This window comes from Rhinatrema bivittatum, chromosome 5 (genome assembly GCF_901001135.1).
Source record: "Rhinatrema bivittatum chromosome 5, aRhiBiv1.1, whole genome shotgun sequence".
NCBI lineage: Eukaryota > Metazoa > Chordata > Amphibia > Gymnophiona > Rhinatrematidae > Rhinatrema > Rhinatrema bivittatum.
The window spans coordinates 337,983,663-339,116,856 of NC_042619.1; the positions used below are offsets into that span (position 1 = coordinate 337,983,663).

Genomic DNA, 1,133,194 nt, shown 5'->3' on the forward strand with positions numbered 1-1,133,194 from the left:
ACGTCCAACTTCTGCAGATCTCGAGAAAGAGGATCTGACCTATCCAGACTGGAAAAAAGACGGAAGCAGGTAAGAACCAATTTTCCTTTCCCTGTACGTACCCAGATCAGTCCAGACCGCTGGGATGTACCCAAGCTGCCCTAAATGGGATGGGAGAGAGTCTCACTCACTCATTCGATCAGATCTCAAGCGGCATCTTGGGCAGAAAACCAGTGTGTTTTGCCGCAGGAGATTTGCCGAGCAGCTACTTGGAAATCTTTACACACTTTTGCTAAGCATTACCATTTGGACGTCCGAGCCCTGGATGTCGATTGTTTTGGCAGCAGTGTGCTTCGAGCGGGACTCTCTCTCACCTTATTTAGGGCAGCTTGGGTACATCCCAGCGGTCTGGACTGATCTGGGTACGTACAGGGAAAGGAAAGTTGGTTCATACCTGCTAATTTTTGTTCCTGTAGTACCGCGGATCAGTCCAGATGGCCACCCGGGGTATTCTGTTCTGGAGAGTCTGCTCGGTTGTTGTTGATTATATTCTGCTGGATGTATCAAAGAATACGAAGATATTGAAAATATGCAACGTGAAATGTTCAAGTCAGCATAGTTCTCAGTTTTCAGAGTTTATTGTTCCAATAAGTTTTTGGTCTAGCCATTGGTTGTTAAATTTTCTTCATTCTGCTTTGATACTGATTATACTGAAGGATCGCAGGTGGCACACCCGGCTAAGAGGAGGTGCCTTTCAGCTTTTTATCTGACTCCAACTGCTGGAAGGAAGGCACAACCCAGTGGTCTGGACTGATCCGTGATACTACAGGAATGAAAATTAGCAAGTAAGAACCAATTTTCCTATGTAGGACTGCCACCTCTTTGGCATGGTACAAGCTAAGTGTTTCTATTTTTTGGACAATACTAACCGTTGCTGCTCACCAGTTTTCAGTTAAGATATTATGAACATGGTGTATAAAAAGTTCTAAGTGATACAATTTGAGTATTGCTTATTTTATGTGCATTTCACAAAAAGGACTATTTATAGTCAGCCTAACATGATTGGTATTAGCTGACTTGCCGGCGGTTCTACATCTGTTTTTATAGTTTGTTTTTTTTTTGATTGACAATTTTTATTGGTCTTCACATGTAAAATATACAAACAGTGAGACACTAGACACAAGTTATCAATGCAATATTAAACCCCCCCAGCCCCCCCCCCCAACTGAGAGTACTGCAATCAAAAATATATAAACTGGAGTACATATAATACAGTCTTATTCTTAGACCACTGTAGCGAGCAGGTTATACATTAACAAGTCGTCTCATATAAAATACATGCACATAGACTCTATGACAGTTGATTCCTCCATGTCAGATAAGGATCCCATATTCTATAATATTTAGGCAAAGTATGATTTTTAATTGCAGTTAGCTTATAAAGATAGCAGTTATGGTCAAGTCGGGCTACCACTGCTTCCCTAGTAGGGAGGTCTGGTCGCTTCCAAAACAGAGCTAGCTCACACCTGGCTGCAAGGATGATTTGGTGTGTGAGTAACCATTGATAGTGAGGGACTGGTGGAGACACATTCAGTAAAACATGCTCAGGAGCTAGGGGAACCTCTAAGCCTAGAATACCTGCAACCAATTTTTGGGTGTCCTTCCAAAACATGTTCACCTTTCGACAAGTCCACCACATATGGAAGTAAGTCCCAGTCCCCCCACACTTTTTCCAACAATCGGCACTAAACATTGGTACAATCTTCTGTATCCGAACAGGCGTCAAGTACCATCGCATTAATACTTTATACCCATTTTCTGTTAATGTGGCCGAAATCGAGCTGCGTTTTGTGTTTTGAAAGAATAATTCCCAGGTCTCTGGTGAGATATGTTTGCCCAAGTCACGTTCCCAAGCCTTCTCATATGGGGCCGGGAGCCTCACAGCATTATCCAGGAAGCCATAAAGATTAGAAATAATGCCAGACTGACTGTCTGCTTTATTACACCAATGTTCCAGTATTGTTTTCCCCTTCCGAAGCTCAACCCCCACATTCTCTGACAGTAGAAAATGTCGGAGTTGCAAATACAACAATATTTATTTATGCATTTCTTATATACCGTGGGTCAGAACACATGATTCTATCTTTACGGTTTACAATGTAGCTAAAAACAAGTAAGAAACATGAGATACAATAAAATTGATAAAACAATAAGAATAATTAGTTAAGTTAAACATAGTACTAAAAGCCTAAAAACTAAAGAAAGGATAAAATAGAAATATATCTTGCTCACGTAACTGCCACTTCTCCCGAAGCTCTGGAAAGGTGAGAAATCCCTGAGAGCCACAGACATGCTCAAATTGAGCAATTCCCCTACTGAGCAATGAGTGATAGTGTGAAAGTGCTTGTCCCGCAGCAAATTTTATATTATAGTTAAGGGCAGTACTATATAAAGGGCGGTACTATAGAAGGTACTATAGTTAAGGGCGGTACTATAGAAATAACTGCGAGTGCCATTTCTCCTATGTATTTAAAGTCGTCTTTGTGGTAGGGGCAATTTCACCATCTCTCAGCCAGGTGTCCCTAGGCTGCCAAAGCATGGCCCACAATGGCATACGCCCCACTATATCCTGTTCAAGATTTACCCAAAGCGGCTGGTCGTACATTTTATGCCAGATAATTATGGCCCTTAACTGAGCGACTGCCCAATACCACTGTAGGTTGGGGACTCCCAAGCTCCCCCCCTACTAGTAGGTTGAAACATTACTGCCCTTCGAATCCGAGGTGGCTTCCGCTTCCAAATATAGTTAAAAACACGTCTTTGCCAACACTTCAGCATGTTATTGGGGCTAGATATAGGAAGTGACTGGAATAGATACAAAAGCCGTGGTAAGAGATTCATTTTTACCGCAGCTATCCGCCCCAACCATGAGAGGGAGAGGCCAGACCAAATGTCCAATTCCTTAGAGAGTGTTTGCCAGAGGGGTTTATAGTTCAATTCCAGGAGGTCCCCATAATTCTTGCCAATACGTATACCCAAGTATTTAATGTGATGTGCCGCCCACTTAAAGGGAAGTTTGGACTGCAAACGCGCCCTCTGTTCGTCTCCTAAAGTTAAATTGAGCACTTCATATTTTTTGAGGTTTAATCTGAACCCGGAGACTTTACTAAAGTCTTGCAGCACTGCAATTGTCCCCGGGAGTGAAAGATCTGGTTTAGTGAGGGTAAATAGGACATCATCCGCAAACATAGCTATTTTGTGCTCTGACGATCCCAAGTGAACCCCATAAATATCACCTGAGGCATATATATTATGAGCTAAGGGTTCTAAAAAAAGGGCAAAAAGAAGTGGCGAAAGGGGACACCCCTGCCGTGTACCTCGCTGGATGGGCAGAGGTTCCGAGTATATACCATTAACCTTTACCCTCACTTGGGGTTGGGCATATAAATTGTGCAACCATGCCAAAAAAGAATCACCAAAGTTCATTTTCCTCAAGACACTGAAAAGATATGGCCAGTGGACCATATCAAAGGCCTTCTCAGCATCTATAGACAATAATACTGCTGGGGTCCCCTGCCTCTGTACCGACCAGATGAGGTTCACTACCTTCCTGACATTGTCTGCCGTCATGTGGCCCGGTATGAACCACGTCTGGTCCAGATGTACTAGTTTGGTCATGACCCTCTTTAGTCTATTTGCAAGGATCTTAGCAAAAATCTTTAGGTCAATATTGATCAAGGAGATAGGTCTGTATGATCCACACACAGTCGGGTCCCGTCCCGGCTTGGCCAGTATAGAAATCCCAGCTACATTGGCACTAATTGTAAGAGGATTTCCAGACTTCAATGAGTTGAACCATTCCTGCAATAAGGGAATGATTAGGGTGGCAAATTTTTTGTAGAATAGGGCTGTGTACCCGTCAAGCCTGGGTGCCTTGTTGACTTTTAACCCCTTAATCACCTGTACTATTTCCTGTTCCGTAATATCTTTATCAAAAAACTGCCTTTCAAGATCAGATATTCCAGGGAGAGTTATGTCCTGCAGATACTGGTCAATATGATCAGTTAGAATCAGGGGATCTGCGGTATAAAGGGCCCTGTAGAATTCCACGAATCTTTGCCACATATGCTCCGGCTTAGCGAGCAAAGTGCCCCTTTCTGATTTAATTTGTGTAATTTGCCGCTGGGCTACTCATTTGTGCAAGTATCGAGCCAAACAGCGACACGCCTTATTCCCACCTTCAAATCGTTCCTGTTGTAGCCTCTGCAGTGGGAAGCTATAGTTCAGGGGTTGGGAACCCATGGCTCGCGAGCCAGATATGGCTCTTGAGGGCTGCATCTGGCTCGCAGACAAGTGTCGCCACACTTTCCCGCTGACCCAGCTGCTCTCCGGTCCTCCTCCGCCCGGGCTTAAAATGCTGTCAGCCCGGGCGGAACGCGGCAGGACAGCTGGAGTCAGCGGCACCGGCGTGCTCTCTTCTTCCCGCCACCGCCCCCCCCCCCCGCGGCCCGGAAGAGGAAGTGGAGAGTATCGGGTGCCTGCGCGGCAAGAAGAGGCCACGCTAGTGCGCTCTGCATCGGCCCGAAGAAAAGAAGACTGCAGCGCGGCTCGGAGGAAAATGAAGAGGTTCAACCGCGGCCGATGGGACTCCGCCTCCGCGAGGGCTGAAAATGAAGAAGTTAGCGTTGGGAGGAGGCTGCTGCTGCCGCGAGTTCCCGGGGTGGGGGAGAGAGAGAGTGAATGTTTGCTCGCTCATTCACTCTCCCCCACCCCGGGAACTCGCGGCAGCAGCATCCTCCTCCCCCCAACGCTAACCTCTTCATTTTCAGCCCTCGCGGAGGTGGAGTCCCATCGGCCGCGGTTGAACCTCTTCATTTTCCTCCGAGCCGCGCTGCAGTCTTCTTTTCTTCGGGCCGATGCCGAGCGCACTAGCGTGGCCTGTGGGTGTGTGAGAGTGAGAGATTGCATGTATGTGAATGATTGAGAGCCTGTACATGTGAAAGAGAGTATGTCTGTGATTGAGAGCCTGCCTGTGAGAGAGAGAGAGAGCATGAATGTAAGTTTACCATTGGGAACCTGTATGTGTAAGTTTGTGATTGAAACCTGTTTGTGTGAAAGAGTATGTGTGTATGATTGAGATCCTTTGTGTGTGAGAGAAATCATGTGTATGTATGATTAAGAGCCTGTGTGTATAAGTAAGAGAGAGATCATGTGTGTCTGTGTGTGATTGAGAGCTGATTTAGGTGAGGGAGCATGCGAGTATGTGATTGAGAGCCTGTGTGTAAATGAGAGAAAGAGAGGACATGTTTGTAAGCATGTGAATGAGAGTCTGTGTGTGAGAGAAAAAGACAGCATGTATTTATGTGATTGAAAGCCTGTGTGTGTGTGTAAGCGTGAAAAGATAGACAGCATGTGTGTAAATGTGTAATTAAGAGCCTATATAAGTGAGAGAGAAAAAACATGTGTATATATGGGTATTGAGAGCATGTGTGTATAGGTGTGTCATTGAGAGCCAGTGTGAGAGAGAGTGATGGTATGTGACAGAGAGGAGAAAGTTCCAAGCAAACCACCCCACCTCCTGCTAATTCAGAACAATCTCAGGACACCTGGATATCAAACGTTCCCGGTATGCAGAGCAAAAAAATTTTTGTATCCTTATTATTTTTCATTACTGGGTCTTTGTGTCTGCTATTTTGAAATATTTTGTTGGTATCTGGAAATGTTTTATATGAGTTTTTAATTATTGGATATTCCACTCATCAGCTGTTTCGAAATATGTTCTTTTTGTTAGTACAGTTTTACTGCTGATAATTTTATATTTCTTGATTTGTTTTATAAGGATGGGTGATGTTTCTTTTTTCCTTTGTTACACTGCATACAGAGACTCTGGCTTGTTGCAGTTTCCAATTCAGTTTTTTCTGCATGCTTCTTGTTATGTGTTTTGGTCACTTTATTCTATGTTAGGTGAGGGACAGCACGTGATTCAGGTGAGGTTTTCTGCTGGTGTGTAGTTTCTTTGTAGGACTCTATAGCAGCCTGACTTGGTCCGTTTTCCTAATAGGAGATGTATTGGTGTCTTAAGGCCTGTAATATTTTCAGAGACTTATTGTACTTTAAAAGTGTGATCTTACATAAAATGCACACATTTACTTGTATTTAGTTTTAAACATATTGTATGGCTCTCATGGAATTACATTTTAAAATATGTGGCGTTTATGGCTCTCTCAGCCAAAAAGGTTCCTGACCCCTGCTATAGTTTCTAACTCAAGAGACGAGAGTTCAGATCTAGCCCGCAGGAGCTTAGCATAACAGACCTTATTCAAGGTTTATGGATTCGTTCCAGATCCAGGATCTCTCACCAGAGCTGCTGTTGTTTGTGTAGCCTAATATTTTTCCACATAGGACGCCCTTGCTATTAATCGACCCCTAATTATTTATTTATTTATTTAAGGTTTTTTTATACCGGCATTCATGAACTCGTTCACATCATGTCGGTTTACAGAAAACAGGGGTGCGGATAATAATTATTGCTTTAAGGCCTTCCCAAACCATTGAAGGGTTAATGTCATCCTGTACATTAAAATTAATATATTCTTTAATTTCCCCTTCCAGTTGCGAACAGTAATGTTTGTCCCCCAATAACGAGTTGAGAGTCCAGAAGCGCCCCCCCCCCCTCGTTTGGTAGAACCATACAAGATAAGCTCGACTGGGGCATGATCCGACCATGTGATCGGATGAATATCAGCCTTGCAATATTGTGGTAACAAACATTTATCTAAAAGGAAAAAGTCCAACCTAGAATAGGACTGGTGGGGTTTAGAAAAAAAGGTATAATTTCGGCTATGGGGGTACTGGAATCTCCAGACATCTATAAGATTCCATTTTTTCATTAGTTTCTTTACCCGCGCTCTGGCTGTACCTGCGCCCGAGCTACTACCCTTAGTGTTGTCTACCCTGGGATCCAGCGTCAAATTAAAGTCACCAAATAATACCAAATGGCCTTCAACTGCCTGCTGTAGGTAGTGACCCAATGCAGTGTAAAAGATAGGTTGACCCTGCACTGGTGCATAGACATTAACCAGGGTATACGTAACACCTTCAAGCTGAAATTGTACCATGACATATCGCCCCTCTGGATCAGAAAAATGTTGTTTTATAACACCCTGAAAATCCTTGTGCAGCAGAATAGCCACACCTGTATATTTATCCAGACTGGTGGCCACTGCAAAATATTGTGTAGGGTACAGGGACCACTGTAGAAGGGATTCATAGCGTTTCCGCAAATGCATCTCTTGTAATAATATAATAGCTGCCCCTGAACGGAGAATGTCAGCGTGCAGAAACTGGCGTTTCCTCGGGCTATTAAGCCCTTTAACATTCAGGGACAGCATAGATAATTGCTCAATCATAATTTAAACATAAATTAAAAAGGGATCGAAAGAAGGTCAAAAATACATGGAGACTTTTCATAAAAGCACCTGCCAGCTCGCATATTCTGTGGAGCAAAATTAGTTAGTATTGATCTCAGTCCATTTCCCCAAACCCTAATATGTGCGCTATGTTGCCATAGCCAAGTTGCCCACGCAGCCAGAGGGGAGAGCTATGAAAGCACTGAAACATGTCCCCCTCCCCCCCCCCCTCCAGCCTCACAACCACTCTTAATGCATATGAAAAACATTTTACAACCCCTAGTAGAACTGCAAAACAAGTGCTGTTCCCATGGAAACCAAGTTCTGTGACCTGAAACAAAAAGAACTGTCACAGCACAAAAAACATCCTCCCTGCAGACAAAGAGGTCACCAGCACAATGTGCTACCAATCTCAGTCCTGAAAAACAAATTAAGGACTTCACATATCCTCAGCTGTTGGCTTTGCCCATTGTAAAGTCACCGGATTGACGCTGAAGCCGTTAGTTGTTTTTCCCCACTCAATGCCATCGTGGCGTCACCAGCCGTCCCGCAGTAGGTGCCCTGATCGGCTGTCTAGGCTTCTGGATCATAAAGCCGGCTTCTATCAATATATGTTCTGCTTCCTCTGCCTTTTGAACCGTGGATGTAACTCCCTGTATGGTCAGCGCCAGACCAAAAGGAAACGGCCATCTATATCTGATCCCCTCCTTCTGCATTACAGCAGTAGCGTCTTTAAATTCTGCTCTTTTTTCCAGTGTCATGGGGGAAAGATCTGATAATATGGAGATGGAGTGATTTTCCCACAACCAGCTTTGTTGCTTACGGGCAATTGCAAGCACTTGCTCCTTAACTGGAAATCTATGAAAACAGGCTAATATATCCCGAGGGTGATCACCGATTCTGGGGCCCAAGGTGCGGTGTGCCCTCTCCAGCAAAATTTCCTGTGAACTCTGTCCTGGACTAGTTGTATCCACTTGATCAAATTTAGCGTCCTGTGCATCCTGTCTCATATTGTAACCGTCTCTTTTTAGTCAGTAAGGAGGCCCAGACAACTGATCCGTAAAGATAGACTTTTATTGCCAGCAAGATGCAGCTAAGACAAAGGCTCAGTACAACTGCATGCCACGCCCCCTTAGGAGCAAACTTTTATGCACTTTACAACTCTTATCTTTCACACATGCGTTCTGGTTTTTGCTGAACAAACAATTTACAAACTGCTGAACAAGCATTAGCTAGCGTGGTCCTCTAGTAGGTGTAGCTTATGATCAGACTATTGTTTCGTCATTTAATTGACGTGTTAGACATTTTACAGCGGCGTTCGTATTAATACAATACAAATTATTATTCCAAAATGGAGTCACGTTACACTAAATGTTAGTGCGTAACTGCGTCACTACGCATTGTGTGCCGTTTGCGTTGCAAATATTAGTACATTAAAAATGGCTGTGCGTTTCACTGCTGGCATGATTAGACGAGAGGCTTTTCAGTTGTTCAGTCTTCAGAGGTTCACGAAATTGAACTCCTTCATTCCCCCCTTTGATACTTCAACTTCGGCGGAAGGCGGAAGTATCACCCTTATCCGGGAAGTAACTGAAACGACAGACAAGAATTAATACTGGTAACATTCAAGGTGGGCCCTAAGATGTTGCCAGGTGGTCGGTTTCTTCACGGGTTTGAGACGGGTGGACCCTATTGGTGTCACACCCCTTTGTAGCCCGGCTTACCCTAGCTAACAATGTGGCCCAGATTGGTTAGGTACTTAGGTTGCATTAGAGGTTAGTATCAAGGTATTCATCATCAGAATCGACATCGGAGTCAGATGAATCAGATGAGGGGAATGTGGAAACTGACACATACTTATTCATCATCATAACATGAGCAGCTGCTCTTCGATCAGCAATGTTTTCAATCATGGAACGTAAATTTCTGAAAATAAGAGGTAGACACAGAGGAAATAGAATACAGGTTAGGATGAGAAACAACAAAGGAATGAAGAGTTCTTTCAGCCCTGGAATCGAGGTAAGCCAATTTGGTAACGATGCCGTCCAGTCAAGAACTCCAGTCCACGTCTGTACAGGAACATGGGCTAAGCGTACCATTCGATCAGTGATCTCTTCGATGACCTTACTCTTGTCATCCACCTGTAAACAACAATTAGAGAGATTAAATTTCCCACACACACCTCCTTCCTGAGCTAGGAGGTAGTCCAGGGCTAAACGATTTTGGTAAACAGCTGTGATAATTTTTGTATTTTGTTTGGCAAGGATGTTGAGAGCCAAGGCAGAATCATTGGTCAGGAGTTTCAATACTGCTTGTAATCGGATAATACGATTTAGCATATAAATAGGGGTTCTATATCCATTAGAACCATCTTCAGCCCAAGTGGCAGGGCCATAATATTGTACTATTCTTTCTGGAGGCCACTCCTGATCCTTCCAGTCTCCAATAGAAACTTTATTATTTCTACGACGTTTGTTCGGTTTCATGGGACTGTACACCGGGACTCCTAACGTTTCTCCAGCAGTAATTGGTAAGAGAAAGAAGCTTGGTCGGATTGTTGCCAAGAAGCAGGTGCCATACCAGTGTGTGGGTAACTGTTCATAAGCCCTTCGCCCGCAAACAAAATAATATCCATCTGGAGCGGCGAAGGTGATAGTGGGCATTCCTGCAGCAGCCCATGTTTTGTTTAAAGTTAATTCAGTCCAAAAGGAAGTGGGCATGGTAGAATTTTCAGTCTGCCACCATGTGTGGTTGGTTAGGTTAGCAGTGAGAACCCCTGTACATGGGGAATTTCCAACAGATATAGTATATATACGTGAATGTTGTCGAGATATACATCGTCTGCCAATCACGTCAGTCTGGAGAGCCCACTCATATGGATTAGTTTTCTGTTTATACGTTACAGTTGTATTCAGGATATCGAGGTCAGATTGGAATATCTCCTTGGCTTCCCAAGGCCATTGCTCTCCTGTCTTTGTACCTCCACATACAAAGCAATTTTTTACTTCTAGAGAGAGAGCTATGTTTTCAGCCAAATTTACGAACATATTCTTTGCTTGATGTGAAATTGTGTGCTTTTTCAATTCTTCGGTCACATGAGATATTTCATCAAAGAAGGATTGATAACCAACCACAGTGGTTTGGTGGATGATTGGACGGGGTTTGTCTCTCCGCTGTGTGATGGGTAATGTAAGTCATTGGGTCCTTTCCAGTTCCGTCGATACCAAATCCCCAAGTATCTTGCCAGGGGGATCCTTCACTTCTTATTGGCCATTGCAATGACACGATGTTACCAGTTACTTCAGTTAATCTGCCTATTCCGTGGCAGCCATGGTAACCTCCTCCGGTGTAGTCGCAGACCAGGGCCCAACCGGACAGAGTCAGGTCCCCCCCACATGGTATCCAGCTGGATGGATTGGCTGCTCGATTGTAGGAACAAAGGTATTTATGGTTGTAAACATAGGAATCTTTCCAGGATCGAGATCCACAATGGAGTGCGTTTGGATGTTTATCAATTGCGTCACATGCATCGAAGGTGATTGTAACGCTAGATCCTCCTCCCATAAGGATCTCAGTGGAGTTGATATAGTACAAGATCCCTTTTCCTTCTGGGATAATGCTGGAAGTATAGCTCTTTGGCAACCCGGCAGTGAGGGTAATGTTATAGTACTTAGGAGTGGTTGGTGTATGACAAATGACTTTGTCACCCTCTAGACATCGATGAAACGACTGATATCCTTGAGTAGTATTCAATGCACAAGCAGGTTGTGTTGCACACGAAGGAGGAGGTTGAGATTGGTGTATGATTGTAGAGACAATTTGAAAGCCATCTTGAGTTGTAGTACGTATTAGTTTGATACGTTCTGTACAATTCTTGCTCAGAGGCAGAATAAGAGATGTAGTTGATGTGCAGGAGATCAGTAGTAAAATCTGTAGAAGTCTTGCCAGCTGAGGGTACAAGTTAGAGGCTGCGTAGGTCTGGAAGTGTAGGCTGAGGCGACTCCCCATTTTCAGAATCTGTGAAGTAGGTGTCTGGCACATTGCCTTGTATTAGGACAGTTGATTTCATAAGGTAACGAGTCTGAAAGGAAGGAAAGAAATATACACGTTAATATTCTTTAGCAAGTTACTGAAGTCTTCTACCCAGGACTAACTCTGTGCCTGCCTTGAGTGAATTTTAATTTGTGGTCCCCAATCCTGGAGACTTGCCAATTGGAGGCAGCTGGTTTTAGTCGAGTCCAGTGAATCCATGAAGGGCATCCAGCGACTTTCACAGCTGTGGGAGTGGTTAATAACACGGTATATGGCCCCTTCCATCGTGGTTTGAGGAAGTCTGATTCATCCCAGTCCTTCATCCACACAGAATTTCCGATTTGGAATGGATGAATCGGTGTCAGCAAGACTAGTGGTTCAATGTCGCATGTATAGTTCTGGATGGCGATGACTGTGTTATGTAGTCCTTTGAGTTGGTTACTAAGAGACATTTCTCCTTGTATCTGCAGCGACTCAGGAAAAGATGGAAGGGGCGGAGGTCTCGCATACATCATTTCATAAGGTGTTAGACCAGACTTTCTTGGACTACATCGGACATGTAGTAAAGCTAATGGTAGGATGTCTGGCCATTTAGTCTTTGTTTCTTGGCACAGTTTAGCCATCTGATTTTTCAGAGTTCTGTTAGCTCGTTCAACAGCTCCGCTACTCTGGGGTCTCCACGCACAGTGCAGATGCCATCTAACACCCAGAATTCGGCTCAATTGTGTAATTTCGCTGGTGAAAGCTGGTCCATTGTCTGAATTTATTTGCCTTGGTAATCCGTATCGTGGTAAGATTTGATGAAGAAGCAAAGACACTACCTCTTTGGCAGTTTCAGTTCGTGTTGGTATGGCTTCGATCCATCCAGTATAAGTACAGATAGCCACCAGCATTGCTTTGTATCCTTTTGAGGGAGTCATGTGGGTGAAGTCGATTTGACAAACTTGAAATGGTGTAGTCCCTCGTAGGATATGTCCGGGGGCAGGACCAGGTCCATTTCTGGGATTGTTTCTTGCACAAGTGACACATTGATTAATTGCATGTTTAGTCAACTGAGTGATTCTGTTGATGTAATACGTTTTCCCCAATAGTTTCGTTAAGGCATCTCGACCAAGATGGGTTTTGTTGTGGGCTTCCTTGACAATAGTCCAAGCTAATGCTTCAGGTATCCATACTCGATCATCTTGCATAATCCACCAACCATTTTGCTGGTGAAATTGCTCAGTCTGTGCCCAATCATTTTCTTCCATGGAATAGGCAGGGATTTCAGTTGGGAATTGTAAAAGTGGACACGTTGTAGCTGGGGTGTGTGATAAATGTGCACGTGCTGCTTCTTTCGCTGTTTTGTCTGCCCATTGGTTTCCTTTTGCGATGGGATCTGATTTCCCTGTGTGGGCTTTACAATGCATAACAGCTACCTTTTTCGGTGCCCATATGGCATTTAACAATTGGTGTATCTCGGATGCATTAGTTAGTTGCTTCCCTTCAGCAGTTAGAAATCCTCGTTCCTTGTATAAGGCTCCATGTACTTGGATGGTAAGGAAAGCATATTTAGAATCAGTATAGATGTTTACAATTTTTCCCCCTGCTAACTGGAGAGCTCGAGTGAGAGCGATTAGCTCAGCCTTTTGCGCTGATGTCCCCAGGGGTAGAGGCTCAGCTTCGATGATGTCATCTTCAGAAACCACGGCGTAGCCAGCGACCCGAAGTCCATTTATAACCTGGCTACTCCCATCAGTGAATAAAGTCCATGCTCCCTGCCAGGGCTGGTCGCGTAGATCAGGTCGGCTGGAATGTACTGTAGCCATGATTTCCTCACATTTATGAGTAACTGGAGTGGGAGTTGGGAGTAAGGTTGCAGGATTCAAATTCTTACTGTCTTGTATTTGAATTTCGGGAGTTTCACACAACAGAGCTTGATATTTTACAAGACGTGAATTAGTCATCCATTTTGGTCCATGGGTCTCTAGCAGTCCTTGAATGGTGTGGGGAGTTGTTACGTTCAAAGTTTGACCAAAAGTTAATTTGACTGCTTCTGGAACTAGTAAGCATGCAGCCGCAATGCTTCGAAGACAACCTGGCCATCCTTTTGCAACATTGTCCATTCCTTTTGACAGATATGCAACAGGTCGTTCCCACGAGCCTAGAGTTTGAGTCAATACCCCAATGGCCATTCCTTTCTTCTCATCGACGTATAGATGAAATGGTTTCATTACATCTGGCAACCCTAGAGCAGGGGGTTCAATCAAGGCGTCTTTCAGTTGATGTAAGCTTGCTAGCTCGTGTCCTTCCCATTGAAAAGTTTGAGACTCTGATTCTTTACCCCGCAACTTGTCGTACAGGGGTTGGGCAATAACTGCATAGTTAGCTATCCACAGTCTACAGTATCCTGCAGCTCCAAGGAACGCTCGGAGCTCTTTCTTGCAAGTGGGTACAGGTTGACCTCGTATTGAACTAGTACGAGAGATTCCAAGACAACGAGTGCCTTCACGGATTTGGAAGCCCAAATATTCCACTTCCAATTCACAAATTTGCGCCTTCTTTTTACTTGCACGGTATCCTTTGGAGTACAACGTCTTTAGCAAGTGGAGGGTGGCTACTGCACATTCAAGATACGTTTCTCGAAACAACAGAAGGTCATCCACATACTGTATCACTGGCCCATACATGACTTGGTACATCTTCAAGTCTTTTGCCAGTTGCTCACCAAACAACGTAGGTGAGTGCTTGAACCCTTGAGGCAAGCGAGTCCATGTGTACTGCTGCTTTATTCCAATGTGCGCATTTTCCCATGTGAAGGCAAAAATCTTCTGACATTCCTCCGCTACTGGGACGGAGAAGAAAGCATCTTTGAGATCAATGACACTGTACCACTTTGATGCAGGGGAAACTTGAGCCAAGATTGAATATGGATTTGGTACGAGGGCTACTAGATCTGCTACTTGATTATTCACCTTCCGTAAATCCTGTACCGGTCGGTAATCAGTAGAACCAGGTTTCTTTACGGGCAACAAAGGGGTGTTCCAAGCAGATTGGATTCGCCGGAGAATGCCCAAATCATACAGTCTCTGCAAGTGTATCTGGATTCCTTGCCTGGCCATATATGGAATGGGGTATTGAGGTTGATTAATCACCTGTGCATTCTGTTTCATCTCGATCCAAATAGGGGTAGCATTGACGGCCATTCCCCCCGGGTTCTGTTCGGACCACACTTTAGGCACGCTATCCATTAGCTGTCTTCGTTTTTCATTGAGAAGGGTGTTATCTTCATACCGATGTTCAGTGATTTGCTCAACTATGGGGAGATGTAGTCTCCATTCCTCCTGGAGTGGACAAATGAGAGAGACTGGATTGTCAGCGAAAGATGCCTTGATTTCACCAGTGGACTCGAATTGTAAATTAGCTCTTAATTTACAAAGAAGGTCTCTCCCTATGAGTGGTACTGGGCATCCCGGGACAAAGGAATTGGTGGGACACTAATTGTCCTCCTACTCGAACCTGTCGTTTCTGGAGAAAGGGAGCAATTAGTGGCTTTCCAGAGGCCCCAACTATAGAGATGTTCTTTGAAGTGGGCCTGGTGATGGCGGTGGTCATTACAGATCTTTGCGCCCCCGTGTCTAGCAATCCTTTGACTGTTTCAGTCCCTACTTTTATTTCCACCAAAGGATCAAGGGGAAGGTTTCCCTTGTCTATTCATGCTTCACTGTCTTCGCCGGAAGTTTCACCTACGGCCATCTGCCATTCCGCTTCCTTAGTTTTGGACGGAGTATATCCTTCCTGTTTCACTTGCAGGGACTCCGGGCACTCAGACTTCCAGTGTCCTTCTTGTCTACAGAATGCACATTGATTAGTTCCTAACGGCATTCTTCCTCCGCTAAACGATCCTCCTCTATTTGCTCGTCCTCTTGGCGGCCCTCTAGAGGGCGATCTGCCTCTTCCTCGGGGTCCAGGATATCCTTGATAGTGCCTGGACGGATTCCCGAAATTAGTTTCTTCCAACGCTGCGGCTAACAGACTGACACTTTCTCTTAACTTTCTTTCTTTTCCTTCTTGTCTCCGTCCGGTTCTCGATTTACATAGACTTTATCGGCCATGGCTTTTAATTGGCTGATAGTCATTCCCTCAAACCCTTCCGATTTCTGTAACTTCCGGCGAATGTCTGGACAGGATTGTCCGACGAAGCTCATCACTATGATGGATTGATTTTTGGAGTCCTCTGGATCAAATGGACTGTATTGTCGGTATGCATCCATCAACCGCTCCAAAATGTTTCCGAGGGTCTCATCTCTCCTTTGCACCACGTCTTGGATTTTTCCCATGTTCACAACTTTCTTCTTCCCTTTCTTTAAAGCTTCAAGAAACGCAGTTTGATAAGCAGCAATGCGCTCACGCCCTGCTGCGGTCTGGAAATCCCAGTTGGGATCTGCAACCGGGGCTTGTTCTTTCACTGCTTCATCAGGATTACCATCTGACCCAGCTCCTAATCGAGCTGCCTCTTCCAGATTTAATTGTATTTGTCGACGTTCTTCAGTGGTGAAAAGAATGGAGGCTAGATGCCGAATGTCAGCCCAGTTGGGGTTATGGGCTGCAAAAATTCCTCGTAAAAAATCTATCATCTGATCTGGTTTATCAGCGTAAGAAGGGCCAAGTTGTTTCCAGTTAAAGAGATCACTGGATGTAAAAAGGTATGTAGGTAAATAACTTTGTTTGCGTAGTGCGATATTCGTTTTCTTCGGTCGGAACCACGGGAACTACAGTGGATGTTTCCCTGATTGGTAGTTGCAAACTTGCGGCTTGGGTTTTACTGCGAGTGCCGTCTGCCACGGACGACTCGCCGCCGTCTTCAACTTTTGCTGCCGCCGCTTCAAGCCGTACTTCGGGAGTCGGTGCTATTCTAGGATCAGCTTGTGCATTGGCGGGGGCTGAGGGACCAGGTGGCGCAGGATACAATTAAGGACAACTAGGGGCATATGGTGGCGGCAAGAGATGTTCCGCATCGGACAGTACTGCGGGCGGCAGGGGTTTAACTTTTTTTTTCTTGAGTCTGTGAATTCCCTTGCACTACAAATATGGCCGCCGCAGATGACGCCTGATCTTTGATTCCCAATATGGCCGCCTGTCCCTTTCTCTTCCGGTTTGGGGACTTCCGGTCACCCATTTTGTGCACCTGAGCTACCATTACGAGGGCGGCTCCCTCCACTAACTTCTTTGCCCATGACGGAGGATTCTCAATGACTGCAATCCAAGCAGTTATGTACGGTATATCCTTAGGGCAACCCGGATTCCCTTCTTTCAGAGCTATATTCAGGACCCTTGTGGCTGTTTGGAAATTGAAAGTTCCTGCCGGAGGCCAATTTACACACAAACTAGGCCACCTATGGGTACATCGCTGAATCATTCCGGGTTTCGTGCATTTTCGTCTGTCGAACACTTCACTATAGTGCTTCGTCATGACTTTTAGCGGAGTTGAATAGCCCCCTCCCATTAGGATAGAATCACAGACAAAGGAGGGAAGGGAAGACGGATAGGTAAGGGGTCCGTATCCGTCAGACACAAAAGGGTCACACTTGCCCCGACTAGAACGCGGTCGCCCGGTCTAGAACTGCGAGGCCATTCACTCTCTTTCACACAACAAGAAACCTATTCCCGCTATTATATACTTCACTTATAATTTTTCCTCTTATGTGCGTGGTCTTCGGAACAGAATTCCTACTAAAACACTGCGCGGGGTGTGATCAAAGCCCCCTCGGTCCGCTCGGGGATGGACCGGTTATTTCCTTATCTATTCTTCACTCCTTCCACTGTTCCCATAATACTCGCCTGCAGGGGTCTTCCGATCGTCACGAAAGCCTTCTTCCCGGATCACCAGCCCAGAGGTCTCAGAAGAATTTCTGTGGAACGGTCCCCTCAGAAACCTGATCGCTGAACTCAGCGGTGGCCACTCACCAGGTACGTCTGGGGGATCGCTCCGCCACCAAACTACCGGACCCACTGGGGGGCTAAAATAGCGTCCCCGGTACCTCCTGGCTGGCTCGCCAAATGTAACCGTCTCTTTTTAGTCAGTAAGGAGGCCCAGACAACTGATCCGTAAAGATAGACTTTTATTGCCAGCAAGATGCAGCTAAGACAAAGGCTCAGTACAACTGCATGCCACGCCCCCTTAGGAGCAAACTTTTATGCACTTTACAACTCTTATCTTTCACACATGCGTTCTGGTTTTTGCTGAACAAAATTTACAAACTGCTGAACAAGCATTAGCTAGCGTGGTCCTCTAGTAGGTGTAGCTTATGATCAGACTATTGTTTCGTCATTTAATTGACGTGTTAGACATTTTACAGCGGCGTTCGTATTAATACAATACAAATTATTATTCCAAAATGGAGTCACGTTACACTAAATGTTAGTGCGTAACTGCGTCACTACGCATTGTGTGCCGTTTGCGTTGCAAATATTAGTACATTAAAAATGGCTGTGCGTTTCACTGCTGGCATGATTAGACGAGAGGCTTTTCAGTTGTTCAGTCTTCAGAGGTTCACGAAATTGAACTCCTTCAATATCACACTCATCCACTCTCCTGCCAAGGCTAGAGATTTCTTCTTTCATGTTATTAATTCTCTCATTTCTTGTTTAAAAGCAGACATTTCAGTTCTTATTTCTCTAAACCATGTTATAAACTCCTCCCGAGAGGGAATGCCACCCACCTCCAACTCCGGGGCCTCCACAGCTGCACCAGATGCCATGTGCTCCACTCCCCGGCTCACTGCTGCACTAGGCCCTGGATCGTCCTCCCCAGGTTTGTAGGAGAACTGCCTGAGATCGGGAGTCTTTTTTTTAGCGATCTGAGACATGATGGCATCCGAATTACAGATCACTATTTTTTGTGGAGTTTTGCGGGGTTAGCAATCTGTCTGTCTTAATTGCAGCTCGGGGGAGAACGGAGCTCCACGTTCAAGCAGTCATCTTCCGCGGTGGCCACGCCCCTCCTGTTTTTATAGTTTTAAGAGAGATTTCCTAAGCATAGGAAATATGACCAAGATCTATTTTTTGTCTTTTGATGTCAGTAATGTGTCATATCCACAGTAGCAAGCCTGACCGACATGATTAGGCCCAATAATTTTCTGGATAATATTATACTAACGCTGACCCCTAAATCAGGATTTCCTGATCAGAGGTGCCATGGAAAAGTTGTCATTAGCTGATACTCAGATCCAGACCAGCACCTGGGCTCTGCTCTCAGCATCTTGCAGCAACAGGGGACATCAGCAGTGGCTCTTAAACTTGTAGGAACTAGTTTGAGAGAATGTGTAATCATGCGTGTATTTTGTTCCTAGCTACAGCATAAGCTCTGGAGAGTGGTTATTAATGGGCAGCATGCAGGGCATGGATAGCTGCCACCTGCTTTGTGCAGCACACACAAATCACACAGCAGCTCATCTTTCCCAGCTTTCTGAGTCCTTCAAGTCTGTCTTATCCTAAGGCAGAGTGAGATGGGGAGAGGGTTCACCGAGCATGGGATTTAGAAGCAGAGGAGTAGTTCTGGTGATAGCAAAGATAACTAACCAAGGGCCTGATTCATGAAAGTTTTTCTTCCATTCTGTGTCTATGGAAAAACTCAGACCCCAAGTCGGCTGCCCAGGCCACATGGACTTTTCCCTTCTGCTGGAGCTGGTGCACTGTGATGGGTTCATGTGCATCTTCGCTTCCCTTAGAAGAAAGACTGCTGGAGCTTTCAGTGCTTCCTTAGCTCTTCTTTTGGCCCTCTCCACATCTGCACACAATATTTTTGTTAATGTAGATGTGCCTTGGGTATAAAAAGGTTGTGAAACATTGCTCTAAATTATCAGACACACTGACTCCCATCACTTTTTTAAACAACAAAGGGACAGTTTGACCCCTTCCATTCTGGAAATCGCACTTGGGTACGAGGACCAAAAGATCTTCACTTCAAAGTATCAGGCCATGGGAAAGAGGAAAATGCAGTCTCCAAATAAAACATTGTTTTAAGGGACTTTATTGCAGCAGAAACAAACATTCTACAAACAAACTGCACAGCTCATCAGTATGAATATAAAACTCAATGTACAAAGGGAGTCCTAGGTGGTCCTGGTCTACTACGCATATTAAACCTACAAAGCTGAGAATACCATATCTGCTCACAATAACTTTCAGAAAAGTGTTTTAGCATGTACACACAATTTGTATCTATGTAGAACTATGATGGAGAGAAAAGTGAGATTACAGGGGAGAGGTTTACAGAGCTGCGGTGAAACCTAGGTTCTGGAGGGCAACTTCAAGCCAGTAGACACCCCCTCCTAATACATTCTGGAACCTGTAATGCTAATTTCATATGCAGAAAGCAGAATTAGAAATCCAAAATGCACTTGGTTGTAACACAGCAATTCTGTGGTTGTTACAGGGACATGAAAGTAAAGACTGGGAACCTTCAGCTCTGGATTCTATAACTGCCAGCATTGAAGCCCACTTCAGTTCACTGAACATTCATATGGTTGAGACACAAATTGGGAGCTTCTTTGCCAAATAAAGTGATAAAAATCCTGCAATCAAATGCAGATTCCACTCTTTCTTTTTGTCCCCAGAACTAAGGGAAACAAGAGGGAACTCTGGACCATAACTGACATTTACATAAATTTGGCTCTCCATCATAGGCAGCATGCCCTTCCCAAGTTCAGCCCCTGGGTCAGAAGGGGCTAGAACAAACAATGTTCTCCCTCAACCCATCCCCTGGGGCTGGAACAGGTGGCATGTCCTTCCCCAGCAATCGATCAAGAGAAGCTGGAGCAGGTGGCAGGTCAGCCACTCCTGACCCAAGCCACACCTTGGGTCAGGAGTGGCTGAAACCAATGGCATATTCTCCCCCAGACCAGCTCATCCCCCACTTCAGGAGGAGCTGGAAAAGGTAGTGTGTTCTCCCCCCAACCCAGTCCCCCAGGGCAGGAGCTTTGGTTGTACACAGTGGATTCCCTCGGCTCATGTCTAGTCTGAATCGCTGTCGCTCTCTGCTTCCTTCACGTCCACACTGAACTTGTATTCCTGGTCGCAGCCCATGTACGCATCACTCATGAAGTACAGCGTGTAGTTATGGACCCCAGTGGCTGGGGCCACAAAATCCAGTTTTACCTGAATAAGGAAAAGGGGCATAAACCATTAAAAAATAAAGTATTGGAGAAATTACTTACCTGATAATTTCGTTTTCCTTAGTGTAGACAGATGACTCCAACTGTCTCCAACTGACAGCAGTTGGAGACGGATCAGATTTCAATCTGACGTCAGCCCTAGTACATATACCCCTGCGAGACGCCATGCTCTTCAGTATTCTCTTCGAAAAGCAATTGTGGATATATGTGTAACTGAATAACCTGATTAACTTGGTTAACTTGATTAACTTGAACTGGTTGATGTGGTTATAGCTGGAGACCGCCAGTGCACTCAACCGAAAAACGCCGACACTCGGTAGGTATGGTGTCCTAATTAGAGGAAAGCTTGGCTTACCCATGTTTGTCTTGCTCTTGGGGATTGTCCCCCGAGGTTTCCGTGATTGTCAGCAGCCGTGGGCAGGATGCTGAGTGCATCTGTCTACACTAAGGAAAACAAAATTATCAGATAAGTAATTTCTCCATTTCCTAGCATGTAGCAGATGGACTCAGGACCAATGGGATGTACAAAAGCTACTCCCGAGCTTGGTGGGAGGCTGCCCGTGGCCCACTTAGTACTGCCCTTGTGAATGCTGTGTCCTCCCGAGCCTGAACATCCAGGCGATAGAACCTAGAGAAGGTATGAATGGAGGACCATGTCGCCCCCGACAGATCTCGGTGGGTGACAGCATCTTGATTTCTGCCCAAGACACTGCCTGGGCTCTAGTGGAATGGGCCTTGACTTGTAAAGATGGAGGCTTGCCTGCCTCCATGCCTTGATAACTTCTTTGATCCAGCGGGCTAGGTTGCCCGTGAGGTTGCTTCCCCTTGTTTCTTCCTGCTGTGAAGGACGAAGAGGTCTTTCGTATGGATTCCAACTTTTCCAGGTATCGGATTAGGAATCTGCCGACGTTAAGATGGCGAAGGCGGTGAGATTCCTCAGAGTCCTTATGCTCGTCTGGCGATGGTAGCGAGATGGTTTGGTTTAGATGGACGTGAGAAACCACTTTTGGTAGGAAGGAGGGGACCATACGTAGCTGTATGGATCCCGGTGTGAACTTGAGGAATGGTTCTCGACAGGACAGTGCTTGGAGCTTGGAGATGCGACGGGCCGAACAGACTGCCACTAGAAATGCTGTCTTCAAAGTTAGTAGCCGGAGGGACAGGCCGCGGGTGGGTCTGAAGGAAGCTCCTGCTAGGAAATCTAAGACTAGATTGAGATTCCATAAGGGTACCGGCCACTTTAGGGGTGGTCGGATCTGCTTGACCCCTTTCAGGAAGCTGGAGACATCCGGGTGAGAGGCTAGGCTTCCGCCCTCCACCTTGGCTCTGTAGCAGGCCAACGCGGCCACCTGTACCTTTGATGGAGTTGAGGGACAACCACTTATGTAGGCCGTTCTGCAGGAATTCCAGAATCGTGGGGATTTTGACTGTCCGCGGGAGGATGCCGCGGTCTTTACACCAGGCTTCGAATATTCTCCATATTCGTATGTAGGTTAGAGATGTGGAAAACTTGTGTGCTCGGAGCAGAGTGTCAATCACCGCCCCGAGTATCCGCTCTTCTTCAGGCGTGTCCTCTCATTGGTCAGGCCGTAAGAGAATTGAGTTGGGTCTTCGTGGAGGATCGGGCCTTGTTGGAGCAGATCCCTGTGTGGAGGTAGAGGGCAAGGGCTCCCTGTCAGTAGTCTTCGCATGTCTGCGTACCATGGCCTTCTTGGCCAGTCCGGGGCCACTAGAGGTACTGGTCCCTTGTGGTGTTCTATCCTGCAGATGATCCCGCCCAGTAGCGGCTACCGAGGGAAGGCGTATAGCCGGACTTCCTGTAGCCAGATCTGGACGAGGGCAACGATCCCTTGGGATTGTGGATCCCGTCTGCGACTGAAGAAGTTGGGAACTTGGGCGTTGGATCCGGTTGCCAGGAGGTCCATGGCTAGTGTTCCCCAGCGGTTTACTATCAACTGGAAGGCTGTGGCCGACAGCCTCCATTTCCCTGGGTCTAGACTTTCTCTGCTGAGGTAATCCGAGGAAGGAGAGCCCGCTCTCCTTCCTCGGTGAGCCGTGCAGAGGAGACGAAAGCGGGAGCTCCAAAACAAATAATTAAATTGAAACTTAAAAAGGAATAAGGAAGGCCTAACGCCAGGAAGGAAAACCGCCGCCTCCTCCGACGCCACGCGGTGAGTAAACCGCGCCCCCAGAGAGCTTGCAGGCCTATCAGAAGGCACTTGGAAGCCCTTTAAATTTAGGAGCCACACGGCGGCGTCCCCTTTGCGCTGCTCCTTCTCCTGACTTCACCAGCTCCTCGACCCTCCTCTGCCGGGGCTCGCGCGATCGGTGCAGCCCACTCGGGGCAAGAGCCCGCTCTCCTTCCTCGGTGAGCCGTGCAGAGGAGACGAAAGTGGGAGCTCCAAAACAAATAATTAAATTGAAACTTAAAAGGGAATAAGGAAGGCCTAACGCCGGGAAGGAAAACCGCCGCCTCCTCCGACGCCACGCGGTGAGTTAACCGCGCCCCCAGAGAGCTTGCAGGCCTATCAGAAGGCACTTGGAAGCCCTTTAAATTTAAGAGCCACATGGCGGCGTTGCGCGCCCGAAGGAGCGCGACCTAAGGGGCCAGCCCCTTAGCGCGCCCCTTGGAGTGCCCCAGGTCCAGGGCCAATCCATCTCACAGTAAGATAATTGCCTGGGTGTGCCATTAGTACAGCCGTGCAGACGCAGGCCCTATACTGACCTTCAGAACGTTAGTAGCTCTATTTCCTACTTCTAACTGCTGCTGGGAGTCACCGGTCGGTACTTCATCCCTTGAGGCAACCAGACGCGCTCCAGCCTTGCCCTCAGAGAGCTCATACCTCATACCACTGCACCCATTAATACAACCTCCGGTACTCTTCCAACCTACATCAAACATCCAGCCAACCAGTATCCAGCACTCATCCAACCTTCATCAAACATCCAGCCAACCAGTATCCAGCACTCATCCAACCTTCATCAAACATCCAGCCAACCAGTATCCAGCACTCATCCAACCTTCATCAAACATCCAGCCAACCAGTATCCAGCACTCATCCAACCTTCATCAAACATCCAGCCAACCAGTATCCAGCACTCATCCAGCCTTCATCAAACATCCAGCCAACCAGTATCCAGCACTCATCCAGCCAACCAGTATCCAGCACTCATCCAGCCAACCAGTATCCAGCACTCATCCAACCAACCAGTATCCAGCACTCATCCAACCAACCAGTATCCAGCACTCATCCAATCTTCATCCAGCACTCATCCCAACTAACCTCCAACCTTCATCAAACCAACCTACAACACTCTTTCTACCACTCCTCTCTACCACCCATACACTCATCAACCCCATCCCAGAAATTCAATCAACCAGATCACCGGCTACATCAGGCCTCAATGCCTATCAGTCTCCCAATACCAATTCTCCATCATAGGACCGTACTCACTGGAAAACCTATCTTGACCTCCCGTCCACTCACCTACAAATCCCTCATCCCAATCATGATTTCCCCTCTTACACAGACGCTAGGCTTAGCTCTATTCTCCCTGATTCTATTCAACGCCCAATCACTCACCAAGAAAACGCTAATACTAAATGACCTTCTTCTTGACTCAAACCCGGACCTATGCGCCATAACGGAAACATGGCTTAAACAGACGGACACTGCACTAATAAACCAACTACCAACTCAAACATATGATTTCTACTCCATTCCCCAACAGAAAAGAAGGGGTGGGGGTATTCTCCTTGCAGCAAAGAAAAAGCTGAGACTCACACAATACCCAATTAACTCTCCTACAAAAATTGAAACAGGCCTTTTCAAATCAGACCTTCTACAAATCCTTCTAGTCTATGCCCCCCCAGGCCTTCTGGACTCCGATGCCTCTCCTATCCTAGAACTAATAGCGACACACCTAAATCTGGAGTCCCCAGCTATAATACTAGGAGACTTTAATCTACATGTCGATGACCCCAACCTATCAACCAACTGCGAAACATTCCTAAACGCAATGTCCGCCATGGGATTCAAGCAGATAATTAACAAACCTACCCACAAAGCAGAGCACACTCTAGATCTCATTTTTGTAAACTCAGCCATCTCTCAAACAGCACTACCAATATGCAAACCAGTCCCCTGGTCAGACCATGCTTTAATCTCTACCACATTCTCGCTAGCAAAAACAAGCAACATACATGTCCTACAACCTCAATTTACTTACAGGAAAGTTTGCTCATCAGATGAACTACACAAACACCTTAACCTAGAACTCCCTCTTATAAACTTATCGACCCCGAACTCAGCCCTCCTCTCCTGGGCCAACATTACAGAATCGGCTGCAAGCAAACTCTGCCCACTGGCAACAAAAAAACTCAAACTGAATGCCTCAAAAAGACAACCTTGGTTTAACGAAGACCTTCAAAAACTCAAACACACTCTTCGACAGAATGAAAACAAATGGCGTAAAGCACCATCACCGACTTCCCTCTCTGCGTACAAACTCGCCCTCCACCAATACAAGAGCACGACATTAAAAACAAAAAGGGATTTCTATGCACACAAGATTCATCACCTTATTTTCGATTCAAAAGCCTCTTTTCTTACGTTTCAAATTTAACACAAATCAACACACCTGACATTCCACTCTACCAAGCCCTTTTCTTTAGTAAAAAAATCTCCAACCTCCTAACACTGCTGAAGGTCAATACTGTGGTGCCTCCTAACACATATCTACATCCAAATAAAGACATCTCTCTATTATTTATTTATTATTTATTTTATTTATTATTTTTATATACCGACATTCATCTCAATTGAGATATCACACCAGTTTGCATTCAGGTACCATAGGTATTTCCCTATCCCCAGAGGGCTTACAATCTAAGTTTGTACCTGAGGCAATGTAGGGTAAAGTGACTTGCCCAAGGTCACAAGGAGCGATAGCGGGACTTGAACCTTGGTCTCCTGGTCCATAGTCCAGTGCTCTAACCACTAGGCTATTCCTCCCCTACAATTTTTATTTATTTTATTTATTTAGAGTTTTTATATACCGGCAATCATGAAAACATATCTTGCTGGTTTACATAGAATGGGGGTGCAATAAAATACATAGAACTTAAGAACAAAGAACTAGAACTGTGGTGACAGAAGGTACAGTTACATTTAACAAGGTGGCCAAACTTGGAGTAGGAAAAATAGAAAAGAGGATAGAAAATGGTTAAACAATATACAATTTAAATGTAGTATACAAAATAGATAAATGTTATAAATCCATGGAACCCTTCACAACCTCAGAGATCCAAACAGTATTGAAGAAAATGAAACCCTCGGCACATCCATTTGACCATATCCCATCTAACTCAATTAGCAAACACTGGAATAACAGGCATGGCACTAGCCTGGTTCAAATCTTTCCTGGGGAACAGAGGCTACAAAGTCAAAATACACAACAAAGAATCTCAGCATTACCCTTCCTCTCTAGGAGTTCCACAGGGCTCATCCCTTTCACCCACGCTCTTTAACATTTACCTGCTCCCCCTCTGCCAACTACTAACCAACCTGAACCTCAAACACTTTTTATATGCAGATGACGTTCAGATTGTCATCCCCATCACAGAATCCTGCACTAAAACCCTAGAACACTGGGAAAAATGCCTACTAGAAATCGACAGCCTCCTCTCTAGCCTGAACCTAATCCTAAACTCTTCTAAAACCGAACTCCTTCTAATTTCCCCTGAAAACAGTAACATCTCCAATACTCCATCAGCCAGCCTTCAAACATCACAAGTAAGAGACCTAGGAGCTATCATCGATAAACGACTAAACCTAAAATCATTTATCAGTCAAACTACCAAGGATTGCTTCTACAAACTTCACGTCCTAAAAAGAATAAAACCTCTTTTCCACTTTCACGACTACAGAACAGTCCTGCAATCAATAATCTTCTCTAAATTAGATTATTGCAACGCGATTCTATTAGGTCTCCCATCAGCACACACCAAACCCCTACAAATGGTGCAAAACACGGCAGCCAGAATTTTGACAAACACTAGAAAAAGAGATCACATATCCCCAATTCTCAAAGATCTCCACTGGCTGCCCATTCACTTTAGAATCCTATATAAATCGATCACCACTATCTACAAATCTATACATCAACACTCTCCGCTTAACTTGCAAATCCCATTCAAAAAATACTCCTCCACCGACCCATCAGAGAGTCATACAGAGAAACCCTGCAGGTTCCACACTCCAAAACCTCTCTCCACATAACCTTCAGAGACAGAGCTTTCTCCACTGCAGGACCTACATTATGGAACTCCATTCCACCTGATCTGAGACAAGAACCATGCCTTCTAACTTTCAGGAAAAGACTCAAAACATGGTTATTTAGGAAAGCCTTCCCAGACTACAGCTGAACTTTAACTCACCTTGAATCGAAAAAGCAGATCTTAACATTACCTGGTAAATGTTAAATGGGATTGATAATTCCCAGTGCCTTTGCTCTGCAACAAGTTTTTGTCTTTCCCCTTCGCCTCTTCTTTGTTCCAAGTTCTTGTGTTATCCCTGTTTTATTGTAACTGCAACTATTTCTCTCAGCACTTGTTAATGTTCTTATGTATTCATTTTTATCTCCTGTTCCACCCCTTGTTAATTGTAAACCGGCATGATACGATTCCTATCGTGAATGCCGGTATAGAAAAACTTGAAATAAATAAATAAATAAATAAAATAAATCCACAGTGAAATTGTCTTTTCCCACAATGTGGGCGGCTGAGATCTCTTGTAGGTTTGATTCCGCCCACTCCATTAGGGGTTCTATTTCCAGGGACACCTGTTGGCTTCTGGTTCCTCCCTGGCAGTTGATGTAGGCCACTGTTGTGGCGTTGTCCGACATGACTCTGACCGATTCGCGCCGGAGTCTGTGACTGAACTGCAGGCAGGCTAGCCCGACTGCCCGTGCTTCCAGGCGGTTGATGTTCCATCCCAACTCTTCCTTGTCTCATTGCCCCTGGGTAGTCAGTTCTTGGCAGTGAGCTCCCCACCCTCATAGACTCGCATCCGTGGTGAGCAGGATCCAGGTCGGTGGCGATAGCCTTACTCCCTTGGATGCTGGGCTTGATGGACCCTTGGTCTGACCCAGTATGGCATTTTTCTTATGTTCTTATCCCATGTTATAATTACACAATTTTGGGTTCCATACTAGGTGCTACAACCCAAGAAAGAGATCTAGGTGTCATAGTGGATAACACATTGAAATAGTCGGTTCAGTGTGCTGCGGCAGTCAAAAAAGCAAACAGAATGTTGGGAATTATTAGAAAGGGAATGGTGAATAAAACGGAAAATGTCATAATGCCTCTGTAGCGCTCCATGGTGAGCCCGCACCTTGAATACTGTGTACAATTCTGGGCGCCGCATCTCAAAGAAATAATTGCGATGGAGAAGGTACAGAGAAGGGCTTCCAAAATGATAAGGGGAATGGAACAACTCCCCTATGAGGAAAGACTAAAGAGGTTAGGACTTTTCAGCTTGGAGAAGAGATGGATGAGGGGGGATATGATAGAGATGTTTAAAATCATGAGAGGTCTAGAACGGGTAGATGTGAATCGGTTATTTACTCTTTCAGATAGTAGAAAGACTAGGGGGCACTCCATGAAGTTAGCATGGGGCACATTTAAAACTAATCGGAGAAAGTTCTTTTTTATTCAATGCACAATTAAACTCTGGAATTTGTTGCCAGAGGATGTGGTTAGTGCAGTTAGTATAGCTGTGTTTAAAAAAAGGATTGGATAAGTTCTTGGAGGAGAAGTCCATTACCTGCTATTAAGTTCACTTAGAGAATAGCCACTGCCATTAGCAACAGTAACATGGAATAGACTTAGTTTTTGGTTACTTGCCAGGTTCTTATGGCCTGGATTAGCCACTGTTGGAAACAGGATGCTGGGCTTGATGGACCCTTGGTCTGACCCAGTATGGCATTTTCTTATGTTCTTACTCAGGTGGTCTTCTTGTAACCACCATTGTAGCTGGGTTCGAACCTCCTCCGGGAGCTGTAGTCGAATGGAGTAGTTCTGGGACATCGGATTCCATCGTGACAGCAGGGAAAACTGTAGGGGCCGCATGTACGCTCTTGCCCATGGGACCACTTCCAGTGTGGATGACATGAACATAAGAACATAAGAAAATGCCATAGAAAACGCTGATGCTCGTAGTGGACCAGGATGTGCAGGTAGGCTTCTGATCCAGGGATGTGAGGAATTCTCCCGGCTGTATCGCTCTTATGACCGAGTGTAGGGCTTCCATGCGGAAGCGAGGGACCTTCAGGTGACACTTGACAGACTTGAGATCCAGGATGGGTCGGAACGTACCCTCTTTCTTGGGAATGATAAAATAGTTGGAATAGTGCCCTGTATTTTGTTGTTGTGTTACGGCCTTTAAGGCGAGCAATTTGGTCAGCGTGGTTTCCACTGCCCTCCTTTTCGAGAGGTCGTGGCAGGGAGATTTCACAAATTTGTCTGGAGGAATGTTGTGAAGTCCAGATAATATCCCTCTCAAATGATGGTTAGGACCCACTTGTCCGAAGTTATCTCGACCCATCTTTGGTAGAATAGGGCAAGCCTGCCCTATTCTACCATAGTGAGCTTCTTTCTGTGGATGGGCTGGCTGATTTTCATTGTGGGGTGTGGCTAGGGCTTGGGCTAGAGCTGGCTCCCCCTTCTGCTGTGTTTGTTCCAAAGGACTGGCCCCTGCCTGCGGGGCGAGATGCTCGATATGTATTTTTGTATGGTTTGAAGCGCTGTGATCCCCTGCCCTTAGATGTTCTGGGGGAGGGGCGCTGGCTTCTCTTGTTCTTGTCCTCCGGTAGCCGCGGTACTGGGGATTCGCCCCATTTGTCGGCTAACTTTTCCAGTTTGCTTCTGAACAGGAGGTATCTCTTAAAGGGTATTTTCGTGAGTCTCGTATTGGAAGTCGCGTCGGCTGACCAGCTTCGGAGCTAGAGTTGCCTTCTGGCTGCCACCATGGATGAGACGCCTCTGGCTGCAGTGCGCACCAGGTCAGAGGTCGCATCCATGAGGAATGATACTCCTGGTTCTAGTGCTTCGACAGGTGTAGTGGCGTTCCTGATCTTTGATAAACAGGCGCGTGTCACCAAGGCGCAGCAGGCCGCGATCTGTAGCAACATAGCTGATACGTCGAATGACTGTTTGAGTATGGATTCCAGATGTCTGTCCTGGGCATCCTTGAGTGCTGCTCCTCCCTCGACTGGGATGGTAGTGTGCTTAGTGACCGTGCAGACCATGGCATCCACTTTGGGGAATTCCAGGAGATCTTTTGCCGCTGGGTGCAGGGGTTTCGTGGCTGTCAGGGTCCGCCCCCTTTGAACGTGGCCTCCGGAGAGTCCCATTCCAGGTCAATCAGCTGTTGGACAGCTTGCAGCTAAGGGAAATGGCAGGAGGCCTGATGGAGTCCCTCGAGAAGGGGGTTTGTCTTCGGTTCCCCTGTAGCACTTGTGCCTGGGATAGCGAGCTCTTTCAAGCTGTCTGCCACGAGGTCTGAAAGCTCTTCTTTGGCGAAGAACCGCCTCATGGTTCGGTAGGGTTCCGTTCCTGGAGGGATTTCTCCTTCCTCCAGGGAATCTTGACCCTCATCCGAGGTGTCCGTGTCCCCGAAGCTGGGGCTTTTGGGCGGGTGAGGCACTTCTCTGGGTTTAGAGGGTCCCAGGATGTTAGGGTCCTCTGGGGGAGGCTGTGGCTGTGTCATTGTAGGCACCGGTTGCATGTGGACGAAGGTATGTAGGCCTTTGAAGAATTCTACCCAGGAGAAAGATGCTGGGACTAAATTGAGAGGCACTGCGTCCCCAGGAAGCCCCGTTTGAAGGAGGCTCCTGCTGGGAGTAGAGAGGTCCGGTGTACTGTCGATAGAATCAGATCCCCGTATTGGCCAGGGAGGACCTTGGGCTGAATCACCCAGGGCCTCCTCGCACTGTATACACAAGGCCCTGGCCTCTTCGTGCCACGCCGCTCTAATGTGGCATGCTGGGCAGAGGCCCTGGGCCTTAAGCTTCTTGTCCGGTGGTGCCATGGTTTGTGTGTGCCGAAAAACTCCTGTTTGTGCGTTCAAGCGTACACCGGGAGGCTGAGATAAGCACTCTGGGTGTGCCGAAGTTGTGCGCGTAGGTCAGATGCGAGCGCCGCTCTGTGCATGGGGTTTTACTTATGCACCCGACACAGTTGAGCGCATGGCTGTGCGCCCGGCACCCTTGTGTGCGTCGCTGAACTTATGCGCGCCGGTGTGCGCACAAGTGATTTTGTACGCACTGCGCATAGGACGAATCAGTGGACAGGGCGGCGATCAAATGGAAATGGTGACAGCGACCTTGCGGGCAATATGGCGACCTCCTCGGAGGGCCCTCATAACGAACCGGGGTCTAGCCCTGGTAGGGCTGATCAACCCAGTAGCACTTACGCCGGCTGGCTACCTGTGCGGCTATTCAAGCCTCGGAGACCGGAGACTTATAAGAAGTTTTCTATTTTACCTTGTCTCGGCGTTTCCCGGTCTCGTTCCGGGCGGTCTCCAGCTGCGGGGGGAGAGGGAAAAATATCTTCACCGCCGCGCTCGAATTTGCACCCGCTGCCTCTCAGCCGCACCTGATGCCGGGGGCTAAGTCCACCCCGGGAACCAGCTACTGGACCGAGGCCTACCTATGAGGGATTGCGGAAATCGCCTCAGGAATCTCGACTGGGGGAAGGACCTGTAGGTATCATCGCAGGAGAGCGGAGCTCGTCTGTAGAGGTACGTTTTCTTCTTTGTTTTGGATTTCTTTGGTTAGAATATTCTAACGCTGTGCAAGCGTGTATACAGTCCCGAACTGCTATGGAGATGGAAAATACTGAAGAGCTTGGCGTCTCGCAGGGGTATATGTATTAGGGCTGACATCAGATTGAAATCTGATCAGTCTCCAACTACTATCAGAAGCACACTATACCCATTGGTCCTGAGTCCATCTGCTACACGCTAGGAAATGTGGTATTACTGCTAAACAAATCTGGATTCTTTGTAGGTTCATCAACCTTTATTGGATCAGCGTAAGCATAATCCAAAGATGATGTACTTGAGCTGTCGAGAGAATAGGGCCTCTTCTTCAGATATGTGTACAGAGAAGTAGGAGTGTGTGTGTTTATAAGTAGGGGAACAGAATGGAGTGGTTGAAGGGAGGTGGAATGAAAGTTAAAGGACACAGAATACACACAGTCCCATGCTCTGAAGCACTGATACTTTGCACTTTGGGGGCATGGAAGAATTCTTGGGACTAAACACATACTTTTTTTTTTTTTTTAATCAGAGCATGAGGGTTAAAGTATTGCTAGGCACTTCCTGTTTCAGTACCAGCTCCTTTCCCAGGAACCACATCACAACTATCACAAAGAGAATGCCTTTTATATACCACATGCTTCAGGTACAGTGCATCCACTTTAAATGGATGGCCTAGATATATTATCTCTGGTCCCTGTGCTGTATGGCAGCTTTCAAATGGGAGTAGAGAAGGAAAAATATGCTTAACATTTTTTATAGCTGGCTAAACTATAGGTCAAAATGTCAGTGAGACTGCAAATTAATTTGTGCTAATCTTCAAGAATTCTCTGCCGTATCCCACTTCAGGGCACAACAGAGCATAGCATACCACTTCAAGTGATTCATCAGATCCTCTGCAATACCTTATCCCAGGGGTGGGCAATTCCGGTCCTTGAAGGCTGCAAACCAGTCGGGTTTTCAGGATATCCTTAATGAATATGCATGAGAGAGACCTGCATACACACACTGCCTCAGTTGTATGCAAATCTATTTCATGCATATTCATTAGGGGTATCCTGAAAACCCGACTGGTTTGCAGCCCTCGAGGACCGGACTTGCCCACCCCTGCCTTATCCTATGGCTTCAAGACCATCCTCCCACAAAGGAGCAATAGGACTTCCCCATCTCCCATTGCACAGCTCACCTTGGCTTTTTGCTGTAGTGTCAGCCTCTTGATGGAGATCAGACTGTTGGATTTTGAGTCTCCGATCACAACCCACCAGCCTTCCTCACGTTTCTGCAAATTAACAAGGAGAAAAAAAAATGTAATTCTCTCTTGGAAGAAAAGTTGGGAACTTGCCGTTAGGTAGTATTTCCTGGCCATGCTAAAATTCTTCTCTACTGTTTCCTAGTTAAGACTCATCCCATAACCATCACTCCTCTGAAGGATAGAACCTTGTTGTACTTCCTCTGTCTTAATGTAAATTATAATTCCCTTAAGAACATAAGATATGCCATACTGGGTCAGACCAAGGGTCCATCAAGCCTACTTTCCTGTTTCCAACAGTGGCCAATCCAAGTCACAAGTACCTGGCAAGTATCCTGAATATATGGTTCTATCTGCCAAGCTCCCTTATGTTCTTAAGATACCACAAAGACATTCTTCGTAGAGTAATTAGCATATATTTTGTTAGGAATTTGTCAGTTTCAGCAGAGTTAGAATTGCAACAGCACAGCGAGGGAGAGAGAGGAAATCTTTTCTGTGTTACAGAATATGTAGGAGATAAATGACAAAGTTACATGTCTACTCATTATTCTAAATATCCATTTCCCAGTATGTACCCGGATCAGTCCAGACTCCTGGGTTTTGCCCCCCCTCTAGCAGATGGGGACAGAAGTTTACCAACAAAACTCTGCCTTACCTAGGATGGTGCCACCTACAATCTGGCAGTATTCTTGTGTCTCCAGCAGACGGCAGGGGTGCAAAACCTACAGTCTATGTTAGGGCCTAAGATAGGTTGTGTCTTTAATGGCAGTGTTGGTTAGATATTTAAAAAAAAAAAAAAAAAAAAAAAAAAGGGGAATTAATAGCAGTGACTCCTGGAGAGGGAATGCAGTGAATGCCTGCAGGTCGGAGTCTCCCGCCTCCCAGGGGGTTGTGAGGTCCTGAGGGGACCATCCTCCCTGGTTGTCAAGAGGCAGCTGAGGTCCTGGGTGGAAGGCCCTTTTTTCCAGCTCATCGTCTACTGGGGGTGATACCGGGGAGCCCGGCTCACTCCCCCCAGTAGGGCCAGGACCCAGAGGCTAGCGGCAAGTATTTGTTAAAAAAAAACAAAAAACCCCCCAAAAAATAGATTGCTATTTTTTCGTTGCGGCTTCACTCTTCCTTCCGATCGCGGGGTGCGTGTGTGGGTGTGTTTTATTGCCGTTTCGCCACGTTTCGGGGGGTGAACTTAGATTTTAAATTTTGTTCTTAGCATGCCGCGTGTCGGGCTTGTGGCGCCGCATGAGCGCACTTGTCGCGGGATGGACTGTGTAGTAATTGCCTTTCAGGGGGAGAGGGAGCTTCCACGACCCCGCAGAGGGTCGTTGTGAGGGTGCAGTCAGTAACAGGAGCATTTGGGGAGCTGCCCCCTTCGATTTCAGGCCCGTTCCCGCAAAACACGGGAATGGCCGCCATCTTAGGTCTGCGGCCGCCGAAGTGGGCGCCACTTTGGGCCCGCTGCTGTCAGCGGCATCGGTAGCGCAGAAAGGGGAGAATCTCCCGCCAAGTCTCTGGTCGCAGCGGTCCCTGAGGGGTACCGGCCCGCAGGTCCCAACAGCCATGGCGCTGGGGATGTCCCTGCAGAGGATGAGGATGATGTGTCCTCAGATTCATCATTTTCTTCTGAATTTGTCCTAATGCATAAGGCCTTTAAGGCCCAGAAGGCGGGCAAAAAAAAGAGACCCCTTAGTCTGGAATTCCAACCCTGGGGCTCCGAAGTGGACCAAGACCGTACAGGACCCAGGTCCTCCGTCGGGCCCGAGGCCCCTCAACTGGCCGCTGGCAGATCTGGATACCTCCACGGATTCAGAAGACCAGGATGACCGGGAATTCCCTTCCCAGCCCCTGAGGGGGATGGAGGGGGAGGTGGAGCAATTTCAGAGCAGTATCTGGGAATCTTATGGGGCCGACAGAGACGACCCAAAGGTGGTCCGTCTATTTCCGAAAGATGAACTGGGTCCGCTCATTCCTGCTATTTTGGGGGAATTGGTTATCCCACTTCATCAGGAAGAGTCTCGTTTGGGGGACTACGGATCCTGTGGTATTGGACCTACGGGGTCCTCCTTCGTCCTTCCCATTTCATTTCTCGGCTACAGATTTGCTCTTCAAGGAATGGGACACCCCGGACTTGGGCCTTAAGGTGGCTAAAGCTATGGATAAACTATCTACTTCCTGAGGAGGCCTTGGAGCTTTTACGAGTTCCTAATGTGGATGCTGCGGTGGCTGCGGTCACGAAGACGACCACCATTCCGGTCACTGGGGGGATGGCCCTTAAGGATTTGCAGGATCGCAAACTGGAGGTTCAACTCAAGACGATTTTTTAGGTTTCCGTGCTGGGAATCCGTGCGGCGATGTGTAGCAATTTTTCGTTGAGGGCAGGCCTGCGTTGGGTGCAGCAGCTCCTGGCTAATGAATCACTCTCTCAAGAGGAATCTCTCCAAGTGGGTCGTTTAGAGGCGGTGATAGCCTATAGTGCGGATGCCTTCTACGATTTGCTTTGCACTTCGGCCAGAACCATGGTGTCGGCCGTGTCTGCAAGGCGTCTGCTGTGGTTATGCAACTGGGCGGTGGATGTGTCTTCTAAATCTTAGCTGGGCTCGTTGCCGTTTAAGGGAAAGCTGCTCTTTGGGAAAGAGCTGGAAGACCTGATTCAGTCCTTGGGTGAGAATAAGGTGCATCGCTTGCCGGAGGATAGACCGAAGTCGAGAGGTTCCTTTGCTTCCAGGTCTCGATTTCGAGGAGGCCGGAGGCCTAGGACTTCTCGGGGGTTGGTTCTTCCTTTCGGCACAACGCCACCAGACAGCAGACATACTTCTCAGTCCTTTCGGGGGCGGCATTTCGGTAGACCTAGCTCTGGCCAGAGCGTTTTGGGCGGAAAGCCTTCACAATGATGTGCGGCCGGTCCATTCCTTGGTCCCTGTGGTGGGGGGCAGACTGTCTCTATTTCACAAGGAATGGGCCAAAATCACATCGGATCAGTGGGTACCGTCAGTGATAAAACATGGTTACGCGTTAGATTTTGCACGCCGGCCCCGCCAGACTTTTCTTGTCTCTCCATGCGGCATGCAACAAACGCCGGGTGGTAAAGGAAACCCTACAGCGCCTTCTTGACCTTGGCGCTGTTGTTCCGGTTCGTCCGGCGGAACTTCGAAAGGGTCGTTATTCCATTTACTTCATGGTGCCCAAAAAAGAAGGGACCTTTCGACCCATCTTCGACCTCAAGCGGGTCAACAGATGTCGTCGAATCCCTCGCTTCCGAATGGAAACGTTAAGGTCCGTCATTGCATCAGTTCGACAAGGGGAGTTTCTTGCATCTCTGGATCTAACAGAGGCATATTTGCACATAGGGATTCGGGCTGATCATCAGAGTTTTCTGAGGTTCTCAGTTTTGGGTCGGCACTACCAGTTTCAAGCCCCGCCGTTCAGTCTGGCTACAGCATCTCAGACTTTCATCAAGGTTATGGTGGTAGTGGCAGCGCAGCTCCAGAAGGAGGGATTTTTAGTACACCCATACCTGGACGATTGGCTAATTCGGGCGAAATCAGAGGTGCTTTGCCAGGAGGCAATACACAGAGTACTTCAATTGTTGAGAGCTCCCGGCTGGATAATCAACATGTCCAAAAGTCGTCTAGTACCGTCTCAGTCGGAGTTTTTGGGAGCTCTGTTCCACACTCGTCAGGGAAGGGTGTCCCTCATGGAGGAATGGATGGTCAAACTTCAAGGACAGGTGCGAGCCTTGTTGTCCAAGCGAATTCCGAAGGTATGGGATTACTTGCAAGTCCTAGGTTCCATGACTTCGACACTGGAATTATTCCCATGGGCCTTTGCGCATATGTGGCCTTTACAATCAGCGTTGCTCTCCTGATGGAACCCTGTTTCGGAACAATTTCATCTCCCTTTACCGCTGACGGAGTATGCACGGTCCAGCCTGGATTGGTAGCTGCTTCTGGACAATTTGTGACGTGGGGTTCCTTTAGTAGTTCCCGTCTGGATTGTGGTCACTACGGATGCCAGCCTGTATGGTTGGGGAGCGGTGTGCCTGCGGAAATTGGTGCAGGGGCATTGGTCCCAGGAGGAAGCGTAATGGTCCATCAATTGCCTGGAGACCAGAGCGGTGAGATTGGCACTACAAGCATTTCTACCGATTCTCCGCAGCAAGTCGGTCAGAGTTCTCTCCGACAATACAACCACAGTGGCTTACATCAATTGTTAGGGTGGAACTTGGAGTCAACCGGTAGTGTTGGAAGCTCGTCTGTTGATCTCGTGGATGGAGCAGAACTTGGTCAGCATAGTGGCATCTCACCTAGCCGGGGTGGAAAACATCCAAGCAGATTTTCTCAGTCGACATTCTCTAGATCCCGGAGATTGGGAGTTCTCAGAGGAAGCCTTTCAGATTCTCTGTGCTCAGTGGGGCACGCCCAGCATGGATCTGATGGCGACGTTCAAGAATTCCAAGGCTCCTCGCTTCTTCGCTTGTTGGCGGGACACAGGAGTGGAGGGCGTGGACACACTTGTTCTTCCCTGGCCGACAGATGTTCTGCTAAATGTGTTTCCACCTTGGCCCCTCATAGGTCAGACTTCGCCAAATAGAATTACATCTGTCGGAGGTAATTCTGATAGCTCCAGAGTGGCAGACACGCCCTTGGTTTGCGGATCTGCTCAATCTGAGCACAGAAGGCCCCTTACGGTTTCCGAACCTGCTTCATCAGGGGCTCGTTTGTTTCGACCAGGTCGAGCACTTTTGTCTAGCGGCATGGCTTTTGAGAGGAAGCGGCTGAAGTCCCAGTACTCAGATACTGTTGTGACTATGTTACTGAGGTCACGTAAGACTTCAACCCTGACGACTGATGTAAGCCACTGTGGTTGCATTGTCTGAGAGAACTCTGACCGACTTGCTGCGGAGAATCGGTAGAAACACCTGTAGTGCAATCTTATGTATGAGTGAGGTGTGGTGTCTAGACAGGGGTATCCCACCTACTTGTGCGGGGGTACCAGACATTTTGAGTTTCCTTCAGGCTGGTTTAGCAAAGGGCTTGTCTTGGTTGCACTTTGAGAGTGCAAGTGGCCAGTCTTGGTTCTTTACCAGGTAATATTCAAGGAGCGTGTTTGGCGGCACATCCAGATGTCGCTCGTTTTCTGCGAGGCGCAAAACATTTGCGTCCTCCGGTAAGGCAGCCGTGCCCATCTTGGAATCTAAATCTACTTATTAAAGCCTTGTGTGCAGCACCTTTTGAACCTTTGCGTAGAGCAACCTTGAAGGACCTCACTTTGAAAGTGGTATTCCTGGTAACGATTGTGTCTGCACGCCGGCTGTCGGAGATTCAGGCCTTGTCATGTAGAGAGCCCTTTTTGAGAATTTCGGACTCTGGCGTTTCTCTGCATACAGTGCCTTCTCTTCTTCCCAAGGTGGTGTCTTCTTTTCATTTAGTTGGTGGAGCTTCCATCCTATTCGGATTTGGATAGAGCGGATCCCTTGTCTAAGGACCTATGGAAGCTGGATATTCGTAGGGCTTTGATACGCTACCTGTGGCTTTTGGGTTTCGGATCACCTCTTTGTGCTCTGGAGTGGGCCAAGGAGGGGCAACATGGCTTCTAAGACTACAATAGCTCAGTGGCTGAAGGAGACCATAAATTCAGCTTATATATTGAGCGGTCGGTCCTTGCCCAATGGTCTTCGGGTTCATTCGACTCGTGCCCAAGCCGCCTCCTGGGAGGAATGTCAATAGATTTCTCCTGAGGAAATTTGTAGAGCAGCTACTTGGAAGTCATTACATACTTTTGCCAGGCATTATCGGCTGGATGTCCGGGCTTCAGGGGCAGCTGGCTTTGGAGATGTGCTGAGAGCGGGCCTCTCTGGATCCTATCCCAAGTAAGTGAAAGCTCTGGTACATCCCAGGAGTCTGGACTGATCTGGGTAAGTACGGGGAAAAGAAAATTGGTTCTTACCTGATAATTTTCATTCCTGTAGTACCACGGATCAGTCCAGAGACCCACTCATTTGACAATTGAAGGTAATGGAGAGTCTGCACTGTTTTTCAATCTTTGTTTTTCTTGTATTGACAGATCATTCGAGTTATTTTCCGAATAGCACGGGTTCTGTACCCATGTGGGGGTTAATGAGCCGGTTTAAGGTTGTTAGGTTACTGTACATAGTTAGAGTTAGTTTTGGATCAATTCTAATTCCCATCAAAAACTCCATTGACGAAACATACAAAGAAACATCTATTCTACTTGACTCAAACAACTCCTAACAAAATTAAAACTCATAATCAACATTGACAAAACCGAAATAATCATCATGGACAGAAAACCCAATCCAACATCACCACCCCAACTCACAGCTAACAATCAAATGAACCCAATAACCCCTGTCACTCACACCATAAACCTTGAAGTAATCATTGACAAAAACCTATCCTACAAAAACCACATAAGAACCAAAATCAAAGAAGTATATCACAAACTTCTAACCCTAAGATGTATAAAACCTTTCCTAAACTCGTACGACTTCAGAACTGTAATGCAACTACTAATTTTCTCAACTATAGACTATTGCAATTCCCTACTGATTGGCTTTCCATACAACAAAATCAAACCTCTTCAGATTCTACAGAACTCAGCAGCCAGAATCCTAACTGGAAAAAAAAAGAACGATCACATCACCCCCATACTAATTTCACTACACTGGCTTCCTATTAAATCCCGAATTGAACACAAGACCATGACCATCATACATAAATTAGTACACACCGATCATCAAAAACAAACAGGTTTAAAAATTACCCCACAAAATCCACATAGGAACCTGCAATCAAACAACACATTTTGTCTAAATATTCCTCCCATCAGAGATGCTCACCTATCAACCACAAGAGATAGAGCATTCTCCATTGCCTGCCCGAAAATATGGAACTCCCTACCACCTGATTTGAGAACATAAACCAACATCAAAACATTCAAGAAAGATCTAAAAACATTGCTTTTCCACAAAGTCTACATTGACAATCAGTTAAATCAACGATCTAACAACAATCAGTACCACCAACCAACTCCACGCAAGAAACAGCAACTAACATCAACCATTGTCATACCACTATGAACTTATAAGAAACAACACAAAGAGACTGCCTCTAAGATGAATAAATCTCAATACCGTTACTATCCTCCTTTCCCTTTCTTTCCATTTCTTCCCCAGTTTTCCCCCCTCCCTCTCCCACTGTTACTTTTGCAATGATCAGCAATGTTTAATTATCTGTATTCTGTTTGAAACTTGTAAACCGTTGTGAAGGCTGCACAGAATGACAGTATATAAAACTCAACAAATAAATAAATAAATTCTGCTTTCACATTAAGTAATACTGCCAGACTGTAGGTGGCACCATCCTAGATAAGGCGGAGTTTTGTTGGTAAACGTCTGTCTCCATCTGCTAGAGGGGGTGCAAAACCCAGGAGTGTGGACTGATCCGTGGTACTATAGGAACGAAAATTATCAGGTAAGAACATTTTCTTATATAGTTGAAACTATCTGGTGATATCTCTGCATTGATCTGATATTGATTGGAAACTGGTATAATCATAGTAGAATTAACTAGTCTTTAATGCCATCCAGCAGATATTTACCCCACCCGGCGAACCCACAATCTCCACCTAAGATCACATCCTGATTAAACCACCTAAAGATGCCACCACCACATGAAATCTCAACGTAAGATCACCACCTAATTTAACAGACACCAAAATGAAGTCTCAACCTGTTCAAAGACACCACCCAAGGACACCATTACAAAAAGACCCCTTAAAATACCCAACCATTAGAAACCATCTAATATCATCCGCTACATGTTCCTCCACCGTCTATCCCCTATTGGTTGACTTCCCTAAGGTTACCACCACTTTGCTGGGTGGTAATAACCTTACCCCCCTCCCCCCCCGAAGACACTACTTCGTTCCCTGTATGTACCCGGATCAGTCCAGACAGTGGGTTGAGCCTCCTGTCCAGCAGATGGAGACAGAGAAAAACTGAAAGGGTATCCTATATCAGGACAGTGCTCACCCTGCGTCCCTTCAGTATTTCTCTATCTCCAGCAGATGCAAATAGCAGAACCTGCGGTTCCCCTCTAGACAGCTATATTGTTTGGGAAAGCCTATTTTCTCCCCCTTTCTGTCTTATTTCGGACCAAGCAAGTACTTATTGTTTTTAATTTCTTACTTAGGTTTAAAAAAAAAAAAAGCTTAAAGTTTTCTTTACTGTTGGGGAGCAACAGTTTTGCCCCTTGCTCTTACTGGGTACCTAGGGGGGCTTTGCCCCTTGAGTCCTTCAGCCTAGGACCCTACCCGGTGACCTGCCTGGCTAGGGATGACACCAGTAGTCCAGTCCCTCCCGTGCGCAGACCCAGAGAAGAAGCATGCCTCGGGTCTGCTGATAGAGACGTTTCATTCTTCTGCTTCTTGAAATTTAAAAAAAAAAAAAGGTGAGACTTAAAAGGATCTCAATCGGGGGACAGAGCGGGAAGCTGATTTTTCTCTTCCCTGCTCTCAGCCAGGCACCGGCGATTCCTGCAGTTTCACACGCAGCGGTTCTGCCCCCCCCCCCCATCACGCCATCGGCTTTTTGCATCGTGTGTGGGGAGCCTGCCTTGAGGCTCTCCCGCGAGGGAGTATGCTCACGTTGCTTAACCGTCGTGGAAGGCTCCTCTGCGCCGGAGAAATTAGCTGATTGTCCTCGGCCCGGCAAACGCGCTGCAAGGACTGCCCCGTTCGTGCAAACCGCGGGAATGGCGGCTATTTTGTCACCAGACCTCGCTGAGGAAACTGAGCCGGATGGGAGAAGGGACACGAATTTTCCACTCTCTCTCCCCCCGATTTAAGCCCTGTGGACCCTCTGGATGCCAGCTCTGACCCCCAGCCCGATGAACCCACTTCCCCCACTGCCAGGGAAATCGCCGGGACATTTTTCAGCCAATTTTGTTATTCTTCTGCATAAGGCTTATGGGGCCAGCCTCTTACAGCAGGATGACCCACCAGATCCCAAACTTCCTGCATGCTCTCCTCCTGCTAAGGTCCCTAGAATATCTGCAGCGCAGGGGACCAGGACCCCTGATTCTCAACCGGGTTCAGGTGGTTCCGGGAGTCCCAGTTCCTCCGGCTCCCGCTGATCCACCCCCTCAGGTACCGGACCCCGATCCGGATGCAGATGTCCTTGCTCTGAATCCACCGATTGAGGGGGTCGACCCCAGGGTGTTACGCCTGTTCCAGCGTAAAGAGCTGGACCACTTATACCCCATATTTTGGCAGAGTTGGGCTTAGATACGCCCCCGGAGGACAACACGACTGCTGCAACGCCTAGCAACGTCGACCCAGTCCTCGCTGGCCTGAGAGCGCCCCCGTGCACTTCTCTTTCCATCCAATGCTAATGCAGTTACTGCTCCGGGAATGGGAGACACAGGAGGCCGGGCTACGCGTGAGCAGGGCCATGGATAAGCTCTATCCTATCCCAGACCCATGTCTGGATATGCTCCGGATTCCCAAGGTAGACGCCTCAGTCTCCGCTGCCACGAAGAGAAGTACTATTTTGGTAGTGGAGCTTTGAAGTACATTCAGGATCGCAAGTTGGAGGTCTACCTCAAAAGAATATTTGAAGTTTTGGTGCTCGGGGTCTGGGCGACAGCCTGTAGCAGTCTCATGCAGCGGGCAAGCCTCAGGTGGGTTCAACAACTACTCAGCACCCAGGACGTCCCATCTGCATAGGCGGAACAGGTAGAACGGCTGGAAGCCGCAGTGGCTTATGGAGCTAATGCTCTTTATAACCTCCTCCGGGTGCAGGCCAGAGCGATGGTTTAGGCGGTGCTGGCTAGACGCCTCCTCTGGCTTTGTAATTGGGCGGCGGACTCCTCTTTTAAGTCACAGTTGACACTCTTCCCTTCAAGGGTAAGTTGCTTTTCGAGGAGGACCTGGATCAGCTTTTTAAATATTTAGGAGACAATAAGATTCATAAGCTGCTGGAGGCCCGTCCTCGACAATCCAAGTCTTTTTTCCCCTCACACTCTCGGTTCAGAGGTCAGCGCAGGTACAAAGGCCGAGAGGGGCTCCTCAAAGAACCACCCCCACTAGATTCCAATCTTGGTCTCATTCCTTTCCGAGATGCTAACCCTCAAGGCTCCACCTCAGTCCTCTCAATGAGATGCGGCCGGCCCATTCCTCCGTTCCCAACTTAGGTCTGTCCCTTTTTCTCAAGGAATGGGTCAAAATTACATCGGATCAGTGGGCCCTCGAGATGATCATAAAAGGCTGCCCTTTAAAGTTTGCTCGGGACCTCCTCGACCGCTAATTAATCTCCTCCTGCGGGTGCCGGAAGCGTCCAGCGGTTCGCCGGACTCTCGACAGGCTGCAACAGCTCGGTGCCATAGTCCCTGTCCCCTTGGAAGAAGAGGGGTCCGGCCAGTATTCCATCTACTTCGTTGTTCCCAAAAAGGATGGATCCTTTTGGCCAATCCTGGACATCAAGAGAGTCAACCGAGCCCTCAGGGTTCCCCATTTTCGGATGGAGACCCTGCGGGCGGTCATAGCAGCGATTCACTCAGGCGAGTTTCTTGCCTCTCTCGACTTGACGGAGGCCCACCTGCACATCCCAATCTGCCACGAGCATCAGATGTATCTCCGCTTCAACATCCTGGGACAACACTTCCAGTTTTGGGCGCTCCCCTTCGGCCTAGCCACCGCACTGTGCACATTTACCAAGGTTGTGGTGGCGGACTCCCTCCACCGGGAGGGAGTCCTGGTCCACCCTTACCTGGATGACTGGCTCATTCGGGCCAAGACGGAGAAACTCTGCGCTACAGCAGTCAACAGGGTTTCGGTGTTTCTCACCTCCCTCGGGTGGATAGTCAACTTCTCCAAGAGCAATCTCAAGCCCTTCCAGGTCCTGGAATTCTTGGGAGCCTGCTTAGACACCTGCGTGGACAAAGTGTTGTTGCCCGAGGCCAGAGCGCTAAAGCTCATGGATCAGGTAAAATGGAGAAATTACTTACCTGATAATTTCATTTTCCTTAGTGTAGACAGATGGACTCAGGACCAATGGGTATAGTTTATTACTCCTGATAGCAGTTGGAGACGGATCAGATTTCAATCTGACGTCAGCCCTAGTACATATACCCCTGCAGGAAGTGCAGCTCTTCAGTATTCTCCTCGAAAAGTATTGTGGATAAATGTATGACTGAATAATTTGAATAACTTGATTAACTTTATAACTTGGATAACTTGATTAACTTTATAAATTGGTTAACTTGATTCATTTGAACTGGTTGAATTGGCTATAGCTGGAGACTGCCAGTGCCCTCAACCGAGAAACGTAGGCACCTGGTAGGGTGGGTGCCCTAGATGAAGGAAAGCATGGCTTACCCGTGAATCCCTCGCTCCCGGGGATGTCCCCCGAGAATTCCATGAGTAACGGCAGCCATGGCTGGGGTGCTGAGTCCATCTGTCTACGCTAAGGAAAACGAAATTATCAGGTAAGTAATTTCTCCATTTCCTAGCGTGTAGCAGATGGACTCAGGACCAATGGGATGTATAAAAGCTACTCCCGAACTGGGTGGGAAGCTGCCCGTGACCCAATTAGTACTGCCCTTGAAAATGCTGTGTCCTCCCGAGCCTGAACATCCAAGCGGTAAAACCTGGAGAAGGTGTGGATGGAGGACCATGTCGCCACCCTGCAGATCTCGGCAGGTGACAGCATCTTGGTTTCCGCCCAGGACACTGCCTGGGCTCTAGTAGAATGGGCCTTGACTTGTAAAGGCGGTGGTTTGCCTGCTTCTATGTAGGCTGCCTTGATGACTTCTTTGATCCAGCGGGCTATGGTTGCTCGCGAGGCCGCTTCCCCTTGCTTCTTCCCGCTGTGAAGGACGAATAGATGGTCCGTCTTTTGTACGGATTCTGATTTTTCCAGGTATCGGACTAGGAATATGCCGACGTTGAGATGGCATAGAGTTTGAGTCTCATCCGAATACTTATGCTCATCTGGCGATGGTAGCGAGATGGTTTGGTTGAGATGGAAGTGAGAAACCACTTTGGGGAGGAATGATGAAACTGTGCGTAACTGGATGGTTCCTGGGGTGAGTCTGAGGAACGGCTCCCGGCAGGACAGTGCTTGTAGCTCGGATATACGACGGGCTGAACAGATTGCCAGCAGGTAGGCTGTCTTCAATGTTAATAGTCGGAGAGACAGGCCGCGGAGAGGTCTGAAGGAGGTTCCTGCTAGGAAATCTAGGACCAGGTTGAGATTCCAAAGAGGCACCGACCACTTTAGGAGTGGTCGGATGTGCTTGACTCCTTTCAGGAAGTGGGAGACATTCGGGTGAGAGGCTATGCTGCCGTTGTCGCTCTTGGTTCCGTAGCATGACAATGCGGCCACCTGTACCCTTGATGGAGTTGAGAGACAATCCCTTCTGTAGGCCATTTTGTAGGAATTCCAAAATTGCAGGAATTATGACTGAGTGTGGTATGATGTCGTGGTCCTCCCACCAGGCTTCGAAAACTCTCCAAATCCTTATGTATGTTAGGGATGTGGAGAACTTGCGTGCTCGGAGTAGGGTGTCAATTACTGCCCCGGAGTATCCTCTCAATGGCCAGACCGTAAGACAGAATTGAACAGGATCCTCATGGAGGATAGGTCCCTGTGTGGAGGTAGCGGCAGGGGGTTCCCCTCCAGCAGTCTTCGCATGTCTGCATACCACGGTCTTCTTGGCCAGTCTGGGGCCACTAGAAGTACTGGTCCCCTTTGGTGTTCTATCTTGTGGATGATCGCGCCCAATAGGGGCCACGGCGGGAAGGCGTACAATAGAGTCTCCTGTGCCCAGGTCTGTACCAGGTTATCGATTCCCTGGGACTGGGGTTCTTGCCTGCCGCTGAAGAAACTGGGTACTTGGGCATTGGATCGGTTTGTCAGGAGGTCCATGGTTGGTGTTCCCCAATGGTTTACTATCAATTGGATCTAGACTTTCTCTGCTGAGGTAGTCCGCCGTGACACTGTCTTTCCCGGCAATGTGGACGGAAGATTCACTTCCGCCCATGACATTAGGAGGTTTATTTCCAGAGACACCTGTTGGCTTCTGGTTCCTCCCTGACGGTTGATGTAGGCCACTGTTGTGGCGTTGTTCGACATTACAGACCGCTTTGTCTTGGAGTCTGTGACCAAACCTTAGGCAGGCTAGCCTGACTGCCTGGGCTTCTAGGCGATTGATGTTCCATCCCGACTTTTCTTCGTTCCAATGCCCTTGTGCGGTTAGCTCCTGGCAGTGTGCTCCCCATCCTTGTAGGCTGGCATCCGTGGTGAGTAGGGTCCAGGTTGGGGAGGATAGTCTCGTTCCCTGGCTCAGATGGGATTCTTGTAGCCATCTTAGTTGGACCCGAACTCTGTCCGGGAGCTGAAACCGTACGGTGTAGTTCTGGGACAGTGGATTCCATCGTGATAGTAGTGAGCGTTGTAGGGGTCTCATGTGAGCTCGTACCCATGGGACTACTTCCAGTGTGGATGCCATGAGGCCAAGAACTTGTAGGTAATCCCATGCTATGGGCCGAAGTTCGCTCAACAGGGCCATCAGTTTATTTATTTATTTATTTTTTATTTATTAGTTTTTCAAAACTATTACAAAGTAAGAATCAACTTTGCAAAATGAAATATTAAAGTTTTGAACATACATTTTAATTACACATTTTTGGGTCACCAGTTTTGATCTCCTTGTCAGTGTCAGGATGACCGTGTCGTGTTTGGTGTCAAACCGGACTCCCAAGTATTCTAGAGATTGGGAAGGCTGCAGGCAGCTCTTGTTTGTGTTGACCACCCACCCGAGGCTCTCCAGTAGAGTTTTGATTCTGTTGGTTGCCAGGTGGCTTTCCTCTGGGGATTTCACTCTGATCAGCCAATCGTCTAGATAAGGGTGCACTTGGATTCCTTCCTTCCTCAGTGTTGCTGCCACCACCACTATGATCTTGGTGAACGTCAGTGGTGCAGTGGCTAACCCGAAAAGTAGTGCCCGAAACTGGTAGTGACGGTCCAGGATAGAGAAGCGTAGAAAACGCTGATGCTCTTGATGGATCGGAATGTGTAGGTAGGCTTCCGACAGATCCAGGGAGGTAGGAAACTCTCCCGGTTGTATCGCCCTTATTACCGAGCGTAGGGTTTCCATGCGGAAGCGAGGAATCTTCAGGTGGCGGTTGACTGCCTTGAGGTCCAGGATAGGTCTGAATGTTCCTTCTTTCTTGGGAACGATAAAATAGATGGAATAATGGCCAGTATTTATTTGTTGTGGAGGCACCGGTGTTATAGCCTCTAAGGCTAGTAATCTGGTTGGCGTAGCTTCCACTGCCATTCCCTTGGAAAGGTTGTGGTAGGAAGATTCCACAAACTTGTCTGGAGGGAAGTGGTGGAAATCCAGGTAATATCCCTCTCGAATGATGGATAGGACCCACTTGTCCGAAGTTATCTCGACCCTTCTTTGGTAGATTAGGGCCAGTCTGCCCCCTATGGCTTCTTTCTTTGGATGGATCAACCGATTTTCATTGTGGGGTGCGGCTGGGGCCTGGGCCCGAGCTGGCTCCCTTTTTATTATGCTTGTTCCGAAAGGACTGGCTCCGGCCTGTGGGGCGGGCCGCTTGATATGAGCTTCTATATGGGTTGAAGTGCTGTGATCCTGTGCCCCTGGAGGTCCGGGGGAAGGATCGCTTGTTTCTCTTATTCCTGTCCTCCAGTAGCTGTGGCAGTGGGGACTCGCCCCATTTGTTGGCTAGTTTCTCTAGTTCGCTTCTGAACAGGAGTGTTCCCTTGAAAGGCATCCTTGTGAGTCTCGTTTTGGAGGATGCGTCGGCTGACCAGTTTCAGAGCCAGATTTGTCTTCTGGCTGCCACAGCGGATGAGACTCCTCTAGCTGCTGTACGAACTAGATCCGAAGCGGCATCCGCGAGGAATGATACAGCTGGTTCCAGGGCTTCCCCAGGAGTGTTGTTCCTGGTCTGTGCTAAGCAGGCGCGTGTCACCACGGCACAGCAGGCCGCGATCTGTTAAGACATAGCGGAGACGTCAAAGGATTGTTTGAGAATAGATTCCAGACGTCTGACTTGAGCATCCTTGAGTGCTGCTCCTCCCTCCACCGGGATTAGTGGTGCGCTTCGAGACTGCACAGACCATGACATCCACTTTCGGACATGCCAGGAGATCTTTGGCGGCTGGGTCCAGAGGGTACTTGGCTGCCAGAGCCCGGCCCCCTTTGAACGTGGTTTCTGGGGCATCCCATTCCAGGTCAATTAGTTGCTGGATGGCTTGTAATAGTGGGACATGGTGAGAGGTCTGATGGAGTCCCTCAAAAAAGTGGGTTCGTCTTAGGTTCCCCCGAGACACTTGTGCCCGGGATGGCAAGCTCTTTTAAGCTGTGTGTGACCAGGTCTGGAAGCTTGCCCTTGGTGAATAAGCATCTCATGGTTCGATGGGGTTCTGTCCCCGGAGGGAGTTCCCCTTCCTCCAGGGGATCTGACTCCTCATCTGAGATGTCCGGGTCCCCGAAGGTGGGGCTTCTGGGTGGTGGGATCACTTCCCTGGGCATAGAGGGTCCCGGCATGTTGAGGTCCTTTGGTGGAGCCTGTGGCCGCATTATAGGAGGCCCCGGTTGCATGTGGACGAAGGTATGCAGACCTTTGAAGAATTCCACCCAGGAGATAGATGCTGGGTCTAGATTAGGGGGCGCTGTGTCCCTGGGGAGCCCCGTTTGAGGGGGGGTCCCCCTGTGTAATGCTAGGTCCGGCGAACAGCTCGAGAGGCTGGGGGGTCCAGTACCAGTTGGGGAGGGCCATGAGTTGGGTCCCCTAGGGCCTCTTCACACTGTATACACAGGGCCGTGGCCTCCTCATGCTGTGCAGCTCTAATGTGGCATGCTGGGCAAAGGCCCTGAGCTTTGAGTTTATTTTCCGGTGGTGCCATGGCTTGTGCGCTTACAAATACAGTTGTGCGCGTAGGTTTGGTGCGCGCGTGCAGGGAGATTTGAGCACTGTTGTGCGCACAGTTTAAAATTATGCGCCCGGCACAGTAAGCGCGTCTCTTGTGCGCCCGGTACTTGTGCGCCCGGCTCGCCTCTGTGTGCATGGATCGAAATGGCAGACAGGGCGGCGAACAGAGCCAAAATGGTGACGGCGACCACGCGAACAATATGGCGACCACCTCAAAGGGTATCCACATGGGAGGGCCCTCGGATCTGACCGGGGTCTAGCCCTGCTAGGGCCAATCAACCCGGTGGCACTGGTCCCGGACCTGTGCATCTCCTCGAGCTTCGGAGACCGGAGACTTTTACATAGATTTCTACCTTACCTTGTCTCGGCACTTCCCGGTTTCGTTCCAGGCGGTTTCCGGCTGCGGGGGTAGAGGGAAAATACCTTCACCGTCATGCTCGAGGTTGCACCCGCTGCCTCTCAGCCTCACCTGATGTCGGGGGCTAGCTCCCTGCCAAGGGTCGGCCGCCGGACCGAGGCTTACTTCAGAGGGATCGCGGAAATCACCTCGGGAAATCTCAACTGGGGGAGGGACCCAACGGGTGTCACCGCAGGAGAGCGGGGCTCGTCTGTAGAGGTAAGATTTTCTTCTTAATTTGGTTTTCTTTGGTAAGATTACTCTAATGCTGTGCTAGCGTGCATAGAGTCCCTAACTGCTAAGGAAACAGAAAATACTGAAGAGCTGCACTTCCTGCAGGGGTATATATTCTAGGGCTGACGTCAGATTGAAATCTGATCCGTCTCCAACTACTATCAGGAGTACACTATACCCATTGGTCCTGAGTCCATCTGCTACACGCTAGGAAACATCTCTTATCTCTATGCCTACGGCCTGGGACTATCTCCAGGTCCTGGGCTCTATGGCTTCCACCATAGATCTAGTTCCTTGGGCTTTTGCACATGTGTCCTCTACAGAAAGCTTTGTTGTCCCCTGGAAGCCGGTCTTGTAGGAGTTCCAAACTCCCCTCCGACTCTACCGTTGCCAGCATGCAGTGGTCGCTCACCTCTTGAAGGGAATGCCCCTGGAGACACACCCCAGTGGATTACTGTGACAACAGATGCCAGCCTCACCGGCTGGGGAGCAGTATGTCAGACTCAATCTACACAAGGACTCTGGTCTCCAGTTCAATCTCAGTGGCACATCAATTATCTGGAAGCAAGAGCAGTCCGTCTGGCGCTCAAGACTTTCCTTCCCCTGCTCCGTTGCAAAGCGGTGTGGGTCCTCTCCGACAATGCCACCACAATAGCTTACATCAATCGTCAGGGTGGCACCAGGAGTTGCCTGGTAGCTTTGGAGGCCAGCAAGCTGTTCGCCTGGGCAGAGAGGCCTCTGAGTCATCTGGCAGCCTCCCACATTGCGGGGAAGGAGAATGTTCAGGCTGACTTTTTCAGTCGACAGCACCTAGATCCCGGAGAGTGGGAATTGTCCGAAGAGGCGATGGATCTGATCGTAAGCAAGTGGGGAGCTCCACACTTAGACCTGATGGCTACTTTCAGCAACGCAAAGGCTCCCAGGTTCTTTAGCCGCAGAAGGGAGCATTGCTCAGAAGGGGTGGATGCCCTGGGTTCTGCCCTGGCCTCATGACGTTCTCCTCTACGCATTCCTACCTTAGCCTCTGGTGGGAAAGGTATTCAGAAGGACAGAGCTTCACAGGGGGCAGGTCATTCTCGTCGCGCCAGAGTGGCCTCAAAGACCGTGGTTCATGGATGTGGTGAATCTCGCAATGGCCGGTCCTCTTCGCCTCGGACACCTCCCAAGCCTGCTTCGCCAAGGTCCAGTATTTTTCGATCAGGAGGATCACTTTTGTCTAGTGGCATGGCTTTCGAGCGGCGCCGACTGAGGAAGAAAGGGTATAAGGAGGAAGTTATATCCACTCTTTTGCAGGCCCGTAAGACTTCTACTTCTCTCGCTTACATTCGGGCATGGAGAGTTTCTGAGACAGTGTGTGCAGAGTCCAGAGTGTCGGCGCGCAAGGCTTCGGTATCTCAGGTCCTCTCCTTCCTTCAGAATGGCCTCTCCAAAGGTTTGTCTTTCAATTCCTTACATGTACAGGTCTTGGCTCTCGGTTCCCTCTTTGGGCGTATTGATGGTTACGCGGTTGCAGCTCATCCGGATGTCGTTCGTTTCCTCAGAGGGGCCAAGCATTTGAAACCGCCTGTCCAGGCTATTTGTTCATCGTGGAGCCTTAATTTGGTGCTTTGAGTCCTTTGTGAAGCGCCTTTCGAACCCCTCCGGTGGGCCATGCTTAAGGACCTATCCCTTAAGACAGTATTCCTAGTTTCCATTTGCTCTGCCAGGAGGGTGTCCGAGCTCCAAGCCTTGTCTTGTAGAGAGCCCTTTCTACGCTTCTCAGATTCAGGTGTTTCCCTTAAAACAGTTCCATCCTTTTTGCCAAAAGTTGTGTCCTCTTTCCACGTCAATCAGTCAGTGGAGCTTCCTGCCTTTTCTCCTGAAGATATTGCGAGCACGCCTGGTGGTGACCTCCGGCGTCTTGATGCAAGGAGAGTACTGCTGCAATACTTACAGGTTACAAATGAATTTCGAGTCTCTGATCATCTCTTTGTCTTATGGAGTGGCCCAAACAGGGGAAGTATGGCTTCTAAGACTACTATTGCTCGCTGGCTTAAGGAGGCGATTGCATTGGCATATATTTGTCTGGGCCGGACAGCTTAAAGGCCCATTCCTTGCGTTCACAGGCTACTTCTTGGGCAGAAAGCCAGTCTGTTTCTCTGCAAGAGATCTGCAGAGCGGCTACTTGGAAGTCTCTGCATACTTTTGCTCGTCATTATCGCCTTGATGTCCAGGTGCCAGTTTTTGGTTCCTTCGGAAGGCAGGTGCTTCGAACGGGACTGCTCGGTCCCACCCTAGTTAGGGAAGCTTTGGTACATCCCACTGTCTGGACTGATCTGGGTACGAACAGGGAAAAGAAAATTGGTTCTTACCTGCTAATTTTCGTTCCTGTAGTACCACGGATCAGTCCAGACTCCCACCCTGGCTGGGTTTCTTTCTGAGACGTCCACTCAAAGTCTTCTTTTGTTCTTCACAGCATTTGGATATCTTTTCTTAAGGCACCGGAAGTATCTACCACAGGGGCCGGGAACCTTTTTGGCTGAGAGAGCCATGAACGCCACATATTTTAAAATGTAATTCCATGAGAGCCATACTAACTACAACCCCCCACTCTCCTAACCCCCCCCAAGACCTACCAAATTAATTTACTACAACCCCCTACTCTCCTGATGCCCCCCAAGACCTGCCAAATTAATTTACTACAACCCCCCACCCTCCTGACCCCCCCCCCCAAGACCTGCCAAAAGTCCCTGGTGGTCCAGCGGGGGTCCAGGGCTCGCAGACAAATCTTTAATAAAGTAAAAATCTAACAAAACCCCCCCCACCCTCCTGACGCCCCCCAAGACCTGCCAAATTAATTTACTACAATCCCCCACCCTCCTGACCCCCCCAAGACCTGCCAAAAGTCCCTGGTGGTCCAGCGGGGGTCCAGGAGCGGTCCGGTAGCGATCTCCTGGACTTGGGCTGTCGGCTACCAGTAGTCAAAATGGCGCCGACGGCCCTTTGTCCTCACTATGTCACTGGGGTCGCCGTCGGCGCCATTTTGATTACTGGCAGCCGACAGCCCAAGTCCAGGAGATCGCTACCGGACCGCTCCTGGACCCCCGCTGGACCACCAGGGACTTTTGGCAGGTCTTGGGGGGGTCAGGAGGGTGGGGGGTTGTAGTAAATTAATTTTGGAGGTCTTGGGGGGGCGTCAGGAGGGTGGGGGGTTTTGTTAGATTTTTACTTTTTTATTAAAGATTTGTCTGCGAGCCAGATGCAGCCATCAAAAGAGCCACATCTGGCTCGCGAGCCATAGGTTCCAGACCCCTGATCTTCCAGTTAGATATATAGTAAGAGCAGTTCTTTACAGTGTTTGAAGTTACAATTTACAAATTTATGGTTACTTGCTTGATCTTTTCCTGGTTAACCTTACATTTCTCTGCTTTGATAATGTTTATACTGAAGGGACGCAGGGTGAGCACTGTCCTGATATAGGATACCCTTTCAGTTTTTCTCTGTCTCCATCTGCTGGACAGGAGGCTCAACCCACTGTCTGGACTGATCCGTGGTACTACAGGAACGAAAATTAGCAGGTAAGAACCAATTTTCCTCTTTTATCTCAGAGTCATCTCTGGCTATCAAGGATTCAAAAATCAAAATAGATCCAACAACAGAAAGAACAGTGACCTAATGAACAACAAACCAAAAACCTTAACAAGGTTGATAAATTTCTACATCACACAACAATCTCCAAAAACGAAGATATCAAAACTTGCTTACTGTTCACCTTACTACTACTAAATGCTCAATCAATTAAAAAAAAAACCAAACAAACACACACTTATCAAGGATATTGTAGATGAACTTACAATTTTTTGCATAACCGAATCCTGGCTAAACGACAAGGACAATGTTTTTTTAAACCAATTATCTCATCCTAACTACAATCTATTTCATATTCCTCGACAAAAAAGGAAAGGTGGAGGCCCATTAATAATCTGCAAAAAAGAAGTCAAATTAACACTAAAGAAAACTAAAATTTACCCTACATAGGAAGCAGTTATCTTAAAATCAAAACAAATGAATATTGGATTGGTATACTGCCCACTCCAAAAAGAATGTTCACCCATTATTGAACTGTTCTCAAAAGAATTCCATACTTCAGAAACAACAATAATCTTAGGAGACTTTAATCTACAAGTAAACGTTTCACCAAGATCTCCTGCTTGTGACTTGTTCTTTGATGCAATGGAAGCCTTAGGCTGGACTCAACACATCTCTGAAGCCACACACAAAGCTGGCAACACACTTGATATAATATTTGCAAATCCTAATTACTAAACACAAGGCAATTCCATGGTCTGACCACCATCTAATAAAGGCTGATCTAAAATATAAAAATACACCATAACATTTAGAAAGAAAATAAAAACAGAAACACTAACTAAAGCATTAGAGATCAAAATTAATAATTTAAAACTAAACAGCTGCTATGATGCATTTAATTCATGGGAAGATATGATCAAAGAAACTGCAGATAAACATAGCCCCATACAAACAAAAACTATAAAGAAAAATAAAGAAAATCAGAAAAAATTAAACTCCTGGTATAATGTAAAACTGAAAGTGTCCAAAAAGCTATTAAGAAAACTAGAAAAAAAGATGGCAAAAACACCCCTACTAATGAATCACTTAGAAGATACAAATCTCAACTATCCCATTAAAGAACACTAACGAACAAATCAAAAAAGAATATTATGCAAAACAGATACATGGAATTATTTTCGACTCAAAACTTCTGAGACAGTTAAGAATGTAATTAAAGACATCACATCACATCATACAATGAACATCAATTTACAAAAACTTCATTTAATCATTATGCAAAAGCAAGATGCTGAATCAGCAAAAGAAGATCTATCTGCACAAGATAAATGGTCATCAATTGACAGAGTATTGAAAATGGAGATAAGCAAAATTATAGCCAAACTAAAACCTGCTACACATCCCCCCTTGACCTGATACCAGCCAACCAACAAGTAAACCAGAAAATAACCTCCACAATCACAATGCTGGTCAACCTCAACCTTGAGGAAGGTTATATGCCCAAAGGTCTAAAACAGGCAGTTCTAAAACGAATTTTAAAAAATAAATCTGGAAGACCTGATGATTGGAATATCTATTGTCTGATCTCCAACTTAACCTTCATTGTGAAAATACTTGAAAAAGCAGTCCTTACCCAACTGAAAAATCATCCTGATGACACTTTATCCTAACCAATTTGGATTACGGAAAAACCACTCAACCAAAATTCTTCTTCAGTCTTAACTGATCCTTTTTTACGAGGTTTTGACTCAAACAAATCATACTGCCTTGTCCTAACTGATCTAACAGCTGCCTTCAAAACTGTTGACTTTAATCTGCTATGCCAAAAGTGAAAAAACATCGGGATAGATGGAAATGTGCTAAAATGGTTCACCTATTTCCTCGCAGATAGATCATTCCAAGTAAAATTTGACAATTACTTGTCCAACACCTTCCAAAGCACAACTGGCGATCCACAAAGATCAGCGCTATCAGCAAGATTTAATATCTACATGCTGCCCATTGGAGAAATTACTTACCTGATAATTTTTTTTTCCTTAATGTAGACAGATATACTCAGGTCCAAAGGGTTATATGCTCCCTTGCTAGCAGATGGAGAGGGAATCAGGTTTCAAAGCTGATATACCTTAGATATACCCCTGCAGTGATCTCAGCCCTTCAGTATCTCTCTGTCTCCTAGCAGATGTGGACATGCTTTTCCTACACCAGCACTGGTGGTATAGCAAGATTGCAATACTTGTTAGAAGAGGAAAATTTACTTTTAAATTGGAGAAAGAAACATAGAAACATAGAAATGACGGCAGAAGAAGACCAATCGGCCCATCCAGTCTGCCCAGCAAGCCTCACACTTCTTTTTTTCTCATACTTATCTGTTTCTCTTGGCTCCTAGTAACCTTTGGTTCTATTTCCCTTTCACCCCCACCATTAAAGATTGAGCCCCGCTCTCCTGCGGCGATACTAAAGGTCCCTCCCCCCAGTCAAGAATTCCTGAGATGATTTCAGAGATCCCTCAGAGGTGTGCCTTGGTCCGTTAGCCGGTTCCCGGTGTGGAATTTGCTGCTGAAGCAGCTGAAAGGCAGCGGGTGCAGGAAGCTGAGCGCGGCAGTGACAGCCAAAGCCCTCCCCCCCCCCCCAGCAGCCGGCGACCGTCTCTGTAATCATCTGATAAGCACTGAGCCCAGGTAAGTAAAGAGAGAAGAGGATTCCTTCTGATTCAAAGACGTGGAAGGCCTTCAGTAAGACCTTCCTCCGGACTCCTTGCACGGCGCGCCATACCAATGAGGTTCCTGATCCCGTTGGGGTAAGAGAAGGGGGTTTCTGAGCGTGTTGAGTCCCCTCGATGGGTTAGGTCCTGCTTCAGGCTTGGTGGGCACACTATGTGGCAGGTCGTGGCAGCAACATCCTGCGTGCGTTTTTGTGCATCTCCATTGCCCTCCAAAGCCATCGGTATACGCAGTACATGCCGGCTCTGCGCACGCGCTGTGTGCCTAATGTTGTGCATACATGTGCGCATACACACACGTTCGCACATATGAGCGCTTCTACTTACGTGCATCAGTAGAGGATCTGTGCGCACTCGATTTCAGGCTCTAGCCGGCTTAGCGCACAGTTACCGTTTATTATGGCCCCGGCAGCAAAGAAGCATAAGTGGCACTTTCTTTGTGCTGCCTGCCATATTAAGGTTACACAGTCCGATCTGGAGTCTTTCCTATGTCAACACTGTGAGGAGGTCCAAGGAGGGTTGGACTCCCAGAACTTTTCCATACTGGCTTCTCCTATTCAGAAGATGGGTCAGCCACGACCTTATCCAGTAGCACCCTGGATCTGAGTAATCCCAGGGCTGAGTCTATCTCAGGAGAGGGAAATTCAGCTGCACCTACCCCAGTTCCTCCTGGGCTAGGTATAGACACAAGCAGCTTTTTCTTGGGTGGAATTTTTTCGAGGCCTTCAAGCTTTCATACAGGCACAGTCAGTCTCTCCTGCCCCTGTCCAGACCAAACCCCAGCTGGGAAGGCCTCGCTCTCCCAGCCCTATCACCAGGCCTCAAGACATGCCTCACCTTACCAAGGGTATCCCTGACAGGGACCCAGACACCACAGACGATGAAGGGGAGGCAGATTCATTGGAGGAAGGGGAAATCCCGCCAGGCTTGGAGCCATATCGGACCATGTTACGGTTTTTCCATAGAGATGAATTGCCGGCCATGGTTTCCCAGACTCTGAAGACTGGGAGTTCCTGGCACGGACCCTATGATGGAACCTAAGAAAAATCCCATCCTGGTGTCCCTACGAAAACCCTCTTGCTATTTCTGATGCTGGAAGTCCACCAGAAGTTGATTGACCTGGAATGGGACACCCTGGAATGTAGAGATTACTTACCTGATAATCTCGTTTTCCTTAGTGTATGCAGATGGACTCAAAACAAGTGGGTATAGCGTGCTCGTGCTAGCAGTTGGAGACGGATCTGACGTCAGCACGGGTACATATACCCCCACAGGAAGTGAAGCAATTCAGTAATCTTCCTTGCAAAGCTGTCATAGCTCTATGAGTACTGACCGATCGATTAATTAAACGGGATTACCCTGACCGGTTGATAGTAGCTGGAGACCGCCAGGATGCTCAACCGGAAGGCGTCGACACCCGGCAGGGTGGATGCCCTATGTAGTAAAACATGGCTTACCTTGAGCATGTGAAATCCCATGAATATTGGCAGCTGGGCGGGATGCTGAGTCCATCTGCATACACTAAGGAAAACGAGATTATCAGGTAAGTAATCTCTACATTTCCTAGCGTGTAGCAGATGGACTCAAAACAAGTGGGATGTACAAAAGCTACTCCTGGACTGGGCGGGAGGCTGCCCGCGGTCCGTGCAGGATTGCCCTCGCGAATGCGGTGTCCTCCCTGGCCTGGACATCCAGACGGTAGAATCTGGAGAAGGTATGGAGGGAGGACCACGTCGCCGCCTTACAGATCTCAGCAGGCGACAGCATCCGAGTTTCTGCCCAAGAGGCCGCTTGCGCTCTGGTAGAGTGAGCCTTGACCTGTAGAGGTGGTGATTTTCCCGCGTCTACGTAGGCTGCCTTGATAACTTCTTTGACCCAGCGGGAGATAGTTGCCCGTGAGGCCGCTTCCCCTTGCTTCTTCCCGCTGTGTAGAACGAACAGATGGTCCGTCTTTCGTATCGCTTCGGACACTTCCAGGTATCTGGACAGTAGCCTGCCGATGTCGAGATGTCGTAGAATTCGACCTTCTTCTGACTTCTTCAAACCTTCTGTGGTAGGTAAAGAGATGGTTTGGTTGAGGTGGAAGTGCGAGACTACTTTGGGTAAGAAGGAAGGGACTGTGCGAAGATGGATGGCTTCTGGCGTGATTCGGAGAAACGGATCACGGCAAGACAGTGCTTGTAGCTCTGAGATGCATCGTGCGGAGCAAACAGCCAGCAGGAACACCATCTTCAAGGTTAACAAATGGAGGGACAGGCCTCGAAGTGGACGGAAGGTGTGTCCCGCTAGAAAGTCCAAAACTAGGTTGAAGTTCCACAGAGGTATGGGCCACTTCAGTGGCGGACGAATGTGTTTGACTCCTTTCAGGAAGCGCGAAATGTCTGGGTGTGTGGCGATGCTATTGCCGTCACTCCGGGGACCGTAGCAGGAAAGTGCTGCCACTTGGACCTTGATGGAATTGAGGGACAGACCCTTCTGAAGACCATCTTGTAGGAAGTCCAAAATGATAGGAATCTCAGCGGCATGTGGATTGGTGCTATTAGCTGCGCACCAAGCTTCAAATACTCTCCAGATCCTTATATACGTTGGTGATGTGGAGAACTTGCGTGCTCTGAGGAGTGTATCTATTACCGGTCCTGAATATCCTCGTGTCTTCAGTCTAGTCCTTTCAATGGCCAAACCGTAAGAGAGAATTGAGCCGGATCCTCGTGGAGTATGGGACCTTGTCGCAGCAGGTCCCTGTGCGGCGGCAGGGGTAGTGGATTCCCTGCCAGTAGTCTTCTCATGTCTGCGTACCAGGGTCTTCTTGGCCAGTCCGGGGCCACTAGAAGAACTAGGTCTCTGTGCCGCTGAATCCTGTGTATAATGGCGCCCAGCAGGGGCCATGGCGGAAAAGCGTACAGCAGGATCTCCTGGGGCCATGGTTGTACCAGTGCATCGATCCCCTGAGACAGAGGATCCCGCCTGCAGCTGAAATATCTGGGTACTTGAGCGTTGGACCTGTCCGCTAGTAGGTCCATGCCCGGGGTCCCCCACTGATTCACAATCATCTGGAACGCCGTGGGTGACAGTTGCCAATCCCCGGGATGTAGACCTCTGCTGAGGAAGTCCGCCGCGGTGTTGTCCTTCCCGGCGATGTGGATGGCGGAGATGTCCTGGAGATTTGCTTCTGCCCAAGTCATCAGAGGAGCTATTTCTAGTGATACCTGTTGGCTTCTGGTTCCGCCCTGTCGGTTGATGTATGCCACCGTGGTGGCGTTGTCTGACATCACTCTGACTGCTCTGTGTCGCAGTCTGTGGGCAAATCGCAGGCATGCTAGCCTGACTGCCTGTGCCTCTAGTCGGTTGTTGTTCCATCCCGACTCTTCTCTGCTCCACCTCCCTTGGGCGGTGAGTCCTTCGCAATGTGCGCCCCAGCCACTCAGGCTGGCGTCTGTTGTGAGCAGGGTCCAGGTCGGAGAGGACATCCTGGACCCCCGGCTCCTGTGGCTTTGCTGCAGCCACCATCGCAGCTGATTCCGTACCCTGGCTGGGAGAGGTAGGTATACGGTGTAAGTTTGTGATCGCGGGCTCCACCAGGATAGGAGGGCGCGTTGTAACGGCCTCATATGCGCCCGTGCCCATGGTATCACCTCCAGAGTGGATGCCATCAGGCCGAGGACTTGTAGGTAATCCCAAGCTGTGGGCCGGACGACGTGCAGCAGGGCCTGCAGACGATTCTTGAGCTTTTCTCTTCTTTTGGGAGTCAAGCTGACTCTGTCTGCCTGAGTGTCGAATAGGACTCCTAGGTATTCCTTCGACTGAGACGGCTGTAGGGAACTCTTGTTTAAGTTTACTACCCAGCCCAGGCTCTCTAGAAGAGCAATCACTCGGCTGGTTGCCCGATGACTCTCTTCTGGCGATTTTGCCCTGATCAACCAATCGTCCAGGTAGGGATGGACGAGAATTCCCTCCTTCCTGAGGGCCGCCGCCACTACTACTATGACCTTGGTAAAGATCCGCGGCGCTGTGGCTAACCTGAAGGGTAACGCTCGAAACTGAAAGTGTTGGTCCAAGACTTTGAAACGTAGGTAGCGCTGATGATCCCGATGGATTGGGATATGCAGGTAGGCTTCTGACAGATCTAGGGATGTGAGAAACTCCCCTGGCTGTACTGAATTTTTGACAGATCGCAGGGTTTCCATGCGAAAGCTGGGTACCCGTAGGTAGCGGTTGACTGACTTGAGGTCCAGGACGGGCCGGAAAGTGCCCTCCTTCTTGGGCACTATGAAATAAATGGAATAATGCCCAGAATTTATCTCCCCTGCAGGCACTGGAATTATGGCCTTGAGGGAGAGAAGCCTCTGTAAGGTAACATCTAGTGCCGCCCTCTTGAGGGGTGAACAAGGAGATTCCACAAACTTGTCTGGCAGGAGCCGAAGAAAGTCCAGGTAGTACCCCTCTTGGATGATGGTGAGGACTCACTGGTCCGAGGTAATCTCGGCCCACCTGCGGTAAAAGAGGGACAGCCTGCCCCCTATAGCTACTACCCCCGGATGGGCTGGCTGATTGTCATTGTGGGGTATGGCCGGGGCCGGGACCCGAGCCGGCTCCCCTCTTACTGTGCTTAGGCCGAAAGGACTGGTTCCTGGCCTGCGACCGAGGTGCCTGGTAGCGAGTCCCGTAAGGGTTGAAGCGCTGAGAGGTTCTACCTCTGGGTGGTCTAGAAGACGGGCGCTGCCTCCTGTGTGGTCTGTCTTCTGGTAGACGAGGTAAAGGAGAGGCGCCCCATTTATTGGCCAGCTTCTCCAGGTCGCTGCCGAACAGGAGAGATCCCTTAAAGGGCATTCTCGTGAGACATGTCTTGGAAGAGCAGTCGGCCGACCAGTTACGTAGCCAGAGCTGCCTCCTGGCTGCCACTGAGGATGACACTCCGTTGGCTGCCGTACGGATGAGGTCGGAGGCTACATCAGTAAGGAATGAGAGCGCTGATTCCATCCCTTCTCCCGGGGCGTTGTTCCGAGCCTGAGATAAGCAGGAACGCGTCACCACTGTGCAGCAAGTCGCAATTCGTAGGGACATGGCTGCCACCTCAAAGGCCTGCTTCAGGATGGCGTCCATACGCCGGTCATGTGTATCCTTGAGGGCCGTCCCACCTTCAACCGGGATGGTGGTGCGCTTCACAATTGCGCTATGGCGTCTACCTGAGGGCACGCCAACATGTCCTTCGTTGCCGGGGCTAAGGGGTACATGCCAGCCAAGGCCCGACCCCCCTTGAATGGAGCCTCCGGTGCAGCCCATTCCAGATTGACTAGCTGCTGTGCCACTTGTAGGAGGGGAAAGTGGTGAGAAGTTTGGCGCAGGCCCTCTAACAGGGGGTTCACTCTAGGTTCCCCTGGGGTGTCATGGCCCGGAAGGGCCAGGTCCGACAGGCATTGCGAGATCAAGTCTGGAAGATCCGCTCTGGTAAAGAAGCGCCGTATGGTCCGATAAGGTTCTACCCCCGAGGGAAGCTCTCCCTCCTCGGGGGGGCTCATCTTCTTCTGCCGGGTAGTCTGAATCCCCATAATTGGGGCTATCAGGTGGCGAGTGGCCGCGCCTAGGCCACGAGGGTCCAGGGGCCGGGTCATTCTGGAGCTGACTGCATCGTGACAAAGGTATGAATCCCTTTGAATAACTCCACCCAGGAGATTGAAGCCATATCTGGTCGCATGGGAACCAGGCCCCCCTGGTTCACTGGCTGCTCCCCGCTGCTTGCTGGCTCCGGGGTGTTCCCTGAGGAACCGGCAAGATCGCTGGGCTGTGACCGGCCCTGGCCCAGTACTCCCAGGGCCTCTTCACATTGGGCACATAGGGAGTCTGCATCCTCATTTTGTGTGGCCCTGAGGTTGCATGCAGAGCAGAGATTGATGCCTGATTCTGGAGGTGCCGGCACTGCCGAAGCCTGGTCACTCTTACTCTCCATGCCGCCCGTGAACTCAATAAGAGTCTGCGCTGTGCGCGAAAAGTAGGTGCCTAAAACCAGCGCTCAGCAACGTGCGCTTAACAATGTGCACCTATAGCAGTGCGCCTATAACGTGCGCCTATAAACGGGCGCCTATAACGGGCGCCTAAGAACTTGCGCCTAGCAACGTGTGCCTAACAATGTGCGCCTATAATCGGGCGCCTAAGAACTTGCGCCTAGCAACGTGCGCCTAACAATGTGCGCCTATAATCGGGCGCCTAAGAACTTGCGCCTAGCAATGTGCGCCTATGAACGGGCGCCTAGCAATGTGCGCCTATGAACGGGCATCTATAGACGGGCCTATCTATGAGCGTGTGCCGATCGCCGTGCGCGTAGCAACGGACGCCTATCGCCGTGAGACGCTTCAGGTAGAAGATGATGGCGAGCAGGCAGACGAAATGGCGGCCTACTGACCTGGCCACCCCAGAGGCACACTCTGCTTCTCCTTGGAGACCAACAAATAAATATATACGCCTTACCTTGTCTTCAGCGCTTCCCGGCTGCAACCCGGGCGGTCTCCGGCTGCAGGGGGAGAGGGTGAGTACCTTCACTGCCACGCTCGAGGAGGTGCACCCGCTGCCTCTAGGCCACGCCCGAACTCGTCTCGCTCGGGGGCCAAGTCCACGCCGGGACAGAGGCTGCCTCTAGGCAGCGCCCGAGCCCTTCTCGCTCGGGGGCAGGTCCCTGCCGCGAGTCGGCCACCGGACCGAGGCACTTACCTCCGAGGGACCACGGAAAGCCCCTCGGGAAACTCAACTGGGGGAGGGACCGACTGGTATCACCGCAGGAGTGCGGGGCTCGTCGTTAAGAGATATCGTCTAGGAATTTAGTCATTAGATTTTGGAAGAACGCTCAGCGAGCGTGAAGGAGCTCCAAACTGCTTTGGAGACGGAAATTACTGAATTGCTTCACTTCCTGTGGGGGTAATATGTACCCGTGCTGACGTCAGATCCGTCTCCAACTGCTAGCACGAGCACGCTATACCCACTTGTTTTGAGTCCATCTGCTACACGCTAGGAAATCTAGTTTTAAAGGAGATCAGGCATTGGAAGCTCTGTACCCACTGGATCTGGCGGCCAGAGAACGCCTGCATTTCCCCAAAGTGGACACCCTGGTCTGCACCGTTTTGAAGCCAACAATTATCCCAGTGGAGGGAGGAGCAGCCTTAAAGGATGTGCATGATAGGCGGTTAGAGTCCGTCCTTAAACAAGCCTTTGATACGACAGCAGTGACATCACAGATTTCTTCCTGTTATGCCCTGGTGGCTCACTTGTGCCTACTTCTCTCGAGAGAGGCAGATAACTCAGGAGCGCCTTCCTAAGAAGCTATGGAGCCTGCTGCTGCCTTTTTAGCGGACATGGGCTTTGACCTAGTCCGTACATCAGCTAGAGGAGTGGCCTCAGTGGTGGTGGCCAGAAGATAGCTATGGCTGTAGAATTGGTCAACGGATGCGACCTCTACGGTAAACCTTACAAAGATGCCCTTTAAAGGATCCTTTCTATTCAGTAGCGAATTGGAAAAGCTGGCCAGTAGTGGGGAGAATCTTCAGTGCCTTCGCTACCAAAGATCAGAGGAGGTTGCAGCGCCCCTCACCTTTGAGGGGTCGGGCCAGGGGCTCCCAGTACTTCTGGCCCTACAGGAACTCATCATTTCAGACATTGCGGTCCTCGGGAAGGTCTCAGTCCTTTCAGAGTCGAAAACCAAAAAGAGGGGATGGTTCGGGTTCAGGTTTGGCCCGAACTTCCCAATGAGGTTTTACTGACCCATCCACGAGAGATGGGGATCGACTATCCCTCTTCTACCAGCAGGGTCGAGATTACATTGGATAATATACGAGGTTACGTGCTGGAGTTTCACAGCATCCCTCGGGACATATTCATGATGTCTCTGTGCCATTCCCAACACAAGAAGTTGGCAGTGGAATCTACCTTGACAAGACTCCTCAATTTGAGGGCTATAATTCCAGTACCCACGCCCCAGGAAAATATGGGGTGCTATTCTATCTATTTCATTGTACCCAAGGAGGGTTCCTTTCACCCCATCCTGGACCCCTCAAAAGCATCAACTGTCATCTACGAGTAATTCATTTCTGCATGGAAAGTCTATGCTCTGTCATAATGGCCGTACAACCGGGGGAGTTCTTAACTTCCCTGGACCTCTCGGAGGCCTACCTTCACATTCCAATCTGACAAGATCACCAGCATTTCCTATACTTTGCAGTGCTAGGCTGCCATTAACAGTTCTGGGCGCTGCCCTTCGGACTGGCCACTGCTCCCAGAACATTTTCCAAAATTATGGTGGTCATGGAAGGGGCACTGAGGAAAGAAGGAATCCTGGTGCACCCATACTTGGATGACTGGTTGATCTGGGCAAAGTCGTTAGAAGAGAGCCTCCAGGTGACCAACAGGGTGATGTCCCTGCTTCAGGAGCTTGGTTGGGTCGTGAACATGGACAAGAGCTGTCTCAAGCCTTCCCAGTCCTTAGAGTATCTGGTTCAACACCAAACAGGACAAGGTCTTCCTTCCACCCTTGAGGATAATGAAGATGTGTCAGGTTTGGAGCTATCTTCAGGTCCTCTGTCTGATGGCATCAACCCTAGAGGTAGTTCCATGGACAAGGGCACACATGCATCCACTCCAATGCTCCCTGCTGTCACATTGGAACCCGCTGTCCCAGGACTATTCAATTCGCCTACACCTACCGATGGAAGTATGTTCTCGGCTTCAGTGGTGGCTGCAGTAAGCTCACCTGAGCAAGGGTATAAGCCTGTCCCCACCAGACTGGCTAGTTCTCAAGACAGATATGAGCCTCTGAGGGTGGGGAGCTCACTATCAGGAACTGGTGACCCAGGGGCATTGGACCAAGGAAGAGGCGCATTGGAACATAAATCGCCTGGAAGCCCGGGCAGTCAGATTAGCGTGTCTACATTTCAGCCACAGGCTTCAGGGTCAGACAACACAACAACAGTAGCCTACATCAACTGCCAGGGAGGAACCAAGAGCCAGCAAGCATCCCTGGAGATAGATCCCCTTATGGAATGGGTGGAATTGAACCTACAGATGATCTCGGCCTCCCTCATCGCAGGAAAAGACAATGTCAGAGCAGACTTTCTAAGCAGAGAGTGTCTCGCTCTAGGAGAATGGACGTTGTCGGCCAGAGCCTTTCAGTTGCTGGTAGATTGCCTGGTAGATTCATCAACATGGGAGGAATCAGTGAGACGTGCCTCTCGGGAGATAGGAAGGCAAAAGGACAGCGAAGGGAACCCTAACTGAGACCAGGGGGCCTAGAGAGCTGAGAAACATCTAACCTCTTGCCGACCCTGCTGACATCTAGTGGCGATGGGACTCTCGATAAAACCAGAAGGGTGGCGGTGTGCAGCCGCCGGTGCGCGGCCAAAGCCGCGCGCCCCTTCTAAAGTTTTTCTTTTTGTCTTAAGCCTACCCTAATTTATGGGCAGGAAAAGAAAGACAAAGTTTACAACTTCTTCTCCGGGAGTAGTATCAACAAGAGGTCCCATGGACTCCCATGTGTTAAGGCGATTAGGACAGTTTGAAAGACATTCTATCCCAGAGATTTCTTTCTCATCAGGTTCACCAGAGAGTCCTGCCACGCTACAATCACCCCAGGCGTCGATGGAGATTTTGAGGTCTAACCAGCAATCTATGGTACAGGGGACTGGGGGGACAGTTAGTAATGTTTTGCCCGGGAGTATAGAAAATGCTGATATACAAGTTGGGCCGGGTGTATTACCACCTCAGGAAATAATGTTAAAGGGAGATATGAATATGGAGTTATTAGATCCACAAAATGTTACCTTAAGTGATATTTGGAAGGTACTTATTGATGTTAAGAAAACCTTAACTACTTCTACATCGCAATTTAAGGAAGATATTGTAAAAATGAATAGTAAGATAGAACAGCATACGAGTAGACTAAATACTCTAGATGAAAATATTAAGGTTATAAATGCTCAGTCAGCAACTTTTCAAGTAGCTAGTAATTCTTTTATTAAAGATAGTTTAGTAATTCATCGTCATTTAGAAACCTTAGAGAATGAAAATCGCTCTAGAAATTTAAGATTTCTTAATTTCCCGATAACCAGACTGTTATCCGCATTCGAATTACTTAAGAAATATTTAACTGAAATTTTGTCTATTTCAAATTTTGACGTTGCTCGTAACACACAGTTACGTCACAAATAATGTTTGGTATTAAAAGCAAGGGTTCTGGCGTTAGGAGCATCTTTTTATCTTAAATTCCCGTGCAAGTGTCTAGTTGTTCTTCAAAAAAATAAATTTATTTTTTTGGAACCTACCCACCTTGAGGTATTTTTGACTGATAAAGAGCAGGGGTGAGAATTGTAGGAAAAGAATGGAATTTGTCTCTGAATGTATATTAATATACTATTTCCTGTAATTAACTTAGGTTAAATATCTTTGTATATCCTCCCATTATTGGGGACTTTATTGCTGAGGTACAGACAATTTTGTTAAGATTTTCTTTTTTCAATGTACTAAAGTCATTTTCTTGATTTTTTGCAAATGTGAAAAAATTTGTTAAAAATCTGAATAAAGTATAAATCTGAATAAAGTATAAATGAAAAAAAAAAAAAAGATTCATCAACATGCTGGCCACATCTCACAATGTGAAGGTTCCCTGATTCTTCAGTTGCAGAAGAGATCAGCGATCCGTGGGGATCAACACCTGGCCAGAGGAAGATTTACTGTACGCCTTTCCTTCATGGCCTCTGCTGGGCAAGGTCATTCGCAAGATTGAGCACCAGAGGGGACTAGTCCTTCTAGTGGCTCCGGATTGGCCCAGATGCCCATGGTATGCAGACATGTAAAGGCTTTTGGTGGAGACCCCCCCATGCCATCCTCCGCACAGGAACCTGCTCCAACAAGGTCTGATCCTTCATGAGGACCCGACTCTGTTTTGTCTTAAGGTCTGGCCCTTAAGAGGGCTCGCTTGATAAAACGTGGATATTCGGTGGCAGTAATTTCCACCTTGCTCCGCGCGCAGAAGTTCTCGATGTCCTTAGCATGTGTGGTTCTGGAAAATATTTGAGGCCTGGTGCGAGGAACATGGGATTGTCCCTTGGATGGCCAAAATCCCTCTGGTTCTGCAATTTATACAGGATGGCCTGAATAAAGGGTTATCCCTTAACTCCTTGAAGGTCCAAGTAGCAGCTCTCTCCTGTTTCAGAGGCGAGGTGAACAGAACCCGCCTGTCGGTGTATCCAGACTGGCCTGTTTCCTAAAAGGGGTTAAACACCTCTAACCACCCTTACGGTGGCCGGTTTCCCTGGGGAATCTTAATCTAGTTTTAGCAGGGCCTTCTTTTTGGCTGCTATGCAGTGTATCCCTGCACCTGGTAACGTTGAAGACCATGGTCTTGGTGGCGATATGCTCGGCTTGTCGTATTTCTGAACTACACCTTGAAAGCATTAGACATGTGTCCCACCCAGGCAAGAGGCTGTCAAATACTTCAACGTATGTATAAGTAACTAAACCCAATTCCTTCCCATCCCTGTTTTCAGCAGCTCATGGGCTCTTCTCAGTACAGCTTAACTGACATTTACACACAAGTGATGCAAGGCAAACTCAGCCCACCACAGGTGCTTCTTTTGTGGCTGTACGTACCTGAGGAAAGAGGGGAGCTATAACAGGTCCAGTCACTTCCTCTTCTCGTTCCAACTGTACCAGCACCACTACTGGACCCCCGCTGAAAGGAATAGGTGCACACAAGAGTCAGCTTGACCAATATAATCCCAATCCTACTGCTGAACAGCACACATCAGCACATCTGCTCCCACTAAGATACACACAGAGGTCATCTCCCCTCACATTACCACATTCCCAATCCTCAATGCTGTACTGCCCACACTTGCACATCTGTCTCCACTGGAACACATACATCACCTCTGCTCTTCACTGAGAAAGAGAAGCACATACAGAAGTATCCTCACACATCTCATATCAGACTCATCCCTTAACTCTACCCTAACTCATCAGAAATAGCCATTTTCCTACCTTTAGCAAGGCCCTGTCCCTCTATCACCTGGCTCTTCTTACCCCCTAGCACTGAGCCCGCTACAGTTCTTGTGCTGTATATCCCTGCCATCCTACCTCTGTTCAGAAACTGTTACTCCTTCAGCTCTTGAGTATCTATGCCTGCTCCCCACTGGCTTTAAAGCACCTTCCCCTAGCTCTTGAACTCCTAAAACCTCCCCCACTGCTATTTCTGTCAACCCTGCCCCTTGCTTTTGTCCCAGCCTCTGCAGCACTCACCAGGATAAACTCATTGCTCTCCACCATTTACCTGCAGATGGCATCCTTTTCTACCACCTCATAGGACAGCTCAATATTGGGATAACGGTTACAGAATCGTGCTACATCCACAATCTGTGCATCAGATAGCTGGAGTAGGGCACTGCGATCCTCATCTTCCATCTCCATGATGTCAAAGACACTCTCAACGCCCTGCACAAAGAATCAATGCACAGAGAGTGAGCACTGTACACTGACAGCAGCTCCAACAAAGAGGATAACAAGGACCAGAGAGCACTAGATCATCAACACCATCTCAAACTAAGAAAATAGCACAAAAAAAGCATTGACAGTCACACAATACCCTTTCCCAAATAAGAGAACAGCAGTGAGCGAGAAAGCTGCAAAGAGAAGACACATCCTTCAAGAAAACAGCACCAAGAATACACAGAGTGAAAGCATTTGCGCAGAGAGACTGTACCCTTTACATGAGAGCTAGAATTAGCTTTTGGGTCATTTATAGCCCTGGGGTGGGAGGGCATAGTCTAGGTGAAGTTACCATTTCTTACCTTGTCTGTGCAACGCTTAATGTGCTCAGAAGTGAAGTGTGGCAGCTGTTTCAGATACGAATCCTTCGACCACATGGCCTGAGTGACCATCTGTGCCAACTCCATGGCTGCTAAAGCAGGACTGAGCCAACCATTACTAGACAGCACATCAACGCAGGCCTGAATCAGTCGAATTGCCTGTGGAAAAAAAAAATAAATGAAGGTAAGCTGGGACAAGACTGAAATTGGAGTAGAGTTGAGATGCAACTTCTGTGAAATGTAGTACTATTAAAAGCAATATAGGTTTCCATGGCCAAGACTTGTCAAAGAGTGCAATGTGACAACAATATCTCAAGCACTTTTCAAATCTAGCCTGTTTGGTAGGGTGGCAAGAAGAAAGCCATTACTCAAGAAAGCTCACCTTGAATTTCATTTGAAGTATGCAAACACCACATCTCCAACCTGGTGAAAAATGGTTTCTTTAAGCTACAAACACTGAAAAAGCTTAAACCCCTTCTACACACCCATGATTATCGAACTGTCCTTCAAACAATAATCTTCTCCAAACTTGATTACTGTAATACAGTACTCCTCGGACTCCCCGAATCCTCCATCAGACCCCTGCAGGTATTGCAAAATGTCGCCGCCAGATCCATCATGAACATAAAGAAATGCAACCACATCTCCCCCACACTCAAAGCACTACACTGGCTTCCCATTAACCAAAGAATCCAATATAAAACCCTCACCCTCATCCACAAAAAAATAAACAACAATGAGATGAACTGGCTAAATGCTGCCATTCGACCGTACACCCCACAAAGATCTCTCAGATCCTCGGACACCGGTCTCCTCATTGTTCCCAACTCCAAAGCAGCGCACCTCTCCTCCACCCGAAAGCGAGCCATATCTGTTGCCAGCCCCTCTCTATGGAACTCCCTCCCACCCCACCTCAGAAATGAACCTTCCACGCAAATCTTCAAGAAATTTCTGCTTCCTTATCAACCTGCTATACCAGTCCAGTCACATGGGAACTACCCAAGCTCATTCTAATGTGGGCAGAATACAGAGCTACTCTGAAAATGCCTGTCCCATAGCTGCCTCTTCCTTGGGTTGTCCATCAATCCAACCTGTAGTTTTCCATGAGAGAATGTAAGGAAGACCAAGTGGCTACCTTACAAACAAATTCTCAGCACAAGAAAATAACTTACACCATCATAGAATGAGCACAAAGGGCTTCTGGAACCTGCTAACCCTTCAGAAATAAGCTGACAAGACAACTTGGAAGCTACCTCACACTTTTCTGAGGTCCCCAGATAGAAAAAATAATCTGTCAGACTTACGAAATTGAATTAACGACTTAGATATCTAAAAAGGACTCAATCTTTACCAAAATAAAGTAAAGAAGTTGATGGCCTTAGAATTCTTGTGAGTCACCAAAGCATCCATGTAGGGAAGGTTCACTGATCTATCTTCTTGAAAGCTACATAAAATTTTAGCACAGAAACAATATAAAATGGCTCGTTTCTTCTCCACAAGATTGTGAAAAAACAATGTTTAGAAACTTAAAACCGGATTCGCCATGCATGGGGCAGTAACAAGTAATAAAGACAACACTGGCAACAAAGTCATTTGTCATTTCCCCTTAAGGAGTCTGGCAGCTGCATTTTGTACTGACTGTAATACAGAGATGATAGAAACAGGTAAACAAATATAAATAGGATTACAATAGGTCCATACCAATCGAAACCAACACCTGCAGATCAGATGAAGTATGTTCTAAATAAGGTGTCAGCCTATGGAGGTTCTGTAATTTATGGAAAGCATTAACTGTAGACTTCACTTGCAGTAGAGAAGTGAGAGAACACCTAAACTATAGACTTGTTTCAAATAGGAATGATCCATTCGTCTAATGAAACAACAGATTTGCCTCTCTAGCCACCACTGGCCTATCGGTTGCCCCTTGCCTATTCACAGAAGTTACTACTTTGGCATCTGAGAGCACCTGAACTGCTGTCTCTTTCAATAAGGAGAGAAACTGCAGCAGGGCTAACCTGATATCCCTGGTTTGCAGCAGAGACATTGAGCTACTTTATCTTGATAGTGGGTTCCCTAGCCCATCAAGCTTGCATCCAACATGAGCACAGTTCACGGAGGCGGTTCTACACTCATTCCCTTTGAAAGATTCGGGAGGGGGCTCCCATCAAGATAGGTTCTCCTTTATGATCATGGAAAGGAGAAGACAAACTTCATAGTCCTACAATTGCAGAAACCAGCAACACAACAGTGAGGTCTGCAGAGGCCACTATAAGTCCTGCCCCATGGAAAGAAAGCTAATCTGGCTGCCATGGAACCCTGAATATAATTCCAAGCCTTGGGGGCTCTCTGGGGAAAAACAATCCTGTACCTGAACCATGAAAATGGCCAGTCTACTCTGAAACAGGAAAAATGTGGCTGACTCTGGAACCAAAATGAGTTCCTAGATATTCGAGTCCTAGAATAAAATAGGTTGCTCCTTGCTAAGTTAACTAACCATCTGAAGTCTTCTAGGACTTTGCATCACCCTGATGGAGACCAACTGGCATTCCTGTAAGGACAGTCAGAAGTTTAGAGGTATGGAAGAACTGAAATATCCTCCTATTGCAAGAAGGCTGTGACCATAACCATTATCTGTTGGCCTTTGACAGCACCATCCTATATATTGATGATGTCACAGAAAAAAGTGTGTCCTCTGTTTCCATCTGCTAGAGGAGTCTCAATGCGTGGATGAGATGATGATGCAAGGAAGAGAGATTCAGTTTTGTAAGGAACTGGGGAACTTTGGAAGGGGAGACTTTTCTGATAGGATGGGCTCCACCTTAACCACAGTGGAACCAGGCTGCTGGAGCTAACTTTTAAAAAGGACATAGAGCAACTTTTAAACTAGAACATGGGGGAAAGCCAATAGTCACTCAGCAGTGCATGATTCACAGGAATGTATCTTTGAAGGATACTAATGAAACAAGAGAGTTAAGGCATAGAGGTTCCAATAAAAGCAACGTGCCTATAAGTAAAGAATCATCTGAGCTAAAAAAATTCCAAATTATCCCTATCAACTGAAAAGCAGGTTGTTAATACAAACAAAAAACACACTTTGAAATGTCTGTATGCCAAAGCCAGAAGTCTAAGAAGTAAGATAGGAGAGAGAGTATTTAGCAGTGAATGATGAGATAGACATAATTGGCATCTCAAAGACTTGGTGGAAAGAGGATAACCAATGGGTTACATATTATATAGCAATGATAGGGAGGATCAACTTGGTGGGGGTGTGGCACTTTATGACCAGGAAGGTATAGAGTCCAACAGGATAAGGATCATACAAGAGACTAAATGCTCAGTAGAATCTATATGGGTAGAAATTCCATGTGTGTTGGGTAAGAGTATAGCAATAGGAGTATACTATTGTCCACCTGGCTAAAATAGACAGACAGAAGATGAAATGCTAAGAGAAAACAGGGAAGTTAACCAATTGGGCAGTGCAGTAATAACTGGTGATTTCAATTACTCCAATATTGACTGGGTAAATATAACATCAGAACATGCTAGAGACAAAGTTCCTGGATGGAATAAAAGACTTCTTCATGATGCAATTGGCTCAGGAACCAACGAGAAAAGGAGCTATTTTAGATTTAATTCTTAGTGGAATGCAGGATTTGGTGAGATAGGTAACAGAAGTGGGGCAACATGGCAATAGCAATCATAACATGATCAAATTTGAACTAATGACTGGAAGGGGGACAATATGTAAATCTACAGCTCTAACACTAAATTTTCAAAAGGGAAACTTTGATAAAATGAGGAAAATAGTTAGAAAAAAATGAAAAGTGCAGCTGCAAAGGTTAAAAGCGTACAACAGGTGCGGACATTGTTTAAAAATACAATCTTAGAAGCGCAGTCCAGATGTATTCTACGCATTAATAAAGGTGGAAGGAAGGCAAAATGATTACCGGCATGGTTAAAAGCTGAGGTGAAAAGGCTATTTTAGCCAAAAAAAATCCTTCAAAAATTGGGAGGATCCATCTGAATAAAACAGGAAAAAGCATAAGCATTGTAAAGTTAAGTGTAAAACATTGATAAAGCAGGCTAAGAGAGAATTTTAAATGAAGTTAGCCATAGAGGCAAACACTTATACATATATTTTTTTTAAACATATATCCGATGCAAGAAACCTGAGAGGGAGTTGGTTGGACCATTAGATGACCGAGGGGGTTAAAGAGACTCTTAGGGAAGATAAGGCCATTGCAGAAAGACTAAATGAATCTTTGCTTCTATGTTTACTAATTAGTATGTTGGGGAGATACCAGTTCTGGAGATGGTTTTCAAGGGTGATGAGCCAGATGAACTGAACAAAATCACTGTGAACCTGGAAGATGTAGTAGGCCAGATTGACAAACTAAAGAGTAGCTAATCACCTGGACCAGATTGAATGCACCCTAGGGTTCTGAAGGAACTAACAAATGAAATTTCTGATCTATTTGTTAAAATTTATAACCTATCCTTAAAATCATCCATTGTACCTTAAGACTGGAGAATGGCCAATGTAACACAAATATTTAAAAAGGCTTCAGGGGCGATCTGGCTAACTATAGACTAGTGAGCCTGACTTCAGTGCCGGGAAAAATAGTGGAAACTATTCTAAAGATCAAAACCACAGAGCATATAATGGAAAACAGACAGCATGGATTTACCCAAGGCAAGTTGTGCCTCACAAATCTGCTTCACTTTTTTTTGAAGGGGTTAATAAACATGTGGATAAAGGTGAACCGGTAGATGTAGTGTATTTGGATTTTCAGAAGGCGTTTGACAAAGTCCCTCATGAGAGGCTTCTAATAAAGCTAAAAAGTCATGGGATAGGAGGTAATGTCCTTTCGTGGATCACAAATTGGTTAAAAGACAGTAAAAGGAGTAGGATTAAATGGTCAATTTTCTCAGTGGAAAAGGGTAAACAGTGGAGTGCTTCAGGGATCTGTACTTGGACTGGTGCTTTTCAATATATTTATAAATGATATGGAAAGGAATTAGACGAGTGAGTTGATCAAATTTGCAGATAATACAAAATTATTCAGAGCAGTTAAATCACAAGCGGATTGTGAAAAATTGCAGCAGGAGGACCTTGCGAGGCTGGAAGACTGGGCATCCAAATGGCAGATGAAATTTAATGTGGACAAATGCAAGGTGTTGCATATAGAGAAAATAACCCATGCTGTAGTTTCACAACGTTAGGTTCCATATTAGGCATTACCACCCAGGAAAAAGATCTGGGCATCATAGTGAATAATACATTGAAAAGCATTAGTGACCTCAAGGTAACACATGAGAACTTGTTTCATATCCAGAAGCTGCAATTCTCTAGCGTGAGGGGAATCTCGCTCTAAATCTGTAATAGCGCCTATACAGTAAAATGGATTGCGCTTCATGGACGCGCGTTGGACGCGGCTTGCATTTGCATGCCATTTAAATACAGTATCGAGCAGTAGGTGATCCGAACTGTGCGTGCGGCAAACGCGGGTGCGCCGGGCACTAACGCACCTCTTTCTACCGCCCCTTACTGTATCGGCCCGTAAGTCAGCAATGTCTAGACCCAGGAGAGTGGGAGTTGTCTTTGGAAGCAATGACGCTCATTTCTCTTCGGTGGGGCATTCCTCATTTGGACTTGATGACGACTCTGAGGAATGCAAAGGCACCGCGTGTCTTCAGTCGGAGAAGGGAGCATGGGGCGGAAAGAGTAGATGCCCTGGTCCTTCCTTGACCCCGCAACGTTCTGCTTTACATGTTTCTTCCATGGCCTCTCATGGGCAAGATTCTGAGAAGAATAGAGACTCACCCAGGGACAGTTATCTTTGTGGCTCCTCAGTGGCCCCGAAGGCCATGGTTTGCGGACCTAGTCAACCTGGCTGTGGATGGACCTCTGTGCCTAGGTCACCTTCCAAACCTGTTGTGTCAGGGTCTGGAATTTTTCGATCAGGCGAATCGCTTTTGTCTAGCAGCCTGGCTTATGAGAGAAGGCAATTGAGAAAAAGAGTATCCTGAGGATGTCATATCTACTCTGTTGCAGGCATGGAAGTCCTCTACTTCTCTAACTTGTGTCTGGGTTACCAATCCCTAAGCTCAGCCTGCAACCAGGAGTGATGGTCCCCCTAGGACCTGCCTACCCCTCTGGGAGCCACAGCACTTCAAAAACTCCTTCCTCTTTTTTTTTTTTTTTTTTAAACTTGCTTGATCACACCTGATGTGCAGTAGGGAAAAATTTCTATCTTTTTTTAATTTTATTTCTATTATGCTTTTTAATTTTACATATCAAGATAATATTCCTGACATTGGATCATATGAAGTATTAAAGAAAAACAATTTGCATCATTTAAGATCAAAACTCTTTAACCGTTTGTCATACTTCATAAAAGTTGAGATCCTCTATACTAAAAGAAGATCCAATACATAACAATCACCCTTCTTCTTACACAAAGTTTTTAAAGAAAATCATGACATATAAGAACATAAGAAATTGCCATGCTGGGTCAGACCAAGGGTCAATCAAGCCCATCATCCTGTTTCCAATAGAGGCCAAACCAGGCCACAAGAACCTGGCAATTACCCTAACACTAAGAAGATCCCATGCTACTGATGCAATTAATAGCAGTGGCTATTCCCTAAGTAAACTTGATTAATAGCCGTTAATGGACTTCTCCTCCAAGAACTTATCCAAACCTTTATGTTCCAACTGAAGGGAGGAATATTTCCTGAGGAGGGATAGTCACAGCCAATTAGGGGACCTGAATGGTTCTGGACATTAGACTTTTTCAACTTCCTGTATTATATCCTTAACAGAAAGAAATTGGGTTAATTGAGATGGTAAGAAAAAAAGATAAGTTGACCCTTTATATTTCAAATGACATTTACAAGGGAACTTCAGTAGAAAACTGGCCCCTATTCGTTGGGCCTGTGATCTCAAAAACAGAAATTGTTCTCTTTTTTTGTGTCGTTCTAGACACATCAGGAAATATCCTCACCTGTAAATTCAGGAAAGTATTCAAACGATATTTGAAATACAATTTAAATATCCATTCTCTATCCATCTCTAGAGCAAACATAACAATTAACATACTTTTTTCAGCTATACTAGAATCTGACAATTCTCTGTTACATTTAAATCTGATAATATTCTTTCAGATTTTTGACCTTCCCCTATCTCTTCTATATCCTTTTTCTTTGTGGTAAATAAAAAATTCTCACCACCAGAACACCTTATTTGGGTACCTTAAGAATCTCAATCAAATACTTTCTATACATCTCTTTTGGGGAGATGTGTGGAAGTTTGGGAAAGTTGACAAATCTAAGGTTCCTTGTCTTTAACGTATTTTACATATTCTCCAATTTATTTAATAATTTCGTATTATCTTTCATTAAGGATTCTTGAGATATCCTATTTGCATTAACAGAATATTTCATTTCTGTATTCTGATGTAAAACACTTTTAATAGAATTCTCCATTACCTGAATTCTTGTTTCATGATCTTTACTCACATCATTTACATAGAAACAGAGAAATGACAGCAGAAGATGACCAAACGGCCCATCCAGTCTGTCCAGCAAGTTTCGCAGTTTTTTTTTTTCTCTCATACTTATCTGTTACTCCTGGCTCTTAGCAACCTTTTGGTTCTATTTCCCTTCCACCCCCACCATCAATACAGAGAGCAGTGTTGGAACTGCATCTAAGTGAAATATCTAGACTAATTAGTTAGGGGTATTTATTTTATTTATTTGCTTTTATATACCGAAGTTTAGCTAGATGCCTTCACTCCGGTTTACAGGAAAAACAACATATTACAATTAAGGAAGCAACTGATATCCATAGTAAATTACAAGGTTAAGGAAAAACAAGATATGGATCAACTTAAATAACTTATATCAACTTATATAACATCGTGAGGCAAGTTATGGCGCATATTCCGAATTAAGTAATAGTTGGAATAAAACAGTGTAACAGTGAAGGTAAAAGCTATAGTTGGATTATGACATCGGTACTGAGTTGCTTATAGCCAACTTCAAATATCAACGCCTATTAGGCTTGCAATTAAATATTGAATATCATCATTATAAATAATAGGGGGTTAAACGTTATCTGTAATGGAGTTGTCAGAGTAATTATTTAACAGATGGTGGTTAGTTGTTGGTTATGTTGTGTGTGATTAGGTTTGTGATAGTAACCGCCGCAATAAGCAAGCTACACCCATGCTTATTTGTTTACCCAGACTATGTAATTCAGTCCTTGTTGGTTGTTGTCTGTATATAGATCCACTTTTCTTCATTCCCCCTGCCGTTGAAGGAGAGAGCTATGCTGGAAATGTGTGAAGTATCAGTCTTTCTTCCCTGCCGTTGAAGCAAAGAGCTATGCTGGATATGCATTGAAAGTGAAGTATCAGGCTTATTTGGTTTGGAGTAGTAACTGCCGTAACAAGCAAGCTCCTCCCCACTTTTTTGTGAATGCAAATCCTTTTTTCCACATTTCCTCTTGCTGTTGAAGCTTAGAGCAATGTTGGAGTCTTAGAGCAATGTTGGAGTCGCATTAACCGTGTGTATGTTTATTGAATAAGGGTATTATCTCCAGGTAATAGCCGTCATTCCTACGAGCCACCCACTCTTCATTCACGTCCTCTAGACTTTATGGATCCACAGTGTTTATCCCACGCCCCTTTGAAGTCCTTCACAGTTCTGGTCTTCACCACTTCCTCTGGAAGGGCATTCCAGGCATCCACCACCCTCTCCGTGAAGAAATACTTCCTGACATTGGTTCTGAGTCTTCCTCCCTGGAGCTTCAAATCGTGACCCCTGGTTCTGCTGATTTTTTTCTGACGGAAAAGATTTATATATATTTTTCTGATGGAAAAAAATCTTTTTCTGATGGGAAAAATTTATAGGAAAGATTTTATTTTCTATAAAATTCCCCAAACCTTCTATTGCTAGCCATAAAGATTCCAAAGTTATTTCTACCGGCCTTTGTAATGAATATCTTAATGTGGTGATAACAGGAGTCGAAGAGTCATGTCCAATAACCCATTCTTGTTCACCCCTAGTTGGACTGCTGGCAAACTTAGACTTCTGGCTTTGGCATACAGACATTTCATATCCCCCCTCAGCCGTCTCTTCTCCAAGCTGAACAGCCCTAACCTCTTCAGCCTATCCTCATAAGTGTAGCAGGGTTTGCCGGCGCTTCTCTCATGAACGGGGAAAGCATGATGTCAGAGTCAGGCACAGGAGTCTGAGTTATATCCCAAACTCTCTGGCCTCAGCGACTGCACTCCCGATTCCTTTCCTCCTCATACAATGTGGGCATCCATAGGTCCTGATACTTCAGAGGTAAGGGAGGTTTCAGGGCTAGCCTTCTCTTTTGCCCTGCGTTTCCTGACACTATGAGGCATAATTTTCCCTTATAGAAAGTCTTTTAGGAAAGTATAAATTCCACTATGTATCTCAGTATATGTACCATATAAAAGCTTGGGTCTTCTTATAACAGAGGCAGATAGTGGACAAAGAAATTCAATAGTATTAACTATATAACTTTAATTATAACTTCTAACTTACCAGAGGTGGAGGAATTTCTTTATGTTCCAAACTTTTTTTCCCCAGTTCTTAAAACTAAGCTGCATGCCCCTTAGGCGCGTGCCGCTGTGTGGCCGATTTTATTCGCCTCACGCCTGCCGCGCCTCACTGATGTCACTTCCGGTTTCAGCGTCAGAGGCCCCCGTATGGGCTGGGATTGAGTCCTTCACCCCCGGGGATATCTCAGCAGGTAATGGAAATGTTCTCTCCTCCACATCCGAAAAGCTTCTCTCTGATCTATTTATTTTATTTTTTCTTTTAATATCAGATCAGGACCGCAGGTTCTGCCACCTTCATCTGCTGGAGACAGAAATACTGTAGGGGATGCAGGTAGCACACCGTACTAAGAGGGGGTGCTCTTCAAGTTTTTCTCTGTTTCCATCTGCTGGAAGGGAGGCAAAACCCAGCAGTCTGGACTGATCCGGGTATGGTCCCAGAAAACAAGAGGTAGGCGATCTATAATGGCCGTCAGTTAAACACAAAAGAATAGATGCCTTGATCTTTTTCAAATGTTTATTAAAGTAGAGGACGTATTCATAAAACTGCCCGACTCAAGCCGAGTTTCGCAGCTCAACAGCCGCTGCCTCAGGGGCTATAAACAAAACCATATAATAAAACAATCAATAAACCCATAATTCCTATTGCCTAGTAAAAAATTATAAGCAAATAAGGTGACTACCAAAAAACTTGTGTACCAATTGTACATAAAATGTTAGTAATTATTGTAAATTATTATGAATATTATAAAAAGGTGACATCACATTTAACCAAACAAAATGATTGCATCCCATTAAGTGTACAGAAAATACAGATCACATCATTCTGTAACAGTTATTTACCTTAGACAATTCAAGGTCTTGAATGAAACACAATGATGTAGTGTCATCAAGCAACAAGTAATTGTATGTCAGCAATGCAAAACAACTATAAAAAATACAAAACATTAATTATAAACCTTTATAATCTCTTATTAAATGATAACCTATATCCTTATTTCCCATGTGACAATGAACCTTCCAAAAATACCAACTGTGTTAATGGTTTAACTCATTTTGTTGCAATATTACTCAGCATTCTAATGTAAGCATGAAACTAATAGTATATTAGACCAGCATGATATTAAAAATGAACTTCAAATATTAATTTATGCTTTGTAAAATGTGTAAACCAACTATACTGTGAAATATAATGGATGCGGTCTGGAAAAACTGGTTTCAAAAAAAGGACAAAGTGGCTTAAAAAATGGGTATTGAGCAAATAGTTGTAAGAAGGCTTATAAATGAAAAACTTATAAGTAAAAAAAAACACCAAATCATTATCAACTTAAATGTAAACCCATCCGATCATTTAATTAAAATCTAAAACAATTTATGAGTTTATAAAAACCAAAAAATGCAAATATCATTGTGTTTACTATGGTTAAACATTGAAAAAAAGCCCATAAATAGGACTGCTGAGCACGGCTGTACGCCTGACCGTAAGCACTTTGATTCCCAGTCTAAAAAGTGCAGGGAAAATTATGTGTTAATATAATGCTTTGACTCAAAATCTTATCAGCAAACCGCGGGGTTTCATGCAAAACTATTGCTTATGTACCGCGGCATGAGAGCGAAAGCATATCAGCGCACTGAATGTTAGTCTCAAAACGATGTGGCAAAGGCATATATACAGCGCTTAAACTCAAAGAACCTTATTTAGAAAACGCAAGGAGACAAACAACTAGCTTACTGTAAATTACAAAGTCTACTACAAACCAATTTTTGTCGCATATTGCATGCATCAAACATTCCTTAAAAAATCATAGAATGGAAAGATTCTTTACCTTGCGATTCATCGTTAGGAATACAGTCTCTACTGTTATCTATCTAAACGCTATTGGTCCGCCATTTTGAAAGGGCTATTTTGGCACCAAAAAGATAAAAATATGGAAAATTAAAAATTGTTTAAATGTTATCAAAAATGTATAGAATAATCTGACGCTTAAAAAAGATAAAATTTTAATGTTATTAAGAACCTATCTTTTACTAAACAAATTTATCTCCATTCTGTCAATCAACTGGGTGGGCGTGGTTAAAGGTAAAACGACCAAGCAGAAGACCAACAAGAACAGAACTACTAACTAAACCCGCTCGGAAGAAACACCCTCTCCAAAGGCTGCCACGCTTGGAGCCTGGACATACCAAACGGTAATGCCGAGGGAAAGTGTGCAGTGACTTTCAAGTCGCCGCCCTACAAATCTCCTGTGGAAGAAACCTGCTGACACTCCGCCCATGAGGTAGCTGGCGATCGAGTGGAATGAGCCCTCAAACCCGCCAGAAGGCTCTCAACGAGCCAGAAGAATAGGCTGACCTGATGGTCTCCTTCAACCATCGAGCAATCATAGCCCGGGAGACCTATGCCTTTGTGAGGACCACTCCACAGCACAAACAAATGATCGACATTCGAAAACTGTTAGTAACCTCGAGATAACGCAATAGGAGGAGGAGGGATCCACACGATCCAAATCTGGAAAGGCCGGAAGCTCCACCGACTGATTCAGATGAAATGAGGAAACGACTTTGGGCAAGAAGGAAGGCACAGTTTTGCAAGGAAACTCCCGCTTCGGAAATCCTAAGAAAGGGTTCTCTGCAAGATAAAGCTTGTAGCTCTCCGAAATCCTACGAGCCGAAGAAATGTCCACAAGAAATAACCACCTCCAACGTAAGATCTTTCAAAGTCACATGTTTGAGGGGTTCAAAGGCGTGGTGCACAGAGCCCTGAGCACCAAATTTAAACTCCACGCAGGACAAGGGTTCGAAATGGAGGACACAGATGCTTTGCCGCCCCAGAGAAAACGTGCCACAATCCAGATGCGCCGCCAATGACACTCTACGTACCTTACCACTCGAAAACCAGCCAAGAGCCGCGACTTGCACTCATAAGGAATTACAGGACAAACCTTTTGTCAAGCCTGCTTACAAAAAAGACAAAATGGTCTGATATCGAAGAGCCTGCACCGGATCTATAATTGGAGGTCTACGCACCAAGACTGAAAAACTCTCCACAGTCTCACATATGCCAAGGAGTGGAGGGCTTACGAGAATGCAGAAGAGTATTTACCACTGCGCCGGAATAACCCTTGCTCTTCAACAGATGCTTCTCAAAAGCCATGCCGCTAGACAAAAGCGATCAACCTCTTCCAAACAAACGGGAAAGGTTGATCTGCTGTACCTTCTGTGATGTCCTGACCACAGAAGGTACAGCAGATCCCGAAACCATAGAGGACCTTCCACCCGCCAGACTCACCAAATCCGCGAACCACAGGCGACGGGGCCACTCCGGCGCTACCAGAATGACCTCCGCCTGCTGCACCTCTATCCATCTCAGGACCATGCCGATCAGCGGCCAGGGTGCAAACACGTACAGAAGAACATCTTGCGGCCAGGGCACCACCAGAGCATCTACTCCTTCCGCTCCCCGTTCTCTCCGGCAGCTGAAGAACCGAGGGGGCCTTGGTATTCTGAAATGTTGCCATGAGATCCATCGCTGGTCTGGACCACCTGTCACATATCTGCTGAAAAGCTTCTTTGCACAGTTCCCACTCCCCCGGGTCGAGATGACGACTGAGGAAGTTGGCTTGAACATTCTCTATCCCGACAATGTGAGAAGCTGTGATGCTGAGCAGATGATGTTCCGCCCAGCTGATCAACTGCTGTGGTTCCAGGGTTACTGGTCGGCTCAGAGTTCCTCCCTGGCGGTTGATGTATACCACCGCGGTCGCATTGTCGAAGAGAATCTGTAGAGACTTTCCCCGAAGGAGGGGCTGAAGAACCTGCAACGACAAGCGCACCGCTCTAGTCTCCAACCGATTGATCGACCACTGCACCTCTTTACTGGACCACTGCCCCTGGATTGTCTGCTGACCCGCTGCTCCCCAGCCTGAAAGACTGGCATCCGTGGTGACCACTGTCCACTGCGGAACTTCCAGAGGTACCCCACGCTGCAGATTGTCCGCCAGTTACCACCAATCCAGGCTGGATCGAGCCTCCTCCGTAAGAGAGAGGGGAAGCCGGTATTGTTCCTAAACCGGGCTCCAGCAGGAAAGCAATGCGGACTGTAGTGGTCTCATATGCGCAAAGGCTCAGGGAACAAATTCCAGAGTGGATGTCATCGAGCCGAGGACTCGTAAATAATCCCGTACACGTGGTATAGGAATGAACAATAAGTCTCGGATCTGCTCTTGCAGCTTGAGAAGGCGATGTTCTGGAAGGAACACTCTTCCCTGAAGAGTGTTGAAGAAGGCGCCCAGAAATTCTAGCGACAGAGGGAGTTAGGTGGCTCTTGTCCTCGATCACCCAACCTAGGGGCTGTAAGAGGTCGATGACTCTGCAGACCGTTGAGCGACAGAGACTCAGACTTCGCTTGGATCAACCAGTCCAGATACGGGTGGACTAAGACCTTCCTTCCTGAGTTGCGTTGCCACCATAGCCATCACCTTGGTAAATGTTCTGGGAGCCGTGGCTAACCCGAACGGGAGAGCTCGGAATTGATAATGCTGTCCCAGAATGCAAAATCTGAGAAACCTCTGATGATCGGAACGGATGCCGATATGAAGGTAGGCCTCGTCAAGTCCAGAGATGCCAGAAAACTCCCCTTTGTGTACCGAGGCGATGACCGACCTGAGGGTCTCCATGTGGAACTTAGGAATTAGCAGACAATGGTTGACTCTTTTGAGGTCGAGAATGGGCCGAAACGTGCCCTCCATTTTTGGCACGACAAAATTAATTGAGTAATGACCTCTCCTTTGTTCTGCCGGAGGAACTGGAACAATAGCTCTGAGGTTGTTCAAATCGCTGCAGTGTCCCTTACTGTCTGACGTTTTTTTGCGGTAGCTTCACAGAGACTAGAAATCGGTGTCGAAGCCACTGAACAAAATCTAAAGAGTAACCTTGAATTATCATCTTGAGAACCCACTGATCGGATGTCAATTTGACCCATTCTCTGTAAAACAGGGACAGTCTGCTGCCTACAACTGGAACCGGAGAATGGGCCAGCCCCATCTCATTGGGTGGATTTCGCTCCCCCCTGTAGTTTGTGGGTTGCCTGTTCTTCTGAAACGGCAGCCATTGAAAGGATTGAGACCGAGTCTGCTGTCTGCCCAACGATCGCTTCGCCGGAGGACCTGATGGACGAGAAGAACGGAATCTTCGACCTGATAGAAAATGAGCACGAGAAGAGAAGGAACTGCGAGCTCTGGGTCGATCCTCCAGTAGTTTATGAATCTTATTCTCCCTTAAGGACTGTATCATAATTTCCAAGTCGTTACCAAAAAGCAATTTTCCTTTAAAAGGGAGAACTCCCAAACTGAGCCTTTGAGGTGACATCTGCCGACCAGAGGAGTCTGCGAGCAGACACAGCCTACACCATGGAACGAGCAGAAGTCCTCAGAAGGTCATATCAAGCATCCGTTCTGTAGGCTACGTTAACCTCTAAGCGGCCGGCTTGTGCCAGCTCTTTGTCAGAGAGAGAATTGTTCTGTATGGATTGAACTCAACGCAGCCCTGCTCGCAAGGCCAATCTGCTGCACATAGCCACCTGCACCTCTAGTGTGGACACCTCAAAGATGTGCTTAAGCTGAACCTCCAATTTACGGTCCTGTAGATCCTTAAGGGCTGTGGCTCCAATCACCGGAATAGTCGTCTTCTTAGTGACCACTGTCATGTCCTTGGCCTTGCCCACCTTCAGGCCCAATTCAGGGGTGTCCCATTCATGGTGCAAGAGGTTGGTGAGAGAAAGATGGAAGGGAAAAAGACGTTGTCGGTCCTCGGAGTCCCTGAAACCTCCTCGAGGCCGTCCTCGTCGGAGCCTTCTACTCCTTCCTGTGGCCTGTCCCCCCCCCCCCCCCCCGAGGACTGCCTGCTGCAGAGACAAGGGAAGGGGCTCCGATGCTCCCTGCACGGCCTGCTGTCTAGCTGCACGCATATTATTTAGCAAAGCCTCCGTTCCTGTGCTGCAGTGAAATGGGTCCTGGGGAGGAGAGCTGCCACTCTGGGGCTTGGGAGCCGTGCAAGCTGGCCGACTTGCGACCTTCGAGGTTAAAATAGACAGGCCCTCTCCTCCGGGGAGGCATGCAGAGCAAAGGCTCTCCCTCGAAATTTGTGCGCGCATCTCCATACGCGCGGCAGGCCGTGCCACACGGCATGAAGAAAAAAAGCAAACGGCGCGAGCAAAAAGAAAAATTAATAAGCGTTCTGTCCTGCTTCCTACGGAAAACTAAAAATAAACAGACGGCGCGGCCGACCACTGTCTTCGCGGGAAAATTGCAAATGCCATCCAAAATGAAAAAATGTAGAGAGATCACGTGATGCCGTAGTGAGAGCAGATGTGTTTCCCTTCCTCTCCGCTCTCCAGCTCCTCATTTTGGGCTGATCGCCAGCCCTAACTGCAAATCTGCGCTTTTATCAGGGGCTCTCCATTTCACCACAGATCTCTAACTTTAAGTAAGTTTTTGCTGCCGCTGATGGCTGCCTGCAACGCAAAGCGAGAGAGGGATAAGGAGAAGGCCCGGCCGCCCGATGCCGCAATGGGGGAGGAGGAGGCAGGACTCGCCAAACCACAAGCGAGCGTCGCACTAGCTAACAAAGGCTGCTGTGCAGGAAGCTCTGCGCCCCGACTTACAGTCTATTTCAGCCCATCTTTCTGAGCTATCCATGAAAATCGCAGTCTTTGAACCGCGGCTCACAACTTTAGAACAGCGCGTTTCTGATCAGCAAGATGGCCTCCGGGAGCATGAGGAAACACTGGAGGGCCTAAAGAAACAGCTAGCAAAACAACAAGACTGCCTTGAGGACCTAGAAAATAGGTCTCTGAGGTCTAACCTTCGGTTCATAGGCCTACCAGAGTCCATCTCAGATAGGGACCTGGCACCTTTTCTTGAGAAATGGTTGGTTCAGGAATTGCAGCTTCCCATGGCCTTGGGCCCCCTGAGGATAGAATGCGCTCACCGCTTGTGTCCTAGGCAGGAAGATAGCGGTCAGCAGCATGTGGTGATAGCCAAGATTCTCAACTTCTCCCATAAAAGTGAGATATTGCGTGCCCTGCGGTCGGGCAAGTCTCTCACATAAAAACAAGAAAATCTTAGTATTCCAGGACTATTCCTCGTATCTATCTGCTAAGCGTCGGGCTTATGCTCCCATTGCTCCAAACTCTACACACTAGGCCTCAGACCTGCTCTGATGTATCCAGCAAGACTGCGGGTGACAACAGAGCAACGTATATAGTGGCTGACCACAGTAGAGGCTGCACAACACTTTCTACAACAAGAAGATCAGCGCTCTGGCAGTGCACAGGCGCAGCGCTGATTCCCTGAGAGGACAACATTGCCTAGGGACTTAGTGTCCGTCAGTCCCAACCTGCAAACTGTAAGTAATTGCCGTGCGGTGGAGGCTTTAGGGCTTGCTATGTTCAGTCTCCTGTCCCTGCTGACGGCCGATCCAATTATCTGGTGAATGCCTGACCACTGAGCAGACTCCTTGCCCCTGATGTGGCTCATTCTAGTGCACATTCCTTGAGCGGAACTGATTAATAGCAGTGCATGGTCATTTTTTTTTAAGGAACTTTTCAGGTTTTTGGGGGGGAACTTGGCTACATTGTGTACCTTGAATTCATCTTTTGGAGCCGATGCTCAGAGATGGGATATGTCTCAGAAGAAGCAGCTCTTTCTGCCCAGTCTTGGATGTGTTATCTACTAACTTCATGGAATAATCTCTGACCCCAGCCCTGGGAACAAGGATTTGGCCCTGGCCTTTGGCAGATGTGGTGCTGCTGGGCCATCGTTTCTCTCTTTATGCCCCATGGCACCTTGACTGGCTTGTAAGGCGGCAGCCCTACTCTTTGGAGCTCGATGGATTGGAACAGGCTTGCTGAGGAGGAGCTTGAATGGTTGCATATTTGTTTGGTTGTTACATCCACTAATTCATTTTATAGTTGTTTCAATTCTGGTGGAAATTGAATGTTTCTCGAGGGAGACTGAGGGGGAACAGTTGGTGTCAGTGTTCGCCATTATTGTTAATACAGTTATATATAATGGGGAGGGGATACTGGGGGGTTGGGGGGAAAGGGAATTTGAGGGTAGGGGGAGGGAATGTTTTCCGAGCCGTAATCCGAATTTCGATACTTCTACTGTTTTCCAGGGCTAAGCAGTCATATTTTTACTCTCTTCCTTTAAGAGAAGGTGGCCACTTAAGGCGGATGGGTGCCCTAGCTGGGGGGGGGGGCCCATCAGGAATACGTACTTTCTGCTTTATTACATCTTAATCTCATTCGTTTACCATTAAGGTGAATGGCTAACACTGGTCTGAGATTGTACTCCTGGTACGTATGTGAAATAAACTCCCCAATTAAGAGATCTAAAATACTGACTACTTTACAGAGGAAACATACAGATGTTGCGTTTCTACAGGAAACACATTTAACTGACAGCGAGCATGCAAAATTATGTAGAAATTGGGTGGGGGAGGCCCATTACACCTCAGCGACGTCCAAGTCTGCTGGAGTTGCGATCCTTATTGGTAAACATATGCCCATCACAGTTAACCAAACAATTAAGGATCCTGAAGGACGTTATCTTATTCTCATCACAGATGTTCGGCAGCAGACATATATATTCTGTAACATATATGCTCCAAATAACCCTGGGTTACATTTCTTCCGCAAGGTGTACAGGCTGCTGGCCACTTATACAGATCAGGTCATTATTCTAGGGGGTGATCTTAATACGCTATGAGATCCGCATTTAGATAAAGATTAGGCCGGGGGGGGGGGGGGGGGGGGGGGGGGACGACGGGGATGGGGACACGCCCTCCGTCAGACAATGGGGTTCTTTTACTAGAGAGATCTCTACAATTAGTGGATGTGTGGCGCACGTTACACCCCACAGAAAGGGAATACACTCATATTTCTCAAGCCCATAATACGCAAACACGTTTGGATTACATTTTAGTTAGTCACCACCATTTCTCAACAGTACAAGATGCTCACATAGACGAGCTCATTATCTCAGACCATGCCCCCGTGGGGATAACTCTCTCAGGCTTTCAGATGTGGGCCTCTATATTCTCTTGGCGTTCCCATATTTTCTGTCCGAGGATCATCAGTTCCTTGACTATCTTCGTGACCGATGGGTGGACTATGCACGCTTCAATCAGGAACATAGTGAAGATCCGGAATTGTTTTGGTACACGGCCAAAGTGGTTACCAGGGGGGATGTCATTTCCTATATGGCCAGACAACGGAAAATGAAGGATAAGCAAATTTTAACTAAGTCCACAGCTTCAACGGGCGCGGGCTGCCCTCTCTAGCGTTAATTCTCAAATTAACAGGGATAATTTCCGATCCCTACAGGATCAGCGAGCTAAAAAGAACCTTCTATATTATCAGCACAAGTTGTTTCAATATGGCAATAAGCCAGGTAAGCTTATGGCTAACCTTGCAAAGTCCCATCAGGGAACTCGGTACATAACAGCGGTGAGGAATGGGGCGGGTCAAAACACCTCCAACACGGCCGAAATTATGAAAACATTTCAAGGTTTTTACGCTAACCTCTATAAAGCTGGACAGTGGAACCCCGAATGCTGTGAAAATTTCCTTTCCACTCTCACTCTGCCCCGATTAACAAGAGAACAGGTCACAGGTTTAAACTGACCTATCACTGAAAATTCGCAAACATTACAGCACTGAAACCTTACTTCTCTCATTGACTGACAACATAATGAGAGGCTTTGACAACGGAAAACACTATATCCTTCTAATGCTTGACCTATCCTCTGCCTTTGACACAGTAAATCATGACATATTGTTAAAAAGACTTGACGAAATTGGATTAATGGAAAAAACTAAAGCATGGTTCAGATCATACCTAAGTAACAGATATTATCAAGTTCAAATAAAAAACACACTGTCAGAAAAAATTAATCTAGTCACTGGAGTACCACAAGGATCAGCACTCTCCGCCACACTCTTTAATATCTACCTTCTTCCACTGTGCCATCTGCTAGCAGGCATGGGTATCATACACGACATATACGCTGATGATATTCAGATATTACTTCCAATCGAAGACTCACTGGAAAAAACACTAAACTTAGCAATAATGTACCTTGACATCATTAAACAACTACTAAATCAAATGGAACTAGTCATTAACATAGAAAAAACCGAATTCCTCCATCTTGAACGAAAAAACATAACAGTCATCCAATCTCCAATACTACTAAAAAGAACAATCAGAAAATTGAAATAGCCGAGAAAGTACGGAACCTCGGGGTAATAATAGACACTGAACTCAGCCTCAAACAACACATATCATTAAAAGTCAAAGAAGGATATGCCAAACTAATGGTCCTCAGAAAACTTAAACCGCTACTAAATCAAACTAACTTCCGAACTGTCCTGCAAGCGCTAATATTTGCCAGCACTGACTACTGTAATGCACTATTAGGATTACCATACACGACAATAAGACCACTCCAAATTCTACAAAACTCAGCCGCGTGAATTTTAACAGGAAAAAGAAAAAGAGATCACATCACTCCAACACTGGCTGAACTATACTGGCTCCCAATTGAACACAGGATAAAATATAAAACCCTTTGCACTATACATAAGCTAATCCACGACGAGAAAGCGGAATGGTTAAACACAGCTCTCCGAGTCCATGTCCCACACAGGAACCTCAGATCTGCCAACAAAGCCCTCCTAACTATACCCTCAGTAAAAACTGCAAAACTAACACAAGTCAGAGAAAGAGCACTAACATTGGCTGGGCCGATTCTATGGAACACCGTGCCCACAGAGGTAAGATTACAGAGAGACTTCAAGGCTTTCAAAAAGAGCTTAAAAACATGGCTCTTTAGAGAAGCCTTTTCACAAGGAGAGCGAGAATGAGAGAAATGCTGAAAGCTGTACACATATAATCTTTATACAGCACTAGCACAATATATGTATGTACGTCATGGTTCGTTTACCACACCCTTAATTGAAATGTTTAAATAAGTATTTTATTGTAGTCACAGGACATATTAAACAACACTGAACATATAGCCTTTTTATGAAACTTTGTTACCGAACTTATAAGGCACCACCCTAATATTAGGAACAGAAACATGTACAATTTACTATATGTGCCTCTATGTAAACCGTTATGACGGTAATATACTGAATGACGGTATAGAAAAGATTTTAAATAAATAAATAAAATGAGGTGCGGCAAATCATACGTGCGACCAAGCATTTTAAAGCCCCAGGTCCGGACGGCTATACTACCAAATTTTACAGAGCCCTCATAGATTCAGTTACTACTCCCCTGACAAAGACTTTCAATGCTCTAATTGCAAAAGGCGCTTACCCGCCACATACCAATCTGGCCCACATTACCCTTATCCAGAAGCCAGGGAAAGACCCCATGGATGCCACGTCCTACAGGCCTATCTCTCTTTTGAACCAGGACCAAAAACTATTAGCTAAAATACTTGCAGATCGTCTGGCCCCATTATTTCCCACTTTGGTACAGCCCGGCCAGGTGGGCATTGTTCGACGCTGATATGCTCTTACTAACATCCAGAAAATATTGGTGGCTATGGCTTTGTGTCAGCGGACAGATAAGCCCTATCTGGCGGTTAGCTTTGATGCGGAAAAAGCATTTGATAGGGTGGACTGGGAGTATCTGTCCTGGATACTAGAGCACCTGGGGTTTGACGGTTACTTTTTAGAGCCATCCATCTTTTCTACAAGAACCCCGTAGCTAAGATTGTAGCCAATGGTATGCCCTCGGAGGAGTTTCAAGTGGGCGGGGACACTAGACAAGGCTGTCCCCTTTCCCCTTTATTGTTTCTCCTACAATTAGAGCCTCTTTTGCTAGCTATTCAGGGATGGTCCAAGAAAACAAACCGGTAACCGATCCAAGATGGCTGACAGCAAACACACAACAAGGTGGAATCGGTAAAATGGACTTTATTGAATCTTGCCCGACTCTGGCCGAGTTTCGCTATATGAGCTGTTTCAGGGGCTTTTGAGCCACTCGAATTGGCTCAAGTTAGCACGGACTTCACATGCACTGTGATCCCAAAATCATCAATCAGCGAACTGACATTAGTAGAAAACGGCATTCGCAGCGTTCGCCTTACAGTCGCTGTGCAGAACTCGCTCCCCCCACTACTCAGACTTTTGAGGACTTTGGCTCCTTTTCAGGGCTGAAAGCTCAACAAGGATAAATCAGAGGCCTTGGCGTTCCCAGCGGCGGTGCGGGAGGGCTGGACAGGTTCCTTCCCCTTACTGTGGCCCTGGATAGCATCAAGTACTTGGGGATGGTTCTGCCATCCCGACTCTCCCAGCTGTATCAAGTAAATATCACGCACCTGCTCTCCCACACGCAAGAAAAGTTGAAGCTTTGGACGCCACTGCCTTTGTCGTTGAGTGGGCGGATAAACTTATTTAAAATGACTATTTTACCTAAATGGCTTTATCTTTTCCAAAACATACCCCTAGTTTTAAGATGTGAGGATCTTTATCACTTGGAGCGGACTATGTGGTGCTTCCTGTGGAGAGGGAAAAGGGTGAGGATACCGCTTAGTTCTCTAAAAGTTAAATGGGGAAAAGGAGGCATGGGGGTTCCAGACCTTGGCATGTATAATGTGGCCAGCAATCTCAGACTAGTGCGGGACTGGGTCCTGGGGAGCTCTGTTTGGGTGGATCTAGCAGCGGAACAAACTCTTTTGGCCCCGCTTGATTTACATTAGTACTGCAAGTAGGTCAATGACAGCTGTCTGTTTCCGGAGATTGTGGTCTGTTAGTGGCCCCCATCCGACACGCCTGGGTGTCCCTTACTTGTTTTCTGGACATTCCACGACATTGTGCATACTTGCTGCCACTGCAAGGGAACCCTGAGTTTCTGCCCGGCTCCCAGTCAATGGGGTTTAAACAATGGACTCTGAAGGGGGTTTCACAATTGGGTCATGTACTGGATATGCAGGGAACATTACTCCCGTGGCCAGAATTACAGGACATTTATGTTATGCTCCCCGACGGCGGTAAGCCGCCGCCGGGGCTGCCCACTCACCGGGGCGGTGGACCGCGCCGCTCCCGGTAACCTCCGTCCTGGCCTCATGGTCCCGCGGCGTTCTGCTCCGGCTCCAACATGGCCGCGGCGTCTGCAGCCCCAACGCGCGCCTGACTCCGCCCCCTGCTGGTTCCCTAGAGCCGCGCGCAGCTGAAGAATTCTTAAAGGAGCCACTACAGGAAATTGAGTGGCTCCTTCCTGTCAGCTCCTACCGGCTAGGGTATTTAAGGCAAGGTCTGCACCTCAGACCTTGCCTTGGCTTCTTGGCTCCCAGTGGTTCCTGTTCTTGTTTCCTGCGCTCCTGTGATCGACTCCTGGACTGGTTTTGGTGTGGTATCTGGCTCTTGACTCCTGGACTGGCATCGGCGTATTCTGGCTCTCGATCCCTGGACCGGCTGAGGTGTGTTCTGGCTCTCGATCCCTGGACCGGCTGAGGTGTGTTCTGGCTCTCGATCCCTGGACCGGCTGTGGTCTTCTCTGGCTCCGATCCCTGGACTGGCTGCGAGTTTCCCGGAAATCCTCTTGTTTTGGACGGCATCTATTCTTCTCCTTCTCACGACCTGCTGGAGGCGCCAGCCATCTGGACTACACGACCTGCTGGAGGCGCCAGCCATCTGAACCACACGACCTGCTGGAGGCGCCAGCCATCTGGACTACACGACCTGCAGGAGGCGCCTGCATCCAGATCTTCTTCTGTTTCCACATAAGGACTCGACAAGGCCTCGCCTTCCAGTGTTTGAACACCCGTTCTTCGCTGGACCAAGGGTTCACACTCCGCAGCATAACAGGAAGCCAAGGCCATGGACCCGGCAGAGGCTTCAGCAATACGAGCGATTCCTGGTCTAGCACAGAGACTTGTGGAACAGCAGAACATGCTAGAATCCATGGCCGCCTCCATTGAACGGCTTAGTGCTCGATTAGATGCGGTGGTGGCGACGCACTCTAATCCACCTGTAGGCAGTTCTGTGGCCACACCTGCTCCGCCAAGTCCACAAAATCTCCCTCGACCAGTCGTACCATTACCTGTTCCACCGCGGTATGCAGGAGATCCGCGTCTATGTCTAGGATTTCTGGACCAATGCAACATGCATTTTCGCTTACAGTCTACACTTTTTCCGGATGATATGACCAGAACTACTTATATACTGTCCTTGTTGGATGGCAAAGCACTCGCCTGGGGGTCGGCCTTATGGCAACACTCTGATCCGATATTACAGGACTTGCCCCGTTTTTTGGAGTTGTTTCGATCAGCGTTTGAAGAACCTGGGAAAAAAGAAGCCGCGGGATCTACTCTTCTGCATCTCAGACAGGGAGGGTCGACCTCTCATGGATTACAATATTGAGTTTCGGACTCTGGCTATGGAACTTCGGTGGGAAGAATCTACCCTCCGAACAATTTACCTGGAAGGACTGTCTGGCAAAATTAAGGATGAATTGGCTGCGCGGGAGCTTCCTATCTCTTTAAACTCCATGATCGACTTAGCCAGCAGGATTGACCGACGACTTCAAGAAAGAGCTCGGGAGAATCCAGGAGGTAGACGACGCCTGACTAATTTTCCGGCCTCATCATCCCTTCCTGTGCACAACCGCGAAGGACCCGCCCCTGAAACAACCACCGAGGAACCTATGCAACTTGGCAGAGGTCCTTTATCACCTGCTGAACGGCAGAGACGGCGCAGAGAAGGACTTTGTTTGTATTGCGCTGGTTCTGGCCATCGTATTGCTAGCTGTCCTATCCGTCCGGGAAACTTCAGAGCCTAGGGTCCATGGGGGGAGTAACCCTAGGTTTGACATCTCCAGCTCCTCCACTCACGATACCGGTTACGCTCTTGATCAATGAACAAGAATTCAACACCTTGGCCCTGGTGGACTCCGGTGCCGGGGGAGAATTTATTCTGCAAGAAATAGTTGAACAATTACAGATCCCTATTCGACCCTGTCCTACACCATTAGTCGTTTCCTCCATCCATGGGGATCCACTACCTGGGACCATTACTCACCAGACGGAGCTTCTGGACTGTCATATTGCTCCTAACCACTCTGAACGGATTACCTTCTATGTACTTAAAAAAAGCCATTCATCCGGTGGTTCTTGGCATTCCGTGGCTTCAACGTCACAACCCTCAAATTGACTGGACACTATTAAGACTCACGAAGTGGGGACCCCATTGTTCGGGAGCATGTTTAAATCAAACTCCTCTATCTCAAAACTTACTTTGCACCTCGGGCCTAGGGGGATTACCCCCTCAATATAAACAATTTGCAGATGTATTTTCCAAAGAGGCCGCGGACATATTACCTCCACACCGGGAGTTCGATTGTACTATTAATCTGATTCCAGGTTCTACACCTCCGCGGGGGAGGACATATCCATTATCCGCTTCAGAGACTATGGCCATATCAGAATACATACAGGACAATTTACAGAAAGGCTTCATTCGAAGATCCACCTCTCCGGCTGGAGCTGGATTTTTTTTTTGTCAAAAAAAAAGATGGTACCCTACGACCTTGTATTGATTTTAGGGGACTCAACGCTATAACTATCAAGGATCGATACCCCGCTACCACCCCTTATTGGCGGAACTATTTGATCGTTTACAAGGAGCCCGAATTTTTTCTAAACTTGACCTCCGTGGAGCTTATAATCTAGTGAGGATTCATGAGGGGGACGAGTGGAAGACGGCTTTTAACACGAGAGACGGACACTACGAATATTTAGTCATGCCGTTCGGATTAACCAATGCTCCAGCCGTCTTCCAACATTTTATTAACGAGATCTTCAGGGATCTGCTCTATATTTGTGTGGTGGTTTACTTAGACGATATATTAATTTTTCTAAGGATCTTCAAACTAATCGTCAACATGTTACGCAGATTTTGCAACGTCTACGAGACAATCATCTATTTGCTAAATTGGAGAAGTGTGTTTTTGAGACTGAATCATTACCTTTTCTGGGGTACATTATCTCCAAACAGGGGTTTCAGATGGACCCTGTTAAGTTAAAATCCATCCAGAACTGGGCCTCAGCCCACGGGTCTACGTGCACTTCAGAGATTTCTCGGATTCGCTAATTACTACCGTAGTTTCATCAAAGACTTTTCCAAGCTTGCCGCTCCCCTGACGGCACTTACACGCAAAGGAGCCAATACTAAGACATGGCCCAAGAGAGGCCATAGAAGCATTTCAAACCCTTAGGAATCTTTTCTACGACAACCTTGTCTGCATCACCCAGATCCTAGACGACCCTTCATAGTCGAAGTCGATGCTTCTACTATTGGAGTTGGCGCAGTATTAAGTCAAAGGACTGCTACTGGTACGTCCCATCCTTGCTCTTATTTTTCCAAGAAATTCTCATCTCTGCAGAACGCAATTATTCGATTGGTGATCGGGAGCTGCTTGCCATTAAGCTCGCCTTGGAGGAATGGCGTCAGTGGTTGGAGGGGGCCCAGCATACGATTACCATTTTTACAGATCATAAAAACTTAATCTACTTACAACAGGCCCAACGTTTGAACCCACGCCAGGCCCGCTGGGCACTTTTTTTTACTCGCTTTGATTTTGAGATTCGCTATCGACCTGCTACAAAAAACATTAAAGCCGACGCATTGTCACGATCTTTCGTCAGCGAAGATGTCATAGAGCCTATACAGAATATCATCGATCCTGCCCGCATTATCCTTTCTGCTACCTTCACGGTGCCTGTCGGCAAGACGGTTGTACCTCGAAGACTTCGCAACAAAGTATTACAGTGGGGACACGACTCTAAAGTAGCTGGGCATTCTGGACAAAAACGTACGCTTACCCTTTTACAAAGGCACTATTGGTGGCCAGGAATGCGCAAAGACATCCGCGCTTACATAGAATCGTGCCCTGTATGCGCTCAACATAAAGGTTCTACAGGGAAGACTTGGGGGTTATTACAGCCACTTCCGGTACCCACTTCACCTTGGTCACACATTTCAACGGATTTTATTGTCGACCTACCGTCTTCTGAAGGACATACTGTCATATGGGTGGTAGTGGATCGATTCTCCAAGATGGCACATTTTATACCATTGCCCTCCCTTCCTTCTGCTCCCCGTTTGGCTCAACTCTTTATGTCACACATTTTTCGTCTCCATGGGGTTCCGCAACACATTACCTCTGACCGCGGTCCACAGTTCACTGCTAAGTACTGGCGGAGTCTTTGCACTAAGTTTCATATTGCTCTCGATTTCACCACGGCTTTTCACCCCCAGGCCAATGGGCAGGCAGAGAGGACCAACCGGTCTCTTAAGCAATTTTTGCGTACTTACGTGAACTCCCGACAAGATGATTGGGCAGCCTTATTGCCCTGGGCGGAGTTTTCCCACAACTTTCACTCCTGCACCTCTACGGGAACGTTTCCGTTCCGGATCGTTTATGGCCGGCAACCCGCTCCGCCTATCCCACTACCAGTCCCGGTCGCCTCCCCGGCGGCGCACCTTACGGCTCTCCAGCTTAAGAGGCTATGGACGCAGACCCATCAGATGCTTCGAAAGGCGGCGAGTTCTGCTAAGAGATTCACGGATCGCCATAGACGACCTGCTCCACGATTTTTGCCGGGTGACAGAGTGTGGTTGAGCACCAAATACATTCGTTTAAAGGTTCCTTCGCTGAGATTGGCTCCGCGGTACATTGGCCCATTTCCAGTGCTGAGACGTTTGGGCCCTGTGACGTATCGATTACGTTTACCTTCTACTCTTCGAATTCATAACTCCTTTCATGTATCTCTCTTAAAACCGGTTTTCCTCACCTGGTCGTCCCGTAAGATGCCTGTTTCCCCAGCGGTTACGACTGCGGAGGATTCTATCTATCAAGTGCACGACGTTTTGGATGTCCGCCGCCGTGGTCGTACATGGGAGTATCTTCTTGCCTGGGAGGGGTTTGGACCTGAGGAGAATTCTTGGGAGCCGGCCACGAACATCCTCGACAAAGATCTTCTCAAGAACTTTCATACTAGTCATCCGGATAAGCCCAGGCCTTCTAGGGGGAGGCCTAAGGGAGGGGGTACTGTTATGCTCCCCGACGGCGGTAAGCCGCCGCCGGGGCTGCCCACTCACTGGGGCGGTGGACTGCGCCGCTCCCGGTAACCTCCGTCCTGGCCTCATGGTCCCGCGGCGTTCTGCTCCGGCTCCAACATGGCCGCGGCGTCTGCAGCCCCAACGCGCGCCTGACTCCGCCCCCTGCTGGTTCCCTAGAGCCGCGCGCAGCTGAAGAATTCTTAAAGGAGCCACTACAGGAAATTGAGTGGCTCCTTCCTGTCAGCTCCTACCGGCTAGGGTATTTAAGGCAAGGTCTGCACCTCAGACCTTGCCTTGGCTTCTTGGCTCCCAGTGGTTCCTGTTCTTGTTTCCTGCGCTCCTGTGATCGACTCCTGGACTGGTTTTGGTGTGGTATCTGGCTCTTGACTCCTGGACTGGCATCGGCGTATTCTGGCTCTTGACTCCTGGACTGGCATCGGCGTATTCTGGCTCTTGATCCCTGGACCGGCTGAGGTGTGTTCTGGCTCTCGATCCCTGGACCGGCTGAGGTGTGTTCTGGCTCTCGATCCCTGGACCGGCTGAGGTGTGTTCTGGCTCTCGATCCCTGGACCGGCTGAGGTGTGTTCTGGCTCTCGATCCCTGGACCGGCTGTGGTCTTCTCTGGCTCCGATCCCTGGACTGGCTGCGAGTTTCCCGGAAATCCTCTTGTTTTGGACGGCATCTATTCTTCTCCTTCTCACGACCTGCTGGAGGCGCCAGCCATCTGGACTACACGACCTGCTGGAGGCGCCAGCCATCTGAACCACACGACCTGCTGGAGGCGCCAGCCATCTGAACCACACGACCTGCTGGCGGCGCCAGCCATCTGGACTACATGACCTGCTGAAGGCGCCAGCCATCTGGACTACACGACCTGCAGGAGGCGCCTGCATCCAGATCTTCTTCTGTTTCCACATAAGGACTCGACAAGGCCTCGCCTTCCAGTGTTTGAACACCCGTTCTTCGCTGGACCAAGGGTTCACACTCCGCAGCATAACATTTATGGTCTGCCCGGCGTACATGTGTTTTCATACTTGCAACTCCAACACTACGTCAAATCTCTGCCTATTGAGAGCATACAGTCTGCCATATTTAATAAGCTAGAAGCATTCTTGTCATTGGGTCAAAATCATCCTCCCTCCCTCTCTAGCCATTATAAACAACTGAGTGTACGAATGGGCAAGACCTCTGTCAGTTGTTACAGGACCGCTGGGAGAATGAACGTCACCTTCAATTAATTGGCGATATGATCAAAGCAGGGTTCCACTCCTTGGTGGCTGTGATGCCTAACCTGTACTATCTCGAAATGCAATATAAATTCTTGTGGCGAGCTTATGTTTCCAACGTGCAGCCTGTCGCTCTAAAGTTGACATCGTCGATGTGTGGGAAATGTCATGTACAAGAGGGGTCACTGTCACACTTATTTTGGGACTGTAAATACATTAGATCCTTTTGGATGCGGGTGTTACAGTACTTAAATGTTCTGTTAGGTATCTCTGTTCCATTCTCTCCCCGTGCTTTATTTGACTTTCTCCCTCAAAATCGTCCAGACCATTCACAATCGTCTGCTTTTTTGGAAAGCGTACTATAGATTTTACTACAATGGAAGGAGACGACTCCCCCGTCCTTCTGGCAGTGGTGGAATCACTTTCATCACCTGCTGCATATGGAATCTCTTACTCCGCGATTGTCTACGACCTACAAACGAACCTTCTAAAGGTCTGGGAGCCTTACTTGCAATCCCTACCTCACAGAGCTCGCAGTTTGATTGTCAATGATGTCTGACTTTCTCCACTTACCACTCGCCGTGTAGGATGCGATAACTGCTTTGTCAAATTTGGATTACTGACTGTTGCCTTTGTTTTGCATTTCTCAGAGGGGATGGGGGGAAGGGGAGGGAGATATGATATGGAAGGAGGGGGGGAAGGGACCTTTTTGTTTGGCCATGTTTAACTTTCACCTGGTGGGGATTGTAGAGTTCCTACCACCAGGGAGTTGGTATTTGTTTTTCTGAAATCAATAAAAAGCATTTATATAAAAATGAAAAAAATGTATTTATTTATTTATTTTACCTGACATATCGCCACGGGACCCGGGAGCTGCTCCAAATAGGGTGAGTGAACTGGGCTCCCCGGTATCACCCTAGCCAGGAGTGGTTGCTTGGCAAAAAACCTCCCCAACTCCGGCGGCCTCAGCACCAGGAGGGATAGTCCCCTCAGGACCTCCCTACCTCCTGGGAGGCAGTGAAGCAGCTGGTAATTAAAGCTAGACCCCCTTTTCTTTTTTTTTTTAAAACTTAAATGTTAAAGGACCAGTCACAATTACAAAAAAAACTTAGACCAAACCTGACTGAGAATTCCTGACTAACCAGACTACAACTACCACAGACTGCAGAGTTTTGCACCTCCACCATCTGCTGGAGACAGAGAAATACTGACAGACTGCAGGTGGCACCTCAAGGTATAGGGCAGAGTCAGTCGAAGCTTTCTCTGTCTCCATCTGCTGGAGGGGAGGCAAAACCCAGGGTCTGGACTGATCCGGGTACGTACAGGGAAATTGTTATCCGCACAACTTTACTTCTGGTCCTGATGAGGTGCAAGTCTGGAGATCTCAAGTTTTAGGGCATTTAGCACAGGGTGAGAGTTCAGAAGCAAGTGGGGGGCTTGCAGGATGAAGAACCAGAGGGGTCTTGAAGACCTTGATATTAACTGGACAAACTAGTGGACTACTTGGGAAAACTGTTTTTTCCCCTCATAAGCATGTTTTAAAATCTACCCACGTTTACACGTAAAAGCCACTAAATCCCTAAGTGAAATACGCGTGTGTTTATGAGAACAATTTAAAACTGCAGATTCATTCCAGTGGAAACACTGAGAGGAGAGGATCACCTTGCTGGTGGCTGAAAGGAATCAGTAAGTTTTTGCTTGGGACATTGTCTTTTTTAAAAGTATTGGGGCAAAGTTAACTATTTGGGAATACTATTTAGTGTGTTTGTGCCTTTAATAGTCAGAAAGGCAGTGAATAAACAAGTTAGACTGTTTGTATTTTTAGTCAGTCAATAAGGTAGCAGTAGGTAGTGTGTTTATTTTTAAAAGTCTGCAGAACTGAGTGTTCTCCAGACTTTAAAGAGCTGAGTGTTTGTATTTAATATTAACTGAGTGCCTTGTATTGAAAAAAAAAACAAAACCACAAAAACAACCCACAAAAAGTAGCCAGAAGCTAGAAATAGCTAGGAGCAGTATAGACCAAAGTAAAAAAGTTGAATAGTTTCAGCTCTGTTACTCCACCTTGGAAAGGTGTTGAGGTAGTGTGATTGGGTTTGAATAGAGAACAACATTTGTTAATCAAGGGAGCAGTGAGTTACTCAGGCTGACTAACTGAAGTTAGACTGTTTGTATTTCCCAACCCTCCCACCCCTCAATTTATAGGCAGGTGCCACTTTCACAAAAAAAAAAAAAAAAAAAATCAACAAAAACTACCAGACACAAAAAAACTACCAGACACAAAACTACCAGACACATAGTGAATTCACTAATACATTTAAAGGAAGTTAGACACATTCCTACTCCCATAGCAACCTAAAACTTAACTAGGAACTGATCAAAACTGAGATGAAGGCAGCAGTCCAGCAGCAAGAGGGGGGCTTCCCAGTCTTTTGCATCGAGTGTCACATGTACGATTTTTTACCCACCGGTGAGAAGTTGCACATGTGCATGCGATGCAAAGAGCTCCTGGCTCTCAGAGAACGAGTCCGATCTCTGGAGGCTAGAGTGGCAGACCTGGAGGAGCTGAGGCAGACAGAGAGGTATATAGATGAGACCTTCAGGGACATAGTAGTCAAGTCCCAACTTCAGACTGGCAGCCCTGGTGCTGCCTTGGAGAAAGAAGGTCTCATAATGGGAGAGCACCAACCAGGTGTAGCAGGAAAGGATCCTGTAGCAAGGACCTGCTCTCTAGGTGATGCATTGTCCTTTCGCACTGAGGATATCTCCCCAAGGCCTACTGCCCAGGAGGGAAGGGTTAGGTCGGCCGTCATAGTTGGTGATTCGATTATTAGGAATGTAGATAGCTGGGTGGCTGGTGGGCGTGAGGATCGCCTGGTAACATGCCCACCTGGTGCGAAGGTGGCGGACCTCACGCGTCACCTAGATAGGATTTTAGACAGTGCTGGGGAGGAGCCGGCTGTCGTGGTACATGTGGGCACCAACGACATAGGAAAATGTGGGAGGGAGATTCTGGAAGCCAAATTTAGGCTCTTAGGTAGAAAGATTAAATCCAGAACCTCCAGGGTAGCATTCTCTGAAATGCTCCCTGTTCCACGTGCAGGTCACCAGAGGCAGGCAGAGCTCCGGAGTCTCAATGCGTGGATGAGACGATGGTGCAAGGAAGAGTGATTCAGTTTTGTTAGGAACTGGGGAACCTTTTGGGGAAGGGGGAGTCTCTTCCGAAGGGATGGGCTCCACCTTAACCAGGGTGGAACCAGACTGCTGGCGCTAACCTTTAAAAAGGAGATAGAGCAGCTTTTAAACTAGAACAAAGGGGAAAGTAGACAGTAGCTCAGCAGCGCATGGTTCGGAGAGAGGTATCTTTAAAGGATACTAATGATGCATTAGAATTAGGGCATCCCGACAGTGAGGTTCCAATAATTAGAAAAGTAGTCCAAGTGCCTGTAACTAAAAACTCACCTGAGCTAAAAAATTCTAACTTATCCCTATCAATTAAAAAGCAGAATGAAAATACAAACAAAAAACAAACTTTGAAATGTTTGTATGCTAATGCCAGAAGTCTAAGAAGTAAGATGGGAGAATTAGAATGTGTAGCAGTAAATGATGACAGACTTAATTGGCATCTCAGAGACATGGTGGAAAGAGGATAACCAATGGGACAGTGCTATACCAGGGTACAAATTATATCGCAATGACAGAGAGGAGCACTCGGGAGGAGGTGTGGCACTTTATGTCCGGGATGGCATAGAGTCCAACAGGATAAACATCCTGCATGAGACCAAATACAAAATTGAATCTTTATGGGTAGAAATCCCTTGTGTGTCAGGGAAGACTATAGTGATAGGAATATACTACCGTCCACCTGGTCAAGATGGTGAGATGGACAGTGAAATGCTAAGAGAAATTAGGGAAGCTAACCAAATTGGTAGTGCAGTAATAATGGGAGACTTCAATTACCCCAATATAAACTGGGTAAATGTATAATCGGGTCATGCTAGAGAGATAATGTTCCTGGATGGAATAAATGATAGCTTTATGGAGCAATTGGTTCAGGAACCGACGAGAGAGGGAGGAATTTTAGATCTAATTCTCAGTGGAGCACAGGACTTGGTGAGAGAGGTAACGGTGGTGGGGCCGCTTGGCAATAGTGATCATAATATGATCAAATTTGATTTAATGACTGGAAAAGGAACAGTGTGCAAATCCAAGGCTCTCGTGCTAACTTTCAAAATGGAAACTTTGATAAATGGAGAAAAATTGTTAGAAAAAAAACTGAAAGGAGCAGCTACAAAAGTAAAAAATGTCCAAGAGGCATGGTCATTGTTAAAAAATACCATTCTAGAAGCACAGTCCAGATGTATTCCACACATTAAGACAGGTGGAAAGGCGGCAAAACAATTACCGGCATGGTTAAAAGGGGAGGTGAAAGAAGCTATTTTAGCCAAAAGATCTTCATTCAAAAATTGGAAGAAGGATCCAACAGAAGAAAATAGGATAAAGCATAAACATTGGCAAGTTAAATGTAAGACATTGATAAGACAGGCTAAGAGAGAATTTGAAAAGAAGTTGGCTGTAGAGGCAAAAACTCACAGTAAAAACATTTTTAAATATATCCGAAGCAGAAAGCCTGTGAGGGAGTCAGTTGGACAGTTAGATGATCGAGGGGTTAAAGGGGCACTTAGAGAAGATAAGGCCATCGCTGAAAGATTAAATGATTTCTTTGCTTCGGTGTTTACTGAAGAGGATGTTGGGGAGGTACCCGTAATGGAGAAGGTTTTCATGGGTAATGATTCAGATGGACTGAATCAAATCACGGTGAACCTAGAAGATGTGGTAGGCCTGATTGACAAACTGAAGAGTAGTAAATCACCTGGACCGGATGGTATACACCCCAGAGTTCTGAAGGAACTAAAAAATGAAATTTCAGACTTATTAGTAAAAATTTGTAACTTATCATTAAAATCATCCATTGTACCTGAAGACTGGAGGATAGCAAATGTAACCCCAATATTTAAAAAGGGCTCCAGGGGCGATCCGGGAAACTACAGACCGGTTAGCCTGACTTCAGTGCCAGGAAAAATAATGGAAAGTGTTCTAAACATCAAAATCATAGAACATATAGAAAGACATGGTTTAATGGAACAAAGTCAGCATGGCTTTACCCAGGGCAAGTCTTGCCTCACAAATCTGCTTCACTTTTTTGAAGGAGTTAATAAACATGTGGATAAAGGTGAACCGGTAGATATAGTATACTTGGATTTTCAGAAGGCGTTTGACAAAGTTCCTCATGAGAGGCTTCTAGGAAAAGTAAAAAGTCATGGGATAGGTGGTGATGTCCTTTCGTGGATTGCAAACTGGCTAAAAGACAGGAAACAGAGTATAGGATTAAATGGGCAATTTTCTCAGTGGAAGGGAGTGGACAGTGGAGTGCCTCAGGGATCTGTATTGGGACCCTTACTTTTCAATATATTTATAAATGATCTGGAAAGAAATACGACAAGTGAGATAATCAAATTTGCAGATGACACAAAATTGTTCAGAGTAGTTAAATCACAAGCAGATTGTGATAAATTGCAGGAAGACCTTGTGAGACTGGAAAATTGGGCATCAAAATGGCAGATGAAATTTAATGTGGATAAGTGCAAGGTGATGCATATAGGGAAAAATAACCCATGCTATAATTACACAATGTTGGGTTCCATATTAGGTGCTACAATCCAAGAAAAAGATCTCTGTGTCATAGTGGATAACACATTGAAATAGTCAGTACAGTGTGCTGCGGCAGTCAAAAAAGCAAACAGAATGTTGGGAATTATTAGAAAGGGAATGGTGAATAAAACGGAAAATGTCATAATGCCTCTGTATCGCTCCATGGTGAGACCACACCTTGAATACTGTGTACAATTCTGGTCGCTGCATCTCAAAAAAGATATAATTGCGATGGAGAAGGTACAGAGAAGGGCTACCAAAATGATAAGGGGAATGGAACAACTCCCCTATGAGGAAAGACTTTTCAGCTTGGAGAAGAGACGACTGAGGGGGGATATGATAGAGGTGTTTAAAATCATGAGAGGTCTAGAACGGGTAGATGTGAATTGGTTATTTACTCTTTCGGATAGTAGAAAGACTAGGGGGCACTCCATGAAGTTAGCATGGGCACATTTAAAACTAATCGGAGAAAGTTCTTTTTTACTCAACGCACAATTAAACTCTGGAATTTGTTGCCAGAGGATGTGGTTAGTGCAGTTAATATAGCTCTGTTTAAAAAAGGATTGGATAAGTTCTTGGAGGAGAAGTCCATTACCTGCTATTAAGTTCACTTAGAGAATAGCCACTGCCATTAGCAATGGTTACATGGAATAGACTTAGTTTTTGGGTACTTGCCAGGTTCTTATGGCCTGGATTGGCCACTGTTGGAAACAGGATGCTGGGCTTGATGGACCCTTGGTCTGACCCAGTATGGCATTTTCTTATGTTCTCTTCACTCATGCGCCAATATGTGTATTTATGGGTGCATGTGCATTCCTTTTAAAATTACCCTGTTAGAACTGAAGAAGCCCTGCAACTGAAGATAGCTGCGCACTGTACAAATATCCCGTTCAGGCTATAGAAAAGAGACTGAGGAGAGCCTGTACAGTGCCTACTGCATGCACAGAAAAAGCCTTATAGGTTTTTCCACCCAATGATGGAATATCTATACATGTTGCTGTGTGATGACATCTCCCACGTATGGAACTGTTCATCCTGCTTGTCCAAGGAGAAAGTCTCTCTCTGAGAACGAGGAGAGGTAACATATCCACAGAAGGCTGCTATGTGGATAAGTACAGTACATGCCTGGAAAAGCCTCGACAAGATTTTCCAGAACTCTGAGACCTTTTATGTCGGTGCTGTCAGATATCATCGCCCACTTTCTGCAATGTTTCAATAATGATATAATGCAATAATGATATAATTTCTTATTAGTCCCTACTGCAATCTGTATAATATCTGTAATGTGTATAATGTCACAGTTCAATGTATATAGTTCACTTCACACCCTGTTGTAGTTATGATGTTTATTTACCCTTGCCTGTTTCTATGTCAAACGCATCATTTGCGCAAGTTAGTGTTATACTGTAAACCAATGTGCTATCTTTGATGAATGTCGGTATATAAAAACCAATAAATAGATAAATAAACTTGTGTGATTGATATATCCTGCTTGTCCTCATAGAAATGGACATACTGAAGGTCACATACAAAGTCAGTGGCAGAGATAGGGATTAGAACTAAGGCAGAAGACAGGAGGTAAATGGAGTAGACCAAGGTCACTCAGTGGCACCGAGAAATTATTACTTACCTGATAATTTCCTTTTCTTTAATCTAGAAAAATGGGTTCAGGACCAGTGAGTTACGTACCTCTACGAGCAGATAGAGATGGAGAAAACTGACATCACAGTACATATATACTCCTGCAGCGACATCAGACAGACTAGCAAAAACTTGATTAAAAACAGATAACCATTTCAATACTCAGCCAACATGAAATACTGAGCTCAGACAAAAAGTACATTAACAGTCTAGGGACTGCAGTAACACTTACCAGTAACCCCTGGAACACATAGCCACACAAGAGAACTATAACACAATCATATAGCAGCCAAGGGCGGGAAGCTAGGCCCCGCTCTGAGGCATTTCTCTTGTGCACCATGTGGCAGACTGCTCAACCTGCCAGGCTGCCCATGTCCCTTAAACCTCCCTCAGATCGGGACAAACATCGGAATGGCGCACCGAGCACGGAGATCAGGTAAGAAGAAAGCCCTACACAAAAATCCCTCCTTATGTGTCTCTGTATTTATATTATATATATTATTTTTAAAATCTTACCTGACCTCAGCCTTTCCAGGTTGAGTACAGAGACTGTCTCCATCTGTGGTGGAAGAGGGCATATGCCATCACTGCCGCGCTCGGTTTCCTGTACTCACTGCCTTTCAGCTATCCAAAGTGCTAAGTCCACGCCAACTGAAAAATCAGCTACCGGCCCCAAGGCATTCATCTGAGGGACCATGGAAATCACCTCAGGAATTCTCAACTGGGGGAGGGTCCATCTGGTATCACCACAGGAGAATGGGGCAAATTAATCTCCTTATTTCTCCTTCCAAGATCTAAAGCTATCCCCATCATTTGCTGGAGATGGAGGATATTGGCAGGCTGTCACTGCAGGAGTATATATACTGTGACGTCAGTTTGCTCCATCTCTTGGTAGAGGTGCATAACCCACTGGTCCTGAACCCATCTGTCTAGGTGCTAGGAAATGCTGGATTTATAACTGTTAAACTCTTCCACCTACTAAGCCAGTTCTGTTTCATGGCCTGTTATTGATTTATCACCCATAAATTTGTATAGTCACTTTTGAACCAGTTTTTCCCTTTTGGATGTCTTATGAGAATGAGATCTGCCAGTCAGTTATGCAGTTTGAAATACTTCCTTTTGTTTGAAACCTACATTGGGAAAATGGATATAGATAGGAGATGGACATTTATGGGCAGGGAGGGATACAGATTCAGGTTTTTGTTCCTAGCATTGGAAATAGGGAAGAAGAAGAGAACGTGGGAGAGAGAACATCATTAAGAGAAAGAGAGGAACACAGAAAAAATGAAGGGAAAATGAAAATGAAACGAGAAATGGAGGAAGGGGAGAAGCAAAACGTGATTTCAGTAGTTTGTGTAGTATATTATTCAAAATAAGCAGGAACAGTTTATACCAGTTTGGCTGGGAGATGCTGTGCATGGGAGAGAAAAGGAAAGATAAAATGGATAGGAGAACAAGGAAAAATTCAGAAAAAGGTTAAATGAAAGCAGAGAGGAGACTGAGAACAATAAGCACAATTACTTACCTGTAACAGGTGTTCTCCTAGGACAGCAGGATGTTAGTCCTCACATGTGGGTGACATCATCAGATGGAGCCCGGCACGGAAAACTTGTGTCAAAGTTTCTAGAAACTGTCAGATATCAACTTTGACTGGCAGACTGAGCATGCCCAGCCTGCTGCAATCCATGCGTCCACGCGAGCTCCCCCTTCGGTCTCGTAAGATAGCAAAATACGAGCGAAAAAATAACACGACAAAACGAAGATGAACCCAACATCGTGGGGAGGCGGGTGGGATTCCTGAGGACTAACTTCCTGCTGTCCTAGGAGAACACCTGTTACAGGTAAGCAACTCTGCTTTCTCCTAGGACAAGTAGGATGGTAATCCTCACATGTGGGTGATTACAGAGCTCCAGACTGCCTCACTCGACCAGAGAGACCCCACAGTAGCCGAACAAGGTGCCAACGGGCATAACACAACTGCGGTGCTGTGGGGAACAGAAGTGGTCTGGTCCCAGAGAGAGGACTGGAATAGGTTGGAGGAGGACAGATTGGCCAAAAGCGCTGTCCTGGCGACTATCCCTGTCAAGGCAGTAGTGAGCCTCGAAAGTGTGGAGAGAACTCCAGGTTTGCAGATTTTGGCGACAGGGACAACACGCAGATGGGCCACTGACGCCGCCATAAGCCCGCACAGAGTGAGCCTTCATCCTGTCAGCCAGCTGGAGGCCTGCCTGCTCGTAATAGAAGGCAATGCAATCCGCTAGCCAGTTCGATAGGATCTGCTTCCCCAATGCAGCTCCCAGTCTACTGGTGTCAAAAGACACAGAGCTGGGTGGACTGTCTATGGCTCGCTGTATGATCCAAGTAGAAAGCGAGCGCCTGCTTGCAGTCCAGTGTGTGAAGAGCACGTTCCCTCGGGTGAGAATGAGGCCATGGGAAGAACGTGGGAAGGATGATTGACTGATGTGGAAAGCAGTCACCACCTTCAGCAGAAATTTTGGATGCATGCGCAGCACCACACGATCATGGAAGAATTTCCTGTAGGGAGCGTATGTGACCAGGTCCTGCATCTCACTGACCCTGCGAGCGGAAGTGATCCCCACCAGGAACATAACCTTTCAGGTGAGGAACTTCAGGTCACAGGATTTAAGAGGCTCAAACGGATGCCGCACGAGCCTCGTCAGAACAACGTTGAGATCCCACGGGGTCACTGGTGGGGTGAAGCGGGGGTTTCAGTTGAACCAGGCCCTGCATGAAATGCCCGACCAGTGGCTGGACTGAAATGGGCACCCTGGTGACACCCTGGTGATAGGCACTGAGGTGTACTTGGACCAAGCTGGTTTGGATGCCAGATTTGGACAGGTGCCAAAGGTAATCCAGCAGGCAGGGGAGCGGATAGGATAAAGGGTCCAGTCCGTGGCCATCGTACCAGGTGGAGAAATGCTTCCACTTCGAGCTGTAAGATTTCTGGGTAGAAGGTTTCCGGGATTCAATCAAGACACTGGAGACACCATCCGAGAGCTTAAGGGCCGGAGGATCATGCGCTCAACATCCATGCAATGAGGGCCAGGACCCAGAGGTTTGGGTGGCACAAGGTGCCCTGGTTTTACGATAGGAGGTTGGGAGCCGTCCCCAGCAGAACCTGAGCACTCATGGACAGGTCCTGGAGAAGAGGAAACCACACCTGCCTTGGCCAGGAGGGTGCCCCCTTCCTCTTGCAGCTTCATCAGAGTTTGAGAGGAGCAGGATAGGGGGAGTACGCGTATATGAGACCTTGTCCCCAGTGAAGGGAGAATGTGTTGCAGGCCGGATGGTCCTTCCCTGGAATCAGGGAGCAAAACATGCTCACCTTTTGATTGTGGGGAGAGACGAACAGGTCCATGTCCGGGGTACCTCAGCAACGGAATAAGTCTGCTGTCACCACTGGGTTCAGGGACCACTCGTGTGGCTGAAAGGACTGGCTGAGGCGGTCCGCCAGCATGTTCAGGTGGCCCAGCAGGTAGGTGGCCCATGGATACATCCCAATCCCAATTGGTGGTGAGGGTCATCTGGGGGTGGTGCGGGCTAAAATGGGAGCCCGGTTTCCAGATTGGGCAGGGCCTCCCCACCAGGTCAGGGAGAGGAGAAGAAAGTCCGTGACAGTCACCGGCGCATCTAGATTCTGGGATGCCTGCCGCCACTGGGACCACAAGGCCCATTGAGGGTCCGTCGTGCAGAGGCGGGCCAAGGAGGTCATGTGGACCGAGGCCGCCATATGGCCCAGCAGGTGGAGCAGCAGATGGGCTGGCACCCTCTTTCTGTTGTGAACGAGGGTGGCCAGCAAGGACAGGGCAACTGCTCGATTCTTGGGCAGAAAAGCCTTTGCTTGTGCCGTATCCAACCTGGTGCCGAAGTCCAGCCGTGGAGACGGACTGAGGTGTGACTTGGAGAAGTTGAATACAAATCCCAAAGTCTGTAAGGTCCGAACCGTCAAGGCCAGTGCATTCAGGGCCCCGGAGTGGGAGTCACTCCGGATCAGCCAATCGTCCAGGTAAAAAAAGACAGACAGAGCGACGCCTGAGGTAGGCAGCCACCACCGCCAAGCATTTCATGAAAACGCGTGGGGTTGAAGCCAGCCCAAAGGGCAGCACTTTGTATTGAAAATGTGCCGCACCTACCAGAAAGCGGAGGTACTTCCTGTTGTTGGGGATAATTGCAATATGGGCATAAGCCTCCTTTAAGTCGAGGGAGCAGAGCCAGTCTCCTCTTCGGAGGACTGGGAACAGCATGCCCAGAGACCATTTTGAATTTTTCTCTTACGAGAAATCGGTTTAATGCCCTGAGGTAGAGGATAGGGCGCAAGCCGCCATTCCTCTTCAGAATGAGGAAGTACCTAGAGTAGAAGCAGTGGCCCCACTGCTCATGGGGGACAGGTTTTACCACGTCTGCACTAGAAGGGTGAAAAGTTCCGATTGAAGGATGACCTGATGGGCGGGCGTGCCCCACGATGGACATGGGGAAACGATCCCTGGGATTCTGCTGAAGTTCAGGTGGATGCCTGGTGGACAATGGAGAGGATCCAACAGTCTGAAGTGATTGATTCCCAATGGCGGGCGAAGCAAAGAAGCCTGCCACCGACTGGAGGATTGATCACCAGGGGAACCAGTGTTTGGCTCGTGTCCCTTCACCGCCAGTCAAAGGTCAGCAGATGGGGCCTGTTGGGGAGCTGGTCGGGTCCTTGGAATTCGTGCTGCCGGCCACAAACTCGGGTTGGATTGAGATGGACAGGCCTGGGCTGGAAGAAGGGCTTGCGAGAGCCCGGCCTGGATGACTTCCTCGCAGCGGAGGGGCCTTCAGAGGGGCTGACGGAGAGTTGTTGAAGAGTATCATGTTGATCTTTCAGCTGTGCCATGACCTGCTTCACCTTATCCCCAAACAGGTTCTCGCCTGTACAGGGAGGTCTGCAAACCTGTCCTGAACCTCTAGTCAGAGACCGGAGGACCGGAGCCCCGGAGCCAAGCTAACCATCTGGCACAGACGCCACTGGTGGCTAGGCGGGCTGCAGTCTCAAAAACGTCACAGGTAGATCAGACTTCATGTCTACTCGCCTCAAGCCCCAGCGTGGCAATGGCTGCAAGGGACTCCCTGCTGTTGCTGGGGAAGGCCTTCCGCAAACTCCTGGTCCTGTTTCCATAGATTGTGGTTGTATTGGGTCATGTATAGCTGGTAGGCCACAATACGGGCAACCAGCAACGCTCCCTGGAATATTTTCCTCCCTATGCCATTACGCTCCCTGTGTTCACACCACGGAGGGGCAGAAGCATGTGTCCTGGAGCATCTTGTCTTTTTAAGAGTGGACTCCACCACCACCGACTGGTGGAGTAGGTGCCGCCGTTCAAAGCCCATGGCTTGCTGAACCAGATAAGTCGCATCAGCCTTCCTGTTTACCAGAGAAACAGACATCGCATGTTCCTACATACGGAGAAGGAACTCCTTAAAGATATCGTGGACTGGAATTGTCACGATCTCCTTTGGAGCATCGATTAACTGGAGGACCTCCAGCATCTTGTGACGGGTATCCTCCTCTGACAGGAGCTGGAAGGGGATGGCCTCTGCCATGGCCCTTACAAAGCTGGCAAATGACAAGTCTTCGGGTGGAGATAGATGCCCGCTGCTCTGGAGGCGAAGGCTCCGAGAGGGGATCGTCTGAGAACTTGGAGGGTGAGTCAGAGGAGTCATCGCCCCATGGGTCATAGGGACCCTCCTCCTTGCTAGGGCCCAGATGCCGAGGGCGGGGACTGGGAGGGATGGTAGGCCTGGGCTCCAAGGGCACCGAAGGCCATGAGGGCACCGGCCGCATTGATGGACCCCTGTGTATAGAGGGGGGGCATCGCCTGCGGTACTCCAGGAAGAAGCGGCAGCAGCCCGGGGAAATGTGGGCATGGACGCCCTTTCCCCGAGGCTTCGGGAATCGGAATCGTTTGGTGGAGGGCATCGGTGGCCTCTTGGGCACTGGTTCAATTGGTAGGGCACCCAGGACGTCCAGATGCTCCAGCAGGGGCACGAACATTGAGGGCGGAGGCTCGGGCACTGGTATAGGGGCTGGTGGCGCCAGAAGCTCAACGCTCTGTAGTGCATTGAGCACTGCTGACTGCACCCTGCACTCCTCCTGAAAATCCTGGGAAGTAAGGACTGAGAGAGGATGAGACGTTGCCGGCACATCCTCGGAAGGTTCACGAGGAGGCACGGAACCTAGCACCAGGGGCACCGGAGGATGGGACCTCTGGTGTTGGTGCCGCTTTGATGGTGGCTCAGCAGCCGCCGATGCTGCTCTGGAAACGAACCCAAGGCGGGACTGTGACCGGTGTCTATGCTTCCTGGATTTCTGGTGCTCGGCCTGGACTTTCCCCTTCGTCGAGGAAGACTATGACCCCGAGGTTAGGGGGAGGGAGCGAGACCACTGAGGATCGATCTCCATCTTCCCGGTCCTTAGGGGTACTGGAGAGCGGGACTGCCAGGGGAAGAGACGGGGACGGTTCCCCACGGTCCTCCGTGGAGGATATCGAAGCCGAAGTGAAGGGTTTTGGAGAGCCGAAGAGCTTCTCCATTTTATCCAGGCGTGCACGATGCCCTTTGAGGTTATTTGGTCACCCAAACGATACCCCCAGACGTCATGCGAGGCCCCCAGGCAAAGTATACACACCTCATGCAGATTTGTGATGGACATGGTCCGCGGGCACTGGGGGCACAGTCGAAAACCTGACACCATCGACTAAGAGGCCGGCACTTGGTCTATGACCGACGGGCACAATGGTGCGGTAGTCGGGAATCGACCGCAAATAATGAAGGCAAAAGCCAAGGGTACCTACCGAACGGAGGAACCGAACGCGAAGAGGGACCAGATGCAGAACCCCCCTCCCCCCCGAAAAGACAGAAAACACTTTTGAGGATTTGGAGCTCCACCAACTGCGAGGCTACTGCACCGCGGAAAAGAAGAGACTGAAGGGGGACCTTGGATGGACGCGTGGTTTTCTGTGCTGGGCTCCATTGGATGATGTCATCCACATGTGGGGACTACCATCCTGCTTGTCCTAGGAGAATGATAAAGAAAAAATTTGTTCCAGTTCAAATTACTGCATGTACATGTGTGTGAAATTTTTTAATTTTAATATGGGGGGGCATTTGTGTGGACCATGGCCAAAAACAGAACTGTTAACCCAAAGGTTTTATATATATATATTTTTTTTTTTTAACTCAACTCCTGTTTATTGCTCCCATACATCCTGAATTTAACCCCCATCTCTTAATCCCCCCTGCATTCCCTCCTGGGCTGCTCCCACGTCTGCTGTTTTAATCCCATCGTTGTTAATTCCTCCTAGGCTGCACACATACCTATTAACTTTAAATCCATCCCTAATCTCCCCTCATACCCCCATTCCTGTTGCCTTTAATTCCATCTTCAGTGTTCCCTTTCTCTCTCCTGGGCTGCACACATGCCTTTCCTGTTCATACCCAGATCATTCCAGACAAGTGGGTTTATACAACCCTACCAGCAGATGGAGGCAGAGAACAAATACTTTGAGGCACTGCTACATAACCGAGAGTGCCACTCTCTGTCTCCAGCATATGCTAGTGGTACAAACCTGCAGGGAAAAGAATATCTGGAGGTACCAGAGGTGTTAAGTACCTTCGTGGGCCATCCCTCTAGTTCAGCAGGGCGAGCGAGGGGTTGAATGTCTCCGCCAAGGCTCGACACTTAATTCCAGGAGGAGGGAAAGCCAAGGGTCCTTTTTCTCTCGCTCCCCCTGGGGGCCTACCATTGAAGCCGGCCTGTGGAAGCGTCCTGGAGCCCCAGAAGCAGGAGAATATCTCTTTTTGTCCCCTTTCTGTCCTTCATTGATGGGCTGGGGCCTTTCAGGGATGTCGGTGCAGTTAATTGTTTCCCTTGCACGGCTAGGTTGGCTCAACATCGGGGGGAGGACAGACTCGTGTGGCTTGTGCTGTCTGTTCAGCACCCAGAGCCCGGACAGCGGCAGGGCTGTGGCAGCTTTATTTTTTCTCCTGCTTGATTTATTTATAGCCGTGAGCCACTCTGCTCGCACCATGCTGACTTCCACTGAGTGTGGGAAATCCTGTCAGGCCTGCAGAGGGAGACTTTCTCGCCTCAACGCGGCCCTTCTCTGCCTGATTTGTGCCTCTGGAGATAAGGGGGCCTCAACATAGATTCCCAGGGGCAGACGCTCACTCATCCAATTCTTCATAGAAGCAGGGTTCAGAATGGCAGCAGTCCTTTCGGGGGACCTGTAGACCAGCCAGAGAGGATTTCTGGACAGGGGTCCAGAGGTGCCAAGCCTGCCCAATGAAGGCGGGCTGGTCGACTCCTTCCTCGTGGCTGTCGGAGGAAGGTTGTCCTGTTTTTACGAGGCGTGGATCAGAATTACCTCAGATCAGTGGGTGCAGGAATTAATAAGAGACGGCTACGCGTTAGAATTTTCTCAACCCCTCAAGGAGGTCTTCGGAGTGTCGCCCTGCAAGCGAGCAGCAGTGCGGGACACTCTGCTACACCTGCGATTGGAAGCCATCCTCCTGGTGCCGCTCAAGGAGCATGGTCAGGGAAGGCATTCTGTGTACTTTGTGGTTCCTAAGGACGAGGGCTAGTTTTGGCCCATTCTGGTTCTGAAAAGGGTCAATGCTACATTGTGGGTTCCACGTTTTTGAATGGAAATGTTGCAAAAAGTGATTGCAGTGGTGCGCAAACGTGAGTTCCTGGCCTCTCTTGATCAGACAGAGGCATATTTCCATATTCCCATCACGGCAGATCGCCAAGAGATTTCTGCGATTCACTTTGCTAGGAGAGCATTTTCAGTTTCGAGCCCTGCCCTTCGGACTGGCTACGGCGCCGAGAACGCTCACGAAGGTGATAGTAGTGGTGGCAGCCCTCAGAAGAGAGGGATACTGGTTCATCCTTATCTCGATGATTCGGGCAAAGTCGAAAGCGGAGTGTTTCACCTCCATTCGGCGAGTGACAGAGCACCTGGAATCCCTAGGCTGAGTGATAAACCAGGTAAAGAGTCAGCTGGTCCCGTCTCAGTCCTTGGACTATCTGGGAGTGAGATTCAACATCCTGGTGGGCAAGGTAATCCTCACCCTGGAAAGGATTCTCAAGTTGCAGTCACAAGTGGTTTGTCTGAGGGACCTGCCGGTTCCCAAGGTCTGGGATTATTTACAGGTACTAGGGTCCATGGCTTCTGTGCTAGATCCGGTGCCATGGTGCTTTGCGCACATGCGTCCCCAACAGAAAGCTCTCATAGCCTGTTGCAATCCGATGTCTGAGGAGTTTCAAGTGCCGCTTCTGCTCCAGGAAGAGGCAAGATCCAGTCTCTCATGGTGGCTATCGCGGTCCAATTTGGAGAAGGGAGGATCTGGAGGTTCCGGACTGGGTGGTGGTGACCACAGATGCCAGTCTGAGCGGTTGGGGAGCGATGTGTCAAGGATTGGTGGCCCAAGGGCAGTGGTCCCTGGTGGAAGCGTCCTGGTCTATCAACTGTCTGGAGACAAAGGCGGTTCGGAGGACGCTGTTCTTTCTCCTTCGGATTCAGGGCCGGGCAGTTTGAGTGTTCTTGGACAATACAACGACGGTGGCCTATATCAATCAGCAGAGCGGAACAAAGAGTCATTTGATGGCTCAGGTGGTTCAAGTGCTCTTCGCCTGGGCGGAGCATAATCTAGAGGTCTAGCAGCATTTCACGTAGCAGGTGTAGACAATGTGCAGGCGGACTATCTCAGCAGGCAACAACTAGACCCAGGAGAATGAGAGTTGTCGGAGGAGGCATTTGCGCTCCTTCGGCGCAGGTGGGGCGAACCCCAATTCAATCTCATGGCAACAAGGAAGAACGCCAAGGAAAACAAGTTTTTCAGCCACTGGAGGGAATTCGGCTCTGCAGGGATAGACATCTTAGTTCAGCCATGGCCAGAGAGGCTACTGCTTTCTTCCATGGCCACTTGTAGGTTGAGTGGTGCGTCGAATCGAGCAGCATCAGGGACGAGTGATACTGGTAGCACTGGAGTGGCCGCAATGTCCGTGGTTTGTAGATCTGGTGCAGCTGGCAGTGTACGGGTCCGTTCGCTTAAGCCATCTGAAGGTTCTGCTGTGTCAGGGACCCATCTTGTCAGAACAGACGAATTGCTTCTGTCTAGTGGCTTGGCTTGGCTTTTGAAAGGCGATGTTTCCACCAAAGGGGTATTCCGAGCGGGTGATTACTACTCTGCTTCAGGCTAGAAGATCCTCCACTTCTTTGGTGCATATCAGTTTGGAGAGTGTTTTTGAGGCCTGGTGTGGGGCCCAGGACACTGATCCCTTGCAGGTAAATGTGGCCCAGGTTTTGGCTTTTTGCAGGAGGGGCTGTCAAAAGGTTTGGCCTATAATTCTCTCAGAGTCCAGGTGGCAGCCTTAGGCTGTATTAGAGGAAGGCTACAGGGGAGACCTTTAGCTTCGCATCCGGATGTAGTGCATTTTTGGAAAGGAGCAAAACATTTGCGCCCCCCCAGTTCAAAGACTTTATCCATCCTAGAATCTCAATTTGGTTCTGCAAGCTTTGTGTGACCCTCCTTTCGAGTCTTTACGCAGGGCTTCTTTGAAGGATCTTACGCTAAAGGACGTCTTTCTAGTGGTGATTTGCTCGGCAAGACAGATTTCTGAGCTCCAAGCCTTATCATGCAGGGAGCCCTTTTTGCGGATTTCCGATGAGATCTCGTTGCGGGCGGTTCCTTCCTTTTTGCCCAAAGTGGCGTTGGCCTTTCATCTTAGCCAGGCCGTGGAGTTGCTGGGGTTTTTGCATTTGACACCTGATTCTCCCTATCTTTTGGATGTGCGTCGGATTCTCCTAAGATATCTCAAGGTTACTAATGAATTTCGGACCTCAGACCACCTTTTTGTGATATTCAGTGGACCAAGGAAGGGTGGTAAGGCAACTAAGAATACTATTTCCTGTTGGTTGAAGGAAGCGATTGTTTCGGCCTATATTTGTAAAGGCCAGCCGATCCCTGAGGGTTTGTGGGCGTATTCCACTAGGCTCAGGCGGCCTCCTGGGCGGAGTGTCAGTTGGTGTTGCCTCAGGAGATTTGTTGGGCAGCAACATGGTCCTCTTTGCACACTTTCACTAAACATTACTGTTTGGATGTTAAGGCCCCAGAGAAGGGCACCTTTGGGGGAAGAGTGCTACCTGCAGGTCTTTCGGGATCCCACCCTGTGTAAAGGGGCTTGGGTACATCCCACTTGTCTGGACTGATCTGGGTATGAGCAGGAAAGAAAAAATGGTTCTTACCAGCTAATTTTCATTCCTGTAATACCACAGATCAGTCCAGACTCCCGGCCCATTATGATTATGATTATTTTTCGAAAGACCTCGCCTGATTCTGGATGCTGCTGGTGATGCAGAGTTTAATTTTGTTCTGCAGAAGATAATTGTATATAGTTCTCTCAGTTTGGAGACAAACATTTTTTCTTTCTTGACCACAGTTCAGGGGTCAGTTTGGCTGGGAGTTCCAACTTGTTCCCCAACTCTTTAGAGGAAGAGATCCTAGTGGTTGGGAGTTACACATCTTGGCTTGGGTACAGGTCAGTACTGAAGGACTGCAGGTGGCACTCTCAGATATGTAGCAGTGCTCAAAATGTTTGTTTTGTCTCCATCTGCTGGTAGGGATGCATAAATCCACTTGTCTGGACTGATCTGTAGTATTCCAGGAATGAAAATTAGCAGGTGAGAACCAATTATCTTATTGCCTTCAACCCTATCCTTATTCCCTGCATCTCCTCCCTCAGGTATTTTCTATGCTGCTTGTCTAACTCCCGAGTCCCCACCAGGACTGCGCACAAACCTCCTGTCTTTAACCTCATCCTAAGCCCTTACCAGGGATGTACCTATACCTCCTGTCTTTAACCCTATATATACTTTCTGAGCCCTCTCCTGGAATATTTCCATGCCACCTGTTTTTAACCCCAAATCTAATACCCCTGGGCTGCCCCCACACCATCTGCCCTTTACTCCTATCCCTATCCCCCCCCTGCGTTTGCTTCTACAGAGCTCCCACTCCTATCTTTAACCCCATCCTTAGTCCCCTCACCCTTATGGGCTGCTTCCTTGTCATCTGTCTTTATCCACATCTCTACCCCTAATGCCTCCTTGCCAGGCTGCTCCCAGTACCTTGCCGAGGATGTCCTCTGTGTCAGATTGCAGTTCTGCACTCAGCTGCATGCGGGTCAGATGTGCCTGCAGCAACAGATTTGTCTTCACATGAGGGTCGTTGAACTTGGGGTTGTTCAGTTTATGCGGAACTTTCTGGGCAAGCTGAAAAAGTGGGGAAAAAGCAAATGTTGCTTACCTGTAACAGGTGTTCTCACAGGACAGCAGGCTGTTAGTCCTCACATATGGGTGACATCATCAGGATGAAGCCCAATCATGGAAAACTTCTGTCAAAGTTTCCAGAACTTTGACTGGCCCCTACTGGGCATGCCCAGCATGGCACTAACCCTGCAGCCAGCAGGGGTCCCCCTTCAGTCTTATTTAAAAGCTACAGGCAGTGCCGAAAAATAAAACAATCAAATGTTACGAACCCAACACCGCGGTGCGGCGGGTGGGTTTCGTGAGGAATAACATCCTGCTGTCCTGTGAGAACACCTGTTACAGGTAAGCAACATTTGCTTTCTCACAGGACAAGCAGGATGGTAGCCCTCACATATGGGTGAGTACCTAACTGAGGATGTCCGAGCATGCACCAAATGTACCCAAAGGCATGCAACAGGCACAACAATTGGGGTGGAATTTGGTAAAGGGCATCCTGAACCCCACCAGGCAGGCGGAAGGGTGTTGGTACGTCACGTTGTAAAGAGGTTATGAAGGACAGACTGGCCGAAGATGGAATCTTGTCTTCCGGCTTTGTCCAAGCAATAGTGGGCTGCAAAGGTGTGGAGAGAACTCCAGGTGGCAGCCCTGCAAATGTCAGGAAGCGGCACCGATCGTAGGTGTGCTACTGAAGTCGCCATGGCCCTCACAGAGTGTGCTTTAACATGGTCTTGAAATGGAATGCCCGCTTGCTGATAGCAGAAGGATATGCAGTCCGCCAACCAGGAGGAGAGAGTCTGCTTACCCACAGGCTTCCCCAATTTGTTAGGGTTGAAAGAGACGAACAATTGAGTGCTTTCCCTGTGGGCAGCTGTACGGTCTAGGTAGAATGCTAGAGCCCGTTTACAGTCAAGGGTATGCAGAGCCTGTTCTCCTGGATAGGCATGGGACCTGGGAAAAAAGGTAGGTAGTATGATGGATTGATTGAGATAAAAATCCGAAACTACCTTAGGTAAGAATTTCGGGTGAGAGCAGAGTACCGCCCGGTCCTGCAGAAGTTTAGTGTAAGGCGGATAGGTAACTAGAGCCTGCAATTCACTAACTCTGCGAGCTGAAGTGATTGCCAAAAGGAGATATCGAAGTTCACAAGAGTGAAGAGGCTCGAATGGTGGTTTCATGAGCTGACCCAGAACCAGATTAAGGTCCCAAGAAGGGGCCGGAGGACGTAGTGGAGGCTTGATGTGGAGCAAGCCCTTCATAAAACATGTTACAAGGGGTTGTACTGATATAGGAACATCCCCGACACCTTTATGGAAGGCGGCTACCGCACTGACATGCATTCTGATGGAAGAAGTCTTAAGACCTGACTCTGATAGATGCCAGAGATAGTCCAGAAACTTCGGGATTGGACAGGTAAAGGGGTCAAGGGACTAAGAAGAGCACCATGACGTGAACCGTTTCCATTTGTAAGAGTAAGCTTTTCTCGTGGAAGGCTTCCATGAAGCAATCAAGACACTGGAAACTGTTTCAGAAAGGTTAAGTGGCTGAAGGATTAACCTTTCAACATGTCAGGGACAAGGCTTGAAGATTGGGATGGCGGAGGCATCAGTCTTGAGTGATCAGAAGCGGGTCCTTTCCCAAGGGAATGTGCCTGCGGATAGAGAGATCCTGAAGTACTGTAAACCACACTTGGCGTGGCCAGTGAGGTGCTATCAGGATCATGGTTCCCTTGTCCTGACGTAACTTCACGAGAGTCTTCAAGAGAAGAGGAAGTGGAGGGAATGCGTAGAGCAGACCGGTTGCCCATGAGAGGGAGAATGCGTCTCTGGGCTGAGATAGTTTGCTGCGAATGAGAGAGCAGTAGTTCTCCACTTTGCGGTTTTGTGGGGACGCAAAGAGGTCTATTCGAGGATATCCCCATTGTTGGAAGATGGAGTTTGCCACCGAGGGGTTGAGAGACCATTCGTGCGGTTGAAAGATGCGATTCAGCTTGTCTGCCAGCACATTGTCCACTCCCGGCAACCAGGTGGCCTTGAGGTACATCGAATGGGAAAGAGCTTCCTCCCAAATCTGCGCAGCTTCCTGACACAGAAGGAAGGAGCCCGTGCCTCCCTGCTTGTTGATGTACCACATTGCCACCTGATTGTCCATTTGAATCAGGATGACTTGATTTGAGAGGCGATCCTGAAATGCCCTGAGAGCATATCGGATTGCTCGAAGTTCCAGGAAATTTATTTGGTGTTTGACTTCCTCTGGACACCAAGATCCTTGTGTCTGCAAATTGGCCATGTGGGCTCCCCAACCAAGGTTGGAAGCGTTGGTGATGAGAATGATTTGAGGGTCTGGAGCCTGGAAGGGCAAGCCCTGGAGGAGATTGATCTGATTTTTCCACCAGGCGAGAGACAGATGGAGTGAGTCGGTGACGTGGACAACAGTAGACAAGGGCTGAATGGATTGAGTCCTCAGAGTCCAGTGCATGAGTCTCATGGCCAAGCGAGCCATTGGTGTGACATGGACTGAGGACGCCATGTATCTCAAGAGGACGAGAAATTGGCGTGCAGTCGAGGAGTGCTGAGACTGCAGCTGGTGAGCAAGAGATGCAAGAGTCAGTGCTCGTTATCGAGGCAGGAAAGCCTTTGCCTGTAAGGTGTCCAAGTCTGCCCCAATGAACGACAAGGTTTGAGATGGGACTAAGTAGGATTTGTTGTAGTTGACAAGAAAGCCTAATGAAATTAGAGTGTGTAAGGTTAGATTGAGGGATAACAGAGCAGCTTGCTGAGTGGGAGCCCTGATTAACCAATTGTTCAGGTAGGGGTAGACGTGAACACCTTGGGTTCTGAGGAAGGCTGCGACGACTACGAGGCATTTTGTAAAGACTTGAGGTGCAGACGCTAGGCCGAATGGAAGCACTCAATATTGATAGTGCTTGGGGCCTACTAGAAACTTCAGGTATTTGCGATGAGCTGGAGTTATCGCAATATGAGTGTATGCGTCCTGGAGGTCCAGAGAGCAGAGCCGGTCTCCTCTTTGTAGAGGAGATAGTAGCGAGCCCAAGGTGACCATCTTGAACTTTTCTCACTGGAGGTACTTGTTGAGGGCACGTAGGTCCAGAATAGGATGGACGCCTCCCGAATTTTTGGGGATTAGAAAGTACCAGGAATAGAACCCTAGGCCGTGCTGAGAGTATGGTAGGGTTCTATTGCTTTGGACTGGAGGAGGAGGGAGACCTCTTGATCCAGAAGAATGGAGAGATCGGATGTTCTCCACATCGGTAGAGGTGGGGAGTCCGGTGGTATGGAGAGAAAGTTCAGATGGTAACCCTGATCAATTATTACCAATACCCATTGGTCGGAGGTGATTGAGTGCCATATGTTGTAGAAGTGGCTCAATCAACCTCCCACTGGTATGTGAGGCAGAGGGATCTGGCTGCTGCTCTCTAGGTGAAAGTCAAAAACCTGAAGCAGGCCTTGGTTGAGGCTGCTTGTGGCTTTTGTTTACGTGTTTGACGAGACTGTGGTGTTTGATAAGGTCTCGTGGCACGGGATCTGGTTGGTGGCAGGTAAGACTTCTTCGGGCAGAAGAAGGACTTCTTAGAGTCCTTTCTGAAGGGCTGTTTTGAAGAGAGGTCGGAAGGCATCAGGGAGAGCTGTCTTAGGGTCTCATGATGGTCCTTTAGTTCCGCCACCGTCCACTGAATCTGTTCGCCGAACAGATTATCTCCGACACAGGCAGGTCGGATAACTTGTCTTGTACTTCCGGGTGAAGGTCAGAAGACTTGAGCCAGGCCCACCGTCTCGCCGAAATAGCAGCTGCAGATACTCTAGTAGAAGTATCAAAGATGTCCTAAGATGTTCTGATCTCATGTTTGCCTGCCTCAAAACCCTTGTTTACTAGGGTTTGTAATTGTTCTTGAAATTGCTGAGGCAGGGAGTCCGAGAAGTCCTATATCTGTTTAAAAATGACCCTGTTATATTGGGTCATATAAAGCTGATAGGCAGCAACTCGGGAGATGAGCATTGACCCTTGGAAGACTCGGCGACCAATGGTATCTAGGAACTTCTGTTCCTTGCCAGGGGGAACAAAAGAGTGAGGCTTTGACCTCTTCGCTCTCTTCTGTGCAGACTCCACCACGGCAGAGTGGTGATCCAGTTGTGATTTCTGAAAACCTGGAGCTGACTGCGCCAAATAGGTAGTGTCAGCTTTCCTGTGTACTGGAGCAATGGAGCCAGGATGTTCCCAGTTCTTCTTAAGGAGATCCAGAAGGACCTGATGGATGGGAATAGAGGTGATTACCTTGGGAGCATCGAGGAACTGGAGCAACTCCATCATCTGGTGCCTATCGTCCTGTTCAGTCTGTAATTGGAAAGGAACCAATTCAGACATTTCCTTCACAAAGTTTATAAAGGAGAGGTCCTCTGGAGGAGAATGCTTCCTACTTTCAGTGGGTGAAGGTGGCGAAAGTAAATCATTGGTGTCTGTCGAGAAATTATCAGCCCAGGTATCATAAGGATCAGCATGTGTCCCTCTAGGAACTAGAGGGGGACAGGGTGGTGGAATACCTGAAGGTCCCGGTCTAGGCTCCGAAGGAATCGGAGGAACTATCGGAGGCATCGATGACGGCATCGAGGGATGGCTCGGTGGCGCTAATGGACGTTATCAGCAGCGATGGCTGGATCGGTGGCGAGGGACGTATCGGCAGCGATGGCTGGGTCGGTGGCAAGGGACGTATCGGCATTGATGGCTGAGGCAGAACTCCCGATGGAGGGATGCGGAACGGTGTTTCTCCTCCAGATGATACTGTCAGTGGGGAGGGCACCGGAGCCATGGGAGACCCAGAATCCATCTGTGGAAAAGCAGCCATAAGCGCTTCCATCCTGGAGAGCAGAAGTGCCAGCGCTGCAGGAATCAGGTCGATGATTGGTTCCGCAAGCAGTGCCGGTGTCGGAGGAACCTGAAGTCGTTGCATCGCCTTGTCGATGGCCTCCTGAACCATCCAGTCCAGTTCTTCTCGGAGATCTGGAGCAAGCAGCCCCGGCTCCGGAACAGAAGAGGGAGGCAAAGGCATAGCCGGAGGGACCACCGTTAAAGGTGGAGTCGCAGCTCCCGATCCCTGTCAGGTGAAGGTTGCCTCGGTGACCCGGTCGCAGAAACGGTCGGTGCCTTTTCTGGACGGGGTTTCTTCGACGGTGGCTCAGACGATGGCGAGGTCGATGATTTCACTTCTACGATGGTCCGAGACTTACGGTGTCAATGACGATGTCTGTCCCTGCGATCCCCTCGGTCCTGAGGGGGAGTAGAGGGTGTCAATGGCCGAGAAGTCGTCAATGCCGGGCGGTCACCGGCCGGTGGTCGATGCTGGCGCATAGTTGATAGTGCCGGCTCTGACTATGTTGATGCAATGGACGGAGTCGGGGGTTGAGCAAAGAAGAGAAGTTCCATCTTCTCCATTCTGGCCTTGCAACACTTTGGTGTCATTAGGGCACATTTGGTGCAGGTCAAGACATCGTGCTCGCGTCCTAGACATATTATACAGACTTTATGGGGGTCTGTGATAGACATGGTGCGGGTACAGTCCAGGCACCGACGGAACAATGACACCATGGCCATGGAAAAAAAATCGAGCCGTGGTACGGTCGACGGCTAGTAGGCCGCAAGGGCCAAAGACGGTAATCGATGGAAAAAGGGTAAAAACTTACCGGAGTACCGCGGTCTGAAAAAAGTTAGAGGAAGGACCCCTGTGGGGCAAAAGGAAAATTGGTTCTTACCTGCTAATTTTCGTTCCTGTAGTACCATGGATCAGTCCAGACCCTGGGTTATGTCACCAATCCAGCAGAGGGAGGCAGAGAAAACATTCTAATGACTCTGACGTATACCCTGGAACACCACCTGCAGTCAATCAGTATTGAGCAGTATCAAAGCAGAAATTTAACTACTAACATTAACTAGCTATCTAAATAAGAGAACGAATTTCCAACTCACAAATCCTAAATGGAAGCAGAATCCCAAAAAACAATCTTGGGAATAAACAAGAAAATATTAAGAAAAATAGACAGCATGAAAGGCGGTTAAATCACCCAAACAGTGAACGAGCGGACTCTCCGAAAAGACAAATATAATACACAGACATAAAGGGTGGGCGTCTGGACTGATCCATGGTACTACAGGAACGAAAATTAGCAGGTAAGAACCAATTTTCCTTTCCCTGTACGTACCTGGATCAGTCCAGACCCTGGGATGTACCAGAGCTGATTCAATTAGGGTGGGACCCAGAGAGTCCCGCTCGGAGAACACTCTCTCCGAAGGCTGCCGAGCTTGGGGCGTGAACATCCAAGCGGTAATGACGAGCAAAAGTATGCAACAACTTCCAAGTCGCTGCTTTACAAATTTCCTGAGGAGAAACTAACTGACATTCTGCCCAAGAGGTAGCCTGTGACCTAGTAGAATGAGCTCTCAACCCATCAGGAACGTCATGACGAGCTAAAAGATAAGCTGAACGAATTGTCTCTTTTAACCAACGAGCAATCGTAGCCTTCGAAACCTTATGACCTTTGCGAGGGCCACTCCACAAAACAAACAAATGATCAGACAATCGAAAATTGCAACTTCAAGATAACGCAATTGAGCTAGTCGTACATCCAATTTTTTAAGGTCCCTAGAGGAAGGATCCAAACGATCTAAAGCCGGAAAAGCCGGAAGCTCTATGGACTGATTTAAATGGAAAGAAGATACTACCTTAGGTAAAAAAGATGGTACAGTCCGTAATGAAATTCCTGTATCAGAAATTCTAAGAAAAGGCTCTCTGCAAGACAAGGCCTGCAACCCTGAAATTCTACGAGCTGAAGAAATGGCCACATGAAACACCACCTTCAAAGTCGCATGATTGAGGGGTTCAAAGGAAGCCGAACACAGAGCCCTAAGAACCAAATTCAAACTCCAAGCAGAACAAGGATTCCGAAATGGAGGACGTAGATGTTGCGCACCTTTGAGAAAACTCGCTACATCCGGATGCGCAGCCAAGGATAATCCCTGAACCTTACCACGAAAACATCCAAGCGCTGCTACTTGTACTCGTAAGGAACTACAGGACAAACCTTGGCTAAACAGTCTTGTAAAAAAGATAAAATATCGGATACCGAAGAGTGAACTGGATCTACTTGATGCTCATTACACCAAGATTCAAAAACCTTCCACACCCTTTCTAGAACGCAATAAAGTAGTCACTACAGCATCTGAATAATCTTTATTCTTTAACCGACACCTCTCAAAAGCCATGCCGCTAGAGAGAAGCGTTCGACCTCTTCCAAACAAACCAGACCCTGAGACAGAAGGCAGGGAAGATCTCGAAATCGAAGGGGACCATCCAGTGCTAGTCTGACCAGGTCCGCGAACCATGGACTGCGTGGCCACTCCGGAGGCACTAAGACAACGTCGACTCATTAAACTTCTATCCGATGCAGAACCTTGCCGATTAGAGGCCAGGGAGGGAATACGTAGAGAAGAACATCCCTTGGCCAAGGAAGTACCAGAGCATCTACTCCTTCTGCTCCTCTTTCCCTCCTGCGGCTGAAGAACAGAGGGGCTTTGGCATCCTGAAATGTGGCCATGAGATCCATTGCCGGAGTGGACCATCTGTTGCATATCATTTGATAGGCTTCCTCGCACAGTTCCCACTCGCCTGGGTCGAGATGATACCGACTGAGAAAGTCAGCTTGAATGTTGTCCACCCCGGCAAATGTGTGAGGCTGCGATGCTGAGCAGATGTTGCTCCGCCCAGGCGATCAGCTGTTGTGCTTCCTGAGCTACCAGGAAGCTTCGGGTTCCTCCCTGACGGATGATGTACGCTACCGTGGTCGCATTGCCGGAAAGAACCCGAACCGACTTCCTGCAAAGGAGAGGTTGAAGAGCGATTAAGGCTAAACGAATCGCTCTGGTCTCTAAAAGATTGATCGACCACTGTGCTTCCTCTTCGGACCACTGACCCTGAACAGATGTATTCTGACATACCGCTCCCCAGCCTGAAAGACTGGCGTCGGTAGTGACCACAGTCCATTCCGGAATCTCTAGTGGTACACCTCGTTGCAGATTCGCTGTCTGTAACCACCAATCTAGGCTGGAACGAGCTGTCTCTGTAAGAGGAAGGGGAAGGTGGTATAGTTCCGAAACCGGATTCCAGCGTGATAGCAATGCAGACCGAAGTGGTCTCATGTGCGCAAAGGCCCAGGGAACCAACTCCAGAGTAGAGGTCATTGAACCTAAAACTATCAAGTAATCCCGCACACAAGGAATAGGAATAGACTGTAAGTCTCAAATTTGTGAATGAATCTTGAGAAGGCGATGCTCCGGAAGGAACACTATCCCTTGACGAGTGTCGAACCGTGCACCCAAAAACTCCAGATATTGGGAAAGTAATAGGTGACTCTTGTCTTCGTTGATCACCCAGCCTAGAGACTGCAAAAGGCTGATTACCCTGTTGATTGTATAACAACAAAGAGATTCCGACTTCGCTCGAATCAACCAGTCATCCAGGTACGGATGTACCAACAGGCCCTCCTTCCTGAGTTGAGCGGCCACCACAACCATTATTTTGGTAAATGTTCTGGGAGCTGTGGCTAATCCGAACGGGAGAGCCCTGAATTGATAATGTTGCCCTAGAATGCAAAACCTGAGAAACTTCTGATGATCGGATCGAATGCCGATATGAAGATAAGCTTCGGTGAGGTTGAGAGATGCTAGAAATTCTCCTCTGTGAACTGAAGCTATGACAGACCGAAGAGTCTCCATCCGGAACTTTGGAATCCTTAGACAACGGTTGACCCTCTTGAGATCGAGAATGGGACGAAAGGTTCCTTCCTTTTTGGGAACGACGAAGAAAACTGAATAACGATCCTTCCGATGTTCTGATGTTGGAACTGGAATTATAGCTCCTAGGTCGCTTAAACGCTGTAGCGAGTCTTGGATTATGAGACGCTTTGGTAGGGAAGAACATGGTGAAATTAGGCACAGGTGGTGAAGTCGCCGAACAAAACCTAAAGCGTAACCTTGATTTATCACTGATAGAACCCATTGATTCGACGTACATCTGGCCCATTCTCTGTAAAACAGAGACAGTCTGGCCCCTATGACGGGAACCGGAGAAAGGACCGGCCTTATCTCATTGGACAGACTTTGTGCCTCCTGAGACTTGAGAAGTTCCAGGTCTACCAAAGCGGCGGCCACGAAAGGACTGAGACCAATTCTGTTGTCTACCTGAAGACTGTTTAGCTGGAAGAGCTGACGGACGAGAAGAACGAAATCTTCTGTTAGACCGAAAACGAGAGCGAGATGAAAAAGAGCTTCTAGGCCTAGGATGGTCCTCTGGCAATTTGTGAATCTTATTTTCCCCTAGGGACAAAATTAAATCTTCCAATTCCTTACCAAATAATAATTTACCCTTAAAGGGTAAAGCCCCTAATTGAGCTTTGGAGGATGCGTCTGCAGACCAATTCCTCAACCAGAGAAGTCTGCGAGCCGATACAGAAGCAACGATAGAGCGAGCGGAGGTCCTAATGAAATCATATAAAGCATCTGCACTATAAGCAACTGTAGCTTCCAGTCTACCAGCCTGAGCAACTTCTTCTTCAGAGAGGGAAGAATTGTTTTGTAAAGCCTGGACACATCTTAGTCCAGCTCGCAAAGCCAAGCTACTACACATGGCCACCTGCACACCAAGAGCAGAAACCTCAAAAATTCGCTTAAGCTGAACCTCCAGCTTACAATCTTGGAGATCTTTAAGAGCCATAGCCCTAGTTACTGGAATAGTTGTTTTCTTAGTGACGGCTGAAACAGCAGCATCCACCTTAGGAAATTTTAAAATTTCCAAAGCTTCCTCAGGTAATGGATACAATTTTTCCATGGCTCGTGCTACCTTAAGCCCCAACTCAGGAGTATCCCACTCCCGGTACATAAGGTCAGTGAGAGAAAGATGAAAAGGAAATGATTTCGTGGGACCTCTAAGGCCAAGCAACACTGGGTCAACGTCACCCATCCGAGAATCCTTTACTGGACCTTCGAGACCCAATTCCAGTAAAATAGCTGGAATTAAGGGACTAAATTCCTCTCTTCTAAACAGGTGGACTTACTTTGGGGTCATCCCCATCCGCATCATGAGGGTCTGAACTAATACTCAAAGCAGGATCTTCATTTAAATCCCCCTCTGGCAAGGACTTGTCTGGGATAGGTAAAGAGCCATGCTCAGAATCATCTGAAAAAGAAAAAATTGTCTGATCCGGACCCTGACGAAGGGGACGCTTCAGAGCTGGCCCCACTCCCAAATCCGTGGGACTAGCCCTTTTTGAGGAACGTGGCCTTAACCTCTGTTAAGATGAGAGACCTCTTATGTCTCTTATGAAATTTCTTAGATGTGTAAGCTTTGCGAAGAAAACGAAGAAAATCCCCTGAAAAAGCAGAAGAAGAGGAAGAAGAATCTGAAATCTCCTCCAGGCTTTCAGCTGATAAATATGGCCCTGTTTCGCGCGGCTTGTCCCCCCCAGGGACCGCCGGCTATGGCGACAGCGGAGGTGGGTCAGAAGCAGCCTGAATAGCTTGTTGTGTCGCCACCCTCAGAGTAGACAGGAGTGCCTCAGTTCCTGCACTGCAGCTAAAAGAGTCCGGGGCAGGAGAGCAGCTGGGCTGAGGTTTTGGGGCTGCGCGAAGTGGCCGAGTCCCCTTACTTGATGAGCCTTCCCCCCGGGGAGACAGGATGAACAGACTCTCCCTGTAGAGACGCGCACGCGCATCTCCACAAGCGCGGCAGGCCGCGCCTCTCAGCATTATAAAGAAAAAACGGCGTGAAATAAAAAGTATGAAATAACTAAAAAACTAAAAGAAACCGCGGCGAAAAACAAAGGCACGGGCCCACCGAACACGAAAATGTAAGTAAACAACAATTCAGCTGTCAAGAATTATTTTTATTTATTTTTTTTACCTGACCGAAATGCCGGGGCCCCCAGGAGCTGCTCCAAGTAGGGTGAGTGAGCTGGGCCCCCCGGTATCACCTCTGCCAGGAGTGGTTGCTGGGTACAAAACCTCCCCAACTCCGGCAGCCTCAAAAACCAGGAGGGATAGTCCTCCCAGGACTTGGCAACCTCCCGGGAGACAGTGAAACGGCTGTGAAGAAAAAATAAAACCTCTTTTTCCCTGTACGTACCTGGATCAGTCCAGACCGTGGGTTATGTCCCCAATCCAGCAGATGGAGTCAGCACAAACTTTGAGGGGGCGTCACCCTATATACCACTACCCCCTCTGCAGGAGTTCAGTATCTTCTGACTCCAGCAGATGCGAGTAGGGTATCCTGGGATTCTCCCATTGCTATAGGTTTCCCTGTGATTTTCTTACTTGTTTTTCACTTTGGCCTCTGCCTTTTTGTATTTCTTTGGATCAAGTTTTGGTATTTAAAAAAAAAAAAAAAAAGAAAGTTTCAATTTTTAGGGAGCTGCTTTTTCCTTACCCTCTGTGTCTCTCTCTTGCCTGTGCTGCTTGAACGGGGTAAGTTTGGTTTTGGGTCTGTTGCCTTTCTCTTTGCAGCTCTCTCACCTTCTGTGCCGAGCGGATGCCGGTGGAGCCGGCCTCTCCGCGCTGATTTTTGCTTGCCGGCGGCCATTTTGCAGCTCCTCAGGGGCTGCTGTGGCAGGCAGGGAGGACGTTTTCGGCGGGTCGTGTGGCCAGGAGGGCCCCCCCGTGGCACTTGGATCCTCACCCGGCGGGCAGTGCAGGCCGACAGGGCCCCCCCGCGGCGCAGTTTTCCTTCACTTGCGGCCCCCCCCGAGGCTCAGGTAATTAGTTACCGCGGTTTTCGCTGCCGTTCTTTGCTGCCACGTGATCTCGATGCCGCGGCCATCTCGCTGTTCGGCCTGCGGGGAGCTGGGGTCACGCATCTCTCGGGAGGGCATCTGCGCTCGGTGCCTCCCCGGGGGGGAGGGCACCTCGCAGTCCCTCACCGATTTTGCCTTCTTTCCCAGTTTGCCCGGGCAGCGTGGGCCGGCCCCTCCCCCATTCCTGGCGGGAACGGCGGCCATTTTACACACCCAGCGCCCTGAGGGGACTCAGGGACCGCTGGAGGATAGGGAGGCGGTTGCGGTTTCGCCCCCGACCCTGGTACCGGAGCCGGGCCTGCAGGGACAGTGTACCACGGCCTCTCCTCCGTCCGGAGCCCCCTCGGGCAGACCGGGTTTTTCTCCAGAATTTATTCTGCTTATGCATACGGCATATCTGCAGGGGCTGGACACGCCGGCGGAACCTCCCCCGGCTAAGGTACCTCGCACGTCGACGTCTGCGCCGGCCCCCCCCGTCTTGACGGGAGTGGGGGCCCCCAACCCCCCCGTTCGGGTTCGGCCTCCCCCAGGACCGGTGGGAGCGGCGACCGGATCAGCGGCTCCCGACCCGGATGTTACGGACTTGGGCCTAGCGGACTCCACGCCGGACGGGGAAGATCCGCGCACGCTGCGTCTCTTCCAGAGGGACGAACTGGATGACCTGATCCCGCTGATTATTCAGGAGTTGGACCTGGACCCTCCACCGGAACCGCCCGCGCCGGTAGCGCCCGTGGTTGTCACCTCGTCGAAGAAGGGGGATCCGGTCCTGGCGGCTCTTCGTCCGAGGGCCCGGGCTTTTCCCATCCACGAATCTTTCCTCCAGCTTCTCACTAGGGAGTGGGACACCCCGGAGGCTTCCCTGAAGGTCGGACGTACCATGGAAAAGCTGTATCCTCTGCCTGAAGATTTCCTAGATCTCATAAAGGTGCCAAAGGTGGACTCCGCAGTGTCGGCAGTCACGAAGAGGACGACGATCCCAGTGACGGGAGGAGTGGCCCTGCGGGACACGCAGGATCGCAAGTTGGACGTGTTCCTTAAAAGGGTCTTTGAGGTCTCCGCGCTGGGGATGCGAGCAGCGATGTGCAGTTCCCTTGCCCAGCGGGCAAGCCTCCTCTGGGTACAACAACTTCTCACGTCCCAGGTCCTGCCTCCTGAGGAGGCCGCCCAGGCGGATAGACTGGAGGCGGCGGTGGCGTACGGGGCGGATGCCTCGTACGACCTGTTCAGGGTGCTGGCACGATCCATGGCTTCGGTTGTGGCGGCTCGGCGTTTGCTGTGGCTTCGCAATTGGGCGGCGGATACGTCCTCCAAGTCGAGTCTAGGTTCCCTGCCTTTCAGGGGTAAGTTCCTCTTCGGGGAGGATTTGGATCAGATCATCAAGTCCCTGGGGGAAAATGCGGTGCATCGGCTCCCAGAGGACAGATATCGGTCTTCTAGGGCGTTTTCGTCATCTCGGACCAGAGCCAGAGCACAACGCCGCTACAGGAACTACGGACCGACGGGCTCCAGATCCTCTGCTCCCAGGTCTCAGCCCTGGTCGCGCTCCTTTCGCGGGCGCCGGCCCGCGCGCCCTGCCCTCGGGGCGGGACACCCCGCTCCCAAGTCCTCGCAATGATGTCAGGCTCGCCCACTCCGCCGTCCCCAGGATTGGGGGCCGGCTGGCGTGGTTCTACCAGGAGTGGGCGCAAATTACATCAGACCAGTGGGTCTTGGACACCATAGAACACGGCTACGCATTGGAGTTTGTCCGCGCTCCGCAGGGAAGGTTCATCTTCTCCCCCTGCGGATCGGGACCCAAGCGCAGGGCGGTGCAGCTGACGCTCGACAGGCTTCAGGAGATCGGCGCTATTGCGCCCGTGCCCTTAGGAGAGGTGGGCTCGGGCCATTATTCCATCTACTTCGTGGTGCCAAAGAAGGACGGCTCCTACCGACCCATCCTGGACCTCAAGGAGGTCAACAAGTCCCTCCGGGTGGTCCGGTTCCGCATGGAAACGCTGCGGTCTGTGATCGCGGCGGTGCATCGGGGGGAGTTCCTCGCCTCCTTGGACCTGACGGAGGCCTACCTGCACATCCCCATCCGCCAGGAGCATCATCGCCTTCTCCGGTTCAAGATTCTGGACCAGCATTTTCAATTCATAGCCCTCCCATTCGGGTTAGCGACGGTTCCGCGCACTTTCACCAAGATCATGGTGGTGGTGGCGGCTGCCCTGCGGAAGGAGGGCGTCCTAGTTCATCCTTATCTGGACGATTGGCTCGTTCGAGCGAAATCTTTCCACCACGGGCAGGCAGCGGTAGCCCGGGTGGTACAGTTCCTGCAGTCCCTGGGATGGGTGGTGAATTTCTCCAAGAGCTCCCTCGTGCCCTCGCAGCGTTTGGATTTTTTGGGGGCGACCTTCGACACCCGTCTGGGCAAGGTTTTTCTACGGACGGACAAAGCGCACTCCTTGCGGGATCACATACGGCGGTTCTCTGCGTTACCAGAACCCACCTCCTGGGACTACCTGCAGCTCCTGGGGGTGATGGGCTCCACCATCGACATGGTCCCTTGGGCGTTTGCGCACCTCCGGCCCCTACAGAGGGCTCTCCTCTCTCGTTTGAAACCGCTCTCGCAGGACTACCAGGTGATTCTCCCGTTGCCGAAGTTGGCCAGGAACAGCCTGAGCTGGTGGATGGATCCAGCGAGTCTGGCTCGCGACGTGTCCCTCGATCTGCCGGATTGGGTGGTGGTCACCACCGATGCCAGTCTCGTTGGCTGGGGAGCAGTGTGCGACCGCAGCGCCACGCAGGGGACGTGGTCCGAGGAAGAGTCGAAGTGGTCCATCAATCGCCTGGAGACCAGAGCGGTCAGACTAGCTCTGCGACACTTCCTGCCCCTTCTTCGGAACCGGGAGGTCAGGGTCTTGTCCGACAACGCGACCACCGTGGCCTATATCAACCGCCAAGGCGGCACTCGCAGCCCGCAGGTCGCGCTCGAAGCAGCGATGTTAATGCAGTGGGCAGAGCGACATCTGGTCCGCTTAGCGGCCTCGCACATCGCAGGAGTAGACAACGTCCAGGCGGATTTCCTCAGTCGTCAACTACTGGATCCCGGAGAATGGGCTCTATCCGACGAGGCGATGCAGCTGCTCGTCCATCGGTGGGGGCCCCCCCACCTGGATCTGATGGCGTCCGCTCGAAACACCAAGGCTCCCCGCTTCTTCAGTCGCCGCAGAGAGCGAGGCGCGGAAGGAGTCGATGCCCTGGTGCTTCCGTGGCCGTCCCACCTTCTTCTCTACGCATTCCCGCCGTGGCCGCTGGTGGGCAGAATACTCCGCCGAATAGAGGCTCATCCGGGGACTGTGATCTTCGTCGCGCCAGAATGGCCCAGGCGTCCCTGGTTTGCAGACCTGCTACAGCTGGTTATCGACGGACCCATCCGGCTGGGACATCTTCCCCACCTCTTGCACCAGGGTCCGGTATTTTTCGATCAGGCAGAACTCTTTTGTCTTGCGGCCTGGCTTTTGAAAGGCGCCGCCTCCGACGACGGGGCTACCAGGAGGCGGTAGTGTCAACGCTGTTGCGCTCACGGAAGACGTCGACGTCGGTAGCCTACGTTCGAGTCTGGAAGGTGTTCGAGTCCTGGTGTTCCAGCCAGAACACGGGACCCACTGCGGCTTCTGTTCCTCAGATCCTGCAGTTTCTACAAGCGGGGGTGGACAAGGGGCTCGCCTATAATTCCCTGCGGGTTCAGGTGGCCGCCCTTGGCTCGCTCTTGCGCGATGGGGGCTCTCTGCTACAGCACCCGGACATTGTGCGTTTTCTCAAGGGTGTTAAACACTTGCGGCCTCCGTTGCGAGATCCCTGTCCATCCTGGAGTCTCAACCTCGTCCTTCGCTCCCTGTCGGGACCTCCGTTCGAGCCCCTGCGGAGTGCAACGCTTAAGGATCTCACCCTTAAGACAGTGTTTCTGGTGGCGATCTGTTCCGCTCGCCGCATATCGGAACTGCAGGCTCTTTCGTGTAGAGAGCCTTATCTACGTTTCTCAGACTCTGGAGTTTCCATCCGAACCGTTCCATCATTTCTCCCGAAGGTGGTGTCTGCGTTTCACGTGAATCAAACGGTGGAACTGCCGTCCTTCTCTTCGTCTGAGCCGAAGTCTCTCCGTCTCTTGGACGTCAAGCGCACTCTGCGTCTCTATCTGGAGGCTACGAATGATTTCCGGACGTCTGACCATCTCTTCGTGCTTTGGTCCGGCCCTAAGAAGGGGGCCCAGGCCTCGAAGACGACCATTGCCAGATGGCTGAAGGCTGGCATTGCAGCTTCCTATATTGGGATGGGGCGGACTCCCCCACCCGGAATTGTCGCGCACTCTACACGTTCTCAGGCGGCCTCCTGGGCGGAGGCTCGCTCGGTTTCTTCTCAGGAAATCTATAGAGCAGCCACCTGGAAATCGTTACATACGTTCTCGAGGCACTATCGCCTACATCTCGCCTCTCCAGTCTCTGGGCATTTTGGCGAGCAGGTTCTCCGAGCAGGCCTCGCAGGACCCCACCTGATTTAGGGAAGGTTGGGTACATCCCACGGTCTGGACTGATCCAGGTACGTACAAGGAAAAGAAAATTATTACTTACCTGCTAATTTTCGTTCCTGTAGTACCATGGATCAGTCCAGACGCCCACCGCGTATGGGTTTTCTCAGCCTGCTCGGATCTTCTCTGAGTCTGGATCTTCTCTGAGCCTGTCCTTCATGGCTCTTTCAGATTCTACTGTTTTTCGCAGTTCCCTACAGGTTGTATAGCTGCGTTCAATGTTTCCTACCCGTTGGTAGGGACTTGCAGTTTTTGCGTTCGTTATTATAGTTGCACGGCTTTTGGTGCCGGTTATTTGGAAACTTGATCCAATAAGGGGTTCTGTTTTTCTACTCGGGCTTTGATATACTCGATACTGAACTCCTGCAGAGTAGGTAGTGGTATATAGGGTGACGCCCCCTCAAAGTTTGTGCTGACTCCATCTGCTGGATTGGGGACATAACCCACAGTCTGGACTGATCCATGGTACTACAGGAACGAAAATTAGCAGGTAAGTAATAATTTTCTTTTTTTTTTTATTTAAATAACTTAAATGAAAAGAACAGGCTCTCTTCAAAAGAAATAGAAAGCCTGCAAAAAAATTAACTCCTAAACTACCTGACTAAAAATAACAAACTACCACAGACTGCAGGGATTAGGGATGTCCACCTCTGCTGGGAGACAGAGAAATACTGATTGACTGCAGGTGGTGCTCCAGGGTATACGTCAGAGTCATTCGAATGTTTTCTCTGCCTCCCTCTGCTGGATTGGTGACATAACCTAGGGTCTGGACTGATCCAGGTACGTACAGGGAATTAACTTTTAGTAATTCCGTGAGGAAAATTCCTGTCAGGAATCTCTTCAGAGCTCCTTTACCGCGAGGCTACTGCTGCGTGGAAAAAAGAAGACTGAAGGGGGACCCCTGCTGGCTGCAGGGTTAGTGCCATGCTGGGCATGCCCAGTAGGGGCCAGTCAAAGTTCTGGAAACTTTGACAGAAGTGTTCCGTGATTGGGCTCCATCCTGATGATGTCACCCATATGTGAGGACTACCATCCTGCTTGTCCTGTGAGAATGAGTCTAACCAATCAATTCAATATGACCTCTGACAAAACATGAACCCACTTTAACACTCAGATAATTGAACTTTAAAAAAACATTCACAGAAAAAAATCTATGAATAATCCACTGGGCTGGTCCCAGCACATGCATGGCTTCCCTTGATTTATATACCTGTCGCAGGAGATTGTCCTCATGGTGGCGGATAGGGATATTTTCATATTCTGCAGCATTGGAGATAATTTCTATCAATCCGCGTACTTTGGTCTTGGCATTTAATGACATGCTGAACAATTCTATGGAAAACAAAACAGAGCCACAGAAAGAAAAAGCAAGTCACGCTGTATTAGTGAGGATAGTGATAGGGACAAGTATGCTCAAGACATCTCAAGGGAAACATGGTTCAGGAAATAGTTTTAGCCCCTATGTGAGAGAATAAACCACAGGACAAATCAGCGGGGATTTTGAATTCTGAGGCAGTTGCAGGCTGTGCAAATCAGATAAGTGTTGTGCTGAACCCACAGCTTGGAAGGGAAACAGGTGGCAGTTTGTGTAACAGAAACTAAGAGCCTTGCCACAGTTTGTGTGACAGGAACTGGGGCTCATTGCCAGTTTTAGACAGTGGTCTGAGTGCTGTTAGCTGGCAATTTGGTACAACCAGAGAACTGACCCGGATTCCTGCTCTCTGACCACTGAACTTCAGCTCTGTGTCCTCCCACAGATTACCCACAATTAACACTGCTATTGTACATACTTGTAATTATTATTGCATTGCTGATATACTCATACATTATTATATACTCATTTCTATTAGTTGTGTTACAGCCGTACTGTATTGTATAAGAAAAAGATGAGTGGTTGCTAAGCATCGAAGAAAATAAAGGATTTTGGTAAGCCTCACACGAGTGCCTCGGCTCAGTTTCATGACACATGCACATATAAAAATGGAGTCAGGGACAGAGAATGGTACAGAATGAAGTGTAGGAGAGGGTCAGAGCAGGACAAAGGCAGAGAAAAAGAAAGCCAGGAACAGAAAAACAGAAAGAAATGGAAGGGAAGTCAGGGAGAGAGAAAAAGAAAAGGTGAAAACAATAATGAAAAAACAAGAGACAAAAACAGACTGGAGAAGGTGAAAAGTGAAAAAAACAAAACAGAAATACACAAGGAAGCCAGAGTTAAATAGAAGGAACTGAGGATCCTTTAGAAGGAGCTCTGCCTTATATCCAAGCAAGCAGTGACAGACATGCATTTCTCCTATCAGCAAGTAGTTATGATGTTAGTATATTTGGTATGGCCCTTTCATCTCTTGCTCACCCCCCCCCCCCCAAAATGACCTAAAGTAGAGCTCAGACTTTGTCAGTGTTATTGTCACATCAGTGACACATCTCTCAGGTACTGAGTGTGTGTGCAATTAATGTGACCTGTTCCCAGTTATTGTCCTTACCTATAGTGGTGTAGTTGATATAGTAATAAGCCGCAATCATTCCCAGGTTCAGGGGGGCCACATCCATCTCATCCTCAATGCTAATGCATTTTGATTGCTCCAGGTCACTCAGGGTCTGCTCCACAAGTTCTGACAGGTGGTCTGAGAGATGCCGATGGGATACACCTAGAGAAAACAAAGCCATAGTATGATCACGAGTAGACGTACATTTGTGCAGGGGAAGGGATATATAATAAAAACACATGCATTATCATTCTTGCTTGTATTATCTGTGATGGACAAAATTCAAGGAGAAATGTCGTCATCTTACCTGTTAATTCTGTTTCCTTGAACCCTACTAGTCCAGACACATTGGTTTATTCCACCCTTTCAGCAGATACAAACACACTTTCCCAGTAACATTATAACTGCTCTTAAAGGTGATGTAGACTAAGCACTTGCCAGTATATTTTTGTCAAAGCAATGGGATGGAACAAAGAAGAAAAACAAACCCCAACAATTAATTGTAAAGAATAATAATAAAAAAACAAAACAGGAGGAAACCTCTAACAATTCTCCTATGGAAATAGCAGGGAGGATTAGAAGTAGATTCAACAGATCGGAAGACAGAGTGACCTCAGTTCTCTCCCTAAGGAAGGTGAAAGTTACTTATTCATTAATTTCCTTACCCTGAATCCTGCTAGACACTCCAGAACTCTCCTGGGAAGACAGTGGCAATCTGTATTTCTTATACTTGCCTGCGCTTCCTTGGGGTTGCTATTGGATCTATGAAAGGAAGACCCCACTGATCTACTATCAGCTGAAAGTTCTCCCGGCTGAGTTCCCACTCCCAGGGATCCCCCATGTCTATGCTGAGAAAGTCAGACTGAATGTTCTCTACTCCTGCGATGTGAGCCATGGAGCGCTGCCTACTGAAACAGACTTATCTCCTATGCCATCATGGGACTTCAATTTTCCCCTTGTCTGTTCACATATGCTACTGCTGTGGTATTGTCCGAGAGCACCCGAACTGCTACCCCTTCATTAAGGGAAGGAACTATATAGTAGACTTAGTCTGAAAGTCTTGATCTCCAGTTTGTTTATAGACACATGGTCATTACAGTAACCTCCCCAGCTTAATTAAACTTGCGTCCATAAGGTTACTACAATCCAGTTAGGAGGCGCCAGATCCATTCCCTATAATAGATTTGTGGGCATCATCCACCAAGCCAAGCTTTCCCTTATGTGGCGTGGAACAGGCAGACAAATTTTGTAATCCTGAGATCAGGGAGACTAACAATTCAACAAGGGTGTTTGTAGAGGATGCATGGAGTTCTGGCTCATGGAATCAGATCCAAACTGCTACCACATAACATAAAAGGTGGAGATAATCCCTCACTGTGGGTGCCCTTCGAGACAGACCCTCACTTGCGCCACAAGTTTGTTGATCTATTCCTGGGTTAAAATGACTTTCCCAGTTCTCATACTGAAATATGCTCCCAGATATTCCAAGAACTGGGAGGGATTCAATCTGCTCTCTGCATAATTTATCACCCATGCCAAACCATCCAGAAGCTGGACAATGGTGACTGCCTCTCCAGGATCAATCTGGTCCCAGTAAGCCAATTGTCCAGATATGGATGCGCCATGAGGCCTTCCCTGTGTAGGGCTGCTGCAAACATGGAAAACGTCCTTGGTACTGTAGCAAGCCTGAAAGGGAGAGCCTTGAAAGGAGAGTGCAGACCCAGGACACAAAACCAGAGAAACTTCTGGTGATCTTCCTGGATGGGAATATCAAAATAGGTTTCTGCTAGGCCCAAGGAGAAAAGAACTTCACCTTCTTCACTGCCACTAGGATGGAATGAAGAGTTACCATCCTGATGCTGGGAATGCGGAGACCCCTGTGGACCCCTTTTATGTCCAGGATGGGATGAAAGGAATTGTTCTTCTTCAAAACAACATAAATAGAACATCTTCTTAGGGCTGCAAAAGAAACCAGATCCACACATTTCAATGTTGAAGGCTTTTCAGAGTAGCCCTTACCAATTTTCCCTTAGAGACTGACGTGCATCAGGAATGGGAGTCACACACTCTAAAAGCAGTGGTTCTCAACCTTTTTTCAGTCATGACACACCTGACAGATGCTACTCACGTACAAGACACATTGCACACTACATTTAACAGCTATACTAAAAAAAAAATAAAATAAATCCTAGCGGAAAATGTGGGAGAGAGGTTCTGGAAGCCAAATTTAGGATTTTAGGTAGGAAGCTGAAATCCAGAACCTCTAGGGTGGCATTCTCTGAAATGCTTCCTGTTCCACGTGCAGGTCCCCAGAGGCAGGCAGAGCTCCAGAGTTTCAATGCGTGGATGAGACGATGGTGCAGGGAAGAGGGATTCAGCTTTATTAGGAACTGGGGAAACTTTTGGGGAAAGGGGAGACTTTTCCGAAAGGATGGGCTCCACCTTAACCATAGTGGAACCAAGCTGCTGGCACTAACTTTCAAAAAGGAGATAGAGCAGCTTTTAAACTAGAACAAGGGGGAAAAGCGACAGTCACTCAGCAGTGCATGGTTCGGAGAAATGTATCATTGAAGGATACTAATGAAACAGGAGAGTTAGGGCATCCCAACAGAAAGGTTTCATTAAAAGCAAACATAGTCCATGTGCCTATATGTAAAAAATCACCGAAGCTAATGATTTCTGAATTATCCCTAACAACTGAAAAGCAGGTTGTTAAATACAAACAAAAAAAACACTTTGAAATGTCTGTATGCCAATGCCAGAAGTCTAAGAAATAAGATGGGAGAGTTGGAGTGTATAGCAGCAAATGATGAGATTGACATAATTGGCATCACAGAGACTTGGTGGAAGGAGGATAACCAATGGGACAGTGCTATATCAGAGTACAAATTATATTGCAATGATAGGGAGGATCAACTTGGTGGGGGTGTGGCACTTTATGTTCAGGAGGGTATAGAGTCCAACAGGATAAAGATCATACAAGAGACTAAATGCTCAGTAGAATCCATATGGGTAGAAATCCCATGTGTGTTGGGTAAGAGTATAATGATAGGAGTATACTACCATCCACCTGGACAAAATGGTCAGACAGATGATGAAATGCTAAGAGAAATCAGGGAAGCTAACCAATTTGGCAGTGCAATAATAATGGGAGATTTCAATTACCCCAATATTGACTGGGTAAATGTAACATCAGGAATTGCTAGAGACAAAGTTCCTGGATGTAATAAATGACTGCTTCATGGAGCAATTGGTTCAGGAACCAACAAGAGAGAGGGAGCTATTTTAGATTTAATTCTTAGTGGAATGCAGGATTTGGTGAGAGAGGTAACGGTGGTGGGGTCACTTGGCAACAGTGATCATAACATGATCAAATTTAAACTAATAACTGGAAGAGGGACAATAAGTAAATCTGCAGCTCTAACACTAAACTTTCAAAAGGGAAACTTTGATAAAATGAGGAAATTAGTTCGAAAAAAACTGAAAGGTGCAGATGCAAAGGTTAAAAGTGTTCAACAGGCAAAATACAATCCTAGAGGCACAGTCCATATGTATTTCATAATTTGAGAAAGGTGGAAAGAAGGCAAAACGATGAGGTTAAAAGGTGAGGTGAAAGAGGCTATTTTAGCCAAAATTGGAAGAAGGATCCATCTGAAGAAAATAGGATAAAACATAAGCATTGTCAAGTTAAGTGTAAAACATTGATAAGACAGGCGAAGAGAGAATTTGAAATGAAGTTGGCCATAGAGGCAAAAACTCATAATAAAAACTTTTAAAAATATATCCGAAGCAAGAAACATGTGAGGGAGTCGGTTGGACCATTAGATGACAGAGGGGTTAAAGGGGCTCTTAGGGAAGATAAGGGCATTTCAGAAAGACTAAATTAATTCTTTACTTCCGTGTTTACAAATGAGGATGTTGGGGAGATACCAGTTCCGGAGATGGTTTTCAGGGGTGATGAGTCAGACGAACTGAACGAAATCACTGTGAACCTGGAAGATGTAGTAGGCCAGATTGACAAACTAAAGAGTAGCAAATCACCTGGACCGGATGGTATGCATCCTAGGGTACTGAAGGAACTAAAAAATGAAAGTTCTGATCTATTAGTTAAAATTTGTAACCTATCATTAAAATCATCCATTGTACTGAAGACTGGAGGGTGGCCAATGTAACCCCAATATTTATAAAAGGCTCCAGGGACGATCTGAGTAACTATAGACCAGTGAGCCTGACTTCAGTGCCGGGAAAAATAGTGAAAACTATTCTCAAGATCAAAGTCATAGAGCATATAGAAAGACATGGTTTAATGGAACACAATCAACATGGATTTACCCAAGGGAAGTCTTGCCTAACAAATTTGCTTCATTTTTTTTTGAAGGGGTTAATAAACATGTGGATAAAGGTGAACCGGTAGATGTAGTGTATTTGGATTTTCAGAAGGCGTTTGACAAAGTCCCTCATGAGAGGCTTCTACGAAAACTAAAAAGTCATGGGATAGGAGGCGATGTCCTTTCTTGGATTACAAACTGGTTAAAAGACAGGAAACAGAGAGTAGGATTAAATGGTCAATTTTCTCAGTGGAAAAGGGTAAACAGTGGAGTGCCTCAGGGATCTGTACTTGGACTGGTGCTTTTCAATATATATATATATATATATATATATATATATATATATATATAAATGATCTGGAAAGGAGTACGATGAGTGAGGTTATCAATTTTGTGGATGATACAAAATTATTCAGAGTAGTTAAATCTCATGCGGATTGTGATACATTACAGGAAGACCTTGCAAGACTGGAAAATTGGGCATCCAAATGGCAGATGAAATTTAATGTGGACAAGTGCAAGGTGTTGCATATAGGGAAAAATAACCCTTGCTGTAGTTACACGATGTTAGGTTCCATATAAGGAGCTACCACCCAGGAAAAAGATCTAGGCATCATAGTGGATAATACTTTAAAATTGTGGGCTCAGTGTGCTGCAGCAGTCAAAAAAGCAAACAGAATGTTAGTAATTATTAGGAAGGGAATGGTTAATAAAATGGAAAATATCATAATGCCTCTATATCGCTCCATGGTGAGACCGCACCTGAAATATTGTGTACAATTCTGGTCACCGCATCTCAGAAAAGAAATAGTTGCGATAGAGAAGGTACAAAGAAGGGCAACCAAAATGATAAAGGGGATGGAACAGCTCCCCTATGGGGAAAGGCTGAAGAGGTTAGGGCTGTTCAGCTTGGAGAAGAGACGGCTGAGGGGGGATATGATAGAGGTCTTTAAGATCATGAGAGTTCTTGAACGAGTAGATGTGAATCAGTTATTTACACTTTCAAATAATAGAAGGACTATGGGGCATTCCAAGAAGTTAGCAAGTAGCACATTTAAGACTAATCGGAGAAAATATTTTTCACTGAACGCACAATAAAGCTCTGGAATTTGTTGCCAGAGGATGTGTGGTTAGTGCAGTTAGTGTAGCTGGGTTCAAAAAAGGTTTGGATAAGTTCTTGGAGGAGAAGTCCATTAACGGCTATTAATCAAATTTACTTAGGGAGTAGCCACTGCTATTAATTGCATCAGTGGTATGGTATCTTCTTAGTGTTTGGATAATTGCCTGGTTCTTGTGGCCTGGTTTGGCCTCTGTTGGCAACAGGATGCTGGGCTTAATGGACCCTTGGTCTGACCCAGCATGGTAATTTCTTATGTTCTTATTTATTGTTGAAAATGATGCAGGAGAAAGATAAAATATTCTTTAATTTCAGTAACTGTTTATAAAATATTATAAAATATTTTTCACAAAAGTTTAATCTTTGCTTATTGTATTAGTGAGAAATACAAGACTGATAAGCATATCCAGCACACAGTTTTTCATTACAAACTCTGATGCATTTCACTGACAGCCTCAGGAAGTTCTGACTTCTTCTGGAGTTTATACAGAGCAAAGTTAGGAAATTTCCCCTTTCAACAGACCATATAAAAAATATATTCAAATTCTGGTATTCCCTCAGTGATAGTATTTCAAAATCCCTTCCCTACCATCCACTTTGTGAAATAACATGAAAACCTGATAAAAAGATATTTAGAAATTATATAGCATACCAGCCATACCAGAAGAGTACTAATGCCCAGGACTTGAACAGCAACAACCTTACCTATGAAAAAGCAAGATTGCAAATATAGAACACAGTGCACTTACTACTGGAAAACAAAGCAAGTCAGACTGCTCTAGATCTCTACACAGAATCTACATCCTAGATAGCAGAATCCCTCACCTCTGTCAAACATGCAGAATGTAAACTGATTCTTATCTAATATAGAATAAAAGACTATAAATTATATTAAAAAAGCATACAGAGAAAACCTGGAACGCCAATAAGGCGGGGGTGGGGGGGGGGAGAACAATGGTGGGAAGGCGGGAGCGAAAAACAGCATGCTTGCAACATTTCTGGCTTGGATTGTGGTGACACATAAGAACATAAGAAAATGCCATACTGGGTCAGACCAAGGGTCCATCAAACCCAGCATCCTGTTTCCAACAGTGGCCAATCCAGGCCATAAGAACCTGGCAAGTACCCAAAAACTAAGTCTAATCCATGTTACCATTGCTAATGGCAGTGGCTATTCTCTAAGTGAACTTAATAGCAGGTAATGGACTTCTCCTCCAAGAACTTATCCAATCCTTTTTTAAACACCGCTATACTAACTGCACTAACCACATCCTCTGGCAACAAATTCCAGAGTTTAATTGTGCGTTGAGTAAAAAAACTTTCTCCGATTAGTTTTAAATGTGCCCCATGCTAACTTCATGGAGTGCCCCCTAGTCTTTCTACTAGAACCAGAAGGTCTTGATTGGACCTTCTGGTTCTCCCCAGTAGGTCCAATCAAGACCTACTAGAACCAGAAGGTCTTGTAGGTCCAATTGGACCTACAAGATTGGACCTACTAGAACCAGAAAGTTCTAGTAGGTCAAATCAAGACCTACTAGAACCAGAAGGTCTTGATTGGACCTTCTGGTTCTCCCCAGAACTTAAACAGATGAAACTAGACCTCAGACATAAGGAAGGCGCATGGCGTAAGAACCCCAACACCACAACACTATCCGATTATAAACGCACCCTCCATCTCTACAAGAACTCTCTTCTACAGACAAAAAAAGATTTTTATGCAAGCAGAATCCACGATATACAATATGATGCCAGGGCTTTGTTCTCCTACGAATCCCAACTCACAAAACCCTCTGCTCCAACCATCCCAGACGAATAGGCTCAATCCAAAGCCAATGAACTAGCACGTTTCTTTCAGGATAAAATTGCAAACACACTAGCACTTCTCCCCACCAACCCAATACCCCCTGCCCTAAACCCCAACTCTACCCATTGCCTTGGAGCCACCCTCAACTCCTTCGAGCCCACGACCCCCTTGGAGATAGAATCCACCCTCAAGAAATTGAAACCTTCCAGCCATCCGACGGACCACGTTCCAACTAAACTTCTGCTCCTCATCCCAAGCACTATCTCCAGATCACTATCTAACATCATAAACTGCTCCCTAGCCCATGGAATCTACCCAGATCCGCGAACCACTGTCGTCGGGGCCATTCCGGAGCCACTAGAATCACGGTCCCTGGGTGAACTTCTATCCTGCACAGAACTTTGCCCACTAGTGGCCAAGGAGGAAACACGTACAGGAGAACTGAGGTTGGCCAGGGGAGTAACAGCACATCTACTACTCCTGCGCCGTGATCTCTTCTGCGACTGAAGAACTGAGGGGCCTTGGCATTGTCTTGCATCGCCATCAAGTCCATGTGGGGTGTCCCCCACCTAGGGAAATTAGACCCATGACCTGGTCCGAAAGTTCCCACTCCTCCTGGATCTATGCGCTTCCGACTCAGAAAATCCGCCTGTATTTTGACTTTCCCGGCGATGCGGGATGCCGCTAGCAGCGCAAGATTTTCTTCCACCCAAGCCATGAATTGCTCCGCCTCGTCTGCTACGGCTTGACTCTTGGTGCCTCCTTGACAGTTGATGTAGGCTACTGTCGTTGCATTGTTGGACAGAACCCGGACTGCTTGTTTGCGGAGGCACGGGAGAAAGTGTTGCAAAGCCAGTCGAACTGCTTTGGTTTCCAGACGATTGATCGACCAGCTGGAGTCCACCGGGGACCAGCGGCCCTGGACTGAGTGGGACTGACAGACAGCTCCCCAGCCGGAAAGACTGGCATCTGTGGTCATAACTATCCACTTCGAGGCTTCGAAGTCCACCCCTCGAGATAGGTTGTACGGGCACATCCACCACCCAAGACTGGACCTGGCGTGATCGGTGAGTGGCAAAGGGAACTGGAACTCCTCCGACTTAGGGTCCCAATGGGAAAGCAACGTTCGCTGTAATGGCTGCATATGAGCAAAAGCCCAGGGGATCATCTCCAGAGTGGATGCCATGTAGCTGAGGACCTGCAAATAGTCCAAGGCTTTGGGAGGATGCAGCGACAGCAGGCACCGAATTTGCTCCATCAACTTGCTTTGTCTGTCCAGGGGGAGGAAAACCCTCCCCACGCTGGTATCGAAGTGGGCGCCCAGGAAGTCCATCGTTTGAGAAGGGACAAAATTGCTTTTGGTCTGATTGATCACCCAACCGAGCGATTCCAGGAGCCCGACGACCTTGCTGATAGCTTCTATACAGAGAACCTTGGACTTCACCCTGATGAGCCAGTCATCGAGGTAGGGATGAATTAGAAGGCCTTGCTTCCTCATGGCCGCTGCCACAACCACCATAACCTTGGTGAATGTGCGAGGGACTGTAGCCAGGCTGAACAGCTGTGTGCAGAACTGGAAATGCATACTTGTATCATAAATCGAAGAAATTTGTGATGAGCCTCGCGAATGGGTATGTGTAAGTAAGCTTCCATCAGATCCAGGGATACCAGGAATTCGCCCTTGCGAACCGCAGCTATCACAGAACGTAGGGGCTCCGTGCAGATACAGTGGAGGACATGGTGCGGGAGGATGTACGAAGGAAATCATATAGCGCATCGCCTCCAATAAGCCACCGCCGCTTCCAAATGCTCCGCTTGCTCTGCCTCTCCGGGAGGAAGCTCTCTTGAAGTCAGTAACTTCGGAGGCTCGCCCGCAGCATGTAGGTACTGCACACCACTGCACGAATACCCAGGGCGGAAACTTCAAAGATTCGCTTAAGAAGAACCTCAAGTTTTCTATCCTGAAGATCCTTGAAGGCTACCGCCCCCGCGACAGGAATGGTGGTCTGCTTTGTGACCGCGGACACAGAAGCGTCCACTTTAGGGGACCGCAAAGGGTCCAAAGAAACCTCTGGCAAGGGGTAAAACCTATACATAGCCCTTCCTACCCTCAAACCGGCATCTGGGACTTTCCACTCCCGAGTCATCAGCTGGTGCAGCATGGGATGCAAGGGAAAGGCTTTTGTGGAGACCACAGCCCCACTAAGACAGGATCCACAGAACCTTGTGGTAATGAAACTTGGGGGATATCCATCCCTAATTCGGATAAGACTGAGGGAATAAGGGGCTCCAACTCCTCCTTATGAAATAGGTGGACTACCTTCGGGTCATCACCATCCAGAGGGTAGTGTTTTATCAGAGCCTCTTCGGAGCCTGTGCCGGGAGGGGGCAAGGAAGGGGTTGGCGCATCCGGAACCCCACCATCTGCTGCATCTGCTCCGGCAGCAGGCAAAGCACACAACTTAGCGACTCGAAGGGCTGCTTGGGTATCTGAGCGCTTAGGAATTTTATTTGGAGGCTCAGATGAACAACTCAATTGTGAAGCACCACTTTGCTGACTCTGGGAAGTAGTCTGAGATGCCAAAAAAGCCTTAGGCATCAGAAGCACAAAGTCTAGGGTGAAGGCATTTGAACCAACCCCTTCCCCCACCAGGGGATCGGGCTCACCCTCAAACATCCTGGTTCTGTTCAACATCCTGGTCCTGGCCAAAAAAATCCCCAGGACTGGTAGGGACTGTAGATAAATCGGGAGGTAACTCCTTGCTCCCAAAGCCCTGGCTTTTGCCTCTTTAAAAGCTTCTAAGATGGCCGCCGTTCCTGCACTGAGGGAAAATGGATCTGCCCTGAAGTCCCAAGGTGCTGATCTTTTTAAGGCACCTCAGAGCTGCAACGAGCTGCCTGTGCCTTGATAAGAACTTCCCTCCCTGCCTGAGAGGAGCCTGCATGGGAGAGTATGGAGACAGACTCCCCGCAGGCAGTACAAGAAGATGGCCGCGGCATCGTGGCAGCGCAGAGGGAGCTGAAAAATCGCGGCAGAAAAAAAGAAACGGCAGGAGACCGAGGGAAGCGTGGTTAGCAAAAAAAAAATGTGCCCTGACTTGAATCGTACGGCCAGAATACTAAAAAAGTAACGGCAGGCTGCTCTCTTAGTTTTTTTGTTTTTTCCTATAATCGGTTCAGGGCAGCGAGAAGGGAGAAGAGGGACCGGACCACCGGTATCTTCCTCTGAGCCTTACTTTACAGGAGCCCGCATGGTAACCTACTCCAGCTCCTGAGCCTCCTACCAGGGGGGAAAGGATTGCTGGCACACCCTGGGAGGCTGTACATTTTTTTTTCCAAAGTCCTGTTTTGTTTTTTTGTAAAAAAGTTTGTTTCATTGTCAGTTTCAATTTCTCCTTTTTTTTTTTTTTTTAAAAAAGGGAACTAGTCTCAATCCTAAAATCAGGTCAAGACTGCAAGGTTTGCACCACCCCCATATGCTGGAGACAGAGAAATACTGAAGGGATGTAGGTGGCACACCAGGTTAAGAAAGGGTGCCCTTCAAGTTTTTCTCTGTCTCCATCTGCTGGAAGGGAGGCATAACCCACAGTCTGGACTGATCCGGGTACATAAAGGGAAGAGATTTTGCCATAATTAAGGCTCATCGGAATCTCAGAGGCAGGGCTCAGGAAGAGCATCGGCCTGGGGACAACCCATTCTAGGTGGGCACAAGCCATCCCTAGATAACTCCAGCCCAAGAACTGGTGGTACAAGGTTCTCACAAAGAGAAACACCCTGCTCTGCTCCATATTGAAACTTAAGCCGAGATACTCTAACACCCGAGATGGCTGTAGAGTGTTCTTGGCCAAGTTCACCACCCAGCTCCTAAAACAAAGGAAACAACCTTGCCAAATACCAAGTGAATTTCTTCTGCACTTTTGACTAGCAACAACTAGTCTACAGATGCAGATAGACCAGAATGCCTACCTTGTGCAGACAGACCACAACATGATTTTGAAGAAGGTCCTGTACGCCCGAAGGGCAGGGTCTGAACTTAAAAATAACATCTCAGGAAACAATGATGTTCCTGGCAGAGGCTTGTCTACATACAAGCCTCTGCCAGGACTAGAGTCGTGAAAAATTTCCCTGCTTGTACTGACACTACTACAGAATGTAAAATTTCCATTCTGAAAAGAGCCACAGGCAAAAGTTGATTGAACTCTTTCAGATATGCCTTATACATAAATAAAACAAAGACAGTGGGAAAAGGTCTGGGAGTCATCAAAGTCCCTATTCAGAAGGAAATCCTCCCCATCACCTTGATCCAGAGGGAAATCCCCATATTCAGAGTTTCCCCGATGCTAACAAATGCCAGTAACAAACACGGTGGAGATCTTACTGCCTCCTGCACTTATGCCAACGGCCCCATGCAAGGATTAAAAATGGCATCTGCTCCCGTGCTGATCATGGCACCATTTGCTGCAGGCCCGGGCACCCATGTTGACTGGAAAGCTGCAGAAGACACCTCCGGCCTTCCTGAAGAGCCTTCACCCCTGGTATACAGCCTGAACACAGGTCTGCCCCTGTTAAGCTGCAAACACGACGTTCAACAAGCACGGCAAGACTTGTCATTCCATTGCCACGTGGCTTCCTGGGCAGCGCTTTGGGGAAAACTACTGCTCCACCGCACTCACAAGGGGGAAATTAAATCACGTCCTGCTCTGCCCTGCTGCTCCAATTGCTGACCCCCATCTCACAGGGCTCTGCCGCTAAAGGAGCCATGAGGCACTCCCCTTTCTTGTTTTGTTAACAATAAACTTTAATAATAAAGTTCAAAGACTCAGCCCAGACTAAAGTAAAAAAAAAAAAAAAAAAAAAAAGGGCTACTTCCCTGCACCTCCGGGCTTGTAGTGCAGATCTGCCAGCGGAATCCAATTCTACCTCATGGGGGATGAGGGATCTGGACCACCAGATGTCCATCCCCCACGGAATTAGGAGCGAGCTAAAGAAAGGGTCACCAACCCCTGCTCATCCACCTCACACTAGGGGGGATAGTCCCATCAGGACCTCCTAGCTCCCTGGTAGGATCTAGTAATCTTTTTATTGAAAACAATTTTTCTCTTTTTTCTCCAGACATCAGGTTTTGAGACAGAGAAATACTGAGCGATTGCAAGAGGTACACTAGGTTATATAGAAGTGTCAGTAAAACTTTGTTTCCATCTGCTGGCAGGAAGGTAAAACCCAGGAGTCTGGACTGATCTAGGTACATACAGGAATGGAAATATAGGGAGGAGTAGATAATGAGTTATAAAAGAATACTGTCCAAGAGAAGTAAGCGGAAACAAAACAGAACGTCCTTTGAAAGACTGTGTATATGTGACAAAGTTACTTTTGCATATTCTAATTAGGGCTCTTTGTAATGCTGAAGAGCAGAAATTATCAGAACACCCAATTTAAATAAAATAAATAGATAGGAATGTACATCCTGAAGTGGTACAGTAATTCTTAGTATGGGAAGGACAGGCAGTAGTTCCCTTACCTTGCAGGTTATAGTAGTTAGGATTCTGCGTCATGCGACGGTACAGGAAGGTCCAGGTTAGGTAATCTACTGCATCCTGCTTGTTTTCTATGGTTTTGGTTACAATCTCAGCATTGAAATGGTCATGCATACAGTGGTCAAGGTGCGATTCTACTGGCAATGGTTCATAAAGGAACTTCTTAAAGAAATCCTGAGAGGGAAGGCAGAAAGAGAATATAAAAACTGAGCAAGGTAGAAAATCCAAGGAATGGCCTAGGCAAAGCTCCTCAGTTAGGTGTCTAGATCTGAACATCAGTGCTACACCTCCAGGGCCAGTGCTTCCATTAGGCAATCTAGACAGTTACCAAGAGTGTCAAAATGTGTGTGCGTATGGTGGTGGTGGGGGGGGGGGGCCCGAAATATTCTGCTAGCACGAGGCTGAGAGGGGTTCTGTACCAGAGCCAATATCGCCAAGGAAGAAAGCACTGTGCTGGAGCCACTGTCACTGGTAGGAGAGAGCATAATGCTGGAGCTGCCACTAACAGTTAAGATGGAGGAAGGGACGCATGACCAAAGGTTTGCCTTCAGCACCAAATACTCTTGCAACAGCCCTGTAAGCTCTTAACTGTTTCCTCGCCCTAACTCTGCTCTTCTAGTAATTCTCTTTTTAGGCTTCTAAATATAGGCGCTTAGTGAAACTAGGTGCCTAAATTTAGGTACTAAGCTAAGTAAATTTTCAAGAGGACCAATTTAGGAACCTAACTCAAAATGTTAGGAGCCTAAATACTTTGAAAATTGGCCCCAATGAATGTGCATGAAATAGTGCATACAAATCTAACTCCACTGTACACAAATATACCTCATGCATATTCATTGTGAATGTCCTGAAAATTAGGCCTGTTTGGGACTCTTAAGGATCAGAGTTGGTCACTCCTGGCTTAGTGTGCAATGAATTCCTTAGAACTGCTCTCCCAGCACAGCATCAGCTCTCTGTCTTATGCTGTTTTCCCAGTAAAAGCTTGTTCTCTGCTTTCGCCTTCTCCCAAAATGCAGCTCTGTTTTCTGCCTCTTCTCATGCTTACCTTCTTGGATCCCTGGCACATGATGACACAACGCCCTTCATCATCCAGAAGAGGTCGGTTCGCATGTCCCACCATCTGCAGCACATCGTATATGGGATAATCCACGTAACTAAGAAGGGAACAAAACAGCAGTTATACCTTTACTCCAAGAATCCTTGTAATAGAAGTCATGTAGACTAGAGCTATTGGTCAAACTCTGCTAACACATTGGTTCCATAAAGCTGTTAACATAAACAAAAAAAGCAAAGGCATCTTGAAAGCAAAAACTGCTCAGGCAGCTTCAGTCAGCCTTAGAAAATTTCTGATAGCAGAGAGACAATTATAGGAAGAACTGGGCCAGCATCTAACAAGAGAATTGGAGAAATTACTTACCTGATAATTTCGTTTTCCTTAGTGTAGACAGATGGACTCAGGACCAATGGGTATAGTGTACTCGTGCTAGCAGTTGGAGACGGATCAGATTTCAATCTGACGTCAGCACCTAGTACATATACCCCTGCAGGAAGTGCAGAATCTCAGTATTCTTCCTTGCAAAGCATTATGGATATATGTGTGACTGACCGATTGATTAACTTAATGTGTTTACTCTGATTAGATTGAATTGGTTGATCGACTATAGCTGGAGACCGCCAGTGTCCTCAACTGGAAAGCGTTGACACCCGGCAGGGTGGATGCCCTATGTTAAGTAAAACATGGCTTACCTTGATTCGATGAACGACCATGTATAATGGCAGTCGAGGGTGGGCTGCTGAGTCCATCTGTCTACACTAAGGAAAACGAAATTATCAGGTAAGTAATTTCTCCATTTCCTAGCATGTAGCAGATGGACTCAGGACCAATGGGATGTATAAAAGCTACTCCCGAACTGGGTGGGAGGCTGCCCGTGGTCCAATAAGGATTGCTCTTGCAAATGCTGTGTCCTCCCGAGCCTGGACATCCAGACATCCAGAATCTGGAGAAGGTATGGATGGAGGACCACGTTGCTGCCCTGCAGATCTCGGCAGGTGACAGCATTCTGGTTTCTGCCCAGGAAACCGCCTGGGCTCTGGTGGAATGGGCCTTGACCTGTACAGGTGGTGGTTTTCCCGCTTCTACGTAGGCTGCCTTGATGACTTCTTTGATCCAGTGAGCAATGGTTGCCCGTGAGGCCGCTTCCCCTTGCTTCTTCCCGCTGTGCAGGATGAACAGGTGGTCCGTCTTTAATACCGGTTCTGACATTTCCAGGTATCTGGATAGTAGTCTGCCGATGTCGAGATGGCGTAGAGACCGGCCTTCTTCCGACTTCTTCAAACATTCCATCGTTGGTAATGAAATGGTTTGGTTGAGGTGGAAGTGTGAGACCACTTTGGGGAGGAAGGAGGGGACCGTGCGTAGATGGATGGTCCCCGGGGTGATTCTGAGAAATGGATCACGGCAGGACAGTGCTTGTAGCTCTGAAATGCGACGGGCTGAGCATACGGCCAGCCAGAACACCATCTTTAGGGTTAGTAGACGGAGAGACAGGCCTCAGAGGGGACTGAAGGCGGGTCCCGCTAGGAATTCCAGGATGAGGTTGAGGTTCCACAGGGGCACTGGCCACTTTAGTGGTGGGCGAATGTGTTTGACCCTTTTCAAGAATCTTGAGATGTCTGGGTGCGCGGCGCTGCCACCTGTACCTTGATTGAGTTGAGGGACAGGCCCTTCTGGAGTCCATTCTGTAAGAATTCCAAAATTATGGGGACTTTAGAGGAGTGTGGTTCGATGTTGTGATCTTCGCACCAGGCCTCAAATACTCTCCAGATCCTTATATATGTTAGCGATGTGGAGAACTTGCGTGCTTGGAGAAGGGTATCTATTACTGCCCCCAAGTATCCCCTCTTCCTCAGTCGGGCCCTCTCAATGGCCAGACCGTAAAGAGAGAATTGAGCTGGATCCTCGTGAAGGATGGGACCTTGTTGTAGTAGGTCCCTGTGTGGGGGCAGGGGTAGGTGTTCCCCTGCCAGTAGTCTTCTCATGTCTGCGTACCAGGGTCTTCTTGGCCAGTCCGGGGCCACCAGAAGAACTAGACCTCTGTGTCGCTGAGCCTTGTGAATGATTGCGCCCAGCAGGGGCCATGGGGGAAAGGCGTATAGGAGGGTCCCCGGTGGCCAGGTCTGTACCAGGGCGTCGATCCCTTGTGTCTGCGGATCTCGCCTGCGACTGAAGTATGTGGGTACTTGGGCGTTGGATCTGTTTGCCAGAAGATCCATGTCTGGGGTCCCCCACCGATCCACTATCATCTTGAAGGCTGTGGTTGACAGCTTCCATTCTCCCGGGTTTAGGCTTTCCCTGCTGAGGAAGTCTGCCGTGGTGTTGTCCTTCCCGGCGATGTGGATGGCGGAGATGTCCTGGAGATTTGCTTCTGCCCAGGTCATCAGGGGGGCTATTTCTAAGGATACCTGTTGGCTTCTGGTTCCGCCCTGCCTGTTGATGTAGGCCACCGTGGTGACGTTGTCCGACATCATTCTGACCGCTTTGTTTCGAAGTCTGTGGGCAAACCGCAGGCAGGCTAGCCGGACTGCCCATGCCTCTAATTGGTTGATGTTCCACCCCGACTAGACTTCGTTCCACCGCCCTTGGGCGGTTAGCTCTTCGCAGTGTGCTCCCCATCAGTGTAGGCTGTCGTCTGTGGTTAGCAGGGTCCAGATTGGGGAGGATATTCTTGATCCCTGGCTCATGTGGTTGGACTGCAGCCACCATCTTAGCTGGGTCCGAACTCTGGTCGGTAGAGGTAGATGCACGGTGTAGTTCTGGGATCGCGGACTCCACCGTGATAGGAGTGAGCGCTGCTAGGGTCTCATGTGGGCTCGCGCCCATGGTACCACTTCCAGTGTGGATGCCATTAGACAGAGGACTTGTAGGTAATCCCATGCTGTGGGCCGGGTGGTGCTCAGCAGGGTCTGGAGTCTGTCCCGCAGCTTTGATCTCCTTGTGCAGTGGCTAACCCGAAGGGTAGTGCCCAGAATTGATAGTGGTGATTCAGGACCTTGAAGCGTAGGTAGCGCTGGTGTTCCTGATGGATTGGGATGTGCAAGTAGGCTTCCGACAGATCCAGGGATGTGAGATATTCTCCTGGCTGTATTGCACGTATGACTGACCGCAGGGTTTCCATTCGAAATCTTGGGACCTTTAGGTGTCGGTTGACCGACTTGAGGTCCAGGATGGGTCTGAACATACCCTCTTTCTTGGGTACGATGAAGTAAATGGAGTAATGCCCGGAATTTATTTCCCGTGCTGGTACCAGGGTTATGGCCTCTAGGGTCAGGAGTCTGGTCAGAGTAGCTTCCACTGACGCCCTCTTGAGGGGGTCGTGGCAGGGAGATTCCACGAACTTGTCCGGAGGGGTTCGAAGGAAGTCCAGTTAGTACCCTTCTCTGATGATGGCTAGGACCCACTTGTCTGAAGTTATCTCGACCCATCTGCGGTAGAATAGGGTTAGTCTGCCCCCTATGGCGTCTTCCCTTGAATGGGTCGGCTGAATCTCATTGTGGGGTGCGGCTGGGGCCTGGACCCGAGCTGGTTCCCCTCTTGCTGTGTTTGTTCCGAAAGGACTGGTTCCTGCCCGTAGGGCGGGGCGCTTGGTAGTTGTTCCTGTAAGGGTTGAAGCGCTGTGAGCTTCTGCCTCTTGAGGGCCTGGGAAAGGAACGCTGGTTTCTCTTCGTCTTGTCTTCTGGTAGACGAGGTACTGGAGAGTCGCCCCATCTGTTAGCCAGCTTCTCTAGTTCGCTGCCGAACAGGAGAGATCCCCTGAAGGGCATTCTTGTGAGGCGTGTCTTGGAGGAGGCGTTAGCCGACCAATTTCGCAGCCAGAGTTGTCTCCTGGCTGCCGTGCGTACTAGGTCGGAGGTAGCGTCAGTGAGGAACGAAAGTGCCGGTTCCATGTCTTCCCCTGGTGTGTTGTTCCTGGCTTGGGATAAACAGGAATGTGTCACCACGGTACAGCAGGTCGCAATTTGAAGAGACATGGCTGCCACCTCAAAGGCCTGTTTCAGTATGGCTTCCAGGCGTCTGTCGTGTGCATCCTAGAGGGCTGCTCCTCCCTCCACTGGTATGGTGGTGCGCTTAGCAACCGCGCAAACTATGGCGTCCACCTTGGGGCACGCCAGAAGCTCCTTGGTTGCTGGGTCCAGGGGGTACATGGCCGATAAGGCTCGACCCCCTTTGAATGAGGATTCCGGCACATTCCACTCCAGGTCAATTAGCTGCTGTGCCGCCTGTAAGAGGGGAAAATGGTGGGACGTCTGTCGAAGGCCCTCCAGCAGGGGGTTCACTCTAGGTTCCCCCGGGGTGCCTTGGCCCGGGATAGCGAGTTCCGACAGGCATTGAGATACCAAGTCCGGAAGCTCATCCTTTGAGAAGAATTGTCTCATGGTTCGATGCGGCTCCGTCCCCGAGGGGAGTTCTCCCTCCGCGAGGGGCTCAACTTCTTCCTCGGAGAAATCCGTGTCCCCGTAGGTGGGGCTTCTGGATGGTGGGAGCCTGTGCCTAGGCCTCGAGGGTCCTGGGGCATGAGGGTCTTCCGGTGCATATGGATGGCCGGCCTGGGGTTCAGTCTACATCTTGACAAAGGCGTGAATCCCTTTAAATAACTCCACCCAGGAGATCGATGCTGGGTCTAAGTTGAGGCACGCCGGTTCCCTGGGGGTCCCCCCATCTGTGGGCCAGCTAGGTCCGGGGTGCCCCCTGAGGAGCTAGCACTGGGAACCGGGTGGGACTGGCCCTGGCCTGGGTCTCCCAGGGCCTCCTCACAGTGTGCGCATAGGGCGTCCGCTTCCTCGCTCTGTGCGGCTCTGATGTGGCATGCAGGGCAGAGGCCTTGGGCTTTTATGCCTATTTCTGGAGGTGCCGCTTCTGTGGCACCATTGCGCTCCATTGCGTTTGGTATATGCGCGCCGGTTTTGCTCCGAGCCGTAGGTATGCGCCTTGTACTGTGCGTGAAGCTTAGGCGTGGAAGTTTCAATGTGTGCCTAAGAATGTGCGCCCAAATTTTGTGCGCCTATAATGCGCGCCCAAAAACTGGCGCCTATAATACGCGCCCAATTATTGGGCGCCTAGCTTAAAATATGCGCCCAGCTAATTTCGGGCGCCTATAATATGTGCTTAGCTTAATTTGTGCGCTCGATCGGGCGGCGAAGAAGGCCAAGATGGCGACGGCGAGCGTGCGGGCAATATGGCGACCTCCTTGGAGGGTCTCCACGTGGGCAGACTCTGCTCCTCCTCGATCTTCGGAGACCGGTTAAATAGAAGATGTACGCCTTACCTTGTCTTCGGCGCTTCCTGGTTTCGTCTCGGGCGGTCTCCGGCTGCGGGGGGAGAGGGTAAATACCTTCACCGCCGCGCTCGAGGGGATGCACCCGCTGCCTCTCAGCCGCGCCCGAACTCCTCTCGCTCGGGGGCTAAGTCCTCGCAGCGATTCGGCTCCAGACCGAGGCTGCCTCTATGCCGCGCCCGAACCCTTCTCGCTCGGGGGCTAGGTCCTTGCCGTGATTTGGCCACCGGACCGAGGCTCTTACCTCCGAGGGACCACGGAAATCACCTCGGGAAACTCAACTGGGGGAGGGACCCGAGGGTATCACCACAGGAGTGCGGGGCTTGTCTTCAGGTAGGGTTTTGTTCTTTAAATTTGTTCTAACGCTCGGCGAGCGTGAATATAGCTCCTAACTGCTTTGGAGACGGAAAAATACTGAGATTCTGCACTTCCTGCAGGGGTATATGTACTAGGTGCTGACATCAGATTGAAATCTGATCCGTCTCCAACTGCTAGCACGAGTACACTATACCCATTGGTCCTGAGTCCATCTGCTACACGCTAGGAAATGAGAAATTTATAAATTTATAATTTTCTTTCCTTGAATTCTACTACACTAGTCCAGATATGTGGGTTATCTCCCCCTATTAACAGCAAAAAGCCAGTATTCTTATGCCAAAGCCATGGAAGAAAAATCCAACAGATTTAAACTCTTAAATAAACTGTACACAAACAAATCCTCCAAAGAAATGACCCTTCCAAACTTTTCTTGGATAAATGAAAAAAAAGGAAAAGAAGCAGCAAAAAGTAAACCTTTGGTTGCCTCAGTCTCCGTAAATTGAGGCATTCCACTTCAAAGACTGCGAAGGCCCAACTTCCCAGGAGAATCCTGGCCAGGTGTAGCAGGACTCAAGGAAAGGAAATTATAAGGCAGGGGTGGGCAATTCCAGTCCTCGAGGGCCGAGAACCAGTCGGGTTTTCAGGATATCCCTAATGAATATGCATGAAATAGATCTGCATACACCTGAGGTAGAGTGCATGCAAATCTCGCTCATGCATATTCATTAGGGATATCCTGACAACCCGACTGGTTCGCAGCCCTCGAGGACTGGAATTGCCCATCCCTGTTATAAGGTGAGACTAAATTTCTCTTTCCTTATCATTCAGTTACACCAATCCAGATGTATGGGAAGTACCCAAGCCCAATTAATCTGGGAGGGAGAAAGTTAGGGCTGCCCTGAGAACATCAGCTCCAAAGCCTGCATCCTCTTTTTGTATGAATATTCAGATTGAAATGTTTAGAGAAAAAATTTAGGATGACCAAGTGACCATATTACAAATATCCTCCAGGGCAAGAGTAGAAGCTCCACCCAAGAAGAAATCTGAGCTCTCATTGAGTTTGCCCGAAGGACCTTAAAAGGCTGCCAACCATTTGATAAATAAGTTGAATCAATTGATGTGTTTTTGTTTTTTTAACCAAAGCTCTGCAATTAAAACAAGCTAAAAAAATGATACTATTAAATGCGTAAGAACCATCCAATAGACCTCCAATAACTGCAGTGACCTCTCTTTACCATGACAGTCCCCTCTTGTGAACACCAGTAAGATAGTGTTTGTTTTAAGTGGAACACAGAAACTTTAGGTAAAAAGGACTAAGCTGCAAGACACTGAAAATAATAGACCAGAAAAAGATTTCTGCAAGAGAAGGCTTGAAATACAAAAATGTCTCTAGCTGAACAAATGGCCATCAGAAAAATCATCTTCAGTGATAAACGGTACAGAAAAGCACTGTTAAGAGGCTCATATGACAAGCTCACTAAAGCTCTATGAACTAAATTAAGGTCCCACCAAGGAACTAAGGTCTTAAAAGAAGGTCAAAGAAAATAAGAAAAAAAATCTGTGAAAAACGATCTGAAATGTACCTCTATAGAGGGAGATAGCAGTCTCTTGAAACTTCAGAGAAATTTGGGATCAAACCTGAATGCAACCCTCTCTGAAAGAAGGCCAAAATGTTGGATATAACTGATCGTCAGAGCAAATCAAACCAGTCCCTGCAGCATGCTTCTCAAATGCTAGTCTCAAAGTTAAATAAGTGAAATAGCATTCTTATAGGCCTTCAACAAAGTAAATGTTACAGACAGGAAATATTACTTACTATGCAATCACGACATTTCAAGAACCAGGCTCTGGTCTCTAAACGATTGATAGAACAGGAAGATTCTTTCATGGACCAGTAGCCCTGAGCCAACTGCTCCCCATCCAGACTGGCATCGGTTTGAGCTCTACAGCCCGAACCAGACTGGAACTTAGAAGCCACCAGGACAGACTCTCCCATGTGATGCCCTCGAGCAGCAAAAGAATATGAACTCCTCTGAGACCGGGTTCCACTGTGCCAAAAGAGCCCTCTGTAAAGGTCTCATATGAGTGAACGCCCATGGCACCAATTCCAGGGCTGAAGCCATAGAGCCCAGAACTTGCAAATAATCCCAGACCTTGGGCACTGGCAACCCTAACAAGCGCCGAATCTGCCCCTTCAGTTTCTGAACATGCTCCTCTGTGAGAAACACTTTGCCTTCTAGAGTATCAAACCGAGCTCCCAGATACTCCAGGGACTGCGAAGGTACCAGGTGACTCTTCGCAAAATTCAACACCCAGTTGAGCGACTCGAGCATTCCGATCACTTTCTGAACCTATTGGCACCAAAGTACCTCTGACTTTGTCCTGATAAGCCAGTTGTCCAGATAAGAATGTACCAGAACACCTTCCTGATGTAAAGCTGCCACCGCCACCACCTCCATCACCTTGGTGAAGGTGCGTGGCACTGTGGCCAAACCAAAAGGAAGGGCCTGAAACTGAAAATGCTGACCCAGAACCATAAACCACAGAAAATGCTGAGAGTCTGAGCAAAAGGGGATGTGCATATACACGTCCATTAGATCCAGAGACGCCAGAAACTCGCCCTTGCGAACCGCTATCACCGACCTTAGGGTTGGTGCATTTACCTTCTTTAAGTCGAGAATTGGCCAGAAAGTGCCTTCCTTCTTTGGAACCATGAAGTAAATGGAATACCTTCCCATGCCTTGCTCCAAGTAAGGGTGCACCAGGACCCCTTCCTTCTGAAAGGCCGCTGCCACCACCACTATCACCTTGGTAAAGGTCCTGGGTGCCGTTGCTAGACCAAACGGCAGGGCGCAAAACTGAAAATGCTCCCCTAGGATCATAAAGCGGAGGAACTTTTGGTGGTCGGAACGAATCCCTATGTGCAGGTAAGCCTCCGTGAAGTCCAGGGATGCAAGGAACTCGCCCTTGCGGACTACCGCAATCACCGACCTCGAGGTCTCCATGCGAAAACGCAGCACCTGAAACTTTCTGTTCACCTTCTTTAAGTTGAAGATGGGTCTGAAGGTGCCGTCCTTCTTGGGTACTACGAAGTAGATGGAATACCTGCCTTCTTCCTTGCTCTTCAGGAGGCACCGGCACTATGGACCCCAAGTCCCGGAGGCAATGGACTTGGGGTCCATAGCTCGCATTGTCGCCTTCTTTTGCTGATAAGAACATGGGGAGCTGAAGAAACTATCCTTGAGAGGCCGAGCAAGTTCTAAAGCGTAACCTTGACCGACTACATCCAGAACCCATCGGTCGGAGGTAATTTTGGCCCACTCCCCTGTCGGGCCGGCGGCCACAAAAGGACTGACCCCACGACTGCTGCCTGCTCGGGGATTGTCGGGCAGAAGAGTCAAAGGATCTAGATGCCTGAAACCTATGGTTTCCCCGAAAGCACATGCGAGGGGGAAAAGGGTTCCTTGGCTTCGGCTTGTCCTCGGGCAATATGTGAACCTTATTTTCTCCCAAGCACTTGATCATCTCCTCCAACTCCTTGCCAAACAGCAGCTAGAACCCAGCTGCGCCGTGGAAGAGATGTCCCCCAACCAATTCCTCAACCAAAAGAGCCTGCGAGCGGAAACCACAGAAATCATAGTTCTCACCAAGGTCCTCAACGGGTCATGCAACGTATCGGCACTGTAGACGACCACGGCCTCCAGCCGCTTCGCCTGGATAGCCTCGCGGCCGACAAGGACTTATCCATCTGAAGCTGCTGTGCCCAGTGAAGGCCTGCTCACAACATAAAACTGCTGCACATAGCGGCCCGAACCCCAAGGGCAGGGACCTAAAAAAATCTTCTTGAAGTGAACCTCCAGCTTCCTATCCTGAAGATCCTTGAGCGCCGCAGCACCAGTCACAGAAATGGTTGTCTTCTTGGTGACAGCGGACACAGCTGCATCCACCCTAGGAATCCTGAGAAAGCAGAGTTGCTTACCTGTAACAGGTGTTCTCACAGGACAGCAGGATGTTAGTCCTCACATATGGGTGACATCATCAGGATGGAGCCCACTCACGGAAAAAGTTTGTCAAAGTTTCTAGAACTTTGACTGGCACCACTGAGCATGCCTAGGATGCCACCAACCCTGCATCCAGTTTATAGTAAAAAGTACGTGCGAAAAATATTAACATTTTTATATACCGAAATTCATGAGGCAAAGTTACATATCACTTCGGTTTACATTATAACAATAACAAGCATGTAAGAATGCGATTACATTAAACAGGGGAATAGACTTGGATTAGAGTGAACAGGGTAATAAAACCAAATGTATAAATAATAATAATAATAATACGATTCTTTTGCTAGCCTGGCTATAGATCTGGGTGTGTATTAGATTAATTTAATACACGGAATATGGAGCATATATTTGGGAATGTTAATCTACTATATAATCTGATCGGTAATCTGATGGAGAGTCTGAAGAATGGTAAGGTGAGGTAAGAGAGTAAGTAATTGGCATTAATTAAATGCTTGTTCGAATAGCCAAGTTTTGAGTCTCTTTTTAAAGGTGATCGGGAATTGTTCTTGCCGGAGTTCTGGAGGTAGAGAGTTCCATTCCGCAGGGCCCGCTGTGGATAGAGCTCATTTATTTAGAGAGGTTTTGATGGGTGGAGCGAGGAGAGAATCTCTATAAGCTGCTCTTACCGGTCTGGATGGTATGTGTAGTCGAAAAGGTATGTTGAGGTCCAGTGGGATGAGGTTGTGAATGGATTTGTGTATGATAGTCAGAACTTTGTAAGTGATTCTAAACTTAATTGGGAGCCAGTGTAGGTTTTTCAAGACAGGTAATATGATCTCTTTTGTTGGTCTTGGTCAGAATCCTAGCTGAAGCGTTTTGGAGCATTTGTAAGGGTTTAATGGTGTTAGTCGGGAGGCTGAGTAGAAGAGAATTACAGTAGTCAATTTTTGAGAAAATAATTGCCTGGAGAACTGAGCAGTAGTCTTGGAAGTGGAAGAGCAGTCTGATCCGTTTTAGGATTTGCAATTTAAAGAAGCCATCCTTGGTGGTATTATTAATGAATCTCTTTAGGTTTAATTAATTGATTGTCTTTCCCTGTACGTACCAGGATCAGTCCAGGACACCTGGGTTGTGACTCCGCACCAGTAGATGGAGACAGACTAAAACTTGTGGGCGGAGCCATATATGCCCCTGTGCCAGTCACAGCCCCTCAGTCTTACTCTGTCTCCAGTAGATGGTGCAGGTCCAGTCACAGCCCTGCCTGACCTGATTTTGGTGGTTAGTCAGTTTTGGTTTTTAGGGGCTGATTTTGTTAGGCCTGATTGTTTTTGCGAGGTATTCGTGGCAAATTGGGTTTTGTTTTTAATTTTAGTCCCGGGTGCCCTGCCTCCCGGGGGGGTTGAGAGGTCCTGAGGGGACTACCCTCCCCCGGTTGAGGCCGCTGCCAGGGTTGAGGACCCGGCTGAGCTAGTGGCAGCGTCAGGGGTGACACCGGGGAGCCCGGTTCACTCACCCTTGCAGGAAAAGGGCTCCAGAACCAAGGACAGCTGCAAGCTTTGTTAAAAAAGAAAAAAAAAAAAAAAAGGGTTTTTGTTTTCGTTGTGCGGCTCTCCGTTCCCTCGCGTCTTCGCTCCGTTTTGAGGGGAGGGCGCCGGTAGGAGGGAGGTCGCCGATTTTGAATTCTTAATTTTACTTCGCATTTCGCCGCGTTTCCCGCCCATTTTTTCGTCGCGCTCGCCGGCAGGCCACGAGGGTCGGCCTGCCGGGCCTGCGGCTCGGCTCGCGCACGCTTTTCGTGGCAGGGCCTCTGCAGCTACGGTCGCACGGGCAGAGAGGGAGTGTCCGGAGCGCCTCGGGGGGCCCAGTCCAGAACCGCGCAATCGCCGCTGCGCGGGGGGGCTCGACTGATAGGCCCCAAGATGTTTGTTTTTCTCCTGCACTGTGCGCGCGCGGCGGCCATTTTAGTTCCGGCCGCGAAATCGCTCGGTTCACAACAGGGGATACAGCCCTGCCCCCCCGCGCTTTCCCCGCAGCGGGATCCGGCGGGGGGGTTCTCACGGAGGGGCCTCGTTCCCCGTTGGCTCCCGCGGATGGTTCAGATTTTTATCTTTTTTGTGCTTCTGTTGCGCGGGGTTTTTTAAATATAAGCGTATTTAGCGCTGCCGGAGGGGCGTCGCGCGGGGGGGGGGGCCACCCGCAGGTCTGTTCCGAAGGCTAGAACACTATGGATGTTGCGGGGGGCTCTCGGGAGCCCTCGCGGGGGAAGCGTCCGCCGCGTGGCGTACCTCAGGAGTCTGAGACGGATTCTTCATCGGCAGTTGACTCAGAGTCTCCAGAGGAGTCCCTGATGGGGGCCGGGGAAGGCGGCTGCGGACGGTCCTCGGCTGCGGATGGTCCTGTCCAGCCCAGCGCGGGCAAAGGGGCACTCGCCATGGAAGGGGATGACCCCCAGGTGGTACGACTATTTTCGCAGGGAGGAACTGTACCTACTAACTCCAGCAATGCTTCAGGAACTGGCAATGGAGGTTCCGCTGGGGGGGGGGCCCGTCGAGAGACAAACATGGATCTGCCAAGAGGCAATCCTGGATCCGATGCTCTCCGAGGAAGAGGAGCATAGGTCTCTCGGGGCCGACAGTAGGATTTTCCTTTTCAATTTTCATCGACAGTTTTCCTGTTCAATGAATGGGATACGCCTTTAAGGTCGGTACGGCCATAGACAAGATTTACCCGCTACCGAAGGATGTGCTGGCACTCCTTCGCCGGCCCAAGGTGGATTCCGCAGTCTCTGCGGTGACGAAGAGGTCGGCCATTCCGGTTACGGGAGCCACGGCTCTCCGGGATATACAGGATAGGAAGCTGGACGTGTAACTCAAGAAGATTTTGAGGTGTCTGCCCTGGGTGTGCGGGCTGCTTTCTGTACCAACTTCGCTATGTGAGCGAGTCTGCGCTGGGCCCATATTCTTCAGGCGAATGCAGGTCTGTCGGCGGAAGAGGCATCACAGGCAGATAGGTTGGAGGCAGCAATAGCGTATGGGGCAGATACTCTCCACGATTTGCTGCGTACGTCCGCTAGGTCTGGGGTGGCGGCTGTTTCGGCGCGTTGCCTGCTGTGGCTGCGCAACCTGGCTGCAGATGGTTCGTTCACAGCAGCTGCCCGAGGACAGATTCAGGGCGCGCTCCGTCTGCTCGGCCAGATCCCGGTTCCGAGGGCCCAGGAAGTCGCGTCATCACAGGTCTACCGGTTCTTCTTATAGGTCGGCTTCTTCCCGTAACCATCAATGGCAGCAGTCTTTTCGGGGTACACGCTCCGATAGACAGGGTGGAGCCCCGTCAGCGAGGGTGCCTGGATACCATCGGGCCAGGGGGTCCGCAACGTGATGAAGCACGGCTACGCATTAGATTTTGTTCGTTCCCCAGCACACTAATTCCTGGTCTCGCCGTGCAAGGCTCCCGAAGCGAAGGCAGCAGTGCTAATCACCATCCGGCGCATGGAACATTTGGGAGCCATTTCCTCCGTTCCGATCAGTCCGCACGGCGAAGGACGTCACTCTATTTGCTTCATTGTTCCAAAGAACGACGGCACTTCAAGACCAATCCTGGATCTAACAGGGGTGAATAGATGCCTGCGGGTGCCTCACTTCCAAATGGAGACTATTCGGTCGGTGATCGCCTCGGTGCGTCCAGGAGGGTTCCTGGCCTCACTAGGTTCCACGGAGGTGTACCTTCACGTAGGCATTCCACCGTCTCTTCAGCGATGCCTAAGAATCAATTCACGGCTCTCCCGTTTGGGGCTCGCAACGGCGCCTCTTACTTTCACGAAGGTGATGGTCGTGGTGGTGGCGCAACTTCGCCGGGAGGATTTCTGGTTCATCCTTACCTGGACGATTGGTTGATTCGGGCGAAGTCCGAGGATCAGTGTCGACTGTCAGTGGCCAGGGGCCTACAACTCTTGCAGTCTCTAGGCTGGCTAGTCGAGTTCAACAAGAAGTCCATTGGTACCCACGCCGGTATCCACGCAGACCCTGCAATGCCTTGGAGCCGTATTCGATGAAACGGGGCAGGGCGTTCCTATCGCAGGAAGGAAGGTGCAAACTACAGGCTCAAGTGAGGCGCTTGCTGTCGCTCCGGCTACCGCGGGTCGGCGATTACTTCATGGTCCTGGGTACTATGGCCTCCACTCTCGTGTTGGTCCACTGGCCGTTTGCTCATCTACGGCCATTGCGGGCGTCCTTACCATCCCGCTGGCAGCCGGTTTCGGAAGCATTCTACCGTCCATTTCCACTCGTAGGCCGGGCAAGATCCGGCCAGTCCTGGTGGCTCGATTCCAGTCTTTTGACCTCTCCAGGGTCACTCCTATTGGCCAACCGGACAGTGGTGCCCACGGATGCCAGTCTCTCCGGATGGGGAGCAGTCTGCCTAGGGACGTCAGTTCAAGGCCTACGGTCAGCGTCTCAAGCCCGATGGGCTACCAACCGACTGGAGACCAGAGTGGTCCGTCTGGCGCTGCAATCGTTCCTACCTCTGCTGAGGGGACGGGCAGTCTGTGTTTTGTCGGACAACGCAACCGCAGTGGCCTACATCACTCGCCAAGGAGGGACGAGAAGTCCACAGGTGGCAGACGAGGCACGGCTCTTGATGGCTTGGTCGGAGCAAAATCTCACGTCCATTGCAGCTTCACATACATTGCAGTCTCTCACATCGTCGGGGTCGACAACGTCCAGGCGGATTTTCTGCCGTCATCATCTGGATCCTGGGGCATGGGAGCTGGCGGTCGAAGTTTCACCTCATCTGCAAGACGTGGAGTATTCCCCACATGGACTGGAGGGCCACAGGCCATGTGGACTGGTTGGCCACAGGCCACAATGCGAAGGCTCCGCGATTCTTCAGTCGGCGCCAAGGAAGAGGAGCAGAAGGAGTCGACGCCTTGGTGCTTCCCTGGCCGACGGATGTCCGGCTGTACGTCTTTCCTCCGTGGCCGATGTTCGGCACGATTATGCGCCGCATAGATTTGCACCCGTTCAACGTGTTCAACATGATCATGGGGGCTCCGGCATGGTCTCACGGTCCGTGGTTCGCGGACCTTGTTCAGTTTGTCGGTGGCGGCTCCCATGCGTCCCATCCGTCTCCAGGGATTCGCGGGGCTCCTCCGTCAGGGCCCCGTCTGTTGGGACGATGAGAATCCCTTCTGTCTCGCGGCCTGGCGTTTTGAGAGGACTCGGCTAAACGGGGAAGGTTACTCTGCCGCGCTGGTGGCTATGCTGCTGAGGTTCCAGGCAGCAGTCTCCATCCTTGGCGTACGTCCGGGCCTGGGTAGTCTTTGCGGTAAGGTGCATGCAGCGGGGTGTGGATTCCACTGCCGCTTCGGTATCTGATGTTCTGGCTTCTCCAGGCTGGTCTGGCCAAAGGCTTGGCATGCAGTTCCCGGCGGGTCCGCGCTTGGTTGCTTGCGGGTCCGGATGTTTTCCCGTTTTCTCTGGGGGGCTAAGCTTCTCCGTCCGCCATTGCGTTTTCCAATTCGGTTCTTTCCACCTGGTGCTCGGCACCGTTTGCACCCTTGAAGCGCACAACTCTTCCGGATCTCTCTTTGACGACGGTATTTTGGTGACGCTTGCCTTGGCGCGGCGCTTTTCTGAGTTGCAGGCTCTCTCCTGTAGAGTACCGTTTTGTGTCTTTCTGATTCGGGGGTATTCTTGTGTCCGATCCCTACCTTTCTCCTTCAGGTCTTCGTCTTTTCATCGGCATCAGTCAGTGGGGCTGCCCGCTTTGCGGACGGGAGCTCCTCTGGTCCTCCAGCGAGGGACTTCAAGGGACTTGTTGTGCAGAGTTCCCTTCCACGCTACCAATGACAGATCTTTTGTTTTCCTTTTCGGGTCCAAAGAAAGGGGCTGCGGCATCCCGCAAGACGATTGTCTGTTGGCAAACAAGGAACCATTGGTTCGGCATACCTTGTGCGGGAGGAAAACCTATTCCTGGGGGCCTTAGGGCTCACTCGACACGGTCTCAAGCGGCGCCTTGGGCGGAATTTTCACAGGTGTCGCCTCAAGCGATTTGCAGGGCTGCTACCTGGAAGTTGTTACATACCTTCATTACACATTGCCGATCGGATGTTCGGGCTACTGATTGCGGGGGTTTTGGAGAGAGGGTACTCCGAGCGGGACTCTCTGCTTCCCACCCTCGGTAATTTAGCTCTGGTACATCCCAGGTGTCCTGGACTGATCCTGGTACGTACAGGGAAAGGAAAATTAGTTTCTTACCTGATAATTTTCGTTCCTGTAGTACCAAGGATCAGTCCAGGATCCCGCCCGCAGTGCTGCGCTGTTGTAACGGAGAGTCCGCTCATTGTTGTCTTCAGTACACTGACCCCTTGTTCTTCGCTCTCTCGGTTTGGAGAGTCTGGTTCCTGTGGGGGTGTTGGAGTTATTTTCGTTTACCTGACGAGTTTGTATGGTTAGCTATGTTGTATTATGGCTTTTCTACTTTGACATTCGTATGACTGAGGGGCTGTGACTGGCACAGGGGCATATATGGCTCCGCCCACAAGTTTTAGTCTGTCTCCATCTACTGGTGCGGAGTCACAACCCAGGTGTCCTGGACTGATCCTTGGTACTATGGGAACGAAAATTATCAGGTAAGAAACTAATTTTCCTATGATGACTCCGAGGTTTCTAACTTGAGAGGAAAAGGATGGTTGACTGAGGTGCAAGTTGGACATTGCATATTTATCGTCTTGTGAGATGAGGAGTATTTCAGTCTTATTGATATTAAGAATTAAGTTAAGGCTCATGAGCAGGTTGTTGATGGATTGAAGGCAGTTGTTCCAGAATTCTAGGGTTTTTTGTAGAGAAACGGTGACCGGTATGAATATTTGCACATCGTCTGCGTAGATGTAGTGCGTTAATTTTAGCTTGGAGAGGAGCTGGCAGAGCGGTAGAAGATAAATGTTGAAGAGGGTGGGGGATAAGGATGAGCCTTGAGGGATTCATTATTGTTGACTCTGACCTTGTAGAATCTGTTGTGTAAGAAAGACTTGAATTAGCTAAGAGCAGTGCCTTTGATTCTGATGTCAGCTAGTCGGTCCATGGGAATTGCGTGGTTCACCGTGTCAAACGTGGCTGATAGCTCAAGGAGGATGAGTAAGCCGGGTTGTTTTTTATCAAGGTTCAAAAGTATGGTGTCTGTTAAAGAGATTAATAGAGCTTCAGTGTTTCGGACTTTTCGAAAGCCGAACTGAGAGGGGGCTAGTATATTGTTATCGTCCAGGTACTCCGAGAGTTGCTTATTAATTATTTTTTCTAGAATTTTGGAGATGAAGGGGAGTTTGGCGATCGGGCGATAGTTGGCTGGGTCGTCTGGCGACAGGTTGGGTTTTTTCAGCAGTGGTTTTAGAATTGCGAGTTTCAAGGGGTCAGGAACTAAGCCTTGCATTAGTGAACAATTAATGATATCTGCGATAGGGTTGGCGATGGTTTTTGAGATGGTGATGAGTAAGTTGGAGGAGATTGCATCTGTGGGGTGCAAGGCCGGTTTGATCTTCTTTAGGACTGTTTCAATCTCTAATGTTGACGTCAGCTCGAAAGTTTCCAGGCTTGTGTTCTGTAGAGTATATGGAGAGTGAGAGGGTGGAGGAAGAGGAATGTTGTTGGCTTTTAAAGGTCTGATCAGATCGGAGATTTTTTTCTTGAAGTTGCTAGCTCTGAGGCTTTGCTAGCCACTTGATCGTCTGGGATGGTCGTGGGGGAAGGTTTGGTGAGAGACGAGACGAGAGAGAATAGTGCTTTAGGGTCGAATATGAAATGGTGGATTTTCTGTGTGAAAAAATCCCTCTTTGTTTGGAGGATGGATATCCGGTATCGGTGCATGAGAGATTTGTGAGCCTCCAGGTTTGATGGGGAAGGATTTTTTCACCATGCATGTTCCATTCTTCTAAGCTCTTGTTTCAGGGTTCTTAGCTGTGGGGTGTGTACCAGGGTTTCCTGTTGTTCGTGTTAGAGTGGAGGGCTTTAGTAGTTAGCGGGCACATCAGGTCTGCAATCTTCTTAGTTATTTTGATCCAGGAGGATGTGGCTGAATTAGCATCTGAGAGGTCTAATTTGTCTAATGCTGTGGATAGGTGCGAGCTAAGGGTTTCTGGGTTGCATAATTTCCTGAATTGGACCGTGGTTTTTTGTATCTGTTGGTGGATGGGTTGGATGAATTTCAGCGTTGTAGAGATCAACCGGTGGTCCGACCAGGGGATTGGAGAGCAATTCGTAGATGATGCAGAGGTAAGGCTTTCATTTATGAATATTAAATCTAGAGTGTGTCCCGCTTTGTGTGTCGGATCTTTAATGATTTGTTTGAAACCCATATACTTGAGCGTGGTAAGGAAGGTTTCACAGCTGGAGGATTGAGGTGTTTTATCCATGTGGAGGTTGAAATCTCCCATTATTATAGAGGGGGTGTCTGTGTTGATGTGCTTGGCTAATAGTTCAATTAAAGGGGATGGGTCAGATTCTAGGCTTCCTGGTGGGGCATAAGTGAGGCAGATTTGAAGGTGTTTGGATTTGAATACCGCGAATTCGAGGGAGGCTGAAGAATTTGTTAGCTGTAGAGATAGGCCTAGTTCTTTTTTCACGGCTAATAGCAGGCCGCCACCTCTTTTTTTAGGTCTGGGGATAGTCGTAAGTATGTGTAGGGAGTTGGTTAATTAGTGCCGTGTCTTCAGGTTTCAGCCATGTTTCGGTAATTGCGCAGCAGTCCGGTTTTGTTTCTATTAGATAATCGTAAAGGAGATGTGACTTTTTCGAGAGTGATTGTGCATTAAGCAGGGTTAAAGATAGTAGCGAAAGTCCCAGTAGTTGGTTCAGTGGTGATGTCATGATTGGAATAATTATTTTTTGAAGGAGGTTGGGAGTATTGAGGTTTTTTATGAGGTTTCTTCGTTGGTTGTAAATGATTGGGATAGCGAACGTGTGCATGAAGAATAGTGTCTGGATGAGTGATGGGGAGGTATGAAAGAATGCTGGGGAGTTCTGGATGAAATACTGTAGAAGTTTGGATGAGTGTTGAAGAAGTCCGGAGTGGTGCTGGGGCGTCTGGCTGGGCGCTGGGGCGTCTGGATGAATGCTGGAGGCGTCTGTCTGAGTGTAAGGGGAAGTCAGGATCTGGATGTATGCTTGGGCATCTGGACGAGTGCTGGAGTCTTCTGGATGGAGTGTTGGGATTGTCTGGAAGAATGCTGGGGGTGTCTGGATGTCTGCTAGAGAGGTCTCGGTGATGAAGGGTGAATGCTGGGAAAGGCTGGCTGAAAAATTGGAGGTGGCAGTAAGGATATTAGAAGTGCTTACTGATGTAATCGAGCTCTTCTGAGGGGGTTGTGCAGGGGTTCCGGTAGCTGTTGCAACTGTCTTGGAGGGAGGGAAGTTGATGTGGTGAACTGTAATGGAAATTAAGCGATGTCCTTCAGTGATGTCCTTCAGGGCTGCACGAAGGGGCGGGCTCCTTTGTCACGCACCTTTGGCGAGCGACGCCGGAGTAGCTCCTAGTTTAAAGGTCCCTCTGCGCGACGCAATTGGTCGGCTGGGCTGCTGGGGGGGGGGGGGGGGTTTTGAAGGGCCGTGCGGAGGGACGGTGCGGCAAACCTGCCTCGTGTTCAGCGTCTGGGCTCGCCGAGGGTAAGGGGGATTTAAAAGGCCTTACTCCGGTGGGTCTGGGCGCCGATCGCGCAGGCCTTCCTTCTTCCTAGCAGCGGTAGCGTGGAGTTGAGCAAGAGCGGCGCCGGAGTAGCTCCTGGTTTAAAGGTCCCTCTGTGCGACATGATTGGTCGGCCGGGCTGCCGGGGGGGTCGAAGGGCCGTGCGGAGGGACGGCGCGGTGAACCTGCCTCGTGGTCAGGGTCTGGGCTCGCCGAGGGTACGCTTGCAACAAATTGCAAGCGAACCCAACTCCGCAGGGTGGCAGGTGGGTTTCGTGAGGACTAACATCCTGCTGTCCTGTGAGAACACCTGTTACAGGTAAGCAACTCTGCTTTCTCACAGGACAAGCAGGATGGCCAAACAGAGTCTTGCCTGCCAGCCTTGTCCAGGCAATAATGAGCTGCAAAGGTATGGAGAGAACTCCCTGTAGCAGCCCTGCAGATGTCAGCAAGAGGTACAGAATGAAGGTGTGCTACCGATGTTGCCATTGCTCTAATGGAGCGAGCTTTAACGCATCCGTGGAGCAGAAGGCCTGCTTGCTGGTAGCAGAAAGAAATACAGTCCGCCAGCCAGGAGGACAGCGTCTGCTTGCCCACCAGGATGCCCAGTTTAATTTTATCAAAGGAGACAAATAGCTGGGTGGACTTCCTATGGCCTGCAGTACGTTCCAAATAAAAGGCTAGTGCACACTTGCAGTCCAAGGAATGCAGAACCCGCTCACCTGGATGTGAATGGGGTTTGGAAAGAAAGTAGGCAAAACTATGGATTGATTTAAATGGAATTCAGAGACTACTTTTGGTAAAAATTTAGGATGAGTGCGAAGGACCACCCGATCATGAAGGAATTTTGTGTAAGTGGGGTAAGTAACCAGCGCCTGTAGCTCACTGATCCGGCGAGCGGACATCAAAGCAAGAAGGAAGAGCACCTTCCAAGTGAGATGCCGTAACTCGCAGGAGTGCAGAGGCTCAAACGGAGGTTTCATGAGTCGCGCTAATACCACATTAAGGTCCCAAGCAGGGACTGGGGGAGGAGAGGAGGCTTGAGGTACAGCAAGCCCTTCAATAAAGCACTGTACTAAGGGTTTTGTCGAAATAGAGACATCCCCTGTACCCTTATGGAAGGCGGCCACCACATTGACATGCACTCTATATCTTGGCCTACCCCTCTCTAGAATTGTTGAGATTACTTACCTGATAATCTAGTTTTCCTTAGTGTAGACAGATTGACTCAGAACAAGTGGGTATAGTGTGCTCGTGCTAGCAGTTGGAGACGGATCTGACGTCAGCACGGGTACATATACCCCCACAGGAAGTGAGGCAATTCAGTAATCTTCCTTGCAAAAGCTATTATGGATATATGTGTACTGACGATCAATGAAATAGTGAAACAGGATTCCCCTGACCAATTGATAGTAGCTGGAGACCGCCAGCATTCCCAACCGGAAGGCGTCGACACCTGGCAAAGGGGACGCTCTTATGTAAGAAAGTGACATGGCTTACCTTGAATCGGTGAAACCCATGTATACCGGCAGCCGGGCGGGATGCTGAGTCCATCTGTCTACACTAAGGAAAACGAGATTATCAGGTAAGTAATCTCAACATTTCCTAGCGTGTAGCCAGATGGACTCAGAACAAGTGGGATGTACAAAAGCTTTACTCCCGGACTGGGCGGGAGGCTGTCTGAGGACCGCGTAAGACCGCCCTCGCAAATGCTGTGTCCTCCCTGGCCTGGACATCCAGACGGTAAAACCTGGAGAAGGTATGGAGGGAGGACCATGTCGCCGCTTTACATATTTCTGCGGGCGACAGCATCCTAGATTCTGCCCAAGATGCTGCTTGGGCTCTGGTAGAATGAGCCTTGACTTGTAGAGGCGGTGACTTCCCGGCCTCTACGTAGGCCGCTCTGATAACTTCTTTAATCCAGCGGGCGATGGTGGGCCGAGAGGCCGCTTCTCCTTGTTTCTTCCCGCTGTGCAGGACGAACAGATGGTCTGTCTTTCGTACGGCTTTCCAGATATCTGGGCAGCAATCTGCCGATGTCAAGATGGCGTAGGAAACGCCCTTCTTCTGATTTCTTCAAACCCGCCGTGGTTGGCAAGGATATGGTTTGGTTGAGGTGAAATTGTGAGACTACCTTAGGCAAGAAGGATGGAACCGTGCGAAGATGGATAGCCTCTGGAATGATTCTGAGAAAGGGATCACGGCAGGACAGTGCTTGTAGCTCCAAGATGCAGCGTGCTGAACACACAGCCAGCAAGAACACCATCTTCAAAGTTAGAGAACGGAGAGACAGGCCCCGAAGGGGTCTGAAAGTGGATCCCGCGAGGAAATCCAAAACTATGTTGAGGTTCCACAGGGGCACTGGCCACTTCAGTGGCGGACGAATGTGCTTGACTCCTTTCAGGAAGCGGAAACATCTGGGTGCGTGACAATAGTCCTGCCGTCCCTCCGGGGACCGTAGCAAGACAGTGCAGCCACCTGGACCTTGACGGAGCTGAGGGAGAGACCCTTCTGAAGCCCATCCTGCAGGAAATCCAAAACAATAGGGATTGTGGTTGCATGTAGATTGGTGCCATGAGTGTCGTACCAAGCTTCAAACACTCTCCAGATCTTTTCGTAGGTGAGGGATGTGGAAAACTTGCGAGCTCGGAGGAGTGTATCTATCACCAGCTCCGAGTAACCTCTTTTCTTCAGCCTAGCCCTCTCAATGGCCAGACCGTAAGAGAGAATTGAGCCGGATCCTCGTGGAGGATGGGACCCTGACATAGCAGGTCCCTGAGAGGAGGCAGGGGAAGGGGATCCCCTGCCAGCAGTCTTCTCATGTCCGCGTACCAGGGTCTTCTTGGCCAGTCTGGTGCCACTAGAAGAACTAGGCCCTGGTGCTTCTGAATCTTGTGGATAAGGGTGCCCAGCAGGGGCCACGGAGGAAAAGCGTATAGCAGGGTCCCTGGAGGCCATGGCTGAACCAGGGCGTCGATCCCGTGAGAGAACGGATTTTGCTTGTGGCTGAAGTATCTGGGTACTTGAGCATTGGACCTGTCCGCTAGTAGGTCCATGTCCGGAATCCCCCACTGATCCACAATCATCTGGAAAGCTGTGGGTGACAGCTGCCATTCCCCTGGATTTAGGCTCTCTCTGCTGAGGAAGTCTGCCGTGGTGTTGTCCTTTCCGGCAATGTGGACGGCGGAGATGTCCTGTAGATTTGCTTCTGCCCAAGACATCAGGGGGGGCTATTTCTAGGGACACCTGGCGGCTTCTGGTTCCGCCCTGACGTTTGATGTATGCCACCGTGGTGGCGTTGTCGGACATCACTCTGACTGCCCGGTTCTGCAGTCTGTGAGCAAATTGCAGGCAGGCTAACCGGACTGCCCGTGCCTCTAGACGGTTGATGTTCCACCTTGACTCTTCTCTGTTCCACCACCCTTGGGCGGTGAGGTCTTCGCAGTGTGCTCCCCATCCACTCAGACTGGCATCTGTGGTGAGCAGAATCCACTTGGGGGAGGACATCTTCGACCCCCTGCTCGTGTGGTTGGACTGCAACCACCATCATAGCTGGGTCCGCACTCTGGCTGGTAGAGGGAGATGCACGGAGTAATTCCGGAAGCGGGGGCTCCATCGAGAGAGCAGGGAGCGTTGTAGAGGCCTCATGTGGGCTCTTGCCCAAGGTACCACTTCCAGGGTGGATGCCATGAGGCCGAGAACCTGCAGATAATCCCAAGCTATGGGCCGGCTGGCTCCATCAAGGACCGGAGACGCGTCTGAAGTTTTAACCTTCTCTTGGTGGTGAGACTGACTTTGTCTGCCTGGGTGTCGAACTGGACTCCCCAGGTATTCCAGTGATTGGGAAGGCTGTAGGCAACTCTTGTTTAGGTTGACTACCCATCCCAGGCTTTCCAGAAGGGCGATCACTCTGGTGGTTGCCCGATGGCTCTCTTCTCGTGATTTCGCCCTGATCAGCCAATCGTCTAGGTAGGGATGGACAAAGATTCCTTCCCGTCTGAGCGCCGCTGCTACCGCTACGATCACCTTGGTGAAGGTCCGCGGCGCCGTGGCTAACCCGAAGGGCAAAACCCGGAATTGGAAGTGGCCTCCCAGAACCTTGAAGCGTAGATAGCGCTGATGATCTGGATGGATCGGGATATGCAGGTAGGCTTCTGACAAGTCTAAGGCCGTGAGGAATTCTTCAGGCTGTACTGCGGTCTTGACTGAGCGCAGAGTTTCCATGCGAAACCTCGGGACCCTTAAGTATCGGTTGACTGACTTGAGGTCCAATACGGGCGGGAAAGTGCCCTCTTTCTTGGGTACCATGAAATAAATGGAATAATGCCCAGAATCCATTTCCCATGCAGGTACTGGGATTATGGCTTTCAAGGACAGGAACCTCGCTAGGGTAGCTTCCAATGCTGCCTTCTTGTGGATTGGACACGGAGATTCCACAAACCTGTCCGGAGGAAGATGATGGAAGTCCAGAAAATACCCCTCTCGGATGATGGCGAGGACCCACTGATCCGACGTAATCTCGACCCATCTGGGGTAGAAGAGGGTTAACCTGCCCCCTATGGCTCCGACCCCCGGATGGATCGGCTGATTCTCATTGGGAGGCGCGGCCGGGCCCTGAACCCGAGCCGGCTCCCCTCTTATGCTGCTTGGTCCAAAAGGACTGGTTCCTGGCCCGAGGACGAGGTGCCTGGTAGCGACTCCTATAGGGAACCGTAGGGAACTCCTACCTCTGGAGGGCCTCGGAAAGGCGCACTGGTTCCTTTTGAACCTGTCTTCCGGCAGTCGAGGTACTGGAGAGGCGCCCCATGTGCTGGCCAGTTTATCAAGGTCGCTGCCGAACAGGAGAGAACCCCTAAAGGGCATTTTGGTGAGGCGTGTCTTCGAAGGAGCATAGGCTGACCAATTCCGTATCCAGAGCTGCCTCCTGGCAGCTACAGAGGTGACGCGTTCCTGTTTGTCACAGGAGGCTGTTGTACGGACTAGGTCGGATGCGGCATCCGTGAGGAACGAGAGAGCTGACTCCATGTCTGCTGCCGGAGCATTGTTCCTGACCTGTGACAAACAGGAACGCGTCACCACTGTGCAGCAGGTTGCGATCCGCAAAGATAGAGCTGCCACCTCAGAGGTCTGTTTCAGGATGGCGTCCAGTCGCCGGTCATGAGGCTCCTTGAGGGCCGCCCCCCCTCTCAACTGGAATGGTAGTGCGCTTGACCACAGCGCTAACCAAGGCGTCCACCTGAGGGCACGCCAGCATCTCCTTGATTGCCGGGTCCAGGGGGTACATGCCCGTCAGGGCCCGACCCCCTTTGAATGAGGCCGCTGGTGCAGCCCATTCCAAATCTATCAGTTGCTGTGCTGCTTGCAAGAAGGGAAAATGGCGGGCTGTAGGACGAAGACCTTCCAGCAGAGGGTTCTGCGTAGATGGCACCGTAGTGCTGGGGCCTGTAATAGCCAACTCCGCCAGGCACTGAGATACCAGGTCGGAGAGATCTTCCTTGGGAAAGAACCGCCTCATGGTACGATATAGCTCAATCCCCGAGGGAAGTTCCCCCTCCTCGGGGGGTTCGGACTCGTCCTCCGAGACATCAGGGTCCGCCTGAGCCGGACTGCCCGGAGGCGGGTGCCCACGATAAGGGCGCGAAGGTCCAGGGGCAGGATCAGCTGGAGCAGCAGCAGCAGGGCCTGGACGGGAAGCTGATTGCATCTGTACAAAGGCATGGATCCCCTTAAAGAGATCCACCCAGGAAATGGAAGCGGTCTCTAGTCGTCGGGGTACCAGGTCCCCCGGGATCCCAGGTTATTCGAGACTGCCCGCTAGATCCGGGGTGGCCCCTGGGGAACTGTCAGCAAACCTCGGTTGAGACTGGTCATGGCCCGAGGCTCCCACTGCCTCCTCACATTGGGCACAAAGGGAGTCTGGCTCCTCGCTGTGCGTGGCTCTAAGCTGGCATGCTGAGCAGAGGCCGAGAGCTTTCACGCCGGTATCAGGAGGCGCCGCCGCAGGAGACGCTGGGGCGTTCGAATGTTCCATCACGGCTTGTGAACACAGCGCTGAAGAATATGCACTTAATATAATATGCGGCAGCTATATACGCTTAATATTATATGCGCTCAATAATATGCAGCAGCAATATACGCTCAATGATATACAATATGCGCTCAATAATATGCGGTCAGCAATATACGCTCAATAATATACAGGCGCCTATCATGGGCGCTCAATACCTGAACAACCCTGAACAAGCCTGAACAAGGCCGACAAAATGGCGACCTCCACGGCGTGCCGCATACAGGCAACACCGCCGATCCTCGTACCTCGGAGACCAAAAGTAAGAGATGTACGCCTTACCTGATCCTCTGCGCTTCCCGGCTGGAACCCGGGCGGTCTCCGGCTGCGGGGGGAGAGGGGAAATACCTTCACCGCCACGCTTGAGGAAATGCACCTAGTGCCTCTAGGTCCACGCCGGGACCGAGGCGCCTCTCAGCCCGGCCAAGCCCTTCTCGCTCGGGGGCTAGTCCCTGCCGCGATTCGGCCACCGGACCGAGGCCTAGACCTCCGAGGGATCGCGGAAATCACCTTGGGAAACTCAACTGGGGGAGGGACCCGAGGGTATCACCGCAGGAGTGCGGGGCTCGATGTTCCTGTAGAAGTTTTAGTAAGTAGAATATAGAAAGTAGAAAATAGAAAGTAGTATTGGAAAACACGCTCAGCGAGCGTGCAGGCTCTCCAAACTGCTTTGGAGACGGAACTTACTGAATTGCCTCACTTCCTGTTGGGGTATATGTACCCGTGCTGACGTCAGATTCGTCTCCAACTGCTAGCACGAGCACACTATACCCACTTGTTCTGAGTCCATCTGGCTACACGCTAGGAAAACAACCATTACAACTTGTGCAAAACGCCACAGCTCGAATGCTATGCAATGCATCACACAGAGACCATATTACAGCAACAACATTGGCTTCCAATACTGTTATGTATGACACACAAAATTCTGTCCATTATCCACAACTTATTATATAATTCTAACTCAATCTGGCTGTGGTCATTACTGAGAATATACAAACTTACCAGACAGCTCCGTTCCTTGGATAAATGTACCCTGGAAATCCCTTCAATAAGATCTGCCAGCTTAGCACTAACTAGAAAACGAGCCTTTTCAGTTGCAGGCCCAATATTATGGAACTCACTTCCAGAATATATTCGCCTAACAGCAAATCGTAATGAATTTTAAAAAGTACTGAAAACCTACCTTTTCACACGTGCCTACAATGACGAATTTTCTATTCCGAACTTTATATTACTAGCACAAGTTAGCATTTTATTGCAAATGTAATGTATTTTAAATGAAGTAAGTTATGATATTGTGTATGTTCTATTTGTAAACCGCCTAGACGGATAGACTCCTACCCCATGGTGCGGTATATAAAAACTTTTAAATAAATAAATAAAAATAAATAAAATAATGGAGGAAGTTTGTAGACCCGTCTCCGAGAGGTGCCAGAGATAGTCTAGAAACGTCATTGTGGGGCAGGTAAAGGGATCTAAGTCCTTTGAAGTGCACCATAATGAAAATCTTTTCCATTTAGAATGATAAGATCTTCTAGTAGAAGGCTTTCGTGAAGCTACCAGGACCTGGGATCAGAGTCCGAGAGGCCATAAGATCAGCCTTTCAACATTCAAGCTGTCAGCGACAAGACCTTGATGTTGGGATGGCGCAGTTGTCCGTTGTTCTGAGATATCAAAGACGGATCCGTGCCTAGGCGAATTTGTTGACGGACTGAGAGATCACGAAGGATGGGAAACCACAACTGACGCGGCCAGTAAGGGGCTATGAGAATCATGAGGCCCTTGTCCCGGTGTAGCTTCACGAGAGTCTTGCTGATGAGTGGAAGTGGCGGGTAGGCATATAGGAGAGAGAGGGTGAAGGCATCCCTTGGTGGAGTTCTGTGACTGCAATGTAGGGAACAGAAGTTCTCCACTTTGCGGTTGAGAATCGATGCAAAGATGTCTATACTCGGATACCCCCACTTCTGGAATGTGTTCTCCGCCACCGTGGGGTTCAGGAACCACTCGTGGGGATGAAATATGCGATTGAGTTTGTCCACTAGAACTTTGTCCACGCCTGCCAGGTAGGTTGCTTTCAGTAGCATGGAATGAGAGAGAGCTGAAGCCCAGATTTGCGCTACTTCCTGACGCAGCAGGTAGGAGCCAGTTCTACCCTGCTTGTTGATATACCACATCGCTACTTGATTGCCTGTTTGGATTAGGATTAGGAATTCATAATGCCTCTGTATCACTCCATGGTGAGACTGCACCTTGAATACTGTGTACAATTCTGGTCACCGAATCTCAAAAAAGATATAATTGCAATGGAGAAGGTAACGAGAAGGGCTACCAAAATAAGGGGAATGGAACAGCTCCACTATGAGGAAAGACTAAAGAGGTTAGGACTTTTCAGCTTGGAGAAAAGACAGCTGAGGGGGGATATGATAGAGGTGTTTAAAATCATGAGAGGTCTAGAACGGGTAGATGTGAATCGGTTATTTACTCTTTCGGATAATAGAAAGACTAGGGGCACTCCATGAAGTTAGCGTGTGGTACATTTAAAACTAATCAAAGAAAGTTCTTTTTCACTCAACGCACAATGAAACTCTGGAATTTATTGCCAGAGGATGTGGTTAGTGCAGTTAGTATAGCTGTGTTTAAAAAAGGATTGGATACGTTCTTGGAAGAGAAGTCCATTACCTGCTATTAATTGAGTTGACTTAGAAAATAGCCATTGCTATTACTAGCAATGGTAACATGGAATAGATTTAGTTTTTGGGTACTTGCCAGGTTCTTATGGCCTGGATTGGCCACTGTTGGAAACAGGATGCTGGGCTTGATGGACCCTTGGTCTGACCCAGTATGGCATGTTCTTATGTTGTTGGATAAGCAATCTTTGAAGGCTAGAAGGGCATATCTGATCGCCCTGAGCTCCAGAAAATGTATCTGATGTTGTGCTTCTAGCTACAGACCAGGTTCCCTGAGTTTGCAGGTTGTTGACATGTGCTCCCCATCCTAGAGTGGAAGCATCTGTTGTCAGAATTATCGGAGGTCCTGGAGCTTGGAAAGGTAGCCCTCTGAGCAGATTGGACTCTTGGATCCACCAGGCCAGTGACAGACGAAGCTGCCTGGTGACATGGACAATGTTGGACATTGGATGGTGGGCCTGAGACCACTGGGATTTTAATGTCCACTGTGTTACTCACATGGCAAGTCGAGCCATCAGTGTAACATGGACCGAGGACGCCATGTGGCCCAACAAGACGAGAACATGATGAGCAGTCGTGGTTCGGCGAGACTGTACAGTGTGTGCAAGCACTGCAAGCGTATGAGATCGGTCTCTGGGAAGAAAGGTTTTTGCTTGGATAGTGTCAAGATCCGCTCCAATGAAGGAGAGGGATTGGGACGGAGTCAGATTGTATTTCTGATAACTGACTAGAAAGCCCAAGGACAGTAGTAGTCGCAAGGTGAGATGGAGGGATAGAAGAATCGCCTCCGCAGACTGAGCCCTCTGTAACCAGTCATCTAGACAAGAGTAGACGTGAGTGCCCAGTCACCTTAAGTATGTGGCTACTACTGCCAGGCATTTCATGAAGACACGAGGGGCCGATGCCAGGCTAAACAGAAGCACTCTGTTTCCGACGAGGAACTGGAGGTATTTTCTGTGAGATGGGGTAATTGCTATGTGCATGATAGCGTCTTTTAGATCTAGAGAGCAAAGCCAATCTCCCTGTTGGAGAAGAGGGAGTAGAGATCCTAAGGTTACCATTCTGAACTTCTCTTTCCGAAGATGTTTGTTTAGGGCACGAAGGTCTAATATGGGCGAATGCCTCCTGTCTTTTTTGGTATTAAAAAATGGCAGGAGTAGAAGCCCTGACCCCTTTGAAAGGAGGTACTTGGTTCTATGGCATTGGCATGTAAGAGAGAAGCTATTTCCTCCTGTAGAACTTGAGAATGGTCGGTGGAACTCCACCCCGGCCGAGGTGGAGAGTCCGAAGGTATGGAGAGGAAGTTTAGATGGTAACCTTGAGCTACGACCGATCGGACCCACTGATCTGTGGTGACCTTGTGCCACATGGTGGTGAAGTGGCAAAGCCGGCAGCCGACTGGCAGGGAAGGCAGAGGTGGAAGACGACAATCGCTCTCTAGCAGGGAGTCAAAACCCCGAGGCAGGGCCAGGTTGCGCAGGTGGCTGTCTCTTCTGAGGCCTGGGCTGCCGAGGTGGAGGCTTTTGATAGGGTATAGGTGGACAAGACCAAGCTGGTGGAGGGTAGTATCTTCGTGCCTTATGACTCTTTTTGCCTCTCTTCTGAACGGCCATTGAGAAGATGCAGAGAAATCGGCGTGCACAGCCGAAAGCTGTTGTAGCGTCTCATTGTGATCTTTGAGTTGTGCGACAATTTCCTGGATCTTCTCGCCAAACAGATTGTTCCAGGTGCAGGGGAGGTCTGCTAAGCAGTCCTGTACCTCTGGGCACAGATCTGAGGATTTTAGCCATGCCCACCTCCTTGCACTTATTCCGGCTGCTGATAACCTGGAAGCCGTGTCAAAGATGTTGTAAGCAGACCTTACCTCATGCTTACCAGCATTAAGGCCCTTTTTTATAATGGAATTAAGTTGGTCTTGGAACTGGTCCAGGAGGGAATCAGAAAACTCCTGCAACTGTTTGAATAGATTTCTGTTATATTGCATCATATAAAGTTGATAGGCCGCAATACGAGAGATTAACATAAAGCCATGAAAAACTCTATGCTCAAAAGCATCAAGGAATTTCTGCTCCTTCCCCGGAGGTGCGGAAGAATGAGGCCATGTTCTTCTGACCTTCTTCTGAGCAGATTTGACCACCACTGAATGATGGGACAACTGAGTTTTTTGGAAGCCAGGCGTCGACTGGACCAAATAGGTAGCATCAGTCTTACGGTTGACTGATGGGATTGTACCTGGGTGCTCCCAGTTGCGCTGCAGAAGATCAAGCAGTACGTCATAAACCGGGATGGACATTATTTCTTTAGGTGCATCGACGAACTGAAGGACATTCAGCATCTTGTGTCTGGAGTCTTCTTCAGTTTGAAGGGCAAATGGTATAGCCTCCGACATTTCCTTGATAAAGTTTATGAAGGAGAGGTCCTCTGGTGGGGATCTGCGTCTTTCTTCAGGTGGAGAAGGTTCAGACAGGATATCACCAGTGTCCTGGGAATCTGAAGAGTCCTCGGACCAAGGTTGGTAAGGTTGATCCCCAGCATCCAACGGTGGCCCAGATGGCAGTAAAGGACCTTCTCCGGCCGGTCAGGGCACTGAAGGTATCTGTGTCGGCACCGGTGGCATCGGGGCTGGTATCAGCAAAGGACAAAGGGGCACCGAAGGAGTCTGTGACCTCGGTGGACGCCTCGGTGGAAATGCCCCTGGAACCGGGCCTTCTGCAGGAGAGATGGACGGGCGTCGATGGACCGAGCGGTATTAGTGTTTTTCCCAGTGCCAATGGCAGAGCACCGATGAGGACATCCAGTCTGTCGAGGAATCGGAGCAAGCATCGGTGGCATCCGTTCCGGAGTTGTCACTGGAACCGGCATCGGTGGTGTTGGAGGACCATGAAGGGCCTACACCACTGCCTCTTGAACCATCTGGTTCAATTCCTCAAGGAATGCTGGTGTGGTTAATACCAGGTCCGGAGTCGGAGGCTGGGATGGCGTCGCTGGAGGGTCCACCGGTCCATGTGGAGTCTCGGCTGCTGCGCCCACGGAAGGCAGGGAACGCCTCGGTGTACCCGGCTCAGAGGAGGTTGGGGGCTCCTCAGCACGGGCCTTTTTCTTCAGTGGCTTGGTGGACTTTGAAGACTAGGCCACTGGTGAACCTGGCGCAAACGGCGCTGATTTTCGATGCCTATGCCGATGCTTCTCTCGATGCTCGACTTTACCCGTGGCCGGCGCCGAGGACGTAGACACTGAAGTCCTGGACGTTGACCTAGAGTTATCGGTGTCCGACCGATGACGTGACTTGGCTGGTGACAGTGTCGATGATGTGGAGGCCTGAGATGGCGGTTGCTGCTTTGTATGAAATAAAGCCATTTTCTCTAACCCTAGCCCGACGTCCCTTAGGGGGTCATTTGGGCACAGTTGGTACATATGTCCACGTCGTGGGTAAGGCCCAAACAAAGTACACAAACCTGGTCAGGGTCTGTGATAGACATTGTCCTAGGACAGTCAGGGCACTGACGAAAACCTTGTCTTCGTTGAAAATTTAGGCCGCGTGAGGGTTGGTGCCAGTCAGGACTGCAACTGGCAAACAGACGGGAACCGACCGAAAAACGAGGTGAAACTTACCGTACGGTCGCGGTTATCAATGGTGAAGAGGGGGACCCCAGATGGGGTGAAGGCCTTTGCAAATTTTTGAACTAATTCCTGAAGAAAAATTCCTGCCAGGAATGTGTGAGAGCGCTCCTCACTCAGCTTGGTTAAAGCTGCACAGAAAAGAGAGACTGAAGGGGGACCCCTGCTGGATGCAGGGTTGGTGGCATGCTGGACATGCTCAATGGTGCCAAGTTCTAGAAACTTTGACAAAAGTGTTCCGTGTTTGGGCTCCATCCTGATGATGTCACCCATATGTGAGGACTACCACCCTGCTTGTCCTGTGAGAAGGTCCACCGCTTCCTCAGGGAGGGGATACAATTTGTCCATGGCATTGCTATCCTTCAATCCAACATCTGGAGTGTCCCACTCCTGGAAGAGCAGGGCTGTGACAGAGGAGTGAAAAGAAAAAGTCCGAGTCGGGCCCCTAATGCCCAACATCACAGGATCCACCGCACCCAGGGTCTCACTGTCAGGTGGGACCTCAATGCCCAGTTCCTCTAAAACGGCGGGAATCAGTGGTGCCAGTTCCTCTTTACGAAACAGTGCACCACCCTCAGGTCATCTCCGACCGCTGGAAGATCCTCCAGAATCGGATCTGGGTTGTCACCCACCAGACCTGGATCCTGGTCCACAGGCACATCCATTGTCCCAGAGGGACCCAAGGGTTGCACATTGTTCGGGGGCACCGAGGGCGGCGACAACCTCAAAGGGCGACCAACCCGTGAGGCCCCGAGAGGATCAGGGGGCCCCACATCCTGTGTGCCCTTAAAACTCTTGGTGGCACGGGAGGGGGTCCCCCTTTCCGGCCGCTGCGCCTGACCGATTTCATGGCCTTGAAAAGTTTGTGCAGGAGCCGCACAAACTCTGCTGAATCGGAGGAAGAGGAATCAGAAGTATCATCGGGTTTCCCAGTCGAAGAAAAATCTTCCAATGCCGCTTTCCGGCCCCCCAACCCGGTGGCCTCAGGGCATGATGACAGCGAAGGAGGGAATTCCCCCCATCCCCCCTCAGTGGGCCGCGCAAGTGTGGCCAAAATGGCCTCCATTCCCGCACTTAGCAGGAACGGGTCCTCCGGGGGTTTGTGAACTGAAGGCAGCCTCACCTGCTCAAGGCAGGCAGGAATTTTCCCCTGTGCTCCAGAATGGGAGGTCCCTTCCCCCCCGGGGAGGCATTTCCGCACATAGGCCGGTGTGCAAAAGGCACGCACGCGTGGTGCCACAAGCTGAGCAGGCCGCACTATACAGCATGGCAGCCAAGGGAAGATCGCGGGTAAAGCGCCGGGACGGCTAAAAAAAGAAAACCTTCTGAAGCGAAAACAACAGCGACGGGGCAGGCTGCTACCCCAAGAGAGCCTACCTCAGTATCACGATTGTCAGCCCTGGCCGCCAAGCCCCTGTGTTTGGTTTTTTTTTTTTTTTTTTAAACACAGCAAGCTTTGGGGACAGGCTCCTTACTTCCCTCGCAGGGTGAGTGAACTAGGCTCCCCTGTGTCAACCCTGGTGGCTGCAAGCAGTGAGCTCCAAGGTCTTAGACCCTCATCTCAGATGCCTCGATACAGGGGGGGATGTAGAGTCTAAAGATTTATTTATTTTTTTAAAGTTTCTGTCAGACTGCAGGATTTTGCACCTCCACCATCTGCTAGAGACAGAGAAAATACTGATGGACTGCAGGTGGCACCTCATCTTAAGGGCAGAGTCAGTCAAAAACGTCTCTATCTCCATCTGCTGGGGGGAGGCAAAACCCAGCTGTCTGGACTGATCTGGGTACGTATAGGTAAAGGCCCATTTCACTTTTGAACATAGACTTGAAATTACTTGCAAAAATACTAGCGGGAAGGTTCAATAGGGTTCTGTCTGAGCTGATACATGTGGACCAGTGCGTGTTCATACCTGGCAGACAAGCTGCAGACAACATATGTAAAATTAACTATCTGGCTTGGGCTGCTAAGGTTGGGTAGATTCCTGCAGTCCTTTTAGCTATCGATGCCGAAAAAGAATTTGACCGGGTCCACTGGCGTTTTATGTTTAAAGTTTTAGAGAAAACAGGATTTGGTAAAAACTTCTTAACATGGACACGAGCATTGTATTCTGCCCCAAAAGTGTGCATTAAAATTAATGGCTTTTATTCGGAAACTTTTACCCTGAGCCATGGAACTCAGCAAGGATGCCCGCTCTCGCCATTACTCTTTGCCCTGGTGATGGAACCCTTAGCAGAGACTATTAGGCAAATGAGGACATTAAAGGGATACCTTTTGGACAGGGGTCAATTTAAAGATCTCATTGTTCACAGATGATGTAATGCTTACGGTAGCTAACCCGCAACTTTCTATACCTATCTTGATACAAGAATTACTTAGATATGGAAAGTCGCCTGGGTTTAAAGTTAATATGAGTAAATAGGAAATTTTGAACTTAACTTGAGATGTGGTACCAATGGATCACATAAGCAGTAATTTTCCATTTAAAAGGGCAAAACCGTGCATTCGCTATTTGGGTGTACAATTGTCAGCAGATTTGAAACTATTGTTTTTCATTAATTACGTCCCACTGTTAGAATGTACTATTAGAGATATGGATATATATGGTCTACCTATAATCTTTCCTGGTTTGGTCGCATAGTGGCAGTTAAAATGAACATTCTGCTGAGATGGCATTATTTCCAAACTCTTCCTATTCCTGTCCCAAACAAGTTCTTGTGCAACCTCCAAGCTCGAGTCTTTAGATTTATCTGGAAACGTCGACCTCCCCAGGTGGCTAAACGGGTTCTTTATCTCCCCAAAACAAAAGGGGCCTAGCAGTCCCTGATTTCACAAGTTATTATGTAGCCGTGCAGCTGAGAGCTGTCTATGAGTGGTTCTTTCAGGATTTTGTTAAGCCTTGGTTACGTATAGAACAATCGTGCTTGATAGGAAGCCCATTATACTTTCAAGTTTGGGGGATGCCTTCATTAAACAAAAGCATGAGGAGAGGGAATCCGTTTACGTGTCATTCACTCAAACTTTGGATTTGGTGGAGGAAATATTTAACAAGGCATTTCTCACTATCTCCACTACTGCCTCTGGGTCTATATAAGGGGGACTTATATGTTCCCCAGTCTCTGGCATTTTATCGTAGGTGGGCACAGAATGGACTATGGTGCTGTGGTCAAATATTTGTAGATTCCAAGATGCTTTCTTTTGAAGAGTTAAAATTGCAATATAATTTAGAGGCTCTTGATTATCATCATTATATACAACTGACACACTGCTTATTCCTACTCTTAACATTCATAATCAAGTGGCCCGTGACCATTTAGAGTTTGAAGGAATGTGCTTTTTTCAAAATACCCGTAAGAGTTTAATTTTAGGATACATCATTTGCTTCTCCCCTTGGATAGTTTCCAGAGTGCACATGTGCGGGGGTGGGAGAAAGACTGGGGTAATGTGTGGCATACAGAACAATGGGATTATTGTTATGCCATTATATCTTGGAGCTCTGTAGTGAGAGAAACCAATTATAAAATCTTATATTGGTGGCATCTCACTTCTCACCGACTAAACAAACTATACCCCCACTATTCAAATAAATGCCGGAGGCAGTGTGGATCAGTGGGGACTTTCCTACACACTTGGTGGACGTGCCCTAAACTTATTCCATTTTGGAAATGGGTAGAATCTAACATCTGGGAAATAACATCTATGAAATGTGACCGACTCCTGACTCTACCTCTTATCATTTTACCCTTCTAATTGGACCTATGCTCATGCTCGCTTGATAAATCATATTTTGTGTGTGGATAGGTGAGAAGTGGCCTTACATTGGAAAAGACCAATCCTTCCTTCCCCATCTACAGTCTTATGTAGGTTGTGGGATATACATAATTTTTCCTTTATGTCTGCTGTGGAATGTGACAAAGTCTCTATTCATGTGATAATTTGGGAACCATTCCTACGGTGGTTCAAGCAACCCCCCTAACTGGTCTATTGTTTTTGACCTGTACTTTGCATTGAATATTAAAAGTCAATGTAATGACAGTTCTTTCAGTTGGCTATGTATTTCATTTAGTATACAAAATATTTATGCTCCTTTTCATTGATTTAAGTCTCGCTGGTCAGGGACGGTGGGGGGAATGGGGGTATATAGTATTAAAAATTGTATTAACGGATTGACACATACTGTGTTGAGATTGATTTACATTGCGTTCTTATTTTGTGTATGCTGTAACTGTTGATACTGCAAATAAAACTTAAATATATAAAAAAAAGAGCATAGAATAAATACAAGGGTTCTTTGAGGGAGTGATGGGAATTGTAAGGCTAGATAAACTGGCTGGATGAGCAGATTAGATGGGTGATATGGTCTTTTTCTGTTATCATGTTTCTATGAAAAAGGAAAAAGTCCCCAAAGTACATGCAAGTTCTTTTTTTCAAAGTAAATATTGAACAAATGATTAAAGATATAAAAAGAAGTTGAATTTGTGATAATTCTACCTCTTTCTGTATCTTTTATCAAAGACAAACAAACTGTGATCTAAAAAATGTAAATACATACAAAGGGAAAATAATGTATTTCAAGCTGGCTCCTGCAGAGGTAAAGGAGGAACTATGCTGTGTACAGGACCAGCTGAAGTTTTCCACTCTAGTGGTGCCCCTGGTCTATTACACTCCTCAAACAGAACCAATACCACCAACAGTGCTGACTGATGAAGTGTAACAGAATGAACCAATATGAAGGCAGCTGACATCCCCCTCAACTAGGGAGTTTTACAACAATTTCCGATTCCTGATGATTTAAAGTTAAATTGATTTATCTGTTAGTATATATTTACTAACTTCTCTTTATGCTGCACCTGTCCCTTCCATCACCCATGATTTAGGATACTCACGAGTGGATTTTCCCATTGTAGTACTGCGTGTCCATGATGATCACTAAGTGGGAGGCAACATTTATGCCCCAGCAGAGACTCCGGGAAGCAACCACCACCTGCACAGCACCTAAGAGAGAAAAGAACAAAAAGAGAAAGGTAGGAACATGGGGGAAAGGGGAAATTGATAAAGGGAGAAAGAAAGAACAAAGTGAGAGAGAGAGGGAAAACAAAGTAGAAAGAAAATTAAATTAAGAGGCAAATGCAGTGAAGGGAGGTGAAAGGGAAAGACAAAAAGAAAGGACGATTAGCAAGAGAGGACAAAATGTGAAAGAGGTGAGAGTCAAACTGAAATATTGATGCAGTGGTGGATTTGCAAGTAAATACTGGCCCGGGGGATTTTTTCAAAACTGGCCCATAGGGTATCTAATGCCCTCATGTACTTTCCCTGCAGCACATTTACCTTCTGGCTGCAGTGGCGTACAGAACTGATTTTTTGGGGGGACCCAAAGTTAACATGGGTGGGCAGTAGGCTTACAGGTCTGAGCCCTACTAATTGTACCCTTATCCATAATGCTTAGAGGGCACCTGACGAATTTCTAGGGTCAACAACTAAAATATTTTAACTTATTTCAAGCACTTACCAACATTAAAAATTCCTTATTAACTGTATGAATTTTATATTTATTACAGTTTATAAGAATATCATGTAAAACAAAGAAATTAAATATCAGATCCAATCAATCATGTACTAAAACAAATAATGTATTTTCATGAATCCTCTTTCTAGAAAGGCAGAGATGGCAAAATTGCTTACCTTGTAATAGGTGTTATCCCAGGACCGCAGGATATAATCCTCACATATGAGTGACGTCACTGACTGAGCCCTATCCCGGAAAACTTTGTCAAAATTTCTAGAAACTTTTGACTGGCATCCTGAGCATGCCCAGCATGACATGATCCTTCGAGCCACAGGGGTCTCCCTTCAGTCTCATTTGTAGCAATTAGCGTTAACCAAAAATAAAATAATAAAACATATCGGATCCAACTCCGCGGGGTGGCGGGTGGGTTTCGTGAGGACTACTGAGAAATTTGGAAAGTAGAAAGTAGTATTGGAAAACACGCTCAGCGAGCGTGCAGGCGCTCCAAACTGCTTTGGAGACGGAAATTACTGAGTTGCTTCACTTCCTGTGGGGGTATATGTACCCGTGCTGACGTCAGATCCGTCTCCAACTGCTAGCACGAGCACACTATACCCACTTGTTCTGAGTCCATCTGCTACACGCTAGGAAACTGTAGTTAATGTCACTTGCGTAACAGGTTGATGGAAAGGTAGGCCTGTGAGCAAGTTGTCCTCGTTCGTCCATCATAGGAGCGAGGACTGTAGCTATTGAGTTACTTGAATTGGATAAGACAGTGGTTGAATGGCTTGAATCCACTGCCTTCTGAGTATCCATTGAGTGACTCTCATGGCTAATCTGGCCATAGGAGTGACGTGAACTATGGAGGCCATGTGACCCAGAAGAGTGAGGCATTGATGAGCTATTATTTGAGTGCGTGCGCGAAGAGAGCCTGCTAACGAGGCGAGTGTGTGTGATTTTTTGGAAGGAAAGCTTTTGACGTTATGGTGTTTAATTCTGCTCTGATGAATTGTAACAGGTGAGATGGTGTGATGTGGGATTTCTGGTAGTTGATGAGGAATCCCAACGAATGGAGTAGAGTTATTGTGAGCTTGAGAGAGTTGAGAGCTCCTTGTCTTGTTTGGCTTCTGATGAGCCAATCGTCCAGGTAAGGAAACATGTGCAAGTGGGCAGCTGCCACTGCTAGGCACTTTGTGAACACTCGATGTGCTGAGGCAAGACCGAATGGGTAGCACCCTGTACTGGAAATGTTGACTTCCTACCAGGAATCACAGATACTTGCAAAGAGGAGGGAATATCGGAATGTGAGCGTAAGCGTCTTGAAGATCCAGAGAACATAGCCAATCTCCTTTCTGAAGAGATTGGCTATGTTCTCTGTTGGCACCTTCCTGCATTTTTCTTTTTTCAGGTATTTGTTGAGTTTCCGGAGGTCCAATATGGGACGTAGGCCTCCTGTTTTCTTTGGAATGAGGAAATAACGGGAGTAGAATCCTCTGCCCTGCTGAGGCCGGGGAACTGGTTCCACGGCCCTGGCTCTCAGAAGGGTGGATAATTCTTTTTGTAAGAGTATGGATTGATTGTTTACTGTCCAAGACGACGTGGGTGGAGTATCGTTTGGTACATTGAAAAGGTCCAGGTGGTACCCTTGAGATGTTATGGAGATGTTATGGTCACACATCTGTGGTGATGTGTGACCAAGTGTGTTGGAAGAAAGTGATCCGACCTCCTACTGGCAAACTTGGGGTCGGAATGGTAGACAGGATTCTGTTCCCTGGTGTGATTTCAAAATCCTGAAGTTGACCCTGTTTGCGGAGGGGGTTGAGCTTTAGATGCTCTTGGTTGTCAGGTCTGCGGTCTTTGAGCTGGCCTAGATGACCTTCCACGGGCAGGAGGTGGATAGTACCGCCGTGGCCTATAATAAGGCCGTTTTGAATCTTTCCTTGGGATTCTTCGTGACTATGTTTGAGACTCCTGAGGAGCAGAAGAAAGCTGTCTCAAGGTTTCCAAATGTTCCTTTAGCTGAGAAACTGCCTCCTTTACTTTATCTCCAAAGAGATTGTCCCCTGCGCAAGGGAGATCAGCAAGTTTCTCCTGCACTTCTGGCCTCAGGTCGGAGGCCTTGAGCCAGGCCCATCTGCGGACACTTATACCTGTGGCAGACATTCTTGATGAAGTCTTGAAGCTATTGTAAGCTGCACGAACTTCGTGTTTCCCAGCCTCCAGGCCCTTATAGATGGTAGAAGTGAAGGAATCTTGGAATTGCTGGGGGAGAGATTCAGAGAGTTCTTGAATTTGTTTCCTCAAATTATGCTGATATTGCATCATATATAGCTGGTAGGACGCAATTCTGGAAACTAACATGGACCCCTGAAACATTTTCCTGCCTATGGTATCCAAAAATCTGTTGTCTTTCCCAGTAGGATTAGATGAATGAGGCTTTATTCTTTTTTACTTCTTTTGAGCCTACTTAACTACTACTGATTGATGAGGTGAGTTTTTTGGAAGCCTGGGATGTGTTGGACTAGATATATAGCATCAGTTCTTTTATTCACCGGTGGTATGGTGCAGGGATGCTCCCATAGCCTGTGTTGCAAATCAATCAGGACTTCGTGAACTGGAATTGCCAGGACTTCTTTAGGTGGGTCCACGAACTGTAACACTTCCAGAGTTTTTTGTCTGGTGTCCTCATCAGATTCAAGCTGAAAGAGGATGGTGTCAGCCATATCCTTGATAAAATTTGAGAAGGAAAGATCCTCTGGAGGGGATTTCCTTCTTTCCTCTGAAGGAGAAGGTTCTGAGAGGACTTCCTCTGAAGAAGAATCAGTGTTGGGATCCTCCCAAGTGTCTGGTGAACGTGGACGAGGAGTCGTTTATGGAATGGGAAGAGATGGCATCGACGGTTTCTCCAGTGGCTTCGACGGAAATAGTGGAGAAAACGATGGACGTGGGCGTGTGATTCCCGATGGACCTGGGAGAGGTTCAGGCATCGGTACTTCCTTCACTATTTCTTCTTCCCTCGGTGTTGGCATCGGTACATCTGGTGATTTTATCGGAATGGCACTGATGAGAGTGTCCAATTTTGCTAAAATTGGCGCGAAGAAGGACATATCGAGCATTGGCATTGGTGTGGGTTGGAGTGGAACTGGCGATGGGAGTCAGCGATGGCATCGGAATGGGCACCGGTGACTGGAGTGGAACCGGTACCGGCGATGGTGCTGGCATCGATGGCGGAATCGTGCTCGGTGCTGGCATCGGAGGCATGTCAAGGAGCGTGTCTCTAACTGCCTGGCGGATGTAACCGTCCAGTTCCGCCCACATAACTAGTGAAACCAGAGCAGCTATGGGGGGAGGCAGCAAAGGCAATACTGGTACCTCCGCCCTGTGGAGGTACAGTTCCCGGCACGGATATCGGTGGGGATCGCCTAGGAGTGGAAGGCCTCCATGGACATGGAACATCCTTTCTCAGAGGTTTCTTTGGCGCTGATTCGAGACCTGTCGATGGAATGCCGGTTATCGGATCGATTTCGGGATCATAAGGCCTCTGATGCCGATGACTATGCTTCTGCTTGTGCTCGACGCCCTTCTTGATGACAGACATAGATTTTATCGAAGATTTTGAAGGGGTTGGTGACGCCCGATCCCCTGCTTCATCCGGTCTACTTTTTTTTTTTTTTTTTTTTTTTAAGGGCGACCTTCCTGATCGCTCCAGCCGGAGACGACTGTGTAGACGTTGATGGCATTAATTGGAGATGAAACAAATGCTCCATTTTCTCCATCCGCACTCTTCTGCCTTTCGGCGTCATCTCGCCGCATCTTGGGCACGTCGAAACATCGTGTCCCTCACCGAGGCAGACTACACACTTGATGTGTGGGTCCGTGATGGACATGGTGCGGCAACAATTCAGGCACTTTTTGAAACCCGTAGCCATAATAAGAGTTGGACAACCGTTGATGACTTTCGAACACGGTTTGACAGTAGCGGAACCGACCGGAAAAAGTTGAAAGACTCACCGCAATGGAAAAAAGGGAGACCCCTACGGTGTTCTAAGTTTTTCCGAGTTTTTTCGATTTTTTCTCTGTAGTGAAAATTCACCACATAGGTCTCCTAGAACCGAGAGGCTAACGGCTTCGCGGAAAAAAGAAGACTGAAGGGAGACCCCTGTGGTTCGAGGGATCATGGCATGCTGGGCTCAGTAGGCTCAGAATGCCAGTCAAAAGTTTCTAGAAACTTTGACAGAAATTTTTCTGGGATAGGGCTCAGTCAGTGACATCACCCATATGTGAGGACTAGCCATCCCTGCCTTGTCCTGAGATAACATCATAACTATAATCATAACCACTATGAACGAGAGTGCAGAGGCTGAAATGGTGACAGTTCACACTACAAACAAACATGCAAAAAAAAATAAAAAAATAAAAAAAAATATATATATATATATATGTTTATTTCGAATTCTAGTGTCACCTCAGCAAAAACAAAATCCTTCCATTTGCTCTTCACACCTTTGTGAAGTGACAAATCCCCTGAAAAAAAACCCCAAAATGAAACAAAAAACACCTAGAACAGGTGGTGGGCGAACTCCCGTTCTCGAAGGGGCCACAACAGGCCCAGTTTTCAGGGATAACCACAATGAATATGCATGAGCTAGTTTTGTATACATTGGGAAGCAGAGAATGCAGATCTATCTCAGTAGAAGAGGACAAGAAGACTCATAAGAAACATGCCATACTGGGTCAGACAAGGGTCCCATCAAGCCCAGCATCTGTTTCCAACAGTGGCCAATCCAGGCCATAAGAACCTGGCAAGTACCCAAAAAACTAGTCTATTCCATGTTACTGTTCCAGGTAATAGCAGTGGTTATTATCTAAGTCAACTTAATTAATAGCAGATAATGGGACTTCTCCTCCAAGAACTTACCCATCCTTTTTAAACACAGCTATACTAACTGCACATAACCATATTTCTGGCAACAAATTCCAGAGTTTAATTGTGCGTTGAGTGAAAAAAGGACTTTCTCCGATTAGTTTTAAATGTGCCACATGCTAACTTTCATGGAGTGCCCCGTAGTCTATTATCCGAAAAGAGTAAAAAACAATTCACATCTACCCATTCTAGACCTCTCATGATTTTAACACCTCCATCATATTCCCCCTCAGCTGGTCGCTTCTCCAAGGCTGAAATGTCCTAACCTCTTTAGAGTCTTTCCTCATAGGGGAGCTGTTCCATTCCCCTTATCATTTTGGTAGCCCTTCTCTGTACCTTCTCCATCGCAATTATATCCTTTTTGAAGATGCGGCGACCAGAATTGTACACAGTATTCATGGTGCGGTCTCACCATGGAGCGATACAGAGGCATTATGACATTTTCCGTTTATTCATCATTCCTTTTCTAATAATTCCCAACATTCAGTTTGCTTTTTTGACTGCCGCAGTACACTGAACCGACAATTTCAATGTGTTATCCACTATGACGCCTAGATCTCTTTCTTGGGTAGTAGCATCTAATATGGAACCTAACATTGTGTAACTATAGCATGAGTTATTTTCCCTATATGCATCGCCTTGCACTTGTCCACATTAAATTTCATCTGTCATTTGGATGCCCAATTTTCCAGCCTCACAAGGTCTTCCTGCAATTTATCACAATCTGCTTGTGATTTAACTACTCTGAACAATTTTGTATCTGCAAATTTGATTACCTCACTTGTCGTATTTCTTTCCAGATCATTTATAAATATATTGAAAAGTAAGGGTCCCAATACAGATCCCTGAGGCACTCCACTGTCTACTCCCTTCCACTGAGAAAGTTGTCCATTTAATCCTACTCTCTGTTTCCTGTCTTTTAGCCAGTTTGTAATCCACGAAAGGACATCGCCACCTATCCCATGGCTTTTTATTTTTCCTAGAAGCCTATTCCATTTCTCTCCCCCCTTGAATTAGACATATAAGACTTTGTTGTGCCATGTATATTTTGTTCTTATGTTTAGCCATGTATTTTTTGCTCTTATGTTTAAATGTTACTCAAAAAGTTATACAATATGTTACTCAAAAAAGTTCTTTGTTATATGTAATTGCCCACAAGCAAGCTTATTCAACTGTTCTCTGTAAACCGATTTGATTTACATATTATGTAAGAAGATCGTATATAAAAACCATAAATTAAATAAATAAAATAAATAAGCCTCTCATGAGGAGCTTTGTCAAATGCCTTCTGAAAATCCAAGTACACTACATCTACCGGTTCACCTTTATCCACATGTTTATTAACTCCTTCAAAAAAAAGTGAAGCAGATTGTGAGGCAAGACTTGCCTTGGGTAAAAGCCATGCTGACTTTGTTCCATTAAACCATGTCTTTCTATATGTTTCTGTGATTTTGATGTTTAGAACACTTTCCACTATTTTTCCTGGCACTGAAGTCATGCTAACCTGGAGCCCTTTTTAAATATGGGGGTTACATTAGCTATCCTCCAGTCTTCAGGTACAATGGATGATTTTAATGATAGATTACAAATCTTTACTAATAGGTCTGAAATTTCATTTTTAGTTCCTTCAGAACTCTGGGGTGTATACCATCTGGTCCAGGTGATTTACTACTCTTAAGTTTGTCATCAGGTCTACCACATCTTCTAGGTTCACCGTGATTTGGTTCAGTCCATCTGAATCATTACCCATGAAAACTTTCTCCAGTACGGGTACCTCCCCAACATCCTCTTCAGTAAACACCAAAGCAAAGAAATCATTTAATCTTTCCACGATGGCCTTATCTTCTCTAAGTGCCCCTTTAACACCTCGATCATCTAATGGTCCAACTGACTCCCTCACAGGCTTTTCTGCTTCAGATATATTTTTAAAAGTTTTTACTGTGAGTTTTGCCTCTACGGGCCAACTTCTTTTCCAAATTCTCTCTTAGCCTGTCTTATCAATGTCTTACATTTAACTTGCCAACGTTTATGGCATTATCCTGTTTTCTTCTGTTGGATCCTTCTTCCAATTTTGAATGAAGATCTTTTGGCTAAAATAGCTTCTTTCACCTACCCTTTTAACCATGCCGGTAATCGTTTTGCCTTCTTTTCACCTTTCCTAATGTGTGGAATACATCTGGATTGTGCTTCTAAGATTTTTTTTTTTTTTAACAATGACCACGCCTCTTGCACACTTTTTACTTTTGTAGCTGCTCCTTTCAGTTTTTTTCTAACTATTTTTCTCAGTTTATCAAAGTTTCCCTTTTGAAAGTTTAGCACGAGAGCCGTGGATTTGCTTACTGTCCCCCTTCCAGTCATTAAATCAAATTTGATCATATGATCACTATTGCCAAGCAGCCCACCACCGTTACCCTCTCTCACCAAATCATGTTCTCCACTGAGAATTAGATCTAAAAGTGCTCCCTCTCTCATCGGTTCCTGACCAATTGTTCCATAAAGCTATCATTTATTCCATCCAGGAACTTTACCTCTCTAGCGTGTCCCGATGATACATTTACCCAGTCAATATTGGGGTAATTGAAGTCTCCCATTATTACCGCACTACCAATTTGGTTAGCTTCCCTAATTTCTCTTAGCATTTCACCGTCACTCTCACCATTTGGAACAGAAATGCTTCCTGTTCCACGTGCAGGTCCCCAGAGGCAGGCAGAGCTCCAGAGTTTCAATGTGTGGATGAGACAATTGTGCAGGCAAGAGGGATTCAGTTTTGTAAGGAACTGGGGAAACTTTTGGGGAAGGGGGAGACTTTTCCGAAAGGATGGGCTCCACCTTAACCAGAGTGGAACCAAGTTGTGACACTAAGTTTCAAAAAGGAGATAGAGCTGCTTTTAAACTAGAACAAGGGGGAAAGCTGACAGTCACTCAGCAGTGCATGGTTCAGAGAAATGTATCCTTGAAGGATACTAATGAAACAGGAGATTTAGGGCCTCCCAACAGAGAGGTTCCAATAAAAGCAAACATAGTCCATGTGCTTATATGTAAAAAATTACCAAAGCTAATTATTTCCAAATTATCCCTAAGAACTGAAAAGCAGGTTGTTAATACAAATAAAAAACACACTTTGCCAATGCCAGAAGTCTAAGAAGTAAGATGGGAGAGCTAGAGTGTACAGCAGTAATTGATGAGATTGGCATAATTGGCATCAGAGAGACTTGGTGGAAGGAGGATAACCAATGGGACAGTGCTATATCAGGGTACAAATTATATCGCAATGATAGGGAGGATCTACTTGGTGGGGTGTGTGGACTTTATATCCAGGAGGGTATAGAGTCCAACAGGATAAAGATCATACAAGAGACAAAATGCTCAGTAGAATCTATATAGGTAGAAATCCATGTGTGTTGGGTAAGAGTAGAGTGATAGGAGTATACTACCGTCCACCTGGACGAAATGGTCAGACAGATGATGAAATGCTAAGAGAAATCAGGGAAACTAACCATTTTGGCAGTACAATAATAATGGGAGATTTCAATTACCGTCAAATATGTGGATAAGTGCAAGGTGATGCATATAGGGAAAAATAACCCATGCTATAATTACACGATGTTGGGTTCCATATTAGGTGCTACAACCCAAGAAAGAGATCTAGGTGTCATAGTGGATAACACATTGAAATCGTCGGTTCAGTGTGCTGCGGCAGTCAAAAAAGCAAACAGAATGTTGGGAATTATTAGAAAAGGAATGATGAATAAAACGGAAAATGTCATAATGCCTCTGTATCGCTCCATGGTGAGACCGCACCTTGAATACTGTGTACAATTCTGGTCGCCGCATCTCAAAAAAGATATAATTGCGATGGAGAAGGTACAGAGAAGGGCTACCAAAATGATAAGGGGAATGGAACAACTCCCCTATGAGGAAAGACTAAAGAGGTTAGGACTTTTCAGCTTGGAGAAGAGACGACTGAGGGGGGATATGATAGAGGTGTTTAAATCATGAGAGGTCTAGAACGGGTAGATGTGAATCGGTTATTTACTCTTTCGGATAGTAGAAGGACTAGGGGACACTCCATGAAGTTAGCATGGGGCACATTTAAAACTAATCGGAGAAAGTTCTTTTTTACTCAACGCACAATTAAACTCTGGAATTTGTTGCCAGAGAATGTGGTTCGTGCAGTTTAGTATAGCTGTGTTTAAAAAAGGATTGGATAAGTTCTTGGAGGAGAAGTCCATTACCTGCTATTAAGTTCACTTAGAGAATAGCCACTGCCATTAGCAATGGTTACATGGAATAGACTTAGTTTTGGGTACTTGCCAGGTTCCTATGGCCTGGATTGGCCACTGTTGGAAACAGGATGCTGGGCTTGATGGACCCTTGGTCTGACCCAGTATGGCATTTTCTTATGTTCTTATGTTCTTAAGGTGAGACCAAATCAATTTCTTAGTAATAGCTATAAAAGGTGTCAGCAAGCCTGACGTTGTGTGACTTTAACCAGGCACCAACCGGTCTTCTCAATCATTCACCTTCTTATAATTTTTATTTTGAAAAATATTTTTGTTGAATTTTTTCTTTTTCTTAAAAATAGTCCTCCATTAATCAAAGGTAGACTCTTAATTAATTTTACTTCAACATATAATAGCCCAACACGGCCAGTGCTTCACCCTTAATCTTCTTCGGGGGCAAATGAAAGACGTCTATATCAGAGTCTTTATCCTATAAAGACAATTAGTATGACATGTATAAAATATTGTCACATAGAAGGTAGAAAAGGCAGTACTTATCTTAGTTCAAATGTGCTACCTGTTCATCAGGACATTATGTCTCAGCGTTTGTAAATGAAACAAGGAGGAGGAATCGAAACCGAGTCTCGCGTCTCTTTAAATAACCTGCAATAGCATGACGTCAATAATTACGCCGAATTATTCATGACGTATCTTCTTACGTGATCCTATCAAGGTAGACAGTGGTAGTAAACAAGTTTCTGTAATAACAAATAAATTTCTTATTTATCCTAAAAATGAATGTAAATCTAATTCAACATTGAGTCCCATAGGGGTGACTGTGTTTAGACGGAATATCCAACGCTGTTCTGATTGTAAAAGCAGACGTTCACGGTCACCCCCGCGCCAATGTGGAGGAACAGAATCTATTGCACAAAAAAATAAATCTGAAAAAGAATGTCCAAATTCGGTACAATGTGTTACAAGAGGTTCATCTTCTCTTCTATTTTTAATGTTGGATCGATGTTCGATCATTCTGGTTTTGAGCATTCTTTTTGTCTTCCCTATGTAGAGGCGCTGACATGGACATTTTATTAGATAGACCACCATGGAGGAGTTGCAAGTTGTGGTATATCTCAAAGAAATTTTGTATCCAGAGTTTACAGTCAAACTCTGCTGAATATTCATTGAAGAACTGCAAACAGAACAATTTTGACAAGGTTGATGTGAGCCAATAGAAGGTTCGGAGCGTATCGAGTCAATTGAGCTGTCAGACCTAACTAAGGCATGTCTTAGATTTGTTGCCCGGGAAAAAGTAATTCGAGGAGGGGTTTTAAAAATCTCTTGTAATTGTAGAACATGCCAATTCCTCAAAATAGATCAACGTATTTCCAAGGCAAATGTAGAGAAGGGAAGTACACAAGTATGACTAGATTCAATGTCTGTAGACCGTGGTAAAAATAGCCATTCGTGGTGGCAAAACTTAGCTCGATGATAAGCTCTACAGATACATTTCCGAGGGTAGCCGCGGGCCAGGAAACGATCTTGTAGAATTTGAGACTGAACTTCAAAGTCAGCTATAGTTGTACAAAGACGTCTGGCTCTTATAAATTGGCTCATAGGTAAATTGGTCTTCAAATTCATTGGATGGGCACTTGTATAATGCAGATAAGTATTAGAGCTCACAGTTTTACGATAGAGTGACGTCACAAACCTTCCTTCAATTAAAGTGACTTGTATATCTAAAAAAGTGATGGAGAGCGATTCAATGTTAGAAGTAAACTTCAAATGTGAATTACATGAATTCAACCTTACCATGAAGGCTTTGAAAGAATCTTCATCTCCTCTCCATAAAACGAAGACGTCATCAATATAACGCTTCCACGTCACAAGTTGTTGTTGAAAAGGATGATGACTCAACCATTTGGTTTCAAAAAAATCCATATATAAATTAGCCAAGTCGGGGGCCATGGTGGCCCCCATGGCAGTGCCACATATTTGTTGAAAAAACTGATGGCTGAAAAAACTGATGGTTGACAGCTCAATTGACTCGATACGCTCCGAACCTTCTATTGGCTCACATCAACCTTGTCAAAATTGTTCTGTTTGCAGTTCTTCAATGAATATTCAGCACAGTTTGACTGTAAACTCTGGATACAAAATTTCTTTGAGATATACCACAACTTGCAACTCCTCCATGGTGGTCTATCTAATAAAATGTCCATGTCAGCTCCTCTACATAGGGAAGACAAAAAGAATGCTCAAAACCAGAATGATCGAACATCGATCCAACATTAAAAATAGAAGAGAAGATGAACCTCTTGTGACACATTGTACCGAATTTGGACATTCTTTTTCAGATTTATTTTTTTGTGCAATAGATTCTGTTCCTCCACATTGGCGCGGGGGTGACCGTGAACGTCTGCTTTTACAATCAGAACAGCGTTGGATATTCCGTCTAAACACCGTCACCCCTATGGGACTCAATGTTGAATTAGATTTACATTCATTTTTAGGATAAATAAGAAATTTATTTGTTATTACAGAAACTTGTTTACTACCACTGTCTACCTTGATAGGATCACGTAAGAAGATACGTCATGAATAATTCGGCGTAATTATTGACGTCATGCTATTGCAGGTTATTTAAAGAGACGCGAGACTCGGTTTCGATTCCTCCTCCTTGTTTCATTTACAAACGCTGAGACATGATGTCCTGATGAACAGGTAGCACATTTGAACTAAGATAAGTACTGCCTTTTCTACCTTCTATGTGACAATATTTTATACATGTCATACTAATTGTCTTTATAGGATAAAGACTCTGATATAGACGTCTTTCATTTGCCCCCGAAGAAGATTAAGGGTGAAGCACTGGCCGTGTTGGGCTATTATATGTTGAAGTAAAATTAATTAAGAGTCTACCTTTGATTAATGGAGGACTATTTTTAAGAAAAAGAAAAAATTCAACAAAAAATATTTTTCAAAATAAAAATATAAGAAGGTGAATGATTGAGAAGACCGGTTGGTGCCTGGTTAAAGTCACACAACGTCAGGCTTGCTGACACCTTTTATAGCTATTACTAAGAAATTGATTTGGTCTCACCTTGATATTTGACAGAATTTGGTTATGGTGGACAGTATTGACTCTCTTTGTTATTAGTTTTAGATTTCAATTACCCCAATATTGACTGACACTAAACTTTCAAAAGGGAAACTTTGATAAAATGAGGAATATAGTTAGAAAAAAATTGAAAGGTGCAGCTGCAAAGGTTAAAAGCGTTCAACAGGCATGGACACTGTTTAAAAATACAATCAGAGGCGCAGTCCATATGTATTCCATGCATTAAGAAAGGTGTAAGGAAGGCAAAACGATTACCGTCATGGTTAAAAGGTGAGGTGAAAGAGGCTATTTTAGCCAAAAAAAATCCTTAAAAAATTGGAAGAAGGATCCATCTGAAGAAAATAGGATAAAACATAAGCATTGCGGCCTACCTGACCGGGCTCTGAGTCTCTTGCTCCTCGTGCCCCATGTCTTCCGCCACCACCGCATTGAGGCCTCCACCTAAGCCTAAGCCGCCTAAGCCAACCCGAGCTGACCCGAGCCGACCCGAGGCCTTCCCCCGTCGGCATTTGCTGCGGACCCAACCCGGAGCCGTCCCACCAGAAAGAGAGCGAGAGATGCACCGGAAGTCTAAGAAAGAGAGAGACACCAGGAGAGAGAAAGAGAAAGAGACCACCCCGAGAAATACAAAAAGAAACGCCGCCCCCGGAACCACTAAGAGAGAGAGAGAAAGAAAAGTAAGACCCACGCCGCCACAGACGCCCTGTGCCGCCCACTTACCCTCCTTGAGCTCCCGAGCCACCAATCAAGGGCTGGGAGCCGCGTTCACGTTGACGCCTGGGAGGACGGCCTTTCAGCCCTTTAAATTTGGGCTCGCTACAGTGGCACATCCTTTACTCGCGGCCTACCTGACCGGGCTTTGAGCATCCTGCTCCTCGTGCCCCTTGTCTGCCGCCAACACCACATTGAGGCCTCCATCGCTCATCGCTGCTGCCCCCGCCGACCCTAAGCCGACCCGTGGCCTTCCCCCGTCGGCATTCGCTGCGGACCCGACCCAGAGCCGTCCCGGCCCACCAGAAAGAGAGAGAGAGACGCCGGGAGAGAGAAAAAGAAAGACCATCCTGAGAAATACGAAAAGAAATGCCGCCCCCGGAACCACTAAGAGAGAGAGAAAGAAAAGTAAGACCCACGCCGCCACAGACGCCCCACGCCGCCCACTTACCCTCCCTGAGCTCTCGAGCCACCAATCAAGGGCTGGGAGCCGCGTCCACGTTGACGCCTGGGAGAACAGCCTTTCAGCCCTTTAAATTTTGGCTCGCTACAGCAGCGCCGCACGCTGGGCGTCACGTGCACAAAGGTGCGCAACCTATGGGGCCTGCCCCTTAGTGCACCCCTTCGTGCGTCCCCTTTTGGGCCACCTCAACGCTATCTCAGACGCCTCCAACGTAACGACTCCACTCACTGCAAGACATCGAAGTCCAACCCGGACTAGAAACGACTATCCACCACCATCTTCAGCTCATGACTCCCCAGGGATCACCAATCTCTTAATTCTCCCCCGAGAAGGACTCTTACAACAACAATTCGCCTTATACCTTCTAGGAGTACTCCTATTCCTGTATCCCTGGAGGTATTCCTACCTCCCGCCACCTCCCACTACCGCATACATACTGAACCCCCCCTTCCTTCTAAAGCGATTCCCTTCCCATCCCAACCTACCGTTAATCACCCCCCCGCCCCCCCTGCAATGTCTTCCTCACCCTTTGGGTCTTTCTTCATCACCCACTGTGCAACTACTATGCACACGTTCTTCATACTCTCTATCAAACATTATCCCGTGGCTCACCACTACCCCCTCCCCAAATTCCCCAATTTCCCACGAGAGCGTCACAGAAACCTTCTTCCCATCATGACCACTCCTTTTACACAAATAATTGGCCTCACTACCTTCATAATCCTCCTCCTAAATGCACAATCCATCTCCAAAAAACCCGCCTTAATCAACGACATACTTACAGACGACAAACCTGACATACTAGCCATTACTGAAACATGGCTAAAGGATACAGACACCACCCTTATCAACCAATTTCCAGTTGAAACATATCTTCTCTATCCCCAGGCCCAAAAACAAAAAGGAGGCGGTCTCCTCCTAGCAGCTAAAAAGGCCTTTAAAATCTCACAAAAACCATTCCCCCACCTCACAAACTAGAAATCAACATATTCACTGCATCTGACCTGCAAATCTGCCTAGCCTTCGCCCCCCCCCCCCCCCCCTGGGGCTTCTTGAAAAGAACCCCTCCCTCCTAATCGAATACATTTCCAAACACATAAATTGTCAGTCACCTGTTATTATCCTAGGAGACTTTAACATCCATGTTGATACTCCTCCTATCACACCTCCCTGTGATGCCATCCTAACTGCTCTAGACGCTCTAGGATTCAAGCAGCTTATCTCTAACCCTACACACCGAGCAGGTCACACCCTAGACCTCATTTTCACCAATACCCAAATTCAAACCAATTTACCCATATCCCTATCCCCTGGTCTGATCACTTCTGCATTGACATTACCTGCACTATAAATATCACCTCTACACCCACACAATCCAATAAAAAAAACATAGGCGTAATTGCAAACAAGAAGACCTAGTAGCAGCCCTCACCATGGAACTCAACAAGCTTGACTTAACTGACACAGAAACTGCTCTTGACTCCTGGAGCCACTGAACTGACTCTATAGCTAACAAGCTCTGCCCCATGCAAACTCGTGTGATTGACCCAGCTAAAAAGAAAAAACAACCATGGTAAAATGAGCTAAAATCTATGAAACACAACCTCAGAAAACTAGAACGAAACTGTCGCAAAAATCCCACCCCTGCACAACTAACTACCTTCAGATCCTTCCTCCACACATACAGAACAGCTATCGATAAAACTAAAAGAGACTTCTACACTGACAGAATCCACAACCTCCAATTCAATCCTCGAGTCCTATTTGAACTAGTAAACAGCCTAACATAATCCAGCCCAAATTTCACACGAGACACAGACGATCAAGGCAAGTGTGAGGACCTAGCTACATTCTTCCACAGGAAAATTGACATTAATTCACGTTTCCCCTCCACACAGGCATCCACTGAATTCCTTTTCGACATCACCAATGCAAGGCTATCTACACTCGAAACTACTTCCTCGTTGGAAATTGAATCCATCATAAAGAAAATGAGGCCATGCACACACCATTAGACACCATCCCTACTAAAACCCTCCTCACCATTCCTGACATCATTGCCAAGCCTATCTCAAATATCATCAACAGATTCATCACACTTGGCATCGTCTCTAAAAATCTTAAACATGCCATTATCAAATCCATTTTGAAAAAACCTACACTTGATCCATCTGACCTCGCCATCTTTCGCCCCATCTCGAACCTGCCCCTAATAGCCAAAATCCTAGAAAAGTCAGTCAATCAACAATTAACCGAATACCTTGACGAAAACAATATTCTCTCGCAGTCACAATACGGCTTCCGGCGACATCACAGCACAGAGACCTTACTCATCTCTCTGTCTGATTACATCCTCAAAAGCCTTGACAAAGGTCTTTCACATATCCTGATCCTTCTTGATATTTCCTCTGTCTTTGACACGGTCAACCACAAAATATTAGCAGAACGCCTCACTCTCATTGGCATTACAGGCTCAGCCCTCCAATTGTTTCAATCCTACTTACAGGTCAGGCAATACAGTGTCCAAATAGGCAATTGTACGTCCAAACCAATCCCCCTTCCACAAGGTGTTCCACAAGGCTCTACTCTCTCTTCCACTTTATTCAACATTTATCTCCTCCTCCTCTGTAATCTTCTATCCAAGCTAGGCCTCCCACACTTCATCTATGCTGACGATGTGCAAATCCTTATACCTGTAAATGACACACTTCACAAAGCCACAGAGACCTGGAACTCCACCCTAGCGTTCATTAACACTCTCCTGACAAGCAACTTCCTTGCACTCAACACTGCCAAAACAGAGCTTCTCTACATTGCACTCCAAAGCATTTCCCCAACCCTTCAGTCAAACTCCCCCTTCTTCGCCACTGCCTCCAACCAACATGTGTGCAGCCTTGGCATCACTATCTATAACCACTTCACCTTCAAAAAATTAATTAATAACACAATCAAAGCCTGATACTTCAAACTTCACTCACTCAAAAAACCGAAACCCCTTCTACACCTCAGTGACTTCCGCACCATTCTACAGGCCTTCATTCTATCAATGAAGGCCTGTAGAATGGTGCGGAATCAACCGGGTGGCACTGGTCCTGGCCGGTGACCTGTGCTCCTCCTCGATCCTCGGAGACCGGATTCAAGCAGAAGATTTCTACCTTACCTTGTCTTCGGCGCTTCCCGGTTTCGTCCCGGGCGGTCTCCGGCTGCGGGCGGAGATGGCAAATACCTTCACTGCCGCGCTCGAGGGTGCACCCGCTGCCTCTTAGCCGCGCCCGAGGATCAGGGGCTAGGTCCTCGCTGCGATTCGGCCGCCGGACCGAGGCTTACCTCAGAGGGACCATGGAAATCACCTCGGGAATCTCAACTGGGGGAGGGACCCAAGGGTATCACAGCAGGAGAGTGGGGTTCGTTTTCAGGTAGGTTTCTTCTTTAAAATTTGGATTTTCTTCTTTGAATTTGTTCAAACGCTGTGAGAGCGTGCAGATAGTTGCTATGGAGACAGAAAATAGTGAAGAGCTGCACTTCCTGCAGGGGTATATGTACTAGGGGCTGATGTCAGATTGAAATCTGATCCGTCTCCAACTGCTAGCAGGAGTACACTATACCCATTGGTCCTGAGTCCATCTGCTACACACTAGGAAATGGAGAAATTACTTACCTGATAATTTCGTTCTCCTTAGTGTAGACATATGGACTCAGGACCAATGAGTATAGTGTACTCCTGCTAGCAGTTGGAGCCGGATCAGATTTCAATCTGACGTCAGCCCCTAGTACATATACCCCTGCAGGAAGTGCAGCTCTTCAGTATTCTCCTCGAAAAGCATTGTGGATATATGTGTGACTGACTGATTAACTCAATAATTTGGTTAACTTGAATAACTTCATAACTTGGTTAAACGTTAAAACTTGATTAACTTGATCTGGTTGATTGACTATAGCTGGAGACAGCCAGTGTACTCAACCGGAAAGCGTCGACACCCGGCAGGGTAGATGCCCTAGGTAAATGAAAACATGACTTACGCTTGAATCATTTGAAAGACCATGCGTGACGGCAGCCAAAGGTGGGATGCTGAGTCCATCTGTAGTTAAAGAAGAAACCTACCTGAAGACGAGCCCTGCTCTCCTGCGGTGATACCCTCGTGTCCCTCCCCCAGGTGTGCTGTTCAGAGTATGCTTGTTTGAAGAGGCATGTTTTCAGGTTCTGTTTAAATTTTTTTGGGCATGATTCTTGACATAGTGGGGGGGGGGGGGGGGGGGGAGTTTGCTCCAAAGGGCGGGCGCAGCTAAAGAGAATGCCCGAGCTTTAGTGGAGCTGAGCTTAGAGTCTTTGGGTGATGGAATGTGCAGTGTTGCTCTGTGTTGCTGTCTTGTAGGTCTGTTTGTGTTGTGAAAAGTAAGGTGTTCTTATCCCAGGACAAGCAGGATGTAGTCTTCACATATGGGTGACGTCACTGACGGAGCCCTATTGCGGGAAAACTTTCTGTCAAAGTTTCTAGAAACTTTTGACTGGCCCTGTGAGACCACGGAGCATGCCCAGCAAGCCATGATATTCTCTGCCACAGGGGTCTCTCTCTAGTCTCGTATGAAGCAATAAGCGTTAGCAAAAATAAAATAAAATGTATCGGACCCAACTCCGCGGGGATGGCGGGTGGGTTTTGTGAGGACTACATCCTGCTGTCCTGGGATAACACCTATTACAAGGTAAGCAATTTTGCTTTATCCCAGGACAAACAGGATGCTAATCCTCACATATGGGTAGTTAGCAAGCTAGAGGCTGTGTCATTTTGTAATGAATCAACAGTGAAGTATTGTTGTTGAAAATGAGGCAGCCAAAGATCACAGCAGGTTGGATGTAGAAGGAGTTGGGATTATACTGGAAACAAGTTCTTTAAGACAAATTGTCCGTAGGCTGAATCTTGTCGTCCTTCTTTGTCTAAGCAGTAATGAGCTGCAAAGGTGTGAAGAACACTCCATGTTTCTGCTTTACATATGTCAAGAATTGGTACCGAACGATAGTGTGCTACTGAGGTTGACATCGCTCTTACTGAATGTGCCTTTACTCGCCCTTGGAGAGGAAGGCCTGCTTTTTCATAGCAAAACTGTATGCAATCTGCTAACCAGTTGGATAGAGTATGTTTAACCACTGCTTTACCCGGTTTGTTTGGATCATAAGATACAAAGAGTTGAGTGGATTTCCTGTGGACTGCCGTGCGGTCTAAGTAAAAGGCTAGCGCACGTTTACAGTCCAAGGTATGTAAGGCTCGTCTCCTTGGTGTGAATGAGAAAGAATGTGGGTAAAACTATGGATTTGTTTAAGTGGAATTCCGTAACTACCTTGGGAAGGAATTTTGGATATGTACGGAGAACCACTCTGTCATGTAGGAATTTTGTGTACGGTGAGTACGTGACAAGTGCTTGTAACTCACTAACCCTTCTAGCTGACATTTATTTATTTATTTAAAATTTTTATATACCGACATTCATTATGAGGAAGATAGTCTTCCATGTGAGAAATTTAAGCTCACAGGAATTCATGGGTTCAAAGGGAGAACGCTTGAGTCTCGTTAAGACCAGATTCAGGTCCCATTCTGTGACAGGTGGCCGAATTGGTGGCTTAAGTTGAGTTAAACCTCTCATAAACCTGCTGACAAGAGGTTGTATGGATATTGGTGCATCTCCCATCTTGTTATGGTAAGCTGAGATTGCACTTAAATGGACTCTTACAGATGAGGTCTGGAGACCAGAGTCTGAAAGATGGCATAAGTAGTCTAGAAGAGAAGTTGTGGGGCAGGTGAAAGGATCCATACTCTTTTGGCTGCACCACAAAGTAAACCTTTTCCATTTTGAAGAATAGTTCTTTCGTATTGAAGGTTTACATGAAGCTAAAAGCACTTGAGATACATTGTTTGAAAGATTGAGTGGTTTTAAGATCAAGCTTTCAAAATCCATGCTGTCAGGGATAGGGATTGAAGGTTGGGATGGCACAACCGACCCTGATCCTGAGTTATGAGAGTGGGAGCTACACCCAGGCGAATGGGATCCCTGATTGAGGGGTCTAGAAGTGTGGGAAACCATACTTGTCGAGGCCAATACGGGGTTATAAGTTTCATGGACCCCTTGTCCTGTTGTAGCTTCGCTAGAATTTTGGTTATGAGCGGTATTGGAGGATACGCGTATAGAAGGCCTGGGTTCCAAGGGTGAGCAAAGGCGTCCTTGGCTGGCTGGTGCTTCTGTTTGTATAGAAAACAGAATCTGTCCACTTTGTGATTCAGATGTGACGCAAAGAGGTCTATTGTTGGTTGTCCCCAACGTTGAAATATCCTGGTCGCTATTAAGGGATCCAGGGACCACCCGTGTGGTTGGAACTGACGACTGATTCGATCCGCCAGTACATTGTGAATGCCTGCCAGATAAGTGGCCCGGAGAAACATTTAGTGTGTTAGGGCCCAGTCCCAAATCTGTGCAGCTTCTTGACAAAGGAGATACGAGCCCGTACCTCCCTGTTTGTTGATGTACCACATGGCTACTGTGTTGTCCTTTTGGATGTGAACAATCTTGTGTGAAAGGCAGTTCTTGAACGCATGCAGTGCATAATGTATAGCTCGAAGTTCCAGGAAATTGATTTGAAATGTTGCTTCGAGTTTTGTCCAAGTACCCTGGGTTTGGAGATTGTGAATGTGAGCTCCCCAACCCAAGGTGGACGCATCTGTAGTTAAAGTTATCTGTGGGACTGGTTGTTGGAAGGGTAGACCCTTGCGCAAATTGACCATGTTCGCCCACCAAAGTAGAGATGAACGTAGCTGGTGGGTTACTTGAATTGGAGAGTATAGTGGTTGAATGGCTTGGATCCATTGTGATCTTCAAGTCCATTGTGTTACTCTCATGGCTAGTCTTGCCATAGGAGTGACATGAACTGTGGAGGCCATGTGGCCTAATAAGGTTAGAAACTGATGAGCTGTTGCTTGTTTCGTTGAATAAATGGAGTTTGCCAAGAAGGAAAGTGTCTGTGCCCGATCTCCGGGTAGAAATGCCTTTGAGAGGATGGTGTTCAATTCTGCTGCTATGAATTGAAGCAGGTGAGATGGAGTGAGATGGGACTTTTGATAATTGATGAGAAAGCCCATGGAGTGAAATAGAGTAATTGTTTGTCTGAGAGAAGCCAGAGCTCCTTGTTGAGATTGACTTCTGATGAGCCAGTCGTCTAAATATGGAAATACATGGATACTTTCCTTGTGTAAGTGTGCTGCTATTAGTGTCAGACATTTGGTGAATTCTCTGGGAGCAGAGGCAAGTACGAATGGTAGTACTCTGTACTGGAAATGTCGATGACCCACCATGAAGTGCAGATATTTGCGATGAGGAGGGAATATTGGAATGTGAGCGTAAGCGTCTTGAAGATCCAGAGAACAAAGCCAATCTCCTGTTTGAAGAAATGGAAGCATGGTGCCTAGAGACACCATCCTGAATTTTTCTCTTTAGAAATTTGTTGAGATTTCTGAGGTCTAGGATGGGACGAAGGTCTCTGGTTTTCTTTGGAATGAGGAAGTAACGAGAATAGAATCCTCTGCCCTGATGAGGCCGGGGCACTGGCTCTACAGCCCTGGCTTTCAGAAGGATGGATAATTCTACTTGCAATTGGATTATGTGATTTTTACTGAGAGAAAGAGGTCTCAGAGGAGAATCTGTTGGAATTGAGAGGAAATTGAGTTGGTAACCTCGAGATATTATTGCAAGTACCTATTGGTCTGTTGTTATTTGAACCCAATGGGTGTAAAAAGAAAGATACTCGACCTCCTACCGGAAGCTCTGGATGAGGATTGGAGAGATGGCTGTGTTCCCTGGAAATGGCCTCAAAAGCCAGCAGCCGGACCAGTCTGTGGTGGAGGTTGAGGCCTAGTTGGTCTCGGCTGTCTGGGTTGAGCCCTTTGCTGTGGCCTAGAAGACCTGCTCCTAGATGTAGGGGGGTAATATCGCCTCTGTTTATATAAAGGTATTCTAGAATCCTTCCTTTGAGGCCTACGAATTGGCTGCGTAGGTGGATCCTGCGGGATCAATGAAAGCTGTCTCAGGGTCTCTGTATGCTCTTGTAATTGAGCAACTGCATCCTGTACCTTAGATCCGAAAAGGTTATCACCAAGACATGGGAGATCTACTAACTTGTCCTGGACTTCAGGCCTGAGGTCCAAGACTAAGCCATGCCCAACGTCTGGCACTAATACCCGATGCAGCCACTCTGGAAGCTGTCTCGAAACCATCATAAGCCGCACGGACCTCGTGTTTGCCTGCTTCTAGCCCTTTATGAATGATCATTTGGGCTGCTTCCTGATGTTGTGATAGAAGTGATGGAATAAAGTCCTGCATTTGCTTCCACAAATTTCTTTGGTACTGGGTCATGTATAATTGCTATGAAGATATCCTAGAATTCAACATGGCCCCTTGACAGACTTTCCATCCCAGGGAATCTAAAAATCTTTGCTCTTTTCCTGAGGGATTTGAGGAATGTGGTCTAATCCTCTTGGACTTCTTCTGCGCAGACTCTACCACTACTAACTGGTGAGGAAGCTGTGATTTTTGGTAGCCAGGAGCAGACTGCACCAAATATGTAGTGTCCATTCTTTTGTTAACAGCTGGCACTGAGCATGGATGTTCCCAAATCCTATGTTGTAATTGCAGAAGGACATCATGGACTGGTATAGCTACCACTTGTTTTGGAGGGTCCACAAATTGAAAAACCTCCAGTGTTTGCTTCCTTACGTCCTGCTCTGTGACCAAGGTGAACGGGATTGGTGTCATCCATTTCCTGGATAAAAGTTGTGAATGAGAAATCTTCCGGTGGATATTTTTTCCTTGGATCCAGTGGTGAAAGATCTGACATGAAAGCTTCAGATAAGGTATCTGAGTGTGTATCACTCCAAGTATCATATGGATCCTGACCAGGTGGAGAAATTGTGGAAGTTCTAGGCGGTCTAGGAATCCCTGAAGGACCTGGTTATGGATCTTCCAAGTGTGAGTCCTCCAGGTGTTCTTTCCCAGGTTTGGGAGGAAGAGCACAGACCATCTCATCGAATCTCTTCATTAGAAGTTGGTAGAGTGCCAGTTCTGGATGTCCCGGGTCCCCGGGTGAGATAGGCATCAATGGTGACGGCACCGGAATAGATGATGGCGTCTGTATCTTCGGTGGTCGTGCCGGCGTCACCTTAACTGGAATCGCTGTAGGTAAAGGCATCGACGGAATCGTTGGCATCGGTATAGGTACCGGCATCGACGGGGTCGTCGCCATCGGTATAGGTACCGGCTTCGGTGCAATCACCGGCATCGGTAAAGGTACTGGCATCGGTGACGGCACCGGCGAAGTCGCTGGAGTAGGTGTGTGTTCTTTAAGGGCCTGGAGCACCGCTTGTCTGATAAAATCTGACAACTCCTGCGATACAGCTGGTGTAGTCAGAGCAGCTGTACGCGGTGGCGGTGTAGGCGTCGATATCACGTCCGCAGGTCCCTGTGGAGGTTCGATCGATGTAGATATAGGCCCCGGCGGCGAAGGTAGCGGAGTTTCCTGAGGTTTTTGCTGTTTAGCGGTCGGTTCCTCCGGGGTGAGGGGCGTCGCTGGAGTCTATGTGTGTCGATGTTTTGGTCGATGTTCGACTATCGACCTTATTGATGCCGAAGTCAATGGTGATGGATGATCTCCCGATCCCTCCAGACGACGTTTTTTCAATAAAATTCGCTTTATAACCGCCACTGGGGATGACTTCGTTGATGTTGAAGAAGAAGGAAGGAGCTGAAGGTGAAAGATGTTCCATCTTCTCCTGTCGAAGTTTTCTTCCTTTAGGAATCATCTCTGCACATTGAGGGCAGGATGAAACATCGTGTTTATCTCCCAGAGACCACACTCTAGGTGTGGATCTGTTATGGACATTGTCCTATTACAAACGGGACATTTTTTCAATCCAGAAGCCATTTTCTGTCGACAGCCGTCGATGAAAAAGGGGAAAAGAAAATGAGAAAGTTTTTACTAAAAGTAAAAATGAGAGCGTGTTTACTCACCGGCCGGTGGAAAACTGAGAGAGATCCCTTATGGGAGAAAAGTTTTTGAGAAATTGTTGGCTTTTCAGTCAGATACATTGTGAGGAAAAACTCACAAGGCTCCTTGCTCCGCGATGCTTACAACAGCGCGGAAAAATGAAGTCTAGAGAGAGACCCTGTGGCAGAGAATATCATGGCATGCTGGGCATGCTCAGTGGCCTCACAGGGCCAGTCAAAAGTTTCTAGAAACTTTGACAGAAAGTTTTCCCGCAATAGGGCTCAGTCAGTGACGTCACCCATATGTGAGGACTAGCATCCTGCTTGTCCTGGGATAAGAACACCTTACTTTTCACAACACAAACAGACCTACAAGACAGCAACACAGAGCAACACTGCACATTCCATCACCCAAAGACTCTAAAGCTCAGCTCCACTAAAGCTCGGGCACTCTCTTTAGCTGCGCCCGCCCTTTGGAACAAACTCTCCCCCTCACTACGTCAAGAATCATGCCCAAAAAAATTTAAACAGAACCTGAAAACATGCCTCTTCCAACAAGCATACTCTGAACAGCACACCTCCCTCCCCATGACGCCTATTCCCCCTTCTGACCTCCACGGCGTTCTTGTAAATAGTCATATTTTTAAGCTACATATTTTATACTTTATAATTTGTAAATCGTTCAGTTCTACTCTGTCTGTATTTTCGCATGTTCACTGTTTCACTGTAAAGCGATTGTTAGCTGAGTTTCGTTTAATATGAACTGATAAGATGTTCCCAACGTTCATAAAAAACTTCTAAATAAATAAATACATTTATTTATTTATTTAACACTTTTAATATACTGACATTCGTGGAGCACATCAGGCCGGTTTACAAAAAACTTAGAAAGGCAGAAAATACAATGAAAACGGTTAAGTGTAAAACATTGATAAGACAGGCGAAGAGAGAATTTGAAATGAAGTTGGCCATATAGGCAAAATCTCATAAAATCTTTTTAAAATATATCTGAAGCAAGAATCCTGAGAGGGAGTCTTGCATCATTAGATGACCAAATGGTTAAGGGGCTCTTAGGGAAGATAAGGCCATTGCAGAAAGACTAAATGAGTTCTTTGCTTCCGTGTTTACTAATGAGGATGTTGGGGAGATACCAGTTTCGGAGATGGTTTTGAAGGGTGATGAGTCAGAAGAACTGAACCAAATCACTGTGAACCGGAAAGATGTAGTAGGCCAGACTGACAAACTAAAGAGTAGCAAATCACCTGGATCGGATGGTATGCATCCTAGGGTACTGAAGGAACTCAAAAATGAAATTTCTGATCTATTAGTTAAAATTTGTAACCTATCATTAAAATCATCCATTGTACCTGAAGACTGGAGGGTGGCCAATGTAACCCCAATATTTAAAAAAGGCTCCAGGGGCGATCCGGATAACTGTAGACCAGTGAGCCTGACTTCAGTGCCGGGAAAAATAGTGGAAAAGCAAGTTTGCTTACCGTAAACGGTGTTTCTGTAGATAGCAGGATGAATTAGCCATGCTGTCATGGCAACTGCTAATCAGGGCCAGGGAGGCAGAGCTTAACAAGCAGAGTGTAGATTTTTTCAGTCTCTGCGGCTGCATGTGTGTTCCCGCACAGGAAAGTAACAGATTCTCCTCAGTCTGTATTTAAGCTTGAGCATAGCTGATGATAGTGCGGCTACCAGGGAGGCGGGAGGGTCCGCATGGCTAATTCATCCTGCTATCTATGGAAACACCGTTTACGGTAAGCAAACTTGCTTTTTCCTGTTGATAGCAGGGCTGAATTAGCCTTGCTGTCATGGGAGTCCCAAGCAACCAGTGACGCTTAATTAATTGTCCAGTGCGTGATGTCTACCTGTGGTAGTCGCTTGTTTTAATTAGGCAATGTGTGCAGAATCGCCTGTCCAAGTGTCGCATCACCTGCTGACTGCTTGTCTATGCAGTAATGAGAAGTGAAAGTATGAAGTGACGACCATGTGACCGCCTTGCAGATGTCCACTGGTTGCACGTTTCTAAGATGTGCTATAGAGGTAGCCATGGCTCGAACTTGATGAGCTCGTGGGAGTGAGGGGAGTCGTAAGTTTTGCTTGCTGTAACAAAACACTGTACAATCCAGCTTGAGATGGTTCTTTTAGCAACCGGTAATCCCGGGGAATTTGGGTTGAAGGAGACAAACAACTGAGATACACGATTCGTAGAGTGTGTTCTTCTCTTGTAATAAGCCAAGCTTACAGTCTAGGGTGTGCAACAAACGTTCCCTGTCATTTGAATGAGGTTTTGGAAAAAATGTGGGCAACTTTATTGCTTGGTTGAGGTGAAATGCCGAAATTACCTTTGGAAGGAAGGTTGGATGAGGGCGGAGGATCACTTTATTGTGATGGAACTGTAGATACAGGTCATAATGGACTAGTGCTTGTAGTTCACTAACCCTACGTGCGGATGTTACTGCTACCAAAAACTCCACCTTCCAGGTGAGGCATTTTATATGTGCTGAATCCATGGGTTCGAAGGGTGGTAGCATTAGTTCAAGTAGAACGTTAAGGTTCCACGGAACCGGCGGTTTAGCTATCGGTGGGCGAAGATGCATTAAACCCCTGATGAACCTGGATAATAAGGGGTGTTCAGCAATACAGCGGTTATTAATCGGCCTGTGATATGCCGAGATCACGCTGAGATGAAGTCTTATAGATGATGTTGCTAACCCAGCCCGATACAGGGAATGGAGATAATCCAGTAAGAGGGTTGCCGAACAGTCTATGGGTGGAATACCTTTCTCTATACACCAGTTGGAATAGCATTTCCATTTAAATTTATAACTTCGTCTAGTAGATGGCTTCCTGGATTCTAGAAGTATTGCTTGTGCAACTGCAGAAACCCCTTGTGCCGTTAGTAGTGCCCGCTCAATCTCCATGCAGTCAGATGGAGGGAGGAATGGAGTGGGTGAATGAGTACTCTCCCTTCCTGAAGTAGAAGATCTGGACAGTCTGGTAATTGAATTGGGGATGCGATCGACAGACTGTACCATGGATTGTCTGGGCCAGGCTGGAGCATTGTGGACCAGTTGGCTGTTGTTCAATATGCATTTTTTTATTGTCCTGGTGATGAGTGGAATCGGTGGAAAGGCATATAGAAGATTGGACGTCCATGGAATAAGAAATGCATCCTGAGCGAGTTGTGAGATGCTCGGTTGAATCGAGCAATACTGCGGAAGCTGTATGTTCGCTTCTGTGGCAAAGAGATCTATTGTCTGAGTTCCCCAATGAGCGAAGATAGTCTGTACCACTTCTGGGTTGAGCGACCATTCGTGCGGGTGAAATATGCGACAAACCTGTCCGCTCTGGTGTTTGCTATTCCCGGCAGGTAAGTTGCTTGTAGATGGATGGAGTGTGTGCGTGCATGGTGAAAGATATGTAGGGCTTCTCTGCAGAGGGGCCACGAACCAGACCCGCCTTGCTTGTTTATGTAAAACATTGCACTTGGTTGTCCATATATATCATGACTCGTCGACCTTGAAGGTACTTCTGAAAGGTTTTTAGGGCATTGGGTGTCGTTCTGAGTTCCAGTAGATTGATCTGCAGAGTCTGTTCGGCTAGTGACCATAGGCCTTGCGTCTCCCATAGGTCGAAGTGAGCTCCCCAACCTTTCCGGGATGCATCTGTGGTGAGGAGTGCATTGTGTTGCGGAGGACTGAACAAGGCTCCCTTGTCCATTGTGGGTGCAAGGAGCCACCAGTCGATGTCCTTTTTCATCTGAGCCGTCAATGCTATACGGTTTTGTAATAGATAACAATGTTGTTTCCACTGACGTTTCAGACCCCATTGTATGAGTCTCATATGAAGTTTGGTGTTCGGCACCGTAAAATTCGCTGCCGCCAATTGACCCAAGACAATCAGAATGTTTCGAGCCGTTGGACGCTGCGTTTCCCGCAGCGATCGAAGCAGCGAACATATTGTTAGCTTCCTGTCTTCCGGAAGGAATGCTCTGGTGCGAATGGTGTCCAGATGAGATCCTATGAATTGCAGAACTTGTGTAGGTTGCAGGGTTGATTTTGGATAGTTGATGAGCAACCCCAGTTTTTGATGGCAACTGATTGCTCTGTTGAGATGATCCTTCAATAAGATTGGATCCGAAGCTACTATTAGCCAATCGTCCAGGTACGGAAAGATCGTTATACCTTGACGATGAAGATGGGCCACCGCCACCATTACCACCATACATTTGGGTGAACACCCTGGGTGCTGCCGAAAGGCCAAAGGGAAGGACCTTGTATTGGTAATGTTGTTGTTGGTATTGAAAACACAGATATTGCCAAGAGGACTGGTGGATTGGAATGTGTGTATACGCATCCTTCAGATCTATGGAGCACATCCAGTCCCTGGCTTGTAACAATGGAAGAATGGACTTTAGGGAAACCATCTTGAATTTTTCCTGAACTATCCATTTGTTCAAGTCCCGGAGGTATAGAATGAGTCGATAACCCCCTGATTTCTTTGGAATTAGGAAATATGGGGAGTAGAAGCCCTTGTAACGGTTCGCCTGAGGAATGTATCTGATAGACCTTTGATGGCGAAGTAGGGCAATCTCTTGGGTGAGCTGGGGGTGTGATGTTTTTGATCTCCGAGGTACTAGATGTGGAATCTTGGGCTTGGTTATAAACTGAAGTTGATATCCATTCTTTACTATTTCTAGAACCCATTGATCTGATGTTATGGACTCCCAGGCGGTGAAGCAAGCTGTAATTTGTCCTAGAGAGGCTTCCGTCGGGGGAGGTGGTGGCCTGGTCCTTAAAAAGACTGAGGCCTTTACTGGGGCTGCTGCTTGCTGCGGTTGTTGTCTTTGCGGCCGTGGTTTTCCCCTCCTTTGCTGTTGTTGCTGAGGGGGGTGTGTCTGCTGCCTTTGAAATGTATAAGATTGCGTTCTGAATGGCTGATAGTTCCGATACGGTCTGCGAGAAAATGGTTGTCTGCGAGACGTCTGGTAATATCTTTTGGAAGATGTTGGCGTTGCTAGTGATTGTACTGCGAGCGCCTGATCCTTTAATTGACTAACTGTATTGTGAAATCGCTCGCTGAACAGGTTGTCTCCCCTACATGAGAGATTAGCCAGCTTATCATGCAATTCTTCTCGTATGGCACTGGCCTTCAGCCAAGCTAGCCTGCGTGCCGCTATCGCTGTTGCTGATGCTCGAGAGGAGTTTTCGAATCCTTCGTATACTACCCGGAGCAGATGATGGGAGCATTCTTCCATATCTAAGATAGGAGAAGGGATGTTATCTCCTGTCGAGGTAAACATTCCTTTGGTTGCCTGTATGCATTCATACATATACTGTACCATATAGAATTGGGGGTGATGAATGCATGCTGTGAGCATTGCGTTTTGGTAGACTCGTTTAGCAAAATCATCCAGGCATTTATTATTCTTGCCAGGGGGATTGAACGCATGTGTATTTGACTTTCTGGATCTTTGTAAAGCTGATTCCACTACTATGGACTCATGTGGTAATTGTGGAATATGCGGAAGGCTTTTGTAGTTTAAATTTTAAGTCAGTTTTCTTAGACACCGCTGACAATGTGAACGGTGTTTCCCATGATTTTTGAAGAACACTGTAACACATTGTGTGGTGGAAGCGATGTAGGTTCCCCTGGCGCATCGAAGATCTTCAGCAGGCCCAATGTTTTAGCTCTGGGTTCTGGTAGCTTCTGTACCTCCAACCGTAAAATAGCTCCCATCTTATCTACGAACTTTGGATAAGAAAGATCCTCCAGGGGAGAATACGGTTCAGGTGGCTGCTCCGGCGGATCCGAAGGATAGCGGGTGGAGGAAGGTGGCGAAGAGTGCGATGAAACCGAATCCCTCTGAGAACAGTTTGAGCAAGCTGGTGACGAGGGCTGTGGGGGTACTGGAAAAGGTGATGGTTCCACCGGGAACAACTGTGGCTGCTTTGTCGGTTCTTTAGGACTAGATGGAGATTCCGGCAGTAAAGTAAAGGATAACTGGAGCGTATCAAAAAATCCCACTAGGGATTGTGAGAGTTCCCAAAACGCCTTCCTCGTCTGTGGTGGCATTGGAGTGCGTTCATGAGGTGCACCTAACTGTGGCGGTTCATCCGGGTAAATATCTGGTTGATCTGACTTTGGGGTAAGAGCCCTTGAACTTTTGTCCCCTTCTGAGGGGTTATCATGCCCTGACTGTTGTCTGGATGATTCTCTTGTGTCACTTGACCTGGAGATAGAACGAAAGGTCAGGCCTCTCAGAGAGGCCTGACCTTTCCGATAGTCCCATATGATGGGAGGAGGATGAGGCCGATGACCTGCCCTCAAATTGGGAAGGATTGTAATGTGTGGAATGTCGACGTTTATGTCTGTGAACTTGCCTACATCTTGACGAGGAAGAGGAACTTCTACTTTGGTGCTTAGACCCCTTATATCAGTCTAAATGCTTACTACGCCTTGGAGAGTTTCTCCCGGACATGGATCTTTTTGAAGACGAATGGCTTCTTACTGGAGAAGTCCATCTTTTGTGTCTCTTATCTCTCGGCACTACTGGATTCGATAAGGGCTCCAATTGTTCTATCAAATCTCGCCGCACCTGCACCAGTTCTGTATCTGTCCCGGCTTCGGGTGTGATGTGCTCGGCGCCGGCTCCGGCCTCCCCGGCCGAGCGGTGCTTTTTTTAATCGGCGCCACATGCTTCGAATGGGTCGTCGATCCTGTCTGGGAAGCTGTTGGCTCGATATTCAATATAGGCCATGGCGCCGTGGATCCCTGTGCGCTGTTTATATTGATCAGACGACCGACGGCGCCGTTTTTCCAAGGATGGCGGTATTGCCATCTCAAAGTTCTCCATTTTGACACGGGGAATCGAGCAGTATCGGCGCTTTATGTCTCAGGTGCCTGGGATCTACTCTGGACTCTGGGACGCCTGTCCTCCTTACCTCCAAAGTCCTGGAGGCCTGTGGGACCCACGATGAGGCTCGTTTCTTCGGGGGTGGTGCCAGTGATGCTGGCCCCGGCGAAGAGTGTGTTGTCGACTGCCTGTCTCCTACTTTTAGTTCTAGCATTTTGTAGGCCCTATGACGCCAGGCTCGAAGGGACATCCGTCCACAAAAATCACAATCCGATTGATTGTGGTCTGGCCCCAAACAGCGGTAGCAACGATCATGTCCGTCTGAGACAGTCATGATCTTACCGCAGGGACACGGCTTGAAGCCCAAAGGCTTCTTTGACATTTTGTCGGTTGGAAAAATAAGTATGAGGAGAAACCAGCTCCGTGTGCGCTCCTGCGCGTGGAAAAAACAGACTGAGGAGAATCTGTTACTTTCCTGCGCGGGAACACACGCGCAGTCGCAGAGACTGAAAAAATCTCCACTCTACTTGTTAAGCTCCGCCTCTTGGGCCCTGATTGGCAGTTCCCATGATACCATGGCCAATTCAGCCCTGCTATCAATGGGAAAACTATTCTCAAGATCAAAATCGTAGAGCATATAGAAAGACATGATTTAATGGAACACAGTCAACACGGATTTACCCAAGGGAAGTCTTGCCTAACAAATTTGCTTCATTTTTTTTGAAGGGGTTAATAAACATGTGGATTAAAGGTGAACCGATAGATGTAGTGTATTTGGATTTTCAGACGGCGTTTGACAAAGTCCCTCATGAGAGGCTTCTAAGAAAACTAAAAAGTCATGGGATAGGAGGCGATGTCCTTTCATGGATTACTAACTGGTTAAAAGACAGGAAACAGAGAGTAGGATTAAATGGTCAATTTTTTCAGTGGAAAAGGGTAAACAGTGGAGTGCGTCAGGGATCTGTACTTGGACCGGTGCTTTTCAATATATATATAAATGATCTGGAAAGGAATACGATTAGTGAGGTTATCAAATTTGCTGATGATACAAAATTATTCAGAATAGTTAAATCACAAGCAAATTGTGATACATTACAGGAGGACCTTGTAAGACTGGAAGATTGGGCATCCAAGTGGCAGATGAAATTTAATGTGGACAAGTGCAAAGTGTTGCATATAGGAAAAAATAACCCTTGCTGTAATAAACAAGATGTTAGGTTCCATATTAGGAGCTACCACCCAGGAAAAAGGTCTAGGCATCATAGTGGATAATACTTTGAAATTTTCAGCTCAGTGTGCTGCAGCAGTCAAAAAAGCAAACAGAATGTTAGGAATTATTAGTAAGGGAATGATTAATAAAACGGAAAATGTCATAATGCCTCTGTATCGCTCCATGGTGAGACCACACCTTGAATACTAGGGTAGATTTTCAAAGGGATACACGCGTACCCCCCGAAAGCCTACCCCCCAAACCCCCCCTGCGTGCGCTGTGCCTGTTTTGCATAGGCTCAGCGGCACGGGCAAGCCCCGGGGCGCACGTAATTCCCGGGGCTTGCATGGAGGGGCGTGCCGGGAGTGACGTGGCGTTTCGGGGGCGTGTCGGGAGTGATGCAGCGTTTCGGGGGCGTGACAGCGGCCCCTGGACCAGCCCCCGGACAGGAACATGGAGCGAGGCAGCCAGCCCGGCGCGTGTAAAGTTACGCCTGCTGGAAGCAGGCGAAACTTCTGGGATAGAGGTAGGGGGGAGGGAGAGGAAGGAGAGGGGAGGGCGAAGGAAAGTTCCCTCCAAGGCCGCTCTGATTTCGGAGCTGCCTCGGAGGGAACGGAGACAAGCTGCGCGGCTCGGCGCGTGCAGGCTGCCGATTTTGGGCAGCCTTGTGTGCACCGACCCGGGAATTTAATGGATACGTGCGTATCTATTGAAATCCCCCGTACTTTTGTTCGCGCCTGGTGCGCGAACAAAAGTACGCGTGTGCGCAGATTTATAAAATCTGCCCAACTGTGTACAATTCTGGTCGCCGCATCTCAAAAAAGATATAGTTGCGATGGAGAAGGTACAGAGAAGGGCAACCAAAATGATAAATGGGATGGAACAACTTCCCTATGAGGAAAGGCTGAAGAGGTTAGGGCTGTTCAGCCTGGAGAAGAGATGGCTGAGGAGGGATATGATAGAGGTCTTTAAGATCATGAGAGTTCTTGAACTAGTAGATGTTAATCGGTTATTTACACTTTCGAATATTAGAAGGACTAGGGGGCATTCCATGAAGTTAGCAAGTAGCACATTTAAGACTAATCGGAGAAAATTCTTTTTCACTCAACGCACAATAAAGCTCTGGAATTTGTTGCCAGAGGATGTGGTTAGTATAGTTAGTGTAGCTGGGTTCAAAAAAGGTTTGTATAAGTTCTTGGAGGAGAAGTCCATTAACTGCTATTAAATTTTACTTTAATAAAAGTAGGCATTAATTTTAGACATGTTTATTAAAGGAGAAAGTGGGAATGATATAGGATTTGAATGAAGCTATGTTTTAGAATTTTAGATATGTTTTACACACTGGAGGAGAATTTGGAGTGTCGTAGGACATGATAGGAGCTACATTTTTAATAATATTTTAATAGTAATTTTAGCTGGAGAAGATTAGTTATAAGTTTTATACTGTATGTTAATTTTATAATATATGATATGTTAATTTTTACTTGTTGTGAACCGTTTCGATAGATTCTGAGCGACGGTATATAAAAGATGTTAAATAAAATAAATAAATAATCAAGTTTACTTAGGGAATAGCTACTGCTATTAATTGCATCAATAGCATGGGATCCTCTTGGAGTTTGGGTAATTGCCAGGTTCTTGTTTATTTATTTATTTATCACATTTTTCCCGTGTATGGACCAAACCTTCACATCGGTTTACAATATCCAAATAAAATACATTGTTTCATCAAAAATAAAATATACATACATCATTAATTTAAAATTAGTTAACTTATTACAATTTATAATACATATACTAAAATCTTGTGGCCTGGTTTGGCCTCTGTTGGAAACAGGATGCTGGGCTTGATGGATCCTTGGTCTGACCCAGCATAGCAATTTCTTATGTTCTTATGTATATTAATTGTGGATATCCTGAAAACCTGCCCTGTTTGTGGCCCTCGAAGACTGGAGTTTACCACCTGTGACCTTGCCATAATATACAATCACATTACTAACTCTAAGGAATCAAACAGTACCATTATTTATTTATATTACATCAGGCCCTAGAATAATAATACTCCACATACTGGGCAAAAAGTACAAACCAGACTGCTATAAATCCCTACAAAGAAAATACACACTAGCAGAAATACTGCACCTCAATCAATCACACACAGGCAGAACACAGACCCACCCTTAACTAATACAGATATAAGGGGTTATAAATTAGAAACAAACATGCAGATAAAGCCAAAATAGAAAGCCCAAAAAAACAGACTGAATAGTGGAACTCTAAAGAGAGAGCAAAACACAAAAATATAAGAAATATTTGCACATTCCCAAAGATAACATTCAAATCACTAAAATCTTTTTTTTTTTTTTTACCTTTGTCATCTAATCTTTTTATTTTTTAATCAGTTGTTCCTGGTCTCTTTTTTCCACTTTCCCCTTGTCTGTCTTTTCCTAATTCTTTTTTCAGGGTCTCTTTTCTCTGTTTCTTCTATCTCCTCCTATCTTCTTCTCTTCCTCCTTCATACACAAATACATGCTCTTGCTCTCACATACTCTCTTTTCTCACACACAAGCTCCCATTTTCTCCCTTTTCTCTCACACAGGCTATCATTCTCACAGGCTCCCAAACACAGTCTTTTACTCTCTCAAGTCTCGTATCCTGTTTTCAACAGCGGCCAATTCACGTCAGAAGTACGTGGCAAGAACCCAAGGCGTAAATAGATCCCATAGAAACATAGAAACATAGAAATGACGGCAGAAGAAGACCAACTGGCCCATCCAGTCTGCCCAGCAAGCTTCACACACTTTTTTCTCTCATACTTATCTGTTTCTCTTAGCTCTTGGTTCTATTTCCCTTCCACCCCCACCATTAATGTAGAAAGCAGTGATGGAGCTGCATCCAAGTGAATATCTAGCTGATAAGTTAGGGGTAGTAGGGGTAGTAACCGCTGCAATAAGCAAGCTACACCAATGCTTATTTGTTTTACACAGACTATGTTATACAGCCCTTATTGGTTGTTTTTCTTCTCCCCTGCCGTTGAAGCAGGGAGCTATGCTGGATATGCATCGAAAGTGAAGTATCAGGCACATTTGGTTTGGGGTAGTAACCGCCGTAACAAGCCAGCTACTCCCCGCTTTGTGAGTGTGAACCCTTTTTTCTTCTCCCCTGCCGTTGAAGCAGAGAGCTCTGCTGTATTTGCATAGAAATTGAAGTAACAGGCTTATTTGTTTTGGGGTAGTAACCGCCGTAACAAGCCAGCTACTCCCCCTTTGTGAGTGCAGATCCTTTATTCCACTTTTCCTCTTGCTGTTGAAGCTAGAATGATGTTGGAGTCACAGTAAGCATGTGTACGTTTATTGAATAAGGGTATTGTCTCCAGGCAGTAGCCATCATTCTGGCGAGTCACCCACTCTTCATTGGCGGCCTCTTGACTTTATGGATCCACAGTGTTTATCCCACGCCCCTTTGAAGTCCTTCACAGTTCTGGTCTTCACCACATCCTCCGGAAGGGCATTCCAGGCATCCACCACCCTCTCCGTGAAGAAATACTTCCTAACATTGGTTCTGAATCTTTCTCCCTGGAGCTTCAAATCGTGACCCCTGGTTCTGCTGATTTTTTTCCTACGGAAAAGGTTTGTCGTTGTCTTTGGATCATTAAAACCTTTCAAGTATCTGAAGGTCTGTATCATATCACCTCTGCTCCTCCTTTCCTCCAGGGTGTACATATTTAGATTCTTCAATCTCTCCTCGTACGTCATCCGATGAAGATCCTCCACCTTCCTGGTCGCCCTTCTCTGTACCGCTTCCATCTTGTCTTTGTCTTTTTGTAGATACGGTCTCCAGAACTGAACACAGTATTCCAGGTGAGGCCTCACCAAGGACCTGTACAAGGGAATAATCACTTCCCTTTTCTTACTCGATATTCCTCTCTCTATGCAGCCCAGCATTCTTCTGGCTTTTGCTATCGCCTTGTCGCATTGTTTCGCAGACTTCATATCATTAGACACTATCACCCCAAGGTCCCTCTCCTGCTCCGTGCACATCAGCGTTTCCCCCCCCATCGAATACAGTTCATTCGGGTTTCCACTCCCCATATGCATGACTTTGCACTTCTTGGCATTGAATCTCAGCTGCCATATCTTCGACCACTCTTCCAGTTTCCTTAGATCCCGTCTCATTCTCTCCACTCCTTCCGGCGTGTCCACTCTGTTGCAGATCTTAGTGTCATCCGCGAAAAGACAAACCTTGCCTTCTATCCCGTCCGCAATGTCGCTCACAAAGATATTGAACAGGACCGGTCCCAACACCGATCCTTGCGGTACACCACTTAAAACCGCTCTCTCTTCAGAGAAGGATCCATTTACCATCACACATTGTCTTCTGTCCGTCAACCAATTTGCAATCCAGGTCACCACCTCGGCACTCACTCCCAAGCTTCTCGTTTTATTCACCAGTCTCCTGTGCGGAACCGTGTCAAAAGCTTTGCTGAAATCCAAGTATATGATATCGAGCGCTCTTCCTTGATCCAATTCCTTGGTTACCCAGTCAAAAAAGTCAATCAGATTTGTCTGACAGGATCTTCCCCTGGTGAATCCATGTTGCCTCTGGTCCATCAATTCTCCGGACTGTAGATAGTTCACTATTCTCTCTTTCAGCAGTGACTCCATTACTTTTCCCACCACCGAAGTGAGGCTGACTGGTCTGTAGTTGCCAGCCTCCTCCCTGTTCCCACTCTTGTGAAGCGGGACCACCACCGCTCTTCTCCAATCACTCGGCACCACTCCCGTTTCTAGGGATCTATTGAACAGGTCACACAGCGGAGCCGCCAGAACATCTCTGAGCTCCCTCAATATCCTTGGATGAATCCCATCAGGCCCCATGGCTTTGTCCACTTTCAGGTTCTTTAGCTCTTCCCACACATTTTCTACTGTAAAAGGAGTTTCATCTATTCCATGCTGCTATCCTGCAGTGATAAGGAATGGCCATTTCTTAAGTCTACTTTGTTAATAACAGTTTACTGACTTCTCCTCCAGGAATTTGTCCAAACCTTTTTTAAACCCAGCTACACTAACTGCCTTAACCACATCCTCTGGTAATGAATTCCAGAGCTTAATTGTACACTGAGTAAAGAATTTTCTCAGATTTGTTTTAAATATGCTGCTCACTAACTTCATGGGGTGCCCTATAGTCTTTGTAATTTTTGAAAAAAGTAAAACAACCAATTTACATTTATCCATTCTATTCTACTCATGATTTTACAGATCTCTATCAAATCCCCCCTCTGATATCTGTTCTCAAAGCTAAACAGACTCAACCTCTTTAGCCTTTGCTCATAGGGGAGCCATTCCATCCTCTTTATCATTTTTGTCTCCTTTCTCTGTACTTTTTCCCAATGCAACTATATCTTTTTTGAGATATGGTGACCAGAAATGTACAAAGTACTCTAAGGGGGTCATTTTCAAAAGTCTTTACACATTTAAAATTGGGTTTTACATGTGTAAAGCAAAATTGCTTACCTTGTAATAGGTGTTATCCCAGGACAGCAGGATGTAGTCCTCACATATGGGTGACATCGGTAATGGAGCCCTATGTACGGAAAAACTTCTCTAAAAGTTTCCATGAAACATTTGAATGGCACCGGAGTGCCTACTGAGCATGTCCCAGCATGCCATGATATTCCCTGCCACAGGGGTCTCCCTTCAGTCTTGTTTTGTAGCAATAAGCGTTAGCAAAAATAAAATAATAAACGTATCAGGCCCAACTCCGCAGGGTGGCGGGTGGGTTTCGTGAAGACTACATCCTGCTGTCCTGGGATAACACCTATTACAAGGTAAGCAATTTTGCTTTATCCCAGGACAAGCAGGATGCTAGTCCTCACATATGGGGGATTAGCAAGCTAGAGGCCGAGTCATTTTGTCATGAAGCAACAGTGAAGTATTGTTGATGAAATGAATCAGCCGAAGATCACAGCAGGTTGGTTGTAGAAGGAGTTGGGATTAAACTGGAAACAAGTTCTTTAAGACAGATTGTCCATATGCTGAATCTTGTCTTCCTTCTTTGTCTAAACAGTAGTGAGCTGCAAAGGTGTGAAGAGAACTCCTTGTTGCTGCTTTACAAATGTCCAGAATAGGTACAGAGCGAAGGTGTGCTACTGAGGTTGACATTGCTCTGACTGAGTGTGCTTTTACTCGCCCTGGAAGAGTAAGGCCTGCTTTTTCATAACAAAATTGTATGCAATCTGCTAGCCAGTTTGACAGAGTATGTTTGCCCACTGCTTTACCTGGCTTGTTTGGATCATAGGAAACAAACAGCTGATTGGATTTCCTTAGGGCTGTTGTGCGGTTTAAATAGAAGGATAACGCACGCTTACAGTCCAAAGTGTGTAAGGCTCTTTCACCCTGGTGGGAATGAGGCCTAGGAAAGAATGTAGGTAAAACTATTGATTGGTTTAAGTGAAATTCCGTAACAACCTTAGGAAGGAATTTTGGATGTGTACGGGGAGAAGAAAAACTGATACTTCACGCATATCCAGCATAGCTCCCTGCTTCAACAGCAGGGGAGAAGAAAAACTGATACTTCACTCATATACAGCATAGCTCTCTGCTTCAACAGCAGGGGAGAAGAAAAAAGGATTCGCACTCACAAAGCGGGGAGTAGCTGGCTTGTTACGGCGGTTACTACCCCAAACCAAATAAGCCTGATACTTCACTTTCAATGCATATCTGCTTCAACGGCAGGGGAGAAGAAAAACTGATACTTCACGCATATCCAGCATAGCTCTCTGCTTCAACGGCAGGGGAGAAGAAAAACAACCAATAAGGGCTGAATAACACAGTCTGGGTAAAACAAATAAGCATGGGTGTAGCTTGCTTATTGCGGCGGTTACTTCCCCTACTACCCATAACTAATCAAGCTTGATATTTCACTTGGTTGCAGCTCCATCACTGCTCTCTACATTAATGGTGGGGGTGGAAGGGAAATAGAACCAAAGAGCTAAGAGAAACAGATAAGTATGAGAAAAAAATGTGAAGCTTGCTGGGCAGACTGGATGGGCCGTTTGGTCTTCTTCTGCAGTCATTTCTATGTTTCTATGTTACTCTGTCATGTAGGAACTTTGTAAAAGGTTCGTATGTGACTAGCGCTTGTAGTTCGCTGACCCTTCTAGCTGATGTAATGGCTATGAGAAATACCGTTTTCCCAAGTAAGGTATTTAAGGTCACAGGTATTTATGGGTTCAAATGGAGAACGCATAAGCCTAGTTAATACTACTTTCAGGTCCCATGGTATGCTTGGGGAATGAATTGGAGGGTGAATATGAGTTAGGCCTCTCATGAATTTACTGACGAGAGGCTGTGTGGAGATAGATGCATCTCCCAGCTTGTTATGGTAAGCTGAGATTGCACTTTAGTGTACCCTTACAGATGACGTCTTAAGACCAGAGTCTAAGAGAGATGGTAAAGGTAATCTAGTAGTGAGGTTGTGGGGCAAGTGAAAGGATCTAAATCTTTCTGAATGCACCACAATGTAAACCGTTTCCATTTGTAGGAATAATTCTTTCTAGTGGAAGGTTTACGTGCAGCACTTGAGATATAGAGGATGGGAAGGTTTGAGAGGTTGTAAGATCAAGCTTTCAACATCCATGCTGTCAGGGACAGGGATTGGAGGTTGGGATGTCGCAACTGACCCTGTTCCTGAGTTATGAGATTGGGAGCTACTCCCAGGCGAATTGGATCCCTGACTGAAGAGATCTAGCAGTGTGGGGAACCATACCTGTCGAGGCCAATATGGGGCTATGAGTATCATAGTTCCCTTGTCCTGTTGTAGCTTCACTAGTATTTTGGTTATGAGTGGTATCGGTGGATACGCGTATAACAGGCCTGAATTCCAATGGCGAGCAAATGTGTCCTTTGGTAGGTTGTTCTGCTGTCGGAGTAGAGAGCAGTAATTGTTCACTTTGAGCTGGGATGCAAAGAGATCTATCGTCGGTTGACCCCAGCGTTGGAAGATCTTGGATGCTATTGCTGGATCCAAGGACCATTCGTGCGGTTGGAACTGACGACTGAGGCGATCCGCTACTATGTTGTGGATGCCCGCTAGGTAAGTGGCCCCGTAGAAGAATTGAGTGTGTCAGGGCCCAGTCCCAAATTTGTGCTGCTTCTTGACAAAGGAGATAAGAACCTGTCCCCCCTTGTTTGTTGATGTACCACATGGCTACTGTATTGTCCGTTTGTATCAGAACAGTCTTGTATGAAAGGCAGTCCTTGAATGCATGTAGCGCATAGCGTATAGCTCGAAGCTCCAGGAAGTTTATTTGAAAAGAGGCCTCGAGCTTTGTCCACTTGCCCTGTTGTCTTTAGTTGACCTATGTGTGCTCCCCACCCTAAGGTGGATGCATCTGTAGTTAAAGTCACTTGTGGAACTGGTTGCTGGAAAGGTAGGCCTTTGAGCAGGTTGTTCATTGATGTCCACCAGCTGAGTGCAGATCTGAGCTCTGGTGTGATATGAATGGGCGTGGACATTGGTTGAGTGGCTTGTATCCACTGTGCTTTGAGTGTCCATTGCAGTAGTCGCATGGTTAATCTGGCCATGGGAGTTACGTGAACTGTGGAAGCCATGTGCCCTAGAAGAATTAGGCACTGGTGAGCAGTTACCTGGAATTGGTTGCGAAGATTGTGAGTCAAAAGGATAAGTGTTTAAGCCCGATCTCTTGGAAGAAAAGCTTTTGCTATCGTAGTGTTTAGTTCTGCACCTATGAACTGTATAAGATGATTTGGTGACAGATTGGATTTCTGGTAGTTGATGAGAAATCCCAAGGAGTGAAGCACATGGATAGTGAGCTTGAGAGAAGTGAGAGCTCCTTCTTTTGATTGACTTTTGATGAGCCAATCGTCCAGGTAAGGGAACACGTGCACTCTTTGTTTGTGGAGGTGTGCCACTGCTGCAGCCATGCACTTTGTGAATACTCGTGGTGCTGATGGCAAGGCCAAATGGCAGCACCTTGTATTGAAAGTGTTGATCCAGTACCCGAAATCGCAGGTATTGGCGATGAGGAGGAAAGATGGGGATGTGAGCGTAGGCATCTTGAAGATCCAGAGAGCAGAGCCAATCTCCCCTTTGAAGAAGAGGTAGAATGGTGCCTAGGGACACCATTCTGAATTTTTCTTTTTTGAGAAATTTGTTGAGATTTCTGAGGTCTAGAATGGGACGAAGGCCCCCTGTTTTCTTTGGAATGAGGAAATATCTGGAGTAGAATCCTCTGCCCTTTTGAGGTCCAGGAACTGGTTCTATGGCCCTGGCTTTCAGAAGGGTGGATAATTCTGTTTGAAGAATTATGGAATGTTGATTTACTGTCCAAGATGGAAGTGGTGGGTTTTCTTTTGGAACAGTAAGAAAATCCAGTTTGTAACCGTGGGCTGTGATGGATAACACCCACTGGTCGGTGGTGATGGAGGTCCAAATGCTGTGGAAGTATTTTATCCGACCCCCTACTGGCATATTTGGGAATGGGTTGATCTGGCTGCTGCTCTCTGGGGTTTTTCAAAAACCAGATGTAGTGGCAGTTTGTGGAGGTGGTTGAGGTCTTGCAGGCCTTTGTCTAGGCTGCTGGCGTTGAGATGGCCGGCCAGTTCTGGGCCTACTTGCTGGGGGGTAATATCGACGTGGGCAGTAATAAGGCCGTCGAGTGTCACACCTTGGAAGCTTCCTTGTAGAAGGCCGAGTATCTTGTGGTAGAGAAGATAACTGCTTTAATGTTTCAGTGTGGTCCTTCAGGGTTGCCACAGCTTCTTTTATCTTCTCTCCAAAAAGATTATCCCCTACGCAAGGCAGATCTGCTAAATGTTCTTGTACCTCTGGGCGTAGATCAGAGGCCTTGAGCCATGCCCACCTCCTTGCAGCTATACCAGATGCTGATAGTCTTGCTGCAGTCTCGAAACAGTCATAGGTGGCTCGGACCTCATGTTTACCTGATTCGAGGCCTTTGTGAATAATATCTTGTAATGGTTCCTGATATTGTTCAGGAAGAGAGAGAGACAGTTCTTGAACCTGCTTCCAAAGGTTCCTTTGGTACTGGTTCATATATAATTGATAAGATGAAATCTTAGACACCAGCATAGAACCTTGAAATATTTTCCTTCCCAGGTTGTCCAGAAACCTACTCTCTTTCCCAGGTGGTACAGAGGAGTGGGACTTTTGCCTTTTCGCCTTCTTTTGGGCGGATTCGTCGACCACTGACTGGTGAGGCAACTGAGTTTTCTGGAACCCTGGGATAGGTTGCACCAGGTAAGTTGACTCTGCTCTCTTGTTCACTGCCGACACCGACCCTGGATGCTCCCAAATCCTGTATTGCAACTCCTGGAAAACTTCATGTATAGGGACTGCAAGCATTTCCTTGGGAGGGTCCACAAACTGTAGGACCTCTAAGGTCTTTTGACGTGCATCCACCTCTGTTTGAATGGGAAAGGGGATGGGGTTTCAGCCATTTCTTTAATGAAATTTGTGAAGGAGAGGTCCTCAGGAGGGGGACTTCCTGTGGTCATCAGGTGGAGAAGGTTCTGAAAATATTTCTTCATCCGAAGAATAATCAGAACTGGTGTCCACAGGCAGCCCACGTGGTGTGTGGTGAGTGACTGGCTCCTTAGGTCGTGGTGGTAAGACAGGAGAACGAGGCCTTGAGGGTCTTGGTACTCCAGATGGGCCTGGAATAGGTTCCTCTGGTAATGTATTAGAGAGGATGTCCAGGAGTGTGTCCAGTTTAGTAATCACTGGATGTAGCATGGAGACATCTTCTTTGGGAACCGGTTCTGGCATCGATGGCACCGGTGTGGGCACCGATGTAGGTATTGGGTGGCACCGGTGAAGGCACCTGCGGCATCGGTGAAGTTACCGTAACAGGCATCGGGATCGGTTCCCGGGACCTCGTCGGTGTTAGCGGCATCGATGGGGTTGGATCCCTCGGTGATGGAATCGGCATCGATGGAGGTGTCGATGGCTGAGTGCGGAATGGCATCGCGCAGAGCCTGTTGCACAGACCGCTTGACGTATGAACGTGTCAAGTTCCACTTTCATAGCTGGTGATATCAGAGCAGCTATGGAGGGAGGCGGTGTTGGTGATGCCGATACCTCCTCAGAGCACGAGGAGGTTCGGAGCCCGGCACCGATATCGGTGGGGATCGCCCTTCAGTAGGCCTTAGAGCCTCAGTCCCCGTCCGGGGTTTCTTTGCAGGTGAGGCCGTACCTGATGATGGATCCTCGGTCATTGGTGCCTGGCGTCTGCGATGGCGGTGGCGATGTTTCTCTTTTTGCTTCTCGCTACCCGAGGTCGATGCCTTTGATGATACGGAAGGGGATGGCGTTGAGGCATCTCCCGCCTCCGGACGTTTTTGCTTCAGCATTAGTTGCCGGACTGAAGCGGATGGCGATGATTGTGCTGACGTCGAAGGCCTTGGAAGCAACTGAATGTTGAATAACTGCTCCATTTTTTCGGCTCTAAGACGACGACCCTTAGTAGTCATTTCAGCACAAGATTTACAGGACTGAATATTGTGGTCTTTGCCTAGGCAAAGAACACACTCAAAGTGAGGGTCGGTTATCGACATTGTCCTCACACAATTTGGGCATTTTTTAAAGTCGGAGGCCATGGCGCCGGACAGCCGTCGACGGCGATGACCCAAAAATTATCGTTCCCGGCCGGGAATCAAAAACGGAAAAAGTTATACGGAGGGAAACCCCTGCGGTGGAAGTAATTTTTCCTGAAAATATTAATTTTTTTTAGATAGGTGAAAATCACCTCAGGACTCCAATTAGCCCGCGATGCTAACGGCTTCGCGGAAAAAAGAAGACTGAAGGGAGACCCCTGTGGCAGGGAATATCATGGCATGCTGGGCATGCTCAGTAGGCACTCCGGTGCCATTCAAAAGTTTCATGGAAACCTTTAGAGAAGTTTTTCCGTACATAGGGCTCCATTACCGATGTCACCCATATGTGAGGACTAGCATCCTGCTTGTCCTGGGATAAATGTACTTTACGCATGTAAATGGGCTTTTGCAAATTGACACACTATATGCCATTGAATTTGTCAATAGGGTCTTACATGTGTAAGTAGCACTTTACCATGAGTAAATGGCTTTTGAAACTGTTAACAATAGCACATTATGTTTACTCACATAACTTTCTTTGAAAATTATCTCCTTAGTACAGGTTCACCATGGAGCATTAGTTGCATTATGGCATTCGCTGTTTTACGCTCCATGCCTTTCCTAATAATTCCAACATATAGAAAGAGAAACATGCTGTTTGCTTTTGACTGCCACCACAAACTGAACAGAGGATTTCAAAGTATTTTCCACTATGACACCCTGGTCCTTTTCTTGGTATAACTCCTCATATAGAACCTAACATCTCTCTTTCTCTTACACATAGGCTCTCGCACTTTCACAAACGCACACACTCTCACATGCCTCCCTCTCAAGCTCCCTCCCACACACAGGTTCTCGTTCTCAGGGTCCCCCACACACACAACAGGCCCCCCCCATGCTCTCTCTCACACACGAGATGAGGACTCACACACTCACCCTTCAATGCTCCTGTCCCAGCAGTTCCACAATCACCCCTCACTGCCTGCCCATCCCCAGCAGTCTTAAGTCATTTTCATTGCCAGCATTGTTCCTACTCTTTCCCTTGCTCCCTTCCCTCTTACTCACTCACCCCCTTTTTCTTCTCACTAACTTTCCCCTTTCCTTCCACTCACTCTCCTACCTTCAAATACTCTTTTCCTCTTGTACCCTCCTCCATTCCTTTCCTCTTGTACCTCCTCCATTCCTTTTCCTCTTGTACCTCCTCCATTCCTTTTCCTCTCACTCACAGCCCCCTCCATACCCTTTCACTTATTCAGTTCAGTTCCCTTTTCCTCCCCTCCATTCTCAGAAATAGGAAGACAAGGAAAGAAAGGGGAGCTGAGCGCCGAGGCAGATGGAAACGGAAGGGATGAGGAGAGGAGGCCGAGGAAGTGAGACCTTCCCACTCCTCTACCTTCGCTTTCACAGCCTGCCTCACGCACCTCCTGAGGCCTGTCAATTCACTGTGGTCTTCAGCTCGCGGGAGATGGCACCTTTGTGGGCCACTCTTCACCAGGCTGCCATGGTCCTCTTCAGTGTCCGCAGGGGTGGAACCCTTGCGGGCAGGTCTTTACTTAGCCGCGGCCGGCGCTTATGTGCTTGGGGGGGTAGGATTGTCAGCATGCTGCCATGGTCAGGATACTCATCACCATGTCGCTGCAGTAACTTCTGCTCACATGCCCACAGGGGGATCCCTGTGGGCATATCATCATGCTGCTGCGACATCAGTGGACTCTGTTTGGGCTTTCTTCTAGCTGTGGCAGGATGGACTCTGCTGCAGCCTTGCAGGCCTCCCAGCCTCGCAATGGCTGTCTGATGCAAGCCCCACCAGCTTCTCTTGGTGCCGGCAGCAGCCCCTCTTCTTCTCTTTGGCCGAGAAGTTAAAAAAAAAAAAAAATCACATGATGGGAGCGACCAGGGGAAGCCCGATCCCCTGATAAGGCAATCTTTCCCATATATATTCAATTTATTTATTTAATGCTTTTATAGACAGACATTCATTGGGAAAATCAAAATCGGTTTTACATGTAACAAAAACTGCAGCTCAAAAGGTTTTACAATAAAAATGAATTCAAACCAGGATCAGGGAAAAAAGACTATATTAAACAAACCAAAACAAATAAATGTGAAGAATTACAGGGTTGAAATTATACACTGAATATAGAGGATAATAAAAAGCACTAGGGTTAAGAGTATGGAGAGCTATAGCGGGATGGTTTAAAATTGGATCCGGGAGGAGATAGGGAGCCAGTGAAGTTGTTTGAGAATTGGGGTAATATGCTCTTTTATTGCAGGTGCCGGTTAGAATGCGTGCGGCGGTGTTTTGGAAGAAGTTGGAGGGGGGGCGATGGTGTTTTTGGGAAGGCCCAGGAGGATGACGTTGAAGCTTGGGTTCATCCCACTTGTCTGATCTGGGGTGTGAACAGGAAAGGAAAATTGGTTCTTACCTGCTAATTTTCATTCCTGGAATTAAATACACTGTATTGATATAGAATACACCGTATTGATGTAGAAAGTGGACAAACTATAAACTGATCTGGTGTATGAGCAACCACTAGCAAACAGAGACAGTACATGACATATCAGGGTTTGTGGTTTGTTTTTAACCAAACAAAGTCATGCCCATTCCAGAAAAGGAAAATTGGTTCTTACCTGCTAGTTTTCATTCCTGGACTAGCACATATAGTCCAGACAAGTGGGGTTTTGCATCCCTATCAGCAGATGGAGTCAGAGAACAAAAACTTTTCTAAAACTGCTACATAAGCTTGACTGCCACCTATATTCCCTCAATATTGACCTGTACTCAAGCCAAGATGTAGGCAAACTCAAAACTAACCTCATTCCCTCCTCTACGTGAGCAGGGGAATTAAGGTTGAGTCCTTCAACAAGAGCCCTTATATGTCCACAGCATGAATTGAAACCCCTGACAGTTAAACAATAAGACTTTTCAGTCTTCGCTATGATACACATATCCAAGATATCGGGCTTTCAACAGGGTGAGGCTCTCGACTGATCTGTGTAATTCCAGGAATGAAAATTAGCAGATAAGAATCAATTTCCTTTCCGGTTCACACCCCAGATCAGTCCAGACAAGTGGGATGTACCCAAGCTTCCCTAAACTGGGGGGGGGGGGAACAAAGATCAATTCGCTCCCCAAAAAGTACTTCATCGGGCACCCAAACATCTAGTATCTAGTGAAACTGTGAAGTGATGACCAAGTCGCTGCACAGCAGATCTCCTCTGGAGAAACCAACACACACTCTGCCCAGAAAGATGCCTATACTCTGGCCCCTTCAGGAAGCACCTTTCCCTTTCAAATATAATCTGAAATTAGAGCCTCGTTCAGCCACTGCACAACTGTAACTTACAAAGCCTTGCATCTATTCTTTGCTCCAATGAACAGCACAAAGAGGTGATCAGACTTTCGAAATCCATTGGTAACCTTCAGACATCGAAGTAACACAGATGGACATCAAAAAACATAATTCTTTGGAAACCGCTGCATCCAGATGCCGGAATGCAGTAAGTTCAACAAACTGACTCAGATAGAACGACAAAAAAACGACGTGCAGGCAAAATGATGGAGCCATCTACCATGAAACCCCATTCACTGAAATTTGAAGAAAGAAAATGGTCCCTACAAAGCAAGGCCTGAATTTCCGAAATTCGCCTGGCTGAACAGATAGTCACTAGAAAACACCCCATTCAGAGAAAGATCCTTCAGGGTTGTCCCCCGTAACGGCTCAAAAGGTGAACTACAAAGAGCCTTAAGCACCAAATAGAGGGTTCAAGAGGGGTACACCCAACTAAAAGGAGGTTGTAAACGCTTAGCACCTGTCAGAAAAGCACATCCGGATGGACAGCCAAAGAAATCCCATCCACCTTACCTTGACAAAAAACAGCTTAAGACTGCTAAATATGAAGAGAGTTATATGCCAACCCCTTTCACAAGCCCTTTCTGCAGAAAGGCCCAATTTTGAAGACCGAGACCCACGTCGGGTCAAGCCCTTCTTCAACATACCAGACCTCAAATGTCTTCTACACTCTGACATAAGCCCAGGAAGTGAATGATCGTCTGGCCTGAAGAAAGGCAGTAATAACTGCTTCTGAGAACCCCTTCAATCGCAACCACCTCCTATCAAAGGTCATACCACGAGACAAAAAGCGATCTGACCGATCTGAAAAGATAGGACCCTCTGGATCAGTCCTTGAAGATTACCTAACTTCAGAGGACCACCAACTGCAAGATTTACCAAGTCTGGTGCCACTAGTATATAACAGAACTCTCACAGTCCACAGAAGAACCAACACTTTGATGCCTTCCGATCTGTACTCTCGACTGTTCGCCTTGGCATTCTTCCTTGTCAACATGAGATTCCACTGAGGAACTCCCCACCTAGCCTGAATTAGCTCTATTGCTTCTGGTAATAATTCCCATTTTCTGAGTCCAACTGCTGCCGGCTGAGATAGTCCACTTGCACATCATCCACCCTGGCTACATGGGACACTGCCCAAGCCGCCAAGTACGTTTCTGCTCAAACAGCCGCTGAGCCCACTGTTGCCGCATTGTTTGACAAAACTCAAACTGCATGAATGATAGCCCATAATGCTTGTATGAATAACCACCGACCTTGAACCGTCTTGTCCTTGTCAGGCTGATGTTGGTGGTCACCACTCCCCTATCCAGAATCCTCAACTCCACTCCTCGCTCTAAACTAGCCCAAGAAAGCTAGAGCGAAGGACTGGATCTGGCTATCCCTTGAAGTGGTGTTGGGAGCTGAAATTCCTCAGAGGGCGAATTCGGGAAAGTCTGTATATGTGCAAATGCCCACAGAACTAAATTCAGTGAGAAAACATAGTACCCAGGACTTGCAAATAACCCCACACTTTGGATACCAAAGCCACAACAGACGATGGACCTGAGCCTGCAACTTTGTCACCCTCTCCGCCATGAGGAACATACTTCCCAACCAGGTATCGACCTTTGCCCTCAGATACTCCAGAGATTGGAAGGGAATACGGCTGCTCTGTTAGGTTCACCACCCAGCCCAGAGACCGCAACTTCTGCATCACCCGTGGCATGGAATGTTGTCTTCTGACTTTGCCTCAAGAAGCTGTACCAAGAACCTTTCTCTTTGCAGGGTCTCAGCTACAACCATGGCTTCCACCACCATCACCTTGGTGAAGGTCCGAAGAGCAGTTGCCAGTCCTAACTGTAAAGCTCCTGGAACTACAAAATGTCCGCCTAGGGCCAACCGCAGAAGCTTCTGATGTCCTGAGAAGGCTTTGTCAGTCCAATGCCAGAAACTCTCCTTTGCAAACTGACGCGCTTACTGATTTCAATGTTTCCATGTAATAATGAGGTACCCGGAATGCCGCACTGATCTTCTTCAGATCCAGAATGGACCATAAAGTGTCTTCTTTATTTGACACTCCAAAATTGATTGAATATATGAAAATTGGTTCTTACCTGCTAATTTTCATTCCTGCAATACCACAGATCAGTCCAGAAAAGTGGGGTGTGTATCCCTACCAGCAGGTGGAGTCAGAAAACAATTAGAACTTTGGGCACTGCTACATAACTAGAGTGCCACCTGCAGTCACTCAGTATTGACCTGTACACAAGCCCATGCTAACAGAACTAAACAACGAAGGGTAGCACCCAACCAAATTTCCGGACTACCCCTTCGCCGGTGGAAAAAAAAACCAGACCGAACAACTGCTAGAAACTGCTCCATGAATCATGTCTGCAAAAAAGGAGCTTCAACAATAATAAACTTAAGCAGGTTCTGACCAAGACAGTCTTTCGGTATCTGAAGAAAGGGGTGGGCCTCTGGACTGAGCTGTGGTATTACAGGAACAACAATTAGCAGATGGAAAACCAATTTTCATTTCCTGAACATACCCAGATCAGTCCAGAAAAGTGGGATGTACCCAAGCCACCCTACACTGGGTGGGAACCCGAAAGACCCGCACAAAGCACACTCTCCCCGAAGGACGGTTCATCAGAAGCCTTAACGTCCAATCGGTAATGTTTCGTAAAAGTGTGAATAGACCACACCGCCACGCTACAGATCTCCTGAGGCTACAGTAACTGACACTCTGCCTAGGAAGTAGCCTGAGCCCTAGTAGAATGAGCTCTGAGACCCAAAGACACCTGACGCCCTTGGGCTACGTATGCCGCGCAAATGGCTTCCTTAATCCAAGATATGGTCGCCTTTGATGCTTTGTCCCCCTTCTTTGGGCCACCAAAGAGAAAGCCCTCTAGAGCCAAGCATACCAGATCCACGAACCACAGACGACGTGGCCACTCCGGCGCCACCAAAATCACCCTTCCTGGGTGCCGCTCTATGCGATGGAGAAGCCGACCTATGAGGGGCCAGGGCGGGAAGGCATACAGCAGAATCCCTATGGGCCAAGGACACACGAGAGCATCTATGCCCACCAAGCCCTTTTCTCAGCAATGGCTGAAAATACTGTTTTTGCGTTCGCCTGCGTTGCCATCAGATCCAGCTGAGGAGTTCCCCATCTGGCGCAAATGAGATTCCACGCCTTGAGAGATAGTTCCCATTCCCCTGGGTCTAGTTGCTGACGGCTGAGATAATCGGCTTGCACATTCTCTATTCCCGCAACATGGGATGCTGCAATGCCCTCGAGATGGTACTCCGCCCAGGTGAACAGAAGACGTGCCTCCAATGCTACGCGGGACTTCAAGTCCTGCCTTGCCGGTTGATGTAGGCCACCGTTGTCGCATTGTACGAGAAGACTCGCACCATTCTGGGAAGAAACGCCTGCAGGGCCAGACATACAGCCCTGGTCTCGAGCCAGTTTATGGACCAGGATCTTTCCATCGCCGACCAGAGCCCTTGGGCGGACCTGACTGCACACACTGCTCCCCAACCTGAGAGGCTGGCATCGGTGGAGATTATCAGCCAATTCGGAGTGTCCAAATCCACCCCCCATTTCAGATTGTCCAGTGACAGCCACCATGACAGACTGGCTCTGGATTCCGGAAGTAGAGGCATTGGTAGATGGAATTGCTACAACATCGGGCTCCAGCGAGACAAAAGCGCACTCTGTAAAGGTCTTAAGTGAGCGAACGCCCAAGGAACCAAGTCCAAGGTTGAAGCCATGGAGCCCAGGACCTGAAGATGATTCCACACTGTGGGATTGTTTCTTCGAAGAAGGGAATGTATTTGTTCCTGAAACTTTCCTATTCGGTCCGCCGCTAGAAACACTTTGCCCAGCAAGGTATCGAATTGTGCTCAGAGATAAATCAACTTCTGAGCGGGTTCCAAGTGATTCTTCTGCACATTGATTACCCAACCTAGGGATCGCATTGTGAATATCACCATATGCACTGATCTCTCGCAGTCCTCCCGAGACTTTGGGCGAATCAACCAGTCGTCCAGGTACGGGTGGGACCAAGATTCCCTCCTGAAGAAGGAAGGCCGCCACCACCACCATCACCTTGTTGAACGTGCGAGGAAGCTGTTGCGAGACCAAATGGGAGGGCTCAAAATTGGAAGTGTCGTCCCAAGACCTTGAACCGCAGAAACCTCTGGTGATTCAGCCGGATCAGAATGTGTAGATATGCCTCCGTGAGGTCCAGAGAAGCGAGAAACTCACCTTTTCGAACCGTGGCCAACACTGTCCTCAGGGTTTCCATATGAAAGTGAGGTACCCGAAGGCAAGGGTTCACCTTCTGCAGATCGAGAATGGGCTGAAACGTGCCCTCCTTCTTGGGGACCACAAAGTACCAACCTCGTCCCTGTTGAGCCTCCAGAACTGGGACAATAGCTTTGAGCTCGAAAAGTTGTTGTAGAGTAACCCAGACCACCTCTCACTTGACATTTGAGGCCACTCGGGACTCCACAAAAACCTCCCGGACCGGGCGCGAGAACTCCAGTGCATATCCATCTTTGATCACTTCTAAGACCCAGCGGTCTGATGTAATTCTTGCTCATTTCATGTAAAAGTTGGATAATCTGCCTCAGACAGCTTCGACGATGGAATGAGTTCTCGTGGCTTCATTGGGGGTTTTTATTACTTCCTGCATCAAGATGTCCCAAATTGCTTCCGGGCCGGCGACTCCCTTGAAAGGACTGCTGGCGCCCCGAAGCAGGTTTAGAAGCAGGAGGTGCGGAGTATGTACCCGCTCTGAAGCAGCAAGAGTCCCGAAACCTAGCTCGAGGAGGGAAGACTTTCTTAGAAGATCTTTCATCTTCCGGCAACTGATTGCCCTTGGATTCGGCAAGAAGCTTTACTAGCTGATCCAGATCCTCCCCAAACAAGAGCTTGCCCTTAAAGGGTAGATTACAAAGCTGGGACTTGGGAAGACAAATCCACCCCCAATTTCGCAGCCAGAGGAGATGCCGCGCTGACACCAAGGACACCATACCTCTCGCAGAGGTCCTCACCAGATCATACAAAGCATCTGCAACATAAGCGATGCCTGCTTCTAGGTGGGTGGACTGCAGAGCCCCACTGTCGCCTATACCGGCCCCGGCAGCCATCTTCTGGACCCAACACAGACAGGCCCCCTAAATGAGGCTAGCGCAAACTGCTGCCCGAAGGCTTAGCGCGGCAACCTCGAATGCTCGCTTCAACTGGATCTCCAGCTTGCGGTCCTGCATATCCTTAAGGGAAGCCGCCCCAGCAACCAGGATAGTTGTCTTTTTCGTGATTGCAGAGACCGCAGCGTCCACCTTTGGAATCTTCAGTAAATCCAAAACAGACGATAATGGGTACAGTTTCACCATAGCTCTGCCCACCTTCAAGCTGGAATCAGGAGTCTTCCACTCCTGGGTCACTAGTTTGCGAACCTTCTTAGGCAGAGGAAAGCAAAATTGCTTACCTTGTAATAGGTGTTATCCCAGGACAGCAGGATGTAGTCCTCACATATGGGTGACATCAGTAACGGAGCCCTAGTGCGGGAAAAACTTCTGTCAAAGTTTCTAGAAACTTTTGACTGGCAGCCTGAGGCTACTGAGCATGCCCGGCATGCCATGTTATTCTCTGCCACAGGGGTCTCACTTCAGTCTCGTGTGTAGCAATAAGCTTTAGCAAAAATAAGATAATAATAAAAGGTATGAGGCCCAACTCCTGATTGAACTAGGGAATATTTTGTATTACAGTTAATAATATGCAATTTTATGCAAAATTAAATTTCAATTTAATTTTACGTTTAATTCAAGTTTAACATGCTAATTGGCTTAATTTTAATTTAATTTATGAAAATATTTAAAGATTTATTGTTATTGTTCAATGTTCTTTGTAAAAAATGTTCATGTTATGAATGTATTATATGTTATTGTTCAATGTTCTTTGTAAAAAAACCTCGGTCTGACCTCCCAGACCAGGGCAATCTTTTCGTTACATGTAAACCGGACTGATTTGTATTGTATACAGGAATTCCGGTATATAAAAATAAATAAATAAATAAATAAACTCCGCGGGGCGGCGGGTGGGTTTTATGAGGACTACATCCTGCTGTCCTGGGATAACACCTATTACAAGGTAAGCAATTTTGCTTTATCCCAGGACAAGCAGGATGCTAGTCCTCACATATGGGTGATTAGCAAGCTAGAGGCTGAGTCTTTTTTTATGAAGGCAACAGTGATGTGTTGTTGTGGAAATGAGTCAGCCGAAGATCACAGCAGATTGGTTGTAGAAGGAGTTGGGATTAAACTGGAAACAAGTTCTTTAAGACAGATTGTCCATAGGCTGAATCTGGTCGTCCTTGTTTGTCCAGACAGTAATGAGCTGCAAAGGTGTGAAGAGAACTCCATGTTGCTGCTTTACATATGTCAAGGATTGGCACTGAACGATAGTGTGCTACTGAGGCTGACATTGCTCTTACTGAGTGTGCCTTTATTCGCCCTTGGAGAGGAAGGCCTGCTTTTTCACAGCAAAACTGTATGCAATCTGCTAGCCAGTTGGATAGAGTATGTTTTCCCACTGCTTTACCCGGTTTGTTTGGATCATAGGAAACAAAGAGTTGATTGGATTTCCTGTGGGCTGAAGTGCGGTTTAAATAAAAGGACAATGCACGTTTACAGTCCAAGGTGTGTAAGGCCCTTTCTCCTTGGTGAGAATGAGGCCTTGGAAAGAATGTGGGTAAAACTATGGATTGGTTCAAGTGGAATTCCGTAACTACCTTGGGGAGGAATTTTGGATGAGTACCACTCTGTCATGTAGGAACTTTGTATAAGGTTTGAATGTGACAAGTGCTTGTAACTCACTCACTCTCCAAGCTGATGTAATGGCTATGAGGAAGATAGTCTTCCATGTGAGAAATTTAAGGTCACAGGAATCTATGGGTTCGAAAGGAGAACGCATTAGTCCTGTTAAAACCAGATTCAGGTCCCATTCTGTGACTGGAGGCCTAATTGGTGGTTTAAGGTGAGTTAAACCTCTCATAAACCTACTGACAAGAGGTTGTGTGGATATAGGTGCATCTCCCATCTTGTCATGGTAAGCTGAGATTGCACTCAAATGTACTCTTATGGATGAAGTCTGAAGACCAGAGTCTGAAAGATGGTATAGGTAATCTAGTAGAGACGTAGTGGGGCAAGTGAAAGGATCAATAGATTTCTGGCTGCACCACAAAGTAAATCTCTTCCATTTGGAGGAATAATTCTTTCTAGTGGAAGGTTTTCGTGAAGCTATAAGCACTTGAGATATATGGGTTGAAAGATTGAGTGGTTGTAAGATTAAGCTTTCAACATCCAAGCTGTCAGGGATAGGGATTGAAGGTTGGGATGGCGCAACCGACCCTGATTTTGAGTTAAGAGAGTGGGAGCTATTCCCAGGCAAATGGAATCCCTGACCAAGAGATCTAGAAGTGTGGGAAACCATACTTGTCGAGGCCAATATGGGGCTATGAGTATCAAGGTTCCGTTGTCCTGTTGTAGCTTCACTAGGGTTTTGGTTATGAGCGGTATTGGAGGATACGCGTATAAAAGGCCTGAGTTCCAAGGGTGAGCAAAGGCGTCCTTGGCTGGCTGGTTTTTCTGTTTGTGTAGGAAACAGAAGTTGTCCACTTTGTGATTCAGATGTGACGCAAAGAGGTCTATTGTTGGTTGTCCCCAACGTTGGAATATCATGGGCGCTACTGAGGGATCCAGGGCCCATTCGTGTGGTTGGAACTGATGACTGAGTCGGTCTGCCACTATGTTGTGAATGCCTGCCAGATAAGTGGCCTGGAGGAACATTGAGTGTGTCAGGGCCCAGGCCCAAATTTGTGCGGCTTCTTGACAAAGGAGATATGAGCCTGTACCTCCCTGCTTGTTGATTCACCACATGGCTACTATGTTATCCGTTTGGATGAGAACAGTCTTGTGTGAAAGGCAGTCCTTGAACGCATGCAGCGCATAACGTATAGCTTGAAGTTCCAGAAAATTGATTTGAAATACGCTTCGAGTTTTGTCCAAGTACCTTGGGTTTGGAGAGTGTCTGTGTGAGCTCCCCAACCGAAGGTGGATGCATCTGTAGTTAAGTTATCTGTGGGACTGGTTTTTGGAAGGGTAGGCCCTTTTAAATTGTCCTTGTTTGCCCTCCATGGTAGGGATGAACGTAGTTGGTGAGTTACTTGAATTGGATAATGTAATGGTTGAATGGCTTGGATCCATTGTGATCTTAGAGTCCATTGGGTTACTTGCATGGCGAGCCTTGCCATAGGAGTGACATGAACTGTGGAGGCCATGTGGTCTAGTAAGGTGAGAAACTGATGCGCTGTTGCTTGTTTTTGTGAGTAAATTGAGTTTGCCAACAGGGACAGTGTTTCTGCTCGATCTTCGGGTAGAAAGGCCTTTGCAGTGATGGCGTTCAATTATGCTCCTATGAATTGGAGTAAATGAGAAGGAGTAGTGTGGGATTTTTGATAATTGATCAGAAACCCCATTTTGTGAAGTACAGCAATTGTGTGATTTAGAGAAGTTACAGCTCCTTGCTGAGATTGACTTCTGATGAGCCAATCGTCTAGATAAGGGAAGACATGAACACCTTGCTTGTGCAAGTGTCCTGCTATTACTGCCAGACATTTGGTGAATACTCTGGGAGCGGAAGCGAGGCCGAATGGCAGCACTCCGTATTGGAAATGCTGATAGCCTACTGTGAAGCACAGGTACTTGCGATGAGGAGGAAATATTGGAATGTGTGTATAAGCATCTTGATGATCCAGAGAACAAAGCTAATCTCCTTTTTGCAGAAGTGGAAGCATGGTTCCTAGAGAAACCATCCTGAACTTTTCTTTTTTTAAGAATTTGTTGAGATTTCTGAGGTCTAGGATGGGGCGTAGACCTCCGGTTTTCTTTGGAATGAGGAAATACCGGGAATAGAATCCTCTGCCCTTCTGACTCTGTGGCACCAGCTCCACAGCCCTGGCTTTCAGAAGAGCGGATAATTCTGTTTGTAAATGGAGTATGTGATTTTCGGTGAGATGAGAGTACCTCAGTGGAAAATCCTGAGGGAGTGATGTGAAATTGAGGCGATATTCTTGATCTATTATTGAGAGGACCCATTGATCGGATGTTATTGACATCCAATCGTTGTAAAAATTGGATATTCTTCCACCTACTGGTAAGGTGGATTGGGGATTGGAGTATAGGCCCTGTTCCCTGGATTGAATTTCAAAAACCAGAGGCAGGTCCTGTTTGAGGAGCTGGTTGGGGCCTAGCTGACCTTTGCTGTCTCTGTTGAGGTCTTTGTTGAGACCTAGGAGGCCTTGGTCTAGATGTAGGAGGATAGTATCTCCTTGGCCTGTAGAATGGACGTTTTGTCTCCCTACGTGGGGGTCTGCGGCTTTTATGTGTTGCAGAATCATGAGGGAGAGTTCATAGTTGCTTCAGGGTTTCTGAGTGCTCTCGTAACTGAGCAACAGCGTCCTGCACTTTGGTACCAAACAAATTATCTCCCTGGCAGAGAAGGTCAACAAGTTTGTCCTGGATCTCTGGCCTTAAATCAGAGGCCTTGAGCCAGGCCCACCTCCTGGCATTAATGCCCGATGCAGCTATTCTTTAAGATGTTTCAAAGGCATCGTAGGCAGCTCTGACCTCGTGCTTCCCTGCTTCTAAACCTTTCTGAATAATATTTTTTTTTTTTCAATTTAAGTTTTATTGAACTTGAATACATAAAGAAGAACAGCATGGAACCATACATCAACAACAAGATTCAAGTCATTTTACGAAGAGCCCCCAATCCCAATCCCCAACCCCCCTCCCTACTCCCCCCCCAAAACGACAGCTGTAATCGAAAGTGCACTATCATAGAAAGACCACCAAGACATACAATAGAACAGTGAGGTGTAAAATAGCTAGTACTGTGGAATACAATAGTTAACAGGTGAATACAAATAGTACATCAAGCAAAGGAAGCAATGAGGCAAACAACAGTTCGCTACACTCTAAAAATCAGGTATAGTGGTGTATGCAAGTCGCTGAGGTCTTAAAATCCCGTAAGTCCCACAAATCTAAAGAGAAGGCCAGGAGCCAGGAGTTAAAGTTGTGAGATATAGGCCAGAAAAGGTTGCCATATCTTCCGGTAAGTGGTAGGTCTGTGATATCTGTCTGCGGTAAGGGCTGCCAAAGTACAAATGGAATGTAGTTTCGTCGTTACCTCAGAAACCAGGGGTAAAATTGGCGATTTCCACCGAAAAGCTATAGATAGGCGTGCCGCTATGAAAAACTGCGAGCTAAATTTTTTCTGAAATTTGTTTAGGGTGGGTGGCAACATATTCAGTAGCGCAGCTTCAGCTAGTAAGGGCACCTGTACCCCTTGTATATCTGCTAGTAAAGCAAACATCGCTGCCCAGAATGGTTGAATCTGTGGACAGGACCACCAGATATGTATATAAGTACCTGTATCTACACCACATCTCCAACACAAGGCTGAAACCCCCGTATACATTTTATGGAGTCTTGTGGGAGGGAGGTACCAGCGGAAGATCATTTTGTAACAGTTCTCCTGTAGCCGAGCAGAGATAGAGCAGTGACGAGCAAGAAGGAGAGCTTCCTCCCAACCCTTCTGGCTAAACCGTTGACCCAGATCTCGTTCCCAGTGTTGACGATAGGCACAAGTAGCCTGTTCAGGGGGAAAAAAGAGTTGGTATAATTTAGATATAGCCCCTGTTAAGGCCTCCCCTTTAAGAATATAAGCTTCCATTAAGGATCTGCCCGGTCTAAGAGAACCGCCACGCAGAATACTTCGTATAAAATGAGATATTTGTTCATATAGGAGGAAATCACGGTGGTCCAAATTGTACAGAGCAAAGAAGCGGTCCCTTGGAATAAGGGCACCCTGTTGGAGGAAATGACCCACAGTAGTGATTCCTCGCCCAGACCAATGGTTCATGCGAGGAGATTGGAATCCAGCTACTAGCTGTTGGTTATGACAAAGCGAAGTGAGATAAAAATACTGATGATTGCCCACTATCATTGACTTAGTTTGGGCCCAAATTCTTAAGGTAACCCCCAACGAGGAAGGTATGTGGGCTAAAGGTCGCCAGGTACCTCTAGGCTGCCAGAACAATGTCGCAATAGCTACCGAACCCACAAATCCCTGCTCCACCTGGACCCATTGTTTAGGGGTCCCCATTTGAGAAAGGTCAAGCATCGCCCGTAACTGAGCGGCAGAGTAATACCATTTTAAATTTGGGACCGCCAAGCCCCCCTGATTCTTTGGCAAGAACAAAACCGACCTAGCAACCCGAGGGGGCCTGCGCCGCCAAATAAAGTCAAAGACTTTCTTTTGCCAATTTCGGAGCGTGATGGACGAAATAAACACCGGTAGTGCCGCAAAAAAATATAAAAATTTGGGCAGGACATTCATTTTGATAACAGCAATCCTACCCAGCCAAGAGAAAGGAGCCTTATTCCAGCGGCTTAAGTCAATGGTCAACTTAGTAATCAAGGGCGTATAGTTAAGAGAAAACAATTCAGATAGATTGGAGGATATTAGAATGCCCAGATATTTAATATGGGATTTGGCCCAGCGAAAGGGAAATTGTGATTGTATGGTACCCTGATCTAGGGCAGAAAGATTAATATTTAGTAATTCAGATTTCTCTAAATTGACCCGCAGACCTGCCACCTGGCCAAAGGCAGTGAGTTCTCTCATGACGCCCTCAAGAGAGGTAAGAGGGTGAGTGAGAGTCATCAGTATATCGTCCGCAAATAAGGACAACTTAAATTGTGTATCTCCCACTACCACACCTCTAATGTCTGTGGCGTTGCGGATGTAAGTTGTAAGGGGTTCCAAGTAGAGGGCGAAAAGTAGAGGGGATAGCGGACAGCCCTGTCTTGTGCCTCTACCAATGGCGAAAGGGTTCCCATATCCATTATTAACTTTGACCCTTGCCTGAGGACAGTCGTATAGTCGTTTTATCCAATTAAGAAAATAGGGACCAAAATTCAATTTTTGTAAAGTAGAAAATAAAAAGGGCCAGTGCACCAAATCAAAGGCTTTTTCTGCATCAATAGATAGCAGAACAGCCGGCTCCCCGGAATCCTGTACCCACCACATAAGGTCCAAGACCTTTCTAATATTGTCGGCCGCCATCCTTCGGGGAACAAAACCGACCTGGTCGGAGTGGACTAACTGAGGAAGGTATTTATTAAGCCGAAGTGCTAAGATACGGGCTAAAATCTTTAAATCCACATTTATAAGGGAGATAGGGCGATAGGAGCTACATTGCAAGGGGTCCCTGCCAGGTTTGGCCAATACCGTGATGCCGGCAACATTAGCCTGTGGGTCAATAACTCCACCTTCGCGGAGCGCATTGAAGTATTCGGTTAAGGGCGCTACTAGTGCAGGTAAACACTTTTTATAATAGGCCCCGGTAAGGCCATCTAGCCCTGGAGATTTGCCCGATTTCAGGGATTTAATTACTTCCTCCACCTCCATCTCGGAAATAGGCAGGTCTAAAAGTTGTTGGGATTCCTCCGATAAACCAGGGAGATGGATTTCTGCCAGGTAGCAGGCAATATCATTGGAAGAGATAGCCCCAGCCGTACTATAGAGCCCTTCATAGAAACGAGAGAAGGCCTCCCTAATTCCTGCGGTGTCTGTATGAAAAACGCCATCCGCAGCGGCAATCTTTGAAATATGATTTTGGGTCACCTTTACTTTCAACTGCCGTGCTAACAATTTGCCCGCTTTGTCCCCCCCCTCGTAGTAGGATTGTTTGGTGATATCCAGAGCATGTAATACTTGCTTATTATCCAATCGCTGGAGCTTAGATTTAAGTCCCAGCAATTTCTGATAACAAGGCTGGGATTGGGTACGCATATGTTCCCCAGAAAGCACGCCAATCCGTTGCATAAGATCCTCCCTTTCTTGCAATCGTTGTCTCTTACACTCAGCAGCCCTACCGATAAAGAGGCCTCGGGCCACCGCCTTAGAACAATCCCACAAGACCCCGGATGAGATATCCGGGGTCGCGTTATTGGCAAAATATTCTTGAAGCTGCGAGTCTAAGTACTTAACAAAGGTAGCATCCGACAACAGGGATTCATTTAATTTCCAGAAGCGGGCTCCAGTATCCCTCTGGCCCAGGTCCACAATTAGGCTAATAGGGGCGTGATCTGACCAAGTAATTGGCTCTATATCAGCGCTGCGCACCTGATTGCTCACTCCCCTGTCCACCAAAAAATAATCAATACGGGAGTAGCTGGTATGCGGGTGTGAATAAAAAGTATATGTGCGGGAGTGTGGGTACCTTTCCCTCCAAACATCTATTAATTGCCAATCCTCCCGTAAACCCTGAAGTTGTACCTTGGTGGATCTCGGAGGCCTATGTTGGGGTAAAGAATTATCTAATGCCCCGTTTAGAGTAAAATTAAAATCCCCCCCCAAGATTAAGGCACCGTCAGCATGAGACAAAAGCAAAGCCCTCAAGGACTGAAAAAATGTGGATTGTTCCTTGTTCGGAGCATATAGGGACAGCAGAGTATAGATCTGGTCCTTTATCCGTATTTTCAGGAGAACATATCGTCCCCCAGGATCTTCCACCCTGTCAAGTAAATCAAATACCAAGAGGGAAGAGAATAAAATTCCTGTCCCTGTGTATTTGTATTGAGAACTACTAGCGGCGGCATACACACAAGGAAACTCCCTACAACCCAGTAAATGGGTGTGGCTGCGCTTTAAATGAGTTTCCTGTATGAAGGCAATGTCCGCCTTCAGGCGAATCAGTTCTTTCCTAAGTAAAAACCGTTTCCTATAGGTATTTAGGCCCTTCACATTTAGCGATACTATGACAGCCATGTTGGTGTTAAGGGAAAAGCCTCATGAGAGCGACCGAGTCCGCGCCCACAGGGCATCAGGACGCACAGGACATACCAAAAGACCCTTCTTGCATAGAGGCCTGCCCCAGTGCCCACAAGTATGAGATTGATTTTTGCACCACTTACAGTCAATGGTAGGTGATCAGAGTATTGCTGTCGAAAATCCCCCTGACCGTCTAAGAGATTCGCCATGGCAATACGAATCCCGATAGTGGGGTAACCAGGAGTACAGCTCACAGCCCCAACCCTCCCCCCCCCCCCCAAGCAAAAATAACCACAATGATAGCATTAGAACAGCAAATAACCAAACTTTATAATTAGAAGATAATGCAAACTAGAGTCCCCAGCAGCCTCATCAGTCTGTGAAGAAACAGGTAGATCAATCAACTGAACAAACAACTGATACCCATCAGGAGTGCAGCCCCTCTCAGCCCAGTCCTTCAGGCACAGTAGCAGATTGAGAGCGCTGTCTGCGCAATCTACCTTTGCCCTGTCCCGGGCGCTGCCATCTTGGAACTGGCGCTGGTGTGGCTCTAGAAGGGTGTATTTTGGGTGCAGAAAATGGCGTCTCAAGGCCTGCTTGTTGAAAACAATCCACGGCGTCAGCCATCGTCTTTATCCTGTAGGAGATTCCTTTCCTCTGGAAAATGAGGGCGAAAGGAAACGCCCACCGGTATCTGATTTCCTCCGAGCGTAAGGCTGCAGTAACTTCTCTCAACTGGAACCGTTTTTGAAGTGTAGAGGAGGCTAAATCATTATAAATGCTGAATTCTAAGTTCTGCCATTTTAGCTGCGGTTGCTCCCTAGCCGCTTTGAGAATTTCTTCTTTGACACGGTAGTGATGGAATTTGACTATAATGTCCCGGCTTTGATTGTCTTTGCGGGGCCCCAGGGCCCTATGCGCTCTTTCAAGATCTATGACTGCGGGAGAGCTATTATTCCTCTCCAAGGAACCAGGCGAAGAGGCTAAAATATGCTGGCAAAGCGCTTTAGTAGTGGCCATGCAGTCCTGAAAAGCTTCCGTTTCCGGGATGCCGCGAATGCGGAGGTTGGCTCTTCTTGAGCGGTTTTCAAGATCCTCTAACTTTTCGGAGAGGATCTCGACATCCGTGGATAGCTGGGTTTGGTGTTTAGCAAGTTTATCGATATGTATACTCTGCCCCTCCACTCGGATATCGAGGTCATCGACCCGGTGGCCAAGCGTGTTTAAATCGTCCCGCACGTTGGTAATAGATTCGAGGATTTCAGCTTTGTGGGTCTTAAGGTCCTCCCTGAGCGCGATAAACCAATTTCGCATCTCAGAACGTGTTGCTAAATCTAGCTGACCCGTGTCTCCCGGGATTGCTTCAGACCGCGCGTCCAGCTCCGGCTCCATCAAAATGGCCGCAGACTCCGGTGCCGACTCGGCCTGGTCGTCACCATCCGGCAGCAAGTCCCCAGCGACTTTACTAAAAGCAAACTGTTTTAAGTCCAAAGTTTTTTTGCGGGTCGTCATCCCGGGGGAATCCCACACCGGAATCACTAAAAATTGCTCGCAGTGGGGCAGGTTGCGCAATGCTATTTGCCGTATGAAGCTTGAGGGGAGGGAGAGCGAAGCGATCAGGCGGCCATTTCGCTGCGCCGCTCTCTAGCGCCCCCTGAATAATATTTTGTGCTGCCTCTTGATGTTGTGCAGGCAGGGATGGTACAAATTCCTCAATCTGTTTCCAGAGATTTCTTTGGTGTTGGGTCATGTAAAGGTGGTATGCTGAAATTTTAGAGTTCAGCATTGCTCCTTGATATATTTTTCGACCCATCTGATCTAAGAACCTATTATCCCTTTCCTAGAGGAATTGATGCATGGGTCCTTGTCCTCCGAGACCTCTTTTGTGCAGATTCAACTACAACTGAATGGTGAGGTAGTTGAGTCTTCTGATATCCTGGTGCAGGTTGTACGAGATACGTAGAATCTACCCTTTTGTTTACTGCAGGAGTTGTGCAGGGATGCTCCCAGATACGCTGTTGGAGCTGCAGAAGCACTCCATGGATGGGAATAGCCAGATTGTGCTTAGGGGGATCTACAAACTGTAGTATTTCCAGGGTCTGTTGTGTCTCATCCTTTTCAGCTTGTAATTGGAATGGTATAGACTCTGCCATTTCCTGTTTAAATGATGAAAAAGAGAGGTCTTCTGGAGGTCACTGCTTTCTGGACTGAGGTGGTGAAGGATCGGACATAAAGTCCTCTGATGAGGGCTCAGATGCAGTGTCAGACCAAGTATCATAAGTTGGAGTTTGGTATGGAGCAGGTGTAGTCTTTTGAGGTGGGGGTACACCAGAAGGTCCCTGCAGTGGGTCAGGTGAAATTTCCTGTTCATTCTCCTCCTGCAATGGATTGGTAGGCAAGGAAGCCAACAGCCCCTGGTATCTCTTAGTGAGGAGGCAATGCAGTGCTGCTTCTGAACTATCAGTTTCAGGGACTGCAGTTGAAGGTTTTGGCATTGAATGCTTAAACTTTCCCGATGACATGTGCATCAATGTGGATGGTTTTTGGAGAGGAGGTATGGATGGTGCCATTGTGAAAAGAGACATCGACTGTGTAGTAGATGGCATGGTCGATGTAAGAAAAGAAAACATCGAGATAGGAATTGTCGATGCAACGATGAATGGTATCGATGATATTGGTCCCGATGGAATCGGGAGCATCGAGAGAGGCGTAGGCACCGATGGTTCTGATGAGATTAATGCCTGAGAAGGCTCTGTCATCGATGGCATCGGCGATACCACCGGCATCAGCGATACCACAGGCATCGGCGTAACTGTCGGCATCGGCTGTGAAGCCGGTATCGATGAAACCTCCATCATCGGCGTTGCGGCCGGCATCGACATAGGTGTCGGCATTGGCGATTGTGCCGGAACTTGTTCCTTTAAGGCCTCAGTGACAATTTGTCTAATAAGTGTAGTCAAATCCGGTATCGATGTCTATGACGCTATTGATGGAACCGAGGAGACAGAAGTTGATGGAACCAAGGTCGATTTTTGTCGTTTAGCTAGCGGTTCCTCTGGCGGAGGAAGCGACGGGGACACCGTGGAACGGTACCGTCGATGCTTATGCTTGGGTCTCGACTCAGTTACTGACCTTGTCAATGATGTGGAGGGTGCTGGTGAAGAGGCATCGCCGGAACCCTCCGGGCGTCGTTTTTTGATAAGAATTTTCTTTGTGACTCCCACTGGTGATGATTTTGTGGAAGTCGAGGGAGAAGGCACCGATTGAATTTGAAAAAGTTGTGCCATTTTTTCTTGCCTGAGTTTTCTGCCTTTCGGAGTCATCTCTTGGCATTTTTGACAAGAAGAGATTTCATGTTGTTCTCCGAGGCACCGAACACATTCCAAATGGGGATCTGTTATGGACATTGTGCGGTTACAGGCTGGGCATTTTTTGAAGCCCGAGGCCATGTTTGCATCGACGGCCATCGATGGAAAGTTGAGAGAAACATATGAAAATGTAAAGTCAAAAAAAGACTTTTTCTGTCACTGTCCGGTGACAATCAAAGTTAGACCCCAAATGGGGAAAAAAATTTGAGAATATCAGTGACTTTTTTAGTCAAAGTTGTGAGAGAACTCACAGGGCTCCTATGTCCGCGATGTCGATGGCAGCGCGTAAAAATGAAGACTGAAGTGAGACCCCTGAGGCAGAGAATATCATGGCATGCCGGGCATTCTCAGTAGCCTCAGGCTGCCAGTCAAAAGTTTCTAGAAACTTTGACAGAAGTTTTTCCCGCACTAAGGCTCCGTTACTGACGTCACCCATATGTGAGGACTAGCATCCTGCTTGTCCTGGGATGAAAGATGTTGTGGGACCCCTAATGCCGTAGAGGACTGGATTGACGCCCTCATTGTCAGACTCTTCTTGAGAAACCTTAAGTCCCAGAACTTCAAGGACCTGGAGAATAAGGGGTCTTAACTCATCCCGCTTGAATGCACCACGCTGGGGTCATGCCCCTCCGCAGGAGAGTCATCGGGCTCATCAGGATCATTAGTATCCACATCAGCCGGATCCGCGGCCTGCAGCCCCCTACTACCCCAGAAGCCGGCGTCGCCCCAGACCCCGGGATCGGATCTCGCGTACCCTGGGGAGAATCCCCTGTGGGGTGAGCCTGATCAGGGAGGCGCTGACGAGGGTCCGTACCACAACCTCTTTTCTCAGGTGGGTCCGAACCTGCCTCCAGGAGACCGAGCCGCTTTACCGTCGAGCGTTTCCTTGCCAGGAAAGCCTGGTGCATAAGGAGGACAAATTCTGGGGAAAACCCCTCCAGGTCACCCTCTCCAACTGGAGAGTCGGCTGGTGTGATATCATCAGTTCCCCCGGTGAGGTCTTCCCTCACCGGGGCTAGAAAAGGCAGAGAATCCTCTTCCCATGAAGCCGAAGGCGAGACGTTCCCTCCCCGAGTGAGGCAAGAAGTCCTGAAGAGCCCTCTAACCCCAGGGAACACGCTGTGCATAAGGAGGCTGCATCTAATGCCTGGCCGCATGGCCCACACGCACGACAGGCCTGCAATTCTGTTTTCGGTCCCATCCGCAGCAGCGCGCCGATAGTATGAAGTGAAATGTAAAAGGGCACGAATAAAAAAAGAAACGCTCAGAGCCGCGACGGAGAAAATTTCAGTGAGGCAGGATCAGAAAAAAACCAAACTTTTCATGCTGCGGGCTAAAAGACTACCGTGCCGCGGAAAAGCAGCCTGTCTATAGTGAAAATGCAAGGCCCCCCAGTAGGGAAGCGGTGAGTAAACAAGGCACACGGAGAAAAACTCACCCTTGCCCTCAGCAAATGACCTAGAGGCCCAGGAGCTGAGGGGAACACTGCTGACAGCTTTCCTGGTTGGCCTTAAAAGACCCGGTCCCTCCTGCACCTATCCTTACCTCAGCACTGAAGACTGTCAGTCAGCCACAGTGAAAACATTTTTTTTTTTTTAATTAAACTTTACCAAGACACAGAGAAAAGCTGTTGCAGGAGACAAGGGAGCAGCTGTAGCAGAGACGGTGGTGAGTAGCCAGGAGCCCCTGGTCTTCAGACACCGAACTGTGGCGGGCGAAACCCTGACAGGAATATCCAATTCCCCAGACGCCCGGCTTCTACTGAGGGATGGCCCACGAAGGCGCCTAACACCTCAGGAAGCGACTGTAAACCAAAAAATTAAATTCAAACTAAATAAAAAAGATAACTAAAGACTGCAGGTGTGCATCTGTACCACCCACTGGAGTCAGAGAAATACAAGAAAATTATTACTTACCTGCTAATTTTCGTTCCTGTAGTACCATGGATCAGTCCAGACAGTGGGTTATGTCCCCAGTCCAGCAGATGGAGTCAGCACAAGCTTTGAGGGGGCGTATCCATATATACTACTACCCCCCTCTGCAGGAGTTCAGTATCGAGTATATCAAAGCCAGAGTAGAAACCCCCGAAGGATCAAGTTTGTGGAAACAGATAATGAAAACAATTGTAACCGCAACAAGTAACTGCAAACATCCTACCAACTTGTAGGGAGCTGTGAAAAACAGCGAAAAGAAACGACTGTGAAGACAGAACACTGCGAGCAAGAAGTAGCACAGAGCTGAGCAGGATCAAGAACCCAAACGCGGTGGGCGTCTGGACTGATCCATGGTACTACAGGAACGAAAATTAGCAGGTAAGTAATAATTTTCTTTTCCCTGTACGTACCTGGATCAGTCCAGACAGTGGGATGTACCCAAGCTTCCCTAAATCGGGTGGGGTCCTGCGAGGCCTGCTCGGAGAACCTGCTCGCCAAAGTGTCCAGAGACCGAAGAGGCGAGGTGCAGACGATAGTGCCTCGAGAACATGTGTAACGATTTCCAGGTGGCTGCCCTACAAATTTCCTGCGAGGATACCGAGCGAACCTCCGCCCAGGAAGCCGCCTGAGAACGTGTAGAATGCGCTACGATTCCGGGTGGGGGAGTCCGACCCGCCCCAATGTAGGAAGCAGCAAAGCCGGCCTTCAGCCATCTGGCAATGGTAGTCTTCGAGGCCTGAGACCCCTTCTTAGGACCGGCCCAGAGTACGAAGAGATGGTCAGAGGTCCGGAACTCATTTGTAGCCTCCAGATAGAGGCGCAGAGTGCGCTTGACATTCAAGAGACGGAGAGACTTCGGCTCTGAGGAAGAGAAGGACGGCAACTCCACCGTCTGGTTCACATGGAATGCAGAAGCCACCTTCGGAAGGAAGGAGGGAACGGTGCGAAGCGAAACTCCAGAGTCGGAGAAACGGAGATAGGGCTATCTACACGACAGAGCCTGCAGCTCCGAGATGCGTCGAGCGGAACAGATGGCCACAAGAAATACAGTCTTGAGAGTGAGATCCTTTATCGTTGCGCTGCGCAGCGGCTCGAACGGTGGTCCCGACAGGGAGCGAAGCACAAGGTTAAGACTCCAGGAGGGACAAGGGTCCCGTAACGGAGGACGCATATGCTTGACACCCTTGAGAAAACGAGCAATGTCAGGATACTGTAGAAGAGAGACCCCATCGCTCAACAGCGAACCAAGGGCGGCCACCTGAACCCGTAGTGAATTATAGGCGAGCCCTTTTTCCACCCCCGCCTGTAGAAACTGAAGGATCTGAGGTACAGAAGTCTTAGCGGGTCTCGTGGCCTGGCTGGTACACCACAGCTTGAACACCTTCCAGACTCGAACATAGGCCGCCGACGTCGATGTCTTTCGTGCCCGCAATAGCGTGGATACTACCGCCTCCGGGTAGCCCCGACGCCGGAGGCGGCACCTCTCAAAAGCCAGGCCGCAAGACAGAAGAGTTCTGCCTGCTCGAAAAATACCGGGCCCTGATGTAGGAGCTGGGGGAGGTGCCCCAGCCTGATTGGCCCGTCGATCACCAGCTGTAGCAGGTCCGCAAACCAGGGTCGCCTGGGCCATTCTGGGGCGACGAAAACCACGGTCCCCTGATGGCTTTCTATTCTGCGGAGCATCCTGCCCACCAGGGGCCATGGTGGAAAAGCGTAGAGCAGAAGATGTGGCGGCCACGGGAGGACCAGGGCATCCACTCCCTCCGCGCCGCGCTCTCTCCGGCGACTGAAGAAGCGTGGAGCCTTGGCGTTGAGAGCGGACGCCATCAGATCCAAGTGGGGGGCCCCCCACCGATGGACGAGAAGTTGCATCGCTTTGTCGGAGAGAGACCACTCTCCGGGGTCCAGCAGTTGACGACTGAGGAAGTCCGCCTGGACGTTGTCCACACCGGTGATGTGCGAGGCCGCTAGCCGGACGAGATGACGCTCCGCCCATTGCATCAGCAGCGCCGCCTCGAGCGCGACCTGCGGGCTGCGCGTGCCTCCTTGTCGGTTGATGTAGGCCACGGTGGTAGCGTTGTCCGATAGGATTCTGACTTCCCGGTTCCGAAGAAGCGGGAGGAAATGTCACAGAGCTAGCCGGACCGCTCTGGTATCCAGACGGTTGATTGACCACTTCGCCTCCACCGTGGACCACGTCCCCTGCGTGGCGCTTCGATCGCAGACTGCACCCCAGCCTGCTAGACTGGCATCGGTGGTCACCACCACCCAATTTGGCAGATCGAGGGACACGCCACGGGCCAGGTTCGGCGGATCCAACCACCAGCCCAGACTGTCCCAGGCATTCTGCGGGAGCGGGAGAATCATCTGGTAGTCCTGCGATACTGGTTTCCAACGGGAGAGGAGCGCCCACTGTAAGGTCCTGAGGTGCGCGGTGGACCCCATCACTCCCAGGAGTTGCAGGTAGTCCCAGGAGGTGGGCTCTGGTAACGCAGAGAACCGTCGTGTGTGATCCCGCAAGGATTGAGCTTTGTCCTGGCGCAGAAAAACTTTGCCCAGTAGGGTGTCGAAGGTCGCCCCCAAAAAAACCCAAGCGTTGCGAGGGCATGAGGGAGCTCTTGGAGAAGTTCACTACCCATCCCAGGGAATGTAGAAACCGTACTACTCGAGTCACCGCTGAGCGTCCATGATCGAATGACTTCGCCCGGAGGAGCCAATCGTCCAGATAAGGATCAACCAGGATGCCCTCCTTCCGGAGAGCTGCCGCCATGACTACCATGATCTTGGTGAAGGTGCGCGACGCCGTCGCCAATCCGAACGGGAGAGCCGTGAACTGAAAATGCTGGTCCAGAATTTTGAAACGAAGGAAACGGTGGTGGTCCGGGCGGATGGGAATGTGCAGGTAGGCCTCCGTTAAGTCCAGGGAGGCGAGGAACTCCCCCCGCTGCACCGCCGCAATCACTGACCGGAGCGTTTCCATGCGGAACCGAACGACTCGAAGGGATTTGTTGACTTCCTTGAGGTCTAGGATAGGCCGGAAGGAACCGTCCTTCTTTGGTACGACGAAATAGATGGAATAGTGGCCCGAGCCCACCTCTCCGAAGGGCACGGGCGCAACAGCGCCTATCTCCCGGAGTCTGTCCAGAGTCAGCTGCACCGCTCCTCTCTTGAGGTCCGAGCCACAGGGGGAAAAGATGAACCTTCCCTGCGGGGGGCGGACAAATTCCAATGCGTAGCCGTGTTTTATGGTATCCAGAACCCACTGGTCCGAGGTGATCTGTGCCCACTCCGCGTAGAAATACGTTAGTCGGTCCCCAATCCTGGGGACAGGGGAGTGGGCGAGACTGGCATCATTGTGAAGACTTGGTATAGGGGTTCCCGGTTCCGGGAGTAGTGCGTGCGGGCCGACGCCCGCGAAAGGAGCGCGACCAGGGCTGAGACCTGGGGGCGGATGACCGGAAGCCCGCCAGTCTGTATCCCCTGTAGAGCCGTTGCGCTCTGGCTCTGGTCCGAGAAGAAGAAAATGCTCTGGATGGTCGAAACCTATCCTCCGGCAGCCGATGAACAGCGTTCTCCCCCAGGGACTTGATGATCTGGTCCAAATCCTCCCCGAAGAGGAACTTGCCCCTGAAGGGAAGAGAGCCCAGACTCGACTTAGAGGACGTATCAGCCGCCCAATTGCGTAGCCACAGTAGTCGTCGTGCTGCCACTACCGAAACCATGGATCTTGCGAGGACCCGAAAAAGGTCGTACGAGGCGTCCGCCCCATACGCCACTGCGGCTTCTAGCTGATCTGCCTGGGCAGCCTCATCGGACGGCAGGTTCTGAGACGTGAGGAGTTGTTGCACCCAAAGGAGACTAGCCCGCTGGGCAAGCGAACTGCACATCACCGCCCGCATACCCAGAGCGGAGACCTCGAAAACCCGCTTAAGGAAAACTTCCTGTGTGTCCGCAACGCCGCACCTCCCGTCACTGGGATAGTCGTCCTCTTCGTGACCACCGACACTGCGGAGTCCACCTTTGGGACCTTGATGAGGTCCAGAAAATCTTCGGGGAGCGGGTACAGCTTTTCCATAGCCCGGCTGCTCTTCAGGGAGGCCTCCGGGGTGTCCCATTCCCTGGTGAGAAGTTGTAAAAACAAGTCATGAATGGGAAAAGCCCGAGCCCTCGGCCGGAGTGCCGCCAGGAGAGGATCTCCCTTCCTTGAAGAAGTGACGACAGCGGGAGCTACTGGGGCAGGCGGGTCTGGTGGCGGGTCCAAATCTAATTCTTGGATGATCTGCGGGATGAGGTCGTCCAGCTCTTCCCTCTGGAAGAGGCGTAGGGTACGCGGATCATCCCCCTCCTGCGTGCCGTCCCCTTGTCCCCCGTCCGGGAGGTCAAGTCCATGTCCCGCTGGGTCTGGCACCGCCCCCACTGCCGCGGGCGTGGATCGGACCCGGGTAGGAAGGCGGGAGGCCCCCACTCCCGGAGGGTCGGGGGGGGGGGGGCCGGCGTCGAGGGTGACATCCGAGGGATCTTAGGAGGGGGGGGGTCCCACAGGTGCTTCCAGCCCCTGCAGATAAGCGGTATGCATGAGCAGGATAAACTCCGGAGAGAACCCCGGCCTGCTCGGGTGCGCTTCGGGGGCGGCGTGGTTCCTGCTCCCTGGCTCTGGGTGCTTGGTTCCTGCACCAAAATCGGGGGAACACCCCCGCTGGTAGAGTCCTCCAGGGATCCGTTCTCCCTCGTGGCCTCCAGGGATCCGTTCCCCCTCGTGGCCTGCGCCTCAGGGCGCTCAGAATGTAAAATGGCCGCCGTTCCCGCCAAAAATGGCGGAGTGGCCGGCCCGCGCCGCCCGGGCAAAAAAGAGAAATCAGTCAGGGACTGTGAGGTACCTTCCCCCCCCGGGAAGGCATTGTGCACAGATGCCCTCCCGGGAAATCTGGGACCCCGGGTCTCCGCAGGCCGCACAGCGGGACGGCCGCGGCATCGGGATCGCTGTAGGAGAAAAGAAAAAGCCACGGGGGGGGGGGGGGGGGGGGGGGGCCACACGCACAAAAGCGCCGCTGCGGGGGGGCCCGGTCGGCCCGCACTGCCCGCTGTCCGAAAATAGAGGAGGGTGCCGCGGGGGGGCCTTCCCGGCCACACGACCCGCCCCAGACATCTTTCCCTAAATGGCTCAGCAGCCCATGAGGAGCTGTAAAATGGCCGCGGGTGAGGGAGTAAAGAGCGAAGAGGCCGGGTCCACCGGCTTTCGCGGGCACCGGGGGCTGAGCTGTGAAGGAAAAAAAAAAACTACAAAGGAAAACCAAACTTACCCCTGGCTGCAACGAGAAATAAACAGCAAGGCCGCAGAGAAGAGACAAGGAAGATAAGCCACTCCCCAGAAGTTGAAAGAACTCTGCCTTAAGTTTAAAAAAAAAAAAAAAAAAAAAAAAAAGTAATACAAACTTGATACAAACTTGATCCACAGAAAAAGACAACAACATGCCATAATCAAGCAAGAAAGTGAAGAAAAAGGAAAAGGAGGGGAAGCCTGATTCCCCTACTCGCATCTGCTGGAGTCAGAAGATACTGAACTCCTGCAGAGGGGGGTAGTAGTATATATGGATACGCCCCCTCAAAGCTTGTGCTGACTCCATCTGCTGGACTGGGGACATAACCCACTGTCTGGACTGATCCAGGTACGTACAGGGAATGAGTAATTGCAGGTGGCACTCTTGATATGTAGCAGTGCCCAAATTTCTAATTGTTCTCTGACTCCACCTGCTGGTAAGGATACACAACCCACTTTTCTGGACTGATCTGGGTATGTTCAGGAAGATAGAGGTGTTTAAAATCATGAGAGGTCTAGAATGGGTAGATGTGAATCGGTTATTTACTCTTTCAGATAATAGAAAGACTAAGGGGCATTTCATGAAGTTAGCATGGCACATGTAAAACTAATCAGAGAAAGTTCTTTTTCACTCAATGCACAATTAAACTCTGGAATTTGTTGCCAGAGGATGTGATTAGTGCAGTTAGTATAGCTGTGTTTAAAAAAGGATTGGATAATTCTTAGAGGAGAAGTCCATTACCTGCTATTAAGTTCACTTAGAGAATAGCCACTGCTATTAGCAATGGTAACATGGAATAGACTTAGTTTTTGGGTACTTGCCAGGTTCTTATGGCCTGGATTGGCCACTGTTGGAAAAAGGATGCTGGGCTTGATGGACCCTTGGTCTGACCCAGCATGGCATGTTCTTATGATTCTTCTCTTTTTCTGCCAAACACAACTCAAAAATTGTTCCAAATATATACCACTAAGATACACGAGCTCATCCCTTTTTCCTGCCACCCCAGTTACCAGAATTGAAAAGCTGCTCCACAACACGTCTCTCCAGTGATGTAAGCCCCTCATGGAGATATCCCACTCCATTCAGCAGAGTCTCCTTCAGTGTGTTGTCATTCAGCTTATCCAGGTATGGAGCCAAGTCTTTTTCAGTGCAGTGCAGGAACCTGTGTAAGAATAAGATTGTAAACCCAGCAGTATCACAGCACAGTCCCTCTTGCCTCTAACTACCCCACTGAGAGTGGACCATTATCATAGTAGGAGCAAACTCTCATATCCCCATTAGATTATTTATATTGCGCCAATCTGAATAACTTGCCTTTGGCAGATTACAAAAGGGGACAGATATATAGCCTAATTGTACCATAGCATTATCAGAACTGTTGCCTCATTATCACCAGACAGGGCCAGATAACCCCATTAAAGTGTAGCATGACCCAAATTCTTATTACCCCATAATACTGTCACACAGAGAGAACCCCAGTATATCTTATAGCCATTACATTATGCCATCCCCTTAACAGCCTTACACAGGGACTTATCCCAAATTACAGGGAGAATACTAAAGCTCTTAGCGCATCAACTGCTGATAGGGGTGGTCTGTGACATTCAGAAGTGCCGACTTTCCAGACAGAAGCTTCTTCTCTGCTCTGATTTACACCTCACATTACTGAGGCACTTCAGAAACACAGGTGGTCAGCAGAGAAAACAACCCTCTGCCCATTGGCTCAAGAAGCTTTCCAGAGCATTAATACAGACATTCAATGCCAGATGCTGAAGTAGTGTACAACAGAGGCAAAGGTAGGCAGACAGGAAGATTTCCTTTTCTTCTTGACTTCCTCTACTCCACAAGGGCTATCATAGGAGGAATAGATTATTACAGTGAGAGATCCCTAGACAATCAAAGCAGCAAATTATCAGGATGAGAGCAAACCCTCACTTCTCCAGCATTATTATTATTATTGCTGGAAATCAGAGTTGACATGCAGACTATTAAAAAGAGAGATTCCTTCGGCTTTACCGGTGTCGCTGGACATCAGAGGCAGAAGTAGTCAGAATGTCTATAGCAGTCAGGCGTGTCTGTTTACGAGACGGAACAAAGACGATGGTCGGTTTCTTAGGAGAGTGTTTCATTATGGCATGGTACACAGGCTTAGCCATAGAAAGCAGGCGGGTCTGGGTGTGACTAATGTTGAAACCCTGCAACCAGAGAAAGAGGATCAACAATAAGCAATGAAAAAACAGATTCCTGCCGTCCTGAAAAGAAATGGCATGCAGGACACAGCAGAAGACACATCCCCCTCCTGTCCCTAAATAGTTACAAAACTGGTTAGGTTGAGAGGACAGACATTTATCAAGTTCGACCTTCTTACTGCATTACAGTTCTCTATGTGATGACTCAGGGGAAAGTGAATGCATCCCAGGTAATTCTGCATCACACAGATGAATTTTAAACTTACCTGTTAAATTCCTTTCCAGACTAATCCAGACAAGTGGGCATATCTCCCTGCCAGAAGATGGAAACAGAGAAAAAATGACTCAAAGATGACTCACTGTCCTTTTAGAAGTCTGCTGCTGCCTTCAGCTCTTCAGTATCCTATGTCAAAGCTAAGACAACCAAAGGCAATTATGTTTTGGTTCCCAAAACTGATACAACCAAGCAATTTCCATGGTCATTAATCCAGGAATTAGATAATCCCTACAACAAGGTCATGATTAGGCCAACTATTTTCAGAATGGACAATAATGTACTCACAGCTAGTTTTCTGAACTTGTCAGACTGACAGCACTTGATTGTGCTGATTGAGTGGCAAGAGCAGTCACAGCTTCCCTGGGCTGTTTCTGGACTGGTCTGGCAGAATTAAGGGAAAGGAAATTAAGAGGTACATTTAAATTTCACCTTCCTTATAGTCCATGCCAGACCGGTCCAGACAAGTGGGACATACTCAAGTTCCATCAAGATCGGATGGGAGCAAAGCCAAGGCATAGCCTCTCCTGGCTTGGCAAACAGAATAAGGTACTTAGAGCAGGGGGTACAGTAGAGACAAGGGTGCTGCCCTGCTATTATCCTCTGGAAAGAGATTCTGACTCTGCTTAGGATGACTCTTATGCCCTTATCAAGGGGGCTCGCTGGTCCTCTAGGACCTGCAATCTTTTGCTGGAGTGGGCTAAAGTATCTCTTTGATGCCTCCTGAAATCAATGCCTTAGAAACCACTGTGCTTTAACAGGACACATCAACAGACAAAAGACATAAGCAGAAAATGGTCACCTATAAACTTCTCAAAAGTGAACTAGATTGGACTTGAGAATGGTCATCCCTACCCTGGCTTACATCACCCAATTTTCTCAGTGTCATAGATGAGAAAAGAGACCAGACTAACAACAAGACTCAAAGAGAAGCTACCCTACATGGCTCAAGAGGAAGGGAAGCCAGATCCTTTCCAAATTTAGCTCAGGTTACAAGATGAGACTTCTTACTACACAGGACATGCACTGATGCCTCAGCAGACAGTGAAAGAGCTTCCATTACTGTGTTCCTTGCAGCTAACCAGAGCCAGTTTCTGCCCTCTGTGAGATTTGCATATTATACCTTCTCTCAATCTTTTCTGGTGGAAGGACAATATTGAAGAGATTAATTCCTTCAAGGGAAGTACTGTACTCTTTAGTCCTGGGGAAATTCTGTGCTACTGCAGAGCGCAGAATTTGTGTTGAATTCCCCTCCTGCGCAGTTGCTGTCCCACTCATGGTGAAGATGGAACAGGCCCTGGTGAGCCACGAACGGAGGCCATCCCACTCGTACCAAACATGAAGTAAGCCCAGACATACCACGAGTGGAGGCCATCCCACTCGAGGCGAAGTCGAAGCAAGCCCAGGCATGCAGCCCGCGGAGGCCATCACGCTCACGGTGAAGATGAAGTAGGCCCTGATGAGAGTGAGTGTGTGTAAGACTGTGAGCCGGGGGGGGGGGGGAAGTGAGGGGGTGTGGGTGCAAGATAAAGGGAGGGAGCCTATGTGAGGAAATGTATGTGTGTGTGAGAGAGAGGGAACCTATGTGTAGGGGAGTGTGAGTGAGAGAGAGACATATGTAGCCTGTGTGATGGTGAATGCATGAGAAAGGGAGCCTTTGTGAGGGTGTGTGCACCCAGGAGAGGGAGCCTGTAGAGGGTGTATGCATGTGTGTGTGCGTGAGAGAAAAAGGGAACCTGTATGAAGGGAATTGTGTGTGCGAGAGAGAGGGAGCCTGTATGGGGGGTTGTATGTGTGACAAGAGATAGAGGGAGCCTGTGTGTGTTTGTGTACGAGAGAAAATGTGTGTGTGTGTGTGTGTGTGAGGGAGAAAGTCAAAGAGAGAGATAGAGAGAGAGAGAGAGAAAGTGAGAGAGACAGTGTCACATAGGGAACCTGTGTGAGGGGCAGTACTGAAAGAGAGGTCAAACCTTGGGAGTGGAGAAAGACTGGACGAGGTTGCGCCAGAGGGGTAGGGGAGAGATAGTGGCATGTGAAGGGATTAGGGGCCTGAGAGGGCAAAAGTGAAAGGAGACTGGCCCAGGAGTAACTTAAAAAACTGGACAGAGTTACACCTGAAAGAGGAAATGACAACCTTCAAGTGACTGCAACAAGAGTGGGGAACTTCTTTTGTGAGATCCTCCATCCCGTAACACATGCAGCAATGGATAAGGTGAATTGTGTGAAGGTACATAAGCCATTCAGGATGCAGAGGGCTAGAATCCTCCTCCCAAAGGCACACCACCACCCAAACATGAGAGAGTGGCAAGAGCAGTCACAAAGTGAAAACATGCACATTGCACCTAGCAGGTATCAAAAGGTACTCCTACACATGGAAGAAAAACATATTCCTTGCTGGGGAGCGGATTCCCAAAAGAGGGAAAGCCCAACACTGTGCTGAGTCCGAGTATGCAATAGCTCCCCACCCACTACGAGGCAGCTCTACTGTGCAGTAGTGCCACAATGGAGTGAGTGCTCCTGCCCGACAGGCTCTTGGATCCAGCAAGGAACCAGCAGTGAGAAACAAAGCCTACTCGGAGAATGGGGAGTGAAAAAAACCCCTTCCTGGAAAACAAAATAGCCATATCACCCTTCTTTGAAGGAGAGAGCACAATATGAACGAGTCGTCCTGATCCTTGAAATCTATGTATGGGAGTGGGGCATAGTCGCCAACCCATGAGGTTCCTTTGATGACAATCAGCCGCTGGTGGCCGCCTAGTTGGACAGTAACGTCACCATGGCAATCAAGCATAGGGACATCAGTGAAAGCGGTCCAGTCGATCCCCGCTACCTTTCACCCCCCAGCTCCCCTAAGGGGACCTGCAAGAAAATGTAGATTCATAGGAATCTAAGCTCCTGCCCGAGCAATGAACTTGCAAGGGACTGTGCCCTGGAGGTTTCCCCAGGAAGGGGATCCCGAGCTAAGCCAAAATGGGAGGAGGGCTGTGAAGGTCTACCCCTTCCCAATGGGGCAGGGGGGAGAGGGGCTTCAATACTAATGCTCCAGCATCCACCCTAAATGTGAAGTGAATAGGAGTGCATTATCTGCAAAGACATCCCAGTGCACCGGCAACTGTGGTGCAAAAGCATGGGATGTCTTCCAAAAGGAAACACACCAGTGGGGACGAGTAATTGTTTCGCCACTGCACCTATCCTGTCGCCATCCGATAGCACCCTGGTGCCTGATGGAATCAACAGCGCTCATCTCGACAGTGTCAATGGCGTGCAATGATATCAAAATTGCCCCGGGCCATGTTGGCGCCTCATGGCGCCCCGGCGCACCACACTGCTCATGGCACTTGATGGCACCCATGATGCTTGACGGCGTTAATAGTGTATGATGGCCCCGAGGGCACCTTGGCACCTGACAGCATCCATGGCGCTCAATGGTGCTCAACAGCATCCATGGCACTCAATGACACCAAGTAGCCATGGTATTTCAATAGTGTCAAAGGTGTCTATGGTGCTCGACAGAATTCATGACGCTCCAGTGTCTGACCATTAGTGCTATGGCACGGATGTGCACAAGCAAGCGATTGCCCAACATCATGCTCACCCTCTCCCAAGAAGACTGAACTGTCAGGGCAAGCTGGCAAGCAGGAAGAGAGGCTACATCATTCAGGGCATCAGAGGTGTAGATTAACTTGGCACATGGAGACTAGTTCCCAGAAGTGCGGGGAGGATGAGCTCCCTTCCCCATACTCCGGTAATGCCTAGCAGTCGGATGAAACTTCATGGAACTCCTGCCTGAATGGGAACTCAGAGGCATACCATGGAATACACTGCCAGTCTCGCAAGGCACCTGATAGACTCAAAAAAATATTAAAGGAGAGGACAACACAACTAAGCTGCAGGTGCAGCTTTATTTATTTAAAACCTTTTTTATACCGGTGTTAGTGTGAACATCACATCGGTTTACAATATAACAAAATGAATAGAAAATACAATTAACAAGGGAATAAAACAGGTGGGCGAAGAGAATCGCGGGAAAGCAGAATAGAAAGTACAACTGGTGTAGAATTCTTAACATAGGTAACTAGTGGAACATATCCTAACTCCAACACTATGTAACTCCCATCAATCATCACGCTCCGCTAGTAATAGCGTTAATAGCCACCTCTTACAATGTTATTTATACATATATATAATTATCTGATCTTCATTTTCCTTCTCACTCCAAGTTATTGATTTCCTTGTTATATGTAACTGCTTTTCTGCACCATTGTTCTAATTGTAAAGTTTGTTATAATTGCACCCCTGTTTCTTGTGAACCAGCATGATGGGACTACCGTCTTGAATGTTGGTATATAAAAAACTTAAATAAATAAATAAATAAATATCATGTTGGATAATATCATGAATGCTAGTTATTATATACATTATATACATTAATAGAACAAAGATCACAGTATACGATGGTAGAAGAAGATGATTGATGGTTATAGCAGGGGGGGTTTGCTAGTCAGGAAATGCCTGTTTAAATTACCATGTTTTTATAGTTTCTTCCTAAATTTGAGAGAACATGATTAGAGACGGAGTGCTGAGGGCAGGAGTGCTGAGGCAGCTTTATTTATTAAGAAGAAAAACTCTGCAGGGTTGTACAGCGCATTATTTATTTATTTTTATTTATTTGGGGTTTCTTATATACCGATAGCCATTTGCACATCGTATCGGTTTACATACAACTAATAACTTGTGGGCGTAGCCCTTACAACGAACAGTAAAAAGAATGTGGAAAACAAATATACAAGAGATATATGTGTAATTAATCGCTCTATGCAACAATATACAAGGGATAAATATGTATATATAACAGGGAGTATGAAAGAGGGATTCTTAGACAACTATAATTATAAATATATCTTAAAGAGAACAATTATGATGTAGGGGTCATGATACTAGCAAAACAATAACCTTAAACTATACAAGGTTGTCATGAGAAAGTGTAAAAACAGCGGTGTTGAACTGAGTAAATCAGAGATTCAAAGGGTGGATCGGGGAGAAAATAGCATAACGGAGGTAAAAGTGTGTGGGAGAGAGAAGGGGGTGAGGGAAAATACAAAGGAGGGCGTACAAGGGGTAGGAGAGAGGGGTGGGTCATGAGTTACAAGGGGGTGGCCATTGGGTTAGGGGAGTAGCAGAAAACGCTAAGGGGGGGTGAGAGTCAGAAGCATGGGTTATCCTATCGATATCCTGTTGTAGGGTGCTCTTCAGTGGGATATCCTGTTGTAGGGTCTTCTTCATTGGGAGTGGGGAGCATGTGGGTAGGCCTGTATGAACAACCAGGTTTTTCGTTTTTTTTTTAAATTTAGGAGTTGAGGTCTCAGTGCGTATATCAGGGGGTAGGGAGTTCCATAGGGTAGGGCCAGCAAGCGAGAATGCTCTGTTCATGGTAGAGGTAAGTTTGATAGTTTTGATAGTCGGAGTGCGGAGGGTTCCTTGGAGGGCGGGGCGGGTGGGTCTGATGGAGGTGCGCGGATGTAGGGGAGGGGTGATCCAGTTGAGGTTTTCATTAGTCAGACTTTTATGTATAAGGGAGAGGGCTTTGTACAATATACGTGATTGTATAGGGAGCCAGTGAAGTTCAATAAGTGTTGGTGTTATGTGGTCCCTTTTTTTGGAGTTGGTGAGGATACGTGGAGCGGCGTTTTGTAAGAGTTGTAAAGGTTTGGTATGTGTTGAAGGGAGTCCAAGGAGGAGGGCGTTACAGTAGTCTATTTTAGAAAAGATAATAGACTGTAGAACAGTGCGAAAATCAGAGAAGTGTAGTAGTGGTCTGAGTTTTTTAATCGTTTGTAGTTTGAAATAGCAGTCTCTGATGACAGCGTTGATAAAGGGTTTGAAAGAGAGTTGGTTATCAATGATGACACCAAGGTTGCGAGTGTGTGATGAGAATGATGTCGATGCGTGTGAGAGAGGGATTGCTGGTGGTGGCTGCTTGTTGGAAATGATAAGTACTCTGATGATGGACCACCTCCACAACCCCCACCCCATGGTCCGACCACAGCCTCATCCAAGCCAAGCTTCAACTCCAATCGAACCCACAAAAAACAGACAACCGAATCATCAAATTCACCAAACCATGCTCCAGTGAAGATATCGCCGAACTGTTACCGGACGCACTAAAAACAATCAACCTAAATGACGTCAACACCGCCACAAACTCCTGGATATCTATCAACGCAGACATAGCCAACACATTATGTCCCACGATAAAAAAGGAAATCAAACAATCTACAAAGCAAAAAGCCCCATGGTACACCCCAGAACTGAAAACCTCAAAGCGAACACTGAGACAAACTGAAAAACAGTGGAGACGAATCCCCACCTCAAACCTGAAAGACAAATACAGAACGCTACTAAACAACTATACAACAGATCTCAACACAGCAAAGTGCAATTTCTACACGTCAAGAATTCATGATTACCAATTTAACCCGAGGACCCTCTTCGCCTATGTCAAAGACTTAACCAACCCCATCCAAAATGACACAACTCCTAACTCCAGCAACATCTCCAGCGAAAAACTAGCACAATTCTTCAAGGACAAAGTCGACAACATCATTGCCAAGATTCCCCAAACCCACAACGACCCTACTGCCATCCCCCCTACCATCCACATATGGTCACAATTCGCACCCGTTGCTTCTACAGAAATTGAACCCATCATCAAAAAAACAAACCCTGCATCCCACCCCTTAGACCCCATCCCCATCAAAACCCAAAAACTCATCAGAGAGATCATTGTCAAACCAATAACTTACATCATCAACTTATCCCTCGAACAAGGAATTTTCCCAGAAAAACTCAAAAACGCCATCAAACCAATCATCAAAAAACCTCAACTCGACAAATCAGACCCAGCAAACTACAGACCAGTCTCTAACCTCCCATTCTTAGCAAAAATCATAGAAAAAACAGTCAACAATCAACTTACAGACCACCTTGAAACCCATAATGTTCTTCAGCCAGCACAGCATGGTTTCAGAAAATTCCTCAGCACTGAAACCCTCCTCCTCTCCCTCACTGATACCATCCTCAGAGGCCGTGACAAAGGCAAATCGTTCCTCCTGATACTCCTTGACATATCAGCCGCCTTTGACACCATCAATCACAGAACACTCCTCACCAGACTTAAAGAAATTGGTCTTCAAGACACCACAATCAAATGGTTCAAATCCTACCTCTCAAACAGATCTTACATTGTCAAGACGAACTCATCTGAATCCTCTCAAGTGCCCCTCACACATGGGGTCCCACAAGGTTCTTCCCTATCCTCAACCCTCTTTAACATTTACCTCCTCCCACTATGCAAATACCTTTCAGATGCAAACCTCACCTACTTCGTCTATGCAGACTACATACAAATACTACTCCCCATAAACAAGTCCATTCAACTCACCATGGAAAAATGGAACAACCTCAGCTCAAATCTATCCCAATTACTATCCCAAGTATCACTATGCCTCAACCAAGCCAAAACAGAAATCCTTCACATCCACGATGACCGTCCCTCTTCTCCCCTCAAGTGCACCCCCTCCAACCACCCAGGAAACTCAATCAACCCGGGAGTGCCACAGATCTCACAAATCTCACTCACTCCATCCACAAGAAACCTAGGTGTAACAATTGACAGCCAACTCAACTTTAAACGACACATCTCCAATACAATGAAGGATGGATTCTTCAAACTTCAAACCCTGAAAAAACTCAAACCCCTTCTCCAAGCGCACGACTTCCGAACAGTCCTTCAATCAATTATCCTCTCAAAACTCGACTACTGCAACTCCCTTCTCATCGGCCTACCAGAAATCCACATCAAACCCCTCCAAGTTCTACAAAATGCCGCCGCCAGAATCATCACTAACAACAAAAAATCCTTCCACATCACACCTACCCTCAAAGAACTCCACTGGCTACCCATCACACAAAGAATCCATTATAAAACACTCACCCTCATGCACAAAAAAATACACAACAACAAAATGAACTGGCTAAACAACGCAATACATCCACACCCCACACAAAGAACTCTCAGATCCACCAACACTGGCCTTCTAGCCGTCCCCAATCTCAAATCTGCACACCTCAACGCAACCCGCAAACGAGCCATAACAATAGCGGGACCTACCCTATGGAACACCCTCCCCACCTGTCTCAGAAATGAACCTTCATTGCAAGTCTTCAAAAAACACCTTAAAACATGGCTGTTTTTAAAAGCCTTCCCACCCGACCCTTAACCTGCCCGAACGCAACACACCACACCCCCTACACAGTCTTCTCACCCCCCTGCATCCCTCCCTGACACTACTTCCTCCCACCCCACCGTCCCGCCTCCCTCCCCTCACCCCCCCACCATTATTCCTAAATTATTTTTATCAACAAGTCATTCATGTACATATGTTATATCCTATAACCTATTGTTATATCCTATAACCTATTGTTCCATGTACTACTGTTATAATATGTTATAATTGTTTTTTTGGTTACCATGTTATAATGTAAAATAGGGCTGATATCGCCCTATTCTCTTGGTTATCTGGAAACCGATGTGATATCTCGATTGAATGTCGGTATATTTATTTATTTATTTATTTTATTTATTTATTATTTTTATATACCGACATTCATCTCAATCGAGATATCACACCGGTTTTACATTCAGGTACTGTAGGTATTTCCCTATCCCCAGAGGGCTCACAATCTAAGTTTTTGTACCTGAGGCAATGGAGGGTAAAGTGACTTGCCCAAGGTCACAAGGAGTGACAGCTGGACTTGAACCTTGGTCTCCTGGTTCACAGTCCACTGCTCTAACCACTAGGCTATTCCTCCTCCCTATATAAAATAAATAAATAAATAAATAAATAAATGATAAGTATGGAGTTTCTATACTTGTGCGGCTGGCAAGGAGACTTGAAAAAGACAAAAGGGAGAAAATACAAAATAAATACCGTAAAATAAAGAAGGAAACAACAAAACAAAGGCTCTGCTAGAAAAACAGCTGCTGCAGCTCAAAAATGTCACAGCTGGGAGAGAGAGCAAGCTGATACCGTGACCACATGACTGTGGGGGGGGGGAAAAAAAAAAAGACAGAAGGGTTCTGCCTAGGGGGCATGGGATAAACACTGTGGATCTCTAAAGTCTAAAGAATGGAAATGAAGAAGAGTACATGAAGTAACTTGCTGGCGCAGTGGTTACTACCCTTAACCCATAAGTAGTGATACTGTTGATGCAATTCCATCATTGCTCTATGCTTCAACAGCAGGGGAAAAAGTGGAATTGGATTTGTACAGCAACCAATGAGGGCCTCGACTTTTACGGTCTGGGGAAACAAGAATGGGGGTAACATGTTGATTCGGCAGTTACTACACTTAATCAATAAGACTGATACTTTATGCAACTCAAATACTGCTCTCTACTTCAATGGCAAGACATAACAGGGAATTGGATTCAAACAGCAACCAACGAAGGCCTTGACTTTTACTGTGTGGGAAACTGATAAGCATGGGGTAACCTAGACGGCACAGTAGACACTACCATAAGCTTGCTGGGCAGACTGGACTGCCCATTTGGTCCTTTCCTGCTGTTATTTCTATGAGATGTCGACAGCTGCACATGCTCAGTAGAAGAGCATGTTAATAGCTCTAAAATCTTTGAGATCAAAGTTCAGTGACTGGCTCCATTGGAATATATCACCCATATGTGAGGACCGCCATCCTGTCTGTCCTCTGAGAAAGCAAACTGGCTTCACATAAACTGTGTTTTACATAGATAGCAGGATGGCTTAGCCATTACATGTGAGTGATGACATCTGGTGGAGCAGAAAGCAGAGTTGCTTACCTGTACCAGGTGTTTTCCCAAGAGAGCTGGATGTTGGTCCTCACATATGGGTGACATCATCAGATGGAGCCCTGTCACGGAATACTTTTGTCAAAGTTTCTAGAACTTTGACTGGCACACTGAGCATACCCAGCATGCCACTAACCGTGTGGCCACATGGGATCTTCCTTCAGACTCGTTTGTAGCAAAAAGTATGAGCGAAAAATAAAATAAGAAAACAGTATCGAACCCAACTCCACGGGGTGGCGGGTGGATTTTGTGAGGACTAACATCCTGCTGTCCTGGGGGACAGCAGGATGTTAGTCCTCACAACTCTGTTTTCTCCCAGGACAAGCAGGATGGTAGTCCTCACATATGGGTGAATAGCAAGCTATAGGCTGACTCAGAACAAAGCAGGCCAACCAGCACACACCATGTGCAATAGCCACAACAACTGGGGTGCTGCTGGCAATGATGAGGCAGCCTGAAATTCACAGCGGGTCGAGGTAGGATAAGTTGGGTTTTTACACTGGGAATAAGTTCCATAGGACAGACTGGCCAAAGACGGAGTCTTGTTGTCCAGACTTGTCGAGACAGTAGTGGGCTGCGAAAGTATGGAGAGAACTACACATTGCGGCCCTGCAGATGTTGGCAATCGGTACCGAATGGTAGTGTGTTACCGAAGTTACCATGGCCCTGACTGAGTGCACCTTCACTCGTCCCTCAAGTGGAAGGCATGCTTGCTGGTAGCAGAACACAATGCAGTCTGTCAACCAGCTGGAGAGAGTCTGTTTGCCCACCGCAACTCCAGGCTTGTTTTTATCAAAAGAATCAAGAGTTGGGTGGACTTTCTATGGACTGCCGTGCGGTCTAAGTAAAATGCAAGTGCACGTTTACAGTCCAAGGTATGCAGAGCTCACTCACCTGGGTGAGTGTGAGGCCTTGAAAAGAAAGTGGAAATCAGTTACCACCTTAGGAAGGAATTTAGTGAGAGTGCGGAGAAACACCCGGTCATGGAAGAACCTTGTATAGGGCGAGTAGGTCACAAGGGCCTGCAACTCACTGACCCTGCGAGCAGATGTGATAGCTACCAGGAAAATTACTTTCCATGTAAGATATCCGAGTTTGCAAGAGTGCAGGGGCTCAAAAGGAGGACTCATGAGCCTTGCAAGCACCACATTGAGGTCCCATGCCACGACCAGTGGTAGAAGAGGAGGCTTAAGCTGTAGTAAGCCTCTCAAGAAGCGACCCACAAGGGGATGAGCCATTATAGGGGCGTCCCCTATTCCTTGATGGTAAGCAGAGATGGCACTTAGGTGTACTCATATGGAGGAAGTCTGGAGACCAGATTCCGAGAGGTGCCAGAGATGGTCTAAGAGTTTCGGTGTGGGGCAAGAAAGAAATCTAAGCCTTTCTGTGTGCACCACAAGGTAAACCTCTTCCACTTAGAGAGGTAAGACTTCCACATGGAAGGCATTCGTGAAGCTACAAGGACTCGAGTGATGTTATTAGAAATGTTGAGGGGCTATATCATTAAACTTTCAACATCCAGGATGTCAAGGACAGGGTTTGGAGGTTGGGTGGCACAACTAGCCCGTGATTCTGAGTTATGAGGTTGGACGCCTTGCCTAGGCGAATGGGTTCCTGGACAGAAAGGTCGAGAAGAATGGGAAACCAGACTTGGCAAGGCCAATAAGGGGTTATGAGTATTACTGAGCCTCGGGCCTGCTGTAGTTTCATGAGAGTCTTCCTTATTAGCGGAATCAGAGGGTACGCATATAGGAGACCTGTGGTCCAGGGGTGAGCAAAGGCATCTCTGGCTGGATCTGTCTGGTCCTTGTGTAGTGAGCAGAACCGGTCCACTTTGCGGTTGTGCTTCAACATAAAGAGATCATTGTCCAGCTGACCTCACTGGTGGAAGATTCTGCTCGCTACAAAGGGATCCAGCGAGCACTCGTGAGGCTGGAATGTCCGGCTGAGGCAGTCCGCTACCACATTCTGCATGCCTGCTAGGTAAGTGGCACGAAGTAGTATTGAGTGCAACAGGGCCCAGGCCCAAATCTGCGCTGCCTCTTGACAGAGCAGGTAAGAGCTCGTGCCTCCCTGTTTGTTCAGGTACCACATTGCTATTTGATTGTCTGTTTGAATCAAGACAACCTTCCTGGACAGGCAGTCCCGGAATGCATAAAGGGCATACCGCATCACTCAAAGCTCTAGGAAGTTGATCTGACATGTTGCTTCGGCCTTTGTCCAAACTCCTTAGGTTTGAAGGTCTTCGATATGGGTTCCCCAACCTAGGTTGGAGGCATCCGTGGTTAAGGTCACCTGAAGAGCTGGTTGCTGGAAGGGAAGACCTGCTTGTAGGTTGGCCTTGTGCTTGAGTGGCTTGGTTCCACTGACCTCTTAGGGTCCATTGTGTCACTCATGGCTAAGCGTGCCATTGGGGTGATGTGGACTGTAGACTCCAAATGGCCGAGTAACGTGGGTAGTTGGCGAGCTGAGGCTACGTGCCGAGATGGTGAGGTTGGCGAGGCTACGTGCCGAGCTGGCGAGGTTGGCGAGCTGAGGCTACGTATCGAGCTGGTGAGGTTGGACAGCGTGGTTACGTGGTCGTTGGGTAGGAACCCTCTGGCCAATCTGGTGTACAGGTCTGCTCCTATAAAGGAGAGATGGTGAGACTGTGTCAAATGGGATTTCGAGTAGTTTATCAGAAATCCCAAAGACTGTAGAAGTCGTATGGTGAGACTGAGGGAGTCTAGAGCTCCTTGCCTGGACTGGCTTTTTGTGAGCCAGTCGTCTAGATACGGAAAGACATAAGAACATAAGAAAATGCCATACTGGGTCAGACCAAGGGTCCATCAAGCCCAGCATCCTGTTTCCAACAGTGGCCAATCCAGGCCATAAGAACCTGGCAAGTACCCAAAAACTAAGTCTATTCCATGTTACCATTGTTAATGGCAGTGGCTATTCTCTAAGTGAACTTAATAGCAGGTAATGGACTTCTCCTCCAAGAACTTATCCAATCCTTTTTTAAACACCGCTATACTAACTGCACTAACCACATCCTCTGGCAACAAATTCCAGAGTTTAATTGTGCGTTGAGTAAAAAAGAACTTTCTCCGATTAGTTTTAAATGTGCCCCATGCTAACTTCATGGAGTGCCCCCTAGTCTTTCTACTATCCAAAAGAGTAAATAACCGATTCACATCTACCTGTTCTAGACCTCTCATAATTTTAAACATCTCTATCATATCCCCCCTCAGCTGTCTCTTCTCCAAGCTGAAAAGGCCTAACCTCTTTAGTCTTTCCTCATAGGGGAGCTGTTCCATTCCCCTTATCATTTCGGTAGCCCTTCTCTGTATCTTCTCCATCACAATTATATCTTTTTTGAGATGCGGCGACCAGAATTGTACACAGTATTCAAGGTGCGGTCTCACCATGGAGCGATACAGAGGCATTATGACATTTTCCGTTTTATTCACCATTCCCTTTCTAATAATTCCCAACATTGTTTGCTTTTTTGACTGCCGCAGCACACTGAACTGACGATTTCAATGTGTTATCCACTATGACGCCTAGATCTCTTTCTTGGGTTGTAGCACCTAATATGGAACCCAACATTGTGTAATTATAGCATGGGTTATTTTTCCCTATATGCATCACCTTGCACTTATCCACATTAAATTTCATCTGCCATTTGGATGCCAATTTTCCAGTCTCACAAGGTCTTCCTGCAATTTATCACAATCTGCTTGTGATTTAACTACTCCGAACAATTTTGTGTCATCTACAAATTTGATTACCTCACTTGTCGTATTTCTTTCCAGATCATTTATAAATATATTGAAAAGTAAGGGTCCCAATACAGATCCCTGAGGCACTCCACTGCCCACTCCCTTCCACTGAGAAAATTGTCCATTTAATCCTACTCTCTGTTTCCTGTCTTTTAGCCAGTTTGCAATCCACGAAAGGACATCGCCACCTATCCCATGACTTTTTACTTTTCCTAGAAGCCTCTCATGAGGAACTTTGTCAAACGCCTTCTGAAAATCCAAGTACACTACATCTACCTGTTCACCTTTATCCACGTGTTTATTAACTCCTTCAAAAAAGTGAAGTAGATTTGTGAGGCAAGACTTGCCCTGGGTAAAGCCATGCTGACTTTGTTCCATTATTTATTTATTTTATTTAGTGATTTTTTATATACTGCGGCACGTTAATAACATCACCTCGGTTTGCAATAAACAATAATTAGCAACAAGCTTTACAGACAATATGAAATAATGTGAACATATGATATATCATAACATATCATATATAAATTAAGCACAAGTTAAGAACAAAAAACAATTAAACTAAAGATAATAATATTCTAATGTTAATGGCAATTTTAAATAATAAATGGAAGTAAGAGACCGATAAAGTAAAATTTAGCAGTCGTATAAAATCAATGGGCAGTGATAACTAGGCGAGTGAAAATGGATCAGAGAAACATGGTTAAGTAATAGGCATTTCAGAAACGGATGCTCATTGGGAGAAAGCTTGTTCGAACAGCCAAGTTTTGAGATTCTGCTTGAATTTCTTATGGCAGGGTTCTAGACGCAGGTCTGTGGGCATTTTGTTCCAGATGTTGGTTCCGGCAATTGTGAATGAGCGGTCTCTAGTAGCAACGTGTTTGATGTGTTTAAGTGAAGGGGTGGCGAGTTTGGCTTGGTGCATTTTTCTTATTGGTCTCTTTGATGTGCAGAAGATAAACTGATCGGAGAACCATTGCATATCTTGGTTATAAATCAACTTATGAATGAGTGTAAGGGCTTTGAATAAAATCCTAGATGCTACCGGAAGCCAGTGAAGGAACATGAGAGCAGGAGTAATGTGTTTATGGCGGTGCGTGTTAGTAAGCGTGCTGCAGCATTTTGTAGCATCTGTAGTGGTTGTATGGTGTTTTTAGGGAGACCAAGTAGTATGGCGTTGCAGTAATCCAGTTTTGACAATATTGTGGCTTGTAAAACTGTCCGGAAGTCATGGGGATGCAGAAGCGGTTTGATTCTTTTTAGAGTATGTAGCTTGAAAAATCCGTTCTTGATTGTAGCCGTGATGAATTTCTTTAATGAAAACTGATTGTCGATGATAACGCCAAGGCTGCGGACTTGCTGTAACTTGAGAATGTCCGAAGGTGGGTGTTGGGTAGGGTTGGCGGACATGTTATTGTGAGATGTGATGAGGAGCTCTGTCTTGTTAGTGTTTATTGCCAGGAAGTTTTCAGTAAGTAGTTTTTTTATTTCCACCAGAGCAGAGTCCCAGATTTTCTGAGCATTAGATAGCGAATCGTTGATGGGGATGAGGATCTGTACATCATCTGCGTATATAAAATGTGGGAGATTCAGTTTTACCAGAAGTTGACAGAGTGGAGATAGGCATATGTTAAAAAGTGTAGATGAAAGAGCAGATCCTTGTGGAACACCTTGTGCTAGTTTTCTGGGTTTTGATACATGGCAGTCTATTTTAACACTGTATGTCCTTTCCTTTAGAAAAGATTGGATCCAGGATAGAGCAGTGCCTGCAACGCCAATCTGTGAAAGGCGGGAAAGGAGGGTATCGTGATTTACAGTGTCAAATGCCGCAGAGATATCAAGAAGAGCCAGTAAGTAGGAATGACCAGTATCGAGGGTTTTTAGAATAGCATCGGAGAGTGACACTAGAAGTGTTTCTGTACTATGGTTCTTCCGGAAGCCATATTGTGATGGGAAGAGTAATCGATTTTCATCTAGAAAGTCTGTGAGTTGTTTGTTGATGACTTTCTCCATAATTTTAGACAAGAAAGGGAGGTTCGAGACTGGATGATAGTTGGCAGGTTCTGAGGGATCCAGGTCAGCTTTTTTGAGCGTTGGCTTTATAATTGCATGCTTGAGTTGCGTTGGAAAAATACCAGACGATATAGATTTGTTTATAATGTTAGCAATGGGAGATGCAATTCTTGTAGGAATGGAGAGTAGTGTTTTTGTTGGCATAATATCAATCGGGTGCATGGCTGGTTTGATTTTTTTGAGGGTCGCTTCAATTTCTGATGCTGTTGTTGTTTCGAAGTTAGAGAGAGTAGCTGAGGTGATCATGGTGTTAGTGGTCAGTAAGGGTACTGGTGGAGAGGGCATAGTGAAGCGTGTCATGATATTAGCAACCTTGTTGTAGAAGTAGGTAGCTAGCTTCTCACATTTGTTTTCATCCTCGTTGTCTGAGTTGATGTTTATAGGTGGGGTGATTATACTAGAGACATATTGGAATAGGGCACGCGGGTTGAACTGGTATTGATGGATTCTTGCTGTACAATAGTTTTTCTTAGCTTCATCAGTAGTTTTACGATATTGGTGGAGTAGAGATTTGTATTTTTGTAGTTGTGCTGTATCTTGGTTTCTATGCCATTTCTTTTCCAGTTTGCGGAGTTCTAGTTTCATTATTCTAAGGTCTGTGGTGTACCAGGGTTTTTTATCTTTCTTCTCAGAGCCGATCTCCTTCATTAGTAGTGGACAGAGTCGGTTTGCAATGTTGCTTGTAATTTGATGCCAAGAGGAACAAGCGGAGTTGGCGTCATAGAGGTCTAGTTTATGGAGATCCTCTGTAAGCGCATCAATGATGTCTTCAGTTTTGCATTTCTTTCTGAAATGTATGGTTCTTTTCTTAGGGGGTGGCGTGTGGGGGTTGCAGTTGAATGTGCAGCGAGTGTTGATTCGGTGGTGGTCTGACCAGGGTATGGGGGTGCATTTGGGGAGTTCAGTGCGTAAGAGAGAGTTCGTGAAAATAACATCCAAGGTGTGTCCTGCCTTGTGTGTGGGACCCGAGACCAATTGTTTAAATCCGAGTGCATTTAGTGTAGAAAGTGTGGCTTCACATGCTGGAGTAAGTGGGGAACGGTCAAAATGGAGGTTTAGATCTCCTAGGATGATGGCAGGTATGTTGATGTCAATGTGTTTGGTAATATATTCAGTGAGAGGTGAAGGATTTTTTTCTAATAAGCCGGGGGGGGGGGGGGGGGCATAGATTAAACAAATTTGTAGGTCTTTTGATTTAAATAGACCAATTTCAATCTTGTTAACAGGTGAGGTGGATTGCTGAGTGATATTGTATTTCTTTTTTGCAGCCAGTAGAAGTCCACCTCCTTTCTTTTTTGGTCTCGGAATAGAGAAAATATTGTATAAGTCTGTTGGTAGTTGATTTATTATGGAGACATCTGAGCTTTTTAACCAGGTCTCAGTGATTGCACATATGTCGGGGGAATCATCAATAAGTATATCACCTAATAGGGTGGCCTTTTTTAGTAGGGATTGTGTGTTCAGAAGTAGGATTGAGAATGTCATTAATCCTAAGATTTGGGTGATAGGAGAAGTCATAATTGGAATGAGAGAATTGTAGTATGCGGTGTTAAGCTTAGTTCTCATTATTTTAGTGGAGAAGTTTGAATATTTGAGAATTGGAATGTGGGATGTGGTCATGGTGAATGTGGTTGGCCTAGTTAAGATTAGTTGCTGTGGCATGAAATTCCGTAAGAGGAATTCAGGTAAGGAATGAATATTGGTGAGAAGAAGAATTCAATCAAGGAATTGCCTATGTACAGATATTCTATTCACTCCTTATTCAAGGTCTGTACTTCTTATATCAGGTGTGTTGGTCGAATGAAGTCAGCAGCTAAGTGCTAGGCAGATGAAGTCAGAATGAAGTCAGAGGCTGGTTGGTTGCTAAGTGCTGAGCGTATGAAATGTGATCGAGGAAATGAGACTAGAGAATGGAGATGGGGTCCTGAAGGTATCTGTAGAGGACTCAGTTCGTTAGGAATTTGTTTAGTGAGATGGTTGGATGTAAGAGATGAGGGTGCTGTAGGATGAAGGAACCGCAACCGTGACGCTGCCGTGAAGTCAGAGGTGGCCGTGCTCGTTTGTATCTTTGAAAAGTTGAGGGAATGGACTCCGTGCGGAGGGTGTATCGTGCTAGGGGACTTCCGCTATTCTCTCTCCAGTTTCGTGTTCCTGCTTTTTCTTGTTGGAAGCTCGAGTGTCCTTAAGAGGTTGCCGTATCCCTGTCTCGCATTCATTGGAGTTCGTTGAAGTAAATAGGTTGAGCCGCAAACGTGCAGGGTAGGAAGGGTGAAGGGCTGCTCAGGGGCTGCACGAAGGGGCGCATAAAGGAGCAGGCCCCTTTGTCGCGCACCTTCGGCACGCGACGCACAGCGCCGGACTGTGATAAATTTAAAAGGCCTCAGGGCCTTTCCGGATTGGCTGCCGGGTTGCGGGCGTGACCAGCGGCTGTGGCGGCGAAACGGAGCAGGGATGCCGCGCGATCGGCTGCGGACCCTCCGTGGGCAAAACGTTAAAGACATTAAACCATGTCTTTCAATATGTTCTGTGATTTTGATGTTCAGAACACTTTCCACTATTTTTCCTGGCACTGAAGTAAGGCTAACCGGTCTGTAATTTCCAGGATCGCCCCTGGAGCCCTTTTTAAATATTGGGGTTACATTTGCTATCCTCCAGTCTTCAGGTACAATGGATGATTTTAATGAGAGGTTACAAATTTTTACTAATAGGTCTGAAATTTCATATTTTAGTTCCTTCAGAACTCTGGGGTGTATACCATCCGGTCCAGGTGATTTACTACTCTTCAGTTTGTCAATCAGGCCTACCACATCTTCTAGGTTCACCGTGATTTGATTCAGTCCATCTGAATCATTACCCATGAAAACCTTCTCCATTACGGGTACCTCCCCAACATCCTCTTCAGTAAACACCGAAGCAAAGAAGTCATTTAATCTTTCTGCGATGGCCTTATCTTCTCTAAGTGCCCCTTTAACCCCTTGATCATCTAACAGTCCAACTGACTCCCTCACAGGCTTTCTGCTTCGGATATATTTTTAAAAGTTTTTACTGTGAGTTTTTGCCTCTACAGCCAACTTCTTTTCAAATTCTCTCTTAGCCTATCTTACATTTAACTTGCCAACGTTTATGCTATATCCTATTTTTTTCTGTTGGATCCTTCTTCCAATTTTTGAATGAAGATCTTTTGGCTAAAATAGCTTCTTTCACCTCCCCTTTTAACCATGCCGGTAATCGTTTTGCCTTCTTTCCACCTTTTTTAATGTGTGGAATACATCTAGACTGTGCTTCTAGAATGGTATTTTTTAACAATGACCACGCCTCTTGGACATTTTTTACTTTTGTAGCTGCTCCTTTCAGTTTTTTTCTAACAATTTTTCTCATTTTATCAAAGTCTCCCTTTTGAAAGTTTAGCACGAGAGCCTTGGATTTGCACACTGTTCCTCTTCCAGTCATTAAATCAAATTTGATCAAAATATGATCACTATTGCCAAGCGGCCCCACCACCATTACCTCTCTCACCAAGTCCTGTGCTCCACTGAGAATTAGATCTAAAATTGCTCCCTCTCTCGTCGGTTGCTGAACCAATTGCTCCATAAAGCTATCATTTATTCCATCCAGCAACATTCTCTCTAGCGTGTCCCGATGATACATTTATCCAGTCAATATTGGGGTAATTGAAGTCTCCCATTATTACTGCACTACCAATTTGGTTAGCTTCCTTAATTTCTCTTAGCATTTCACTGTCCATCTCACCATCTTGACCAGGTGGACGGTAGTATACCCCTATCACCATAGTCTTCCCCGACACACAAGAGATTTCTACCCACAAAGATTCAATTTTGTATTTAGTCTCATGCAGGATGTTTATCCTGTTGGAATCTATGCCATCCCGGACATAAAGCGCCACACCTTGCGGCATAACTGTGCATCCATGACTGCCAGGCATTTCGTGAATACTCGGGGCACCAAGGCAAGGCCGAATGGCAGTACCTTGTATTAATAATGCCTGTGTCCCATTACAAATCGCAGGTATTTGCAATGAGGAGGGAAGATTGCAATATGGGCGTAAGGGTCTTGAAGGTCCAGAGAGCAGAGCCAATCCCCCTGTTGTAGGAGAGGGAGCATGGTGCTCAGGGACACCATTCTGAACCATTCCTTGTGAAGAAATCTGTTTAAGGCATGGAGATCCAGAATAGGCCGGAGGCCAGCGGTCTTTTTGGGGATTAGAAAATATTGGGAGTAGAACCCTCTCCCTTGCTGAGTCGCGGGAACCGGTTCTACGGCCCTGGCATGCAGACGTTTTGAAAGCTCTGACTCGAGAAGTGCTGTGTGAGCATCCCGGCTCCACGCTGGAATGGGTGGGGAGTCTGTGGGTACAACTGAAAAATTTAGACGGTAACTGTGGGTTACGATGAACAATACCCATTGGTCCATGGTGATTGGGCGCCAATTGGTTGCAAAATGGCAGAGGCGGCCTCCCACTGGTGAACCTGGAAAGGAGTCAAAATCCAGTTGCAGGACCAGATTCTGGAGTTGGCTGCACTCTAGGAATTCTCGGTTGAACTGCGTGTCCTCTCTGAGAAGCCTGAGTACGGGACGCAGGAGGATAATAGCTGCGTGACCTGTAGAATTGCTTCCTGGTGTCCCTACGTGTGCCCCTGTGGGCTACAGTTGACAGCTGATGCAGGGTCTCATGATGATCTTTTAACTGACAATGGTATGGGTAGGGGCGGTCGTGGTTGTTTCCCGTAGACAATGGAAAAGTGCAACATACCTGTGGCAGCGGCAATGTGGGAGTTGTGGGAGAACTCCGCCCAAGGAAGAAGCTCCGACCAATTGTCCTGACGATCGTTTATATATGCGGAGGAAGGACTTCAAGAAGCAGTTTGTACGCTCGGCTTGTCTATTGGCTTGAAGATGGTATGCTGTTGTTAAACTGATGTTAATGCCAAACATTTTAAAAAGAGTGCGCCAATATCTGGCGATGAATTGTGGGCCACTGTCAGAAACAATGTCCTTGGCACATTTAAAACTAATCTGAGAAAGTTCTTTTTCACTCACGCACAATTAAACTCTGGAATTTGTTGCCAGAGGATGTGGTTAGTGCAGTTAATATAGCTGTGTTTAAAAAAGGATTGGATAAGTTCTTGGAGGAGAAGTCCATTACCTGCTATTAATTAAGTTGACTTAGAAAATAGCCACTGCTATTACCAGCAACAGTAATATGGAATAGACTTAGTTTTTGGGTACTTGCCAGGTTCTTATGGCCTGGATTGGCCACTGTTGGAAACAGGATGCTGGGCTTGATGGACCCTTGGTCTGACCCAGTATAGCATGTTCTTATGTTCTTAACTGGGCCACTGCGTCCTGGATCTTGTCCCCAAACAGGTTTTCTCCTGTACAGGGGAGATCTGCTAGTTTGTCCTGCACTTCCGGGCGCAGGTCTGAGGCCTTGAGCCAGGCCCAGCGTCTAGTACTAATGCCCGCTACCGAGACTATGGATGCTATTTCAAGAGAGTCATAAGCAGCTCTGACCTCATGTTTACCTACTTCCAATCCTTTTCATTGGATGGAGGACAAGGTCTCTTGATGTTGCTGTGGTAAGGTCTCTGCGAAGTCCTGGACTTGCTTCCAGAGATTCCTATTATATTGGGTCATGTATAATTGGTATGCTGCTATTTGCGCTATTAACATGGACCATTGAAAGACTCTGCGCCCCAATGCATCCAACGCCTTCTGTTCCTTGCCAGGAGGAGCAGAGGAGTGTGGACGGGATCTTGTAGCCTTCTTTTGGGCTAATTACACCACTAGTGGCCTGAGACTCTGGAACTGACTCCCAGTGGAATTGAGATTGCAAGCAGATGTAAAATTGTTCAGAAAAAATGAAAAAACATGGCTGTTTGGTATTGCTTTTAAGAATCTGGAAGCAAAATAGGCAAAGAACCTTTTATTCAATCCTTTTATTATATCTTATTCTAATTTCTTTTAAATAATTTTAGTATATTGTTTTACTCTATTTTATGTAGGATGTTGTATTTTATGCTATTATGTTTTAAATTAGGCTGTATTTATGTTTCTACTTTGTAATCTTTTAAATAAGATGTAAACCGCTATGACTGCTCAGCTGAATAGCGGTATAAAAATGTTAACAAATAAAAAAATAAAAAAATAGTGAATGGTGGGGCAATTGGCTTTTTTGAAATCCAGGGGCTTGTTGGATCAGGTATATAGCATCTGTCTTCTTGTTTACTAGAGGTACAGTACCCGGATGGTCCCACAGGTGATGCAAGAGGTCAAACAGAACTTTGTGCACTGGTATCGCCACTACCTCTTTTGCAGCATCTACGAATTGTAAGACCTCCAACATTTTGTGGCGAGCGTCCTCCTCCGTTACCAGTGGAAATGGGATGGTTTCAGACATCTCTTTGACAAAGCTGGCAAAGGAGAGGTCCTCCAAGGGAGAACAATGCCTTTCTTCTGGAGGTGAAGGCTCTGAGAGCAATTCATCGGAAGCTTGTGAGGAATGGTCCGAGGATGCATCATCCCATGGATCATAGGGAGTTTCTTCTTCTCCCACCGGGCTTCCTGAGGAAGGATGCCAGAGCCAAGAGGGCGTGAAGGCATCGATGGATGTTGAGATGGCATCAATGGATACGGTGCTGGCATTGAGGGCACAGAGGTAGATGAGGTGCGCTTAGGCACAGACAGTCCCGATGGCCCTGGAGCAGGTACTGGCATTAGTGGATCCCATGCCGGGATTGGGCCGGAAGTCACCTCCCTCCTCCTCCAAGGAAGTACCGTATTTTTCGCTCCATAAGACGCACCTGACCATAAGACGCACCTAGGATTCAGAGGGGAAAAATTTAAAAAAAAAAAAATTGTGCTAAACCGGCTCTGCGTCTGGGTGTCTTATGGAGCAAATTAGGGGAGTGCATAGTTTTTTTTTTCTCCCCATTTTGTTTTCGGGTCTGGGGAGGGCCATTTCGGTCCACTCCCCAGATCAGAAAATTTTTCTTTCTGTGGGAACCCCCAAACCCCCCCCCCATCCCCATCCCAACCCTTTAAATTAACAACCTCCACCCCCCTGACCCCCCCAAGACCTGCCGAATTAATTTCCTGCAACCCCCCCCCCTCCTGACCCCCCCCCCAAGACCTGCCGAATTAATTTCCTGCAACCCCCCACCCTCCTGACCCCCCAAAGACCTGCCAAACGTCCCTGGGGGTCCAGGAGCGGTCCGGGAACGATCTCCTGGGCGTGAGCCGTCGGCTGCCAGTAAACAAAATGGCGCCGACGGCCCTATGCCCTCCCTATGTCACTGAGACCGACCGCTGCTATTGGTCGGTCTCAGTGACATAGTGAGGGCATAGGGCCGTCGGCGCCATTTTGTTTACTGGCAGCCGACGGCCCTATGCCCTCACTATGTCACTGAGACCGATCGCTGCTATTGGTCGGTCTCAGTGACATAGTGAGGGCATAGGGCCGTCGGCGCCATTTTGTTTACTGGCAGCCGACGGCCCACGCCCAGGAGATCATTCCCGGACCCCCGCTGGACCACCAGGGACGTTTGGCAGGTCTTGGGGGGGTCAGGAGGGTGGGGGGTTGCAGGAAATTAATTTGTCAGGTCTTGGGGGGGGGGGGGGGGGGTTGTAGGAAATTAAGTCGGCAGGTCTTGGGGGAGTCGGGGGGGGGGGGGTGTTTGTTAGATTTTTGTTTGGTTTTTTTTTTATATTCGCTCCATAAGACGCACATACATTTTCCTCCCACCTTTGGGGGAAAAAAAGTGCGTCTTATGGAGCGAAAAATACGGTAATTTTTCCATTTCCTAGTGTGTAGCCAGATGGACTCAGGATCAGTGGTATGTACAAAAGCTACTCCCGGACAGTGTGAGAGGTTGCCCGTAGCCCACTTAGTACTGCCCTTGCGAAGGCTGTGTCTTCTCAGGCCTGAACATCCAGCTGTAGAACCTGGAGAAGGTGTGTAGGGAGGACCATGTCGCCGCCTGACAGATCTTGGCAGACGACAGCAACTTGATTTCTGCCCAAGAAACTGCCTGGGCCCTAGTAGAATGAGCTTTTAACCTGTAGTGGTAAGGGATTTCCTGCCTCTATGTAGGCTGCCTTGGTTACTTATTTGATACAGCGGGCAATGGTTGCCCGCGAGGCCGCTTCTCCTTGCTTCTTCCCGCTGTGAAGGACGAACAAGTGATCCGTTTTGCGCACCGGTTCTGATCATTCCAGGTATTGTACCAGGAGTATTCAGACATTGAGATGGCGAAGAAGGTGTGAGTCTTCAGAGTCCTTATGTTCATCCTGAGATGGTAGGGAGATGGTATGGTTCAGATGAAACTCGGAAATCACTTTTGGTAGGAAGGAGGGAACGGTGCGCAGCTGTATAGTTCCAGGAGTGAACCTAAGGAACGGTTCCTGACAGAATAGTGCCTGTAGTTCGGAGATGGGACGAGCTGAACATATTGCCACCAGGAATACCGTCTTCAATGTTAAGAGGCATAGTGACAGACCACGTGTTGCTCTGAAGGAAGCCTCTGCTAGGAAGTCTAATATCAGATTGAGGTTCCATAGGGGGACTGGCCACTTTAGGAGTGGTCGGAGTTGTTTAACCCCTTTCAAGGAAGCGGGATAAATCCAGATGGGTTGATAGCCGGATACCGTCCACTTCGGCTCTGAAGTAGTACAGTGCGGCTACTTGGACCTTGAGGGAGTTGAGTGACAACCCCTTCTTCATACCGTCCTGTAGGAACTCCAGAATCATGGGGATCTTGGCTGTCCGCAGGAATATCCCGCAGTCCTCTCACCAGGCTTTGAATACTCTCCAGATCCTTATGTATGACAGGGATGTTGAGAACTTGTGCGCGCGGAGTAGGGTGTCAATAACGGCCTTCGAGTAACCTGAGTTCATCTGGCTCCACGTTAGGAAAAACCCCATTTTATCAAAAGCTAATATATCCAGATCTCTTTCTTCTTAATGAAAGAAAGAATTGCCATGTTAGTAGATTGTACCTGCCTATTTTTGTGCCCAGACCACATTGCCTTACACTTGGTTCATATTAAATCTAGTCCCTCACTTCACAGTCATTTGCTCATGGTCTGTTACAACAGCAAATCTTGCCAATATTTACAGTGTGATTCCTTAGAGCCAAGGTAACCAAGGTAGCAGCCATGCATAACAGAACACTAAGAACATAAGAACATGCCATACTGGGTCAGACCAAGGGTCCATCAAGCCCAGCATCCTGTTTCCAACAGTGGCCAATCCAGGCCATAAGAACCTGGCAAGTACCCAAAAACTAAGTCTATTCCATGTTACCGTTACACTTCTTATCAATTCCATTAAGACCTGTTTGGCATTTCATCCCAATCTAGTGTCACCTCGCATGACATCAGGTCTCTCTCCCAGCCACAGGCACTCGTGCCACCTCACATGCACATCAAGTCTCATCTCTTCCCTTTCTTTGGGAATATGGGAAAATTAGTTCTTACCTGATAAATTTCGTTCCTGTAGTACCAAGGATCAGTCCAGACCGTGGGTAAAGCCCCCGTTCCAGCAGGTGGAGACAGACCAGAGTTCTGAGGCTTGCCTATATAAGGACGGAACCCACCCAGGAACCCTCAGTATAACCATTGTCTAAGCAGAAAGGTATAAGATCAAGCAAGTAACAGAATAACTATAAATGTAATTTAAACCAACAAATAACAGTACAATTGAATGAACTGTGTAAACTAAACGCTCTTGTATAACTACCCCTGATCATCGTAACGATGCTTCCGGTGCCTATAAGCAAAATCCAGGAAGACGATGCAGGAATCAAAGAAATCCTATAAGAAGGAAAAAGACAAAAAATACCTGGAAAAAGATTTGAGCGGACAGAAAAGAACGGGCGGGTGTCTGAACTGATCCTTGGTACTACAGGAACGAAAATTATCAGGTAAGAACTAATTTTCCTTTCCCTGTACGTACCAGGATCAGTCCAGACCATGGGATGTCCCAAAGCTTCCCTACAAAGGGTGGGACCCAGATAGTGCCGGTCGAAGAACCTGCCGACCAAAGGAACCAAAGACTGGAGCCTGAACATCGAGGCGGTTGTGATGAGCAAAAATATGAAGGGATTTCCATGTAGCCGCCCTACAAATTTCCTGCGGCGACACAGATTGAGACTCCGCCCTAGAGGTCGCTTGAGAACGCAAAGAATGAGGTTTTAGGCCTTCAGGAACTGCTCGGCCCTTGTAAATGTAAGCAGAGGAAATTGCATCGTTCAACCAGCGAGCGATAGTAGCTTTAGAAGCTTGCTTCCCCCTGTTGGGTCCACTCTACAGGACAAAAAGATGATCAGAGACATGAAAATCATTGGTGACCTCAAGATAACGCAATAAGACTCGCTTAAGATCTACATGACGAAGATCACCACCACCAGAGGCTGCGATATCCTCTGGAGAAAAAGCGGGAATTTCAACGGACCGGTTAATATGAAAAGACGAAACAACCTTAGGTAAGAAAGAAGGTACGGTCTTGAAAGAGACGCCCGAGTCCGAAAAACACAAGAAAGGGTCTCTACAAGATAGAGCTTGAAGTTCGGACACTCTCCTGGCTGAACAGATAGCAACCAGGAAAACAGTCTTGAGAGTCAAGTCTTCGAGAAAGGCACGATGAAGAGGTTCGAACGGAGCTGTACAAAGAGCTCGAAGAACCAAATTTAAACTCCACGAAGGACAAATAGACCGGATAGGCGGCTTTAGATGCTTAGCGCCTCTGAGAAAACGAACAACATCCGGATGAGAGGCTACCGGCCGGCCTTCAATGGAACCCAGGAGTGAACCAAGCGCCGAGACCTGAACATGCAGGGAGCTGACCGAAAGACCCTTGGAGAAACCTCGCCTAAGAAAAGAGAGTATCACCGCAACAGAAGGGGAACAAGTGGAAAAGCCCAAATCCTCGCAGACGTTTTCAAAAACCTTCCAGACCCGGACATAGGTAAGCGAAGTTGACTGCTTACGAGCCCTAAGGAGGGTAGCAATGACCTCTTCCTTATATCCTCTGCGTCTCAAACGTCTCCGTTCAAAAGCCATGCCGCTAGACAAAAGCGATCCACCTGGTTGAAAAATACGGGACCCTGACGCAGCAGATGGGGCAGATGACCGAGACGAAGAGGGCCGTCCGCAGTGAGATTCACTAGGTCTTCGAACCACGGCCGCTGTGGCCATTCGGGGGCCACGAGAATGACTGGCCCGCGATGGAGCTCTATTCTCCGAAGAACCTTCCCCACTAACGGCCACGGTGGGAACACGTAAAGAAGAACATCGGAGGGCCAGGGAAGAACCAGTGCATCCATTCCCTCTGAGCAATGCTCCCTCCACCGGCTGAAGAACTGGGGAGCCTTGGCGTTGGCTAGCGTCGCCATGAGGTCTAGGTGAGGGGGACCCCACCTGCGCACGATTAGATCCATCGCTACGTCTGACAACTCCCACTCGCCAGGATCAAGATGTTGTCGACTGAGGAAGTCGGCTTGGACATTCTCCTTGCCTGCTATGTGGGAAGCCGCTAGGCGATCCAAGTGCCTCTCTGCCCAGAGAGGAAGCTTGCTGGCCTCTAGCGCTATTAGACAACTTCGAGTCCCCCCTTGTCGATTTATGTAAGCCATCGTGGTGGAATTGTCTGATAGCACTTGGACCGCTTTGTGGCGAATCAGAGGAAGAAAAATCTTGAGGGCCAGGCGAACCGCTAGACAATTGATGTGCCACCGAGACTGGGCCAGGGACCAGAAACCTTATGTCACATGGGATTGGCAGACAGCCCCCCATCCGGAGAGGCTGGCATCCGTCGTTACTATCACACAGGAGGGAGTCAAAAGAGGCATCCCCTTGAGAAGGTGAGCCGGGGAGAACCACCATTGTATATTGGCGATGGTAGAGTCGGAGAGAGGGAGAATCTCCTGATACTGTTCTGACTTCGGCTTCCAACGGGACAACAATGCTCTCTGTAAGGGACACATATGAGCAAACGCCCAGGGGACGAAATCGATCGTGGAAGCCATGGTCCCTAGAACCTGCAGGGAAGAGTGGAAGAGTGACGAAAGTGTTCAACTGATCAATCAAGTTGAGTGTTCACGAGTCCGAAAGAAAAACTTTCCCGACCCGAGTGTTGAAAAGAGCGCCCAGGAATTCTAGCTCTTGTGAGGGCCGAAGAGTGCTTGTGGAGTAGTTGACTATGCAGCCGAAAGATGTGAGAAGGGCTAAAACTCTGTCTACCGCGAGCATGCAGAGAGCTGCTGATTTGGCCCTTATCAACCAATCGTCCAGGTAAGGATGGACTAAGATCCCTACCCGACGGAGAGCTGCAACGACTACCATGGTCTTGGTGAAAGTGCGGGGGGCGGTGGCAAGACCGAATGGGAGAGCCCGAAACTGGAAGTGCTGGCCTAGGATCTGAAAACGAAGAAACTTTTGATGTCCCTGACGAATGGGAATGTGAAAATAAGCCTCCATGAGATCTAGGGAAGCAAAGAACTCGCCGGGACGGACCGCCGCAATTACTGCCCGTAGAGTTTCCATCTTGAAACGGGGAACCTTGAGGGCCTGACTGACCCTTTTGAGATCCAGAATGGGGCGAAAGGAATCGTCCTTTTTGGGAACAATGAAGTAAATTGAATACTGGCCGGCGCCTTGTTCTTGCACCGGAACCGGAAGGATCGCTCCCAAATCCTGAAGTCTCAAAAGGGTGTGACAGACCGCAGGCCTTGGAAAGGCCGCAAGGGGACACAATATATAGATCTGGCAGGTCCCGGCAAACTAATGCGTAGCCGTGTTCTATCACATCGAAGACCCAGAGATCGGAAGTGATTTTGGCTCACTCCTCGAGAAACAGAGAAAGACGCTCACCTAAGTTTCGTGCGGAGGACTGGACCGGCTGAATTTCATTGGGGAGCTGATTTAGTGGTAGTGAGCTGCTGATGGCCATCTCGGAAACCCCGACGGCCACAAAAGGAATGGGACCAAGACTGGGACCTGGACACGCCTCCCCTGGGAAAGGAGCCACGGGCTCTGCTAGTGTAACGGCGGTTCCCCCTGAAGCGAGAGCGAGTCGGGAAAAAAGACTTCGACTGTTTGGGACGGTCCTCTGGCAGCTTATGGACTTTGTTTTCACCCAAGGACTTAATAAGCTTTTCCAGGTCCTCACCAAAAAGCAACTTGCCCCTAAAAGGAAGAGTGCCCAATTGAGCCTTGGAAGAAGCATCAGCGGACCAACTGCGTAACCAGAGAAGACGCCTGGCCGAAAACGCAGAAACCATAGCCTTAGCTTGGACCCGAAGCAAGTCATAAAGGGCATCGGCACCATAGGCTATAGCACCCTCTAAACGCTCAGCCTCCGCAGACGGGAGGTCCTGGGTGCTGAGTAACTGTTGCATCCACCTAAGGCTTGCCCGCTGCATGAGACTGCTGCAAATAGTAGACTCCGAGTGCTAAGACCTCAAAAATGCGTTTCAAATAAAATTCAAGCTTACGGTCTTGCACATCTCGCAATGCAGTAGCGCCCACCATGGGAATGGTAGTACGTTTTGTAACAGCAGTGACAGAAGAATCTACTTTAGGGATTTTTAACATGTCCAGGCAGTCCTCAGGGAGCGGGTATAGCTTATCCATAGCCCTATCAACTCGGAGGCCAGCCTCTGGGGACTCCCATTCGCTGAGGAGAAGCAGGCGGTGCATAGGGTGAAATGGGAAAGTACGCAGTAACACCCTGAGTATCGCCAGGACCGGTTCTGCATTTGGTGTCATTGCAGCTGCCACAGAGTCATCTGGTGGGGCATCAATTCCCAACTCTTGGAGAACGAAGGGAATAAGGGGCTCCAATTCTTCCCGCTGAAATAAGAGCAGGGACACGAGCGTCGTCGCCCTCCAGCGGGGGGGCTTGGGTCCTAGTATCAATATCCCCTAAATCAAGCGGGTCAGAGGGAGGGGGGGGGGGTGTCTGCTGGGGGAGGGGGAACACCCGGAACCACCCGAACCCTAACCGGACCCTGTGGGTCCGGAACCATATCAGAAGACCACACAGGGGGGAGGGAAACCACTGAGGGGGGTCTACCTCCCTTTGTAAACTTGCTAAATAAGACTCATGTAATAAAAGCACAAAATCTGATGAAAAATGGGTCTGTGCTGATTTTTTTTTTTGTGTAAGGGGGGGGGGGGAGGGGGCGGGAGAGGTGAGGGGGGTCCAAGCCACACCCCCCCCCAGAGCAAACCGGGCTCAAATCGGGGGGGGGGGGGGGGGGGAAATCGGATCCCCAGCCCCCGGAGAAGCAGGAAGTGTTTCATCTGAAACACCCAAAATGGCCGCCGCTGACGTGCGTTCCCGGGATGGGAACAGCTTTGAAATTCGTCGGGGAGTCCTTCCCTGAGGTCTAAAAGGTGGCGGTTCAATAGAGGAGCCCTCACCCCCTGAAATGCACCCTGAACATACCACTTCGCGGGAGAGTCGGGAGGCCGACTCTCCACAGGCTAAACAGCAAGATGGCCGCGGCATAGAGCAGGGAAGCAGCCGCTAAGGTAATTAAAAACAGCTGAGCAGGGAGCCCCTGAGGAGCTGGGCGGGAGATTGAACCCCGCTCCCTCCTCACAAAATAAACTGCTGCCTTTTATTTATTTGATTAAATAAAGTATATAAAATATATATTCTGTGAAAGTGAGTTTTCTTTTCTTTTTTTTTGTAAATAATTCACAGAAGCAGGGGCATGAAAGTCATCCCTGAAGGCTCAACCGAGGCATGTGCATCTCGGGGCATGGCAGCAGTAAACGTGGGGAGAGGGACTGGCACCACCAGTATCACCCACACTAGGTCACCGGGAAGGGAACCTAGGCTGATAAATATCAAGGGGCAAAGCCCCCCTAGGAACCCCAAGAGCGAGGGAGACAGAACTGTCTGCCCTGACACAGTCAGAGAAAACTGACAAAAAGAAATTTTTTTTATTATAATAATTAAGAAATAAACTAAACATGTACTTGCGTGAGCTTGCCCCAGAGAAACAAGAAGAAAGACTACAGAGGGCAAGCTAAACAGGGAACCAAAAGGGTGAGCTGTTCCACCTGCTGGAGACAGACAAATACTGAGGGTTCCTGGGTGGGTTCCGTCCTTATATAGGCAAGCCTCAGAACTCTGGTCTGTCTCCACCTGCTGGAACGGGGGCTTTACCCACGGTCTGGACTGATCCTGGTACGTACAGGGAAGAGCTGTGTATTTTGTCAGAACTCATAGCATGCTTCCTCTTCATTGGATGGCTGAGGCCATCTCCCTCCCTTACTCTTATAACTGCAGTTGCCGCCATACAATGACTCCTGCTTCCCTAGAAAGACCCCTGCCTTCCCCCAGGAACTTGTGCCATAACTCTACTCTCCCCAGATACACCTTACCTGGATATGCAGCTCCAGTGGAACAGGGCGGACGTTAGGATGAAAGTTGAAGGTGGCTGTAGCACTGCAGCCCAGCCAATGAGCCACATCCTTCGCATTGGAAAGGGAAGAGCTCAAAGCCACAATCCTGATTGGCCGCTCAATCTGAGAGGAGATGTAGCGCATACGGGAGCAAATCACTTCCAGGACAGGCTGTGGAAAGAGCAGAGGTGGTTGTCACAGATGCTTTGCTTCATTTAGTCTGCTCAGTCAGGGTTAGCATGAGAAGATCTAGGAGCTCAGCTTCACATTTTTCTTTTGTAAGAATACTGGATAAAACTCCAAAACGGCTAACCCACAATCTTCTTTCCTTCTCATGAGTACAATCCCTGAAAAATGCTTTAGATATTAATTACAGTAAAATCCAGTCTGACTTCTACTGTGCCCTCAGTTCTTTAATTCGATGGAAAACTTTGGTTCTAACCTGGCAATTTTCTTTTCTCAGGTTCTACCAGACCAGTCCAGATGAGTGAGTTTTGCTCCCCTACCAGCAAATAGAAAAAAGCTGTTTTCTGATGTCATAGGAGCTGCAGATGGCACATTTCCCTAAGTATTTCTATATCAAAGACACCAACATATTAAAATATAAACTTCACCCTAACAAGCAAGGAGGTTCAAACAAGTGGACCCAACTAAGCCTAGATCCCACAAAGTAAAAGATTGATACATTTGCTGAGCTGGAGAACCAACATGGAGAAAGGCAACTGATCCAGAATCCTCTGCTATCTTAGCCTGACTTGGCTGTATGAACTCCAGGTGAGTTATTGAGCCTGACCTGGAGGAATTCTAAAGACACCTGGACAGCAGTTAAAGCTGGTGCCATACTGTGATGCCTAATTATAGGGTCACAAAGAGGAGAAGGCAACGGAGGGAACTTCAGGCTATACAGTCACCATTGAGGCACTATTCTCAGGAGCATCTGTAAACACAACATTAGATGTGTTAATTGCCCTGACCAGCAAGGTTCTAACAGAACAAAGGACTATGTAAAGAGTGATGGTAAATGGGCCCCACCTTGGAGAAATACTCAGGGTAGCTTAGGGATGATCTTATCATGCTGGTGACATGACAACCAATGTAAATTATTCTCTGGGTAGTCATGCATGTCTAGAATTTTCTAACTTAGTCCTATATTGTATTTTACCTATAAAAGAAGGATCAGTTCATATACACGATGAGATGCTGGTAGTCAGTTTGTTAGAGACATGGCATCAGCATCTCCCAAGAATACTTATATTGTTCAATAAAAAATACTTTCTGGAGACCGGTGACGTCACCTGCTAAGATGGCCGCTTAAGACCTCGGCTCCCCTCTCCTCCACCGCTAATCCACCTCCATCGGTGCATAGCCGGGTCTGCGGACTCTGAATTTCGCTGCTTCGGGGTCCCCGATTACTGCAAATGGCTACCCCCCGGAAAAAAACAGATTTGAATCGCTTTTCATTTGCGGCGGCGAGCACAGTGGCAGCGCTCGAGGATGGAGGCAAGATGGCGACGATCCCAGAGCCTGTGGGGGAGGTGGAGCCGGCGATAGTGATCGCGGACGCGGAGGTCCCGACCCGGGGTGAATTTCGCACCTGGTTTCAAGAATTGCGGGGGGACATGGCTCGCTTCCGACAGGAACTTGGCGCCATGATCGAGAGCACCAAGAAAGATGTACGAGAACTGGAACGGAGAGCGGACGAAAATGAGCAGGGCCTGCAGGACACGCAAACAGAGCTGGATTCTGTCCGGGAGGAGCTGGGGCAGTTTCGGGAGGCTCATGAGGAGCTCCATTCACATGTTGAAGATTTGGAAAACAGAACCAGGCGAGTAAATCTCAGATTTCGTGGGGTACCAGAAGGGGAAGCCTTTAAAGATTGTACACAAGTGGTGCAAGACATATGCGCTTACTTGCTGGACCCGGAGGGCATTAAGGAGAAGCCGCGTGAAGTGGTCCTAGAGAAAGCATATAGAGCTTTTGGTAACCCGAAGAATAAGCAGCTGAGGGACATAATAGCATGCTTTCACAGCTTCCTTGTTAAGGAAGCGGTAGCACGAGCAGCGTGAGCCCTGGGCTCTATCACATGGAAGGCATGTAAAATCGAGGTGTTCCAGGACCTGGCAATCTCTACTATCCGGAAAAGGCGAGAATTTAAGGATGTTATCACCATACTTCGTGCCCAAAATATCAAATACAGATGGCTCTTCCCCTTCGGCCTACTTTTCACGATAAACTGTGTACAGTCCCGCGTACAGCGTGTGATGGAAGCGGAAGACATACTGCGAGCCGCCGGATTACCAGCAGTTGGTTCCGAGGGGCTCTCTGCATCTACTGAAGCGAGTAATAGCAGGAAAAGTGACCGCCCACGCTGGAAAAGAGTGGACAATGGGGGCAGAAGATTACGCCGCAGATCCGCGGGCACATCAGGACTCGAGGAACCAGGATGAGCCAGCCCGGGACTTTGCTTTGGCGTACTGGTGAGCTGGCGGTAATAGCCAGGGTATGGTGGACATAGACTGAGTTTGAGTTTTGATGATATTGCAGGACCTGTGGTATACAGTGGATTAACAGGTGGTATGCTAAGCCACGAGGGAACATGTTTTTGCACTCACAGATACCACAGGGGGTTAACTGTTATAATTGTTCTTTGTGTTTATTAATATGGAGGAGAGGGGACCATGTTTAGGTCATGCGGTGACGTTAGGTCTCACATGGAAGAGATCCACTCGGGACAGAGTGGCTGGCAGTGGGGAAGGGGGGAGAGGGCTGGGGGGGTGGGGGAGGGAGGGGGGAACAGGGATAGGAGTATTTGCGGGATTAGATTACATCCACCGGGCGAGTGGCGGATAGTTCTGAGTCCGATCTTTGGAGGGCCAAGCCTCAGAGGCCATGCAGCGATTTTACTGTGGCTTTGGTCGAGCTTTAACACAGAACCATGAAGCCTCTAAAACTACTTTCCATTAATGTAAAGGGCCTGAACACATATCATAAACGATAAATGTTTCTGCGAGATATGGCCCATCACAAGGCGGATATTATTCTCTGCCAGGAAACCCACATTAGAAAACGCTATGAGCGTTTGTTGGCTTCTAAAGGGTACCCCAAGTTTTTCATGCAGCAGCTACTGTTCACAATAAGTACGCAGGGGTAGGGATATTGTTTGCTAATCAGGTAGTGGCGGATGTTTTCTCTGAAGTCCGTGATGTGGAGGGTCGCTATATTTTAGTAAAAGCGACAATTAACGAAGAAAAGTATACTTTCTTGAATGTGTATGCCCCCAATGTGGATCAATCTGAGTTTTATACGAAACTATCGACTGTCATTAGCGATTGGGCGGAAGGGCGTCTCATTGTGGGGGGAGATTTTAATATCACGAGATACCCTTATCTTGACAATTCCCACAGTGGGGGAGTGGGGGGGAAAAACTGCACGAAAGATGCTTAAACATTTAATAGCAGATCGTGGGCTTCTGGACATTTGGAGACTGCGCAATCCCACATCTAGGAACTACACATTTTTCTCCCACCCTCATAAATCCTATTCCAGGATTGATTACTTTCTGATAGATAAGGATTTAGTGGGGAAGGTCCTGGAAGCGGAGGTGGGCAACATTACATGGTCCGACCATGCCCCAGTTTGGCTAACATTACAGACCAAAGACTCCCAGGCTGGCACAAAATTTTGGCGATTGAATGACAGATTGCTTGAGGACAAGGGGTTTGTGTCCCAACTCCGGCAGCACATCAGCGATTATTTAGATATCAACGAGAATGGCAAAGTTACACCTGGGGTTGTCTGGATAGCTTAAAGGCCTAGGTGCGGGGTCTGTGTATAGCCCGAGCGGCTTTTGTTAAGAAGGAGAAGGACCGGGAGCGGCTCTCTCTCCTGGAGAGGGTAGCTAGATTAGAAGTGAGGCATAAGCGTACTCTAGACCCTGATATATTACAACCCCTACTGGCTGCTCGGCAGGCGCTACAAGCTCTTGAAGGGGATAGGATAGCGTATCAGCTACAGTTGCTGAAACAGCACCATTTTGAATGGGGAAACAGGGCTGGGAGGCAGCTTGCCCGTAAATTAAAGGAAAACACAGCGCAATCCCAAATCACTAAAATTAAGGGTGACCATGGGCAATATGTGTACTCTCAGCACGAAATTGGGCAATGTTTCAATCAATTTTACCGGAAATTATACGATTCAGAGACCCTCTGCACGGTGGAGGAGATAGACCAATCTTTACAGGATGTTGTTTTGCCGGCATTGTCTCCAGAGCAGAGTACTATGCTCAATGAGGAATTGAGGGAGGGGGAGATATCTCTTATCATTAAAGGTCTCAAATTGGGAAAAGCTCCTGGGTTGGACGGGTTCACCGGAAAATTTTATAAAGTTTTTAGTGTAGAATTGCTATCGCCGCTAGTGGCTATGTATAACGATATTAGGGGAGGAGGAATAATCTCTAAGGAATCCAATACCGCGGGAATTACGGTGCTGGCCAAGCCCGGCAGAGACCATACTCTATGCGGGTCGTATAGGCCAATATCCCTGATTAACATAGACCTGAAAATTCTGGCGAGGGCGCTGGCTCTTCGCCTCGGTAGAGTAGCCCCTAGGTTGGTGGATAGGGACCAATCGGGATTTATTCCTGGCCGGCTCGCCTCGGATAATGTATGTAGGGTAGTGGAACTGATGTGGTGGGCACAGACGAATGAGATCCCGTCGGTGCTCCTAATGGTGGATGCCGAAAAAGCGTTCGACCGGGTGCATTGGCCGTATTTATTTAAGGTTATGGAAGTTATGGGAATAGGGGAATCTTTCATTAATTGGGTTAAAAAACTTTACAGTGGTCCGCACGCTCGGATAAAAATTAATGGGGCTTATTCAGATCCTTTTGAAGCGGGGCATGCGTCAGGGCTGCCCACTGTTTCCCTTGTTGTTTGCCCTTTCGTTAGAACCCCTTGCCGAGAAAATACGGCGTCATACGGGTATACACGGCATACCGGTACGGGATTTAGAATTCAAGATCTCGCTTTTTGCCGATGATCTTTTATTTACCCTTACCAAGCCAGAGCTCTCCTTACCCGTATTATTAGAGGAGATTCGGGAGTTTGGGAGACTGTCTGGCTTCAAGATCAATGCTGATAAGTCTGAGTTGTTAAACGTATCAATGAATGAGGACCAATATGTGACAGTGGGGAAGACATTGCCATTTCGCCAAGCTAAGGAATCTATAAAATATCTGGGGGTCAAACTGGGGGCCCATCTAGATTCCCTCTACAAGCTCAATTATGAGTCTTTGTGGTCTCAGATACAACAAGATATGGATAGGTGGGACAGAACTGATATCTCTTGGCTTGGCAGGATAGCGGCCATTAAGATGAACATACTGCCCCGGCTTTGCTATGTCTTTCAGACATTGCCTGTGGCGGTGCCGGATGGGGCTATAAGGATATGGCAGAGAAAACTGTTCCGCTTTATTTGGAAGCATAAGCCACCCAGGGTCTCTCGGTCCATTTTATACAGGGATAGAACAAGGGGAGGCCTTAATGTCCCCAATCTTAGTTGGTAGTACACTGCAATCATATTAGGTGTGATATCAGCTGGCACGTGACGGGCATACCTAAACCCTGGATCGCTATAGAGCAGGCAGCGTCCGGAGACTTCCCCTTAGACACCAGGGTTTGGAGTAAAGATATAGGGAGAGACACTGTCCCCTCTCTGACACCATTCACCCAGGCTGTGCTGAGGCTTTGGGCAGTCTGGAGGCCCAGGATGGCGGGGTCCAAAAGGATTTACCATTTGACCTCCTTTTTGTGTAACATTGGGTTTCCACCGGGATTGGATAAAGCCTTTTCAGAGAGGTGGACAAACATGGGGTTGACAAAGGCTGGACAAATGTTTAAGGGGTCTGCTGTGTTGGACATGGCGGAGATGCGGGAAAAGTACGGGGGAACACAAAGGGATTGGTATGCATACCTGCAAGTCACCCACTTTCTACGTTCGGAAGGAGCGCCTGGGGAGCTTTCCAGAGGTAAATCCCTATTTGAATCCTTTTGTGAACAGCGAGGCCCTTTGTCAAAACCGATTTCTCGGATCTACTTACTCCTTAATAGTGAGGATAAAACCAAAGGGTCTTATCAATTACAATGGGAATCCGATTTGGGTCACGCATTAGAGGATTCCGAGTGGGATCGATGTCATATGCTCGTGGGAAGGAGCTCTATAACCGCAAACATCAAAGAAAACGGATATAAATTGCTGTATCGCTGGTATTTGTCACCGGACAAATTACATCGTATGAACTCCCAAGTCAGTGATACATGCTGGAGATTATGCGGCGGTAAGGGAACCTTTAATCACATGTGGTGGGCATGTCCTAAGATACAAGCTTTTTGGGCTATACTTGCGGCGTTTGCAACCAAGGTCCTGGGAGTTTCGGTACAACCGGATCCCAAGGGTTGTCTCTTAAGCCTGGTGAACGGGGATCTCAGTGATAAGCATAACACGTTGCTAATACAGATATATATCGCTGCTAGGAGTGAAATAGCGCTCAGATGGAAATCTGATGATGCTCCTACAATGCCGCATATCCATTCAAGATTGGATAGGATATATCAGATAGGCTACCTCACAGCACTTCGACTTGATCGGGTAGCTAAATTTCAGGATGTGTGGGCACCTTACCTGGCATGGCTGCAACAGTAGGCTGGTTTTAGATGTACTCGTCTGTGGTGATTGCATAGAGGAAACGTGGGGGAGGGGGAGGGGGGAAAACATTGAGAGGCTATTGCTTAAGACTGTGTATGGAAATGTAATCAGGCATCCAAAATGAGATGCGACATTGGTTGTTTATGTTTATGATTGTTTTATTGATAATGATCCAAGCTTGTATCTTATACCTGTTTCTGATCTGGATATCATGTTATTTTGTACGTTATGCCTTTCATGCATAAATAAAAATTTGCAAAAAAAAAACCAAAAAAAACTTTCTACAAAATCTAAGTGTTCTTGTATTCATGGATATATAAGCGTAATAAAAAATGGCATGGCGCTTAACAAGATCTAACCATATAACTTTAAAAACTTCCAAAACTAACTCAGGTCTGCAAGAGAATAAGATATATGCACACAGTAAGGCAAGCTGGACTAGTCTAAAAGACTCTAGAAATGAAGAGATTACTTACCTGATAATCCCCTTTTCCTTAGTGTAGACAGATGGACTCATTACAAATGGGTATAGTGTGCTCGTGCTAGCAGTTGGAGACGGATCTGACGTCAGCACGTGGTACATATACCCCTGTAGGAAGTGCAGCAACTCAGTATCTTCTTTGCAAAAGCTTTATGGATATATGTGTGACTGACCGATTGATTACAGGAATCATGATTAACCTGACCGATTGACAGTAGCTGGAGACCGCCAGTGTTCTCAACCGGAAGGCGTCGACACCCGGCAGGGTGGATGCCCTATGTAATAAAACATGGCTTACCTTGAATCGGTGAATCCCCATGCATATCGGCAGCTGGGCGGGATGCTGAGCCCATCTGTCTACACTAAGGAAAACGAGATTATCAGGTAAGTAATCTCTCCATTTCCTAGCGTGTAGCAGATAAACTCATTACAAATGGGATGTACAAAAGCTACTCCCGGACTGGGTGGGAGGCTGCCCGAGGTCCGTTTAGGATTGCCCTTGCAAATGCTGTATCCTCCCTGGCCTGGACGTCCAGACGGTAGAATCTGGAGAAGGTATGGAGGGAGGACCACGTTGCTGCCCTGCATATCTCTGCAGGCGACAGCATCCTAGTTTCTGCCCAGGAGGCCGCTTGGGCTCTGGTAGAGTGAGCCTTGACCCGTAGAGGTGGTGGCTTTCCCGCCTCTACGTAGGCTGCCTTGATAACGTCTTTGATCCAGCGGGCAATGGTTGCCTGTGAGGCCGCTTCCCCTTGCTTCTTCCCGCTGTGAAGGACGAACAGGTGGTCCGTCTTTTGTACTGCTTCCGACATTTCCAGGTATCTGGACAGCAGCCTGCTGATGTCGAGATGGCGCAGTATTCGACCTTCTTCTGACTTCTTCAAACCTTCCGTGGTTGGCAAGGATATGGTTTGGTTGAGGTGGAAGTGCGAGACTACTTTGGGTAAGAAGGAAGGAACCGTGCGAAGATGGATAGCCCCCTGGGGTGATCCTGAGAAACGGATCGCGGCAAGACAGTGCTTGTAGCTCTGAGATGCGGCGTGCGGAACACACGGCCAGCAAGAACACCATCTTCAAGGTTAACAAACGGAGGAACAGGCCTCGGAGGGGTCTGAAGGCAGGTCCCGCTAGGAAGTCCAAAACTAGGTTGAGGTTCCACAGGGGCACTGGCCACTTCAGTGGCGGGCGAATGTGTTTGACTCCTTTCAGGAAACGTGAAACGTCTGGGTGTGTGGCAATGCTGTTGCCGTCACTCCTGGGGCCCGTAGCAGGATAGCGCTGCCACCTGAACCTTGATTGAATTGAGGGACAGACCCTTCTGGAGCCCATCTTGCAGGAAATCCAAAATGATGGGGATTTTAGCGGCATGTGGATTGGTGCTGCGAGTTTCGCACCAGGCTTCAAATACTCTCCAGATCCTTATATAAGTTAGCGATGTGGAGAACTTGCGTGCTCTGAGGAGTGTATCTATTACCGGCCCCGAGTATCCCCTTTTCTTCAGTCTAGCCCTCTCAATGCCCAGACCCTAAGAGAGAAATGAGCTGGATCCTCGTGGAGGATGGGACCTTGCCGCAGCAGGTCCCTGTGAGGAGGCAGGGGTAGAGGATCCCCTGCCAGTAGTCTTCTCATGTCTGCGTACCAGGGTCTTCTTGGCCAGTCCGGGCCACCAGAAGAACTAGGCCTCTGTGCCGCTGAATCTTGTGTATAATGGCCCCCAGCAGGGGCCATGGGGGAAAGGCATATAGCAGGATCCCCTGAGGCCATGGCTGTACCAGGGCGTCGATCCCCTGGGATAGAGGATCTCGCCTGCAACTGAAATATCTGGGTACTTGGGCGTTGGACCTGTCTGCTAGTAGGTCCATGCCCGGCGTCCCCCACTGATCCGTGATCATCTGGAAGGCCGTGGATGACAGCTGCCATTCCCCCGGGTTTAGGCTTTCTTTGCTGAGGAAGTCTGCCATGGCGTTGTCCTTCCCGGCGATGTGAACGGCAGAGAGGTCCTGGAGATTCGCTTCCGCCCAAGCCATCAGGGGGGCTATTTCTAAGGATACCTGTCGGCTTCTGGTTCCGCCCTGTCGGTTGATGTAGGCCACCGTGGTGGCATTGTCCAACATCACTCTGACTGCTCTGTTGCGAAGTCTGTGGGCGAATCGCAGGCATGACAACCTGACTGCCCATGCCTCTAGTCGGTTGATGTTCCACCCCGACTCTACTCTGTTCCACCGCCCTTGGGCGGTTAGTTCTTCGCAGTGGGCTCCCCAGCCGCTCAGGCTGGCATCTGTAACGAGTAGGGTCCAGGTTGGAGAGGACATTTTGACCCCCGGCTCATGTGGCCGGGCTGCAGCCACCATCATAACTGATGCCGTACTCTGGCCGGTAGAGGTAGATGCACGGTGTAGTTCTGTAATCGTGGGCTCCACCGAGATAGAAGGGCGCGTTATAATGGTCTCATATGAGCCCGCCGCCCATGGTACCACTTCCAGAGTGGAGGCCATTAGGCCGAGAACCTGTAGGTAATCCCAAGCTGTGGGCCGGGTGGTGCTCAGCAAAGTCTGCAAACGATTCCGGAGTTTTGATTTCCTCTTGGAAGTCAGGCTGACTTTGTCTCCTTGGGTGTCGAATTGGACTCAGAGGTATTCCAGCGACTGCAAAGGCTGTAGGGAACTCTTGTTTGTGTTGACTACCCATCCCAGGCTTTCCAGAAGAGATATGATTCTGTTGGTTGCCCGGTGGTTCTCCTCCGGCGACTTTGCCCTGATCAGCCAATCGTTTAGGTAGGGATGGACGAGAATTCCTTCCTTCCTGAGTGACGCCGCTACCACTACTATGACCTTGGTAAAGGTCCGTGGCGCGGTGGCTAACCCGAAGGGTAGAGCCTGGAACTGAAAGTGTTGTCCCAGGACTTTGAAGCGTAAGTAGCGCTGATGATCCCGATGGATTGGGATATGCAAGTAAGCTTCTGACAGATCCAGGGATGTGAGATACTCCCCTGGCTATATGGCACTTCGGACTGACCACAGAGTTTCCATGCGAAATCCTGGGACCCTTAAGTGCCGGTTGACCGACTTGAGGTCCAGGACAGGTCTGAAGGTGCCCCCCCCCCCTTCTTGGGCACAATAAAATAAATGGAGTAATGCCCAGAATTTCTCCCCCATGCAGGCACTGGGATTATGGCTTTTAGGGACAGGAGCCTTCCCAAGGTAGCTTCCAGCGCCGCCCTCTTGAGGGGCGGACAAGGAGATTCCACAAACTTGTCCGGAGGGAGGTGAAGGAAGTCCAGGTAATACCCTTCCCGGACAATGGCGAGGACCCACTGGTCCGAAGTAATCTCGACCACCTGCGGTTAGAATAGGGTTAGCCTGCCCCCTATGGCTTCTTCCCCCAGGTGGGTCGGCTGATTCTCATTGTGGGGTGCGGTCAGGACCCGAACCCGAGCTGGTTCCCTGCTTGCTGTGCCTGGTCCGAAAGGACTGGTTCCTGGTCTGAGAACGAGGTGCCTGGTAGCGAGTCCTGTAAGGTTTGAAGCGTTGAGAGCTTCTACCTCTGGATGGCCTAGGAAAGGGGCGCCGGTTCCTCCTGGACTTGTCTTCTGGTAGACGGGGCAATGGAGAGGCGCCCCATTTGTTAGCCAGGTTCTCGAGGTCACTGCCGAATAGGAGGGATCCCTTAAAGGGCATTCTCGTAAGGCACGTCTTGGAGGAGGAGTCGGCTGACCAATTTCGTAGCCAGAGCTGTCTCCTGGCTGCCACTGAGGATGACACTCCCTTGGCTGCCGTACGGACTAGGTCGGAGGCCGTGTCAGTGAGGAACGAGAGGGCCGATTCCATTTCTTCTCCCAGGGTGTTGTTCCTGGCTTGTGATAAACAGGAACGTGTCACCACGGTGCAGCAGGTCGCAATTCGTAGGGACATGGCTGCCACCTCAAAGGCTTGTTTCAGAATGGCGTCCATGCGCCGGTCATGTGCATCTTTGAGGGCCGCCCCTCCCTCCACCGGAATGGTGGTGCACTTCACAATTGCGCAAACTATGGCGTCTACCTTGGGGCACGCCAGCAGCTCCTTGGTTGCCGGGTCCAGGGGGTACATGCCAGATAAGGCCCGACCCCATTTGAATGAGGCCTCCGGCGCATTCCACTCGAGATCGATTAGCTGCTGTGCTGCTTGTAGGAGGGGGAAGTGGTGGGCCGTTTGACGAAGGCCTTTCCAGCAGGGGGTTCATTCTAGGTTCCCCTGGGGTGCCGTGGCCCGGGATAGCCAGCTCCGACAGGCATTGAGAGGCCAGGTCTGGGAGATCCTCCTTAGGAAAGAAGCGTCTCATGGTTCGATACGGCTCTATCCCCGAGGGAAGTTCTCCCTCCTCGGGGAGCTCGTCTTCCTCCACAGAGCAATCTGAATCCCCATAAGTGGGGCTTCCGGGTGGTGGGTGGCCGTGCCTAGGTCTTGAGGGTCCAGGGGTAGGGTCATCCGGTACGTACGCCGTTCGGGGATCAGACTGCATCTGGACAAAGGCGTGAATCCCTTTGAACAATTCCACCCAGGAGAGCGAAGCAGGTTCTAGCCTTAGGGGCACCAGGTCTCTAGGGTTCCCTGGCTGCTCACCGCGGCCTGCTAGGTCCGGGGTGTTCCCTGAGGAACTGGCAAGTATGCTGGGCTGGGACCGGCCCTGGAACTCCCAGGGCCTCCTCACATTGGGCACATAGGGAGTCTGCTTCCTCGCTCTGTGTGGCTCTGAGGTGGCATGCTGAGCAGAGGCCTAGAGCTCTTATGCCTGATTCTGGAGGTGCCGGCTCTGCGGCCGCATGGGCTCTCATACGCTCCATCGAGTCTGTTATCTCTATGCGCTTTACAATATACGCGAAGATGTGCACCTATCAACGCGCGCCCATCAACGTGCTCTCATCAACATGCGCCTATGAACGTGCGCCTATGAACATGCGCTTAGCAAGATGCGCCTATCAATGTGCGCTTATCAGCGTGCGCCTATGAACGTGCGCTGAGCAACGTGCGCCTATCAACGTGCACTTAACACCGTGCGCTGAATCAATGTGTATCCAGGTGCCCTTCAATGTGTGCCTCTATCAAATATTTATTTATTTATTTACTTAAGGCTTTTTTATACCGAATTTCTTGATACAGATCAAATCAACTCGGTTTACATCGAACAAACGTTTTAACAATAACATAGCCAATAAACATATTAATACGAGGCAGATAGCGGCAGAGTCAAAAGTTACATTATAACAAGGGCGAGCAACTGGGGATAGGGAAAAGAAATGGGGGAAAACAAGAGTATACAAACAATAGGATACTTTATACAGAGAGTGGGGGTGGCATATGTTAGGCGCCCAACTATTTTCGGGCGCCTAACATATGCGCCCGTCGCCTGTGTGCTTAGTCCGGACTGAGCGCTACAGCGAGGCGGTGAACCAGGGCAGATGGCGACAAGAGAGCAGGCAGGCAAAATGGCGACCTCCTGGGCGGGCTGCCACGTAGGCAGACCCCGCTAATCCTCGCTTCCTCGGAGACCAGCAAAAGTAAAAGATGTACGCCTTACCTGGTCTTCGGCGCTTCCCGGCTTGCGACCCGGGCGGGTCCTCCGGCTGCGGGGGGAGAGGGTGATTACCGTCACCCGCCGCGCTCGAGGATGTGCACTCGCTGCCTCTAGGGCCGCGCCCGAACTCGTCTCGCTCGCGCCCGAGCCCTTCTCACTTGGGGGCTAGGTCCCTGCCGCGAGTTGGCCACCGGACCGAGGCTCGAACCTCCGAGGGACCACGGAAATCGCCTCGGGAAACTCAACTGGGGGAGGGACCCGAGGGTATCACCGCAGGAGTGGCGGGGCTCGTCTTCAGGTAGGATTCTTCTAAGAATTTAATCGGTTAGAATTTGGAAAAAAAACGCTCAGCGAGCGTGAGGTAGCTCCAAACTGCTTTGGAGACGGAAATTACTGAGTTGCTGCACTTCCTGCAGGGGTATATGTACCACGTGCTGATGTCAGATCAGTCTCCAACTGCTAGCATGAGCACACTATACCCATTTGTAATGAGTCCATCTGCTACACGCTAGGAAAACAAAATTAGCAGGTAAGAACCAAATATTTCATTCATCATCCCACCAGACCAGTCCAGACAAGTGGAATATACCTAAGCCAACCTTATACTGGGAGGGAACCTGATAAGCCTGCTCTCAGAATGCCTGTCCCAAAGGAGGCAGAATTTTGGGCCTGAACATTCACTCTGTCATCTCTGGAAAAAGTATTAAGGAAACTCAAGTGACTGCTTTGCAAATATTCTCTGGAGGAACTAAATTAATCTTGGGGGAATTCTGCGCCTCTTTGGTGAAGAGGAAGATCCTGGAGCGTCATTCGTGGTGAAGAGAAAGCACCGTGAACGGAGCACGCATCGTTCACGGTGAAAAGGAAGGCCGCCACGGGATGTGCTCTGCTCGTGGCGAAGAGGAAGGCCCTGGCGTAACGCGAACGGAGCACATGTTGTTCATGGTGAAGGGGAAGGCCCCTGCGTGCCACGCTCCGCTTGCAGTGAAGAGGAAGGCCCCAGTGAGATTGAATGTGTATAGAGAGGTGTGCGTGAGGGGACGTGGGAAGGGTTGAGACAGAGAGAGAGCAGGGGGGGGGGGGTATGTGAGAAAGACCAGGGAGGGTAAAGCAGGGGGGTGTGACAGAGAGCAGGGGAGGTACTTGAGTGTGGGTGCCAGAGAGAGGGAGCCAATATGAGGAGAATGTGAAGGAGTGTGTGTGTGTGTGTGACATTGGAAGCTGGTGTGTATGAAAAAGGAATCGTGTGAATGCGAGGGTGCTAGCCTATGTGAAGGGATTCTGTATGTGTGAGAGAGAGCCTGTGTGAAGGGGTGCGTGAGAGAGTGACATAGGTAGCTTTTGTGAGGATGTATGTGTGAGAGAGAAAGGGAACTTGTGTGGGTGTGTATGTGAGAGGGCCCCTTTATGAGGGGATGTGTATGCATGAGAGAGTGAGGGAGCCTGTATGAGGATGTGTGTATGTGCACTAGAGAGAGAGTATGTGTGTGAGAGAGGGAGGAACAGAGGGAGCCTGTGTGAGGGGCAGTACTGAGAATGGGGTCAAAATCTTGGAGTGGCGATAGAGTGGAAGGGGTTGAGCCTAGAGGTGAAGGTGAGATACTGGCAGGTGGAGGAGTTGGGGCCTGAGAGAGAAAAGTGGCCAGGGGAATAGGGAGAGTGAGTGGAAGGAAGGAACACTCTTAATTTCTAGGGAAATTCTGCTCAAAATGTTTAAAATTCTGCATCTAAGTAATAATTTTTTCAGTATTAATATAAAATGTAATTACTTAAAAACTGTCATGTAAATTGTGTTATTTTGACCAATATAAAGTTTTCAGAATTTTAAATTTTTTTGTGCAGAATTTCCCCAGGAGTACTAAATGAAGTTCGGCCCAAGAGTAGCTTGCATCCTATTAGAATTCACCTTAAGCCTCTCTGGTGCTATCAGGCCCTTCAGAAGATATATTGATATAATGGCTTCTTTCAACCAAAGAGATCACTACCAAAAATGCTGATTTAAAAGTCAATTCCTTCACTGACCGTGAGGAATGGTCACCAACAACAGCACTAGACTTCAAACACCTTCCACACTCGAGCGTAAGCCATAGACATTGAGGGCCGCCTGGACCGAAGCAGGGTGGAAATCACCTGTTCTGAATAACCTTTCATCCGTAACCACTGCCTCTCAAACACCAGGCTGCGAGAGAGAAGTGATCCCCCCGATCCGAAAAAATAGGCCCTTGTCGCAGGAGGTTCGGCAGATGAACTAGGCGTAGCGGGCCGTCTATCGTCAACCGTACCAGGTCTGCAAACCACGGCCGCAGCAGCCACTATGGTGCCACCAGAATTATCGAACCGGTATGGTCCTCTATGCACTGGAGAACACACCCGATCAGGGGCCATGGAGGAAAGGCATACAGGAGGATTCCAGTTAGCCACTTGCACACTACTGCGTCTACTCCTACTGCCCCGATTTCCTTCTTTCAGCTGAAGAATCGGTCTATCTTGGCGTGGACACGGGTCGCCATGAGCTCCAGTTGGGGAACTCCCCATCGGGCACAAATATGATTCCAACCCTCCCGGGATAGTTCCCACTCTCCGGGATTCAGCTGTTGATGACTGAGGAGGTCCGCCTGCACGTTGTCCATGCTGCCACGTGAGAAGCTACAATGCCTTCCAGATGAAGCTTGGCCCAAGTGAATAGGAGGTGTGTTTCCTGTGCCATGGCCAGACTCCTGGTTCCTCCCTGGTGATTGAGATATGCCACCATGGTGTCGTTGTCCGAGAAGACTCGAACCATTCTCCCCTGCACCAGGGTCTGGAATGCCAACAACGCCTTGCGTACTGCCCTGGTCTCTAGGCGATTGAGAGACCACGACCCTTCGGGTAAGGACCAGGTTCCCTGCACCGCATGACCACGGCACACTGCTCCCCAGCCTTGAAGGCTCACATCCATTGTCATGATCACCCAATCCGGGACTTAGAGGGGCATCCCCTTCTGTAAGTTGTCTTTCGACAGCCAACATTGCAGGCCGGACCTGATTTGCTGCGACAAGGCAGGGGCAACTAATATTGCTCCAACACTGGGTCCCACTGCGACAGTAGATGTCTCTGCAACGGTCTTAAGTGAGCGAAGGCCCAAGGCACGAATTCCAACGTCGAACTTGTAGGTAATCCCACACTCTAGGGATTGGAAGCTGTAACAAGAGACACACTTGCTTCAATTTGTACATCCTGTCGTTCATGAGAAACACCCTGCCCTGGAGGGTGTCCAAACGAGCTCCCAAATACTCCAGACACTGTGACGGAATCAGATGACTTTTCGCTTCATTGATTACCCAGCCTAGGGACTGAAGACAATGGATCACACGAAGAACCGTCCACTCGCCTTCCTCTTCCAACTTGGCTAGAATCAGCCAATCGTTACTCCTGGGGGAATTCTGTGCTACTGCGGAGAGCAGAATTTGCACAGAATTCGCGAATGTTGCGCCGGACCTTCATCTTTGCTGCGAATGGAGCGTTTCCTGCAGCATGCCGGTGAGAGAGAATGTGTGTCAGAGAGGGGAGGGGTGAGAAAGCAGGAGGGTGTGAGAGAGCATGGGGGGGATGCCGGTGAGAGAGAATGTGTGTGTGGGAGAGGGTAGGGTGAGAAAGAGCAGGAGGGTGAGAGAGAGCATGGGAGGTAAGAGAGGGGGGCTGGGGGGATGCTTGAGTGTGGGTTTCAGAGAGAGGGAGCCTATATGAGGAGATTGTGAAGGAGTGAGTATGTGTGTGAGAGATTGGGAGCTCGTGTGTATGAAAAAGGGATTGTGTGTATGTGAGGGTGCTAGCCTGTGTGAAGGGATTGTGAATGTGTGAGACAGAGCCTGTGTGAAGGGCTGCGTGAGAGAGAGACTTAGGGGGTCATTTTGTAAGTGTATCCCTTTTCGCGTGAGATACCTAGATCAGAGGGGAGTCAGGCGGTGTCAGCACCAGAAGGAGGAGGAGTTGGGTGGCGTTGGAGTGGACACCACGGAAACGTCGCTGACGGCAAAAAGGTAAGGCCGCCAGTAGTGCTACTGGCGCCCAATAGCACCACCATTTACGATGGCGCTATTGGGTGCGAAAGCCGGCAGCGATAACACCATGGTGGTGTGATCGCTGCCGGCTTTTGCAAGCCCGCCCCCCCCCCCCCCCATTCCCCATTACCACAAAATTCAGAGAGCTCTGCGTCATTAGAAAATCTTAGCTCATAGGTAGCCTGTGTGAGGATGTATGTGTGAAAGAGAAAGGGAGCTTGTGTGGGTGTGTATGCAAGAGAGGGGGCTCTGTATGAGGGGATTTGTGTGTGTGTGTGCATGAGAGAGTGAGGAAGCCTGTATGAGGGTGTGTGTATGTGGAAGGGACACAGTGAATTTCTAGGGAAATTCTGCTCAAAATATTTAAAATTCTGCAACTTTAAGTAATAACTTTTTCTGTAATAATTTAAAATGTAATTACTTAAAGACTCATGTAAATTGTGTTATTTTGACCAATATAAAGTTTCCAGAATTTTCAGTTTTTGTGCGCAGAATTTTAAATTTTTTAGCGCAGAATTCCCCCCAGGAGTAAATCGTCGAGGTAAGGATGGACCCATTATCCCTTCCTTCCGGAGGGTCACTGCCATGACCATCACCTTGGTAAAGGTGTGCAGAGCCGTCGCCAATCCGAACGGCAGTGCTCGGAACAGAAAATGCTGACCCAGGATCTTGAATCAGAGAAATCTCTGGTGAGTGCTACGAATCGGGATGTGTAGATAAGCCTCGGTGAGATCCAAGGAGGAGAGGAACTCTCCCTTTCGAACTGCTGCGATGACTGTTCAAAATGTTTCCATTTGAAAATGGGGCACCTTCAAGCAGCAATTCACCTTCTGTAGGTCCAGGATGGGTCGGAAAGTGCCCTCCTTTTTGGGAACCACGAAATAAATGGAGTACCATCCCATCCCCCATTCCTTGTACGGCACGGGGACAATCGCCTTCAGGGCCAGCAATCTTTGTAGAGTGTCTTCTACCATGGCTTGCTTGTTGCGGGAAACGCATCGCGATTCCACAAAGGCCAGCATGAGAGGCCAAGAAAATTCTAAGGCGTAAGCTTCTTTTACCACCTCCAACACCCAATCAGAGTGATCCTGGCCCACTCCTCGTTAAATTGGGACAACCTGCCCCCGATCATCCCGTCCGAGGAGTGGACAGGCCTGATTTCATTGGGCAGGCTTCGCAGTTCCGGTTCCCTGACCGAAACCACCTCTGGCAGGACGACTGGAGCTGCGAAAGGACTGTGTATGGAAAGAGGTCTGTCTGGAACCAGAGGGTGGAACACTCCTCACCGACCTGCTTTTTCGGAAATCCCGAAAACGGGATCAGGGACCGAATGATTTCCTGTAGGGCTTTCTATCTTCTGGCAGTTTATTTCCTTTGGAATCCCCCAGAGATTTCATCAGCTGATCAAAAATACTCTCCAAACAGCAACTTCCCTCGAAAAGGCAGTCTGCACAGTTGCGACTTGGAGGAAGCATCCCCTGCCCAATTGCGGAGCCATAGGAGTCGCTGAGTCGCCACCAAATGCACCAAGTCATATAAGGCATCCGCCACATATGCTACCGCCTCCTCCAGACAAGCTGCCTGAGAAGCTGACAAAGTCCCAGAAGACGATGGGTCCTGAGGTATTTTAATCCAACATAAACACGCTCTCTGCATCATGCTGGCATACACCGCCGCCTGAAGTGCTGAGGAGACCTCGAACACCCGCTCAGATGCAGCTCCAGCTTGTGGTCCTGCACATCTCTGAGAGCAGCTGCTCCCGCCACTGGAATGGTAGTCTTCTTGGTCAACACCTTAGGTACCCTGAGGCGTTCTAAATGTTCCTCCATTAGAAGGTAGTTTTTGCATCGCTCAGCCAACCTTAAGCCCCATCTCCAGGGATTCCGACTCCCGGCTGATGAGCTTTTGAATCTTCTTCGGGATGGGAAAAGCACTAGGTGGACCCGGAGACCGTCCAGGACTGGGTTCATTCCCTCGCTGTTGGAATCTTCCAGCAAGGGTCTCACCCCCACAATTCCTCCACAGCACCTGGAGAATAAGGGGGCGCAATTTCTCCCAGACAACATGGGGGTCGTCCCCCTCTGCACTAGGTTCTACCAGATCCTGATCATTGTCGCCTATATCTACGTCTGGAGGGACCTCACCTTGACCTGCAGCGGTGTCCCTCAGGGGTGGGGTGGAGTCGTTCCCCTGCTGGTCGACTGCACCAGCTAGATCTTCCCGAGCCAAAGTTGCCCAGGACGGATGACCATCAGTTCGCAGATGGGGACACTTGGGAACTCCCATGCTCTCAAGTGCATGAGCAGCACAAATTCCGGTGAAAATCCCCCTGGTCCCATCTAGTCACTGCTAGAATCAGTGGTCTGTGTCTCTCGATTCCTCTGGTCTCGGAGTCCACGCAGTGGGGAAGGGTCATCCTGGGAGACCTTTTCCACAGGGTGCGCAGTGGGGATTGGGCTCCTTCTGTCAGACCTAGGCGCCGAGCCTGACCTGAGTGCAGACTTTTTAGGTTTGGTCCTCTTGTCTGAGGCCCCTTCCCCACCCAGTGCACAGTCCGTGCACAGTGACAGGGGGTCTAAATAAGCTGACCATACCCTGCAAGCCTTACAGGGTTCCACCAGAGGAGTTTCTGCCATGTTCCTCCTGCAACAAGGGGCATATAACTCCCTACCGGAAGAAAACAGGTGCTGCCACTCAGCCCTGGTGAGCCCCACAAAAAACGCCGCGAAACTCGGCCCCAGGAACGCTGGGGAGCCGCGTGGGACGTTGAAAAAGAAAAAGCAAAGTGGCCGCTGCGGTAAAAATAGCTCCGGAGCCAGTGGTAAAAATGAGGCAGGGAGCCTAAAAACGTCCTCTGAGGTTCTTACTAGGGCTGAAACACTCTCCCCGGCTTTGCACCACCGGGCAGACTGATTTGCCCTGGAAGCTGTGGTGAACAGGGAACTTGGAGCTGTTTGTTTTTTTTTACACAAACTTCTTTCTAGTAACAGAAAAAAATAAAGCCTAAGCTAAGTCAGTGAAGAGGCTGGAAGGTTTTTCTCCTTGTGGAACTGGAATTTGCATTGTGATTTTGCATTGTGGCTAAGTATTCTGCTTATTACTTTCAAGTTTTGTGGAAAGCTTCTGTGAATAATTCCTGTCTGTGTTTCATTTTCTTTATAGTCTGTGTTTCATTTCTTGATAGTAAGATATTATTCTAGTAAGTTAATTTGCTGTTTGGTTGCTCTGCCATAAAGTTAAGAAAAAAAAACAAAACACACAAAAAAGCACTCCAGCTTTTAGTCTGTTAAAATCTCTCTCTTTTGGAGTTAGCTGGCACAAATAATCTGTTCAAATCTTTATATTGGGGCATAAAGTCTGTTTTAAAGCAATTGATCAAAAAGGACAGAAACTTCCAGAAGTGACCTGATCTAACTGGATTGGGTGTGTCTCAGACCTTGGGGGAGGTAAAGTTAGTGAGAAGGAGAGCCATTGTGGTCAGTGAAGAGGCTGGAGTATATTTTTGGTCTGGTTCTTTGCTAATTCGTTTGCTTTAAGATTCAGTATACCTGCATTTCTCTTATTGTAGAGCTATCTTTATAATCTGTTTAACATTGGCACATAAGTACTGAGAGATCATTTAATAGATAGAGGACTATTAATGTTCCAGGAAGTGCCCTGCTTTACCCAGCTTGTCCCAGGTTAAACTGTTTGACTCCCTCCCACCCTACCCCTCTACCCACCCACCCCTGGGGCTTGTTTTCTAATAAAAACTGCCTAACTTAACATTAGCAGCAAGATAAATTAGTACATTGATAAGTCAAGGAAATACAAATCAAATATTACCAAAATGAGGACTATCCAATGTAACTGCTGTGGAGCCTGTATTCTGAGGGAAAGCATCTGGAAACTTAGAGCTTGCCCAATTTGTGCACAACTCTCTTCCTTGAAAAAGGAGCTGACTGAGGTTAAAGCTCAATTAAGCTTCAATTACAAGTATTACACCCACATTGCATTACTCAGAAAATAATTCCCCAATATCACAGAAAAACCAAGAGTCAAGAAAAGGAGATTCATTAGGCTCAGGTAGGACCCTCAGTCACCCATTCTTGACAGATGGGCAGGCAACAGGTATACCCCCCCACTCAAACAGGTCATTAAGAAATTCTTTAAAATTCAGGATTACAGTGGGCTCTGGAAGAATTAGACCTGTGATGAGGAGACACACAATGTACCAAATGCAAAAAGAACAAAAAGCCTTCTCTATATTAAAAACTGAAGAAGTTCTTGAGAAAAACATTGAAGTGTTACCAGAAAAGAGAAAAAAAACACAATGCATGCAGAATTTCAAGATCCATAACCAAAAGAAAAATCTAATTGAGATGGATAACTCTGTCAACAGTGGCACAACTGCAAAAGGAAAGAGTGAAGTGAATAACAAATCTCAACTAAAGTCTCATAAGGAGTCCAGGAAAAGCAATAACTTTAAAGAGAGTACCTGGAAGGCTATGACCACAAATGCTCATAGTCTGGGAAATAAAATCCCAGATCTGCAGGCCCTAATGACTGAGGCAGAATTGGACATTGTTGCTATCACAGAAACATGGTTCACAGAATCTCATGAATGGGATACAACAATACCAGGCTATAACTTGTTAAGGAAAGACAGAGAGGATAGAAAAGGGGGAGGTGTGGCTCTTTATGTCAGAAACAACATCCAAGCATCTGAGCTGCAAGGAAGTTGGGGTAAGGAAGAAGCTCTATGGGTCGACCTAAAAAAAGATGATGGCGCGTCCATTTATATTGGAGTGGTTTACAGGCCTCCAAACCAAAAGGAAGAGCTGGACAGAGATCTGGTTGAAGACATCCATAAGATAGGTAAGAAGGGAGAAGTGGTGATCGTTGGTGACTTTAATATGCCAGATGTAGACTGGAAAATCCCATCTGCAGAAACTAAAAATAGTAGAGCGATAGTGGATGCCATGCAAGTATCTTTGTTCAAACAAATGGTATTGGAACCCACGAGAGAAGGAACTATACTCGACTTAGTGCTCACTAATGCAGATAATGTCTCTGATGTCCAGGTGGGTGCCCACCTCAGCACCAGTGATCAAACGGTATGGTTTAATATCACTAAAAGAATATGGAAAAGAACCACAAAGACCCGAGTTTTACAGTTCAAAAACACAGACTTTGAGGAAATGGGGAAGTACCTGGAAGAAGAACTAAAAGGATGGGAGAAAGAGAGATGTGGATCAGCAGTGGACCAATCTAAAAGGAGCAATCACCAAGGCAACTGCTCTATATGTTAGAAATGTAAAGAAAAGCAAAAGAAAATTGAAACCTATCTGGTTCTCAAAGGAGGTGGCTGACAAAATTAAAGCTAAAAGAACAGCATTCAAGAAATATAAAAGATCCCAAAGGGAGGAGCACAAAGAAGAATATTTGTTTCAACTGAGGGAGACAAAGAAATTAATCAAGTTGGCAAAAAGTCAAGCGGAAGAGAGGATTGTCAAGGAGATAAAAAATGGTGACAAAACATTTTTCAGATACATCAGCGAAAAGAGAAAGGTCCAAAGTGGTATAGTGAAATTGAAAGGTGGTAATGATCAATGTGTGGAGAGAGACGAAGAAATGGCAGAAATATTAAACGAATACTTCAGCTCTGTGTTCACTAAAGAAGACCCTGGAGAAGGACCATCTCTACACAACAAGAAACTGGAGGGAAGTGGAATAGATGAAAATCCTTTTACAGTAGGAAATGTATGGGAAGAGCTAAAGAATCTGAAAGTGGACAAAGCCATGGGGCCTGATGGGATTCATCCAAGGATACTGAGGGAGCTCAGAGATGTTCTGGCGGGTCCGCTGTGTGACCTGTTCAATAGATCCTTAGAAATAGGAGTGGTACCAAGAGATTGGAGAAGAGCGGTGGTGGTCCCGCTTCACAAGAGTGGGAAAGCAAATGTTGCTTACCTGATGTAACAGGTGTTCTCAAAGGACAGCAGGATGTTAGTCCTCACAAATGGGTGACATCGAGGATGGAGCCCAACTACGGAAAACTTCTGTCAAAGTTTCAGGAACTTTGACTGGCCCCTACTGGGCATGCCCAGCACGGCACCAACCCTGCAGCCAGCAGGGGTCTCCCTTCAGTCTTGTTTCAAAGCTACAGGCAGTGCCGAAAAATAAAATAAAAACAAACCCAACACCGCGGTGTGGCGGGCGGGTTTCGTGAGGACTAACATCCTGCTGTCCTGTGAGAACACCTGTTACATCAGGTAAGCAACATTTGCTTTCTCACAGGACAAGCAGGATGGTTGTCCTCACAAATGGGTGAGTACCGAGCTGAGGATGTCCTAACATGCACCAAATGTACCCAACGGCATGCAACAGGCACAACAACTGGGGTGGAATTTAGGAGAGGGCATCCGCACCCTACCGGGAAGGTGGAAGGGTGTTGGTACCTCATGTTGGAAAAAGGTTATGCAAGACAGATTGGCCGAAGATGGAATCCTGTCTTCCAGCTTTGTCCAAACAATAGTGGGCTGCAAATGTATGGAGGGAACTCCAGGTTGCAGCCTTGCAGATGTCAGGAAGCGGCACCGATCGAAGGTGTGCTACTGAAGTCGCCATGGCCCTCACAGAGTGTGCTTTGACACTGTCTTGGAAAGGAATGCCAGCTTGCTGATAGCAGAAGGAGATGCAATCCACCAACCAGGAGGAAAGAGCCTGCTTACCCACAGGTTGCCCTAACTTGTTAGGATGGAAAGAGACGAATAATTGAGTGCTCTTCCTGTGGGCAACTGTACGGTCTAGATAGAAAGCTAGAGCTCAGGTCAAGGGTATGCAGAGTCTGTTCCCCGGAGTTGGAGGGGCCTGGGAAAGAAGATAGGTAGTATGATGGATTGATTGATGTGAAACTCCGAAACTACCTTAGGCAAAAACTTAGGGTGAGTGCGGAGTACCGCCCGGTCCTGCAGGAGTTTAGTGTAAGGCGGATAGGTGACTAAGGCCTGTAGTTCACTAACCCTGCGAGCCGAAGTGATAGCCAAAAGGAATAACACTTTCCATGTGAGATATTTCAGGTCACAGGAGTGAAGAGGTTCGAAAGGTGGTTTCATAAGGCGACCAAGAACCAGATTAAGGTCCCAAGATGGGGCCGGAGGACGTAAAGGTGGCTTCAGATGGAGCAAGCCTTTAAGAAAACGTGTAACAAGGGGTTGTACTGAAATAGGGACACCCCCAATGCCTTTGTGGAAGGTGGCTACCGCACTAACATGCATTCTAATGGAAGAGGTCTTTAGACCTGATTCTGATAGATGCCAGAGATAGTCCAAGAATTTAGAAATTGGACAGGAAAGAGGATCAAGGGACTGAGAAGTGCCCCATGATGTATACCTTTTCCATTTGTATGAATAAGATTTCCTTGTGGAAGGCTTTCGTGAAGCGATCAGGACACGAGAAACTGAATCTGAAAGGTTAAAGGGCTGAAGGACTAACCTTTCAACATCCATGCCGTCAGGGACAAGGCTTGGAGGTTGGGATGGAGGAGGCATCCATCGTTTTGAGTGATCAGATGCGGGTCCTTTCCCAGAGGAATGTGTCTGCGGAAGGAGAGATCCTGGAGTATGGGAAACCACACTTGGCGTGGCCAGTGCGGTGCTATCAGGATCATAGTTCCCCTGTCCTGACGTAGCTTCACGAGAGTCTTCGACAGAAGAGGAAGTGGAGGGAATGCATAAAGCAGACCGGTTGTCCACGTGAGGGAGAATGCATCCCTCGGCCGAGAGTGCTGGCTCCAAAAGAGAGAGCAGTAATTGTCTACTTTGTGGTTCTGAGGGGACGCAAAGAGGTATATATGGGGATAACCCCATTTGTGAAACAGAGAGGTCGCTACCAAGGGGTCGAGTGACCACTCGTGTGGTTGGAAGACACGGCTCAGCTGGTCTGCCAATACATTGTCTGCTCCCGGCAAGTAGGTGGCTCTGAGGTACATGGTGTGGGAGAGGGCTTCTGCCCAAATCTGCGCAGCTTCCTGACACAGAAGGAAGGAGCCTGTGCCTCCCTGCTTGTTTATGTACCACATGGCCACCTGGTTGTCCGTCTGAATTAAGATTGTGTGATTTGATATGCTCTCAGGACCTTTCAAGATTGCCTATCGGATTGCTCTCAGTTCCAGGAAATTTATCTGGTGTTTGGCTTCCTCTGGTGACCAGAACCCTTGAGTTTGTAAATTGTTTACATGGGCTCCCCAACCGATGTTGGAAGCGTCGGTGGTGAGGATTATCTGGGGAGCTGGTGGAAGAAAAGGCAAGCCCTGCAGGAGGTTGGATTGATTTGTCCACCAGGCAAGAGACAGACGGAGTGCATCGGTGATGCGAACAATGGAGGACAGAAGCTGAACAGCTTGTGTCCATTGGAGTCTCAGAGTCCATTGCGTGATTCTCATGGCTAGACGGGCCATGGGAGTCACAAACTGAGGAGGCCATGTGTCCCAGTAGAATGAGAAATTGGCGAGCTGTAGCTGTGGGTTGAGACTGCAGCTGGCGAGCTAGGGACACAAGGGTTTGAACCCGTGGATGAGGAAGGAAGGCTTTTGCTTGTAAGGTGTCCAAGTCTGCCCCAATGAAGGATAAGGTCTGAGATGGGATTAAGTAGGATTTGTCGTAATTGACAAGAAACCCTAGAGAAAGCAGAGTTTGAATTGTTAGGGTCAGGGAGGACAGAGCTATCTGCTGGGTTGGGGGCCCTGATTAACCAATCGTCCAGGTAGGGGTAGACGTGGACACCTGCCTTCATCAGAAAAGCTGCCACTACCACGAGGCATTTGGTGAAAACTCGTGGTGCGGATGCCAGGCCGAAAGGTAGCACTCGATATTGGTAGTGATTTCGGCCTACTAGAAAACGCAGATATTTGCGATGAGATTGCGTGATCGCAATGTGGGTATATGCGTCTTTGAGGTCTAGAGAGCATAGCCAATCCCCTCTTTGCAGCAGAGGGAGAAGCGAGCCCATCTTGAACTTCTCCTTGTGAAGGTACTTGTTGAAGGCCCGTAGGTCCAAGATCGGACGAAGTCCCCCTGACTTTTTTGGGATCAGGAAGTACCTGGAGTAGAACCCTAGTCCTTGTTGTAAGGGAGGAACGGGTTCTATAGCGTTTGACTGGAGGAGAAGGGATACTTCCTGCTCTAGAAGAACAGAGTGATCGGTGAGTCTCCACGCCTGCCGGGGTGGGGAGTCGGAAGGTAGAGTCAGGAAGTTGAGATGGTAACCCTGTGCAATTATTGCTATCACCCACTGATCTGTGGTGATATGACGCCACCTTTCTAGAAAATGGCACAGCCGACCTCCTACTGGTATGGCTGGAAGAGGGATTTGGCAAGTGCTCTCTAAATGAGAGTCAAAAACCCGCCGCAGAGCCAGGTTGTGGAGCTGGTGCGGGCTTTTGTTTACGAGACTGGCGAGGTTGAGTTTTATGGTAAGACCTCGCAGGCCTAGCCTTGGCTAGTGGGGGATAATACTTCCGAGGCCGGAAAAAAGACTTTTTGGAGTCTTTTCTAAACGGCTGTTTAGAAGGCAAGTCAGGAGGAATGGATGAGAGCTGTTTAAGGGTCTCATGATGATCTTTTAGTTCAGCAACAATTTGCTGAATCTGCTCACCAAACAAGTTATCCCCTAGGCAAGGCAAGTCAGAGAGCCTGTCCTGAACCTCCGGACGAAGGTCAGATGACTTGAGCCAAGCCCAGCGTCTAGCAGAGATAGCCGTAGCAGAAAGTCTAGAGGAAGCATCAAAGATGTCATAAGCTGTTCTTATTTCATGCTTCCCAGCTTCAAAACCTTTATTTAGAAGGGATTGAAGCTGTGGCTGGAACTGTTCTGGTAAGGCATCTGAGAACTCCTGCATTTGTTTAAGGATGACCCTATTATATTGAGTCATATATAGCTGATAAGAAGCTATCCTAGAAATCAGCATGGCTCCTTGGTATATCTTCCTACCTATACTAAGGAATTTGTTTTCCTTAGTAGGAGGTATGGAAGAATGTGGCTTTATTCGTTTAGCTTTCTTTTGAGCTGATTCTACCACAACAGAATGATGGTCCAATTGTGGTTTCTGAAAGCCAGGTGCTGACTGTACAAGGTAGGTAGAGTCAGCTTTTTTGTTTACTGGAGCAACAGATCCAGGAGATTCCCAATTCTTTTTGAGAAGGTCTAGAAAAACCTGATGAATTGGAATAGAGGTGATGACCTTAGGGGCATCCAGGAATTGGAGCAATTCCATCATCTGGTGCCTGTCATCTTGTTCAGATTAGAGCTGGAAAGGGACCAACTCAGACATGTCCTTCACAAAATTTATGAAAGAGGTCCTCAGGGGGAGAACGCTTTCTACTCTCCGGAGGAGAGGGTGGTGAAGGCAAATCATCGGTGTCAGTGGAGGTATCATCACCCCAAGTGTCATAAGGATCAGGTTGTTGACCCTTAGGACCATGAGCGGGCTGAATACCTGAAGGCCCCAGTTGAGGCTCCGAGAAACTCAAAGGAATCACTGGGGGCATCGAGAACGTCCTCGATGGAATCGATGTCGGCATCGGAATCCTCGGTGGAGCTGATGTGCGTATCGCCCCCGAGGAATGTATCGGTGGCGAGGGACGACAAGGCACCGATGGAACTATCCCCAAAGGGGGAATTCGATACGGTGTTTCTCCACCTGATGAGAAGGCTGTCGGTGATCCGGGTATTGCCGGTGGAAGGGCATTCATAAGCGCCTCCATCTGGGCAAGCAGCGGCGCCAGTGCTGCTGGAATCGGATCGGTGACCGGTTCCACTCTCGGTGCCGGAGTCGGTGCCGGAGGAGTCTGGAACCGTAGTATCGCCTTGTCGATGGCCTCCTGGACCAGCCGGTCCAGTTCTGCCCGGAGACCTGGGGTAACTAGACCCGGCTCGACGGGAGAGGGAGGCTGAGGCTGAGCCGGAGGGACCACTGTCACCGGTGGAATTGCGGCTCCCAAACCCCGGAGGAGTGAGGGTTGCCTCGGTGTCTGCGAGACAGGAGTGGACGGTGCCACTTCTGGTCGAGACTTCTTTGGCGGAGGCTCCGTCGGTACGGAGGTCGATGACATCGATTCCTCGAAGGGCCGAGACTTATGACGTTGATGGCGATGTTTCTCCTTCCGATCCCCTCGATGATCAGGGGAAGGGACAGGAGTCGATGGCCGTGAAGTCGTCGATGGCGGACGGTCACCGGAGGGTTGTCGATGATGATGAGACTTCGACGGTGCCGGTTCCGATGACGTCGGGGTACGAGCATGGAAAAGGAGTCCCATCTTTTCCATTCTGGCTTTGCGACCTTTTGGTGTCATTAGGGCACATTTGGTGCAAGTCAGGACATCATGCTCACTTCCTAAGCACAAAACACAGACTCTATGTGGGTCTGTGATTGACATAGTTTGGGTACAATCCGGACACCGACGGAACCCCGACGCCATGGCCATAGGCCAAAAATTTAGCTGCGGGACTGTCGACTGCCAACGGGCCTCAAGGGCCAAACTCGACGGTAGTCGACCAAACGACGGCAAAAACTTACCGAAGTTCCACGGATGAAAAAATTTGAAGAAGGGAGACCCCTGAGGGGCAAATTTTCTTCAGAAATTTTTAATTGAAGAATTCCTGTCAGGAACGTGGTTTAGAACTCTTTGACCGCGTGGCTACTGCTGCGCGGAAAAAAGAAGACTGAAGGGAGACCCCTGCTGGCTGCAGGGTTGGTGCCGTGCTGGGCATGCCCAGTAGGGGCCAGTCAAAGTTCCTGAAACTTTGACAGAAGTTTTCCGTGGTTGGGCTCCATCCTCCATGTCACCCATTTGTGAGGACAACCATCCTGCTTGTCCTGTGAGAACAGGGAGGAGGCTGGCAACTACAGACCAGTTAGCCTCACTTCGGTGGTGGGAAAAGTAATGGAGTCACTGCTGAAAGAAAGAATAGTGAACTATCTACAGTCAGGAGAATTGATGGACCAGAGGCAACATGGATTCACCAGGGGAAGATCCTGTCAGACAAATCTGATTGACTTTTTTGACTGGGTAACCGAGGAATTGGATCAAGGAAGAGCGCTCGATGTCATCTACTTGGATTTCAGCAAAGCTTTTGATACGGTTTCGCACAGGAGACTGGTGAATAAAACGAGAAGCTTAGGAGTGAGTGCAGAGGTGGTGACCTGGATTGCAAATTGGTTGACGGACAGAAGACAATGTGTGATGGTAAACGGAACTTTCTCTGAAGAGAGAGCGGTTTTAAGTGGTGTATCGCAAGGATCGGTTTTGGGACCGGTCCTGTTCAATATCTTTGTGAGCGACATTGCGGACGGGATAGAAGGTAAGGTTTGTCTTTTTGCGGATGACACTAAGATCTGCAACAGAGTGGACACGCCGGAAGGAGTGGAGAGAATGAGATGGGATTTAAGGAAAATGGAAGAGTGGTCAAAGATATGGCAGCTGAGATTCAATGCCAAGAAGTGCAAAGTCATGCATATGGGGAGTGGAAATCCGAATGAACTGTATTCGATGGGGGGGGGGGGGGGGGGGAAGGCTGATGTGCACGGAGCAGGAGAGGGACCTTGGGGTGATAGTGTCTAATGATATGAAGTCTGCGAAACAATGCGACAGCAAAAGCCAGAAGAATGCTGGGCTGCATAGAGAGAGGTATATCGAGTGATTATTCCCTTGTACAGGTCCTTGGTGAGGCCTCACCTGGAGTACTGTGTTCAGTTCTGGAGACTGTATCTACAAAGAGACAAAGACAAGGTGGAAGCGGTACAGAGAAGGGCGACCAGGAAGGTGGAGGGTCTTCATCGGATCACATACGAGGAGAGATTGAAGAATCTAAATATGTACACCCTGGAGGAAAGGAGGAGCAGGGGTGATATGATTCAGACTTTCAGATACTTGAAAGGTTTTAATGATCCAAAGACAACGACAAACCTTTTCTGTCGGAAAAAAATCAGCAGAACCAGAGGTCACGAGCTGAGGCTCCAGGGAGGAAGACTAAGAACCAATGTCAGGAAGTATTTCTTCACGGAAAGGGTGGTGGATGCCTGGAATGCCCTTCCGGAGGAAGTGAAGTCTAAAACTGTGAAAGACTTCAAAGGGGCGTGGGATAAACACTGTGGATCCATCAAGTCTAGTGGGCGTAAATATAGAGGAGGCGGTAAAACACTGCACGGAGCGGCAGTAGCCACAGAGGCATTCACGGAGCGGGATGCCAGTGGCCAGTAGTTGGTGTTCCACCTTCAGGCAGCAAAACACTGCACGGAGCGGCAGTAGCCACAGAGGCATTCATGGAGCGGGATGCCAGTGGTTTGTGTTCCACCTTCACGGAGCGGAAGGATGGAGGGCTGCCATCTCCAAAAAAACAAAACAACAAACAAACAAAACAGAGGTGGGTAAGAGTATGGGGCAGGGGTGTGGCCGCTTGTTGTGGCGGTTGCTACCCCTGATTGAGCTGGATGTTCACTGGGATGCGGATACGGCGCTGCTCTCTGCATTGGTGGAAGGGTGGAAGGGAATTGGGGCCGGAGGGTGCTGGAAGCCAATAGTGACGGGTGGGAGGGAGAAAAAAAGGGGGGGGGGAGATTAAAAAAAAAATGGATAAACTGCGTAGCTTGCTGGGCAGACTGGATGGGCCGTTTGGTCTTCTTCTGCCGTCATTTCTATGTTTCTATGTTTCTAAGAATAGAAAAAAAATCCCTAAAGGGGCTACTTCCCTGTACCGCAGACACTGAGGGGGTGCCTTCAGGTCGCTGAGGGAGCCAGTCCCTTGGCTATCAAGGGGACCCGGAACCACCCAGACTAGCACCTGAGGGATGGCCCAGACACTGAACCTAGCACCTCAGGGAGCAAGAAAACTCCGTCTCACACAGAGCTGCAGGTATACACGACCAACATCTACTGGAGTCAGAGAAATATTGATGAGCTGCAGGTGGCACACTTGGGATACCAGTGCCTCGAAGCTTTGCTCTGACTCCATCTGCTGGTGGGCGTGCATAACCATACCGGTCTAGACTGATCTGGGTACGTACAGGAACACTACGGGGAAGCACTGAGATGGATAAGGCGCCAACACTGCAAAGAAAATCTGTAAAACGCAAGAAAAAGATAGTATTCCAAAAGGACAAAACACATCCAAAGTGAGCTGACTCACACCGCGATGCTTACAGCTCCGCAGAAAGAAAGACTGGAAGGGGACTTCACATGGATGCATAGTATAGAGCATGCTAGATGTACCAAGTCAAAGTTCTAAAAACTTTGACATAAGTTTTCCATGTCTGGGCTCCATCTGATGTCACCCATGTGTGAGAACTACCATACTGCTTGTCCTCTGAGATTTCCCTTAGCAGGATCCAGCTGTTGCATCCATTCCTAGGAACTGACAACTGACCCCCGGAGAGAATAGGCAACCTTGGGGGAAGTTGTTTTGGAGGGAAGAAAGAAGGAACCATTGCCACTGGCTTTCAGACTCCCCTCATCCAAGGGATAAAGCCAGACAGGGGTCACCAACCCTCCTGCTCATCCTTACTCCACCAGAACATGAGAGGCAAAACTCATACCTTCCTAGTAGAAAATTTATCCAGAAACACTTTCAGCTGCAGGTTTGCACTTCTACCATCTTCTGGAGAAAGAGAAATACTGAAGAGCTGCAGGCGGCAATCTTCCCTCTAAAGTGATGACAGTTTTTTTTTTTGCCTCCATCTGCTGGTAGGGGAACAAAACCCACTTATCTGGAAGAACATGTGGAACATGAGTACTTTTACCCTCACTGAATTCCCAGGGAAGGTAAAGGAAAATTGGTTCTTACCTGCTAATTTTCATTCCTGTAGTACCACAGATCAGTCCAGTCAATGGATTGAGCCTCCTTTCCAGCAGATGGAGACAGAGAAAAACTCAAAAGGTATCCTATATCAGGATAGTGCTCCCCCTGTGTCCCTTTAGTATAATCGTTATGAAAGCAGGAAAAAATTGTAAACTATAATCTTAACCAGAGAAAGATCAAACAAGTAAAACCTGTAACCAGATACTTCCAGTGCCTTATAGCTCAGATATGCGTTGCTCTGATAAGCTTAGGAGATACTCCCAAAATCTGTAAATGAAAGAAACTTCGAGTGGACATTTCCAAGAAAAGTCAGAATGCAAGAAGGGCGGACGTCTGGACTGATCCATGGTACTACAGGAACAAAAATTAGCAGGTAAGAACCAATTTTCCTTTCCCTCTACGTACCCGGATCAGTCCAGACAATGGGATGTACCAAAGCTTCCCTAAGTAGGGTGGGACCGAGATAGCGCTGCTCGAATCACCTGTCTGCCGAAGGAACCAAAAACTGGCACCTGTACATCGAGGCGATGACGAGCAAAGGTATGAATAGATTTCCAAGTAGCTGCTCTGCATATTTCATGCGGGGAGACCAACTGGCTCACCGCCCAAGAGGTAGCCTGTGAATGCAACAAATGGGCCTTTAAGCCCTCCGGAACCGGCCGCCCCCGACAGATATACGCCAACGCAATCGCCTCCTTTAGCCAACGAGCGATGGTAGCCTTAGAAGCCTTGTTCCCCTTATTGGGTCCACCTTAGGTCTCCGCCAGGAGTGCTCGCAATGTCATCTGGAGAAAAGGCAGGTAGCTCCACTGACTAAGTGAAAAGAGGACACAACCTTTGGTAAAAAGGATGGTATTGTCTTTATTTATTTATTTATTTAAAATCTTTTTCTATACCGTTGTTTAGTAAAGCACCATCACAACGGTTTACAATGAGGCACGTAAATATATATTTGGTGAAATTCTTACTAACAATGTGCCATAATATTTATCAGTAACAAGTATTCATAATATAAGGTAAATGTTGTGTGATCTGGATCTTGTCCTTTTTAATGGTAAATAGGAAAAAACCATACAATCATTGCACTTTGTACTACAGTTTTCTTAAGTTATTCTATTATAATGTTAAGTAAAAATGATAATGTATAGGTATGGGTGTGGTATTTGGTGACTTTAGCTTGTTCATTTAGACTTCAGAATCTCCATTCTCATTGTAGAATGCTTTCTTGAAAAGCCATGTTTTCAAACTTTTTTTTAAAGAGTTTTAGATCTCTCTAATCTTGTTTCCAGTGGCAATGAATTCCATAGTGCTGGTCCGGCTAATGATAGGGCTCGTTCTCTGACTTGGGTCAGTTTTGCTGTTTTGATTGATGGGATGGGTAGTAGAACTTTATTAGCTGATCTGAGATTTCTCTGTGGGATGTGTAGGCGTAATGCTGTGTTTAACCAGTCTGATTTTTCTTCGTTTATCAGTTTGTGGATTGTGCAGAGTGTTTTATAGTGCACTCTTTGTTCTATTGGCAGCCAGTGCAATTCGGCAAGTGTTTGGGTGATATGGTCTCTTGCTTTTTCTTGAGGGAAACACCTGAATCAGAAAAACGAAGAAATGGTTCCCTACAAGACAAGGCTTGGAGCTTGGACACTCTCCTGGATGAGCAGATAGAGACCAGAAATACTATCTTAAGAGTCAGGTCTTTGAGTGTGGCCCGCCTGAGGGGTTCGAAAGGCACCCCGCAGAGAACTCAAAGTATCAGATCACGACCGACAAGTAGCCTGGACAGGCGGGGTCAAATGCTTAACCCCGTTGAGGAACCGCACAACATCCAGGTGGGCCGCCACCACGTAACCATAGACCCGCCCTAAGAGGGAATCGAAAGCCGAAACTTGAAACCACAGGGAATTGAAAGACAAACCCTTGGAGAGGCCATTCTGTAGGAAAGATAGGACCTGGGACGCCGGGGCCTTGCGAGCCGGTACTCCTGAGTCAGCACACATCGTCTCAAACACTCTCCATACCTGAACGTAAGCAAGAGAGGTTGAAGTCTTACGCACACGCAACAAGGTGGAAATAACCTCCTCCTCATAAACCACATTCTTCAGTCTGCGCCTCTCAAAAGCCAGGCCGCTAGACAAAAGCGATCCGCCTGATCGAAAAATACAGGACCCTGCCCAGTAGGTTTGGGAGGTGATCGAGGCGAAGAGGATCGTCCGTTGTGAGATTCACCAGATCCGCGAACCATGGTCTCCGGGGCCATTCTGGTGCTACGAGAATGACCGGTCCCTTGTGAAGCTCTATTCTTCTGAGTACTTTTCCCACCAGTGGCCAGGGTGGGAAAACGTAGAGGAAGATGTTGCGAGGTCAAGGTAGCACCAGGGCATCCACCCCTTCCGAGCAGTGCTCCCGTCTGCAGCTGAAGAATCTGGGAGCCTTCACATTTGTCATACTGGCCATCAGGTCTAAGTGGGAGGTTCCCCACTTGTGCACAACAAGATCCATCACCTCTTCAGACAACTCCCACTTTCCAGGGTCTAGGTGTTGACGGCTTAGGAAGTTGCCTGAATATTCTCCTTCCCCAAAATGTGGGAGGCTGCCAGTCAAGCCAGATGATGCTCTGCCCAGGAGAACAGCTTACTGGCTTCCAGGGCTACCAGCCGACTCCTGGTGCCACCCTGGCAATTGATGTAAGCTACTGTGGTAGTATTGTCAGAGAACTCACACTGCTTTGCGATGGAGCAAGGGCAGGAACGTCTTGAGCGTCAGGCGAACCGCTCTGGCCTCCAGACGATTTATGTGCCATTGAGATTGGACTGGGGACCATTGCCCTTGGGTAGACTGATTCTGGCACACCGCTCCCCAGCCGGAGAGGCTGGCGTCCGTCATAATGATCAACTGAGGTGTTTCCAGGCGCATCCCCTTCAACAGGTGAGCGAGTGAGAGCCACCACTGCATGCTGGCGATAGTAAAGTCGGAGAGCGGTAGAGGTGTCAAACTCCTCTGAGACTGGCTTCCAGTGGGACAGCAAAGCTTTCCATAAAGACCGCATATGTGTGAAGGCCCATAGAACCAAATCTATAGTTGAAGCCATAGAGCCCATGACCTGGAGATAGTCCCAGGCTGTGGGCACAGAGAGAGATAACAGATGTACCTGATTCATGAACTTGAGCGCCCGGGCCTCGGGAAGCAAGACTTTGCCTATGCGAGTGTCGAAGCATGCCCCTAAAAATTCCAGGACTTGAGAGGGCTTCAGGTTGCTCTTGGGGAAACTGACTATCCAACCAAGGGAGGTAAGAAATGACAAGACTCTGTTGACTGCAATCATGCATAATTTCTCCGATTTTGCCCGAATGAGCCAGTCGTCCAGGTAAGGATGGACCAGTATATCCTCTCGGCGAAGGAAGGCCGCAACTACCACCATGACCTTGGTAAATGTGCGTGGAGCAATGGCGAGACAGAATGGGAGTGCTCAAAACTGGTAATGCCATCCCAGGATGTTGAAACAGAGATACTTCTGATGTTCCTGGCTGATTGGGATATGAAAATAGGCCTCCGTCAAATCTAGAGAAGCAAGGAATTCGCCTGTGCAAACCACTGCGATGACCGCCCTCAGCGTCTCCATCCGAAAATGAGGGATCTTAAGCGCCTTGATGATTCTCTTGAGGTCCAGGATTGGTTGAAAAGAGCCATCTTTTCTGGGAACCACAAAGTAGATGGAATACTGGCCTGACCCCTGTTCCTCCAGGGGGACAGGGACTATGGCTCCAAGCTGTTGAAGCCTGTCAAGAGTCTGGCGCACAGCTGGACGCTTCCGAAGTCCGCAGGGAAAAATTAAATAGCGGTCCGGAAGATCCCAAGCAAATTCTAAAGTGTACCTCGTTCGATTACTTCGAGGACCCACCGATCTAAAGTAATTTTGACCCATTCCTCGTAAAATAGGGACAGACGACCACCTAAATTGGGAACGGAGAAATGGGCCGGCCGCATCTCATTGCGAGGACTTTGGGGTGGATCCTTGAGGGTTACCATCCCGGAATGGCCGTCGTACACGAAAGTAATGAGACCATGATTGAGATCTAGTGGAGGGACTTCTTTGAGAAGCCCCCCACGGCTTGCTGTATCTGCGCTGTCCCCTGAAACGAGAGCACGAAGGAAAAAAAGGGCTTGGACTGTTTAGGGCTTCCCCAAAAAGTAACTTACCCTTGAATGGGAGAATGCCCAACTGCGATTTAGAAGAGGAGTCTGCCGCCCAACTTTGCAGCCAGTCTGGCCTATACCGCTGAAACCATGGCTCTGGCTTGCACCCTGAGGAGATCATAGAGGGCATCAGCCCCATACGCAACCGCGGCCTCCATCTGCTCCACCTGTTCCACCTCTGCAGATGGGAGGTCCTTGGTGCTGAGTAGTTGTTGAACCACCTGAGACTTGCCTGCTGCATGAGACTGCTGTAGACTGTCGCCCAAACACCAAGCGCTAGAACTACAAAGATCCTTTTGAGGTGTACCTCCAACTTCCGATCCTGAAGGTCCTTCAAAGCAGTCTCTCCAACTACCAGGATTGATGGTTCTCTTTGTGACAGCAGAAACCGAAGCATCCACCTTAGGGACCTTGAGCATCTCTAGGCAATGGTCCGGGAGGGGATACAGCTTGTCCATTGCTCTGCCCACCCGTAAGCCGGATTCTGGAGCTTCCCATTCCCGGAGAAGTAACTGCATTAGCATAGGATGAAAAGGGAAGGTACGTGGAGGGGCTCTCAGTCCTGCCAGGACAGGGTCCACGTTACTGCAAACCGGGATACTAGCAGCTTCTGCCGGAGGGGCATCTATGCCCAACTCAGCTAGAACAAAAAGGGATTAGCAGGTCCAGCTCCTCCCATTGGAAAAAGCGTAAGACCCGCAGGTCGTCCCCTTCGACCGGTGGAATCTGAGTTAAAGGATCTGCATCCAGATTAGGCTCCAGGAGCTGAGGAGGTGGGGTAGGAAGATCCAGCAGGTTTTGCGCCACTAGTATGGTCTGAACGCAATTAGTCCCCTGGGAATCTGGTAGATTGGGTCCCTGGTCTGTAGATACCCTAGGCACCTTTGCAGGTGGAGGGCCTATAGGAACCTTCACAGGTGGGGGGGGTCTTTGGGGGGATTCTCCTGCTGCAGCAAGCTAGCAACATAAGCTCTGTGTAATAAAAGTACAAAATCAGTAGTAAAATGAGAAGGGGCTTTCCCTGGAATTGGAGGATGATCAAATCCAGAGTGTCCACGGGGCTTAAATCCGGAGGGGATTGATGAACTACAGAATCCGTTCCCCCGACCGGCAAAGAAACAGGCTCGATATGTGCAGCAGGCTGGCTCTCCACATGTCGATACAAAATGGCGATCGAGGCATCGGGAGGGGGGGGGGGGGGTGAGGAGTTGCCGTGGGAACGGCAAAGTCCTTCTGTGCCTGGCTGCTGTGAGCGGGAGAGAGAGAAAACTGCTCTCCGCTCCTTCCCCTATAAGCTGCCGCTCCTTGTCCAGGGTACTGATTAATAAAAAGTAAAAACCTTTCCTCTTTTTTTTTTTTTAAACAGCTTAAAGTGAGAGGAATTTTACTTCTCTGACAACAAGAGACCCGAGGCATGAAACTTCTCAGGGGTCTCAATGGAGGAGGGACTGGATCACCAGTATCACCCCAGAGCCAGGCAAGAAGCCACAGGGAAAAGGGTCCTAGGCTGAATAAAACAAGGTGACAGGAACCCCCCTAGGCCCAAGCAAGAGCGAGGAGTCAGAACAAAACTAAATTAAAAAATTTTTTTTTTTTTTACTTTTTAAACACTGGGAATTAAACCAATACTTGCTTGATCCTTTATAACTAGAGAAGGAGGAAGAAGAACCTCCGCAAACCAAAAACTACTACAAAGAAAGGGAACCACAGGAAAATTGGTTACCTGCTAATTTTTGTTCCTGTAGTACCACGGATCAGTCCAGACAGTGGGTTGAGCCTCCTGTCCAGCAGACTGAGACAGAGAAAAACTAAAAGGGTATCCTATATCAGGACAGTGCTCACCCTGTGCCCCTCAGTATAAATGTTATCAAAGCAGAGAAACAGAATCGAAAATGAATCCGAATAAGATCAAGCAAGTAACCAAGCAAACATGAATATAATGAAAAACCTGAAAACAGTCAAGAACAGCTTTATATATATATATCTCCATTTAGTAAGTACATCCAGTGCCTCAAAGTACTGCCATATCATAGTTCTGCAATGAAGAAGACATTTCCCATGTATCTGTGAAGAGAAAGCATGGGGCACATTTAAAACTAATCGGAGAAAGTTCTTTTTTACTCAACTCTGGAATTTGTTGCCAGAGAATGTGGTTCGTGCAGTTAGTATAGCTGTGTTTAAAAAAGGATTGGATAAGTTCTTGGAGGAGAAATCCATTACCTGCTATTAAGTTCACTTAGAGAATAGCCACTGCCATTAGCAATGGTTACATGGAATAGACTTAGTTTTTGGGTACTTGCCAGGTTCTTGTGGCCTGGATTGGCCACTGTTGGAGACAGGATGCTGGGCTTGATGGACCCTTGGTCTGACCCAGTATGGCATTTTCTTATGTTCTTATGAGCGAGCTGAAAAGTAAATTTAGACAGGGCGGGAGCCTGGACTGATCTGTAGTACTACAGGAACGAAAATTAGCAGGTAAAAACCAAATTTTCCTTTTCCTGTACATACCTAGATCAGTCCAGACAATGGGATGTACCAAAGCTTCCCTAACTAGGGTGGGACCGAGCCAGCCCCGCTTGAAGCACCTGCCTGCCGAAGGAACCAAAGACTGGTGCCAGTACGTCAAGATGATAATGCCGAGCAAAAGTATACAGAGATTTCCAAGTAGCTGCTCTGCAAATTTCCTCTGGAGAGACCAGCTGGCTCTCCGCCCACGAGGTAGCCTGCGAACGCAAAGAATGGGCTTTAAAACCCTCTGGAACCAGCCGGCCCCGACAAAGATATGCGGACGCAATCGCCTCCTTTAGCCAGCGAGCAATGTTAACTTTAGAGGCCTTGCTTGGCCCGCTCCATAAAACAAAGATGATCAGAGACACGGAACTCATTTGTAAACTGTAAGTATTGCAGCAGAGCTCTTTTAACATCCAAGCCTGCAGGTCACCGCCGGATGTGTTCGCAACATCGTTCGGAGAAAAAGCAGGAATCTCCACTGACTGATTTACGTGAAAGGAGGACACTACCTTTGGCAAGAAGGAAGGAACAGTCTTTAGGGAAACCACTGAATCAGAAAAACGGAGAAAGGGCTCCCTACAAGATAAAGCCTGCAGCTCGGAAACCCTCCTGGCCGAGCAAATAGAGACTAGAAAGACTGTTTTGAGAGTCAGGTCCTTGAGTGTGGCCCACCGAAGGGGTTCGAAAGGTGCCTCGCAAAGAACGCGAAGTACCAGGTTGAGACTCCAGGACGGACAAGTAGCCCGAACAGGCAGATTCAAGTGTTTAGCCCCCTTAAGGAAATGGATGACATCCGGATGGGCCGCCACCATATACCCATGTACTCGCAAGGAATTGAAAGACAAACCCTTAGTGAGGCCATTCTGAAGAAGGGAGAGCACCAGGGACACAGAGGCCTTGTGCTCCGAAACACCGGACTCGGCACACATATTGTCGAACACTCTCCAAACCCGAATGTAAGCCAGAGAAGTATTTTTATTTATTTATTTTTAATTTTTATATACCGGAATTCCTGTATACAATACAAATCAGTCCGGTTTACATGAAACGAAAAGATTGCCCTGGTCTGGGAGGTCAGACCGGGGTTTTTTTACAAAGATGTTTTATGGGCTCGCAACAGCGTGGATATCACTTCCTTCTTATAACCCTTCTTTCTCAGTCACCGCCACTCAAAAGCCAGGCTGCTAGACAAAAGCGATCCGCCTGATCGTAAAATACGGGACCTTGTCACAGTAGGTTTGGGAGGTGACCGAGACGAAGAGGGCCATCCGACATGAGGTTCACCAAGTCCGCGAACCACTGTCTCCAAGGCCACTCTGGCGCCACAAGAATGACCGGACCCTTATGGAGTTCTATCCTTCTGAGTACCTTTCCCACCGGAGGCCATTGTGGGAACACGTAATGCAGGACGTTGCTGGGCCAGGGCAGGACTAGGGCATCCACGCCTTCCGAGCAGTGCTGACCTTCTGCAACTGAAGAATCTGGGAGCCTTCGAATTCTTCAAGATGGCCATCAGGTCCAAGTGGGGAGCTCCCCATTTTTGCACAACTAGAGCCATCGCCTCCTTCCCCGTGATGTGGGAGGCCATCAGTCGTTCCAAATGTTGCTCCGCCCAGGAGAGCAGTTTGCTGGCTTCCAGGGCTACCAGACGACTCCTGGTGCCCCCTGGCAGTTGATGTAAGCTACCGTGGTGGCATTGTCCGAGAGAACCCTTACCGCCTTGTGACGGACCAAGGTTAAGAAAGCCTTGAGTGCCAGCCAGACCGATTGGGCCTCCAGCCGATTGATGTGCCACTTGGACTAAATTGAGGTCCATTGGCCCTGGGTCGACTGATTCTGACACACCGCTCCCCAGCCTAAGAGGCTGGTGTCTGTCATTACAATAATCCACTAGGGAGTCTCCAGAGGCATGCCCTTCAACAGGTGAGCGAGCGAGAACCACCACTGCATGCTGACTATGGTAGAATCAGAGAGCGGTAGAGGCGTCCGAAACTCCTCCGAGACTGGTTTCCACCGAGACCGGTTTCCACCGAGACAGCAAAGCTTTCTGTAAGGGACGCATATGTGCAAACGCCCATGAAACTAAATCTATAGTTGAAGCCATGGAGCCCAGAACTTGGAGGTAGTCCTAGGCCGTGGGCACAGAGAGAGATAAGAGATGTGGTACCTGATTCATCAGCTTGAGCACTCGGGCCTCAGGCAGCAAAACCTTGGTCACTCGGGTGTCGAAGCGTGCTCCTAGGAATTCCAGGACCTGTGATGGTTCGAGGTTGCTCTTGGAGAAACTGACTATCCACCCGAGGGAAGCGAGTACCGACAGGACTCTATTGATGGCTGTCACACAGAGCTTCTCCGACTTCGCCCAGATGAGCCAGTCGTCCAGATAGGGGTGGACTAGGACTCCCTCTCATCGGAGAAAAGCCACCACCACCACCATTACTTTGGTGAACGTGCAAGGAATGGTGGCGAGCCCGAATGGGAGTGCCTGAAACTGATAGTGCTAGCCCAGGATGTTGAAGCAAAGATACTTCTGGTGTTCCTTGCGGATCTGGATGCGAAGGTAGGCCTCTGGGAGGTCTAGGGAGGCAAGGAATTCGCCTGTGCAAACCGCTGCTATGACCGCCCGCAGGGTCTTCATCTGAAAATGGAGCACCTTGAGTGCCCTGTTGACTCTCTTGAGATCCAGGATTGGTCGAAAGGAGCCGTCCTTCTGGGAACGACGAAGTAGATGGAATACTGGCCGGATCCCTGTTCCTCCGGCGGAACCTGGACTATGGCCCCGAGCTCTAGAAGCCAGAGGAGAGTCTGGCACACCGATGGAAGCTTCCGACTTCCACAGGGAGAGATCAAGTAGCAGTCCGGGAGATCCTGAGCAAATTCTAACGCGTAACCTCCTTCAATCACATCGAGGACCCACCGATCTGTACTATTTTTGACCCATTCCTCGAGAAAGAGGGACAGATGTCCACCTAATACGGGAACGAAGGAATGGGCCGGCTGCATTTCATTGTGAGGACTTCATGGTGGATCCTTGAGAGTTACGATCTCGGAAAGGTCGCCTTCCTCAAAAGGAATGAGACCATGCTTGCGATATAGAGGAGGTAGCCTGTTGGCTTGTTGTACCTGTGCTGCCCCCTGAAGCGAGAGCACGAAGGAAAAAATGGTCTGGATGGTCCTCAGGCAGCTTATGAATCTTGTTGTCGCCTAAGGATTTCATAAGCTATTCCAGGTCCTCGCCAAAAAGCAACTTGCTCTTGAAGGGGAGAGTTCCCAACTGTGATTAAGGAGGAGGAGTCTGCCGCCCAATTCCACAGCCAGAGGCGGCGTCTGGCTGACACCGCTGAGCCCATGGCTCTGGCCTGCACCCGGAGGAGATCGTAGAGGGCATCAGCCCCATTCGCAATAGCGCCTTCCAGCCGCTCTGCCTGTTCCACCTCTGCAGCCGGAAGATCCTGGGTGCTGAGTAATTGTTGTACCCACCTGAGGCTTGCCCGCTGCATGAGACTGCTACAGACTGTTGCCTGGACACCTAGAGCCAGTACTTCAAAGATGCCCTTGAGATGCAGCTCCAACTTACGATCTTGAAGATCTTTTAACACCGTGGATCCCACCACCGGGATGGTGGTGCATTTAGTAACTGTGGACACCGAAGCATCTACTTTGGGGACCTTAAGCATCTTGAGAGATTGTTTGGGCAGGGGATAAAGCTTATCCATTGCTCTACCCACTCGGAGTCCAGATTTGGGGGATTCCCATTCCCGAAGCAGGAGCTGCATGAGCATGGGATGGAATGGGAAAGTACGAGGTGGAGCCTTAAGTCCCACTAGGACCGGGTCCACGGAGCGTGAAGTGGAGGCACTGGTGGGATCCTCCAGAGGCACCTCTATCCCCAGCTCCTCCAGGACGAAAGGAATCAGCGGGTCAAGCTCCTCCTGTTTAAACAATCTCAGAACCCGTGGGTCATCACCCTCGACGGGCGGATTGAAGAGCGACAAATCAGGATCCTGGTCTGGCAGCGGGGAGGAATGAGGAGGGTCAGGCGGGTCCGGCATGGTCCTGACCCTAGTGGTGCCCTGAGAATCTGGGAACCCAGGGCTCTGACTGATGGCTATCCAAGGGATCTTGGCTGGAGGGGGGACCCGGGGAAAGATCCCCCTGCTCCTCTAAGCTTGCCAAATAGGACCTATGAAGCAAGAGCACAAACTCAGTGGAGAAATGGTGTTGTGCTTTCCCGGGCATCGGGGGAGGAGGAACCCCATGGGATAATTTGGGGGCTGCCCCCAAAGAGCCCACGGGGCTTAAATCAGGCGGTGGATGATTCAAATCTGGCTCTCTTCCCCCCTGAGGCTCCGAACCAGCAGCGAGCACTCAAAATGTCCGCCGTTCCCACGGATTTTTCTGAGGGAATTGGCCTGGCCCCATGTTTGATGGCCTGACCTTGGGCTGTAGATTTTCCCACCGCCGCAGAGGGTCCCTCCCCTCCGGGTAAGAAAACAGAGCATAGCCTGTCGCGGGAGAACCGCAAAGCAGGATCCCCAAAGGCTATGCAGAAAACTTAGTGTGGCATCAGCAGCAGCGAAAATTGCCGCGGAGGGCGAGAAATCAGCTGTGCCTGCTTGAAAAACACTCGGGAGCTGGCGAAAACAGCCCTGTTCCGTTCCTTCCCCTGCCTGCAGGACATAACAATCGCGGTAATTGCCTGCTGTCGGTCAGTAAAGAATTTTCTTTCTTTTTTAATTTTTTACTTTACCAGAGCAGAGGGAACCCAAGGCATTGCCATCTCTGGGTCAGCTAGTCACGGCAAGGGGGAGTGACTGAACCATCAGTATCACCCCTAGGCAGGGAGAGGGGGTCACCGGGAAGGTCCTAGGCTGAATATTCAAGGGGAAAAATTCCCCCTAGGACTGATAAGAGCTAGGAGACAGAGCTATCTCCAAAGGAGTTAAAACATTGTTTTCCAAAAAGTTCGTTTTTTTTTTTTTTAAAACGGATAATAGTTGCTTGATCCTGGGAGAATAGAGGCAAGAAAAGAAAAACCTCAGAGCTAGAGAAAACAAGCCAAAACAGCTAAGAGAGGGGAGCCGCAGGTTCAACTCTCTGCATCTGCTGGAGACAGAGAAATACAGAGGGGCACAGATGAGCTCTGTCCTGATATAGGACACCCTTTCAGTTTTTCTCAGTCTCCATCTGCTGGAAAGGAGGCTCAACCCACTGTCTGGACTGATCCGGGTACATACAGGGAATGCAATAATGTTCATAGTTTGACATTTTCAAAACCATGCACATAGTTTTAAAGGGAAAAAGGATCCATAGAAAAAGCAGTTGTAAAACTCTGTGGCTACTTTTCCTTATGCAATTAAAGGAAAAATGTGTGTGTACTTACCTGTAGGGCATACACCTCACCCTATGTTCTTGCACTCAATTCCAGTCTAGGTCTCAACCCAGGGTCTCTGCACCTTGTTCGAAGTTCCCACCTCACCCTGGTGTTTTGCATCCCAGTCTAGCATTATCCTATGTCTCTCTGCAGCCTGTTCTGGCTCTAAGATTTACTTCATATATCCCTGTCTCGGCCTTTTCCAGCACTACACCTTCCCATTTCTGCCCACACTATTTCTCTGTGCCCCTCTTCCTACCTTATTGTTCCTTCCATATCTTTGCTCACCACTTGTACACACAGGTCAATATCCAAAAGATATAGGCACCTAACTCATGGAGTTATGCACCTAGATCTGCGTAAATGAAAATGTTCCACTGCTAGGCACCTAAATTTCAGAGACTTTTATACTAGGTCCCTAAATGTAGGAGCTTAAAAAGTAGGCGGGGAAAAAAGTTAGGGGCTCAGTGTTAGAAGCTTAACTTAAGCACCTATACTTAGGGAAGTGAATAGCAAGCCTAAAATTAGAAGTCCGTAATGGAAGTGCTTAAGTTACACTAATTTTCAGCCCAAAACTTGGGAGCCTAATTCTGGCTGAATATGCACTAAACTTTAGGTACCTAACATGGAGATGCCCAGGTCAGGTGTTCAGCATCCTTTCAATATTGGACTCCAAGCTCTCTGCTAGCCCCATATCCACATGTACCTTTACTTCCAGGATCCTCCTCCTTTATGTGTGTGTACACCAAGTTACCTGCCGAGAACACTAGGTTCTGCTCCCTCTAATTGTTGCATATATTCTGTTCTCATCCCAAGTGCACAATTGCCCCAGTGATCCCCCTCCTGTCTACGTGGATATGTGATGTTCCTTCGTCCAAGATACAAGTTCTGCTTTCCCACATACATTGTTCTTGCATATGTATCATTCTCAACCCATGTCCATTCTACATGTACACTTAGCCTCCTGTGTGCATGTACTGTGCCCCCACTCAAAACACAAGATTTGTTCCCCCTTCTGCAGGCACACATACCCCATTCTCGCCTCCAATAAGGTGGGTCTCATCCACAATGAAGAGATTGACATTCTGGACGTTTTTTCGTTGCTTCCAGCGTCGGGACAGGATGTCCCACTTCTCGGGTGTGCTTATGATGATATTCCCCTTCCCCAGCAGTTTCAGGTCTGTGCTGGTTTCTCCTGTCAGTAGCACCACCTTCTTATACAGCCGGCCCTGGAACTTCTCAAACCAGTTTGCATACACCTGCCATAAAGAATCCAGGAGCAGTCATAAATGCCAGGATTACTCCTGAAGTAAGCGAGAGTGGCATTTCATTTGTGGGGGGAGGAAGAATTGGATCTGGTCATGGATAGGGAAGGATGAAGCTGGAATGGCTCCCTAGAGGGGAGCTATGATGAGATCTGGGGTTGAAAGGAGGCAGAATGAAGTTATGATGGGACACAGGAGCAATGGAAATGAGATGAGATTCAGTGGTATGTGATTAGGCTGTGTGGGTGAGGAATGAAGGGGCTGTGTGAAGGGACCCCAGTGAGAAAGGAGAATGGAGGTGAAATGGTTCTCCAGAGGGAAGGAGGATGAAGATTTATTTATTTATTAAATTTCTATACCGATATTAGTGGGGACATCATATCTGTTTACATCAAATAGAAAACATATAGAATGGAAAGTACATAAAACAGGGAGGTGGGGAGAGAGAGATAGAACTATGAGAACGTAGATTGAAATACATAGGAATCAGGCTACTCTGAAACATGAGATAGCCAAAAGAACTATGTACAAGGGTTTAGGGTGGGTTTGCATGGAGAGTTCAGGTGTGTTAGCATGGTTCGAGGGTTTAGGGTGGGTTTGCATGGAGGGTTCGGGTGTGTTTGCATCATTCAGGTGTATGCATGGAGGAGAGTAGGGTATTATTGATGATAGGCTTGAAGAGCCAGGTTTTTAAGTTGGCTCTGAATTTAGCGGTACAAGTCTCAAGCCTGAGATAGGGGGGTAAGTAATTCCAGAGCGTGGGTCCGGCAATAGAAAGGGCTCGTTCCCTTGTGGAAGAAAGGTGTGCTTTTTTTTTTTTTTTTTTTTTTAGAGAGGGAACGTGGAGGGTTCCATTATTGGAGGCTCTGGTGGATTTGTTAGATCGTACGGGACAGAATGGCTCAACGAGCCAGTTTGAATTGTGTGTGTGTATAGCTTTGTGGGTCAGTGTTAGGGTTTTGTATACGATGCGAGAGGGGATTGGAAGCCAGTGCAAATTCTTGAGGAGGGGTGTAATATGGTCATATTTACGGGCGTTAGAGATGGTTCTTGCTACTGCATTCTGCAGCATTTGGAGCGGTTTTATTGTAGAGTAGGGGAGGCCTAGGAAGAGGGAATTGCAGTAGTCCATTTTTGTTGAGAGTGGCTTGAATGACGGTGCAAAAATCACTGGCATGAAGTAAGGGTTTCAGTTTCTTTATGACATTAAGTTTGAAAAAACCTTCCTTGAGGATCAGATTGATATGTTTTTTTAGGTTCAGTTGTTGGTCTATCTGAACCCCAAGATTTCGTGCATCGGGCTGCCTAATGAAGGTATCATAGGTGGGATAATTTGCAATGGCTGGTTTGGGGGGGTGAATGTTGAGAGATGAGGAGCAGTTCGGTTTTTGATGCATTTAGGGCAAGGTGAAGGTCAGAGAGCAGAGCATTGATGGAAGCAAGACAGTTTCTCCAATGGTCCAGTGCGTTTGTAAGGGTATCCTGAATGGGTATGATGATTTGCACATCATCAGTGTATAAGAAGAATTTGAGGCTGAGGTTGGATAGGTGTTGGCAGAGGGGGGTAAGTAAATGTTAAAGAGGGTGGAGGAGAGGGAGGAGCCCTGGGGGACTCCCTGGGAGAGCACGTGGTGGGTGGATTCTGCGTTGCCTATTTTAACTGAGAATTTTCTATTGGTGAGATATGATGTGAACCAGTGAAATGCTGTGCCTTTGAGGCCAATATGGGCTAGACGGGTGAGGAGATGTGATGGAACCCAGAAGTTGGGAGGAGGATACATCCTGGGGTGAGGTGGAAGAAAGGAAGAATGGAGAAACAGTGAAAGTCCCTTTACCTGTTCTGCAAGAGCCTCCATAGGAGTAATATACACACAGCGTCCTTCAGAGTTTTGCAAAAGCATTCTCAGGATGGCAAACTCTGCACAGATTGTTTTTCCACTACCCGTGGGGGCACCAACAAACACATTGTCATCGCTGTTATACACAGTGTTAAACACTAAAAGCAAAGAGAAAGACACATGAGAACATGAGAGAAGACAAGTTATCACTTTTATATATCAAAGCAAATATTCAAAGAGATGATTGCCTAAATGTAGGCACCCAACTTAGATGTCTTTTTCAATCAAGATTAGGAGCCTAAATGTTCAGCTGAAACCAACTAAATTTAGAACCCTAAATTTATCCCTGTAGGTTATTTGCGTTAAATTAGTTAAGTAAGGAAAAGCTGGCGTTACAAATCAGCACTAAACAACTAGTTACACTTGCCACTGGCAACTATTTTTAAACTCTCACTGATAAAAGTAGATTTAACCTGAAAGTACAAGAACGAATTACATGTAAGCTAACTACGAGACATGTATTCAATGGACATTATATGACATGATTCAAATAGATATTGTATGAAATTATATGTTACCGGTTATCTATTGACACCTCTGTTAAAGTACTAACATTTGTTTTGCCGATTTGTGCCATCCTGTAAACAGTTATGATGGTAAATTACTTAATGACGGTATAGAAAAGATCTTAAATAAATAAAAGTTAAGTACCTAGTGTTGAACTTTACTTCCCACCCTAACTTCATTTCCATAGCCATCCATTTTTTAGCCTCCTACATTTAGGAGCCTACTGAAACTAGAAGGCTAAATTTAGAAATTCAGCCAAAATAAATTTTCAAAATGACCAATTTAGAAGCCTTACTTCCAAAATTAGGCACCTAAACCTTTTGAAAATTTACCTCACTGTGCTTAAGAGAGTGTTAAACACGAAACAGTCTATATTGAGTAAGCCAGGGAATGAGAAAGTTATTTGGGTAAGTTTACCCAGATACTCAGTGTAAAAATCCAGTAGAGATGCACGCAGACAATTTTTTTAGTTTTGGTTCATTCATTCATTTTGTATGCCCCCAAGATTTGTTTTGTTTGTTTCAAATGAAAAATAATGTTCATTTGTTTTCCATTAAAGCCAATTGGGGAAACAATGAATACTATTCTGGGCTCCAAAATAGGAAGATTGGTTCTTACCTGCTAAATTTTGTTCCTGTAGTACCACAGATCAGTCCAGACTCCTGTGTTTATGCATCCCTGCCAGCAGATGGAGAAAGTTTCACTGACACTGCTTGATAAACCTTAGTGCTACCTGTATTGATCTGTACCCAAGCAATAAAAAACAGTTACAAAATCAAACTAATGAAAACCTTCTTAAACTGTATGAAACTTCCTAAGCTATACCAACAAAATGGCCTTCCATAATAAAAAGAACAGCTGAGCGGGTGACTCTCCACCTCCTTAAATCAGGCGGGTTCTGGAATGATCTGTGGTATTATAGGAACGAAAATTAGCAGGTAAGAACCAATTTCTCTTTCCCTGTATGTACCCGGATCAGTCCAGACTCCTGGGATGTACCAAAGCCCCCTACTTAGGGTGGGACTTGGAGAGTCCTGCTCTCAGAACTCTCTTGCCAAAGGAAGGAAAACCTGTGTCTCCCACATCCAAATGATAGTGTCATGCAAAGGTATGTAGCGATTTCCAAGTCGTTGCCCTGCAAATCTCCTTAGGAGACACCAGCTTCACTTCTGCCCAGGCGGCCACCTGCGAATGCGTAGAATGAGCCGTAAGCCCTCTGGAATTTTACGACCTCCTATAATGTAAGTGGACCCAATCGCCTCTTTCAACCAAAGCGCAATAGTAGCCTTAGAAGCTTTGAAATCTCGCTTCGCGCCGTTCCACAAAACAAAAAGGTGGTCAGACCTCCTGAAATTATTTGTCACCTCGCGAGTGCAATAGAACTCGCGAAACATATAACCGCTTAAGCTCCTTCGCACGTGGAGCGGATGCATCTACCGATGGAAAGGCTGGAAGCTCACTGTCTGGTTGTTCCACTGTTTGGTTCACATGAAATGTGGAAAGTACTTTCGGCAAAAAAGAAGGCACTGTCCTCAATGAAACCCCTGACCTCAAAATTTGAAAGAAGGGGTCTCGACAGGACAAAGCTTGCAACTCCGAAATTCTTCTAGCCGAGCATATAGCAACAAGAAACCCCACTTTGAAAGTCAAGTCCTTCAGTGATGCTCTCCACAAGGGCTCAAAAGGCACTGCACATAAACCTCATAGGACCAGATTAAGGTTACAGGATGGACAAACTCTTCTAACTGGAGGCCGCAAATTCTTTGCTCCTCTCAGGAACTTAACAACATCCAGATGAGCGGAAATAGCGGAACTCTCCATCTTACCATGAAGGCAGCCCAAGGCCACCACCTGCACTCTAAGAGAGCTAGGAGACAAGCCTATAGCGAAACTATCTTGAAGAAAGATAAAATGTCCAGGTCAGAGGATTTGAGAAGTCGTACTCAATGAGCAATGCACCAGGAATCAAACACCTTCCTTACTCTAACATAAGCCATATTCGTAGACTTTCTTCTGGCTTGCAATAAGGTGGTTATGACAGTTTCGGGATAACCTCTACTCCTTAACCTTCACCTCTCAAAAGCCATGCTGCTAGACAAAAGTGAGCAGCATGGTCAGAAAATATGGAGCCCTGACGAAGGAGACCCTCCAGATGCCCAAATTGAATCGGTCCATCCACTGCCATGTTGATCAGATCCACAAACGACAGATACCGCAGCCACTCAGGAGCAACCAATACCCCCTCTCCGTGACGCAACACCTTGCCCAATGACGGCCGGGGGGGGGGGGGGGGGGGGGGGGGGGAAGACATAGAGAAGGACCCCTTGCGGCCAAGGCAGAACTAGCACGTCGACTCCTTCGGCCCCCGTACTGACATCTCCAACTGAAGAAACGAAATGCTTTGGCATTTTGACAAGTCACCATGAGAACCACATGAGGAGATCCCCCCCACTGATCTCGAATGAGTCGCATCACGGAATCAGATAATTCCTACTCTGTTCACAACCTGTTCACAAGCTATGGAACCGTACTACTCCTCGATTTACTTCATATTTTAGTACCTTCGCTAATAATCTAACCTGCCCTAGCCCGGTTTCCATTATGACTTCTTGTGTTTAAGTTATTGCCCTACTCGGGCCTTTATTTTTCAGCTGTAAAGCTTCCAAGTTTATAGTCCTTGTTTTATGTAACTTTGTTCTCCTTCTGATTATAAATTGCTGTTCCGTTTGTTACAGTTCTCTATCCCCGTTCGATGTAAACCGATCTGATATGGTATTTAACCATGAAGGTCGGTATAGAAAAATGCTAAATAAATAAATAAAATAAAATACTCGCCCTGGTCTGTGTGAGACTCAGGAAGTCCGCCTGAACGTTTTCGACCCAGCTATGTGGGACGCAGCTATGCATTCCAGGTGCCTTTCCACCCAAAGAATCAACTGCTGTGCCTCATGAGTTACTGCTTGGCTCTTAGTTCTGCCCTGCCAATTGATATGTCACTGTGGTCGCATTGTCTGAAAGAATCCTGACTGACTTGACCTTGGTCTAATGGCAGAAATTCCCACAAAGCTAAACAGACCTCCCTGGTCTCTAACCGGTTGATAGACCAAGCAGATTCTCTCACAGACCAAGTACCCTTGTCAGAGTGCTGCTGACAAACTGCTCCCCATCCACAAAGACTGGCATCAGTAGTAGCTATCACCCAATCCGGAACCTCGAAGTCCACCCTCGAAGTGGAAGTCTGAAGCCACTAGGAAAGGCTCTCTCTCACTTCATTCTTGAGGGGCAATGGTATTTGAAATTCCTCGGATATCGGCTGCCAACAAGCCAAAAGCACCTTCTGCAAGGGTCTCAGATGGGAAAAACGCCCACGGCACCAACTCCAGGGTGGAAGTCATTGAGCCCAGGACTTCCAAATAATCCCAGACCTTGGGAACACGTAACTGCAACAACCGGCAAACCTGACACTGCAGTTTCAATACTCTCTCCTCCAAAAGAATCACTTTGTCGACCAAGGTGTCAAACTGAACACCCAGATACTCCAAAGATTATGTCGGGATCAAACAACTCTTTGCTATGTTCACTACCCAACCGAGGGCCTGGAGAAGATCGAGAACCTTGTGAACTGATTGGTGACAAAGAACCTCCGACTTCGCTCTAATTTGCCAGTCGTCCAGATATGGGTACACCAGAACACCTTCCCGCCACAGCGCCGCTGCTACCGCCGCTATCACCGTGGTGAAAGTGCACGGGGCCATGTCCAAATCGAAAGGAAGGGCCTGAAACCGAAAATGCTGTCCCACAATCATGAAGCGGAGAAAATGCTGTAAGTCTGGATGGATGGGAATGTAGAGACAGGCCTCGGTGAGATCCAGTGAAGCCAGAAACTCTCCCTTGTGAACCGCCGCTATCACTGATTGCAAGGTCTCCATCCGGAAACGCAGCACCTTGAGCACTGCATTTACCTTTTTTCAAATTGAGAATCTGGCAAAACATGCCCTCCTTCTTCGGGACCACAAAACAGATGGAATATCTTTCCTTGCGAAGTTCCACCAAGGGAACTGGAATTACCATCCCCAGGCATTGTAGATGATCTAGGGTCTCCCGTACCGCTGACTGCTTGCTCATGGGACCGCAAGGAGAAATTAGAAAAGTTTGTGAATGGGCTGAGCAAATTCTAAAGCATAGGCGTCTCTGACCACACTGAGAACTCACTGGTCCTGTGTAACTCTGGTCCACTCGTCGTAGAACTGAGTCAGGCGAACTCCAATAGGAACGACTGAGTGGACCAGCCTCGCCTCACTGCAAGGACTTACCTCTGGCCGTAGACCCTCCAGCAGCTCCTCGGAATGGCCTCCGGGCACCTCAAAAGTACTGCCCCCAGGACAGAACTGCCTCTGAGAACTGGGCGTGGCCCTCAAGGGTCTATATTGCCTATGGGAGTGAAACAGAGACTGCACCTGAAAAAACCTTTTGGCTTTAGGCTTATCCTCGGGTAACCAGAGGCCCTTATTCTCTCCAAGAGACTGCATTAACTACTCAAGATCCTCCTCAAATAAGAGGTGACCTTTGAAGGGAAGTGATCCACATGTGCTTTGGAGGAGACATCCGAGGCCCAGTTACACAACCAAAGTAATCTTCTGGCCACCACAGCCAAAGCCATTACCCTAGAGGTGCACCAAATCATAAATCGCATCCGCCCCATAAGCCACAGCTGCCTCAATCCGTTCAGCTTTGTCTGCGTCCTCCCCTGACTTGGGCAGGCTTTCAAGCAACTGTTGCACACAGCGGAGGTACGCACGCTGCAAAAAACTATAAACCAATAGCAGCTCTCAAGCCCAAGGCCGAGACCTCAAAAATCTACTTGAGAGGGATCTCCAATTTGCGATCCTCAATATCTTTCAAAGCCGTGGAACCTATCACCGGGACAGTCGTTCGCTTGGTGACCGCGAAAACTGCAGCGTCCACCTTAGGGAAAGCAAAAAATTCCAATGCCTGCTTTGGCACCGGATAAATCATTGACATGGCTCTCTCCACCTTGAGACCAGAATCAGGAAAACTCCATTCTGCCTCCACCAACTTCTTCACTGATATATGTGCTATGGAAAAGCTGTAGGAGGGCTGCGTATACCATCCAAAATGGGGTAATCCCCCTCCAAATCGGACTCCTGCTGAGGGATTTTAACCCCCAGGACCTGGTAGGCCAAAGGCAATAAAGCCTCAAATTTGTCCTTACGAAAAAGATGAACCACCTTTGGGTCATCCCCCTCAGGGACTGAGGCAAGCAAATTGTCCCCATGGGACTGGCCCTCCAGTCCTTGGATCCACCGGGATATCCTGATCAGGGTTTCCCCAGGGTTCCCAGGAACCTCAAGCGTAATGTCTGACTCCTCCAGACTGGTACCCAAAGGAGGAGGAGGACCGAGCAGCCACTGGACCTGGGAGGTTCGACTGAGCCTGAAGCCATGCTGCCTGGGAATCCCCGAAGGGGTTTTGGAAAACTGAGCCCTGTATTCTGCTTGCTGCCTTGCCAAATAGGCATCAAGCAGCAGCAGGACAAAATCCAGAGAAAAAGGCCTCAGTAGGTCTTCCCCCCGCTGCAGAGGGCTGGGAACCAGCAACCTATGGCTTACTTCCTCCTCTCCATCCTCTGATCGAAGCTGGAGTCAGAACAGACCAGGGACAGGGCGTGGGGAAGTGTCCCCCTCCCCCCCCCCATGACGTGGAAAACTGCTGATGAAGAAAACAAAATGGCTGCGAAAAGCCCTGTCCGCTGGAGCACCCTGCACGAAGGCCCTGCCAATTGAGCCGCGCAAAAGTAGAGCCACAGGCCCTGCATGCCGACCCACAGGTCATCGCCAAAGAAGAGGGGGACTGCCTTGCCAGAAATAGAAGAAGAAGGAATAGCCTAGTGGTTAGAGCAGTGGGCTATGAACCAGGATACCAGGGTTCGAGTCCTGCTGTCACTCCTTGTGACTTGGGCAAGTCATTTTACCCTCCATTGCCTCAGATACAAAAACTTAGATTTTAGCTCTTTGGGGATAGGGAAAATACCTACAGTACCTGAATGTAAACCGATGTGATATCTCAGATTGAATGTCGGTACATAAAACAAATAAATAAATAGACCTACCTTGCTCCCAAGATCAGACCCCCCCCTCCCCAATACCGAAGCCTGAAAGGAAGATGAAGCTACTCGCACAGCAAGCCTTGCTGTGCTCAAAACTTCTGCTTCTGGCATTTTTTTTTAAAACAAGAACTTTATGGAGGCACCATAAAGTTAAAAGAATAGAGTGCCTCTTCTAGAGAAAGAAAAGGGGTATCAGAGCCTGCAGCCGCTAGAGTGGCTTCATGAAGGGGAGGGATCTGGACCACCCAATTTACACCCCATGGGTGCACAGGTCAAGCACACAAAGAGGTCCCCAACCCCTGGCTCGCCTGGTCAGGGTAGAATCCCTTAGGATTCCAAAAAGCAAAAAAGACCCCCGGGAAGAAGGCTCAGAAACAAAAACTGCCCAAACCACAGAACAGCAGGTTTAGCACCATCTACCATCTGCTGGAGGCAGAGAAATACTGAGGAACTGCAGGTGGCACTAGGGTTTATCAAGCAGTGTCAGTGAAACTTTCTCAGTCTCCATATGCTGGCAGGGATGCATAAACCCAGAAGTCTGGACTGATCCAGGTATGTATAGGAATGGGGTTTTCTAATGAATTCCAATGAAACTTGCAGGCAGACATTATCAGAGGGGAGAAGAGCACTCCAAGACACTAAGACTGTGACAAAATGGCAGCAACGCATTATGACAGGGCAAAGCAGCCCAGAGGCGGTCATACCCCAAGGTACCATAAAAGGAGCAAAAACAGGAGCAAGATTGGCAAGAATATTCCAAGACTCCAAAAAGAGGGGTAAAGAGCACAAAAAACAGTGGAATGAAGACCCCAGTGCATTGTAAGAGCTGCAAAGTAGCATAAAGAGTGGCATAAACAGCCCAAGTCATCTTAAGAGGAAAAATGAAATATCAAAAGTGGCATGAAAAACCCCAAAGCACCAAAGGGTCAAAGCAGCACAGTGACAAAAAGACCCCATAACCCCAGGAGAATCGCATCACCCACAGTAGCAAGTGCATCCCAAGGCTCCAAATGAGGGGGTAAAGGGCACAAATAAGTGTTATGAAGATCTCAAGGCACCTACAGAGGCACAAAGGGCACGGTCAATAGTGGCATGTGTACCACAAGGTACCTATAGAACAAAGGCACAGACAGTAGTGGCATGAAAACCAAAGGCACCTAAAGAGCAATAGAATCACCAGCAACAGTGGCATGAACATTCTGAGGCTCAGAGTGTAGGTTATGGGAAACAGCAGAATGGCATCAAAATTCCTAAGAGGAAGAGCGTGGATCATGACAAACAGCAGAATGGCATCAAAATTCCCAAAGCGTAGAGTGCAGAATATGGCAAATGGGTGTTCTCTTTTCACATGATGCAGCTTGCACTGTTTATAAGATACCCCAATCCTTTTTCTCTACTGATCCACTAACAGTAAGTTCACTCTATAAAGCGCAGAATCTTTCTTCGCTCTAATTGTGCCCCCACATCTTGGATTTATTACAGGACTCCCTCTCTGCAGGCTTGTATGTTGTTGCTGGGGCTGAGGGCAGATCAAGAAGCAAAAGGCCAGGGGCATCACTCAAGCCCTCCACTAACCCCTCTTTCTGGGGGGGTGCTCTTTACCACATCGTATTGCTTTCTGCATCTCTCAATGGAAGACAGCATGCTAGTAACTAGAATCCCCAACTTCTCAACAATTACTAGCTGTTTTTTCACCTCTGATTCTGAGAAGCCCTGAAGATTCCTCTGAATGAGTACTTTATTGCAGGACCTGCTGCTGATACTACTTAGGAACTGCCATGGAGGAGAGTGCTGTGCTGCTTTTGGCTGCTCACTCTTGGTACTTGCCTTACCCTAGCTCCTCCACTGTCAATACCAATGCCACCCTCCACTGACTATGCCTTTTGCTGTCGCTGCACCTTAGGAAAGCAGGGTTGCTTAACTGTAACAGGTGCTTACCTGTAACAGGTGTCCACCTGGACAAAATGGTCAGACAGATGATGAAATGCTAAGAGAAATCAGGGAAGCAAACCAATTTGGCAGTGCAATAATAATGGGAGATTTCAATTACCCCAATATTGACGGGGTAAATGTAACATCAGGACTTGCTAGAGACAAAGTTCCTGGATGTAATAAATGATTGCTTCATGGAGCAATTGGTTCAGGAACCAACAAGAGAGGGAGCTATTTTAGATTTAATTCTTAGTGGAACACAAGATTTGGTGAGAGACGTAACGATGGTGGGGCCACTTGGCAACAGTGGTTGCCAAGTGGCCCCACCACATGATCAAATTTAAACTAATAACTGGAAGGGGGACAAAAAGTAAATCTGCAGCTCTAACACTAAATTTTCAAAAGGGAAACTTTGATAAAATGAGGAAAATAGTTAGAAAAAACTGAAAGGTGCAGCTGCAAAGGTTAAAAGTGTTCAACAGGCTTGGACATTGTTTAAAAGTACAATCCTAGAGGCGCAGTCTATATGTATTCCGCGCATTAAGAAAGGTGGAAAGAAAGCAAAACGATTACCATCATGGTTAAAAGGTGAGGTGAAAGAGGCTATTTTAGCCAAAAAAAACATCCTTCAAAAATTGGAAGAAGGATCCATCTGAAGAAAATAGGATAAAACATAAGCATTGTCAAGTTAAGTGTAAAACATTGATAAGACAGGCGAAGAGAGAATTTGAAATTAAGTTGGCCATAGAGGCAAAAACTCATAATAAAAACTTTAAAAAATATATTCAAAGCAAGAAACCTGTGAGGGAGTCGGTTGGACCATTAGATGACAGAGGGGTTAAAGGGGCTCTTAGGGAAGATAAGGCCATTGCAGAAAGACTAAATGAATTCTTTGCCTCCGTGTTTTACTAATGAGGATGTTAGGGAGATATCAGTTCCGGAGATCGTTTTCAGGGGTGATGAGCTAGACGAATTGAACGAAATCACTGTGAACCTGGAAGATGTAAGTAGGCCAGATTGACAAACTAAAGAGTAGCAAATCACCTGGACCAGATGGTATGCATCCTAGGGTTCTGAAGGAACTCAAAAAATGAAATTTCTGATCTATTAGTTAAAATTTGTAACCTATCATTAAAATCATCCATTGTACCTGAAGACTGGAGGGTGGCCAATGTAACCCCAATATTTAAAAAAGGCTCCAGGGGCGATCCGGGTAACTATAGACCAGTGAGCCTGACTTCGGTGCCAGGAAAAATAGTAGAAACTATTCTCAAGATCAAAATCGTAGAGCATATAGAAAGACATGATTTAATGGGATACAGTCAACATGGATTTACCCAAGGAAAGTCTTGCCTAACAAATCTGCTTCATTTTTTTTGAAGGGGTTAATAAACATGTGGATAAAGGTGAACCGGTGGATGTAGTGTATTTGGATTTTCAGAAGGTGTTTGACAAAGTCCCTCATGAGAGGCTTCTACGAAAACTAAAAAGTCATGGGATAGAAGGTGATGTCCTTTCGTGGATTACAAACTGGTTAAAAGACAGGAAACAGAGAGTAGGATTAAATGTTCAATTTTCTCAGTGGAAAAGGGTAAATAGTGGAGTGCCTCAGGGATCTGTACTTGGACCGGTGCTTTTTTCAATACATATATATATATATATATATAAAAATGATCTGGAAAGGAATAAGACGAGTGAAGTTATCAAATTTGCGGATGATACAAAATTATTCAGAGTAGTTAAATCACAAGCAGACTGTGATACATTACAGGAGGACCTTGCAAGACTGGAAGACTGGGCATCCAAATGGCAGATGAAATTTAATGTGGACAAGTGCAAGGTGTTGCATATAGGGAAAAATAACCCTTGCTGTAGTTACACGATGTTAGGTTCCATATTAGGAGCTACCACCCAGGAAAAGGATCTAGGCATCATAGTGGATAATACTTTAAAATCATCGGCTCAGTGTGCTGCAGCAGTCAAAAAAGCAAATAGAATGTTAGGAATTATTAGGAAGGGAATGGTGAATAAAACGGAAAATGTCATAATGCCTCTGTATCGCTCCATGGTGAGACCGCACTTTGAATACTGTGTACAATTCTGGTTGCCACATCTCAAAAAAAGATATAGTTGCGATGGAGAAGTTACAGAGAAGGGCAACCAAAATGATAAAGGGGGTGGAACAGCTCCCCTATGAGGAAAGGCTGAAGAGGTTAGGGCTGTTCAGCTTGGAGAAGAGGCGGCTGAGGGGGGATATGATAGCAGTCTTTAAGATCATGGGAGGTCTTGAACTAGTAGATGTGACTCTGTTATTTACAGTTTCAAATAATAGAAGGACTGGGGGCATTCCATGAAGTTAGCAAGTAGCACATTTAAGACTAATCGTAGAAAATTCTTTTTCAATCAACGCACAATAAAGCTCTGGAATTTGTTGCCAGAGGATGTGGTTAGTGCAGTTAGTGTAGCTGGGTTCAAAAAAGGTTTGGATAAGTTCTTGGAGGAGAAATCCATTAATGGCTATTAATCAATTTTACTTAGGGAATAGCCACTGCTATTAATTGCATCAGTAGCATGGGATCTTCTTAGTGTTTGGGTAATTGCCAGGTTCTTGTGGCCTGGTTTTGGCCTCTGTTGGAAACAGGATGCTGGGCTTGATGGACCCTTGGTCTGACCCAGCATGGCAATTTCTTATGTTCTTATGTTCTCTCATAGGACAGCAGGATGTTAGTCCTCACATAGAGGTGACAGCATCAGGATGGAGCCCTCATGGAACACTTTTGTCAAAGTTTCTAGAACTTTGACTTGGCACACTGAGCATGCCCAGCATGCCATCAACCCTGCATCCAGTAGAGGTCCCCCCTTCAGTCTCGTTTATATTAAAAGTACGAGCGAAAAATAAAATAAAGCGAAAGCGACCCCAACTCCGCGAGGTGGCGGGCGGGTTTCGTGTGGACTAACATTCTGCTGTCCTGTGAGAACACCTGTTTACAGGTAAGCAACTTTGCTTTCTCACAGGACAAGCAGGATGGTAGTCCTCACATATGGGTGAATAGCGAGCTGAGGATGCCTGAGTAAATGTACCAAAAGCACCCAAAGACGTGCAACAGGCACAACAACAGGGGTGGGTTTGGTTAGGCGGGCATCCTGAAATTCAAATGGGCTGCTGGAAGGAAGTTGGGTTATTAAACCGAGAACAGATTGCGTAGAACAGACTAGCCAAAAATGCAATCTTGCTTGCCAACCTTGTCAGGAAATAATGAGCTGCAAAGGTATGGAGAGAACTCCACATAGCAGCTCTGCAGATGTCAGTAAGAGGCACTGAACAGAGGTGTGCTACTGATGTTGCCATGGCCCTTATAGAGTGTGCTTTCACGCGTTCCTGCAGTGGAAGGCCTGCTTGCTGGTAGCAGAAGGAAATACAGTCCGCTAGCCAGAAGGATAAGGTCTGTTTGCCCACCGGAACCCCCAGTTTAGTTTTATGGAAGGAGACAAACAGCTGGGTGGACATCCTATGGGCTGCAGTGTGCTCCAAATAAAATGCTAGGGCACGTTTGCAGTCCAAGGAATGCAGCGCTCTCTCACCTGGATGTGAGTGGGGTTTTGAAAAGAAAGTAGGTAGTATAATGGATTGATTCAAGAGAAATTCAGATACTACCTTCGGTAAAATTTTAGGATGAGTGTGAATTTAGGATGAGTGTAAAATTTTAGGATGAGTGTGAATTTTAGGATGAGGTGGGTATGCCACTAGTGCCTGTAGCTCACTAACTCTGCGAGCTGACGTTAAAGATAGGAGAAAAAGCATTTTCCAAGTGAAATAACGCAGCTCGCAGGAGTGTAGAGGCTCAAACAGAGATTTCATGAGCCTTGCTAAGACTACATTGAGGTCCCAGGCAGGGGATGTAGTAAGCCCCTTATGAAGCACGCTACTAACCCTGTGACCACGAAAGGGCGAAAGCTTCCCTTGGTGGTATCCCGTGACTGCGATGTAGCGAGCAAATTTTTCACTTTGCAGTTGTGAATGGACGCAAAGAGATCTATGTGCGCATAGCCCCACTGCTGGAAGATATAGGAAAATTAGTTTCTTACCTGATAATTTTCATTTCTGTAGTACCTAGGATCAGTCCAGACTACTGGGTTATGCCTCCCCTCCAGCAGATGGAGTCAGAGAAAAGCTGAAAAGCACCCCTTAGATATACCGGAGTGCCACCTGCGATCCCTCAGTATAAGAATATCAAAGCAGAATGAAATATATGTCTCTCACTCATGCTGAACAGCAACCCCCCCCCCCCCTTTTTTTTTTTTTTTGAACCACCAATGACTAGACTAAATAGTACAGTGCACTGAAAATACAATAATCTAACTTCCTGAGAACAGATAACGTCACATAACTTGTGAGCTTGACCATACTCTGCAGCATCAGGAACTGGAAAGAAACAAAGGAACAGAAAGAATACGAGCGGACTCTCCCATAATAAAAAGACTTGGGCGGGCGTCTGGACTGATCCTAGGTACTACAGGAACGAAAATGATCAGGTAAGAAACTAATTTTCCTTTCCCTGTATGTACCAGGATCAGTCCAGACTGCTGGGATGTACCCGAGCTGCCTTAAATGGGGTGGGACCCGGAGAGTCCCGCTCGAAGCACACTGCTGCCAAAGGAATCCGCCGGATCCCTGACATCCAACCGATAATGTCTAGCAAACGAGTGCAATGACTTCCAAGTAGCCGCCCTGTGAATCTCCTGGGGTGACATAAACTGACTTTCAGCCCAGGATGCCGCCTGAGCCCTGAGAGAGTGAGCTTTAAGACCATCCGGCACAGGACGACCGTCACAGATGTATGCAAAAGCAATTGCGCCCTTCAACCAACGGGCAATAGAAGTCTTAGAAGCCTGAAGTCCCTTCTTGGGACCATGCCACAAAATCATTAGTCACCTCCAAATACCTCAAAAGTGTCCTGCGGACATCCAAACGTCTCAGGTCTCAAGCAGATCGGAGATCCTCCTCTGAGAAGGTAGGCAATTCCACCGACTGATTTACGTGGAAGGCCGTAACCACTTTAGGCAAAAAGGAAGGAACCATCCGCAAAGACACTCCGGACTCAGAGATATGCAAGAACGGCTCTCTGCACGACAACGCCTGGAGTTCCGAAACACAATGCGCTGAAGCAATAGCCACCAGAAAGATCGCTTTGAGGGTTAAGTCCTTCAAAGTAGCTCGTTTGATAGGTTCAAATGGTGAAGCGCAGAGACCACGAAGAACCAAATTCAAGCTCCAGGATGGACAAGGTGCTCTTACCGGAGGACGCAAATTCCGAACCCCGCATAAAAATCGAGCAACATCCGGGTGACAGGCCACCGAAGAACAGTCAATTTTGCCCCGTAGACAGCTCAGGGCCGCTACCTGTACCCGAAGCGAACTGTAAGCTAGTCCTTTCTGTAGGCCGCCTTGTAAAAACGCGAGAATATGGCCTATGGAGGCTCTCCGTGGGGACACCCCCAACTCACTGCACCAGGAATCAAAAACCTTCCAAACCCTAGAATAGGCGAGGGACGACGAAGTCTTGCGCACTCTAAGAAGAGTGGAAATCACAGCTTTTGGATAACCTCTCTTTCTTAGTTGTTTCCTCTCATAAGCCAAGCCGCCAGACAAAAGCGATTCGCTAGATCGAAAAATACTGGACCCTTGTCGCAGAAGATTCGAGAAATGCCCAAGATGTAAAGGACCGTCCATCGCTAGGTTGATGAGATCCGCAAACCATGGCCTTCTTGGCCACTCCGGAGCCAATAGGTCCCAATGGTCCCACTGGAATAGTTGTCTGCAATCGATCAACAGCCTTCTCACCAGCCTAAACCTGATCCTCAATACAAATAAGACAGAGATCCTCATCATATCACCAGACGAAAACATCCTCCTCAACTCCCCAAGCTCTTCACAATTCACAAAAACAGCTATCAATCACTCACCTTCCATCAGAGATATAGGGGTTCTGCTCGACAACCAATTTAATCTTAAAACATTTGTCCAAAATACCACTAAAGAATGCTTCTTTAAATTGCAAGTACTTAAAAAACTGAAACCTCTCCTGCATTTCCGAGACTTCCATCTGGTGCTGCAATCCATCATCCTCTCTAAAATTGACTATTGCAACTCCCTCCTTCTAGGTCTTCCCGCGATCACCTTCAAACATCTGCAGATGGTCCAGAATGCCGCCGCTAGGATACTCACCAACTCAAATAAAAGAGATCACATCACTCCCATCCTTCAGTCACTTCACTGGTTACCCATCAAATTTAGGATCTCTTTCAAAGTTCTCATGATGATCCACAAGGACATCCATAAAATCTCCCCTCTCAAGCTCAGCAGCCAATTCCGTCCGCACACCTCAGACAGACCAGTCAGAAGAGCGTACAAAGGCTCTCTGTATGCCCCCCCCCCACTGCTAAAACTTCTCTAAGAAAGCGAGCGCTATCAACAGCAGGGCCCACTCTATGGAACACTCTTCCACCAGATCTCCGTCAAGAACTTTGCCCTCAGACTTTCAAGAAATATCTAAAAACTTGGCTTTTCAGTCAAGCTTTCCCTGGAAACTGAAGCTCACACTGACGCCATTCTAAGGTCATGGATTAGGGCTCGTGGACAATGGGCACGCCGCACTCTCAACCCAGTCCTCCCAGGTCTTATCTGGGGTTTCTTCTTCCTTAGTTATTGCCTCTGCTCTTTCTCTCCTATTTTCTCCTGCCCCCCCCCAGCCCTGCCTCTCCCCTTTCAGTTTCCCAGTTATTATTCATCTTAGACCCATTGGACCTAAGCATTATATTTTATGTTTTATATGCTCTTACTCAGTATTGAAGTCTTTTATTCATCCTGTATTGAAGCATCTTATGGTTTGTAAATGTTCCTTTGTTTTTCTAAACGTTCAAATGCATCGCCCTCTCGCGACGGTTCTGTTTTACTGTAAACCGGTGTGATCTGTATACTTTACAGGAATGTCGGTATATAAGAATTCAAAATAAATAAATAGATAGATAAATAAATAAATAAATAAGATAGCCAGACCCCGGTGGGACTCTATGCGCCTTAGAATCTTTCCCACCAGAGGCCATGGGGAAAACACATAAAGGAGTATGTGCCGAGGCCACGGAAGCACCAGAGCATCTACCCCTTCTGAACCGTGTTCTCTCCTTCGACTGAAGAAATGAGCCGCTTTGGCGTTCGACTGAGTCGCCATGAGATCCAAGCGCGGGGTTCCCCACCGGTGAGCTATGAGATGCATCGCCTCGGAGGACAGTTCCCATTCTCCTGGATCCAGGTGCTGTCGACTGAGAAAATCCGCCTGGGATGTGAGAAAATCCACCTGGGATATGAAAAAATCCGCCTGGGATGTGAGAAAATCCACGCCTGCGATGTGAGAAGCCACGATGCGGGTCAAAAAGCATTCCACCCAGGCCATCAATAGATTTGCTTCTGCGGCGACCGGACAACTTCTCGTGCCCCTTTGCCTGTTTATATACGCCCACGGTTGTCGCATTGTCTGATAGAATCCGCCACCGCCTTGCCATGCACCAATGGGAGAAATCGACGCAAGGCTAGACGGACTACCCTGGTCTCTAACCGATTGATTGACCATGTGGCTTGTCGATGGGACCATTGACCCTGTACTGCTCTGGATTGTTATACCGCTCCCCAGCTGGTCAAACTGGCATCTGTCGTAGCAATGACCCAAGGTGGAGGTTCCAAGTCCACCCCTTGGAGGAGGTGGTCCAGGAGTAACACCAACTGAAAACTGGACCATGCCGGCTGCCAGCAATGGCAAAAGCAGTTGATAGTCCTCCGACTTGGGATCCCAACAGGAAAGCAGCACTCCCTGCAAAGGGTGCATATGAGCAAAGGCCCAAGGAACCATTTCCAGAGTATGAAGCCTATGTCCAAGCACCTGCAAATAATCCCAGGCCATAGGCGAGGGTAGCTCCAAACAGGCTCCGCACCTTGAAGTCCTTAAATTGACCATCCGCTGTCGGGGTTAGAAAAGACTTTGCCCCGCCGGAGTATCTAATCGGGCTCCCAGAAATTCCAACTGCTGAGTTGGGATTAGTTGACTCTTCACAAAAGTAGATTACCCAACTGAGCGCTGTAGCTGATCCAACACGATTGATCCGCTAACTTGCAAAGAGCCCTCGACTTTGCCCATATGAGCCCAATCGTCCCAAATAGGGATGAACCAGAATCCCCTGGCGGCGAAGGGACGCCGCGACGACCACCAACACCTTGGTGAATATTCTGGGGGCCGTTGCCAGTCCAAACAGCAGGCCACAAAACTGATAATGCTTCCCCCAGAACCATGAACTTCAGAAATCTCTGATGATGCTCCTGAATTCCTATATGGAGATACGCTTCGGTTTAGATCTAAAGAAGCCAAATATTCTCCCTTGTGGACAACCGCAATGACTGACCTCAGCGTCTCCATCCGAAAAAACGGAACGCACAGGGCTCTGTTGACCTGTTTCAAATCCAAGATTGGTCAGAATGTATCTTCCTTCTTGGAACCATGAAGTAAATTGAATATCGACCGGTTATGACGTTCTGCAGGAGGAACTGGGACCACCGCCCGTAATCGATCCAACGTCTGCGCAATCACCTGCTGCTTCGCAGGAGGACTGCAGGGAGATATCAGGAACAGGTCGCAGAGCGGACAAGCAAAATCCAAAACGTAACCGTGTCTTATAACGTCGAGGACCCACTGGTCTGATATTATCTTGACCATTCCTTCCCGAAACAGGGACAGACGATCCTGAAGTGCGGAATGGGTTGGCGCTTCTTCATCGCGCAGCCTTGTTGGGGGTAAAGGCATGCTATGTCCCCAACCGTTGAGGCTGTCTGCCACAAAAGGAATGTGTCCAAGCTTGTGACCGAGACGCCTACTGACTGAGGGAAGAAAACACCTCTCCCCACACAGAAACGACGTTGGCCCCGAAACCAGCCCCTGGAAGCGCCGAAGGGGCGAGACTGCCTGGGTTTGTCTTCGGGTAACTTATAAACATTGTTGTCCCCTAAGTCCTTAATGAGCTGCTCCAGCTTGTCCCCAAACAACCATTTCCCTCTGAAGGGAAAGGAACCTAAACGGGACTTAGAGGAAACATCCGCCGCCCAGTGAAGAAGCCAGAGCAGTCACTTTGCGGATACTGCTGAGGACATAGTGCGTGCAGAAGTCCGAAGAAGATCATATAAGGCGTCCGCTGTGTAGGCGACCGCAGCCTCCATGCGGTTAGCCTGCTCCGCTTCTTCCGGCGGGAGGTCCTGGGGCATAAGCAATTGTTGAACCCAGCGAAGCGTGGCCCGCTGCATGAGGCTACTACAGACTGCTGCCCGGACGCCTAGTGCAGAAACTTCAAAAATACGCTTCAATAAAATCTCCAGCTTCCGATCCTGGAGATGCTTAAGCGCTGTTCCCCCCCATCATGGGAATGGTAGTATGTTTTATCACGGCCGTGACCGCTGAGTCCACTTTGGGAAGCTTGAGGAGATGTAAGGACTCAGTCGGCAGGGGGTACAACTTATCCATAAGCCCTGCCGACCCGTAAGGAAACCTCTGGAAATTACCATTCCTTAGACACAATCTGAAACAATTTAGGATGAAATGGGAAGGTTTGTGGGGGTCCACGGAGCCCCGCCAAAACAGAATCCCCTGGGGAATTATCCACCTCCAGCTGGGGTGCCGGAATTTCCAGCTCCTTCAACACCTGCGGGATCAAGTGATTCAGCTCGTCCTTACTAAATAAGCGAATGATCTGGGGATCATCCCCTTCCACTGACACCTGTCCGTCAAAATCCCCTCCTCCGAGGGCTCTGGAAACTCAGCATCTACCTGTGGACAGGGACAACGAGCCTCCACCCTCCCCTGGTCCGGGACTGACCTTGGAATCTAAAGGGGGGGGGGGAGGGACCCGAATCCTCCCAGCCAGTTTCTGCCTCTAAGAAGGCCTTGTGCATTAAAAGCACAAAACGCGATGAAAACGGGGCTGGCCTCTTGAAAGTATCCTCCACGGGTCGGGAGGGCGCCCCGAAATCACTACGCTGCGGGCTTAGGGCCGGAGGAGAGAGAGGAGGAAAGTCCCCTCCTCCGACGCTGTTTCCTCTAAGTTCGGCGTGGCCAAGATGGCCACTGCTCCCTCCTCGATTGGAGGCAGGACCGGCCTCTGCCCCCGAATCGCTGTAACTCTCCGTGGCCGCGAGGAATAAGACCCGCGGGCAGTGCTCGGCCCCCGAGAGAGTCCCTCGTCCCCGGGAAGACATCGGGAGCAGAGACCCTCTCAGGAGAGTCGCGCCCCCGCCCCCCCCCCCGCAGGCAGAAGACCGTGGCATTTAGGCACGGGATCTGCCAAGAAAAAAAGCACGCCAAAATCGGAAGGTGCTGCCACAAGAGCAGAATCGCGTCGGGTGACCAAGCCACCCCCTCCGGAGTCCCGGGACCCTAAAACGGCAGGCCGAGGCTGAGTAAAACTTGTGCCACAGCCTGTCACCAACAGGACTTACTTGCACCTTCTCTTGTGATTTATATATATATATATATATATATATATATTTTTTTTTTTTTTTTTTTTTTTTTTCAGCGCTCACAAGAACCAAGCAGCTTCCCTGCTACTTTCTATGGATGAGCCCCCTTCAGAGGTAAGGCCTCTGGTACATGCAAACTGGGGGGAGAGTGACTGGCCCACCGGTAAATACTCCCCCTGGTCACCTAGGGACTAATTAGCTCCGGGTATGAGGCTTTAGGGCACTGCCCTGACAAGCCTGCCCTTAATCAGACCCCCACACAGTGCGTGAGACAATAAAGGAAAAGCGAATAGTAAACTTAATTGTTTTTTGTTTTTTTTTACACTGTCTAAATGAACTAAATTGATCTAGTCAAGGATCACCGTACACTCAAACCTGTACAACCAATGTAGAATTTTGAAAGGATCAGGACCGCAAGGTTATGCCTCTCAATCTGCTGGAGTCAGAGAAGATACTGAGGGATCGCAGGTGGCACTCAGGTATATCTAGGGGGTGCTTTTCAGCTTTTCTCTGACTCCATCTGCTGGAGGGGAGGCATAACCCAGCAGTCTGGACTGATCCTAGTATGTACAGGGAACCTTTGCTACAGAGGGGTTCAGAGACCATTCGTGGGGGTGAAAGGTCTGACTCAATTTGTCCGCAAGTACATTGTCCACGCCAGATAGGAAGTTTGCTCTCAGGAACATGGAGTGAGAGAGAGACCAGGCCCATATCTGTGCTACTTCCTGACATGGCAGGTATTAACCCGTCCCGCCTTGTTTGTTGATGTACCACATCGCTACCTGGTTGTCTGTCTGGACCAGGATTGTCTTGCTGGATAGGCAATCCTTGAAAGCTATTAGGGCATACTTATTGCCCTGAACTCCAGAAAATGTAATTGATGTTGTGATTCTGCCGCAGACCAAGTTCCCTGAGTTTACAGGCTGTTGACATGGGCTCCTCAACAGAGGTTGGAAGCATCTGTTGTCAGTGTTATTTGAGGTTCTGGAGCCTGAAAAGGAATCCTCTGAGAAGATTGGACTCTTGTATCCACCAAGGTAGCGAGAGCCAGAGCTGCCTGGTGACCTGGACAATGCCGGACATTGGATGGTGGGCCTGAGACCACTAGGACTTCAGTGTCCATTGTGCCACCCTCATGGCTAGACGAGCCATTGGAGTAACATGAACCGAGGATGCCATGTGACCCAACAGTGTTAGTAAGTGACGAGCCGTTGTGGATCGGCGAGCCAGCACTAGTTTCACAAGGGTTGCAAGAGTGTGGACACGATCCCTTGGGAGAAAAGCTTTTGCCTGGTTGGTATCTAAGTCTGCTCCAATGAAGGAGAGGATCTGTGACGGAACCAGATTGGATTTTGGGTAGTTTACTAGAAATCCCAGTAACAGTAGTAGCTGTAGGGTTAGACGGAGGAAGGTTAGGACCCCCTTCTCGGATGGAGCCCTTATTTATTTAAAAGTATTTATATACCGTTTTTCCAAAGCAAGGTTATTTGTCAAAATGGTTTACAAAGGTAAAAATAAAATTTAAAAATAAAATAGGATTGAAAATAAAATTAAAAAATACAAAAACTGGTATATACCTAGTAGGTAATGGTATTAACAAAAATCTAGTAATAATGGAGCTGGGCCTTAGGTAAGGGTAGACATGGATGCTTTGTCGCCTTAGGCATTATTGCTATATGCGTGTATGCATCTTGTAGGTCTAGAGAGCAAAGCAAATCTCCCTTTTGGAGAAGAGGGAGCAGGGAGCCCAATGTTACCATTCTGAACTTTTCCTTTTGTAGATGCTTGTTTAAGGCACGAAGATCTAAAATTGGACGAATGCCTCCTGATTTTTTTTGGTATTAGGAAATATCGAGAATAGAACCCTTTTCCTCGTTGTAGAGGGGGCACTGGTTCTATGGCATTAGATTTGAGGAGGGTTGTTATTTCCTCCTCCAGGAGTGGTGAGTGGTTGGAGATACCCCACCCCAGCCGAGGTGGGGAGTCCGATAGCACTGAAAGGAAGTTGTAATGGTAACCTTGAGACACTACCGTGAGGTCCCATTGATCTGTAGTGATTGTCTGCCAGATGGCGGTGAAGTGGCACAAGCGGCCACCCACTGGCAGAGATGGCAGTGGAGGTTGACACTTGCTCTCTAGCCGGGAGTCAAAACTCCGAAGCAGGGCCAGCCTGCGGAGCTGGTTGGGCTTTCTGAGGCCTGGACTGATGAGCTTGACCCTTTTGATATGGCTTGGTTGGGCGGCTGTGAGATGGGGGAGGATAATACCTACGAGTCTTATAGGTTGTCCTCTTAGCCTCTCTTCTGAAGGGACGTTTTGAAGTAGAGGGAAAGTCAGATGGTACAGACGAGAGCTGGCACAATGTCTTGTGGTCGTCCTTGAGCTGCACGACAGTCTCCTAAATCTTATCTCCGAAGAGATTATCACCTATATAGGGGAGGTCTGCCAACCTCTCTTGCACTTCCGGCTGTAAATCCGTAAATTTCAGCCATGCCCATCTTCTTGCACTTATCCTGGCTGCAGACACACTAGAAGCTGTGTCAAAGATGTCGTATGCAGCATGGACCTCGTGCTTTCCAGCATAGAGGCCCTTCTTGAGTATAGAGTTGAGTTGCTCTTGGAATTCATCTGGAAGGGACTCCAAGAAGTATTGAAGAAGTTTAAAAAGGTTCCTTGTGTATTGTGTCATGTAAAGCTGGTAAACTGCAATACATGAAATTAACATGGATCCATGGAATACCCTGCGTCCCAGGGCATCAAGAAACCTGTTCCTTCCAGAAGAATGTATAAGAATGTGGTCTAGGTCGTCTTGCCTTCTTCTGAACAGACTCTACCACCACAGAATGGTGAGACAGTTGGGTCTTTTGGAACCCAGGAGCTGCCTGTATCAAGTAGGTGACATCCGTCTTATGGTTTATTGGTGGCACCGTACCTGGATGTTCCCATGTTCATTGTAGAAGTTCACGGAGGACTTCATGAACAGGTATAGACATAATGTCCTTGGGGGCATCCACAATTGGAGGACTTCCAGCATCTTGTGTCTGAAGTCTTCCTCTGTTTGTAGCTTAAAGGGAATGGTTTCTGACATTTCCTTTATAAAGCTAATGAAGGACAGTTCCTCTGGAGGTGAACGTCTTCTCTCATCAGGAGGGGAAGGGAATGTCATCAGTATCCTGGATATCTGAGGTATCAGACCAGGGCGGGTATGGCTGATCTCCAGCATCGGGTGGGCCTCCTGATGGTAGGAAAAGGCCTATTCCAGCTGGATCCGGTCATGGCATCGAGGGAATCTGAAGAGGCACCGATAAGGGCTGATGCGGCACCGAAGACGGGATGGGCACCAATGTAACCGATGACCTTGATGGATGCTTCGGTGGAAGAACCCCCGATGGGCCTGGAACCAGATCTGGCATTGATGATTCCTCATCTTTCGATGACAGGGGAATCGGCATCGATGAAAATATAGGTGTCTTCGGGGGCACCAGTGGAAGTGCCCCGATAAGGTGTCCAACCTGTCCAGTAATGAAGCCAGCACCGTAGGCATCAGATCAGTGACCAAGATCGGAGCCAGAAGACCTTGCAGTGCTTGGATGACTGACTTTAACCATCCAGTTCAATTCCTCGCGGAAATCTGGTGTTTGGAATACCAGCTCTGGAGTTGGAGGCTGCACAGGCATCGCCGGAGGGTCCACCGGTGAAAGTGGAATCGCAGCTCCCGGCACCACTGATGGTGGGGAACGCCTCAGTGACACGGGCATGGAGGAGGATAGGGCTCCTCAGTGCAGGCCTTCTTCCTCGGTGGCTCCATCGATGCAGACGTCGAGGCCTGCCCTAGATCAGCAGACGAAGCCTTTCGATGCCGGTGTTTTTCCCAGTGCTTGGCCCGGCCCTTCACCGGCGCAGAGGACAAAGAGGTGGACATCTTTGGAAGAGAAATCGCCAGTGGCCGGTTGGTGAGGCGACGGCGTCTATGAGGTCGAGGTTTTAGATGGAGTTGGCTGTTTAGTTTGAAACAGAAAATTCCTTTTTTCTAAGCGGGCCCGGCTACCCTTAGGTGTCATTTGGGCGCATTTGTACAAGTCGCGATGTCATGGGTAACCCCCAATTACAGGACACATACCTGATGCGGGTCCGTGATGGACATCATCCTCAGACAGTTTGGGGCACCGTCGAAAACCTGCAGCCATGCTTACTAAGGAAAATATTAACCGCGATGTGGTCGGTGGCCATCGGGCCTGAAAAGGGAACCTTCGGTAATCGACCGCAAAAACAAGGTAAAGCCTTACCTAACGCTAGCGGGTATCGATATTCGAAAGGGGGACCCCGGATGGGGTGAAGTTTTACAATTTTTTGGAAAAAATTTCCGTTAGGAAAATTCCTGTCAGGAATAGGTGTGACAGCTCCTCAACCCACGTGGCTACTGCTGCATGGAAAAAAAGAGACTGCAGGGGGACCCCTGCTGGATGCAGGGTTGGTGGCATGCTCAGTGTGCCAAGTCAAAGTTCTAGAAACTTTGACAAAAGTGTTCCGAGAGGGCTCCATCCTGATGATGTCACCCATAAGTGAGTAATTCCATCCTGCTTGTCCTGTGAGAAAAGACCTAACAGCATATCATCTTAAAGCTCAGCTTCTTCTTACTCGATGCTGCCTGTGATTCCCCCCTAAGAAAAAAAATCTCTTTAGCTTAAGGCAGGGCAGTGCTGGTATTGGTACTACTACTACTACTACCAGATTTACTTCACTTGAGGTTGATCTTCCAGGAGAAGGAAAAGTTTATCTGCTCTCTTTGCACCTTCCTCTGATTCCCTAGGCATGATGGAAATTTGACAGAGTCTGAGAGTGCTCAATGTCCACTGCCTATGGAAAGAGTTCTGTCACACACACTGCCTGTACCTGGAAGTATGATTTGATATCTTTGTTTGTACCTGGAAGTATGATTTGATATCTTTGTTCAAGAATGTCGGTATAGAAATTCGAAATAAGTAGTGGTGCTGTTTTATTCCACCACTATATACAAAGAGTTTACACACTTTCCCCACTACAAGAGGACGACTCAGGAGCAAATATTAATGCCTGGCTCCTCTGCTCTGTTCCCGAGTTGATATACAAATACTGCAGTGTACTTTTCTAGTTTAAAAATCTGTGTGTCAATACACAGACTTGCTCCCACTACAGAGAACTTATACTAAGTTTTCCTTTTCTCTTTGCAGTTGTTACAGTTAATGCAAAACAGATAAAAGTTTAGGAAAACAGAAAAAAGACTAGGAAAACAGATAAAAGACTAGGAAAACAGATAAAAGACTAGGAAAACAGTAACTGTGTTTTTGACAAGAAACAAGGCAGAGATAAAGCCCACCTCACTTTTCATTTCTCCTTTTCCCAATCTTTTCTTAATTTTTCTTCAGGTCTAAGAGCTCAAAATCCAACTATCCTCTTCTCTTACCCAGAGACTAGCAGGCATTAATTTAGGGTTGGAAGAAAAGAGGAAATCACCGTCAATCCATGCAGATGTCAACTAGGATAGGCTGTTTGAAAAGAATGCTTGACCTTGATCGGTCCTGCTTCCTAACTTGCTCCTGCTCCCTTCTGAATAAGGCAGCTCCAATCAGCTTTCGGAAAAGCATTATTATCCATCCCGCCACCAAAATAAGTGCACCTGAATACGGTTCGAGATAGAGCTCTTTCTCTAGCTGGTCCCAAAATATGGAACACATTACCTCTAGACATAAGGCTAGATTCCCACACACAATCATTTAAGAAAAAATTGAAGACATGGCTATTTGAGCAAGCTTCAGCCTAAACAGACCCAGCCCCTGGTTTCTTCTTTTTCATATTTCTGATTTCTTGAGTTCTTTTTATTTTACCTTGTTTTACATTATTTATGTTTTAACTGAGTTATTCACTTATTTTACTACATTTTATTTTGCTCTTATCTATACTTTTAGCTAATATGAGTTAATTTTTTACATAGATGTAGTATAATTTTAATGATTTATATATTTTACGAATGTTTGTTAATTTATGTTACGTTTTTATTGTATTGATGTAAACAGTTATGATGTTCCCACGAATACCGGTATACAAAAGTGAATAAATAAATGTGATATCACTGGTTGCTAAGCACTATGCTAGCTGCCTTGAAAGGGAAAACACCCCTAAAACTTTACTTATTCCATAGACTTTAATGGGAAATGAAAATGGATGCAAACAAAAATTTGTTTTGGGTATTGTTCATTTTTATTCATTGTCAACAACCAAAACAAATCTGCCTGATTTGGTTTGGATTCCGTATTAGTTTTAAACAAATGCAAATTCCTAATTCTCAGATAAGAGTCCCGCTTAATATGGTCCGCTAAAGGCAAGTAACTTTGGGATAGCATTTTCTCTTACTAGATTTATCTGGCTAAGTTTATCTAGCTAGTATTGAATATTGGTGCTAGTTAGATAAATGCTAGCCACGCTCCTGGAATGCCCTCTGCCCTGCCTTTTTAATCTGATTAAATGTTAGTCGGGTAATGACCTATATGGCAAAAATTCACCCAATTGATGGGGTGGGAAGTTTAAAACTCAGGTCAGTCTAGATTAAAACCCTTTGAATATTGACCTTTAAAAGGAACTGTTGCCAGCATATACATGTTGTATTACACTGTACAAGGAAGAGTAAAAAGGAGTGCCCAGACCGCTAATTGACTTTATCACAAAGGACCTGGGTATATTTCATTTCATTTGATTTATTCGTTTATAGCCTGCTTATGCTATTAAGCAGGGAACATCAAACATACAATCATTAAAAAAACCCACAATAAGTAATAAAAGTGTTTATGTTCAGAAACAATAATGATCTAATGCATAATTACAATGAATATAAATAAATATAAAACACTTCGTACAATTTACTTTGAAATGTGCAGGTTAAAAGTTAAAACAAACTGTTTAGCTGAAAATAAGATGATAAAATTCAATAAAAAGCTTGCCTGAATAAGGCAAACGTAACAAGATTCTTAAATGTATTACTAGCTCATGTATTACTCATGTTTTTTGCTCATCAACACTGTTCTCAGTTACCTGTATATCCCTATTTAGCCTACCCTCTTTTTTAGCTATTCCCTACATTTATTCACGTTATTTTGACGAGTTATTGTTGTCTATTTAATATTTAATAATTATGTTCTTATGTTCAGAAACTCTGTTTAATGTAATGCCTTAACCGCGACAGTTTTGTTCTATGTAAACCGACCTGATTTGATATTTGTATTGAGAATGTCGGTATATAAAAAGCCTAAATAAATAAATAAATGTCTTAGGGCAACTTTCTAATCACATATCTTGTGTCAATGTGCCCACAGTCGGGGGTCCCACTATCAAAAATAATCGCTCCTTTGTAATACACAAATGAGCATGTTTATTTATTTATCGAGTTTTATATACAGTCGTTCGGTTTCGCCATCACAACGGTTTACAAAGTTTCGATGTTTAACAGAGTTTCCAAAAGGTTCATGTGATTGTTAACATAGATATTGTTGGTTTTATAAATGTAGTTCGTAGGTCAAGCTATACAGGTTTCGGTTATGTGTTATCTTACTTTCTTGCATTGGTTCCACATGTTTGCATAGTGTCATTAGGAGGGAAGTGGTGTTTTAGAGTCATTGAGTGAGTTGGTAGGCTTTGGTAAACATCCAGGTTTTTAGATCTTTTTTCAAAGTTTTTAAGTTTTGTTGTGTTCTGAGTTTGATTGGGAGGGTGTTCTAGAGTTTAGGGCTTCCTAGTGAAATTGCTCTCTTTTGAGTTGAGGTGAGTTTTGTCTTGCATGTCTTGCAGATGGCACTTCCAAAAGGCCACAATCTTTAGATAGAGGGAGCCTATTTGGTTTATAAATTGTCAGAGGTGTATTAATCCCTGGACTCATGGACAGCAATTTGTATCACACAGAAGAGCTTGGGCTTCTAAGCTTCAGAGAAACAGATTACCACCACCAGGACTGATTCAGAAGCAGGCTGGAAGGTTGGCCTGTCTCAGGACATGGTAAGCTTGCTGCAGGAAGAACCCATATGGATGCTCTAAGGCCTGGATGATCGACTTACCTTGGGTCTGGATAGGGTTGAAAAATGGGAACTTGTCTTGGTAAAGACTTTCAAAGGCACTGTTCCGCAGGGCAGAAACGGGCAGTGGCTGCAAATCCAGTAGCTCTGTGGGTGGAGGGTATTTCTCGGGTAAGATCAGGTGGCGGAAAGACACAGGCAACTGAGTTTCACATGCTGTGAAAAGGAACAGCAGCACAGAAAAGATACACTAGTATAATTACACTTCAGAGTATACAGCACAAACAAATTCATATACATCATGAAAGTATAAGCAAAATGCAAAATATCAAATTAGCAAAAAAAATGCAATCCAGTTTAAACATTTTGATTTCCACTAACATTCAAGATATTGGCACCTAAAAGACTCATTGACAAACTTCATTATAAAGGCCAGGCCAGTGAGTCACTGACCCTCACACTAGTAATAGATCTTAACTGACTTTCTAGATTTCAGATGATGTTTCTTTTGCACTCAACCAGTTCTGTTTCACATTACCTTTTAGGAGGAAATATTATGCCTTACCACAATAATGCAAATATGAAGCTGAAGGTCTACATTCTGGCCTCTTAGCTCCTACTTATAACATGTGCGCCAGATGCTGTCATCAAAGTAAAGCCCAAACCTAAAGTGCCATAAGTTTTCATGCGCAGCACTTGCTATGTTACTCTGTAATTCCTCCTGACCTCACCCCACCCACTTCAAGCACCTCAGGCTCAGCACAGATATCCTCTCTCAGCACCCTTCCCCCCCCCCCTCCAGCCACAGCCTAGTTCATAGAGGATGGAGAGACTCTATACAGTGCTAATGCTCAGCATATAAAGGAGGGACTCACAGAGCCAGCGGTCTGACACCACCCTAATGAAATACTGTGGGGGCAAAGGCTCGAAGACTGGCACAAAGAAAGTGACAAGGTGCTCATCCTGTGCGTATTTAGCTTTCAGCAGGAAATATTCATTGTGCAGTATCACTTCACTGTCCACATCCTCCACCAAGATCCAAAAGGCTTCCGAGGAGCCGTGCACCTAAGAAGAAAAAATTGTAAAGCGGTCAGCAGGGCATGAGATTGCCGCCACACACACATGTAAAGATAAGAGCAAGGCATGAGATCACTGGCAGGCATTTGGGATATTCAGTTTGTCTAGACTCTGGGATATCAAAACAAAGAGTGAGGGAAAGAAAGAGTCTCAGAAACTTTAAGTGGCAGAACCTCACTTACTCTGTTAAGCTCCCCAAGCAACAAGGCACACTGTGCTTCCATTATAGAACCACTCTAATTCTGCAAGGATAGAAACTACAGTATTCATAAGATCCTTTGTTTTCAGTTTAAACTGATTTTTACCAATAAATTCTACGATTTTTCAAAAAATGACAATCGTTTTAAACTGATTTTCATCCTGACTTTAGGGTGATTATTAAAGAGCAGCCCCAGAACTACAGATGCAGTGTGTCCAGGCCTCTAGCAACTGCTGGAGTGTGGGCCAAAGCACCTGCAGCATTTCAAGTTCCACCCACCACCAGCAAAAGCACTTGCCTTCCAGTGCCACTGATGTGATGTTTCAAGTCCCACAGCGCCGCCTCCTCGGCAGGCAAAGTACCTGTTGCTTGGTGCTGCCAATGCAGCATTTGAAGCAGGCCATGACCACCTGAAGCACTTCCCGGCAGGCTCTCTGGTACGACACAAAAGCAGAAGTGCAGTGCTGCAGAATGTTGGAACCTCAGTAAGCATGCTGTTGAAGAAGAAAGGAGAAGCCTGGAGCCCCTACCATAAGCATGAATGCTGTTGAAATGGGGGGTGGGTGAAGGAGAGAGGGAGATTCTCATTGGGGTTGTAGGGAGACAAAGGGTCATACTAGGCAGAGGATGGGATGCTGCTGCATGGGTGAGTGGGAGATTCTGCTCCTTCCTCTTCATCTAGCTAGATCAGTGAAGACAGATGTTCCCAAGCTTCATCTGAAATGGGCGAGATCCTGCCAAACTTGTTCATAAGACCTCCAAGCCAAAGGAAGCCTCTTCTGAGGCTCAAACATCTAGTAAATAATGCTTCAAAATGAATGCAAAAAAGACCAGGTTGCCACTTTTCAAATGTCTACTGGCGACATCAACCAAAGTTCCGCTCACAAAACCTTCTGTGCTCTCATTGAAAGGAAAATTAGTTTCTTACTTGATAATTTTCATTCCTGTAGTACCACGGATCGGTCCAGACTCCTGGGTTTTGCCCCCCCATCTAGCAGATGGAGACAGAGCAGTTATCAAAACAAACTCCGCCTATAAATAGGCTGGTGCCACCTACAGTCCGGCAGTATTACTCAATGTCAAAGCAGAATGGAACTCTCAAAACCATCTTAACTATATATAATAAAAGAAACAAACTGGTCCACTGAACCCTCCTGTGCCCTGAACCTTGAGAACCACTTGAGGACAAAAAATTTCAAATCTTTGCCAATCTGAAATAACAAAATACAGAAGAAAAGAGTGGACTCTCCCTTTCTTCCATGTCTCTGACGGGCGGGATTCTGGACTGATCCGTGGTACTACAGGAACGAAAATTATCAGGTAAGAAACTAATTTTCCTTTCCCTGTACGTACCCGGATCAGTCCAGACTCCTGGGATGTACCAGAGCTTTCTTACCTGGGATGGGATCAGGAGACGCCTGCTCGAAGCACTCCCTCTCCAATCCTCCTGGAACCTAGACATCCAGTCTGTAATCTCTCGCAAAAGTATGCAGGGATTTCCACGTAGCCGCCCTGCAAATTTCTTGCGGTGATACCATCTGACACTCTGCCCAAGACGCCGCTTGCGAACGAGTAGAGTGGGCACGCAGACCAGTAGGAAGGGATCTATCACGAAGGAGATAGGCCAAACTAATAGCCTCCTTTAGCCAACGAGCTACAGTAGCTTTGGACGCCTGCTGTCCTTGTTTAGGACCGCTCCACAGCAAAAAAAGATGGTCAGTCACAATAAACTCATTGGTGACCTCTAGGTAACGCAGCAAGGATCTGTGAACGTCGAGCTTCTGCAAGTCGCCAGCCAAAGGATCCAAACAGTTTAACGCCATGAAGGCCAGCAGCTCCACCGGTTGGTTGACATGGAATGAGGAAACCACTTTCAGCAAGAAAGACAGAACCGTCCTTAAAGAAACGCCTGAATCCGAAATCTGCAAAAAGGGTTCCCTACAGGAAAGCGCCTGGAGTTCAGACACCCTACGAGCAGATGTAATGGCCACCAGAAAAATCACCTTTAAGGTAAGATCTTTTAGAGTCTATCTCTCCAAAGGCTCAGAAGGCGCCGAGCAAAGGGCAGTGAGGACTAAATTCAGACTCCACGATGGATAAGGATGCCGAATTGGAGGACGCAAGGGTTTTGCTCCCTTAAGGAAACAAACTACATCTGGGTGTGCCGCTAATACTACAACCTGGGTGAAGCCACGCAAACAACCAAGCGCCGCCACCTGCACTCTGATGGAACTACATGACAAACCCTTAGAAAGACCAGATTGTAGAAAACACATAATATCCGACACAGAGGCCCAGGTAGGCGCAACCTCTCAGTCCAAGACTCAAAAACTTTCCATACTCTAACATATGTGAGATTGGTAGAAGTCTTACGCGATCGGAGAAGCGTAACTACTACAGCCGGTGAATAGCCTTTGCGACTTAACCTCTGCCTTTCAAAAGCCATGCCGCTAGACAGAAGCAATAGACTTCCTCCAAACAAACAGGCCCTTGATGCAGTAGGTCTGGTAGAACTGGAAACCGCAGCAGACGGTCCACCGCGAGATTGAGAAGGTCCGCAAACCAGGGACGTTTCTGCCATTCTGGAGCTATCAGAATGACCTCCGTTAGATGGATCTCCATCCGTCTGAGCACTTTGCCGATAAATGGCCAGGGCAGGAAGACGTACAGCAGAACCCCGGTGGGTCAAGGCAATACTAGGGCATCTACCCCTTCTGCTCCCATCTCTCTGCGACTAGTGTAGAACCGCAGCGCTTTGCCATTCTGAAAAGTTGCCATTAGGTCCATGCAGGGCGTGCCCCATGCATCGCATATGAGTTGAAAGGCTGTCTCCGCTAGCGGCCATTCTCCAGGATCTAGGCGCTGAAGACTGAGAATGTCTGCCTATACACTGTCCACGCTGATGATGTGAGACGCTGCTATGCTCACCAAGTTTTGTTCTGCCCAGCTGATCAATTCGCGAGCTTCCATCGCCACCGGTTGACTTCGGGTTCCAACTTGGCGATTGATGTAAGCCACCGTGGTCGCATTGTCTGAGAGAATTCTGACTGACTTGCCTTGGAGGAGAGGATGGAACGCTTGCAACACCAACCATACCGCTCTGGTTTCCAGTTGATTGATCGACCAGAGTGATTCGACGGGAGACCATTGTGAAGGCTTGCTGAGACAACGGTATATAAATAATAATAAACCTTAAACCAAAGTCCTTGCACCGATTGCCCTCGGCATACTGCACCCCAACCAGAGGGACTGGCAACCCTGGTGACCACTATGCAGTCAAGCACCTCCAGGGAAACTCCTCGGGTTAAATTATCTGTCACCAACCACCAATCGAGACTGGATCGCACTTGCCTCCATAAGCGGCAAAGGTAGATGAAAAAGCTCGGAGACTGGGTTCCATCAGGAAAGCAAGGCGGACTGTAAATGCCTCATATGAGCAAAGGCCCAGGGTACCAGTTCTATGGTTGAAGTCATCGACCCGAGAACCTGTAATCTCTGACTGGGTGGGTGCTTGAGCATTAAACCTCTTACTTGGACTTGCAGCTTGGAGATGTGTTCTGTGGTAAGAAAAACTCTGCCCTGCTGAGTGTTGAATAGAGCACCCAAATAATCCAACGACTGAGTGGGCTCCAGTCGGCTCTTGGCGAAATTGACCACCCAGCCCAGTGATTGCAGGAGCTGAAGCACTCTCTGAATCACCTCCTGGGCAAGCGCCTTCGATTTTGCACGAATCAGCCAATCTTCCAAGTAAGGATGCACCAGTAACCATTCCCTGCGGAGATGAGCTGCCACCACCACCATCACCTTGGTGAATGTCCTGGGCGCTGTGGCTAGACCGAAGGGCAGAGCCCGAAACTGAAAATGCTGATCCAGTACCGAAAACCGACGAAACCTCTGGTAGTCTGACCGAATGCCTATATGAAGATCCGCTTCCGTGGGGTCTAAGGATGCTAGAACATCTCCCTTGTGCATAGAGGCAATGACTGACCAGAGCGTCTCCATGTGAAACCAGGGGACCCGGAGACATCCGTTTACTCTTTTCAGATCCAGAATGGGCCGAAAGGATACCTCTTTTTTTTTTTGGCACTATGAAGTAAATGGAGTAATGGCCTTTCTTTCTTGCCTCCGGAGGCACTGAGACAATGGCCCCTAGTTGCAGAAGTCGTTGCAAAGTGTCCTGCACCGCTCTTCGCTTGGTTTCGTAACCGCAGGGAGAAATTAGGAATCTTATTCTCCCCCAGAGATTGGACTTATTTATTATTTATTTAAAGTTTTTGTATACCGACATTCGTTAAGAAAACATCACATTGGTTTCCATGTAACAAAAAATGGCCAACGGGGGAAGGGGGGGGGGGGGAAACAATGGTAATGCAGTACAGATAGAGAAACGCAATAAAATGGTTAAACGCAATAAAAAATAATTATATACAAGTATATTATTTACAATAAAAATGTTAGGGGGAGAGGGTTAAGAGGGGGGAGATCGGTAATGTGCTTGGGGGGCGAGGGGAGAGGCGGGGAGGGGCAGGGAGTGGGGGAAAGGAGTGAAGAGCAGGGGGGTTCATATCTTCCAGGTCTTTACCGAAAAGTAGTTTGTCTTTGAAGGGCAAGGACCCAAGCTGTGACTTGGAGAAGACATCCGCCGACCAGTTTCTCAATCTGAGACAGCTGAAACCATGGATCTGGCCAATGTGCGCAAAAAATCATGTAGTGTATCCACGCTGAACGCCACCGAAGCTTCCAGATGACCTGCCTGGGCAGCCTCTTCATCCAATAAGATGGCGCTAGCTTGCAACTGCTGAATCCAGGCGAAATTGCTGCAAATAGCCACACGCACTCCCAGTGCTGAAACCTCAAAAATCCTTTTACGTTGCACCTCCAACTTCCTGTCTTGCAGGTCCTTCAGTGCTGTAGCTCCAGTAACCGGTATCGTGGTCTTCTTGGTAACAGAGGACACTGCCGCATCTACCCTGGGTACTCTAAGCAGCTCTAAAGCATCCTCTGGCACAGGATATAGCGTGTCCATGGCTTTACTCACTTTCAATCCCAGGTCTGGGGTATCCCATTCATGGAAGAGCAAATCTTAAGCGAGAATGAAAGGGAAATGAAGAGGCAGGGCCTCTCAGACCCAGCAACACCGGATCCATAGTACCCAGTTTAGATTCCTCAGGGGGACCTTCAATGCCAAGTTCAGCTAAAATAGAAGGAAAAAGGGGACCCAACTCCTCCTTTCTAAAGAGGCGCACCACTTTAGAGTCATCCCCTTCCGCAGCATGCGCCCCATGCATTGTGCCTTGGTGCTGTAAATCAGGGTCTACATCCACCCTCTATGGGGGCTTGGGCTGGAGGTCTGGGTCATCTGGGTCAGAATCCTGACTAGAAGTATCCGTAGTAATCTGGGTAACCCCTGACCAGCCCAGGGGCAATGAGACAAGGAAGCGTTGGGATGGAACATCAACCAACTGGAAGCCCGGGCAGTCAGACTGGCCTGCCTACGATTCAGTCATAGACTCTGGGGCGAATCTGTCAGTCATGTCAGACAACGCCACAACAGTGACCTACATCAACCGCCAGGGAGGAACCAGAAGCCAACAGGTGTCCCTGGAAATAGACCCCCTAATGGCGTGGGCAGAGGCAAACCGCGGGAAAAGACATCACTGCGGATTACCTCAGCAGAGAAAGTCTAGACCCAGGGGAATGGATGCTGTCGACCACAGTCTTCCAGTTGATAGTAAACTGCTGGGGAACACCAGCCATGGATCTTCTGGCAACCTGGTCCAATGCCCAAGTTCCCAACTTCTTCAGCCGCAGACGAGAACAACAATCCCAGGGGATCAATGCCCTCGTTCAGACCTGGCCACATGAGGACCTGCTGTACGCCTTTCCCCCATGGCCACTATTGGCTGGAATCATCCACAAGATAGAACATCACAAAGGGCTAGTACTTCTAGTGGCCCAGGACTGGACAAGAAGGCCATGGAATGCAGACATGCAAAGACTTCTGGCGGGGAACCCCCTGTGTCTACCTCCACACAGGGACCTGCTCCAGCAAGGACCGATCCTCCACTCGATTCTCTCTTACGGTCTGGCCATTGAGAGGACTTGCCTGAAGAAGAGAGGATACTCGGGGGCAGTGACTGACATCTTGCTCCGAGCACGCACGTTTTCCACATCTCTAACCTACATACAAATATAGAGAATATTTGAAGCCTGGTGTGAAGACCGCGACATCCTTCCGCAGACAGTCAAAATCCCCATGATCCTGGATGTTCTGCAGGACGGCTTAAAGAAGAGACTGTCTCTCAACTCCATCAAGGTCCTCCTCTACTGCAAAGGGTGCGGAGCCTCTGGAAGCTGGGGGCTGTGGAAGTCAATCCCTGGATCGCTTGCGGTGACCTCTGGACTCCTCTCCCGGGGGATGCTGGGAGCAGTATGCAGATGAGCCTTCCGGTCCTCCTCTACTGCCTCCCAGGTTGTCGTTAGGTTCTGAGAGAACCATCCCTCACTGGTCTGAGCCAGCTGCTTCACAGGATCGAGGGCCCTACTTATCTATTTAGCAGTTGGTGCGGACACCGGGGAGCCCGGTTCACTCCACCCGAAGGAATCAGCATCTTGGACCACTGCCGGGCAAGTTATATAATTTAAGGAAAGTTTTTGCTTTTGTTTTTCTCTGCACCGGCTCTCTCGCCTTCACTCCCTGTCGCAGCACGTTTATGTGCCTTTCGTTTTGCTGTTCATTCATTGAATTTTATTTTAGCTTTATTTTCCTGTCACGACTCGATGCTGCGTTTGTCCGTTTGCCGCACGTGCGGGTTGGTCTGTGCGCGGCTCTCTAGGGAGGGTTTTGCTTGGCTTGCATCCCGGGGGGGGGGGGGGGGGGGGGGGGGGGGATCGTCGGAGCCAAAAAAACTTAAATGGCCAAAACTATTGTATTTTTCGCTCCATACAATGCACCTGACCATTAAATGCACTAGGATTTAGACAGGGAATATAAAAAAAAAAAAAAAAAAAAAAAAAGTGTGCTAAACCGGCTCTGTTCCGGGCGTTGGTGCGTCTTATGGAGCAAATTAGGGGAATGCATAACATTTTTTTTTGTCCCCATTACGTTTACAGGGTCTGGGGAGGATCATCTCGGTCCATCCCCAGATCAGAAAAACTTTTATCGTTCTCTCTTCTGGGGGAAAAATTAAACAAAGCCTCCCCCCCAAATTTAATTAACTACAACCCCCCCACCCTCCTGACCCCCCCCCCCCCAGACCTGCCAAAAGTCCCTGGTGGTTCGGTGGGGGTCCGGGAGCGATCTCCTGCACTTGGGCCGTCGGCACATTTTTGGCGCCGACGGCCCAAGTGCAAGAGATAGCTCCCGGACCCCGCTGGACCATCAGGGACTTTTGGCAGGTCTTGGGGGGGAGGGGGGGGGTTGTAGTTAGTTTGTTGTGTTTTTTTTTTTTTATATTTGCTCCATAAGATGCACAGACAGTTTCCCCCCACTTTTGGGGAAAAAAAAGTATGCCTTATTGAGCGAAAAATACAGTAGTTAAATCAAAGTCTGCCCGGGTCCTGGTTGGGATAAAATGAGGAAAATAGAAAAAAAACTGAAAGTTGCAGCTGCAAAGGTTAAAAGTGTTCAACAGGCACAGACATTGTTTGAAAATACAATCCTAGAGGCACAGTCCATATGTATTCCACACATTAAGAAAGGTGGAAAGAAGGCAAAACGATTACCGTCATGGTTAAAAGGTGAGGTGAAAGAGGCTATTTTAGCCAAAAAAATCCTTAAAAAATTGGAAGAAGGATCCATCTGAAGAAAATAGGATAAAACATAAGCATTTTCAAGTTAAGTGTAAAACACTGATAAGACAGGTGAAGAGAGAATTTGAAATGAAATTGGCCATAGAGGCAAAAACTCAAAAACTTTTTAAAATATATCCAAAGCAAGAAACCCGTGAGGGAGTTGGATGGACCATTAGATGACAGAGGGGTTAAAAGGGCTCTTAGGGAAGACAAGGCCATTGCAGAAAGACTAAATGAATTCTTTGCTTCCATTTTTACCAATGAGGATGTTGGGGAGATACCAGTTCCGGAGTAGTAAATCACCTGGACCGGATGGTATGCATCCAAGGGTACTGAAGGAACTCAAAAATGAAATTTCTGATCTATTAGTTAAAATTTGTAACCTATCATTTAAATCATCCATTGTACCTGAAGACTGGAGGGTGGCTAATGTAACCCCAATATTTAAAAAAGGCTCCAGGGGTGATCCGGGTAACTATAGACCAGTGAGACTGACTTCAGTGCCAGGAAAAATAGTGGAAACTATTCTCAAGATCAAAATCGTAGAGCATATAGAAAGACATGGTTTAATGGAACACAGTCAACATGAATTTATCCCAAGGGAAGTCTTGCCTAACAAATCTGCTTCATTTTTGTGAAGGGGTTAATAAACATGTGGATAAAGGTGAACTGGTAGATATAGTGTATTTGGATTTTGAAAAGGCGTTTGACAAAGTCCTTCATGAGAGGCTTCTACGAAAACTAAAAAGTCATGGGCTAGGAGGCGATGTCCTTTCGTGGATTACAAACTGGTTAAAAGACAGGAAACAGAGAGTAGGATTAAATGGTCAATTTTCTCAGTGGAAAAGGGTAAATAGTGGAGTGCCTCAGGGATCTGTACTTGGACCGGTGCTTTTCAATATATATATATAAATGATCTGGAAAGGAATACGACGAGTGAGGTTATCAAATTTTCAGATGATACAAAATTATTCAGAGTAGCTAAATCACAAGCAGACTGTGATACATTCCTGGAGGACCTTGCAAGACTGGAAGATTGGGCATCCAAATGGCAGATGAAATTTAATGTGGACAAGTGCAAGGTGTTGCATATAGGGAAAAATAACCCTTGCTGTAGTTACATGATGTTAGGCTCCATATTAGGAGCTACCACTCAGGAAAAGGATCTAGGCATCATAGTGGATAATACTTTAAAATCGTCAGCTCAGTGTGCTGCAGCAGTCAAAATAGCAAACAGAATGTTAGGAATTATTAGGAAGGGAATGGTTAATAAAACGGAAAATGTCATAATGCCTCTATAATCGCTCCATGGTGAGACCGCACCTTGAATACTGTGTACAATTCTGGTCGCCACATCTCAAAAAAGATATAGTTGCGATGGAGGGCAACCAATATGATAAAGGGGATGGATCAGCTCCCCTATGAGGAAAGGCTGAAGAGGTTAGGGCTGTTCAGCTGGGAGAAGAGACTGCTGAGGGGGGATATGATAGAGGTCTTTAAGATCATGAGAGGTCTTGAACGAGTAGATGTGACTCGGTTATTTACACTTTCGAATAATAGAAAGACTAGGGGGCATTCCATGAAGTTAGCAAGTAGCACATTTAAGACTAATCGTAGAAAATTCTCTCTCACTCAACGCACAATAAAGCTCTGGAATTTGTTGCCAGATTATGTGGTTAGTGCAGTTAGTGTAGCTGGGTTCAAAAAAGGTTTGGATAAGTTCTTGGAGGAGAAGTCCATTAACGGCTATTAATCAAGTTTGCTTAGGGAATAGCCACTGCTATTAATGGCATCAGTAGTGTGGGATCTTCTTAGTGTTTGGGTAAGTGTCAGGTTCTTGTGGCCTGGTTTGGCCTCTGTTGGAAACAGGATGCTGGGCTTGATGGACCCTTGGTCTGACCCAGCATGGCAATTTCTTATGTTCTTATGTTCCATCCAGACTCTTCCTTGTCCCATTGCCCCTGGGCCATCAGTTTCTGGCAGTGGGCTCCCCACCCTCATAGGCTCGCATCCGTGGTGAGCAAGACCCAGGTTGGTGGGGATAGCCTTACTCCCTTGCTCAGATGGTCTTCTTGTAGCCACCATTGGAGCTGGGTCCATGCCTCTGCCAGTAGTTGGAGGCAAATGGTGTAGTCCTGGGACATCGGGTTCCAGCGTGACAGTAGGGAATGTTGAAGTGGTCGCATGTGGGCTTTTGCCCATGAGATGACTTCTAGGGTCGATAACATGAGGCTGAGGACTTGGAGGTAGTCCCATATCTTGGACCGAGCATAGTTCAACAGTTTTTGCAACTGGTCCATCAATTTCCTTCTCCTTATGAGGCGAAGAACAACCTTGTCTTGGTTTTGGTGTTGAACCGGACTCCCAGGTATTCTAGTGATTGGGAGGGCTGCAGGCAAATTTTGGTTGTGTTGAAGACCCACTCGAGAGTCTGCAGTAGATTCTGGACTCTGGTGGTCGCCTGGTGACTTTCCTCTGGCGATTTTGCCCTGATCAGCCAATCGTCCAGATACGGGTTGTACGAGGATTCCTTCTTTTCTCAGTGTCGCCGCCACTACAATCATGATTTGGCGAACATCAGAGGGGCCATGGCCAGTCCGAAGGGCAGTTCCCTGAACTGGTAATGATGGTCCAAGATTGCGAAGCATAGAAAGCACTTGTGGTCGTAATAGACCAGGATGTGGAGATAGGCTTCTGACAGATCCAGAGAGGTCAGAAATTCTCCCGGCTGTACTGCCCTTATGACCGAGCCTAGGGTTTCCATGTGGGAAATGTGGTACCCTAAGGTAGCAGTTGACGGACTTGAGGTCCGGGATGGGCAGGAACGTTCCCTCTTTCTTGGGGGCGATAAAATAGATGGAATAGTGTTCAGTATTTTGTAGTGCGTGGGCACCAGTGTTACAGCCTTTAGGGCGAGCAATTTTGTCAGTGTGGTTTCCACTGCCATCCTCTTGGAGAGGGAGTGGCAAGGGGATTTCACAAATTTGTCTGGAGGGATGCTGTGGAAGACCAGGTAGTATCCCTCTCGAATGATGGTTAGAACCCACTTGTCTGACGGTTATCTCGACCCATTTTGGTAGAATAAGGCAAGCCTGCCCCCTGTGGCTTCTTCCTCTGGATGGGTCTGTTGATTCTCATTGCGGGGTGTAGCTGGGGCCTGTACCTGAGCTGGCTCCCTTCTTGTTGTGTCTGTTCCAAAAGGACTGGCCCCTGCCTGCGGGGTGAGGTGCTTGGTATTTGTTTTTGTATGGTCTAAAACGCTGCGTTCCTCTGCCCTTGGGTGTTCGGGGAGAGGGGCATTGGCTTCTTTTGTTCCTGTCCTCTGGTAGCCAAGGTACTGGGAATTCGCCCCATCTGTCGGCTAACTTCTCCAGTTCGCTGCCGAACAGGAGGGCTCCTTTGAAGGGCATTCTCGTGAGTTTCGTCTTGGAAGTCGTGTCGGCTGACCAACTTCGGAGCCAGAGTTGCCTTCTGGCTGCCACTATGGATGAGACGCCCTTGGCTAAGGTGCGCATCAGGTTGGAGGTCGCATCTGTGAGGAAAGATATCGCCGGTTCTAATGTTTCTATGGACGTGGTTGCATTCCTGGAAAGTGACAAGCAGGCACATTTCACCACGGCGCAGCAGGCAGTGATCTGAAGGGACATAGCTGTGATATCAAATGACTGTTTAAGGATGGATTCCTGACGTCTGTCCTGGGTATCCTTGAGTGAAGCTCCTCCTTCGATTGGGATGGTAGTGCACTTTGCGACAGTGCAGACCATGGCGTTCACTTTGGGGAATCCCAGGAGTTCTTTCGCTAAGGGTTCCAGGGGATATAGGTCTTCTAGGGCCTGTCCTTCTTTGAAATTGGCCTCCGGCGTATTCCATTCCAGGTCAATCAGTTGTTGTACGGCCCTGTAGCACTGGGAAATAGCATGAGGCCTGACAAAGCCCGACCAAAACAGGGTTAGTCTTTGACTTCCGCTGTGGTGCTTGTGCCTGGGATGTCCCAGCGTCTTCAGACTCACACGAGATCTGATAACTCATCTTTGGAGAAGAAATGCATCATGGTTCAGTATGGTTCCGTTCCTGGAGGGATTTCTCCTCATCCCAGGGAGTCTGGCTCTTTTTCCGAGGTGTTTGTGTCCCCTAAAGGGAGGCTTTTGTCCGGAGGGGACATGTCTCGTGGAGGCCAAGAGGGGGCCTGGAAGATTTTGGTCTTTTGGTGGAAGCTGTGGCTGTGTCACCGATGGCACAGATTGTGCCTGGACAAAGGTTTGCAGCCCTTTGAAGATTTCGACCCAGGAAAAAGTTCCTGGGTCCATATTGAACCCAGCGGCATTCCCCAAGGGGCCAAGCCGAGGATAGAGAGATCCGGGGTACTATCGCTGGTGAAGCCAGAATTCCTCTACTGGGGGGGGACTTGTCCTGATTCCCCCAGGTCCTTCGTGTTGCGCAGCTCTCACGTGGCAGGCTCGGCAGAGGGCTTATCCCTTGGCTTTCTTGGCCGGTGGCTGCGTAGGGTGGCCGCGTAGGGGTCATTCAAAACTCGTCTGTGCGCCTAAATGTGCACATCGAGAGGCTTAGATACACGCGCCAGGTGCGCTGAAGATGTGTGTGCAAGCTGTGGAAGATGTGCATGCAGACCGCTATGTGCGCCTAGAGAGATGCGCACACAGGCTTAATTTGTGCACCCGGCGCCGTTGAGCGTGCCGCTGTGCGCACGGCACAGATGCGCGCACCGCTGTGTGCACAAGTAGTTTATGTGCCCGGCTCGCTGCTGTGCGCACGGCTCAGTTGTGCGGACAATACAGCGATCAAGGGGGGGAAATGGCGCCGGCGACCCCGCGGGCAAGATGGTGGCCCCCCCCGGAGGGTCCCCACGTGGGAGAACCCTAGTACCGAATCGGGGTCTAGCCCGGACGGGGCTGTTCAACCCAATAGGACAGATGCCGGAGGGCAATCTGTGCGGCTATCCGAGCCTTGGAGACTGGAGACTTTAAGAAATGTTTTCTATCTTACCTTGTCTTGGTGCTTCCCGGTCTCGTGCCGGGCGGTCTCCGGCTGCGAGGGGAGAGGGAAATACCTTCACCGCCGTGCTCGGTTTTGCACCCGCTGCCACTCAGCCACTCCCGTTCCTGGGGGCTAAGTCCACACCGGGAACCAGCTACTGGACCGAGGCTTACCTCGGAGGGATCTCGGAAATCACGTCAGGAATTCTCGACTGGGGGAGGGACCCTTAGGTATCACTGCAGGAGAGCAGGGCTTGTCTTGTAGAGGTAAGATTTTGGAATTTTCTTTCTTCTTTGGTTTGGATTTTCTAACGCTGTGCAAGCATGTGTAGAGTCCCAAACTGCTAAGGAGACTGAGAAATACTAAAGAACAGAGCTTCCTGCACGGGTATATGTAGTGCTGACGTCAGAATGAAATCTGACTCCGTCTCCAACTGCTATCAGGATTACACTAAACCCATTGGTCCTGAGTCCATCTGCTACATGCTAGGAAAATGCAATTTCTCCCTCTTCTAGAAGTGAGAAAACCAAATCCCCATTGGAATCCTCCGATGTCTTATGATCCACACTCCTTTTAACATTACCATGGACAGTCTCCCTGCGACATTTGCCTGTTGAGACTGACAAATGGGAGGCCCAAGCACATGATCCCTCCATAGTAGGCTGCTTCGACTGCGGGCCCTGGAAACATTTCACCCAGGAGGAGGATAGATCTATACCAGAGTCCATAGGCCCAACGTTGCTCTCTCCAACCTCTCTCGGGGAGGCGTCTGCCTTCAGGAACACTGACTCACCTCCCACTCCACTCCCCTTCCAGAGACACGATAGGACAAGGGGGATGTCTCAACATGGGCAAAAGTTGTAATAGTCAATTCGCTTTGAGCATCAAAACAGCACTGACACAAATGGAGAAAGAATGAGGACTGAATTGCTATCAGACTGCAAGCCTCACAGATAGCATGGCACTTGGATCTGTTTGTCCCTGGCGCCTAACTCTCCTGAACTTTGGCTCTAGGCCGCCTCCTGTGTGCACACCAATGCAACCTGGGCTTACACGCACACCCCTCCAGGACACATGCATATGTGCACTCAACGCTAAGTCGCAGTTGTACATGCACAAGTACCTGTGCAAATGCACGCTCAAGTTTAGGTTGCAGCCTTAGGCGCACAAGTACTCGTTCAAGACCTCTCATGATTTTAAACACCTCTATCATATCCCGCCTCAGCCGTCTCCTCTCCAAGCTGAACAGCCCTAACCTCTTTAGTCTTTTCTCATAGGGGAGTCGTTCCATCCCTTTATCATTTTGGTCACCCTTCTCTGTACCTTCTCTATCGCAACTATATCTTTTTTGAGATGCGGTGACCAGAATTGTACACAATATTCAAGGTGCACTCTCACCATGATGCAATACAGAGGCATAATTCACAAATATAAAAGAGAGGGAAAAGGATCAATGTCCAATATCAATCTCCCATCCACTTAATTGACAAATGACAATATCATAAATCAGTCTTTGCTTTAAAGAATTTACATCTGCAGCCTCTCGCCTCGCAATGGGCCGCAAGCTTTAATCAGCTTACAAAGCAAAGTGTAACTCCTTTTTAATCATTTATTGTCATATAGTCAGTCCCTATTCAAAACTTTATTCCAAATAATTTATCCATAAACTACATTCTAAACACCCTTAAAAAAGGTATACCAATATGCAAAAACCTAATTTATCGCCTCTCACTCATAATTTTTCACTCTATTATTTCTAAATCTTCTATAAAAGAATACTTAGCCGAGTCAATGTGAAATGTAATCAAATCGTTCCCGACATGAATCATGTTTCGATTGTGAAACAATCTTCTTCAGGGGATCATCTCGCAGTACTCGTTATTTCATACAGCCAATATTCTTCAATGTCCTGGACAAATAATGTCTCACCATACTTGTTCAAAAAAATGGCGCCTCAGCGCCATTTTTCTTTCACCTCACCTAACCATGCCAGTAATCTATTTGCCTTCCTTCATGTGTGGAATACATCTGGACTGTGTTTCTAGGATGGTATTTTTTTGTAACAATGTCCACACCTCTTGCACACTTTTTACCTTTGTAGCTGCTCATTTCAGTTTTTTTCTAACTATTTTTCTCATTTTATAAGTTTCACTTTTGAAAGTTTAGCACTAGAGCTGTGGATTTGTTTACTGATCACCTTCCAGTCATTAATTCAAATTTGATCATATTATGATCATTACTGACAAGCAGTCCCACCAAACCCTGTGCTCCACTGAGAATTAGATCTAAAATTGCTCCCTCTCTCATCAGCTCCTGAACCAATTGTTCCATAAAACTGTCATTTATTCCATCCAGGAACTTTCCCTCTCTAGCATGTCCTAATGTTACCTTTACCCAGTCAATACTGGGGTAATTGAAATCTCCCATTATTACTGCACTACCAATTTGGTTAGCTTCCCTAATTTCTCTTAGCATTTCACTGTCCATCTCACCATTTTGGCCAGGTGGACAGTAATATACTTGTATCACTATACTCTTCCCCAACACACAAGGGATTTCTACCCATAAAGATTTGATTGTGCATTTAGTTTCATGTAAGATCTTTATCCTGTTGGACTCTATGCCATCCTGGTGGTACTTTATGCCATCCTGGACATAAAGTACCACCCCACCTCCCAGATGCTCCTCTCTTGTCATTGCGATATAATTTGTATCCCGGTATAGCACTGTCCCATTGAGAGAAGATAAGACCATTGTGGAAAGATTAAATGATTTCTTTGCTTCGGTGTTTACTGAAGAGGATGTTGGGGAGGTACCCATACTGGAGAAGGTTTTCATGGGTAATGATTCAGATGGACTGAACCAAATCACAGTGAATCTAGAAGACCTGATTGACAAACTGAAGAGTAGTAAATCACCTAGACCGGATGGTATACACCCCAGAGTTCTGAAGGAACTCAAAAATTATATTTCAGACCTATTAGTAAAAATTTGTAACCTATCATTAAAAATCATCCATTGTACCTGAAGACTGGAGGATAGCTAATGTAACCCCAATATTTAAAAAGGGCTCCAGGGGCGATCCGGGAAACTACAGACCAGTTAGCCTGACTTCAGTGCCAGGAAAAATAGTGGAAAGTGTTCTAAACATCAAAATCACAGAACATATAGAAAGACATGGTTTAATGGAACAAAGTCAGCATGGCTTTACCCAGGGCAAGTCTTGCCTCACAAATCTGCTTCACTTTTTTGAAGGAGTTAATAAACACGTGGATAAAGGTGAACAGGTAGATGTAGTGTACTTGGATTTTCAGAAGGCGTTTGACAAAGTTCCTCATGAGAGGCTTCTAGGAAAAGTAAAAGTCATGGGATAGGTGGCGATGTCCTTTCGTAAACTGGAAACTGGCTAAAAGACAGGAAACAGAGAGTAGGATTAAATGGACAATTTTCTCAGTGGAAGGGAGTGGGCAGTGGAGTGCCTCAGGGATCTGTATTGGGACCCTTACTTTTCAATATATTTATAAATGATCTGGAAAGAAATACGACAAGTGAGGTGATCAAATTTGCAGATGACACAAAATTGTTCAGAGTAGTTAAATCACAAGCAGATTGTGATAAATTGCAGGAAGACCTTGTGAGACTGGAAAATTGGGCATCCAAATGGCAGATGAAATTTAATATGGATAAGTGCAAGGTGATGCATATAGGGAAAAATAACCCATGCTATAATTACACAATGTTGGGTTCCATATTAGGTGCTACTACCCAAGAAAAGAAAGATCTAGGCGTCAGTGGATAACACATTGAAATAGTCTGTTCAGTGTGCTGCGGCAGTCAAAAAAGCAAACAGAATGTTGGGATGTATTAGAAAGGGAATGGTGAATAAAATGGAAAATGTCATAATGCTGGAGTCTCCATGGTGAGACTGCACCTTGAATAGTGTACAATTCTGGTCGCCGCATTGCAAAAAAGATATAATTGCGAAGGAGAAGGTACAGAGAACGGCTATGAGGAAAGACTAAAGAGGTAAGGACTTTTCAGCTTGGAGAAGAGACGGCTAAGGGGGGATATGATAGAGCTGTTTAAAATCATGAGAGGTCTAGAACAGGTAGATGTAAATCTGTTATTTACTCTTTTGGGTAATAGAAAGACTAGGAGGCACTCCATGAAGTTAGCATGTGGCACATTTAAAACTAATCGGAGAAACTTCTTTTTCACTCAACACACAATTAAACTCTGGAATTTGTTGCCAGAGGATGTGGTTAATGCAGTTAGTATAGCTGTGTTTAAAAAAGGATTGGATAAGTTCTTGGAGGAGAAGTCCATTACCTGCTAATAAGTTGACTTAGAAAATAGCCACTGCTATTAATAGCAACGGTAACATGGAATAGACTTAGGTTTTGGGTACTTGCCAGGTTCTTATGGCCTGGATTGGCCACTGTTGGAAACAGGATGCTGGGCTTGATGGACCCTTGGTCTGACCCAGTATGGCATGTTCTTATGAGGGCTCCTGAGACATTGGCGCAGGTTTTGTCGGCAGTGCACAGAGAAGCCTATCCAAGCACTCAAGCAACGGTGCCAGCATGGATCGTACAGGGTCCGATAGTGGCAGAGGCCCCGAAGGGGCCAGCAGCTCAATGCCCTGCAGGGCTCGTCCCACCGCCAACCACATTCTTCGCTCCAACTCCTCCTCAAATGCTGTCGATGATAGTGCATCTTGAGGAGGAGGAGGCACAACCTGGTTTCCCTTGGAGTCCCGAGGGGAACCAGTGCCCTGCAACCAATACCGGTGGGGACTGCCTTGGGCCCTTGGCCTCAATGGGCATCAATGCCTCATCGACACAGGGTCATTTCGGTGGCATCGTGGACGATGCCGGTACCTTTTCGAGCTTCGAGCCATGGGAGGAAGGTTATCAATGATGGGGCCTCCTCGATTTTCCCTGATGCTCGGGCCCGGTCTTCCCCAGTGCCGAGGATGGCGGCAATCTAGACCTAGAGAAGGAAGAGATATACAGGGGCTGATGCCCAGTAACTACTTTTAGCTTGGAAATCAGCAGAGGAGAGGACAAGACGGTGCACCCGACACCTATGTTGAGGGTTCGGACTTCCTGGCCCCCAAAAGCTTGTCCATCTTGTCCAGACATGATCAGTGACCCTTGGAGGTCATCTAAGAACAAAACGAGCAGCCACATACATCATGCGAGGCCTCCAGGCACAGAATGGAGACATTGTGGGGGTCTGTGATGGACATGGTCCAGGGTCACTGGGGGCAGCGGCAGAAACTGGAGGACGCCATGGAAAAAAGCAACCGCTGAGCAGTCGATGGCCAGCGGCCACTGGAAGATGGCACCATCAGTAACTGACCGCAAAGAATGTATTTACCGAGACGCCTCTAGCTAAGACTGGGAAAGGAGCGAGGGACCCAGCATGGGAGAAAAAGAGCCATGAACTCGAAATGGAGAAATTATTTACCTGATAATTTCATTTTCCTTAGTGTGGACAGATGGTCTCAGGATCAATGGGTTATGCTTCCCTGCCAGCAGATGGAGATGAAGTCAGGTTTCAAAGTTGACATCACCCTACATACACCCCTGCAGGGACCTCAGCCCTTCAGTATTCTCTTCAAAAGCCACTGTGGACATACTATTGAAAAAACGTGATTAAAAATTTGATTAAAAATAGATAACCATAACTGTACTCAACCAAACACTGAACCCCAGTAAAATTAGATCTAGGGAATGGATTACAGATAACTTGTAATGTCTTGGAACCAATATTCACTCCGCGGGCGAATCCTTGGCATCGTTCTTGGACAGCCGTGGGCAGATTGTTGAATCCATCTGTCTACACTAAGGAAAACAAAATTATTAGGTAAGTAATTCCTCCATTTCCTAGCTTGTAGCCAGATGGACTCAGGACCAATGGGATGTACAAAAGCTACTCCCAATCGGGGCGGGAGACTGCCTGCAGTCCGGTTAACACCACCCATAGGCTGCATCCTCTCGGGCCTGAACGTCCAGGTAATAGAACCTGGAGAAGGTGTGCAAGGAGGACCACATCACTACTCGGCAAATGTCGACTGGAGCAGCAGTCTAGCTTCCATTCAGGAGACAGCCTGAGCCCTAGTGAAATGAGTTTAAACCTGAAAAGGTAATGGTTTTCCTGCCTCCAAATAGGATCCTGTGACCACCTCCTTAATACAGCAATCTATGGTAGCCCGCGAAGCTGGTTCACCCTGCTTCTTTCCACCGTGAAGGCTAATCAGTGGGTCCATCTTTCGGATTGGTTCTGAAACTTCTAGATATCACATCAAAAGCCTACTGACATTCAAATGACGGAGGAGGTGGTATTTTTCCATGACCATGTGCTTATCTAGGGATGGTAATGAAATGGACTGATTCAAATGAAAATCTGAAACTACCTTGAGCAAGAAGGATGGAACGGTATGAAGCTGTAACGCTCCTGGAGTCATCTGGAGGAACAGTTCTCGACACGACAAGGTCTGTAATTCAGAGATGCAATGTGCCAAGCACATAGCCACCAGGAACACCGTTTTTAAGGTTAATGAACGCAAGGAAAGCTGAGTAGCAGCCGAAAGGAGAGCCCTACCAAAACTCCAATACTAGATTAACACTCCACAAGGGAACCAGTCAACATAAAGGTGGCAGGAGATGCTTCACCCCTTTCAGAAAACAGGCCACATCCAGATGAGCCAACAGGTGGGTTCCATGCATCTCATCCCTAAAACAGGAGAGCGCCACTACCTGAACCTTCAAGCAGTTATTCAAGCCGTCCTGCAAAAATTCCAGAATTAATGGGATTTTGACCATCCGAGGAGGAAACAGTGTTCCTCGCACCAGGCCTCAAATACTCCCCAGACCTGCACATATGCTAGGGACGTAGAGAACTTCTGCGCGTGGAGTAAGGTGGCAACTACTTCTGCCAAATATCCTCGTTTCATCAGGCGAGCCCTCTTAAGCTCCAGACCATAAGACAGAATAGAGTCAGATCCTCGTAAAGGACTGTGTCCCTGCTGTAGCAGGTCCCTGTGTGGTGGGAGGCACAAAAAGGTCTCCACCAGGAGTCTCCGCATGTCTGCATACCACAGACACTTGGGCGAATCTAGAGCAACTAGTAGAACTAATCCTCCGTGGTGCTCAACTCTGCGAATGACCCTGCCCAGCAGGGGCCACGGAGGAAGCCACTACAGCCAGCAAGAGTCCCTCATCATCGCATTCCCCAGGTTCTATACTTCTACTCGACTCTGTATCCAATCTCTTGCTGCAGGTCTCATGTGACTTTTCTGTTGTGCTTTTTGTTTTGTTTTTTTGTTCTTGTTTATACTGCTAAATGAGGCTTGTTAGCCAATATGTTTACATTACAATGTTAATTTTGATCTAGTTACCCTTTTCCAAGTTCCATAACCTTGTTTTATGTAATGCCTCCAGGCAAAAATTTATGTTCTGTTTCAATGTAAACCGATGTGATCTGTATTCTATACAGGAACACCGGTATAAAAAAAAAAATCTAAAAATCTAAAATAAATAAATAAATAAATATATATAGCAACTCCTCTTCTGGCCAGGTCTGAACGAGAGTGTCGATCCCCAAGGACCACTGCTCTCTTCTGCTACTGAAGTATCAGGGAACCTTCGAGTTGTGAGATGAGGCCAGCAGGTCGATGGACAGGAGATCCTAGCAAAAGCTGAAAGGCTTTGGCCGACAACGCCCACTCTTCTGGATCCAGACTTTCCTGCTTAGAAAGTCTGCTCTGACGTTGTCTTTTCCTGGGATGTGGGAGGCTGAGATCATCTGAAGCTGTATTTCTGCCCATTCCATAAGGAGGTCTATCTCCTGTGACACTTGCTGGCTTTTGGTTCCACCCTGGCAGTTGATGTAGGCTACCATTGTTGTGTTGTCAGACATTACGCAGACTGCTTGACCCTGGAGTCTGTGGCTGAATTGTAGACATGCCAATCTGACTGCCTGGGCTTCCAGGCAGTTAATGTTCCAGAGGGCCTCTTCCTTGGACCAATGTCCCTAGACCATCAGTTCCTAAAAGTGAGCTCCCCAGCCCTAGAGCCTGCATCTGTCGTGAGGACCAGCCAGTTTGGAGAGGACAGGGGCACACCCCTGCCCAGATGAGCTTCCTGCAGCCACCACTGGAGGAAAGAGCATACTTCCATTGGTAAGTGGAGGTGAATCGAATAGTCTTGAGACTGCAAGTTCCAACGTGACAACATGGAGCGTTGAAGTGGTCGCATGTGTGACCTCGCCCACGGCACTACCTCACGAGTTGCCGCCATCAAACCGAGAACTTGAAGATAGGGCCACACCGTCGGGCATATCGTGCTTATCAACCAACGCATTTGGGACATCAACCGTAGTTGGAAGGAAGACCTTGCCCTGCTTGTTGTCGAATCAGACTCCCAGATATTCCAAGGACTGGTAGGGTTTGAGACTGCTTTTGTCCAAGTTTACGACCCAAGCAAGTTCCTGAAGCAAGGTGGTCAACCCTTTTGGTCATCTGGAGACTCTCTTCCACAGACTTTGCCCGGATCAACCAGTCATTGAAGTATGGGTGCACTAGGATTCCCTCTTTTCTCAATGCTGCCGGTATGACCACCATAATCTTGGAAAATGTTCTGGGGGCAATGGCCAGGCCAAAGGGCAGCGCCCGAATGGATAATGCAACCCAGTACTGCAAAGCATAGGAAATGTTCTTGATGGATTGGAATACGTAGGTAGGCTTCGGATAGGTCTGGGGAAGTTAAGACTTCTCCTGATTTTACATCCATTATCACGAAGCATAGGGTTTTAATGCAGAAATGAATCACTCATAGATGTTGGTTGACACTCGAGGTCCAGGATGGGGCGAAAGGAACCTTCCTTCTTGGGTACAATGAAATGGATAGAATAAAGCCCCGTATTTTCCTGCAACACAGGTACTGGGAATATAGTCTTTATCCTGAGGAGCCTTAACAGGGTCTTCTCCACTGCTTACTTATGCTAGGAGTGGCAAGGAGATGATATGAATATGTCCCAAGGAGTACTGCGAAATTCCAGCGCATATCTTTCTAATATGACCTCCAGTACCCATTTGTCCGAAGTGATCTCGGCCCACTGTTGGTAGAAGAGGGACAATTGACCCCTATCTCCTCATTCCAAGGGTGGGTTGGCAAATTTTCACTGGGGGGCTCAGGACAAAACTGAACCCGAACCTGCCCCTATCTTGGGCAGTCAGTTCCGAAAGGACTGAGACCTCCAAAAAGACCAAGACCTCTGAAACATTGCTTCTGTAGTGGCAAAAGCGCTGGAAGCCCTTGGATCGCCTCAAAGGCAAGGAGTGCTGTAACTGCTTTCTTTTATCTTTTGGCAGCCAGGGAACTGACGAATCAGGCCAGCTTTTCCAATTTGTTTCTGAAGAAAAGTGATCTTTTAAAAGGGTATCTTTGTGAGATTTGCCTTGGAGGTTGCGTCTGCTGACCAATTCCACAGCCATAGTTGTCTTCTTGCCGCCACCACAGAGGCCACTCCTCTGGCTGAGGTACGGACTAAGTCTGTGCTTGTGTCAGCTAAAAAGGCAACGGCTGATTCCATAATAACTCTGGAATTTGCCCCCGAGTCATCCACCTTCCAAGAGAGGAGTAGGCACGAATGAGCTATCAGGGCACAAAGAAGCATTCCCTGTATGTACCTGGATCAGTCCAGACCCTGGGTTATGTCACCAATCTAGCAGAGGGAGGCAGAGAAAACATTCTAATGACTCTGACATATACCCACCCTGGAGCACCACTTGCAGTCAATCAGTATTTCTCTGTCTCCCAGCAGAAGTGGACATGCCTAACCCCTGCAGTCTGTGGTAGTTTGTTATTTTTTAGTCAGGTAGTTTAGGAGGTAATTTTTTGCAGGCTTTCTTTTTCTTTTGAAGAGAGCCTGTTCTTTTCATTTAAGTTATTTAAAAAAAAAAAAAAAAAAGTTTTATTTTTTCTTCACATCCGTTTCACTGACTCCCGGGAGGTTGCCAAGTCCAGGGAGGACTATCCCTCTTGGTTTTTGAGGCTGCCGGAGTTGGCGAGGTTTTGTGCCCAGCAACCCTCCTGGCAGGGGTGTTACCGGGGGGCCCGGCTCACTCACCCTACCTGGAGCAGCTCCTGGGGGCTGCGGCGTTTTGGTCAGGTAAAAAATAAATAAATAAATAATCAGTCACAGCTGAATTGTTGTTTACTTACCTTTTGGTGTTCGGTGGGCCCGTGCCTTTGTTTTTCGCCGGGGTTTCATTTAGTTTATTTCATACTTTTTTTTCGCGCCGTTTTTTCTGTATAATGCCGAGAGGCGCGCACGCATCTCTCCAGGGAGAGTCTATGTTCATCCTGTCTCCCCGGGGGAGAAGGCTCATCAAGTTTGCCGATAAAAAAAAGGGACTCTGCCACTTCGCGTGGCCCCAAAACCTCGGCCCAGCTGCTCTCCTGCCCCGGACTGTTTTCGCTGCAGTGCGGCAACTGAGGCACTCCTGTCTACTCTGAGGGTGGCGACACAACAAGCTGTTCAGGGTGCTTCTGACCCACCTCCGCTGTCGCCACAGCCGGCGGTCCCTGGGGGGGACAAGCCGCACAAAACAGGGCCATATTTATCGGCTCTTTACCTATCCCGGACAAGTCCTTGCCAGAGGGGGATTTAAATTAAGACCCTGCTTTGAGTATTAGTTCAGGCCCTCATGTTGCGGATGGGAATGACCCCAAAGTAGTCCGCCTGTTTAGAAGAGAGGAACTTAGACCCTTAATTCCAGCTGTTTTATTGGAATTGGGTCTCGAGGTTCCATGGTGAGACTCCATCGAGGTTCCTGCTGTGCTGCACCACCCCTAAGTAGTGGCGATGATTTCACAAGAGGAAATTAGTGTTCTCTGCCGCCATCTGCTGGTAGGGGGAACAACCCACCTGTTTAAGACTGCACTGGTGTAGCAGGATGAGATGGAAGGTTGCATTTACCAGTGAATGAAAAGAACAAGGACAAATTGTCATTATATGAAGCTGAAGAGAGAGAAGCTCAAAAGGACTGTGAGAAAACCGGGTTCACTGAAGGTGGGGAGAGAGGAAAAGATTTCCAGCAGACATGGTAGGAGACAAAACAGTGGAAGAATTCAAGCACATAAGACAGACACATAGAGAACTTAATAGGGGGAGAAAAAAAGACCACAAATTGAGAAAGTCCTATGACAGCACAATATGCAAGATGCAATATGTCCTTATCTACTGTAATCTTTCTTCAGGCCATATTCCTTCTATAAATCTACTGGCTAGCTCAACATCTCACCTTCTCATCCCACTGGAAGTCGGGGGTGACTGTAAGCTCCACCTTCAGTGTGGATCTGGTGATGGGCTGCAGATGTACAGACAGATCCAGCTTTGGAAACAGGTGCACATATTTATGAATAGTCTTTCCCATCTTAGGCATCCGGATTAACTCTCCTGCAGCAAGACATGAAGCAGCCCATGAGATACCAGGTGCCATAAGACAAAAAAAGGCAGATGACACATTATACCCTCACATGAAGTCCATGACCTTGGAAACAGACAGATGAAAACATCAACATTAAAAAACATAAGTACAATAATGAAATCTGGGTATTCCAAACTCAAAATCTTACACTGTCAAACCATTCCTTACCTTCCAAGATGACCGCAGTGTCGTACAAACTAATATTTTCGAACCTGGACTACTGCAACTCACTTCTATTGGGTCTTCCAGCAAGCACTATTAAACCACTACAACTTCTCCAAAATGCTTCAGCAAGACTCCTTACAGGAACTAGAAAATGTGATCATATTATCCCTTCTCTAATCAATCTTCACTGGCTTCCAATAAAGATATTTTTTTTATAATTCATATTTTATGGTAAATCTGTTTATATATATATATATATTTTTTTTTTTTTAAAAACCATATAACCATGAACATCACAAACTGTATAACTGATTACATACAAGTTTTTTTGTAAAACTCTTATGTTCACTCTTTCTTCCCCTAGTCCATTTAACTCTTATCCCTCCTCCCCAAACCTTCCCTCCATCCCATCCCTCCCTTCTTCCCCCCCTCCCCCCCCTGCACCAATGGGGATCTTAAATTTATCTAATTCCAAACAAAAAAAACCAACTTAGATATCTATTCGATTAAGAAAAAGACTTTGAGTCATGTGGTAATGTTAGTATAAAGGGTAGCCAAATTGCATTTATTGCTCTTCTAGTCTTGATTGGCAGATTAGCATTAGCCAGAGTTTCCAAGGTTAATAGATTTATTATAGAAGAACGCCAATATAATAAAGAAGGTCCCTCTGATTTCATCCAGGTTGTTAATATATGTAAAACGTATAACATATGTAATTTCACCTTAACATACAGGATAACAATTACTGATTACAAACTTTTCAGTGAGGTATATCACAAATTAGGAAACAGAAAGGCCCTGATATTTAAAGGGAGTATTTAAAGAAACAAATACAAAAGATAAACTGGCTTAACGGGTTTGGTGGGTTTCATTTTTTTTTTTTTTGACTATCATAGGAGATCTGTTACACAGGATTTCTGTTTAAATCCCTAGCAACCAAGAAGGATCTTAGTTGTTCAGTTACAGTGAATACAAAACTTTCATCCTTTCCTCTTATTATACATCTGCAAGGATATTTTAAAACAAACGTATAACCTAAATTTAATACTTGTAATCTCATATTTAGTAACTCCCTTCTCCTTAATTGGGTGGCCCTAGCAAAATCTGGGAATATTTTAACAGTTTGACCAAAGAAAATACTAGGAAAATTTTGAAAATATTTTCTCAGAACATCATTTATATCTCTCTCGTCACAAATGACACCAGGAGTACTCCTTGATCTATTATCTCTACCAATGAGCTGTCCAAAAATTGCGTCAAATTATCGAGGACTTCCATCTGGTTAACTCCATTATTTCTTCTCACTTTTGACAAAAAATAAGCTTTATTCACCAAAGGAAGTTTAGACTCATATAATTAAATTTTCCACAAAGAACTTTTTTAATGTGCTATGGATATCCTCTCCCAAAGCACGAGGAAAATTTAAGAACCTTAAATTAAGATGTCTCACATGATTTTCCAAGGATTCCAGTCTTTTTGACTGGATTCCATGATCTTTTATCAATTTCAAATTCAGTTTGAGCTTGTAGTGGGCTTTGTTCCACCATTTCAACTCTATTATTAAGGTCCTTAATCTGGCCTCCCAAATTAAGATTTAGAGAATGCATCTCTGATTCCATTTTCAAGTATTTGTTCTCACAGTCTCTCACTAGCCCGCCAAGGCTAGCAACAAGATCCCACAACTTAACCAGAGTTATTATAGCTGGTTTCGGGAGTAATTGAAAAAACTCACACCCTTCACGAATATTCAGAGTCTCTGGAGAAACCACCGCCTATGTCGCCACTATCCTCCTTTCTTCCTCCAAAGGATCAACCGGTGAGAGAGATGTTTCAACCTCCTCTGGGATCCTTATCGATGCTGACTCCAACAAGCTGGAGGAAAACTGGGGTTGCCCCTCCCATCGAGTGGATGATAAAACTGGGGTTGCCCCTCCCATCGAGTGGATGATATCATCTTTGTGTGCTGCATCTAGTAGGTTCACTCGTGGCGCTGGAGGCGGTGGGGGTTGATAGTGCGGGGGACTCAGGGTGGTTTCCCCATACAGCGACGGAGCTCCCTCTCCTGTCGCTGAAGTGGGGAGAATTTCACCTGATTCTACCGAAACGGTTGCAAAAGCAATCCGCTGCTGGCCATCAGGTAAGGGGGTTTCCAGGGGAAAAACCCACACCTTTCCTTTCCTTTTTGGAGGCATTTTCAAAAACAGGAAATTTCAACCTCAGAGCAGCTACTCTTGTGACCGTTCACGCCGCCATCTTGGGCCTCCACTTCCAATAAAGTTCTGAATTCATTACATAGTATTACCCCTCATCTTTAATATTATAAACAACTGATCTACCTCCTCCAGGAAGAACAATAAAAAGCTACAACCCGCAAAGAGATTACATATCTCAAAACAAAAATCTTCTTAAAGTTCCTTCAAATCTGAACACTCATCTAACCCAAGTAAAAGAACGAATGTTCACAATAGCAGGACCCAAACTATGGAATGAACTACCTGAATCAATAAGACTTAACAGAAAAAAAGAAATTCAGACAAGAACTTAAAACCTGGCTCTTCAGAAAAGCCTATGAACTTATGTAAAGAAATATCAAATAAACCACTTAATGGAGAAATTACTTACCTGATAATTTCGTTTTCCTTAGTGTAGACAGATGGACTCAGGACCAATGGGTATAGTGTACTCCTGCTAGCAGTTGGAGATGGATCAGATTTCAATCTGACGTCAGCCCCTAGTACATATACCTCTTCAGGAAGTGCAGCTCTTCAGTATTCTCCTCGAAAAGCATTGTGGATATATGTGTGACTGACTGATTAACTTAATACTTTGGTTAACTTGGATAACTTCATAACTAGGTTAAACGTTAAAACTTGATTAACTTGAACTGGTTGATTGACTATAGTTGGAGACCGCCAGTGTACTCAACCGGAAAGCGTCGACACCCGGCAGGGTGGATGCCCTAGGTAAATGAAAACATGGCTTACCCTTGAATCATTTGAAACACCATGCGTGACGGCAGCCAAGGGTGGGATGCTGAGTCCATCTGTCTACACTAAGGAAAACAAAATTATCAGGTAAGTAATTTCTCCATTTCCTAGCGTGTAGCAGATGGACTCAGGACCAATGGGATGTATAAAAGCTACTCCCGAACAGGGTGGGAGGCTGCCCGTGACCCACTTAGTATTGCCCTTGCAGATGCCGTGTCCTCCCGAGCCTGAACGTCCAGACGGTAGAATCTGGAGAAGGTATGGATGGAGGACCATGTAGCTGCTCTGCAGATCTCGGCAGGTGACAGCATTCTAGTTTCTGCCCAGGATACTGCCTGGGCTCTGGTAGAATGGGCCTTGACCTGAAGAGGTGGTGGCTTGCCAGCTTCTACGTAGGCCGCCTTGATGACTTCCTTGATCCAGCGGGCGATGGTTGCCCGCAAGGCCGCTTCCCCTTGTCTCTTTCCGCTGTGAAGGACGAAAAGGTGGTCCGTTTTTCGTACGGGTTCGGATATTTCCAGGTATCTGGATAGGAGTCTGCCGATGTTGAGGTGGTGCAGACTACGGGCTTCTTCCAAATTCTTCAAGCCATCCGTTGTTGGTAGCGAGATGGTCTGGTTAAGGTGGAAGTGAGAGACCACTTTGGGGAGGAAGGAGGGAACCGTGCGTAGTTGGATGGACCCCGAGGTGAGCCTGAGGAATGGCTCACGGCAGGACAGTGCTTGTAGTTCCGATATGCGGCGGGCTGAACACACCGCCAGCAAAAACACCGTCTTTAAGGTTAATAGGCGGAGGGACAGGCCTTGGAGGGTTCTGAAGGCGGTTCCCGCTAGGAAGTCCAAAGCAAGATTGAGATTCCACTGAGGTACCGGCCACTTTAGTGGTGGGCGAATGTGTTTGACTCCTTTCAGGAAGCGTGACATGTCCAGGTGAGAAGCTATGCTGTCGCCCTCGCTCTTGGAGCCATAGCATGACAACGCGGCCACCTGTACCTTGATGGAGTTGAGGGACAGACCCTTCTGTAGTCCATTCTGTAAGAATTCAAGGATAAAGGGAACTTTAAATGAGCGTGGCCTGATGTTGTGGTCTTCGCACCAGGCTTCAAATACTCTCCAGATCCTTATGTACGTTAGCGATGTGGAGAACTTGCGTGCTTGAAGGAGAGTGTCGATTACCGCCCCCAAGTATCCGCTCTTTCTCAGGCGAGCCCTCTCAATGGCCAAACCGTAAGAGAGAATTGAGCTGGGTCCTCGTGGAGGATCGGACCTTGTTGTAGCAGGTCCCTGTGTGGGGGCAGGGGTAGGGGGTTCCCTGCCAGCAGTCTTCTCATGTCTGCGTACCAGGGTCTTCTTGGCCAATCCGGAGCCACCAGAAGAACTAGTCCCCTGTGTAGTTGTATCTTGTGAATGATTGCACCCAGTAGGGGCCACGGCGGGAAGACATATAGTAGAGTCCCCGGTGGCCAGGTCTGTACAAGGACATCAATACCTTGGGAATGCGGTTCCTGCCTGCGGCTGAAGTATCTGGATACTTTGGCGTTGGATCTGTTTGCCAGAAGGTCCATGTCCGGTGTCCCCCACAGATTCACTATCATTTTGAAGGTTGCGGACAACAGCCTACATTCTCCTGGCTCTAGACTTTCCCTGCTGAGGAAGTCTGCCTTGATGTTGTCTTTCCCGGTGATGTGGACGGTGGATATCTCCTGGAGGTTTGCTTCCACTCACGCCATCAGGGGGGTCTATTTCTAGGGACACCTGTTGGCTCCTGGTTCCCCCCTGCCGGTTGATGTAGGCCACTGTCGTGGCGTTGTCCGACATTACTCTGACCGCTTTGTTTCAAAGTCAGTGAGTGAACCGCAGACAGGCTAGTCTGATTGCCCGCGCTTCTAGGCGGTTGATGTTCCATCCCGCCTCTTCTGCGTTCCCCTGCTTTGGGAGGTTAACTCCTCGCAGTGTGCTCCCCATCCTCGTAGACTGGCATATGTGGTGAGTAGGGTCCTGGTTGCGGAGGATAGTCTTCATCCCCGGCTCATGTGGCTGGCCTGCAGCCACCACCGTAGCTGGGTCCGAACTCTGCCCGGGAATGATAGACGTACGGTGTAGTTCTGGGACTGTGGGCTCCACAGTGATAGAAGTGAGCGCTGTAGGGGCCTCATGTGGGCTTGCGCCCATGGCACAACTTCCAGTGTGGATGCCATCAGCCCGAGGACTTGCAGGTAATCCCATGCTGTGGGACGAGGATCGTTCAAGTAAGGTTGGCAGCCGGTTCCACAATTTTGATCTCCTTGTGGGGGTCAGGCTGACCTTGTCCTTTTTGGTGTCGAATCGGACTCCTAGGTATTCCAGCGACTTTGAGGGCTGTAGGGAGCTTTTGTTTGTGTTGACCACCCATCCTAGGCTCTCCAGTAGGGTTATGACTCTGCTGGTTGCTTGGCGTCTTTCCTCCGGTGACTTTGCCCTGATCAGCCAATCGTCCAGGTAAGGGTGAACGAGGATTCCTTCCTTCCTCACTCAGTGTTCCCGCCACCACCACTATTACCTTGGTGAACGTCCGGGGTGCTGTGGCTAACCCAAAGGGTAGTGCCCGGAACTGGTAGTGACGGTTCAGGACTTTGAAGCGTAGGTAGCGCTGGTGTTCCTGATGAATTGGGATGTGAGGTAGGCCTCCGAAAGATCTAGGGATGTGAGAAACTCTCCCAGTTGTATCGCCCTTATTACGGATCGTAGGGTTTTCCCGTTGATAGCAGGGCTGAATTAGCCATGCTGTCACGGGATCTGTTCATCAGGTCCGGGAGGCGGAGCTTGATAAAGCAGAGGTTGAGTTTTTGTCCCTCTGCGGCTGCGCGTGGGTTCCTGCGCAGGAAGTACAAGATCTCCTCAGTCTGTTCTTTCCGCGCGCGGGAACGCACGCGGAGCTTCATTCCTCATGTCTAAATCCGGTTTCAAAAGATGCCTCTGTGGCAGGGTAATGTCGGTTACAGACGGACACGACCGATGTTACCGCTGCCTCGGCGTACAGCACAATGTCAAAAATTGTGAATTTTGCGCTCGAATGTCTCCAAGAGCGCAGCGGCAGCGGGCCTATCGTCTTCAAGAGCTCGTAAGTACTTCGGAGCCCTCAGAAGCCCATTCTTCACCGGGAATGGCGAAGAAAGGCCCGCAGCCAAAGAAAAGAGCGACTTCATGCGACGACTTACGCAAAAAGAATCAGGGCCCTGATTCCTCAGACCGGGACCGGTCGTCTATGCGTGCGCCGCAGCCTCCAGAGGATTCTGGAGCAGCCGCTCCACCCTTGAAGAAGATTCATAGTGGGCCTAAGCACAGCGCAGATAGACATTCTCGTAGAAAGTCAGCGCATATGGGATCAAACTTCGGGCCTACCGCGCCGGACCGTGGCGCCGTCACCGTTGCCTCCAAAGAAGACGACACCGCCGTCCAAACATCATATGGCGTCATCTGGAGACCACACGACGCCGTCCTCCTTGGCGCGGGACAGATTGAGTCTCCCATCGGCGCCCACGGCGCCATGCCGGGGTTCGGCGCATACGGCGCCGCAGCATGGATCGGCGCCGAGATCCTCGAGACACGGACCGGCGCCATCATCGGAGATCCGTTCGGCGCCGAAACCTGTACAACATGTAACTGCGCCATCTTCTTCGACGCATACCACGGCACCGACTTTAATACACAAAGTGACGCGAGAACACTCGAACTCAAGGGACCACTTAAAAGACTCGTCCCCCTCGGCGACTCACGAGAAAGAAAGCACACCCTCCAGGATAAAGGTGATGGAGCACACTCAGCGCCGGCGGGAGTGGTACAGCCTATCCGGAAAGGCGGACCTCAACATAACAGGACAAGGTATTCAGTCCATGGTCTTGCAGCGGAAAAGGAAACATCACTCCCCTCAGTCGGCCACGACTTCCACTAGCTCGCAGCAATGATCCGTAGCTTCCTCCAAGATACGGAAACGGGACCATAGCCGTACGCGGCATAGCCAACATGGCCACAGACACAGCCATCGACATCACTCCAACAATGGACCCTCGGCAAAGAGGGATGGTGGTCCACGAGCTAGCTCATCAGCATCTTCTTCATCCAGATCGAGACAATTGACACAATCGCCTATCTGTCTCTCTACCTCTCACACTTCTAGATCACCAAGTAAATCCCCTTCACCGGTTGATCGTCCTCTGTCACCTCAGCTTGTATCTGGGTCACATGCTATCAATAGACCGACCATGCCGGCCCACGCCAAGGAAGCGTTTATGCAACTCTCTCAATCCCTTGCAGGATTCTATGAAACATTGGAGTCAGCATTTGTGATGACTACTCAGCATAACTCACCAATTACAGACCCTAAAACTCCACCGGCTACTACCACGAAGCAAGACATGCCTCTTTCCCCTCCCTCAGTCCATGCGCTACTGCTCCCAGCCAGCCCCCAGGACTCCAGAGACTCTCGGTCTCCTTCTCTATCGCCTTCGTCTTCCACGGGGTTCCCCTCTGACCCGCAGGAGCAGCCTCAGGAGCCTTATTCGCCACCGGAGGATCTCTCCTATCCTAGATGTCTTGAGAAAATAGGCAACATCTTACAGTTACAACTCCAGAAAGAAATCGACCCCCGAGCGGAGACTTTAGGCCTCCTTAAAATTTTTGATACACCGGGAGAACCTATGGCGTTACCACCACACGACTTGCTGCATCAAGTGCTCTTGAAGTCTTGGGAAAGACCCCAATCTATTTACGCTGTATCTAGAAAGTCTGATCTAAAATTTAGAATGAAGAAGGATCCGCCCTACTCACTCCCACAACTGCCACAAGAGTCTATTGTGGTCGAGTCTGCAATGCAGCGCTTCAAAAAAGCAAGGACTCATTCCTCTTACCCCCCTAATAGAGATCATAGATATCTGGATGAGGTGGGACACAAAATGTTTCAAAATGCAATGCTTACCACAAGAATTATGCACCACCAGTTTTACATGGTGCAGTACCTTTATGAATGTATTCAAGCAACTAAAGGACTGTTAACTTCAGCGGAAGCCCCACCGCAAACACTTCATGACATGGAAGAGTGCACTAGACATTTAATTAGATCCATTTATGAAGGACTAGAAACTTCATCCAGGGCATCTGCCGTCTCAATTGCGGCTCGCCGCACAGCGTGGTTACGTTCCAGCTCTATTCAGGAGGATGTGCACCATAAGCTGGCTAACCTCCCGTGCACTGGGGATAATCTGTTTGGAGCCAAACTCCAAGAAACTGTAGGGAAACTCAAGGATGAGGCCATAGCGGTACAATCGCTACAATCCACTTCTTCCTCTCAATTTCCAAGGCGAAGTTATGCTTCCAATAGGCGTTCCACATTCGGTCGTAGACCGTTCCGTTCGTACCAGTCTTACAGGCCATCTTCATACTCCACGTATCAAAGGCCTCAACAACAATCTCATCAAACGCAGTTGCCGAGAAGGGGGAAACCCCGTGCCCAGCGTCCTCAACAACAACATTCGGCTACAACATCCAAACCGACGCAGTCTTTTTGATTATACAGCCACCACCTCACTCCCTTGCTCCACCAGGGAGAATACAGGCACGCATTCCGGTATGGGCACGGATTACATCCGATCACTGGGTATTGCAGATTGTTCATCAAGGCTACCAGCTACAGTTCCTAAGCAAACGGACCCTACCTCACCCTCCCATACTACAATTTCAAAGGGCGCAGGATCAGCTACAACAGGAGATCTCCACTCTGCTCCAACATCGAGCCATCAAGATACTTTCCACTTCACAGAGAAACAAAGGATTTTATTCCCCATATTTCCTTGTACCAAAAAAATCGGGGGGTCAGTGTCCAATCCTAGATCTCCGGGAACTCAACAAATTCCTGATAAAGGAGAAATTCAAGATGGTATCCTTGAAAACCATTCTCCCTCTTCTACAACCCAACGACTGGATGTGCTCCATCGACCTGAAGGATGCCTATACTCATATTCCTATCCACCCAGCCTCGTGGACATACCTGTGCTTCAGTTACCAGAATCAACACTATCAGTACAAGGTACTTCCCTTTGGGTTGTCAGCTGCCCCCAGGGTCTTCACCAAGTGCATGGTGGTGGTGGTGGCTTATCTCAGACAACAAGGCATGACAATTTTTCCATACCTGGACGACTGGCTCGTTGTAGCCCAAACGAAGGACCTGTTACTCAGTCATCTCCAGAAAATTATTCTCTGTCTACAGCAGTTGGGGCTGGTGATCAACTTTCCAAAGTCAAATCTGCAACCAACCCAACAATTGACGTTCATAGGGGCGCATCTGGATACTACACGATGCAGAGCTTTCCTTCCGGTGGACAGACGACTCCTTTTACGGTCTCTTCTTCTCAAATTGTGGGACACCCCATCACCAACAGCGAGGCAACTGTTAGTAGTCTTGGGCCACATGGCAGCGGCCAATTTCACAGTTCCCAACACCAGGCTACATATGAGACGTCTACAATGGGGTTTGAAACGGCAATGGCGACAACACACTCAACCGTTGACGCACACGGTTACACTTACTGCCGAAATGAAAAAAGACATCACATGGTGGCTGCAACACAGCGCACTATCCAAGGGAGCGTTGTTCCGCACCCCCAGCCACGACGTAGTCCTCACCACGGATGCTTCACGAACGGGTTGGGGAGCGCACCTGGACGTTTACGAGACGCAAGGTCTATGGACCGTGTTCGAACAGAACCTACAAATCAACTTACTGGAACTCAGAGCGATCCGCAAAGCTCTTCTAGTGTTTCAGGTCTACCTGAGAGGCCGCAGAGTAATGATCTATACGGACAATCAGGTAGCTATGTTCTACATCAACAAGCAAGGGGGATCCGGGTCATAGCCCCTCTGCAAGGAAACTCTGCTAATTTATCAACATGCACATCGACATTGCATCCATCTTCAAGCAACCTACTTTCCAGGGGTAGCCAACACGAGAGCGGACAGGTTAAGTCGAATCTTCCATCCCCACGAATGGGCACTCCATTCGGACATCGCCCAACATGTATTCGAACAGTGGGGAACCCCAACGATCGACCTCTTCGCGACAGAACTCAACGCGCAGGTTCCTCGTTTCTGTTCCATACGACCCAGCCTTCGCAGAATAGCTCAGGATGCCTTCCTGATTTCTTGGTCTTGAGACCTCCTTTACACTTTTCCTCCCATTCCTCTCATAACGAGAACCATTCAGAAGTGCATGGAGGACAAAGCTCAACTAATCCTCATAGCTCCAGCTTGGCCATGCCAACCATGGTACAGTTTCCTGCTCCGATTGTCGCAGGAGCCACCCATACGACTTCCACAACGTCCCGACCTTCTAGCCCAGGATCAGGGGACTCTATTACATCCATTACATGCCTCTCTTCATTTGACAGCATGGCTATTGAACAGCGCCTTTTGACAGAGCAAAAGATATCACGACAGGCTCAACTTATACTACTAGAATCCAGGAAGTTGTCCACGAGACGCAACTACAAGTATAAGTGGAAACGTTATTCCCTGTGGTGTGTAACCAATGGCATACAACCTATAGATTGTCCTCCAGAACGGCTGATCGATTACCTATGCACCCTGTATGACACGCGGTTAGCCACATCCTCCATTCGAGTACATCTCAGTGCCATTGGAGCTTATCATAGGCCTTTCAACAATGCCGCTATCTCTACCCATCCACAACATTCGCGTTTCATCAAAGGACTGTCTCATCTGCATCCTGCCATTACCAAGCCCCCCGTGCCATGGAGCATCAACACGGTCTTGGAGCAAGTCATGCTTCCACCGTTTGAACCTTTGGAGTCGGCTCATCTCAAATACCTCACGTGGAAAGTGGTGTTCCTTATTGCAATAACTTCGGCAAGAAGGGTTAGCGAATTACAAGCATTGGTGCATTACTCCCCATATTTACAGTTTTTTCCTCAGAAGATGGTGCTCAGAACGCACCCATCTTTCTTACCAAAGGTGGTCTCGACCTTTCACATCAATCAAAGTATTAAACTACCAACCTTTTTTCCAAAACCTCACAAGAATGACAGAGAGACTCCTTCACACGCTCGACTGTAAACGAACGCTAAAGTGTTATGTCTCTAGAACACAGTCCGTTTCTAGACCTTCTCAATTGTTTGTCTCCTTTGATCCGAAAGCACTGGGACTGCCAGTTTCCAAACGAACCATTTCCAGTTGGATTGTTCAGTGTATTCAATTTTGTTATGTAAAACAGAAGATACCTCTCTCTTCCACGCCTACGGCTCACCAGGTACGAGCTTTGTCAACTTCATGGGCTCATCTTCGAAACGTACAGCCCATAGACATTTGCAAAGCAGCTACTTGGTCTTCCCTCCACACATTCACTTCACATTACTGCCTGGATCAACAAGCCACTGCGGATGCAAAGATAGGGCAAGCAGTTTTGCACTCTCTATCCTCTGCTCTTCCGTGACTGCCACTCCACTGAGATCACGTGGTGCTTTCGCACATACAATATACCGTGATCGGGAGCTTGGGACTCCCATGACAGCATGGCTAATTCAGCCCTGCTATCGACGGGAAAAGCAAGTTTGCTTACCGTAAACAGTGTTTCCGTAGATAGCAGGATGAATTAGCCATGCTGACCCACCCACCTCCCTGGCAGTCATCCAACTATTTGCAATTACGCTTAATCACAGACTGAGGAGATCTTGTACTTCCTGCGCAGGAACCCACGCGCAGCCGCAGAGGGACAAAAACTCAACCTCTGCTTTATCAAGCTCCGCCTCCCGGACCTGATGGACAGATCCCATGACAGCATGGCTAATTCATCCTGCTATCTACGGAAACACCGTTTACGGTAAGCAAACTTGCTTTCCATGCGGAAGCGGGGAATCCTGAGGTGGCGGTTGACCGACTTGAGGTCCAGGATGGGCCTGAATGCTCCCTCTTTCTTGGGGACGATAAAATAAATGGAATAATGTCCAGTATTTATTTCCTGTGAAGGCACTGGGGTTATGGCCTCGAGGGCCAGTAGTCTGGACAGTGTAGCTTCCACTGTCGTCCTCTTGAAGGGGTCGTGGCAGGGGGACTCCACGAACTTGTCCGAAGGGGTTCGTAGAAAATCCAGGTAGTACCCCTCCCGAATGATGGCTAGGACCCACTTGTCCGAAGTTATCTCGACCCATCTGCGGTAGAATAGGGCTAGTTTGCCCCCTATGGCTTCTTCCCTTGGATGGGTCGGCTGAATCTCATTGTGGGGTGCGGCTGGGGCCTGTACCCGAGCTGGTTCCCCTCTTGTTGTGCTTGGTCTGAAAGGACTGGTTCCTGCCCGTAGGGTGGGGGGGGGGAGGGGGCTTGATAGTTGCCCCTGTAAGGATTGAAGCACTATGAACCTCTGCCCCTGGAGGACCTGGGGAAGGGTTGCTGGTTTTTCTTCGTCTTATCCTCTGGCAGGCGCGGCAATGGGGACTCGCCCCATTTGTCGGCCAGTTTCTCTAGTTCACTGCCGAACAGGAGGGATCCTTTGAAGGGCATCCTTGTGAGGTGCGTTTTGGAAGATGCGACGGCCGACCAGCTTCGGAGCCAGAGTTGCCTCCTGGCCGCCACCGCAGATGACACTCCTCTGGCAGCTGTGTGCACTAGGTCGGAAGCAGCGTCCACCTAGAATGATACTGCTGGTTCCATGTCTCCTCCCGGGGTGTTGTTCCTGGTTTGTGATAAGCAGGCACGTGTCACCATGGTGCAGCAGGCCGCAATTTGTAGAGACATAGCGGCTACATCAAATGACTGTTTGAGGATGGACTCCAGACGCCGGTCATGTGCATCCTTGAGCGCAGCTCCTCCCTCCACTGGGATAGTGGTACGTTTAGAGACCGCGCAGACCATGGCATCAACTCTTGGGCATGCAAGAAGATCTTTGGTTGCCAGGTCCAGGGGGTACAGGGCTGCTAAGGCTTGTCCCCCTTTGAATGTGGACTCCGGAGCACTCCAATCCAGGTCAATCAGCTGTTGTGCTGCTTGTAACAGAGGGAAATGGCGAGAAGTCTGTCGAAGACCCTCCAGCAGGGGGTTCGCTTTAGGTTCCCCCGAAGTCCCTGGGCCCGGGATAGCGAGTCCATCAGGCATTGGTTGACCAGGTCCGGGAGTTCGTCCTTTGTGAAGAAGCGTCTCATGGTTCGGTGAGGCTCTGTCCCTGGGGGGAGCTCCCCCTCTTCTAGGGATTCGGCTTCCTCCTCAGAGATGTCCGAGTCCCCATAGGTGGGGCTTCTGGGTAGTGGAAGCCTGTGCCTAGGTCTTGAAGGGCCTGGGGCATGAGGGTCCTCCTGTGGAGCATGTGGCTGGACAGCCAGAAGTTCAGTTTCTATTTGAACAAAGGTGTGAATCCCCTTGAAGAACTCCACCCATGAGATCGATGCTGGGTCAAAGCTGAGGGGCGCTGGTTCCTTGGGGGTCCCCGTCGTTGGGGAGGTCCCCCCTGGCTAGGTCCAGGGTACCCCCTTCAGGAGCTAGAACTCGGCCCTGGATGGGACTGGCCCTGAGCTGGATCTCCCAGGGCCTCCTTGCACTGGGTGCACAGAGCATCTGTCTCCTCGCTTTGTGCGGCTCTGATGTGGCATATTGGGCAGAGGCCTTGAGCTTTTATCTCTATTTCTGGAGGTGCCATGGCTATTGGCGCGTTAGCTGTTATGCGTACCGGTGCGCTTAAGGTAAGTGTGTAAGTAGTGCGCGTAGCTGTGCGCCCAGCTGTAGATATGCGCCCGGCTCTGCACGTGCAAGTTATGCGCGCAAGACCTGATGTGCGTGTAAGACTATGCGCACGTGCTTTGTGCGCCTAGGTTGGGGTTGTGCGCTCGGGCCGAACGGCAAGGCGAATAGGGCCAAGATGGCGACGGCGAGCACGCGGGCAATATGGCGACCCCCTCGGAGGGTCTCCATGTGGGTAGACCCTTGGAAATAACAGGGGCCTGGCCCTGCTAGGGTGGATCAACCTGGTGGCACTGGTCCCGGCCGGCGACCTGTGCTCCTCTTCAATCCTCGGAGACCGGATTCAAGCAGAAGATTTCTACCTTACCTTGTCTTCGGCGCTTCCCGGTTTTGTCCAGGGCGGTCTCCAGCTGCGGGGGAAGAGGGCAAATACCTTCACCGCCACGCTCAAGGGTGCACCCGCTGCCTCTCAGCCGCACCAGAGGATCGGGAGCTAGGTCCTCGCTGCGATTCGGCCGCCGGACCGAGGCTTACCTCCGAGGGACCACGGAAATCACCTCGGGAATCTCAACTGGGGGAGGGACCAGAGGGTATCACCGCAGGAGAGCGGGGCTCGTCTTCAGGTAGGTTTCTTCTTTAAAATTTTGATTTTCTTCTTTGAATTTATTCAAACGCTGTGAGACGGAAAATACTGAAGAGCTGCACTTCCTGCAGGGGTATATATACTAGGGGCTGACGTCAGATTGAAATCTGATCCGTCGCCAACTGCTAGCAGGAGTACACTATACCCATTGGTCCTGAGTCCATCTGCTACACGCTAGGAAATGAATATTATTCCAGAAATATTACTTCTCAGCACAGAAAATAATTGACTAAAATCTATTCAAAACTGAAACAGTAAATATCAATATTAGATTGCTAACTTTGAATGTTTTGATTATTCAATAGTATTAAAATAGATACAAATACTTTAAAAAAAGACCATGTTAATACATTATACAATGTAACTGAATGCAATTTATGTGAACCGTTGTGATGTTCTGTTGGAACAACGGCATATAAAAAGCATAAATAAATAAATAAAATGACATTATACAATGCTGATTGTCCCAAGTCCAAGTCATGTATAATCAAAGCCTCCAGTCTCGTATGGCAGCTCAGAAACAGATTCTGAAGCAAGGGTTGGAAAATTCTATGGCACATTTGCTTAAATTTGCATAGAACTGTATATGCAAAAGATGACTTACTGAAAATAAACTATAAAAACCTTCTTTAAAATGGAGAAATTAATTAACTGATAATTTCGTTTTCCTTGGTGTAGACAGATGGACTCAAGACCAATGGGGTTATATGCTCCCCTGCTAGCAGATGGAGACGGATTCAGGTTTCAAAGCTGATGTCACCTTAGATACACCCCTGCAGTGAATTCAGCCTTACGGTACTTTTCAAAAGCCATTGTGGACATACTATTGAAAAAACTTGATTAACAACGGATAACTGTAACTGTACGTAACCAAACAAATGCTGAATCTCAGCAAGATTACTGATGCCCTGATCTAGGGATTGGGTTTTCAGCTTACCCGTAGCCAACTTGAATTGATATTCATTTCTTGGATGATTCCTTGGCATCATTCTTGGGCAACCATGGGCGGGATGCTGAGTACATCTGTCTACACTAGAAATTATCAAGTAAGTAATTTCTACATTTCCTAGTATGTAGCCAGATGGACTCAGGACCAATGTGATGTTCAAAAGCTACTCCCGATCGCGCGGGGAGGCTGCCCGCAGTCCTGTTAGCGCAGCCTTTGCAAAGGCTGCGTCCTCTCGGGCCTGAACATCCAGGCAATAGATCCTGGAGAAGGTGTGTAAGGAGGATTATGTTGCTGCTCAGTGAATGTAGAGGGGAGAAAGCAGTCTAGCTTCCGTCCAGGATACTGCCTGAGCCCTAGTGGAATGAACTTTAACCTGAAAGGGTAATAGCTTTCCTGCCTCTACCTAGGCTCTCGTGACCACTTCCTTGATCCAGTAAGCCTGTGCAGTTGGTTCGCCCTGTCTCCTTCCACCGTGAAGAACAAGCAAGCAGTCCGCTTGCGCACCAGTTGTGAAACTTCCAGATACTGCATCAAAAGCCTACTGACGTTTAAATAGCGGAGGAGGCAGTATTCTTCCGTGTCCTTGTGCCTATCTAGGGATGGTAACAAAATGGACTGATTCAACTCCAATACTACCTTGCAACTGTGGCCTCAGAGGCCTTCCTTCCTTTCCTTGTACCACTAAACAAGTTGAAAAGATGATCCAATCTGCTAAAACTGTTAGTGACTTTAATATACTGCAACAAAGTCCAGCGAACATCCAATAAGTGAAGCTCCTTTGCATGTGGCGTGACCACAATCAAATTTATTTTATTTATTTATACAGTTTTTATATACCGTTGTACAGAAACAAGTTCTCTCTCTACGGTTTACAATAATCACATTTTAAGAACATGATAAAAAGAGAAAATAATATATCTTAAAATATTCAGAAATAAAATTCTATCAAAACTTTCTAAAATAGAACTAAAATTAATATTAAAATAGATAAGAACAGACTAAAAAGGGGAAGAATGGATCATGTAAAAATCTGGATTATGCTTCAGTGACCATTTCAAAAGCTTGTTTAAAAAGCCATGCTTTTAGATGCCGAAATGTGGGAATCTCCACCATTTGGCTAAGATGAAAGGAAGAGACAAGCTTCGAGAAAAAGAAAGGCACTGTATGCAATGAGATCCTGTCATCAGAAATTCGAAGGAAAGGATCCCTGATACGACAATGCCTGAAGTTCAGAAATTCGTTTGGCGGAACAAATCATCACCAAGAAAACTGATTTCAAGTTAACATCCTTCAAAGAAGACTGTCTCAAAGGCTCAAATTGAGGTCCACATAGCACCTGAAGGACTAAATAGCAGAGTTGCTTACCTGTAACAGGTGTTCTCACAGGACAACAGGATGTAGTCCTCACATATGGGTGACGTCATTATGCGGAGCCCTATTACGGAACACTTTTGTCAGTTTCTAGAAACTTTGACTGGCACACACAACATGCCCAGCATGCCATGATTCCTGTGTCCACAGGGGTCTCCCTTCAGTCTTGTTTGTAGCAAAAAAGTGCGAGTGAAAAATAAAATAAAACGTAAGCAGACCCAACTCCGCAGGGTGGCAGGTGGGTTTCATGAGGACTACATCCTGCTGTCCTGGGAGAACACCTGTTACAAGTAAGCAACTCTGCTTTCTCCCAGGACAAGCAGGATGGTAGTCCTCACATATGGGTGATTAGCAAGCTACAGGCTGACTCATATTATAATAGGCCAATAGCAGACAACTCGTACGACAGGCACAATAATTGGGGTGCTATTGGCAATGCTGAGGCAGCCTGAAATCACAGCAGGTGGTTGTGGAAGGAGTTGGGCATTATATTGGAAAAAACATTTTCAAGACAGATTGTCCAAAGGCAGTGTCTTGACGGCCTTCCTTATCTAAGCAGTAGTGGGCTGCGAATATGTGAAGAGAGCTCCATGTCGCAGCCTAGCAGATGTTGGCAATTGGTACTGAACGATAGTGTGCTACTGTTGTTGCCATGGCCCTTACAAAATGTGCCTTCACTCACCCCTGGAGAGGAAGGCCTGCTTCCTCATAGCAGAATTCGATACAGTCTGCTAGCCAGTTGGAGAGAGTTTGTTTGCCCACTGCAACTCCCAGCTTGTTTTTGTCAAAAGAAACAGAGTTGGGTGGATTTCCTATGGACTGCAGTGGGTCTAGATAGAATGCAAGTGCACACTTACAGTCCAAGGTGTGCAAAAACCTCTTGCTCTGGTGAGAGTGAGGCCTTGGGAAAAGAGTGGGCAGACTATAGACTGAGTAAGGGGAGAGACCATGTCCACCTTAGGAAGAAATTTAGGGTGGAGTACGGGAGGACCACTCTGTCACGGAGGAACCTAGTGTAAGGCGAGTATGCAACAAGGGCTTGTAACACTCTGACCCTTTTAGCAGATGTAATGGCTACAAGGAAAAGAATTTTCCATGTTAGAAATTTAATGTCATAGGAATGCAACGGCTCAAACGGGGAACGCATGAGCCTTGTCAGCACTACATTTAGGTCCCATTCCGTAACCGGTATTCGTAGAGGAGGCTTAAGTTGTAGAAAGCCCATGATAAGCCGACTCATAAGGGGTTGAGCCGTTCAGGGCATACCCTACTCACTGGTGGTATGCTGAAATGGCACTGAGGTGTACCTGTGCAGAGGATGTCTGGAGACCAGAATCCGAAAGGTATCCTATATAGCCTAAATAGAGATGGAGTGGGGCAGGAAAAGGGGCCAAAACCTTTTTGTGTACACCATTTGGTAAATCCTGTCCATTTCGAATGTAAGATTTACGTGTGGAAGGTTTTCGTGAAGCTACAAGTACCTGAAAAAACATTAGTGAAAAGATGTGAAGGTTCGGATGGTATAAATTCCCGTGATTTTGTGTTATGAGATTGAGCTGTGGACAGGCGAATTGGTTCCTGGATTGATAGATTGAGAAGTATGGGGAAGCATACTTGTCTAGGCCAGTACGGGGTATGAGAATCATTTAAACCCCTGTCTTGCTGTAGCTTCACAAGAGTTTTTTTGGCTATGAGCGGTATCGGAGGAGACGTATATAGGAGGCCTTTGTTCCAGGGGCGAGCAAAGGCGTCCATGGCTAACATGTGTCGTTGCCTGTGTACAGAGCAGAATCTGTCCACTTTGTGATTCAATTCGGACACAAAGAGGTCGATGGTTGGTTGACCTCCGCGCTAGAAGATTTTGCTCGCTACACATGGGTTCAGAGACCACTCATAGGGATGGAGACATCGATTGAGATGGTTTGCTAGTACGTTCGGTATGCCTGTGAAATAAGTGGCCCAGAGATGCATGGAATATGTAAGGGCCCAGGCCCATATCTGTGCAGCTTGACAGTAGAGCCGATAAGAGCCTGTGCGACCCTGTTTATTCGAGTATCACATTGCCACTATGTCTGTATCCACACAGTTTTGTGTGAGAGGCAGTGTTTGAAGGCATAAAGGGCATAACGTATGGCTCGAAGTTCCAGGAAGCTGATCTGAGACTGTTCATTGAGCGGAGTCTACACATCTTGGGTTTGGAGGTTGTTAATACGAGCTCCCCAACCCAAGATGGATGCGATCGAGGCCAAGGTCACCTGAGGAATAGGTTACTGGATCGGTGACATGGATCAGGGACGAAATCGGTTTAACGGCTTCGAGCCACTGAAATTTTAAAGTCCACTAAGTTTTTCTCATGGCTAATCTGGCCATAGGAGTGACGTGGACCATGGAAGCCATGTCGCCCAGTAATGGGGCTATGTTGCATGCGCAGAGATGTGGACAGTTTGATAGGATGTCTGTGCAGTTGTTGGGCAGGAAGGCCTTTTGGACTGTAGTGCACAGATTGATCCGATGGAGGCAAGGAGATGAGACGGATCCATATGGGATTTATGGTAGTTGATCAGAAATGCAAACAAGTTGTATCAAAGTCTTATTATTTTATATCGTTGCTAATGTTTACATTAGCACTTAGAATTTTTACAGGCTCGAGGAACTCTGATTACAGCAGAGTTCCTCGAGCCTGCCTGAAGACTTGTGCTGAGACCTTCGCAAATACAGCACAACCACCAGGCAGCTTGAAGATGGAAGCAACAGTGAAGTGCAGCATATTACTACTGCACTATCTGTGAGAAAGAGAAGAGATAAGATGGACCTCCCAATTGAACTGAAATGTCGATGAATATCCAGAGATTTCCTGTAACAGTGCTTAGTGAGTTAAGCTGAAGAGTCCGAGGCAGCAGCTCATAAAATGTGTTCACATCGGACTCGGACTCTGGAATTTGGTCTGCTCAAGTAAAGGGAAGTACCGTTCTCTGCAATTTTACAAAAAGTGTAAAGAAAAAATGAAAAAAGCAAAATATGTATTTTCTCCAGAAGGATTAGTGGATGGATGATTAAAAAAGACCCGTAGCGGTGAAAATACAAGTTAATTCTTGCAAACCGTGGGTGGTATGAAGGTCCAAAAAATCACAATATAACATCATAAAAAATTATGAGTGTTAATGTAAACATTAGCAACGATATAAAATAAGACTTTGATACGTGTTTGTTGCATGCTACTTTTAGTCGTTGATCATTGGACAAATCAATACGTTTAGATTAGTTGATCAGAAATCCCAGCAAATTTAGTAGATTTATCTTGAGTCTTAGAGAATTTAGAGCTCCTTGTTTGGATTGACTCCTAATCTGGCAGTCGTCCAGGTAAGGAAACACGTGAATGCTGTTTTTTCGTAGATGAGTGGCAATCACTGCTAGGCATTTGGTCTACTACATGAGGTGTCAAAGCTAGTTCGAATGGCAGAACTTGGTATTGAAAATGCTGTTGACTCACTATAAAGCGTATTGAAGGTCCAGAGAATAGAGTCAACCTCCTTGTTGTAGTAAGAGAAGCATGGTGCCGAGAGACACCATACTGAACTTTTCTGTCTGAAGAAATATGTTGAGATTTCTGAGGTCCAGGATGGGCAGAGGTCGCCTGTTTTCCTTGGAAGTAGGAAATAGCGGGATTAAGATCCTCTGCCTTGCTGTGTCCAGGGAACGGTGTCCTGAGCCTGGTCCTCAGTAGGATGGACTGTTCTGTTCTCTGGCAAGGTTTCACAAAATCCAGAAGCCTGCCTGACTGGCGGAGCTGGTGTGATTTGGATATCAGTTGTTGACGTGTACGTGCTTTTTGAAGTGGATTGGTAGGTCTCACATGGGAGCTGGATAATACAAGTGTGAGCGGTAAAAGGTCCTTCTAGCATCCCTCTTCGCTGGTTTTCTAGCCAAGGAGGGAGGATTTGCAAGAAACGTAGACAGCTGTCGCAGGCTCTTGTGGTGGTCTTGCAATTGAGGCACTGTCTGCTAGACCTCGTGCACGAAGAGATGATCTGCGGTGCATGGCAGATCAGCTAGTTTATCTTGGACTTCGGGCCATAAATCAGGGGCTGTAAGCCAGGTTCACCATCTAGCACTGAGTCCTGTTGCTGGCAACGGGGAGGGCGTTTCGAAGCAATCACATGTTGTTCGAACTCATGTCGATAGCAGTGAGGTTCCCTCGGTGTTGTGATAAACATAGGTGGTAAAACAGCAATACGTGACACCAACATGGATCCCCAGAAGATTTTTACGACCTAGACCCTCTCAAATTTCTGGTCCTCTCTTTAGTGACCAGGTCGAAAGGGATAGTTTCAGACATTTCCTTTACAAAAGTGGCAAAGGAGATGTCATTTGGAGGGATCGTCTCCACGTTTCTGGTGTAGAAGGCTCCGAGAGGAGGTTGGTTTAGGTCTTGACAGGGATCGGTTGCCGAAGTGGGATTAGAGTCCCCATCGCCCTTTGAGGATCCTGGGTTAGATATAGGGGCCCGTGGAGGTTCAGAAGGACGAGTCGGGTGTTGATGACTTAAGCTGTTGTTGGTAGGGTACCGATGAGGGCAGTGAGGCGGTGTCGCAATAGTGCGAATATTGATGGCACAGGTGTTGGTGCCAGTATGGGGCCGGCACTGATTGAGGTCGTGCACTCCGGTAGACATCGAGGACAGCCTGGCAGACAAGGACGTCCAGATCCTTGTACCCGGGCCCGCTTCACAACTGGCTCGATGGACAACAATGCCAATGCGGTATCTGTGCCGGCACCGAAAGCGGAACCCTGTCAGTGCCGGCAACGATGTTTCCCTCGATGCTCGACCCGGTCATTCTCCAGCCACGAGGAAGCTGCCACCGATGTCCAGGATGAAGTCAGTGACGGACAGTCACCATGTGGTGATGATTCCCACGGTGCTTGGCCTGGTCATTCTCCAGCACAGAGGAAGATGCCACCGCTGTCCTGGATGGCATCGGTGACAGACTGTCACCGTGCCTCTACTGCTCCTGGCGTTGTTTTTCACCCAAGGATTATACGGGGGTTCTGGTAGAGATCACGAAGTATGGAGCGTTTTCGTTAGTCGAGGGCACTGAAGCATCGACGGCACCATCGACCTCGACGGCATCGACGAGGGCCACGATGGGGTTGATGGCGGCCTCCACGGCATCAATGGGAACAGTGGATGCCCCAATCCCGCTAGCCTCAATAGACCCGGTGGAAGATCGCAGCAAGGACACCCGCGGGCATTGTGGGGCAGAGTGTGATAGACAGAGAGAGAAAAACAAAGGCAGCAAACAGTTGGTAACCTGGGGGAACAGACAGTGAGGCGACAGGAACCGACCGGAGAACACAGAATAGTACTCACTGAGCGTTGATGAAAATGTATGCTAAGGGAGACCCATGTAAGGAAATTATTTGTGAAGTAAAACTTCAAGTTTGTCCGTGAGGAAAAGTTGTGAGAAAAAAAAATCTCACAGAGCACCTTAATACGAGGCAAACTGCAGCGCGGAAAGAAAGAGACTGAAGGGAAACCCCTGTGGACACAGGGATCATGGCATGCTTGGCATGCTCAGTGTGGCAGTCAAAGTTTCTAGAAACTTTGACAAAAGTGTTCCGTAATAGGGCTCCGCCTAATGACGTCACCCATATGTGAGGATTACCATCCTACTTGTCCTGGGATAATAAGGTTCAATGGACATATTTTGCGGACCAGGGGACACAAATGTCACAGACTATCGCTATCCATGACCAAAGTTTATGGTTACTTAGTTACAGTACATTCTTCCCCTTCCTCCCTCCATTAGTTAACTTCCCTCCTTTTTTAGCTTGTTAACCTTTTTCTCCAATTTGTTGTAAGCACACACTTTGTTCGTTGCCTAGTTATGTTCTCCAAGTTGTTCATCTCCTTGTTCATTGTAAGACACAGTTGTCATTATCTTCTACTTGTTGTAATGTAAACAGGAATGATACGTAACTCTGTCACTTGAACTTCGGTATAAAAAAAGTTATAAATAAATAAATAAATAAATAAATAAATAAATGCTTCACAATCTTCAGAAAACGAGTCACGTCCATATGCGAAGCCAATGGCACCCTTTGAACCTTACCCCAAAGACAGCCTAAAGCTGCTACCTGCATTCGGAACGAGTTATAAGCCAGACCTTTGACTAGACCCCTTTTTAAAAAGATAGATCTGAGACCACCTCCACACGCAGAGTTCAAGACCTTCCTCCAGACACCATGTCTCAAATACTCTCCACACTCTGAAATAAAGTTGGAAAAGTGGAATGGTTTCCTTGCTTGAAGCAATGTAGCAATAAACTGTTTCAGAGTATCCTTTCAACACACGATCGCCTCCTCTCAAATGCCAAGCCGTGAGACAAAAGCGATCCATCTGAGAAGATGGGCCCTTGACAAAGCAACTCCTGGTAATCTAACCTTAGGCGTCCGCCTACTGCGAAATGAACTAGATTCGCAAATCGTGGTCAAAGCAGCCACTCCAGAGCCACTAGAACCACTCTTCCAGGTGCCTCTTTATACATTGCAATATTCTGCCTACAGAGGCCATGGGGGAACCATGTATAACAATTCCCAATGGCTAAGGAAGGAATAGAGCTTCGAGTCCTTTGGATCCGACCTCTCTCCTGTAACTGAAGAACAACCGCCTTGGCACTGCACTGCGAAGCCATCAAGTCCAGCTGGGGGACCGCCCCCATCTGGCTCGAATGAGATCCATGGCCTCTGAGGACAACTCCCACTCTCCCAGATCTAAATGCTGCCTGCTGAGGACAGTCCACCTGCACAGTATCCAATCCAGCAACAGGAGACGCCACCAGTCCCACTAGGTGCTGCTCTAACCCAGATAAAAGCTCCTGGGTTCATCATGCAACTCTTTGTCCCACCCTAGCGATGATATACGCCACTTAGCTTGCATTGTCTGAGAAGACTTGTTTCTGTCCACCCTTGCACCTTGCGAAAGAAAAGAAAGTAATGCCCTGCAAACCGCTCTCGTTTCCAACTGATTGACAGACCAGGACGCTTCCATTGTCGATCACCTTGAGTCATCCCTCCTTGACAAGTGGCCCCATCAATTCTTGAGGCTGGCATCTGAAGTTACCACCACCCAGTCTGGAATCTCTAACTCTACTACCACCCCTTCTCCAAATTGGGAAAAGAAAGCCACCACAAGAGAGTGGACCTGGAGCATCCCTTAATGGCAGAGGAAGGTGAAAGTCCTCCGACAGCAATGGGACAAAAGTGCTCTCTGGAGAGGCCGCATGTAGGCAAACACCCACGGAACCAATTCCAGTGTAAATACCATAGAACCCAGGACCTGCGTATCAGAAGCCTTAGTAGCCAAAGAACCTGAGCCTGCAACTTTGTCACCCTGTCCAAGGTAAGGAACACCTTTGTCCGTGAGGGTATTGAACCGTGCCCCCAGGTATTCAAACGATTGGACGGAACCAGATTGCTCTTCGTTGGGTTTAGTACCCAGCCCAAAGACTGCATCATCATGACCCACAGTACAGACTGACAAAGCTCCAACTCTGACTTTGCTCAAATGAGCCAGTCTTCCAAGTACAGTGAACTAGTAACCCCTTCTTTTCTCTGCGCCATTGCCACCATGCCATCACCTTGGTGAAAGTCCGTGGTGCTGTCGCCAAGCTGAATGAAAGAGCCCGAAATTGAAAATGCTCTCCCAGCACCATAAACCACAGAAATGTCTGATGGTCTAGTTGGATGGGAATATGCAGATAAGCTTATGTTAACTCCAACAATGCCAGGAACTCCACTTTGCAAACTGCAGCTATCACAGCCACAACGTTTCCATGGGAAAACACGGCACCCAAAGTGCCGCACTGACCTTCTTCAGATCCAGAACAGACTGGAAGGTACATTCCTTTTTTGGAACCACGAAGTAAACCAAATACCTTCCCTGGCCCCGTCCCTACAATGGAACTAGCACTATTGCCTCTAGGTTTCTTAGCCGTTGCAACATATCCCGCACTACCTCTCTTTTGACACAGGATGTACGATGAGACCACTATAAGAAAATTGGTTCTTACCTGCTAATTTTCATTCTTGTAGTACCATGGATCAGTCCAGACTCCTGGGGTTATGCATCTTTGCCAGCAGATGGAGACAGAGAAAGTTTAACTGACACTGCCTCAAACACCAGTGCACCTGCAATTCCTCAGTATAGATCTGTACCAAAGCATAAAGTACAAATTTAAATGCCCTAAACAAAGAGGCAAAAATTTATTGAAAAAACTTTGAAAACAGCTTGAAACAAATTTGTAATCGTCCGGTGATGTCCTGCAGCTGTGAAGTTGGGAATTTGAAGAGCTTTGCTCGGGCTGCCCCTTACCACCTCAATTTTGTCATTTTTTGTGAAAATATATCATGCCACAGAACACAAACGACAAGTGACCACCAGCGGTGCGACTAATGAGAGGTTTTAGAAGGAATGACAGCGAGACTGCAACGACAAATGCGGGATAAGGTAAAGGCTGAAGATTTACAAATGGCGTTTCAGTTTGAAAAATCGATTCAAGAGCTTAAAGCTGATTTAATTAAAGAAACTTCCAAAAATGGATCAGCACTCTTGGAAGACAAGTTAATCAAATTGCAGTCATCAACAGACGAAATAAAAGAATCTTTTGAGACACAGAATCGTCGAATTTGAGTCCCGGATGGTGACGCAAGAAACAAATACGGACTGCGTGGAGACAGAATTGCAGGCCTTAAAGAAAGAAAATGCTGTCTTGAAAGATCGAATCGAAGATCAAGAGAAGAGAGGGCGGCGAAACAATTTACGTTTCATCGGCGTCCCGGAATCGGTGAAAGATCCCGATCTGTACCGGAAACTTGGGCCTATCTTTCATGACAGAGCCGGGTGGTAGTGGAAAGTGCCCACCGACTGGGGGGCAGCTAACCAAGATACTACTAAACACGAGGCCAGTGATAGCAAGGATATTGAATTCTGCCAACAAACAAAAACTTTTCCTGACTTATAAGAAAAGAGGAGCAGCACAGCCCCTAAAATATGAAGATTCCCGGATCCCTCTTGTTCAATGACTATTCAGCAAAAATCTCCAAGGACAGATGGGCATTCTCAGGGATATGCGCAAAACTTTATAAGAAAGGAATCAGGTTCACCTTGCAATATCCCGCCAAACTGAAAATTACCCATGACTATATGTTTATCTAAAGAATCAGCACAAAAATTCATGGCATCATTACATTCCGAGAACAATGATCAACAGAACTCCTAAACTCCCTGCGTCATTTGAATCTAAGGAAACAAAAACGAGTGGACAGATCTATTTGTTCCATTAAAGGCCTACCTTCCTGCCACTCATGTTAGGCATCACAGGAACGTCTTAACAGAAAGAAGGTGCTATAGATAACGGTGTACCCGAAGGCAGCTCAAAATATCTAAGAATAGCATTTGGATCGATTGACTGTTATGCTTGCAGATACCCCCATTGAAAAGTGCCAAGTCTCCCTACTACTCCAGTATCTATTGAGGGTCAACACTGACCGGATGACCAATGGAGATGGCTACTGCACAGCAATTCAAAGCCGGACGGTTCTTTTTATACCTCATGAAACGATAGGACTTCAGCGTACAACAGCGAATCTTCCAGTCTATACCTGATTACAAACTACTCGTCTACAACAGATGGCTTTACAAAGGGCAAGCGGAGCAGAACCCAAATGGGGAGGATGTGTCCATTAGGAGCAACGTTTTTGGTGTGGATGTGCTGTGTGATTGTAATGATTAGGATTGTGAATATGTCTGACGGAATGAATGTCGCAAAATGTAAAACAAGAAATAATCGAGAGTATGAGTGTTGCTTTACTAGCTGGGATGTTTTACTCTAGGGAAAATCATTTGAATGTACTTGATATTGTATTTAGAATTTGGACTTCGAGGCTAGGCGAGGTTTCAAGACTATCAATTCCTGTCATATTGGAGAAATTACTTACCTGATAATTTCATTTTCCTTAGTGTAGACAGATGGACTCAGGACCAATGGGTATAGAGGACTCCTGATAGCAGTTGGAGACGGATCAGATTTCAATCTGACGTCAGTCCTAGTACATATACCCCTGCAGGAAGTGCAGCTCTTCAGTATTCTTCTCGAAAAGCATTGTGGATATATGCATGACTGAATAATTTGAATAACTTGATTAACTTTATAACTTGGATAACAATTAATTTGCACCGGTTGAATTAGCTATAGCTGGAGACCGCCAGTGCCCTCAACCGAGAAACGTCGACACCCGGTAGGATGGGTGTCCTAGATGAAGGAAAGCATGGCTTACCCGTGAATCACTCGCTCCCGGCGTTGTCCCCCGAGAATTCCATGAGTAACGGCAGCCGTGGGTGGGATGCTGAGTCCATCTGTCTACACTAGGAAAAACGAAATTATCAGGGAAGTAATTTCTCCATTTCTTAGCGTGTAGCAGATGGACTCAGGATCAATGGGATGTATAAAAGCTACTCCCGAACCGGGTGGGAGGTTGCCCGTGAAACACTTAGTACTGCCCTTGGAAATGCTGTGTCCTCCCGAGCCTGAACATCCAGGTGGTAAAACCTGGAGAAGGTGTGTATAGAGGACCATGTCGCCGCCTTGCAGATCTCGGCGGGTGACAGCATCTTGGCTTCCGCCCAGGACACTGCCTGGGCAGTAGTAGAATGGGCCTTGACTTGTAAAGACGGTGGCTTGCCTGCTTCTACATAGGCCGCCTTGATGACTTCTTTGATCCAGCGGACTATGGTTGCTCACGAGGCCGCTTCCCCTTGCTTCTTCCCACTGTGAAGGATGAATAGATGGTCCGTCTTTCGTACGGATTCTGACCTTTCCAGTTATCGGACTAGGAGCCTGCCGATGTTGAGATGGCATAGGCTTCGAGCCTCTTCCGAATTCTTATGCTCATCTGGCAATGGTAGCAAGATGGTTTGGTTGAGATGGAAGTGAGACATGTGAGACACCACTTTGGGGAGGAACGACGGAACTGTACGTAACTGGATGGTTCCCGCGGTGAGTCTGAGGAACGGCTCTTGGCAGGACAGTGCTTGTAGCTCGGAAATACGATGGGCCGAATAGACTGCCAGCAGGAAGGGTGTCTTCAGTGTTAATAGTCGGAGAGACCAGGCCGCGGAGAGATCTGAAGGAGGTTCTTGCTAGGAAAATCTAGGACCAAGTTGAGGTTCCAAAGAGGCACCGGCCACTTCAGGGGTGGTCAGATCTGCTTGACTCCTTTCATAAAGCGGGAGACATCCGGTTGAGAGCTATGCTGCTGCTCTCGCTCTGGTTCTGTAGCAGTGACAATGCGGCCACCTGTACCTTGATAGAGTTGACAGACAATCCCTTCTGTAGGCCATTCTGCAGGAATTCCAAAATCACAGGAATTTTGACTGAGAGTGGTATGATGTCGCAGTCCTCACACCAAGCTTCGAATACTCTCCAAATCCTTATGTATGTTAGGAATGTGGAGAACTTGCATGCTCGGAGTAGAGTGTCAATTACTGCCCTGGAGTATCCGCTCTTCCTTACGCGAGTCCTCTCAATGGCCAGACCATAAGAGAGAATAGAGCTGGACCTTCGTGAAGGATTGGTCCCTGTTGGAGCAGGTCTCTGTGTGGAGGTAACAGAAGGGGGCTCCCTGTCAGCAGTCTTCGCATGTCTGAGTACCACGGTCGTCTTGGCCAGTCCGGGGCCACTAGAAGTACTGGTCCCCTGTGGTGCTCTATCTTGTGGATGATTGCGCCCAATAGGGGCCACGGCGAGAAAGCGTATAACAGAGTCTCCTGTGGCCAGGTCTGTACCAGGGTATTGATTCCCTGGGACTGAGGTTCCTGCCTGCAGATGAAGAAACTGGGTGCTTGGGTGTTGGACTGGTTCACCAGGAGGTCCATGGTTGGTGTTCCCCAATGGTTTACTATCAATTGGAATGCTGTGATCGACAGCCTCCATTCTCCTGGATCTAGACATTTCTCTGCTGAGGTAGTCCGCAGCGATGTGGACGGCCGAGATCTCTTGCAGATTCACTTCTGCCCATGACATTAGGAGGTTTTTTTCCAGAGACACCTGTTGGCTTCTGTTCCCCCCTGACGGTTGAGGTAGGCCACTGTTGTGGCGTTGTCCAACATTACTCTGACCGCTTTGTCTCGGAGTCTGTGACCGAACCATAGGCAGGCTAGTCTGACTGCCCGGGCTTCTAGGCGATATATGTTCCATTGCCCTTGGGTGGTTAGCTCCTTCCTGGCAGTGTGCTCCCCATCCTTGTAGGCTGGTATCCGTGGTGAGTAGGATCCAGGTTGGTGAGGATAGTCTCCTTCCCTGGCTCAGATGGGCTTCTTGCAGCCACCATCATAGTTGGGCCCGAACTCTGTCCGGCAGCTGAAGACATACAGTGTAATTCTGGGACAATGGATTCCATCGTGATAGCAGTGAGCGTTGTAGGGGTCTCATGAGCTCGTGCCCATTGCACTACTTCCCAGTGTGGATGCCATGAGGCCAAGGACTTGTAAGTAATCCCATGCTGTGGGGCAAAGTTCGCTCAACAGGGTTCGTAACTGGGTCATCATTTTTTATCTCCTTGTCGGGGTCAGGATGACCTTGTCTTGTTTGGTGTCAAACCGCACTCCCAAATATTCTAGTGATTGGGAGGCTGCAGGCAGCTCTTGTTTGTGTTGACCACCCACCGAGGCTCTCCAGTAGAGTTTTGACTCTGTTGGTTGCCTGGTGGCTTTCCTCTGGGGATTTTGCTCTGATCAATCATCTAGATAAGGGTGCACGCGGATTCCTTCCTTCCTCAGTGTTGCTGCCACCACCACTATGATCTTGGTGAACATCTGGGGTGCAATGGGCTAACTCGAAAGGTAGTGCCCGGAACTGGTAGTGACGGCCCAGGATCGAGAAGCGTAGAAAACGCTGATGCTCTTGATGGATCTGAATGTGTAGGTAGGCTTCTGACAGATCCAGGGATGTAAGGAACTCTCCCGGTTGTATCACCCTTATTACCGAGCGTAGGGTTTCCATGCGGAAGCGAGGAATCTTCAAGGTGACGGTTGACCGCCTTGAGGTCCAGGATGGGTCTGAACGTATCTTCTTTCTTGGGGACGATAAATAGATGGAATAGTGTCCAGTATTTATTTGTTGTGGGGGCGCTAGCGATCTGGTCAGTGCAGCTTCCACTGCCCACTGCCATCCTCTTGGAAGGGTTGTGGCAGGGAGATTCCACAAACTTGTCCTGAGGGAAGTGGTGGAAATCCAGGTAAAATCCCTCTCGAATGATGGATAGGACCCACTTGTCCGAAGTTATCTCGACCCATCTTTGGTAGAATAGGGCAAGTCTGCCCCCTATGGCTTCTTCCTTTGGATGGGTCAGCTGATTTTCATTGTGGTGTGCGGCTGGGGCCTGAGCCCGAGCTGGCTCCCCTTTTGTTATGCTTGTTCCGAAAGGATTGGCTCCGGCCTGCGGGGTGGGCCGCTTGATATGAGCTTCTATATGGGTTGAAGTGCTGTGATTCTCTGCCCCTGGAGGTTCGGGGGAAGGATCGCTGGTTTCTCTTATTCTTGTCCTCAGGTAGCCGCGGCAGTGGGGACTCGCCCCATTTGTTGACTAGTTTCTCTAGTTCGCTTCCAAACAGGAGTATTCCCTTGAAAGGCATCCATGTGAGTCTCGTTTTGGAGGATGCGTCGGCCGACCAGTTTCGGAGCAAAATTTGTCTTCTGGCTGCCACGGTGGATGACACTCCTCTACCTGCGGTGCGTACCAGATCAGAAGCGGCGTCCGCGAGGAATGATACTGCTGGTTCCAGGGCCTCCCCAGGAATGTTGGTTCCCGGTCTGTGCTAGGCAGGCGCGTGTCACCACGGCACAGCAGGCCGCGATCTGTAAAGACAGCAGAGTCGTCAAAGGACTGTTTGAGGATAGATTCCAGACATCTGTCTTGAGCATCCTTAAGTGCTGCTCCTCCCTCCACCGGGATAGTAGTGCGCTTCGAGACCGTGCAGACCATGGCATCCACTTTTGGACATGCCAGGAGATCTTTGGCGGCTGGGTCCAGAGGGTACATGGCTGCCAGAGCCCGGTCCCTTTTGAACGTAGTTACTGGGGCATCCCATTCCAGGTTAATTAGTTGCTGGACGGCTTGTAATAGTGGGAAATGGCGGGAGGTCTGACGGAGTCCCTCTAGTAGTTGGTTCATCTTAGGTTCCCCCAAGGCACTTGTGCCCGGGATAGCAAGCTCTTTTAAGCTGTGTGTGACCAGGTCTGGAAGCTCGTCCTTGGTGAAGAAGCGTCTCATGGTTCGGTGGGGCTCTGTCCCTGGAGGGAGTTCCCCTTCCTCCAGGGGTTCCGAATCCTCATCCAAGTTGTCCGTGTCCTCAAAGGTGGAGCTTCTGGGGGGTGGGGATCACTTCCCTGGGCATAGAGGGACCTGGGATGTTGAGGTCCTCTGGTGGAGCCTGTGGCCGTATTATAGGTGGCCCTGGTTGCATGTGTATGAAGGTATGCAGGCCTCTGAAAAATTCCACCCAGGAGATAGACCCTGGGTCTAGACTAAGGGGCACCGTGTCCCTGAGAAGCCCCGTTTGAGGGGGCGTCGCGCTGTGCAGTGCTAGGTCTGGCATACTGCTCGAGAGGCTGGAACCTGGTACCGGCTGGGGAGGGCCATGAGATGGATCCCCCTAGGGCCTCTTTGCACTGTGTACACAGGGCCGTGGCCTCCTCATGCTGTGCAGCTCTAATGTGGCTTGCTGGGCAAAGGCCCTGAGCTCTGAGTTTCTTTTCCGATGGTGCCATGGCTTGTGCGCGTAAGATACAGTTGTGCGCTCCGGTGCGAAGTTGTGCGCTTAGGTTTGGTGCGCGCTCAGTGAGATGTGCATGTTGTTATGCGCACGGCACAGTAAGCGTGTGGCTATGCGCGTCGCTTGTGCACATGGTACTTGGGCGTGCGATGATATGTGCACAAGGTATTTGTGCGCATGGCTCGCCTCTGTGCGCACAGATCGGAACAGCAGACAGGGCGGCGAACAGCTCAAAATGGTGACGGCGAGCACGCGGACAATATGGCGACCACCTCAGAGGGTCTCCACATGGGAGAACCCTGTGATCTGATCGGGGTCTAGCCCTGCTAGGGCAGATCAACCTGGTGGCACTGGTGCCGGCTGGCGACCTGTGCGATTCCTCGAGCTTTGGAGACCGGAGACTTTTAAATAGATTTCTATCTTACCTTGTCTCAGCACTTCCCGGTCTCGTTCCGGGCGGTCTCCGGCTGCGGGGGGAGAGGGAAAATACCTTCACCACCACGCTCAAAGTTGCACCCGCTGCCTCTCAGCCTCACCCGATGTCGGGGGGGTAGGTCCTCGCCGAGGGTCGGCCGCCAGACCAAGGCTTACCTCCGAGGGATTGCGGAAATCACTTCGGAAATTCTCAACTGGGGGAGGGACCCAATGGGTGTCACCACAGGAGAGCGGGGTTCGTCTATAGAGGTAAGATTTCTTCTTATTTTGGTTTTCTTTGGTAAAATTACTCTAACGCTGTGCATAGAGTCCCTAACTGCTATGGAGACGGAAAATACTGAAGAGCCGCATGACGTCACGTCAGAAGTATGTAACCCAGCTAGCCTATGCTTCCTACGAGTTAGTAAGGACTTCCTTCCTTCTTATTCCACTCCATTCGGAGATGCTTCACTTCATTACGTGAACTGCTTCCTGAACTAGAACGCCTTAGGCACCCGCTCCTCGGGGGCCTTGTCATGTTCTGGCTATATGCTCCTCGGAGGGCCTTCCTGTCTGGAGATTCCTGTCATACATATCCAGGACACCGCTAGTTCAGCCTTGGGAAGTCTACCTTGCTTCAACCATCTAGCTGACGGGACCACCGGTGTACCCCGTGCCTCCGGCCACTACCATGCTCATCCCACCAACCCTTCTACATTCCAGATTAAGTACCATCTTCTACTTCGCTCTGCTGACCCTCTGCACCTCTCTGGAATATTACGCACTGATCCTCGGCATACCCTGCGCTGCGGGCCCCTACCAGGGATATCTACATTGAGCTGTCTTACTATTCTGGACTGTCTTCTCTCCATGCTGGTTACCAAAATAAAACTATCTCTGGATATTCAGGGCTTCCATCTAGGGTCAAAAGAGTATAAAATGTATTTGCTGATGACATGCTACTCTTTTTAAGGAATCCTCACACTGGCTTACCAGTGTGACGATCATTAGCCTTATCGAGCAATTTGGGCAGTTCGCTGGTTTGAAGATAAACTTCTCTAAATCTGAAGCACTGCCTATATCATCCTCAGTACAAGCGACATGGCCAGGTGTTTTTCTACTATCATCGTCCAAAGGGTCTTTCAAATATTTGGGGCTGCAGATCCCGCGAGATCTATCTAAATTATATGACATGAATATCTCTACTCTGATAGAAAGCATACGAGAGCAATTGATAGTCTGGAAAGACCTACCCCTGTCATTGTTTGGTAGAGGCACCCTATTCAAGATGGCCCTCTTGCTGAAATTGCTCTATAAGCTGCAAATGCTTCCAGTCTGGCTTAGGCGCTCCGATTACTTGCAGTTATGTAAAGCGCTGATAATGTTTCTGTGGCGAGGAAAGAAAGCTTGATTGAACTATAAAGTACTTATCTTGTCAAAAAAGTATGGAGGCTTGAAACTACCACACTTATTTTTATAACATGGCATGCCAGTTGTGCTTTTGTTGGGAATGGTATCATGCACAGTATAAGTTTGAAGTCCCAGAATTAATAATAGATATTATGAGCCCCCTGAAACCCATAAATGTGCTACATAGTCGAAGGGCTGATCTTACTGCGAGTATTAAAAATCATATTTTGATAAAACCGGTTAGACTGGCTTGGCAATATTTTTGCTGTGAGTTCAAGGTAACTCCCTTTAGTATAAATTACTGAGTCTGACTGGAAATCCGGCGTTTTTGCCAGGAATGAACAACCAGATATTTATAAAATGGGAATCAACTGGCATTTCATCTCTGGAGAACCTGTACTGCGCAACTAGCCAAACTGTAATTTCTTTCGACCAAGTGAGTTCTCCATTTCAAATATCGTCTAGACAATTCTATATGTTTTTGCAAGCGAGACACTATCTGATGCGCCTGTCTTGAACCCAAATCTTTTTGACCCAGATTCTGTAATTAGCGTATTTGCTAAAGTTAAAAAAGATTGTAACATTGTCTTTTTGGTATAAATTGCGCTTTAGCAAAGAGGCTGAATATCTCTGTGCGCCGATAGCCAATTCATGGTCGAACTTAATGGGACATTCGGTATCACAAAAGGACATGTTAAAGTATTTTGGATATGCCTTTTCCATAACAGTGGATGTCAAGATTCAGGAAATGTAATTTAAGCTGATACATAAAATATATATAGATAATGTACTGCCTGCAAGTTGCACATTTCTGCTACAGACATGTTTAAAAAGTGCCACAGAGACAGGGGCACAATTTTGTGTTTTGCCCTTCTGTATTCCCCTTTTGTAGTGCAGTGTTCCAAGTCATAGAAGGATCCATCCAGCAGAAACCACCACTTACTGGGGATTTTATATTGCTGGGCTCAACACAATGGCTATCTGTCATTACGAAAGCCACTGTGAAATATGTGCATATTGTGACCTGTTTGGTCAAAGCGTGTATCCTAATTAACTGGATTAAGCCTCTGTGCCCCACACCCATTATGTGGTTCCGGATGCAAATAGAGAGATTGGATGTCAAATTTACTAATCGTAAGGTCTCGCGGGAGTACTTAAAGCTTTGGGAATTGATGTATGCCCAATTACCAGAAACCATCCGCCAGTCACTTTTAATCAGTCACTGCTCCAGTGATTAGTAACTTGTGTATGCCTAAGAAGTATGCTCCAACCATAACTCTCCATGTGACTTGTCATATTCGCTAATGAATAACAAATGTTTTTGCATGCATTGTCTGGAGAAGACATCACAGCTCAGCTGGTTGAATGAAAGAGTGATTGAAGTGCGGATGTGAGACTTAGGGTATGAATGGTTAGTGTGAATGTGTTAAAACTAAAATATGTACACACAGGAGTGATATATTAAAAGCATATATTATAACCTGTCACCATAAGTGCAATCTGTTGCTGTTAATTATGTTTACAGTTAATGTACCAAACATCATAGCATTATACTTTTGAAAGATATGCTACATTGTACATCAAGCGTTCTTTATGAATGTATCTCTCGTGTTAAAGATTAAAAAAAACCCCAAAAACAAATTTGTAATCATCTGTATTTAAAAGACATTAGAGCTGAGCGGGCGACTCTCTACCTCTAGACAAAAACGTGCAGGTTCTGGAATGATCTGTGGTACTACAGGAACAAAAATTAGCAGGTAAGAACCAATTTTCTTTTCCCTGTACGTACCTGGATCAGTCCAGACTCCTAGGATGTATCAAAGCCCCCTATTTAAGGATGGGACCTGGAGAGTCCCGCTCGCAGAACACTCTTGCCAAAGGAAAGAGAACCTGAAGCTCCCACATCCAAACAATAGTGTCGCTCAAAAGTATGCAGCGATTTCTAAGTCGCTGCCCTGTAAATCTCTTGAGGAGACACCAGCTGCGCCTCCACTCAGGAAGTCGCCTGTGACAGTGTAGAATGAGCACTCAAGCCCTCTGGAATCTCTCGACTGGCAGAAATATAGGTGGAACCAATGGCCTCTTTCAACCAAAGTGCAAAAGTAGTCTTAGAAGCCTTGAAACCTCGCTTTGCGCCACTCCACAAAACAAAAAGATGGTCAGACCTTCTGAAATCATTTGTCACCTCGCGCAATAGAGCCCGAACATCTAACCATTTGAGCTCTTTCGCATGTGGAACAGATGTATCCACTGCTGGGAACGCTGGAAGTTCTACTCTTTGGTTGACATGAAAAGTGGAAACCACTTTAGGCAGAAAGGAAGGCACTGTCCTCAAAGAAATCCCCAAATCCGAAATTTGGAGGAAAGGATCCCAACAGGACAAAGCTTGCAACTCCGAAAAATGCCGAGCAGAGCAAATCACTACTAAAAAAACTACCTTGAGAGTCAAGTTTTATCAGCATCGCTCTCCAGAGAGGCTCAAAAGGAGCTGCCCACAAACTGCGGAGGACTACATTAAGGTTCCAGGATGGACAAATTCTCCTAACCGCAGGCTGCAAATTCCTAGTTCCTCTGAGGAACCTGACAACATCCGGATGAGCTGAAATAACAGAATCCTCGATCCTGCCTCAATTGGTGGCCTTGGGCTGCCTTTCAATTCTAAGGGAGCTAGAAGCTAAGCCTTTCTCAAACCCAGCCTGCAGAAATGACAAAATATCAGGAATGGAGGACTGTAGGGCGCAAATTCCATGAGTAGAAAACCAGGACTCAAACACTTTCCATACCCTAACGTAAGCCAGATTAGTAGACTTTCTCCTGGCTTGCAATAAGGTGGTGATGACAGACCAGATAACCTTTCCACCTTAATCTCCTCCTCTCAAAAGCCAAGCCGCTAGACAAAAGTGATTGGCCTTGTCTGAAAATATGGGACCCTGACGAAGAAGGCCCCTGACGAAGATGACCAAAATGAAGCAGGCCATCCACTGTCATGTTGACGACATCCGCAAATCAAGGACGCCTCGGCCACTCCAGAGCTACCAAAATCACCTCTCCGCGATATTTCTCAATGTGATGCAACACCTTGCCCACCAATGGCCACGGAGGGAACACATAAAGCAGAACCCCCTGTGGCCAAGGTAGGACTAGAGCGTTGACACCGACTGAAGAAGCAAAATGCTTTGGCATTCTGATGAGTTGCCATCAGATACTCATGAGGGGAGCCCCAACGATCTCTGATGAGCTGCATCGCGGCTTCCAACAATTCCTACTCGCCTGGATCTAACAGAATCCAACTTAGGAAATCCGCTTGAACATAGTCAATCCTGGCTGTGTGTGATGCAGCTATTCCCTCTAGGTGAGACTCCGCCCAATGAATCAATGAATCAGGCTTGCGCCTCCCGAGCTACCGGTGACTCTTGATACCACCCTGCCGGTTGATGTACCCCTGTCGCATTGAAAGAATCCACACAGAGTGCCCTTTTATCAAACAGTAAGAAACTCCTTCAAAGCTAGCCTGACCGCCCTGGTCTCCAAACGGTTGATAGACCGTGCAGATTCTCTCACAGACCAAATGTCCTGGACTGAACGATGTTGACAAAACGCACCCCAGCCAGAGAGACTGGCGTCAGTAATAACTATCACCCAGTCCGGCACTTCGAAGTCTATTCTGAGAAGAAGATTGGGGGTCTGAAGCCACCACGACAGTCTCTGGCCATGTCCTCGAGAAGTAATGGTAAGTGAAACTTCTGAAATTGGCTTCCACCATGCCAAAAGAACCCTTTGCAATAGCCCCATATGGAAGATGCCCACGGAACCAATTCCAACGTTGAAGTCATGGAGCCTAGAAACCTGTAAATAATCCCACACTTTGGGGAATCCGTAAGTATCAACAACCCGGCGGATTCAATTCTGCAACTTGAGCACTCACTCTTCCGAAACATACACTTTGCTGAGCGTCGAACAGAGCCCCCAAGTACTCCAAGAACTGAGTTGGAGACAAATGACTCTTTGCCAGGTTCACTACCCAGCCAAGAGACTGAACATCATCAAGAACTCTGCTGACTGATTGAAGACAGAGAGCTTCCGATTTTGCCCTGATAAGCCTGTGGCACCAGGACTTCCAAAGCGCCAACGCTACCACCATCACCTTGGTGAAGGTGCGTGGGGCTGTGGCAAGTTCGAAAGGAAGGGTCTGAAACTGAAAAATGCTGGCCCAGCACCATGAAGCAGAGAAAGCACTGGGAGTCTAGGTGGATTGGAATATGCAGATAGGCCTCCGTGAAATACAAGGATGCGAGAAACTGCCCCTTGTGCACAGCCGCTATCACTGACTGCAAGGTCTCCATCTGGAAGCGGGGAACTTTGAGGGAGGCATTCACTTTCGTCAAATCCAGAATAGGCTGGAAAATGCCCTCCTTCTTTGGAACCACAAAATAGATGGAGTAGTGGCCTGTGCAAAGTTCTGAGGGGGGGAACCGGTATCACCGCTCCCAGGCTTTGGAAATGCGCTAAGGTCTCCCGCACTGCCACCTGCTTGCTGACTGGACCGCAGGGGGAAATTAGAAATAACTTGCAAATGGGCCGAGAAAAATCTAAAACATAGCCCGTCTTTTACCACACTGAGAACCCACTGGTCCTGCGTAAGCTTGGCCCATTAGCCATAAAATTGAGTCAAGCGACCTCCTATAACAGGAACGACGGAGTGGACTGGCCTCGCTTCATTGTGAGGACTTACCTCCGGATGTGGATCCTCCTGTGGCACCCCCAAAAGGACTGCCCCAAGGCTGCAATCAAGTAAGGAATGATGTCCGAGAGGCAAGAGGAAACCTCGCTGGTCTTGATCTCCTATCGAAGCGAAACAGAGACCGAACCTGAAAGAATCTCTTAGCTTTGGGCTTGTTCTCAGGTAAACGGAGAGGCTTGTTATCCCCGAGAGACTAAATCAGTTGCTCAAGGTCTTCCCCAAACAAGAGGTGACCTTTGAAAGGCAAGGAGCCTAATTACATCTTTGAGGAGACATCCGCCGACCAGTTACGCAGCCAGAGCAACCTGCTAGCCGCTACCACCGAAGCCTTAGCCCTAGAAGACACTCGCACAAAATCATAAAGAGCATCCACCCCAAAAGTCAGAGCCGCCTTAACACGCTCAGCTGTGTCCATGAACATCCACGTCGTCGGAAGGTGCACCTGAATCTGTTGCACCCAGCAGAGGCATGCACGCTGCAAGAAACCTGAACAAATTGCTGCCCGAAACCCCAAAGCAGAAACCTCAAAAATCCGCTTGAGGTGTACCCCTAATTTGCGATCTTGCATATCTTTCAATGCCGCGGAACCAATCACGGGAATAGTGGTTCTCTTAGTCACCGCAGACACCTTCGCATAGACCTTAGGGAGAGCAAAACATTCCAAGTCCTCCTCAGGAAGCGAATAAAGCTCTCCAATGGTCCTAGCAGCATTCAGACCAGCATCTGGAGTCCTCCATTCTGCATCAACCAACTTCCTAACCGACTTATAGAATGGAAAATGAAGCTATGGAAGTAAGGCCTCATTGCGAGGCCTTACTTCCTCTGGCCCCTTGACCGGAACTTTCCTGGGGAGTTCTACGTGTCCAGTGAAAGGACTGCTCCTTCCCGATGCTTGCTTTTGCGAGGAAGCAGAACTACTCTGTTGGACCGATATCTCTTTGCATCTTGAAAATGAAAGCGAGGTGGGAAACTCTTGCTGCCCTTCAGCTTATTCTCGGGCAACTTATTCCCCTTTGACTCTCCCACATGCTCCACCAACTGTTCCAGGTCTTCCCCAAATAACAGTTTTCCTTTAAAAGGGAACTTGCATAGCTGTGACTTGGACCATACATCCGCCAACCAATTACGCAATCACAGGAGCCTCCTTGCTGCCATCGTTGAGCTCCTATTCCTGGTGGATGTCCTGACCAAATCATATACTGCATCTACCACATAGGCCTCTCCGGCTTTCAAACGGGCTTGCCTGCTTGGAGTTGGTCGAGGAAACCGAACCTTTCCCCTGTGCCTTCTGAACCCAGCGCAAACAAGGTTCCTCTTCATTGTAATCAATCCTCCAAGTTCACTCTTCAGTGTCTTCCCCTCCCCCCTAACTAGCTTTTATGCCCCACCCCCAATACTTTCAGTTACATTTGTGAGTTCCTTGTTCATTGTAAAGCCTGTTGCTGCTTTTTGTTTCTTGTTAACCAATGAGATGTTCACAATGACCATCGGTATATAAAAACAGTTAAATAAATAAATAAAATAAATAAATAAAGCTACTACAGATCGTTTGAAGGCTCAAGGCCGAAACCTCAAACATTCTCTTCAAATGGATCTCCAACTTTCGATCTTGAGTATCATCCTTTAACAAGGCTGAACTTGCCATGGGGATGGTCATCTTCTTGTGTCACCTTGGAGTCCAAAGCATTCACCTTCAGGAACATCTGGAGCTCCAAGGTCTCCCCTGGCAGGGAATATAGCTTCACCATTGCCTATTTACTTTAAGACCAGCCTCTAGAGTATCCCACTCCCAGATCATCAGCTTCTTCACCTTCTTACGTAAACGAAAAGCCTTTAGTGGACCACGCAGCCCATCCAGGATAGGGATAGCAAATGTTGCTTACCTGATGTAACAGGTGTTCTCACAGGACAGCAGGATGTTAGTCCTCACAAATGGGTGACATCGAGGATGGAGCCCACCACGGAAAACTTCTGTCAAAGTTTAAACAGAACTTTGACTGGCCCCTACTGGGCATGCCCAGCAAGGCACTGACCCTGCAGCCAGCAGGGGTCTCCCTCCAGTCTGATTTTCAAAGCTACAGGCAGTGCCTAAAAAGTAAAAACAAAACGAACCCAACACCGCGGGGTGGCGGGCGGGTTTCGTGAGGACTAACATCCTGCTGTCCTGTGAGAACACCTGTTACATCAGGTAAGCAACATTTGCTTTCTCACAGGACAAGCAGGATGGTTGTCCTCACAAATGGGTGAGTACCGAGCTGAGGATGTCCTGACTTGCACCAAATGCACCCAACGACGTGCAACAGGCACAACAACTGGGGTGGAATTTGGTAAGGGCATCCGCACCCTACCGGGAAGGTGAAAGGGTGTTGGTACATCATGTTGGAAAAAGGTTACGCAAGACAGATTGGCCGAAGATGGAGTCCTGTCTTCCAGCTTTGTCCAAACAATAGTGGGCTGCAAAGGTATGGAGAGAACTCCAGGTTGCAGCTTTACAGATGTCAGGAAGCGGCACCGATCGAAGGTGTGCCACCGAAGTCGCCATGGCCCTCACAGAGTGTGCTTTTACACGGTCTTGAAAAGGAATGCCAGCTTGCCGATAGCAAAAAGAAATGCAGTCCGCCAACCAGGAGGAAAGAGCCTGCTTACCCACAGGTTGTCCTAACTTGTTAGGATGGAAAGAGACAAACAATTGAGTGCTCTTCCTGTGAGTAACTGTACGGTCTAGATAAAAAGCTAGAGCTCGTTTGCAGTCTAGGGTATGCAGAGTCTGTTCCCCGGAGTTGGAGTGGGGCCTGGGAAAAAAAGATAGGTAGTATGATGGATTGATTAATATGAAACTCAGAAACTACCTTAGGTAAAAATTTAGGGTGAGTGCGGAGTACCGCCCGGTCCTGCAGGAGCTTAGTGTAAGGCGGATAGGTAACTAGGGCCTGTAGTTCACTAACCCTGCGAGCTGAAGTGATAGCCAAAAGGAATAACACTTTCCATGTGAGATACTTTAATTCACAGGAGTGCAGAGGTTCGAAAGGTGGTTTCATTAGACGACCAAGAACCAGATTAAGGTCCCAAGATGGGGCCGGAGGACGTAAGGGTGGCTTCAGATGGAGCAAGCCTTTAAGAAAGCGTGTTACCAGGGGTTGTACTGAAATAGGGACACCCTCTATACCTTTATGGAAAGCGGCTACCGCACTGACATGCATCCTAATGGAAGAGGTTTTAAGACCTGATTCCGATAGATGCCATAAATAGTCCAAGAACTTAGAGATTGGACAGGAAAGGGGATCAAGGGACTGAGAAGTGACCATGATGTGTACCTTTTCCATTTATACGAATAGGATTTTCTGGTGGAGGGCTTTCGTGAAGCTATCAGGACACGAGAAACCGAATCCGAAAGGTTAAAAGGCTGAAGGACTAACCTTTCAACATCCATGCCGTCAGGGACAAGGCTTGGAGGTTGGGATGGAGGAGGCATCCGTCGTTCTGAGTGAGCAGATGCGGATCCGTTCCCAGAGGGATGTGCCTGCGGATGGAGAGATCCTGGAGTATGGGAAACCACACCTGGCGTGGCCAGTGGGGTGCTATCAGGATCATGGTTCCTCCGTCCTGGCGAAGCTTCACGAGAGTCCTTGACAGAAGAGGAAGTGGAGGGAATGCATAGAGCAGACCTGATGTCCACTTGAGGGAGAAGGCATCCCTCGGCCGAGAGTGCTGGCTCCGAATGAGAGAGCAGTAATTGTCTACTTTGTGGTTCTGAGGGGACGCAAAGAGATCTATGCGGGGAAAACCCCACTTGTGAAACAGAGAGGTCGCTACCAGAGGATCGAGTGACCACTCGTGTGGTTGGAAGACCCGGCTCAGCTGATCTGCCAATACATTGTCTACTCCCGGCAGGTAAGTGGCCCTGAGGTACATGGAGTGGGAGAGGGCCTCTGCCCAAATCTGCGCAGCTTCCTGACACATAAGGAAAGAGCCTGTGCCTCCCTGCTTGTTTATGTACCACATGGCCACTTGGTTGTCTGTCTGGATTAAGATTATCTGATTCGAGAGACGATCTTTGAACGTTCTGAGCGCGTAGCGGATTGCTCGAAGTTCCAAAAAATTTATCTGGTGTTTGGCTTCCTCTGGTGACCATAACCCTTGGGTTTGGAAATCGTCTACATGAGCCCCCCCAACCGATGTGGGAAGCGTCGGTGGTCAGGATTACTTGTGGATCTGGTAGAGAAAGGGTAAGCCCTGAAGGAGATTGACTTGAGTCGTCCACCAGGTTAAAGACAGGCGAAGCGCTTGTGTAACTGCGACTATGGAGGACAGGCGCTGAGAAGCTTGAATCCATTGGTGTCGCAGAGTCCATTGTGCCACTCTCATGGCTAGTCGGGTCATGGGAGTGACTTGAACTGAGGATGCCATGTGTCCTAGGAGAATGAGGAATTGGCGAGCCGTGGCCGTGTCTTGAGACTGGAGCTGGCGAGCTAGGGACATGAGAGTTTGGACCCGTTGAAGCGGAAGGTAGGCCTTTGCCTGTAAGGTGTCCAAGTCTGCCCCAATGAAAGATAAGGTTTGAGATGGGACTAAGCAAGATTTCTCGTAATTGACAAGAAACCCTAAGGAAAGGAGTGTGTTGATTGTCAATTGTAGGGAGGACTGGGCAATCTGAGGGGTGGAGGCCCTGATTAGCCAATCGTCCAGATAGGGGTAGACGTGGACACCTTCCTTCCTGAGGAATGCTGCTACCACTACGAGGCATTTGGTGAAGACTCGTGGAGCAGATGCCACACCGAAAGGTAGTACTCGGTATTGATAATGGTCGCGGCCTACCAGAAACCGCAGATACTTGCGATGGGAGTGTGTTATCGCAATGTGGGTATAAGCATCCTTTAGGTCGAGGGAGCACAGCCAATCCCCCCTTTGCAGCAGAGGGAGTAGCGCGCCCAGGGTTACCATCTTGAACTTTTCTTTTTGAAGGTACTTGTTGAGGGCCCGAAGGTCCAAAATGGGACGTAGCCCCCCTGACTTCTTTGGAATTAGGAAATACCTGGAGTAGAATCCCTTGCCTCGTTGAGAGGGAGGGACAGGTTCTATAGCATTTGATTGCAAAAGAAGGGATACTTCCTGTTGTAATTGAGTCAAGTGGCTGGATAGACTCCATGCTTGTAGAGGCGGGGAGTCTGCCGGAAGAGTTATGAAGTTGAGGTGGTAACCCTGTGCGATAATTGCCAGCACCCACTGATCTGAGGTAATCTGTATCCAATGCTGTAAAAAGTGGCACAGACGACCCCCCACAGGGATGTCGGGAAGTGGGATGTGGCATGTGCTCCGTACCGGGAAGTCAAAGGCCTGCCGCAGGGCCAGGAGGTGGGGCTACAGCAGGTCTTTGTTTCCGAGGTTGGCGTGGCTGAGGTCTGGTGGAGGATCGAGCCGGACGAGGCCTAGCCGACGGAGGGTAATAATGACGTGGCCGAAAGAAAGACTTTTTAGAGTCCTTCTTAGGTGGTGGTTTGGAGGATACCTCAGATGGAACAGACGAAAGTTGTTTCAACGTCTCGTGGTGATCCTTCAATTCTGCCACAATTTGTTGAATCTGTTCTCCAAACAGATTGTCCCCTAAGCAGGGTAAATCGGCTAGACGATCCTGGACCTCTGGGCGAAGGTTGGATGACTTTAACCAAGCCCAATGTCTGGCTGAGATGGCAGTAGCTGAGACTTTTGTGGAAGCATCGAAGATATCGTAGGCCGTTCTGATCTCGTGCTTCCCAGCCTCAAATCCTTTGTGAAGGAGGGCTTGAAGCTGTGGCTGGTATTGGTCCGGTAACGTGTCAGCGTAGTCCTGCATCTGTTTAAGGATGGCTCTGTTGTATTGAGCATTGTAAAGTTGGTATGAAGCTATGCGAGATATCAACATAGCCCCATGATACACTTTCCTTCCCACACTATCAAGGAATTTGTTGTCCTTGATAGGGGGAGTGGAAGAGTATGGTTTTAGGCGCTTGGCCTTCTTTTGTGCAGACTCAACTACAACAGAGCGATGATCCAGTTGAGGCTTTTGAAATCCTGGTGCTGACTGAATGAGGTATGTGGAGTCAGCTTTCTTATTAACTGGTGACACAGATGAAGGAGATTCCCAGTTTTTCTTTAAAAGATCCAGAAATACCTGGTGAATGGGGATGGAAGCGATGATTTTTGGGGCATCCAGAAATTGGAGCAGTTCCATCATTTGGTGCCTGTCATCGGTCTCAGATTGCAGTTGAAAAGGCACAATTTCTGACATCTCCTTTACAAAATTAATAAAGGAGAGATCTTCAGGAGGAGATCATTTTCTACTCTCTGTAGGAGATGGTGGGGATGGTAAATCTGTATCAGAAGATGTATCATCACCCCAGGTATCATAAGGATCATGTGGGGCTTGCAGTCCTGAAGGACCTGGTTGAGGATCCAAAGGCATCGATGGAAATCTGGATGGAATCGGTGCTGCAAGCGGAACTGTGAACGGCATCGAGGGCTTCGGGGCTGCCGATGGAATCGGTGCCGGTCTTGGAATCGATGGAGCCGAGGGATAAATCGGTGGAGAGGTATGCGAAGGCACCGATGGGACTACACCGGACGGGGGAATCCGAAACGGTGTTTCTCCTGCCGATGAGAATCCTGCCGGAGATGACGGTGTAGTCTGTGCTACTGGAATCACCGATGGAAGGGCCCGCATGAGTGCCTCCATACGATTCAGTAGCGGTGCCAGCGCTTCCACTAGAGGCTCGGTGGTCGGTTCTCTCCTCGGTGGCGGAGTCGGTGCCGAGGTCGGTGCCTGAGGCGGTGCCGGAATCGGTGCCGGAGACGGTGCCGGTGGAGGCTGGAACCTTCGCATCGCTTTCTCGATGGCCTCCTGGACCAGCCGGTCCAGTTCTGCCCGGAGACCAGGGGTAACGATACCCGGCTCAACGGGAGAGGGAGGCTGAGGCAGAGCCGGAGGGACCACCGTAACCGGTGGGATCACGGCTCCCACACCCCGAGAGGGTGAGGGTTTCCTCGGTGCCTGCGAACGAGACGTGGACGGTGCCAGGTCTGACCGAGGCTTTTTTGTCGGTGGCTCGGCCTGTTCAGAGGTCGATGGCTGTGGATCCTCGACGGGCCGAGACTTGTGCCACCGATGGCGATGCTTGTCCTTCCGATCTCCTCGCCCATCCGGGGAGGGGACAGGAGTCGACGGCCGAGAAGTCATCGGTGGTGGACGGTCACCGGAGGGTTGACGGTGGTGGTGCAACTTCGACGGTGCCGGTTCCGATGACGTCGATGCTATCGATGGTGTTGGGGTGGGTGCATGGAAGAGGAGCCCCATCTTCTCCATCCTGGCTTTTCGACCCTTAGGTGTCATTAGGGCACATTTAGTGCAAGTCAGGACATCATGCTCACTTCCCAAACACAGAACACAGACCCTATGGGGGTCTGTGATTGACATAGTCCGGGTACAATCCGGACAACGACGGAACCCCGTCGCCATGGCCTAGGGCCAAATTTAGCCGCGGGATCGGTAAGTGCCAACAGGCCTCGAGGGCTAAAATAGACGGCAGTCGAAAATCGGCAAAAAACTTACCGATTCCGCGAAGGTGACAAAAATTTGTCGAAGGGAGACCCCTGAGGGGCAAATTTTCTTCGGAAAGAAAAAACCAAATTCCTGTCAGGAACGTGGTAAGAGAGCTCCTTTCACCGCGTGGCAGCTGCTGCGCGGAAAAAAGAAGACTGGAGGGAGACCCCTGCTGGCTGCAGCATCAGTGCCTTGCTGGGCATGCCCAGTAGGGGCCAGTCAAAGTTCTGTTTAAACTTTGACAGAAGTTTTCCGTGGTGGGCTCCATCCTCGATGTCACCCATTTGTGAGGACAACCATCCTGCTTGTCCTGTGAGAAAGGTAGCGATATACTTTCGTAGATTACAAACTGGCTAAAAGACAGGAAACAGAGTAGGATTAAATGGACAATTTTCTCAGTGGAGGGAAATGGGCAGTGGAGTGTCTCAAGGATCTGTTTTGGGACCTGTGCTTTTCAATATATTTATAAATGATCTGGAAAGGAATACGATGAGTGAGGTAATCAAATTTGCAGATGATACAAAATTATTCAGAGTAGTTAAATCACAAGTGGATTGTGATAAATTGCAGGAAGACCTTGTGAGACTGGAAAATTGGGCATCCAAATGGCAGATGAAATTTAATGTGGATAAGTGCAAGGAAAAATAACCCATGCTATAGTTACACAAAATTAGGTTCCATATTGGGAGCTACCACCCAAGAAAGAGATCTAGGTGTCATAGTGGATAACACATTGAAATCTTCGGTTCAGTGTGCTGCGGCAGTCAGAAAAGCAAACAATGCTGGGAATTATGAGAAAGGGAATGGTGAATAAAATGGAAAATGTCATAATGCCTCTATCGCTCCATGGTGAGACCGCACACCTTGAATACTATGTACAATTCTGGTCGCCGCATCTCAAAAAAAGATATAGTTGCGATGGAGAAGGTACAGAGAAGGGCGACCAAAATGATAAAGGGAATGGAACAGCTCCCCTATGAGGAAAGACTAAAGAATTTAGGACTGTTCAGCTTCTAGAAGAGACGGCTGAGGAGGGGATATGATAGAGGTGTTTAAAATCATGAGAGGTCTAGAATGGGTAAATGTGAATCGGTTATTTACTCTTTCGGATAACAGAAGGACTAGGGGGAACTCCATGAACTTAGCATGTGGCACATTTAAAACTAATTCGACAAAGTTCTTTTTCACTCAACGTACAATTTAACTCTGGAATTTGTTGCCAGGGGATGTGATTAGTGCAGTTAATGTAGCTGGGTTTAAAAAAGGATTGGATAAGTTCTTGGAGAAGTCCATTACCTATTAGTTATGCTGACTTAGAAAATAGCCACTGCTATTACTAGCAACAGTAACATGGGATAGACAATTTTTAGGTACTTGGCCAGGTTCTTATGGCCTGAATTGGCCACTGTTGGAGACAGAATGCTGGGCTTGATGGACCTTTGGTCTGACCCAGTATGGCATGTTCTTATGTTCATTGTCAGACTCTTCCTGCATGACCTTTATCCCCAGTTTCTCCAGAACATGTGGAATGAGGTCATAATTCCTCCTTCCTGAACAATCAGACTACCCTATGGTCATTCCCTGCGGTCAATGGAACCTCCTCCAGATCCATGTGATCCTTGTCCACTTAAGAAGCGCAATCTTCAGTATCATCTCCATGTACCCCTAGAGCAGAGCTTTCCAAACTTTTCATGTTGGTGACCCACTTTTTAGACAAACATAATTTCACGACAAGGTAATTCAGTCTACTAGTAAACCAGAGGTTAAACGAACGAAACATATTTCGACAATTTATGTATGTTTCCTTAAATATATACATAAATAAAATGTTTCACGACACAACCTATCTCATGAAAACCTTAAATTTATATTAAAAATATATATTCCAAGATTCATGTTATTGTTATAATTTATGAGAAACAATAATAAAACAAATTGTCTGTCCCCCACACACTCATCTCTCTCCTCCCCCCAGCACATGTCTGGCCCCCACACACTCATATCTCTCCCCTTCAAGCACATGTCTGTCCCCCCAGCACGTTTTCCCCCCACTCACTTATCTCTCTCCCCCCAGCACATGTCTGGCCCCCACACTCATGTACCTCGTCTTTTTTATTGTTGCCAGTTAAGTGCTTCACTCCCTTCCATGATCACCAGACACTGCTGCTTGCAGTCAGTACTCCTCATGGCCAGGCCTCATCGGCAGCAGCAGCCAATGCAAGGATGGCTGGGCTCGTTCCACCCACCAAGCCCCCCAAAAAAACGCGATTGACAGCAAAAATCACCCAATAATAAGCAACCCATAAACCAAAAAAAAAAAGTGAATCTCTAGAAAAAAAAAAAGCCCAAACTCGCATCAGAGTTGACCGGGCTTGCGCGACACACCTGCACACTGCAGGCGACACACTAACGTGTCCCGACACACAGTTTGGAAAGCTCTGCCCTAGAGGGTCCCCCGATGTGGCCAAATCTGTCGAGGACCCTGTGTCATCTCCTAACCTTTACGATCCAGGAGACAAAGAAGTCTCCTAGACTGGCAGGTCCACTTTTCTCACCTTAGCTGGATATTGGGAACTCTGCACCTGTGGCCATTTGCCCCCTGCCCCTCTCTTGGATAGGTACACCTTATGGAGGAACAGAACAAAGGTTTAGGGGTACAAGGATCTGTCTGCTACAAGACACTGCCAGCTGCCCTCCCACCTTACTTGCGATCCTAAGTCAGGGAAAAGACAACGTGTATTCTCCTCAGAAATAGACTTATTTATTCAGATTTGGCAGGACATAGCATTTAGAAAAGAATAGCTATCTCTAACATCCTGGCCATGTTAAGCGCTAAATCACGCTTAAGGCGCTTCTCCACAGACACAAGGATACCAAACCAAAGTTTTGGGTAACCAAATATTAATTTTTTTATTGTATATCAATAAGCTCTGCAGGCACCCTTGGGAGGAACAGAGGGACAGGACCTCTCCCAGCCAGACACTCAGGAGAAGCTCTACCTTCTGTTTCTCTCCGTATATTAGTAAAGTCTTCTTTTTATAGATACAGACAGTCTCAATCCCTAAATTGCATGAACCTATGGAAGTATCACGTACACAGTTTCTTATGTCAAAACGAGATGAATTAAACCTATGTTAGCCTGACCCTCCTCCCAAATTGGGGCCCACTTGCCTGATATTTACATCAATCTTCTGTTAGTCCTTTGTCCTGCCAGGTTTTCACCCTCAGGGAGGTTTTCAAGACACTGATTTCACTGGTGCCACCGTAGTTGAAACGTTAGCCTGTGAGATTCTGACCTTTTCCTACTGCTTTTTTGTAACCCCATGACCCTCCATAGTAAGTTTTTGACAGCTCCTGCTGCTGTCCAGATGTCTCCTGAAATTTCTCCAAATTAGGGTCAATAGGGCATTTAATGTTCCCATGGCCAAAATTGCAAGCAGGCCAAGGCAGCAGAGAATTCAGGGTCAGTCATAGTCTCCATGTTGGTTTCAAACTCAGGCACACATATCAGCCACTAAGCACCAGTTTTCCCTAGAGAAAGTTCTGTATCTTGGGTAGTTTCACACGTCATAAATCTTAGCTGGCTTAAGATATTAATACTTATGGCTAACTTACTTATCCCTGATTCCAACTTCAGGTAATACCTCTGTTCACCTCTGAAGCAGATTCCAGCTGAAGAACTGGAGAATGTGGGCAGGGGAGAGGCTTGCTTCCTGGGCTTGGTGCTGGCAGAGCAGGCAGGCTGTGCAGAAAGGAGGCTAGCTTCTAGCTCTGTTGCTTGCCGGCTGTCTGGGCTGGTTCTTATCCTTCACCGTCTATGACTCCGTGTCACTCTCCACACTTGACCCGGGGATCTCCTCTCTCAGATCACCTGGCCCCACCTCTTCTTCTCCCTGCTCGATAGCAGGGAGGGCTGATTTGCTTCTAGCCCCCCTTTGCTTTCAGGGATACCTCAGTACAGGCTCTCGCTCTCCGGGTTTGTGCTCTCTTCCTCTTTTCTTCAGAGGGTTCCCCGCTTCAGCCTCTCTCCTCCTTTTGGTTTCAGGGCCTCTCTCCCCAGGGGTTACGTTCTTTGCCTTCTCTCCCAAGGTTTGCATTTAGGGTTTGCGCCCCCCTCTTCTTCTTTGCCCCCATCTTATACTTCCCAGCTGATGAATATGCATAACCTCGTGGTGGATGGAGGGTCTTTTGCAGCATTGCAGGTCTTTTTCCCCCCTCCCCATTACTTCGGGACAGGCACTGCCATGTTGCAGGTCCTTTTTCCTAATTCCTTCAGGGTGAGAATTACCATGTCTGTATGCCAAGCTGCGTGTCAGAGTGTTTCTCTCCATCTCAGGCTGCCCCCCCCCCCCTTCTAAATGTGAGGGTCTTTCTGACCTCTGCTTGCCTGGCCATCCCTGACACTTGCTTAGAATCTTAAGTTGTCTCTCTCTCTGTTTTATATTTGAACTGGAACGGACAAACAGGCACATCTGATAAGGTATCCTTCAGTGATTCAGGACAAGGGCCTCTTCATTTTTCACAGAAACAAGATTTTAAAGTTCACCTGGGCAAAGTTCCTTCTCTTGCTGTGACAGTGCCTTTTTTGGGGCCTGTCAGAATTTACATAGAAACATAGAAATGACGGCAGTCTGCCCAGCAAGCCTTACACTTATTTTTTCTCATACTTAACTGTTTCTCTTGGCTCTTAGTAACCTTATGTTCTAATTCCCTTTTCACCCCCACTATTAATGTAGAGAGCAGTGATGGAGCTGCTTCCAAGTGAAATATTAAGTTTGATTAGTTGGGTAAGCGGCAGCATAGCTCTCTGCCATGAAGCAGAGGGCAATGCTGGAAATGTGTGAAGTATCAGTTTTTCTTTTCCCCTGTCATTGAAGCAGGGAGTCATGCCGGACATGCAGCGAAAGTGAAGCATGCCTTGAAAGTCACATTAACTATCATCAAATATTGAAAAGCCTAATAATTGGTAATACCTATAGCCCATGAACCCATCCCTGTTTTTTTCTTTTTTTTATTTTTTTTTAATTGGGAGATGGATGCCCTTCATCCTTCTACTCTGAAGGTGGACACCTACCACTGGCATCCCGCTCCGTTAATGCCTCTGTGGCTACTGCCGCTCCATGCAGTGTTTTACTACCTGCTCTTTATATGCGTCCTCTAGAACTGATGGATCCCATCCCTGGTTTTTTTATTTATTTATTTAATTGGGAGATGACAGCCCTCCATCCTTCCGCTCCGTGAAGGTGGACACCTATCACTGGCCACTGGCATCCCGCTCCGTGAATGCCTCTGTGGCTACTGCCGCTCTGTGCAGTATTTTACTACCTGCTCTTTATATGGACACCTACCACTGGCCACTGGCATCCCGCTCCGTGAATGCCTCTGTGGCTACTGCCGCTCCGTGCAGTATTTTACTACCTGCTCTTTATATGTGTCCTCTAGACCTGATGGATCCCATCCCTGTTTTGTTTTCTGTTTTTTTTTTATTTAATTGGGAGATGACAGCCCTCCATCCTTCCGCTCCGTGAAGGTGGACACCTACCACTGGCCACTGGCATCCCACTCCGTGAATGCCTCTGTGGCTACTGCCGCTCCGTGCAGTGTTTTGCTACCTGCTCTTTTATACGTGTCCTCTGGACCTGATGGATCCACAATGTTTATCCCATGCCCCTTTGAAGTGCTTCACAGTTTTGGACTTCACCACTTCCTCCGGAAGGGCATTCCAGGCATCCACCACTCTCTCCGTGAAGAAATTCTTCCTGACATTGGTTCTTAGTCTTCCTCCTAGGAGCCTCAGCTCGTGACCTCTGGTTCTGCTGATTTTTTTCTGTTGGAAAAGGTTTGTTGTTGTCTTTGGATCGTTAAAGTTTTTCAAGTATCTGAAAGTTTGAATCATATCACCCCTGCTCCTCCTTTCCTCCAGGGTGTACATATTTAGATTCTTCAATCTCTCCTCGTATGTCAACCGATGAAGACCCTCCACCTTCCTGGTCGCCCTTCTCTGTACCGCTTCCAACTTGTCCTTGTCTCTTTGTAGATATGGTCTCCAGAATTGAACACAGTACTCCAGGTGAGGCCTCACCAAGGACCTGTACAAGGGGATTATCACTTCCCTTTTCTTACTCGATATTCCTCTCTCTATGCATCCCAGCATTCTTCTGGCTTTTGCAATCGCCTTGTCGCATTGTTTCGCCGACTTCATATCATTAGACACTATCACCCCAAGGTCTCTCTCCTGCTCAGTGCACATCAGCCTTTCCCCCCCCATCGAATACAGTTCATTCGGATTTCCACTCCCCAAATGCATGACTTTGCACTTCTTGGCATTGAATTTCAGCTGCCATATCTTCGACCACTCTTCCAGCTTCCTTAAATCCCGTCTCATTCTCTCCACTCCTTCCGGCGTGTCCACTCTGTTGCAGATCTTAGTGTCGTCCGCAAAAAGACAAACCTTACCTTCTATCCCGTCTGCAATGTCGCTCACAAAGATATTGAACAGGACCGGTCCCAACACCGATCCTTGCGGTACACCACTTAAAACCGCTCTCTCTTCAGAGAAAGTTCCATTTACCATCACGCATTGTCTTCTGTCCGTCAACCAGTTTGCAATCCAGGTCACCACTTCGGCACTCACTCCCAAGCTTTTTGTTTTATTCACCAGTCTCCTGTGCGGAACCGTATCAAAAGCTTTGCTGAAATCCAAGTAGATGACATCTAGCGCTCTTCCTTGATCCAATTCCTTGGTTACCCAGTCGAAAAAGTCAATCAGATTTGTCTGACAGGATCTTCCCCTGGTGAATCCATGCTGCCTCTGGTCCATCAATTCTCCGGACTGTAGATAGTTCACTATTCTCTCTTTCAACAGTGACTCCATTACTTTTCCCACCACCGAAGTGAGGCTAACCGGTCTGTAGTTACCAGCCTCTTCTCTGTTCCCACTCTTGTGAAGCGGGACCACCACCGCTCTTCTCCAATCACTCGGCACCACTCCCGTTTCTAGGGATCTATTGAACAGGTCACACAGCGGACCCGCCAGCACATCTCTGAGCTCCCTCAGAATCCTTGGATGAATCCCATCAGGCCCCATGGCTTTGTCCACTTTCAGATTCTTTAGCTCTTCCCATACATTTTCTACTGTAAAATGATTTTCATCTATTCCACTACCCTCCAGCTTCTTGTGTAGAAATGGTCCTTCTCCAGGGTCTTCTTTAGTGAACACAGAGCTGAAGTATTCATTTAATATTTCTGCCATTTCTTCGTCTCTCTCCACACATTGATCATTTCCACCTTTCAATTTCACTATACCACTATGGACTTTTCTCTTTTCGCTGATGTATCTGAAAAATGTTTTGTCACATTTTTTATCTCCTTGGCAATCCTCTCTTCCACTTGACTTTTTGCCAACTTGATTAATTTCTTCGTCTCCCTCAGTTGAATCAAATATTCTTCTTTGTGCTCCTCCCTTTGGGATCTTTTATATTTCTTAAATGCTGTTCTTTTAGCTTTAATTTTGTCAGCCACCTCGTTTGAGAACCAGATAGGTTTCATTTTTCTTTTGCTTTTCTTTACATTTCTAACATAAAGAGTAGTTGCCTTGGTGATTGCTCCTTTTAGATTGATCCACTGCTGATCCACATCTCTCTCATTCTCCCATCCATTTAGTTCTTCCTCTAGGTACTTCCCCATTTCGTCAAAGTCCGTGTTTTTGAACTGTAAAACTCTGGTCTTTATACTTCTTTTCCATATTCTTTTAGTGATATTAAACCATACCGTTTGATGATCACTGGTGCTGAGGTGGGCGCCCACCTGGAAATCAGAGACATTATCTCCATTAGTGAGCACTAAGTCGAGTATATTTCCTTCTCTCGTGGGTTCTAATACCATTTGTTTGAACAAAGTTACTTGCATGGCATCCACTATTGCTCTACTATTTTTAGATTCTGCAGATGGGATTTTCCAGTCTACATCTGGCATATTAAAGTCACCAACGATCACCACTTCTCCCTTCTTACCTATCTTATGGATGTCTTCAACCAGGTCTCTGTCCAGCTCTTCCTTTTGGTTCGGGGGCCTGTAAACCACTCCAATATAAATGGATGCTCCGTCATCTTTTTTTAGGTCGACCCATAGTGCTTCTTCCTTGCCCCAACTTCCTTGCAGCTCAGATGCTTGGATATTGTTTCTGACATAAAGAGCCACACCACCCCCTTTCTATCCACTCTGTCCTTCCTTAACAAGTTATAGCCTGGTATTGCCGTATCCCAATCATGAGATTCTGTGAACCATGTCTCTGTGATAGCAACAATGTCCACTTCTGCCTCTGTCATTAGGGCCTGCAGATCTGGTATTTTATTTCCCAAACTATGAGCATTTGTGGTCATAGCTTTCCAGGTGCTCTCTTTAAGATTATTGCTTTTCCTGTACTCCTTATGAGACTTTAGTTGAGATTTGTTATTCACTTCACTCTTTCCTTTTGCAGTTGTGCCACTGATGCCAGAGTTATCCATCTCAATTTGCTTTTTCTTTTGGTTATGTATCTTGAAATTCTGCATGCATTGGTTTTCTCTCTTTTCTGGTAACACTTCAATGTTTTTCTCTAGGACTTCAGTTTTTAATATAGGGAAGGCTTTTTGTTCTTGTTGCATTTGATACTGTGTGTGTCTCCTAGTAACTGGTCCAATTCTACCAGAGCCCACTGTAATCCTGGTTTTTAATGATTTATTTAATGACCTGCTTGAGTGGGGGGGTATACTTGTTGGCTGCAAATCTGTCACGAATGGGTGACTATGGGACACATGTGTAATCCTACCTGAGCCTACTGTATTTCTTTTTCTTGACTCCTGGTTATTCTTTGGTATTGGGGAATTATTTTCTGAGTAATGCAATGTGGGTGTATTTCTTGTAATTAAAGCTAATTGAGCTTTAACGTCAGTCAGCACCTTTTTCATAGAAGAGAGTTGTGCACAGATTGGGCAAGTTCTAAGTTTCCAGATGCTTTCCCTCAGAATAAAGGCTCCACAACAGTTGCAACGGATAGGTCTCATATTGGTAAAGTTTTGGATTGGTGATTCTTAGATGGTAACAATTTACTAATATATCTTGTTGCTAATGCTAATTTAGTCAGTCTATATTAGAATCTAAGGCCAGGGGTGGGTGGGTAGAGGGGTAGGGTGGGAGGGAAACAAACAAACAGTTGAACCTGGGACAAGCTGAGTAGAGCAGGACACTTTCTGGAACTTTATTCGTGCTTAAGCTATTAAAGATCCCTCAGCACCTCTGTGCCAATATTAAGCAGATTATTAAAGAACAGCTATACAAAACAGAAATGCAGTTATACTGGATCTTAAAAAACAAACAGTTTGCAAGGAACCAATTATAATTATTATATAATAACAGACCTAGAGAAAGGTATAAACTGAGCAGTTCTACTTCACAGAGAACACAGATATTAATGGAGCACAGAGCAATGATCAGAAGGAAAAGTGAAAGTAAACCAGCAGGGTTTTGGGGGTTTTTTTTGTTTTTTTGGTTTGTTTTTTTCCCCCAGAAAGAGCACCACCAAAATTAAGAGTAAGAGCACTTGAAAGAAGGGAGATAATATTTTATTTATTTAGATTTACATTCCACTTTTTCAGTGCTTCAAAGTGAATTACATTCAGGTACTTCTCTATCCCCAGAGAGCTTACAATTGAAGTTTCTACCTGAGGCAATGGAGGGTAAAGTGACTTGCCCAAGGTCACAAGGAGTAACAGTGGGACTCAAACCTGGTCTCCTGGTTTATAGCCTGCTGCTCTAACCACTAGGCTACTCCTCCACTCCATTTGACCTGTACATGGCTATTATCACTGCAGCTGTCATCCACTAAATTAGTAGTAGGTTCCATAATACTCTCCAGGTACTCAGCTAAGCCTTGGACCATCGACAATAATGGGGACAGTGAATCCCTGTCCTCCCTTGAAACTGCTTGCTTCTTGCCATGTGGAGGCAACATGGCTGCCGCTCCTTCAGCACTAGAATAGGCCTCATTGCTGGCCCCCGCCAATCAGGTGAACTGCCTGCTCTCTACAGTCTCCATGGAGCTTCCTTCTCCTCCGGAGACACACCCGGCACATAGTGCTGGCATACTGAAATGTGATCGATTCTCTCCGCAGGCCCAACAGGATTTCCCATGCTCCGCAGCTGGAGTCATGCTGCAGACCACTCCTGCACGAACCACCACACTACTGCAAAATCACCACCTGGTTAAGCTGCTCCGGACCCCAGGGCTGCTACTACGCCATTGCCGCTACCTCTCATCCCTGCCCCGGCTCTATGGATGCTGCATGGTCACCAATGCCAACTTGCGCAGTAACTGACTTCTGCTTTTTTTTTTTTTTTTTTTTTTTTTTTTTTTTTTAAATAGATGGCTCCCCTGCCCGCCCCCCCCAAAAAAAAAATAAAGTAAAGGGATACTTTCCTATGTTCAGTAAGAATCCAGTGGCAGGGAATTGAAGAGAGGACATCAGAGGAGTCTAGTATTTTTTTTTTAAACTCCAGACTGCAGGTTTTATACCTCTACCATCTGCTGGAGACAGAAATACTGAGGGACTATAGGTAGCACTCAGTTATGTAGCAGTGCCTGATAAATTTTTATTTTCTGCCTCCATCTGCTGGTAGGGATGCAAAACCCAGTTATCTGGACTGGTCTGGGGAATGAACAGGAAAGACTTTAATTTACTAAAAGGTCTTAATCTCTGGCTCCTTGAATGACCTGACAATTCTCTTCGAGTCCTGGAACCTGTTCCTGGAAAAAGTCTGCAGTGAAGACCCTTTTGGCTTACCTTCAGAAAGACTGGGCACTAGACACATCCTATGCCCTGGCAAATTTCTCCTGATCTTCACCAAACAACTTTCTCTTAAAGGAAAGTTTAGTTAAATTACTCTTTGAAATTGAATCTACTGACTAATTTTAAAGCCACAGCAAGCACTCGACTGCCACGATAGAGACCATGCTCCTAGCTGAAATGCATATCAAATTAAAAGAGGCATCCTTCAGAAAGGCTGGTCCCAGTTCCATCTAAGCTGTCTCCAGAAGAACTGATTTAGAGAATTCCATAGCACATTCAAGAAAATTAGGTCTTACCTTCGATAATTTTCGCTCCTGTAATACCAAGGATCAGTCCAGACTCCTGGGTTTTGCCTCCGCACCAGCAGATGGAGACAGAGCAAGATTTGACAGGGACTGCCATAAATAGCAGGGTGCCACCCACAGCCTGTCAATATTACACAATGTCAAAGCAGAATGACCCCTAACTGAAACTAACTATATATATGAAGCTCAACCGGGGAACCATTGGGTCACTGCCCCCAACAAGAAACCTGACCCAGAAAGAATATCAATGAACTTAAGAACTTCACAGATTAAATAAAACCAGAGCAGAAGGAAAGCAGCGGACTCTCCGAGCATTAAATGCATACTGCAGGTGGGTCTCTGGACTGATCCTTGGTACTACAGGAACAAAAATTATTGAAGGTAAGACCTAATTTTCTTTTCCCTGTACGTACTAGATCAGTCCAGACTCCTGGGATGTACCAGAGCTGAGACTACTTGGGCTGGGATCTGGAGAGGCCCGCTCTCAGTATGCCTGCTCCGAAATTGCCCTCCCTCGAGCCCTGGACATAGAGCCGATAATGACGCGTGAAAGTATGCAGAGATTTCCAAGTGGCTGCTCTACAGATCTCTTGTGGAGAAATCTGGTGACAGTCTGCCCAGGAAGCCGCCTGGGAACGTGTAGAATGTGCCTTTAGCCCCACAGGTAGGGACCTACCACTTAGCAAATAAGCGGACTTTATGGCCCCCTTCAACCATCGCGAGATGGTGGCTTTCAACACCATATTACTCCTTTTTGGACCCTTGCAAAGAACAAAGAGGTGATCCGACAAACGAAAAGTCATTAGTAGCTTCCAAATAGCGTAGGAGTGCCCTACGCACATCCAGCTTCTTCATGTCCCTTGAAACGGGATCAGATTTGTCCATATCAGAAAATGATGGGAGCTCCACCAACTGGTTCAAGTGAAACGACGAAATGACTTTCGGTAGGAAAGATGGAACCGTCCGCAAATTAACTCCCAACTCAGAGATCCTCAAGAAAGGCTCCCTGCAGAACAAAGCCTGAAGTTCAGAAACCCTTCGTGCCGAAGCAATAGCCACCAAAAACACGACCTTCAAGGTAAGGTCCTTCAAGGTCGCCCTCCTTAGAGGCTCAAAAGGTGGCGCGCACAGGGCCTTGAGGACCACGGAGCATTCAACAGCGGGCGCAGATACTTTGCCCCCCTCCAGAACAGAGCAACATCAGGATTCGCCACCAAAGTCCTTCCTTCCACAGAGCCACGGAAGCAACCGAGAGCTGCCACCTGTACGCGCAATGAACTACAGGACAGACCCTTAGCCAGACCGTCCTGTAGAAAGGCTAAAATAGTGGAAACGGACGCCCGAGTGGATATAATCGCACAAGAAACACACCATGAATCAAAAGCCTTCCAAACTCGCACATACGCTAAGGAAGTCGATGTCTTGCACGACCTCAGAAGGGTGGCAACCACCAGATCAGAATAACCTTTGCCTTTCAGACATCGCCTCTCAAACGGCATGCCGCGAGACAAAAGTGATCTACCTGATCGAAACAAACAGGCCCTTGATGAAGCAGGTTCGGCAGAAGCGGGAAACGAAGTGGTTCCTCCACCGCGAGACTGATGAGGTCCGCAAACCATGGTCGTCGAGGCCACTTGGGGGCCACCAGAATTACCTCTGAGGGATGGTTCTCTATTCAGCGGCCAGGGGGGGGAAGACATACAGAAGCACTGTCGTCGGCCAGGTTAATGCCAAGGCATCCACGCCCTCTGTCCCCATGTCCCTTCAACGAGCAAAGAAGCACGGGGCTTTGGAATTCTTGAAGGTTGCCATCAGGTCCATGGCCGACGTGCCCCATCTGTCGCAGATGAGTTGGAACGCCCTGTCCGCAAGTTCCCATTCTACGGGATCTAGCTGATTTCGACTCAAGAAGTCTGCATGAATGTTGTCGACCCCTATGTGGGACGCAACTATGCTGACAAGGTGCTGTTCCGCCCACTGAATCAACAGTCGAGCTTCGAACGCCACCGGACTCCTGGTCCCCCCCTGACGATTGATGTAGGCCACTGTGGTCGCATTGTCGGACAGAACTCTGACCAACTTTCCCTGAATCAGAGGGAGGAAGGCCAGTAACGCCAGGCGCTCCACCCTGGTTTCCAAGCGATTGATCGACCAGCAAGACTCGGTGGGGGACCAGCACCCCTGCAGTGACTTCCGCAAGCACACCGCTCCCCAACCTAAGAGGCTCACATCCATGGTGACCACCGTCCACTCTGGTGTCACAAGCTGGACTACCTGAAGATTGTACGAACACAGCCACCACCCTACAATGGAATGGGCCAGGCTCGTCAATGGCAATGGGAGGTCGAATTGCTCAGACACCGGGCTCCAGCGGGAAAGCAACGCCGATTGTAAGGGCCGCATGTGTGCGAAAGACCAAGGGACCAACTCCAGCGTCGAAACCATGGAACCTAACATCTGTAGGTAATCCCAAACAGTCGGCAGTTGTTTCTGTAATAAGGATCGGACCTGTCCCTGCAATTTGAGACTGTGATCGGAGGAGAGAAAAACCATCCCCTGATGCGTGTCGAGTAAAGCTCCCAAAAATTCCAGCGACTGTGAGGGGGTGAGCTGACTTTTGGAGGTGTTTACTACCCAACCGAGAGACCTCAATAGTTGGAGCACTTGACTGATCGCCGAACGAGACAGTCTCGGATTTTGCCCGAATCAACCAATTGTCCAGATACGGATGCACCAACAACCCCTCCCGCAGAAGTTGCGCTGCTACAACCACCATGATCTTGGTGAAAGGTCTGGGAGCTGTCGCCAGCCCGAATGGTAACACCTGAAACTGGTAATGGTTCCCTAACACATAGAATCTGAGATATTTCTGATGATCCTGCCTGATCCCTATGTGCAAGTATGCCTCCATGAGATCCAGTGACGCCAGGAATTCTCCCGGGCGAACGGATGCAATGACGGAATGCAACATTTCCATGTGAAAACGAGGAATCCGGAGACATCTGTTGACGCACTTCAGGTCTAGAATGGGACGGAAGGACCCTTCCTTCTTTGGAACGACGAAGTATAGGGAGTAATGTCCTTTTCATTGTTCCCAGGGCGGTACTGGGATGATCGCTCCCAGATCCAACAGTCGAACCAAGGTCTGTTGGACTGCTAGACGTTTGTCGGCGTATCCGCATGGGAATGGGAAAAACCGCGGATTGGGATGGCGTGCAAAATCTAAAACGTAGCTGTGTTTTATCACCGAAAGCACCCATTGGTCCATCGTGACCATGATCCACTCCTCGTAAAAGAGAGACAATCTGCCCCCTACTCTCTGTACGAAGGAGTGAACCAGTTGGGCATCATTGTGCGGTCTTCCCACCTGGGGCCGACTGGGAGGAAGCGGGTCTATCAAAACGCCTTCCCCGAAAGGACTGAGACTGCTGCCTACCCCTCCCCCCCCGAACGAAAAGGGGAAGAGGTACTAGGATGAGGGGTACGGGACTTCCGATTTCCCCGGAACCGGGATCTAGTCGCAAAGGACTCTTTTGGACGTGCCCAGTCCTCTGGAAGCCTATAACCCTTGTTCTCGCCCAGTAACTGGATCATGTCCTCCAAATCCTTTCCAAATAGAAGCTTACCCTTAAAGGGTAAGGATCCCAAGCGGGATTTGGAGGCTCCATCCGTGAACCAGTTCCTTAACCACAAGAGCCTCCTTGCCGATACGGCCGAAACCATAGAACGTGCTGAAGTTCTCAGGAGATCATACAGTGCATCCACACTATAAGCCACGACCGCTTTGAGGCGGCCGGCTTGTCGGGCTTCCTCTTCCTTAAGTCCCTCATTGGCGAGAAGCTGCTGAACCCAATGCAGTCCGGCCTGTAGCACAAAATTACTACAAATTGCTGCTCGAGCTCCTAGGGCGGATACTTCAAAAATCTTCTTGAGCTGGACCTCCAGTTTCTGATCCTGGAGGTCCTTCAGTGCCATGGCCCCCATGACTGGAACAGTAGTTCTCTTCATCACCGCTGCGTCCATTTTCGGAACTCGCAGAACTTCCAGGGCGTCTTCAGGCAAAGGATAGAGCCTATCCATAGCCTTCGTGACCTTCAACCCCAAATCCGGGGTATCCCACTCGCGAAATAGCAAGTCCGTAGCAGAAAAGTGAAAAGGAAATGTTGTGGGGGGGCCCACTCAGGCCCAACAACACAGGATCCATCGAGCCAAGACGAGACTCCTCGGGAGGTGTAGCGATCCCTAACTCCTCCAGAATAGCGGGAATGAGAGGTCCCAGCTCGTCCCTACGAAAAAGGCGGATCACCCTAGGATCGTTGCCCTCTGAGGCCTCTGCCTCGTCGCGCGACGCGGTGCCAATCCTTCTAAACCCCCCCCCCCCCCCCCCGAGGGGGTGGGGACGGCCCCTCCCGATCCTCATGGTCCGTAGAATTGGAAGGGGAGTCAGTATCCTCCTGGGGAGGAAGAGCCCAGAACGGGTGCTTGGACCTGGAAGGTCCATCCGTGTCCCGCACCCGGGAGCAGTCCCTGCCCACAGGCTGTGGTCCTTCGTGTCCACCGGGGTTGGGAGAATGTCGCTTCCTGGCCTTACGGGCCTTAAAGGCCCTATGCATAGCCAAAATAAACCCCGAAGAAAATGAGGAGCAGGTGACATCGGAATCTGTCCCTGCATCTTCCCCGTCCCTGCTCCGGTAGCCCCTGCTGGCGAAACGGACCGTGGGACCGGTCTTTGTGGAGAGAAGGAGGGAGGGGAATTCCTGGCCACCTCCGCGATTGGCACCGTGTTTGCCGCTAAGGGAGCCGGGCCCAAGATGGCGGATTTTTCCACGCTGGTCGGCCGGTGCCTGGGGGCGGATGAGGAGGGCTCCCCTACCACGATCGCCATGGCGCCCCATCTCCCTAATGCCCCCTGGGCTGACTCAGACGTCCCTTCTCCGGGAACGCAGGCTGACCACAGCCCGTCCCTGGAGAGACGCGCACGTGCGCCGAGCCGCAGGCTGCCATGGAACGTGCTGAGCAGGCCGAGCCTCATGGCACGGCGAAACGGGCAGGCGCAAGAAAACAAGAAAATGGCTAAGCGCAAGAAAAGTCACAATCGAGGGGCCGGGGGGGGGGGGGGGGGGGGGGGGGGGGGGAGAGAAGAGAGAAAGAGAGAGAGACGTCCGACGACTGCCGCCGCTCGAACCCCAAAAACCATCGGGAGACGCGCTACTGATTTTATTGTTACCTGTCGCTGTCCCTCGGCGGGTTCTGAAGCAGTCCGGCTGGGGTGAGTGAGCCAGGCTCCCCGGTATCACCCCCTCCCCCCCTGGGCTGAAAATAACTAGCAGGGTCCTCGACCCTTAGCCTCAGCAGCCTACAAAACCAGGAGGGATGGCCCCCTTGGGACCTGCCAACCCCCTGGGAGGCTCAGACCGGCGTTGCATTCAGTCTTCGGAAACTTCTTCCTAATTAGTCTTTTTTTTTTAAACTTAATAAGAAACAAGAAAGCGAAAACACACTGACTAGCTTTTTTTTTTTTTTTTAAATCAGTGTAGACTGTGGGCCATGCACCCGGACCATCTGCTGGAGACAGAGTAATACTGACAGGCTGTGGGTGGCACCCTGGTATTTATGGCAGAGTCTGTCAAATCTTGCTCTGTCTTCATCTGCTGGTGCGGAGGCAAAACCCAAGAGCCTGGACTGATCCGGTACGTACAGGGAACTACATTTGTTAGGATAAGCGCAGACCTGCTCCTGTTACAATACAGCTACAAGCTGAAATCTCGCAGAAACCGTGCTGGAAGCTTCAAAAGTTTACTTGAGCACAGATTCCACCTTCCCATCCTGCAAATCCTTTAAAGCAGCACTGCCCTCTTGGAATAGTAGCTCTTTTGGTGACTGCACACACCAGTGCATCCACCTTAGGAAACCTCAACTTGTCTTTTTCCTGTAAGACAATGGAGAACAATTTGACTAGGAACCGATCTCACCTTAAATTAAGCCTCTGGTGTATTCCAGGTCAATCAAATCCTTGATTGAATTATGCAAGGGAAAAGATTTGGAGGGGTTCTTTAAGCTAATCATAATAGGATCCTCAAAAGCTTTAGGACCCTCCTGCACCTTATACTTCATAATTGTAATAATTTTTAATGAATATCACACCAGCCGGCTCATCCCTGTGAAAGCCTAACCACAACCTATCTTCCTCACCAGAAGGGTATTCTCCCTCCTATCCAGCATAGCTCCCTGCTTCAACGGCAGGGGAGAAGAAAAACAACCAATAAGGGCTGAATAACAGTCTGGGTAAGACAAATAAGCATGGGTGTAGCTTGCTTATTGCGGCGGTTACTACCCCTACTACCCCTAACTAATCAAGCTTGATATTTCACTTGGATGCAGCTCCATCACTGCTCTCTACATTAATGGTGGGGGTGGAAAGGAAATAGAACCAAAGAGCTAAGAGAAACAGATAAGTATGAGAAAAAAAATGTGTGAAGCTTGCTGGGCAGACTGGATGGGCCGTTTGGTCTTCTTCTGCCGTCATTTCTATGAATCACTGATCCCCAGGCCTTTGAAATTCACTACAGAGCTTTCAGATTTGGAGGATCTGTCATTGCCAGCTTCCTCCTCTTGCTCTTTTCACATCCTCTTATGACCAGTTTCCTCAGAATTCTCCATTTAGGAACAGAAACTGCAGAGGAGTGTCCTGGAGTTGAGCTCTGTCCTCAACAAAATGCCTGATAGAGTTGCTTACCTGTAACAGGTGTTCTCACAGGACAGCAGGATGTTATTCCTCACATATGGGTGACATCATCAGGGTGGAGCCCAATCACAGAACACTTGTCAAAGTTTCTAGAACTTTGACTGGCACCACTGAGCATGCCCAGCATGGCACCAACCCTGCATCCAGCAGGGCTCTCCCCTAGTCTCGTGTATAGTAAAAAGTACGTGCGAAAAATAAAATAAATCACAAGTGTACCCAACTCCGCAGGGTGGCAGGTGGGGTTCGTGAGGACTTCCTATGGCCTGCAGTGCGTTCCAAATAAAAGGCTAGCGCACACAGTCCAAGGAATGCAGAGCCTGCTCACCTGGATGTGAATGGGGTTTTGGAAAGAAAGTAGGCAAAACTATGGATTGATTTAAATGGAACTCAGAGACTTTCGGTAGAAATTTAGGATGAGTGCAAAGGACCAACCGATCATGAAGACATTTTGTGTAAGGGGAGTAAGTAACTAGCGCCTATAGCTCACTGATCTTGTGAGCGGACGTCAAAGCAAGAAGGAAGAGCACCTTCCAAGTGAGATGCTGTAACTAGGAGTACAGAGACGCAAACGGAGGTTTCATGAGTTGCGCTAACACCACATTAAGGTCCCAAGCAGGGGCTGGAGGACGGAGAGGGGGCTTAAGGTGCAGTAAGCCCTTCATAAAGCGCACTAAGGGTTGTGTCAAAATAGAGACATCCCCTGTACCCTTATGGAAGGCAGCCACCACCTTCCACAAGGGTACAGGGGATGTCTTATGGAGGAAGTTTGCAGACCCGACAGAGGTGCCAGAGATACTCTAGAAACTGTTGTGGGACAGGTAAAAGGATCTAACTTCTTTGAAGTACACCACAACGAAACTTTTCCATTTAGAATGATAAGATCTTATAGTAGAAGGCTTTCATGAAGCTACCAGGACCTGAGATACAGAGTCGAGAGGCCGCAAGATTAGCCTTTCAACATCCAAGCTGTCAGCAACAAGGCCTGAAGGTTGGGATGGCGCAGTTGTCTGTTCTTCTGAGATATCAGAAACGAATCTGTGCCCAGGCGAATTTGTGGACAGACAGAGGTCACGAAGGATGGGAAACCAAACCTGACGCAGCCAATAGGGGGTTATGAGAATCATGAGGCCCTTGTCCCGATGTAGCTTCACGAGAGTCTTGCTGATGAGAGGAAGTGGGGGGTAGGCATACTGGAGACCTGTGGCCCAGGAGAGGGTGAAGGCGTCCCTTGGTAGAGAGTCTTGTGACTGCGATATAGGGAGCAGAAGTTCTCCACCTTGCGGTTGTGAATCGATGCAAAGAGGTCGATGGTCTGATACCCCCACTTCTAAAAATGTGCTCTGCCACCGCGGGGGTTCAGGAACCACTCGTGGAGCTGAAATATACAACCCGGATCAGACCACCTAAGCTGGGAATGGAGGAATGGGCCGGCCGTAATTGTGAGGACTTTGCGGAGGAGCCCTGCAATGAAGGGGCATCGGCAATGAGACCACGGCTAGGATCTAGCAGAAGCACCTCTTTGGAAGGATTCCCGCGCTCTGTTATACTTGCGCTGACCTCGGAAACGAGAGCGCGAAGGAAAGAAGGACTTAGTCTGTTTAGAGCGGTCCTCAGCCAACTTATGAATCTTGTCACCACCCAAAGATTTAATAAGCTGTTCAAGGTCCTCACTAAAAAGCAACTTACCCTTGAAGGGAAGCGTGTCCAGCTGTGCCTTGGAGGAGGGATCTGAGGACCAATTTTGCAGCCAAAGAAGCTGTCTGGCCGATACTGCTGACACCATGGCCCTGGCCTGCAACCAGAGCAAGTTGTAGAGGGTATCAGCCCCATACGCCACCGCAGCTTCCAGCCGATCCACCTGTTCCGCCTCTGCTGAGTAATTCCGCCTAGGTGCTGAGTAATTGTTGAACCCCCCTGAGACTTGCCTGCTGCATGAGACTGCTACTGTTTTGACCGTCGCTGCTCGATGTCTCCACTCCGCCCTCCTTACCTCCTCGGCGACTCCCTCTTGCTCAAGTGGAAGGTTGGCTGCCGCGGCGTCATTCTGCCAATTCCCTCCAGCGTCCCCCGGAGCGGCTCGACGCTGCAATCCACCATGATTCACAAGAGCTTAAGGGTGCATGTGCGGCCCCGACTGATGTACCAGCAATGGCGCGAACCTCAGAAGCGTCCCCCTGAGATGACGTCATCCGTACTGGATATGTAAGGTCTCAGAAATCGCTAACTAATCGAGTTAGCAAGGGGTTACTCTACCTAAGCTGCTCGGCCTCCTCGGACTTACCAGGGGTACCCGCTCCTCGCTCTCTCTTTGTTTTTCAGGTCACAGTCAGGAACTGGTACTCGCTCCTCGAGGGCCCATGCTTCCGGACTGGTTACTGAATACTTATTCTGCCTGGAAGTCATCACTGCCTACTACACCAGTGAGACACCATCTCTCTCAGAGCTTTCCCTGGAACCAGGTACTCGCTCCTCGAGGGCCTAACTCATTCCAACACCTGGACTACTTCTAGAGACTATTGTGTGAGTGTTACCATCAAGGTTCTGTTCCTGAACTCTGCATACCCTATCTATTCACTATATTCAGTTTCTCTACAGCTCAGTTATCCAGGATCGCTGTTCCAGTATCTGAGGGACTACAGCCTTGCCGGGCACTTCCAGCTCACTACTGGCCACCTCTGGTGGTTCAATATACTGTCTAATAAAAGAACTAGTGTGTGTGTCTGAGCCTGACCGGTGGGTCCCTCTCGGGATCTTCCCCCGGGGGCATGGTCATCTGCCACCGGCCCAAGGATCCACCCACAACTACCTCAAACACCAACAGCTACAGACTGTTGCCGGAACTCCTAAAGCTAGGACTTCAAAAATCGCTTGAGAAGCAGTTCCAGTTTGCGATCCTGAACATCCTTTAATGCCGTGGCTCCAACCACCGGGATGGTGGTCCGTTTGGTGACTGCAGAAACCGAAGCGCCCACCTTTGGAACCTTAAAGCATCTCCAGGCATTGGTCGGGTAGGGGATAGAGCTTGTCCATTGCCCTACCCACCCAAAGACCCGAATCGAGAGACTCCCATTCCCGTAGGAGGTGGTGTATGAGCATGGGATGGAAAGGAAAAGTACGTGGAGGAGTCCTGAGTCCCGCCAGGACCGGGTCCACGTTCCCTGGGGCAGAGGTACTAGTGGATTCCTCAGGTGGGTTGTCGATCCCCAGCTCGTCCAGTACAAAAGGAATGAGCGGGTCCAGCTCTTCCCTCTGGAAGAATCTTAAAACCCACAGGTTGTCACCCTCTAATGGCGGATTTGGAAGCAAATCTGTGTCCGGATCCGGATCTGGAGGAGAGGGCTGGGGAGGGTCTGGGATGGTTGGTACGCCCGGAACGGTCCTGACTCGGACGGAGCCCTGTGAATCTGGGGACTTAGGAGGCTGGGCAATGGACACCCGAGGGATCTTTGCCGGGGGGGGGGGGGGGGGGGGGGGGGGGGATCTGGAGAGGGTTCATCCTGTTTCTGAAGGCTGGCTAAATTGGATCTGTGCAGTAAAAGCACAAAATCCGTAGAAAAACAATGCTGGACTTTGGGGGAGGAGGGACCAGGACAGAGATGTCAGGAAACACACCCCCCCCCCCCCTCCTCCCCGTGGAGGTTACGGGGCTTAAATCGGGCAGCGAATTGGAAAAATCTGGCTCCCCTCCCCCGAGGCACAGAATCCGCTGCAAACTCTGCCCAAAATGGCCGCCGTTCTCGCGGTTTTTCGTGGGGGAGCCGGCCTGGGAGCCCAACCCCAAACCGCCGACATCGCTGGTGCCCCGGAGGGTCCCTCACCCCCAGGTAAACAATCCGAGCATAGCCCATCACGGGAGAGCCGCAAAGCAGGCTCCCCGTAAGCTAAACAGGCAGCTGATCGCAGCATGAGCAGGAGAAAACTGCCATGGAGAAAATGAAACTAATTGAAAACAGCTGAGCCTTTGCTGCAATAGCGAGCAGAAGCAGGACAATGAACCCTGCTATGCTCGTTCCCCTTATCCTCAGAGCCACTGAATGCGGGTGAGGCAAAAGTGCTCCTTCTGGCTTCCTTGGACTTTATTTTAATTTTTTTTTTTTTTTTAAATCGGTAGCAGCATTAAATTGTCAGTGCTACAGGACCAGAGGCATTATACATCTCCAGGGTCAGAAAAGTCAAGAGGGGGGCTGACTAGACCACCAGTATCGCCCCAAGCCAGGCAAGGGTTACAGGGCAAGGAATCCTAGGCTGAATAATCAAGGGGCAAGCCCCCCTAGGACCCTAATAAGAGCCAGGAGACAGAAATGTCTCCCTGAGAAACAACAGGTTTTGAACCCTGAATAATTTCAACTTTTTATTTGTTTATTTATTTTTTAAAATAAGAATTAGGTAGGCAATATTCGCTTGATCCTGAAAGTAATAGTGAGGAAGAAAGAACCCCACAGAAGGAAAGAAATAGCTAAAGAGAGGGAGCTGCAGGTTCAACTGTCTGGATCTGCTGGAGACAAAGAAATACTGAAGGGACGCAGGCAGGGCTCTGTCCTGATATAGGATACCCTTTCAGTTTTTCTTTCTCTCTCCATCTGCTGGACAGGAGGCTCAACCCACTGTCTGGACTGATCCGGGTACATACAGGGAACTGAGCTTGCGTTCGTCAGGAAGGCTGCTGCAGGTTCCATCGTCTCACCAATATACGTTCCGGAGTTATTTGCCTCGCTCGAGAGGAGCAAGCAGGAACGTGCCACCAGTGCACAGCAGGAAGCAATCTGCAGTGTCATTGCTGTTGTATCGAAGGCCTGCTTAAGAATGGATTCCAATCGTCTATCCTGAGTATCCTTCAATGCAACCCCTCCCTCAATGGGAATGGTTGTTCACTTTGAGACTGCACAGACCATGGCATCCACTTTCGGGAAATGCAGGTGTTCCTTGGTCGCTGGTTCCAGAGGGTATAGGGCTTCCAAGGCCTGACCCCCTTTGAAGTTGGCCTCCGGGGCATCCCACTCCAGGTCAATCAGTTCCTGGATGACTTCCATCATTGGCAAGTAGCATGAGGCTTGATGAAGGGACACCAGGATGGGGTTCTTCTTTGGTTCCGCCATAGGGTCCCGTCTTCAGAGTCTGGGAAATAAAGGCTGGTAATTCATCCTTGTGGAAGAAGCGAAGCATGGTTCGGTATGGTTCCAGGCCTGGAGGGATTTCTCCTTCTTCCAGGGAGCCGCCATCATCTGAGGTGTCTGGGTCCCTGTCAGGGAAATTCTTGGTTAGGCAAGGCATATCTTGAGGCATCTCAGCGGGGCCGGGAGGATCTTGTGCTTCCGGCAGGGGTTGAGCTCGGGATCCAGCCGGGGCTGATTGCGCCTGAACGAAGGCTTGCAGCCCTCGGAAAAATTCTAACCACGAGAAGGTCCCTGGGTCCATGTTAATCCCAGGGGGGAGTCTGAGTAGGGGCCCCCTTGTGAAGAAGCCAGCTCAGAGATGCATAGGTCCGGGAAGCTATCATCTGTAACAGTTCCGGACTTGTCCCCAGACAGTGAGGGACCAAGCTTTGGTTCCCCCTGGGCTTCTTCGCAATGCTGACACAGGCAGGACTCCAGTTCAGGCTGTGTGGCTCTTATGTGGCAGACTGTGCAAAGAGAGTGACTTCTGACCTTCTTGGATGCCGGTGCCATAGCCTCTATGTCTAGGCGCACAGGTAATGTGCTTCAATGCGCAAGTGTAGTTGTAAACGCGGCTGTGCATGTGTCAGTATTGGACGAGCACAAATTAGGCACATCAGCTGCCCGGCCTGCCCTGCGCGTACTGCCGGTCGAGACGGGAAGATGGCACCAACGCCCCCCATATGCAAAATGGCTCCTCCGGAGGTCTCCATGTGGATCCCTACACCGGATTGGGGCCTAGCCCCAACCAGGGCTGCTCAACCCGATCGGTGTTCCCTTTTAACCTCGCCAGAAAAGAGAGAGAATCGGTATGGCAATCCGAGCCTTGGAGACCTGAATTTAGTTTTCTGCTTACCTGGTCTCGGCGCTTAATAATCGAGTGCCGGGACGGTCTCCAGCTGCAGGGGGGGAGACTGCTTTACCTTCACTGCCGCGCTTGGTTTTTGACCCACTGCCTTTCAGCCACTCTGGGGGCAAAGTGCACACCGGGAACCAGCTACCGGACCAAGGCACACCTCTGAGGGATATCTGAAATCGCTTCAGGAGTTCTCAGCTTTGGGAGAGACTCTTAGGTTTCACCGCAGGAGAGCAGGGCTCGATCTTCTTTAAGGTAAAATTTTCTTTTTTTTTTCTTTGCAGTAATTCTTAACATTATTCTAGTGTGTGGGATAGTGTCCGCATCTGCTAGGAGACAGAGATACTGAAGAGCCGAGGTTACTGCAGGGGTATATCTAGAGTGACGTCAGCTTTGAAATCTGACTCCATCTCCCATCTGCTAGCAGAAGAGCACATAATCCACTGGTCCTGAATCCATCTGGCTACACGCTAGGAAAGTGAGGTTAATAGTGCTGAGGCCAACATGTGTGTGTAGGGGAGGGTTATAGGATTGAGGTTCATATATGTACGCATGGGAAGGATGTAGGGTTTGAGAACATAGCATGTGTGTGGATTATATTATGGATGATGGCATACTTGGGGGAGGAGGAGCATTACAGAGTTGAGGATGAAGCATTTGACTGTGTATTTATAAGATGGAGTGCGTGTGTGGGTTAAAGGGTTAAGGCTGTATATAACAGAGATTGACCAACCTTGGGGGTGTTCTTACCTATCTCATTATGGTTCAGGTCATACAAACGCTCAAATGGAAAGTTTTTCTTCTCTATTTTCTTCACCACTTCCTCAGGAAGTTTCCGGAACTGACGTAAGGGACACATGGACTGCCACCTATGGAGACAAGAGAAAGTGACAAACAGAAAAAGAGCAGTATCAGGATGAGAACATGACAGGAAGCTTGCTTAAAAATCAAATCAGGTAATGGGTGATATATTACCTAGTGGGAAAGAAATGATTGCTGGAAAGGCTGGCACTGTGGCCAGGGCAGTGGTTAACACAAAGGATAAAGCAGAAGCTAGTTCAAGGATGGGTAGGAGTTGCTGCAGAAGCCAGCAGTAAAGTCAGCACAGATATGCACCTAAGACGGTGCAGAGGCTGGGGCAGGCAGAAAATAATAAAAAAAAAAAATAGCTGACACCAGGAATTTTTCAGACAGTTTCTCTTACATTCTTTTGTCAATCATCTTGCACAAGTTCAAGGTTTTGTCTGTTAGCTGTGCCCATCCCCGGTTGAGGACAATCTCAAAGATAGCTCGCATAAGGCGCCCTGCAGACTGAAAGGCAAAAAGTAAAGAGAAATTAGTTCTTACCTGATACTTTCCTTTCCTTAAGTACAGCCAAGATCAATCCAAACACAGATTATATACACCAACCAAAAGATGGAGGCAAAGATTAACAGGCTTGCTGATGTCACCTTACATAGGCTCCCAGGCTGCCCTCAGCCTACCTGTATTCTATATCAAGCTAATAACATACTAAAAGCAAACTCCCCCAAACCAGGGGATTTCCAAAGAAGAACAAACGAACATACCAATACAAACAACACAATTAGGATAAGCCAAATAGATATCCCCTTAACTTATCCATTAAAGGTTTGATTAAAATTATATATACACTTTCTGAAAATAAATAACTGTAGAATACCACATTTGGCAGTTAAGGGAGGGTCTTGGACTAGTCTAGCTAGACTCAAGGAAAGGAAATTATCAGGTAAAAACTAATTTCTCCTTCATCTTCATCCAGCCACACCAATTCAAACACTTGGGATGTACCCAAGCTATATACTGAGTAGGCAGGACACTGCCAAACCTGTTCTCAAGACCTCTGAACCAAAGGATGCTTCTTCCCTGGTTTGAATGTCAAGAAGATAAAACAGGCTTCCCAAATCCATTCTGAGGATCCCACAGCCAGTCAGGTTTTCGGGATATCCACAATGAATATGCATGAGATAAATTTACATATACAGAGTCTCCATGATATGCAAAGGAAAATTGGTTCTTACCTGCTAATTTTCATTCCTGTAGTACCAAGGTTCAGTCCAGACACCTGGGTTCATCTCCCCCTATCAGCAAATGGAGGCAGAGAAAAAAACACCGTACCTAAGATATATACTGCCACCTGCAGTTCGTCAGTATATATCTATATCAAAGCAGATAATAGCAAAAATTATGGAACCATTAAACAACAATTAACAAGAACATGAAATGCAATAGAGAACAATCTTACAGCTGAGCGGACGACTCTCCCCTTAATATAACCCCCTTCTAATTGGGCAGGCTCTGGACTGATCCTTGATACTACAGCAACGAAAATTAGCAGGTAAGAACCAATTTTCCTTTCCCTGTACGTACCAGGATCAGTCCAGACATTGGACCCTTACCCAGAGTGGGACCTGGAGAGTCCCGCTTGCAAAACCCTCTCACCAAAGGACGGGTTTGCCAGAGCCCCGACATCTAAGCGATAGTGCCTTGCAAAAGTATGCAGCGACTTCCAAGTCGCCATTCTGTAAATTTCCTGTGGGGAAACAAGTTGAGATTCCGCCCACGAGGCCACTTGCGAACGTGTGGAGTGAGCACACAAGCCTTCCGGAACTGGACGACCCCATGTAATATACGCGGAATAAATAGCCTCCTTCAACCATCGTGCAATAGAGGCTTTAGAAGCCTTGGAGCCTCTATTAGGACCATTCTACAGCATGAAGAGGTGATCGGACATCCTAAAGTCATTGGTAATCTCGAGGTAACGCAATAAAGTTCTCCGAACATCTAGACGTTTGAGCTCCCTCTCATTAGGATCAGACGCCGGTAAGTTAGGAAAAGCCGGAAGTTCCACTGACTGATTGACATGGAACGCTGAAACCACCTTTGGTAAAAAGGAAGGTACTGTGTGTATAGAAACTCCGCATTCCGAAATCTGAAGGAAAGCATCTTGACAAGATAACGCCTGTAACTCAGAAATTCTTCTAGCCGAACAAATAGCGATGAGAAAAATTACCTTTAGTGTCAAATCCTTTAACGTAGCCCTTCGGAGGGGCTAGAAGGGAGGTTCACAAAGAGCTTTAAGAACTAGATTAAGTTTCCAGAATGGACAAGATTTCCAAACTGGAGGATGAAAATTCATCGTACCTCTAAGAAAACGAACCACCTCCGGATGAGACGAAATAGAGGAACCTTCAATTTTGCCACGGAGAGAGCCCAGTGCTGCTACCTGCACTTTAAGAGAACTAAGAGATAAGCCCTTGGTGAAGCCATCCTGTAAGAAAGATAATATTTCAGGAATTAAGGCCTTAGGGCGAATTCCCTCGACGGAACACCAGGACTCAAAAATCTTCCATACCCGAACATGAGAGGTTAGTAGACTTCCTTCTAGACTGTAACAATGTGGTGACTACCGAGTCCGGGTAACCTTTCCTTTTCAAACGCCTCTTCTCAAAAGCCATGCCGCTAGACAAAAGCGAGCAGCCTGGTGGAAAAATATAGGACCCTGTCGAAGAAGACGCATCAGGTGGCCGAAGCGGGCTGACCACCGCCAGGTTAACCAGATCCACAAACCACAGACGCCGAGGCCACTCCGGAGCCACCAGAATCACCTTTCAGCAATGCTTTTCTATGCAACGTAGAACCTTGCCCACTAGTGGCCACAGAGGAAAAACATATAGTAGAACTCCCTGAGGCCATGGTAGAACCAGAGCGTCAACCCCTTTGGCCCCGTACTGTCTTCGGCGACTGAAGAATCGGAAGGCCTTGGCATTCCGAGAAGTCACCATAAGGTCGACTTTGGGTAGACCCCAACGATCTCAAATTAACTGCATGGCTGCATCTGAGAGTTCCCACTCGCCTGGATACAAGTGTGTGCGACTCAAGAAATCCGCCTTAACATTCTCTGTTCCTGCGATGTGGGATGCCGCTAATCTCTCTAGATGTCGTTCCGCCCAGAGAACCAACCTCTGCACCTTTAGAGCCACTGCCTTGCTTTTGGTTCCACCCTGCCGATTTATATACGCTACTGTTGTCGTGTTGTCCGACAGAGCTCGAACTGGACGATTACGTAGTAACAGCAGAAACTCCTTCGAAACCAAGCGAATCACCCTGGTCTCTAGACGGTTGGATAAACCACGCAGAATCTCTCATGGACCAGGATCCCTGAACCGAATGGGACTGAAACTGCTCCCCATCCAGAGAGACTGGCATCGGTAGTAACCACCATCCAATCGGAAACTTCAAGGTCCACTGCCCGACAGATTGGAAGTCTGAAGCCACCATGACAGATTGTCTCTCGGCAAACCCTCGAGAGGTAAGCGGATATGATATTCTTCCGATACTGGCTTCCAGCGGGACAATAATGCCATCTGTAGTGGTCTCATGGGAAAACGTCCAGGGAACCAAGTCCAGCGTGGAGGCCATCGAGCCGAGTACCTGTAAGTATTCCAGACCTTGGGTACCTGCAACCCGCAAAAAACCGGCGGATATGGGCATGAAGTTTCAAGATTCAATCTTAAGAGAGAAAGACTCTGCCTATAAGAGTATCAATCCGAGCTCCTAAATAATCCAAAGTTTGTGTTGGTGATCGCTGACTTTTGTCATGATTCACTACCCAACCTAGGGACTTGTAGGACTTTGAGAACTCGATGATCTGACTTGCAGCATAGAGACACTGACTTGGCTCTGATCAACTAGAATACCCTCCTTTCGAAGGAAAGCTGCCAGCACCACCATCACCTTGGTGAAAGTCCGCACAGCCATGGCGAGACCAAACGGAAGACCCTGAAACTGAAAATGCTGACCCAGAATCATGAAGCGGAGAAAATGCTGAGAGTCCTGATGGATGGGAATATGTAGATAAGCCTCCATGAGATCCAAGGAGGCCAGGAATTCTCCTTTGCATACAGCTGCTATGACCGACCTGAGGGTTTCCATCCTGAATCATGGTACCTTGGTTTTGCATTGACCTTCTTTAAATACAGTACCGGCCGAAATGAGCCCTCCTTTTTGGGGACCAGAAAATAAATTGAGTATCTCCCTTGACGGAGCTCGACTCTGGGAAATGGTACTCCACACTTAACCGACATAACTGGTCTAGAGTCAGTTGTACCGCCGCCCGCTTGACCGGATAGCTGCATGGGGAAATTAGAAAAAGTTCCTCTGTATGGGATGAGCAAATTCTAAAACATAACAGTTTCTCATCACATTGATCTTGGGCCACTCATCGTAAAAGTGCCATAAGTGACCTCCTATAATAGGAACGACAGGGTGGACCAGCCTGTCGTTCCTATTATATACCTCCCGAGAAGCCAGAGGATCCCCTAAAGGAACTTCTGGCTCCACGAAAGGATTGTCCCCATGCTTGCCCCTGTGAAAAATACTGTCTCTGCGGTCCCGGCATATCATGGGAAGGCCACGATCTTCTGTCGGACCGAAAACAAGACCGTGAATGAAAAAATCTTTTACCCTTAGGTTTATCCTCGGGTAACCTGAGGACTTTATTGTCTCCAAGAGACTGGATCAGCTGCTCTAGATCCTCGCCAAACAAGAACTTACCTTTGAAAGGCAAGGATGCCAATTGTGCCTTAGAGGAAACATCCGCCGCCCAATTACAAAGGCAAAGCAACCTTTGGGCGGCCACAGCTGATGCCATTACTATGGAGGAAGTACGCACCAAATCATAGAGGGCATCCACATCATAGGCTACAGCTGCTTCCACACACTCAGCCGTATCTGCGTCCACAGCTGATTGAGACAAATTGCCTTGAAGCTATTGTACCCACTGGAGACAAGCATGCTGCAAGAAACTTGAACAAAGAGCTGCACACAAACCAGGGACGCCACCTCAAAAATCTTTTAAAGTGTAACTTCATCTTATGATCTTGTACATCTTTTAAAGCGGCCGAACCAATAACCGGAATCATGGTGCGCTTAGTCACAGCAGACACAGTCGCATCTACTTTCGGGAGAGAAAAAATTCTAAATTCTGTTCTGGTAGAGGGTAAAACTTTCCCCATGGCTCTGCCAACCTTTAAACCAGAATCAGGATCTCCCCCATTCCTCTTCTACTAACTTCATAACCGACTTGTGGTAAGGGAAAGAAGTTGGATGATCTCAGATGACACATAGTACCGGGTCCTTGCCGTCCAATGGAGAAATTACTTACCTGATAATTTCGTTTTCCTTAGTGTAGACAGATGGACTCAGGACCAATGGTATAGTGTACTCCTGTTAGCAGTTGTGAGACGGATCAGATTTCAATCTGACGTCAGCCTCTAAGTACATATACCCCTGCAGGAAGGTGCAGCTCTTCAGTATTCTCCTTGCAAAGCATTGTGGATATATGTTTTATGTGACTGACTGATTAACTTAATATGGATAACTTAGATAACTTTGTTAGAACGTTAAAACTTGAATAACTTGATTAACTTGAACTGGTTGATTGACTATAGCTGGAGACCTCCAGTGAGCTCAACCGGAAAGCGTCGACACCTGGCCCAGTGGATGCCCTAGGTAAATGAAGCATGGCTTACCCTTGATTCGTTGAAGGACCATGTGTCACAGCAGCCGAGGGTGGGGCTGAGTCCATATGTCTACACTAAGGAAAACGATATTATCAGGTAAGTAATTTCTCCCATTTCCTAGCGTTGTAGCAGATGGACTCAGGACCAATGGGATGTATAAAAGCTACTTCCGGAACTAGGTGGGGAGGCTGCCCGTGGTCCACTTAGGATTGCCCTTGCAAATGCTGTGTTCCTCCCGAGTATGAACATCCAGCACGGTAGAATCTGGAGAAGGTATGGATGGAGGACCACGTTGCCGCCCTGCAGATCTCGGCAGGTGACAGCATTCTAGTTTCTGCCCAGGAAACCCGCCTGGGCCTTGGGTAGAATGGGCCTTGACCTGTAGAGGTGGTGGTTTTTCCCGCTTCTACGTAGGCTGCCTTTGATGACTTCCTTGATCCAGAGGGCGATGGTTGCCCGCGAGGCCGCTTCCCCTTGCTTCTTCCTGCTGTGAAGGACAAGTCTTCGTACTGGTTCCGACATTTCCAGGTATCTGGATAGGAGTCTGCCGAATTGTCGAGTTGGCGTAGACTGCGGGCTTCTTCTGACTTCAAGCCATCCATAATAGGTTAGTGAGATGGTTTGGTTTAAGGTGGAAGTGTGAGACCACTCTTGGGGAGGAAGGAGGGAACCGTGTGTAGCTGAATGGTCCCCCGGGGTGAGTCTGAGGAATGGCTCACAGCAGGACAGTGCCTGTAGTTCTGAGATGCGGAGGGCTGAACACACGGCCAGCAAGAACACAGTCTTTAAAGTCAACAGACGGAGAGTGACAGGCCTTGGAGGGGTCTGAAGGCGGATCCCGCTAGGAACTCCAAGACGAGGTTGAGGTTCCACAGAGGGTTACCGGCCACTTTAGTGGTGGGCGAATGTGTTTGACTCCTTTCAGGAAGCGTGATACATCTGGGTGCGAGGCTATGTTGTCGCCTCGCTCCTGGAGCCCATAGCCAAGACAATGTGGCCACTTTGTACCTTGATGGAGCTGAGGGACAGACCCTTCTGCAGTCCATTCTGTAGGAATTCCAGGATCACGGGAACTTTAGAGGAGCGTGGTTTGACGTTTGTGGTCTTCGCACCCCAGGCCTCAAGACTCTCCAGATCCTTATGTATGCTAGGGATGTGGAGAACTTGCGTGCTCGGAGGAGGGTATCTATTACTGCCCGAGTATCCCCTCTTTCTCAGGCAGGCCCCCTCAATGGCCAGACTGCAAGAGAGAATTGAGCTGGATCCTCGTGGAGGATGGGACCTTGTTGTAGCAGGTCTCTGTGTGGAGGCAGGGGTAGTGGATTCCCTGCCAGTAGTCTTCTCATGTCTGCGTACCAGGTTCTTCTTGGCCAGTCTGGGGCCACCAGAAGGACTAGCCCCCCTGGCCACTGCATCTTGTGAATGATTGCGCCTAGCAAGGGCCTCGGCGGAAAGGCGAATAGCAGGGTCCCCGGTGGCCAGGTCTGTACCAGGGCGTCGATCCCCTGGGACTGCGGATCCCACCTGCGGCTGAAGTATCTGGGTACTTGAGTGTTGGATCTGTTTGCTAGAAGATCCATGTCTGGAGTCCCCCACCGATTCACTATCATCTTGAAGGCTGTGGGTGACTTCTTCCATTCTCCTGGGTTTAGACTTTCCCTGCTGAGGAAGTCTGCCGTGGTGTTGTCCTTCCCGGCGATGTGGACGGCGGAGATGTCCTGGAGATTTGTTTCCGCCCAAGCCATCAGAGGGTCTATTTCTAAGGATACCTGTTGGCTTCTGGTTCCGCCCTGCCGGTTGATGTAGGCCACAGTCGTGGCGTTGTCAGACATCACTCTGACCGCTTTGTCTCGAAGTCTGTGGGCGAACCGCAGGCAGGCTAATCTGACCGCCCATGCTTCTAGGCGGTTGATGTTCCACCGCACCTCTTCTTCGTTCCACCGCCCTTGGGCGGTTAACTCTTCGCAGTGCGCTCCCCACCCGTGTAGACTGGCATCTGTGGTGAGCAGGGTCCAGGTTGGGGAGGATAGTCTTGATCCCCGGCTCATGTGGCTGGTCTGTAGCCACCACCGTAGCTGGGTCCGGATTCTGCCCGGTAGTGGTAGATGTACGGTGTAGTTCTGGGATCGTGGACTCCACCGTGATAGAAGTGATTGTTGCAGGGGCCTCATGTGGGCTCGTGCCCATGGCACCACTTCCAGTGTGGATGCCATTAGGCAGAGGACTTGCAGGTAATCCCATGCTGTGGGACGAGAGGCACTCAGCAAGGTCTGGAGCCGGTCCCACAGCTTTGATCTCCTCGTGGGGGTCAGGCTGACCTTGTCTTCCTTGGTGTCGAATCGGACTCCTAGGTATTCCAGCGACTGCGAGGGCTGTAGGGAGCTCTTGTTTGTGTTGACTACCCATCCTAGGCTTTCCAGTAGGGATATGACTCTGCTGGTTGCTTGGTGGCTTTTCCTCCGGTGATTTTTGCTCGGATCAGCCAATCGTCCAGGTAAGGGATGAACAAGGATTCCTTCCTTCCTGAGTGTTGCCGCCACCACTACTATTACCTTGGTGAACGTCCGGGGTGCCGTGGCTAACCCGAAGAGTAGTGCCCGGAGCTGGTAGTGACGATTCAGGACCTTGAAGCATAGGTAGCGCTGGTGTTCCTGATGAATTGGGATGTGTAAGTAGGCCTCCGACAGGTCCAGGGATGTGAGGAACTCTCCTGGCTGTATTGCGCGTATGACCGATCGTAGGGTTTCCATGCGGAAGCGTGGGATCCTTAGGTGTCTGTTGACCGACTTGAGGTCCAGAATGGGCCTGAATGTACCCTCTTTCTTGGGCACGATAAAGTAAATGGAGTAATGTCCAGTATTTATTTCCCGTGTATGTACCGGGGTTATGGCCTCGAGGGCCAGAAGTCTGGTCAGTGTAGCTTCCACTGCCGCCCCTCTTGCGGGGGTCGTGGCAGGGAGATTCTACGAACTTGTCCGGAGGGGTTCGAATGAAGTCCAGGTAGTACCCTTCTCGGATGATGGCTAGGACCCACTTTTCCGACGTTATCTCGACCCATCTGTGGTAGAATAGGGTTAGCCTGCCCCCTATGGCTTCTTCCCTTGGATGGGTTGGCTGAATCTCATTGTGGGGTGCGGCTGGGGCCTGGACCCGAGCTGGTTCCCCTCTTGTTGTGCTTGTTCCGAAAGGACTGGTTCCTGCCCGTAGGGCGGGGCACTTGATAGTTGCTCTTGTAAGAGTTGAAGCGCTGTGAGCTTCTGCCTCTGGCGGACCTGGGGAAGGGACGCTGGTTTCTCTGTCTTGTCTTCCGGCAGGCGGGGTAATGGGGAGTCACCCCATTTTTTGGCCAGTTTCTCTAGTTCGCTGCCGAAGAGGAGGGATCCTTTGAAGGGCATTCTCGTGAGGCGTGTCTTGGAGGCGTCAGCCGACCAATTTCAAAGCCAGAGTTGTCTCCTGGCTGCCACTGTGGACGACACTCCTCTGGCTGCTGTGCGCACTAGATCGGAAGCCGCATCAGTGAGGAATGATAGTGCTGATTCCATGTCTTCTCTCGGGGTGTTGATCCTGGCTTGGGATAAACAGGAACGTGTCACCATGGTGCAGCAGGCCGCAATCTGCAGGGACATGGCTGCCACCTCAAATGATTGTTTTAGTATGGCTTCCAGGCGCCGGTCGTGTGCATCCTTGAACGCCGCTCCTCCCTCCACTGGGATGGAAGTGCGCATAGCGACCGCGCAGACTATGGCGTCCACTCTAGGGCACGCCAGAAGCTCCTTGGTTGCTGGGTCCAGGGGGTACATGGCCGATAAGGCTCGACCCCCTTTGAATGAGGACTCCGGTGCATTCCACTCCAGGTCAATTAGCTGTTGTGCCGCCTGTAAGAGAGGAAAATGGCGAGACGTCTGTCGAAGGCCCTCCAGCAGGGGGTTCATTCTAGGTTCCCCCGAGGTGCCTTGGCCCGGGAAAGTGAGCTCCGATAGGCATTGGGATACAAGGTCCGGAAGCTCATCCTTTGAGAAGAAGCATCTCATGGTTAGGTGTGGCTCTGTCTCAGAGGGAAGTTCCCCCTCCTCAAGGGGCTCGGCTTCCTCTTCGGAGAAATCCGTGTCCCCATAGGTGGGGCTTCTGGGTGGTGGGAGCCTGTGCCTAGGCCTCGAGGGTCCTGGGGCATGAGGGTCTTCCGGTGGCGCATATGGCTGGTCCACCCGGGGTTCAGTTTGCATTTTGACAAAGGCGTGAATCCCCTTAAACAACTCTACCAAAGAGATCGACGCTGGGTCTAGGTTGAGGGGCACCGGTTCCCTGGGAGTCCCCGTCTGTAGGATGGACTCACTGGGGCCTGCTAGGTCCGGGGTGCCCCCTGAGGAGCTCGCACTGGGCCCTGGGTGGGACTGGCCCTGACCTGGATCTCCCAGGGCCTCCTCACAGTGTGCGCATAGGGTGTCGGCTTCCTCGCTCTGTGCAGCTCTGATGTGGCATGCTGGGCAGAGGCCTTGAGCTTTTATTCCTGTTTCTGGAGGTGCCCTTTCTGTGGACGCGTAAGCTCTTATGCGCTCCAGTGTGTGTCTGACATGTGCGCGCAGATGTGCGCCTAGCCGTAGATGTGCGCCTTGGCTGTGCGTGTAACTTATGCGCGTAAGGTTTTATGTGCGCCTAAGGTTATGCGCACAAATAATTTTGTGTGCTTAGCTTAATTTGTGCGCTCGGATCAGACGGCGGGCGGCGCGGCGAACAAGGCCAAGATGGCGACAGCGAGCATGCGGGCAATATGGCAACCTTCTTGGAGGGTCTCCTCGTGGGCAGACCCTGGAACAGCCGGGGCCTAGCCCTGCTTGGGCGGATCAACCCGGTGGCACAGATTCCGATCGCCGATCTGTGCTCCTCCTCGATTTTGAGAGACCGGGCTAAAGTAGAAGCTTTCTACCTTACCTTGTCTTCGGCGCTTCCCGGTTTCGCTCCGGGCAGTCTCCGGCTGCGGGGGGGAGAGGGCAATTACCTTCACCGCCGCGCTCAAGGGGGTGCACCCGCTGCCTCTCAGCCGCGCCCGAGATCGGGGGCTAAGTCCTCGCCGCGATTCGGCCGCCGGACCGAGGCTGCCTCTATGCCGCGCCCGAGGATTCGGGGGCTACGTCCCTGCCGCGAATCAGCCACCGGACAGAGGCTCACCTCCGAGGGACCACGGAAATCACCTCGGGAAACTCAACTGGGGGAGGGACCCGAGGGTATTACTGCATGAGTGCGGGGCTCGTCTTCAGGTAGGTTTCTTCTTTAAATTTCGGGTTTTGTTCTTCAATTTTGGTCTAACGCTCTGAGAGCGTGCAGATAGACCCTAACTGCTATGGAGATGGAAAATACTGGAGAGCTGCACTTCCTGCAGGGGTATATGTACTAGGGGCTGACGTCAGATTGAAATCTGATCCGTCTCCAACTGCTAACAGGAGTACACTATACTATTGGTCCTGAGTCCATCTGCTACACGCTAGGAAAATCCTGGTTCTCCTGAGGAATTTTAACCCCAAGAACCTGGTAAGCCAAGGGAAGCAAAACCTCAGCTCTTCCCTTTTAAAAAGGCAGACCACTTTAGGATCCTCCAGCTCATGAATAAAAGACTGGGTCATCCCCTTGACCCGCATCCTCCATAACTGGAATAACTGGAGCCACCAAGGGAGCTTGGCCAGACCCCGAACCAGTACTACCAGGAGCTATGATAGCGTCCTCTGGATCAACTGCCCCAGTTGCATCACCCTGTGGGCGAAAAATCAAGCCCTGTACTGAGGGAACCCTATTACCGGGCATAGGAGGCCACCTGGGGACCCCCCCCCCCCCGAAGGATCCTCAGGGGGCTGGACTGGGGGAATCTGCAGCTGTGTAATCCCCCAAGCCCCCAATCAGTCCCAGATTTCTCGCTGATGCAGTAAGTAAAGATTAAAAAGTTTTATGAAAAAAGTGATATTTTATAAGCTGTATCCTCCCTGGCCTGGACATCCAGATGGTAAAACCTGGAGAAGGTAAGGAGGGAGGACCACGTCGCCGCTTTACATATTTCTGCAGGCGACAGCATCCTAGATTCCGCCCAAGATGCTGCTTGGGCTCTGGTAGAATGAGCCTTAACTTGTAGAGGCGGTGACTTCCCAGCCTCTACGTAGGCCGCTCTGATGACTTCTTTAATCCAGCGGGCGATGGTGGGCCGAGAGGCCGCTTCTCCTTGGTTCTTCCCGTTGTGCAGGACGAACAGATGGTCCGTCTTTCGTACTGTTTCTGTCATTTCCAGATATCTGGGCAGCAATCTGCCGATGTCGAGATGGCGTAGCAAACGCCCCTCTTCAGATTTCTTCAAACCTGCCATAGTTGGCAAGGATATGGTCTGGTTGAGGTGAAATTGTGAGACTACCTTAATTTAGTAAGTAGAAAGTAGAAAATAGAAAATAGAAAGTAGATTGGAAACACGCTCAGCGAGCGTGCAGGCTCTCCAAACTGCTTTGGAGACGGAAATTACTGAAGAGTTTCACTTCCTGTGGGGGTATATGTACCCGTGCTGACGTCAGGATCCGTCTCCAACTGCTAGCACGAGCACACTATACCCACTTGTTCTGAGTCCATCTGGCTACATGACAGGAAATGCACGTTTACAGTCCAATGTATGCAAAGCGCGTTCTCCTTGGTGAGAATGAGGCCTTGGGAAGAATGTGGGTAAAACTATGGATTGGTTCAAGTGTAACTGGTGGGTTACTTGAATTGGAGAATGAAGTGGCTGAATGGCTTGGATCCATTGTGATCGCAATGTCCATTGAGTTATTCTCATGGCTAGTCTTGCCATGGGGGTAATGAACTGTAGAGGCCATGTGGCCTAGCAAAGTTAGAAATTGATGAGCAGTGGCTTGTTGCTTTGAGCAAATTGAGTTGGCCCACAGAGAAAGAGTTTGTGCTCGATCTTCGGGTAGGAAGGCCTTGGCCAGAGTGCTGTCCAATTCTGCTCCTATGAACTGGAGTAGATGAGAAGGAACAAGATGGGATTTTTGATAATTTATTAGGAATCCCATTTGTTGAATAACAGTAATTGTGTGATGTAGAGAAGTTAGAGCTCCTTGTTGAGATTGACTTCTGATGAGCCAGTCGTCTAGATAAAGGAAAACGTGAATCCCTTGGTTTGTGCAAGTGTCCTGCAATGACTGCCAAACATTTGGTGAAAACTCTGGGAGCAGAGGCAAGGCCGAATGGCAGCACTCTGTATTGGAAATGCTGATGGCCTATTGTGAAGCGCAGGTATTTGCGATGAGGCGGGAATATTGGGATGTGAGCATAAGCATCTTGAAGATCCAGAGAACAAAGCCAATCTCCTTTTTGAAGAAGTGAAAGCATGGTTCCTAGAGAGACCATCCTGAACTTTTCTTTTTTCAAAAATTTGTTGAGCTTTCTGAGATCTAGGATGGGACGTAGGCCTCCGGTTTTCTTTGGAATGAGGAAATACCGGGAATAGAATCCTCTGCCCTGCTGAAGCCGGGGCACTTGTTCCACAGCTCTGGCTTTCAGAAGGGTGGATAATTCTGTTTGTAACTGCTGAATGTGATTTTCGCTGAAATGAGAACTTGGTGGAAGATCTTGAGGGAGTGATGTGAAATTTAGGCGATATCCCTGATCTATTATTGAAAGGACCAATTGATCGGAGGTTATTGAGGTCCAATTGTTGTAAAAGATGGACAGTCTTCCCCCTACTGGTACGGTGGATTGGGGATTGGAGTATAGGCTTTGATCCCTGGACGAAATTTCAAAATCCAGAGGCAGGTCCTGTTTGAGGAGCTGGTTGGGGCCTAGTTGCTCTTTGTTGCCTTTGCTGAGGTCTTTGTTGAGACCTAGGAGGATGTAGGAGGATAGTACCTCCGTGGCCTGTAGAATGGATGTTTTATCTCCCTACGTGGAGGTCTGCGGCTGGTATGTGTTGCAGAGTCATGAGGGAGAGCTGATAGTTGCTTCAAGGTTTCAGAGTGCTCTCGTAACTGAGCAACAGCGTCTTGTACCTTAGTACCAAACAAATTATCTTCCAAGCAGGGTAGGTCAACAAGCTTATCTTGGACCTCTGGTTGCAGATCAGAGGCCTTGAGCCAGGCCCATCTCCTGGCACTAATGCCTGATGTAGATATTCTCGAAGATGTCTCGAAGGCATCGTAGGCAGCTCTGACCTAGTGTTTTCCTGTTTCTAATCCCTTTTGAATGATGGTTTGTGCTGCCTCCTGGTCTTGTGCAGGCAGGGATGGTACCAAGTCCTCAATTTGTTTCCAGAGATTCCTCTGGTGTTGGGTCATGTAGAGGTGATATGCTGCAATTTTAGAGTTCAGCATTGCTCCTTGATATATTTTTCACCCCATTTGATCCAAGAACCTATTATCCTTTCCTGGACGAATAGATGCATGGGTCCTTGTTCTACGAGACCTCTTTTGTGCAGATTCAACTACAACTGAATTGTGAGGTAGTTGAGTCTTTTGATATCCTGGTGCAGGTTGTACGAGATATGTAGATTCTACCCTTTTGTTTATTGCAGGAATTGTACAAGGATGCTCCCAGATACGCTGTTGGAGCTGCAAGAGCACTTCATGGATGGGAATAGCCAGGCTGTGCTTAGGGGGATCTACAAACTGTAATATTTCCAGGGTTTGTTGCCTGTCATCCTTTTCAGCTTGTAACTGAAATGGTATGGAATCTGCCATCTCTTGTATAAATGATGAAAAAGAGAGGTCTTCTGGAGGTGACTGCTTTCTGGACTGAGATGGCGAAGGGTCTGACAGGAAGTCCTCTGATGAGGCTTCAGATGCAGTATCAGACCAAGTGTCATAAGATGGAGTTTGGTATGGAGCAGACGTAGTTTTTGGAGGTGGTAATATACCAGAAGGTCCCTGCAGCGGATCAGGTGACATTTCTTCTTCATCCTCCTTCTGAACCGGATTTGAGGGTAAGGAAGCCAACAGCTCATGGTACCTCTTAGTGAGGAGGCTATGCAGTGCTGCTTCAGTAGTAGAAGTTTCAGGGACTGCACTTGGAGGTTTTATGATGGAATGTTTGAATTTCCCCGATGACTTGTGCATCGATGTGGATGGTTTATGGAGAGGAGGTATTGACGGTGCCATTGTATAAACAGACATCAACTGTGTAGTAGATACCATGTTCGAAGAAAAGAGAACATGGAGATAGGAATAGTCGATGGAACGATGGAAGGCATCGATATTGGTCCTGATGGAACCGGTAACATCGAAGGAGGTGTAGGCACCGATTGTTCCGATGACATCAACGCTTGCGTTGGCTCCGTCATCGATGCAGTTACCGATATCGGTGTGGACATCAGCGGAATCGCTGGCATCTGCGATACCGCCGGCATCGGCATAACCGCCGGCATTGACATGATCGTCGGCATCGGCTGTGAAGCCGGTATCGATGAAACCTCCAGCATCGGCACTGTGGTCGGCATCGACATAGGTGTCGGCATCGGCAGTTGTGCCGGAATTTGTTCCTTTAAGGCATCGGTGACAATCTGCCTAATGAGTGCAGTCAAATCCGGGATCGATGTCGATGATGTCATCGACGACGGTGTCGATGATGGAATCGAGGAGGCGGACGTCGATGGTACAATGGCCGATTTGTGTCGTTTTGGTAACGGTTCCTCTGGCGGAGGAAGAGACGGGGGAACCGCGGATCGATGCCGTCGATGCTTATGCTTGGGTTTGGATTCGGCTACTGACCTAGTCGATGAAGTGGAGGGGGCTGGTGAGGAGGCATCGCCGGAACCCTCCAGACGTCGTTTTTTTGATAAGAATCTACTTTGTAACTCCCACCGGTGAAGATTGTGTGGAAGTTGAAGGAGAAGGCACAGATTGAATTTGAAAAAGTTGAACCATTTTTTCTTCTCTGAGCTTTCATGATGTTTTCTTCTCTGAACTTTCATGATGTTGTCCAAGGCACCGAACACATTCCAAATGAGGATCCATTATGGACATGGTGCGGTTGCAGGCTGGGCATTTTTTGAAGCCGGAGGCCATGTTTGCATCAATGGCAGTCGATGAAAGCTGAGAGAAATTGTGACAATTGTAAAGTCAAAATGACTGTCACCGTCAGGTGACAATGAGACCCGAATGGGAAAGAGAAAAATGAGAATATCACTGACTTTTCAGTCAAAAATGTGAGTGAACTCACAGGGCTCCTATGTCCGCGATGTGGGAAGCAGCGTGGAAAAACGAAGACTGAAGTGAGACCCCTGTGGCAGAGAATATCATGGCATGCCGGGCATGCTCAGTAGCCTCAGGCTGCCAGTCAAAAGTTTCTAGAAACTTTGACAGAAGTTTTTCCCGCGCTAGGGCTCCGTCAGTGACGTCACCCATATGTGAGGACTAGCATCCTGCTTGTCCTGGGATAAAAGAGATTACAATCAATTATAAAAGATTAAAACAGCTAAAAATTAAAAAAAGGAAATTAAGAAGTATTAGCTGTTTGGGATAAGATCATAAATATTAAACAAATAAAATCATAAAATATTAAAATACATTACCAGAATTAATAAAAATAAAAACAAAATCACCTATAGGTGTTAGAAAAACTTAAACACCTGACTGTTTCTCAACTTCCTTATATGCCGCATTAAACATCCATGTTTTGAGATCTGCTTTGAATTTACTATTTTCTTGCTGCATCCTTAATGTAACTGGGAGAGAGTTCCAAAGTTTTGAGCCTGCAATTGACAGCGCCCTCTCTCTGACTTGGCTGAGATGAGCTGACTTGATTGTAGGAATTGATAATAGTCCTTTATTAGCCGACCTCAAATTTCTCTGCGGGGCGTGCAATCGCAGTGCTGCATTCAACCATTCTGTTCTTTCCCCATAAATTATATTATGTATTATGCAGGCAGCTTTGTAAAGTATTCTAAAATGTATTGGTAACCAATGTAGTGCTATTAGTGTTGGGGTGATATGATCAAACCTCTTTTTACCTGACAAGATTCGAGCCGCTGTATTCTGGAAAACCTGTAAAGGTCTGATAGTAGACTGAGGCAGTCCAAGCATCAGAGTGTTAAAATAATCTAAATTAGCAAATAAAAGGCTTGAAGAACGGATCTAAAATCAGAAGGTTCCAGTACTGGTTTCAGTCTTCTTAAAGTAAGTAATTTAAAATAACCATCTTTTAATTTAGTGGCGATGTGTTTTTTCATATTCAACTCAGAATCTATTATCACTCCTAAGTCTCTAGCAAATGTTGATGGCATCAGAGTAGTATTCTCAAACTTAAATGTTGGGATTTTTGATTGAGATTGTTTTCGTTCTAACAATACTATTTCAGTTTTCTCTGTATTTAAAATTAATTTCATTTTTGATAACAATGTTTTTATGGCATTGAGATAGATAATTATTAGTTTATAGGTGAAATCAATATCATTTTCTATAGGTACTAAAAACTGAATATCATCTGCATAAATATAAAATTTTAAACCTAAACCTGTGAGGAGATGACAGATAGGTAGTAAATAAATATTAAAAAGGGTAGCTGAAAGTGTTGACCCCTGTGGAACCCCTGTTTGAAGTGGGATTTTTTCGGACAAAGAATTCTTTACCTTAACTTGAAAAGAGCGATCCTTGAGAAATGATGTAAACCATTTTAAAACAATATCTGAGATTCCTATTTCTTGTAGACGAATAATTAAAATATCGTGTTGGACAGTATTATTGAAATTAAAGAATGTGTAATATTTTTCCTGCATCATTTTCAACAATAAAATATCTAGTATTTTTTTTTTTTTTTTTGAGTACAGCTGTTAAATGTAGGGGACAATGTGTCACACACGTGAGCATCATCTGTCAGGTGTGCCAAGACAGAAAAAAGATTGAGAACCACTGGTTTAATGGGACAAAGCCAACATGGATTTAGCCAAGGGAAGTCTTGCCTCACAAATTTGCTACTTTTTTTTTGAGGGTGTAAACAAACATGTGGATAAAGGTGAGCCAGTTGATATAGTGTATCTGGATTTCCAGTAAACATCTGACAAAGTCCCTCATGAGAGACTTCTTAGGAAATTAGAAAGTCATTGGATAGGTGGCAGAGTCCTATTGTGGATTGCGAATAGAGTAGAGCTAAATGGTAAAATTTGCCAATGGAAAAAGATGAACAGCGGAATGCCCCAGAGATCTGTTCTGGGACCACTTTTTTATATATTTATAAATGACCTGGAAATGGGAACAATAAAATAAAATTATTCCTTACCTGCTAATTTTCGTTCCTGTAGTACCACGGATCAGTCCAGACAGTGGGTTATATGCTCCTTCCAGCAGGCGGAGTCAGAGCAAAACTCAAAGGCTGGCCTCTTATAGGCTGGAGCGCCCTCTCTGTCCCTTCAGTATTAAGAATATCAAAGCAAGAGAACACGTTTGGATGGATCAAGGAATCTGTATAAAATACTCAACTTATGAACCGCAACAAAATTTTGGAAGAAACATGCCAAAAGGCAAAAAACTTGCAACGTGAACCAACTGGTAATAACAGTAATAACAGCAGAGAGCAGATAGGAAAACAGATGCTGGTAAGGAGAGCTGCTATCCCAAACCCATGAATCTGAGGGTGGGAGTCTGGATTGATTCGTGGTACTACAGGAACGAAAATTAGCAGGTAAGGAATAATTTTCTTTTCCCTGAACGTACCCAGATCAGTCCAGACAGTAGACTGTACCAAAGCTTCCCTACATAGAGTGGGCCCCGTATAGCCCGGCGTGAAGGACCTGGGCTCCAAAGGAGCCAAACCCAGGAGTTTGCAGATTCAAGTGATAGTGCCGTGCAAAGGTATGCAACGATTTCCATGTAGCAGCTCTACATATCTCCTGCGGCGAGAGATCGACTCTCAGCCCAGGAGGTTGCTTGAGGATGGAGCGAATGAGCCTTGATGCCTTCCGGAGGGCGACGGCCGACACCAATATACGCTGAGGCAATGGCATCCTACAACCAGCGTGCGATTGAGGTTTTGGACACCTGATGGCTGCGCCTGGGACCGCTCCGGAGAACAAACAGGTGGTACGATAAGCGAAACTCATTGGTGACCACCAATGACCTATTAGTAAAAATTTGTAACTTATCATTAAAATCATCCATTGTACCTGAAGACTGGAGGATAGCAAATGTAACCCCAATATTTAAAAAGGGCTCCAGGGGCGATCCGGGAAACTACAGACCGGTTAGCCTGACTTCAGTGCCAGGAAAAATAGTGGAAAGTGTTCTAAACATCAAAATCACAGAACATATAGAAAGACATGGTTTAATGGAACAAAGTCAGCATGGCTTTACCCAGGGCAAGTCTTGCCTCACAAATCTGCTTCACTTTTTTGAAGGAGTTAATAAACATGTGGATAAAGGTGAACCGGTAGATATAGTATACTTGGATTTTCAGAAGGCGTTTGACAAAGTTCCTCATGAGAGGCTTCTAGGAAAAGTAAAAAGTCATGGGATAGGTGGCGATGTCCTTTCGTGGATTGCAAACTGGCTAAAAGACAGGAAACAGAGAGTAGGATTAAATGGGCAATTTTCTCAGTGGAAGGGAGTGGACAGTGGAGTGCCTCAGGGATCTGTATTGGGACCCTTACTGTTCAATATATTTATAAATGATCTGGAAAGAAATACGACGAGTGAGATAATCAAATTTGCAGATGACACAAAATTGTGCAGAGTAGTTAAATCACAAGCAGATTGTGATAAATTGCAGGAAGACCTTGTGAGACTGGAAAATTGGGCATCCAAATGGCAGATGAAATTTAATGTGGAAAAGTGCAAGGTGATGCATATAGGGAAAAATAACCCATGCTATAATTACACGATGTTGGGTTCCATATTAGGTGCTACAACCCAAGAAAGAGATCTAGGTGTCATAGTGGATAACACATTGAAATCGTCGGTTCAGTGTGCTGCGGCAGTCAAAAAAGCAAACAGAATGTTGGGAATTATTAGAAAAGGAATGATGAATAAAACGGAAAATGTCATAATGCCTCTGTATCGCTCCATGGTGAGACCGCACCTTGAATACTGTGTACAATTCTGGTCGCCGCATCTCAAAAAAGATATAATTGCGATGGAGAAGGTACAGAGAAGGGCTACCAAAATGATAAGGGGAATGGAACAACTCCCCTATGAGGAAAGACTAAAGAGATTAGGACTTTTCAGCTTGGAGAAGAGACGACTGAGGGGGGATATGATAGAGGTGTTTAAAATCATGAGAGGTCTAGAACGGGTAGATGTGAATTGGTTATTTACTCTTTCAGATAGTAGAAGGACTAGGGGACACTCCATGAAGTTAGCATGGGGCACATTTAAAACTAATCGGAGAAAGTTCTTTTTTACTCAACGCACAATTAAACTCTGGAATTTGTTGCCAGAGAATGTGGTTCGTGCAGGTAGTATAGCTGTGTTTAAAAAAGGATTGGATAAGTTCTTGGAGGAGAAGTCCATTACCTGCTATTAGGTTCACTTAGAGAATAGCCACTGCCATTAGCAATGGTTACATGGAATAGACTTAGTTTTTGGGTACTTGCCAGGTTCTTATGGCCTGGATTGGCCACTGTTGGAAACAGGATGCTGGGCTTGATGGACCCTTGGTCTGACCCAGTATGGCATTTTCTTATGTTCTTATGTAAGAACCCATTTCACATCCAGTCTCTGAAGGTCCAGCCAATCCTCGGCAGCGAAGGAAGGAAGTTCCACCGACTGATTCAGATGAAAAGGTGAAACCACCTTAGGCAAGAGGGAGGGCACTGTGGATAGGGTCACCCCGGAGTCCGTAAAATGGAGAAAAGGTTCTCTGCAGGATAGAACCTGCAACTCTGAGATCCGGCGCGCAGAACAAATGGACACAAGGAAGGCTGCTTTGAGGGCGAGATCCTTGACAGATGCACTCCGCAAAGGCTCAAATGGCGGGCCGATGAGCACCCGAAGGACCAAGTTGAGACTTCACGAAGGACAAAGGAGGTGAATCGGTGGCCTGACATGCTTTACACATTTCAAAAATCGGACAATATCCAGATGTGCAGAAAGAGGAGCTGTCTCCTGATGACGAACCAGAGCTCCAAGTGCTGCGACCTGAACCCGTAAGGAATTGTAGCCCAGCCCTTTTCCAGGCCACGCTGTAGGAAAGACAAAACATGTGCAATGGAAGCCCGGCGCAGAGAGATGTCCATGGAAGCGCACCAAGCCTCAAACACTTTCCAGATCTGGACATAGGAAATGGAGGTGGATGTCTTTCGCACCTTGAGGAGCGCAGAGATGACTGCTTCTGGATAGCCACATCTCCTCAACCTCCGCTGTTCAAAAGCCATGCCGCAAGACAGAAGCGATCTGCCCGGTCTAAAAATACTGGCCCTTGGCACAGAAGGTTCGGTAGGTGTCCGAGGCAGAGAGGACATTCGACCGCTAGGTTGACGAGGTCTGCAAACTATGGTCTTCGAGGCCATTCCGGGACCACCAGAATGGCAGGCCCCTGATGAAGCTCTATTCTACCAAGCACCTTACCCACCAGGGGCCATGGCGGGAATACCAGAGGAGGAGATTTTGTGGCCAGGGAAGGATGAGAGCATTCACGCCCTCTGCGCCGTATTCTCTTCGGCAGCTGAAGAAGCGGGGAGCCTTCGCTTTCCGGAGAGTCGCCATCAAGTCCAGGTGTGGGGGCTCCCCATCTGCTGAAGAGAAGCTACACCGCTTCCTGGGAGAGCTCCCACTCACCTAGATCTATGCGTTGTCGGCTTAGGTAGTCCACCTGAACGTTGTCGACCCGGGCTATGTGGGACACAGTGAGGCGAATAAGGTGCAGCTCCATCCAAACCATCAGCTTGTCCGCTTCCCGCGCAACATGATGGCTCCTCGTCCCTCCTTGGTGATTGATGTATGCCACCGTTGTTGCACTGTCAGAGAGGATCCGCACCGCTTGACGATGAACCAAAGGGAGGAATCGCTGCAGGGTGAGACGGACCGCTCTGGTCTCCAGTTGGTTGATTGGCCATGAGGCCTGGAGTGACGTCCAAAGTCCCTGAGCCGACTGCCACTGGCACACTGCTTCCCAACTGGAAAGGCTCGCATCCGTTGTGACGATCACCCACTGTTGGACCTCCAGATCCACTCCCTTCAGCAAGTGGTCGAGGCTGAGCCACCAGCACAGGCTTTGGCTGGCTATATCTGGCAACGGAAGTAGGGCTTGAAAATCCTGAGATACCGGCTTCCAGCGGGAGATTAACACCCTTTGTAAGGGGCGCATATGCGCAAAAGCCCACGGCACTAAATCTATAGTAGAAGCCATAGTGCCTAGGACTTGGAGGTAATCCCACGCGGTGGGAAGATGGAGGCTCCGGAAGTGCTGGACCTGCATTAGAAGAGACTGAGCCCGATCTTGGCACAGGAAGACTTTCCCGGCGTTGGTATCGAAGCATGCTCCTAAGAAGTCTAGGGTCTGAGAAGGAGTAAGGTTGCTTTTGGCGAAATTGACGACCCAGCCAGCCTTGCTGCGAGATGCACCTGCGAGCACAAATGAAGCCGCCCAGCCGCTCATGAGGAACCCTCCACGCCCGGGAGACATCTCACACAAATACTCTCCCTGGAGAGCCACGAACCCGGCTCTCCACAGGCGCAATGAGACAGGCGCAGCAAGGCTGCTCGGCAGAGCCGCCGACTGCATGCTGACTGGAGGGGGAAGCAGGCGTCCGCTAGCAGAGCAACGACAAGGCTTAGAAGCCTGAAAAACCTGAGGAATAATGCTTCTCTGGAAACACTGCCCCGAAGCAACAACCTCCCAGGGCAGGGCACTAAGTCACTGAGAGGGGGGGGGGGGAGAGGCTGGACCACCAGCGTGCACCCCTGAGCCCTTGAACTCACTCCAGAAGAAAACACTGGACCTGAAAGTAATAAAAAAGGAACAGCACTTACCCCCAGAAAGAAAAGGAACCACTGGCTCCGCTTGCAAGTTGGAGCCTAAAGCTGAGGGAGTGAATGCCTGAGAATTTGCTGAGAGTAAAATTTGTTATAAAGTTCTCTTTTTTTTTTTTTTTTTAAATTAAAGAGATCCATCCAAGAAAGAAATACTTCAAGAGAAATAAGGAAAAAGAAAAGTTCCCCTTTGTAAGCTAAATGGAGGACCGAAGGGACTGCTACCTTTCACTTGCTGGAGTCAGAGAAATACTGAAGGGACAGAGAGGGCGCTCCAGCTTATAAGAGGCCAGAATTTGAGTTTTGCTCTGACACCACCTGCTGGAAGGGGGACATAACCCACTGTCTGGACTGATCAGGGTACGTACAAGGAAGTGAGGTGATCAAATTTGCCAATGACACAAAATTATTCAAAGTTGTGAAATCACAAGAGGATTGTGACAAATTGCAAGAGGACACTGGAAAACTGGGAGAATGGGCATGTAAACTGAAAATGAAATTTAATGTAGACAAGTGCAAAATGATGCACTTAGGGAAGAGTAACCCAAATTATAGCTACAAAATGCAAGGTTCCACTTTAGGAGTCACCACTCAGGAAAAGGATCTAGGTTTCATTGTTGAAAATATGCTGAAATCTTCTGTTCAGTATGCATCAGCAGCCAAGAAAGCAAATAGAACGCTAGGGATTATTAGGAAAGGAATGAAGAATAAAGCAGAGAATATTATAATGCCTCTATATCGCTACACGGTGCCACCTCATCTTGACTATTGTGTTCAGTTTTGGTCACATCTCAAGAAAGATGTAGCAGAATTAGAAAAGGTACAGAGAAGGGTGACCAAGATGATAAAGGGGATGGAACAATTCCCCTTTGAAGAAAGGCTAAAGAGGTTAGGATTCTTCAGTTTGGAGAAGGGATGATAAGGAGAAATATGATAGAGGTCTATAAAATGAGTGGACTGGAACTAATAAACGATAATCAGTTGTTTACTCTTTCGAAAAGTACAAAAACCAGGGGACACATAATGAAGTTGCTAGGTAATATATTTAAAACTAATAAGAGAACATTTTTTTATTCAATGCATACTTAAGCTCTGGAATTTGTTGCCAGATGTGGTGAAAACTATTAATATAGCTGCGTTTAAAAAAAAAACCAAACAAATGTTTGGACAAGTTCATTAACAATTATTAAGAGACGGTTGCAGAAATCCACTGCTTATTCTTGGGATAAGCAGCTTAGAATCTATATATCCCTTGGGTTCCTGCCAGGTACTTGTGATCTGGCTTGGCCACTGTTGGAAACAGGATACTGGGTTTGATGGACCCTTGGTCCGACCCAGTATGGCAAACCTTATGTTCTTTTGTCCTTTACCCAATTATAGCTGGTTCATTTCTAACCAGGCCCCTGGAGCCATATTACCATACAAAGAACTTGTCCCAGCACACCCAAAGCCACTCACCTGCGTTACATAAACCATGTCTGCCATCAGAGCAAAGCCCTCCAGCTTCAATTGAGAGATGAAGGCCTGAAGTAGCACATTAATCTACGAGAGACAGACAAATCAACTAGTGCAATGAGACCTGAAGGACATGGTAGGATTAGGGAGCAGTATTGGAGAAGCAGATGTTAAGAGGAACTAGAGGGAAACAATACAATGAGGTAGATGTCAGACTACTATAATATAATGGAGGCAATGAATGGAGTGACTAGGGAGTTGTTATAGCACTCCCACGTCTCAGGGAAATTGAAGAACAAAGTCACTGGCAGGTCAGAGGGAGATACACTAGTAATGGACTCCTCCATGCTACCTCAGGGAAACATGGAAGGGAGGACTCCTCCAGGCTGTCTCAGAGAGACAGAATGAGGACAACTTTCTTCAGGCAGACAGAAAGAGGAGGGCTTCTTCAAACTAGCTCAGGGAGACAGGAAGGGGAGGGCTGCTAGAGTTACCTTGGCACTGGGCTCCTCAATGCTCTCTTTCACAGGTATTGGTACTCTCTCCAGCAGTTTCTGCAGTTCCAGCTTCTCCTCCTGTTACAAAAATGGTTAGAGAATATTCTGTCTAGTAATGCTTTGTGTGATATCACTAGATATTATGAAGAGATGATTTCATGGTATTATGAAGTATTAATCGATAAGAGGAAGTAGTATGTCTGAGTAGGATCCAGTGCATAAATAAACAGACAGTAGCTGAATACTATCGACATATTTCTTCTTGGCTTCTAAAAACAACAGACCTACCACCTGATAAGCCATTCTCATCCCTCCCATACCCGCATATGCTCCCCCTTCCAGCAGCTCACCTCTCGGACAGTGATGTTCTTAAACTCAGAGGAAAGAGAGAAGACACGGAAGAGCTCAATCTCACTTAGCGTGGGCTTCAGCAGTTGATTGTAGGTCTGTACCGTTTCATTGGTAATGTAATAATGGCTAGCGATGCGACCCAACTCTGTCACCTAGGAAAGGCAGGATGACACCAACTTATAAAAATAGCAACAAAAGGACATCCCATTTTTGTCTCCTATCTGCTGCTATTATCAGCATAGAGCTGTCTCAGATATTACTTCTTGTTATTAGAAAGAAAAAGTTCTTATTGTAACCAACAGGTTTTTATCCTGGTAATGATATGCAAGTTTCAAAAGTGTAGGAAAATAACCATTAAGATTCATTATGGGTGATGCAGCTCATGAGAGTATTTATAGAGAAACATCACAGTATAAGACTACAGCTATGACATAGAACATGTTTTCACCATACAACCAACATACACACACCAATCTCATGCTAGCCAAAGAAAAATTGTTTAACTGCTAATTTTCGGTCCTATAGTACCCCAAATCAGTAAAAAAAATCCTGGGTTCTGTATCCCTGCCAGCAGATGGAGACAAAGTTTTACTGACATGGCTTATAACCAAGCATGCCACCTGCAGTCCCTCAGTATTGACCTAAATCCAAGCCAAGATGTAAAACCTACAACTTTAACAGCCCACCCCCTTCCCAAGGAACAGAAGGATGGTGATGCTGTAGCATATTGTCCCAGAATAGAAGTAAAAATTAAAACAGCCTAGAGAACTAGTAACAACTCTGCATTACATAAAAGCCAACAGAATGAGCGATCGACTCTTCCCTGCTTCCCATGGGCAGGTCTGTGGACTGATCTGTGATGATACAGAAACAAAAATTAGAAAGTAAGAACCAATTTTCCTTTCCAGTATGTATTCAGATCAGTCCAGACTCCTGGGATGTACCTAAGCCCACTATTTTATTTTTTTATTTATTTAAAAGTATTTTTATACCGTCTTTACAAACAGTGTTTAGTCAAAACGGTTTACATATATCAAAATAATAAAATGAAAAATAAAAACAGATTAAAATTAAAGTAAAAGTTAAAAGTAAGAATAATAATGATTGAAAGTGGGTTGACAAAAATATAAATTACAAAAATTTTCATTAATATAAAATAACAAATTGTTTAAAATTAAATAGGTAGCAAAAAGAAATCAATACACAGAACAAGAGAGTGTTGGGTGCCTAACTGGAGATATGTATTCTGGAAGTGTGAGATGATTATTTAGTGGGTGGTATCTGAAATGCGGTTCGAAATAGGTGAGTTTTTAAAGATTTTTTGAAATGCTTAGGATTGGATATGGATCTGATAGGATCTGGTAGAGCATTCCATAGAATGGGACCTATGACTGAGAAAGCTCTTTTTCTGGTGATATCAAGACGAGCTTGTCGAGGTGAGGGAATGTCAAGAAGGTTTTTTTCCAATGATCTTAGGTGTCTAGTTGGTTTGTAAATTCGGAGGATGGAGCATAAAGTAACCGAGTTGGGAGTGTAGATAAGAGAATGTATAATGGACAAAATTTTGAATTGTATTCTATGTTTAACTGGTAACCAATGTAAAGACTGAAGTATTGGAGTAATGTGGGTTTTTTTTGATGAATTTGTTAGGATACGTGCTGCTGCATTTTGGATTAGTTGGAGTGAGTGAAGTGTGTTTCTGGGAGGCCTATATATAGAGAATTACAGTAATCCAGTCCAGAGAAAATGAGTGATTGAAGAATAGTCCGGAAGTCATGAAAAAAAGTAGAGGACGTAGCCGTTTTAAGAGTTGAAGTTTATAGAAGGAGTTCCTAGTTAACATGGATATGTGTTGTTTTAGTGAAAGATCTGTATTGATAGTTATGCCTAGATTTTTTGCAGATTTTGAAATGGGGATGGTTGTTCCGTTGAATATAAGTTGAGAAGGGGGGCCTATAGATGAGTCAGTGATTGATGAGAGGTGAACTATTTCTGTTTTTTTTGGATTTAGTTTCAGACGATTATGAGATAACCATGTATCGATGGTTGTAAGATATAGTGATACTAATGATAGTGTATGGGTCCAGGAGATATTATATGGTACCATAAACTGTATATCGTCAGCATAGATTTTGAAGTTTATATTTAAAGAGGCTAATATGCGGCAAAGAGGTAGCAGATAGATATTGAAAAGAATAGGAGATAGAGAAGAACCTTGTGGAACACCTGATGCAATGGAATATGGATCGGAGGAGTAATTGTTTATGTTGACTTGTTGGATGCGGTCTGATAAGAATGAAATGAACCATTGTAGTACAGTACCTGTGATGCCTATAGATTTAAGAATGGAAATAAGTATTTGGTGATCAATGGTATCGAAAGCTGCTGATATATCCAAGAAAACAATAATGTGGTCCGTGTAAGAGTCAAAAGCCCGAAATATAGAATCAAAGGAAGTTAGGAGAAGGGTTTCAGTGGAGTGACCTTTGCGAAATCCATGTTGGTTTGTATGTAATATGTCATTTTCTGATAGGTAGTCTGATAGTTGAGATAGTACTGCTGATTCAATTAACTTGGCTAAGGATGTTAATGTGGCAATGGGTCTAAAGTTACTGAGATCGAATTCTTCTTTGGATTTGTTTTTTAAGATAGGTAGAATTGAGGTTTTTTTTGAGAGAAGATGGAAAGAAACCGGTTTCTAAGGATTGGTTTACTAACTGTGCTAAGAAATTGCTAGCGTGTGGGCCCAATGCTTTGAAAAAAGCGCCTGAGCAGGGGTTGTCAGGTGAGTTGGAAGGATTTTGTTTTCTGATGATAATTTGTATAGTATTTTCTGTGACCAGGGTAAATTCTGACCATGTAAAGATGGGTTCAACATCTTTATATGCAGGTAATGGGAATTTGGAAAGTTGATTTGATATATCTGTAACTTTTGTTTTAAAATAATTAGCCATTTTATTACATAAGACAGTATCGAATTTGATGGGATGTTCTTTCTGAGTGGTTGTCAATGTTTTTACTATGTTGAATAGTATATTGGGATTTCCATTTGCTTTGGATATTTGGTTTGCATAGTAAGATTTTTTTGCTAGATTTATTTTTTTTATTATACTGACGTAAGGTGGAGTAGTAAGCATTTTTTGTTTCAGGGGTTTTTTTCTTTCTCCATTTGCGTTCGAGTTTTCTAAGTGAAGATTTTAGTGAGTGTAATGCTTTTGTGTACCAAGGGGCATTGGGTTTGGTTTTGTTTAAATGCATATTTATTGTTTTTTTTGGAGCGATTGTATCTAGTGACGTGGAAATAGCTGAATTCCATTTGTCAATGGTTTCTTGAGTGCTGGGGGCTATAGTATTTGGTAGGTTAGGTACTACTGTATCAAGGAATAAATCTGTAGTGATGAATTTGCGTTTTATTATAGATTGTGTTGCAGTTTTATTAACATTTTTTGGATAGGGACCTGGAAAGTCCAGCTCGCAGAACGCTTTCACCATGCTGCAGCTGGACATGCTGCAGCTGGAGCCCGACATCCAAGCGATAGTGTCTGGCGAAAGTATGCAGTGACTCAAGTTGCTGCTCTGCAAATTTCCTACAATTACACCAGCTGCGCTCCAGCTCAAATCGCTACCTGGATCGCTACCTGTCAAAATGAGCTCTCAAACCTTCCGGAACCAACAGACCCTTAAAGATACAAGCCGAACCAATTGCCTGTTTGAGCCAATGCGCAATAGTAGCTTTGGAAATTTGATGTCCCTTCCTCGGACCATTCCAGAGTATGAAAAGGTGATCCGACATACGAAAATCATTACTGAATTTCAAATATCTTAACAACAACATCCGTCAGACATCCAAAAGCAGGAGAAGTGGAGGAATCCAAGTCCAGAAAAGCCGGAAGCGCCACTGTTTGGTTAACATGGAACGCTGATATCACTTTCGGGAGAAAGGAGGGCACCAGGTGCAAAGAGAAATCTGCATAAACATATCCTGTCAAGACAAAGCCTGAAGCTCTGGAATTCTTGCCGAATAAATGGCTACCAGAAAAACCACCTTAAGAATCAAATCCTTCAGAGGTGCTTTCCTCAGAGGCTCAAACGGAGCCGCACACAAGTTGTAAGCACCAGATTAAGATTCCAAGACGGACATGCTTTACACATCGGCGACCTCAAATTCTTTGCTCTGCAAAGAAAACATATGACATCCGGATGCGCAGTCAGGGAACAACCCAGCACCTTGCTGTGAAGACAGCCCAGGGCAGCCATTTGGACCTTCAAAGAATTATAGGCCAGACTTTTGACCAGCCCCTCCTGAAGGAAGGTCAAAATATGTGACACCCCTGAACATCCCTATCCAGACACCAGGACTCGAAAACCTTCTACACTTGCACATAAGACAACGACATTGACATCTGCCTGGCCTGCAGCAAGGTGGTGATAACCGGCTCGGGATAACCTCTTTGCCATAGCTGTCTCCTCTCAAAAGCCAGGCCGTGAGACAGAAGTGAGCCATCTGATCTGAAAATATGGGGCCCTAGTGGAAAAGATTCTCCAAATGGCTGAACCTCAGGAACCAGTCTATGATCCTGTTGACCAGCTCCACGAACTAAGGATGGTGTGGCCACTCCAAAGCCGCCAGAATAATATCTCTTAGATGCCTTTCTATCCGCTGTATCACCGTGCCCAAAGGGGAAAAGACATACAATTACATGTTGCGAGGCCACGGAAGAACCAGAGTGTCGACATCCTCTGCCCATGCTCCCTTCTGCAGCTGAAGAACCGAGGGGCCTTTGTGTTCTTTCAGGTTGCCATCAGATCTAAATGAGGCTATCCCCACTGCTTGCGAATGAGACACATCGCGATCTCGGACAGATCCTACTCTATGGGGTCCAAATCTTTCTGACTCAGGACGATTAGATGACCGAGAGGTTAAAGGGCTCTTAGGGAAGATAAGGCCATTGCAGAAAGACTAAATGAATTCTTTGCTTCCGTGTTTACTAATGAGCATGTTGGGAAGATACCAGTTCTGGAGATGGTTTTCAGGGGTGATGAGTCAGACGAACTGAACGAAATCACTGTGAACCTGAAAGATGAAGTAGGCCAGATTGACAAACTAAAGAGTAGCAAATCACCTGGACCAGATGGTATGCATCCTAGGGTACTGATGGAGCTCAAAAATGAAATTTATGATCTATTAGTTAAAATTTGTAACCTACCATTAAAATCATCCATTGTACCTGAAGACTGGAGGGTGGCCAATGTAACCCCAATATTTCAAAAAGGCTCCAGGGGCAATCCGGGTAACTATAGACCAGTGAGCCTAACTTCAGTGCTGGGAAAAATAGTGGAAACTATTCTCAAATCAAAATCGTAGAGCATACAGAAAGACATGATTTAATGGAACACAGTGAACACAGATTTACCCAAGGGAAGTCTTGCCTAACAAATCTGCTTCATTTTTTGAAGGGGTTAATAAACATGTGGATAAAGATGAACCGATAGATGTAGTGTATTTGAATTTTCAGACGGCGTATGACAAAGTCCCTCATGAGAGGCTTCTACGAAAACTAAAAAGTCATGGGATAGGAGGCGATGTCCTTTTGTGGATTACAAACTGGTTAAAAGACAGGAAACAGAGAGTAGGATTAAATGGTCAATTTTCTCAGCGGAAAAGAGTAAACCGTGGAGTGCCTCAGGGATCTGTACTTGGACCGGTGCTTTTATATATATATGATCTGGAAAGGAATACGACGAGTGAGGTTATCAAATTTGCGGATGATACAAAATTATTCAGAGTAGCTAAATCACAAGCAGACTGTGATACATTACAGGAGGACCTTGCAAGACTGAAAGATTGGGCATCCAAATGGCAGATGAAATTTAATGTGGATAAGTGCAAGGTGTTGCATATAGGGAAAAATAACTTGCTGTAGTTACACGATGTTAGGTTCCATATTAGGAGCTACCACCCAGGAAAAGGATCTAGGCATCATAGTGGATAATACTTTAAAATCATTGGCTCGGTGTGCTGCAGCAGCCAAATTGCAAACAGAATGTTAGGAATTCTTAGGAAGGGAATGGTTAATAGAACGGAAAATGTTATAATGCCTCTGTACCGCTCCATGGTGAGACCGCACCTTGAATACTGTGTACAATTCTGGTCGCCGCATCTCAAAAAAGATATAGTTGCGATGGAGAAGGTACAGAGAAGGGCAACCAAAATGATAAAGGGGATGGAACAGCTCCCCTATGAGGAAAGGCTGAAGAGGTTAGGGCTGTTCAGCTTGGAGAAGAGAAGGCTGAGGGGGGATATGATAGAGGTCTTTAAGATCATGAGAGCTCTTGAACGAGTAGATGTGAATCGGTTATTTACATTTTTGAATAATAGAAGGACTAGGGGGCATTCCATGAAGTTAGCAAGTAGCACATTTAAGACTAATCGGAGAAAATTCTTTTTCACTCAATGCACAATAAAGCTGTGGAATTTGTTGCCAGAGGATGTGGTTAGTGCAGTTAGTGTTGCTGGGTTCAAAAAAGGTTTGGATAGGTTCTTAGAGGAGAAGTCCATTAACTGCTATTAATCAAGTTTACTTAGGGAATAGCCACTGCTATTAATTGCATCAGTAGCATGGGATCTTCTTAGTGTTTGGGAAATTGCCAGGTTCTTGTGGCCTGGTTCGGCCTCTGTTGGAAAACAGGATGCTGGGCTTGATGGACCCTTGGTCTGACCCAGCATGGCAATTTATGTTCTTATGCCCTCGTCCACGGCATTACTTCCAGGGTTGCCGCCATCAACCTGAGAAATGGAGAGCTCCACACTTGGGACATCAACTTCCTTATCCAGGTGGTCGGAAGGAAGACCTTGCCATGCTTGGTGATGAACCAGACTCCCAGATTTCCAAGAACAGGGAGGGCTCAAAACTGCTTTTGTCCATGTTTACTACCCAGCCGAGTTCCTGAAGCAAGGAGGTCACCTTGCTGGTCACCCAGAGACTTTCTTCCATGGACTTGGCCCGGATCAACCAGGTGAGCCAGGATTCCTTTTATCCCTCAATGCTGCCGCTACGACCACCATAATCTTGGAAAATGTTCTGGGGATGGTGGCTAGGCAAAGGGCAGTGCCCGGAACAGATAATTTTATTTATTTGGTGCTTTTTTATACCAGCATTCATGACAATGTCATATCATGTCGGTTTACAGGAAACTGGGGTACAAAAAACCTTTAAATAATAACATAGTAAAGAAGTAAAAAAGTTACAATAAAACAGGGAGAAAATAAACTGGGGGAAGAAGAAGACAGAGCATAGGTAACACAGAAATAATGCCAGTTATTTGGCGAGTTCTGAGAGCTCAAGAAAATATTCGTTGTGGTGCATCAGCGACCTTAGCTTTAGGGAATCAGTGAATTTATGTAAAGGCTTGTTTAAATAGCCAAGTCTTAAGCCTTTTTCTGAAAGTCTGTGGGCAGGGTTCTTGTCTGAGTTCGGGGGGAATCATATTCCAATTGGTTGGACCCGCTGTAGAAAAGGCCCGTTCTCTTGTGGTTATGTGGCGAGTTGCTTTGGTTGCAGGGGCATGTAGGGATCCTCTGTAGGCTTCTCTGATCGGTCTGTGTGAGGTGTGTAGTCTAAGTGGGATTTGGATAAAGAGGTGCTTGATTGTAGATTGTTTTATGGATAATTGTGAGGGATTTGTGTAGAATTCTGTAACATATTGGTAGCCAGTGAAGATTTTTTTAGGATGGGGAGATGTGTTCTCTTCTGCCAGAGTTTGTCAGTATTCTGGCTGCCGCATTTTGAAGCATCTGGAGCGGTTTAGTTGATGAGGTAGGTAGACCTAGCAAAATGGCATTGCAGTACTCTATCTTGGAGAATAGGACGGCTTGAAGGACTGTTCTGAAGTCATGAAAGTGTAGGAGGGGTTTAATTCTTTTTAGTACTTGCAGTTTATCGAAGCAGTTCTTAGTTGTGTTGTTGATGAATGTTTTTAGATTCAGATGGTTGTGTATTAATACTCCCAAGTCTCTTGTTTGAGTGACAAAGGTATTTTTGAGTGACTTTTGAGGTGTGTTGCTGTCGTCCGGTGAAATGAGGAGGATTTCAGTCTTGGCTGAGTATAAGATTTAGGCTAGAGAGAAGGAGGTTGATCTCTTGGAGGCAATTTTCCCAGTATTTGAGTGTTTTTGTGATGGATTCTGTTATTGGGATCAGGATTTGTATGTCGTCAGCGTATAGGAAATGTTTTAGTTTTAGATTGGTTAGCAGTTGGCACAAGGGTAGTAGGTATATATTGAAAAGGGTAGGGGACAAGGAGGAGCCCTGATGAACTCCTAGGGAGGAGTTGATACGAGGGGACTCTCTGTTGTGGATTCTGACTTTGTAGCCTCTGTTACTGAGAAAAGATTTGAACCAGCTAAAGGCAGTTCCTGTTATTCCGATGTCTGTTAGTCGGTCGAGGAGGATGGAATGGTTTACAGTATCGAAGGCAGCAGAGAGGTCAAGAAGGATTAGTAAGAAGGACTGTCCTTTGTCCAAACCCATAATGAGGTGGTCAGTCAGCGAGATGAGAAGGGTTTCGGTGCTTAGTGCCTTACGGAACACATATTGGGTAGAGTGGAGTATTTTATGATCTTCGAGATAGTCCGAGAGTTGAGAGTTGACTAATTTCTCCATAATCTTGGCTACAAAAGGTAATTTGTTCCTAACAATCAGGTTTAATTTACACACCTAATTTATTATTTTACATTGTTACCGTACTATGATGGCACACGAGTAATTTGTAATCTATACCACCCATATTTCTCTTTATCGTGCCCTTCTGTAAACCGTTGTGATGGTATTTAACTTAACGACGGTATAGAAAAAGTTTTAAATAAATAAATAAAAGTTAGAGATCAGGCGGAAGTTATTGGGTTCATTAGGATCTAAGGTGGGTTTTTTTTAGAAGAGGTTTAAGAGAGGCGAGTTTAAGGGCGTCTGGGAAGATTCCTTGTGAAAAGGAGCAGTTAATGATATCCGCCAGAGGTTTGGAGATGGTGTCAGGTATCAGCAAGAGTAGTTTGGAAGGAATTTGGTCGTTGGGGTGAGTAGAGGGTTTCATTTTCTTCAGCAGAGTTTGAATCTCCAGAGCGGTAGTGGGTTCAAACGATTCGAGCGAAATCTCATTGTTTGGAAGATGGTAGGAGCTAGGAGTGGAGGATGGGCATGGAGGTACAAGAATTAAGAGGTTCGAAATTTTGCTTTGGAAGAAGAGTGCCAATTCGTCAGCTTTGGATTGTGCTTGGTCGATGGGAATGGGTGGGAGGCTGGTTTGTGTTAGATTGGATACGTAGGAGAATAGTGCTTTAGCGAAGGCGAGGTTGTGGATCCTTTGTGCATAGAAATCTCCTTTTGATCGTATGGTTGAATTCCTGTAGAGATGGAGGGCAGATTTGTAAGCAAATAGTGTGCTAGGGGATGGGGCCTTATGCCATTTATTTTCTGTCTGAGATTTTGTTTGAGGATTCGTAGTTCGTTTGTAAATCACGGTTGTTTTCTGTGCAAGGTAGTATTGATTTTTTTGGTTGATAGTGGACATAATGCATTTGCTACTGTCTCTGTGATATTGCTCCAGGAAAGGAGAGCTGAGTTGGGATTTGTGAGGTCTAAGTGAGGAAGTTCTTTGGCTAGGTGATTGCTGAGGACATCGGAAGGCAACCCAGTACCGCAAGGCATAGGAAACAATGTTCTTGATGGATTGGAATATGTAGGTAGGCCTTGGACAGGTCCAGGAAGGTTAAGAACTCTCCTGATTGTATGGCCATTATCACAGTGCTTCCGTGTGAAAATTATTCACTCATAGATGTTGATTGACTCTCGAGGTCCAGGATGGGGCAAAAGGAACTTTCCTTCTTGGGTATGATGAAATAGATGGAATAATGCCCTGTATTTTCCTGGGGTGCAGGTACTGGGGTTATAGCCTTCATCCTGAGCAGCCTTAAAAGAGTAGTTTCCACTGCCTGCTTCTTGTGCTGTGAGTGGCAAGGAGACATCATGAATATGTCCAGAGGAGTGCTGTGAAATTCCAGTGCCTATTCTTCTCATATGACCTCCAGTACTCATTTGTCCGAAGTGATCTTGATCCACCGCTGGTAGATGAGGGACAGTCAACCCCCTATCTCCTGGGGGGTTCAAGATGAATATGAACCCGAGCCTGTCCCTCTCTTGGGCTGTCGACTACAAAAGGACTGAGACCTCCCCCAAAGGGCTGAGACCTCTGAAATATTGGGTTTCTGTAAAGGAGAAAGCACTGGGAACCCCTGGATTGACCCCTCATATGCGAGGGGCACTGTAACTGCTCTCTCATCTTCTGGTAGCCGGGGAACTGGAGATTCACCCCATTTACTGGCCAGCTTTTCCAGTTTGCTTCCGAAAAGGAGTGATCCTTTAAAGGGCATCTTTGTAAGATTTGCCTTGGAGGTTGCGACTGCTGACCAATTCCACAGCCATAGCTGTCTTCTGGCCGCCCGCCACCACTGAGGCCACTCCTCTGGCCGAAGGAAGGACTAGATCCGAGCCTGTGTCAGCTAAAAATGCAGCGGCGGGTTCCATAATCACTCTGGCATTCACTTCACACACACACACCCCCCCCCCCCCCCCCGAGTGATCCACCTTCTGAGAGAGGAGTAGGCACGAACGAGCACCCAGGGTAAAACAAGAAGCAATCTGTAAGGTCATTGCTACTGCATTAAAGACTTATAAGAAAATTATTCCTTACCTGCTAATTTTCGTTCCTGTAGTACCAAGGATCAGTCCAGACGGTGGGTTATGTCCCCCGTCCAGCAGATGGAGTCAGAACAGACGTCGAGGGATGTCACCAGTATAAGCCAGTGCTCCCTCTGCTGGAGCTCAGTATCCCGTATAGCAAAGCCCAAAGGACCCGAAATGGATTGAATCAAGTTACTCAACATACCTGAAAACAGGCACGCAAATGCAATAACAATGAACCGCCAACGAGCGGTAAGAACCCAACTTGTAGGGAGCTGTGCAAAACAGAAACAAGGCACAAACAGCAGGTAACAGAAGATATCGACAGGCATCAGACCCGAGCAGAAGCAAAAAGATCCCCAAGTGGTGGGCGTCTGGACTGATCCTTGGTACTACAGGAACGAAAATTAGCAGGTAAGGAATAATTTTCTTTTCCCTGTACGTACCAGGAGCAGTCCAGACGGTGGGATGTACCAAAGCTTCCCTAAACCGGGTGGGCCCCTGAAAGCCCTGCTCGGAGGACCTGGGCACCAAGATGTCCCATGGAGGACGACGCCAGGTGCAGTCGATAATGTCGTGAAAAGGTATGCAGCGACTTCCACGTCGCTGCTCGGCAGATCTCCTGGGAGGAGACGGAGCGAGATTCCGCCCAGGACGCCGCTTGTGAGCGGGTGGAGTGAGCGATAACCCCGCTAGGCGGAATTCGGCTAGCTCCAATGTAGGATAGCGAGATAGCTTCCTTAAGCCATCTCGCAATCGTTGTCTTCGAGGCCTGGTGTCCCTTCTTTGGACCGGACCAGAGAACGAAGAGATGATCGGAGAGCCGGAAATCATTGGTCACCTCCAGATAGTGACGCAAGGTGCGCTTAACATCCAAAAGACGAAGAGACCGGGGCTCGCTGGATCCAAAGGACGGAAGTTCCACCGTCTGATTCAAGTGAAAGGCCGAGACTACCTTCGGAAGAAAGGAAGGTACTGTGCGCAGGGAGACTCCGGAATCCGTGAACCTGAGATAAGGCTCCCTGCAGGACAACGCTTGTAGCTCCGAGACCCGACGCGCGGAGCAGATGGCCACAAGGAAGACCGCCTTTAGAGTCAGATCCTTAAGGGTCGCTCCACGTATCGGTTCAAAAGGCACCCCTGACAAAGCCCGAAGCACCAGGTTGAGGCTCCAGGAGGGACAAGGATCCCGTACAGGAGGGCGTTCATGCTTGACCCCCTTGAGAAAACGGGCAACGTCCGGTTGCAGAAGAGAGCCTTCCGCTCGCACGAAGGAACTCAGGGCCGACACCTGGACTCGTAGGGAATTATAGGCGAGTCCCTTATCCAGACCATCTTGAAGGAACTGCAGAATCGCCGGAACCGACGCCTCCGTGGGTCGGATCCCCCTGGAAGAGCACCAGACGTCGAAAGTTCTCCAAACTCGCACATAAGCAACAGAAGTAGAAGACTTCCGGGCCCGCAGCATAGTAGAAACTACCGCCTCAGGGTAGCCCCTGCGTCGAAGGCGGCGCCGTTCAAAGCCATGCCGCAAGACAGAAGAGTTCTGCCTGGTCGAAATATACTGGACCCTGGCCCAGTAGCCGAGGAAGATGACCGAGCCGAAGTGGGCCGTCCACCGCCAGCTGGAGAAGGTCCGCAAACCACGGCCTGCGGGGCCACTCTGGAGCGACGAGTACCACAGGACCTTGATGATTTTCTATCCTGCGGAGCGTTTTGCCCACCAAGGGCCACGGAGGAAAGACGTAGAGCAGCCGACGGGTCGGCCAAGGGAGGGCTAGGGCATCCACCCCCTCCGCGCTGCGTTCCCTCCGGCGACTGAAAAACAGAGGTGCCTTGGCGTTGGCGGCCGTGGCCATCAGATCGAAATGCGGTGCGCCCCACCGCCGAATCACCAACGGCATCGCCTCGGAGAGCTCCCATTCGCCGGGGTCCAGTTGTTGACGACTGAGAAAGTCCGCCTGGATATTGTCCACTCCGGCGATGTGAGAAGCTGCAATCCTGACTAGATGCCTTTCCGCCCACTCCATTAGGGGAGTCGACTCTAGGGAGACATGTTTGCTTCTTGTGCCTCCCTGTCGGTTGATATAGGCCACCGTGGTGGCGTTGTCGGAGAGGATTCGTACTTCTTTGTTCCGCACCAGGGGGAGGAACCGCTGTAACGCCAGCCGCACCGCCCTGGTCTCCAGACGGTTGATCGGCCAGGTCGCCTCTGTTGGGGACCACGTCCCCTGCGTTGCGCTTCGGTCGCAGACTGCGCCCCAGCCCACTAGGCTGGCATCGGTGGTGACTACCACCCAATTGGGAACATCGAGAGAGACTCCCTGAGCCAGATTCGTCGGGACCAGCCACCAGTCCAGACTGTCCCTGGTGACAGAGGGGAGAGGAAGGATCACCTGATAATCCTGGGACACCGGTTTCCACCTGGAGAGGAGGGACGCCTGCAGAGGACGCAGGGCGCAAAAGCCCAGGGCACCATATCGATGGTGGACGCCATCACTCCCAGCAACTGCAGATAATTCCAGGAAGTGGGCTCCTGCAAAGCTGAAAAACGACAGACATGCTCCCGCAACGACTGAGCCTTGTCCGGGCGCAAGAACACCTTGCCCTGCAGCGTGTCGAAGCTGGCACCCAGGAAGTCCAGGCGCTGAGAAGGAACCAGAGAACTCTTGGCAAAGTTCACGACCCATCCCAGGGATTGCAGGACCTGGACCACCCTGGCCACCGATTCCTGTCCGTGGGCGAAGGACTTCGCTCGAATCAGCCAGTCATCCAGATAGGGATGGACTAGAATTCCGTCCCTGCGGAGGGCCGCGGCGACGACAACCATTATCTTGGTGAAGGTGCGAGGTGCTGTCGCCAGACCGAACGGGAGAGCCGTGAACTGGAAGTGCTGACCCAGAACCTTGAAGCGGAGAAAACGACGATGCGCCGGCAGGATGGGAATGTGCAAATAGGCCTCCGTCAGATCCAAGGAGGCCAGAAATTCCCCTCGATGAACCGCCGCAATCACTGAGCGCAGCGTCTCCATGCGGAACCTGTTGACACGCAGAGACTTGTTGACTTCCTTGAGATCGAGAATGGGCCGGAAGGAACCGTCCTTCTTTGGCACGACGAAGTAGATAGAATAATGGCCCGAGCCCACCTCGCCGAAGGGGACGGGGGCAATGGCTCCTATGCTCTATAACCGATCCAGAGTCTGCTGTATCGCCGCCCGCTTGAGGTCTGAGCCGCAGGGGGAGAAGAGGAACCGGTCTCTGGGAGGACGGGCAAACTCCAAAGCGTAGCCGTCCCTTATAGTGTCCAGAACCCACTGGTCTGCCGATATCTTTACCCACTCCCCGTAGAAATCCGCCAGGCGACCCCCTATCCTGGGCGTGGGGGAGTGGTGGCATCTGGCATCATTGGGATGACTTTGGCGGAGGAGTACCCCGTCCGGAGCCGTCACGCGTGGGGCACCTACCCCGAAAGGACCGGGACCAGGTCTGGGGTCTGGAGGAGGCAGCACGGGCCCCCGGCTGCCTGTACGACCTATAGCGCCTCTGCGCTCTGGTTCTAGTCCGGGTAGACGCAAAAGCCCTGGAGGGTCGATGTCTGTCTTCAGGGAGTCGGTGGACCGCATTCTCCCCGAGAGATTTGATGATCTGATCCAAGTCATCTCCAAACAAGAATTTTCCGCGGAAGGGCAAAGACCCTAAGCTCGACTTAGAAGAAGCATCCGCCGCCCAGTTGCGGAGCCAAAGGAGCCTCCTAGCCGCCACCACCGATACCATGGAACGCGCCTGTACTCGGAAGAGATCATATAGGGCATCCGCCCCATAGGCTATCGCGGACTCCAGGCGGTCAGCCTGCGCGGCTTCGTCCGGTGGTAACGATTGAGAAGTCAGCAACTGTTGCACCCACCGGAGACTGGCCCACTGAGCCAGCAAGGTACACATGACAGCCCGCATGCCCAAGGCGGAGACTTCAAAAACCTTCTTCAAGAATACTTCCAACTTGCGGTCCTGGGTATCACGGAGCGCTGTGCCGCTCGTGACCGGGATCGTCGTCCTCTTGGTGACCGCCGAGACGGCCAAATCCACCTTGGGAACCCTAATAAGATCCAAGAAGTCTTCTGGCAGCGGGTACAACTTCTCCATGGCACGAGTGACCTTAAACGAGGCTTCCGGGGTATCCCACTCCCTGGTGAGAAGCTGCAGGAAGGACTCATGGATGGGAAATGCCCGAGGCCTAGGACGCAGGGCAGCGAGCACCGGGTCCCCCTTCCTGGCCGAAGTGGTGACGGCGGGCGCCACCGGGAGCGGCGGATCCGGAGGAGGATCAAGATCCAGTTCCACAAGGATCTGCTGTATCAGATCATTCAGCTCGTCCCGCTGGAAAATCCGTAGTGCCAGCGGATCATCCCCTTCAGAAGGCAGCTCCGAGAGCGCAGGGTCCGCGGGATCCGGTGAGGGTGGCGAAATCGGTGCCGCAGCTCCTGTGGCAGCCCGAGGACGCGGAAGAGGAGCTGGGGCCCCGGACACCGACCCAACCAGGTCGGGGGGCGTCCCAGGAGGAACCACAGGCACCCGAGGAGTCTTCGCCGGCGGGGGGTGAGGGCCCAGATCCCCGGGAGCCCCCAAACCCTGCAGGTACGCACTATGCATCAGTAAAATGAACTCGGGTGAAAAACGAGGCAAGCTGGGAGGGGGGTCCGAGGAAAGAGTCTCTGATGACCCAGGGTCGGCCAAGCCCCCCTCCGGGGATAAATTCGGGGGGAAAACCTCCCGAAAATCCCTCCGCTCAGACACAGCTTCCACAGCAGCAAGATGCCGCGAAAGTAAAATGGCTGCCGTTCCCGCCAACGGCGGCGAAGTGGCCGGCCCGCACCGCCCCTGCCGGGGGGAGGGGAGAGAGGAAAAAGCATCTGCCGGCTGCGAGGTGCCTTCCCCACCCTGGAGACACCTCGCGCAGATCCCCTCCCTTGAGATCCGGGACCCCGGCTCGCCGCAGGCCGCGCATCGAGACGGCCGCGGCATAATAAAGAAACAGCGGAAGCAGGCAACAAAACCTGGGGGGGGGGGCCAGGGGCACTAAGAAGGTGCCGCGGGGGGGCCGGAGGGCCTACACAACCCGCCAAAGAGATCCCTGCAGCGCCGACAAAAAAGATACCAAACGGGCCAAAGACTGCGAAAAAAAGGCCGCAAAGCCGCGGGATCGCCTGCCCCCACGTGGCAAGCCGACCTCACCGGCGGCCACGGGGCACCAACACCCTGTGAAGAAAAATACCTGAAAAGGAAAAATAACACAGGGGAACAAAAACCAAACTTACCCCACAAACGGAGGGAGGAACAGAGAAGGCAGAAAGACACGCCTCCAAACAAGAGAACTTTTTTTTTTTTTTTTCAAAGAATTTAAACTTTAACTTGATTCAAAAGAGCTCAATACCAAGAAAACATGACAGTAAGACAGAGAAAGAAATAAAGAGAAATTCTGATAAAGGATCCTGTCAGCCTGGGGAGACCGTGGATCCCCCAACTCTCATCTGCTGGAGTCAGAAAGATACTGAGCTCCAGCAGAGGGAGCACTGGCTTATACTGGTGACGTCCCTCGGTCTGTTCTGACTCCATCTGCTGGACAGGGGACATAACCCACCGTCTGGACTGATCCTGGTACGTACAGGGAATTAAGGATGGACTCCACCCATTTATCATGTGTATTCTTTAAGGCCGCTCCTACCTCCACTGTGAAAGGTGTTCAATTTGAGATGGCACAGACCAGCACATCCACTTTAGGGAAACGCAAACACCCTCTCACTGCCAGATCCAGTGGGTATAGAGCTTCTAATACTCGTCCCCCTTTAAAACTTGCTTCTGGGGCATCCCATTCCAGGTCAATCAACTCCTGGATGGCTTCCAGTACTGGAAAGTAGCAAGAGGCTTTCCGTAGGGAAATCAGAATGGAATTCTTCTTTGGTTCTGTCAGAGTTCACTCCAGGAACTCCCAGCATCTTCAGGGTCTGGGAACCAGGGCCGGCAATTTGTCTCTATGGAAAAACTGTAACATGGTCCGATACGGTTCTAAGCCAGGGGGGGAATTTCCCCATCTTCTAAGGAATCCGTATCCTCCTCTTCGTCTGTGGTGTCCGGGTCCCTTGGTGAGGCAAGGCATGCCTCAAGGATGGCCCATAGGATTGGGAGAGGGGGGGCTTACCGACTGAAGTTCTGTCCGGACAAGGGCAACTGAGGTAGCAGATTGCACCTGTACGAAGGCTTGAAGGCCCTGGGAAAATTCCACCCAAAAGAAGGCAGCCGGGTCCATTCCTAGCCCAGGAGGTACTGGGGAAAGCGCTGCTGAATTTCCCTCTCCCATGGAAGAACCAGTCACAGGGGTACTCAGATCCAGTGTACTTCCAGTTAAGGCTGTGGCTAACCCATCCTCTGAATGCAGGGGCGGATTGAGGGAAAATAGTGGCCCGGGGGACTTTTCTCCATACTGGCCCATGGGTACCCAATTACATTTACATATATAATTTACATATATATGTACACACCACTATATTTCGGCATGGTCCTCCCGTATCAACACAGTACTATTTGCCAAAACTCAAAGAATAACAACCTCACCTATGAAAAAGAATACCACAAATTTTACAACTGAATCTAAAATATCAATACACCTCCTAGCAGGAAAACAGAACAGGCCAAGCTACTACAGATCCCTACAGAGAAACCACATGCTAAAAGAATGCTTCATCTCAGTCTCACATGCAGAACACAGACCCTCATCAAATACAGAATAAAGCCACATAAAGTATAAATAGAAATGTGCAGACAAAAACTAAACTGTAAAACATATCATACCAGACTCTATACAGTGCAACAATGGAAAAACAAAAATGTCACTATTCCTCATGAAACAATCAATAAAATCAAGATAAATAAATCATGAATCAAAATTAAAAAATCATACTAATAAAATAATTTCAAAACAGCTGATGAATAGAATATCCATTAAAGACTCAAGCAAATTTTGAAACCTTTACCAAACACCAATAAAATATTTCAAACAGCAGATACATCACATACTACCCAATAATTAAAATGGTAGTCAATCAAGAAAAATGAACTTAAAAAGCCACCTTTACTTACCCTCTTCTCCAGCAGTTCTCCTACTCCTTTCCCTTGCAGGCCACACCAGAAGCAGTAGTAGCTGCTGAAGCTGTCCTCACGGTCCTCTTTCTTAGGGACCACAACCAATCTCTTCTCTCTCACACACAAACACACCAGTCATACCCTCAAGACCAGTTTCTGACTCTCACACACCAATCATCTCCCCAACCAGTCTCTCTCTTTCACACACACACACACACACATACATACCAGTCATCTCCCTGATCAGTCTCACACATACACACGTCATCTCTCTGGCCAATCTCTCTCAATCACACAATGCTCTCACTCTCTCTTACTTACACAAAGGCTTTCACTCACACACATGCTCTCTCTCACAGCCACAAGCCAGCCAAAAACATGCTCCATCTCTCTTGCGCACACACATTGACACACAGAAGCACCCTACCTGTCTCTCACTGAAGCACCTTGCTTTCAGACTTGCAGCATTTTTCACTTTTACTAAAAGTGAAAGTGATGATCCCAACCATTAAATAAGAAAACCACATTCCTATCAGAAGGCGAAATGACACCCTTCCTTCAGGTTCTGTCCTCCCAAGGGACAGCCACCCACACCCTACAGCTTCTCTTGTTTTGTGCTTTCAGGCAATAAAACAAGTGTCTTTCTTCAAACTATCAGTCATATGATTATTCATGTGGGAGATATGGAACCGAAAGACATCCTTAGTCAACTTCCCTTTTAAATAGGAAGATTCCAGTCTTAGTCATTTAAAAATATACATTTTCTAAAGGCTTAAAAAGAATAGCAAAACAGTTTCAGATTGGAACTATTCTAGTCTTCATGCTTAAATTATGCTTAAAAAAAAAACCCACCAGGCATCAGTATCTTAAATTTGTGATTTTGCTGAGAGGAACATTTTAAATAGTTTAATTTTTTTTGCTTTAGTATTTGTTTCTACCCACTTTGCTAAATTTTATTTTCCAGAAGAGGGATGCTTAACATTCAGTAATTTAATCTTTCATCCAACTTTTCAAAAGTTGCACTACCAGCACAAACGTTGAGGTATATGTACTATCACATTTCTTTTTTTTTTAAACTGGCAGATTCCTTTCTCACATACATACTGCATACACACACACAGAAGCACCATCCCTTTTCACATTCACAAACACATATACACACACACAAGCACCGTTCCTTTCTCACATACACACAGAAGCACCCTTCCGATCCAAGGCCCCCACTTAACAGCTGGTCTCAGCGGCGGTTAGCAGCACCGGTGTTCACTTCTTCGGCCCCCGCCGGCCTCGATTTTACTTTCTTCGGCCCTCTTGGTCTCCGGCGGGGGCCAAAGAAATTAAAATTGAGGCTGGCGGGGGCCGAAGAAGTGAACACCAGTGCTGTTAACCGCCGGCGATCAGCTGTTCAGTGGGGGCCTCGATTTTAATTTCTTCAGTCTCCGCCGGCCTCAATTTTAATTTCTTCGGCCCCCCGGCTGGTCTCCAGCGGGGGCCGAAGAAATTAAAATTGAGGCCGGTGAAGGGCGAAGAAAAGAAGATAGGCGCTGCCCAGCCAGCCCCCGCTTGAGGCTGGCTGAGAGGCACCCATCTTCTTTTCTTCGGCTGCCGCCCGCCGGCCTCGATTTTAATTTAGTCGGCCCCCATCTTCATTTCTTTGGCCGCCGGCCTCGATTTTAATTTAGTCGGCCCCCATCTTCATGTCTTCGGCCGCCGGCCTCGATTTTAATTTAGTCGGCCCCCATCTTCATTTCTTCGGCCGCCGCCGGCCTCGATTTTAATTTAATCGGCCCCCTGCCAGCTTGGTCTTCCGCGGGGGCTGGCTAATCTTTTCTTCGGCCCACGCTGGTTTGGTCTAATGGCGGGGGCTGGCCGGGAGACGCTGAGGAAGAGCCACGCGGTCGAGACCACGTGACCAGCTAGACCGGCCCACCGGGGGATGCCTGATCCCTTGATAGGTCAATCCGCCCCTGTCTGAATGTGAGGAGCCGGGCTTAGCAAAGTCCAGGGAGGCCAACACTCGCTGGGCTTCCTCACAGTGCCGAGATAAGTTGGAATCCAGGTCAGACTGTGGAGGCCTAATATGACAAGCAGCACAGAGAGAAAGGCACTTGTGTTTCTTGGCTGTGCCAAGCAAGGAAACCGGAGGAAGTCTTACCAAAAACCCCTCCAAACGTCTCTGAATTGAGTGGTAAATCTTCTCTCTCTCTTTTTTTTTTTTTTTTTTTTTTTTTTTTTTTAACTTACCTGGGCTCAGCACTTACTGGCTGAGCAAGGAGACTGTCTCCTGTTGCGGGGGGAGTGTGCTTTGGCCTTCATGCACCCACTGCCTTTCAGCTGCTTGAGCAGCAAATTCCATGCTGGGAACAGGCTACCGGAACAAGGCACGCTTCTGAGGGATCTCAGAAATTGCCTCAGGAATTTTCAATGGGGGGAGGGTCCATTAGGTATCACAGCTGGAGAGTGGGTCTCAATTTTTTCTCCAATTTAAATGTAGAATTTCTCCTTCCAAAAAGTACAGCAATCCCCATAGTGAGAGGTATGTCCACCATCTGCTAGAGATGGAGAAATACTGAAGGGCTAAGGTCACTGCAGTGGTGTATCTAGGGTGATATCAGCTTTGAAATCTGACTCAGCCTCCATTTGCTGGCGGGAGAGCATAACCCAATGGTCCTGAGTTCATCTGGCTACATGCTAGGAAAGCAGCTTCCCCTTGAAAGGAAGAGCTCCAAGTTGCGACTTGGACCACATGTCCACCGACCAATTCTGTAGCCTCAGCAAGCTTCTAGCAGACCCAGCCATCATCATAATTCGGGAAGAGGTCCTGACCAGGTTGTATAAGGCATCTGCTCCCTAAGCCACCACTGCCTCGAGACAGTCAGCCCGCTGTGCTGTAGCTCCTGTTGAAGCTTGAGAATCCTGCAACTGCTGGATCCAACACAGCATGCCCTCTGCAGACTGCTGCACACCACAGCCCTTATGGCTTGGGCCGAAACTTCAAAAATTCTTTTGAGATAAAGCTCCAACTTGCGATCTTGCACATCACTTAATGCAGCCAATCCCGCTATTGGAATAGATGTCTTCTTGGTTACTACCGCCACCGAAGAATCCATCTTGGGAAGAGCCAACAACTCCAAGGTCTCCTCCGATAAGGGATAGAGCTTAGACATAGCTCTGCCAACTCACAGGCCAGATTCTGGTGTATCCCACTCCTGAACTACCAGCTTTATACCGACTTATGAAAGGGAAAAGTCTTTACTGATCCAGGCAGGCCATCCAGGATTGGATCTGCTCCTTCCAAGTCAGAGTCTTCCTGTGTCACCTTGACACAGAGTTCCTGAAGAACCTGTGGAATCAGTCGCCAGAGCTCCTCTCTACAAAAGAAACGTACCATCTTGGGATCATCCCCTTCAGCCATGGAAACCTCCTCCAGATCCAGCATGCCCCACAGCGGATCAGCCCAAAGATCCTCTCCCAGGGAACTTCTGCAAATCCTTGGATTAGTCAGTATCCCCCTGAAGGCCAATAGACACCAAAGACAGGACTACCAAACGCCGAACCCCGTTGGTCTGTTTATGCTTTGCGGGACCCGGCTTGACACGCGACTTGGGTCCCTCTAAGGATTGAGAGCATGACCTACCAGATCCCCTGATGCCTTCTGGGCCAAAAAGTCATTATGCATCAAAACAACAAACTTGGATGAAAAGGCCCGAGAGTCCTCAGAGCAAAACCCCCATTTACAGAGTCAGCACAGAGGGGGAATCCCCCCCCCCTGCAAATTCCTCTCGATCCATCTCCACATTAGACTCCGCTGGAGACAAATGCGGTGGGGAAACATCAAGCTCTCCAAAGGCCGTTGGGAACCGTGTGGCTGAATTAAAGATGGCCACTGCTGCGCTGTCAGACACAAGTGAAGGCCTGACCCAGCTCTAGTGTGAGAGCAGGGACCTGCAAACACACCCTCCCCACTAACCAAGCACCTAAAAAGCAAAGGTTATCCCTGTTAAGGCGCAAATGCAACTCCCTGCAGGCCCGACATGAAGCGCTGCGTGGCATAGCCCAGACTGCGTGCTCAGCGCTTCATGCCTTTATTCACTCCCGGAGAGCTGAAAGTTGCCTGTAGCATCTGCTGCCTTGCCTCTAAAATCCCCCGGACACCAGCGCTGGCCCCAGCACTGTGAGATAGCAAGAAAAATAAAGGAAAATTAGTTTCTTACCTGATAATTTTCGTTCCTGTAGTACCTAGGATCAGTCCAGACTGCTGGGTTGTGCCTCCCCTCCAGCAGATGGAGTCAGAGAAAAGCTGAAAGGCACCCCCTAGATATACTGGTGTGCCTCCTGCGATCCCTCAGTATAATTGATATCAAAGCAGAAGGAAATAATTAAATACCTCCGCTGAATAAGTAACCAATTCAACCCAACCACTGACCAGATCAAGTAGAAACAGTGCCCCTATGTGTCTAAACAGAACGGATGCCTCGAACCAGAGACGAAACTTAGAACAACTTACCGTATAAGATGCATTCATACTTATTATCCAACATGGCAATGTAAAACACTGTGAATAAAGTAAGCAGACACAGAACAAGGTACGAGCGGACTCTCCTGAAAAAGACTTGGGCGGGCGTCTGGACTGATCCTTGGTACTACAGGAACGAAAATTATCAGGTAAGAAACTAATTTTCCTTTCCCTGTTCGTACCAGGATCAGTCCAGACTGCTGAGATGTACCCAACCCGCCTTAAATGGGGTGGGACCCCGAGAGTCCCGCTCGAATGACCGTGCTTCCAAAGTACTCTCTGGCGGACCACGAACATCCTAGCAAGCAAACGTATGCAAGGACTTCCATGTGGCCTCCCTGCAAATCTCCTGTCTAGACACGAACTGGCTATCAGACCAGGAAGTTGCCTTAGATCTCAGAGAGTGAGCTTTAAGCCCATCAGGGACAGACTTACTGCAACCAATGTAAGTGGACGTGATTGCGGCCTTCGACCAGCGTGCGATAGTTGTCCTGGAGACCGGAAGACCCTTCTTGGGCCCATGCCACAACAGAAACCGGTGATCCGATGGTCGAAACTCATTAGTTACCTCCAAATATCGCAGGAGAACCCGACGGACATCCAACCGCCTCAAGTCCCGACCTTGCGAGGACTGTTACTCTTCCTCGGAAAAGGAGGGCAAATCCACTGTCTGATTAACGTGAAAAGGCTGACACCACCTTAGGCAAGTATGAAGGTACGGTACACAAGGACACTCCAGACTGAGAAATACGCACGAATGGTTCCCTGCATGAAAGAGCCTGAAACCCCAAGACACGATGCGCCGACGAAATGGCCACTAGAAACACCGTCATGAGCGTCAATCCTTCAAGGTAGCCCTCTTAACCTTCTCAAAAGGGGCCGAACAGAGACCCCGGAGCACCAAGTTCAAGTTCCAGGAAGGGCAAGGGCTTCTCACCGGCGGACGCAAATTCCGAACTCCACGCAAAAAAACCAAGCCACATCCTTTAACCTTGCCCCTCAGGCAGCCTAGAGCCGCCACTTGAACACGAGAACTGTAGGCCAATCCCTTTTTCAAACCATCTTGAAAAGGAGGTAAGGATATGGCCCACTGAAGCCTGCCGTGGCGCAATATGTAAGTCACGACACCCTGAGTCAAAAACCTTCCCTACCCTCGCATAAATCAAAATGGTGGAGGATCTACGCGTCCGAAGGAGGATAGATATCACCGCTTCCGAATAACCTTTCTTCCGCGACTGTCGCCTCGCATAAGCCAAGCCGCTAGACAAAAGCGATCCGCTTGATCGAAAAACACTGGACCCTGGTGAGGTAGATTTGGGAGATGACCTAGACGCAACGGCCCGTCCACCACTAGAGTGACGAGATCCGCGAGCCACGGGAGTCGTGCCCACTCCGGTGCCACGAGAATCACCGGACCGCAATGGGACTCTGCGCCTCAACACCTTTCCCACTAGAGGCCATGGAGGAAACACATAATCCGTGCTCTCGTCTTCGGCAGAAGAAACACGCCGCCTTGGCATTTAAACGAGTCGCCATCAAATCCAAGTGCGGAGTTCCCCATTGCTGAGTTATGAGATACAGCGCCTCGGCCGACATCTCCCACTCTCCCAGGTCTAGTTGCTGTTGACTGAGATAATCTGCCTGAAGGTTGTCCACTCCTGCAACGTGGGTGGCCGCGATACGGGATAAATAGCGTCCCGCCCAGGCCATTAACAATGACGCTTCGGCCGTCACCGGACGACTCTTCATGCCTCCCTGTCGGTTTATATATGCAACAGTCGTCGCGTTGTCCGACAGAACTCGCACCGCTTGACCGTGAATCATCGGAAGAAGGTGATGCAAGGCCAGACGGACCGCCCTGGTCTCCAGACGGTTGATGGACCAGGAGGTCTGGTGAGGAGACCACTTCCCCTCACCGCTCGGGAGTGACACCCAGCCCCTCCAGCCGGACAGAGTGGCATCCGTCGTCCCGACTATCCAAGGTGGAGGTTCCAAGTCCACCTCCTTCAAAAGATGGTCCGGGATCAGCCACCACGCGAGGCTGGACCGGGCCGGCTCCAGCAATGGTAACAACATGTCGTCCGCCTCGGACTTAGTGTCCCAGCGAGAAAGCAGCGCTGTTTGGAAAAGCCGCATATGCGCCAAGGCCCATGGTATCATCTCCAGAGTAGACATCATATGACCAATGACCTGTAAATAAACCCAGGCCGTAGGCAGCTGCAGATCCAACAGAGATTGAACTTGAGCCATCAGATCGACCAGCCGCTGATGGGGCAGGGAAACTTTGCCCAGCGCAGTATCGAATCGGGCTCCGAGAAACTTCAAGTGCTGAGTTGGTTTCAACTGGCTCTTCACAAAGTTGACTACCCAACCTAGTGACTGAAGCTGCTCTACCACTAACCGAACCGCTTGCTTGCACCACACTTCCGATTTTGCTCAGATGAGCCAATCGTCGAGATAGGGATGAACCAGTATCCCTTGACGGCGCAGAAAAGCCGCGACGATCACCAGAACCCTTGGTGAAACCCTTGGGGGCAGTCGCTAACCCGAATGGAAGGGCTCAAAACCCAGCCCCATGAACCTCAGGAGCCTCTGGTGGCATTCCTGGATGCCAATATGGAGATACGCTTCGGTTAGATCCAAAGAAGCCCAAATTCTGCCTTGTGGATGGCCGCAATGACAGACCGCAGCGTTTCCATACGAAAACGGGGAACCCGTAAGGCCTTGTTGATCTGTTTTAACTCCAAAATCGGCCTTTAACGCGCCTTCCTTCTTTGGAACTATGAAGGAAATCGAATACAGGCCAGTGCGACGCTCGGCTGGCAGGACTGGGACCACTGCCCCTAGCGCCCGTAATCAGTTCAAGGTTTGTGCCACAGCTACCCTCTTTTCCGGAGGGCCGCAGGGGAACACCAGGAAAGGATCCCGGAGCGGACAAGTAAAATCCAACGCGTAACCTTGACTTCCCACGTCGAGGACCCAGAGGTCCGAGGTTATCTTGACCCATTCCTCCCAAAATAGGTACAACTGACCCCCGATTCGCGGAAGCGAGGAATGGGTCTGCACGCCTTCATTGAGTAGCCTTGGTAGGGGTGAAAGCCTGTGAGGATCCCGCTCGCTGCTGTCTCTGGGGAAAGGTCCCGCTCCTCCCCAGGCGGAACCGGCGCTGGCTACGAGCTCGATCCCTGGAATTCCCGAAGGAGAACCGGCGCTGGCTACGAGATCGACCCCTGGAATTCCTGAAGGATCGAGACTGCCGGGGCTTGTCTTCAGGTAGCTGATACACCTTGTTGTCCCCCAAGGTTTTGATGAGTTGATCCAGCTCGTCCCCAAACCACAACTTTCCCTGGAAGGGAAAGGAACCCAGATGGGACTTAGGGGAAGGATCTGCTGCCCATCGACAGAGCCACAGCTACCGCCTGGTGGCTACAGCAGAAGACATAGTACGAGCTGAAGTCCGGAGAAGATCATATAAGGCATCCGCCGTGTAGGCCACCGCAGCCTTCCTGCAATTGGCCTGCTCCGCCTCATCCGGCGTAAGATCCTGGACTGTAAGCATCTGCTGAATCCAGCGAAGCGTGGCCTGCGGCATGAGGATACTACAGGCCGCCGCCCGGACACCTAAGGCCGGCACCTCAAAGATACGTTACAATAAGACCTCCAACTTTTGGACTTGGAGACCTTTCAAAGCTATCCCCCCTGTCACGGGGATGGTAGTATGCTTTATTACGGCCGTGACCGCCAAATCCACGAATTTTGAGAAGGTCCAAGGACTCAGGCGGCAATGGGTACAGCTTATCCAGGACTCAGGCGGCAATGGGTACAGCTTATCCATAGCCCTGCCTGCAAAGAGGCTTCAGGAATGTCCCATTCCTTATATACAATCTGCAGCAACTTGGGGTGAAAGGGAAAAGTTCACAGGGGTCCCCTCTTCAAAACATGCTGTATTAAAAAAAATTCAATTCGTCCTTCCCAATAAAGGAAGGACCTGGGGGGGTCAGCCCCTTCTACAGCCCCCTGACTGTAGGAATCCGGTACCTCCGGAACTGCCGCAGCCCCCTGCGTGTGAGGACTTTGAGCCCCCTTTCCCCCCAGCTCTGGTACGGACCTGGGAATCCTAGGGGGGCCCCCTCTCCCCCCAGCTCCGGTGCCGACCTGGGAATCTTTGGGGGAGAGGGTCCAGCTGCCTCCCAACCCGCCTCTGCCTCCAAAAAGGGCTTGTGCCTTAAAGGCACCAACGTCGAAGAAAATGCCCTTACCAGTTTTTTTTTTTGGGGGGGGGGTTTCGCGGGTCGGGGGGGGGGGCGTGGAGGAACCTCAAACCCGGTTGTGCTCTGCGGGCTAACCGCCGGCGGGGAGAGAGGAGGGGAATCCTCCTCCTCCTCCGACGCTGTACCTACTGATTTCAACGTGTTCAAAATGGCCGCCGCCTCCTCCTCTATGGGAGGCGGGGGCTGCCGACCTTGATCCAGCAACCCTCCGGGGCCGCGCCGAAGAAGCAGGGGAAGAAGACCTGCGGGCAGCGCTCAGCTCCGGAGAGGGTCCCTCGCCCCCGGGAAGGCATCGGGAGCAGAGACCCTCTCGGGAGAGTCACGCCTCCGCCCCCCCACACCGGCCGTGCAGGCCGAAGAACGCGGCATGGCGACGCGGGGAGAGAAGCTGCCACAAAAAGCGCGCCAAAAAGGTAAGCACTACACAGTTGCAGAATCGCGCCGGGTGAACCAGCCACCCCCTCCGGAGTCCCGGGACTGATCGATGGCAGGCTGGGGCTGAAATGAAAAGGCTCACTGCCTGCCTCCAGCAGGACTCACGCGGCTGCAGAGCACAAAGATTTTTTTTTTTTTTTTTTTTTTTAAAGATTAATTAAATCTGAGTACAAGCCCCCTTCAGAGGAATTCTCTGGAAGATGTGCACTGTGGGGGGAGGGTGACCGGCCCACCGGTAAGCTCTCCCCCTGTCCCCTGGGACTATCCTAGCTCCGGGTAACTAGTTAGAGGGCAGTGCCCTACAAGCCTGCCCGGCAAGATTGCTACCTCGCTGCGCGAATACCCCAACAAACAAGACCAGCTTCCCCTAATCCAAAATCAATTTTTTTTTTAAACTAGACAGACAAGGAAGGAAGAACAAACTACTTGATCTAGTCAGGGTTAATTCCAACAAACAAAACCTGTAAGTAATGTAGAAAACCGTGAGATCAGGACCACAGGTTATGCCTCTCAATCTGCTAGTCAGAGAAAATACTGAGGGATCGCAGGAGGCACACCGGTATATCTAGGGGGTGCCTTTCAGCTTTTCTCTGACTCCATCTGCTGGAGGGGAGGCACAACCCAGCAGTCTGGACTGATCCTGGTATGTACAGGGAAAAAGCCTGTTTTTTTTTTTAAAGAACTTTAGCAAAGCTCAACAAATATACTTTCCTGCTCCTTCCAAGGCTCGTAGGCAGAACTGCAGCAGGTCACCAGGTTGTCTCATGCAGGCTGAGGGATCTGGGCCACCAGATATCTGCCCCACGGATTCCCGGACAGAAGGATCACCAATCCCCTTGCTCGTCCACCTAAACCAGGGAGGATAGCCCCCACCAGGACCTCACAACTACCTAAGAGGAACCTCGAACAAGAAATCTTCTTTTCCTTCTTAATTCCTTTTTTTTTTTTTCAGACTGCAGGTTTTGCACTATCTGCTAGAGTCAGAAAAATACTTTGTTTTACAGCAGTGTCAGTAGAATTGTCTGTCTCTATCTGCTAGCAGAGGTACAGAGCCCAGGAGTCTGGACTGAATCTGGGTATATACTGGAAGATTGAAGTTTCTATAATGCTCCACTGTCCATTTTTTTCAAATGGGGACCTTAGTGTTTGAACCCACAGCCTTCTGGTACTTTGCAGGGGACTCTAGGCCATAAATAAAGGAGCATCTTCACTAGCTCAGCTAATAAAAGAATGCTGCATTTTAATATTCCCTCTGTTACTTTGCCCTGTCACATGACATGACAAGTAGGGAGATTCTGACACTCTCCAGGTCCTACTACACTGCAAGATATTAAGCCAAATTCCCACCCCACCAATCCTCACTCCCCCCAAAAAACCTCAAAAATATGGAGATGCTAACTCCTATCCCCCAGTACTGTAGCTTCTCCATGACTCCTGAATCTGTGTTATATAAAGGCACCCCAGGGGTATTCAGAATTGCCTCAGTTGCTACTTTGAGTGTTTCTTACTGCACCAATGCTGCTTTGTATCTTCCTCGTACTTTTGTGGATACATAAAACAGGGTATGTGATGAGATTCAGATATTTCCCTGCTCTCTGTGCCTTACCTATAGAATTTTAGGAGTATTACTATAATGTCAACTTATATACTAAGTGATGGGACATATATTTGCACCATTTTCAGCATTCTTCATCCTAGGGGGAAGCACCTCGTCACACAGCTTTTTAGAGGTAATCTCTCTTTTTCCAGAAACACAGGACCCTCTCTCCGCACAATAACCAGCCTTTGTCTCTGACCTGGAAGATGCCAGTCTTCTTCTCGTACTTGATGAGGTTGTTCTTATCCAACATTAACGCTGCAGTGTGGATCAGATCAAGACGGCGTTGTTCCAGTAGAGGGTCTCCTTTCAAATCATCATGAGAAATCCCATACAGTGTGGGAGAGCGCAGCATCCGGATATACAGATAAGTATAACCCAGCCAGTTCACAGCATCCTAAAGACAGATATGAAGGGAGTATGAATAAGCATAAGGGAACAGAGATTTTTTAGGAGAAAAACAGATTTCAGACTTAAACAGACTATCTTAATAATCTGGCTTGTAACAGCACCTCTCATTCAAAGATAGAAAGATGACCAAACGACTGCCAACATGATTAAATGGTGAGGTGAAAAGTTATTCAAGCCAAAACAATGTCCTTCAAAAACTAGAAAGTGGATTCAAATAAAGAAAATGGAAAAGGGCATAAGCATTGACAAGTTAGATTTAAGGCATTAATAAGGCAGACAAAGAGAATTTGTACAGGAACCTGTCAGAGGTAAAACTTCTATATTTGAACAAACAGCACAGAGGGAGTTGGATGAACCGCTAGATGATCGAGGTTTTAAAGGGTCGCTTATTTCGGATTTATATACCGGCATTCTCAATACAAGTATCGAATCAGGTCGGTTTACATAGAACATAGGGAAGACAAGATCATAGCAGAAAGCAGAGTAGCTTACCTGTAAAAGATGTTCTCCGAGGACAGCAGGATGTTAGTCCTCACAGATGGGTGACATCAACAGATGGAGCCCCGACACAGAAAACTTGTCTCGAAGTTTCTAGAACTTTGACTTGGACGCAGAGTATAGGGCATGCTGTGGATGCTCAGTGTGCCATGAGGGGACCCTAACCACTCTTATAACATAGAAAGACAAATTATAAAAAAAACCAGGAGAAACCCAAATCTACGGGGCGGCAGGCGGGCTTCCTGAGGAATAACATCCTGCTGTCCTCATAGAACACCTGTTACAGGTAAGAAACTCTGCTTTCTCTGAGGACAAGCAGGATGGTAGTCTTCATACATGGGTGAATCCCTAGCAACAGGCTGCTCCCCAACATAAAAGGTGACCAACAGACACCCAACCAGGTGCCAACGAGCACAACAATGGTGCTGTTAGTAACAAGAAGGGAAGTCAGCCTGAACACAAACAAGGGGCCCTAGGTGGGAGAGTTGGGTTCTACACCTCAAACAGGTTTTGAACTCACTGGCCAAACCAGTCTCGTTGGCCATCCCTATCCAAGCAATAGTGAGATGTGAATGTGAGATGTGAATGAGAGAACTTCACTTCGTAGCTTTGCAGATCTCCTCCAGGGGAACTGCTTGCAAATGGGCCACTAATGCTGCCATTGGTTCCGACAGAATGAGCCTTGACATGACCCCCAAGATGCAATCCCGCCTAGGCGTAACAGAAGGAGATGCAATCTGCTAGCCAACTGAATAGTGTCCGTTTGGCAACAGCAATGCTCAACCTATTCCTATTAAAAAAAAAAAATTAAAAAGTTGAGTGGACTGCTATAGGCTTCTGTCCACTCCAGACAGAAAGTTAAGGTTTGCTTGCAGTCCAAACTATACAGTGTTCGTTCGTTCGCCTTGGTATGAATGGGGCCTGGGAAAGAATGATGGCAGGGTGATGGATTGGTTAAGAAGGAAGTCCATCACCACCTTAAGCAAGAACTTAGGGTGCGTATGCATGATAAAACTTAGTGTAAGGTGCATAAGTCACTAAGACCTGGAGTGATTGCCCCCAAAAATATGACCTTCCAGGTCAGGTACTTCAGGTCACAAGTGTGCAGTGGCTCAAAAGAAGCTTTCATCAGCTGAGATAACACCATGTTGACATCCCAAGACACAGCAGACGACCTTAAGAGAGGTTTCAACTGAAGAAGGCCTTGCATGAATCATACAACTATAGGCTGTACAGAGAAGGGCGTACCATGTGCCAACTGCACTGAGATGAACCCTAATGGAGTTGGATTTTAAGCCAGCTTCCAATAGGTGTAGAATGTAATCAAGCAGTCTTTGTATGGAACAGGAGAATGGATCTAGGGCCTTCTGCTCATACAACATGAAAAACCTCTTCCAATTCATTCCATAGGATTTTCCACTGGAAGGCCTTCTATAAGCCACCAGGACCCGGGACACAACCTCTGAGAGATCAAGTGGTTTCAGAATTAACTTAACATTCAGGCTTTGCAAGGGCGGTTTTAACCAGGCTGTGAATGACAGGGCATGGAGATTGGGATGTTGCAACCTGCCTCGCTCTTGCATTATGAGATCTGGGGAAGTCCCCAGACTGATTGGTCTCCGGTTGGACAACTCCCATAGAAGTGGAAACCAGACCAGTCTTGGCCAATAAGAGGCTATGAGGATCATAGTCCCCTTGTCCTCATGAAGCTTCAAGAAAGTCTTTGCCACTAAGGGAATCGGAGGATACGCATAAAGAATACCCTTGCCTCAATGATGGGTCAAGGCATCAGAGACTGGTTTTCCGTCTGTCCCGTCAGGGAGAAAATCAGTCACCTTTCTGTTGCAAGGAAACGCAAAGAGATCCACTTTCGTGCTCCCCAAAAGGTGGAATATTCAATTTGCAAACCCCTGGGTCCAGGGACCATTCGTGTGGTCTGAAGACATGACTCAGTCTGTCCACTAACACATTCTCCGTCCCAGTCATGTACATGGCCCCTAAGCACCATCCCGTGGACAGGGTCCATGACAAGATCTGAACTGCTTCCTGACACGATGCCATACCGCATCGGTACCTGGTTGTTGGTTTGGTTCAGGACAGATCTCTGAAAGCTCATAGCGCGTAATGATCGCCCAGAGTTCCAGGAAATTGATTTGGCAACAGTTTTCCTAAGTAGACCAAAGACCCTGGGTGCTGAGCCCATCTACATGAGCTCACAATCCCAGGATGGATGCATCCATGTTTAGGACAATTTGGGTAGGACAACTTCAGAATGAAATCCCCCCGTTCCAGATCTGGAAGTACTAGCCACCAGGACAAAGAGTCCCGGAGGGGCGAGGTGATTCAGATGCGATCCTGGAGGTTCTGTGTGGCCTGGCGCCTCAAGGTCCATTGGGCCCTGAACATGTGTAATCATGCCAAGTAAATGACATGGATGGTTGCGGTCATATGGCCCAATAACCTCAACATGTGTCAGACTGACACCTGCTGGCTCTGCTGAAACTCGGCCATGATAGACATCAAAGTAACGGCCCTTTGATGAGACAGAAAGGCCTTGGCTTGAGCTGTGTCTAGGCAGGGTTCCTATGAAGTCCAGTTAGAGAGACAGACTAAGATAGGCCTTCGGCTAGTTGATGATGAACCCTAGTGACTCCAACACCCAGATGGTCAAGCACATGGACCTGACGGCCCCTGTCTGAGATGTGCACTTTATCAGACAATCATTCAGATAAGGGAAAACATACACCCCAGCCTGCAAAGGTGCGTTGCGACCATGCCAGACATTTTTTCTAAGACCTGTGGGCTGATGCTAGCCCAAAAAGCAACACCCGACACTGGAAGTGATGTTTTCCCACCATGAATCAGATATTTCCTATGACCTGGGAAGATCTTGATGTGAGTGTATGCATCCATCAGACTGAGGGAGCAAGGTGCCCAGGGAAACCATCTTGAACTTTTCTATCTTGATAAATCTGTTCAAGACCCTTAGGTTTAGGATGAAACTGAGTCCTCCTGTTTTCTTTGGAATCATGAATAACCTGGAGGATCAGGCTTGACCACTCTGGCCGTTAAGAGGGAGTGAGTTCCACTAGTAGTATCTCCTGAAGAACTACTGGCCCCAAATCAGACTCGGAGGGCAATTTGGAGGGCACCCAATAGGTTCAATCAGGACCTTTGACGGACAATGGAAAGAACCCACTGATCTGAGATTACAATGGGCCACTGGTTCGCAAAGAACCGCAGACTTCCCCTGACTGGCGGATCCTTCATCCCAGGTACAGGCAAACTGAACAACGCTCCCTACAACACAGTCAAATCCCCATCCCTGGAGTTGACTGAGGTGCCGGTTGGGCCTTGGGGGCTCTCTGATCCTGATGACAGGAGCAAGGGGGCGGACATTGTACTTCCACTAGCAGAAATAAAGACTTCTGCCCCAATCTTGCCAACCTCCTAGAAGAGGATGACAATTCCGGAGTGCTGGTGGAGAGGTGTTGGAGGGTTTCATGGTGGTCCCTAAAAGCTAGGCCACTGCATCCCTCACCCTCTCTCTGAGGAGATTCTCCCCAATACACAGCATGACCACAAGTCTTTCCTGTACCTCCGGTCGGAGATCAGAGACCCACAGCCACCAAATTCTACGAGCAAAGACCATCAATGCCATTTCGAAAACATTGTAGGTCGCATGGACTTAGTGTTTTCCTCACTCCAGGCCATTATGCACCTGCCCCTGCTTTCAGATGTCCCGCGAGTACTGGCTTATGTAGAGCTGGTGGGAAGCTATATGGGCAATAAACATAGCCCCCGAAATACCTTCCTTCCAAGAGCATCCATCGCCCTGTGATTCTTTCCCGGGGCCATCAAGCAATGTGTCCAAAATCGGTAGTGAAACTGATGCTTATTGAATCCAGGAGTCTTCTGGACGAGGTAAATCCCGTCCATCTTCGTGTGTACAGGAGAAACTGGGGGGGGTTGCCACAACCTCATCAGTAAGTCCTTAAAGATTTCGTGCACTGGGACTGCCATGATCTTCTCAGGAGGATTCATGAACAGGAGGATTTCAAGAATTTTGTGCCTGGCATCCTCCTCAGTCAGTAATTGAAATGGGATGGCTTCTGCCATCATCTGTACAAAACCTGCAAAGATCAAGTCTCAGGCAGAGACTTCCTTCGCTCTCTGGAGGAAAGAGATGTGAGGAGAGACCCTCAGAGTCATCGGTAGAGGACTCCATGGTGTCATCCCCCCAGAAGTCATAAGGGCCCTCATCCTCACTGAAAGGAACAGGAGATGGGAACATCGGCGCTCAGCCTTTTCCACAAGTGCAGGCACCAATGGAGCTGGACCGGGGCTGCAGGCCTCAGTCTCTCTGCCAGCCTTCGTGGAACTTCCTCCTTGGAGGAACTGGCCACGACCACTGAATCGGTAGAGGGAGGTTTCTGTGCCCTAATAGGCACAGACATCAGGTGGGTCGGTAACGTGCAGATGAACGCATGGAGATTCTCCAAAAGTGATTCCAAGTTCAATGATGCCGGCTCCTGTGCCATTGGTGCCACTGGACCGATGTCCACAATGCCAGCTCGACCTCCAGTAGGACTTGCCGCTCGAGCACCTCCTCAAACACAGCTGATGCCAACACAGACTGGGAGGAAGGTGGGGCGGCCAGATCCTTTCTGGAACAGAGAGGAGGATCGGTAACTGGCACCAGAACCGTGGAGACCATTGTGGTCCCCCAGCACCAATGGATGATTGGCTCTCCTCACCACAGAATCACTTTGGGGGCATCACAGCATGAGATGGCACATCCCTGTGCCCGGTAACTTGCATTGACAGAGACCGATGCTGATGCTCCTTCGGCTTCCTTTGATGCTCCGCACAGTGTTTCCCCAGTGCCAAGGCCAAAGATGAGGAACCCAAGGGTAGCCGGTTCCAACGACCCTATCCACTGATGGTCCCACTGATGTCGATGGATTGGTGTCCATCGGTGCGGCTCCATGTTTCTTTGGTGCCGATACCGCTGATGGCTTGGTCTTCTTCGACCCGAAGATGCGCTCCATCTTGATGAGATGAAGATGACATCCTTCAGGGGTCATCAAGGTAAATTCATGGCAACCCCGGACATCTTGCGATGCCTCCAGGCAGAAAACATTTATCATGGGGGTCCGTGATGGACATGGTTTTCGGGTAGTGAGGGCATCGCTTAAACCTGGACATGGCCATGATGGGATGAAATTAAAAGGAAAAGATCAAATCTGATGGCGATGGGCCTCAATGGCCGGCGGGCACCAAAGCGCCGCCGCCACAGGAAATCGGCTGCAAAAGGAAACTTATCAGAAGCGTCGAAAACCCTGACAATGAACACTATGGGGAAGCACCGAGAGGGTCCCAGTGTCAAACACTGTGAAGAAAACCCACAAAAACTCGAGAAAAGAGAAAAAGTATTTTTCCACAAAGGCCAAAAAAGCCAAAGTGATGCTTGCAGCTCCCCAGAAAAAAAAGAGAGACTGGAGAGAGACCCCACGTGGCTGTGTGGTATAGGACATGCTGGGCATGCTCAGTATGCCAAGTCAAAGTTCTAGAAACTGACGCACATTTTCTGTGTCGGGGCTCCATCTGATTATGTTCACCCATGTGTGAGGATTACCATCCTGCTTGTCCTCTGAGAAAAACTAAATGAATTCTTCACTTCAGTCTTTACTCTGGAAGGTGTTGGGGAGATACTTACACTGATAAACTTCTTTGAAGGTGATGATTCAGAGGAACTGAATCAAATCACAGTGAACTGTTAGGGCACTTTGAAAAGGTTTTCCTATGAAGCTATCATTACTGCCCTGTGAAATTGCATTGATTAGACTAGTAAAGCTATTCAAGATTGTTAGAACATAAGAACATAAGAATTGCCATACTGGATCAGACCAAGGGTCCATCAAGCCCAACAGGGCCAATCCAAGTCACAAGTACCCAGCAAGTTCCCAAACATTAAATAAATCTCAAGCTACTATTGCTTAATAATTAATAGCAGAATATGCCAGAATATGTTGAAATGCTAGAATATAGTCTAGAAGTTAAAAATGTATTTCAAAGTTCAGTCTCATGTTTCGTTCCTGCCTTTTACTTAAAATTTACAAGAAATCACATGATTTACAAGAATCCCAGCCCTGTTAACATATGAGATAAAATTATAATGCCAACCAATTAGGAAAATATTACACAAACAAACTAGTTCATTGGTGTGTAACTTGGGGTACATAAGAACATGCCATACTGGGTCAGACCAAGGGTCCATCAAGCCCAGCATCCTGTTTCCAACAGTGGCCAATCCAGGCCATAAGAACCTGGCAAGTACCCAAAAACAGTCTATTCCATGTAACCATTGCTAATGGCAGTGGCAATTCTCTAAGTGAACTTAATAGCAGGTAATGGACTTCTCCTCCAAGAACTTATCCAATCCTTTTTTAAACACAGCTATACTAACTGCACTAACCACATTCTCTGGCAACAAATTCCAGAGTTTAATTGTGCGTTGAGTAAAAAAGAACTTTCTCCGATTAGTTTTAAAAGTGCCCCATGCTAACTTCATGGAGTGCCCCCTAGTCTTTCTACTATCCGAAAGAGTAAATAACCGATTCACATCTACCCGTTCTAGACCTCTCATGATTTTAAACACCTCTATCATATCCCCCCTCAGTTGTCTCTTCTCCAAGCTGAAAAGTCCTAACCTCTTTAGTCTTTCCTCATAGGGGAGTTGTTCCATTCCCCTTATCATTTTGGTAGCCCTTCTCTGTACCTTCTCCATCGCAATTATATCTTTTTTGAGATGCGGCGACCAGAATTTTACACAGTATTCAAGGTGCGGTCTCACCATGGAGCGATACAGAGGCATTATGACATTTTCCGTTTTATTCACCATTCCTTTTCTAATAATTCCCAACATTCTGTTTGCTTTTTTGACTGCCGCAGCACACTGCACCGACGATTTCAGTGTGTTATCTACTATGACACCTAGATCTCTTTCTTGGGTTGTAGCACCTAATATGGAACCCAACATTGTGTAATTATAGCATGGGTTATTTTTCCCTATATGCATCACCTTGCACTTATCCACATTAAATTTCATCTGCCATTTGGATGCCCAATTTTCCAGTCTCACAAGGTCTTCCTGCAATTTATCACAATCTGCTTGTGATTTAACTACTCTGAACAATTTTGTGTCATCTGCAAATTTGATTATCTCACTCGTCGTATTTCTTTCCAGATCATTTATAAATATATTGAACAGTAAGGGTCCCAATACAGATCCCTGAGGCACTCCACTGTCCACTCCCTTCCACTGAGAAAATTGCCCATTTAATCCTACTCTCTGTTTCCTGTCTTTTAGCCAGTTTGCAATCCACGAAAGGACATCACCACTATCCCATGACTTTTTACTTTTCCTAGAAGCCTCTCATGAGGAACTTTGTCAAACGCCTTCTGAAAATCCAAGTATACTATATCTACCGGTTCACCTTTATCCACATGTTTATTAACTCCTTCAAAAAAGTGAAGCAGATTTGTGAGGCAAGACTTGCCCTGGGTAAAGCCATGCTGACTTTGTTCCATTAAACCATGTCTTTCTATATGTTCTGTGATTTTGATGTTTAGAACACTTTCCACTATTTTTCCTGGCACTGAAGTCAGGCTAACCGGTCTGTAGTTTCCAGGATCGCCCCTGGAGCCCTTTTTAAATATTGGGGTTACATTTGCTATCCTCCAGTCTTCAGGTACAATGGATGATTTTAATGATAAGTTACAAATTTTTACTAATAGGTCTGAAATTTCATTTTTTAGTTCCTTCAGAACTCTGGGGTGTATACCATCCGGTCCAGGTGATTTACTACTCTTCAGTTTGTCAATCAGGCCTTCTAGGTTCACCGTGATTTGATTCAGTCCATCTGAATCATTACCCATGAAAACCTTCTCCATTACGGGTACCTCCCCAACATCCTCTTCAGTAAACACCGAAGCAAAGAAATCATTTAATCTTTCCGCGATGGCCTTATCTTCTCTAAGTGCCCCTTTAACCCCTCGATCATCTAACGGTCCAACTGACTCCCTCACAGGCTTTCTGCTTCGGATATATTTTTAAAAGTTTTTACTGTGAGTTTTTGCCTCTACAGCCAACTTCTTTTCAAATTCTCTCTTAGCCTGTCTTATCAATGTCTTACATTTAACTTGCCAATGTTTATGCTTTATCCTATTTTCTTCTGTTGGATCCTTCTTCCAATTTTTGAATGAAGATCTTTTGGCTAAAATAGCTTCTTTCACCTCCCCTTTTAACCATGCCGGTAATCGTTTTGCCTTCTTTCCACCTTTCTTAATGTGTGGAATACATCTGGACTGTGCTTCTAGAATGGTATTTTTTTAACAATGACCACGCCTCTTGGACATTTTCTACTTTTGTAGCTGCTCCTTTCAGTTTTTTTCTAACAATTTTTCTCATTTTATCAAAGTTTCCCTTTTGGTAATTAATTTGTGTCAACAATGCTCTGAGAGGCTGCTTTTGAATTGCTTGCATTCTTCTGGAATATTCTGCACTTTATCTAAATAAAGATCTATCTTTAAACTGCCATTATTCAGTGTTTATTTTGGTGGTCCACAAAAGAACCAGGAAGATGTAAGACAGGAAATTGACAGACTAGAGGGTAATAAATCACTAGAGTTCTGAAAACTCAAAAATAAAATTGCAGACTTACTAGTAATCTCTAACTTCTCATTCAAATTGGCTACAGTAATTGAGGATTGAAGCATGGCCAATGTAACGTCCATTTTTAAAAAGGACTCCAGAGGTAATCCAAAGGACTCCAGAGGTACCAGACAGAATGGTAGCTATTCTGAAAAACAAAATTGACCATCTAGATATACACAGACTAATGGGGCCGAGCCTACATGGATTTAGAAAAGGAAAGGTGAAATTAGTTCTTACCCAATAATTTCCATTCCTGTAGTCCATCCAGACCAATCCAGTTGAATAGGGTATTGCCACTGACCAGCAGATGGAGACAGATCAACAGATTTACTGATGCCATGCCATATATGCATCTATGCTGACATCAACCTGCCAGTATTCTCTCTAACAACTAACTGTGGACAAGTTGAATTCAAACTAATGACATTACCAGAGAAACTTTTTTTTTTTTTAACCAACAGACTTCCAGGAGAACAAGGAAGTTGAGACAAAGTAATGCACAAACAATGAAAGAGAAACATTCATCACCTTAGAGGTACAACCAATTTTTCTGCCAACCAATTCCTTAGCCAGAGGAGCCTCCTTGCTGCTACATACAATAGAGGCAACACCCCTAGCTGAAGAACACACAAAATCAAAACAGGCATTGACTAAGTACATTGCTCCAGGTTCCAAGTGAAAGTTATCTTCCAATGAACCATCCTGCACCAGACACAAACCAGATCTCACCACAAAACAGGTACAGGCCGCAAACTATAGGCCATGCTCACCGCATCAAAGGCCTGCTTAAGGACAAACTATCTTCCTGTCTTGAAAATCTTTAAGGGCAATACCCCCTTCCATAGGGAAGATAGATCCTGAGCAAAGTGAGAAATTTTGTTGGTCTGCTCAGTGCCTAAGCGAACCAAGGGATATAATTTAGTTAGCGTATGACCTCCTTTAAAATTGGTCTGAGGAGAGACACTCTCCACATAAATTAAATCCTGAACTGCCTTATGAAGTGCAAAAATTCTAGATGACTTCCTAATACTGACCATAATGGGAAAGCCTCCTCCCTTTTTTCCTCTCCAATACCCAGAGTAAGCAGGGAACTGAAATAAGGTTCACCACTTCCTCTTTGTGAAAAAGGTAGAACACCACTGAGATATCAGCTACAACCTCTGAAGGACATTCTCCTTCCTCCAACTCTTTATCACTATTTTTATGTGACTACCTATGAAGGTCCTTAAGAGAATCCTCTGAAAGACAGAAATGCTCTTTTATTCTTCTTCTGCCCTGGGTCTCTTTTTGCCTTAGCTCCCGCAGGAGCTAAAGGTGATGGAGCTCAGAGCAGACCTTTGTCCTGTTCCCTGACCTATATAGAAGGCTTGTAAATCCTTTAAAAGATTCTCTGGAAATGGTAGTCCAAGGCAAAAAGGCACATCGACCCTAAAAGCTTGCTATGCAGCAGCACCAGTTGCGCAGCATCATCTGCTGCAGCCAACTGTGATGCTACCACAGCAGTTCTCACATGTTTCACAGAGCTTTGAGACAGAGGACCAAACTCCCTCTCCTCACTGCACCACAATTCTAAAATGTCTGTTGGGGCTCCTTCTAAGCCCTAAGCCTCAGTGGGAAAAATCTGTGAGGTCATATCTCCATTGACCCTGCCTACTGTTGCAAATTTGCCACTCTAGAGCTCCCCTTGAACCTTCTGGACATTTGCAATACCACTTTTCATTTCCCTCAGCCTGTACCTTGTACAGGTTACAGGCCTAACACAACGTGGCATGCTTCACATACCACCCAGCCATGATTCTTGTGTGTTACTCGCGATCAGCCAGAAAGTAACATTTTTTAAATCCTCCCCAAACTAACACTCACCCAGGTTCTCCTCCAGTCTAGAGCTCCAGTAATCATCACCGCTGTGGTCCCACAGATGCCATATCAATTTCCCTTGCTTGGTACTTTATTGTGGCAAACAGTCGCAAATTAAAGGAGCAGGACAAGAAATTGAAAAAAAGAGCCTAGGTGACTGCAAGGGAAGAGTGGGAGAAACAGAATAGATGAAGAAACAAAGAGCAGGAAAAAAGTAGGGGTAAAGAATTTCTCTAAATTGTATCTGCTTTGGCAGAGCAACACGCAATATTTATTTTGGATGCGCCGAGTAGATGCACTGGTCTCAGCTGTTACCAGAAGGACAACTATCCCAGTGGAGGGAGCTACATCTCTTAAGGATCCTCAAGACAGGAAGATTGAGCTTACTCAAACATTTTTCCCTAGCTTGTAGCCACATGGACTCATGACTTATGGGTTATATGCTCCCCTGCTAGCAGATGGAGACAGAGTCTCCTCTGCAGTAACCTCAGCCATTCAGTATGCTCTTCAAAAGCCATTGTGGACATACTATTGAGAAACTTGAATAAAATATGATTACAACTTGATAAAAAACTTGATTAAAAAGTGGATGAGTAACTATACTCAACCAAACCTAAGCGCTGAATCCCAGCAATATTATAGATGCCCTGATCTAGGGACAGGGCAATGTCTTACCAGTAACCTCTTGGAATAGAGATTCACCTTATGGGCGATTCCTTAGCACCATTCATGGGCAGCCGTGGGCAAGATGCTGAGTCCATCTGTCTACACTAAGGAAAACAAAGTTATCAGGTAAATAATTTCTTCATTTCCTAGCATGTAGCCTGATGAACTCAGGACTAACAAGATGTACAAAAGCTACTACCGAACAGGACGGGAGGCTGCCCACGATCAGTTAGCACCACCCTCGCAAAAGGCTGTGTCCACTCGGGCCCGAACGTCCAGGTGATAGAACCTGGAGAAGGTGTGCAAGGAAGACCAAGTCGCCGCTCGGCAGATGTCAACAGGAGCTAAGCTTCCACCTAGGATACTGCCTGGGCTCTAGTGGAATGAGCTTTAACCTGAAAGGGTAATGGCTTCCCTGCCTCTAACATAAGCCCCCATGATCACTTCCTTGATCCAGCAAGATGTGGTAGCTCGCGAAGCTGCTTCGCCTTGTTTCCTTCCACCGTGAAGACCAAAAAGCAGTCCGTCTTGCGCACCAGTTCCGAGATTTCCAGATACTGTACCTAAAAGCCTACTGACGTTTAAGTGGCATAGGAGGCGGTAGTCTTCCATGTCCTTGTGTATCTAGGGACGGTAAGAAAATGGACTGATTCAATTGAAACTCCAAGACTACCGTTGGCAAAAAGTAAGGAACTGTACGAAGCTGTAATGTTCCTGGAGTCTACTGGAGGAATGGCTCCTGACACGACAACACCTGTAGTTCAGAGATGCGGCGAGCCAAGCATATCACCACCAAGAATACAGTCTTTAGCGTTAACAGGCGTTGGGACAGACTGCGCAGCGGCCGAAAGGAAGATCATGCTAAAAAGTCCAATATTAGATTGAGATTCCATAGGGGGACCAGCAACCAAAAGGGTGGTCGGAGGTGTGTAACTCTTTTTATGAAACTGGCCATGAGCACATGTGCTGACAGGAAGGCTCCGTTCACCTCGCCTCTGAAACAGGAGAGAGCTGATACCTGGACCTTCAAGGAGTTGAGAGACAACCACTGCTCAGGCCATTCTGTAACAATTCCAGAACCGTGGGGATTTTGGTCGTCCAAGGGGCCACTCCGCATTCCTTGCACCAGGCCTCAAATATTCTCCAGATCCCACATATACTAAGGACGCTGAGAACTTTCATGCGTGGAGCAAGGTGGAAATTACTGCCGCTGAATATCCACGCTTCCTTAGGTGAGCCCTCTCAAGGGCCAGACTGTTGAAAAAGCCTCATTTAGACGTTACTGACGTTGGAAATTACAGGCCTATTTCTTCCCTTCCTTTTGCTGTGAAAATTATCGAAGGCGCTGTTTTGCAACAACTTACAGACTTCTGGGAAAAAAATGAAATTCTTAATTCCCATCAGTTCGGTTTTCGCCGGTCTATGAATACAGAATTGCTTTTCATCTCACTTATAAATACCTTGAAATGTAGAGATTACTTACCTGATAATTTTGTTTTCCTCAAAACTCAAAACAAGTGGGTATAGTGTGCTCGTGCTAGCAGTTGGAGACGGATCTGACGTCAGCACGGGTACATATACCCCCGCAGAAAGTGCAGCAACTCAGTAATCTTCCTTGCAAGAGCTTTATGGATATATGTGTAACTGACCGATCGATTAAATGAACAGGATTACCCTGACCAATTGATAGTAGCTGGAGACCGCCAGTGTTCTCAACCGGAAAGCGTCGACACCCGGCAGGGTGGATGCCCTATATAAGAAAACATGGCTTACCGTGAGTCGGTGAATCCCCATGTATACCGGCAGCCGGGCGGGATGCTGAGTACATCTGCATACTCTAAGGAAAACGAGATTATCAGGTAAGTAATCTCTACATCTCCTAGCATGTAGCAGATGGACTCAAAACAAGTGGGATGTACAAAAGCTACTCCCGGACTGGGTGGGAGGCTGCCCGAGGTCCGTTCAGGATTGCCCTCGCAAATGCTGTGTCCTCCCTGGCCTGGACGTCCAGACGGTAGAATCTGGAGAAGGTATGGAGGGAGGACCACGTTGCCCGCTTTACATATCTCTGCAGGCGACAGCATCCTAGTTTCTGCCCAAGAGGCCGCTTGAGCTCTGGTAGAGTGAGCCTTGACCCATAGAGGTGGTGGTTTTCCCGCTTCTACGTAGGCTGCCTTGATAACTTCTTTGATCCAGCGGGCGATGGTTGCCCATGAGGCCGCTTCCCCTTGCTTCTTCCCGCTGTGAAGGACGAACAGGTGGTCCATCTTTCGTACTGCTTCTGACATTTCCAGGTATCTGGACAGCAGCCTGCAGATATAGAGATGGCGTAGTATTCGACCTTCTTCCGACTTCTTCAAACCTTCCGTGGTAGGCAAGGATATGGTTTGGTTGAGGTGGAAGTGTGAGACTACTTTGGGTAAGAAGGAAGGAACCGTGCGAAGATGGATAGCCTCTGGAGTGATTCTGAGAAACGGATCACGGCAGGACAGCGCTTGTAGCTCCGAGATGCGGCGTGCTGAGCATACGGCCAGCAGGAACACCACTTCAAGGTTAACAAACGGAGGGACAGGCCTCGAAGGGGTCTGAAAGCAGGTCCCGCTAGAAATTGCAAAACTAGGTTGAGGTTCCACAGGGGCACTGGCCACGTCAGTGGCGGGCGAATGTGTTTGACTCCTTTCAGGAAACGTGAAACGGCTGTGTGTGTGGCAATGCTGTTGCCTTCACTCCGGGGACCGTAGCAGGATAGCGCTGCCACCTGAACCTTGATGGAACTGAGGGACAGACCCTTCTGAAGTCCATCTTGCAGGAAATCCAAAATGATAGGGATCTTAGCAGCATGTGGATTGGTGCCGTGAGTTTCGCACCAGGCTTCAAATACTCTCCAAATCCTTATATATGTTAGTGATGTGGAGAACTTGCATGCTCAGAGGAGTGTATCTATTACCGGCCCCGAATATCCTCTTTTCTTCAGTCTAGCCCTCTCAATGGGCAGACCGTAAGAGAGAATTGAGCTGGATCCTCGTGGAGGATGGGACCTTGCCGCAGCAGGTCCCTGTGTGGAGGCAGGGGAAATGGATTCCCTGCCAGTAGTCTTCTCATGTCTGCGTACCAGGGTCTTCTTGGCCAGTCCGGGGCCACTAGAAGAACTAGGCCTCTGTGCCGCTGAATCTTGTGTGTAATGGCGCCCAGCAGGGGCCATGGAGGAAAGGCATATAGCAGGATCCCCTGAGGCCATGGCTGTACCAGGACATCGATCCCCTGGGATAGCGGATCCCGCCTGCAGCTGAAATATCTGGGTACTTGAGCGTTGGACCTGTCCGCTAGTAGGTCCATGCCCGGCATCCCCCACTGATCCACAATCATCTGGAAAGCTGTGGGCGACAGCTGCCATTCCCCTGGATTTAGGCTTTCTCTGCTGAGGAAGTCTGCCGTGGTGTTGTCCTTCCCGGCGATGTGGACGGCCGAGATGTCCTGGAGATTCGCTTCCGCCCAAGTCATCAGGGGGGCTATTTCTAGGGATACCTGTTGGCTTCTGGTTCCGCCCTGTCGGTTGATGTATGCCACCGTGGTGGCGTTGTCCGACATCACTCTGACCACTCTGTTTCGAAGTCTGTGGGCAAATCGCAGGCACGCTAGCCTGACTGCCCGTGCCTCTAGTCGGTTGATGTTCCACCCCGACTCTTCTCAGTTCCACCGTCCTTGGGCGGCGAGTTCTTCGCAGTGTGCTCCCCATCCATTCAGTCTGGCATCTGTCGTGAGCAGGGTCCAGGTAGGGGAGGACATTCTTGACCCCCGGCTCATGTGGCCAGGCTGCAACCACCACCGTATCTGATTCCGCACTCTGGCTGGTAGAGGTAGGTGTACGGTGTAGTTCTGTGATCGTGGGCTCCACCGAGATAGGAGGGCGCGTTGTAATGATCTCATATGAGCCCGCGCCCATGGTATTACCTCCAGCGTGGATGCCATAAGGCCGAGGACCTGTAGGTAATCCCAAGCTGTGGGCCGGGTGGCGCTCAGCAGGGCCTGCAGACAATTCCGGAGCTTTGCTCTCCTCTTGGCGGTCAGACTGACCTTGTCTTCCTGGGTGTCGAATCGGACTCCTAGGTATTCCAGCGACTGTAGGGAACTCTTGTTCAAGTTTACTACCCATCCTAGGCTTTCCAGAAGAGATATAACTGTTGGTTGCCTGGTGGCTCTCTTCCGGGGACTTTACCCTGATCAGCCAATCGTCCAGGTAGGGATGGACGAGGATTCCTTCCTTCCTGAGTGACGCCGCCACTACTACTATGACCTTGGTAAAGGTTCGCGGCGCGGTGGCTAACCCGAAGGGTAAAGCTCGGAACTGGAAGTGTTGATTCAGGACTTTGAAGCGTAAATAGCGCTGGTGATCCCGATGGATTGGGATATGCAAGTAGGCTTCCGACAGATCTAGGGATGTGAGAAACTCCCCTGGCTGTACTGCATTCTTGACAGACCGCAGGGTTTCCATGCGAAAGCTGGGGACCCGTAGGTGTAGGTTGACTGACTTGAGGTCCAGTACTGGCCTGAAAGTGCCCTCCTTTTGGGTACTATGAAATAAATGGAATAATGCCCAGAATTTTCCTCCCATGCAGGCACTGGGATTATGACTTTTAGGGATAGGAGCCTCCGCAAGGTAACTTCTAGTACCGCCCTCTTGAGAGGTGAACACGGAGATTCCACAAACTTGTCCGGCGGGAGCCGAAGACAGTCCAGGTAATACCCTTCTCGGATGATGGCGAGGACCCCACTGGTCCGAGGTAATCTCGACCCACCTGCGGTAGAAGAGGGTTAGCCTGCCCCCTACGGCTGCTACCCCTGGATGGGTCGGCTGATTGTCATTGTGGGGTGCGGCCGGGACTAGAGCCCGAGCCGGTTCTCCTCTTGTTGTGCTTAGTCCGAAAGGACTGGTTCCTGGCCTGAGAACGAGGTGCTTGGTAGCGAGCCCTGTAACGGTTGAGGCGCTGAGAGTTTCTACCTCTGGATGGTCTAGGAAAAGGGCGCTGGCTCCTCCTTGGCCTGTCCTCTGGTAGACGGGGTAATGGAGAGGCGCCCCATTTATTGGCCAGTTTTTCGAGGTCGCTGCCAAACAGGAGGGATCCCTTAAGGGGCATTCTCGTGAGGCGAGCCTTGGAGAAGGAGTCGGCCGACCAATTACGTAGCCAGAGGTGTCTTCTGGCTGCCACTGAGGATGATACTCCTTTGGCTGCTGTACGAACTAGGTCGGAGGCAGCGTCAGTGAGGAACAAGAGGGCTGCTTCCATGTCTTCTCCCGGAATGTTGTTCCTGGCTTGTGATAAGCAGGAGCACGTCACCACGGTGCAGCAGGTCGCAATTCGTAGGGACACGGCTGCCACCTCAAAGCTTGTTTCAGAATGGCGTCCATGCGCCGGTCATGTGCATCCTTGAGGGCCGCCCCTCCCTCCACCGGAATGGTGGTGCGCTTCACAATTGCGCTAACTATGGCGTCTACCATCGGGCACGCCAGCAGCTCCTTGGTTGCCGGGTCTAGGGGGTACATGCTAGACAAAGCCCGACCCCCTTTGAAGGAAGCGTCTGGCACATTCCACTCCAGATCGATTAACTGCTGTGCTGCTTGTAGGAGGGGAAAATGGTGAGCCGTTGGACACAGGCCCTCTAGCAGGGGGTTCATTCTGGGTTCCCCTTGGGTGCCCTGGCCCGGTATAGCCAGCTCCGACAGGCATTGAGAGACCAGGCCTGGGAGATCCTCTCAGAAACAAGCGCCTCATGGTCCGATATGGTTCAATCCCCGAGGGCAGTTCACCCTCCTCGGGGAGCTCGTCTTCCTCAGAACCATCTGAATCCCCATAAGTGGGGCTTCCGGGTGGCGAGTGGCCGTGCCTAGGCCTTGAGGGTCCAGGGGCCGGGTCATCCGGTATGTATGGACCCGTTCAGGGAGCAGACTGCATTGTGACAAAGGCATGAATCCCCTTGAACAATTCCACCCAGGAGAGCGAAGCAGGATCTGGCCTTAGGGGCACCAGGTCTCTCGGGTTCCCTGGCTGCTCACCGTGGCCTGCTAGGTCCGGGGTGTTCCCTGAGGAACTGGCAAGTACGCTGGGCTGCGACCGGTCCTGGCCTGGAACTCCCAGGGCCTCTTCACATTGGGCACATAGGGAGTCTGCTTCCTCGCTCTGTGTAGCTCTGAGGTTGCATGCTGAGCAGAGGCTTAGAGCTCTTATGCCTGAGTCTGGAGGTGCCGGCTCTGCTGACGCATGGGCTCTCTTACGCTCCATCGCGTCTGAGCTCCTATCAATGAGCTCCTATAAGTGTGCGCTTATCAACGTGCGCCTACACGTATTAATGTGCGCCTATGAGCGTGCGCGTCTCAATGTGCGCCTATGCTATCAGCGTGCGCCTATCAGCAGCAATGGGCGCCCAAATGGTTTCGGGCGCCTAACATAAGCACCCGTCGTCCCGCTTAGATCGAGGCGGCGAACCAGGGCTGGCAAGCAGGCAAAATGGCGACCTCCTTGGCGGGCTGCCACGTAGGCAGACCCTGCTAATCCTCGCTCTTCGGAGACCAGAAAAGTAAAGATGTACACCTTACCTGATCTTCGGTGCTTCCCGGCTGCGACCCGGGCGGTCTCCGGCTGCAGGGGGAGAGGGTGATTACCGTCACCGCCGCGCTCGAGGAAGTGCACCCGCTGCCTCTAGGCCGCGCCCGAACGTCGTCTCGCTCGGGGGCCAAGTCCTCACCGGGACCAAGGCTGCCTCTATGCCGCGCCCGAGCCCTTCACACTCGGGGGCTAGGTCCCTGCCGCTATCCAGCCACCGGACTGAGGCACTCACCTCAGAGGGACCATGGAAATCACCTCGGGAAATTCAAATGGGGGAGGGACCCGAGGGTATCACTGCAGGAGTGCGGGGCTTGTCTTCAGGTAGGATTTCTTCTAAGAATTTAGTCGTTATAATTTGGAAAAATGCTCAGAGAGCGTAAGGTAGCTCCAAACTGCTTTGGAGACAGAAATTACTGAGTTGCTGCACTTCCTGCGGGGGTATATGTACCCGTGCTGACGTCAGATCAGTCTCCAACTGCTAGCACGAGCACACTATACCCACTTGTTTTGAGTCCATCTGCTACACGCTAGGAAATGTGGGTTTGATAACGGACAGCAATTTCTTTTGGTTTCTTTAGACATCTCGTCTGCTTTTGACACTGTTGACCATAAGATTCGTCTCTTCCGATTGCGTGAGTGTGGTATTTCTGGCTCTGTTCTTGCATGGTTTGCTAACTACCTTGAAGGTCGTTTGCAATCCATTAGCTTCAATCAGCAGTTGGCAACCTCCCTTTTAAAATCTGGAGTGCCGCAAGGTTTGGCGTTGTCTGCTTTGCTCTTTAATATCTATCTTGCGCCCATCACTAAGTTGCTGACCAATGTTACAGATGGTTTCAAAATACATGCAGACGACATACAGTATTTTATTAAAATCAGACCTTCTTGGCAAGAAACACCTGATCATCTGCATTTATGTTTAACAGCCATTAAACAATAGCTATATCCGAATAAATTGTCACAACACAAAAAGAGAGTTTTTACTTTTACATCGTCCTCACTCTACACCTCATACAGATACCATTATGATGGATAATTCATCTTTTGCTCTGAACAAATCCATCAAAAAAGTCTTGGCATCCTTGTCGCCACGCTATCGTTTAAACCCCAGATCAAAGCCATTGTTAAATCTGGGTTTTTCAAATTACGTTTGATGTCTGGTTTACGCCATTTGTTGTTCAATTCGGATTTCCATACCGTAGTGCGAGCATGTAGACTACTGCAACAGTCCATTGATAGGTCTTCCTAAATCTGACCTACAGCCATTACAATTATTACTTAACTCTGCTGCTAGATTAGTGTCTAACACCAAACGATTTTAACATATTTCACCTTTTCTGCTTCACTTAAAATGGTTATCAATCGCAGAACATATTCGTTACAAAATTGCGATGACTGTGTATAAATTTTTTAAGGCAATCAGGCAGCACACCCTTGCTAAGTGATGAGTTAACAATACATGAAAGAGATACTTAAAGTGTCAATGATGGCTTTGAAAACTAACACAGGGACATTAGTTAAAGGACAAAACACCTTATTCATCTTTGAAAAAAGGTTGGAAATTTCCAAAGAGGAGACAACTTCAAAGGTTGACCAAATTGACGGATTATCTAAAGTGGAATTATGAAACCAGGGATTAGTGTCCTTAAAAATTAAGGCTTTCAACTTTCAGAGAAAGGTATTTAGCAAAAGTGTCGGCTGATAAGGATTCAACAGAGCTCGTATTAGAATTATGATCCTGAACAAGCCTATGAACTAAATGAAATAAGGCCTTAGGATGATTTTCTAGTTCTTTAATTTTTACCGCGTAATATTCTTTTTCTGCCTTAAGTGATTCAATCTGATAATTTCTAAGCAGAGTTCTGAATTCAGCTGCATTAGAAGCAGAGGGTTTCTTAACCCAAATTCGCTCGCTTCTTCACAACAATTTGCGTAAAGAAAGCAGTGAGGGAGTAAACCACAGTTGGGACTTTTTATTTATTCTATAAACAAACTGTTTCACAGGAGTAATGTATCAAGGGCAGAAATCAGATGTTTCGTCTAATCATCAAAGTAGGCGTCCAGATCATTGAAAATAAGAGTCAAGAAAAGGAATCAGAGTCTCTTTAAGTTTCGGAATGTCTATGAATGAACACTTTGTATACGTTAATGGCTTACTAGATTTCCTTGCATCAATTAAAATTTTTCAAAGAGAAATTAATTAAAGAATGGTCATACCAAGGTACATCTCTAATGTCAAGTGTATTACAAGATCTAATGTATTCCCCTTACGATGTGTAGAAAAATGAACAATTTGAGACTACCCTAAAGATGATAAAATTTCAAGAAACAACTGCACCTGACTATCCTGAGTGGCATGGTTAATTGGTAGATTGAAATCACCAAGTATCAGCATGTTATTTAAATCGGCCTTTGCTAACAATAAATGTTCAAAAAACAAAGAAAGATTTGACTGTAGAAGTTTAGGAGGGCAGTAGACAAGACAGAGAGAAAAACCTGAGGTATAAACCACTAAGATTTTGAGATTTATTATTCCATGCATTTTTAAAGATTATAGTGTGCTCCTGATTGCAGTTGGAGACTGAGTCAGATTTCAATCTGACGTCAGCACTACATATACCCCTGCAGGAAGCTCTGCTCTTCAGTATTCCCCTCGAAAAGCAATTGTGGATATGTGTGTGTTTGAATAACTTCATTACCTTGACGTGAATTTTAGCTGGAGACAGCCAGTTCACGCAACCAAGAAACGTCGACACCCATAACTATGGGTGTCCTAACTAGGGGTAAAGCGTGGCTTACTCTCAGGGATTGTCTTGCTCTCAGGGATTGTCACCCGAGGTTTCCGTATTCTGAGGCAGCCGTGGGCGGGATACTGAGTCCATCTGTCTACACTAAGAAAAACGAAATTATCCGGTAAGTAATTTCTCCATTTCCTAGCGTGTAGCAGATGGACTCAGGACCAATGGGATGGACAAAAGCTACTCCCGAACCGGGTGGGAGGCTGCCCGTGGCCCACTTAGTACTGCCCTTGTGAATGCTGTGTCCTCCAGGGCCTGAACATCCAGGTGGTAGAACCTCGAGAAGGTGTGAATGGAGGACCATGTCGCCGCCCTACAGATCTCTGCGAGTGACAGCATCTTGGCTTCTGCCCACGACACTGCCTGGGCTCTAGTGGAATGGGCCTTGACTTTTAGAGGTGGAGGCTTGCCTGCCTCTACGTAGGCTGCCTTGATTACTTCTTTGATCCAGCGGGCTATGGTTACCCGCGAGGCTGCTTCCCCTTGTTTCTTCCCACTGTGAAGGACGAATAGGTGGTCCGTCTTTTGTACGGATTCCGATCTTTCCAGGTATCGGACTAGGAGTCTGCTGATATAAGATGGCGAAGGCGGCGTGAGTCTTCCGAGTCCTTATGCTCGCCTGGAGATGGCAGCGAGATGGTTTGGTTTAGATGGAAATGAGAAACCACCTTTGGAAGGAAGGAGGGGACAATGTGTAGCTGTATGGATCCCAGTGTGAATCTGAGGAATGGTTCCCGACAGGATAGTGCTTGAAGTTCGGAGATGTGACGGGCTGAACATATTGCTACTAGGAATGCAAGGTCAGGAGCCGTAGGGACAGACCGCATGAAGGTCTGAAAGAAGCTCCCGCTAGGAAGTCTAGTACTAGATTGAGATTCCATAGGGGTATCGGCCACTTTAGTGGTGGTGGTCGGATTTGCTTGACCCCTCTCAGGAAGCGGGAGACGTCTGGGATGGGAAGATAGACTGATGCCATCCACTTTGGCTCTGAAGCAGGCCAGCGCAGCCATTTGAAACTTGGAGTTGAGAGACATCCCCTTCTTTAAGCTGTCCTGCAGAAATTCCAGGATCATGGGAATTTTGACTATCCGCGGAAGGATGTTGCGGTCTTCCCACCAGGCTTCAAATATTCTCCATATTTGTATGTAAGTTAAGGATGTGGAAAACTTGCATGCTCAGAGCAAGATGTCAATCACTGCCCCCGAGTATCTGCTCTTCTTCAGGCGACTTCTCTCAATGGCCAGACCATAAGCAAGAATCAAGTTGGGTCTTCGTGGAGGATCGGTCTTTTTGCTGGAGCAGGTCCCTATGTGGAGGTAGACACAGCGGGTTCCCCGCCAGAAGTCTTCGCATGTCTGCATACCATGGCCTTCTTGGCCAGTCCGGGGCCACTAGAAGTACTAGCCCCCTATGGTGTTCTATCTTGCAGATGATCCCGCCCAGTAGAGGCCATGGAGGAAAGGCGTACAGTAGGTCTTCCTGTGGCCAGGTCTGGATGAGGGCGTCGATCCCCTGGGATTGTGGTTCTCGTCTGCGGCTGAAGAACTTGGGAACTTGGTCGTTGGACCGAGTTGCCAGAAAATCCATGGCTGGTGTTCCCCAGCGGTTTACTATCAACTGGAAGGCTGTGGTTGACAGCATCCATTCCCCTGGGTCTAGACTTTCTCTGCTGAGGTAATCCGCAGTAACGTTGTCTTTTCCCACGATGTGTGTTGCTCTGCCAAAGCAGATACAATTTACAGAAATTCTTTACCCCAACTCTGGGGGACTGCCATTCTGTTAGCAACATTTCTTCCACCTCTGAGTGGAGGGGAAAAGCTCTGGAAGACTTACAGGCACCTTTGATAATGGGATTCCATTCAGGAATCTCTCCTCTGCCTTTGATTCTGATATTCTCAGCATAAGAGGCCACATCATCTTTGTTAAAAAAAAACAACCCAAAAACAAACCCCCCCCCCCCCCCAAAAAAAAAACCAAATAATAGAATCATCTTCCCTTTATGAGGGAACTTTGCCCTCCTTCAAGGAAGTGCAGCTGCCTGCATTTATAGCTTCCTCAGAATCCTCAAAATGCAGCTCTCTGGAACAAGGAGGAGATGCCTCTTCCATTTCTGTGGTCAATCTGGCTCTTTTATGGGGCTCCAGGACTCTGTGAAAAAACCTGGAGTGCATTCCTTAAACTGCAGATTCCAAAAGTCTCATTCTGTCACCAGGCACATGTATAGCACAGAAGCCAGGTGAAGAATTCTTAAAAAAAACAAAAAAAACCCTGCAAATAAATCACCCAAGACAGACATGCTGGCACTAACTTCATCCCCAACAGGATAAAACACTGGGGGATGCCCAAAAGAACTAGGTTGTGCCACAGCCGCCTTCTGCCTAGTGCAAGCCAAACTTAAAATGGCAGTCATTCCCACTGAAACTAAAGAATCTGAGGTGCACATTGCTCTATGCTCTTGGCGGGCCATAGGCACAGGATCTGTCCTGCAGCAGCTAACCCTTCCTTAAGCAACTTGGGAGCATTACAGGACAATCTGGGCACCTCCCTGGTCTTTATACATGCCATGTAGTGCGGCAGAGAGAATGCCTGCAACCATATGCCTCACATTAGTGTCTCAGCTCTTATCCATGGGACTGCTGAAGAAGCGCCAGACGCAGCCCAGAGTTGGCAAAAAGTACCACTTACTTCTGTGTACTCACAGAAAAGTCTCACCATGCAGAAGTTAAAGAGCTGACCTGATTTGCTAACATGTACACTTTAAAAAAAAAAAAAAAGTTTGGTTAACTTTAAGCAGAGGATTGCAGTCATCCTTCTCCAAGGGAGAGGAAGAAGAGAAGATAAGGGGAAGGGGAAGACAGATTCAGAGGATCCTTTTTTTTTTTCCAACCTGCCAAGTAAACCCCTGTGGCTCTATCCCTCTGGTGTTAGGAACCTATACAACACGGTACGCAACACTGGCCTTCCAACTACTGGGAAAGAAGCCTTGGTCTGAACTCCCGAAGGGTAGGAAGGCACAAAAGAAAAATCCTGCCACACCTTCATGTGTCTTACCATCTGCTGGAGGTAGCAAATACTGGAATTTCTCTGGGCTGCACCACATATGAGTAAAGTGATAATGACAGAGAAAACTGTGTTCTCTGTCTCCATTCTCCTGGCAGTGGGGGAACAACCCACTTGACTGTGCTGGTGTAGGAAGACAAGGAAGGAGAACATTTTCTTACTTTTTAACTTCCTTTCCATTAGTCCTCCTTCACTAGTCCAGCCATAACAAGAGTTATTTCACCCTACCATAAGATGAAGGCAAACAACACTGATTTTTCCTGTGACAACACAGCCACTACTTAGGAGGTAGTGCTAGCAGTGAGAATCCAATATCCTTCTGACAAAGCTTCGGATCAGACCCAAACACTGAGAAGAAGTTTCCCTGCAACGTAATACAAAGAAAGAAGAAAGGAACAAACATAAGGAACAAGAAAGACCAAGGTCCTCAACCAAATGTCAAAACTAGAACATTCTGAAATACAGTCTCACTTTCTGGGTGGGTCCTGAACTTGTGTAGCAGAACTAATGGAAAGGAAATTCACTCAAAAAAATTTCTCTTTCCATCTCTTCCTGCTACGTCAGTCCAGCTGTGACAAGTGGGAAGTACCATAGCTTCATCTACCTGGGCAGAAGGAAGCAAAAGCCGCCTGAAAGGGGTGGGGGCTGGGATGGGGGGGCAGGGGAGGGGAGAAGGGGTAAGGCTAGCTCATTCAAGGGTATTTCACTTGCAGTGCAGAAGGAATTGGGATTGGCGCACTGGGGGGGGGTTCTTAGTTTATAGTTGGAGGCCCGGGGAGAAACTGTATGGAGGTACAGGGGAGAGAGATCTGTCAATTGTGATCTATGGCTGGGCTTAAAGTTTTCTCATGGAATGTGAAGGGGCTTAACATATCTTAAGAGGAAAAAACTGGTGTCTGACGCTATCAGTCAGCATGCGAATATCATCCTCTGCCAAGAAACCCATGTCAGAAAACGGCTTGAGCGTTTATTGATGTCCTCACAATTTCCATGTCAATTTTTTGCAGCAGCCAATAAGCTAAATAAATACTGTGGGGTGGGAATAATGTTTGCAAAGTCACTGGTGGTGGAGGTACTATCAGTTATTAGAGATATCAATGGTAGGTATATAATAGTGAAGTTTAAGTTGGACAACCAGCTCTATATGTTAAAGGGCAGGGGAAGTTTTTGGAAACATTCTCTGGTGTTTTACATCAGTGGGCAGAAGGCTCTTTAATTGTAGGGGGTGATTTCAATTTGACCCGCTACCCATTTTTAGATCATAGTGGACGGGGTGGGGGGGGGGGGGGGAAGACTCCTCCTAAGTTAACAAAGCAGGCCTTAAGAATTTAATAACTGACTGGGGATTAATTGATATATGGAGGTTATTGCACCCCACAGAAAGGAATTATACTTTTTTTTTTTTTTTTTAAACAAAGCTCATCAAGTTTACACTCTTATTGATTTTATACTGGTAGATAAAGCATTGGTTAGCAAAGTGCTGCTCGCCGATATTGACCCGATAACATGGTCGGACCATGCTTCGGTATGGATTAAGTTAAAAAGGGAGTCTCGCTTTGAAACTAAAGGGCCATGGAGGCTTAATGAAAGCATATTAGAAGATATTCACTTTTGTACTCAGTTGAAAGACGAGATGGGTCACCATTTGGAGGAAAATGATACCGGAGAGGTCTCCAAGTGTACGATCTGGGATTGTTTTAAATCTGTAGCTAGAGGGCATATGATTTCCCGTGCCTCATACTTACATAAAGAACGTGAAAACAGAAGGGAGATTCTATTGTATAAGATTGGGAAATTAGAATTGCGGCATAAAAGGAATTTAAACCATGATTTGGCAGGCAATTAGAAGTGCTGCGCCAGAAGCTTCATGCTCTGGATGCTCAAAAAATTGCGCTTCAGTTAGATAAGCTTCGATAGGAACATTTTGAAGGTGATAAGGCGGCGAGTAAACTACTGGCGCGGTCCCTTAAGGCTAGGGCACAACAAAATCGGATTTTGAAAATTAAAGATCGACAGGGACACAGTAATGGAAAATGAGCTGATTCGAGCTCGCTTTTCTCAATTTTATGAAGAATTGTATGCGCCTCAACAAGATATCTCTCAAACTAAAAGTGATGCTTACCTGGAGGGGGTCAGATTCCCAATATAGATGAGCGTAGTCAGAACAGTTTAAATAAAAGCATAACAGTAGAGGAGGTCATCCACGTGATACGGGAATTAAAGCCTGGAAAATCGCCAGGGCTGGATGGGTTCACGGCCGGTTTTTACAAACAGATGGCCAATGTGGTAGCCCTCCCATTGGCAGACGCATTCAATGAATTGATTAAAGAGGGCAACATAGCTAACAACTTCAATAGTGCAGGAATAACAGTGTTGCTTAAACCTGGGAGGGATGCCACACTATGCAGGTCCTATAGGCCTATTTCCCTCCTAAATTTAGATTTAAAACTTCTCGCAAAGATCCTGGCTCAGCGACTGAGTAGACTAGCTGGACAGCTGATTCATCCGGATCAAACAGGGTTCATACCAGGGAGATTGGTTGCGGACAATGTGAGACGAGTAGTGGATTTGGTGTGGTGGGCTAGGGAATCAGATTCCAATGGGGCTTCTCACGATAGACACTGAGAAGGCGTTTGACCTCGTTCATTGGGAATATCTGTTTTCAGTGTTATAGAGGTTTGGCTTGGGGAGAATTTCATTACTTGGATCAAAAAGCTCTATGCTCAGCCAAGTGCCTGCATTAAGGTTAACAGGGGGTACTTGCCAGTCTTCCCAATCAGCCAAGGGACCAGACAGGGGTGTCTGCTATCGTCACTCTTGTTCGCACTATATTTCAAACCCCTGGTGATTAAACTGCGAGCTAATAGTGACATTCATGGTTTATGTGTCAAGCAAGAAGAGTATAAGTTGTCGATGTTCGCAGACGATATTCTATTTAAGGTGGCGAACCCTGTTGACTCCTTCCATTTCTAATGGCTGAACTTACCCAATTTGGGAATGTATCAGGCTATCGGCTTAATGCGGAGAAATCCAAATTTTTGAATATTAATTTACTACCCAACCAGATGAAAATCGTTAGCAGTAAATTCCCCTTTAAGACTGTTTCCAAAGGAGTTAAATATTTGGGAGTAATGGTGATGACCGCTTAGATGACTTGTTCTGCTTAAATTATGAGAAAGTCTGGGGGGGCTATACAGAAAGATTTACAAGCATGGGCTAGAAAGCCACTGTCCTGGCTGGAGTGAATATCTGTGGTGAAAATGAATATTCTACCCTATCATTGGCAGCGGCGATTGTTTCATTACATATGGAGGAGGCAGCCACCCAGGGTAAATAGAAGGATTATGCTACTACCCAAGGACAGAGGAGGTATGAGGGTCCCCTGTCTACAGCGATACTATCTAGGGGCACAGTTACAGGAAGTTATTAGTTGGCATCTTAGTGGACATGAGAAGAGATGGGTAGGACTCTTAGGAGACGGATCTCCGGCTAATCGCTCGCTACCGGGATTTGTTCCACCGACAGTGGCCTTTACTTTGAAGTTATGGGACAAATGGAAGGACATACTGGCAGGTCAGCGAAGCTATTTCTACCGATCCCCTATCTTTTACAACTCTGGCTTTACCCCAGGCTGTTCCCTCATTAGGGAAAAGATTTATTTATTTTTATATGCCGACATTCAATCAAGATATTACATCGGTTTACATTCAGGTACTGTAGGTATTTCTCTATCCCCAGTGGGCTTTCAATCTAAGTTTTTGTACCTGAGGCAATGAAGGGTAAAGTGACTTGGTAAAGTGACTTGCTCAAGGTCACAAGGAGCGACAGTGGGACTTGAACCCTGGTCTCCTGGTTCGTAGTCCACTGCTCTAACCACTAGGCTATTCCTCCTCCCAGCACTGGAAAGAGATGGGATGTGTACGGCTGAACAGGTGTGGGATGGCACTAGTCCCAAACAATTTTCAGACCTGGTGGTTGAGTTTTCTTTTGATAGGCCCGATTTCTACTTTTATCTGCAATTAAGACAATTTATTTATGGTAAAGAGGTGTGATCGGGCTTAAGTATGGGCAAACTTTTAAAAACTGTATGGGCAACTTTAAGTATGGGCAAAACAAAAAAAAAAAAAATGAGAAGAGACGACTGAGGGGGGATATGATAGAGGTGTTTAAAATCATGAGAGGTCTAGAACGGGTAGATGTGAATCGGTTATTTACTCTTTCGGATAGTAGAAAGACTAGGGGGCACTCCATGAAGTTAGCATGGGGCACATTTAAGACTAATCGGAGAAAGTTCTTTTTTACTCAACGCACAATTAAACTCTGGAATTTGTTGCCAGAGGATGTGGTTAGTGCAGATTAAAAGGGGATTGGATAAGTTCTTGGAGGAGAAGTCCATTACCTGATATTAAGTTCACTTAGAGATTAGCCACTGCCATTAGCAATGGTTACATGGAATAGACTTAGTTTTTGGGTACTTGCCAGGTTCTTGTGGCCTGGATTGGCCACTGTTGGAAACAGGATGCTGGGCTTGATGGACCCTTGGTCTGACCCAGTATGGCATTTTCTTATGTTCTTATGAAAGTCACCACTGTAGATGCTCTAGTTCATTAGCTCTCGTTATGCTCAGGTCTTACCATTCAACTTTGTACACTGTTACCTGCTACACTCAATTTATTTTACTATTTATTGTAGATATTTTTTTACGGCTTTTGAACATTGTTTGACATGTTATTGATATCTATTTAATAGTCACATTCTTATGTTCAGAAACTCTGTTTAATATTTACGTTCTTATGTTCTAAAAAACTCTGTTCAATGTAACGCCTTAACAGCGACTGTTTTGTTCAATGGAAACCGACCTGATTTGATATGTGTATCGAGAATGTCGGTATATAAAAATTCTAAATAAATAAATAAATAAAAAAACCCGCTGTTTGAGGGTTACTATGAAAAAGCACATTTTGTAACAAAAGTCATCTCCAAAATTTACAATTTGTTAATTACGACCCCATGGGATCCTTTTTCCATACATGATAGCTTGGGAACGGGATCTGCAATGTCCAATAGTGACAAGTGACCAGGAAAACTGTTATGTAGCCATTCAGAAAAGTTCCATCTCTGCCGCTATTATTGAACAAGGCTATAAACTCCTCTTTCGGTGGCATCTACCTCCCACTCGACTTGCAAAATTTTCTGGCTCAGGGAATGGGAAATGGTGGAGAGGCTGTGGTCTTGCTGGCTCCTATTTCCATATGTGGTGGGAGTGTCCCAAAGTTGTGGAATTCTGGGATAAGGTCAAGAAGTTAATTACGGTAATGGTGGGGGCTCCTTCGTAACTGGATCCTGCAGATGTGCTCCTGGGTATCCCTCTTTTGGGAGCTGGATTTCCTGTCCCATTTATAGGACGATAGGTGCTGATAGCGGCCAAGAGAGCTTTGGCTTACTCGTAGAAGGAGCCACAGCTCCCGCGGCTACATAAGGTTACTCAACGATTACAGAATGTATATTATTTGAACCGCCTAACCGTGGTAAGACATAAATGGTTACAAAAATTTGACAGATTGTGGCAACCCTATGTACAGTGGCAGAACCTCGGAACCCAGGGTACAGATGTCAATGGGGCCCCATTGGAGAGTACTGCTTTGAAATGAATGATCTAGAATTGTTTGTTTTCCTTTCATTCGTGTTCCTATACATATTTTCTTAGAGATGCAGCTAAAAGGGGTGGGTGGGAGGGAGGGGAGAAGCAGGAGGGGGGATTTCAACCATTTAAACAGTGAACGGGTGCTAGACCAGCTACTTTCCTTTTTGTACAGTAGATTATTGTAACTTGTTTTGTAGTGCAGTTATTTTTCTGATCCTTTGTCGCCTTGTGCAATATGTTCTGATTTTTTCATAAATATGTTATGTTGAATTTTAATACCTGTTTAATAATAAAATCATTTATTACAAAAACAAAAAAAAAAGCCATCTGAAAGACCGCTGCACTGTAACCCTCATCCTCCCGCACCAGCATGTCAGCCAATTATGCCTCACAAAAGTGTATAGGGAAAACCAAGTTGCCACCCTGCAAATACTGGCTGGTGCAAGAGCATGCATCACCACTGAAGACGCTGATTGGGCCCTAATGAAGTGCATGTGCACCAATTCCAGAGGCTTCTTGCCCTTCAGCAATTAAGTCTAATCAATTGTCTCCTCTATCCAGTGAGCCAAGGTGGCCTTAAAGAACTCATCATCTTTACGCAGACCCCCAAAAACGACAAACAACCTGACCGATTTGCAGAAGGCATTAGTGACCTCCAAGTACCTTAAGAGAACCCTCCACACATCCAAAAATCTGAGGGACTAAGTCTCCAGTCCACATTCCTCTCAAGAGAAAGACGGCAGTAAAATCGGCTGATAAATATGAAAGGCGGAATTCACCTTCGGAAGAAAGGACCACACTAGCCAAAAAAACCCGCCTCTATTGAAATCACATCAAAAAGGAATCCTGGCAAGATAAGGCTTGAAGCTCCGAGACCCACCACAAAGAAAACACCGCAATCAGAAAGACAGTCTTCAGTGACAAATCCTTCAAGGAACTCTGTTTCAAAGGTTAAAAAGAGAGCCCCCTTGAGGGCTCTCAGCACCAGACTGAGGTCCCAACGGGGAACAATGGGCCGGAAAGGTGGCCGCAACTGTTTTACGCCCCTCAAGAAGCAGGACACATCAGGGTAACCACTAAAGAGACATCCACTATGGGCCCCTGGTAGCAAGAAATAGTTGACACCTGCACCTTTAAAGAATATAGGGCCAGTCCTTTATCCAGACCACCATGAAGAAAAGCCAAAATATATAAAATAACCCACCAGGGGCCCATCAACCTGGAAGCAGAACTGCCCAAACGACACGAGACTAATATAAGCCAAAGAAGTGGACCATTTCTGAGATTTCAATAGCATAGTTATTACTGTAAAATACATTTTCTTGCAGAGTTGTCTCAGCTCAAGAGCCAGCTTACGTGAAGCTAAAGTAGATTGACATAGCAAGGTCTGCACAGTCAGTCCAGTGCAACTAGAATGACTTGGTTTCTCTCCAGCTCTACGCGTTGTAGCAGTCTGCCTACAAGCACCCATGGAAGAAAGACATACAAAAGCACCCCCCTCCAGCCAGAGCTGTACTAGGGCGTCGATATCCATCAACCCCTGCTCCCTTCGATGACTGAAGAAATGGACTGCCTTCATGTTCCATCGGATCTCAATCAAACCCACCTGGGGATGACCCCACCTGCAACAAATCCTGTGAAAGGCCTCAGAGCTCAGCTCCCAATCTCCAGGATCTAGTAGATTTCGACTGAGAAAAATTGGCCTGTTCATTATACTTGCTGGCTTTGTGAGCTGCTGAAAGTAGCTGGAGGTTCTTTTCTACCCATGGAAATGTTAACATCTCCACCACCAAAACTCTGCAACTCCTGGTTCCCCCATTGACTCACATATACCACCACAGTGGCATTGTCCGAGAGGACCCAAATGGCCCTCCCCTGAAGCAGTTGGAAAAGTTGGAAGAGTGCTAGGCAAACAGCCCTGGTTTCCAGCCAGTTGCTGGATCACAAGGCCTCCTCCAGAGATCACCTCCCTGGGCTACTTGATCCTGACAATGAACCACCCAACCTGAGAGGCTCATGTCCATTGTGACCAAAACCCAGGGCAGAGTGACTGGGCTAACTCCTTTCAATGAATTTGAGGGGACCATTCACCAGCCAAGCAACTGGCGCACCAATGAATCAGAAGCGGTCGAACCCAGTAGAGTCCTGTGACTGCAGGAAGCAATGCCTGGTGGGACCCATGTGGGCTCTGGCCCACTGCACCAAATCCAGGATTGCCGCCATCAGACCAACCTCCTCCAGTTAAACTTACACTGTCGGGACTGGTGACTCCAGAAAGAACTGGACCCAACTGAGAATCTTGCGCACCCTCTCATCCGTGAGAAACACTTTTCCCACCTGTGTATCGAACTGCGTCCCCACATACTCCAGGGACTGTGTGGGCTGTAGCATACTTTTGGTAAAATTAATTACCCAGCCCAAGCTTTCTAACAGCTGAACCACTTGACAAGTGGCCTCTTGCCACCGAAGAGCTGCCACCCCTACCCCCCTCCTTGACCTTTGAAATAGTGTGTAATGCAGTCGCCAGACCAAACAGAAGCACCTGAAACTGGAAGTAACCCCCAGTATTGCAAATCTAAGAAATCTTTGATAATCCCTCCAGATCAGTACATGCAGATAAGATTCCAAAATGTCCAAGATGCCAGAAACTCCCCCTTTCTGACCTCTGCAATCACTGAATGGAGGATTTCCATGTAGAAGTGGGTCACCCTTAAAGACATTCACTTCCTTCAAATCTAAAATAGGCTAGAAGGTGCCCTTTTTCTTTGGCACTACAAAATAAATGGAACAACGACCTAGACCCTTTAGCACTGGTACCACTGCTGCCAACTGGAGAAGATAGTCCAGAATGGACTTTACTGCCTCCTGGTGTTTTTTTTTTCTTTCAGGAAGAACATGAGGAAACCATGCATGCGTTGACTACTGGGCACACAAATTCTAAAGCATAACCATCCTTTACTATGGCTATGACCAATGCTATCTCAAATTTTTGAAATGCTAACATGCAGAAAAATAAAAATGACTAATTATAAAAAACTAAATAAATGTTCTTTTGTGCAATTTTTTTATAAAGCTGAGTTCAAATTTGTGCGTTTCTAACCAGTATAATACAAATACCTGGTTTTCTTGTGTGCACTATGTTCTGCTGTGAGCTTAGGTTTCACGGCTTAGAGAGAACAGTGGTTGGGACCCATTGGTCCACTGTAATTCGGGTCCACTCTCCATAAAACTGAGACAAATGATCCCCGATCTTGATGATGGGAGAGTGGACCCTTTGGAGCTCAGGATGAGCCCTTAAGGCCTCCTGAGCTGATGACAGCACTGTCCCTAGCCCCTCTTCTACCCAATCGAAAGGAAAGATCTATTAGCAAACTGCCTCTGGGACATCAAACTCTTCCCTAGCCGGTAACATCTTGATTCCTGAAATTTTGGTCTGTTGGGAAAGCTCTTACAAGCTCCCTTGGGTTTTTCCTCAGGCAACTTGACTCACTTAGATGCTTGACTAGCCTCTCCAGGTATTAAAGAGAGCAGGTTTCCAAGATGCAATTTGGACCAAACATCCGCTGCCCAATTGTGCAGCCACAATAAATGCCTAGCTGAAACTGACAAAACCATACTTCTGGCCAAGGTCCAAATTAAATCATATAAGGCATCCGAGATGATAGCTAGACCAGCCTCTCTGCCTCCTGTCAGACATGAGATGGCTACTGGAATATGTTGCGCCCAGCATAAGCACATCTGAGCCATATAACTACTACAAAAGGCACCCTAACAGCTAAGGCCGCAATTTCAAAGGCCCTCTTGAGGTGCACCTCAATCTTCCTATCTTGCGCATCCTTTAGTGCCACACTATCCTCAACTGGGATCACTGTCTTTTTTGAAACCATGGATAGTGAAGCATCTACCTTGGGCAGCTCCAACTGCTCAAAGGCCTCCCTCTTCAAGAAGGGGAAACAACTTTACCATAGCCCCGCCCACCTTTAGTCCAGCCTCCAGTGTCCCATTCCTTACAGACTAGGGCTTTAACTGTCCAATAAAAAGGAAAGGCTTTAGCAAGACCCCGGAGACCCTTTAAAATGGGATCTTTCCCTTCTTGCTTTGATTCCACTTTCTTCTCTTTAATACCTAACTCAGCCAGCATCTGAGTAATCATGATTGTCACTTCTCTTAACTAGCCAGATTATTCTTGGATCAGCTCCCTCTGCCATAGGGAGTTCACAGTCCTCCAAACAGTCCTTGTGTGGTTCACTGAAGCTTTTCCTCAGAGAACTCTCTCAAGAGGCTGAGCCTAAATCTAGGTCCCCTTCAAGTCTAGGATGCTTAGGAGGGACTCATGGGGCTCCCCAAAGAAGTCATAGCTTGAGTACCAGATTTCTTAATTAAAAATGCATTATGCATAAGTACAACAAATTCAGGGTTCCTCCAAAGAAAGCCCCAAAAAATCCTTAATCGCAGGACTCCCTTATGCTTTATCCCGTGGTGCTCTGGATGCCCCTTCCATAGAGAAAAAAATCGAAGGGTCTGCAAATAGCTCAGAACCCCATCCCACATGATTGAGAGAAGGACTTAAAAAGGCCGCTGATTCCGCTCTATCCAGACCTCCTCCGGCAGAGCAAGGCATTGAAACCGCTTCCTGTTTACTGTCCACAGCTCGGCTGCCTTCGCATCTACATAGGTTCCCCTGAACAGCCCCCTTCACCTCCGGAGGCTAGGACTGCCCTGCACCAACTTGCACACATAGGGCACTTTTTCCCACTCTCTGCAGAAATGGCCATAATAGTGCCATGTGGCCGTGCAAGAAAAATAATTAACCCTACCGTTTACCCTCTCCTCTATGCGGCAAACACCAAGACTGTCACAGGCCTGTACCCACAAGAGAGGCTGATGCTTGAACTCTAACTCACTTCCTCTGCTCCGGCCGATGATCACTTTACTTTTTTTGGGGGGGAAACTTTACTTAACCAAGCCATCCATTTAAAACAGCAAGTAAAAATACTTCCCTGAATGTTGTCTTCAAAAGCCAGGGTGGGAGAAACAACAGAGGGTAGCAGAGAGAGGAGAGGAAGGAGAATAAGGGAACCAGTACCGCTGGCTTTCAGAACTCCCTCACTTAAATGGCACCATCGCACCACCTTCTGCTCACCCTTACTTGACTAGGATAGCTGTTGCTGACCTGCCCACTCTTGGAGCAATTTGCCCACCAGATCACATGAATGTAAGTTGGTACCTCTATCATCTGATGGGAGACAAATACGGAGGACTGCAGGTGGCACAATGCCTTTGTGGTAGAGTAGAAAAACTCATTCGTATGGACTGGTCTGGTGAAAAATAAGGAAGGTATCTGCTGTAAAATGTAGTGCTCATCATGAAGTGAAGCCTGTTTCAGGGCTAGGGAGGTAAGGCAATTGCCCAGGACCCCTGGGCCACAATGTGCCCCTTGATGAAGTTAATTGATGTCCCTGAGTCAGAGCTTCAGTACTTCTTTCCTACCCTGGGCTCCAGTGTATCTAATGCCAACCCTGGACAGCAGTCCAGCTCTGTAATCTGCTTTCAGGAAAAAATGTCTAGACTAGATCGGTCAACATATTTTAAAAGGTAAGATTGTAAACAAAATCCACTAAGGAGTGCAAGAAGACTCTAGGTCCAATAATTTCATTTTCAATATTATTTATTTCAAGTTTTAAATGTTCCAAGGAGCCACTCCTGTTTTAAAGTAATGCACAAATGAATGACTGCTTCAGGGTCCCCTGAAGCAGTCATTCATTTGTGCATTACTTTAAAACAGGAGTGGCTCCTTGGAACATTTAAAACTTGAAATAAATAATATTGAAAATGAAATTATTGGACCTAGAGTCTTCTTGCACTCCTTAGTGGATTTTGTTTACGATTTGTGGAGTGCAGTATTGCTCCTTCTTTATAAAAGGTAAGATTGACCAGAGTAGTAAAAGATCAGTAGGCATGATTATATGATTACATTTTAGAGACCCAAAGAAATGCTGTTTTTCTGAATCATGTCTACCAATGAAATATCAAACATGTCATCAGGGTAGGTGCTTGCTTTTTTTCTGCCCTGTGCGAACAATTATTGTGCTGCACCCCATTCCCCCTGTTCATTCAATCTCTGTCCTGGGCCCACAAAAAACGCCCAGCTCCCTCCAGCGATACAAACTCTAAAAACTGACACCTCCCCCAACACCTGGGTTTTGTCAGTGCCCCAGGCAAAGCTTATAGACTTGCACATCGTACCCCCAACCTGCTACACACACACAGTTAAGTGTTATGCATGTATAACATTTTACATGAAAAATATCAAAGTACAGTATTCTAAGGTAAAAATATCACTAACATATTTACATGCATTGCTGAGATGCCAAACAGAAATCCCTCTAAAAAAAATCCCACCTAGAACCCATATAGTATTATGCATATTGTAATGTGTGTTGTGTGGGCGTGACCCTCCGAAAGCCCCATATCACTAATACACTTCCTATTAGGAGAATACATCACCGTGACACATGTACAACATATACAAACTCTCACCAAATACAGAATAGAGCAACCATAAAGTAGAAATAAATGTGACAAAACCTGAACTGGAAACCAGACTCTATGCAGTACAACAGTAAAAAAAAAACAAAAACAAAAACAACCAGAACCCTCAGATATCAAACAAAAAGAAATATAATACATAATCATAATAGTAAAGACATACTACTAATAATATTTAAAAAACAAATGAAAAATAAAAGATCAAATAATTAAAAACTCAAACAATTTTTTTAAAAATGTCCCAAACACCAATAAAATATTTGACGTGTCTCCTGTTTTGAAATACTTGAAAAATAAAACTAAAAAGGATTTTAAAAATTCAAGTTCTCCATACCTGGATTTCTAGTCACCCTGAGATTGTCATGCATTAGTGGGAGCAGGGTGCACAATCTTTCTCCTCTCTGTCTTCCATATAGCAGAACTGCTTATCCGTAACAGGTGTTCTCCTAGGACAGCACATGGGTGACATCATCGGATGGAGCCCAGCATGGAAAACTTATGTCAAAGAACTTTGACTATGCACACTGAGCAAGACCAGCATGCCCTAATACATGCGTCCATGCAATGTCCCTCTTCAGTCTCGTAATATAGAATTACGATAAAAATTAAATCAAAAACAGGAGAACCCCAACTCCAGATAGTCCAACGACTGGGACGGCTCCAGATGGCTCTTCACTAGATTCGTCAACCAGCCCAATGATTCCAGAAGCTACATGACTCGGCGAACTGAATGATGACACTCCGCCTTCAGCTTCACTGTGACGAGCCAATCGTCCAGATACGGATGCACCAGAATCCCTTCTCTCCTGAGGGCAGCCGCCACCACCACCACCATTACCTTGTTGAACGTGTGCGACACTGTTGCCAACCCAAAGAAGGGCTCGAAACTGAAAATGTTCTCCCAGAACCATGAATCTCAGGAACCTCTGGTGATCGTCCCTTATGGGAATATGGAGATAGGCCTCTGTCAAATTCAAAGAGGCCAGAATCTCTCCTCTGTGTTCTGCTGCTATCACTGTCCACAACATTTCCAGCCGAAAACGGGGCGCCTTGAGGGCAACATTGACCTTTTGCAGATTGAGAAAGGGCCAAAAACTCTCTTTCTTGGGAATCAGAAATACACCGAGTACCTCCCTTGCCCCTCTCCTGAAGGGGTACCAGAACAATGGCTCATAGAAGAAGAAAACGTTGCACCATATCCCACAACGTCTCCCACTTGGAACAGGAGATGCAGCAAGACACCACAAAGGCATCAGAGTGGCCGAGAAAAATCTAACGCATAGCCATCCCTGATCACCTCCAGCACCCACTGGTCTGACGTGATTCTGGTCCACTCCTCATAAAAGGACAACCTCCCTCCAACCGCCTCCAGAGAGGAGTGGACCAGCCCACCTTCACTGGCCACTTTCCACCTGGGAACCACTGTCCCAAGGAGGTCTACACTATATCCAAAAGGACTGCTGCCTGCCCGATTTCTGCTTTTGCACCACAAGAAAGGAGGATGTGCTCAGGTGAAATCTTCGTGTGTCTTGAAAACGAGCACAAGGAGGAAAGGACTTTTTGGAGGATTTCTTGTACTTGGGTAACTTATTGCCCTTAAGACTCCAACTGCTTCATGAGTTGCTCCAGATCCTCCATGAACAGCAACTTACATTTGAAGGGGAAGTGAGACAGCTGGACTTTAAACCACATATCTGCTGACGAATTTCGCAACGACAAGTCTTCGCGCTGCCACCACAGAGACCATATTCCTGGCAGAAGTCCAAATCATTGAGGGCATCTGCTACATCTTCAAACAGGCAGCCTGAGTGGACTCCACCGTCATCCCTGAGACCTTCTTGTGCGTCTTCTGCACCCAGCATAAGCAGGCTCCCTGCAACAAACTCCCACAGACTGCCACTCGAAGGCTCAAGGCCAAAATCAGCCTTTTCAACTGAATTTTCAGCTTCCAATCCTGGATATCCTTTAAAGCGGCCGAAACTGCTGCCGGGATGGTTATCTTGGTCACATCTACCTTGGAAATCTTCCAAGACTCCAAGTTTGCTCCGGCAAGAAATATAGCTTAGCCATACCTCTGGTTACCTTCAGGCCCACTTCTGGAGACTCCCACTTCCAATCCACCTACTTCATCTTCTTGGGCAAAGGAAACACCTTAGGAGGTCCCCGCAGTCCCCTCTAGGAGTGGATTCACCCCTTCATTGTCCAAACCTTCCTGCGTGACCTTAATCCCCAATTCCTCCAACACCTGGGGAATCAGCAGATCTAGCTCCTCCCTGCGGAACAATCGGACCACACGAGGGTTGTCACCTTCCACAATCGGGATGTATGCACATCCTGCATAGGATCCACTAAATCGTTGACTGGGTCCTTTGTCTGGGTCCACTGGATTACCCTGACGCTGATCGGGCACATCCGATTCCTCCATGTCCCCCATCCTCAGCTGTGGGCCGACCCGGCCCAAGGAGATGCAGGATCCGTCCAGAGCCCGCCGGCTTCCCCCACATCCCTCTGAAGGCTTCTTTGTCACAGGGTGCTTCCTAGGAAGCGGCCGCCAGGATCCTGCCTCCTCCTTATCCAAATAGGCCCTTGCGAAGAAGGACAAAATCCGGTGAAATTTGCTCCAAATCTGACAAGGACCAATCCTGCCCCAGTAGGACTTAAATCAATGGGTAAAAGCAAGGGAGTGAAGTCCCGAGGCTCTGACCAGCCTCCTGGCTCCTGCCATGTGCTCTCAAAATGGTTGCCGGTGCCTGCAGCACTGGCCCAGCCGATCTCATGGTCCGACATCACCAACCCCCCTCCCCCCGATGGGCCCGCAGAGGCCCAGCCCCTCCCGAGGCACATTCTATGCAAAACACTGTTGTACTGAGACGAACACCTCGCAAACTGCAGCCGTGGCAACTTTTCCAGCGCTAAACAAGTACTGGTTTGAATCGCAGTCGGGCCTGAAAATAGTCCCTGCCGCTGAACAAACAGCCCCGGCGGCACATCCCTAATGCTAAGCAAGCACCCGGCCATTGGGAAGTTTTTGCTCACTCACCCTGCCCTGTCTCCCGGCAACCTGGCCAATCAGCACTTGAGCAGCTGCCTTAGAGGGATCTTTTTTTTTTTTTTTTTAAAGCAATGCACCGAACAAAAAATCAACTAGCAAGCAAGGAAAGCACAAAGAAAAGGACTATTTCCCTGGTTCTGGATGTCCGGAGGGAGCAGACTCTGGAGGTGAGGACCCAGAGGGGGTGAGGGAACCAGGACCCCTGGCTTTCACGCCCCCTCCCCCCCCCCAACTAATAAGGGCTGAGCTAGCTCAGGGATAACCAACCCCCCCCCCCCTTGCCCTGCTCAACCCAAGGGATGACCCTCGAAGGAACCTCACACATGGATGAATCATAGCTACAGGCTGCTCCCCAACACAAAAGGGGATCAACAAGTACCAACCAGGTGCCAACATGCACAACCACAGTGATGTTGGTAACAGATGGGGAGACAGCCTGAATCCGAACAATGGGCCCTAGCAGGGAGAGTTGGGTTCTACACCTCAAAAAAATTCCGAAGGACAGACTAGCCAAACCTACTATCATATTGGCCATCTCTATCCAGACAGTAGTGAGATGCGAATGTATGGCGAAAACTCCATGTTGCAGCCCTGCAGACCTCCCCCACGGGAACTGCTTGGAAGTGGGCCACTGGTGCTGCCATGACAGAATGAGCCTTGACATGACCCCCAAGATACAGTCTCACCTGGGCATTACAGAAGGAGAAGCAGTCTGCTAGCCAATTAGTGTCATTCTGGCAACGGCAACTCCCAAACTATTCCTGTCAAAACAAATCCTGTCTATGGGCTTCTGTCCGCTAGATAGAAGGCTAAGGTTCTCTTGCAATCCAAACTGTGCAGTACTCGTTCGCCTTGGTGCGACTAGGGCCTGGGAAAGAATGTTGGCAGGACAATTGACTGGTTAAGATGGAAATCCGTCACCACCTTAGGCTGGAACTTAGGGTGCATATGCAAGACCAACCTATCATGATAAAATTTGGTATAAGGTGGATAAGTCACTAAGGCTTGGAGCTCGCTGAAGTGACCTTCCAGGTCAGTTACTTCAGGTCACAAGTGCACAGCAGCTCAAAAGGATCTTTCATCAGCTGAGCTAGCACCACATTAAGATCTCGAGACACAGCGGAGGCCATAGGGGAGGCTTCAATTGAAGCCCGTATGAAGCATACGACTATTGGCTGTACAGAAATGGGCACATCATCTACACCTCAGTAGTATGTGCCAATTGCACTGAGATAAACTCTAACGGAGTTGGTCTTCAAGCCAGTCTCCGATAAGTGTAGAAGGTCATCAAGCAGTTTTTGTGGGGGGCAGGAGAACGGATTTAGTGCCTTCGACTCGCTCCACTTCAGTCCATAGGACTTTCTAATGGAAGGCTTTCTGGAAGCCACCAGAACCTGAGACATCTTCAGAAAGATCAAGTCTCTCAACATCCAGGCTGTGAGCGACAGGGCCTGGAGGTTGGGATGCCACAGCCTGTTCTGATCTTGCGTGATGAGATCTGGGGAAGTCCCCAGACTGATCGGTCTCCGGATGGACAACTCCCGAAGGAGTGAAAACCAGATCTGTCTCAGCCAATGAGTGGCTATGAGAATCATAGTTTCTCGGTCCTTGCAAAATTTCAAGAGTCTTTGTGACTAGAGAAATCTGAGGATACGCATATAGAAGACCCCTGCCCCAATGTCTGGCAAATGCATCCGAGGCTGGTTTGCCGTCTGACCTGTACAGGGACCAGAACTGAGTCACTTTCCTCCTGTTCAGGGGGTTGCAAACATCCACTTCCGGGTTTCCTGAGAGGCGTAAGATTCGGTTCGCTAACTCCTGGTCCACAGACCACTCATGAAGTCTGAAGGCACAACTCAGTCTGTCCGCTATCAAGTTCTCCGTTCCAGCCAGATACATGGCCCTGAGTACCATCCCGTGGGACAAGCCCCAGGACCAGATCTGGACCGCTTCCCAACACAGTAGGTACAACCTTGTGCCTCCCTGCTTGTTGACATACCACTTGTCTGTATGTTTGTATCAGGACAATTTTGTTGGACAGCCAATTTCTAAAAGCCCATAGCACATACCTGATCACCCAGGGCTCCAGGAAGTCGATCTGACACTGTGCTTCCTGGGTGCACCATAGGCCTTGGGGGTGGAACCCCTCTACATGAGTTCCCCACCCCAAGGCAGACACCTCTGTGGTTAGGATAATTTGGGTGGGGGGATTTTGGATAGATATTCCCCATTTCAAATTTGAGAGAACCCACCACCAGGACAAAGAGTACTGGAGTGATTCGGATGCGAGCCCAGAGGCTCTGAGTGGCTTGGCACCACTGCGACCTCAGGGTCCATTGGGCTCTGCACATATGTAAGTGTGCTAAGGGAGTAACGTGAACGGTTGCAGCCACGTGGGTTCAACAGCCTCAACATGCGCAGAGCTAAAACCACTGGCTCTGATGAATCACTGCCAAGGATGCCAAGGTGACTGCCCTGGAATGTGGCAGGAAGGCTCTTACTTGAGCTTTATCTAGCAGGGCTCCTATGAAGTCCAATCGAGGTGAAGGGCTGAGATGGGACTTTGGGTAGTTGATGATGAACCCAAGCGCAAGGACCGACCAGTCCCTATCTGAGAGGTGCTCTTGACCAGCTAAATCATCCAAGTATGGGAAAAGATGCACTCCCAGTCTGCGGAGGTGCACCCCCACCACAGCCAGACATTTTGTGAAGACATGTGGGGCTGACGCTAGTCCAAATGGCAACACTCTGTACTGTGTTTTCCCACGACAAATCTGAGATACATCGAGATCTTCCTAGGTCACAGGAAGTAAGTATATGTGTCCTTTAAATTGAGGGAACATAGCCAGTCCCCTTTTTACAGGAGGGGAATCAGGGTGCCCAGGGAAACCATCTTGAACTTTTCTTTTCTTGAGTGATCTGTTCAAGGCCCTCAGATCTAGGATGGGATGGAATCCCACTGTTCTCTTTGGAATCAGAAGTACCAGGAATAGAATTATTGTCCACTTTGCCTTGGTGGGACAGGTTTGATTGCTCTGGCCCCCAAAATAGGTACTGGGGGCAATTTAGTGGGACACCCAAATAGGTTTAACTGGTACCCTTGACAGACGATGGACAGAGTCCACTGGTCCAAGGTTATACTGGGCCACCGATCTGCAAAGAACCCTACCCCCGACTGAGGGGTCCAGCGTCTCAGGTACAGGTGGCTGGTTTATGTTCCCTACGATCTGTCAAAACCCTGTCCCAGGGTTTGGCTGGGGAGCCGGCTAAGGCTTGGGAGCTCTCTGTTGCCTGGGACAGCTATGGGAACTCACTCTCTATGAATGCAAGCGAGGGGCTAGAAAGCAGAACTTCCTCTGGTGGTAGAAAGACATCCTCTGACAGGGTAGATGTGAATCGGTTATTTACTCTTTTGGATAGTAGAAAGACTAGGGGGCACTTCATGAAGTTAGCATGGGGCACATTTAAAACTAATCAGAGAAAGTTCTTTTTTACTCAACGCACAATTAAACTCTGGAATTTGTTGCCAGAGGATGTGGTTAGTGCAGTTAGTATAGCTGTGTTTAAAAAAGGATTGGATAAGTTCTTGGAGGAGAAGTCTATTACCTGCTATTAAGTTCACTTAGAGAATAGCCACTGCCATTAGCAATGGTAACATGGAATAGACTTAGTTTTTGGGTACTTGCCAGATTCTTATGGCCTGGATTGGCCACTGTTGGAAACAGGATGCTGGGCTTGATGGACCCTTGGTCTGACCCAGTATGGCATTTTCTTATGTTCTGTCTCACATACCTCCTGGCCGAGGAGAGAGGGTATGAAGTGCTAGCAGAGAGCTGCAGGAAGGTCTCATGGTGATCCTGCATCTGTGCTACTGCATCCGTCACCTTCTCTCCGAAGAGACTCTCTCCTGTGCATGGCAAGTCAGCAAGTTTTTTCTAACTTATGGTCGGAGATCCGAGGCCCGTAGACATGGCATTCTGTGGGCGCCGATTCCCGCTGCAGAGACTCTTGATGCTGTCTCGAAAACATCATAGATTGAACCTACCTCTTGTTTTCCACACTCCAGACCCTGTCGCACCAGCGAGAAGGGGGTCTTGCTGCTGTTGAGCAGTTGCTCGGCCACCTCTTGTACCTGCTTCCAGAGGTTGTGCGAGCATTGGCCCATACAGAGCTGGTAAGAGGCAACGTGGGCAATGAGCATGGCTCCTTAGAACACTTTCCTCCCAAGAGTGTCCATCGCTCCTTGCCCAGGGGCACTGAGGCATAGGTTCGAGAGCGCTTGGCCTTCTTGAGAGCGGATTCGACCACTACCGATTGCTACTGACACTTCTCAAATTCGGTAGCCTGTTGGACGAGGTAAGCCCCATCTGCCTTCCTCCTGACAGGAGGTACTGTAAGGGGGTGCTCCCAGATAATCAGCAGCAACTCCTTAAAGATCTTATGCACCGGGACCGCCACGATCGTTTTAGGAGCCTCCACAAATTGGAGGATTTCCAGCATCTTATGCATGGCATCCTCTACCGTCATTAACTGAAACGGGATGGCCTCTGCATTAGCCTTCGTAGGATTGGATCACAGGTTTTCCTGTGAAGATCAAATCCTACGAAGGAGACTGTTCTGAAGGGAGACCCTCCGAGTCCTTGGAGGAGGATTCCACAGTGTCGACACTCAAGAGGTCATACAGGGCCTCATACTCACTGTAGACCATAGGGGATGGAGCCCTGGGTGCTTGGCCTTTGTCCAGAGGCACGGGCATCAGTGGCACCTGCTCAAAGCAGCAAAGCTGGAGGGGGGTGGAGGGCTGCAGGCCCTCGTGTCCTCAGAAGAACTGGCAACAAGCACCATATCTGTCGGGGTATGTATGTTTTATGATGTAAACCGCTAAGCTGGATAGTTCACTACCCCTAGTGCGGTATATAAAAACTTTTAAATAAAATAAATTAAATAAATCTTGGACCTCGAGTGTCAGCCATCACCTAGAAGTGAGTGATTTCCACATGTAAACAATATGCTCCATGATGATAGCCATACAATCTGGAAAGTTCCTAACCTCCCTGGACCTATCAGAGGCCTACCTACATATTCCAATCCGTCAAGAAAAGCAACGCTTCCTACACTTTGCCGTACTTGGTCGCCATTATCAGTTCTGGGCACTGTTCTTTGGCTTAGCCACCACCCCAAGAGCATTTTCCAAGATTATGGTGGTCTTAGCAGCAGCATTAAGAAGAGAATGAATCCTGGTACACCCGTACTTGTATGACTGGACAATCCGAGCCAAGTCCATGGAAGAAAGTCTCCGGGTGACCACCTTGCCTCAGGAACTCGATTGGGTAGTAAACCTGGACAAGAGTAGTCTCAAGCCTTATCAGTCGGAGTACCTGGGAGTCCGATTTGACACCAATCAGGGCAAGGTCTTCCTCCTAACCACACGGATACAGAAGTTGACGTCCCAGGTGCATCAGTTGATGAACATAATAAGCCCGATAGTGTGGACCTATCTCCAAGTTCTTGGATTGATGGCGGCAACCTTTGAAGTAGTTCCACGGGCGAGAGCACACATGCGCTTACTTCAACACTCGCTGCTGTCATGTTGGAACCCGCAATCTAAAGACCATGCGATTCGGCTCCACTTACCAATCTGAGTCTGCTCTTGCCTTAAGTTGTGGTTGCAGGAGGCTCATCTGAGCAGGGGTTGTCCCTGTGCTCCCCGAACTGGCTGGTTCTTACAATGGACGCAAGTCTCTGGGGCGCTCACTATCAGGAACTTATAGCCCAGGGATGTTGGACGGAGGAAGAGGACCTCTGGAACATCAATCGCCTGGAAACCGAGGCAGTGAGGCTGGTGGGCTTACACTTCAGCCACAGACTCCAGGGTCAAGCAGCCCACATAATGTCTGACAACCACCAGGAAGGAACCAAGAGCCAACAGGTGTCTCAGGAGATAGACCTCCTTATGGAATTGGCGGAATTACAGTGTCGACACTCAAGAGGTCATAGAGGGCCTCATCCTCACTGTAGACCATAGGGGATGGAGCCCTGGGTGCTTGGCCTTTGTCCAGAGGCACGGGCATCAGTGGCACCTGCTCAAAGCAGCAAAGCTGGAGGGGGGTGGAGGGCTGCAGGCCCCAGTGTCCTCCTCAGAAGAACTGGCAACAAGCACCATATTAGTCGGGGTAAGCATCAGTGCCAGACAGATACGAGGGGTGGTCACATCTTCCTCAGATTCCTGAAGTTGATCAGCAACTGGCACCAGTACTGGTGAAGACTGTTGCAGACCCCCGATATTGATGGAGGATGGGCACTCCTTGCCACGGGGTTACTTTGGGAGCATCATGGTATGAGCCGGCGCATTCCCAAGCCCGGCACTCATACTCACTGTAGACCAGTGCCAATGCTTCCTTGGCTTCCCCTCAGTGCTCGGCTTGGTCTTTCCCCCATGCCGAGGTCGATGACAATTAACCAGACATCACCAACCTGGAAGAGACAGACAGGGGCACCAGAGAACGGCCACTATCAGCCAACGGCATCAATGGAACTGATGGCCCCTCCAATGTCGATAGCTCGGTGTCCATCGGTGCCAATGCCGATGTCAAGCCCTGCTAGATACGGCTCAGGCATCTTGTCGAGTCAAGCGGAACGTCCCTCAAGGCTCATCTGGGTGCATCATGCGATGCCCCCAGAGGACACAAATCTCATGGGGGTCCATGATGGACATGGTGCTTGGACACTGGGGGCACCAACAAAAAATAGACAGACTTGAGATACGTCACTTGAAAGGTTGAGTGGTTGTAGCATCAGCCTTTCAATATCCAGGCTGTCAAGAGAGAGGGGGCCTGGAGGTTCGGGTGACTTTACTTGCCGTGATTCTGTGATATGAGGTTGGGCGACGTGTCCAGGCGAATGAGGTCCTGGACAGAAAGGTCAAGAAGTATGAGAAACCAAATTTGGCGCAGCCAGTACAGGGCTATGAGAATCATTAAGCCCCGGTCCTGTTGTAGCTTCATGAGAGTCTTGCTTATTAGTAGAATTGGAGGATACGCATAAAGCAGGCCTTTGTTCCAGGGACGGGTGAAGGCATCCCTGGCTGGTGCATGCCGTTCCCTGTGCAGGGAGCAGAAGCTTTCCACTTTGTGGTTCTGACTGGACGCAAAGAGGTCGATGGTCAGATGACCCCACCGGAGGAAGATTCTGCTCGCAACTGAGGGATCCAGAGACCATTCATGGGGCTGGAAACGTCGGCTGAGGTGGTCATCCAGTGCATTCTGTGTGCCCGCTAGATAAGTGGCACGCAGAAGAATGGGAATGCAACTGGGCCCAGGCCCAAATCTGTGCTGCCTCCTGGCAAAGCAGATAAGAGCCCATGCCCCCCTGTTTGTTCAGGTACCACATTGCAACTTGATTGTCTGTTTGAATCAGGACAACTTTGTTGGAGAGGTAATCCTGAAATGCATAAAGGGCGTACCACATCGCTCGAAGCTCTAGAAAGTTGATTTGATGGGTTGCTTCGGCTTTTGTCCAAGTCCCTTGAGTTTGAAAGCCTTGGACGAGGGCTCCCCAACCTAGGTTGGAGGCATCCGTAGTTAAGGTCACCTGAGGAGCTGGTTGCTGGAAAGGAAGACCCACTTGTAAGTTGGCTTTGTGTGGCCACCAGGCAACGGACAGACGAAGCTGGCTGGTTGTGTACCATGGACGATAGCGGCTGAGTAGCTTGTCGCCACTGGGATTTCAGAGTCCACTGGGTCAATCTCATGGCAAGACGTGCCATAGGGGTGACATGGACAGTGTATGCCATGTGGCCGAGCAACCTGAGTAGCTGGCCAGCTGAGGCTCTTTTTCGACAGTAGATAAAGCTGGAAAGGTTGGACAGCGTAATCGCACAGTCGTTGGGTAAGAATGCTCTGGACAGTGTTGTGTCTAGGTCTGCTCCTATAAAGAAGAGAAGATGAGACATGTCAATTGGGATTTGGGGTAATTTATCAGAAATCCCAATGAGTTTAGAAGCCTTATGGTGAGACCGAGAGAGTTGAGGGCTCCTTGTTTTGTCTGGCTTTTTATGAGCCAGTCATCCAGGTATGGAAAAACGTATACGCCTCTACTGTGTAACTGCGCAGTCACGACAGCCAGGCACTTCGTAAAGACTTGAGGCGCTGAGGCTAGACTGAAATGTAGTACCTTGTATTGATGGTGACTGCGGCCCACCACAAATCGCAGATATTTTCAATGAGGAGGGGAGGTCATAATATGGGCGTAACATCTTGAAGGTCCGGAGAGCAGAGCCAATCCCCTTGTTGAAGTAGTGGAAACATGGTGCCCAGGGATACCATCCTGAATCGTTCCTTGCAAAGAAATGTATTCAAGGCACAGAGGTCCAGAATAGGCTGGAGTCCGCTAGTCTTTTTTGAAATTAGGAAACATCTGGAGTAGAACCCTTTTCCCTGCTGATTTGGTGAAACTGGTTCCACGGCTCTGACCGACAGAAGGGTTGAGAGCTCTGACTCGAGTTTTCCTGTGTTGTCGTCCCAACTCCAAGATGGATTGGGTGGGAAGTCCAGGGGTATTTTTGAAAAATTTAGACAGTAACCGTGAGTTATGATGGACATTACCCCACTGGTCCGTGGTGATTGGATGGCAATTTGTTGCAAAATGTCACAGGCGGTTCCCCACTGGAATATGGCTGCTGCTCTCTGGAAGTGAGTCAAAATCCAGATGCGGGAACAGCTTGTGGAGCTGGCTGTGGTCTAGATATTCTAGTTTGGTGTGCATGCCCCCTCTGAGGTGCCCGAGCCGGTTGTGCACGGGATGCAGAAGGGTAATATCTTCGTGGCCTGTAGAATTGTTTCTTGGGTTCTCTATGCGTGGCCCTGCGAGCTACGGAGGGAACATCTGGGGAGACAGTTGACCACTGGCGCAGGGTCTCATGATGGTCCTTTAACTGGGCCACTGCGTCCTGGATCTTATCCCCGAACAGGTTGTCTCCGGTACAGGGTAGATCTGCCAGTTTGTCCTGCACTTCCGGGTGTAGATCTAAGGCCTTAAGCCAGGCCAGCGTCTAGCACTGATGCCCGCTGCCGAGACTCTGGATGCTGTTTCAAAAGAATCTTAGGCAGCTCTGACTTTGTTTACCTGCTTCCATTCCTTTTGTAGGATGGAGGACAAGGCTTCTTGCTGTTGCTGTAGTAGTGTCTCCACAATCTCTTGGACTTGTTTCCAGATATTTCTATAATATTGGGTCATGAATAGTTGATATGCTGCAATTCGCAATATCAACATGAACCCTTGGAAAATCCTCAATCCCAACGCATCCAATGCTTTCTGTTCCTTACCAGGAGGGGCAGAAGAATGTGGACGTGATTGTTTAGCCTTTTCTGAGCTGATTCCACAACTACAGAGTGGTGAGGCAGCTGACTCTTGAAAACCTGGGGCTTACTGAACCAGGTAGGTAGCATCTATATTTTTATTGACTGGGGGTACTGTATCTGGATGTTCCACAGGCGGTGCATGAGGTCCAAAAAAAACCTCATGTACCGGTATTGCCATTATTTCTTTTGGAGCATCTACAAATTGTAAGACCTCCAACATTTTATGGCGAGCATCTTCCTCCTTGACCAGTGTAAAAGGTATAGTATCAGACATCTCTTTGACAAAACTGGCAAAGGAGAGGTCTTCTGAAGGAGATGTTGTCTTTCCTCCGGCGGTGAAGGCTCTGAGAGTAGGTCCTCGGATGTCCGTGATGAATCATCTGAGGATGCATCGCCCCATGGATTATAGGGACTTTCGCCTTCTCCCGTTGGAGCTCCCGATGGAGGAAGCATGTCAAAGCCGAGAGGGCGGGAAGGCATCAATGGAATCAGCATCAAGGGCATCGGGGCAGATTAGGTGCACTTGGGTACCGGTAGCCCCGATGACCCTGGCATGGGCTCCGGCATAGACTGTTCCCGTGGAGGGATGTGGCCGGGAATCGACCCTTCCTCCTCCGAGGAACCCGGTACTGGAATCGGGACCTGCGGAGGCCTAGATGGATGACTCGATGCCAGCATGTCCGGTGGCAGAGGAGTCGATAAGGCACCGATGAATGTATCGAGGCGCTCGAGGAGCGGTGCCACCATCGAGGGAGCCGGTTCCGGGGCCAGTATGAGGCCAGCATTGGCGGCAATTGGAAGCCTCGTAAGGCTTTAAGCACTGCCTCTTGGACCATGTGGTCCAATTACATCCGGGAAGCCGGCTTGGGTGGCACGGTGATCAGGGGTAGGAGGCAGGCTAGGCATCACCGGAGCCTCCACTGGTATCTGTGGGGACGCCTAGGGGTCCCGGGTCTAGAGGAGTATGGGGGCTCCTCTCCCTGGGCCCTCTTCGCAGGTAGCTTGATGGAAATCGATGGCCGCTGCGGTATCTGTGCCAGGCACCGGTCATGGGACGCCCGGTGCCGGTGTTTCCCCTCAGTGCTAGGTCCAGTCTTTCCCCAGCACAGAGTACGATGACGCCGATGTCCTGGATGGAGTCGGTGACAGACGGTCACCCTGTCCACGGTGCTCCTGGCGAATTGTCTCCGAGGACGATGGACCCTCCACAGTCGGCGGCGATTGAACTGGTGTCAATGGAGCAGTCTGATTTGAAGCAAACAACTGCGCCATTTTGTCCAGGCGAGCGTGACGGCCTTTGGAGGTCATTTGTGCACAACTAGGGCATCAACAGGCCTAAGCACAAAACACATACTTCATGCGGGTCCCGTTATGGGCATGGTCCTCGGACACTCGGGATATTTTCTAAACCCGGTCACCATGTTAAAATTTTGGTGGGCGCACAGTCGGCGACCATCGGACACCGACCGCAAGTACCAGAAAAATCACTTGCCGAGCATCAGAGGGAACGGAGTGCGTTAGGAGACCCTGCTGACTGATATTTTGAGAAGATAAACTTCAAATAGTTCCGTGAGGAAAGATGTGAGAAATTTCTCAGAGCTCCTAAACTGTGAGGCAACTGCTGTGCAGAAAAAGAGAGTCTGAAGGGGGACCCCCTGCTGGCTGCAGGGTTAGTGGCATGCTGGGCATGCTCAGTGTGCCAGTCAAAGTTCTAGAAACTTTGACAAAAGTGTTCCGTGACAGGGACCACAAAGAGAATGGAGCATAGAATCCAGGGAAATGTAGGATGCGGTCAGTAGAACTCCCACACACACACACACCTTTTTTTATGTGTTTTCTCATTTTTTTGTTTTTTCTTTTTTTTTCTTTCAACAACAAAGTACTAGAGTTAAGTATTAATCTTATAGCGAATACAGATAGACTTATAACACACACCAATTAATATTTATTAAGAAACTATGTTACAGTATTTTGATGGCACCTGTTTAGTTAATATAATTTAAGACATTTTTCATGCAACATGAAGTTATGTGCCTTATTGAGAACCATTGTGACGGCATCTAGCTTAACGACGGCACAGAAAAGATTTTAAATAAATAAATAAATGTCACCCGTATGTGAGGACTACCATCCTGCTTGTCCTAGGAGAACATTATTGTGGCATGCCGAGCAAGGAGACCAAAGGAAGTCTTACCAAAACCCCTCTTCTCTAAAGGTAAATCTTCCTTTTTTTTTTTTTTTTTTAAACTTACCTGGGCTCAGCCAGAGACTTACCTGGGCTCAGCCAGAGACAGTCTCTGGCTGCGGGGGGGGAGAGGGATTTATCCATCACCATTGCACTTGGCTTCCTGCACCCGCTGCCTTTCAGCTGTTTAAGCACCAAAGTCCACACCAAGAACTGGCTCCTGGACCCAAGGCACACCTCTGAGTGATCTCGGAAATCAATTCAGGAATTCTCAACTGGGGGATAGACCTTTAGGTATCACCGCAGGAGAGTGAGGATAAGAAAATTAGGTCTTACCTCTGTTAATTTTCGTTCCTGTAGTACCAAGGATCAGTCCAGACTCCTGGGTTATGCCCCCGCACCAGCAGGTGGAAACAGAGCAAAACTTGTCAAGCTCCACTATATATACCAGGGTGCCGCCCACAGCCTGCCAGTATTACTCAATGTCAAAGCAGTGGATATTCCCCATATATCTAACTATATACACGAAAAACAACCGGGGAACCCTCGGGTCACTTCCCCCATGAAGAACCAGACCCGACAACAGATTGAATTGACAGAGACTTGCAACAGCAAAAAAACCTTTCATCCAACACAGCGAACTCTCTGAACCTACTGTTGGAAAAACACGGGTGGGACTCTGGACTGATACTTGGTACTACAGGAGAGAAAATTAACAGAGTTGAGACCTAATTTTCTTTTCCCTGTACGTACCGGATCAGTCCAGACTCCTGGGATGTACCAGAGCTCGCTATCTAGGGTGGGAAACGGAGAGGCCCGCTCGCAAGACGCCTGCTCCGGAATCTTGCACGTCTAAACGATATTGACGTGCAAACGGGTGCAGGGACTTCCAAGTCGCTGCCCGGCAGATCTCTGAAGGTGAGATCTGTTGACGCTCCGCCCAGGATGCCGCCTGAGCCCGAGTGGAGTGGGCTTTTAGACGCAACGGTAGAAGACGACCCGCCAGAAGGTAAGCCGAATCAATTGCCTCCTTCAGCCATCGCGATATGGATGTCTTGGACGCCATATTACCCTTCTTAGAACCATTCCAAAGAACGAAAAGATGATCCGACACTCTGAAGGCATTCGTAACCTCAAGGTAGCGCAATAGGACCCTGCGCACATCCAACTTCTTCAGCTCCTGGGAGGATGCATCCGAGGGATCAAGATGAGAAAAAGCCGGTTCAGATGAAATGCCAAAACCACCTTAGGAAGGAAGGACGGAACGGTCCGTAGTGAGATCCCAGACTCAGAGATCCGTAGGAAGGGTTCCCTGCACGAGAGGGCCTGCAGTTCCGAAACACGTCTGGCAGAGGTGATCGCGACAAGAAAAAACGCTTTTAACGTAAGATCCTTCAAAGTGGCCCTCTTCAAGGGTTCAAAGGGAGGCTTACACAAGGCAATGAGAACCACATTTAGATTCCAAGAAGGACAAGGAGACACAATTGGAGGACGCAGACGTGTAGCTCCCTTTAGGAACCGAACCAAATCGGGGTGGGAAGCCAATGTCCGACCTTCCACGGAACCTCGAAGACAACCCAGTGCTGCGACCTGGACCCGCAACGAGCCACAGGACAGACCCTTTTTGCCAGACCATTCTGCAGAAAAGACAAAATATCGGGAATGGTAGCCCAGGTCGGACGGAGCGACCTGGCGACACACCAAGATTCAAAGACTTCCAGACGCACATGTAGGACAGAGACGTCGACACCTTGCGGGAACGCAGCAGGGTGGCCACAACCGCATCCGAGTAACCTTTCCGTTTCAGCCGGCGCCTTTCAAAAGCCATACCGATAGGCAAAAGCGATCCGCCTGGTCGAAACAGACGGGACCCTGATGTAGAAGATTCAGCAACGGCGGGAGCCGGATAGGCACTTCCGCGGACAGGTTGACTAGGTCTGCGAACCATGGCCTTCTTGGCCACTCCGGGGCCACCAGGATCACTTCCGTGGGATGATTTTCTATGCGACGCAGAACTTTGGCTGCGTCGCATAGAAAATCTGAGGGGCCACGGAGGGAAGACGTAAAGGAGGATCGACGTTGGCCAGGGCGTCCACCCCCTCTGCCCCTGGTTCTCTGCAGCGGGCGAAGAAGTGCGGTGCCTTGGCATTCCAAAAAGTCGCCAGATCCATGGCCGGTCTCCCCCATCTGGCGCAGATGAGCTGAAACGCGATGTCCGCCAGTTCCCACTCGCCCGGGTCGAGTTGGTGACGGCTCAGAAAATCCGCCTGAATGTTGTCCACCCCTGAGATGTGGGACGTGGCAATGTGGAGAAGATGCCTCTCCGCCCACTGGATTAGTAGCTCCAGGCGGCTCCGGGTTCCCCCTTGCCGATTGATATAGGCCACCGTGGTCGCATTGTCCAACAGGATTCTGACCGACCTCCCCGAGACCAGAGGAAGGAACGCCCGTAATGCCAGTCGCACCGCCCGGGTCTCCAGACGATTGATCGACCAGCATGACTGTCACGGACCAGCGTCCCTGCACCGAGTGCCGCAGACAGACTGCTCCCCAACCGAAGAGACTCGCGTCTGTAGTGACCACTGTCCACTCCGGGGCCACCAGCGAGACTCCCCGAAGAAGCTTGTCCTTCCGTAGCCACCACTGCAGGCTGGAGCGCACTACCGCTATCAGGGGTAACGGCAGTTCGAACTGTTCGGAGAGTGGGCTCCAACGGGAGAGTAACGCTGACTGCAATGGACGCATGTGCGCAAAAGCCCACGGAACCAATTCCAGCGTCGAGGGCATGGAGCCAATCAATTGTAAGTAGTCCCAGGCCATCGGAGGTCGCATCTGCCAAAAGGCCTGGACCTGACCTTGTAACTTGCGACAGCGGTCCAGGGAGAGGAAGACCCTGCCTTGACGTGTGTCGAATAACGCTCCCAAAAATTCCAGAGATTGTGAGGGTTGGAGAAGACTCTTGACCGTGTTGACCACCCAGCCGAGGGAGTGCAAAAGGTGCAGGACTCGTTGAACTGCGGCCCGACAGAGCTCCTCTGACTTGGCACGGATCAACCAATCGTCCAGGTATGGGTGGACGAAGAGGCCCTCCTGACATAGGTGGGCCGCTACCACCACCAGAATCTTGGTTAATGTCCTGGGGGCCGTCGCAAGGCCGAAAGGCAACGCTTGGAACTGATAGTGCTTACCCAGCACGCAGAACCGGAGATATTCCTGATGTTCGTTCCTGATCCTGATGTGCAAGTAGGCCTCTGTGAGGCCCAGGGACGCCAGGAACTCCCCTGGGCACACGGACGCGATCATGGATCTCAGGGTCTCCATGCGAAACCGTGGGTTCCAGAGACAACGATTGACCTCCTTGAGATCGAGAATGGGACGGGAGGAGCCTTCTTTCTTTGGCACGACGAAATATATGGAGTAGTGTCCTCTTCGTTGCTCCGAGACAGGGACTGGAACAATGGCCCCCAATTCTTCTAACCTGAGCAACGTCTGAAGGACTGCCAGCCTCTTGTCTGGGTGACCGCAAGGAGAGGGGAAAAACCTTGGTTGGGGAAGGCAAGCAAAATCTAAAGCGTAGCCATGTTTTATCACGGAAAGAATCCACTGGTCCGTCGTGATTGTGGTCCAAGCCTCGTAAAATAGGGACAGCCTGCCCCCTACCTGTGGAACCGAGGGATGGACCGGCCGGACATCATTGGCCCGACTTACCGCTCGGCACGGAAGAGGAGGAAGCGGGTCTGCCAAAACGTCTCCCACAAAAGGACTGAGGCTGCTGTCTACTGCCGCCAGACCGAAAAGAGGGAGAAGCCGAAGAGCCAGAGCAGGAAGGCCGGGGTTTCCGGCTGTTCCGATACCGGGAGCAAGAAGAGTAGGTTCCCTTGGAGTGTGCCCTGTCCTCCTGCAGTCGGTACCCTCGCTTCTCGCCCACCAGCTGAATCATGTCGTCCAGTTCCTTACCGAACAATAGCCGGCCCTTGAAGGGGAGAGAGCCCAGGCGAGCCTTGGAGGTGCCGTCCGCTACCCAATTCCTCAAACACAGGAGACGTCTGGCCGAGACAGCGGACACCATGGACCGGGCCGAGGTTCTGAGGAAATCATGCAGGGCGTCCGCACTATAAGCCACTACCGCCTCAAGCCGCCCAGCCTGTCTGGCTTCTTCCTCAGAGAGGCCCTCGTTGGCCATGAGCTGTTGAACCCAATGGAGTCCGGCCCTCAGAGCGAAATTACTGCAGATAGCTGCTCGAGCCCCCAGCACAGAGACTTCAAATATCTTCTTCAACTGGATCTCCAACCTCCGATCCTGAAGATCCTTCAGTGCCGTGGTACCCGTGACCGGAATGGTCGTCTGCTTTGTCACCGTCAAGACCAATGCATCCACCTTTGACACCCTCAGCACCTCCAAAGCTTCTTCCGGTAAGGGATATAGTTTGTCCATGGCCTTTATGACCTTCAAACCCAGGTCTGGGGTATCCCATTCTCTATAGAGCAGATCCGTGGAGGAGAAATGAAACGGGAAGGTATAGGGGGACCACTCAGGCCCAACAAGACTGGATCCATAGAGCCACCCCGGAACTCCCCCTGGGGATCCAGTATCCCCAGTTCCCCCAAGATGGCGGGAATTAGGGGGGCCAACTCGTCCCTGCGAAAGAGGCGAATCACCCTCGGGTCATCGCCCTCCGAAGCCTGCCCCTGCGCGGGCATACCGTCACCCTCTGCCCCCTCGGGGGCGGGGACGGGGACTCCTGATCCTCCAGGTCCTCTGAAGTGTCCGACGTGAAGATGTCATCCCTGGGTGGGACGGCCCGCAGTGGCCGTTTAGCCTTAGAAGGGCCCGGGATGTCCTCCGTCTGTGGGCGTACCGTGGGTTCCGCTGGGGGGGGGTCCCCCGGGGCTCCTGCGGAGCTGGGCACCTTTTAAGGGCCTTGCGGGCCTTAAACGCCCTATGCATGGCCAGGATAAAATCCGATGAGAATGAGGTGCCTGACTCCTCGGAGTCTGTGTCCATATCCTGACCCCGCCCCACCCCGCGGTCCCCTCGGGAGAGACTGGTCTGGTCGCGAGTCGTTGCGGAGAAAGAGAGGGGTGAGAGTCCCTGGATCCCTCCCCGATAGGCCCGGACACCGCGGGGGCCAAGGGCAAAATGGTGGCGGTGCCCACGTTCCCCTTGGAGACCTTCTGAACCCCCGAGGAGCGCGTCCCCACCGCGATTGCGACTGAGGTCTGCCGCACGAAGAGCCCCCGGAGCGTCCCCGACAATCCCTCACCCCCCGGGATGCAGGCCGAACACAGCCCATCTCGCGCGCTGCTGGAGCCACAGGCTGTGCAGGCCACGCACAGCCTGTGCTAACCTGATCAAGCGTGAGAAACAGAAAAAAAAATAACCTGCGAACCGCCTGGTGCAAGGAGAACAAAGGTGCAGGCGGATCGGGGAGCCGCCGCGAGGAAGAAAAAGTTCTTTTTTTTTTTTTTGAAAACCACTCACCGGCGCTGTCCCCCGATGAGTCCTGAAACGGTCCGGCTGGGGTGAGTGAGACGGGCTCCCCAGTATCAGCCCGGCTTGGCTATGGATGGTGGGATCCTCGACCCCCAAGCACCAGCAAAGGGCTCTACCAGGAGGGATGGCCCTCTCAGGGCCTGACAACCTCCTTGGAGCACTAACTGGCACTTCGCAAACTGAAGAAACAAAAAACCTTTTTTTTTTTAAAACTTAATTGCAAAACAAGCAAGAGGAAACAGCAAGAACAAAGATCCTGCCTGACTGGCCTCCCAAACTTCAAAAAAACTTAAACTCTTTCTAACTTCTCTAACCAGGCTGTGAGTTATGCACCCGAACCACCTGCTGGAAACAGAGAAATATTGGCAGGCTGTGGGCGGCACCCTGGTATATATAGTGGAGCTTGACAAGTTTTGCTCTGTTTCCACCTGCTGGTGCGGGGGCATAACCCAGGAGTCTGGACTGATCCGGTACGTACAGGGAACAATCTTATCTCCAATTTAAAAGTAGAATTTCTTCTTACAAAAGGTACAGCGATCCCCATAGCGAAAGCATGGACTGAATCAAATCACGGTAAACCTAGAAGATGTGGTAGGCCTGATTGACAAACTGAAGAGTAGTAAATCACCTGGACCGGATGGCATACACCCCAGAGTTCTGAAGGAACTAAAAAATGAAATTTCAGACCTATTAGTAAAAATTTGTAACCTCTCATTAAAATCATCCATTGTACCTGAAGACTGGAGGATAGCTAATGTAACCCCAATATTTAAAAAGGGCTCCAGGGGCGATCCGGGAAACTACAGACCGGTTAGCCTGACTTCAGTGCCAGGAAAAATAGTGGAAAGTGTTCTAAACATCAAAATCATAGAACATATAGAAAGACATGGTTTAATGGAACAAAGTCAGCATGGCTTTACCCAGGGCAAGTCTTGCCTCACAAATCTGCTTCACTTTTTTGAAGGAGTTAATAAACATGTGGATAAAGGTGAACCGGTAGATATAGTATACTTGGATTTTCAGAAGGCGTTTGACAAAGTTCCTCATGAGAAATTTCTAGGAAAAGTAAAAAGTCATGGGATATTTGGCGATGTCCTTTCATGGATTGCAAACTGGCTAAAAGACAGGAAACAATTTTCTCAATGGAAGGGAGTGGACAGTGGAGTGCCTCAGGGATCTGTATTGGGACCCTTACTTTTCAATATACTTATGAATGATCTGGAAAGAAATACGATGAGTGAGATAATCAAATTTGCAGATGACACAAAATTGTTCAGAGTAGTTAAATCACAAGCAGATTGTGATAAATTGCAGGAAGACCTTGAGAGACTGGAAAATTGGGCATCCAAATGGCAGATGAAATTTAATGTGGATAAGTGCAAGGTGATGCATATAGGGAAAAATAACCCATGCTATAATTACACAATGTTGGGTTCCATATTAGGTGCTACAACCCAAGAAAGATCTAGGCGTCATAGTGGATAACACATTGAAATCGTCGGTTCAGGGTGCTGCGGCAGTCAAAAAAGCAAACAGAATGTTGGGAATTATTAGAAAGGGAATGGTGAATAAAACGGAAAATGTCATAATGCCTCTGTATCGCTCCATGGTGAGACCGCACCTTGAATACTGTGTACAATTCTGGTCGCCGCATCTCAAAAAAGATATAATTGCGATGGAGAAGGGACGGAGAAGGGCTACCAAAATGATAAGGGGAATGGAACAATTCCCCTATGAGGAAAGACTAAAGAGGTTAGGACTTTTCAGCTTGGAGAAGAGAAGACTGAGGGGGGATATGATAGAGATGTTTAAAATCATGAGAGGTCTAGAACGGGTAGATGTGAATCGGTTATTTACTCTTTTGGATAGTAGAAAGACTAGGGGGCACTCCATGAAGTTAGCATGGGGCACATTTAAAACTAATCGGAGAAAGTTCTTTTTTACTCAACGCACAATTAAACTCTGGAATTTGTTGCCAGAGGATGTGGTTAGTGCAGTTAGTATAGCTGTGTTTAAAAAAGGATTGGATAAGTTCTTGGAGGAGAAGTCCATTACCTGCTATTAAGTTCACTTAGAGAATAGCCACTGCCATTAGCAATGGTAACATGGAATAGACTTAGTTTTTGGATTGGCCTGGATTGGCCACTGTTGGAAACAGGATGCTGGGCTTGATGGACCCTTGGTCTGACCCAGTATGGCATTTTATGTTCTTACATCTGCTAGAGACAGAGAAATACTCGAGGGCTGAGGCCACTGCAAGGATGTACCTAGGGTAATGTCAGCTTTGGAACATTACTCCATCTTCATCTGTTAGCAGGGGAGCACAACCCAATGGTCCTGAGTCCATCTGGCTACATGCTAGGAAATTCCCCTATAGGAAGTGTCTCACAAGATAGCACCTGCTCTTTGGGGTGGGGGGGTCTTTCCCAAATAAGTACCACGAAGGTCAGCTTCTCACACGATGCAGGCACATAGTGTGACCTCCATCCCCTAAAGGGCATCTAACATGGCACTGGCATACAATATGACTCCTCAACCCACTGGAGGTATCTGACATAAAACAGACAGCATGACTTCTCACATGGGGGAAGCACATGACCACCTCAACCCCAAAAGCATGTTTCAAGGCAGAAACCCACAGTATGACCTCTCACATGGCAGAGATACACAGCGTCGCCTCTCACCTTGGCATTCTGGATGTTCCCTAGCACCACTTCTGCATTTAGCATGTCTGGAAGTTTCCACACCATTTGGCTCTCAATGGGCAGCTGCTGGTTGAGCAATGAAAGGTAGTACTGCAACTCTCCATGTGATGTGATCAGGATTCCTTCACCCTTTGTGTCATACTGTGGCCGTCCAGCCCTCCCAAGCATCTGAAATTAGAAACCCACATGTGCATCAACACATGGGAAATCCCAAGAAATAAAAATCACAGGAAAAAAATACTGAAATCACATTGATGAGCAAGTCAGTATTCGGCACTGGGGATCAGGAGACATCACAAAAACATCTCAGATCAGGACCTGGGTGTGACACCATGAGCAGTCTCTGGCTTACCAGAGGACAGATTCGTCTGGACTGTAGCTATCCTTTTGCAGTTTTTATTAATTACAAATAAAACTTAACATAACACAAGCCTTCTTAGCTTAGCAGTGCTAGAAACAAATATGCAGCAGTTTACTCCAAATTGTTTAGGAGGAAGTAGAAACTTTGCTAATCTCATCAGGGGCCTCTCTTGCCCTCTGGTCTATGGCATCGTATCCCTTTCCCCAGAGGAAATGCCCTGCAACCAGGATTCCCTTGTGGCTGTCTTAATGTGGACCAGGCTAAATGTCTAACGTACACTCCTTTACACTGGACAGAGAAGTAAGATATAGGAAAATTGGTTCTTACCTGCTAATTTTCGTTCCTAGTATACCCCAGATCAGTCCAGACAAGTGAGTTTATGCATCCCTACTTGCCAATGGAGGCAGAGAACAAAAACTTTGAGGCACTACTACTTAACAGAGTGCCACCTGCAGTCCCTCAGTATTGACCTGTACCCAAGCCATGATAGAGAATACCCAAACACCAGAAAATAACTACTCTCCTAAACAAACCTGGGTAATAAGTTGGAATGCCCAACCGAACTGACCCTTGAACTATGGTCAATATAACAAATTTTGAATCTCAACAAATTGGGAACTATATACAATTGCCTGCTGCAGAAAACAAAATTCTACTTTACTTAACCAGCAGCATCCAGAATCAAGAGAGGTCTTTCGAAAAATAATCAAAAAGGGACAGGCATCTGGACTGATCTGGGGTATTCCAGGAACGAAAATTAGCAGGTAAGAACAAATTATCCTTTCCTGTTCATACCCCAAATCAGTCCAGACAAGCCCCATTACACTGGGTGGGATCCCGAAAGACCTGCATGCAGCACACTTTCCCCAAAGGCGCCCTCCTCTGGGCCTCTGACATCCAAAGGGTAATGTTTAGTGAAAGTGTGCAAAGAGGACCATATTGCTGCCCAACAAATCTTCTGAGGTGACACCAACTGACACTCCACCCAGGAGGCTGCCTGTGCCCTAGTGGAATGTGCTCGCAACCCTTTGGGAATCAGCCAACCTTTACAAATATAGACCGAAACGATAGTCTCCTTCAACCAACGAGAAATTGTACTCAGATGCCTTGCCACCTTTCTTTGGGCCGTTGCATAACACAAAAAGATGGTCAGAGGTCCAAAATGCATTAGTGACCTTGAGATATGTCAGCAGAACCCAACGCACATCCAAAAGATGAAGTTCTCTTGCATGAGGCAAATCGGACATCAGATGAGAAAATCCTGGAAACTCGACCATCTGGCTAAGATGAAAAGTGGAGACCACCTTGGGCAAAAAGAAAGGAACCGCTCACAAGGAGACTCCGTCATCAGAAATCTGCAGAAAATGTTCCCTGCATGATAATGCTTGGAGCTCAAAAATCCATTTTGTCGAACAAATTGCCACCAGAAAGACTGTCTTCAGCGTAAGATCCTTCAGAGAATCCCTGCGCAAAGGTTCAAAGGGAGGACCACACAGAACCCCACAGAACCAAGTTAAAAATTCTAGGACAGACACAGCCAACGGACTGGAAGATGCAAATGTTTTACTCCCTTTAAGAATCCCTGTACATCTGGATGCGAAGCTAAAGGTTTAACCTGCAACCTTCCTCTGAAGCAGCCCAAGGCTGCAACTTGGACTCTGTGCAATTTATAGGCTAGACCTTTAGACAAGCCATCCTGTAAGACTTAGGCCACACTAGTCTGTAAGGGTTCAGCGTTATGGTCCTCACACCAGGTCTCAAACACTCTCCAAAACCTTGTATAAACCATGGAAGTGCAGGACCTTCTATAGCCTGAAGCAGAGTAGAAATCACAGGCTTGGAATACCCTTTCAAGCGGAAGCGTCGCCTTTCAAAAGCCAAGCCGCTAGACAAAAGCGATCTGCTTGTTCCGACAAGATGGGTCCCTGAAGCAGCAGACTCCCCATGTGGCTTAGTCACACAGGCCCGTCCACCACCAGATGGACCAGATCCACAAACCACGGACAAGGCCACTCCAGTGCCATGTTGTTCAATGTGACATAGCACTTGACTTATAAATGGCCACGGAGGGAAGACATACAACAGAATCCTCTCTGGCCAAGGCTGAACTAGAGCATCGATCCCTGCGGAGCCGAACACACTTCAGCGACTGAAGAACTTGGTCGCCTTGGCATTCTGTCCTGTTGCCATGAGGTCGAACTGGGGCTCTCCACACTTGCGCCGAAGAAGGGCAAAGGCTTCCGCTGACAATTCCCATTCTCCTGGATCAAGCCACTGCCTGCTGAGATAATCCACCTGCACATTGTCCACTTCCCACTACACGAGACACTGAGAGGGCTGTGAGATGAATCTCTGCCGAGGCAAAGAGCTCGTGAACTTCCTGGACTACCAGGCGAGACTTCATAGCACCCTGTCGATTGATATATGCCACCATTGATGCATTGTTCAAGAACACCCGTACTATCTGTCCCCGAAGCCGAGGGAGGAAGAACAGCAGTGCCTCCGAACCGCTTTCCTCTGGGGACCATTGGCCCTGAGCAGCTGAACCCTGACACATCACTCCCCAACCACTGAGACTGGCATCTGTAGTGACTACCACCCAGTCCGGAACCTCCAGAGGAGTTCCCTTCTCCAAACTGGACTGCGAATGCCACCAGAAGAGACTGGACCTGGCTTCCTCCTGGAGCGGTAATGGTAGCTGAAATTCCTCCGATACCGGGTTCCAATGGGACAGGAGAGCTTTCTGCAAGGGACACAGGTGCACAAAGGCCCATGTCCAGTGAAGAAGCCATGGACCCTAGGACTTGCATATAATCCCAGACCTTGGGAATCCATAGGTCCCGCAACCGGACTTGCAACTGCAACTTCAGGATCCTTTCCGGGGTGAGACCTACCCTGCCAATCCGGGTATCGAATTGCGGCCCCCAGACAATCCAAGGACTGGGATGGGTTTCAGCTGACTCTTCACCCGGTTTATCACCCAGCCCAGGGACTCCAAGCGCTGCAATCAATCATCGAATGGAGGGCAAGGCACTGCACTTCCGAACTTCGCCCGTATGAGCAATCGTCGAGATACGGGTGGACAAGAATCCACTCTTTCTGAGGGCTGCCGCACTACGACCATCAACTTCGTGAATGTTCTCGGCACTGTAGCCAGCCCGAAGGGCATAGCTTGAAACTGAAAATGCTTTCCCAGTACAGAAAAGCGCAGGAACCTGTGATGATCGACTCTGATATAAATGTGGAAATAGGCTTCAGTCAAATCGAGAGATGCCAGGAACTCTCCCTTGCGCACAGCCGCAATCATTGTCCTCAATGTTCATTCGAAAATGTGGAACCAGCAACACCGCATTGACATTTTGCAGATCCAGGATGGGCCAGAAGGAAGGCCCTCCTTCTTGGGAACCACAAAGTACATGGAATACCTTCCTTGACTGAGTTCCCCTTACGGTACCGGCAAAATGGCCTCCAATTGTTGCAAGCACAAGAGGTATCCCGCACCGCTAAACATTTGGCAGGCGAGGTGCAACGGGACACCACGAAGGCATCTTTGAGGGGCCGAGAAAATACTAACGCAAAGTCATCTCTTATGACTTCCAGTACCCACTGATCTGAAGTAATCCTGGTCCACTCCTCGTAGAAGTGGGATAATCTTCCTCCTACCGCCACGAGAGAGGAGTGGATCAGTCTCTTCATTGGGCGGATTTAACAGCTCCAGAGCCCTGTCCGGAACCTTCTCTGGATGGTCTGTGGGTTCCTCGAAAGGACCTGCTAACCATCCTGACACTGCTTTTGTGAAGAACCGGATGAGGTTCTGCTGGCTCGAAACCTCATCTCACGGAAGCAAGACTGCAGTGGAAAGGTCTTGTTAGCGCCCTTCTTATCCTCCGGCAACCTATTTCCCTTGGAGTCGGCCAGATGCTTCATCAGCTTCTCCAGGTCTTCACCAAACAGTAACTGGCCCTTAAAAGGGGAGATTAGCCAGTTGCGCCTTTGACCAAACATCTGCCAACCAGTTGCGGAACCATAAAAATGTCTCACAGCTACTGCAGAAAACCATATTCCTAGCGGAACTACAGAGGATATCAGAGAGCATCTGCCACATAAGCGAGCACCCTGATCCGCCCTCGGAGGAGCACTGGGTGTTGTCCTGTGCCTTCTACACCCAGCACAGACAAGCTCGCTGCATAAGGCTAGCGCAGACAGCAGCTCTAAAGCTCAGAGCAGAAACCTAAAAAAGCCTCCCCAACAGGATTTCCAGCTTTTGATCAGAACATCCTTCAAAGCTGCTGACCCTGCCACTGGAATGTTCGTCTTCTTAGTGACCGCAGACACCCCTGCATCCACCTTCGGTAATTTCCACCGCTACAAGATATTTTAGGGCAGGAGGTATAATCTGGCCATAGCCCTGGCCAAGCGCAAGCCAGCCTCTGGGGAATCCCACCCCCGGTCAATCAATTTCTGCATCTGCTTCGGCAAGGGGAAAATCATCGGCGGTCCACGCAGCTCCTCCAACAGAGGGTTTCCCCCCTCCATATCAGAGTCTTCTGGGGTCACTTTAACCCAGAGCTCTTCCAGAACCTGAGGGGCTGCAATTCATCCTTGTGAAATAACCAGACCACCCTAGGGTCATCTCCTTTGGCTAGAGAAACCTCATCCACATCCTGGTCCCCCAGCACTCCAGCACCCAAGTCTGCGCCTTGTCCAGCAGCCTCGTGTATGGAAGAACCCTGCGGATCATGGCTCAATGGATCATGCGAGTTAGGCGTTGTTGGATCCATGCCCTCAATCATCTGAGGAGACATCATCCCCCTAGCCCCAAAAGGCACAAGATGCCTCCATTCCGTGGAGGTGTCATAGCCCAAGGCTTCCTAAACCCACCTCAGGCCAACTAGAAGGCTGGACACTTAGCTGCCAGCTCCTGTCTGGCAAAATAGGTCTCATGCATATGCAGAACAAATCTGAAGAAAAACTACGGCGGTCCACCAGCTCACAGGCACTGAACTTCCATCCGCGCCCATAGGTACCTCCCTCACCCTCCCCTGTTGCCTGCAGTGCAGGACAAAGCGGGAGAGGGGAGTCCCTGCCTTCCCCATCCAAGATAGGGCTCCTGCCACATGGAGCTAAAATGGCTGCCGACTTCACCCCACCCCCACTCCTCGGGGCCTCCAGGCTGGGGCCTGTGGCACAAGTACAAGACCTGCTCCTATGGTGGCTACTACCTGGTGATTACTGCCCTTACTCAATAAGCCTTCACACAGTTAATGCAACTCCAACATTGCTCTCTGCTTCAACGGCAAGGAGAAATGTGGAAAAGAGGATTTGCATTCAGACAACAACCAACAAGGACTGAACCTCACAGTCTGGGTAAACAAATAAGCGTGGGGGTAGCTTGCTTAGTGCGGCGATTACTACCTTAAACCAATTAAGCCTGATACTTCACTTTGAATGCATATACAGCATTGCTCTCTGCTTCAAAGGCAGAGAGAAATGTGGAAAAGAGGATTTACATTCAGACAACATCCAACAAGGCATTGATCTGTGCAGTCTGGGTAAACAAGCATCAGGGTAACTTGCTTGATGCGGCGGTTATTACCCTTAACCATTAAGCCTTACGATTCACCTCTGATGCAACTCCAACATTACTCTGCATTAATGGCAGGCAGTGGCAGGAAATTTGAATCAAGCAATTACCAACAAGGACCCTGAACTTAGTGGTTGGTGAAACAGATAAGTATGGGAAAATAAGTGTGGGAGCTTGCTTGGCAGACTAGATGGGCCATTTGGTCTTTTTCTGCCATCATTTCTATGTATCTATGTAGTCTGTGAGGAGGTTCCCACACCTTCACTCACACAGGCCAGGCAAAGAAGGGCCACATTTAGGTGAGAGCGCCTCTGCCCACAGGCCCGACAGGATTTCCCACATACAGGAGTCTGCATGGCATTCAGCAGCAAGGCTGAGAGCTAAAAATAAACAGGAGAGCAGAAGAAAAACAACAGTTGCAGCTGTCGTTGTCCGGGTTCCTGGTTCTGAAAGAACAGGATGAGCCTCTCCTCCCCCGATACTAAACATGCACAGCTGCTGGGATGGAAAGAAACAAATAACTCGAAGGCCCTGACCATCTCCCAGACTCCCCAGCCCCCAAATGACACACAGAAAAGAATACTCTCCTGCTTCTGGGGCTCCAGGAAGCTGCAGCAGGCCAGTCAAGTAGGAAGGCCCTAAGGGAGAGCGAGGGAACTAGGGACCCCTGGCTTTCCCTCCCCCTGGAATCAAAGGTCGAGCCTAACAGGGATATCTAACCCCCTGCTCAAACAGAGCGAAGCCCCACAAAGGTGCCTAACACATCTGGAAGCTCCAGTCTTCTGTCTTCAAGTTCCTACACTAATCTAAGTTGTTGGGGTTTTTTTTTTTTTTTTTGTATCTAACAGACTTTAGATTAGCACCTCTACCATCTGCTGGAGACAGATAAATACTGAGTGACTGCAGGTGGCACTCTCGGTTAAGTAGCAGTGCCTCAAAGTTTTGTTCTCTGCCTCCATCTGCTGGTAGGGATGCATAAACCCACTTGTCTGGACAGATCTGGGGTATGAACAGGAACTGTTGGGAAGTCAAGAGGGATAACCATGACAACTTGAAAGGATGAAATCTCAATGCAGAGGTTAACAACAATGAGTCTTACAAGAGTTTTCAACCAGAGATCTATGCAGAAATATTCACATAGCAATGTTTTCTTCAAAATGCTTGACCAATTGAGCAGTGATACTGGAGAACTTACTTACCTGATAATTTCGTTTTCCTTAGTGTAGACAGATGGACCAATGGGTATAGTGTACTCCTGTTAGCAGTTGGAGACGGATCAGATTTCAATCTGACGTCAGCCCCTAGTACATATACCCCTGCAGGAAAGTGCAGCTCTTCAGTATTCTCCTTGAAAAGCATTGTGGATATATGTGTGACTGACTGATTGATGAACTTAATAATTTGATTAACTTGATTAACTTGAACTGGTTGATTGACTATAGCTGGAGACCGCCAGTGTACTCAACCAGAAAGCGTCGACACCCGGCAGGGTGGATGCCCTAGGTAAATGAAAACATGGCTTGCCCTCGAATTATTTGAAGACCATGCGTAACGGCAGCCAAGGGAGGGATGCTGAGTCCATCTGTCTACACCAGTGATGGCTAACCTATGACACGCGTGTCAGAAGTGACACGCCGAGCCGTTTTTGCTGACACGCGTAGTGTTTCGGGACGATCGAATTTTTTTTTTTAATTGGCTGCGCCGAGTCTTTTTTTTTTTTTTTTTATCGGCTGCGCCAACCCTTTAAAATTAGTTTTTTAGTATCCCCCCCCCAATGCCCCCGGGCGCATGCGGCGCAGCGACAGGCCCACGTCACCACAGCCCAAAGAAAAAGATCGCGTTTAAACGCGCTGATGCTCCTCCTCCTTCCTGTGCGGCCCCGGAAGTAAACTTTGCCGGAGCCGCGTGGGCAGGAAGGAGAGAAGCATCAGCGCGTGCAGAAGAGGAGCATCGCTTGCGCTTACGGGCCGCCGCGAATCCCAAGTCGCAGTGGCCCGAGAAGAGGAAGAAGCCCGGTAGCAGGGCCGCTGCAGAGCCCATCCTGCGGCGACCCGCGAAGAGGAGGCCGAGAGGTGAAAGAGAGGCTGAGGGTCTGTAGAGGGTGGGTGGGTGTGTGTGTGCGCGCGTGTATGAGATGAGTTGAGAGATTGTGTGTGAGGACCTGAATGTTTGCAGAGACTGCATGTGTTTGAGTAAGACAGCATGTGGGAGTGAGAGAGAGCCTGTGTGTGTGAGTCAGACAGCATGTGCCAGTGAGAGCCTGTGTGTATGAATGATTGTATGAGAGAGAGCGTGTGCCAGTGAGAGCCTGTGTGTATGAATGATTGTATGAGAGAGAGCGTGTGCCAGTGAGAGCCTGTGTGTATGAATGATTGTATGAGAGAGAGCATGTGACAGTGAGAGCCTGTGTGTGAGAGAGAGAAATGCATGTGAGAATGAGAACCTGACTGTGTGTTTGAGGGAAGAAGATGAAGAGAAAGGAAACAGAAAAAAAGACAATATAAAAGGAATTGGCAAAAAAAAAAAAAATAAGAAAGGGAAGGTGGAAAAAAAAAGTCTGTGACCAACCAATTAGAAAACAAAGATCAGACAGCAAAGGTAAAAAAAAAATTCTTTTTAGTGATTGGCACATGTAATCTTTGGGAATGTGCAAGAATAGCAACATCCACAGTAGTCATGTGGCAGCAGTGACAGTGGCAGCAGAGGAATGAGAGAGGTTCTGAGGTTGCTGGCAAAAGAGAGGGGGGGGTCTGCCTTCAGTGTGTGCATGTGTATGAATGGGACTCTGCCTGGGGGTGTATGTGTGTGAATGCATGGGTGCCTGCCTGGGGTCTGTGTGTGTGAGAATGAATTGGTGCCTGCCTGGAGGATGGAGCGGGAGTGGTGTGAAAATGACTGGGAGCCTGCTTGGGTGTGTGTGTATGTGAGGGAGCCAGTGAGTGTGAGAGCATGAGTGTGTATGAGAAAATCCAGGGGAGTAAGAGTTTGGGTGGAGGGGGAGAGAGTGTTTTAATTGAAGATTTAGCCGATGAAATTCAGCAACAAAAAAGTCACTAAGCAGGTAAGGTAAAGAATTATTTGTTTTTTGCTTTATTAATAAATACAGTACATATTAAAATTATAACTTTGTTATTAATTAGAGCTACAAATATCACAATTATGGATTTTTCTAGAAGTGACACACCACCCGAGTTATGCTCGGTTTTTTTATGAATTTTGACACACTGAGCTCAAAAGGTTGGCCATCACTGGGCTAGTCTGACTGCCCGCGCTTCTAGGACGTTGATGTTCCATCCCGCCTCTTCTGCGTTCCACTGCCCTTGGGCGGTTAACTCCTCGCAGTGTGCTCCCCATCCTCGTAGACTGGCATCTGTGGTGAGTAGGGTCCAGGTTGGGGAGGATAGTCTTGATCCCCGGCTCATGTGGCTGGCCTGCAGCCCCACCGTAGCTGGGTCCAAACTCTGCCCAGGAGTAATAGACGTATGGTGTAGTTCTGGGACCGTGGGCTCCACCGTGATAGGAGGGAGCGCTGTAGGGGCCTCATGTGGGCTCGCGCCCATGGCACAACTTCCAGGGTGGATGCCATCAGCCCAAGGACTTGCAGGTAATCCCATGCTGTGGGACGAGGATCGTTCAAGCAAGGTTTGCAGCCGGTTCCACAATTTTGATCTCCTTGTGGGGGTGAGGCTGACCTTGTCCTCTTTGGTGTCTAATTGGACTCCTAGGTATTCCAGCGACTGTGAGGGCTGTAGGGAGCTTTTGTTTGTGTTGACCACCCATCCTAGGCTCTCCAGTAGAGTTATGACTCTGCTGGTTGTTTGGCGGCTTTCCTCTGGTGACTTTGCCCTGATCAGCCAGTCGTCCAGGTAAGGGTGCACGAGGATTCCTTCCTTCCTCAGTGTTGCCGCCACCACTACTATTACCTTGGTGAACGTCTGGGGTGCTGTGGCTAACCCGAAGGGTAGTGCCCGGAACTGGTAGTGACGGTTCAGGACTTTGAAGCGTAGGTAACGATGGTGTTCCTGATGAATTGGGATGTGTAGGTAGGCCTCCGAAAGATCCAGGAATGTGAGAAACTCTCCGTGTTGTATCGCCCTTATTACGGATCGTAGGGTTTCCATGTGGAAGCAGGGAATCCTCAGGTGGCGGTTGACCAATTTGAGGTCCAGGATGGGCCTGAATGTTCCCTCTTTCTTGGGGACGATAAAATAAATGGAATAATGCCCAGTATTTAATTCTTGTGGAGGCACTGGGGTTATGGCCTCGAGGGCCAAGCCTGAACAGTGTAGCTTCCACTGCCGCCCTCTTGGAGAGGTCGTGGCAGGGGGACTCCACGAACTTGTCTGGAGGGATTCGTAGAAAATCCAGGTAGTACCCCTCCCGAATAATGGCTAGGACCCACTTGTCCGAAGTTATCTCGACCCATCTGCGGTAGAATAGGGCTAGTCTGCCCCCTATGGCTTCTTCCCTTGGATGGGATTGCATCAGTAGCATGGGTCCTTCTTAGTGTTTGGGTAATTGCCAGGTTCTTGTGGCCTGGTTTTGGCCTCTGTTGGAAACAGGATGCTGAGCTCGATGGACCCTTGGTCTGACCCAGCATGGCAATTTCTTATGTTCTTATAGGTCGGCTGAATCTCATTGAGGGTGCGGCTGGGGCCTGTACCCGAGTTGGTTCCCCTCTTGTTGTGCTTGGTCCGAAAGGACTGGTTCCTGCCCGTAGGGCGGGGGGCTTGATAGTTGCTCCTGTAAGGAATGAAGCGCTGTGAATTTCTGCCCCGGAGGACCTGGGGAAGGGTCACTGGTTTCTCTTCATCTTATCCTCCGGTAGGTGCGGCAATGGGGACTCGCCCCATTTGTCGGCTAGTTTCTCTATTTCGCTGCCGAACAAGAGGGATCCTTTGAAGGGCATCCTCTTGAGGCACGTTTTGGAAGATGCGTCGGCCGACCAGCTTCGGAGCCAGAGTTGCCTCCTGGCCGCCACCGCAGAGGACACCCCTCTGGCCGCGGTGCGCACTAGGTCGGAGGCAGCGTCCGCAAGGAATGATACTGCTAGTTCCATGTCTTCTTCCGGGGTGTTGTTCCTGGTTTGTGATAAGCAAGGCACGTGTCACCATGGTGCAGTAGGCCGCAATTTGTAGAGACATAGCGGCTACGTCAAATGACTGTTTGAGGATGGACTCCAGCCGCCGGTCATGTGCATCCTTGAGCGCAGCTCCTCCCTCCACTGGGATGGTAGTGCGCTTGGAGACTGCATAGACCATGGCATCAACTCTTGGGCATGCAAGATTTTTGGTTGCCGGGTACAGGGCTGACAAAGCTCGTCCCCCCTTGAATGTGGACTCCAGAGCATTCCATTCCAGGTCAATCAGCTGCTGTGCTGCTTGTAACCGAGGGAAATGGTGAGAAGTCTGTCGAAGACCCTCCAGCAGGGGGTTCGGTTTAGGTTCCCCCGAAGTACCTGGGCCTGGGATAGCGAGCTCCGTCAGGCATTGGTTGACCAGGTCCGGGAGCTCGTCCATTGTGAAGAAGCGTCTCATGGTTCGGTGAGGCTCTGTCCCCGGGGGAAGCTCCCCCTCCTCTAAGGGTTCGGCTTCCTCCTAAGTGATATCCGAGTACCCATAGGTGGGGCTTCTGGGTAGTAGAAGCCTGTGCCTAGGTCTTGAAGGGCCTGGGGCATGAGGGTCCTCCTGTGGAGCATGTGGCTGGTCAGCCTGAGATTCAGTTTGCATTTGAACAAAGGTGTGAATCCCCTTGAAGAACTCCACCCATGAGATCGACGCTGGGTGAAAGCTGGGGGGCGCTGGTTCCTTGGGGGTCCCCGTCTGTAGGGAAGTCCCCCTGGCTAGGTCCGGGGTACCCCCTGAGGAGCTAGAACTGAGCTCTGGGTGGGACTGGCCCTGGACTGGGTCTCCCAGGGCCTCTTCACACTGCGTGCACAGGGCGTCAGCCTCCTTGCTTTGTGCGGCTCTGATGTGGCATGCTGGGCAGAGGCCTTGAGCCTTTATCCCTGTTTCTGGAGGTGCCATGGCTATCGGCGCGTAAACTCTTATGCGCTCCGGTGCGCTTAAGATGAGCGTGTAGTTGTGCACGCAGCTGTGCGTTCAGCCGTAGATATGCGCCCGGCTCTGTGCGCGCAAGGTTTTATGTGCGTGTAAGTTTATGCGCACAAGTGCTTTGTGCGCCTAGCTCGATTGTGCGCTCTCGAACGGCGAGGTGAATAGGGCCAAGATGGCGACGGCGAGCACGCGGGCAATATGGTGACCCCCTCGGAGGGTCTCCATGTGGGTAGACCCTCGGAAATAGCCGGGGCCTGGCCCTGTTAGGGCGGATCAACCCGGTGGCACTGGTCCCGGCCGGTGACCTGTGCTCCTCCTCGATCCTCGGAGACCGGACTCAAGCAGAAGATTTCTACCTTACCTTGTCTTTGGCACTTCCTGGTTTCGTCCCGGGCGGTCTCCGGCTGCGGGGGGAGAGGGCAAATACCTTCACCGCCGCGCTTGAGGGTGCACCCGCTGCCTCTCAGCTGCGCCCGAGTATCAGGGGCTAGGTCCTCACCGCAATTCGGCCGCAGGACCGAGGCTTACCTCTGATGGACCACGGAAATCACCTCGAGAATCTCAACTTGGGGAGGGACCCGAGGGTATCACCGCAGGAGAGTGGGGCTCGTCTTCAGGTAGGTTTCTTCTTTAAATTTGGATTTTTCTTCTTTGAATTTGGTTCTAACACTGTGAGACTGTGCAGATAATCCCTAACTGCTATGGAGACGGAAAATACTGAAGAGCTGCACTTCCTGCAAGGGTATATGTACTAGGGGCTGGCGTCAGATTGAAATCTGATCCGTCTCCAACTGCTAACAGGAGTACACTATACCCATTGGTCCTGAGTCCATCTGCTACACGCTTGGAAATTCTTATTACCGAGAGAACCCACTGATCCTATGCAATCTTGATCTACTCCCAGTAGAATTCCGCCAGCCGGCCCGGCCTTGCTTCATTGGGAGGACTTGACTACAGCTGCTTCCCCTGTGGAGTGAACCCTGAAAGGCCTTCGTGCGCCGCGAAAGCACTGACCCCAATTCGAGTCCCGCGGTTGAAAAGCCTTCTGCGACTGCGAAGCAATAGGACCTCTGGAAGGACGCTATCGCCTGCTGTCCCAGAAACGGGACCGGGCCTGAAACCCCTGGCAATTTCTAGGCTTATCCTCCGGTAATTTATGTACCTTTGTTTCACTCAACTGTTTGATAAGCTGTTCCCCAAACAAGAGACGACCCTTAAAAGGCAAGAAACCTAAACGATCCTTACAGAAAACTTCCGCAGACCAGTGACGTACCCACAGCAAGCGACGTGCTGTGACCGAACTCATCACCCGAGAAAAGGAACGCACTAAGTCATACAGCGCATCCGCCACATTTGCAACTGACGATTCCTCCGTGGTCAGCCTCCGTGTCGGAACCAGCTGGGCCATGCTGGAAATTCTGCACCCAGGGTAAAAATGTCCTTTGCATAAAACCTGAGCAAATGGCAGCCAGGAGTCCTAACGCCACCCCCTCAAAAATTCTCTTGAGGTGGAGCTCCAATTTTCGATTCTGGACATCTTTGAGTGCCATGGCTCCCTCCCACCGGGATCGTAGTCTTCTTAGTGACCACGGAAACCACCACATCCACTTGCGGCAGCGCAAACAGTTCCAATGTTTGTTCTGGTAAGAGGTAAAGCTTAGCCATAGCTCCACCCACTCTCAAACTGGAGTCAGAGGAATCCCACTCATGTTCCACTAAGTGCCGCACCGACCTGTGATAGGGAAACGTGGAAGGAGGGGCCCGAAGGCTGTCGAGGACAGGATAAGAAAATTATTCCTTACCTGCTAATTTTCGTTCCTGTAGTACCACGGATCAGTCCAGACAGTGGGTTATGTCTCCCTTCCAGCAGGTGGAGTCAGAGCAAAACTCGAAAGCTGGCCTCTTATAAACTGGAGCGCCCTCTGTCCCCGAAGTAATATATAGAAACATGGAAATGACAGCAGAAGAAGACCAAACGGCCCATCCAGTCTGCCCAGCAAGCTCTGCACTTTTTTTTTTTTTTCATGCTTATCTGTTTCTCTTGGCTCTTAGTAACCTTTTGGTTCTTTTTCCCTTCCACCCCCACCATTAATGTAGAGAGCAGTGTTGGAGCTGCATCTAAGTGAAATATCTAGCTTAATTAGTTAGGGGTAAGTAACCGCCGCAATAAGCAAGCTACACCCATGCTTATTTGTTTACCCATACTATGTAATTCAGTGCTTGTTGGTTGTCCGTATATAGATCCACTTTTCTTCATTCCCCCTGCCGTTGAAGCAGAGAGCTATGCTGGATATGCTTGAAGTGTCAGACTTTCTCCCCTGCCGTTGAAGCAGAGAGCTATGCTGGATATGCTTGAAGTGTCAGACTTTCTCCCATGCCGTTGAAGCAGAGAGCTATGCTGGATATGCATTGCAAGTGAAGTATCAGGCTTGTTTGGTTTGGGGTAGTAACTGCCATAAAAAGCAAGCTACTCCCTGCTTTTTTTTTTTAATGCAAATCTTTTTTTTTCCCACATTCATTTACGTCCTGTAGACTTTATGGATCCACAGTGTTTATCCCAAGCCCCTTTGAAGTCTTTCACACTTCTGATCTTCACCACTTCCTCCAGAAGGGCATTCCAGGCATCCACCACCCTCTCCGTGAAGAAATACTTCCTGACATTGGTTCTGAGTCTTCCTCCCTGGAGCTTCAAATCGTGACCCCTGGTTCTGCTGATTTTTTTCTGACGGAAAAGGTTTGTCATTGTCTTTGGATCATTAAAACCTTTCAAGTATCTGAAAGTCTGTATCATATAACCTCTGCTCCTCCTTTCCTCCAGGGTATACATATTTAGATTCTTCAATCTCGCCTCATAAGTCATTCGATGAAGACCATCCACCTTTTTGGTCGCCCTTCTCTGGACCGCCTCCATCTTGTCTCTGTCTCTTTGGAGATACGGTCTCCAGAACTGAACACAGTATTCCAGGTGAGGCCTCACCAAGGACCTGTACAAGGGGATAATCTCTTCCCTTTTCCTTCTCGATATTCCTCTCTCTATGCAGCCCAGCATTCTTCTGGCTTTAGCTATCGCCTTGTCACATTGTTTCGCCAACTTCAGATCATTAGACACTATCACCCCAAGGTCTCTCTCCTGCTCCGTGCACATCAGCCCTTCTCCCCCCATCAAATACAGTTCATTCGGATTTCCACTCCCCATATGCATGACTCTGCATTTCTTGGCATTGAATCTCAGCTGCCATATCTTCGACCACTCTTCCAGCTTCCTTAAATCCCGTCTCATTCTTTCCACTCCTTCCGGCGTGCCCACTCTGTTGCAGATCTTAGTGTCATCCGCAAAAAGACAAACCTTACCTTCTATCCCGTCCGCAATGTCGCTCACAAAGATATTGAACAGGACCGGTCCCAACACAGATCCTTGCGGTACACTGCTTAAAACTGCTCTCTCTTCAGAGAGAGTTCCAGTTACCATCACACATTGTCTTCTGTCCGTCAACCAGTTTGCAATCCAGGCCACCACCTCGGCACTCACTCCTAAGCTTCTCATTTTATTCACCAGTCTCCTGTGCGGGACTGCATAAAAAATAAGAATATCAAAGCCAGAGAAAAACGTTTGGATTGATCAAGGAATCATAAAATACTCAATGTATGAACCGCATCAAAATTTTGGAAGAAACATGCCAACAGGCAAAAAACTTGCAACGTGAACCAACTGGTAAGAACAGTAATAACAGCAGAGAGCAGATAGGAAAACAGATGCTGGTAAGGAGTACTGCTATCCCAAACCCATGAATCTGAGGGTGGCAGTCTGGACTGATCCGTGGTACTACAGGAACGAAAATTAGCAGGTAAGGAATAATTTTCTTTTCCCTATACGTATACGGATCAGTCCAGACAGTGGGATGTACCAAAGCTTCCCTACGTAGGGTGGGCCCCGGATAACCCGGCTCGAAGGACCTGGTCGCCAAAGGAGCCAAACCCAGGTGCAAAGGTATGCAACGATTTCCATGCAGCAGTTCTACATATCTCCTGCCGCAAGACAGATCGACTCTCGGCCCAGGAGGTTGCTTGAGCATGGAGCGAATGAGCCTTGATGCCAACCAGAGGGTGACGGCCGACACCAATATAAGCTGAGGCAATGGCATCCTTCAACTAGCACGCGATTGTGGTTTTGGATTGTGGTTCCAGAGAACAGGTGGTCCGATAAGTGAAACTCATTGGTGACCTCCAGATAACGAATAAGAACCCGCTTGACATCCAGTTTCCAAAGTTCCAGCCGAACCTCAGCGGCGAAGGAAGGAAGTTCCACCGACTGATTCAGATGAAAAGGCGAAACCACCTTAGGCAAGAAAGAGGACACTGTAGACAGGGACACCCTGGAGTCCGTAAAACAAAGAAAAAGTTTCTCTGCAGGATAGAGCCTGCAACTCCGAGATCCGCCACACAGAACAAATGGACACAAGGAAGGCTGCCTTGAGGGTGAGCTCCTTGAGAGATGCGCTCCGCAAAGGTTCAAATGGCGGGCCGGTGAGCACCCAAAGGACCAAGTTGAGACTCCACGAATGACAGAGGAGGTGAATCTGTGGCCTGACATGCTTTACTCCTTTCAAGAATCGGACGATATCCGGATGAGCAGAAAGAGGAGCTGCCTCCTGATGACGAGCCAGAGCCCCAATTGCTGCGACTTGAACCCGCAGGGAATTGTATGCCAAGCCCTTGTCCAGGCCACGCTATAGGAAAGACAAAACATGTGCAATGGAAGCCCGGCGCGGAGCGACGTCCATGGAAGCGCACCAAGCCTCAAACACTTTCCAGATCCAAACATAGGAAATGGAGGTGGACGTCTTTCGTGCCTTGAGGAGTGCAGAGATGACTGCTTCTGGATAGCAGTGTCTCCTCAACCTCCGCCGTTCAAAAGCCATGCCGCGAGACAGAAGCGATCTGCCCAGTCTAAAAATACTGGCCCTTGGCACAGAAGGTTTGGTAGAAGTCCGGGGCGGAAAGGACCGTCAACCACTAGGTTGACATGGTCTGCAAACCATGGTCTTCGAGGCCATTCCAGGGCCACCAGAATGACAGGCCTCTGATGAAGCTCTATTCTGTGCAGCACCTTGCCCACCAGGGACCATGGCGGGAATACATAGAGGAGGAGATTTTGCGGCCAGGGAAGGACAAGAGCATCCACGCCCTCTGCACCATGTTCTTGGTGGCGGCTAAAGGAGCGGGGAGCCTTCGCGTTCCGGAGCATCGCAATCAAGTCCAGGTGTGGGGCTCCCCATCTGCTGAAGAGGAGCGACACCGCTTCCTTGGAGAGCTCCCACTCCCCTGGATCTATGTGTTGTCTGCTTAGGAAGTCCGCCTGAATGTTGTCGACCCCGGCTATGTGGGACACGGCGAGGCGAGAAAGGTGCAGCTCCGCCCACACCATCAGCTTGTCCGCTTCCCGCGCAACATGTTGGCTCCTCGTCCCTCCTTGGTGATTGATGTATGCCACCGTGGTTGCATTGTCAGAGAGGATCCGCACCGCTTGACGATGAACCAAAGAGAGGAATTGCTGCGGGGCGAGACGGACCGCTCTGGTCTCCAGTCGGTTGATCGGCCATGAGGCCTGGAGTGACGTCCAAAGTCCCTGAGCCGACTGTCGCTGGCACACTGCTCCCCAACTGGAAAGGCTTGCATCCGTTGTGACAATCACCCACTGTGGGACCTCCAGATCCACTCCCTTCAGCAAGTGGTCGAGGCTGAGCCACCAGCCCAGGCTTTGGCTGGCTATATCGGGCAACGAAAGTAGGGCTTGAAAATCCTGAGATACCAGCTTCCAGCGGGAGAGTAACGCTCTCTGTAGGGGGCGCATATGCGCAAAAGCCCATGGCACTAAATCTATAGTAGAAGCCATAATGCCTAGGACTTGGAGGTAATCCCATGCTGTGGGAAGTTGGAGGCTCCGGAAGCGCTGGACCTGCATTACAAGAGACTGAACCCGATCCTGGAGCAGGAAGACTTTCCCGGCGATGGTATCAAAGCGTGCTCCTAAGAAGTCTAGGGTCTGACCCAGCCCAGGGAGCTGAGAAGGTGCAAGACTCCTTCCACCGCTTGAAGACAATTCTTTAGACTTCGCCTGAACGAGCCAGTCGTCCAGTTAGGGATGGACTAAGATTCCTTCCCGACGTAGAGCAGCTGCCACCACTACCATGATCTTGGTGAAGGTGTGGGGAGCCTTCGCCAACCCGAACGGTAAGGCCTGGAACTGGAAATGTTGGCCGAGGACCTTGAAACGCAGGAAGCGTTGATATGCTTTGAAGATAGGGATGTGGAGATACGCCTCCGTCAGGTCCAAGGAGGCCAAGAATTTCCTGCGGTGCACCACAGCCACGACTGACCGCAAGGTCTCCATATGATGTCACTTCGAACTCAGTCTAAGGAATGAGATAATTACCAATCTCATAACCAGTTATATTTTATTTATTTGTTGCTTTTCCGCTCTACCTTTCTTCCTGGCTACTCTAGCCCCCAAGTTCAATGCCCTTGTTTTATGTAACTTTGCTTGATTCAGCCTTCTCGTTTTTTGTTACACTTGTTCATCCCCTAAGTTCCATGTAAACCGGCCTGATGTGAATTCTATTCGTGAAGTCCGGCATAGAAATATATATTAAATAAATAAATAAATAAATAAATATGAAAGTGAGGCACCTTGAGAGCCTTGTTGATTAGCTTGAGGTCCTGGATGGGACGAAAGGAGCCTTCTTTCTTGGGAACCACGAAGTAGACAGAATAATGGCCTAATCCTTGTTCCCTCGATGGCACCGGGAGGATGGCCCCGAGGGCCAAGAGGCGGTCGAGCGTCTGTTGGACCATGGCCTGCTTCTGAAGGCTTCCACAGGGGGAGAAGAGGAACCTGTCCCTTAGGGGTCGAGCAAACTCCAAAGCGTAGCCGTGTCGTAGAATGTCTAAGACCCATTGATCTGAGGTGATCTTGACCCACTCCTTATAGAAGAAAGATAGGCGGCTGCCTATCCTGGGAATGGAAGATTGGGTCGGCAAGCCTTCATTGGGAAGACTTGGCAAGAGCCCCATGGGGGAGGTTGTCTCGAACTGTTCTCTGGCCATGAAAGGGTTGAGACCAGGACAGAGAGCGTGAGGAAGGTGGCCTTTGTGCTGGAGGCCTGGTCTGACGAAACAGTCGTTGCCCACAGAAGCAAGATCTGGAAGACCTGAAGGCCAGAAAGGTCCTTGGCCGATCTTCTGGCAGCTTATGGACTTTGTTCTCCCCGAGTGACTTGATGAGCTGTTCCAAGTCCTCCCCAAAAAGCAAATTTTAAAAGGAAGTGATCCCAATTGTGCCTTGGAAGACGAATCCGCCGACCAGTTGTGAAGCCAAAGGAGCCGCCTAGATGAGACCACTGAAACCATGGACTTGGCAAGGAGGAGGTCATAAAGAGCATCCGCCCCATATGCCATGAGTGCTTCCAGGCGCTCAGCCTGATGAGCTTCCTCGGGCGGCAAATCCTAGGCACTGAGCAGTTGCTGTAGCCAACGGAGTCCTGCTCGCTGCATGAGAGAGCTGCAGACACAGCACGGACCCCCAGAGCAGACACCTCAAAAATCCGTTTGAGGTAGACTTCCAACTTACAGTGCTGCAGATCCTTTAGGGCCGTTCTGCCAGTAACCGGAATCGTGGTGCGTTTAAGTAACCACCGACACTGACGTGTCCACTTTAGGGACCCTCAGGAGCTCCAGGTACTCTTCAGGTAGAGGGTAGAGCTTATCCATAGCTCTGCCCACCTTGAGAAGACTCCGGCAAATCCCATTCTCTAGTCAACAGTTGCAGTAGCATCGGACGGAAAGGGAAAGTTCGAGAAGAAGGGCGTAGACCGGCAAGGAGCAGGTCGCCCTTCTGGGATGATGCAGTAAGAGCAGGAGGGTCCAGTGGGGTATCTATGTCCGGCTCGGCTAGGATGTGAGGAATCAGGGGGTCCAACCCGTCCCTTTGAAAGAGACGCAGAACCCTTGGATCATCCCCTTCCATCTGCACAGGAGAAGAAAGGTCATCCATGTCTGGATCATCCAGAGCGAATACAGGTGGTACTACCCGTATCCGGGAGCTGGCTGCTGTCCCCCTGCTCCAGGGGGGGCCCGACTGGCTCCTACAGTACCCCCGGGTTGGGAGATCCATATGTCATCCTGGGATCCAGAAAGCTGACCACTGCCTGGATCTGACCAACCAATTACTTTAGGAGGTAGAGGCCTCGCAGCAGAGCCCTGCTGGTGGCTCATGCTGGCCAAATATGCACTGTGTAACAATAAAATGAAATCAGTGGAGAAAGGACCAGGGGAAGGGCCCGACGGAGCAAACACCGGAAGGGGGGGGGGCCCACGGGCTGAGCTGAAGGAGGCTGCTGCTCCAAGTCCAGGGGAGTCACTAGAGAGGTCTGGAGGAAAATAGAGGTCTGAGTCACTACGGAGCCTTACCAGCAGCCGACATCTTTCTTCACTGTTGAAACTTTTTTTTTTTTTTTTTTTTTAACTTTAACAAATTAACAAAACACTAAGAGGGAAGTTTCTCTCCTGCAGCTGCGAGGAGCTGTCCAGCGCAACTCAGTTCCTGAATACCAGGAGAGAAACAAAACCCTGAGAAAAAAGAAGGGCTGAAAGCCGCACGGCCAGCCTTGTGAAAGGAGGGATCTGGACCACCAGATTTACACTCCACGGAACAAATGGACCTCAACTGATCCACCTCAACCGAACAGGGAATGGTTCCCCAAGAACCAGTCCCCTGGGAGGAAGGCTCACCCAAAATACTATAAAAATAATCTTAAAAAAAAAAAAAAAAAAGCAAGGGTAGAGAAGAACTGCAGGTTTATGCACCCACCATCTGCTGGAGACAGAGAAATACTGAGCTACTGCAGGTGGCACCAGGACTTTTAAGCAGTGTCAGCTAGGCTTTTCTCTGTCTCCATCTGCTGGCAGGGTTGAATAAACCCAGGAGTCTGGACTGATTCGGGTACACACAGAGAACCATGTTTATCCCTTGGGGAGCCGGAGCAGGGGTTACTGAAGTGCCCTCTCACGCTGAGAAAGCCATCTCGGAATTTCTCAGTTCCGGGGAGCTGTCGGATAAGATCATCGTCGAACCATCCTCTGACTAGGATGGACCAGACTTGGAAAATGTTTGAGAATCCAGTCCTCCCTGGGCTTCCTCACAGTGTTGAGACAGGCAGGACTCCAGGTCGGGCTGTGCTGCTCTGATGTGGCAGGCCGCACAAACGGAGTGTCATCTGAGTTTCTTTGCTGCTGGGCCATTGCCTCTGCGTTTGGTGCACGGCGTGCACAGGTAATGCGCCTGGATAAGCATGTGCTCAGCTATGCGTATAGTTATGTGCGCATGGCTATGTGCTTGTAAAAGCGCCCGTTGTGCGCCCAAGAGGCTAGCCAAAGGGGGGGGGGGAAGAGATGGCATCATAGCCTACCGCACGCAAGATGGCGCCGAGGGTCACCATGTGGCTGACTCACCAAACTGAAAAAGGGCCTAGCCCATGGAAGGCTGCTCAACCAGTTCGGAGTCCGTCCCCCCCTATTACCTCGCCGGGATCGAGAACGGAGTCGGTACGCGCACAGAGCAAGAAGACCAGAGAAGCAAGAAGGAGCCCTCCGACTTCTCTGGATTCAAGTTTTTCTAAAACTTACCTAGTCTCAGCACTTACTGGCCGAGTGCAGATTGTCTCCAGCTGTGGGGGGGGGGGGGGGGGGAGAGAGGGCTTTGGCCTTCACTGCCGTGCTCAGCTTTACACCCGCTGCCTTTCAGCCGCTTCAGCGGCTAAGTCCACGGTGGGAGCCAGCTACCCAACCAAGGCACACATTAGGAAAATTAGGTCTTACCTTCGATAATTTTCGTTCCTGTAGTACCAAGGATCAGTACAGACTGCTGGGTTATGCCTCCCTTCCAGCAGATGGAGTCAGAGAGAAATTGAAAAGCACCTCCCACATAACCCGGGGTGCCACCTGCAATCCCTCAGTATCATTGATATCAAAGCAGAATGAAAGAATGACCCTTACTACCATTTCCATATATGAACTACTACCATTTCCATGTATTAACGATGCGTAAAAACACGCTATAACAGAACAATGACTAGATCAAGTTAAAAACTGAACTGGAGAACCAGGTAGAATTTGTAAGAACGTACTTTAGAAAGCTCTGCAAAAAAAACCCTGACTGGCATCAAAAATCTGTAAAGAGAACAGTTGATTGGACTCTCCTGTATACGGGCGGGCGTCTGGACTGATCCTTGGTACTACAGGAAGGAAAATTATCGAAGGTAAGACCTAATTTTCCTTTCCCTGTACGTACCAGGATCAGTCCAGACTGCTGGGATGTATCCAAGCTGCCCTAAACAGGGTGGAACCTGGAGAGTCCCGCGCGAAGCACACTACTGCCAAATGAATCTACCTTGGGATCCCGAACGTCCAAACGGTAGTGTTTAGCAAACGTGTGCAAGGATTTCCACGTAGCCGCCCGACAAATCTCCTGCGGTGAGACACACTTGGCTTTCCACCCATGAAGCCGCCTGAGATCTAAGAGAATGCGCCTTAAGACCATCTGGCACAGGGCGACCGTTACAAATGTATGCGGAGGCAATAGCATCCTTCAACCATCGGACGATAGTTTTAGAAGGCTTAGCCCCTCTCTTAGGACCGCTCCACAAAACGAAGAGGTGGTCGGACAAAAGAAATGGATTAATGACCTCCAGGTAGCGCAAGAGGACCCTACGGACATCCAACCTCCTCAGATCCCTATCCTCCACCGAGAAGGAAGGCAACTCAACCGATTGACCGATTGTCATGGTTGACATGAAAGGCCGACACTACCTTGGGCAGAAAGGAGGGAACTGTGCGAAGCGAAATACCGGAATCAGAAATATGCAAAAAAGGCTCACGACAGGACAAGGCTTGTAACTCGGAAACCTGCCTAGCTGAGCAGATAGCTACGAGGAAAACAGCTTTGAGCGTCAAGCCCTTAACCGTCGCTCGCTTCAAAGGCTCAAAAGGGGGCCCGCAAAGACAATGGAGCACTAGATTCAAACTCCAGGACGGACAGACCGCACGTACCGGCGGTTTCAAGTGTTTGGCCCCTTTCAAAAGTCTGACCACATCCGGGTGCCACGATAGAAATACCATTAACCTTACCACGAAAGTTGCCCAAGGCCGAAACCTGAACGAACTATAAGAAAGGCCCTTCTGAAGACTGTCCTGTAAGGAGGACAGAATGTGAACAATAGAAGCCCTGCGAGGTGACAAGCTTGCCGCACCACACCACGAATCAAAAGCTTTCCATACCCGAACATAGGTAAGAAAAGTAGAAGTCTTGCAGGAACGCAGAAGAGTAGAAATAACTGCCTCCGAGTACCCCTTTTTTTCTTAACCTCCGCCTTTCATAAGCCAGGCCGCTAGACAGAATCCATCGGCCTGCTCTAAAAATACTGGACCCTGTCGAAGCAGACAGTGCAGGTGGCTGAAGCGTAGTGGGCCGCCCACCGCCAGGTTGACCAGATCTGCGAACCACGGTCTTCAAGGCCACTCGGGAGCCACTAGAATTACCGGTCCCGGGTGAGACTCTATGTGTCGCAGTATCTTTCAGACGAGTGGCCATGGAGGAAACACATAAAGCAGGATGTGTGGTGGCCAGGGTAGAACTAGAGCATCCACCCCTTCGGAACCGCGTTCTCTCCGGCAACTGAAGAAACGAGCGGCCTTTGCATTCAGACGAGTCACCATCAGGTCCAGGCGGGGAACTCCCCAATGTCCCACGATCGATCTCATCGCGTCCTCCGACAGCTCCCATTCCCCAGGATCCAATTGCTGTCGACTGAGGAAGTCCGCTTGAACGTTGTCGACCCCCGCTATGTGAGACGCTGCAATCCTGTCCAGAGCATCAGCTTGTCGGCCACGGACACTAGTCGACTTCGGGTGCCTCCTTGTCTGTTTATGTAGGCCACCGTGGTCGCATTGTCGGACAGAATCCGCACAGCTGTGCCACGTAACATCGGTAAGAAGCGCTGCAGTGCCAGGCGAACTGCCCTGGTCTCCAATCTGTTGATAGACCACCTGACTTGCAACGGCGTCCAAAGACCTTGAGCCGACCTTGACCAGCATACCGCCCCCCCCCCCCCCCCCCCCCCCAGCCGGAGAGGCTGGCATCAGTCGTAACAACTACCCACTGGGGACTCTCGAGATTCACTCCCTGTAGCAAGTGAACCGGATTGAGCCACCAGTCCAAACTGGATCTGGCCAGCTCGAGCAGCGGCAAAGGAATCTGGTACTCTTCTGACTTGGGTTCCCAACGAGATAGCAGCGCTCTCTGTAAGGGCCTCAGATGTGCGAAGGCCCAAGGTACTAGTTCCAGGGTGGATGCCATATACCCAAGAACCTGCAAATAATCCCATACCACCGGGGAGGGAAGCGATAGTAGCCGACGCACTTGAACCATCAACCGGTCCATGCGGGAAACTGGCAGTGAAATTTTGCCTAACAAGGTATCAAATCGAGCCCCCAAAAACTATTACCTGGGAGGGGATCAATTGACTCTTGGCATAACTGACCACCCAACCCAAGGAATGAAGACTAGCTACAACCGTACGCACTGCCGCCTTGCAGAGTTCTTCCGACTTCGCCCGGATGAGCCAGTCGTCCAAGTAGGGATGAACTAGTACCCCCTAGTGTCTCAAGCTCGCCGCCACCACCACCAGCACACCTTGGTGAACATTCGGGGAGCGGTCGCTAGACCGAACGGCAGAGCACAAAACTGGTAGTGTTGGCCCATTATCATGAACCTCAGAAACCGCTGGTGGTGCTTGTGGATTCTGATGTGAAGATAAGCTTCTGTCAGATCCAAAGAAGCCAAAAACTCTCCTTTGTGGACCGCCGCAATGACCGATCTCAACGTTTCCATACGAAAACGAGGCACCCGCAAGGCCTTGTTGACCTGCTTGAGATCCAGAATTGGCCAGAAGGAACAGTCTTTCTTGGGCACCACGAAATATATGGAGTAACGACCGGTCCGACGTTCTGACAGAGGGACCGGCACGACCTGCTCCCAGCGCCCTCAAACGTGACAGAGTCTGCAGAACCACCTGCTGCTTGTGTGGTGGTCCGCAAGGGGACACCAGAAAAAGATCCCGAGGGGATAAGCAAAATCCAAAACGTAACCACGACTGAATGTCTAGCACCCACTGGTCCGAAGCAATTTTAACCCATTCCTCTAAAAACAGGGACAGCCGACCCCCGATTTTGGGAAGGGAGGAATGGGCCGGCATCTCTTCATTGAGCTGGTTTGCCGCTGGGAGCGAACGTATGGATTCCGGCACGCTGAGGCCGTCTGTCTCGAAAGGAATAAGACCAGGCCTGTGCTCTAGACGCCGGTTGTCTAGCGGTATAGCCGGAAGCACCCCGACCAGGCCTAAAACGGCGCTGTCCCCGAAAACGGTCCCTGTAGCCCCCCTGCGAGTGGGCCGTCCTGGGCTTATCCTCCGGCAACTTATAAACCTTGCTGTCACCCAAGGCCTTAATGAGCTGCTCTAGCTCATCCCCAAACAACAACTTACCCAGAAAAGGAAAGGATCCCAGTTGAGACTTCGACGAGGCATCCGCCGACCAGTTCCAGAGCCACAACAGACGCCGTGCGGACAGCGCTGAGGACATAGTGCGTGCTGAAGTACGTAAAAGGTCATTCAGTGCATCCGCCATATAAGCAACTGCTGATTCCATACGGGCCGCCTGCTCCGCCTCCCCAGGAGGAAGGTCCTGGGCTGTCAACATCTGTTGCACCCAACGCAGCAAGGCCCGCTGCATCATGCTACTGCAGGACGCCACCTCAAAAATGCGCTTGAGTAACACCTCCAGTTTCCTATCCTGGAGGTCCTTAAGAGCAGTGCCGCCAGTCACTGGAATAGTAGTATGCTTGGCAATGGCCGTGACCGCCGAGTCCACCTTAGGGACTTTAAGAAGATCAATCGACTCAAGAGGGAGGGGATATAACTTTTCCATGGCTCTAGTGACCCTCAATGAGGCCCCCGGGGACTCCCATTCTCGGAACACAATCTGGGAAAGTTTCGGGTGAAAAGGAAATGTCTGCAGCAGAGCGCGTAGACCCGCTAAAGCCAAGTCTCCCGTCGATAACTCTGAAGGCTCCTGAGAAAGGGGAAGCTCAAGCTCCTGGAGTACGTGCAAAATTAAAGGGTCCAGCTCCTCTCGTCTGAACAGGCGGAGGACTTGGGGGTCATCTCCTTCCACATGTGTGGGAACGTCCCCCTTGTCACTCAAATCTGGAGCCAAAGGGTCCTGTGAACCTGGATCCACCAGGTCAACCGGGTCCGACAAGTCATCACCCGGGGAAGAAGGAGGGAAATGTGTATGCACCTTACCCTGACCCCTAGAAAGCTTAGGGATCTTAACGGGGCTGGGAGACTGGGTATCCCACCCAGTCTCCGCCTCCAGAAATGCCTTGTGCATTAAAAGTATAAATTTTGATGAAAAAGATTTCTGCCCCTTTAAGGCCCCCCCCCCCCCCCCCGAGGGAGGAACCGGAGGAGGAGTTGGGTCTCCGGGCAATTCGCGCAGTCTATGCGGCAGGGACAGCGGAGGAGGGGGATCCTCTCCCACCTCAGAGTCTTCTGCATCCCCCTCCGATGCCAACAAAATGGCTACCGCTCCCGCGCGAATCGGGAGCGGCCCAGGCCTAGATCCCTCGGCCTCTTGCGCGCCGCATGACTTTTTTCGCCGCGTTGTGACCGCCCCCCCACGCTGGATCAGGCCGTTGCGAAGGCCCCTCGCCCCTGGCGAGGCACCGGGAGCAGAGGCCCTCGCGAGAGAGCCGAAGCCCCGGCTCTCCACAAGACTGACAGGCCATTCCTCTGGTCATTCTGTAGTAGCAGCTGGGTGGAAAATCCATCCCTTCCGGAGGCCCGGGAGACGGACAGGCACAGCTGAGGTAAGAACAGCGTGAAATTAAATAAAAAAACCTGACGTTGCCGTTCAGTAACTTTTTTTTTTTTTTGAAAACTCAGCCTCAAGGAGGAAGGCACTGACAAAGAAATAGGAGACTCAGAGGAATTAGTACCTCTCTGAGGGAGGAGGAGAGTGACCGGCCCACCGGTAAATCCTCCCCCTCTGCTCACCGGGCTAGGGCAGAGAAAAGCTCCAGGGATGGGCTATAGGGCAATGCCCTGCCTTGCCTGTCCCAATCTAGCTGCACTAGAGAGAAGTAAAAAAAAAAAATAGCAAACTTTTTTTTTTTTTTTTTTTTTTTAATGATCTAGCCAAAAGTTCTAAATCTCCTAACTTTATTATTATTATTATTTTTTTTTCAAACCTGGTGGGGCAAGGCCCCAGAAAATTAGAGATCAGGACCGCAGGTTATGCCTCTCAATCTGCTGGAGTCAGAGAAGATACTGAGGGATCACAGGTGGCACCTCGGGTTATGTGGGAGGTGCTTTTCAATTTCTCTCTGACTCCACCTGCTGGAAGGGAGGCATAACCCAGCAGTCTGGACTGATCCTGGTACGTACAGGGAACTGAGGGATCGTAAATCGCTTCAGGAATTCTCGACTAGGGAAGTGACCCTTCGATATCACTGCAGGAGAGTGGGGCTAATTCTTAAAGATAAATGCTTCTCTTTCCTTTTTGTGTTTTTTTTTTGTAATCCCGCTAGCACCATGCTAGCAAGGGGATAGTATCCACATCTGCTAGGGAGACGGAGAGATACTGAGGATCTGAGATCACGGCAGGGGTATATCTAGGACGACGTCAGCTTTGAAATCTGACTCCGCCTCCCATCTGCTAGCAGAGGAGCACATAACCCACTGGTCCTGAGTCCATCTGGCTACACGCTAGGAAATATCCAGTTATAATATATTGTCCTAATTCTATTCATTCAGTCAATCCTGTTAGTACTTGAATTGTGAACCAGATGTTTACACAGATGCCTTAGACAACAGAGTTATTGTTTTGGAGCTTTCATTTCCCAGAGTTTTATGTACCTGCAGAATATCAAGGGCACCGAGCTCGGTCCAGCGGCCCTTCTCTGGACTGTACACCTGGGTCCCTTTGATGATGACAGTGTGAGCAGGGAGATTAACACCCCAGGCCAGCGTTGCCGTTGAGACGAGAACCTGCAGATATGGCATAAAGTAGTTACTCATCAAAAAACAAAGCAAATGCTGACAGTGTGTGTGGGGGGGTGTAGAAGGTGATGCCCAAATGCTAACTTGTCCCCAGGACTGTAAGAAGCCAGGAATTGTTTGTGTGACAAGCTCCATTCTGACAGCACCTCAGAAGCACAGAAGAAAGGTGGATACTATTAGATAGGAAAATTGGTTCTTACCTGCTAATTTTCATTCCTGTAGTACCACGGATCAGTCCAGACAGTGAACTGAACCTCCTGTCCAGCAGATGGAGCCAGAGAAAAACTGAAAGGGCATACCATATAAGGACAGTGCTCACCCTGCACCCCTCAATATAAGCTTTATCAAAGCAGAAAAAACAAATGCAAATCGAATGAGCATAAGATCAAGCAAGTAACAAAACAAACAAGGCTAATATAATGAGAACATTGAACAGTGCAAGAAAAAATCAGCTCTTGTCTATGTATTAGATACATCAGGTGCCAAATCATGTTACATCAAAGCTCTGCAAGGAAGAAGGCATTCTCTACAGCTGAAAAGGAAAAAACTACGAGCGGACTGACAAAAGAAATACGGGAGGGAGTCTGGACTGATCCGTGGTACTACAGGAACGAAAATTAGCAGGTAAGAACCAATTTTCCTTTCTCTGTACGTACCCGGATCAGTCCAGATCATGGGATGTACCAAAGCTTCCCTAAATAGGGTGGGACCGAGACAGTCCCGCTCAGAGCACGTCTGCCAAAAGAACCAAAAACTGGCGCTTGAATGTCAAGACGATAATGCCGAGCAAAAGTATGCATAGATTTCCAAGTACCATCACCATACCACGGCAAAAGATGCTGTAGCCTGAATTATTGCGAACAAAGAGACCTCATACAAATGTGGCTGGGTTACCATTTGCAGTGCCCAAAACGCCACTCAGGTTGTGCGGTGATAACTTTTCAGAGTGCACCGTCATCAAAGTTCAAATCATCGGTCTCTTTGTTGAAGGATGAAAGTAAGGACAACTTGTGTCGGTTTACTAGCAAAAAGTTAGGCAGTGAGAAATTATCATCATTATTATCATAACATTTTACTTATCGTAGCGTTGGTAGCGTTGTAGCGGAGTGTGCAGTAAGGATATAAATGTTGGCACTGGCCCGACACGGCTCGTGTTTCTTGCACCAGCTTCCTCAGGGGCCTCACAATGCCACTACTGAAAATAGAAATGCACAGTTAACAATTCCTTACTAAACTGCAAAAAGTAGAGTCCGCAACGCTTAATACCTACGATTCCAAGCACTGCCGCTCTGCTCTGCTACTAGGCTGCAGCTATTATTCGGGCAGCCGGATCCGCCATTTTACTCAATGATTATATACCTACCGCGATAGGAGGAACTCATTAATTATGACGTCAGAGGGAATTAAATCGAAACGGACGGAGTTACTAGATAAGCGATGTCCATTCAACAGAGTCGTTCAGACCATTAGGTGATGTAGATGCCAAGGTGAAAATCCACCACTGCTCACGCATATTGAGAATTTGATTGATATCGCCACCCCGGGTATTGGGTACAATATGTTCAAGGATCGTCCAGCGGAGTTGGTCGAACGAGTGGTTCAAAGTGGTACAGTGCGTTACTATAGGTGCTTCCATACTGAGTGTGTTCAAACGACTCCGGTGTTCAAAGAGCCGAGTTTTGATTTTTCTGCTGGTTCTACCCACATAGGCTAATTTACAGGGGCACTGTATAAGATATATCACAAACGTGGAGTTGCAAGTTGTAACTGATCGTTTGTAAAAGATGTAACCCGTTTTGGGATGTTGCCATGACGGTCCCTCCATAGTAATGGAGCACATATCGCAGTTGCCACAGGCAGTGTGCAATCCTTGCGAGCGGTCAGTATCACATGGGGTGACAGCCGCATGTACTATACATTCTTTGAGGTTTTTACTCCGCTGATACGCAAAAATTGGCAGGTCAGTAAATACATGATGCAGCTGAAGGATGTGCCAATGTTGTTGAATGCTTTTGACGATTAAGTAGGATTTTTCCGTATGTGTAAGGACACATATATCCGAAGTCACCGGGTCTTGTGCTTTGTATTCCAATAGAGCTGTCCGTGGGGAGTGCCATGCTCTCTTAAAGGCTTTGTAGACAGCGCCATACGGATATCCTCTGGAAAAGAATCTTTCTGCCAATTTGCCTGCTTGTAGTTTAAAATCACCATCCGATGAACATAGGCGTCTGAGCCTAAAAAATTGGCTCACAGGTAAACCTTGTTTAAACGCTCTGGGATGGAAGCTGTGATATCTGAGCAGGTTGTTCCTTTCTGTTTGTTTGCGGTGAATGGACGTATGGAGATGCTGATTATCAATAGAGATGGCAATATCTAAAAACGCTAAGTTTGTAGCACTGTACTGTGTAGTGAATTGTAAATCCTTGTCTATTGTGTTGACCCAAAGAAAAAACAATTGTAAAGAGGCAACATCTTTGGTGACAATGGATGTTGTCTCATTGTATACCAATGTGTCCCATGTTACTGCTTTATTGACCATTGAAGAGACACTCAAAAATAATATGGTAGGTTCCAGGATCCCATTCTGGTTCATCTTTGAGGTAGCCAAACTAGTTATTCAAAAAAATTACTTTTCTTTCAACTCTCAATTCTACTTGCAAATCCATGGTATAGCAATGGGGTCGTCCGCAGCCCCCTCTATTGCTAACCTTGTCATGGATAGATTAGAAAGACTCCATATCTACAATTCAAGATGGTTTGATGCTGTCTCCTTGTGGGTCCGTTACATTGACGATCTCCTTATTTTTTGGAAACAAGATGTTGCCTCTTTACAATTGTTTTTTCTTTGGGTCAACACAATAGACAAGGATTTACAATTCACTACACAGTACAGTGCTACAAACTTAGCGTTTTTAGATATTGCCATCTCTATTGATAATCAGCATCTCCATACGTCCATTCACCGCAAACAAACAGAAAGGAACAGCCTGCTCAGATATCACAGCTTCCATCCCAGAGCGTTTAAACAAGGTTTACCTGTGAGCCAATTTTTTAGGCTCAGACGCCTATGTTCATCGGATGGTGATTTTAAACTACAAGCAGGCAAATTGGCAGAAAGATTCTTTTCCAGAGGATATCCGTATGGCGCTGTCTACAAAGCCTTTAAGAGAGCATGGCACTCCCCACGGACAGCTCTATTGGAATACAAAGCACAAGACCCGGTGACTTCGGATATATGTGTCCTTACACATACGGAAAAATCCTACTTAATCGTCAAAAGCATTCAACAACATTGGCACATCCTTCAGCTGCATCATGTATTTACTGACCTGCCAATTTTTGCGTATCAGCGGAGTAAAAACCTCAAAGAATGTATAGTACATGCGGCTGTCACCCCATGTGATACTGACCGCTCGCAAGGATTGCACACTGCCTGTGGCAACTGCGATATGTGCTCCATTACTATGGAGGGACCGTCATGGCAACATCCCAAAACGGGTTACATCTTTTACAAACGATCAGTTACAACTTGCAACTCCACGTTTGTGATATATCTTATACAGTGCCCCTGTAAATTAGTCTATGTGGGTAGAACCAGCAGAAAAATCAAAACTCGGCTCTTTGAACACCGGAGTCGTTTGAACACACTCAGTATGGAAGCACCTATAGTAACGCACTGTACCACTTTGAACCACTCGTTCGACCAATTCCGCTGGACGATCCTTGAACATATTGTACCTAATACCCGGGGTGGCGATATCAATCAAATTCTCAATATGCGTGAGCAGTGGTGGATTTTCACCTTGGCATCTACATCACCTAATGGTCTGAACGACTCTGTTGAATGGACATCGCTTATCTAGTAACTCCGTCCGTTTCGATTTAATTCCCTCTGACGTCATAATTAATGAGTTCCTCCTATCGCGGTAGGTATATAATCATTGAGTAAAATGGCGGATCCGGCTGCCCGAATAATAGCTGCAGCCTAGTAGCAGAGCAGAGCGGCAGTGCTTGGAATCATAGGTATTAAGCGTTGCGGACTCTACTTTTTGCAGTTTAGTAAGGAATTGTTAACTGTGCATTTCTATTTTCAGTAGTGGCATTGTGAGGCCCCTGAGGAAGCTGGTGCAAGAAACACGAGCCGTGTCGGGCCAGTGCCAACATTTATATCCTTACTGCACACTCCGCTACAACGCTACCAACGCTACGATAAGTAAAATGTTATGATAATAATGATAATAATTTCTCACTGCCTAACTTTTTGCTAGTAAACCGACACAAGTTGTCCTTACTTTCATCCTTCAACAAAGAGACCGATGATTTGAACTTTGATGACGGTGCACTCTGAAAAGTTATCACCGCACAACCTGAGTGGCGTTTTGGGCACTGCAAATGGTAACCCAGCCACATTTGTATGAGGTCTCTTTGTTCGCAATAATTCAGGCTACAGCATCTTTTGCCGTGGTATGGTGATGGTATTTAGAAATTGGTCAGTTTAAGATTCCATCTCTTTGACAGTTTTTTGTTTTTTCTAGATTTCCAAGTAGCCACTCTGCAAATTTCCTGAGGAGAAACCAACTGGCTCTCTGCCCAAGAAGTAGCCTGCGAATGCAGAGAATGAGCTTTTAGTCCCTCCGGAACTGGCCGGCCCTGACAAAGATACGCCGATGCGATCACTTCCTTTAGCCAGCGAGCAATGGTGGCTTTAGAGGCCTTCTGACCTTTATGAGGACCCACTCCATAAAACAAAGAGAGAATGAGAGGCTCTGAAATCATTAGTAACCTGCAAGTACTGAAGGAGAACATGCTTAATATCCAAGCGTCTGAGATCAGCACCCGACGTGCCAGCAATATCCTCCGGAGAAAAGGCAGGGAGCTCCTTCGATTGACATGAAAGGAGGAAACTACCTTTAGTAGAAAAGAATGGACTGTCTTTAGAGAAACCCCCGAATCAGAGAATTGCAGGAAGGGCTCCCGGCAGGTAAAGCTTGCAGCTCGGAAACCCTCCTGGCTGAGCACATAGCCACGAAGAGCACCAAATTAAGCATGAGGTCCTTGAGCGTGGCCCGATGGAGGGGTTCAAAAGGTGCCGCAAAGAGAACCCGTAAGACCAGGTTAAGATTCCAAGATGGGCAAGTAGCCCTGACCAGCGGATTCAAATGCTTAGCCCCCTTAAGAAATCGAACGACATCTGGATGGGAGGCCACCGAGTAACTGTCAAGCCTGCCCAAGAGGGAGCCGAGAGCCGAAACCTGAACCCGCAAGGAGTTGAAAAACAACCCTTTAGAGAGCCCATTCTGAAGGAAGGAAAGAACCAGAGAGGCAGGGCCCTGCGCGTCGATACCCCAGCCTCCACGCACGTATTAAAAACCCTCCAAACCCGAACATAAGAAAGAGATGTTGAAGTTTTACGGGTCCACAACAGCGTGGAAATCACTTCCTCCTTGTAGCCCCCTCTTCCTCAGCCGCCGCCGCTCAAAAGCCAGGCGGCAAGACAAAAGCGATCGGACTGATCTAAAAATACTGGAACTTGTCGCAGGAGGTTGTGGAGGTGAGCGAGACGAAGAGGGCCGTTCGACACGAGATTCACGAGGTCCGCAAACCACGGTCTCAGAGGCCACTCCGGTGCTATGAAAATGACCGGCCCGTGGTGAAGTTCTATCCTTCTGAGAACTTTTCCCACCAGAGGCCAAGGAGGGAATACGTAAAGGAGGACATCGCTGGGGCAGGGCAAGACCAGAGCATCCACGCCCTCCAAGCAGTGTTCTCTCCTGCGGCTGAAGAACCGAGGAGCCTTCGCATTCTTCAGGGTGGCCATCAAGTCCAAGTGGGGGACCCCCCACCTGCGGACGACTAGATCCATCACCTCGTCTGACAACTCCCACTCTTCGGGGTCGAGATGCTGACGACTGAGGAAGTCAGCTTGAACATTCACTTTTCCTGCAATGTGGGAAGCCGCCAGGCGGTCCAAATGGCGCTCCGTCCAAGCGAACAATAGGCTGGTCTCCAGGGCTACCAGGCGACTCCTGGTGCCCTCCTAGCGATTAATGTAAGCTACCATGGCGGCATTGTCGGAGAGGACTCTCACCGCTTTATGACGGACCAAGGAAAGGAAGAACTTGAGTGCCAGTCGAACCTCCCAGGCCTCCAGACGATTGATGTGCCATTTGGATTGGATCGGAGACCAAGAGTCCTGTGTCGATTGAGACTGACAAAGCGCTCCCCAGCCGAGAGGCTGGCATCCGTAGTCACGACAATCCACTGGGGAGTCTCCAGTGGCATGCCCCGACAGGTGGTCGAGAGAGAGCCACCACTGCATGCTGATGATGGTAGACTCGGGAAATGGTAGGGGCACCCGAAACTCCTCAGAGACCGGCTTCCAACGGGCCAGTAAAGCTTTCTGCAAAGGACGCATATGCGCAAACGCCCAGGGCACCAGATTGATAATGGAAGCCATAGAGCCCAGAACTTGAAGGTAATCCCAGGCCGTGGGTATCGAAAGAGACAAGAGACGCTGTACCTGCTGCATGAGCTTGAGTGCACGGACCTCGGGCAGGGAGACCTTGGACACGCAAGTGTCAAAGCGAGCTCCCAGAAATTCCAGAACTTGAGAGGGCAAGAGGTTGCTCTTGGAGGAGTTGACTATCCACCCGAGGGAGGTGAGCAGAGACACCACCCAACTGAGCGCCATCACACAGAGCTGCTCCAACTTCACCTGGATGAGCCAATTGTCCAGGTAGAGATGGACCAAGACCCCCTCCCTCCAGAGAAAGGCCACCACCACCACCATCAACTTAGTGAACGTGCGAGGGGCAGAGGTGAGCCCGAATGGGAGAGCTTGGAACTGAAAATGCTGGCCCAGTATGTCAAAGCGAAGATACTTCTGGTGTTCCTTGAGAATCGGGATGTGAAAGTAAGCTTCTGTGAGGTCGAGCGAAGCCAGGAACTTGCCGGAGCGAACTGCGGCAATGACCGCCCTCAGGGTTTCCATCCGAAAATGGGGTACCTTGAGCGCCCAGTTGACTCTCTTGAGGTCCAGAATTGGTCGGAAGGAACCATCCGTTTTGGGGACGATGAAGTACATAGAAAGTGGCCGGATCCCTGTTCCTCTGGAGGAACAGGGAGTATGGCCCAGAGTTTCAGGAGCCTGTCTAGAGTCTGGCGCACCGCTGGCCGTTTTCGACTGCCGCATGGAGAGATCAGGTGGCTGTCGGGAAGATCCCGAGCAAATTCTAATGTGTAACCTTTGTCAATCACGTCGAGGACCCACTGATCATGGTGATTTTGGCCCATTCCCCAAGAAAAAGGGACAGACGTCCACCTAAGGTGGGAGCGAAGGAATGAGCCTGCCTCATCTCATTGCAAGGACTTGGCGGCAGATCCATGGGGATTGCCATCCCGGAACGGTAGACGTCCTGTTTACTAAACTACAGTAAAAATAACACTGCAGACTAACAGGCCCAATGTGTGTGCCATAAGGTCTGCTAATGTGACAGCACTGACAAATATAAATATCATGGAAATGAGTCCTTCCGGAGGATGTGGTGAAGACCAGAACTGTGAAGGACTTCAAAGGGGCGTGGGATAAACACTGTGGATCCATAAAGTCAAGAGGCCGCCAATGAAGAGTGGGTGACTCGCCAGAATGATGGCTACTGCCTGGAGACAATACCCTTATTCAATAAACATACACATGCTTACTGTGACTCCAACATCGCTCTAAGCTTCAACAGCAAGAGGAAATGTGGAAAAAAGGATTTACACTCACAAAGAGGGGAGTAGCTGGCTTGTTACGGCGGTTACTACCCCAAACCAAATAAGCCTGATACTTCACTTTCAATGCATATACAGCATAGTTCTCTGCTTCAACAGCAGGGGAGAAGAAAAAAGGGTTCGCACTCACAAAGCGGGGAGTAGCTGGCTTGTTACGGCGGTTACTACCCCAAACCAAATGTGTCTGATACTTCACTTTCGATGCATATCCAGCATAGCTCCCTGCTTCAACGGCAGGGGAGAAGAAAAACAACCAATAAGGACTGTATAACATAGTCGGGGTAAAACAAATAAGCATGGGTGTAGCTTGCTTATTGCGGCGGTTACTACCTCTACTACCCCTAACTAATCAAGCTAGATATTTCACTTGGATGCAGCTCCATCACTGCTCTCTACATTAATGGTGGGGGTGGAAGGGAAATAGAACCAAGAGCTAAAAGAAACAGATAAGTATGAGAGAAAAAATGTGTGAAGCTTGCTGGGCAGACTGGATGGGCCGTTTGGTCTTCTTCTGCCGTCATTTCTATGTTTCTATGTTTCTATGAATGAAATCATGCCTGCGATCTGGAAGAGGCAGGACGCTGAGAGGACACCCTCGTTCTGTTGTACCTGCGCTGACCCCGGAATCGAGAGCATGAAGGAAAAAAGGATTTTGACTGTTTAGGGCAGTCCTCAGGCAGCTTATGAACCTTGTCACCACCTAAGGATTTAATAAGCTGTTCCAGGTACTCCCCAAAAAGCAACTTACCCTTGAAGGGGAGAGTGCCTAACAACTTTGGAAGAGGAGTCCGCTGCCCAGTTACGCAGCCAGAGGAGCCATCTGGCGGAGACCGCTAAGACCACAGCCCTGGCCTGCACCTGGAGGAGATCATAAAGGGCATCACCCCCATTTGCAACCGCACCTTCAAACCGCTCCGCTTGTTCGGCCTCTGCAGACGGGAGAGTCCTGGGTGCTGAGTAGTTGTTGAATCCACCGAGGCTTGCCCGCTGCATGAGACTGCTAGAAACCGTCGCCCGGACATCTAAAGCCAGCACCTCAAAAATCCTTTTGAGATGTACTTCCAACTGTTGATCTTGAAGATCCTTTAAGGCTGTGGCTCCTACAACCAGGATGTTGGTGCATTTGGTGACAGCCGACACCGAAGCATCAACCTTGGGGACTTTGAGCATCTCAAGAGCTGTATATCTGGGAGGGGATAACACTTATCCATTGCCCTGCCCACGCGGAGACCAGTCTCGGGAGCCTCCCATTCCCTGAGCAGAAGCTGCATAAGCATAGGATGGAAGGGAAAAGTACAGGAAGGAGCCCTCAGACACGCCAGGACTGGGTCAATGGTACGGGAGGAGGAGGCAGAGGCGGGATCTTCTGCGGGCACATCAATTCCAAGTTCATCCAGAACAAAAGGAATAAGCGGGTCCAGCTCCTCCCGCTTAAACAACCTCAAAATCCGTGGGTCATCTCCCTCCACGGGGGGGATTATCGAGAGAAAGATCCGGGTCAGCATCTGGATCGGGCAGTGGAGTGGGAGGAGAAGGGTCAGGTGGGTCCGACCCACCAGGTACAGTCCTGACCCTAGTAGTACCCTGCGAGTCTGGGACGCCAGAGCCCTGGCTAACAACCAAACGAGGGATTTTTGCCGGTGGAGGGCCCGGAGTGGGATCCTCCTGCACCTCCAAGCTTGCTAAAAAAGACTTACGTAAAAGGAGCACAAAATCTGGTGAAAAAGGAGTATGTGCTCTGCCGGACCCCTGGGGGGGGAGGGCCCCTTGGGGAGGGTCAGAATCAGCATCAGGAGATCCCACAGGGCTTAAGTCAGGTGGTAAATGACAAAAATCCGGCTCCCCTTCCCCCCTGAGGATCCAAGTCTGCTGCTGCGAGGTCCACGCACAAAATGGCCGCCGCTCCCGTGTTTTTTTTTTTTTGTGTGGAGGACAGCCCAGGTCATCAATTTCAAAGGAGCCACGGAGGGTCTCTCCCCTCTGGGCAAGCAGAGCCCGTCGCGGGAGAGCCGCAAGGCAGGCTCCCCACAGGCAAGACAAAACATTGACCTCAGTATCAGGAAGTCAACTGTGTATGAAACAGCTGAGCCTGATTGCTGCGAAGCAGGGAAGCCGACTGAAGGGCCTTGAGTCGCTGCTTTCCCTGCCAGACAGCCCAGAGCCGTGAAGAACTGCCTTATTCCAACTTTTACACCGAAAGTAAAAAATATTCTGCTGTGTGTATCCTTTTCTTTTTTTTTATGAGAAACAGCTAAACAGGCTGAAGGGTTTGTGCCACAGCAGAGGAATTAAAACATCTCTGCAAAGGACCAGAGGAATAATCACATCTCAGGGTCACCAGTGCAAAAGAGGGGGAGTGACTGGACCACCAGTATCACCCCTAGGCAGGGAATTAGGCTACTGGGAAAGATACCTAGGCTGAATTATTCAAGGGGAAAAAAATCCCCCTAGGTCTCTACAAGAGCCTGGAGACAGAACTGTGTCCAGTGAAAAGAAAATGAACTGTTCCTGTATATTTTAGAAATACTTGCTTGACCCAGCGAAGAGAAAACAGAAGACTTCGCAAGAAGAAATAAAGAAATATCACTAAGAGCAGGGAACTGTAGGTTAAGAACATAAGAACATAAGAAAATGCCATACTGGGTCAGACCAAGGGTCCATCAAGCCCAGCATCCTGTTTCCAACAGTGGACAATCCAGGCCATAAGAACCTGGCAAGTACCCAAAAACTAAGTCTATTCCATGTTACCATTGCTAATGGCAGTGGCTATTCTCTAAGTGAACTTAATAGCAGGTAAGGGACTTCTCCTCCAAGAACTTATCCAATCCTTTTTTAAACACAGCTATACTAACTGCATTAACCACATCCTCTGGCAACAAATTCCAGAGTTTAATTGTGCGTTGAGTAAAAAAGAACTTTCTCCAATTAGTTTTAAATGTGCCCCATGCTAACTTCATGGAGTGCCCCCTAGTCTTTCTACTATCCGAAAGAGTAAATAACTGATTCACATCTACCCGTTCTAGATCTCTCATGATTTTAAACACCTCTATCATATCCCCCCCTCAGTAGTCTCTTCTCCAAGCTGAAAAGTCCTAACCTCTTTAGTCTTTCCTCATAGGGGAGTTGTTCCATTCCCCTTATTTTGGTAGCCCTTCTCTGTCCCTTCTCCATCGCAATTATATCTTTTTTGAGATGCGGCGACCAGAATTGTACACAGTATTCAAGGTGCGGTCTCACCATGGAGTGATACAGAGGCATTATGACATTTTCAACCGTCTGAATCTGCTGGAACCAGAGAAATACTGAGGGGTGCAGGGTTAGCGCTGTCCTTATATGGCATGCCCTTTCAGTTTTTCTCTGGCTCCATCTGCTGGACAGGAGCACAACCCACTGTCTGAACTGATCCAGGTACGTACAGGAAAAAACCAATATATGCACATCATCCACAAATTGCTCTCCCCCCAGTAGTGTTCAATAGTAGGCAGCTTTAACACTGTAGATTAGTACCGTGATAGTCAGGGTTGGCTTTATACATACTGGAACCCAGGGCAGAAACTAAAGAATGGGTCATGCCAGTGCCAGGACTTGAAGTTCTAGCTCTCAGCTTCACCATGGGAGCCCTAAGCAACTGTCCTGTTTGCCAACCTTGATGACAATGCATGTAAGGAAATGCATTTGCAAATTGGTCTAAAATAATACTAACATAAGCCTAACCAACTCCGCAAGTAACTTCCACTGTCTGAAACAAAAGAAGCTGCTAGGATGCTACATATCCTATGAGTCTCTATTACACAATGAATAACCAATCTGTTTGCTACCAAGCAGAAGCTCTAGTCCTGAACTTGCACCTCCCTGGGAACATTACAGAAATAGCACTTGCAGACCTATGGGGAGGACTTTGAAGGACAGTTCTCCACAGTAATATCTGACTAGGCAGCTCAAGCTAAGGGGCTCAAGGAGCTGGTAGCTGAGTTAGGATCCCTATGAAGGCCCCAGTTCGCAACCCATGATCAGAGTAATAAAGAATCAAGGTGAAAACCCACAGGTGCCATGAGGGATAACTGTAATGCTCTTGCCTAAGAGCCAGATATTTCTGGCAGTGATGTGACATGGCGTTCAGATCTTAGCTGGGGGGGAGGGGGGAGGAGAAAGGATGTGGAGGTGATGGAAGTCAGTACTGTATCAGAATTTAAACATGCTTGGAATAGCTACAAAGGTATAAAATATGGCTGAGGGAGAGAGGTCATTCTAATGTTGGTTTAAGTACAGGAATTTATATACTCATCCACCTAAAATGGTAGACAATTAGCAAAGAGGATAACTGAACAAAATGGACAGGCCATTTAATATGTTCTATTTTTCTCAGTTTGTTAATAGTGAAGCTTTCACAACCTAGATCCTCACTGCAGATCAAACTAGTAGCAAGGGTGATTGTGGCTTATAATGTCCCTAAGCATGTGCTGACAAGAACAAGCAGCCTTTCCTGAGGATCATCCTATCACATCACTTCATTCAGGTTTCCATTCCTTCTGTGTACTATAAACTAAAGGTAAAATTCCTTCTTACCTGATAATTTCCTTTTCTCTAAAGAAGGCAGGCCAATTCACACTGGTGGATTATGCACTCCTACCAGTAGATGGAGACGGAGTCAACTGACTCGCTGACATATAACCTTGCCTCAATATCAGCCTGCCAGTGTCTCTAGAAAAGCCAAACTGTGGACAACTGACTATGCTTGAAACATGACTATAACAGTAAACAACTCGTTACTTCCAGCCAACTCAGAAGTACTGAGCTCAGTAAAAACATTAACATCAATTGATCTTAGGGACTGGTTCTTCACTTACCAGTCCGTCAAATGACTCAGAACAAAGAACACCCTGCATCGTCCCCAAATAAAAGATGAACTGAAAACAAACCCAAGTAGGCAGTCCGGGGTAGGATCTTGGATTGGCCTGCCTTCCCTTAGAGGAAAGGAAATTCTGAGATAAGAAGTAATTTCACCTTCCTCTGCAGTCACAGACAGCCAATCCACATAGGAAAATTGGTTCTTACCTGCTAATTTTCGTTCCTGTAGAATTACGGATCAATCCAGACTGCTGGGTTGTGCCTTCCTTCCAGCAGATGGAGTCAGAGAAAAAGCTGAAAGGCACCCCCCTCTTAGCCTGGTGTGCCACCTGCGATACTTCAGTATAATCAGTATCAAAGCAGAATGAAGAAAATTTAACAACCAATAGCTAGACCAAAAATTTATTTGAACAATAAACTGAAAATTATGAGAACTATGGAGTGCTGACTTGAACATTTCGCGTTGCATATTTTCGATATCTTCATATTCTTTGATACATCCTGCAGAATATAGTCAAAAAACAACCGCGTGCACTCTCCAGAACAAAATACCCCGGGCGGGCGTCTGGACTGATCCGTGGTACTACAGGAACGAAAATTAGCAGTTAAGAACCAATTTTCCTTTCCCTGTACAGTCCCCTGTACAGTCCAGACCGCTGGGAAGTACTCAAGCTGCTCTAAATGGGGTGGGACCTGGAGAGTCCCGCTTGAAGCACGCTGCTGCCAAAACAATCGACATCTGGGGCTCGGACGTCCAAACAGTAATGCTTAGCAAAAGCGTGTAAAGATTTCCAAGTAGCTGCTCGGCAAATCTCCTGCGGCGAACACACTGGCTTTCTGCCCAAGATGCCGCTTGAGATCTGATCAAATGAGCTTTTAGACCATCCGGCACCAGCCGCCCATGACATATGTATGCCGAAGCTATAGCTTCCTTCAGCCATCGGGCAATGGTAGCCTTGGATGCCTGACGTCCTTTCTTAGGACCGCTCCCATAAGACAAAAAGATGGTCCGACAAATGAAAATCATTAGTCACCTCCAAATACCGAAGGAGGACCCGCCGGACATCCAATTTCCTCAAATTGTGAGCCTGAGGGGAGTCCCAATCTAAATGTGAAAAGGCCGGCAACTCCACTGACTGATTCAAATGAAACGCAGAAACGACCTTCGACAAAAAGGAGGGTACTGTTTTAAGAGATACCCCGGACTCCGAAATCCGCAAGAACGGTTCTCTGCATGATAACACCTGAATCTCAGATATCCGCCTGCCCAAACAGATAGCCACGAGGAAAACAGCCTTGAGTGTTAAGTCCTTTAATGTGGCCAGCTTGAGGGGTTCAATCGGAGGACTGCACAATCCCCGGAGAACCAGACTCAGACTCCAAGAAGGACAGACTGGACGAACTGGAGGATTCAGATGCTTGGCACCCCTCAATAAAGGTGCCACATCCGGATGGGTCGCAAGGGATGTACCGTCAACCTTCCCCCTTAAAGAACCCAGAGCCGCTACTTGCACCCAAAGAGAGCTGTACACCAAACCTTTCCTCAACCCCTCTTGTAAGAAGGCTAGAATTTGCACAATAGTGGCTCGCTGCGGCAAAACTTTCAGCCCACTACACCATGAATTGAAAACTTTCCACACCCGAACATATGTGAGCAAAGTTTTACGTGCCCGAAAGAGGGTGGAAATAACTGAATCCGGGTAACCCTTCTTCCTCAACTGTCTTTTCATAAGCCAAGCTGCTAGACAAAAGCGAGCTGCCTGATCGAAAAACAGTGGACCCTGCCAAAGTAGATTCGGAAGTTGACAGACGCAAAGGGCTGTCCACCGCCAAGTTGATCACGCTGCAAACCACGGCCTCCGCGGCCAATCCGGGGCCACAAGGTTGACCGACTCCGGGTGGGTCTCTATTCTTAAGACTTTGCCCACTAACGACCAAGGGGGAAAAACGTAGAGCAGAACTTCACAGGGCCACGGAAGGACCAGGGCATCTACTCCTTCTGCCCTGTGCTCCCCTTCTGCGACTGAAGAAACGAGCTGCCTTCGTGTTCTGCAGAGTTGCCATCAAGTCCAGACGGGGCACTCCCCACCGATGAGTCAGGAGCTGCATTGCTTCCTTGGACAGCTCCCATTCTCAGGGGTCTAATTGTTGGCAACTGAGAAAATCTGCCTTCACGTTGTCCATGCTGGCTGTGTGTGGCGCCGCCAATCGAGTCAGATTGCGTTTCGCCCAGACCATCAGCTCGTCCGCTTCCCCAGCCACCTTTGCCCCCTTGACAATTTATGTACGCCACAGTTGTTGCGCTGTCGGACAGAATTCATACAGACTGATGCTGGACGAGCATGCGCAGTGCGAGGCAGACCACTCTTGTTTCCAAACGATTTATGGACCACTTTGCTTCCTGACATGTCCACCGACCTTGTGCCGACTGCGATTGACAAACTGCTCCCCAACCGGAGAGGCTGGCATCAGTCATCACAATTACCCACTGGGGGTTCTTCCAGGTCCACCCCGCTTTGTAAATGTTCGGGAACTAACCACCATTCTAGGCTGGTTCTGGCGGGGTCCATGAGCAGCAAGGGTAAGTGGAACTCTTCTGACTTGGGATCCCAGCGGGAAAGCAATTCCCTCTGTAAAGGTCTCATATGAGCAAAGGCCCAGGAGACCAATTCCAGAGTAGATGCCATAGAGCCAAGAACTTGCAAGTGGTCCCACACTTTGGGCATCGATAGGTCCAACAGCCGCTGGATCTGAGCCGTCACCTTGTCTATCCTCTCCTGCCAGAGAAAAATGTTGCCAATAGCCTTGTCGAAACAAGCTCCTAAGAAGTCCAACACTTGGGACAGGATCAACTGGCTCTTGGAGAAATTGACTACCCATCCGAGCGAGTGAAGACGCTGCAAGACCTAACAAACCGCTAACTTGCAAAGCTCCTCAGTCTTCACTCGAATGAGCCAGTTATCCAAATAGGGGATGAACCAAGATCCCTTCTCTCTTGAGAGCCGCTGCCACCACTACCATCACCTTGGTGAAGATGCGGGGAGCCGTCGCTAACCCGAATGGAAGCGCTTGGAACTGGTAATGCTCGCCCCTGATCATGAACCGCAGAAACCTCTGATGATGCTCCTGGATCCCTATGTGAAGGTAAGCCTCCGTCAGATCCAACGATGCCAAAAATTCTTTGTGGACGGCTGCAATGACTGACCTCAAAGCCTCCATGCGAAAACAAGGTACCCGAATTGCCTTGTTCACTTTCTTCAGGTCTAATATGGGGCGGAAGGAGCCCTCTTTCTTGGGAACAATGAAATATATGGAGTTTCTGCCGGTCCGGCATTCGGCAGGTGGAACTGGAACAATGGCTCCCAGGGCTTTCAACCGAGACAGGGTTTGGTCCACCACCAGTTGCTTTGCTCGAGATCTGCAAGGGGACACCAAAAAATGATCTTAGCAGGCGAGCAAAATCTAAAGCGTATCCGTGTTCTATGATGTTTAGAACCCACTGATCCGAAGTGATCTTGACCCATTCCTGGGGAAAAAAAAAAGAGAGAGAGAGACGACCTTCTGTCTCCGGAACGGAGGAGTGGGTCGGCGCATCTTCATTGGGAAGACTTGTTGCCGGAGGATCCTTGAGAAACCCCGTCCCAAGCAGTCCGTTGGCCACGAAAGGAATGAACCCAAGCCTGGGACCTCACTGATGGCTGCCGAGGGGCAAAGGACGGCGCTCTGCCCAGACGATAAGGCGCTGTCCCCGAAAACGAACCCGAGAGGAACCGAAGGTCCTAGAGGTTCTAGGCTTGTCCTCCGGAAGCTTGTACACTTTATTATCCCCCAAGGACTTAATCAGATGTTCCAGCTCATCGCCAAATAAAAGCTTTCCTTTGAACAGGAAAGATCGCAACTGAGACTTGGAGGAGACATCAGCGGACCAATTACGGAGCCAAAGAAGCCTCCTGGCTGACACTGCCAAGGCCATCATGCGTGATGAGGTACGGATGAGATCATACAGAGCGTCCGCAGTATAAGCCACTGCCGCCTCCATACGGTCCGCCTGCCCCGCCTCCGCCGGGGGCAGTTCCTGAGCCGTGAGCAATTGCTGTACCCATCTAAGGGTTGCACTCTGCATGAGACTACTGCCAACAGTTGTTCTGACGCTGAGCGCTGAAACCTCAAAAATCATCTTGAGAAGAACCTCAGCTTTCTGTCCTGGAGATCTTTGAGTGCAGCTGCTCCTGTCACTGGGATCGTGGTGCGCTTGGCGATGGCTGAGACGGCGGTCGTCTCAGCCATCCACCTTAGGAATCTTAAGCAGCTCTAACAACTCCTCCGGAAGCAAGCAAAGCTTTTCCATAGCCCTACTGACCCGCAGACTATTCTCCGGTGCGTCCCACTCCCAGGTCATGAGCTGTAAGAGCATTGGGTGAAAAGGAAAAGTTCTAGGGGGAGCCCGAAGACCTGACAAAACAGGATCCCCCGAGGAAGGCTCAGCCACTGGCTGCGGAACCTGAATATCCAGTTCCGACAGCACATGAGGGATCAAAGGGTCCAGCTCTTCCCTGCAAAACAATTGGAGCACCCGTGGATCATCCCCTTCCACATCATCAGCCGTATCTGCGTTAAGAGGATCCTGGGACATGAGATCTGAACGGTCAGCGGGAGGAGTTACCGCCGTGTCCGGAATCGCCCAACCCACTCGGACTCTAGGAGCGTCCTGACCCTCAGCAGGCCTAGGGACCTTTGCTGGAGGAGGCTCCTGTAAATCTAAATCAGCCTCTGCCTCCATATAGGCTGTGTGCAACAAAAGCACAAATTGGGAGGAAAAAGGGTACGGTCTCTTTAAGACACCCACCCACTCACTCCCCCCCCCCCCCCCCCCCCGAGGAAACCCCAGAGGTGAGGGGGAGTCAGGCACCGGATCTCGAGGCCTCTCAGGGCTCAAATTCAGTAGTGAGAGCTGAGGTGGAAATTCCCCTCCCCCTGAGCCTTGCAACGTGTCAGAGCCTAGAGTAGGTAAAATGGCCGCCGTTCCCACACTAATCAGGAATAGGGCAGGCCGAGGCCTCCGAGCCAGCAGACTTCTCCCTGCACCACGCGAGGGATGCTCCCCTGCTGTTGCTAAGCAACCTCAAAGGGCCTTCACCCCCGGGAAAGCATCGGGGGGGGGGGGGGTGAAGGCTCTTTGAGATTGCAGAGGCCATCGTGGGAGAGCCTCACTGCCGGCTCTCCCACGATGGCCTCTGCTGAACACCGGCTCTCCCACGATCTGCTGAACACCGCAATCCGTTCGGCATTGTGACAAGGTAAGCAGCTACACTACAAAATGCTTCGGGAGACCTAGGAGTTCAAAACGCCTTTTTTTTTTGTGTAGCTACTAATCAACTAGGGGAAAGAAAACATACCTGGGTCCAAGCTACAGAGGCTCCTACCAGAGGAATGAAATCTTCTCTGGGCTGCTGCGCCCACCAGAGGAATGAAAACATCGCTGGGATACTAGGGGGAGGGTCCGGCTCACCGGTAAATCCCCCTACTCACCGGGTCGTGAAGCAGTCTCCGGGCAGAAAAAGCTATCTGGGTAAAAACCCCAGCCGTGCCTACTACCAAGAGGGGGGGGGGGGACGGACCCCATTGGGAGGGCTTGCACTCTGGTGTAAAAAATACTTTCCTTTTTTATTTTTAAACTACTCTATCTTTATCCACTAATTGATTTAGCCAACGGCAAAGAAAGGTAACAAGACCCCTTTTCTTTTTTTTTTTTTAAAGGATCAGGACCGCAGGTTCTGCCACCTTCATCTGCTGGAGTCAGAGAAATACTGAAAGATCGCAGGTGGCACACCAGGCTAAGAGGGGGTGCCTTCCAGCTTTTTCTCTGACTCCATCTGCTGGAAGGGAGGCCCAACCCAGCAGTCTGGACTGGTCCGGGTACGTACAGGGAACAGTGGGTTGTACCAAACCTACTCCCAAAACAGGCAAAAGGCTGCCTACACTTCCGTCAATACCTCGTAAAGGCTGCATCCTCTTGAGCCTTAACATCCAAGCGATAATGCTTGGACGGCAAATCTCTGCCCATGAGATCATCTGTGCTCTAGTAGAATGCACCCTGACTTGCCTAGGCAATAGTACATTTGCATCCACATAGGCAGCCATGATAACATCTTTAACCCAACGAGCACCCACATTACTATTGTCACCCGTGACGCCGGTTCACCTTGTCTACTCCACCATGCAGAACAAACAGCTGATCAGTCTTCCACAAGAGCAAACAATCTTTAAGTACCACAACAAATGTTGTTTCACATCTAAGTTATGTAACAGATAATCCCACTTATCCCTATCCTTGTCCAGTGAGGGTAGGGAAATAGACTAATTTAAATGGAACTCAGATACCACCTTCACCATTTATTTTTTGGTGCCTAAAACTGGCAAGGCATTAAGGCTCAACCACTTAACTGAGAGAGGAACCAACTTGTGTCACCTCAAGAGCTCAATCTCTTCTTCTTCTCCTCTTTTCCCTCTTTTTTTTAATTTTTTTAATTTTTACATGAGCAAAATCCCCACCAGGGAGATGCACGTTCACCATCTGCTAGAGACGGAGAATACTGGCAGGCTTCAGGGCAAGGCTATATGTCAGTGACATCAGAGAGTCAAGTTGTCTCTGTCTCCATCTGCTAGAAGGAGTGCATAACCTGCCGGTGTGGTCTGGCCTGTCTGAGCGCAGAAGAGTGGAGAAATTGTCATCCCTTTAGCTTTATTTGAACATCATAGGGAGGAAAGAGGGAAACCTGTACACAACACCATGCTAGAGCCCCAGATCCTGGATCTCACCTGAATGTGTCTGTCAGCAAAAAGATCCTCTACCAGTGTCCTGTCCACTCTGGTCATCCCAGCATGATGAATGGCAAAACCGTAAGGCAGCAAGTCCCTCAGTTCTAGGTTCTGTGGCACAGCAAACACAAAACTCATTATATACTGTAATCAGACACATATACTCCTACACACCCTGCAACCTGCCATTACCTTGCACTGCTCTGCCTCTGTCCTCAATACCTCTGTAGAGGCAGAGCCCTCTCGGAGAAAAAGACCCAGAGTATCCTTCTCCAGGCACATATCCCTGATGGCACGAGCTGTCTTTCCAGTCTCCTTCCTGGAGTGAACAAACACCAGCACCTGGTAGGAGCAGTAAAAATGAGCACAAGGTACCAATACAAATCCAGATACACAGTTACAACTTTCTTTGTCTCTTCAATCACAACACACAACCCTGTACCCTCACTTCATGTCTCATCTAGCGCTATCAAAGAGCAGCAAGGGAACAGTTAACAGCACAAGGAACCACTGTCCTCTCTTAACAAGCAATAGTGATTAAGTCCTATCCTAATCTCCTCTCATGCTCTATAACTCCTGCTCCTTTGATGAAAAGCCAGACTTACCTGGTTCTTCCCAGCATGCTCCATGATTTTTTCATATACAATCTCATTCATGATCTGGAAACGTTTGATGGCTTTCTTCTCTGTGATCCCCACATACGTCTGCTCCAGAGGAACAGGACGGAAGCTGGAATAAGAAGCCCAACACTCAGACAGCTTTTTCTAGGGGGCTTTATACAAATCTTGTTGTCCTTCCTAACTCACAAAAGGAAAATTGGTTTTTACCTGCTAATTTTCATTCCTGTAGTACCAAGGATCAGTCCAGACCGCTGGGTTGTGTCTCCCTTCCAGCAGAGGGAGTCAGAGAAAAAAAACTGAAAAGGCACCCCTCTTAACCTGGTGTGCCACCTGCGATCCCTCAGTATATACGATATCAAAGCAGAATAACCAATAAAGGAGAACAAATCCCCAAACATAACAACCAGTGGCTACAACAATATGCACGGTAAAAGAAACAAACCGTACCGCCGCATAACATATCAATCAAGAAGATTCCTTCCCATGCCTGTAAAGAACTCTGCCGAGATAAGAAGAAGGAAGAAAACATACAGAAAAAACGGACTCTCCAAAAAAACCAAGGGCGGGCGTCTGCACTGATCCTTGGTACTACAGGAACGAAAATTAGCAAGTAAGAACCAATTTTCCTTTCCCTGTACGTACCAGGATCAGTCCAGACCGCTGGGATGTACCAGAACTGCTCTAATTGGGGTGAGATCTGGAGAGTCCCGCATGAAGAACACTGCTGCCAAAACAGTCGACCTCCGGATCCCGGATGTCCACACGATAATGTTTCACAAAAGTATACAAGGATTTCCAAGTGGCTGCTCTACAAATCTCCTGCGGCGAGACCGACTTCTGGTATGGCACGCTCAGCACAAAGATAAGTGGAGGAAACTGCCTCCTTCAACCACCTAGCAACCGTAGCTTTGGATGCCTTGTGTCCCCGTCTAGGACCAGTCAATAAGACAAACAAATGATCCGATAATCGAAAAGCATTGGTCACCTCTAGATAGCGAAGAAGAACTTGGTGCACATCCAACTTATGCAGATCCTTATCTGTCTCAGAAGTCAGATCCAAATTCGGGAAAGCCGGTAACTCTACCGTCTGATTGACATGAAAAGCCGATACAACCTTTGGCAAGGAGGGAATGGTCCACAGCGAAACTCCGGAATCCAAAATACGAAGATACGGATCCCAACACGACAAAGCTTGAAGCTCTGAAATTCGCTGTGCGGAGGTAATGGCTACCAAAAAAATCAGTCTTGAGTGTCAAATCCTTAAACGGTGCCCGCCAGAGGGGCGCAAAAGGAAGACCACAAAAGCCCTTAAGAACTAAATTCAAGCTCCAGGCAGGACAAATTTGTCATACCGACAGGCAAAAATGCTTGGCTCCCTTCAAAAAACGGGACACATCTGGATGAGCTGCCAGCGAAAAACCATCAATCTTGCTCCACGGGCAACCCAGTGCCACGACCTGCACCCGGAGAGAACTGCAAGCTAGACCTTTCTTCAGCCCCTCCTGCAGGAAGGATAGGATGTGTGCCACTGAAGCCAGTCGCAGGGGGGACATTCAAACCTTGGCACCAAGAATCGAAAACTCTCCAAACACAAGTATAGGTCAACGACGTGGACGATTTCCATGCTTGCAAGAGGGTAGAAATAACCGAATCCGAATATCCCCTCTTCCTCAATTGCCTCCTCTCATAAGCCAGGCCGCTAGACAAAAGCAATCCGCTCGATCTAAAAATACTGGACCTTGTCGAAGAAGATTCAGAAGGTGGGTGAGACGCACCGGACCGTAGATCGCCAACGAGATCAGATCTGCAAACCACGGCCTTCGGGGCCACTCTGGGGCTACCAGAATGACAGACCCCACGTGGTTCTCTATCCGACGCACAATCTTGCCCACTAGTGGCCAAGGTGGAAACACATACAGTAGTACGCTGTGAAGCCACGGAAGGACAAGAGCATCCACTCCTTCTGACCTGTGGTCTCTCCGACGACTAAAAAACCGGGGTGCCTTTGCATTTGTCCGAGTTGCCATCAGGTTGAGGTGTGGAACCCCCCAACGATGAGTGATCAGCCGGAAGGCTGCATCAGACAATTCCCACTCGCCGGGATCTAGATGCTGGCGGCTGAGAAAGTCTGCCTGCACATTGTCTACCCCGGCTATTTGCGAGGCTGCCAACCGGACCAGATGTCGCTCTGCCCACATCATGAGCCTTTCGGCCTCCCAGGCCACTGACCGTCTCCTGGTTCCTCCTTGACGGTTGATGTAGGCTACCGTCGCATTGTCTGACAAGAATCGCACCGCACACTGAGCTACCAGAGGGAGAAACACAACGCCAGGCGTACCGCCCTGGTTTCCAATCGATTGATTGACCACGTCGCCTGATAACTTGTCCAATGACCCTGAGCGGATTGTGACTGGAAAACTACTCCCCAACCAGTGAGGCTGGCATCCTCCAGGTCCATCCCCAGGTCCTCCAGGTCCATCCCCTGTAACAAGTGGGCCGGAATCAACCACCAATCGAGACTGGACCTGGCTGGTTCCATCTGTGGCAAAGGCAGGCGAAACTCCTCCGATTTCGGATCCCACCGAGAAAGCAATGCGCGTTGAATGGTCTCATATGCGCCCACGCCCAGGGAACCACCTCCAGAGTAGACGCCATGGAACCAAGTACCTGCAAATAATCCCATACTATGGGCAGGGGTAAAGACTTAAGCCGATGGATCTGTGCCACTAACTGGAGCCTCCTCTCCCGAGTGAGGAAGACCTTGCCTACCGAGGTATCGAAGCAAGCTCCGAGGAAGTTGAGAACCTGAGATGGTACCAACTGACTCTTGGCAAAGTTGACCACCCAACCAAGGGACTGGAGCTGGAGCAGAACCTTGCTCACTGCGTCCCAACAGAGGCTCTCCGAATTGGCCCAGATGAGCCAATCGTCCAGGTATGGGTGAACCAAGATCCCCTGCCGCCGGAGGGCCGCTACTACGACTACCATTACCTTGGTGAAGACCTGAGGGGCTGTCACTAAGTCGAAAGGAAGAGCTTGGAACTGATAATGCTCCCCCAGGACCATGAACCGGAGAAACCGCTGATGGCGCTCGCGTATCCCGATGTGAATATAAGCCTTGGTCAGGTCCAAAGAGGCCAAATATTCTCCTGAGCGGACGGCCGCAATGACCAACCGTAGAGTCTCCATGCGAAATCGGGGGACGCGAAGTGCTCGGTTGACTGCCTTGAGATCCAATATTGGCCGGAAGGACCCTTCCTTCTTCAGGACTATGAAATAGATGGGAGTATCTGCCGGCCCTGCACTCCTCTGGAGGGACCGGAACAATAGCCCCCAGGGATTTCAAGCAACTCAGGGTTTGCCCGACTACCTCTTGCTTGGCCAGAGAGCCGGCGGGAGAAATCAGAAAAAGATCCCTTAACGGGCGGGCAAAATCCAACTCGTAACGGTGGGCGATGATATTGAGGACCCACTGGTCCGATGTGATCCTGACCCACTCCTCGAGAAACAGGGAGAGACGACATCCCACCACTGGAACACAGGAGAGGGTCGGAACACCATCATTGGGACTGCTTACCTCCGGTGGCCCCTTGAGAGCCTCCCTCCCGAAATGGCCTCTGACCACGAAAGGAAGTAGGCCAAGACTGAACCCTCTGAGTCTGTTGTCGGGCAGCCGCGACTGCCGAAATCTGCGCTGTCCTCAGAAACAGTAACGCGCTGCCCCAAAGGGCCTGGAAAGACTTAGGCTTGTCTTCTGGCAATTTATACATCTTATTCTCCCCAAGAGACTTAATAAGGGCGTCAAGCTCCTCCCAAAACAACAATTTTCCCTTAAAAGGAAGATTGCCCAACTGAGTTTTGGAAGAAACGTCCGCGGACCAGTTCCGGAGCCAGAGAAGCCGTCTAGCCGAAACTGCAGTGGCCATGTTGCATGAAGATGCCCGCAACAGATCATATAATGCATCCGATGTGTAAGCTACAGCGGACTCCATCCTATTCGCCTGATCTGCTTCCTCTGGCAGCAACACCTGTGATGTGAGCATTTGCTGGACCCACCCGAGGGTCGCTCGCTGCATGAGGCCACTGCAGACCACGGCTCTAACACAGAGCGCTGACACCTAAAAAATGCGCTTGAGGAGGACTTCTAGCCGCCTATCCTGTAAGTCCTTAAGAGCCATCGCTCCCGTAACAGGAATGGTGGTCCGCTTGGTGACCGCAGTAACCGACGCGTCCATCTTGGGAATCCTGAGGATATCCAAGCCTTCCTCGGGTAAAGGGTAGAGTTTGTCCATTGCCCATCTTACCCGCAGGGTCGCGTCCGGAGATTCCCACTCCCGAGTGACCAACTGCTTAAGCATTGGGTGGAAAGGAAAAGTTTGAGGCAGGGCACGCAGTCCCGAGAGTACTGGTTTCCCCTTAACTGGCTCCGAACTGGAGACTGGTGCCTCCACTTCCAGTTCCTCCAGGACATAGGGGATCAAGGGTTCCAACTCCTCCCGGTGAAACAGCCGAGAAACCCGGGGGTCGTCCCCCTCTACTGGAGTAGACTCATCAACACCCCCATATAGGTTTTGGAGGAGAGGATCCAGAAAAGATCCCAAAGGAGCAGGACCCGGAGCCCCCCCAGGGCATCCAGAGACATGTTCCGCCACGCAACCTTCGCGGGAGGGGGCTGCTCATCCTGATGAGCTTCCGCCTCTAAAAAAGCCCTATGTATAAGTAAAATAAATTTTGAAGAAAAAACTGACTGGCCCTTTAAGGGATCCAAAAGGTGAGGGGGGGGAGGAGGAGGGGGAGGGGGAGGAGGAGGGGGGTGGGGAGGAGGGGGAGGACCGGGCTCCCCAAGGGGGCGAGCCCCGGATCGCACGGTCGAACAGGACTCAGACTGGGAGGGGAAATCGGAGAATCCTCTCCCCCAGTCGGCAGGCAGGGCTCCGACAAAATGACCGCCGTTCCCACGCGCACCAGCGACAGACCCGGACGCGATCGCTGTTCCGCACCTTGTGGCAAAATGGGCCCAAAATCACCACCGGACGAGCCCCCCCGAGGCAGTGGGCGCAAACCCCGTCCCGCAAGAGGCGCAATCCCGCCTCCTGAACATGATAGCCCTCATGGCATCCGGGGGGGGGGGGGGGGGGGGCGGTGTTTCAAACAGCACAGTAGGAAAGAAAAAGAAGAATTTAAAATACCCTGCCGACTTGCGGCCTTTCGGAGCTCTGGGACCTCTGCAGCACCAGAGGAAACTCGTCTCGGGGCGCCAAGGGGAGGGACCGGCCCACCGGTTAATCCCCCTCCAGAGATAGACTGCCCTCCGGGAACAAGGCGTTTAGTGCTGCCAGCCCCCGCCTTACCTCTACCTGCTCAGTGAAGAGCCTGAGAAAATAAAACCGCACTTAGCTTTTTTTTTTTTTTTTTTTTTTTTTAATACAACCAACTTGCTGTAGCCAAAGGTGTTAACTAAATCATCCAGAGCCTTAGAACTCTGTAAAAAAAAAAAAAAAAAAGATATAACTAAATTTAAAGAAATTGAAAAATCAGGACCACAGGTTCTGTCAACCCTTCTGCTGAGAGTCAGAGAAAATACTGAGGGATCGCAGGTGGCACACCAGGTTGAGAGGGGTGCCTTTTCATTTTTTTTTTCTGACTCTCTCTACTGGAAGGGAGACACAACCCAGCAGTCTGGACTGATCCTGGTACGTACAGGGAACATGCATTATACTCACATACACTCTTTATTGAGCTCTGCTTGCTATTCCAAGCTACAAGCAGACGTTGTCCACAGATCATACACATATATTCCCCATATTCAACCAAGTATTATTTTAAGTAAAAACCCATACACAGCATTCACTCTTCCAATTTACATATACAATGACTTGCAAAAGTATTTCATACCCTAAAAAGTCAGCAGATTTGTATGTCGATTAATGATACTTACAGATTGTTCCAGGCAATATGTTTACTGCAAACCAGTAAGCTCTTAAGAAGAAATTACTAATTACCTGATAATTTCATTTCCTCTAAAGAAGGCAGGCCAATCCCCATAAGTGGGTTATGCACCTCTACCAGCAGATGGAGATGGAGTAAAAGCAGACGTCACAGATATACAACTGTGTCTGACATTGCCTGCCAGTATTCTCTGGAAAATCCAGACTGTGGGCAAACTAATTATACTTGAAAACGATCATTAATGTTGAGATTACTTACCTGATAATCTCCTTTTCCTTAGTGTAGACAGATGGACTCAGAACGAATGGGTATAGTATGCTCGTGCTAGCAGTTGGAAACGGATCTGACGTCAGCACGGGTATATATACCCCCACAGGAAGCGTAGCAACTCAGTAATCTTCCTTGCAAAAGCTGTTATGGATGTGTGTACTGACGCTCAGTGAAATAGTGAAACAGGATTCCCCTGACCGATTGATAGTAGCTGGAGACCACCAGCATTCCCAACCGGAAGGCGTCGACACCTGACAAAAGGGGACGCTCTTATGTAAACAAATGACATGGCTTACCTTGAATCGGTGAAACCCATGTACACAGGCAGCTGGGCGGGATGCTGAGTCCATCTGTCTACATTAAGGAAAAGGAGATTATCAGGTAAGTAATCTCAACATTTCCTGGCGTGTAGCCAGATGGACTCAGAACGAATGGGATGTACAAAAGCTTTACTCCCAGCCTGGGCGGGAGGCTGCCTGAGGACCATGTAGGACCGCCCTCGCAAATGCTGTGTCCTCCCTGGCCTGGACATCCAGACGGTAGAATCTGGAGAAGGTATGGAGGGAGGACCATGTCACCGCTTTACATATTTCTGCAGGCCACAGCATCCTGGATTCTGCCCAGGACGCCGCTTGTGCTCTGGTAGAATGAGCCTTGACCTGTAGAGGTGGAGACTTCCCAGCCTCTACATAAGCTGCTCGGATAACTTCTTTAATCCAGTGGGCGATGGTGGGCCGCGAGGCCGCTTCACCTTGTTTCTTTCCGCTGTGCAGGATGAACAGATGGTCCGTCTTTCGTATTTCTTGTGTCACTTCCAGATATCTGGGCAGCAATCTGCCAATGTCGAGATGACGTGATAAACGCCCTTCTTCAGATTTCTTCAAACCTGCCGTGGTAGGCATGGATATGGTTTGGTTAAGATGAAACTGTGAAACCACTTTAGGTAGAAACGAGGGAACCGTCCGAAGATGGATAGCCTCAGGAGTAATTCTGAGAAATGGGTCATGGCAGGACAGTGCTTGTAGCTCTGAGATGCGGCGTGCTGAGCACACAGCCAGCAAGAACACCATCTTCAAGGTTAGAGAACGGAGAGACAGGCCCCGAAGGGGTCTGAAGGTGGATCCCGCGAGGAAATCCAAAACAAGGTTGAGGTTCCATAAGGGCACAGGCCACTTCAGTGGCGGACGAATATGCTTGACTCCTTTCAGGAAACGAGAAACATCTGGGTGCTTGGCAATGGTCTTGCCATCCCTCCTGGGACCGTAGCAAGACAGCACAGCCACCTGAACCTTGATGGAGCTGAGGGAGAGACCCTTCTGAAGGCCATCTTGCAGGAAATCCAACACAATAGGGATTGTGGTCGCATGTAGATTGGTGCCGCACCATGCTTCGAATACTCTCCAGATCCTTACATAGGTGAGGGATGTGGAAAACTTGCGAGCTCGGAGGAGTGTATCACGGGCTCCGAGTAACCTCTTTTCTTCAGTCTAGCCCTCTCAATGGCCAGACCGTAAGAGAGAATTGAGCTGGATCCTCGTGAAGGATGGGAACCTGACGTAGAAGGTCCCGGAGAGGAGGCAGGGGAAGAGGCTCCCCTGCCAGTAGTCTTCTCATGTCCGCGTACCGGGTCTTCTTGGCCAGTCTGGTGCCACTAGAAGAACTAGGCCCCGGTGTTTCTGAATCTTGCGGATGATGGCGCCCAGCAGAGGCCACAGAGGAAAGGCGTATAGCAGAGTCCCTGGAGGCCATGGCTAAACCACGGCATCGATTCCATGTGAGAACGGGTCGCGTTTGCGGCTGAAGTATCTGGGTACTTGAGCATTGGACTTGTCCGCCAGTAAATCCATGTCCGGAATCCCCCAGTGATCTACAATCATCTGGAAGGCTGTGGGTGACAGCTGCCACTCTCCTGGATTTAGACTTTTTCTGCTGAGGAAGTCTGCCGTGGTGTTGTCCTTCCTGGCAATGTGGACGGCTGGGGATGTCCTGAAGATTCGCCTCTGCCCAAACCATCAGTGGGGCGATCTCCAGAGATACTTGTCGGCTTCTGGTTCCGCCCTGACGGTTGATGTATGCCACCGTGGTGGCGTTGTCTGACATCACTCTGACTGCTCTGTTCTTCAGTTTGTGAGCAAATTGAAGGCATGCCAATCGGACTGCCCGAGCCTCTAGACGGTTGATGTTCCACGCTGACTCTTCTCCGCGCCACCGCCCTTGTGCAGTGAGTCCTTTGCAGTGTGCTCCCCAGCCGCTCAGGCTGGCATCTGTGGTGAGCAGAGTCCACGTGGGGGAGGACATCCTCGACCCCTTGCTCATGTGGTCGGGCTGCAGCCTCCACCGTAACTGTGTCTGGACTCTGGCAGACAGAGGTAGGTGCGTGGAATAGTTCCGTAGACGAGGGCTCCAGCGAGAGAGCAGGGAGTGTTGTAGAGGTCTCATATGGGCCCTTGCCCAAGGTACCACTTCCAGGGTGGATGCCATGAGACCAAGAACCTGCAGATAATCCCAAGCTATGGCCCGACTGGCTCCCATCAAGTACTGGATACGCGTCTGAAGTTTCAACCTTCTCTTGGCAGTGAGACTGACTGTGTCTGCCTGCGTGTCGAACTGTACTGCCAGGTATTCCAGCGACTGGGAAGGCTGTAGGCAACTCTTGCTGAGGTTGATCACCCAGCCCAAGCTTTCCAGAAGGGCGATCACTCTGTCGGTTGTCCAATGGCTCTCCCCTCGTGATTTCGCCCTGATCAGCCAATCGTCTAGGTAGGGATGGACCAGAATTCCTTCCCGCCTGAGGGCCGCTGCTACCACGACAACCACCTTGGTGAAGGTCCGCGGTGACGTGGCCAACCCGAAGGGCAGAGCCCGGAATTGGAAGTGGCGTCCTAGAACCTTTGAAGCGTAGGTAGCGCTGATGATCCGGATGGATCGGAATATGCAGGTAGGCTTCCGACAAGTCTAAGGCCATGAGGAATTCTCCTCTCCTCTCAGTGGAAGGGAGTGGACAGAGGAGTGCCTCAGGGATCTGTATTGGGACCCTTACTTTTCAATATATTTATAAATGATCTGGAAAGAAATACGACGAGTGAGATAATCAAATTTTGCAGATGACACAAAATTGTTCAGAGTAGTTAAATCACAAGCAGATTGTGATAAATTGCAGGAAGACCTTGTGAGACTGGAAAATTGGGCATCCAAATGGCAGATGAAATTTAATGTGGATAAGTGCAAGGTGATGCATATAGGGAAAAATAACCCATGCTATAATTACACAATGTTGGGTTCCATATTAGGTGCTACAACCCAAGAAAGAGATCTAGGTGTCATAGTGAATAACACATTGAAATCGTCGGTACAATGTGCTGCGGCAGTCAAAAAAGCAAACAGAATGTTGGGAATTATTAGAAAGGGAATGGTGAATAAAACGGAAAATGTCATAATGCCTCTGAATCGCTCCATGGTGAGACCGCACCTTGAATATTGTGTACAATTCTGGTCGCCGCATCTCAAAAAAGATATAATTGCAATGGAGAAGGTACAGAGAAGGGTTACCAAAATGATAAGGGGAATGGAACAACTCCCCTATGAGGAAAGACTAAAGAGGTTAGGACATTTCAGCTTGGAGAAGAGACAACTGAGGGGGGATATGATAGAGGTGTTTAAAATCATGAGAGGTCTAGAACGGGTAGATGTGAATCGGTTATTTACTCTTTCGGATAGTAGAAAGACTAGGGGGCACTCCATGAAGTTAGCATGGGGCACATTTAAAACTAATCGGAGAAAGTTCTTTTTTACTCAATGCACAATTAAACTCTGGAATTTGTTGCCAGAGGATGTGATTAGTGCAGTTAGTATAGCTGTGTTTAAAAAAGGATTGGATAAGTTCTTGGAGGAGAAGTCCATTACCTGCTATTAAATTCACTTAGAGAATAGCCACTGCCATTAGCAATAGTTACATGGAATAGACTTAGTTTTTGGGTACTTGCCAGGTTCTTATGGCCTGGATTGGCCACTGTTGGAAACAGGATGCTGGGCTTGATGGACCCTTGGTCTGACCCAGTATGGCATTTTCTTATGTTCTTATGCCTGGCTGTACTGCGGTCTTGACGGAGCGCAGAGTTTCCATGCGAAACCTCGGGACCCTTAAGTATCGATTGACTGACTTGAGGTCCAGTACGGGCCGAAAGGTGCCCCCTTTCTTGGGTACCATGAAATAAATGGAATAGTGTCCAGAATTCACTTCCCATGCAGGTACTGGGATGATAGCTTTCAAGGACAAGAGCCTCGCCAGGGTAGCTTCCAATGCTGCCTTCTTGCGTATGGGACATGAAGATTCCACAAACTTGTCCGGAGGGAGGTGATGGAAGTCAGGATAATACCCCTCTCGGATGATGGCGAGGACCCACTGGTCCGACGTAATCTCGACCCATCTGGGGTAGAAGAGGGTTAACCTGCCCCCTATGGCTCCGTCCCCCAGATGAATTGGCGGATTCTCATTGTGAGGCGCGGCCGGGACCTGACCCCGGGTCTGCTCCCCTCTTGCGCTGCTTGGTCCGAAAGGACTGTTTCCGGGCCTGAGGACGAGGTGCCTGGTAGTGACTCCTGTAGGGAATGAAGCGCTGGGAGCTTCTACCCCTGGAGGGCATTGGAAAGGCGCGCTGGTTCCTTCTGAACCGATCTTCCGGCAGTCGAGGTACTGGAGAGGCGCCCCATGTGCTGGCCAGTTTATCAAGGTCGCTGCCAAACAGAAAAGAGCCCTTAAAGGGCAATCTGGTGAGGCGTGTCTTCGAAGGAGCATCGGTTGACCATTTCCAGATCCAGAGCTGCCGCCTGGTGGCTACGGAGGATGAGATCCCCTTGGCTGTTGTACGGACTAGGTCTGATGCCGCATCCGTGAGGAACGAGAGGGCTGACTCCATGTCTGCTGCTGGAGCGTTGTTCCTGACCTGTGACAAACAGGAACGCGTCACTACTGTGCAGCAGGTTGCGATCCGCAAAGATAGAGCTGCCACCTCAAAAGTCTGTTTCAGAATGGCGTCCAGTCGCCGGTCATGAGGCTCCTTGAGGGCCGCCCCCCCTTTCAACTGGAATGGTAGTGCGCTTGACCACAGCGCTAATCAAGGCGTCCACCTGAGGGCACGCCAGCAGCTCCTGGATAGCCAGTGCCAGTGGGTACATGCCTGTCAAGGCCCGACCCCCTTTGAATGAGGCCGCTTGTGCAGCCCATTCTTGCAAGCAGCTGTTGTGCTGCTTGCAAGAATGGAAAATGGCGGGCTGTGGGAAGAAGACCTTCCAGCAGGGGGTTCTGCGCAGAGGGTACCATAGCGCTGGGACCTGTAATATCCAACTCTGCCAGGCACTGAGACACCAGGTCGGAGAGATCCTCTTTAGGGAAGAACCGCCTCATGGTTCTATATGGCTCAATCCCTGAGGGAAGTTCCCCTTCGTCCGGGAGTTCGGACTCGTCCGGTGAAACCTCCTGGTCCGACTGATCCGGACTGTCTAGCGGCGGGAGGTCCCGCTCACGATAAGGGCGTGAGGGTCCAGGAACAGGATCCGCTGGAGCCGCAACCGCAGCAGCAGCCGCCGCAGCCGCTGCAGTCGCAGCCACAGCAGAAACAGCAGGAACAGCAGGGCCTGGACGGGAAGCCGTTTGCATCTGTACAAAGGCATGAATCCCCTTAAAGAGATCCACCCAGGAAATTGAAGCGGTCTCTAATCGCCGGGGTACAAGATCCCCCGGGATTCCAGATTGGTCGAGACTGCCCGCTAAATCCGGGGTAGCCCCTGGGGAACTGTCAGCAAATCGTGGCTGAGACTGGTCCTGGCCCGAGGGTCCCACGGCCTCCTCACATTGGGCACATAGGGAGTCTGGCTCTTCACTGTGCGTGGCTCTAAGCTGGCATGCGGAGCAGAGGCCGAGGGCTTTAATGCCGGAGGCAGGAGGCACCCCCGCTGAAGACGCTGAGGCGTTCTGTTCCATTGAAAAGTATGCGCTTAATGATATGCGGCAGCAATATACGCTTAATATAACAGGCGCACAATAATATGCAGCAGCAATATACGCTTAATACAACAGGCGCACAATAATATGCGGCAGCAATATACGCTTAATATAACAGGAGCTTAATAATATGCGGTCAGCAATATACACTCAATGATATTCAATATGCTCTCAGCAATATGCTCTCAGCAATATGCGGTCAGCAATACACGCTCAATGGTATTCAATACGCTCTCAGCAATAAGCGGTCAGCAATATACGCACAATGATGTATATAATATGCGCTTAGTCATAGACATGCACCTATCACGGGCGCTCAATACCAACAAAATGGCGCCCTCCACAGCGTGCCACCTACAGGCCACGCTGCCGATCCTCGGTTCCTCGAAGACCAAAAAGTAAGAGATGTACGCCTTACCTGATCCTCAGCGCTTACCGGCTGGAACCTGGGCGGTCTCCGGCTGCGGGGGGGGAGAGGGCAAGTACCTTCACCGCCGCGTTTGAGGATATGCACCCGCTGCCTCGTCCACGCCGGGACCGAGGCGCCTCGCTCGCCACGCCCGAGCCTTGCCCGGGGGCTACGTCCCTGCTGCGATTCGGCCACCGGACCGAAGTCTTAAACCTCCGAGGGATCACGGAAATCACCCCGGGAAACTCTACTGGGGGAGGGACCCCACGGGTATCACCGCAGGAGTGCGGGGCTTGATGTTGCAGTAGAAATTTTAGTAAGAAGAAAGTAGAACGTAGATTGGAAACACGCTCAGCGAGCGTGCAGGCTCTCCAAACTGCTTTGGAGACGGAAATTACTGAGTTGCTAAGCTTCCTGTGGGGGTATATATACCCGTGCTGACATCAGATCCGTCTCCAACTGCTAGCACGAGCATACTATACCCATTCGTTCTTAGTCCATCTGGCTACACGCCAGGAAACAATTATTTATGCTTCCAACCAACAGAGAACACCAAGTACAGATCAAAGAATTAGTGTTCACTATTTGATTTATATTCCGATTTTCGGCACTTCAAAGCAGATTACTTTCAGGTACTAAACTGAAGGACCAGTTAAAACACTTACCAGTCCTCCAACAAATAGCAGAATAACACTCTGCAATGCCTGCACCTAAAGAGCAAACCAAAAGCAAAAATTGGCATCCAAGGGCTGGTCGGGAACTGGCCTACCTTCCTTAGAGGAAAGGAAATTATCAGGTAAGTAGTAATTTCTCCTTCCTCTCCACTCAGGCAGACCAATCCCCACAAGTGGGATGTACCAAAGCTATTCCCGAATAGGGCAGGAGACTGCCTGTGGTCCAGTTAACACTGCACGTGCAAAGGCTGAACCATATAGCACCCGAACGTTCAAGCGGAAACTTGGGAAGGTATGCAAGAAAGACCACACCACTGCCCAGGAAAGCTCGGCTGGAGACTATAATCAAGGCTCTGCCCACAATAGCACCTGAGCCCTAGAGCAGTGGTTCTCAACAGGTGTGTCGGGTCATACTAGTGTGTCACAAGGTCCTGGGAGGTGTATCACAGGGCCAGGAGGAGGCTGATCTCTCATTAGTCCAGATGGGAGTTGGTAGACTTCTCCTTCATCAAACCTGATGGGAGACCACTCTTGCTTCCTTCTCCTCTTTCTGGCTCAGTGGGAGGCTGAGACAGATTCTTAACTCCTTTCAAGAATCAAAACACATCTGGAGGGGAAGACCAAGACCCTCCATCACTTGCCCCCTTATAAGAGGCAACAACTGCCACTTGAAACTTCCAAAAAGGAATGAGGCTGAGCATCTCAAACCTCACACCAGGCCTCAAACATACTCCAAATACTAACATAAACCAGAGACACAGAAAAATATTCCAGCACAGTGGAATCACTGAGCAGAATAACCATGCTTCAATAACCAAAGGACAAAATCGACCGGATCGTCATGTAGTCCTTGTGCACTAGATCCATCCAGGGCTGCTGCTTGAGAGGAATGCCCACGAGCAGCCTCCAGGCCAAGCTGGAGCCACCAGAAACATGTGTCTCGGTCTGTCTTGTGATCTTTTCCACAACCCTGCCTAATAGTGACCATGGCGGGAAGGGATATAGCTCCCTGCAATGTGGCCCTGCTGCAACGAGCGCATCGATATTTATTTATTTATTTTTAAGTTTTCTATACCGATGTTCCTGTATACAATACATATCGCACCGGTTTACAGATATGCAGAGCTTTGGATCCCACTTGTGACTGAAGAACCTTGGAAACTCACATTGGCTGAAGTCGCCAGCAAATCCAGATGGGTGACCCCAGCGCGCCACCATGAGCAAGAGACCTTGGACGACAACTCCCACTCTCCAGGTACCATGCTCCTACCACTCAGAAAGACAGCAAGGTAGAAGACTGATATGTACAGAAGATGTTACTCTGGCCATACCATGAGCACATCATTTGCTTCAACACTTAAGGGCTCTTGGTTCCAGCTTGAGGAAAGATGTACGCCACCGTGGGTGCATTGTCCAACATTATCCTAACTGTCCAAGCCTCTAGAAGCTCAACGAATCACAAGCATTCCAGCCGAACTGCATGTGTTTCCAATCGACTGAAGCTCCTTGGTGCTCCAGCTATCTGTACTACCATTCCGGTGTCTCCAAGAAAACTCCCTTCCAGAGAAGATCCTCTTGCAATCACCACTGCAAGTGGACACTCACCCCCAAGTGAAGCCTCACGATGTAGTCCTGAGACTGAGGACCCCACTAAGAAGTTGCGCTGAAGAGACCGCATGTATGCCCTCACCCAGGGGAAATCCGCCAACATGTCTGCCATCGAACCCAGGACCTGTAAATAAGGTCATACTGTTGGGTAAATGGCCCTTCCCAAGGTCTGAACTGGAGCAATCAACTTTTGAATGTGATTCCGTGGCTGAAACACTCAGCCCTGCTAGGAAACAAATGGATGCCAAGATACTCCAGCTTGTTGGCACTCAACCCAGGAGGTCACCTGAGACAGAGTCGAGTTGGCCCTTAAACCCTCTGGTACTGGCAACCTTTACACAGGTAAGCTGATCCAATCACCTCCTTCAGCCAATATGCAAATCGCAGCCTTGGATGCCTTGCACTCCCTTCTTTGGTCTAATTCCAAAGCACGAAGAGGTTATCCGACTTCCAGAAACTATTAGTAATCCTTTTCTTCTTTTTTTTTTTTTTGTTTATAATCCAGACTGCAGGAGTACCATCTCAGTTTTTCTCTGTCTACCATCTGCTGAAGACAGAGAAATACTGAAGGACTGCAAGTGGCACATCAGGTTACATGGCAGTGTCAGTGGCAGGGAGGCAAACCCAGGAGTCTGGATTGATCAAGGGTAAGAACAGGAAAGAGTATTCTAAGGAAATTAAAGATAAAGTTATAGACATGCATGAGATAGGACAAGGCTACAAAATAATATCTAAGTGCTTGGATATCCCAGAGAGCACAAGAAAATTATTCTTTACCTGCTAATTTTCGCTCCTGTAGTACCATGGATCAGTCCAAACCATTGGTTATATCCCCATTCCAGCAGATGGAGACAGAAGGAAAACTTGTGAGGTGCTCGGAATTACCCATGAGCACCCTCTGCATTCCATCAGTATTAAGAATATCAAAGCAGAACAGAAAGCTCAGAACTAACTGATGAATGGATCAAGCAAAAAACTCCCAACCAAATAGGGAACTATATTCAGGTTGCCATTAAGGCATATAGTGTCTGTAGCCCAAAAACTTGCAAATGCAAAATCTCGAAGCCTTTGACAAAAATCTTGCAACCTCAATATACCACCAAAGAACAGGCTAACTGTACTGAGGAAAAACAAGATATTGGACAGAAAAGTGCTATCGAAAAGTGTGGGTGGGCGTCTGGACTGATCCGTGGTACTACAGGAACGAAAATTAGCAGGTAAGGAATAATTTTCTTTTCCCTGTATGTACCCGGATCAGTCCAGACTGTGGGATGTACCAAAGCTTCCCTACATAGGGTGGGCCCTCGATAGTCCTGCTCGAATGACCTGGTCATCAAACTAACCCAATCCCAGAGGTCTTAGATTAAGACGATAATGACGCGCAAAGGTATGTAGTGACTTCCATGAAGCCACTCTGCAAATTTCTTGAGGAGATACCGACTGACTTTCTGCCCAAGAAGTCGCCTGAGAATGGAGAAAACGCGCTTTAATACCATCCGGAGGGGGCTTACCTGATCCGATATACGCGGCAACAATGGCTTCCTTTAACCAGCGAGCAATAGTAGTCTTAGAGGCCTGTTGACCATTCTTAGAGCCACTCCAGAGAACAAACAGATGGTCTGAAAGACGGATATCGTTAGTGACCACCAGAAACGAAGAAGCGCTCGCTTACATCGAGCCGCCACAGTTCTCTGGAGTCCTCCTCTTGAAAGGCTGGAAGCTCCACCGACTGATTGAGGAGAAAAGAGGATAACACCTTCGGGAGGAAAGATGGCACTGTGGTCAAGGTTACACCCGAATTCGTGAAGCGCAGATAGGGTTCCCTACAAGACAAAGCTTGAAGTTGCGATATTCTGCGAGCTGAAGAAATGGGCACAAGAAACAGTCTTCAGAGTTAAATCCTTGAGCGTAGAATGCTTCAGCGGCTCAAAAGGTGGACCACCCAAAGCCCGTAGTACCAAATTCAAATTCCACGAAGGACACGGCACGGACCGGAGGTCTCAGGTATTTGACACATTTCAAAAAGCAGACAATGTCCAGATGTGATGCTAGAGGTGTTCTATCCAAACGCCAATAAGGGAACCAAGGGCCGCTACCTGAACCCGAAGAGAATTGTAAGCCAAACTCTTGCCAAGCCCGCTCTGCAGGAAAGAGAGAATCTGAGCCACAGACGCACGATGAGGCGCAATTCACCCGGAGACACACCAGGAATCAAAAACCTTTCATATTCGTACATAAGAAATGGAGGTGGAAGTCTTCCTGGCCTGCAAAAGCGTGGAAATGACTTCCTCTGGATAGCCTCTTTTTCTCAGCCTTCTCCTCTCAAAAACCAGGCCGCAAGACAGAAGCGATCTGCCTGGTCGAAAAATACGGGACCTGACGAAGGAGTCGAGGAAGATGTCCCAGACGAATTGGACCGTCCACCACTAGATTCACCAGATCTGCAAACCACGGCCTTCTTGGCCACTCTGGCGCCACCAGAATCACTGCTCCGCGGTGAACTTCTATTCTCCATAGAACCTTCCCCACCAGAGGCCATGGGGGAAACATGTAAAGCAGAACTTCGTGAGGCCAGGGCAGTACCAGAGCATCTACCCCTTCCGCCCCGTGTTCCCATCTGAGACTGAAAATGCAGGGCGACTTCGCATTCCTTAGAGTGGCCATCAAGTTGAGGTGGGGGGACCCCCACCTCCCGATCAGAAGTAACATTGCTTCTTCGGATAGCTCCCACTCTCCGGGATCCAACATCTGCCGGCTTAAGAAATCCCCTTGAACATTGTCTACTCTTGCTATATGAGAAGCCGCCAGACGCAAGAGGTGACGCTCCGCCCATATCATGAGCTTGTACGTCTCCCGAGAGGCAAGTCGACTCTTCGTTCCCCCTTGCCGATTGATGTATGTCACCGCGGTAGCATTGTCTGAGAGGATCCGCACCAAAGGGAGAAATCGTTTCAGGGCAAGATGGACTGCTCGGGTCTCTAGGCGATTGATTGGCCATTTCGCCTACACCGATGACCAGTGGCCCTGTGCCGCCTGAGTTTGACACACCGCGCCCCCCCTCCCCCCCAGCTGGAGAGACTGGCATCCGTGGTGACGACCACCCATTGGGGGACTTCCAAGTCCACACCACTGAGCAAATGATCCAGACTGAGCCACCAGCCCAGGCTGTTCCTGACTGGATCCGGAAGTGGTAAGGGAGCTTGGAACTCCTGAGACACCGGCTTCCAGCGAGAGAGCAATGCCCTCTGCAAAGGTCGCATATGCGCAAAAGCCCAGGGTACCAAATCTATGGCGGAGGCCATGGAACCCAGTACTTGAAGATAATCCCACGCCATGGGAAGTGTCAGGCTCTGGAAACGTTGGATCTGTGAAATGAGATTGAACGCCCGGTCTTGATGCAAGAAAACCTTGTCCACACTGGTGTTGAAAAGAGCTCCCAAGAAATTCAGTGTTTGCGACGGCGTAAGACTGCTCTTGGCAAAATCGACCGCCCATCCGAGAAAGTTCAGGAGATGCAACACTTTGTCGACCGACTGTTTGCAAAGATCCCGGGACTTCGCCCGAATGAGCCAGTCATCCAGGTAGGGATGAACTAGAACACCCTCATTCTGTAGAGCCGCTGCCACCACTACCATTACCTTGGTGAAGGTGCGAGGAGCGGTTGCCAGACTGAAGGGCAGTGCCTGAAACTGGTAATGCTGACCCAGAACCTTGAATCGGAGAAACCTCTAATGAGCCTTGTGGATGGGAATATGGAGATAGGCCTCTGTGAGGTCTAAGGACGCCAGGAATTCCCCGCTGCGGACCGCCGCTAACACTGAACGTATAGTTTCCATCCGAAAATGCGGAACCTTTAGGGCCCGATTTACTGTCTTGAGATCCAATATGGGTCTGAAGGCATCGTCCTTTTTGGGAACCACAAAGTAGATGGAATAGTGGCCTTTGCCTTGCTCCTTCGGCGGCACTGGGAGAATGGCTCAAAGGTCGAGTAGCCTGTTGAGCATCTGACACACTGTTTCCGCAATGGTCCACAGGGGGAGAACAGGAACCTGTCCCTTAAGGGTCAAGCAAACTCTAAAACGTAACCATGCTTTAGAATATCCAGGACCCACTGATCCGACGTGACTTTGACCCACTCCTCGTAAAAAAGAGTCATCCCCCAACTCTGGACTGCAAGGAGTGGGCCGGCGACCCTTCATTGGGTTGACTTGGAAGCAGATCCTTGTGGCAAGCCTCCTCGAGGGGATCTGCAGCCACAAAAGGAATGAGACCAAGATTGAAACTTGGTAGAGGTAGGACGTTGAGAAACAGATCTTGACTGCAAAAAATGCAGTTGTCCTCTGAAATGGGCCCTAGAGGAATTGGATGTCCAAAAATTCCTCGGACAATCTTCTGAAAGCTTGTGTACTTTATTCTCCCCAAAAGATTTGATAATCTGCTCCAAATCTTCTCAAACAACAATTTACCCTTAAAGGGGAGACAGCCCAGCTGCGCCTTGGAAGAAGAGTCTGCTGACCAGTTGCAGAGCCAAAGGACACGTCTGGCCGAGACTGGAGACACCATCGACCTGGCCAGGACCCTTGAGAAATCATAAAGCGCATCCGCCGAATAAGCAATCACCGCCTCCAGGCGTTCTGCTTGCTGCGCTTCTCCAGGGGGCAACTCCTGGGTACCTAGCAACTGCTGTACCCATCTCAGATCTGCTCTTTGCATGAGAGAGCTGCAGACCACTGCTCTGACACCCAATGCTAACACCTCAAAGATCCTCACTTTTCGATCCTGCAGGTCGCGCAAAGCTGTCCCCCCTGTCACCGGGATGGTGGTCCTCTTAGTGACCGCCGACACCGAAGCGTCTACTTTTGGGACTTTAAGAAGTTCTAAGAATTCCTCCGGGAGAGAATATAGATTATCCATAGCTCGGCCTACTCGGAGACTCGAGTCAGGAGAAACCCATTCCCTGGAGAGCAGTTGCAGCAGCATGGGATGAAAATGGAGAAATTACTTATCTGATAATTTCGTTTTCCTTAGTGTAGACAGATGGACTCATGACCAATGGGTATAGTGTACTCCTGATAGCAGTTGGAGACGGATCAGATTTCAATCTGAAGTCAGCCCCAGTGCAGCTCTTCAGTATTCTCCTCTTCAGTATTCTCCTCGAAAAGCATTGTGGATATATGTGTGACTATTTGAATAACTTGATTAACTTCATAACTTGAATAGCTTGATTAACTTTATAATTTTATAACTTGGTTAATTTGAACTGGTTGAATTGGCTATAGCTGGAGACTGCCAGTGCCCTCAACCAAGAAACGTCGACACCCGGAAGGATGGATGTCCTAGATGAAGGAAGCATGGGTTTCCCTTGAATCACTCGCTCCCGGGGATGTCCCCCGAGAATTCCATGAGCACAACTATACTTTTCTAAAATAAGAATGAACTCGTTTTGATCTTAAGCATGAATTTGTTTACTACTAAGCCTAATAACATGTTATGTTTTTACACCCCTTGTCAACCCCTTTATCCCTATAACCTTATTTTGTAAACCGTTATGATGGCGTTTTGACGTTTCCGAATGACGGTATATAAAACTTGTTAAATAAATAAATAAATAACAGCAGCTGTGTGTGGGATGCTGAGTCCATCTGTCTCAACTAAGGAAAACAAAATTGTCAGGTAAGTAATTTCTCCATTTCCTAGCATGTAGCAGATGGACTCAGGACCAATGGGATGTTTAAAAGCTACTCCCGAACCGGGTGGGAGGCTGCCCGTGACCCATTTAGTACTGCCCTTGCAAATGCTGTGTCCTCCCGAGCCTGAACATCCAGGCGGTAAGACCTGGAGAAGGTGTGGATGGAGGACCATGTCGCCGCCCTGCAGATCTCGGCGGGTGACAGCATCTTGGATTCTGCCCAGGACACTGCCTGGGCCCTAGTAGAATGGACCTAGACTTGTAGAGGCGGTGGCTTGCCTGCTTCCACGTAGGCCGCCTTGATGACTTTTGATCCAGCAGGCTATGGATGCTCGCGAGGCCGCTTCCCCCTGCTCCTTCCCACTGTGAAGGACGAATAGATGGTCCATCTTTCGTACGGATTCTGACCTTTCCAGGTATCGGTCTAGGAGCCTGCCGACGTTGAGATGTCGTAGACTTCGAGCTTCTTCTGAATTCTTATGCTCATCTGGTGATGGTAGCGAGATGGTTTGGTTAAGATGGAAGTGAGACACCACTTTGGGGAGGAACGACGGAACTGTGCGTAACTGGATGGTTCCCGGGGTGAGTCTGAGGAACGGCTCCTGGCAGGACAGTGCTTGTAGCTCGGATATACGACGAGCTGAACAGACTGCCAGCAGGAAGGCTGTCTTCAATGTTAATAGGTGGAGAGACAGGCCGCGGAGAGGTCTGAAGGAGGATCCTGCTGGGAAATCTAGAACCAGGTTGAGGTTCCAAAGAGGCACCGGCCACTTTAGGGGTGGTCGGATGTGCTTGACTCCTTTCAGTAAGCGGGAGACATCCGGGTGAGAGGCTATGTTGCCGCTCTCGCTCTTGGTTCCGTAGCATAACAAGGCTGCCACCTGTACCTTGATGGAGTTGAGGGACAATCCTTTCTGTAGTCTGTTCTGTAGAAATTCCAAAATCGCAGGAATTTTGACTAAGTGTGGTATGATGTCGTGGTCTTCACACCAGGATTCGAATACTCTCCAAATCCTTATGTATGTCAGGGATGTGGAGAATTTGCATGCTCGGAGTAAGGTGTCAATTACTGCCCCCGAGTATCCTCTCCTCCTTAGGCGAGTCCTCTCAATGGCCAGACTAAGAGAGAATCGAGCTAGATCCTCGTGGAGGATCGGTCTCTGTTGGAGCAGGTCTCTGTGTGGAGGTAGCGGCAGGGGGTTCCCTGCCAGTAGACTTCACATGTCTGCGTACCATGGTCTTCTTGGCCAGTCCGGGGCCACTAGAAGTACTGGCCCCCTGAGTTGTTCTATCTTGTGGATGATTGTGCCCAATAGGGGCCACGGCGGGAAGACGTATAACAGAGTCTCCAATGGCCAGGTCTGTACCAGGGCATCGATTCCCTGGTACTGGGGTTCCTGCCTGCGGCTGAAGAAACTGGGTACCTGGGCGTTGTACCGGCTTGCCAGGAGATCCATGGTTGGTGTTCCCCAACGGTTTACTATCAATTGGAATACTGTGGTTGACAGTTCCCATTCTCCTGGATCGAGACTTTCTCTGCTGAGGTAGTCCGCTGCAACATTGTCTTTCCCGGCAATGTGGACGGCAGAGATCTCTTGAAGATTCACTTCCGCCCATGTCATTAGGGAGTCTATATCCAGAGACACCTGTTGGCTTCTGGTTCCTCCATCACAGTTGATATAGGCCACTGCTGTGGCGTTGTCCGACATTACTCTGACCACTTTGCCTCTGCGTCTGTGACCGTACCTTAGGCAGGCTAGTCTGACTGCCCGGGCTTCTAGGCAATTGATATTCCATCCAGACTCTTCTTTGTCCCATTGCCCTTGGGTGGTTAGCTCCTGGCAGTGTGCTCCCCATCCTCGTAGGCTGGCATCCGTGGTGAGTAGGATCCAGATTGGGGAGGATAGTCTCGTTCCCTGGCTCAGATGGGCTTCTTGTAGCCACCATCGTAGTTAGGCCCGAACTCTGTCCGGGAGCTGAAGTTGTACGGTGTAGTTCTGGTACAGTGGATTCCATCATGATAGTAGTGAGCGTTGCAGGGGTCTCATGTGAGCCCGTGCCCATGGGACTACTTCCAGAGTGGATGCCATGAGGCTGAGAACTTGTAGGTAATCCCATGCTGTGGGGCGAAGTTCGTTCAACAGGGTTCATAACTGGGTCATCAGTTTTGATCTCCTTGTCTGTGTCAGGATGACCTTGTCTTGTTTGGTGTCGAACTGGACTCCCAGGTATTCTAGAGATTGGGAAGGCTGCAGGCAGCTCGTTTGTGTTGACCACCCACCCGAGGCTCTCCAGTAGAGTTTTGACTCTGTTAGTTGCCTGGTGGCTTTCCTCTGGGAATTTCGCTCTGATCAGCAAATCGTCTAGACAAGGGTGCATGCGGATTCCTTCCTTCCTCAGTGTTGCTGCCACCACCACTATGATCTTGGTGAACGTCCGGGGTGCAGTGGCTAACCCGAAAGGTAATGCCCGGAACTGGTAGTGACGGTCCAGGATCGAAAAGCGTAGGAAGCACTGATGCTCATGATGGCTCAGAATGTGTAGGTAGGCTTCCGACAGATCCAGGGAGGTAAGAAACTCTCCCGGTTGTATCACCCTTATTACCGAGCATAGGGTTTCCATGCGGAAGCAGGGAATCTTCAGGTAATGGTTGACCGCCTTGAGGTCCAGGATAGGTTTGAATGTTCCTTCCTTCTTGGGAACGATAACATAGATGGAATAATGGCCAGTATTTATTTGTTGTGGAGGCACCGGTGTTATAGCCTCTAAGGCTAGTATCTGGTCAGTATCTGGTCAGTGTAGCTTCCACTGCCATTCTCTTGGAAGGGACATGGCAGGGAGATTCCACAAACTTGTCCGGAGGGAGGTGGTAGAAATCCAGGTAATATCCCTCTCGAATAATGGATAGGACCCACTTGTCCGAAGTTATCTCGACCAATCTTTGGTAGAACAGGGCCAGTCTGCCCCTATGGCTTCTCCCTTTGGATGGGTTGGCTGATCTTCACTGTAGGGTGCGGCTGGGGCCTGGGCCCAAGCTGGCTCCCCTCTTATTGTGCTTGTTCCGAAAGGACTGGTCTTGGCCTGCGGGGCGGATCGCTTGATATGAGCTTCTATATGGGTTGAAGCGCTGTGATCCTCTGCCTCTGGAGGTCCGGGGAAAGGATCGCTGGTTTCTCTTATTCCTGTCCTCCTGTAGCCGCGGCAGTGGGGACTTGCCCCACTTGTTGGCTAGTTCGCTCCCGAACAGGAGTATTCTCTTGAAAGGCATCCTTGTAAGTCTCGTTTTGGAGGATGCGTGGGTTGACCAGTTTCGGAGCCAGATTTGTCTTCTGGCTGCTACAGCGGATGAGACTCCTCTACTGCCGTGCGTACCAGATCCGAAGCGGCATCCGCAAGGAATGATATGGCTGATTCCAAGGCTTCCCCAGGAGTGTTGTTCCTGGTCTGAGCTAAGCAAGCGCGTGTCACCACGGCACGCAGGCCGCGATCTGTAAAGACATAGTGGAGACGTCAAAGGACTGTTTGAGGATAGATTCCAGACGTCTGTCTTGAGCATCCTTGAGTGCTGCTCCTCCCTCCACTGGGATGGTAGTGCACTTCAAGACCGCGCAGACCATGGCATCCACTTTTGGACATGCCAGGAGATCTTTGGCAGCGGGCTCCAGAGGGTACATGACTGCCAGAGACCGGCCCCCTTTGAATGTGGTTTCTGGGGCCTCCCATTTCAGGTCAATTAGTTGCTGGACGGCTTGTAATAGTGGGAAATGGCGGGAGGTCTGACGAAGTCCCTCCAAAAGTGGGTTCGGCTTAGGTTCCCCCGAGGCGCTTGTGCCCGGGATGGCAAGTTCTTTTAAGCTGTGCGTGATCAGGTCTGGAAGTTCGTCTTGGTGAAGAAGCATCTCATGGTTCGATGGGGTTCTGTCCCTGGAGGGAGTTCCCCTTCCTCCAAGGGTTCTGACTCCTCCTCTGGGATGTCTATGTCCCCGAAGGTGGAGCTTCTGGGCGGTGGGATCACCTCCCTGGGCATAGAGGGACCTGGCATGTTGAGGTCCTCTGGTGGTTCCTGTGACCGCATTGTAGGAGGCCCCGGTTGCATGTGGACGAAAGGTATGCAGACCTTTGAAGAATTCCACCCAGGAGTAGAAGCTGGGTCTAGACTAGGGGGCGTCGTGTCCCTGGGGGGCCCTGTTTGAGGGGGGGGTCCCGCTGTGTGATGCTAGGTCCGGCGTACCGCTCGAAGGGCTGGGGTCCGGTACCGGCTCGGGAGGGCCACGAGTTGGGTCCCCTAGAGCCTCTTCGCACTGTATACACAGTGCCGTGGCCTCCTCATGCTGTGCAGCTCTAATGAGGCATGCTGCACAAAGGCCCTGAGCTTTGAGCTTATTTTCCGGAGGACGGGCTGGAAAATGACTGCTCAGTCTGCTTGTCAGCCCTTAAGGAACCCTCCCCACCAGGGAGGCATTTGGTACAAATCCCCTTGCGGAAGAGCAGAGTCCCAGGCTCCCCACAGGCGGCACATCGCGTCCCTCGCGGCATGGGGGAAGGGAAACAGCTGAGGCGCTGACAAAAAAACTGCCCCCGAAAGCGCTCCTGGCAGCCGCCAAATAAAACGGAGCCAAAAACTTCTCTGCAGACGACCGCAAAGGCCTGGCTCACTTTCTGTATATTTTTTTTTTTTTTTTTAAATTATGGCTGAGGAATGGCGCCTCTCAGGTCAGTCAGCCGTAGGGTAGGGGGAGCGGCTGGACCACCAGCTTACACCCCTAGGGCCAGGAATGAAGATAAAAACCTTAATAGAAAAAAACAAAACCTACCTTAGAAATAATACAAGGTAATTCTCAAGGCAGCAACACATGCAAGCTGTAAAGCAGGCAAGCTGAAGAGCTTCCTATCAGTTTCCTGACTGACTAAAAAACTTAAAACTTTTTTTTTGTTTGTTTTATTAAACTTGATCCATTCAAAGAAAAAAAGCACTGTGAGAGGAAAGGGAAGAAAAAAAATTATTCTGCCAACTTTCCTTAAAGATTTGAAAATTTAAGTGGGAACCGCAGGTTCAAACAGCCTGCTGGAGACAGAAGAATACTGATGGGACGCAGAGGGTGCTCATGGGTAATTCCGAGCGCCTCACAAGTTTTCCTTCTGTCTCCATCTTCTGGAATGGGGATATAACCCATGGTCTGGACTGATCCAGGTACGTACAGGGAATGTTGAATTAATCGTGAGAATGCTACATCATATTACTCAGACACTGCTTAGACAAGACTCTCTCTCAAAACTCAGCATCAGAGTAAGGAGGAGACTTGTGAGGGAAGTTATAAAGAGGGCAACAATCACTTTGAAGGAGCTACACTTCAGTGGCCTACACTGGCATGGAGGTGCACCAGACAACCATATCAAGAGCTCTGCATACAATTTGCCTACTTGGGAGGGTGGCTAAAAGGACATCAAAGCACATCTGGAATTTGCCAGAAAGCATCAGAGTGACCCAGCTAAAATGTGGGACAAGATTTTGTGTTCAGATGTGACAAAAATGGAGCTTTTTTGTAAAAATTCAAAACTGTGTGATACAAACCTACCACTGCCCATTCCTCAGCAAACGCCATCCCAACAGTAAAGTTGGAGGTGGCAGCATCATGTTGTCGGGATGTTTTTCCTCTGCGGGGACTGGGCATCTTGTTAAATTGAAAGATGGATGGATGGTGCAACATACAGGAAGACTCTGCCAGACCTTTATCAGTCTGCTAAAAAAAACTAAAACTTGGGAGAAAATTCACCTTTTAGCAGGACAATGATCCCAAGCACAAGGCCAAAGCAACACAGGAGTGGTTGAACAACAAAAAGGTGAATGTTCTATTATAGAACATTCACCTTTTTGTTGTTCAACCACTAAAAGGTGAATCTGCCAGGAATAATGGGCAAAACTCACTTCCAAACAGTGTGCAAAGCTGGTAGAAACTTACCCCAAAAGACTTAAAGCTGTTATTGCAGCAAAAGGTTCTACCAAGTAGTAGTCTGAAGGTGTTGAATACTTATGCAAGCGGTATTTTTCAGTTTTTAATTTTATTTTTAACAAAAAATGCAGAGAAATAATGAATTGTGACTGACAAAGGAAAATTTGTTCTTACCTGATAATTTTCGTTCCTGTAGTACCATGGATCAGCCCAGATTGCTGGGTTATGCCTCCCTTCCAGCAGATGGAGACAGAGAAAAACTTGAAGGACACCCCTGTAAGTAGGATGCACCACCTGCAGCCCCTTCAGTATAAACAATATCAAAGCAGAATTAAACGTTGTAACAGGAATCCAAAAATTTAAATGGTTAAACCAAATTTAGGAGACTATGTACAAAATGTGAAATCTTCATCCTGTCATTGTATGACAGGAAAAAAACCGATAATCTGTCGAGCGGAATCAAAAAACTGGGCTGGCGTCTGGGCTGATCCGTGGTACTACAGGAATGAAAATTAGCAGGCAAGAACCAATTTTCCTTTCCCTGTACGTACCCGATCAGCCCAGATTGCTGGGATATACCCAAGTCGCCTTACATCGGATGGGACCTAGAAAGCCCCACTCGAAGCACACCGCTGCCAAAAGACACTTGTTGACCCGCTTTGTCGAGTATGGGCCGAAAGGACCCCTCCTTTTTGGGAACGACGAAGTAAATGGAGTAACGGCCCCCTCGCTGCACTGTTGGAGGAACCGGAGCAATTGCGCCCAGATCGAGAAGGCGCTGCAAGGTTTTCTTTACCGCTTGACGCTTTTTGGCGTACCCGCATGGTGCGATCAGGAACCGCGGACGGGGCCGGCGTGCAAAACCTAAAGCGTAGCAGTGTTTTATCACAGATAGCACCCATTGGTCCGATGTAATCTTGGCCCATTCCTCATAAAACAGAGACAGTCTGCCCCCTACCACTGGAACCGAGGAATGGACCGGTTGGCCATCATTGTGAGGTCTTCCCGCCTGTGGTAGTCTGGGAAGAAACAGGTCTGCCGAAACGCCTCCCATGAATGGGCTGCCACCATACTTGCTGTCTTCCCGAAGACTGACGAAAGGAAGGAGCGGGTGCGCGGGGCACTCGAGATCTTCGAATCCCACGGAATTGGGACCTAGAAGAAAAAGTCCCTCTGGACCTTGGTCTATCTTCCAGCAGGCGGTGAACCTTATTCTCACCCAAGGACTGAATCATGTCTTCCAGCTCCTTTCCAAATAGTAACTTGCCCTTAAGAGGCAAGGTTCCCAACTGGGACTTGGAAGAAACATCAGCAGACCAGTTCCGTAACCACAATAATCTCTGTGCCGAGACAGCCAAGACCATGGAGCGAGCGGATATTCGTAAAAGATCATAAAGGGCATCCGCACTATAAGCAACCACCGCCTCGAGACTCCCTGCCTGAAGAGCTTCTTCCTCAGATAGCGCCTCATTGGCTAGCAGCTGTTGTACGCAGCGGAGTCCCGCTCTCAAACCAAAATTGCTACACATTGCCGCTCTGACCCCCAGTGCAGAGACCTCAAAGATCTTCTTAAGCTGCATCTCAAGCTTTCGATCCTGCAGACCATTGAGGGCCGTGGATCCCGTGACTGGGATAGTGTTTTTTTTCGTGACCGCAGAAACTGCGGCTTCCACTTTCAGAACTTTAAGAACTCCAAAGCCTCCTCTGGCAGAGGATTAAGCTTATCCATAGCCTTCGTGACCTTTAACCCCATCTGGATGTCCCATTCCCGGTAGAGCAGGTCCATAGCTAAGAAATGGAAGGGAAAGGACGTAGGAGGATCCCTCAGGCCCAATAACACAGGATCCATAGACCCTAAGCGAGACTCTTCTGGAGGCGCCTCAATCCCTAATTCCCCCAAAATGGCGGGAATGAGAGGCCCAAGTTCCTCCTTGCGGAACAGGCGGACCACCTTCGGGTCATCTCCGTCAATGACATGGGACTGTCGAGCAGCCCCCTGCTGCTGATCCCCGTCACCCTCTACCCCCCTCGGGGGCTGGGCCGTTATATCTGGACTCTCCTGGTCCACGGAATCAGAGGACGTGTCCGAATCCTCCAGTGGCGCCCACGGACCGTAAGGGGCGCTTTGTTTTCAAAGATACCCCTTGCTCCTCAGACCGGGGCCACTTTTTTCCCTTCAAGAGTGGTACCGAGAAACCCCCGGTTTTAGATGCCTGTCGTTTTGTAGTCTTCCGGGCCTTAAAGGCCTTATGCATTGCTAAAATAAAATCCGATGAGAAAGAAGAGGAAGATTCCTCAGAACCTGCCCCCGTGTCCTCCCCCTGTGCTATGGGATCTATCCTGGCAGGAGAAGCAAGCCTCCTGCCAGGATAGATCCCATAGCACAGGGATCTATCCTGGCAGGAGGCAGGAGGATCTATCCTGGCAGGAGGCAGGAGGATCTATCCTGGCAGGAGGCAGGAGGAATTCACCGCCCTCTCTGTCTCCTGCTGGGGAGACAGAGGGGGCGGTGAATTCCCTTCCCCCATCATGACTGGAACCTCTGAGGAGACTGAGCCTAAAATGGCACCTGTTCCCACGCTTCGCGGCAAGGGCTGCGAGGCAGGAGCCGGCACCCCCTCCCCCGAACGCGATCGCCACTGATCTCCTCCGAACCAACACTCCCCCAACAGGCTCAGACATTCCTTCACCTCTGAGGATGCAGGCTAAACACAGCCCATTCCTCGAGAGGCACGCGCGGCCAGAGCCGCACGCCCGACAACACGGACTGCACATGAGGAAACCGAATTTTTTTTTTTTTTTTTTTTTTTTTACAAAACCGAACACAACGGCGCTCTGCGCTGATCAACCGCCGCGGCAGAAAAGTGAAAGGAGAGCCCCAAAACCCTCCAAGAAAACTGAAGAGCTTTTAGTTATTTATTTAGTTTGTTTTTTTTCAATCCAAGCTGTCCGGCGGTATGCGGGTCCGGGTCCTGAAGTTGTCCTGTTGGGGTGAGTGATCCAGGCTCCCCGGTATCACCCCCAAACTGTGCTTTAAGAAGGGCCCTCGACCCTAGCCGCAGCTGCCTCCAAGCCCAGGGGGGATGGTCTCTTCAGGACCTGCCAACCCCCTGGGAGGCTGAAGGACGGACTACTCAAACTTGTTACTCCCCCCCCCCCCCCCAATTAACTTGATAAAAACCTAAAACTAACCCTGTCTCTTTCTAGTTTTTTTTGTTTTTGGTTTTTTTTAAAGAATAAGTACAGACAGTGTTGCACCCCTACCATCTGCTGGAGACAGAGTAATACTAGCAGACTGTGGGTGGCACCTTGATATATAAGGCAGAGTCTGTCAAAACTTTTTCTGTCTCCATCTGCTGGAGGGGAGGCAAAACCCAGGAGTCTGGACTGATCTGGGTAGATACAGGGAACAATGCGTTCCGATTCTATTTTTTTTTTTAATTTGTTTGGCCTCACCAGAGCACAACCAGCGGTCGTCTCTGGGCCAGGGGGGAGGGACTGGTCCACCGGTAAATCTCCCTGAGTCACTCACCGGCTCCTGGTACACTGGAGTGAAGAGCAGAGCACTCAGCAGGGAGGAGAAATGACTCTGCTCCTCAGGAGACCCGGCTCTTTTTTTTTTTTTTTGGAAACTTTGTTTCAGCCAAACAAATTAAAAAGATTCCTGTCACTGCAACTTTTTTTTTTTTTTCTTGTTTAGAATCAATTAGCCAGGACTGCAGGTTCTGCCACCTTCATCTGCTGGAGACAGAGAAATATTGAAGGGGCTGCAGGTGGCATATCCTACTTACAGGGGTGTCCTTCAAGTTTTTCTCTGTCTCCATCTGATTGCAAACGTTGTTTATTATTTAACGCAAACTTTCCCATGATATCTCCCACCCTCTGTTAATACCCTGTTTACATGTTTTAATCGTTCTATGTAAAGTGCCATGCCGGCGCCTGTTTATGTTACAATGTGAACCGATATGATATCCTGGATGAATGTCGGTATATAAAAATTTTAAATAAATAAATCTGCTGGAAGGGAGGCATAACCCAACAGTCTGGGCTGATCCGGGTACGTACAGGGAATTTACTTTAAGAGCATACTGGTTTGCAATAAAGCAAAATTGCTTACCTTGTACGGAAAAACTTCTTTAAAAGTTTCCATGAAACGTTTGACTGGCACCAGAGTGCCTACTGAGCATGCCCAGCATGCCATGATATTCCCTGCCACAGGGGTCTCCCTTCAGTCTGTTTTGTAGCAATCAGCGTTAGCCAGAAATAAAATAATAAAACGTATCTGACCCAACTCCGCGGGGTGGCGGGTGGGTTTCGTGAGGACTACATCCTGCTGTCCTGGGATAACACCTATTACAAGGTAAGCAATTTTGCTTTATCCCAGGACAAGCAGGATGCTAGTCCTCACATATTTATTTATTTATTTATTTTTAATTTTTATATACCGAAGTTCTTGTAGGGACTACAAATCACTCCGGTTTACATAAAACAAAGAACTGCTCAACAGAGAGTGGAGCTTTACATGGAACCGTAGAACATATGGAACAGTATAAATGGATGACAATTTAACATAGTGAAAAATAAATAAAAATAATAGTTTAACTGGTAATAAATAAAGAATATTATTTACTATAAGCAGTATAACTGTTTAAAGTAGAAATAAATATTAACAATGCTAAATATATATATGAAATAAAGTGAATTTTTGAACTCAAAGATAGTTGTCCAGTTGCAGATGATGGTGATTAGCAAGCTAGAGGCTGAGTCATTGTGTATTGAGCAACAGTGACGTATTGTTGTTGAAATGAATCGGCCAAAGATCACAGCAGGTTGGTTGTAGAAAGAGTTGGGATTAAACTGGAAACAAGTTCTTTAAGACAGATTTGTCCATAGGCTGAATCTTGTCTGCCTTCCTTGTCTAAACAGTAGTGAGCTGCAAAGGTGTGAAGAGAATTCCATGTTGCTGCTTTACAAATGTCCAGAATAGGTACAGAGCGAAGGTGTGCCACTGAGGTTGACATTGCTTTGACTGAGTGTGCTTTTACTCGCCCTTGAAGAGTAAGGCCTGCTTTCTCATAACAAAACTGTATGCAATCTGCTAGCCAGTTGGAGAGAGTATGTTTTCCCACTGCTTTACCTGGCTTATTTGGATCATAGGATACAAACAGCTGACTGGATTTCCTTTGGACTGTTGTGCGGTTTAAATAGGATAGCGCGCGTTTGCGGTCCAAGGTGTGTAAGGCTCTTTCTCCCTGGTGGGAATGAGGCCTAAGAAAGAATGTTGGTAAAACTATGGATTGGTTCAAGTGAAATTCCATGACTACCCTAGGAAGGAATTTGGGATGAGTACGGAGGATCACCCTGTCATGTAAGAACTTTGTAAAAGGTTCATATGTGACAAGAGCTTGTAGTTCACTGACTCTTCTAGCTGATGTAATGGCTATGAGGAAGACAGTTTTCCATGTAAGATATTTAAGGTCACAGGTATCTATGGGTTCGAAAGGAGAACGCATAAGCCTGGCTAATACTACATTCAGGTCCCATTGTATGCTTGGGGAATGAACTGGAGGTTTAATGCGAGTTAGGCCTCTCAAAAATTTACTGACGAGAGGCTGTTTAGAGATAGGTGAGTCTTCCAGCTTGTTATGATAAGCTGAGATTGCACTCAAATGTACTCTTACTGATGAAGTCTTAAGACCAGAGTCTGAAAGATGGTATCGGTAATCTAGTAGTGAGGTAGTGGGGCAAGTGAAAGGATCTAAATATTTCTGAGTGCACCACAAAGTAAACCGATTCCATTTGTAGGAATAGTTCTTTCTAGTGGAATGTTTACATGCAGCTATCAGCACTTGAGAGATAGTGGTTGGAAGGTTGAGTGGTTGTAAGATTAAGCTTTCAACATCCATGCTGTCAGGGACAGGGATTGAAGGTTGGGCTGGCGCAACCGACCCTGATCCTGAGTTATGAGATTGGGAGCTACTCCCAGGCGAATTGGATCCCTGACAGAGGTCTAGCAGTGTGGGAAACCATACTTGCCGAGGCCAGTATGGGGCTATGAGTATCATGGTCCCTTTGTCCTGTTGTAGCTTCACTAGAGTTTTGGTTATGAGTGGTATCGGTGGATACGCATATAACAGGCCTGAGTTCCAATGACGAGCAAAGGCGTCCTTTGGTAGGCTGTTCTCCTGTTGTAACAGGGAGCAGTACTTGTTCACTTTGTAGTTCAGATGGGATGCAAAGAGATCTATTGTTGGTTGACCCCAGCGTTGAAAAATCTGGGATGCTATCGCTGGATCTAAGGACCACTCGTGTGGTTGGAACTGATGACTGAGGCGATTGGCTACTATGTTGTGGATGCCTGCTAGATAAGTGGCCCATAGAAGAATTGAATGTGCCGGGGTCCAATCCCAAATCTGTGCTGCTTCTTGGCAAAGGAGGTAGGAACCTGTTCCCCCTTGTTTGTTGATGTACCACATGGCTACTGTGTTGTCCGTTTGGATCAGAACAGTCTTGTGTGAAAGGCAGTCCTTGAACGCATGTAGCGCATAACGTATAGCTCGAAGCTCTAGGAAGTTTATTTGAAAAGAGGCTTCGAGTTTTGTCCACGTTCCCTGTGTCTTTAGATGACCAATGTGTGCTCCCCAGCCCAAGGTGGACGCATCTGTAGTTAATGTCACTTGTGGAACTGGTTGCTGGAAAGGCAGACCTTTGAGCAAATTGTTCATTGATGTCCACCAGAGGAAGGAGGAACGCAGCTCCTGCGTTATGTGAATGCGGGTGGACAATGGTTGAATGGCTTGAATCCACTGAGATTTGAGTGTCCATTGCATCAGTCGCATGGTCAGTCTGACTATGGGAGTGACGTGAACTGTGGAGGCCATGTCACCGAGTAGGGTGAGGCACTGATGAGCTGTAACTTGAGATTGATTTCGAAGAGAGTGCGCCAGGAGAACGAGTGTTTGAGCACGGTCTCTTGGAAGAAAAGCCTTTGCTATGATGGTGTTTAGGTCTCCACCTATGAATTGTAGTAGGTGAGATGGCTGGAGATGGGATTTCTGGTAGTTGATGAGAAATCCCAAGGAGTGAAGCAAGTTGACTGTGAGCTTGAGGGAATTGATAGCTCCATTCTGAGTTTGACTCTTGAGCCAATCGTCCAGATAAGGGAACACATGCACCTTTTGTTTGTGAAGATGTGCCACCGCTACTGCCAGGCACTTTGTGAACACTCAAGGTGCTGAGGCTAGGCCGAATGGTAGCACTCTGTATTGAAAATGTTGACCTTTGATCAGAAATCGCAGGTACTAGCGATGAGGAGGAAAGATGGGAAAGTGAGCGTATGCGTCTTGTAGATCCAGAGAGCAGAGCCAATCTCCTCTTTGAAGAAGTAGTAATATGGTGCCTAACGATACCATCCTGAATTTTTCTTTTTTGAGAAATTTGTTGAGATTTCTGAGGTCGAGGATGGGTAGAAGGCCTCCGGTTTTCTTTGGAATGAGGAAATATCGGGAGTAGAATCCTCTGCCCTGCTGAGGACCGGGGACTGGTTCTATGGCCCTGGTTCTCAGAAGGGAGGATAATTCTGCTTGCAGAATTGTGGAATGTTGACTCACTGACAAGGATGGGAGTGGTGGATTTTCTTGCGGTACAGTGAGAAAATCTAGGCTGTAACCGTGAGTTGTTATTGCAAGTACCCACTGCTCTGTAGTTATGGAGGTCCAGGTGTTTTGAAAGTAGGTTATACGACCTCCTCCCGGTAGGCTTCGGAGTGGGTTGTTGGGGCTGCTGCTCTCTGAGTTGTTTCAAAAACCCGATGCAGAGGCAGTTTGTGGAGGCGGCTGGGGCCTTGCAGGCCTTTGCCTAGGTTGTTGGCGCTGAGCCAGGCGAGATGTTCTTGTCCGGTTTGTTGGGGGGTAGTAGCGACGTGGACGATAAGAACATATAAGAACATAAGAAAATGCTATACTGGGTCAGACCAAAGGTCCATCAAGCCCAGCATCCTGTTTCCAACAGTGGCCAATCCAGGCCACAAGAACAGCAAAATTGCTTACCTTGTAATAGGTGTTATCCGAGGACAGCAGGATGTAGTCCTCACATATGGGTGACATCGGTAATGGAGCCCTATGTACGGAAAAACTTCTCTAAAAGTTTCCATGAAACTTTTGAATGGCACCGGAGTGCCTACTGAGCATGCCCAGCATGCCATGATATTCCCTGCCACAGGGGTCTCCCTTCAGTCTTGTTTTGTAGCAATAAGCGTTAGCAAAAATAAAATAATAAACGTATCAGGCCCAACTCCGCGGGGTGGCGGGTGGGTTTCGTGAGGACTACCATCCTGCTGTCCTGGGATAACACCTATTACAAGGTAAGCAATTTTGCTTTATCCCAGGACAAGCAGGATGCTAGTCCTCACATATGGGTGATTAGCAAGCTAGAGGCTGAGTCATTTTGTCATGAAGCAACAGTGAAGTATTGTTGATGAAATGAATCAGCCGAAGATCACAGCAGGTTGGTTGTAGAAGGAGTTGGGATTAAACTGGAAACAAGTTCTTTAAGACAGATTGTCCATATGCTGAATCTTGTCTTCCTTCTTTGTCTAAACAGTAGTGAGCTTCAAAGGTGTGAAGAGAACTCCTTGTTGCTGCTTTACAAATGTCCAGAATAGGTACAGAGCGAAGGTGTGCTACTGAGGTTGACATTGCTCTGACTGAGTGTGCTTTTACTCGCCCTGGAAGAGTAAGGCCTGCTTTTTCATAACAAAATTGTATGCAATCTGCTAGCCAGTTTGACAGAGTATGTTTGCCCACTGCTTTACCTGGCTTGTTTGGATCATAGGAAACAAACAGCTGATTGGATTTCCTTAGGGCTGTTGTGCGGTTTAAATAGAAGGATAACGCACGCTTACAGTCCAAAGTGTGTAAGGCTCTTTCACCCTGGTGGGAATGAGGCCTAGGAAAGAATGTAGGTAAAACTATTGATTGGTTTAAGTGAAATTCCGTAACAACCTTAGGAAGGAATTTTGGATGTGTACGGAGGACTACTCTGTCATGTAGGAACTTTGTAAAAGGTTCGTATGTGACTAGCGCTTGTAGTTCGCTGACCCTTCTAGCTGATGTAATGGCTATCAGAAATACCGTTTTCCAAGTAAGGTATTTAAGGTCACAGGTTATTTATGGGTTCAAATGGAGAACGCATAAGCCTGGTTAATACTACGTTCAGGTCCCATGGTATGCTTGGGGAATGAATTGGAGGGTGAATATGAGTTAGGCCTCTCATGAATTTACTGATGAGAGGCAGTGTGGAGATAGATGCATCTCCCAACTTGTTATGGTAAGCTGAGATTGCACTTAAGTGTACCCTTACAGATGACGTCTTAAGACCAGAGTCTGAGAGGTGGTAAAGGTAATCTAGTAGTGAGGTTGTGGGGCAAGTGAAAGGATCTAAATCTTTCTGAATGCACCACAATGTAAACCGTTTCCATTTGTAGGAATAATTCTTTCTAGTGGAAGGTTTACGTGCAGCAATAAGTACTTGAGATATAGAGGATGGAAGGTTGAGAGGTTGTAAGATCAAACTTTCAACATCCATGCTGTCAGGGACAGGGATTGGAGGTTGGGATGTCGCAACTGACCCTGTTCCTGAGTTATGAGATTGGGAGCTACTCCCAGGCGAATTGGATCCCTGACAGAGATCTAGCAGTGTGGGGAACCATACCTGTCGAGGCCAATATGGGGCTATGAGTATCATAGTTCCCTTGTCCTGTTGTAGCTTCACTAGTATTTTGGTTATGAGTGGTATCGGTGGATACGCGTATAACAGGCCTGAATTCCAATGGCGAGCAAATGCGTCCTTTGGTAGGTTGTTCTGCTGTCGGAGTAGAGAGCAGTAATTGTTCACTTTGAGCTGGGATGCAAAGAGATCTATCGTCGGTTGACCCCAGCGTTGGAAGATCTTGGATGCTATTGCTGGATCCAAGGACCATTCGTGCGGTTGGAACTGACGACTGAGGCGATCCGCTACTATGTTGTGGATGCCCGCTAGGTAAGTGGCCCGTAGAAGAATTGAGTGTGTCAGGGCCCAGTCCCAAATTTGTGCTGCTTCTTGACAAAGGAGATAAGAACCTGTCCCCCCTTGTTTGTTGATGTACCACATAGCTACTGTATTGTCCGTTTGTATCAGAACAGTCTTGTATGAAAGGCAGTCCTTGAATGCATGTAGCGCATAGCGTATAGCTCGAAGCTCCAGGAAGTTTATTTGAAAAGAGGCCTCGAGCTTTGCCCACTTGCCCTGTGTCTTTAGTTGACCGATGTGTGCTCCCCACCCTAAGGTGGATGCATCTGTAGTTAAAGTCACTTGTGGAACTGGTTGCTGGAAAGGTAGGCCTTTGAGCAGGTTGTTCATTGATGTCCACCAGCTGAGTGCAGATCTGAGCTCTGGTGTGATATGAATGGGCGTGGACATTGGTTGAGTGGCTTGTATCCACTGTGCTTTGAGTGTCCATTGCAGTAGTCGCATGGTTAATCTGGCCATGGGAGTTACGTGAACTGTGGAAGCCATGTGCCCTAGAAGAATTAGGCACTGGTGAGCAGTTACCTGGAATTGGTTGCGAAGATTGTGAGTCAAAAGGATAAGTGTTTGAGCCCGATCTCTTGGAAGAAAAGCTTTTGCTATCGTAGTGTTTAGTTCTGCACCTATGAACTGTATAAGATGATTTGGTGACAGATTGGATTTCTGGTAGTTGATGAGAAATCCCAAGGAGTGAAGCACATGGATAGTGAGCTTGAGAGAAGTGAGAGCTCCTTCTTTTGATTGACTTTTGATGAGCCAATCGTCCAGGTAAGGGAACACGTGCACTCTTTGTTTGTGGAGGTGTGCCACTGCTGCAGCCATGCACTTTGTGAATACTCGTGGTGCTGACGCAAGGCCGAATGGCAGCACCTTGTATTGAAAGTGTTGATCCAGTACCCGAAATCGCAGGTATTGGCGATGAGGAGGAAAGATGGGGATGTGAGCGTAGGCATCTTGAAGATCCAGAGAGCAGAGCCAATCTCCCCTTTGAAGAAGAGGTAGAATGGTGCCTAGGGACACCATTCTGAATTTTTCTTTTTTGAGAAATTTGTTGAGATTTCTGAGGTCTAGAATGGGACGAAGGCCCCCTGTTTTCTTTGGAATGAGGAAATATCTGGAGTAGAATCCTCTGCCCTTTTGAGGTCCAGGAACTGGTTCTATGGCCCTGGCTCTCAGAAGGGTGGATAATTCTGTTTGAAGAATTATGGAATGTTGATTTACTGTCCAAGATGGAAGTGGTGGGTTTTCTTTTGGAACAGTAAGAAAATCCAGTTTGTAACCGTGGGCTGTGATGGATAACACCCACTGGTCGGTGGTGATGGAGGTCCAAATGCTGTGGAAGTATTTTATCCGACCCCCTACTGGCATATTTGGGAATGGGTTGATCTGGCTGCTGCTCTCTGGAGTTTTTCAAAAACCAGATGTAGTGGCAGTTTGTGGAGGTGGTTGAGGTCTTGCAGGCCTTTGTCTAGGCTGCTGGAGTTGAGATGGCCGGCCAGTTCTGGGCCTACTTGCTGGGGGGTAATATCGACGTGGGCGGTAATAAGGCCGTCGAGTGTCACGCCTTGGAAGCTTCCTTGTAGAAGGCTGAGTATCTTGTGGTAGAGAAGATAACTGCTTTAATGTTTCAGTGTGGTCCTTCAGGGTTGCCACAGCTTCTTTTATCTTCTCTCCAAAAAGATTATCCCCTACGCAAGGCAGATCTGCTAAATGTTCTTGTACCTCTGGGCGTAGATCAGAGGCCTTGAGCCATGCCCACCTCCTTGCAGCTATACCAGATGCTGATAGTCTTGCTGCAGTCTCGAAACAGTCATAGGTGGCTCGGACCTCATGTTTACCTGATTCGAGGCCTTTGTGAATAATATCTTGTAATGGTTCCTGATATTGTTCAGGAAGAGAGAGAGACAGTTCTTGAACCTGCTTCCAAAGGTTCCTTTGGTACTGGTTCATATATAATTGATAAGATGATATCTTAGACACCAGCATAGAACCTTGAAATATTTTCCTTCCCAGGTTGTCCAGAAACCTACTCTCTTTCCCAGGTGGTACAGAGGAGTGGGACTTTTGCATTTTCGCCTTCTTTTGGGCGGATTCGACGACCACTGACTGGTGAGGCAACTGAGTTTTCTGGAACCCTGGGATAGGTTGCACCAGGTAAGTTGACTCTGCTCTCTTGTTCACTGCCGACACCGACCCTGGATGCTCCCAAATCCTGTATTGCAGCTCCTGGAAAACTTCATGTATAGGGACTGCAAGCATTTCCTTGGGAGGGTCCACAAACTGTAGGACCTCTAAGTTCTTTTGACGTGCATCCACCTCTGTTTGAATGGGAAAGGGGATGGTTTCAGCCATTTCTTTAACGAAATTTGTGAAGGAGAGGTCCTCAGGAGGGGACTTCCTGTGGTCATCAGGTGGAGAAGGTTCTGAAAATATTTCTTCATCCGAAGAATAATCAGAACTGGTGTCCACAGGCAGCCCACGTGGTGTGTGGTGAGTGACTGGCTCCTTAGGTCGTGGTGGTAAGACAGGAGAACGAGGCCTTGAGGGTCTTGGTACTCCAGATGGGCCTGGAATAGGTTCCTCTGGTAATTTATTAGAGAGGATGTCCAGGAGTGTGTCCAGTTTAGTAATCACTGGATGTAGCATGGAGACATCTTCTTTGGGAACCGGTTCTGGCATCGATGGCACCGGTGTGGGCACCGATGTAGGTATTTGGTGGCACCGGTGAAGGCATCAGTGGAGGTACCTGCGGCATCGATGAAGGTACCGTAACAGGCATCGGGATCGGTTCCCGGGACCTCGTCGGTGTTAGCGGCATCGATGGGGTTGGATCCCTCGGTGATGGAATCGGCATCGATGGAGGTGTCGATGGCTGAGGCGGAATGGCATCGCGCAGAGCCTGTTGCACCGCTTGACGTATGAACGTGTCAAGTTCCACTTTCATAGCTGGTGATATCAGAGCAGCTATGGAGGGAGGCGGTGTTGGCGATGCCGATACCTCCTCAGAGCCCTGAGGAGGTTCGGAGCCCGGCACCGATATCGGTGGGGATCGCCCTTCAGTAGGCCTTAGAGCCTCAGTCCCCATCCGAGGTTTCTTTGCAGGTGAGGCCGTACCTGACGATGGATCCTCGGTCATCGGTGCCTGGCGTCTGCAATGGCGGTGGCGATGTTTCTCTTTTTGCTTCTCGCTACCCGAGGTCGATGCCTTTGATGATACGGAAGGGGATAGCGTTGAGGCATCTCCCGCCTCTGGACGTTTTTGCTTCAGCATTAGTTGCCGGACTGAAGCGGATGGCGATGACTGTGCTGACGTCGAAGGCCTTGGAAGCAACTGAATGTTGAATAACTGCTCCATTTTTTCGGCTCTAAGACGACGACCCTTGGTAGTCATTTCAGCACAAGATTTACAGGACTGAATATTGTGGTCTTTGCCTAGGCAAAGAACACACTCAAAGTGAGGGTCGGTTATCAACATTGTCCTCACACAATTTGGGCATTTTTTAAAGCCGGAGGCCATGGCGCCGGACAGCCGTCGACGGCGATGACCCAAAAATTATCGTTCCCGGCCGGGAATCGAAAACGGAAAAAGTTATACGGAGGGAAACCCCTGTGGTGGAAGTAATTTTTCCTGAAAATATTAATTTTTTTTAGATAGGTGAAAATCACCTCAGGACTCCAATTAGCCCACAATGCTAACGGCTTCGCGGAAAAAAGAAGACTGAAGGGAGACCCCTGTGGCAGGGAATATCATAGCATGCTGGGCATGCTCAGTAGGCACTCCGGTGCCATTCAAAAGTTTCATGGAAACTTTTAGAGAAGTTTTTCCGTACATAGGGCTCCATTACCGATGTCACCCATATGTGAGGACTAGCATCCTGCTTGTCCTGGGATAACTGGCAAGTACCCAAAAACTAAGTCTATTCCATGTAACCATTGCTAATGGCAGTGGGTATTCTCTCAGTGAACTTAATAGCAGGTAATGGACTTCTCCTCCAAGAACTTATCCAATCCTTTTTTAAACACAGCTATACTAACTGCACTAACCACATTCTCTGGCAACAAATTCCAGAGTTTAATTATGCGCTGAGTAAAAAAGAACTTTCTCCGATTAGTTTTAAATGTGCCCCATGCTAACTTCATGGAGTGCCCCCTAGTCTTTCTACTATCCGAAAGAGTAAATAACCAATTCACATCTACCCGTTCTAGACCTCTCATGATTTTAAACACCTCTATCATATCCCCCCTCAGTTGTCTCTTCTCCAAGCTGAAAAGTCCTAACCTCTTTAGTCTTTCCTCATAGGGGAGTTGTTCCATTCCCCTTATTATTTTGGTAGCCCTTCTCTGTACCTTCTCCATCGCAATTATATCTTTTTTGAGATGCGGCGACCAGAATTGTACACAGTATTCAAGGTGCGGTCTCACCATGGAGCGATACAGAGGCATTATGACATTTTCCGTTTTATTCACCATTCCTTTTCTAATAATTCCCAACATTCTGTTTGCTGTTTTGACTGCCGCAGCACACTGTACCGACGATTTCAATGTGTTATCCACTATGACACCTAGATCTCTTTCTTGTGTTATGGCACCTAATATGGAACCCAACATTGTGTAATTATAGCATGGGTTATTTTTCCCTATATGCATCACCTTGCACTTATCCACATTAAATTTCATCTGCCATTTGGATGCCCAATTTCCAAGTCTCACAAGGTCTTCCTGCAATTTATCACAATCTGCTTGTGATTTAACTACTCTGAACAATTTTGTGTCATCTGCAAATTTGATTATCTCACTCATCGTATTTCTTTCCAGATCATTTATAAATATATTGAACAGTAAGGGTCCCAATACAGATCCCTGAGGCACTCCACTGTCCACTCCCTTCCACTGAGAAAATTGCCCATTTAATCCTACTCTCTGTTTCCTGTCTTTTAGCCAGTTTGCAATCCACGAAAGGACATCGCCACCTATCCCATGACTTTTTACTTTTCCTAGAAGCCTCTCATGAGGAACTTTGTCAAACGCCTTCTGAAAATCCAAGTATACTACATCTACCGGTTCACCTTTATCCACATGTTTATTAATTCCTTCAAAAAAGTGAAGCAGATTTGTGAGGCAAAACTTGCCCTGGGTAAAGCCATGCTGACTTTGTTCCATTAAACCATGTCTTTCTATATGTTCTGTGATTTTGATGTTTAGAACACTTTCCACTATTTTTCCTGGCACTGAAGTCAGGCTAACCGGTCTGTAGTTTCCTGGATCGTCCCTGGAGCCCTTTTTAAATATTGGGGTTACATTTGCTATCCTCCAGTCTTCAGGTACAATGGATGATTTTAATGATAAGTTACAAATTTTTACTAATAGGTCTGAAATTTCATTTTTTAGTTCCTTCAGAACTCTGGGGTGTATACCATCCGGTCCAGGTGATTTACTACTCTTCAGTTTGTCAATCAGGCCTACCACATCTTCTAGGTTCACCGTGATTTCATTCAGTCCATCTGAATCATTACCCATGAAAACCTTCTCCATTACGGGTACCTCCCCAACATCCTCTTCAGTAAACACCGAAGCAAAGAAATCATTTAATCTTTCCGCGATGGCCTTATCTTCTCTAAGTGCCCCTTTAACCCCTCGATCATCTAACGGTCCAACTGACTCCCTCACAGGCTTTCTGCTTCGGATATATTTTAAAAAGTTTTTAATGTGAGTTTTTGCCTCTACAGCCAACTTCTTTTCAAATTCTCTCTTAGCCTGTCTTATCAATGTCTTACATTTAACTTGCCATCGTTATGCTTTATCCTATTTTCTTCTGTTGGATCCTTCTTCCAACTTTTAAATGAAGATCTTTTGGCTAAAATAGCTTCTTTCACCTCCCCTTTTAACCATGCCGGTAATTGTTTTGCCTTCTTTCCACCTTTCTTAATGTGTGGAATACATCTGGACTGTGCTTCTAGAATGGTATTTTTTAACAATGACCACGCATCTTGGACATTTTTTACTTTTGTAGCTGCTCCTTTCAGTTTTTTTCTAACAAATTTTCTCATTTTATCAAAGTTTCCCTTTTGAAAGTTTAGCACGAGAGCCTTGGATTTGCACACTGTTCCTTTTCCAGTCATTAAATCAAATTTGATCATATTATGATCACTATTGCCAAGCGGCCCCACCACCGTTACCTCTCTCACCAAGTCCTGTGCTCCACTGAGAATTAGATCTAAAATTGCTCCCTCTCTCGTCGGTTCCTGAACCAATTGCTCCATAAAGCTATCATTTATTCCATCCAGGAACGTTATCTCTCTAGCGTGACCCGATGATACATTTACCCAGTCTATATTGGGGTAATTGAAGTCTCCCATTATTACTGCACTACCAATTTGGTTAGCTTCCCTAATTTCTCTTAGCATTTCACTGTCCATCTCACCATCTTGACCAGGTGGATGGTAGTATACCCCTATCACTATAGTCTTCCCTGACACACAAGGGATTTCTACCCATAAAGATTCAATTTTGTATTTAGTCTCATGCAGGATGTTTATCCTGTTGGACTCTATGCCATCCCGGACATAAAGTGCCACACCTCCTCCCGAGTGCTCCTCTCTGTCATTGTGATATAATTTGTACCCTGGTATAGCACTGTCCCATTGGTTATCCTCTTTCCACCATGTCTCTGAGATGCCAATTAAGTCTATGTCATCATTTACTGCTATACATTCTAATTCTCCCATCTTACTTCTTAGACTTCTGGCATTAGCATACAAACATTTCAAAGTTTGTTTTTTGTTTGTATTTTCGTTCTGCTTTTTAATTGATAGGGATAAGTTAGAATTTTTTAGTTACAGGCACTTGGACTACTTTTCTAATTATTGGAACCTCACTGTCGGGATGCCTTAATTCTAATGCATCATTAGTATCCTTTAAAGATACCTCTCTCCGAACCATGCGCTGCTGAGCGACTGTCGGCTTTCCCCTTTGTTCTAGTTTAAAAGCTGCTCTCTCTCCTTTTTAAAGGTTAGCGCCAGCAGTCTGGTTCCACCCTGGTTAAGGTGGAGCCCATCCCTTCGGAAGAGACTCCCCCTTCCCCAAAAGGTTCCCCAGTTCCTAACAAAACTGAATCCCTCTTCCTTGCACCATCGTCTCATCCACGCATTGAGACTCCGGAGCTCTGCCTGCCTCTGGTGACCTGCGCGTGGAACAGGGAGCATTTCAGAGAATGCTACCCTGGAGGTTCTGGATTTAATCTTTCTACCTCAGAGCCTAAACTTGGCTTCCAGAACCTCCCTCCCACATTTTCCTATGTCGTTGGTGCCCACATGTACCGCGACAGCCGGTTCCTCCCCAGCACTGTCTAAAATCCTATCTAGGTGACGCGTGAGGTCCGCCACCTTCGCACCAGGTAGGTTCCTGGTATTGGTCAGGGAGTGTCAGTACTAGGTCTTGAACCTGTTTCCAAAGATTCCTTTGGTATTGATTCATGAACAGTTGGTATGATGCTATTTTTGAGACCAACATGGATCCCTGAAAAGCTTTTCGGCCCAAATTATCCAAATACCTGTTGTCTTTACCAGGTGGTGTAGAGGCGTGAGATTTTAATCGTTTAGCCTTTTTCTGGGCGGACTCTACCACCACTGACTGATGTGGTAACTGGGATTTTTGAAAACCAGGTATGGGTTGGACCAAATAAGTGGCTTCAGACCTCTTATTTACTGCTGATAAGGAACCTGGATGCTCCCATATGCGGTACAGGATTCCTGTAATACCTCATGCACCGGCACTGCTAGAATCTCCTTAGGAGGGTCTACAAACTGCAGAACTTCCAGTGTCTTTTGCCTGGCATCCACTTCAGTTTGGAGCTGGAAAGGGATAGTGTCCGCCATGTCCTTTACAAAGTTTGTGAAGGACAGGTCTTCAGGAGGAGACTTCCTACGGTCCTCAGGAGGAGATGGTTCAGATAATATTTCTTCATCCAAAGAATATTCAGTCTCTGTGTCTGTACCTGTGTCCTTTGGTGATGACAGTGGTCGTGGTGTAACTGGCACCATCGGTGATTCCATTGGCATCGATGAGAATAATGGAGATCGAGGCCGAGGAGGTCTTGGAACAGGCTCTTCTGGCTGTTTCTTTGATAAAATATCGAGGAGTGAATCCAGTTTTATCATGATTGGTTGGAGAACCACGATATCCGGAGATGGCACTGATGGAGTCACCAGTGGAATCGGTGAAGGCATCAGGAATGGCATCGAAGGCATCGGGTGCGGCATCGATGGCCGTTCCGGCGGAATCGATGGTGCGAGCGGCATCGATGGCGAGGAATCGCTCTGCATCGGGGCTGGTGTCGATGGCGTAATCGGTGTCGATGGTCTGGCAGGAATCGCATCGAGAAGCGCCTGTTGCACCGTTTGACGAATGTACATGTCAAGTTCCGCCCTCATAGCTGATGGTATCAGAGCAGCTATGGGGGGAGGCGGTGATGGCGATACAGATACCTCCTCAGAGCCCTGAGGAGGTATGGTGCCCGGCAGCGATATCGGTGGGGATCGCCCTGGTACTGTAGGCCTCGGAGCCTCCGTACTCATCCGAGGTTTCTTTGCTGGCGAGGCCGTACCCTTCGATGGCTCATCGGGCACCGGCGTGCTGACGTCGATGTCGATGCTTTTCTTTATGTTTCTCGCTTCCGGAGGTGAACGTCTTCGACGATGGTGACGGGGATGGGGTGGAAGCATCCCTGGCCTCACCTTGCAGCCGTCTTTTCAGGACAACCTGCCGAACGGATCCGGATGGCGATGACTGGGCTGACGTCGATGCAGTCGGGAGCAACTGTATTTTAAAGAGGTGCTCCATTTTTTCCATGCGGAGACGATGGCCTTTTGATGTCATTTCCGCGCATAATGTACAGGATTTTACATCGTGTTCTTTGCCGAGGCAAAGAACACATTCTAAGTGCGGGTCCGTAATGGACATATTTCTCGCACAGTTCGTGCATTTTTTAAAACCAGAGGCCATTTTTGCCGGACAGCCGTCAACGGCGATGACCAAACATTACCGGTATGGAACCGCAAAAATACGGGCAAAAAACTTACCGCGATGTTATTGAAGGGAAACCCTTGCGGTGGAACAAGTTTTTCCGAATTTTTGACAAACTTTTTTGAAGTGGTGAAATCACCACAGGACTCCAATTTAACCGCGAGGCTAACAGCTGCGCGGAAAAAAGAAGACTGAAGGGAGACCCCTGTGGCAGGGAATATCATGGCATGCTGGGCACGCTCAGTAGGCACTCTGGTGCCAGTCAAAAGTTTCATGGAAACTTTTAAAGAAGTTTTTTCCGTACATAGGGCTCCATTACTGATGTCACCCATATGTGAGGACTAGCATCCTGCTTGTCCTGGGATAAGCATACTGTCTGGAACAATCTAAGCGTCATTTGTAATTCACACAAATCTGACTTTTTAAGAGTTTGAATACTTTTGCAAGCCACTGTACATGCATGCCCATGTGCTTGTAATTGCCCATACAAAGGGTGGAAGATGCATGGAAGAGTCTCCGAGAGGAAGTGATAGAATTCATAAAAGTCTGGAACAAACATAGAGAGGATACTCAGTTGTGAAGAAATTAAAGCCAGAGATCAAGTGGGATTTAAGTATTGCAGTAGGAAAAGAAATTGGGCAGATTAGATGGGCCTTGTGGTCCCTTTCACATTTTGCATTTCCAAATACCAAATGGACGTACTTGAATAGGGCAGAATTCACTCCTGCAGTTTACACACACCATCAATCTTCCCTTCTCTTTCCTTAGTACCTGTTATCAAAGTAGAACAAGCCCTTGACTGGGTCCACCCTAAGGAAAGTGGCCACATCCTCATAGTTTGGTAGTGTGGCACTTAGGCCAACCAGCCTTACATCCTCCTGGGTCATCTCAATGTTACGGATTGCACGGGCCACCAAGGACTCAAGCACAGGGCCACGGTCATCATGCAGCAGGTGAATCTCATCCTGAAGAAAAGCAGAAGACAAACGATTCAGATTCTAGTAGTTATTAAACCTAGCAAAGGCCAGAGAGTGGGAAGATGGATATTCAGAACAATTAAGGGATCCTTCTCAGCAACTCTCCCCTAGAACTGGTAAAAGGTGAAAGCAGCAGAAAGGAAAATTAGTTCTTACCTGATAATTTTCATTTCTTTAGTACCAAGGATCAGTCCAGACCGTGGGTAAAGCCCCCGTTCCAGCAGGTGGAGACAGACCAGAGTTCTGAGGCTTGCCCATATAAGGACGGAACCCACCCAGGAATCCCTCAGTATAACCATTGTCAAAGCAGAAAGGTATAAGATCAAGCAAGCAAGTAACAGGATAACTATAAATGTAATTTAAACCAACAAATAACAGTACAATTGAATGAACTGTGTAAATTAAACGCTCTTGTATAACTACCCCTGATCATCGTAACGATGCTTCCGGTGCCTATAAGCAAAATCCAGGAAGACGATGCAGGAATCAAAGAAATCCTATAAGAAGGAAAGAGACAAAAAATACCTGGAAAAAGATTCGAGTGGACAGAAAAGATCGGGCGGGTGTCTGGACTGATCCTTGGTACTACAAGAACGAAAATTATCAGGTAAGAACTAATTTTCCTTTCCCTGTACGTACCAGGATCAGTCCAGACCGTGGAATGTCCCAAAGCTTCCCTACAAAGGGTGGGACCCAGACAGTCCCGCTCGAAGAACCTGCCGACCAAAGGAACCAAAGACTGGAGCCTGAACATCGAGGCGGTTGTGACGAGCAAAAGTATGAAGGGATTTCCATGTAGCCACCCTACAAATTTCCTGCGGAGACACAGATTGAGACTCCGCCCAAGAGGTCGCTTGAGAACGCAAAGAATGAGCTTTTAGGCCTTCAATAACTGCTCAGCCCTTGCAAATGTAAGCAGAGGAAATCGCATCCTTCAACCAGCGAGCGATCGTAGCTTTAGAAGCTTGCTTCCCCCTTTTGGGTCCACTCCACAGGACAAAAAGATGATCAGAGACACGAAAATCATTGGTGACCTCAAGATAACGCAATAAGACTCGCTTAAGTTCTAGATGACGAAGATCACCACCACCAGAGGTTGCGATATCCTCTGGAGAAAAAGCGGGAAGTTCAACGGACTGGTTAATATGAAAAGACGAAACAACCTTAGGTAAGAAAGAAGGTACGGTCTTGAGAGAGATGCCCGAGTCAGAAAAACGCAAGAAAGGGTCTCTACAAGATAGAGCTTGAAGCTCGGACACTCTCCTAGCTGAACAGATAGCAACCAGGAAAACAGTCTTGAGAGTCAAGTCTTTGAGAGTGGCACGATGAAGAGGTTCGAACGGAGCCATACAAAGAGCTCAAAGAACCAAATTTAAACTCCACGAAGGACAAATAGACCGGATAGGCGGCTTTAGATGCTTAGCACCTCTGAGAAAACGAACAACATCCGGATGAGAGGCTACCGGCCGACCTTCAATGGAACCCAGGAAGGAACCAAGCGCCAAGACCTGAACACGCAGGGAGCTGACCGAAAGACCCTTGGAGAAACCTCGCTGAAGAAAAGAGAGTATCACCGCAACAGAAGGGGAACGAGCGTAAATGCCCAAATCCTTGCAGACGTTTTCAAAAACCTTCCAGACCCGGGCATAGATAAGCGAAGTTGACTGCTTACGAGCCCTAAGGAGGGTAGCAATGACCTCTTCCTTATCCTCTGCGTCTCAAACACCATGCAGCTAGACAAAAGCGATCCACCTGGTTGAAAAATACGGGAGCCTGACGCAGGAAATGGGGCAGATGACCAAGACGAAGAGGGCCTTCCGCAGTGAGATGCACTAGATCCGCGATCCACGGCCATCAGGGCCATTCGGGGGCCACGAAAATGACTGGTCCACGATGGAGCTCTATTCTCCGAAGAACCTTTCCCACTAACAGCCACGGTGGGAACACGTAAAGAAGAACCAGCGCATCCACTCCCCTCTGAGCAATACTCCATCCACCGGCTGAAGAACCGGGGAGCCTTGACGTTGGCTAGCGTCGCCATGAGGTCTAGGTGAGGGGGACCCCAGCTGCACACGATTAGATCCATCGCTATTGTCTGACAACTCCCACTAGCCGGGATCGAGATGTTGTCGACTGAGGAAGTCGGCTTGGACATTCTCCTTGCCTGCTATGTGGGAAGCCACCAGGCGATCCAAGTGCCTCTCTGCCCAGAGAAAAAGCTTGCTGGCCTCTAGCGCCATTAGACGACTTCAAGTCCCCCCTTGTCGATTTATGTAAGCCACCGTGGTGGAATTGTCTGATAGCACTCGGACCGCTTTGTGGCGAATCAGAGGAAGAAAAAACTTGAGGGCCAGGCGAACCGCTCAGGCTTCTAGACAATTGATGTGCCACCGAGACTGGGACAGGGACCAGAAACCTTGAGTCACATGGGATTGGCAGACATGCCCCCATCCGAAGAGGCTGGCATCCGTCGTTACTATGACCCAGGAGGGAGTCAAAAAAGGCATCCCCTTGAGAAGGTGAGCCGGGGAGAACCACCATTGTATATTGGCGATGGTAGAGTTGGAGAGAGGGAGAATCTCCTGATACTGTTCCGACTTCGGCTTCCAACGGGACAACAATGCTCTCTGTAAGGGACGCATATGAGCAAACGCCCAGGGGACGAGATCGATCGTGGAAGCCATGGTCCCTAGAATCTGCAGGTAATCCCACGCTGTGGGAAGTGGAAGAGTGACGAAAGTGTTCAACTGATCGATCAAGTTGAATGTTCGTGAGTCCGAAAGAAAAACTTTCCCGACCTGAGTGTTGAAAAGAGCGCCCAGGAATTCTAGCTCTTGTGAGGGCCGAAGAGTGCTTTTGGAGTAGTTGACTATCCAGCCGAAAGATGTGAGAAAGGCTAAAACTCTGTCTACCGCAAGCATGCAGAGAGCGGCGGACTTGGCCCTTATCAACCAATCATCTAGGTAAGGATGGACTAAGATCCCTTCCCGACGGAGAGCTGCCGCAACGACTACCATGGCTTTGGTGAAAGTGCGGGGGGCGGTGGCAAGACCGAATGGGAGAGCCCGAAACTGGAAGTGCTGGCCTAGGATCTGAAAACAAAGAAACTTTTGATGTTCCTGACGAATGGGAATGTGAAAATAAGCCTCCATGAGATCTAGGGAAGCGAGGAACTCGCAGGGACGGACCACCGCAATTACTGCCCGTAGAGTTTCCATCTTGAAACGGGGAACCTTGAGGGCCTGATTGACCCTTTAGAGATCCAGAATGGGGTGAAAGGAATCGTCCTTTTTGGGAACAATAAAGTAAATTGTATACTGGCCGGCACCTTGTCCTTGCACCGGAACCGGAAGGATCGCTCCCAAATCCTGAAGTCTCAAAAGGGTGTGACAGACCGCAGGCCGTTTGGAAAGGCCGCAAGGGGACACGATATATAGATCCGGTAGGTCCCTGGCAAAATCGGAAGAGATTCTGGCCCACTCCTCGAGAAACAGAGAAAGACACCCACCTGAGTTTCATGCGGAGGAATGAACCGGCTGCATTTCATTGGGGAGCTGATTTAGTGGTAGTGAGTTGCTGATGGCCATCTTGGAAACCCCGACGGCCACGAAAGGAATGGGACCAAGACTGGGACCTGGACATGCCTCCCCTGGGAAAGGAGCCACGGGCTCTGCTAGCGTAACGGCGGTTCCCCCTGAAACTAGAGCGAGTCGGGAAAAAAAGACTTCGACTGTTTGGGACGGTCCTCTGGCAGCTTATGGACTTTGTTTTCACCCAAGGACTTAATAAGCTGTTCCAGGTCCTCACCAAAAAGCAACTTGCCCTTAAAAGGAAGAGTGCCCAACTGAGCCTTGGAAGAAGCATCAGTGGACCAATTGCGTAACCAGAGAAGACGCCTGGCCGAAAACGCAGAAACCATAGCCTTAGCTTGGACCCGAAGCAAGTCATAAAGGGCATCAGCACCATAGGCTATAGCACCTTCTAAACGCTCAGCCTGCGCAGACGGGAGGTCCTGGGTGCTGAGTAACTGTTGCATCCACCTAAGTCTTGCCCGCTGCATGAGACTGCTGCAAAAAGTCACCTGGACTCCGAGCGCTAAGACCTCAAAAATGCGTTTCAAATAAAATTCAAGCTTACGGTCTTGCACATCTCGCAATGTAGTAGCGCCCACCACGGGAATGGTAGTACGTTTTGTAACAGCAGTGACAGAAGAATCTACTTTAGGGATTTTTAACATGTCCAGGCAGTCCTCAGGGTGCGGGTTATAGCTTATCCATAGCCCTACCAACTCGGAGGCCCGCCTCTGGGGACTCCCATTCCCTGAGGAGAAGCAGGCGGTGCATAGGGTGAAATGGGAAAGTACGCGGTAACGTCCTGAGTCCCGCCAGGACCGGGTCCGCATTTGGTGTCATTGCAGCTGCCACAGAGTCATCTAGTGGGGCATCAATTCCCAACTCTTGAAGAACGAAGGGAATAGGGGCTCCAATTCTTCCCGCTGAAATAAGCACAGGATACGAGGGTCTTCGCCCTCCAGCAGGGGGGCTTGGGTTGTAGTATCAATATCCCCTAAATCAAGCGGGTCAGAGGGAGGCGGAGAGGAGGGGTCTGCTGGGGGAGGGGGAACACCCAGAAACACCCAAACCCTAACCGGACCCTGCGGGTCCGGAACCATATCAGGAGACCGCACAGGGGGGAGGGAAACCACTGAGGGGGTCTACCTCCCTTTGTAAACTTGCTAAATAAGGCTCAAGTAATAAAAGCACAAAATCCGATGAAAAACGGGTCCGTGCTGATTTTTTTGTGGAAGGGGGGAGGGGACGGGAGAGGTGAGGGGGGGTCCGAGCCACACACACACACACACACACCCCGAGAGCGAACCGGGCTCAAATCAGGGGGGAAAAATCGGATCCCCAGCCCCCGGAGAAGCAGGAAGTGTTTCATCTGGAATGCCCAAAATGGCCGCCGCTGACGCACGTTCCCAGGACAGGAACAGCTTTGAAATTCGTCGGGGAGCCCTTCCCCGAGTTCTAAAAGGTGGCGGTTCAATAGAGGAGCCCTCACCCCCTGAAAAGCACCTTGAGCATACTCCTTCGCGGGAGAGTCAGGAGGCCGACTCTCCACAGGCTAAACAGCAAGATGGCCGTGGCATAGCGCAGGGAAGCAGCTGCTAAGGTAATTAAAAACAGCTGAGCAGGGAGCCCCTGAGGAGCTGGGCGGGAGATTGAACCCCACTCCCTCCTCACAAAATAAACTGCTGCCTTTTATTTATTTGATTAAATAAAGTATATAAAATATACATTCTGTGAAAGTGAGTTTTTTTTGTAAATAAATAATTCACAGAAGCAGGGGCATGAAAGTCATCCCTGAAGGCTCAACCGAGGCATGTGCATCTCAGGGCACGGCAGCAGTAAACGTGGGGAGAGGGACTGGCACCACCAGTATCACCCACACTAGGTCACAGTGAAGGGAACCTAAGCTGACAGAAATCAAGGGGCAAAGCCCCCCTAGGAACCCCAAGAGCAAGGGAGACAAAACTGTCTGCCCTGACACAGTTAGAGAAACTGAGAAAAAGAAATTTATTTTTTTTTAATTATAATTAAGAAATAAACTAAAAATGTACTTGCATGAGCTTGCCCCAGAGAAAGAAGAAGAAAGACTACAGAGGGCAAGCTAAACAGGGAGCCAAAGGGTGAGCTGTTCCACCTACTGGAGACAGACAAATACTGAGGGTTCCTGGGTGGGTTCCGTCCTTATATGGGCAAGCCTCAGAACTCTGGTCTGTCTCCACCTGCTGGAACGGGGGCTTTACCCATAGTCTGGACTGATCCTGGTACGTACAGGGAAAGGTAGAAGTAAGTGGGTGCTGCCTTGGGTACCAATAACTACCTGCATTCTGAATCAAGGAGCCTTGGTAGAATTACCAGCAGCTTTTGGCTGGCAGTCTTAGAATCAGGGTCCCAGTCAATGCTCCTGCAAATGTTTTATTTATTTATTTTTAACTTTTATATACAGACATTCCTGTATAAAATACAAACAACACCGGTTTACAATAAAAACATAACTTCGCCTGTGAGCGTTACATAGGGATGTGGGATGTGTGCACAAAAACATTCTTGTATGCAATGTAGCATACAAATCTGTGAACATTATTCTTTTAAACACCATTCTTTTTTCTTTTTCTTGTGCATGCTATATTTTTGTGTACATGTATATAGCTTACGGGCAGCATAGGTCCCAGCACCTCACTGCCAGTAAGGCTAAGGAGCCAAGTGTCTCTTCTATTCAGCAGCAGTTCTTTCCATTAGTTTATAGACTGAATAAAGACATATGCTTTATGTGTCACCAGCCTAAGATTGGTTAGAGTAAACAGTATGTGCTATAAAGAGATAAAACACCTCATTTAGACATTTCACCTGAAGTCTTCATTACAGGTTTTTAATGTGCAATACCTCTTTGAAGGTAATGGGACCCATTTGTCCATGCAACAAATGTTTCCCCTTTAAAAGCACTGGTTTCAGAGACCAACCATACATGGAAATGTATAAGCTTTGTTAAGCTGGGTGGACTGTTTAACTGCAAGCTGATCACAATTATGCTAATTAGGAAGAGGGGAGATAAATGTGGGAAACGAAAATAGCCCTTGAATCCAAGATAGATTCCTGTTTTCTGGTTAATCTAGCTAAAGACGCTGCTCAGTCTAAGTAAATAGAAAATCAATTCCTATCTGATCCACTTACTGAACTTTCTGGTATTTACAAACATTACGTAAACACAGTTCCTCTGATTAAATCAGTAGCTTCCAACAGTACATTTTCTATTTCCATTAACACAAACTTCAATGAGCTGCTTCTCACAGCTTTAATACTGGAATTGGCCCTTCAGCCAAGCGTTTCCCTGAAGAACTGAAGCACGCCATAAGACTCTGTACACCTCACCGCAGTATTTAACACAGTTATCATTGTTGTTACTTAGCGTTAATAACATTAACATTATTTACTCTTTCCCCACCTCTATCCTTGTTTTGTGACTCTCTCTAGAGTTGTTTCTCCAGGTTAAAATCCCCTGTTTATTGTAACTCCAACTAAAGTTATATGTAAACCGACGCGATATGATTTTTCATGCATAGGTATATAAAAACCTCTTAAATAAAATAAAATAAATTAGTTATGTTAGAAATATAATATTGCTTCCAAACTGCTGGTCTGATTTCATAACTGATTTACAAACTTGAATGACCCAATGATGTTACATTTTAAAAGTTCCCAATTTGAAAATGTACAGGATATCATTGTTGAAGAATGGAACCTGAAAGTGCTCAGCATAGGTACAGCAGCTTTTCTAAGTCCTTTGATACTCACCAAAATGAGAAGACGCACCAGCTGGGTATAGGTACGCTCACCTCCCTTCCTTGTGATAATATCCCATTTCTCTGGGGTGCAGACAATGATCTGGGTGGCACTGATCTCCTCTTTACACAGCTGATGATCACCTGTCAGCTCTGCCACTGTGATACCATAAGTCGCCAAACGCTGTTGAAGGGAGAAGGGAAGAGTCAGATGTAGAAACCTTTCCAGATCACCTTCTATGGGCCTGAAAGACTCTGCCCACTCCTCAAAAACACCACTCAGAATGCACTGTGACCTTATCATTAACCAAACAACCACTCATCTAATTTGGGAGTATTCTACCAAAAGAACGCAGGACTTGAAACAAGGAAAAATCTTTCATAAAACAAAAATATCACAAGGGAATCTCAAAGAGCAAAGTTTCACCTGCTCACTCACTTTTCCCAAAGCTGTCCAGCACCCCTCAGCATAACAAAGCATTACTCTCCTCACTTACCTTCCAAATGCTACTCACATCTCTCATACATAAGCAAAGGTCTTCACTTTCCCCACCTCTCTCACCTTCCCAAAGCTGCCCACCATCTCTTGCACAAGGGACCTCATGGGCGCGATGTAGATGATTTTGAATTCATCAACATTGATAGTTCCATCAGTGTTTATGTGTTTACCGATCTCACGCAGCATGCACATAAGAGCTACATTTGTTTTTCCAGCACCCTGAAACAAACAGGAAACATTCATCAGACCAAAAAAAACAAAGGACATCACTTATAACTCTGTGGAGACGGCTTGAACAGGAGAATCCCAATAATATAAAATGAGATTTGAAGAATAAAGTTTCAGGGCTTCTTATCCAGATAGGGAAATGGGTATATGTTTATAGTGGAGGGGACAGGAAGGCACAATTAAAGTTTCTATAACATAAATATAAGAGTTGGTAGAGGCAGCTTAAGGAAAAAAGTACTTTTACCTGTTAATTACCCTTCCTTGAATCCTGCTAGACCAATCCAGATGCATGGGCTTATTCTGCCCTGAGACAGAAACAAGACTACAAAACGTATTCCAGTGACCTCATCACTAGTTTATATGATAAAGTAACAAAGACAGTATATTTATGTCAAACCAATAAAAGTTAAAGAAAAAAAAAAACAAACTACTAACATTCAACTATAAACCTGAAACACAGGAGGAAAGCCTTGAAGTAAATCCTCCTCTCCAAATTACTAACAAGAATTAAAGGATCACAAAGGATTGATAGCAAGAATGAGGTAAAGAGAATCCTTGGCTCCTACCCACAGGAGGAGACTAAACACTTTTGCCTTTAAAACCAAGGAGAGTAACTAAGTCAGCCACTGATTTCCCAGGAGGACTCAAGGAAAGATCTAGCAGGACTCAAAGAAAGGAAATTAAAAGGTACAATTAATTTTGCCTATCCCTATTTTGCTACACCAATCCAGATGTGTGGGAAGTACCCAAGCCCATATGAACGCTAAAGGAAAGAAGATAGGGTTTCTTTAAGAATGCCTGCCACAATCTCCAAATTTTTCTTGGCGTGTACATCCAACCTGTAATGCTTAACAAATGTAAAGACGACCAAGTAGATGTCTTACAAATGTCCTAGACAAAGCTGCCTCACATTGAGAGCCCTCCCCAAATAGCACAAAACAGCCCATCGGTTTTCTGAAAAGGATTAATTACCTTAAGATACCCAAGAAGAATACAGTGAACATCCAAGAAACAAAGCAAACGTTGCTTTGTTTCTTGGTAACAGGTGTTCTCACAGGACAGCAGGATGTTAGTCCTCACATATGGGTGACATCACAGGATGGAGCCCAATCTCTGAACACTTTTGTCAAGTTTCCAGAACTTTGACTGGCCCCTACTGGGGCATGCCCAGCATGGCACTAACCCTGCAGCCAGCAGGGGTCCCCCTTCAGTCTTATTTAAAAGCTACAGGCAGTGCCGAAAAATAAAATAATAAAATGTTATGAACCCAACATCGCGGGGCCGCGGGCAGGTTTCATGAGGACTAACATCCTGCTGTCCTGTGAGAACACCTGTTACAGGTAAGCAACGTTTGCTTTCTCACAGGACAAGCAGGATGGTAGTCCTCACATACGGGTGAGTACCAAGCTGAGGATGTCCAAGCATACACCAAATGTACCCAAAGGCGCGCAACAGGCACAACAACTGGGGTGGAATTTGGTAGAGGGAATCCTGAACCCCACCGGCAGGCGGAAGGGTGTTGATACGTCATGATGTAAACAGGTTACAAAGGACAGACTGGCCGAAGATGGAATCTTGTCTTCCAGCTTTGTCCAAGCAATAGTGGGCTGCAAAGGTGTTGAGAGAACTCCAGGTGGCAGCCCTGCAAATGTCAAAAGTGGCACCAATCGGAGGTATGCTACTGAAGTCGCAATGGCCCTCACAGAGTGTGCTTTAACATGGTCTTGAAATGGAATGCCCACTTGCTGATAGCAAAAGAATATGCAGTCCGCCAACCAAGAAGAGAGTGTCTGCTTACCCACAGGCTGCCCTAATTTGTTAGGGTGGAAAGAGACGAACAATTGAGTGCTTTTCTTGTGGGCAGCTGTACTGTCTAGATAGAATGCTAGAGCCCGTTTACAGTCAAGGGTATGCAGAGCCTGTTCTCCTGGATTGGAATGAGGCCTGGGAAAAAAGGTAGGTAGTATGATGGATTGATTGAGGTGAAAATCTGAAACTACTTTAGGTATGAATTTAGGGTGAGTGCGGAGTACTGCCCGGTCCTGCAGAAGTTTAGTGTAAGGCGGATAGGTAACTAGGGCCTGTAATTCACTAACTCTGCAAGCTGAAGTGACATATCGAAGTTCACAAGAGAGAAGAGGCTCGAATGGTGGTTTCATGAGCTGACCCAAAACCAGGTTAAGGTCCCAAGAAGGGGCCAGAAGACAGTGGCGGCTTGAGGTGAAGCAAGCCCTTCAAAAAACGTGTTACAAGGGGTTGTACTGATATAGGAACATCCCCGATACCTTTATGGAAGATGGCTACCACACTGACATGTATTCTGATAGAAGTAGTCTTTAGACCTGACTCTGATAAATGCCAGAGATAGTCCAAAAAACTTCGTGATTGGACAGGAAACAGGGTCAAGGGTCTGAGAAGAGCGTGAACCTTTTCCATTTGTAAGAGTAAGCTTTTCTCATGGAAGGCTTCTGTGAAGCAATCAAGACACAGGAAACTAGTTCAGAAAGGTTAAGTGGCTGAAGGATTAACCTTTCAACATCCATGCCGTCAGGGACAAGGCGTGAAGATTGGGATGGCGGAGGCACCCGTCGTTTTGTGTGATCAGAAGCGGGTCCTTTCCTAAGGGAATGTGCCTGCGAATGGAGAGATCCTGCAGTATTGGAAACCACACTTGGCGTGGTCAGTGAGGTGCTATCAGGATCATGGTTCCCTTGTCCTGATGTAACTTCACGAGAGTCTTCGAGAGAAGAGGAATGGAGGGAATGCGTAGAGTAGACCGGTTGCCCATGAGAGGGAGAATGAGTCTCCGGGCTGAGAGTGTTTGCTGCGAATGAAAGCGCAGAAGTTCTCTGTGGGGAATTATGAGCTCTGCCAGCAGGCCATGTCAGGGTTTAACACTAACTTCCCTTCTCCCTGGCCTTTGCACTGAATGAAGCAATACTAGTGCTTAAACCTCTCTGCCTAAGGAGAGGATACCTGACTGTCACGTATTTCTCTAGCTTATAATTAACCCTGATTGCCTGAAAGAAGAGCTAGTTGCCACGTAGTCAGATGCAGGGTAAAGACAGGAGGTATAGGATTCAGCAGCCAATGAAATGATCCGTACACACCCCCTGAGCCAAGCCAATAGTGTAGTGACACGTCTGTATGCTATGGGGAGAGGAGCCAATGATGTGATGACACATTGTTTGCTATTGAATGTATGCACAATAAAAAGGGGACCCACGGGCGTGGTCCTTCCCTTTTCCTGCCTGCCATGAATCCTGCCTGATGTGTCTTCATTGCCTCGATAGTTCTCTACTTTGCGGTTTTGAGGAGATGCAAAGAGGTCTCTCTGAGGATATCCCCACTGTTGGAAGATGGAGTTCGCTATTGAGGGGTTGAGAGACCACTCATGCGGTTAAAAGATGCGACTCAGCTTGTCTGCCAACACATTGTCCACTCCTGGCAACCAGGTAGCCCTGAGGTACATCAAATGGGAGAGAGCTTCCACCCATATCTGTGCAGCTTCCTGACACAGAAGGAAGGAGCCCGTGCCTCCCTGTTTGTTGATGTACCACATGGCCACCTGGCTGTCAGTCTGGATCAGGATAACTTGATTTGAGAGGCAGTCCTGAAATGCCCTGAGCATATCTTATTGCTCGAAGCTCCAGGAAATTTATTTGATGTTTGGCTTCCTCTGGAGACCAAGATCCTTGTGTCTGCGGATTGGCCACATGGGCTCCACAGCCGAGGTTGGAAGCATCGGTGGTGAGAGTTATTTGAGGGTCTGGAGCCTGAAAGGGCAAGCCTTGGAGGAGATTGTTCTGATGTCTCCACCAGGCAAGAGACTAAAGGAGTGAGACGGTTACGTGGACCATGATTAACAGGGGCAGAACGCTTTGAGTCCATTGTGACCGTAGAGTCCACTGTATGACTCTCATAGCCAATCGTGCCATTGGTGTGACTTGTACTGAGGACGCCTTGTGTCCCAAGAGGATGAGAAAGTGACATGCAGTCATGGATTGCTGAGACTGCAGCTGGTGTGTGAGAGACACGAGAGTGAGCGCTCGATGTCGAGGCAGAAAAGCCTTTGCCTGCAAAGGTGTCCAAGTCTGCCCCAATGAACGACAAGGTTTGAGATGGGACTAAGGAGGATTTTTCGTAGTTGATGAGAAATCCTAATGAAATTCGAGTGTGTAAGGTTAGATTGAGGGATGACAGAGCAGCTTGCTGAGTGGGAGCCCTGACTAACCAATCGTCTAGATAGGGGTAAACGTGAACACCCTGAGTTCTTAGGAAGGCTGCAACACTACGAGGCATTTCGTGAAGAATGGTGGCGCAGAGGCTAGGCCGAATGCAAGCACTCGAGACTAATAGTGCTTTGGGCCTACTAGAAACCTCAGGTATTTGCGATGAGATGGAGTTATTGCAATATGAGTGTATGTGTCCTGAAGGTCTAGAGAGCAGAGGCCAGTTTTCCTCTTTGTAGGAGAGGAAGAAGAGAGCCCAAGGTTACCATCTTGAACTCTCGCTGGAGGTACTTGAGGGCCCGTAGGTCCAGAATAGGACGAACGCCTTCCGATTTTTTGGGGATTAGAAAGTACCGGAAATAGAACCCTAGGCCGTGCTGAGCGTAGGGTACGGGTTTCTATTGCCTTGGATTGGAAAAGGAGGGAGGCCTCCTGATCCAGAAGGATGGAGTGATCGGATGTTCTCCACGTCGGCAGAGGTGGGGAGTCCGGTGGCACGGAGAGAAAGTTCAGATGGTAACACTGGGCAATTATCGCCAGTACCCATTGGTCTGAGGTAATTGAGTGCCATATGTTGTTGAAATGGCACAGTCAACCTCCCACTGGTATGTGAGGCAATGGTGTCTGGCTGCTGCTCTCTAGGTGGAAGTCAAAAACCTGAAGTAGGACCTGGTTGAGGAGCTGCTTGCGGCTTTTGTTTCCATGTCTGACGAGACTGGGCTTTTTTGAAAAGGTCTCGTGGCACGGGATCTGGTTGGTGGCGGGTAGGACTTCTTTGGCCGGAAGGAGGACTTCTTAAGAGTCCTTTCGGAAGGGCTGCTTTGAAGAGTAGTCAAAAGGCATCAGAGAGCTGTCTGAGAGTCTCATGATGGTCCTTAAGTTCTGCCACTGTCCGTTGAATCTGTTCTCCAAATAGGTTATCTCCTACACAGGGTAGGTCAGATAACCGGTCTTGTACCTCAGGGCAAAGGTCGGAAGACTTGAGCCAGGCCCATCTCCTTGCCGAAATAGCTGCTGCAGATACTCTGGTAGCAGTATCAAAGATATCATAGGATGACCTGATCTCATGGTTGCCTGCTTCAAACCCCTTGTTTACTAGGGTTTGAAGCTGATCGTGGAATTGTTGAGGCAGGGTATCTGTCAAAATCTTGTATCTGCTTAAAAATGACCCTATTATATTGGGTCATATAGAGCTGATAAGCTGCAATCTGGGAGATGAGCATTAAGCCTTGGAATACTCGGCGGCCAATGGCATCTAGAAACTTCTGTTCCTTACCAGGGGGAAAAGAAGTGTAAGGCTTTGATCTCTTTGCTCTTTTTGTGCAGATTCAACAACTACAGATTGGTGGTCCAATTGTGTTTTCTGAAAGCCTGGAGGTTGACTGCACCAAATAGGTAATCTCAGCTTTTCTATGCACCGGAGCAAATGGAGCCAGGATGTTCCCAGTTCTTCTTGAGGAGATCCAGAAGAACCTGGTGGATAGGGATGGAGGTTATTTCCTTGGAAGCATCCAAGAAATTGGAGCAACTCCATCATCTGGTGTCCTGTCATCCTGTTCAGTCTGCAATTGGAAGGGAACTAATTCAGACATTTCCTTCACAAAATTTATAAAGGGAGAGGTCCTCTGGAGGAGAACGCTTCCTACTTTCAGTGGGTGAAGGTAAAATCATCGGTGTCTGGGGAGGAATCATCAGTCCAGGTGTCATAGGGATCAGCACCTGTCCCTCTAGGAACTAGAGTGCGATGGGGTCTAGGGCTCCAAATGATTGTAGAGACAACATCTTCAGGGGGTCTAGGGTCTGAAGGTCCTGATCTAGGCTCCGAAGGAGATCTGAGGAATTATCGGAGGCACCGATGAGGCATCAGCGCAGGCATCGATGGATGGCTCGGTGGCGCCGGACGTATCGGCAACCGATGGTTAGATCATTGGTGAGGGACGTATCGGCATCGATGGCTGAGGCAGAACTCCCGATGGAGGGATGCAGAATGGTGTTTCTCCTCCCGAATACAATGTAAGCGGGAAGGGCACCAGAGCCATCAGAGACCCGGGATCCATCGGTGGAAAAGCAGCAATGAGTGCTTCCATCCTGAAGAGCAGCGGTGCCAACGCTGCAGGAAGCGGGTCGGTGCTCGGATCCACAATCGGTACCGGTGTCTGTGCCGGAGGAACCTGAAGTCGTTGCATCGCCTTGTCGATGGCCTCCTGAACCATCCGGTCCAGTTCTTCTCGGAGACCTGGAGCAAGCAGCCCCGGCTCCGGAACAGAAGAAGGAGGCAGAGGCATAGCCTGAGGGAACACCGTTAAAGGCGGAGTCACGGCTCCCGATCCCTTGTCAGGTGAGAATTGCCTCGGTGGCCCAGTGGCCGAAAAGGTCCGTGCCTTTTCTGGACGGTGTTTCTTCGACGGCGGCTCGGATGATGGCGAGGTCGATTTCGCTCCCTCAGTGGTCCGAGACTTACGGGGTCGATGGTGATGTTTGTCTCTACGATCCCCTCGCTCCTGAGGGGGAGTAGAGGGTGTCAAAGGCCGAGATGTCATCGATGCCGGACTGTCACCGGTTGGTGGTTGATGCTGGCGCGGAGTTGACGGTGCTGGTTCAGACGACGTCAATGCAATGGACAGAGTCGGTGTTTCAGCACAGAAGAGAAGTTCCATCTTCTCCATTCTGGCCTTGCGACCTTTTGGTGTCATTAGGGCACATTTGGTGCAGGTCAAGACATCGTGCTCGCATCCTAGACACAACACAGACTTTATGGGGGTCTGTGATGGACATGGTGCAATTACAGTCCGGGCACCGACGGAACCCTGACGCCATGGCCATAGAAAAAATTGAGTCACGGTACAGTCAACGGCCAGTAGGCCGCGACGGCCAAACTCAACTGTAATCGATGGAAAACGGGTAAAAACTTACCGAAGTACCGCGGTCTGAAAACAGTTAAAGGAGGGACCCCTGTGGGGCAAATTAACTTTCAGCAATTCCTTGAAGAAAATTCCTGTCAGGAATCTCTGCAGAGCTCCTTTACCGCGAGGCTACTGCTGCGCGGAAAAAAGAAGACTGAAGGGGGACCCCTGCTGGCCAGTCAAAGTTCTGGAAACTTTGGCAAAAGTGTTCCGTAATTGGGCTCCATCCTGTGATGTCACCCATATGTGAGGACTACCATCCTGCTTGTCCTGAGAGAAAGTTATTTCCTTACTATGATGTTGCTCCTCAGAGAAAGAAGGAAGAAACTATCTATCTGATTTAAATGAAAGGCAGACTGACTTCAGTGCTGGTTTAATGGAACACAGTCAATATGGATTTACCCAAGGGAAGTCTTGCCTAACAAATCTGCTTCATTTTTTTTTGAAGTGGTTAATAAACATGTGGATAAAGGTGAACCAGTAGATGTAGTGTATTTGGATTTTCAGAAGGCGTTTGACAAAGTCCCTCATGAGAGGCTTCTAAGAAAACTAAAAAAAGTCATGGGATAGGAGACGATATCCTTTCATGTATTACAAACTGGTTAAAAGGCAGGAAACAGAAGGTAGGATTAAATGGTCAATTTTCTCAGTTGAAAAGGGTAAACAGTGGAGTACCTCAGGGATCTGTACTTGAACCAGTGCTTTTCAATATATATATATAAATGATCTGGAAAGGAATACAATGAGTGAGGTTATCAAATTTACGAATGATACCAAATTATTCAGAGTAGTTAAATCACAAGCGGATTGTGATACATTACAGGAGGACCTTGCAAGACTGGAAGATTGGGCATCCAAATGGCAGATGAAATTTAATGTGGACAAGTGCAAGGTGTTGCATATAGGGAAAATACCACCCAGGAAAAGATCTAGGCATCACAGTGGATAATACTTTAAAATAGTCGGCTCAGTGTGCTGCAGCAGTCAAAAAAGCAAACAGAATGTTAGGCATTATTAGGAAGGGAATGGTTAATAAAACGGAAAATGTCATAATTCCTCTATATCGCGCTATGGTGAGACCGCACCTGGAATACTGTGTACAATTCTGGTCACCACATCTCAAAAAAGATATAGTTGTGATGGAGAAGGTACAGAGAAGGGCAACCAAAATGATGAAGAGGATGGAACAGCTCCCCTATGAGGAAAGGCTGAAGAAGTTGGGGCTGTTCAGCTTGGAGAAGAGACTGCTGAGGGGGGATATGATAGAGGTCTTTAACGAGTAGATGTGAATCGGTTATTTACACTTTTGAATAATAGAAGGACTAGGGGGCATTCCATGAAGTTAGCAAGTAGCACATTTAAGACTAATCGGAGAAAATTCTTTTTCACTCAACACACAATAAAGCTTTGGAATTTATTGCCAGAGGATGTGGTTAGTGCAGTTAGTGTAGCTGGGTTCAAAAAAGGTTTGGATAAGTTCTTAGAGGAGAAGTCTATCAACGGTTATTAATCAAATTTACTTAAGCAATTAATAGCAGGGCTATTCCCTCAGTAGCATGGGATCTTCTTAATGCTTGGGTAATTGCCAGGTTCTTGTGGCCTGGTTTGGCCTCTGTTGGAAACAAGATGCTGGGCTTGATGGACCCTTGGTCTGACCAGGGATGGCAATTTCTTATGTTTTTATGTACTTTATGCAAGAAAGATAATATCGGCCAAAAGCAGATAGAATCCATGGAAAAACACTAGATAAAGTTCTCTGCAAGAAAAGGCCTGTAATTCCAAAACATGTCTCATGGAGCAGATGGTCACCAGAAACAATCTTCAACCAAAGATCCTTCAGGGACCCCTGTTTAATTAGCTCAAAAGGGGAGAACCGCCAGAGCTTTAAGAACCAAATTCAGGCCCCACTGGGGAAACAATACCCTAAAAGGATAAATACATTTATTCCCATGAAGAAAACATGACAGAACTGGGTGAGAAGCAACCAATTGATACACCTTGAATCCGACCTCTATAATGAGAGATTACTATCTTAATTTTCAGGAAATTGAGGGCAAGACCATTGTTCAATCCCTTTTACAGTATCTACCTTCTAGGGCAAAACCAAAAGATCCATGTAACAATCCTCAAATGCCACATCTGAACATAGGCCAGCAAAGAGGAGTTCTTTTGGGCTAAAATCAGGGTAGAATCACTGCAAAAGAGCACCCTTTCTGTACAAGTGTGGCTTTTCAAGAGCCAAGCCGTAAAACGGAATAAATCCAGACAATCCATAAATCAGGCCTTGATATAACAGACGTTGAATCCCAAAAAGATGAAGAGGGGAACCAACCCACAGCATATACACCTCACAATCAAAGGATACCAGTATGACCTAAAATAGGTGGTGAACTATCTGCCTCAGGGTTCTGCCTTTGAGAGACCAAGGTAGAAAAAAAGGAAAATTGGTTCTTACCTGCTAATTTTCATTCCTGTGGTACCTCAGATCAGACCAGACTCCTGGGTTTATGCATCCCTGCCAGCAGATGGAGACAAAATTTTACTGACACTGCTACATAATCCCTGGTGCTACCTGCAGTTCCTCAGTATTGACCTGCAGTCAAGCACAAAAAAAAGAAATTCGTAAAAACACCAACAAACTCAATAATTTTACAAAAAACTTTTTCAACAAGTCTGTACTCCATACTATGAAAAACTGCATTCCCTACCAATAAAACTCAACTGAGCAGACAATCCAGCTCCTCAGATTGGGCAGGCTCTGGACTGATCTGTGATACTACAGAAATGAAAATTAGCAGGTAAAAACCAAATTTTCCTTTCCCTGTACTTACCCCGATCAGTCCAGACTCCCGGGATGTAACAAAGTTCCCTACCTAGGGTGGGACCAGGAGAGTCCGGATCGTAAGACACTCTCGCCAAACGACCAAGACTCCAGATCCCCCCACATCCAGACGACAGAGCCTTGCAAAGGTATGCAGCGACTTCCAAGTCAACATTCTACAAATTTCCTATAGCGAAACCAAACGGAGCCCACAAGGTCACCTGAGAACACGTAGAGTGCACCCTCGAACCTTCAAGCACCTGACGCTCCTTGAGAATGTATGTCGACCCAATAGCCTCCTTGAGCCACCTCGCAATGGTAGCCTTGGAAGCCTGGGTACCTCTCTTCGAACCACTCCCTAAAACAAAAAGATGGTCAGACCTCCTAAAATCATTTGTTACCTTGAGATATTTCAACAAAGCCCTGCAGACATCCAAAATCTTAAGCTCTAGCGCATGAGGCGCAGAAGAGACCAACTCCGGAAAGGCTGGAATCTGCACCGTCTGAGTCACATGAAATGCCGATACTACCTTCAGTAAAAATGAGGGTACCATCCGCAAGGACACTCCTGAGTCCGAAATCTGCAGAAACTGATCATGGCAAGACAAACCCTGTAACTCGGAGATTCTCCTAGCTGAACAAATGGCCACCATAACAACTTTTAGGGTCAAATCTTTAAGTGTTGCTCTCCAAAGAGGTTCAAAAGGCGCCTCATACAAACCTCGGAGAATGAAATTAAGATTCCAGGATGGACAAACTCTTCTCACCGGAGACTGCAAATTCTTAGCCCCACAAAGAAATCTAACCACGTCAGGATGAGAAGACAGCGTGCAACCTTCTACTTTACCTCGCAGGCAAGCCAGAGCTGCTACCTGAACCCTTAGAAAGTTTAAAGCCAAGCACTTGCCCAAAGCTTCCTGTAGAAAGGATAAAATTTGAGATACCGAAGACCGTAAAGCCTGCCCCCCCGTTAGCTATACACCAGGATTCAAGCACCTTCCAAACCCTCACATAGGACAACGAAGTAGACGTCCCTCTAGCCTGAAGAAGAATAGTAATGACTGGCTCTGGGTACCCTCTGCGTCTCAAACGATGCCTCTCAAAAGCCAAGCCACTAGACAAAAGTGAGCAGCCTGGTCTGAAAATATGGGGCCCTGCCGAAGGCAGCCTGGAAGATGACAAGCATAATGGCCTGTCCACTGCCAAGTTGACTAGGTCTGCGAACCACGGTTAACGTGGCCACTCTGGGGCTACCAACACCACTTCGCCCAGGTGTCTCTCTCTCCGACGTAACACTGCCTACCAGAGGCCAAGGGGGAAATACATAAAGCAGAACCTCCCAAAACCAGACTAGCACCAGAGCGTCTACTCCTTCGGTCCCATACTGTCGTCTTAAGACTAAAAAACCGACTCTCCTTCGCATTGAAACGCATCATTCGCATTAGATCCACATGGGGTCACCCCCACCTGTCGTGAATGAGCTGCATCGCTGTCTCAGACAGCTCCCACTCCCCCGGATCTAGAAAACTGCGGCTCAGAAAATCGGCCTGAAAGTTTGACCCCCGTGATGAGACACGCCGCATTGCTCTGGTCTCTAACCGATTGATAGACCAAGCCGCTTCCTTCGCAGACCAACTGTCCTGAGCCAATTGCTGCTGACATACTGCTCCCCATCCAGAAAGACTGGCATCGGTAGTAATAATTACCCAATCTAGAACCTCCAAATTGACACTACGAACTAGATTGGATGTCAGCAGCCACCAAGACAGACTGTCCTGCGCAGTACCCTCGAGAGGTAAGGGAAGATGGAACTCCTCCAAGAGTGGATGCCACCACACCAACAGAGTATTCTGCAGCAGTCTCATATGCACAAAGGCCCACAGCACTAACTCCAGCGTTGAACTCATCGAACCCAGGACCTGCAAATAATCCCAGACTCTGTGTACCAGTAACTCCAACAAGCGCTGGACTTGACTCAGCAACTTGCAAACATGCTCCTCTGTAAGAAACACCTTGCCTTTTCGCGTGTCGAACTGAGCTCCCAAATACTTGAGGGTTTGAGACAGAATCAGGTGGCTCTTTGCTAAATTTACCACCCAGCCTAGAGACTCCAGATTATTTATCACCTTCTGCACCAAACGGCAACAAATGTCCTCAGACTTCACTCTGATGAGCCAGTCATCCAAGTAATGTTAAAAAATACCATTCTAGAAGCACAGTCCAGATGTATTCCACACATTAAGAAAGATGGAAAGAAGGCAAAACGATTACCGGCATGGTTAAAAGGGGAGGTGAAAGAAGCTATTTTAGCCAAAAGAACTTCATTCAAACATTGGAAGAAGGATCCAACAGAAGAAAATAGGATAAAGCATAAACATTGGCACGTTAAATGTAAGACATTGATAAGACAGGCTAAGAGAGAATTTGAAAAGAAGTTGGCTGTAGAGGCAAAAACTCACAGTAAAAACTTTTTAAAATATATCCGAAGCAGAAAGCCTGTGAGGGAGTCAGTTGGACCGTTAGATGATCGAGGGGTTAAAGGGGCACTTAGAGAAGATAAGGCCATCGCGGAAAGATTAAATGATTTCTTTGCTTCGGTGTTTACTGAAGAGGATGTTGGGGAGGTACCCGTAACGGAGAAGGTTTTCATGGGTAATGATTCAGATGGACTGAATCAAATCACGGTGAACCTAGAAGATGTGGTAGGCCTGATTGACAAACTGAAGAGTAGTAAATCACCTGGACCGGATGGTATACACCCCAGAGTTCTGAAGGAACTAAAAAATGAAATTTCAGACCTATTAGTAAAAATTTGTAACTTATCGTTAAAATCATCCATTGTACCTGAAGAATGGAGGATAGCAAATGTAACCCCAATATTTAAAAAGGGCTCCAGGGGCGATCCGGGAAACTACAGACCGGTTAGCCTGACTTCAGTGCCAGGAAAAATAGGCGTTTGACAAAGTTCCTCATGAGAGGCTTCTAGGAAAAGTAAAAAGTCATGGGATAGGTGGCGATGTCCTTTCGTGGATTGCAAACTGGCTAAAAGACAGGAAACAGAGTAGGATTAAATGGGCAATTTTCTCAGTGGAAGGGAGTGGACAGTGGAGTGCCTCAGGGATCTGTATTGGGACCCTTACTTTTCAAAATATTTATAAATGATCTGGAAAGAAAAAAGACGAGTGAGATAATCAAATTTGCAGATGACACAAAATTGTTCAGAGTAGTTAAATCACAAGCAGATTGTGATAAATTGCAGGAAGACCTTGTGAGACTGGAAAATTGGGCATCAAAATGGCAGATGAAATTTAATGTGGATAAGTGCAAGGTGATGCATATAGGGAAAAATAACCCATGCTATAATTACACGATGTTGGGTTCCATATTAGGTGCTACAAACCAAGGAAGAGATCTAGGTGTCATAGTGGATAACACATTGAAATAGTCAGTACAGTGTGCTGCGGCAGTCAAAAAAGCAAACAGAATGTTGGGAATTATTAGAAAAGGAATGGTGAATAAAACGGAAAATGTCATAATGCCTCTGTATCGCTCCATGGTGAGACCGCACCTTGAATATTGTGTACAATTCTGGTCGCCGCATCTCAATTAAGATATAATTGCGATGGAGAAGGTACAGAGAAGGGCTACCAAAATGATAAGGGGAATGGAACAACTCCCCTATGAGGAAAGACTAAAGAGGTTAGGACTTTTCAGCTTGGAGAAGAGACGACTGAGGGGGGGATATGATAGAGGTGTTTAAAATCATGAGAGGTCTAGAACGGGTAGATGTGAATCGGTTATTTACTCTTTCGGATAGTAGAAAGACTAGGGGGCACTTCATGAAGTTAGCATGGGGCACATTTAAAACTAATCGGAGAAAGTTCTTTTTTACTCAATGCACAATTAAACTCTGGAATTTGTTGCCAGAGGATGTGGTTAGTGCAATTAATATAGCTGTGTTTAAAAAAGGATTGGATAAGTTCTTGGAGGAGAAGTCCATTACCTGCTATTAAGTTCACTTAGAGAATAGCCACTGCCATTAGCAATGGTTACATGGAATAGACTTAGTTTTTGGGTACTTGCCAGGTTCTTATGGCCTGGCAAGTACCAGGCCATAAGAACCTGGCCACTGTTGGAAACAGGATGCTGGGCTTGATGGACCCTTGGTCTGACCCAGTATGGCATTTTCTTATGTTCTTAATGGTGCATCAGCATTCGCTCACGCCATAATTCTGCAGCAACTACCACCATTACCTTGGTGAATGTGCGGGGCACCATGGCCAACCCGAAAGGAAGAGCCTGAAATTGGAAATGCTGCCCCAGCACCACGAACCGCAGAAACCTCTGATAATCCAAGCAAATGAGAATGTGGAGGTACACCTCCATCAGATCCAAGAAAGTCAGAAACTCTTCCTTGCAAACTGCCACAATTACCGACATCAGAGTCTCCATCTGGAACCTCGGGACCTTCAGCACAACATTCACCCGCATCAAGTCCAGAATCGGGAGGGAAGTGCCTTCCTTCTTTGGAACGACAAAGTAAATGGAATACATTCCCTCACCTCACTCGCCCTGGGAAACTGGAATCACTGCTCCTAACATCCGCAACCTAACATCTCTTGCACCGCCCACTTTTACAACGACCCGCAGAGAGAGACTAGAAACCAGGTGCAAACGGGATGAGCAAATTCTAATGCGTAATAATCGCTTACTACGCTGAGGCCCCACTGATCCTGAGTGATTCTGGCCCACTCCCCGTAAAACTGCACCAAGAGACCCCCCTATAAAAGGAAGGAACAGAGGAGACCAGTCGCGCCTCATTGTGAGGATTTAACCTCTGAGGCTCCACCACCTGTGGAAGCTCTGAAGGGCCTCCGGCCTCCTTGAAAGACTGCCACCAAGACTGACCTCGGGGAGAGAACTGCTTTTGTGAAGCTGGGGCTCCCCTTGCAGGACAAGACCTCCTAACATCACGAAAATGTGACAGAGTCTGAAACAACCACTTGCCCTTAGGCTTGCTAGATCAGCTAAATTTAAAAAGGAGAGGCAAGCTGATTAAAAAAAAAGCCAACTGCCCTGAGCCCACAACTGCCTGAGCAGCTTTGTGAAGGGGAGGGATCTGGCCTACCAGATTTACACCCCACGGGACAGAGTGAGCATACAAAAAGGTCACCGACCCCCCAGCTCATCCACTTCAACCAAACAGGAAGGATCCACCAGGACCCAAAAACCCCCTGGGAGGAAGGCTCAAAAAATTAAAGTGTTCGCCAGACCGCAGAACTGTAGGCTTTTCATCATCCACCATCTGCTGGAGACAAAGATACTGAGGAACTACAGGTGACACCAAGGATTATGTAGCAGTGTCAGTAAAACTTTCTCTGTCTCCATCTGCTGGCAGGGATGCATAAACCCAGGAATCTGGGCTGATCTGGATACATACTGGCAACAAATATTGGTTCTTTGGCCATAGCTGAATCACAGCATTGATCCCATTAGAGCTCCACTCTTTCCTGCAACTGAAGAGCCTATCTTGAAATGCCTATCTTGAAATGCCTATCTTGAAAGAATCTAAATATGTACTCCCTGGAGGAAAGGAGGAGCAGGGGTGATATGATTCAGACTTTCAGATACTTGAAAAACTTTAATGATCCAAAGACATCAACAAACCTTTTCCATCAGAAAAAAATCAGCAGAACCAGAGGTCACAAGCTGAGGCTCCAGGGAGGAAGACTAAGAACCAATATCAGGAAGTATTTCTTCACGGAAAGGGTGGTGGATGCCTGGAATGCCCTTCCGGAGGAAGTGGTGAAGTCTAAAACTGTGAACGACTTCAAAGGGGCATGGGATAAACACTGTGGATCCATCAAGTCTAGAGGGTGTGAATAGTGGAGACATTCAAACACTGCACAGAGCGGCAGTAGCCACAGCGGCATTCAAACACTGCACGGAGCGGCAGTAGCCACAGAGGCGTTCACGGAGCGGGATGCCAGTGGCCAGTAGTTGGTGTTCCACCTTCACGGAGCGGAAGGATGGAGGGCTGCTATTTCCAAAAAAAAAACAAAACAAAAAATAAAAACAGGGGTGGGTAAGAGTATGGGGCAAGGGGGTGGCCTGCTTGTTGCAGCGGTTGCTACCCCCAATTGAGCTGGATGTCACTTGGATGCAGATTCAAAGCTGCTCTCTAAATTGGGTGGAGGGGAATTAGGGCTGGAGGGTACTGGAAGCCAATAGTAACAGGTGGGAGAGAGAAAAAGGGAAAAAAAATGGATAAAGTGCATAGCTTGCTGGGCAGACTTGATGGGCCATTTGGTCTTCTTCTGCCGTCATTTCTATGTTTCTATGAGTTGCCATCAGATCCAATCCCCCAACTCTTCACTGCCAGTGGACTGCTCTCTTCTTGAGCCTTTTTTTTTTTTTTGCAATAAAATTTTATTAAAGCCTTCAAAGTAAAAAAAAAAAAAAAATAAGAGAGAAAAAAGTTGTGTGTGGCAGGGTGATTTCAGGGACAAAATCCCCTTAGAGGAGGTTCTCACTTTTTTTTTTTTCAAAATAATTTTATTAACAGGAAGACGATACACATTCACAGGGATCCAGAATAACGGAACTCAATTAAGAAACCGTGTACAGTACAAACAGTGTGTAAAAACTAACAGTACAACAAGTGATTCCACAGTAATCGTACTCCCTGGTTTTTAATTTTTAAGCCCCCACTCCCTCCCCCCTCCCTCCCAACCATCCCACATACCACACCGAACTCACCTCATAATCAACTCCAATCACACCACATACATATCTCATACATACCGCCCCACCCCGAAACGTCAGTTAAGACCATGTAGGCTTGTAGCCATTATTGCTGAGCTCAATCTGTAAGGCTGGAGGAAACTGCGCATAACATGCATTCCAGCAGGCACAATACAATTTATCCGGCATCCGTTTACCAATGCAAAAATCCATGTATTCCATCTGTGATAGTGAGGCCATCCTGCCGAAACAAGCGATATCCGAGGGCTGTGCCTGAGGGTCAGTCCATATAGCCAAGATGGTACGGCAGATCATCAGAACCGCCAGGCACTCAAACTTCGCTCTGGAACGGGTACCAGGAACTTTACCGGTTTGTTGGTGGGCCAATAAGAGGAAACCCGTGAGACAGAACCCCTCCAGTACTTTATTAATCACCTCAATAACGGACTTACAAAAAGGTTTCACTTTTGAGCACTCCAACAGGCGATGATATAAGTGGCCCTCGGCAGCACCACATTTACCACAAAGAGGAGAACATAAGAACATAAGAAAATGCCATACTGGGTCAGACCAAGGGTCCATCAAGCCCAGCATCCTGTTTCCAACAGTGGCCAATCCAGGCCATAAGAACCTGGCAAGTACCCAAAAACTAAGTCTATTCCATGTAACCATTGCTAATGGCAGTGGCTATTCTCTAAGTGAACTTAATAGCAGGTAATGGACTTCTCCTCCAAGAACTTATCCAATCCTTTTTTAAACACAGCTATACTAACTGCACGAACCACATTCTCTGGCAACAAATTCCAGAGTTTAATTGTGCGTTGAGTAAAAAAACTTTCTCCGATTAGTTTTAAATGTGCCCCATGCTAACTTCATGGAGTGTCCCCTAGTCCTTCTACTATCCGAAAGAGTAAATAACCGATTCACATCTACCCGTTCTAGACCTCTCATGATTTTAAACACCTCTATCATATCCCCCCTCAGTCGTCTCTTCTCCAAGCTGAAAAGTCCTAACTTCTTTAGTCTTTCCTCATAGGGGAATTGTTCCATTCCCCTTATCATTTTGGTAGCCCTTCTCTGTACCTTCTCCATCGCAATTATATCTTTTTTGAGATGCGGCGACCAGAATTGTACACAGTATTCAAGGTGCGGTCTCACCATGGAGCGATACAGAGGCATTATGACATTTTCCGTTTTATTCACCATTCCCTTTCTAATAATTCCCAACATTGTTTGCTTTTTTGACTGCCGCAGCACACTGAACCGACGATTTCAATGTGTTATCCACTATGACACCTAGATCTCTTTCTTGGGTTGTAGCACCTAATATGGAACCCAACATCGTGTAATTATAGCATGGGTTATTTTTCCCTATATGCATCACCTTGCACTTATCCACATTAAATTTCATCTGCCATTTGGATGCCCAATTTTCCAGTCTCACAAGGTCTTCCTGCAATTTATCACAATCTGCTTGTGATTTAACTACTCTGAACAATTTTGTGTCATCTGCAAATTTGATTATCTCACTCGTCGTATTTCTTTCCAGATCTCACTCGTCGTATTTCTTTCCAGATCATTTATAAATATATTGAACAGTAAGGGTCCCAATACAGATCCCTGAGGCACTCCACTGTCCACTCCCTTCCACTGAGAAAATTGCCCATTTAATCCTAGCTTCATTTGGTATCTGCAAACATCATCGTAGTAGATACAATGGAGAATTTTAAATTGAACCTCACGAAGCCCCACATCTGGCAGCAACTGGTAAAGGGCCTTGAAACAACTCTACATATAGTCCTGGGCAATTGGTGAGCCCAGCATAGTAGTCCAGCGGGTCGCAAGGCATTGCATTTGTCTAGCCTGCCCAAGGGATTGACCCAGTATTTTCCATCCAGTGATCGTGTTAGTGAGGCAGGCAGTGTCAAAAACCTTAGTGGCGAAAGTAGTTTCCGGTCAGTTCCTCCGCAGACCAAGAAAAGGACTGGACGTAGTGCCTGGCTTGGAGGTATGCATAAAAGTACTTGTTAGGTAACAAACGTACAAGCTAAGGTAGCAAAATCCTGAATTACATGAGATTCCGGGTCCAACAAGTGGAACATATACACTACGCCATTATCTGCCCAAGCCTGGAAAACAGCCTTACTGTCCCTCCCTGGCACAAAACTCGCATTCCCCAAAAAAGGCATAAGGAGGGCTTACCAGTCCCCGCAGTCCCCATAGTCGCCGCAGCCACCTCCAAGCTCGAATACAGGGAAGCAAAAATACTCTGGGATAAATCATGTTACATCGCAGCCCCGGGCGCAGCTGATGGATACTTAAAGGGGAGTCAGAATGTGACATCTTATTTAACATCCCAGGTGCACAGTAACAATAGTTTCCCATGATCCATTCCCCCACATATCGGAGCTGGCATGCCACATTGTAAAGTCGAAGGTCCAGCAGGTTTAACCCTCCCTGCTCCCGAGGACGCTCCAGAACTGTATATGACAGCCGGGCCCATCTCCCTTTCCAGAGAAACGTTTGGAGACCCCCATGCAGTTGATGAAGTTCACCAGCCTTCAGCCAGCAAGGGATCATATGTAGTAAATACAGGAGCCGGGGTACGACCACCATTTTAATGAGGGCACTCCTACCAAACAGGGATAGTGGCAAAGGGAACCAAAGCTGCAGCTGCGCTCTAAGTTTTTGAAGACACGGGGTAGTAGTTAGCTCATAGAACTGTTCCAAATGTTGGGGGACCTAGACACCCAGATACTTTATCTTGTCGGGGGCCCATTGAAAAGGAAAGGGGTCCTCCCAGGAGTCCGGCAGGTGAACAGTTAAGGGCAAGGCCTCTGACTTTCCATAATTAATTTTGAGCCACCAGGTGGAATCTATCAAAAAAGGTTAATGATGATGGGTATACTGGTACATGGTTTCCCCAAAAATTAAAGGACATCATCAGCAAACAAAGCTGTCTTTAAAGGGTGACCATCTACACTAATCCCAGTGAATCCTGGGTTACTTCGCAGCCGAATAGCCAAAGGCTCCAAGGCCAGCACAAATAACGGGGAAAGGGGGCACCTTTGCCAGACACAACAATGCAAAGGAAAGGGTTATGTGGGTTCCCCGTTAAGTAAAATAGAGGCACTAGGGTTACTATAAGGTTACTCCAGCCATTGAAGGAATGCCCCCGAAAACCCATAACGTCGCATGGCCCAGAACAAATACTCCCACGCTAAGGAGTCAAAGGCCTTTTCGGCATCCAGACTCAGGACTAAGGCCTCTGCTGTCGGTTGGTAACGGAGGACCGCCAGTAATCTACGCATGTTTCTTACCCTCTGTCGTCCCTTAACGAACCCTGTCTGAACATCGTGAATGAGGAGGTAAAATTCCGTTTAGTTGGGCCACAAGGACCGCTGCCAGGATTTTAATATCAACATTCAACAGGGAAATGGGTCTATGCGAACCCACTTCCAGGGGTCTTTCCCTATTTAGGAAGAACAATGAAGGATCGATTAAAACCCTCAGCTATACGGTGGGTGAGCAAAAGGTCAGCGTAATAGTTTTGTAGCGGGGACAAGACGGTATATCTCAGCATCTTGTAAAATTCCGAGCCTAGCCCATCCTGTCCAGCTGCTTTACCCATTTTTAGTTTCTGGATGACAGAGTAAATTTCCCCTTCTGTAATGGGACTGTTAAGCATGGTGACCTGTTCCGCATTCAGCGAGGGCCACGTGAGATCTTGAAAAAGGGAGTCAGCCACAGCTGCATCCATGGGCTTAGGACCATAGAGGGACTTAAACAATTCCCGAAATCAGCGTGCAATGTCTATGGGCGTACTTAGGTGGGCTCCCTTGCGATCCCGAATCCCCGTCACCGATGCTCATTGTCCTTTAGGCCTGATAAGATGGGTCATCATTCTACTAGCCCTATTTCTGTGTTTATATAAGTGGTACTTGGTAATATCGAAGGGACTTAGACACTTTCTGATGGAGCAAGCCGTTAAGGGCTTCCCGGGCCCTATCGACAATTGCCTTAGATTCTCCTGTCGACGTGGTCATGTGTTGCTGCTGGGCATCTTTAAGAGTAGCAGTTAGCCTCAAAATTTCCTCATTACATTTTTTTTTTTTTATTTGCCCTAGCCACATAAGCTATTGTAGCACCCCGCATCACCGCCTTCCCGGCCTCCCACACAGTCGCTGCATTCACATCAGAAGTAATATTATATTTCAGGTATTCCGTCCAACTGGTCTGTAAATAACTATGAAATGTTTTGTCTAAGTAGGTCAGGATGCATGCACCAGGAAAATGGGGGCCGGGCACTGGGTCCACATTGCAGCGTCATCGTCACAGGGGCATGGTCAGAGAGGGAGATAGTGCCAATATTAGCCTCAGTCACCCTCGGGCAATATGACTGACACCAATAAGTAATCCAACCGCGAATAGGTCTGGTATGGGTTGGAATAAAACGTATAGTCGGAGTCTCCAGGGTGCAATACCCACCATATGTCCAGTAACCGTAGTTCTTCGCATAAGAGGTTAACACCCTTTCTCTGATCTTGCGTTTGAACAGATTTAGGGGGCCAACTGTCAAGTTGTTTATTGGCAACTATATTAAAGTCACCGCCAATTACCAAAAGACAGTCAGAGAACTCAGCTAGTCGACTCACGAGAGAGGCAAAGAAAGGAGGGGAAAGTCACATTTGGAGCATAGATATTACACAACACCATTTTCTGTTCAGGTAGTGAGACCACTACAATGACATACCTCCCCCTCTGGGTCTTGGTAGGACTGCTCAGGCCGGAAGGGTACACTTTTATGAATAAGGATAACCACCCCACGTTGCCTGGAGTTAAAGGAGGTGTAAAAACAGTGGCTTACCCATTCCCTCCGCAGTTTAGCATGCTCACTATCACTAAGGTGCGTTTCCTGTAGGAATTCCACATGAGCACGCATGCGCTTAAACAGAGTGAATAATTTCTCTCTTTTGATCGGGGAATGGACACCATCCACATTCGTGACAATTTTAATCTGCGCCATACCAGAGACCCAGAAGGGCATATGAGACAGTGATATTATTCCCACAGAAACTCCCAAAGCTCCTCAGCCTGGGCCTTGGAGAGCAACAGAGCATATGTCGAGCCAGCTAGAAAAACAAAACCCATCGCACCCATAAAGAGGTTCTCCCCCCCTCAAGCGTCCACACACTCAAACCCACACTCATGCCACTCATCACAAACATCCACACCAAACACCTTTCGTATCACCAGACTCTCCAGCTCCAAGAGGTACGGGCACACCCCGCCCCAGGCATAAGCGCCGGGGTCTGGGGTGCTCACCTCCAGCCCTGCTCCCCTCTGAGATAGATCGAAGAGTCCCCCCCAGGTAGCACCAGAGTTTCTAGGGCCCAATAGGTAGGCAGGTCTCAGTCAATTAAAGCAAAACGTTGGTGGTCTCCAAAACATGTGGCACAGATCCCTACTGGAGCAGTAGGTCCCAGGAACAGGTAGTATAGACATGAAGGCAGCTCTCAGTCATCCACACACCGCCCAGTAGAGATCAGGTCTGAACTATCCCGCCAGAATCAATAGGAGCGGTAGGCCCCCATCTGCCCAAACAGTACAGCTTCCAATAGGTTCCCAATTTGCTGCTCAGGGGATCTGAGTGCAATTGACAGGAAGGGAAAAAAAAAACAGTTTGTGGGCACCACGTTCACCCAAGGGACAACACATTCGCCACCATGGTTCTTCCAGCTGAACCATATCAGAAGCAATAACAAAGAACTGTGTTGAAAACCATTCCTGCCTCACTCATCCAGCCGTGGGAGGGTCCTGATGAATCCATCGGCTGCTTCCTTGGAAGTGAAGAAGAGAATCTTGTTATCATGATGAACACGCAGCTTGGCTGGATACAACAATGCAAATTGAATGCCCAGTTTATGGAGCGCTGTACAGGCCGGTGATAATTTCTGCTGAGTTGCAGTGCTGGTGGAAAAATCATTGAACAACAAAATGCGGCTGTTCTGGTACTCCATCGTTGTCTTCTGACGGAAGGCCCTCATCAGCTGTGTTTTATGTTCCCAATGCAGAATGCACGCCATCACAGGCCGGGGCCTGCCAGTTCCATCGTGTGGAAGGCCCATCCGGTGGATCCGTTCACACTGCAGATGTTCGTCCACCAGGTTCAGCCCAACCTGTTCCGGGAGCCATTTTTCAATAAAATTACATAATTCTCCGTCCTTGACTTGTCTGGAAGGCCGATGATTTTCAAGTTGTTCCGGGGTCCACGGTCCTCTTGTTCTTCCATCCTAGTGAGCAGCTCACGTTGGTGGCTCCGCAGGTCCACCACTTGGCACTCCGACTCAGAGACCTGATCCCCAAGATCTGAAATGGTGGCTTCGGCGGTATCTAAGCACTTAGACTGGCTCTCCATAACGTTTTAATGTCCTCTATGGAGGTTTGGAGCTTAATAAGTCTTCCTTCCAGGGCCTCCGTAACATGCTGAGAGATTTGCTTTAGGGCATCCTCCATGAAGGAGAATGTCACTTTTCACCCGCAGGCACTGCAGACATTTTAGGCTTCCCAACACGTGGCCGGTGGGTGCTGCGGTCGCTAACACAGCGGCTGCTGCGATTTTGCATGCCCAATACCACTCCACAGACGAGATACCTCTGCTCAGGGGAAACCTGGAGCAAGCACTGTAGGGAACACCCGCAGCTAGTCGGTAGATCTACGAGGCTCAGAAATTTCAAAAAGCAGGGCCGCTGCCATTTTTTTCAGTGTTCCCGTGGTGGAACCGAAAATCAAAGGCACAGCGCAAGTGCTCACCCAGCTATTTCCGCAGTCCTCGGGACCAGTGGCCGCCGCAAAAAGGGCATGACAGCAGGTGAAGCGTCCGGATTTTGGTCAGGAGAACAAGGTATTTTAAGGTAGTTCGGGGAGCGGGGCCGCAGAGCTCTACCCTTGTGCTTCCGTCTCCTGTGATGTCATTGCCGGAAGTCCAGTTCTCACTCTTAAGGGCTTTCTTAAACCAGTCCACTAACCAACCAGGCTCAAAGAGGCTTTGCAGGGATCCTAGGAGCTAATCAACTGGGCTCATACAACCAAGCAGCAAAGGAATTCAGCAGTGGTTGCCTCCCAGGGGGTTGTTAGGTCCTGGTAGGGCCAACCCCCTGGTTTTATGAAGTAGATGAGCAGGGGGTCGGAGATCCTTTCGTAGCTCGCGCCTTTGTCACCGGAAAGGGCTGAAAACTGGAGGTCCTGGTGCACTCACCAGAGTTCCTTATTTTTTTTAAACCCAGACTGCAGGCTTTGCACCTCCAGCATCTGCTGGAGACACACTGAGGGACTGCAGGTAGCACCTTTTGTTAAGTGTCAGTAAAAATGTCTCCATCTGCTGGAGGGGAGACAAAACCTAGGAGTCAGAACTGATCTGGGTACATGCAGAATACTGATGTCCTAGGAGGAGAAGCAAAGAGCTCCACCAGATAAGGCCAGGGGCCAAAGCTTGAAAGCTGGAAATTCTGCTATACCAATCCAATACATGCTACCATATCCTGGAGACAGAGAATACTGATAATTAACTACCATATATATATGTACGATGAGCTCACTGGAACAAGTTTTGTAGTCCTTTGTCTCCGCTGATAGGGCAGAATTAAGTCATGTATCTGGACTGCTCTAACAGGATGATAAGGAATGTTGAGATTACTTACCTGATAATCTCCTTTTCCTTAGTGTAGACAGATGGACTCAGAACGAATGGGTATAGTATGCTCGTGCTAGCAGTTGGAGACGGATCTGACGTCAGCATGGGTATATATACCCCCACAGGAAGCGTAGCAACTCAGTAATCTTCCTTGCAAAAGCTGTTATGGATGTGTGTACTGACGCTCAGTGAAATAGTGAAACAGGATTCCCCTGACCGATTGATAGTAGCTGGAGACCGCCAGCATTCACAACCGGAAGGCGTTGACACCTGGTAGAGTGTACGCTCTTATGTAAACAAATGACATGGCTTACCTTGAATCGGTGAAACCCATGTACACAGGCAGCTGGCCGGGATGCTGAGTCCATCTGTCTACACTAAGGAAAAGGAGATTATCAGGTAAGTAATCTCAACATTTCCTGGCGTGTAGCCAGATGGACTCAGAACGAATGGGATGTACAAAAGCTTTACTCCCAGCCTGGGCGGGAGGCTGCCTGAGGACCATGTAGTACCGCCCTCGCAAATGCTGTGTCCTCCCTGGCCTGGACATCCAGACGGTAGAACCTGGAGAAGGTATGGAGGGAGGACCACGTCGCCGCTTTACATATTTCTGCAGGCGACAGCATCCTGGATTCTGCCCAGGATGCCGCTTGTGCTCTGGTAGAATGAGCCTTGACCTGTAGAGGCGGAGATTTCCCAGCCTCTACGTAGGCTGCTCTGATAACTTCTTTAATCCAGCGGGCGATGGTGGGCCGAGAGGCCGCTTCACCTTATTTCTTTCCGCTGTACAGGACGAACAGATGGTCCGTCATTCGTACTTCTTGTGTCACTTCCAGATATCTGGGCAGCAATCTGCCAATGTCGAGATGGCGTAATAAACGCCCTTCTTCAGATTTCTTCAAACCCGCCGTGGTAGGCAAGGATATGGTTGGTTAAGATGAAACTGTGAAACCACTTTAGGTAGAAAGGAGGGAACCGTCCGAAGATGGATAGCCTCAGGAGTGATTCTGAGAAAGGGATCACGGCAGGACAGTGCTTGTAGCTCTGAGATGCGGCGTGCTGAACATACAGCCAGCAAAAACACCATCTACAACGTGAGAGAACGGAGAGACAGGCCCCGAAGGGGTCTGAAGGTGGATCCCGCGAAGAAATCCAAAACAAGGTTGAGGTTCCATAAGGGCACAGGCCACTTCAGTGGCGGACGAATATGCTTGACTCCTGTCAGGAAGCGAGAAACATCTGGGTGCTTGGCAATGGTCTTGCCATCCCTCCTGGGACCGTAGCAAGACAGCGCAGCCACCTGAACCTTGATGGAGCTGAGGGAGAGACCCTTCTGAAGTCCATCTTGCAGGAAATCCAACACAATAGGGATTGTAGTCACATGTGGATTGGTGCCATGAGTGTCGCACCATGCTTCAAATACTCTCCAGATCCTTACATAGGTGAGGGATGTGGAAAACCTGCGAGCTCTGAGGAGTGTATCTATCATGGGCTCCGAGTAACCTCTTTTCTTCAGTCTAGCCCTCTCAATGGCCAGACCGTAAGAGAGAATTGAGCTGGATCCTCGTGGAGGATGGGACCTTGACATAGAAGGTCCCGGAGAGGAGGCAGGGGAAGAGGCTCTCCTGCCAGTAGTCTTCTCATGTCCGCATACCAGGGTCTTCTTGGCCAGTCTGGTGCTACTAGAAGAACTAGGCCCCGGTGTTTCTGAATCTTGTGGATGATGGCGCCCAGCAGAAGCCACGGAGGAAAGGCGTATAGCAGATTCCCTGGAGTCCATGGCTGAACCAGGGCATCGATTCCGCGTGAGAACAGGTCGCGCTTGTGGCTGAAGTATCTGGGTAGTTGAGCATTGGACTTGTCCGCCAGTAAATCCATGTCCGGAATCCCCCAGTGATCGACAATCATCTGGAAGGCTGTGGGTGACAGCTGCCACTCTCCCGGATTTAGGCTTTCTCTGCTGAGGAACTCTGCCGTGGTGTTGTCCTTCCCGACAATGTGGACGGCGGAGATGTCCTGAAGATTCGCCTCTGCCCAAGCCATCAGTGAGGCGATCTCCAGAGATACTTGTCGGCTTCTGGTTCCGCCCTGATGGTTGATGTATGCCACCGTGGTGGCGTTGTCGGACATCACTCTGACTGCTCTGTTCTTCAGTCTGTGAGCAAATCGAAGGCATGCCAATTGGACTGCCCGAGCCTCTAGATGGTTGATGTTCCACACTGACTCTTCTCTGTTCCACCGCCCTTGTGCGGTAAGTCCTTCGCAGTGTGCACCCCAGCCGCTCAGGCTGGCATCTGTGGTGAGCAGAGTCCACGTGGGGGAGGACATCTTCGACCCCCTGCTCATGTGGTTGGACTGCAACCACCACCGTAGCTGGATCCGTACTCTGGCAGGCAGAGGTAGGTGCATGGAATAGTTCCGTAAACGGGGGCTCCAGCGAGAGAGCAGGGAGTGTTGTAGAGGTCTCATATGGGCCCTTGCCCAAGTTACCACTTCCAGGGTGGATGCCATGAGACCGAGAACCTGCAGATAATCCCAAGCTATGGGCCGACTGGCTCCCATCAAGTACTGGATACGCGTCTGAAGTTTCAACCTTCTCTTGGCAGTGAGACTGACTGTGTCTGCCTGCGTGTCGAACTGTACTCCCAGGTATTCCAGCGACTGGGAAGGCTGTAGGCAACTCTTGCTGAGAGTGATTACCCAGCCCAAGCTTTCCAGAAGGGCGATCACTCTGTCGGTTGTCCGATGGCTCTCCTCTCGTGATTTCGCCCTGATCAGCCAATCGTCTAGGTAGGGATGGACCAGAATTCCTTCCCATCCGAGTGCCGCTGCCACCACTACGACCACCTTGATGAAGGTCCGCGGTGACGTGGCCAACCTGAAGGGCAGAGCCCGAAATTGGAAGTGGCGTCCTAGAACCTTGAAGCGTAGGTAGCGCTGATGATCCGGATGGATCGGGATATGCAGGTAGGCTTCTGACAGGTCTAATGCCGTGAGGAATTCTCCTGGCTGTACTGCGGTCTTGACGGACCGCAGAATTTCCATGCGAAACCTCGGGACCCTTAAGTATCGACTGACCGACTTGAGGTCCAGTACGGGCCGAAAGGTGCCCCCTTTCTTGGGTACTATGAAATAATATGGAATAGTGGAATATGGAATAGTGCCCAGAATTCACTTCCCAGGCAGGTACTGGGATGATGGCTTTCAAGGACAGGAGCCTCGCCAGGGTAGCTTCCAATGCTGCCTTCTTGTGTGTGGGACAGGAAGATTCCACAAACTTGTCCGGAGGGAGGTGATGAAAGTCCAGATAATACCCCTCTCGGATGATGGCGGGACCCACTGGTCAGACGTAATCGACCCATCTGGGGTAGAAGAAGGTTAACCTGCCCCCTATGGCTCCGTCCCCCAGATGAATCGGCGGATTATCATTGTGAGGTGCGGCCGGGACCTGAGCCCGGGCCTGCTCCCCTCTTGCGCTGCTTGGTCCAAAAGGACTGGTTCCTGGCCCGAGGACGAGGTGCCTGGTAGCGACTCCTGTAGGGAATGAAGCGCTGGGAGCTTCTACCGCTGGAGGGCCTTGGAAAGGCGCGCTGGTTCCTTCTGAACCGATCCTCCGGCAATCGAGGTACTGGAGAGGTGCCCCATGTGCTGGCCAGTTTATCAAGGCCGCTGCCAAACAGGAAAGAGCCCTTAAAGGGCAATCTGGTGAGGCGTGTCTTTGAAGGCGCATCGGCTGACCATTTCCGGATCCAGAGCGGCTACGGAGGATGAGATCCCCTTGGCCGTTGTCCGGACTAGTTCTGATGCAGCATCCGTGAGGAACGAGAGAGCTGACTCCATGTCTGCTGCTGGAGCGTTGTTCCTGACCTGTGACAAACAGGAACGCGTCACCACTGTGCAGCAGGTGGTGATCCGCAAAGATAGAGCTGCCACCTCAAAAGTCTGTTTCAGAATGGCATCCAGTCGCTGGTCATGAGGCTCCTTGAGGGTCGCCCCCCCTTCAACTGGAATGGTAGTGTGCTTGACCACAGCGCTAATCAAGGTGTCCACCTGAGGGCACGCCAGCAGCTCCTGGATAGCCGGTGCCAGGGGGTACATGCCTGTCAAGGCCCGACCCCCTTTGAATGAGGCCGCTGGTGCAGCCCATTCTAAATCTATCAGTTGTTGTGCCACTTGCAAGAATGGAAAATGGCGGGCTGTAGGACGAAGACCTTCCAGCAGGGGGTTCTGCGCAGAGGGTACCGTAGCGCTGGGACCTGTAATATCCAACTCCGCCAGGCACTGAGACACTAGGTCGGAGAGATCCTCCTTAGGGAAGAACCGCCTCATGGTTCTATATGGCTCAATCCCTGAGGGAAGTTCCCCTTCGTCCGGGAGTTCGGACTCATCCGGTGAAACCTCCTGGTCCGACTGACCCGGACTGTCTAGCGGCAGGAGGTCCCGCTCACGATAAGGGCGTGAAGGTCCAGGAACAGGATCCACTGGAGCCGCAACCGCAGCAGCCGCCGCAGTCGCAGCCACAGCAGGAACAGCAGGAACCGCAGGGCCTGGACGGGAAGCCGTTTGCATCTGTACAAAGGCATGAATCCCCTTAAAGAGATCCACCCAGGAAATTGAAGCGTCTCTAATCGCCGGGGTACAAGATCCCCCGGGATTCCAGATTGGTCGCGACTGCCTGCTAAATCTGGGGTAGCCCCTGGGGAACTGTCAGCAAATCATGGCTGAGACTGGTCCTGGCCAGAGGGTCCCACGGCCTCCTCACATTGGGCACATAGGGAGTCTGGTTCTTCACTGTGCGTGGCTCGAAGCTGGCATGCGGAGCAGAGGCCGAGGGCTTTAATGCCGGAGGCAGGAGGCACCCCCGCTGAAGACGCTGAGGCGTTCTGTTCCATTGAAAAGTATGCGCTTAATGATACGCGGCCGCAATATATGCTTAATACAATGGGCGCACAATAATATGCGGCAGCAATATACGCTTAATACAATGGGCGCGCAATGATATGCGGCAGCAATATACACTTAGTATAACAGACGCACAATAATAAGCGGCAGCAATATACGCGTAATATAACCGGCGCACAATAATATGCGGCAGCAATATACGCTTAGTATAACAGGCGCACAATAATATGCGGCAGCAATATACGCTCAATAGTATTCAATATGCTCTCAGCAATAAGCGGTTAGCAATACACGCTCAATAGTATACAAAAGGCGCTCAGCAATATGCGGTCAGCAATACACGCTCAATGGTATGCAATATGCTCTCAGCAATAAGCGGTTAGTAATACACGCTCAATGGTATGCAGTATGCTCTCAGCAATAAGCGGTTAGCAATACACGTTCAATGGTATGCAATATGCTCTCAGCAATAAGCGGTCAGCAATATACGCACAATGATGTATATAATATGCACTTAGTCATAGACATGCGCCTATCACGGGCGCTCAATACCTGAACAAGGCCCACAAAATGGCGCCCTCCACGGCGTGCCACGCCGCCGATCCTCGGTTCCTCGGAGACCAAAAGTAAGAGATGTACGCCTTACCTGATCCTCGGCGCTTCCCGGCTGGAACCCGGGCGGTCTCCGGCTGCGGGGGGAGAGGGCAAGTACCTTCACAGCCGCGTTTGAGGATATGCACCCGCTGCCTCGTCCACGCCGGGACCGAGGCGCCTCGTATGCCTCGCCCGGGGGCTACGTTCCTGCCGCGATTCGGCCACCGGACTGAGGACTTACACCTCCGGGGGGATCACGGAAATCACCCCGGGAAACTCAACTGGGGGAGGGACCTTAGGGTATCACCGCAGGAGTGCGGGGCTCGATGGTGCTGTAGAAGTTTTAGTAAAAAAGAAAGTAGAAAGTAGATTTGGAAAACACGCTCAGCGAGCGTGCAGGCTCTCCAAACTGCTTTGGAGATGGAAATTACTAAGTTGCTATGCTTCCTGTGGGGGTATATATACCCGTGCTGACATCAGATCCGTCTCCAACTGCTAGCACGAGCATACTATACCCATTTGTTCTGAGTCCATCTGGCTACACGACAGGAAAGTTAAAGTTGCACAGTTGACAGCATCAGGGAAGAAAAAGATTAGGTTACAGGATTTACTGGTTTGGGGTGAAAAAAAGGTTAAGATTGCCATTTTAGCATGGGAGAAGGGGACAGTATGGATAGCTTGGTAGAGAGACAGGGAAAAGGAAATTGTTAGGGATTTAGGATTTTATAGTATAGATGAAGAGAAATCTTACTGTGGGGGCACAAAGCAATAAATTCTCATTTGTTTCCAATGCAGCACGGTAGAGTTTGCTCTGGATTCTATTTAATGACTTGAATCCCTCAAATCCAGCTTGAGCATACTTTGGCAGCTTCTCAATAGGAATCATTTGCTGAAAAGAGAAAATGAAGAAGTGTTAGATTCACTTATATTTTGTAGTTTGCATGAGGGGATGAAAGGAACTATTTACCAACTCAGACTCCAATGATGACCGATTCAGGGAGAGGAAAGCAGAGGAAGCATGGTCATGAAAAGACACAGGGGAAAAAAAAATCACAAACCTCATCAGTTGCAAAGGGCTTGGGCTTCAGAGCAGGAACGTGCACTTCCTCATATCCTTTGCGCTGGCGACGGAAGGAGCCATCGGGCAGCTGGCAGCGCTTGTTAGCCATGAAGTGGCTGCCTTGTGCAAATACTAAATCCTCAAGATCCAACACCTGTCGTGGAGCCAAAGCCTAGGAACAAATCACAGTTACAGGAAAATTGGTTCTTACCTACTAATTTTCATTCCTGTAATACCACAGATCAGTCCAGACCAGTGGGTTATGCAGATGAAGTCAGAGAACAAAGCTTCGAGGCACAGGTATCCCAAGTGTGCCACCTGCAGCTCATCAGTATTTATCGATACCCAAGCAAAGAATAATTGACAAAACAACATCTAATTCCCGAAAACAAAGGCGAACAGGAAAACAACTCCCTCAAGGGTCCGAAACAAATGACCCCAATACCTGAAAATCAGGTTTGAACCACGGTTCATAACAAAAACCAAAATATTATAGAATCATTCTGATAGATTCCCTGGGTACAGAAGGCAACCATTAGGTAAATCAGTCTTTCAGCAGTAGCACCTGGGCGGGTCTTGGACTGATCTGTGGTATTACAAGAATGAGAATTTGCAGGCAAGAACCAAATTTTCCTTTCCTGTACATACCAGATCAGTCCAGACCAGTGGGATGTACCAAAGCCAAATTACACTGGGCGGGAACCCGAAAGACCCGCTCGCAAGACTCTCTTCCCCAAAAAGCGCTTGGTCTGGATCCCGGACATCCAGGTGAAGGTATGCAGGGAAGACCAGACTGCGGCTCTGCAAATCTCCTCAGGCGACAACAACTGACACCCCACCCAAGAAGCTGCTTGCGCTCTCGTAGAGTGACCTTTCAAACCAGTCTGGACGGGGCGACCCTTCCCGATGTAGGCCAAGCAAATTGTTTCCTTCAGCCAGCGAGCCAAGTATGCCTTTTCACCCTTTAGACCTCTAAAGAGCACAAAAAGGTGATCTGATTTTCAAAAAGAGTTAGTGACCTTCAAATACTAAAGGAGAACCCGGCGGACATCTAACAGATAAAGATCTCTTCCCATACAGGGGTCCACAAGCTCAATCAGGGAATCCGGGTAACTCCACAGACTGATTAACATGAAAGGCAGATACCACTTTCGGCAAAAAGGAAGGGACTGTGCACAGGGACACCCTTATCAGCCGAGATGCGAAGGAAGGGATCCCTGCAATTCTGAAATGCGCCTCGCGGAACAGATGGCCAAGAACACAGTCTTCAAGGTGAGGTCCTTTAAGGAAGCGGGTCCCAAAGGCTCAAAAGGGGGATCACGAAGCACCCTCAACACCAGATTGAGATTCCACTCCGGGCATAATTTACGAAGAGGGCGACGAAGGTGCTTCACCCCTTTCAGGAAAAGGACATTGTCCGAGTGGCTGGCTAGAGGCCATCCAGGGCCAAAACCTGATCACGCAGGGAACTATAAGCCAAACCTTTAGATAATCCCTGCTGCAAAAACCCCAAGACCTGAGAAATGGCCACAGACAACTGCACTACACCCTGATGGTCACACCAAACACCTTCCACACTCGAGCATATGCCATAGATGTCAAGGGCCGCCTGGACTGAAGCAGGGTGGAAATCACCTGTTCCGAATAACCTTTCATCCGTAACCGCCACCTCTCAAACACCAGGCTGCGAGAGAGGAGTGATCCTCCGATCCGAAAAAATGGGCCCTTGTCGCAGGAGGTTTGGCAGATGAGCTAGGCGTAGCGGGCTGTCTGTCACCAACCATACCAGGTCCACAAACCACGGCCACCGCAGCCACTCCAGTGCCACCAGAATTACCGAACCATGATGGTCCTCTATGCGCCAGAGAACGCGCCTGGTCAGGGGCCATGGAGGAAAGGTATACAAGAGTATTCCGGTTGGCCACTTGCAGACTAGGGCGTCTACTCCTACTGCCCCGATTTCCTTTTCGGCTGAAAAACCAGTCCGTCTTGGTGTAGACACAGGTCGCCATGAGGTCCAGTTGGGGAACTCCCCATCAAGCACAAATGTGATTCCAACCCTCCCGGGATAGTTCCCACTCCCCGGGATCCAGCTGTTGACGACTGAGGAAGTCTGCCTGCACGTTGTCCATGCCTGCCACGTGAGAGACTGTGATGCCTTCCAGATGAAGCTCGGCTCAAGGGAAGAGGAGGTATGCTTCCTGCGCCACGGCCGGACGCCTGGTTCCTCCCTGGTAATTGAGATACACCACCGTGGTGGCGTTGTCCGAGAAGACTTGAACTATTCTCCCGTGCACCAGGGACTGGAATGCCAACAATGCTTTGTGGTCTGCCCTTGTCTCTAGGCGATTGATAGACCACAACCATTCGGGTAAGGACCAGGTTCCCTGCGCTGCATGACCGAGGCACACCACTCCCCAGCCTTGAAGGCTCGCATCCATTGTCACGATCACCCAAACCCTTCTGTAAGTTGTCCTCTGACAGCCACCATTGCAGGCTAGACCTGATTCGCTGCGGCAAAGGCAGGGGCAATTGGTATTGCTCGGACACTGGGTCGCACCGTGTCAATAGATCTCTCTGCAACGGTCTCAGGTGAGCGAAGGCCCAAGGCACCAATTCCAACATCAAAGCCATGAACCCCAGAACTTGAAGGTAATCCCACACTCTGGGGATTGGAAGCTGTAACAAGAGACACACTTGTTGCTGCAATTTGTACATCCTTCGTTCGTAAGAAACACCCTGCCCTGGAGGTTGTCGAAATGAGCTCCAAAATAATCCCAGACACTGTGACGGAGTCAGATGACTTTTCGCTTCGTTGATTACCCAGCCTAGGGACTGGAGACAATGGATCACATGAAGAATTGTCCGCTCACCTTCTTCTTCCGACTTGGCTAGAATCAGCCAATTGTCGAGGTAAAGATGGACCATTATCCCTTCCTTCTGGAGGGTTGCCGCCACTACAACCATCACCTTGGTAAAGGTGCGTGGAGCGGTCACCAATCCAAACGGCAGCACCCGGAACTGAAAATGCTGAGCCAGGATCTTGAATCGCAAGAATCTCTGGTGAGCACTGCGAATCAGGATGTGTAGATAAGCCTCGGTGAGATCCAAGGAGGCAAGGAACTCTCCCTTTTGAACCGCTGTAATGATTGTTTGAAATGTTTCCATTAGAAAACAGGGCACCTTCAAGCAGCGATTCACCTTCTGTAGGTCCAGCATGGGTCGGAAAGTGCCTTCTTTTTTGGGAACCACAAAATAAATGAAGTACCGTCCCCTCCCCCGTTCCTCGGACGGCACGGGAATGATAGCCTTCTAGGCCAGCAATCTTTGTAGAGTGTCTTCTACCGCGGCTTACTTGTTGCGGGAAACGCATCGCGATTCCACAAAGGCCAGCATGAGAGGCCAAGAAAATTCTAAAATGTAGCCTTCTTTTACGGGAAGAGGTCTGTCTGGAACCAGAGGGTGGAATACTCCTCCCCGACCTGCTTTTTCGGAAATCCTGAAAACGGAATAGAGGGACTGAATGATTTCCGGTAGAGCTTTCTATCTTCCGGCAGTTTATTGCCCTTGGAATCCCCCAGAGATTTCATCAGCTGATCCAAATCCTCTCCAAACAGGAACTTGCCTCAAAAAGGCAGACTGCACAGTTGCAACTTGGAGGAAGCATCCGCTGCCCAACTGCGGAGCCATAGGAGTCGCCGAGCCGCCACCAAGGAGACCATAGTCCGGGCACCGAATGCACCAAGTCATATAAGGCATCTGCCACATATGCTACCGCCGCCTCCAGACAAGCCGCCTGAGAAGCTGACAAAGTCCCAGAAGACAATGGGTCCTGCGGTTTTTGAATCCAACATAACATGCTCTTTGCATCATGCTGGCACACATCGCCGCCCGAAGTCCTAAGGAGGAGACATCGAACACCCGCTTCAGATCCAGCTCGCGATCCTGCACATCTCTTAGAGCAGCCGCTCCTGCCACTGGAATGGTGGTCTTCTTGGTCACCACTAATACAGCCGCATCCACCTTAGGTACCCTGAGGCGTTCTAAATATTCCTCCATTAGCAGGTAGAGTTTTTGCATCGCCCGGCCGACCTTAAGCCCCGCCTCCGGGGATTCCCACTTCCGGCTGATGAGCTTTTGAATCTTCTTCGGGATGGGAAAAGCACTAGGTGGACCCTGGAGACAGTCCAGGACTGGGTTCACTCCCTTGCTGTCGGAATCTTCCAGCGAGGATCTCACCCCCAATTCCTCAAGCACCTGGGGAATAAGGGTGGCGCAATTCCTCCCTCTTAAACAGCCGGACTACGCGGTAGTCGTCCCCCTCCGCACTAGGTTCTACCAGATCCTGATCATTGTTGCCCTTATCTACGTCTGGAGGGACCTCACCCTGATCTGCAGCGGTGTCCCTCGGGGGCGGAGTGGAGTTCTTCCCCTGCTGGTCGACTACACCCACCAGATCCTCCAGAGCCAAAGTTGCCCGGGACAGACAACCGTCAGTTCGCAGATGGGGATGCTTGGGAGCTCCCACGCTCCCATCCTGGACTCTATGCTTCGTACATGAGTAACACAAATTCCGGTGAAATTCCCCCCCGGTCCCATCTCGTCACTGCTAGTATCAGTGTCCATATCTCTCGATTCCGGTCTCGGAGTCCGCGCAGTAGGGGTCAGCGGGGGAGGGTCATCCTGAGAGACCTTTTCCACAGGGTATGCAGTGGGGGTTGGGCTCAATACATTAGACCCAGCTGCCGAGCCTGACCTGCATGCAGACATTTTAGATTTGGTCCTCTTATCTGAGGCCCCTTCCCCACCCAGTGCACAGTCTGTGCACAGTGACAGGGGGGACTAAACATGCTGACCATACCCCGTAAGCCTTACAGGGTTCCACCAGAGGAGTTTGTCATGTTCCTCTTGAAAAATAGGACATATAACTCCCCACCCCCAACCCAGAAGAAAACAGGTGCTGCCACCCAGCCCTGGTAACCCCACCAAAAACACTGCGAAAATCAGCCCCCAGAAACACTGGGGAGCCACATGGGAGGTCGAAAAAGAAAGAACAAAATAGCCACCGTAGAAAAATAGCTCCGGAGCCGGCAGAAAAAAATGAGGGCAGGGAGACTAAAAACGTCCAAGGAGGTTCTTACCGGCTGAAACACTCTCCCCTCCTCCTCAGTGGTCTGCCTGGCTCTGCACTACCGGGTAGGACTGATTTACCCTGGGAGCCACGGTGAACAGGGGAACTTGGAGATGGGTTGGGTTTTTTTTTGTTTTTTTACACAAAACTTCTAGTAACAGAAAAAAATAAAGCCTAAGCTAAAAATAAAAGAAAAAAAATCCCCAAGGGGCTACTTCCCTGTACCACAGAGACTGAGGGGGAGCCTTCGGGTCGCTGAGGGAGCAGTCCCCTGGCTATCAGGGGACCCGGAACCCACACGGGCTCTACCTGAGTGATGGGTCCAGACACTGAACCTAGCACCTCAGAGCAAGAAAAAATCCGTCTCACACAGAGATGCAGGTATACCCGACCACCATTTGCTGGAGTCAAGAGAATAGTGATGAGCTGCAGGTGGCATACTTGGGATACCAGTGCCTCGAAGCTTTGTTCTGACCCATCTGCTGGGTGGAGTGCAAAAACCCACTGGGGTCTGGACTGATCAGGATATGGACCAGGAACACCACTTTAATATCATTGATGCAAATCAAGAGCTTGAGCAGATGAAGATGGATATAGCAAAGAGTTAGTCAACAACTTTCAGACCCTCGATACCTGAAGCACATCAAAAAGCAAATATGGAGAGGTGGCTGCACACACTGCCTATAATTCCTGGTCACAGAACCAGACTGAGCATTAAGGAGAAAATCAGGTTATAGCTATAACAGTCCAACAGAATACCATGAATCTTGTGAGAAAGGGTACAGACCTACCCAAGAAATACCCAAAATCACTTTCACATTTCTTCCTCCATATATAAAGATATGGCCAAAGTAGTTTCCCTTAAAAAAAAAAAAAAAAAAGGGGGGGGGGAAGAGATTCCCAATGCCATGCCTCTCCCAGAATAAGACCTCTCCTTAGCGATAAAAATACCATAAGCATGTTTCCCCTAGAAAATCAACCCTACCTCTCCTCCCTGGTCGAGCTCCATAGTCTCCAAGTCAGTATCCATACGTGACTGACGGACACGTTCCCTCCGTGAACGTTCCTCCTAAGGAAAGAATTCCTTGATTATTTAATAAGTTCCACAAAAGCCCCAGCCCTGCTGCTCTTAGTCTGCCAGACTTCCCCATCCACCACTAAACTCTGGCCCATATTCCCATCCAACCCAAACTCTCAACATACATAAACAGAAGCAAGTACGTTAATGAGAACAAAGAAATCGAAAGAAATTGAAAACTCCGGTAGAATAGGACACCTTTAGTACTAGATAAGATAACCATGATTATAGAAGTACGACCACCATTTTTGGGGAAAGTTTTAATACTGGGTGAGGCCACATGGGCTATTATCCTTGTCACAAGGGGAAAAGGTTTACTCAAATTGCATTACTATTGGCTAAATTGCTAATATTGCAATATTGGGTGAATGTCCATCCACCACCTGTTTCTGTGTGGATTAACCAAATGAGAGGATGGAAATCCATTGAAGATCTAGACACAAATGTGTTACATAAGTCATTTATTTTATTTTTATTTATGTGTTTTGTATACCGTCATTCGGTTTCGCCATCAGAACGGTTTACAGAAACATACACAGATTGTAGTATCATCATCACATAATCTTATGTAGTGTAGGTTAGTTACATCTACTAGTTATGACTTGCCGCATCAAGTTATTACATACTGCAAAGTGTTACATACTGCAAGTTATTTCCTACTGCAAAGATATTTCCTACACACTGTTGTTAGTTAGGTGGGGATGTATCCTTTTTATATTGTTGGGGTTGCGTGTTGATTTGTATGCTGGATGATTGAGTGAATTTGAGTAGGCTCTCGTGAACAGCCAGGTTTTAAGTCCTTTTTGAACATTTTCATGCTTGGTTGAGTTAGTCCACTTGGTATAGAGTTTGGGGCTGGCGATGGATATGGCTCTCTCACGTGTTGTGTTTAGTCGAGTGATTCTTGCGTGAGGGAGTTTGAGGAGGCCTTTATTCCTAGATCGTAAGTTCTGTTTTGGATTGTGTGTTACGATGGATTTGCTTAGCCAGTTGCTTTTGATTACACAATATATGTTACACTTGGAAAAATTCATGGAATGTACAAATATATAAACAATAAACATGCTTGGCTGAGGCGCAGATAGTTGAAGAAAGGATGACAGGTGTGTGAATGATTGTCTCTGTACCGTTTACTAATGGAGTCATCTGTCGATATACAAAATGATCAGAATGCACGATTAGGCTGATATATTTTTAACAGGGGGATACATGAGAATCGACACCATACATGAGATACACGAGAATCGACACCATACATGAGATACACGATACATGAGATAGACACCACGTGGGTGCTAGTCATCTCCACGATCGGCCCTATCAGAAGCCAGAAACCCTAAACCGCGCCAAATTTAAAACTGCAGTGTAAGGAAGTGACGACCAGCGAGGCAAAGGAAGCCAGGTAAGAGCCCTTTAAATCTCGGGCTCTACCTCCCGGCGCACAACTACCTCCCGGTGTCGTGCGCCGAAGGAGCGCGACAAAGGGGCCTACCCCTTAGTACGCCCCTTCGTACAGCCCCTGAAGTAATACACTGCTAACGCACAAAACTCTGCTTTTCCCTGAGAATCCACTTTCCACTGTTGCTGTTCCGCAACCTTCTCTCAAAGTTTACGCAGGCATGCTTTACTCGGCCATTCCAATCATTCATAATTACAGGAGAAACGCCGCCACCTTTCCTATACAAACACCCCCCCATCAGCAACAACAACATAAAAGACTCATCCCTATAATGCTTTCTCCTCTAAACCAATTACTGGGTCTCACCCTATTCTCCTTAATCCTTTTGAATGCCCAATCTCTCACAAAGAAAACCCACCTCTTATATGACTACCTCATCTGTGTGCCATCACAGAAACCTGGCTAAAACCAGAGGATACTGTCCTCCTTAATCAACTCCCCCTTCAGTCTTTCGACTTTTTCTCCACCCCCAGACTGAAGAAAAGAGGAGGTGGGCTGCTTCTTGCAGCAAAAAAAGATTTACGAGTTTCGCTTCACGTGTCAACCACACAACAGTCTCTGGAATTCTCAGTCTTCAAAACACCCCAGCTACAAATTGGTCTCACCTATGTCCCCCTAGGTCGCCACGACTCAGACCCATCTCCTTTAATTGAATTGATAGCTAAACATATCAACGAACCGATAAGCCAGCCATCCTTGTAGGAGATTTCAATCTTCATGTAGATGCCAACCTTCGTTCTCCTAACTGTGAATCCTTCCTCAACACTCTCCTCTGCAAGGAATTCAATCAACTCATTCAAGAACCTATTCATAAAGCAGGACATACTCTCGATCTTATTTCATCAACCAGGGCCTAACTCAATCCTCGCCCATCGTCTGCCAGCCAATCCCTTGGTCTGACCACAAGCTAATCTCCACTACCTTACTATACCAACACCCAAACCACACACCAACACAGAAAACCACAGTCCAATGCAGAAAACTCTGCAATCAGGAAATGTTGAGATTACTTACCTGATAATCTCGTTTTCCTTAGTGTAGACAGATAGACTCAGAACAAGTGGGTATAGTGTGCTCGTGCTAGCAGCTGGAGGCTGAATCTGACGTCAAGCACGGGTACATATACCCCCACAGGAAGTGAGGCAATTAAGTAATCTTCCTTGCAAAAGCTGTTATGGATATATGTGTACTGACGATCAATGAAATAGTGAAACAGGATTCCCCTGAACCGATTGATAGTAGCTGGAGACCGCCAGCGTTCCCAAACCGGAAGGCGTCGACACCTGGCAAAGGGGACACTCTTATGTAAGAAAATGACATGGCCTAACCTTGAATCGGTGAAATCCATGGTATACCGGCAGCCGGGCGGGATGCTGAGTCCATCTGTCTACACTAAGGAAATGAGATTATCAGGTAAGTAATCTCAACATTTCCTAGCGTGTAGCCAGATGGACTCAGAACAAGTGGGATGTACAAAAGCTTACTCCCGGACTGGGCGGGAGGCTGCCTTGAGGACCGCGTAAGACTGCCCTCGCAAATGCTGTGTCCTCCCTGGCCTGGACATCCAGACGGTAAAACCTGGAGAAGGTATGGAGGGAGGACCATGTCGCCGCTTTACATATTTCTGCGGGCGACAGCATCCTCGATTCCGCCAAGAATGCTGCTTGGGCTCTGGTAGAATGAGCCTTGACTTGTCGAGGGTGGTGACTTCCCGCCCTCTACGTAAGCCGCTCTGATAACTTCTTTAATCCAGCGGGCGATGGGGGCCGAGAGGCCGCTTCTCCTTGTTTCTTCCGCTGTGAAGGACGAACAGATGGTCCGTCGTTCGTCTCTCTTCTGTCAATTCCCAAGTATCTGGGCAGCAATCTGCCGATGTCGAGATGGCGTAGCAAACGCCCTTCTCTGATTTCTTCAGACCCGCCGTGTTGGCAAGGATATGGTCTGGTGAGGTGAAATTGTGAGACTACCGTTAGGCAAGAAGGATGGAACCGTGCGAAGATGGATAGCCTCTGGAAGTGATTCTAAGAAAGGGATCACGGCAGGACAGCGCTTGTAGTTCCGAAATGCGGCATGCTGAACACACAGCCAGCAAAAACAACCATCTTCAAAGTTAGAGAACGGAGAGACAGGCCCCAAAGGGGTCTGAAGTGGATCCCGCGAGGAAATCCAAAACTATGTTTGAGGGTTCCACAGAGGCACTGGCCACTTCAGTGGGGGACGAATGTGCTTGACTCCTTTCAGGAAGCGAGAAACATCAGGGTGCGTGGCAATAGTCTTGCCGTCCTTCAGGGGACCGTAGCAAGACAGCGCAGCCACCTGGACCTTGATGGAGCTGAGGGAGAGACCCTTCTGAAGCCCATCCTGCAGGAAATCCATAGAAACATAGAAATGACGGCAGAAGAAGACCAAACGGCCCATCCAGTCTGCCCAGCAAGCTTCACACATTTTTCTCATACTTATCTGTTTCTCTTAGCTCTTTGGTTCTATTTCCCTTCCACCCCCACCATTAATGTAGAGAGCAGTGATGGAGCTGCATCCAAGTGAAATATCTAGCTTGAATTAGTTAGGGGTAGTAGGGGGTAGTAACCGCCGCAATAAGCAAGCTACAACCATGCTTATTTGTTTTACCCAGAATATGTTATTCAGCCCTTATTGGTGGTTTTTCTTCTCCCCTGCCGTTGAAGCAGGGAGCTATGCTGGATATGCATGTAGTATCAGTTTTTCTTCTCCCCTGCCGTTGAAGCAGAGAGCTATGCTGGATATGCGTGAAGTATCAGTTTTTCTTCTCCCCCCTGCCGTTGAAGCAGAGAGGCTATGCTGGATATGCGTGAAGTATCAGTTTTCTTCTCCCCTGCCGTTAAAGCAGAGAGCTATGCTGGAAAATTGCATTGAAAGTGAAGTATCAGGCTTATTTAGTTTGGGGTAGTAACCGCCGTAACAAGCCAGCTACTCCCCGCTTTGTGATTGCGAATCCTTTTTCCACATTTCCTCTTGCTGTTGTAGAGCGATGTTGGAGTCGCAGTAACCATGTGTTATGTTATTGAATAAGGGTATTATCTTCCAGGCAGTAGCCGTCATTCTGGCGAGCCACCCACTCTTTATTGACGGCCTCTTGATTTTATGGATCCACAGTGTTTATCCCACGCCCCTTTGAAGTCCTTCACAGTTCTGGTCTTCACCACTTCCTCCGGAAGGGCATTCCAGGCATCCACCACCCTCTCCGTGAAGAAATACTTCCTGACATTGGTTCTGAATCTTCCTCCCTGAGTTTCAAATCGTGACCCCTGGTTCTGCAGATTTTTTTTCCGAGGGAAAAGGTTTGTCGTTGTCTTTGGATCATTAAAACCTTCAAGTATCTGAAAGTCTGTATCATATCAAAAAAACAATACGGATTGTGGTCGCATGTGGATTGGGTGCCATGAGTGTCGCACCAAGCTTCAAACACTCTCCAGATCCTTACATAGGTGAGGGATGTGGAAAACTTGCGAGCTCGGAAGAGTGTATCTATAACCGGCTCCGAGTAACCTCTTTTCTTCAGCCTAGCCCTCTCAATGGCCAGACCGTAAGAGAGAATTGAGCTGGATCCTCGTGGAGGATGGGACCCTGACGTAGCAGGTCCCTGAGAGGAGGCAGGGGTAAGGGGCTCCCCTGCCAGTGGTCCGTCTCAGGTCCGCGTACCAGGGTCTTCTTGGCCAGTCTGGTGCCACTAGAAGAACTAGGCCCCGGCGCTTCTGAATCTTGTGGATAAGGGTGCCCCAGCAGGGCCATGGAGGAAAAGCGTATAGCAGGGTCCCTGGAGGCCATGGCTGAACCAGGGCATCAATCCCCGTGAGAGAACTGATCTCGCTTGCGGCTGAAGTATCTGGGTACTTGAGCACTGGAACCTGTCCGCTAGTAAGTCCATGTCTGGAATCCCCCAGTGATCCACAATCATTCTGGAAGGCTGTGGGCGACAGCTGCCATTCCCACGGATTTAGGATTTCTCTGCTGAGGAAGTCTGCCGTGGTGTTGTCCCTCCCGGCAATGTGGACGGCGGAGATGTCCTGAAGATTCGCCTCTCCCTAAGCCATCAGCGGGGCTATCTCTAGGGTCACCCTGTCGGCTTTTGGTTCCCCGCCCTGACAGTTGATGTATGCCACCGTGGTGGCGTTGTCGGACATCACTCTGACTGCCCGGTTCCGCAGTCTGTGAGCAAATTGCAGGCAGGCTAACCGGACTGCCCAGTGCCCTAGACGGTTGATGGTTCCACCCTGACTCTTCTCTGTTCCACCGCCCTTGTGCGGTGAGTTCTTCGCAGTGTGCTCCCCATCCGCTCAGGTTGGCATCTGTGGTGAGCAGAATCCACGTGGGGGAGGACATCTCTGACCCCCTGCTCGTGTGGTTGGACTGCAACCACCACAGTAACTGGGTCCGCACTCTCGCTGGCAGAGGTAGATGCACGGAGTAATTCCGGAAGCGGGAGCTCCAGCGAGAGAGCAGGGAGCGTTGTAGAGGTCTCATATGGGCCCTTGCCCAGGGTACCACTTCCAGGGTGGATGCCATGAGGCCGAGAACCTGCAGATAATCCCAAGCTATGGGCCGGCTGGCTCCCATCAAGGACCGGAGACCGCATCTGAAGTGTTAACCTTCTCTTGGTGGTGAGACTGACTTTGTCTGCCTGGGTGTCGAACTGGACTCCCAGGTATTCCAGTGATTGGGAAGGCTGTAGGCAACTCTGGTTTAGGGTTGAACCACCCATCCCAGGCTTTCCAGAAGGGCGATCACTCTGTTGGTTGCCCGATGGCTCTCCTCTCGTGATTTCGCCCTGATCAGCCAATTGTCTAGGTAGGGATGGACAAGGATTCCTTCCCGTCTGAGCGCCGCTGCTAACACTACGATGACCTTGGTGAAGGTCCGCGGCGCCGTGGCTAACCCGAAGGGCAAAGCCCGGAATTGGAAGTGTCGTCCCAGAACTTTGAAGCGTAGGTAGCGCTGATGATCCCGATGGATCGGGATATGCAGGTAGGCTTCTGACAAGTCTAAGGCCATGAGGAATTCTCCTGGCTGTACCGCGGTCTTGACTGAGCGCAGAGCTTCCATGTGAAACCTCGGGACCCTTAAGTATCGGTTGACTGACTTGAGGTCCAGTACGGGCCGGAAAGTGCCCTCTTTCTTGGGTACCATGAAATAAATGGAATAATGCCCAGAATCCATTTCCCATGCAGGTACTGGGATTATGGCTTTCAAGGACAGGAGCCTCGCCAGGGTAGCTGCCAATGCTGCCTTCTTGTGGATTGGACACGGAGATTCCACAAACCTGTCCGGAGGGAGGTGATGGAAGTCCAGATAATACCCTCTCGGATGATGGCGAGGACCCACTGATCCGACATAATCTCGACCCATCTGGGGTAGAAAAGGGTTAACCTGCCCCGTATGGCTCCGTCCCCCGGATGGATCTGCTGATTCTCATTGGGAGGCACGGCCGGGCCCTGAACCCGAGCCGGCTCCCCTCTTATGCTGCTTGGGCCGAAAGGACTGGTTCCTGGCCTGAGGACGAGGTGCCTGGTAGCGACTCCTATAGGGAACCGTAGGGAACTCCTACCTCTGGAGGGCCTCGGAAAGGCGCACTGGTTCCTTTTGAACCTATCTTCCGGCAGTCGAGGTACTGGAGAGGCACCCCATGTGCTGGCCAGTTTATCAAGGTCACTGCCGAACAGGAGAGAACCCCTAAAGGGCATTCTGGTGAGGCGTGTCTTTGAAGGAGCATCGGCTGGCCAATTCCGTATCCAGTGCTGCCTCCTGGCAGCTACAGAGGAGGAGACCCCCTTGGCTGTCGTACGGACTAGGTCGGATGCGGCATCCGTGAGGAACGAGAGAGCTGACTCCATGTCCGCTGCCGGAGCATTGTTCCTGACCTGTGACAAACAGGAACGCGTCACCACTGTGCAGCAGGTTGCGATCCGCAAAGATAGAGCTGCCACCTCAGAGGTCTGTTTCAGGATGGCGTCCAGTTGCCGATCATGAGGCTCCTTGAGGTCCGGCCCCCCCGTCAACTGGAATGGTAGTGCGCTTGACCACAGCGCTAACCAAGGCGTCCACCTGAGGGCACGCCAGCATCTCCTTGATCGCCGGGTCCAGGGGGTACATGCCCGTCAGGGCCCGACCCCCCTTTGAATGAGGCCGCTGGTGCAGCCAATTCCAAATCTATCAGTTGCTGTGCTGCTTGCAGGAAGGGAAAATGGTGGGATGTAGGACGAAGACCTTCCAGCAGAGGGTTCTGCGTAGATGGCACCGTAGTGCTGGGGCCTGTAATAGCCAACTCCACCAGGCACAGATACCAGGTCGGAGAGATCTTCCTTGGGAAAGAACCGCCACATGGTTCGATATGGCTCAATCCCCGAGGGAAGTTCCCCCTCCTCGGGGGGTTCGGACTCGTCCTCCGAGACATCAGGGTCCGCATGAGCCGGACTGCCCGGAGGCGGGTGCCCACGATAAGGGCGCGAAGGTCCAGGGGCAGGATCAGCTGGAGCAGCAGGCCTGGACGGGAAGCTGATTGCATCTGTACAAAGGCATGGATCCCCTTAAAGAGATCCACCCAGGAAATGGAAGCGGTCTCTAGTCGTCGGGGTACCAGGTCCCCCGGGATCCCAGGTTGTTCGAGACTGCCCGCTAGATCCGGGGTGGCCCTGGGGAACTGTCAGCAAACCTCGGTTGAGACTGGTCCTGGTCCGAGGCTCCCACTGCCTCCTCACATTGAGCACAAAGGGAGTCTGGCTCCTCGCTGTGCGTGGCTCTAAGCTGGCATGCTGAGCAGAGGCCGAGAGCTTTCACACCGGAATCAGGAGGCGCCGCCGCAGGAGACGCCGGGGCGTTCGAATGTTCCATTGCGGCTTGCGAATGCCGCGCTGAAGAATATGCGCTCAATAATATGCGGCAGCAATATACGTTCAATGATATACAATATGCGCTCAATAATATGCGGTCAGCAATATACGTTCAATGATATACAATATGCGCTCAATAATGTGTGGTCAGCAATATATGCTCAATGATATACAATATGCGCTCAATAATATGCTCAATAATATACAGGCGCCTATCATGGGCGCTCAATACCTGAACAAGGCCGACAAAATGGCGACCTCCACGGCGTGCCGCATACAGGCAACCCCGCTGATCCTCGTACCTTCAAGACCAAAAGTAAGAGATGTACGCCTTACCTGATCCTCGGCGCTTCCCGGCTGGAACCCGGGCGGTCTCCAGCTGCGGGGGGAGAGGGGAAATACCTTCACCGCCGCGCTTGAGGAAATGCACCCGCTGCCTCTAGGCCACGCCGGGACCGAGGCGCCTCTCAGCCCGGCCCAAGCCCTTCTCGCTCGGGGGCTAGATCCCTGCCGCGATTCGGCCACCGGATCGAGGCCTAGACCTCCGAGGGATCGCGGAAATCACCCCGGGAAACTCAACTGGGGGAGGGACCCGAGGCTATCACCGCAGGAGTGCGGGGCTCGATGTTCCTGTAGAATTTTAATAAGTAGAAAATAGAAAGTAGTATTGGAAAACACGCTCAGCGAGCGTGCAGGCTCTCCAAACTGCTTTGGAGACGGAAATTACTGAATTGCCTCACTTCCTGTGGGGGTATATGTACCCGTGCTGATGTCAGATCCGTCTCCAACTGCTAGCACGAGCACACTATACCCACTTGTTCTGAGTCCATCTGGCTACACGCTAGGAAACGCTCATTTCCCAACTCCCACCAGAATTAAACCAACTAGGCCTAACCGATGCCAACACGGCCTTAGCGTCTTGGATCAATATTTCAAACAAAGTGGCGGACAAGACCTGCCCTCTTATATCCAAAGTTATTCACTCCAACAAAGTTAATAAAAAACCTTGGTTCACCCCAGAATTAAAAACCAAGAAGCGTGAACTCAGAAAAATGGAACAGAGCTGGTGCAAGAATTCTACGCCTTCAAACCTTTTGGTCTTTAAATCTCTCATGCACCAATACAGAATTGTCATCCTGCAAGCAAAAAGAGACTTCTATTCTCAGAAAATCCACCATTTCATCTTTGACCCTAAAACCCTTTTCTCATTGGTATCATCCCTTACCAAACCACAGACACCAGAAATTCCAGATGACAAAGCATCTAACAAAGCCACTGAACTGGCCACCTATTTCATGAACAAAATACCTAATTAACTCGCCTCCCGCACAGATAAGAATGTTACTATCCAACCACATCAGGCCTCTACCTCTCAGCCTCTCATCCCCAAATACACCCAACTACCCATCATCCTATCCACACAAGCTGCAACCCTAGAGGATATTGAATCCACTTCAGCCTTAGAAATTGAAATTATTTTAAGGAAACTAAAGCCATCCTCCCACCCACTTGACCCGATTCCAGCCAACCTACTGATAGCCTCTGCCAAAAACTTCGCTAAGCCCTTCGCTCAGATCATCAACGCCTCCTTATCCCAGGGTCTCGTCCCTGACCCTCTCAAACTCGCCATCTTGAAACCTCTACTAAAAAAACCCAACCTCTCCACAGATAACCCAGCAAACTTTCGCCCCATTGCAAATCTTCCAATCATCGTTAAGATCCTCGAAAGAATAGTTAACAAACAGCTCTCCGAATTCCTAGAAAACAACAACATCCTCTTCCCGGCACAACTTTGTTTCCGTAAATCCCGAAACACAGAATCTCTTCTTTTATCACTGTCAGACAACATCCTCATGAACCTTGGAAAAAAACAGCCCTGCCTGCTCATCCTTCTGGACTTAACTGTCGCATTTGATACAGTTAACCACGAATGTCTCATTGACAGACTATCTGAGATTGGCATAAAAAACACAGCCTTAAACTGGTTCAAATCCTTCCTCCAGAACAGGTACTACAGAGTCAAGATCAACAGCAAAGAATCTTCTCTTTTCAGTTCCACCCTCGGAGTCCCTCAATGCTCTTCGTTATCACCAACATTAACTAACATCTATCTACTCCCGCTTTGTAAACTCCTCTCTGAGCTTAAGTTAACACATTACGTATATGCAGACTACGTCCAAATCCTCATACCGGTAAACGACTCTCTGGATAACACAGTACGCCATTGGAATATCTGCCTACGCTCCATCAATAACCTCCTTTCTAATCTCAACCTGATACTCAACACCGACAAGACAGAGTTCCTACTAATCACTCAAGATGGTAATTTTCCTCTAAGCAGCTCATTCCTTACAGCGCTCCCAACCATCTCTCCTAAAGTCAGAAACCTCGGGGTATTTATGGACAATCAACTGAACTACTCAGGTTTCATCAATAACACGGTGAAGGAGTGCTACTTCAAACTCCAAGTTTTAAAAAGACTAAGGACCCCTCCTTCATTTTCAGGATTTCAGGTAAGTCTTGCAAGCGATTATCTTTTCAAAAATAGATTATTGCAATGCTCTTCTTCACGGCCTGCCAGACAACTCCATTAAGCCTCTCCAGTTGCATCAAAATGCAACTGCAAGGATTCTTACTAAGACAAACAAAAGGGACCATATAACACCAATCCTAAAGAAGCTCCATTGGCTCCCAGTCAAACTCAGAATCCTCTACAAGCTTTTATCAATCACCCACAAAACTATTCTTAACATCTCACCGCTGGACCTTTCTACCCCCCTGCAACTTCATACCTCAGCTCATCCTCTTAGATTAGCGCAGAGAGGCACTCTTCAAGTACCTACAATCAATACCTCCCTAAGTAAAAGAGCTCTCTCCTCCGCAGGTCCCAAACAGTGGAATTTGCTCCCACCCGACCTCAGGCTGGAACAATGCCCAATCACTTTCAAGAAGAGACTTAAGACTCTACTGTTTAGACAAGCTTTCCCATAACCACTCGCCGTTCACTACTACCTCCACGGAACTTCTCATCCCAAGCTTAGGTTCCTAAGTTCATTTTCTTCACCGCCTTAGCTTTCTATTCTTTGCATCTGATCCCCATTAAAACTGTAATAACCCTTCTTCCCTCCACCCCCCCCTCCTCCTGCCAATCCTCTCTCTCCCTGTTTGCCTATTATCCCTAAAAAAAATTTCCAGTTCTTTCAGTTGACACTTTACATCTCCCCTTGCTTAAGTTGCACCCAAGTTATTTCCTCCCTTGTTCTATGTAAGACAACTTTTGTTACTGTCTGTTTTGGTTGTAATGTAAACCGGATTGATAATTAACTCTGTTATTTGAACTTCGGTATAGAAAAAGTTATAAATAAATAAATAAATAAATAAATGATACAAGCATTCAAATGGCTAGCAGGCTCAATAATGTCCCAGAAGATAGAATGAAAATCTAAGGGACAAGGGGTCATCATGTGAATTGGAAGAGTGGCACGCTTAAAAGAATGTGAGGAAATACTTTTTCATTGATAAGTTGGTGGCAGCTGAACAGATTTCCAGCAGAGATTATAGGAGCAAGAACAGTGGTATAATTCACACATGATGTGTGCCTGAACAGAAAACCAACGTGGAGAAAGGAAAATATGTCCCAGAGTCCTCAGTTTTCTTAGCCTGCCTGAGCTGAATGAAGTTTAAGTAACTTATTGAGATTGACTTGCAGGTTTCTCAGGACATTTGGACAGGCTGGCTCCATAAGATGATGCCTATTCATACAAAGAAGAAACCAATGGCGGGAGCTCCAGGCACAATTCTCAGGAGTAGTTGTAAACATAGCCACAGCTGTGTTAATTACCTTGACCAGTAAGATTCTAACAGAACAAAGGACTATCCAAAGAGTGATGGTAAATGGGCCACACCTGGGGAAAACTAATCAGGGCAGATCAGGAATAGTCACATCATGCTGTTGACATGACAACCTATGTAAATGATTCTTTGGGCAGTCACGCAACCTTCTAGGATCTTCTACCCTTGTATAATATTGAATGTTATCTATAAAAGAAGGATCACTTCCTGTATACGATGAGATGCTGGTGGACAGTTTGTAAGAGAAATGGCATCAGTATCTCCCAAGAATACTTATATTGTTCAATAAAAAAATTATGCTTTCAATAAAAATCTAAGTCCCTGGACATAAGCATCCATAAAAAATGGCATGGTGCTTAACATTTTGTCGCCCAAGCAGGGACTCTATGGCTGCAGCTATTGATCGTGCAGTCTTACGTCTGACTCTGCTGGACTGGGTCAGATCTAATGCTGCTACTCTGACTTTAATTGGCTTTTGTCCGAAGTTTTGTTTATTGCATAGTGATTCCTAGGAACAGAAGATTTCTGATTTCTGGATGGTTGTTTATTGAAAAAGTAGTACCCGAGACAGAAGAGAATGCCCTCTATTACGTAGGGGAAGACAGATCTGTAAGTGTTTAATTATGCCTATATAATTAATTTGCAAATTTAATTTTCTAGCTAAGAAAGATTTTCTTTGGCCAATTGTAAATATAAGTGCACTATTTATTTTGGGGACGCCCACTTGTAGATTATTGGTAGTATACTTAATGAGAACTTGAGTTATTTTGAACTAATTGTCTATTTGTTAATAAATTTGTACTGGAACAAACAATACAAGGAGGTTTAAAAAACAGCACCAGTTAGGACGTGGTTGTAAGCTCTTGCCCTGCTTGCAAGGTTGAGGGACTGTTATAGGAACATACAACAGAAAAGTTTTGGAAAAGTTTAGTTTGACATCTTTTTTTTAATTTTTGTTTGATTTCTGCCATAGTGTAACATTGCAGCGATTGGGGGTTTGACTTATAATTGTTATGGAAGTTTCAGAATTTGAAAGGGCACTGGGAGCTGGATAGTTAACTGTGTTGGCAGGTAAAGCGAGGGAGGTATGAAAAGCTCCAGGCGATTCATATGCGCAGTAGGACATAGGGGGGGGGGGGGGGGGAGAACTGGTTTAAGGTACAAACAGACTCCCGAGGAATTAAAGTTGAGGTGAAATGTTACAGTAAGCGAATTCAATTTAGTAGATTCTGTCAGAAAGTTTGGTTTCATCAGCTTTCACTGGCTGGCTAACATTGAATTTGGGTAGAAGCTAAAAGAAAATTATTCCTTACCTGCTAATTTTCGTTCCTGTAGTACCACGGATCAGTCCAGACAGTGGGTTATGTCCCACTTCCAGCAGGTGGAGTCAGAGCAAAACTCAAAGGCTGGCTTCTTATAAGCTGAAGCACCCTCTCTGTCCCTTCAGTATTAAGAATATCAAAGCAAGAGAAAAAACGTTTGTATGGATCAAGGAATCGGTATAAAATACTCAATGTATGAACCGCATCAAAATTTTGGAAGAAACATGCCAACAGGCAAAAAACTTGCAACGTGAACCAACTGGTAAGAACAGTAATAACAGCAGAGAGCAGATAGGAAAACAGATGCTGGTAAGGAGAGCCGCTATCCCAAACCCATGATTCTGAGGGTGGGAGTCTGGACTGATCTGTGGTACTACAGGAACAAAAATTAGCAGGTAAGGAATAATTTTCTTTACCCTGTACGTACCCGGATCAGTCCAGACAGTGGGATGTACCAAAGCTTCCCTACGTAGGGAGGGGCCCCGGATAGCCCAGATCAAAGGACCTGGTAGCCAAAGGAGCCAAACCCAGGAGGTTGCAGATTCAAACGATAGTGCCGTGCAAAGGTATGCAACAATTTCCATGTAGCAACTCTACATATCTCCTGCGGCGAGACAGATAGACTCTCGCTCCATGCTCATGCAACCTCCTGGGCTGAATGAGCCTTGATGCCGTCCGGAGGGCGACGGCTGACACCAATATACGCTGAGGAAATGGCATCCTTCAACCAGTGCGCGATCATGGTTTTGGATGCCTGGTGGCCGCGCCTGGGACCACTCCAGAGAACAAACAAGTGGTCCGATAAGCGAAACTCATTGACCTCCAGATAACGAATAAGAATCCGCTTGACATCCTCGGCAGCGAAGGCAGGAAGTTCCACCGACTGATTCCTGCAACCTGCATGAGAGAGCTGCAGACGGCAGCCTGGACCCCCAGACACCTCAAAAATCCGCTTGAGGTAGACTTCCAACTTACGGTCCTGCAGATCCTTTAGGGCCGTTCCACCAGTAACCGGAATCGTGGCGCGTTTCGTAACCGCCGACACAGACGCGTCCACTTTAGGGACCCTCAGGAGCCCCAGGTAGAGGGTAGAGCTTATCCATAGCACTGCCTACCTTGAGAGAAGACTCCAGCGAATCCCATTCTCTAGTCAACATTTGCAGTAGCATCGGAAAGGGAAAGTTCGAGAAGGAGGGCGCAGACCGGCGAGGAGCGGGTCGCCCTTCCGGGATGATGCAGGAGGGTCCAGAGGGGTATCTATGTCCAGCTCGGCTATGACGTGAGGAATCAGGGGGTCCAACTTTTCCCTTTGAAAGACACACATGACCCTTGGGTCATCCCCTTCCACCTGCACGGGAGAAGAAAGGTCATCCGTGTCTGGATCATCCGGAGCGGATACAGGTGCTACTATCCGTATCCTGGGAGCTGCCTGCTGACCCCCTGCTCCAGGGGGGGCCGGGGGCTGACTGGCTCCTAGTGTACCCCCCCTGGTTGGGAGATCCCCACATCATCCTGGGATCCAGAAAGTTGACCACAGCCTGGATCTGACCAACGAATTACTTTAGGAGATAGAGGCCCCCGCAGTAGAACCCTGCTGGTGGCTCATGCTGGCCAAATATGCAGTTTAACAATAAAATTAAATCAGTGGAAAAAGGAGCAAACGCCGGGGGGGGGGGGGGTCCCACGGACTGAGCTGAAGGAGGCTGCAGCTCCTGGTCCGGGGGAATCACTGGAGAGAGGTCCGATGGAAAATTGAGGTCCGAGTCAGGGCCTGGCTGCACAGGAGCTGGCGGCGGGTAATCCAAAATGGCTGCCGTTCCCACACTGGGCGGGAACGAAGTCGGCCTTGCTGCGAGACGCACCTGCGAGTACGAATGAAGCTGCCCAGCCGCTCGTGAGGAACCCTCCCCGCCCGGGAGACGTCTCACACAAATACCTTCCCTGGAGAACCGCGAACCCGGCTCTCCAAAGGCACAGCAACAAGACGGGCACGGTATGCCTGTTCGGCAGAGCCGCCGACTGCAGGTTGACTGGAGCGGTAAGCAGGTGTCCGCTAGCAGAGCAATGACAAAGCTTAGAAGCCTGAAAAACCAGAGGAATAACACTTCTCTGGAAACACTGCCCAGAGGCAACGACCTCTCAGGGCAGGGCACTATGTCGTTGAGGGAGGGGGAAGAGGCTGGACCACCAGCATGCACCCCTGAACCCTTGAACTCCCTCCAGAAGAAAAAAGCTGGATCTGAAAGTAATAAAAAGGAACAGCACTTACCCCCAGAAAGAAAAAAGAACCACTGGCTCCGCTTGCAAGTTGGAGCCTACAGCTGAGGGAGTGAATCCCTGAGAATTTGCTGAGAGTAAAATTTGTTATAAAGTTCTCTCTTTTTTTTTTTTTTTTTTTTTTAAATTAAAGAGATCCATCCAAAAAAGAAATACTTCAAGAGAAATAAGAAGGAAAAAGGAAAAGTCCCCCTTTGTAAGCTAGATGGAGGACCGAAGGGACTGCTGCCTTTCACCTGCTGGAGTCAGAGAAATACTGAAGGGACAGAGAGGGCGCCTCTAGCTTATAAGAGGCCAGCCTTCGAGTTTTGCTCTGACTCCACCTGCTGGAAGTGGGACATAACCCACTGTCTGGACTGATCCGGGTACGTATAGGGAATAAGATATTGGGTTTGCAAACAATAAACTTAAAATATTTTAGGGTAGACATAGGAGATATTTTGCATTCTTACATTCAGTTTTTTGTGGTGACAGGGAGTCATCTAGTAGGTAATATGAAAACTTGTGGAAACCAACCCTCTTAATGTTAAACAGATTAGATATTTTCATGAGAAGTAAAACAGTCTAAGGGACAGACCGCATTTGTTTGGCCATGCGAAGGCTCTTCAACAGCTCGCAGTGTTGTTAAATTGGTTTAAATATATAAAGGACATGAAGAAAGGGCTGTCGTTAGCTAAACATTTGCAAGTCTTTGCTTTATGGTATAGGCAAAGGGATTCTCTTTTTGATGATACTGAATGGAGTAAGATGCCCCCACCCTATGCTCTTGCTATGGCTGCTCTGAATTCCTATCTTTTCAGGTGACCTAAGTATGCCCGGCTTATATCCAGCTTTGCTGCATGCCTGTAGTCAGGTCACTTTTCACTATATACTGCCCCGGCTGAATTAGGTCCGGTTGATCCAAATGATGTTGCTCCAGATTATAAACCATTACAGTTAGACCCTCTGCTTTTAATTCCAATATCTGTTACTGCCGCTTCAGGAGAGGGAACTCCCAAACCACCTAAGTTAGAACTCTGGTGACTCCATTGCCAGCAGTAGTTCCTGCTATATCTCCAGCAGTGGTACTTCCACAAACTGTAAAACAGCTAAGGGGATTATTGGGTTTGCTAAAATTTTGCAGACTGTGGATACCAGCGTTTAGTACAAAAAGCAAATTACTTAGATGGCATCTTAAAGACAGTCCTGCTAGTGAAGATAAATTGACATTAACTGCAGAAGACTCAGAAATTATACAGGATCTAGTACTGTCAGTATTGAATGCACCAAGTTTTGCTCTTGTTGATCTAAGTTATGAGATTGATGTGTAGGTATATCATGGTTCTGAAGGACAATATAACCCCCACTGCTAATTTCTCGGGCACTTTTGGTGTGATAGAACATGGGTTTTCGAATTGTGATTTAGGGGTTGTAGCATGAGCGGAAGCTATCTGTAAATTGCAAGCACATGTACCTAGGATTACAATTGTCTTACATACTTCCCATGAAGTTAGAATACTTTTGGGGGGTGCCACATCTCCTTTACCACTATGAGACTTTGTAAATATTCAGCCATATTATTGACTTCTACAGTATCCCATCAGAAAATTACAAGTAATTCCAAATTCAATTGGATTTGCTGCTGTTCAGTGTAATTCTGCAGACCAAATACTTAGATGTGAAAAGTTCTCACTACCATCACAAATGTCTGCACAGGGAGCTGTAGCATGGGTATTCATGAATTGTGCTCTGTTTCCCTTGACAGTTTTCACTGATTCACATTGTCAATTAGCAGTTAAGAATTTGTACAGACTAGAGCACAAAGAGAAGCAGGATTATGAACAGTGCAGCAGCTGCATGAATTTGTTACAATGGAAGACGTAGGGAAATGGAAAGCTGCAGAATGTACTTCTAGCAAGGAGGCAGGCTGGGTACACCCAGCTGGTACTCTGTTGCGCTTTAAATGTTTTAAATTTGATATTACATTAGTCTCATTGGCCTATGCACAACAGTGCACAGCCCATGTACACCAATTTATCTCAAAGCATTTGGGTTCCAAATTTACAGATACTTTGTTCTCACTTTCAGGCCGATTCAGTAAAGTCCGTGGGAGAGCAGGCGAACGCCCGCTCTCCTGGCGCGCGCACAAGCCACTCGCCTGTGCGCGCGATACAGTATTCAAATGAGGCCCGACGGTAGAAACGGGCAAAAGGAGCGGCGGCTGTCAGCGGGTTTGACAGCCGACACTCAATTTTGCTGGCGTCGATTCTCGAGCCCGCTGACAGCCACGGGCTCGGAAACCAGACGCCGGCAAAATTAAGCGTCCGGTTTTCGACCAGACAGCTGCCGGCCAACTTCAAATTTATTTTTTTTTTTAACTTTTTTTTTTACACACTTCAGGACCTCCAACTTTTACACTTCAGGACCTCCAACTTAATATCGCCATGATATTAAGTCGGAGGGTGCACAGAAAAGCAGTTTTTACTGCTTTTCTGTGCACTTTCCCGGTGCCGGAAGAAATTAGCGCCTACCTTTGGGTAGGCGCTAATTTCTGAAAGTAAAATGTGTGGCTTGGCTGCACATTTTACTTTCTGAATCGCGCGCGAATACCTAATAGGGCCATCAACGTGCATTTGCATGTTGAGGGCGCTATTAGGTTCGGCAGTTTGGACACGCGTTTTCCGCCCCTTACTGAATAAGGAGTAAGGGAAAACGCGCGTCCAATGACAGGTTAACAGTGCGCTCCGTCGCACTGTTAATCAGATAACTGATTGTCTTAACAAATATTGTTATGGTACACCTAGTCAATATTTAGTTATGTACAGATTTGAAAATGCCACTATTTAGATTTCAAGTTAATGACACAATCTGAATTACTGCAGTTTTTTAATCCCTACAGTCCAAGTATTTGGTAGCATTATCCAGTCCTAGACCTTATAATGAGTATAGGCATTCACTTGCTGAGTCAGTGACATGATTATTTGATGTGTTTTCTTTTACTTTATCTATGAGAGCTAGTCTGATAACACTAACCAATCACCCTGTCACACTACTTGCCACTTTATAGTGTGATATGTCTTGATATAAATCAAATATTCCCTTGCGGTACATTTTGCCCTATTGCTTCTGCACAAGTATTTTTCTTTATTTCTTCTCCTGCACCCTACATTTATGGCACTCACATTACTGGCCTTACATATTCTAGTCCCCCTGCTCCTAACCTTACCTGAATTTGGTTAGCCCCTTCTACTATGAGTAAAAAAAAGTATATTCTGAATACCTTTTTGGGCATTTCTTCCTGTAACGTTATCAGTTTCTTTACCTAGAATTTGTTTACAACCTCTCACATATGTTTTCTGGTAATGTGACACTGATTTACCTATGGGCCCACGTCTGCCTATGACCAGAACATGTCTCATGCTTTACAACACTTTTATAACTTCTTCCACATTATGTATGCACAACACAGTGTTTCTTTTTATTTTTCTAGATTATTTCACTTTTCTGGTTACGTGCACTGCTTATATGTTTGTTTAGCGAATATTATCCTAGACTGTTGTTTCCAATAGCAGTACTCCTTGCAGAGACTCGCCCAGTGAAAATAGTATATGAGAAAAATAATACTTTCATACTCGTCTCTTTTTGTTCTTCCTATCTTTACACTTGTTACACCACTATTATTGTAATTACTTGACTCTGAAAGATAACATGTGGTCTTGCTATTATAACGCAGGTATCCTTACAGCTCAATTATAAAGCTGATAATTGCTGCCCACTTATTAAAAAAGATATCTCCATTAACAAGAAACACCACACCCCATGGTGCAACAATGAATTAAGAATATTTAAAACACTGAGAAAAGCTGAAAGACATTAGAGAGCTTCTCCTTCCACTGAAACATTAACTAACTACAAATCTCTATTACATAAATACAGCGAAGTCACCAATAAAGCAAAAAAAGAATTTTATTCTAACAAAATGAACACATTTCAATATAACCCCAGAGTTCTGTTTTCATATGTAAAAGACCTGACCAATCCCATTTAAACTCCCACATCAAACAATTCTTTTAATTGCAATACAATATTTTAAGGAAAAAACTTTAAACATAATAAAAAACATAGCTGCCCAAAATTCTAACCAAATTGTATTACCTAGTAACCCTAAAGACCATTTAACCTCCTTTGACACAGTTTCATCCCTTGAAATTGAAGGTATCATTAAAAAAATGAACCCAGCTGCCCACCCAGTTGACCATATTTCAACAAAACTATTAAAAACAATCACCAATATAGTCTCCAAACCTATTGCCGATATAATTAACCTTTCCATAACTGAAGGTAATGTCCCACACATTTTGAAATCCGCAATAGTAAAACCAATCACAAAAAAAACACAAGCCAAATCATATGATCTTATTAACCTAAGACCCATTTCTAATTTACCTTGTATATCAAAAATTCTTGAGTGTTATGCTCAGGCTTGTGAACCTTTGGGCCGACGGGAGGATGGTATACCTTAGGAAGTGGATCTGTAGGTTCACCCATCAGGTGGCGAGACAGAACAGAAGAGGTGACCAGCTGACCCTCGGCACTGGAGACTAAGGCGACTGTGGAGGCAGACGAAGAGTCGTGACGTCGAGGAGAGGAGCTGTGTCTTCGCCACTGGAAGCCCGCGGTCCCCCCGGGAGGAGCCCGTAGGGACCTGGGCCGCTGGAACTTAGGTGGGCCCTTGGAGACTGTGGTCCAGAAGAAGTCCAAGGTCAAGTGCCAGAGGGTCGTCGCTTGCCAGTCTGAAGTCACACACCAGGAATCACCACTAGCCAATCCGAAGTCAGGAACCAGGAACACCAAGACGAGACAGGAACCAGGAACAAGGATCCAAAGCACTAGAAGACTCACCAAAGCAAGGAGACTTAAGCGCTACAAGAGGCGTTGCCAAGTCAAAGAATGAGCAGAGGAAGCCTCCTTTTATACTTCCTCTGCTCTGGCTCATAAGGAACAGCTGTGGATAGTTAAAGGGATCAGGTCCCTTTAAATCTGACGAGGAGGAGCAGCCTCGCGCCTAAAGTTGGTGGCGGCCATCTTGGATTTCCTCCGCAGAGGAAACGCTGCTGGACACCGCGAGGGAGGAGCAGGGATGGCTCCCCACCCAGCGACCACCACTGGGGCCCGTGCCGGAGTGACGGGCAAGGGTCAGGGGCTTTCCCCAGAGCTCCCGCAGCGAGTCAGTGTCGTGGGCACGGTAGGGGACCACGGCTGTGGCCTTCCACGGCTGCGGAACACAACAGCACCCCCCCCCCCTCTTTAGGGCGCCTCCCTGGAGGCCTGGGCTTAGACGATGGTCTCTGTGGAATTGCTAAAGCAGGCCCCAGTCTAAGATGTTGGCCAACGGCTCCCAACCCCTCCCACGCTAACAGGTACTCCCATTTCTTCCTATGCTTCCGCACGTCCAAGACCTCTTGGGCTTGATAGGTGAGGTCATCTTCAGAGGCAATAGGTTGGGGAGTCGGAGGCGTGCTGGAAGGCCACCAGGGGCTTTAAGAGGGAAACATGGAACGTGTTGTGTATCTTGAGTGAAGTCGGAAGACGAAGTTGATATGATACAGCACTAACCTGTCGAATGATGGGAAATGGCCCAATAAATCGCGGGGCCAGTCGCGCTGATGGCAGCTTCAGGCGGATGAACTGTGTGCTCAGCCATACCTTATGGCCCGGCCTGAGGGGCGGATATGGTCGTCTTCACTGATCGGCATACCTTTTTGCCGTCTGACTGGCTTTGTTCAGCACGCGTCATGCGGAGATCCACAGGCGGTGTAACTAGTCTGCAGAGAGTTGGGCTACCGGGGACGTAACTGAAATGGGAACTGGCAGCGGCAGGCGTGGCTGCTTCCCATACACTATCTGAAATGGCGAGGATCCGGTAGCCGTGGAGAGATGCGAATTGAGTGCAAATTCTGCCTAGGGTAGCAGGCTAGCCCAGTCATCCTGTTTCTCGTTGACGTAAATACGGAGGAACTGCTTTAAAGTTTGGTTCGTTTTCTCCGCAAGACCACTGGTCTGTGGGTGGTAAGCAGACGTATAGTCCAAAGTAACATCAAACGTTTGGCAGAGGGCCCTCCAATACCTGGCAGTAAACTGAGGCCCTCGATCCGAAAGGATACTTCTTGGTAGGCCATGTAGTCTGAAGATGTGCTGGACAAACAGCTAGGCCAGCTGTGGTGCGGACAGCAATCCTGGGAGTGGCACGAAGTGTGCCATTTTACTAAACTGGTCGACGACCACCCATATGACAGTGTTGCCACTGGATAATGGCAGATAGACGAAATCGGTCACCAAATGGGTCCATGGTTCCAAAGGTGTAGGTAAAGGCTGAAGCAAGTCTGGGGTCGAACCGGGAATCCTCTTGTGGCGAGCACATGACTGGCAGGGTCTGTAAGGTCCGGGATTGTCCCGGTTGGCCGGAGCAACGGGAGTCGTGAGCCCATACCAGGACTTGTTTCCACAGGTGCGGCGGAACCAGAGTTTTCCCAGGAGGGATGGTCATGGTGGCGGCCAGTAGGACCCGTGATGGCTCAATAAAACTGAGGGTCATCAGGGTTCTCTGTGGTCTCGAAGACTCGTGACAAGGTATCCACCTTCAGATTCTTCCCAGCAGGGTGAGAGCAAAGGACGAAGTTAAAACAAGTGAAAATTAACACCCAACGTGCCTGTCGAGGATTAAGTCGCTGCACCCGGTGCAGGTACTCAAGGTTTTTATGGTCTGTGTAGACCGTAAACTGGTGTTATGCCCCCTCTAGCCAAGAGCTCCACTCTTCCAAAGCTACCTTTATAACTAAGAGCTCCTTGTCGCCTATGGCGTAGTTCCTCTCTGCTGGAGAGAATTGACGGGAGAGGAAAGCACACGGGCATAACTTATGATTTTCGGAAGTCTGGCTCAGAAGAGCCCCTACGCCTTCTGAGGACACGTCCACTTCGATGACAAACGGCCGCTGGAGATCCGGATGGCGTAGGTACGGCTGCTGCAGGAACGCCTCCTTGAGACGACGAAAGGCAGCCTCCGTTCCTGGAGGCCAATTCTTGGGGTCCGCGCCTTTCCGGTTCAAGGCTGTCATCGGGGCAACGATGGACGCATAGTGAGAGATAAAAGATCAGTAGTAGTTTGCAAAACCCAAAAACCTTTGGAGTGCCTTTAGTCCTGACGGCTGCGGCCATTCCCGAATGGCTTTCAGCTTCTGGGGGTCCATACAGAATCCCTCACTGGAGACTATGAACCCCAGGAAGGGAAGGGACTCCTGCTCAAAAAGGCACTTTTCAAGCTTCGCATACAATTTATGTTCTCTGAGGCGTTGCAAAACTTGGACGACGTGCTGACGGTGAGTGGTCAGAGAGTCTGAGAATATCAAAATGTCGTCCAGGTATACGACCACGCACTGATACAAGAGATCACGGAGTATCTCGTTCATGGTGTTCTGGAACATCGCTGGTGCATTACAGAGCCCAAACGGCATCACTAAATACTCATAGTGGCAGTCTTCCATTCATCACCCTCCTTGATACGGATCAGATTGTAAGCCCCTCAGAGATCCAACTTGGAGAAGGTCCTCGCTCCTTGTAGCCGATCAAAGAGCTCGGAGATGAGGGGCAAGGGCTAACTGTCCTTGACCGTTATAGCATTCAGGCCCCGATAGTCAATGCAAGGGCGAAGACTTCCATCCTTCTTTCCGATGAAGAAGAACCCAGCCCCTGCTGGGGACTTTGATTTCCGAATGAAGCCCCTCTCCATGTTTTCTGTGATGTACTCCGTCATGGCCTGCGTCTCTGCAGGCGAGAGGGCATAGGTGCGTCCCCGAGGAGGCTTGGTGCCAGGGAGGAGGTTGATGGCGCAATCAAATGATCAGTGAGGTGGAAGTATCTCAGTTTTTTGTTTTGAGAAAACATCCGCGTACGAGGCATAGGGGGCCGGCAGGCCTGGACGACTGGTGGAGGCGATGGAGCAGGAGACTGGAATCACTGATTGGAGGCAATTGCCATGACAATTTGGCCCCCAGCGGGACAGATGCAAGGTCTTCCAGTCAAACTGGGGGCCGTGTTCCTGGAGCTAGGGAAGGCCTAAGACAACAGGATGTATAGAATGCTCCAGGACATGAAAGGCCATCTGTTCACGATGAAGGAGTCCAACCCTCAACTGGATGAATTCTGTGATGTGAGTGACACAACCCGGGAGGGGTTTTCCTTGGATCAATGAGATGACCAGTGGAGCAGGGACACGGACCAGTGGAATCTTCAGGTGCTCCACCAAGCTCTGCATAATAAAATTGCCGCCGACGCCAGAGTCTACCAGAGCTAACGTGTGGAACTCACCCGCCGCCGACGTTAACACTACTGGTAGCATTAGTGGAGGTGCTGGTGAAGTTAGGCCCAGGAAGAGACCTTCTTCTGGTCCTAGGCCCGGGAGTTTCCCGGTCACGCTGGGCTATTTGGTGGCCCGCTGCGCCACAATAAAAACAGAGGCCTTCCTTCATCCGCCGGTGACGCTCACGAGTGGAAAGTCTCCCACGACCCAATTCCATGGGCTCGTCGGGCGGAGGTCGGGAGGTTCCAGATCTAACCTTGGGAGAAGGGAGCATCGAGGGCGCCTGGAAGGAGTTGCGGCTTTAGGTGACATCTGGGCCTCTTGACGGCACTCGTGGTGGCGCCGATCTATACGCCCTGCCAGATCGATAAGGGCGTTCAAGGACCTTGGCATTTCACGGCCCACAAGATCGTCCTTGATTCTGGGACTCAGCCCGGAAGAAAGATGGTGCGCAGACAAATTGGGGCCCCAGCTGAGCTCCGAAGAAAGGGTCCGGAAATCTATGGCGTATTCAGCCAACATCCTTGAACCTTGGCGTAACTGAAGCAGCTTCGGCCCGGCAGAAACGTCTTGAGTAGGATCACTGAAGTTCATCCGGAATAACTCCCAGAAGTCTCTTAAGTTCCTTAGGACGGGATCGTCCCGTTCCCACAGGGGGAAGCCCATTCTAGGGCCTTCCCTTCGAGGAGAGCTAGAATAAAGGTAATCTTGGTAGGGTCATCGGGAAAGAGGGCCGCTTGCAGGCAGAAGTGCATATTGCACTGGTTAATGAAACCCCTGCAGGCCCGAGGGTCCCCAGAAAAGTGTGGCGGTGTAGGCAGGCGGATTAAAGAATGGCCCCCGGAAGCCACAGGCGGAGACGGCAGCGTGGGGTTCATGGGCCCCAACGCCTCGAAGCGTTGGTTCATGCTCTCCACTGCGGAAACCAGGGCATCCAGGGTCTTTTGCTGGTCCATCAGGCGCTGGGCCATTCCCGGCATGGGCAGACGGGAGAATGGTATACCTTAGGAAATGGATCCGTAGGTTCTCCCATCGGGTGGCGAGGCAGAACAGAAGAGGTGACCAGCTGACCCTTGGCATTGCAGACTAAGGCGACTGTGGAGACAGAAGAAGAGTCGTGACGAGGAGCTGTGTCTTCGCCACTGGAAGCCTGCGGTCCTCCCGGGAGGAGCCCGTAGGGACCCGGGCCGCTGGGACTTAGGTGGGCCCTTGGAGACGGTGGTCCAGAAGAAGTCCAAGGTCAAGTGCCAGAGGGACGTCGCTTACCAGTCCGAGGTCACACACCAGGAATCGCCGCTAGCCAATCCGAAGTCAGGAACCAGGAACACCAAGACGAGACAGGAACCAGGAACACCAAGACGAGACAGGAACCAGGAACAAGGATCCAAAGCACTAGAAGACTCACCAAAGCAAGGAGACAAACAGCACTACAAGAGACATTGTCAAGTCAAGGAATGAGCAGAGGAAGCCTCCTTTTATACTTCCTCTGCTCTGGCTCATAAGGAACAGCTGTGGGTAGTTAAAGGGATCAGGTCCCTTTAAATCTGATGAGGAGGCGTGGCCTCGCACCTAAAGATGGCAGCGGCCATCTTGGATTTCCTCCGCGGAGGAAACGCTGCTGGACGCCGCGAGGGAGAAGCAGGGACGGCTCCCCACCCGGCGACCACCACTGGGGCCCATGCCGGAGCGACGGGCAAGGGTCAGGGGCTTTCCCCGGAGCTCCCGTGGCGGGTCGCCGTCGCGGGCACGGTAGGGGACCGCAGCTGTGGCTTTCCACAGCCACGGAACACAACATTGAGAAAGTAATTAATCAACTAATAGATTATCTTGAAAAACACAGTACCCTGTATCCAGCACAACATTGATTTAGAAAATATTTTAGTACAGAGACCCTTTTAATTTCCCTACAAGATATCATCCTAAGAGGAGCCGATAACAGCCAAACTTACTTCCTGATCTTGCTAGACATTTCAGCAGCCTTTGATACAGTTAATCATAGTATCTTCCTTCATAGACTAAATGAAATAGGCATTAAAGACTCCGCACTCAAATGGTTTAACTCTTACCTAAAAAATAGAACCTTCAAAGTAAAATTTCTTGATAACAAATCACACCCTATCGATCTAAAATATGGAGTACCCCAGGGATCCTCAACACTTTTTAATATCTATATGCTGCAATTATGCAGAATTCTATCAGGCCTCTGTTTAACACATTTTATCTATGCTAACGACATCCAGATTTTAATACCGATCCAAAAATCTATTAACCAAACTCTTAAGCTCTGGGATATATACCAATCCGCCATTGAAAAGGTATTAACCCAAATGATTCTTTCCCTAAATACTAATAAAACTGAAATCCAATCATCTCACCTAAATTAAGCAAGACAAAAGAGCTTGAAATTCAAGAAGCAGCCAAAAATTACCCCATCTCCCTAGAAGTACAAGATCTAGGGATCCTTATAGGTTGCGAATTTTCTATGAAATTCTGCATTAAAAAAAATCATAAGCGATGGTTACTTTAAATTAAACATCCTCAAAAGATTAAAACCCCTCTTATTCCCTAAAGATTTCAGAACTGTTTTACAAGCACTTGTCAAGATTAGACTACTGCAATTCACTATTTTTAGGCCTTCCCACAAGTATCACAAGACCATTGCCACTTCTGCAGAACTCTGCAGCTAGACACTTGACAGGTACTAGAAGATCGGAACATATCACCCCAATACTAAAAGAACATCCAAGCATTGGCATCCATTCATTGCTACCGGTCAAATACAAGGCCCAACATAAAATCTTGTCCCTTATTCACAAAACCCATTACAATGAAAAAAATCGAATGGCTAACCTCATCACTTCACTTCCACATCCCTTCAAGAATTACTAGATCAACCGGAACAGGGATGTTGCCAATTCTTTCACCCTAAATTGCACATCTAAATAATGTAAGAGAAAGAACTCTCTCTATTGCTGGACCCCAACTATAGAACTCTATTCTACAGGAATTACGATTAGAAGCAGACATCAAATTATTTAAAAAGGGGATTAAAACCTGGCTTTTTAAACAAGCCTTCCAAGAGCTGTTAACATAATGATTTCAAACTTCTGATTTTATACCAAGGTAATGTATATATTTTTTATTTTATTATCTCTACTCTTACTATACTACCTAATTGTTTACATTTTATAATTATTTAGCCTATTGTAGTTTACCATTTTAATTATGAAACTATGTATCTACTTCCTCCTTTCTTTGGAAATGCAAATATTTTTAAATGAATATTTGCTAACTACTGTAAACCAATTTGATATGCTTGCATGAAAAGTCGGTAGATAAAAATTATTAAATAAATAAAATAAGTTATCTAGTGAAACAACTTACTCATACTGCTATTATTTGTTACTTAGAGAGTGTGTGGCTATCTAAGAGTTTCATTTACTTTGGTGGTGATCTACAGGGATCACAACACACACACACACACACGAGGTTAGTTGTTAGCCTATATATTCAGCCCATTTGCCATATTCACTGCGTACAGTTCTGTCCTCCCCTCTGGTGCTTGGATGTGCCATTTTTGCCATTTGTAAGTGGCACAAGAGGGAAATGATGTGTGCCTGAACAGAAAACCAACATGGAGAAAGGAAATTATGTCCCAGAGCCCTCTGTTTTCTTAGCCTGCCTGGGCTGAATGAACTTTAAGTGACTTATTGAGGATGACTTGCAGGTTTCTCAGGACATTTGGACAGGCTGGCTCCATAAGATGATGCCTATTCATAGGGTCATACAAAGAAGAAACCAATGGCAGGAGCTCCAGGCACAATTCTCAGGAGTAGTTGTAAACACAGCCACAGCTGTGTTAATTACCTTGACCAGTAAGATTCTAACAGAACAAAGGACTATCCAAAGAGTGATGGTAAATGGGCCACACCTGGGGAAAACTAATCAGGGCAGTTCAGGAATAGTTACATCATGCTGTTGACATGACAACCTATGTAAATGATTTTTTGGGCAGTCACGCAACCTTCTAGAATCTTCTACCCTTGTATAATATTGAATGTTATCTATAAAAGAAGGATCACTTCCTGTATATGATGAGATGCTTGTGGACAGTTTGTAAGAGAAATGGCATCAGCATCTCCCAAGAATACTTATATTGTTCAATAAAAAATTATGCTTTCAATAAAAATCTAAGTCCCTGGACATAAGCATCCATAAAAAATGGCATGGTGCTTAACACACACTGGATAGCTAAAAAGGGACCTTAGTGCTAGAAGTACAGGAGAAGAGCAGAGATCAAGTGAAACCCCTGATTGGCACATATGGTCAGCTTGTGGACGAAGTGGTCCTATATCTTTTTTTATTTTCTTTTTTTGTAATATCTTTATTACAGTGATGCACAAATACATGACATAAAATGGCAAGCATAACTTTTTTTTTCTAAAGAGTACATATACCTCAAATTACAGTATATGAGGTTCTGCATACTGGTCCATTTCCTTCTGCAGCCTTTCAGGGCCTGCTGGATAATTTCCTGTACCCCTAATTTTAGTATCATATTATAATCAATATCAAAATCAGTATCTACTTAGTACTGTAAATTAACTAAACTATGATTTTATTACCAATGCTCCCTGAAGTTTATTTAATGCAGATACTCTGAAATAATGAACCAATGTTGTAATAAATAATCACAACACAGTACACAATTAGGTAACATGTTGAGAATGGGTTTGCCCATAGAAAACCATGAAGTAAAGGGTGTGAAACATCTCAAATGCCAAAATCAAGAGATGTTATTAAGTTTCAGAGGCCAAAATAAGGTTTAGCCTCTGCCACTGCTTAAGGTCCCTCGACATGAAACCGTGTTTTGCATAGGCTACATTGGGAGGACAAAAATATAAAACAAAAAGATTTATGAAGGACAAGTTAAAATGACATGGCAAGCATAAATGGAGAAATTACTTACTGATAATTTTGTTTTCCTTAGTGTAGACAGATGGACTCAGGACTAATGGGTTATATGCTCCCCTGCTAGCAGACTGAGACGGAGACAGGTTTCAAAACTGATGTCACCTTAGATACACCCCTGCAGTGACCTCAGCCATTCAGTATTCTCTTCAAAAGCCATTGTGGACATACTAATGAGAAACTTGATTAAATTTTGATTACAACTTGATAAAAAATGATTAAAAATGGATGACTAACTGTACTCAACCAAACCTAAGTGCCGAATCCCAGCAATATTATAGATGCCCAGATCTAGGGATAGGGTGATGGCTTACCCGTAACGTCTGAGATAGAGATTCATGTGCAATTCCTTAGCACTTTTCATGGGCAGCTGTGGGTGGGATGCTGAGTCTATCTATCTACAGTAAGGAAAACAAAATTATCAGGTAAGTAATTTCTCCATTTCCTAGCATGTAGCCAAATGGACTCAGGACCAATGGGATGTACAAAAGCTATTCCCAAACGGGGCAGGAGGCTGCCCATGGTCCGGTTAGTACCACCCTCAAAAAGGCTGTGTCTTCTTGGGCTTGGAAGTCCAGGTGATAGAACCCGGATGTGATGTGCAAGGAAGACCACGCCACTGCTCGACAGATGTCAATGGGAGACAGCTTAGCTTCAGCCCAAGATACTGCCTGGGCCCTAGTGGAATGAGCTTTAACCTGAAGAGGTAAAGGCTTCCCTGCATCTACATGAGCTCTCGTGATCACTTCCTTGATCCAGCGAGCTATGGTAGCTTGTGAAGCTGCTTCGTCTAGTTTCCTTCCACCGTGAAGAACAAACAAGCGGTCCATCTTGCGCACCGATTCTGTATGTTCTAGGCCAGTGGTTCTCAACCTTTTTTTGGCCAGGACACACCTGACAGATGGTTCTCACATGCGTGACACACTGAACATGTGACCATCACGGTGCTAAATGTAAACATGCACTCTGCATCCACAGGAATCCCCTCAACCCCCAGCAATGAGTACAGAGCAGATCTAGGGCATTACCCTGTACAACTCGCCATACAAAAAAGATATTCTGGTTCTGATGACATCTCAGTAAAAGCAAAACAAACTCCTTTTACTACCTGGCACAATAGCCTTCCTTATGAAAAGATAGTAATTTACCACTAATGCATATCCTATTGAGAAAACACAACAAATAAGATTGATACAAATGCCTACATGCTAGTAAAATACCTCACCTCGGTCACACACCCAGAACTGACCTTCACCAAGTACAGAAAGACCACAAATTATAAATATGGAGACAGAAACTGGAATGGAAAACCAAAAAAGCCACTCTGCATGCAGTGAAAACCTGGAGAAATGGAAAGAGAAATATAGCACCTAACAGACTCTCAGGATTTGCAATAATGCACACAAACTAACCTGCACAAAGTTACACCTGAATTCACAAAGTTACACCTGAATTCACAGTAACTCACAGTAACAACCCTATCTAAGAAATACAACTATTAAACCAGGCCCTAAACACTAATACATTTCCTATTGGGAAAACAGAATAAGCCAAGCTGCTATAGAGCCCCACACAGAAATAACTGTAAAGCTATACTAAAAATGTTACAAAACAGCTGCTGAACAGAATAATATTCAATTAAACACTCATAAAAATTATTAAAACATGTCCAAATATCAATAAAATATTTCCAAAAAGCAGTCATCGCATAATATCCAATAATTAAAATGGCAGTCAATCAAGAAAAATAAATTGAAAAAGCCCCCTTTACTTACCCTCTCCAGCAACTCTCCTACTCCTTTCCCTTCCAGGCCAGAAGCAGCAAGGGCTGCTGAAGCTCTGTCCTCACAGTCCTCTTCCTTAGTGCCCACAACCAGTCACCCCCCCCCCCCCCCCCATTAGACCCCACGACCAGTCTCAGTCTCTCTCTCACACCAGTCATCTTCCTGACCAGTCTCTCTCTCTCTCACACAGAAACACATCACCACCCTGACCAGTTTCTCTCTAAATCACACTCATGGTCTCTTATATACAAGCTCTCAATCACACACAACTGCTCTCACACCCATTCACACCAGCTCTCACCCAGGCACCAATTCATACCCTCAGACACACAAGCTCTCACCCATGCATTCATTCACACCCACACACACAAGCTCTCACCTAGGCTTCCATTCACACCCACAAGCTCTCACCCAAGCACCCATTCACACCAGCTCTCATCCTGGCACCCATTCACACCCCCATAAGCTCTCACCCAGGCATCCATTCACACCCACACCCACAAGCTCTCACCCAGGCATCCATTCACACCCAAATGCACAAGCTCTCACCCAGGCATCCATTCACACCCAAATGCACAAGCTCTCACCCAGGCATCCATTCACACCCAAATGCACAAGCTCTCACCCAGGCATCCATTCACATCCACCCACACAAGCTCTCAACCAGGCATCCATTCACACCCACCCACACCAGCTCTCACCCTCACACCCATTCACACCCACACACACACAAGCTCTCACCCAAGCACCCATTCACACCCACACATACAAGCTCTCACCCAAGCACCCATTCACACCCACACATACAAGCTCTCACCCAGGCACCCATTCACACCCACCCACCACACAAGCTCTCACCCAGGCATCCATTCACACCCACCCACCACACAAGCTCTCTCCCAGGCATCCATTCACACCAACCCACCACACAAGCTCTCACCCAGGCATCCATTCACACCCACCCACACAAACTCTCACCCATGCATCCATTCACACCCAAATGCACAAGCTCTCACCCAAGCACCCATTTACACCCACAAGCTCTCACCGAGGCATCCTTTCACATCCACCCACACAAGCTCTCACCAAGGCATCCTTTCACATCCACCCACACAAGCTCTCAATCAGGCATCCAATCACACCCACCCACACCAGCTCTCACCCAGGCAACCATTCACACCCACAAGCTCTCCCCCAGGCTTCCATTCACACCAGCTCTCTCCCAGGCTTCCATTCACACCAGCTCTCTCCCAGGCTTCCATTCACACCAGCTCTCTCCCAGGCTTCCATTCACACCAGCTCTCCCCCTCACACCCACAGACACAAGCTCTCACCCAGGCATCCATTCACACCCAAATGCACAAGCTCTTACCCAGGCACCCATTCACACCCACACACACACCCAAGCACCCATTCACACCGGCTCTCAGCCAGGCACTCATTCACGCACACAGACGCACCGGCTCTCACCAAAATCTTCTTCCTTCGCTGCAGGGATGGGCTCCAGTTCCGCCGTAGCTTTACTCCGGCGGGCCTTCTTTTTTCGCCACAGCGGGAATGGGCTCCCGTGGTGGCCTTGGTCGGGTTTCCTCTTCGCCGCCACAGGCTGTGGCGGCCTTGCTTTGTCGGGGTCAGGTCTCCTCTTTGCCGCCATGGGACTGGGCTCCCATGGCGGCTTTGCTTCGTCGGGGGTCGGGTTTCCTCTTCACTGCGCGATCTTGCTTCGTCAGAGTTCAAAAACTTCTATTCCTCCCACCCCACCCCCGGGAATTTTGATGCCTGCCTCACCGGCCAATCAAAGGCTTCCTCCCTTCTTCCTACTCCCACTGGTAGGGAGGAGGCTTCCGATTGGCCTGCGCGGGGGCAGGCAGAATGAAGGAGGCTTCCCATTGTGTAATGGGGGTAGGAAGAAAGGAGGCTTCCAATTGGCCCGCGTGAGCTGGAAAAAGGCAAAAGGAAAGTAGAACGGGGTAGTGGGACACCGGGAGACGCGACACACCTGGCGGTGTTTGGCGACACACTAGGGTGTCGCGACACACTGGTTGAGAAGCGCTGTTCTAGACACTGTAGTAACAGCCCACTGATGTTTAAGTGCCATAGGGTAGTCTTCCGGGTCCTTGCATCTACCTAGGGACTGTAAGGAAATGAACTGTTTCAGGTGAAACTCCAAGACTATCTTTGGCAAGGAGGGACAGTGCGAAGCTGCCAAGTTCCTGGAGTCAACCGGAGGAATGGCTCCCGACATGATAGTGCCTGTAGTTCAGAGATGCAATGAGCTAAGCATATCGCCACCAAGAATACATCTTCAACGTTAACAGGCATAGAGACAAATCACGCAGTCCAATACTAGATTGAGGTTCCATAGGGGACCAGTCATTTTTAGGTTTAACTCCTTTTAGGAAATGGACCAAGTCTGAATGTGTCAACAGGCGGGCTCCATTCACCTCGCCTCTGAAACAGGAGAGAGCCGCCACCTAGACCTTCAAGGAGTTGAGGGACCAGTCCTTTGTTCAGGCCGTCCTGTAAAAATTCCTGAATCATGGGGATCTTGGTCGTCCGAGGGGGCACCCCGCGTTCCTCATAGGGCTTCAAATATTCCTAGATCCACATGTATGCCAAGGATGTCGAGAACTTCTATGCGCAGAGCAAGGTGGCGATTACAGCCTCTGAACATCCACGCTTTGTCAGGCGAGCCCTCTCAAGGGCCAGACCGTAAGACAAAACAGAGTTGGGTCCTCAGGAAGAATCAGACCTTGTTGGAGAAGGTCCCTGTGCGGGGTGAGGCATAGGGGGCTCTCCACCAGAAGCCTCCGCATATCTGCATACATGGGCGTCTAGGTCAATCCGGGGCCACCAGAAAGACTAATCCTCTGTGGCATTCGATCTTGCGAATGACATTGCCCAGCAGAGGCCATGGACAGAAGGCATACAGTAAGTCCTCCTCTGGCCAGTTCTGGACAAGAGAGTCAATCCCTTGGGAGTGCTGATCTCTTTTGCAACTGAAGAATTGAGGGATCTTCGCATTGTGAGATGTGGCCAGTAGGCTGATGGATGGGAGGCCCTAGCAATCTACTAGGAGCTGGAAGGCTCTGTCGACAACGCCCATTCCCCTGGATCCAGACTCTCTCTGCTGAAAAAGTCTGCTCTGACATTGTCTTTTCCCACGATGTGGAAGGCCAAGATCCCTTGTAGATTTAACTCCACCCATTCCATAAAGGTGTCTATCTCCAGAGACACTTGGTGGCTTTTGGTTTCTCCCTGGCAGCTGATGTAGGTTACCCATTGTAGAGTTGTCAGACATCATGCAGACTTGCTTGTCCCTGGATCCTGTGGCTGAAATGCAGACATGCTAACCTGACAGCTCGGGCTTCCAGGCGGTTTATGTTCTGGCACACCTCTTCCTTGGTCCATCATCCCTGGGTTGTCAATTCCTGACAGTGGGTTCCCCACCCTCAGAGACTCATGTCCGTTGTGAGGACTAGCCAGTTTGGTGTGGACAGGCTTACATCCTTGCTTAGATGCTATTCCTGTATCCACCACTGGAACAGAGAACATACTTCCATCGGTAGGTGGAGGCAAAGAGTTCTCTTGAGACAGTGGGTTCCGTGACAGCAGGGAGCGTTGGAGTGGCCGCATGTGTGCAGTTGCCCACAGGACTACCTCCAGCGTTGACGCCATCAGGCTGAGGGCCTGGAGATAGCTCCACAGCCTGCGGCACATTGTGGTTTTTCAACAGACGCACTTGGTACATCAGTTTCCTTATCCTCGAGGGAGGGAGGAAAACTTTGTCTTGCTTGGTATCAAACCAGACTCTCAGGTACTCCAAGGACTAGGAGAACTTGGGAATGCTCTTGTCCATGTTCACAACCCAACCGGGTTCCTGAAGCAGGGACCTGACCCTGCTGGTCACCTGGAGGCTCTCTTCCAATGATTTTGCCTGGATCAGCCAGTCATCTAAGGTAAAATTTCCTCTTCTAAAGAGTACTGTGTTGCCAATAGGGAAAGCGCAATCCACATCTGCTAGGAGACAGCTACTGAATGGCAGAGGTCACTGCAGGGGTATATCTAGGGTGACATCAGCTTTGAAACCTGACTCAGTCTCCATCTGCTAGCAGGGGAGCACATAACCCATTGGTCCCGAGTCCATCTGGCTAGATGCTAGGAAATCAGCAATTATCAAGCATTCAACATCCAAGCCATCAGGGTGAGAGATGGAAGGTTTGGATAAAACAGAGTACCTCTGTCTTGAGCTAACAAGGCAGAATCTGTTCCCAGATGTACCAGAGGACTGCTGGAAATCTGCATGAGGTACATATTCCCAGGCCATGCTGCAGCTATAAGAATCAGATGAGCTTGATCCTGTATGCACTGCCCTGGTGATCAGTGGTAGAAAAGCATACATGAGATCTATGTTCCAATTGAGCAGACAAACATTTGAGCTAATCTGAGTCTGCTGGGAAGAATGGAACAATATTTTTCCAGCTTCCTCCTCTGATCCAATGCAAATAGGTCAACCATTGGTAGATCCCATAAGTTGAATAGTTGCATAGCTGTCTATTGACGTAGAGACCATTCATTCTGCTGAGTCAATCCGTAACCATGCTGGAGATCCCCTGAAGATATGTGGCTTATAGAACTTGATATGTCTGGCTCATTGCCAGATTTTCATCACTTCTTGGCTGAGGGTCTAATGACAAAGTTCCTCCCTGTTGTTGACACATAATATGGTGACTTGGTTATCAATTTGTATCAGAATGCTCTTTATCCTGAGAAGATTGGTGAAAAGTAGCTGGGGCATATCAGATTGCCCTCAGCTCCAGCAGATTTATCTGAAAGTGACATTGATTGGGAGACCAAGTCCCTTGGGTTTGACGGGAGCCTGTATGGGTGCCGCCCTCTTGTGGAGATATCCATTTTTAAGAATACTTAGTATGAAAAGTTGCAAACCATAGCTCCCTCTGGAAGAATGTGGGAGAACAACCACCAGCATAACTCTTGTTCCATGATCTTGGATACTTGTATCGTGACTGTCAGAGGCATCAGCTGATCCCACTGAACATGCAAGCCCCATTGTAGATGATGAATATGAAGCCAGGTTAGTGGAACTATATATATGGCTGCTGCCAAATTTAACACAATAAGTATCACTATGGCTGTCAAGCGCTGCAAGCTGAGTAGTTTGCAAATAAGTGGTTTCATGGAGTTCACTCAATCTGACAGTAGAGACTCTCTCCTGCAATGAATCTATCCATGCACAGATGAACTTTATTTTCTGGATTAGCATTAGATGTGACTTTTCAAAATTTACTAGGAATCCTAAAGTTTGCAGGAGATAGACTGTCTTTTGCAGTGAGAGAAAAACATCCTCCCAGGAGTTGGCTGTGACTAGCCAATTACCCAGGTATGGAAATAATTACACCCCCCGATGTCATAGGTGTGCTGTATTACTGCGAAGCATTTGGTGAAAACTCTTGGCGCAGCCGACAGGCCAAAATGAAGTACTCTGTATTGATAATGGGAAGAATCCATTTTGAAGTGAACATAGTGTCAGTGGGAGTGATGGATGAGCATATGGACATATGCATTCTTCAGGTCATACACATATCCATTCCCCCTTCTGGAAGTAGGGAAGAATCATGCTGCAGGAGTTCATTTTAAATTTCTCTCAAAGTAGATGTTCGTTCAGTTCAGATCTAGAATAGGTCTCAACCCCCCCTCTCGATTTTTTGGGAATGAGAAATACCGGAAGCTGAAACTCATGCTGGGATGCAGGAACTGGCTCTACTGTCCATTGTCGAAGATGATATTCCATTTCCAGTCAAACTTGTGTCGAGTACGAGTTGAACAATAAGGAAGAGGCAGTAGCCGGGAGAAACACAAACTCAAACTACATAGTTTCAAGGATCCAGACGTCCTCTGTGATCTGGCACCAGTCCTCCAGGTAGGACTGAATTCTGCCTCCTACTGGAATGTGCACTTGAGAAGAATTCAGAAGGATCAAAAACTGGGCCAGCTGCGCTATCTTAGGCTGACAGCATTCTCATTGACCAGATCTAGCTGGAAGCTGCTGAGTGGGATGAGGTGGGAGCCAGTAATACTCGCAAGAATGGAAAGGGCATCTCTGGAAGTATGACCTTTTATAAGAGAAGGAGGAACTTCTAGAAGGCGGCAGCTGCTCAGGTCCTGTCGAAAGATTACACCGCAATCTGAGCTTGTCTCCGAAAAGATGCGCTTCCAGACAAGGTACATCTGCCAACTTCTCATGACCATCATCATGAATGCTGCTAGCTCTCAACCAAGCCACTATGAAACAGACAAGGTAGATGTTGTACTATTGAACGATTCATAAACAGAATGAAGCAGATGCTGTATGTACTCTTCGACATACAGGAATGGTTGGAAATAATTTCCTCCTTCATGGGAAGGGAAAGCTTAAGCTTTTGCATACAGTCATGTAGGTATTGCACCATATAAAACTGATGGATAGCCATATGAGCAGTTAGCATGGAGCTCTGAAAAACTCTTTCCAAAACTGTGAAGAAGCTTAGAGACCTTCCCTGGGGTAAATTCAAATGTATTCTCATTTTCTTGGCTTTTTTCAGTGCAGACTTCACGACAACGGAGTTATGCAGTAACTGCACCAAACCAAAAACAAATGATTTTTGAACTCTGTACTTGAGATTAGACTTTCTTGCTATAGGAGCTCAGGTGATAGGTTTTTCCTACACTCTCATTTGTAATTGAGAAGATTATGAGCTGGGAGAGCCACTGGCACTGATGGAGTGTCCAGGATTTATAGAAAAACCACCACCTCTGAACCGGATCTATGACTTTCCACACGTTCATTCCAAATATGCTGGCCATCTTTTCTACAAAATTTAGAAGTGTGCTCTGGTGAGTCCAGAAGTGGGTCATCAGTTATTCGTGTTGACCCTTTTTCAGATCCCAAGGGTGTGGGCAATGATGAAAAGGACAAATATGGAGGTTATCCCAACCTAATATTCCATTAGGGGACTAGTTCCTTCCTGGTCCTCTTGACCTGGAAGATAACAGAAAGAGAAAGCCTGTAAGGAGGATTTTATTTTTTTTGATCCAGCTCTGTCTCCTTAAACAGAGGCTTTATGCAAGCCTTCTCAAATTGGTGGAAAAATAAATCCACATGAGCATAATTGTTTTCTGACTGCTCTCCTAATCCTGCTCCTGTCTCCCCACAGAGACAAGGACCTTTCCATAGTTTGGGGTGGGGGGGTGGGGGGAAGAGGAGTACTGCAGTTTCCCTACAGGCCTCACAGCATTCCTCACCTGGGCAATCTACCAAAAGAACCCCTCTTCCAGGAGGCTACTTGAGCCCCTTTTTTTTCCCGCAACTGGGGGCTCTCTCCAGAACAACAATCAGAACCCTCAGTTCCCTCTGGTGCAAGACTGGCACAGGCCAGACTGCAGAATGTTGCTGCTGCGGCCCCCACTCGCCAGCAGTGTCCATTTTAAATCCACCATGCAGTTCTAAAATACCCTCCTGCAGCTGCACTGAATCACCCCTCACCTCCCCTGCAGGGCTGAAAACTTGATCCCTGACTCTCTTCCCACATAGCAACACAGTCAGGCTTCCACCACTGCCCTCCCGGACAAAGAACTGCAATCACTGTCAGTTTCTTCATTGCACTTTTTTTTTTTTTTTTTTTACACGTATAGCTTTAAGCAACTACAGGAAGCATCTATCCCATCCAAAGCATCCAAGAATGAATAAAAGGAGAGTACTTCCTGTATCAGGTTCTTCTCCTGACCAGAGATCCCAGGGCAGCGGATTCCAGTTGGGGGAGAAGGAACCAGCATCTCTGGTTTTACAGTCCATCCTCCTCCCTCCCCCCCCATCACTTCCAAAAACAGAGTCCAGCTAGGAAAGGGTCACCAAGCCTCTTGTTTGCCCTCTCTTGATCAGAGGGAATCAACTGGAAAAACCAGAGCAACCCTCAGAGTCCATCCACCAAAATCAGACTGCAGATTTACCACCTCCATGGAACCCAAGAGGGAGGGAGCTATTCTCGACTTAGCACTCACAAACAGGGATAGCGTCTCAAATGACCGGGTAGGGGCCCACCTTAGCACCAGTGATAAATAGTATGGTTTGATATTGCAAATAGGATACGGAGAAGTCACACGAAGACCAGAGTTTTGAACTTAAAAAATACAGACTGCTGAAATGGGAAAATTCCTGGAGATGGAACTTGAAGACTGGGAAAATGGAAGAGATGGAACAACTGTGGGCCAAACCAAAAGGAGCGATCACAAAGGCAACTAATCTTTACATTGGGAAAGTAAATAAAAGCAAGAGAAATAGGAAACCTATCTGGTTCTCAAAAGTGGCGGCTGATAAAAAAAATAAATAAAAAGAACAGCATTCGAGAAATATAAAGTATCCCAAAAAGAGGAACACAGGGAAGAATATCTGGTTAAACAGAGAGACAAAGAAAGTAATCAGGAAAGCAAAAGGTCTGGCAGGACTGCCAAAAAGGTACAGAGAGGTGACAAAACTTTTTTCAGATACATCAGACACTTAAGCATGTACCCTGTTAAATTGTTTTATATGTACCTGTTCTCTTGTTACCTGTCAAGCACATATCATGTGCAGTTTTTAAGTTTATTGTAAACCGATGTGATATCCCAGATGAATGTCTGTATATAAAAGCCCCAAATAAATAATAAATCAGAGAAAGGTCCGAAGTAGCATAGTGAAACTAAAAGGTGAAAAGGATCAATGTGTAGAAAGAGACTGAGAAAAGGCAGAAATATTAAACAAATACTTTAGTTCAGTGTTCACTAACAAATGCCCTGGGGAAGGACCGTCACTGGTTAATAAGGCTGTTGATGGGGGTGGATTTGATGAAACCCTGGTTATGGAAGAGAACATATGGGAGGAGCTAGGAAAACAAAGTGGACAAAGCCATGGGGCCTAACGAGATTCATTCGAGAATACTTAGGGAGCTCAGAGATGTGCTGGGGGGTCCGCTGAGTGACCTGCTCAATAGATCCCTGGAATAGGAGTGGTGTCACGTGACTGGAGAAGAGCGGTGGTGGGCCTGCTTCACAAGAGTGGGAGCAGAGGAGAGGCTGGAAACTACAGGCCAGTTAGTCTCACCTCAGTGGAAAGAAAATTAATGGAGACTCTGCTGAAGGAAAAGATAGTAACTACCTACAATATGGTGGCTTGCTCAATCCACATGAGCATGGATTCTCCAGGGGTAGGTCCTGTCAGACAAATCTGACTGAGTTCTTTGATTGAGTAACTAGAGAATTGGATCAGGGAAGAGCGCTTGATTTGATTTACTTGGATTTTAGTAAACCCTTTGATATGGTCCTGCATAGAAGACTCGTGAACAAAATGAGAAGCTTGGGAGTGAGTGCTATGGTGGTAGCGTGGATTACAAACTGGTTGACAGATAGAAGATAAGCTCGTAAAGGTAAATGGAACCTACTCTGAAGAGAGAACAGTGTTAAGTGGAGTGCCGCCAGGATCGGTTTTGGGCCAGGTTCTGTTCAACGTCTTTGTAAGCCACATTGCGGAAGGGATAGAAGGTAAAGTTTGTCTATTTGTGGATGATATTAAGATCTGCAACAGAGTCGACATGCCGGAAGGAGTGGAGAGAATGAGACGTGATTTAGGAAAGCTTGAAGAGTGGTCAAGATATGGTATCTGGAATTTAATGCCAAGAAGTGCAGAGTCATGCATCTGGAACATGGTAATCCGAAGGAACTGTATTCAATAGGGCTGCTGTGCACGGAACAGGAAAGAGACCTTGGGATGATAATGTCCAGCAATCTAAAGATGGCGAAGCTAAAACTAGAAGAATGCTGGGCTGCATAGAGAGAATATCCTTGGTGAGGCCTCACCTGGAGCACTGTGCTCAGTTCCAGAGACTGTATCTTAAAAGGGACAGAGACAGGTTGGAGGCAGTCCAGAGAAGGGCAATCAAAATGGTGAGTGGTCTTCATCAAATGACTTATGAGAGGTTGAAAGACCTAAATATGTATATCCTGGAGAAGAGGAGGAGCAGAGGAAATATGATACAGACCTTCAGATACCCGATAGGCTTTAATGATGCACGATCAACAACAAACATTTTCCGCTGGAATGAATCCAATAGAACTAGGGCTCACGAAATGAAACTCTGGGTAGGACAACTCATGTAAACTGTTATGATTGATTGTTAGAATAACTGTATATAAAAGTTTATAAATAAATGCCAGGAAATATTTCTTCACGGAGAGGGTGGTGAACACCTGGAATGCCCTGCCAGAGGTGAAGACAAAAACAGTATAAGATTTCAAAAGGGCATAGGATAAACACCGTAGATCCCTAAAGGCAAGGGGGAGGGGTTATGAAGTAACGCATGGGGGTATATCTTGCTGGTGAGGCAGATACTAACCTTGGCAAACAGAGTTCAAAATGTGATGCAATGCCATCACTGCTCACTACTTCAATGGCAGGGGGGGAAAGAGGAAAGGAGGAATTGGATTCAGACGACAACCAACAAAAACACTGAACTGTACAGTCTGGGAAAACACATGACCATGGGGGTAAACTTGCTTGATGCAGCAGTTACTACCCTTAACCAAAAGCCTGATGCTACACTTCTGATGCAACTCCAACATTGCACACTGCTTTCTGATTCAACTATGGTGGGTAGGGGGAATTGGTCTCAAACAATAACCAACAAGAGCCCTGACATTGGCAGTCTGAGTAACTGATAGGTATGAGGAAACTGATAACTATGGGAGCTTGCTGGGCAGACTAGATGGGCCGTAGGGTTCTTTTCTGCTGTCCTTTCTATGTTTCTATCTGCTGAAGAGAGAAATACTGAAAGGTTGCAGGTGGCACAGTTCCTTAACTAGGCTGCTTCCAGCAAAACTTTCATTCTCTGTCACCATCTGCTGGTAGGAGAGAAAAACCCATGCGTATGGACTGGTCTGGTAGACAATGAGGAAGAGTTTTGTTTTTTTTTTGTTTTGGAAGCACTGAAAAAAGTGCTGTTCTGGGCACTGCCGAGGCAATGAGGCAACTAAAAAGGTAAGAACCGAAGAAAAAGAATGAAAAAATTACTTACCTGATAATTTCGTTTTCCTTAGTGTAGACAGAAGGACTCAGGTCCAATGGGTTATGCAGATGGAAACGGAGTAAGGCTGTAAAGCTGACGTCGCCATACATATACCCCTGCCGTGACCTCAGCCCTCCAGTATTCTCTTCAAAAGCCACTGTGGACATACTAGTGAAAGGATGTGACTAAAAATATAATTAAAAATAGATAACCATAACTATACTCAACCAACCATAAATACTGAACTCCAGTAAGAATATAGGTACCCTAATTTAGGGACTGGATGAACATTTACCAATAAATCCCTTGGATTCGAGGTCCACGCCACGGAAGAACTTGTGGTACAGTTTGTGGGCAGCCGAAAGAGGGACACTGAGTCCATCTGTCTACACTAAGGAAAATGAAATTATCAGGTAAGTAATTTCTCCATTTCCTAGCATGTAGCCAGATGGACTCAGGACCAATGGGATGTACAAAAGCTACTCCCGATCGGGGTGGGAGGCTGCCTGCGGTCCTCTCGGGCCTATATGTCTAGGTGATAAAAACTGGAGAATGTGTGCAAGGAAGACAATGTCGCTGCTCGGCAAATATCGACAGGAGAGAGCAGTCTAACTTCCGCCCATGAGACCACCTGAGCCCTAGTAGAATGAGCTCTAATCTGAGAAGGTAATGGCTTTCCAGCCTCCAAATAGGCTCCCGTGACGACCTCCTTAATCCAGCAAGTTATGGTAGCCCGCAAAGCTGGTTCATCCTGCTTTCTTCCACCCTGAAGGACCGGTTCTTCCAGATACCATACTAGAAGTCTGTTGACATCCAAATGATGGAGGAGACAATATTCCTCTGTGTCCTTTAGATTATCCAGGGATGGCAATGAAATGGACTGATTCAAGTGAAACTCTGATACTACCTTAAGCAAGAAGGATGGAACAGTATGTAGTTGTAATGCCCCTGGAGTCATCCAGAGGAACAGTTCTTGGCATGACAATGCCTGCCATTCAGAGATGTGACTTGCTGAGCATATAGCTACCAGGAACACCGTTTTCATGGTCAATAAACGCAAGGAAACACTGTGCAGCAGTCGAAAGGAAGGACCTGCCAAAAAAAAATCCAGTATTAAATTAAGATTCCACAAATGAACAGACAACCGTAAGGGAGGTCGAAGGTGCTTCACTTCCTTCAGGAAAACAGGTCACATCCAGATGAGCTGACAGGGAGACCCCATTCACCTCACACCTGAAACAGCAGAGAGCTGCTACATGTACCTTCAAAGAACAAGTCAAACCTTTATACAGGCCATCCTGCAAAAGTTCCAGAATACGTGATTTTAACCGTCCGAGGGAGGACACCGCGTTCTTCGCAACAGGCCTCAAATAATCTCCAGACCGGCACATGTGCCGGTCTGGAGATTATTTGTCTGGAGACATAGAGAACTTTCGAGCATGGAGTAAGGTGACAATTACTGCCGCAGAATATCCCCGCTTCATCAGGCAAGCCCTTTCAAGGGCCAGACTTTAAACAGAATTCAGTCAGATCCTCGTGAAGGTCTGGTCCCTGCCCAATAGGTCCCTATGCGGTGGGAGACGCAGGGGGTTCTACACTAGGAGTCTCTACATGTCCACATACCATGGAAAACTGGGCCAATCTGGAGCTACTAGTAGGATTAGTCCCCTGTGGTGTTCGATTTTGTGAAAGGACCCTGCCCAGCAGGGGCCATGGAGGAAAGGCGTATAGCAACTAGTCTTCCGGCCAGATCTGGACGAGAGCATTGATTCCCAGGGACTCAGATCTCTTCTGCAACTAAAGAAGAGAGGAACCTTCGTATTGTGAGATGCGGCCAGCAGGTCGACTGATGGGAAGCCCCAGCGATCTATTATCAGTTGAAACACTTTAGTGAACAACCCTCACTCTCCTGGATCCAGACTCTCCCTGCTTAGAAAATCTGCTCTGAAATTGCTGTGGAATTCCAGCGCATAGCCTTCTCATATGACATCCAGTACCCATTTGTCTGAAGTGATCTAGACCCGCCACTGGGGGGGGGGGGGGGGGGGGGGAGGAAGAGAGACAACACCCCCAGCTCCTTGTCCCGAAGGTGGGTCAGTAAAATTTCACTAGGGGGTTCAGGATGAGCCTGAACCCAAACCTGCCTCTCACTTGGGCTGCTGAATACGAAAGGACTGAGTCCTCCCAAGGAGCTGAGACCTCTGAAATGTCGAATTTCTGTAGGGACGAAAATGCTGGGAGCCCCTGGTATGACCCCTCATAGGTGAGGGGCACTATAACTGCTTCCTCTTATCTTCCGGTAACCGGGGAACTGGAGATTCGCCCCATGTATTGGCCAGCTTTTCCAGCTCGTTCCCAAATAGGAATGATAATTTAAAAGGCATCTTAGTAGATTAGCTTTGGAGGCTGCATTGGCTAACCAATTCCGCAGCCATAGCTGTCTGACTGCTACCACTGAGGCCACTCCTCTGGCTGAAGTACGGACTAAATCGGAGCTAGTGTCTGCTTAAAAGGCAGCCATGGGTTCCATAAACGCTCTGGAATTCACACCCGAGTCATCCATCTCCTGAGAGAGAAGTAGACACAAACAAGTCACCAGAGCGCAACAAGAAGCAATCTGTAAGGTCATTGCTACTGCATCAAAGGCTTGTTTAAGGATAGACTCAATACATCTATCATGCACATCCTTTAAGGTTGCTCCTTCCTCCACTGGGATAATTGCTCAGTTAGAGATGGCACAGACCAGTGCCACTTTAGGGAAACACAAACATTCAACACTCGGCCCCCTTTAAAACTTGCTTCTGGGGCATCCCATTCCAGATCAATCAACTCCTGGATGGTGTCCATCACTGGAAAGTAGCACAAAGCTTTCTGCAGGGAAATCAAAATGTAATTCTTCTTTGGTTTGTCCATGGAATCTGCCCCAGGAACTTCCAGCATATTCAAGGTCTGCGAAACAAGGGCCGGCAATTCGTCTTTGTGAAAGAACATGTTCCGATACGGTCCCAACCCGAGGGGGGGGGGGATTTCCCCATTTTCCAAGGAATCTGGATCCTCATCCGTGCTATCCAGGTCCCTACCAGGGATACCCTTGGTAAGGAGAGGCATGCCTCAGGGTGTGCCAGTAGGAATGGGAAAAGGAGGGGGTCACCGGCTGAGGTTCCCATCCAGACAGGGGCCAGCGAGGCAGACCACACCTGTACAAAGGCTTGAAAGCCCCTGGAAAAGCTCCACCCAAGAAAAGGCAGCCAGGTCCATGCCTAGTCCAGGAGGTACTGGGGATGGGTCCAGCTGAATTTCCCTCTCCCACGGATGACCCAGTCAAGGGTGTACTCAGATCTGACATACTACCAGTTAAGACTGTGACCAACCCATCATCTGAATGGGAGGAGCCTGGCTTAGCAAAGTCCGAGAAGGACAACTGTCCTTGGGCTTCCTCACAGTGTTGACATAAGTTGGCATCCAGGTCAGGCTGTAAAGTCCTAATATGACAAGCAATGCAGAGAGCAAGGCGCTTAGGTTTCTTGGTTGCCAGCAGTAGCCGTGCATTCAGTTGGCTCATGCTTAGAATTTATGCACACAAATTTCAAGTATCTAGGCACAGTGAGATGCACACAGCTCTACCTGTATCGCGCGCTTTCAAAGCTATGCGAATAGTGACGTGTGCATTACTCACATAGTGCGTGTGCAGAGCCAACACACTATGTGCTCTTACGTGCTATGAAGGACACGCACAGAAAAAACACGCACATGATAGCGCCACCGTGGCCTACCATGCAGTGTGCCAACCAAGCCTATAGTAGAGTCTAGCCCACTGGGGCTGCTCAACCCACTCAGAAGCCTAATTTCCCTTACCCGAACGGGAGAGGGAATAACATCAGTACGGCGTGTCAAGCATGGAGACCAGGGGGAACTCCTACCAAAAATCCCTCTGATCATCTCTGAATCAGAAAGTAAATCTTCTTCCTTTTTTTTTTTTTTTTTTTTTAAACTTAACTGGGCTCAGCGCTTACTAGCCAAGCACAGAGACAATCTCCAGCTGTGGGGGGAGAGAGCTTTGGCTGTCATAGCCACGCTTGGCTTCCTGCACCCGCTGCCTAAGCAGCAAAGTCCATGCCGGGACACCTCTGAGGGAACTCGAAAATTGCCTTGTTACGCTCGACAGGCAGATATTAGTGGAACCACAGTTTAGGCCGCTTACCTTGTGGAGTAGAAGTCCGAACTCAGGAAGGTAGCGCGTGCACCGGTAGGCAGTCCGAGTCGGGGCAGGCAGCAGACAGGATAATCCAGGATACAGTCCGAGTCCGGGCTGGCAGCAAACAATCAGGAACCAATAGCAGATAATCCAATAGGGCAGACAGCAGGCAGAGAAATCCAAAACACAGTCCGAGTCGGGGCAGGCAGCAAGCAATCCGGAACCAACAGCAGATAATCCAATAGGGCAGGCAGCAGGCAGAGAAGTCCAAAACACAGTCCGAGTCGGGGCAGGCAGCAAGCAATCCGGAACCAATAGCAGAATCCAATAGGGCAGGCAGCAGGCAGAGAAGTCCAAAACAAAACCGGGTCAGTGGCAGAGAGAAAGTAGACAAATTCCTCAGCGATAGCTCCCAAGAACAATCGTGGCCGAAGCAGAGAGCTCTTCTTTAAATAACCCTTCTCCCACGCAAAGTGTGCCTCTGCCGGCGTCTGACGTCAGGGGGCGTGGTCTGGGTCTGAATCGCGCGAGAAGTCGCGCTCCTCGTCGCACGGATATGCTGGCGTGCCAAACGGGGAGAAAAGCCCCGAGCACTACAGGAGCGCGCTGTTGAAGCCGCCGGACCAGCCCCACTGCTCCTCCTGCACGCCCTCCCGCTGCCGGCTGCGCGATAGAGGTAACAGTAAACCCCCCCCCCCCCCCGCAAGGCCCCCTCCCCCGCGGACCAGGCTTGGAGGGAAAGCGACGATGAAAGGCCCGAAGCAATCGAGGAGCCCGTATATTACAAGGCGGCTCCCAACTATTCTCTTCGGGGCCAAAATGTTTCCAAGAAATGAGGTATTGGAGCCGCCCTCTCACACGTCTGGAATCTAGGATATATTGTACTTCGTAATGATCATCATCTGGAAGAACGGGAAAAGTGGTCCTCCGCGGCCGTTGAGGCCAAGACAGGACGGCAGGCTTCAGTAGGGAGACGTGGAATGCGTTATGAATTCGCAAGGAGGACGGCAGACATAGCCGATAGGTGACTGGAGTGATCCGGCATTGAACGGGGAAGGGTCCAATGAAACGAGGAGCAAATTTAGCAGAGGGTAAGCGTAAGCGAAGGTGACGAGTGCTTAACCAGACGAGATCCCCACAACGAAGATCAGGGGCCGAACTCCTCTTTTTGTCCGCTTGGCGCTTCATGACCGCGGCGTGTTTGAGCAACAAGGCATGTGTCTCAGCCCATAAACGGGACATGGAGGCGACCGTGGCGTTGACCGCAGGACAATTGGAAGAAGTGCGAACAGGCAAAAGGAAAGTTCGGATGCCTGCCATAGACCAAGAAGAAGGGAGAACTGCCGGTGGCCTGATGGACCAGATTGTTGTGGGAAATCTCAGCCCAGACCAACAGAGAAGCCCAATCATCCTGGCGTTGATTTACGTAGGCACGAAGAAACGTCTTCACCGATTGGTTCGTTCGCTCCGTAAGGCCGTTGGACTGAGGATGATAGGCAGACGAAAAATCAAGCTTCACCCGAAGAAGTTTACAAAGATGAGTCCAAAACTGTGCAGTGAACTGGACACCCCTGTCGGAAACAATACTAAGAGGAAGTCCATGGAGACGAAAGACATGGTGCAAAAAAAAGACGGGCTAGTTCAGGAGCAGATGGTAACCCAGGAAGAGGAATGAAATGCGCCATCCGGGAAAAACGATCCACCACCACCCAAATGACAGTATGGCTAGCGGAGGACGGAAGATCTGTGATAAAGTCAGTGGCAATATGGGACCACGGAGCCGAAGGAGGAGGAAGCGGGTGCAACAATCTGAGAGGTTTCCGCCGGGGTGTCTTCTGAGCCGCACAGACAGGACAGGAGTCCACAAAATTCTTAACGTCCCTCTCCCACGTAGGCCACCAATAATGTCGAGAGAGAAGTTCCTTGGTACGAGCAATCCCAGGGTGACCCGCCAGGTGCGCAGAGTGAGACCACCGAAGAACCTTTGAGCGCAACCGCTTGGTAACGACTATTTTCCCCATGGATACAGTGAAGGTGGCAGCCAACTGGATGTGAGCGGGATCGATGAGGTAGCGAGGAGGATCCGGAGCATCAATAAAGTCAAAGCTACGGGAGAGAGCGTCCGCTCGGACATTCTTTGGCACCGGACGGAAACGGACAAGAAAATGGAACCTGCTAAAAAAAAAGTGCCCACCGGGCTTGTCGTGGGTTTAAACGCTGGGCAGTCGCCAAATATTCAAGATTTTTATGGTCAGTATAGACCGTGACAACATGGCGAGCTCCCTCCAAAAGGTGGCACCACTCTTCAAAGGCTAATTTTATGGCCAAGAGTTCTCGGTCGCCGATGGTGTAATTCCGTTCCGCAGGTGTAAATTTCTTGGAAAAGAATGCACGTCACCCATTGATCCTCCGCGGATTTTTGGAGAAGAACCGCCCCTACTCCAACTGCAGAGGCGTCTACTTCGAGGGTAAAGGGTCTCGCAGGATCCGGTCGACGGAGACATAAATCTTTGGTGAACTCTTTCTTCAAACGATGAAAGGCCAATACCGCCTCTTCTGGCCAATTATGCGTAGAGGCTCCTTTCTTAGTGAGCGCTGTAAGTGGTGCCACTAAGGAGGAGAAATTGGGAATAAACTGCCTGTAGTAGTTGGAAAAGCCAAAAACCTTTGTAAGGCTCTCAACCCCACAGGTTGAGGCCAGTTAAGGATAGCATTGAGTTTGTCAGGATCCATAGATAACCCTGTGTTGGAGACAATATATCCGAGAAACGGCAACTGATGCTGGTGAAAGACACACTTCTCTAGCTTGGCGAACAGTTTATGGTCCCGGAGGCGTTGCAGGACTTGTCGCACATGAAGTACATGTTGAGGCAGTGATTGGGAAAAGATCAAAATATCGTCCAAATACACAATCACATGCGAATAGAGGATGTCCCGAAAGATGTCATTAATCATATCCTGAAATACCGCGGGGGCATTACAAAGACCGAAGGGCATTACTCGATATTCATAATGGCCATCATGAGTATTAAACGCGGTCTTCCATTCATCCCCCTCCCGGATTCGTATCAGATTATAGGCTCCCCGTAAATCCAATTTGGTAAAGATTTGTGCCCCTTTAATCCGGTCGAATAACTCCGAAATGAGAGGAATAGGGTATTTATTCTTCCTGGTGATAGTATTAAGCCCACGGTAGTCAATACAAGGTCTTAAAGACCCATCCTTTTTTTTAACAAAAAAAAAACCCGGTACCGGCCGGGGAGGTAGAAGGTCGAATAAAGCCACGCTCCAAGTTCTCTGCAATATACTGACGTAATGCCATTGATTCAGGTTCCGATAGGGAGTAAATACGTCCTTTGGGTGGAGTCTTCCCGGGCAGAAGTTCAATGGCACAATCATATTTTCGGTGAGGTGGCAAGGACTCTGCGTATTGCTTGTTGAAAATGTCCTGAAAATCTTTATAAGCGGAATTCCATTAAAGAGTTGCATGGATTGCAGGGAAATCTCCGGAAGATTCGTAAGACAGTGTTGGAAACAGAATGGGCTCCATGCCGCGAGCTGTAGCGAGGCCCAATCAAAGTGAGGCTGATGAATGCGTAACCATGGTAACCCCAGTATTATCTGATTCACGGATGACGGAAGTACAAATAGTTGGATGCTCTCCTGGTGAAGTAGACCGATGCGAAGCAACAAGGGTTTGGTAATATGGGTGATATGCATTCCCACAGCTTGCCCTGACACTGATGTTACCGATAGAGGAGTAGGTAATGATTCCACCGGAATCAGATATCTCTGCACCAGATCTCCCTGGATAAAGTTACCCGCCGCCCCTGAGTCTATGAAGGCTTGGAAGTGCAATAATTCGCTGTTTAGGCCAATGGTTGAGGGCAATAGTAGTTGTGGAGAGGGAATGGTGGAACCCAGGGAGGCCTCTCCCACCCGACCTAGGTCCGAGAGTTTCCCGGTTTATTAGGACATTTGTTAAGAAAATGCCCAGCTCCTGCACAATATAAACAGAGGTTCCTTGCTCGTCTCCGATTTCGTTCCTCGGGAGTCAGACGAAATCTATCAATCTGCATCGGCTCTTCTGAATCTCCCGACGCCTGGCCAGTTTGTGGAACGACCATAGGTTGCTGAAATGTAGGAGCCAAACGAAAGTTTCTCCGAGTGGCGGCTCGCTCCCGTGTCCTTTCTTGAAAGCGTAAGTCCAATCGAATGGCCAGTCGGATTAAACCCTCCAAAGTCTCAGGAGGATCCCTACCAGCCAGTTGGTCCTTAATATTCTCCGCAAGGCCTTGACGGAAGATGGCTGTGAGACTCTCCTCTCCCCAGGCAAGTTCAGCGGCTAAGGTGCGAAAATGGATGGCATATTCACCGACTGATCGTGAGCCTTGTTTTATCTGAAGTAAGTCATTCGCTGCAGAAGATGAACGTCCTGGCTCATCAAAGATCAGACGAAATTCTTTCAGGAACTGGTCCAGAGAATTGAGGAGAGGATCATCTCGTTCCCACAAGGGGGAGGCCCATGCTAAGGCCGGACCCTCTAGCAAGGACAGGAGGAAAGTAGTCTTCGTCTTATCATTGGGAAACGAGGCAGGTTGTAAGGAGAAATGCATTAGACACTGGTTGATAAAACCTCGACATAAGGCTGCAGTTCCATTGAAGCGAGGCGGAGGTGGTACCCTGACTGGGGCAGGGGTAACCACCGCGCTGGTCCAGTGGGCAGGTGGGCTAAGGCATCCATACGTGTGACCAATCGATCCAGGACGCCTGTGACTTGATCCAAGACCCCCTGCTGTTGTTGGATCTTATTCGCCATTCCGGGGATGGCTTGTAAAGCGGTCAAATCAACTGGTTCCATGGCTTCGGCCAACTGTTACGCTCGACAGGCAGATATTAGTGGAACCACAGTTTAGCCCGCTTACCTTGTGGAGTAGAAGTCCGAACTCAGGAAGGTAGCGCGTGCACCGGTAGGCAGGATACAGTCCGAGTCCGGGCTGGCAGCAAACAATCAGGAACCAATAGCAGATAATCCAATAGGGCAGGCAACAGGCAGAGAAGTCCAAAACACAGTCCGAGTCGGGGCAGGCAGCAAGCAATCCGGAACCAATAGCAGAATCCAATAGGGCAGGCAGCAGGCAGAGAAGTCCAAAACAAAACCGGGTCAGTGGCAGAGAGAAAGTAGACAAATTCCTCAGAGATAGCTCCCAAGAACAATTGTGGCCGAAGCAGAGAGCAAGGGAACTGCTCTTCTTTAAATAACCCTTCTCCCGCGCAAAGTGTGCCTCTGCCGGCGTCTGACGTCAGAGGGCGTGGTCTGGGTCTGAATCGCGCGAGAAGTCACGCGGATATGCTGGCGTGCCAAACGGGGAGAAAAGCCCCGAGCACTACAGGAGCGCGCTGTTGAAGCCGCCGGACCAGCCCCACTGCTCCCCGGACCCAGAATGGCTCCTCCTGCGCGCCCTCCCGCTGCCGGCTGCGCAATCGAGGTAACATGCCTCAGGAATTCTCAACTGGGGGAGGGATCTTTAGGTATCACTGCAGGAGAGCGGGGCTCATTTTTCTCCAATTTAAAATGTAGAATTTCTTCTTCCAAAAAGTACAACCACCACCATAGGAGACTGAGAATACTGGAGGTCTGAGGTCACGGCAGGGGTATATGTAAGGTGACATCAGCTTTACAGCCTTACTCAGTCTCCATCCTAGCATGTAGTCCATCTGGCTAAATGCTAGGAAAATCAGAATTATAGAGGATTTTGAAGACTTAGATATTTAGAGAAAAATATCTGGAAAGACTGAGTATATGACCATGATTGTGCTCGGACAAGATTTTTATTTTATTTTTATTTTATTTAAAGTTTTTTGTATACAGACATTCGTTAAGAAAACATCACATCGGTTTCCATGGAACAAGAAATTAGCCAACAGGGCTTTACAATGAAACTGATAATAGAACTAGGAGGTGGGGGGGGGGGGGGGGGCGGTCAGTGAAACCAGGGATATTTACAGTACAATCATTAAATGTAATACATTGTTGAGATTACTTACCTGATAATCTCCTTTTCCTTAGTGTATGCAGATGGACTCAAAACAAGTGGGGTATAGTGTGCTCGTGCTAGCAGTTGGAGACAGATCTGACATCAGCACGGGCACATATACCCCCACAGGAAGTGCAGCAACTCAGTAATCTTCCTTGCAAAAGCTTTTATGGATATATGTGTGACTGACCGATCAATTAAATGAACAGGATTACCCTGACCGATTGATAGAATCTGGAGACCGCCAGTGTTGTCAACCGGAAGGCATCGACACCCGGCAGGGTGGATGCCCTATCATAAGAAAGCATGGCTTACCATGACTTGGTGAATCCCCATGTATGCCGGCAGCCGGGCGGGATGCTGAGTCCATCTGCATACACTAAGGAAAAGGAGATTATCAGGTAAGTAATCTCAACATTTCCTAGCGTGTAGCAGATGGACTCAAAACAAGTGGGATGTACAAAAGCTACTCCCGGACTGGGCGGGAGGCTGCCCAAGGTCCATTCAGCATAGCCCTCGCGAATGCCGTGTCCTCCCTGGCCTGGACATCCAGACGGTAGAATCTGGAGAAGGTATGGAGGGAGGACCACGTCGCCGCTTTACATATCTCCGCAGGCGACAGCATCCTAGTTTCTGCCCAAGAGGTCGATTGCGCTCTGGTAGAGTGAGCCTTGACCTGTAGAGGTGGTGGTTTTCCTGCCTCTACGTAGGCCGCCTTGATAACTTCTTTGATCCAGCGGGTGATGGTTGGCCGAGAGGCCGCTTCCCCTTGCTTCTTCCCGCTGTGAAGGACGAACAGGTGGTCCGTCTTTCGAACTGCTTCTGAGATTTCCAAGTATCTGGACAGCAACCTGCCAATGTCGAGATGGCGCAGTATTCGACCTTCTTCCGACTTCTTCAAACCCTCCGTGGTTGGCAAGGATATGGTTTGGCTGAGGTGAAATTGTGAGACTACTTTGGGTAAGAAGGAAGGAACCGTGCGAAGATGGATAGCCTCCGGAGTGATTCTGAGAAACGGATCACGGCAGGACAGTGCTTGCAGCTCTGAGATACAGCATGCTGAACACACAGCCAGCAAGAACACCATCTTCAAGGTCAACAAACGGAGAGACAGGCCTCGAAGAGGCCTGAAGGCAGATCCTGCTAGAAATTCCAACACTAGGTTGAGGTTCCACAGGGGCACTGGCCACTTCAGTGGCGGACGAATGTGTTTGACTCCTTTCAGGAAACGTGAAACGTCTGGATGTGTGGCGATGCTGTTGCCATCCCTCCGGGGACCGTAGCAGGACAGCGCTGCCATGAACTTTGATGGAACTGAGGGACAGACCCTTCCGAAGTCCATCTTGCAGGAAATCCAAAATGATAGGGATCTTAACGGCATGTGGATTGTTGCCGTGAATTTCGCACCAGGCTACAAATACCCTCCAGATCCTTATATATGTTAGGGATGTGAAGAACTTGCGTGCTCGTAGGAGTGTGTCTATTACCGGCCCAGGGTATCCTCTTTTCTTCAGTCTAGCCCTCTCAAGGGCCAGACCATAAGAGAGAATTGAGCTGGATCCTCGTGGAGGATGGGACCTTGCCGCAGCAGGTCCCTGTGTGGAGGCAGGGGAAGTGGATTCCCTGCCAGTAGTCTTCTCATGTCTGCGTACCAGGGTCTTCTTGGCCAGTCCGGGGCCAATAGAAAAACTAGGCCTCTCTGCCGCTGGATCTTGTGTATAATGGCACCCAGCAGAGGCCATGGAGGAAAGGCATATAGTAGGATCTCCCGAGGCCATGGCTGTACCAGGGCATCGATCCCCTGGGATAGAGGATACCGCCTGCGGCTGAAATATTTGGGAACTTGAGCGTTTGACCTGTCCGCTAGTAGGTCCATGCCCGGCGTCCCCCACTGATCCATGATCATCTGGAAAGCTGTGGGCGACAGCTGCCATTCCCCTGGATTTAGGCTTTCTCTGCTGAGGAAGTCTGCCGTGGTGTTGTCCTTCCCGGCGATGTGGACTGCGGAGATGTCCTGGAGATTTACTTCCGCCCAAGTCATCAGGGGGGCTATTTCTAGGAATACCTGTTGGCTTCTGGTTCCGCTCTGTCGGTTGATGTATGCCACCGTGGTGGCGTTGTCTGACATCACTCTGACCGCTCTGTTGCGAAGTCTGTGGGCAAATCGCAGGCACGCTAGCCTGACTGCCCGTGCCTCTAGTCGGTTTATGTTCCACCCTGACTCTTCTCTGTTCCACCGCCCTTGGGCGGTGAGTTCTTCGCAATGCGCTCCCCATCCATTCAGGCTGGCATCCGTAGTGAGCAGGGTCCAGGTTGGGGAGGACATTCTTGACCCCCGGCTCAAGTGGCCGGACTGCAACCACCACCGTATCTGATTCCGCACTCTGGCTGGTAGAGGTAGGTGGGTGGTGTAGTTCTGTGATCGTGGGCTCCACCGAGATAGGAGGGCGCGTTGTAGTGGTCTCATATGAGCCCGTGCCCATGGTATCACCTCCAGAGTGGATGCCATAAGGCCAAGGACCTGTAAGTAATCCCAAGCTGTGGACCGGGTGGCGCTCAGCAGGGCCTGCAGACGACTCCGGAGCTTTGATCTTCTCTTGGAGGTCAGGCTGACCTTGTCTTCCTGGGTGTCGAATCGGACTCCTAGGTATTCCAGCGACTGGGAAGGCTGTAGGGAACTCTTGTTCAAGTTTACAACCCATCCTAGGCTTTCCAGAAGAGCTATAACTGTTGGTTGCCTGGTGGCTCTCCTCTGGCGACTTCGCCCGGATCAGCCAATCGTCCAGGTAGGGATGGACGAGGATTCCCTCCTTCCTGAGGGATGCCGCCACTACTACTATGACCTTGGTAAAGGTCCGCGGCGCGGTGGCTAACCCAAAGGGTAAAGCTCGGAACTGGAAGTGTTGGTCCAGGACCTTGAAGCGTAACTAGCGCTGATGATCTCGATGGATTGGGATATGCAGGTAGGCTTCCGACAGATCTAGGGATGTGAGAAACTCCCCTGGCTGTACTGAATTCTTGACAGACCTCAGAGTTTTCATGCGAAAGCTGGGGACCCGTAGGTATCTGTTGACTGACTTGAGGTCCAGGACGGGCCGGAAAGTGCCCTCCTTCTTGGGCACGATGAAATAATGCCCAGAATGCATCTCCCTCGCAGGCACTGGGATTATGGCCTTTAGGGACAGGAGCCTCCGCAAAGTAACTTCTAGGGCCTTCCTCTTGATGGGCGAACAAGGAGAGTCCACAAACCTGTCCGGCGGGAGTCGAAGAAAATCCAGGTAATACCCTTCTCGGATGATGGCGAGGACCCACTGATCCGACGTAATCTCGACCCACCTTTGGTAGAAGAGGGATAGTCTGCCCCCTATGGCTGCTACCCCCGGATGGGTCGGCTGATTGTCATTGTGGGGTACGGCCGGGACCCGAACCCAAGCCGGTTCCCCTCTTGTTGCGCCTAGGCTGAGAGGTCTGGTTCCTGGTCTGAGAACGAGGTTCTTGATAGCGAGTCCTGTAAGGATTGAAGCGCTGAGAGGATCTACCCCTGGGTGGCCTAGGAAAGGGGCGCTGGTTCCTCCTTGACCGGTCTTCTGGTAGACGGGGTAATGGAGAGGCGCCCCATTTATTGGCCAGTTTCTCAAGGTCGCTGCCGAACAGGAGGGATCCCTCAAAGGGCATTCTTGTGAGGCGTGTTTTGGAGGAGGAGTCGGCCGACCAATTACGTAGCCAGAGCAGTCTCCTGGCTGCCACTGAGGATGACACTCCTTTGGCTGCCGTACGTACTAAGTCGGAGGCTGCATCAGTGAGGAACGAGAGAGCCGATTCCATTTCTTCTCCTGGGGTGTTGCTCCTAGCCTGTGATAAACAGGAACGTGTCACCACGGTGCAGCAAGTCGCAATTCGTAGGGACATGGCTGCCACCTCAAAGGCTTGTTTCAGAATGGTGTCCAAGCGCCGGTCATGTGTATCCTTGAGGGCCGTCCCCCCCTCCACCGGAATGGTGGTGCGCTTCACAATTGCGCTAACTATGTCGTCTACCTGGGGGCACGCCAGCTTGTCCCTGGTTGCCGGGTCTAAAGGGTACATGCCAGCTAAGGCCAGACCCCCTTTGAATGAGGCCTCCGGCATATTCCATTCCAGATCGATTAACTGCTGAGCTACTTGCAGGAGGGGAAAATGGTGAGACGTTTGGCGCAGGCCCTCCAACAGGGGGTTCATTCTAGGTTCTTCAGGGGCATCGTGGCCCGGAATAGCCAGCTCCGACAGGCATTGAGCGATCAGGCCTGGAAGATCCCCTTTCAAAAAGAAGCGCCTCATGGTCCGATATGGTTCAACCCCCGAGGGCAGTTCTCCCTCCTCGGGGGACTCGTCGTCTTCCTCAGGGCAATCTGAATCCCCATCAGTGGGGGTTCCGGGTGGCGCGTGGCCGCGCCTAGGCCTTGAGGGTCCAGGGGCCGGGTCATCCGGTACGTATGGACCCGCTCAGGGAGCAGCCTGCATTGTGACAAAGGCATAAATCCCCTTAAATAATTCCACCCAGGAGAGCGAAGCGGGATCCGGTCTGAGGGATACCAGGTCCCTTGGGGCTCCCGGCTGCTCACTGCTGCCTGCTAGGCCCGGGGTGTTCCCTGAGGAACTGGCAAGTACACTGGGCTGTGACCGGCCCTGGCCTGGAACTCCCAGAGCCTCTTCACATTGGGCACATAGGGAGTCTACTTCCTCGCTCTGTGTGGCTCCGAGGTTGCATGCCGAGCAGAGGCTCATGCCTGATGCTGGAGGGACCGGCTCCGCTGACGCATGGGCTCTCTTACGCTCCATGTGTGCCTGGGAATGGATGTAACAGCGTGCGCCTAACAGCACAGTGTGCGCCTAACAGCGTGCGCCTAACAGCGTGCACCTAACAGCGGGGAGACAAACCAGGCAGGAAAATGGCGACCTCAGTGGCGGATTTGCCACCTAGGCAGACTCTGCGAATCCTCGCTTCCTCGGAGACCAACAAGTAAAGATGTACGCCTTACCTTGTCTTCGGCGCTTCCCGGTTGCAACCCGGGCGGTCTCCAGCTGTGGGGGGAGAGGGTGAGTATCGTCACCGCCACGCTCGAGGAAGTGCACCCGCTGCCTCTAGGCCGCGCCCGAACTCGTCTCGCTCGGGGGCCAAGTCCACGCCGGGACCAAGGCTGCCTCTATGCCGCGCCAGAGCCCTTCTCACTCAGGGGCTAGGTCCCTGCCGCGAGCCGGCCACCGGACCGAGGCCCTTACCTCCGAGGGACCACGGAAATCACCTCGGGAAACTCAACTGTGGGAGGGACCGACTGGTATCACCGCAGGAGTGCGGGGCTCGTCTTCAGGTAGGTTTCTTCTATGAATTTAGTTGTGTAGAATTTGGAAACACGCTCAGCGAGCGTGAGGTAGCTCCAAACTGCTTTGGAGACGGAAATTACTGAGTTGCTGCACTTCCTGTGGGGATATATGTACCCGTGCTGACGTCAAATCCGTCTCCAACTGCTAGCACGAGCACACTATACCCCACTTGTTTTGAGTCCGTCTGCTACACGCTAGGAAAGGTACAATTATGCAATACAGTGCAATCATTAAATGCAATACATGGGGCATCTGTGAAACAAGGGATATTTACAGTACAATCATTAAATGCAGTACATGGTTAAATACAAAGGTATAGATAATATACATAAATAGTGCTGGGGGGATATGAAAGGAGGAGTTTAAGGGTAAAAGACCTAGAGGGCGAGGAGAGGGGTGAAGGCGGGGGGGGGGGGGGAGGTAGAATAGGGGTGACAATAGAGATAGGGGCTCATGCGTAGGCTCGTGTGAACAGCCATGTCTTGAGGTTCTGTCTGAATTTCTTGGTGCAGGTCTCAAGGCGTAGCTGGGTGGGCATTGAGTTCCATAAGGAGGGTCCAGCAAGGGAGAGGGCTCGTTGTTTGGTGGCTGTTAGATGGAAGAGTTTGGGGGAAGGTGTTTGTATGGTTGCTGGTATGTCTGGACGAGGAACGGGTGTGTAGGAAGTCTGAGAACCAGTGCATGTCTGGGTGGTGGATGGCTTTGTGTATAAGGGTGAGGGTTTTAAATTGAATTCTAGCTGTGATAGGAAGCCAATGGAATTGTTTGAGGATAGGTGTGATGTGCTCTTTTCTGCGCGTGCCTGTTAATATTCGTGCAGCTGAGTTTTGTAGCAGTTGCAGGGGGGGCAAGGCTGTTCTTCGGGAGACCTAGGAGTAGCGTGTTTGAGTAGTCTATTTTCGATAAGATATGGGCTTGTAGGACCGTTCTGAAGTCGCTGAGGTACAGGATAGGTTTAAGTTTTTTGAGAGTGTGTAATTTATGGTAGCAGTCCTTGATAGTGGAGGAGATAAATTTCTGTAAGCTAAAATGAGGGTCGAGTATGACACCTAGGTCTCTTACTGTATGTGAGAATCTGGAGTGGGCGGTGGGAGAACTGGCTGTAGAGTTGAGTAGGGGATTGATGTCTTGGGGTGTAATGATCATAAGTTCAGTTTTGTTAGCATTTAGGGCTAGGTTCAGTTGGGTAAGTAGATTGTTGATGGAGGAGAGGGCACTTTCCCATCTTTTTAGGGCGTTGGAAATGGAGTCAGTGATGGGTATAAGAACTTGCACATCGTCTGCGTAGACGAAGTGTGGGAGATCAAGATTTGAGAGTAGGTGGCAGAGAAGGAGGAGGTATATGTTGAAGAGTGTGGATGATAAGGAGGAGCCTTGGGGGACGCCCCTTGTGATATTGATTGGCTCGGATTCGTGATTTTCAATTTTTACCTTTAAGTGTCTGTCACTGATGTAAGATTTGAACCAGCGAAGTGGGGTCCCAGAGATGCCGATATCAGCTAGCCTGTCGAGTAATATAGAATGGTTGATAGTGTCGAAGGCTGCGGAGATGTCTAATAGAGCTAGAATGAAGGTGTGACCTTTGTCAAAGCCTCTGATGACGAAGTCAGCGAGGGAGAGCAGTAGAGTTTCAGTACTAAAGTGCTTTCTAAAGCCGTGTTGTGATGGATAGAGTATCTGGTGCTGATGTAGGTAGTTTGACAGTTGCGTGTTTTTTCAAGGATTTTAGCGACAAAGGGCAGGTTGGAGAAAGGGCGGTAGTTGGATAAGTCGGCAAGGTCAAGTTTCAGCTTCTTAAGGATAGGTTTTACTATGGCTAATTTGAGCTGGTAAGGAACATCTCCAGTGGATATGGAGGTGTTGATTATATCAGCTAGTGGTTGGGAGATGCTGTCTGGGATTGTCAAAAGCATTTTGGAGGGGATCATGTCAGAGGGGTGTGTGGCTGGTCGCATTTTCTTGAGTATTGCAGAGATTTCGGAGGAGGTGGTGCTTTCAAAGGAATTCATTTTGGTGTCTGTGCTTTTAGGGGTGAATTTGGTAGGAGAAGGAGAAGGCGGAAAGCGGGAGGTGAGAGTGGCAATCTTGTTGTGGAAACATTGGGCAAGCTGGTTACATTTTGTGTTAGGGTCTTCGCATGGTGAGGTATTAGGAGAAGTTCTAGTGAGGTTAGAGATGACCAAGAAGGCTCATGAAGCAACTCCCACACATGCTTAGTAGGGCTAAAAGCTCTACTACCTAGGAGAAATGAGTGTTTGGTGCCACTGGATGACATCACACATATTATGGAGAATTCATCCTGTTTATCGACAGAAAACAAAGCTTCTATGTGGAATACAGCATTTAACATATCAGGAGAGACTATAAAAGATATTCACTTTGAAAAAAAACAAGGTAGTATAATATGATTCTTATGAGCATTCAGATTTATATATTATATGTTGCATCTGTCGCTGTCTATATTTACATATACACACTACAAATTTATTTACTTTAAAATCAAGATATGTTTCTTCACTTTAAAAGTCAAGTGACCATAAATCTTACACATTAGCTCTGAATACATACTTCCTCTGACTAAAACAAGACAGTGACCTGCACTCTTACCCTGATCAAGTCTTCCTTCTCAGTCTCATGCAGTTGATATAGGACCTTGGAGAGCTCAGAATCTGATTCCATTTTGCCCACGATCCTCTCTTTCTCAGCCTCACTCTGAGCACTGGCTAACAACGTACAGTATAAAACTGCAAAGAAGCAGGAGACAATTTGTTAGGGCCAAACAAGTGTGACAGTGCACTAATAAATGTGAGACTGCAAGAATGTTCCAGAAAGTTACAAAAGCAGGAGTCAGATAAGGTTAAAAAAATAAATAAAAGCACATTAAGAAGGCATTGAAGAAGGAGACAGAAAAAACTGTTTCAATATGGTTAACAAGTCAGGATGTATTCTGGCAAAGACTCAGGCATTCTAAATTTATCTGTGGTATTAAAATTTATCAGGATAAATGGGTTACGTCCACAGCAGAGATTGGGAAAGTTTTCAAACAATTTTGTCAACCACTTTACTCTGCTGCACCTGACAACATAGGGGTAATGAAGTAATGTTTGGTTGACAAACTTCCTCAGTTAACTGTAGAAAATATCAAGAGATTAAAATAGTCAGATTTCCGAGCAGAAGATGTGAAAAGGGAGTTACATTTGCACAAATCGCTAGGCCCAGATGGCCTTCCCTGTCTCTTTTAAAAACTGCTTCAAAATTCAGTGGCCCCATCGTTAAAAGATTTATTCATTCATATGACAGACAATGAGATAATGCCTAATATGATTAAAGTGGCAGCTATAACAAGGTTGCCAAAGCCAGATAAGGATTTGGCCTATCCAGGGTCTTATAGACCAATATTATTGTTAAATGTATGCCAAAATATTAGAAAATTACCTTAAATTGTTTATGCCTTATTTAATGTAGCCAGAACAAACGGGATTTGACTTTGGGAGACTGTCTGCTGTGAACATTTGGAGATTAAATGCTTTCCTGAGAAATTTGCAAGCACAGTAAGCCCAAAGACCCCTTGTTGGTCAGCTTTGATGCGGAAAAAGCTTTTGATAGGGTGTCTTGGACTTTTCTCTGCATGATACTGAGGGAATTTGGTTTTGAGGGATTTATTCAATTAGCTACTGGTCTCCTTTATCAAGATCTCAAACTCAGGAACTTTTACTTTAGGCTGAGGAACCAGACAGGGTTGCCCCTTGTCTTTCTTCCTTGTATGTAAGATATTATACAAAAGAGTACTGCAGATGTTCCCGTAAGCAAACATTTCAAAATTATGTTTGCTGATATCTTGATGACACTTACTGATGCCTGCACCTCGTTCTATGTTGTTCTGGAAATTCCCATGCCTTTTGGTAGTTTTTCAGGACAAATTGAACTTGACCAAATCTGAGGCGATAGATATAGAAGGAATTTGAGAAAGAGGCGGCCTGATTTTTCTTTACAATGGGCTGACATTACTATTAAATACCTGGGCATCCAGATTTACAGACATCCTGATAAGTGATATTTTTATAATATTCCGCAAATTATTAGGGAATTTCGTAAAAAACTGGACAGCTAGAACCACTTTCCCCTTTCCTTATCAAAATGTTTGGCTTTGGTTAAAATGATTTTAGTTCCCAAGCTTTTGTATGTTATGCAGATGGGTACCATTTATAATTTTTAAAAAAAAATCTAACGTTAATTCAGAAACTTTGCTACAGTTACATTTGCAAAAAAAAGGTAGGGCAAGATTAACTATATCTAGATTAAGAGTCCCAAAAGAGGAAGGTGGCTTAGGTTTCTCAAATCTGCATTTTATAACACTGCGTGTATTCAACGAATAATTAAAGAATAGCTAACCCGGAAGACCCACTAAGAAAGCTAGAAGAGAAATTTGCAGAGCCATATAGTTTGCCATACTTATAACATGCCCACAAAAAATCACTTCCCTCCTTATATAACTCAATCTCTATTGATTAGATCAACAAAAAGGGATTGGGGTTTTATTAGAAAGAATTTAGGGCTAGATTGGGATAAAACTTATTGTTTACCTATTTATGACAATCAACAATTTGCACGAAATCTTTTATATATACTACCTTTTATCAATTTACAAACTGGGAAATTACATTCTTTTGAATACTGCTGACAGAATGTACATTTACAAAACACAGATTTCCTTACATACCTGCAACTAAGCAGTTATATAAACACTCTGACAACCCCAAATAAAAGACGGCTAATTAATCAATCTTTTCAGCGCCTTACTCACTTAAGTAAAATAGAGTATCAATTACAATAATGTATAAATTCTTACATGATACTTTCAGTTACCTTGTCCTACAATCTTTAGCGGACATATGGTCACGTGATCTACAATGTGAGCTAGGGGATGAAGAGATCTGGGCATGTATTATACTGGTAAAGAGAGCTGTACAAAATGTTTTAAATAAAATAATATTCTGGATGAGTAAGGCATTTGCTGCCAAGATAACTATTTCCTCAATGTCTTAAATGTGCTCACTCCCCTGTGTCACTTGTACATTGTTTATGGGACTATGCAGCTATTCAAGATTTTTGGCAACAATTATTGCAATGCTTCACTTCAATATTTAAGGACAATTTTGCATGATCAGCCTCATCTTGTATTTTATGTTATATGGACCCTAGGCAAGCCTTGAAAAATAAGCAAAAACTAATGCTGGTGGAAAGGCTGTTTAACTGCATTGAAGCTCATTATTAGCTAAATGGCTAATCTGCACTGGATTTTTCTGCTTGGAGACTTTCTATGTTGGATCTTTTTTTGTTACAGCGGAAATCGATGGACAACTCCTACTTTAAAAAGAAACTCTTCTTCCAACAATCGTGGTCAGACTTCTTGAAGTCTTTGCCAGAGGATTTACGAACCAAAGTTAATTAAAATCTGCTTTTACCAGATGGAGTTATAGACAACTTGTGGAATTGGGATGATTCCCTTATTCATCCTTTCAGCCTATCCATGAAATGGTGTGGGAGGGTCAGGATTCCTGAGATATTTTGGAGGGTTTGTTTTCATTGATTTTGTATAATTATTGTACTGTGATCATTGTTATCCCTAATCTGTTTATTGTCACTTGACTATATATAATAAGATTTAAAAAAAAAAAAAATAGACAGAAAATGCAGAATGTATAGAAAACTTTGGTGGGTGAGAGAAAGGACAACAAAAAAAAAGGCCATAGTGTTAACAAATAAAATTCTTACTCATCATCCGGTGCTGCCTCAGCACTTTAATAAAATCAAACGTGTTAAAACCAAGTAGCAGAACCAGCTGATTCTCGCACTCACGATCATCACTGGCTGTCTAAGGAAGAGAAGAAAAAGTGGATAAATACATGGCCAAATCTACAGCCTATCTAGCAAACCCCCGACTCTCCCTAACAACTGTTATCAATACTGGATGTCAGTGGTAGGGGGAAGAAACTGGGTAAGACCAAGGTTTTTTCTGCCTTTATCCCACAATAAATTTTCACAGAATGGAGAAATTACTTACCTGATAATTTCGTTTTCCTTAATGTAGACAGATGGACTCAGGACCAGTGGGTTATGTGCTCTTCTGCTAGCAGATAGGAGACGGAGTCAGATTTCAAAGCTGACATCACTCTAGATATACCCCTGCAGTAACCTCAGCTCTTCAGGATTCGAAAAGCCATTGCAGATATATCTTTGCTTAAATAACTTGATTAAAACTTGATTGAATTGGTTCAACTGATTTCAAAACTGGAGACCGCCAGTGCACTCAACCAATTAACGCCGACACCGGTCAAAGTGTGGGTGTCTTGAACTAGGGGAGGCAGCGGCTTACCCGCTGATCTCACAGAGGCTCTGGACTCTACACTTTGCTGTGTGGTCCGCCTTTGCACCACCAGCGGTCATGACACCTGTCATTGATTATCCTCCTTATGTAGTGTACTTCTCTTAACCAAGAGGTCATGGATCTTCTGGGGAAGAATTATTTGGCTACGTAGAAAAAATGCATCCTTTCATGTAGCTCCTGGACTAAGTCCAGGGACTATACAGATCCAACAGAAGAAAATAGGATAAAGCATAAACATTGGCAAGTTAAATGTAACACATTGATAAGACAGGCTGAGAGAATTTGAAAAGAAGTTGGCTGTAGAGGCAAAAACTCACAGTAAAAACTTTTTAAAATATATCCGAAGCAGAAAGCCTGTGAGGGAGTCAGTTGGACCGTTAGATGATCGAGGGGTTAAAGGGGCACTTAGAGAAGATAAGGCCATCGCGGAAAGATTAAATGATTTCTTTGCTTCGGTGTTTACTGAAGAGGATGTTGGGGAGGTACCCGTAATGGAGAAGGTTTTCATGGGTAATGATTCAGATGGACTGAATCAAATCACGGTGAACCTAGAAGATGTGGTAGGCCTGATTGACAAACTGAAGAGTAGTAAATCACCTGGACCGGATGGTATACACCCCAGAGTTCTGAAGGAACTAAAAAATGAAATTTCAGACCTATTAGTAAAAATTTGTAACTTATCATTAAAATCATCCATTGTACCTGAAGACTGGAGGATAGCAAATGTAACCCCAATATTTAAAAAGGGCTCCAGGGGCGATGCGGGAAACTACAGACCGGTTAGCCTGACTTCAGTGCCAGGAAAAATAGTGGAAAGTGTTCTAAACATCAAAATCACAGAACATATAGAAAGACATGGTTTAATGGAACAAAGTCAGCATGGCTTTACCCAGGGCAAGTCTTGCCTCACAAATCTGCTTCACTTTTTTGAAGGAGTTAATAAACATGTGGATAAAGGTGAACCGGTAGATATAGTATACTTGGATTTTCAGAAGGCGTTTGACAAAGTTCCTCATGAGAGGCTTCTAGGAAAAGTAAAAAGTCCATGGGATAGGTGGCGATGTCCTTTCGTGGATTGCAAACTGGCTAAAAGACAGGAAACAGAGAGTAGGATTAAATGGGCAATTTTCTCAGTGGAAGGGAGTGGACAGTGGAGTGCCTCAGGGATCTGTATTGGGACCCTTACTGTTCAATATATTTATAAATGATCTGGAAAGAAATACGACGAGTGAGATAATCAAATTTACAGATGACACAAAATTGTTCAGAGTAGTTAAATCACAAGCAGATTGTGATAAATTGCAGGAAGACCTTGTGAGACTGGAAAATTGGGCATCCAAATGGCAGATGAAATTTAATGTGGATAAGTGCAAGGTGATGCATATAGGGAAAAATAACCCATGCTATAATTACACGATGTTGGGTTCCATATTAGGTGCTACAACCCAAGAAAGAGATCTAGGTGTCATAGTGGATAACACATTGAAATCGTCGGTTCAGTGTGCTGCGGCAGTCAAAAAAGCAAACAGAATGTTGGGAATTATTAGAAAAGGAATGATGAATAAAACGGAAAATGTCATAATGCCTTTGTATCGCTCCATGGTGAGACCGCACCTTGAATACTGTGTACAATTCTGGTCGCCGCATCTCAAAAAAGATATAATTGTGATGGAGAAGGTACAGAGAAGGGCTACCAAAATGATAAGGGGAATGGAACAACTCCCCTATGAGGAAAGACTAAAGAGGTTAGGACTTTTCAGCTTGGAGAAGAGATGACTGAGGGGGGATATGATAGAGGTGTTTAAAATCATGAGAGGTCTAGAACGGGTAGATGTGAATCGGTTATTTACTCTTTCGGATAGTAGAAAGACTAGGGGGCACTCCATGAAGTTAGCATGGGGCACATTTAAAACTAATCGGAGAAAGTTCTTTTTTACTCAACGCACAATTAAACTCTGGAATTTGTTGCCAGAGAATGTGGTTCGTGCAGTTAGTATAGCTGTGTTTAAAAAAGGATTGGATAAGTTCTTGGAGGAGAAGTCCATTACCTGCTATTAAGTTCACTTAGAGAATAGCCACTGCCATTAGCAATGGTTACATGGAATAGACTTAGTTTTTGGGTACTTGCCAGGTTCTTATGGCCTGGATTGGCCACTGTTGGAAACAGGATGCTGGGCTTGATGGACCCTTGGTCTGACCCAGTATGGCATTTTCTTATGTTCTTATAATGAAAAGCACTGGTCCAAGTACAGACCCCTGAGGCACTCCACTGTCTATCCTTTTCCACTGAGAAAATTAACCATTAAATCTGTTTCCTCTCTTTTAACCAGTTTGTAATCCACAAAAGGACATCGCCTCTTATCCCATGACTTTTTAGTTTTCTTAGTCGCCTCTCATGAGGGACTTTGTCAGACGCCTTCTGAAAATCCAAATGCACTACATCTACCAGTTCACCTTTATCCACATGTTTATTAATCCCTTCAAAAAAATGAAGCAGATTTGTGAGGCAAGACTTCCCTTGGGTAAATCCATTTTGATCGTGTTCCAATTAAACCATGTCTTTCTGTGATTTTAATCTTTAAAATAGTTTCTACTATTTTTCCCGGCACTAAAGTTAGGTTCACTGGTCTATAGTTTCCCGGATCATCCCTGGAGCCCTTTTTAAATATTAGGTTTACATTGGCCACCCTCCAGTCTTCAGGTGCTATGGATGATTTTAATGATGTTATAAATTTTAACAAATAGTTCTGAAATTTCATTTTTTAGTTCCTTCAGAACCCTGGGATGCATACATAGAAACATAGAAATGACGGCAGAAGAAGACCAAATGGCCCATCGAGTCTGCCCAGCAAGCTTCACACATTTTTTTCTCTCATACTTATCTGTTTCTCTTAGCTCTTGGTTCTATTTCCCTTCCACCACCACCTTTAATGTAGAGAGCAGTGATGGAGCTGCATCCAAGTGAAATATCTAGCTTGATTCGTTAGGGGTAGTAGCCGCCGCAATAAGCAAGCTACACCCATGCTTATTTGTTTACCCAGACTATGTTATACAGCCCTTATTGGTTGTTTTTCTTCTTCCCTGCCGTTGAAGCAGGGAGCTATGCTGGATATGCGTGAAGTATCAGTCTTCTCCCATGCTGTTGAAGCAGAGAGCCATGCTGGATGTGCATCGAAAGTGAAGTATCAGGCACTTTTGGTTTGGGGTAATAACCGCCGCAACAAGCCAGCTACTCCCCGCTTTGTGAGTGCGAACCCTCTTTTCTTCTCCCCTGCTGTTGAAGCAGAGAGCTCTGCTGGATGTGTGAAGTATCAGTTTTTCTTCTCCCCTGCCGTTGAATCAGAGAACTATGCTGTATATGCATTGAAAGTGAAGTATCAGGCTTATTTGATTTGGGGTAGTAACTGCCGTAACAAGTCAGCTACTCCCCTCTTTGTGAGTGCAAATCCTTTTTTCCACATTTCCTCTTGCTGTTGAAGCTTAGAGCGATGTTGGAGTCACAGTAAGCATGTGTATGTTTATTTAATAAGGGTATTGACTCCAGGCAGTAGCCATCATTCTGGCGAGTCACCCACTCTTCATTGGCAGCTTCTTGACTTTATGGATCCACAGTGTTTATCCCACGCCCATTTGAAGTCCTTCACAGTTCTGGTCTTCACCACATCCTCCGGAAGGGCATTCCAGGCATCCACCACCCTCTCCTTGAAGAAATACTTCCTGACATTGGTTCTGAATCTTCCTCCCTGGAGCTTCAAATCGTGACCCCTGGTTCTGCTGATTTTTTTCCTACAGAAAAGGTTTGTCGTTGTCTTTTGATCATTAACACCTTTCAAGTATCTGAAAGTCTGTATCATATAACCTCTGCTCCTCCTTTCCTCCAGGGTGTACATATTTAGATTATTCAATCTCTCCTCGTACGTCATCTGATGAAGATCCTCCACCTTCCTGGTCGCCCTTCTCTGTACCGCCTCCATCTTGTCTTTGTCTTTTTGAAGATACGGTCTCCAGAACTGAACACAGTACTCCAGGTGAGGCCTCACCAAGGACCTGTACAAGGGAATAATCACTTCCCTTTTCTTACTCGATATTCCTCTCTCTATGCAGCCCAGCATTCTTCTGGCTTTAGCTATCGCCTTGTCGCATTGTTTCGCCGACTTCAGATCATTAGACACCATCACCCCAAGGTCCCTCTCCTGCTCCGTGCACATCAGCCTTTCCCCCCCCAATCGAATACAGTTCATTCGGATTTCCACTCCCCATATGCATGACTTTGCACTTCTTGGCATTGAATCTCAGCTGCCATATCTTCGACCACTCTTCCAGTTTCCTTAGATGCCGTCTCATTCTCTCCACTCCTTCCGGCGTGTCCACTCTGTTGCAGATCTTAGTGTCATCCGCAAAAAGACAAACCTTACCTTCTATCCCGTCCGCAATGTCGCTCACAAAGATATTGAACAGGACCGGTCCCAACACCGATCCTTGCGGTACACCACTTAAAACCGCTCTCTCTTCAGAGAAGGTTCCATTTACTATCACACATTGTCTTCTGTCCGTCAACCAATTTGCAATCCAGGTCACCACCTCGGCACTCACTCCCAAGCTTCTCGTTTTATTCACCAGTCTCCTGTGCGGAACCGTATCAAAAGCTTTGCTGAAATCCAAGTATATGATATCGAGCGCTCTTCCTCGATCCAATTCCTTGGTTACCCAGTCAAAAAAGTCAATCAGATTTGTCTGACAGGATCTTCCTCTGGTGAATCCATGCTGCCTCTGGTCCATCAATTCTCCCGACTGTAGATAGTTCACTATTCTCTCTTTCAACAGTGACTCCATTACTTTTCCCACCACTGAAGTGAGGCTAACTGGTCTGTAGTTACCAGCCTCCTCTCTGTTCCCACTCTTGTGAAGCGGGACCACCACCGCTCTTCTCCAATCACTCGGCACCACTCCCGTTTCTAGGGATCTATTGAACAGGTCGCACAGCGGTCCCGCCAGCACATCTCTGAGCTCCCTCAGTATCCTTGGATGAATCCCATCAGGCCCCATGGCTTTGTCCACTTTCAGATTCTTTAGCTCTTCCCATACATTATCTACTGTAAATGGATTTTCCTCTGTTCCGCTTCCCTCCAGTTTCTGTTGTGGAGAGATGGTCCTTCTCACGGGTCTTCTTTAGTGAACACAGAGCTGAAGTATTCGTTTAATATTTCTGGCCATTTCTTCGTCTCCTCTCCACATATTGATCAGTTTCACCTTTCAATTTCACTATACCACTTGGACCTTTTCTCTTTTTCGCTGATGTATCTGAAAAAATGTTTTGTCACCATATTTAATCTCCTTGGCAATCCTCTCTTCCGCTTGACTTTTGCCAACTTGATTAATTTTCTTAGTCTCCCTCAGTTAATCATATATTCTTCTTTGTGCTCCTCCCTTTGGGATCTTTTGTATTTCTTGTATGCAGTTCTTTAGCTTTAGTTTGTCAGCCACCTCCTTTGAGAACCAGATAGGTTCATTTTTCTTTTGCTTTTCTTTACATTTTCTAACATATAGAGCAGTTGCCTTGGTGATTGCTCCTTTTAGATTGGTCCACTGTTGATCCACATCTCTCTCATTTTCCCATCCATTTAGTTCTTCCTCTAGGTACTTCCCCATTTCCTCAAAGTCTGTGTTTTTTGAACTGTAAAACTCTGGTCTTTGTGCTTCTTTTCCATATTCTTTTAGTGATATTAAACCATAACCGTTTGATGATCACTGGTGCTGAGGTGGGGGCGCCCACCTTGACATCAGACGATATCTCCATTATTGAGCACTAAGTCGAGAATAGCTCCTTCTCTTGTGGGTTCCAATACCATTTGTTTGAACAAAGATACTTGCGTGGCATCCACTATTGCTCTACTGTTTTTAGATTCTGCAGATGGGATTTTCCAGTCTAACATCTGGCATATAAAGTCACCAACGAATCACGACACTTTCCCCTTTCTTACCTATCTTATGGATGTCTTCAACCAGATCTCTGTCCAGCTCTTCCTTTTGGTTTGGAGGCCTGTAAACCACTCCAATATAAATGGATGCTCCATCATCAGTTTTTAGGTCGACCCATAGTGCTTCTTCCTTGCCCCAACTTCCTTGCAGCTCAGATGCTTGGATATTATTTATGACCATCTGGTCCAGGTGATTTGCTACTCTTTAGTTTGTCAATCTGACCTACTACAAATCTTCCAGGGTCACAGTGATTTGGTTCAGTTCATCTGACTCATCACCCTTGAAAAACCATCTCTGGAATTAGTATCTCCCCAACATCCTCATTATTAAACACAAGAACAAAGAATTAAATTTAGTCTTTCTGGCAATGGCTTTATCTGCCCTAAGAGCCCCTTTAACCACTTGGTCCTCTAACAGTCCAACCAACTCCCTCCACAGGTTTCTTGCTTCTGATATATTTTAAAAAAGTTTTTATTATGAGTTTTTGCCCCCTACAGCCAACTTAATTTCAAATTCTCTCTTTGCCTGTCTTATCAATGTTTTAACACTAATTTGACAATGCTTATGCTTTTTCCTGTTTTTCTTCAGATGGATCCTTCTTCCAATTTTTGAAGGATTATTTTTGGCTTAACAGCCTCTTTTAACCTCACCTTTAAACCATGCCGGTAATCGTTTTACCTTCCTTCCACCTTCTTAATGTGTGGGAATACATCTGGATTGCACATCTAGGAATTGTATTTTTTATTTATTTATTTATTTCAGGTTTTTATATACCGGCATTCGAGATCGCAGACACATCATGCTGGGTTCACATAAAACAAGGGTACATCGTGAAACATAAACTAAAACAGTGGTGCGGAAAATGCAGTTACATATAACAGGGTAATTAAAAAACTTGGCGGGGAGGAAGAGAAAGGGACAGATTATAATTCAAACATGTAAAAACGATAGTGGAGATAATTGATTATAGTGTGGGCGGAGATAAGGAGTGGCGTGGATGAGCTAAATCAATTGGAGTCCGGGAATGCTTGTATGAATATCCATGTCTTTAGTCTTTTTTTGAAGGTTGAGATGCATGTTTCCAGTCGGAGATTTGTGGGGATTGTATGTTTAAACAACGTCCATGCCTGTTGAACACTTTTACCTTTGCAGTTGCACTCTTCAGTTTTTTCTATTTTCCTCATTTTATCAAAGTTTCCCTTTTGAAAATTTAATGTTAGCGCTGTAAGAACATAAGAACATAAGAAAATGCCATACTGGGTCAGACCAAGGGTCCACCAAGCCCAGCATCCTGTCTCCAACAGTGGCCAATCCAGGCCATAAGAACCTGGCAAGTACCCAAAAACTAAGTCTATTCCATGTAACCATTGCTAATGGCAGTGGCTATTCTCTAAGTGAACTTAATAGCAGGTAATGGACTTCTCCTCCAAGAACTAATCCAATCCTTTTTTAAAACACAGCTATACTACCTGGCACGAACCACATTCTCTGGCACAAATTCCAGAGTTTAAATTATGACACCTAGATCTCTTTCTTGGGTTGTAGCACCTAATATGAACCCAACATCGTGTAATTATAGCATGGGTTATTTTTCCCTATATGCATCTCCTTGCACTTATCCACATTAAATTTCATCTGCCATTTGGGATGCCCAATTTTCCAGTCTCACAAGGTCTTCCTGGCAATTTATCACAATCTGCTTGTGATTAAACTACTCTGAACAATTTTTGTGTCATCTGCAAAATTTGATTATCTCACTCGTCGTATTTCTTTCCAGATCATTTATAAATATATGGAACAGTAAGGGGTCCCAATACAGATCCCTGAGGCACTCACACTGTCCACTCCCTTCCACTGAGAAAATTGCCCATTTAATCCTACTCTCTTTTTCCTGTCTTTTAGCCAGTTTGGCCATCCACGAAGGACAGAAAATCGCCACCTATCCCATGGACTTTTACTTTCCTAGAAGCCTCTCATGAGGAACTTTGTCAACGCCTTCTGAAAATCCAAGTATACTATATCTACCTAAATCTACCACCGGTTCACCTTTATCCACATGTTTATTAACTCCTTCAAAAAAGTGAAGCAGGTTTGTGAGGCAAGACTTGCCCTGGGTAAAGCCATGCTGACTTTGTTCCATTAAACCATGTCTTTCTATATGTTCTGTGATTTTGATGTTTAGAACACTTTCCACTATTTTTCCTGGCACTGAAGTCAGGCTAACCGGTCTGTAGTTTCCCGGATCGCCCCTGGAGCCCTTTTTAAATATTGGGGTTACATTTGCTATCCTCCAGTCTTCAGGTACAATGGATGATTTTAATGATAAGTTACAAATTTTTACTAATAGGTCTGAAATTTCATTTTTTAGTTCCTTCAGAACTCTGGGGTGTATACCATCCGGTCCAGGTGATTTACTACTCTTCAGTTTGTCAATCAGGCCTACCACATCTTCTAGGTTCACCGTGATTTGATTCAGTCCATCTGAATCATTACCCATGAAAACGTTCTCCATTACGGGTACCTCCCCAACATCCTCTTCAGTAAACACCGAAGCAAAGAAATCATTTAATCTTTCCGCGATGGCCTTATCTTCTCTAAGTGCCCCTTTAACCCCTCGATCATCTAACGGTCCAACTGACTCCCTCACAGGCTTTCTGCTTCGGATATATTTAAAAAAGTTTTTACTGTGAGTTTTTGCCTCTACAGCCAACTTCTTTTCAAATTCTCTCTTAGCCTGTCTTATCAGTGTCTTACATTTAACTTGCCAATGTTTATGCTTTATCCTATTTTCTTCTGTTGGATCCTTCTTCCAATTTTTGAATGAAGATCTTTTGGCTAAAATAGCTTCTTTCACCTCCCCTTTTAATCATGCCGGTAATCGTTTTGCCTTCTTTCCACCTTTCTTAATGTGTGGAATACATCTGGACTGTGCTTCTAGAATGGTATTTTTTAACAATGACCACGCCTCTTGGACATTTTTTACTTTTGTAGCTGCTCCTTTCAGTTTTTTTCTAACAAATTTTCTCATTTTATCAAAGTTTCCCTTTTGAAAGTTTAGCACGAGAGCCTTGGATTTGCACACTGTTCCTTTTCCAGTCATTAAATCAAATTTGATCATATTATGATCACTATTGCCAAGCGGCCCCACCACCGTTACCTCTCTCACCAAGTCCTGTGCTCCACTGAGAATTAGATCTAAAATTGCTCCCTCTCTCATCGGTTCCTGAACCAATTGCTCCATAAAGCTATCATTTATTCCATCCAGGAACGTTATCTCTCTAGCGTGACCCGATGATACATTTACCCAGTCTATATTGGGGTAATTGAAGTCTCCCATTATTACTGCACTACCAATTTGGTTAGGCTTCCCTAAGTTCTCTTAGCATTTACACTGGTCCATCTCACCATCGTGACCAGGTGGACGTAGTATACCCCTATCACTATAGTCTTCCCTGACACACAAGGGATTTCTACCCATAAAGATTCAATTTTGTATTTAGTCTCATGCAGGATGTTTTATCCTGTTGGACTCTATGCCATCCCGGACATAAAGCGCACAACCCCTCCTCCCGACTGCTCCTCTCTGTCATTGCGATATAATTTGTACCCCGGTATAGCACTGTGCCATTGGTTATCCTCTTTCCACCATGTCTCTGAGATGCCAATTAAGTCTATGTCATCATTTACTGCTATACATTCTAATTCTCCCATCTTACTTCTTAGCCTTCTGGCATTAGCATACAAACATTTCAAAAGTTTGTTTTTTGTTTGTATTTTTATTCTGCTTTTTAATTGGATAGGGATAGTTAGAATTTTTAGCGCAGGTGAGGTTTTTAATTACAGGCACTTGGACTACTTTCTAATTATGGAACCTCACTGTCGGGATGCCCTAATTCTAATGCATCATTAGTATCCTTAAAGATACATCTCTCCGAACCATGCGCTGCTGAGCGACTGTCGGCTTTCCCTTTCTTCTAGTTTAAAAGCTGCTCTATCTCCTTTTTAAAGGTTAGCGCCAGCAGTCTGGTTCCACCCTGGTTAAGGTGGAGCCCATCCCTTCGGAAGAGACTCCCCCTTCCCCAAAAGGTTCCCCAGTTCCTAACAAAACTGAATCCCTCTTCCTTGCACCATCGTCTCATCCACGCATTGAGACTCCGGAGCTCTGCCTGCCTCTGGTGACCTGCGCGTGGAACAGGGAGCATTTCAGAGAATGCTACCCTGGAGGTTCTGGATTTAATCTTTCCACCTAAGAGCCTAAATTTGGCTTCCAGAACCTCCCTCCCACATTTTCCTATGTCGTTGGTGCCCACGTGTACCACGACAGCCGGCTCCTCCCCAGCACTGTCTAAAATCCTATCTAGGTGACGCGTGAGGTCCGCCACCTTCGCACCAGGTAGGCATGTTACCAGGCGATCCTCACGCCCACCAGCCACCCAGCTATCTACATTCCTAATAATCGAATCACCAACTATGACGGCCGACCTAACCCTTCCCTCCTGGGCAGTAGGCCTTGGGGAGATATCCTCAGTGCAAAAGGACAATGCTTCACCTAGAGAGCAGGTCCTTGCTACAGGATCCTTTCCTGCTACAGCTGGTTGGTGCTCTCCCATTATGAGACTTTCTTCCTCCAAGGCAGCACCAGGGCTGCCAGTCTGAAGTTGGTACTTGACTACTATGTCCCTGAAGGTCTCATCTATATACCTCTCTGTCTGCCTCAGCTCCTCCAGGTCTGCCACTCTAGCCTCCAGAGATCGGACTCGTTCTCTGAGAGCTAGGAGCTCTTTGCATCGCATGCACATGTACAACTTCTCACCGGTGGGTAAAAAATCATACATGTGACACTCGATGCAAAAGACTGGGAAGCCCCCCTCTTGCTGCTGGACTGCTGCCTTCATCTCAATTTTGATCAGTTCCTAGTTAAGTTTTAGGTTGCTATGGGAGTAGGAATGTGTCTAACTTCCTTTAAATGTATTAGTGAATTCACTATGTGTCTGGTAGTGGCCTACCGGGGTCTGATCGAATTCTCACTAAAGGTTTTGTTGATGTTTTTTTGTTTTTTTTTATGAAAGTGGCACCTGCCTATAAATTAAGGGATGAGCTAGGGGTGGGTGGGCGAGGGGTGGGAGGGTTGGGAAATACAAACAGTCTAACTTCAGTTAGTCAGCCTGAGTGACTCACTGCTCCCTTGATTAACAAATGTTGGTCCCTATTCAAACCCAATCACACTACCTCAACACCTTTCCAAGGTGAGTAACTGAGCTGAACTTATTCAACTTTTTTACTTTGGTATATACTGCTCCTAGCTTATTTCTAGCTTCTGGCTACTTTTTTGTGGGGGGGGGGGGGGGGGGGGGGTTTGGGTATTTTTTTTCCAATACAATGCACTCAGTTAGTATTAAAAACAAACAGTCAGCTCTTTAAAAGTCTGGAGAACACTCAGTTCTGCAGACTTTTAAAAATGAACACACTATCTACTGCTACCTTATTGACTGACTAAAAATACAAACAGTCTAACTTGTTTATTCACTGCCTACCTACTGCTACCTTATTGACTGACTAAAAATACAAACAGTCTAACTTGTTTATTCACTGCCTGACTATTAAAGGCACAAACACACTAAATAATATTCCCAAATAGTTAACTTTGCCCCAATACTTTTAAAAAAGTCAATGTCCCAAGCAAAAACTTACTGATTCAGCCACCAGCAAGGTGATCCTCTCCTCTCAGTGTTTCCACTGGAATGTATATTTACTTATTGTCCCCCTTCCAGTTATTAAATTTGATCATGTTATGATTACTATTGCCAAGTTGCCCCACCAGAGTTACCTCTCTCACCAAATCCCGCATTCCAATAAGAATTAAATCTAAAATAGCTCCCTCTCTCGTTGGTTCCTGAACCAATTGCCCCATGAAGCAGTCATTTATGACATCTAGGAACTGAATGTCTCTAGCATGTCCTGAGGTTATATTTACTTAGTCAATATTGGGGTAATTGAAATCTACAAAAACACTGGTGCAGGATAGAGTTATTGCTTCCACACAAATAAGTATAAGTCAATGAATATTTATTCAAAACATCAAGATAACAAAAGTTCATTTATGGCAACTCCATCAGTTGTACCAAAATACTCTTGAAGTCCCCCGACACGGTCCCGTGTTTCGCACTCGCTGCATCGGGAGGGACCAGTATATAGTGACAAATCTAGAATATGAACAATACAAACTAAATCAATGGTGGAAGCAGAGAAACTACGGTACATTTTTCTACACAAGCTGACACATACCTTGTACATTGGAATCTGGAGCGCAAGCGCCCTCAAGCATTTGACAGCCATTTAAACATTAAAAAAACACAGAAAAAGGCGCGAAGGGTAACTTCTCGCGGGAGTGGGTGGAGCTCTACTCTCAATAGAACAGGTGCCATTCTATGTCCCTATTAAGGCCTTTCGGAGCAACAGTGTCGAGGGTGAAGATCCATCGCTGCTCCCTCCGTCCCAAAATGCCGGAGTAGTCCCCACCCCGGTTGGGGCGGGGAACCACATCCAGCACTAGAAAGGAGAGAGCAGAGATAGAATGGCCAAGTGATGTCCAGTGGGTAACTAAGGGTTCATCCATTCTGAGAGACCGAATATTTGAACAATGTTCAATCATTCGGGTCTTAAGCATCCGGGAGGTTTTTCCTACATAGAGAAGATCACAGGGGCATCTGATAACATAAATGACCCCTCTTGTGGTACAATCAGACGAGGAAAAAAGTTTAAACACCCGTCCAGTAGTTGGGTGTATGAATTCTGACACAGTCTCAGTGTGGCTGCACATTGTACAGCGTCCGCAGGGTCTGTGTGTCCCGCATGCATGGTAACTATCAGCTGAACTACCAACAGTCGTATGGACAAGATGGTCTCGCAGATTTTTGCCCCTTTTAAAGGTGAAACGCAATGGCCCTTGAAATAGATCTGATAGGGAAAGGGCAGACCAATGGCGCCTGATCATTTTTTATAAGTGTACTACCTGCTACCGAAAATGGAAGGATACAATTGTTCACTGCCTCATCTGAAACAGAGGGAGCAGTGAACAACCAGTCACGGTGTGAATGCAGGGCGCGTTTGAAGGCTTTTTTGATAACACGAGCCGGATATCCCCGGTCTAGAAAGCGAACAGACATAGTCTGTGCTTGTAGAATAAAATCAGCTCGGGAAGAACAGAGACGGCGCAGTCTAAAAAACTGTCCGACGGGAATGTTGTCTCTTAGGGTACGGGGGTGGCAGCTACTGTAGGCTAACAGTGTGTTGCGGTCAGTGGCCTTACGGTACAAAGTGGTCTCAAAATGATCACCCACCCACAGTACTAGAACATCTAAAAAGGCTATTTGTGTAGGATGAATATTGTGATTAAACTGAATGTTTACATTAAGGGAGTTGACCCAATCCAAAAACATAAAAAACTGGACATTTGAACCAGTCCAAATAATGAATACGTCATCGATGTAACGCAGCCAAAGGTGGATATGCTGTGACCAGGCAGACGAATAAATATGTGTAGTCTCAAAACTGTCCATATACAAACAGGCCAAGCTGGAAGCCATGGTCGCCCCCATAGCTGTGCCCTTAATCTGCTGATATATTGTATCATGGAATTGGAAAAAAATTTTTGTTAATGCCAATTCAGATAACTGCAAAAGAAATGTAGTGGGGATACGTTGAGGGGGTGGGCGCTGATTAAGTACATTTTCAATGACCACGAGGGCCTCACTTTGTGGGATATTGGTATAAAGTGAAACAACATCCAAAGTGATTAGTGAAATGTCGGGGGTGGGAACCTCTAATTGGGATACCATTGATATAAAGTGAGACGAATCCCTAACATAGGACCGAATGTTGGGTACCAATGGTTTCAGGAAAATGTCAACAAATTGTGACAAAGGTTCAAGCACGGAGCCAATGCCCGACACAATAGGACGACCAGGAGGGTTATCCAAGGTCTTGTGAATCTTGGGCAGTGTATAAAAATGGGGCATAATAGGATAATGCGTGATCAAAAATTTTGCCTCCTTATTAGTGATAATATGTGAGTCCAGAGCAGTTTGAACAATTTGTTTGATATCTCCTAGTATCGTATCGGTGGGATCTTGAGGGAGAGGGGTATAGCAGGAGGAATCCCCCAGCTGTCTCAAAACCTCAGCCTCATAGTGTATTTTATCTTGAATAACAATCCCGCCCCCCTTGTCCGCTGGTTTGATGACGATGGACTTATCTCTGATGAGATCATCCAGGGCTGCTATCTCAGCTTGAGTGAGATTGTAACGTATGTATTGCTTACATGACATAATGGACGAGGCTTCCTTGGTAACTAAGCGTTCAAAAGCACCCAAACTGACGTCCCCAACACCCGGAGGGGTCCACTTAGATTTAACATGTACCACCGACATGTCAGTAGAGGTTGGAAAATCAGTAAAAAATAATTTTAATTTTAAACGTCGGAAAAACCGGTGTAGATGTATATGTAAATCAAAACAGTCCCCTTTATTCGTAGGGACAAATGACAGGCCTTTATGCAGCACATTTAGTTCACACTGTGACAAGGGTCGGGAAGACAAGTTGAACACAGTTTCTGTAATGTCCATATTAGTAGCTGGGGTAGCTGTGATATTTGAAGTTACTGCCACAGCTCCGCCTGAGAGCGTGGTTAAAGTCTGTGGCGGATTGACTGTTGGTAGTTCAGCTGATAGTTACCATGCATGCGGGACACACAGACCCTGCGGACGCTGTACAATGTGCAGCCACACTGAGACTGTGTCAGAATTCATACACCCAACTACTGGACGGGTGTTTAAACTTTTTTCCTCGTCTGATTGTACCACAAGAGGGGTCATTTATGTTATCAGATGCCCCTGTGATCTTCTCTATGTAGGAAAAACCTCCCGGATGCTTAAGACCCGAATGATTGAACATTGTTCAAATATTCGGTTCTCTCAGAATGGATGAACCCTTAGTTACCCACTGGACATCACTTGGCCATTCTATCTCTGCTCTCTCCTTCTAGTGCTGGATTGGTTCCCCGCCCCAAACCGGGGTGGGGACTACTCCAGCATTTTGGGACGGAGGGAGCAGCGATGGATCTTCACCCTCGACACTGTTGCTCCAAAAGGCCTTAATAGGGGACATAGAATGGCACCTGTTCTAATTGAGAGTAGAGCTCCACCCACTCCCGCGAGAAGTTACCCTTCGCGCCTTTTTCTGTGTTTTTTAATGTTTAAATGGCTGTCAAATGCTTGAGGGCACTTGCGCTCCAGATTCCAATGTACAAGGTATGTGTCAGCTTGTGTAGAAAAATGTACCGTAGTTTCTCTGCTTCCACCATTGATTTAGTTTGTATTGTTCATATTCTAGATTTGTCACTATATACTGGTCCCTCCCGATGCAGCGAGTGCGAAACACGGGACCGTGTCGGGGGACTTCAAGAGTATTTTGGTACAACCGATGGAGTTGCCATAAATGAACTTTTGTTATCTTGATGTTTTGAATAAATATTCATTGACTTATACTTATTTGTGTGGAAGCAATAACTCTATCCCGCACCAGTGTTTTTGTGGATTGTTATATGTGCAGGGTTTGTGCTTCTCTGGACTTTTGGGTAATTGAAATCTCCCATTATTACTGCACTGCCAAATTGGTTAGTTTCCCTGATTTCTCTTAGCATTTCATCATCTGTCTGACCATTTTGTCCAGGTGGACGGTAGTATACTCCTATCACTATACTCTTACCCAGCACACATGGGATTTCTACCCATATAGATTCTACTGAGCATTTAGTCTCTTGTATGATCTTTATTCTGTTGGACTCTATACCCTCCCGGACACAAAGTGCCACAGCCCCACCAAGTTGATCATCCCTATCATTGCGATATAATTTGTACCCTGATATAGCGCTGTCCCATTGGTTATCCTCCTTCCACCAGGTCTCTGTGATGCCAATTATGTCGATCTCATCATTTACTGCTATACACTAACCCTTCCATCTTACTTCTTAGACTTCTGGCATTGGCATACAGACATTTCAAAGTGTGTTTTTTTGTTATTAACAACCTGCTTTTCAGTTCTTAGGGACTGCCGCTATGACTGATCGCAGGGTCTCCATCCTGAAATGCGGAACCTTGAGGGCTCTGTTCACCTTTTTGAGGTCGAGGATTGGACGGAATGACCCCTCCTCCTTTTTGGGGACAATGAAATAGATGGAATAATGCCCTTTCGTACACTCCGCCCAGGGGATGGGTACGATGGCCCCCAGACTTAGGAGACTGTCAAAGGTCTGGTGCACAAACCGGGCCTTGCGGGGACCACAAGGGGACACCAGAAACAGGTCATGGATGGGCCGAGCAAGTTCAAACGCATAACCGTGCTTTATGACATCGAGAACCCAAAGGTAGGAAAATTGGTTCTTGCCTGCTAATTTTTGTTCCTGTAGTACCACGGATCAGTCCAGACAGTGGGTTGAGCCACCAAACTGAAAGGGTATCCTATATCAAGACAGAGCTCTCCCTGCATCCCTTCAGTATAAACATTATCAAGGCAGAGAAATATAAAGATAACTGGTATAAGATCAAACAAGCAACAATTAACTGGAAATTTGAACAATTCAAAACACTGTAAAGAACCGCTCTTACAAATATATCTATCGGGTAGATACTTCCGGTGCCTTAAAATTCTGAGAGGAAGCAACTACATCCAAAATGCAGTGAATGAAGAAAACTTCAAGCGGACGAATCAGAAATAAATGCAACAAGGGCGGGAGTCTGGACTGATCCGTGGTACTACAGGAACAAAAATTAGCAGGTAAGAACCAAATTTCCTTTCCCTGTACGTACCCGGATCAGTCCAGACAGTGGGATGTACCAAAGCTTCCCTAAGTAGGGTAGGACCGAGATCAGCAGGCAGGTGCTTCAAGCGGGACTAAGGAGCCAAACACTGGCGCTTGGACATAGAGACGATAATATCGAGCAAAGGTATGCAGAGACTTCCAGGTAGCTGCTCTGCATATTTCCTGTGGTGAAACCAACTGACTCTCTGCCCAAGAGGTAGCTTGTGAACGCAAAGAATGGGCCTTTACGCCCTCCAGAACCAGCCGGCCCCAACAGATATACGCCGATGCAATCGCCTCCTTTAACCATTGAGCAATAGTAGCTTTAGAAGCCTTATTCCCCTTATTGGGTCCGCTCCACAAGACAAAGAGATGATCAGAGACACAGAACTCATTTGTGATCTGTAAATATTGTAGTAGAATTCTCCTTACATCCAGTCTCTGGAGTTCTCCTCCCGGCGTGCTGACAATATCCTCCAAAGAAAAAGATGGAAGCTCTACAGACTGATTTACGTGGAAGGAGGACACAACCTTCAATAAGAAGGACGGGACTGTTTTGAGGGAAACAACAGATTCAGAAAAATGAAGAAAAGGCTCCCTACAGGACAAAGCTTGGAGCTCGGACACTCTCCTAGCCGAGCAAATAGAGACAAGGAATACCATTTTGAGAATCAGATCCTTAAGAGTAGCCCACCGAAGAGGTTTGAAGGGCGCCTCACAGAGAACTCGAAGCACCAAATTAAGGCTCCACGACGGACAAGTAGCCAGAATGGGCGGGTTCAAATGCTTGGTACCCTTGAGGAACCGAATGATATCCAGATGGGCCGCCACCGTGTAACCATCGACCCTCCCTAGGAGGGAACAGAGAGCCGAGACCTGCACCCGCAAGGAACTGAAGGACAAACACTTCGAGAGACCATTCTGAAGAAAAGAGAGAACCTGAGACATCGGGGCCTTGCGTGCTGGTATACAGACTTGGCACACACATTCCAAACACTCTCCAGACCCGGATATAAGCGAGAAATAACAAACTGCTGAGCCTGGCTGCAATCGGAAGCGGGAGCAGGAGAATGAACCCTGCTACGCTCCCTCCCTGTACAGAGCCAAGCAAACACGGGTAGGCTGTGCTGCAAAGGCAAAATCAGGCTCTTTATCCGCTGTAATGCGTTTTTGTTTTGTTTTTGGTTTTTTTTTAAATAGCAGAGGTATTTTTTTTTTCTTCCCTGCAACAGGAAGAAACCAACACTTATCCAAGAACTGGAACCTTCTCAAAAGTCTAGATGCTGGCGTGTGCTGCCAGCCACCAACCTTCCTGGCAGCATACGCTTGGAATCTCTAAAGAGGTTCCTGTATATACCCTGTATAGCTTAAGAATATTCTTTGCTAGTAACATGACACCTCCTCCATAATTATTCTCTTTAGGATTTATTACTATTGTTGTCTAAGAATCCCTCGTTCATACCCCCTATTAGTATATACACATATATCCTTTGTATATTGTTGCATAGAGCAAGTAATTTATCCGTTGTATATTGTTGCTTAGAGTAATTAATTACATATATCTCTTGTATATTTGTTTTCCACATTCTTTTACTGTTCTTTGTAAGGGCTATGCCCACAAGTTATTAGTTGTATGTAAACCGATACGATGTGCGAACGGCTATCGGTATATAAGAAACTCCAAATAAAAAAAAAAATAGCCGGGGCTGGTCCAAACATCCTCTAAGCAAGGCATGTCAGCAGGCAATATGGGATAATTCAATTCCTAGATCTTCTCCAAAGAAATTTCTCTTGAAGGAACATTTGATTCACCTTGTCTTGGAAACTGAATCTGCTGACCAGTTACATACATACCCCATAGCAAACGACAGACAGCTACAATGGATGCCATACTCCTAACCAAAGCCCAGACTAATTCCTATGAGGCATCCACCAGAAAGGACAGCCCCAGTTCCATTTGAGCTCCATCCCTCCAAGACCAGCCCCCATATTCCAAGGAACCTTCCTGTACATGTTGAGACAAATGCAATAATTCACTACTACACAGCAGTCTGCAGCATCAAACCAGCAGCCTCATAAGCCAGCTTAAGCACAGCCTCATATTTTCCTAAGCTAAGGATCCTTGAAGACAGAGTCCCTTCCTCGGGAATAGAGGTACTCTTAGTGGCAGCACAACTGGACAGCAAGTGTTGCTTACCTGTAACAGGTGTTCTCACAGGACAGCAGGATGTTAGTCCTCACATATGGGTGACATCATAGGATGGAGCCCAATCACGGAACACTTTTGTCAAAGTTTCTAGAACTTTGACTGGCACCTACTGGGCATGCCCAGGATGGCACTAACCCTGCAAACAGCAGGGGTCCCCCCTTCAGTCTTGTTCAAAAGCTAAAGTAAGTGCCAAAAACTAAAATAAGAAACGTAACAAATCCAACACCGTTGGGTGGCAGGCGGTTTTCGTGAGGACTAACATCCTGCTGTCCTGTGAGAACACCTGTTACAGGTAAGCAACCCTTGCTTTCTCACAGGTCAAGCAGGATGGTAGTCCTCACATATGGGTGAGTACCGAGCTGAGGATGTCTGAGTATGCACCAAATGTACCCAAAGACGTGCAACAGGCACAACAACTGGGGTGGAATTTGGTAGAGGGCACCCTGAACCCTAACGGGCAGGCGGAAGGGTGTTGGTACATCAAGTTGCAAAAAGGTTGAGCAAGACAGATTGGCCGAAGATGGAATCTTGTCTTCCAGCCTTGTCTAGACAATAATGGGCTGTAAAGGTATGGAGAGAACTCCATGTAGCAGCCCTACAAATATCAGGAAGCAGCACAGAGCGAAGGTGCGCTACAGAAGTTGCCATGGCCCTGACCAAGTGTGCTTTAACACAGTCTTGAAGTGGAATGCCTTCTTGCTGATAGTAAAAGGAAATCCAGTCAGCTAACCAGGAGGAGAGAGTCTGCTTACCCACAGGTTGACCCAATCTGATGGAAGCAAAGGAAACAACAATTGAGTACTTTTTGCCTGTGGGCAGCTGTACTCACTAACTCTGCGAGTTGATGTGATCGCTAAAAGAAAAATCACTTTCCATGTGAGATAGCGAAGATCACAGGATTGGAGAGGCTCAAATGGTGGTTTCATGAGCCGACCCAAAATCAGGTTGAGGTCCTAAGAAGGGACCGGAGGGCGCAGTGAAGGTTTGAGGTGGAGCAAGCCCTTTAGAAAACATGTTACAAGGGGTTTGTACTGAAATGGGAACATCCCAGACACCTTTATGGAAGGCAGCTACTGCACCGACATGCATTCTGATGGAAGAAGTTTTCAGACCTGATTCTGACAAGTGCCAGAGATAGAAGAACACCATGATTTAAACCTGTTCCATTTGTAAAGATAAGAGTTTCTCGTGGAAGGTTTCCGTGAAGCAATCAGGACACGGGAAACTGGCTCCGAAAGGCTGAGAGGCTGAAGGATTAACCTTTCAACATCCAGGCAGTCAGGGACAAGGCCTGAAGATTGGGGTGGCGTAGGCACCCGTTCTGCGTGATCAGAAGCGGGTCCTTCCCCAGGGAAATGTGCCTGCGAATGGAGAGGTCCTGAAGAATCGGAAACTATACTTGACGTGACCAGTGAGGTGCTATCAGGATCATGCTTCCCTTGTCCTGACGTAGCTTTACTAGAGTCTTCGAGAGAAGTGGAAATGGAGGGAACGCATATAGGAGACAGGTTTCCCACGACAGGGAGAACGCATCTCTTGGTAGTGAGTGTTGGCTGCGAGTGAGAGAGCAATAGTTCTCTACTTTGCGGTTTTGAGGTGACGCAAAGAGGTCTATGTGAGGGTAACCCCAATGTTGGAATATCGAGTCCGCTACTGTGGGGTTGAGAAACCACTCGTGCGGTCGAAAGGTGCGACTCAGCTTGTCTGCCAACACATTGTCCACTCCCGGCAAGTAGGTGGCCTTGAGGTACATCGAGTGGGAAAGGGCCTCCGCCCATATCTGTGCAGCTTCCTGACACAGGAGGCGGGAGCCTGTTCCTCCTTGTTTGTTGATGACCTGGTTGGAGAGGCGATCCTGAAATACTGAAAGCATATCTGATTGCTCATAGCTCCAGGAAATTGATTTGGTGTTTGGCTTCCTCTGGAGACCAGGACCCTTGAGTTTGTAGATTGGCAACGTGTGTTCCCCAGCCGATGTTGGAGGCATCTATTGTAAGGGTTATTTGAGGATCTGGAGCTTGGAAAGGAAGGCCTTGGAGATTGGCCTGATTCTTCCACCAAGCTAGAGATAGACGAAGTGGGTTGGTTATGTGGACAACAGCTGATAGTGGTTGAGATGACTGAATCCACTGTGACCTTAGAGTCCACTGTAGGATTCTCATGGCGAGATGAGCCATGGGAGTGATGTGTACTGAGGTCGCCATGTGTCCTAGCAGGACTAGAAAGTGACGTGCAGTGAAGCATTGTCGAGACTGCAGCTGATGGGCGAGAGAGAAGATGAGAGCTCGTTCGAGGAAGAAATGCCTTCGCTTTGAAGGTGTCCAAGTCTGCTCCTATGAACGACAGGGTTTGTGATGGGACGAAGCAGGACTTTGGATAATTGATGAGAAATTCTAGAGAGATCAGGGTGTGCAAGGTGAGACGTAGGGATGTCAGAACAGCTTGCTGAGTGGGAGCCCTGATCAACCAATCGTCGAGGTAGGGGTAGACATGGACACTGAGTTCTGAGGAACGCTGCTACTACTACGAGGCACTTGAAGACTCGTGGTGCAGAGGCTAGGCAGAATGGTAGCACTTGATATTGGTAGTGCTTTGGGCCTATGAGGAATCGCAGAAATTCGCAATAGAGTTATTGCGATGTTTTTGTAAGCGTCCTGGAGGTCTAGAGAGCAGAGCCAGCCTCCCCTTTGTAGAAGGGGGGAGGAGGAAACCAAGGTCACCATCTTGAACTTTTCTCTTTGTAGGAACTTGTTTAAGGCCCGAAGATCTAGTATCGGGCGAACGCCACCTGACTTTTTTGGGATTAGAAAATACCGAGAGTAGAATCCGAGGCCCTTTTGGGAGTATGGCACTGGTTCTATTGCTCTGGACTGGAGGAGGAGGGAAACCTGTTCCAGGAGCGGTGAATGGTCGGATGTTCCCACGTCAGCAGAGGTGGGGAGTCCGGTGGAAAGTTGAGATAACCTTGAGTTTTTATGGCGAGAACCCACTGGTCTGTGGTGACTGGGTGCCAGATGTCGCTGAAGTGGCAAAATCAGCCTCCCACTGGTACATGCCTTAGTGGAGTCTGAATGCTGCTCTCTAGAAGAGAGTCAAAAACCAGATGCTGGACATGGTTGAGGAGTTGTTTGCGGCTTTTGCCTGCGAAGTTGCCTGGACTGGCCTTCCTGGTAAGGCTTAGTAGAGCGACCTTTGGACGGAAGAGGATAAGATTTCCTTTGGCGGTAAAAGGATTTCTTGGGCACCTTCTGAATGTTTGCTTAGCAGGATATTCAGAAGGTATTAAGGAGAGTTGGTGAAGAGTCTCATGGTGATCCTTGAGTTGTGCCACTGCCTTTTGTATTTGCTCGCCAAAAAGATTAATCTCCAGTGCAAGGCAAATCAGATAATCTATCCTGGACTTCAGGCCGTAGGTCCGATGACTTTAGCCAGGCCCACCGCCTTGCAGAAATGGCTGTTGCTGAAACCCTGGAAGCATGTCAAAAATGTCATAGGCAGATCTTCTCATGTTTGCCCACTTCTAAACCCTTTTGAGCTAGGGCATGTAATTGGTCTTGAGACTTTTGAGGTAGCGACTCAGCAAAGTCATGTATTTGTTTAAAGAGGACCCTGTTGTACTGGGTTATATAAAGCTGATAAGAGACGATGCAGGATATAAGCATTGCCCCTTGAAAGATACGGCGACCTATAGTATCCAGAAATTTTTGTTCCTTTCCTGGAGGATAGGAAGAATGAGGCTTGGATCTTCAGGCCTTCTTTTGCGCTGACTCAGCCACTGAATGGTGGTCCAATTGGGACTTCTGGAAACCAGGAGTTGACTGGACTAGGTATGTGGTGTCAGCTTTTCGAATGACTGGTGCCACAAAACCAGGATGTTCCAAATTTCTTTTCAGAAGATCCAGGAGGACATCATGGATGGGAATAGATGTTAGTTCTTTAGAAGCATCTAAAAATTGAAGAAGCTCCATCATCTTATGTCTCATCTTGTTCTGTCTGAAGTTGAAATGGAACCACTTCAGACATTTCCTTCACAAAATTAATGAAGGACAAGTCCTCTGGCGGAGAACGCTTCCTGCTTTCAGCAGGAGAGGATGGTGATGGCAAGTCATCGGTATCCTGGGATGAATCATCGGTCCAGGTATCGTAGGGATCATCTCCAGCACCCCCAGTATCCTTGGAGGGACGAAAAGCTGGTATACCTGAAGGTCCCGGGCAAGGCACCGAAGGGTTCACCGATGGCGGCACAGAGGGCATCGATGGACGGGTCGTGGCACCGATGGAAACAAAGATGCAATCGGTAAAACCGATGACCTAAGCATCGGAAGGACTCCTGATGGCGGAAGGAACGGTGTTTCTCCTTCTTCTGTCGATGAAAGAGGAATCTGAGAGGAGAGCATCGGGTCCATTGGTATCGTTGGATCCATCGGAGGAAAAGCAGCGATCAGCGCTTCCATTCTTGTGAATAACAGTGCTAGTGCTACAGGAATGGGATCGGTTCCCGGTTCAGGCATCGGTATCGGCGTCGATGGAACCTTGAAGCCTTGCATCACTCTGCCGAAGGCCTCCTGAATCATCTAATCCAGTTCCTCCCGGAAACCTGGAGCCCCGATGCCGGAGGGACCACCGTTGGAAGTGAAATCGCGGCTCCTATCACCGGTCCCGGTGAAGGTTGCCTCGGTGACCCTGAACCAGATAGGTATGGTGCCTTTTCTGGACGGGCTTTCTTCGATGGTGGTTCAGACGATGACGACATCGAGGCCTTGCCTGCGTCGACGGTCTGAGACCTGCGATGTCGATGCTTTTCTCGACCCTCTCCTTGGTCCTTTTCCTGAGGGGGAACAGAGCGTGTCGATGGCCGTGGAGTCGTCGATGCTGGTCGGACACCGGCCGGTGCCAGATGATGGTGCGACGCAGACTGTGTCGGTTCAGACGACGTCGATGCTATGGACGGCGTCGGGGTTTTTGACCTTACGAGAAGTTCCATTTCTCCATTCTAGCCTTGCAACCTTTAGGTGTCATAAGGGCACATTTGGTGCCAGTAAGGACATCATGCTCGCTACCCAGACACATTACACATCCCTGGTGCGGGTCAGTAATGGTGCAGTCCGGGCATCGACGGAACCCCGACGCCATGGCCTGTGAAAAAATGTAGCCGCAGTGCGGTCGACAGCCAGCAAGCCGCGAGGGTCAAACTCGAAGGGAATCGACCGGAATTGGGTAGAAAAAACTTACCGGACCACCGCGGGCGTAAAAATTAAAGAGGGGGACCCCTGTGGGGTAGAAAGTTAAGTAGTAATTCCATTGTTGAGATTACTTACCGGATAATCTCGTTTTCCTTAGTGTAGACAGATGGACTCAGAACAAATGGGTATAGTATGCTCGTGCTAGCAGTTGGAGGCGGATCTGATGTCAGCATGGGTGTATATATACCCCCACAGGAAGCGTAGCAACTTAGTAATCTTCCTTGCAAAAGCTGTTATGGATGTGTGTACTGACGCTCAGTGAAAAGTGAAACAGGATTCCCCTGACCGATTGATAGTAGCTGGAGACCGCCAGCATTCCCAACCGGAAGCCGTTGACACCTGGTAGAGTGTACGCTCTTATGGAAACAGATGACATGGCTTACCTTGGATCGGTGAAACCCATGTACACAGGCAGCTGGGCGGGATGCTGAGTCCATCTGTCTACACTAAGGAAAACGAGATTATCAGGTAAGTAATCTCAACATTTCCTGTCGTGTATCCAGATGGACTCAGAACAAATGGGATGTACAAAAGCTTTACTCCCAGCCTGGGCAGGAGGCTACCTGAGGACCATGTAGGACCGCCCTTGCAAATGCTGTGTCCTCCCTGGCCTGGACATCCAGACGGTAGAACCTGGAGAAGGTATTGAGGGAGGACCACGTCGCCGCTTTACATATTTCTGCAGGCGACAGCATCCTGGATTCTGCCCAGGATGCCGCTTGTGCTCTGGTAGAATGAGCCTTGACTTGCAGAGGCGGAGACTTCCCAGCCTCTACATAAGCTGCTCGGATGACTTCTTTAACACAGCGGGCAATGGTGGGCCGCGAGGCCGCTTCACCTTGTCTTTTCCTGCTGTGCAGGACGAACAGATGGTCCGTCCTTTGTACATCTTGTGTCACTTCCAGATATCTGGGCAGCAATCTGCCAATGTCGAGATGGCGTAATAAACGCCCTTCTTCAGATTTCTTCAAACCCGCCGTGGTAGGCAAGGATATGGTTTGGTTAAGATGAAACTGTGAAACCACTTTAGGTAGAAAGGAGGGAACCGTCCGAAGATGGATAGCCTCAGGAGTGATTCTGAGAAAGGGATCACGGCAGGACAGGGCTTGTAGCTCTGAGATGCGGTATGCTGAACATACAGCCAGCAAAAACACCATCTTCAAAGTGAGAGAACGGAGAGACAGGCCCCGAAGGGGTCTGAAGGTGGATCCCGCGAGGAAATCCAAAACAAGGTTGAGGTTCCATAAGGGCACAGGCCACTTCAGTGGCGGACGAATATGCTTAACTCCTTTCAGGAAGCGAGAAACATCCGGGTGCTTGGCAATGGACTTGCCATCCCTCCTGGGACCGTAGCAAGACAGCGCAGCCACCTGAACCTTGATGGAGCTGAGGGATAGACCCTTCTGAAGTCCATCTTGCAGGTAATCCAACACAATAGGGATTGTAGTCACATGTGGATTGGTGCCATGCGTGTCGCACCATGCTTCAAATACTCTCCAGATCCTTACGTAGGTGAGGGATGTGGAAAACTTGCGAGCAAGGAGTGTTGTAACGGCCTCATATGAGCCCTTGCCCAAGGTACCACTTCCAGTGTGGATGCCATGAGGCCGAGAACCTGCAAATAATCCCAAGGTATGGGCCGACTGGCTCCCATCAAGTACCGGATACGCATCTGAAGTTTTAACCTTCTCTTGGTTGTGAGACTGACTCTGTCTGCCTGGGTGTCGAACTGTACTCCCAGGTATTCCAGCGACTGGGAAGGCTGTAGGCAACTCTTGCTGAGATTGATTACCCAGCCCAAGCTTTCCAAAAGAGCCATCATTCTGTCGGTTGTCCGATGGCTCTCCTCTCGTGATTTCGCCCTGATCAGCCAATCGTCTAAGTAGGGATGGACCAGAATTCCTTCCCGTCTGAGAGCCGCTGCCACCACTACAACCACCTTGGTGAAGGTCCGCGGTGACATGGCCAACCCGAAGGGCAGAGCCCGAAATTGGAAGTGGCGTCCCAGAACCTTGAAGCGTAGGTAGCGCTGATGAACCGGATGGATCGGGATATGCAGGTAGGCTTCTGACAGGTCTAATGCCGTGAGGAATTCTCCTGGCTGTACTGCGGTCTTGACGGAACGCAGAGTTTCCATGCGAAACCTCGGGACCCTTAAGTATCGATTGACCGACTTGAGGTCCAGTACGGGCCGAAAGGTGCCCCCTTTCTTGGGTACCATGAAATAAATGGAATAGTGCCCAGAATTCGCTTCCCAGGCAGGTACTGGGAAGTGCTTTCAAGGACAGGAGCCTCGCCAGGGTAGCTTCCAATGCTGCCTTCTTGTGTGTGGGACAGGAAGATTCCACAAACTTGTCCAGAGGGAGGTGATGAAAGTCCAGATAATACCCCTCTCGGATGATGGCGAGGATCCACTGGTCCGACGTAATCTCGACCCATCTGGGGTAGAAGAGGGTTAACCTGCCCCCTATGGCTCCGTCCCCCAGATGAATCGGCGGATTCTCATTGTGAGGCGTGGCCAGGGCCTGAGCCCGGGCCTGCTCCCTCTTGCGCTGCTTGGTCCGAAAGGACTGGTTCCTGGCCTGAGGACGAGGTGCCTGGTAGCAACTCCTGTAGGGAATGAAGCGCTGGGAGCTTCTACCCCTGGAGGGCCTTGGAAAGGCGCGCTGGTTCCTTCTGAACCGATCTTCTGGAAGTCGAGGTACTGGAGAGGCGCCCCATGTGCTGGCCAGTTTATCCAGGTCGCTGCCGAACAGGAAAGAGCCTTTAAAGGGCAATCTGGTGAGGCGTGTCTTTGAAGGTGCATCGGCTGACCATTTCCGGAACCAGAGCTGCCTCCTGGCGGCTATGGAGGATGAGATCCCCTTGGCTGTTGTCCGGACTAGGTCTGATGCAGCATCCGTGAGGAACGAGAGAGCCGACTCCATTTCTGCTGCTGGAGCGTTGTTCCTAACCTGTGACAAACAGGAACGTGTCACCACTGTGCAGCAGGTTGCGATCCGCAAAGAGAGAGCTGCCACCTCAAAAGTCTGTTTCAGAATGGCGTCCAGTCGCCGGTCATGAGGCTCCTTGAGGGCCGCCCCCCCTTCAACTGGAATGGTAGTGCGCTTGACCACAGCGCTAATCAAGGCGTCCACCTGAGAGCACGCCAGCAGCTCCTGGATAGCCGGAGTCAGTGGGTACATGACCTTCCAGCAGGGGGTTCTGCGCGGAGGGTATCGTAGCGCTGGGACCTGTAATATCCAACTCCGCCAGGCACTGAGACACCAGGTCCGAGAGATCCTCCTTAGGGAAGAACCGCCTCATGGTTCTATAAGGCTCAATCCCTGAGGGAAGTTCCCCTTCGTCCGGGAGTTCGGACTCATCCGGTGAAACCTCCTGGTCCGACTGATCCGGACTGTCTAGCGGCGGGAGGTCCCGCTCACGATAAGGGCGTGAGGGTCCAGGAACAGGATCTGCTGGAGCCGCAACCGCAGCAGCCGCTGCAGTCGCAGCCACAGCAGGAACCTCGGGGCCTGGACGGGAAGCAGTTTGCATCTGTACAAAGGCATGAATCCCCTTAAAGAGATCCACCCAGGAAATTGAAGCGGTCTCTAATCGCCGGGGTACAAGATCCCCCGGTATTCCCGATTGGTCGAGACTGCCCGCTAAATCTGGGGTAGCCCCTGGGGAACTGTCAGCAAATTGTGGCTGAGACGGGTCCTGGCCCGAGGGTCCCACGGCCTCCTCACATTGGGCACATAGGGAGTCTGGCTCTTCACTGTGCGTGGCTCGAAGCTGGCATGCGGAGCAGAGGCCGAGGGCTTTAATGCCGGAGGCAGGAGGCACCCCCGCTGAAGACGCTGAGGCGTTCTGTTCCATTGAAAAGTATGCGCTTAATGATACGCAGCAGCAATATACGCTTAATACAATGGGCGCACAATGATATGCCGCAGCAATATACGCTTAGTATAACAGGCGCACAATAATAAGCGGCAGCAATATACGCTCAATGATACTCAATATGCTCTCAGCAATAAGCGGTCAGCAATACACGCTCAATGGTATTCAATATGCTCTCAGCAATAAGCGGTCAGCAATACACGCTCAATGGTATTCAATATGCTCTCAGCAATAAGCGGTTAACAATACACGCTCAATAGTATACAAAAGGCGCTCAGCAATATGCGGCCAGCAATACACGCTCAATGGTATTCAATATGCTCTCAGCAATAAGTGGTTAGCAATACACGCTCAATGGTATGCAATATACACACAATGATGTATATAATATGCGCTTAGTCATAGACATGCGCCTATCACGGGCGCTCAATACCTGAACAAGGCCCACAAAATGGCGCCCTCCATGGCGTGCCACGCCGCCGATCCTCGGTTCCTCGGAGACCAAAAGTAAGAGATGTACGCCTTACCTGATCCTCGGCGCTTCCCGGCTGGAACCCGGGCGGTCTCCGGCTGCGGGGGGAGAGGGCAAGTACCTTCACCGCCGCATTTGAGGATATGCACCCGCTGCCTCGTCCACGCCGGGACCGAGGCGCCTCGTATGCCTCACCCGAACCTCGCCCAGGGGCTACGTCCCTGCCACGATTCGGCCACCGGACCGAGGACTTAAACCTCTGGGGGATCACGGAAATCACCCCGGGAAACTCAACTGGGGGAGGGACCTTAGGGTATCACCGGAGTGCGGGGCTCGATGGTGCTGTAGAAATTTTAGTAAAAAGAAAGTAGATTTGGAAAACACGCTCAGCGAGCATGCAGGCTCTCCAAACTGCTTTGGAGACTGAAATTACTAAGTTGCTACGCTTCCTGTGGGGGTATATATACACCCGTGCTGACGTCAGATCCGTCTCCAACTGCTAGCACGAGCATACTATACCCATTTGTTCTGAGTCCATCTGGCTACACGACAGGAAAGAGGAAATTTCCTGTCAGGAATCTCTGTGGAGCTCCTTAACCTGCGTGGCTACTGCTGTGCGGAAAAAAAAAAAAAGACTGAAGGGGGACCCCTGCTGGTTGCAGGGTTAGTGCCATACTGGGCATGCCCAGAAGGTGCCAGTCAATGTTCCAGAAACTTTGACAAAAGTGTTCCGTGATTAGGCTCCATCCTGTGATGTCACCCATATGTGAGGACTATAATCCTGCTTGACCTGTGAGAATCTCCATATTCTTACCCCTTTAAAATTTATCTTTGGGGTATCCATTACACAGAAATCAAATCCTTAACTGATCTATACCACGGAAACACTTTGGTTTCTTTAAACTTGTTGTTACCAGGGAGTGGGGTTCCTGCAGGAGAGAAACAGAGAGCTGCACTCAGCCCTTTTAAAACACTACACAACTCCATGGAAACAGAGGCCCAGGAAGAGGAAGGAATCATTCTCCATTTGAAGAAATAGGAACTGCTCCTCTTGGAAGTCTAACCAGAGGAGTTGCAGACCAGATCACTGCAGCATCTGAAACACTGGAGCTAGTCCCTTCTTGCAGTTCCAATATGGCTGCTGTTCCTGCTGCAACAGCAAGCATGCTGGTGGGAATGGCTTGCAGATGACCCTGCTGATGCAACCCCACCCCTCTGGACAGATGACACCATGTGCTGCCCTCTCTCTCTCTCCTTCCCACGAGATTTTTATACAGGCTTCCCGTCCCAATGTCTGACAACATAATCCTCATGCGCTGGAACTACTTACTGCTTCCGTGCTCCTGAAGAAACATCACCGTTTCCACTTCTATCTTATCCCACAGTCCCTGACCACACAGCCAAGGGAAAAAAAAACAAAACCAAAAACTACAATTCATCCTCCGACACCAAACCATTCTTTTTCTGCTTTCCGCTTTCTTTTTCTTACAGCTTTAGCAAGCAGGAACCAGGCACAGCCACAGAGCTTGTTTAAATTTTCCCCCCTCCCCTCCAAGCAAGACAGTCCATGGAATAGGAGAGAAATAATTGAGGGAGGGGAGAGGGTTACTTCCGACCACTGTAGCCAGGAAGAACCCTTTTCCAATAAGTGGAAGCTCCCTGGTTCACTTGCTGTGCTCAACTGAGGGAGAGAATACAAGACTCACCTAAGGAGCTACCCATTCAAATATTTGTCTTTTTCACCTGGCCTAACCAGTCCTCTGCAGGCAAGCTGTAAGCTATCTGCTGGAGACAGAATACTGGCAGGCTAAAGCCAGTACAGGAGCCTATACAGGGTGATGTCAGCAAGCCTGTTAGTCTCTGTCGCCATTTGCTGGTTGGAACACAAACCTATTCTTCTGGACTGGTCTGGCTAGATAACAAGGAAATGCATGATTAAAAATACATTACATTTTTAGCTCAAATCCATTAATATAAGATGAATATATGTTGCATAAAGCAGCCAATAACTACAGTATGTGGAAATTTTACAAGGTGATGCATATAGGGAAAAATAACCCATGCCATAATTACACAATGTTGGGTTCCATATTAGGTGCTACAACCCAAGAAAGAGATCTAGGTGTCATAGGTGATAACACATTGAAATCGTCGGTTCAATGTGCTGTGGCAGTCAAAAAAGCAAACAATGTTGGGAATTATTAGAAAGGGAATGGTGAATAAAACAGAAAATGTCATAATGCCTCTGTATCGCTCCATGGTGAGACCGCACCTTGAATACTGTGTACAATTCTGGTCGCCGCATCTCAAAAAAGATATAATTGCGATGGAGAAGGTACAGAGAAGGGCTACCAAAATGATAAGGGGAATGGAACAGCTCCTCTACGAGGAAAGACTAAAGAGGTTAGGACTTTTCAGCTTGGAGAAGAGACGACTGAGGGGGGATATGATAGAGGTGTTTAAAATCATGAGAGGTCTAGAACGGGTAAATGTGAATCTGTTTACTCTTTCGGATAGTAGAAAGACTAGGGGGTACTCCATGAAGTTAGCATGTGGCACATTTAAAACTAATCGGAGAAAGTTCTTTTTTACTCAACACACAATTAAACTCTGGAATTTGTTGCCAGAGGATGTGGTTAGTGCAGTTAGTATAGTTGTGTTTAAAAAGGGATTGGATAAGTTTTTGGAGGAGAACTTATCCAATTAAGTTCACCTAGAGAATAGCCACTGCCATTAGCAATGGTAACATGGAATAGACTTAGTTTTTGGGTACTTGCCAGGTTCTTGTGGCCTGGATTGGCCACTGTTGGAAGCAGGATGCTGGGCTTGATGGACCCTTGGTCTGACCCAGTATGGCATTTTCTTATGTTCTTAACACACCTCATTCCCCCACAACATACAAGACACCTGACCTGCTCATCTGTATACACTCCTCACTCCATCTAGAATAGCCAACCCACTAACCCCCCCCCCCCCCCCCCATTTGTAGGCACATCCACCCTACAACATGCAAGACACCTGTCCCACTTCTCCACCTACTGATTCCTGACTCACAGCCCCATCCTGAAAGGAAAAATGGATTCCCTTCTGGGACACTAACCTTCCTCATGATAGACACAGAACTGGGAGAACACAAGGCCTGAGCTTATATGGATGAAATGAGTGTACAAAGTGTACCTTCAGAATCTCCAGTACTTCATCTGCTTTCTTCTGGGATACAATAGCATCATCATAAAACCGGCTGAGCTGCCGCTGAAGCCAAAATGCGTCAATGTCTCTAGGGTGCAGGTCTTTCTTCTTTGAATTCATCAGTTCACTAGATGCAACAAGCTAGAAAAGGAACCACAGTGACCTTTACAGCCAAGGGCACATGCACATAAAGACACAGACACATTGCTGGGCTCACAAAGCTTGCTAAACTAATTCTCCATTTTTACATGCAACCATAAGTAGTCCATCTAAGTGGACTAGCTCACAGCATAGTATGCTTGCTTACCTTTATTTCTCCATTTTTACAAACTTCTCAGAACAAAGATATTTCAGCCATATTTAATAAAAGATTTCAGACCCACTGCCTTCTTCCCTGCCCATGCTTTACTTTGCAAGGAGCTGAGTTTCTGAACTGTCTTTAAAATGATCCCTCCTGCTATCCCTCTCTCCATCCCAACTTTGTACAATTAAGTAATGTTTTAATGCTACAAGCTCAGACCACAGGTTGCCTTGCTTCACATTTCCTGGCAGATTACAATCACTGCAGATCACTGCTGTCCTTTTCAATGCTAATCACCTCTCCCCCTCACACAGGGCTATGTGCAAGCAGGAGAGAACTAGGGCTCAGTATATTACAGCAAAGCATGCACATGTGATCGGAATTTATTAACTTTGCTTCACTTGCAGCAGAGAACAGTGTGAAGAATTTAAGATTAGTTCAATGCTTACATTTGCAGACAGGGTGCAGCGTACAACTGCCTCGTCTCCCTCTGTGTCCTCATCTGATGCCTCATCACGCACTTCTCCATATGCATCTTCATCACCCTCCTGTAATAAAAAGACCAGCTCCATTTCAGGTGGTAGTGCATGTGGGATGTGTGTGTGTTGTGTACGTGATGGTGGAAGGTGGGTGTGCACACACACACTCTCCCTCCCCCTCCCCTCTGGCACTTAGTCTCCTCACCCTTCCCCCCAAACTCAGACCAATGCTCCTCTCCCACCTCAGTTTGCTTTCTGCTGTTGGTGAGGACAGGGTTCTCCCCCCCCCCCCGCCCGCCCACCCACCCAATCTTTCTGATCACACCTTCACTCCTCTTCTCTCAATTTCCTACTTCCTCCTCCCCTCCCACCTGTGGCTACATCCTGTTATTGGTGGAGAATGGGAACCCCACCGACCTTTGTGCTCCTAGCTCCACAAAGCTGATCCTGGCACACTTGCTTTGCTGCCTGAAGCCCGCAACATTGGCCACATCCTTAACAGTTCCAGTTGAGTGCCGCTATGTAGACATGCCTCAATACTCACCTAGAATCCCTAAGGTTTTTTGATTCACTGTTTCTGTTCACATTATCTCCTACTCAATCTACAGCAACCAAATTTTCAGGATAGATATATCTATATAAAACCTAGAAAGCTAAATAAGGTTTTCCCATAAAACATGCATCTAGCCCAAAATTGTAAACAAAATTATGAATAAAAGCTCTCATACAAATTGCTCTGCATTTCTTTTCTTAATCATGTCTTTCTTGACATTGATAACTAAATCATACTAGTCTTTCATGCTGTTCACCAGATGCTTGATGTCAGTATATCAGAGATTTCACAAGTGCATCAGATCAAGTTATATAAAGCTATCAAGAAACTATTTACACTTCCAACCCTCGGGGATGACAGAAGGAAATACAGATGTACATCTACTGCACCAGTTAACTGCAAGGCCGAATTCTGGTTGATCTTGATCGCACATAATCTAAAAAATGCAGCACAAGTAAAATACTTTCTCACAACCACAAAATAAATTAGGGAATAATATTATTTGCTTATTAAGTCATGTTTAAATTACAAAAAAAAAAATAATACATTAGGGAATAAGATAAAAAAGAAACCTATACTTATCAAAGTAAACTTACTAAACAAAACAATCCAAAACATGAATCAAAGATCAGTATTTACAACATAATCACCCACCAATTTTAGATCATTTGGTAAGCATTTTTCCCACAGACACAGAATGTGAGAAAAGCCTTAGTAAATCAGGCCCTTATTTAGTCAAATTATATTACAAGTAAAAATGAGAGACCAATGATAATTAGTAAAACAGGCAAGAGAACAAATGACAGGAACTGGTTATTCCCTTAAGTATTATGGTCCACATTGGAGTCATTCCTCACAATTTGGCTATGTAACTTGTGTTTAAATGTTTTATTAGACAATGCAAAAAACATTATACAAGCCATGAGAATTTTCATACAGCTATATCTCCTTGGAGACAATCACACTGTCAAAAAATTTTCCCCTTAATACCCCAGCCCTACCCCCTCCCCTCCTCCCCTCTCTCCAACCCCGCAAAGTACAACAAAAAACATACAGGGGTACAACTGAACGAAAATAAACAAGTCATAGAACATCAAGAAGAACAGAAAACTTTGTGCACCTCCCTATCGAAGGCAATGGAATAAATCAGTGCAGACCTTCAGCCACCCTTCTACTACCATGGATGTGCCCGATGTGGACACCTCCCCCGTATTCCTGTGTCATTTATCTCTGCAAATACCCTTCACGCCAATGTTCAAAGGGCGCCCATATAGGAAAATTAGTTTCTTACCTGATAATTTTCGTTCCTGTAGTACCAAGGATCAGTCCAGGACACCTGGGTTGTGACTCCGCACCAGTAGATGGAGACAGACTAAAACTTGTGGGCGGAGCCATATATGCCCCTGTGTCAGTCACAGCCCCTCAGTCATACGGAATGTCAAAGTAGAACACAACCAGAGCCACTAAAACGAGCTAGAAACCGCTAATAGAACGGGGAAAAACACCTCTCCTGGAAACAGACTCTCCAAACGAGAGAGCTAAACAAGCGGAACCGAGGAATTCAGAACAAAGAGCGGACTCTCCATTACTTCAGCGCAGCACTGCGGGCGGGATCCTGGACTGATCCTTGGTACTACAGGAACGAAAATTATCAGGTAAGAAACTAATTTTCCTTTCCCTGTACGTACCAGGATCAGTCCAGGACACCTGGGATGTACCAGAGCAACCTACTGAGGGTGGGAAGCAGAGAGTCCCGCTCGGAGTACCCTCTCTCCAAAACCCCCGGAATCGGTAGCCCGGACATCCAACCGGTAACGCCGGATAAAGGTATGCAACGACTTCCAGGTGGCCGCCCTACAAATCTCTCGAGGCGACACCTGAGAAGCTTCCGCTCAAGACGCTGCCTGAGATCGAGTCGAGGGAGCCCGCAGCCCCACGGGAAGAGGTTTTCCCCGCACCAAGTACGCCGAACTAATGGCCTCCTTGAGCCAACTGGCGATCGTTGTGCGTGACGCTGCGGCTCCTTTCTTTGGTCCAGAGAACAGGACAAACAGATGATCTGTGACCCGAAACGGATTAGTGACCTCCAGATATCGGAGAAGGGATCCCCACACGTCAAGCTTCCGTAACTCCCTCGCTTCTGGAACAGAGGACTCTCCGCACGCAAAAGCGGGCAACTCCACTGATTGATTCACGTGAAACGACGAGACCACTTTCGGTAGAAAGGAAGGAATCGTCCGTAAGGAAACCCCCGAATCGGAGATACGCAAAAAAAAAGGTTCGTTACAGGACAGGGCCTGTAACTCGGAAACACGCCATGCCGAGGCAATCGCCACCAAGAATGCCGTTTTTAAAGTGAGATCCTTAAGAGTTGCGCGTTTCAAGGGCTCAAACGGCGCCGTGCATAGAGCGGAGAGAACCCAATTGAGGTTCCAAGCCGGACAAGGAAGACGTAACGGGGGGCGAAGGTGCTGAGCACCCCGAAGGAAATGAGAAATATCCGGGTGAAGCGCCAGAGACGTACCACGGACCTTACCTCGCAAACACCCAAGCGCCGCCACTTGGACCCGTAGGGAACTGCACGCCAGACCTTTGGCCAGACCTGCCTGGAGGAACGCCAGAATGTCAGAGACGGAAGCCGAAGTGGGGTCCACCCCACGCTGCACGCACCAGTTCTCAAAGACCACCCAGACACGGACATAAGCCAGAGACGTCGACTGCTTCCTGGAACGCAGTAGCGTGGCCACCACCGCATCTGAATAACCTCTGCTCTTCAGTCGATTCCTCTCAAAAAGCCATGCTGCGAGACAGAAATGATCCGCATCCTCCAAACAGACGAGGCCCTGATGGAGCAGGGCCGCCATTCCCTGGAGCCAAAGGGGTGCCGCTACTGCCAGTTGTACGAGGTCTGCGAACCACGGCCGGCGCGGCCACTCCGGTGCCACCAAGATCACATTGGCCGGATGCAACTCTATGCGCCGCAGGATCTTGCCGATCATCGGCCACAGGGGAAACACGTAGAGCAGCACATCCGTCGGCCAGGGAAGCACCAACGCATCGACGCCTTCTGCCCCCCGCTCTCGACGTCGACTGTAAAATCGCGGGGCCTTCGCGTTATGTCACGTGGCCAAGAGATCCATGTGGGGCACCCCCCACGTTTTGCAAACGAGCAGAAATGCTTCGTCACCCAACTCCCACTCTCCGGGAACCAGGCGATGACGGCTGAGAAATCCGCCTGCACGTTGTCGACTCCCGCAATGTGAGACGCTGCTATGTTGCTGAGATGTAGCTCCGACCAGGCCATCAAGCGCTGAGCTTCCTCCGCCACCTGGGGGCTCCTTGTCCCGCCCTGGCGATTGATGTATGCCACAGTGGTCGCATTGTCCGACAACACTCGAACTGCCTTCCCCCGCAGCAACAGCAGGAAGGCTTGCAGGCCGGGCCAGACGGACCGCTCTGGTCTCTAGGCGATTGATAGACCACTGGGCTTGCGACACGGACCATAGGCCTTGGACTGAGCTCCCCAGGCAGACCGCTCCCCAACCGGAGAGGCTGGCATCCGTGGCCACCACTGTGCAGTTGGGCACCCGAGGAGAGACCCCAGACGACAGATGCTTGGGATCCAGCCACCAGAGCAGGCTGGACCTCGCGTGTCCCGTGAGCGGAAGCGGTAGATTGAGTTCCTCCGAGACCGGCTTCCAGCGGGATAGTAAGGAGGACTGTAATGGTCGCAGATGAGCGAATGCCCAGGAAATCAGCGCCAGCGTTAAAGCCGTAGACCCCAGGACCATAAGCAAACGCAGACCCGCGGTCAGCGGAGAGACAATAAGCGTCGTACTTGAGCTTGCAGCTTGCACACTTGTTCGTGCGACAGGAACACCTTGCCCTGCTTTGTGTCAAAGAGCTCCCAGATATTCCAAGGTCTGCGTGGGTGTCAGATGACTCTTGCTGTAGTCGATCACCCATCCTAGGGACTGCAGAAGGTGGAGGACCCTGGCTACCGCCATCCGACCCTGAGCCTCGGACTTCGCCCGAATCAACCAATCGTCCAGGTAAGGATGCACCAGGAGACCTTCTCGGCGCAGCTGCGCCGCCGCCACTACCATCACCTTCGTGAATGTACGTGGGGCCGTCGCGAGCCCGAACGGGAGCGCTCGGAACTGGTACTGCCGCCCTAGTACGCAGAACCTGAGGAAGCGTTGGAATGACGGATGAATGCCTATGAAGATATGCCTCCGTGAGATCCAGGGAGGCCAGGAAGTCACCGGGCCTTACCGCGGCGATGACTGAACGAATCGTCTCCATTTTGAAGTGAGGAATGCGAAGGCATCGATTTACCCCTTTGAGATCCAGCATCGGTCTGGACGTGCCGTCCTTCTTCGGGACGATGAAGTAGATGGAGTAACGGCCCTTGCCGTGTTGGCTGACCGGGATAGCTCCCAAGTCTTCAAAGCGTCGGATGGTGTCGAGCACAGCAGCCTTCTTCTCGGGGCCTTGCAGGGCGAGATAAGGAACTTGTCCGCTGGAGCACGAGCACAATCGAACGCGTAGCCGTGTCTTCTCACGTTGAGGACCCACTGGTCTGACGTTATGCCGGCCCATCCCTCGAAAAATGACATCAACCGCGCCCCGACGTTAGGAACGGCGTGTTGAGGCTGCGGCGAGAGATGGACCGACCACATTTCGTTGCGAAGCTTTGGCTCCTGTGATTGCCAGGGCTCGGCGAGATATGGACCGACCACATTTCGTTGCGAAGCTTTGGCTCCTGCGATCGCCAGGGCTCCCTCAGTGGTCAGAAGCTGATGGGCTCATCCCAATCCAGCCCGAAGTGCAAATCACTCCAGACTGCGGCTCAAGCCCCGGGCGGAAGCCCCAAAGGCCTTCTTCAATTGCAACTCCAAAGTACAATCCTAGAGATCCCATACGTCCGCGGTATCCGGCATTGGGATGGGAGTGCGCTTCGGGACTGCTGACGTGGAAGAGTCCACATTAGGGACCCGCAACACCTCCAAGGCCTCCTCAGGCAGAGGGTAAAACTTGTCCATTGCCGTGGAGAACCTTCAGCCCCAAGACCAGGATGTCCTTGTCCCAATGCCGCAGGTCCATAGCCAAGAGAGGGACCGGGAAGGTGGTAGAGGGCCACGCAGAACCGACCCACCCTGAATCCACGGAGCCTCCTCCAGCCTCCCCCGGAGGCGCGAGATCCCTAACTCTTCCAGAATGACGGGAAGGAGAACAGCTGGATAACCCTGGGAACTGGTAACTGCCACTTCGGACGTCCGGTGCTAATGCCTGGCTCTGGGCGATGGGTGCCTGTCACTCTCTGCCCCCCTCGGGGGCAGGGACGAGTTCTCCGAGCCCTCCTGAGCCGAGGATGAGACCGAGGACTCCCAATCGTCCAGAGGTGGAATGGTCCTCAAAACCTTTTAACTCGCGGCCCTCCGGCCGGGGTCTACCGTTTGCCGTTCCTGAAGCCTAGAAAAAAAACGGCGCTACGAGACCCCCAGCCGTTAAACCGCTGAACGTTTGCGTGGCATACGGGCCCTAAAAAAAAGCAGCGTATGGCCCAACGACTCCTGCCCCCTTTCCTGAGGGACCCGCGGGAACTGAGGGACTCAGAGGGAACCGTTGAGGAGAAGTGGAGGCGACGAATTTCTGCCCCCCCCCCCCCCCCCCGAAGGTTCCCGCCGCTATCGGGACCGCTGCCGACCGGGGCTGCAAAAACAACTGCCCCTGCCGCGATCGGGACCGCTGTAGACCGTGGCGGCAAAATGGCCGCCCGAGCCGCAATTGGGACCGCTGCCGCGATCGGGACCGCTGCCAACTGCAGCAGCAACAAATGCTGGTCTAGCCGCCTCAGTTTCCACAGCACCGGGCGAATGACCCGCCGAGCCGACCGCCGAAGGAGGGGCCACCCGCCGCTCAGGCGCCCGCCGTGTCCCGCGCCATTTCGCGGCCGCCGAAGGGGGCCCCCTGCTTCTCAGGCGCCTGCCGTGGCCAAAATGGCCGCCACTGCCGCACGGAGCGGGAAGAGCTCTTGGGGCCTTTCTTTCGCGCCCCCCCACGCGCGGGTCACGGACGATCCCTCACCGCCCGGGAACCAGCGCGCGTGCCGAACCGCCAGCCCGGCAATCGAGCCGCAAGTCAAGCCGGCGAAAAAACGGCGCGAAACGGGGCCCAAGGACCGCAGTAGGGAAGAGACACCCCCAATAAAATTCAGCGAACGGCCGGCGCCCCCCCACCGGAGAGCGGCGACACAAGACGAGAGAGAGAGAGAGAGAGAGAGCCAGCACAAATAAAACAAACACGTCTTTCTTTTTTTTTTTTTTTTTTTACAACAAACAAACCTGTCACTGTCCACAGTCCTGGAGCCCTAATCCAACAGGGGGAGTGAACCAGGCTCCCCGGTGTCACCCCTGACGCTGCTACTAAGAAAGCCGGGTCCTCGACCCTAGCAGCGGCCTCAACCAGGGGGGGTAGTCCCCTCAGGACCTCACAACCCCCCTGGGAGGCAGGGCGGACAGAACGACAGTGACAATTTGGTAAACAGAAAACAAATTCAAAAATTCAAGATTAAAGCACCTTGACCGAAAACTGGCCTAACAACCAAGAAAAAGGGAACCGACCCTGACGGAGTACCAAAACCAGGGCAGGAAGGAGCTGTGACCGCACCTGCACCATCTACTGGAGACAGAGTAAGACTGAGGGGCTGTGACTGACACAGGGGCATATATGGCTCCGCCCACAAGTTTTAGTCTGTCTCCATCTACTGGTGCGGAGTCACAACCCAGGTGTCCTGGACTGATCCTGGTACGTACAGGGAACTTCCCATATTGGGGTAATGAGTCTCCGTGACAAGCCGTAATCCGTTCCATGGCTTTAATATTCATTAATTTGGTCACCACCATGCTACTAGCGGGGGCTTCCTTTTTCTTCCACCACTTGGCCACAACCATCCGATCTGCTATTGCTAAATACCTCACCAGTCTCAGTTTATAAGTACAAATTTTAGCATCCCCTAGCTCCAGCAACCATAATTCTGGGGACCTAGGTATCTCCTCCTTCAGCATGTCTCTAGCTAGCCCCTGCATTTGTACCCAAAAAGTGTGAATAGCTGGGCAGGACCACAATATGTGGAAGAAAGTCCTGATCGCCTAATCACACCTCCAGCAGGTATTTGAAAGTATAGGATACCACTTAGCTAGCCGATCCGGGGTCAAATACCACCGAAATAAGATTTTATATTCATTCTCTATCACAGCAGCAGACAAGAGTGTCTCCCAATACCCTGAAAACACACATCCCATCGATCATTATCCCAGGGGCCCTCCAAGTCTGCTTCCCACGCCCTAATATGGGCAGCTGAATACGGCCCACCAGCTTCTAATAATTTATAGATTTTGGACATCAGTTTGGGGGGTTTCTTAGAGGCTACACAAAAGCTTTCCATCAAGGCAACTCCTTTCTGGAGATCCTGAAGGACCACCGAACTATGGAAGAAATGACGTATTTGAGCATAAGCTAAGAAATCGACGTGAGGAAGTGCATACTCCCCCTGTAAAAGGGAGAATGGTTTTATAGCTCCTGCTTGCCATAACTGATATACTCGACTGAGACCTTTCTTTTCCCAGATAGAGAAGGTTTGATTCACCCGTCCAGCTGGGAATTCAGAGAGCGAGCAAAACCATGACTGAAAAAAGTATCCCTTCTTCCCAGTTACGACACTCCCTCCATGTGTACCATAAAAAGTTACTGTACATCTCAGGGTAGGTAGTACATTCTGCCCCCTAAGATCAGGTCTTGTCTTACCCCAAAATATATCGGCAAAGGAATCTCTGCCCAATTTAAACCGATCAATATACATCCACTGCTTCATACTGCTGGTAAAATGGCTCTCCACCACTGCTTGAATTTGGGAGGCAACATAGTACTTTTTTAAAAGTGGAACCCCGAAGCCTCCCCCTACTCCTCGGTCTATATAAAACCTGTCTCGCGGGGGATCACGTGATGTGCTGAGCGGGTGAGACGCATTCTCGCCGGCTCCGGGACCCACTCTGCCCATCGTGCTACATCGTACCGCGTCTAGCCTGTTAAATTTGGTTCTAGTTCCAGCTAGGGACAGAGCTCATCTTGGGCACCCGATCGCTACAAAAATCTGGTTTGGTAATGTCCGTGAAGGGAGGAAAGAAGGAAAAAGAAAAAACAAGAGCTCCTGATTCCAAGATGGCGGCCGCCGGCGACAAATAAGCCCCTGCCTCCCCCACAGCTGTTACGATCGCGGACATCAAGGATAGACCAGTGAGCCTGACTTCAGTGCCGGGAAAAATAGTGGAAACTATTCTCAAGATCAAAATTGTAGAGCATATAGAAAGACATGATTTAATGGGACACAGTCAACATGGATTTACCCAAGGGAAGTCTTGCCTAACAAATCTGCTTCATTTTTTTGAAGGGGTTAATAAACATGTGGATAAAGGTGAACCGGTAGATGTAGCGTATTTGGATTTTCAGAAGGCGTTTGACAAAGTCCCTCATGAGAGACTTCTACGAAAACTAAAAAGTCATGGGATAGGAGGCGATGTCCTTTCGTGGATTACAAACTGGTTAAAAGACAGGAAACAGAGAGTAGGATTAAATGGTCAATATTCTCAGTGGAAAAGGGTAAACAGTGGAGTACCTCAGGGATCTGTATTTTTTTTTAATTTTATTTTTATTAAACGTTTCAATTTTCAAAAGGATTTTACACAGCATTTGAGCGAAACATTATTATGCAGACATTTATATAAATCAAATCATAGCCCATACAGCTGTGATAGCCCAGATAAATTTATCAGAAATAATAAGATTCTGGTAAAATGAAAAGAGCAGATTACTATAGAAATACAACATCAAATATTAATGTAAAGAACCATATATATTTATTCCCTTCCTTTACCTAAGGTTTTCTGGATCTAAGAGTCCAGGTATGAACGCAGTTGTTCTGGCGAATTGAAAACATCTCTCATATTTTGAAATAAGACAATGCAACGACATGGGAATCGTAAAATGAACTTGGCTCCTCGTTGGGTGACTTTATCCCGCATTAAAAGAATCAGGGATCTGTATTGGGACCGGTGCTTTTCAATCTACCTTATAAATGGGCCATGACCGACGGCCCGCAAATGCGCAGTAGAGCACAGCTCTACTGCGCATGTGCGGGCAAGGACGTCGGTCTTAGCCAGCGAAAAAAAAAAACAAAACATGGCAGCGTCGGGTGGCAGCGGCGGCGGCGATGGGGGCGTCGGGTGGCAGCGGCAGCGAACGACAACAAGGAGCAGCGGCGGCCAGTAGCGAGGGAGGGAGGAGAGAGACAGAGAGAGAGAGAGGGAGGGAGGGAGGGACTGAGTGGGAGGGAGGGAGGGAGGGACTGAGTGAGGGGGTGGGGAAGGGGGAGGGGAGAGGGAGAGGTGAGAGACAGGGATGTGAGTAAGTGGAAGGGTAAGAAGTTGTGGAGCAGAGAAAAAGGGAGTGGAGGAGGGCTGAGGGAGAGGGGATGGGACTGAGACAGGGTGGGGAGTGACTGAGGGAAGGGGAGAGAGGTGGGAGTGACTGAGGGAAGGGGAGGGAGGTGAGAGTGAGGGGAAGGAGGCAGTGGGAGACAGAGAGTGAGTAAGACTGAGGGGTGGGGAGGGGAAGGGGGAATGAGGGAGAAAAAGTGTAGGAGGGTGCTGTTTTCGAAAATGGACCGAACACAAAAATGTAATGTAGCCCGTTGTGACGGGCTTAACGGCTTGTATATATATAAATGATCTGGAAAGGAATACGACAAGTGAGGTTATCAAATTTGCGGATGATACAAAATTATTCAGAGTAGTTAAATCACAGGCAGACTGTGATAGATTACAGGAGGACCTTACAAGACTGGAAGATTGGGCATCCAAATGGCAGATGAAATTTAATGTGGACAAGTGCAAGGTGTTACACATAGGGAAAAATAACCCTTGCTGTAGTTACACGATGTTAGGTTCCATATTAGGAGCTACCACCCAGGAAAAAGATCTAGGCATCATAGTGGATAATACTTTAAAATAGTCGGCTCAGTGTGCTGCAGCAGTCATAAAAGCAAATAGAATGTTAGGAATTATTAGGAAGGGAATGGTTAATAGAATGGAAAATGTCATAATGCCTCTGTATCGCTCCATGGTGAGACCGCACCTTGAATACTGTGTACAATTCTGGTCGCCGTATCTCAAAAAAGATATAGTTGCGATTGAGAAGGTACAGAGAAGGGCAACCAAAATGATAAAGGGGATGGAACAGCTCCCCTATGAGAAAAGGCTGAAGAGGTTAGGGCTGTTCAGCTTGGAGAAGAGACGGCTGAGGGGAGATATGATAGAGGTCTTTAAGATCATGAGAGGTCTTGAACGAGTAGATGTGACTCGGTTATTTACACTTTCGAATAATAGAAGAACTAGGGGGCATTCCATGAAGTTAGCAAGTAACACATTTAAGACTAATCGGAGAAAATTATTTTTCACTCAACGCACAATAAAGCTCTGGAATTTGTTGCCAGAGAAGGTAGTTAGTACAGTTAGTGTAGCTGGGTTCAAAAAAGGTTTGGATAAGTTCTTGGAGGAGAAGTCCATTAATGGCTATTAATCAATTATACTTAGGGAATAGCCACTGCTATTAATTGCATCAGTAGCATGGGTTCTTCTTAGTGTTTGGGTAATTGCCAGGTTCTTGTGGCCTGGTTTTTGGCCTCTGCTGGAAACAGGATGCTGGGCTTGATGGACCCTTGGTCTGTCCCAGCATGGCAATTTCTTATGTTCTTATGTTCTTAAGTGATTCGCGAGGCACTGGACGAAAAACTAGCTCAAATCACTTCACAATTAGGGGAGGTAAGGGAGCACTTATCTACTCTACAACCCCGGCTTGAGCAGGTAGAATCGCGGATTTCCGGGTTGGAGGATGGTGCGGCCGCGTGTTCAGCGAGCATGGCTGCCCGGGATAAAAATATTCAAGCGCTCCAAAACAAAGTGGATGAGCTAGAAAACCGAGCTCGGCAGGACAACCTTAGATTTATGGGGTTCCCTGAAGATATTGAGGAACGCTCACTTTGTCGGTTATTATCAGATTGGCTACTGGAGGAATTGGCCCTCCCTCACTTACAGGGGACACTCGTTGTTGAAAGGGCCCACAGGCTTGGGGCGTGGAACGCGGGTTCGGGGCGCCCTAGGCTAGTGATTGTAAAAATCCTCATCTCAGCACATAAGTCAGAAATCTGGCGAGCCACGAGAACCAAACCAGACCTACAATATCACGGCAAACCCATACGGGTCTTCCAAGACTTTTCTGCTGCGATATCTGCGGCCCGGCGAAGCTTTGCTCCCCTCTGCACCACGTTACACAATAAGGGAGTAAAGCTCTCCCTGTTGTTTCCTGCACTTTTGCGGATCTGGCAGGGGGACAGGCCACATCTCTTCGAGTCTCCGGAGCTGGCGCAGGCATTCATGGATAAGATGGACAAGTGATTGACATAGCAAGCGCCACGGCTGTTTTCTTGCGCTCATCCAGGCCATGTGGTACCTTCGTTTGCCATGAGTTTAATTTTTCTTCTTTGCCCCTGGATTTGGAGGCAGGTTTGTTCACGGCAGAGAGCGCGGTTTACTGAATTTGGCAAGACCGTTGGTCTTTTTTTTTGGTCTCTTTGCAGTTCTCAATTGTGGGGCTTTCTGCTCTACAGGACCAATCTACACTCCTTTATTTTTTCTAGGGCCAGGCTGCACTTCTAAAGCCTGGGTCCTTTATGACTGTGCACGCCATTCCCGGACTGTTTTTGGGTTATTTCTGCTCTCAAAGTTTATAATATTTGAGTGGAGCATGAAGCAATGATGGAGCGGGGAACTGCACTCTATGGACACATAGGGATCCACTACCATGGATTGTAGTTTCCCCCTGGGAGTTTCATTCCTTTCTTTTCCTTCAGTTTTTTTTTTTCTTCTAATACCATAGTTTATTTGACATGCTACCTTCACTTTTATTTTTTGGACTGGACTTTGTTTTTTGCTTCAGGGTTCTTGACAATGTTTTAGTCCTTGAATCCGGGGATAGCAGACTTGATGCATTGGACCCTTTGCGGGGGAGCGCTTTATTTCTTGTTGGTTTGAGATACCCGATTCCTGAGGATCTCTCAAATAGTGATGAACCATGGTTTTTTTTTTGCTATCGCAACTCTCATACCTTTCTCTAGAGTGGGGTCCTAGACCCATCAATACTGGATCCTTCTGGCCTCCTTAGTAGGAGGACCACGTCGGAAGATTGAGGGGGGGGGGGTCGGGGGGGGGGGGAAGAGATGCGAGTGGGTGGGAAGGGGGTTATAGGATGGTGGGAGGGAGGGTTAATGTTTGTATGGGACAGGAGTGGACGGATGGCTGGATAAGGTTTGTTGTAGATCAGAATTGCAGGTTTAGGTAGTCTTGGGACATGTGGTGTGTAGTGGGGGCCTCAGCTGGGAGGGTCGCCACTGCCAATATCAGTTCAAAACGTGGCACTACTCCTTATTTTATCTTATGGTATGAGTAATTCTACAAGGCTTGTATCGTGGAATGTATGTGGCCTCAATTCCCCAATCAAGCGTACTAAAGTGCTTTCTCTCTTACGAAAGCAGTCACCAGCAGTTGCTTTCTTACAAGAAACACACCTTACTGACAAAGAACATGAGAAGCTTCGACGCGCCTGGGTGGGGGAGTTGCGGTACGCATCGGCAACCTCTAAATCTGCAGGGGTGGCGATTTTGCTCCATAAACAACTCCCTATCACTATAAGCAAGGAAATCAAAGATCCTCAGGGGCGATATTTGATCTTGGTTACTAAACTTTTCAATCACACAGAGTGTTTTGTAATGTGTATGCCCCCAATACTTATAACTCTCGTTTCTATCGGGGCTTGTACTCTCACTTAGTGCCCTATCTGTCAGACATGTTAATTGTGGGGGGAGACTTCAACACCATTAAGGACCCTCAACTGGATGCTTCCCAAAGCCGCAGCTGGGATGCGGGCAGGGGTAGGGGCCCAGCTATGCTGGAATCCCAACTGCACTTACTTGATGTGTGGAGGACCTTGCACCCCACGGAATGTGACTTCACACATCTCTCTAGAGCTCATGCTTCCTTCTCGCGGATTGATTACTTTCTTATGAGTAACCATGCCTTTCACCAGGTATTGGATGCGGGTATTGACAATATTGTGATTTCCGACCACACTCCAGTGTGGGTGGACATTGGGCTGTCGGCTCCCTCTGCTACACCAAAAATCTGGCGCTACCCCTATTTCCTAGTTCAGGATGAAAAATTTAAAGAATTCCTCATGGTAAAATGGAAAGAATATGTAGCCAATAATCAGAACCATGTCTTACAACCAATTTTATTTTAGAATGCTGCTAAGGCGGTATTACGGGGCGAAATAATTTCCTACGTTTCCCACCGGCGGAAAGCTCTGGATCGTCACATCCTGCTGTTGAGCTCTCAGGTGAGCCAGGCTCGAGCCCACTTATCGCGATTACGAACGACGGAAGCACGAGACTCGTACATGTCCAAACAGCAAGCTCTCAACTCCCTCATACACCAACGGGCCAAAAAGAGTTACCTTTATTACCAATTCAAACTGTATCAGCACAGCAACAAGGCAGGGAAAATGCTGTCCAACCTAATTAAATCCTCCAGGACCAATAGGTTTATCCCGGCGGTGCGTAGGTCCCCTACCGAGGTGGTTAGAGACACACCTATTCTCAAAAGCTTTCGGGACTTCACAAGAGTGGGAACAGGGAGGAGGCTGGCAACTACAGGCACAAGAGTGGGAACAGGGAGGAGGCTGGCAACTACAGGCCGGTTAGCCTCACTTCGGTGGTGGGAAAAGTAATGGAGTCTCTGCTGAAAGAGAGAATAGTGCACTATCTACAGTCCGGAGAATTGATGGACCAGAGGCAACATGGATTCACCAGGGGAAGATCCTGTCAGACAAATCTGATTGACTTTTTTGACTGGGTAACCAAGGAATTGGACCAAGGAAGAGCGCTCGATGTCATAGACTTGGATTTCAGCAAAGCTTTTGATACGGTTCCGCACAGGAGACTGGTGAATAAAACGAGAAGCTTGGGAGTGAGTGACAAGGTGGTGACCTGGATTGCAAATTGGTTGACGGACAGAAGACAATGTGTGATGGTAAACGGAACCTTCTCTGAAGAGAGAGCGGTTTTAAGTGGTGTACCGCAAGGATCGGTGTTGGGACCGGTCCTGTTCAATATCTTTGTGAGCGACATTGCGGACGGGATAGAAGGTAAGGTTTGTCTTTTTGCGGATGACACTAAGATCTGCAACAGAGTGGACACGCCGGAAGGAGTGGAGAGAATGAGACGGGATCTAAGGAAACTGGAAGAGTGGTCGAAGATATGGCAGCTGAGATTCAATGCCAAGAAGTGCAAAGTCATGCATATGGGGAGCGGAAATCCGAATGAACTGTATTCGATGGGGGGGGAAAGGCTGACGTGCACGGAGCAGGAGAGGGACCTTGGGGTGATAGTGTCTAATGATATGAAGTCTGCGAAACAATGCGACAAGGCGATAGCAAAAGCCAGAAGAATGCTGGGCTGGGCTGGGCTCGAGAGAGGAATATCGAGTAAGAAAAGGGAAGTGATTATTCCCTTGTACAGGTCCTTGGTGAGGCCTCACCTGGAGTACTGTGTTCAGTTCTGGAGACCGTATCTACAAAAAGACAAAGACAAGATGGAAGCGGTACAGAGAAGGGCGACCAGGAAGGTGGAGGATCTTCATCGCATGACGTACGAGGAGAGATTGAAGAATCTAAATATGTACACCCTGGAGGAAAGGAGGAGCAGAGGTGATATGATACAGACTTTCAGATACTTGAAAGGTTTTAATGATCCAAAGGCAACGACAAACCTTTACCATAAGAAAAAAATCAGCAGAACCAGGGGTCACGATTTGAAGCTCCAGGGAGGAAGATTCAGAACCAATGTCAGGAAGTATTTCTTCACGGAGAGGGTGGTGGATGCCTGGAATGCCCTTCCGGAGGAAGTGGTGAAGACCAGAACTGTGAAGGACTTCAAAGGGGCGTGGGATAAACACTGTGGATCCATAAAGTCAAGAGGCCGCCAATGAAGAGTGGGTGACTCGCCAGAATGATGGCTACTGCCTGGAGACAATACCCTTAGTCAATAAACATACACATGGTTACTGTGACTCCAACATCACTCTAAGCTTCAACAGCAAGAGGAAATGTGGAAAAAAGGATTTGCACTCACAAAGACGGGAGTAGCTGGCTTGTTACGGCGGTTACTACCCCAAACCAAATATCCAAATTACTACCTCCACCTTCCTCTATTCCTGATGCCTTTCAACTAGCTTGATCACTCCATTCTTATACTTCACTTTCAATGCATATCCAGCATAGTTCTCTGCTTCAACAGCAGGGGAAAAGAAAAACTGTTACTTCACACATCCAGCATAGCTCTCTGCTTCAACGGCAGGGGAAAAGAAAAACTGATACTTCACGCATATCCAGCATAACTTCAACGGCAGGGGAGAAGAAAAAAGGATTCACACTCACAAAGCGGGGAGTAGCTGGCTTGTTACGGCGGTTACTACCCCAAACCAAATGTACCTGATACTTCACTCTCGATGCATATCCAGCATAGCTCTCTGCTTCAACGGCAGGGGAGAAGAAAAAAACTGATACCTCACGCATATCCAGCATAGCTCCCTGCTTCAACGGCAGGGGAGAAGATAAACAACCAATAAGGGCTGTATAACATAATCTGGGTAAAAACAAATAAGCATGGGTGTAGCTTGCTTATTGCGGCGGTTACTACCCCTACTACCTCTAACTAATCAAGCTAGATATTTCACTTGGATGCAGCTCCATCACCGCTCTCTACATTAATGGCGGGGGTGGAAGGGAATTAGAACCAAGAGCTAAGAGAAACAGATAAGTATGGGAGAAGAAATGAGGGAAGCTTGCTGGGCAGACTGGATGGGCCATTTGGTCTTCTTCTGCCGTCATTTCTATGTTTCTATGTTTCTATGACTTCTACTCCTCTCTCTATGCTTCAGGGGGGTGGAACCCAGAAGGCTGCCAAAGGTTCTGCGAGAATTTGTCCCTCCCCCATTTGACACAGAGCCAGAGGAAAATGCTAAACGCTCCCATTTCGGAGACAGAGGTGCGTCTTGCTATTCACCACTCTAAGAACTTTAAAGCCCCGGGGCCAGATGGATTTACGGCGGAATTTTTCAAAGTATTAGAGGGCCAAGTGACACAGCCATTGGCCTCTATGTTTTCGGCGCTGGTGGCCCAAGGGTCCTTTCCTGATCAATCATTCTAATACCCAAGGCCGGTAGGGACCCCCACCTGCCAGAGTCCTACCGTCCAATTTCTCTCCTTAATTACGATCATAAGCTATTGGCCAAAATACTGGGGGACAGGTTGGCGATTCAGTTGCCAACACTGATTGGGGCCCACCAGGCAGGCTTTGTCCGCCAACGCTATGCGCTCGCCAATATCCGAAAAATTCTAACGGCAATGACGATGAGCCAACAGATGTCTCATCCATACCTGGCCATCAGTTTTGACGCGGAGAAGGCGTTTGATAAGGTGGAGTGGAATTACCTTTTGTGTTGGGACGTTTGGGCTTCGAGGGTTTCTTTCTACAGGCTCTCCAGCTCCTTTATTCCGCGCCGCAGGCGTGCATAGTAGCTAACGGCTCCCAATCAGACTCATTCCTAGTGGAACGAGGCACCCGACAGGGCTGTCCTCTGTCCCCCCTATTATTCCTACTACAATTGGAACCCCTGCTGCACACCATCAATGACACCCCGGAGATTCGAGGTATTCGCATGGGCTCCGATATCTTTAAGTACGTCGCTTTTGCGGACGACTTAGTTTTTATCTCCAATCCCCACTCCTCATTACCTCCGCTCCTGCGATTAATCGGGACCTTTGGGACATTCTCAGGGCTGAAACTCAACGAATCCAAGTCATCAGTGCTGGCCTATCCGCCGGCCTTTAGGGACGCTTGGCCGGCCCAGTTCCCTTTACAGTGGGCGGGCGACAGCCTTCGCTATCTGGGGGTTTACCTTCCAGCAGACCCGGAAGCTGTATACCAGGCCAATATACCACGCTTACTTCGTCAGACCCAGGAGACCTTGACTCACTGGAGGTCCCTGCCACTTTCGGTCGCGGGGCGTATCACGCTATTTAAGATGACTTTGCTCCCGAAATGGCTATACCTCCTGCAAAATTTACCCTTACTGCTAAGAAGGAAGGATCTTGCTGCCCTAGAAGGCGCATTGCGCAGATTCTTGTGGCGGGGCGAGAGGGCTCGACTTCCCTTAAAATGGTTGCAGAACAATTGGAGGACAGGGGGTTTGGGAGTCCCGGACCTTGCTCGCTATAATTTGGCCTGCAACATGCGGATTCTTCGTAACTGGCTCTTGGGTACCTCCCCCACTATGCTTCTTTGTCGGTAGACCAAGCCCTCATGTTTCCTATGACCCCTCCTTATGTGGTGCAGGCAGGCTCTAGTCACCTCTCTTCGTTCCTTACTCAAACAGCACTCATCCGCCCCTTGCGACAGACCTGGGTGCGCCTCACAAAATTATTACAGGTCCCTCCAATATGTGCTTATTTCCTTCTGCTTCGGGGGAATGCTGAATTTCCCTCGGGCTCCCAATCTGCCATGTTCCGGGGATGGGAGACCAAGGGCATCACACACTTGGGTCATTTGTGGATTCGGGAGGGGGGTCTTCATGCAGTTTTCAGACTTCCACACCCTTTATCACTTAGGTGTTAATCAAGTTTTCCCCTATCTACAAGTGCGCCATTATGTACAAGCTCTGCCTGAGGCCACTAACAGTATAACCTAGTTTCAATCATTGGACAGCATATTCCACTTTGCTAGTGCTCGTATCCCCTCCTTTTCAAGTTATTATAGGGCTCTGTAACGACGGACGGAGGTAGATGTTAATTCGTGCCTTGTAGCCCGCTGGAACAGGGATGGGGACTTTTGCCTTACCAGTCTTATTTTACGTACCTGTTTTAGGCGCATAACCAGGATCTCTACTAACATGTACTTTCGGGAAATGCAATTTAAATTTTTGAGCCGGGAATACGTGTCTCCCCAATTGGCCTATAAACTGACTATTGCCCCCTCACCATTGTGTATCCGCTGCCTGAGGACCGTGGGCACTCTCTCTCACGTTTTTTGGACGTGTCCCTTAGTTCATGGATTTTGACACAGGGTGGTTGATAATATGGCAGACCTACTAGACGTAGTGTTACCTGTCTCTCCCATGTGGTTTCTATTTGGCTGCATCTCCACGATCAGAGTTCGAGATCCTGGTTCTCGCCTGCTGTTACAGAAGGCGAGCCTCGTGGGGAAGAAAACTATTCTGCTGGTTTGGCAGTCCCCGGATGCCCCATCCTTTTGGGCTTGGAGGAACCAGTTGCACGCGATGACGATGGAGAGCATGGCGGCACGAGGCTCTACACGTCGGCGACATCTCTTCTTAAGTACCTGGAATCCATACCTTCAACAACTTTCCCACCGAGCGCGGAGTCTTGTGCTGAACGATTAAAAGGTCGCATGCACTAAACGACCTGGCTACCCTTGGCGCCCTACAGGAATGGCCTCTCTCATCTGTCTACTCATTCCTGTGACTCTTTATAAGAGGGGGGAGGGGGGAAATGCTGTACTTGTTTAAGGATCTGTTGTGGGGGAAGGATCTGAAACCACCCTCCCCACAAATGGTTTTTTTTATGGAAAACCCAATAAAATTGTTTAAACATAAAACCTGTCTCACCACTCTAGGTGGTCATCTCTTCCAAATATACAAAAAAAGTATTTTTTGCAAAGACTGAAACCATCCATCAGCAATCAAACAAGGAAGCACCTGAAACATATAGTTGAGTCTGGGAAACAGGTTCATTTTCACCACAGCTATCCTACCCATCCAGGAGATTTGATATCTATCCCATTTCTGCATATCATGATAAATGTTTCTAAGGGATCATAATTCACCTCAAAGAGGTCCATCTGATTTAATACTATATTAACCCCTAAATATCTTACCAGGCCTTTTGTCCATCGATAGGGAAAATGTTGAGGTAATCTAGATTTTTGCTCCGCAGTTAAGCCTATAGGTAAGATTTCTGATTTGTCCATATTAACACGGAATCCGGAGACCCCACCAAATTGTTCTAACTCTCTGGTCACCGCTTTTAGGGACACCTCAGGATCTGTGACTGTAAAAATATCATCCACATAACGATATTTTGTATTGGTCCTTGCCCAACTGTATGCCATGAATGTCCTGTAAATTGCGTACCACTTCAACCAATGGCTCTACACGCAAAGCAAAAAGTAGCAGTGATAAAGGACACCTTTCCCTTGTTCCTCGGTGAATGGGAAAAGGTTTCGTGTAGCCGCCATTGATCTTAATACATGCTCGAGGTTCTGTATACAATGCTCTTAACCCAATCCAAAAAATGCCCTCCTAATCCCATCTTTTCCATTACAGCAAATAGAAACGGCCAATGTACTCTATCAAATGCTTTTTCAGCATCAATAGTCAAAAGAATAGATGGGATATTGTCCTGTTGCATTACCTAAATAAGATCTAGGATTTTCCTATTACCATCGGACATGGATCGTCCCAGCATAAACACTGCTTGATAGTCTTTGATCAGCTCCGAAATCAGTGATCGCAGATGGGTGGCTAATATCTTGGCCCGTATTTTCAGATCAATATTGATCAAAGATATAGGGCGATAAGATCCACATAATGTCTCATCTTTCCCTGGCTTGGGAAGGATCGTGATCCCAGCTGTATTGTCATTGGGCAGTAACTAGCCCCCCTCCCTCAATGCATTATATATATCTCGGAGAGGATACGTCAACACCCCTATAAATGTCTTATAAAAGAGCCGTAAACCCATCCAGTCCAGGGGCCTTTCCCATTTTCAGAGTTTTAATAGCTTCCTGAACTTCCAGCACCGAGATAGGAAGACAGAGGGTGTCCCCTATATTCTGTGGGATAGAGGGTAAAGTCATCCGACTTGGATAATTATGAATTTCATCTGATACATCATGGTCTGTAGTATAGAGGGCTTCGTAAAATCGAGCAAAACAGGCTTTAATGTCTGGAGCTCTAACCTGTATGTGGCCCTGTGAATCCTGAATTTTGTGAATATGGGATTGTAGCCGCTGACCCTTAAGTTTGTGTGTCAGTAATTTGCTCGGCTTGTCACCCTGTTTGTAATATACCTGTTTCACAAGATCTAACTGATATGCAATCTTATCAGCATCCAATTCTTTCAAAGATTGACAGGCCTCATCCAACTTATGGAGTTGTATAGGCCTCTGATCCAGTTTGTGGGCCCATTCTAAAACCTGGATTTGGCTTAACAACTGAGCCCTTTTCTCCTCTGTTTTTTATGATGTGTCCCCAAACTTATGAGGATGCCCCTCACCGTTGCTTTCAACCCCTCCCATATTGTCACAGGGGAAACTTCTTCTGTGGTATTGTTCATGACATTCTTCAATCTGCTTTTGTATTGTAATACTATAATCTTTGTTTTTGAGTAAACTATCATTTAACTTCCAAAATCTTAAACGCAGATCGAAGTTTGGCAATTCCGCCTCCCACCAAATAGGGGAATGGTCTGACCAGATGATACATTCAATATCTGCTTTCTTAGTATGATCACAGTATGATCCTTATCTATAAAGAAATAATCAATTTGCGAATATGCGTCATGGGGCCTAGAGTAGAATGTATAATTTCGGCTATGGGGATATAACACCCTCCATATATCAACCAAATGCCAATCCCGTAAAAGACTGTTAAAGGCTCGTCTATCTCTCTGAGTAGCCCCTCCATTTCCGGACAAGGTGTCCATATCAACTTTATGTGCTTTAACTAGCATCTCCTCTTTTTTTGCTGCATTTAAAAGTAACCGGTTTAAGGTCAACCAATCCCAGTAAAGCTTCCACTGTCCTATTCAGTTGTTTCGGCACATACTCTACCTTTTCAATCTCCTGTTCAACAAAAACCCTCCTAGCTCATATAATATTAACTGAATATCTATTCACTAATTTACGTCATAGCAAATGTGCAATTTCACCCATACTCTCTCTAATCTGCTCTCCAATTGTTGAAACTGCAAATCCACAGAATACCATTTGGATACACTTTTTGCCCTACTTATTTTTGTTTTCACAGAAGCCACCTTATTCAACATTTGAGACAACGAACTATTCCAAATAGATACCACTTGATCAAAACTATCACTTGGCCAATTAAGCTCTTTCTTCCTCCAAGGCCACCCAAAAAAAAATATCACTATCAATTTTACCTCTACATTTCTTAATTTGTTCCCACCCCATCATACCACTAGGTTTCCGTGTCTGAAACAAATTCAACAACCCTATAATCCAATCAGTTTACCTCCTTGGCTCCCAAAATCTTCAATCCCTCCTGCACAAAGAATTCAGAGCCAAAGAGTAAATATAGTGTGTGTGTGTCCCCCCCCCTTCATGAGTTACAAAATTAACCAACTGTTTCAACCCAAAAACGAGCAAACTAGATAAAAAAATCTTGTGCTAAACTGCACTCTAAATCTATATGAAGATTTAAATTCCCTACCACTATTAACTTATCAAAACAGCTGTTTCCCCAATAAATTCTGCCAAATCATCCATCCTCTCAGAGGAGAAACCTGGAGGAGATAGTTAACTAAAAGACCCACCCCTCATTTCCTATTTTCACCAAAAGATGCTCACTTTTCTCCAACTGTGTCTAAAAATAGCAGCTATTCACCCCCCTCTCTTTTCTTCCCTATTATCCAACAATATCTTAAAACCTTCTGGGTACAAAGAAGGTAAAACAGACACCGATTCTTCTGATAACCAAATTTCAGTAATTAAAACCAGATTGGCTCTAGTTTCTAAAATTAAATCCTGAATTAACATTGCTTTTTTATCCATTGATCTTGCATTTAATTGCAAACAGTGTACACCCATATAAATATTCTCCTCAACATTCTTAGAGCCCCTCACATTTTCTAAAGGTCTTAAATAATGTCTCTTCACCCACCAAGTCACCTTTCGAAAAGCCCCTCATCTATTAATCCCTCATTCTAGCACTGCTTCAATTTTATCCCCAATATTTAAAGACATTCCAACCCTTATCACTCACAATTAGATGCTACAAGCCTACAAAGCTCTCATAAAAGGGCTCACTAAGGGGTTACCCCTTTGGCAAACCCCTTCGACGCTAGAGTCAGCTGGATGAGCAGAGCTTTAACGTGTCACAGCAGAAGGCAGGACCAGCAGGGCACAGTTGTCGGGACCTTGTTGTTCATCCCACTAACCACCACTGACTGCAAATGGCATCTGGCTGGTCCCCCACACTCGCCGCATGCTCCAAAGAGGAGGGCCAGCGGTGGGGGGGGGGGGGGGGGGGTGTCAAGTGGGGCACGAGGTCCCAGTGCACTGCCAAAGCTCCACTTGCCCAGGTCACAGTCAGGGCTACACCCATGGCACCCAGTTACAGGTGGGCTCTGAACATCAACGTGGGCATGGGCCCATATATTAACTCTAGCAGCTACCATGATAGTGTCGGCCTGGTTATGTCCCTCCCTCTCACAAATCCATTACTCACAACACTCAGATATAACACCCCACCATAAATTGGAACAGTATTCATAACAATGAAATGACGACATAAGAATAGCATTTGGATATAACAGGCTGCAGCTTTATTCAATACATCAGAGTTTTCCAAACTGTGTGTCGCCTGGTCCACATAGCAACAGGGCCAGCGGAAGCAGGGAACTACAGCAGGAAGATCGGCGGGGCCGTGGTGGAGCTTACCTCACCACGGCCCGAAGAAAAGGGTCACGTTCACGCCTCCTCCTTCCTGCCTGCGCAGCTTCGGAAGAAAAACGTTACCGGAGCCACGTGGGCAGGAAGGAGGAGAAGCATCTGCCATGTACAGAAGAGCAGCGTTATTGGGCCACCGCATAACCCATGTCGTGGTGGCCGAGAAGAGGAGGAAACCCAGTAGTAGGGCCACTGCGGATCCCACGTCACAGCAGCTCGAGAAGAGGAGGAAACTCGGTAGCAGGGCCGCTGTGAGAATGAGAACCTGATTGTGAGTTTGAGGGAAGAAGACAGATGGAGAGAAAGGAAATAGAAAAAAATAAAAAGACCCTGTAAAAGGAATTGGCAAAAAAAAAACAAGAAAAGGAAGGTGGGGAAAAAAAGCCTGTGACCAACCAATTAGAAAACTAAGATCAGACAGCAAAGGTAAAAAAACATGCCAATCCCTAAAAAAAAATAATTTATCTTTGGGAATGTGCAAGAGTAGCACTTTTGCTATGCCGATCTCACAATGTACAAGATCAGCATGGAAGAAGTGGAAGCCCGCAAATATTCAATACCGCGGGGCCTGCACAGAGGCGGCAGCAGAACGGGCTTCAGTGCCAATAGCAACAATCAGCACCTCCCCAAATATCCACATGGCAGCAGTGACAGCAGTAGCAGAGGAATGAGAGAGGCTCTGAGGTTGCTGCCAAAAGAAAGCGAGGGGGGGGGGGGGGATCTGCCTTCAGTCTGTGCAAGTGTATGAATAGGAGTCTGCCTGAGGCTGTATATGGAAACGAATGGGTGTCTTTCTGGGGTCTGTCTGTGTGAGAATAGGTGCCTGCCTATCTGTGGTGTATGTGTGTGCGAGAATAAATTGGTGCCTGCCTGCCTGGGGGTCTGCGTGTGTTTGTGAGCATGAATGTGTTCATGCCTGGGGGTGGGGAGGGAGTGGTGTGAGAATGAAAAGCAAGTTTGCTTACCGTAAACAGTGTTTACATAGATAGCAACATGAATTAGCCATGCTGTCATGGGAGTCCTAAGCTCCCCATCACATTGAGTCAAACATGTTAGTCTCTTATCAAGGAAGTGTGATGAATAAGTGACAGTTGACTATGTTACTCTATGGACAATGATTGTAGGAGTATTCTTCCCAATTTGGTGTCTTCCGTGGTTTGCTGATCCAGGCAGTAATGGGAAGTGAAATGGGAAGTAATGGGAAGTGAAAGTATGAAGAGAGGCCCACGTGGCAGCCTTGCAGATGTCCAGTGGAGCCACATGTCGAAGAAAAGTAAAATGTCATGGGATAGGTGGCGATGTCCTTTTGTGGATTGCAAACTGGCTAAAAGACAGGAAACAGAGAGTAGGATTAAATGGGCAATTTTCTCAGTGGAAGGGAGTGGACAGTGGAGTGCCTCAGGGATCTGTATTGGGACCCTTACTTTTCAATATATTTATAAATGATCCGGAAAGAAATATTACGAGTGAGATAATCAAATTTGCAGATGACACAAAATTGTTCAGAGTAGTTAAACAACAAGCAGATTGTGATAAATTGCAGGAAGACCTTGTGAGACTGGAAAATTGGGCATCCAAATGGCAGATGAAATTTAATGTGGATAAGTGCAAGGTGATGCATATAGGGAAAAATAACCCATGCTATAATTACACAATGTTGGGTTCCATATTAGGTGCTACAACCCAAGAAAGAGTTCTAGGTGTCATAGTGGATAACACATTGAAATCGTCAGTAGTGTGCTGCGGCAGTCAAAAAAGCAAACAGAATGTTGGGAATTATTACAAAGGGAATGGTGAATAAAACGGAAAATGTCATAATGCCTCTGTATCGCTCCATGGTGAGACCGCACCTTGAATACTGTGTACAATTCTGGTCGCCGCATCTCAAAAAAGATATAATTGCGATGGAGAAGGTACAGAGAAGGGTTACCAAAATAAGGGGAATGGAACAACTCCCCTATGAGGAAAGACTAAAGAGGTTAGGACTTTTCAGCTTGGAGAAGAGACGATTGAGGGGGGATATGATAGGTGTTTAAAATCATGAGAGGTCTACAACGGGTAGATGTGAATCGGTTATTTACTCTTTCAGATAGTAGAAAGACTAGGGGGCACTCCATGAAGTTAGCATGGGGCACATTTAAAACTAATCGGAGAAAGTTCTTTTTCACTCAACGCACAATTAAACTCTGGAATTTGTTGCCAGAGGATGTGGTTAGTGCAGTTAGTATAGCTGTGTTTAAAAAAGGTTTGGATAAGTTCTTGGAGGAGAAGTCCATTACCTGCTATTAAGTTCACTTCGAGAATAGCCACTGACATTAGCAATGGTAACATGGAATAGACTTAGTTTTTGGGTACTTGCCAGGTTCTTATGGCCTGGATTGGCCACTGTTGGAAACAGGATGCTGGGCTTGATGGACCCTTGGTCAGACCCAGTATGGCATTTTCTTATGTTATGTTCTTATGATGAGCCAGTGAAGTCGCCACCGTACATGTTTGATGAGCCGTGGGTGGCAAAGAGCTTGCATTGGCGCTTTTCATAGCAGAACTGTTTTCATTAAGTGAACCAGCTAGAAATGGTACGTTTGGCTACTGGGAGACCCGGAGCATTGGGGTTAAATGAGACAAATAGCTGAGATCTGGTCTGCGATTGGGTTCTCTGCTTATGGTAAGCCAATTCTCTTTTGCAGTCTAAGGTATGCAGTAGTTTTTCCCGTTCGTTGCGATGTGGTTTTGGGCAAAACGTCAGTTCAATGGACTGTGTAGTAGTACTGCTCTGTTTATACCTTTCTCTAGGTCTGGTATTGTATATTAGTTGTTTTGGTTCCTTGCTAATTGTTTGTTTTTAAGATTCAGTATACCTGCATTTCTCTTATTGTATAGCTGTTCTTTAATAATCTGTTTAATATTGGCACATAAGTGCTGAGGGTTCATTTAATAGCTAAAGGACTATTAAAGTTCCAGAAAGTGTCCTGCTCTGCCCAGCTTGTCCCAGGTTAAACTGTTTGATTCCCTCCCACCCACCCCTAGGGTTTGTTTTCTAATATAGACTGACTAACTTAACATTAGCAACAAGATAAATTATTAAATTGTTAACAGCAAAGGAGATACCAATCAAAACATTTACCAAAATGAGGACTACCAAATGTAACTGTTGTGGAGCCTTCATTCTGAGGGAAAGCATCTGGAAACTTAGAGCTTGCCCAATCTGTGCAGAACTCTCTTCTTTGAAAAAGGAGCTGACTGAGGTTAAAGCTCAATTAGCTTCAATTACAAGAATTACACCCACATTGCATTACTCAGAAAATAATTCCCCAATACCAAAGAATAACCAGGAGTCAAGAAAAAGAAATACAGTAGGCTCAGGTAGGATAACACATGTGTCCCACAGTCACACATTCTTGACAGATGGGCAGCCAACAAGTATACCCCCCCACTCAAACAGGTCATTATGAAATTCATTAAAAACCAGGATTACAGTGGGCTCTGGTAGAATTAGACCTGTGACGAGGAGACACACACAGTTATCAAGTGCAACAAGAACAAAAAGCCTTCCCTATATTAATAACTGAAGTTCTAGAGAAAAACATTGAAGTGTTACCAGAAAAGAGAAAAAAACAAACAAACCAATGCATGCAGAATTTCAAGATCCATAACCAAAGGATAAAGCAAATTGAGATGGATGACTGTCATCAATGGCAAAACTGCAAAAGAAAAAAAAAGAGTGAAGTGAATAACAAATCTCAACTAAAGTCTCATAAGGAGTACAGGAAAAGTAATAACCTTAAAGAGGGAACCTGGAAAGCTATGACCACAAATGCTCATAGTTTGGGAAATAAATCCCAGATCTGCAGGCCCTAATGACGGAGGCACAATTGGACATTGTTGCTATCACAGAAACATGGTTCACAGAATCTCATGATTCGGATACAGCAATACCAGGCTATAACTTGTTAAGGAAGGACAGAGTGGATAGAAAAGGGGGTGGTGTGGCTCTTTATGTCAGAAACAATATCCAAGCATCTGAGCGGCAAGGAAGTTGGGGCACTGAAGAAGCACTATGGGTCGACCTAAAAAAAGATGACGGAGCGTCCATTTATATTGGAGTGGCTTACAGGCCTCCAAACCAAAAGGAAGAGCTGGACAGAGACCTGGTTGAAGACATCCTTAAGATAGGAAAGAAGGGAGAAGTGGTGATCGTTGGCGACTTTAATATGCCACATGTAGACTGGAAAATCCCATCTGCAGAATCTAAAAATAGTAGAGCGATAGTGGATGCCATGCACGTAACTTTGTTCAAACAAATGGTAATTGAACCCACTAGAGAAGGAACTATACTCGACTTAGTGCTCACTAATGGAGATAATGTCTCCGATGTCCAGGTGGGCGCCCACCTCAGCACCAGTGATCAAACGGTATGGTTTAATATCACTAAAAGAATATGGAAAAGAAGCACAAAGACCCGAGTTTTACAGTTCAGAAACACGGACTTTGAAGAAATGGGGAAGTACCTAGAGGAAGAACTAAAAGGCTAGGAGAACAAGAGAGATGTGGATCAGCAGTGGACCAATCTAAAAGGAGCAATTACCAAGGCAACTACTCTATATATGTTAAAAATGTAAAGAAAAGCAAAAGAAAAAATGAAACCTATCTGGTTCTCAAAGGAGGTGGCTGACAAAATTAAGGCTAAAAGAACAGCATTCAAGAAATATAAAAGATCCCAAAGGGATGAGAACAAAGAACAATATTTGAGTCAACTGAGGGAGACGAAGAAACTAATCAAGTCGGCAAAAAGTCAAGCGGAAGAGAGGATTGCCAAGGAGAAAAAGAATGGTAAAACATTTTTCAGCTACAGCAGTGAAAAGAGAAAAGTTCAAAGTGGTATAGTGAAATTGAAAGTTGGAAATGATCAATGCATGGAGAGAGATGAAGAAATGGCAGAAATATTAAACGAATACTTCAGTTCTGTGTTCACTAAAGAGGACCCTGGAGAAGGACCATCTCTACACAAGGAACTGGAATAGACAAAAACCCTTTTACAGTTGAAAATGTATGGGAGGGGCTGGCTTTGGCTGAGAGGGGATATCGAGCCGTCCTGGTTGAGACTCTGTGAGAAAGAAACCCAGCTGAAAAACATCAGAATCGCTAAAGGTGGAGAGAAGCGAGGGACCAGCTGATCCAGAGTGCTCGACGTCATCACCAGGGCCCGGGATCTTTAAATTCCGAGGTACGCCGGCGTGCGGCTTAGACCAGCTTTGACCGTGTTTGAACGCGTAAGAGTCCCTTCTAATAAGAGCGTGCTGGATAATAACTTTGGAATGGGAAGGAAGAGAAAAGCGAGATTTGTCACCTCCTCGCCCACTATAGCCAAAATCGGACCCATGGACGCCCAAGTAAATCGGCAGGGAACGCCAATTCGGACAGTACGCGTAGCTCTCCGGATGCAACGCTAAGTCCAGGCACAGCGCTTACACCTCCACAGCCCCCAGGAGCATTGAGAGAGGTACTCCAGCCCGGAACGGAATCGCCAAATGTGAGTGATTTGGAATCGCAACAGGCATTGGCAGAGGCTGAACCAGACACCTGCGTCAAAGTAGAGAAGGAGAATGTCATTGTTAACCTAGGAGATTCTCAGATAAGTTCTGTAGATCCAGCCAAAGTGAGTCTTGGGAATCTGTGGAATGTGCTGGTAAAATTGGACTCGAATTTAACTCAGGTTAACTCTTCTCTTTCAGCTTTAGTAAATGTGAATAGAATATCCATAGTTAATCAGGGTAAAAAAGAGTGGAGTCAGCATTGAAAGATTTGTCTGTAAAAGTTAATAAGGCCCAGAACTTAGAAAGTATGATCATTGGAGATATTAAATCGTTACATTTCGAATTAGAAAATGTGGAAAATTTAGTTAGAATCAAAAATTTGAGACTGGTTAATTTTCCTGTTACTAGGTTGTTGTCACCTAAAGAAATGTTAGTGAAATATTTGAAAGAGATTTTGATGTATGATGAAAAGGATATTCCATCTATTTCTAAGATATATTATTTTACCTCAAGGCCTAACAAGGATACTAGTATGGCTGAGGAAAATTCTGTAAGCATTTCTACTTTCTTAGAAGAAAGTACAGACATTATAAATAAAAGATCAACGCTCTTTGTATCATTTGCTTTAAAGAGAGAGAAAGATGTGTTATTAGAAAAGTTTTTAAGAAATAAAGATCTCAAATTTTGTGGCCAAAAAGTGTTTATTTTTCCAGACGTCTCCAGAACCACTCAGGTTCGAAGGAGAAAGTTTCTGGAGCTTAAAAGTAAGACACTGGAAATTGGTGCTACTTTGTTTAAAATATCCTTCGAAGTGTTTTATAAATTATCAGAGTAAAAAGTTTATATTCACTGAGCCACATCATTTAGATTGTTTTCTAAAAGATAAATCGAGCCCAATAGAAAACCAGGAAATACCATCTGTAATGGCGCAAGAGAATGATAAGAATGATATCCCTTCTTAATTAGTATTATTTTGATATGTATTGGATTAATTTAAGCCCTCGACATTACTTGTTCTTAATAGGAAAATTTGAGGCTAATCGTTTATGTAAGGGTAGTTATTTTTGAAAGCATATATGTATATTTTCTTATTAAGATTGCCTATGTAAGTTGGAGAATGAGATTTATGGTTGTAATTTTCTTTTAAAATCACAATAAAGAGATAATTGAAAAAAAAAAAAAAAAAAGAAAATGTATGGGAAGAGCTAAAGAATCTGAAAGTGGACAAAGCCATGGGACCTGATGGGATTCATCCAAGGATACTGAATGAGCTCAGAGATGTGCTGGCGGGTCCGCTGTGTGACCTGTTTAATAGATCCCTAGAAACGGGAGTGGTGCCGAGTGATTGGAGAAGAGCAGTGGTGGTCCCGCTTCACAAGAGTGGGAACAGAGAGGAGGCTGGTAACTACAGACTGGTTAGCCTCACTTCGGTGGTGGGAAAAGTAATGGAGTCACTGTTGAAAGAGAGAATAGTGAACTATCTACAGTCCGGAGAATTGCTGGACCAGAGGCAGCATGGATTCACCAGGGGAAGATCCTGTCAGAAAAATCTGATTGACTTTGACTGGGTAACCAAGGAATTGGATCAAGGAAGAGCGCTCGATGTCATCTACTTAGATTTCAGCAAAGCTTTTGATACAGTTCCGCACAGGAGACTGGGGAATAAAACGAGAAGCTTAGGAGTGAGTGCCGAGTTGGTGACCTGGATTGCAAACTGGTTGACGGACAAAAGACAATGTGTGATGGTAAATGGAACTTTCTCTGAAGAGAGAGCGGATTTAAGTGGTATACCGCAAGGATCGGTGTTGGGACCAGTCCTGTTCAATATCTTTGTGAGTGACATTGCGGACGGGATAGAAGGTAAGATTTGTCTTTTTGTGGACGACACTAAGATCTGCAACAGAGTGGACACGCCGGAAGGAGTGGAGAGAATGAGACGGGATTTAAGGAAACTGGAAGAGTGGTCGAAGATATGGCAGCTGAGATTCAATGCCAAGAAGTGCAAAGTCATGCATATGGGGAGTGGAAATCCAAATGAACTGTATTCAATTGGGGGGGGAAAGGCTGATGTGCACGGAGCAGGAGAGGGACCTTGGGGTTATAGTGTCTAATGATATGAAGTCTGCGAAACAATGCGACAAGGCGATAGCAAAAGCCAGAAGAATGCTGGGCTGCATAGAGAGAGGAATATAGAGTAAGAAAAGGGAAGTGATTATCCCCTTGTACAGGTCCTTGGTGAGGCCTCACCTGGAGTACTGTGTTCAGTTCTGGAGACCGTATCTCCAAAGAGACAGAGACAAGATGGAAGTGGTACAGAGAAGGGCGACCAGAAAGGTGGAAGGTCTTCATCGGATGTCATACGAGGAGAGATTGAAGAATCTAAATATGTACACCCTGGAGGAAAGGAGGAGCAAGGGTGATATGATTCAGACCTTCAGATACTTGAAAAACTTTAACGATCCAAAGACAACGACAAACCTTTTCCGTCAGAAAAAAATCAGCAGAACCAGAGGTCACGAGCTGAGGCTCCAGGGAGGAAGACTAAGAACCAATGTCAGGAAGTATTTCTTCACGGAGAGAGTGGTGGATGCCTGGAATGCCCTTCTGGTGGAAGTGATGAAGTCCAAAACTGTGAAGGACTTCAAAGGGGCATGGGATAAACACTGTGGATCCATCAGGTCTAGAGGACGTGTATAAAGAGGAGGCAGCAAAACACTGCACGGAGCAGCAGTAGCCACAGAGGCATTCACGGAGCGGGATGCCAGTGGTTGGTGTTCCACCTTCACGGAGCGGAAGGATGGAGGGCTGCCATCTCCAAATTAAAAAAAAAAAACAAAAAACAGGGGTGGGTAAGAGTATGTAAAATTAACGGAGAGTTCATAGGCTATAGGTATTACCAATTATTAGGCTTATTCAATATTTGTTGATAGTTAATGTGGCTTTCAATGCATACTTCACTTTCAATGCATATCCAGCATAGCTCTCTGCTTCAACGGCAGGGGAGAAGAAAAACAACCAATAAGGGCTGAATAACAGTCTGGGTAAACAAATAAGTATGGGTGTAGCTTGCTTGTTGCGGCGGTTACTACCCCTAACTAATCAAGCTTGATATTTCACTTGGATGCAGCTCCATCACTGCTCTCTGCATTAATGGTGGGGGTGAAAGGGAAATAGAACCAAGGGTTGCTAAGAGCCAAGAGAAACAGATAAGTATGAAAGGAAAGAAGTGTAAAGCTTGCTGGGCAGACTGGATGGGCCGATTGGTCGTCTTCTGCCGTCATTTCTATGTTTATATGACTGGTTGAGATGGAATTGGGAGATTACTTTCGGTAGGAAAGTCGGGTGAGTGCGTAGGAGAACTTTATGGTGATAAAATTGGAGGTAAGGGCTATAGTGAACTAATGCCCGCAATTCGCTCACTCATCGAGCCGAAGTAATCACAGTTAGGAACACCACTTTCCAGGTGAGGGACTTGATGTGCGGAGTCCACTGGTTCGAACGGTGGTAACATTAGTTGTTCCAGAACCAGGTTGAGATTCCTGGGTACTGGAAGTTTGGAAACTGGAGGTCGAAGATGGACTAGTCCCCGCATAAATCGAGAAACTGATGGGTGCAAGGAAATCGGTTGGCCTTCATAAAGTCCGCAATGGCACTGAGATGTACTCTGACAGAGGCCGTGGCAAACCCTGCGATATACAAAGTGTGTAGGTAGTCCAACAACTTGTCAGGTGCACAGATGAGCTGGTATCCCCGTGGATCCGCACCAGGTTGCATATCTTTTCCATTTGAATTGATAACCGCATCTCGTGGATGGTTTCCGGGATTCTAACATGATGTCTTGGACTGTGATGGAAAATCCTTGTTCAGATAAAGAGATCCGTTCAACTTCTAAGCTGTTAGATGAAGTGACGAGTGGAGCGGATGGAGGAGTGTTCCTTGCTCCTGAGACAGGTCTTCCCTCTGCGGTAGCCGTAGCGGTGCAGCTACGGATAACTGCAGAAGGTGTGTGTACCATGGTTGTCGAAGCCAGGTGGGTGCCACGAGAATCATTTGAGCACCGTCCTGCATGCACTTTTGTAGAGTATGTGTGATTAGCAGAATCGGTGGAAACACATACAATCAGTGGTTCTGTCCAGGGTATGAGAAAGGCATCCTTGGCGTCTCTGTGTGGACTGGGCCACACGGAGCAAAAGCGGGTCACCTTCTGGTTGTATTCAGTGGTGAAGAGGTCTATCGATGGCGTTCCCCATTTATTTAGCCCTTTTTATATACCGAGGTATAGCAGGGTTGCCTTCACTCCGGTTTACATACAAAACAACAAGTTACATTGAACGATGTTTGAAATTAAAAAATTAACAATAATGAGAAATGACATAACTAGGAGAATGAACGAAACAAGGTAACACAGGGTAGATACCCTGAATAGATGAACAGAGATATCTGGGAACAACGTAGAAAGGGGGCATCTGTATCATGAAATAGGGGAGATTACGAAAATTATGGAAAATGATCTCCGCTACCTCGTGATGGAGAGACCATTCGTGTGGGTGGAACACCCGACTCAGTCTGTCTGCTTGAGAGTTTCTATGCCTGGTAAGTAAGTGGCCTGCAACAGAATTGAAAGACTGTTGGCCCATAGTAGGATGGCGAGGGCTTCTTTGCATAGGAGCCATGAGCCTGATACCCCTTGTTTGTTGATGTAGAACATGGCCACCTGATTGTCCGTGTATACCATGACACGGTGGCCCTGGAGGTGAGAAGGGAAGGTTCGTAGGGCGTAGCGTATCGCCCGTAATTCCAGTAAATTGATTTGATATGATTGCTCCTGTCTGGTCCAGAGACCTTGAGTCTGGAGTTGGTTGAGGTGCGCTCTCCATCCCCTGCGGGAGGCATCAGTGGTGAGGACTATATTGTGAGGGAGCTGGACAAACGGTGCTCCTTTGGTGAGAGTTGAACGTTGTAACCACCAATCCAGTTCTTGAATCATGGTGTCTGTTAAAAGTATTCTGCATGTCAACGACTGCGAATGTTGCTTCCATTGCCTTTTGAGATCCCACTGGATATGCTTCATACGGAAACATGTGTTGGACACTGCGTGGATCGATGCCGCCATGTGCCCCAGGACTGTTAAAACTTGGCGGGCAGATGGAGATGGGTTGATCTTGAGACAGCGGAACAGTTGACGCATGGTGGCAGAAAAACTCTGATAGTGTGGAGGCAGGCTCCTATGAATTGGAGCCATTGGGTAGGCTGTAGGTGTGATTTCTGATAATGGATTACTAGTCCCAATTGAGGCAAGTTATTGTGTCGTGAAGAAGTTGGCGGAGCGTGGTTGGGGTTGAAGCCACAATCAGCCAGTCATCGAGATAAGGAAATATTATTCCCTGTTGTCTGAGGAACGCCACCACCACTGCCATGCACTTGGTGAATACTCGAGGTGCTGTTGAGAGACCAAAGGGAAGAACCTTGTATTGGAAGTGTTGGTTTGGAAAGACAGGTTTTGCCAGGAGGAGGGATGCATGGGGATATGAGTACATGCATCCTTGAGGTCTATGGAGCACATCCAAGCGTGGGGTTGGATCAGGGGTAAGATGGATTTTAGCAATATCATCTTGAACTTTTCCTTGCGTATGAATTTGTTGAGGTCTCGGAGTTCCAAGATAGGACGGAGGTCCCCCGATTTCTTGGGTATGAGGAAGTAAGGGGAGTAGAAACCTTTACTTCTGTTGGGAAGGAGGGAGGTATTGAATTGCCCTTTGAGCAAGGTAGTCACCTCCTTCTCCAACAGCGTAGGAATGGATCTGGTCCCTCGGGATGTTAGGTGCGGGAGAGGTGGTAAGGAGGGAAAGGGAATCCAGTAACCCAGACGAACAATCTCCAGCACCCACTGATCCGTTGTGATGTTCTCCCATTGCTGGATGTGAGCCCGTATACCCACCGCTGATACTTTTTGTGATGGTGGCGTGGCTGTTATTAAAAAGATTGAGCGGGCTTATTAGACGTGGCCAGTTGTTGAGCTTGGGGGGTGTTGTGGACGGGGACGTCCCCGTCTATTCCGAGTAGATTGGTTCTGTGGGCGAGTAGGGGGTTGATATGGCGTAGGGAGGTACATTGCGAACGGCCTATACACTCGTCTTTGAAATGGTTGTCTCCTGGGAGGGGCATAATACCTGCGTGACGAAGAATAGTGTTGCGGCATGGTCAGAGACTGGACGGCAACTGACTGTTCCTTGAGTTGCGCTACCGTCTCCTTAAACCTGGTACCGAACAAACTGTCTCCCTTACAGGGTAAGTTAGCCAATTTATCATGTAAGTCCTCCATGATGGAACTTGCACGAAGCCAGGCTACCCGACGTGCTGCAATTGCCGCGGAAGAAGTATGGGAAGAGGTCTCGAAGTCTTCATAAACCGTTCTTAACAGGTGACGGATGACTTCCTCCATGTCCCTGATGAGGTCAGTGTCAGTGCGTTCTAAGGGTTGTGAGATGTCCTTAAGTCGTTGAATTAAATCATGTATATACTGAATAATGTAAAATTGATGGTGGTTGATCCTAGCCGCCAGCATCGAAGATTGGAAGGCTTGCCTCGCAAATTCATCTGAGGTGCGAAGGTCTCTGCCTGGGGGCGCCGCTGAGTGAAGTTTGGATTTTTTGGCTTTAGCCATAGCGGACTCCACTACTTTGGAAGCGTGAGGTAATTGAGGTGGAGTATAATACAGTGACGGTTGCATTTTATATTGAGGTCAGTTTTCCGGGAGACCGCCGGGAGAGTGAAGGGGGTCTCCTAGGATTTGTCTAGAACTGTGTTAAGCACTGCATGCGCCAGTAGGGCGGTTGGCTCTGCTGGCAGATCAAAGATTTTTAGTAGGCCAAGGGTATCAGCTCTCGAGTCTGGCACCTTCTGCTTTTGGATGTTGAGTGCCTTGCCCATCTTATCCAAGAATTTGGGATAGGTCAAGCCTTCCGGTGGGGAATAAGGTTCTGCTGGTTCTTCACCCGGGCCAGAAGAGTATCTCATGGAGACGTAGTGTGGGCCATTGGAGAGCTTGGCCGTGGAATGGGATCCGGTGATATCAGTTCCGTTGGAGGCAGTGGGGATGGGACTGGTGGAGATGGTGATCTAGACTGTGTGGGCGATCGGTGGGGTGATGGTTGTGGAGACTGCCCAGCACTGCCCGGTGGGGATGTTGGCATATGGAAAGTAGTCTGGAGGACTTCAAAGAAGCCATGGAGAGATTAAAGAAAGCTTCCTTTGTTTGAGGAGGCATCATAGGTTGGGACGGCTCGTCGGCACAGCCGCTCGGAAGATGTCGGAGTCTGGCGGCGGTGTGCGGTGGCGAGGCGCATGGTCCACCATGGACAACTTTCGTTTCTTCAAGAGCGGTTCCTGAAGAGCATCCCCTGTTGAACCGTGGTGAGAAGTAGAGGAGAGGTCAGAGAACACCTGCAGGGATGGCGAGGAAGACCTGGACGATAGCTAAGTAATCCGTGGATGCTCGTCGCCTGCAGATTGTGAAGAAGAGCTTGAGGAGCCCTGATGTCTCTGTGATGGCTCTGGACGTCAGGATGGATGTTCCAGAGGCTCTATTGTCTTTGGATGGTCTGGCCGCAGATTGTGTCGCCTGTTTGGGTGCAGCCACTTGAGGCGTTAAGTGTGCGTGCCGATTGCACCGGGGTCGGGTAGATGGCTCATGCTGTTGTGCGCAGTCCTGCGATGTGCCAGTTCTACGCGTCGATGACCGCTTCTCTTGCGTCATCGACTCACTTCCACGATGGAGACCCGGCTCCCCGGTTGATGGGGCGGCTGCGCGCTTTCCATTCGACTCTTGACCTGCGCTTTTTCGTCGGGGTTGGGCTGTGCCTGGAGGGGATGCACCGTTCGATGGCGCCAATGGCGTCGCGCTGATCGACGCATGCGTGAGTGCGCCGTGCGTCTGCACCGATGGTGTTGCTCCGATCTGTGCGCCATGCGTCCTGAGTCCCGAGGCCTCTGTTTCAGGCGCCGGTTTCCGCACTGTACGGCTGACGCCGAAGTGGCTTGGCCATGGTGTTCGGCGCACTTCGGGTCGCAGCCACAAGAAGCGGACAGCTTGGCCTTTTTCTGGCACTCATCTCCTGGTCTGGAAGTGCTCGGCTCCAACGACAAACCTCGACACTTCGGAGGAGGCGTCAGGGTAGGCGGCCCCGGTGAAGATCGAGCCTCCGATGGTGGGGCATAGGAGCCCTGCCTCATCCCTTTGAGTATGAGCATTTTTTTGTTCAGCTGTCGACACGCTCTGGGGGACATCTTACCACACTGCGGGCAGGTCTGCATCGAGTGGTCTGGGCCCAGACACCGATAGCAGTGGTTATGTCCATCCGTAATGGACATGACCTTCCCGCAGGGGCACGGCTTGAAGCCCGAAGGCCACCCCCCTTCCTTTTTACCGTAATCTTTCATTTTTTGAAGGTTGCTTTCTATCAGGGAGAAGGTGATGCTGAGGAGGTCTGAAGCTCCGCGTGCGATCCCACGCACGAAAAAACAAACTGAGGAGATTTGATTCCAGCGCGGGAACTCGCGCACAGCCTCAGAGCAAAGCTCTGACATTTTGAAGCTCCACCTCCCGGGCCTGATTGACAGTTCCCATGACAGCATGGCTAATTCAGCCCTGCTATCGATGGGAAATGCGAGCTGCCTGGAGTTCAGTGTGGGTGTAACATTATGTAATCCACAAAAAATGTATGTATGTATATATTTAAGGAAACGTACATAAATTGTCAAAATACGTTTTGTTCGTTTAACCTTTAACCTCTGGTTTGCTAGTAGACTGAATTACTGTGTCGTGAAATTATGTTTGTCTAAAAAGTGTGTCACCAACATGAAAAGTTTGGAAAGCTCTGCAATACATATTCCCCTTAAATAACCTATACCTGAGGAAGTGATGTCACTCTCCATGTAAGCAGTGCTTCTGAACTGCTCCTCGAGCCTCTGGGGTATTTTGCTAGATTAATTGCGACAAATTAGCCCAAAATAGCACCTGACAACTGTGGAGTGCCTCCTAACTGACGGCGCAATGACCACGAAAAAGAAAATACCTGATCTCCACAAGTTTTCCTTCGCCCGCGGCACCGATCGTTCAGACCCGGGACAATTAAAGATGGCGGCGGAATCACTCCACGATACGGAGGGGGAGAGTGATGAACAATCTGCATCGGAGGATCTCCTGCCCATACGAACGGAGATGAGAAGGTGGTTTGGGGAGCTCCGGCAGGACCTTAAATCATACAAATCGGAGATAGCAGCACTGCTTGCTGAGATGAAAGAAGAAACGGCAGAGCTGGGCCGTCGTGTGGAGGAAGCAGAGCTCAGACTCGACACGCAGGGAGAAAGCTGGGATGCCTTGCGGAGGGAGCATGTGCATTTACAACAGTCTTATAGCTCTTTATCTGAGAAATTAGAAGACCGGCGGTGCAACATTCGGATCCAGGGGGTCCCAGAGACTGAGGAGTTTACAGACTGCATAAAGGTAGTGGAAAAAATTTCTTCCTTTTTTCTGGACATGGATGCCTCCAAGGGGAAGCCCTCTGTTGCTACTAATGATGTTAAAGTGGAAAGGGCACACAGATCCTTGGGACCCAAAGTTGCCAATAAACCGCAGGACATCGTGGTTTGTTACCATTCCTACTCTCAGAAAGAGAAGATTTTCAATACAGCAAGACGACAGAGAACATGGCAATGGGAAGGCCAGGAAATAGCACTCTTTGCAGATCTCTCTGCTGCTACATTGAAGAAGAGGCAGGAGTTCCGATGTATAACTGTGAAACTCACTGAGGCCAACATTCGTTATCGATGGCTGTACCCTGGAGGACTGGCATTTACCATCCAGGGCACCACTCACCGGGCCAAGTCTGTGCAGGAGGCTGCTGACCTTTTGAATGCTGAAGGAATTCAGATTGAGACTCCAATGGTCAAGCCTGGGGGACAGAGCGGTTTACCGGCTCGAAAGGCTCCTCAACCTCGGTGGCAAAGGGTACCTAAGGGACGGCGGCGACTTCAACGAAACTCGATGGAAGCTGATAATGGGGACGATCCTGCCTGACTGAACGTTAGGACCTTCTTCATAGAATTCTGACTCTCGCAATGTTGAGCCACGACAGAGTTTTGGTTGTGGTCAGAGATTTATCAAGAGTTATACTACTGTTCTTATCATTATAAAGTTGTCAGGACATATAGGCTGACTTTTTTCTTTGTTGTCTAGGCTACTTTGCTTACAAGAAGAGATCGCCCAGAGGCAGAGTGCCATGGGGAGTGTTCTATGTCTTCCTGCATGAGATTTTGGAACCACATGGATGGGCTCCAGGGGGTGGGGAATTCTGAACATGGTGGGGACGGTGGGGAACTATACTGTTTTGCTTTGGTGCTTTACTGCAAAGGAGGGAGTATTATCATGAGCGGGGAGGGAAGGTGTGAATATCAGTTTAATGGCTACCTTTAAATTCCTTTCGCTGAACGTGAAAAGGTTAAATACTCCGCGAAAAAGGAAGCTGCTGTTTAAAGAGCTTGATAGAATGAATGTGGATGTAGTAATGTTACAAGAGACGCACCTCCGGAAGAGATATCAAAGTCTGATGGGTCATTCCAAATATCCACATCAATACTGGGCCGCTGCTACGGTAGCTTCTAAATACTCAGGGGTGGGAATCCTGATCCATAAAGACTTTATTTTCGAATTAAAGGAAACCCACGAGGACCCCGAGGGATGGTTTCTGCTAGTGAAGATGTTAATGGGGGGGGGGGGGGGGGGGGATTATATACCTTGGTATCACCACTTCCAATAAGGCGGATTTTTATCACTCTTTAAATCAGGTTTTGAATTCCAGGGCCGAAGGCTCCTTGCTGCTGGGTGGGGACTTTAACCTGACTCTTAACCCTCACCTTGACACATCGCAGGGGAGTAGCTCTGACTCCAAAATAGCTAGGAGAGCTCTGAAAACTTTGATGAGCTGTCATGGCCTTCAGGATGTGTGGAGGTGTAGGTACCCAACCTCGAGAAACTATACCTTTTTCTCTGCTCCACATACCAGTTATTCCTGAATTGATATGTTTGTGTAGTGTGGGTTTGGCTCCCACTGGTTAATAAGGTTGACATCGAACCGATCCTATGGTCCGACCATGCCCCTATTTGGCTCACGATCCAACTCCGGGATTATGATCGGGGTACTAGATATTGGAGGCTCAATGATTCTCTTTTGGATGATCCCATGTATGTGTCACATGTAGAATCGGATATCCAGGATTATCTGAAGTTCAATGACAATGGGGAAGTTAACCCGGTAGTACTCTGGGAATGCTTAAAGGCGGTTCTTAGGGAAAATTTATTGCCCGCTCGTCCCAACTTAAGAAACAGAGGGAGAAGGATAGGACCCAGCTCTTGCAAAAGCTTAAGGAATTAGAGCGAGTCCATAAGAATTGCGCTTCCTCCTTGGAACATATGTCCACATTAGCGATATCAGGAACCGTATTGCCTCCTTAGATGCGGCATTTATGGCCCATCAATTACAAATGTCTCAGCAAAAATATTTTGAGGGCGGGAACAAAGCGGGGAAGATGTTGGCTAATGTTCTGAAGAGACGGCAAGCGCAAACTACCATTATTAAGATAAAAAATAAAGAGGGAGGTATGCTGACGGACAACAAAGCTATTAGGCAGCGGTTCCACCAATTCTATTCAGAACTATATTCGATGGATAGGGATATTAGCTATGAGGACATTGATAAATATTTAGAGGCGTCCTCGGTTCCAGTTCTAGAAGAGTCGCAGCAGTGCATTCTGAATCAAGACATATCTGAGCAGGAGATCCTACTTGCTATCCGATCCCTCAAACCAGGGAAATCCCCGGGAATTGATGGTTATACGGGACGATTTTATCAAACGTTTGCCTCCTGTTTAGCACTGGTATTAGTAAAAAAATTTTATAGCCCTAAAAGACGGGACACCATTATCTGAAGCTGCTAATACTGCTGGCATTACGATACTGGCAAAACCCGGGAGGGACCCGACTGTATGTGGCTCGTATAGGCCGATCTCCCTCAAATATTGATTTAAAGATTCTTGCTAAAATCTTAGCAACCCGGCTAAACAGCTTTATAGCCCAAGTTATTCATCCTGATCAAGCAGGGTTTATTCCAGGTCGCCAAGCTAGTGACAATGTACACAAAATCATTGATATGTTTTGGTGGGTAAAGAAGCATGATATACCAGCAGTGGCTCTCTCGGTCGACGCCGAGAAAGCTTTTGAAATGGTGCACTGGCCCTATCTTTTTGCACTGCTTCGGAAACTACAGTTTGGGGACCATTTTATACAATGGATTCAGCAATTGTATACTAATCCCTTAGCTTGTATTAAAATAAATGGGGGTTATTCACCTACTTTCCCGGTGAGAAGGGGTACAAGGCAGGGATACCCTCTGTCACCCCTTTTGTTTGCAATATTTTTAGAGCCCTTTGCAAATCTCGTACGGACCCACCCAGGTATTAAGGGGGTGCAGGTGGGTTTCTTCTCCTCAAAATTGTCTCTTTTTGCAGACAACATCTTAATCCTGGTTACAGACCCTGAAACCTCACTGCCCCATCTGACTGCAGCCCTGGAAGGGTTTAGCCGGGTCTCTGGTTTTCGCCTTAACTGGGAGAAGTCTGAGATCTTAAACATTAATGTCCCCCATGCTTCTGAACTGCAGCTTAAGACACGGTTTTGTTTTAAGTGGGCTCAGCACAAGTTAAAATATTTGGGGGTGTATATCAGTGCCTCACAAGACCTGTTTCAGTTGAACTATGGCAGATTGTGGTCTACGATTCTCAAAGACTTGGAGGAGTGGAACAGATACAGCATATCATGGTTAGGCAGAATTGCTGCTGTCAAAATGACAATCATCCCTAAATTGCTGTATCTGTTTCAGACCTTGCCGATTGACATTTCCAGAAAACAACTAGTACAATGGCAGAAGAGGCTAATGCTATACATATGGGGTGGTAAACGTCCCAGAATTGCCAGGCATACCCTTTATAAGCCCCGTGTACAGGGTGGTTTGGGAGTTCCCAACTTAGAACGATACTTTCTAGCAGCACGTTTTAAAACGATTGTGGACTGGCATAAACGGACCAACCCAAAGCCTTGGCTTCTATTCAGTCAGCAATTAGCCGGGGAAGTACCTTTATGTAGTTTATTTTGGCAGCCCAAGCATACCAGGCGTGTACATGCCGAGGAGATTCTCCCTCCAACTATGCTGCTAGCTCTTAAGACCTGGTCTGCCCGTAAGCACTTACTTTTGCGGAACACAGAATACCACCACTCTACTTATCTTTATGCTAATACGGATTTTACACCCGGCTTTGAAAATTCGGCTTTTCTAAGATGGAAACAAAAGGGGATCAGCACTTGGGCACATATTATGGGGTCTGGAGGACTTCTTCCTTACCCGGATTTGCAAACGAGATATGGTCTCGAGGGATCTGATCTCTTTTTGTATTTACAAATTCACCATTTTGCAAAGGCCTCCTTGCTCAGAGGACACGGTCAGACGGCACAATCTGATTTTGAGAAATTATGCCAGAAAGCGGATTTCACCGTTAAATTGTTGTCAGTGCTTTACTTCTTGTTGTGGGGGAGATGCCTTTGTAAAATCCACAGCTATGTTGGCTTGGGAACATGATCTTCATGTTACTTTTCCGCAACGAGAGTGGGAAAAGATTTTCAGAAGCTTGGGTAAAGGACTCATTTCAGCTTCCTTAATAGAAAATTCTTTGAAGTTACTGCACAGGTGGCATTATTACCCACAACGTTTACACCGCATGCTACCGCATGTTTCGGACGAATGTTGAAGGGGTTGTCTACAGGTGGGCAGCTATTTTCATATGTGGTGGGATTGTCCTTTAATTCGCCCACTGTGGAAGGCCATAGAACTATGGATTCAGCAGATGTGCGGGGTCTCAGTGGGGTTAAAGCCACAACATGCATTACTGGGAATAGATATGATCCCGGGCAAGGAGGGTTCAAATAGACTAATCACGTATGTCTGTACAGCTACTCTGATCGAAATTGCCAGAAAATGGAAGCTAGCTCATACACAGTCATTGGCTGAAGTACAAGTTAAACTGAATCATTTGTATGTTATGTCAGATCACTGCAAGGTTGAGGAAACAGCTTAAACGATTTCAAGATGTTTGGACAGGCTACTCCACATGGAAGTTGCAATCCTGTTGTGCAGGGGAAAGCTGAGGTATATTTTGCTTGCTCTTCAGTCTTGTGTGATGGGTATTGCTTGACTAGTATCTCCCTCTTATCACCTGTCATTGTATGATTTACTCACTGTCCTACCATTGACATTATCACTAATAGCATACTGGGGGGGGGGGGGGGGGGGGGGGGGGGGGAGGGGGGTATAATGTAAACAATGGCTGCATTACGAGACATATGGAATATGATAATATCTTTGTTAGGTGATGCTGAGATTACATTAGCATTTCGATATTGCTATTGTTTTTGCTTTTTTCCTCGAGCCTGTTATACTGTTTACTGATTTGTATGTACATGGGGCACTGACTCCTGTTTCCATTTGTCCTATTTGGTTTTCAATAAAAATATTTCAATTACAAAAAAAAATAACCTATACCCAAGCTAAGATGGCAGTCATCAAAACAGGCTACATTCCCACCTGCACCGCCCACCGTAATACCAAGCAAGGCAGCATCTAACCCGGCCCCCCTGCCTTGTTCCCAAGCAAGGGGGCCTCCCGAAGCATATGGCTGCCCTTTCATGCGTCACCTAATGCGACAGTCCACTGCTGTCCTGGACTGTGATGTACCACATCTGAAACACCCCCCACCGAATTGGGTATCTGCCTTAAGTATGAGGTAGGGTATGCTCTTGCCTCATGTCCCCCACCAACATTTAGCTGTGGCCAATACCACACCCCAAAACAGGTTTTCCAAGACCTCCTGTAAAGCACTGTTAACTATATTATAGCCAATATCAGACAGATGAACTTTGTCTAGCATAAATATGCCTTCACATTGGACATCCGCCCACTCCTTTCTGATCTGGTGCCCACCGAGCTTACAAGTACACATGCCAATCTGGCGGTTGACCTTCTTGTGCACTCTCCTCCACAGCCTCTAATTGTTTAATTTTGGGCATGGAATGATATCAGAACATAAAACAAGTGCACAGGAACCAGAAAGCCAATTTGGCCAAATCAGCTTTAATCCTCTTAATAGACTGCTTACTCATTGCCTCCCAGATGTATTATGATGGTGTCAGGGGTGGCCGACAAATCTCTCAAATGCCATAGAAGCGGCAACAATTGCTCCTAGTGCATACCTCACTTGCCCTTCCAAGTCACGATAAACCTGCAAGAGCCCAAACCCAAATGTGGTCCATAGGTGGGCTTGTGATAATCCCTAGCAGCCCATTACACAAAAGAATGTCCAATAATCCATGTCGTTCATTGAATCCAGCACAAATCTGCAATGACAGTGGTGTGCTCGCCCGATCAAACCTGACAACTTATTAACTGCTGCTGATCTCCATCTTCCAATTTCCTGTATGGTATCAACCCATAAGCTCGCCTGCGCCGCACTAGTTGCCATTCCAGGCAAAAGGAGTGGGTGGTAAAGTTTTTGGAATCAAGGCCCATTTTGGTTACTGCCAATCTGAACAGTGGAAAATTAGTATCTGGTCACTGGGACTTGGTCAGCGTGCACAAGTAGGCCAGAAGGTCAAATGGCCGAATACTTTTCCACGTTCTGCACGGAACAAGTAACACACGACTTAATATGCTTCAAGGAGAGGATTGCACCCTTGCCTGCTTGGTCAGTTTTTGACCTGTGTATCTTTATGCAGAGTGCCTGAGCTGTACATGTCACATTCCGCAACTGTGTCAATGGTACCCGAATTGCTCTTGGCAGAGACCACAAGCTCACTCATGCATAAGGCACCAAAGAAAGCCAGTGAGAAGGCTAGGCGGAACAGGCTGGTTTCAAAATCCGAAGTGCAGATGAATGCCAACAGAATCCCCAAGTTCCCCAGCAAGTTGTGTGTAATAAGAAACCTTGAGTACATTGAAGACCTCAATTTTCTTGACCAGCCCACCACCATCTTCTTCAACAGAAAGGACTTAGTGGGATCCTTCCATCCATGCGCCTTTGTGAAAAAGACCAGGCCAGCTAGATGTCTAACCACAGAGCTTCTGCACCCAAGACTTTGGCTGAGGAGATGTACCTCACCATCAGACACTGGCCCTGCAATTCAGCCGTGCTGCATCAGAAATCCCCTCATGTACTCATAATTCTGCAGCACACCAACCAAGCCAAGGAGCCCAGTACCAGAGTTCCCAATTCATCTGCCAGGGTACCTGCTTACAAAACAAATCCCATTTAGCACAAGATAAGGAATCTGCAATGCTATTATAAAACTCCAGGATGTGTCTCGCCCCGACTGTGGTACTGATGCACAAACCAGCAAGGTCAACCTCCCTTAGCAAGTCTACCACTCTGGGGCATTTCGCCAATTGCCTGTTCAGGACCTGGACCACAGCTTGGTTGTTGCACAAAATATAATATGCTTCTCCCTCAATCTTTCATGCTATAAGGATGAGGGCTACTAGAATGGGAAATAGCTCCAGGAATGTAATATTTTGAGTTAACCCTGGCACAACCCAAGTCACTGGCCAGGGAGATCCTTGATAGACTACCCCAAATCCAAATGTATGTCCAAGTCTGTGCTTGAGAGCAGTGGTCCCTGCCACAAGGACATGTTGAATTCGTCCAGAAATGATGCCTATATGGAGATATCTGCGTGCATGGACTTTGTCATCCTCACAAAGCAATGTGGCCTGCTGATGCCTATTGTAGTAGCACCCTCAGAAACACCCACACCATGGGAATCACTCAACAGGCAAAATTCAATGTGCCTAAGATGGCTTGCACAGAGCGCAGCGTAAGCTTCTTAGCTGTCAATGCCTACCACAGCATAACTCGTAGCTGCACAACCTTATTGGCCAGAAGCAAAGAAACCATGTAGATTGAATCCAAATCGATGCTCAGGAAGCAAAACTATTATAGAAGGGCCCTCTGTCTTCTTGTGTGCCAGGAGAACATCAATCGACTGGAATTCCTGCATGAGACTAGTACAAGAATTGGAATCACTTGGCCCAATGAATAAGAAGTCATCTAGGTTATGATGTTGCTTGATCTGGCCCATTGTGATGTCACCCAATGAAGAAAGGAACTGAAGAGCTCGATGTAGGCATATGACATTAGCATTGCATTTCTCAAAGCAGTATTGATCCCGAAACCAAAAACCCAATAATGGGAAGCTGCTCTTCCTGTTCACCCAAGTCTGAAAGCTGACTCTTTATCAGTCTTGGTCATTAAAGCACCTGCACCGCACTTCCTAAGCAAGGCAATGGAACAGTCAAATGATGTTTATTATACTGTACACCCTTCATGGGGAAGCTGATCACTCACGGATGCGCCTTGAGAGTAAGAAAGGCAAAACTTCCCGAGCTCTTTCTTGTGGACCATCGCCAAAGGTGATAGGAGCATCTTGTGAAAAGGCAGCGAAGGAAATGGACCAAGCAACCTAGAGTCAGCTCCATATCCAATTTCTATTGAACAAGGTTTGCGAGGTGCACTGCAGATGGAGTGTTACTAGTTGTCCCCCCAATATGACCTTGGAACGGGATAGGGAATCCTTCAAGAAAACCTTAGGCAATCCGTTGTGTCTCTCTGCGCCTAGGGTAGTAGTCCAGCCAAGGAAACATAGCTAGCAGATCTATGGGCGATGGCAACTTGCCAAATTAGTGATACTTATTTGGATTTTCCATTACCCCCCTCTGCTAAGTTTTGTGATGCACTTTGTTGCTGGGGGCAGCGCTACGCAGGATGAACAAATGTGCTTGAATTTGCAGTCCGGGAAACTGTATGCTGATCTGTTGTAGCACCAAACACTGGACACCTATGCTGTCCTGGCAGCCTGTTGGGTGACGAGGACGTCCTCGGCACCCGGGTATGTGCTCCCATGTTGCTTGCCCCACGTGTGAAATATTTCTTCACAGAGAAGGTGGTGAATGCCTGGAATGCCTTTCCAGAAGAGGAAGTGAAGATGAAAACAGTGAAGAATTCAAAGGGGCATGGGATAAACACTGTGGATCCCTAATGGCTAGAGGATGGAAATGAAGACAAGAGAGCATGGGGGTAACTTGCTGGTGCAGTGGTTACTACCCTTAACCAATAATCCTCGGGAGGGGGTGTTCAAGATGGCCGCCAGATGAAAGGCACGGGACACAGAGCTCCTCATTTCTTTAAATAATTTTTCCACAATGCCACATACCAAGAGGAAGGCAAAGATTAGGGAAACGGGACTAACCACTCCATCCCAGATCCATTGCCATCGACCACTGAGGGGTTTCTGTTCCTGGCTGCTAGTGCTACTACTCTGGAGGTGCCCTTGGCAGCGGCCCACAAGGAGCCGATGGACCGGTCACCGGACATTCAGATAACGCTTAGCCCCAGAGCACCACTTACCCCTCCTTTACCTACAGTGCCACTAAATTTGGATTTCTTCTCACCGCCATGTGGACAGTTGGCAGGTCCTAGATTGGTGGTTTTGGAAAAAACCTCTCATGCCGGGAGAGTGACCGTGTTAATGCCGGCTCCTACTTCCGGCTTTGAGGCCTTGGCGGTTTTGAAGAGTTCTATGCCAGGAGCCGATGCGTCTGTCTTCCCCGGCGAAAGTTTCAACTTTAAATGGTAAAAGTGGAGATTCTGGGGAATCTAAGTTTGGACAAGACCACCGAGGTATGGAATTTAATTTTAATACGCCCAGGCCTTTCGAAGCCTTCTGTAATTACTATGGGCTCTCTTTGGTCTGCTAATGGTGTCAGAGATCTATTTCCTCTTTAGTGGAGATAACTTCTGCTGGAAGATTTCAAGCTTTGGAATTGGAAACAGCTTCTCATACACAAAAAATTTCTGCTTTAGAACTTAAGTTTCCTCTCTACAGCAAACTCAAGATCAGCTAAAGTCTGACTTTTCACATCTGAGAAAACTGGAAAATATTGAAAATTCCATTCGGTACTTAAATCTACGTGTTTTAAACTTTCCTCAATCTAAATGTCTCTTACAAACTTGATTAAGAAATATCTTACTGAGATATTAGAAATTCCTCAAGAAATTATGTTCACATTTACTAAAGTTTATGACAAAATCTTTAAAACCAGGTATGTCGGAACAAGTTCTGGAGTCAGAACCGGATTTAACTCAGCTTTTGGAAACTTCAACTGATGTTTCGATAGACATGGGACTCTTTTTTTGTCATGCATTTTCTCTCAGGACAGAGACTTGATATTGAGATCTTTCTTCCGCCTCAGGCAATCTTTATTTCTTGGGTATCCTGTTTGGATTTTTCCAGATATTACCCGTTCCACGCAGGAACATAGGAAAAAGTTTCTTCAAATGTGTCCTGATGTTTTGCTTATGGGAGCTAAATTTAATCTTAGATATACTTGCCAATGTATATCTTGCAAAGTGTTAAGCATGTATATTTCGATCTGGCACATCTGCGTTCATATTTAGATTCTTGTCCTCCAATCGATCCTGTTCTAAATGTATAAACTCGATTGCGGTAATTACATGTAAATGGTACAGTGACAGCCTTTCAATTTAATTTATTACTGCTGAAAAATCTGCTCCTATAATTTCACGTCTTGGAATTTCCCCTTTTTTCCTTATTACAAGTGAGACATTATATTACTGAAATAAGAATTATCCAGTGTATATTTTGCTTATAAATTCTCTCTTGCATGTTCCGATAAGCTGTAATGCTTGTCAATTTGTTGAAAATGCAATAAAAAAAAAAGCCTCGATTCCTTTGATGCAACTCCAACATTGCTCTCAACTTCAATGGCAAGGGATAAAGGGGTATTGGATTCAAACAGCAACCAACGAGGGCCCTGACTTTTACGGTCTGGGAAACTGATAAGCATGGGGGTAACCTGCATGATGCAGCAGATATTACTACACAGTCGCTGGTTCTGACACCAGACTTCTTCCTTTGGGGTATGCTCAAAGGAAAAGTCTATCGGAACAAGCCTTGCACTGTGGAAGATTTGAAGGAAAACATCCAATGTGAAATTGCTGTTATTCCCCCCCCCCCCCCCCCGATATGCTCACAGACACATTCAGGAACTTGGAGTGCCACGTCGAAATGTGTCTGGCAGAAGACTGCGATCATTTCCAGCATAGAAACATAGAAATGACGGCAGAAGACCAAATGGCCCATCCAGTCTGCCCAGCAAGCTTTCACACTTTTTTTTCTCACATACTTATCGCATGTAATGCAAAAAGATTACACATATGTCAAGGTATGTAGCGTATTTTTTTGGTTCAAATTGCTTCATCCTAACGGAAGTTACAACAGAATATTTGTGACCTCTTTCGAGTGAATCTCCCTATATAAGCTTGGAGGGCAGACTGCCATTTCCTTTTCTGCCATTGTTTGTCATCTGCTTCAGCTATAGGCCGACATCCTGCATCCCAAAGGATATGAAATAATTTTCTTCCATCTTATTGCAGAATCTCTCATTGTAATTCAGCCATTCCCAACCATCAAACTCCTTGTAGGCCTCAAGGATGTTATCTGCATAACTTAGCATGGGGCAATACTGAGAGGGATTGTCTTGTCTGATCACGCTTATTCTAAGGAATGTACAAGTCCAATTGATAATGTTCTTGGGGACTCCCTTGTCTGCTTTCTTCTGTGCGCCCCTCAGATTCCTTCCTTCCATGATCCGAAAAATTTCAATATGATTTATTTTTTTTTTATCTTCCTGCAAATGGGTCTAGGGACACTCTCCCAAAGTTGAGATAAGGTCATAAATGCTGGCGGTCCCCAGACTCCTCCCCAGCTTCAATTGATGGGCAGGTGGGCTGTGGTCAAATGCAGAGTCTGAATCAGATGTTTCCAAGGAGCTACTACTCACACTGCTGCTAGCCTTATGCTTAAGCCTTGCCTTTTTTCTTACTTGCCGCCTGCTTTCAATCTATGCACGTACTGCCCCCAGCAGTCTCTTGAGACTCACTCTCCTTCGCTTTGCTGTTTTGCTCTGTTGCACCTGCATTGCTGACTGTTGCGACTGGTATGGGCATTTATACCTTGACCTGTGTTCCCGGGTTCCTCTGCACACTCTGATCAACCTGCAGTGCATCCATAGATGGTGGGTGCTCTCGGATAACTGGAACCTCAAGCACCATCGGTAAGAAGCCGGTTATTGCAAGCTCATTACTGCGACTTGCACTACGATGTGGAACCTCATGCCCTGGCTGCACTTGGTGACTATGTGAGGTGCTGGATCCAGGGATGGGAGCTGGCCAGTACCCCCATGGTGGGGGGCATGGATATGGACCAACGTAGCTTCTGGATGATTGGAAATTCCAGTGTGTTGCTTTGCCATGTAGGTGGATGCTGTGGCCCCATCTGGAGGCTGCATAAAGTGGACTGAGGGCCCTTGCAGCTCTCTGCTGCCATGTTGTAGGATCAAAAGGTCACGTAGACTGGGTGGCCAACCCCAGAATCATGTCCCCCAGACCCTAACTCTATGTGCGGGCTACAGAACCCTGCCCATATGCCATCTGTGTTTAGGTCACTCCTGTAACCCCGCTGGGTGGAAGGAGTGCTTGGCACTGACCTGTGTCCTGCCAGCCTTGTGGCTGTGTGCTTCTGTAGCAGCTCTTGTGTAAGTTCTTAGAAACCAGTGCCCCAATGAGGGTGTTCTGCTGCTGGCCATATGCTGCTTTGGCCATTGCATGCCTTGAAACTCCCACCGCATGCTGGGTCTGTGAGTCATCGACCACTTCCTGCATGCTTTCTGCACCGTTCACTTGGGTTGCTCTGCACTTGTCCCTTGTCTTGCGCCAATATGCTCCTTGCTGCCTCCGCCACCCTGCAGCTTGGCCTTTCTACCCTGCCAAGGCTAAGCCTATCTCCCTTCTGCAGGGAATTGTGGCAGTTTCGTAGGTGGTTCCTGAACACAGATTGTGCTTCTGTATGGACTCAGCTATATCTGCTGGTTTCTAAAAAGTGAGGCTTCGATGATATCCCCAGCTAGCCTGCTTCCACTAACAGCGCAAAAGATGGCTGATGCAACGAGGGCAATGTCCTGTGAAGCCAACTGCCCGACTCCCGACCCTGTTCTGTCCTACCATGGTCCAACTGCGTGTAAACCTCCTGGTCTGTGTGAGCCCCTTCTGCCACACCCCAAACACGTGTAGAGCTCCCAGCCGGAGTCATGTCTTTCTGTCACGGCCCGACCTGAGTGGCTGTAGAAAAAACACTAAGGTAGTTGATCTGAAGTGCCGAGCCGCCAGAAACGTAAGGCTGCTGCAGCGCTCAAAGGGAGAATTCCGGGTCACTGCTGTCCGAGGCTCTGCCTGGCAGGACTGGCAATGGGAAGGAAGTCGTCGGACCCCGAATCCCATATAGGATCGGGTTGACACCTTCGCTGTCTGATTCCTCTTGCGAAACTTTGATCCCCAGGACCTCCAAGTTCTGGGGAATGAGAGGTCGAAGCTCCTCACGCTTAAATAAGCATATGACGCTGGGATCATTGCCTTCCAAGGGTGGGACGTCATCTTGGTCTGGGTTGTCCCATCACCCATATCCAGGGTGAGTCCCGGATCCTGATCCACCCTAGGATCCACCCACGGTCCAAGGGATCCCCGAGTGGGGCCAGCAACCTATCCACACCTTGAGCCCCATCACCCATATCCAGGGTGAGTCCCGGATCCTGATCCACCCTAGGATCCGCCCACAGTCCAAGGGATCCCTGAGTGGGGCCAGCAACCTATCCACACCTTGAGCCCCTTGACGAGCCCCTGCAGGTTGATGGCTGTCCGGGGACCCTGTGGGTATCCGCTTTGGTGGAGGTTCCGCCAAAGGGCCCGGCTGCGCTGCTCTCTTCAGGATCTCCTGTTTCCTAGCTAGGAACGCCTGGGGCAGCAGCAGCACAAACTCAGGGCAAAACTCTCCCGAATCAACACCACCCCCCACAGGAGGGTCCGGTAGCTCAGAGTCATCCCCAAAAACGGGAATCTGGTCCACCGGGGATAGAATGGGAGGAGCCTCCTCCTCCCTTGGCACCCGCCGCGAGCTACCCTCCCCGCCGAGGAGGACCGAAGTCCCCTCCTGCCCTGAAGAACAGGCAGAACACAGGGAACTGGCGTTTATGGCCTGCCCCGACATCCCACACGCACAGCAGGTTCCCAATTTGGACCAGGGTGCCATTCTTGCGACTGAGCAGCCACGCGGCCGTGAGAAAAAAAAAGAAAAGAATCAGGCCGGAAAACGTCCACGCGACTGCAGGAGCTAAAAATAGAAACTCCCTGCAGGTGCGAAAATACCGTGAGGAGAGCAGCCAGTGCGAAAAAAATGAGGCCTCGCATGCGCGCGAAAGTCTACACCCCCCACCCCCCCCCCGGGCCATCATGAGGACCCACGGGGGAGGGGGGGGGGGGGTCGAGCTCAGCACTCCAACTGGCCTGCCAACAAAAACGGCACAGCCTGTTCCCTGAATGAACTCTACCTACCTTGAAAAACTTCTTCCTGCTTTGTTTCTAATTTTTTTTTAACTTTTTTTTTTTTTTTTAATAAACTTTACACCGACACTGCTAGGAGCCTGGGGGAAGGAGTGAGAGGAGCCTCTTCAGTGCTCGAGGAAACGAGGAGCCCCTGGCTATCGAAACACTGGCACCAATGTGGGTGAGACGCAGGCAGACTGAGGGATGGCACACCTCACGAAGCAACCCTATTAACAACTAACTAGCCTATCCTAGGAAAAATTCTTTATCTAACAACCTTTTTCTTTTCTCAGGTCTGCATCTCTACCATCTGCTGGAGTCAGAGAAATACTGAGGGACTGCAGGTGGCACTCATGTAGCAGTGCCCAAAGTTTTTGTTTTCTGACTCCATCTGCTGGTAGGAATGCACAACCCACTGGTCTGGTCTAATCTGAGTATGTTCAGGAAGATCATTTATATATTTTAATAAAAACAGTTCTGAATGACACAATTGAGATAGAGAGTAGAAAATTTCTTTGGAGACTGTTATGGCAACCATTAATAATGTGATATGATTATAGTAACAAACAGTAAAGAGAGGGAAGGCTCTGCTAAAGTCACCTCTTCATCAGATTCGAACTGCACATTCACCCCATAAGTCTCATCAATGTTATCATCTGAAAAAAGAAACAACATGTCAGTGTGAGAGAAAAAAGCCACATAGGAGGAAGAGAGCAGAAGTTAGATTAGTTGACCCAGGTACACAAAACAAACAGCTCTGCCAGTGTACTCCCTGCTCTTCCAGAACAGAGACCTACACACAGCTCTTTTAATATCCATCAGTCCTGATCTGCAGAACCCCCTGCTATTCCAGTACTGAGATGTGTGCACTCGGTATTGCCAGGGCATTTCAGTGCTGACCTGCTGCACCCCTGCTATTCCAAAATAAACCTATAAATAGCTCTGCCAAAACACCTCAATCCTGACTTGCAGTAATTACTGCTATCCCAGTACTAAGACATGCAGCTCAATTCTAGCCAGTACTTCTGTGCCAGTACTGAAGTGAACCATAAAAACACATTTGTATCTTACCCATATTTTGAATCTCCTTGTCACCACCATAGTCTGTCATCTTTTTGCCCAGGTTCACCAAAACATGGTAGCGAGTGTCATCTGTCTGTCCAAGCAACTGATCAATTTCCTTCCGTCTTTCTTTATCCCTGAGCTTGTCATTCTTCAAGACAGCAAGGACCTCATCAGCAGCTCCACAAAGAATATCTCGAGGCTGTCAAGAAGATAAACTAAAATTACTCACTCTCTAGGGTGAGGAGACAGACTTTGTACCATCTATTACAGGGGTGGCAAACTCCAGTCCTCGAAAGCCACAAACAGGCCTGGTTTTCAAGATGTAGATAACGAATATGCATGAGACAGATTTGCAATGGAGGCCGTGCATGCAAATCTATCTCATGCATACTCATTGAGGATATCCTGAAAACCAGACCTGGCCACCCCAACCTATTAGATCTCTGGAAGTGCAATATATTAAGATCCCCCCATATAAAACTCTGAATTCCTCAGTATAAAGACCAACTTGTGCATCTGGATAAAGGTTAAACCTTCTGGAAATTTTACCTGATCTCGAAGTGCTTTTGATTAAAACTCATAGCACCCAGAAGATTTAATGTTATTACATTATCTCTAGTTAAAGCACATAGGCTCCTTAGCGATATAGTTTTACATACACAAACACAGAACATGACAGAAGATAAAGCCTATAGAGTTCATCAACATCTCCTATTCAGCTTTATAGTCCTGTAGCTACACAGTCTCTCAGGACCCCTGGATAAACATCATAGATCCCAGAACATATAATCTTATTACCTGGTCTCCAAGTGCAGCCTGGATAAAGCTGAGCAGAACTTCATAGGTCTCCCGAGTTTCCTTGGTCTTTGGTTTGTATATAATTCCCACCATTTCATCGATGCCCTCTGACAGCAAGGTGAAGCCCTTCATCTTGTTGATATCATGTCTGTCCTCATCACGCTTCCTTCTCCTGATGGGGCAAAATTAGATGCAAAAGGAGAGCTAGAGCTATGACCATCTCGATTCACTTTTGGCTCCCATTTCTGAGCTCTCACCATCAGCTCTCTCCTCTACCATGAAACTAGCATAAAGCTTCCCTCGAGGGACCAAGGATATTTAGGCAAAATGAAATATTGTGTTATAGCTGGGTCTAACTCTGAACTCTAGCAGAAAACAGCACAGGGTGCTTACCCTTCATACAACATATGCATACATCATAAAAGAAAGCCGATCAAGACATGCCCCAATATAGAAAGCCTGCTAGAAAAAAAAAAAGTTATAGAAGTCAAGGAAAACCATGTGCTCATTAACACTCAATTCATTCCCCATCTAGATTTTCCCTATAAATGATCTTTTTACTGGTTCAGCAGCTGAAGGTCCCTGGGAACAGTGGATGTAAATGAGTCTCCCACATAAAGGAAAACTGATTCTTTCCTTTAATTTTCGGTTCTGTAGTACCACAGATCAGTCCAGACTCCAGGGTTCTCCCTCCCTGCCAGCAGATGAAGACAGAGAAAGTTTTACTGACACTACTTAACCACGTGTGCCACCAGAAGTTCCTCAGTATTTCTCTGTCTCCAGCAAATGGTAGATGGATGCAAAACCTGCAGTTCTGCAGTCTAGCAATTTTTTTTTCTATTTGAGCCTTCCTCCCGGGGCGTTCTGAATCCTGGTGAGTTCTTCCCTGTCCAGTTGAGGCGGACGAGCCAGGGGTTAGTGACCCTTGTGTGCGCTTGTACTGTGCGCCCGTGAGGTGTAAATCTGGTAGTCCAGATACCTCCCCTTCACGAGGCTGCTCAGGTGGCTGCAGGGTCCAGATATCCTTTTCGTCTGAGGCAGGCTATTCTTTTTGTAGACTTTGCCTCAGATAGGGGAATTTAAAGTTTAAAATAAAAAAAAAAAGAAAAACTGAAGACAGTTGCACAGCTTGGCTGTGCAGGTGGCATCCTCCTCAGGGTTTAAGGCGGCTGAAGTAGGTTTATTTTGGTTTTTTTCCTGCTTGTGTGTCAGTCAGCTTCTCCCCATTTGCGATGGGCCGCAACTGGAAGCAGTCACGGCTTAGTCAGCTCGGGCTGTGCGCCAGGTGTTCTGAGGGCGGGGAGGGCATGTCTAATCGCCCTGCAGCCACGAAACAGCATTGGAAGTTCTCCGCTTCGTTCCGGGGCTCTGGCCAAAGTGCTGATCCTTTCCCAATCAGCATGGGACCGGTGGCCATCTTGGATTTGCTTTCGGCCGTTCCCATGCTACAGGGCTACCTAGTCTGCCTATTCACACCAAATAAATTTACAAACTGTATCGCTCCCTGAAAATCCCCTTTTATTTATCCCATGCTTTTTTGAATTCAGATACTGTTCTTGTTCCCGTTATCTACACGGAGAAACTGTTCCATGCATTTACTACCCCCTCTGTAAAGAAATACTCCCTTGATTTCTCCTGAGAATAAGAATTAGAATATAACATGTTGCCATTCTGATTTAGACCAAGGGTCCATCAAATCTAGCATCCTGTTTCAAAAATTGGTCAATCCAGGATACAAGTACCTAGCAAATAGTCAAATATTAAAAAGATCCCATGCTATTTAATGCTGGTAATAAACAGTGACTATTCCCTAAGTCAACCTGACTACTAGCAATTTATGGACTTCTCCAAACCTTTTTTAAACTCAGCTAAGCTAAATGCCTTAACCACATCCTTTGGCAATGAATTCCAGTGCTTAATTGTATATTGAGGGAAAAAGAATTTTCTCCAATTTGTTTTAAATGTGCTACTTTGCTAACTTCATGGCATGTTCCCCTAGTCGTAATATTAACTGAAAGAGTAAACAACCAATTCACATTTACTGGTTCTAGTCCTCTCATGATCCTCCCTCAGCCATACTCCAAGCTGAAAAAACCCTAACCTCTTTATAGAGCACTGAGAGGAGAGGATCACCTTGCTGGTGGCTGAAAGGAATCAGTAAGTTCTGCTTGGGAAATTTTTAAAAAGTACTGGAGAGAAGTAAACTATTGGGATATATTATTTAGTGTGTTTGTGCTTTAAATAGTCAGTAAGGCAGCTAATAAACAGAAGTTAGTGTGTTTGTATTTTCCAACCCTCCCACCCACAGCTCATCCTTTAATTTATAGGCAGATGCCACTTTCACACACAAAAAAAAAAAAAAAAAATCAGCCCTATCAAGGAAGATTGGTTCTTATCTGCTAATTTTCGTTCCTTTAGTACAAAGGATCAGTCCAGACTCCTGGGTTTTGCCTCCCCTGCGGCAGATGGAGACAGAGAAGTTTTGCCAGACTCTGCCCTATACCCTGAGGTGCCACCTGTATCAAAGCAGAACAATTAAAATCTACATGAACCATTAACAAATTTACCCCCTCATAGATCAGGGAGAAGAAACCCTGCATCACCACAAATCCTGCTCACTAACCCCAAGTGGGAGCAGAAGCCATGAAAACTTTAATAACATTTTAAAATTAGTCTGTACAGCGAATCAACAAAGCACTGAACAAGCGGGCTCTCCATTATCTCATTCTGAAATGGGCGGGACTCTGGACTGATCCGTGGTACTACAGGAATGAAAATTAGCAGGTAAGAACCGATTTTCCTTTCCCTGTATGTACCCGGATCAGTCCAGACTCCTGGGATGTACCGAGCTCCCCTACGCAGGGTGGGACACGGAGAGTCCTGCTTGGATCACGCCTTCGCCAAACCCCCCCCCCCCCCCCCCAAGAACTTGGGGCCTGGACATCCAATCAGTAATACCTAGCAAAGGCGTGCAAAGACTTCCAAGTAGCCGCCCTACAAATCTCCTGCGGCAACGAGGCCACCTGCGAACAGGTAGAATGTGCCCGCAGGCCGAACGGAAGCAGGCGACCATGAAGTAGGTACGCTGAGCCAATAGCCTCTTTCAATCGGCGGGCGATCGTAGCCCTAGACGCCTTATGCCCTCTTCTGGAGCCACTCCACAGCACAAAAAGATGGTCCAACACGCGGAAGCTGTTTGCAATATCCAAATAATGCAACAGAACCTGGCGCACGTCCAGCTTCTTCAGATCCCTAGAGTGGAGGTCAGAGCAGTACAAACCTGGAAAGGATGGGCGTTCTACCGACTGATTCAAATGGAGAGGATACCACATTTGGGAGAAAAGAAGGAACCGTCCGCAAAGAGACTCCCGCATCCATAATTCTTAAGAAGGGCTCCCTGCAGGATAACACTTGAAGCGCTGACACTTGGCGAGCTTAGGAACTAGCCACGAGTGAAACCACCTTTAACTTAAGATCTTTTTGCGTCGCCCTCTTCAGAGGCTCAAAGGATGCCGCACACAGAGCTTTGAGAACCAAATTTAGGCTCCACAAAGCACAAGGATTCCTGACCGGAGGACACAAAGGTTTTGCCCCGCGGAGAAAACGCGCCATGTCTGGATTCGCGGCTAAGGCTCCCAGGGCTGGTGGAAGCACTAGGCAAACTAGGCCTGGGCCTTGGGCGTCGAGTATTAGGGGGCGCCGCGAGCAGTTGTATCCAGAGGGGGAGCCAATGCCCCCCGGGCACAGGGAGGCTCATGCGGCCGCAACGACACATAGCACGCAGGCAGATCGTCAGGGCCGTGGTGGAGCTCACGTCACCACGGCCCGAAGAAAAAGGTCGCGATAAAAGCCTGCAGGTTCTCCTCCTTCCTGCCCGCATGACCCCAGAAGAAAATGTTGCCGGAGCCGTGCAGGCAGAAAGGAGGAGGAGCATCAGCACGTGCAGAAGAGGAGCAGCCACCGCGAATCCCAAGTCGCAGCGGCCCAAGAAGAGGAAGAGGCCTGGTAGCGACCCGTGAAGAGGAGGCCCAGAGGTGAGAGAGAGGCTGAGGGCCTGTAGAGTGTGTATGTGTACATGTATGAGATGAGTTGAGAGATTGTGTGAGAGTGAGGACCTGAAGGTTTGCAGAGACAGCATGTGACAGCCTGTGTGTGTGTGAGAGAGACAGCATGTGGGAGTGAGAGAGAGCCTGTGTGTGAGAGTCAGACAGCATGTGACAGTGAGAGCCTGTGTATGTGTGTATGAGAAAGCATGTGAGAATGAGAACCTGTGTGTTTGAGGGAAGAAGATGGAGAGAAAAGAAATAGAAAAAAAGACAATATAAAAGGAACTGGCAAAAAAATAAGAAAGGGAAGGTGGGAAAAAAGCCTGTGACCAACCGATTAGAAAACTAAGATCAGACAGCAAAGGTAAAAAAAAAAAAAAAATGTTGAGATTACTTATCTGATAATCTCCTTTTCCTTAGTGTATGCAGATGGACTCAGAACAAGTGGGTATAGTGTGCTCGTGCTAGCAGTTGGAGACTGATCTGACGTCAGCACGGGTACATATACCCCCACAGGAAGTGAAGCAACTCAGTAATCTTCCTTGCAAAAGCTGTTATGGATATATGTGTACTGACCGATCAATGAATTAGTGAAACAGGATTCCCCTGACCGCTTGATAGTAGCTGGAGACCGCCAGCATTCCCAACCGGAAGGCGTCGACACCTGGTAGAGGGGACGCTCTCGTGTAAGAAATGGCATGCCTTACCGTAAATTGGTGAAACCCATGTATACTGGCAGCCGGGCGGGATGGTGAGTCCATCTGCATACACTAAGGAAAAGGAGATTATCAGGTAAGTAATCTCAACATTTCCTAGCGTGTAGCAGATGGACTCAGAACAAGTGGGATGTACAAAAGCTACTCCTGAACTGGGCGGGAGGCTGCCTCGCAAATGCTGTGTCCTCCCTGGCCTGGACATCCAGACGATAAAACCTGGAGAAGGTATGGAGGGAGGACCATGTCGCCGCCTTACATATTTCTGCGGGCGACAGCATCCTAGATTCTGCCCAAGATGCTGCATGGGCTCTGGAAGAATGAGCCTTGACCTGTAGAGGTGGTGACTTCCCGGCCTCTACGAAGGCCGCTCTGATAACTTCTTTGATCCAGCGGGCGATGGTGGGCCGTGAGGCCGCTTCTCCTTGTTTCTTCCCGCTGTGAAGGACGAACAGATGGTCCGTCTTCCGCACTGCTTCTGTCATTTCCAGGTATCTGGGCAGCAATCTGCCGATGTCGAGATGGCGTAGCAAACGCCCTTCTTCTGATTTCTTCAAACCCGCCGTGGTTGGCAAGGATATGGTTTGGTTGAGGTGAAATTGTGAGACTACTTTAGGCAAGAAGGAGGGAACCGTGCGAAGATGGATAGCCTCTAGAGTGATTCTGAGAAAGGGATCACGGCAGGACAGCGCTTGTAGTTCCGAAATGCGGCGTGCTGAACACACTGCCAGCAAGAAAACCATCTTCAAAGTGAGAGAACGAAGAGACAGGCCCCGGAGGGGTCTGAAGGTGGATCCCGCGAGGAAATCCAAAACTATGTTGAGGTTCCACAGAGGCACTGGCCACTTCAGTGGCGGACGAATGTGCTTGACTCCTTTCAGGAAGCGGGAAACATCTGGGTGCGTGGCAATGGTCTTGCCATCCCTCCTGGGACAGTAGCAAGACAGAGCAGCCACCTGAACCTTGATGGAGCTTAGGGAGAGACCCTTCTGAAGCCCATCCTGCAGGAAATCCAGAACAATAGGGATTGTGGTTGCATGTGGATTGGTGCCATGAGTGTCGCACCAGGCTTCAAATACTCTCCAGATCCTTACGTAGGTGAGGGATGTGGAAAACTTGCGAGCTCGGAGGAGTGTATCTATAACAGACTCCGAGTAACCTCTTTTCTTCAGTTTAGCCCTCTCAATGGCCAGACCGTAAGAGAGAATTGAGCCGGATCCTCGTGGAGGATGGGACCCTGACGTAGCAGGTCCCTGAGAGGAGGCAGGGGAAGGTGCTCCCCTGCCAGTAGTCTTCTCATGTCCGCGTACCAGGGCCTTTTTGGCCAATCTGGTGCCACTAGAAGAACTAGGCCCCTGTGCTTCTGAATCTTGTGTATAAGGGCGCCCAGCAGGGGCCACGGCGGAAAGGCGTATAGCAGTGTCCCTGGAGGCCATGGCTGAACCAGGGCGTCGATCCCGTGAGAGAACGGATCTCGCTTGCGGCTGAAGTATCTGGGTACTTGAGCATTGGACCTGTCCGCTAGCAGATCCATGTCCGGAGTCCCCCACTGATCCACAATCATCTGGAAGGCTGTGGGGGACAGCTGCCATTCTCCCGGATTTAGGCTTTCCCTGCTGAGGAAGTCTGCCGCGGTGTTGTCCCTTCCAGCAATGTGGACGGCGGAGATGTCCTGGAGATTCACCTCTGCCCAAGCCATCAGCGGGGCTATCTCTAGGGACACCTGTTGGCTTCTGGTTCCGCCCTGTCGGTTGATGTATGCCACTGTGGTGGCGTTGTCGGACATCACTGACTGCTCTGTTCCGCAGTCTGTGAGCAAATTACAGGCAGACTAACCGGACTGCCCACACCTCTAGATGGTTGATGTTCCACCACCCTTGGGTGGTGAGTTCTTCGCAGTGTGCTCCCCATCCGCTCAGGCTGGCATCTGTGGTCAGCAGAATCCACGTGAGGGAGGACATCTTCGACCCCCTGCTCGTGTGGTTGGACTGCAACCACCACCGTAGCTGGGTCCGCACTCTGGCTGGTAGAGGTAGATGCACGGAGTAATTCCGGCAGCATGGGCTCCATCGAGAGAGGAGGGAGCGTTGTAGTGGTCTCATATGGGCCCGTGCCCAGGGTACCACTTCCAGGGTGGATGCCATGAGACCAAGAACCTACAGATAATCCCAAGCTATGGGCCGGCTGGCTCCCATCAAGGACCGTGGACGCGTCTGGAGTTTTAACCTTCTCTTGGTGGTGAGACTGACTGTCTGCCTGGGTGTCGAGCTGGACTCCCAGGTATTCCAGTGATTGGGAAGGCTGTAGGCAACTCTTGTTTAGGTTGACTACCCATCCCAGGCTTTCCAGAAGGGAGATCACTCTGTTGGTTGCCTGATGGCTCTCCTCTTGGGATTTCGCCCTGATCAGCCAATCGTCTAGGTAGGGATGGACAAGGATTACTTCCCGTCTGAGCGCCGCTGCTACCACTACGATCACCTTGGTGAAGGTCCGCGGCGCCGTGGCTAACCCGAAGGGCAAAGCCCGGAATTGGAAGTGTCGTCCCAGAACCTTGAAGCGTAGGTAGCGCTGATGATCCCGATGGATCGGGATATGCAGGTAGGCTTATAGAAACATAGAAACATAGAAACATAGAAATGACGGCAGAAGAAGACCAAATGGCCCATCCAGTCTGCCCAGCAAGCTTCCCTCATTTCTTCTCCCATACTTATCTGTTTCTCTTAGCTCTTGGTTCTAATTCCCTTCCACCCCCGCCATTAATGTAGAGAGCGGTGGAGGAGCTGCATCCAAGTGAAATATCTAGCTTGATTAGTTAGAGGTAGTAGGAGTAGTAACCGCCGCAATAAGCAAGCTACACCCATGCTTATTTGTTTTTACCCAGATTATGTTATACAGCCCTTATTGGTTGTTTATCTTCTCCCCTGCTGTTGAAGCAGAGAGCTATGCTGGATATGCATCGAAAGTGAAGTATCAGGCACATTTGGTTTGGGGTAGTAACCGCCGTGACAAGCCAGCTACTCCCCGCTTTGTGAGTGTGAATCCTTTTTTCTTCTCCCCTGCCGTTGAAGTTATGCTGGATATGCGTGAAGTATCAGTTTTTCTTTTCCCCTGCCGTTGAAGCAGAGAGCTATGCTGGAAATTCGTGATGTATCAGTCTTTCTCCGATGCCGTTGAAGGAGAGAGCCATGCTGGATATGCGTCGAGAGTGAAGTATCAGGTACATTTGGTTTGGGGTAGTAACCGCCGTAACAAGCCAGCTACTCCCCGCTTTGTGAGTGCTTTGTGAGTGCTTTGTGAGTGCTTTGTGAGGCTTCCGACAGGTCTAAGGCCGTGAGGAATTCCCCTGGCTGTTCCGCTGTCTTGACTGAGCGCAGAGTTTCCATGCGAAACCTCGGGACCTTTAAGTATCGATTGACTAACTTAAGGTCCAAGACGGGTCGGAAGGTGCCCTCTTTCTTGGGTACCATGAAATAAATGGAATAGTGCCCAGAATCCATTTCCCATACGGGTACTGGGATAATGGCTTTCAAGGACAGAAGCCTCGCCAGGGTAGCTTCCAATGCTGCCTTCTTGTGGATTGGACACGGGGATTCCACAAACCTGTCTGGAGGGATGTGATGGAAGTCCAGATAATACCCCTCTCGGATAATGACGAGGACCCACTTGTCCGATGTAATCTCGACCCATCTGGGGTAGAAGAGGGTTAACCTGTCTCCTATGGCTTTGTCCCCCGGATGGATCGGCTGATTCTCATTGTGAGGTGCGGCCGGGTCCTGAACCCGAGCCGGCACCCCTCTTGTGCTGCTTGGGCCAAAAGGACTGGTTCCTGGCCTGAGGACGAGGTGCCTGGTATCGACTCCTATAGGGAGTGAAGCGTTGGGAGCTTCTACCTCTGGAGGGCCTCGGAAAGGTGCGCTGGTTCCTCTTGGACCTGTCTTCCGGCAGTCGAGGTACTGGAGAGGCACCCCATGTGCTGGCCAGTTTATCTAGGTCGCTGCCGAACAGGAGAGAACCCTTGAACGGCATTCTAGTGAGACGTGTCTTCGAAGGAGCATCGGCTGACCAATTCCGTATCCAGAGCTGCCTCCTGGCTGCTACGCAGGATGAAACCCCCTTGGCTGTCGTACGGACTAGGTCGGAGGCGGCATCCGTAAGGAACGAGAGAGCGGACTCCATATCCGCTGCCGGAGCATTGTTCCTGACTTGTGACAAACAGGAACGCGTCACCCACTGTGCAGCAGGTTGCGATTCGCAAAGACAGAGCTGCCACCTCAAAGGTTTGTTTCAGGATGGCGTCGGTCATGAGCCTCCTTGAGGGCCGCCCCCCCCCCCTCCACCGGAATGGTAATGCGCTTGACCACAGCGCTAACCAAGGCGTCCACCTTAGGGCACGCCGCATATCCTTGATTGCCGGGGTCCAGGGGGTACATGCCAGATAGGGCCCGAACCCCTTTGAATGAGGCCTCCAGCGCATTCCACTCCAAATCGATCAGCTGTTGCGCCGCTTGCAGGAAGGGGAAATGGCGGGCTGTGGGACGAAGACCCTCCAGCAGGGGGTTCTGCGTAGATGCCTCCATGGTGCTGGGGCCTGGAATAGCCAACTCCGCCAGGCACTGAGAAACCAGGTTGGAGAGATCTTCCTTGGGAAAGAACCGCCTCATGGTTCGATATGGCTCTATCCCCGAGGGAAGTTCCCCCTCTTCGGGGGGCTCGGACTCGTCCTCCGAGACATCAGGATCCGCATGAGCCGGACTGGCCGGAGGCGGGTGCCCGCGGTAAGGGCGAGAGGGTCTGGGGGCAGGGCCAGCGGGGCCTGGACGGGAAGCCGACTGCATCTGTACAAAGGCGTGGATCCCCTTAAATAGATATGGCAGCTGAGATTCAATGCCAAGAAGTGCAGAGTCATGCATATGGGGAGTGGAAATCCGAATGAACTGTATTCGATGGGGGGAGAAGGGCTGATGTGCACGGAGCAGGAGAGAGACCTTGGGGTGATAGTGTCTAACGATATGAAGTCTGCGAAACAATGCGACAAGGCGATAGCAAAAGCCAGAAGAATGCTGGGCTGCATAGAGAGAGGAATATCGAGTAAGAAAAGGGAAGTGATTATCCCCTTCTACAGGTCCTTGGTGAGGCCTCACCTGGAGTACTGTGTTCAGTTCTGGAGACCGTATCTACAAAGAGACAAGGACAAGATGGAAGCGGTACAGAGAAGGGCGACCAGGAAGGTGGAGGGTCTTCATCGGATGACATACGAGGAGAGATTGAACAATCTAAATATGTACTCCCTGGAGGAAAGGAGGAGCAGGGGTGATATGATTCAGACTTTCAGATACTTGAAAAACTTTAACAATCCAAAGACAACGACAAACCTTTTCCGTCAGAAAAAAATCAGCAGAACCAGAGGTCACGAGCTGAGGCTCCAGGGAGGAAGACTAAGAACCAATGTCAGGAAGTATTTCTTCACAGAAAGGGTGGTGGATGCCTGGAATGCCCTTCTGGAGGAAATGGTGAAGTCTAAAACTGTGAACGACTTCAAAAGGGCATGGGATAAACACTGTGGATCCATCAAGTCTAGAGGGCGTGAATAAAGAGGAGGCAGCAAAACACTGCACGGAGCAGCAGTAGCCACAGAGGCATTCACGGAACGGGATGCCAGTGGCCAGTAGTTGGGGTTCCACCTTCACGGAACGGAAGGATGGAGGGCTGCTATCTCCAAAAAAAAAACAAACACACAAAAAACAAACAAAAAAATAAAAACAGGGGTGGGTAAGAGTATGGGGTAAGGGTGTGGCCTGCTTGTTACAGCGGTTGCTACCCCTAATTGAGCTGGATGTTCACTTGGATGCAGATAGATACGGTGCTGCTCTCTAAATTGGTGGTGGGGTGGAGGGGAATTAGGGCTGGAGGGTACTTGAAGCCAATAGTAACAGGTGGGAGAGAAAAAAAGGGGGAAAAAATGGATAAAGTGCGTAGCTTGCTGGGCAGACTGGATGGGCCATTTGGTCTTCTTCTGCCGTCGTTTCTATATTTCTATGTAATTAATAGAAATTCTATTTATCAGTAGTTTTAAAATATTCTTTTATTATGGTTTTACTATTATAACTGATGCTTTATGTTTCTTGATTTTGTTTTATGAGGAATGGTGGTTCTGTTTTTCCATTGTTAATACATAGAGTCTGGCTTCTTGGAGTTTCCATTTCAGTTTTTGTCTAATTTGTACTCCTTTATTTTGTATTCTGTATTTGGTGAGAGTCTGTCTCTGCTCTGTGTGTGTGACTGTGATGAGAGATTCTGCTAGCATGTAGTGTCTGTATAGGGATCTATAGCAATCAGGTTTGTTTTGTTTCCTCAGTAGGTGGTGTATAGGATCCAATGTAATATTTATCCTTGCTTTTTGAGTCCATGGTGTTATTACTGTTATGTTACGATGGGATTGCAGTATAGATTTTGAGTGTCTTTTTTGCGGGTTTTTGTGTTAGTTCACAATGTGGCTGGCAGTGGAAGGTGTTTGTGCTCCTGTTACTGTGAGGTGACACCAGAATTTGAAAATATCTTACACTATGATGAGCTGTAAGGGAAACATCCAAGCTCCATTGTTTGGGGGAATTTCAGTGGATGCACAGAGTTAGAGAACTGGAGGTGCAGGATTTATATTGACATTCTGTCCCTTCCTATATATTCTAGACTTCACTCATAGCCATATAGAATTAGTTGAAAGAGGCTATCAAATAATTTTATAGTAGTTTTACTAGAAGTGTGAAACTGGCCAGCTTTTTAAAATTACACAGAAAACCCTTTGGACTTTAACACTTTTTTTTTGTAACCAGTTTTAAAGCAGGGTCCATGCTATAGAGGTGGGTATGATGAAGAAATGTCATTTTGGCTCCCTCCCCTCCCAAAAAAATTCTTCTGTCTAGAGATGCCACTGAGTTTCTGTGACCTTAAGCATTAGTACAAGAAGGATTAAGGGGAGGATTCTGGAGAGGCACACAAATGCATTAGCCCTGTATGAGAGTTGTTATTGGTCATGGGGAAGATTTGTTTTTGATTCTGTTTTTGAATTTGCCTTCTTAGTTCGCCGTAGATGCCCTATCCAAGTATAGGTTTGATAAAGTTTATGTGCTCCATTGTTAGAATGGTTTTAGTTAATAGGAAAGGTTATTATGGTAGATGAACAGCAGGCTAGCACTTCAGGTGCACACGAAGGGGGCGCACAAAGGGGCAAGCTCCTCTGTTGCACTCCTTTGTGCACTTCAAGGGCGCGCACCGATCGGAGACCCTTGGTACGCCATATGGGGCCGTAAGCAGCGGCAAAGAGGAGTGGAGATTTGGTGGGCCGTGAGCAATGCCCAATCTGCTCGCGACCCAGAAAACCAGTCGGTGGGCGTGATAGAGAACGACGTAGGAGTCGGGGGCCGAGACCGGGGGGGGGGGGGGGGGAGCGGGGTGCAATGGAGAAGGCTCGCCTAGGGCGCCTAATCCCCTTGCACCAGCCCTGAGGCTACCCCTCATATCTTTCCACGGAAACAAATGAGGGCTGCACACCTGACATAGGCCAGGAAAGTAGGTTTTTCTTGGCTGCAAAAGGGTAGCCACAACCACGTCTTAGCCTTTGCTCTTCAGTCGTTTCCTCTCAAAAGCTATGCCACTAGACAAAAGCGATCTACCTCTTCCAAACAGGCCCCTGATGCAGGAGGCTGGAGAGGTCCCGAAACCTCAGGGGTCCTCCCACCATTAGATTGACAATATCTGCAAACCAAGGATGTTTCTCAGCTATTCCAGAGCCACCAGGATCACCTCTACACCTTGCTGATCAAAGGCCAAGGGGGAAAAGATACAGAAGGACATTCTTCGGCCAGGGGAGAACCAAGGCATCCACCCCTTCCATCCCTGGCTCCCAGTGCTGACTAAAGAAGCAAGGGGCCTTGGCATTCTGAAACTTTGCCATCAGGTCCACGCTCAAATTGGACCACTTGTCACATATGAGATGGAATGCTTCTTCGGAGAGCTCCCACTCCCCATGATCGAGACAGTTGCGACAGAAAAATCGGCTTGATATTGGTCGACCCCAGCGATGTGAGAAGCTGCAATGCTGACCAGATGTTGTTCTGCACAGCGATCAACTGCTGAGCCCCGATCACCACCGACCGGCTTTTGGCCCCTCCTTGGCGATTGATATAGGCAATTGCGGTCGCATTGTTGGACAGAACCCTGACAGACTTCCCCTGCAGAAGCGGCAGCAGAGCCTATAATGCTAACCGCACCGCCCTGGTCTCCAAATGATTGATCACCAGAATTCTTCCGGTGACCACTGCCCCTGCACCGATCTCCCCAGACAAACCGCTCCCCAGCCAGAGAGACTTGCATCTATGGTGACCACCGTCCAAGCGGGCACTTCCAGGGCCACACCGAGGCACAATTGTCTGAGAGAAGCCAATATAGACTGGAACATGCAGAGTCCATAAAAGCAAGTGAAATTACTCAGATACCGGGTTCCAACAGGAAAGCAATGCTGACTGAAGAGGTCTCATATGAGCAAAGGCCCATGGGACTAACGCCAAGGTGGAAGCCATTGAGCCTAGGACCTGCAAATAATCCCATACTCTGGGAGGATGTTTGGAGAACAAAGTTCGAACTTGAGTCTGCAGCTTGAGTATCCGCTCCTCTGTAAGGAAGACTTTCCCCAGCCACGTGTCGAACTCTAAGGACTGATAGGGAACTAGGTGACTTGGCTAGGTTGATCACCCAACCCAGCGACTGCAACAGATTATAACCCAGTGTACCACCAAGTGACAAAGTGACTGAGTCTTCGCCCGAATCAGCCAGTCGTCCAGATATGGATGAATGAAGAAACCTTCCTTCCGTAGCCTTGCCGCCACCACAGTCATTACCTTGGTAAACGCTCTGGGTGCCGTGGAGAACCCGAATGGCAGAGCGCAGAACTGAAAAATATCTCCCAGGATGGAACACTTCAGGTATTTCTGATGGTCGGCCTGGATCCCAATGTGCAAGTATGCTTCGGTCAAATCCAGCGATGCTAGGAATTCTACCTTTTGCACCGAAGAAATGACTGACCTAAGGGTTTCCATACGAAATCACGGAACTCGAAGACATGTCGACCCTCTAAGTCAAGAATGGGCCAGAACATGCCCTCTTTTTTTGGGCACCACGAAGTAAATGGAATACCAGCCCTTCCGCCGGAGGAACTGGAACAATGGTTCCTAGCTCGAGCAGGCGCTATAAGGTGGCTCACACTACCTGACGCTTCTGTCGTACGAGCAAGGGGAGGATGAGGAAGGCGCCAAACAATCTAAAGCGTAGCCGTGACTTATCAAACACTGAGGAACCACTGGTCTGACGTCAACCTGCCTCCCACAACCGGAGTCGAGGAAAGAACCGGCTTCGCTTCACTGGGCTGACTTAGCTCCCCCTACAGATTGGGGGGGGTCCCGGTAATACCAAAACAACGCCCTCAAAAGGACTGGGACCAGGGCTGATTTTCTGCCCAAACTCTGCCTAGACGAGGAACCCGACGACCAGGAAGACCGGAACCTCAGATTCCCCTGAAAACGGGACAGAGGAGGGTCTATCCTCTGGCAGATGATGGACCTTGTTTCCCCCAAGGACTGAATCATGTCTTCCAAATCCTTTCCAAAAAGTAGCTTGCCCTTAAAAGGTAGAGAGCCCAACTGAGCTTTGGAGGAGAAATCCACAGACCAGTTCCTCAACCAGAGGAGTCTGCAGGCATAGACAGCTGAAACCATGGACCTGGCAGAGGTTCGCAGCAGATCATATAGGGCTTCCATGCGCCCAGCCTGAGCGGCATCCTTGTCTGAGAGATGTGTTACTCTGCAAGTTTTACGCCCAGCCTGCAAGGCGAAGCTGCTACACATGGCAGCCCATACTCCCAGCGCAGCACCTCGAATATTTCTTGAGCTGGATCTCAAGCTTACGATCCTGAAGATCCCTGAGGGCTGCTGCGCCTGTCACCAGGATGATGGTCTTTTTGGTGACTGCAGACACCGCTGCATCTAACTTGGGGACTCGAAGGAGGTCCAAGGCTTCTTCTGGTAAAGGATAGAGCTTATCCATCGCTTTACTGACTTTCAATCCCAGATCTGGGGTGTCCCACTCCCGAAACAAGTCAGGTGACAAAGTTGAAAGGGAAAAGACCGGGCCGGACCACGAAGACTCACCATGATTGGATCAATGGCCCCCATCCGGGAATTCTCCGGCGGGGCCTCAATTCCAATTCCTCTAGAACCGCAGGAATAAGTGGGCTCAGCTTGTCCCTTCTAAAGAGGCGAACCACCTTAGGGTCATCACCCTCAATTACATGGGGGCTATGTCCGGGGATATGGCCCTGGTCATCTCCATGGTCCGCCCCCTGCGGAGGCTTGTCCTTCGGCTCCTGGTCCTCCACATCGGAATCCTCGAATGAGGAGTCATCCAATGGACGGGATGACATGGTCCTAAGGGGGCACCTAGCTTTTGGATCCACAACTCTGTCCTTGGATCTGGATCTTTTAGGGACCCCAGCAATTAATGAAGAGCTTCCCACCCCCCACCCCCCGAATGTCTTTTCACTGCTTTAAAAGCTTGTGAAGCAGCAAAATGACAAGGAGTCTGAAGCCCCTCAGGATTCTCCTCAGCAGTGACTGCTGAAACCTTCCATTGACTGCCCCCTTGGAGGTCGTTCTCTGCGGAGATAAGGGAGGAGGGAAATTTCCTTCCCCCTCAGCGGTCTGCGCTACTGCGTGAAGAGAATTCAAAATGGTGTCCATTCCCACGCTGAGTGGGAATGGATCAGGAGATGAATGCCTCATCTGCCCTGGTAACACCAACTCTTGGCGCACTTTGAAACCTCCACCCCCGGCGGCTACCAACACACCTTCACCGCTGGGAAGACAGGCGGAGCATAAGCCATCTCTAGACGGCCACACCACGTGGCATCGGCGGTGAAACCGTGGTACCGTATCGGCAGGAGGAAATAAAAATTAGGTAGCGGCTCTCCTCCCCCCGTGCATCCTCCCCTTTTCAGAGGAAACACTGAGACACCCACCGGCAGAGACCAAGAAAAAAAAAAAACCTTCGATTTTTTTTTCCCCCCCCCAAACTTGACTAGAAATGCTCCACAGGTCCTGTGCTTACTGTGGTGAGTGAGCCGGACTCCCCGGTTTCAAACCCTAGAGCTGTGGGGCAGAAGTGGTCAGCAGGGTCCTCAACCCCTGATACCAACAGCCTCCAATACCAGGGAGGATGGTCCCTTCAGGACCTGCCAAGCCCCTGGGAGGCTCCAGGAACTGTTCTCCGCTCTGAAGTTTGGGGGGGGGGGGGGGGGGGGTTTTAAGAAAAAGAAACTAATCCTAAACTCTGTCCTTAAAACTAATGTTAGTTAAAAAAAAAAAAAAAACCCCACTATCTACAAACTGTAGGATTTTGAATCTCCACCATCTGCTGGGCGTCATAGTGGATAACATATTGAAATCGTTGGTTCAGTGTGCTGTGGCAGTCAAAAAAGCAAACAGAATGTTGGGAATTATTAGAAAGGGAATGGTGAATAAAACAGAAAATGTCATAATGCCTCTGTATCACTCCATAGTGAGACCGCACCTTGAATACTGTGTACAATTCTGGTTGCCGCATCTCAAAAAAAGATATAATTGCGATGGAGAAGGTACAGAGAAGGGCTACCAAAATGATAAGGGGGATGGAACAGCTCCCCTATGAGGAAAGACTAAAGAGGTTAGGACTTTTCAGCTTGGAGAAGAGTCGGCTGAGGGGGGATATGATAGAGGTGTTTAAAATCATGAGAGGTCTAGAATGGGTAGATGTGGATCGGTTATTTACTCTTTCAGATAATAGAAAGACTAGGGGTCACTCCATGAAGTTAGCATGTAGCACATTTAAAACTAATTGGAGAAAGTTCTTTTTTACTCAACGCACAATTAAACTCTGGAATTTGTTGCCAGAGGATGTGGTTAGTGCAGTTAGTATAGCTGGGTTTAAAAAAGGATTGGATAAGTTCCTGGAGAAGAAGTCAATTACCTGCTATTAAGTTGACTTAGATAATAACCACCAGTATTACTAGCAATGGTAACATGGAATAGACTTAGTTTTTGGGTACTTGCCAGATTCTTATGGCCTGGATTGGCCACTGTTGGAAACAGGATGCTGTGCTTGATGGACCCTTGGTCTGACCCAGTATGGCATGTTCTTATGTTGACAGAGAAATACTGACGGACTGTAGGTGGCACCTCAGGGTATAGGGCAGAGTCAGTCAAAACTTCTGTCTCCATCTGCTGGAGGGGAGGCAAAACCCAGGAGTCTGGACTGATCCGGGTACGTACAGGGAACTTCACGAATTCCCCACACCTTATTGAGAGTTTGATCATTCCCTTGTAGGTCACTACCAGATATATAGTGAATACACTAATACATTTATAGGACCTTAATTGAATGCATTCCTACTCCCACAGCAACCTAAAACTTAACTAAGAACTGAACAAATTTGAGATGAAAGCAGCAGTCCAGCAGCATGTATGATTTTTTTTTTGCCCGCCGATGAGACGTTTTACGTGTGCATCCCATGCAAAGAGATCCTGGTCTCTCAGAGGATGAGCCCGATCTCTGGAGTGGCAGACCTGGAGGAGCTGAGGCAGACAGAGGTATATAGATGAGACCTTCAGGGACATAGTAGTCGTCTCAACTTCAGACTGCCAGCCCTGGTGCTGCCTTAGAGGAAGTAGGTGTCATGATCAGAGAGTATCAACTTGGTATAGCAGGAAAGCACCCTGTAGCAAGGACCTGCTCTCCAAGTGGTGCATTGTCCTTTTGCACCGAGGATGTGTCTCCAAGGGCTACTGCCCAGGAGGAAAAGGTTAGGTCGGCTGTCATAGTTGATGATTCGATTATTAGGAATGTAGACAGCCAGGTGGCTGGTGGGCGCAAGGATCGCCTGGTAACATCCCTACCTGGTGCCAAGGTGGCGGACCTCACGCGTCACCTGGATAGAATTTTAGACAGTGCTGGGGAGGAGCCAGCTGTCGTGGTACATGTGAGCACCAACGACATAGGAAAATGTGGGAGGGTCTGGAAGCCAAATTTAGGCTCTTAGGTAGAAAGCTGAAATCCATAACTTCCAGGCATTCTCTGAAATGCTTCCTGTTCCACGCGCAGGTCCCCGGAGGAAGGCAGAGCTCCGGAGTCTCAATGCGTGGATGAGACTATGGTGCAAGGAAGAGGAATTCAGTTTTGTAAGGAACTGGGGAACCTTTTGGGGAAGGGGGAGTCTTTTCCGAAGGGATGGGCTCCACCTTAACCAGGGTGGAACCAGGCTGCTGGTGCTAACCTTTAAAAAGGAGATTGTTCTAGCTTAAAAGCTGTTCTAAGGGGAAAGCAGACAGTCGCTCAGCAGTAGATGGCTCAGAGGGAGGTATTTTCAAAGGATTCTGACGACGCGTTAGAATTAGGGCATCCCAACAGTGAGGTTCCAATAATAAGACAAGTAGTCCAAGTGACTGTAATCCAGAAACTCAACTGAGCTAAATGATTCCAATTTATCCCTATCAATAAAAAAGCAGAATGAAAATACAAACACTCCCGGCTGATTAACTTCTGGATTTTCTTAGGAATAGGAAAGGCACTGGGCGGGCCCTGGAGACAGTCTAAGACAGAGTAGACACCCTCACTTTCGGACTCCTCCTGAGTTAACTTCACCCCCAATTCCTCCAACACCTGGGGGATAAGGGGGCGCAGCTCCTCCTTTTTAAACAAGCGAACCAAGCGTGGGTCGTCCCCTTCAGACCCGGCCTCCACCAGAAACTGGTCGTCCCTGCCAGCATCCGGATCCAGAGACAGGTTTCCCCAATGGGTCTGCATCGGGGTCTGCATGGGGGGAGGGAGCCCCCTCTCCTTGAGGGTCATCCGAGGCATCCAGATCCCCAGGGACCACGGCTGCAGGTGGACCCCGAGAGTTGTCATGCAGTCTAGGCTATTTCGGGGCACCCAATCTTTTCTTGCTGACTTTCTAGCCAAAAAGGCCTCATGCATCAAAAGAATGAAGTTGGGGGAAAAACCACCCGGGACCGTATCCACACTGTTGGAATCGGATTTGGTGCCCCATTGATGCAGGGAGCCTGATGCTCCCTGCATCAGGCTCCCGCACCGTGGGAGAAATAGTCCTGGGACTCCTTTCTGGGCACCGAACTGGAGGCAACAGGAGACCAGACCTTGGTCCCAACTCCAGAAGCTGCCAGGTGCGAGACCTTCTTAGGCTTGAGCCCTTTAATGGAGGACCCCCTCCCCCCCTGATGCGCATGCTGTGCATAGGGAAAGGGAATCCAAGAAGGCAGACCATGTGCCACAGAGGCCTCTACACGTGGCTTGTCTGCCATCTATGCGGCTGTAACGCAATCTCAAGGGACCCCAAAGCCTCTGCACAAACATAGCGCGCGTGCCTAGCAGTCGTGCGGGAGAAGCAACCAGTAGAGGAGAAATTGCTCACGCGCTAAAAATCGCTCCACCCCAATGAGCTGCCATGCACAGGAAATCACAAGACCCCACTGGGGAAAGGAAAACCCCACATCCCTGCCACAATCATTGCTTGTTCCCCCCTCCTGTACAACCCCTATACCTTCAGGGTCTGCCGATCCCGGCACTGGCGCTCAGACCGATTTACCCAGCAGTGCAGCTAAGCTCTCAATAGAAAAAATAGTCCTTCTGGTTTTGGGGGGGGGGGGGGGGGGGTTCACTTAAACAAGGTCAAGAGCCAAACAAAGAATTCCCCCAAAGGGGATACTTCCCTGAGCCAGCAACAACCATAAGGGAGGTTTCAGGACCGCTGAGAGAGCCACTCTCCTGGCTATCGGGGGTCCTGGAACACTCGGGCTATCACTGCCAGGGGTATCCAACACCCTGTTTGCCCGGCTCAACCCGAGGGCTGGCCCAAAAACAGAACCTGGCACCTCAGAGAGCAAATCCAAAACTCCATAGAACTCAGCCAAGAGCTGCAGGTATGCATCACCACCACCACCACCACCACCATCTGCTAGAGACAGAAAAATAATGAGGAGCTGCAGGTGGCCCTCTTGGTATATAGCAGTGCCTCAAAGTTTTGTTTCTCTGCCTCCATCTGCTGGTGGGAGTGCATAACCCCACCAGTCTGGACTGATCTGGGTATGTCCAGGAACTGACAATTTCAATGTATTGCCCACTATGACGCCTAGATCTTTTTTCAGGGTTTTAATTTCTAACATGAAACCTAGGATCATATAACTATAGCATGGGTTATTTTTCTCTATATGCATCCACATTAAATTTCATCTGCCATTTGGATGTCCAATCTTCCAGTCTCACAAGGTCCTCCTGCAGTTTATCACAATCTGCTTGTGATTTAACTACTCTGTAAAATTCTGTCTATCCCCTTTGACCATCAACCCATAACCCCTAGTTCTAGGGCTTCCTTCCCATTGAAAGAGGCTTGTCTCCTGTGCATGGAACCCATTGAAGTATTTAAATGTCTTTATCATATCTCCCCTATCTTGCCTTTCCTTTTTTTTTTTTCCCCAGGATTTCTCTGTTTTTTCTGCCTTTCTCCCCCACAGGTCTCTCTGTCTGCTGCCGAGCCTGCTGGGACTTCCGGGTTTTGCCCCTCCCCATCAGCGAGGCCCCCAGAGGATTAAAGCCCGACAGGGTCCCGGTGGGTGACGTGCCCCCCCCCCCTGCCTCCAGGACCAGCTGAGGCTTTTTTGCTGTTTTTTCCCAGGATTTCTCTTTTTTTCTCCCCCACAGGTCTCTGTCTGCTGCCGAGCCTGTTGGGACTTCCGGGTTTTGCCCCTCCCCCTTGACGCAGCCAGCATCAGTGAGGCCCCCGGAGGATTAAAGCCAGACAGGGTCCCGGTAGGCGCCGTACACCGAAGGGGCGCAACAAAGGGGCCTGCCCCTTTGTACGCCCCTTCGTACACACCTGAGAAACAGAGGAACCAACCACAACAGCGCTACACCTTTACCAACTTTTCAACATAGATAAGGAAAACGAACCACCACTGGAATATCCAATTTCCATCTGCATGAACAAAGGTAAATATGAGAATAATTACTTAAGGAACAATACCAGGGAGAGAACAAAATAGCCAATAAAATCCACACACAATAATCTGGTACAGATAAAAAAAAAAGGACCCTTTTTCTATTTCCAGAACTCCTGCAATAAACAAACTAATCATGCTAACATTCATCCTAATGAATGCACATTCTGTGGCAAAGAAATTCCCAATCACGGATTTACTATATGACAATAAACCAAACTTTGTTGCAATAACGGAATCATGGTTAAAAAAAGCAGACGTAGTTCTAAAAAATCAAATAGCTCACAAAAATTACGAAGTATTTTCAGTCTCCAGAATTAACAAACGCGGAGGAGGGCTCTTACTAATCATTGAAAAAAATCTTTAAATGCAAACCCATCCAAATAACACTGCCCCAAAATCATGAAACTGCCATTTTTTTATACCAACAATATACAAATATGTCTAATCTACTGCCCACCGAGCCTCCTAGAATTAAATATATCACCATTGAGTTCCTTACCACACACTTAAACATCTCTAAACCAACCATAGTGTTAGGAGATTTTAATCTTCACATGGATACCCACCCTTTATCTAACACATGCCAAGCACTACTAGATGCTATGACAGCTTTAGGCTTCTCACTAATAACAAACAAACCAACACAAAGCTGGACATTCACTGGATCTCACATTCATCAACCACAATTATCTAGAACACTGCAAATCTGAATACACACAAATCCCATGGTCAGACCACTTCCTTATTCATTCTGATGTAAAATTCCTTAAACCCCAAATCAAGCAAAACCATAAACCCCTAGAATGCATATACAGACCACCTTTTAATATTGAAAAACTAAGAGACAAACTAAAAGATAAGCTAACAGATATTGATTTCAAAAACAGCAGTTCTGCCACAGAAACTTGGCTAGAAACAACCAAAAAAATTGCTGACGAAATAAACCCCATCAAATTGATACAGAAAAAAGAAGAAAGACAAAACAACCCCTGGCATAATACAAAAGTAAAAGATGCAAAAAGGACCCTCAGAGCTCTGGAGAGAAAATGGAGAAAACACAAAACATCCAAGAACCTAACTAAATACAGAAAGCATCTAGCTTTCTACAAACAGCTAATACTCAATGTTAAGAGAGAATATTTCAGCAATAAAATTGAAAAATTTGCACATAACCCAAGAACACTGTTCTCAATAGTCTCAAACCTAACCAGTGACAAACAAGAATCACCACAAAACCTACCAGAAACAAAATGTAATGAAATCACCAAATTTTTCAGTGACAAAATCACTAAACTAAGAGAAACTTCCAAACACTGCCAACCAAGAAATTAAAACGCAAAAAAGGGATGTCAACCCATGGACATCTTTCACTGAGATATCTGAAATGGAAGTGGAACATATGCTAAAAAAATGTAAACCCCACCCCACACAAAATTGACAATACCTACAACTGAACTGAAAAAAAATCAGCTAATATAGTCACCCATACGCTGACTAAAATCATAAACCTATCCCTAGAAGGAACAATGCCGGATATACTGAAAGGAGCAATAATAAAACCAATAATTAAGAAAAAAAACAAACAGTGATCCTGTTCTGTCCCCATTAAATGGGTACATATTTGTGTTTATGTAGTGCAGCTCACCTGTGTTTGCCACAGCCCCTTCCTTCCTAGTAATGTGACGCCTTATGTAACCCAGCTCAGAAGTCTGAGAGCCCTGCTTTAAAAAGGGAGTATGCCTTTAACAAATGCCCCCTCCCTTCAGGTTCCCTCCTGAGTCACTGGGTCCAGGGCTTTCTGCTATTGGTTCACACCCTTAGCTCAGCCTGAGGAGATTTTCTCCGTACTCATTTCTATTACGGTGGTTTAGTTCCAGCCAAGCCAGCAGCAGACATACATGCCTGTAACCATTATCCAAGAACAGCTTTTTACGTTCTGTCCACTGCTTCATTAGAAGACTAATCAGCCTCAACCCCACGTTCTCTTTCCCTGCGTCCCTCGACTCTACACCTTCCTTCCCCTGCCTTCTCCAGCTGCAAGGATCTCTGTCAGTGTCACAGAAGTTTGAAGCATCTCATGTAAGTAGTTATGAATTAGCTTTACAATAAAGATTTCAAACAAAGATCTTTGTGTGAGGACTCATTAGGTGGAACGTTGGCTGCTTTGAATGAGGGAACTTAGAAGTTTCTGTGAAACAAAACAGTAACAAAGCTGTACAGATCCCCTTATCCTAAACAACTATAGACCAGTATCAAATCTTCCTTTATTAGCTAAACTAATTGAAAAAACGGTACAGAAACAACTAGCTGAACACCTGGATAACAATAACATACTGTATCCTTCTCAACACGGTTTTCGAAAATACTACAGCACTGAGACTCGCTCCTCTCTCTAACAGATAACATTCTAAGAGGCTTTGATAGTGGTAAACACTACATTCTACTAATGCTTGACCTATCTGCAGCCTTTGACTACTACTAAATAGACTGGAAGAAATCGGATTAAATGGCCTAACTTTAAAATGGTTCAGATCATATCTAAAAAACAGGTTTTCCCAAGTTCAGATCAACACCACATTATCAGAAAAAATTAATCTCAAAACAGGAGTTCCACAGGGATCAGCCCTATCTGCGACCCTTTTTAACATATACATGCTGCCATTATGCCACTTACTTGCAGGGCTAGGAATTATCCACTACATTTACGCCGACGACATTCAACTAATTCTACCCATAGAGGACACTAGAGAAAACATTAAACCTAGCCAACATGTACCTAAGCATTATAAAACAACTACTGACACAAATGGAACTTGTAATTAATATTGATAAAACAGAATTTCTTCACTTAGAACGAAAAAATTCTGAAATCAGTCAAACATCAATAATACTCAAAGACAACCAGAAAATTGAACTAGCAGAAAAAGTACGTAACCTGGGAATAATAATAGACCCTGAAATCAATGTGAAACAACACATATCACTAAAAGTAAGGGAAGGTTATGCAAAACTCATAGTACTCAGAAAAAACTTAAACCACTGCAAACTCAAAATGACTTCCGAACAATACTGCAGGCACTAATCTTCTCCATCACAGATTACTGCAATGCCCTTATGCTAGGACTACCTAATACAACATTAAGACCACTGCAAATACTTCAGAACACAGCAGCTAGAATACTAACTGGAAAAAGGAGGGACCATATAACTGAAACCCTAGCAGAGTTACATTGGCTACCAATTGAACACAGAATTAAATACAAAACCCTATGTATCATTCAAACACTTATTTATGATGAGAAATCAGACTGGTTGAATACAGCATTACGGGTACACACTCCACACAGGAACCTCCGCTCAGCTAATAAAGCACTCCTAACCATTCCATCAGTTAAAACAGCAAGACTGACACAAGTGAGAGAAAGAGCCCTATCACTAGCAGGACCCTTAATCTGGAACACAATGCCTCCAGAGATCAGGCTACAAAGTGATTCCAAGACATTCAAGAAAAACCTAAAAACATGGCTTTTTAAACAAGCATTTTACAAAGAAACAGGAGAATAGAGAGAAGTATTTCAGAGAAAGGCACTGACATACAGTCCTTAGGACTATACAGTAGATTAGTCTATGAACTCCACTCCACAATAAACCATAACTATAATACTATGTGTAATAAAACTACCGGTGTAAGTACCTTGGTACAATTGGTCATGAACTACTTCGCTAAATGACTATGTCTTATAATATACTGTAACCGAACCTTGACGGCACCTGTTAGAATGTACTACTGTACACTTTTACCTACATTAAATATGTGCCTACATGTAAACTGTTGCGACGGTATTTAACTTGGCAACAGTATAGAAAAGTTTTTACATAAATAAATAAGGTATACATGTTTAGATCTTTAAGTCTGTCCCCGTATGCTTTAGAATGAAGACTATCATGGATCATTTTAGTATCCACCTTCTGGACCAACTTCAACCAGTTTATATCTTTTTGAAGTTGCAGTCTCCAGAATTGTACACAGTATTCCAAATGAAGTCTCATCAAGGACCAATACAGGAATAATAATTCTCTTTTTCTGCTATTCCTAGCCCTATGTGGCCAGGCATCTTTCAGGCTTTTGTTGTTGCCTTATTCACGTTTGATCACCTTAAAAGCATCAAGTAGAAAGTGATAATCCACACGTATAAAGCAATAGTCCACGATTAGTGTATTTTCCCGTCGATAAGCAGGCTGAATTAGCCATGCAGCCCGGGGTCAGAGTTTCTCTCAATTAGAGAGCTTTGGCTCTGTACGATTGCGTGCGTCTTCCCGCCTGATCATCTCTCCTTAGTCATTTCTTCCATGCTGCTAGATAAATCCAGAGCACTCTCTCTCCTCAATTTCCTCATTTTTCTTCTCTCTAAGTGGAAAAAAAAAGCACTTTTCAGTGCTATCATGGTGCGAAGCCACTGGGTTTCGAATATTGCCAATATGGAAAAATGTCCATCAAGGATGGACATAATTACTGTTACAAATGCCTCAGACCAACACGAATGGACATAGGAAAATTGGTACTTACCTGCTAATTTTCGTTCCTGTAGTACCACGGATCAGTCCAGACTGCGGGGTTTTGCCTCCCTTCCAGCAGATGGAGAGAGAAAAACTTCGAGAGCACTCCCGCTTAAGCCAGAGTGCTACCTGTGTCTCTTCAGAATAATAATTATTAAAGTAAAAGAAATCAAACAGTCTGAGAATAAACCAGCAATGGACAAGAAGAAATAACCCAAGAAACTATGTACATGTGAAAGAAAAACTGTGAAGAGGATAAAGGAGAAACCTGTACCCTTCGTCAGCCGGCAAGGTACCTGCTGACAAATACTGCAGCAGCAACAGACCGAGGAGACTCCCCAGAACAAAATCCCGGGTGGGTGTCTGGACTGATTCATGGTTCTACAGGAACAAAACAAAACTTAGCAGGTAAGAACCAATTTTCCTTTCTCTGTAACCAACTGCTGGGATGTACCAAAGCTTCCCTAACAGGGGTGGGACCTGGAGAGTCCTGCTCGAGTGACACTGTCTCCGAAAAGAACATCTGGAGCCTGGACATCCAATCTGTAGTGCCTGACAAAGATATGCAAGGACTTCCAGGTTGCTGCTCTGCAAATTTATTGCGGTGAGACTGACATTCCACCCAGGAAGTGGCGTGAGACTGAATCAAATGTACTTTAATGCCCTCTGGAACAGGCCAACCACGACATATGTAAGCGGAAGTATTAGCCTCTTTCAACTAATGGGCAATGGTCGCTTTGGACGTCTTATGCCCTGTCTTAGCGCCACTCCATAGAACAAAAAGATGCTCTGACAATCGAAACGGATCAGTGACCTCTAGGTAAGACAATAGGACTTTCTCCTGACATCCAGTCATCTCAATTCCTTGGCATGAGGCACCTCCCTCTCGACGTTAGGAAAAGCCGGGAGCTCCACCGACTGGTTCATGTGAAAGGCAGAAACCACCTTGGGCAAAAAGGAGGGCACTGTCAGAAGAGATACCCTGGAATCTGCGATACATAGAAAAGGTTCTGTGCACAAGAGGGCTTGGAGTTTAGAAACCCTCCAGGCTGAACATATTGCCACCAAAAATATAGTCTTCAGAGTCAAATCCTTCAGGGTGGACTTCCTGAGAGGTTCAAAGGGAACGTTACACAAAACCTTGAGGACCAAATTAAGGTCCCAAGACAGGCATATCAGGCGAACCGGAGGATTCAAATGCTTCACCCCAACTTGCAGTCCTGAGTATCTCGCAGAGCCGCTCCGCCCGTCACCGGAATAGTTGTCCTTTTTGTAACCGCGGACACCGCGGAATCAACCTTTGGAACCTTGATAAGCTCCAGGAAATCTTCAGGCAGAGGGTACAACTTCTCCATGGCTCGACTGACCTTCAGGGAAGCCTCTGGGGTATCCCATTCCCTGATCAGGAGCTGCAGAAAAGACTCATGGATGGGAAAAGCCCGTGACCTCGGCCGAAGAGCCGCCAAGACTGGGTCCCCTTTCTTGGAGGACGTGACGACGGCCGGCGCTACTGGTGCTGCTGGGTCCGGAGGCTGGTCCAGGTCCAACTCAAGGAGGATCTGTGGAATGAGGTCGTCCAACTCTTCCCTCTGAAAGATGCGTAGCGCACGCGGGTCATCCCCCTCCTGCGGGCCGTCCGGCTGTCCCGAGTCCAGAGGGTCCCGGGGGATCTCCCCCCAGGTCTGGAGTCGCACCCCCTGCTCCAGGGGCCAAGCGAACCCGGGCGGGAACTGAGGGGCCCCTGCGCCCGAACCCACCAGGTCAGGGGGGCCTGCGGTGTAACCGTGAGCCGCCAAACCCTGCAGATAGGCAGTGTGCATTAATAAAATAAACTCCGGGGAAAACCCCGGCTTGCTCGGGGGGACCCCGGGGCAGAGCCATCTGAAGTCCCCAGGGCCTGTGAGCCTGGCTCCGGAGCCAAAATCGGCAGGGAGCTCTCCCTAAAATCAGTTTCCCCCTGCGCTGTATTAGATTCCCCACCGTGCTGAGACTGCAAAATGGCCGCCGTTCCCACCAAAAATGGCGAAGTGGCCGGCCTGCGCCGCCCGGGCAGAGCTGAGGAAAAAGAAAAAAAATCGCTGAGGGACTGCGAGGTGCCTTCCCCCCCCCAGGAAGGCATCGCGCGCAGATGCCCTCGCGAGAAATGCGAGACCCCGGCTCGCCGCAGGCCGAGCAACGCTCCAGCCGCGGCATTGAAAACGCCGGGGAACAGCAGGAAAAAGCCTCGGGGGGGCCCAACAAGAAAGAGAGCTGCCGCGGGGGGGCCCTGCCGGCCTGCGCTGCCCGCTGTCCCAACTACAGAAGAGGTGCCGCGGGGGGGGGGGCCTGCCTGGCCAACGCTACCCGCTCGGGGAGTCCCCCGTTCCAGCCACAGCAGCCCCCAAGGAACTTGAGTCGGGCCGTGGGCGAAAACTGTCGCGGAGAGGCTGGCCCCACCGGCTTCCACGAGGCACCGTTGAAATCACTGAAAGAAAAAATCACAAATGCCAAGAAACACAAAGAAACTTACCCCCGGCGAGCAAGAAACAAGGTCGCGGGAGACAGAAGGCAAAAGGAGAGAGAGAGGCAGAGTAAGAAGCCACGCCTCCCCAAAAATTGAAGTTGCTCTTTTTTTTTTTCTATAAAAAACTTGATCCAAAATGGTCAGAGAACTAGACAAGAAGAAGCAGCAGCAGAAGAAAGAATTCCCTGCCAAACTGGGGACGCACAAATTCCCCTACTCTCATCTGCTGGAGTCAGAAGATACTGAACTCCTACAGAGGGGGTACTGGTATATATGGTTACGCCCCCTCGAAGTCTGTTCTGACTCCATCTGCTGGACATAACCCGTCTGGACTGATCCTGGTACGTACAGGGAACTGCCACATTTGCCCCTAGGAGCTTCCCTCTCAGACACCCCAACGCCTCAACCTGCACAAGAAGGGAATTAAATGACAACCCTTTGCTAAGGCTGTTTTGCAAAAACGCTAGAATCTACGCCGAGGCCTGCCAAGGAAAAGTACCATGCTCACGACACCATGACTCAAAGACCTTCCAAGACTCGGACATAAAAGTCAGAGAGGTCGAAGTCTTCCGCACTCGTAGCAGGGTGGCATTAACGTCTTTTTCCTTAGGCATCTCTTTTCAAAAGCCAGGCCGCTAGACAAAAGCAATCCACCTGGTCAAAAAATTTAGGGCCTTGACGCAGTAAATTTGGCAGATGGCTCAGCCGTAGGGGTCCATCCACTGTGAGGTTGACTAGATCGGCGAACCAGGGTCTCCGGTGCCACTCTGGTGCCACTAGAATTACCCGCCCTGGGTGAATCTCTATCCTCCGTAGAATCTTGCCTATCAGGGGCCATGGAGGGAACACGTAAAGCAGCATACCTTGGGGCCTCAGGAGTACTAGAGCATCGACCCCTTCTGCTCCGTGCTCTCGTCTGCGACTGAAGAAACGGGATGCCATGGCATTCATCTGAGTTGCCATCAAATCGAGATGAGACATAACTTCCTGCTCCCACCCCACCCGGGGGTCCAGTCTCTGGTGGCTAAGAAAATCCACCTGTATGTTGTCAATCCCCGCTATGTGGGACGCTGCCAGTAAGGCTAAATGTTGTTCCGCCCAGGCCAGTCGTTCCACTTCGAGAGCTACCAGACGACTCTTGGATCCCCCCTAGCGGTTGATGTATGCTACCGCCGTCGCATTGTCAGAGAGAACCTCTCACAACCCAGTTACGAAGGAGTGGGAGAAAACTAACTTCAGCCGTACGGCCCCTGGTCTCCAGGCGATTGATGGACGTCAACCATTGTCCCTGGGCAGACAAATTGACAGACTGCTCCCCAGCCAGATAGTCACCACGGATGCCAGCCTATCAACCACTGAGGTACCTCTAGGTCCACCCCGCGCTTCAGATGCTCCAGGACCAGCCAAGACTGGATCTGGCGGAGTTTTGAGTGGTAAGGGAATTTGAAACTTTGACTTCGGATCCCAGAGGGACAATAACGCTAAGGGTCTCATATGAGCAAAGGCCCACGGAACTAACTCCAGCATGGACACCATGGAGCAGAGAACCTATAAATAATCCCAGACTCTGGGCACCGGGAGGACCAAAAGGCGATGTACTTGAGTCTGCAGTTTGTCAATGCGCTCATCTAGAAGGAAGACCTTGCCCATGTGAGTATTGAATCGTGCCCCTAGGAAGTCCAGGGTCTGTGAAGGGAGATGACTACTCTTGGCGTGATCTCAACCGGCGCAGGACCTTTTGCACAGCCTTACAGAGGTCCTCAGACTTCGCTCGAATAAGCCAATCACCCAGGTAAGGGTGAACTAACACACCCTCCCCTTCTGAGGGCTGCTGCAACAACCATCATCTTAGTGAAGGAACACTGCGCCGTCACAAGATTGAACAGGAGAGCACAAAACTGGAAGTGCCTTCCAAGGACCATGAAGCGAAGAAATCTGATGCTCCTTGCGGATTCAGACATGCAGATACACCTCCGTCAGATCCAACGAGGCTAGAAACTCTCTGCTGCACACCACCGCAATGACCGAGCGAGGGTCTCTATCCGAAAATGTGGCACCCTGAGAGCCTTGTTCACCCTTTTGAGGTCCAGAATAGGCCAGAAGGAGCCCTCTTTCTTCGGCACCACAAAGTAAAATGGAATAGCGCCCCACTCCCTGTTCATCCTGGGGAACGGGGACAATAGCCCCTAGGGACTCCAGTCTGTCAAGGGTCTGCAGAACAATCTGCTCCTTCATCGGTGAGCCACAGGGCGAGCAAACTCTAAAGCACAGCCATGTTCTATGATGCTTAGAACCCACCAGTCTGAGGTGATCCTGACCCATTCCTGGAAGAAAAGTGACAGCCATCCCCCGATGACAGGGATGGAGGAATGGGTCGGCCGAAGATTTGGCACCAATGGAACCTTGCCCAGTCCCATCTCGACGCCTCGATGCTTTCCAGTCGGTTGGACCAGGAAACCTGTTCTGGCGGAAGCGTCTTTGGCACCAATGGAACCTTGCCCAGTCCCATCTCGACCGCCCCGATGCTTTCCAGTCGGTTGGACCAGGAAACCTGTTCTGGCGGAAGCGTCTTTGCCCCTGAAAATGAGAGGGCGTTGGAAGAAAGCCTCTGGAGCCCTTAGGTCTAATCTTCAGGCAGCTTATGAACTTTGTCGCCCAACGACTTTATCAGCTGCTCCAAATCTTCAAACAAAAGCTTGCCCTTGAAGGGCCTTAGAAGAAACATCAGCCGACCAATTGTGCAATCACAGGAGCCGCTTGTGGAGACCGCAGAGGCCACTGTTCTGGAGGAAGTATGAAACAGATCATATAAGACATAAGAAAATTGGTTCTTACCTGCTAATTTTCATTCCTGTAGTACCAAGGATCAGTCCAGAAAAGTGGGTTGTGTATCCCTACCAGCAGATGGAGTCAGAGAACCAAAACTTTGGGCACTGCCATATATACTAGAGTGCCATCTGCAGACCCTCAGTATTGTCCTGTACCCAAGCCCATGATATCAGAACTAAGGAGCGAAAGGTAGCTACCAAACAACCCTGACTACCTCTTCACTCTATACAAAAACCAAGCTAAACCAACTGCTAATAACTGCTCCATTAAACCCTTCTGCAAAAAGGAGCTTCGTGAAAAGGTATAGGCCAACGCTAGCCAACACAGTCTTTCGGAATCTGAAGAAAGGGGTGGGCCACTGGACTGATCCTTGGTACTACAGGAACAAAAATTAGCAGATAAGAATCAATTTTCTTTTCCCTCGGTAGATCAGTCCAGAAAAGTGGGATGTACCCAAGTCACCCTACACTGGGCGGGAACCCGAAAGACCCACACGCAGAACACTCTCACCGAAGGACGATTCATCAGTAGCCTTGATGTCCAATCGACAATATTTAGTGAAAGTGTGAATAGAAGACCACACTGCCGCTCTTCAGATCTCATGAGGCGACAGGAGTTGACACTCTGCCCAGGAAGTAGCCTGGGCCCTAGTGGAATGAGCTCTGATTCCCGATGGAATTTGGCGACCTCGGGCTATATATGCAGAGCAAATGGCTTCTTTAATCCAACGAGATATGGTCGGCTTAGACACCTTATCCCCTTTCTTTGGACCCCAAATAGAATGAACAAATGATCGGAGTGTCAGAAGTCATTGGTAACCTCCAGATAATGCAATAAGACGCGGACATCCAAAAGATCAATGTCTCTGTCCTGAGAAGAATCCTGAAACCAATGTGGAAACCCTGGCAGTTCCACCGTCTGATTTACACGAAAGGCCGAAACCACCTTAGGAACGAAGGACGGAACCGTGCGCAGAGACACTCAATCGTCGTGGATCCATAGAAAGGGGTCCTGACACGACAAAGCCTGCAATTCTGAAATCCAACAAGCCAAGCAAATGGCCCCCAAAAACGCCATCTTCAAAGTGAGCTCCTTCAGAGAAGACCTGCGGATAGGCTCGAATGGGGCCACATAACGCCCGCAGAACTAAATTCAAGCTCCAAGCCGGACACACCGAGCGGATGGGCGGTCGCAAATACTAGACCCCCTTAAGAAAACAAGCAATATCTGAGTGCGCTGCAAGCGAATAACCTCCGAACCTTCCCCGCAATGCACCCAGCGCTGCAACCTGCACCCGAAGGGAATTGAACATTAAGCCCTTAGCGAGACCCTGCTGCAGGAAGTCAAGAACCCGAGGATTATCTGCTGGCAAAGGATCACAGTCCCATTGAGAACACCACGACCCAAAAAGCCTCCAGACTCTCACATAGGCCATGGAAGTGGCTGGATGCCGCGCCTGTAGGAGAGTGGAAATGACCTGTTCGGAATAGCCCTTCAAGCGTAAATGTCGCCTCAAAAGCCAAGCAGCGAGACAGAAGTGATCCTCCCAATCTGAAAATATGGGTCCCTGACGGAGCAGACGCGGCAGATGCGCCAGCTGTAGTGGGCCTTCGAGACCCAGCCGCACAAGATCCACGAACCACATGGCCATTCTGGTGCAACGAGAACAACTCGCCCTGGGTGAAGTTCTATGCGGCGAAGAAGCCGACCTATGAGAGGCCAAGGCGGAAAGGCATACAGGACGACTCCCATGGGCCAGTGACACATGAGAGCGATGCCCACCGAGCCCTGCTCTCGAAAGCTGAAGAAGCGTTCCGTCTTTGCGTTCGCCCATGTTGCCATCAGATCCAATTGAGGAACTCCCCATCTGAGGCAAATGTGGTTCCACGCCTCTGTAGATAGTTCCCACTCGCCTGGGTCGAGTTGCTGTCTGCTGAGAAAATCCACCTGTATGTTCTCCACCCCTGCGACGAGAGGTGGCAATGCCCCCGAGGTGACGCTCCGCCCAGGCGAACAGAAGTCACGCCTCAAGCACCACCGCGAGCCTTCGCGTCCTGCCTTGCCGGTTGATGTACACCACCATTGTTGCATTGTCGGAGAATACTCAAAACCATTTTGCCCCAAATCCAGGGTAAGAAGGCTTGAAGTGCCAGAAGCACCGCTCGTCTCTCAGTCAACTGATGGACCATGATCCTTTCATTGCTGATCAGAGCCCTTGTGCGGACTTCTCTGCACACACCGCTCCCCACCCTGAAAGGCTGGCATCGGTGGAAATTATCATCCAATTCGGCGTGTCCAGATCCACCCCTCGTTCCAGATTGGCTCGTGAAAGCCACCACGACAGACTGGTTCTGGACTTCTGAAGCAAAGGCATTGGCGGGTGGAATTGCTCCAATACCGGACTCCAACGAGACAACACCGCACGCTGTAAGGGTCGCAAATGAGCGAACGCCCATGGTACCAAGTCCAAGGTGGAAGCCATGGACCCCAAGACCTTAAGGTGATGCCACACTGTGGGATTGCTTCTCCGGAGTAAGGATGGACCTGGGCTTGTAACTTCATTACCCGGTCAGATGCTAGAAACACAGTCTTCCTTTCAAGGTATCAAACCATGCTCCCAGATAAGTCAGCTCTTGGGTGGGTTCCAAGTGGCTCTTCTGGACATTGATCACTCACCCCAGCGACTGCAACGTGAACATCACCAAGTGAACCAACCTCTCTCAGTCTTCCAGAGACTTTGCGCGAATCAACCAGACGTCCAGGTACTGGTGGACCAAGATCCCCTCCTTCCACAGGAAGGCCGCTACCACCACCATGACCTTGGTGAACGTTCATGGAGCTGTTGCCAGGCCAAAAGGGAGAGCCCGAAATTGGAAGTGTTGTCCCAGGATCTTGAAACACAGAAATCTCTGGTGACTCAACCAGATAGGAATATGCAGATAGGCCTCCATGAGATCTAGCAATGCGAGGAATTCCCCTTTCTGAACCGCCGCCATCACCGTCCTCAGCGTTTCCATCCGGAAACAAGGAACTCTAAGACAACGGTTGACCTTCTGCAGGTCGAGGATGGGTCGAAACATGCCCTCCTTTTTTGGGACCACGAAGTAAATAGAGTACCATCCTTGTCCTTGCTGATGTACCGGGACCGGAACAATCGCTCTGAGATCGAGAAGTTGTTGTAGAGTTGCCCGGACCACGTCGCACTTGCTGTGTGAGACCACTCAGGACTCCACAAATACCTCTTGGACCAGACGCGAGAACTCCAGAGCGTATCAGTCTTTGATGACCTCTAAGACCCACCAGTCTGAGGTAATCCTTGCCCATTCCATGTAAAAGTTGGATAATCTGCCTCCAACAGCTTCGATGCCAGAATGGGTGCTCATGGCTTCATTGAGAAGTTTTGTTGGTGACTGGAGTCCCTACCGGGTCTGCGACCCCCACGAAAGGACTGCTGACGGCCTGGGGCTTGTTTAGAAGTCACCAATGTGGTATATCGGCAGGTCCGGTAACGGCGGTTGTCTCGAAAATGAGTGCGAGGAGGAAAGGACTTAGAGGATATCCGATCTTCTGGCAACCGATTGCCCTTGGATTCCGCAAGTAACTTCACCAGCTGATCCAGGTCTTCCCCGAATAATAGCTTGCCTTTAAAAGGGCAGTTTGCACAGCTGAGACTTAGAGGACAAATCTGCCGCCCAATTCCTCAGCCAGGGGAGTCGTCGCGCCGACACCAAAGACACCATACTTCTCACAGAGGTTCGCACCAGGTCACATAGCGCGTTCGCTACATAAGCGATCCCCATCTCTAAGCGGGCGTAGTGTAACACCCCACTCAACTGTACCGGAACTGGTAGCTGTCTCCTGAACCCAACACAGGTATGCTCTCTGCATTAGGCTAGCACATATTGCCACTCTAAGGCTCAGAGCGGAGACCTCAAACACCCGCTTTAACCGGATCTCCAGTTTCAGGTCCTGCATGTCCTTGAGGGCGGCCGCCCCCGCAACCAGGATAGTGGTCTGCTTAGTGACTGCAGCGTCCACCTTAGGGATCTTTAGCAAGTCCAACACCTCAGTCGATAGGGGATATAGCTTCGCCATCGCTCTGCCCACCTTCAGCCCTGCATCAGGAGCTTCCCACTCCCATGTCACCAGTTTGCAGACCTGCTTCGGCAGAGGGAAGGAAGTTGAAGGACCCCTAATGCCATCGAGGATGGGATTAATACCCTCATTGTCAGATTCATTCTGTGAGACCTTAAGGCCTAGAACCTCAAGGACCTGGGGGATCAGAGGATGAAGCTCATCTCTTAAATAGACGCACCACGCTGGGATTGTCTCCCTCCACAGGGGGGACATCGGGGTCATCCGCATCATCCATATCCACTGGATCCTGGTTCTGTCCCACATCAGACCCTGCTGGAGGAGCTGATCCCGACCCAGACGGCGAATCTTGCGATCCCCGGGGGCTCTTCCCTCGGCGAAGGCTGCTCCATAGGGTGCTGACAAGGATTCGAATCCCGACCCCGTTTCCCCGCCAGATCCGCACCGTCTCCTGGGGCATCGAATCTCTTATCCGCTGAGCGCTTCCTTTGGAGGAAAGCCTCATGCATGAGAAGGACAAATTCCGGGGAAAACCCCTCCGGGTCCCCATGCTTCCACAGGAACTCTGCCAGGGTCACATCACCCTCTCCTCCCAGGGGAAGCTCTCCCACCAGAGCTAAAACAGGGGGAGAATCCTCCACCGAGGCGTCCAAGCTGGAGGCGCCCGATTCTACCCCAAGGGAGTGGGTCCCCAGCCCCGATGAACCCTCCAGGCCAGGGGCACAAGCTGAGCACAAACAAAATCAGCATCCAGGGCCTGCCTGTGTGTCCCACATGCACGGCAGGCCAGCGACTTTGAGAAAGGCCCCATTCTATAAAGCACGCCGCCTCGTGGTACAATGGGGGAGGGGAAGGCCCGATCCCAGGAACTGCCGCCCGGGGCGAAGAAAAAAGTACTGCGAGGAAAGGCGTACACGGCCACGGCGCTGACAGGCCCTGAAAAACCACACGATCCCGGTCGAAAGCCTAAGTTCCGCTGCGAAGGAAAAGAAACAAAGTTTAAACTCACCCCTGTCCTCCAAGGCAACCCAGAGCCTCAGGTACTGAGGAACCAAAAGGCCAGCAGTCTCCCCACACCGCATCAGCGGGCCCAGCTTCCTCACCCCGACTCCTTACCTAGAAACCGAAAGCAGTCTACAGCTCACAGCTCAACAAGCTTACTTTACTTTTTTTTTTTTTACTTTGAGGAAACAAAAAATAAAAAGCTCTTGCAGGGGTCGAGGAGCAACTGCAGCAGCCTTGGAGGGGAAAAAACCAGGAGCCCCTGACCGTCACCCTCCAACCGTGGCGGGCGAGACCCAGCCAGGGATATCTAATCCCTCGGACGCCCGGCTTCCACTGAGGGATGGCCCACAAAGGTGCCCAACACCTCAGGAATCGACCGCAACTAAAACAAACAAATTCTAGCTAACTGAAAAAAAACTGAACTAAGACTGCAGGAGTGTATCTCTACCATCTGCTGGAGTCAGAAAAATACTGAGAGTCTGCAGGTGGCACTCTAGTATATATGGTAGTGCCCAAAGTTTTGGTTCTCTGACTCCATCTGCTGGTAGGGATACACAACCCACTTTTCTGGACTGATCCTGGTACGTATAGGGAACCGCTCCACAAACCATCGCCACCTCCAGGTGCTCTGCTTGCGCCGACTCTTGAGGTAGAAGATCTTGTGCACTCAGCAACTGCTGTACCCACCTGAGGCTCACTCGAAGCATGTAACTGCTGCAGATGGGGGCTCTGATGAAGAGAGCTGAGACTTCAAAAATCCTCTTGAGAAGCACCTCAAGCTTTCTATCTTGGAGATCCTTAAGAGACGCCGCCCCTGCCACCAGTATAGTGGTCCTCTTAGTGACTGCTGAAACTGAGGCACCCACCTTAGGAACCTTCAGAAGTTCTAAGATCTCCTCCAGCAAGGGGTACAGCTTGTCCACTCAACCCACTCTCAGACCTGTTTCTGGAGTATCCCACTCCAGGGCCATCAGTTGTTGAAGCATCTGATGCAAAGGAAAAGTTCTGGTTGGGCCCCGTAAGCCTGCCAGAAATGGGTCAACCGTGTCATGGGCAGACTCAGCCTGGGGAAGAGCCAGCCCCAGTTCCTCCAGGACATATGGAATAAGGGGTTCCAATTCCTCCCTATGAAATATAAGAAATTGCCATGCTGAGTCAGACCAAGGGTCCATCAAGCCCAGCATCCTGTTTCCAACAGAGGCCAAAACCAGGCCACAAGAACCTGGCAATTATCCAAACACTAAGAAGATCCCATGCTACTAATGCAATTAATAGCAGTGGCTATTCCCTAAATAAAATTGATTAATAGCCATTAATTGACTTCTCCTCCAAGAACTTATCCAAACCTTTTTTGAACCCAGCTACACTAACTGCACTAACCACATCCTCTGGCAACAAATTCCAGAGCTTTATTGTGCATTGAGTGAAAAAGAATTTTCTCCGATTAGTCTTAAATGTGCTACTTGCTAACTTCATGGAGTGCCCCCTAGTCCTTCTATTATTCAAAAGTGTAAATAACCGAGGCACATCTACTCGTTCAAGACCTCTCATGATCTTAAAGACCTCTATCATATCCCCCCTCAGCAGTCTCTTCTCCAAGCTGAACAGCCCTAACCTCTTCAGCCTTTCCTCATACGGGAGCTGTTCCATCCCCTTTATCATTTTGGTTGCCCTTCTCTGTACCTTCTCCATCGCAACTATATTTTTTTGAGATGCGGCGACCAGAATTGTACACAATATTCAAGGTGCGGTCTCACCATGGAGCGATACAGAGGCATTATGACATTTTCCGTTCTATTAACCATTCCCTTCCTAATAATTCTTAACATTCTATTTCCTTTTTTGACTGCTTCAGCACACTGAGCTGACGATTTTAAAGTATTATCCACTATGATGCCTAGATCTTTTTCCTGGGTGGTAGCTCCTAATATGGAACCTAACATCTTGCAACTACAGCAATTTCCCTATATGCAACACCACATTAAATTTCATCTGCCATTTGGATGCCCAATCTTCCAGTCTTGCAAGGCCTCCTGTAATGTATCACAGTCTGCTTGTGATTTAACTACTCTGAATAATTTTGTATCATCCGCAAATTTGATAACCTCACTCGTCGTATTCCTTTCCAGATCATTTATATATATATTGAAAAGCACCGGTCCAAGTACAGATCCCTGAGGCACTCCACTGTTTACCCTTTTCCACTGAAAAAATTGACCATTTAATCCTACTCTGTTTCCTGTCTTTTAACCAGTTTGTAATCCACGAAAGGACATCGCCTCCTATCCCATGACTTTTTAGTTTTCATAGAAGCCTCTTATGAGGGACTTTGTCAAACACCTTCTGAAAATCCAAATACACTACATCTACTGGTTCACTTTTATCCACATGTTTATTAACCCCTTCAAAAAAATGAAGCAGATTTGTTAGGCAAGACTTCCCTTGGGTAAATCCATGTTGACTGTGTCCCATTAAATCATGTCTTTCTATATGCTCTACGATTTTGATCTTGAGAATAGTTTCCACTATTTTTCCCGGCACTGAAGTCAGGCTCACTGGTCTATAGTTACCCGGATCGCCCCTGGAGCCTTTTTTAAATATTGGGGTTACATTGGCCACCCTCCAGTCTTCAGGTACAATGGATGATTTTAATGATAGGTTACAAATTTTAACTAATAGATCAGAAGTTTTATTTTTTAGTTCCTTCAGAACCCTAGGATGCATACCATCCGGTCCAGGTGATTTGTTACTCTTTAGTTTGTCAATCTGGCCTACTACATCTTCCAGGTTCACAGTGATTTCGTTCAGTTCGTCTGACTCATCACCCCTGAAAACCATCTCCGGAACTGGTATCTCCCCAACATCCTCATTAGTAAACATGGAGGCAAAGAATTCATTTAGTCTTTCTGCAATGGCCTTATCTTCCCCGAGAGCCCCTTTAACCCCTCTGTCATCTAATGGTCCAACCAACTCCCTCACAGGTTTCTTGCTTTGGATATATTTTAAAAAGTTTTTATTATGAGGTTTTGCCTCTATGGCCAACTTCATTTCAAATTCTCTCTTCACCTGTCTTATCAATGTTTTACACTTACCTTGACAATGCTTATGTTTTATCCTATTTTCTTCAGATGGATCCTTCTTCCAATTTTTGGAAGAAGGATCAGGTCCACTCCCTGAAGAAGATGATCCGGTACCAACCACCAACTGAGGCTGGACCGGGCAGGCTCCATCAAGGGTAAGGGCAGGACATAGCTCTCCGACTTGTGGCCCCAGTTGGAAAGCAGTGCTCTCTGAGCAAAAGCCCCACGGGACCAACTCCAGGGTAGACGCCATATGTCCAAGCACTTGCAAATAATCCCTTGTCGTGGGCAAAGGAAGAGCCAGGAGTCTCCAGATTTGAAACATTAAATTGATCATACGCTGACAGGAAAGGAACACCTTGCCAACCACCGCGTTGAACCGGGCTCCTAGAAATTCCAACTCCTGTGACAGTATCAGATGGCTTTTGGCAAAATTCACTACCTATCCCAAGGATTGCGAGCTGACCAACACTGACTGTATTGCTATCTCGCAGAGTGCTTTCGACTTCGCCTGGATGAGTCAAACGTCCAGATAGGGATGGACCAAAATCCCCCACCGGCAGAGGGAAGCTGCAACTATGACCATCACCTTGGTAAACACTTGGTAAACACTCTGGGAGCAGTCGCCAAGCCGAAGGGTAGGGCACAAAACTGATAATACTCTCCCAGTATGTTGAACCGAAGCAACCTCTGATGGCGCCCCCGAATTCAGTTAGATAAGCCTCCGTTAAATCCAAAAGGAGTCAAATACGCGCCCTTGTGGACAGCCGCAATGACAGACCTCAGCGTCTTCATCCGAAAACGCGGTACGTGTGACGCTCGGTTGACCTACTTGAGGTCCAGAATCAGTCAAAAGGTACCCTCCATCTTGGGGACTATAAAACAGATGGAGTAACGACCAGTCCTGCGCTCGGTAGGTGGAACTGGAACCACTGTCCCCACTGCCTGCAGCCGAGACAGAGTCTGCGCAATTATCAGTTGTTTGTCCGGAGGACTGCAAGGGGGGAACTATAAAGAGATCACGAAGCGGCCGAGCAAAGTCCAAAGCATAACCTTGACTTATAATATTTAGGACCCATTGGTCTGACGTTATCTTGACCCATTCCTCCCAAAGGCGGGCCCACCGGCCTCCAATAAGAGGAACAGAGGAATGGATCGGCGCCCCCCCCCACTGTGAAGGCTTATGGGGGGTAAAGGCATGGAAAGCTCAGGAACGCCGAGCCTCCTGCCTCGAAAGGGATGTGACCAGGCCTATGCTCGGGATGATGATTCCCGCTGCGCAAAGGACGAACCTCTCCCGGCACGAAAGCGGCGTTGCCTGCGAAAATAGTGAAATTGCTTGGGCTTGACCTCAGGAAGTTTGTATACCTTGTTGTCCCCCAAATCCTTAAAGAGTTCATCCCCAAACAGCACTTTTCCCCTAAAAGGAAACTAACCCAATCGAGATTTGGAAGAGGCATCCGCCGACCAGTGTCTTAGCCACAAGAGTCGCCGGGCTAAAACCGCGGATGCTATGGTGCGCGCAGAAGTCCTTAGACGATCGTATAATGCATCCACTGTGTAGGTGACCACGGATTCCATGCGGTTAGCCTGCTCCGTCTCGTCAGGAGGAAGCTCCTGGGCGGTTAGCAACTGTGGAACCCAGCGGATAGTAGCCCTCTGCATAAGGCTGCTACAGACCGCGGCTCGGACGCCAAGCACCGACACCTCAAAAATGCGCTTCAGTAAGATCTCCAATGTCCTATCTTGAAGATCTTTCAGCGCCGTCCCGCCGGTCACCGGAATAGTAGTATGCTTAATAACAGCCATGACGGCCGAGTCTACCTTGGGGACCTTAAGGGGGGGGGGGTTAATGATGCCTCAGGAAAATCCCATTCCTTGGATACGAATTGAGAAAGCTTATGGTTAAATGGGAAAGGAATGTTGAGATTACTTACCTGATAATCTCCTTTTCCTTAGTGTAGACAGATGGACTCAGAACCAATGGGTATAGTATGCTCGTGCTAGCAGTTGGAGATGGATCTGACGTCAGCACGGGTGTATATATACCCCCACAGGAAGCGTAGCAACTTAGTAATCTTCCTTGCAAAAGCTGTTATGGATGTGTGTACTGACGCTCAGTGAAAAGTGAAACAGGATTCTCCTGACCGATTGATAGTAGCTGGAGACTGCCAGCATTCCCAACCGGAAGGCGTTGACACCTGGTAGAGTGTACGCTCTTATGGAAACAGATGAAATGGCTTACCTTGAATCGGTGAAACCCATGTACACAGGCAGCTGGCCGGGATGCTGAGTCCATCTGTCTACACTAAGGAAAAGGAAACTATCAGGTAAGTAATCTCAACATTTCCTGGCGTGTAGCCAGATGGACTCAGAACGAATGGGATGTACAAAAGCTTTACTCCCAGCCTGGGCGGGAGACTGCCTGAGGACCATGTAGTACCGCCCTCGAAAATGCTGTGTCCTCCCTGGCCTGGACATCCAGACGGTAGAACCTGGAGAAGGTATGGAGGGAGGACCACGTCGCCGCTTTACATATTTCTGCAGGCGACAGCATCCTGGATTCTGCCCAGGATGCCGCTTGTGCTCTGGTAGAATGAGCCTTGACCTGTAGAGGCGGAGATTTCCCAGCCTCTACGTAAGCTGCTCTGATAACTTCTTTAATCCAGCGGGCAATGGTGGGCCGAGAGGCCGCTTCACCTTGTTTCTTTCCGCTGTGCAGGACGAACAGATGGTCAGTCATTCGTACTTCTTGTGTCACTTCCAGATATCTGGGCAGCAATCTGCCAATGTCGAGATGGCGTAATAAACGCCCTTCTTCAGATTTCTTCAAACCCGCCGTGGTAGGCAAGGATATGGTTTGGTTAAGATGAAACTGTGAAACCACTTTAGGTAGAAAGGAGGGAACCGTCTGAAGATGGATAGCCTCAGGAGTGATTCTGAGAAAGGGATCACGGCAGGACAGTGCTTGTAGCTCTGAGATACGGCGTGCTGAACATACAGCCAGCAAAAACACCATCTTCAAAGTGAGAGAATGGAGAGACAGGCCTCGAAGGGGTATCCCGCGAGGAAATCCAAAACAAGGTTGAGGTTCCATAAGGGCACAGGCCACTTCAGTGGCGGACGAATATGCTTGACTCCTTTCAAGAAGCGAGAAACATCTGGGTGCTTGGCAATGGTCTTGCCATCCCTCCTGGGACCGTAACAAGACAGCGCAGCCACCTGAACCTTGATGGAGCTGAGGGAGAGACCCTTCTGAAGTCCATCTTGCAGGAAATCCAACACAATAGGGATTGTAGTCGCATGTGGATTGGTGCCATGAGTGTCGCACCATGCTTCAAATACTCTCCAGATCCTTACGTAGGTGAGTGATGTGGAAAACTTGTGAGCTCTGAGGAGTGTATCTATCACGGGCTCCGAGTAACCTCTTTTCTTCAGTCTAGCCCTCTCAACGGCCAGACCGTGAGAGAGAAGTGAGCTGGATCCTCGTGAAGGATGGGACCTTGACGTACAAGGTCTCAGAGAGGAGGCAGGGGAAGAGGCTCCCCTGCCAGTAGTCTTCTCATGTCCGCGTACCGGGTCTTCTTGGCCAGTCTGGTGCTACTAGAAGAACTAGGCCCCGGTGTTTCTGAATCTTGTGGATGATGGCGCCCAGCAGAGGCCACGGAGGAAAGGCGTATAAGCAGATTCCCTGGAGGCCATGGCTGAACCAGGGCATCGATTCCGTGAGAGAACGGGTCGCGCTTGCGGCTGAAGTATCTGGGTACTTGAGCATTGGACTTGTCCGCCAGTAAATCCATGTCCGGAATCCCCCAGTGATCCACAATCAGCTGGAAGGCTGTGGGTGACAGCTGCCACTCTCCCGGATTTAGGCTTTCTCTGCTGAGGAAGTCTGCCGTGGTGTTGTCCTTCCCGGCAATGTGGACGGCGGAGATGGCCTGAAGATTCGCCTCTGCCCAAACCATCAGTAGGACGATCTCCAGCGATACCTGTCGGCTTCTGGTTCCGCCCTGACGATTGATGTATGCCACCGTGGTGGCATTGTCGGACATCACTCTGACTGCTTTGTTCTTCAATCTGTGAGCAAATCGAAGGCATGCCAATCTGACTGCCCGGGCCTCTAGACGGTTGATGTTCCATGCTGACTCTTCTCTGTTCCACCACCCTTGTGCGGAGAGTTCTTCGCAGTGTGCTCCCCAGCCGCTCAGGCTGGCATCTGTGGTGAGCAGAGTCCACGTAGGTGATGACATCCTCAACCCCCTGCTCATGTGGTTGACTGCAACCACCACCGCAACTGGGTCCGTACTCTGGCTGGCAGAGGAAGGTGCGCGGAATAGTTCTGCAAGCGGGGGCTCCAGCGAGAGAGTAGGGAGTGTTGTACAGGTCTCATATGGGCCCTCGCCCAAGGTACCATTTCCAGGGTGGATGCCATGAGACCGAGAACCTGCAGATAATCCCAAGGTATGGGCCGACTGGCTCCCATCAAGTACTGGATATGCATCTGAAGTTTCAACCTTCTCTTGGCAGTGAGACTGACTGTGTCTGCCTGGGTATCTAACTGTACCCCCAGGTATTCCAGTGACTGGGAAGGCTGTAGGCAACTCTTGCTGAGGTTGATTACCCAGCCCAAGCTTTCCAGAAGGGCGATCACTCTGTCGGTTGTCCAAAGGCTCTCCTCTCAAGATTTCGCCCTGATCAGCCAGTCGTCTAGGTAGGGATGGACCAGAATTCCTTCCCGTCTGAATGCCGCTGCTACCACTACGACCACCTTGGTGAAGGTCCGCTGTGACGTGGCCAACCCGAAGGGCAGAGCCCGAAATTGGAAGTGGCGGCCTAGAACCTTGAAGCGTGGGTAGCGCTGATGATCCGGATGGATCGGGATATGCAGGTAAGCTTCTGACAGGTCCAATGCCGTGAGGAATTCTCCTGGCTGTACTGCGGTCTTGACGGAACACAGAGTTTCCATGCGAAACCTCAGGACCCTTAAGTATCGATTGACCGACTTGAGGTCCAGTACGGGCCGAAAGGTGCCCCCTTTCTTGGGTACCATGAAATAAATGGAATAGTGTCCAGAATTCACTTCCCAGGCAGGTACTGGGATGATGGCTTTCAAGGACAGGAGTCTCGCCAGGGTAGCTTCCAATGCTGCCTTCTTGTGCGTGGGACAGGAAGATTCCACAAACTTGTCCGGAGGGAGATGATGAAAGTCCAGATAATACCCTTCTCGGATGATGGCGAGGACCCACTGGTCCCACGTAATCTCGACCCATCTGGGGTAGAAGAGGGTTAACCTGCCCCCTATGGCTCCGTCCCCCAGATGGATCGGTGGATTCTCATTGTGAGGCGCGGCCGGGACCGAAGCTTGGGCCTGCTCCCCTCTTGCGCTGCTTGGTCTGAAAGGACTGGTTCCTGGCCGAAGGACGAGGTGCCTGGTATAGACTCCTGTAGGGAATGAAGCGCTGGGAGCTTCTACCCCTGGAGGGCCTTGGAAAGGCACGCCGATTCCTCCTGAACCGATCTTCCGACAGTCGAGGTACTGGAGAAGCGCCCCATGTGCTGGCCAGTTTATCAAGGTCGCTGCCAAAAAGGAAAGAGCCCTTAAAGGGCAATCTGGTGAGGCGTGTCTTTGAAGGTGCATCGGCTGACCATTTCCGGATCCAGAGCTGCCTCCTGGTGGCTACGGAGGATGAGATCCCCTTGGCTGTTCGGACTAGGTCTGATGCAGCATCCGTGAGGAACGAGAGAGCGGACACCATGTCTGCTGCTGGAGCGCTGTTTCTAACCTGTGACAAACAGGCACGTGTCACCACTGTGCAGCAGGTTGCGATCCGCAAAGATAGAGCTGCCACCTCAAAAGTCTGTTTCAGAATGGTGTCCAGTCGCCGGTCATGAGGCTCCTTGAGGGCCGCCGCCCCCCCCCCTTCAACTGGAATAGTAGTGCGCTTGACCACAGCGCTAATCAAGGTGTCCACCTGAGGGCACGCCAGCAGCACCTGGATAGCCGGCGCCAGTGGGTACATGCCTGTCAAGGCCCGACCCCCTTTGAATGCAGCCGCTGGTGCAGCCCATTCTAAATCTATCAGTTGTGCTGCTTGCAAGAATGGAAAATGGCAGGCTGTAGGACAAAGACCTTCCAGCAGGGGGTTCTGCGCAGAGGGCACTGTAGCGCTGGGACCTGTAATATCCAACTCCGCCAGGCACTGGGACACCAGGTCCGAGAGATCCTCCTTAGGGAAGAACCGCCTCATGGTTCTATATGGCTCAATCCCTGGGGGAAGTTCCCCCTCGTCCGGGAGTTCAGACTCGTCCGGTGAAACCTCCTGGTCTGACTGATCTGGACTGTCCAGCGGCGGGAGGTCCCGCTCACGATAAGGGCGTGAGGGTCCAGGAACAGGATGCGCTGGAGCCGCCACCGCAGTCGCAGACACCGCAGGGACCACAGAAACAGCAGGAACAACAGGAACCGCAGGGCCTGGACGGGACGCCGTTTGCATCTGTACAAAGGCATGAATCCCCTTAAAGAGATCCACCCAGGAAATTGAAGCAGCCTCTAACCGCCGGGGTCCAAGATCCCCCGGGATTCCCGATTGGTCGAGACTGACCACTAAATCCGGGGTAGCCCCTGGGGAACTGTCAGCAAATCGTGGCTGAGACTGGTCCTGGCCCGAGGGTCCCACGGCCTCCTCACATTGGGCACATAGGGAGTCTGGCTCTTCATTGTCCGTGGCTCTAAGCTGGCATGCGGAGCAGAGGCCGAGGGCTTTAATGCCGGAGGCAGGAGGCGCTCCCGCTGAAGACGCTGAGGCGTTCTGTTCCATTGAATAATATGCGGCAGCAATATGCGCTTAATACAACAAGCGCACAATAATAATATGCGGCAGCAATATGCGCTTAATACAACAGGCGCACAATAATAATATGCTCACAGCAATAAGCGGTTAGCAATACACGCTCAATGTCATTCAATATGCTCACAGCAATAAGCGGTTAGCAATACGCGCAAGGAGGAATAGAATATGCGCCTAGTCATAGATCTGCGCCTATCACGGGCGCTCAATACCTGAACAAGGCCACAAAATGGCGCCCTCCACGGCGTGCCACGCCGCCGATCCTCGGAGACCAGAAGTAAAAGCCGTACACCTTACCTGATCCTCTGCGCTTCCCGGCTGAAACCCGGGCGGTCTCCGGCTGCGGTGGGAGAGGGGAAATACCTTCACCGCCGCGTTTGAGGATATGCACCCGCTGCCTCGTCCACGCCGGGACCAAGGCACCTCGTAAGCCTCACCCAAACCTCACCCGGGGGCTGTGTCCCTGCCGCGATTCGGCCACCGGACCGAGGACTTAAACCTCCGGGGGATCACGGAAATCACCCCGGGAAACTCTACTGGGGGAGGGACCTTAGGGTATCACCGCAGGAGTGCGGGGCTCGATGCTGTAGAAGTTGTTAGAAAAAGAAAAGTAGAAAGTAGATTTGGAAAACACGCTCCGCGAGCGTGCAGGCTCTCCAAACTGCTTTGGAGACGGAAATTACTAAGTTGCTACGCTTCCTGTGGGGGTATATATACACTCGTGCTGACGTCAGATCCGTCTCCAACTGCTAGCACGAGCATACTATACCCATTCGTTCTGAGTCCATCTGGCTACACGCCAGGAAATGAAGGAATCTAACTCATGCTTGCTGAAAAGCCCAAGGATCTGAGGATCGTCCCCCTCTACAGTGACCTGGCTGTCTATATCCCCTCCCATATCCTGATGGTGAGGGTCTGCAACCTCGGGAATCACCGGATCTGGATCCACAGCAGGGCAAGGAAGGTGGGTTCCCACCTTTCCCTGGTCTGGTGTCGGCTCAAAAAGCTTAGGGGGGGGGGGGGGGGGAAGGGGGACTCCTGCCAGTCAGCCTCTGCCTCTAGGTAGGCTTTGTGCATTAAAGTCCGAAATCTAGATGAAAAAGGGCTGCAGTCTCTTATGCCTCCCCCGAGGCATCGCTGAGGTCTTGGGCTCGCTGGCACTGCGGGCTTAATGCCAGTGGAGAAGCCGGAGGGAAGTCTCCCTCCTCAGACGCTGAATCTGCGTCCATTCCCGGTGCGTTCGACGCGTCCAAAATGGCCACCACCTCGCCGTCGAGTTGGGGCGGGTCAGGCCTCTGCCCCCTAATTGCTGAACTTCTTCGCGGCTCCCGCGGCCGCGAGAGAGGAAGCCCGCGGGCCGATCCCGGCCGTCGGGAGGGTCCCTCGCCCCCGGGAATACACTGGAAGCAGAGACCCTCCCGAGAAAGCCGGACCCCTGAGCCTCCACAGGCCAGACAGGCGTGCAGCCTAATAGCAGCCGCTACAGAGAAAAGCGCGCGAAAATAAACCTGACGCGCTGAGTGGAGAGTCCACACCCTCCAGAGACCTGGGGCCAAAACGCGGCAGGCCGGGGCTGAGGGAAAAAGAACCCAACTCTAACCAGTCACCGACAGGCTGTGAGAATCCTTTGATTGTTTTTCCCTTCTTCTGTTTTTACTTTTTACAAGAAACCAGCCAGCTCAAATATATAAACATAGCCTCAGCGCAAGCCCCCTTCAGAGAATCAAATCTCTGGCATAAAACTTAGGTGGGGGGAGAGTGACCGGCCCACCGGTAATTTCTCCCCCCGGCCATTCAGGTACCTAAGCTCCGGGAACCAGTCTTCAGGACACTGCCCTACCTGGCCTGCCACAAATATTCCTCAGCTTTGCCAGCACTGTGAGAAATAAATTCAAAACATACAATCCCTTCTTTTTTTTTTTTTTTTTTTTAATAAACAGTATCTAGCTGTCTTCCCAAAGGCTAACAATTGATCTAGTCAGAGGAGTTAGGAGCAAACCTGTACACCAATTGGTAAAATTTAAGAAGGATCAGGATCGCAGGTTATGCCTCTCAATCTGCTGGAGTCAGAGATATACTGTAGGATCGCAGGTGGCACACCAGGGTATATGGGAGGTGCCTTTTCAGTTTCTCTCCGACTCCATCTGCTGGAGCGGAGGCATAACCCAGCAGTCTGGACTGATCCTGGTACGTACAGGGAAAAGGTTTTAAGATGGCCGCTGTTCCCGCGCTTGCAGGAAACGGATCGGCCTCACCCTGCTGCAAGGCAGGACACTTACCCACACCGCGGGCCCTGCCCGATGTCCCTGATGCTGCTCCTGAAGAGCCCTCCCCTCTGGGGAGGCAACATGAGCAAAGACCCATGCGGGAAAGCCGCAAGGCTGTCTGCCCGCAGGCCGAGCCACGTGCCTCATGTAGCATGGCCTGCAGGGAAAAAAACCCCCAGAGCCTGCCGACACGGTCCCAATGAGCAGCCGCCCGCTGAAGAAATGCCTGAAATAGGTCTGCCACATGCACAGCCTTACCGCTAAACTTAAAATAAATAATAAAAAGGTACAGTACTGTTGTGAAAGGCAGGCTGCTCCAAATATCCAAGAAATGGGTATTGGGGGGGGGGGGAACCAGACCACCGCATCACCCCGGGTGCCTCACCAACAGTAAGGAGCACTGCGGACTTCCCAGCCCAGCTCCAACAGCACCTGCTACCAGGGGGAATGGTCCCACTGGAACATGCCAACCCCCTGGCAGGAAGAAAAACGGATTCTTCTGTCCTTCTGCTCTAAGACTGTTTTGTTTTTTTGGTTTAGGACCGCAGGTTTTGCACCACCTCAATCTGCTTGAGACAGAGAAATACTGAAGAGATGCAAGTAGCACTCTGGCTTAAGATTGGGTGCTCTTGAAGTTTTTCTCTGTCTCCATCTGCTGGAAGGGAGGCAAAACCCAGCAGTCTGGACTGATCCTGTTATGTACAGGGAATTACTGTTACATATGCCTCAGACCGAAGCATGAGCAGTCCTCTTGCAGGGACTGTGGTTGAATGTCCCCCAGGCTCAGAGGCAGAGAGCACAGAAAATCGCTCATCAGAGAGGAGGGCACATGATCCTATACCCAGATGTCTGAGCGGCTCTCCTCGCATTCATCCCCAGGGCCGAAGACTAGCCACCCCAAGAAGAAACGGACAGCCTCCTCCCTGGGCCCAGTCACACTGAACAAGAGCCAGGTGGGTCATGCTCTCACAGCGCTCAAGGCTCCCCACGCCTCAGAGAACCAGTGGGCATTGGGGGATATGCCAACTAAGCCTTCGCCGAAATCTGCGTCAAAATCCCCCAGCGTTGGTGAGGCCCAGATACCAGCACAGGTGTCAAAAGAAAGTCACAAAGCTCAAAGCAAGACCAATCAGACATGTGTCAAAGGTGAAAGACCACGACGCAGGGATGCACCAAAGTGAAGCTCTCAAGCGTCACTCCTAGTGACACAGGTGCCACCAAAAATTGCGACGTCGCAGAAACCAACCATGGAGCACCTATCTACAATGCAAAGGACGTGACTCAGGCATATGTCGATCCTGACACAAGAAGGGGCACTAGCGAAGCAGAAATCCCTCCGGAAGGGAGTCTCCCTTTTGAGACAGGCAGAGAACATAAGAACATAAGAAATGGTCTGACCCAGCATGGCAAAGCTCAGCATCTGTTTCCAACAGAGGCCAAACCAGGCCATAAGAACCTAGCAATTACCCAAACACCAAGAAGATCCCATGCTACTGATGCAATTAATAGCACTGGCTATTCCCTAAGTAAACTTGATTAATGAGAACTATCCTCAAGTGTTTTTTTTGCCACAGGTGTTAGAGAGATTTTTCTTTCCCAATGTGGAACCCTTATCTGAGGACAATCTTTCCGTGGGCTCCTCTGACTCCTCCCCAAGAGTATTCTCAAACATGTCTTCAGTATCGAGAAGCAGAAGGCACTAGCCTCAGCTACAGGAGCCTTTGAAGAGGCACAAACTCTCTCACCTAAATGAAATTCCCCTTCACGGGATTAGGGGACCAGATTCTACCATCCTGCTAGCCTCAGTCCCTCCCCCAACCAAGAGAAATGGAGGGGCAATATAAGATAGACCATAAAAAGAAACATTAGAAATCTATGGAAGGGTGATTAGCTTCCCAAGCAATGTCCCAGATATGAGATCCTAGCTAATTTCTTCACTTCCCTGGAGAGTGGCAAGCAAGGGCGTCTATCAAGCCCCTTCACAGAGGAATCATCCCCTGCGGAGGGAGTCTATCTCCACCTCATGGACCACCAGAGGTGGCAGTGAGCCCCCATCTGTGATTCTCTCCGCAACCTGACTCGGAACCCTTGGTATGCCTATCTAGGTAGACTATTAATTGCCCATCCCATCTTGTTGGGAGACAGCGTGGATCTCCTGACTCAGAAAGGCTCCTGCAGATGGAAGTGACGTCACGCGCTCGGATGGCTGCTTGATCCACGAGCTCCGGGACAAAGAATCGTAAATCCCCTCTATCAGTTGTAATCCGCCAAGAAACGTATCTGCTTCCGAAGCGATTTCACTGCTGGGCTTGAGTGTTGTCGGTGCGGAAGAAAAATTGCTGAGCTGCGGCAGTTTTCTTTTGAAGCAGGGCTAGAAAAACAACTCGGGCCTGTGTGAGGAGGAGTCTGGCAGTTCAAAGACTGTGCCGGTGAGCGAGCAGAACCGTGCTTCACCCCCACCCCCAGCTATCGACCCTGCTATCACTCGGGAGGATTTTTGTAGCTGGTTTCGGAAGATAAAAGACAGCATGGGGGGGGGGGGGGGTCCAAGATGGCGTTTTAAGGAGAGGACACAGTGAGAGCAGCTCCTCGAATTCGAGTGATTTTCATTCCTAAAAGCAGAATGCCTCACACTAAGAGAAAGAGGAAAGTAAGGCTGGAATCTGCAGCAACAGCCTTACCAGTCCCCTTTCAACCGACGATCGAGGGCTTCTTTACTGCGGCATCCACATCAACCCCAGAGAGGAGGTCCGCGGAGGCGACAGGTGGGGAGCACACCCTGCTGCCATTGGACATATCGACATCACTTAACCCCGGGGCGCCCGATACCCCCTCTCCCCCTACTCACGGCCCGAGAACGGAACAGGTTTGGACCCTGCAGCCGACGGGGCTGGCAGAGGAGCAGGCAGCAGCAGCTGTTTCCGGGTCAAAGGCCGTTGGTGTGTGTGCGGGCGTCGGCACTCGAGGAGAGCAGAGTGAGCAGGAGAAAATCGCCATGGAGAGGCAGAGCCCAGCGAGTGAAAACGCAGCTGCAATTGTCATCGTAAGGGGAGAGGAACCGGTGGATGAAATTCAGCGAATTTCAGAGGTGTGCCGGAGCAGGGAGGTAAGCTCGGATCTCAGCTTCAAACTATCAACACCGCAAGTAATTACATTAGACACTGTTTGGAATGCCCTAGTTACTTTGGAGAAGGCAATCTCAACTCTGATTGTGGCTGTAACTAATATACAGCAAAAAGATCAAGAAATTAAACCTGTTCTGGATACTCATGTAAAGAAAATTAAAGAAATGGAAGTAAAGGTTAATAAAATACAAGAAGTTCAAGTAAAACAAATTCAAAATGAGGCAATTATAGCAAAAAAATTGGAATTTTTGGAAAACTCCCAGAGATATTTAAATCTCAGGATATTAAATTTCCCCTCCATAAAATTTGTATCACTGCGAGATCAGTTTAAAAAATATATGACTGAAATTCTCCTTTTTTCAAGTGAAGCTATACCACCCATTTCAAATATATATTTTGTATCTAAAACAACTGAAATTCCATCGAGGGAACCTAACGCTTCTTTAAATATTGGAGCTGATTTAACTGGATTCCTAGACATCTAGAGTACCGGGGAACCGTATTGTGTACTTTTGTTTTTCCAGTGGACAGAGATTCAGTCCTAAAATGTTTCCTCCATAATAGGGAAAAACTTTTCTTCGGTGAAAAAATTAGAATTTATCCTGATGTCTCAAGAAGTACACAAATACACAGGAAACAGATGCTGGAGATGTGCCAAGAAGCAAGGCAACTGGGAGCCAAAATTACAATAAGATATCCCTGTAAATGTCTAATGTATATTAATAATATTCGATATGTTTATTATGATCCCTTACAATTACGTTCCTTTCTTGATAACTATGGAACTGAGAGAGCTGTACCTTAGAGAGGTTCGGGCATTAGGAATGAATGCACCTCTCCTTTAATTTTTCCTTATACTTAAACTTGATGATATAGGCTCCCTTATAACATCTTGGATCCACTTACATTCCTTAATTATGTTACTTGTATAATTACAGGAGTTGATCTGTTTTCTTTTTTTTTATTTATTATGATGTTTAATTATGATATATGTTTTTGTTTGAAGGCAAAGAAGGGATAAATATGATGTAAAATTTTGAAACTCCATGTTAATTATAGAAAAACTAATAAACAATTAAAAAAAAAAAAAAAGACAGCATGGGTTCTCTGAAGGAAGAATTGAGGGCAATTGCAGGGGAAATGAGGCGCAAATGTGTAGTGCTAGGAGACCTTGTGGACTCTCTGGAAACGCAAGTCAGTGAGCAGGAGACAGCAAGTGCAGCAACTCAGCGTGGCCTCATTCAAGTCAAACAAGAAATAGCAGATCAACAAGCCTGGTTAGAAGACCTGGAAAATCGCTCCAGGAGAGTGAATATGAGGATCAGGGGAGTCCCTGAAGGGGACACTTATCTGGATTGTGCAAGAAATATGCGGTCTCATACTCACTGACTCAAATATCACAGAATCAGCACAGACTCCCAGTATTAAACTTGAGAGCTCACAGGGCTTTGGCCAGACCCAGAGGAAATGCTTCAAGAGACATAATATGCTTTCATGAATATGCTTTAAAATGGAGAAATTACTTACCTGATAACTTCATTTTCCTTAGTGTAGACAGATGGACTCAGGACCAATGGGAATAGTGTACTCCTGATAGCAGTTGGAGACGGATCAGATTTCAATTTGACTTCAGTCTAGTACAAATACCCCTGCAGGAAGTGCAACTCTTCAGTATTCTCCTCGAAAAACTTTGTGGATATATGTGTGACTGACTAATTTGAATACTTGATTAACTTTATAACTTTGTTAACTTGATTAATTTGAACTGGTTGAATTGGCTATAGCTGGAGAGTGCCCTCAACCGAGAAACATAGACAACCGGTAGGATGGGTGTCCTAGATAAAGGAAAGCATGGCTTACCCTCGAATCACTCGCTCCCGGGGATTTCCCTGAGAATTCCATGAGTAACAGCAGCCGTGGGTGGGATGCTGAGTCCATCTGTCTACACTAAGGAAAACGAAATTATCAGGTAATTTCTCCATTTCCTAGCATATAGCAGATGGACTCAGGACCAATGGGATGTGTAAAAGCTACTCCCGAACTGGGTGGGAGGCTGCCCATGACCCACTTAGTACTGCCCTTGTGAATGCTGTGTCCTCCCAAGCCTGAACATCCAGGTGGTAAAACCTGGAGAAGGTGTGGATGGAGGACCATGTCGCCGCCCTGCAGATCTCGGCAGGTGACAGCATCTTGGTTTCCGCCCAGGACACTGCCTGGGCTCTAGTCGAATGGGCCTTGACTTGTAAAGGCGGTGGCTTGCTTGCCTCCATGTAGGCCGCCTTGATAACTTCTTTGATCCAGCGGGCTATGGTTGCTTGCGAGTCCGCTTCCCCTTGCTTCTTCCCGCTGTGAAGGATGAATAGATGGTCCGTCTTTCGTACGGATTCCAACCTTTCCAGGTATCAGACTAGGAGCCTGCCAACGTTGAGATGTCGTAGACTTCGAGCCTCTTCCGAATTCTTATGCTCATCTGATGATGGTAGCAAGATGGTTTGGTTGGGTTTGGTTGAGATGGCAGTGAGACACCACGGAACTGTGTGTAACTGGATGGTTCCCAGTGTGAGTCTGAGGAACGGCTCCCGGCAGGACAGTGCTTGTAGCTCAGATATACGATGAGCTGAACAGACTGCCAGTAGGAAGGCTGTCTTCAATGTTAATAGTCGGAGAGACAGGCCGCAGAGAGGTCTGAAGGAGGGTCCTCCTAGGAAATCTAGGACAAGGTTGAGGTTCCAAAGAGGCACCGGCCACTTTAGGGGTGGTCAGATGTGCTTGACTCCTTTCAGGAAGCAGGAGACATCCGAGTGAGAGGCTATGCTGCCGCTCTCGCTCTTGGTTCTGCAGCATAACAAGGCCGCCACCTGTACCTTGATAGAGTTGAGGGACAATCCCTTCTGTAGTCCGTTCTGTAGGAATTCCAAAATCACAGGAATTTTGACTGAGTGTGGTATGATGTCGTGGTACCCCCACCAGGCTTCGAATACTCTCCAAATCCTTATGTATGTTAGGGATGTGGAGAACTTGCGTGCTCTGAGTAGGGTATCAATTACTGCCCCGAGTATACCCTCCTCCTTAGGCGAGTCCTCTCAATGGCCAGACCGTAAGAGAGAATCGAGCTGGATCCTCGTGGAGGATCAGTCCCAGTTGGAGCAGGTGTCTGTGTTGAGGTAGCGGCAGGGGGTTCCCTACCAGCAGTCTTCGCATGTCTGCGTACCACGGTCTTCTTGGCCAGTCCGGGGCCACTAGAAGTACTGGTCCCCTGTGGTGTTTCTATCTTGTGGATGACTGTGCCCAGTAGGGGCCATGGCGGGAAAGCGTATAACAAAGTCTCCTGTGGCCAGCTCTGTACCAGGGTATCGATTCCCTGTGACTGGGGTACCTGCCTGCGGCTGAAGAAACTGGGCACTTGGGCGTTGGACCGATTTGCCAGGAGATCCGTGGTTGGTGTTCCAATTGGAAAACTGTGGTCGACAGCCTCCATTTTCCTGGGTCTAGACTTTCTCCGCTGAGGTAATCCGCAGCGACATTGTCTTTCCCCGCGTTGTGGACAGCAGAGATCTCTTGAAGATTTGCTTCCACCCATGACATTAGGGGGTATATTTCCAGAGACACCTGTTGGCTTCTGGTTCCTCCCTGATGGTTGTTGTAGGCCACTATTGTGGCATTGTCCGACATTACTCTGACCGATTTGTCTCGGAGTCTGTGACCGAACCGTAGGCAGGCTAGTCTGACTGCCCGGGCTTCTAGGCGATTGATGTTCCATCCCACCTCTTCTTTGTTCTATTGCCCTTGGGTGGTTAGCTCCTGGCAGTGTGCTCCCCCATCCTCGTAGGATGGCATCCGTGTTGAGAAGGATCCAGGTTGGTGAGGACAGTCTAGTTCCCTGGCTCCGATGGCCTTCTTGTAGCCACCATTGTAGTTGGGTCCGAACTTTGTCCGGGAGCTGAAGACATATGGTGTAGTTCTGGAACAGTGGATTCCATCTTGATAGTAGTGAGTGCTGTAGGGGTCTCATGTGAGCTCCTGCCCATTCCACTACTTCCAGTGTGGATGCCATGATGCTGAGGACTTGTAGGTAGTCCCATGCTGTGGGGCGAAGTTCGCTCAACAGGGTTCGTAACTGGGTCATCAGTTTTGATTTCCTTGTCTGTGTCAGGATGACCTTGTCTTGTTTGGTGTCGAACCGGACTCCCAGGTATTCTAGAGATTGGGAAGGCTGCAGGCAGCTCTTGTTTGTGTTGACCACCCACCCGAGGCTCTCCAGTAGAGTTTTGACTCTGTTAGTTGCCTGGTAGCTTTCCTCTAGGGATTTCACCCTGATCAGCCAATCATCTAGATAAGGGTGTATGCGGATTCCTTCCTTTCTAAGTGTTGCTGCCACCACAACTATGACCTTGGTGAACGTCTGGCGTGCTGTAGCTAACCCGAATGGTAGTACCCGGAACTGGTAGTGACGGTCCAGGATCGTGAAGCGTAGAAAACGCTGATGCTCCCGATGGATCGGAACGTATGGGTAAGCTTCCGACAGATCCAGGGATGTAAGGAACTCTCCCGGTTGTATCGCCCTTGTTACTGAGCGTATGGTTTCCATGCAGGAGCGAGGAATCTTCAGGTGACGGTTGACCGCCTTGAGGTCCAGGATGGGCTGAATGTTCCTTCTTTCTTGGGAACGATAAAACAGATGGAATAATGTCCAGTATTTATTTGTTGTGGAGGTATTATAGCCTCTAAGGCTAGCAATCTGGTCAGTGTAGCTTCCACTGCCATCCTCTTGGAAGGGTCATGGCAGGGGGAATCCACAAACTTGTCCGGAGGGAGGTGATGGAACTCCAAGTAATATCCCTCTCGAATGATGGATAGGACCTACTTGTCCAAAGTTATCTTGACCTATCTTTGGTAGAATAGGGCAAGTCTGCACCCTATGGCTTCTTCCTCTGGACGGGTCGGCTGATTTTCATTGTGGGGTGCGGCTGGGGCCTGGACCAGAGCTGGCTCCCCTTTTGTTGTGCTTGTTCTGAAAGAAATGGCTCCTGCCTGCGGGGCGAGCCGCTTGATATGTGCTTCTGTATGGGTTGAAGCGCTGTGATCCTCTGCCCCTGGAAGTTCAGGGGAAGGGTTGCTGGTTTCTCTTATTCCTGTCCTCCGGTAGCCGCAGCAGTGGGGATTCACCCCATTTGTTGGCTAGTTTCTCTAGTTCGCTTCCAAACAGGAGGGTTCCCTTGAAGGGCATCCTTGTGAGTCTCGTTTTGGAGGATGCGTCTGCTGACCAGCTTTGGAGCCAGAGTTGCTTGTGGCTGCCACGGCTGAGGACACTCCTCTAGCTGCGGTGCACACCAGATCAGAAGCGTCATCCGTGAGGAATGATACTGCTGGTTCCAGGGCTTCCCCAGGAGTGTTGTTCCTGGTCTGTGATAAGCAGGCACGTGTCACCACGGCACAGCAGGTCGCGATCTGTAGAGACATATCGGAGACGTCAAAGGACTGTTTGAGGATGGATTCCAGACGTCTATCCTGAGCATCTTTGAGTGCTGCTCCTCCCTCCACTGGGATAGTAGTGCGCTTCAAAACCGCGCAGACCATGGCATCCACTTTCGGACATGCCAGAAGGTCTTTGGCTGCTGGGTCCAGAGGGTACATGGCTGCCAGAGCACTTTGAACGTAGTCTCCGGGGCATCCCATTCCAGGTCAATTAGTTGCTGGACGGCTTGTAATAGTGGGAAATGGCGGGAGGTCTGACAGAGTCCCTCTAGTAGGGGATTCGTCTTAGGTTCCCCCAAGGCACTTGTGCCCGGGATAGCAAGCTCTTTCAAGCTGTGTGACCAGGTCTGGAAGCTCGTCCTTGGTGAAGAAGCGCCTGATGGTTCAGTGGGGCTCTGTCCCCGGAGTTCCCCTTCCTCCAGTGGATCTGATTCCTCATCTGAGTTGTCCTTGTCCCCGAAAGTGGGGCTTCTGGGTGGTGGAAACACTTCCTTGGGCATAGAGGGTCCCGGGATGTTGAAGTCCGCTGGAGAAGGTTGTGGCCATATTATCAGAGGCTCCGGTTGCATGTACACGAAGGTATGCAGGCCTTTGAAGAATTCCACCCAGGAGATAGATGCTGGGTCTAAATTAAGAGGCGCTGTGTCCCTGGGGTGCCCTGTTTGAGGGAGGGTCCCGCTGGGAGCACTAGGTCCAGCGTACTGTTTGAGGAGCTGGATCCCGGTACCGGCTCAGGAGAGCCATGGGCTGGATCCCCCAGGGCCTCCTCGCCCTATATACACAGGGCGGAGGCCGCCTCATGCTGTGCAGCTCTAATGTGGCATGCTGGGGAGAGGCCCTGAGCCTTGAGCTTCTTTTCTGGTGGTGCCATGGCTTTGTGAGTGCAAAATACAGTTATGCGCGCCGGTGCATCGAAGGGAGGTGCGTGCGCTGTTGTGTGCCGAGATCGAAGGTATGCACCCAGCACAGTAAGCGCGTGGCTGTGTGTGTCGCTTGGGCGCACACGGTATTTGTGCGCATGAAGATGTGCGCACAAGGTATGCGTGTGTGCAACGATGTGCGCACAGCTCACCTCTGTGCGCACAGGTTGGAACGGCGGACAGGGCAGCGAACAGATTAAAAGAAAATTATTCCTTACCTGCTAATTTTCGTTCCTGTAATACCATGGATCATTCCAGACGATGGGTTATGTTCCCTGTCCAGCAGATGGAGTCAGAAACAGATTTCTGGGGGGAGGTGCTACATTACCTCATCACCCTCGTCATCATCCTCAGTATCTAGCCTAGCAAAGCCAAGCCCAAGAGGAAGAAAAATTTAATTGTTAAAAAATCAGAATAATAACCTCAACAGAGAAACTTGCTAACACATAAATATTGAACAAAACAACTCTGAGTGCTAGAAGGAGCAGAAAAATGAGAAGAGCACAGTCGAGCAGAGATAGCCCACCCTAATTAAAACTTTCAATAGTAACGGGAGGGTGTCTGGAATGATCCATGGTATTACAGGAACGAAAATTAGCAGGTAAGGAATAATTTTCTTTTCCCTGTACATACCAGGATCATTCCAGACGATGGGCTGTACCCAAGCTTCCCTCCTATGGGCGGGCCGTGGATAGCCCTGCTCGGATGACTCGATCCCCAAAAGAACCGTCTGATGGTGCGGAAACATCCAGACGATAATGCCTTGCGAAAGTATGGAGAGACTTCCACGTCGCCGCTCTGCAAATCTCCTGGACTGAAACAGAGCTAGACTCTGCCCATGACGCCGCCTGTGCGCGAACGGAATGGGCCTTAACCCCCAAAGGAGGTTGCTTACCGACCCCAATATAAGCCGAAGCAATCGTCCCCTTCAGCCAGCGAGCGATAGACGTTTTGGATGCCATGTGACCCTTCCTGGGACCCGACCAGAGAACGAAGAGATGGTCGGAAAGACGAAACTCATTGGTAACTTCCAAATAACGCAACAGGCATCGCTTTACATCCAAAAGACGTAAATCCCTGGGTTCGTTTGAATTGAAGGAAGGCAACTCAACTGACTGATTAAGGTGGAAGGCCGAAACCACTTTAGGAAGAAAAGATGGAACCGTGCGGAGGGACACACCGTCATCTGAAAAACGGAGGTACGGTTCTCGACAGGATAGCGCCTGTAGTTCTGAAATGCGTCGCACTGAACAGATTGCCACCAAGAAGATAGTTTTAAAAGTCAGATCCTTAAGAGAGGAAAATCTTAAGGGTTCAAAAGGTGGACCGCTAAGTGCTCGTAAAACTAAGTTCAGATTCCAGGACGGACAAGGAGGACGTAACGGAGGCTTCAAGTGACGCACCCCTCTAAGGAAATGACCTACATCCGGATGAGAGGAGAGACGCGATCCCTCGCCACTATATAAGAGGGCGCCCAAAGCCGCGACCTGTACTCGAAGTGAGTTGTAAGCGAGACCGAGATCTAGTCCTTCCTGAAGGAAGGAGAGAATTTGCGATACGGACGCATTGGTGGGCTGAATGTCGTGAGATCCGCACCAATTTTCGAAGACCTTCCAAACTCTTACATAAGTGACTGAAGTAGATCTCTTACGAGCAAGCAATAGAGTCGAAATGACCTCCTCCTGGTAGCCTCTGTACCTCAGTTTGCGCCTCTCAAAAGCCAGGCCGCTAGACAGAAGCGATCGGCCTGCTGTAAAAATATGGGTCCCTGCCGGAGTAGGCGTGGAATGTGGCTGAGACGTAGAGGGCCTTCCATGGTCAGGAGAAGAAGATCCGCAAACCACGGTCGACGAGGCCACTCCGGCGCCACGAGAACCACTGGACCGTGGTGATTCTCGATTCTTCGAATCACTTTTCCCACGAGAGGCCACGGTGGAAAGACATAAAGTAGGATGTTCCGCGGCCAAGGCAGGGCTAGAGCACCGATTCCTTCTGCGCCGTGTTCTCTTCTGCGGCTGAAGAAATGCGGAGTCTTTGCATTGCTTGCTGTGGCCATGAGATCCAGGTGGGGAGGACCCCATCGGGAGATTATCAAATCCATCGCCTCCCCCGAGAGTTCCCATTCTCCGGGATCCAGGCGTTGACGACTTAGGAAGTCCGCCTGTATATTGTCTACTCCCGCAATGTGGGAGGCTGCCAAACGCAACAGATGCCTTTCCGCCCAGAGCATTAATTTGTGCGCTTCCAAGGATACTTGAAGACTTCGTGTGCCCCCCTGTCTGTTGATGTAGGACACCGTGGTCGCATTGTCGGAAAGGACCCTGACAGCTCTGTGACGCAACCGAGGAAGGAACCCTTTTAACGCCAGACGTACCGCTCTGGTCTCCAGACGATTGATGGGCCACCGGGCTTGTTCCACCGTCCATTGACCTTGTAGAGAGCTCTCCTGACAGACCGCCCCCCCATCCTGATAGACTGGCATCCGTGGTGACCACTATCCACTCCGGCATGTCCAGAGAGACTCCCTGAGCTAGGTTTCGGTATTCTAGCCACTAGTGAAGACTGTTGACGGTAGCCATCGGAATTGGGAGTACCATCTGGTAGTCTTGTGAGGACGGCTTCCATCTGGAGAGCAGAGACCTTTGAAGAGGGCGGAGGTGAGCAAAGGCCCAAGGAACAAGATCGATAGTGGAGGCCATCGTGCCCAGGAGCTGAAGGTAATCCCATGCTGTGGGTTCTTGAAGATCCAAGAATCGGAGAACCTGATCGCGAAGGGACTGAGCCCTTTCTTTCTTGAGGAATACCATGCCCTGTTTCGTGTCGAAATGTGCCCCCAGGAATTCCAGGGACTGGGAAGGAACTAGGTGACTCTTGGCATAGTTGACAATCCACCCGAGAGACCGGAGCATGCGGAGCACTATTCTGACCATCCGGCAACCCTGGTCCCATGACTTCGCTCGTATGAGCCAATCGTCTAGGTAAGGGTGTACCAGAACGCCCTGCCGGCGCAATGCAGCTGCCACCACTACCATGATTTTCGTGAAGACCCGTGGAGCCGTCGCCAGACCGAAAGGTAAGGCCCGGAACTGAAAATGTTGACCTAAGATCTTGAATCTTAGGTAGCGCTGATGATCCTTGAGAATAGGAATATGCAAGTAGGCCTCGGTGAGATCCAAGGAAGCTAGAAATTCTCCTCGATGTACCGCTGCTAGAACTGACCGAAGAGTCTCCATGCAAAAACGGGGAACTCGAAGAGACCTGTTCACCATCTTGAGGTCCAGGATGGGACGAAAAGTACCCTTCTTCTTTGGGACAACAAAATAGATGGAGTAATGACCTCGACCCCAATCGTAGGGAGGAACTGGTGATATCGCTCCCAGTGCGGAAAGTCGGTCGAGAGTGGAAGCGACAGCTTCTTGCTTGTAACTGGATCCGCAAGGGGAGAAAAGGAACCTGTCTCTGGGAGGATGGACAAAATCCAATGCGTAGCCGTGCTTTAGAATATCCAGGACCCACTGGTCCGATGTAATTTGGACCCACTCGTTGTAAAAGAGAGAGATCCGGCCCCCCAGGCGGGGAACCGGGTCGTGGGTTCGACTGGCATCATTGGTTTGTCTTGAAGGAGGAGGAATTAGAGGAACCCCGTCCCTGACCCTCCCTGCCGGGACGGCGCCCTCGAAAGGGCCGGTTCCAAGAGCCTGAACGTGAGGAAGGATTCCGAGGAGCTTGTTGACGAGTGTTTCGTGTCCTCCGCTGATTCCTGTATCGAGATCTGGAAGAAGAATAGGAAAACCTTGAGGATCGTGGACGATCTTCCGGAAGCTTATGCACTGAATTCTCATTCAATGATTTAATGATCTGATCCAAATCTTCCCCAAAAAGAAACTTACCCTTGAAGGGAAGGGATCCCAGGCGCGTTTTAGAGGATGCGTCCGCCGACCAGTTTCGCAGCCAGAGTAGGCGTCGAGCTGAGACTGCCGCTACCATGGAGCGGGCGAGGACTCTGAGTAGGTCATAAAAAGCATCCGCCCCATATGCCATCACGGCCTCCAGCCGATCCGCCTGTAGGGCCTCAGCATCTGGTAACTCCTGTGAGGTAAGCAACTGCTGTACCCAGCGCAGACCTGCTCTCTGTGCAAGAGCACTGCAAATGGACGCTCGCATACCTAGTGCGGAAACTTCAAAAATTCTCTTGAGGTAGACTTCCAACTTTCTATCCTGAGTGTCCTTCAGAGCCGTACCTCCCGTGACCGGTATGGTAGTGTGTTTGGTCACTGCTGATACTGCCGAGTCCACGGCAGGAACTTTGAGGATGTCCAGAAAATCCTGTGGGAGTGGACAGAGCTTCTCCATAGCTCTACTAACTCTGAGGGTGGCTTCAGGAGTATCCCACTCACGGGAAATGAGTTGGAGAAAAGAAGGATGGGTGGGAAAAGCCTTGGCCAAAGGCCTTAGACCAGCAAGGAGAGGGTCACCCTTCCTAACGTTTGGTTGTGGTCCAACCGGTTCTGGTGGAGGGTCGATGTCCATTTCCGTCAGAATATGAGGAATCAGGTCTTCTAATTCTTCCGATTGAAAAATACGTAAGATCCTTGGATCATCTCCCTCCAAATGGGAAAGCAGAGTGGGATCATCTCCCGACGGATCTACCGGAGGGTCCCCCCCTGGACACCCGACCGGGGCTGGAGGATCTTTGGAAGGTTGAGGTGGACCAGCGGAGGGGGAAGAAGTCCCTTGAGAGGGGGACCCCCCTAAACGGGCCAACTTCGGAGGAGTGGGAACAGGAATGTCCGAAGAAGCATCCTGAAAATGAAGAAAGGCTTTATGCATTAAAACAATAAACTCCGGAGAAAAGGCAGAAAAACCTCCGGAAGGGGCCCCCCCGAGGCCTCACCCTCCAGAGTCAGCCAAGTTCCGCAGAGACCTCGAAGGGGGTGGCGGAATAATCGGGGAATCCTCTTCTGATAACCCCGCTTCGGAGTCTGACATTAAAATGGCCGCCATTTCTGTGCTGATCGGGAGCGGGGCCTGTCGTTTTCTCGATTCGTGGTCAGAAGTTCTCTCGGCGTCCCCCTCAGTCGGGCATGTTTCCCCATCGGGGAGGCAGTCCGAACGCCCCTCCCTGGCAATTTTAACTCCCTGCCGGCCGCAGGCTACACAAGCCGCCGGGCGCGGCATTGAAAAACGCTGAGGGGAGAGGGGGAGGGGCGAACAAGCGCGGCAAAAATTGCCTCGCGCTGAGAAAGCTGCGAGAAAATAGAGAAAAAACTCCCCCCTGCCGACCCGAAGGACCACCGGGGTATCTCCTTCCCGGCAGCCCCGGGGAATGTACTTCGTGGGACCGCGGGTCGACTAGAGAGCGTTGTGGGGGGAGGAGGGGGGAGGTGGGGGAGAGGCTGGACCACCAGCGTGCACCCTCAGTCGAAAACGTCGATTAAAAACGCTGAGGTAACCTGAAATTAAATTCAAAAAAGAAGCACTTACCCCAACCGAACAGAAACGGGAGAGAGAGAAGTAAAGAGAGAGAAAAGAGGCTTGTCAGGAAGCCCCGGTGAGGTAACAAACCGTCACTCCGCCTTTAATTTCCCTCAAAATTTTTTTATTTTTTTTTTAAACTTTTACCAAATAAAGAAATAAGATACAATATAAAAATTCTTTTACTTGATCCCTTGAAAGAAAAATGAGAGAAAATTGATAATTAAGGTAAAGTTGTGGGGAACTCAGGTTCCCCAACCCGCATCTGCTGGAGTCAGAAAGATACTGGGGATGATGACTAGGGTGATGAGGTAATGTAGCACCTCCCCCCAGAAATCTGTTTCTGACTCCATCTGCTGGACAGGGAACATAACCCATCGTCTGGAATGATCCTGGTATGTACAGGGAAAATGGTGATGGCGACCATGCGGACAACATGGCAACCACATCAGAGGGTCTCCACGTGGGAGGACCCTCAGATCTGACCGGGGTAGATTTCTACCTTACCGTGTCTCAGCGCTTCCCGGTCTCGTTCCGGGCGGTCTCCGGCTTCAGGGAAGAGGGAAAATACCTTCACTGCCGTGCTCGAAGTGGCACCCGCTGCCTCTCAGCTTCACCCGATGTTGGGGGCTAGGTCCCCGCCGAGGGTCGGCCGCCAGACTGAGGCTTACCTCCGAGGGATCACGGAAATCACCTCGGGAAGTCTCAACTGCGGGAGGGACCCAATGGGTGTCACCGCAGGAGAGCGGGGCTCGCCTGTAGAGGTAAGATTTCTTCTTGTTTTGGATTTTCTTTGTAAAATTTACTCTAACGCTGTGCTAGCGTGCAAAGAGTCCCGAACTGCTATGGAGACGGAAAATACTGAAGAGCTGCACTTCCTACATGGGTATATGTACTAGGGCTGACGTCAGATTGAAATCTGATCAGTCTCCAACTGCTATCAGGAGTACACTATACCCATTGGTCCTGAGTCCATCTGCTACATGCTAGGAAATAGTTGTTTGCTTTGAGATGGCACAGACCATAGCATCCACTTTCAAGAAACGCAGGCGTTCCTTGGTCGCTGGTTCCAGAGGGTATAGGGCTTCCATGGCCCAACCCCTTTGAAGCAAGCCTCCGGAGCATCCCACTCCAGGTCAATCAGTTCCTGGATGGCTTCCATCCATTGGGAAGTAGCATGAGGCTTTACGAAGGGATACCAGAATGGGGTTCTTCTTTGGTTCCGCCATAGGGTCCGTGCCTGGAATACCCAGAGTCTGGGAAATAAAGGCTGGAAATTCATCCTTGTGGAAGAACGAAGCATGGTTCAGTATGGTTCCAGTCCTGGAGAGATTTCTCCTTCTTCCAGGGAGCCACCACCATCATCTGAGGTGTCTGGGTCCCTGTCAGGGAAATTCTTGGTTAGGCGATACATGTCTCAAGGCATCCGAGCAGGGCCGGGAGGGACTTGCATTTCCGGCAGGGGTTGGGCTCGGGAAGCAGCCAGGGCTGATTGCGCCTGAACAAAGGCTTGCAGCCCTTGGAAAAATTCTAAGCAGAATAAGGTGCCTGGGTCCACGTTAATCAAAGGGGGAGTCGGAGTAGGGGCCCCTGAGGTGCCCTCTTGTGGAGAAGCAATCTCAGAGATGCATAGGTCCGGGGAGCTATCATCTGTAGCAGTTCCGGAACCATCCCCAGTGAGAGGCCAGGCTTTGGTTCCCCCTGGGCTTCTTTGTAATACTGACACAGGCAGGATTCCAGTTCAGGCTGCGCAGCTCTTATGTGGCCTTCTTGGACGCCTTCTTGGATGCCAGTGCCATAGCCTCTATGTCTAGGCGCACAGGTAATGTTCTTCAATGCACACGTGTAGATGTGCGCTCGGTTGTGCACGCCGCTGTGGCATTGTCAGTACTGGACGCGCACAAGTTAGGCGAATCGGCCGCCCGGCCTGCACGTACCACCGGTCGAGAAGGGAAGATGGCGTCAAACACCCCCCCGCCCCCCCCGGCACGTAAAATGGCACCCTCGAGGGCTACTCAACCCAATCGGTGCTCCCTTTTCACCTCGACTGAAAAGACACAGAATCGGTATGGCAATCCGAACCTCGGAGACCTGAATTTAAAGTTTTCTCCTTACCTGGTCTCGGCGCTTACTGATCAAGTGCCGGGACGGTCTCCAGCTGCGGGGGGGGGGGGGGGGGGGGGGGGCTTTTACCTTCACCGCCATGCTCTGTTGTGCACCCGCTGCCTTTCCATGCCGGGAACCAGCTACCGGACCAAGGCACACCTCTGAGGGATATTGGAATTACCTCAGGAATTCTCAACTGGGGGAGGAACCCTTAGGTTTCACCACAGGAGAGCAGAACTCTATCTTCTTTAAGGTAAAATTTTCTTTTTCTTCTTTGCTGTAATTTTTTAACACTATTCTAGTGTGTAGGATAGTGTCCGCATCTGCTAGGAGACAGAGATACTGAAGAGCTGAGGTTACTGCAGGGGTATATCTAGAGTGATGTCAGCTTTGAAATCTGACTCAGTCTCCCATCTGCTAGCATTAGAGCACATAACCCACTGGTCCTGAGTCCATCTGGCTACACGCTAGGAAATTAAGTTTTTGTGCACAGATTTTCGCCAGGAGTAATACATTCACGTTATACTATGGTCTTGACCAGCAGGCATCTTCAGACGCTGCCCTCGGTTACAGCAGTGTTGTTCACAACAGGGGCGGGTTGTGTACACAAATATCAACCGTGGCTGCAAGGGATTGCTAGCTCCACCCAAAGTAAGAAGCGTGCAAAAAAACAACCCTAAGCTGGGGACTCCCAGACAGCATAGCTAGTTCATGCTTGAATATCAACCGGGAAAAAAAAGCAAGTTCACTTAATGTAAATGGTGTTTTCCAAGGATAGCAGGATGAATTAGCCATGCTAACCCACCTACTTCCATGGACAGCATCTCCATCCTTCATAACTCTAAACAATCTATGTAATAAACTGAGAAAAGATGACGATCACGCAGGAAGATGCATGCAGTCGCACAGAGCCAAAACTGCAATCCTTGAGATAAGCTCTGCCCCCAGAGAGCATAACTAATTCATCCTATCTACGAAAAACACCGTTTACGGCAAGCAAACTTGCTTACAATGAGTTACACCCGTGACAGGTATGTGTAGAAGAGAGCCACAAGGTTTACATCATTGGCTATGGACATCTCCGATGGACATCTACCGAAAAGCCACTGAAAAAGCAAAGAAAGATTTCTATGCCTCAAGAATTCATCAATTCCAGTTCAACCCACAAGCCCTTTTCCAATACGTAGCCAGCCTTATCACATCACCAGACAGATATAACCCTGACAATAATGATGAAACAAAATGTGAGAAATTAGCTTCATACTTCCACACTAAAGTGGAGACCATTATGGCACGCTTCTCATCTCACCCTGGCCATATGAACCCAGCAACACCCAAAAGCACTTCTATTGACCACACCAATCATGTCACACAATTATATCCGTCTACACAAACCTCAAACCCCACCCTCTCAAACTTCGAAAACACCTCTGCACTGGAAATTGAAACCACTCTCAAAAAAATCAAACCTGCCTTTCATCCCTCAGATAATCTGCCCATCAAAACACTACTCACAAGCCCCGCTTCAATAGCCAAACACATCGCAAGCATCCTGAACAAATCTATTACTTTAGGCCAGGTCCCAACTGAACTTAAGCAAGCCATTATAAAACCTATACTCAAAAAACCAGACTCAGATCCCACGGATCCAGCCAACTATCACCCAGTATCGAACCTCCCATTCCTCTCCAAAATACTTGAAAAAATTATTAACAGACAACTAACAGATTATATAGAAGAACACAATATTCTCTCCTCATCCCAGTTTGGTTTCCGCAAACACCATAGCACAGAAACCCTACTCATCTCCCTCTCAGAAACCATACTTAAAGCTCTGGACAAAGGACAATCCCACATACTCGCAATACTAGATATATCAGCGGCATTCGACACAGTCAATCACAACACTCTCAAACGCCTCAAGGAAATTGGCATCTCTGGCACTGCCCTACTCTGGTTCCAGTCTTACCTACACGACAGGACCTACAGTGTAAAAATTGGTCGCAACGAATCCAAACCTGTTGGGCTATCACAAGGTGTACCACAAGGCTCCTCCCCTCTCTTCAACCCTTTTTAATATCTACCTCCTCCCCCTCTGCCTACTTCTTTCCAAACTGGGATTCCCGCACTTCATATATGCTGATGACGTGCAGATACTCATTCCAATAGCTGACTCTATCCATAACGCAATGAAGATCTGGAACTCTGCTCTGTCTGAAATAAACAAATTACTCACTGACAACTTTCTGGCACTCAATACCAACAAAACAGAGCTACTCATCCTTTCTCCACCGAACAATCCCGCACTCAGCCTCTCTTGCTACCCGGCTGCCCCTCCACTCAAGTGGTCCGCAGCCTGGGCATATGGATAGACAACCACTTTAACCTCAAAAAATTCATTTCTGCTACCATAAAGAGCGGATTCTTCAAACTCCACACCTTGAAGAGAATCAAACCACTATTACACACATCCGACTTCCGAACAGTGCTGCAGGCCATGATTCTGTCTAAGCTTGACTACTGTAACGCTATCCTCCTAGGCTTACCAAAAAATACCCTTCAACCGTTACAGCTCCTACAAAACACCGCTGCCCGCATTCTGACCAACACACACCGTCATGACCACATCACCCCAGTTCTCCAAGCCCTACACTGGCTCCCAGTAACACCTAGGATAATATATAAATCCCTCACTCTCATACACAAAGCCATCCACAACCAAAACATGCACTGGTTCCCTTAACACCTCTATCTTTGCAATCCAACCAGACCAACTAGAAAGCAACACCAGGCCAAACTCCTGACTCCCTCCCCCAAACTCATGAAGCATGTCACTATGAGAGAACGATCTTTCATCATAGAAGGTACTTCCCACTGGAATAAAATGCCCCCCCACCTACGCCAGGAACCATGCCATAAAAAATTCAAACAGAATCTTAAAACCTGGCTCTTCAAACTAGCATACCCTGACTGACTGTCTGCAGCCATAGAGATATACCCGAAATCAGTCACCCTGTCCGACTGATTCACATTATTATTTCTACCTCAGCTACCCCCCTTCTCATCCGCGCCTCCTCATACATCCCTATCCCTCTGCATCCCACCCCCACCTTGTCCTCCACCCTCTCTGATTTCCCCCTCCCAAGCTCTTACCACTTATATCCCTTTTCTCATGTTAATAGTTAGACATATCTTCACATGTTAAGAGTGAATAAATAGACTCCTTTAATTGCTTTATCTAAAAACACGAAGTTCTCCCACATAATATCTCTGCCTACCCTCTTAGATTTATCTGTTAGACAATAAATTTTTGTAAAGCTTGTTGCTATGTTATGTTACACTGTGAACCGAGGTGATGTTTCTAACGTGCCCCGGTATATAAATATCCAATAAATAAATAACTAAATAAATCTCCGTCCTCACTCACTTTGCTCGTCTCTCCTCCTGCATCTGAGGTTTGGTTCGTTGAGCCTTGTCTCCCATACGAGTACCCTCCAGCTTCCCAACCAGCGAAAGCACCTCCCCAGTAGGTTCATCGCGCCGAGTCCGGTCAATCAGAGAGCGATCAGCCTGAAGTACGAGGTTGGAGTTCTGGAATAGGCAGCACACGAAGGAGAATGAGCAAAAGGAGACAAGGAAAAAAAAGACACACGCAGTGAAACCCCACATCATGGACCACGACGGAACCGAATACCGCCAGGAGTGCCTGCAGGAGACCATGTCCCGAGAAATGTTCGGGCCCTGCCTCACTCACCGCTTTATACTCATACTGCAGGCTACGAGCAGTAACATCCGCCATTCTTCTTATCTGCAGACACCCACGCTGTCCTCGATCACCGGTATATGTGCTATCTCTGTTACTCGACCCCTTCAGCAACGCGCTTCCGACGCGCACTTCGCCAGACTTCCGCTTCCGGGTCAATGCATTCTCCGTAACGTCGGCGGAAAGATGGTGCGTGATGTGTGACGCCATTGGGTTGGGTAGCTCGCAGCCATCTTTGATTTGGGCATAATGCCCATAAATTTGCTGTTCTGGCTGTGTCGGAATACTAGTGAGGAAAGAAAGGAATAGCCAAATTGCTTCAACAATATCGGGACACAAATTACGGTTTATTTATTTTGTTTTTCAGACAAAAATATGACATTCTAAACTAAAGCCAGTATTCTAAGACTGCATCGACTGCGTCCTTTGGAAATAAGTAGAGGAATTCTAAAAAAAAAGCTGCAAAAAAAAAACAACCCGTTTTGGTGCTCGAACATGATTTTCTGTGCATTTTGTTTGGGGGTGAAAGCTAGTCACCACATCTGCTTAAATGTTCTATTGTGATTGATAACTGATTAAAAGACAGGAAACAGAGTAGGACTAAATGGTCATTTTTCCAAATGGAGAAGTGTCATTAGTGGAGTGTCACAGGGATCTGTACAGTGTTAACATCTTCATTCATGAACTGGAAAAGTGAGTAAAGTGATCAGATTTCAATTGCAGATGACACAAAATTATACCAAGTTGTCAAAACAGCAGCAGAGGAATAGCAGAAGGGTCTTGCAAGATTAGGAGATTGGGCATTTAAATGGCAGATGAAATTTAATGTGGATAAGTGCAAAGGGATGCACAAGAGGGGACAATAATCCCAACTATAGGTATACAATGCTGGGTCCATATTTAAATCATCACGCAGGAAAAGGACCTTTGAATCCTTCTGGACAATGCATTGAAATCCTCAGCTCAGTGTGTGGCTTTTAAAAAAAAAACAGAAAGCAAATGGAATATTTGGAATTATTTGGAGAGAAATGGAAAACAGAGAATATCATAGTAAGACCACACCTTGAGTATTATGTACAGTTCTGGTCATCATATCTCAAAAACAGATATACCAGAACTAAAAAAAATGTACAGAGAAGATTACCAAAAATGATAAAGGAGATGGAAAAGCTCTGTGAAAAGACAAGTGATTTTCGAACTGGAAAAAGTGAGCAAGCCAGCATAACTTCTGTTTCTTGCCACTCCTCTAAGGTGTTGAACAACTAAAGAAAGCTTCTAGTGTCTTTATATATATATATATATATATAAAATGGATGCACCCTTGGGAGTTGGACATATAAATCATTCACCACTAGATGTATGATCATAACACACATCCAGCTGGAAAATTTCATATTGCTCTATGATGAAGCCTGATGGACTTTACACAAGCATGAGGTAGCTTTCAAAGCGATTGAGGCAAAAAGCTGAGCATTAAAACTGAATTCAGCATACAATTCCTTAACACACAAGCTAATTTTTTAACTCTCAAGGCAGTAAACTAATGGGATGCTAATGGAGTTAAAAAATGAGCACAAACCAGAAAATGTGTGCAAAGGGAGGGCTTAGCACACAGCAAAACATTTATGTGCACATCTCATATTTTATGTGCAGAAAATATTTATGCACATACACCATAAAATAGGAGTTATGCACACAAAAAATGTTTTCTACACAAAGCATTTTTTGTGCGCATACATTATATTTTATGCATGAAAAACATGCTTTTGGTGTACAAAGCATAATTTCTGCACATAAAATAGTGACTACAGGTCCTGGCACCAGAACTCCAGCTTTCGCCCATAGACTAACATTAGCCCTGGAATCTTTACTCCACCTTAGACTAGTAATTAAGTTTCCAGCACGAAGAAAACACAAGGTAAGCTAGTGCACCTCTCTGCACTGGGGGTAATAGCTAATGCCATCATTTGCCTGGAATTTCCTTCCTGGAGTGCTAACTTTAACATACATTGTTATAGGCACATTTTTCGTGCATAAAACTTCTCGCTGTAATGGCAGCAAAGTTTGTGCACAAAAAATGTGCACACTATCGAGGATTAAACTGCAAGCTGTGCCAAGTGCATGTTATTGCGTTGGCCTCATAGAAAAGTATAAGGCCATTACTGTATGCCAGCAAACATATTTCAGGTGACAAACACCAAGGCCGTGTTCCCCAGTCACTGAAACTACTTCAACCTGTTCCACTGCATCTACTCCATTCATGATACACTGGAATGTGAGAGGACCCCAGACATGAGGTGGAAAGTTTGCAGAAGGACTCCATGCTTTGCTGAAAACATGTTGCCTCCTGATCCTCCATCATAGTTGCTACTTGATGACTTTTGTGCTGCTACCTTATTTCCGCTGTGACACCTGGTTTGCAGACTGTGGGAACAATCTGAGACCTTGCAGGACATAGAATATAACTCAGTGAAATGTTTCAGTCATGGCCATGGATAAAAACTAGTGGGATGGTATTTTATTTGAAATAATACTACCTTTGTGCCATACAGTGGGCGTGGAGGAGTAGCCTAGTTGTTAGAGCAGTGAGCTACAAACCATGAGACCAGTGTTCAAGTCCTGCTGTTGCTCCATGTGACCTTGGGCAAGTCACATTACCCTCCATTACCTCAGGAACAAACTTAGGCCTGGTGAATCCAGCAAAAACAGGGGGTAGGCCTGCAAAAGCCCACAGCCTTCACACCACTGTGGTGTGCCAGCTTTCACACTAGTGACATTATAAAAGATGTAGCTATTCAGGGTGCTACTGCCAATAACTAATGTTAGTAATATTATTGCTCACAGCAAAGATTCCAAATCAAATGCAAAAAGGCTGTATGGCATGCGATAGATAACCCTTTAGAAAATAACCCCCTTAGATTGTAAGCCCTACTGGGGATAGGGAAATACCTACAGTACCTGAATGTAATCTACTTTGAAGCACTGAAAAAAGTGCAAAAAGCAGAATATAAATAAAATAAATCCACATTTTTGAAGCATACAACAATGTTAGAAAAACCATTGTGATGGTGGCATCCTGATTGGGCAATCTAAACAGTGTGTGTTGATAATTCTCTTTTCCAAAGAGTACTGCAGGAAGATGTTTTATACCTCAAAGGCCCATGGATGACTTTTCACAATGCAGTCTCTTGTACAGCTGTTCCATCTGTAAACCACAATACTTGCTGTTAATGGAACCCTTTCAATAGCATTCACATTAAAAATTAAACACCTTGTTCGAGGTTACATTTTAGCCTTTATTGGATGCAAGGTTAGCAGCACGTGGAAGAGAACATATTATGCTTGTTAGGATCCATGAGTTAGTGGGCCCTTGGCCCAAGGTGAGAGTTGGTACCGCCCACAGGGAGGAGCCCCAGTGGGCCTCACCGTCGGGAGGCAAGGTCTGTAGCAGCAGATGACACAGCCCAGAGAGTACGTAGAGAGAGAGAGAAAGACTGGGATGTGGATACAAGTGCCAGAGTAGGAACTCACTGTGGTGTAGTGCAGAGCAGGCCCCAAGGAGCGGGGAATACAAAGCAGGGTATGGAGGAGTGCTGAGGGGACAACCCCAAGGGGCGGAGCCACGTGGAGAGTCAGCACGGGAGAAATGATGTAGGAGGAGCGGGTAAGCCCAAGGGATCTCTGGCAATGCACGTAGACGCTACCCCAAGGAGCAGGGAAGTGTGAGCACAATCTCTGAAATGAATAAGGGCGCTGCCCCCGGGAGTGGGGAGCGCGGCGCAGTCACTGAAGTACACAAGGCATTGCCCAGAGGAGCGGGGAAGCGCTGCACAGTCACTGAAGTACACAAGGCGCTACCCCGAGGAGCGGGGAAGCGAGGCACAGTCACTGAAATACAGAAGGTGTTGCCCCGAGGAGCAGGGGAGCATGGCACAGTTACTGAAGAACACAAGGCATTGCCCCGAGAAGCGGGGGAGCGCGGCACAGTCACTGAAGTAGAAAGGCAATGGCCCGCAGAGCACGGTACACCAACGCTGAGTCTCCAAAGAAGCAGTGTGGTTCCAGAAGTGACCCAGAGGAGCGGGAAGCCTGGCAGGCAAGGCTTCTGAGGCGCAGGGCCTTTCAAGGAGCGGATAGCCAGAGACAGGAGTGAGCCCCCCAAGGAGCGGGTACCCGAAGAGTGTTTCACGCCAGGAAGTGCAGGATAAGGGAACCACGGTCCGAGGAGACAGCAGCAGGAATCAGCAAGGATGGAACTCATTGCCAAGTCAATTAGAGCCAGGCCCCAGTAGTGCTTAAGAGTCCAGGGCTAGTGATGTCATCAGGAGGAGACATCCCTGAGGTTCCTGCCCTAGCGTCCTTAAAGGAGGGCCGAGTAGCGCACGCACGCGCCTAGGAAGGCCCAGAGGAGGCATGGTGGTCGGCGGCGTTCCTGCCACCTTGTGTAGTCCCGGAACAGGGCAACATGCATCGGAAGTGGCTAGCCACAGCCGCGAGTTCACCCAAGGAAGAGAGGGCGGCAGCACATGATGTGAGTAACAGCAGTCGCAGCCATCTGCGACCGAGGGTTATAACAATGCTGTTTACCATGTGTCTACTAAAGCTGAATTTGCATATAATGATCCCTCATTTTTATGTGGGTTTATGGTAAAATTAGCACTCAGGTGAGTGTGACAGCCTCAGAACATGGCTCTGAGGCTGTCACACTCACCTGAGGTTCAAATTTATGACACCATGTCATGTTATAAATAGGTACTAATTATTTAAGTATAGCTAGACCCTATGTCAGAGAGACTCAATCACACAGTCTTAAAAGGAACAGTGAATTTCATTATTTCTCAGGGTTCCCCCTGGTGTCCCATGCCCTTTACGACTATCTTGTATTGACTGGCATAGAGTAGACTACTGCAACTCGCCTTATATGGGAGTTGTTGCATTCTAGCCTTCGGCCTTTACAAATGGTTTGGAATCCCGCAGCTTGAATTTTATCTGGAACTTCATTAGGTGAGCACCATTTTCCCAATCTTGATTCAATTACACTGGCTCCCCATTAAATAGAGAACCTTTTACAAAGTAGCCATTCTAATACACAAAATGATTGACAATGTTACGAATTGCTGGCTCAGTTCTGTTCTCAGAATAAATACCCCCCTCCCCCTCATGGTGTTAAGGTCTGTAGGTCAGAGCCATAGCCAGGCAATTTAGCGCCTATGGCCAAATAAAAAAGTGCACCCTTACTCTATGTACAACATGAGCTTGGAGGCTGTTTTAAATTTTTAAACTTAAAATTTAACATTATTATTTATAATATATAAGTCAGCGGTTCTCAACCGATGTGTCGCCAAGCACACGCAGGTGTGTCACTTCCCGGTCCCCTGCTAGCCCAGCTGCTTCCCCTACCCCAGTGAGATAGGAACTTAGTTTTAACACTTTTTTTTATTGAGCATTGAATACAATAACAAAACAAACCTGCATGCCTGGGTGGCCTGCACTCTTAACCCCCAGGTCATTGAAACAAACATGTGGCTCATTTACAATTATTAACACCTGAAAGCCTTCCTTTAATTATGAATGCTTATTTTCTGAATGAGAGAAATCAGAACTTGAATGTAGACTTGCCTCCACAAGAAGACACTTTGAATGTCACGGAATTGTTAGAGACCTCATATACTGCCTAGATTGAGAAAAGAGGGACGTTAATGGTTAAATTTGCCCAGTCCTTGGACAGGGACAAAGTTTTAAAATTGTTCATGCAAAATAGAACCTCTTCTTATCTGGGTCAGAAGATATGGGTTTTCCCAGATGTGGCGAAAGAAACCCAAATTAGAAGAAAAAAGTTTATAAGCTTAGCTAATATTGCCAGAACATTTGGTATCCAAATACATATTTGGTTTCCCAGCAAATGCATAATGTATGTTGATGGTGTGAAATATATCTATTATGATCCAATGGATTTGGAGAGATTCTTGGAAGAACGCAGAAACCAGAGTGGGGGAGAGGAGACTCCAGATAATTACTCAGTTGGTAATGCAATTAATGATTAATCTGTTCATTTTCTGTCTATTATTATTCGGATGTGATTCTTAGTTATATTAGGATATGCTCTAAGGCTCCCACAGCTGTTTAGTAATATGGAATCAGGAAAGATATAAGTGATTTAACTTATTTTATGTTAGAGATATGTTTGGTTTTTGAAGTTATTAATATTCCTGTAACCTTAAAATTTAATGTAAAAATTGAATACAAATATGAATGGAGTTATATTGTAACTAAAAATTCATAAATAAAGAATTTAAAAAAAACAACAAAACTTAAAATTTAACATTATTATTTATAATCTATAAGTCAGCGGTTCTCAACCGATGTGTCGCCAAGCACACGCAGGTGTGTCGCCACACTTCCCGGTCCCCTGCTAGCCCAGCTGCTTCCCCTGCCCCAGTGAGATAGGAACTTAGTTTTAACACTTTTTTTTATTGAGCATTGAATACAATAACAAAACAAACCTGCATGCCTGGGTGGCCTGCACTCTTTTTTTTTTTTATTTAAAGTTTAAAGGATGCCGAAGCAGTACAATAACATAAGACAAAAAAAAGGTACATACCATCACTAACTTCCGTCTCCTTTGCTTTAACATGGTGATTAAACTGAAACACGTTTTCAGAGTATCATACACAGCTAAAGAACCAAACCTAAGCAAACATTGACCCCTATTCCCCCCATTACCCCACCCTCCCTCCCCCCTACCTCTCTCAACAGCAAGATACTGTACTGTACTATAGGACCTTCTACCCCTCAGGGAAAAAGAATAAAAAGAAAGAAAGAACAGAAAAAGGCAAAGAGCATGGGACCACCTGCCATCCACCCCATAAGACACATAAGTCTCTGCTTCCCGCATCTCCGTCAAGGCCGCTCAATCTACGTCCAAAGCTCAGCCTGTAGTCTCAGGAGGCCCAAATGGTTAGACAGAGGCTCGGTTCCAGTCCACGAACGGCTGCCACCGTGTCTGGAAGCGTGAGAGTTTCTTCTGTTTGATCGCCGTTAAATGTTCCAGATGTTGATTCTGTGTCATCTTTGTTACTACTTGCTGTCTCGTTGGTGCCTCTTCCTGTTTCCATGCACGTGCTATCACCGATCTGGCCACTATTAAAGTTTGCGTAATTAAATAAAAATGTTCATATGTCTCATTTGTGATTTGTAAGTTTAAGAGAAACAATGCTGGTGTTAACGGCAGTTTGGTGTTAGTGATGGTTAAAATCAAATCTGCAATATCACGCCAAAAAACAACAATTACAGGACATGACCACCACATATGTAAATAGGTGCCAATATCACCACATTTCCTCCAACATCTATTATCCCATTTGGCAGAAAATTTATGCAACTTGCAGGGAGTAATATGCCATCTATAGAGAAGTTTATACCCCTGTTCCACTATATTGGCCGAAATAGAACTCTGTTTAATCTGCAGGAACCCCTCCCTCCAACATGATGTGCCTCTTAGTTCAGGAATATCTTTTTCCCAATTTTTAAGATGAACAGGCAATTCCGACAAATCCCTATTTAACAATAAATAGATTTTTGATATGATCCTGCCGATGCTGTCAGCCTTTTCACAAAAGCCCTCGAGCAGGGTTTTGCCCTGTAACAGATCTCGTTTCACTTGGGGCTGCCCCAAAAAATGTTTAATTTGAATAGAAAAATATTCATCCGCAGCTGTAATACTATATTGAGATCTTAATTCAGAAAAATCTCTATATACACCACCATTGAAAACCTGTCCCATAGTCGTACACCCCCCTCCCACCCATCTCTTAGCCACCCCCACCGACTGACCCGGGGGGAATCCTTTGTGAAAGAAGATGGGCGAACTGTAAAAGTATTGGCGATGTCCCACCAACCTAGACTTCCACTTGTCCCACAACACTAAAATATGTTGCACCGTAGGTATCCCCCACTTAAGTGTTGGTCTGTCTTTTGTCCGAAGCCACATAAATGGACCTGGTCCGTCCACCCCCCCCCCCCCCCCCCCACCCCACCAGGTCTCTCTCCAGCTGAACCCATCGCTTCCCCTCTCCATTAGTGTGCCAATGAATAGCCGCCCTCATTTGAGCAGCCACATAGTACCAGAGTAAACATGGCACACCAAGTCCCCCATGTTGTCGGGGCAAGAAAAGGACATCCCTCCGTACCCTAGATGGTCTGTGCCTCCAAATGAATCGCATTAGCTTCCTTTGCCAGATATTGAGAGCTTCTGTCGGAATAGCTACAGGTAAGGTTTGAAAGAGGTAATTAAAACCCGCTAGGATATTCATTTTCACTGTCGCTATATGCCCCAACCACGACAGCCCCAGCCTTTCCCACGCCTGTAGATCTTGTAGGATTTTCGGCCATAAACCCCCATAGTTGAGCTGATATAGAGTGCTGAGATTCGGACTTATTTTAACCCCTAAATATTTCAGGCAATGGTGTACTACTTTAAATGGGAAAAGCTGATGTAATCTCTCAAATTGGGCCTCCGGAACAGATACATTTAGCAGTTCGGACTTATCTGCATTCAGACGATATCCAGATACAGCACTAAAACGCTGCATTTCGGCCAAAACCCCTTCTAGGGACTGCTCCGGTTTTGACAGGGTAAAGAGAACATCGTCAGCAAACATAGAGAGCTTATACTCTTGGTCTCGGACCCGTAACCCATGAATCTTGGTGTGAACCCTAATAGATGCTGCCAAGGGTTCTAGATATAGTGCGAATAGTAAGGGTGAGAGAGGGCATCCCTGGCGGGTTCCTCGCTCAATTTGAAACATTGGGGAATACCCCCCATTGACCTTAATACATGCGTTAGGATTACTATATAACGCCTTAATCCAAGTAGAAAAGTTGCCCCCCAACCCTACTTTATCCAGCACGGCCACCAAATAGTCCCAATGAACCATGTCGAATGCTTTTTCAGCATCGACCGTAAGCAGCACCATTGACATTTGTTGTTCCTGACCCCACCATATAAGATCTAGCACTCGTCGCACATTATCCGCCGCTAGTCTGCCTGGAACGAATCCGGTCTGATCCGGGTGTATAAGAGAGGGAGCCACAACACCCAGCTGGTTAGCCAGGATCTTAGCCAGAATTTTTAGATCTAAATTGATCAGAGAAATTGGCCTATACGACCCGCATAGCACAGGATCCTTTCCAGGTTTTGCCAATATAGTGATGCCTGCTTTATTAGAGTGCGCTGATATTTGCCCCTCCTGGAGTAAAGAGTTAAACGCCTTGGTCAGTGGAGCTATAATTACATCTTTTAGCTTTCTATAGAATCCTGCCGAGAACCCATCAACTCCCGGAGATTTCCCCACTTTCAGATCCTGGATCACCTTGCCCACCTCAAATTCAGTGATGTCCTTATTAACCATATCCCTGCGCGCCTCATCCAACATGGGAAGATTTATATCTGAGAGGTACGCCTGGATATCTGTCTGCGTAATATCTTGTCTCTTAGAATACAACTGCCGGTAAAATTCAGTAAATCGCTTTCTGATGTCCATATTTTCAGTCAACTGCCTACCTGATTCATCAGCAATCTTAAGAATCTGGTTCATACCCATTCTGGCCTTTAGTCTCCTTGCCAACAGTCTATCCGCTTTATTCCCCCCCTCATAGTGTTCTTGCTTCACCCTATCCAAATGATGGGCAATTAGGCCCAAATCCAGCTGCTCTAGTTCCTGCCTCAGCTTTTTCAGTTGCTGACCTATACCCAGCTCCGGTTGTCTCTTATTCTGCAATTCTAACTTCCCCAGTTTGCGAAGGATAGCAAACTGTCTACTTTCCCTTTCTCTTTTAACATGCGTGGCTAGGGCTATCAGTTTGCCCCGGGCTACTGCTTTGAAACAGTCCCAGACCCCCATTGGAGAAACCTCTCCATTTTCATTGTCCGCTAAATATTGCAGCATGTCAGAGCGGAGGCGGAGTACATCCCGTTCATCATCAAGGAGGCTTTCGTTAAGTTTCCAAAACTTATCTCCACCCACATCCCCTAGCCCTCGCAAAGTAAGCCCGATCGCTGCATGGTCTGACCACGTGCGGATCTCAATGCTGGCTTCTTTGACATGATTGACCAAACCTCTGTCAATAAGAAACATATCAATTCTCGAATAAGACTTATGTGTAGCAGAGAAAAAAGTATAATCCCTCTCAGTGGTGTGTATATGTCGCCATATATCTACCAAGTCCCATTCCTTCATTAATGCCTTCAAGCAACGTCTATGTGCTTTTGAGTATGCCGAGCTTCCCGTGCTGGTGTCTAAATAAGGGTAACAAGGCATATTAAAATCACCTCCAATCAAAACTGAACCATCAGCCCATTGCCTCAAAACGGCCGCTACCTGGGTGAAAAAAGAGCCTTGGCCCGTATTTGGTGCATATATATTTACCAATCTATACAGCTGGTGGCATATCTTGAATTTCAGGAGCAGGTACCTGCCCTCCTGATCCCTTTTCACAGTTTGCACATCGACTGTCAAATATTTGGAAAAAAGGACACCAACCCCTTTATATTTCCCTCTCACTGTAGCTGCGGCATAATACTGAACTGGAAATTCGTGAGATAGCATAAGTTTCTCGTGTCGCTTTCTGAGATGTGTCTCCTGGCATAGTAGAATATCTGTTTTAGCTCGGATTGCATCTTGCAACAGGCGTTTACGCTTATGATATGTTTGCAACCCCTTAACATTCCAAGAAAGAATTCTAATATGACTAGCCATTACATCCTTTATCAACTCTCTGTCTGATCCAGGCAGGTCGATCTATATTATCCCGTTCTCCCCTGCCGCTCACTACCCAGCTCCCCTCTCCCCTATTACCAAGTAAAAGGCCCATAAACTCCCTGCCCCCAAGCCCCCCCTCCCCCTTTCCATGTAAAGTGGGAATGACTGCACAGAGGCCCTTTCAGGGACCCCCGCCCAATCTCTTAACAACCATTTTAAACTGCATAACAGTAACAACTTCAATGCAGGATTTAGAAAAATGCAAGAATATTAAAAAGAAAAGGAACATAAAGAGTCACCATCCGCTTGTCCAGAATTGTGTTACCCATCCAGGGCATAGTTCTTGATAAAAAAAAAAAAACAAATGAAACAAGAAAGTTGTGCCCTCCTAGGCTTCAGCCACAGAACCCTATAGCTTGGAAATCAGAATCTTCCAGTGATAACAGAAGCTGTGAGGCTGATATCAGCGTGGCGGGTCAGAAGAGGACGCTGATCCCCCCGAATTACCCCGCAGCCTCTTGCCACCAGATTGGACCCTTTGCCACCGGTTGAAGGTGTCCCGCTTGTCTCTCCCCTCAGGTGATGATTCCCTCGCAGTTGCCATGACAGGCCATCCCGCATTTATCAAGACTTTCTTAGCTTCCTCCACCGTCTGTACACGCACCGCCGTGCCCTTCACAGTAAAGGCTAAACCAAAAGGGAACAGCCATTTATATTTGACCTCCCTATTGCGCAGCGTGGCTACTATCTCCTTGAATTCCCTGCGTTTTCTGATGGTGTGAGCAGACAAGTCCTGGAATACTTCCACAGAGTAGCCTTGCCATTGAATGTCTTTTCTCTGTCTGGCGCAGGATAGCACTTTTTCTTTTGTCTGGTATGAGTGGAAGCACACAATAATATCCCGGGGTATATTTCCCCTGGGTTTCGCTAATGCTCTGTGAGCTCTATAAAAAATGATTTCTTTACACCCTTCTGGGGGATTATTGTCATATAATAGCAGTTCACAGATGTCTTTTATCACAACTGCGCAATCTGTATAGGCCGGCTCCTCCGGTACCCCCCTAAATCTTAAATTACCCCGGCGGGACCTGTTCTCTAGGTCATCCACCCAGGATCGCAGCTCACAGTTAGAGGCCTTCAGAAGTTGAACTTCTTTCTGCAATGCTTCCTGCCGGTTCTCCATTTCCCCAATCCGCTGCTCTGCCTCTCCCACCCGGCCGCCGAGTACCTCGTGGTCCTGGCGAAGTTCTCTGATGATATCTTTAATTTCGCCCCGCAGGGAGGACATCGCTTCCTTCATGTCCCCCACTCACGCTTGAAAATCACCCCTCGATGGGGGAAACTGTGCCGCTTGTGCTTCTGCCTGCTGAAGCTCCGTTCCTGCTGTTTCCCGCGACTCATTGCCGCCATTTTCTAGGGCTTCCTCCTCCTCCGAGGCAATGCTAGCAGGCCGCGGTTTTAGCGGGTCGTAGGAGAAACAATTTAAATCAGTCACTTTCCTTCTTTGCGCCATCCTGGTATCCTCTGTTCTTTAAACTGCGTGACAAGCCGGGTTTAATATGCAATCCTGCGCCAAGAAGCTATATTTTTGAGATCGGGCTCGGGAGCTCTCCTCTTAAGCAGCCAGCTCAGGGAGTGACGTCACTTCCCACCCAGTCGGGTGGCCTGCACTCTTAACCCCCAGGTCATTGAAACAAACATGTGGCTCATTTACAATTATTGCCCCCCAGTCAGCATCCCCTTCGCCCCCCCCCCAAGAAACCCCAAGTACCAATACGAGATATAATCGTCATTGAGGGTGTCCAAAATGTGGCCGTTGCAACAACTGAGTCCTGTTCAGGCCTCCAGCCAGGTGTGAGACTCCTCTTAATCGTTTAGGATCTGACTGTGAGTCCTATGTGGAAGTGATTGGATGTATGTCATCCAGAATCACACGAAGTGGTGTCTGCGGAGGTGTGATACACGGGATGCTAGGTTTTCCATTTGTAATAACTTATGGAAGTTATTCCGCCACATCCAATAGGTTGGAACCACTGTGCTCTTCCAATGTAGCAGGATCATTTTTTTCCCCACATAGTATGCCTTCTGAACGAAGAGACGTGATTCTGCTCCCTTAAACATATCAGGGCTCATACAACCAAACAAAAGGGTGGCGTGTGAAAGGGGAACAACGATACCCAACAGCTTCTCCAGACATTTGGCGACCGCAGCCCAAAAGCGGTGAATTCGAAGGCAACTCCAAAAGGCGTGTGATAAAGTACAAGCATCTGTGAAACATTTGGCACATTGACTAGTCTCTTGTAGATTTGCTCTAAATAAAAACAGGGGAGAGAAATACGCCCTCCACAGGAATTTATATTGTATTTCTCTGTAGTAGGAATTACCCGTCACCCTCGAAATTTGTTTAAAACTAGTACCAATCATCTCCTCCAAGATCTGAAAAGCGCCATCGCTGTTCCACCTCGTAACCAGCCGCCCCCGAGACATCGTAGCTACCAAATGTTTGAGACCTCGTTGTGCTTCTGCTAATGTTAATTTAGCTGTTTTTTCCAATCGCAAGAGTTTATTCAATGCCTCGAAGTTAGCAGGCATCCTACACTCTACCGACAAGGAGGATACATAATGCTCCAATTGCAAATATGTAAACACCTGCATGGGTCGTAAGGTGTACAGCCCAATAAGGTCAGAAAAGGACAATAATGTTCCCTCCCTGTCCAGGACATGTCCCAGCTGCGTGATACCTTTCTGAGCCCACATCCGGAAGCTAGCTGACTGCGACCCGAGCGTGAATTGTGTGTTACCTTGCAGAGGCAATAAGTATGCACAGATTGAGGGAATATGTAATTAGTTGCAGAGCCATTTCCATGCCTGCTGCATCGGCTCTAAAAGTGTATGCATCCTTTAGGAATCCAGTAGTTGTGAATTGGCATACTGTATAACAAAGCATAGGTGTAGGGGCGCCACCAAAGTTTGATCCGCCTGAAGGTGTGTATAATGTGAGCAACCCAGCAGCCACTCCCTAATTATGTGCAAATTACTTGCCAGGTTGTAAAGCATCAAGTCTGGGACTCCCATCCCACCAGTCCCCAATCCTAGGATTCTTACCCTGCCAGAAGAACTTACTAAGGATGGAATCTAACTGTTTCAAGTCCCGCCAGTATAGTAGAAGCGGCACATTCTGAAGGATGTACAACAATTGGGGGAGAAGCACCATCTTAAAAATATTGATATGCACCCCCCCCCCCAACGATAGTGATAGATTACGCCAAGTGTTGAGTCTAGCCCTTGTACGCTGTAGCAAGTGGGGGATATTAAGGGAGTATAGGGTGCTTGGGTCAGTGGATATCCAAACCCCCAAATATCGAAAACGGCCCTCGGCCCATCGCAAAGGAAAAGGCCCACCCCATTGAGTACGAATAGTAAGTGGATATCCCAGCGCCTCAGACTTATCCCTGTTGATCTTAAACCCTGAGATCTGACCACATTGGGAAAAAAGCTCCAAAAGTGCTTGAAGGGATCCAGTTGGTTGTTATGACCGCCGGCCGCGGCAGACCGCGACCGGGGGCCGGTCGCTCACCTTCACAGCAGGTCCAAGCACGGACGCCAAGGCCGGCGTCGGCAGGCCGCCTCCGCGGCAGTGCCTGCACTCTCCAAGATGGCCGCGGCGTTCTCCCGGCGCGGCTAAGCCCCGCCCCCTGAATTTTACTAGGGCCACGCGGGCGGCAAGAACCTGGCCTTATAGGAACCCCTACAGGAAGTTAGGGGGGTTCCTTCCTGCTGACTCCATCTTCTGCAAACTATTTAAGGCAAGGTCTTAGCCTTCAGACCTTGCCTTGGCTTCGTGGCTATGGTGGTGTTTCCTGTTCATTGTTCCTGATTTGTTCTTCCATGTGGTGATTCCTGGATTGGCTGACGTCCCTGCTTGGCTCTCGACCCCCGGACTGGTTACGGAATATTCTGGCTCTTGATCCCTGGACTGGCTGTGGTACTTTCTGGCTCTCGACCCCTGGACTGGCTGAGGAGTGTTCTGGCTCTTGATCCCTGGACTGGCTGTGGTACTTTCTGGCTCTCGATCCCTGGACTGGCTGCGGAGTGTTCTGGCTCTGGACTCCTGGACTGCCTGTGGTATCGTTTGCTCTCACGACCTGCTGGAGGCGCCAGCTTCTGTTTTCCATGACCTGCTGGAGGCCCCAGTACTTGTTTCCACGACCCACTGGAGGCGCCAGCACTTGTTCTCATGACCTGCTGGAAGCGTCAGCTATCTGGATTAAATGACCCGCAGGAGGCACCTGCATCCAGATCGTCATCGAGTTTCTCCAGCGACTCTTGTGATTGGCCTCGCCTTCCGACGAACGAATTACCTTCATCGCCAGACAAGGGTCCATTTTCCAAGTCAGAACATTGGTCTGGTGAGAACAGCATACTTAAACACTTGTTTCTGTAACTTAATCCCCCTTATCTCTGGTGTATCCTGAATCAAGCACAGTAGGGGCTCTAACATTAAGAGAAATAATAATGGAGATAGTGGACATCCCTGTCGCATCCCTCTCGCAACCGGAAATGACTGAGACTGATCAGAGTTGGCTATTATATACGCTTTCTGGTCTCTGTAAAGCAGATGAATGCTCTGCAGGAAGAATCCCCCAAAATCCATATAGCACAAGAGGGAAAATATATAGCACCAATCAACACGGTCAAACGCCTTTTTGGCATCCAGACTGACCACCAAGAAAGATTTGGCTACCCTTCTACAAAGAACCATGGCTGTCCTCACCCAGCATATGTTGGTAAGGGCGTAACGCCCCCTGACGAAGTCCACCTGACCTGGCAGAATCAGAGTGGGCAGAATGGCTGCCAGACGCTCGGCTAAGATCTTCGCCAAGAGCTTTTGGTCAAAATTCAGGAGGGAAATGGGTAGATAGGAAGCAGGCAATAGGGGATCTCTGCCTGGCTTGGGAATGAGCGTGACATGTGCAACATTGGTGTGGGCCGGGTAGGATCCCAATTGTACCAAGGCATTAAAGGCTAGCGACAGCATGTCCCCAAACTCGACATACAGGGTTTTGTAAAACTCTGCCGTAAACCCATCTGGTCCCGGGGCCTTAAGCCTCGAAGCCAAGCGAATAGCCTACGCTTCCTATACCGTGATATCGCCAAGGTGTCAGTTAAGAGGTGGCCCGTAGAATTGCGCAGGGCCGCTATGTGTTTGGGGCGACGTGTGGAGCATATTAAATTGGCCTTCAACTTTCCTGTCTTGTTGCCATGTTGGAACAGTCGGTTTTGATAATACAATAGACTTTTTTTCCCCCATTGATGAAGGAGAGTGTTTACCACCAACTGTGTTGCTATCAGTTTTTCCCGATTCGTGGGCGTTTGAGCTTATATATATACCCGCTTGGCTTTTCGAAATTCTCCCGTCAGGGCAAGTAGACGCTTATCCAGCATCTTTCGTCAGTGTGCCAGATAGGAAATTATGTCTCCCCTTAGGACTGCTTTCCCTGTATACCAAAAGAGGATGGGATCCCCCGCATGCTCTTTGTTAGCCTGGGAGTACTCTGACCATTTACGCGCAGAAATTCCTGAAAGGAAGTGTCCTCCGCAAGATAATAGGGATAACGCCACATTCTGTGAGAAGGAGACCTGGTTTGCCAACATAATTCAAACCATATTGGAGCATGGTCCGAAATGCATATGTCCCCGATCTGAGCGTCCTCCACCTTGGTGAATGCCTGTGTACTGAGAAGTAGATAGTCCAAACGAGAAAGGGACGCATGGGCTCAGGACATGTGCGTGAAATCAGATTCAGTGGGGTGAAGGATTCACAAGACATCCAAAAAATGAAGAGAGTTCTCCAAGAGCGCAAGGCCTTTGCTTGGAGTGCAAGATGTAGCCGACCCTTGGGACAAATCGAGGCTCGGATCTCGCACGGCATTAAAGTCCCCCCCAACAATCAAAATATTGTCCAAAAAAGGCAGTAGGTGTCAGTAAATCTCCCGGAAAGAAGTGGGTGTATACTGATTAGGAGAATATACATTACATAAGACCACTGATGTACGGTGTAATTCCATGACAAGAATTAAGTAGCGGCCGTAAGGGTCTTTTATTTCCTGATGGATAGTTAGGGGGACCTCCTTATGGAAATATGGCTACTCCTGCCGATCTAGTATTGGCGGTCGCATAGCGCACCTCCCCGACCCACCCTTGTCACAACATTTGATGTTCTTTGACGGAAAGATGCGTTTCCTGCAGGAAGGCGATGTCTGTGCGCTTGTGTTTCAGAGCTGTATAGATCTTAATATGTTTCACTGTGAGTGTATACCCCCTACATTCCAGGACACTATCTTAGTGGTGGTAGCCATCTCTGCCTGGAGTTATGTTCCTAAGAAAGATATCCAACCCAATTGCAAGACCAGGAAATGCTCTCCCAGCCGGAGCATCTCCTGTATTATATATTGACCACATAGCATAGCCAAAAAATAAACAACATGTGAACTCCCTCATGACAGTCATCGGGATAAAATCCAAAACAGACCTTTCCCCTCCCTCCCCCTCCCAAACCTTCCCTTTTCCTCCCCTACCCATCCCCGCTGCCACCCACCTTCCCCCCCTTAGCCCATGCCCCATATCCCCTTACTGGTGTCACTGTTCTAGGAACAGTGAGCAGAGATCAAACCAACATGCCCTGGACTCCCCTCCCCCCTCCCCTCCTCTCTCCTCCCTCCCCATATCCAACCCCTCCACAGTAAGAATAAGTCTGCGATCGCATCGAATAACAGATCGTGTTGCTGCCCAAATAGGCAGCCAAGGGAGTAACTTGCCAGAGAGGTATACCAATGTCTAGAGCCAGAGCGTTCCATTGTCCAGTAAAAATTGCAGAGCTGATCAGGTCCCGTTATATGCAAAGGGATATAAATAAAGACCCCATGGGGTCCCATAGGGCAAATAAACCAATCCCAATCTGACCGAGGACATCTGTGGGAAGACTGATGTGCTCGGATGGAAGAAACCTGATGCAGAGCTGGTCCACTGGAGGCAAAGGCCCCGAAGAAGTAAGAAAAAAAAACAACTTGTAGAGAACAATTATCAATGAGACTGCAAGTATCACAGCCCTGCCACTCATAGCCTAGTCTCTTAAGTAACAAAGCCTAAAAAAACAGTTAACTTAAAAAAAACAGTTAACTTAAAGGCCCTTATTCCATATCCATGGCTTCAGGTCTCTCCAGCCCGGGGGCTACCGGCCATCGAGGTTGGACCGGCAGGCAGAGGCAGAGACTGGCAGGAACTGCTGGACTGTTGAACTCTCTGTGAACCATCGAACACCGTTCGCAGTCTGGACGTGGAGTTTGGCCGGATAGATGATGACAGCTCGCATGCCTTTTGCAATTAACCATGAGCAGTATGGTGCTAGGGCTCGACGCTGCGCTGACAGAGAGGAGGAAAAATCCTGAAAGATCAGAATTTTTTGCCCTCCATGCAGTAACTGCTCAACCCGCCTGGCCACTCTCAGAATTTCCGTTTTATGTGCAAAATTTAAAATGTTTGCAATGACCACCCTCGGTCTAGCATTTATCTGCACGTCTGGGGCCGATCCTGTGCGCTCTTTCTACCCGGAGAGGGCCGTGTGTCTCAGAGAGGTTCAATATTTCTGTCAGCCAACTCTCTAAAAAAGGGGCCAAGTTATTATCCTCAAGTTTCTCCGAGAGACCAACAAATCTCAAGTTGGACCGCCGGGAGCGATTTTCTAGGTCTTCCAACTTATTAGATTGTTTATTTATTTATTGATTTATTTAAAAATTCTTCTATACCATCGTTAAGTTAGATAACTGCCTCTTTAAGTGCCGCGATCTCGGCCTGTGCTGCATGGAGGCCATCTTGGTTTGAGGAGACTCTCACTTCCACCTCCACAAAACATTTTTCTAGCCCAGCCCTACCTGTTGTAAGCTCCGTGAGCTGTGCGGAGATCTTTTTCAGCTCAGGGGTGAGTTCTGCCACCACCGCCGCGGTCATATCAGCAGGGCTCGATAGCTGCGACATTCCCACTTCCGCTGTACCAGCATCATCCTCAGGCAGCGGGTCCAGCGCCCGGGCCTTATCTTTATCTCTGTCCTTTTTTGTAGTGCACGACGCCATCGGGACTATTAGATTCGGCAGCACTGCTTTTTTTAAAATGTCCGATTACCCCCGGCAGGTGAAAATTGCAGCTAGAAGCGGTAGGTTGGGGCCGGATATAAGGAGGCTATGTCCAGGGAAGGGAGAGCATGTCTTCTCCCTTCAGCGTGTCATGTGATCTCGAGACAGGAACTTATCTTCCGCCCGGGCTTAAAATGCTGATAGCCAGGCCACTCGCCGGTGCGCGCGATACAGTATTCAAATGAGGTGGTGCGGTAGAATCGGGCAAAAGGAGGCGCTAGGGACACTAGCGCTTCCCTAGCGCCTCCTTTTAGCCCGGTGTGGCGGCTGTCAGCGGGTTTGACAGCCGACGCTCAATTTTGCTGGCGTCGGTTCTCGAGCCCGCTGACAGCCACGGGCTCGGAAACCAGACGCCGGCAAAATTGAGTGTCTGGTTTTCGGCCCGACAGCTGCGGGCCGAATTCAAATTTTTTTTTTTTTCACTTTTTTTACTCTTCGGGACCTCCGACTTAATATCGCCATGATATTAAGTCGGAGGGTGCACTTTCCCGGTGCTGGAAGAAATTGGGTCGGCGCTAATTTCTGAAAGTAAAATGTGTGGCTTGACTTTCTGTATCCCGCACGCATACCTAATAGGGCCATCAACATGCATTTGCATGTTGAGGGCGCTATTAGGTGTCGCGGGTTGGACGCACGTTTTCCTCCCCTTACTGAATAAGGGGTAAAGGAAAACGCGCGTCCAAGAGCAGGCTAACAGTGCGCTCCGTCGTGTAAGTTAAGCTTGTATGTTTGGAGAGAGATAGCATGAATGTAAGTGTATGACTAAGAACCTGTATGTATAAGTGAGAGATATCATGTGTATGTATGATTAAGAACCTGTGGGGCAGATTTTAAAAGGTACGCGTGTGGCGTGTATTTGTGCGCGCTACCTGGCGCGCACAAATGTATGCCCGATTTTATAACATGCGCGCGCAGCCACGCGCATGTTATAAAATCAGGGGTCGGCGCGCACAAGGGGGTGCACACTAGTGCACCTTGCGCGCGCCGAGCCCTCGGGGAGACCAGCTGGCTTTCCCCATTCCCCCCCACCTTCCCCTCCCTTCCCCTACCTGTCCCGCCCCCAGCCCGAAAAAACCCCCCGTACCTTTATCTCACAAGTTATGCCTGCCAGATCACCCGGCACAGCAGCCGTGTGGAGGCTTCTGGCCATGCCCTTCCCCCCCCCCCAGACTTCCCCACCCCCTCCCCGCCCCTTTTTGCAAGCCCTGGGACTTACACTCATCCAAGGGCTTTACGCACATCACCAGGCCTTTTGAAAATAGGCCGAGCGCGCATAAATCCACCTGGATTTACGTGCGTAAGCCTTTTAAAATCTGCCCCTGTGTGTGTAAGAGAGAGAGCATTGTGTCTGTGTGTGATAAAGAGCCGGTGTAGGTGAGAGAAAGAGAGAGAGCATGTGTGTAAATGTGTGAATGAGTGTCTATGTGTGTGAGAGAAAGAGACAGCATGTATGTAAGTGTTGCGGAGGGAGACTGGTGGTGGACCCTTGGGCCGGCCTGAAGGAGCGACGGCTCTGAGGATGGTACGGAGGCCGGGAGGCGGAGCACAGCTGGAGCGGAGGAAGTGGAGCTTCGCCCTGGAAACCCGAGACCCCCCCAGGTGGAGCCCGTAGGGGTCCGGGTCTCTGGGACTTAGGAGCGTGGCTACAGAGAGACGTATGAGCGATCCAGTGGTCGAGGCTGGCTGAAGACAAGGAGAGTCGAGGAGAGCCATGGTCAGGAGCCGAAGAGACTAGTCGAGGGAGCTGGAACTGGAGCAAAGCAGGACCAACAAGAAGAGGAGCGGATCCGGGTCAGCGGGATCAGGAGCAAGGCAGGAACAACTGGAACTGGAGCAAGGCAGGAACAACAGGATCTGGAGCAAGGCAGGAACGTCAGGAACAGCAACTAACACTCTCAAGGAGCGACCTCATTGCAAGGCAAGGCAGAGGAGGCAGACGCCGGCTTAAATATCCTGCCGGAGTCTAACATCAGCCAGAGGGCGGTTCAGCACTTCCGGGTGCTGGACTTACAAAGTCTCGGGCCTCGCGCGCGCGCATTCCCCAGCAGGGGGAGGAGTCAGCTTCGGGCCTCGGCGGCGTCTCCACGAGGGAGACGCCGCTGCCATGCGGCCATGCAGGCCTCGGGGTTCGTGGCTCGCGGCGCGGCAGGAGGGCCCGGGGAGCAGGTAAGTACCCGGTCGCTAGCTTAGCGACTGGGACCGCAACAGTACCCCCTCCTTTACGCCCCCTCTTCAAAGAGCCAGGCTTGTCAGGGTGGTCTAAGTGGAACTGCCGCAGGAGGGACTTGTCCAGGATGTTGCGGGCAGGTTCCCAGGTATTGTCTTCATCTCCACATCCCTCCCAGGCTAGCAAGTACTCCCAACGTCTGTTGACGAAACGAGTATCCAAAAGCTCTCGCACTTGAAAGGTGAGGTCCTCGGCTGTGGGAGCAGGGACAGTGTCAGGTGGTCTTCGGTGGAACCTGGAGAGGATTACTGGCTTCAAGAGAGAGACGTGAAAGAAGTTGTGGATGCGTAAGGTGGTGGGCAAATGTAAATGATAGGACACCAGTCCTACTCTTTCTGCCACTCGAAAGGGGCCACAAAACTTGGGTGCCAGCTTCTTCGAAGGTTGTCTCAGATGGATATTCTTGGTACTGAGCCACACTCGATCCCCAGGTAGAAAGGTGGGTGCTGGTCTTCGATGCAGATCTGTGTATTGCTTAGTGGTAAGCGTGGCCCTACGGAGCCTTCGTTGGGTAGACATCCAGAGTTTGCCCAGTTGTTGGGCGGTTAGCTGAGCCGCGGGTGACGTGACAAGCACTGGTACTGGCAAAGGTGGCTTGAGTTGCTTCCCGTATACGATTTGAAAGGGTGACCTCCCCGAGGCTGCGTGTACTTGGTTATTGTAGGTGAACTCCGCCAAGGGTAGCAGTTCCACCCAATTATCTTGTTTGTCATTGGTAAAAGTTCTTAAGAACAACTTTAGAGAACGATTCATTCGTTCTGTTTGCCCGTTGCTTTGCGGGTGGAAGGCGGTAGAGAAGCTGAGTTGTATTTCAAATTTTTTACATAAGGCTCTCCAGTAGCGGGCTGTAAATTGCGGACCCCAGTCGGAGACAATGTCTTGAGGTAAGCCGTGGATGCGAAATATGTGTTGTGTGAATAACAAAGCCAATTCGGTTGCGGAGGGTAGTTTGGCCAGTGGCACGAAGTGGGCCATTTTAGAAAAATGGTCCACGGTGACCCACACAACTGTCTTGCCTTGAGAAGAGGGTAGGTCCACCACAAAATCTGTGGCGATGTGGGTCCAGGGTTCTGTAGGCACAGGTAACCCTCTCGGTGGGCCGATTAGGGGTTTTTGCTTGGCGCAGGTTGGGCAGGAGTTAACGTAGAGGGAGATATCTCATCGAAGGCCAGGCCACCAATAAAAGCGGTTCATGAGGTCTAGCGTTCTCTCTCTTCCTGCATGTCCTTGGGACAAGGAGTCATGACCCCAACTCAAAACCCTTTTGCGGAGTCTCTTTGGTACTATGGTCTTCGCCGTTGAGTTTAGCGTAGTGGCTGCTAGCTGGACGCGTGCAGGATCCAGGATGTGCTGCAGTTCTTCTTCTTCCTCTGGTTGAGTGGTGCGGGACAAGGCGTCAGCCCGGACGTTCTTCTCTGCGGGCCGATACTGGAGGGCGAAGTCAAAGCGGCTGAAGAAGAGGGACCATCTAGCTTGGTGAGGATTCAGCCGTTGAGCATGGGCCAAGAACTCTAGATTTTTGTGTTCCGTATACACGGTAACGGGGTGGTTGGCTCCCTCCAGCCACTGCCTCCATTCCTCGAAGGCGAGTTTGATTGCTAGAAGTTCCTTGTCCCCGATGCCGTAGTTACATTCGGCAGGCGAGAACTTTTTGGAAAAGTAGGAGCATGGCATTAGTTTGCCGGAGGCATCGTGTTGACTGAGAACGGCCCCAACTGCAATGCTGGAAGCGTCTACTTCCACTATGAAGGGGCGTAGTGGGTCCGGGTGGCGTAGGCAGGACGCTTTCAAGAATGCTTGCTTCAATTCTTCAAAGGCTAGACAGGCGGTCTCAGGCCAATCATGAGCATTGGCCCCCTTATGCGTGAGTGCGGTGAGTGGAGCTACCTTCAGAGAGTACTGAGGAATTAAATGCCTGTAGAAATTGGCAAATCCAAGAAATCATTTCAGAGCCTTCAGGCCCGAGGGACAAGGCCAGTTAGTGATTGCCGAGACCTTCTCGGGATCCATCCGGAACCCCGTGGAGGAGACGATGTATCCTAAGAAGGGAAGTGATTCACAGTCAAACTGGCATTTCTCAAGTTTGGCGTACAGGTGGTTGTCTCTTAACGCCTGCAGTACGCGTCTGACATGTTGCCAGTGTGTTTCTAGATCTTGAGAATAGATCAAGACATCGTCCAGGTATACTATCGCGAATGAGTGGAGCATTTCCTGGAGCACCTCATTAATGAGGTTTTGGAAAACGGCTGAAGCATTGCATAACCCAAACAGCATCACCAAATACTCGTAGTGTCCGTCACGGGTGTTGAATGCCGTTTTCCATTCATCTCCCGGGCGAATACGGACTAGGTTGTAGGCCCCACGAAGGTCGAGTTTTGTAAAGACCTTTGCTCCCTGTAGTCTGTCTAGTAATTCAGGTATCAAGGGAAGCGGGTACCGATCCTTCTTGGTGATGGTATTCAACCCTCTGTAGTCGATGCAGGGTCTAAGGGTGCCGTCCTTCTTTGCCACGAAGAAGAACCCTGCACCGGCGGGGGAATGCGAGGGGCGAATGAAGCCTTTAGCAAGGTTTTCTGTAATGTATTCGGACATGGCACGAGTTTCGGGTAGCGACAAAGGATAAACTCGGCCATGCGGAGGAGTGGTGCCTGGCAGAAGGCAATAGCACAGTCGAAGGGTCAGTGGCATGGAAGGATCTCCGCCTTTTGTTTGGAGAAAACGTCGGAGTAGTCCTGATACTGCAAAGGAAGGGACAGAGCCGTCCGGCAGAGTGAGACATTAGGCCTCCGAGGAAACTTGAGGCAGTTTTGAAAACAGTATGAACGCCAGCGGGCAATCTGGAGCGAGTCCCAGTGGATCACGGGGGCGTGCTGCTGTAACCAGGGTAGCCCCAAGACTACTGGATGCACTGTCTTTTCTAGCAACAGAAAGGATATCTCTTCGGAATGGAGAATCCCAGTTCGTAGGATCAGAGGTTTTGTGAGTTCTTTGATATCGCCAGGAAGGGGAGTCCCCTGGATGGAAGTGACTCATAGTGGAGGTTCTCTAGGTGCAGTGGGGAGTCCGAGCTGGTGCGCCAGGTCTTTCAAGATGAAGTTTCCCCCAGCCCCGGAATCCACGAAGGCGAGAGTTTGGAAGGAGCCTCCAGTTTACTCCAGCGTAATGGGAACCGTACATTGAGGAGCGGCATTGACACAGCCTAGGGGGAGCTCCTCCTTCCTCCCTAGACTCGAGCGTTTTCCGGCCTCTCCTGGCATTGAGCCAGTAAAGGCAACCAGTAAAGGCAGAGTCCCTGGTTGCGTCGTTGTCTTCTCTCCTCTTCGGTCAGGGGCGTCCGCCCAATTTGCATTGATTCCTTCGTAGACGAATTGCTGGGAGAGGCCCGTGTCATCGGGGAAGTGGACAAAGGCCTAGAGAAGGCGGACGCCAGGGAGACAGGACGGCGAAGTACTCGGCCTTCTTTGGCCCGTTGCTGAAGGCGACGGTCTATTTTCCCGGCTAAGTCTATTACTTCGTTTAGGGTGCTGGGAATATCTCGAGCCATCAGCTCATCCTTAATGCGACCTGCAAGGCCCTCAAGAAAAATGCCTCGCAGGCAGTCGTCCTGCCATCCCAGCTCCATGGCGAGAGTGCGGAATTCAATAGCGTAATCCGCCAGGGATCGAGATCCTTGTCTCAACTGCAAGATCTCCGTGGTTGCTGTGGACAAGCGAGCGGGCTCATCAAAAATTTGTTTGAAATGGGCAACAAATCGTTGCAAGTCCTGCAGCAAGGGGTCCTGGTGCTCCCACATGGGTGACGCCCAAAGCATGGCCTTCCCACCTTAACCACATCAGAGGGGAACTGCCCTGGCAGCAAGGAGAACCGGATGAAACACTGGTTCAAGAAAGCTCTACAGGTTTGGCGTCCCCAGTATAGCGAGTAGGTGCCGGAAGTTGGGTCTGCATGGGAAGCAGCGGCGCTGGTACCGGGGGTCGGACCTGAACCACCTCCGGGGGATTAGCGTCCAGGCGATTCACGAGGCGTTCGACCGTGGCGGCCAGTACCTCCAGGCAGTGCTGCTGTTGCTGGATCCTCTGGGCCATTCCGGGAATGGCCTGCAGTCCCGTTGCGTCCACCGGGTCCATGGCCTTGCAAACTGTTGCGGAGGGAGACTGGTGGTGGACCCTTGGGCCGGCCTGAAGGAGCGACGGCTCTGAGGATGGTACGGAGGCCGGGAGGCAGAGCACAGCTGGAGCGGAGGAAGTGGAGCTTCCTCCGCTCCAGCTGTGCTCTGCAGCTGGAGCGGAGGAAGCTCCAGCTGCAGAGCACAGCCGAGACTCCAGCTGGAGCTTCCTCCGCTCCAGCTGCAGAGCAGCTGGAGCGGAGGAAGCGGAGGAAGCGGAGGGAGCGGAGGAAGCGATCCGGTGGTCGAGGCTGTCTTCAGCCAGCCTCGACCACCGGATCGCTCATACATCTCTCCGTAGCCACGCTCCTAAGTCCCAGCGACCCGGACCCCTACGGGCTCTACCTGGGGGGGTCTCGGGTTTCCAGCTGTGCTCTGCAGCTGGAAACCCGAGACCCCCCCAGGTAGAGCCCGTAGGGGTCCGGGTCGCTGGGACTTAGGAGCGTGGCTACGGAGAGATGTATGAGCGATCCGGTGGTCGAGGCTGGCTGAAGACAAGGAGAGTCGAGGAGAGCCGTGGTCAGGAGCCAAAGAGACTAGTCGAGGGAGCTGGAACTGGAGCGAAGCAGGACCAACAAGAACAGGAGCGGATCCGGGTCAGCGGGATCGGAAGCAAGGCAGGAATAACTGGAACTGGAGCAAGCCAGGAACAACAGGATCTGGAGCAAGGCAGGAACGTCAGGAACAGCAACTAACACTCTCAAGGAGCGACCTTGTTGCAAGGCAAGGCAGAGGAGGCAGACGCCGGCTTAAATATCCTGCCGGCGTCTGACGTCAGCCAGAGGGCGGTTCAGCACTTCCGGGTGCTGGACCTACAAAGTCTCGGGCCTTGCGCACGCGTTCCCCAGCAGGGGGAGGAGTCAGCTTCGGGCCTCGGCGGCGTCTCCCTCGTGGAGACGCCGCTGCCATGCGGCCAGGCAGGCCTCGGGGTTTGCGGCTCGGGGCGCAGCAGGAGGGCCTGGGGAGCAGGTAAGGACCTGGTCGCTAGCTTAGGGACCGCAACAGTAAGTGTGTGATTAAGAGTGTGTATATAAATGAGAGAGAAAATGCATGTGTATATGTGCGTGATTGAGAGCCTAGATAAGTGAGAAAGAGAGCATGTGTATATGTGTGTGATTGAGAACCAGTGTGAGAGAGAGAGCTCGTGTGTGACTGAGAGAGAGGAGAAAGTTGCAAGCAAACCATCCCTCCTGCTAATTCAAACCCATTTCAGGGCACCTGGATATCAAACGTTACCAGGTATGCAGAGCAAAGCAATTTTTTATCCTTTTTTTCATTATTGGGTCTTTCTGCCTGCTATTTTGGGTTATTTTATTGGTCTCTAGAAATTTTTGATAATTTATTCTTTGTTAGGAGAGGGTCTCAACATGTGACTTAGGTGAGGTGTTCTGCTGGTATGTAGTTTCTATGTAGGGCTCTATAGCAGCCTGGCTTGGTCCATTATCCTAATAGGAGGAGCATTGGAGTTTTAAGGCCTGGAGTAATATTTTCAGTTTTGCCTTGTAAGGAGGTTACTGTTTGAGTGCTGGAAATTGGTGCTGTTTTGGTATGGAATGTTTACTATTTATTAGAGATGTGAATCATTTCCGGTATTGTGTTCGTAGAACTGCGGGAAATCTTCGTTTCCCGCAGTTCTGACCGCTTTTTTTTTCCGGCTGTCCCGAGTCGAAAACCCCCCCCCCCACCCCGACCCTTTAAATCTAATCTTAAAAAATGGCGCGGGCCATCCATTGCTCCTATCATGTGATAGGGGCCAGCCAATGTCACCGATAGCCCCTGTCACATGGTAAGGGCAAAGGGCCATCGGCGCCATTTTGATTAGTGGCAGCCAATGGCCAGAGATCAGGAGATCGCTTCCGGGATCCCCGCCTGACCACCAGGTACTTTAGGAACATTTTGAGGGGGTCGGGAGGGTGAGGGATTCTAAATAATTAGATTTAAAGGGTCGGGGGGGGGGGGGGTTGGGGGGTTCTGTGTGCCCTTTCTCCCCCTCCTAAAAAAGATAAGAAAACCACACGAAAATTTCATGGGGTTTTCCTATCGCTTTCGAGGACCCCCCCGATACTTGACGGATTAGAAAATATCGTACGATATTTTCATCCATCAGAAAAACGATGCACATCCCTACTATTTATGCAATTTCTGTTCAGACAGAGTACTTATCTTCCCCTTGTGTCATTCTTTTTTTTTTTTTTTTTTTATAATCTTTTTACTGTTTTCCACACAGAAAGATAACATACAATCAATAATTGGTTCTTTATCAAAGTACATGTGTGCATCATACTTTTGTAATCTGTAATCTGAAGCTTGTTCAGTTATTAATGAGTTAATAAGAACAATAAATACCGAACTTCATTCCTTATAGTATTCAGTTATAACTATCTTGCAACCTCAATAATCACCCTTGTTCTAATAATAACTTTGATATCCTAAGCTGTAGCAATAGTATATAATCAAATATAGGGCAGGATAATAAAATGTAATAACATATCATAAACTAACATATTGTGTTTGTTGCATCCCCCTATCTTATAATAAATGGACCTATATAAACTATTCACTAGATGATAGGTTTATTAAGTGAAGTTCCCATCCCTTTTTCCTTCACTTTACCCCTCCCTGTACCCCCCCCTCACCCTTTTCCCCCTCCCTATCCCCTTTCTTTCCACTTGTTATTCTTATATTAATTAGTAAAATCCAGTCAGCTAAAGACAACTAAAGCTAACAAAAGTCAATTATTCCGGTTCTTAGTGTGAGAAGCGAGTGCATCATATACAGCATACTGCCCTTTGTTGGTATTCCCCAGTAATTAGCTAAAATACATGATGATATTAAAAAAAATACATGATGATATAAACCCCCCCCCCCCCCCCCAAAAAAAACCTGTTAAATAAATAAATAAATAAATCCTCTACAGTAGCTCAGCCATAACAATTACTAGGTAGGACGTTAGGTATCAAGTCGTCCACGTCTATTATGATAGATATACACCGAATATGTCTTAGCAATCATGATATGTATATACAGACATACAGACAAATACATATACACTTGCATATACCTATACATACGTATACTAACCTGCCAATTCCCCATAATGTCTGCCACTAATCCATCTAATCCATCAAATATAATGTAGATCAGAGATTGTGTCTTGGACAAACATTATATAGTATTGTAAGTGTTTAACATTATTCCAGACGGTAGATAAAGCAGATCTTTACCCATAGGTTAGATAATAGGTATGGTTACAGGCTTTATGACAGATGTTGTTACAGGCTTTTTGACAGGCTGTGTAAGAATCAGATACTTGTGCTCAGACACCATGTACAGAGCTCCCACAGAGCAGCTTCAGTGCCCTATGTAGGTAGCTACGTCAAATAATGCATATAGTACATACAAAGCATGTTATTGGATTATCTATAATTGCATATTGTTATAGTATTGTTATAGTACATAAGAACATAAGAAATTGCCATGCTGGGTCAGACCAAGGGTCCATCAAGCCCAGCATCTTGTTTCCAACAGAGGCCAAAACCAGGCCACAAGATCCTGGCAATTACCCAAACACTAAGAAGATCCCATGCTACTGATGCAATTAATAGCAGTGGCTATTCCCTAAGTAAAATTGATTAATAGCCTTTAATGGACTTCTCCTCCAAGAACTTATCCAAACCTTTTTTGAACCCAGCTACACTAACTTCACTAACCACATCCTCTGGCAACAAATTCCAGAGCTTTATTGTGCGTTGAGTGAAAAAGAATTTTCTCCGATTAGTCTTAAATGTGCTACTTGCTAACTTCATGGAATGCCCCCTAGTCCTTCTATTATTCGAAAGTGAAAATAACTGAGTCACATCTACTCGTTCAAGACCTCTGTACATAATAGTATATGCTTAGGGCCAGGGACACAAGAACACTTAGACTCAGTAAAAGGTATAAAGTAAATTTTATTTGGTATTATAGGTGTTCCTGGGAGATGCTGGATACTGGGTGCCCTTTGACTTACAAACTGACCAGCATCTCCTTGGATACAGGAAGTGACCCTTCTTTTATAGTTAAACATACAGTATTGTCGAAACTTCTAGAATTACGTGACTGCCCAAAGACTCATTTACAGAGACACATCATGCTGTTGTCATGACAACCTATCCCTGAACTGCCCTGACAAGTTTTCCCAGATGTAGCCTATTTGCCCTCACTCTCCAGATAATCCTTCTGTTCTGTTAATGATCTTGTCCAGTGAGATTTCAACAGAATAGTGCCTGAAGCTCCCGCGTCAGTTCCTCCTTTGTGACCCATTGAATAGGCTCACCTGTTTTGGTGCCAGGTTGTCTACCTGCTCAGAGACATTCTGCAAGTCATGCTCAGAAAGTCACTCAGAGTTCATTCAGCTCTGACAGGCCACAGAACAGCAGAGGTGTCTGGGTATTTTCCTTCTCAATATTGGTTGTCTGATCAGGCATACTCCTCATTTCACTCTTGTGCCACTGTCACATGGCAAAGTGGCACACCCAAGTACCAGAGGTGAAGACAGAACAGTGAGAAGTGACTATGGCAAATGGGCTAAATATGTAAGCTAACAACTAACCTTGTGTATGTGTTATCCCTCTAGATTCCCCCTTAAAGTAAATGAGACTCATAGGCAGACATGCACTCATGAATTGACAAAGAATAACAGCATAACTAATTTTCACTAGGTAGCCATTAGCTCTATAATTGAGCTATACGGATACCTGCGTTATAAAAAGGACCTACTTCATAATAGCCAGACCACATATGTTATCTTTCAGAGTCAAGTAATTACATAATAGTGGTATAACATGTAAAGATAAGAACAAAGAGAGACCAGTATAAAAGTATTATGTTTCTCATATAATACTAGGTATACTGGGCAAGTCTTTTCAAGGAGTACTGTTATTGTAAACAACTACCCAGGATAATATTCATTAAAATGGCAAGCAGGGATATAATCAATGCACATTACCAGAAAAGTGAAGGAAGCCAATAAAATAGAAGAAAACCAAGAATTAGCAGAAGGACTCATACTGTGTAGTGCATACATAATGTGGGATGAGTTATAAAAGTGTTGCAAAGCATAAGACATATTCTGGTCATAGGCGGCAGTGATGGAAGATCCAAATCATCGAAAGCAGAGGCATATGCATGGTAGGCAAAGGCATAGCAAAAGTCCAAAACATCATGCTAGTTCTGTAGGGTATTGATGGTGCTATGCAGTATTATGACAACAACGTGTAGCAGTGAAAGCAATCACTGTATGACAGTCCTAATTCAACTGTGGCAGTCACCTGTCCAAGAGATGATACAGCTGTGGATGGCAAGGTTTCTAAACCAGTTTTGGTCAAGGGGTATAAGTTATTAAGGTAGATGAGGGCTAGTAATACTGCTTCGTCTTCAGGTACTTCTAGGGAAGCGGGGCTAATACCCTTCTTAGATGATGGTAAGTCTAAGTGTAATTGGGGATAATCATAGAAACAAGTGGAAGCTGACTCTGTGAGAAAGTCTTTAGCATATTATGTGATCTAAAACAACATAATGTACTTTGCAGGATTGATAAACCATCAGTGTGAGTCTTTGCACAGGGAAAGGAAGAAATGTAATAAAAGTAAAAACAGAAATAAGGAAAATTATATCTTCCCCTCTGGAATCCTAAATGGAAACAAACTAGCTTATAAACAAAATATTTTAAGTCACAGATAGGGTTTATAGTGATGGGGCCAAGATAAGGAAAAAAGAACAATGAGCAATTAATATGTCGAAAAATATAGTAATAGAATTGTTGCAGATCCCTATGACAGTGCTCCTTATGTATAAGGTGTGTATTTGTTTCAAGGAGAACAATCTCATAATAAATATCACAGGCTACACTAGTAAGAAATATTTGTGAAAGGGAGTGAAACAGTCGTTAGGTAAAATCTAATAGATAATGTTATAGGAAAAAGATATTCAAAAAGGGTTCAGAAAAGAAATTAGAATAAAAAATAGAATATTGAGATATTAAAGATCAGCAAAGAGATTACCATAAGTGCAAGCTGCAAAACAAAAGAATAGGAATAGCTTTTAACTTATGCTGGTGTAGAAGAGAAATATATATAGATATCCCTCTTGAACCATGAATTATCATATTTGAATCACACTGAGACACATCACCTTCTATGTAATCAAAGCAGCTTCCATAGATAAAGATAAAGAAAAACCTAGTACATATTCATTTAGCTGATTCAACATAGAAATACATATAAGTATTAGAAATTCTAAGACTGGAAAATACTACTAAACTTGGAACATACAAAATCATAAAAATAGCATCACTTCAGATGATATCATTAACTTGAACACCTAAGTACTGGCAGAGAATGAAAGAACCTAGATTCTGCATAAAGTCACTCCCACAGAACAAAGAGAAAAGCAAAGATCAGGTATAAATTGTAAGCATTTCAGTGCATATAGTATGTAATAACTTCTGTGGCCAAGGATAATTTCTGTAGTCAGTGCGTATATAATTCTTTTAGTAGGATTCAGTGATGGCAGAGCAGAATCTCTTAGCTCCTTACTATGTGGGATACATATGGAACGAATTAAAACCTAAATGAAAGCAGAAGAAATCAAATGATCAAATTAATCAATAAGGAAATTCCATATTTCATGGACTCCCAGTATCTAATTTGCATAATATTTCCACATTATTTCAAAACATCATGCAATGGTCCGAACCACAAACATAAATACTCAGACATTACATTAAAACATATATTTCACAAAACTGACTACATAATGCATGCATTCCCATTATTACACATTTAACATATAACAGACAACATGACAAACTTTTGAGCTCAAAAAATTAAAAAGTCCTTTAAAAATATAAAAGAATTGGATCGATCCACAAAAGAAAACAAAAAATCAGGATTAAAATTAAAATAGATCTATTAAAAAATTGAAAAGGAATCAAACTGGAAAAAACTGTAACCGCCATCTTCCATGGAACAGAGACAGATGTGCTTTGTGCCTTGGTACCCTGAAAAGACATCTAGCATATAAATTTAAAAATGACATTACAGTTTCCTTAAAAGTCAACCTTCTGTTATATCTTAATTCAGCAAAAAGCAGTCATAAAGCTACTTTCCTTTCTATGATGGTCCACCTCTAGGAGGCGCTGTCCCCTGTGATAAAAGCTACTTCCATTTACAAATCTAAAACCCCTTTTTTTTTTCTGTGCTATAAACTCCTAACTCACTTAAAGGATGAACGTTGTTATACCAGGGAGCAATTAATTCCCTCCTGTACACAACCTCTTTTAGAAGTGTTTTAAATCTAAATCTGGTGAGGGATAAACAAAACTGAGAGATATCTATCATCATTAGAATATAACATAAGGTCTTTTATTAACAAAAACTTCAGCTTGGATGGTAGGCATATGAGATCTTTTCTCCCTTTTTTGTTTGCCTTTTTCTTACGTCAATTTAATTGAATATCTTATATCCTTAGTCCATCTTCTATCACATACTCACTCTATCCTCTAACATACCCAACCAAACACTTTACAATATCAAACAAAAACCTCAAAACTCTTACATCAGCAGAACTGTGCAATTCATTTTAAAAGTGACTCGCTTGCAGGTTTTGGTTTTTTTTCTCAAATGCATTCCTAAGGGGGGGTCACCTCCTCTCCCGCCAAACAACTGTTACACTTCAATGAATAGGTTAGTTAAGTGATAAAGCACTTTACATACCCTTATCCAGCATAAAAATACAGCTCAATCCCCTCTTTAACATCATGTCACCCCTCATCCCTAATATTCACTTCCCCATACTTTCAACAACACAAATTTCTGGTTTCAAACTAAACAGATCAATTCATTAAAATGGAGTCGCTCTCTTTTCTTATATATATATTTTTCTTTCCTTTCTGTCTCTCTGCCTATGCACCTGACCACTAGTAATTTACGCCATGGGAATTCTAAAACAAGAAAAAGACAATACATCCCTTTCCAATGATAAATCAAATCTAATTATGCATGGCTTTAAATAAACACAGTTTCATGCTTTCTTTCTTACCAAATGAAAATCTGGAATTTCTAAAAAATGAAACACATCTCACATTGTTCTAAAATCTCTTCACAATAAACTCTCATTAATAACACAGTTCTAAAAACTTAGATGCAAATATGAGCATCTCTACATTAATGGTGGGAAATAGAACCAAAGAGCTAAGAGAAACAGTTAAGTATAAGAAAAAACATGTGTGAAGCTGGCTGGGCAGACTGGATGGGCTGCATGTTCTTCTTCTGCCGTCGTTTCTTATGTTTACTGTAAACATAAGATTCCTTGTAGCAAGCAGGGGAGGGGGAAAAGAAAAACAGCATAGAACTGAAAGATTCCTTTCTCTGTTGAATGATAACCTAACAGCAATCACGCGTTAACTCCAAAGCAAACTCAGGTATGAACTTCTAGAAATAAATCTCATGGACTGAAATAAACTTGATGCATCTTTATATCTCTAATCACATGGAGCAACAGACAGCTGAAAACTACAATACACGCTTTCTCTCTGCTCTACACAAAGAATTCCTACTGCTCCAGTAAAACAAATATCCATTTTAGTTTTAACTGCAATCACTAATCTATTTAGCAAGGAAACACAAACTTTGGTACTAATTATAACTTTCAAACTTACCCTATTTAATTTCAAACTTTTCATAATTCCCTCTTCCTCCTTCTGAAGCTACACAATCACCACTGCTCTACTCTGCAGCTCCCCGTCTCCTCACAGGTGTAACTTGAAACCGCTGCAGAGCCAAGCTTCTAAGCCATGTGGTCTGAGGACAAAAGACCACTGTTTCTAGCTAACCCTCTGTTTGGTTTTTCAACTGTTCAATCTGAAGAGAGCATAACTTAGTTTGGATTTTAATCAAATCATCAGTTCCTTTACCTGTCTCCCTAACATATATTAAGGAACATTTTGCAAAAAGTATTCTGATCCCGATGTAACACACAATCTATACACTGTACAACATATGGAATAAAACATTTATACTTACATATTGTTTTTTTTTTCTGAAGATGAATGTACATACTTACAAAAAATGGATCCTAGAATCTTCTCTGAGCTCAACTGTCTTCCGGGTAACTCCTCCAGCCCACTTAAGTGCCCACTTAAGTACTGGGAACACTTGCTTCGGACTTAAAGCCAATTAAATGTCCGAGAACGTAGTGTAGAATTCTGTCCACCAAAATCCAAACACTACAGCTAAAGAACTATAACCGCAACTATAAGTCCCACCAGAGTCGCCAAAAATGTACATAATAGTACATGCTTAGGGCCAGGGACACAAGAACACTTAGACTCAGTAAAAGGTATAAAGTAAATTTTATTTGGCAATATAAGTGTTCTTGGGAGATGCTGGATACTGGGTGCCCTTTGACTTACAAACTGACCAGCATCTCCTTGGATACAGGAAGTGACCCTTCTTTTATAGTTAAACATACAGTATTGTCGAAACTTCTAGAATTACGTGACTGCCCAAAGACTCATTTACAGAGACACATCATGCTGTTGTCATGACAACCTATCCCTGAACTGCCCTGACAAGTTTTCCCAGATGTAGCCTATTTGCCCTCACTCTCCAGATAATCCTTCTGTTCTGTTAATGATCTTGTCCAGTGAGATTTCAACAGAATAGTGCCTGAAGCTCTCGCGTCGGTTCCTCCTTTGTGACCCATTGAATAGGCTCACCTCTTTTGGTGCCAGGTTGTCTACCTGCTCAGAGACATTCTACAAGTCATGCTCAGAAAGTCATTCAGAGTTCATTCAGTTCTGACAGGCCACAGAACAGCAGAGGCGTCTGGGTATTTTCCTTCTCAATATTAGTTGTCTGATCAGGCATACTCCTCACCTCTCATGATCTTAAAGACCTCTATCATATCCCCCCTCAGCCGTCTCTTCTCCAAGCTGAACAGCCCTAATCTCTTCAGCCTTTCCTCATAGGGAAGCTGTTCCATCCCCTTTATCATTTTGGTTGCCCTTCTCTGTACCTTCTCCATCGCAACTATATCTTTTTTGAGATGTGGCGACCAGAATTGTACACAGTATTCAAGGTGTGGTCTCACCATGGAGCGATATAGAGGCATTATGACATTTTCCGTTCTATTAACCATTCCCTTCCTAATAATTCCTAACATTCTATTTGCTCTTTTGACTGCTGCAGCACACTGAGCTGACGATTTTAAAGTATTATCCACTATGATGCCTAAATCTTTTTCCTGGGTGGTAGCTCCTAATATGGAACCTAACATCGTGTAACTACAGCAACGGTTATTTTTCCCTATATGCAACACCTTGCACTTGTCCACATTAAATTTCATCTGCCATTTGGATGCCCAATCTTCAAGTCTTGCAAGGTCCTCCTGCAATGTATCACAGTCTGCTTGTGATTTAACTACTCTGAATAATTTTGTATCATCTGCAAATTTGATAACCTCACTCGTCGTATTCCTTTCCAGATCATTTATATATATATTGAAAAGCACCGGTCCAAGTACAGATCCCTGAGGCACTCCACTGTTTACCCTTTTCCACTGAGAAAATCGACCATTTAATCCTACTCTCTGTTTCCTGTCTTTTAACCAGCTTGTAATCCACGAAAGGACATCGCCTCCTATCCCATGACTTTTTAGTTTTTGTAGAAGCCTCTCATGAGGGACTTTGTCAAACGCCTTCTGAAAATCCAAATATACAACATCTACCGGTTCACCTTTATCCACATGTTTATTAACCCCTTCAAAAAAATGAAGCAGATTTGTTAGGCAAGACTTCCCTTGGGTAAATCCATGTTGACTATGATCCATTAAATAATGTCTTTCTATATGCTTTACAATTTTGTTCTTGAGAATAGTTTCCACTATTTTTCCCAGCACTGAAGTCAGGCTCACTGGTCTATAGTTACCTGGATCACCCCTGGAGCCTTTTTTAAATATTGGGGTTACATTGGCCACCCTCCAGTCTTCAGGTACAATGGATGATTTTAATGATAGGTTACAAATTTTAACTAATAGATCAGAAATTTCATTTTTTAGTTCCTTCAGGACCCTAGGATGCATACCATCCGGTCCAGGTGATTTGCTACTCTTTAGTTTGTCAATCTGGCCTACTACATCTTCCAGGTTCACAGTGATTTCGTTCAGTTCGTCTGACTCATCACCCCTGAAAACCATCTCCGGAACTGGTATCTCCCCAACATCCTCATTTGTAAACACGGAGGCAAAGAATTCATTTAGTCTTTCTGCAATGGCCTTATCTTCCCTAAGAGCCCCTTTAACCCCTCTGTCCAACCGACTCCCTCACAGGTTTCTTGCTTTGGATATATTTAAAAAAAGTTTTTATTATGAGTTTTTGCCTCTATGGCCAATTTCATTTCAAATTCTCTCTTCGCCTGTCTTATCAATGTTTTACACTTAGCTTGACAATGCTTATGTTTTATCCTATTTTCTTCAGATGGATCCTTCTTCCAGTTATTGAAGGATTTTTTTTGGCTAAAATAGCCTCTTTCACCTCACCTTTTAACCATGACGGTAATCGTTTTTCCTTCCTTCCACCTTTCTTAATGCGCGGAATATATATGGACTGCGCCTCTAGGATTGTATTTTTAAACAATGTCCATGCCTGATAATCCATTAACATGCCATACAAAGCATGTTAATGGATTATCTATAACTGCGTATTGAGACTTAGTCAAGGTCCCTTATTAAAAGCAGTGGTTAGCTTTTATAGTTAGAATTAATGTGTTTGGAGAATGTTCAACTAGTCAGGAACCTGGTATTTAGGTCTATATGGAGCTTACCAAAATACTTGTTGAGTAGTAACAATTTGCAACCCTGCATACCCCTTTATTTTTCCCCAAAATTCTCTTACCACAGATGTTAGTACTCAGTCAACCTTTGTAAAGAGTAATTGTGACAACTCCTGGCATATTCTGTAATGTAAGAGGATATTAAAGTATGTTCGAAGGCTGGAGTATTGTAGGTGATAGAAAAGAGCGGAACGAGGACCAAATTTTGCTATGTAATGCATACTTTTTTAAAGAGAAATTCCTTGCTGACACATTCTAAAGAATATAGTTGGATCATCTTCTGGAACCAATGTTCTATGTGGGGTTCTTGAGTATCTATCCATTTAAATAATATTATTCTTTGTCCTGTTAGTCCAGCTTTCCTGATGAATGCATGTTCCATCACATTAACTGATGTGTCTAATGAACCTCCCTGACCAAAAAGCCATAGGTTAGGATCCAGGGGTAAGAGATGTTAGGTTAACATTTCGCATCGTGTTTTGACTTGTTCCCAAAAATTTTGTATTAAGGGGCATTCCCAAAAACAATGAACATATATGCCCAAAGCGATATTGCATTTTCTGAAGAATCCAGATGTGCAGATCTTCATTTGACAAGCACGCACTGGGAATATATAAACTTGCCAGAGGAATTTATAATAGGATTCTTGCAATAGTACATTTTCCGAAGTTTATGAATATTAGTGAGAGTGGTCTTAAACTCCTGATAGGAGATAGAAAAAAGAGGCCATTCCTTCCATTGTTCATAGATTTTCCCTAGAAACAAGTGCTCACTGGTGAGTAGCAATGCCTTAATTAGAATGTAAAGTTTAGGGCATTGAGTTTCCCCCAATTGAAGTACCTCCTGGATCTTTTTTGCTGGGCGGGAATCTGTTAATGGGAGCAGTCTGCTTCTAATAAAATGCTGTATCTGCATAAGGGCATAACTATCATTCGGTTGAATCTTAAAAGTTTGTTGCAAGTCAGCCAGGGTTAAAAGTGTGCCAGAGGGAGAATCGAATAACTGATAAATATGAGCTAATCCGTGCTGGTGCCATCTACGAAAGGCCCGACTGTCCATTCCTGGGGGGAATATCGGATTGTAGCTATGGTAAGTAGTGGGGATAAACGATGAGAATGAGAGCAATGGAGAAAAATTGCATCCATGCCTTGAATTGCATCCATGCCTTGCGACAGGATCTACACAACATATGATCCCTGATATGATGTGGGATCCTTTGAAGATCTACTTGTAGAAGGTAATTTAGGGAAGGTACCCTATACCATTCCAATAAACTATTATATGTGGTAAAGTGGGACGTAGAGGAGATCCAATCTTTAATATATCGCAAACAGCGATCTTTTGCATTTGACAGGTTTTTAAAGCTGTTAATAGTTTAAGAATATTCGAGCTTGCTTTCCTGTCCTTAACAAATCCCACTTGCGTGGAAGATATCAAGGATGGTAATAAAATATTTAACCTATCAGCCAGGACCTTGGCTATTATCTTGGCTATTATCTTTAAATTGCAATTGAGTAAGGATATTGGTCGATAGGAGCCTGGCAGTAAAGGATCTTTCCTTGGTTTGGAGAGCACTGATATATAGGCCAGATTAAAATTTGTCGGGAATGCTTTCTGGACAAGTCCATCTATGTAAAATTGAGTTAGAGGTAGTGCTAGCTGATTGCTAAGGACCTTATAATAGTCATATGAAAATCCATCTGGACCAGGGGATTTCCCAGCTTGTACTGCATTGATTGCCTGGAGCACTTCCAACGTCTGAAATGGCTGATTCAAAAATTCTAACTGTGAAGTGTAAGCTTCGGTAAATGTAAGTTTTGGAAAAAGGCTTCTTCTTCTTCCTGTCCTACCCCTGGTTCTGCTGTGTACAATAGCTCATAGAAATGGCAAAAAACTTCACAAATAGCTTTTTCAGTGACTGTATCGCCTTTATGTGATTTCATATGGGTAATAAATGCTTTTAGTTTAGCTGCTCTGACCAGATTTGCCATGTTTCCCTGGTTTATTCCTGAAGCGAAACAAGTTTTGTTCCCCTCTCCTTAAAGCATTTTGGGCTCTCAGATGGAATAAAGTATTAATACGGCCGAGAAGAGAATAGTATTTGTGTTTTTTGCCACTGGATGGGTAAGTTCTTAACTCTTCCTTAATACTTTTTAGTGCGATTTATAATTTAAGGATATCTTTATGTAAGGCTTTATTGCACAAGTGGACGTACGCAATGATATCACCTCTAAGTATTGCTTTACTTGTCTCCCAGAATATTTGAGGTGAGGAGAGATGTTGTTGGTTATTAACACTAAAATCTTTCCATTTAGCTTTTAAAAATTCCTGAAACTTAAGGTCATCCTTCAACTGGCTAGGAAATCTCCAAATTCGAGGACTAGTAGTATCAGTACCTAGATTCACCTGAACCGATACCGGCGCGTGATCTGAGATGACCTGGGTTTCAATGGTAGCTTTAATAATGTTAAAGAAATAATCTTTCGTAACTAAGATGTAGTCTATTCGGGACAGAGATAAATGTGACCGAGATATGTGGGTATAATCTCTTTCTTCGGGGTGTAGAGTTCTCCAGGAGTCTATTAGATTTAACTGTTTGCAAAGAAAATCCACCCCATTTTTGCCTTGTGTACGCCCAGAACTGGTTGGTTGAGCCGAGTTCCTATCTAGTGTAGAGTATGTATACAATTTAAATCTCCCACTAAAAAGAGAGTCCCTTGCATGTTAGTGAGGAGAAGGTTGGATAATCGGCCAAAAAAGTCTTTCAAATATTCATATGTATTGCAAATTGTAATTAGTTGTTTGTGCCATCTCCCTATCAGGATGATAAATCTCCCCCCTGGATCCTGTAAACTCTTGGAAACCTGGAAGTTCACATTTTCACTGATTATTATAGCTACTCCGGCTTTTCTATGTAGTGCCGCAGAATAGTGGCATGCCTCTACCCACTCTCTCTGTAGTTTTTGGCTTTCAGTAGCAGAAAGGTGTGTTTCTTGCAGACAAGCTATGTCCAAGTGCAAGCGCTTAAGATAAGATATTACTTTTTTCTTTTTATTGGTGAGCCAAAACCATTGACATTCCAAGAGATTAAATTAACCATTAATTTGTAATGATGATGTGAAAAGCAGGATAAACTGTAATGTAATGGTCAGGAAAGCTTCCCCTCCCATGATGTCATATCCATAGCTGTCATTCAGATAAACCATCATGCTTGTAACTGATATATCTGATCCAAGTAGTCTATTTGATCCTTGATTTCTATATATGCTACAACATTGTAAGTATGCTTCAGCCCTGTCCTCACCCCCCCTTTTCCCCATGTCCTATCCCCTGCCCCCCCCCTTATTTGCCTGACCCAAACCCTTTCCCTTCCCCCACTTCCCCTCCCTCGTACCCCACCCCTTACCCGATTTACCTCCAGTCCATATCATAGCCCTCAATTCGAGGGAATTAGGTCACTATCAATGCGCCCGGAGGCACTGCTCTTCACGTGTTATTTAACCAATGTACCGACAAGGGTAATGTTGAGTTTGAACCTCTTTAAATGTAGTTAGGTCAAATCTATAAAAAAATATCAGCTCAGCGATTCGATGATTCAGTCATTACCACCAACCTTCAAACCATATAAATGAAAATTCCTGTCCAATATGCACGAGTGAGGAAGTCAAACTGTTATTTGCTTTGATGCTCTGCAAACTCCAGAGACCGAAGCGAGCAGGACCTGTCTAGCATATGGCACGTTAAAATTTGCTGTACAGTCTAATTGTTAGTGTTCGTGGTAGTTGTGGGTGGATCCTTGGGCAGATGACCATGCCCCCGTGGGAAGATCCCGAGAGGGACTATCGGTCAGGCTCAGAGTATGGAGACAGACACACACTAGTTCTTTTATTAAACAGTATATTGAACCACCAGAGGTAGCAGTAGTGAGCTGGAAGTGCCCGGCTGGGCTGTAGTCCCTCAGATACTGGAACAGCGATCCTGGATAACTGAGTTGTAGAGAAACTGAATATAGTGAGTAGGCAGGGTATGCAGAGTTCAGGAACAGAACCTTGATGGTAACACTCACACAATAGTCTCTTAGAAACAGCCCAGGAGCTGGAATGAAGTAGACCCTCGAGGAGCAAGTACCTGGTTCCAGGGAAAGCTCTGAGAGAGAGATGGTAACTCACTGGTGTTGTAGGCAGCGATGACTTCCTGGCAGAAGTGGTATTCAGGAGCAAGTCAGGGAATGAGGACCCTCAAGGAGCGAGTACCGGTTCCAGACTGTGATCTGAAAAGCAAAGAGAAAGCGAGGCCCCCGAGGAGCGGGTACCCCTGGTAAGTCCGAGGAGGCAGAGTAGCTAGGAGAGAAACCCAGTCCTTGTCCTTGCTAACTCGATTCGTTAGCGATTTCAGAGATCTTAAATATCCAGTGAAGATCACGTCACCTCAGGGGGATGCCCCTGAGGTTTGCGCCATTGCTGGTACTTGAGTCGGGGCTGCGCTGCGCGTGCGCCCTTAGGCTGCTGGGAAACATGGTGGATTGCAGTATCTAGCCAGTCCGGGGACGCCGGAGAGGAACAGCACGATGACGTCGCGGCAGCCAAACGTCCAACAGGCAAAGAGGGAGTCTCCAAAGAGGTAAGGTGGGCGTAGTGGAGACATCGGGCAGCGACGGTCGCAACACTAATGCAGGAAATGTCCTGTCTGTGATCAAGGAATTCTCCAGGTTCCCCCAGCAGAATCCTCTACTGGAGGTGTCCATCTAGAGAGGATACTATCAACCAGTCTATTAATGCAGATTGTCATTAATAAGAAAAGAAAAAGATAAAAAAGAAATAAAGGGCCTGTTGGGTTCCTCCAGTCTGCGAGAATGTTGGCAAGCCTCAATTCTACATCTCCTCACCATGGAAACTTTATCCACCAAACATCTCTCCAAGAATGCCAAAAGAACTCTTTGCTCCATCTGGATGCCCTACATTCTGACTCTACCTCTGAACTCTAAGAGCCAATTCCTCAACAGATTAAACGTCTAACTGCTCCGATGATTCCTAACATCGGACGGGCAGTGTTCAACAGGATTTTATGGTTGAATGGATCTCCTGTGAAAATATGCTTCCATTACCTTGACTTCTCAGTGCTCAAAAGGGGGGTGGAAGGTGGGTGGATTAGATAAGACTGCTCTTGTTGACATAGATATACACATGTATGATATGTAACAGAAACAATTATGTATCATATATTACTCTTCTGTTTGTTATTTACATCTTGAATAAAAAAGATTTGACATAAAAAAAGAAAGAAAAATGGATGCTGCCCCTCTCTAAAACCAAAGAAGAAGTTGTCGAGTAAGTCTCCTCCGAATATCCATTTTCTCTGCCATGCTAAAACAAGTAAAGAGCAGATGATACACCATGGGTCTAATCATAGCTGGTTAATATAGCGAAGTAACAAGACCTCAGTCATAATTTTAAAATTGGCAGTGTTGAGAAGCAGGAAACCAAAGTGCTAGACTGTTATGGTTATTGGTGTTTGGGTGGATCCTTGGACACTGTGGCAGCTGACCATGCCCATGGGGGCAGTCCCGTGAGGGACCACAGTGTCAGGCTAAACTCCGGATAGACAAACACAGATTTGAATCTTTTATTAAACAGTATATAGAACCATCAGAGGTGGCAGTAGTGAGTAGTGGTTATAGAGCCCGGCTAGGTACGTCTCTCACAGAATGCAGGAACAGCAGATCTTCTGTAGGCAGTGCTGTAGTGGAAAGAATCTGAGAGTTATGAGCACACAATAGAATTAGCATTCAGAGTCCCAAGTAGAATAGGAGAGCTCCGAGACAGGGAGAGCAGGCCCTCGAGGAGCGAGTACCTGATCCCTTAGAGCAGAGAGACTCGGTAGCATTGTACTCACTAGCAGTAGCAGAGATTCCATTAGACGAGAGGTCTGGCACCGGAGCAGAGGGCAGGCTCTCAAGGAGCAAGTACCTGATTCCGGCAAAGTAGTACTGTAGAGAGAGATGTTTTCTGTACTCACTGATGGTGACTGTAGTTAGTTCTTCCAAGTAGAAGGTAGAGGTTGCAGGCAGCGACACAGGGAACATGGGCCCTCGAGGAGCTCATGTTAGTGATCCTGAAGGGTAGTAAGAGTTCCAGTTAGAGCTGGAGTGGTAGAGTAGCTTAGGAACGGAGAGCGAATCCCATCCATACGATTTCCATTGCTAACTCAACGAGTTAGCAAATGTAGTAAGCAGATTTACCCTGGAGTCATGACGTCAGAAGAGGGGGACTCCCCTGAGGTTTGCGCCAACGTGGAAATAAACATGAGGGTGGGGTGCGTGCACACGCCCTAGAGGTACCTTGAAGGAGAATGGCGGGAGGCAGCACCAAAACCGGTCCGTGAACACTGGAGAGGTCGGTAAGCAGATGCCGCGGCGGCCATCAGTCCAAGGTGAGTGGGAGGAGCTGCAAGTAGAGAGAGGTAGGCGGGGCGAAGCCGTTGAAGACCGACGGATGCAACAGTACCCCCCTCGAAAGGACGGCCTCCAGCCCTTTTACCAGGGTTAGGTTTGTGTGGATGCATCTGATGAAATTGAAGAAGCATCTCTTTGTCCGGGATATTTGACATTGGCTCCCAAGAATTTTCTTTGGGGCCGTAACCTTCCCAAGACAGAAGGTATTCCCAAGTTTTGCCACGTCTTCTTACATCTAGATTAGCTTCAACCTTATAGTCATGGTCTTCTTCTGTGGTAATAGAAGTTGGTTCTGGAGACTTGGGTGAGAACTTTCTGAGAATGAGTGGTTTCAAAAGTGAAACATGGAATGCGTGGTGGATTTTCAATCCAGGCGGTAGCTTCAGACTGTACGTAATGTTGCCAAGACGTCGGAGAATTGGAAACGGACCAACATAGCATGGAGCAAATCAAGTAGAAGGTAACTTTAGTCTCAAGTGCTTAGTTAACATCCAGACTTTGTCACCAGGCAGAAATACAGGCGCTTTAGAATGATGAGCGTCGTATGATTTCTTTGCTCGTTCACCCACTTTGGTTAACATGTCTTCAGCCTGAATCCATAATTGATGGATATCATCAGCAGTGGATTGAGCTGCTGGGGATGACACTGAGAGAGTCAGTGAAAGTGGTGGTGAAGGTAGTCATCCATAAACCACTTCGAATGGTGTTGATCCAGTGGATGACGCTGGATGTGAGTTAATGGCGAATTCTGCCCATGGCAACAGTTTGGCCCAGTTATTCTGACGGCAACTCACATAGGCACAAATGAACTGTTTTAGGGTCCTATTCATCCTCTCAGTTTGGCCATTAGATTGGGGATGATAGGCAGATGTATAATCCAGAGAGATGTCAAATAGCTTGCACAAAGCCTTCCAGAATTTTGCCGTGAATTGTGATCCTCTATCCGAGACAATGTGCTTCAGTAGGCCATGTAGGCAAAAGATGTGGACAATGAAGAGCTTAGCAAGCTCCAAGGCTGAGGGTAAGCTAGGCAGCGCCACGAAAAGGGCCATCTTACCAAAACGGTCAACTGTCACCCAGATAGTATTCATTCCTCCAGAAGGAGGCAGATCAACTGCAAAGTCTGTAGCGATGTGAGTCTATGGCTCCTCCAAACTGGCAGCGGTTGCAGCAATCCCCAAGGCTGACCAGAAGTAGGCTTATGTTTGGCACAGTTGGAACATGACGCTACATAGGAGTTCGTGTCTTCCTTGATAGTAGGCCACCAATCGTACTTCTGTAATTTCAGCAGGGTATGGCGTTGACCAGGATGGCCAGCCAGCTTGGAATCATTAGCCCAGTGTAATAGTTTTCTTCTGAGATTCTTCAGTACAACAGTTTTACCGGCAGGCAGGGAATGGGTAGCCACCAAGATGACTTTCTTTGGGTCGATGATATGCTGTGGAACATCCTCAGAGAGGAAAGAGCGAGACAGGGCATCTGCTCTGGTATTCTTGTCTCCGGGACAGTATTTGAGCACAAAGTCAAAGCGATTAAAAAACAAAGACCATCTGGCTTGTCTGTGGTTAAGACGTTGCGTATGACAGAGATACTCTAGATTGTTATGGTCCGAGAATACGGTAATTTGATGTTGGGCGCCTTCGAGCCAAGGCCGCCATTCCTCGAATGCCATCTTAATAGCCAGGAGCTCTTTATCTCCGATCCCATAGCTCTTCTCTGCAGGAGAAAAGCGCCACGAGAAAAAGGAGCAGGGATATAAGGCTTTAGAATCTTCAGTTTGGCTCAACATGGCCCCTACTCCAACATCTGAAGCGTCAACCTCCACGATGTCTGTTGGGGTCCGGGTGACGCAGATATGGCTCGGTGGAAAAGGCAGTCTTTAATTTCTCGAACACGGAAATGGCCTCCGCAGACCACTTTGAAGCATTGGCCCCTTTCCGTGTCATCACAGTCAAGGGCACTGTTAAAGAAGAATAGTTCTTTATAAAGCTTCTATAGTAGTTTGTAAACCCCAAAAATCGTCTCAGGGCCTTCAGACTGGTAGGTTGAGACCAATTCTTGATACTCTCTAATTTTTGGGGATCCATCTGGAAGCCTTGTTTCGATACGATGTAGCCAAGAAAAGGCACAGTTTCTTTGTGAAACTCACATTTCGACAATTTGGTGTAGAGACGGTGTTCTCAAAGTCTCAGTAATACTTGTTTGACATCTGCTAGATGAGTAGGCATATCTTGTGAAAACATCAAGATGTCATCTAGGTAGACAACGACACATTTGTACAGAAGGTCCCGCAGAATGTCGTTCATCATGTTCTGAAACACGGCGGGGGCGTTGCACAGGCCGAAAGGCATCACCAAATTTTCGAAATGTCCGTCTCGAGTGTTGAAAGCTGTTTTCCACTCATCACTTTCACGAATGCGAACCAAGTTATAGGCTCCTTGAAGTCAATCAAACAGATCCGAGATCAGAGGTAAGGGGTATCGGTCTTTAATCATGATCTTGTTCAGACCTCGATAATCGATACAAGGATGCAGTGTACCGTCCTTCCCCACGAAGAAGCCTGCGCCCACAGGAGACTTAGATGGTCTAATGAAACCCTTTTGCAAATTCTCCTCAATATACTCCGACATGGCTTTATTCTCCACCACCGATAGGGGGTAGACACGTCCTTTAGGAGATTCGGCATTAGGTTTCAGTCTTATGGCGCAGTCATAAGTTCTATGTGGCGGAAGGATGTCAGCAGCTTCTTTGGAGAACATGTCATGAAATGATGCATACTGAGGCGGCAGTCCTGACATCACGGGAGTAGGCATTTCCCATGGCATTCTGGGCCCCAATGTAGCCCAATTGAATTGCGGCATATGCAACTGCAACCAGGGTAACCCCAGAACGATAGGGTGCATGGCCTTCTCCAACACAAAGAAGGAAATCAGTTTGGTACAAGGCTCCCCGTGTATAGATGATAAGAGTAGTGGAGTCTTCATAGTGGTGAGGGGAATCCTCAAGTGTTCCACTAAATGTTGAAGAATAAAATTACCTCCTGCTCCTGAGTCCACCACGGCAAGAGTCTGAAACTCCAATGGTCCGCAGATTAGAGAGACAGGGAGAGAGAGCGGAGGAGAGGGCATAGTGAAGCCTAAGAAGAGTCCTCCCGCAGGACGTAGGCCCGTTCGTTTCCCGGACATATCGGGCATGTTTGGACTGCATGACCAGCTTGTCCAAAGTATATGCACAATCCATTCCTCTTCCGAAGTCTTCTCTCTTTGGATGTCAGGTGACTGCGACCAAGTTGCATCGGTTCTTCCCCACTGGCAACGGGAGTCAAAGGAACCATCCTGAGTGCAGGTTTAGCATGAACCTCCTTCTGAACAGGTCCTTTACAAGACTTGAGTTTTTGCACCTTATCACGAAGCCGGTGATCAATTCTAGTAGCCAAGGCCACTAGCTCATCCAGCGAGTCAGGTGTTTCACGAGCAGCCAGCTTGTCCCTCAAGAGGGAATCCAAACCCTTGAAGAAGAGAGTTTTCAGGCATCTAGGGTCCCAATGTAATTCAGTCGCAAGAGTTTTGAACTCTATAGCGAAATCAGCCAGGGTTCGGTTGCCTTGCTTCAGGTCCACCAATGTAGTACCAACAACAGTATATCGGGCAAGATAATCAAAAACGGATTTAAACAAGTCTATAAATCCGTCAATATCCTGAAGTATAGGGTCTTTGTGTTCCCACAGCGCGGAAGCCCAAGTCAGAGGTAGGATAGAATATAAGTAGTCTTGGCGTAGGCTGTGGGGAAATGAGTAGGTTGCAATGCAAAATGCATACAACACTGGTTTAAGAAACCTCTTGTTCTGTGAATCTCTCCAGAAAAACGTACTGGAGCAGCAAGAGGCACAATAGTCTTTATAGTTACTTCAGGTAACTGACCTTCATTACTGGATATGGAACCTTGATTCTTCTGTGCGTGCAGCTGATGAAACGCAGTAGTTAATTTCTCCAATGCGTCTTGTTATTCAGAAACACACAAGGCTAGGCCTGGAATGGCCTGCAAGGCGTTGAGCTGAGCCGGATCCATGGAGTTAGCAATCTGTTATAGTTATTGGTGTTTGGGTGGATCCTTGGACACTGTGGCAGCTGACCACACTCACGGGGGGCAGTCCCGTGAGGGACCACAGTGTCAGGCTAAACTCCGGACAGACAAACACAGATTTGAATCTTTTATTAAACAGTATATGGAATCACCAGAGGTGGCAGTAGTGAGTAGTGGTTGTAGAGCCTGGCTGGGCGCACTCTCACAGATCACAGGAACAGTGGATCCTCTGTAGGCAGTGCCGTAGTGGAAAGAGACTGAGAGTTATGAGCACACAATAGAATTAGCATTCAGAGTCCCAAGTAGAATAGGAGAGCTCCGAGATAGGGAGAGCAGGCTCTCGAGGAGCGAGTACCTGATCCCTTAGAGCAGAGAGACTCGGTAGCGTTGTACTCACTAGCAGTAGCAGAGATTCCATTAGATAAGAGGTCTGGCACCGGAGCAGAGGGCAAGCCCTCGAGGAGCAAGTACCTGATTCCGACGAAGTAGTACTGTAGAGAGAGATGTTTTCTGTACTCACTGATGGTGACTGTAGTTAGTTCTTCCAAGTAGAAGGTAGAGGTTGCAGGCAGCGACACAGGGAACATGGGTCCTCGAGGAGCGAGTACCAGTTTCCTGATAGCATCTGAAAGAAGCAGAGAGGCCCCCGAGGAGCGGGTACCCCATTAATGACTCTGAAAGGTAGTAAGAGTTCCAGTTACAGCTGGAGTGGTAGAGTAGCTTAGGAACGGAGATCGAATCCCATCCCTACGAATTCCGTTGCTAACTCAACGAGCTAGCAAATGTAGTAGGCAGATACACCCTGGAGTCGTGATGTCAGAGCAGGGGGACGCCCCTGAGGTTCGCGCCAACGTGGAAATAATGATGAGGGCGGCGTGCGTGCGTGCGCCCTAGAGGACCTTGAAGGAGAATGGCGGGAGGCAGCACCAAAGCCGGTTCGGGGACACCGGAGAGGTCGGCAAACAGATGCCGCAGCGGCCATCAGTCCAAGGTGAGAAGAAGGAGCCACAAGTAGAGAGAGGTAGGTGGGGCGAAGCTGTCGAAGACCGATGGACGCAACATAGACTAACTATAAAGGTAAACAAAAATACTCAATGCAGCACAAACCAGCTGAGCTCAAAATAGGCTAGATGAAATCGCCAGCGTAATCGATTTAAGGCTCAACGAGGTAGCGCATCTACAAAAACTCGCGCTTTGTCTGCCATTTCAAAAAGATAGGTTTTCTCTTTATGCCAGACTCAAAGTCTGACCGGGAATTGAAGGGAGAATCTTATCTGTAAACTATGCAGCATTGTACACATTAGTGAGAAACTTTTCCTCCGCTCAGAAACTGTGGCTGAATAATCTTGGAAAATTCATATAGTATTGGAATTATAGGAGATCGCTTGCTTATGCTGATAAGCTCTCCATATTTCACTTTTGTGAGCAAAGTTTAAGAGCTATGCTATGATTAGCCTCGGTCTCTGTTGCTGATCCTTTTTTATACCGAGCCGATGAGCACGCTCTATAACTATTTTCCCCTGCAAATCTGGCATCTCCAAAGCTGTAGGCAGTAGGGGTGTGCATTCGTTTTGAACGCATATGTAAAACGCAACTTATATTTTTAAAAGAGAAAAAAAAGGTTTGATGCGCAACGCATCGCGACTTCCAACTTATTCAACATAGCTATGTTGAATACGTTGAACCTAAATAAACACTTAAACCCCCCACCCTCCTGACCCCCCCAAGACTTACCAAAACTCCCTGGTGGTCCAGCGGGTAGTCAGGAAGCCATCCCTGCACTCCTTTGCGATTTCCTCATGGCGCCGATAGCCTGTGTCACAGGGGCTGCCGGTGTCATTGGTCAGCCCCTGTCACATGGTCACCGGCGCCATCTTGTGCTCTACCACGTGACAGGTAGGTCATGTGGCAGGAGGTTGCTCCGGGACCCCCGTTGGACCCAACCGGAACTTTTGGCCAGCTTGGGGGGGGCCTCCTGACCCCCCCAAGCTGGCCAAAAGTTCCGGTTGGGTCCGGTTGGGTCTCCCACGTGACGCCGGAGCGGAGTGATGCCGACATCACGTGCTCCTCCGCGCCTCCGCTCCCGGACCCCCGTTGGACTCAACCGGAACTTTTGGGCCAGCTTGGGGGGTCAGGAGGCCCCCCCAAGCTGGCCAAAAGTTCCGGATGGGTCCAGCGGGGGTCCCGGAGCGACCTCCTGCCACATGACCTACCTGTCACGTGGTGGAGCACAAGATGGCGCTGGTGACCATGTGACAGGGGCTGACCAATGACACCGGCAGCCCCTGTGACACAGGCTATCGGCGCCATGAGGAAATCGCAAAGGAGTGCAGGGATGGCTTCCTGACTACCCGCTGGACCACCAGGGAGTTTTGGTAAGTCTTGGGGGGGGGGATTAAGGAGGGTGGGGGGGTTTAAATTTTTATTTAGGGAACCGGGGAACGTATGGACAGATCCACAACTTATGGATTTCTCCATACTTCCATATTGAACGGAATCGACCCTCCACGACAACGTATCAACGATTCAATGTAAACTTTTTGTCTGCACACCTCTAGTAGGCAGCCACTTTTCCAGCAAAGAACTCAGGTTATGCTCCTCAATCGACTAGGGGAACCCAAGGAATCGTAAATTAGAATGCCGTGCCCTGTTCTCTAACTCATCAACTTTGTCCCGGAGCTCAGCTAAGCATAAGCTTTTGAGTCATCTTCTAGCAACGCAATTCTCCCTTCTGTCTGCTAGATCCAAGGATTAATTTCGGCGAGGGCTGCACTAACATCTATCAGCTGGGTCGCGATCCCTGCTAACCTTTCATCTAATGCGATACGTACAGCCTTTATGATGTCTGCGAGTGTAACTGCTGCTCCCAGGGCCTCCCCGTTGCCTTCATTCCCAGCCGCTATCTTAGGGTTGGGCCCACGCAGTTTATCTTTCTCTTTCTTACCGCTTTTGGATGTCATATTCGGGGAAAATCGCTGCATATAATTTACTATCGACCAATGCAGCACAAGGGCTTGTGATTGGGAGATCGCCAATACCGGGATGTGCGAGATTGTCTGTAGATTATAGGTGCAGACCTCCGGAGCCGCGAAGAAACCTGCCTTCCTGCTCACCGCAGCACATTACCTTCCATTGTGTCATTTTTAACAATAAAAATAATACTGGGCCTTTATTTTTTATTTTCTGTAGCCAGATGGACTCAGGACCAATGGGTTATGTGCTCCCCTGCTTGCAGTTGGAGACGGAGTCAGGTTTCAAAGCTGACGTCACACTAGATTTACCCCTGCAGTGACCTCAGCCATTCAGTATCTCTCCTCCTAACAGATGTGGATTGTGCCTTACATATCGGGAACATAGTACTCTTTAAAAGAGGAAATTTAACCTTTAAATTTAACCTTTAAATTGGAGAAAGATCAAGCCCTGCTCTCCTGTGGTGATAACTAAAGGTCCCCCCCCAGTTCAGAATTCCTGAGATGATTTCTGAGATCCCTCAGAGATGTGCTTTGGTCCGGTAGCCAGTTCTCGGTGTGGACTTTGCTACTGAAGCAGCTGAAAGGCAGCGGGTGCAGGAAGCCGAGCGTGGTGGTAATGGCCTATGCCCTCTCCCCCCACAGCCGGAGACCATCTCTGTACTTAGCTGGTAAGCACTGAGCCTAGGTAAGTAAAGAAGAACTCCTCCGATTCAGAGATGTGGAAGGGCTTCAGTAAGTCTTTCCTCTGGTCTCCTTGCTCAGAGCATCATACCGACAACGTTCCTGATCCCATTAGGGCAAGGGAAGGGGGTTTCCGAGCGGCTTAAGTGGCCCCCCAATGGGTTAGGCCCCACTTCAGACTCAGTGGGCACTTAACGTGGCAGGCCGCGGCGGCGCCATCTTGCACAAAATGTGGTACAGCGCCATTTTCCCCGTTAACCGTTGGTACATGTGGTGTGGGCCGGCCCTATTGTGTGCCTAACACACGCATAAGTGCATGCACACCTGTGCGCATAACTGCATGCATACCTGCGCTCATAAGAACATGCATACATTTGTGCACAACCAGACACTTATACTTACGCACGTCGGGGTGGATTTGTGCACACTCGAACTCAGGTGCTAACCGGCTGAACACACAAGCTACAGTTAACTATGGCTCCGGCACAAGCACAAGCAACACTCCCTTTGTGCTGCCTGCCATATTAGGGCTGCACAGTCTAACCTAGAATTCTTCCTGTGTCAGCACTATGAGGAAGCCCAGGGAGGGCTGGACTCTCAGAACTTCTCCAAAGCCAGCCCCTCCCAGTTGGAAGACGGGTCAGCCACAACCTTATCTGGTAGCACCCCAGATCTGAGCAATCTCAGGGCTGCATCCTTCCCAGGAGAGGGCAGTTCAGCAGCCCCTACCCCAGTTCCTCCTGGGTTAGGTATGGACCTGGCAACCTTTTCTTGGGTGGAATTCTTTCAGGGCCTTCAAGCCTTTGTTCAGGCATAGTCAGCTGCTGCCCCTGCCTGGTCTGAGCCCCATCTGGGAAGGCCTCGTCCTCACAGTCCTCGGGACATGCCTCGCCTCACTTCCCTGACAGGGACCCAGACACTACGGACGACGATGGGGATGCAGACTTATTGGAAGACTGGGAAATCCTCCCAGGCTTGGAGCCATACTGGACCATGCTACGTTTTTTTCCACAGAGATGAATTGCTGGCCCTGGTTTCTCAGACCCTGAAGAATCTGGGTCTTCCCGGCACGGACCCTATGTTAGAACCAAAGAGGAATCCCATCCTGGTGTCCTCTTGCTATTTTCGATGCTGGAAGCCATCCAGCATGACCTGGAGTGGCCCCGGAAGCAGTTTTACAGGAGGTCGGGCCTTGGAGGCCTTCTAACCTCTGGACCTGGCAGCCAAAGAACGCCTGTGTTTCCCGAAAGTGGACACCCTGGTCTGTGCCAACTCGAAGTGAACAACTATCCCAGTAGAGGGAGGAGCGGCCTTGAAGGATGCACACGTTAGGCGGTTGGAATCCATCCTTAAGCAAGCCTTTGACGCAACAGCATTGACACTGAAGATTGCTTCCTGTTGTGCCCTGGTGGCTCGTTCATGTCTCCTCGAGAGAGAGGCAGATACCTCAGGAGTGCATCCCAGAGAGGCAATGGTGCCGGCTGCAGCCTTCCTAGCAGATGCAAGCTCTGACCTAGTGTGTACCTCGGCCAGAGGAGTAGCCTCAGTGGTGATGGCCAGAAAACAGCTATGGCTGTGAAATTGGTTAGCTGACGCGACCTTTAAGGCAAACCACACAAAGATGCCCTTTAAGGGATCCCTTCTATTCGGAAGTGAATTGGAAAAGCTAGCCAGTAAGTGGGGTGAATCTCCAGTGCCTCAGCTACCAGAAGATAAGAAAAAGAGGTCATAGCGCTCCCTCGCCCATGATGGGTCGGGCCAGGGGCTCCCAGCACTTCCGGATCTACAGAAACTCATTTCAGACATCTCGGCCCTCGGGAAGGTCTCAGTCTTTTTGGAGCCGACAACCAAAAAGAGGAACTGGTTCAGGCTCAAGTTCGACCTGAACTTCCCATCCATGGGACGAGGAGATAGGGGGATGAGTATCTCTCTTCTATCAGAGATGGCTTGAGATCATGTTGGACAAATGGGTACTGGACATCATACGAGAAGGATACGCTCTAGAATTTCACAGCATCCCGAGGGATATGTTCATGATATCACCTTGCCACTCCCAGCACAAAAACCTGGAAGTGGAATCCACGTTGATAAGAGTCCTCGGTTTGAGGTCTATGACCCCCAGTACCTACACCTCAGGAAAATATGGGGCATTATTCCATCTATTTCATCGTACCCAAGAAGCAGGGTTCATTTCTCCTCATCCTGGATCTCTAGAGGGTCATTCATCATCTGCGGGTAATTCACTTCCGCATGGAAACTCTTCACTCTGTCATAATGGCCGTACAACCATGAGAGTTCTTAACTTCCCTGGACCTCTCGGATGCCTACCTTCATATCCCAATCCAGTTGCGGTACTGGGCCTCCATTATCAGTTCTGGGCATTGCCCTTTGGCCTGGCAACCACCCCCAGAACATTCTCCAAAATTATGGTGGTCGTAGTGGCAGCATTGAGGAAAGAAGGGATCCTGGTGCACCCTTACTTAGACAATTGGTTTATCCAGGCGAAGTTGTTGGAAGAGAGGCTCCAGGTGACCAGCAGGGTCAGGTCCCTGCTTCAGGAACTCAGTTGGGTTGTGAACATGGTCAAGAGCAGTTTCAAGCCCTCCCAGTCCTTAGAGTACCTGGGAGTCCATTTCGACACCAAGCAGGACAAGGTCTTCCTCCCTGCCTCAAGAATAAGGAAACTGCTGTGCCAAGTACGTCAGTTGACGAACACAATGCGCCCAGGATGTGGAGCTATTTCCAGGTCCACAGCTGATGGCATCAACCCTGGAGGTAGTACCGTGGGTGACAGTACACATGCAACCACTCCAATGCTCCCTGCTGTCACGTTGGAACCCACTGTCTCAAGACTATTCGATTCACCTCCACCTACCGATAGAAGTATGTTCTCGGCTCCCATGGTAGCTACAGGAAGTGCATCTAAACAAGGGTGTAAGGTTGTCCCCACTGAACTGGCTAGTCCTCACGATGGATGCGAGTCTCCAAGGGTGGGGAGCCCACTGTCAGGAATTGACAGCCTGGGGCAATGGACCAGGGAAGATGTGTGCTGGAACATAAACCACCTGGAAGCCCGAGCTGTCGGATTAGCATTTCTGCAGTTCAGCCACAGGCTCCAGGGACAAGCAATCTCCGTGATGTCGGACAAGGCAACAATGGTAGCCTGCATCAACCATCAGGGAGGAATCAAAAGCCACCAAGTGTCTCTGGAAATAGACCCCCTTATGGAATGGGCAGAGTAACTACAGAGGAGGCTGGTAACTACAGACCGGTTAGCCTCACTTCGGTGGTGGGAAAAGTAATGGAGTCACTGTTGAAAGAGAGAATAGTGAACTATCTACAGTCAGAAGAATTGATGGACCAGAGGCAGCATGGATTCACCAGGGGAAGATCCTGTCAGACAAATCTGATTGACTTTTTTGACTGGGTAACCAAGGAATTGGATCAAGGAAGAGCGCTCGATGTCATCTACTTGGATTTCAGCAAAGCTTTTGATACGGTTCCGCACAGGAGACTGGTGAATAAAACGAGAAGCTTAGGAGTGAGTGCTGAGGTGGTGACCTGGATTGCAAACTGGTTGACGGACAGAAGACAATGTGTGATGGTAAATGGAATTTTCTCTGAAGAGAGAGCGGTTTTAAGTGGTGTACTGCAAGGATCTGTGTTGGGACCGGTCCCGTTCAATATCTTTGTGAGTGACATTGCGGACGGGATAGAAGGTAAGGTTTGTCTTTTTGCGGATGACACTAAGATCTGCAACAGAGTGGACACGCTGGAAGGAGTGGAGAGAATGAGATGGGATTTAAGGAAACTGGAAGAGTGGTCGAAGATATGGCAGCTGAGATTCAATGCCAAGAAGTGCAAAGTCATGCATATGGGGAGTGGAAATCCGAATGAACTGTATTCGATGGGGGGGGAAAGGCTGATGTGCACGGAGCAGGAGAGAGACCTTGGGGTGATAGTGTCTAATGATATGAAGTCTGAGAAACAATGCGACAAGGCAAAAGCAAAAGCCAGAAGAATGCTGGGCTGCATAGAGAGAGGAATATCGAGTAAGAAAAGGGAGGTGATTATCCCCTTGTATAGGTCCTTGGTGAGGCCTCATCTGGAAGTAGTATAATGGGTACACGATCAATCAAACTGATTGACAGGTGAGATAAGGATGACAGCAGCCAATCAGCGTTCACTTCCGGTCTAAGCCCCGCCCACACCCCGCCCACTCCCCATAGAAGTGAATGGGGGCGTAGCCACGCCCCTCCCGCCTCATCCCGCCCTCGACCACGCCCCCATGCCCCACCCCTTCCGCCACAGGCCCCACCCCTTCCGCCCCTGACCCCGCCCCAGACCCCACCCCAGGCCCCATCGATGCTCCTCCCCTCCCAATAGAAGTGAATGGGGAGCCCCTCCCACACCCCACCCCAAACCGCCCCCCATGATGTCACGTATGGCCCCGCCCACATCCCAACCCCTAGCCACACCCCCTGTGACGTAGCGGGTATGACATCATCGGAAGTCCACCCCACACCGCCCCCCCCAAAAACACACCCCCTAAAACGTCATCAGAAAGGGTCCTGTCGCTTTTTTAATGATGTCAGTATTAATGGACTCTGGCTGTTTTTGATGATTTCACCGGAAGTACAATACAAAAGTCCCGAAATTTGCGCTCCTAGAACCTCCTGATGCCTTTTAATGATGTTGGAGCCGGAAGTATGCTTTTAGGAGGCAGGAAAACTGCAGGAAATATGCTTTTTTTCTAGCCACTCTGTTTTAAAAAAAACAAACAAAATACAAGCTGTTAGGAGGCAGAAAAACTGTGGCTCATTCTGTTGACAAGGATTTGGTTTTTTTTAAAACAAGTGATTGAAGCTACCGGTGGTGAATTGCATGAACTGCAGGATCAAACTTTGCAAAAGACAGGTTTTTGTTTTTTTTTTGCAAAGACTAGGGACCGGAGTAGTTAATGGGTACGCTGTCACTCAAACCCCCCAGTGATGTTACCAGAAGCCCAAGCCCACCCCTCCAAGCCCTTGCTGTAGATAGGCATGCCCCAATAAAAAAGTTACCAGAGAGCAGGCAGGAAGCTGTGACTCATTCTGTACACAGAGACAGGGAGAATCTCTCCCCCCACACCTCCCCCCCTTCCCTCCACCCCTCTCTGCCTCAATCCTCCCTGCCAGCCTAAAATCTGTGCAGAGGATAATTGAAAGCAGTGGGGGGTATAGGTTTGCAAATGGTAAACCACAAGGCTTTAGTTTTGTTTTAAAAAAAAACAGACTTCTGTATTCTCCCCCACAACCCTTCCCTCCTCCCCTCTCTGTTAGACACGCCCAAACTTGCAAGACTGGATATAGAAGTAAGCATGTGATAGTGATCACGTGAGAACAATCTTCAAGCAGAGTTGTTGTAATTGTTCCTGAAAATGGCCGTATATGAAACACCTAAGCATCTTGAAATGAAAATCGTTCAACAGCCAAAACTAAAGAGGAGCCATAAACGAAAGCGGAGGGCAGAAGAAGAAGGAGGAAGCACTGACCCAGATTTTGATGAAGTACCGTTGGGACAAAAGCTTTTTGATTCACAGGATCCAAACTTGATCAATGAAAACGACTCTGAAGATTTAGAGCTGCACAAAGCTGCTCTGGATGCCGAAGCAGATTATTTGTTGGAAAAGCTTGAGTGTAAGGTAAGAAAAAAATCTCTTTCCTTCCAATGATGCATTTTAGGGGTGGCATGTTTGGGAGCTATCTATAATAGAGAGTTTGTTTAGAAGAGGTTTTAATTTAATGTTTACATTATGTTTTATAGGAAAATGAAGGATCTTTACAAACAGAAGAATATGGAGACACACCAGGTATCAAAATGAACTGTATTTGCTGCTTCTGTCCAAGTATAAAAGAACCAGATACATGTGATCAAAAAAAAAAAACCAATCCTGAAGATGTGCACGATTTCAGCTGGTGGAGCTATATAGGATTCCCAAAACCACCGCCGGTGCATGGAGTTTTTCGAAAAACAACATTTAGATCAATCGTAAGGGTGGCTGTCTATAGTATTCTTAAAAAATGTCTGTCTGGCATACGGTATGAAAATTGCGAAGGCTGTGTTCTCGACGATCCGAGTCAGGATGATCATAGTTGCGTTTATTGGACTGCCTCTGACACACAGGAACAATTAAGGACCGCTTGTAACAAGTTGTGCCTAGAGCGTGTTTTGAATCTTGTAGTATTAGCAGCATATAAACGAGGTGTATTAAGCCTAAACAATGATGATATGAATCTGATCATATATCTTATACACAGTGTGAAAACTGCTGAAAATCCTGTTCAAAAACTAAACAGTTTGCTTAAACCTACAGATGAGATTTTAATGATAAAATATATAAATGCCATCATCTATGGGAGAAAACACCAGTCCTTTTTTAAAAATGTATAATAAAACAGTCTTTGTTTTCTAGTAATGTTTTTTCTTGTCTGTATTTCAGAAGTATGTATTGACAATGAAATACTTTGTAATATTTTAATAAATTTTGCCATGTGTATAAATTAGTTAATAAAAACAACTAATAAATATATCAGAATTAACAAAATGTGTCAATTGTGCTTTAAGGTGATATGGAAGTTTTTAGGGGGGTATATCTTATGGTTTTATTAAGTCTCTTTGATATCAATGCACAGGCTGTAAAATGTTTGATACAGCAACTATTTCATTAACTAAGGTATGTATATTGCTATGAGCTATGTGTGTGTGTGTGTGGGGGGGGGGGGGGGAGTTTTCTGGATCCAAGATCTGTAAATGGTTAATCTAATCAGAATGAGACAATGTTTGGAAGGGAAAAAAAAAAAAGACCAGAATGACAAGACGTTCAAGAGAGGCCTTTCATTTGTTTTTTAGGATTGCTGTGTGGGTGGGTGGGTGGGGTGAAGGAATACACAGGGGGGGATGTCTCTTAAAACACACCAGTCTACATTTTTTGTAAAGTGCCCCAAGACCTAAGAGGGCGCTGGTAACACACTACCTTTCATGAACAAAAAAGGGGGGGTGTATATTGTAATGAGGTAGGTGTGGATAGCTGTCTGGGACACATGATCTAATCAGGGAGAAACAATGATCAGCAAACATTAAATCACAAAAAAAAAAGGTTCAACATACTATAGTTTTGTGAATGGGCTTCAGATCTAAAGAGATATTGATAATACATACAAAAAGCCCTGTAAATGATAACCCAAGCAAGAGAACTATCTTATTCTATAAGATGTCCATCACATGACAGAGAGGCCAGGTAGCTTTTTTTTTTTTTTTTTTGTTTCAATACACAGGTTTTGAGGTTTGTTGGTGGTTACGCCCCACCTAATGCTGGTGATAAAAGGGTATAGCCGGTGACCAGAAAAGATTCAGCAGTCTGGAGTTTGAAACAGAAATGGATTCTTCAAACAAAGAAAGGCAGAAGTCTGTGTTTATTAATAAAATGTCACTTACTAAAAGAAGAAAACAAAGAAAATTAAAAGGTGAGTTAATAGTTTTAATGTATATTTTTAGATATGATTTTTAAAAAAACAGTAGTAAAAACAGTGTTTGTCTGTTTTATCATTAGAACAGGAAAATATTGCAAAATCCGACACAGATTTGAACATAGAACAAGAACAGCCTGGATGCAGTAATGCCTTAGAGCAGTGTTTCCCAACCCTTTCCTGGAGGCACACCTAACCAGTCAGGTTTTCAGAATATCCATAATGAATATGCATGAGAGAGATTTGCATACATTGGAGACCCAGGGTATGCAAATCAATCTCATGCATATTTATTGCGGCAATCCTGAAAACCTGACCTGCTAGGTGTGCCTCCAGGAGAGGGTTGGGAAACACTGCCTTAGAGAAAAAAGACCAACAAGGTGAAGGAGTCTGAACGCTTCAACCTGACAAAGGACTTCATGTACCAGAATTCCCTGCTTCATGACGGGTTTACTTACAGTCTGCAATACAGCTGTAATTAGGACATTTCTGACAGCAATACAAATAATGGTGAGAAATAGGTTTTCCTTAATGTCTATGACCCCCCAAATGTCTCTCTTTTTTTCCTTCATAACAGTCAATGAAGCAGAGATCTATTTACAAAGACATCAAAAGTGTGTGTGACCCTGTATTTTTTATTTTATTTTGTAATTTTTAGAATGTGAAAATGATGCAAACAAAACTATTTCCAAAAGAAAGAGAAAAGAGTCTGAAGATGCAGTTGAAGGTAAGAAGTATTTTTTTTTATATTTGTACGGGTAAAACAATTAGTTCACAGCTGTGTAAAAGAAAAGGTATTACCATGTTTTTTTTTTACATAACAGACCATGAGCAGCATATGCCAAAGAAATCTGACAAAAGACCATACAAAAAACCGAGAGATAAACAAAAGAGTAAGAATCTATGCTGTTATAGTTTAAGAAAAATTCTTCTTAAAAATTCAAAAAAAAAAGTATGAGACCACCCATGTTAATTATTATTATTATTTTTAATTTTATTAATTTATTTATTTATTATTATTATTATTTCCGAAAGAAAAGATGAGAGAGACAGCAACAGACCTGTGCACAGGGAGGAAGTAGAGAAAGAATGTGAAAGCATGTTCTTAGATAATTGTACCGATGACAATGTTTCAGGGGGGTTGGTAAATAATTGTATACCAGAGACCTCTGAAAATGCAGCTGTAGAAAATGAACCGGTTAATTTTGTGCAATTTGTGAGAAGGTGGAACCGTGATTTAGAAAAATTTAATGGCGTGCTTTATTCAGAGGAATTTCGTTTTATTAATTTAGATAGAATAGATTCTTTCATAGATGCGCAAAATGTTGTGAGACAAGGCATACAGCATGTTCTAAATGAAATAAGCCATAACGTGTCCCCCCATGATTATATACAGATTCATTTACATTCTACAGGTTTTCATAATTCTTTGTATTCGGGAAAGTTAAACCCTCAGGATTTGAACGCTGATGATTTCTTAGATCAAGTTAGTAAACTCCTGCAGAGTTATAGAGAGATACAGTTTGGTGAGACATTCCGCATAGTCATTCTTGTTATAAGGAACAGAGGGGGCGGGTCACGAAGGGTTTTAAGGTCTATTCTGTACAGTCAAATCATACATAAAAAGAGAAGGCATTTAATAGACTTGAATAACACAGATAATAACCTATGTTTTGCAGGGAGCGTTACAGCGCTCATGTCACCAACAAAGCTCACAGATGCAGAGCTATTAGACCGTGCTAAAAAACTGCACACAGATCTAGGGTGGTCAGAACATAAAAAGGTCATGCTAGATGATGTCTCAACATTTGAACAACATTTAGGTATAAACATAAGAGTTGTGTTTTATACAAAAGAATGGGGGTGTTTTAAGACAAAGGACAGACCTGAATTCCAGAAAACTGTATTTATATTGCTACATGATGACCATTTTTATGGAATCTTAGATGTAAAAAAGCTCTATGGGGAGCGAAACTTCTGTCATTTTTGCCAGAAACCATATAGTCACGATCATAATTGTACATTATGGTGTCGTCTCTGTTTAACAGCAATGTGTGTAGACAATGTTGGTTTACAACAGAGATGTCCGAAATGCAGGCTGTATTGTCGTTCTCAAGAGTGTTTAGAAAGGCATACGGTTCTGGCTTTAAAAAAAGAAGTTGAGTGTTTGCTTAAAATACTGTGTGAAAAATGTGAATCGTATGTTGATAAAAAACATAAATGCCGGGTCAGACAATGTAAGCTTTGTTCTGAACCCTTGATCGCTGGCGACAAGCATTTGTGTTTTATGCCCCCTATTGATCATGCACAAATATCTGAAAAATATATATTTTATGATTGTGAATGTGTTCAGGAAACAGGCTTTCATGTTCCAAATTATATATATGCAACAGATTTAAACAACACAAGAAACTGGGAGTTCAAAGGTCTTGAGAGTATTTCTAAGTTTGTTAAGATTTTTTGTGACAAAAAGTTCAAAGGATACACCTTCATAGCGCATAATTCTAAAGGCTTTGATGGTTATTTTGTAGTTAGAGAGCTGCTAAAGGAAAAGATGGATGTGCGCTTGTTAGCTCAGGGTGCTAAGCTCTTAGAAATCACGATAGAACCCCTGGGTATACGGTTTAAAGACTCTTTTTAAATTTCCTGCCCATGAAGCTTAGCAAGCTTCCGCAAGCCCTGGGGTTTCAAGGCTGTAAGGATTATTTCCCGCATTTTTTTAACACCAGGGTTAATCAAAATTATGTGGGACCTATGCCCAGTGTTGAGTATTATGGAGATGGGTATATGATGTCTGGAGAAAGAGAGGAATTTTTAAAATGGTACAGGGACAATCAAAATAACACCTTTGATTTACAAAAGGAGTTGGCCTATTATTGCCAACAGGATGTGAACATTCTGAGGCAAGCTTGTGTCTTATACAGAAATGAAATCATGGCTTTGACAGAGAGAGAGGTGGTTGTAGAGCAGGATGGTGGATCTAAAACTGTGAAAAGGTGTATAGACCCCTTCCAATATATAACACTGGCATCTGTGTGCATGGCTATGTACAGGTTTATGTTCTTAGAACCCAAGACCGTGGCACTCGTCCCTCCAGACAACTATCACAGACACACAAAGAGACATTCAACACCCTCTATACCAGTGGTTCTCAACCGGTGTGTTGCGACACACCAGTGTGTCGCCAAGCTCCGGCAGGTGTGTCGCGGCTCCCGGTGTTCCACTGCCCCGCTTGCGCTTCCCTTCTCCCTAGGGGCGGGGCCGAAGAATGAAGAGACGCTGCGCGCCAACGCCAGCGGGGCCGAAGAACGAAAAGACCTGCGCGCCGACGTCAGCGGGGCCAAAGAACGAAAAGACCTGCGCGCCGACGTCAGCAGGGCCGAAGAACGAAGAGACGCTGCGCGCCAACGCCAGCGGGGCCGAAGAACAAAAAGACCTGCGCGCCGACGTCAGCGGGGCCGAAGAACGAAAAGACCTGCGCGCCGCCGGCAGCTGAAGAGCAGAGAGACCTGTGTGTCACCAGCGGCGGGGCCGAAGAACAAAGAGACGCTGCGCGCCGCTGCCGGTGGCTGAAGAGCGCAGAGATCTGCACGTTGCCGGCGGCGGGGCCGAAGAACGAAGAGACGCTGTGCGCCGCTGCCAGCGGCTGAAGAGCGGAGAGACCCTGCACACTGCGGGAGGCGGCTGGAGAGACGTTGCGTACCGCGGGAGGTCTGGCCAGAGGTGGCTGAGAAGTGGAGGCCAAACAATGAGAAGAGGCTCCATGTGAGCTTGTGTGCTTGTGGTAGAATGGGTGCCTGGGTGCATGAGTGAGAGCTTGTGTGCGTGTGTGTGGTAGAATGGGTGCCTGGGTGCATGAGTAAGAGCTTGTGTGTGTGTGTGTGTGTGTGGTAGAATGGGTGCCTGGGTGCATGAGTAAGAGCTTGTGTGTGTGTGTATGTGTGGTAGAATGGGTGCCTGGGTGCATGAGTGAGAGCTTGTGTGCCTGTTGTAGAATGGGTGCATGAGTGAGAGCTTGTGTGTGTGTGTGTGGTAGAATGGGTGCCTGGGTGCATGAGTAAGAGCTTGTGTGTGTGTGTGTGTGTGTGTGTGTGTGGTAGAATGGGTGCCTGGGTGCATGAGTAAGAGCTTGTGTGTGTGTGTGTGTATGTGTGGTAGAATGGGTGCCTGGGTGCATGAGTGACAGCTTGTGTGCCTGTTGTAGAATGGGTGCATGAGTGAGAGCTTGTGTGTGTGGTAGAATGGGTGCCTGGGTGCATGAGTAAGAGCTTGTGTGTGTGTGTGTGTGTGTGTGTGGTAGAATGGGTGCCTGGGTGCATGAGTAAGAGCTTGTGTGTGTGTGTGTGTGTGTGGTAGAATGGGTGCCTGGGTGCATGAGTAAGAGCTTGTGTATGTGTGGTAGAATGGGTGCCTGGGTGCATGAGTGAGAGCTTGTGTGTGTGTGTGTGTGTGTGGTAGAATGGGTGCCTGGGTGCATGAGTGACAGCTTGTGTGCCTGTTGTAGAATGGGTGCATGAGTGAGAGCTTGTGTGTGTGTGTGTGTGGTAGAATGGGTGCATGAGTGAGAGCTTGTGTGTGTGTGTGTGTGTGTGTGTGTGTGTGTGTGTGCGTGGTAGAATGGGTGCCTGGGTGCATGAGTAAGAGCTTGTGTGTGTGTGTGTGTGTGGTAGAATGGGTGGGTGCCTGGGTGCATGAGTAAGAGCTTGTGTGTGTGTGTGTGGTAGAATGGGTGGGTGCCTGGGTGCATGAGTAAGAGCTTGTGTGTGTGTGTGTGGTAGAATGGGTGGGTGCCTGGGTGCATGAGTGACAGCTTGTGTGCCTGTTGTAGAATGGGTGCATGAGTGAGAGCTTGTGTGTGTGTGTGTGTGTGGTAGAATGGGTGCCTGGGTGCATGAGTAAGAGCTTGTGTGTGTGTTAGAATGGGTGCCTGGGTGCATGAGTGAGAGCTTGTGTGCCTGTTGTAGAATGGGTGCATGAGTAAGAGCTTGTGTGTGTGTGTGTTAGAATGGGTGCCTGGGTGCATGAGTAAGAGCTCTTGTGTGTGTGTGTTAGAATGGGTGCCTGGGTGCATGAGTGACAGCTTGTGTGCCTGTTGTAGAATGGGTGCATGAGTAAGAGCTTGTGTGTGTGTGTTAGAATGGGTGCCTGGGTGCGTGAGTGAGAGCTTGTGTGTGTGTGGTAGAATGGGTGCCTGGGTGCATGAGTGACAGCTTGTGTGCCTGTTGTAGAATGGGTGCATGAGTGAGAGCTTGTGTGTGTGTGTGTGGTAGAATGGGTGCCTGGGTGCATGAGTAAGAGCTTGTGTGTGTGTTAGAATGGGTGCCTGGGTGCATGAGTGAGAGCTTGTGTGCCTGTGGTAGAATGGGTGCCTGGGTGCGTGAGTGAGAGCTTGTGTGTGTGTGTGTGGTAGAATGGGTGCCTGGGTGCGTGAGTGAGAGCTTCTGTGTGTGTGTTGGAATGCATGCCTGGGTGCATGAGTGGCAGCTTTGTGTGTGTGTGTGTGTGTGTGTGTTGGAATGCATGCCTGGGTGCGTGAGTGGCAGCTTTGTGTGTGTGTGTGTGTGTGTTAGAATGCATGCCTGGTTGCATGAGTGGTAGTGTGTGTGTGTGTGTGTGCGGTACAATGGGTGCATGAGTGGCAGTGTGTATGTGGTAGAATGGGTGCTTGGGTGCATGAGTGAGAGCTTGTGTGTGTGGTACAATGGGTGCATAAGTGGCAGTGTGTGTGGTTGTAAGTGACAGAGTATGTGTGAGCTTGTATGTAAGTGACAGCATGTGTGTGATTGAGAGAGACTGGTCAGGGAGGTGACTGGTGTGTGTGTGAGGAAGAGATACTAGTTAGGGAAGTTACTGGTCTGTGTGAGACAGACTGGTTGTGACTGGTTGTGGGCCCTAAGGAAGAGGACTGCTGCTTCTGGTGAGTGCTATTGGCCTGCAAGGGAAAGGAGTAGGAGAGTTGCTGGAGAGGGTAAGTAAAGGCAGCTTTTTAAGTTTATTTTTCTTGATTGATTGCCATTTTAATTATTGGGTGTTATGTGATGTGTCTGCTGTTTTGAAATATTTTGATATTTAGACAATTTTTAATAATTTTTATGAGTTTTTAATTGTTGGATGTTATTCTGTTCATCAGCTGTTTTGTAACATTTATTAGTATAGTTTTACAATTATTTCTAAGTGGGTATCTATAGCAGCTTGGCTTGCTCTGTTTTCCCAATAGGAGGTGTATTAGTGTTTAGGGCCTGGTTAAGTATTTGTAGTGGTAAATGACTGTCTTTTCATAAGGAGGGGTATTGTGCTTGCCAGTAAAGAGAGTTTGCTTTGCTTTTACTGAGATGTCATCAGATCCAGAATATCTTTTTTTTGTATGGTGAGCTGTACGGGTAATGCCCTAGTTCTGCTCTGCACCCATTTTTGGGGGTCGACGTGGTTCCTGAGGATGCAGAATGTATATTTACATTTTGTCCTGTGATGGTCACATGTTCAGTGTGTCACGCACGTGAGAACCATCTGTCAGGTGTGTCCCGGCCGAAAAAAGGTTGAGAACCACTGCTCTATACAGTGGCTGGTGTATACAGAGGCCACAGAGCAAATACAGATCATCCATGCTCTAAAGGGGGGTGAAAAGCAGGTGGGTCCCTATTTTCTTGACAGTTATGCACTTATTGATGGGGTACCAACAGCTTTTGAATTTAACGGCTGTTTTTTCCACGGTTGTCCGAGCTGTTATAACGATAAAGACCAGAACCCCTTAACGGCTACAACCTTTGGTTTTCTCAATTACAAAACACAAATCAAAGCAGATTTCCTGAAAAGAAGAGGGTTTAAGGTCATAAGCTTGTGGGAACACGAATGGAAGAGAATGGTGAAAGAAAATATCAGGGGTTGTGCAGACTTTCTGGTTAAATCAGGCCTGCCGCAGCAGCTAGTACCCAGAGATGCCCTCTTTGGTGGTAGAACCAATGCTACATGTTTGTACTATAAAGCCAGGGCTGATGAAAAAATACATTACTATGATTTTACCAGCCTCTACCCCTTTGTCAATAAAACCAAGGAATACCCTGTTGGCCACCCGCAAATCATTTATGACAGTTTTGGTCCCCTCTCAGACTATTTTGGGTTTGTTAAAGCCAAAGTGTATCCACCACGAAAGATCTTTTTCCCAGTATTACCGGTCCGTGTGAGTGGTAAGCTCATGTTCCCACTGTGCCGCACATGCGCTGACAATAGTCTGCAGGATATGTGCAACCACACGGATGAGGAGAGAGCCCTCGTAGGGACTTGGTGCACTGTGGAGATGAATGAGGCTGTTGCAAAAGGGTATGTGGTTGCTGAAATATGTGAAATATGGCACTTTGAATGTAAATCTGTCAGCCTGTTTTCTGAATACATAAAAATGCATCTCCATCAAAAACAGGAGGCCTCTGGTTACCCTCAGTGGTGTACCGATGTAGAAAAACAAAACATTTATATATCTGATTTTTACAAAAAAGAAGGTGTAGTTTTAAGGCCTGAACAGGTTAGTATAAACCCCGCAAAGCGTCAAATTGCCAAGCTTTTCTTAAACTCTTTGTGGGGGAAGTTTGGTCAAAGAACAAACCTACCTGTTACAAGTATTGTGAGAGATCCTGACGATCTGTATAAGTATTTGTTTTCACCCGAATATGATGTTTCATCATGCGATTTTATTGATGATGAAACAGCCTGTGTGACATGGAAGCATTCAAAAGACGGCAGCATATTGTCAGGTAATACAAACATCTTCATTGCCTGTTTCACAACTGCTTATGCTCGTTTAGAACTGTACAAACTGCTTGACAGTTTGCAAGAACGTTGTCTGTACCACGATACAGACTCTGTGATATTTGTGAGTCGTGAGGGTGCCAGCGATCCCCCTTTGGGAGATTATTTAGGACAGTTGACGAGCGAGATACCCGCAGACGAGCATATCACAGAGTTTGTATCGGCTGGGCCCAAAACATATGGCTACAAACTATCCAGCGGAAAGACCTGTATGAAAGTGAAGGGGTTTACGTTAAATGTAGAAAATTGTAAAAAGATCAATTTCACTAATTTGAAAGACCTCGTCTTTGACTATAAAACTGACGCTGTGGACAAGAGTCCTAAAAAGATACAGGTACAACAATCTGGGATCATTAGAAACAAAAAGACCTGGGCGATAGAGACCGGCCTACTTAAGAAAACACAAAGGGTTGTATACGATAAAAGGGTGATAAAAGAGGGTTTTAACACGCTGCCTTATGGATACTGAATTTGTGGATGTGCGCTGGAGGCACCCATTTTCGTGTATTTTAGCCGGACCGTCAAATAGCGGCAAAAGCTTCTTTGTTAAAAACCTGCTAGATCACGCTGGACGTGTGTTGACTGACATGCCTGATAATATTGTATGGTGTTATAGTTGCTGGCAACCTTTGTATAAAGAAATGTTGTGTAAATATCCTTTTATTACCTTTATGGATTCTTTGCCTGATACTTTTAATGATGATCAACTGTTTCCAACCAATAAAATAAATATGGTTATTATAGACGATTTGATGGCTTCTGCTTGTAAAAGTGATGAAATCGAGAAAGCCTTCACACAATGGGGCGGATTTTCAGAGCCCTACTCGCGTAAATCCGCCCAAAACCGGGCGGATTTACGCGAGCAGGGCCCTGCGCACTGGGAAGCCTATTTTACATAGGCCTCCCGGCGCGCGCAGAGCCCCGGGACTCGCGTAAGTCCCGGGGTTCTCCGAGGGGGGCGTGTCGGGGGGCGGGCCCGGTCGTCGCGGCGTTTCGGGGGGTGTGTCGGCAGCGGTTTGGGGGCGGGTACGGGGGCGTGGCTACGGCCCGGGGCGGTCCGGGGGCGTGGCCGCGCCCTCCGTACCCGCCCCCAGGTCGCGGCCCGGCGCGCAGGAGGCCCGCTGGCGCGCGGGGATTTACGCCTCCCTCTGGGAGGCGTAAATCCCCCAACAAAGGTAAGGGGGGGGGTTTAGACAGGGCCGGGCGGGTGGGTTAGGTAGGGGAAGGGAGGGGAAGGTGAGGGGAGGGCAAAGGAAAGTTCCCTCCGAGGCCGCTCCGATTTCGGAGCGGCCTCGTAGGGAACGGGGGTAGGCTGCGCGGCTCGGCGCGCGCCGGCTATACAAAATCCATAGCCTTGCGCGCGCCGATCCAGGTTTTTAGCAGATACGCGCGGCTCCGCGCGTATCTACTAAAATCCAGCGTACTTTTGTTTGCGCCTGGAGCGCCAACAAAAGTAGGCTATTCGCGCGCCTTTTAAAATCCGCCCCAATACGTGCATCACAGAAATCTGAGTATTATATATATTGTACAAAATGTCTTCTGTCAAGGCAAAACAAGCAGAACTATAGCCTTAAATATCAAATATATGGTGCTCTTTAAGAATCCTAGAGACAAGTTGCAAATCGCTATTTTAGCCAGACAGATGTACCCTGGTAAGTCATGCTTCTTTTTAGAAGCCTTTGAGGATGCCACCAGAAAGTCATATGGATATCTCATCGTGGATTTAAATGCTACGACCCCTGAGCGTTACAGATTGAGGACAAACATCTTTCCACCAGAATGGACCACGGTATATTGTGAAAAAACACAAACCCTCCATAAAAAGAAGTGAATATATATTCTCCCCCACATATTTGTTTTGTGTGTGTCCCAGAGATCATGTCTGCTCGCTTAAAGCGGAACCTAGCCCTTTTAAAACTTTTAGTTCAAGCCTCTCCGCAACGGAGAAAAGCTATCCTAAAGGCCGCTTCTAACGATTTAGTGGGGGCCATAGCGGAGATCGCATTAAACACTCTGAGAGGTAATGTTCCTTTATCACAACAGCAGATAAACATCTTGAAAAGGAAACGTCAAGCCATAAGGATTTTGGGTGATAAAAGAATAACACTTAAGAAAAAAAAGAAGCTGGTCAAACAGTCAGGGGGGTTTATCGGGCCTCTGCTAGGATTCGCGCTACCACTCATCACGGGGCTTTTGAGCTAAAATACTAATGCAGTACACAGAAAAAATGTATTTAGTGTCTAGTCAACAACTTGACCGTTTGAGAAGCCCTTCAGTTCATGAGGAAAATATTAGAACCACAGCTGTTCAAAGACTCGATGAAGAAATGAAAGGTATACTTCAAAGTTCTGGTATGTCTGAATATGAGAAAGCCAAACGCTATTCAGAAGTGCTACAGCGCTATCTGGTGCTTAACAGACACGGAGAAATGGAAAAAGAAAGAATAAATCTGTATCTACCCCCACAGGATGATACAGCAACCTCTGCATTTCTAGAGCACAAAAGCCCCCCAGACCCCATCCTGCAGGAAGTGTTAAACAGCATCAGCATGCACCGTAGAAAAAATGCAGAAATACTGCTCAATAAACTGTCAAAGAATAAGGACATTGCATCCTAGGAGAGTAATGGGACTTTTGTATACAAGGGAAGACCTGTAAGTGGCTCTAACCTATTAGACCTGATTCGTGGAGCTACACAGACCCGTGCTCTTTCACATCGGAGGATACCCAAAGGTTGGGGAGAGTTCATGCAAACCCTGGCAGAATTAAACATGCCCTCCACCGTCATGGGTAATCCAGCCAACAGGGATCTGCTGGTACAGCTCAAGGAAAATCCTTCAGCGACAACTGCTGAAATGTACACAAAGACTGTAAAGTGCAAAGACCCCCTCCCCCGTAAAAGACGTAAAGTACTTGACACAAACAGATGGTTGAAGGTGTAATTATATCTTTTCAAATAAAAAAAGGCTTTTTTAAAATATAGACTATAGACGTTTGGTTTGTTTTTCAAAAACTCTCAAGAGAGATTGTTTTTATTTAGGATTAGTACAATATTCTTGGTACGGCACACACATCTGGGGGGTATGAAACAGACAGCGAAAAGATTTAGACATACAACATGTTCTCTGTTTGTTGTTTTTTACAAATTGTAAAACCATTTTGTCATTTTGCAATGGTTCTTCGGAATACAGTTTTAAAATATTTTCAAAAGACAGCTCTTTACAGCGTTGATGTAGGAAAAACACACAATGGTTACCGCAGGTTGTAGATACAGGGTGTTGCAGTTGTTTGCTGCTGTATAAAACATCCTCACAATGTTTATTGAAAAAGTTCATAATACTGTTAGGGAAGAACAAACTATCAGGCTGTTGCCCATAGGAATCAAAAAATTCTCCTGTGCCGTTTTCAGTCACGTATATTGCTAGCCAGTGTTCTCCAGGAAGGTCGTGGGGGTGGGTATTTACCACCAAGCTTGCAGGTTTCCTTTCTATTTGCACATCAGATAGCCAGTCACTGGGTAGGACGTCTACAAAAGATTTTGTAACATACGGATCCTTCTTTAAAATACGGTAGATCTGTACGGTGTTCATCATCATAGATAATCAAAAAGGACGTTCCTTCTGTGGTTAATTTCTATCACGTTGTCAAAGACACCATACACAATCATATTCACCGTGTGTGGCAAAGCGATGGCAAAACGGATTTCAGCCCGCAGATTACCGGTTTTAATCAAAGAGTAGTGGTCCGTGCACTCTTGGTCGGGTGATAGGTCAAAGGCCAGTAAGGTATAACCTTGGTAAAACTCTTGACGATCAATCAAGAGAGCACTGTCTTTCAAATGTCAGTGAAAAGAGAAAAGTTCAAAATGGTATAGTGAAATTGAAAGGTGGAAAGGATCAATGCGTGGAGAGAGACGAAGAAATGGCAGAAATATTAAATGAATACTTCAGTTCTGTGTTCACTAAAGAGGACCCTGGAGAAGGACCGACACTAGTTAACAAGAAACTGGAGGGGAATGGAGTAGATGTAACTCCATTTACAGTAGAAAATGTATGGGAAGAGCTGGTGAAACTGAAAGTGGACAAAGCCATGGGGCCTGATGAAGTTCATCCCAGAATACTGAGGGAGCTCAGAGATGTGCTGGCAGGTCCGCTGTGTGACCTATTCAATAGATCCCTAGAAACGGGAGTGGTGCCGAATGATTGGAGGAGAGCGGTGGTGGTCCCGCTTCACAAGAGTGGGAACAGAGAAGAGGCTGGTAACTACAGACCGGTTAGCCTCACTTCAGTGGTGGGAAAAGTAATGGAATCACTGTTGAAAGAGAGAATAGTGAACTATCTACAGTCGGGAGAATTGCTGGACCAGAGGCAGCATGGATTCACCATTGGAAGATCCTGTCAGACAAATCTGATTGACTTTTTTGACTGGGTAACCAAGGAATTGGATCGAGGAAGAGCACTCGATGTCATCTACTTGGATTTCAGCAAAGCTTTTGACACTGTCCCGCACAGGAGACTGGTGAATAAAATGAGAAGCTTAGGAGTGAGTGCCGAGGTGGTGGCCTGGATTGCAAACTGGTTGACGGACAGAAGACAATGTGTGATGGTAAATGGAACTCTCTCTGAAGAGAGAGCGGTTTTAAGCGGTGTACCGCAGGGATCGGTGTTGGGACCGGTCCTTTTCAATATCTTTGTGAGCGACATTGCGGAAGGGATAGAAGGTAAGGTATGTCTTTTTGCGGATGACACTAAGATCTGCAACAGAGTGGACACGCCGGAAGGAGTGGAGAGAATGAGACGGGATTTAAGGAAGATGGAAGAGTGGTCGAAGACATGGCAGCTGACATTCAATGCCAAGAAGTGCAAAGTCATGCATATGGGGAGTGGAAATCCGAATGAACTGTATTCGATGGGGGGAGAAAGGCTGATGTGCACGGAGCAGGAGAGAGACCTTGGGGTGATGGTGTCTAATGATCTGAAGTCGGCGAAACAATGTGACAAGGCGATAGCTAAAGCCAGAAGAATGCTGGGCTGCATAGAGAGAGGAATATCGAGTAAGAAAAGGGAAGTGATTATCCCCTTGTACAGGTCCTTGGTGAGACCTCACCTGGAGTATTGTGTTCAGTTCTGGAGACCGTATCTCCGAAGAGACAGAGACAAGATGGAGGCGGTCCAGAGAAGGGTGACCAAAAAGGTGGAAGGTCTTCATCAAATGACTTATGAGGAGAGATTGAAGAATCTAAATATGTACACCCTGGAGGAAAGGAGGAGCAGAGGTGATATGATACAGACTTTCAGATACTTGAAAGGTTTTAATGATCCAATGACGATAAACCTTTTCCATAGGAAAAAAATCAGCAGAACCAGGGGTCACGATTTGAAGCTCCAGGGAGGAAGATTCAGAACCAATGTCAGGAAGTATTTCTTCACGGAGAGGGTGGTGGATGCCTGGAATGCCCTTCCGAAGGAAGTGGTGAAGACCAGAACTGTGAAGGACTTCAAAGGGGCGTGGGATAAACACTGTGGATCCATAAAATCAAGAGGCCGTCAATAAAGAGTGGGTGGCTCGCCAGAATGACGGCTACTGCCTGGAGATAATACCCTTATTCAATAAACATACACATGGTTACTGTGACTCCAACATCACTCTAAGCTACAACAGCAAGAGGAAATGTGGAAAAAAGGATTCGCACTCACAAAGTGGGGAGTAGCTGGCTTGTTACGGCGGTTACTACCCCAAACCAAATAAGCCTGATACTTCACTTTCAATACATATCCAGCATAGCTCTCTGCTTCAACGGCAGGGGAGAAGAAAAACTGATACTTCACGCATAGCTCTCTGCTTCAACGGCAGGGGAGAAGAAAAACTGATACTTCACGCATATCCAGCATAGCTCTCTGCTTCAACGGCAGGGGAGAAGAAAAACTGATACTTCACGCATAGCTCTCTGCTTCAACGGCAGGGGAGAAGAAAAACTGATACTTCACGCATATCCAGCATAGCTCTCTGCTTCAACGGCAGGGGAGAAGAAAAAAGGATTCGCACTCACAAAGCGGGGAGTAGCTGGCTTGTTACAGCGGTTACTACCCCAAACCAAATAAGCCTGATACTTCACTTTCAATGCATATCCTGCTTCAACCGCAGGGGAGAAGAAAAACTGATACTTCACGCATATCCAGCATAGCTCTCTGCTTCAACGGCAGGGGAGAAGAAAAAAGGATTCGCACTCACAAAGCGGGGAGTAGCTGGCTTGTTACGGCAGTTACTACCCCAAACCAAATAAGCCTGATACTTCACTTTCAATGCATATCCTGCTTCAACCGCAGGGGAGAAGAAAAACTGATACTTCACGCATATCCAGCATAGCTCTCTACTTCAACGGCAGGGGAGAAGAAAAACTGATACTACACGCATATCCAGCATAGCTCCCTGCTTCAACGGCAGGGGAGAAGAAAAACAACCAATAAGGGCTGAATAACACAGTCTGGGTAAAACAAATAAACATGGGTGTAGCTTGCTTATTGCGGCGGTTACTACCCCTACTACCCCTAACTAATCAAGCTTGATATTTCACTTGGTTGCAGCTCCCCTACTACCCCTAACTAATCAAGCTTGATATTTCACTTGGTTGCAGCTCCATCACTGCTCTCTACATTAATGGTGGGGGTGGAAGGGAAATAGAACCAAAGAGCTAAGAGAAACAGATAAGTATGAGAAAAAAATGTGAAGCTTGCTGGGCAGACTGGATGGGCCGTTTGGTCTTCTTCTGCCGTCATTTCTATGTTTCTATGTTTCTATGTTTCTAAATGTTTACCCGTTGCTTGAACCAGCTGCATGTATTCTCTGATACAACAGCCATTATCGAAATCCGGTTGGAGAGGTTTCCCTGGGACTTGCTCCCCATCCACATACAGCGCAGCAAAGTTAATATCGTAATGTTTAAAATTGAAGGGGTTTTTAGAGTAATTACCGCTGAAAGCGTCATTATCCACAAAGCCCAATACGATAATTTTGGGTAATTGTCCCAAAAAGAGGTTTTCCTGGTTAGTCACACGGGCGCCAGCCGGTATGCTAAAGACTTTCAGACTTACACGGTCCACGGCGTACTTGACATTAGCTCTCAGCAGCGCTTCTGCATGCCCCAAGCGCACTCCCGGTGACACTTTCACTCTCCTTACAAAGAGGGCTGCAGATAAAATAAGGAGTTTCTACCTCTCGTTGGCATCTCCGCTCATTAAGCAGAACGTATCTTTGTTCCGCGTTAGTTTAATTTTCACATCCACGCCATTTATGAGCAGCTTTTCTTGAAAAAACAGATCGCTATGTAAATGTCCCAGAAGCTCTACTTTATGGCTAGCGGCTGTAAAAACAGCTCTTTCAGTAAAACCTTTATTACGGGATCCCACGTCTCTCCCTTCATGGTTTCCGGCTGTGTCTTTATAAAATAGGCCGCTTGTAAACTGTGTTTTGAGAGGACCCTCGCCGTAATTGAGAAACAGTTCTATGAGGGCTCTGTAAGGGTAACAGTTGTTGCTCTGACTAATGAGTCTATCTCCGAGAGTGACATCCAGCTGGCTAAAAATAGAGGCTATTGGATAGTTCACGAGAGCTACTCTGGCCCCTACTTCAAGATCGGACCCATCTTCGTTCACGATTTTGCAGGTCAGGTACAGCAACGTGTTGTTCAAATCCAGGTAATCCTCGCCATGTCCGGCTATATAAAAATCTAAAGGGGCTGTTTCTGACAAGGCAGATAATGGCGGAATCTCCACATAAACACTTTTTTCTATGCTGGTTTGTGTGGGGGCCAGTTGAAACAGATCCAGTTCTGATTTCAAACATTCTTCAGACCCCTGATGTACAAAAGCCATAGTTTTTAGAATATATCTTGCTTCTTGGCGGAGAGGTTTCTCTTCTTACCCTTGCGGTTAGTCTTTTGAGACTTGACACGTTTGGTCTTCTTTGTTTTAAAAGGTTCCGGAGGCCCCTGTTGATTGGTTCTCTTTCTTTTAACAGCTCTTCTAATAACCACTAATCCTGACCCCTCCTGCTCTGTGTTATTGTTCATTTTATGCAGAACCGCCGTTGTGACACGGCCCATAACATCTTTGGCGATGTTTTTTGCTGCACTTTTCACATGAGGTTTAACAATCTCAAAACCCCTTCTCAAAAGAGGTATTGCTTTTCTAAAGAGACTACGAAAAATTCCGCCTATCCCAGCCCCGTACATGACCGGAGCACCGTAATACCCCGAAAGGCCTTCACCGGCCTGTGCTGCATAGTAATTTCTGTATGCGCCAGGGTCCCCATAGTATTTAACCACAACCATTTTAAAAAATAGTTTTCCGGGGTCGCAGGTGTAGCTTAAGGATCACTTTCCCATAGCGAAATGAGACGTGTTGGTTCTGGTCCGTCTTTATTTCAAATGTTATGGTGTCTATGTGCTGCTTGTTCACAGGAACATAATGCGGTTTATCATAAGTGAAGGTGATAAACTCGTCCTTACCCCCTTTAGTGGGAACACAACGAAGTAGCTGCACAAAATGGTCTCCCACCAGCTGGTGCTCTACGATATCCGTATACAGGTATAGGGTATTAAACCCTCCTGTGATATCCGTTGGAAATAGCGAGCGGTTCGTATTCGTTTTAGCTTCTAGCCCCAAAATGGTCGCTAAGTCACCCCCTGCAGAAATTACTGCTTTGTCCTCTGATTTTAATTTGATTCTTCGGATATTGGGGTCATAGATGATTCGTGGTGCCATGGCTTTGAGGACACTGTTCATGTCGTGGTTCATTTGATCCGTCAGGTTTTGAACGGTTGCATAATACCCTCTTCGTACAACAAAGTGATGCTCCGTGCTTCCTTCACCAGTGGTGATAACATATTTATGGTCTTCTTTAATATTATCCCATGTGTTCGGGTACTGTATTTCCACCAGACCCACTTCCCAAAGGCCCTGTAGGTCCAAAGGTCTAGCTAATTGTGTGGTGAAATTAGAGCTGTTGTTTTGTGGAAATATTCTCACAGAGGCGTTACTAGGCAGCGTTATGTAAAATCCCCCTTCATTCATTTTTTTCTTTTTATGAGACAAGGCCTTTTCAAATCAAATGTTTTGAATCTCTGATGCTTTTATCCAGCTGTTAAATTTTTCAGGCCATCCTCGCCATTTCACAAAGCACTGCTTGTTCTTACCTCTCCCTTTTACCTTTAGAACCTTATCAACGCGGTATATTCTGTCCTGTTGAGGGCTGACTTTCTGTAATTCTTCAGGATAAAAAGAACCTTGAATGGTTTCCTCACCATAATCTTGTATCTTGTACACTGTTTTCTGTCCCCTGCTTAAGACGTCAGTTATTATAAATATCTCATCTGTCCATGTTTGTTCATAACCTTTTTCAAATTTTCCTTTAGTTTTTGACAGTCTAACATGATCCCCCTTTTTTAAAAAAGGCTTAGCAGTTTCATGTTTGTTGTTATTGCCGTAGATTACTTTCCAGAACCACAGTGAGTTTAAGGTTGTTACATCGATGGGGCGGGCCTGTATTGTTCTGTGAAAACTGTGATTGTAACTGTTCATAAAAGCCGGAAGCACATCTTCATAGCGAAAAGTGTTGCGCACTGTAAAGTATCGCCACATTTTGGATTTTAAAGTCCTGTTAAATCTCTCCACAACTGCTGCCTTAACATCGTTGTTGGTCACAAAATGATGAATGCCCCTGTCTTTTAACAAACTCTTCACAGATCTGTTTAAAAACTCTTTACCTCTGTCTGTTTGTATTTTGTTGGGAACACGACCACCTTTAAATATATTTTCAAAGGCCTCGGCCACTTCACGACCTGTTTTTGTTTTTAGGGTCACAGCCCATGCGTATTTTGACAAAATATCTATCACCGTCAAAATGTATTTGTAGCCTCTGTTATAACCAGACAAGGCGGTCATGTCAACCAGATCTGCTTGCCATTGCCAATCCACATCTGGCACTATGGTTTTATTTCTTTTAAATCGTACCCTAGCAGGTTTGTGTAAAGAATAAGCATCTTGTTCTGTAAGCCAATCAATCACTTGTTTCTTGGTCACAGACGGCATACATGTTTTAGCTGCCTGCAAAAGAGGTGTTATACCGCCAAAACTGCCGGTATTTCCTGGCTCATTATAAATTTTCTTTAAGACCCGCTGGTGCATTCTTGTTTTTTTATATGGCTGTAAGTACAGAGATCTGTTTTTTTTTTAAACAAAACTAAAGCCTTGTGTTTCACCATTACAAACCTACACCCCCCACTGCTTTCAATTATCCTCTGCACAGACTTAGGTCTGGGGGAAGGGCGGGTTGAGGCATGCTATCTAGAGAGAGGGGAGGAGGGAAGGGGTGTTGTTGGATTCTCCCTGTCTCTGTGTACAGAATGAGTCACAGCTTCCTGCCTGCTCTCTGGTAACTTTTTTATTGGGGCATGCCTATCTACAGCAAGGGCTTGGAGGGGTGGGCTTGGGCTTCTGGTGACATCACTGGGGGGTTTGGCTTGGGGGTTTGAGTGACAGCGTACCCATTAACTACTCCGGTCCCTAGTCTTTGCAAAAAACAAAACAAAACCTGTCTTTTGCAAAGTTTGATCCTGCAGTTCATGCAATTCACCACCGGTAGCTTCAATCACTTGTTTTAAAAAAACCAAATCCTTGTCAACAGAATGAGCCACAGTTTTTCTGCCTCCTAACAGCTTGTATTTTGTTTGTTTTTTTTAAAAACAGAGTGGCTAGAAAAAAGCATATTTCCTGCAGTTTTCCTGCCTCCTAAAAGCATACTTCTGGCTCCAACATCATTAAAAGGCATCAGGAGGTTCTAGGAGCGCATATTTCGGGACTTTTGTATTGTACTTCCGGTGAAATCATCAAAAACAGCCAGAGTCCATTAATACTGACATCATTAAAAAAGCGACAGGACCCTTTCTGATGACGTTTTAGGGGGTGTGTTTTTGGGGGGCGGTGTGGGGTGGACTTCCGGTGATGTCATACCCGCTACGTCACAGGGGGTGTGGCTAGGGGTTGGGGTGTGGGCGGGGCCATACGTGACATCATGGGGGGGCGGTTTGGGGTGGGGTGTGGGAGGGGCTCCCCATTCACTTCTATTGGGAGGGGAGGAGCATCGATGGGGTCTGGGGCGGGGCCAGGGGTGGAAGGGGTGTGGCCTGTGGTGGAAGGGGTGGGGCCTGGGGGCATGGTCGAGGGCGGGATGAGGTGGGAGGGGGCGTGGCTACGCCCCCATTCACTTCTATGGGGAGTGGGCGGGGCATGGGCGGGGCTTAGACCGGAAGTGAACGCTGATTGGCTGCTGTCATCCTTATCTCACCTGTCAATCAGTTTGATTGATCGTGTACCCATTATACTACTTCTGGAGTACTGTGTTCAGTTCTGGAGACCGTATCTACAAAGAGACAAAGACAAGATGGAAGCGGTACAGAGAAGGGCGACCAGGAAGGTGGAGGGTCTTCATCGGATGACAATCGAGGAGAGATTGAAGAATCTAAATATGTACTCCCTGGAGGAAAGGAGGAGCAGGGGTGATATGATTCAGACTTTCAGATACTTGAAAAACTTTAATGATCCAAAGACTAGGACAAACCTTTTCCATCAGAAAAAAATCAGCAGAACCAGAGGTCACGAGCTGAGGCTCCAGGGAGGAAGACTAAGAACCAATGTCAGGAAGTATTTCTTCACGGAAAGGGTGGTGGATGCCTGGAATGCCCTTCCGGAGGAAGTGGTGAAGTCTAAAACTGTGAAGGACTTCAAAGGGGCGTGGGATAAACACTGTGGGTCCATCAAGTCTAGAGGACTTGATGGACCCACAGACAGCAGAGGATAAAGGCAGCAAAACACTACTACAGCAGATAAAGGCAGCAAAACACTACTACAGCAGAGGATAAAGGCAGCAAAACACTACACGGAGCGGCAGTAGCCACAGAGGCATTCATGGAGCGGGATGCCAGTGGTTGGTGTTCCACCTTCATGGAGCGGAAGGATGGAGGGCTGCCATCTCCAAAAAAAAAACCAAAACAGGGGTGGGTAAGAGTATGGGGCAGGGGTGTGGCCTGCTTGTTGCAGTGGTTGCTACCCCTAATTGAGCTGGATGTTCACTTGGATGCAGATCCGGCGCTGCTCTCTACATTGGTGGTGGGGTGGAGGGGAATTAGGGCTGGAGAGTACTGGAAGCCAATAGTAACAGGTGGGTGATAGAAAAAGATTAAAAAAAAAAAAAAAGGATAAAGTGTGTAGCTTGCTGGGCAGACTAGATGGGCCATTCGGTCTTCTTCTGCCGTCATTTCTATGTTTCTATATTTCTATGAGTTAAATCTACAAGGGATCTCGGCCTCCCACATCACAGGAAAAGACGTCAGAGCAGACTTTCTCAGCAGGGAGAGTCTTGATCCAGGGGAATGGGCATTTTCAACCAGAGTCTTCCAGCTCCTAGTAGATCACTGGAGCCTCCCATCCATCAACCTACTGGCCGCATCTTACAATGCAAATGTCCCCCGATTCTTCAGTCGCAGATGAGGGAATGGAACAGCTCCCCTATGAGGAAAGACTAAAGAGGTTAGGACTTTTCAGCTTGGAGAAGAGACAGCTGAGGGGGGATATGATAGAGGTGTTTAAAATCATGAGAGGTCTAGAATGGGTAGATGTGAATCATGAGAGGTCTAGAATGGGTAGATGTGAATCGGTTTTTTACTCTTTCGGATAATAGAAAGACTAGGGTGTTGTGTCCCGGAAGTGGATCCTTAGGCCGACCGGTGAAGAGAGACGGTCGGGAGGCAGACACGCACAGCCGAAGATGGATCTTCACCTAGAGACCCGTGACGCCCCCAGTAGAGCTGTCGACGCCCTGGAAGTCCGAGGTCCCCCCAGGAGGAGCCTGTAGGGACCCGGACCGCTGGGACTTAGGTGAGAAGTGAGGAGACGAGCTGAGGTCAAGGCAGGCAGCAGAAGTCAGAAGCGTGAAGACGTACCGAGGTCAAGGCAGGCAGCAGAAGTCAGAAGCGTGAAGACGTACCGAGGTCAAGGCAGGCAGCAGAAGTCAGAAGCGTGGAGACGTACCGAGGTCAAGGCAGACAGCAGAAGTCAGAAGCGTGGAGACGTACCGAGGTCAAAGCAGGCAGCAGAAGTCAGGAAAACAGGAACAGGAACGCTGAAACTGGCAGGCAGGATCAGGAACAGCAACTAACACTCCAGGAGCGACCGCGTTGCAAGGCAAAGCAGGAAGGAGCACTGCAGACTTAAATCCCCCGCCGGCGCTGATGTCAGGAAAAGGGCGGTTCAGCACTTCCGGGTGCTGGACCTGTAAAAGGACGGCCCGCACGCGCGCGCATTCCTTTGCAGGAGGAGGAGTCATGATTGGGCCTTGGCAGCGTCGACGGCGTCTCCCTCGTGGAGACGCCGCTGCCATGCGGCCAGGCCGGCCCCGGATCCCGCGGCTCGCGGCAGTGCGGAGGGGACCGCGGTGGAGGTAAGGACCCAGTCGCTAAGGCGGCGACCGGGGCTGCAACAGTACCCCCTCTCTTACGCCCCCTCCGCAGGGTCCTGGCTTCCCAGGGTTGTCCTGATGAAATTGAACTAGCAGTGACTTGTCCAGGATGTTCCGGGCAGGCTCCCAAGAATTCTCCTCGGGTCCGCATCCCTCCCATGCCAGAAGGTACTCCCAGCGGCGGGCGTGGAAGCGTACGTCCAGTACTTCCCGTACCTGATACGTGGATTCCTCGGTAGAAGAGGTTGATACTGTATCCGTTGTTGGACGATGGAAGCGTGAGAGCACTACTGGCTTCAAAAGTGATACATGGAACACATTGTGTATGCGAAGAGATGAAGGGAGACGAAGTCTATAGGATACTAGACCTATTCGCTCCGCTACTTGGAAAGGACCACAGTATCTGGATGCCTACTTCTGAGATCGGCCTGCCAGCTGAAGATTTCTAGTACTCAACCAGACTTTGGTACCAGGTAGGAACACTGGCGCTGGACGTCGATGGCGATTGGTGCATCTTCGTGCTTTCTCTGCGGATGTGGTAAGTCGTTGCTGGATTGTCTTCCAGAGGCGATGAATCTGATGGGCTACTGTTAGTGCTGTTGGTGAAGGGACGGTAATCGGAACAGGTACTGGCGGTCTTGGGTGGCGTCCAAATACTATCTGAAAGGGTGATTGCCCAGTGACTGAGTGAGTATGATTATTATAGGCGAACTCGGCCCAGGGAAGAAGAGGAACCCAATTGTCTCCCTTCTCGGAGATGAAACTTCGAAGGAAAGTCTTCAGTGACCTGTTCATCCGCTCAGTCTGTCCATTACTCTGAGGATGGAAGGCAGTGGATAGATTTAGCTGTACTCCGAATTTCTTGCAGAGAGCCCGCCAGAATCGAGCGATGAATTGAGGCCCCCTGTCGGATACTATACTTTGCGGAAGTCCGTGGGCCCGGAAGATGTGTTGCGTGAACAGGAGCGCCAATTCAGGCGCCGAAGGAAGCTTGGGTAAGGGTACCAGATGCACCATTTTAGAGAACCGATCCACGGTGACCCATATCACCGAATGGCCCTCTGATGGTGGCAGGTCCACCACAAAAGCTGTGGCGATGTGAGTCCACGGTTCGGTGGGTATGGGCAGTGGCTGTAAGAGGCCCCACGGCCGGCCGCAAAGATACTTTTGTCTGGCACAGACTGGTCAAGAATCCACGTACAGGCGTACATCCTGCCTCACCTTGGGCCACCAGTAATAGTGGTTTAAAAGATCGCGTGTCCTCTCTCTGCCGGCGTGGCCCCCTGAGAGGGAGCCATGAGCCCACCCGAGGACTCTCCTGCGATCTCTGCGAGGAACAACCACTCTCCCAAGAGCGGACACAGTGGTACTGGCTACTTGAATCTTGGCGGGATCAATGATGTATTGAAGGGATTCCTCTTTTTCTTCCTGAATGTCGTAACGAGACAAGGCATCTGCCTGGACATTCTTTGAAGCCGGGCGATACTTGAGGACGAAGTCAAACCGGCTGAAGAAAAGCGACCATCACGCTTGTCTGGGATTGAGTTGTTGGGCCTGATTCAGAAATTCCAAATTTTTATGGTCTGTGTAGACTGTAACAGGATGAAGAGACCCTTCCAGCCATTGTCTCCACTCCTCAAGAGCTAATTTAATTGCAAGTAACTCCTTGTCTCCAATTCCGTAGTTGCCCTCGGCGGGAGTAAACTTTTTGGAAAAATAGGAGCAAGGTAATAGATGTCCGGAACTAGAGTTCTGAGACAGGACTGCCCCGACGGCTATGTTGGAGGCATCCACTTCCACGAAGAAGGGCCGTGTCGAGTCTGGGTGACGTAAACAGGTGTCCCGGAGGAAAGCCTCTTTTAAGTCCTCAAAGGCTTTACAAGCCTCGATAGGCCTTACTCGAGCGTCCGCCCCCTTTCTGGTTAGCGTGGTAAGCGGTGCCACCAACCGTGAATACTGGGGAATGAAATGCCGGTAGAAATTTGCGAATCCTAGAAAGCGTTGCAAAGCCTTCAGGCCCACCGGCTGGGGCCAATTCCTGATGGCAGATACTTTGCTGGGATCCATACAAAACCCTGTTGCTGAAACAATATACCCTAAAAAGGGCAGTGACTCCTGCTCAAAGAGACACTTCTCAAACTTTGCATATAAATGATGATCCCGAAGAATCTGAAGTACCTGTCGAACATGTCGCCGGTGGGAGATCAAGTCTGGGGAGTAAATGAGGACGTCATCCAGGTACACAATTACGCAAGATTGTAGTAGTTCCCGAAGGATCTCATTCATTAAGTGTTGGAACATGGCAGGGGCATTGCATAGTCCGAATGGCATAACTAAGTACTCATAGTGCCCGTCCCGGGTATTGAAAGCGGTCTTCCATTCATCCCCGGGATGGATACGGACCAAATTGTAGGCACCCCGTAGGTCCAACTTTGTGAATACTTGTGCTCCCTGGAGTTTGTCTAATAGCTCAGGAATTAAGGTAACGGGTAGCGATTTTTCTTAGTAATGGCATTGAGTCCGCGATAATCAGTACATGGCCTCAAGGACCCGTCTTTCTTGGCGACAAAGAAAAAACCCGCCCCTGCGGGAGACTTCGAGGGTCGGATGAACCCCTTGGCGAGATTTTCGGTGATGTAGTCCGACATGGCCCGAGTCTCGGGTTGAGACAAGGGGTACACTCTTCCCCGAGGCGGAGTAGAACCGGGAAGCAAATCAATCGCACAATCAAAGGGGCGATGTTGGGGTAATAATTCCGCCTTTTCTTTAGAAAATGCATCGGCGAAATCTGCATACGGGGACGGCAGTAGAGGCCCAGTATGTGCCAGTGGAATTCGTTGCTCCTTCTTGGGTTGAATGCAGGAGCGGAAACATTTAGGACTCCATCGGGTGATTTGTAATTCGTCCCACCGGATCTCAGGAGAGTGTTGCTGAAGCCAGGGCAACCCGAGGACCACTGGATACTTTTCTAAAATCAGGAACGAGATCTTCTCGGTATGGAGCAGACCAGTCTGGAGGGTGAGTGGCGTGGTCATGGTTGAAATACTGCCGGACAGTGGTGTACCCTGGATAGAGGTGACCCATAAGGGTGGTTCCCGGAGTTGCGTGGAGAGCTGAAGCTGTTGCACTAAATCTTTCGTGATAAAGTTCCCTCCAGCCCCCAAGTCGATGAGGGCCTGCGTCTTGAAAGAACCACGTGGGTATCTCAAAGTTACTGGTACTATACATTGAGGAGCTGCGTTAAGACAACCTAGGGGACACTCCTCTCTCAACCCTAGGCCCGGGAGTTTTCCGCCCGTTCCTTGCACTGAGCCAGGAAATGGCCTTTACCACCGCAGTACAGGCATAGCCTCAGATCGCGACGGCGTTGTTTCTCCTCAGGTGACAACGAGGACCTTCCCAGTTGCATGGGTTCCTCCATGGAGGTTTCAGCAGAACTACTGGTGCTACGAGGACCGGGATTCGAGGGTCTGGAGAGGACCGCCGGTAAGGGAGCCATTCGACGAGGAGGACGCCCCTCCTTTGCTCTTTGTTGAAGACGTCGATCAATGCATCCTGCCACTTCGATGAGGGAGTTAAGGTCCTCCGGAAGGTCGCGAGCAGCCAACTCGTCCCTTAATCCTAGCTGCCAACCCTCCAAGAACACGCCTCGGAGGGCATCATCTCGCCAACCAACCTCTAGGGCAAGCGTGCGGAACTCCAACGCGTAATCAGCCAGAGTCTGTGTTCCCTGCTGGAGTTGGAGTAACTGAGGTCACTGAGGTCTGGCGTGCAGGCTCATCAAAAGCTGCTTTAAAATCCTCCACAAATCTATTCAAGTCACTCAGGGCAGGGTCATTCTTCTCCCACATGGGTGACGCCCACTTCAGCGCCCCGACCGTTCTAGCAGCCCCCGAAAAGATGTAAGCCACCTTGACGGCATCCCGATGGAAACTGCTTGGGCAACAAAGCAAACCGTACGTAGCATTGGTTCAAGAAACCGCGACAAGCCTTGGAATCCCCGGCGAACCGTGATGGAGCCGGAAGCTGAGTAGGAGCATGGATTGTTACCACCGGTGCCGGTGCGGGTGCAGGAACTGGTGCGTGGGGTTCAGCGTCCATGCGAACAGCCAACCGTTCCACGGTGGCAGCCAGCGAATCCATAACCTGCTGTTGCTGCACAGGCGTTGGGCTCAAGTCCGGGGATGGCTGCAGGCCGGCGAGGTATGCGGCATCCAAGCCTTGCCAAACTGTTGTGTCCCGGAAGTGGATCCTTAGGGCCGACCGGTGAAGAGAGACGGGTCGGGAGCGCAGACACGCACAGCCGAAGATGGATCTTCACCTGGAGACCCGTGACGCCCCCAGAGGAACTGTCGACGCCCGGGTCGCTAGGGCTTAGGTGGCTTCGCCCTGGAAGTCCGAGGTCCCCCCAGGAGGAGCCTGTAGGGACCCGGACCGCTGGGACTTAGGTGAGGAGACGAGCTGAGGTCAAGGCAGGCAGCAGAAGTCAGAAGCGTGAAGACGTACCGAGGTCAAGGCAGGCATCAGAAGTCAGGAGCGTGGAGACGTACCGCAGGTCAAGGCAGGCCAGCAGAAGTCAGAAGCTGTGGAGACGTACCGAGGTCAAAGCAGGCAGCAGAAGTCAGGAAAACAGGAACAGGAACCGGCTGAAACTGGCAGGCAGGATCAGGAACAGCAACTAACACTCCAGGAGCGACCGTGTTGCAAGGCCAAAGCAGGAAGGAGCACTGCAGACTTAAATCCCCCGCCGGCGCTGACGTCAGGAAAAGGGCGGTTCAGCACTTCCGGGTGCTGGACCTGTAAAAGGACGGCCCTCGCGCGCGCGCATTCTTTGCAGGAGGAGGAGTCATGATTGGGCCTTGGCAGCGTCGATGGCGTCTCCTCGTGGAGACGCCACTGCCATGCGGCCAGGCCGGCCCGGATCCCGCGGCTCGCGGCAGTGCGGAGGGGACCGCGGTGGGAGGTAAGGACCCGGTCGCTAAGGCGGCGACCGGGGCTTGCAACATAGGGGGCACTCCATGAAGTTAGCATGTGGCACATTTAAAACTAATCGGAGAAAGTTCTTTTTCACTCAACGAAGCGTGGATATTCAGTGGCTGTAATCGCCACCTTGCTCCACGAGCGGAAGTTCTCGATGTCCCTGACATACATGCAGATCTGGAGAATATTGAGGCCTGATGCGAGGAATGTGGGGTGTCCCCTCAGATGAACAAGATTCTCATGATTGTGGAATTCTTGCAGGATGCCTGAACAAAGGACTGTCCCTCAGCTCCTTGAAGGTCCAGGTGGTGACTCTTTCCTGTTTCAGAGGTGAGGTGAACGGAGCCTGCCTGTCGACACATACGGTCCTTGGCCCATTTCCTAAAAGGAGTTAAACACCTCCGACCACCCTTAAAGTGGATCCTCAATCTAGTATTGACTACTTAGCAAGGTCTTCCTTTCCTTCTATGCTACTTAAATGTCAGTAGGTTGTTAGTATGATATCTAGAACATACAGAACCAGTGCACAAGGTGGACCACTTGTTTATTCTTCATGGTGGAAGAAACAAGGTAAAGCAGCTCGTGAGCTACCATAGCTCGCTGGATCAAGGGAGCTTATGTAGAGGCAGGGAAGCCCTTTATGCCTTCAGGTTAAAGCTCATTCCACTAGGGCCCAGGCAGTATTCCTGGCGGAAGCTAAGCTACTGTCTCCCATTGGCATCTGCCCAGCAGCGATGTGATCTTCCTTGCACACCTTCTCCTGGTTCTAACGCCTGGACTTCCAAGCCCGAGAAGATGCAGCCTTTGTGAGGGCGGTGCTAACCAGACCAAGGACAGCCTCCCGCCCCATTCGGGAGTAGCTTTTGTACATCCCATTGATCTTGAGTCCATCTGGCTACACACTAGGAAATGGAGAAATTACTTACCTGATAATTTTGTTTTCCTTAGTGTAGACAGATGGACTCAGCATCCTGCCCACGGCTGCCCATGAACAGTGCCAAGGAATTACACATGAATATCGATCCCAAAGAGGTTACGGGTAAGCCATCACCCTATCCCTAGATCTGGGCATTTGTAATATTGCTGGGATTCAGCGCTTATGTTTGGTTGAGTAGAGGTTACCAATTGGGTAGGTTACCAGGTTGAGTAGGTTACCAGTTTTAATCAAGTTTTTAATCAAGTTCTTAATCAAGTTATGAAATTGTATTCAAGTTTTTCAATAGTATGTCCACAATGCTTTTTGAAGAGAATACTGAATGGCTGAGGTCACTGCAGGGGTATATCTAGGGTGACGTCAGCATTGAAACCTGACTCCGTCTCCATCTGCTAGCATGGGAGCACATAACCCATTGGTCCTGAGTTCATCGGTCTACACTAAGGAAAACAAAATTATCAGGGAAGTAATTTCTCCATTTCTGCCGAGAATTGTAATGAGCAGCATGTCACAGATTTGAGCTTGGTCTGTCAGGTGTTTCACGATGGGGAAAAGGCTGAAAACCACTGGTATAAGTAGATATAAGTGTGACCCTGATCCCAAAATTGTGATCTATAGGTTGGTATGAATGCGACCCTTAACCTTTACCCAACTGATTATTTATTTATTCATTCTTTCTTTAATTTAATATACCACTTGTTATTAAAAACATCACTAAACAGTGCACAGTAATTATAAAATCCATAAAGTATCCCAACATAAATAAAAAGTATCTTTCTTGTATAAGCAGAAGAGGTTGAAAAAGGAGTGTATGCCTTTTTCTATTCTGTTGAATTATAGGATTTTTTATTATATTTAATTAATTAGGGTCTAGATTTCACTGAGAACAAAACACTTAACTACCAGGCACATTTTGATGCACCTCAGAACTCTGCTAAAAACATACTCAGAACCTTTGTAGCAAATTGCCATACTATAACAGCAACAACCTTACTTATGAAAGGGAAGCACTACAATTACTACTGCAGGCCCTAGAACACCAGTACACCTCCTACTGGAAAAACAGAATAAGCTATAGAACTCTACACAGATGCTACATGTTAACAGAATCCCTAGGTGCAGTCATACAAGCACAACACAGACTGACCCTTACTTATTTGTCCTGGGTGAATTCTCTGTGACTGCCACGTGCAGAATTTGCACAGAATTGCCCCCCTGCGCAGAATTGCCAAATTCTGTGCAGAAAATGGCAGAGGAGACCCCAGCATGCCACGAATGGAGCATGCTGTTTGCAGCAAAGAAGGACACGCTCTGCTTGCGGCGAAGATGAGTGTGTGTAGAGAGGTGTTTGTGTGTGTGTGAGGAGGGGAGGGCGGTGTGAGGGAGATAGAGAGAGAGGATGGGGGTAGGGGTGTGTGAGAGAGAGTGAGAGAGAGAGGGCAGGGGGGAGGGGGTGGAGAGTAGGCAGGGGAGTGAGCAGTGAGGCTGTGAGAGAGCGTAGCATGGGAAGTGAAAGAATGAGGGGTGTGAGAGAGACGCGGTGGGGGGGGTAAGCAGGGGGTGTATGAGAGTGAGGCTAGAGAGGTGAGAGAGAGCAGGGGGGGGGTGCTTGAGTGTGGGTGCCAAAGAGTAGGGAGGGGCCTATTTGTAGGAGATTGTGGAAGGCGTGGTGTATGTGTGTGAGAGATTGGGAGGCTGGTGTGTATGAGAAAAGGGTATCGTGTGTATGTGAGGGGTGCTAGCCTATGTGAAGGGGATTGTATATGTGTGTGTGAGCCTGTGTGAAGGGGTGTGTGAGAGAGAGACATAGGTAGATTGTGTGAGGGTGAACGCATGAGAGAGAAAGGGAGCATGTGTGGTTGTGTATGCAAGAGAGAGGGACCATGTATGAGGAGGATGTGTGTATGCGAGAGAGTGAGGGAGCCTGTATGAGGGTGTGTGTATGTGCACTAGAGAGAGGGAGCATGTGTGTGAGAGAGAGAGGGACAGAGGAAGCCTGTGTGAGGGGCAGTACTGAGAATGGAGTCAAACTCTGGGAGTGATGATAGAGTGGAAGGGGTTGTGCCTAGAGGTGGAGGGGAAAGATACTGGCAGGTGGAGGAGTTGGGGCCTGAAAGGGCAAAGTGGCCAGGGGAGTAGGAGACTGAGTGGAAGGGACACTCCTACAGTGAATTTCTAGGGAAATTCTGCTCAAAATATTTAAAATTCTGCATCTTTAAGTAATAACTTTTTTCTGTATTAATTTAAAATATCATGTAAATTGTGTTATTTTGACCAATATAAAGTATGCATAATTTTGCAGATTTTTAAGTTTTTATGTACAGAATTTTACGTTTTTGTGTGCAGTCTTTACATTTTTTTGTGCAGAATTCCCCAAGGAGTATTTAATACAAAATAAGGGCCCACAAATTAGATTCAGAAACATGCAGACAAAAACCAAAATGAAAACCACAGTGCAACATGGGAAAAAGAGAAATACAACATACAAAGTTATAAGAAATGTGCATTTGCAAGGTATGACATATTCCTCTCTCGTTAAACTGAAAATAAAATGTTTTATTTTCTACCTTTTGTGTGGGCAGTTAATCTGGTCCTAGTCTCTTTTTGGTCTTCTCCTAAGTTCTTTTCCAGGATCTCTTTCCCATTTTCCATTTGTTCTCTCTCCTCCTGTCTTCCCCCTTTCCTTTCCTACATCTGTCTCCAACACTCTTTCCCTTACATCTTTAGTCTTGATTTCTCTCTTCTTTGCCTTCTAATCTCAGATATAACATTCAATCCTCCTCTTCCCTCTCTATTTCTCCAGTCATCAGTCCCCTCCCACCCCTACCCATTCCCTCCATCTTTCATGCTTTCCCAACCTCATCTTCCTTTTCCATTTTTCACCCATTCTTTAATCCCCCATTTCCACCTTCTGTACTCATATCCAATTCAGCCCCCATCTACTTTCTTCTGCCTCTCTCAGCTCCAGCTCCCGCTCCCTTCCTTGTTAAGCTTTTCCTCGTTGGCCTCTTTGTTTTATCTTTTGTTCCCTTCCGAGCCTTCAATTGCTCCTCTTTCACTGCCTTCTGAACACCTTTCCCACACTTTCTCACCTTTACAACATCCAACTCCCTTTCCACTGCATTTCACACTTTCTCCAGTACTCCAAGTCATTCACAACCTCACTCATACCTTTCCCAGCTCATCTAATACTCCCCCACTCATACCCCCAAAGACTGCTCAGTCTGGGTCCCTGCTCTCAGCATCTCCAAAACCTTGTTCTGCTCTCCCCTCCACTCTATCTCAGATTTCCTGCCCTTCTGAGTCCCCACATCCTCAGTCACATAGTTCCTGCTCTTATCCCCTGGTCATACAGTTTCAGTTCTTCCCCTGCTCTTCCCCCAGTTTCCAAGTCCCTGTTCTTCCCCACTCTCCATCCACCCAGTATCTGAGTCCATGTACTTCACCTGCTTTCTCTCCCTAGTCCCCAACTGACAGCCCTGTTTCCCATGCTCTCCCACTCCAGTCCATCTCTCCCACCCTCCCAGTCCTTTCTTCCCCTGATTTCTCCCACATTTCAATGCCCTAGTCCCCACCTGAACTCTCCCATAGTCCCCATTCCTATCTTGCTTTCCCACCTCACAGTGCCCCAGTCCCCACCTGATCTGTCCCCCAGATCCCATTCTTCCCCTGCTCTCTCACTCCCCAGGTCCCCAGTTCCCATTCTTCTCTTGTCTTTCCTCCCCCCAGTGCCCCAGTCCCTCCTAATCTCGCCCCCAGAACTCATTCTTCCCCTGCTCTATCAATCCCCAGTTCCCCAGTCCCCATTCTTCCACTGGTCTCCCATCTAAACCTAATCTTCTCTCAAATCCCTGTTGCGCAGGAGGTGGACCCTTGGGCCGAGGTAGGGTTGGCACTACCCGCAAGGCAAGCCCTATGGGTCCCCACTGTTGGCAGGCGGAGCTGGCTGACTGAAGGAGGCTGGCTGGAGGTTCACCAATACCAGCCCTTGTTTTCCGCAGGTTGATCCCTTGGGTATTGGGGACGGCTGGACTTAGGTGGGTCTCCATCTGAGGTTTTCTCTGGGATGATGATGAGGTCAGCCAGGCGCCAGCAGCAGAGGTAGGAATTGGTAGTCTGATCTGGATGAAGTGGAGTCCCGGAGACTCGGGCGCCAAGGAGTACTGGGCAGAGGGTGCCCGAGTAAGAACAGGCCGAAGCCTGAAAGCCAAGTCCAGGAAGAAGACGAGTGGAGCATTGTAGAGCAGGCTGAAGTCAGGGCAGGCGGCAGGCAAGGGGAGTAGCAAGGCAAGCGTAGGTCAATACCAGAAGTCAGAGGAGGTTTGACCATTCAGGCAAGGCAAAGGTCAAACCAGGAGACAGGCGGTAACGTAGTCTGGCGATGCAGAGGTCAGTACCAGGAGACAAGCAGTAGTGTAGTCAGGCGATGCAGAGGTCAATACCAGGAGACAAGCAGTAGCACAGTCAGGCGAAGCGGTGTTCAAAGCCAGGAGGTAAGAGACGAACACAGGAATAGGAACAGGTACCAAGGTCAGGAACAGGAACACAGACGAGTCAGGAACCAGGAACACGGAGGGTACGCAGGAACTAGCAACTCAGGACACGACCAACATGGAGACCTGTTGCCATGGCAAGGAAACGTTGGCTGGGCCCGGCCTTAAATACCGGGACCCAGTGAAGTAATCATCTGGGGCCATGGGTGAAGTTCCTGCTGCAGCCCCTTTAAAAGAACAGCTGATGCATGCGCACCTAGGGAGGGGTGCGGTGCGAGACGGCGGCATCTCCCTGCGGATCGCGCAGGGAGGCCCGCCATGGAGCAGGAACGTACACTGCAGAGTTGGGAGCACGAGGAGTGACTTGGGGTCGAAGACAGCGGCCACTGGCCACAAGTACAGCAGAGCTAGGCACTAGAGCAGTAGGGGTGTGCATTCGTTTGCAACGTATTGGCAATCTGCAACGCATATGTCCATATTCGTGGGGTCGCGAAATGTATTGCGATTCCCCACGAATATTACATATCATCTGTTCCATACGTTTGACGCCGCGCGCTTTTCTTAGCTGCCATTTGTAATCAGAGAACGCCATTTGGGTATATCCATAGCCAAAAACCAGCCCTTTCCTGTGAGTCATCAGTGACCTCACAGCTCTTGCAGAGTGGGTCGGACAGGTTGGCAAGGAGACCAGAATGCAACGTATCAGCGAAAAGAATTTTTGCAATGTAGCCAGTCGCGCTTTCACTCAGTGGTTGGTGACGCTTTTCCTGATGACCCAGCACTATATATACTTAAGCACGCGGCGTGCCATGCACTTTCTTTGCAGGGGTAATCTGGGGAGGTAGGGAGGTGGTATGTCTCTGCGGAAGGTGGCTGCACTCAGAACTAGTCTGAGTTCTCAAATCTGTATTAAATTGCTAGCTAGGCTAGTTACTTAGATAGAAAAAGATATTTGTTCTTCATTTGGCTGCAGTGCCAGCAAGCCCTGTTTTTTTTTTTTAAGCACTTTTTTTAGTTGATCTGAGATGGTCTCTCTGTGCCACGGAGAGAAGCTGCTAGCTAGTTTGCTAGAATTTCTATTGAAAAATATATTTCATAGATTTTCCTGCTGTGCCAATTCCAGCTATTTTGTTAACTGCATTTTTTAATTGAACTGACTCAGTCTCTCTGTGCACTGGGCATCAGTGCCAGTGGGTACTGGGTAGTTTTGCAGACTCAAGTATATTGCAGACTCAAGTATATTTGTGCAGCCAAATCCCCAGTGGGCCTCTTTTGTAGTTACAAGCTCGTGTGTGCACACATATTACATTAGTGCATATCAAGGCACTGTGCCCATGGGCAGCCAGTTTTGCAGACTCAAGTATATTGGGACAGTGGGTGTTTGTGCAGCCAAATCCCCAGTGGGCTTCTTTTGTAGCTAAAAGCTTGGTGTGTGCACACACATTACATTAGTACATATCAAGGCACTGTGCCCGTGGGCGGCCAGTTTTGCAGACTCAAGTATATTGGGACAGTGGGTGTTTGTGCAGCCAAATCCCCAGTGGGCTTCTTTTGTAGCTACAAGCTTGGTGTGTGCACACACATTACATTAGTGCATATCAAGGCACTGTGCCCGTGGGCAGCCAGTTTTGCAGACTCAAGTATATTGGGACAGTGGGTGTTTGTGCAGCCAAATCCCCAGTGGGCCTCTTTTGTAGTTACAAGCTTGGTGTGTGCACACACATTACATTAGTGCATATCAAGGCACTGTGCCCATGGGCAGCTAGTTTTGCAGACTCAAGTATATTGGGACAGCAATGGTCTGTGCAGCCAAATCCCCAGTGGGCCTCTTTTGTAGTTAAAAGCTCGGTGTGTGCACACACATTACATTAGTGCATATCAAGGCACTGTGACCGTGGGCAGCCAGTTTTGCAGACTCAAGTATATTGGGACAGTGGGTGTTTGTGCAGCCAAATCCCCAGTGGGCCTCTTTTGTAGTTACAAGCTTGGTGTGTGCACACACATTACATTAGTGCATATCAAGGCACTGTGCCCATGGGCAGCTAGTTTTGCAGACTCAAGTATATTGGGACAGCAATGGTCTGTGCAGCCAAATCCCCAGTGGGCCTCTTTTGTAGTTAAAAGCTCGGTGTGTGCACACACATTACATTAGTGCATATCAAGGCACTGTGCCCGTGGGCAGCCAGTAGGCACTAGGCAGTGACATTAAATCCATAAAATTAGGGAAAGCTAGATGTGGTCTGTGATTGGGACTGGCAGAGGAGACACTTCAAAAGGCACTAGTGCCAGTCCCCCATTAAAGTTAAAAAGGGATACGTTGCAATCTAAACTCTTTGGAGGGGCAGGCAGTTCCATCCAGAAAAAAATGAAATCTAAACATGATGCATCGCCACCACCCGTTTCTGACCCTGTAGTTTTGGAGGTGAGGGAAGGGGAGGCTGCGTCATGCAAGACAAAATGGCGACACCCAAAAGCAGCAGTGGGACAGCAGTCTCGACTTAGCGTTGACAATGTAGCGCAGGCACTGTTTGCTTCTGATTCAGATGAACAATCATCTTGTTTGGGATTCTCATCAGAAATGGAAGAAGTAATAGTTGACAGAGGATTAGTTAGTCCTGTCTTAGCCTCCACTTCAGTGCAGCAGGGGAGAGATGAAACTGAGGATGATGAGGAGGAGGAAGAGCAGTCAGAGCAGGCACAGAGTGTGACTGAGGCCCCTGGCATTGCTTCTCAGGGTGTACCCACTACTTCAGCTCCAGTGCCAGCATCCACCCCCAAGGCTATTCAGAAGGGAGGATCACGAAAGACATCTGCGATCTGGAGCCACTTTAAAGTGACGGAGGACCCGCGTTTTGCTCGGTGAAATTACTGTAGCAGGGCTATTAGCAGAGGCAAGCAAATGGGACATCTATCTAATTTTGGCATGACACATCATATGAAGAGGCAACACCCAACAACAGTATTTCCATCTGGGGATGGTGGCAGTAACAGTCAGGGGACCCCTTCCAAGCAGCGTAAAGTGATTGAAAAGGAGCAGAGTCACCCCATGCCCTCAGCCCCTTCTAGCAGTCAGGTGGCAGGCCAGCAACCCCCTGACATGTGGTGGAAGCGACAACCCACCATGGAGGAATTGGGGAGGAGTGTGGTAACGCTATCCTGGGGTAGGAGGCAGGCAGGCAGCTGTAACTAGGAGCATTGGGGAAATGATTGCCCTTGATGACCAGACCTTGCAGATAGTGGAGAATGTGGGTTTCAAGCATTTTCTGAAGGTCGTAGTTCCAAATTACAAAGTCCCCTCCAGAACCACATTTAGAGAAAGGTCATCCCCAGCCTGTACAAGAAGTGTCGCAGTCGCATCCAAGCGCTGCTAGCTAAGGCAGAGGGGAGTGTGCATTTCACCTGCGATATCTGGACTGCCATGAATGCTGCACACTCTTACCTCTCCCTGACAGCACACTGGTGGGATCTGGCTGAGGCAGGGGCAGGCAGAAGCTCTATTACTGAACAAGTATCAGGGTGGAGGTGGGCTTTACTGCACACCCACCTGACGGACCAGGCCCATACCGCAGCCAATATTCTAGCATTCATCAGACAGATGCTGGGGGGGCTGGCAACTACACCAGTGAGACAGGAATCCTCAGGCAGGGTTCTTTGTCATAGACAATGGTGCAAACATGGTTAAGGCAATAACTGAGGGGCGCTTTAATAACATCCGATGTTTTGCACACACTCTGCACCTGGTAGTGAAGTCAGGTCTGGGGTTGGAGTCCAGTGACCAAGAGAATGTATACCTGCATAGCTTAATACAGAAGTGCAGGAACATAGCGGCGCACTTCCACAGAAGTGTGAAGGCGGGGCAGGTTCTCTGACAAAAGCAGACTGATTTGGACATGCCTCACAAGCGTCTTATTCAAGACATTGCCACCTGGTGGAATTCTACCTTTATGAAGCTGCAGAGGTTAGTGGAGCTGCAGACACCCCTTCATGAACTTTCTGGTTCAATGGACATAGGTGTGCAGAATCCCCTAGGGCATCATGATTGGTTAGTCATGAGTCAGCTGGTAAAAATCCTGCAGCCCTTCAAGGATGTCACAGAGGAGCTGAGTTCCAGAAGTGCCACCTTGGCTGACATCATCCCTATAGATAATTTCCTGGATGAAAATTTGGAGGCCAAGAGAATGAATACCTGCATAGCCTCTGTAAACAATGGGAACACAGAGGATGAACTAGAGTGCAACTACCACCAGTTTTCAATAGTACTAGAAACATTACTGTTGGCAAGGTCATGAAAAATATTCAGCATATGAAATATGCAAGCTCCAAACATCTTAAGTCAGCTTTTTATGTTCTTATATTCCAAATGTAGACGGACAGGTAAAGCATTAGAGGTCAGGCCCTTGTAGGGACGTATGGCCTGGACAGTGGATGGACAGGCACAGCGTTAGAGGTCAGGCCCTTGTAGGGACGTACAGCCTGGACAGTGGACGGACAGGCACAGCGTTTCAGGTCAGGCCCTTATAGGGACATACGTCCTGGACAGTGGATGGACAGGCACAGCATTTCAGGTCAAGTACATGAGCTGCAGTGCTTAAATTATCTGGAGCATAGGAGGCAGTTGGAGCTGCTGCAAGACTGCATTATCTGGACATTGGAAGAGAGATTAAGGCCTTTAACAGAAGAAAACACATACATGCTCGCCACAGTCTGTAATTTCCGTGTGAAAGGGAAACTTGCCCTACAGTTCGATTGTCTCCTATTGGTGAAGGACCTGCTGTTAGCAAAAGACCGTGAACAGGAGCGCCATAGGCAGAGACAGATTAAGCGTGAAGCAGAGGAGGAAACAGCGGGCACTTCAGAGAGTTGTGCTAGCTCAAGCAGGAGCAGCACTCTGTCAGCGACAGCTAGTTCCTCCTCCTCCTCCACTTCAGTACGCCAAAGGCATGTTGCCCATAAAGATTCATCTTTTGTGCTACGGGCTACAGAGAAAGCAGCTGGCATGAGAGCCCACCCAAGCAAAGGAGACACCAGCACAGCTGTCAGTGACACAGTATCTCTCAGAGCCCACAGAGAACATGTAGATAGATCCGCTGGCATATTGGGCACCCAAGTCCACTGTCTGGCCACACCTAGCCAATGTGGCTCAGCGATATCTGTCATGTCCACCAACCAGTGTGCCCAGTGAACGTGTCTTTTCAATGACAGGGGATATCATGAGCCCTCACCGCTCAAGGCTGGCACCAGAGTTGATGGAAATGCTAGTGTTTTTGAAAGTAAACCTGCCTTTGCATGGGTTTCCAAATTATCCCTGTGAATGGCAAGATGAATAAAAGCAATTGAAAGCCTTGCAGCAGCTCCAACTGCCTCCTATGCTCCAGATAATTTAAGCACTGCAGCACATGTACTTGACCTGAAACGCTGTGCCTGTCCATTCACTGTCCAGGACGTATGTCCCTACAAGGGCCTGACCTGAAACGCTGTGCCTGTCCGTCCACTGTCCAGGCTGTACGTCCCTACAAGGGCCTGACCTCTAATGCTGTGCCTGTCCGTCCACTGTCCAGGCCATACGTCCCTACAAGGGCCTGACCTCTAACGAGTTACCTGTCCATCTACATTTGGAATATAAGAACATAAAAAGCTGACTTAAGTTGTTTGGAGCTTGCATATTTCATATGCTGAATATTTTTCATGACCTTGCCAACAGTAATGTTTCTAGTACTATTGAAAACTGGTGGTACCGTAGTTGCACTCTAGTTCATCCTCTGTGTTCCCATTGTTTACAGAGGCACTGTGTAAACCACAAAGCCAACATAGGTTGATATTGTAGATTTGGACTCGAGTAGTGGTTTTCTTATTTTTGAGAGCTCTTCGTGTTCCTTTGTCATCAGCTAAAGTGCATAAGTACAATTATTAGCTTCTGGGTATTCAAAAATAATCTCCAGCTCAGTTCTTACTTCACAAATGGCAGTCTCTATTGCTCTAAAAGCATCCTGTGTTGAATTATCTTTCAGAAATGAAAAAATGTCCAAGAGGCATGGTCAGTTTTAAAAAATACCATTCTAGAAGTATTTACATCTATAGTCCAGATGTATTCCACATATTAAGAAAGGTGGAAAGAAGGCAAAATGATTACCAGCATGGTTAAAAGGGGAGGTGAAAGAAACTATTTTAGCCAAAAGATATTCATTCAAAAATTGGAAGAAGGATCCAACAGAAGAAAATAGGATAAAGCATAAACGTTGGCAAGTTAAATGTAAGACATTGATAAGACAGGCTAAGAGAGAATTTGAAAAGAAGTTGGCTGTAGAGGCAAAAACTCACAGTAAAAACTTTTAAAAATATATCCGAAGCAGAAAACCTGTGAGGGAGTCAGTTGGACCGTTAGATGATCAAGGGGTTAAAGGGGCACTTAGAGAAGATAAGGCCATCGCGGAAAGATTAAATGATTTCTTTGCTTCGGTGTTTACGGAAGAGGATGTTGGGGAGGTACCCGTAATGGAGAAGGTTTTCATGGGTAATGATTCAGATGGACTGAATCAAATCACGGTGAACCTAGAAGATGTGGTAGGCCTGATTGACAAACTGAAGAGTAGTAAATCACCTGGACCGGATGGTATACACCCAAGAATTCTGAAGGAACTAAAAAATGAAATTTCAGACCTATTAGTAAAAATTTGTAACCTATCATTAAAAGACTGGAGGATAGCAAATGTAACCCCAATATTTAAAAAGGGCTCCAGGGGTGATCCGGGAAACTACAGACCGGTTAGCCTGACTTCAGTGCCAGGAAAAATAGTGGAAAGTGTTCTAAACATCAAAATCACAGAACATATAGAAAGACATGGTTTAATGGAACAAAGTCAGCATGGCTTTAACCAGGGCAAGTCTTGCCTCACAAATCTGCTTCACTTTTTTGAAGGAGTTAATAAACATGTGGATAAAGGTGAACCGGTAGATGTAGTATACTTGGATTTTCAGAAGGCATTTGACAAAGTTCCTCATGAGAGGCTTCTAGGAAAAGTAAAAAGTCATGGGACAGGTTGCAGTGTCCTTTTGTGGATTGCAAACTGGCTAAAAGACAGGAAACAGAGAGTAGGATTAAATGGACAATTTTCTCAGTGGAAGGGAGTGGACAGTGGAGTGCCTCAGGGATCTGTATTGGGACCCTTACTTTTCAATATATTTATAAATGATCTGGAAAGAAATACGATGAGTGAGATAATCAAATTTGCAGATGACTCAAAATTGTTCAGAGTAGTTAAATCACAAGCAGATTGTGATAAATTGCAGGAAGACCTTGTGAGACTGGAAAATTGGGCATCCAATTTAATGTGGATAAGTGCAAGGTGATGCATATTGGGAAAAATAACCCATGCTATAATTACACAATGTTGGGTTCCATATTAGGTGCTACAACCCAAGAGAGAGATCTAGCTGTCATAGTGGATAACACATTGAAATTGTCGGTTCAGTGTGCTGTAGCAGTCAAAAAAGCAAACAGAATGTTGGGAATTATTAGAAAGGGAATGGTGAATAAAACGAAAAATGTCATAATGCCTGTGTATCGCTCCATGGTGAGACCGCACCTTGAATACTGTGTAGAATTCTGGTCACCGCATCTCTAAAAAGATATAATTGCGATGGAGAAGGTACAGAGAAGGGCTACCAAAACGATAAGGGGAATGGAACAGCTCCCCTATGAGGAAAGACTAAAGAGGTTAGGACTTTTCAGCTTAGAGAAGAGACGGCTGAGGGGGATATGCTAGAGATGTTTAAAATCATGAGAGGTCTAGAACGGGTAGATGTGAATCGGTTATTTACTCTTTCGGATAGTAGAAAGACTGGAGGATAGCAAATGTAACCCATGAAGTTAGCATGGGGCACATTTAAAACTAATCAGAGAAAGTTCTTTTTTACTCAACGCACAATTAAACTCTGGAATTTGTTGCCAGAGGATGTGGATAGTACAGTTAGTATAGCTGTGTTTAAAAAAGGATTGGATAAGTTCTTGGAGGAGAAGTCCATTACCTGCTATTAAGTTCACTTAGAGAATAGCCACTGCCATTAGCAATGGTAACATGTAATAGACTTAGTTTTTGGGTACTTGCCAGGTTCTTATGGCCTGGATTGGCCACTGTTGGAAACAGGATGCTGGGCTTGATGGACCCTTGGTCTGACCCAGTATGGCATTTTCTTATGTTCTTATGTTCTCTGCGGAAGCTGATCCATGTCATATAGCTATCTCCCCGTGGGGATCATATAGGTTGCTGGTTCATCTTTCTACAGGAACAAGCATAACAGTTGCTACTCCTTCCCTCTGGAAGAGCAGAGCACTAACAGATTGCTACTTCTTAGCAAGATCCGTTAACAGTGTGCTACTTCGCCCCCTGGGGGATCGCTAACAGATTGTTAACTCCTTCTTGAACGGGAGTATCCAGCATCCAGAGTAATTACAGATTACTAACTCCTCCCCTCTGGGGAACAGATCTATAACAGACTGCTCACTCCTCCCCTTTGGGGAGCTGGTCTTCATCAGATTGCTAACTCCGCCCTCCTCGCAGGGTGAGCGTCAACAGTAACATATGCAACTGAAGGCACCAAATATCCAGACCAAAGAAGCGCCTTCCCCCACTTACTTTAGGGCCATGAAATGGTGCCATTACAAAGAGACACTCTGGTCCAACATCCTCTCCCCTGTTTTCTAATTTATAGGGATGAATCCTCTGCTCCAGAGCTTCAAGGGGCCTCTACCATCTGGTCCTGCCTATAGGCACCAAATTCTTTTTTTTTTTGCATAACGTTTTTAGTAATTTTCCAAAAACAAATTACAGATTCTCAGATACAAGGATCAATCAGGTACATAGCAGATACCTCTCCAGGGCAGTCTAACACCATCATGCTCAATGTAACAAGTAACAATCACAATAGCAACCTCCCAACCCCCTCCCCCTGCCCTGACCCTAAAGGAAAAAAAATTCTTAACCCTGACCCTGTGAGAGATACAGAATATCAATGGCATTATAGAAGATAAACAGCTTCTCTCCTCATTCAACGATACTGCTTTTGTATATTCTCCTTTATAACATTAAGAGGGCAATAATCAAAGCCATTTCATGGATAAAGCAGAATGTTTTCCACAGAAATGAGCTTTTTCTAAATTATCCACCTTTATGTGGCAAAAAGTACATACAGATATCAACAACATGTGTGGTTGCACTCGCATTGTTTGGAGGCATTCACTCAGGTGGGGTCTGTAATATTATTATCAGTAGTATTAGTAATACAATCCTGGGTTCACTTTCCCAGTGCCAGTGGTTTGTAGAGTAAGATAAACACAAAGGCAGGTATTTGTATAATAAAAATATTATATATGAGATATAAGCTTGTTACAAATATATATTTTAAAGAGAACTATGCAGCTATAAAACAGAGAGAGACATAGAGACAAAAGAGAGAGGAGAGGTGTGAATGTCTGTGAATCTCTCTGCCCAAGTTCTTTATGGTTCTACTCTTATATTTGTAACCCCCTCTTCAGGTGATTCCCAGAATGCAGGGGCACACAACAGTTCTCAGAGCCATTTTCTCTCCCCATTCTCCTTTTTCTCCCTCTAGCACAGTCCAAAACTCAGCAGTAGGTCACTGGGGTGCCGGGGTTCTTCAGATAGGGAAGAAGACAAGCCTCCTGAGCCCTAGGCTCATGAGAGGTGGGAACCCTTTAACAGTCTCTTCTGTTCTCCTCAATCGCTCTTGCAACTGTACTTACTGCTTGATGTCTTGATAAGTACTTCAGTAGACTAGAAAGAAGCAGAATGGACACTTTGAGTAGTGTTCAAATAAATATTTGCTACAACTCAGGAAAACTTGATCAAACTCCAAATCACAAAGGAAGTGTAACATTGTCTTGATACATGAGAAAACAAGAAATTTCAGGTGCCTTCATCTTTCTCAGTCTCTATGAGTCATTGTCCCTTGCTAGTTACATGAAAGTCAGAAAAACTCTCTCTTCCTTTGTGTGAGTAGGAAATTGGTGGGAAAAGGTTTCTTTTCAACAAAAATAGAAAAATAAAACTCTTCTCACTCACGTCCCTCTTCTGGGCAACGGCAGTTCCCTTTAGACTTGTAGCAGGGCAACGCAGGAAGAGGTGACTTCCCTCCTGAGCGGGAGCAAATCAAGGAAAACACAAATCTCTCTCTAAGAAGGCCAAAAATACTTTCTTCTCTTCCAGGACTATCCTTATCCCAAGGTCCTATCCCTCTGGAACTGATGGTGGAGCCATCAGTAGATACGGTCTCCTGTTCTGGAGACCGTATCTACAAAGGGACAAGGACAAGATGGAAGCGGTACAGAGAAGGGTGACCAGGAAGGTGGAGGGTCTTCATCAGATGACATACGAGGAGAGATTGAACAATCTAAATATGTACTCCCTGGAGGAAAGGAGGAGCAGGGGTGATATGATTCAGACTTTCAGATACTTGAAAAACGTTAACGATCCAAAGACAATGACAAACCTTTTCCGTCAGAAAAAAATCAGCAGAACCAGAGGTCACGAGCTGAGGCTCCAGGGAGGAAGACTAAGAACCAATATCAGGAAGTATTTCTTCACAGAAAGGGTGGTGGATGCCTGGAATGCCCTTCCGGAGGAAGTGGTGAAGTCTAAAACTGTGAACGACTTCAAAAGGGCGTGGGATAAAGACTGTGGATCCATCAAGTCTAGAGGGCGTGAATAAAGAGGAGGCATTCAAACAATGCATGGAGCGGCAGTAGCCACAGAGGCATTCACGGAGCGGGATGCCAGTGGCCAGTAGTTGGTGTTCCACCTTCACGGAGCGGAAGGATGGAGGGCTGCTATCTCCAAAAAAAAAAAAAAACAAACAAAAAAAAAAATAAAAACAGGTGTGGGTAAGAGTATGGGGTAAAGGTGTGGCCTGCTTGTTACAGCGGTTGCTACCCCTAATTGAGCTGGACGTTCACTTGGATGCAGATGCGGCGCTGCTCTCTGGATTGGTGGTGGGGTGGAGGGGAATTAATAGGAGCTAATACTAGCTTTGCAGACTGATACACCAGTCCAGCTAAGATTTATCTGTGAACCTATATCCTTCAAAGCCTAGTATGCATAACCCTTTTTTTTTCTCTTGGTTTTATGAGTAAGGCGCATTTTCCAGGTGCGCAGTGAAATTCAATATTTAAGATTTTTTGTAGATCCCTACCCGAGTCAGTTAACAGGGTGAGGGTATGAATTATTGTGGAAAGTTTGCAAAATGATTTCAGATTCATGGAAGCAAACAAGCCCGATGGCGCAATTCATCTCCCCCATGCAACCAAGTCCTCCCCAGGCTACCCTACACAGTGAAATATTATCTGGTGTGCTGTGTACCAGTAACAGTCAGTATTCTGGTCGCTAACCTAGAAAGCCCTTGTTAAGCAAACATGTAGGTTATGTGAAAAGCTTTTGATTTTGAGATGGAGATTGGCAAAATGGCCCAGGTTTCACTATTCCTTTACAGAAGTTTCTTAAATAGGAGCAATAGTAAGGCAGGACAGGTATGGCTTAATGTGAGTTAATTGATTGATGGCAGAGATACTCTCAATTGTAACCAAAATAAGGCAGTTTGTCTACTTTATTCCTTCAAATTTTTCATTGACTTGCAGTTGGTCTGCTTCCTTTTTTCTTCCCAAGTATTTTGAATTGTAGATCTGCAGTTTGCTAGGAAAGAGAAAGCATTCATGTCAAAGTGTGAGGGACACAAAACACTAAGGCAAGATACTTGGCTGAGCTTTCCTTGCCTTTCTTCATGCTTGCAGTAATGCCAGATGTTCTTTAAACATCTGTAACAGAACTGGTTTATTACTTGGGTGCATTAAGATTAAGCACCATTGCTTTGGTGCTGCTGTTTGATATTCACTGTTATTTCCTGATGTGAAGGAAATTAGTGACTTCAGTATGATTCAAAGTATATCAAAGCCACGCGACTATCATACACCAAAGAACGAGCATTCTCTACAGCAGGTCCAACTATCTGGAACAATATGCCCACTGACCTCAGACTAGAACCTTGCCTTCGAACTTTCCGCAAAAAACTTAAGACCTGGCTCTTCCTCCAGGCCTTCCCCTAACTTTCTAAGCCATTAATTGTCAACCGGACAGGACTCTGCTTTACCGGCTAACGCCCCGCTATGTTTAGACATTATAATTAAGCCGCCGTTTCTTTTGTTTCATTGCCTTTTCTAGTTCTCTTCAGTTACACTGTCCTATACCTCTGACTAGCCTAGCCTCCAAGTTAACTACCCTTGTTATATGTAACTTCCGCTTCTAGTGAATTGTTCTTGTTTAAGTTATACCCTTTGTTACATGTAAACCGATCTGATATGAAATTTTTTCATGAAGGTCGGTATAGAAAAGTGTTAAATAAATAAATAAATAAATAAATAAAATTAGGGCTGGAGGGTACTGGAAGCCAATAGTAACAGGTGGGAGAGAAAAAAAGGGGGAAAAAATGGATAAGGTGCGCAGCTTGCTGGGCAGACTGGATGGGCCGTTTGGTCTTCTTCTGCCGTCATTTCTATGTTTCTATGTTTCTATGATATTGGGAACCACCAAAAATCTCCTCCTTATTCTACAAAACCAAAGAAATAACCACATCACTATACTTAAGAACATAAGAAAATGCCATACTGGGTCAGACCAAGGGTCCATCACGCCCAGCATCCTGTTTCCAACAGTGGCCAATCCAGGCCATAAGAACCTGGCAATTACTCAGTCAAGTTTTATAGGCAGAGTTTGACCAATCCCAGCACCCTGGGTGAGAGAAAATCTTAGAGTTGGTCTAAAAAGGACCAAAATTTCCTCAAGTTAAACAAGAGAAATATAAGTAGTAAGTGATCAAATTGCTTCTTAGATATTTTTTTATTGCTCTTCATTTGCATTTGTCACTGAAGTGCAAACCTTTTGGTTCTTACATGCAAATGTGACTTCTAGGCTGGAAGGTAGGGATGTGAATCGTTTTCCATATCGTCTTAACGATAGAAATCGTGTGGCAGGGCAAGAAAATCGTCTTAGGCACGATTTTTTAGTTAAAAAATCGTTAAAAATCGTTTTTTCCGATTAGTGCGCACTAACTCGAGTTAGTGCGCACTAACGGGAGTTAGTGCGCACTAACTGGGAGTTAGTGCGCACTAACTGAAAATGATACAATTTGACACTTTTCAGGTCAGTTAAGGTCAGTTTAGGAATGAATATGTATTCCTATTGGCTGCCCTCTTATTTATTCATGTTACCAAGTTTCCTACTGACAGTATATGGGGGATGGGAAATGGAAACAGTTGGTAGCTTGACAAAACAAGTAATGTGATCAGTCAATGTGACTAGAACTTGTGCCCTAACCCTGATACCAGGGGTATTGTGATCTTCCTGCACACAGTGCCCTATCCCTATTAATACCAGGAGTGTTGTGATCTTCCTGCACACAGTGCCCTATCCCTAATACCAGGGGTGTTGTGATCTTCCTGCACACAGTGCCCTATTCCTGATACTGGGGGTGTTGTGATCTTCCTGCACACAGTGCCCTATTCCTGATACCGGGGGTGTTGTGATCTTCTTGCACACATCCCGGTATCAGGGATAGGGCACTGCGTGCAGGAAGATCACAACACTCCTGGTATTAATAGGGATAGGGCACTGCATGCAGGAAGATCACAACACTCCTGGTATTAATAGGGATAGGGCACTGCATGCAGGAAGATCACAACACCCCTGGTATCAGGGATAGGGCACTGTGTGCAGGAAGATCACAATACCCCGGAGGAGTGAGGGTCAGGCAGCTCCCCCCTGTCTGTGAAGCCAGCCTCTCACTAGTAATGCAGGGAGGGAGCTGTCTCAGACTTCACCATCCTCCCCCCCCCCTCACCCACACACCATTCACTAGCTGGGACATGGGGGAAGTCAGGAGTGAGGGTCAGGCAGCTCCCCCCTGTCTGTGAAGCCAGCCTCTCACTAGTAATGCAGGGAGGGAGCTGTCTCAGACTTCACCATCCTCCCCCCCCCCCTCACCCACACACCATTCACTAGCTGGGACATGGGGGAAGTCAGGAGTGAGGGTCAGGCAGCTCCCCCCTGTCTGTGAAGCCAGCCTCTCACTAGTAATGCAGGGAGGGAGCTGTCTCAGACTTCACCATCCTCCCCCCCCCCCCTCACCCACACACCATTCACTAGCTGGGACATGGGGGAAGTCAGGAGTGAGGGTCAGGCAGCTCCCCCCTGTCTGTGAAGCCAGCCTCTCACTAGTAATGCAGGGAGGGAGCTGTCTCAGACTTCACCATCCTCCCCCCCCCCCCCTCACCCACACACCATTCACTAGCTGGCACATGGGGGAAGTCAGGAGTGAGGGTCAGGCAGCTCCCCCCTGTCTGTGAAGCCAGCCTCTCACTAGTAATGCAGGGAGGGAGCTGTCTCAGACTTCACCATCCTCCCCCCCCCCCCTCACCCACACACCATTCACTAGCTGGGACATGGGGGAAGTCAGGAGTGAGGGTCAGGCAGCTCCCCCCTGTCTGTGAAGCCAGCCTCTCACTAGTAATGCAGGGAGGGAGCTGTCTCAGACTTCACCATCCTCCCCCCCCCTCACCCACACACCATTCACTAGCTGGGAAATGGGGGAAGTCAGGAGTGAGGGTCAGGCAGCTCCCCCCTGTCTGTGAAGCCAGCCTCTCACTAGTAATGCAGGGAGGGAGCTGTCTCAGACTGGTATCAGGGTTAGGGCACTGTGTGCAGGAAGATCACAACACTCCTGGTATTAATAGGGATAGGGCACTGTAAGAGATGACTGTAGTAGATTGAATAAAGATCTGATGTTTCTGCTCTCCTCACACCAAACAAAAACAACACACAAGCAGAGAAGCCCTTCTTACAAAGCTGAGCTAGTGAGTTAAGTAGGAGGAAAAGTAAACATACTTGTGCCAGTGTGGCTACTTAAAAAATACACTTGCCAACAATCAATTACATATATTTGAACTGTGTACAGTTCCAGCCAGGACCACCTTTCTAAAATGCACAGTGATTGGCAAATTCAACATGCACTAGCATTTCAGGTGCCTGCTAACAAAAATAATAAACAAACAAGTTCTAGTCACGTGAGTGCTGATCATTACATTACTTTTTTTGTCAAGCTTCCAACTGTTTCCATTTCACATCCCCCCAACCATTACCTCAGTATTAGCCTTGGTAACATCAATAGATAAGAGCACAGCCAGCCAATAGGAATACATACATACATATTCATTCCTAAGTGACCTTTACTGACCTGGGAAGTGTGAACACTTTGTTTCATTTTCTGTTGGTGTTCGTTAGTTTCCAGTTCCATTTCCCATCCCCCCAACCATCACCTCAGTGGTAACCTTGGTAACATCAATAGATAAGAGGGCAGCCAGCCAATAGGAACACATATTCATTCCTAACTGACCTTCAGTGACCTGGAAAGTGTTTATTTGTATCATTTTCAGTTAGTGCGCACTAAATCGAGTTAGTGCGCACTAACGGGGAGTTAGTGCGCACTAACTCGAGTTAGTGCGCACTAACACGATTTAACGATTTTTAACGATAAATCGTTAGAATTTCTATTGTATCGTGTTCTATAACGATTTAAGACGATATAAACATTATCGGACGATAATTTTAATCGTTGAAAAACGATTCACATCCCTACTGGAAGGTGATAAACTTATCTCTTTGAAATACAAAGGAATACTTGTAGCCACTGAGTCTGAGAAGTAAGGGTCAAATATAGTACAATATTATTCAGAAATCATTGGATCTGGTCAATCTGAGTACGAGCAGCTGAATTACATTGTGGGTTCTGACATTTCCCACATTTGCCTGGGAAAGCTATGTTCTCAGTGGAAAAGGGTAAACAGTGGAGTGCCTCAGGGATCTGTACTTGGACTGCTGCTTTTCAATATAATTAGAAATGATCTGAAAAGGAACAAGACGCATGAGTTAATCAGATTTACAGACGAAACAAAATTATTCACAGTAGTTAAATCACAAGCGTATTGCGATAAATTGCAGGAGGACCTTGCGAGACTGGAAGACTGGGCATGCAAATGGCAGATGAAATTTAATGTAGACAAGTGCAAGGTGATGCATATAGGGAAAAATAATTCATGCTCTACTTACACGACCTTAGGTTCCATATTAAGAGCTACCACCCAGGAAAAAGATCTATGCGTCGTAGTGGATAATGCATTGAAATCATCGGCTCAGTGTGCTACGGCAATCAAAAATCAAACAGAATATTAGAAATTATTAAGAAGGGAATGGAAAATAAAACAGAGGATGTCATAATGTCTCTGTATCGCTCCATGGTGATACTGCATTTTGAATACTATGTGCAGTTCTGGTCACCGCATCTCAAAAATGATATAGCTGCACTGGAGAAAGTGCAGAGAAGGGCAACCAAAATGATAAGGGCATGGACGACTGCCCTATGAGGAAATTCAGTTCAGTTTGGAGAAAAGATGACTGAGGGGGGATATGATAGAAGTCTACAAAATCATAAAAGGACTTGAACAAGTAAATGTAAATCGGTTATTTACTCTCCCAGATAATAGAAGGACCAGGGGGTACTCCATGAAGTTAGCAAGTAGCTCATTTAAAACAAATCAAAGAAAATTATTTTTCACTCAGTGCATAGTTAAGCTCTGGAATTCATTGCCAGAGGATGTGGTTACAGCAGTTAGTGTAACTGGATTTAAAAGAGGTTTGGTTAAATTAATTGAGGATAAATCCATAAACTGCTATGATGGTAATTAATAAGAAATAGTAGCTTGTGATCTATCTAATGTTTGGGTAATTGCTAGCTACTTGTGACTTGGACTGGCCACTGCTGGAAACAGTATACTGGGCTTGATGGACCCTTGATCTGAACCAGTATGGCATATCTTATGTTCTTATGTTCTCTCCAAATTTGACCTGGAGACTCTGGCATTCTAATTGAATTGCCTGGTCTCAGGGCCAACACCTGCAATCTCTGGCTGCCCTGCTGCTGCATGAGTGAAGCAGCCAGACTAGCAGGCATCTGATTGGCCTACTTGGGCCAATACAATGCTTCCTTCCTTTTCCCTGCTCTGTGACCAATCAGAGGCCTCCTATCGTCTTCCTGCCCTTGCGGACTAATGGTATGCCTCCTCCCTTTTTCCTGACTGTACTGGCAGGAAGAAGGGAGGAGGCCTCCGATTGGCCTGTGAGGACAGGAAGAAGAGAGGAGGCTAATGGAGGCAGGGGCCATGAGAGTTGTAGGTTGCATTGAGGTTGTACCCATTTTACCTTGCAAAAGTGTGATGTCCAGGTGAAGGAGTAAATGAAGCTGCAAATCATCCTGCCTTCTACAGGACTACTATTCCTGGCTGGACTCTGACTTCCTGTGAATGACGTTTAGAGCCCACGTGACATGAAGGAAAAACAAAGGAATGAATCAGGAAGTTCCATGCTGGCAAAAGGGGAGGCGTCCAGCCTCTCGGTTGTAATGTGTGATGCTTGCTCACTAATGTGAAAAACGCATGTGTAAAGATAAGAGCTGTAAAGTGTATTTAAGATAGCACCCTGCTGGGTGGGGCACGCAGTCTTACTGACACGAGTCAGCTGCGACTTTGCTAGCAATTAAAATTCTCTCTTTCAAGACCAGTTGCCTGGTGTCTCTTATTACACAGTATCCGGTTACATTCTGGCGAGCCAGCCAGGCGCCACCAGGGACAGAGAGATTTCTCCCTTCCATCCAACACGGCTGGGGAAGGACGGGCGGGCTCCTCCGACTCCTAGTAAGTGCACACCACTGATTCAGTTCAGTGTCTGGGATTCGTGGGAGGGTGCTGTCAAGCCCTGTTCATTTTCGGTGGCGTCTGTGGTCTGAAGGAGACAATTTTCCTGGAGCTCCAGATCCTGGAATCCTGAAGACAGACGAGTATACTCGGGGTAGCCAGCCGAGTCGTTAAAGACTCGAAGGGGGGGCTTGATCAACCCCCTCCCCCCAGACAACAGGTCCGGGGGGAGGGGGAAGCCTGAAACAGGCAGGGCAACTGGGTGGACGGGTTTCTTGTGGTGTGTGTGTGAGTGTGATTGGCACTGCGGTTTTAAGCCGGGAGACCGCGTCTTAGCCAGTGCAGAGTGCTGACCCTATTGTATCTGGAGGAGAGGACCCCTTACCTCTCCTCCTCCCCTTACCCTCCTTTGTCTGTCTACTATACTACAATATCTTTCGTGATGGGCGAGGGAGGGTCCACACCGTTAGACCTTATGACTAAACACTTTACAGAGGTCTTTGATCAAGAGAAGTGCACAAAGGGAGGAATGATACAGAGATGCCAGATTATATGGCCAGGATTAGGCCAGTTAGTTGATTAGCGAGAATCAAGAAGAAAGGACCCCGGAAACTACATGCCCACTGTGACATGCCGTGTTTAGCAGTAGCAAAAACAAAATCAGTAGTATTTATTTATTTATTTATTTAACAGCTTTTCTATACCGACATTAAAGTACACATCATATCGGTTTACATGATAACAAAAGGTGGAAATTACAAATAACAGGGAAGGGGGAGGGGGGGACAACTAAGAGAAGGTTCAAAACAGCGAACCTGACAAACTGAGTGAAAGGCGAGAAACAGGAAAGCGGTAACAAGATTAACGAGTCTGAGAGTTATTTACAATATTTACAAATGGAGCTGATAAGATAACATGGTCTAGAAGGATGGATTACACTGATTAAGGGTTTAGCAGGGTTTGGCAAAGGGATAGGGCAGGGTAGAGATGTCAGGAGGGATTAATCCAGAAAGGCCTGGTGAAAAAGCCAGGTCTTTAGCAGTTTTCGGAATTTATAAGGGCATTGCTCCAGGCGAAGGTAGGGAGGGAGAGAGTTCCAAAGGGTGGGGCCTGCAATGGAGAGGGCACGGGTCCTTGTTGCTGAGAGTCGGGCTTTCTTGAGTGAGGGGACTTCTAGGGTGCACTTGAGGTTCGTTCTGGTGGGGCGGGCGGATTGAGCAGGTTGGAGAGGTTCATTGAGCCATAGGGAGTTGTGATTGTAGATAGTTTTATGTATGATGGTGATAGTTTTAAAAAGGATTCGGGAGGGGATGGGGAGCCAGTGTAGGTCCTTGAGGATGGGGGTTATATGGTCAGATTTACGTGCATTACTGATTATCCTAGCTGCCGCATTTTGAAGTATCTGGAGAGGTCTGATAGTGGAGAAGGGGAGGCCAAGGTACAAAGAGTTGCAATAATCCAGCTTTGACGTTAGTGTAGCTTGGATAACAGTTTTGAGATCATGGGTATGGAGTAGGGGCTTGAGCTTTTTTATGACCATAAGCGTATAAAAACCTCCTTTTATGACGGAGTTGATGTGGCTCTTGAGGCTCAGATGAGGGTCAATTAGAACACCTAAATTTCGTACAGCGGGTTGTGCACTGAGGGAGGTGGTCATGGGATCATTAGAAGGGGTCAGCATAAGGGTCTGATGGTTGTGGATGAGGAGGAGCTCAGTTTTTGTTGAATTGAGGGCGAGTTGCAGGGAGGTGAGCAGTGTGTTAATGGAGGCAAGGCATTTCTCCCAGAAGGATATGGTGGCAGATAGGGATTCACGGATAGGGATGATGATTTGGACATCGTCTGCATAGATGTAAAAACGGAAACAGAGAAGGAAGAAAAGCCAGAAGAGCCGCCACCCCCTATAGGAGTCAGTGCTCCCAGTATGCAGAGGCTGTTTGAATTAAACTCATACTAAGTCTCATCACTGGTCTTAGTACCCCCTATCTTATTGTGAGGAACACTTAAAAATGTTGCTATTACAGGAAAAATAACAAATAGGGCAGGAAGAACGGACCCTGGAAATGTCTTTGTAGCTTTGTTAAACACAGTGGACAGAACTGAAGTTGCAGCCTTTGCTTAGAGGAATAGAAATCATTTAGCTTGTCTGACCCAGCTTCTGCAGGAAACTGACAGAGACAGGCTGTGCAGAGTTGCTGGTTCCAGCAGAGCCCAAGCACTTTCCCCAGAAACCCCCTATAGGACCCTGGTAACTGACATGATAGTAATGAGTTTCGTCAGCCAGTCCGCCCCTGATATCCGGAAGAAGTTGCAGAAAGCTGACGGCTTTGAGGGAATGAGCCTGAGCCAGCTGAAGGCAATGGCTGATAGAGTCTATGGAAACTGGGATCAAGAAGAGAAAAGAGAGGCAAGTAGAAGTATGAAAGAGAATGTGACCCTGTTGGCCGCAGCTCTGGAATGTAGCCGGAGAGGCCGACAGGATAATGGACCCCCAAGGGGAGGGGGCACCGAGAGGGGAATGGTGAGGAGGCCCCCCTTAGGAAGGAACCAGTGTGCATATTACAAACAAGAAGGACACTGGAAGAAAGATTGCGCTGAATGGCAGCAGAATTATGGAGAACAGGAACAGGCCCGGGACCGGGGAGGCCGATCCAATTCCAGAGGAAGATACAATGGCAACAGGGGCAGAACTGAACAAGAGTGGCAGATGGCTATGCATGCCATTCAAGAGCACACAGCTTGAGGAGACCGGGGGGAAATATCCCCACTGACCCCCTGGTAGAAATTCGGGTAGGGACAAATCGGATCACTGGACTCTTGGATTCTGGGGCGCAGCGATCTGTCATGACGACTTGCATTGGACCACCAACCAAAGAAACCATTTCCATAGTGGGAGCCTCAGGGAAACTCCTGACTGCCCCGTTGCTCAAAGAACGAACAATTCGTATTGGAGGCACCACGGTGTCCCATCAGTTCATACATATTCCAGACTGCCCAATTCCGTTAATTGGGCGAGACCTCCTGTGTAAGCTGCAGGCCACTCTTAAGTTCAAACCTACGGGTGAGGTAGAAGCCTCCATCGGGGACCAGCCAGTATCACTCATATGTCCCTTAAGAGAGGAATGGAGGCTGCATGCCCCGTTGATGGTGGACCCTTCGGACCGTTGTGGCAAGTACACCAGAGATGATCCATTTAGTATTCAGCGACGGACGATTATGGAGACAATACCCGAGGTGTGGGACGAACTGAATCCTGGAGGATTGGCTGTCAATGCTCGTCCTGTTTGGGTTGAGCTGAAACCCAATGCCCAGATAGTCAATCAGTCCCAATATCCCATTCACTATGCTGCCCGCCACAGCATGCAAACCCACATACAGAAGCTGATGAGTTTAGGGGGTCTTGACGCCTGTCAGGTCTCCTTGGAACACGCCCCTGATTCCAGTCAAGAAACCCGGCACTGTTGAGTATAGACCAGTCCAAGACCTTCGGAAGGTCAATGCCCAGGTCACGGATCTGGTCGCAATGGTAGCCAACCCGTACTCCCTGATGGCTCAAATTATGGGTAAGACCAAGTGGTATAGCGTTATTGATCTGAAAGATGCCTTCTTCACCATCCCACTCGCCAGGCAGAGTCAGTTATTCTTCGCCTTTACGTGGGAAGATGTACATGATGGAACTAAACAACAGCTGATCTGGACCTGGCTGCCGCAAGGATTCAAGAATTCGCCCACTGTTTTCGGAGAACACCTGGCCCGAGACCTGAAGCAGTACCAGGTCGAGTACAGTCCGGTCGTTCAATACGTGGATGATCTCTTGATTGCCAGAGAGACTTACCAGGAGTGCGCAAATGATACCTTTTACCTACTGAAAATACTGGCAGCTCAAGAAGGCGCAGATATGTGAAATTGAGGTCGAATATTTGGGCTTCCATATTCGTGAAGGTACCAGGAGGTTGGGAATTGGCCGCACCCAAGCAATCTGTCAACAGCCAATCCCAAGCAATAAGAGAGAATTACGTGCCCTCCTGGGAGCTGCAGGCTATTGCCGGATCTGGATTGCCAACAATGCCACTATGACCCAAGATCTTTACGCCAAACTGAAAGGGCCGGAGATGGAGAGCCAACAACTGCACTGGGAAAAAGCTGAACTCAAGGCACTGCAAGATTTAAAGCACTCTTTGACCGAGCCACCAGCACTGGGGCTGCCAGGTGTGGGAAAACCCTTCCACTTATTCGTGGACGAGAAGAAGGGAATGGCACTGGGAGTGCTTACTCAGATGTTCGGCACATGGCTTAGACAGGTGGCCTACCTATCCAAGACAATGTTGCCAGAGGCTGGCCTGGATGTCTTTGCAGCATCGCTGCTGCCTGTTTGTTGATTCAAGAAGCCAATAAGCTAACTTTTGGCCAGACGCTCCTGTAACAACACCGCATACAATCCGGGGTCTTCTCGAGACTAATGGCCCTAAATGGATGACCAATTCCCGTCTCATCAAATACCAAGCTTTACTGTGCGAGAATCCCGAAGTAAAGATCCAAGACACAGCTGTTCTGAACCCAGCCACCCTACTACCTGCCTCTAACCCGGTCCTACACGATTGTGAGGAAATAATGACTACCATTCACTCCAGTAGACCTGACCTGAGGGACCAGCCATGGCCCCACGGGATGACTTTATTCACGGATGGAAGCAGTCAGGTGATTAATGGAGTTCATAAGGCAGGCTATGCAGTGGTTTCAGAAGATGAGACAATCGAGGCTGCTCCATTGCCAGCCGGAACATCTGCTCAGAAGGCCGAACTCATCGCCCTCACGAGAGCACTGAAATGGGCCAAAGACAAAATAGTCAATATCTATACGGATTCCAAATATGCCTTCCTCACCCTGCAAATCCATGGAGTCTTATATAAGGAATGAGGCTTCCTCACAGCTGAAGGGAAGAGTCTGGCGAACGCAACTGAGATTTGTCAATTGTTGGAAGCCGTGTGGGAACCAAAGAAAGTGGCCGTCATGCACTGCTGCGCACACTCGGGACATACGGACCCCATTGCAAGGGGTAACCAGCGTGCTGACAACGCAGCCAAATCCGCCAGTCTTAAGGAACCCCCTTCAGAACTACAACACTTACTCCTTTTTACACTTCCCCGCCCTACTCCCAGCCCGAAATAGACTGGGCCCAACAAGAAAAGCTGGAACAAAAAGATGGATGGTGGGTGTTACAAGACGCACAAGTTGTTGTGCCAGAAGCCCTAGCCTGGGAAGTGATTAGGAATGCACATGAACAGATACATCTTGGACGAGACGCCTTGGCCCAGTTACTGGCAAAAACTTACTTTATCAATAAACTTCATGCCTGAACTAAGCAAGCTTCAGCCCGTTGCCTTACCTGTGCCTGCAATAACCCAAGAGTAGGACCTGGCCCAGCTCCAGGGAACATCCTCCGGGGAACCAGCCCGTTTCAGGTCTGACAGATAGACTTCACTCATATGCCTCTGGCTAGGGGATTCCGAGCCCTGTTGGTAGCTGTCTGCACCTATACAGGATGGGTCGAAGCGGTCCCCACATGCACAGAGGCTGCCAAGAAAGTTGCATCTTTCATCATGCAGTATATCACACCCCGTTATGGTCTCCCTAGACAGATCAATTCAGATAATGGCCCAGCCTTCACCAGCGAAGTTGTCCTGCTGTTGAGTGCAAGACTGGGCCTCGACTGGAAGTTCCACTGCGCATGGCGCCCCCAGAGTAGCGGGGCTGTGGAAAGAGCAAACCGAACTTTGAAGTCGCAGCTGGCCAAGCTATGCCAGGAAGCTAAAGCCAAGTGGCCAGATCTTAGGTGTTCCCCACAAGTTTCGGGCCTCACTCCTTACGAAATGATGTATGCCAGGCCACCGCCCCTTCCCTCCTTTCCTTCCTCTCTACAGGTTCAAGGGGAAAATACGTTAGCAAGGCAACTCCGGGGGTTGCATCATGCAGCACAACAAATCCAGCAGTACTCAGAGAACGTTAGTCCCCTCATCCTTATGACCCACACGCACAAGTTTAGGGAAGGGGATGAAGTCTGGGTAAAAGAGTGGGATGGAACTGATTGCTTGAAACCCACGCGGAGGGGACTCTCTACCGTTTTGCTTACCTTCCCCACTGCCATTAAAAATTGCAGGTAACCCAACCTGGATCCACTGGAGCCGTGTGAAACCGGCAGCAGTTGCAAAATGGGAGGTCCTCCACCGAGATGCTCTGAAATTCACCCTGCGCAGAAAGAGAAGAGGGGACTAAGGCTTGGCCTCCCTTCCGTATTACTCCTACTGTCTTGCTGTTTCCAGCTCAGTTGCCCCATAGCTACACCGACACCACCCCTAAGCACTAACTACTCTGAGTGTATCAAGGAGGTCAAGCATAGAATAGGTAACATCCTGAACACAAGGACACTCATCTACCAGACTCAACCTCCTGAAAAATGTACCCCCTGTGCCAAATGTTCAATACAGACTACCCAGGGTCTCCAGGCTTTGGATCGGTGTAACCAGTCGGGTACAGTTGTTTGCCACTCCCCCACCACTCCGAGATATTATAACATTACTGTTTACGTGGAGTTGCCACCCATCCTAAAACCCTCCCCTCCCGGACGGAGAAGGCCAACTCCATTATGTCAATTCCACCAGGCTTCTCATAGGCGGGCCCCAGACTACCGCCCTCTTGGTGTTCGATGCCTGTAGAGCAATGGATCTACACCCCTGGTCCACTAAATGTGGCTCCCAAGCCTGGCGGGATGAGTACGTAGGTAATCATAAGTATTTGTGTCCCCGATGCACCGTTCAACAGTATTGTGGTCTTGTAGCATGGCTCCCTTGTGCTGGTGATACCAGAGCTTCTGGATGGCAAAGAGTGTGCGCCTACACAGGAAGTGGATATTCTGGGTGCGAGGGTTTGGGTGAATTCCGCCGGGGACGCGGAAACCAGGTCTCAATAGAGTGGCCACTCCGAGGTTCAGGGATAACGTGGGAGCAGACATGGGGATTAGTAATTGACAGGTATGGCATCGATCCCATTACGTATATCACCATTCGTCAAACCTGTCTCCAAAGCCCCCCCATCAGCCACAAAGCCACAGTACTGGGGTACCAGGAATTCTATGATGAACTAGCAAAAGCCGAACAGATTGTTGTTGCACGGCCAGTATCTCTAGAGGCTAAAAATATGTTCATCAACCTTGCTGAGAACATTGCCCTGACCCTTAATGTCTCCAATTCTGCATGCACCGGTCTCCTTACTTTCACGGTTAACTCCTCTAGCTGGTGGCAGTCTGATAACCAGTCCTTGCCTACTCCAGTATGGAGGGAGATACATCTGAACACAACATGGGAAGATGGGGGTAACATTTCCTTGCAGTGGGTGGCCCCTGACGGGTATTATTACATATGCAGTCGTCGAGCTTATGAGCGGCTCCCGTATGCCTGGTCCGGTACTTGCCTCCTGGGCACCGTTCGCCCCAGCTTCTTCCTGTTGCCTATTTCCGTAGGTGAGAAATTAGGCATTCCAGTATATGTGGAGCAAGGCTGTGCTAAGCGCAATCTAGCCATTGGGGACGGCCGCTCTGTCAAAATTGGTGATTGGAAAGAGGACGAATGGCCCCCGCAACACATTGTATAGTATTACGGCCCAGCCACCTGGGCCGAAGATGGGTCCTATGGTTATCGTACTCCCATATACATGCTTAACAGATTTATACGCTTTCAGACTGTGTTAGAAATGAATCTGATCACTAATGACTCTGCTTTCGCTTTGAACCTTTTAGCTAAACAGAACACCAGGATCCTCACCGCTGTATATCAGAACCGGTTGGCTCTGGCTTACCTCCTCAGCCGGGAAGGAGGTGTTTGTGGTAAATTCAACATGAAAGCATCCAGCGCGTTGATCCGCGCTATCGCTCAAATTATGTCCCTACACATGAACTCTCCAGTCCCGCTTGTTGACATGTTTATCGATGCAGATACAGATGATGAAGCAGACTAAATCTTTCTTTTCCCTCCCAGTAGGCTATGTAGGCCACCCCTCCGGCAGTTCAAGTCTGGCTACAAAGGGGGGGGGGGGGGATCTCCCTAGGAGCCCCTCGTCTCAAACTGGTGAAGAAAACGTCTGGCTGCTCGAGGTTTAGGGCCTGTTCAAGTTCCTACATTAACTTTGTCTTCTCATCTCCTGACTCCTAGGTGGTAATGATACTTCCCATCCTGAACTGGATGATAAAGTATCAAAGGGGGGATTGAAGGAGTAAATGAAGCTGCAAATCATCCTGCCTTCTACAGGACTACTATTCCCGGCTGGACTCTGACTTCCTGTGAATGACGTTTAGTGCCCACATGACATGAAGCAAGAACAAAGGAAAGAATCAGGAAGTTCCATGCTGGCAAAAGGGGAGGCGCCCAGCCTCTTGGTTGTAATGTGTGATGCTTGCTCACTAATGTGCAAAACGCATGTGTAAATATAAGAGCAGTAAAGTGTATTTAAGACAGCACTCTGCTGGGCGGGGCACGCAGTCTTACTGACACGAGTCAGCTGCGTCTTTGCTAGCAATTAAAATTCTCTCTTTCAAGACCAGTTGCCTGGTGTCTCTTATTACACAATATCCGGTTACACAGGCACAGAGAGAGAATCTCCCAATGTATCGCCTGAAAACCCAGGCACATCTAATTAAGAGAAGTCTGCTCCTGCTCTGCAGATATCAGGATGAAATGGAGACTGAGCCTGTTCCTGATATGCAGATATCAGAATCTTCTGGCTTAGTAAACTATGTCATTACTCATGTGTCTTTGGGTTTTTTCCACTGCATGCATAGAATGGCACTCTCATAATTTGAAAGGCAAGATTAGGGCAGATGGCAAGAGTTTCTCCCTAAATAATCTTTCCTGATTATGTGGAGACACTGGGAGCAAGGCAATCTTATCTGCAGCTGAAGAGACTGATTCTTTCCCTCCCTTTCTATTCCATTGTCCATGGATGTGTTGGGACAAGGACAAAGTATGCGGGAAATTGCATTCTGTCAGTGTGACCAATAATGTTTTACCTTAGAATTGAATATAAATAGCAACAAACGTCGTTTGTTGCTATTTATATTCAATTCTAAGGAATTCTCTGGAAAGGAGGGTGTGGTACTTTATGCCCCAGCCACACTGACTTCAGTAGCACTGCCCAATCTTGTTTCTTGCACATTGTTGAGCACAGAAAACGGACATAATGTTTAACGTGAAAAAAAAAAAAATTCCAGGAGGAGGTTGCTACTAGTGGTGAGTTTGGGGTGGAGAAAGGTAGCGAGTGTGTGTGTGGGGGGTATGTGTGTGTGTATATATGTGAATGGTGTGTGCATGGGGGAGAGAGTATATCAGGGAGAGGGGAAAGAGCATGTCTGTGAGAGTGAGTGTGTGAGCGTTTGTGCAGAAGGAAGAGAAGTGAAAGTGTGAATGAACATGGGTGTGAGGATGAGTGGGCGTGTGTGTGTGTGTAAGAGGGAGAGGAGTGAGTGAGTTAGCATGTGAGTGAGTGCATGTTTGTGGGAAAATGAGAGGAGTAAAGGTGTAAGTGAGCATGTGAGAATGTGTCAGAGAATGAGGAATGAGAGCATGTAAGAACGAGTGTGTGTGTGTGTATGAAAGTGATTATGAACATGTGAGTGTGTTAATTTGTGTGTATATGAGAAAATGTTTGTGCATATCCAGTCCCTTGCCCCCTCCATGCCCTCCCCCCATGCATTCACGGTAATCTCAGGGTGACTGGAAATCAAAGGTTCCCAGGTATGATTATGAGAGAGTGAAGGGGAATACAAAAGCTAATTGTAAGGTACATGTAAATGGAGCATGAAGAGACTCGACTTCCTTGCACACAGCAATGGTCAATAGGACAACACAGCACTTGTGTCAGACTTATGATACCTCTGATTGATCCAGTAATATATATCCTACTATTTCAAGCAGGTTATCCTGTCCTGCACAATATCGTCTCCATAACTATGGGGACGATATCCAAACCTTGTGTCTTAGATAGGGCAGCCACTACTGGGCAAGGTAACCCAATATGTCACGTTAGTGCCTGTCAGAGAGAGAATAAACAGTGCATAAGGGATGCAGGAATTACTGATAAGGATGCTGAAGGCTCAAGGTACTATGATGCATGAGTAAAGGTATGTTGGTATAAGAAGTAATAATATAGTAGAGATGAATCTGGGAATGAGAATAGTAGGCAAAAACTGAGCCAGGACTGGATTCAGAGGCAGGTGTCAAAAGAGACAATATGCAAAAAGAACATAATGTAAACTAAAAGGCAGATGGTAACCTGTAGGAATGCATTGCAAGAACATGTGTATCTGTTTCATCTTAGAACACAAGAAATTAATAATAATGCATAGCTGAGGGGGGATATGATAGAGGTCTTTAAGATCATGAGAGGTCTTGAATGAGTAGATGTGACTCGGTTATTTACACTTTCGAATAATAGAAGGACTAGGGGTCATTCCATGAAGTTAGCAAGTAGCACATTTAAGACTAATTGGAGAAAATTCTTTTTCACTCAATGCACAATAAAGCTCTGGAATTTGTTGCCAGAGGATGTGGTTAGTGCAGTTAGTGTAGCTGGGTTCAAAAAAGGTTTGGATAAGTTCTTGGAGGAGAAGTCCATTAATGGCTATTAATCAAGTTTACTTAGGGAATAGTCACTGCTATTAATTGCATCAGTAGCATGGGATCTTCTTAGTGTTTGGGTAATTGCCAGGTAATTGTGGCCTGGTTTTGGCCTCTGTTGGAAACAGAATGCTGGGCTTGATGGACCCTTGGTCTGACTCAGCATGGCAATTTCTTATGTTCTTATGTAGGATGAATGAGAAAATTAAAAACATGATCATAAGGAGGTGGTAGCCAAATAAATTCTCCCATGCAGAAACAAGAGTATATCGTACCAAGTTTTCAACAGTTTGTTGAATTCTCTCATCATAGATGATGACGTGATTCACCTCTTGTTGAGATTTTTTAAGTTGGTCAATATAAGTGTGGCAGGGTTCCCCAATTCGGGTCCTAGCCGTTGCGAGAGTCGGCCGCACAGGACCGCAGCCAGACTCCCCCACCTACCGGCACAGCCGACTCCACCTCCTCGAGCCCGGGAACCTTGCTTCGGTCAGCGGCCACGGCCAGCAAGCTTTGTCGCGGCCTTGCTCTTTGGCTCTTCCCCCGACGTACCGCACAGGATGGCATGTTGGCAGCGCCTGCTAGGGCCTACTCCCTGACCCCCGGCTCCTCAGGCGTGTGCAAGCGTCACCTGATCCTTTTTCAGGAAGCAGCATGGTCAGCAGGGGTCAGGACTCTTCCTTCCAGCCCTGCAACTATTTAAGGTAAGGCCTGCTCCACAGACCTTGCCTTGGCTATTCCTGGCTCCTGTTCCTTTGAAGTACTCCTGTTGCCTTGTTCCTGGTTCCTGTTTTTCATCTGTTTTGCCTGCCTGACTATGAGATACGCTGCCTGCCAAGACCCTTGCCTGCCTGACTACGAGATATGCCGCCTGCCAAGACCCTTGCCTGCCTGACTACGAGATACTCCGCCTACCTAGACCCTTGACTGCCTAACTACGAGTGTCACCACCTGCCTGAGACACCACATAAGTCCAGCCGACCCCTGTACCCAAGGGCTCAACCCACGGGGAATGAGGACTGCTAGTGGTGAAGGTCCTGAGGGGTCTCAGGTCTCCTACAGCCTCGCCTGCCATCGGAAGGTTCCTCTGGGGCTCCTCCCCATTGGCTCCCAATTCCGCCGGCCCAAGGATCCACTCTTGTAATACTAGCCTCATTAGTTTGCACTGGGGTAGAGACTAAGCAGAGCAATTAAGATGTTTGCTACTGAGCTGCTATACTGAGCATTGTGTTTGCATAAGAAAGTCTGGCACTTACTACCTACTAACAATCGCCTGTTGTCAAAGAAGAAAAAAACGGCCTATGGAACAGTCTATGTGTTGCTAAAGATTTGTTTTCACTGGCAGCAGCTTGTATTGACTTAGATCCAGCACCTGCAGGGTTAAAAAGTTTAAAAGGGGTTGTACTGTTTAGCCTGCCCAGAAAACAGCACTAATGTAGCCAGTAGAGGAGGAAGTACATTGACTGATAGGAGCCAAAGAAGGAAAAAAAGCACAATATTCTCTCTCTTTCTGAGTGTTAGAGAGCAGTGATCAGCAGCAGTTGGAGAGAGTCCTGGATTTGGTTGGAGACAGGAGATGGGAGAGCAGAGGATGAATCAGGGTGAGAGCTTGGCAGCAGCTGAGACTCATCAAGTGTAGAAAAGAGAGATGGTATGCCTCTACAAGGAGATCTCCAGGGACTTCTCAGCCCCAGAGCCCAAGGACTGTTTGCTACAGAGAGACTGAGCTACGTAATCCACAATTTCAAAGAGCTATTTAGAGGACACAAGAAGTTCCTCTTTCTATATTTCTGTTGTGGCTACCCTCTGCATACTGAGCATTGTAGGAGAAATGCCAGTGACCCTAAATAAGTATGTGCATCATTGAACTTGAGATCTGCTGCTATGCACAAAGACTGAACCAAAAGGTACAGGCCTAAGTATCACAAACATGGAGTCTGCAGCCAAGTAATGATTTTGGCAGTTTCATATGAAACTATGATTCATAGAAAAGTTATAATTGTCCTTCATATCAGACATTTGTCAGCAACTCACAATGTGAGAAAAGAATTCCTTGCACAGAAGAACTACGAAATATGTCCTTGGTAAAAACTTTGTATGTAACCAGTTATGAAGGTGATGTCCTTTTGTGGATTACAAACTGGTTAAAAGACAGGAAACAAAGAGTAGGATTAAATGGTCTGTTTTCACAGTGGAAAAAGGTAAACAGTAGAGTGCCTCAGGGATCCGAAAGCACCGGTGCTTTTTAATATATTTATAAATTATTGGAAAGGGGTACAAGGAAAGAGATGATCACATTTGTGGATGACAAAAAGTTATGCAGAGTAGTTAAATCTCATGTGGATTGTGATAAATTACAGGAGGACCTTGCAAGACTGGAAGATTGGGCTTCAAATGGCAGATGAAATTTAACATGGACAAGTGCAAAGTGATGCATGTAAGTAAAAATAACCCTTGCTGTAGTTACACAGTTCTATCTTAGGAGTTACCACCCAGGAAAGATATCTAGGCAACATTAAAAAGGGAATGGCAAATAAAACAATGGATGTCATAATGCCTCTGTATTGCTCCATGGTGAGACTGCATCTTGAATACTGAGTTCAGTTCTGGTCACCATATCTCAAAAAAGATATAGTTGCACTGGAGAAAGTACAGAGAAGGGTGTCCTAAATTATAAGTGGTATGGAATGGCTGCCCTATCAGGTAAGGCAAAGGAAGTTAGTGCTGTTCAGTTTGGAGAAGAGACAACTGAGGGGGGATATGATAGAGGTGTACAAAATCATGAAAAGACTTGAAAAAGTTAATGTAAATTGGTTATTTACTCTCAGATAATAGAAGAATTAGGGAGCACTCCATGAAGTTAGCAAGTAGCTCATTTAAAACGAATCGAAGAAAATTCTTTTTCACTTGGTGCATAGATAAGCTCTGGAATTCATTGCCAGAGGATGTGGTTATAGCATGGCCCCTGCCTCCGTTAGCCTACTCCCATCTTCCTGTCCTCACAGGCCAATTGTAGACCTCCTTTCTTCTTCCTGCCCCTGCAGACCAATGGTATGCCTCCTCACTTTTTCCTGACTGGGCTGTCAGGAAGTAGGAGGCCTCTGATTGGCATGTGAAACTGGTTCTAAAAAAGGTTTGGATAATTTCCTAGAGGAAAAATCCATAAACTGCTATTAATTAATAAGCAACAGTAGCTTGAGATGTATTTAATGTTTGGATACTTGCCAGGTACTTGTGACTTGGATTGGCCACTGTTTGAAACAGTATGGCAATTCTTATTGTTACACTCCTGCTCAGGGGTCCAGCCGCGAACAGGCACTTACATTCGCAGCCCAGAGGCCGCTGATGTTTCCTTCTCTCACAGCGGCAGGTTCTCCTCTTCACGGCAAGGAGCCGCCAGTGATGTCATCACCGCTCTGCAGCCAGAGGCCGCCGTCCCCGGCCTTGCTGGCAGCAGGAGCCGCCTTCAGTCAGCTTCTTCACGGCTCGGACACCGCCTCTCTCCGCCGGGGCCTACTTCCTGCTTTCAGCCCTGCTTCAGCGTCTCAGCGTCAGCATGGCTGCTTCCAAGGCCCTGCTTCCTCTTCCTGTTCCTAAGGGGTGAGGCCGAGTCTCTTCTGCTGATTTAAAGGACCCGCAGCTGGACATTATCTGAAAGAGCCTTTCCTAAGGACATTATCAGAAAAGAACCTTTGCTAAGAGCTTTTCCCTGACGGATTCCCCAAAGCTCTGCCAAGAGAGCTTTGCTAACAGAATTTTGACTGCTGCTGTAAACCTTGCAGCTAAGACTGACTTTCATACTTGCTACCTGCTCTGACTTTGGCAAGCTAGTAAATTTTTACCCTGTTTCTTCCAATAAATTTCACTGAGACTTCTTTGAGAGCTTTGGGTTTGCTGGATTTCCAGTAACGTGTTGAGACAGATCCCTGGACCTGTGCCAGTCAAATAAGGATGAGAACACTGACAATTACCTTTCTGCTAGGTTATTTAGTTTGGCATTGCATAATTCTTAAGAGCAAATTTGAACTTAGAGATAATACTTATAAGTTCTGTTTATCCTCATGACAGTGATTTGCGCTGTGAAACTGTAACAAGTAAACCAAAAGAAAGAAAAGAAATATTGTACAATATTAAACCTTGTTTACCTTATGCTGCTACAATAAAAATTAACTTACTAATTCACAAAAATATGTAACTGCTCCCTAAAGCTATTTGTAAGAACCATGGACCCTTGTTGCTGTGTGGAGGTTGACTCAACCTACAGAGACGTCCTCGTAGGTCCTCCCAGACAGCTGGTGGGACTAGGCTGGCATAAGACTGGTCTAGGGCTTTACCTATACCAGCCTCTTTTCCCTTAGATTAAGCCCTTGGGTTCCGGGGGCCAGCAGAACATAGGCGTGAGTCTCAGGAAGAGTAGTAAGGTGAGAAGTCCTGGTCATAACTAGGATCAGAGGCAGGCAGCAGATGAGGATGGTCGTAGTCCAGGCTGTGATCATAGGCAGGCAGCAGGCAAGAATGGTCGAGGTCCAGGCTAAGGTCAGAAACAGGCAGCAGGTGAGAATGGTCAGGGTTCAGGCTTAGATAGGTCTGGTAGTCAGTCTAAGGGCAGGTGAGGAAGACAATGAGAGAATGAAAGCACCAGAACAAGGAGGACAAGGCAGGCTGGGCTTGGAGATATGAGCAGATGGCAGGGCTTGGAGAGATGAGACAGGCAGGCAGGCAGAGCTTGAAGAGACAAGACAGATGGCAGACAAGACAGAGGCAGGCAGGGAGGACTTGGAAAAACAAGGTAGACTGGCAGAGCTTGGAGAGATAAGACAGACAGGCAGGCAGGAACTGGAGACAGGATGAGGAACATGGAGCATCAACTCACCATTTTGCTGAGGCGTTGGTCTATTGCATGGCTGGGATTCAAATAACCAGCCATGTGACATCATCTACTGGCACTGGCCAAGGCAATTCCTGCAATGGGGCCTTCAAAGTTATACATGCACTACACTCGTATGCATAGGGAAAGCCCCAGGAAGGAGATGGCGGAAGTGGTCCCACCGTGAAGCAGTCTGGCATTGGCAGCATTCGGTAAGTGCGCCAGCTTGTGGGGGCAGCCTACAAGCCATCAAACATATCAGTACCCTCTCCCCTTAAACCCTCTCCTCAAGGTCTGAGGCTTTGGTTTGGAGAGGAATTGGCAGTGGAAGTTTTTGACCAGAAGGGGGCTTGGAGAATATTTGTTGGCTCCCAGGAGTTCTCCTCCAGCACTTAATGTTTCTAGGTGATGAGATATTCTAATCTGTTATGCCTTCTGCGTGAATCCAATATTTCCTGTGTCTTCAGCTAGGATTTCTGTTTGCTTGGAAGGCCATTGTGTAGGCCAGGAATGAAATAAGGGTTTCAGTAGGGTTATGTGGAACACATAGTGGTTTTGCAAAGTAGTGGGCAGTTTGAGTTGATATGTCACCGGTCTCAGCTGCCGAAGAATGGTAAATGGACCTATAAAGCTAGGTGGCAGATGAAACAAAGAGATGCATAAACAAAGATGTCGAGTACTTAACTACATGAGATCACCCACTGTGAATTGAGATGCTGGACGACATCGGGCACCGCATATTTCTTGGCCTTGAGAGTGGCCTGAGAGATTAGTTGGTTTGTCTGTATCCAAAGGTCTCAAAGATCTTCAGCGGTTAGGAGGGCTGCGGCGAAGTCCATAGTGAGAGGCAGAGGCAGTGGCACCTAGGGGAGTTTTCCATGGATGATCAATAATGAAGAGGAATTTGTGGTACTACTCACTTGTTTGTTATGTGAAAAGTCCACCCAGGGTAGCAGGGTGGCCCAATCATCTTGTCTTTTGTTGACAAACATTTGAAGGAAGGTTTTGAGAACCTGGTTGATCTTCTCGGCCTGCCCATTGTCCTCAGGATAGCAGGTTGTGGTGAAGTCTAAGGTGATGCCAAACTTTCAACAGAGGGCCATCCTGTAGCAGGCTATGAATTGGACACCCCTGTCAGACAAAATGCGAGAAGGGAGGCCATGTCATTTGAAGACATCTTGGATGAATAGACAAGCTGAGGATAGCCGAGACAGAGATACAAAATGCCCCATTTTAGAGAATTTGTCCACTATGACCCAAATCATAATGGAGCTGTATCAGAGCAGGAGATCCACACAAACTGTGGAAATTGAGTCCAGGGTTCCTTGGGGGCTGGCAATGGCTGTAACAAGCCCCGGGGTAAAAAATGAACAGATTCGAACTGCGTGCAAATAGAACATAAGAACATAAGAAAATGCCATACTGGGTCAGACCAAGGGTCCATCAAGCCCAGCATCCTGTTTCCAACAGTGGCCAATCCAGGCCATAAGAACCTGGCAAGTACCCAAAAACTAAGTCAATTCCATGTTTACATTGCTAATGGCAGTGGCTATTCTCTAAGTGAACTTAATAGCAGGTAATGGACTTCTCCTCCAAGAACTTATCCAATCCTTTTTTAAACACAGCTATACTAACTGCACTAACCACATCCTCTGGCAACAAATTCCAGAGTTTAATTGTGCGTTGAGTAAAAAAGAACTTTCTCCGATTAGTTTTAAATGTGCCCCATGCTAACTTCATGGAGTGCCCCCTAGTCTTTCTACTATCCGAAAGAGTAAATAACCGATTCACATCTACCCGTTCTAGACCTCTCATGATTTTTTTTTTTTTAATTTATAGTTTATTAAATTTCTATAACATTTACAATGAAAAGAAATCAAGAAATCATGGGATACATATCCAAAATTAAAAAACAGAGGAAAATACATTACAGGAAATAAATTTCGCATATTATCCCAACTAAATAGTCCACTTTATCTGGGAAGCCTCTATAAGAAATATTTAAAAGAAAATATGTCTAAATCTAGACCAAAAGATAGATCCTCTTTTTGACCAAATTAATAAACCGTCATGTAGGCTGCTCATGAACCCCTGGTCCCCCTTTATCTAAAAGAAATACCTCCAGGTGTTCAGGTTGAAGAAAAACAAATTTGTTTTTTTGATAGGTAATAATACATTTGCATGGGAATTTGAGGAAGAATGTAGCCCCAATGGCTACAACTCTTCCTCGCATTGCCAAAAACTGCTTCCTTCTCACCTGGGTCGATCTTGAGACGTCTGGAAATACTTGAACAGTTTTACCACAGAATAAGAAATTTTTATTCTTAAAATATTTCTGTAGAACAAGATTCTTTTCAATCTCTAATCCGAAAACCACTATTAACGTTGCTCTAGTTGTTATATCATCCCCAGAAGCTTCTAGGAAGGATGTCAAATTGGGACTTCTGTCAATTATTTCCTCCATCCCACTCTCATTTACTTTCCCGTCCCTCTTATAATTGGAGATATAGTAAATATTTGATATTAATAATTCACTACTTATACCCAGCACCTCTTTAACGTATTTTTTAAACAGCTCTTGCGCAGACAACAGTCTAGTATATGGAAAATTTAAGAATCTTAAATTTCTACTACGAAAATTATTTTCCAACATTTCTATGTTTCTATAAATCATTAAAGAGTCCTTAATAAATGCAGTCCCACTAGTTTGTAAAGAGGTAATTTGATTACTCATCATCTTGTCTACAGATTCCAATTGTTCTATTCTTTTCCCATGGTCTTCAATCTTTCCTTTAATCTCAGCAGCAAAAACAGTGGACTGGGTCATGGATTGAGAAAGTCTCTGTTCCATTTTCATTACAGCCTTCCATATATCTGCCAGTGAGATGTTATCAGGGTCTGCCAATTCAGCTTCCCCTTCCACTATTCCAGCAGACGGAACAGGTTCCAGTACACTGGTTCCTCCCTCTGCTGACTTTGGCACTTCAGTAACATTGGTGGTATTTAAAACACTTACCACCATATTACTGTGATCTTTGACGGCTTTTTGGTCCTGGACGGGACTTGCGCTCATCCCAGAAGAGAAGGATAAATCCTGAGCGATCTCTCCAGTTAGTTGACTCCCCCTTCGGATCAAATGAGTATCCATAGGGCCTTTCATCTCCTTAGAGGCTGGGGTAGATGTTATAGGTTTTATCTTTCTTTTCTTCCCCATTAGGAGCTCTCCACAAATTTCCTACCAGGGGCGCGCCCCTTTGGCGTGCGGCTTCGGCGCGCCGGCGGCTGCGCGCCGCTGTGCCGGTCTTAAATAGCACAGCCCCGTCAGCTGGAAATGACGTCAGGGTTTGGGAGGCGGGTTCAGCGACTCACCGGGGCAGTCCCCCTCGTCCTCTCACGATCTCTCTCGTACCCGGCAGGCTTCCAATTCACCTCAGCTGTGCCGATCTTAAATAGCACAGCCCCGTCAGCTGGAAATGACGTCAGGGTTTGGGAGGCGGGTTCAGCGACTCACCGGGGCAGTCCCCCTCGTCCTCTCACGATCTCTCTCGTACCCGGCAGGCTTCCAATTCACCTCAGCTGTGCCGATCTTAAATAGCACAGCCCCGTCAGCTGGAAATGACGTCAGGGTTTGGGAGGCGGGTTCAGCGACTCACCGGGGCAGTCCCCCTCATCCTCTCACGATCTCTCTCGTACCCGGCAGGCTTCCCGACCTCTCATGATTTTAAACACCTCTATCATATCCCACCTCAGTCGTCTCTTCTCCAAGCTGAAAAGTCCTAACCTCTTTAGTCTTTCCTCATAGGGGAGCTATTCCATTCCCCTTATTTTGGTAGCCCTTCTCTGTACCCTCTCCATCGCAAATATATCTTTTTTGAGATGCAGCGACCAGAATTCTACACAGTATTCGAGGTGCGGTCTCATCATGGAGCGATACAGAGGCATTATGACATTTTCCGTTTTATTCACCATTCCCTTTCTAATAATTCCCAACATTCTGTTTGCTTTTTTGACTGCCGCAGCACACTGAACCGACAATTTCAATGTGTTATCCACTATGACGCCTAGATCTCTTTCTTGGGTTGTAGCACCTAATATGGAACCCAACATTGTGTAATTATAGCATGGGTTATTTTTCCCTATATGCATCACCTTGCACTTATCCACATTAAATTTCATCTGCCATTTGATGCCCAATTTTCCAGTCTCACAAGGTCTTCCTGCAATTTATCACAATCTGCTTGTGATTTAACTACTCTGAAAAATTTTGTTTCATCTGCAAATTTGATTATCTCACTCATCGTATTTCTTTCCAGATCATCTACCTTATAAATGGGCTCTGACTGACGGCCCGCAAATGCGCAGTAGAGAGCAGCTCTACCGCGCATGTGCGGGCCAGCACGTTGGTCAGAGCCGTGCATGCCCGAAACAAAAAACATGGCGGTGGGGCCGCAGGAGCGGTGGCGGCCGCGAAGCAGGAGCGGGAGGAGGAGCAGAGGCGCCGCGCGCGAGTGACACCCCCCCCCCCCCGAGATCTGCCGGCAGGAGAAGCAGCGCCGCGCGCACGCGGAAAGCAGCGGCGCCGTGCGTGAGTGACACCCCCCCCCCCCCGAGATCTGCCGGCAGGAGCGGCAGGAGAAGCAGCGCCCCCCCCCCCGAGATCTGCCGGCAGGAGCGGGAGGAGAAGGTGGTGAGAGGGAAGGTGAGAGAGAGAGAGGGAGGGAGGGTGACAGAGGGAGGTGAGAGAGAGGGAGGGAGGAGAGAGGGAGGGAAGGTGAGAGAGAGGGAGGTGAGAGAGAGGGAGGGAGGTGAGGGAGAGAGGGAGGGAGAGAGAGGGGAAGGGAGGTGAGGGAGGGAGGTGAGAGGGGGATGAGAGGAGGGGTCTGAGAGGGATGGGAGGAGTGGGAGTGGGGGTGAGAAGAGGAGGGGAGAGAGTGAAGGAGGAGGGAGAATGAGGGGAGGGAGTGGGAAGGAAACGGACCGAGCCCGTTGTTACGGGCTTAACGGCTAGTTTATAAATATATTGAAAAGTAAGGGTCCCAATACAGATCCCTGAGGCACTCCACTGTCCACTCCCTTCTACTGAGAAAATTGTCCATTTAATCCTACTCTGTTTCCTGTCTTTTAGCCAGTTTGAAAGGACATCGCCACCTATCCCATGACTTTTTACTTTTCCTAGAAGCCTCTCATGAGGAACTTTGTCAAAAAGCCTCTCATGAGGAACTTTGTCAAAAGCCTTCTGAAAATCCAAGTATACTATATCTACCGGTTCACCTACAGGAATCCATGTAGTTTTTTATGTCTCTCTTTTCTTTTGGCCACCCGTAGTGGCATTGAAGAAGGTCAAGAGTTCAGGATACTTTGGAATGCCCTGCCACATGAGAGTTGGGCACCCATCTTAACACTCTTTCCTGGACCCTCTTGGGGACAACTGTTTTCCCAGCAGGGACGGAAATAACAGAAGCAATGTTGATTCTTGCAGAACCGATGCTATGTCGAGGAGTCTCCTTCACATCTTCTGTTATAAAGGAATGGGAGAGGGCATCTGTCTGTAGGTTCCTTGCAGATGGTTGGTAGCAAAGTTCAAAATCAAACCAGCAAAAGAAAAGAGACGCAGCAAAAGAAAAGAGACCCAGCAAAGTTCAAAATCAAACCAGCAAAAGAAAAGAGACCGAGCGAGTCTGTCTGGGATTGAGTTATTGGGTTTGCTGAAGATATGGTCTATGTAAATGGTGCCCAGTGCTTGGCACCTTCTAGGTAGTATCACCATTCCTCCAAGGCCAATTTTACTTCCAGGAATTCATGATCTCCAGTCATGTATTTTTTGCTGCTGGAGAAAACTTCCTGGAGAAAATGGAGCAAGTTAGCAGAGTCCCTTCGGTATTATGTTGACTGAGGACAGGCCCTCATTGAGGATAGAGGCAACTACCTCCACAATGAAGGGATGTTCAGGTCTTGGTGTCACAAGTAGGACCTTGAGCGAAGGTATGTTTTAGCTCCTGAAAGGCATCAATGGCTTCCTGGGACCAGTTCCTGGTGTCAGCCCCTTTTCTGGTAAAGGCGGTATGTGGTGCCACTAAGGTGGAATATCCAAGAATGAACTGGCGGTAGTAACTGACAAATCCTAGAAAGCACTGACAGGCCCGAAATCCAACTGGCTTTCTGTTTCACCAAGTCTTTCAGGATCCCAGTGTGAGAAATGATGTAGCCAAAGAAGAAAAGCTGTTCCTGTTCAAAGAAGCATTTCTCGAGTTTTACGTAGAGGTGATGTCCCCGCAGTCACTGAAGGACCTGTTGCACATTATGTCAGTGAGAAGCCGAAGACCGGGAATAGATGAGGATATCATCTAAGTAGACCACGATAGAGGAATAAAGAAGATTCATGGAGAATTCATTGACCATGCTTTGGAACACGGCCAGGGCAATGCAAAGCCCAAAGGGCATAACGAGGTACTCAAAGCATCTGTTATGAGTGTGGCCTTTGGCTACTGTTACGAACCGAGGGCTTGGAGGCCTTCAGATACTGTTATGAGCACGGAGGCATGGTCGTTTCTGAAACAGGAGATGTGAGCCCTTGGACCACGGCATGACTCAGGGAAGAGCCCCAAGACACAGTGCAGGAGGTGAGCTGGTGCGAGCACGGGTAAAAAGGAGCAAGACAAGACTGGAGCGAAGACAAGAGATGAAAGGTTTGACCCTCTACCGGACCTGCATGCCCCAGGATGACCATCAACGCAATGATGATCAATGAACAGTCCTCCAACTGCTCCAAGCCCTTTCGGATGTGCCGCTGGGTAACGGCAAAGGCGGCAGGCTGGACAGAGGACAAGGGCAGACGGAGTCCTTGCGACATGGAAGACTTTGAATGAAGACTCAGGCGAGGACACTGTTGACATAGGCTCAAGGCATAGGATCAAGGCACTGTAGACGAAGGATCAAGGCACAGGATCAAAGTGCTGGGTTAAGACTGCGACGCAGCATGCCCTACACAGTCCACCCGAGGGACTGGTTGCGGACCACGCTGGGCTCAAAGCAGACTCTAGGAGAGATAATGAAGGCTGATACTGGAACAGGGTGAAGATACTGAAGAGGCCTGCACCGGGGCGCACTCTACACAGTCCACCCGCAGGACTGGTCACGGACCACACTGGAGCGAAGCAGATTCGAACAGAGTCTTTGGCATGGACGGGCGCAAATGCAAGGAGCTCCGAAGACCGGGACAGGATTCAAGCTCATGATTCAAGATTCTCAAGGATTCAAAGACAACTCAGGATTCAAGACTTAGGATTCAAGCAGAAGTCTTCCAGAGGCTTCAACTGCACAGGAGAAGATGGCCTTGTACCGTGAGGCGCCCTACACAGCCCGCCCGGGGGTTGGTCAGGGACCACAACAAAGGCATGCTAGGAAAGTGGACATCAAGGAACCAAGGCATGGAGGCAGAGGCGAAGGCAAAGGCATCAGGGAGGACATCAGACATCAGGAGGTACGAACGAAGAACATCAGGAACACGAAGACCTCTGGAAGGTCGGACGAAGGACATCAGGAACATGAAGACATCTGGAGGTACGAACGAAGGACATCAGGAACATGAAGACGTCTGGAGGCACGGACGAAGGGCATCAGGAACGTGAAGACATCTGGAAGCACGGACGAAGGACTTCAGGAACATGAAGATAACTGGAGGTCTGGACGAAGGACATCAGGAATATGAAGACGAAGCCGTCAAAGCAGGAGAAGACCACGGAGGACCTGGACCGGTCATGAAGCACAGACAATTGTGGAACCTGATCCGAAGGCCAGGAGTGACTGAAGAGGATCCTTTTTATAGGGCAGACACAGGAAATGAAGACCAGCTGGATTTTGGTGGGGGCCAGGAGCACTTCCTGCTGCTGGCCCTTTAAATACATTGAAGAGGCACATGCCAGCGCCTAGAGGAGAGCCCTGGAGGAAAGCAGGACCCTGGACAATGGCGTCTTCCTGCGCAGGGGCAGAGGAAGAAGCAGGCAGGCTTCAGAGCAGCCTCCAGGCTGCGGGATGACATCAGAGCATCAGCAGCTTCCCCTGCCGCTCGAGGAGGGATTTCGGTGGTGGCACAGGCCGCAACAGAGAGTTTGCATGTGCGGCCTCCCGCAGGACTAGGCGGTGGAGCAGTACCGCAACAAAGACGGCGCTGGTGGCGGCCCTGCCGCATGGGTCCCGGCGTGGGCATTGGCAGAAGCGGCACTAGGCCTCGCAAAAGGAAATCCTGGCGGAGCTCTCCCCGCCACAGGGGCGGCGACAGCAGCGGCGGCTCCTGCCACTAGACGAGGAGTCAGCCGTGACGGCTGCAGTACGGGCAGTGGCGGTGAGTAGGTGGAGAGGCCTGCTCGCGGAGAGTAGCTCCACGGGCAGGAATCGTAACAGCATCTATCACCCTTACTGAAGGCTGTTTTCCACTCGTCTCCTTGTTTGATGCAAATGAGCTATAGGCTCCTCTAGCTTGGTGAAGACTAGCACCCTGCTGGCAATCGAACAGTTTAGAGATGAATGGCAATGGATAATGATTCTTTTTGGTAATGGCATTAAGGCCTCTGTAGTCTATGCAAGGTCTCAGTGTTCCATCTTTCTTGGCTACAAAGAAGAGGCCTGTCCTGGAGATGAGGAGGGCTGGATGAACCCCCCTGGTTAAATTTTCATTAATGTATTCGCTCATAGCCTTGGTCTCTGGTGGAGACAATGGGTAGACTCTTCCTCGTGGAAGGACTTTATCCAGATGGAGTTCAAACCAACAATCGAAAGGGTGTTGTGGAGGTAGTGTCTCTGCGCACTGCTTGAAGAACACATTGAGGTAGTTAGCATACTGCAGAGGACATCTGGGCACCATAGCCATCCTAGCTGAACATACTAGATGAGGGAAGCACATGTGACTTCAGTGGACATGGAGCAGATGAGGGAGGAGTAATATCCTAGTGGTTAGAGCAGTGGGCTACAAACCAGGAGACCAGCGTTTGAGTCCCGCTGTCGCACCTTGTGACCTTGGCCAAGTCACTTTACTCTCCATTGCCTCAGGTACAAACTTAGATTGTAAGCTCTCTGGGGATAGGGAAATACCTACACTACCTGAATATAAACTGATGTGATATCTCAGATAGAATGTTCTGGTTTAGATTTGCACATTTTTACACAGAATGACTCACACCCCAAGACAAAGGGGAAAGCACCCTCTATGGAAGGCAGTGGTGCATAAGCAGGGCACCCAGTCTCTGCAGGGAAGCAAAGGAAACTTCAAATGACCCAGAGCAGAAGTGGAATATATAAACTTCAATGGCAGGAAGAGATCACTGTTCTGTTATAGGATTGCACATTTCTCCCACAAATGGAGGGGATGAGCACCACTTATGGCATGCAGGGTTCCTCATCTCTGCAGGAAAGTACAAGAAACTTCAATGGCTCTGGAGGAGAAGAGGAAAATCTGCTCTTCGAAGCAAAGGAAGAGTTCACTGTTCTGTGATAGGATTACACATTTTTCCCTTGAATCACGCATGCCATTAAGAAGTTGCAGAGGAGGGGACTGTTGCGTCCGTCAGTCTCAGACAGCTTCGCCCGACATGCTTCACCTCTATTCCAGCCTTCTCCACCAGCCTCGGGAGAATGGCATCTATAGCATGTCCTTGTCGCACCCGGAGCGGCTCTTACACGGCATCCCGCCATGTTGACATGAGGCCTCCTTGGGCGTGCGCGCATGTCTCACGTCTTGTAGCAGTGTTGGCGCGAACCTCGGGGGCGTCCCCCTCGAGTGATGTCACTGCTTCCTTCTTCAAAAGGTTGCCCATTTGCTGACTCTCGCCGAGTTAGCAACAGATTGGATTCATTCCGGTCTGAAGCTGCTCTGCCGAAGTGGCAGAGCAGCTTCAGACTGCTTCAGACAGCTTCAGACTGCTGCTGGAAGATACCTTCACCCTCTGGGGTTCTACTAACCTAGGTACCCGCTCCTCGGGGGCCCTTTGCTTATTTCCAGGTGCCTATCCTAAATACAGGTACTCGCTCCTCGAGGGCCTGTGTGTTTATCCTGGTGCCTGCTACCAATTCTTCAACCTGCTGGAACACTACCTATCAGCTACAGAGAGTGAGTACTACTTCTTCCAGTCTGTCCATCTACAGCTCCTCGCTGTCCATCTGCATTGGGTCCATTGTGGAACGGGTCTCCTCTGCCAAGGCTCACAGACTGTTCATACCTATCCTCTCTCTACTGCTCATTGGGAACTCTATCTACTCAGCTATAAAGGAGTGTGTTATAACATCTGCCAGTCTGTCTCTCCTACAGTGCCCTTACTGGACATCTGCATCGGGGCCTTACACCACCATTTTGTGACGGGTTTCCTACGCCGAGGATCACAGACTGTTGCTATCTAATCCACTCTCTACTGCCACCTCTGATGATCCAGATAAGCTGTATAATAAAGATTTATTCTCTGTGTTTGTGCATCTGAGTCTAGCCTGGTGCTACAGTTCCCTACGGGGCTCCTCCCCGTGAGAGATACCATCACTGTTGCCCCTGCGAATCCACCAAACACCTCGATATCATAACAGGTACAAGCACAAAGTATGGTAGTGAGGGGTGCCCATGCATGGGTCCCAGTCTCTGCAGGGAAGCACATGTAACTTCAGTGTACACAGAGCAGAAGAGGAAAATCTGCTCTTCAATAGGCAGGAAAGGGTTACTTTTCTGTTTTAGTATTGCACATTTCTCACATGAATGACTCATGCCCACAAGAAGGGGCCATGGAGGGGTCAAGCAGCCCCTACAAAAAGCAGGCTGCCCATCCAGGCGTCCAAGCCTCTCCATGGATGCACAGGTAAATTCAGTGGAACCAGTGAAGTAGATGAAAATCTGCTCCTCGATGGGAAGGAAGAGGTCACGGTTCTTGTTAGGTTTGCACATTTTTCACCTGAATGACTCAAGCCCATAAGAAGTGGCAGGGAGGGGACTAGCAGCCCCTTAAGTCAGGCAGTGGTGTACTTGCAGTGTTCCAGTCTCTGCAGGGAATCACAGGTAACTTCAGTGGTCTCAGAGTAGAATAGGTAAATCTGCTCTTCAATTGAGAGGAAGAGATAACTGTTCCGTGATAGGATTGCACATCTCTAACGTGAATGAAACATGCTCATAGTTTGGGCAATAAAATCCCAGATCTGCAAGCCCTAATGGTAGAGGTGGACTTGGAGATTATTGCTGTCATGGAGAAATGGCTCACGGAATCTCATGATTGGGATACAGACATACCGGGCTATAACTTGTTAAGGAAGGACAGAGAGGACAGAAAAGGGGGAGAAGTGGCTCTTTATGTCAAAAACAATATCCAAGCATCTGAGTTGCAAGGAAGATGGGGCAAAGAAGAAGCATTGTGGCCCATCCTTAAAAAAGATGATGGGGCATCCATTTTTATTGGAGTGCTTTACAGGCCTCCAAATCAAATGGAAGAACTTGACAGAGATCTGGTTGAAGACATGCAAAAAATGGGAAAAAAGGGAGAATTGGTGATTGTTGGAGATTTTAATCTGCCGGATGTAGACTGGAGAATCCCTTCTGCAGAATATAACAGTAGTAGAGAGTTGGTGGATGCCTTGCAAGGGGCTCTGTTCAAACAAATGGTAATGGAACCCATGAGGGAGGGAGCTATACTCGATTTTGTGCTCACTAATGGAGATAATGTCTCATGTCCGGGTGGGAGCCCACCTCAGCACCAGTGATCATCAAACGGTATGCTTTCATATCACATATAGGATATGGAGAAGTTGCTCAATCACCCGAGTTTTGCAGTTCAAAAACATGGACTTTGTTGAAATGGGGAAGTACCTGGAGGAAGAACTAGAAGGCTGGGAGAAAATGAGAGATGTGGAACAACAGTGGGCCAAACAAAAGGAGCAATTACCAAGGCAACTAATCTATATGCTAGAAAAGTAAAGAAAAGCAAGAGCAAAATGAAACCTATCTGGTTCTCAAAGGAGGTGGCTGATAAAATAAAAGCTAAAAGAACAGAATTTAAGAAATATAAAGGATTTCAAAGGGAGGATCACAAGGAAGAATATCTGGTGGAACTGAGGGAGACAAAGAAAGTAATCAAGGAAGCAAAAAGTCAAGCGGAAGAAAGGATTGCCAAAGAGGTAAAGTGAGGTGACAAAACATTTTTCAGATACAGAGAGAGGAGAAAAGTCCAAAGTGGTATAGTGAAATTGAAAGGTGAAAAGGATCAATGTATGGAGAGAGATGAAGAAATGGCAGTAATATTAAACAAATACTTCAGTTCAGTGTTCACTAAAGAGCACCCTGGAGAAGGACCATCACTAGTTAACAAGAAACTCGAGGGGAACAGAGTAGATGAAACTTCGTTTACAGAAGAGAATGTTTGGGAAGAGCTAGGAAAACTGAAAGTGGACAAAGCCATGGGGCCTGATGAGGTTCATCCCAGGATACTGAGGGAGCTCAGAGATGTGCTGGTGGGTCCGCTGCATGACCTGTTCAAAAGATCCCTAGAAACGGGAGTGGTGCCGAGAGATTGGAGAAGAGCGGTGGTTGTCCCGCTTCACAAAAGTGGGAGCAGAGAGGAGGCTGGAAACTACAGGCTGGTTAGCCTGACCTTGGAGTCTATGCTGAAAGAAAGTTAGAAGAATTGCTAGACCAGATGCAGCATGGATTCACCAGGGGAAGGTCCTGTCAGACAAATCTAATTGACTTTTTTGATTGGGTGACTAGGGAATTGGATCAGGGAAGAGCGCTCGATGTCATCTTCTTGGATTTCAGCAAAGCTTTTGATACGGTCCCACACAATAAAATGTGAATAAAATGAGAAGCTTAGGATTGAGTGTCAAGGTGGTGGCCTGGATTGAGTGTCAAGGTGGTGGCCTGGATTGCAAACTGGTTGATGGACAGAAGACAATGTGTGATGGTAAATGGAACTTACTCCAAAGAGAGATCGGTGTTAAGCGGAATGCCGCAAGGATTGATGTTGCGACCGGTCCTGTTCAATATTTTTGTGAGTGACATTGTATTATGATTCCTGCCCGCGGAGCTACTCCCTGCGAGCAGGCCTCTCACCTCCTGTGCTGCCCTTCCTGTTGTGGCCGGAGCCGCCGACGTTCTTCGCAGCAGGAGCCACAGTCAGCTTGCCTCCTTCAGCGTCTCTGTGGCAGCATGGCCGCTCTCCAAGGTTCTGCCCCCTTCCTAAGGGCCAGGCCCGCGGCTCCTTCCCCTGGCCCCATCGGAAGTCAGCTTCACCTGGTTTCCTGTGTCAGCCCTATTTAAGTGCTTCTCCTGCACTCCTGGGTTGCCTTGCATTGGAGTTCTTCGCTCCTGGAAGTCTCATCTTCCAGCACTCCATCAGGTCTTCGTTGGAGCTCCATGTTTCGTCTTGCTTCCTGAGTCTTCGTGCTTCCTGTGGTTTCCTGATGTTGCAAGTCTTCATGTTTCGAAGTTTCCAGTCCAGGCTTCCTGATGTTTCGGGCTTCCTGATGTTCCGAGGTTCCGCTCCTTTCGAGTCCTCCTGATCCTCCAGCTCCTTTGGTTCTCCAGATGACACCTTGCCTCGTCATTGGAGTTTCGTCTTGGCTGGATGCCCTCCTGACCTTCCAGCTTCCCTGGTACTCCAGATGACACCTTGACACCTTGACTCGTCATTGGAGTTTCATCTCAGCTGGATTCTCTTCCTCCGCTTGTCCCGCTCTCCATGTGGTCCATGACTAGCCTCTTCAGGTTGTGTAGGGCGCGCAGTGGGACAGTGTGGTCCACGACCAGCCCATTGGGTCTGCCCGTGTAGGTGGGCTGTGTAGGGTGCCCTGAGAGACAGTGCCTATGTCCGAACCTTCCAAGCTTCTCATCTCATCCAGACTCTTCCAAGTTCCTCGTCTCGTCTAGAGTCTTTCAAGTTCCTGGTCCACATGCAGAGTCTTCTCGTCTCGTCATGAGTCTTCTGTGTCACAAGACCTCCATTTGCCCTCATCCTCAGTCCGGCCTGCTGCTTCTTGCCGGTACCTAGCGGCAGGTCCGAAAGGGCTGGGAACGGTCAGAGGACTGTTCACTAACCAACATAATGTTGTTGGCTTCCAGAAGCATGCAGGTCCGGCAGAGGGTCAGACTTTGTCTTTGCCCATGCTGGGACATGCCTTGCCAACCCTCGGTGCTGCCTTGGATTCGTCTGGGATCGTGTCGAGGCCCAAGGGTACACATTCCCCTCAAGTTGGGATCGTTCTCCTAGCGTTCCCTTCTATAACAGAATGCAAGGCCTTCCTAAGGCCTCCCTACTAGAACACATTGTGGACGGGATAGAAGGTAAGGTTTGTCTTTTTGCGGATGGAGTGGAGAAAATGAGACGGGATTTAAGGAAGCTGGAAGAGTGGTCGAAGATATGGCAGCTGAAATTCAATGCCAAGATATGAGGTCATGCATATGTGGTGTAGAAATCCGAAAGAACTGGGGGGTGAAGGGCTGATGTGCATGGAGCAGAAGAGAGATCTTGGGGGTGATAATGTCTACTGATCTGGTCAGCAAAACAATGTGACAAAGTGGATTACAAACTGGCTAAAAGATAGGAAACAGAGAGTAGGATTAAATGGACAATTTTCTCAGTAGAAGGGAGTGGGCAGTGGAGTGCCTCAGGGATCTGTATTAGGACCCTTACTTTTCAAAATATTTATAAATGATCTGGAAAGAAATACGACGAGTGAGGTAATCAAATTTGCAGATGATACAAAATTGTTCAGAGTAGTTAAATCACAAGCAGATTGTGATAAATTGCAGGAAGACCTTGTGAGACTGGAAAATTGGGCATCCAAGTGGAAGATGAAATTTAATGTGGACAAGTGCAAGGTGATGCATATAGGGAAAAATAACCCATGCTATAGTTACACAATGTTAGGCTCCATATTAGGTGCTACCACCCAAGAAAGAGATCTAGGCGTCATAGTGGATAACACATTGAAATCGTCGGTTCAGTGTGCTGTGGCAGTCAAAAAAGCAAACAGAATGTTGGGAATTATTAGAAAGGGAATGGTGAATAAAACGGAAAATGTCATAATGCCTCTGTATCACTCCATGGTGAGACCACACTTTGAATACTGTGTATAATTCTGGTCGCCGCATCTCAAAAAAGATATAATTGCAATGGAGAAGGTACAGAGAAGAGCGCCCAAAATGATAAGGGGAATGGAACAGCTCCCCTATGAGGAAAGACTAAAGAGGTTAGGACTTTTCAGCTTGGAGAGACCGCTGAGGGGGGATATGATAGAGGTGTTTAAAATCATCAGAGGTCTAGAACGGGTAGATGTGAATCTGGTATTTACTCTTTCAGATAATAGAAAGACTAGGGGGCACTCCATGAAGTTAGCATGTGGCACATGTTGCTAGAGGATGTGGCTTCCAGAAGCATGCTTCTGGAAGCCACATTCAGCATAGCTCTCTGCTTCAACGGCAGGGGAGAAAGACCAATACTTCACACATATCCAGCATAGCTCTCTGCTTCAACGGCAGGGAAGCAAGACCGATACTTCACGCATATCCAGCATAGCTCTCTGCTTCAATGGCAGGGGGAATGAAGAAAAGTGGATCTATATACAGACAACCAACAAGGACTGAATTACATAGTCTGGGTAAACAAATAAGCATGGGTGTAACTTGCTTATTGCGGCGGTTACTACCCCTAACTAACGTATGGGTAACGTATGGGTAACGCATGTGGTAGTAAAAAGGCGTTCCGATGCAAATGAGGCTCTTTTCGCAAAGATGGGGAATATATTGCGCTGTGCGATGTTATCGCAAATCGCGAACACGTTTTTGTGATTCGCACTGAAATCGCATTTTGGGGAATGAAATCAGCACGCTGCGCGACCTTTTCGCGGGCAGCGGAAAAAAGTTGTTACCAAATATCGCATACCGCGATAATGTAACATGTATAAAAGGTCACTTCCTGCCCCTCCTCCTTTGAGGGTTTGGAAGGAGTTTTGGAGTGGAGGTAGGTGGTTGGAGCTGTAGGGGTAGTAGGAGAGAATATATTGATTACTGAATGTGGTGTCTAGTTTTTTCTGTGTTGTCATCTGTTTCCCTGTGTCTTTTGTCATATCTGTTGGAGTGAAAGCTGGTCTGTTAACTGTTTGTCTTAACTGTGTGGAGGAGGAGGAGGAGGAGTGTGGTGGTGGTGGTGGTGGTGATGAGGAGGAGGAGTGTGGTGATGGTGAGGAGGACGAGGAGGAGGAGTGTGGTGATGATGGTGAGGAGGAGGAGGAATGTGGTGGTGATAGTGAGGAGGAGGAGGAGTGTGGTGGTGGTGGTGGTAAGGAGGAGGAGTGCGGTGGTGAGGAGGAGTGTGGTGGAGGATGGAGCGTGACAAGAGTGGGAGGCGAGGCCAGAAGAGGGGAGTTGAGAGTAGAGGGAGGCGGAGGGAGAGGGGGAGGGAGGAAGAGGGACCTAGTGGTAGGGGTATGAGGAGTAGGAGCAGGGACAGGGGTAGTGGGAGAGATAGGCAGGAGGGAAGTGATAGGAGGGTGGGGGTGGGGGAAAGGGTGAGGCAGGAAAGAATGGTGGAAGGAGGTAGGGCTAGGCAGCCAGGCCAGAGGGGAAGGGAGCTGGAAGCGCAGGGTCAGGTGGGGGGGGAGGGGGAGGAAGGGAGTGGGGAATCAGGTGGGTCGGAGAGTGAGGGTAGGGAGGAGACCCCTCCGGAAGTGGAACCCCAATCAGGCAGCCAGGCAAGGGTGAGGCAGCATGCTATACGCTTCAGCCAGGAGGACAACGATCGTCTCATAGAAGATGTTCTCCGCCATTATGCCCATCTATTTGGCAACCAGTCAGTGAAGACTTCCAAGGCAGCCAAGGCACAGCTATGGGCCAACATTGCAGCAGACATCAGGCGGCAGAGTGGGATACCTCGCACCGGGGAGCAGGTCACCCACCGTTGTAGGGACATCAAGGCCCAGCTGAAGCTGAAGATTGCCGAGAGGAACGAGTACCTGCGGGAGACGGGAGGGACGGCCCCCTTGCCCAATCTGCTTCACGGACATGGAGAGGCGTCTGATGCAGCGGCTGGGACCAGACGTGTTTGAGGGGTTGGATCCACGTCTGGATAAATCCCACCTCGAAGATGGTGAGTTGGCCTGTACCCCCCACCAAGTCCTTTGCTGTCCTGTTCAAGGTTCATACACAATGTTTAGAAATGTTTTGTGTTCAGGTTCCCCATGTGCTCTCCTGAACAGTCTTGATCCTCCCCCCCATCCCCCAGGCCACAGAGACTAGCAGTAGTGTTACCGTCAGAAAATAGACCCCAGACAACTGGTCCGAAAAGATAGACTTTATTTGCTAGCAAAGATGCAGCTGAGGCAAGTGCTCAGGCTATCTGCATGCCACTCCCCTGCAGGAGCTGGCTTTTATACATTAATACTGACGAGTCATTGCATTAGGCGTTGCTTACAATCAGGCTATTGCACACGTCATAAAGCAGAAATGAAACTAACTTGTAAGTTGTAAAAACAAAACTTAATGCAGACATTTCATAGCAGCAAGCATGTTATCAGTACAGTGCAGTTTTAAAAAGGCACACACAATGCTGGCTCAGTTGAACAGGGGGTTTCCAGTCGGCCAGGTGCTGGTGGCTGTCTGTTGCTAGGCAGATTCTGACCTCCTACAATCCCCCCTTTGATACTTCAACTTCATCTAGAAGGCGCAAATATCAGCTCGCGAGGTAGAAGCTGTAAGGCAAGCAAAAAGAGTAAAACGTTAAAACAAGGCACATTGTCAGACCCTAATGTCTCATTAGGCCGTTGGTTTCTTCACCGGTTTGAGACGGGGGGTCCCTAGAGGAGCACCCCCCCTTTGTAGCCGGACTTAACCATGATGAGACAGTGGTCAACGTGGTCCTTGCAGGAGGTATCATGGGAGTGCATCGTCACAGTCTGAGTCTGAAGTTAGATCAGTTGGTACCGGAGCGTAATTGGTCAGGGTCATAATGTGAGCCGAGGCACGTCGATCAGCGATGGCTTCCATCATCGAACGGAGGTACCTGAGAACGAGAGGAAAACATATAGGGAGAATAATACAGGAGCCCAGAATCATAATAAGTGGGAAGATGAGGTCCTTGAATCCCGGGAAGGACGAGAACCAGGAAGAAATGGAAGACGTCCAGTCAAGGGCTCCAGTCCAGGTTTGGACAGGAACATGAGCCAACCGCACCATGCGGTCAGTAATGTCCTTGATGACTTGGCTCTGGTCATCAATCTGTAAACAACAATTAGAAGGGTTAAATTTCCCACATACCCCACCCTCTTGGGCAAGGAGATAGTCGAGGGCCAAGCAGTTCTGGTACACCGCGGTAATCAGTTTCGTGTTTTGTTTTGCAAGTATATTAAGGGCAATGGCAGAGTCATTGGTGAGGAGCTCAAGGACAGCCTGTAGGCGTATGATATGATTCAGCATATAGATTGGCGTGCGATAGCCATGGGAGCCATCCTCCGCCCAAGTAGCAGGTCCATAGTATTGAACGATACGTTGCGGGGGCCAATCTTTATCTGACTAATCACCGATAGGAACTTTCGTATCACGTTGACGTCTGCCAGGTTTCATTGAGGTATAAACAGGGGTGCCAAGGGTCTCACCCGCCGTCAATGGGAGAAGGAAGAAACTAGGGCGAATGGTGGCCAGGAAACAGGTACCATACCACAGCAGTGGCAGACGTTCATACGCCCGACATCCACAGACAAAATAATACCCGTCAGGTGCGATGAACCGGGTCGATGTGTTAGATGCAGATGTCCAAGTCTGATTGAGACGTGGTTCAGACCACTGAAGGAGAGGGGCCGTGAAATTGTCCGTCTGCCACCAAACGGACCCATTCTGGGAAACAGTGAGGACTCCCGTGCACGGGGAGTCACCGACAGGTATGGTATAAGTACGGGAATATTCGCGTGATATGCTCTGTGTGCCAATCACATCAGTTTGGAGGGCCCATTCATATGGTTTATTCGTTCGGGTATAAGTAATATTAGTATGATTTAGGGCATTCCAGTCAGATTGGAAGATTTCTTTTTCCTCCCATGGCCATTGCTCTCCCATATTAGTTCCTCCACATACAAAACAGTTAGTGAACCCCTAAGGATAGGGCTATATTTTCAGCCAGATTGAGGAACATATTTTTTGCCTGGTGGGAAATGGCGTTTTTTTGAAGGACATCATTAAGCTGGGAAACTTCATCGAAGAACGACTGAAAGCCTACAACAGTGGTCTGGTAGGTAATGGGAAGGGGCTTCTCTCGCTGTTGGGTGATGGTAATGTAGGTCATGGGATCCGTACCGTCACCATCAATTCCAAATCCCCAAGTCTCCTGCCAAGAAGAACCTGCATCCCTGATTACCCAGTCTATGAGGATGGTGTTGCCGGATCCTCTCCTAAAATCAGTGAGGCCAGAGCAACCGAGGTAACCGCCTCCAGTATAATCACATACCAGTTTCCACCCTGACAATTTGAAATGTCCAGCACATGGCAGCCAATTGACAGGGTTCTGAATCCGGTTGAAGAGACACAGGTACTTGTGGTTTGGATACATCCCTCCTCGAAGATGGTGAGTTGGCCTGTACCCCCCACCAAGTCCTTTGCTGTCCTGTTCAAGGTTCATATACAATGTTTAGAAATGTTTTTTGTTCAGGTTCCCCATGTGCTCTCCTGAACAGTCTTGATCCTCCCCCCCATCCCCCAGGCCACAGAGACTAGCAGTAGGAGGTGTTACCGGAATGCTTAGAACTGTTGTCTTTTTCCCCTCCCCCATGTGCTCTGCACAGCACATTGGTAGGCCTGCTCCCCATGCTGTGTTAGTGAAATGCTTACAACTGTGGTCTTTTTCCCCTCCCCCCATGTGCTCTGCACAGCACATTGGTAGGCCTGCTCCCCATGCTGTGTTAGTGAAATGCTTACAACTGTGGTCTTTTTCCCCTCCCCCATGTGGTCAGCACAGCACATTGGTAGGCCTGCTCCCCATGCTGTGTTAGTGAAATGCTTACAACTGTGGTCTTTTTCCCCTCCCCCATGTGCTCTGCACAGCACCTTGGTAGGCCTGCTCCCCATGCTGTGTTGGTGAAATGCTTACAACTGTGGTCTTTTTCCCCTCCCCCATGTGCTCTACGGAGCCCAGCTTTGGACCTGCCCACCACCCCCCATCCCCCAGCCCACAGGCCAATAGGTACAATGAATAAACATTACTTTATAATCAACCTGACATGCTGGTCAATTAAAATGTGTCCTTGTTTCATGCTACTGTAATTCTACAAAACGCTGTGGTACTGATGCTGTCTATCCTCTTCTCCCCCATCTTCTACAGAGCACTCTGGTCCCAGGCAGCAGGGTTCAGATGCCAGCTGGGAAGGCCCAGGCACCAGCCGCGATCCACCAGGGACAAGGCGGCCATCAATGTTCACCAGGCCCTTCCAGATGGATGCCATGACACAGTGGTCAGAGGAGGAGGAGAAGGAAGAGTTGGACCCCCTAACGGCAGGTGAAGGCAGCCCCCTCAACCTGTCAGCTGCCCTTGGCGGTCTAGAGTGGGTAGGCTCCCCCACCGCTCTGCATGCAAGCAGCCCACTCACATATGATGTGACTCCTCCCAGTCGGCCGACCCCTGTCATGTCACCATGCAGCCCTGCACCAGCACCTGTGGCACCTATACCACATCCACGTGCACCAGAGGCCCCACCACCAGCACCACAACCAGCTACAACCAGCTACACCCTTCCTACCGCCCCAGGACCCTATCACAGGCACACAAATCGAACAATTGCGGATGGAAATGTGTGGCCTAAGGAGATCGGTAACACAACTAACCCGCCACTTCCAGCTCCACACGGCAACATCCAACCAGGCATCCACCAGCATGACTGCAGCGATTGGCACGCTTAACACCATAATGCTACAAATCCTGCAGCGGATGCCGGACCAGCAGATGTCATCCTCCACAGCATCTATACCCCAACCCAGTCCCTCAGAGTCCCGAGGCCGCAGGGGTCGTCCCCCCAAGAAGATGCCACCTCCCACAGGACCATCACCACGTGGCAAAGGGCCCTGAGGGGACGACAAGACACCCAAAACTGGGTAGGTCAGAATCCACCAAACATCACTGGGATGGCCATCCCACAGAGTTGCGGTGCCATTGAGATGGAAACACCAGCATCATTGGCTGCTCCACGCAGAGTTGCTTTGCCGTCCAGATGGAAGAGGATGCATCATCCAAAGGAGAGGTTGCCATGGCTGCCATCCCGCAGAGTTGCAGTGCCATAGAGATGGAAACACCAGCATCATTGGCTGCTCTACGCAGAGTTGCTTTGCCGTCCAGATGGAAGAGGATGCATCATCCAAAGGAGAGGTTGCCATGGCTGCCATCCCGCAGAGTTGCAGTGCCGTAGAGATGGAAACAACAGCATCAATGGTTGCTCCACGCAGAGTTGCTTTGCCGTCCAGATGGAAGAGGATGCATCATCCAAAGCAGATGAGGGGCCACCTCCCACCCTCCTGGTCAGCTGGCCCATCTGCATCCGCTGCGCCACTCTGCTGTGTGCCATGTGCATCCACTGCGCCACTCTGCTGTGTGCCATCTGCATCCGCTGCGCCAATCTGCTGTGTGCCATCTGCATCTGCTGCACCACTCAGCTGTGTGCTGTGGGGTGCTTTCTGTTCTCAAGGGCTGCAAAGTCTGCCTGTGTGCTGTGGGATGCCCTGTGTGCTCAAGGGCTGCTAATGCTGGTTGTGGGGTGCGTTCTGTGCATCATGGCTCCAAAGGCCACTTGGGATGTCTCGTCCTGGCCTCCTCCTGCTGCCAAGCCGCTGCTGTCTCGTCCTGGGCCTCCTCCTGCTACCTTGCTGCTACTGCCTCATCCTGGGCCTCCTCCTGCTGCCATGCCGCTGCTGCCTCGTCCTGGGCCTTCACTGCTGTTGCCACACCCTTGATGTGTTCCCCTGCTGCCTACATGCTGAACTGTGGGATACCTTGTCTGCTGCCCGGCGTTCACTCTGCTGGCGGGCCTCTCAGGCGCTCCCCTTTCAATGCACTCTTTCAACATGGACCGCCTGGGGCCCGGACATTCACTCTGCTGGCGGGCCTCTCAGGCGCTCCCCTTTCAGTGCACTCTTTCAACATGGATCGCCTGGGGCCCGGACATTCACTCTGCTGGTGGGTCTCTCAGGCGCTCCCCTTTCAGTGCACTCTTTCAACATGGACCGCCTGGGGCCCGGACGTTCACTCTGCTAGCAGGCCTCTCAGGCACGCCCCTTTCAGTGCACTCTTTCAACATGGACCTCCTGGGGGCCAATGCCTGTCTACACATTGTATACTGTCCAGCAGTAATCTATGTATTGCAGTATTAGAGCTATTGGGGTGCCACTTCCTGTTTCTCTGTTCCTAGGTAATCATGCTTTGCCAGTACAGATATCACCCACTACCTGCATATGTTGCAGCGATGTAGCATGGATTTAGACGATTCGAGAGCAATTAGCTATCTAGTACTTGCAGATAATGACTACCTCGGAACGTCTAATTTATGGTTAAACTGCTGATCTAATAATTCACTATACCCTGCACATTGTTGTCAGGAATAAATATCTGGTTTAACCTGCTACCTTTTGTGTCCTCTTTATGTTCCTTTTGTCCCCTTGGTTTGCACCCGCCACACCTAGCATGCTGCATCACACGTTGGACCAATGCAGAGTTTCACAACTGCCCCCTGTCTGAGGTTCAGTATAGCAACATCTGCACCTGCCATTGACATACCTTACAGTTAGGTTCATGTACTATGAGGGTGCTAAGGGGGACCCTGCAGAGTAAACATTAGGGGAGTTCATGACATGTCCCTCACAGTAGAAGAGGTACTGTTCCTCAGTACAAGGAATGCACAGTACGGGAGCGTTCTGATATATGCCTGCTCTTATGATCTGTGTGGAAAGGGGAAGGGGTGGGCAGCAGTCTATTCGAATTGCAGTGCTCATGTCAGGCATTGTTGGCGGTGATGACTCAAGATACGTCTTTCTTACCAGTGTTCAGTATTATAGCTATCTCGGCCTGACAAACGCCACATATGTGAGCCTAACCGATGGTAAGGTACTAACTGAGTTTGCTTCCTATATTGGGATAAATATGCTGGTAAACGGAAAATGCCGTCCACCAACTCAGGGTGACTCCCAGGCAGGCTGCCAACTTCTGGTGCCATGCAGGACATCCATTATAGTGGTGGATCATGCATACACTAAATGTCCAGGTGCTATAGGCATACAATAGTGTGTAGCCATTCTCATCTGCACATGCTAAGCATGTACCCTCTGCATACAGCTTGTACATGGATTCCCTGTGTGGCAGGGAAGGATTCCTATAGTTACTGTCTTAGCCTTAAGGTTGTGGCCCACTGAAAAGTGATGCATCAGAAGGGATATGTAGCTATCTGCATGTATTAACACAGTTGCACCAAATGTCAGCAGACAGGTTACTAGGCTGTAGCTAGTCGTAAGAAGGGCTTACTATATGAATGCCAATGTGTCATACCCGTTTACATGGTGCAACCTGTGGAAGGAATGTTCAACAGGCCTTAGGTGTCTATCTGGTGTCCATGTGCACACAGAAGTGGTGACTGCTGGTGTGCAGTCACTGTTACCTTCCAGTATATTAATTGGATGGGCAGAAAAGGCTAAAGGTTGCAAGATGTGGACAACATCCATTGTGACGCGCATCCCTCTGGTGCCGTCTCCCAGCTGTGGTATGTGAATGCACCCTTTATAACGTTGGCCACGTCCAACATGTGAACACGGTCTGACGGGCAACACTGTGTAGTACACAGTCCGGTAGCCTCTTGACGAATATTACATCGCCAGACACTGATATACGAGCCACTCACCAAAGTTTTATGACATTGCTGATAGTGCATGTTGTTTGGAAAACCAGTACAGTCCACTGACATGCATCTGTCAGTGTTGTAAAACAGTAGGTATACCTTAATTACTATTAACACAACAACAAACAGTCACATGCAGCAGAACCCCAGTGGACATTCCTCCCTACAGGTGTGCTGTTCAAAAGGTTACAGGTAACGAATGGTGCTCACACATCAGTATCAGCAGAATAGTAGTGTTTGCACATACTGTATGACCTTTGACACCATCACATAATATGCCCACCTCACCCCTGTTCTTCTACATACTCCGTCTTGAAGCTCCTGTACCTGCAAGCCTTTCTGGAGGGACATCATGTGAATGTGACCCCTACCCTCCAAACGGAGCGATATGGGTGCATCTATCTCAATTGGAGGGACATGTTGGGCCATATCTGGCCCATATTCCCTCTATTGTTGCACACAGCTCAGTTAGCACTGACTGGGATAACCACTGTCCGGCAGCTCCTGTGGAATACATAGTTGGGCAGTGAGCTAAAGGGGTCTCATCCACATATAGGCTGTCATGCATTGCCATAGTCCCAACGTGTGATGCTATATGTATCACCATGTGTCCCACACTTCTGTATGCCTTTATGAGTATGTTTGTGTGGCCATGGAGGACACAATCCCTGACAGATGGTCTGCCACTGTAAGTGGACATCCGTAATCTCAGATCCTTCTACCTCTTGCCATACACACAGTAAGGTGTTGCCTAGATGTCCAGCCCACTGTGTGGCCTGTGTATGTAGTACTACACAGTCCAGGTGCAACACTGAACACTGCAATGCTGTTTGTGGGCACCCTTAGGCACAGCTTGCTTCCCTGACACATTCCACCTCATGAAGGACAGGTTGCCATGTCTAAGATTAGAGCAAGTATCGTCCTGCCTGTTTAACGTTTGCGCATCGAGTTAATGGAGCTCTTGGACCACATAACTGTGGGGCTGCATGTAGCACAATTGCTAAGGATGCATATGTGCTTGGCGAAGTGGCAGGTATTACCACTCTGTAGGCTAGAATGCCAGGGGCTCATTGCCTAGTTTGGCCCTCCTGATATCCCCTTGTGGAAGACATCTCCGGGTGCAGGAATGTGGCCTGCTACCAGAAGGGTGCACCCTTATACAGTACATAAAGGCTGTATGTGTAAAAGGGCATGCTTTCATGGTTGAGGGGCAAACCTGAGAGCGGTTGGTGCAGAGGAAGGGTGTGTAACGCCTAGGCTAGGTACCACCTGTGCCCCGATATGCCATCTTGGTATTGGCTGCTGCTGTGGCCAGCAAAACATCGTTGTCATAATGGCAGGGACACACACCGACCTGTGGCATTTTCAGAAGCTGGTTGGGATGGCTTTCGATATATTGTGGGCGGACTGGGTGGAGATAGGGGGTCTGGTCAGAGCGCAGACCTAACATCATCCCAACTGTTCACCTTTCAGGGCAGCCTACCATTGTACTGTACAGTATGATGGTGACAGTGCAGTTACTCCAACATACCTTATCACCCACAAATGGTTCCAATACTGTGATAGTGCAAGACAGTTATGTGCCACTCTGTATGAACCCCTGTCGTCCTCATCACTGCAAGTAGCAAGCATGGAAACAGCTGTTGCTGTACAGTTATGTGTGTCAGCTAGTGGATTGTCAGTGACACCCATCCACGTGCAGCTGTTCCAAAGAGCTCTGGAATATGGTGTCCTTATGTGTTGTGCTGAATGGCTGGTACCCTCTATCCAGACACCTAGCACACATTCATTCTTGCCGCTCATTGATCGCCTATTCTTCCTATACCACCCCTTGTTTGGTGCCGCACAGGAGTACTACACATTTTAGGAAAGGGGAGTGGGCTTTACACCAATGGATCTCTTCACCTGCATAGCCGTATATCTGGACCCCTTCATCCATACATTCCATCATGTGCAGCCTCCTGTGTTCTGCCAACTCCATATGGACGGCACATGGGTAATGCGGGATCAGCCAAAGCCTTATGCTCCAGGGACACATTCACATATGGGTATGGACGTCCTTTATTTTGACGGCAGGACCTGTGCTGGATGGCTATGTGATCATCTGTCATTAGTGATGGCTTACCCGTGCACATTACTTTGTCATCATACTCTGCAGTAAGTCAGCTATGATGATGGTGTTGGTACAGCCAACACGGTTATGATGGGCTCTGTTTGGAGGAGCGTGAATGACTGTGTGTCGGCTCACCAGAAGCGTACGGTCGGAGTACTAATGCCTGGTTGGAGGTGCTTCCACAGTACACAGCATGCTTTCTGTGCTATTGAACCAACTGCAGTGGGTAACGTGGCACCAGCCACACCCAGATCTGTGCCTTGGGCCACTCTGACCCATTTGTGGCCGGTTGCGCAGGCCATCTGCTGAGGGCCTGGGTGAAGAGGCACTCTGTTACAGTCCTCACAGCCTCATTGGCAATGTGCACAGATCCCCATGTTTGTCTGGATTGCAGGCTGCTACTTTCTGCACCTTATAGACATTTGAAGGGCACCTGACACCACATTGATGGGGACTACATCACTGTCACATCCACCTGTCAGTACACTTGTGAGGGCTCACTCCTCAGTAATGGCCATCTCAATAGAGCACTGTACAGATGCATGCATCCTCCCTTTGGCAGCCTGGCTGATCAGTAGTGCTGCTGGAGAAAAGGCTTTCTGCGAGGTGGCTGCCAACGGGCAGCCCATCACCTTTGGCACGGAGGAAGGGACATGTGGGTGTGTACTGCCGCGTGGCGGCTCAGTGCAGACAGCACTGCTGATAGTTTCTACAGGTGACATGTGATGCCAGGAGTGTGTCAGACCTCCATTAATTGGTGGCTGGGTGTTCCAACAGGGGACATCTATATCATGAACAGTCAGATGGCCTATGTGTATGCTCGTACCATGTGCATGCATGGCCAGGTGGCTATTTCCTTGCATCACATACGCACTGTGTTGTTCACTAACGGCAACAGATAAGGTGTCCCATATCTGGCATGAAACTGGTGTCTGGTAGGCTTTGGATGCAAGGTGTTACGTAGACACCAAGGCTGAGCTCTGCTACTGTTCCATCAGTAGTTGTACTGTCACTAAACAGTTCATACTGTTAGTGGTGAAATGATAGCCCAGGCGTAACAGCCACTCCAGCTCACATACCATATACATGTACCATATCCCAATGTGCACATGAGCACCTCACAATTGGCATTCATACACAAGATAAATGGTGGCTGCAGCCTTTGGAGCCCCAGCTGCCCTGTTGTGACAGCTATACCAGGCTGGCCATTGACCTCCACATCACTGGTTTCACAGTCACAGCCAACTACATGATGTGAGCAGCGATTATTGTCAAGTGGTAATGCATGGATATGTAGGCCAGAACACATGTACATGCATATTCGGTTACAGGGAGGACAGTGAAGGCTGTGTGTGAAACACAACCACCGACTCATGGGAGCAGGCACTGTACAAACTGTGACCGTAGTTTCATAGAAACATAGAAACATATAAATGACGGCAGAAGAAGACCAAACGGCCCATCCAGTCTGCCCAGCAAGTTTCCCACTTTTTTTTTCTCATACTTATCTGTTACTCTTGGCTCTTGGTAACCTTTTGGTTCTATTTCCCTTCCACCCCCACCGTTAATGTAGAGAGCAATATTGGAGCTGCATCTAAGTGAAATATCTAGCTTAATTAGTTAGGGGTAGTAACTGCCGCAATAAGCAAGCTACACCCATTCTTATTTGTTTACCCAGACCATGTAATTCAGTCCTTGTTTGTTGTCTGTATATAGATCCACTTTTCTTCATTCCCCCTGCCGTTGAAGCAGAGAGTTATGCTGGATATGCATTGAAAGTGAAGTATCAGACTTTCTCCCCTGCTGTTGAAGCAGAGAGCTATGCTGGATATGCGTGAAGTATCAGACTTTCTCCCCTGCCGTTGAAGCAGAGAGCTATACTGGATATGCGTGAAGTATCAGTCTTTCTCCCCTGCCGTTGAAGCAGACAGCTATGCTGGATATGTGAGAAATATCAGTCTTTCTCCCCTGCCGTTGAAGTAGAGAGCTATGTTGGATATGCATTGAAAGTGAAGTATCAGGCTTATTTGGTTTGGGGTAGTAACTGTCATAAAAAGCAAGCTACTCCCCGCTTTTTTGTGAATGCAAATCTTTTTTTCCACATTCATTCACGTTCTCTAGATTTTATGGATCCACAGTGTTTATCCCACGACCCTTTGAAGTCTTTGACACTTCTGGTCTTCACTACATCCTCCGGAAGGGCATTCCAGGCATCCACCACCCTCTCCGTGAAGAAACAGCAGGAAGGGAACCGGTAAGCCCTCCCCGGAAGCCCCGACATCGCACGCAGCTCCCCAGAGCCCTTTAAAAGGCCGAGACGGCTTCAGGCGTCGTGCGCCTAAGGAGCGTGACAAAGGGGCCTGCCCCTTTGTGCGCCCCTTAGTGCGCACCAGATCCTAGAAGTAGAAGCCACCTACGCTAACCCCGTCTGGTATTTCACCCTCTCCTAACCTAGCGCTCCTACAACAACTCTCCTCAACCACTTGTCCACCCGCTCCAGCATTCCATCCAGCCACTCCAGCTCTCGTCCAGCCACTCCAGCATTCATTCCAGCCACTCTAGCTCTCGTCCAGCCACTTCAGCTCTCGTCCAGCCACTCTAGCATTCACCCAGCCACTCCAGCATTCACCCAGCCTCTCCAGCATTCACAGCAGTATCTCTACTCCCTCGCAACATATTTCCCATCAACTTTGCCACAAAGATGCACCTTTGCACTATACCTACAATCTGGAACAAACACAGAATGCACACACAACCGGCTTATCATCACATCGCACGACAACAAAGGCTAATACCAATAATGATATCGCCAATCACTCAACTCTTAGGTCTCTCTCTGTTTACTCTAACTCTATTCAACGCCTAGTCGCTCTCCAAAAAAATGCACATCCTCAATGATTATCTGATAGAAGTCAACACGGACATCTGTGCAATCACAGAAACATGGTTAAAAAATACAGACATTGTACTAACAAACCAGCTTCCCACGCAATCTTACGACCTCTTCTCAGTCCCCAGACTCAAAAAAAGAGGTGGAGGGCTCCTTCTGGCAGGAAAAAAAGAACTAGGCTTAACTTTACACAAACAAACACCTCCTCCAAACTAGAATTCTCCCTCTTTAAATCGGATCAACTTCAATTAGCCCTCATCTATGCCCACCCCAGGAACCCTAGAATCAGACCCCTCTCCTTTGATCGAGCTTATAGCCAAACACATCAACACTGACAAACCGGCAATAATCCTAGGAGACTTTAACCTACATGTGGACGCTTCTCCACAATCCATCGACTGCGCAACAGTTCTCTCCTCACTCAGTCACCTGGGTTTCACTCAAATCGTCAACAGTCCCATCCACAAGGCAGGCCATATATTGGACCTCATCTTCATTAACGACAACTTTACCATCCACTCCAATCCCACCTGCTCTCCAGTTCCTTGGTCATACCACTGGATCATCCACACAACTCTTAAGATCAAAAATCAACCACCTCAAGTCCCCACTAAATCCACCTTCCACTTCAGGAAACCATGCCCACTAGACCTACTCAGTGAAAAGATATCCACAGCAGTAAACCAACTAGACCTCACAGACGCAACCACAGCAACCTCTTCATGGATCAATCTCACCAATAAAATTGCAGATCAAATCTGCCCAACATCAACCAAAACCATACAACCCACATTGGACAACAGAAAACCTTGGTTTACCCCTGAACTCAAATCCCTCAAGCAAACACTAAGAAAAAAAAACCAAAGCTGGAGAAAAAACCCAACCTCTTCATCACACACTATCTACAAATCCCTTCTCAACACATACAGGAACGCCATCCTTAAAACTAAGAAAGATTTCTATGCAAAAAAAATCCACAATTTCATCTTCGACTCAAAGGCACTTTTCTCCTACGTCTCTTCACTTACCAAACCATCTCTTCCCACTATCCCAGACCACCAAGCACTCAACAAAGCCAACGAGCTCGCCAATTATTTTAAGACAAAAATCTCCAACCTTACATATTCCCTCACAACCAACAGCCTCTCTCCAATAAACCACCTCATTACCCTACCTCAACAAAATGCTAGTCTCGAGTCATTTGAGCCCACCTCTTCGTTTGAGATAGAAAATACCCTCAAGAATCTCAAACCATCCTCCCATCCATCAGACCCATTACCAACAAACCTGCTCATAGCCATCCCGAACACCATGTCTAAACCAATTTCTGAAATTATTAATACATCTCTATCTCAAGGCTTAGTACCTAACCAGTTAAAATTGGCAATCCTCAAACCTCTGCTAAAAAAAACCAAATGCCTCTCCATCGGACCCAGCTAACTTCCGTCCAATCGCAAACTTACCTTTCATTGCCAAATTAATGGAAACAATTGTCAACAAGCAACTGTCAGAATATCTGGAAGATAATAACATTCTATCCCCTGCTCAGTACGGCTTTTGCAAATCCCTAAATACAGAATCACTCCTACTATCTCTCACGGACACCATCCTCGTAAACCTGGAGAAAAAACAATCCTACTTGCTGCATCTCTTAGATTTGTCTGCAGCTTTTGACACGGTAAAACACACAATACGTATAGACCAACTAGCCAACTTAGGCATCAAAGGCTCAGCTCTCAGTTGGTTTCGGTCCTTCCTGAGCAATAGATTCTACAAAGTCAGGAGAAACAACAAGGAATCTCATCCCATCCTTACAGACCAAGGAGTCCCTCAAGGATCTTCACTTTCACCCACCCTCTTTAATATCTACCTCCTCCCTCTCTGCCACCTACTTGCTAACCTTAAGCTTACCCATTACCTCTATGCGGACGACATACAAATCCTTATTCCGATCACAGAATCCCTTCAAAAAACTATCACCTATTGCAATGCCTGCCTTCAGCCAATCAAGGACCTATTCGCTAGTCTCAACTTAGTTTTGAATGCCAATAAAACTGAAATGCTCATTATCTCCCATGACCCCTCCACCATCTCACCTAGCTCCTCTCAATCAACAAACTCAATTATCAATTTCTCTACGGAAGTCAGGGATCTAGGAGCTTGGCTAGACAACAATCTAAACCTAAGAAAGTTTATAAACAATAACACAAAGGACTGCTTTGTAGATAGCTGGGTGGCTGGTGGGCGTGAGGATCGCCTGGTAACATGCCTACCTGGTGCGAAGGTGGCGGACCTCACGCATCACCTAGATAGGATTTTAGACAGTGCTGGGGAGGAGCCGGCTGTCGTGGTACATGTGGGCACCAACGACATAGGAAAATGTGGGAGGGAGGTTCTGGAAGCCAAATTTAGGCTCTTAGGTAGAAAGCTTAAATCCAGAACCTCCAGGGTAGCATTCTCTGAAATGCTCCCTGTTCCATGCGCAGGTCACCAGAGGCAGGCAGAGCTCCGGAGTCTCAATGCATGGATGAGACGCTGGTGCAAGGAAGAGGGATTCAGTTTTGTTAGGAACTAGGGAACCTTTTGGGGAAGGGGGAGTCTCTTCCGAAGGGATGGGCTCCACCTTAACCAGGGTGGAACAAGACTGCTGGCGCTAACCTTTAAAAAGGAGATAGAGCAGCTTTTAAACTAGAACAAAGGGGCAAGCCGACAGTCGCTCAGCAGCGCATGGTTCGGAAAGAGGTATCTTTAAAGGATACTAATGATGCATTAGAATTACGGCATCCCGACAGTGAGGTTCCAATAATTAGAAAAGTAGTCCAAGTGCCTGTAACTAAAAAGTCACCTGAGCTAAAAAATTCTAACTTATCCCTATCAATTAAAAAGCAGAATGAAAATACAAACAAAAAACAAACTTTGAAATGTTTGTATGCTAATGCCAGAAGTCTAAGAAGTAAGATGGGAGAATTAGAATGTATAGCAGTGAATGATGACATAGACTTAATTGGCATCTCAGAGACATGGTGGAAGGAGGACAACCAATGGGACAGTGCTATACTGGGGTACAAATTATATCGCAATGACAGAGAGGAGCACTCGGGAGGAGGTGTGGCGCTTTATGTCCGGGATGGCATAGAGTCCAACAGGATAAACATCCTGCATGAGACTAAATACAAAATTGAATCTTTATGGGTAGAAATTCCTTGTGTGTCGGGGAAAACTATAGTGATAGGGGTATACTACCGTCCACCTGGTCAAGATGGTGAGACAGACAGTGAAATGCCAAGAGAAATTAGGGAAGCTAACCAAATTGGTAGTGCGGTAATAATGGGAGACTTCAATTTACCCCAATATTGACTGGGTAAATGTATCATCGGGTCACGCTAGAGAGATAACGTTCCTGGATGGAATAGATGATAGCTTTATGGAGCAATTGGTTCAGGAACTGACGAGAGAGGGAGCAATTTTAGATCTAATTCTCAGTGGAGCACAGGACTTGGTGAGAGAGGTAACGGTGGTGGGGCCGCTTGGCAATAGTGAACATAATATGATCAAATTTGATTTAATGACTGGAAGAGGAACAGTGTGCAAATCCAAGGCTCTCGTGCTAAACTTTCAAAAGGGAAACTTTGATAAAATGAGAAAAATTGTTAGAAAAAAACTGAAAGGAGCAGCTACAAAAGTGAAAAAAATGTGCAAGAGGCGTGGTCATTGTTAAAAAATACCATTCTAGAAGCACAGTCCAGATGTATTCCACACATTAAGAAAGGTGGAAAGAAGGCAAAATGATTACCGGCATGGTTAAAAGGGGAGGTGAAAGAAGCTATTTTACCAAAAGATTTTCATTCAAAAATTGGAAGAAGGATCCAACAGAAGAAAATAGGATAAAGCATAAACATTGGTAAGTTAAATGTAAGACATTGATAAGACAGGCTAAGAGAGAATTTGAAAGGAAGTTGGCTGTAGAGGCAAAAACTCACAGTAAAAACTTTTTAAAATATATCCGAAACAGAAAGCCTGTGAGGGAGTCAGTTGGACCAGTAGATGATCGAGGGGTTAAAGGGGCACTTAGAGAAGATAAGGCCATCGCGGAAAGATTAAATGATTTCTTTGCTTCGGTGTTTACTGAAGAGGATGTTGGGGAGGTACCCGTAATGAAGAAGGTTTTCATGGGTAATGATTCAGATGGACTGAATGAAATCACGGTGAACCTAGAAGATGTGGTAGGCCTGATTGACAAACTGAAGAGTAGTAAATCACCCGGACTGGATGGTATACACCCCAGAGTTCTGAAGGAACTAAAAAATGAAATTTCAGACCTATTAGTAAAAATTTGTAACTTATCATTAAAATCATCCATTGTACCTGAAGACTGGAGGATAGCAAATGTAACCCCAATATTTAAAAAGGGCTCCAGGGGCGATCTGGGAAACTACAGACCGGTTAGCCTGACGTCAGTGCCAGGAAAAATAGTGGAAAGTGTTCTAAACATCAAAATCACAGAACATATAGAAAGACATGGTTTAATGGAACAAAGTCAGCATGGCTTTACCCAGGGCAAGTCTTGCCTCACAAATCTGCTTCACTTTTTTGAAGGAGTTAATAAACATGTGGATAAAGGTGAACCGGTAGATATAGTATACTTGGATTTTCCGAAGGTGTTTTCCTAGAAGACTCTCATGAGGAACTTTGTCAAAGTAAAAAATCATGGGATAGGTGGCTATGTCCTTTCGTGGATTGCAAACTGGCTAAAAGACAGGAAACAGAGAGTAGGATTAAATGGACAATTTTCTCAATGGAAGGGAGTGGACAGTGGAGTGCCTCAGGGATCTGTATTGGGACCCTTACTTTTCAATATATTTATAAATGATCTGGAAAGAAATACGACGAGTGAGATAATCAAATTTGCAGATGACACAAAATTGTTCAGAGTAATTAAATCACAAGCAGATTGTGATAAATTGCAGGAAGACCTTGTGAGACTGGAAAATTGGGCATCCAAATGGCAGATGAAATTTAATGTGGATAAGTGCAAGGTGATGCATATAGGGAAAAATAACCCATGCTATAATTACACAATGTTGGGTTCCATATTAGGTGCTACAACCCAAGAAAGAGATCTAGGTGTCATAGTGGATATCACATTGAAGTCGTCGGTTCAGTGTGCTGCGGCAGTCAAAAAAGCAAACAGAATGTTGGGAATTATTAAAAAGGGAATGGTAAATAAAACGGAAAGTCATAATGCCTCTGTATCGCTCCATGGTGAGACCGCACCTTGAATACTGTGTACAATTCTGGTCGCCTCATCTCAAAAAAGATATAACTGCGATGGAGAAGGTACAGAGAAGGGCTACCAAAATGATAAGGGGAATGGAACAACTCCCCTATGAGGAAAGACTAAAGAGGTTAGGACTTTTCAGCTTGGAGAAGAGACGACTGAGGGGGGATATGATAGAGGTGTTTAAAATCATGAGAGGTCTAGAACGGGTAGATGTGAATCGGTTATTTACTCTTTCGGATAGTAGAAAGACTAGGGGGCACTCCATGAAGTTAGCATGGGGCACATTTAAAACTAATCGGAGAAAGTTCTTTTTTACTCAACACACAATTAAACTCTGGAATTTGTTGCCAGAGGATGTGGTTAGTGCAGTTAGTATAGATGAGTTTAAAAAAGGATTGGATAAGTTCTTGGAGGAGAAGTCCATTACCTACTATTAAGTTCACTTAGGGGGTCATTTTCAAAGGAGTTACGCATGTAAATGTGACATACTATCGTAGCAATTTTCAAAGGCTATTTACTCGAGTAAAGTGCACTTACTTGAGTAAATCCTATGGACAATTCAATGGCATATATTGTAGCAATTTTGAAAAGCCCACTTACTTGAGTAAAGTGTATTTACTCGAGCAAAAACCAGTTTTGCTCGAGTAAATGCTTTTGAAAATCTGGCCCTTAGAGAATAGCCACTGCCATTAGTAATGGTAGCATGGAATAGACTTAGTTTTTGGGTACTTGCCAGGTTCTTTTGGCCTGGATTGGCCACTGTTGGAAACAGGATGCTGGGCTTGATGGACCCTTGGTCTGACCCAGTATGGCATTTTCTTATGTTCTTATGACCTCAGAAAGCTAAAACCCCTCCTACACTTCAATGACTTCTGGCTAGTACTCCAATCCATCATACTATTATAGCTAGATTACTGTAACTCCCTTCTACTATGACTTCCCACAAATACTATCAAACCCTTACAGATGGTACAGAACGCTGCTGCCAGAATCCTCACAAACTCCAACAAAAAAGATCATATCACTCCAATCCTCCGAAACCTTCACTGGCTTCCTATCAAACATAGGATTCTCTTCAAAGTCCTTACTATCGTTCACAAAGCGACTCACAAACTCGCACCCATTACGTTAAGCACACAACTTCAACTTCATACATCTTCCAGACCCATCAGAAGTGCGTACAAAGGCACACTGTATGCCCCGCCTGCAAAAACTTTACTAAAGAAACGAGCTCTATCCTCCGCAGGTCTCCACCAATGGAACGCGCTCCCCCCAGACCTAAGACTTGAACCTAGTCATCAGGAATTTAAAAAAAAACTAAAAACCTGGCTCTTCCGCCAAGCCTTTCCTGACACTTAACGCTGCCCAAATGCTCACAAACCCATGTACTATATATTCAGGTCTCACCCTCGTTTACCCATCCCTTTGTGCCCTATTAAGATACTGTGCATTATTCTATATAATGTGCTCATAGACACTTTATTGTATATAATTTATAATTTATACTTTATAGTATACACTGCGCTTTATGGGGCGGATTTTCAGAGCCCTGCTCGCGTAAATCCGCCCGGATTTACGCGAGCAGGGCCCTGCGCGCCGGTGCGCCTATTTTACATAGGTCCACCGGCGCGCGCAGAGCCCCGGGACTCGCGTAAGTCCCGGGGTTCTCCGAGGGGGGCGTGTCGGGGGCGGTCCCTGTCGGCGCGCCGTTTTGGGGGCGTGTCGGCAGCGTTTTGGGGGCGGGTACGGGGGGCGTGGCTACGGTCCTGGGCGGTCCGGGGGCGTGGCCGCGCCCTCCGTACCCGCCCCCAGGTCGCGGCTCCGCGCGTATCTACTAAAATCCAGCTTACTTTTGTTTGCGCCTGGAGCGCAAACAAAAGTAAGCTATTCGCGGAGTTTTGAAGATCCGCCCCTATGGTTCTACCTGTTATTGTGTACTACACTATGATACTGAGTTCAAACGTTTCTTGTAACTATACTATGCTATGTTCAATTTGTACTTTGTTTATTGTTTATGTAAAGCCCTTCCCTTTTTGGGCATCTCACTGATGTAAACCGGAGTGATTTGTATTTCCAACAAGAACCTCGGTATATAAAAATTAAAAATTAAATAAATAAATAAGAAATACTTCCTGACATTGGTTCCGAGTCTTCCTCCCTGGAGCTTCAAATCATGACCCCTGGTTCTGCTGATTTTTTTCCGACGGAAAAGTTTGTCGTTGTCTTTGGATCATTAAAACCTTTCAAGTATCTGAAAGTCTGTATCATACCGTGTTTCCCCGAAAATAAGACCTAGTAGAGGTTTTGCCCAATTGCTAAATATAAGACCTCCCCCGAAAGTAAGCCATCCCTTGTAAACAGGGGCGGATTGACCTATCGGGGGATCGGGCTTCCCCCGGTGGGCCGGTCACTCCTGTCACGTGATTTTTTTTTTTTTTTAAATAGTTTCCAAAGTATTAGGGGGCGACGCGAGCAGTGGTATCCCGAGGGGAGCCAATGCCCCCGGGCACAAGGAGACTCATGCGGCTGCTGAGCAGCGACACGCAGATCGGCAGGCCGTGGTGGAGATCACGTCACCACGGCCAGAAGAAAAAGATCGCATTTATCATCAATACCATTTACCATTTACCATCAATACCTCTTTATCCCAAGGAACAGTATCCAAACAGTTAAAACTAGCAATTCTCAAACCACTGCTAAAAAAACCTAACGCATCTGCAGATGACCCAGCCAACTACCGGCCCATCGCAAACCTACCAATGATAGCCAAACTGATGGAAAAAACGGTTAACAAGCAGCTGTCAGAATACCTCGAAGAACACAACATACTCTCTCCAGCTCAATACGGCTTTCGGAAATCTCATAATACCGAATCCCTTCTCCTTTCCCTCACAGACACCATACTCTCAAACCTGGAAAGAAAACAATCATACCTACTGATACTATTAGATCTATCTGCTGCCTTCGACACGGTTAACCACACAATTCTCATAGACCAACTATCCAACATAGGCATCATAGGTTCCGCTCTCAATTGGTTTAAGTCCTTCCTGAGCAATAGGGTCTACAAAGTAAAGATAAACAACAAAGAATCCCACCCTGTCCTTTCAGACTAGGTAGTCCCCCAAGGCTCGTCCCTTTCACCTACTCTATTCAATATTTACCTCCTCCCTCTCTGCAAACTCCTCACTGACCTCAAACTTATTCACTAATGACGACATACAGATCCTCATCCCTATCACTGAGTCCCTTCAAAAAACTATTATCTTCTGGAACGACTGCCTTCAACCTATCAAACACATGCTCTTCAGTCTCAACCTAGTTCTGAATGCCAACAAAACAGAGATGCTCATGATCTCCCAAGACCACTCCACAAACCCACCAAGCCTCATCCATCTTACTACCTCAAACATTAAGATCTCACCAGACGTCAGATATCTAGGAATATGGCTGGACACCCAACTAAACCTATTCATAACATCGCTCCCATCAATTTGAAGACACAACTTTGTCCGTACACATCCACAAGACCCATCAGAAACGCCTATAAAGGCACACTGTACACCCCACCCATAAAAACCTCCCTCGGAAAGCGAGCTTTATCTGTGGCAGGACCCCACCAATGGAATATGCTTCCTCCGGACCTAAGACTTGAACCAAACCACCCTGAATTCAAGAAAAGACTTAAAACCTGGCTCTTCAGCCAAGCGTTCACAGACACATAAACCAACCCCAATTATATCTCGCCCCTACCTAGCTCCTTTAAAAATCTCAAACCTACTTCCAACATCACTAACCACAATGATCTTAAATGCTCTATTCAAAAACCCCTGGCAACATGTAAAATTCCCGAGAAGAACTTCTCAACTGATCTATAGAACAAGACTGTAAATAAGTTTATTCTGGTCTCTATCTATGTTTCTACTATATGCTTTTTATTATATGCCTTATAATATGTTTTATACTGTTTTTATATTATTTTATATTATTTTTCATATTTTATTATATTATATGCTCAGTGTATTAGCTTCTTGTTCCATGTAAAGCCTAGGGCAACTATACAAAGCCCATAGTGTTTCATTTCTGTTAAATGTAAACCGAAGTGATTTGTATCTTATACAGGAACTCCGGTAAATAAAAATTAAAAATAAATAAATAAATAAATTTAAATGCGCTGATGCTCTTCCTCCTTCCTGCCCACGCAGCTCCAGCAACGTGTACTTCCGGGGCCGCACAGGCTGGAGCTTCCGGGGCCGCACAGGCTGGAGCTGTGTGGGCAGGAAGGAGGAAGAACATCAGCGCGTGCAGAAGAGGAGGAGCCGCCACGGGCTGCTGCGAATCCCAAGTCACAGCGGCCCAAGAAGAGGAAGAGGCCCGGTAGCAGGGCCGGAGAAGAGGAAGAGGCCCGGTAGCAGGGCTGCCGCGGCCCGAGAAGTTCTGTGCCGCTGCAGAGCCCATCCTGTGGCGACCAGCGAAGAGGAGGCCCAGAGGTGAGAGAGAGGCTGAGGGTCTGTAGAGGGTGTGTGCGTGCGTGTATGAGATGAGTTGAGAGATTGTGTGTGGGAGTGAGGATCTGAATGTTTGCAGAGGCAGCATGTGAGAGCCTCTGTGTGTGTGAGAGAGACAGCATGTGATGGTGAGAGCCTATGCTTGAGCAAGACAGCATGTGGGAGTGAGAGAGAGTCTGTGTGTGTGAGAGTCAGACAGCATGTGCCAGTGAGAGACTGTGTGTATGAATGATTGTATGAGAGACAGCATGTGACAGTGAGAGCCTGTGTGTGTGTGAGAGAGAGAAATGCATGTGAGAATGAGAACCTGACTGTGTGTTTGAGGGAAGAAGATGGAGAGAAAAGAAATACGGTAGAAAAAAGGACAATATAAAAGGAATTGGCAAAAAAATAAGAAAGGGAAGGTGGAAAAAAAAAAAAAGCCTGTGACCAACCGATTAGAAAACCAAGATCAGCCAGCAAAAGTAAAAAAAAAACAAAAAACTTTTTAGTGATTGGCACATGTAATCTTTGGGAATGTGCAAGAATAGCACTTTCTCTATGCGGATCTCACAATGTACGAGATCAGCATGGAGAAAGTGGAAGTCCACGGGGCCTGCACAGAGGAGGCAGCAGAATGGGCTTCAGTGTCAGTAGCAGCAATCGTGCCTCCCCAATAGCCATGTGGCAGCAGTGACAATGGCAGCAAGATTACTGACATCTGGGGATGGTGGCAGTACCAGTCGGGGGACCCCTTCCAAGCAGTGTGCAGAGGTTCAAAAGCAGCAGAGTCAGCCCAAGCTGACTACCATGAATGCTGCACACTCTTACCTCTCTCTGACAGCACACTGGTGGGACATGGCTGAGGCAGGGGCAGCCAGCAGCTCTATTAGACATCCCCTGAAAATAAGGCCTAGTGCATCTTTGGTAGCAAAAATTAATATAAGACACTGTCTTATTTTCGGGGAAACAGGGTATCACCTCTGCTCCTCCTTTCCTCCAGGGTGTACATATTTAGATTCTTCAATCTCTCCTCATAAGTCATTCGATGAAGACCTTCCACCTTTCTGGTCGCCCTTCTCTGGACTGCGTCCATCTTGTCTCTGTCTCTTCGGAGATACGGTCTCCAGAACTGAACACAGTATTCCAGGTGAGGCCTCACCAAGGACCTGTACAAGGGGATAATCACTTCCCTTTTCTTACTCGATATTCCTCTCTCTATGCAGCCCAGCATTCTTCTGGCTTTAGCTATCACCTTGTCACATAGTTTCGCCGACTTCAGATCATTAGACACTATCACCCCATCATGTCTGACTACATGTGGTTATGAAGGCAGATACACAGTATTATTGTCCCCATGACAGCACAGTGGGCTACATATTGCCATAGCAGTGTGGGAGAGCTAACTGTACATGCATTTCCTTTCCTTCACAACAATTCCTTTTAGCAGCATACAGCCAGCACAACCATAAGGGACCTTCAGATACGTCTGTGCAGCGCCAGATGGTTTTGTTTCTCACGCACCCATTCATGAGGCATCAGGATGTTGTAGGGCTGGTATGTGTTCCCTGCTGTGTATTGAGGCTGTGCTGCCTAGGCCCTCACTGATACCACTTGCAGACTGGAGGGTCGTTAGTGTTGCTGCAAAACGCACATGACAATAATATTGAGGGTTCGCAAATAAGGGAAATGTGACGTTTGTAGGGTTCATTAGTCCTTATGGCCGTAAATGAAGCACCTATATGCATGTCACAGTGCTGGCATTAGGGACTGACAGAGGTAAGGGCCATTACAGGTAAGATTGTTGTAAGGTGTAAGCAAATCCGGTGAGGCCTGTGTGTGTGTTGTGTCTCATGAGGACAAGCGTGTACAGTACTGTCCTCCTTGGTGGCACGTCAGTATGTAGCAAGTGCTTAATCCAATGCCACTGATTAAGTAACACACATAGAGCACCTCAGCAGTGCCTCGAGACAGCCCTTAGGCACCCTGTTATGGGCTATACCCTCAGATGTAGAGCACCACCCCCAAAAGGTTGTTGGGTGGACAGACCTAGCAAGTCAGGCAAGAAGCAGACTCAAAAATAGGTCTGCACATTAAACTATGTCCCTAAGCCATCAGTGGCCGAACTGCCCTGCTGGGGCATGGTTCTGTCCCATGCCTTCCTTAAAAGTGTGTCTGTATAAGGTGTTGGCGAAGCTGGCTGCCACTGACTGTGTTCTCATGCAGTTGTGCACGCACACATGGGGGATCAGGTCTGAGATCTGGATCTATAGCCATAGGTATTCCATGCCGAAGAGCCACATTATGGAACACACAGCAAAGCAGGATTATCCTTGCAACCTTGGGGGGAGCATACAGTAATGCTCCCCCAGTCTTGTCCAAACATCGGAAGCGATGACCGAGGGTGTATGTTGCGCCGTGGCAGGCCGGAGGATTGGGGTCATAAGCCAGGGCCTGCATCTATACCCTGAGTCTCCTGTAGCAATGAAATAGGCAAGCCATTACAAATAATGATGTTTGTGTCACATGGGTGTATGTGCTCAATACATGCAGTAGAACCGGATGGGACGAGGCAGGCCATTCTTTTTGCTAACACCCTAGTTGTGGGCCTCCATGCTTGCTTTAACCACAGCAGGTGTGCTGCTAATAGGGAGTATAGCATGTGAAAGGCCCCTAAACAGTGACATTGTAGGTCCGTAACATCACAGTCCTTAAAGATGATATCCCTGTGTTCGGATCGTATGCATCATGCACTCTAGTCATTGTGTACGGACATATCAGCTCAACCTGACCTTTTATGTCGGTACGCATTCCCAATAGCATTCCCAATAACATAGTCTAATCTGCCTGCCCCTGAATGTGCACTACTGACTAGAAGTAATCATGAGATGTCTCATGAACGTCACGTTGTCAGGAACACCTGTGGAAGTGAGCTGCCCTTACATCACAGTTGTAGAATCACCTTTGACAATGCCATTAACCATGGCTATACCTAATATGTATAGGCTGTCCACTAGTGCAGTGCAGTGAGCAAGCCATGCCACATACAGGCCATACTGGGGCTGCTGTGTACCTCGTGCTTGGCATCCCATGGCAACTGGTTGGGTGCATGAGCCATTCCACCAGTTAAGGTAGCACTATGAGCCACTGCGGCCTGTTGTGATGGGGACATATCACTCCATCCGGACAGGCGTATACATCACATTTGTGTGCCATTACATAGATAAACATGGTCGATGTATGGAAACGTTTTTCTTACCTACAAGCCAACCATCACCTACAGGCCAGCTTCGAATTTGCGAAAGAGAGATGATCGCCTGAGTATGAAGGAATCATGCGCTGATCCCGGGAAGCTGGACATCACTGAGAGGATCCGCATTCCAGCATCACACACCACTTGCACGTTGAGGGAGTGGAACTGCTTTCTGTTGTGGTAGGCTGCCTCCATCTGACGGGGTGGAATGATGGCCACATGAGTGCAGTCAATAGCTCCAATGACATTAGGAAAGCGGGCAATGGCGTAGAAACCGCGCTTGAGGTCCATCAGGTCCTGTCTGTTGTGCGGAAAAGCTATGTATCGAGGCATGTAGGCTATAATTGCTTCAATGACCTGGTCCAGGCACCGTGAAAAAGTACTCTGTGACATCCCACCCACCACAGCTACTGTGGATTGGAAGGAGCCACTTGCTATGAAGTGCAGTGTGGCCAGGAATTTGGTGAGGCTGGGGACAGCACGGCTCTTGCGGGTTCGAGGCTCAAGGGCACCTCTTATGTCTTCATATATTTCCAGGATGGCACGAGAGCTGAGGCAATACCTGGTGATCACAACATCCTCTGGCATACCCAGCAATGAGGTTCGTGGATGATAGATCCGCTGCTTGTACCTGCGGCGACGGCGACCAAAGTCACGGCGTCGGCGTTGGGCCTGCTCAGCCATGGACTGAGCCTGCCCCATACACAGGGAATGTGTATATGGTGTTGGGAACATAGACCTACTAAGAACAAGCCTTTTTATTGGGTAGCAATAGTTTTGTAGGTGTGTGGGGATTGGGTTAAACCATTTTCGCGCCCTGCGATAAAAGCGCAGGGCGTGCTATACACAGCGATACATTATATCGCAATTGAAAGAGGTGTAGTTATTGGCCGCGTTAGGAGCCACGCTAACAGCGTAGACGTTTCGCAGTTTGCGGTGAGTCCTCCCTACTTTACATATGTCCCGCCCCAACTCCGCCCCCTGAATACTAAATTTAAAATTTGACAGCTCTTATCGCAGTTCGTGATCTTATCGCACGCGTTAAGCCCTTGGAAAATAACCCCCTAAGCTAGATATTTCATTTAGATGCAGTTCCAACCCTGCTCTCTACAGTATAAACAGAACCAAAAGGTTACTAAGAGCCAAGAGAAACAGATAAGTATGAGAAAAAAAAAAAGTGCGAAGCTTGCTGGGCAGATTGGATGGGCCATTTGGTCTTCTTCTGCGGTCATTTCTATGTTTCTATGTTAGTGCAGTTAGAGTAGCTGTGTTTAGAAAAGGATTGGAAAAGTTCTTGGAGGAGAAGTTCATTACCTGCTATTAATTAAGTTGACTTAGAAAATAGCCACTGCTATTACTAGCAACAGTAACATGGAATAGACTTAGTTTTTGGGTACTTGCCAGGTTCTTATGGCCTGGATTGGCCACTGTTGGAAACAGGATGCTGGGCTTGATGGACCCTTGGTCTGACCCAGTATGGCATGTTCTTATTCTTATTCTTCTTACAGGCTGCATAGAGAGAGGAATATCTAGTAAGAAAAAGGAAGTGATGATCTCCTTGTACAGGGCCTTAGTGAGGCCTCACCTGGAGTACTGTGGTCAGTTCTGGAGACTGTATCTCCAAAGGGACAGAGACAGGATGGAGGCGGTCCAGAGAAGGGTGACCAAAAAGGTGGATGATCTACATAAAATGACTTATGAGGAGAGATTGAAGAACCTAAATATGTATACCCTGGAGGAGAGGAGGAGCAGGGGTGTTATATTAAGAACATAAGAACATAAGAAAATGCCATACTGGGTCAGACCAAGGGTACATCAAGCCCAGCATCCGATTTCCAACAGTGGCCAATCCAGGCCATAAGAACCTGGCAAGTACCCAAAAACTAAGTCTATTCCATGTTACTATTGCTAAGGGCAGTGGCTATTCTCTAAGTGAACTTAATAGCAGGTAATGGACTTCTCCTCCAAGAACTTATCCAGTCCTTTTTTAAACACAGCTATACTAACTGCACTAACCACATCCTCTGGTAACAAATTCCAGAGTTTAATTGTGTGTTGAGTAAAAAAGAACTTTCTCCGATTAGTTTTAAATGTGCCCCATGCTAACTTCATGGAGTGCCCCCTAGTCTTTCTACTATCCAAAAGAGTAAATAACCGATTCACATCTACCCGTTCTAGACCTCTCATGATTTTAAACACCTCTATCATATCCCCCCTCAGTCGTCTCTTCTCCAAGCTGAAAAGTCCTAACCTCTTTAGTCTTTCCTCATAGGGGAGTTGTTCCATTCCCCTTATCATTTTGGTAGTCCTTCTCTGTACCTTCTCCATCGCAATTTTATCTTTTTTGAGATGCGGCGACCAGAATTGTACACAGTATTCAAGGTGCGGTCTCACCATGGAGCAATACAGAGGCATTATGACATTTTCCGTTTTATTCACCATTCCCTTTCTAATAATTCCCAACATTCTGTTTGCTTTTTTGACTGCCGCAGCACACTGTACCGACGATTTCAATGTGTTATCCACTATGACACCTAGATCTCTTTCTTGGGTTGTAGCACCTAATATGGAACCCAACATTGTGTAATTATAGCATGGGTTATTTTTCCCTATATGCATCACCTTGCACTTATCCACATTAAATTTCATCTGCCATTTGGATGCCCAATTTTCCAGTCTCACAAGGTCTTCCTGCAATTTATCACAATCTGCTTGTGATTTAACTACTCTGAACAATTTTGTGTCATCTGCAAATTTGATTATCTCACTCGTCGTATTTCTTTCCAGATCATTTATAAATATATTGAAAAGTAAGGGTCCCAATACAGATCCCTGAGGCACTCCACTGTACACTCCCTTCCACTGAGAAAATTGCCCATTTAATCCTACTCTCTGTTTCCTGTCTTTTAGCCAGTTTGCAATCCACGAAAGGACATCGCCACCTATCCCATGACGTTTTACTTTTCCTAGAAGCCTCTCATGAGGAACTTTGTCAAACGCCTTCTGAAAATCCAAGTATACTATATCTACCGGTTCACCTTTATCCACATGTTTATTAACTCCTTCAAAAAAGTGAAGATTTGTGAGGCAAGACTTGCCCTGGGTAAAGCCATGCTGACTTTGTTCCATTAAACCATGTCTTTCTATATGTTCTGTGATTTTGATGTTTAGAACACTTTCCACTATTTTTCCTGGCACTGAAGTCAGGCTAACCAGTCTGTAGTTTCCCAGATCGCCCCTGGAGCCCTTTTTAAATATTGGGGTTACATTTGCTATCCTCCAATCTTCAGGTACAATGGATGATTTTAATGATAAGTTACAAATTTTTACTAATAGGTCTGAAATTTCATTTTTTAGTTCCTTCAGAACGCTGGGGTGTATACCATCCGGTCCAGGTGATTTACTACTCTTCAGTTTGTCAATCAGGCCTTCCACATCTTCTAGGTTCACCGTGATTTCATTCAGTCCATCTGAATCATTACCTATGAAAACCTTCTCCATTACGGGTACCTCCCCAACATCCTCTTCAGTAAACACCGAAGCAAAGAAATCATTTAATCTTTCCGCGATGGCCTTATCTTCTCTAAGTGCCCCTTTAACACCTCGATCATCTAACGGTCCAACTGACTCCCTCACAGGCTTTCTGCTTCGGATATATTTAAAAAAAGTTTTTTACTGTGAGTTTTGCCTCTACAGCCAACTTCTTTTCAAATTCTCTCTTAGCCTGTCTTATCAATGTCTTAAATTTAACTTGCCAATGTTTATGCTTTATCCTATTTTCTTCTTTTGGATCCTTCTTCCAATTTTTGAATGAAGATCTTTTGGCTAAAATAGCTTCTTTCACCTCCCCTTTTAACCATGCCAGTAATCATTTTGCCTTCTTTCCACCTTTCTTAATGTGTGGAATACATCTGGACTGTGCTTCTAGAATGGTATTTTTTAACAATGACCATGCCTCTTTGACATTTTTTACTTTTGTAGCTGCTCCTTTCAGTCTAACTTCAGTTAGTCAGCCTGAGTGACTCACTGCTCCCTTGATTAACAAATGTTGGTCCCTATTCAAACCCAATCACACTACCTCAACACCTTTCCAAGGTGAGTAACTGAGCTGAACTATTTAACTTTTTTACTTTGGTATACACTGCTCCTAGCTTATTTCTAGCTTCTGGCTACTTTTTGGGTTGTTTTTGTTTTTTTTTTTTGTGGTTTATATTTTTTTTTTCAATACAAGCACTCAGTTAGTAATAAATACAAACACTCAGCTCTTTAAAAGTCTGGAGAACACTCAGTTCTGCAGACTTTTAAAAATAAACACACTACCTACTGCTACCTTATTGACTGACTAAAAATACAGTCTATTTATTTATTTATTTATTTATTTATTTTTTTAAAGAATTTTTATATACCGGGGCACGTAGCAAAACATCACCTCGGTTCACAGTGTAACATAACATAGCAAATAGCTTTACAATGAATATAAATAACGGTTCACAATATAAAATGATATAATAGCAGGCTTTACAATAGATTATTATCTGCTTGTAAACTATATACAAGAGACTGAAAATTAACTATATACAAGGGAGGATGCAGTCAAAGTTGACTGATAACATGGGCAACAGTAAAGGTTTGGGGAGGAGGGGGGTGGCGGAGAGGTAAAAAAATAAATAAATAAACAGTGAATAAACAAGTCTAACTTGTTTATTCACTGCCTTTCTGACTATTAAAGGCATAAACACACAAACACACTAAATAATATTCCCAAATAGTTAACTTTGCCCCAATACTTTTAAAAAAGACAATGTCCCAAGCAATGGTTTTAATGATCCATGGTCACCAACAAAACTTTTCCATTGGAAAAAAATCAGTAGAACTAGGGGTCACGATTTGAAACTCCAGGGAGAAAGACTTAGAACCAATGTCAGGAAACATTTCTTCATGGAGGGTGGTGGATGCCTGGAATGCCCTTCCAGAGGAAGTGGTGAAGACTAAAACTGTGAATGATTTCAAAGTGGCATGGGATAAACACTGTGGATCCATAAAGGCTAGAGGATGGGAATGAAGAGAAGAGCCATGGGGGGTGGCTTGCTGGAATGGTGGCTACTACCTGGCAATTACTGCCCTTACTCAATAAGCCTTCACACAGTTAATGCAACTCCAACATTGCTCTCTGCTTCAACGGCAAGGGGACATGTGGAAAAAAGGATTTGCATTCAGACAACAACCAACAAGGACTGAATTACACAGTCTGGGTAAACAAATAAGCTTGATTATTGAAGCGGTTACTAGCCTAAACCAATTAAGCCTGATAATTCACTTTGAATGCATATACAGCGTTGCTGTCTGCTTCAACGGCAGGGGGAAAAGAGAATTTATATTCAGACAACATCCAACAAGGCATTGATCTGTGCAGTCTGGGTAAACAAGCATCGGGGTAACTTGCTTGATGCAGTGGTCACTACCCTTAACCATTAAGCCTTATGATTTACCTTTGTTGCAACTCCAACATTACTCTCTGAATCAATGGCAGGGGGTGGCAGGAAATTCGAATCAAACAGTTATCAACAAGGGTGGACGGTGAAACAGATAAGTATGGGAAAATAAGTGTGGGAGCTTGCTGGGCAGACTGGATGGCCTGTTTAGTCTTTTTCTGCTGCCATTTCTATGTTTCTATGTGTACCACCCTTATAGCAGGCATAGGTGCATGAACAGGAAGCCCCTATTTTGCTTGTAAATACAGGAGAAAATTCACCATCTGCACAGACTGAGTTTTGGCAGCTCAACAGTAAGCATGCCCCCTCAACCCCTAAGGCAGGCAGGGGTGCCCATGCAGGCATCCCCACTCTTCAGGGAAGCACATGTAACTTCAGTGGACCCAGAACGGAAGAGGAAAATCTGCTCTTCGATGGACAGTAAAAGGTCACTGTTCTGGTTTTGGATTGCACATTTCTCCACAGAATGACTCATGCCTCAAGAAGAGAAAGATGAGGGGGACAAACAACCTCTATGGAAGGCAGGGGTGCACATGCAGGGGAACCAGTCTCTGAATGGCAGCAAAGGAAACTTCAAGGGTCCCAGAGCAGAAGTGGAAAATATGATATTCAATGGCATGAAGAGGTCACGGTTTTGGTATAGGATTGCACATTTCTCCCACGAATGATGCATGCCAAAACGTTGGGGTAGAGGAGGTAATGAGCACCACTTATGGCATGCATGGGTGCCCATGCATGTTTCCCTATCTCTGGAGGAAAAAACAAGAAACTTCAATGGCTCCAGAGGAGAAGAGGAAAATCTGCTCTTCGATGGCCAGGAAGACATCACTGTTCTGTTTATAGGATTACACATTTCTCCCATGAATAATTCATGCCCACAAGAAGAGGCAGAGGAGGGGACAAGCAGCCCCTACAGAAGGCAGGATGCCCATGCAGGAGTCCCATTCTCTCCAGGGAAGCACAGGTAAATTCAGTGAAACCAGTGTAGTATAGGAATATCTGCTCCTCGATAGGAGGAAGAGGTCACTATTCTGGTTTAGGATTGCACATTTTCCCCTGAACGACAACATGCTCACAAGAAGAGGCAGAGGAGGGGATGAGCAGCCCTAACATAAGGCAAAGCTGTACATGCAGGGGTCTTAGTCGGTCCAGGGAAGCTCAGGTAAATTCCGTGGAACCAGTGTAGAAGATGAATATCTGCTCCTAGATGGGCAGGAAGAGGTCACTGTACTGTGTTAGGATAGCACATTTTTCCCCTTAATGATGCATGCCCATAAGAAGGGGCAGAGGAGGGGTGAGCACACCCTATGGTAGGCAGGGGTGCCAATGCAGAGGTCCCAGTCTCTGCAGGAGAGTACAGGTAACATCCATAGACCTGAAGCAGAATAGAAAATCTGTTCTTCCATAGACTTGGAGAGTTTACACTTATGGGATTAGGAATGAAAATTTCTGCGGGTAAAGATTTTAACCTTCTTCTGCACCCTCTAGAAGTCCTGAACTTGAATATACCAGCAAAGCCCCCTAGAGGATGGTAGTGCGAACTGCACCCAGCAGGTGTCGGGAATCAAACCTGAGGGGCGGATTTTAAAAGGCGCGCGAATAGCCTACTTTTGTTTGCGCTCCAGGCGCAAACAAAAGTACGCTGGATTTTAATAGATACGCACGGAGCCGCGCGTATCCACTAAAATCCTGGATCGGCGCGCGCAAGGCTATGAATTTTGTATAGCCGGCGCGCGCCGAGCCGCGCAGCCTACCCCGTTCCCTCCAAGGCCGCTCCAAAATCGGAGCGGCCTCGGAGGGAACTTTCCTTTGCCCTCCCCTCACCTTCCCCTCCCTTCCCCTACCTAACCCACCCGCCCGGCCCTGTCTAAACCCCCCCCTTACCTTTGTCGGGGGATTTACGCCTCCCAGAGGGAGGCGTAAATCCCCGTGCGCCAGCGGGCCTCCTGCGCGCCGGGCCGCGATCTGGGGGCGGGTACGGAGGGCGCGGCCACGCCCCCGGGCCGTAGCCACGCCCCCGTACCCGCCCCCAAAACGCTGCCGACATGCCCCCGAAACGCCGCGACGACCGGGCCCGCCCCCCGTCACGCCCCCGACATGCCCCCCTCCGAGAACCCCGGGACTTACGCGAGTCCCGGGGCTCTGCGCGCGCCGGGAGGCCTATGTAAAATAGGCTTCCCGGCGCGCAGGGCCCTGCTCGCGTAAATCCGCCCGGTTTTGGGCGGATTTACGCGAGCAGGGCTCTGAAAATCCGCCCCTGAATGTTTAGAAGCCCTCCTGGAACTGCCCAACCCCCCTTCTTGGATTCAGCATTGACCTCATTTGGACTTCCAGAGGAGCCCTCCAGTGGACATAATTGGGATTTCCATTACAGGAGATAGATTTTTTTTTTCCTGTATTGTTCCACAGTTCTTTAAGATGCAGAGCACATGGGGTCAATTGATGCAATGTAGCTGAGCGGACGTTCCTGCTTCAGCTCTGTGCCCTGCCCTTCTGCAATCAGTGAACATCTCCTTAAATCCTCCACCAAACAAAGTCATTTACACCGGGTACTGTAAATTAATGTCTATAGATAAATTTATGCTTAAAGGCGCGAGTAGCATGCCCTTGAAGGGAAGTAAAAAAGAAAAGGAAAAATCAGGATTGGCAGTGCTCAAAATGGCGGACGCTCCAAGCAAGCCAACACCTCCTAGTACGCCAAATTCATCCACCTTATCGACGGATCTCATCCTTAATGTCACCAACGCAGTCGTAGCTGCTCTTGATGGACGGTTTGCTGATCTGTCAACACAACTTAAAGATTTGAAAGAATCCTTCGCGGAAATCCCGCTGCGCATGGCAGAAATAGAAACCAGGGTCTCTGAGCTGGAAGACTCTTCCCTGGCCACGCGGAGTCAAGTGCAGGCCCTGGAAACTACAGTAGTGGCACAAACAGAGAAGATCGACGACTTAGAGAACAGAGCCAGTCGCAACAACATTCGTCTATCTAGGTTCCTGGAGGCCGCAGGAGAGTCTAATTTAGAATCTATTTTGGAAGCCTGGCTCCCAGAGGCTCTGGGCCTACCTGAACTAGGCCAAACCTTTCATATTGAGCGAGTGCATCATCTTGGCAGGAGGCGGGAAGGAGATGCCCGCCCACGCTTTATAATTGCCAAACTGCTGATCTGGTCACAAAAACGGAAAATATTTCAAGCTTACCGAGCGAAACGGGTATTGAAATATAAAGATGCTGAAATACGGCTGTACCAAGATTTTTCTGCAGCACTAGCTCAGAAACGCAAGCAATTCAGCCCGATTTGTATGGATCTTTTTAACAAAAATATCAGATTTCAACTAGCATATCCGGCTACCTTGAAATTCAAGCATGGAGGTAAGGAGTATGTTTTTACGACCGTGGATCAGGTGAAAGAATTCACGGCCAATTTGTGAAAAGTTAACCAGTTTTTCCTGACCCAGTACTGTTTACGATAATTGAATTTCACTACCATGGTGTTTCATGTTGAAAATGGGTTCCTGAAATGACAATCACACCGCGATGTTATGCAACTTAGGAAGCGTTGCAACGATTTTATAAACGTTGAGTGACTAAGTTAATACCTTCTGATGAGGTAGATATCCCGGAGCCTTCGGACTTGGATGCGGCCCGAGTAATTTTCCTTATGGTCCAATTACAAATACGGCCCTCTGCTGCCAACCCCATTTTGCGATCAAATTGGCCTAAAGCCTAATGCGCTCGTGACATGAACACCCTAATTGGGCTAGCTTTCTGAGGCAAACTTGCTAGGAGATCGCAAATTTTATATGCACTGCTTATCTTGTCCAGCAGAAGCAAATTCTGGGTTGACTACATGAAACGGTCACAGCAGCAGCATTGACCTGGGCGACGGCATACAAACCTAAGAGTACCTGGAAAAAAATCTCTGAATGGATTTACAGCACTCGGTTTTACTTTGGGAACAAATCTAAATGACACACCCAATTACATTGTCTGCTCTTATTCCCTTGGAGTGTGGGGGCCATTGGATCCTGGCTGTTGGAAGTAGAAGGAGAGTATGTTACGGGCTTTCGGCGGTCTTATTCATAACTAGCTAATTGGAGACATGTGGCGTAACAATACCGATGTCGCTGTATGATGCTGGTAGTCTATTCTGTAACTCCACAAGCACTGAAGGAGGATAGATCTGCCCACAATGAGAAAACTCCGGAGACAGGATAGCCGCTGGAATCAATAATAACCTCTCCAGGCCTATGGTTTTTCTTTTAACTTTGGACCTGTACCCTTCATAGAAGATACATCTGTATGTTCGTCGGAGACCATGTGACAATATGTAAATACCGCTCAATGGTAGTGACTTCACTTTCTTGTTGTTGTTAATTTTTGGCTGTTCTGAAGTTATTGCGGAAGGGTGGGGGGCATGACACATCAGAAGTGTACCCCCAAGGCTTCCTCCCCTTTGGTGAGGAATCCTATTGTGACTCTAATGATGCTAAGAGGTAAGGGATGGGGCAAGGGGAGGGGGGTTGGGGGAAGGGAGAGTATATGCAGCATAGGGTACTTACAAGTTTCTTTTCTTTGTATATCTCTTTTGATACTGATGGATGAGACTTCGACAGATGGGTACACAGAATGGCATCTTAGTTTGCTAATCACCTGGATGGTAGGCTTAGGCTGGGGAGCCTATCATCTGCCTTTTACAGTTCACGGTGTTCATAAGGTTTTTTCACTGAGATCGGTAGGAATTACATAAAACTAGCTAGTTTGAATGTGAATGGCCTAAGACACCTGATTAAGAGAACAAAGGTTTTACAATTTCTAAAGCGTTCCAAAGTACAGATAGCTTGTTTACAAGAAACACATCTAACAGAGATAGAAACCAAAAAGCTTAGAAGAGACTGGGTTGGTCAGTGCTACTTCTCCGCTGCTTTGGGAAAAAAAGCAGGCGTAGCAATACTAATACACAAACATCTTTCCTTTCAGCTGACCAAAGAGATAATAGACCCAGAGGGCAGGAACATATTAATCATTGGTAAATTAAATGGCAAGGACATTTCTATTGGTAACATCTACGGACCCAACTCTCCTTCTCCGGATTTCTTTGCACCCTCCCCCCGCCCCCTCCCTTGTCACTCCTAATCTGAATCCCTCCCTCTTCAATTTATCTAGTTATTGTTCTGTTACTGTGTTCTTTTGCATAATGTTCTTTGTAAAGGCTATGCCTATATATACCTTGGTTGTAAGTTACTTGTAAACCGACACGATGTGCAAACAGTTGTCGGTATATAAAATCATTTAAATAAATAAAATAAATAAAATTGCAAACTTATTTCACACATTTGGCACAGGTAGACAATTACTAGCAGGAGACTTTAACAGCGTAAAAACCAATACAGAGATAACCCGGAGCTGTTCTGGCAAACGGGAAAAGCAGTAATGAGAGGAGAGATAATTTCCTTTTTACGGCATAGGAATAAAGTCCTAAATGCTAGTATTTTGGAACTGGATCATCAACTGAAGCAGGACAAACAGGCTTTGATTCAGGACCCCTCTCAAACTAATTGGGCACAATATTGTAGCGACGCAGGGAAAGGAGAGGCACGTCAGACAGGATTCTTAGGGAGCCATCATCCTCTGATCATCATCTGATCCCAGTCTGAGGATGTTGTTTTTATTATATTGAGTTACAGAATTCCACAGCATCTACTATACAGTATATGATTGGTTAATACGTCCTACGTGCTGATACATGATGCCTGCGTGCATGCCTACGTTGCTATGGCTACAATCTCTCATGCTGTGCCGGTTTCTATGTCAAGCGATCATACTGTATCTAGGGCAGAAGCTAAGAGTACGTCTGTAAAAACAACAGCTTAAGAAATGCAGACTCTGTGTCTGTTCAGAATGAGATAGGCAAAATGCTGAGAATGTTTATGCAAACTCAGCGAGAAGTGTTAATGTAGGCCTTTCAGTGAGGAGTGCTGATGCAGGCCCTTCAGCCTCTGTGGTTTGCCAACAGAAGAGAAAAAGTTTGCATATCAACATCTCACCTTTTCTTTATAAATTTAAAGGAAATCCTTACGTAGTGAATTAGGTAAAAGTATGTTAGCCAAATTGGGTAAGCAATGAATACAGCAACAGCAACATATTAAAATAACAATACAAAGTAATACAATGAGAATTGTCTTTCTGAGACCTGCCAAGTCAGATGTTATGAAATTGTGCATGTGTTCAGTAATGGTTACATTAAGGAAGGAGTGTATTCTGGACATGTTGTGGTGCAGGATGAATGTGTGAATGCAATATGGGTATTTCCCTATCTTGAGCCCTGTGATACTGTCATTAGTATATTCCCAACAAAAAACAGCGTTCTCTTGTACCCTACTATCCAAATGCATTACTGTGTAATTGACTGGTGAATTTATAAAGACCGTTCTGTAAGTCCATGGGTAAGTAGTCCATCCTGATAGGTTAAAAAGAACTGCATGCATCAATAGTCCTTCTCTGGAATGGGTTGGCATGTGCATGCAAACCCAGCAATCTGTTTGATTCAATAGTTGTGATAAAGTCTGTGCATCAGTAATGTACATATTGAATTGTCATAGTTCTTGTTCAGATATTGCCATGGCAGGAGGGAGAATGCAGAATAAGAAGATGCACATCACAATTGTCAATGAATTGGCATTCAAGCAAGTAAATGTAGCAAGCAAAACGTTCTCTGGAGAAGGCAAAAAGTTATCTGGAGTTTTTTCAAGTCCCTGCTGTTCCAGGAGCTGTGTGGATTGGGGGTTGTGAAGACTCAGGGAGAAGTTTGAAATCGAATTCTGCAGTTCTTGGTGCTACGCCATCTCTCCATGGCTTAAGGAACCCTGAGGGAGAAAGCACAATAGCATATCCTTTCCCCCATGATAACAAGGGGACAGGGTCATGCTAAACATAGTTAGATAACATTCTATACAAAACTAATGGTTGTGGATTGCTAATCCTGTTCCAAAAATAATTGTCCACAGCTGTGGCCTGATTGGAATATGATATGTTTAAATGATTTAAGGTAAACAGTACTAGGGGCAATTCCTGCTTTTAGTTTGTGTTTGTCAAAGGCTGTCTTACTCCACGATAGCCTGTCAGTGAGTGGAGTGGTAAGGGATGCCAAATATGTGTTTGATGTTCCAATGTTGACAAAAATCAGTGAAGGAATGGCTGCTATAAGCAGGGCCATTATCAGTTTTTAAAACAGAAGGCAATCCCATGACTGAAAAGGTTCTTATACAGTGATTAATAACACGCTTGGTGGCCTCCCCTTTTTTGGGGGGTAGCCCATAGAAAATGTGAGAAAGTGTCAATGGTTACATGTAAAAATTTCCAAGGGGCAAAAGGAGAATAGTGAGTAACATCCATTTGCCAGATAGCATTAGCATGTAAGTGGCTCCTAATGTGAGCAATGTAAAGTTGGTGTCTGCAACCTTTGGAGGGCTGATTGTAGTGTCAGAAAGATAACAGGTTCTCATCTAAGCAAGGGAAACACATCTAGAGCAAAACAAATGCAAAGAGAAAATTAGGCAAAAAGTATCAACAGTGCAGTTCCTAATGATGGCTGCAGGATGTCCTCTGTGGCAAAGGAATGGAAAAGGCTTGATGGGATGATTTCTGAAAATCAATGGTATATTCAGTCAAATTCAAATTAATTAATGAGAAGATTTCATCATGACTATAACTCTACTATACTAATCTTATATAATGTTTTCCCACTTTATTATTAAAAACAATGAAGAAACAACTTAAGTGTATAGACAATTACATAAAAACATATATTTCACTCACAGCAATGTTTCAGGTGTCAGGACATACACATAACACAAAAGACAGAAGGCAAACAATGAACACATATTTTTGAGCAAAAAAAATTAAATCAAAATGTGGTTGGAAAATATTTGGAAAAATGTTGTAGTCAGTCTTTCAGCAAGGTGTATCAATTTTTCATTCATCGAGGCCTAAATGTGGTATGAGTTCCTAATATAGTAAAATAGCATAAATTCAAATTAATCATGTGAAGGAAAAGTCAATTGCAGTAGGCTGAACCACAAACAAGTATTTCAGACATTACATTAAACATATGTTACACAAGACTGACACATATTCATCCATCCTACAAATATTCATCTTCTTAACATCAAACAGACAACAGATAACACATAATTGGAGCTCAAAATTCATATCAAGATGTATCAGAAATAAAATTAGATCAAAGATCAAAAATCAAAAGATGTGCGAAAAAAAATATTTGAAAAATGTGAAAACAAATTTGGAAAATGTGAAAAAACATTCTTTGGATCGATCCAGTAGAAAACAAAAATCAGAATTCTGTTTAAAATGAAAAAGAAAATAAGCTGCAAAGTGTTCATCTGCTCATCTCTCATGGCAGGAAGGCTGTCAATCTGGAAAATATTAAAATCTGGCACACAGGAAAAAATTAGAATTAAGTCTACTATACAATTTAATAAAATCAATTTGGATTTGCAGAAAAAAAAAAAGCTTGGGGGAGGGGTTGCATTAAATGTAGCAACCCCTAACAGTGATTGCTTATCAAAGAATAGGAATCATAACTTTTTTCAATGTCTCTCTGTACTATCAAAACAATCTCAATTCTCTGTCTTTTCTCCCATAATTACCATTCACAACTCTGTCTTATTCACATACATACACCTTTTAAACAATTTCCAATAACAACGCTCTATCTTAAAAAAAAACACCTTTTCAACTCCGCACTTCCTATACTGGCAAGACACAGATTTTTTATTCACTATAAACAAAATTAAACTTTCTTGCTAAATTATGGCTATATTATTCTCAATGGGGCGGATTTTCAGAGCCCTGCGCGCCGGGAAGCCTATTTTACATAGGCCTCCCGGCGCGCGCAGAGCCCCGGGACTCGCGTAAGTCCCGGGGTTCTCCGAGGGGGGCGTGTCGGGGGCATGTCGGGGGCGGGCCCGGTCGTCGCGGCGTTTCGGGGGCGTTTCGGCAGCGTTTTGGGGGCGGGTACGGGGGCATGGCTACGGCCCGGGGCAGTCCGGGGGCGTGGCCGCGCCCTCCGTACCCGCCCCCAGGTCGCGGCCCGGCGCGCAGGAGGCCCGCTGGCGCGCGGGGATTTACGCCTCCCTCCGGGAGGCGTAAATCCCCCGACAAAGGTAAGGGGGGGTTTAGACAGGGCCGGGCGGGTGGGTTAGGTAGGGGAAGGGAGGGGAAGGTGAGGGGAGGGCAAAGGAAAGTTCCCTCCGAGGCCGCTCCGATTTCGGAGCGGCCTTGGAGGGAACGGGGGTAGGCTGCGCGGCTCGGCGCGCGCCGGCTATACAAAATCCATAGCCTTGCGCGCACCGATCCAGGTTTTTAGCAGATACGTGCGGCTCCGCGCGTATCTACTAAAATCCAGCGTACTTTTGTTTGCGCCTGGAGCGCAAACAAAAGTAGGCTATTCGCGCGCCTTTTAAAATCCGCCCCAATATCTTTAACTGCTTCAGGAATCTGTTTCTAAATTTAAAGGATTAATTCATAGGATCGAGTTCTCTGTTTAAACCAAACGAAACCTAATTTTTTGCTTGAGAAACGCTGTTCTGCCCACACTAGCCCCCCCGCTCTCACTCTTTCTTTCTTGTTGTTAACTCTTAATTGCCTCCCGTAAGATGAAGGGAGAACCTTTGAAAAGAAAAAAAAACCTTCTATCTTAATCTACTCTGTCCTAAAATGAATATTGCAGTAAAAATGCAAATTATGTACACTTGCAATGCAAGCTGAAAGCCAACAATCATTCTGCGAAAGAGAAATGAGAGAGAAAAAAAAAATAAAGGACAGATTACACATGCATATAAAATAAGTATCTCAATTATTGAATTGCATCATTAATGCAAGCATTACATTTGCTTCATGTTTTAAACCTACATAAACTGTCTGCTGTGTTTAAACAAAGCGAAACTTAAGGTTTTTGTTTTTTTTCTTAGCTGACTAGAGAAAGCACTCAGCAGTCATGCACACTAGCTTGACCCCCCTTCTCTCTCTGATCTTCTGCTGTTAACTCTTAACTGACTGAGCATTTTCAAGTTCTAAACTTTTAAACACTAGTAAGTACTTTTACAATATCAAACAATGCCTGAAATTAAATCTAATTGTTCTTACAATGTCCTAGTACAGGGCAGAAAGCAAAACAGTGAGACTAAACAAGATAGGATAGGAAGAAAGTAGAAAAAGTAAAAAGAAATTATTCCATTGCAAAACTTTGCCAAATATCCACTTCGTTCAAAAAAAAATTCAGAAATTAAATCTAAACATGGCAAATAAACTAGTATCACTTCTGATTAAACATTCATTAAGTATGCTGGACAGTTTGAAAAAGAAAATCTTTTACTTCTATAAGAGAAACAGGCTTCCTTGTGCTATAGCTTAGCACAAGGAAGCCTGTTTCCCAAGCGGCTATAGCTTAGCACAAGGAAGCCAGATTCCCAAGCGGCCATATCAGTCCTATGCTCCTGTCCGAGGACAGGAGCGTAGGACTGATATGGCCGCTTGGGAATCTGATCCTGTAAGTCATCTTATGTTTTCATGTGTTATTATAAAATAATGCAAAATAGTATGTTAGAAATTTTCCTGTCTTTGTATGCTGAATAAACTGCTGCAATTGTTGTAGAACTGAAGCTGAAAAAACGTCAGTTCTCATACCAGCTTGTAAACACATTCCGTTCCGTCCATACAATTCATTCATGCAGAAATACTTCACAAATTAAAATGAAAGCCATTCTTGGGATGTTAAACATTATCAAACTAGCTTTAAAATGCTTTAAAACACTTGAAATTTAGGGACTAATCGTGAGAGGCCTGCGCAGCCGGCCTGCGCAGCCGGCGCTGAGACCCACCGGGGTAAGGCCTAGATCGAACCCTTGCCCCCGGCAGACCCCAACGCCGGCCACGAGGCACAGAGCCGCGAACCGAGGCGCCTCCCTCAGCCCTCCCCCGGGCCGCAAAGCAGCCAATCGGATCGCACACCAGCCGCCAATAGCAGCAGGGCCAGGAGCCCTTTAAATCCCCCGCGGCGACAGGAAATCACCCTCTTACCTGCTCCAGCAGCTCCGATCGTGAGAGGCCTGCGCAGCCGGCGCCGAGACCCACCGGGGTAAGGCCTAGATCGAACCCTTGCCCCCGGCAGACCCCAACGCCGGCCACGAGGCACAGAGCCGCGAACCGAGGCGCCTCCCTCAGCCCTCCCCCGGGCCGCGAAGCAGCCAATCGGATCGCACACCAGCCGCCAATAGCAGCAGGGCCAGGAGCCCTTTAAATCCCCCACGGCGCCTAGGCGTCGCACGCCGAGCGTCGCACGCCGAAGGAGCACGACAAAGGGGCTGGCCCCTTTGTGCGCCCCTTCGTGCAGCCCTGAAGAGCAGCCCTGAAGCCAGGTCACATACCAGCTGGCTCTTCAAGGTAAGACCGACAGTCTACTCCGTCAGCGCCAGCGACAACAGCGCCCTTTCAGCGTTCTAGCCTGCTAGCTCTTGACGAACGCACAGTTCTAGTTCGGAGTCTACCACCCTCTCCTGGACTCCCTAGCCTAGAGGGTACTCCAACCTGCTGTCTACACTCCCACTTCCTGCCACCATGCCTCCATTTTCTATCCCCATCATCTACAACCAAAGGTGGAGAGCTCCTAAGCTCCCTACACCCCACCTTAACCGCCAACAGAGAATCAAGCCCATCATGCTGACACCCATAACCCAATGTCTTGGCCTGGCTCTCCTTTCACTTACACTGTTCAACGCGCAATCCTTATCCAAAAAAACCGCCATACTCAATGACATCTTATCCGACTCAAAACCTGATATTTGCGCTATAACAGAAACCTGGTTACAACCCACCGACATTGCACTAATTAACCAGCTTCCTATCCAGAACTACGATATACTATCCATACCCAGACGTAAGAAAAAAGGAGGAGGCCTTCTCCTAGCAGCCAAGAAACCACTAGGCCTGACATTGCAGACATCCAATTCCACAGCAAACATAGAATTCGCACTATTCAACTCTAAACATCTGATCATTGCACTAATCTACGCTCCCCCCGGAATTCTTGAATCAAACCCTTCCCCTATCATAGAGCTAACAGCAAAACACTTGAACTCCGGAAAACCAGCCATCTTGATGGGCGACTTCAACCTCCATGTGGATGCCCAACCTCAATCCTCAAACTGTAAAACTCTCCTCTCCTCCCTCAACCATATGGGCTTCAGACAAATAGTAAAAGATCCTACCCACCAAGCAGGTCACACCTTAGACCTTATCTTTATAAATGAAGCTCTCTCATCTCACTCCACTCCTACCTGTTCCACAGTACCTTGGTCTGATCACAGCATCATCACATCTATGTTAGAGATATCAGATCCTCCCCCCCATACAACACAAACAATCTCCATTTCGGTTAGAAAACAATGCTCAGGAGACTACCTCAGCAAACACTTGACCAAGGAACTAAGGAATCTAGACCTCATAGACTCCAACTCAGCTATATCTTCATGGCTCAACATCACTAAAAAGGTAGCCGACCAGCTATGTCCCATGAAAACAAAGATCATCAACCCAGACAAAGACAACAGGAAGCCTTGGTTCACTACAGAGCTGAAGTCACGCAAACACGAACTTAGAAGCAAAGAAAACCAATGGCGAAAAAACCCAACTAAGGCATCCCTCCTTAACTACAAATCATGTCTCAACACATACAGAAACGAAATCAACAAAACAAAGAAAGATTTCTTCTCCAAAAAAATACACCACTTCTCATTTGATTCTAGAGCACTCTTCGCCTATGTCTCAGCCCTCACAACACCTCCTGGTCCGCGCATCCCTGATGACCAAGCTCACAAAAAAGCCAATGATCTAGCCATCTACTTTGATAATAAAATTACCACACTCATTGCCCCTCTCAAAGGGACACCCCCGCATACAAACAGCACCAGCCTCCACAGCTCGCAAGCATCTATAGCCCCAGCTCCTCAACCCAACACTTACACTGCAGAGCTTACTTCGCTCGAACCGACATCCGCCTTGGAAATAGCAAACATTCTCAAAAAGATAAAACCGTCCTCTCACCCCCTAGACCATATCCCATCAAACCTGCTGAGTTCCATCCCTGACACCGTGGCCAAGCCACTTGCAGATATCATTAACCGCGCTCTTGCCCAAGGACAAGTTCCCGATCAACTCAAATCTGCAAGGCTCAAACCTCTCCTCAAAAAACCTAACCTTCCCACGACAGATCCTGCCAACTACAGACCGATAGCAAACCTTCCTATGTTAGCCAAAATTATGGAGAAAGTGGTTAACCGACAACTTTCTGAATTCCTAGATGACAACAATATCCTCACCAATAACCAATTTGGATTCCGGAAGAAAAAGAACACCGAATCACTATTAGCTACCCTAGCTGACACCATTATCTTCAATCTTGAAAAAGGCCATCCTTGCCTTCTCGCACTCCTAGATCTATCAGCAGCATTCGACACCGTGAATCACACCAGCTTACTACAACGACTCACAGATATCGGCATCACAGGAGCAGCATTCAATTGGTTTAAATCCTTCCTGGAGAACAGAACATACAGAGTAAAAATAAATAACAAGGAATCTCATCCCATACAAGCCAAAATGGGGGTACCACAGGGATCCTCACTCTCCCCCACCCTTTTCAACATATATCTTCTCCCACTCTGCCACCTGCTCACCAACCTCAAGCTTAACCATTTCATATACGCGGATGACATTCAAATCATCATCCCCATAACGGACACCTTACACAAGACCATGTCCTACTGGAATAAATGCCTCTCCACCATAAAAGAGCTTCTGACCAGCCTCAACCTGGTTCTGAATACTAACAAAACGGAAATCCTGATAATAGCACCGGAAAAATCTACCCTGCTGACCACAAACAACTCTCCAGTCACCTTAGGATACACCACCTCACCGCAAGTCAGAGATCTGGGTGTAATACTAGACGACAGATTCAGCCTCAATAATTTCATCAACAACACCACCAAAGAATGCTTCTTTAAATTACAAGTTTTAAAGAAACTAAAGCCACTTCTACGCTACAGAGATTCCGCACAGTACTCCAAGCCATCATTCTCCCGAAACTGGACTATTGCAACTCTCTTTTGCTGGGACTCCCCGCCTGCTCCACCAAACCCCTCCTGATGGTACTAAACTCCACAGCAAGAATACTCACCAATGCCAAAAAAAAGACCACATCACCCCGATCCTCCAGCACCTCCACTGGCTCCCCATTAAATACAGGGATACAGTTCAAAAGCAGCATGATGATGCATAAGGCACTTCACAGCTTATCCCCACTCAACTTAACCTTCAAACTGCAAACTACATACTTCAGATAAGCCGACTAGAAGAGCATATCAAAATAGAATGATTACCCAGCCCGCAAAATCCTCCCTAAGAAAACGCGCTCTATCAACTGCGGGCCCGTCCCTCTGGAATTCCCTACCACCAGACCTCCACCTTGAGCCGTGCCACACTACTTTTAAGGCGAAACTAAAGACTTGGCTCTTCCTGCAAGCATTCCCAGAGAGCTAAGAACTAGAAGATATAACAACCCCTGCCCTTTGGTTCTAATGTACTTATCCAAGATTATAAATTGCCCTATTTATATGTTTAAAGTTGAGACTAATTAGTTTCTGTCTTCTTATTACTTAGATTGAGTATTCTGATTTGTTCCATGCAAATGGCCATGTTAACTGTTCCTCGTAAACTGTTCCTTGTAAACTGTTCCATGTAAACTGCCACCCGGCAGTAATTATTACTGTTCTCTGTGAACCGGAGCGATATGTATTGTATACAGGAGCTCCGGTATATAAAAACCATAAATAAATAAATAAATAAATAAATAAATGTTCATTTTCAGAGCACTGCGATACTCTGAGATTTTAAAGGAATCATTACCTTCTTTTTGCAGAGAGTTCAAATCATTATCTGTGGACTGTACGCTTACAAAGAATTCAAAGAAGGCCGGCAGTTAATCTTAATTTACTATAGAAAACACTCGCAGTCTTTATACTTCTCAATAATACTCTTTAGGTCAGAAAAAGAATTTCAGGAAAGATAGTTTTCCTGGGAGTTACTTTCTGCTCTGCTGCTATAATGACATTCCTAAGGGCTGGGTAATGTCGCTCATCCCGCGTCTTTCTCCAGGCAAGAATCAGTGCCTTGGTATGCTTCCCTTCTTGGGGCATTGCATTGCTGTTCAAAATGACCAGGTTGTTTGCGATTGAAACATGTCCCTGTTACCTTTTGAAATTGACCTGTGTGCAACGCAGCTGCCAGTGTTTCCATAAAGGCATGAGTGCTAATGTCTATGCAAGCCTGGAGCATGTCTAGTTTACTGACTATGGATTGCAGAGTTTTCCTACAATCTGCATTTGCGTTTTCAAAGGCTAATTTCTTTAGGAGTTCAGCGCTCGCCTCTAGGCTGTCTACCTGACGCTGAATAGCTTTTTGCAGCCGTTCTATAAACTGTATGTAGGATTCTGTAGCTGCCTGATGAGTCATTGTAAATGATTTTGTGGCTGTACCTGAATCAGGAACCTGCTTAAAGGCTGTAGTGACACAGCAATTAAGCGCTGGAAATGCTACAGCAGAAAGCGTCCCCACTGCTGGCTGTTCCAGCGTTGCAAATTGTCCCACCCCGTAAAGTTGATCAGGGATATGTGCCAGATGTTTCCAATCTTGGGGAATTAATTTATAGCTTTTCACAAGTCCCTCTAACAGCCCACGAGAATAGGTGGAATGAATGTCTGTTTCTGTTAAAATAGTGTAAAGCAGTGCTAACCACTGATATTGAAGTTCACCCTCGGCATGAGGTACCTCCATGATGGAAAATGCTTGAAGCCCCTCCAATAATTCCTCTCCTGTGAGATTTTCTTTCACCTGTTTTTGTTGAAATTCCATGCAGACCGCAGCACATAAATCATTACTGGGAGCGGTGTTTTGAGATGGAATCTTATCTGGACAAGTCGGTGATGCAGAATCAACGACTGTCACAGGCAATGGCAGCTGGGGGTACAGGGAGGTAGTCTGTGGTGAGGGGGTTGGAGGGGGAGGTGGAGGAAAGTTAGTTTCTTGGATTTCAGGCTCTTTGATGTGCTGGGATTTTTCTGAGGATGCCACCGGAGCCTCAGGTGGGGATGGTGTCTTGTGAGTGTGTGGCCCCAGATATTCTATGGCTTCTGTGCATTTTTGCCAAAGTAAGAGATGTTGTAGTGGGGCATGCGGGGATGTATGCAAAGCATTCCCTAAGTGAACCCATTCCCGGATATCAAAAGAACCAGCTTTTGGATACCAAGGACACCTGTTGTTTATTTCTTTCAACAGACTTTTCATATCTCCTAGTCTGACATTAATAACCTCTCCTTTGTTAATCAAGAAATGATTTCTTACTATTTGCGCCAGCTCTTGTGCATGAACTTTCTGCTGAGCTGACTGTTGTCCCCCCCATACTCACGAATGTGGGAGCAAACTCGCTGAGAAAATACTTACAACAACGGGAGCGAGTCTACTGAGGTGCACCTAAGCTTTTCCAGCTCGAGTGAGTATGAGGTCTTTCACGGCTTGGGGTCACCAGATGTAGCGACGTAGGGAAAGGAGAGGCACGTCAGACAGGATTCTTAGGGAGCCATCATCCTCTGATCATCATCTGATCCCAGTCTGAGGATGTTGTTTTTATTATATCGAGTTACAGAATTCCACAGCATCTACTATACAGTATATGTTTGGTTAATACGTCCTACGTGCTGATACATGTTGCCTGCATGCATGCCTACATTGCTATGGCTACAATCTCTCATGCTGTGCCGGTTTCTATGTCAAGCGATCATACTGTATCTAGGGCAGAAGCTAAGAGTAAGTCTGTAAAAACAACAGCTTAAGAAATGCAGACTCTGTCTGTTCAGAACGAGATAGGCAAAATGCTGAGAATGTTTATGCAAACTCAGCAAGAAGTGTTAATGTAGGCCTTTCAGTGAGGAGTGCTGATGCAGGCCCTTCAGCCTCTGTGGTTTGCCAACAGAAGAGAAAAAGTTTGCATATCAACACAATATCATAGAACCTTAGGAACACTACAGGCACAGTTACAGCAGAGAGCACTGAAATCTTTCCAATTTTTTTTTTTTTTGTAAAACAATTTTATTGGATTTTTCAAAAATTAACATACAACAACACGGAGACGGGTGGTTACTTATCCCTCTCCGCTAGAATCATTACCAACAACAGTTAACTCAAGCTCTCCCCACCAGCCTCCCTACCCCACCCAATCCTCCCTCCCCCCCTTCTCCATGCCAGGAGAACATTCACTAGACAGAACAGACAGTTACAGGAAGTCCTTGTACACAAGATCATCAGGGCTGTCGACTAGGAGGAATCCTGCGCACCTCAATCATTCAGGACCAAACTCCGTGCACGATGCGGAAGCCGTTGAAGGTAAGAATTCCAAACACTGAGGAAGAAGCGTCGTCTTCGCGGGGAACCCCGTGCCGCCATACATTCCATGGTCATCATGGCGTGGAAACAGTTCCGCCATGCTCCAAAGGATGGGGCATCGGATGATCGCCAGTTCTGCAATATAATCTTCTTCCCTATTAAACTCGCTTTTTGAAGCAACAGGCGAGAACCAGGATCTCGAACCCGAAGTGGAGAAATGCAGCCAAACAAAAACCACAAGGAGGAAAAGGGCAGACCCACATCAAGCAGTTCCACCAAATAGTCCACAATCCGACGCCAAAATCTGAGTACCGGGGGACAGATCCAAAAAACATGGGACATGGAACCCTCTGCACCGGAACAGCGAGGACACAAAGGTGTAGACGCAATAGTCAGCTGAAAAGCACGTTGAGGAGATATATAAGCCCGACTCAAAAACCGAAACTGCATTTCCCGGTAGTACATGTTAGGGGAGATCCTGGTTATTCGTCGAAAACATATATGTAAAATAAAACTGGAGAGACGAAACACCCCATCCCCATTCCAGCGAACCACCAGGATAGAACAGACATCCACCTCATCATATCGCCGCAGAGCCCTATAATAGCTAGAAAGGGATGGGACACTGGGCTTCTCAAAATGAAAGATATTGTCTAGCGCTGTGTATGTAGCCATCGCCTGGGCCTCTAATGGCAAGGTCCGGACATAATGTCGCACCTGCAAATATGGAAATGTGTGCGAGTGCCCCAATAAATAAAGAGCTTGAACATCCGCAAACTGCATAAACTCCCCCTCCCGGGACCAGAGATGCCCCAAGCGGGTGATTCCCTTAGCATCCCACTCACGGAACATAATAGATTGAGAGCCAGGGGCAAACTCCGCATTACCGCGGAGGGGTAGGAAATAAGCACAGAGCGCAGGAATTTGTAAAAGGTGCATCAGACGGCTCCAAGTACGGCGCAGAGGCCGCGTGAGAGCCGAAGTAGTGATAATCGAGGGGAGATGACAGGATTTTGCTTGCAGGACATAGGATGGGGCCAATGGATGTAGCAAGGCCCTTTCCACCATCAGCGGGGCATAATCTGAGGTATCAATTAACCAGTTGCGGAGTATCCTCAAATTGCAGGCCATGTTATATTGAGCTAGATTAGGGACCCCCATGCCTCCCCTCGCCCATGTATTCTGCAGCCACTTAAACGGGAGTCTAGCCTTCCCCCCCCCGCCAGAAAAATCTGCGCATCGCAGTCTCCACCACAGCTAGGTCCCGCTTTTTCAAGAAGAGCGGCACATTTTGCAAAAGGTAGAGCCATTTCGGGAGCAGTGTCATCTTAAAGAGTGCAATTCTACCCGCCACCGAAAGGGGTAAAGCCCTCCAAGTGGCCAAGGTGTCCCGAGTATAACTGATGAGATTAGGTACATTGACCCGGTAGACCGAGTCCAGGTCCGAGGGAAGAAAGACCCCCAAATAACGTAGGCTATCCCCCGCCCACCAATGGAAAGGGGCCAGACCAGGTATCTCTCAGGGTAGGGGGATAAGCCAAGGCTGAAGATTTGGACTCATTGAGGCGAAGACCAGAAAAGGTCCCAAAAGTCCCTATCAATTGGAGAAGGGGTGGTAAGGACGACTGGGGGCTAGTGATAAAAACTAAAAGGTCGTCCGCAAAAGCCACGTGTTTAAATATTGTAGAGTCCATGCGAAGACCTCGAATGCCGGGGGTCTCACTGATGGCTAGGAGCAGAGGTTCCAGCTGTAGAAGGAACAGCAAGGGGGATAAGGGACAGCCCTGTCGGGTACCACGCATAACTGGAAAGGGTTCGGACTGTGCACCATTAGCCACTATCTGTGCCCGTGGCTTGTCATAAAGAAGATGTACCGCTTGTAGAAAAAGGCCCTCAAACCCCATGCGTTGCAACACATAGAAAAGGTACTCCCACTCCACTCTATCGAACGCTTTTTCGGCGTCGAAGCTGATGGCCAAATAAGGTTGAGCCACGTGTTGACTCATTGTCATGGCTGATAAAATTTTACGAATATTAGAAATCGCATAGCGGTGGCGGACAAAGCCCACTTGGTGATCACCGACCAGGCTGGGTAGACAGTCTGCTAATCTCTCCGCGAAAATCTTAGCGAGTAACTTATGATCATAATTAAGTAATGATATTGGGCGGTAGGATTCCGGGACCAGGGGGTCTTTTCCCTGCTTGGGTATCAGAACAATGTTAGCTAGGTTGTCGTGTGGGGGAAAGGTGCCGTGAGCGATCATGTGGGTGTACATCAAAGCCAAGGGTTGGGAAACAAGGTCTTTTAACAGTTTGTAAAATTCCGCCGTAAACCCATCTGGTCCCGGAGCCTTAAGATTATGGGAGCGATGAATAGTGAGCCGCACTTCCGTCTCTGAAATAGGGGCATTTAACTTATCCAATTGATCCCTAGTCAGGCGGGGAAGCGGAAGGCCCTCACAAAACTTTTGATGTGCGATCACGTCTCCCCCACCAGACTCATAAAGAGACGAGTAGTACTCCCGAAAACGTGTAAGTATAGTGGGTGTGTCCTTGGCTACCACAGTAGGGGAAATGCGGATAGCCGGGATGAAACGGCTAGTCCTAGAAGATCTAATAAGGTTGGACATCATCTTCCCAGCTTTGTTACTGTATTGAAAGAGTTTAAATTTGTAATATAAGTGACTTTTCTTTGCCCTTTGGTGAAGCAATGAATTGAGAGCATGTTGCTTGGATAGGTAGGAGGTCCGGGCCTCCGCCGATTTAGAGTGAAGCATGTAAGTCCGTGCCTGACGGACCTGGGTGTTTAAGTTCAAAATCCGCCTATCCAGGACTTTCCGGCGCTGAGAAACATATGATATAATCTTGCCACGCAAAACCGCTTTGGCGGCGTTCCAAAACAGTGCGGGTTGGGATACATGGACTTGATTATGTTCGGCATATTCTTTCCACTTGACTGATAAAAATTCTGCAAATTTCTCATCTTGGGCCAAATAATAAGGATAACGCCAAAATTTAGGTCCGGGGGAGGGAGGCAGAAACTCCATATCCACCCACACCGGGGCGTGGTCAGATACAACTATGCTCTCAATGCCCGCCTCTCGGACCCGAGAAAACGCATGTGAACTAATGAGAAAGTAGTCAATTCTTGAAAAAGAGGTATGTGCCCGAGAAAGATGGGTGAAATCGCGCTCAATAGGATGCAAGGTCCTCCACACATCTAGAAGATGGAGTCGGGATTCCAGCAGGTTTGGGCCACGTCCCACCCCCGTGTCCCAACTGCGACTCCCAGAGGTGTCTAAATGCAAGTCCTGGACTGTATTGAAGTCTCCCCCTAAGATTAGAGTGTCAGTCAAATATGGGAGCAGGTGGGAATACAAGCCCCGATAGAAGCCTGGGTCAAAGGTATTGGGCGCATATAGGTTACACAATACCACCGTACAATTATAGAGCTCCGCCACCAAAATAAGGTAACACCCTTTGGGGTCTTTGATTTCCCTACGGATGGTGATGGGGAGTTGTTTGTGGAATAAAATGGCCACCCCAGCTGATTTAGTAGAGGCGGAAGCATATCTAACTTCCCCCACCCAAGTGCTACGGAGCTTTGTATGCTCGGCATCCGTAAGATGGGTCTCCTGCAAGAAAGCCACCCTCGCCATTTGTCTGCGCAACAAAGAGAGCACCTTGGAGCGCTTGATGGGAGAGTGGAGGCCGCACACATTCCAAGATACCACCCGAATGGGACTACCCATAAGCAATGATTAAGCTAGAATGTACAATATGTTCACGTCTATTGCTGCAGACGGAGGCCCTCCCAGCTAAAACCTCCCCTGCCTGTCTCCTGTCAATCATAAGTAAATCATACCTGTGCACCCACATCCGTCTGTTACTGTCCTGTGTCTGAATCACCCTCCCCCCCCTCCTCCCCACCATCCCACCCCCTCCCCCCTCCCAACCTTTCCCCTACCCCCCCGTTGTCGGGAGCCTTTATGGGCTCCAAGATAAAAACCTTCCTGTAGCCCACCTGCATCCCCCCAAACACCTCCCCCCCCCTGTCAACCCTCATGGTGCCCCCCTGTCCCCCAACACCCACCCTCTCTCGAGCCCTGCCCTCAGCTCGGAGGGCTTTAGGATCCGTGTCGATGTGACCAGGCCCACCCCACCCACACCAGCCCACCCAACCCCACACATTAGATAGAACATGAAACTTAAGGAAAAACATCAACAGTATATTGCCTCCACCTCAGGAACATATGTCACAGTGATTCTCCCCTAAATATAAGCTAATCATTTCTCCAGCAGTAAACAGTGAGAAGGGAGAAAAGGAAGAATAAAAAACAAAGGTTTCCCAATTATGAAAAAATCACAAGAACCATGCCCTTGGAAAAAAAAACCATGTGCGTCAACAGCTGGAGTCAATAGAAGGCAGGCACAAAAAGGGGAACGAAGACCAAAAATAATAATTAGGCAATGAAAAGAAAAGTACCAGTCCTAGTCCGCAAAGCAAACCAAAATGGAGCAACCCCCTGGGTCCAGACTGCGAAGAAATAGGGAGAGAAGAAACAAAAAAAACAAAAAAAAACATGGCAGAGCATCTGAAGATATGGCACAGCAAGTGATTCCGCAGTACTTAAGGATGTTGCCGGTCCAACCAAGCGAGCAGCACTAGGGCATGGAAAAGTTGCCAGACCAAACCTGTCCACTGGACCACGGGAACAGACAATCCCCCGGAGAAGAAACGAGCCGGGCAGACTGCCGCCGACCGTCGGCTTCCACGCCGCGGCTCATGTGGCCATTTTCCAAAAACAAGAAAAAAAAAATAAAGAAAAAACTCCAAGTAAAGAGATAAATTAAAAAAAAACAAAAAAAACCCGAAAAAGAGTAGAGGCAGAGGTCAGTCAATCACAGTTTCGAAACTCCAGTTAGTGTAACAGGGTGGTTTACAACCTCCAGAGTCTTCGATCGCCCACCTGTTCACTGCGGCCATGTTGGCAACACGAGAAAAGTGAAGAGAAAAAAAACAACAACTACTTAGTTGATTTTAAAATCATCCATCCGCCAGGGTCTCAATAAAGCTTTGAGCATCAGCCAGCTTATCGAATGTGTGCACTCTCTCGGCGTGCCACAACCGAAGACGGGCGGGGTATAGTAGTGAGAATTTCATGCTGCATTTGTGCAGGGTCGTGCAGAGCGGTGAGAATCTCCTGCGCGCTTCTGAAACGGCTGCAGAAAAATCCTGAAAGATGCGGATTGGATCCGTCTGGTATAGCAACTGTATTTTATTTCGTGAGGCCCGCCATACCTCCGCCTTATGGGCGGAATTGAGGATTTTAGCAATTACTAAGTGGGGTCTCCCCAAGTTGTTAGGCCGGGAGCCCAACCTGTGGGCCCTCTCCACCACCAATTTCCCGCTTAAATGCGGCAGGTCTAAAGCAGACGGAAGCCAGTCTTCCAACAATGAACACAGCGATCTCTCCGCTATCTCCTCAGGGAACCCCATAAAACGGAGATTGTCCCGACGAGATCGGTTCTCCAGATCCTCTATCTTCTGTGTGAGCGCAGTGAGCATTTTAGAGTGAGAGGCAATGCTTCCCGTGGCCACCCCCGCGCCATCTTCCAGCTCAGACACACGGGATTCGATTTGGTCCAACCGGGGGTGCAATGCCGCTATAGAGTCCCGTACCTCCCCCAATTCAGAGTGCAAAAGCGACCATTTTTCATCCAGGGCTTCTTTAATAGCTGCCTTGATCTCCAGTACCGTAAGGGCGGGGGGGTCGGCCAAAGACTCACCCTCACTCGCGCTCGCCATCTTGGCCTCCGGAGCCCGCGGCTTTTCTTTCTCCCGCCGCCCACTTTTCGTGGTCATTCCTGGCGATGCCCTACACCAAGTACAGATGGTGGACATGCAATATAAAAGATTATGTAGGGCAGCTAGTTGCAAAGGTGTACGTGCCGGTCAGATGGGCGGCGATAGGCAAGGTGGGCCTGGGAGCCAGAGGCAAACGCGTCCTGCTGGCTCAGCACATCACGTGATCCTCTCCATCTTTCCAATTTAAAGAACACTCATTCTTTCGTTTTGGGAACAAAGCGGGGAAAGTGTTGGCAAACTTAGTAAGGACCAGACACAGTAAATCCTATATTGAAAAACTAAAGACAAATCAGGGCCAGTGGGTGAATAAGGGAGAGGAGATATGTGAAATTCTTCGCACTTTTTATTCACAACTCTACACTGAGGATAGTCAAGGAAACTCCCTGGAAGAAGATGGTTTCTTTGAAAAACTGAAAATCCCCACACTAACAGTCACTCAAAAAGATAAGAAAATTATTACTTACCTGCTAATTTTCGTTCCTGTAGTACCATGGATCAGTCCAGACCGTGGGTTATGTCCCCATTCCAGCAGATGGAGTCAGCAAAAACCTCGAGGGGGCGTCACCATAAGTACTACTACCCCCTCTGCAGGAGTTCAGTATCGAGTATATCAAAGCCCGAGTAGAAAAACAGAACCCCCGAATTGAATCAAGTTTATACAACACGGCCAACAATAGCCGTCAACCATAGCAACGAAAAACTGGAGCGTCCTAGCAACGTGTAGGAGGCTGCACCAGTAAGGCAACTTGTGAGGAGCTGTGAACACAGAGAACATGGAAAATGGTAAAGCTGTGCACACAGTGAACAGTGACAATGGTAAAGGACAGATACCAGTACAGTCCCGTCGCGGAAACGGAGCAGGCTGAGCACCCAGATGTGGTGGGCGTCTGGACTGATCCATGGTACTACAGGAACGAAAATTAGCAGGTAAGTAATAATTTTCTTTTCCCTGTACGTACCTGGATCAGTCCAGACCGTGGGATGTACCCAAGCGTCCCTAAATCGGGTGGGGTCCTGCGAGGCCTGCTCGGAGAACCTGCTCACCAAAATGTCCCGAGACGGGAGAGGCGAGATGCAAACGATAGTGCCTCGCGAAGGTGTGTAACGACTTCCAGGTGGCCGCCCTGCAGATCTCTTGAGAAGAGACCGAACGGACCTCCGCCCAGGAAACCGCCTGAGAGCGTGTGGAATGCGCTACGATGCCGGGCGGGGGAGTCCGCCCCGCCCCGACATAGGAAGCGGCAATCCCCGCTTTCAACCACCTAGCAATGGTAGTCTTGGAGGCCTGGGAACCCTTCTTAGGCCCGGACCAAAGGACAAACAGATGGTCAGACGTCCGGAACTCGTTTGTAACCTCCAGATAGATGCGCAGCGTGCGTTGAACGTCCAGGAGTCGGAGAGACCTCGGCTCGGAGGAAGCGAAGGATGGCAACTCCACCGTCTGGTTCACATGAAACGCAGAGACCACCTTCGGGAGGAAGGAAGGTACGGTGCGGATCGAAACTCCGGAATCGGAAAACCGAAGGTAGGGTTCCCTGCACGACAGAGCCTGCAGCTCCGAAATGCGACGAGCGGAACAGATGGCCACCAAAAAGACCGTCTTGAGGGTAAGGTCCTTAAGTGTCGAACTGCGCAGTGGCTCGAACGGAGGCCCCGACAGGGCGCGAAGCACCAGGTTGAGACTCCAGGATGGACAAGGATCCCGTAGCGGAGGCCGCAGATGCTTGACACCCTTGAGGAAACGAGCGATGTCCGGATGTTGTAGGAGGGAGCCTTCCGCCCGCAACAGCGACCCAAGGGCGGACACCTGAACCCTCAAAGAGTTATAGGCTAGCCCCTTCTCTACCCCGGTTTGTAAGAACTGGAGAATCTGAGAAATCGAAGCTTTAGTAGGACTCGTGTCCTGACTAGTACACCACAGCTCGAACACCTTCCAGACTCGGACGTAGGCTACCGAAGTGGACGTCTTACGCGCCCGTAGCAACGTGGATACTACCGCCTCCGGGTACCCTCGGCGCCGGAGGCGACGCCTCTCAAAAGCCAGGCCGCAAGACAGAAGAGTTCTGCCTGCTCGAAAAATACTGGGCCCTGATGCAAGAGGAGGGGGAGGTGTCCCAGCCGGACAGGTCCGTCGACTACCAGCTGTAGCAGGTCCGCAAACCAAGGTCGGCGTGGCCATTCCGGAGCGACGAAAATCACCGTCCCCTGGTGTCCTTCTATCCTGCGGATCATCCTGCCTACGAGAGGCCACGGGGGAAACGCGTAGAGCAGAAGATGGGTCGGCCATGGGAGCGCCAGCGCGTCCACCCCTTCCGCGCCGCGTTCCCTTCGCCGACTGAAGAAGCGGGGGGCCTTGGCGTTGAGCGCTGATGCCATCAGATCTAGGTGGGGAGCCCCCCACCGATGGACGAGGAGCTGCATCGCCTCTTCGGACAGGGACCACTCTCCTGGGTCCAGCAGTTGACGACTGAGGAAGTCCGCCTGCACATTGTCCACTCCGGCTATGTGAGACGCCGCTAGCCGCACGAGATGGCGCTCCGCCCATTGCATGAGCAGCGCCGCCTCTAGAGCGACCTGCGGGCTGCGCGTGCCTCCTTGGCGATTGATGTAGGCCACGGTGGTAGCGTTGTCCGAAAGTATCCTGACCTCCCGGTTCCGAAAGAAGCGGGAGAAAATGTCGCAGAGCGAGCCTTACCGCTCTGGTCTCCAGACGATTGATGGACCATGTCGCCTCCACCGCGGACCATGTCCCTTGCGTGGCGCTGCGATTGCAGACCGCGCCCCATCCCACCAGACTGGCGTCGGTGGTGACCACCACCCAATCCGGTACGGCGAGGGACACCCCTCGAGCTAGGTTGGACGGCTCCAGCCACCAGCCCAGACTGTCCCTGGCCTTCTGAGGGAGCGGGAGGACCACCTGGTAATCCTGCGAGAGTGGCTTCCAACGGGAGAGGAGCGCCCACTGTAAGGGCCGGAGGCGCGCAAATGCCCAAGGGACCATGTCGATTGTGGATCCCATCACTCCCAGGAGTTGCAGGTAGTCCCAGGAAGTGGGATCTGGCAACGCAGAGAATCGCAGTATGTGATCCCGCAAAGAGTGCGCCTTGTCCTGTCGCAGGAAGACCATGCCCAGTCGGGTGTCGAAGGTCGCCCCCAAGAAATCCAAGCGCTGAGAGGGCACGAGGGAGCTTTTGGAAAAATTCACTACCCAGCCCAGGGAATGCAGGAACCGTAGCACCCGGGACACCGCTGCTTGGCCGTGGGTGAAGGACTTCGCCCGTATGAGCCAATCGTCGAGATAGGGGTGGACTAGGATACCCTCCTTCCGAAGGGCCGCAGCCACGACTACCATGATCTTGGTGAAGGTACGCGGTGCCGTTGCCAGCCCAAACGGGAGAGCGACGAACTGGAAGTGCTGGTCCAGAATCTTGAACCGGAGAAGATGATGATGATCCGGACGGATGGGAATATGTAAGTAAGCCTCCGTGAGGTCCAGGGAGGCGAGGAACTCCCCCGGATGGACCGCCGCAATCACCGACCGCAGTGTCTCCATGCGAAAGCGGACCACTCGGAGGGACTTG

General features: G+C 47.8%; 1 protein-coding gene across 1 annotated transcript; it reads right to left on the minus strand.

The window, feature by feature from the left end:
* Positions 1-19,413: 19,413 nt before the first annotated feature.
* Positions 19,414-935,031, minus strand: SNRNP200 (small nuclear ribonucleoprotein U5 subunit 200). Its single transcript, XM_029604465.1, has 45 exons — positions 934,875-935,031; positions 934,548-934,711; positions 865,983-866,154; positions 865,191-865,383; positions 864,720-864,775; positions 811,457-811,555; positions 810,695-810,847; positions 778,262-778,361; positions 775,094-775,230; positions 714,847-714,930; positions 708,729-708,902; positions 708,422-708,559; positions 677,617-677,772; positions 677,068-677,238; positions 669,504-669,697; positions 623,081-623,204; positions 622,668-622,817; positions 622,476-622,586; positions 602,892-603,023; positions 574,842-575,030; positions 515,466-515,663; positions 486,578-486,730; positions 486,225-486,305; positions 485,734-485,817; positions 462,019-462,125; positions 461,565-461,683; positions 390,949-391,103; positions 366,445-366,634; positions 365,612-365,785; positions 338,350-338,510; positions 336,281-336,508; positions 291,545-291,736; positions 259,959-260,137; positions 258,953-259,104; positions 186,286-186,394; positions 149,746-149,854; positions 148,685-148,874; positions 135,915-136,079; positions 134,645-134,766; positions 116,881-117,024; positions 68,376-68,552; positions 67,859-68,019; positions 67,180-67,261; positions 32,582-32,674; positions 19,414-20,558 (listed from the first exon to the last, which is right to left on the minus strand). Exons 1-45 carry the CDS (start codon positions 934,917-934,919, stop codon positions 20,415-20,417), a joined length of 6,411 nt encoding a protein of 2,136 aa, XP_029460325.1. The 5' UTR covers positions 934,920-935,031; the 3' UTR covers positions 19,414-20,414.
* Between the last annotated feature and the right edge of the window lie 198,163 nt (positions 935,032-1,133,194).

Excerpts from the sequence above, each read along its gene's own strand:
- SNRNP200 (XM_029604465.1), bottom strand. The coding sequence starts at position 934,919 with ATGGCGGATGTTACTGCTCGTAGCCTGCAGTATGAGTATAAAGCG. Across the intron at positions 677,239-677,616 it reads TGGTGGGCAGCTTTGGGAAG|CGTTTGGCGACTTATGGTAT; the intron begins GTGAGAGAGGTG and ends TCCCTTCAACAG. Across the intron at positions 20,559-32,581 it reads CACTACAGCAAAAAGCCAAG|GTAAAACTGGATTTTGTGGC; the intron begins GTGAGCTGTGCA and ends TTCCTTATTCAG.